General features: G+C 46.4%; 3 protein-coding genes across 12 annotated transcripts; 2 read left to right on the plus strand and 1 right to left on the minus strand.

Moving 5' to 3' along the window:
- Positions 1-846: 846 nt before the first annotated feature.
- Positions 847-222,944, plus strand: LOC138513330 (ADP-ribosylation factor-like protein 8B-A). The gene is made up of 7 exons (XM_069628077.1): positions 847-1,080; positions 40,077-40,157; positions 73,374-73,447; positions 94,909-95,002; positions 124,677-124,744; positions 184,905-184,975; positions 222,307-222,944. Exons 1-7 carry the CDS (start codon positions 958-960, stop codon positions 222,354-222,356), a joined length of 561 nt encoding a protein of 186 aa, XP_069484178.1. The 5' UTR covers positions 847-957; the 3' UTR covers positions 222,357-222,944.
- A 59,300-nt stretch (positions 222,945-282,244) lies between these two features.
- On the minus strand, positions 282,245-568,075 carry INTS13 (integrator complex subunit 13). 4 transcript variants are annotated; one of them, XM_069628079.1, is made up of 18 exons: positions 568,008-568,075; positions 547,712-547,942; positions 537,664-537,738; positions 535,014-535,216; positions 526,144-526,224; positions 512,465-512,555; positions 496,466-496,594; positions 496,312-496,335; positions 491,684-491,768; positions 439,205-439,297; positions 403,610-403,699; positions 392,084-392,262; positions 354,029-354,199; positions 346,407-346,561; positions 326,835-327,065; positions 291,602-291,741; positions 287,905-288,040; positions 282,245-282,470 (listed from the first exon to the last, which is right to left on the minus strand). In XM_069628079.1, the coding sequence occupies exons 2-18, from the start codon at positions 547,934-547,936 to the stop codon at positions 282,431-282,433; spliced, it is 2,148 nt and encodes a 715-aa protein (XP_069484180.1). In that variant the 5' UTR covers positions 547,937-547,942; positions 568,008-568,075; the 3' UTR covers positions 282,245-282,430. The 4 variants fall into 4 exon arrangements, with proteins under 4 accessions (XP_069484180.1, XP_069484179.1, XP_069484182.1 ...); XM_069628078.1 differs by having other exon boundaries at positions 439,205-439,318; XM_069628081.1 differs by lacking the exon at positions 496,312-496,335.
- A 135-nt stretch (positions 568,076-568,210) lies between these two features.
- FGFR1OP2 (FGFR1 oncogene partner 2) lies at positions 568,211-813,083 on the plus strand. Of its 7 annotated transcripts, none has more exons than XM_069628082.1 (7): positions 568,211-568,267; positions 574,663-574,754; positions 639,781-639,917; positions 700,401-700,518; positions 737,732-737,874; positions 761,713-761,826; positions 810,095-813,083. In XM_069628082.1, exons 3-7 carry the CDS (start codon positions 639,783-639,785, stop codon positions 810,230-810,232), a joined length of 648 nt encoding a protein of 215 aa, XP_069484183.1. In that variant the 5' UTR covers positions 568,211-568,267; positions 574,663-574,754; positions 639,781-639,782; the 3' UTR covers positions 810,233-813,083. The 7 variants fall into 7 exon arrangements, with proteins under 7 accessions (XP_069484183.1, XP_069484184.1, XP_069484185.1 ...); XM_069628083.1 differs by having other exon boundaries at positions 568,217-568,277; XM_069628084.1 differs by having other exon boundaries at positions 568,220-568,267; positions 574,666-574,754.
- The last annotated feature ends 167,694 nt before the right edge of the window (positions 813,084-980,777 follow it).

The following is a 980,777-nucleotide window of genomic DNA, read 5'->3' on the forward strand; positions in this document are numbered from 1 at the left end:
TTGGGGACAGCGCCACATGATTTCATCCTTAATGGTGGCGCTGCCCCTTGACAGGCATCTCTTAGTTAAAGGGATGCCTGGAGAGGGGAAGCAGAAAAGGTGAGACCACCGGAAACCGAGGCCTTTTTTCCTGAAGCCTGAATCTCCCGCGAATGAGCGGGAACTTCAGGCTTTAGGGAAAAAAAAGCCTTGACTTACATCGACCTCACCTTTCCTTCTATAATGGTGGCACCGGCCCACATGCATCTTTTGATTAAAGGGATGCCTTCCAGGAGTCAGCGCCACCATTATGGATAAAAGGCTTTTTTTTCTGAAGGCTGAAGCTCTTGCACATCAGGCTTTAGGAAAAAAAAGTCTTCACATTAGTGAGCCCCAGCAGGGCCCTGCCTCAGAACCATATTTCACAGCCCGCCACGGCTCGGCCCAGGCTGGTCCTGGCCCACTTAAAGCCATCATGCACAGTGATGATTTGACGCAGTAGAAATAAAAACTATTAACATAACATAACTTTGCTAACAGTGGCAGCCATCAAAACATAAAAGGAAAGTTCCAATACAAAAAAACGAAATCATCAATGTTCCAAAAAGCATAAATAGCAATAATACCAAACGTGTTCCAAAGAGGAAATAAAAAAAATCGCTTAAACACAGTACTGAACTATGCCTGAACCTTAGTTTCAACCCTTTGTATAAAATGGAGCAGCTGACTGAAACCGGGGCCCCTCTAATCATTGTGAGATCTGACGGAGAGCTGGAGCTCTTCCGGCCGAACCCAACACAGTGTAGAGAGTCTGTCTTCTCTTTCCAGTGCTTGGGGTGGCGTCGCTGCTTCCTGGCTTGGCTTGTGACGTCAGGCGGTCATATGACAGCTGGCTGAGTGCAGTTCCCCTGTAAGCTCTGTTTCTGCTGGAGGAGCGCTGCCTGCAGCTGCACTGAGCCCCCCCACGTCGCCGCCGTCATGCTGTCCCTCATCAACAAGTTGCTGGACTGGTTCAAGTCCCTCTTCTGGAAGGAGGAGATGGAGCTCACCCTGGTGGGGCTGCAGTACAGCGGCAAGACCACCTTCGTGAACGTGATCGCGGTAATGAACGGCAGAATATATACAAGCGGCCGCCCCTGTAGCGCCCACCCCACCAAAATAATGCCCACCCTCTTCTTCACCGCCACCTGGCTAGTGTATGGCAGGTGGATGCCCGCAAGTATTCCTCTCAGCCCTGCTCTGACTGCTTGCTCCCCCCCTCACCCTACTTCCACGGCGATTTCCTTAAAGTCACCCCTGCTTCCAAACGAATGAACCCCGTTCTGTCTGCTGCCCCCTAACATATAGCTCTCTCCTACTCCCCTTTCCCCGCATCTCAGCTTCTCCCCTTATTGGAGCAAATCACAACTGGTAACACTTATTCTGGCTTGCTTCCCAGGTAGGGTAGGCAATGATTGCATGCCACCCCCCTGGATATTTATTACATGTACACTAGAACAGGTATTTTTTTTTGCTTTCGGGCCAGTGCCTCTGATTAGTGTCTCGCCCTGTTAAAGCAGTTTGCCATGATATATACAGTGCATTGGTGGAGGGGGTTCAACTGGGCATTATATACTCTGCATGTTCCTTTGTACGATTTTCCTAGCTCAAATAGTCATTTTTGGTCGCGTCCTATCAGAAGTTCCCAGATGTGCCTGTAGGCCTGCCTTATTCCGCCGTAATAATTCGAACCTTATTTTCCTTTCTTGCTTTTCATTGTAAGACTTTTTCTTGCACGAATGTCCAGGTTGCTGTACTTTCCAGGGAAGTACAGTGGTAAAGCTATAACGATTCGGATGTCTGATTTGTTCGAGGTTATCATTAGCCCACAATTAATTTCCAGCGACCTGAAGATTCGTGCAGGAAAGAAAATGAAAGTGAGAATTTACAAGAAAGGGTAAACGCCTCAGAGGCTGGCAGACCCGCATGGAAGGGGTTCGTGTAAGTAAAGGTGATTTCGGCGTCTTGGAAGGCTGTTTTTGCAGCTCAGCACGGCTGCTTCTAAAGTGGGACAAGTCATCCCCCTGTCACGAGGCCAGGGCTGGTTGAAATCTGGAAACGCAACTGTTTTTCTTCGGCAGGCCTGTAGGTATTGCACAAGCTTCCTTGGACCAAGGTTTTAAGTGCCTGAGCTGCGCTTTTAGAGTCCTGGTTTTTCTGATCCTTGACGAACCAACTCTCTCATCTACCAATGCTTCCGAATGTTTTTTAGTTAATCGTTTCCCCTGCTGGGCCTCTAGAGCAAGCATGCGATATGTGCGTGGAAGTTTAGAGGGCAGCCAGTGCTACCCTTCTTTATCTGCAGTGTAAATGGACCACAGAGTAAACCTTAAGACAAAATCTATATATTCCACTGCGCCATGAACCGATGTATAGTGTTTTTTTTAAATTGATCGCTTTCATGTTAACTAGAGTAACAGCTTGTGGTGGCCTGGACAAATGACAAGACACTATTGAGGCTCAGTAGGGTGTTCATTGAGACCCCTTCTGTAACATGGGGACTGGGGGTATAACCAGTCAAGGGCAGGGCTGGCGCAGGTACTCAATGTAGCAGCTGTCCAGTTCATGTAGTTGGCTTCACTGCAACTGAGTGTGTTGCTATTCACACACATGACAGCCAGAGCACCCAGGAGGCTGCCCTCCGCCTTGGTATTACGCTGTGGCTGACTGGGGCCTCTGTAGGCAGGCCCTGCAGCAACTGTGCCCCTCAGGCAGAAGGAGCGCCGGGGCTTACTGTCTCCTTCAGCCTCCCGGTGAGTTCTGCTGCCTTCCTGTCATTTGCGTGCTTCGCGCTCCTCTCGCAAGACCATGTGTGCGTGATGTCGCGAGGCGGAGTCCCCACACAGTTCCTTTGGTAGGACAGCATGATTGGTAGTTCAAGAGGAAGTCGGTGAACCTGGTGGGCTTTCTTCTCTCCCTTTGAGGTCTGTCCTGGTTGGTGACGACGCCTGGAGCTTGGGTGGTGATGCGAGGCATGCCGGTGGGGTGAGGTCCTTTGGTGTCGCTTCTCAGTGTGGTTCTTGGGACTGGGGCGGGGGCTCATGCAGGCATGCATGTACCCTTTGATCCTTTTTTCCTAAAGCATCTGTTTCGAATGCTAGGGATCGCTGACCGAACACCATTGGTCATGGTCACTTCCTGTTTCCGTGGAGGAGTGGTTGGTGGATGCCCTCTTGCTGTACACGGCCACTCTTTCCAGGTTCCATCGCTGGTGTGGACATGGTTGGTTCCCCTGCTGGTGACTTCTATTGCCCTGCTGTATTTGGAGCCAGTAGTGGTATCTTTGTGAGGTAGGCCTATCTTTACTAGGTCGCCTTCACTGACTTCTGGGCGATGGGCCTCCCTGCGTTTGTCGCCTTGGGATTTCATGACTTCCTTGTTCCTTTGCATGCTGAACACAATGTCTCTCTTGTCAATGTCTTCTCTGATTTGGTGTATCCACAGGGGTACTAGCGTGGATGCAGCCCTTCTCCCTCTCAACAGCTGAAATGGGCAAACTCTGGTGATGGCATTGGGCGTAATGCGGTGGGCCGCGATCGCCTCTTTCACTATCTTGTGTGGTTCTAGGCTTGACGCACAGGCCAGTTGCAAAGCGCCTTTGATAAAGCGGCTTGCCCTTTCCACTAGTCAATCGGCTGTGGGTGGTACAAGCTGGCTCTCAGTTCGAGGATGTTGTATTTTCTCGGGAATTTTTCCATTTTCCTGGAGACAAACTGCACTCCATTGTCGGTTACAATCTCCTCGGGGAGCCCTTCCCTCTGAAAAACGGCGCTGAACACTCAATTACTGTACTCGTGGTGATGTCAGACACAAATTCGATCTCTGCCCACTTGGAAAAGTAGTCCACCATTACTACTCCGTACTTGTGGTCTGCCGGCATGCCATCCAGCAGGCCGATGAAGTCCAGTCCTATTTTGTGCAAGACGCTGTGTGATTTCCGTGGGTATCATGGGTGCCTGTCTCACTGTCAGCCTTTTGTCACTGTTCATGCACTCGTGGCATCTTTCAATCATCGCCCTTATTTCTTGATCCATTTAGGGCCACCAATAGGCGTTGCATACTCTGTGTCTCGTCATGTTGCTGCCTAAGTGCCCTGAATGTGCTGTGCAGAGAATCACCTTGTGGATGCCTGACTGGGGAGTGACGCGGTCACCTCTAAGTAGCAGGCTGTTCATCACTGTGATCTCGTCTCCAACTTTCCAAAAAGGACGAAGGCTTTCTGGGACTGCTCTCTCATTTGGCCATCCTTCCCAGACCCACTCTGCTATATGACGCAGGGCACCGTCTTGTTCCATCTCTTCTTGCCAATGCCGCTTGCTCATCTTCATGAAGTCCCTTTTCCCCGGGTCACTTATGGAAGCCACCAATCATTTGTCTTTGAGGAACATGGTTTCGGGGGTGTTTTGGTCGAGTAACCTGGACATGCAGTCTGCTTGAGCGTTCTTCCAGCCGGCAATGTGGATGATTTCGTAGGTATACTCCTGGAGCTTTGCAGTGATTCTGGCCAGTCTCGGAGTCGCTGTTTTGGTGCCGCCAGGGCCCAGCATGTTTATAAGGGCTTGTGGTCAGTAACTAATTGGAATTTTGTACCCCAAACATACGATCTGAAATAGTCCACAGCCCAGGTGCATGCCAGCATTTCCTTTTCCACGGTGGAGCAGTTTTTCTCCGATGCAGATAGTGCTTTGGACACAAACGCCACGATATTGTCTGTGTCTCTCTTTTTCTGGATAAGGGTGGCACCTAACCAATAGGCACTGGCGTCTGTCGTGATGCATGACTCCCATTCAGGAATGAACGTTTGGAGACAGGGTGCATGCAGGATCCTCTTTTTGAACTCTGCGAAGGCTTCATCTTGTTGACGTTCCCATGTGTAGGCTGTGCCCTTTTTCAGGAGCTCCCCCAGGGGCGTTGTAGTTTCAGAGCATCTGGGGACGAACTTTGCATAGTATTCTGCAAGACACAGGAAAGACCAAAGTTAGCCCTTACACATCGGGGCTAGGGCATCGGTTATGACTTTGTAGGTTTTTCTTGGGGATCACCCTTCTCTCGAGATGCGGTAGCCCAGGTACTCAACTACTACAGCACCGAATATGCATTTTCCTTGGCGCAGATGGACACCCACGTCCTGTAGCTTGCTCAGTACTTAGTTCAGCGCTTTTTCATGAGTTTGTGTGTCCTTGGCTGTCACGCCTCTTCGGAGACCGGGGTCACTGTGGCATGGTTGGTCCCATAGGCGGATTTCGGCCATTTTTACTGCCAAGATGGCCGCCGCTACGGAAGGTGTGGGTCTAGATGTTGAACAGCCCAGCGCCGAGGAAGGACTGCCCTCCTGCTTGAGATTCAGTTCATCTGTTCCTGTCAACGCGCGGACGCGTTGCTACTCTTCATTGCCAACGCTACGTGAGTTCGTTTCTAGGAAGTTTGTTACTAAACCTTTCTGTGTTCTATATTCCTTCCTTCTAATCCTGTCCTACTTACTTCCCTTATTCAGACTCGACCCTCTCTCCCGGCTCCTTCCTGAAGCAGAGAACCCGAACCTCTGCTCTTACTTTCACCAGCTACGATCTGGAAATCGCAGAGCAGTCCGCCAAAGAGTTTCACCCCCTAGTTTTCGGTACGTAGGATAGAATATCAGGGATTCCAAGGTCCCGATGGGGAATTCAAATTGACTCTTTCTTTCCATGTACAATATTTAGGAGCCTGGAGTCCTGTGGTCCAACCCGCCCTCTCGGTGCTTGTTCTTGCCGTACTTCCTTATACGTCCCCATCTTTGATCCCATCAGGTAATATTCCTAAACAATTCTTCTTCTGTTCATTCTGAACTTAGTTCTGAGCTAACCATTTACTATACACATCAGGTTCTTACCGGAGGACTTCTCTTCCAGCCTGATAAATCAACCACTCACTTTTACATGTATTCCTTGCTTTCTAACGTGAATTCCCTGTCTCATACTTACCTACCACTTACTCACCATCCTCTTCTACCTTTTCCATCAGACGGCTTTCAACCTGCAGTTTCCTGAATCTTCGCCATCTAGACGACATCACTCCAGCAGCTGTCGACACAGGGTTTTCTCCCCCAGAGGGTTTCCCTGAGGCCTTTCCCCTCCTCTAATCTTGACCAAGAGGCGGAGGAAGGGACTTAGGGAGGCCTTCGCTTTCACCCCCCTGTTGGACATATTCCCTGGGCAAAGAGGAAGCAAGGAAAGGAACTATCGGAGAGTCCCTGAGGTAACCATTCACTTATTTATATCACTGTTCAGAAAACATATTTATTACATTGGCGTACACCAAGATGTCGTCCTGGAAGTACAAGACGTTTGTGATGCCATGCAACAAAGAGTTCATCATTCTCTGGAATGCTGAGGATAGGCTGAACGGCATGCGTGTGTATTGGTATGTTCCGAACGGGGTGATGAACGCATTGAGTGGGTGTGAGGTCTTGTGCAGGCTTATTTGGTGGTATGCATCTGACATTTCAAGCCTCCAAAATATGGTTGCCTCCTTCCTCATGAGCACTATGTGGACAGCTGTCAGTAACCACTTCTAAGTTCAAACTGCGTAGGTCAATGCAGACTCTCAGCTCGTTGGAGGTCTTTTTCTTGATGAGTACCACTGGGCACAGCCATTCGGAGGACTCCACTGTCTCTATGGTGCCTTCTTTAACCATCTTCTGGAGCTGAGCTTCGAGTGCTGACCTTGCTGTAGACGGAACCAGTCTGACCTTGTGCTTTACGGGAATTGCGTTCGGTTTGAGGAGAATCTTGAGCACGTAGTCTTTTATTTTCCAGGGCGTTTCGGAGAACACACCGGGAAATGCATCTCTTAGGCCCGGCGCTCTTCCTGACGAGACCAACAGAAGTTGATTGGGGGTGTCTAGCCGTATGCTCAGCTTATGCTGGTCGTCCCATCCCAACACGGCTGGGCACTGGGACGAGAAGTATACTATTGTGGTGGTGGACCTGTCTTTGAGTTCAATTTTGACCTTGATATAGCCTAGTAGATCCACGGTAGCCCCTCCAAACACTGTTGGTTTATGCTTGGTGCTCCTGATTTTCAACTTGGTCTCATTCCATCATTTCTTTGTACGTCTGGCTGGTGAGGTCCGACCCTGAATCTGCCATGACCTGCGTCTCCATGCCATCCACTCTCACGACGCAGTGGGGGTTCTCTCCTAGCTTGAGGGTGCGTTGACCATGATCACCATGGGCGTGTCGTGCCGGTCGTCGCCGTCGCTAGAGTCCCTGTCGCCATCAACGACTGCCTTTCCCCGCCACGTGCAGGCTGCAGCCACGTGGCCAAAACGTCTGCATTTGGGGCCTTCTTTATTCCTGACTGGACAGTCTGGATCGTTCGGCATGTGCTTGGTGCTGGTACATCTATATCACTTTGGGAGCCTTATCTCTGGCAGTATCGCAGGGCTGTCTGTTAGGGGACTAACTGATTGCTCAGGTATATAGACCTGAGCTTACCCTTTGTAATTAGGGTTCACCACTTCTCTAATAAAGATGTTAGTGGTCATAAGGACTTAACCGATAGGTCAAATCAAAGTATTAGCCGGTGAAAATGGCAGATTAACAATTCTTCGCTTGGTTAATGTTGTGACATTTTTTTTAGACAGGTTCTTACTGTGTCGGGTTTCAAAATATTGAAATGTTTCACCTCAAACAAGATAGCTTGCTTCTTGAGTGATCTACATCAATAGTTAGTAAATTATATAAATGGATTTCAGTGTCCCGTTCTGGGTAAGAATTGGTAAGTTAGAATTGTGACAAAATATGAAGGTTCTTACCCTTTTTTTTGGTTTATAATCTGTTTAAATTGATTATAGGTCTTGCCAGGAAATCGATTTGACTTTCATCTGGATTGATCTGCATCCATAATAAGTCAAATAAATGTCAACACCCATTCCTGGGTTCACACTGGCTTCTGCTACTATTGAGTTTGCCAAATATAGTGTGACCTGAGCTGCTTCTATATGGGATGACCTGTTAGGTTCATTCGGCGTCCCGCGTGTGGAGATTGCGGGTGCCATTTGTTCTGTTATTTATTTAGGGTTCAGAGTGGTGACGTCATGCGTTTGAAAGCGTGACGTCACAAGCGTTGTGCGCGTATACCGGTACACGCTGATGGTGTTTTATGCTGGCGTACATGTAATAATTAAAAATAGCGTGGATTCAACACAGTGTGTAATTACATGTGTTCTATCCAATTTCTCCATTAGGCACAACATTGAAGTCTGTGACAATTAAGAAACCCCCCTGCAATCCACAAGAGGTTTTATTTTTTCATTTTTTTGATGCTTAACCTAAACAGGGTTTTTTTTCCCAACAATATTCCAATAACATATGTGCATGATATCCCTTGTATGCTCAATTAGCATATTCAACTCTTGAGTTCAATTTTCACATTCTACTTTGCTAAGTAAAATCATGATTTTATTACAAAAATAGATCTTGGGAGAACTAATAGTTGTTACCGCTTTTTCACAATGTATAAACGTATCTGTACATTTTGTGAACATATTTGTGAAATTATTAACACTCTTTGTGTGATTTAAATATATATGGAGATGCACAGATGGCTTCCAATAGAATGATGTCTCTCTCACTTTAAATCTTTTCAATTAATAATGGAAAACATTGCAGAAATCTTTTGAGTCAACACATGATTTTCACATAGGGTTCCAAATTACATATTAAATTCCATGTTAAATTGGGCAAAGATGCATTTTTCTGTTCTTAATGATGCCTTGAATACATTTCAGAATATTGTCTTGACATAGCCCATCATTGTGGCCATTAATAACGCCATTCTGTTTTTCAAAATTAATGTTACAGTACACTGTAGAACAAACTTCAATCATCACTTGATTACTACATTTGGTCACATTGTGCCTAGATCTAGAAATATTAGCTTTCTCGGTCGTTTGAGGCTGTACTTAATAGTTTTATATATCCCCTCCATTTCTTGGTATATAAATTAAGTCCGCACATCTCGTGAGACAGTTTTTGAAAGATATATATTGGTGTGTGGTTGTTAAACAGGTCTTATAATGCATTATTCTCCTATTATAGTTCCTCACCTGTACACATGTACATCGCATTGGTTTGAATTACATAAACATTACAAAAATACATTCATTTCGTGCTCTTTGTTGAGACCAGTATATGTACTTCGTAGTTTACAGATCAGCCGTGATTCCATTTGGCTTAGCATCAATCTGTAGTCATCTCCCCTCTTGCCGCAGGTTGCCTGTTGTAATCCAATAAATCGAATGTCGTGTTTTTTTTAAAAAAAGTTCTTCCTGCCAGTGATGTGCTAGTGGTAGTCTCGTGTCCGGACTGTGAATTTAGTCCGACATTTAATACGTTTGTCAATGGGCACTTGTTCGCCCAAATAGTTCTCAAGCACTTATGGGCTAGTATGAGCATATTTGCACATACTGCAAAATCCACATTTGTGGAAACCCTTGGAAAATGGTTTTAACCAGTCTTTTCCAGTCCTCGGTACTTCAACATCCTTAAAAAATGAGGGGCTACGTTTGTTCCTAATCGTCAGTGCTCTTGGATAATCTATGCATATTACTGATTTTATTCCGGGCCTTTATGATTGATTGAATATGTTAACCTCTATCCCTGAATCTGTATCGTGTTACATTCTTGTTGGAATATATAGTTATAACTACAGTTCCATGTTGCCCTATGGAACGCGTCCACAGGTATGTTTTAAATGGTTGCTTTATTTTTGACATTTAGGCTTGTCGCAAAAAGAGTTCAATTAACTTCTGTAGGTTTTCTAAATGTGCGGGTTTGCAACTTCCCATTTTCAACAGTAAGCCGTTATTACATTGCCAGGTTTTTTTTTTTCACTGAGTTTTTTGCAGAACATTTTCGGCCAAAAAACGAATCGAAAAATATGGGAGTTGGGTTGGTAAGGGGATATAAGTGGTAGGGGGTGTGTGGGGAATCGGGACTATATAATGGGTAAAGGGGGAGATTAGGGCCCCCCCCCCAAGAAATTTGTTGACTCTTTTCGGCCAAATATTTTCAGCGAAAATATCCCCGGCAATCGAATAACATGGGAACTTTTCAACATAGATGCAAAGATCTAAAAAGTTAATAGCTACAGCATTGCTCTGCCCAGTCAGTCCTCCCAAACCAAAATAATTTGTATTAAGGAAGTTCAAAAAATGTAGAAAAACTGTTGCTCAGTGCCTTGCCACACCATTGGAACGTTGTCTATAAAACCATGCCAAATAATTCCATTTTTTTTGTAGTCGTCGTTGGTTAGGACAAAGGTCTCCTCGTATTGACCCATAAATAATTTGGCTAAGGACAGGCATATTTTGCTCTCATAGCCACCCCTTTCGTTTGGAGATAATATTCTTGCTGCTTAAACAAAAAGCTGTTGGGTTATTGCAAATTTCAATCAGTTCTTCACCATTTCAACGTGCTCGAAATGAGAGGCAGAGGTTTTCTTGTATGTATAGTCAATCGCTTTAATTGCCCAGTTCATGCTTGATTGAAGGGCCTTGATGTCTAGGGTAGCAACTAAAATAGTCAGGCTACCATTTGATATCCTGCAAGATCTGTAGTACATGAGTTCTGCCCCTAATCTACGATAGTCGAATGGTAACTTGCTTTTTGATTACATTGTTTATGTATTCAGATAGTTTCTCAGTCACCCAACCCACGGCACTCCTAAACGGTTTCCCTTCCAGTACATTTTCATATTGATTATGGATCTTGGGAAGGAAGTACATGGTGGGCATGGTTGGGTCTGTCACATTGTTTTTCTTCGTCAGTGAGGAGTGCTTACCATTTGTCAATTAGTATTTTGAGTTCAGCTACAGTGTCTTTCATTGGATTAGATCCGTGTTTGAGGTAACACCCTGGTGTTTGTGTTTGTTCCCCATGTCTATACAGTCCTGTCCGTTGAGTAGTACTGTTTCCGCCTTTAACATTACTAGGTAGGCAAACTCGATATAAACCCTTGTGTCTCCTCTCGTTTCTGCTCTTTTTCAGCTCTTTGCCCCCTTACACTGGAACTCCCTACCTTTTACTATCCGCTCCTCCCTCATCTATTCTTCCTTCTGCTCCTCTTTGAAATCGCCCCTTCTTCATTCCCCTCCCTGACTTCCTTCCCCCTCTCAACCTTCTCTCCCTCCCTCTAGTACCCTTCTCTTTGTTCTCTTTATCTTTCTACTACTCACTACTTTCTCTCCCTCTTCCCTCCTTCCTCTCCTTTCCCCTTTTCTCATGCAAATTGTTCTACATGCTGATTTTCTGGTTTGATTCATTTTTACTGTTATTGCTTCTACCGTTACATGTTCATGTTGTTAACTGTAAGGCACCTTGGATTAAGCGCTATATAAAACAATAAATAAAAATATTGATTGAACTAACAATGTTCTTTAATTTTAACACTATTAATAAGGACACAACACACATTGGGAATGCTTGTTTGGACCACCCTCTTATACACACTGTTGCTGCATGACGAATTCTAAGATAGCATTAAATGGATTTGTCTATATTTCATTTTCTCTTTTCTTTACATTTTTGTTTACCTTATTTTCTTCCCATTTGACTCATGTCATAATATTGAAACTTTGAAATGTATGGTTTTGTCCTAAGATTGCCCATTTTGTTGTCTTTCAATGATGAATATGGTATTTATTTCCTTACCTTCTTTTAATTGGATATATTTTATATATCAAGTGGTTGAATGTATTTCAGACTCGAATTGAGTGATGAACACCCTGTACCACTTATCTGCCAATCTAGCCTTGAAAAAGACGAAGACTGGCCGAAACACGTGCCTGCTAGTTCACTTTGTTACAAGAAACTGATTGTAGAAATGCTACTTTAATTTGACATCAACTTAGCTCTTATATTATAACCTTATAAAAACATAGAATCGGACCAGCGCAGAATAGTGGTGTTTTTATTTTTTTAAATGTGTTTATTCAATAATTGTAATATCAAGAGGTTTGAGCATTTCCTCCTGTCACCAACACCTGCAGCGATCCAGTTTAGTTATGAATATATAAGTGCATTACTGGGGCACACTAGATACTTGGACTGCCCACACCAGTTTGCCTATGTTATGTTAATCTGCATTTGTACAGGGCCTTTCACCATTGGTATGGTCTCAACGAGCTGTAGGTTGAACGCTCTCGGGGACCATAGCCCAGGTGTGTGTGTGTGTGTGTGTGTGTGTGTGTGTGTGTGTGCGCAGCTAGGCCGGGTTTATCGCGGGGGATAGCTGCAGTCTAATGCTGGAGGTGGTGCGCAGAGTATGTGAGACAGGTAGTATGTGTACAGCTAGGCCGAATGTCGTGGGGGATAGCTGCATTCTAATGGTCGTTGGGCTACTGTGTAAGGTGGTAAGAGATTATGTGTGCAGGTAGACCAAATTAATTGTGGGCGATAGCTGCATACTAGCATTCGAGGGGCTGTGCAGGGTAGTTAAGTTTGAGAATCCAAGGATTGAAAGGCCCTTAGCATGCCCCCGACTATCATCCTGTGCTTACCGCTTTAGCTATGCTCAAGGATTGTAGGCGACTAGTGTGGCGGGAGCGTCTAGGTCTAATATGAATCTCAGCTCGATCTACAATACTTGGCCCAACTTGCAGAGTCTAGCAATTCAAGTTCTGTGAGATGTCCACCTCACAGATGCGTTTACGGGTTAAATGCTTTCAGGTGCAGCGGAATGGTGAACATTTTAGGCGAGGCCTAGACGCTAAGTGTAGTATATGGCTGTCGTCTTTAGTGCAGTAACCGGCTCGGGTGTCACAGTCCACATGTCTACCTGATTGGGTTAGCTCAAGGATTATATGCTTTTGGAATAGCATATAGGTCCTGGCCTAGAGAATCAGACACAGTACCTGACCATCTTCTTTATAGTTTGTACGTACCTGAATATTTTGGGTGCCGCGGATGGCTGGGTGTTCTGGTGAAATGGCTTGTCAAATTTGCAGGGTGCAGTGCATCACCATCCCTCCCAGAAATACGCCCAAGCAGAGCAAATAACTTCAAGGCATAGTACATAGCAGTATGATTGAGGGACTATGAATTGGCTAAAGGCAGACCTGGTTAAGATATTTGTATTGCACCAGTAGTGCATTGAATGCACCAATTCAACCATTACCTCTCAGAAGACTGCTTTGAAAAATCACTGGCAGGCACTTCGAGTACAAAGTTTGATTTTTAGTACTTGATAAAGTTAGCACAAAGAGATTGCAGGAGGGTGTGTTTGTAAGCGGGAGGGGCAGGAATCGCCATAGGGATTGGCATCGTCATGGGCAGGAAGTGGGTGGGTAAATAACCAAGCACCTAGAAGCATTGTGTCCCTCCTCATATGCCACCTCTCGCTAGCTGTATTCCAAAGCATTCGTTTTGGCTTGTATGGGAAGCTAATGCGCCACCCTACGGTAAAAACAAATTGGCATTGAAGGACTGAAGGCCAGGCAAGAATGTCGGGCAAGAATGTATCTGTACTGTACTTGTAACTATTGAACAGTAGGAAAAGTGCATCAAGCAGAACCGCTGTATAGGCTACCAGAAAGCGTAGCAATCCCCAAGGAGGGCACTTTGCTAGTGGTAGATAATGATTCAGGTAGCTGAGGGGAAGAAAAATAACAGTGATGACAAGGGGTGGGAACATCCTAGACTGGTAAAATATATAGTGTCATATCCAACTATATGCTAACTTTAAGAATGATAATGGGTGAGATTAAGGGGCTAGCAGATCAGCTTTGTTTGGGCAGTGGATCCTTCCAGGAGGACGAGCTAGAGTAAGAGCGGATCTGAAAGCAAGGATAGTGGTGGTCCATTTGCTATTCAAGCAGGGAAAGCAAATGATGTTGTTGAGGCGATAAGGATCTGGAACATGGGAAGGGCGAGATGCAGCAACGTTGAGTCAGACTGTAGTTCATAGGAGATGGGGCGGCAAGGCTATGGGTACATTTGAATACGTGTATGAGGAATTTTAAACAGTGACCTATATTACATGGAGAACCAGCCGGCATGAGGTGAGTTGGTATATGTGGTAGGGGATGATGTACCGTGTAAGTTAAGAATTGTACTAGGGGGCAAAGGAGTAGAGCAGACCCATGACCAAACTGGTGCAGTAGTAAAGTCGACTAAGTCTGAGTGTGTAGAATAGGCACTGACATGTCGTGGCAGGTGGGGACGTGGGAAGGATTTGTATAGGGCACATAAGATTAGGCTAGCTATGGCCTCAGTTAATATTTTGAATTGATAGGGTCTTGGGCCACTGCAAAGAGATGCCCCCCCCTCACGGCCAGCCCTCCCCAAGTTTCCTGGCCTTGGGTGCAGAGTTGGTGTAAATAGGACGGCGGAATGTAAGGAAGGGTGGAGCCGGGGCTTCAGGTAAGTGGTGTACCTGCCTATTTTACTTATCAAAATGTCTGACCCTTTATGCCACCAGCACTGCTCAGATCTGATCACACAGAGCTCCAGATGAGATCTTCAAGTGCAAGTATTTTTTTAAGTTGAAAGGCAAAAAGAGCAAATTAACTAATTCCCTTTTTTTGTTTGTTAAAAACTTTTCTGAAACCGGTATCCTTTTAGTAATGCGTTCTGTTTTGCACATATTTCATACAAATCAATAGAAGCATTTTTTTGTTTCTTTAAAGTTCTTCACATTGGGCAGCTGCTTCCTGTGGGCAGCTCTGCTGTTACCAGTGTCCTAAACATAGCCATGTAGCTGTGTGGTTGGCAGTAATGGGCAGGCGCTGATGTGTTTCCTTTACTCCCTCTTCTGAGTGAGTAAAAGCGGTTGGTACTCAGCTTATCTGGAAAGCTGTGTGACACAAGCAGTACCTTCCTCTAAAGAAGGACCTCTGCTACAGTGCTGCGGATTCCAAGACTGCCATTAGGATAAAAGTGATTGTTTTCTTCGAGAATTGCTAGATATAAAGTGTTTTATTCACAGTAAAATTGCCTATTTTAAAACGAATGTAAATATTTTTACTTGCCTTTTTTAAAATGCTCCAGTTGGCAATGAGACTTTTATTTTTTGGTTCCCTAGAAGGAAAAACATCCTTTTACTTACAAATTATTCAAAATGGGGAGTATAATGGCTTGGCTCCTGTTCTTATCTGGAACCCTGAGTGGGTCATTCTGGAAGTAGATGGCTTCGGTTTTTGAGGAGTTGAGCAGAAGACCTGAAAAAGCCATTCTAGATGGCAGATAGCTAGAAGACCGAGGGAGAAGAGGTTGGGAGTAATGTTGGACTTTAGCCATCTATTATACACCAGTAGCACCCTAGTGATGTTGTTCAGTGTTCCCTTGTTTATTAAAGCTAGGTTCACACTCAGTAAAGGGAAAAATGTCTTGTTAGCAAATGGTGATAGATGTAATTTAGAGCAGGGGTCAGCAACCTGCTGCTCACCAGGTGCTTTGGACTAGGAATCTCATGACCCCTCACCACTGACAATGTTGGCTAGCGGTGATGGTAGTTGTAGTCCAAAACATCTGGAGAGTCAAAGGTTGCTGATCTTTGATTTAGAGGGTCATATGAAGGTGTAACTCCCACTTGGGTGAGTGGTAATGGTGGTATGAGTGTTCCTGGAGATGGAAAATGAGCGTTTGGAAAGATGCAAAGCAATTCAGGGAAGTGCAGTATCTTTGAAACAGTTGCTAATTAGGGTAGGAAGGAGAGAGGTGGTCAATGGTATCAAAGGCTGTTGAGAGGTCCCGGAGGAATGGTGGCATGTGGTACGAGCGTTGGTGTCCTGGGGGATTACGGGAGTGTTGTCTACTGAACCCAAATTGAAGGGTTTCAGTGATTGGTGGCTTCAAGTTAGGGTGGTAAACTAGATAAAGAAGACTTGTTCAGGGACCTTGCAGTAGTGGCAGATCGGGGACATTGTGGTATAGTGGACTTGAGTGTCGAGGTTAGTAGAGGGGTTCCTGAGGATGGGTAGGACATTGACCATTTTGAATAAGATTGGGAAGATTCCAATATCCAGGGAGTAGAAGTCGGAGGATGTGAGGGGGCAACAGGGTCCTGTTTGTTTTCAGAGCAAAAGGGTGAGCGGGAGCACACAGTGGATTAGCTTTCAGAAGAATGGGTGCGGTTTGAACATGAGAGGTGAGGGAAGGAACTAAGGGAGGAGAGTAATCCTATTCTATGTCAGAGCTTAGATTGTTTTCCTTTCTTTTAGTAGTTGTAGGGGATATGTAACGTTGGCATAGATTTGACAGAGGACCAAATTAATTTTTGGACATCATGACAAGCGCCTGTGTTTATTTTTTTTATTTTTTTTAAACAGGGACAGGGCTTGGAGGTTTTCTTTAATTTAAAAAATAGTATCCTGTTTAAACATTTCCCTGTGCCCGTCTCCTGTATCTGACTTCCCACAATGGACGTACTTCTGTGGACTTGCAGCCACACCAGTCACACAGCGCAAGTTGCCCTTCGCTGTTGTGGGTCTCGGCAGCAATACAAAGACAAATTGCCTGCCGTAAGGGGTGGACCTGGACCCAGGACCCGAGCACTCGCCAAATTCTGTTCATAATGGCATCGTACCTGCAGTAAAATCACGACTAGACCAAAGCTCCAGAGCATGGTAGACACCAACACACCAGCCCAGGAGTGTCCTAGGACCAACTACTCCCGTAGTTGGGGTCTGAGGGGCGGGGGGGGCAGTGATTCTCTGCGGGGGCTTTGCTGCCGTGATCACGTGGGGTTGGGGGGCATGAGTGGTTTCTGAAGCATCAATGTTCGACACAGCCAAGAGCAGTCGGTTTCAGACCCCCTACAAAACAGCAGCTCTCACTCTGCAGTAGTGACCGTGTGAAAGCTTCTGGTCTAGAGCACCAGCAGGTAATGTACACACATGGAAGGTGATTCCTGTTCCGGTTGGGTAATACTGATTGTAATTTTTACATTCTAAGGGTTAAGTTTTACCAAGGCTATGTCAAATCCTCTGCTTGGGTGACTTGACACCCACGTGTGAATGGGTGAGGGAAGGCGAGATTAGGGCGTAAGGCTTGGGGAGAAGCAAGCAGCACAGCAAGGAGAAACCCTCACTCCTGGAGCTCAGGTTTAAATGCACCTTGATTATTATTTTTTATATAATCTTATTCCCAATAGAGAAGCATGTTTTGTTCCTGCAGACAGGCTGTATCTGGTTTGATGATTGCATGGTCTAGCACGCCTTGGAAGACGGAACAGTGGTTTTATCTCTTTGGCTAGTGCAGATCAGGCTTGTAGTCAAAGGATTTTCCTGCTGGTGTGTGCTGTGCATTTTGCAAGCGGCCAGCTTAATTGCCGCTCTCTCGCATGTGTATCTGAGGGAAGGTGAGTGGACAGCGTTGGCAGGGTGTTGGAAAACAATTGACCTATCCAGCTTCCATGGCAATTTGACTGCCTAATAGAAACCCCCATATGGCCCGTATGTGTGTGACCATGTGTGTGTTAACTGTACTGATCAGGTACTCTGTTCACGGCAGTGCCATGAGCAGCACTTTTCACTAAGAGAATCTCTGCTGCCTGTATACTAAAACTATAATTTGTATGTATGTTCTGGCTTGCCACAAAAGGTGTTTGGATTGCGAGAAAAGTACCTCCATTTAAAATAAATAATTACAAGCTATTTCGTGTTTACTAAAAATATGCTACTTGGGAATAAACTATTTTGGGTCTGACAGAAAAATCCTGTCTTACTTGCCAAAATAGGGCGTGAAACACTCTTCAAATTCTTCTCTGCAGCTCCTTATCACCTTCCATTCTGGATGTATTTATTTCATGGAGGAAAAAAGGTTACACAGTAAATAATAATTCAATAAATTGCAAACTAAGGTCAGTATACAAAGAAAAGCAGTGGGGGTGAGCAATATAGAAAAGCAAAACCACAGTGTGACCATTTCCCCATTTACATGGAGCAAATGCCCTACCCGTTGACACACTTCTTTGCTTGGCGCTTCTGAACCAGGACTGTGTTCTCGTTGTGTAGCATCTGTACGGTCTACTTCTGAGGCCATAGCCCTGCTCTTGTTCTGCTGATCCATTCCCTTGATACTATGAACCTGGCCAGTTAGATCACAAGAAATGCTGATGGTGTTTAGCTGCGGTCAAGGTGACTGACCTAGCCACAAAGTTCAGGTAATAACCGACTGGGTTATCTGAATACATTTGTCAAAGAATTTTAGTATGTGTACCCGAGGTGGAGTTTATGTAGGGCAGTTCACTAATGCATGTTTTAAATTTGCATAATCCTGTTGTCAATCTACACAAGCAGATGCATAGTCCAGTCCTTTCTTTGGCATGCTGTCTGGCTTGTTGCAGGTGCATGAACGTGTTTTATATATCTGTAATTCTAGATGAGATTGTGTGCCGCCCATTTTATCGACCAAATTATATCCTAAGCATTTATTGCTTTATGAAATTTATCGGAATGGGAGCAGGAACTGTGGAATGATTGTGTGGGGGTGGTGGTAGAAGCAAAGATGAGTGGGAAAAGGTGGTAGGGAGAGGGAGTTTAATTGTCTAAGAAAACTGAATGGAGAAGAAAGGGTTAGGGAGTGGAAGATGGTTTGGGGAAGACATTGGGGTTAGTTGAAGGCAGCCCAACAGATAAGGGTGTATCGGCCACTTTTACTCCCTAAAAAATAAGCAAATACTCCCCAAAAATAAAAAGACAGAGTAAAAATACTCTCAACAAAAATAGGAAACCATCACACAGGAGCTTCATCCCGCTTTCACCCACAGAGCTCCATGGATATGTTTGGGCCAGTAGTATACAAAGTTCTGCAGGAAGAAACTACTATAATTGCTGCCTGACCCAGGGAGGTAAAAATAATCTTTTGAATGTGCATGAATACCTATGTGTAAAGAAATAGTTATTCAAAGAAAAAACATCTGTTTTACACTTTGACTCACTTATAAAATAGAATGCAACTTACCGTATATTCCGGCGTATAAGACGACTGAGTGTATAAGACGACCCCCAACTTTTCCAGTTAAAATATAGAGTTTGGGATATACTCGCTGTATAAGACTACCCCCTCTGCCGATGCACACCAAATAAAAATTTAAAAAACATCAGATTTGATTTCAATATGGTAATTTTAATTGAAATGCTTGTGACATGCAGGTACTTAGCATGAAAACTGTCACTTATAAACATAAGGCTGTTTGTCATCAAACATGTAAACATAAAACAGTGCAAGTGGATTAAACCGTTCCTAATTCACTCTAAAGCTGAAAGGAAGGATAAGACAATAAACCCATGGGAGCTGCCATGCTGTTTGTTTTCTAAGCTGTCAACCAAACTGGAACTGATGTTGATAAGAGGAAGATAACAAACAATAGAGAGAGAGAGCAAGTGCCGGGCGATTTAGCAACGCCCATCATAACTGCAAGCTATGGTATTTTTACAGGTTTTGCTGGTGACAGTTTCCCTTTAAAAGCCTTCAAAATCCTCCTGTTCGTCATCTGATATCATAAGTAGATCAATGAGATATTTTAATACATTTGTAAGGCAGTCATCGTATGGATCAAATTCCGTCTCGGATGGTGTGGTCTCGGCTTCGGCTTCCTCTTCATCTTGCCACAAGTAGTCGCCCTCCATACCATCTAATGAATTTTGATATGCCACACTTCTTGAAAGACTTGATTACTGTTTCTGCATCAATATCATTCCAGGCTTTTATGACAAACGTGCAAAACCCTTGCACCATCCTCTCCAAAGACTCTGAACGTCTTGTGACCTTTGCGGAGACCTTCTATGAACTGGACAGTTGTCCTTGCGTCTTCATCAAAGTGATGTCTGTGCTTTTTTTGGTTTTTGGGTATTAGTTTATCACTGCCTGGGTAACAACCTACTGGACCTCCTTCCCTTAAAGTGCGCTCGCTGAATAAGGGAGACCCTTGCTCTGCCAGCGGTGTTCTCTGATGGTAGAATGTTTTCACTGATACAGGCCAACATGCGACTTTCACTAGGCTCTTCTGGTCAAGGTGGTGAAGGAGGCCTCATTTTCTATATTTCCTTGCCACTGAAAGGGGCCCAGTCCTGATCAACACTAGTCCGATCTTGACGTTTACAGAATACCTTGACTCCTGATGGTCTTCGATATACCAGTGGTCCCAAAGGAGCGCCTCTGGAAATGCTGCCATACGGTTTCACTTGTTCGGCACCAATGGGAGGTGTATGATCTTGGTGGCAGTCTCTTGTTATAGTCCCATTCCGCTTCACAGATCCAAAGAGATCTTTATAACATCTGGATCTTCTAAATATCAGTATGAGCCACCTTTGGCTCTAACTTGCCCTGAACCTGCTAAGGAAGGGTCCTGCGGTGGAAGTAACAAGAGTCTACATGTGGCCTGCAGGTGGTCCATGCTGAAAGAGAAGCGTTGATGGTGGCAGCAAGCTTTGACTACTATGCTTTCCCAGCAATAACGCCTTACCTGTCACCAAAACCTCTCTACCCCATCTACGACTCGACTAGCAAGATCTGACTGGCAAACTGGTAAGCCAACGCCTCTGTGCACCGATGTCCACTGATTTGGTAGGGATGACCAGCCACGCATGGGACCTGGCAAGGGACAGGCAGGATAACCCATCTCCTGGCAGTCCCCACATTTCCTTGCAGCTCGCTGGAGAAGTGTTTATGCAACTGTAGGCTCTGCTGTAGTGAAAGAAGAATTCCTGCTGCCAAGCTTACTCCTAGAGTGCTGCACCCTGGTAATGACATGAAGGAACCTTCTTCGGACTCGTTCTTTCCAACATAGCTCCGTTTGCTAACGGCCTGCTGAGCTCTGGGTTGCGTTGCTGCCACTTGATCAGACTCCCTAAAACCTGCGTTCTTCCAAACTAATTACCCCCCACCCCCCCTTCCCCATTTCCTGAGCCTGGAATTGTTCCCTGCTGCTGTTTTTTGATGTTTTGTCCAATGAAGATAATCTTGCTGCCTTTAGACCGCAGTTTTTTTTCCTTCCTTTGTGTAGTTGTCTGAGATGTTTCAAAAACTGGGAGGTTAATTCTTTCATTTTGGACCATTGCTGGCCAGCTCGGTTCTTTTGCTCCATCCCTTCTTTTATTCTTTTCGTCCTATTTCAATGACTGTTACTTTGTACTGTTCAATCATGTTGTATGTTTTTATAGTTCCAAGATGCAATTGTTTGGCTAATGCTGCACTTTTTGCAAGATAAAACCTAGGCAGATGATTAATATTTGGTCCGGTGAGGATTTTGACAGATTGGGATTGGCAACATTTTCAGCATTAAGGGCCTTTGTGCCGCTGATGAGGTGCATACAATAATTATATGCTGGGAACACACTTGTACATTGTTTTGAATCAATTAGCAGGACCGCACCTGTTATCTGGTCCTGTACAGTTCAGAAGAAGAAATGCAGGCAAACTTTCTGCCACTGGCCTATCATAAATCTTAAAAAGTGGACAGACTGAGTCGTCTTACCTCCCAACCGCCGCTCCACCCATGAATACGTGTTGCAGCTTTCCAATAGCTGCAAGCTAGGAGTAGAGCTTTTTAAAAAAAATATTGTAGTCTGAGGTTTGCCTTCTGGAGGGATAACCTGTTCTCAGGTGACCATTCATTTCTCTTACTCCAACGCACTCTGAGCCTTGGACATGTTGCAGCTGGTAAGGTCTCCCCTATTTCTTTAACCCCTGCCGATTAACACTTTCTCGCAGCAGAAAGGCCTTGTGTTACACCCTTGCCTCAATCACTGAGCTTCTATTGGTAGGAGCAAAGCCATAGCGTCTTCGAGCAATGCCAGAACAATACTTTTCATCAGGAAAAAGGGAAAAGATCTTTCGGAAGTAGGCGTCTGAGTAATTGATCTAGGGTTTGTCAATGTGCCCTTGGACATAGTTTCTCTTGCTCACTAGACACTGAGGTTGCCTTGATCACTTACTTGTCCGAGGCATGTAGGTGGAGTGTAAATCGTATTCAGGATTGTTGTGCATTTAGAAATGGGGGAACACTAAGGTTTCCCTCCCTCTTTCAGCACAGTGGTTGATTTATTAAAAAAAAAGTTTTGTTTTAAATGATGTTGCCCATTTGTGTCCTATTCAGGGACACCTATAGTTTACGAATGAAATTGGTGTATACGTTTTCATCCTATAGCATCCATTGAAATGGGGTGGGCAATGTGTACTTTCTTTAGCCAAGGAAACCAGCAAGGCAGCATTACTTCCCCCACTGAACCATGTGGAGTTTGCGGTAGAAAGTGGTTCTCAAAATGTATTAATCTTTTGTAACAAGCATAATACCTTAATACCGGAGACCAGCCTTTAAGCGCAGGACCGGGATTCTAAACATGTGTTGCTCTGCAGTGTTTTGCTTCCAAGACAAATGTGTTGCCCCTGAGCTATCCTCCTGGCTGAAGTTTACGTTTTTCGATTTCCTATACATTTGAAAAATCTTGTCTCTGCCTCCCCCTCCCCCCACCTTATTCCCTGAATCGGTCTTCTGGTGTTGAAAAGGGTCCTTTAGATTCTGGTCCTAAGAGGTTGTTGGGTTCTGTCTTGGTTGTACTTAGGTCTCTAATCCTTCAACATGCTGTGAATATGCAGGTCCAACTCTCGCAAGAGGGGGGTGCATGTGCAAGCTAAAGATAACGCCAAAAGTAACATGTAGGGTGACGTCACGAAGCACGTATAACGCACCTATATTACACCTAGTGTGCCACACATCAGGAAGCAGTGTGCTCTGGAGGGAAGTACACGCTCGAAAACACAGAACTTGTATGCGTCCATAACTAGTAGGTAACTAGGGATAGGTAAGCATGGCTACTGCGATGAAAAGTGCAAGTGCAGGTCCAGTAATGTTTTTATCTTTCTGTGTTTGTTTTGATCTTTTACGGAAACACATGCTTTTGGTGTATAAGCAAACCGGTAATTCTACCTGTTTTTATTGTATTGGTATAAGTGGGGCAGAGTTGTTGTTTGTAGGTTTTATTACACAGTTGGATTATTGAGGCAGGTGGAAGCAGGATTAGGAGTAATTTAGAAGTGAAATAAGTTTAAGGGTTAGGTATATTAATGACCAACAGTTAGGCCATAGTTTAGTAGGCCCAGGACAGACCAGATAGAAGCCATTATTAGTTGTTTGAAAGGCCACAGCTCGCAGTAGAATAGAGGTTTTGCTGATACACCGAGAAACATTAGATCAGCTCACCAAGGGTGAGACACCAAGAAGCCCACAGTATCTAATTAAGTGTTGAAAAAAGAAGTTTCTCACGGGCAGAGAACTGCAGCTGGACGGCAGGTGCAGTCCCACACAGTAATTGGAAGGACACTGTGCTGGGTATCGAGGGTCCCGACAGCGAGCACAGTAGCAACAGAGAATTAAATAGTAGAAATTCAGTTTCACCAACAGTGTTCTCCAATTTTCTTCTACCTAGAGCTGGCACGATGCAAGAGAGCAGACTGGGAGCAACCAGGTGCAAGGGGTTGGGCGAGGAAAGAGGCGCCAATCGGGGTATTGGGGATATGGTGTTCGTGGGCTGCAACAATGCCCCTGACCTTGTTTCTTTTGCCTCATAATGTGTGGCTCGCGCTATCTTGAACAAAGAGGTCCAATCCGCAGGGAGAGATTTATCAACTTGTATGTTGTATGTCAACTTGTATGTTAGCGGATGCCAACCAATGGCACATCAGAGTTTTTGCAGGTTGCAGATAATGTTGTAATTGAGGGGAGGGATGCTTGAGGGTCCTGACTTCATGAAGCTGTGTTGAGGGTGGTGTTTCAGGAAATGTTTTGATCCAATCTGAACATGTAATGTATAAGATTGTATAGTTGTGCCGTGACAACGCACCAATTATGTATTAGCATATCCGCAAAATTGTAACGATTAACTAATTATGCTAATGTGTGATTTCCTTGGATTAATATTGTAGCCCTTTTGGGCAGAGTTGAGAATGTATTACAGTTCAGGTCCACAGCGCTGTTTGTTCTCCCAGTCGACTGTTCAATAAAGCTGGGTTTTTCTTGCACAGTATATACTTCTTTTGGATTACCTTTTTATGTTTCTTGTATCACCCCTGCGGTCCCATGGTCCACAATGTTCTTACATCCATATGATTGCTTTATCCTAAGCAAACCAGCCGATGTTACCATCAGGCTCTGGGTCGCTTTGTGTCCTAAGTGCTATTCTACCCGGAACTTTATCCCTCTGGTGTTCAGGTTCATACGATCGGAGCTAAGGCATTTAGTATTTTTTTTTTGTATTTTTTTGAAAAGCAGGGGTGTCCATTTTTGACCGAAATTGCTTGCAGTAAAACATTAACAGATGGCGGCGGCATTCCCACAAAGGGTGCCTGTACAATAGGGTAAAGATGAGAAAGTGTCCTCCAGTTTGGAGGCGTTTATGAAAAAAAAGAAAGTGTTTAAAAGGAAGCCAGCCACTTAACAAAGGCAACAATATCCTAAAGGGGCAAATGCTTCCGACTAAAGTGGAGAACTTATTAAATGCACAAAATTACATAATTATGCATCACTTGAGGCAGTGGTGGGTCTACGTAGGGAGGATGGAAGAGAGGACAGTGGAGCTCCTTCTTTAGCAAGTAATTGAAGTTGAAGCCAAGCTTTGAGAACATCCACAGTTGGGCTGGATTTCATTGTTATTAATGGTGGGTTCCAGTCGAGCAAATCGAGGTAGGGAGAAGGTGGAAGCGAGTTGAGGCACATGGAGGTGTGCGATGGTGAGGTTGAGTGCAGATGAGGATTGGAGTGAAAGAGCTGATGGGTAAACTGAGATAAAATTAGTCGGGTACTTGGGAGCAAGACCATTGATAGACTAGGAGAAGGAACTTGAAAAAGAAAGCGGTTGTGCATGGAGAGCCATCCAGAAAGTTTCGGCAGGTGGAAGTGGGGGGAGGACCTCGGTAGGTTGTAGAGCGTGTGAAGGAAAGTTGAGGAATTTGTCTAGCGGGAGGAAGGAGTAGAGGAGGGGTCAAGTAGTAGGTTTTTGAGCAGTAGTTTGCGAACACGAGAGTGTTGATTAGAGTTTATGTAGAGTGATTAGTAAGAAAAGGGACAGACATTCCAAATGTTGAAGTTAATATGAGTAGTGGCGGCAGTGATGAATTGTTCTAGTTATAAAAGAGGTCTGTGAGCCTTTGCGTGAGTGAACAAGGTCTGGTGGGAAGGAGCTGAGGGAGGGGTACGCGTGACATTGGAAGATGGGAGAAAGATGAATTCTGTTTTTTGACGAGTTTAGCATGAGGCAGAGGCGAGCTATCCAGTGACTTATTGCAGTGAGTCCGTTTTTTTGTTTTTTTTGTTAAACTTTTGAGTGCTTGTTATTACAACAGATATAGAAGTCAACAGCAGTGGGTACATTACATCTCGGTTGTTGGTATTAACTGTGCAGTGATTACGACGTGAAATGCAGTGAACAAAAGTACATTGGTGGGTGGAATAGTGAGTCTGGCACTGGGGGGGAAGGAAACTTTAGTTGATAGGTAGGGTTTGGGCGTCTTGTACATGCCTCTGTGCTAACAGGTAATTGCGGAAGGGGGGGCATATGTCTCTAGTTTTACAGTTCATGGTTTGCAGTAAGTACAGGCATTCTTCCATTTTTGAAGCCCATGTGACGGTCCGCAGCCATAGTGCAAAAGTGGGGCAAGTGGGGTGGAGCCATAATACACATCAAACTGCTAGCAACCTACTAAGGCTTGCCAACACAGTGATTGCACCATAGTTGTTCTTATTGATGGAACAGACAATTTGACGAGTTAGGTTCTATAGTACAGTTAAGTGTCTGATGTGGTATCACAGACCCCCTTCCACTATTTTCCCAGTTTTGGGCAGCTCCAAAGCATGTGGAGGTATCCCGCTCCCTATGCATGACATCTGGGACACAGATCGGAATGGGTGTGTGAAAACGGGTGTAATGTGGCAGGGGTGTAGTGTAATCTGTGTAGTGCATTGAATTGTATTAGTCGAAATCTGGAGTTGAAGGTTACTGCACAGGTCTGTAAGCACATAGATTCCCAAATGTCATCTGTAATGTTTATTTCAAGGTCCCTGGCCCAGGTCTCCCGGAGCTTGGTCAATGGTTTGCTGTTGTGGTTTCGCAGTAGTGTTTATATAGTGTGGCTACACCTCCCACGTGTGGTGGTCCCTCTCATTATGGCATCTAGCTGTGGCTCATCGGATGGTAGCATTGGGAACTCGGCCCAGGCTTTTTTTTTGGTGCTCAGCGGAGATCTGCATATTGTAGCCAATGTTGTCTGTCTACGTGGGGGCCCTGGTAGGTCTTGGGGACCCTGGTAGCTCTTGAAAGGTAATAAAGGGATTCCATGCTATATACTTCGCCCATAGTCCTATATCTGTCTGTCACCCACTGTCAAGATGCTATCTTACTTATGCTAGGAAAGGATGGGTGGAGTGGGGGGGGGGGGGGGAAGTTCCACAGCGGAAGGTTTCTATGATATGATTGGGCGTTGTCCACCATTCTCCATATCTTACCCCAGGCCACTGCAGTCGTGTGGGCGGGGTCCAAGGCTACAGAGTCCCCATGTGTTGGTGGGAGTATCAGCGAAAGGACATTGCAAGAACCTGCAGAGAGTCATTCAATGTTTAAGTGCAGATATTTTGAGTCTGTCGAACCAGTAAAGCTGCATAATGTGCCTGTGTGGCAAGCCAATATTTTACTAAGTCTGGAGAGGCAATGCCACCATGTGTGTAGAATTGTGTTAAAGATGTCCCATTTAAGCCGGATTGTGCCAGCGTGCCACATGAAGTTAATTGCTGCTTTTAGCGTACCAAAAATTGTACCCTGCTACATTGGTATATTTAAGAAATAGTATAGTATTTTGGGAAGGATAACCATTTTGAGAAGTGACAACCGGCCCACTTTTGCAAGTGGGAGCTTCGCCCAGTTGTGTAATTTGGCTGTTAGTTGGGGTAGATAATACACCATAGTTACAGGCATAGAGGGGGCTGCTGTGACGCGTTATGGTCACCCCTAAGTATTTAATTTCCAGTTAGGACCAGGCGAAGCCCATGAGGTCTGGTGGGCGGGTGGTAGCATCAATGAGTGGGAATAACTGATATGGCGCAATTCACTTGTAGCCCAGACAGGGCACCGAAGGAGAGCACTTCTTGCATAATTGCTGTCGGGTGTCTAACTGGATCATGAATGAATAGCAGGGCATTGTCTGCATATAGTGAGATGATCTCTGGCTCGCCTGTCAGTCGGACCCCCTTCTGTGCGTGCCTACTGCGGATTGCTTCTGCCAATGGCTCCATTACTACAGTGAATAATAGCAGGGACAGTGGGCAGCCCTGTTGAGTCCCACTATTTATGTCTATGGGGGATGGGGGATGAGAGAACTCTGTCAACTTTAACACTTGCAGTGGGCATTGTATATAGTAAAGAAACCCATGATATGAACCCAGGCCTGAAGTTGCACTTTTCTAGCACTGCCCACATAAATTGCCAGGAGACTGAGTCAAAGGCCTTTTGCACGTCTAGGGCTGCGGCTACTGCCTGAGTCTCCGGGTCGATCTGTGCCAAGATGTTAAAAATGCATCTTGGGTTTAGTACTGTGGAGCGGCCAGGAACAAACCTGGATTGATCCGGGTGAACAACATGTTCCATGTATGGGGCTAAACGTAATGCCAATACCTTAACAAAAATGTTAACGTCAGAATTTATAAGCGAGAGGGGACGGTATGAGCTGCATTGCTCCGGAGGCTTATCTGGTTTAAGCAAAAAGGTGATCACAGAGCAGGGGGGGGGGTGGGTGTGTGGGTGGGGGGTTGGTGGCAGTATCCGCATGGTACATGCTTCCTTCCAAAGCGCGACCAGCTTAGGAACAAGGCTGGATTTGAAGTGTGGAAAGAACTCCATGAGGCTGTCTGGGCTGGGGGCCTGTAAGTGAGGAAGGGTTTTTATATTATTTTTTTATTCCCCCCCCCCCTGTACATTCGGCACAAAAAAGACTTAATACTCATGCAATAGTGAGGAGACGTCCTACTTGCCCTTCCCTGGATACAGTGGAAGCAGGGCTACTGCAAAGACACATTAGGACTCCATTTTGTGCATAACTAGACTCCCATTTTTGGACTAGGCCGCATCCCGAGCCGCGCGAAGCCTCCTCCCCTTTTCAGCGCTGCGCACCGCGCACACAAATAGCCCACACCACCTCCTCCCGTGTCTGTGCCATCCAGGCTTCTTTCTCACGGATGCTCTGGCGCGAATTGTTGCTAACAGAAACTATTCTTTTATCCTTCCTCTGAGCTCATTGCCCTGTGTGACGGGGGCGGGGGAGGGAGTACATTTCAATAGTGGCCCAACCGTTCTCTCAAATCTGCTCCTCTCACCCCAATCTTTGGAAGTTATTGCTGGTTCAACCTTTTGCCCCTCCATGGCTTCTTTGATGTAGCAGAAGTGTGACCCTTCCCCACTGACCACCCTAAAGTGCCCCCAATATAACTGGGCTTATGTCATCACATATCCTGCCTAAAACCAACACCTATCAATCCACGCACTCGAGCACTGGGCGAGCCATGACAAATCTTAGATCAAGCCAACCTATAAAGCACCTGGAGGGCAGGACCCTCCTACCCCTCACTACAAAGGCCTAAGGCGGGCGTGTGTAAATAAGTGTCTACAATTTATGGGTGTCCCCACGTTTTAGTGCATAGTTTATATTCTGTATTATTCATTGCATTTCATTAGATGGTATGTAGCTTAGATTAGACAGTGACCTCTTCTTGTGGAACCAACCTGACCTTCACACCACCCAGATGAGCCCAGCTGATCCCATGCCGCTCACATTAAAAGCTCTGCACCAGCCTATCGTGTGGAGTCAACCCATATACTGCCAAACTGTATCAACATCTTCCACCAATCCTAATGCAACTTTATATACCTATAGGGAATTGTCACTAGTGACGATTTTAATGTATATAATGTACTGTATTCTGTATTGTTGGTCAGAGTGCTCTTGAGGCAGCAGAGTCCTCTGCATGCATTTATCTTTATAAAAAACATTTTACTTTCCTCTCAACCTTTCTCCTGGTCTCCCTCCCAACTGGGGTGTGTCCTTTATTATTTGTATACAATTTTATTTTGGGGAATGACCACCTTCACTTGTTGACCCTGGCTATGTAATTGCGGGTGCCCCGACGAGACCCCCGTACTGTGCGCCGAGATGCAGGATGCCCCCATCAAGACCACTGCCACCTACGGGTGACCAGTAGAGTGTGCGCACCAGAGCGGTTGCAAGGGTCCCTGCTTTTGCAAATACCAGACTGCTCGCCATAGCTGGCCACGGCTTGATTGGGGGGCGACGCGCATTGATTGTGGATAGATCGTGAATGGAGGCTCTCGGATCACCTCAGACACGTGAGTATTGGTTGCAAGAAAAATTCAAGGAAGGGAAATGAAAGGGGGTAAAAAGCAAGAGGATACGGGTGAGGGAACGGTCTGGGAGTCAGATGAAGGGTGCATGGGATTGTAGGAGTGTTGATTAGTGTGCTTTTCTCCTTTCCTTCACATGGCCTTTCTTTTTATAGAGCTGACAGAATAAAAAGGAGAATACGGGAACCTAGCTCCAAAAGTGGGTGGAAGGCGTCGCCGCCGCCGCGTAGTAATGTCTTGACCAGTACAGGAATATAAGTGGAAAAGGAAATAAGTAGGAGTCTTGTATATTGAGTAGACTCGGAAAATAGTAGCAATCCTTTTTTTTTTTTTTTTTTTTCTTGTGTGAACAACTTTCTTAGAGGTTGGCCCAGAAGGGGGCCCAGGGAGAGGTGAATGTGAATGTGAAGGGTGAATGTGGGGAAAGAATTGAACAGCTTCATAAAGGGGAACAGTTAAATAAAGTGTTGCAGGTATCTGTTTCATGTTTATTGTTGTTAGTGAGGTACGTCAGTTCGTTTAAGTGTGCCAGTTAAATGGTTTTATGTTTCATTTGTTTTGGTTATATTTATGTGGTGATCAGCAAAGTTTAGGTGAAATGTTTTAAAACCTTGATGTTATAAGGTCTTTTCTTTGCTCAGGTTTTAAGCAGCTTAAGGTCAGCTAGCGTATTTTTAATGTCACTACCACACACTTATGCAAGCAGTTAAGGAAGCAGAATCATGGGAGCAAACACACCTTTGATGCCTATTTGTCAGCACCTCCCTCTGGGTCCGCGTGTCCCAGGCCTGGCTAGGGCTGGTAGGAATTTGCCTCAGGTGTTGTACTGTAGTGCTCACTCACCGGCAGCTCCAGTGATGATGGGCACCGCTCCCACTATCCGAAATGCTGCCACAGTCTGGTCTGGTCCTGTGGAGGACACATGAAATATTACACACCGCCCCGTGGCCTCGGAAAGGTTATGGGCTGTAGCTGCGTCCCTGCAAAGGCGCAGGGGGCCATATTCAGCAGTTTTGTCTGACGGGTATTTCTTAAGGTGGACAACACGCCCGTGATGGCACCCTGTGGGAGAGTATATAGATAGTGCAGCGATGCTGGGTTGCAGAGCTCCTCTTAGGCAGCCATCTTTGTCAAGCGCAACAGTGCCCACTGGCCCCTCCTCAGTGCGTCAGTTCTTAATCCGTTCCGAGATAGCTGGGGTGAAGGAGGGCAAGGAGAAACATTTTTGGACGTCATCAGCAAAAAGGTGATGGTAAAAGTCAAAGGATGAGAAGTCTTCCCAGGGCAGAGATGTAGAGGTGGAAGAGCAGAGTGGTCCAAGGACTGATCCTTGGGGATGTTGACATGGGGTGGGGTCAGAGGTTTGTGAGTTGCAAGACATTTGAAAGGATCAGCCTTCCAGGTAGGAGGCGATCCGGTCAAGAGCAGAGTTGCAAAACTCAAGGTCATTGAGATGCTGCGTACGTTGCAGATGCCCTCCTGTGGAGCATTATGGTTCACCGAAAAGCATCTGCAAGGCGCCCATCTGCGTTACCTGTACGTTTTCACTTTGTGGTGTGTACTTAATGGTTACACTAGATTTGAGAATTTGGTGAAAACTTGCCAGGAAATATTAACGAATATACCTTCAGTTGTGTTCAGCTTTCTCTCTCTTTTTGGGTTGCTGCTTTGAAATTGGCCTACTGCCTTGTAAGAAAAGGGGCGGGTGTAGGAGTAAGTTATGCACTGTTGTGATGTTAATTGTACTTCCAGTCCTGAAGCCCTGTTAGACTAATATCTATGGTAATAGGATTGTCCTATCTGTACTTCTGACTTTCATATGGGTGTGTAAGGCAGGACCCACTCAAAGTAATAAAAATCAATCCAAAAGAGCCAAAATAGCATGCACGAGAACAACCAAGAAGTATTAGTACCCGGCGAGAGCTCAATCAGAAAGAAACGCGCATTCTGATTGGGCCTTGCCGGGGCATTACACGGCCGGGATTCCATGGCCATTGTTGCTGGCGGGGGGCGTGGCAGCCATGGGCGTGGGCCATCCCCGCTCCAAGCCTACACCCGGCTGGAGGCTGCCTTCTTAGCCCGCCGGGGATTCAGGTACGTCTATTTTTATTTTTTTTTACTGTCCCTTCCTTTTCCCCCGTCCTCTCTTGACTCGGCCTATAACTATTGTCCCCAGGGCATTACCTGACTCGGTAATTCCCCGCCGCTCGGGGCATATTGCTTAATTATAACCCAACTTAGGCTGGGAATTATCAAAAGACATTCAACAATGTAACATAAAATGGCTGGTTGTATAGCCAATTACAGAACAGAAATGTTGCAGGTTATTCACATCTTCCCGGCCTCTGATTGGGGATTCTCATGTGCACCATAGGTGCATCCATACATTTCCTAACTACTCTATTGGTTTATTCTATCCTTGTGACCGGATCAAGATGTCAGTTTATTAATTAATTAGCATTAAGATCATCTCCTTGTACATGGTGCTGATTGGATGGTACCCTTTTAAACTTGTATCAGCTGAACTTGACATTTGATTGGCTGTTCCTGGAGGAGTATGCGTGGAGGGAGTGACTACGTTTTGACCAATTCCTGTGTGAGATGTGACAGTGTGACAATGAAATTATAATGTTTTACATCCCTTTCCCATTGACCTATGCAGTTGGCACCGTCTTGTGAACTGTTCATCGCCAGTTCAACTATGCAACTTGGCGTTGGAAACATTACTTGCTTTTGATTCCTTCTAATGATTCTATTTGCCCTCCTTCTGACCTTATGAGCTGGAGGCTTAGCTGTTTGCCAAACTTCATTCTCTTACAATGACATGAATATAATATATGTGTTTATTTAACTTGTGATTTTATAAATGGGCTCTTTACTTATATTATGTGTGCTGTGAGGGTTGTTCATGAGCGTCCATGCAAATCACTGATACCTGCTTATTTCTACTGTGTAATGGTGTGTTGCGTGGCTCCTTCCTTAGAAATTGGAGCTCATTCAGTGACAATTTTCCTGCAGAGGTCAGTGTTGCTCCTTGATCATTTTGTCTAAACGTGCATACTTTTCACTGCTCATTGTTGGGTTCTTACCAACTTTTACGTTCATTATGTTACATTTTGATGGACTGCCTAGCAACATAAATTTTTATCTCTTTTGAACACAGACTTGGGAACTCTGCTAAGTTGATTTGTTTTGACCAATCCGTGTGCAATGTTTTGTCCTTTAGCGCTGGAGTCTGATGTTTTCTTTGTTGCTTTTTCATGACCGCACTACCACAATTCAGGCCTGGGAAGATGCTTGTCCTCCTTTGGGCCCCCCCCCCTTGCGTTAACCAATCACTGCGCTGTATTTAGTCTTGCTGTTGGGAGTTGCAACTTGATATGTGTGCATCTCTCTCCAAGGGCCTGGCTGATGATTTCTGCTGATGGGGTGAGAGTTTTCATACATCCGAGAAGGCCTACATGTACTGTTTATTCGATTAGTATGAAGGTTCATCATCGTTTTCTATCATAATACACCCTTAATGTTTCCCTGTCTACTATAAAATGCTGTTATACTTATTAAGGTTATGAGGTTATATTTGAGGCAAGATTTGTGCATTATGGCTCACTAAGGCATAGCTACTAGTTTTTTGGTGGGCCTACGCAGGAAAGTCTCTGTGTGGGGCTGCTCGCTTCTTTTTCACCGTGACTTTCACAGCTTGTATTTTCGTGCACAGTTAGGGTGCTTATTCTCCAACATTACTGTACTCCCAACAGGTGTGAGCTACTTAACTGAAATCTGGTGTCACTGGGCAGCTGGATAGCATTTGGTTGGCCGAGGAGTTGTAGGGAGTAGCACGGGGCATAGCTGCGTGGTGCAGGGCATGCTTGGGCTTCACCCTTTTAAAATCTGCATTCTGTTCAAGGTTCTGCCAGACATGCTGGATGTATTAGTCACTCTAAAGACTGGGGGCTGTCTGGTAATTAATTAAAATCTCTGCTGTTATGCCCTTGTTTGAGGTATGGAGGCATGGTCTGAATACTGCCGGAGGCCAGTAATTCACATGTCTCTTGGTTCCTCTTATTGCAAATCTGTAGCAGGAGCTTGGTTCTTGTTCTGACTTGAGTGTCGTGTAGACCGATGAGACCTCTGTCCCCAAGTGACGCACAGGGGAACTAAATAGAAACCCGCTGTGCGACCTTTGAGGCCACAGGTGGGAGATGTCTTCCCAGATCCACGGAGCCTCTGGAACACCGATGCTGCTGTCAAGAAGGAACGAGGTTAAGTACCAGGCAATCACAATACAGTCAGATAAACAAAAGGATCTAAAGTGTCTTACCTATCTGGTGTAAGGGAGACCCAGGTAACCTAGTAGAGAGGTTCGAGACTCAGATGATGCGGCGGTCCCTGGAATGGTAGAACCGCAGGTTAGCGTGGATGAAGGGTTAGCCACCTGTAGGAGAGAGGGCTTGACTTGAATCCCAAGAAGGGAAAGGGCGTAGAAGTTCAGCAAGGTAACCAGGGATGATCCAAAGACAAGTCGAGGTGAAGTCCAAAAATCCGGCAACCGGTCAACAGTTCCAAGCAAAGGTACAAAGGGGTGTCCGAGGGAGTCCGAGGTAGAGTTCCGTGATCAAGATAACAAGGAGCAAGTTTTAACGCCAAACAGGGTCTGAAGCCAGCTGAGAAGCAATGAGCGTTCTGTCTCTCAGACCTTTATACTGAGCGTCCCTGGGTCATGTGACTTCTCTGGGTCACGTGACGTCCACCAAGATCACGTGAGGAACGCCACAGTGTATCACATGACCGACGTGAAGACGAAACGCCGCCCCTTCTGCTATATATTCTCCAAGGCAATTGCCAATGCAGAAAGGGTTGTAATCGAGCCCGTACACTAATACTGGTACGGAGTTTTCGGTTCTGTGGGTTCACCGGATCACTTGAGCCTCAAAGCTTGGGAGGGGATGCTGGGGGAATGTGAGCAGTGTTCTGATGTGTAGTGGCCTGGTGTGCAGAGGATCGCCTAACAGAGCCCCCCCCCCCCAACGGCCCACGACCCCGTGGGCAGGACGGATGATCCTTATGGAAACGGGCAACTAACCGAGGGGGTTCAGATCAGAGGCGGAAACCCATGAACGCTCCTCCGGGCCGTAACCCTTCCAATCTACCAGATATTGGAGCCTACCCCTAAACCATCTGGAGCCCAAAATGGCCGATACCTCGAAAACATCAGGAGAGGTCAAGGACACCGGCGCAACAGGGTTTCGAAGACGGACAGAGTCAGGACAAGGTTTGAGGAGGGAGACATGAAACACAGGATGGATACGCCAAGAGCTGGGAAGCACTAGACGAAAAGCCACCGGATTCACAACCTGCGAGACCACATATGGACCGACAAAGCGAGGTAGCAACTTCCGGCAACCCACTAGGCGAAGATGACGTGAAGACAACCAGACCCTAGAACCCACCACCAGAGGGGGAGCAGCACGACGTTTGCCATCCACACGGGCCTTCATAGAAGCCTTTGCTTCAGTGAGATGAACCACGGTACTAGCATGTATAGCCGAAAGATCCCTAAGACATGTCGTGGCCGCAGGATTCGCAGAACTAAAAGCATCAGGGACCGGCAAGACCTTGGGATGTTGGCCATAGAGGGCGTAAAAAGGAGAATAACCAGTGGCTGAATGAGCCGCATTATTATATGCGAACTCCGCAAGCCGTAAAACGGCCAACCAAGAGGTCTGATGTTGCAATATAAGGCAACGAAGGTACTGTTCCATAGATTGATTCGTCCTTTCGGTCTGTCCATCGGTCTCAGGATGATAGGCCGAAGAATACCTGGTATCAATGCCCAATAGCTTCGTCAGGGATCTCCAAAACCGAGAGGTGAACTGTGAACCTCGATCGGATATAATGACCGAAGGGAGGCCGAATAGCATGAACACATGTTCAAAAAACAAGTCCGCCAAGACAGGGGCCGAAGGGATGCCTTTACAAGGAACAAAACGGGCCATTTTTGTGAACGTGTCCACCACTACCCAGATGGAATCAAAGCCTTTCGACTTGGGGAGATCGGTAACGAAATCCATCGTCAATGTATGCCAGGGCCTGGGAGGTACCGGAAGCGGAAGTAGCAACCCAACCGGTCGACCCCTTTGATGTTTAGCCTGAGCACATACTGCGCATGATCTGACATAACACTCTACATCGCGCTTCATAGAAGGCCACCAACACCAACGCTTGAGAAGATCTAAAGTGCGCTCTTGTCCGGGATGGGCATTAAAGGGAGCGTCATGAGACCACTCAAGGGCCAGATTACGTGTGTCAGGTGTGGGAAGGAACAGGCGTTCATGTACGAAAGGTAATCCATCAGAATACACTGGATCCCATTCTCGCAACTGGTCAGAATGATTGCTAGTCCAGGATCGGACCAAGTCTAATAGTGACAATGAGGGTGTACAAAGACAAATCACATGACTCTTACCGAGAACAGTGTCGGGGAATGTAGGCAACTGGACCCCCCCCCCCCGGGGAACGTGACAAGGCATCAGCCTTCCCATGTGAAGTGCCAGGACGGTGCATAATATGAAAATCAAAAGAGGAAAAGAAAAGATGCCATCGGACCTGTCTGCTATTAATGCATTTCAGAGAAGCCAGATCCTGTAGATTCCGATGATCTGAGTATACTGTGATGGGATGTTTAGCCCCCAGAAGATGATGACGCCAGACACGGAAAGCATCCATGACAGCCAAGAGTTCTTTCTCCGTAACGGTATAATGAGACTCAGTACTGGAAAACTTACGGGAATGGTATGCCACTGGATGTAATTTGCCTGTATTAGGACATGTATGTGACAGTACCGCACCGAGGGCAAAGGAAGAGGCATCCGCCTCAACTATGAACGGAAGTTCAGGATTGGGGTGTTGGAGTACCGGTGCGGTAGTAAAGGCGGTTTTCAAAGCCTCAAAAGCCTCCTGCTGTTCTCTCTGCCACTGATATGGTACTTGAGGACTAGTCAGGGCCGTGAGCGGGGCTACAATTGTGGAAAAGGAAGAAATGAAACGTCTATAAAAGTTGGCGAATCCTAAAAAGGCCTGCAAGGACTTGAGTGTTTGAGGTACGGGCCAATCTAATACTGCTTTGACCTTAGATTCGTTCATGGATAACGCCCCAGGGGTGATGTGGAAACCCAAAAACTCAACAGTAGTTTTATGGAACTGACATTTCTCAGGTTTGGCAAATAAGGAATGTTCTCTTAAAGGGGTTAAGACTTCTCGGACATGCTTTACATGGTCATCAAGATCACGAGAGAAGATTAAGATGTCGTCCAAGTACACAACCATGTAAACATCCAGAATATCCCTGAATATATCATTCATGAAACGTTGGAATGTGGCCGGGGCGTTACATAGGCCAAAGGGCATGACTAGTTATTCGTACAGGCCATAACGAGTACAGAAAGCAGTTTTCCACTCGTCTCCCTCGCGAACGCGTACCAAATTGTATGCGCCGCGTAGATCAAGTTTGGTGAAAATGGAAGCATGTGTTAAATGATCTAGAAGTGGAGTGATTAACGGGATGGGATATCTATCCTTTTTAGTGATAGCGTTAAGACGCCGATAATCCACACAAGGACGTAAATCCCCCTCCTTCTTGGGTACAAAGAAGATAGGACTTGCCGCTGGTGAAGTGGAGGGGCGGATATGTCCTAAACGTAGGGCGTTCTGTACATACTCTTTCAACGCCAGTTCCTCCGAAGGGGACAAAGAATAGATCCTGCCCGAAGGAATAGTGGAATCAGGAAGCAAGTCGATTGGGCAGTCATATGTTCTATGTGGAGGAAGTACCTCTGACGAGCCCCGATCGAAAACTGATTCGAAATCTCTGTACTCTGGCGGAATCCCAGATACCAACCCCCCAACAGTATGTGAATGCACAACCTCTGGATCGTCAACAGTCAGTGTGAGTTGAGCTAAGGCTCCCAAGGCCCGAGAAGGTGTGTCAGGGGCTTGATGGACCGGGAGACAATAATTCTGACAGATTTCGGACTCAAAGAGTACAGTGCCTGACTGCCAATTGATCAGCGGATTGTGTTCACGTAACCATGGAATCCCTAGTATGATACCGAATTGAGGTGTGGTGATCAAATCAAAACTTAAGGTTTCTGTGTGTATTTCTTGTATGCTCAACAAGAGGGGTGCAGTTTGGTGTCTAACAGGACCAGAAACTAATGCAGAGCCGTCTACGGCTTGGACATGTTCCGGTCGTGTTTTTACCACTAAAGGTAGGTTGAGGGAATGGGCCAAATCAATATCTATGTAATTACCAGTGGCACCTGAATCAATAATGATATTGACTGCATGAAGAAGGCCTGTAGATGGACATAGAGTAGCCTTTACAGAGATGGGTTGAACACGAGTAAAGGCAAGAAGGGTACCCGGAGAAGAAGACGGAACACTCGACCTGTTCTCCGGTTCTAAGGTCGAGCCATCCGAAAAACCTGACTCTTCTTGGGCCGTCGAGGACACTCTTTCACGAAATGTCCAGTGGTGCCACAATAAAAGCATGCATTATCCACCCTTCTACGTTCCCTCTCAGATGTTGTAATAGGACTACGTAACCCTCCCACTTGCATAGGTTCTTCAGTACTGGAAGCAGGAGTACTAGCAAGAGTAGGAGGGGAAGAGGCCCCCAATTCAGCTCTACGCTCCGATCGTCGTGCATCTACCTGCAAGACGAGATCAACCAATTCCTGACACTGAGTAGGCATAGAAGGGATCACTGCTAAAGCATCTTTCATGGTGTTATTCAACCCCCTATAAAAGACCACCGCCCGCTTGTTTTCTGGCCATGATGTTTCTGCAACTAGTTGATTGAACCGGGTGATGTATTCTATCAAAGTCCTTCTACCCTGAATCAGTTCTAACAACTCCAAATCCCTAGACTGTGCCTTGTGTCGGGTATCGAATACTCGAGACATTTCTAGAACCAACAAATCAAAGTCATAAAGGACTGGGCTATTATTCTCTAGCAGGGGATTAGCCCACGCGGCAGCCGTTCCGGCTAAATGGGAGAGGGCGAAGGCGGCTTTAGTAGTGGAAGTAGGAAAAGCCAAAGGTCTGCATAAGAAATGTAACTTGCACTGATTAACAAAGGTTCTGAATTTCTTGGGGTCACCTTGATAGCGTTCCGGAGCAGCCAGGGGGGAAGGAGTTGGGAGGATCATTGGATTTGGGACTGTAGAAGCAGCCAAGGGAGGGGGTGTAGAGGAGCTGGCATCTCCAAACTCAGGGTCTGCAGGAAGGGAATGCTGAACACTCTGTATGGAATCCAACCTTTGGTGGATCACTGTGTTCGCGGCTGCCATATCTGCCCTTAATACTGTAATTGCCTGAACTAAAGCAGCTATGGGTTCTTCCGTGGATCCCTGCATCGTCAAACACGACTAAACGGCTTCTCAGTCTGTTCTGACTTGAGTGTCGTGTAGACCGATGAGACCTCTGTCCCCAAGTGACGCACAGGGGAACTAAATAGAAACCCGCTGTGCGACCTTTGAGGCCACAGGTGGGAGATGTCTTCCCAGATCCACGGAGCCTCTGGAACACCGATGCTGCTGTCAAGAAGGAACGAGGTTAAGTACCAGGCAATCGCAATACAGTCAGATAAACAAAAGGATCTAAAGTGTCTTACCTATCTGGTGTAAGGGAGACCCAGGTAACCTAGTAGAGAGGTTCGAGACTCAGATGATGCGGCGGTCCCTGGAATGGTAGAACCGCAGGTTAGCGTGGATGAAGGGTTAGCCACCTGTAGGAGAGAGGGCTTGACTTGAATCCCAAGAAGGGAAAGGGCGTAGAAGTTCAGCAAGGTAACCAGGGATGATCCAAAGACAAGTCGAGGTGAAGTCCAAAAATCCGGCAACAGGTCAACAGTTCCAAGCAAAGGTACAAAGGGGTGTCCGAGGGCGTCCGAGGTAGAGTTCCGTGATCAAGATAACAAGGAGCAAGTAGTAACGCCAAACAGGGTCTGAAGCCAGCTGAGAAGCAATGAGCGTTCTGTCTCTCAGACCTTTATACTGAGCGTCCCTGGGTCATGTGACTTCTCTGGGTCACGTGACGTCCACCAAGATCACGTGAGGAACGCCACAGTGTATCACATGACCGACGTGAAGACGAAACGCCGCCCCTTCTGCTATATATTCTCCAAGGCAATTGCCAATGCAGAAAGGGTTGTAATCGAGCCCGTACACTAATACTGGTACGGAGTTTTCGGTTCTGTGGGTTCACCGGATCACTTGAGCCTCGAAGCTTGGGAGGGGATGCTGGGGGAATGTGAGCAGTGTTCTGATGTGTAGTGGCCTGGTGTGCAGAGGATCGCCTAACAGTTCTGTAGAATGTACTTTCCTTTTCATACCTTTTTTATTAGCAGTACTAGACTGAAGATTCCTTGAGCTGTACGGGGCTTACCTAAGTGGATCAGCTGCTGAGATTTTCAAATGGATCAACAGTAGATCTGGTCTCTGACACTCGTAAAAAATTGTATTATGTGGTGTGAGAAAATCAATAATTTGTAGTACTATATACCATATAAAACCTTTTCAAAATCGAAGTATTTTATACATAGTTCATGGTTAACTGTTTTAATACCATGATGTACATCTCGTGTGGTAATTTTCATTTTTGTTTTTATTTGTAGTCTGGGCAGTTCACGGAGGACATGATTCCGACTGTTGGCTTTAACATGAGAAAAATAACTAAAGGGAATGTTACAATTAAGGTAAGACTACTCGGCATGTCATTACAAAGCTATATGACAACCATTTTTTTTTTATTTAACCTTTTTTTTTTTCTCAGTCTGGAATGCCTTTTCACATTAATACATTGTATTTCTACTACACTGGGATATCATGTAAAAAGACAGGCAGAGGTTTCAATGCTGGGGCTGAAATAAGTACCCGCCCTTCGCCTATATCAGTGGGAGATGAGGCACTGTCTAAAGTACCTCTAGCAAACCTTGTTCACAGTAGAACCACTCACAAGCGCGTACCCCACACCCTGCAGATTTCACCCCCCCCCTCTAATTCCTGGTACTAAGCCCGCTGTAGTTCACAGGGCAAATATTAATAAGAACAACCCTATGGTCGGCAGGGGAGGAGGGTCACTTTATCTCCACAGTGTCCCAAAACTGTCAGGAGCCTAGCAAAGCACTTTTTAAAAGTGCATTCACTGCATTTGAGTGGTGAGGGGCTGTCTATTTATCATGTAGGAGCAAATTCTGTGCTGTAATCGGACTCATTGCCATAGAAGTACATTTGGCACCATTAGAATTGACTTCAGAGACCGGGCTACAGTTGTGAGCTTGGTGAATTTCAACAAGAGATGCCAAGCACCGCCAAATAGCCAGCAGCCTGGTGAAAATACAACCCAGAGGACTGCGCTCTCGGGAGCGAATGCCGTCCCGCTGGGGAACAGGCCCTTAGTTGATATCGGCATATAATCCCAATGCTTATGGTCCACTAACAGTGTCATGTCATCACCATGCCCTTTTATTAAGCCATTTCTTTTCATGAACTTAGTCATCTATGCCCCATAATGGAGATTCATTTAGATCATTGCCTATTCAATGCTGCTTCCTGTGAGAAACCTGAAGATGTCTTACCCGCTAATCCCCAGGAATCTGTCATCCTGGTGGCCAGTACATAGCCATCGCTTTTTGATACAGTTCCAGGGGGTGGACCAGTGTGGGAAGATCGTCTGGATGTGGGGGGAGTCTTGAGGAAGTGGGACACCGGATGGTGAGACGTGGTAGCCCCTTCCCTGGAACACCTTTTCCCCAGAATACTTAGGAACTCAAACCCCAAACACCCCCCCCAACCACCCCAAACACCCCAAACACCCTTCCCAACATGAACACTTTCTCACAGACAGCTCACTGTGAGACGAAACAGACTAACAGCCGAGCCGTATACCCAGGCAGAGTCAGGCAATTACTGATCATTACACACACCTGACTTCGATTACACTTCCCCACACAGATAAAAGGCGGAGCACAAAACACACTCTGAGGAAGGCAAAGCACACGAGGAAGCAGCAGATCCAACATGGCCGTTTAATATGAGGAAGACGGCAAGACCAGAGAGGGTTACAAGGAGGGAAGTGCTCTTGACCTTTTCATAGAAAAAATGTTACTTTCACGAGCTTTCGAGAATAAGAAACATAAGACCTGGAATTAAAGCTAAAGAATCCTGCATTGTGTGTCCGAGGGACCTGGGGCCCTCCTGCGTCGATAGCCATGGTGGGGAGGTGCGTTTGCCGCCGATGTACTGTCCTTGCATCCAAACAACAAAGCCGCACCAATAAAGTCTGCACAAATGGTCCGTCGGAGGAACTGATGGCAGACGGGTCTGTGTTAGAACCAAGGTTGCAAGCGGCAACATTGTATGGAGATAACTGAAGAGAATAGTGTGCGAAGAGTATGTAACGAGTGACGCAAATATAATTGAACACCAAAGCAGTGACTGAACTTTTGTAGCCAAGCTAGATACCGTATACAGAGTGATCTGGCACCATGTGGGGGCTCATTCGGAGGTCTGTTAGGCTTTCAACTGAGAGGTGTCAAACATAAAAAGAAATTGTGAAATCAAAGTGGTCCTGCAGCGTGTCAAGCCAAACCCTGTGCACATTCAAAAGTCTTCGATAGTTAATACAAACTGAAATTGGTCCAAGGCCAGCTGAGGGAGACTAATAGTGTAAGAGAAGGATCTGAGCCTGGCTGAGGGGTGTCCGGGGTGAACCATAAGTCACCTGAGAGAGAATATTATTTGAGCTCAGAAGAGGGAGATCCAAAGTAGCGATCGTTGTGTAAAAGGGATCTGATCACCACTGTAGGGGATCCAGGATGAAGAGTGAATCACCTGAATTGAGTACTTGTAAGAGGAAAGGAACTTTTCGTTTCTTTTGGTACATCAGGCCCTCTGAATCAAGAGACTTTGATAAATAAAGAGACTTGGGTATAGAAGGCCCTGATGCTGGTACTTGATCTGTATCCTTGTGCCGAAGAAGCCAGAAAATATGCTATGCTCGAGTGGACCGCCTTGTCCCGTGCTGAAAATGTGGGAAGGGAGGCCATCGGGCCGAACATCCTGACCTATCATGTTTGTGAACACTTCTTTCTTTTTCATAAACGCTACCCCCACACTATGTGTATTTAATGTAAGGATTGGTAATTGTGGTTGTGTTTTTTTTTTTTTTACGTTTTTATTTTTTTACATTTTTTTTTTTAGTTTTATTATAGGCCGTTTGTATTTTGACAAGACTCCACTAGGACTGCATTATTATTATTTAATGGTTCGTAGCTTGCTCCCATCTGTAGATTTAGGATTGGATGGGCATTTATGACACCCTTCTTGAAGTTCAATAAATACCCTTGAACTGTGGTCACTTGTGTCTGTCTTACTGTTGATACCATGCCTTCCTTACATTCCGTATTGAGCGTTGTATATGTAACGGTTCATATTTGTGCAGTTTGTTTTTATTTTTGGTGTGAAAGCTTTTATGGCTCCAGGACGAAATAGTTATTCTACTACTATTTTGTTTGCAAACTGGTTTTATTATTTCCTGTGAACCTTTTTCAAGCCGACGGCTAACGGAAGGTTGGGATAATACTCATATTTTTGACTGTGTTCTTAATTTTTCTGTGTATTGCACTCCGCTCTAATTGGAGGGATAAAGTACCCCCTACTGTAACATTTTAAGGCTATTGCAGGTCACTGAGGAGTTCTGTGACCAAATGGAGGAATGAGGCAGAAAGTAGGCAGAGTTCCTTTGATGTCACAGAACTCTAAGGTGAACTGCAATATCCTTCTAATGTACAGCATGGGGCTTTATTCCTTATAATGCAGTTCACTATTCTCCTTTTAAAACTTTGCCTCTTAATCATTGTAATTCAAGACATATTCAAATGTTTATAATTATAATTGGTTATTTATAACATGCTTAATACCCAGAGGTTTCTAAGCATGGACCTGGGGATCGAACCTGTGTTGCTCCGCGCCATCTTGTTTCCAAGGCGAGCGGGTTGCCCCTGACATATCCTCCTAAGACATGTTGAATACGTGTAGGAACTCGTGAGCTGGAAGAAAACATAGTAACATAAGACTTGTCATTTGTTAGAAACAAACACTTTAAGGAATTGAATGCAACATCTATTGTGAGGCCGGCTCTGTAGCTTAGAATATGTTGCATCATACAAATTGGATTCTTGCTCTCCTATGCTAAAGCCCACCATTTTACTATTTAAATGCATGTTTATCAAAAAATGGCAGTGACTTCAGAAAATTAATTTAAGAGAAAGGAATCTGAAACACTTGACCTGGCTTTAGTTGGGTGTTAGTAGCATTTGGAGTTCTGCCTAGAGCTGCCTTTCACAAAGTATGCTGGTTCTGGCAGCAGCCCTTTGGTTGTGTCAACTCTACAGTAATAAGGGTAGTGATGTCATTCTTGTTACATTCTAGACCTTTCATAAGAATATTCCGTGCGGACTTTTATATCGATATTTCCAGATTCAATGAATTATAATTAAAAAAATAGTCCATATAGTACAGTAAGCAAAAAAGACATACTGAGGAATGCTTCCGTTTACAAAGAAAAGGACCATTAGTAGTGAACAGCAAGCAAACCAACCCTTTCAACTTACAGGGATGAACCTGAACCTAAATTGGAACTATGGATTAAAATGTCAGCATTGCATAACCATGTTCTCTACAGCCCATTTTAGGTAGAAAAACCGACAAAAAAAGGTTTGGGATGGAAGTAGAGCTTAATGGGAGAATAAAAGGTAGACTAACAACCTACAATATAGATTGATAATGGATAACCTGTAATCCAGTGGATGTCGGATTGTTATTCTTTCATGTGAAGCTGAGGGCCCAAATACAGGGCCACATTACAGCCTTCACCATCAAAACAAAATAGACCGTGAAAGAATTTGCTGGAAGATGGGATCTCCTCATGATGGTAGAACATGCACAAATCCATTCTAGAAATCACAAGAGTTGTGATGTATAAATGGTTCATTTCGAAAACTGTCTACTTACTAGAAGTATTGAAAACAAGAAGTAATGCGTGCTTTTATTTTTCAATAACGGTAAAGTCAAAACCAGGGGAGTAACTGTCTCAGCTTACCACCACCCACGTGTACATTTTGTTAAGGAGCCCTAGTCGTCCTCGCTTTTAGTAACCTGCTCCATCTCAAGAAATTAATTGCAGCTGGTTTGTAGCCTGCTTCACTCCTTGGTCTACCTCACGGGTTACCCTTCTTACTTCATGTTATAATAGTTGTACTTCTTACACAACCCTGATGTATCAAATAATTTCAGCGTAATGCTCTATCCGTCCAGTTCTCCCAAACTGAGGGGTTCAGATTATGAAGATAATGGCAGAGTAAGACCTGTGATAATGATTAGGTTTGTAATGTTGGGGTGCAGGGGCTAGTAGAGGGGAGTATAAAGAATTGTGTAGATTGCAAAACTGTGATTCAACTGGCTTCTGAAGGAGTTTTATTTTTGTGGTCTGCTAGCATTTTCTAGTACTCCTTTGTCCTGTCCCTTTCCTCAATGCCTATGGCATAATCTTTCCCTCTGAGACTGGGTTAGAACATAATGCAACGCAGCATTAACTGTACAAAAACTGGTGCCAAGCCCCAGCCGCACCTCACTCACATGTAATCTTGGTCCAACTAACCATCCTTTTCCGTGTGTGGAGAAGACCTGCATATTTTGCGGCAGCTGCACAACTACATTCTTACTTTTTTGGTGCCTTGCTTTTATATGACCCATACTCTGGAATGTAGGAAGTGTCCGCTTTGAAGCCTTTTGCTCACATACTCTGCTTAGAGTTCCTCAGACCAGACTACTTTTGAAACAACTTCGTTGTCTCCATTACCCAGAGGGCTCTGAGAGGAGCTGTTCCAGAAGTTTAAGATTTTTGCCAGAAACAAGTCTGTTTATTAAATGCTTTTTCACAAGCATTTTGGCATGTGGGGTCACATTTTGATGTATTGGAACCAGGAAGTTGGCCAGCTCATCTGTCCTTTACTGGACCACACCTGAAGTGCCCATTAAGCCAAATGCATGCAGATTGACTTGCCACACCTAATCCTGCATATTTAGAGGTGCAGCGTTCTAAAATTGGTCCTCAGACAGAGTTGTGATGCTGTTCTGGATGCCAGGAAGGCTTCAACTACTACATTGGATCATACCACAGAAATCATGTGCCTAACTAATCAGTTGTACTACAGAGGAAAGAGGAATTGGTCTTGCACCGCTCCAAAGCCACTCTGGTCTTGCCACAAACCTTTCCTTCACATCTGAGGTGAAAAATGGCTGAACCAAACCACCATGAGCATTAGGATAGGGGTGTGATGGTGGCAAGGAATGGTCGGACAAGTAGAAGAAAAATCAGCCTTGAGTAGTTCTAGGGAAAGCTCCTTCCTGCCAAGAGTCAGAAGACTACCCAAAGCTAATTTTTCTGCGAACCTTGGTCCACGTCACAAATGGAAGTTCACTTGGCAGGTGCTTTTAGAGCTGGTCTTGGCTCAAGAGTACAATATTAAGAGTACAGAGATGGACCCATAGTACTCCTCAATTCAGCATGAAACTCTCAAGGCTTGGTATAAGAACAGACTGAAGCCTAAAGCCTCATGCTACACGCATATCGTGCTTATTGAGTCTATCCCCAGTATTGTGATGAAGAGCTTTTTACAGGAACCAACATGCAGGTGATGCCGCAACCATCACTTGTGAAACCAGAAACTCTCTCTCCAATTACTTAATCTGACACCCTCTCCTCAGGGTTTGGTACAGGCCACACCCGGTAAAGGCCACACCATGACCCCATCGGCACTGCTCTTTTGAAGGTACATAATCATCCTTTCCTGGTGTCAACATTTAGACCTGCCCACTCTCCATGGGCCCAACACTTCTGCCACTTCCAAAATTAGTAGGAATTTCAGGGTCTGGCCAACCATCAGTATCAGATTTAGATTTGCTTTCACAAGTACCAGTTGTTGAGGGGGCGGGAGGGTATGGGGTTCGAGGAGGAGAGCTCTCCTTTCGAAAGTTAAAGCACTCCACAAGGTTCTTGGGGATTGAGTTGTTGGGCCTAAAGGTTCATGAGGCAACATCAGAACAAACTGGTGTGCTTGCAGCGGTACTCTAATCGAAACCCACTAGTATGCTCATATAGAAGGATGTATTGAAGCGGGCAAAAAAGATGTTGACTCTGCACCACACTGTAACCCAGACAAATAAGCACTTGGACGGCATGCTTTGCCTCGGTCCAAACCCACCTGCTCAATTAACACTGGTTTCTGCTGCGCTACTACGGTTGAGAGGCTAGTCATTTGCTCCTTTTGACCTTATTTGCTGCTTTTTCGTCCTCCTTTTTTTTTTCTTCGGCGCTTGGAATGGAGTACCTGAATCGTGCATTGCATCTCAGGCACACAGATGTGTATGTGATCCCATGGCATGCACCCTTAACTTCTAGAAAGAAATGACTGAATTTGCAGAATTTCTTCCAGCAAACAACAAAGAGCAGTGCATGGGTGGGATTGGCAAAGATACCTCCTTGTCGCTGGACATGTTGGAGAGGGAGTGCTGGGGGGAGCAGCCGATCAGGTGTGCAGTCTCCATTAGGACTGCTTGTTGGTTGCGGAGCACCAAACAACTCTATATTGGAAAGGGTGAGATGCCTCCTATTCAATGGGCCACAACTTTTCTGCTTCTTCAAACCATGACGTTCAGAAAGGCAAGTCTCTTGACTGTGAAGTCTCTCTGCCAACATCTCCCATTATGGGCAAACCTTTGGACGCCATGACTACATGAACCAGGACAGTAGGGAATGCAAAGACTCTTCAGTTTCTCAATTGAGCAACCAATGCAGCATGAAAGGGTGCTTTCTTCCATCCTCTGCCTCAACAGATATACCCAGTTTATAACCCTATGTTGCACACCGCTGCAGGGGATGGCCACATGACTTGGTTTGCAATCCTTTGTGGCCATTAGTCAAGGAGTCTGCCTCCCCATCCCCTTCCCCAACAACCTTTGATTAAATGTGCAAGGAGAAATACAGACCATGCTACTCTTATGCCTTCGCATAGTTCAAGTTTCTGCCTTGCGAGAAATTCATAATTGTTATTGAAAATTCTGGGGTAGGTGACTGGCTTTGTAGTATAGCCCTTCAGAACACTTGCACATCCCCACCAGGGGTTCCAACTTGCATATAGTTCATATTTGTCAGAAACTGGAGTTATGCTTATTTCAAATTTCTCCTGTTCACTCTCGGCAGTGCACTGAGGGTCAAATGTCAGGAAAGTGGTGACCTCTTTCCTTTGTCAGGGAGGGATCTTAATTTTCCCTTACTAGGATGACTGATTTAAGCTTCTTCTCTGTAGCAGCCCTCCACTCAGTGGACACAAGCCTTCAACTGCTAGATGTTGTCGGGCTATCTATCAATGTGGGACAGTTTATCCAGGCAGGAAGGGTTTCTACAGTGGAAGAGAGGCTTCAAGATATGCTTAATTCAGGCAGCCGCTTCCTGCCAAGGAGTGTAATCTATTCTTTATAGCATCCGAGTTTGCTAGGTCTCATGTCTTGGATTTTAAAGTTGACTCCATTCACCAGGCCGAGAGCAACACCGATTCTTCTTGCACTCTTGGGATCGGGCGAACCACTCTCAATTTACTTTGATACTGGTACTGAATCACTTGAAGATGGAAGTGCACTGTTTGTTCCAATCTCAGGATCGAAGGCTGGGGATCCCCTTCAGAGACAAAACCAAACTTCTCCATCACCACAGATCGCTCTCATTGGGTTGGGATCCACAATTGGGTGCCTATTGTGAAAAATTTGAAGGCATTGTCACACCTATTAGCCTTGGATCCTCTTCTCGGGTGGCCAGAGAAAGGCCATCGCTCTTGGATCCTGACCCTGGGGGTGGAAATGCGAGGGAGGATCACCTGGGTGGAAGGTCCTTGTTGAGTGGGGAGAGGATGTCTTTAGGCGAGGCATGGTATCCGCCTTTCCACAGTGACCGTAAATCTTACCCCCCCCACATTCATAGGTTGTTGCCATTAATTTCCTCTAATTTCCCCTCAGTCCTACCACTTGAGTAGTGAGATGAGGCTGAAGCCCAAAAACTATTGTGAGGGTCAGGCATGTCCAAAGAACACCAGTAATTGTGGTCAGGCAGTTGGACTCAAGTGCTCGTACTGGCAACCTAATATGTCACTGGTTCATGGAGCCGATGGCAAGGAGGGGGAAACCGGGCCTGGAGAGATGAGCGTGAAAAGGGAGACATCCTGCATAGGAGGGTGGCAGGGAGGGTTCTGTCTGGAGACCAGGACGCTGGCTTTTGCCAAAGAGAAACTGTCAGCGGGGCCTGAGCGGCTGTGAAAGGGTCAAGACTGACGGTCCCCTCTGTCTGGTGCCCACAGCCAGAGCTGTGGGGCACAGGGAGCTCCCAAGTGCTGCTGGTAGCGTCCGCGAGTGAGGAGCAGAGTTACCGGCAGCCTACAGCAGGATTCGTAACAGGCGAGCGCTGCTCGCAGATGTCCAGAGAAGTGTACGCAGAGCCGAGATGAGAGCGAGCGAGAACGTCCCGAGGAGCGGCCGAGGACCAGCGAGTGAATCGGAGGGAATACTTGTACCGGGCGCTTCTGGGGCTACCGCAGGGCATGTGGTGATGCCGGCTGCACGGAACTATGTGTGCAAGTGACAGTGAACCCAAAGTAAGAGTTTGTATAATACGACAAGCATTATTGAATACTGAACTAAAGGAAAGCTTAGCAAGCATTATTGAATCCCAACTAATGGAAGGCTTTAAGAAGCCTATAAATGAAATGAAACCAAGTGTGAAACACACGTATTGAACATTTTAAGGCAAAGAATGAAACTTTGTGAATGAAGTGGAAAGAAAGGGATGAGCACTTATGAAGATTGTGAAAGCAAGGTGGTGAAAGAAAAAGGACACCACGGATTGAGTTCTGTGAAAGAACACATTATGAAAAAGCCAAGAGACTGTCAAAGAGAAGCCAAAGTGAATCTGAACCTAAGCCCAGGTGCAGTGATGGACACCTTTGTTGCCAAGTGATATCCGTTGCATGACCTTGGTTGTGGGATGTTTCAACCCACTAGTCCAGGCCCTGCAACATTCCTGTGCGCTGCTTGCATCAGGAACATCAGAATGGCTGCTGGAGAGCATTTTGCTCGCTAAAAATCATCCAGAAGTGCGCAGGAAAAATCTGAAAAATAGGCCGGCATCCACGTTTGCATATGTCAGTGGTAACACAGGAGACCACTGCCAAAACCAATCACTTGGCTGCTCAAAGAGCAAGGCTGATTGCAAAAGAAACACAGAGATGTGTATAAATCCGTTTTTTCTAGGTTGTCAAATTTGCAAAAATCATGGCTCAGAAACCACCCAAAAGATCCAACCTCCTGTTGGGTGTTGAACATCATTCTACTTGAAGAAACCACATAAATATAATGTCAGCAGGAGTAAATGTTATCATAACAAAACCCACTTTTGAAGATGGTTGCTGGGAAGAAATCTGTCAAAAATGGGTGTAATAACGTTACTCTCCTCTGTCAGACGCTGACGATCTCTAATCTGACAGGAGAAACTGTATCTCAAAAGCTAAATATGCCAAAGAAGCGATTTCCATCAAATGCAATATAGGGTGCCACACATTGATTTCCATGTTGAAAAAGACTGGAATTGAAGATATGTTTGCTTATTTTAAATTTGTAACTGTAATTTTGCACAAGGGACAATGTTAAAATGCACTATAAGGTAACCTGATTCAGTTAAACTTCCAAGAGGTTTCCCACACTGAGCTTCAAACACATTCCATACCTCCTCCCTAAACAAAGGAATCTTTTTCTCCTGTGCTCTGCTGAGTATCTGACGGGCAAGTGTGAAAGGAAATGGGAGGGGCACTCTGGCATGTGGCTCTGGGAAAGAGCCAATGGAATCCTTGACCTGAATGGAAATGCTAATTCAAGTGTGACTGACATCAACTGCCCTGGCAGGAAGACAAGCCATGTGACTCTCTGACTCAGCCAAGCTTCGGAGGTGGGCCAGACTGAAAATGTGGATTTGAAATTGGACTAAATATATGTTTAAGGAAAAGACTTATAAAATATTGTACCGAACTGACAAAATATGAAACTTAGAGATTATTAAAATGAAAACTTTACACAGTTTAAAACTAATCTGGAATCTGTGCGACATTCAGAGACTGAACCACGACATTTTTAATATTGTAGCTATTGTGATTATGCCACGAACATGAAAAATTACAGGAATATGCCCAGATGGTATGTGCATGTATGTATTAAAATTGCACTGATATGAAAATGTGTAACCAACCAAAAGCGCGAAAAATTGTCATTTATGAACCAAAACTAGTAGGAAGATAAGATTTGGACAAAACATACCTTGGGCAATCTGTGATGTGTATATGTATTATTAACAATGTTTTTTGGGGAAAAATTGATTTTCTGGGTAAAAGCAAAGAGGAGGATCTTCCCTAGATTGTAAATGGCAGCATCACTCTGCCGCATGACACCTCATGACACACTGCTCCTTTCTCAAATCAGGGGACAGGGAAGTCTCTGACCTATCAGATCCTTAGAGGGTTGGGCATAGACAATCAGCCTCCCCCACCCACTTTGGAAAATGGATAAATAGGGACTGCTGAGGACAGGCACGAGACACACTTTCACTCATCAACTGATCCTCTGGCGAAGCACCCTGCAGGAAGATCCAGACTCTAGAACCAGACTCTAGAACCGTGAAGCAGAGGCCTAATCCAAAAAGCTGAACCCTTTTCAGCAGGCCTTTAAAAATCTTGCAAACCTGATTTAACCCCTAACTTCCAAAGGGCCTAACCGAACTGATCCAACAGTCTGGCTGAGCTGTTTGCTGCTTCTGGCCAACAACCTTTGATAGAACCCAAGATCCAGATTAGTCCGTCAGATCCAGTCCAAGAGGCCGCGCAGAGACCAGAGTGCTGAGAGCAGAACCAAGCGCCTGAGACCTGTCCGGTGGCGAGCAGAGTCCAAGCCAAACCTTTGACCAGATCTTTGATGGGTCCATTCCATTTTAAACCAGAATTGTAAGTATTTAGCGTAGAACTGCTGCTAGTCCTCTCTTAGTTTAAGGTAATCCATCCAACATATCCAGACTGCATTGTAGAATCTCTTTTGTCCATTCTGAATCCTTTCTCATCCATCTAATCCTGTGATAATTGTTAGTGTAAGCCAACCTGTTTGTAATTCAAAGCGCAATTTCATTTGAAATCTTGACTCCTTTTGAGAAAAATCTACCTTCACTAAAACCTCTACCTCAAACGAACCCAAAACGACATTCCAATTCCTTAGTTTTTCCGTAATCACGTTTCCCGCTCGTGGAAAGGTTGCTGCAAATTTGCATTTGGCTCAATTTCGCCACCTGTAAAAACAACCATTTCTTGTTTCCAACTTCTGAATTTCATTTTCCATCTGCTAATCATTCTACAATCATTGTTAGTGTCTACCTGAACCAATCCAAAGCAACTCTCACTATTTCGGAATCTCATTTAGCGAATTAAAATCATTTTAGCATTTTTCCCATTCAATTCAAACCACATTTAAAAGCAATTGACCTGTTTAAAATCATTACTTTTCTCTCTAAGCTTGCTGGGGGGAATCGAGATTGAAACTGCAATTGTTGATTGTTATTCCTGAAACCTGTGTGCCCTCATTCCATCTATTCATATTGCATATTGGGGGGAAGTGAGTAACGGGGAAAGAGTGATCCCATTGTCTTTGAAGTCATCAAGTTTTATTTCTGTGTTGCATTCCTTCCTATCATTGAAGTTTCTTGAACCCATATAAAGTAGTCTCTGCTACATTATTCTTCCTATTCCTACTCCTAATTGATTAAAGAGATTGCTGATATTGTAATATATTACCCATTGCTGATCATTGTTCATACTCAAAGTGTGATATTCCGATATTGTTCATATTCATAAGTGTGTGTGTGTATAAGTATGTGTCAATTCTTCAAATAAATCTTTTAATTAACAAACCTATTTCTTGGTTCAGTGAGCCCGGGGGAATTCAGAGAGGGGCGTTATATAAGGGTACATCATCCAGAATGAAAAGAACTTTTGACATTAAAAATATATAAATAAGGGTTTCCATTGGGCATCCCATACTAGGCATTGACTTAGTTGGAGTGCTGGATTGAAATCACTTACATGGTCAAGGGGAGCTGGAAAATCAGCCTAGTGCTGGAAGAAGCTCCAAACTTTATTTTGGCACTATTTAGTTTGTTGCTAACATCTCTACACATTGTTTAGCTTCAGGCCAAGGATAGGTTTTGGACACAGCCAGACTTAAGTTGAACATACTGACTCGGACTATCCTTAGTTTCTTTAGGTAGGGAAATCACACCTTGTCATAGGGCAAGTTAGGCCTTACACCATCCTGACATTTAAGTTAATAAGCATATTTTGTTTGACCTTTTGGATCTGTTGTCTGTGTCTTGCTTCATGATCACTTTACACTTTACACTAAAAGTTCATGACCTTTAGTTGGAACACAACAAGACGCTGCACATAAATTAACTAGAGCTAAAGGCCATTCTCTTTTTGTCCAAAGCATTCCTTCTATAGCGGGTGGTCTGAGTATTGATCCAGATGGACAATACAACAATCCTGCTTTATGTGAACAAGCCAGGTGAAGTAGAGTATTCAAGTATGAAAGCTAGCATTAGAGCACTGGGAATTAGGCTATTAAAGTTGATTTTCGCCTTGCAGTGCGGATACCACGAGTAGACCTGTCCAGAATGCTCAAAAAAGCATTTTAGGACCAGTACTTGGAAATTGTCAGTCATTGGGCACCTCCCCAGTGGTCCTCCTTGCAACCAATCAGACCATGAAATGCACTCTGTATGCCTCTTGGTTGTGTCCAAGGACCAACTCTGGGGGATGTTTTCTCCTCCCTGGCAAAGGTAGTTTTTTTTTCTTCTTTTTCTTCTTTCACCTCTGATGTTGAAGTTCTTCTAGAAATGCAAACTATCCAGCAATTGCTTTATGGTACTGTTGGTCCTACTGTGGCCCCAAATTACATATTGTTGCGACCTCTTAACGGTCGGGATTATTCCATTGAGGAAGGGCCTTCTCTCATGGACGGAGAGAATGAATTAAGGATCATCAACTGCTATGTCCTTAGCAGCTTGGTACCTGAAGAGCTGATCTTGCACACACTGTCTCTTTCAGGACAATAGCAAGATCCCCAAGGCGTCAAGTAAAGAGTCTATCAGAAGTCAGTACCCTAGTAAGTGGGCTCTGTTTTGCCACTGGTGTGTAGACCTGGATGAATCCTCTTGATTGATCAATATAAAGTGTTCTGTTTCACCTCTGACTTGGCCCACTCCGGCATAAAACTGGCTCCTACAGAATGTGCTCATCCGCTATCAGTGTTTAGTAGCTGGATGGACTTTTTAGTGGTCTACCGAGTCATCAAAATGCACTGAAAGCTGTTCACTCATATCTGGGTTGGGCGGTCTCGGTATAATCCTTTTGGTCTTGGTGCAAAAAACCTTTTGATACATTGGCCTCTATTGACCTATTTGTCACTTACAAGATGACGGACCTTTCTGGTGGCTAATACTTGGTCATGGAGGGTCTGTCGACTCCAGACACCGAGTATACAAGCACCTTTCTTGACTTTTCACAGGGATAGGGTGCTGTTCTGCAAATCTCCGAACTTCCCTTCTGAAGTAGTGCCAGAATTTTACCTGGGCCAGGAGATTAAGCTCCCCCTCTTCTTTCCTAGCCCCTCCTATGGGGGCAGTGTTCCATGTGTATGCTGGACACGCTAGGACTCTGAAATGTTACTTGGAATGCTTTAAAGAATTCAAGTAATCTGATGACCTATTCCTGATTTACAAAGACTCTGCCTCTGGCATGAGATCAGCAAAGTTATCTATTGCATGATGGAAAGTGTTGTGTTTTCGAGAGAGCTATTGGTTGAGGATGGTCTGCTCTCTCAAGGGTTTACATGAGCATTATGGTCAGAAGTAGCTCTGGTTCGTTATGTTCCTTTGGATGACATTTGCCAGGTGGCCACAGGGGTCACCCCACACACACAATCTGTAAACACTGTTCAATTGGAATAACTTCAAGGGCTATTGCCCAATTTTAGTCAAGGAGTCCTCAAACAATTTTGGTTAATCGAAAAAGTTTCAGAAACTTTCCTGAATGGAGGAACTACTGTACTTCTAGTCTTGTCCCCTTTCCTCAATACAACCCTCCTTTCCATCCCCCTTTAGTTCATTTTCCACTGGACTACGCAAATAAGAGCTTGGGGATTGGGAGAATGTGTAAATTAAATGCTGCTGGCCTATTGTCACACACAGGCCCTGTGGCACATTTTATGTTTGTATAATTAAGGGCTGCTTCACACAATGTTCAGGTACATGCACTGAGGGACGGCATGTCCCATGACTATAGAGAAAGGGAGACTATAGTATGAACTATGGGTACAATAGCTGTATTTTTCTTAGTTTTCCTTTTACCCCAACACCCCTGTTCTTCTGCTAGTTTTCAAAATCTCCTTCTCATCCATCCCCTGCTTTGGCCAGAACTGTGCCTCACGCCAGTGACCTGCCAAGGATACGAAGATTAACGAGGGTTTATTTTTTTTCCTTTCCTTTTTTGACAACCTTTCTTCAAGAGTAACTTTGACCACAAACCCAGCGTTTATTTATTTCTTTTTTGGGAAACATTTGGGCAATATAGGACTGTACCTCTGCATATGTTATATCCAAATTATTCTAAGGGTAAGGGCAGGTGTTTTACTCAGATGCATTGGCAAAGAGCAGAGCATTAATTTGGCAGCTGCTTTACAAAAGGTGAAGTGCAACTTGGTGGAGGAGGCAAGGTATGTTTAGGGCCACCACAGGCAAACATATGTGCAGATAGTAAATATCACATTGAGCCCCTGTATTCTTGCTTCTGTTTCTGGTGGTTGACCCAGAGTAGGCATTGTTTATCAAGCGATTGGTTTAGTCATGGAGTGACGAATGGAGAAAGGGCGACAATTCAACAGCCGTGGAGCTGTTATAAGGGGGTGTTCACAGTGACAAAGCTGAGGGCATGCTCTGTCAGAAGGAGCAATCCAAATGTTGAAAATCATGTTTTCAGTGCACCCTCTTCATGAGAAGGGTTTTACTTTAAATTCTGCACTACGTGCAATACTAGCTTTCTGTGGATAACCAACAACACGGACTGTAACCGCTGCCTTAAACACAACTACAAGACTAGTGTATGCCCGGTTTAAGACCAAGGCACTGAAATGGAGGAAGGAAAAATGCTGGACAGCCTATGCCCTAGAAGCCAATGGTGCTGAAGTCTCAGCACAATCAGTACCTTCAATTGAGGATGAGGAGCTGGAGCCTAAACCTCTCTAACCCGGATGCTGACTCCAGGGGTAACCAATTGAAACATGGCATGCAAGTTTCTCTTCAGTGAGGCTTACTGGTCCCACACAAGAGATTCTCCCCCCACACCTCCCCACAGTGTACTGCGACGAAAACGAGACTCCCTAGGGGACCGGGCAAGTAAGATCTCACTGAGGGACAAGGACACCCCAAGCCAAGCGGCTACCACAACCTACTTGCATCCATAGCCCCTCACCTTCATGAGTTATGTAGGAACTGAACATTGTCAAAACATACAGGGCCCTTTAAAGGATTGTGGCTTAGTTGCTGACCGAATGTTATTGGCTGCTTTACCTGAAGGATGGAACTAATGGTCTGCTCTCTTGTTCCAGGGAGGAGTGTAAGAAATGACTCTAATCCAAGTAGAGCGAGAACCTCCGTGAGCAGCCGACGGAAGGGATGCCAACCTTCAGTGAGGGGGGCAGGTCCACACTCTGAACATGGTGGCAAAGAATCCCAAGCCTGTGGAACGCTGCCAATCCCAGGTGAGTGGGGAGCCCGAGAGGTGCAGAGCTGCGACACAAAGGGGGAAGGGAGCGATTTCTACCGCAGCCACACACCACTGTCCAGCCATTCAGACCCTGAAGTACTGCTCACCAGTGGCGGGAAGAATTGACGCACAAGACTACCATGAGAACAACTGAACTTTGATCCGGAAACGTAAAAGGAAGCCACCTACCAAGTCGAGCCACAGGCATCCGGGCTCGGGCGGGAGGGTGGCAAAGGGTCTTAGAAACCCTGGAGAGCCTACCCCTGACAAAGAATCGGAAATCTTGGAGGGCCAAATATCCCCAGGGGGTGAATCTAGAGAACACCAAATGAAGGGGTAATGCAACCAAAGAAGCATAAAGTCTAAAGGGCTGAAAACCCCAAAATAGTTTGAACCAGAAATTACCTTAGCGAGAGGTAAACAACACCATCTAGTAGTCCTGGAGGGCCGAATAACCCTAAAGGGGTGAAACTAGAGAATACAGACCGAGAGGTGACTAACGTGAACATTCTAAAACCTACAAGGCTTGGTAAGTCCCAAAGAGTTGAACCAGAAATGATACAGAGCGGTGAACAGCATGAAAGGGTCATAAGGTCTGGTGGGCTGAGAAACACACAGGGGGCTGGAATAGAGAATTTCGTACAAAGGGATGAATCCAAATCCAGAACTATGCGGCCTGGAGGGCCAGATAGATTATACCAGCCTGAAACTATACATTTTCATAAAATGAGACAAACTTTGTGAAAGATACAAACTGTTTTTTGTTTTGGACACTGGATTTCACAAGAACCTTTTTTCTGATTTTTGAACTGTCTAGCAGGACGAGCCTGAAGATAAGGAGACGGGACTCCTAAGAAATTATTCGATGGGGTCAGGGTCCGGCCACTTAACACCTAAAGTTAGTGAACTCTTAACTAACTTGGATGGACATTCTGTTATTTAGGCCATTAGTGATGGGGAGTATCCAGTTTGGGACAAAGGTCTGAACCTTTGTAAGACATACAGATGACACTAGTTTATTATTTTCTTTACTCTTTAGCATAGGGAACAACCTCATCACCTTAGTTGCTAGGGGTAGAAGAGAACTTTTTCCTTAATAAAATTCCCTTTTGGTCTGTCTCCTATCTCTGGCTATCTACAGTACCTACAAGTTGACACCAGTTTTCCGGCATGGTGTGGCTAAAAGGGGCATGGGGAAGATGATTAGCATGCAAAAGACAGTCCTGACTAAAGGAATTTCCTGGATGACACCAGTAACTGAAAAAGACTTTCATCCAAAACTGAAAGATAGTTGCACTGTAGCTCTAAAAAACCTTAGTCCATCAAGCTCATAAACATGGTGTCTGTATAATCGACCACAGATTAACACTAAGAAAAAAAGGAAAGTGCATGTTGCCAAAAGTACTCCAAAAGGGGGGGGGGTCACAATCTACATAAAACAAAGAAATGCTTACAAGATAGCTCTGTGAGGCACACCATAAAAAAATGTGCGGCTTTGAATGCCTTCCACAATATACAAAACACTCTTCACTTTCAGCAACAACCCTGTGCTAATAGTGGAGCAAGAGTCTAAGCAAGAGCTAAACGTGTCACGGGGGAAAAATGGACTCTGGTGCTGTGACATTTCTGTGCAAAAAAGGAGCATACTTCTCGCGAACCTGCTCTCGCCTTCTCTTGCACACACTGACGCAGAGGAAGGGACACCTAAGGGGGAAGAGAGGAACTTACGAAAACCAATCCACTGCTCTCTACAAGATTCCAGTGGGTCATAGGAGTGCTATTAAAAGGAACAATATTCAAACTCCTGAAGCGGACATGGATTTTCTCCAAGAAGCCCTTGATTGGCTAAAACCAATTTGGTATTCCGTTCCAATTATGAAACACGCTTGAGCACAAGGTACGATTTCTAGCGATGATAGGACATGTGAACTAAAGGATTGAGAAATTGTATAAACGAGCACCACAAAGCCCCTTTCCCACCCACCATCTGAGACACCTAATAAAGCAGGCACATTCATGCCATGGGTAGGAAATTGGCTACTACAGCTACAAACAAGGAACATTGTGAATGCCAGTGCACTGTTAGAATGGTATAACTATTCTAAAGGGTAGGAGATGCAGTCCTCGAGTAAAAACACTAGAAGTGACGGCACAGAGCATTGTAAAGGAGGAACATCTCAACCAACATTAGAATGAGTTGTCTAGATCCAGCAGAAATGATGGAGTTGGGCAGACTGAGGATTCAGAGTGGCTGCTTTTGACCCTTGGACACAAGTGAACATAATCAATATGTTCTTTGATTGGGGGGGGGGGACCTTTTTACAAAACCAGGTGGTTGAAGCTTTGGAAAAATACCCCAAAGAAACAGCAAGGTACTTGGGAGCCATTGTCAAAAGTTGTGCCCCAGCTTTTAGGAGAGGGTATAGAGGAAGCCATCACCTGGATAGCACCAGTCCTTTCGGACTGCAGCACAAGCATTGCAGCAGTCCCACCACCTCCTGTTCACCAGCAGTATGGCCCGGGACAAAACGGTCAAACGGAATGAGAGGTAAGAGAACGGGGCAGCGCTTAAAGGTATCCTCCCCAAACTCTCACCATTGGCTCCAGGATTACTTGCCATGCCACACTTGGGGTAAGCTTTTCGGTTTTCCTGCAAAGGGGATGTCGTGGAACAAAACGGGACTGTTACATAGTTTCACAGGAGACGGTGCAACCTTACCAAGCCAGACAGAGCAAGCCGAGAGACTCTCACCATGTTGCTAATCAAGGTAAAAGCCCACTTGGACAAGGGAGCCATAGAGGAGGTGCCAACGAAGGAAAGAGGTTATGGTGTATATTCACAGTACTTCCATAGTTCAAAAGAAGACCAGACATTAAGATGTGTTTTATACTGAAGCCCATCAAACAAGTTTGTGGTCTGCAAAATTCAGAATGGCGACTCTTGAAGTCATCCGCTTACTTCAGAAGGCAGAATCTATGACCACAATTGCCATAAAAGATGCTTCCTTTTATATTGCAATGTAGCACAAGCACGGAGTACCTATATTCAAGGTGGGTGCTTATTATAATTTTAAAGTAGTTGTGTTTTAACATCAGCACCACAAGTGTTTGCAAATGTGTTCAGTGGTGAGAGCACATCTAGGCAGGCAAAGCTGTTCATGTGTACCCACTCCTGGATGACCGGCTCATAACTTGCAACAATGCCGCTCGGTTTCAAGTACATAGCTGCAATACAACACCATTGGTTGGGGTTAACAATCCATGTGGGGACCTGGAATATAACACCAACACAATTCAAATCCTGGGAGCACAGCCGAACTTGGCCCGACATTTTCCTTATTCTTCACAGGAAAGCATACCAGCCTTTCTGGCATTAGTTCTTCTGTGACATATGTCCGTTTCGTAGTGAATACTGTAACAAAAATGTCGGAGAGCGATGCTAAGCCTATAAAGCAAAGGTACACCAGTGGGTCGCAAGGCATTATGACCACTGGAAGAGGCTTCCGTTGTATATTCATGATGTTGACTACACATTTCAAGAACCGCCTGGTCTTCAGTCTCTTTCTAAATAGCAAATAGTCAGTGCTTTGTTGTGGATCTCCAGAGAGGGAGTTTTACAAAGGCTGGTGCTGAAACAGAGTAAGTGTGCCTGCAACTTACGTGAAGTTTGGAATCGTTGTGCCTCAGATATGGCATTCAGAGGATCCGAGAGACTGTGTGCCTCCAACTTTTTTTCATGAGAAGGAATAGCACGTTATTGTGCAATTCTTTATGAATCTGAGCACCGTGAATTCGATACGGCTAGCAATCGAAAGCAAATGAGGATTTTTTTATTTTATCTTCAGAACATAGGACACCGATTCTCTTTAACCTACCACAAGGCATTTCTTGGAGTTCTGAATAATTTGGAGATGCTTAAAGGAGTACATCCAGACATGAAGTAATTGCAGCATCGGTTAGAGTTTTCATGGCATTGATGGATAGAAATGGCAGCATTTTCTTGCGGATACGCGTTATGTTAAGTTGAGTTATACAATGCATCACTGCCATTTCAATGGTCTCCAGGCGTAGATAAAAGAAGTGCAATGAGGCAACTGACCCTATCGAAGGTTTAAGTGCCAGGTCGGAATGAAATAGAAATTCAGGGTTTCTCAAATGTGTTTGAGGAGGAGGGAATGATCCCAGCTCAGGAAATCAAGGCGGTAAAGACTGTACATCTGTTTTACCACTCACAACAAGAACAAACATTTTATAAGCATTGCTCTTCTCAACCAATGATCTCATTTACCAAGAAATTCCTGGGGTAATGTAAGGAAGGCATTGCATCAACAGGAAGACGGACACAAGTGACCACAGTTCAGGGTGTTTATTGAACCTCAAAAAGGGTGTGATTATCTAAACCTCCATCTACAGATGGGAGCATGCTACGACCATCAAATAATAACGCAGTCCTAGTGGTGTCTTGTTAAAATAAAAGGGTCTATACTAAAACGCCTATTGCCAATCCATACCTCCTAAATGCAAATGGTGTAGGCAATAATGTTATGAAAAAAGAAAGTGTTCAAAATGATATGTCAGGTTTTCAGGCCGTTTGCCTCCCTTCCCCATGTTTTCAGCACAGGGTAAGGTGTTTAACTGGAGCGTAGCACAGTCTCTGGCTTCTTTAGCATGAGGTTACAGTTTAATCATCAGCATCAGGGCCTTTGGAGCGTAAGTCTCCTTGCTTCTCAGTCTCTTCACTCAAAAGGCCTGATGCAACCAAATAAACTACAAGTTATTGTGCACTTCAGAAAGTATTCACATCGGGTGAGTCACTCTCCTAGCGGGGCTCAGAGCCTTTTAGCATTAAGTTCTGCACAGGCTTCACTCCGCCGGGCTCGAGCCTGCCTTTTACCTTTCACTTTATCACACAACTTTCGTAGGTTATTTTTTTTCGGGTGACTCGAGATTCACCCCGGATCCCCCTCAGCCTGGCTCAGTTCCCTTAAACACAATTGGTCTCCCTCATCCGGGTTCGGACCAATCTCAATTATATTTTGAGTATTGAAGACTTTCGAATGTGCACAGGGTTTGGCTTGACCCATTGCAGGACCACTTTGATTTCACGATTCTTTCTTTTAACCTTCGCACCCTTTCGGTTGGATACCTAACGGAAACTTTCGAATGAGCACCCACCTGATGCTGGTCCACTCTGTCTACGGTATTGTATTTTAGCTTGAAAGTTAATTCAGTCATCTGCTATTTTTTAATATTCTTCTTTATACAATGTTGCCACTTGCCACCTTGTTTTCCACACAGACCAGTCTGGTATCTGTCTCCCCAACTCGCCAGCTGTGCTGACTTCACTGGTGTTGCTTTGTTGTAGGAGCCAAGGACAGTAGCACAGCGGCAGACGCTTCTCCCCACCTTGACTATTGATGCAGGAGAGCCCTGGGTACTCCTGACACACAATGCCAGATTCTTAAGCTTTAATTCAAGGTCTTACGTTTCCTATTCTCGAAGGCTCTTAAAAGATGCAGTCTTTCAGTGAACAGGTCAAGTTTGCTTCCCTCCATGCAATCCTCTTCACTCTTGCCGCCTTTCTCCTTGTATTAAACTGCCATCTTGTAACTGCTGCTATCTTGTGTGCTTTGCTTCGCTCAGAGTGTGCTTTCGTGCACCGCCTTTTATCTGTGTGGAGAAGTGTGATGGAAGTCAGGTGTGTGTGTCATGATCAGCAATTGCTTGACCCTGCCCGATTATTGTATTGGGACATGTCTTGTATACGGCTCGGGTGTTAGTCCGTTTCCGCTCGCAATGAGTTGTCCGTGGGAAAGTATTTGTGTTGGAAAAAGGGTGTGGGGGCGGTTGAGTCCCTACATTTCCTACCTGGTAGGAGGGGGAAAACATGTTAACAGGGAAGGGGATACCGCGTCTCACCATCCGGTGTCCCACTTCCACTCCCTGAAGAACCCCACCACCCCCAAAATCCAGATGATCCTCCCGCACTGGTCCACCCCCAGGAACTGGATCCAAAAGCAATGGTTGTGTACTGACCACCTAGATGACAGATCCCTGAGGACTAGCGGGTGAGACCCCTTCAGTTTTCTCACAGTAAGATGGCATCATTCATTTAGATCTAAATGTGCAACTAGAAATGAGACCCATACAAGAATGACTTGATGCAAAATGTTGACAAACTAAACGGCACTTGGAAGATCTAGTGGTTTTATTGCCGAAGGTCTTTCAGTCACCAAGCTCTTCACCTCCTCCTTCCCTTCCTCCCTCCTCTGCTAAACCCCACAGTTGCTGAAATTTGTGACCAGGGCGCTTATGTGTCCTCCTGGGTCCTGGCCACCCACACCCGATCGCCTTCAGCCTCCGCCCGCTACTTGCACTTGCTTTGGCACCCACTGGCCTTTGCCACCACAGACCTGGACTTATTTATTGGCAGCTGACCACTCTCACCAAGTCACTGAACAGTTGCTTACCCATAACGCTTACCCCCACTTCTTCATCCCTTCTATCTCTCTGCACTTGCACTTGCTAAATGCTCAAAAGGTCTAGCAAGTCTGCCTCTAACTTTCATTGTTAAATTTGTTTTTCTTTCCTATGTTCACTCCCTGTTGCCCTGTGGGCGCTTTGAAACACAATTTACTTGATGTATAAGTACCTTAAATGCCCAAATGCACAATAAATAAAAAATAAATGTATGGGCATATTGAGGAAGCGCACAAATATTTTACTTTACTCCTTAAATTGTACAGGTGTTTTTTGGTGCACAAGGCTACTGTTGGATAGCCAAATATCTACTAGTGGGCCAGCATACAATTCATTAAAGGTTCCTCTCCACTATGACTGCTTACATTACATCAGAACATAGAATCACGTGGTGGAAGATCCCAGTGGTAAAAGCTTTCACTGAAAGAATGGTTAAGAGGTTACATCAAACTATAGGTTAGCCAGCTCGGATTTGGATTCAAATATAGCTATACATAGGCTAATGCTTCAACTTTCAGACCCATGTGCACATTTTCGCAAAAGAAAACAATACGCTTAACGTCACTTATTTGGTGGAAATTACTTGAATAAGATGTTTGAGATACAGGCTTCCTTTATCAGTGGTAAAACCTTCCTTTGCAATACTCCAAAAAGTGGTGTTCAGACACCACAAAGATTCTCAAGTAAATTTGTATCTAAATTGTATGCCGTTGTGACATTTCAATTGCCATTGGCCTTCAGGAAACCACAATCGAAAGGAGAGAGGAGCCTACACACGCTAGACTTGAGAGGAGGAGGAGGAGGAGGAGGAGGAGGTGTGTGTGTGTGTGTGTGTGTGTAGGTGTGTGTGTCGGTGTGTGTGTAGGTGTGTGTGTGTAGGTGTGTGTGTAGGTGTGTAGCCAGCCAGCCATATGCAAACCTGCAACATGGATTTTCTTTCTGCTATTGCGAAGCCAAGCGTGTATATATATTGCACACAAGGATGGCTCTTGGATACTAAATGAATAATCTACAGAAATAGTCCACAACTCCTTTCCTGGCTTCCCCTTTACATTCCTGCCTTGTATCAAATTCTATGAGGGCTTTCAGGGATTTGGTTGATGAGTCCCCACTGGTGGGACTGTGACTTGGGCTTTAAGGGGGTTTGTTCTTGGAGTTTGAGAATTCATTTGGAACACAAACAAAAAGTCCCTTGACCTATCTGGAAAGTTTCCAGGTCTCTTCGATCTATGCATGCTTACTTGCAATGCTTAATCAACACAAGTCCATTTGGAACACCACAGAACGTCTTCTATACAAGCAAAGTTACTTTTAATAAAAGAAATGAGCTTCTCTTGTGCCAACAAAATGTCTTACCAAGTCGGAGGTCCTATCCTGGAAGTATCTGAATCTCTCAGTCTGGGGATTCTAGGGGTCCTGGACCTCTTCCCTGTTCTCCTGACTTCTTTGAATTTCTTTGTTTCTTATCCTGATTTCTCCTCTCCTTCTCGTACTGTTTTCTCTTATGCTCCTCATGAGACCCTTCTGATTTGATCCTGGGGATGCAATGCATCCTCCGGTTAGGTATGGGCAGGAGAGAGGGAAGGAGGGATTGATGGATGAATGTCTGCTGCAAAGCAAGGCCTTTGAGTTTCCCCCAAGTGGCGGGCCAGTGAAGGTGGTCTACAGGCTGGGTGATGTATTCCCCTGCTCTGTCTCGGGGACCTGCTTTTATTCCCCAGCACCCCCCCCTGCCTTTCTCTGCTCCCTCGTCAAACTGTGACAAGCTTGTACCTAAGGGAGTCTTCACTACAGCTTCTGTTTTTCTTTCTTCTGCCACTTTCTCCTACACAACTCTTTTGCCTTTTCATGTGCTCCTGCATCCTCTGCTCTCTTACTCTTATGAGGCCTATGGCTTGCCTTATGTTCCTGTCTTGATTTCCTAAGCCTTTATTGGTTCTCTTCTTTCCTCCTTCCTTTTCACTGATGCTTCTCCTTCCTTCTCCCTTCTCTTGGTCAACCATCACTTTATCCTGCTCTTCTTTCTAGTTTGTACTCTTTTCTTGTCCTCATCCACCTCTATATCGTTCTTCTGACTTAACTCCTTGGTTTGCTCTTCTGAATTGCCACCTCTTCCCATCTCCACCCTATTTCCCTCTAGCTTTCTTTCTCCAAACATCTCTTCACACTTACTTCACGCCCCAGTCTTCTTTCCAACTCTATCCTACTCCCGCCCTCCTTTTCTCTCCTCCTCCTCCTTCACCACCTCCACACACCTCCTTCTGTCCTTCAACTCCTTCTGCATCCAATATGCTCCTACACCACCCACCAGATCCCCGCACAACTCCGACACCATTCTAAACATTCTGACTGCTTCTTTAAGGACCTTTCCACATTTGATTATCTACAGTGTTGTAACTTGGCTTTCATACTGGATGGGGTAGTGAATGTTCTCTTGGGGCTGGTTTTCCCTCTGCTCTGGAAGCCCACAGCTTTATGAAGGCTGGTTGCCATTTTGGAAATCCGTAATGCTTGTGTGTATGCAATGACTGCTGCAGTCGAGCTGAACACCCTGCAATGCTCCATCGCTCCTGGGTAAAATCCGGCAATACTAAGTATTCGTGCATGCAGACACTTGTCCAGAATTGTTCTTGTTGTTCTCAGGTTTATGCTGTGGAGCTCACAGGAAAATCACCTGCTCTTCCCAAGACTTCTCTATACTGCACTCTTGTTATCTTTGGACAGATTTATGAGATCGGGCCTGTCCAAGGGATGCTGGCATATTTTGCAAATACCCCTTGGAAAGGAGGACCATTTAAAGGGACTGTTATTGGTTTGCTCGAAGTGACCAGCCTTTGTCAATGTGAGCGGGGTGTGAGAGAGCAGGCCAGCCAGCTGAGGATCCTCACACCACTGCCGCCGGTCCAAGCATCATTCAGCTTGTGGCAGCAACTGCCCCCCCTTGGCCACCATGTCTTTCATCCGAAGAGCAAGTTCATACTGTTACGCAACATGTCTAAAAAAAAATAAACAAACGTGCTTGATCAAAAGTGGGATAAGCAATACAGCAAATTTGTTTTCAATTCTGTCCCTCCCACTCTCACACACTCCATGAGGAAATATTGCTTGCTAACCTGTGCATACCATGTGTTTTTAATGGATTGTGTCCTTCCACTTATTCCTCATCTTGGATATATTTGTATCCTGCTATGCAGTCTTAAACATTTTCAATAGCGGGCAACACAGTGCGGCAGCTTGTATGTCCCTCAATGGTTACCATTCCCACGTCTGGGCGTGAACATTGATGATGGTATAAATAGCACTCGCCACACCCGTTGCCTCTGTTCAGTTTTTCTGCATGCACAGCACGCTCTCGGAACAGTTCGACCCGTCTCTTTGACTGTTTTAATTCCCCTCTTTGACTAATGTTGTAATTTCCCTTTTGGGATTTTTCACGTCTACACCGCAAACAGGCTTTAAGAGATGTGCAGACTTTGACTTGAAGATGCCGATCACTAATCCGCACAGGATTTGTGTCTGGTCCCTTGATGAAGAACACAAAGACATTGAATGCGTCTCCTGCCAATCGATGACCACTAAGGCCTGGAAGAGAGAGAATGCTGAAGCTCACCATGGGTTGGGCTGTTTCCAAGTCTTCCTCTTCCACACCTTCGAAAAGAAAATATTCAGAAGGTAGAGGTTCCACCGGAAAAATGTTTTTTCCAAAAAGGCCCAAAAAAACACTTTAAGCATTCCAAGCAATCGAGATCCAGGAGCGATTCCCGTCCTTTCTTTGCTATTGTTCGTCATGTTCAGACTCCTTGCCTGACGAGCATCATAGATGTTTTTCCAAAAGACTGCCCAAGCAGCTGAATGGGAAAAGTTCAGGAAAATAAATGATGGAAGTTTTCTCAAAAGCAGCTCCTCCTGGTCCCTCAAAAGAGCAGATAAAGATATTTCATCATAATAAAGATATTGATCCCACTGCATCTTCCAAAACCGGCAGAGAATCGAGTAAGGCTTTGACTTGCGTGCCCAAAAACCCTAGTCTGAACATCTCCGGGATGTCACCTCGAGTAGTATCGACCAGTGAGAGAACATTGAAGCCAAAAGCGTCAGACTTCTTCCTCAAAGGAATTGGCCCTTTGTCGACCTCCGAGCCAACTTTGCGCTTCAACCTCCAGTCGAAGACTGATTGCTTCAAATCCTTTGGGTCCATTTTTGAGGAAGACTAGGAGGAAGACGTCCTACCCCTACCTGCGAGGTTAAGAATCTTGGGATCCTCTTTGACTCCACACTTTCATTCTCGGCACACATATGACGTCTCTAAAAAGTCAACGTCCAACTGCACCTCCTTATAGGTACTCTGACTTTCCACTCTTTCCCATAGAAGCTCACTGTCCCCCAAGCTCTGGTTCTCTCTAGGTTGGACTATTGTAACAGCCTTTTTCTAAATCTACCTGCCTCCACTCTCTGCCCTTTACAACTAATCCAGAACAGGACTACGAGACTTGTCCTTGGCCTCAAGCCCTGGGATCGTATCTCTCCAGCTCTGAAATCCCTTCATTGGCTCTCAGTGGATGCAAGCATTAAATTTAAAACCCTGTGTATTGTCCACAAGGCTTTCTGGGGCCTGGGTCCAAAATACCTTCAACTATCCCTACGTAAATACCTCTCCCCTAGAGCCCTTCGCTCCTTTTCTTCTAACTCCCTCAGGGTCAGTCGTTTTTCAAAGAAACAAGCTGGGGGCTGATCTGTCTTCGGCAGGGGCCGCCTTTGTGCATGCCGCTTTGGGTATTCCAACAATACGTATGGTTTGTCTCGAGCGTGACTCAAAGTCATCGCACTTGCCACGTATTTTGGTGAATTCAGATCTTAATTCAGTGATGTCTCGGTCAAGTCGTCCCACCATATCTTCCACACCTCCGATTCTATTTTCAGCCTCATTAATTTGGGTGGTCTCCTTCTCAAGCTTGGATTTCAAGGACCCAATCTTTGCCATAATGTCATCAAGTTTTACGTTAATGGACATGATCTATCAGTTGCTTCGTGGATTAGTATAGGTCACCTCGCAGAACCTCTGAGTGTGGCACAGTGCCGTCTGCTGCTGCCCCGAGCTGATGGATTTTGCGTTGTTGTGCTGGGTTTGTAATGCACTGGTCCTGGCTGTATCCCTTTTCGTCAATTCAATATGTCTAAACACGCAGATCAGTTATTCCAGGATAGCCTGCGGTTGGGAGCCGTATGGACTGGGCTCACGTCTACCCCCAATGGACTGTAGGGGCTGATGAAGCGGTTAACCAGCTCAATGTTGGTTATTTCAAGGTCAATGTCATGCATCTTCCATCAGATGGGCGAAAGGGGGGAGGGTTATGTGATGCTTGGGTAAAGGATGTTGGCGCTGAAGTACGTAATAGGATGCCTACGGTTTAAGCCAGGGTTGATCAACTTTGAGTTGCCCAGCTGGTAATAATCGGGCAGGTCTGTTATTGTGCCCAAGGGTGGGTTAATTACAGGATTGCTATGATCCAGGTAGTGTGACAGACACAGTACTTCACCTACAGATACTGGATGACTTGTCTGACCCAGTATTTATCTTGTTGATGGCTGTCTCTGGATATGAAGATCATGGCGCCCCATCCAGTGAGAGGTTGTGATACGCCACTCCGTCCGCAGCAAACTGGCGGCGATGTGGCACCCCCCGCATGGTACCTCCCGCACAGCAGCCCGGTGTACACAGTCGTAGGTTACCCCAGATAGGTATTCAGCCAGCAATAGGATATAATGGGGGGGGGGTTACTATGATGTCTGCAGGTTTGGATGACTCACTTCCCGGAAAGAAAAAAAAAAGGCTGCTGCTGTAGTGAGAGCTCCACCCCGGGCTCCACTCTCACATGGCAATGCTCATCTAACGTTTCTTGGGGTGACCTGGTTCCACCATGTTGTGCCAATATTCACGGGGTAGCTGTGTTGGGGCAGGTCATCTCCCCCCCCCCCCCACCTGAACGGTCCATGGGGTTACAGTCTCTTCTCCTGTTGGCCGGCATCACCAGATCAACAAGCATCAGAGGCAATATAGGATCAAATCTCCCCCCTGGAGTGGATCGGAGTCATAAGCCGCTCCAGGCGAAGCGATACAGCCTTGGTAAGGAACACCGTGTGGAGTCACTGCATGGCCAGGGGCGTGCCGCCTTATTGTGTTCCGGCAGGCTATCCAGCCGTCAGGTGGGGGGGGGGGGGCACAGCAGTGATTGGGTGGCCAGCTGAGGAGCAGCCACGAGCGCACCCACAGCGTTGTCCGGAGCACCTGGGCTTCCCCCAGCTCAACTCATTTCAGGTGCGTCTGGTTCTCTAGCCGTCCGGTGGTATCCACTGGTCCACCAAATTAGGAATGGTCCTGGCCCTCCTCCGAAATCCGTTTGGGGCTCCTGCTGTCTCGTCTCAGACAAGAGCGGGTTGCAGGTTTGTGGCTTTTATATTTTCTATCCGGCGTTGCCACGGCTTTGGGTTCTTTCCTCTCCAGTACCCTAGATGTCTGCCGGTGTCGCTCGGGCCATGGTGCCGCAGAATATGCATGCGGTCCACTCTCGCTCCACAGTTCACCAATTGGAACTAGACTGGAACCAGGATCACATTGGGGCATGAGCTCACTCTGGAGGTGGAATTGTGTGGTTGCAAATCTGACAACAAAAGGAACTTTGTTCAAGGATTTTGCCGGGGCCGGAGCTCTCTGACCTCCACTCCCTTGGCTGCTCGACAGCGCTGCCGGCCTCGAACATTTCAATTGAAAAATGATGCAATGAATGTATTTTTTTTTTATCAATTCTTTTTTAGACTTTATATGATATTTCTTTTTTTTCTCATAATTTCAAAATTGTTTTATTACGAATTGTTAGGCAGAAAGCTGTGCCGTTCCCTTGGGGACCACTGCAAAAGATTTAGGACTACAGGTGGTTGGCAGTAAACCCAATTGGTAGCAGTCTGTACCACCCAGATTTACCTGATAGCTGTGGCTGAGCAGTCAGACTTCTCTCAAGATGAGTTAGGCAGTATATAGAGTATACACAATAGGTACAGAGATACAGTAGCACACGCAAACACTGACCAGAGCTTTGGTGTAAAAGTATATAATTATTTATTTAAAGACACCCTTGTAAATTACACTAGCACAAAAAGAGGTAAGTAAATTCAGCACACAGTCACTATTATAGATATACGACCCTGATTACTTATTAGACAAGTCTTAGTGAGAAACACCACTTATTTTCAGAAAGAGGTGAGCGCTTAACCTAAGATGGCACTCTAATAAGTTATAAAAAAAAGGGAGGGAAAAGGCAGAGTTATGAAAGCACACAATTTCAATACTTTTAGAAGAACCACAGTGAGGCAGGTTAGGCAAAGTCTACTGGAGAGCAAGGAAGTTCAAATGCCAGGCCCACTTTTGGAGAGAGCAAGCGAAATGTGTCCAGGATCACACAGTGGGGTTATGCCCAAAGAGTCTTTGTAGATAGTTCACCAAAGATTGAGATCAAGTCAGGAAAAGTTAGTTAACAGGCCCCAGGTTAACCCAGGTTAGAAGGTCGAGGGTTTACTGTCGCCCCGAACGATCTGTCACAAGGGAAGCCAGGGGGACACAGTACCTGAAATGGGAAGAACGCTCCAGCGGGGGCAGTTGTTCCTGGCAGCGGGTGCAAGTCGGTGTTTCGTCCAGAGAAAGAAGAGGTCTCGACGTGGAGGAAAGATGAAGGTCGTTGCACTGCCAGGGAAGAAACCAGCCGCAGAGTTTTCCGGTTACAAGGTACTACCCTTTTCTTCGCGGTAGTGGTAAACCGTGTTATTCCGGTTGCCGGGGTGCTTGGTACAGGCAAGGCTGCCACGAGATGGTCCAGGAAGGCGAAAAGCCGGGCAAACTGGTTATCCCCACCAGTCAAAGGAAGAAGACTTTCCGGACTGGAGATCTCCTCTGTCGTCGGGAAAAGTGGTGAGACAGTTCAGCAGGGCTCCACCGGTGGTGTCGTTGCAGGTCGGCTCAGCTTCTCCCTCCTCGGATTCTTTAGGTCCTGTGGCGACGTGTGAGGTTCCAGTCCCCAAAGCCCTGCTTTTATGCAGAAAACCCCCATTCATCAGTCCTAGGTGTCACAACACAATCACAACAGAGTGCGACTTGAGTTGCCAAGGCAACTCAGTCCAGGGTGCCTAAACCCCCTCCCGCCCCCCCCCCCGTGGTACCCAGACAGTGGCACCACTTTTGGAGGCTTCTGTGGAGAAGCCCGCCAAAACGTGGAACAAAGGGCTCGACTTGGGTTGGAGTCACAGAAGCAAACACAAACACCATTTTGGAACCGAGTTTTGGCAAAAAATACCAACCGGTGAATTTATATTAATTTAATAAACCGGCGTTATGTTCGAGGCTATATTAAAAAGTGGTAGCCTCGAACAATGGGAAAATCCCATAGGAATATATTCGTGGCCGAATATAAAAAGTAGTATCCACTGCCACCAGCCAAAACTAGGTCGGGGGGGACTGGACAGTGCCCCCTCGAACAACAGACCCCGGGGCAATCGAATTGCCCCGACCAGTACGTCCACAATATGATGGTTTGTACTGGTTCTGTTCACAATTTAAGACTAGTAAAGCCAATGGTGACTTTACAGGTCCTGGGAGACAGTAGTCAGTCCCAGGGTATGGAGTCTATTTGGGAGTCGCTACGACACCCCTGGGTTACTGCACGGAGGGTGCTGTGTAACCCACATACCAAAAACACATGAAGCCCTTTGGGCTAAAGGACCCCATAGCCAATGAAACACATGCAAAGTCAAATGAACACCTCAAATCCTGAGTCTCCCTCTTAGCAGGAGAAAAAAATAAACCCCAAAAATCCAGCAAAGCTGCTGGGGGACTCAGTACGTTTGGGAAATTAGCTTTTACAGAGAATTCTCCCTAACATGAATTGTTAAGGTTAAATATTTTTAGCCAATAAACAAATAAACAAATATATTTTTTAAAAAATGAGTGGCTATTTTTTTCTTCAAATTGACCTCAAGCAAAAGCTGTGTCAGATTGGAATATAGGAGGTTTCATTGTTTAGTTTTTGAGGATTTCTAACGCGCACCAAACAGACTAAACTGGATTCTGGATTCTGGATTCTGGATTCTGGATTCTGGCGCAGATAACTATCGACAAACATAACATGTGTAAATACTGTGTACAATCTCTGACTTAATTACCTATTTGAACAGGAACGTTTTTAACAGCCTTCTGAACAGTGCCAAGGTCTGGCATGCTCGGATTTCCAGTGGGAGCTGATTCCATAATTTGGGACCAAAAACGCCAAATCTCCTGTCCCTCCTAGATGCCGGTTTGGACTGAGGTACACACATTAACAATTTATCTCGAGAGCGGAGATCTCTTGTTGGATAGTATCGACTCACCCTGGGGGTGAGGTAGTCTGAGGCAAGTCCATTAGGGCATCTGTACATCAGACAGGCCACTTTAAATTTAATTCGGTCTTCCACTGTTAACCAATGTAAGGATCTGCGTAAGGTTGAGACATGGTCCCTTTTCCTCCAATGTCCAATCAGCCTAATTGCTGCATTCTGGGCTCTCTGTAGTCTGATAACATGATTTGTTGGAATTCCCGCCATCCGACTATTACAATAGTAAAGATGCGGTTTGGTCATAGCCCCCACCACTATTGCATGATCTTCCATCGGAATAAATGGCAGAACATTGTACACGGCCTTTACCTTGGCCCCCACCTGGGCTTCACTGCCCATGTTTTCTTGCCACATACACCCAAGGTTTTTAACTTTCTTGGAATACTGGAGTTCCTCACCTAACAACAAGGGGGGCGTGGGGGACGGGGGAGGGGGTTCATTTGTCTTTCCACTGTCATTTTTCCTTCTGGCCCAAACAGTACAACCTCTGTATTCGCTGCATTCAGCTCTAAATCTCACCCATGCATTGATTAATCTTCTCTAATCCGCCTTCAATGTCCTTTGTCTCGATATCGATTTGGGTGTTGTTGGCATAGGAGTGAAACCTCAATCCATGCGCCCTCAAGATGTTAAGTACCGCGTGAATATACAGATTAAAGATCAGTGGAGAGATTGAAGAACCCTGTGGAACTCCACACCTTAATAGTAATGTCTCTGAGATAAAAGCTCCCAGAGCCACCGGTTGGTTCTGTCCTTCATAAAGGAGCTGTTTGTATTAATTGGGCCGTGCACAAAAAGGATGACCTCAGTAACTTGGCAACACTTTTTTTCCCTTTCAAGCTGTGATCAACTTTCTACATATACAGCAAAGTAATATTTTCTGTGAAGCTAACAACGTTAAAGAGCAGCCTGTGATGCAATGTTTCATTTATAAAACTGGTAAAAATGATATTCGACAGAAAATAAGTCTCCCACCAGTTAAGCCATTTGCTCCATTGGTGATTCAGATGTGATTTATAATCAACCAATTGTTCAAAATGTCTTTTTCGTATTTAGGTGTGGGACATTGGAGGGCAGCCACGGTTTAGAAGCATGTGGGAGCGCTACTGCCGAGGTGTCAATGCAGTTGTGTAAGTCTTAAATTATTAATGTGGGTTTTAATGCTTGCTGTATATTATTAATTTTGAGTTACTTTAATGAGCTTGTGTGACATTTTCTCCAATGTCTGCAATTTTATTTGTCAAAATTCAAATCGCCCTTACCGATCATTCTGATGTCACCTAAAATGTGGCTTGTTGTGTCGAGCATAACTACGTCCAGTCCTTCTTGTTCATGTCAACCACAAAGTACAATTGCAATTCCAGTGAAGTTGAGATCTAAGAGCAAGTAAGTGTGTTACAGAGACACAGAAGAGGGTCTAGTTGGCTAAATGAAAACAATTGTTAGCAGAGACATTGACAGAAATACCTTTTTGTTACAGCAATTTCAGTGCCTCTGCTTTTTTAACTGCACCTTGTTCTGCCATTTTGTAAAAGTCAACTGTAGAGGTGTCCCAACAAGGTCTTGACTGAAATAATGTATGGCATTGTGCACAGAGCAGAATATTTATACAATCCATGGTGTATGCAGTTCAGCTGCTTTTAGGAAGAACTGCTTAGGTGAGAAAGTGAACAGAACATGCAGTAGAAACCAAAATAATCTTTACCTACAGGCTGCTGGTGTCTTGGCGTTTGCCCTCTGGTTGACACCTTATGTTTCTCGCTCCTCTCCACTCTCCACTCTTCCCTCTTTCTGCTCCTCTGCCTTCTTCCCGCTCCTTGAATACAGGTCCTCTAGCATTCTGCAATGATGGGCGCCTAGAAAGTCAATTTCAGAATTCTTATTCTCTGTTAAAGAAGCGTCTGGATTTCTGGTCTATATTGTGACTATTCTGTTCGATGCAGTATCTCTCCAGTGAACTGTGATCTGGCCTCTGCCGCCAGGAATCCTGGTCTCTGCGGTCGCGAGAGGCAAGAGAGAAAACGCTAGCCAGCATGATGTGTGGCAGCTATAGGGCAAGCAAAAGCGGTACTTTGTAATTCCAGCAAGGTACATATACAAAGAACAGTGGCTGGGCCTCCCAAATACTCACCCCACCTGTGGGGCAGGATTGGCTCTGAAAAAACACCCTGGTAGGCCTCCTGCTCCAGGTTGAGAGGGGACCCAACCCCCTTGACAGGGTCAGGTCCCTGAATCTGTCACACTTCTCAGTTAGTCCCAAACATTTAAAAAAATAGCTTCCTTTTTTGTACAGTGACTTTTCTCTCGCATATTATAGAAATAAAATGATACCGCTATATTACACATAACGACTCGAGTGAATAGAAAAACCAAAAGCGACAATCGAAATTGATATCCAGGTTGAAGATCTGATAAGGCTATACCATTGGCCAAACGACAGTTAAGAGTTGATCACAAAAAACATGATACAACTACAGGAAGGAAACCAATCACCAAATTAGTCAAAACTATAAAGTCTACCTAGCAAAACCGGCTTGGATCTCATTTCAGACAAAAAACAGAGAACTATGGCTGTCATTGGCCAACTGTGCTATCAAGGGGGGGGGAAATCAGTGAACATTTTGTAGTATCTTAATTAGCTCCAGGCATACACTGTCCTTAGTAAATGGTGCTTCCAAAGAGGACTGGACCAATCATATTGTTAATACGATAGCTGTGTGTTAATCAGAAGGCCCCCCCCTTGTACTCTCCTAAGAACAGATGGCCTTGTACACTTCTATCTACTAAAAAAGGTAATTAAAAGTATGAACTCTCAGAGCACCAGGCCCAAATGGGTCCTGTAATGCACTATTAAAAATTAATTCTCATCTTTGGGCTGAGGCATTGCATCTCCTATTTCATACTATCAGTTATAGTAATTCATTGCATCTTTCTGTGCTCACAATATCCTCGTCCATGTGCACAAAAAAGGTACTGAATCCGATCCAGGAACTTACACAATTTTTGCAATGCTTGATGCACCGGCTAAATTCTTACAAAAGTACTCTTTAACTAACTTGCATCTTGGATTGATAGCGCCATTATTTCGTTAAACCAAACTGGTTCTTAGAAAAAATGCAAGTACTGTTCACGACATCCTTGCCTTAGTTACTAGAGTTGAAGCCGCCTGGAACATACAAAAGCAAACAGTTCCACCTGGGCAACTAACCATGATCATTCACTTGCACACCAAGACCAATGTTAAAGTTCCTTTGGAACACACTGGACGGGTCACTGATTGGATTCCAACCCATAAAGGAGTATACAGGGTTGTATCTTGGCTCCTACCTTATTTAACCTGTACCTGGCTGACCTACATACTGCATTGACGTCTGACCGTACCTTTCCTCCCAAGCTCGGGATTAATAGTATAGCCTAGGTATGGTACGCAGATGACTTAGTCCTAATGGACTATACCCCAAAAGGACTCAAAGATTAACACTCACAAATCTAAAATGATGGCTTTTTCTCCTGGCCGTAATACATTCAAACCGTACACTTGGTAGCTGAACAACCTAACGTTTCCAATTACAAATATTTAGGCATCACAGTAGATGACACACTTGCCTGGCCACCACAGTTAGATTTGTTCACTCAAAAGCCAGCCACCAACTTTAAAGAGTTCTCACATAAACATGGTGGAAGCACTGAAGCTCCTCAAGAGCTACCAAGCAAAAGTACTTCCTAGCATCACACACAGAGCAGAAATGTGGGCAAGCAACCAGAGCCATGACCTTGCATTACTGGAAAGAAAAGGTCTGAAATCACTAATCTGCCCGGCTCGACCTCTGCTGACTATTATGGAATTTGGGGTCTGTAGTTTGGAGTCTGTATTGAACAAAAAGCTCATACTGTTACACTGGAAATATCAGCACTCTACATCCCTGGAACCTTGAGGTCTGTATTGCCACTGACCCATGACCACCTAGCTTCTCTATTGGGCAATTGCTTCCTTGACAAGGTCTATAAAAATGCGGCTCGCTGGTCACCTCGACTCCCAAATGGGGCATTTAGTTATTCCTTTCCTCACTTTAAAAGCAATGTTAAAAGAACTATGGAAGCTGGAAGCCTGCGAGTGTGCAATTGTCAACTTGCCGTGTAACACAAATTGTGGTCTCTACATAGCACGCATTCAGCATTGCACTAATGTAATAGTGTGTATATATATACTCTTTTCCCACTCACTACATGGCTCTGAAATAGCTCAAAATAATATTTCATTTAGCAGAATCCTTACATAGTTGGTCCCTGGCCCAAAATTCCTCGGTAGGAAAGACTGTGCAGACTTGGTGGTGAGGCCACAATTGAGTCTGCAAAACACCTAATGGTCGAATGTGCAAGTCTAGACTCCATGCCCACCTCAACACTATGTAGATAATGATATGATTGCCCTTTTTTAACCTCAACATCACTTGGAGACAGATGTATGAATAGAAACCTAAATCTATTACCCAACACATTTTTATGACGCCGATAGAGATCTTGGATGAATTGTTTTATTAATGTTGACTTCTTGTATAATGATGCTCTACTTTTATTACTACTTTTTATATGAAATTAATTGAAGCACTTGTGTTTGGATTGGGCTATGTAAATGTGTTTTGCCTAATTTTATACAATAAATAAAATTCCTTACTTCAGAATATCTGATTAAACATTAAATAATGTCAGTGGGCAATATTCTAAACATTGTACATGTAATCATGGGATGGGCAATATTTGTAATGGAACCATGAATTGATGTGATTGGATAATGATATATACATATAAGAATAAAGTCCATAGTGCCTTGAATTTATGTAGCAAAACGTGAGTCAGTAAGAGAAGCCATTTTAGTGAGGAGTAGTTTGTATGAATAAATAATTGTTCATGTTGATTCAACAGTCAGGCCAGCAGACATCTGCATAATCATTTCTCAGTTATGTGCGAATGGCTAAAAGAAATATATGCTAAAAACAAAATATGTAAACCGTGATTTAATGAGGAGAGAAATGTCAGAATAAAAATAAAATGCACACCCCTGCTGATCTCATTCTTCTCCATATCCTTAAGAGATTCCCTCGGGCCATCATACCAGTGTTTACAGCTGCTCTCCAGCACTCCTAATCTGGTGTGATTCCATGTTCACTGAAACATGCATTGATTGCTCCTCTCTTAAAGAAGCCGAATCTAGATCCATCTCTTGCTTTTACCAGTGATAATGAAACTTATGGAGACTTGGCATTACACCTCCGGTCTCGAGTTTCCTGGAAGTGAACAAACTCTTGCACCCCTTCCAGGATGGGCACGGACTCAGTGATGGTCTTCCTGCTTGATGACGTTGCGCTGCTTCTGGACCACGGAGAGGTTGTGGTGTTGATTCTTCTAGACCTCTCTGCGGCCTTTGATACAGTTGATCACTTTATTATTTTGCAATGACTAGAGCTGGCCAGCATTTCCGGAACTCCTCTTGCATGGTTTTCTTCCTTTTTATCTAACTGCATGCAATCCGTGTCCCTACGCCCCTGTCACTCTGCCCCAACCACCCTCTCCTGTGAGGTCCCACTGGGGTCTTCTCTCTCCCCCCCTCTTTTCCTCATTGTATACCTTCACCCCCGGCTGATTGTATTGCTCATCACAGGGTGCATTTGTATACCTACACGGATGACGCGCAGTTGGTGTTTCGTCTTGGCTCACCAATGCTGGATCTGCCAGGTAAACTGAAAACATGCCTTTTAGAAATAAGGAAGTGGATGGCGGACAACGGCCAGAATTCCAACTGGAGGCAGTAATTCTGGCCAGGCTCTTTAGGGCCATGCCCCACTCGGACCTGCTCAGTCAAGAGCTTAGGGCTAGTGCTGCTGAGTTTGCTACATTAAGATTCTCCCTTTCCTTCCCTCGGACTGCAGAAGGCAAGTAGTCACTGCCTCCATTCTGGGGTCGCTGGACTACTGTAACAGGATATACTTAGGACAACCTGCATTCAAAATCCAGTGTCTGCAAGTCCTGCAGAACGCGGCAGCACAATTCGCGCTTGATGCTCCGTGCCTCTCTTCAAACCAGACCATGCTATCTCAGCTTCACTGGCTTCCAGTCAACTTTCTGATCCAATTTAAGGCTTTGGGCAGGACTCATCGGGCAATGCATAAGGCTGGGGCAGAATATTTGCAGTACCAGCTGTCCTGAAATCAGCCCACAAGGACCCTTCGCTCTTCCTCTTATCAGAGAGCCCGCCAGGGGGTGGGGGGTGCTCTTTCTCTTTGTTTGGCTCCTTCCCTGTCGAATGCTCTCTCCGGGTCGCTATGTGAGACTTTGACTACATTCAGTTACACAGGGACCTAAAAACATATTTATTTTAATGGCTCTGCTCTAGCTGCCTGCTGGTTTCTCTGCCCTTAGCAACTTGATGCCCCCAGGCCTTTGTTTTGTGCTTTACAAACACCTTATACATACATCCATACACATGCCAACAAATTACCTTACCAAACATAGTAAAAACAACGTTGCACTTGCTCATAGATCCCAGTCACTCACCTTATTCTAAACTGTCACATGTTCCACTGGGCATAACAATGAGTCATACCCCCTGAAGCCAATGCCGATGTCAATTCCGACTCTGTTCTCCTAAAACACACACAAAAGCTGCAAGAAAATCAGCATAGTAAAACCAAGTGGTACAACACAAAACATATAACCGATTACAAAATAAAAATCTGTGACAAAATATTATCATTCTCACTGCAAAAGGGCAGAAACCGATGCCAGCTACACAATACAAATCAGCGAAAGCAATGACACAATGACCCTAAAGCATAGATCTACCAATACATCTACACCTGAACACATTTACAGATTCAGTAGATTAAATACAACCCTGAATAAATGCACCTAACCATTACTCAATCAAATCAACAAGACTTGTAGATAAGTCAGCATTTCTAAATTAACATCCAACCCATACAACACTACTCACCTGCTTAAAGCCCAAACTCCAGTACACACCGTTTTAAGTAAATTCCAAAGCCTTCATATAAAACCTCACACATGAAAAATACAATTGAACACATTACAAATGGGAAAACAATACTACTTTCACAAATGCAAGCTACAAAAAAGTAAAGGGAATAAGCATGCAGTTTAAAAAAAGTCAGTAGTTCGAACACATTAACCCAACCATGTGCTGTCAAATCTACACACTAAAGACCATGTCAGGTGTTCAGAAGGAATAACCTACCATAAGCACACTTGATGATAACGATAATTTAACAGAAACCATCATTTTCCATATCGTATTACTCTGGTATACTTTCAGAGCAATCGGCACACTCATCCAAACAAAAATCCTCAAAATTTGAAATGAGTACCTTTATCGGTTAGAATGTAAACTAATACTATATCAACCTCATCCATCTCTATAGATCAATTAACTGAGGAAAACAATATGTTTGCAATTACAAACTTGGGACTACAAGCAAACTTTACAACCTAATTACCACAATGTTACTACATTAATTTATAAACTAGGAACTCATTTTGGTTGGGGTGGTGGTTTCTTAAAAAGTTAGTTAACATCTATAAAAAAAGTTAGTCTATGAACTATGGGATTGCCAATGTTAAGGGTTCACATACAATTGGATACAAGGTATAAAATACAATCAACATTAAAACTGGGCATAGCCTAAACGAAAACCATTACTGGAGCTTTAACTCGCTCTTACAAATGACAAGTAACATCAGCCCATAGGTATATCTTTACAAAAGTACACCAACAACAGAATTACATTGAACATACAATCATTCATAAAACAACCCAAAATTACTAATTGTAATAGATAAAAATATACACCTCATAACATTAACTCAAACTGTACACCCACAACTGTAAATCACTTGATTACAGCAACACTCAATCCTACCAGACAAAACCATACAAACAAGGACATAAAAGCTATACAACAATACAACACATCCACACCAATAAAGAAACTGAGTTCCGGTTTCAGTAATGTTTGTTTTTATATTTGGTTTATTTTGTGATGGTTCGTGAAAACGTAGCTTTACCAGCATTTATAGACCACACCTTTTCCAGATAACCTTAACTACTTTAAAAAAAAATTCCTCCTGCTCCCCCTCTTCTCCCTATTCTATGTAAATATTGTGAGGCGTCGGGAATGGAACTAGGACACAAATTAGCCATGTTTTTGGTTAAAGACTTTCATTGTAAAAATAAAAGGGTTGGAAAAAGGCCTCTGCCCTTTTCTAAAAGGAATTTCCCTACCTAAACCAAAACAAAGTAACGGTATGTGTCCGGATGTCAAAATCAAACTGTCTTTGTATCCAAAAGTTCTATTCCAACCCTCACACTAAAACTAAATTATAAAGGTGAAAAGGGGAACATGTCTTTAACCTTTTGAAGCTCTTGCAAAAGCGTTCATCAAAAGAAGAAGCAGTTAAACACCAAAAGTTCCTTATCTTGGAAGAATTCTTGGTCCACATCGGGGTTCCCTTCCCATGGATTTCTCTTCTTCAAATATGATTGTTCCTTGTGTCTTACTTGGCCCTTCCCAGCTTTGTGATCCTTTTCATTAAGGCTTGTTGTTTTCTTGATACATTTAATAGTTCTAATATTTGAAGTGGTTTCCTATACATCTGCAATTGCCTGGTATACTCTCATGCCATGGGGCCTCTTGCTAAACATTTATAATTGCCTGGTATACTCATGCCATGGCTTTTTGGCAGTTACACACTTGCGATGGCCTGATGTACTCTTCTGCCAGGCCTTCTCGGATTCCCACACTCTTGCTTTTGCCTGGTATACTTTCCTGTCAGGACTACTTGTTCTTGCATACTTGCAATTTCCTGGTATATTTTCTGCCAGGGCTTCTTTTCTTTACACACTTGTAAGTTGCATGGTGTACTTTCCGACCAGGACCTCTTGTTCTTGCACACTTTCAACTTGCGTGGTATGTTTTCCTGCCAGGGCATCTTGATTTTGCACATGTGCAATTGCCAGTTACACTTTGCCAGGACTTCTTGGACAACTTGTATTTGTGTTTTCTCCAGCTAGGGCTCATTGCACTCACACAGGGTTTCCAACCATTTCCACAACTGTAGATTCACTTATTTGGATAACGCATCCTCTTGATGTTTTGTTTTGGTGTTCCAGTGTATTTACAGTCCATGCATTCACCTTCTGATAAGGGTTTTACTTCTCTTCCCCCTTTTTAAAATTAGCTCTCACTTTTGGTATCAAGCAAGGTTGCTGAAATGCCCCTGGGTCTCCACTATCTTTGGGCTGACTCACCGACTCTTCAGGGTGTTTTCTGGCCCTTTTGCGGTTGATTGGTGGAGGTACGCCACTTGCGCTCCCTTCGTGGCTGTTTCCTGTTTGCTTTATCATGGCGCCTCTTCTGTGTGCCTGCTTTGCCTCTCGCTCCGGTAAGCAACGGGTTGATTGCAGCGGTTGGTGAACGCTCAGGAGTCTCTCTCATAGCATCCCGGCATATGACCCGCTTGGTCAGCGTCTCCCCTCTTCTCTGCTAGTGAGCCGCCATGCTCCACCATGCCAGCTTCAGCTTCCCTGTTCCTCGAGCCTCATGGTGAGATGACATCTCACCAACAGCTGTAGTAGCCTCTTGCATCTTGTTTCCGTCCTTTACATTTCCCGGATGCAGGCATTCGAGGGGAATGACTAGAGCACTTGGTAGGCCTGTGTTTTCTCCTGCTTTGTATTACTCTTTATTCTGCATCGCAGTACTTGAAGTATTCTGGGACAAGCAGTCACTTTTGACTTTCTAAAGTTTGAAAAATCACTTTCAATAACCTTAAATGGAAAAGTGTTGTTGGATGATTAAAGAATGGACCTGGAGAAAGTGGTCTTGTAACTTCTACCAGACAGATCAAAGTTGGCAGTATGGCTCATTTGCTGTTGTGTGAGGTTTTCCCTGCTTTACACTGGGAGAGGTGTAGATGAATAACAATAGGCCATAAGGGTCTTGGGTATGGGGAGATTATCCTCATGGGCAAATGGGGGGAGGGAGGGTACTATGTCACATCCAATGAAGCCACACTATCTCTCAGGATTAGGTAGCGGCTACTGTCCCCTCACCACATGGGAGGTGGTTACCCCCGGGGAATGGTTGACTCCATTGGATTCATCACAATATTTAATAAACAAATGGCCACTGCAAAACCCAAACTCGTTTACACAGACACACAATTCTAGGGCAGAATTGGAACTTTATCTGGATGAAGTATCAATTTTGCCCTAGCTTTATATGTATATAGATGTAGTTATAACTGTTGTGACAAATCCAGGGAGTTCGTCCCCTCTCCCTAAAGGGGAGTTTCCCCCTTTGTGATTTGGGAGGTGAGCCTGCTAAGCCTAACACCCACTAAGGGACAAGAAAAGTGGGATCCCATGGGGGTCGGGGGGGAGGTGGGGGTGTCGTAAACCTCCCCACCGCCCCTAGAGGACAGGCTACCCCTTAATAGGGATATTTGTTATCCTCCCTTGGCCCAGCCAGATAATGTCTTTGGGGGTTATGCAGGAATTGGACAAGACCACTCTGTGAATATTTATACTGAAATAGCTGATGTGGTTTCTGACCCTATACGGGCTCAAATTCTGAATGAAGCCCTCAAACAATGAAATGCAGCGACCAACAAAAAGCCAGGAAGGATTTCCACACTGATGGTGTGATGCGGTTTGAAGTGCAAGCGAGGCCACAGAATGCTGCTACTTGCAAGGAGCCTAATAGCTGGAAAAGCTTGGATCTGCCGCCAAACGGGCGTGACCGTTCGCAGGATCGTTTACTGGCACCTACAGAAACCGTAGCAGAAGTTAGTTGCCAAACCAGCTGGGCACACCAAACCTTGCACAACGACGCATAGAACTGAGAAGCCAGCTCTTTTCTGATGCCTCTGCCGAGGAGACTACTTTCCCTGAATGACACTGCTGCAGCGAACCAGGTAAGCGGTACATCGCGTTGGAGGACTTATAGGTCTGGAGGTGTCCAGGAGGATGGTTGGGGATACCAAAGTAATCGCATAGCCCAAGAGGGTCTGGAGAAAGCGAATAGCTGAAGAGGGTCTGAGAGCGAAGAGCCCAAGAAGGGCTGAAATAGCAAGTACCCCAAAATGGGGTGTGAAACCTGTAGCCCCAGGATGTGGGGGTGAGGATCCGCTGGGCCCAGAATCTGCTGCCAACCAACTCGCCCCAGGAGGGGGTGTGAAACCAGAGACCCCAGGGAGAGGTAGGAACCAACCGGGCTCCGAACTGAGCCAGAGGAGGCTCGGCATATAGCGACATTGACAGGAACTGTTTCGCATAACGGATTTGAAGTCTATATGGGGCCATTTCCTATTTTTCATGTTGGACAGGACTTTCTCACCGAACTACAGAAGGAGGTGGGGCAGTGGCCCTAAGACATTTCCTGTGGATGAAAGGGTGACTCGTATGGAGGGCGAGCAGCCTTGTCCAATTCTTCATGCCTAGAAACACTTGTGTACAGGCACGTTCTAAATACCACATCATATATCATATCGAAGACAGTACAGTGGAGGTCAAAAAACAACCAAGAGCTTTTTGGGTGGAAGGCCATTGGGGAAATTAGTTGCATTCATGTTGGAGTTTTTCCTTTTTAGTGGTAGCGACCAGGATCGGATTTGTTTGGGTTTCTACACAGCGGGCAGACCTTGTTGTACAACATCCTGACATGCACCTTTTTGAATTATTTTGATTTATTTTTTCCGCACAGAGACTAGAAGTGTAAGATTAGTTTAGGGTTTTTGATACAATTTAACACAATGTTTGCAAACCACACAGAGTTGTCAGTCTCCTGATTCTGATTTACCACACTATGCTGCTGCAATAACAGCAGTGATCATATATTATATGTACATAGGTTAGACACAAATTGCACACACGTTTCTAACCTTTACTCACAGATGCTGCTACAGCCACCTTGAATTTGACAACAATCTAAATGGCCTTCATACCACCCAATATATTTGCGTATGAAGAGTGCATGATGCCGTAGCTAAACTCATACTCTGAGTTGACCAGCAAGAACCCAGTTCACCAGTTTCATCAACCCTTCACCTGGTCTCCACATTACTCCAGTTCTAAGCTGTATGTGTAATTTACAAAAGGCCTTGGCTAGACGTCCTACTCTCTGAATTCACCCCAAACGCCGCCTGGAGGACACTTCAATCAACTAACACTGGACTTTTACATTTCACAAAATTAAAGAAGACGAAGGATGGCAGTCTTTTTGTATCTTGTTGCATAATCTCTGCAACGCTTCTCCTTTGCTTCACATTCAATACAATCCCCTCACATTTGAGAAGGACCTCGAAACCCTCCACTTCTCAAATCCGCTGCTCTCTACTATTCATCTATTTGTTCGCCCATATTCTGGAGGACATTAGTGGCATGCAAGGTGTGGGAGAAACAAACCATGTCAAGTGAGCCATTGCATACTCCATTTAGTTACATATAGTCCTGAAATAGAGTTCTGAGTGCAGTCCAGACAGTAATGATTACCTGTGCCAAAGAAGGAGACAGTCCCATCTTGCCACCAAGGCACGAGGCACTATATATTTATTTACCAAACCTGTTTAACCCACATTTCTCCCTGGGGAGTAAAATCTCAGACCTCAATGACCGGAATGCAGACTAAGCCCCTGAGGGATCCTACATCCCTCTGTCGGGGCATAGCAACTACCTGGTTCCACGGTCTGTCTCCTCACACTGCAGGCTATCTCCACTAGCTGGTGGCAGTCCTTCATAGAATAAAACCTGTGTAATGCAGGCATATCTGCTGTAGTAACACAAAATCCACAACCAAATCCAGATTGTTCCTAGGAGTGTGTTTGGTATTTGGCTGTGACTTCACATGGTCATGGCCGCTGCCCGCCTTGGACTGAAATTGCCAAACCAGCTATGGTCTGTTTAAGTGTTTAGAATCTATTCTAAATCCACGCCAAAGCTCGGGAGGAGGGCCTTACGTTGAAGCTGGCAGGGTGACTGCCAACATGTTTGAATTGATCCACCCCTGTGATTGGGACTTGGGTTACTTACACAGGCCCAGTGAAACCCGAAAGGTCTAAAGTGTAATCTCTTGTAGAAGCCTGGGGACAAGACTTGACATGCGGAGAAAGACAATAGCCCTGCTTGAACTTAAAAATGCATTGCTGATGGCAGATCACTGCCTCTAGCATCACGTCTACAGTTACCAGGCATAGGCCAAGAAGTTGTTCTCTCTGCTGCCCGAGTGAGTCCAGTGGTGTCGACTCCTCAAAGGGTCCCCTGCTCCCATGAAAGCCATTCTGGTTTGGTCCTGTGCAGTGGAAGCGTCTGGCACCAAGCACACTGTCAACCGATAGCTTGTGACTTAAAGTTACAACCCAGAAGATGCCCAGAAATACATGGGTACTCATCTAACTGAATTGTCCATGCTGTACCTCCGACCACCTAGCAAAGCTGAAGCATCTCCCTTGGGAGAACAATTACCTGTTAACCTCCTTATTGGTGGGCTCATTGTGTACTTCTTTTGATCATCCAGTGGGAATCCTACTTATGCAGGAGTAATTCACTGAACTATTTGAAGCCGTTAAAAAAGGCAATACAAATGTTAGTTTAGTCTTAATGAGCCATCTATGCAATGTTTTCTTCTACATAGAAATGTGTCACATTAATGTGGACCATACTTGCTCCCACCTAAGTAATCTACCAATGGGATGGAGGGAACAAGAGGTATTGACAGACCAATAAAAAAAAAACCCACAATGTCTCATTCTTTGGCTAAAATACATCGATGACTTGTTGGTAATCTGGAATGGAGAGGTTTGGTGGTAGCTATTTGAACAGAACCTAAACCATCTATTGAAACACACAGCATCACTTCACTTTTATTCTTGGATAAAACCAGTATATTGAGATTTGTCCCAAAAAAACAAGCAAATTACATCACAAATCTGTTTGATGATGGCATGCATATTGGAAAGTGAACAGTCGCCTCCAGATCCCAAAATGGAGATCACGTTTTTGACTCAAGCCGGACTTGTATGGAAGAGATTCAAACTGAGGATACCCTAAAATGGGGGTCGGTAACCTTTGACTCTCCAGATGGTTCCCATGATATCTAGCTGTTGACTATGCTGGTTAGGGATTGTGGGAGTTGTCCAAAACCTCCGGAGAGCCAGAAGTGGCAGACACCATCCCCTAAAAGGATTAGTGAACGGGCATTCTCCAATCCCAATGGGCTAGAAATGTTTTAATTCATCATCAATCCATTTTATGTCATTGTTCATTCTTTTTGTAGGCCTTATTATTATTATTGGAGGAGTAGATCATCCATCAGGGAAGCAGAGGTGAATAAAGACCATACAAGACTCCTCACTGCTTTCAGTCAGTGACGAAAATCATAAAACTGCTGCTCACTGATCAAGATCTGGCACATACCCTAGACAAATTTCACCTACAGGAAATCGGCATCTCTGAGAAGTATTCTTGCACTGCACTTGCATGAAATGGCACATTGGGCGCATCTTTTGGGATTAAAAAAACCAGAACTTTACAACCCATTTAAAACTGTTACCCAACATATCCCATGGTCATACATTTTGTTTTACACCATGACCGGGATCTGAAAAACCTTTTGGGGGGATTGATCAAATTCTAGAATATGCTACATGATATAACCACTGACAGCGGGAGTATTATGACAGCAAAGATCAAACAAGAGTTGTTAGCTTTGGTAAAACTGTGTTTTGTCATCTAATGTATATCCTCTTCGTTTGTTTAGGGCTAACTTGTATATGGGGTTTGGTGCCGTGTCGACAAGGTATGTGAGCAAATGCTGTGAGTAGGTATCTGGATCCCCTGCCATATGCCAGTAAAGTTTTGTCATACAATTTGTTTGTGAGGTGTGGGGGTTGCTTGTGGTGATGTTTTTTGCTCCTGACAGTTTGTTGGTGAATTTCATTAGCCAATAAAGTACACATTTTTGCCATCTTTCTTGGTATAGGTTTATTTTTGAAAAAGCACTTTGAAAGTAACACAATAAATATTCTTTGGAGAAATCGTGTAAGGTGTATTCCTGTGAGATAATGGTAGAGTTTTTGCGCTGACGGGGACAATATTTTGGTCACAATGACATAAGTGCAATACATCTTCTTGCACATTAGGGTTACAGGGATATCCATTTCCCCAAGGACTTGGTCTTTCCAATTGCATGTCACAGGATGTAGGGGCTACCAGGCCCTAGATCTGTATAGAATGGAGGAACTAACCAAACAAATACATGACGTGGCCCCAACAAGGGCAATGGAATGGGCACCATTTTTTGAAGGGTACGACCCAGAGAATCGGCAGAGGGAAATGGGGAGGGAGGACACAAGTGAAAGAGTAGAAGTGGAACAGGAGAGCTCACAACCTTGCACAAGTGCAAACCAAATGCATTTTTCTTGTCAAATTGTCTCTCATGGGCTCAGCACTCTGGTCAAAGAAGGGCAGGATGACGACGAATAGAGGAGAAGGAAACAAACAGCATGCATATGCCCTTTGCTAGGCACTGAGGACTAATGGCTTCAAAGGTATTCCTGGAGTTGCAATCCCGAGACTGGATGATGAAAAGGGAGAGAGTGTGGGGGGTGGCTCTGGAGGGAGGAGGGAGGAGGGAAGGGAGGAGTTTAATGCTCTTATTTGAAAGGGAGAAAACATAAAATGTTGATGAAGCTCTAATTGAAATGCAAGCTATCGATGATGCATCTTGTAATGATGTAAGTACATCAGTAAAGCCAATTTTGGGGGGCACTCGAGAGCCAGAAGAGAGAATGCCACAGGTCTCTGAAGCTCCATGGGAGTCCGCCATCGCGCAATGTAAATCACCCTCTACGACGCCTGGAAAACTGCTGAAAATGCACCCACGAGTTAGACACCTTCTGACGCAAACCCTGAACGTTTTGGCTGCCTACACCGAAGCTGAGATGTCTTCCGACACCATCGACCTATGGCTGCACGGAAGCACTACCTGCCGTGCACGCAACCTGGATAGGTGTGAGGCACGGTGTGACCGAAGCAAATTGACCCTGTGGGACCTGCCTTTGGTCCCACCCCTGGTGAGAGCTTGGGGGTTCGACCCCAAGCCACTGTACACGCCGTACGCCAGGTATGGGAAGAGCCGACCTTCACAACGACTCACCCAGCGGTGTCCCCGCCGGGCCTCTGCCTCACACTCGGCCCGTCCTGGCAAAATATGAGTCGCACCAGTCCCCACTGGGGAAGAAGATAACCTGAGGGTGCCTGGTGGCCACCCGAAGTGAAAGGTGGTCCCGGCAGACGAGCACTGCGCCCGGAACACCCTCAGGCACCAGTGGCTCCACCAGACGCAGTCGAACCGCACAAGGCTCTGGGGGCTGCCCGGGCACACCATTGCCCACACACACACACACAAACCAGCCAGAGGAGCGGCCTCAGGCTGTTCACGCGAAACAGGTGCTTGACACGGCCTCCGACTGGGGATCGAGAGGAGGGCCCCACAAGACACCTTGACAGCAGCCAGCCCTACACAGGGAGGCCCGAGCTAGAGGGGCTTCTCGCTCGGCGAGCAAACAGACGTGCCTCCACCCCCAACTCTGCAGTGACAGCGCAACATGGATTCGGCACCCAGACACAGCCCGGCGGGCGCCAGAGATGAGGGGCTCATAGGGGGGGGGGGTCACCACACGGGAGGGGAGCGCGGATCGGCTCCGGTCCTCAGATGGGCTTTCCCTGGACCTGGAGGGTCCCCTGGTGGTGGCCGGACCGGGAGACATGGCGGGTTGGGGGGGTCATGCCCCTAAGCCCCCTCCACAGGGCAAAGGAGACACCGGGACACAGTGAAGGCCTCCCTGCTCTGCATCGGTAAATTACAGACAGATTTGTGTTTGATTCAGACAGTACAATTAGTTTCTGCTCCAGATTCTTGAGAAGCTGGAGGCTTGGGTCATAGATTAGAAAATTCTATCGAAATTTCAAATAGGATTTACAAAAGGCATGGCAACCAGCCTAAATGACTTTATACTAACCGCTCTGAGGGATAATACATGGTCAACTGGAGGCTGATCTTTGTATGTAGCAATGGCGGATTTCTCTAATGCTTTTGACACAGTGAATAAACAAATATTATGGCAAAAACGTATGCAGTGGGAAATTCCATCCTCGCTTCTTGCAATTCTGGAATACATTCATGAGGAGACTTGGGTTCAGGTAAAATTATGAGTATGTTAATTAAACTGATTCTATTGGCACAACGAGAGGCCTCAGACAGGGTTGCATACTGGCACCCTGTCTTTTTAATTTTGAACCTAGCTGATTTAAATGAAACTTTAACTAAGGTGGCCTTTGTTTACCCAAAAATAGGTCAGAGAATTAGCTGGATGGCGTATGCAGATGACGTTGCCCTCTTAGATGCAACACCAATTGGTCTACATAGGCTTTACGGTTTTGGGAACAGTCAGGCTAAAATGACCTTTTGATAGTCCAACATTATACATTTCACTAAACATTATAAAAAAGGTGGTCTATAGATAAGATACAAACTGAATCGGAAAGAGAAATTACGTACTTGGGCTTCATGATTTATAGCGCAACCAAAGGAGGAAACCATTGTTAAGAGGCTAGAGATTAAAATGGACCAACTGGTCTATCAGATAAAGAAAATACTACAAATATTCAATTAAGCCGTTGCTTACATTTTATATTGGGAAAGTTGTTCAGCCAATGTCATATGTGCTTGCCATGGGAGAGACTTGAGGGAAGAATTTGCAAATAAGTGTTGAACATCCCACTCTCGATTCCCATGGCATCCCTGCGCTATGCACGCTGCCTTTTGTCTCTACAGGCCTGGTTCTGCACGCGTATGGTCTCCTTGTACAGTAAAATTGTGCCTGCCTATACCTCCCTGTAGAAAAATCTACAAACGACTATGTGTAATATTATCTAGTGAAGAATTATATACAGAATCTATTTTACCCCACTGTGGATGATTTAAAAGTGATCTTAAAGATAGCCCAGTGTGGGTGAAAACATTAATTAAAGCGATGGAATGGATTGATACTGTGAATAAGACTAGAAACTACAGACTGCATTATTCTACCTGTTCAATAGCAGACAAGTCATTGGGCACTCTATCAAAATATCTGGAGCAATACCAATGTTATACTATGTTTTTGTAAAGATTCAGAATCTGTATATCTTTTAGTAGAATGTCTGGCCTTATCAAGTGAAAGGACTAAATATCTAGTTTTTTTTTTTGTTATTGCATATGAAGTATACACCGAAGATATGTGGGCACGTCTGAATGCTGCAATGAAATTTGTTTAACTACAGAAATGATTATAATGTTGCAAGAACTAGGCCTACCAAATAATAGAGGTTAACAATGTATTAATGTATGTTAAGGTTTTTTAAATATTTGAATACTCTTTTAAATGGTTTTGCTTTATTTTGTGAAAGATCATGGTTTGAGCATAACGCAAACAAATAAAAGAGCAAGAACCCTCAACACTCACTTATCTTCTTATATTGAAATGGTCTGTTTTCATGTCCTACATTTGCTCTTCCTGCTAAGCACGCCCCCTCAGAGTTCTTGTTATGTTATCACGCTAGTCCACACATGACTGGTCGGCTGTCATGTTGTGGAAGGACTTCATCCTTCACCAACAGATACTTGGACCATCCAATTCCCTCAAAATGTTAAAGCAGCTACATCTCTTCCAGAAACGCCAGCATCACATCCCCAAACCAATACCAGATGGGTACATGGGGAGGGCCTTCTGGTACTTCAAAGACCTTGCATGACTCTTCAGCTCTGCTTCGCTCTGGCACACAGTGATTACAGAGGCCTTCTGCATGCCTGTGAATCTGCAGCTCACAGATGCAAGTCTATCAATGAGAAATCGTACTTGTATGGGTAAGAGAGGCCTATGGGTACTGTAAGGAAGGCATGGTATCAACAGTAAGACAGACACAAGTGACCACAGTTCAAGGGTGCTTATTCAACTTTAGCAAGGGTGAGATAAACGCCTAACTAAACCTAAATCTACAGATTGGAGCAAGCTACGACCATCAAATAATAATGCAGTCCTAGTGGAGTCTTGTTAAAATAAAAAGGCCTATACTAAAAAATATTGCCAATACTTACCGCTAATTTACAAATAGTGTGGGGTCGTGTAGATGAAAAAGTAAGTAGTGTTCACAAAATTATATGCCAGGATGTTCGGGCCATTGGCCTTCCTTCCCCACGTTTTGAGCACGGGGCAAGACGGTTCACCCGAGCAAAGCACACTCTGGCTTCTGCGGCACGAGGATACAGTTATATTACCAGCATCAGGACCTTCTGTCTCTTTACTTCTTGAAAAGTCTCTTGTGTCAGAGGGCCTGATGTACAAAAAGCAAGATGCAAAGGTTCTTTTCCTTTTACAAGTATTCAATGTGGGTGTTCACCCTGGATCCCCCTCAGCCGAGCTTGGATCCCTTTTAACAGAACAAAGGTTCAACGTTGGATCCCCTTATTACATTTGCAGCTCACCCTGGATCCCCTTAAGCTGGGCACAGATCTTTTTTAATTTCCCAATTAGTCTCCCTCAGCCGGACTCAGACCAATTGTAGTATACATTAAACCAGCAAAGACTTTTGAATGTGCACAGGGTTTAGCTTGACCCTTTGCAGGACCACTTTGATCCCAAGATTCCCTTTTCTCACACTTGGCATCAGTTGGCTACCTAACACTTTTTCGAATGAGAACCCACGTGGCGCGGACCAATCTGTTTACGGTATCTTTTCTTGGCCTCCCAAAGTTCAATCACTCCTTTGGTTTCCAATTATTTGCGTCACGCGTCGCATAAATCTCACACACTGTTCTTCATGCACTGTTACTGCTTGCAACCTTGGTTCAAAACACAGGCTGGTTTGGTATCAGTCTGTCCCTAGTAACCGGGTTACTAGATGGAGACAACTGCTCCTTAAGGATTATACCCTAGCTTCCGGTCAATGAAAAACTAAATGCACTTGCCTTCTCCATCTAAACTCCTTTAGGGACTTCCTTGACTAGCGCTACACTGTTGCGGTGGTAAGTACAAGAGATTAGAAAAGGTGAATTTCAGACACACTACCCGACTGTCCCCTCCCTCTCACACCCTGATATTCCTCTGCCCGTTAATGAATTTTATTCCCGCCTCCCTACTCTCCTGCGTCCAACTGCATCCACCTTCTGTTCCCTCCCTCCCCCCCACCCCGTCCAAGTCTTCCTCCTATGCCTCTCCCATGCCCTTCACTACTACGGGCTTCTACCCTTCATTGTTATAACTCTCTCCTCCACACTACTACTCCAGACCTCTCCACTTCTAACACGCTCACTCACCTACCTTACACACTAACCACACAGTACCACTGGCTCTCACCAACGAATACCTCACATTTTCTTTAATTCAACTCCACCATCCTTCCTCGTGCAGGTCTCTTGGTCTGCCACCTCTTCCTCCTCTGACCTCACCCCAACAACCCACAACTTCATGTTTCCGTTTTCCCTTTTATCGTCCCCCCTTCTTCTCTCATTGGTTCACTGGCCCTGGCCAAGTCTTTTCCTTTCTTTGTAACACCTCCCCAATGGGAGTTACACATAGCAGGTAAATCCATGCCTCTTTTCTCCACACAGGGCTGTAGTGCGGTAGCAACGTGTCCAGGTTCACACTAGGATGACTTTGCATGGCTCCCCCTCCAAGGTAAGGGATGTCCCTAACTGTAGTTCTATGCAGAGTCCTCCTTGAAGAGAGTTTGGCGTGGTACTTCAGCGACTGTATGCGCTGTCACTGGGAAGCGATGCACAGCATATCCAGCTGACACGTAGGGGTTCTGGGTTTTCGTTCACTGGAACTTTCTCAATGGCTCAGATGACTGTAGACCATTGGTGTGGGGTGCGGATGCAAGTTGGACTACACATATATAAGCAGGTTCTTGGGGAGGGGATAGGATTTTGGGCACTTAACTGCAACCGTCCTCCCTCTGGCCTAGGCCTGGCTCTGGCTTCCAGCCTGGTAGGCTGTCAACCCCAGGCTGAGAGGGGTTCCTATACTTTTGTGACAAGGTCTGGTTATTGACCTTGTTACAACCATAGGTTAGGTGGGGTTTATAAAGTGCATTTCTGCCTTATACAGGACCTTGTGGTGTAAAGGATGGTGGGGTGCTTGCTGACCAAATTAACTAAAAGGCTATCATGGTACAGATCTGTGGTATGGGTTAAGTGAGTACTTCTGGCAAGGAAAGATGAGAGGCGATACTGTGAGAAACCTGAAGGTGGCTCACCCGCTAGTTCCTTGGATCTGTGATCCAGGTGGCTAGGACACAGCCATCACTTTTGGATCCAGTTTGTGAGGGTGGATCAGTGTGGGAGGATCACCTGATGAGGGGTCTTCTGGGAGTGGAGGTGGGACACCAGATGGTGAGACATGGTATCCCCTTCCCTGTAACGCCTTTTCCCCATCCTACAAGGTAGGATACCTAGGAACTCCACTCTCCCCCCCTCCCCCCTTTCCCGACACAAACACCTTCTCACGGACAGCTCACCATGAGCGACAACAGACTAACACCAGAGCTGTATACCTGACATGTTCCAATACAATGGTCAGGAAATTACTGATCATTACACACACACCTGACTTTCATCACACTTCCCCACACAGATAAAAGGCGGTGCATGAAAGCACACTCTGAGCGAGGCAAAACACACGAGGAAACAGCAGTTCCAAGATGGCAGTTTAATAAGAGGAGAAAGACGGCAAGACCAGAGAGAAGTGCCCTTGACCTTTAAGGACCGTTACTTTCATAAACCTTGGAAAGTAAGAAACCTTACACCAGGAACTAACGCCGATTAAACCTGTACAGAGTGTTGGAGGTACCCGGGACTCTCCCGCGTCAATGGTGGGGAGGAGCAATTGCTGCTGTGGTACTGTCCTTGGCTCCTACAACAAAGCAGCATCAGCACAGCCGGTGAGTCAGAAGCCTGGGTTAGGGTGCGAAACGCTGTAACTCGATTAGAGCTTGATGAATGTCCCTGCTAAAGAATCTCTTGAACCTTCACTGGGAGTTGAAGTGCTTTGAGGCATCTGTGACGGTGTTATAAACTGATGCCCTTAGTGTTTTTTTATGAAAGTTTTCTCGGGGGGGTGAGGGGGGATGGGTGGGGGGGAGGTGGTAGTGAGGGATGTTGTGGAGATTGCGACATTTCATCAATTGAGGCCTCCTTTGGTTTTTTTAAACAGATTCTCTGGGTTATTTAATTGCGTCCCTGTGTGCTATTTTAAAATAGCTGCACATAGTTATTGACCAAATTCAGCTTTACTCGACTTAACTCTACACCCTTTTGCCAAAAACGCAAACGTATTAATTAATGTACAATTTGCAGACCATATTGCCATGCTTAATTTGTTACTTTTTATGTTTGCCTGAAACAGTACAAGATTTGGACATGCATAGAGTTAACTGTCTTCCAGAATGCAGAATGTTAAAAGCAGTTTAATTTTTATTCAGGTACATGGTCGATGCAGCTGACGTGGAGAAAGTTGAAGCTTCCAAAAATGAGCTCCATAACCTACTTGACAAGCCACAGCTGCATGGAATTCCAGTGAGTTTATTTTATATGTGTACGTGTGTGCTGGGTTTAATATATAGTGCAAACCTAGCTGTGAAGCAACCTAGTGCTTACTGAATTTGGACCTTTGGGATGGAGTCTGGCTTCCACTGTGAGGCTAAAGTGTGTTTTATAGTCCTTGCTCTTCGCGGAAAGACTGACCACCCTGATTTCCTGAGAGCTTTGTTGCTCATGAGGACTTAAGCAGAGCAGTTTATATGAATATTTAAATCCCAATAACAAGGGGCAAAAATTACCCGGAACGTTTTGTTTGTTCCATTCCACAGGACAATCCCAACACTAATCTTTCAGTTTGCTCATGTTGGATAGATATACACCTCAAATAAGATTGGAGTCATGTGGAATCATAACATTTTATTTACAGTGTACAGGCCTGTATACACAGGCCAAAGTGCAGGTTTGCACTAACACAGTAGGACCGCAATAGATCCAGAGCCTAAAGCTCCCTCTAGCGGTGGCAATAGGCGAAGCGATGCGAATTGGACCACTGCATATTCTAAGGCAACAGCTCCCTCTAGCAGAGCATTCTGTGCGTGTGGGCAGCCTCTACTGCGCACAACAAAATTCGACAACATACATCTGGCCTTGGATTCCCATCCGTTCTTGCTGTCACAAGATTACTGCTTTAAAAAGCAGCATGCAGTTTATTTATATTTTAAAAGCATAATGCTTTTTCAGATCTTATGGCAAATCTCCATTTCCTGGGAGTGGTGAGAAAATGAGCAGAAAAAGATAGGCTGGAAAAGGGTATCACAGAGCAAAAGGCAGGTGGGTGACAAAGAGAGGAAGGCAAAGTCATTGGAGTGGAAGGGGAGAGGAAAGACCGAAGGAGAGACAGAATGGAATGAAAAGGATGTGGATTGGATATGAAGAAATGGAGGTTAGGTTGGTGAACCTAGTGGCATGGAACATGTATGGTGGCATTGAAGGAAATGACAGAGGGAAATATAGTTTAGAGGTTTGAAGGGAAGGAAGGACACTGGAGGTTAAAGACAATGGAAGTGAGTAAACTGGGGAGTGGTGAAGGCAGGAAGATGATGGGCGGGGAGTAAATTAGAACGAGAATGTCTGGGTTACAATCCTGGCACCACACTTGAGGAAGATATTGGGCTGATGACATTATTTCTGTAGACCCCAGTTCTGCTGCAGTCCGGAGTGCTTATAAATGGTTCAACATTATGAAGATGTGTTTTCTAACTAGTATATTTTTGCAAAGGGGATGGACAATGCTGGCCAACAATGTGGTCTTTTGATAAGGAAATGTGTCCTTGGCATTTGTTTCTGCACCACTTACTGTGCTGCCTAAAACATCTTCATATTTGCTGTTGAGACACCCTGTCATATGTCTCCTTGAAATCAGAGCAGTGTGCTTGTGCTCACTTGCATGGAAACAGTACTGTGCTTGTCAAGCAACTTCCTAATAGTTCACCCTGTCATGAGGGGATTTAATTTGTGGCTTGTGCCAGCGCAGCTATATTAAGCTCAGATCACAAAGTATGGTTGACCATTGGAACTCATTAGTACTTCAAAGTAATCATTGGTGCTCTTTAAGCATCATGTACATATATGCCAAAAAAACAACACATAGGGCAAAGTAGTAGATGGGAAGATTCAGAAACATGGTGAAATGCATCCTAATGTGTGTTTTTTTATTTATTTTTTTATTTTTTATTTTTTTAATGCATCAGATTTACCATCTAAACGCAAGAGCTCTAGAATTCTGATTATACTTGATCCACAAGGCAGCATAGATGTTAATTAAAATTACTTGTGTCGAAGTACAGTTTTTATTAGAACTACCCCACCTCCTTAGCCTCAAAACATTGCTGATTAATTTCTTATGGCACTTGGGCAGTGAGGAGGTGCGTTTGCCTTTCTATTGTAGCACAGAGTTTTGATGAGTGTTCTCATGGTACGTAACCTAGTGGACAGTATTTTCCAACAGAGCTATGCGTTGTGGACCAATATGTGTAGTTTGTACTAAAGCATCTGTGTCAACCTCTTCAGCGCTTCTAGGACAAGGTACTGGATCTGGAGCAGACTCCTCAACTATGTCCCTGTCGGAACCCTTGGAGCCCAGTTACCATGTTTTCATTGCAGCAGTTTTTGCCGCAGCTGTTTTCAGTGGTGTTTACACCCCGGCCAATTTGACGATTTTAAAAAAAATGTTTGTGTAGGGGTTTTCGGTGTGGTGGGGGTGGGTAATAGTCAGGAGGCGGTAGTCGGGGCAGAGGGGGTGTGGAGCAGGGAGACTACCATTCATTTTTATTTTTTTTTTAAAAATAAAAACAAAATGCCAGAAATGGCTAGGGTGATATTAGCCACAGAGAAAATTGCTGCGATTAAAACAGGTGAATCCCTCAGAGCCACCTAACCTCAAGTCTAGTGTAGCTCTGGGATGTCTTTCATCAGCAGCTCTGAACAAACTTCGTGAGATTCAGGAAAGATTTAGAGATGCATTTTAAGAAAACACTAGCTTAACTACCGGTCTTCGCCCTTGGATCTCAGATTTTTAAATCTCTGATCGGTAAATCTCACTTAAGTTTCTTCAGCAGTTTCATTCCTTCGTTGGTTAGCAGCACCAATTCTCTTACTAGTAATTCTTGCTTCAGGTTCTTGAGGAGCACTTTCATTGTTCTGTCTAAAAGCATGTTGAATTCTATCAGCTTCATGGTCTTGAGATCTACCTTCTTCCTGTTTCAGCTTTCAATGTTTTCTTTTGATGCGTTTTGATTCGGGTGGGATTAAATACTGATTTTTTCATGGCATTTCTGTAAAAATATATTTGTGGGATTTAAAGCATTAATGAAAGGTGAGAATACAGAAGAAAAGTATTTTTGTTAAACATGCAACCTGTTTCAAATCAACTGATTCAACTTTGTCATCTTCAAATTGGAGCAAAATTCCATTTCGTGTCATGAGGTTGAAGTACCTGTCCTTTACAAAATTTTGCCATAGAAATTAATCAGGTGTTGATCATGGTTCAGCTTTGATGCGCGATGATGAGCACTTTCTAAAAAAAGACCTGTAGATGGCAGTGTAACACCACAAAACATAATGCTTAAAAACAAAGCCGTCGAAACAAAACGATTAATTGTCTCGAACGGGATGACCTAGAGTGAGTGAGAAATAGTTGCTTTCATTCGGCAATGAATGCAAATTTCATGACACTAGACCTCACCGTTCATGAGGATTTACATCCCGAAGAACGCCACATACAAACCCGAATTTGTTTGGGTGTGTATGTGTAAATGTATGTATAATATATGTTTATTAGATGATTGTTATCAAACCTTCAGACAAGGGCACCAACATAGTCATTATGAACCGGCAAGACTATATTAATGAAGCAAACGACAACTTAAAGGCACAGCGTGTTATAAGCTGCTGGTTACAGATCCTACGGCGGAGATGAATGACAAACTTTTTGAATTGCTAATCAAATGGAAAGAGAAAGGCCTGCTTGATGAGGATATGTGTAAATACCTACATCCCAAATTTCCAGTGATGCCCACCATTGATCTTCTTCCCAAGGTACATGAAAACAAAACTAGACCACCAGGGAGGCCAGTAGTCCTGTTGTGTGGTGCACTTCTTGAAAATGTATCAAAATTTGTAGACGACACTCTAATCAAATTCGTTACCACTTTAACGTCATTTTTAAGAGATACTAAGGACTTCTAAACAAAACTGATGGAATACCTTGGGAAGATACTTATTTATTAGCAACACTGGATGTGGTCTCTCTGTACACATCAATCAAGCACAAGGATGGCCTGAAATCATGTGAATACTTTTTACAAACCAGATAACTTAACTACTTAGAACATGGGAAGATGATTCTAGAAATGATAAATCTTTGTTTGACAAATAACAGTTTTCTGTTTAACGAGAATTTTCTCACTCAGTTGCAAGGTACAGCGATGGCCACAACCTTTGCTCCTTCATACGCCAATCTAACAATGGGCTGGTGGGAAAAGTTCAAAGTTTGGACATCTACCAATAGCCACAACACAGAAAAGGTTGTACTTTGGTTACGCTATATTGATGACCTCTTTGTAATCTGGGATGGTTCGATTACCGAATGGTTGGAATTTGTTAAGTCACTTAATGTAAACAAATTTGGTTTACAATTCACCGAGTGCCACAGCAAGACTGCTATCGTTTACTTAGATATTCTTGTTACTGTGGCACAAGGAGAATTAGTGACTGAACTTTATCGAAAACCTACAAGCTCCAACATACCCCTACATGCAAAAAGCAACTACCTTAGAGCCCTAAAATGGAGCATACTTTATGGCGAATTTATCCGCATAAGACGGAATTGTTCCCAAATTGAAACCTTTGACAATGAATGCAGAAGGATGGCTGCAAAGTTCCTACTAAAAGGCTATCCCAAGAGAGTGTTAGAGAGAGCGTACAGCAAAACACGAGAAAAAGATTGCTCTGAATTGCTGATGTCCAAAGTCTCCACAGTGAAAAGCCCAGATATAGCAGATACTAGACTAATTCTCACATACAGTAAAGCTTCCGAAAATTTACGCCACATAATGCAAAAACATTGGCACATATTAAAACACGATGAACATTTGGGAAGGATTCTGGGCAATAATATTAACATCACTTTTAGATGCTCTACCTCACACCGGGATAACCTCGTATCCAGTTACATGAGCCCTAAAATTATTCCAGTAGGACAAAGTTGGATGAATGTCACATCAGAAGGTTTTCAGAAGTGCACGAAATGTAAGGTGTGCAAATTTGCCAAAAATACCAAAAACTACCTCCATCCTATACTACACAAAAATATGACTATAAAATCTTGTATCACATGTGAAACTGAGTATGTTGTGTATGTATTGACTTGTCTCTGTGACAAATGGTATGTGGGGAGTACTATTGGTAAATTGAAGATTAGGATTCTCCAACACATAAGAGCCATCAAGAACACTGATCCTACATACCCGATGGCTCTTCATTTCCAGGAAAAGCATGGAGGAAAACTAGAAGGTTTCACCTATTTAAAAAAATATTAATAATAATGTTAATAATTGTTAATAAATGTTAATAATAACATTATTAATAATGTTAAAAAGGCCACTGGGGAAGGGATAACTGTAAGTCAGTTTTCCCTTTCCATGGCGGCCATTGAAAAAAAAGTAAACAAAAAAATGGCTGCCATGGAAAGGAGAGAAGGAACTACGTGCAGTCCCTTTATTCTTTCCATAACAGCCTGTAGCGGAGCAGACACGCTGGGAACGGGACGGAAGTGTTCCCAGCATGTCCGCTCCCGAAGTGGATCAAAAGAAGGTAAGTGTGCTTGGGAGGGTGGGGAGGGGATTGTTTGGATTAGAGGGTACAGGGGGGAGGCAAAACTCTTACCTCCATCCCCAGCGTGAGCAGTTTTTTTCACCCATTCAGTCTATGGGAAAAATAGACATTTTGGGCCCCCCCTATAACTTTTCTCCCCCTGAACCAAACCTCACCAAACTTTGAAATAAAATTCAGAGTAGGCCATATACTTTTTTTGCAACGTTTGGTGAGGGTTCGTCCAGGGAGAGCGAAGTCATAACTCACCCAAAAAGTGCTCTTCCTATGGGATTAGCAACTAAACCATAACTACGCAGCCACTACCGTGGCTGTGTAATTTGTATGTAACAATCAATCTGATTGGCCATCGCTGGGCCTTTACCTGACCAGCAATCCGTATCCCCACTACTTTCCTTCATGTCCCCAGTGGGTCGAGGGGGCACTTAGCCAATGAGGAGGCTCGGAACGGAGTAATCCCTGCTTCGGGCCACCACACGGCTGGAGACTGCCATCGTCCCATTTGTGATTGCACACACACTTCCTACACTCTGAGGGGACATACAGAACTATGACACTGTGGGAATTGATATATCAGTGGTACATTTAGAGCAATACTGAGTTTGGTGTCAAAAGGAAAAGGTTAAGGGAGAAAACGATGGTTAACAAGGTTCTCAAACAGGTAAGCCCCACAATGCAATGTAGATTAACCCTTTCCCAGCTACACAAGTTAAGAATGTGAGACTTTTTAGAGGGACAGATCAAAACACAAATTCAGAGGTTGGAAGGGTCAGTGTCAATTGAGCAAAGTCTAGGGGAGCTGGAGTTCTTCTTGAAGGTAAGTAAAAAGTCTTGGACAATGTTGTCGAGTTTTTGCTGAAAAAGAAATCGCTGTTGGGCCACAAGCTGGTACGCTTGTGGTGGGCAAAGCTAAAAGCAACTCTGCAAAAGGTAACAAAGACAAGCCTCAACTGAGAGCTAGCAATGGTACACAACAAGAGGTAAGTACCCCTTAGTTTACAGTACCTTAGGTATGAAGAAATTGGTTCCAGCTGGCTTCTGTTCCTGTTGTAGTATGGCAGATCCTGTTGTTCCTGTGCCTCGGTCGTGGGGCCAAGAGAGAGGATGTCTGGGTACTCCTGCACTACGATTTGAAGGTCGGCAGCAGCAATGGGAAAACTTCAGACAGCGGCACTTCGCGGTTTCAGCTTCACGCGAATAGCACCACCACGGTTCTCGGATACCTTGTGGGCTTTCCTTGCTTCTGGGGTCCAGCACTTTTTTGATGTGGCTCAGGCTTGGTTAGTCTTGCTTTGAGGGAGTCCGGAGGCTCTACCTGGAGCTCGGGTCCAACTTAAAAAACAATACTCTATTCTGGCAATTGGTTCCTGCAGCAGCAATGGAAGTACAGTCCGCTCCGAGAGAATTTCCAGATGAGTCGTCTTGGAGTCGATTTGGTCCCACCAACCCAAAGGGGAGAAGTCGTCCTTTGCAGGGCTTCTCTAGTCAAGGCGAATTCGGAGCTTCAGCACTGCAGCAGAGCTTCACCGGGCAAACCAACAGTCCAGGAGTTGCAGCACGTGCCACTTCCATGTTCTTCTGATTCCCTCTTCCAGTGGTCGACTCTGCCTTCTGTCTAAAACCTTGCCTTTTATGCAGGTTTCTCCCATTAATTTGCCGCCTAGCTGTCACTCGCACATCAGGGTGGCTGTCCTCCAAGTACAGCCAGCCAACCATGTTTGGGTGCATTCCTGTTACCAAGGAGACTAAGCACAGGGAGTTTTGTGCACCTTCCTCGCTTCCTGCCCTGCCTGACATGCTGGAGCCAGAGGCGGGCTTCAGCAGTGAACCCAGCCAAAGACAAAACTAACAAAGGGACCAAACATGGAGTAAATCTCAAAAAGGACCTTTCCAACAAGAAATGTCGAAAAAAGATCAGGGCCATTTTCACAAAATGGGCACCCATGGGTGCTTTACTGCAGCTGCATTTGCAGCCCGCTGTAGAAACACACAATGGTAGGAAAAAGTAAACCACTGCCACCAGCCATTAATTGTTGAAAGAGTTAACATAAAAATGTTACATAAGAAACTAGACAAAGGGGATACTAAGTACCCCCTCCAGCACCCTATTGTTAGTGTGAGCTGGGTCTAGAAAGTTACAAAAGTAAGTAGATTCAATTTCACTTCACTGCTCTTGGAAACAGTAGTTTAACCAAGAGAAGGTATTTAAACCTTTGGGAAATCTGAAAGACTTCCCTGTGCCACTGCAATGAAGGTGCTGTGTGTCAAAATGTAAATAGATGATGCCTGTGGAGTTTGTCAGACTCCAAAACCAAAAGAAACAGTGTTCAAAAATACATGAGAGAGTGGCAAAAAGGTCTCGCTCTTTCCAGGATAAAAATTAAGTCCTAAAGTCCAGCAAAAGAGATGGGGTCTCTAAGGTAGAAGGGAATTAGCACCTTTCTGAGAATTCTCCCTAACAGGGAGGCTGCTTGATAATGCGCGCTTGTCCCCTTTAGCTGCTCCCACTTTGAGCAGCACAGTGAAGCAATGCGATCTTACCTCTAGGGTAACTTCATTTGGGGATCCCGGGATTTAATCTCGGCTTTCCTGGTTGCAGTTTTCACTTCGACAGAAGATTGCACCTTTTCGGCTAATGTACAATATTTTCATCGCAACTGCCTTTCAATGGCTAATCTAGTCCTCTGTGTTCAATAACTGTGATCTAAAAAAAACACAAGGTAAAGCTCTGATAATAATTAGTATTCATTTGTATGGTGGATTCCTCCCGCTTGTAAGCACTGTAATAATCAGTCCCTATTACCTGCTTATGAAACTCCATTCATTAAATGGGGCATAAGGCAGGATGGTGAAGTACTGATTCAACCCAACCCGGGACATCGAAAACATGGCATCGCCTAGTTGGCAATGCCAGCGCGTTGTGCTGGGCTATCCTCACTGCTACCGGACAGAAACAGATGTATGACCACTTTGAAAAGAGGAAATGCTACAAAGAAAAGGAATTCGAGCCAATGCACATGACAAATAATTAAAAGGCAGTTGTTCAGTGCATATTAAAGTGTCTATTCCGAAAGTACACTGAGGTGCTTGCGAGTTGGGCAGAGGAGTTCAACATAAATATTTATTCTGATAAGTAAATCTCTTGAAGTTTATTCCTCATTAAGTCATTAATTTCTGGCAAAAGTACTTCCCATGTGCAATATTTAGGAGAGGTTCAACTATTTAAATGCATGTATACACGGCACAAAAGAAAAGGGGATCTGCTGGCGACATTTTAATTCCATTAGGGTAATTAACACATTACATAAGTCAAGCATTTTTCAGTGGAAGACGAATAGATGACGAGGCTGTAATATGGACTGGAATGGGGCCGGTCCTACAATAACCTCATAAATAATCTTGGGAAAACATTATCTGAGCTCGGCCATTCATGGGAAGAAATGGATGGCAGTGACCCCAGGCAGGTGTTGGAATTCAATACAGTGCAGCCTTGTGCAAACTTTAATTTATGAGCTGTTTGTTCCAACCATGGCGAGGGAAGCCTACAGGACTGTCGTATGCACAGGGGGTCGAGGGGATGGAGTTGGAGGTATTTATAGTTCAGTCTTGTGATGTTTGGTAAACGGCAGCTCGTGTGTTCTTGCAGTGAGGAGGAAAGAAGTCTGCATTGGGAGGGGGGCATACCGCGATTCAATGCAGTGCATCCTTGTTATCTTTAGCAAGCAGTGTATTCTTAGCTCTGTTCTTCTAACGTTGTGATGGAAGTCATCACTGTTCCCCCAGCAGTCGCTGCCTGATCCTGGCCCTGGAGGTGATAGCATGAGGGTGGATAACATGGGAGGAAATGGCTGTCGGAGGGGGCAGAGGGGGTGACCAAGAGGTGGTGACCCCCGTCAGACTGGACGCAGTATTCTTCCCTTCCCAGAGAGGATGACCGGATAATTGCAGAATTCAGGATGACTGATTGGATTCTACCAAAGGAGGGATTTGTAAAATGACAAAGACCCCTTTCTGCAAAACACTGTAATCAGAATACCAGTTATGCCTCACATTTAGCATCTCCTGTCTGATGTTTGTTCTAAACAAGAATCCTAAACCAGATCAGTTTGAAAGACCTAAAGATACTATAGACTCCAACTCCCATAATGCCTCAAGTACTGAGAGGAGGAAGGAGTTAGTATGGATTGAAAGAAACCCTTAGCTAAGCACAGGAGACTTGTTGTTGCAATGGAGCTTAGCTACGTGGGACATTTAAAAATGACTTGAACCTTCTATTGCAGGAGAGGGTTGGAGAAGAAGAAAAGACCAGTCGAGTGGGAAGCGGAACCACAGGTTAAGGCGAAGACAGACTCGCAGGAATGGACCGTGCAGAAGGCAGGTGCGTTCAGGCTGCTGCTTGAGTGGCAGAAGACTCGGTGAAGCAAGGCAGGCATCTAGGGAGAGGTGCAACGGTGCCGGCAGCAGGATAAAGGCTGTTAAGGATGCTGTCTTGCCAAACACCAGCAGCTTCACTGGCAAGCAAATGCAGAGCCGGGGGGAGAGCTGCAAGAGAGTCTGCGAGGCGGGAGACACTATCCCCGAGGGAACACTTCGCTGCAACAATAGGCCATGGGTCAGAAATGCCAGGAAACAGGAGTGAGTCTGCCCATTGATGGTGGAGACAGTGGGGTGTACTGACAGGGATAGGAACCATTAAAAGTTTTTTGAATACCAACCAAGTAAAATAGAAAGACTATTTTGCACAAATCCTCATGTCTGAGATGTCATTATGGGGAAAATTGGAGCAAATGATATGACAAGCAGATGAATGTTCATGAAGGTGAAAGACAAAATGTGCACATGTCTCCTTGTATGAGATGCCAATCTAGAAAAAGTTGGAGCAAGCATTGCCACAAGCCAATAAAGTATAGACAGTGCAGAAATACCAATGATCTGTACTAAAGGACAGAGAGAACATTGAGCGGAGTTCTGATAAAGGAAATCGGGCAGTGAGCCTTTTGAGGGAAGGATACCTGGCAGGAGAGTACACCAGGGGATCTACAAAACCCAGAAGGGTATTACACCAGGGAATCCACTTGAAGTATATGAAAGAAAATTACATTGTGAAAAGATACCTGGCAGGAGAGTATACCAGGGGATCTAAAGAGTCTACTGAAGGATTCCTGTCAGGGGAGTATACCAGGAAGTGGTCCTTAAGCAGTTGTTGTGGGGAAGACACTCTTGCCCGCCTTGAGAAATGGTTGTATGGAAGAGACATTCTTGCCCTTGTTAAGGAAACCTTGTTTGGAAAAGACACTTTCACCATCCTTCCTGAAATAACCCAGGAGAAGGGAAACGATGTCTGGATTCAAGGACCCTTCTTTAAAGGGCACTATTTTGTTGGATTTTTTTATTTGTTTTACATGAGAACACTTTTTGCTAAATCTAAATTAGAGACACTTTTCAGTTGTTCATCATTTCTAGTGGGAGGGTCAGATATGCTTTGGCCACAGGGACAGTTTACATAATGTTGACGAGACAGACTGATGGTTTTAGTTTCCTAGGCAGGGAAATTCTCCTAAGGATTGGGACATAAAGGCCTTTATCCAACCCCTTTACTTTAATAAAGATGTCTCTTTTATTTTTTTAAAATGTTTATTTTAAACCAAGGCAGGTTGACAACAGTGCAGCATAAATCGAGGCATCTAGATCAACTAATAATCCCCTCCCCAACCGCTTCCCTCCATGCCCCTTGGTCTGGGGGTCGCTTTCCGTTAGTTTGTGTTTTCAGTGTCCGCTTCGGCTATGCTTCCCTCTCGGAGTGACCCGGTCCCCCAGGGCCCACCGGGTATTGGGAGTCTTGTAGGTCAAAGCTGGGAATTTCTGGTCATATTCCAGCAGTGGGGCCCAAATGTTCTGAAAGCGATGGAGACAGCCCCTTGCCATTGTGACCTTATCCGCGATCAAAGTGTCCCATATTTTCCCCCACCATTGGGACAAGGGGCCGTATGGGTCTTTCCAGGAGCGGCTATCACTAATTTCCTGGCTAGAAGGCATTGGGTCAGCAGGTTGGCTTTATTTCAAGAGTGTGGATAGATCCTGGGGCCGGGGCCCCTAGAAGGATGGGTTCAGGCTCCAGGGGGAGTGCCGTCTGGTGATCTGCTCGATGGTGTCTAAACATAGTTTCCAAAACTGTTGGGTCTTTGGGCATGCCCACCACATGTGGAAGAAGGACCCTGGTCGGCCGCAACCCTTCCAACAGGCGTGGTCTAGAGCTTGGATCATATGATGAAGCCTGAGGGGGAGTAGTACCAACGTAGCAGGTTTTTGTACACGCATTCTCTGTTGGTTACACATGAGAACGATGTGTGCGTTTGAGTCCAGATATCCACCCAGGCCTGGTCCTCACCCAGATGCCCCAGATCAGCTTCCCACTGGGCCATGCATCGGGTTTTTGAAACCAGAAAGTCCCCTAGGAATCATCTGTATAGGATGGAGATCCTGCCTCGGGCTGAGAGATCTTTGAGAGTTAGTTTGATGGGGGTGAGGGGATGCGTGGCTTCTTCAAGAGTATGGGGGTGGGAGCACCAATGGCGTAACTGAATGTACATGAAACTCTTTCTTGGAGTTGAAAAAGCTCCTTACATTGTTCAAAGGAGCAAGGTAGGTCTCCCATGTAAAGCTGATCCAGGGTTTCAAGGCCTCCCGCTATCCAGTTCTTGAAGTTCCGGGGGTTCGCCCCGTGTGAGAAAGTCTGATTGAGAAAAATTTGGGATAGGGTACTCGGACACCTCGGAATTCCCTTCTTTTTCAGCGCCCAGTCCTAAGAGTTCAGAGTATGCTTGGTTGCTAGTAGGAGTCCTTCCCCCTCTTTCTCTGAGGGAGGGTGGAATGTGTGGCAGGAACCGCAAGGGGAGAGGAAGCCGTGATTGTTCTAGTTCCACCCATCTAGGGCGGTTGGTTATTTGCCACGTACGGATATGCGCTAGTTGTGCTGCTACCCTATAGGCTTGCAGGTCGGGGACCCCGAGTCCGCCCAGTCTTGTTACCTAACATCGTTTTTTGGGGGATGCTGGCTTTCTTTCCCCTCCAGATGAATTGGAGCATCTTTCTCTGCAGGTCGCGGAGGAGCTGAGGGAAGGTAGCGTGATGTCTTTCGGGATCGCAGGAATATGGACCCCCAAGTAAGGAATCACCCTTGCTTTCCATGAAATGGGACACATCGGAACAAGTGCCTCCCGTTCATCTGGGGAGAGGCCCATCCCTAAGCCTATGGATTTACTGAAGTTGATGGAGAAGCCTGTGACCTCCACGTAGCTAGTGATCTCCGTTAGGGCATGCCTTCGTGAGGAGCAGGGCTCTGAGATCGTAAGCAGTACGTCATCGGCGTATAGGGCGATTTTGTGCTGAGATGGGCCGACCTGGGGGCCCTTGATGTGGTTGTTCAGTCTGATCTTCTGGGCGAACGGTTCCATAGTGGGTGCGAATAGCAGTGAGGATAGCGGGCAGCCCTGTCTGGTTCCACAGGTCAGGGGGATTGGAGCTGAGGGAGGGCCATTAATCCTAAGGAAGGTTTTTGGTGATTTGTAGTTGGCCAGGACCATCGCCTGGAACGCCAGGCCAAACCCAAAGGCCTCAAGAGTAAGACTCCTGAAGGAACGGTTTACCCTAGCAAACGCTTTGGTAGCGTCTAGTGCCATCAGCACCAACCCTTGGGAGTTTCGGGAGGTGAGGTCCACCAGGTCCAGGGCTCTGCGGATATTATCTCCTGCCAACCTGTTCATGATAAAGCCTGCCTGATCAGGGTGAATTATGTCGGGCAGAATACGGGATAGGCGGTTGGTGAGAGTTTTGGATTATATGTTAACGTTAATATTCAGCAGGGCTATTGGCCTGTATGAAGCGGGTCTCTCACATCCTTCCCTGGTTTGGACAGGAACATGGTGGTTGACTCTTGCATTGAGGGGGTTATCGTATCCGTCTCCCTAAAGGAGTTGAAGAGCTCCACTAGGGGTGGACCAGCTGGTGTTTAAAGATTTCGTAGAAACTAGAGGAGTATCGATCGGGGCTTGGTGCCCGGGATATAAGAGACTTGATGGCCTCCTCGATCTACTCCCCTGTGATTGGAGCGTCTAGGCTCTCTCTGGTCGAGTCGGCAGCTGGGGGAGGGCCGCTTCCTGTAGGTATTCTTTCTGTTTATTCAGATCCCTCAGTGGTGCTGTCATTACCTGGGCCAGGTGGTCGGCCGCTAGCCGTTGCTTCATTGGCTCTGCATATTGGATCCCTCCATGCAGTTCTCGCAGTCCGATGATGGTGTTGCTTCGCTTTGGCCAGTTTAGCTACGAGCAGTCTGTTTGCCTTGTTGTTCTTCGCATAATAAAATTGTTTGGCTTTGGCCAGAAGCTGTGCTGTGTGTTGGGCGTAGTGGGCCTCTAGCTTCTTTCTTTCTGGCTGTGCGTATGGCCCGCTCCATCCTGGGGGACCAGCCTTTTTTCTTGTGAGTTTTCTCCGCTGCTTTGAGTTCCTCCTTGAGGATCAAGCGAGCCTGACGCATACTACGGTGAAATGCCACACCCTGTGCGATCAATTTTCCCCTGATCACGGCTTTCAAGGCGTCCCAATTATTTGCCGGGGAGATATCCTTGGCCGGGTTTTCTCTGTGGAAGTTTTTAATTGCTGTTGCGAATGTGTTCCTTGGTGGCATATCGTTCAGAATTCGATTGTAAAGAGTCCATCTGCGCGACGAATTGGGCTTGGGCTTGGGTTCGGGTTCATGTGCTCGGATCTCCAGTATTACTGGTGCGTGATCGGACAGGATCCATGGCCCGATAGATACCTCATTGGTGTAGGCAAGCGTCTGGGGGGGGGGGGAAATGTCAAGAGGAGGTCAATCCTCTAGGGTTCGGTGAACATAGGCATAGGAGTAGTCTCTTTCGGAGGGATGGAGCACCCGCCATGAGTCTACCACTTCAAGAGCTCTGAATAGGCGCAAGAGGCTGAGTGCCTGAGTGAAGTCTCCAGGGGTGGGGGTGAGATTTATCTTTTGTCGGGTCTGGAACTCCATTGAAGTCTCTTCCAATTATGACTTGACCTTCTGTGGAGAGGGAGGAGCCCAGTGAGTCATACAATGCGGCTTGCCCGGAGTTGGGGGCATATACTGAGACGAAAGTGTAAAGGTCTCCCAGTAAGAGGCATTTGGCTGCCAGAAATCGGCCTTCTGGGCATATTTTTGTTTCTAGAACCAGGGGGTTCAGACCCTTCCTGAAGAGGATTGCAGTGCCCCCCCTTCTTGGAGCCACCTGAGGCAAAGGGTTGGAGCGGATATCATCTGGAACGGAGATGCCCAAAGTCCACCGGTAGAAGATGAGTCTCCTGGAGCAGAGCTACCACTGCATCCTCGTCTTGAAGCCTTTGTAGAATCGACTTACGCTTGGCGGGGGAGTTCAGTCCATTAACATTGAGGGAGAGAAATTTTAGGGTTTGATGTTCCTCTGCAAGGTCCATCTCTGTTGCCACATCTGGGGGGGAGAGGTTGGAAGGGTGTGTTAGCCATCATCTCAAAGAAATGCTAGGAATGCGTCAACCTGTTCTTGGGGTTTTAACACAAGCCCCCAACCGGAGGACGTAACTTTAACTGGCGGGGGGGGGCCTTGATTGTGGGTATGGCCACACCCCTGGCCAACCGGGCCAGTCGAGTGAATAAGAGTACTGTGACATTCCAAGGACTCATGGGTGAAATGTACCTTGGAAATGGCCATGGGCTGTGAGCGGGACCCGCTGCATTGGTTATAGCTGTTCTTGCACTAGGTCAGGGTCAGTGTAGTTCCTTTGGGACAGAGATGGGGAAATAGGTAATAAAGTGAGGCATAGTTCCGAAGGCCAAGGTTCCGCACCAGACTACCTTCTCCTGTTGCTGCGTGGCACCTTTGACCAAGAGGATCGCCTAGGCTTCGGAAGGGGGGGGGTCGCTGCCATGTCAGGGGTGTCCTCCGGTCACTGTGATGTGGTCTCTTCGGGCGAGAATGGATGCATAATTTTGTTGGTGTCCTCAATGTGACTGATCCTGTGCAGGGTGCTGTTGTGTGAGAACTGTAGGGCTGTCGGGAATAGCCATCTGTATCAAATCTGGTGCTCCTGAAGAAGGAGAGCTAGAGGCCGGAGGGACTTCCTTTTTTGGCGAGTGAGTAGCGAGATGTCTTGTTAATCTGGAGAGGTGACCCTTGGAAAGAAAGTTCATCTTGAGACCGGCTGATTGCTGACATAGCTTCCTTTGTAGTAAAGAAGTGCACTCTGGTTATAACGTCAGCGGGGAGGTCTGAATCCACACCTCGACGTTGGCGCAGCCTGTGAGTGCGGTCCAGAAGGAGTTGAGGTTTGTCCAGTTGTGGGAGCAAGGATTGGAAGAAGTCTCCCACATATTCTGCCAGGTTTTTGTCGATGGCAGAGGTAGGTATCCCTTGAATTCAGAGGTTGTTACGCCGGGCCCTATTTTCAAGGTGGTCTTGTTTGAATTTGAGGATTTCACATTTGTCCTGCAGGGTTCTGATCGAGCGTTGGATTTCCCCCAGTGTGGTTGCTTGTTCCTGGGAGCGGTCGTCTATCTCCCCCCAGTCTTTGTTCCACCTAATTCACCCTTTGATTGGTATGCTCTAGCTTTGTGGTGAGCTCCGTCATGCAGGATCTAAATTCAGACTTAATGTCCGCCATAAAGGGTTGTATGTCCTCTTTGGTAGCAAGGGCTTCTCTATCCTCTGGGGATTTCTGTGGGTTAAGCTTGGTGGGGTTTTTCTTCTTTCCCTTGTCCGACGTGAACATGGTGGCGATGTCTGAGTTCTTAACCGCATTTAGTTGCTTAGCCATTGCGCCAATCTGGGAGAAGAGTAGGCGGCATGGGAGTCTCTCAAGGCTGATGAATGGGGGAGGCTATTGTCTGAGATCTGAGCGTTGTGAGTTGGTTCTTGTTATGGTAACTGTATCTGTCGAATGTGGCCTCCCTGAGAAAGGTAGGGAGGAAAAGGGATCCCTAGTTCCTCCAGTGGGGAGTAGGTCTCAAAGGTTGAATTAGGGGGTGGGGGGGGCTGCTGAGTGAGGAGGAGGAGGAGGAGGAGGAGGACGACGGCTGGGGGTAGTCTTGCAGGGCCGCCAAGTGATTGGAGGCAAAGAAAATCCTTTGTAGAGGGCCCTTTGGAGCAGGAGTTATGGCCACATACCTTTCTCCGCTTCGTCTCCTCCCCAGCATTGCAGTGCCTCGGGAGCAGGTCAGCTGGACCCCAAGTGCTAAGTCTCTCCGTCCGAGTGAGGTGCTCCCCTAGGGAGGCCCGGGGTGGTGCTAGCAAGCCTAGGAGGCTTCCGCTTTCCAGAGTGTGGGCTCTGGGGCGCTGCAGTGTTGTGGGGCCTGCGGCTCCCCTCCAGCCCAGATGAGCGGGAAGCTGAGGAGGAGGGACTCTCCCCAGGCCCGGGACGCTGTGATGCTGTGGAGCCGGTGGCTCCCCTCCAGCACAGATGAGCGGTAAGCTGAGGAGGAGGGACTCTCCCCAGGCCCGGGGCGCTGTAATGTTGTGAGGCTGACGGCTCCTCTCCAGCTCGGATGGGCGGGAAGCTGTAGGGGAGGAACTCAGGCCGGCAAGCAGTGCCTCCCCTTCCCTTTCAGTGCTGGTCTGTGGGGCACTGTATTTGGGCCGCCGCTCGAGTCCCAGCTGGTGGATGGAGGGTTGGGGGGCAGCTCCTCCAACCTCTCTGCCCCAGACCCCCGAAGGCCTCAGTCTGTAAGCGGGGCAGGGTGATGGAGCGCCGCACAAGCCCCGGGGTGTGTGGCGCCGGAGCCAGTGAGCGCAGCTCGGAGGCGGCAGTGTTCCCACACGGCACGCTCCAAGTGGGGAGCTCTTGTTATCCAGATCGCAGGTGATACGGAGGGGGAGTGAAGTCAAGGTCCCCGGCGTCGGGGGAGCCGTTTCCTAGTGCCTGAACTCCCGTCCGCCATCTTGGATTTGCGAGACGGTGGGGTGGCTGATCTTTGGCAGGCTCGTTTCGGGTCTTCCCGAGGCTGTAGCTTGCTGATGCCTCGTTGCCTGCAGCGCTGGACCTTCTTACGAATCTGTAGTGCTTATGGAGTCCGAAGGAGCGCCGCAACCTTTGCTAAGATCATGAGGCAGCGGGCCCGCCACGGAGGCCATTAAAGGTGCAGCCGCATCATCGGTGCTACAGGCCAGGCCCAAAGATGTCTATTTTTGAAAACATTACAACTTTGTGTCCGCCTCTCTTTTCTAACCTCTCACAGCAGTCCGCATGGGTGGTGGTATAAATTAAATCTTGGCTTTCCTCTGTGCTTTGAGCTGAGAGCTCTGGGTGTTTACGAGTTGCTGAGCGGAGAGTGGCGTGTCAGGGTTGAAGCTGAGCCTGTCTCTGAAGTATTGCAGCACCCGCGGCTACTGGGGTCGAGGTCTGGTTCCCCTGGCCTGGAAGCGAAGTAAGGTGTGAGCCTTTGTTCTGAGTGCCTGGGACGAACCGGAGCTTACGGTCTGTATGCTGAGAAGGCTGTAGAAACAGTCACCTGTTACTCATAGCATGTGTAGTGCGCTGTACCCAGTATATGCTCAGTGCATGTGCAAGTGCAGCTATCAGTGCATGCCACAGTCCTCGAACTGCTGTGTTTTCATTATTTTTCTATTTTAATTTTTTAAAACTTTTGGCCTATGTTTGGATGAGTGTGAGTGAGTGAGGTAAGCAGGTGGTGGCCTGGCTGAGTTGGCTATCAAGGACCTGCAGTGGACTACGTCTCGCTTCCCACCTTGCTTGGGTTGGACCTACAGGGACTCCACCCCCCTCCATCCCTCTCCCCTCCTCCCCCCCCTGTGTTGAAGTTTAGCTCTTTTTCACCCAATGGACTATTGTTTTCAACCTACTTTTTTATTTTTTTTATTTATTTTTTTACTTTTATTTTAACTTTCATAGATATTACACATTATATACTGCATACAGTCGCATTGCTTAATGATACAATTTTAAAAAGGTGTGTATTTCTCATGTACCATACATACTTTATAATGCTTCATCATGGTCCTTCTCATGTGCACCCTTCACGAATAAGTATTGCCTAAAACTGCCCCAGATGTCTTTTGTTCTGCTTGTCATTGGTAACAGGCTGGAGTACACCACGTCATTGTCGTTAGCCCAGGTCATAGCTTCCAGCCATTCATCTTTCACAGGTGGGTCTTTACTGTTCCAATGTAACAGTAACGCCCGCTTAGCTAGGAGTAAGCCAATGTTTAGCAGTTTACGCTTAATTTTATTCACAAAGCCTAATATACATATCCCAGGGCTCCAGTCTATTGGTTGACTTACCATTTCTTCCAGAGCTGTGCACACATCGGACCAATATTCGCCCAACTTTCGGCATGACCATAACATATGCAATATTCCAGCCTCTTCACTATCACATATAGGGCATTTTGCTGTTGCTGTATTATATATGCTTTTGAGACCGGCTGGGCTGAGATGCACTGTTTATTATTTTGTCGTGTATCAGGCGATATCTTGAATTACAGGATATTTGTTTCGATAGCGTGCATACTTGTGCCCAGTGCATGTCTGTGAGGGACTCCCCAGGTACTCTTCCCACTCCTTTTTTACATCAGGTGTTTTAACTTCCCTGGTATGGGTAATGTGATTTTATATAGTGTTGAGGCTGACTTCCGTATTCCGCTATGTGTGAGTATATATCCCAGGGATGGATGAGCAGGGGGTTCCTCCGGGAAACCTTCCCACACCCCTGCCATTGCCGAACACAGTCTCAAGTATTGCAGCTTCTGTAATGGGGTATCACCTACGGTTACTTTGATATCTTCCCAGATCACAAAATTATGGTCTTGGAATAAACCACTGAACTGGTATACGCCCTTGTTCCGCCAGTGTGCTGCCAGAGCTGTGTCTTGCGTTGGAGGTGAGTAGGGAGCATCCCATACAGGCATACCTGTGTCATGCATCAGTGTTGCTGGGTTGGCCTATTAGCCTTGTCCACTCTATCCGCGTGACATGGGGGGGTCTATTTGGTTACAACTACCGGCATTCCCTTTTGCTAGTCTGTGTAGTAGGCATGCCGGGTTCTTCCCTAGTGTGAAGTGCCGCATGTGCAGAATCGGGGGCTCTGTCCGCCCAGTACATAGTGTAGTAGGCCTGGACGGATAAGAAGTACAACTCAGTCAGGGGCCAACAGTCCCCCTTTCTCAAATGGCATGTTAGGCGTTTCCAACTGGCTCGCACTTGGCCCTTCCATACGAACGCAGAGCACGCGCCTTGTATCGTTGAGATTGGCTCTTCCTGGCCACACTGGTACAGTGCTAGACAGATAAAACAACCTAAGTATCATTTTGATCAGCGCCAATCGTCCCAATTTTAAACCTACTTTGACATGAAAGACTTGGTGAAAAGCAAAAAAGGTTACTGTCAACGCAGCATACTAATTAAAGCTGGCAAACATCTTCGAAGTTCGTCAAGCAGCCTTGGGACCATTAAGGGTGCACCCCGCTCAAAGAAAGGGGCTAAACACATTCTTATGACAAAATTGGGACTTTTGTGCACAGCACAAAATCGCCAGCCTATAGCCATTGTTTTCAGCTGGCTCCGTTATTATCACTCCATCCAAACTGGATTAGGCCCAGCTGGCGTCTGCGTCTTTAACCAACACTTGAAGCATGAGCCAGTCAATTAGTATTGACAATAATGGGCCGCTGCTCAAACTTTGCCAAAACTTGCATAAAAATTCTCTTGTTCATATGCCGTCCCAAGACGTAAACCTCATGGCTACTAATCTATCGGCCACTCCCAATTTGGAGGTGCGGACTATGGAAATTGAGCCATGCCACAGATGTGTAACTCTCCTAATGTCTGAATCCGTTTCTGCCCTACAAGTGGATCGTTCTTCCTCGATTCTTAGCACCCTAGCCTCCAAACTTGATGTCCTATCCGGTTTATGTACATCATTTGCTGCGGATCAGCTGGAGTTGAAGCTCGTATTGGCTAAGGTAGCTGATGCTATTTTGGTGTACAGCCATGCAGATAATGTCCATTGTTCTGACACCTTGCCCTGGGGTACCTGTCCGGAATATTGACTGTTCGTCCTTTACCTCCTCTAGTTTATCGGCCAACCTTGGTCTGGGCTTTGAGGGCGATTTCAACGAAACTCCTGATTTACCGGGACTAAAAACTTACCAGAACAACTCTGTATGCATTACGCTGCCTCAGAGTTTGAAGCTATAGAAGCACTTTGCAACAAGATCTCACTTCTCAGATCCTCTCCAAAGAAATGTGTAAAGCAGTCCGTTAAACGGGTAGAATTTAATGAACTCCCTGGTGATCAACCTAAGCAGAAGATTGCAGCTAGTGGAAACAAGACTGAGTAAGGGACCCATTACTACATTTGTTAAACAGGGGCACAGGACCAGCAGACAAGATCCATTGGATAAATGGGTGTGTCCCAGTGGGCACCTGCGAATTCAGTGCCTAATAAAAAGAATGCAGTATTGCTTGATGAGAATGAGGGTTTAACTTGCTTTGCAGTCATATCCTTCTGCGCTGGATCACCAAACGGCAGCTCCCACAAACTGTGGCCCTATTGCTTCAACGCAAATGAAGACTATCCCGAGCATCCCCCTGGTTTTCCATCCATGGTCAGGATTGGGGCCTATAGTTAAACTGGAAGAAATTGAACCCACTTATAATAATCCTTTCCTAAATAGATCTAGATCACTGCAATTATGGAGGCAAATCCCTTGGCTTATGTCCAAGAGTGCAGACATTAGGGTTGAGCTACCCAAATGGGACGGTGTGCAGGAGGGACCCCAGCCGGCGCATAGGACTGGGGTTTTCCCAAACCGCACTTTAAGATGGAATAGCAGCACCCGTGAGATGGATGGGGATGCAGATTAAAACTCGAGCATTAAATCAATAATGACAACTAAATGCTTTGGCAAAGGGAGTCTGTTTAATAACAAGTACAAAAAACACGATCTTCTTCTCGCTTCAACACTCCGATGAACTTCACAACAATCGCATCCTTTATACTAAAATCTCGTAATTGCTGATGTGAAACGCTAAAAATGTTGCATGCTATTCTATTGGTTATAGGAAGGTAACTTTTCTATAGGTACTATATCTATATATGACACTAGCACGTGAGGATTGGATAACTAGTGTCAGGTGGGGCATCTAAGCCCTTCCTTCAGAATGACTACTGTGGACGTCACTAAAAGACAACGTCTCATTGGTTCTACAAACTATAGGATCCTAGATAGCTTGGCCCACTGTGATTGGGTTGGTACCACATCACCTTGTACTTTTCCACTTCGCTTAGCAGCATGCAGAATGGTCGGCCAGGTGCAGGGTGCCCGTCAGCTCCCTTAGCCTCCCACCAACCAGTACCACCATCCATCACTGCCCCACTAGCCATGTGTTAATTAGTTTCTAGTTTGTAGGCCTCGATGTTGCCTCTCTGTCTGGGAGAACTCTGATATCTATGCATAGCTCAAGGCTGTGCGTAGGTGTGAAGGCCCCAACTAGTCTTGCTTGCCAGGTCATATGTTTCAGGCACCGTGAAATCGTCTCCATGTCATTTGTGTATTTGATTTTAGCTTTCTGTCCACCAAATGCCTTCTGCTGCTTATCTCGACTCCTTTGAACCGGATACTCTGTTCTTGGTGTCGTAAATTGTATTAGCCCGAGGCAGCTAAGATGATCTTGGTTTCTTTCCACAGGTCTCGTGCATCTGAGTTTTGTTTCTGTCTTTGGCTTTCAATTCCCGTGTTTGAGGGGCTTCTTCTGGGGCCTCTTTGTAACTTGCGGTTGATTCTGCCCTTTTGCAAAGTGGACATATACGTTATATAAAATGCTCCTTTTGAGGTAGATATGTATATGTGGCGCTCGCCGCAATCTAATTTTCTACTAAGCATAGCAAGCTGCACGATTTCCTCAGCTTTCTTGTGTTTCCAAGCATACGTACACGTGTAAACTGATTGCATATCTTCTTTGCTCTTATGGCATAAGCTTTTTATACTTGACATCGTCCTTTTAACTTCAACTCAGGCTGTCGCTTATCCATGGTGTTTCGTCTCTTCTCGTCATTCATAGGTCGTTGTTTTCTTTATCTGTGAGTCAGTCGGAATTCTTGTGAAGTCATCATTCGTCTTCTTTTAGCACTTGTGGCTTCTTCAGGCCTTACTTTTTGACAATCGTCATTCTGTCTCACTTGTCGATACGGTTTTCTCAATGGGTACATTACTGTCGCAGGTTTCTTAGGTGTAGGTACTTCGATAGGTGCTGTCCGTCTGATAGCTACCGGACAGAGCCCCACTGCGGCTCTCAGCTGGTTTATTTGTTCAGCATACGTCACATATCTCAGCGTGAACGTTCCTGGAACTTCAAAATGGTCGGATGGAGGGCAGGCCATATTTGAGGCCTCCTCTACACTAGTATGACCAGTTGGGCACACACTTAATTTCATTTCTCCTGCTATTGTCTCACTGCTCTGTATGGGTGCGCAGACTCTTGAGTCAGTAGGTTTTAAACTTACAATCTGCTGTGTCCCTTTGTCCACGAACACCCCTTGTCTTGGGGGTAGGGGCCAGGTTCGGCAGGGTGGCAATGTGGATCATATGCCTATTTCGGAGCAGAAAGGCCAATTGTCTCCACTGGGAAAAACTCATCAGGAGTGGTATATGCAGAAGAATCTGAAAGAGTTGAGCAGTCGTTATTGGGATCAGGGTATACTGGGCCAGTACTAAAAATTGTGCTTTGTAAAAACACTGAAGACGCTCTGCTGGAACACCCGGGGTCACAACTGATTCCTGAAATACCATATTGGAACGTCAATCATTAGTAATAGTGACATTGTCATACTGCAAGAAACCAGGGCCACTAAAGATCTTTATATTGAAAGATTCAATATGATATTCAGACATGCTACATGTGGGCCTCTTGGCTGCCCGTCTGTTGGCCTTCTCATCGGTGCCAAGTCTTTTATATGAGTTTCTCCCTTTTTGGAGGTGATAACATCTCCTTGTATTGGCCGTTATGTTGGGGTCTGAAAAATATTGATAAGATGGAGCCCTACATAAAATCGAATAGTACTTTAATAATTAACTGGTTGTGTGTCCACAAGTGGAATATTCAGAAGCTCATGGCCTGGTTGAATAAGGCGCTGCGCATATATTGTAGTGCGCATAAACCGCTTGTTAAACATACGAACTGCTACGATCCCATTATTCATAACACAAAGAAAAACCTTCGGAGAAATATCAAGATCAGAAGTGCTTCCAGTCACCTTGACGGCCTAACTAGATGTAAATTAAAGACTCGGGCCATCACTAAATATAACTATTGGCTAAAAAGTCATAGATCCTTCTCAGCTTCCGCGAATTGGATCGCATTTTGGGAGCTTCTTCAAGTTCTGGGTTATGTCAAGGCACTTTACCACTAATGGCATAGGTACTGAATTGAACCCCATAAGCAAGAGCCTATGGCACGAAACCATTAGGAATCTTTTACTGTCCTAATCAAGAGCAGGCTGAGGATACTAATTGCAGGAATATGCAGGAATTTGCTAAGGGATTCCATCAGGATGCCATCTTTTATATAATCGATTCCTTTAACAATTCCCACACAGCTGGACCTGACGGTTATCTAAGGCAATCCTCAAGAAGAACCCTGAATATTCTGGGCATTTGTTTTGGAAAACATCTTCAACAAAATACTTGTAGACAGGCTAATTCCATTTAGCTGGAGGCGGTCCATTTTGATCCCTGTCTACGAGAGGGGTGATCATTCTGACCTGGCGAATGCTAGATGCTTGCCGAAAGATATTCGCGAACATCCTCCTGAAAGATTGGTAAAGTGGACATTGGAAGAGGGGTTGTTATGCTGACAACACTGTTCGGCTGGATTGCACGCCCATAGGGCTGCAGCAATCGATCAATGCTCTATCCCTATTTTCCCATTATAATAACCGAACCATAAATGTCCACAAAACATAAATATTGGTAGTTGGTGCGCGGTCCAGTAGAACAGCATTTGCTCAGTCTATTAATGGGACTCGTTTGGAGGTGGTCAACCAATACATATATTTGGGTTTTCCCCTATGTAGTTTTCCCACGTTGGAATTTTATAATCACCATACCTGCTCTAAAATTTTAAATAAATGTTTTTTTTTTTTTTTTAAATGTATTCGCCTTAAGGGAGGTAATAATGTTGTGGTGCTGACCGCTCTATTGGAAAAGTACCGTCCCTGGAATTTATATGGGCTAGCTGCAGTCCCGGGCCATCTTATAAATTGGGTGTTGAGATTGGAAGGGAAGATGCTCCGATCTATTCTGGGTATTTCCCATTCAGATCCTGTGGAGGCTCTCCGGTGTGAATTGGGTGTACATTCTTTAAGATCATGCTGGCTTACGCAGTGTACTCTCATGTATATTACTATACAACATGCTATTGAACAGCCCAATAGTCTTCCTTTATTATCTATTAGTAGCAAATGCACCTGTTAGTAAGAATGAGTTCCTCCTGCAATTCTGTAAGGATATGACTAATCCACTCACAGACTTGAATCTCTCCCTTGATGAATTAACAATCCTTCCTAATTGGGGCTATATTGTAAAGAAGAAGGCTCAAGCCTTTGATTATTGTAACAATGTGGATGGATTGTCCTCCTTGCCACTATATGTTGAATATACCACCCAAAGTTTTGGTAGAAATGTCCCATGTACCTATCTAGGGAGATTTTATTCTACCTCCATAAGATGTATTACCTTTGTATGAACATCCTACCCACTTAGGAACATACAGGTAGATGGCTGAAATTGCCCAGGGAGGAAAGAATGTGCCGACCATGCAACCGGGCCATTGAGTCGGCGCACCATATCTTAACACCATGCCCTGTTATGTCTCTTTTTTATGCAAAAGAGTATGCTAATTTTATTACCTGGGAGACGAGTAGAGAAGGAGATCAGTTTTGGAGCACCTTGGTTGGGGGCAGAATCAGTTGTGATTATGGCAGCAGCATATTTTATTTGGAAAAATGCTAGTCAGTTTTGATGTACTTTATGATGATATGGTATTTTTATTTTAATTGTATAACAGTATTTTAATGCATTCTATGAATTGTGTATAATGTTTGTTTTCAACCAATAAACGCATTAAAAATTTTTTTTGTCTTGGCTCAAGCAGTATATTTTAGATATGTGTGGGCCTATATGAAACCTGACGTACAATAACAAACTAGAGCCCACAAGACTAGCCTTGCGTCTTATGCATTGAGCTCCACCCTCCCCCTCCGCTATCGGCACCAAGAATCTATCCTAGCTTTGCCTTCCATCTTTGGGGCTACTTTCGAAGGGTAGGACACTGTCAAGATCAGGAATTGGAATTTATATTATATGAGGCAAACGCTTCAGAGAATATCCTCGCCACAGGGATCACCTGGAAGCACACTGGACCATTGAGGCGGGGAGGAACGTTCTTGAAAAGCACACAGAGGAGAGCTCAACATAACCCTGGATAAACAGGAGCTAAAAGCGGCTCTTGGGTATCCATCATCAAACAGTGACCAGGAGCTACCACTGTGGAACGAGGAGCTAGTACACAGCGTTCTGTGAATATAACTTCCACATAAGATAGGAACCTATTTTGTCCATTATTTATGACCCCTTATGTTTTAAATGTCATATAGATGTGTACTCTGTAAGTGTTCGAACATACTATGGGCCTGATTCATGGAACGTTTTCCTATGGGATTGCGCCATTATAAAACACTTCCATGAATCAGGCCCTATGACTGGTCACTTCTAGGGACTGAACAAGCACACTTCCAAAATGGACATGCTCAAGCTTGAAGCAATTAAATGAGGCAACACGTTGCAAGTTTCAATTTAGTTCAAATAATCAGCTGTATGTGCTATTGAATAGGGACATTGCTGTGGTGACTGTGTTTTTAGAGAATGCACAGAGAAAAACCATACATATGATATGGATTTGTGGCAAAGCTCACCTATGTTGAAAAGGTGGCCATTCTGGGATGGGTTATCTAAGCCGTTTTGTACTTGTGTGAATTTTAGGACTGGATTAATTTTTTATTTAGAGTTTTTGAAAGTAAATCAATAGTGCTGAAGTTGCTGTTTCAAGGTGCTGTGTGAACGAAATAAATTAGATTAAGAGTAGGTCAGAGTGACGTATCTGGATGTGATTAGCTCATGAAAACATGAATTTGATATATGTAGGTCTTTACTTTCCCTGCATTCACTTCACCATACATTAACATTGTCACTTTGTTACAGTAGATTTCCCTTTTGTGTGAAATTCGCTCCACCTGTGAGTCCCCCAGCACTTTTTGCTGGACTCCTGGATTTGTGACTAGTTCTCCTGAGTGAACCCTTTTTACCTCTTTTTGGTAGTTGCTTTTGGAGTCATGAGTTAACAAAGCAGGGGGGTACCTTATATCCTACCTGTATTTTTTTTTGCGAGATCAGCACACTCCACCTTTATGTGGAGTGCAGAGGGGATCCACTGTCTCGTTTCTAAACCCTCCAGTAACCTTTTGGTTACTGTGACAAGCCCATCTGTTCAGACTGGTGGCAGTGTACCTACTACACAACTTTTTGTGGACTTAGGTCGCAGCCTGTCATTGCAGCTGCGGTCAAGGTCCCAAGGCACTGTTTAGCCAAAATGGTGGTCTTACTTTCCTAAACCCTGAACTCAATGACTTGTTCTTATTGTTGCCTTCATCTACCATGCTAGATCGGGGAGGGTCCTCTTCTCCCTTTGTCATCGCCGGGCTTCCCTTGGAAAGCCTGCAACGCTTTTTTGGGTGACTGGGAGGTGAACCGAAACTCTCCCATCCTTTGTTTTGCAGTGTACCTGAGAGAATCCAGTTCAGACTGGGAGGCTGGCTGTCCCCATTGGACTGCCATCTTCAAGTTTGAATGGTGCATGGAAAACAATTGGTGGACTCGGCTGGTGATCCTGGATACATTTCGAGGTCCTGGAGCTGACACCCAGAGTCGACCACTGGAACAGAAGTATCCCAAGATGACAAAGGAGGACATTGCCAGCAACTTCCTACGACTTCCAGAGGCCGTTGAGTGAGTACTGCCGTCTCGACCTTGACTTTAAAGCGACTGGGAAGATCTGAAGAAGACTTCCTCCTGTGGACTGGTGGGCCTAACCAGTCCCAAGACGAACTACAATTTGCGCCATCCCTGGAAGAGCTGAAACCTCCACAGCAAGTCACCAATACCTGGAGACCTGTCCTGCATCGCTGTGCGCCATCTACCGAAGCACAGTTTTGCCTGCAACTTTTTGGGCATTCTTCCAAGCCCGCAGTAATTTGAGCCAGCTCCCTAAAGTCCCCTCACCAGAGATGACAACTGAGAAACTGAGAAGAGTCTACTGTTGCAACAATTGTACTTCAAGCCTGAAAAAGGTGCCAACAAGCCAGAACTGCGAAGATCCTTTGCTGGGCATCAGTCTACATGAGAGCGGTCATCACATCTACTGAAGGCCCCCTTTTTTTTTTCTGTCGCCAAGACCGAGAAACATGTGACTGGGTCTGCTGTTGCCTCCCTGCCGGAACCGTCGTGCAGCTACTGCTTCTTCATTTGAAGGTACTGTCCTGCTCCTGGTAAGACATACCTGGAGTCTGCTTTCTTGATCCTGTGATCCTGGGGACTGCAGATAGCTTGTATCTTGCACCCCACCCCTACCGATCCCCATAGTTACATTGGGGTGGACAACTCGTTGTACTCTATCCTGCCTTAGGACATTGGTCCATGGAGAAATCCATCAAGGAAACATCCTCATTTCCTGGACCTGTGAAACCTAACTTACACCTCCCTGCAAACCAAGAAGAGATGATGTTGGACTCTGCCACTCGGAACCCTGTACTCTGTTTTCCCACCTTTCCTGCGCAACCCCTGGTCACTGGTGGCCCAGTGTCCTCTCTGAATATTGTGAGACATTTCCAAGATGGCGTTGGACAACGTTATAACAGTTTGGAAAAGTTTTCATGTATGTTTCAGATGGTTTTAATATGTGATTTGTTACTGAAAAAGCTATTCTAATGTGACTACCACTGTGGTTTATTATCCTAAGATTATTCCAAGTGGTGTATTATTTTGCTGTGTGTGTTACTTGACTTGTTACAACAGTGTGCCTTAGTGTTGATATTAAATAACTATTTTGATATAACTTGTAAGTGTATCAGTTTTTGCTTGGATTAAGTGTATGCTCTTGAGTTCTTTGTACCTCACTACAGCCCTCCTCCCTCCTTAGACTAAGCCTGGCTGCTCGCCATTCTACCAAACCCTGTGTGGTTCAGGCCAAACCCTAAAAGTGTAACCCTGTTCGACCATGGTGGGCTTTCCTAAGTTCTGTCACAGACAGTAACTTTTGTAAAACCCTCTAACACATTTACTTTGCCATACCTTTTTCTGTGCCTGTCTTTCACTTCTAACATTCCCTTTTCATTAAAGGGGGAGACGCCATGTACCCCACCTCTTTTCTACCCTTTATTCCCCCTGCTACTCCTTGAACCCAACTAACCATTAACCACATCCAATGTCCCCTTCACAATGTGAAGGTGTAGACCAAGTAAAGGTATGAAGAAGTGAATGTGTGATAAAGTACATTTCTGCGGAAGTGAATGTAGACTAAGTGTAGACCATTTTTGTGGCGAGGTAAAAGGGATGCCTAATTTGATTAATTCTAAATTGCATCAGTAAGGAGGTTTAAATGGAAGGAGGCACATATGTGTTATTTCTGTCTGTGCTGCATTAATGACCAATTGTTTAAAAAAAACATGTTTTGCTTTTGAATTGCTTTAAAAGGAACATGGAGGATTCTAGTTCTTGCTAATTAAAGAGCTTAAAGCTACACTAAAATTCCAGACGCATCCCTCAAACAAATGTATTAATCCATTAACACACACTACCGTGGTTTTCCACGTTGTATGTCAACCTGTAAGTAGCACACAAGCCATAGGTGGTGAAACACTATTGGTTTCAATCTTTATGGTGGCTCATGGTCACCAGTGGCTTAATCACTTTCATTGTATGAAGATTTTACTAAAATGATCATATAGGTACTTAAGACCTAATACATCGTTGGATTATGTCAGATGTACAAGAGAAAAGCAGTTGTATTATGCATTATGCATTTTGTGCTTTCAGAATTAGGAGGAGCAAAACTGTCCATTTTTGATGAATTCGTAAGTTTGCATTTCTGGGTTAAGGTTTTTTAAAAAAAATGTGTGATTGGTTAAGAGAATATGAATATTTCTGAATCCTCAACTTTGTTTTTACAGGTCTTAGTCCTTGGAAACAAGAGAGACCTTCCAAACGCTTTGGACGAGAAGCAGTTAATTGAAACCTTGTAAGCAATGAGGCTATGTATGAATTTGCTGAAACTTAAGCAATCTAAATGCATTTTTTTTTTTTTTTTTTTTTTTTAAAGTATTTTTAAAGCATGCGCAACTCCTAGCTGAGTCCTAAATACACGTCCGAAGTATTGATTGTAAAATACAAAATGCCTTAATTTGTGTGCACCCTCCAGTTCGGAGTTGTGAAGTCTTTTAGAAACCCTTAGCCGTTGTCACATATCTGTGTTGTACTAATCCTTTAGATGTATAGTTTTGAAAGCTGTATGCTTGTAATATGAAGCACCATAACGAATACATAATTGGGGCAATAAAAGTGAAACTGTGTTTATTGGAAGAACTGAGAAGGTAATTGCCAGCTAACATGAGTTGCTGAGTGCTGCAGACACCTGTCCTTGCTCCCCTCTGCTTCAACCTGTCCCCTCCCACACCAACCTCTGTGAGCACGAAATCCAAGTATACAATTAGGCTGGTGCCCTATTCTATGCCTAATATATCTTGCCAGTCCTGGTTTTCCTCATTCCCTGCTATGATTTGTAGACCCAAGCTTATGATGGTGTGGAAACAAATCTAGAAGTCCCATAATGCAGTGGGGGGAAAGAAATCTGAGCTGGCAAGAGTTGGGGTAGCTTGGCAGCTATGTAGAGAATGCCCTTGTGCTCCTCATTTTGTTGGTGGGCCAGAGTGCCAGAACACCCTGCAGAAACAGATATACTTCCTTATGGGTTCCCTGGGTCAATGTCCAGTACCGATGACCTATGCCAGACATGTGGCTATGTATTACATTTTAAAGGGAGGTGGGGAGGAGGTGGGTCATCCCTGTTTTTGGAAGTTTGGAGTTAAAATGGTTTTCTTAACATAAATTAAATCCTATTCCTTATGGGTGTATTTATTTTCGTTTTTTTTAACAGGGGGTTGGAGAGGAATGTATTAACTCTTAACATTCCTTTCTGTAATTCGTACATCAGTGCAACCACAAATTCATATATATTAAAAGATGTATTTTTACCTTTTAAAATTTGTCAGGCCAGTTATATTGGAGCTTCTTCCTGTGGCTTTGCCTATAAAGTGTATCCCTATAACTGAGTGGCTGGAAGCAGTGGGCAAGCTGCTGTGTGCCTTTGTTTCCCATTTTTCTCTGGGAGTGGTGTTTTTACTCCTTATTTTGTATATTTTTTTCCAATGATTGCCTGTTTTGAGAGAAGTATAAAGGCTACTATCAGTTATCGATAGGTGCTGGCTCTGCATCTGTAAACAATTGCTTCCTTTTGTAACCACCAACATAAAATAACTGTTCAATTACCTAATCTCGGCTCAACTAGATTGTTGGCTGGCAAAGAAATCCATGTGCAGACTGCAAACCCTGTACTATTTGGCTGCTCAGATTTCCTTACAGCTTCAAAGATCAAGCCAGCTCTTTTCAAGCTTTACTGGTTCCTGCTAGTAGAGCATTTTAAGGTTCTTACTGTTTTCACAACCTTCCATGTCTACGGTCTGTGACCGTCGCATGTCTATAGGTGTCTGTGGTCTGACAATGTGTAATGTGAAACACATTGTGTATAGGTGCATTATAAAAACCCAATAAATAGATGTGTGAGCCTAGTGGATAGGAGTGAAGTAAGCCTTGGTCCACCACTCTGTGATTCAGGCCCCATAAGAATGATAGTGCGCTCATTCCTTCAGATTGTCCATCGCAAGCCTTGTGTGTATACAGACTTGCCTTTGTACTGCCTGAAATACATAAATGTAATTTTGCAAGTGCAAATGTCATGGAAGAAGGCTACTTGCAAACCCACTCGCGCAAGTCCGTTTTCCCCTGGCAAGTCCCTGCTGTCAGTGTGAGGAGTTTACAAGCACCACTCGCGGAGCATGCCCTGGACCCTGCTCATACACGTTGGGGGTGGGGTCACACGTTTGTCAGGAAGAAGTCGGGAGACCTATGCCGCAATTCCAAAAAGGCGACAGTGACCTTCCGGGAGCAATGTAATGCAAGGTCAGCTATCAAACTGTTTCCAAGAAAGAAGACATGGACTTTGTAACATGAGGAAATGGAGCTATGGGGTGCTGTCCAACACAACCACATAGGAAAATTGGTGGTTTGCACTGGTCCGAACCAGCTTGCAGACATGCCTGCACCGCTCACATTAGCCCATTCACACAAATGGTCTGTATCCAGCCCAGTAGAGCTATGTAAGCAGGCGCTAACAGATGGGTGGCATGGGTATTAGGAGTTTGACTGGTTGGTGTGGTGGAAAATGCAGACTGAGGCGTGGCAGAGCAGCAAGTTGGTCTGGAGGAGTGGGGGGGAGAAAGAGCGCTGGGAAAAAAGTTGAAGAAAGGTGGAGCAGCGTGAAGGCAGGGGAGGAGGAAGATGAATGTAAGGGGATGAAGAGCATATAGAGGAGAGGAGGTGAAGAGATGGAAGAGAACGGGTAGAGGAAGAGCAGCAAGGGAGGTGAGGGAACAGGGAGGAGGAGGAGGAAATGGATGGGAAAGAAGAAAGAGGTGGACGGGCAGCATGGGGCAATCCCCTAAACCTTGCTTCTAAGAAGGTTCATACAGTGGTGAAGAGGCCTCCGATTAGACCACAGATCTCTGAAGCCCACAAGGTAAGGTTACTCGCTGCACCAGAGGCTGAGTTGGAGGTAACTCCTGGAGCGCCCAGGTGTACCAACAAGTGACCCCTGACACCATAAACAATGACCAGTGAAGACTGAGAAGGCTAAGAAAAAAGTGCCAGACTCTATAAATCCCAGACACTGTCAGTCACTGTTTGCTGCCAACAAGGTAGGGCTGAACTGGGGGAGTGAGTGAATGGCAGTTGGCTATGTTCTTAAGGAAATTAGACTGATTTATGATTATCTAAACGTATCTTGTGGGCTCAATCAAAAGCAAATACATTTATTGTTGATACAAAACGGGAAAAAAAAGGTTGGTTTCTTATTCTTCGTTGGTCTCTCTACTAGTGGAAAAGAAGACGAGTCAAAATGAAAGAGAAATTGGTGAGAGGGCGCAATGGAGATGCATGGTGAGAGAGGCAAATAGCAGAATTATAGACTGCGTGTGGGGGGCGAGGGTAAGGTAAGAGATGGGAATGCCAAACAGCAGAGCAATCAACAAGAAAAGATGAACTGAGGAGTTTAGTAGCAGAGAAGGATAGAAAGGTGCGCCATGTAGAATATTATAGAGATGAAAGCGACTGATTAGATATGTGGGAGGAAAAGAATGGCGTAGGGTCAAAGATGACGCCCACATGTTTTGAAGAAGTTGAAAAGGTAGGGAAGAAGGGGTGGGGGAATGAGAGCAAATGGGGAGGAAGTGGAGGAGGGTGGATATTTGCAGGAAAGAGTAGCTCTGTTTCAGATGTGTGAGGCCATGCAAGATTGGATGGCGGAGAGACAGTTGAAAACAGTCGTATGAAGTGAGTCAGAAAAGGAAGAGAGTGAGAAGAATATTTGTGTGCCATCTGCATCGTAGTGACATGACTAGTTATAGGAGGAGATACGTTCAGATGGGGAAATGGTATAAAGAGAGAACAGTAGAGGGTTAAGAACGGAATCTTGGGGAACCCCATGAAGTAGAGGACTGAAGGACGAAATACTACCAGACCAGGAGACCGAATAGGATCACACCAATAGATGGAATTTAAACCTAACTGGAACAGAGCCAGAAGAAGACAGCAAAGATAGTAAGAGTGCATGATTAACAAGGTTGAAGACCGCAGGCAAATCCAGAAGGATAAGAATAGAGGATTGCCGGTGGTTTCAGGCCAAGAAAAGACTTGGTGACATGAAGAGAAGCCTCCATAGAATGGAAAGGACCGAAATCAGATGGGAAAGGACGAAGTGAATGCAAATTCAAATAGGAGACTGCATGCTGAAGAAGTTTAGAACTTAATGGCAGAGAAATTGGGGCAGAAGTTGATGGGTGGTGAGGTCAAGGGATGGCTTTTTAAGAATGGCTAAGACTAGAACATGTATAAATAGAGCAGGAAAGGTTTCAGTAGTATGTGAGGTATTCAGAAGACTGGTGAGATGAGGAATAAGAGGAGGATAAACAGAAGGAATAAGAGAAAATGGAAGGGGGTTATGAGGAGAGGCAGTACAATGGGGCACATGTAAGGGGACCAGCAGTGGCTGGTACGGAGAATAGGAAAGACGAGACGCAGGGAAGAAGGGGAAGCAGGAGTAGAAATGGTGACGGAGAAGACCCAGGCACCTTTTTCACCAACTGCAAGCTAGTAGTCGAGACAGTAAAGTATCCCCTCTTTACTTTGCCACACACACGTTGTCATACATTCACTTTGCCAGACATTTACTTCATCATACATTTACTGTGTCATGCCTTTACTTTGTATCTTCACATTGTGAAGATGGTCATGGATGTGATTAGGGATGGTGTAAGGTTAGGTGGGGGGTCCAGGGGTAGCAGAAGGGAAGAATATGGGGTAGAGGAGAAGGGAGTTCAGGGGGTTTCCCCCTGCAATGACAAAGTAACTGGTGAAGTAAATGTGATAAAGTAATGGTGAAGTGAATGCTGGCAAAGTAAAGACATCTGTCACTGTTTCTTTGATGTCTGCTGCCTAACACAAACATCTGAATTGATAGTTCACACTGGCCTGAACCATTCCGAAGATACCTCCCACATGCCTAGACTTGTTCACACAATTAAACAGGCCTGGTACCAGCCCTCACAGAGATATTCAAGCAGAAGACAGCAGAGAGGCAGTGCGGGTGATGAGTCTGACCACCAAGCGTAGTGTGGCGGAGCAGAGAGCAGGTGGGCAGCAGAGGAGTATGGAAGAGCAACATGGAAGGGGAGGGAGAAAGGGGGAAGACACTGGGAGAGTGGTGTAGCAGCAGAGAGGGGGTTGAGACTGGTGGAGAAAAAAACAGCAGGAAGGACAGCCGTTGCAGGGGAAAGCATGGCAGAGAGGGGGATATGAGGTCAAGGGGAGGAAGAGATGGCAGGAGAGGTGGAAGAGAGCTTAGATGAGACGGAGAGGGGCAAGAGGGGGGAGAGAAAGAAGAGGGATGGAAGCAGAGCAAGAGACAGTCTGACAGGGACCCACAGCTGCAAGGCGCCGGAGTGGCACAAAACAACCAAAGCACTATGGTTTTGGGACCTGCTAGTCAGTGCTTACACGGTGCTCCAAACCCAGCAGGGAGGGAGGTTTAAGGTAACTTTGATTGGATAGGATGGGGGAATTAGGGAAACCAGAAGGAGGTTTAGGGAGAGGTTGTGGATGGGGAAAGGGGAAGTTAGGGTAAATACTTGACCACTGTGCTCGCCTCCAGCATACTGATGCATTCATACAAACATACGTCCCTGACTCGAACGCTACTCACTCACAGCGTGAGTTACTGCATATTAAACATGGGCACAGTAGCATAAACTGCAATGATATGGTATAGCACTTAGCTTGGGTTAGTTTGTATTTATTGGTTTATATAGTGCTTTACGCCAAAGCGCTGTACAATTGAACAACTTGATACAAAGAACATAACATAACAATATAACGGTAGAAGCAAATTACAGTATGAATCAATCAACAAACCAGTAAGAAGAGCAATAAGATTGGAGGGAATAGGGAGAGGAAAGCAGTGGGAATTTGGGGGAGAGGAGGGGGAGGAGGAGGAGGAGGAGGAGGAGGGGGGGTGGGAGAGGGGTGGTAGGGAGTGGAGGGAGGGAATCAAGGGAAGGGAGAAAGAAAGGAGGGGGAGCAGGAAGGGGAGGGAGTTTCAAGGCGGGGGGTGGAGAAGGAGAGATTTAAGGGAGGTGCGAAATGAGGAGAAAGTAGGAATAGAACGAATTGAGAGAGGTAGGGAGTTCCAGTGCAGGGGAGCTAGGAGCTGGAAGGAGCGGAAACGGGAGGGGGCACAAGGAGACGGAGACACAGTCAGAAGGAACTGATCAGCTGAACGAAGAGGGCGGGAGGGAGTGTAGAAGGAGAGGCGGGAGGAGAGGTAGGGTGAGCAAGTCCATGGAGAGATTTGAATCCAAGGCAGAGGAAGTGAAATTTAAGTTGAGTGAAATGGAAGCCATCCAAGTGAGGAGAGGGAAGCTGAGATAGTCGCGGGAGGTAAGGAGACAGAGGGTACGGACAGCAGAGTGGTAGATAGACTTGAGAGGATCGAGATGAGAAGTAGGTAGGCCAAAGAGTAATGAAGAGCAGTAGAAGAGGAGATTAGAAGTTTAGTAGCATGAAAGGTGAGAGCAGGGTGGATTTTGCAAATATTGAAGAAGTGGTAGCAACAGGCACGAGAAGTGAGAGAGAGATGGTGGGAGAAAGAGAGTGAGGAGTCAATGTGGACGCCTAAGTTAGGGGCGTGGAGAGAGATAGGGAGATTAGTGAGAGGGAAATTAATGAAAGGGGGAGGTGATGGAGGGGGAAGAGAGTTGGAGGGGAAAAAGACAACTTCAGTCTTGTCAGTGTTGAGAGAGAGAAAGCGGGAAGACATCCAGTTCTTCGTGGCAGTAAGGCAGGAAGAGAGTTTCAGGTGGAGTTTGGATGAGAAGGAAGCGAAAGAAAGGAAGAGTTGAGTGTCGTCGGCATAGAAATGGTGGGAAATGCCAAACGAGGAGATAACGGGGGCAAGGAGGGAGGTATAGAGTAAGAAAAGGAAAGGAGCAAGCACTGAGCCCTGAGGTACACTGTACTCAAGAGATTGGGATGGAGAGGACCGGCCACCCCAGGAAACAGTGAAAGAGCGGGAGGAGAGGTACGAGGATAGCCAGTTAAGGACAGAGCCTGTGAATCCAAAGGAGAAGAGAGTGTTAAGTAGGGGGTGATTGACAGTGTCGAACGCAGCAGAGAGATCAAGAAGAATGAGGACTGAGGATTGCTTAGTGTGTCGAGAAGGGAGTTAAGGATATAGGTAAGAGCAGTTTCAGGAGAGTGTTTAGTACGGAAGCCAGATTGGGAGGGGGGTAGGAGGGAGAGATTGGTGACAAAGGTTGAGAGCTGGGAGTAGGCAATGCGCTCTAACAGCTTAGAGAGGAATGGAAGAAGAGAAATGGGGCGGAAGTTGGAGGTAAGAAGGGGATCGGCCGAAGGTTTCTTCAAAATAGGGATGATGGTGGCATGTTTGAAAGCAGAGGGGAAGGTGGCCGATGAAAAGCAGGTGTTGAAGAAGGAAGTAAGGTAGGGAATGAGAAGAGGGTAGATCTTGGGGATAAGAAGGGATGGGAGAGGGTCCGTAGGGGCGGATGTAGGGTGGGCTTGTTGCTAGTTATTTGCCTGGAGTGTCTTGTTCTCTCCTGGGAGCCTCTTGGGTCGTGCTGTGTCGCAGTTCAAATGCTGCAAGAAAGTGCAACAATTAGTGCACACATCTCACTGCGGCACGTGACTGTTCATGTTGTTCTCATGCAGGCATACTGATGGGGCTGCACATGGCTGTCTGGCATGTACTGCAGGGACTTATGTGGCTTTGCCATGCGTTAGTTCATGCAGGATTTCTTGCAATTAGTAAACCACTCTGGGAATGCGTTCTGAAACATTTCAGATCTTGCAGGTATGTGCACGGCTTAGCAAGCCGCCTTTTTGGGGTAACTATGGTGCAGCGCAGGTTTGAGAGGCGATGATTAGCAATGCGCTTTGTTACGTGCAAGCCTAGTCTTTGCCGGCTGACTTAGCTTTGCAGGAACCAGGTGCCAGTTGTCTGGTGGGGCTGGGCCCTCGGTGCCTTCCACTGACTCCCTGTAGGTCACCAAAGCACTCCGGCACTTATCTGTGTCAAGCGAGGGGCGATATGCTGGTCCGGGGAGGGGGGAATTACCCTTGCGTTAGCATAGGAAGCTGGAGCTGCTCGGAAACACGTCTTCTCCCTGGGAGGACTCGAGCACAAGTTCTGTCCTTTTGATTCGGCACGTTTGCGCCGGCGTGCCACTCCCAACGTGGCCTTCCTGAGGAGCTGGGCCCAGGTGCTGCTGGGAACTGTAGTCTTGTAGCTGGTTGCCCTGCAAAAAGGGCAGAGAAGCCTTCAATTAGGCTGTTTTGCCCTTTTTAAAGGTGAAATGTGGCTTTTGTTTTGTCTTGTGTATTCGCACACAGTCCGTTGCATGGCTGCCATATTCTTTGTGCTGCACTCTTGAATCTGCCCTTCTTGCTTGCTGCTCTGCCCCTCTTGCCCCCAACCCTGACAGTCCCTAGGACCTTGGTCTAAAAGGAGTGGCCCAAGTTTACAGCCAGAAATACAAAAGTCTGGGCTCAGTAGGTAAATGTCAGGAAGAAGGGGGGCATCTATTAGTCTGCTGAGTTAGAGGTGGGTTTTAATGGCTTTCTTAAAGTCTGCCAGAATGGAGATGTCCTTATAGAGAGGGGGTGATCATTCCATTCCCATGGTTCATGTGTTTCGAAGCTTGCTCTGCCAAATTTAGAGTGCAAAGTAGCGCGATTTACTTGTTAGTCAAACGGTTGATCAAGTACTGAGGGGCAGCAGTATTCCGGCATTTGTAAGTTGGGCAGAGTCTTATGCCTGATCCTCTGTTTGATGGGCAACCAGTGTAAGATCCTTCTGTACGAGGTAACATGATCCTGTTGAGACAGTCCACAGATTGCTCGGATTGCTCCATACTGTGTTGTCTGCAGGCGGTGTAGGTTAGTTTGTGATGTGCCAGTGAACAAGCTGTTACAGTAATTCAATTGGGAGTTTAGCATGGCAGTCGCAAGTAGGGATCTGTTTTTGATCAACAGGGTCTAATCTGGTGTAATAGCTTATTCACGTTTCCGCATGATGAATGTATATGAGACCTGTTTCATTGATGGTTTGGAGTCCATGAATATAGCCAATGTTTTCACACATTTGGAGACTGGTATCAGACTAGCCAGGATCGTGAAGTCTGTGTACAGTGTCTAATTTATTTAGATGGGGACCGGTAGCAATGATAAGGAGCTCTGTTTTGTCATTGTTAAGGGCCAATGAGTTCAATGCCATCCAAGATTGAATTGCCATGTACGCCCTGTTCACTTGGTGTGTTCGGAGTGGATCCCTGACAATTCCAGGAGTACCTGGGTATTGTCAGCATAGATTGCGTACTGAACACCCAGGCTGTCAAGAAGGTCAAGTAAAGGCCTGATGTAGATGTTGAACAGGGTCGGGGACAGGCATGAACCCTGGGGCACTCCACATGTGGTGGTAATAGGGGAGGCATGAGCATTCTCAACAGCTACTCTTGATATCCTTGGACCCAAGAATGATACAATCCATTGGGTATCCCTCTCTGAATAGTAGGCAAGGTCTTCCAGTCTCTCTTGCAGGAGTTGATGATCAATGAGATTGAAGGGTGCTGACAGGTCTAATAGCATCAGCAGTGCTGGATGACCTTTTTCCAAGATGCCCACAATATTAGATTTGAGGTCCAATAATGCAGTCTCTGTCCCCTGTTGGGTTCTGAATCCAGATTGATGGGTACCTAAGGTTTTATTGTCCTCTATGAATTTCTGTAACTGCAGGTATGCCACTCTACAGGAATTCGGTAATGGGTCGGTAATTCTTAGTTAACGCGGTGTCCAACGTATTCTGCTTGAGTAATGGAGTTATCCATGCTTCCTTCAGCGAGGGCGGAACTATGCCATCCCTGAAGGATATGTTGGAATTTTTTGTAATCCATGTGACATGAATGTACGAGTCCTTTAGTATGTTAGTGGGACAGATATCCTGTATACAGGTAGTGGGTTTGAGTTTCGAGGGGATTGGGTCCTCCGACGTATTCCATATCTATGACAATAATCACCACAACTGTGCTTCTTCTGAAAATCTTTCGGCTCCTGCGTCAATGACGTTGATGCACTGCCCTCGAAGGCCTCCATCGAGCCGACGTCACCGGATGTTATAAGTAGGACACACGACGCCCGTAGCCTCAGTTCTGTTTTTTCAGCGAACGTGTTCGCTTTGGAGATCTCGGTGCGCCTCGACTCTTCTGAGTTCTGTTCTTTCAGTTCCTCAAACCTGTTTGTTTGTGAATATCTATGATGTCCTCGTCGTCCTCTACCCCGCGGCCGGGTTTTAAGACGTGTCGGGAATGCGGGTCCAAGATGTCGTTGACGGATTCGCATGTTGCTTGCCTCTGGTGCCTCGGTGGGGACCACAACACGGATGACTGTGTGGACTGCCAGTCGCTTACTTCGAAGGCCTTGCAGGTGCGTAAGAAGAAGCTTTCTGTAGGTAAGGTGGCTAAGCCCCGGAAGTAGTGGTCCACCGGCTTTTCGACTGACTATTCGAGGGGCGACTCTCCGCATCGTCGTCGGTCTGGGGGTCTCGGTCCCGGAGTAGGTCCCGCCATTCCTCTGCCTCTTTGAGGCACTCACAGAAGCGCTGTCACCAGTCGCCTTCCCTGTCTACGTCCGAGGACTCCGCCCGTTGGCGGGTTGCTTGTCCCAACAAGCATTCCACTCCTGCCGAATGGGATTCCTTTCAGCAGGAGATGATGGCGATTTTTTTCAGTCGAAGGGCTCTGGTCCGTCCGCACCATCGAAAGACGCCGGCCGTGACCGTGGTAGAGACACCACTTGCACGCCTTCGGGCTTGAGTGGTCGTCACGATCATCGGGCGCCTTAGAGGTCCCGGTCGGACAAGGTTGGTCGCTCTAGACATGCCCATTCCAGGTCCCGGTCCTCGACGCACTCGAGACCTTTGGAGTCTGAAGTCTTCAAAGAAGACATCGACGCCTGCGGCGCCAAGGTCGGCGGGACTCTCGAGGCTCCGCCTCCGAGGAAGCCGTTGGCGCCCAGGCTGTCGAAGGACACGCTCGGGGCTCCGCCCTCGAGGACTGTGTCGAAGCTGTCGGCGCCACGCTTGACGTCGATGCCGATTCCATCGATGCCTTTCAAGGCTGTTTTGTCAGAGGTACCCCGTGGCACGGTGGAACCCCCTAGAAAGGCTCTGGCCAAGGCTAAAAATGTCTGTCCCTTTTTCTGTGCCCTCATTCCAGCCTCTGGATTATATTTCTGAGGTGGATGAAGGGTCTGCGGAAGGTATGGTTCCTGAGGGGGTACCTGATGATATTTTGTCTCGGCATAGCCAGATTGAAGACCTGCGGCAGTCATTACACAACGCCAGTGATCTGGACACCTCTCCGGAGGTGGAGTTCTGTAGGCCTGAGCCTGGCACCCATGCCGAGTCCTTGCACCGGCGCCTTATGTCGAGGGTAACGGAATACTTGGGGTGGTCTGCGCCACCAGTGGATTTTCTGCAGGATGACCTGACAGATCTCCTCGACCAAGGGCCACCAACGGACCCGGTACTGCCATTCCATATGGCCTTGCAAAGAAGGGTGGTGGCGGCTTGGACTGCCCCGGAGAGTCTCCCGGCAGTGAGCAAGTCTTTCTCGTGAAAATACCGTCCAGCCAGTAGCGACCCCTGCTACTTGACCACGCACCGCACTCCGGAGAGCTTGGTGGTGCAGGCGGCTACGGCCCCAGAAAAGCAGGCGTCGTACCGTACCATCCCTTCTGATAGGGACGACAAGCGTTTTGATGGCTGGGCGAAGAAAGTGTTTTCTTCAGGGGGTATGGCTTTGCAGGCAGCCAACTCTGTGTGTGCCTTGTCACGTTTCACGCACACTCTGTGGAACTGTATTTCGTTAGTGGCTGATCATATTCCCAAAGGGGAGGAACGGGATGGTTTTCTTGCTATGGTGCAGGATGGCAAGGATGCCGTGGGTGAGTCCGTCCAATCGGGTCTGGAAATGGCAGATTGTGTCAGCCGGTCCATGGCGGCGAGCACCGTAATACGCAGGTTTGCATGGTTGCGGAAGTCGGGGTTTGCTCCTGATGTGCAAGCCCGGCTCCTCAACATGCCCTTTGATGGTGAACATCTTTTTGGCAGCAAGGCTGACGAGGGCCTTGAGAGGTTGCAGACCTCCAAAGCTGCAGCAAAGTCGTTCAGCACTGCAGTTTGCCAACCTCTGCCTTTTTGTCCTAGGGCGCAGCAATGGAGGGGAGGTTCCTTTCGATATTACTCATCCTTTAGTAGATCGAGAGGAGCTGCAAGTCAAAGGGGCCACCGTAGGGGTCCCAGAGGTGGAAAACGGTGTACTCGAGGTGCCAAGGCCGCTTGGGCAGTTGCCTATTTACCCTCAGACAATGCCGCAGCCGCTTCAGCTCAGTCATGAGGCCATGTCCCATGGTTGGCCGGTTGGGGGAAGGCTGGTGCAGCATCTTGTAGAATGGCGTGCCATTACTTCAGATGTGTGGGTTCTGGAGATCATAGCCCATGGCTACTGTCTTCCTTTCACGACAATCCATCTGGGAATCTCTCTTTGAAGAGTCCAGATCCGCTCCTTGCGGAGGAAATTCAGTCCCTGCTGGAGAAAGGCGCAATAGAACTGGTGCCTGTAGCGGAGAGGAACAAGGGATGGTATTCCCCTTATTTTTTGATTTCGAAGAAAGACTGGGGATTGAGACCCAGCATGGACTTGCGCGGTCTGAACAAGTTCCTCAGGAAGGACAAGTTCAAGATGGTTACTCTCTCTCAAGTCCTCCAGGCTTTTCAACTTCAGGACTGGTTGGTGTCTCTCGACCTCAAGGACGCTTACTTTCATGTGCCGATCCATCCCAAGCATAAGAAGTACCCGAGGTTCGTGGTTGGCGACTTGCACTTTCTGTTTCGGGTCCTGCCATTCGGATTGACCTCCGCCCCGAGGGTTTTCACCAAGCTCATGGTGGTGGCGGCATATCTCAGGAAAGGGGGGATTCATGTCTACCCCTACCTGGACGATTGGTTGATCAGGGGGCGCTCTCCCGAGCAAGTCCTGGATCATCTGTCCGTCACCTGCCACACCCTTCATAAGCTGGGCTTCTGCCTCAACTTGAAGTCCCACTTGACGCCAACTCAGCAGCTCCAGTACATTGGAGCAGTGCTCGACACATCCCTGGGGCAGTGTTTTCCTCCCCAGGTGAGGGCTCTTCACATTCAGCAGATGGTACACAAGTTTCAACGTGCCCAGAGTCTCCCAGCGTTCGAGTTCTTGAGGTTGCTCGGCCTCATGGCATCCTGCATTCTTCTTGTGCCAGAGGCCCGGTTGCGGATGAGATTGCTGCAATGGGCTCTCAAGATGCAGTGGTCACAGTCCTCCGGCAGGATGTCTGACCCCGTTCAGGTGCCGCCCTCAATCTCTCAGGACCTTCTGTGGTGGGTCGACGAAGGCACTCTGATGAGGGGGGCTCCATTTTGGCTACCCTGGCCGGAGGTGACGATCGTGACGGACGCATCCCTCACAGGTTGGGGAGCTCATGCCAACGAGTTGACAGTCCGCGGTCGTTGGTCTCTGTCGGAGTCCAGACTCCATATTAATCTGTTGGAGCTGAGGGCCGTCGGGCTTGCCCTGAAGGCTTTTCTGCCGACTGTGCGAGGAAAGAATGTCCTGATTCTGACGGACAACACAGTGGCCATGCACTACCTCAACAAAAGGGGGGGGCAGGGTCACTTCCTCTGTGCAGGGAGGCGATGCAGCTCTGGTTCTGGGTCATCCAGCAGGGAGTTTCGATCTAAGCAGTTCATCTGGCCGGAGACGAAAACGAGACGGCGGACAATCTGAGCAGGCAGAGCGAGATCTCTCACGAGTGGGAGTTGGCTCAGGAGATTCTCCAGGAGATCCTAGCCCTTTGGGGGACCCCTCAAGTGCATCTCTTCGCCTCCAGTGTCAACCGGAAGTGCGAAAGGTTCTGCTCGCAGAAATTTCCTCCAAGAGGAGCCTTAGGAGACGCGTTCATGGTGGTGTGGTCCTTCACACTGCTGTACGTGTTTCCTCCAGTCCCCGTCATCCCGCAAGTGCTGCAGAGGTTAGAGGTTCGGTTCCAAAATGACCCTCATTGCTCCGGCATGGGCCCGGAGGACGTAGTACCTGGACCTTCTCGACTTGTCCATCTGCCCTCCACGTCGTCTTCCCTACCGAGACGATCTGCTCTCGTGGGAGCGGGGGAGGGTCAGGTTCTCCATCCAGAAGTCAGATCCCTCAACCTTCACACTTGGCTTCTGAAAGGTTGAGGTATAAGGATTGGGACCTCCCTGAGGACGTGATGGAGGTGTTGCTTTCGGCCAGACGACCAGCAACAAAGTCCCTGTACCGTTGGAGAAAGTTCTGTGACTGGTGCAGGGTTAAGAATGTGGATCCTTTTTCATGTGACATTCCTGTGGTTCTGTCTTTTTTGCTTTCTTTAGCCCACAAGGGCCTGCAAGTGGGTACCATTAAAGGTTACCTGGCTGCGCTGTCCATATTCAAGCGCTCGCCTGAGGAGTGTTCTTATTTAAAAATTCCTTTTAATTTCTCAGTTTTTGAAAGGGCTCACTAATGTGTTCCCACCGTCACCTTTCCAGGTGCCCGGTTGGGATTTGAACCTAGTTCTAAAGTTCCTAATGGGTGCTCCATTTGAGCCTTTACATTCTGGTCCTTTGAAACTGTTAACTCTTAAACTGTATTTTTAGTTTTGGTCACTTCCGCTCGCAGAGTGAGTGAGTTACAGGCCTTTTCATTTAAGCCACCCTTCACTGTGTTTCATAAGGACAGGATTGTCCTTAGAGTTCTTCCTTCCTTTCTTCCGAAAGTGGTGTCGGAATTTCATTTAAGCCTGAAGGTCATTCTTCCGGCATTTTATCCTCCTCCGCATCCTGGTAAGGAAGAGGAGAGGCTCCATAGATTGGATCCTAGGAGAGCTTTAAGTTTCGACATTTCACGCATTTCCCGGGTCAGAGTGGATGATCAGCTCTTTGTAGGTTACGTTGGAAGGCGTTTGGGACAAGCTGTTACTAAGCAGACTTTGTCTAGATGGATTATCTTGGCAATTTCTGAATGTTACCGCTTGGCGGGTAAGGACCCTGCGGTAGGCTTACGGGCCCATTCTACTAGGGGTATGGCTGCCTCTACTGCCCTGCAGAGGGGTGTTCCTATTCGTAACATCTGTGATCTAAATTGGTGATGGATTGACTTAATTAACGAATGTTGCATTTGGAAAAATCGTTCTTTTAAAAAAAAAAAAAAAACTATCCTTGTTAGGACGGATTGTGAGATGTGTAATGATGATGTGTTCTTTGTTTTTTTAAAGGTTTGTAATAAACCAAATAAAAAATAAAATAAAAAAAAACATCTGTGAAGCAGCCACTTGGGCTTTGGTCCATACTTTTGTGCGACACTACTCCCTAGATTCTATCCATGGGCAGGATCTGGCCTTTGGCAAGACGGTCCTTTACTCTGCAATTTGATTGGGCATTCTAAATTTCTATATTCTAAATTCTTTTTCCCTCCTCCATACGTTGGTACTGCTTTGGGAGTCTGTCATAGATATGGAATACGTTGGAGGACCCAATCCCCTCGAAGAACAAGTTACTCTTACCTGATAACGTTCTTTCGATGGGATGGTCCGACGACGTATTCCATATCACTCCCACCCTGCCTACCCTGCTACAGAATTTCTTATGCGATTGCAGCTTATGTTTCCGCAAGGCTTTCTGTGGTCAGACTGGCAGAAGATTGGTGCCACACGTTCTGGGAAAAAACTACAACTGAGGCTACAGGTGTCGTGCGTCCTACTTATAACATCCGGTGACGTGTGCTCGACGGAGGCCTTCGAGGACAGCGTATCGACGCAGGACGTAGACACCGAAAGATTTTCCGAAGCAGCACAGCTGTGGTGATTGTCATAGATATGGAATACATTGTGGGACCATCCCATCGAAAGAATGTTACCAGGTAAGAGAGTAACTTGTTATTCTGTACTATTGCCCGAATTTCAAGTTCTGTACAAGTTTGGAATTCAAAATTAGGTGACGTAAGGTTGTGGTTGGCAGTAGTCTGGATGTGCTGTACCTTTTTTTTTTTTTTTTTTTTTTAATATCCAAAGTTTTCAACCGAGGATTGTCCATTAACAAATTAATTTTGTATTTCCTGGCACCAGGCTGCATCTCTGGTAATGGAAGGTAATGGGGGGAAGTTTTATTTTCAATCCTTAAGAATTTTAAAGAGCTCACTTGAACTGGATTTGCATTGTTAATTCTTAAGTTGTAGTTTTTAAACAACCTATGATGGTTCTTGCGCCACTCCCGTTCGTGGGCTCTTCACTTTCCTGGCCTGTATAATGCTGTTGTTTCAAGGAATAGAATGAAATGTCAGAATAGTCAGAATAAAAATTACCGATCCCACCAAAAGACCTAAAACACCACGAAAAGTGAACTTTTCGTGCTATGTGTTTAGTTGTTTTAGTTGTTTTAGTGGGGTCGGTATGAAAATAAATATATATAAAGGCTGGGGGGGGTGGGGTGTCCCCCGCAACACCCCACTCAGTACAGTGAGCAGGGGACAACTCCCAGGCCCCTGCCAGAACAAAAAAAAGAAATAAAACCGGGGGCTGCGGTGGTATCCCCCACAACACCCCACTCACTATACTATACTATACAGTTTAGTGGGCAGGGGTTGCGGGTGGAAAGCCCTGCAGCGCACCCAAGCAAAAGTAAAAAACAAAGCAAAGGACAATGCAGCGCCGGTTCCCGATCATGGAAGTGAAAGGGAACCGGCACCGCAGGGGGACAGCGCGTCTGAAGCAAAGGTATGTAGGGTGGTGGGGGTGTGAGTGAGGGTGTGTTTGAATCTGTGATTTGTAATGGAAATGTTCGCATGGGAAATGTACGAACATTTTATATTGCGTACATTTCCCATGCAAACATTTCCATCGCAGTTAATTTACCCGCGGGCAAATCACGTAGATCTGTCGTTCAACCATGAGTTTTATTTATGTTCACATCTGATTTTCTTCATTTTTTCTGGTGGCAGTGTTTTAATGGTGGAGGCAATAGTCAGACAAATCAAACCAAGGGAATCACAATACAGTTTGATCACTCTTTTGTGTTCAGGTAATTCACTGAAAGAGAACTATGAAGAGGTAGAATGCTGCGTAAAGTTATGAAAATAATTGTTTACCCATGCGTCTCCCCTACACTGTACAACGTGTTCACAAAGCCCCTGTTTGATGATCTAGATGGCCTGGGTATCACCTACACTAATTAAGCCGATGATACACAGAGCCTCATCCCGTTGACGGGTGATTACAACCATGATTTGACCTAGGTGAACAAGGTGTACCTCATCATCCAGGCAGGGATGGCTTCTCAGTCTATGCCTGAATGATGACAAGACTGAACTAATCATCCTTGGTTCCACCTCAAGCCTAACCAAATTGGACCACAACTACACCAACTTCATTATAGACGGGAACCCGATCAAGGTAGCCAAAGAAGTGAAAACTTTAGGAATATACATCGACTCCTCCCTTTCCTTCCATAAACAGGTTAGCTCTATGGCATCCTCCACGGCCTACACATGTAAGCTTATAAGAGCAGCCAAACCCTTCTTATCCACTCAGAGCTGCATTATGTTAGCCAGAGCCCTTGTATTATCAAAACTGGACTACTATAATGCCCTCTACGTAGGAGCTAGCAAGCAGGTCACTAACAAAATACAGACGCTACAAAACAACACTCTCAGAGCAGCGCTCAGCATCCCCAAGAGAACACATCTCTAACATTAGGAGAACCCATAATTGGCTCAACACTACAGATAAAATCCTGCTCAAAGTAGCCTCACTAACACACAAATGCCTCAACAACGCTGCCCCCCGCTACCTAGTCGATAGAATAAGCAAATACACCTCTAATAGACCTACCAGAACTTCCAACGCAAACCTGCTCACAGTTCCCAGGTTCAAACGCACCAAAATGGGTGGCAACCGCTTCCAGGTGAAAGAAGTCCAACACTGGAACTCCCTACCACCCTCCCTAAGGACACCCCAAACTTGCACACACTTCAGACGCAACTATATCCATTGGATAAAGAACAATGACCACTAATACTATCCAGCCCACAACACCGCTGTATACCATGTCAATTATGTTTATTTGTAAATTTGTAAACTTTTTGCCTTATTTGAAAACTTGTAAACTTTTTGCCTTCCATTGTCCCATTGTAATGACTGTAATGCATTGTAACCTGTAACCAAGCTGTGAATAACCTTGTTGCTCCTGCGCCCTCATACCCTCGGGTCTGGTGCGCAAATCAAATGAATAAACTAAACTAAACCCAATTAGATGCAAATGTGTGTAGACACACGTTTTTATTGTTACAAACAGAAGACGGCCTAAAAAATAAGCAAGGTAAGGTAGATGAGTCCCAAGCCAGTGACTCCCTCTCTGCTTAATCCAAAATGTCAATAGGGACCCTCGCGGAACTTGCAAACATAATAATCGGAAGTTGGACTTGATGCATGTGTATCAGGAGGGACCCTCATGGAGAAAGACAACTGTGCTTTAGGAGCAGAGTGGGAGGAATGTACAGCATAGTAGATGGGTCCGTGGCATTACACATGCGAGCCAGGAGCCCCCAAACGCTTACAAGAAGCAGAGTATTTAACGGAAAGACAAGCTGCACGGATTGAGAAAGTTGTTGCTGCGTAGCCTCAAACTACTGGAGTAGATCAGAGGAAGGATGGTAGGATTTCTGCTGAAATCAAAAATGGCCACAGAGGCTTTTGAAGCTTTACAGTGCCCCACACCCACATTAGCCAGGGCATGTAAGACCAGGGAGACCAAGCATAACCGTAGGCTCAAATCAATGAAGAATGGAATGTTGCAAATGAAGGGCCCCAAGGGAAGGGGCCAGGAAAGAAAAGGCCTGCGTAAAACCAGAGCATACTGGTGTAGGTCCGAAGTAGGGAAGCAAGTATGTCTAAGCATTACAAGGAGGCTACTGGATTGCTAAGGTGCTTAAGGAAGCTGAGGCCTGAAGGAGCTTTGGCTGGGTTCTCTTAAGCAAAACAACTTGGGACAATAGAGCCACTTGTAAGCTTGACAATATATTTGACCCTGAGGGAGCTATGAAGCCTAAAAAGATAGAAACTGGACACCCCCCACCCCAGAAATATATGGGGCTGCTGGATATTTTGCTCTCTGGGATAATGTCTTCTGTTAATTCAGCACTGAGACCGATGGGTGTGTAGCGCTATATAAGAAATACATTATTATGATGTACGGGAGCTGGACCATGTAAGTGGGCTGGGCACAAGATCATTGCATTCCTTGGAGCAAGAAATCAGCCGTCGCTATCCTCCTGTATAGATTACAAATAACAAGCTGGCACTATACCTACTATATTGTATTGGCTCCATCTTAGCCCAGTGGTAACACATTTTAAATAAATATTGTATGCTTACCACTGCTGAACCACTAAAAGTTTACCGAAAGTAATCAAAACTTTGATTACCAATTCAACACAATTAATAAATCTAGTAACATTTACTCAAGTGTAAAATTGGAAGAGCGACTACTGAAAATATTTAGAAATGTAATTTAAATCATATTGAGTGTTTTTATTGTGAGAAGTTGGGGGAAGAGACTACCATGGTTTCTGGTGATAGCTGCTGCAAAGTGCGGCAAATCGCCAGAAGATTCAAGTGCACTTGTTGATGATTGCCTGCTTCACGTATGCTCCATGTAATTGTCAGCTGACGGTTCTCAGACTGTTAAAAAGCCACTTTGCATCCTGTGATTTAATGTAGAGTCCCATTTTTATGAATGCTTAGAGCCATCCAATAGAGCTGGAAGCTTTCCTAGCTTCTGCTTTAACAGGGATCATTGGCAGGTACTTCCAGTCCCAGCGCAAGTATTATACCACCTGACTAGCACTTGTTGAAATCATCCTACCTAAAATTGTATGCTGTGCAGTACTGCTCACCTGCCATTTTCCTCCCTAGTAACTTGCATCCTGTGCAATTGTTTTAAGCAAGAATTGCAAGCAATCAGCACTAAATTAGATTTGTATAAACCAAAATTACAAATAGAGTGCAGAGTTTCCTCCATGATACATACTGGATTACAAATATAACCATCTGTAGTTGGCAGGAATTTAACAAACCAAACAATTTCAGAGAAATAGACTGACCTTTACAGGGCACAATAGCAATACCTTCTTGGATATCAAATACAGGTTTGATGAGCAAGTGGCTTAAGCAGTTATTCGAAAGAAAAAAGGCGACCAGAGTTTTATCTAGTTTTGGTTTCAAGATAGTCTGGTTCATTTGGGATCTGACAATGGACCAATCTCTTTGCTAGACGACGATATATGACAAGAAGCCAAAAGAGAAACTCCAACTAAAAAGGTTCACAGAAAAGTGTGGCCATTACTCTTTCTGATTATTAAATTGACAAAATTACAGAATTGAGCTTTATTGTATTGTAGTTGTCATTTATATAGCATGTTTCCCATTTTTATGGTCTCAACGCACTTTGTGGTAGGAACGTCCTCAGGTACTGAAGTCCACGTATGGGAACATTCTCACAAAAGGCTTAAAGTGTGTGGTGCATTTGGCCAAGATTAGGAATCAGTTGGGATTGCTAGGCTCCAGTAAGCAACCTAAGAGGTTCTGGACATGGAGTTGGTGTGGTGGGAGAGAGAGAGATTTGAATCCAGCCAGCACCAAAGTTTTTTTGCATAAGTGGAAGTTGCAGGGGGAAGTCCTAGGAAGTGTGGCCAGGGGATCGGTTGGGGAAGCAGAGAAGATTTGCTGCATTATAGGATTTCCGTTTTGCCAGGGTTGAGGAGGAGGAGGAGGAGGAGGAGGAGCAGGAGCAGGAGCAGGAGGAGGAGGAGGTGGTTGATTGCCATCCAGTGGTCGATATCGGAAAGGTGGGAGGAGAGCTCAGGGCTGGCGATTTAGGGATCTTGAGGATGATCTGGGACTTGTTGTAGCAGATGAGGTTATGAGATCAGATGATTGCAGGGAGTGGGCTATGGCAGATATTGAAGAGGGGAGACGGGGAGGCTCCCTGTGGGACCCCTTTCAGCACAGGGCGAGAGAGTGAGGTGAAGAGGTGGGGGGCATAATTTGCAAGCAGTTCGAGACGAAGGAGGAGATCCTGTTAAAGCAGAGTCTTTGATTTCTAAGGATTGTAGCCTGTCTGAGTATTGTGTGGTCAGGGGTGTTGAAGGCGGCAGATAGGTCAAGAAGGATGTGCACTGCACTTCTTTCCACGTCTGCTTTTTATTTTAAGTCATCCCAAACAACACAAGAGAGGACACTGTTCCTCAGAGGGGTCTGAAGCCTGTTTGTACTGGGTCGAGGCAGTTGTTGGATTCTGTGAAGACAGAGTGGTTTCTATGCAGTGAGGTCCAGGAGTTTGGCAATGAAGCAGGTGTTGGAAATAGGTTGGTAGTTAGGAGGGAGGAGTGGGTCGAGCAATGGTTTTTTTGACGAGAGGTTTGACTTAAGAAGTTTTGAATGCTTTCGGGAAGATTCATAAGGAGACGGACTGGTTAAGGATGGACCGTGCAATGCTGCCTGCACATGTTGGTAAAATGTTCTTGAGAAGAGCGAGGGGACAGGGTCCTACAGGGAAGCCTGACAGGTGGGTTTGTGCTAGGAGTTTGAGGAACCCAGGGTGTAAGATGGGGGGGGTAGAAAGAGAAGACTGGCATAGAGAGGGTGGTAAGTCTGGGGTTGTGTTGAGAACGGGAAGGGGTGGGGTTGTCGGTGCTAACTTTGAAAGGATGGGACAGTGTATCCATGCCGATATTGTGAAAGTGTTCAGACAGGGTGTCCCAGAGAGCTTGTGAGTCAAGGGCGGGAGTGGTTGAGCAGCCTGGCGTCTTCAATTCTGTGATTCTGTGCAGTTCCTGGCTTGGGTTACATGAGTTGAAGATTCGTTTCCTATAGAAGGTTTTCTTTGGGTTTCCTATTTTCTGACCGGTCGGCCCTTGTCAGTCTAGCAAGAGAGGATTTGTTTTGAGGAGTGGGGTTGGTTCTCCAAGTCCACTCCAGTTGGTGCTTGAGAGTTTTTAAGATTTGAGGTGGGTTGTGTACCACTTGGGATGGGGGCCCAGTCTCTGTCATGATCTCTGCTTCCAAAAGATCAGGACTTGCCCGACTCCCTTGGAAGCAGACCCATAACCCCGGTTCCGAGTGCCAGCCAGTCCCAATTGGGACCTTTTGGACCCTGTCCTGGCGCCAGTGGCACCAGGCTCATAAAGATGCCCAGTCCAAGCGCTGGAAGCGCCGGGCTCATAATGCTTGGGTGGACTTACCTGCAGCAGACCATGTTGCTTACTTACCTGCCAGTTGAACCCCTGATCCTCTTCTGTTTGGGACTACTTTTCCTGTTGGGTGGGGCAGGAGCCACTCCCTAGGTTCAGAACACTGGAACTCTTCTGGAAAGCAGGAACTCTTTTCTTACCTAGGCGTGGCTGTGGAAGGAGACACCTAAGCACTACAGGAGGCTATTTAAACCACACCCGATGGATGAATCTTGCTTTGTGTTATTCTGCATTCTCTGCAGCAGAACGCTCATCGTGTCTTCTGCTTCTGATCCTGGGCCTAAGGGAACAAAGGCTTACCATCCTGGAATCCAGTCTTCAGCAGCACCTGTAAAGACAAAGAAAGAACAGGTTAGCACTACGGTCTTCAGTGGCAGCGCATCTCTTACCTGGTCCATCGGCTGTCACCAACGCCTCGCGCTGCATTCCGGCATCTGAAAGACAAAGGCTTACCTACTCTTCGCATGCTCTGGAGGTCTTCGCACTGCATTCCGGCATCTGAAAGACAAAAGCTTACCAGCTCTTCGCACGCTCCGGAGGCCTTCGGCGCTGCATCCCGCATCTGAAAGCAAAAGAAGGTGCGTTTAAAGACATTGGGCAACTTTATTTCTCACGTGCCATTACTCCTTCCCACGCCGAGTCCAGTGGGTATTCCAGCACCCTTCAGCTTCTCTAAAGCTCCGAACTTGTACCTGCAAGATAAAAGGGACAGTTAGTGCGCATCGTGAAGCAGGCTACAAGCGCTTACTTACGTGCTTCCAGGCGCTTCTATTCCTCACGCGGGTTCGATCCTCAACTCTCATCAGCCCGCCATCCGCCATCGCCGGAACCCTGCAAAACAAGAGATATCATTACAAAAGACTTTTAAGACATTTGAAGTGCCCAGAACTTACCGTTCGTGCAGTTAACGACGGACAGCAGTCCTCTGAGGTCAAGAGGCCTGCACCCTTATCCAGTGAAGAAACTGGTTACGGCACCCTGCCCCGAGGCAGATGGAGAACTCGGCGTTCACTTACCTAAGGTGAGGGCGTTAACCTTTGGGGTTCTACAGGAGAAGAGAAAGGGAAGAGGAGAGAGGCACCCAATAACTCCAGTTCATTAATCCCATATTTTCTATCTGCAGACATCTTACTCTTCGAGTCAGACATACAGTGCACAGAGGTCCAGCCCTAAGAGCCAACCGTGTGTTACACATCACCTTTGAAGATACGGCATTCACCCAGTCAAGACCGGCGCCTCTGCGGGAATCAGGTGAGCGTTACAGTCTCTGAGAGGTATGTTTCTTTGGAGTGAGAAGGATGAGGGTGCTGGAGAGCCAGTGATCGAAGAGTTCAATGGAGGATGAACTTCCTGAATTGAGAGTGCTGGGAGTGAGAGTGGATATTAGGTGGTGCTGAATACTGTGTTGAGGGTGTGGCCTGCGGAGTGGGTGGGGAAGAGATGAGTTGTCAAGTTGAGGGCTTCTGGGTTATCGGTGAGAGCGGGCCATGGGGTTTGAGGGAATGTCAAACCAGATGTTGAAATCTCCTAATATGGTGATAGGATGCTGGATTAAGGTGGCTGATAGTGCGTCACTGAGGGAGTCGGCAAAGTTCCTGTTGTAGCTAGGTGGTCTGTATAAGAGTAGAAATCTGTGGGTGATAGGGTAGAGTTGGAATTTTACAAGCAGTGATTCATAATCGGTGCTGCAGGCTAAGTTGTCTGTGTGTTTGTATAGGGTGGCCAGCCCTCTTCCTCTGCTGGATCTGTTCTGTACAATCAGGTTGTTCCTTGGGAGGAAGGCCTCATGCGCAGTAGGTTCGTAATCAACAGCAAACCAGGTCTCTGTGATGAAGAGGATTGCCTCGGTTTTCGTTGGAGGTAAAGTCAAAGATGTAAAATTTCTTTTTGTGAGTATGCAAGAGAGCAGGAGAGCATGTTATGTGTATTGTAAAGCAGGGGTCGGTGTGGTGAGTGGCAAGGTCTGACTGTACTAGGGTCGCAGTGTATGTTGTGTGACAGGGTGCATGGAGTGGGGAGGTGTCGGAGGAAAGGATGGGGTTTTAGCGGAGGGCATGGGATGGGTAGGTGGTCAATTGGATTTTGGGGGTTTCGGCGAGAGAGGAAGAGCTAAGACAGGGTTGGATGTGGGTGGGTAGATTTGGGTGGAGTAAGGAGGGGGGCAAGGACTGGGATCTCGGATGGAGCAGAGGAGTCTGGATGGGGAGGGTCCTGATGTGGATGCGGCTGTAGCCCTTTCGGGGGCAGGGAGGGTCGGGTGACCAGGCGGGTGCGGGTGAGACCGGGGAGGGAAACGGGGCGGGCTACGGGTGCAAGAGCGAGCAGTGCACCAGGAAAAGAAAATGCATTAGAATGGAGAGAGCAAGGAGGACTGGGCACGGTCAGAGGGCACTCAACTCAAAGGGTGCAACCAGGCTGGAGAGCCTGTTGCACGACCCACTCCTACGGGTTAGAACTCCTCAAGCATAATCCAAAAGAGACTTTGAAGGAGAACTAGACCTGCTGGGCATAGGAGTCTGAACTCCTCTAGTCAGTTTGGGAAGAAGTCTTTAAAGTATTAAACGCCTGAAGCATTGTGAGAGGAGCACTGAATGTCTGCAATGCATTGTACGGGTGCAGAAGGAGAAGACTTGACACACAGGTGGCATGCTGATTATAGTTAGACAAAATAATAGAGAAAACCTAACTTCCTCTAAGAGGGGCTTCCCTGCCTCAACTAAAACACTAAGGCCCTTATTCACAGAGCGTTTTCCAAAGGGGGTTTGCCATTATAAAACTCTTCTGTGAATTAGGCCCCAAGTCTTCTGTCAGAATGTCTGTGTACGTTTTATGGTCCACTGTCCTGTGTCAAAACCCTACTTCTGTCCCTTACTCTTGAAACTAAACTATAGCTAAAGTAAACCATTTTTGGCCCAGAAGAATGGCTCCATTCTTCTGGACTGGGGATAGAAGTTCGTTTCCAGGTGTTGGCTGCTTCTTAGGGGAATGGCTCTCTTCCCCAGATCAAAATTGTCTTCTAACAAAAAAAGGCAAAAGTTAAGCACTTCTCCTTGGCAGACCTGTCTTCGAACAATCTGGAAGTCTTTACAACTTTGGTAACTAGGAGAATTACTCCCTTCTTCCTTCTCTCTTCTTTTTAGAGAAAGGCTTGCTCTTTACACCAACATACAAAAGTAACATCCTCAAGGCATACATTGTGATATACAGATTAGTAAGTACGATGAAAGTAAACATTTTCTGCTCAACTTTGCAAGCGTCCATAACTGTATTCTGGAAGGGTTGCACAAAACGTCTTGAAATTATTTCAAATATTTGAGAATGTCTAATTTGACCCATAATGGATACAAAGAGCAAGTTACATTACACTGAGAGTTTGATTTAACAAAGCAGTGGACGAGTGGGGCAAAAGCAAATCTGTCAAAACCGGAGGCAAGCATTCTGCTTCAACTTTCTTGAATCTACTCATCACAGCAGATTTCAATGTTCTTATTTTTTTTAAAACATCAAAATCACAAAACCAAAACTATCCATCCTAGTAACACCTGGGTCCTTAGTTCAGTAGTCCTCTAAACCATTTCCTTTCCCTGGGCTACACAAGTCACTTCCTGTCCAGGTCCCTTTCTCTTTGTTTTCTGCTCTTCCCAAGCCAAGTACCTCTTTCTTTTTAGCTCCAGAACCTGGAGCCCATTTATTCACCTTTGTGCCAACCATTATAGATTTTAGCTCAAAGATGGTTCATGTTTTACAATTGTATGGTATGGATTGCTGTGCGTGCTTTTGTTTGGTCTGAGGCGGGTTGCTGCAGCGTTTCGGTTTTGTTTGCAACTTGAGGTTGCTAGACCGCATTACAGTAGCGGAGCACATCCGGACCCATGAGACTCAAGCTCACTTTTAGGGCACCCGGCTGTGCTCCGTAATATCCAGTTTCCCAGGCCGAGCAAATCTGTTTGTAGCGGAGCCTCAGGCACGCGTATACAGCAGGGGAGTGCTGCGTCTTTGCAAGCCTTCGGCCATGCTCTCACAGGCGCAGTGATAGTTTGCCTGATGCAGCCTGTTTCTTTGCGAGTGCAGCAGGATCAAGAGCTGCTGTTGGTCTCATGGGCCCCACACAGAGCGACTTCAGGCACGTGCACTCAAAAAGTCGGAGGTTCATTCATAGGATTTCCAGCGCAAGTGGCACTCGCTCGTACCTCCTCAGCTGCAGGCTGGATGCATAAGCTCAGCTTTCCCACCAACTAAATAATGCTGCTGGCACTGCGCCCTACTAGAGGCCTTTGCGATTATCCCTTTACAGGGGCATTCATCCCCAAAATAGAACAGGAACAAAACATTGGCCCATATTATATCCCCTCTGGCTCTTCCCCTCCCCAAGACATAGTATGTGCCACTCAGCCTGCACTGGCCAGGCGTACAGGCACTTTTGGAAGTGTAGTATCGCACACAATGGAATCAGATCAAACGAGTGTGGGGAGCCAGGACCAGGTGATGACAGACTAAGATACGGATTTGACCCTCAGTTTCAAGAGGGTGTTGGGAGATTCCCTGGGTGACATGTTGGCACTAGGGGTGCGCCCGCTTCAGAAGACACAGGAAGCACTGGATTGCTTGATTGGGATGGCCTTAAAAACAGTCCTGATATGGATGACATCATGTCCTCTAACCAACCATGTAAGGAGGTAGTTCAGAAGAGGAGAGAATAGACCCGCAAGAGGAAATCCTCTACGACTTCCCCGGGTCAAGTGAAGGAGGGAAAGGGAAAGCTTCCTGAGGCTGCCGACCAGTTCGAGAAGCTTAAAGAGGCTTTCATGAAGCGTTCGACCTTGTAGAGCCTCATACGCAAGGGGTGCAAAATGCAATTGACAATCAGGACTCTTCACCAGAGTCCAACGTGTCGGACTCAAGATCATATGAGGTCGAAAGGTGGGAAGCAAAAGGCTAAAGTGAGTGACCTAGAAGTGCCCAAAGATGAGCTGATGGATATGTTCGATCCTGAGCCCATAGTTCATCCCACATCTAATGACTGGCTGCCGTCACCAAGAGTGGCCGCTAACCTGATGGAGGCTTCACAAGCCAGGTTAGATTGTGTATGCAATCTGAATGCCCCAGGCCAGACTTGCGGGCGAAGGTGCCAGAAGACCCAGAACTAGATCCCACGGTGGTTACGTTTGTGTCCAAGGCCCCTAGAGATCGTAGAAAAGCCATAGACTGTGCATGATTGGAATGTCAGGGAAAAGTCTTGGATTTGGCAGGGCCAATTGCAAAGATCGTGGATCTAGCAGAAAGGGCCAGGGACACTGGCGAACCGGTGGACCCTGAAACACTCGTGAATTGGGCGCGGAAAGCAGTATGTCTTCTGGGGAACGTGAACTGCTTCCTGTATTCTGAGAGGCCTACTATTAAAAATGGACTCGCAACTGGGGGATCTAGCCACCTATGATGAAGGCGAGGCCGCACAGGGTCTCTTGTTCAGCAAAGCTTTTGGAAATGAGATGGGGAGGTTTGTGGGCACCTATACTGGCCTGGAAAAAGCAAAAACCTCCAAGATTTAACCCGCCAGAGTTTTTGCAGGAACCAGACGCAGTAGGTTGCTTTCATTCCCAGAAGAGACCCCAGAACCCCAGATTACACTACTGGGAGTCGCAGCAGCTGGATGTCTTCTTTCCGGCGTGTGGATGCAGCGGTCGAGGACACAGAGGGGCTACTACTACCACCACCACCAAGGAGCCCGAGCAGGTGAGGAGTGGGCTCTGTTATCCCCCACTGAGAGGTAGGACAGCTTTGTGTTTAGGAGGTTGGCAGAAGCTTTCCTGCGACACCTGGCTACTGCGAGCCATAGTGGGGCTCAGGCTGGAGTTTACTGCAGAACCGCTACAAACAACCAGGCCCAGGCGATTAGTTCAGGGGTGTGAGGAGTGTGCACTCCTAGAGGGGGAGCTACATCACTGGGCCAGCAAAGGCGCTATAGAGCGCAGCGACAGAGCAGCAATGGCTTTTATCAGCAGCATGTTTTTGGTGCACGGAAAGGAGAAAGTGATCCCTGTCAAACTCATCGACCTCAACAAACTCAATGGGTGGCTGATTTTACAGGCACTTCAAAATGGAAGGAGTCCATATTCTCGGGGACATTCTCTGGACAGGAGATTTACTAGTGAGGTTGGATCTGAAGGACGCCTACCTGACGGTGCCGATAGCCAAGGAACGCCGCAGTTACCAGAGTTTACTATGGGGCGGCTAAGTGTGGCAGTTCAGGTATCTCCCTTTCGGTCTCGCTTCAGAGACCTGGACATTCAGGAAGATTGAGACTTCAGGGGATAATTGCGTCCTGTGGGGAGGATAGACTGGTATAGGTACGGCTTGTAATATGGTGGGTGAGTTGGTAATATGTATTGTATCGAATTTAATGCGGCATGGTTGTGGAGGCTATAGTGTTTTGGAGGACTTATTACCGGATTGTTTATTTTGTGGGTCCCTCTTTTGGTATTAGGGGACTTATTGGGGTGTTCATGTTATTTGGGAGAGGAGTCCAGGGTGTTGGATTTCTTGGAATGTGTTTTAGAATTTTTTATTTTACGCTGTTATTGTTCTGCATCTGTTTCAGAAGGGGGGGTCTGGGTATTCGAGTGGGGTCACAAATGCATATCAGGGTCCATTGCATAGGTCTATTTTGAATTGGGTGGGGGTGGATTTTCTATGGGTCAAAATGAGTGATCAATTACGAGTTATCTCGTGGAATGTGAATGGTCTGAACAATGTACAGAAAAAACAGAAAGTATTGCCTTATTTGAATGATTTGAAAGGGGATGTCTATTTTCTCCAGGAGACGCATCTTTTGAAAACAGATCTAGATGGTTTAAAAAAAGGCTGGGTTGAGAGCATATGGCTCATCCTTTGAATCAAGGTCCAGAGGGGTGGTTATTCTGGTCAGAAAGCATGCACCGATCAAGGTTGTCAAAGAAATAGGTGATAAGGAGGGTAGAATGGTTGCTATCTTAACAAATATTCAGGGCAAAGATGTGACATTTTGTAATATTTATGCACCAACATCAGATGATGGTACTTTTTTCAGAAAGGTGGCTCAAACACTTCAAGACCTGAAGTCCAGTAACATAATCTTGGGAGGGGATTTCAATGCAGTTATTAATTTTGATTTGGATAGGAGTAATACTGGACACTGCAGGAGGATCGGCATGCAGTCTCGGGCGTTAAAGGGACTGATGGAGGAACACAATCTGAAAGACTGTTGGAGGATTGAAAATCCTTCATTGAGGGAATATAGTTTTTATTCTGGTGCACATGCTACATATTCCAGAATTGATATGGTATTGCTGTCAGGGGACATGTTACAGAACCACAAAACAAGTAGTATTGGCAGTATTGTACTGACTGACCATGCTCATGTTTCAGTGGATTTGAAGTGGAGTTACACTGTGTGTAGACAAGTCTTGGAGGCTAAATACCACCTTGTTGGACAATATAGCAGAGATGGACAAAATTGCAAATGAAATAGACTTTTTTGTAAAGGAGAATTGTAATGGAGAAGTTGGATCTGACATGGTTTGGGAAGCATTTAAGTGCACTGTTCGAGTTATGTTTATAAGTCTGACGAGTGGGTTGAAAAAAAAATGAGACAATTCACAAACAGAACTTGAAATGAAGATTAAAAATTGGGGAGAAGTGTGATAGCTGGTTAGCATATAGATTGAGGCTGAGAGAGTCTGAGCGCTCGATCACATCTATTGCAGACTCTTCTGGTCAAATCACATACACTCCAGCCGGTATAAATGAAGTTTTCAGAAAGTTTTTTTGAGGAACTGTATAAAAATGAACCCCATATTGATGCGGCAAATGGAGACTTTCTGGATTCAGGTCCCAGTAATTTCAGAGGAAGAGGCTACCTTACTGGAGGAAACTCTCACAATGTATGAGGTCAAATTGGCAATATCAAAATTGAACGTTGGTAAGTCTCAAGGGCCAGATGGATTGCCAGTAGAATTCTATAAGTGGTTGCCTTACTCAGCATTGACATTATTGACGGATATGTACAAGACCTCCAAGGCTAAAGGAATACTTCCGGTTACGACTAGACACGCTACTATTTCAGTCTTCCTAAAGAAAGACCGGGATGAATCACTGGCGTCCAACTATAGACCGATTAGTTTGATTAATGTGGACGATAAGATTCTGGCCAAGATTCTTGCCCTGAGAATGGAAAATCTTCTGCCAAAGCTTATAGATCAGAATCAATCTGGTTTTGTTAAAGGTAGGATGACGTCCATTAACATGCGGAAATTGCTATGCACGATTACCAAGGCATCAGAATTGTCAGAAGACTCGGTTGTCCTGTCACTGGATGCCGAAAAGGCTTTTGATAGTTAATTGGCATTTTATGTTTAAGGTGCTGGAAAGGATGGGCTTCAGGATACAGTTTTGCTCCTGGATTAAACTGCTATATACCAGGCCAACGGCTGATGTTAAAACGAATGGTCAGCAGTCTAGAGCATTTGAATTAGAATGTGGTACAAGACAAGGTTGCCCGCTGTCTCCTTTGCTTTTTGTACTTGGTATTGAACCTTTGGCTATAACATTGAGAAATGAGGAAGGTTTACAAGGCATTAGATGCTGGGGGATGCTACAAAAAATGTGGTCGTACACTGATGACTTGTTATTATTTCAAGAACCTTGGTGAGTCTGTGCCCGTTCTCATGGACATTCTAGAAGCCTTTCACCAGTGCTCTGGATACAAGATAAATTGGGCAAAATCAGAGGTTTTACCGTTGGTCCTGTTGTGTGATAGACAATTTATTACGCAGTTGGGCTTTAAATGGTGCGCTGAAAAACTGTTGTACTTGGGGGTATGGATTTTGCCAAATGTTACTGATTTTGTGAGAGAAAATATGAATATGGTGTGCACTGCTTTTAAATCGGACTTGGAAAGGTGGTGCTTGTTGCACCTTTCCCTTTGGGGGAAGGTGAATGCTTTTAAGATGGTGTCAACTCCTAGAGTGAACTACGTACTGAGTATGATCCCATTAGATATTGAGAAACATTTTTGGCGAGAGTTGGATAGACTTATACAGGACTTCTTGTGGGACCATAAGCCACCTCGTTTGAAAATTAGCAAATTGCAATTGCCTTTGTCTAAGGGTGGGCTGGGAGTCCCTAATTTCAGAGCATACCATCTGGCTTTTATGTCACGAACTGTGTTTAACTTTCTCGAATCAGAACATGATGATTGGATTTGTGCAGAGTCTAGCCATGTGGGCCCATTATCGCCCAGGGCTCTGTTGACCAGTAAGCCACATCGATCAAAGGTGGAAGACTGACTGACTAGGAGTTTGCGGAGTTCATGCGTTGCCTTGAGTGAGTGTTTGGGTTTCACTGCGTTGAAAGATCCGAGTGCTTCAATCTGGCTGAATCCAAGTATTTTGCATGATGGAAAGATTTTGTTTTGGCATGAATGGTACCTGACTGGGGTACGTTGGATTGGATGATCTATTCAATGGTTTGAATTGGATGTTGGCTAGAGAGATTCGGCTGAGGTTTGAAATTCCTACTTTTTGTTTGGCAGATTATAGGAAGATCAGGAGAGCGGTGGGAGATGTGGATTTGGAAAGGAGGATCAATATAGACATGCTTGGTTGGCAGTCTGAGGTGAGTGGATGTGGCCTAGTGAGCCATGTTTATAGACTGATTGTGTCGAGTGTTGGGCAAAAACCTGTGCAGTTCCCTCTGGGACCACTGCAAAATATTTAAGACTACAGGTGTTTGGCAGTAAACCCACTTGGTAGCAGTCTGTACCACACAGATTCACTTGGTAGCAGTGGCTGAGCAGTCAGACTTCCCCCCAAGAAGAGTTAGGCAGTATATAGGATATTCACAATAGGTCAAGAGAACACAGTAGAACAAGTAAACACTGACCAGGGCTTGGTGTAAAAGAGATATAATTATTTATTTAAAACCACATCTAGAGAAACACACAGGCACTAATAATAAGCAATTCAAAAACACGGTCACTAAAAGATATACACTCCCTTAAAAGAATATTGGACCAGTCTTAAGTAAAGCCCCACTTATTTTCAGACAGCGGTGAGCACTTAACGTAGATGGCACTCTAATAGTTTGTTTTTGCAACTCACCTCGAGCGCCACTTTCCACCTGGACGCCTCGAGGTGAGTGCAGCGCAGTCAAGACCCTTCTGGGCCCTGATTTTAGCTCCATCCGGCCCCTGCATAGGCCCCCTGCACCTGCGTGCACCGTCGCTTGTCCCGGCCCTCGCGCTCTCTCTTCCCCTTCCCGACCCTCCTCCCGCCTCCCAGCCCGCCCCCTCCCCTGATAGGCCACTTGCATTCCTGTGTAGGAAGTAGGCCCCTGCAACTCACCTCGAGCGCCACTTTCCACCTGGACGCCTCGAGGTGAGTGCAGCGCAGTCAAGACCCTTCTGGGCCCTGATTTTTAGCTCCATCCGGCCCCTGCATAGGCCCCCTGCACCTGCGTGCACCGTCGCTTGTCCCGGCCCTCGCGCTCTCTCTTCCCCTTCCCGACCCTCCTCCCGCCTCCCAGCCCGCCCCCTCCCCTGATAGGCCACTTGCATTCCTGTGTAGGAAGTAGGCCCCTGCAACTCACCTCGAGCGCCACTTTCCACCTGGACGCCTCGAGGTGAGTGCAGCGCAGTCAAGACCCTTCTGGGCCCTGATTTTTAGCTCCATCCGGCCCCTGCATAGGCCCCCTGCACCTGCGTGCACCGTCGCTTGTCCCGGCCCTCGCGCTCTCTCTTCCCCTTCCCGACCCTCCTCCCGCCTCCCAGCCCGCCCCCTCCCCTGATAGGCCACTTGCATTCCTGTGTAGGAAGTAGGCCCCTGCAACTCACCTCGAGCGCCACTTTCCACCTGGACGCCTCGAGGTGAGTGCAGCGCAGTCAAGACCCTTTTGGGCCCTGATTTTAGCTCCATCCGGCCCCTGCATAGGCCCCCTGCACCTGCGTGCACCGTCGCTTGTCCCGGCCCTCGCGCTCTCTCTTCCCCTTCCCGACCCGCCCTCCCTCCCTCCCATTGGTGCATCCACACTTCATCACCGGTCCTCCCAGGGCAGCCCTCTGCCCGGCAGCCCCCAGCGGCTAAGGGCCCCGAGGCCAAGGGCGACTCCAACAGAGGCGACTCCAGGAAGTGTCCGCAGGTGTCAGCAGGAGAAGCCAAGGAAGCCAGCAACCAACAGACACCAACAAAAACCGTGAGTGTGGCATGGGTGGGGAATAGAGCAATCACTCTACTCCAGAAAACCCCTGCCACTCTATCTTACCTATCAATAACATAAAGTGCAATAATACTTGCATGTCCACTCTTTTAGAACTGTGAATGTTAGCATGTCCACTCTTAGATAGAAGCGCCAAATCTAGACAGAAATGTGATTGTTAGCATGTGCCACACTTGCATGGAATTCTCAAGCTTAGCCCGCGTCGCATCTAGATGGAAATATTACGGTTTGCATGTGCCACACCTAAATGAAATTTCTCAAGTTTAGTCTGCGCCAAATCTAGACAGAAATATGACTGTTAGCATGTGCCACGCTTAGATGGAATTGCAGAAATGTGACTGCTAGCATATACCACACTTAGAGGTAACTACAGAAACGTGATTGTTAGCATGTGCCACACTTAATGGAATTTCTCAAGTTTAGTCTGCGCCTAATCTAGACAGAAATATGACTGTTAGCATGTGCCACGCTTAGATGGAATTGCAGAAATGTGACTGCTAGCATATACCACACTTAGAGGTAACTACAGAAACGTGATTGTTAGCATGTGCCACACTTAATGGAATTTCTCAAGTTTAGTCTGCGCCTAATCTAGACAGAAATATGACTGTTAGCATGTGCCACGCTTAGATGGAATTGCAGAAATGTGACTGCTAGCATATACCACACTTAGAGGTAACTACAGAAACGTGATTGTTAGCATGTGCCACACTTAATGGAATTTCTCAAGTTTAGTCTGCGCCTAATCTAGACAGAAATATGACTGTTAGCATGTGCCACGCTTAGATGGAATTGCAGAAATGTGACTGCTAGCATATACCACACTTAGAGGTAACTACAGAAACGTGATTGTTAGCATGTGCCACACTTAATGGAATTTCTCAAGTTTAGTCTGCGCCAAATCTAGACAGAAATATGACTGTTAGCATGTGCCACGCTTAGATGGAATTGCAGAAATGTGACTGCTAGCATATACCACACTTAGAGGTAACTACAGAAACGTGATTGTTAGCATGTGCCACACTTAATGGAATTTCTCAAGTTTAGTCTGCGCCAAATCTAGACAGAAATATGAATGTTAGCAGATATCACACTTAGATGGAATTTCAGAAATATGATGGTCAGCATGTGCCACACTCAGATGGAATTCCCAAGCTTAGTCCGCGTCGCATCCAGATAGAAATATGATGGTCAGCATGTGCCACACTCAGATGGAATTCCCAAGCTTAGTCCGCGTCGCATCTAGATAGAAATATGATGGTTAACATATGCCACACTCAGATGGAATTCCCAAGCTTAGCCCGCGTCGCATCTAGATAGAAATATGATGGTTAGCATATGCCACACTCGGATGGAATTTCAGGAATGGGACCATTAGCATATGTGACTCTTAGCATGCACCACACTTAGAATTATGAACCCTAGCTTGCGTCGCATCTAGATAGAAATGTGACTGTTAGCATGTACCGGACCTAGATGGAATCCCACAATTGCAAGGACCGCAATGCCAACTAACCAACCAACTAACAACTCCATCCCTCTGCAGACACCTCTCAAACTATAACCAAACACAACCACAAGCCTTAAACGCAGCAATCCGCACAAACTTCACAACAATGCAACAACAAAACAAACCACACATAGCCTTGCACAACAGCACACGACGACTACGGACCATAAAACACCCCAAGCCCGGCCGATGGAACCACCGGGCTGAGGCTGCCAACAGCACATCACTGCTCTCTTGCACTTTTCCAGCTTATTCCTACTAACCCACCCCCTCTCCTCCCCTTTTCAGAGCCGCCAGAGCGCCAGGGGACCACTTCGGTGGTGATAGTGCGCGGTACAAATGACCTTTAACATTAACATTAACATTAAAAAGGGAGAGAAGAGCAGAGAACAAGTTGAAACCGATCCCAACACTTTTATCAGAACATAACAAGAGGGAAAGGCAAAGTAAAACCGTGCAGTTAGAGTTCAAGCGGCCGGATCCACTTTCGAAAACGAAATGTGTCCAAGGTCACACGGTTGCAGTGCACAAAAGTCTTGTAAAGGTTCAAAAAGGAGTTGGACCAAAGAAAGGGACCAGTTAGAGGGTCAAGGCGGCCAGCCCAGTCCAGAAGGTTAAGGAGTTATTATTACCTTGTAGCAATCTTTAGAAAGGGAGGCCTGGCAGACACGGTACCTTAAAGTGGTGAGAACGCTCCGGCGGGGGCAGTTGTTCCTGGCAGCGGGTGCAAGTCGGTAGAGGGGAAGAGGGGATCTCGTTGTGGAGGAAGACAGGAGTCCGTTGCACTGCCAGGGAAGAAACCAGCTGCAGAGTTTCTCAGGTACAAGGAGAGGTCCGGTGATTCGCGGTTCAGTGGTGAGTGGCTATCCGGCTGCCTGGGTGCTTGGCACGGGCAGTTCGACCACAAACCGGGCAGGGGTGCGAAGAAAGAAAGGAAAACTGGTTGTGCCCACCAGTCAGGGGAAGAAGCCTCTCCAGCCGGGAGATCTTCTCTGTCGTCGGGAAGTGGTGAGTCGGTTCTGCAGGGCTCCACCGGTGGTGTCGTCGTGGTAGGTCGGCTCAGCTTCTCCCTCTTCGGATTCTCCGGTCCTGTGGCGACTTCTGAAGTTCCAGTCCCCAAAGCCCTGCTTTTATGCAGAAAACCCCCATTCACTCAGCCTAGCTGTCACTCAAACATGCTAAGTGGTGAGCCGGCCGACTCACCACTTGGGCAAATCACACAAGAGTGCGACTTGAGTTACTAAGGTAACTCAGTCCAGGGTGCCTAAACCCCCTCCCACACCCCATGTGGTACCCAGACAGAGTGGCACCACTTTTGGAGGCTTCTGTGGAGAAGCCCGCCAAAAAGTGGAACAAAGGGCTCGACCTGGGTTGGAGTCACAGAAGAGAACACAAACGTCATTTTAGAATCGAGTCTTGGCATAAAATACCAACCGGAGAATTAATATTAATTAAATAAACCGGCGGTATGTTCGAGGCTATGTGAATTGAATAATTAAAGTTGGTAGCCTCGAACAATGGGAAAATCCCATAGGAAAATATTTGCGGTCGAATAAAAAAAAGTAATTTCCACTGCCACCAGCCAAAACCCGATCAGGGGGGACGGAGACGTGCCCCCTCGACTAACAGACCCCAGGGCAATCAAATTGCCCTGACCAGTACGTCCACAATATGATGGTTTGTACTGGTTTCTGTTAATAATTTGGGACTAGTAAAGCCAATGGTGACTTTACATGCCCTGGGAGACAGTAGTCAGTCCCAGGGTATGTAGTCTATGGTGGGGTGTCACTATGACACTCCTGTGTTACTGCACGGAGGGTGCTGTGTAACACACAGGAAAAACACATGAGACCCTATGGAGTAAAGGACCCCATAGCCCATAAAACACATTACCAGTCAAAGGAACACCATAAATCATGTCCAAGAGTGGGAGGAAAAAGAGTCTCACTCTTGGCAGGAGGAAAAAACAAACTCCAGAAATCCAGCAAAGCTGCTGGGGGACTCACTAGGTTAGGAAATTCAGCCTAAAGAGAGAATTCTCCCTAACATCGAACTATAAGGCTAATGATGCTTTGAGATTGGATTGGAATCAGAGAATTGGTGAAGATTTTGAGGAGGATGATTGGATGCGTATTTGTGAGAATGTGAAATTGTGCTCTCTGAGTCTGGCAGACAGGTCGTGTCAAATTAAGATATTGAATAGAACATACTGGACACCTGAGAGAATGATGAAAAGGGGAATGACTGATAGCTCTGAATGTTGGGCATGTTTATTTTGAACATATGTTATGGGAGTGCTCAAGGGTGCGTTTGTGGTTTGAATTTGACCAGATCTGTGAAAAGATTCTTGGAGAAAAGGTTCATATAGATTTTAAGACCATTGTACTGGGTTGTGGGGATCTGTTGGATGACCTAACTACTTCTCAGAAGAAGTGGATTTTTCGTGGGGCAATGGTGGGGAAGAAACTAATTTTGAGACCTTGGAAAGCATCTACCCCAGTTACCATTGAAGAATGGATTGCAGAGATGCATTCTCTAGCGGATATGGAGAGGGTGCTGTATCAGAGAGCAAAGAAAAATACATTCTTTAAAAAGATTTGGGGCAAATTTCTTTTATTGTATTAGACCTGTCTATTGATTGTATTGTGACTCCTGGGGGGAGGAGGGTGTTTCTGATGTATATAGTTTTGTTGGTTTTGCTGTGATTGTGGCAAGATGTTATATTACTGTACATATGTTTCTATAATGTGAAATTTTTGAAAAATAAGTAGACTCCACAAAAGCGACCCTAGAGCTTCCAGCTCTCAAAATGAGAGCGATGATGAAGGAATTGAGAGCAGCGCTAGCAAAAAGCATGATATCATTACAGACTCTACAGAGGATTGTCTGTCTGTTAGCAGCCTCCATACAAGCGATCTTCCCAGGGCTGTTACATTGCAGGGCATTGCAGAGGTTGTAAATCTGGCATCTGCAAGCACGCCTGGGATGTTATGAGCTAGTGCCGCTGTATTAGGAGGGGAGATCAGAGTTAGAATGGTGGCTCCAGCTTGGAACCGTTGAGCGATCTTCGGGACTCCCCAGATTTGATAATGAAGACCGACGCGAGCAGGACCTGGTGGGGGTGCAAGGGGTGGCCAGCTGGAGATAGGAGGCAAGTGGTCCCAAGAGGAGCTGGCTCGCCACATAAATTGTCTAGAATTGCTTGCAGGCTCCTTCGCAGTAAAGGTGTTTGCAAAAGACCAAACAGAATGTTGCATCCTTCTCCGGATGGACTGGGAGGCACCAGGTCGAGGATGCTTGTGGAGCTGACGAAGACCGGAATATCTCGGTGACGACAGAATACCTGTTGGGACTCCAGAACATAGTGTATTGTAACTCCCTCCACTGGCACGATTCCAGCGACAGAATGCTTCACATGCAGGTCTTTGCACAGATGGCAGCCCGGCGGGGCCCCCGAGACACCGAAATTTTTGCATCCAAATTGAAAAGTCTGTCAAGTTCTTCAGCTGGAGGCTGGAGGATGGAGCCGGACGCCCAAGGGGCAGACTTGTTTCTGCAGTCATGGTTGGGCACAGTGCACTACACTTCACCCCCCCCCCCCCCCCCCCACACCCCCTCTCTTCATGATGCTAGCTAGAGCATTGGCAAAGATTCGCCGGGAGAAGGCAAGGTCTTTGTGGTAGCCCCGAGCTGGAAGTTGCAAGCGTGGTTTCCAGTTCTGATGGAACATTCCACAGATTTCCCACGAGTGATCCCTCACAGGCAGGATATCTTCACAGATCCTTCAGGGAGCCTTCATTCTCTGACTATGGCGGGGCAACTGCCTCTACTAGCATGTAGGGTATCGGGGGCAGATAGTCTGCCAGCTGTTTTGAATCCAGCTGCCGGCTTTCAGTCTTGGACCCCATCTAGCCCCAAGAGGTACGATTCAGCCTGGAGGGGATGGCGCCTATTTTTATTTATTTTATTGGTTAATTGTAAGGTGCTTATACAACAAATGGTGTTTTTCAAAGTGCCACAAGACCAAAAGGGGGCAGGGGGGACAAGGGAGAAAGATACAATGACGGTCCTACTAGATCTTGTGACATTGGTATCGTGCAAGTGCAGAACAAGAATAGGGAGGGAGGGTAAGGTGGTTTGTGGGGGCGGGGAGTACTGGACTGCACAAAAAGCAACGTCTTAAGGTGGGAAGGGAAAAGGGGGGGCAGATACAAGTGCTAAGGGGAGGCCAGAGGGCAAGTGCCAGGGATTGCAGAGGTGAGGGTCAACATAAGTGCGGGGAAGGGGAGGGGGCTGGAGCCCTGTAGTACTGTAGTACTCAGAGGGAGCCAGGCAGCCAGTCAGTGAGTCAGAAAGGTGTTAGCAGGGGAGGGAGGGAGGGAGTGAAGGAGGAGGAGGAAATGAGTCTTGGGGAACTTAGGAGATCCGGCTGAAGCCTGAGAGGGGCAGGTAGACAATTCCAGAGGGAGGCTATGGTGCAGCCAGTGCAGTATTCATCCCGGTTCAGGCCGCTGTAGTCCAGGTGCTGAACTTCTGGCCCTCCCTGGCAAAAGGGGGCAGAGCATTATGGACCGTGTGAGTTTACAGGTCCGCCATTTCAGCAGGTCATTAGCCAGTGGATGGGGCTCTGGTAGGGGAGAAGCCAGCGGTAGTGCGACTGCTGCACGGCGTGAAGTTTTGTACTTCTCCCTTACAGAAAAATGCGCAGCTCTGGGATGTCACATTGGTCTTGCGGCTCTTTATGGAGTGGCCGTGAGACCGGGACCTATGAGACCGTCAGTTGAGAAAACTGGCTATGCTACTGTGTCTAGTTTCCTGCAGGAGAGTGGCAGATGTGAAAGCTCTCGGTGGATATTAAAACCTTTTCTCCGGACGGGGTGTGTTTCTCTATCACGAAGAGAACAAAGACCTATTCAACGGTAATCTTGTATCCCTATTTTCAGGGGCAGCCAAAGTTATGCTTTGCTAACTGCATTAAAGAATATGAAGCGCAAACGAGCCAAGTGAGGCCGCAGGACATAACACAATTGGTCATTATGCAGAGGAGACTGTATAAAGTGGTAGCCGCAGCAACGATGGGTTTGGAAGGTCATGACCCTAGCGGGGAGTAGATGTTACTGTTTCTGGAGCGCACTTTGTGAGGAGCGCATTGACTTCCAAAGCATTCGCGACCGGAGTTAGCCTGCAGGATATTTTGAGGCCAGTGGATTGATCTAGCAGTGCTAATTTTAGGGCATTTTATTTTAAGCCAATAACTAGCATTGCAGCACCTGCTGTTCATAGCTTTGAACAAGCATAATGCTAGCCTCCGGTCTGGACATAGAATAAGGATTAGCCCTGCTATAGCACAGGGAGTCTTGATTCTTTTAAAGACATGGAGGCGAGAATTGTCCCACCCTTTCATGCACATACAGAGTTTTTATTATCCAATAATAACTAGCACTATCTTTGTTGTACTTTGTGGCTTGATTCCCTCCCTATTGCGTGTTTTGGTTTGGCTAGGGATGACCAGAAGGCAGGCTGAGCACCCAAGAGACTGAGGTGTCGTGGTTTGGCTTGACTGCACGTACCGTGGCCCTGTTTGGGTTTGGTTCCGGACTCGTCGGGTGGTCAGCAGGATTGTTTTCGTGGGGTTGGTCGGATGTCAGTCGGAAGGCATCTAAAAAAAGAGGTAGGGATCTGGACAGGAAGTGACTGGTGTGGTCCAGGGAAAGGAAATGGACTATCGGGAGTACTAAGGACTCTGGTGTTGCTGGGATGTGTAGTTTTTGTTATGATTTTGATGTTTAAAAAGAAAATTAAATCTGGTATGGTGAGTAGATTAAAGAAACTTGAAGCATAATGCTGGTCTATATGTCTTTAATAGAATCGAGACTTAGCAGGGGTAATCTTTTATTCTGATTTTTAATTACCCAGGGCTATACCGAAGAATCTGAAAGGCAATGTATAGGATAAGAAAACATTTTAGAGTAGATTTTTTTTTTTTTGATTTTACAAAAATGGAACAGACATTACAGGTTTCTGATGTTACATTGATGACATTTTGTGGATTTTGACAGTTGAACCACAAGAATGCCTAAATTCATACATGACCATGTTATATTTGCAATTGAGTCAAGTGTTACTCAGATTCACTTTCTAGATATTCAGTAATTAATTGCAAAATTGAGACTACAAACTTTGCTAAACCCAGAGACTGAAAGACCTCTTAGTGGCATGTTTGTTCATCTACCACAAAAGACTGAAGGAATTCCCTAAAACCAACTGTTGCATTCTGAGAAGAGATTTTCTAATGATCAGAATTGCAAAAGTAGTTCATTAGGAATTACTACAAAATGAAGAAAAAATCATCAGATCAAACGTTAAAATAATCTTTGGCAAAGATCATGACTACTGGGCATATTTAACTAAATCCGTTTCAGCTAAAGCACCCGAGCTAGTGCAATAGGTTTTAAAGTTAAAATTGTAAAATAAGGCCACCAGGGGGCGCACAGGCAATGGCAGCCTGAACACGCCGCTCCCGCCGTAACTGGGACACGAAGAGGGATTGAGCCCCCCCCCGTGACCCCCCCACGAGAGATCTACGGCTCACGGGGCCCGTGAACCTCGAGTGCCCCCCGAGGCGAAGGAGCGGCATCCGGGGACCCCCGGGGGCCCGAGAACGAGCTCCGCGGCCCGAGGGGAGGAGCCCCGGGGAGCTCCAGGCAGCATCACACCCATCGAGAGGGGAAGCGGCGGCCTGCATTCGGAGGCGCGCGCGATCCCCTCACTCCCCCGAACACGGAGCGCGCCGGCGCCCCGGCAGAAGACCCGCCGGCGACACCCCCGCGGCACCCTGCCGAGGAGCCGTCGCGGAGGGGGAGTCCCCCGCTGAGGAGTTGGGAGAAACGCGGGCCGCGACCCGCGTAGGGAGAGGCGGCCTGCCCGCGCTCCCGAACTCGGCGCCGAGGTAGGTGGGGGAAGCCCATCCCAGCCCCCACGCAACCCTCAAGGACCCCGGGGGACCAGCTGCGGGACGCATCGGTGGGCTCGGAGGGGCGAGTCGGCCCCGCCCCCCCCTCGCGAGCCCCCCCGGAAAAAAAAAAAAAAAAGTCAGGAAGACGCGGGGGGACACAAATCTATTGGAGGAGAGCACCCTCGAGCCCATCACTCTCTTAGGTGGAGGCCCCTGGGCTCAACCCCAGGGCGAGTGCCCGCCTGGGGGCTCTCGCTGAAGGAGTCGCGCCTGAGAGCCCCCCAACAAACCGCGATTGGACGACCATAGCCGCTCCCCCCCACCCTAAGAACTACCTCCAAGGGGGGGAGGGGGTGTGAGGCCCCCACCGGAGGTCGGTGGGGCGAGTGCCCGCCCACGAGAGGCCCCCCACAGAGGGCCACACCAGAAGGCGAGAGAGCGCGTTCCCCGACCGGGCTCTGTCCCTTACCCCTAGGGACGCATCAGCGGAGGGGAGAAGCAGGAGGACCGAATGAGTTGGCGCCATACCCTCCAGGAGTACCGCTACCAAGGCACCAGCAGGGAGAACAGCGACCCAGACCAACGGGCCGGCATGTCTCATTCCGAGACCCCACCCCTGCCCACCCTCACCATGGAAAAGGGCTTTGCCTCGGTCTTGCAGGAGATCAGGGACATGCGGGCAGACATCGCCCAAAAAATGGAAAACATGGACCGCAGAGTGGACAAAGTCGAGGATAGACTGTCACAACTAGAGTCCAACCAGTCCTCAGCAGCGACCCAGGAGCTGGACACGGCCCTGAGACTAACGGCCCTGGAAAAGAGAGATGAGGAGAGGGCAAGACAAATGGACGACTTTGAAAATAGAGAGCGGAGGAACAACCTCAGGATTTTCGGGGTGCCGGAGTCGGAGGGGGAGACGGAAAGAGACTTAACCAGGGTGGTGAAGGACATCATTACCCTCCTCTTCTCGGATGAGATGACAACCGAACCGACGTTTGATCGGATCCATAGAGCGGGGGGAAGAGCTGGGGGCCCCCGGTCAATTCTGGTCCGCTTCCACTACTACACTGAAAAAGCGAAGGTCCTGGAGGAGGCCAGGAAATCTAGGGAGATAACCTATAACAACGCTCAGGTGGCCATCTTCCAGGACCTCTCATCATACACGCTGGCCAAACGGAGGATGTGCCGCCCACTGACCCAGATGCTGAAAACAAAGGGGGTACGCTACAGATGGGGGTTCCCCTTCTCCCTCATGTTCGAATACGAAGGCCAACGAGTGAACCTGATCACAGAGGAAGATATAAGGGGAGCAATACAGGAATATACAACGGACCCGACCCCGCGAAGGGAACCCTCCGGGTTCGCCGCGGATGAAGCCAGAGCGCGCCGGTCACGAGGAGAGAGGAGAAAAAAGACTGGCCCACGGAAATTCAAAAAATTGAACCCTCCATCCCCATCGACGGACAGGAATGACACGGATCCCGGCCAGGGTGGAGCGGGACTGTCGGACCCGGGCGAGGAAGGGAGCTGAGGCATCTCACGGCAGGCGTCATCAGCCTCGGGGGAACTGTGTAAAGAATTCACCACGGGGACTCACCATCTGTTCCGGCCTGCAGACAGGCCGGGCTCCAGGACCATGGGGTCCGAACGTTTGTGGACCCTCCCGGAACAGCAAGTATGAGAGTTACATTGAGGGGAGGGAGAGGGGGTAGGGGGGGCTCATGGAGGCTCTAATTTGGATATTCACCCAGCAGGAGGCGGTAGGCTGGTGGTCCGGCCAGTTACCAACAATGGTAGAACTATTTGGCTGGACGCCGGGGTGGGGGGAGGGGGGTAGGGGGTTTGTTGATATTGTTACGTTCACAGGGGGGACCAGGGGTCAGTTGGGGAAAGGTTACAGGACCACCTGGGGGGGAGGGGGGGGAAGGGAAATGGGAGATCAGAGGATAACACGAAATGAGCCGGACAAGGAAAGTGCCACGAGTCAGCTATCCGGTAGCTGGTTATTCTTAGAAAATGGCTGAGGATCTGCCTACCCTGGGCGTGGGCTCCCTCAATGTGAGGGGACTGAACACCCCCACCAAAAGATCCCTGGTCTGCAGGGAATTCAGGAGGGCTAAACTAGACGTGCTTTTCCTTCAGGAGACGCACTAGGCAAAGGGGAAAGAACCAAAGCTACGAGGGGGGGGGATTGGAGAAGTCCTCAGCGCCTCCCACAAGACCAAGAAAAGGGGGGTGGCCATAGTGCTAGCGAGGGACATTGGCTTTGAAGTAGAAGCCTCACTGAAAGACCCAGAGGGACGATTCCTGCTGACGAGGGGCTCCCTGCGGGGCTCCCCTTTAACACTTGCAGTTGTGTACAGCCCCAATGAAGGCCAGGCGCAATTTTGGGAGGGAGTGAAGGACAGACTGAAACTATTCGTACGCAGGCCAATGGTGGTGGGGGGGGACTTTAACATGGTCCTGGACCCGAAAATTGATAGGAAACGCTTGGAATCCCAACCCACCAGGGCTGCAGACGAAATGATGGCCCGCTCCTTCCAAAGGGCGAACACAGAGCTGGGCCTAGTGGACACCATCCCGACCCCTAGGGCAGAACACCCCTCCTTCACATACTATTCTGCAATCCACACATCATACTCCCGTATAGACTACATCCTGGTAGACGAGTCCCTGCGCCCATATGTCTCTGGCTATGAGGTAGACCCGGTCCCCTGGTCCGACCATGACCTGGTCCGTACCACCATTATAGGGGAATGGCGAGGTGGCAGAAAAGGGCGATGGAAATGCAACGACTCCCTGCTGAAGGACGACGTCCTGGTGCAGGAAGTGCAGGACGCCATTGTGGAATACTTTAAGCTGAACGACAATGGCGAGGTGGGTGCGCACGTGCTGTGGGACGCCTTCAAGGCGACCTTACGCGGGGTTCTCATAAGAATGGGGGCTCAGAAAAAAAGGGAAAGGGAGGCCCAAGAAAAATCCCTTAGGGAAAAGATCGCACAGATCCAGCCGGGAGGCCCCCCGGAGGCACCCTTGGCTATGGAACAGATCACGGCCCTAGAAAATTACAAACTCCAATTGAAAGATCTCTTGTTGCATAAAACTGAGCGCAACCTCCAGCTAGTGAAACAAAAATACTATGAGAAGGGGGATAGAGCCGATAAAATCCTGGCCTGGAAACTCAGAGAGGTCCAGCGAAGCAGAATGGTGAGGGCGATCAGAAACGAACAGGGCTCACTAGACCATAGCACCCCAGTCATAGGAGCGGCCTTCCGACGCTACTATGAACAACTATATTCTTCAGAATATGCCGGGGAGGACACTCAGATTGAGGAGTTCCTGGACTCCATTCAGATCCCGTCCTTGACAGGCGAAATGGCAGGAGGTCTAGAGGGAGGGGTCACAGAGGAGGAGGTGGAGAATGCAATCGGTGGGATGAAGGCGGGAACGTCCCCGGGGGAAGATGGGTTCTCAGTACTCTTCTATAAGAGGTTCCGGTCGATTTTGGCCACACACCTGGCGAGGGTGTTCAATGCAGTACTGGAGGGGGGCACCCTGCCGGAAACGATGATGAGAGCCATCATAGTGGTACTGCCCAAGGAAGGAAAGGACCCCACTGACTGCTCCTCCTACCGCCCGATCTCCCTCTTAAACATAGATGTAAAGATCCTAGCCAAGGTGATGGGTACACGGTTAGAGGGGATAATGCCCAAATTAATACACGGGGATCAAGTGGGGTTCGTGAAGGGCAGGCAGGGCTCAGATAATATCAGGAAGACTATTGACCTAATCCACTATGCCCAGGAATCAGACCTAGAGGCTAGTTTGCTTTCCTTGGACTCCGAGAAGGCATTCGACAGGGTCGAGTGGAGGTACATGCAACTCCTCCTCCGTCGAATGGGCTTCGGGCCTCACGTCAGGACCTGGGTCTCTGCCCTCTATGAAGCCCCAACAGCGAGAGTGCAGGTGAACGGGGAACTCTCTGACCCATTCCCCCTCACGAGGGGAACACGACAGGGGTGCCCACTCTCTCCGTTAATATACGTCTTGACGATGGAACCTCTGGCCATAGCGGTCCGGGCCCACCCCGACATCAAAGGGATCAAAAGGGGAGAAGTAGAGTTCAAGCTCTCCCTGTTCGCTGACGACATCCTAGCATACTTGGTGGAGCCCAGCTCCTCGCTCCCCCCCCTACTGCGGCTGATGACAGCCTTCGGGCAGTTCTCGGGACTAAAAATAAATGCAGCAAAATCAAAGCTCCTACCCATGAGGGTCCAGGACCCGAGGTTGGACCCCCGGGACAGGTGTGCGGGGATTGCGGTGGGGAAGGATTCCATCAGGTACCTGGGGGTAACCCTGACCAGAGATCTCTCGAGACTGGCCCCGGTGAACTATGGGCCTACCTTGGCGGGGGTTACGTCAGATCTGAGGAGATGGGGTGGGATGATTCTGTCCTGGTATGGGCGCATGACAGCGATAAAGATGAACGTTCTGCCGAGAATACTATACTTATTCACCGCACTCCCAACGGAGGTCCCCACCCAGCTGCTCCGCGATCTACAAAAAGCAATCCGCGAGTTTATATGGCAAGGGCGGGCCCCGAGGATAGGAAAGGCCACTCTAACACTACCCAGAGAGGAGGGCGGGTTCGGGCTACCGGATTTCCTCCTTTACTACCGGGCAGCCCAGCTGCGGGTCTTGCTGGAGCACATGAAGGAGGGGATGGGCACCTACTGGTCATACCTTGAGGATATGGATGCCCACCCTCTGAAAGTGCGCGACCTCCTGTGGCTGCCGCGCAGACTCATCCCTAGCAAACTGAAAGCCCACCCAACCCTGGGAATACTTTGGACACTCTGGAAAGAGGGACCCACAACCTCATACCTCACGACATGGCCCTCTCCAATGTCATCGCTTTGGGGCCACCCTCTCAAACTAGGCAGCAGAGGTTTCAGGAGTGCCCAGTCCTGGTCGGACGGGGGTCTGGAATGGGCGGGACAACTGTTCAAAGAGGGCGAGTTCCTCGAATACGAGGCCCTGCGAGACGCACTGGGGCGGGAGTCCCTTTCAATCTTTGAATATCTACGCCTGAAAGGCATCCTTTGCGACCAATCATGGGGCCAGAACCTACGGAGACAGCTGACCCCCTTCGAAAAATTTCTGGACACGGCCACATCAAGGAAGGGGGCGGTCTCCAAAATGTACCGAATACTGAACACCGTTAACTTGGAGGGGAGAAGAGGGTTCCGAGGGTTTTGGGATGACCTGGCGGGAGAACCACTTACAGAGGAGGCGTGGTCCAAAGTCTTTAAGATAGCATTCCATGGGAACCTATTTACATCGGACATGGAACACAACTTCAAAATCTTACAGGGTTGGCACAGGGACCCGTTGAAACTGTCCAGGATGTTTTCGGGAGTGTCCCCCAGGTGTCCAAGGGGCTGTGGCCAAGTGGGGTCGAGGGGGCACATGTGGTGGTCCTGCCCCAAGGCGCAGGAGTTCTGGGAGAAAGTACGGGGGTGGATGGCCGAGGTCACCGAGGAACAAATCCCCCTCAACCCCCTAACGATGTTGCTGGGCCTCCCCCCGGAGGACACTGAACTGTATAGGTACCCAAGAATGTGGGAGACGATGTTACGGGCGGGTAGAGTGGCCCTTGCACAAAGGTGGAAGAGCCCAGAGACCCCATCCAAAGAAGACTGGCTTAAGAAACTCAAAAACATGTTCTTAATGGATAAACTGACGGCCATGGTAAATAATGAACTGGGCTCCTTTCAGGTTAACTGGTATGGGGTCTATGGGGCATGGGGTTGGGACCCCCACTGACAACATGAGAACACTCTGGCGAGTTGGCGGGGGGTAGGTTTGGAATGCTTCAACCAAGGATGTAGGAGTAGCCCAGGACCCGGGAGACAGCGGATCCCATCCAGCCAATTTGGACGTGAGAGCATAGCATACCTCTGTGGCAACGTACAATGAACTACGATGACAGCCCCAGCTGTCCGACTTGCGAAGTGACTCTGATCTGGGGGGAGGGGAGGAGTTGGGGTGGGGGGGGAGGGGGGGGGAGGGAACCTGGGGGTTTTATGACAATGTTAAAAGTGATGATAACAACGCTCCCAGCGTTGCCGTTTGTTTTTTCCTTCTAAAAACTACTAATAAAACCAAAGTTAAAAAAAAAAAAATTGTAAAATAAATGTCAGCGTAGAAAAATTGGAAGGTCTTTTGACTAAATCACTGCTTGCACTTTTGCATTGAGAAAATGTGGTTCACCAGGAAATAGTTTATTTAGCATAGAAAAAAAATCAAGGAATTGGCCCGGTGCGTCCATTTCAAATAAAGAATCTTTCCCTTGCTGGTCTTGTCAACATTGGAACCGCATTGTAGATGTACTATATAGCCCATACATGGGGAAAGTAATCCATTAACATAATTTCATGACCTACCATACCAATAGTGTGATGTATGCAGTTGAACACCCTTGCAGCATATATTAGAGCATATTTTTGTCTTTCTTTGAATTATGTAATCTGTATACATTAGAGTGTTACTTTGAGAGATCGAAATAAGGATTTATTGACCAACGGCTAAAAGTAGCTCCTGGGTATCCCAAATCTAGTAAGCAGAAGCCACCTGTGGGGAACCAGCAATTGGTGCATAGCAAGTTGTAACTTACTTCCACAAGAGTTTCAAAATATGACTTTCTATCCATTTTATATGATCCCATAGGATTTCACGGTCTTATAGAATAGCGGAGTGCTCTTTTTAGACAAATTCCCAATCATCCAGAGTTGATGTCAAATGATATGTTTCTATGGCACCAGTTGTTCACGGGAGTCGAATGTTCCTGGTATCTGTGTCAGGCGAACCAGACACTTCTAGGATGCAAGCGGGTGCTAAAAAGCTCCCTGCTCTGGAAAGTGTCGCACCCTTTTCTTTCACAAACTGGAAGAAATTATTGTTTTTGGGTTGATTTATTGTGGAAAGTATGAATTGAATTGTAAGACATTTACGGATGCTTTGTCGCAAATAAAGCCTGCACTCCAATCATCCTATTTGAAGTACCAGGAACATTCACAACGAGATATGTGACGTATGATGAGCAAATAAATCAGCACAGAGCCGCAGCAGGGCTCTGCCCAGTACCTATCAGAAGAGCAACATCTATTGAAGTCCCATTACCCAGAAAACCATGGACAGTAAGGTATCCATTAAGAAAACCCTACCAGCAAATTAGACAAAACGAAGATTGCCTCACTACTGTCCCGGAAGAGACCAAAAAGGCCTTAATGGAAGACGAATGTTGACGTCACGAGGACCCGAACTGACATACAAATAGAAGAAATGACAACCCGAGAATGACAGACAAAATGCCATGAATAAGGATATTGTGAACCTAAAAGGGGAGAATGATGTTGAAATACAAAGAAGCTTAAGCTGTAAGCAGGATGAAGATATTCAACCAGCTAACACCTGTAAATATGCTTAGAACCGCAAGAAAGCTAAGAAAACGCAAGCGCCATTGCCATTATACATAATCTACCTCAAAACGAAGCACAGTATTATAAGTGCGATTCCACTTTGCACGAAAAGCAGAATCAACTCAGGTTACTAGAGGCCAAACAAGAAAAGATTCATATTCTAGCAAAACGAGAAGAGACGGTTGAATCGAAACTCGGCAGATGCAACTCATGCCAGGAGAGCCAGGGTCATATCAATAGAAGGAACGAACAGTAGCTACACATAATTGCAACTTAAGAACAGAATATCCTGTCTCTGAAAGGTCAAGATAAGGAAGCGTAGGCAGGTGGCAAGCTGAATAAGAATCAGACACACAAATTGAGAGAAACCAGACAAATTCACGGTGTGGGAAGCACGTGACCAGCCGAGTGAGAAGAAGCACGGGTTCACACCTATGCTTGGCATCCGCCCAGGCAGAGATATCAGAACTTTTCAGACCGAAGATGCAGTTTCGAGGCCAACCACAGTAAAATAATTGACACACAGTTGCTGAAGCGATGATTGATTGTAACCTTAATTGGAGGAAGGCCAGGTAACTGAGGGGCACCTGGCAGACCGTTCTGCGTGCTGCTAAGCAAAGTGGAAATGTATGCATGGGGTTGGTGCCAACCCAATCACAATAGACCAAATAATCTAGGGTCCTATAGTTAGTAGAACCAATGGGTGTCGTACTTTTAGTGACGTCTACAGTAGTCCCTTTTGAAGGAAGGGCTTAGACGCCCACCTGACAGTGTTTACCCAATCCCCTCACTCCGTTACCATATACAGATATAGTACCTATATTAAAGTTTCCTTTTCCTAACCAATAGAATTGGATATTAACTTTTGAGTGTTGTATGTCAATTATGACGAGTTTTCAGTATAAATGCTATGATTTTTATGAAGTTTGTTGGAGTTGAAGCGAGAAGGACAATCGCATCACTGCTGATTTCCATGACTCCCTGTTTTTTGTACTTGTCATTAAACGGACTCCCTTTGCCAAACCATTGAGTTTTCCTTATTGATTGATGTTAGAGTAATAAATCTGCACCCCCAACCATCTCAAGGGTGCAGCTATCTCGTCCTAAAAGTACTTCAGAAGAAACCTCGGCTCTATGGGCCAGCCGGGGATCTCCGGGGTACACTTCTTTTAAGCAAGTTAGTGCCACTCTAATTTGAAGACGCAAAGAGATTGTGAAATCATTAGAACTGATTAAAAGATGTGATGTGGTGAGTGTTACCGTTTGACCAATGTTTAATACTTTTTATCCTCCTAATTGTCAATAAAGTTGAGATCAATACTTGTGATTCATAAATATAATTGAATTTAAACTACAGTGAGTTTTTCTTAGAATTCCACATTGTTCTATGAAGCAATTCTACGGTTAGTTTTGCACAATGGACTAGTTAAGGTACTGGTAATCTGCTGAATCTGCCACTCCCCCCTCCTCCCCCCCACAGATGTTAATGCTGTTTTGGCTTCAGAATATAATAAATACTGGTCTTGCATGGTCTTTTGAGAAGAACCTCTCTCCCTACCAATACCCCCTGCCCGCTCCCCCCCCTGACCCCACCCCCGACCTGAGTCCCTGAATATCCATTTCCCCGCCCTGAGCACTGCAGTGCTCTGGGCCTTGGACTAGTGGGAATTCTTGTGAAGTATTATGCTCTTGTTGGGACCCTGCAATGGTCTCGGTGGTCCTGAAATTCAGACTGCAGCTTAGCTGATGGCTAGGGAACACAAGATGGCTGCCGGGGAACTCCACCAGCCCATCCAACAGTGCAGTTCAGCCTTTAAACAACAGCATTTACAAAAGATCTGTCTATTTAATAATGCCAGTGCCTCTGCACAGTCCCAGTAACCAGGACAATGCCTTCCCCGGCCTAGGCCCCTCCTCAGCGGGCCCACACAGGCTCATCCTTGTCTCAAAGCATCTGGGCCACCTTGCTAAGGTCCCCCACCACCTCCCTGCGGTCAAAGAAAATGAAGAAAGAACGGGAGGAGACCAGCCAATTCCCGGCATAACCCTCCTGCGAGGACCTCCTTGCTTGTGACGTCCCGGCCAATGTGCCGAAGGCTGAACAGAGGCGGATCAGCATCCAACCAGCCCATCTCCCATTGCAGGTGAGTTGTGCTGTTAGCAGGGATGCTGGCACTCTTCCATCAGTATCTGTTATGGAGAACTTTCAGTTTCTGTGTTAATTCCCTTTGACCTGAGACCCCCAGCACTTTTTGCTGGACTCTGGGATTTTTTGATTCATTCTCCTGAGTGAGTGGCACTTACTTGACCACTCACATGTTCTGTTGCTCTGACTAGGAATCTTATTTTACTGCTTTTGTTTTCTTTTTTACTTTCATGGAGTTATGCTTTCCTCCGTGTATTTCAATACAGGCATCGGTCATTGACTTTTGTGACACCCGGCACCCTATATGCAGGGTCACTGAGGGGTCCCTTGGTCTCCCCTTTTTATTTTATTTTCTCTTGTGTGAACTACAGTTCCCAAGAGTAGTAAATTAACTTACCTTTATTACCTTTTTTTTTTCTTTTGCGGGACCAGACACACCACCCTATGTGGGGTGCTGGGGGGTTATATTGTCACCCCTTTCCCACTGCTCCTGTATCTTTGTTACAGTAACTAACCAACCTAAATGGCTGTTGGTAGTGGATCATTTTTCTACCTTTTTGGTGCGGGTTACTAGCAGGCTGATTTCTCAGCTGCAGTACAGCGGTCTTGCATCAAAGAAAATGAATACAGAAAAACCAAGGCCGAATCTTTGCATTATTTTGTGGTGCCATTAACAAAATAGATAGGGGTTGGGGTAAGGGTATGACAAAAGTGTGAGGGGGGATGTGGAGGGTGGGTCATGGTGGTTTTGGGGGGGGTCTCGTCTTTTGTCTTCGTTGTTATAATGTAGAACCCAATACAGCACCCATGGGTGACCATTTTCCCCAAATGGCCCCTAACTTCTTTTTTCGCTATTTTTCATTTGTATGTTCCCGCTTTGCCATTCTCCTACAATTCCAGGTCGGGTTGGATCCTTTCTGAGTGTTTGGTGGGATTCCCTTGTGAAGCGACCCAAAGGCTCCAGAGTGTCTGTGAAGGCAGGAAGTGACTGAGGGTCCCGAAACCTCTGTCCTTTGTCTGGTGTGCCTGGCTGAAACCAGTTTGAACTGGGTGGCTGGCCGTCCTGCAGGACAGTCACCCCCAGGGTGATTGACAGCTCCATAGGAGTGAATGAATGGGTTCCAGCATAAAAGGCGAGGATTTTTAGACCACAGGCAGTCAACCACAAACTGGAAATCCAAAGCACAAGGAGAGCAGAGACAGCAGCACCTTCAACACCCGCAGAAGTACCAGTGAAGCCATGCAGCTGTCCTGACCCTGTTCTTTGTTGGCACTGAGAAAAAGGCACCAAAACCACAAACTGCTGACATTAGCTGAATCCTTTGCTGCCGACCCCTTCTCTTTCGTCACTACGACCAAGGAGCAGGAAGCCAGGTCTTCAATGCTGCATCAGGAATGCGTCCAGCTACATTTTCCACTTTACTCTTCAGGTGCTGTTGAGCTTGGGTTACACTTACCGTAGGCCATTTTCAGTGCTCCTTTGCTTTGGGAGTGCCGTTTCCCACATTTGGGAGTTGTCATCAACTCCACTGTGCAGGCCTGGTAGCCTGTATTCCTACAGAAAGGCTCCTCTTGAGCTCCTGGGCTTCCTACATGAATAACTGACTGGTTACTTAACTTTTTTTCCAACGATTTTCATCAGAACTGGTTCTGTCCATTTGACTGGCTTTGCTGGTTTCCCAAAGGTCCATCTTCTTGATCCTAGTGGTGTTGGCAATGCGTGTTCCTCCACAACTTGAACCGTGAACACTTTTCTAGTTGGCAAACAGACTGCCTAAATTTCTTTGGGAGAGTATTACATTGTTACTTAAAAGTTGTTAGCTGTGTTCTGTCTAACCTTTACTTCCCTGTAAACTGAATTTTGTAAAGGTGATACATAGAAGTGCTGTTACTGACCTTAACTGAAGTCACTCTGTATGCTGGATATGAAAGGTATATGAAAAGTTACTCACCTCCGTTATTGTCCCTTTGCCAATCTTATTCCATTTCTTATTGAATGGTATTACTAATTTCTATGTTTTAGAATCGCTTGTGTGCCTCGTGTTTATATAATAATTATTTTTTATTTCCTTGGATCTGTGTATGTGCTGATTTTCATTGTGCTGCTCTACAGCTCACATTCCTTACCTCCTAAGATAAGCCTGGCTGTATATTACAGGCCTATGTTGAGAGTTGGGGCCCTAATATCAAGAGAAAAGTCTTAAGAATTCGGAAGTTTAGAAAAACGTACCTAACAGTACCCACAGTGCGGCAACCGACCTCTGCACTGCATGGTCTAGTGCTTTGCGTAGTTCACCCTGCCTCCTTCCCCATTAAATTATTGTTGAAAACAAAAACATATCTATTTGCTTCACGTCTCACATGAGATCTGTAAAGGTAACACAAAAAGCATTGTACGAAGCCTTGCCTCGCCGCTGACAAGCCCAGGATATGGCGAGCCCCACTGCTGCATTCTGATAACTGCTGCCCTCACAAACCCAGGCAAAGATCTGTTTGATGTGCAGTTACAGAACCCTGGAAGTGGAATATCACGTGGATAGGTCCTGCTTGAGCAATGAAAAGGGGGAATTTAGATCTGGGTACACAGTATCCACTACGCGCATTAAAAGTGCACAGATTCCTGATGTATTTTCTGCCGAAATTGCTGAACTCATGAAGGAGCATGTGAGCTATGGTGTGGTGCACGATTATGAGTTGCTTTGGAAAGGAAGGGGTACTTGACTGCAGCATAGAGGCCATCATGGCATCAATGTTACCCAAGCCGTTTGCGGTAGTCAAGTGTGCCGCCCACCAACTTTCCAAAGACTGTTTCATGAGGGGGCTCACCAGTAGGGTGCAAATGGGCTGCCTTTTCTCTTTTTCCCTTGGCTATTCCCAAAATTCTGATGCGGTCACTTGCACTTTCTTATTCTATGTTATGGTGATTTATACCACGCAATGCTGCCATTTCTATGGTCCTCAGATGCTCTTGTGGTTCTGAAAGGGAAAGTGGGGTGAGTTGGTTAGGGGAGAAAGTGGGAGAAGACAGTAGTTGTCCTCAGCTGTTTGTGTGCACAACCAGGTGTAACTGGTATCTGTCTGGGTAGGGCTGAGCGATAGATGAAGTTCTGGAGATATATCAATATATTGTCAATATCTATATAGGATGAGACAATATATATCACATGTACTACAATTTATTTACATTTTGATATTTACACGGCTGTTTATTCTGTGTGAGAGATCCTGTATTTGCACTTTGATCAATGTCGTAAGATGTTTGACATCTTGCATATAGTTGGTGGCTTAGAACTGAGCATTTCCCCCACATAAGCAATCTCTCAATATATATCGAGATATAGCCCAACAGTATTGAGATGACGTTTGGTCCATATTGCCCAGCCCTATGTCTGTGTGTTTTTGTTGTGTACACCAGAGGTGTATTGTTGCCAGATGGGAGACATGTAGTGTTCGACTTGTCAGGTATTTGAGCTTGTATGGGGGCGTTGGGGGAGGGGGGAGGGTAAGGGGGGGTGGGGGGATTTAGAGATGTGAGGTTTTGGAGCAGTTTAACAAGCCGGTTTTCTCTACTTATTTGTTACATTTATAGATTGCGCTCTTAACCCCCTGGTAACTGTGCACCTGTTTCAGTGCAGATGGATGGTCAGTGGAAAAGTGAACCGGTAGTTGGCAGAGAACGTGAATTTAGTTAGGGAAATAGCCAGGTTTTAAAATGTTTTTGGAAGGTCCAGTAACAAGGTTCAGCGCGAAGGGTTAGCAGGAGGGAGTTTCACATCTTGGAAGCAATGACTGGGAAACTGGATCCTCCTGCTTTTGTGCGTTTTTATCTGGGCAAAGTGATAGTGTTTGGTGGCTTAGTGTGTAGCTCTTAATGATTTGTTTTTTTAAAGTTTTTATGAGGTAGTGCCCCAAAATGGAAAAAATGCTGAGTGTGTGTTTACTGCGCATTCGGAGTAGTAGAAAATGACAAAGCCCATAATGCCGAACTAAGTGAGCGGCAGTTGCGGGGGTGTAACCCCCCCCCCTTAGTCTCTCCTAAATCGGCATTATGGGCTTAAGAGGTTTCAGGGGTGCAAAGGGGGGGACAAATGACCGGAATCCCGAAAGCTTGAGTTTCAAAATGCGACAGTCGGCTTCGCAATTTTGAAACTAGTGCTATTCGGAATTCGGTTTTTTAGCATGGATCCATTTGTGATTGGTATGCTGGTGCTGGGTTGGAGAGGCATTGGTGGGCCATGGATAGGGTTTTCAACTTAATGTGTTTGTGGATCAGGAGCCAGTGGGCACTTTTCTTAGCTACTGAGATGTTGGTGTTTCTAGAGGCCGAGGGCTGCGCTGAGGGCATTATTTTGGATGACTTGTATTTTGCTGATGCAATCAATAGTGCCTGCAAGTAGAGCGTTGAAGTAGTCTAGTTTGGATCCTAAGATGGCTTGAGCAATGGTGAGGCGCTTGTCAGTGGAGAAAAAAGGTCTGTTAGCATTTCGGAGTGTGGTATGGGCAGCGGAAGAGGCGATGTGTTTGTCACTTCATGTTGCAGGTGGTGTCGAGGTATATGCACAATGTTTTGACTGCTGGCGAGACCAGAATTGTGTTAACGTCTGTCGCAAAGTATTGGTAGGCTGGGTCCAGTTTGTTGAGTAGGGCCTTGGGTTGGATTTCGTTTTTCTGGTCATTTAGGCATAGCAGATGGGAGGCTATCCAGGCTTGGATTATCTCGGATATGGTGTTGAGTGGTGGAGTCCTGTGAGTAATCTCCGGAGGAGAATGAGGATTTGTGCATCTGCTTAGTTGGTCTATGTGGTGCCAATGGTGTCTAGATGATCAAAGATTATTGTAGTGTAGATATTGTAGTGTGGGGTTGAGATGCATGAGCCTTGTGGGACACCACAGGTGACTGGGCGGGAGTGGCAGCATGTTTCCCGGCAAAGACTTGGTGGTTCTATCAGCGAGGAAGGAGCTAATCCCTTTGGTGACTTCGGAGGAAAGGTTGTCTGCAGTCGATTGGTGGTGGTCTACCAAGTCGAAGGCCACATAGAGGTCTAGTAGGAGCAGGAGGGCTAGCTTTCCAGAGTCTCTGATGTTGTCTAGTTCATCTTTATGGTCCAGTATTGCTGATTCAGTACCATGCCCTGGGCGGAATCCCGATTGATGGAGGCCGAGGATATGGTGTTGTTCCAAGTAGTTCTGCATCTGTATGTAGGCTGCTCAATCCACCATTTTTAAGATGAAGTGAACGGTAGTTGGTGGGTATGGTGGGGTTGAGTGATTGTTTAAATATCCAGGCTTCTTTGAGGCTGCCAGGGACGGAGCATGAGGCGAAGGAGGTGTTGATACTGATGGGATGAGTGCTTCTGCACAGCCTTTGATTAAATGAGCTGGGCATTTGTCGGGTTTGCAACATGAAGGCTTCAGGCCTTTGCGTTCCACTTCTGTATCCTATTGCATGTTTTTCTAGTGCAAAAGTGAGGATGGGCAGGTAAGCTCTTGTCATGCAAGCTGAAGGTATTCATGGGTTGATAGTATTGATGTTGTAAATGCCTAGGTCCTAAAAGATTACCGAACAAGCACTTGGTTTCAGAGGTACTTAGGGAATCTGGAGGCAGATGATCATATGCTATCGGGATTATATAATAATTGTTATTTATATAGCGCCTTAATCCAAAGCGCTTTCCAGAGCACATATTTACATACTATATCACACAACCTAAATTGGTTCTCATTTATCGACCTCGGAAGGATGAAAGGCTGAGTTGGCCTTGCCAGGATTCGAACCTGCGACCTGCAGATCACGCTCTGATCGCAGCAGCGAGCGCTCCACCCGCTGAGCTATCTTGGCTTAGAAGTTGGAGCTGCCGCAATTGAGCGCAGAGGACCATGAAAAACTGTATGGGGAGATCATGTTAGCTGGTGTTAAGTCCGCACTAGGCCACCTCAAACTGCAAGATGCCAGGGTTTGGCGGTTTCCCCATAGAATTCTACCAGACCTCTGTCTGCCTCCCGAGATGGAAACTTTGTGACTCTGTGGGAGGCTTGAGTTACACTGGTCCCCTAAGCCAGGCAGAGATCACTCTAGGTGTGAACTACCAGCCAATATCTTTTTTTTTCTTCTTTTTAAACCCATTTTATTATTTTGAAACTCCAAAACAACGCAAACAAATCATACAACATAACAAGATTGGGTGTTTTGCAGGGTGTATATAAAGCCAATATTATTGAATGCAGAGACATTTTAGGGTATTAACAAACGGACTAGACAACTGTAACCACAAACCTGTACACTGCTTGTAAACTAGCTTTGTTCTGACCGACAACGTTTGTGAAGATTATAGATGTAATTGAATTCTGGAACATGGGACCGCCCTTGAGCTGCCTTGGATGGCGAAAAGGCCTTTAACCGAGGAGTACATTGAAAATACTTATGTGATGGGATGTTTAGTTTCGAACCGAGCTTTGTGCTTCAGAGTACGTATAAGAAAGCTCCTGCTAGAATGGGCTGCAATGGTATTAGGGTGTAGTCTGACAGCCTTCTTTCTGGGGAAGAGAGCTACACAGCAGGGATGTCCTCTTGTTCACTGTTGCCTTGGAACTATTACTGCACATTAGACCAGACAGCCGCCTACGGGGCAGAAGGTGCATGTACAGATGGGCCTTTACCTACGCGGATGATGGATGAGGGCACCTCTAGAGAGTAGCAACGACTGACGTGAATTTATAATACATTTTGGGAAAGTGGCTGGCCATAAATTCATTTGCACTTCGGCCACTGCCACAGAGAAGCCTTACTGGGCTGGGATGTTAGATGGTCAAATGTGGGGTCAGGTATTTGAGCACTAAGTTTGTTAAAGAGCAAAAGAAAGTAGTTGCTCCAAATATTGATTTTGTGGAATTGCAGCCAAAGTTAATTCCATAAAGGTGTGCCTCCAGCCAAAGATTCTGTGCATGCGGCAGGCACTGCTTGTGGTGGTTACGAAAGGCCACTTCAAGAAGATGAATATCTTCTATGCTGGGGAGAGGAAGGCTTCTAGAGTAGAGAGGCACGCATAGATAACAAATGTGGAGAAGATGGGTTTGGATTCCAGGGAAGGTGCACCGAGCCATTCGCCCTGGAGAGCATGCACTGTATGAACAAATAACCTAAACCAGGGAAGGCGCTACCTAGAATTGCCATCTCGGAAAACACCATGGCCTCATGGTTGGACGAGAACCGATATGGCTAAAAAGACTCTCGTCCAAGTTTGCAATAGAATGTTATATTGGAGAAGCTGGTTGCTTGCAGGAATGTTAAAGGTAAATATGTGGCCTGCAGATTATACCACTGTCATCTGTCTCTTGGGCTGAGTTTTACTCTGACAAAGAGACGATGTTAATTTTGGAACATAAGGGGCCTGGGAGATCAGGATCAAAATGATGTTTGTCCCTTTGCAAAATGAGTTATACAGATTTATCAGGACTCAAACTCTGTGGCGTTCTTCTATTGGGTTACCAGGGATAGAGACAATCGCATTAAAAGTGGGAAGAATGTGGGGCTATAATGGATGGAGGAACGAGCCTCCGGTAATCCCCTGCACAACTGGAAGAAAATGTGTTCAGATGTGCCTGCAGCAAGCGGGATATTTCTCTGAGGCCGACACAGCAGAGACTGTTTTGTCTCTGGACCCAAAGGAAAAGAGGGCTTGTGTTTTCTGGACACATGCTGTGGCTGCCAGAGGGCAGGTGGGGACATAAGCGATATGGAGTGCAGGTGTGTTGAAGACAGACTTTTGGTAGGATGGGTTGGATGGAATAGATTTGGTTGTCAAGTGTCGCAGCAGTCGGTAGAATGCCTCGACTGGTACCCCTTAAAATAATGGATAGAGAAGGCGCCAACCTGGAGATATGGTTGGCATTTAAGAAACTCTGCATGATGGGCAGCGAGAGCATAAAGCTGGTACGAGTTCCTCCCAGTTCCATGGTTAAATTGTGGGAACGTCCAGTGGACTTTTAAATGGAAGGTATGGTTTTGAACTTCTAATATATAGGACACAAAGATTGGGGTACCGTTACTTTTTTTTCTGTCCTCCCCTTTCTTTTCCATTGCATGTGATTTCCCTGGCAGCCGTCTGAACTAATTAGACAATTTACATTCTCCCAGGAGATTGTACCATAAGAGATCTTTTTTGTTTTATTTGGAAAATTATAATCCTGTAAAATGTAAACTTTTCAAACATGTTTTTTGAAACTGCAAAGGGAATGCAATGCTTCTGTTCAGCATTATACAGTAACATGCATTTCAATGGCTGAAGCGGGACAGATTTTCGGATTTCTCAGACTGCAGACTGTTTATCAGCCAAGAAATCTACTGCTTTTATAGTTAAAACTGGCCTGGGGGGTTGGCCTGGGGTGTTTTAAGTACCGGCTGATGTCACTGCATCGTTACTCTAATGTGGGTACAAAAGTAACGCAATAACGCAGTGTTGCTTGGATGAAAATAGGAAATATCAAACATGGTCTTTTAATATCTTGCTGTACTGTTCATTGAATTAGTAAACCTACTTGTGGGGGCATTCTTGCAGTGTGTGTTTAGGGAGCTTCAATGTAGAGAAGCCTGCACCCATAAAGGTGCATCATTCAGTTAGAATTGGAGCTGCATCTTGAATGGACATAAAAGCCAATAGTGTTAAAAAATGTAATTCAGTGATATGTGTTTACCCATTTTTGCATTAAGAATGATGGTTATAATCCATTGAACTTCTTTTCACAGAAACCTTTCAGCAATTCAAGATCGAGAAATCTGCTGCTATTCTATTTCATGCAAAGAGAAAGATAACATAGGTATGTTGACTTTTGATGTACTTTACAATGTACCCGACACCAATCCTCAAACACTGTACTGTTGACTTTGATCCCATTCAGACATTCCTGCTGGTTCCTTACCATTGGTCAATGAGGAACGCCATCTGCAGTTAGGCTTGTGGTGAATGGTGTTCTGGGTTGGTGAGAGAACGTCTGGCATATTGAATGGAATCTTTCCTTCATGCATCTATAGTGATTTCATTCCATCTCCTCCTGCAGCAGATACAAGCAGTTTATTTGGAAGTTTTGTATCGCAATTTCCTTAAATGCAAACTATTTTTGCGACAGTGTAGATGCAATGCTGTCCACTGCTCATGTTGGCTCTAAGAGATCAGAATAAAGTACTTGTGGTAGGTTTTGGGTTTCTTTTATACATTTTTCTTAGTTTTAGTATGATTTTCAGTATTAAAATAAAGGACTACATTTATCAATTAAATATTTTTCGTGTTTTCCCCAAGCCACCTATTGAAGGGCCATGTCTGTCTCAAAACTGTTTCGGAACAACACTCAAATTTGCAGAATTGCTGTCGCCTGTTAGGCAGAAACCTGTGCAGTTCCCTCTGGGACCACTGCAAAAGATTTAGGACTACAGGTGTTGGCAGTAAACCCACTTGGTAGCAGTCTGTACCACCCAGATTTACCTGGTAGCTGTGGCTGAGCAGTCAGACTTCCCTCAAAAAGAGTTAGGCAGTATGTAAAGTATACACAATAGGCACTCAGACACAATAGCACAAGCAAACATTGACCAGAGCTTTGGTATCAAGGTATATCATTATTTATTTAAAAACACACTTATTGAAACACTCAAGCACTATTATTGTAAATCACTCTAAACACAGTTACGATTATTATATATACATCCCTTATTTCTTATCAGACAAGTCTTAGTTAACACCACTTATTTCCAGACAGAGGTGAGCGCTTAACTATAGATGGCACTCCAATATGTTAACGAAAAAGGGAGGGAAAAGGGCAGAATGCAGGAAAATACACCACGCTAATACTTAGGAACTCTTAAGCAAGGCAGGAAAGTCAAAAGTTACTTGTGAGCCAAAGTCCATAGGCCGGGCCCACTCTTGGAGAGAGCAGGGCACAAATGCACCCAAGATCACACAATGACAACAGGCTTAAAAAGTCTTGCAGGGAGTTCAGAAAGGTTTTAGTTAGGCTCAGAAAAGTTCAGCCATGGTGTCCCGGGCTAACCCAGGTTCGAAAGCTGGGGGCTAAATCTACCCCGTACAGTCGGTTGCAAGGGAAGCCAGGCGGAACACGGTACCTTATGTGGAAAGGATCCTCCAGCGGTGGCAGTTGTTCCTGGCAGCGGTGCAAGTTGCGGCGTCGTCCAGAGGAAGAGAAGATCTCGACGTGGAGGAAAGATGAAGGTCGTTGCACTGCCAGGGAAGAAACGTGCCGCAGAGTTTTCCGATTAAAGGTACTACCCTTTGATTCACGGTAGTGGTAAAAAGTGATATCCCGGTTGCCGGGTTGCTTGGCACAGGCAAGGCGGCCACGAGATGTTCCAGGAAGCGAAAAAGGAAGCAGACTGGTTATCCCCACCAGTCGAAGGAAGAAGACTCTCCGGGCTGGAGATCTCCTCTGTCGTTGGGAAAAGTGGTGAGACGGTTCAGCAGGGCTCCACCGGTGGTGTCGTCGTAGCAGGTCGGCTCAGCTTCTCCCATGTCGGATTCTTAGGTCCTGTGGCGACTTCTAAAGTTCCAGTCCCCAAAGCCCTGCTTTTATGCAGAAAACCCCCACTCACTCAGCCTAGCTGTCACTCAAACATGCTAGGTGGTGAGCCGGCCGGCTCACCACTTGGGCTAATAAGGACGGAGTGCAACTTGAGTTGCCTAGGCAACTCAGTCCAGGGTGCCTAAACCCCCTCCCACACCCCCTGCGGTACCCAGACAGAGTGGCACCACTTTTGTAGGCTTGCGTGGAGAAGCCCGCCAAAAAGTGGAACAAAGGGCTCGACTTGGGTTGGAGTCACAGAAGAGAACACAAACGCCATTTTAGAACCGAGTCTTGGCAAAAAATACCAACCGGAGAATTAATATTAATTAAATAAACCGGCGGTATGTTCGAGGCTATGAGAATTAAATAAAGTTGGTATCCTCGAACAATGGGAAATCCCATAGAGATATATTCGCGGTTGAATATAAATAGTAGTATCCACTGCCACCAGCCAAAACTCGATCAGGGGGGACGGAGACGTGCCCCCTTGACTAACAGACCCCGGGGCAATCGAATTGCCCCGGCCAGTACGTCCACAATATGATGGTTTGTACTGGTTCTGTTCAGAATCCGAGACTAGTAAAGTCAATGGTGACTTTACATGCCCTGGGAGACAGTAGTCTGTCCCAGGGTATGGAGTCTATACTGGGGGGTCACTATGACACCCCTGTGTTACTGCACTGAGGGTGCTGTGTAACACACATCACAAGCCCTATGGAGTAAAAGACCCCATAGCCCATTAAACACATCTAGAGTCAAAGAGACGCACTCAAATCATGCCCAAGAGTGAGGGTAGAAGAGTCTCACTCTTGGCAGGAGAAAAAAATAAACCCCAAAAATCCAGCAAAGCTGCTGGGGGACTCACTAGGTTAGGAAATTCAGTCTAAACAGAGAATTCTCCCTAACACCGCCTTACTAGGTACTGATTGCCAACTCTTGTAAGGCTCTGCAACCAAACTAAAGGATGAACCATGATGTAGGATTCTGAGGCTGGCGGTTCCCCAACAGATTTGTTGCCCCCTTTGCCAATCTCCCACAAGTGGGAGGCCTGTCAAGAAGTTCTGGATGAGATCTTTCCCTCTTGGTAAACCCTCAGGTGAACAGACCCGGTTTACCTAGCTAGGTCCGTTTGTTCCTGTGTAGATCTTGTGCTTACATTTTTAATCACTGCTCCTTTTGGGCCCTTTGAGGTTTTCCTGTTTGCCATCACTTCCGTGCAGCTGATGGTTTTCTGAATAAACCTCTTTACCTGGTTGTCACAGAACAGGTAACTGAGGGTGTGATTGTCTGTCCTTCCTGCCCAAATTCGTGTTAGACTTGGTTCCCAGACGATCCACCTTTTTAGTCTCCTTCCCTCCGCTTTATCCATCTAAGACGAAGGAAAGATTTAGTTTTATGGACCACAAGAGGGCTCTGTTACTATGGCTCTGACTAGGCACATCAAAAGGGACACACCAGTTATGTATCAACTTTGCAACTATATAAGCTGCAGGGAAATTCGTAGTCTGGAGGATTGGCCACCCCATTTCTGAATCCTTTGATCTGGCAACATGGTGCATGTGAGTCTTGTGGCTCATTATACCAAGACCCTGGTGGCCCACTCAGCATAGCAGAGGGGTGTTCCTCTTGTGGAGAACTGTCAAGGTGCTGCGTGGGCAACTTTATGCATGTTAGTCAAACCTTGCTGCCTGAATTCCAGATCCATTCAGTTCACCTGTTTTGATCAAGCAGTCATTTTATTTTATTGTTTAAAGCACAGACCTAGTTCAAGAGCAGCAGAGCGCTGTACACCGTGTGGATCACCAGCATTTGGGCTGACCTCTTTTAACAGTAGCGCAGTACTGGGCGTTGGTGTCTGCAATAGTATGTGCGTTCATTGTAATCAATCCTTGGTCAGGGGTTGTTCAAAAAGCCATTTCTTTTACAGATTCATGAAATTGGAGAATTGGGGGGGCATTTGGAGCTGGCACTGGGATCTAGTTCGAGGGTGGGTGCGTGACAAGGGAAGGATTGTTTACTTCAGTTTCATTGTGTAGGTGAGGGTTTCTCGCGCTGCTCCTTGCAGATGAGTACTTTGGTTGTCGTTTTAAAAGGAGGAAGTAATCCATTAGGAGAACTAATGATTTGACTTTGGTAATAGTTCTTTTGATAGATTTGTCCTTACTCCCATAGGTTCCCTCTCATGGTCTCATATCTCTGTGAATTTATCCCACATTTACAAATGGTTAGTAACCAAATTAACTCATATGCTTTATTTTATTTGAAATCCGGGCGCAGCATTTGCACTCTCCACAAGCCTTTGGCTAGTTATAATCCCCACTTGGTGAGTAAGAAATGCTGCGCATACATGTACTACTGAGGTGGTGCGTGACTCTTTATGGCTGGCTAGTAGCTTGCAACTTGTCATTTTTACCCCAGCGCAAATATTAAAGGGAACATTAAGCATTGCAAAACACATGGTCTTACGACTATTAAATATATTGATGCAAAAAACACTAGCCAAAAAAATAGTCTGTTAGGATATTCACAATGTTTTTATCAGCACATTATAATGCCGACAGTACTGCAAAGTAAAAAGAGTGCATAACTGTGTTACATGTCTACAGCAAGATATTAGCTGCATTTCAAACTAAATAGAGTGGACATAAAGTAGCTTGGGCAGCAGTGGGATTGTTAAGCTGTAGAATAGCAGTGCTGCAGTGTCTTTACCCTCTATTAAATCTGTAAAACAAAAATGTGTTGAATGATATGATGGGCAAAGCAGGCCAAAATGCAGTACTGTTACTTCTGTATCTTTACAGAATGGGTGAAAGGAAAGAACAATCTCTGCTTTTGACACCTTGTTAAGGTAGTGCTGTGAAAAACCCAAAGGTGTCTCACCTGCTAGTCCCCGGAGATCTGTCGTCCAGGTGGCCAGGACACAGCCATTGCTATTGGATCCAGTTCCTGGGGGTGGACCATTGGGGGATGGTCACCTGGGCGAGGGGTCTCTGGGCAGTGGAGTTGGACACCGAGAGTTGATGCAGTATCCCTGTCCTTTTTTACCCACCCTACCTTGTAGAATATTTGGAAGCTTTACCCCCTGTCACCTTCCTTTTCCACACAAACACTTGCTTACACTATAACAGACAACGGACTAACACCAGGGCTGTTTACCTGACCTGTCCCAACACACGGGTCAGGCAATTGAAAAAAATCATGCACACCTGACCGCCCTTTACCTTCTCGACAGGGATAAAAGGCGTAGCACGAAAGCACACTTCGAGCAAGGCCGTATGCACGAGGAGACGGCACACCAAACCGGCAGGTCATAAGGAGAAGAAAGACAGTGAGACCTGGAAGGATGACGAAGTGGGAGTTGCCTTGCCCTTTTCAACTTAGACCCACAAAGCCTCCGAAAGGGAAAGCATAAGACTGGGAGCTGCAGTTGGCGTGCGCAGCAACAGACGACCATGGTACACGGGGGGCCTCCTGCATTGATAACTCAGGCGGAGAGGGAAGCTGGCTACCGTGGTACTATGCTTGACTCCAGAGATTAAAGAAGCCAATGGGTTCATCACAGTCGATGAGTCGGAGGAGCATGATCGCAAACCGAACTGGGTTGAGCCCAAGGTTGCAAGTAGCAACCTTTTTTAATGCAAGGAATTAGCAGAAGACAGGCTTTGAATGTGGGTTTGAACTTTGAGGTCCAGGTGCTGAGGGGTCCGGCGCCACATGGGCGTTCAGTTGAAAGACTCTGACCGGGACATGTTTTTGAAACTATAAGAAACACTGGGCCCTGGAGGAAAGGGTGGCGTGAGGCATCAGAGTGGGCCTACAAGGGTCCCGTCAAATCCCTTGTATAATCGAAAGTCTCTGACTCCTTGCCAGGGGAAAGCTAGGGGATGGGACACGGCTTTCCGATAAATTTGCAAACTGAGGAATAAAGCAAGTGTGAACCCGACAGAGGGATGCCGAAAGAAAGCTAGGAGAAGGGAACCAACGCTTTCTGATGAAATTGAGTAAAACATGAACTGTGTTAAAGAAGGCCATAGTGACCCCGACGGAGGGAGGTTTGAGTGGCAAGGAGGATCCGAACCCGGCAGAGGGAGGTACAAGAGTACTGAAGGTACTTTGGTTTGTTTGTCACTTTGAACCAGCAGACCTTCTAGGGGAAGAGATTTCCAGGAAAGAAACCTAACCCTTGAAGGTGCTGGCATTGTTGATGTTGAACTGTGAACCTCGTGCTGAGGAGACCAAGGAGTGTGCTGTGCTCGAGAGTCCCGCCTTGTCTCGTGCTTCAAATGTGGGGAAGGGAGACCCAGCCCTAACATCCTGATGTATAATTTTGTGAACACTTGTTTCTTTTTTTGGTGATCATTATACCACACTTTAAATAAAAAAATAAAAAAAAGTTTGTAATTTTAGTAGTAAGGATTGGCAATAGTGTTTTTTTTTAATTTTATTTATTTATTTATTTTTTTAGTATAGGCCCTTTTTATTTGACAAGACGCCACTAGGACTGCCTTATTATTATTTGATGGTCGTAGCTTGCTCCCATCTTAGATTTAGGGTTAGATTAGGCGTTTATCTCACCCATTATAAAGTTCAATAAACAACCTTGAACTATGATCACTTGTCTGTCTGTTGCCACCATGAGTTCCTTACAGTGCCAATGGGCAGAATGTCCAGTTTAAACCTGGTAATAACATCTGTTCTAGGGGTTTGGACAGTAGAAGTGATTGTCTCGTCTGTAAAGTGCATATGAAATCAGTTTTACCTGATGCTTATTTCCTTTCTCAGCTACTTTTTGGGCTCTCAAACCACCAAGCATAATTCATCAGAGCCAACGAGGAGCAAATAAGATAAAGCCACAAGATTTTCTTAGCCCAATCCCTGGATAGGATATCGAGGAGCATGGTGTGCCCAAAAGAAGCAAAATTATTCTGCCAAATAGACATCCATATCAAAGACGCTCATGTTTGCACATCACTATATACTTGATTTAGCTCATTATGTACAGCGTAATTAGGTGTGGAATACGGTAATGATAAGATTATTTTGAGGAAAGCATCCACAGCCAATTGGAGGCACGTTGGATTTTGCTAGCCCGATTATTCTAACCCTTAAATGGCCCTCGCTCTCGATTTGGCATTGCAAACCAAATCATTGTCCACCTTTTTCATTGTCTAATTGTGGTATGATTGCACCTGCTTCAATCATGGCAGTCCCTTGCTCATTAATGTAGTTGAGATCACTAAAATGTTCAGATACATTTACACCAAGATATGTCGGTGACTTAACCTTTTCCACAACCATGCTTTTAAAAAATATAATGTTAGTGCCTTAAGTCTTCTTTTTCCAGTTATAATTATTTTAGATTTACCAATATTAATTTAAATATCTTTACCAGCCATGTAAGTGTTTTCTTAATCTAGCGTTGGAGTGGATAATGGGAATTTCTATAACAACTGTATCATCTGCATAAATTAGACATGAAATTTGTATCCCCCTGGTGACGGGCACACCCAACCCCGTGGTGCTAAGATTGTTTACCAAGAGTTGCTCTGCAATTTTTTTTTAATGGGGTGCTAAAACGCATCATTGTCAAACCCCTCGACTAACGGGAAACTATTTAATGCACTCAGCTTGGAAAGCAAAATGGATACATGCAATAGGATGAGTGCTCAAGAAACTGGATTACCTGCAATAGGCGAGCTGGCAGATTTTATAGGCTTTAAGCACTAAACTTTTTGGATGAGGAATAATGCTAAATAAACCACAAAAGCTACATAAAAATATTTAGCGGTAAGAATATAAGAATATATGAATTTTAAAACATGTTCCCTTGTGCTAATCCCAGCAACAAAAAAAACATTTTTTTAAATTCTTACAGTAGTTTGCAAATTTGGATGAAGCACCCAAAAGGTAGCTCCTTCGACATGAAGATCGCATTTTTGGTCACATTTCTTAAAAAGATGTATGGTTAAAGGAGAGCGCAAGGAAGAAGGAATTATTCCAAATGCCCAAATTGTATTAAACACATTCACCAGAAGAGGTGCCCCATAACGGGGTCTTGCCTTAAACATGTCCATAGGAATTGAATCTGGACCTGGAATCTTATTGGCCACTTGAGCAGCAAGAATTTCTAGTAATTCTTGCAGTACAAACTCTTTAAATAATTTTGGCTCAAATAATTTGGATTCTTTGTTTACCAGTACATGGGTATATAATACACTTATGTCATGGGTAATCGAAGCATTCTGGCTTAGAATCCTAGTGGAGTACTAGTATCTAGCTATAAAACTCCAGCCCTCTTGATTATTTTTCTTCTGTTTATATGCCTCTAATTTTTACTGCATTTTAGACCACTTGATAAAATTTTGCTTTGATATGATGACTTCAATTCCCTTAAGTTGGTGATCAATTTTGAGTCTTTTGGAGTTTAATGGAGTGCACCATTCGTCTCTTTAAAACTATCAAACCAGTGCAGCCCTTTCTTGGATGACAACTTTTTAACCCCAGCAAACTACCTTTACAGACAATGGTCTACTCTTACTTAAAATATTAAAGCATATCTTTAGAAATTCACTTGGTTTGCTAGTTGAACTGGGCAAGCTTTATAGGCTACTACTAGCAATCTCCATGAAGCCAGTTGAAGTTTTCTGAAGTTAAGTTGGGCCATTTGAGATTTATACTTTTGCTTGGACCTATCAGGGGGTGCCATAAGTAGTAATACTTTGGTACAAATCTAGCCCTCGGTTAAACGGCATGTGATCACTTTCTCTTCCATTATACAAAAGAGACCAATGCTGTCCTCTGAAAATGGTCAATTGAAGCAACCAAGCGGGAATTTGCTGGTGGTATCTAACCAAATCCTTCCACTAGTTGAATGTAGACACCATTCTAACAAAGGCATGTCATTTGGTACCATTGTTATCAAAACAGGGCTTTATCATGGTAATATCTGGAATACCTCAAATAATACCTTAGTTTGTATCAGAGAGTATCTGGCGGGCATTTCCCATCCTATGGTTCTGTGACGAATCGCAGGTATTAGTCTCTTCTCCCCAAGGGGAAGCCACCCGCCTTTGAGGCTAGGAAGGTGAACGTGCTCCTCAAGACCCTGGCTTGGGGTCGAGGCAAGTGGAACCTTACTGGGAGAGAGTCCTCCTTTGGGGACAAGGACCCCTGTTCCTTTGATGAATTTCCTAGACCACCTAACACAGCCGCTTATAAGAAACGTGACTGCTATAAGGAACAGTGTGGCATCTTTACATTTGGCTGAAGACAATGCTACAAGAAACCAATATGATAAAGATGTCTCTATTTAAGGAGAGATGTGCATTTAACTGGGATGAGTTGGAGGAGGAGAGTATTGTATACAAGGGAAGCCCCACTGACATCAACATATCTGGTGGAGGCGGAGCCGAGACAGATCATGGAGCCCGCGACTTTCAAGGGAACACAGAGTGCCAGTGCGGGACGTCCGTTGTATGCAATAGCGAAGACATTGTTGTGGAGAGGACCATGTACCCGGTGGTGGCGTGACCACATCTGCAGCATGGTGGGCAGGAGGTCCGAACAACGACAGCGAGACCACTGTTGCTCATAGTGTGAACAGCTTCCTATCACCCATGCCCGTATACAGAAGTAACCCAACGAGAAGCCGAGAACGGGACGCTGGTGTTAGTGGAGAGCAAGAAGTCAGATATGTAAGGGGTCTGAGGGCGTCCTTGCCTCTTCCCCTAAGCTCTCCTCCCATGTGGCCAGGGGAAGGCCATTGCTTTTGGATCCTGACTCTGGGGGAACTCATAAAACTTGTGGTTCAGAATAACCTGATTAGAGCGATCATGGGGCTACGAATGTTTGCGCATGTTTCGGAGGAGAGACGAAAACTGCATTGGCTACTGATTGTAGAGAGGATAGGGTTTAGGATGCTTACTATTACTTACAAATCCCATCCCTCAATGGATCCTTTCCTGTGTATATTGCCAATGGACTAAAAAATAAACAGGTGTTAGGCACCCTTCGGTCAAATTGCAAAAAAAATCTGCAAATTCCAAAAATGTCTCTGGAATTGGTTAGAAGGGGTGCTTTCTGGACGGGTGTTCCCTGGCAAAATGGAATGCATTATCCTCAGTTCTTAGAAACTGTTTGACACTTTGAGGTATTCAAGAATAAGCTCAAAACGCACCCATTTAAATGAGGAGGACTGTTTAGACCTCCATAACTCAATTTCTCGCTACTGATAGTTTTCGGCACCCGTATGCCTCCTGGCCACTTTGGTTGCGCCTAACAATTTAAACTAACGTAAAGGGGGTGGATATGCAAGGGAGGATCACCTGGGCTGAGGAATATTTGGGGGTGGGGAGGACCCCACAGATGAGACATGGTATCCCCCTTTTCGTAGTGGCCCTGAGATCTCCCCTTCCTAAGCCTTTATGGGCTGTTATGAAGTGCTGCCCTATAATCTGAACATGTCCCGTATAAAACGCCACTCTAGTTCTGGGACGACGAAGAGGGCTGTCGAGACACATCCATGGAACAGCCAAGCATGTCCAGCTAATTACTCTGATCAAACTCTGGCAATTACATTCAAAGGTCCGTACCTAGGGGTCACTTAATCAGTAGCACAAGTATTGGAAGGCGGGCCATACAACACAGCAAAGTTGAGAAACAAGCACAGAGCAAGACGCCAGCTGGAACTGGGAGCAGAGAATATGGAGTGTGGGAAGCAGAAGCTGGTGGGCAAGTGGGACGCTCATGCCAAGTGTGGCTGCAAGATGGTCCGGGAACCCTGCAAGTCTTCCCTGGCGGGGACCCATTGCCGGAGCAGTACCGTTCAGGAGTTTTCCCTCCCGGTAGCGTGAAGAGTGAGTACCGCTCTTGAGTGGCTTTGTTACTAAGGAGCGAAGCCACAGGAAGCCGAGTACCCAAAGAGATCTGCTGCATAAAGCCAATGAGTGACAACAGGGAAACACTTAAAGCAAAACGCTCCAACCTGAAAGGTACACATGCAAGTTGGTTATGGATGCCGATGCAAGCTTTTCAAATTAGCAAAGCTTTTTGAATATTGAATCAAGCAATTTGTAGCTGAAGTGAAAGCTATAAGAGAAAAATATGTGTAAAAGGAAAAAAGTGAACCTTGTATTGTGCACCAACAGTGTGGGAAAGGGAAAATAACGTATAACATAAGGAACTGGCAACAGGAGTAAAATACAGCCCGAAGTTGCATGTTGAAAGCTACATATCTGAAGGAAGAAACCTATAGCCAGTTGTTCTAGCAGGCAAGTGTACTGGGAACCTATATTGGTTTGCAAGCATATGAACTTTGAATAAGGACCTTAAAGACAGTTTCCTAGCAGGTGTGTGTACTGGCAATCTGTATTGACTTACAAGTAAATGTAATAAAAGTTTGAATAAGAAGCCTGAATCCAGTTTCCTAACAGGAGAGTGCAGTGGGAAATTGCTGTTGGTTAGCAAAAAGGATATAAAGGAAGCAATACTGCCTTTCGCTTTCGCGACCTGTAATGGGTGAACCGTATGGTCTGACAGCTGCACTGAGGAGACATTACCAATGGAGAGTGAGAAGAGCTGCATTAAAGGAACTTGGTTGTGTGATACTTAAAAGGCTCAGGAACTGTGGGGTGTGAACTTTGAAAACTCAAGGAACTTTTGTGTTGTGAACATCTGATTCAACACGAGGGGCTGGGACGCACCCCCTACCCTTTGGAAAGTTGAGCGTGAAGCCAAATCTTGTGAACAGTAATTTTGGGAACATTGAACATTTCCGAGGCAGAAGAACCTCCTCCTTTGGGTTAATCGAACAGCTTGAATATTGGACTTGAAGCTGGAACCCCCGGATGTGGCTTCCTGGAAGAACCCCTTTTGAGATTATTGGTTTTGTACACTTATTCATTTTGGATGGCATCTTTGCACATTGTTGATATTTACTTTGCACTTCCTAACACAGACTATCCTTAGTTTTGGTTAGGTAGGGAAATCCCACCTTAGCATAGGGCAAGGGAAGCCTTTTTCCAACCCCTCATAATCTCTAATAAAAGTTTATAGCCAGGGGATTCCAAGATGGCCGCAATCCTCTAAACATTGCGACCACCGAGCTCCCGACCCCGGAGTCTCTGCAGCCGTCACATGTGTTAATAAGCCCTCGCCAGGTGACGAAAAAGACCCCACCAGCACCCAGAGCACAGCAGGGATGTTGGGGGGACCCCCTCGCTGCTTTCTGATGAGCCGGACGCAATCTCTCTCAGGAGCACTCGCGGAGCTGCGGGCGGCGCCGAGTAGTGTGCAGCATACCCAAGCCAGGATTGGTGGGGCCCGCCCTGGCTCCTCGAAGAATCGACAAGCCCCCACTCCAAGGGGGCTTTGTCGGCAGCACCGAGCATCTCAGCCGCCGAGGGAGAAAAGCGGAGCCTGCCACTCTTCCCGCCGACCCCCACAGCATATTGAAGGACCCGCAAGGGAGCGTTGGGGCGGGGTGCGCTGTGCCGGACCTCTGAGCCGATCCGGGGAGGAACCAGAGGGAATTGATCAGGGCGACCCACATTCATGCTGAATTGAGGTCTCTGGTCGTATGGTGACCTCAGCACCGCAACAGGAGTAGAGGGGATCCGGAGCGGCCCGTTCTAGCGGGAGGACAGTGATACGGGGCGGACCTGCGCACCATCAGCGCTCCCTGCTCACACAACGCAGATAACTTGGGCAGCCAGAGCCGTGCCGGGGAACGCCCGGTCAGAGGGAATACCAGTCCCGGACCGCTCCCCCCAGCTGCCATACATCAGATGACCATTATGGGGAGAGACCGTTGCAAGATCTCATACAATCATGGTACGTGCGGCGCTTCCCCCTTTGCCGCAGGACCCCTCTCCCCCTCTGAAGAGACGCCCAGCAAGTGGTAAAGGGAATCTTTGCCTATCTCCTGGATGTTTAAGCTGCGGTGGACATAGTGTTGGACAGAATCCACAGGGTGGGCCCCAGAAGGTCAGACCCTGGTGCCAGACCTAGAGACGTCTTGGCGGCATTGCGTAGTTACACCCTAAAAGAATAAATATTGACGAAAGCACAGATGGCCGGGCAGATCATGTACAATGGAGTGGAGGAAACGCTATACCAGGACTTAGCTCAAGCCAGCCTAGCTAAAAGGAGAAGGATGGGACACGTCCTGGCGCAGTTAAGCTCCCAGGACATATGGTACAGATGGACATATCCGTTCGGCTTGACGTTCGACTGGAAGGGGAAGCCTCAGAAAATCACGTCCTGTGAGCAGGGAATTGCCCTCCTCGGTCTTGAACGCCGACCACCCCATCCTTCTCCCAACGGGTGGAGTGCAAGTCATGGGAGTGGTCCGCCATCCGGCCCAAAGAACCGAGGAGGGGCGATGCCCAACCATACCTGCGAGGCCCGCCATCAAGGAAAGAACAGGAGATCCAGGGGTGACTAGAGCTGCCGCGATCAATAGCTCACGGGGCAAAGCCCACTAGATCCGCACAAGAATGCCTAAGGAGGGCAGAAGCGAAGAGAAACATGCATGAGATCATACACTGCAACAGATCGGGGGATTCAGTGCGGAGGGTTGCTCATTCTTGGAATGGGATGGGGATATCCCGTGTTGGACACACTGGTGGGCAGTCTGCGGAACGACTCTCGAGGTTTAGATTTCAGGGGGTGCCACTGGCCAGTTGTTCCGGCTCACCAGGGAAGGAGGAGGAGTGTGGGGGGGGGGGAGTTTCAATGGTGCCCGACTCTCAGAAGATAGCAACCAGGTTGAGGGGCCTGGGGGAGAGGAGGAGCACCAGGGCGGAATACCCAAATCCACAATCCAAGAGATTTGTTAAAAATCGAGATTTTCTAACCCAACATCAAAACTAGGGGTACTTTGAAGATTCTTTCCCTTAACGTCAATGGCCTCAACTCCCCAGTTAAGCGGAAAAAACTAGAACGCTATATCAGAGGGGAGCACCCGGATGCTGCAAGAGACCCACATTCACACCATAGACAGAGCAAGGGTTAAAATATGGGGTTACTCCAGACTACCACAACCCAACAAAAAGGCAGGAGTCCTAATAACTCTGTAGGACGGATTAGATTTGCATATCACAGGGAAGAACTCTGATGATCCGGGAAGGTTTCTGGCGGTATCTCTGTAGGGCAGTGGGGAGGCGCTTACTGTCGTGACCGTTTATGCTCCAAATGCAGAGCAAGACCCCTTTATTCAAACCACCCTAGACAAACTCGAGGGGTTCGCCAAATTCCCTATTGTACTTACTGGCGATTTCAATATCGCTTGGGACCCGACCAAAGACAGTATCTCTGGGGCGGCAACCCCAGTGTTCCAACACACGAGCTGAGGGACAAAATTAGCAATCTGGCCCTAGTTGATGCGTGGAGGGGGATATAAGGGGACAATGCGGGTTACACCTTTTACTCGCATGCCCACCGCTCCCACTCAAGAATAGATTACATCTGGCTATTGTCAACCCTACTGGGATTGGCGCTTGATAGCACCTTCAGCACTACAATACTATCTGACCACGCCCCCATAATTCTAAACCTGAAGGAAAATGGGAGACCCCCGGGACTGTGGAAATGGCGCTACCCGACACCCCTCTTCAGAGACCAACTTCTTGTCCGGGAGTTAGAGGAAGAAATGGAACGCTTTTTCGCGAATAACAAAGTGGGGCACACAACCCTCCAAGTGAGGTGGACGCCTTTAAGGCTACCTTGAGAGGCACAATTATTGCAATCAAGGCGAGAAGGGACCGAGAAATAAGATTAGAGGCGGATCGACTGGAGGAGGAATTTAAAGGGATAATGGCCAAAATGGGGATTAATCAGACCCCGGCCACCAAAAGACTGTACAGGGCAGTCAGAGGACAACTCAACATAATTCAGACCCAAGCGGCGGAACGCAATCTTACATCTCAGGCAAAAATACTACATCAAAGCCAATAAGGCGGACCACTAGCTAGCGAGAATGCTTAGAAAGGAACAGAAAGAGAAAACAATATTGCAAATTAAAGTAGGGGAGGGTTAGCGCCAACAATGACTACATCAAACCGGAGTTCACCATATTATACTCTTCTTTGGATAACCCCTCACATACAACCCAGCTACATACAACCCAGCTACATACAACCCAGCTAGAATAATTAGAGTCCAGGTACCCTGCATAACAGATGAGAAGGAAACCCTAGAACGGGGCATTATGGAGGACGAAGTTAGGGGTACAATTAAATCCCTACCTAGCCTTAAATCTCCAGGCCCGGATGGGTTTGTAGCAGAATTTTATAAAACCCACAAGGAATTGTTATTATCGATCATAACCGCCCTTTTTAACCAAATGGGCAGGGACAGTCTCATCACGAGATCAATGGAGGAGGTGAAAGTCGTCCGTATCCACAAAAAGGGGAAAGACCAAACCGAATGCAGCTGCTACCGACCCATAGTCTTGATGAACGTGGACTCCAAGATTCACGCGAAGATACTAGCAACAACGCTGGATCATATAATCCCCAAACTGGTTCACCCGGACCAATCAGGCTTTGTGAGGGGCCGGCAGACTGGCGACAATGTCAGAAGATTGGTGCATCTGATAGAGCAGGTCGAATCCCTGCTCTCCTCCTGGTGGTCGACGCCGATAAGGCTTTTGATCTGGTGGAGTGGGGATTCCTCTTCGCAACTATGCAGAGAATGGGCTTTGGCCCCAAATTTTTGGACTGAGTCAAGGCTAATTACCAACACCCGGTTAGCGGTAAACGGACAACTGACGGAACCAGTGACCGTTGGGAGGGGGACTAAACAGGGATGCCCGCTAATACTATATGCGCTCCTCCTCAAGCCTTTTCTGGAAGCCGTGAGATCCAATCAGAATATAAAGGGGGTCCCTTTCGCCGGGGATACTCATAAAATAGCAGCGTTCATGGACGATATGATATTTTCCCTGACCCAGCCAGATACAGCCCTACCAGCGGTAGAAGGGGAGCTTCTGCAATTTGGAACTGCGGCAGGCCTTAAAATTAATGCCTCCAAGACAGAGATCCGCAACCTTACCATCCCAAGGGAAGCCGCCGAGGCCTTAAAGGGAACTTCCCCCTACAGATGGGTCGGGCACTCAATCCCTTACCTGTGTATAAAACTGGCCAAATCAACTGAACAAATGTACCAGGCTAACTATCCACCTCTACTGGAGAAACTTAAGACTAAATTGATTGACTGGGCCCTCTAGCTAGCTCATGGTTGGGACGCATTAATACTGTTTTGCTGCAGTTCCGGTATATATCCCGCCAGCCTTTTTCAGGGCTCTGACTAGAATGACCAACAGATTTGTGTGGGCCAACAAACTCCCGAGAATGGCGGCCAGGCTGATGAGAGCCTCTACGGACAAGGGAGGCATGGGAAGCCCTGACTTTAGGGCATACTACAGGGACTCACAATTAAAAGTGATTCGTGACTGGCAAAAAGATGACTGGGGGAAGATATGGAGGCCTATGGATAGGGCGGTGCTGGGGGAAGATCTAGAGCATGTTTCTTGGAGGCCCAAGCAGGACAGGCCCAATCGCATGTCCAGTAGCGCACTCCTAGACCTAGTGGGCCGAACTTGGGACGAGGCAGTGCAGGAGGCTCATCTTACGACTTACCCCTCGCCCTAAACGCCCCTGTTTGGAAATCCACAATTTACCCCGGGGTACACCACAACTGCTTTCAACACTTGGCAAAAAGGGGGGGTGCAGGCTGCTACAGGATATGTTCAGTGATAGCCAGATGAAACAATTTGAACAATGTAAAGTAGATATCGCATTGGGCGAAAGGGAAAGGTTCAGATACTTCCAATTGAGGCACTGGCTTCACCATGCCACCATGCTACAAGCAGCAAGTCGCCAATTGACCCCATTTGAAAGGTATATCAGCAGGGATTCGGGGGACAGGCACCTGATCATAGTAATATACAAATACTTGAAGGCAGGAGAGGAACCCCCAACAAGACCATACATGAGGAGGTGGGAGGTAGCCACAGGGTGCATAGTGGAGGAGAAGGATTGGGTCTGGCTTTGGACACGGGTCCCCAAGTTAACAGGGTCTCTCCAGATAAGGGAGATCTGGTTGAAATTGGTAACCCAGTGGCACTTGACCCTCTTGAAGCTCCATAGAATGTACCCAGGGGTATCGCACTTCGGTTGGAGGGACTGCAGAGCAGAGAGCACTTGGGAGCACACATGGTGGGAATGCCCAGAAATTGAGAAATACTGGGATGGAGTCCTAGAAGCGGCTAATCAAGTCCTAGGGATCGACTTGAGGGGGTGCAAGGGCCTCGCGCTCACAGGTCTGGGGGGGATCACTCGACTCAATCAAAGCCAAGGCGGGACGAAAGCTTTGTGATGATGAAGGTGGCGGCCCTGGTCTTGGCCCGCAAATGGAAGGCAAGGGACCCCCCCCCCCTCTCAGGACTATGTATAGGTTGCAAAAATGTGGAACTTGTTGGCGATGGAGTGGCTCACGTACTTCATCCAGCGGGACCATGTCAGATTCTCCACGGAATGGGCTTCCCTCCTGGGGTACCTGATGGACGGGGCAAGGGTGGTATGGTGCCCTCTGGCCATGCGGCTCCTGGGGATAGTAGAATGCCCCGGAGAAGGCCTTCTGTGAGGGGTCTAAAGCCTCTCGGCCCTCACTTACCTAGCCATTTATCACCGAGCTCACTGCAGAATACGAACTGCCACGTTTTGGGTCTACTCCCGAACCAAGAGGTGGGGAGGAGGACGGGGTTCTTTCTTGTTTGGAAGTGTTAATGTTTATAAAAATGCCAATTAAAAAGTAAAAAACAAAAAAAAGTTTATAGCCAAAATTTCATTGTCTGTGTCTGCTTACTGGTTCTGTCAGATACCGAAGAGTGTTGTTCAAGCGAGAGCCGAGCCCTGCAATCTTCCACCGGATACAGTGAGGTACCGGGGGAACCAGCAGATGTGGGAGGCCACCGCGGGATCGTTATATGTATGAAGGCACTCGTCCCAGTCCCAAATATGATACACTTAAGACTGTATAATTGGGGTGGTGAAAACCCAAAAAAGCAAGTAACCAATAACCTGGTTGAAGAAGACTGTATTATATGAAGAGAGAAACTCGTCCCAGTCCTAAGGCAGAGTTGGCGCAACGACCTGTGAACAAGAGACCAGTAAAAGAGGGATCTAAATATCCTGGATGGAGAACAAATGGAGACTGGAAACCAGTCCCCTTGGAAGGAAAGATACCCTATTCCTTCATAGTTGAACTGGAGAAAGCCCAACATAGAGACACATAATGAGAGACAGGAAATAAGATTGTCAAGAGAACAAGATCATGGGAGACATCCTAAGAAAGAGAATCCATGGCAAGGAAGGAGTTAAAAAGGGATCAAGATAAACCACGAGAGATATTCGAAGTATAATACCACAGACAGCACAAAACCTTAGAGAATTTTGGAAGACCTACAAGAGATGATCAAAGAGACTATACAAGATTATGTTATGAAATAAATGTACCAAGGAGAAATGTGTATATGAAGAGACTATCGGAAGAGAAGACCAGGGGAAGTAAGACAATTCTCTTGGCCTATTTATTTCAGTTATATACAGTGGTAGGTAGGGACAGGTAGAGTTAGTTTGGGTGGAGGACATTTTTACTTTGGATTTCCTGACAACTGACGAGAACCTTTAGTTCCTTAGGATAGACAGGGTATTCTCTCTAGCAATAGGGAACGATAGGCTTTATTTCTATAATTTTATTTATGATAATTCAGAATGCCCTCAATGTGTCTGACTCCTTATTCCGAACCCCCACACCCCACAGTTGACATTACCTGTAAATGGCAAGATCTCATACTTGATGCTATGGTCTTTCACTTAACAGTCGTTACAACAAGTGGGAGTCTTGGATTGGACAGGACAAAACTGATTAGACGGGAGAAACTGAATCTTTGATTAACCTAACGGCCTGTACATGTGAAGTATGGCAATCAACAAAGTGTCAGAAAAATTCAATTTGTAATTAACCCTCATGCAAAGGTCACCAGAATTTCTACCATTCTTGTTCCTTGTTGCTTTTGCGTACATATTGAATCAGCCAAGTCTTCTCTAACATAATATCAAACTTATTTACTACATGTATTGTATGTTAAAGGTTGAATTTTTATTTAACCAATAAAACATAAAAACAAATATCAAACTATTGAAAAAATGTTAGGTTCACTTTGTGCCAATTTATGACCAATATGCCTGATGTTCAATGACAGAACCTTTAGAAAAATCATACCTGTTTAATGATAACCTGGCGATGGGACCATGGGTAGATCTGTAGGAGACTATGATGAACTTACTGAGTCCTCATCGGCATTGACAAATTCTCTCTTGAGTATCAATCGATATGCTCATTTGATTTTAGAACTGAATATCTGTTTACCGGTATTGCTTCTAAAACATTAGATCACACCATAAACGTCAGTAGAATCAACAGGTGTCTCATTTGCCGCATACTTGTACTTCTTCCTGATCTTTGAGTCTTTGTTGCCTTGCGGTTATCTTCACTTCTCTGTGCATGATTCCTAACAATGGGGTTTTCATTGGGTGGAAAATGAAACCGAAAGAGGGGCCAAATTTCAGCATATCAAATGCTTAATTAAGGGGAGTTATTTTCCATGCCAAAACTTTGGATCATTAACCATTGGGTGGGAAAACCTAAAATAACATCCCCCTCATATATTTTGAAATGTGAACCTGCCAAAGCCCCCCTCCCTCCCCCAGGTCATGGTGATATCCCTGTACCCAATATTTCAAAATTTGATATGCAACGTCAACCAGTGTGCTACTTTACCAATCCGTGTTAGTGTCTTCTGAACCCAATGAAAATCAAAGAACGTTAATCATCTTCTCCAGCATGGGGTCTGGCATGGATTCACATGCTCATGAATATTCCCCGTCGTCAGGCTGGGAATCCTCGGTAAAGAAAAAACCAGTATCAGTTTCGTTTCTGATCTGTCTTTCGTAGTAATATCCAATCACTGGTCTCTGCGTCATACTGACCACAGCCAATGACTGCCCTCTACCTAAGCACCGCCTCTGGCAGCCATCTTCAGATTTTTACCGCACGTTCATGTGTTGGGATCCTCGTGCTATTGCTCTCGAGCGTTAGTGCTATTTTTTCACGTTTTTTCTCAAAAACTTTGTTTTTTCGGTCAAAAGAGCCTCAAGCTCCACCGACTCTCCATCCGATCAACGGGGACCCGTGTCGGATTCGTCTGCGCCCCTCAAGGGTGAAGATTTCGTCGAGCTACGCTTTTGGAGGACTCCAGAAGTTTCTCAGGCCCGAACATGGCCCAGGAGAAGGGATGCTCGACGCCCGGAAAGCTGTTCAGGGTCTGCCCTGGATGCCAGCTGCAGAACGTCTTTAAGGAGGACGAACACTCCTTTTGTCTCTACTGCTTACATGAGGACAAGACGCACGTGGAGAAGGACTGTGCGTTTTGCGGCAACATGTCGGAGCGGACCATGAAGGACCGCCATCAACGTCTCGCCAACTGGCTGGAAGGAAGAGCCCGTCAGGCGAGAAGAAGAAGAAGAAATCCGAGCGGTCTTCTAAGACCTTTGAGGACGCCCCGGCGACGGGGGTCCAACACAAGGCAAAGCACCGCGAGTCCGCTGGCACCGGGAGCGCCGAACGGTCGGGCTCTACGGGCGCCAGGCAGGGCGCACCCTCCCCGGCACCATCAACCACGAGCCAACGCTCTGGGTCGGGTAAGAGGAAGGCCGAGCACCCGGCGAAGCTCCTGGAGAGGCCCCGGTCGAGCTCTAAGGCCCCATCGGAGGGGGAGCGAGGCAGTGTCCCCCCCCCCCCCTCAAGGATAAGGCGGTGAGCGCACCTAAGGTGGTGAAGGCCTTAATCCATCCGGCCAAGCCCTCTATCGAAACTGTCGCGGCGGCCCTGGCTCAGCCTGTGGGGGCTACACCAGTGGTGGCGACCTCGGGGCTCAGAGTCTCCCTGCCACCTCGGAGGGAGTCCTCTTTTGTGCCCATCGATAGGGCCCCCGTGAAATCCCCCGTGGGGAAGAAAAAGGGGGGGGCAGGGCGTCGTCGTAGATTCGGCCTCAACCTCGGAGGAGGAGCTGGTCGAAGTCTTAAGCCACGTCTCGGCGTGGAAGAAGACCGGCCCGTCGGGATGGATCCCGACGCAGGTGACGACGACATCATCGAGGGTACCGTCGGGGCCCCTGATCCCCCGTCGGATTCCCCTCTGCCAGCGCCGCGAGACAACTCGGCGGCCATTTTGTTGGCTATACAGTCCTTATGCTCAGAGATAAAGACGAGACTACCGTTGCCGACGGAACCTCTCCCGTCGGGGGACCCAGAACCGGGACCTTCTGGTGTTCCCCCTACCAAGAAAAGAAGGATCCACCCTCCGCCTCCTTTTCAGCCGTCTCGCCCCTTCAAGCCCTCCTCCCCGTCCACCCGAGGGATGATACGGGGACTGACACGGCAGCGACGGGTACGGACGACGAGGTATACGACGAGGATGTACCGTCGTCGCCTCCCACCAGGGCTTCTCCGCCCGACGAGATTGGATCGTTCCACTCCATGATCACCAGGGCATCCGAGCTTTTCCAACTCTGCCCTGAGGAGAAGAAGAAGGAAGGTTTCCTTTATCAGCGGCGCGAGGCCAAGAGGAAGACGGTCCTCTCAGTGCCTCTATTGGACGACATTTGGGATGAGGGCCTCACCCTCCTCAAGAACCCTTCCACGACGCCAGCTAGAAGAGACCGGTAAGAGAAGAAGTACCGGGTCCCGGACACGGCCCCCCTGTGCCTCCGGGCGCAGCCTACCCCGGACGGCGAGGGAAAGAAATTGGACGCTATGGGACGCAGAGTCATCTCGTCTGCGGCGACGACGATTAAAGCGGCCAACGCCTTGGCTATCGTGGCCCGCTACGACAGGGAGCTCTGGTACAAACTGGCTCCCCTACTGGACTTCTTGCCGGACGACAAGAGGGCAGAGGCCCTGGAGATCCTGCAGGAAGGTGAGATGGCTTCGGACCACGCCATTACCGTTGCGACGGACATCGCCGACACTGGGTTCCGCCAGTTGGGCAACGGCGTTTGCCTTAGGCGGCGTGGATGGCTCAAGGCTACGGACTTCCGTCAAGACGTTCAGACCAGAGTCCTGGACATGCCCTTCGATGGGAACAACCTGTTTGGGAAAACAGTGGACGATTCCCTTCAGGCCATTAAAGCGGACACCGAGACGGCCCGGGCCCTTGGAGTTCTGCAACAACGACGGACGCCCTTTCGGAGCAGCGGAGGCAAGGGCGCCTCCAAAAGTTCAGGCGGCGGTTTCTCCAGCTACCGTCAAGCGGCCCGCTCGTCGGCTCAGGAGGCCTACAGAGGACGAGGCAAGTCTGGCGGACCCCGCCGTCGTCGTCAAAGCGGCAAAGCCTCGTCGAAGCAGGATTGAACCGACCGTGGGGTCGGGCCCCCACCGAAGCACCCCGGTGGGAGGCCGGCTGGCGAGATTCGTCAGCGTGTGGGAGTCCATCTCCACCGACCGTTGGGTGCTGGACGCCTTGGCCCGGGGCCACGCGCTCGAATTTCAAAGAAGGTGTCCGCGCGTCCCCCCCGTGGCCAGGAAAGAACTTCACGTCCCTCAACTTCTCCTGGAGGTAAAGGCGATGCTGAGGAAGGGCGCCATCGAACTCGTCCCAAAGAGACTTCGGGGCTCCGGAGTTTACTCGAGATACTTCCTCGTGAAGAAGAAGACGGGGGGATGGCGCCCCATCCTGGACCTGCGACGTCTGAACAAGTTCATCAAGGCGCAAAAGTTCCGGATGGTCACCCTCCAGCACGTCCTGGGTCAGCTGGAGGAAGGAGACTTCCTGTCGTCGTTGGATTTGGAGGATGCCTACTTCCATATTCCCATCCTAAAGGGGCAACGAAAATTCCTCAGGTTTGTGGTCCAAGGGCGTCACTACCAGTTCAAAGCCCTCCCCTTCGGACTACGGATGGCCCCCAGGGTATTCACCAAGTGCCTTGCACCGGTGGCGGCGCAGCTGCGCCGCGAGGGGATCCACGTCTACCCCTACCTGGACGACTGGCTCATCCGAGCCAAGACGAGGGAGCTCGCCCTGGATCACACGGCAAGGACCGTCCGACTTCTCACGGACCTGGGATTCTCCGTGAACTACGCCAAGTCTCACCTGGTACCCGCGCAAAACGCACTGTTTCTGGGAGCGAAGCTCGACACAGTGTCTCTTCTGGCCTCCCCGTCGGAGGAAAGGACCAGGTCCATCCTGGGCAAGGTACAGCGGATGTTGGTTTCCGACGCGGCCAAGGTGAGGTCCATCAAGTCCCTCCTCGGAATGATGTCTTCCTGCATCTACCTCATTCCCATGTGCAGGCTCCGGATGCGCCCGTTGCAGGAGTTCCTGGACGCGCGCTGGATCCAAACGACGGGCAGCTTCGAGGAGAGGATCACACTCGACGAGAGTTTCCGCCGAGCGGTCCGGTGGTGGGGCAACCGCACGCATCTGACGGCGGGCATGGACTTCCAGACCCCAGACCACCAGGAGACGGTGACCACCGATGCCTCCCTGGAAGGGTGGGTAGCGCACACCGAAAATCTGCACGCGAGAGGCCTTTGGCTCCCGACGGAGAAGTCCCTCCATATCAACGTCCTGGAGCTCCGTGCAGTGTTCTGGGCCCTCAGGTCCTTCCTTCCGTCCCTCAAGGGCAAGGTGGTGAGGATCTTCACCAACAACACCACCACCATGTTTTACATCAGGAAACAGGGCGGAACCAGGTCCCCAGCGCTGTCCAAGGAGGCGCAGGACCTGTGGCATTGGGCCGTCGCCCAAAGGATGTTTCTGGTGCCGTTTCATCTGGCAGGGATAAAAAACACCATCGCCGACTCACTCAGCAGGGAGCTGCGCTCGTGCCACGAGTGGGAACTACGGCAGGATCTAGTGGATCGCCTCTTCCGACGGTGGGGCACACCCCAGATCGACCTGTTCGCGACGGCGACGAACTCCAAGTGCCGAAGGTTCGCCAGCAGGTTTCCCCAGGCGAGGAGCATGGGCGATGCCTTCTCGTTCCCCTGAGAGGGCCTGTTCCTCTACGCGTTCCCTCCTTTGCCACTGCTAATCCGGCTCGTCAACCAGCTCAAGAGGTCACGGTGCAGGATGATCCTCGTCGCACCTGCGTGGCCGAGGCAGATATGGTTCCCGGACCTTCTGGACTTGTCAGCGTCCCCGCCAATCAAGCTGCCGGTGGACGCGGATCTTCTCTCCAGGGAAGGAGGCGCCATCCTCCACCACGACCCGAAATCGCTGAACTTGCAGGCCTGGCTCCTGCAGCGCTAGAGTTTGGAGGATACGACATACCGGCCGACTGCAGAGAGGTTCTTGCAAAGGCCAGGGCGTCCTCGACTCTTAAATGCTACGGACACAAATGGAAGAGGTTCTCTGTCTGGTGCCACGCACAGAAGATTAACCCTCTACGGATTACGGCTCCCCAGGTACTGCCGTACCTGCTGACGCTGGCCAAAGCTGGACTGGCACACGCGTCCATCAAGATTCATCTTGCTGCGATCTCCCGATACACCAGAACCACGGGCCGGGTCGGGTCCTTGTGGTCTCATCGTCTGGTGAAAGAGTTCATGAAGGGACTGTTCAGATCGTTCCCGGCGGTGAAGGCTCCGGCCCCGGCGTGGGAGCTCAACGTGGTGCTGACCAAGCTCATGGGATCTCCGTTCGAGCCTCTGCACTCGGCCCCGTTGAAGTTTCTGTCGTGGAAAGCAGCGTTTCTTGTGGCCATCACCTCCGCACGACGGGTGGGAGAGATCCAGGCCCTTTCATGCAAGGCCCCGTACTTCACTTTTCACGACACGAGGGTAGTGCTCAGGACGCACCCCTCCTTCATGCCCAAGGTACCGTCGGACTTCCATCTCAACGAACCCTTGGTGTTGCCTGTGTTCTTCCCGTCGCCTTCGTCGCCGGCTGAGAGGACTTTGCACTCGCTGGATGTGGCTAGAGCGCTGAAGTTCTACGTGGACCGCACGAAGTGTTTTCGGAAGACGTCACAACTCTTTGTGAACTTTGCACCTGTCAATCAGGGGAAGGCTCTCTCGAAGGCTTCCATTTCCAGATGGCTCTCCGGCTGTATCATGTACTGTCATCGGTTGGCAAACCGACCGCTGCCTGGCCGTCCGAGAGCCCATTCCACCAGAGCGATCGCAGCTACCACGGCGTTCCTTTCTGGTGTGCCCCTGCTGGACATATGCAGGGCTGCTACGTGGAGGTCGACGCACACCTTCACGAAATTCTACTGCGTCGATCGGGATTCCAGGGAGGAGTCCAGGGTCGGCCAAGCAGTGCTGCGCAACCTGTTCGCCTGAGGTGAGCCTGGTGAGGAGGTAAGATGCTTAATGTTGAGTTGGATGTACTGCTTAATGTTGAGCCTTTGCCACCTCCCGTGGTTGTGCATGTGTGTACTGCTATGTATTCTTTATTCATGAGCATGTGAATCCATGCCAGACCCCATGCTGGAGAAGGAACAAGTTACTTACCTGTAACTGTTGTTCTCCAGCATGGGTCTGGCATGGATTCACATGCGAACCCTCCCGCCTACCCCTCTGCGGCTCTTCACTTGGTCATACTGCCACTTCACGTGCTTCCAAATCTGAAGATGGCTGCCAGAGGCGGTGCTTAGGTAGAGGGCAGTCATTGGCTGTGGTCAGTATGACGCAGAGACCAGTGATTGGATATTACTACGAAAGACAGATCAGAAACGAAACTGATACTGGTTTTTTCTTTACCGAGGATTCCCAGCCTGACGACGGGGAATATTCATGAGCATGTGAATCCATGCCAGACCCATGCTGGAGAACAACAGTTACAGGTAAGTAACTTGTTCCTTATTAACTGAAGGATTTGCTGCAAGTGGCAAGCTCGATCTAACTTGCCGATCTGCTAAGCAGGATGCATTTGGAATGACAATTGCGTGATCAGGGTTGATTCGGCTGAGTGAAAGGTTGGTGAGTAGGGTTGTCGGCTCTGCCGCAAACCATTTGTATGACATTCATTGCCATTCCTACTCCATTGAGTCCTTCAGGGGTTTAGATTTTTTAAATTATTAACAATTACAGGCCTGGGAGATAGAATTTGCTTTCAACTTCAGTTACTAATTTCAATAAATATGCACCAGTAGAGTTTGTTTGCAGTGTGTTTCTTATCGCTGTTCTTTAACTTGACATAAGCACTTAAACTGTTATTATTTACAAAATTCTAATGAACATTGATGTAAATGTGTAAAATATACTAATATCACTGCAATGTACATCAAATGCGCAAAAACAAGCAAACACATGTTAAAACATAAAATAAAAAGTGTCCATAAATGATCAATTGAGTTGTTAAAACTGCAATTGGGCTATGTTCAGTAAAGTTCTAATTCGATAGGCATATATGCTATGTGTAAGTCAACATTGCATCCAGACCCAATTTTTGCAGTATCCAACTATACTACCAATGCTTTGTTCTGGAGAATAAAACATTTGGTCAGTTTGACTTGCTTGGTACAACTGGTGCCTCTGTTGATGTAAATATGTATGTTGTCTTAGATTTTATTCGTAATTTATAATTAAACGAATGCTTGCATGTGTTAATATGGTTTTGCTTTTGATTATTCATCCGAAATAAAAATGATTTGACTTGACATAATGACTTTTGAAAGAAAAAAACAGCAAATTGCAATTACAAAAGAGAAAGCCTTAAAATCGCACCATAAAATAGCCATCAATAAAAACTGGAACTCAACTGACGATCGAGCTGGTTAAATCTGTGACATTGTTCCAGCTAACTGCCCGTGTTTACCGAGTTCAGAACTAGCTGCTGTCCAACTTGTGAACAATGATGCAAGTGATCTAGGTATCCATGTGTTAGACGCAAGGCTCCACTGGCCACAGCAAATGCTGAAACGACTGTCACCAGTGGCTGCAGATCCAAACTGTAGCTAAACAGATTGCTAATCACCTTAATCTACAGTTATGACTAGCACACTTGCTCTTTGGTGCTCACAATCACAAAGGGGCGCCCAACCAACCTGGAGACACCAGCAGAGCGACAATTGAGAACACCTAGGGCCCTGCAAGGATCCTTAAGGAATTGGGGAATAACCTCAATCACTGGTAGCCTCAAACCCAAGCTGTTCTAACTAGACAGTCAGTCATGCTAATCCCCCTCTAACACATTCTTCAACCCACAAGTGGAGCTTGCCCTAAAGATGTATTTCTTCTATGTCATCTGTATTCGAGTTACAAAAACCTTTCTCCTGGGAGAAAGATGCGAGGACTCCTCAGCATGACGTGCGGTTAGAATCTGAATATGGCCTCCAGGGGTGGTGCATAACACTCAACTTCCCATTGGCTGGGACTGAAAGCACCCAAAACGAGGATTACAAAACACGCCTGCATTTTCTTTTAGTAAATGGAGGCAGTGTGTAACCCGGATTCCAGTCTGACAGGGAATATTCAAAGCATGTGAATCGATGAAAGATCCATTGCTGGAGAAAGAAGCTTGGCCAGAACATTTTACAATGTTACATGGTTCAAGGTAGCACAGTTATTTAAATGCAGACACAACCCTCACATGGACTGCCATGATGACTTCCCTCGTCTGCCATTCTCCGCCGCTTTGCGGATGATGTTGGTTATGTAGTGAATCCTCCTTTCAACAGCAAGTGCTCTGCAGCGTCTATGGAGTAGGCTTCCTCCCCCACCACTGCCAGGCAGATTGCTTAGGTCACCCAATTGTGGGATGATGGTGGTTATGTAGTGACTCCTGCATTCAACAGCAAGGGATGCAAAGAGTCTGGGGGAGGGCAACTTTCTCCACTGCCATGTTCACTGCCCTTGTTCAGAACCCCCTGCAGCTCAGTAGTTCAGATTTTCAATGCATGGATAAATTAGCGGGGTGCAGCAGTCTCACTATACCACCCATGGTCACATGTGGCATTATGGGTGCCAACTGAGAGCCGTAGTGACTCCCCCTGGTTTCTCAGAGTGTATCTGAAGCTAGTCTTGTACCTGGAGGGTGTTTCTAGGATGAGGAATCTGTGAAAGGAAGGATTAATCCATCAGGAAGAACCTTAAACCTTACTGTGTAGGTTTTCTTGTAGGCATTCGTGTGCAATGGATGTTCCAGTGATATAATGAAAGTGGAAAACTACATGGGAGATGGATGGGGGCAACAATTAAGCTGCTTTCCATCTCCCATGGAAATACAATATCAAAACCTCTCCCCCTTCTTCGTGTGTCCAGCTTTTGTTCAATAATTCTATTTCAATACTCTCGGAACATTGTAAATGCACTCTTTTGGTCCGGAAAACACATTTGATGGCTAAATCTGCCAATCTGAAGGTGTTAAACTATATCCTGAGTGGATTTAGCACAAGCTGGACACACACTCACACTCTCGTTTCAGGGGTGTGGTTGCTTTTTAAGCACCCTATGTTTGTCACAGAGTACTTCTGTCACCCTGTGGGTGTGATGTGGAGTAGGGTGTTGGCTTCCCCGACAGTTCTAGCCATGTTTTTCGACCCAGTTGTGAGCTTACTTATTTGCTGGTAGGCCCCAGGATCGATTTTCTTTTTTTTATATGGTTTTTTAAATTATTTTTTTCCCCCGCCCCCTTTTCCTGCCAGGGTGCTAATATATAGTATCAAGTGTGTTCAGTCTTTTCTTCAATAGAAGTCAGTTGAACACAATAATTTACATGTGATTTGGAATAATGATTTGAACCGCTCATTGATGTGGTGCTACAGTAAATAATCATTTCTTTTGGGATTAGCAATAGTCATTATTTGGCGTTCTGCCGGTGTTAATTTCCACATAGCAGGGCAATGATTACCATTTATTTCAGAATGACCCTCAATTGTCATTTGCTCTAATTCTACTACCTCTTGTCATGGATTCAGACAAGTTCACAATGCCTGTTTCTAGGTGACGTCGCCTGAAGTACTGCCTCAGCCTTGATTTTCCTTTTTATCTTTTTTTTTTTTAATAGCAGCAAGGGGGAGTGGTGTGTGCCAGCTCAAAGGGTAATACACTCGGCAGTCACCAGCCCAAATGAGATGCAGCCTCAGCCTCACAATTAGTAAACATGTACCAGGAAAAGCACCCCTATCTTTATGGTTCCTTATAGTCATGAAGCTCATGGATTGAGAGTATGAAGGTTCCTGTTTTCTTAATTAGTATCCAGTGATAGTTGCCTGGGAAAAGATCACCAGGGGGCAATTGGTGTCCCCAAATGTGCACTCCCAAGAAAATCAAGCACTTCCCCCAAATATTCTAGGACTGCAGTTAGAATAGTAAATACTACCATACAATATACTGGGGCTATAGGGGAAAAAGAATCTTCTACCTGGCACCTTTTTTCCCAGGAGACATTTTCACATAGAACCGTGTAATCCAGCAGACATGGAGGTCAGCTGTTCCAGCCGAGGAGTTCCTGCACCTGGCAGTCGCACAGTAATATACAGGATGTGTGGATGCCATTTATTAGTTGTAGGGTGTAAAGGAAAGCTTCAATGCTACACTGTGCTGATGGTTCTCGGTTTGATCTGGGTGATCAAACCCCAGACAATATGAGACATATTGGCTGCCATCAAGGACCACAGTAACTATAATGTGGGTACAGATATGGGCTTATGTGGCGTGGAACTCTGAGGTAGCAATCAAGGGATCTATGTTAAAAGACGGCACTAAAGAAGCATATTGTATTTTTGCTACCAACAAGCAAGTTTAAACAGCATTCTGGAAACCATTATGGCAAGGCTGCAGTAGCGGAGCAAATATCACAAGGATTAGCAAGTGATAGGGTGCATTAACGAGGACATCTCAAAAGCAGCATTTATGGGTGGTGGCGCAAGGGTGCATTCCAAGAGCAGGTATTGCAAGAGTGCATTCAAGAAGCAAGTACGCCAGGGTGCAGTAAGGTTTAAGTTACTTACCTGTAACTATTGATTTCCAGCATGGGTCTGGCATGGATTCACATGCTCCTGAATATTCCCCGTCAGGCTAGGAATCCTCAGTAAAAGAAAAAACAGTTACACTTTAAATTTCTTCTGTAAACCAGTCACTGTCCTCTGGGTAATACTGCCCCCAACCAATGACAGTCCTCTCCCTAAGCTCCACCCCTGGTGGCCATCTTCAGATTTGGTAAACATGTAAAGTGGCAGTATGTACCAAGAAGAGCCACAGAGGGGAAGGAGGGAGGGTCTGCTTGTGAATCCATGCCAGACCCATGCTGGAGAACAATAGTTACAGATAATTAACTTAAACCTTCTCCTGTATGGGGTCTGTCATGGATTCACAAGCTCATGAATAATGATTACACAACAGTACATCGAAACACCTACCGGAGGTGGCAAGGCTCAACAGAAGCAATAAGTCACCCCTGGACAGACTCGCCTCAAATGAACAGGTTGCGTAGTACCGCCTGGCAGACTTGGCACTCCTCCCTGGAATCCCGGTTGATGCAGTAGAACCTCGTGAAGGTGTGCATGGACCTCCACGTAGAAGCCCTGCAGGAGCACACCAGAGAGCAATGCCGTTGTTGGTGGAATGGGCTTTCAGCCAGCCTGGAACAGGTCTGTCAGCCAGCCGATGACGGTGCATGATGCAGCCGGAGAGCCACCTGGAGATGGAAGCCTTTGACCAGGCCTTTCCGTGATTCACAGGTCCAAAATTGACGAACAGATGAGAAGCCTTGCGAAAGCTCTTTGTGCGTGCCACTTAGAACTTCAAGGCACGAACAATGTCCAGCGAATGCAAGGGCCTCTCCGCCGGAGACGACAGATTTTGGAAGACTGGTAACACCAAAGGCTTGTTTCGCGCCTAGAAACACTTGTGTACAAGCGCGTTATAAATGGCTTATCATGTATCATAACTCCGATGGCACCTTCTACATAAAGGTAGGGTGTGTATGCAGTACCACCCTTGAAGCGTGGAAGGACAGGTACGGCCATTTGCATGAGTGCCTGGATCTCCCTGACCAGCCTGTCCGAGGTAATCTCTACAAGGAACACCGTCTTCCACCATAGGAACTTGAGGGGCCTGATGCATCGGCCTGAAAGGCACCCCTATAAGCTTAGTCAAAACCACATTCAGTTTCCATGCCGGGGCGGGAACCTTCAGCGGCTGAACTGTCCTGAAGTTTCCCTTGCTGAAGAGTCTTGAGACCACAGAGAAGGCTTGCCCGGCGCCCTAGTGTAGCAGGATATGGTTTCCAGGTGCACCTTGCTCGGGCAAAAGCCAGTCCATCCTTGGCCAAGGAAAGCAGGTATGGTAATAGCTGCAGGGCTCTGACGTGCAGGGGGTTGATCTTCTGAGCCCGGCACCACACTGAGAAACGCTTCCACTTATGGGGTAGAAAGTCAACTTTGAAGAGGCCTTGGCGAGGATGTCCTTACATTCTTCAGGTAAAACATATTGTCCAAACTCTAGGGCCGCAAGTGCCAAGCCATGTTCCCTCTCTGGACAGATGGTCTGGCAGTAGTGTCATCTTGATGGACGGAGCCGCCAACACTTAACTGATCTCGATACCAGATTTGCCGCGGCAATGACTGGGCTACGAGTATCATCTTGCAGTGACACTGTCTTAGTGTGCTGGTCACTCATAGCAGAAGTGGCAATGGAGGAAAAGCGTATAGGGACAGTTCCCAAGGGAACGAGAATGCATACCCCATGCTCCTTGGCTGTGGGAACCTGCTGGTGAATTTCTGACACTTGGAATTCGCTGCTGGCCGAAGATTTCGATCTAGAGTTGACCCCATTCACAGAATAGAAGATCTACCTGCTTCTGGCAAAGCTCCCACTCGTGGCAAGAACATAGCTCCCTGATGAGCGAGTCTGCAATGGGGTTTTTGATGCCCGCTGGGTGAAGGGGGACAAGAAACATGTACTGTCATATGGCCCAGTGCCACAGATCCTGGGCCTCTCTGGAGAGGGCCGGAGAGCGCGTCCTGCCCTGCTTCCAGATGTAGAACATGGTGGTGGTGTTGTCTGTGAAGATCCTCATTGATGGCAGGAATGACTTGAGGGCCCAGAAGAGGGCCCGAAGCTCCAGGAAGTTGATGTGAAGGGTCTTTTATTTTGGCAGACAGCGGCCTCTGGTATGCAACTGTCCGGTATGAGCTCCCCAATCTTTCAGGGAAGCATCCGTGGTGACTGTCTCCTGATAAGGAGGGACTTGGAATGGGGCTCCTCGCGTGAGATGATGGCGTACACCCCACCACTGTATTGCTCCTTTGAACTCCTCGTTGAGGGAGGTCTTGTCTATCCAGGATCCCAAGACATGCAGCCATCTCGCATCCAGAAACTCCTGGAGAGGCCTCATCTGCAAAGGTGGACAAGGTTGATGCAGGAAGGCATCATGCCCAACAGCGACTTGACGGCTCCCACCGTAGCTGACCATGCCGATGACGGGCCCTGCACCTTCCTTGGGATAGCTACCACCCTCTCTTCTGAGGGAGCCGCAAGACGAGCCACTGTGAGTCGTGCCCTCAGAAACAGCGCGTTCTGCAACGGCTCCTACTTTGGATAATTTATGGAGAATCCCAGATCTGTCGGCAGACGGGCGGTCCTTGCCGTGTGCTGGCTCGCCAGAGCATGGGAGCAGGATCGGCTCAGCCAATCGTCCAGGTAAGGGTAGCCGTGGATGACCTTGAGATGTCCTGCCACCGGAGCCAGGCACTCTGTGAAGACCCTCAGGCTGTTTTCAGGTCAAAGGGAAGCACCATGAACTGATAATGCCATCCCTGGACCAAGAACCGCAGGAACTTGCAGTGCTTCCGATGGATGAGGATGTGGAAGTATGCGTCCTCCAAGTCCAGAGACCCTAGGAAGTCGCCTTGCTCCAGCTGGCCGAGTACATGCTGTAACGTAACCATCCTGAACTTCTGGGCCTTCGGGTACTTATTGAGGCATCGTAGGTCCAGTATCGGCCTCCACCCGCCTGTCTTCTTTCAAACCAGAAAGTATCTGGAGTACACCCGGAGGTGCTGGTGGATGAGTTCTATCGCCCCCTTTAACATGGCTTGGACCTCCTGTAGTAGCTGTGCTGCATGTTGTTCTTGGCGCATTACAAGGGGGGGGGGTACAGGGACACCTGTGCAGGAACGCCAATGTGTGCCACTGTCCAAGAGCATCCAGCACCCATCTGGCAGTGGTGATGGCCTCTCACTGGGGTGAACGAGTGGGGGCCCAAATCCACGGCTGGTTCAGACCTGCTTAGGTGCCGGGGTCCTGCCCTGCGGGAGGTGCCGGCACTGTCCTCCATTGCTGTATGCCTGTGAGCGGCCTCTGTATACCTCCTGCGTCGTAGAACGCGAAGGCTGCCGATAAGGGGTGGTGCAGCCCTTGGAGGACCTGCCAGGTTTTCCCCTTGAGGAACGAAAGAATGACCGACGTTGCAGCAGGGTACCCAGCAAACGTGCCCTCTCTGTGTCTGTCTTGATGAGCTGAAGAGACTTGTCGACCGCCTTGCCGAACAGGTTCTCCCCATCGAATGGCATGTCCAACACCTTCGACTGAATATCCAGCATGAAGTTGGTGGCTTTCAGCCATCCAAGCCGATGAAGAGACGCTCAATTTCCCATCTGACGGAATCCATTGTCGGCGATGTCCATGGCCACTGTGATGGCGTGGTCAGAGGCCACCTCCCACTACTCCACTCCTGGAACAGCTCAAGAGCTTCTGCCTTCTTGTCAGGTAGGAAGTCAAGAATCGGGCCCAGCTTGTACCAAAGCTCCCGGTCATAGCGTGACAAAAAGGCCAGTGCGTTCGCAGCTTTAATGGTGCTGGCTGCCTTATAGATAATTCTCTTGCCCATAGCATCCAGTTTCTTTCCCTCGTGGTCCGGGGTACCGCGGACGAGGATGATGGATTTGCAGAATGTTTCCTGGCAGCAGCTGAGAGCACAGAATCCGGTTAAGGCTGGGACCTCAGGCACTTGGGGACCGAGTCTGGTACTCTATACTTTCTCGAGCATGTCCCGCTTGGGCGGTGCTTGGGTTCTTCAGCACCGCTAGGCCTTCCCCTCCAGATATCGTCCATCAACGGGAGTTACGTGATGGTCCTTCTCCTGAACTTGCACGGTTTGTGGCCTAGCCACCGTATCTGTGCCTGTGTCCATGGCAGAATCCCCCATTGGGGTGAAATCCCAAGGTGGAGGTGGTGTTGATTGGCGCCCTGGATCAGAAGGGTCCTTGGACTTGTGTTTACGTGGTCTTGGAGGACTTGCAGACAGAGCAGGGCTCGGTGTGGGAGGCAGTCTCTGCTGAATTTGTTACCAACATGGTCAGAATGTCCCACGAAACATCCCAGGGGTTGGGTGCAGTCGGAATGGGCGGTGGAGGCTCTGGGCCGATGGGGCTCATTCCGAAGCAAAGCACCTTCATAGTCTGAATAGTAGCCCTCTGGAAGGTAGTCACCTCATCAGAGCTAGTATAAATTTGTCCTGGCACACTTGGTTCAGCTCCCACTTCTGCAGCCCTTTTAGGGGGCATCAGGGTGCTGCTCCTTTCCTGAGTCTTCTGAGTGGGAGAGGCTTCTGCCCCTTTTCTGGGTGGCAGCGTCGTAGCTGCGGCAGTAATCTGCCTTGCCGGTAATGACACCTGCGGAGCAGCTGCCGCTGTGGGCACCACTTTCACAGACTGCCCTCCCTTCGACATAGTAGTGGTCATTGATGAGGCAGTCGATGGCACCCTCGACATGACAACAACCGTGGTCGTGGCCGTTGATGACTCGGTTGTTGTTTTAACTTGAATGAGGCGGCAGTGGCGATAGAGGGGCCCTCCATGGACTTTTCCTTTGTCTTCTCTGTCAACGATGCATGTAGTTTCGAAGGGGTCAAGGACTTGCTCTTCCAGTGCGTAACTCTTGCTGGGACGTTCACTGTGGATGTTGTGTTGATGGTGATCTCATCCTTCCCTGCTGCGACGCGCAACAGTGGCAAACCTAGTGGGATCCATGGCCTACGGCCTTGCCTTCTTTTGGACATACGCAGGTGGGGCGTCCTCAAAGGACCTCAATCTCTTATCCGAGGGAGTTCGATCATGGGGCCGGCTGGCCCTGGAGGGAGCCTGTTCATGCCCAGAGGCCAAGTCTCAGGGGCCTTACCCGACTTTAACCATGCCGCCAACCTGCAACCTCGCATGCCCTCATCATGGTCCGGATGCAGGCAGTAAAGACATTTGTGAGGTCGATCCTCCACAAAATCATTTCTTAGTCCACGTTTCACGCAGAGTTTGAAGAGGGGCATCTCTTCTCCTTGGTCATGGTGAAAAAGGCATGAAGTAGGCCCAAGTCTGGGCCTTCTGATGAAGATCCTCGATGAAGCTTGATCTTCACCGACAACGGGTCGGCGCTACTGGTAGTCGACCTCCGGTCGAATGATTCATTCAAAATCGGTCAACAAACTTTTTATCAATGTGAAATATAAGAAAAAAGCTTGGAGAGCACTAAAAGGGCTCCCAACACTGAAGATGGCCATCAGGGGCGGAGCTTAGGGAGAGGACTGTCATTGGTTGGGGGCAGTATGACCCAGAGGATAGCGATTGGTTTAGAGAAGAAATAGTTTTAAAGTGAAATTGAAACACTTTAAAAAAAAAATGTTTGATTTGCAGCCGAATGACGGAATATTCATGAGCATGTGAATCCATGCCAGACCTTATGCTGGAGAAAGGGTGAAATCATCGCTAGGGTCGAAATGGAACAGAACTCTTATTGTAACATTGAGGATTAACACTCATTGGGGGGTGACCACGACTAAATAACTGCTTCAAACCGAGTGGCATCATTTAGGGAGAGATTTCAGAAAAGTGCAGTCAAAGAAATCTCATGAGCCACGTTAAGGGCTCAATAAAATAGCAATTATTTAGAGGGAGCAAATGCCAAAATGGTGTTAAGAAGTAACTATCATAAGGGTGTATCAAGGAGCAAAGCTAATAGGCAGGGTTCACAGAGAACATCACATTGGGTCCAGTCAAGGAGCAAATCTACGGATAAACCTAAAGAGTAGAAACTTCATAGGGCTGCTCCAGGAAAAGGGTAAAATTAAAGAGCAAATGTCAAAGTTGCAATCAAGGTGAAAATCTCATTAGCCAGGCATTGGACAAAAGAGGCAGAGCCACAATGGTTTGAAACCCGGTCCCGGGCTTTGAGGCTGGAATCCAGCTTGAAGCGGAATATGAATAAGTGTTCACGGCACACATTTTGTACATGTGTAATCTGGTCACATATAAAAAGGCTGCAATCAAGGAGCAAGCGTGTATTTGAGAGCAAGTCTCGTGATGATGCCAGCAGAAGCAAATGTCACAGAGTTGCAGGCTAGGAGCTGCACTAAAAAGCAGCATACAGGACAAGCATTGAGGAGGAAAACCCATATGCAGATGTTCAGGGTGCAGAGATCATAAGGGCAATGGCAGAGTATCTAGCATGCTGAATGGTGCTGTTTGCCAGAGGGCTGGCAGCAGGTCTCAGTTGTGGATGAGCTTTCAAACCCCTGAGGGGTCTTGTTTTGTAGTGGGCTTTGGGGGGGGGAGGGGTGATCAGATGGGATCCTAGCTCAACCAATGGCAGGGCAAAAATACAGAGGATGCTAGGAGAGGGTTGGCAGTGGTTGCAAAGTAGGGGAATCCCAGGCCAAAGTAGATTTGACCCCAGCAATGTTGTCTCTGCGGGTCTCATCTCAAGGGCTTGTAATACAGGGTTAGGATTTAATGAGGGAAAGAGGTGTAAGAGGTCGAGGTGCAAGGCTTGGTAGTGTGGGCACAAGACAATTGCATCACTAATGCAGAGCAGAGAAGGTGGGCGAGGGATGCAAAATGAGGAAATCTCTGGACGAAGATTAAGGCTCCTCCGTCATCTAGAGGTGTGCTCACTTTTGCTCATACTGTACAAGGAGAGGTATTGCTCTAATAACCAGTTCCGGATTAGTAAAGACTGTCATGCGATGGGCGTTTGAACTCTGTAGGTTTCACGTGGAAACGTTTGTTGAATGAATGAATGAATGAATGAAGTTCATGTCCATGGGTGCGTGCCTTTGGAACTCCTCTTGATCGTAAATTGCAGCGGCAAGAAGTACTGAAGCCTCCGTGATCTGTTGCCTGCGAGCCCTTCCCATATCAAGACTCTTTGCTAACACGGGTTATAGTTGTTACTTGGCCCCCTTTTCTAGCATTCATACAGTTTATTCACCAGTGCATCTCGAGGCTTTAGAGGCTGCGTATTGATGAACATGCAGTTAACTACATACATTAACCTATGGCTGTTTATAGTTTTGCTTTAAAGTAGTATGTTAGCACCGTTCAATTTTTAGGGTGTATTATTGCACATGCTTCAAAGCTCTTTTACATCTCAAATTTTGTAATCCCCCAAAGATGTACTGAACAGGAAAACATTGGATCATTAATGTATCATGTAGGTTGTGCATGTTACAAATTGTGACTGTTGCTTTTTAAAAATGTTGCATGTTTATCATTTAATTTGATCCAAATTGTATTTCAGACATAACATTACAGTGGCTTATTCAACACTCTAAATCGAGGCATTACTGAAGCGACTTTTTCGTCCGGATACTCGCCCAGGCGGAGTACAATACTGTCAAAAAGGGAATGGAGTTTGGACACTACCAGGACTCATTCTGCAGCAGAAATCTGTTACAAGAACTTCAGCTTTATGTTTCCTCTTTAAAAGCCTGTGTTTGTCTAGGATCCTTTCTCGCCTTAAAATTCCAGACATATTATACGCTGGACCTTTCCAGTACGTGTATGCATGTGTGCTGATAATGTGTAGGTGTTCGTCATCAGAAACACATATGAGGAATGCCATATAGTTTACCAAATATGTTCTAGCAAAGATAATGTAAATAGCCATATGCAAAGAGATCTGTTATTTTGCTGTTTTAAATTAAATGCCAACTTGGAGATGCTTATATTTCAGGATAGCGAGGAGACATTAGTATTTAAAGTATTATGGATACATGCTATTTAATAGTTGCCTTACATTAATAACCACTTTCTATAAACATGTTAATTGGGTCAGTGTGGTATGTAGGTTAATTCTCTTCATATTTTCACCACTGGTAAGCACATTTAAAACAAAGTATTTCAAATTCTTCTATTGCAATAAAGGTTTACATTTTTTTGGCCGCCTCCAAAGCTCCTGTGAAACAAGTTGCAATGGATATGTTCTACTTTTTAAAAAACTTTTCCATGCCTGGTATGATCAGCAACACTTATTTACCCTTTCCAGAAGGCCTCCTGTAGCGATGAACCTGTCCACAGTGGTAGCTCTCCTCCTTTCATCCATTCATTTTTTTGGTTTACTGCTTGTTCTCTTTCCTTATTCTTCCCTGTTGCCCCAATACCAGAAAAGGTTGAACACCCTCTGAGATTTGAACATACCTCATACTTGGTGTCGCAAATGAAGCGACCAACTCTTAGGAAGCTTTACAACTTTTTTTATTTTATAACAATGAAGATCTGCAATTATATAAAACCATTGATAAAATCAATGACAAAGTGTTATATGAATATAATGTCTCCAGTCAGTTAATGTTTATTCGGATAAGTACATCAATCAATGAAAGAGAAAAAGCAGTTACACAAAAAATATAAAAAATATCCAGCTCATCAGTTATAAAACCACAATATCCATCTTTCAAATTCACCCCGGAATCAATAATTATAAAAAGCAGTTTTGTTAAACAAAGAAAAGCCCAGTAGCATAAAACGAATCATCATTTCAGACAAAATTCACTTTCTCTGGTACATAGCTCTTTTAAAAAAGGACAAAAACTCCCAAGCTGTCAGTACAGAGTCCGCGGCCAGAACAAATACTAAGGCCGACCTGTGAGAGCAAATGTTAATTTCCCTTAGGAGCGGTAAAATGGTAGACTTTCTAATAGCATTATACGCTGGACAAAACAGTATTGGGTGCTTCAAATCCTTTCTGTCCGCCCCACAAGCTGGACAGCTTAGTATATCGGGGTCCCCGGGCCACTTTGCCATATTTCCCCATAGCTGTAGACAATCTAATCTGGCTTGCGTGATTTCCATAAAGTCCCTTTTATCCTTCACTACCAGGTTCAAAATACACTTATAAGAGCACAGTTGCCCAGAAGTCAGCAAGTTAACTGGTGGTGAAAGGACCTGAATATTACGTCTGGACAGGAACTCACCAATAAATGGTAGCCAGGGAATTTGATGCCATTTTTTTCCCTATCCATGAGGGTCCTGATAATAAAATGGCATTAAAAAAAAAATGATCTGAGCCAACGGCCATTGGTCCTCTCAGAAATCCATTCCCAGTTCCCTGTAGACTGAGACACGAGCAGTGGCTCCCGGGCAGTCCCAACAGCCTTGTAAAAAACCTATTGTCCTTAACCTGTACCTCCCTGATACTTTCGTGTAGCCCCACAATGGTACACCATATAGTGTTGCAGCCTTGGTCATGCGCAACATAGATTTTCTTTAAACCAGGTCCAGGGGTTGCCCCTGACAACGGGACAAAAAGCATGAAATTCCATATTGGCGCATCGTCAAAGATTGTTTATTAACATGTGCTCAACCCGTGACCGGCTCAGAGAATCTGATGCCCAAAAAATAGTATTCTTTCACTCTGGGTGTGATGTCCCCATTACAAACCATAGGGCGCATTTTCACCAATCTTTCCTTCCTCCGCACCCCATTACCGCTGATTTTGACGCATTGATTTTTAGCCCCAGGTTATTCAAAAGTCGCATTGGCATATATCAAAATCTGAACGGCTTTTGGGGTTGTATCGTCATGGTAAGGCAGAACCGGAAAGGCCCTGCCCCCCAGGCTCGGATAGTCCACCCCGGTAACTACCAGGGCTTCCATAAACCCATTGATACAAAGGGTTACCAAACTGTGTGCCAAAATACACCCCTGACAGACTCCGCACCCCACATCAAAGCATGCAGTGCAATGGCCCCCAGATCCACCACGCACGCACGCACGCACGCACGCACGGTTCTCCCTGTGGAGTTCTCGCAGCAAAATCCTAATTCCCTCTGGGCATGCCATGGACCTGAGCATGGCAGACAATTTTGATCCCTCCACTTTGTCGAAGATCGTGCTCAGATCCATAAATGCAAGATACACTGCCCCCTCTCACCCCCACAGAAGACAGAATTAGATATTAGCAGAAACAAATTCAAACTCTGTTCCATGGTTCCTACACCAGGACGAAAACCAAACTGTCTGAGAGCATTGCACCCTCTGTTAGCCAGGATTCTATATACCCCAAGAGCACCCTACCAAATATTTAAAATGAGGTACCAAGTAGAGAAATAGGTGTATACGACGTTGGGATGCCCCTTTTTAAAGATAGGGAAGATAATAGCAGACTTCAAGAAGGTGGAAAATGGCCAGAGTCTAAGTAGGTATTGAACGCTATAGTCGGCACAGGAGCCCATAAATCAAGTTTGTCACAGAACCGATTAAAAGGGATTGCATCAGGGCCAGTGGCCCGATTACGTGTCTGTGATTTAATGGCTAAAGAGACATCCTCTAACCTAAAGCGCAATGTGGTGAGATTACTTCTGGATGTCTCCAATGATGCTCTATCTCCAAACAGGGATGCAAAATACTCCACCCACACTGCTGCTTCCACATCGGTACCCCTTGATATTTCTGTGTTTTTATAGGACCGTCCCCCATTCACAAATGCCCAAAATGCTTTTGAGTTACTAGACCTTGAAGCCTCCAGAAATTCTTCCCATGCTTCCACTTCAAGCTTTAGTTTCCTCTTCGCCAGCATTGAACAGTAATTCGCTCTAGCCTGTATGATCTCCACCCTAGAGCTAGCCAGTGATTTCCATACCATCAAGAGTAACTTCTTTGCAAAAAAACAGGAGTCATTATCAAAATGTGCTTTGAATAAAATGTCTCCACGAAACCGCCAAAATGCATTTCTTTTCTATGCGATGTAGTTTGCCACGAGCGCCTTTTCAATATCAATAACCTTGCACGCATTTTTGATCTTTGTGAGAATTGAAATGATAAAGCAATTTAATTTAAGCACTGCAGGATAAGCTACTTTTTTCTTTCAAGGTTATACCATGGACAAAATAAGAGGAAGTGAGCCCTAATTTCGGGATAACAATTTCCACAACTTCATAATTCCCTGCTCACCTACTGGGGCTCATGTCCATTTGGCCCTAGTGCTATGTAGTGGCAATGGATTTAAGCAAAATCTGGTTTGAAGTTCTCCATCATCAGTCCTTGTAATATTATCTAAATATGCAGAACGATGTTACTTATCGTATCCAGGTAACTGAGCTATTCAGAACCTTTGCTGCCCATCGCTTGCTTTGTCGAAGTGCATTCAAGTCCCATTTTCTCTTCTCTTGTCTGGTCCAGGCCACTGCTCCTAAGGAACATGTAATCCCTTTAAGAGAAACGTAAGCATGAGTTCACGGGGATGGGCCCACAGCATGCAAGATGCTCGTGGCGGAGTGCACTATGTAACGGAACTCTTCATGGGCTATCACCATCAGCACCGTATGGAACCTTTTGAGCTGAATTTGGGGGGAAAGAGGGGGATTATTTATTTTCCTTGGAAACATTTTTTTGAAAGTTTCAATTTCTTTTTTGGACCTTTCAAAAATCAATAAAATTGCTCTGGATTTAATGTTACATTAAAGGATGCTGGTCGTCCTGCCCCTCTGTTTTCTATGTTTCTGGGAGCTATTCAGATAATAAACACAAACTACCATTCTCAACAAGGTTCTGGTTACTTGTAAGGTTAGCCAAAATTTGAGATGCCACCATGAGCACCTGCAATGATAGCAGCTGCTTGCCCTGGTAGCAGATGAAGGTGAAATACATGGACAAAGTGCACTGCGTGCATGCTACAGCCTTATTTTTCTGTGTTCTCTTCCAAATTTGGCGTATCAAGTGGCAGAAACTCATTTTTACTCGATGCAAACAAAACATACAATTGTGTGTATTATACATAGCTTTTCTATCCAAACCTGACCTGATTCTCGACACTTTCGCCTTTTGGGGTGCTCACAAGTACAGACTCTTGAATGTTCAAATTGTGTTCCAGTTGTTGTATCCTGACACATGTTTGTATAAGGCATCCAGTGTTTTTTTGTTTTTGTTTTGAATTTCTTTTTTATTTTTGTAGTGGGTTGTTCTGACCCTAGCCCATTGTTGCACATTGGATTATGGGGAAATGCGGCCCCCAACAGCTTTGTGTGTGGCACAGCAAAACGTCCTTGTTCTGCACAGCGATTGCATATCTTGAACAGTTTTGTGTCATTCATTTACAAATTGAACGTGTAGACACTTTTTGGGGAGATATGCAAATATTATTTGATCACCATCAAGGATAATGACATGCAGGATCAATCGTTTTTGCTAAAGATCTTCCAGTCAGATTAAGAGTTTGTAGAAAAACCTTATTGGACAAATGTGCCCCGTTGAACGAAAAACAAGAATTTTGTCAGTTTGTTTTCAATGTTTGTTTTTGAAGTACCGCTTCTGATGGTCTAGTGACATCTAGCCAAATATTATTTTTTAAATTGGCTTTGCCAAACTTTTCAGACCATTAAATTGTTACTCCTAATAATAGTTTGCACATGTACTATGTCACAGGTTGAGCAAAAAGTGAATGTATTTTTTTAACCACATGTTTGTTTAGATGTCTGTACAGTGCAGCGTACATAATCATGTGGTGGTAAGTGGGTTATGAATTAAATTCACTGAACATAGTTGGGTTTCTTAACCAAGTGCAGTGCTAGGGTATCTGTTTTCATGGTCTCCACCACTTAACCATTCTCCAAATATTTTATCCTTGCACTTCTTTAAAGTAGAGATGAAATGATGGCCTTGGAGTGAACTAGTTTACAAATGTTGTCTTCTGTTGTGTAACATACCACATTCAGTAATATGATTTACAAATGTTAGCTGTTTGCTTGTATCTGCACCTCATTGTGAAGCATTGCAATAAAATGTGATGGGTTTATTAAAAGACGTGTTCAGCATTTGTTTAATCATTTGGCTACGGGCTACTTCAGAAGCCGGCCTTTTTAATGGCTGGTTTGGTCTCCTACAAGTGCTACTTTAGCTATTTGTTTTTCCTGCTGGAATCTCTGAGATGCTATAGTGGTCTCTGGATCCCTGGGTTGGAGCTTCAGCAAATGGGGATTAACTGAGAAAATAGCTTTTGGAACAGATCGAAGCTGCAGATCTCGCTCGGTCAGGTGTGCGCAAAGAGGTTCTTTGTGTTGCAACTATCAAGCACTCCTTTGCTGTAGCCCAGGTAGAGCCGAAACAAGTCTTTCCATGCTGATGTGCCCCTACCAGAACCAGCCAAGAAAGTGAGAACGGAAAGTTGAAAGTACTGAAGAACAGGGCATAGGATCAAGGGAAAAAAGTGTAGCTCGACTGCATAGCTTCTAAATGCAAACTTGCTCAGTTAAACATTACACATCCAATGTGCATTTCTTTTTGCCGTGAACTTTATTAAAACATTGAATTGTGTACCTGTGTGCGCCACAGTTCCCTAAAATATTATCCCACGAAACGTTAAAGAATATAGAAAAATCCCTTTATTGTAAAAAGTGGGCACTTATTCTTATAATATCCTACCACTCTGAACTAGTGTGAGCTCGGTATGTGCATTAATTGTTAGTTTGCTGGAGCCTGATGTTTCACGGAGCTCAGTGTTAATGGGATCCCTAACCTGATGGCGTACCGTGTTCTGTTTAGAAGGTACCCGTTCTGTTTAGAAGGTACTGCACACAAGTACATCAGTCAATATTTGCACCTGGGGCAGCGAAAGTCCACAATACCAAAACAATTCAACGGTCAGTGCAGAGTGAGCAGAACCACCCCCAAACTTATTTTGTATTAAACACGCTTTGGGAATCCTCCCCTGTGTTACACCCATCATTTTTAGTTTTTAAATCCTAAAATGTGAGTACTAATGTCACTGGCATGATGCGATTTAAACTTGTTTTGTTTGTGACAACTTATTTCGAGTTTGTTTACTTTATTTCAGGAAACCAGACCTATTAAAATGCATTCAAAATGCATAAATCATTATCATAATTAATACATTAAAATCATCACACAAATGTCTCTCCATTCTTAACGTGATTAATCATTAATTGATCATAAAATATAATTAAAAAATAAAAATACTATATTTTGTATAACGTATTAGAGTAAAGATTCAGTGATGAGAATTGACTTTCATGGGGGTGCATGGCTAGGCAGCTCGCCATGCAGCAGTGCTTCCCTTCAGCTCCGCTGTAAGGTGCCCAATCCACGTAATTTTAGCACCTTAAAACGGAATGTTCCTGTCTGATTTCCTGCATCAGGGGCGTATGATGAGACACTGACGCAGCGGATACATTTGTGGATAAAATCGCACCACATGAAGCCCGTTGCGAGCTCCGGCGGCAACGGGGAAGAAAATGGCGGCTAGCGCCATCCCAGGAGAGCTTTGAGTAAGGGGGTCACTGACTCTGCCAAACGCGGGCCGGGGCGCTCCCACCCTGAGAAATCGGGGACACAACACAGCGGGGGCTTCCCACCACCTCCGCCAGGACCTTCATGAGAGCGCGGCAGCCCGGTGGGGCCGGGACACTTCTCTGACGGTGAGCCCGGTGGAGGGGGAGGGGCCGATGCCGTGGACGGAGTCTGTTTGGCGGCCTGCCTGAGAGCGGGGCGGCCCTCCCATTGAGGCGGCCAGGGCTGCGGAGCCTCTGGCCGACCGGAGCAAGCTGGGGACTCTGCTCTGCTGGGTCCACAGCACAGCGCCGTCCCTGGGAGTCCGATCGGGGCGGCGCACAAGATAAATGCTGAGCCCGGTGGATCGGCCCTACTTCTGAATCGGCCAGGTCTCGAGCGATTGAACAGCGGAGTCTTGGGCGGGCCAGTCTGGGACGGGGCTCGGTCCCACTGGAGTCCGCTGCGCAGAGTGACACACGCCGAATCCTGGGGAATGCCTGCTCTGAGATGGAGACACGGGGGCCCGTGATGGTGAGGTGCGGGGGCGCCGCAAAAGGAGGACCCCGACCGACGATGCACGCCTGACACCCACGAGCTGGGGCACTACTGGGGGCAGCATTATTGAACCCTGGTGAACGCAATTTCACCCGGGGGGGAGAAGATGGGACCCCTCCTATATTGAAAGAAACATCGACACTGCAGCAACCCTAAGGGACCTCCCAAGGGCCCGGAATAAATCTACCCTATCTGCGCATTCTATACCAAAACAGCAGAAGCTTGTCCTACATATTTGGTGCCCCACGCTCCTCCACCTGCATTGGGGTCAGACGTAAAAGATCGCAACAACCATCCCAAGGAATGCCCAAAACAGGGATAAAAAAAGAAGGGACCCGGTATACAGACCACAACCTGTGGACCCGCCCCCCACATGCACGATCACGGCTGAGATCCACCAAGTGCCGTCTCTCAATCTGGCCCAAACCATGGCGATGTCCAAGGAGGAGTTGGAGCGAATGCTCAGATCATTCAAACGAGACATTACCCAAGAGATTAAAGAAGAGATCAAGACCTCCAAAGACTCTTTGGCCCAGTCCCTTGCAGACCTTACTTCCCACCTTGGCGGGATAGAATCCAGGATTAACGACCTGGAAAACACAATATGTGAACAAGCCCATAACAGTGAGGCCCTAACAGAAAGGGTGAAGATCATTGAGGAACACTTAGAAGACATATGGGCAAAGGAAGCCGACTTGGAAAATAGGTCGAGACGGAATAATGTACGCCTCCGCAGTGTCCCCGTCAGATCCCCGATCAAGGCTTAACCGAATATGTGGAGCCATTGTTCAGATCCCTGCTTGACCTTTCGCCAAATGAAGACCTACAGCTAGGCAGAACCCTCCGGGTATACTCCCTCTGCCCAGCTCAAAAGGAACCTGTCATCAGACGTGCTCACGCAAGTACACTTTTCTTGCCAGAAAGAAACTATCATGGCGGCAGCCAGGGCCTCGGATAAAATACATTTCCAAGGCGCGAAGGTCCAACTCTTCCAAGACCTGGCCCCCTACACGTTAGCATGCAGACGGCGTCTACAAAAGGTAAGCTCCTGGCTGAGAACCCAGAAAGTCCGCTATCGCTGGGAATTTCCTTGTTAGCTGGTCTTCCAAAGAATCTCCTCCAAAGAAGAAGCAAGAGCCTTGATGCTGGAAGCATCGGATAACGGAGTTAAATCAGCATGCTCGGAACACAGATGGGTCCAATCCACACTCCTTGCCAAAAATCAGAATCGGCAGAGGGAACATTTGGTGGCGTCGCCAATCCGCGACGAATCTGTGTCAGGAACCTTGCCCAGAGAAGGTAATCTCTATCCCTGAGGGGACAGCAGCCCTTAAACCGGGAGAACAGGAAGATTGGGGGGCCACCTGACCTGTTTATACTGCATTTAAAGATCTGTTTTGGGAGGACAAGGTCACCCCGACAGACTCTACTGCGCCACTGACTCTTCTTGGTCAAATTGGACCCCATGTGGCCAACTTGGGGTTCTCGATCCTCTGAAGTTGTAGTTTCCTCTTCCTCGTTGGTTGCTCCCAGCGGTACACTATCCTCAATCTCGGACCGAAAGATTGGGGGGGGGGGAAATTGACTGTCCTAACATAAATTTGTAAGTTTCACAGCTCCCTGCCACCACTGTATGCTTTGTTTGGCTGTACTTGGGGGCGTTGGAAATTTCCACATGATAATCGGCTTGGGCGCCTGAGTGGATGGCGCCTCATACTTCACACCTGGTTAAAGGTAACTCTGGGTGCAGGAATAGTACATTCTGGGATGGAAACAACTTGCTTATTTTGTTTTGTCTGCTGTCACTTTGATTATTATTTCTTTTTTTAATTTACCAGAAGCTGTTTAGTTTGTATTGCTACCCCCTTCACCAAGGACCTCCTACAGGTCACAATACAATGAACTCTCCGGCTGGATGCTTCGCCATTGGCAATTCTGGGGGAGGTTACTTGAAGAGAAGGCTCATGCGACTAGAATATGGCAACCCCGAGTTATAGATGTATCTCCCTTAATGTGCAAGGCCTGAACTCCCCCCTGAAACGGAAAGCACTCTTCCATAGATGAGGGTCCTTGGATGCATCATTTTTATTTCTTTAGGAGACTCACTTGCGACCGGAAGACGAATTCCGCCTTAATGGGTTGCCATCCTAGTACGCAGGGGGATTTCCCTAAAAACCATAGGGGTGGTACGAGATGAGGGGAGGTTTCTGTTGGTCAACGCCCTGCTGGATGGTTGCAAAGTCACACTGGTCGCTATATATGCCCCCAACACTAAGCAAGACCTGTTTTTTATGAAATTGTCGAAAGCCTTCTTTGAACATGCAGAAGGGGAAGTGATTATGGGCGGGGATTTTAACGCGGTGGTTAACCCCCTGGTTGATAAGACCCTTCTATCAACACTCAATGACAGGAATAACTTCAGGGCCCTTACCTCCCTACTTAAAGAACATTCCCTGATTGAAGTTTGGAGGTACTGTCATCAAGATGAGAGGGACTATACATACTTTTCAGCTGACCATGGGGGTTCCTCCAGACTGGATATGTTCTTTATATCCGACTCGCTTATCCGGGAGGTGGAGGAAGTGGATATCCTCCCGGAGGCGCTTGCAGACCACTCTCCAGTACTATTAATTATAGCCCCCCCCCCGCCCCCCCCCGAGCTACTCCCCAGACGAGACCTACTTGGAGGCTAAACGACTTCCTCTTAGAAGACCCGGTGATCTGTTCTCACATTAGGGAATCCATGAACCTTTACTTCAGTGAGAACGCCACCGATGATGTGAGCTGGAGCACGGTCTGGGACGCTGGTAAAGCGATGATCAGAGGGCACTTTATAGAGCAAGCTGCACAACTGGGAAAGGCTAGGAGACTACTTCAAGAACAGTTGGAGGGGGACGCCCGTAGACTAGAGGAGGCACACAAAAAGAAACCTTCACAGCGCTCTTTAAGGGACCTGCGTATGGCTAAAAAAGCACTTGAGGCACACCACATGGGGAAAGCGGCCTACTGTATGATGTGCACTAAACAATTTTTCTACACCAAAGGAAACAAAGCTAACAAATTGCTAGCAGCTAAGCTAGGGAAACAGACATGACAGAATAGGATAGACCTCCTGCGGGATAAACGAGGAAAGGGCACTAACTCTGAAGAGGGGAAATGTCTTATTGTTGAGGAATTTTTCAGGGAACAGGCAGCCCCACATAGAGGAGACTCGCAGTCCACTAAAGACTTTATAAATACGGCAACTTTGCCACAATTGCCTCAAGCCCTTCGAGAACCCTTAGAAGACCCAATATCCTCAGAGGAAGTGTTATTAGCTATTAAATCACTCCCTATTAGCAAGGCTCCGAGCCCGGATGGCTTCACAAACAAATTTTACAAAACCTTCTGTAAAGACCTCACACCGCATCTCACAAAGTTATTCAACGTATGCTGGGAAACAGGTACTGTTACACAGTCCATGGCAGAATCGAACACAACCCTAATCCTAAAGTCAGGGAAGGACCCAGCAGAATGCTCATTTTACCGGCCCATAGCCTTGCTCAATACGGAAGCTAAGCTATATAGCAAGATTATAGCGCAGCGGCTGGGGGAGATTTTACCAACACTAATAGATAGGGATCAAACGGGTTTTATCCAGGGGCGATCTGCTCATGACAACATTCGCGGAGTGATTGACTTGATAGCCCTGGTCCCATCACTTCTGGGCCCTCTATCCCTGCTATCTTTAGATGCGCATAGAGCATTTGATAGCATGTCCTGGGAATACAATTGGTCCTGAAGGGCTTTGGCCCACAATTTTCTAAACTGGTACTATCAAACTTCCGAATCCCCTCCACCCGAATACGAGTCAACTCTCGGTGGACACCCCAGATACCCCTCAATAAGGGAACCAGACAAGGGTGTCCCCTATCACCGCTGGCCTTTGCGCTAGCAATGGAACCCCTGGCCCAACATCTCCGACTTCACTCTGACATTCTGGGGTTTGAGTTGGAAGACCAATGTCACAAAGTCGCACTTTATGCAGATAATGTGCACTGTTTCTTGAGAGACGCCCAGGCCTCCGTCCCTCAGCTTATGGGCCTGCTTGACCATTTTGCAGGGATATCGGGATTCACGATAAACATGACAAAATCGATAGGCCTGAACTTATCGGAACCACCACATGTGTTAAAAGCCTTACATAACACCTACTCCCTCAGATGGGAAAGCTCTAACATTATGTATCTTGGGGTGCATCTGATCCCGACCTATTCGGGCCTATGGAAAGCCAAAATCCCCCCCCCCCTATTAAAAGACACCAAAGAATCTTTACAGAAGTGGGCCCTTCAGGAGATATCGTGGTTAAAGCGCATAAGCGCAGTCAAAATGACCTTGCTCCCTAGGCTTCTTTACACGCTGCAGGCGCTCCCTGTGTTCATCTCGGAGCGAGACCTATTAAACCTGCAGAAAGAGATAAGCCGTTTTATATGGCAGCGGAAAACGCCTAGAATTCAGCGCAAGATCCTCACTCGGGGCAAACAGTTGGGCGGACTCCCATCTATAGTGAGATATTACTGGGCAACCCAAATTGCCCCCATCCTGAGTTGGACCAACCCAGCCGACCCCCTCGACCCCCAAGTATCAGAACATTGAGCAATTGTTCGCTGGAGCGCCCCTCTCTCACCAACCCTTCTTCCTGCGTGAAGTGCAGGCCTCCCAGAAGCTCCTCCTCCCAACTACGAGGACAACTCTCCGCTGTTGGGATAGGCAGTATAAACTAAGGGGGCTCTCCCCAGGACTAGGACCCCTATCACCAATCACACAGAACCTGGCGTTTACTCCTGGGCTCCAGGTTAACTCCTATCGAAACTGGACAAGTGAAGGACCCGAGACTGCACAAGCTCTATGATAACAATACCCCACTGACCTTTGTCCAATGCAAAGAAAATTCTGGCCTCCCTGAGACCGAGCGGTTCAAATACATACAATTACGGCACAGGTTACCAACCCGACCATCAAAAAGGGTGCCACCAGACCCCCCTCAGGCCTAGAGCTAACGGTTGCGGAAGGCCAACGTTTACATAGAGTAGCAATTTATCGCCTCCTAGAAAACGTCCCAGAAGACAAACTCCCGTATATGATGGCATGGGAGAGAGAACTAGGAATGGAGATACCCCTAGAAACATGGCAAAGAATCTGGGACAGAGCACACGGGTCCTCTAGATGCACGTCTGTGAAGGAATGTGCACTTAAGATCTGCTATCGTTGGTACTTCTCACCGCAGAGGCTACATGCGATAAACCCAGAATATCCGGCTACGTGTTGGCGGGGCGAAGGGAGACTTGTCTCACCTGTGGTGGCACTGTCCGGTCATCCAAACTTACTGGCTGGAGATTAGGTCAAAGATTAAAGACCTATGCGGAATCCTACTCCCCCATGGACCCGCCAGTAATGCTGTTAGGCGATTCACCAGATGATGGGTGTTACCCCCGTTCTGGCCCTATTGCCCGACTGTTCACTCAATTTCTCATGGCGGCCTGCCTTACACAAGCTCGATTTTGGAAGGAAATAGAAGGCCCCCTCATAACATACTGATGGGTAAAGGTTTGGGAACTTCTGGGAGTAGACAAATTAACAGCTGCAATAGAAGGCCAGACACCCAAATTCTCAAACATATGGGGCACATTTCTAGACCACGTTGCTGAAAGGGAACATATGTTTTTCCAGCCGAGATTAAGTACCTTTGCCAGCCCTGACACGCAGTTGGCACGGCGAAAGTAACTATGAAATGGTCATCTGGTAACGAGAGACACGGCCCCTCACAGGGCTTTGCGATGAACTGTTGGTAACTTTGGGGAGGCTGTTTCCTTTTTTTTTTCTTTTCTTCTTCCTCTGCCCTACTTTCCCTAGTTTTGAGTCCTGCTAGTTGTTAAGCGTCCTTACCCTATTCCCAGAGGATGTTTATGAAATTTGATATACTTGATGAATTATAAAAATGTTAAAATGAAATTTTGATGTTTGATTAAGAAACTAATTGTTGTTATAATTGCAGCGACAAACTATGAACTTTATCTCCTCGCAAATGCTGCCGAAATCGATGTAACTGATGAATTGCAGAAGACATCGGTCTTGACCATTTATTCATAGTTGTGAGATTAACTATGTTACCACTTGCAATGACACTTGATGAATTTAAGGTCTAATCAATATTTCAATAAAAAAGATTGACTAATAGTTTCTTCTCTTATTTTAAAAGCCTTACAAAAGAATGTCTTTAGCGCCCATGCAGTTTCTTCAGTTAGCACTCAAAAGATGAGTAAGAGACGGTTGCCAGTTGTGAAAACCTTATTTTAACAAGAGAGGCATGATTTAAAGTTTCCTTGGAACTGAATATGTGGGACATCCAAACAAAAAATGGCAAAGTGTTTCGTAAAAATGTTTTGACAAAAAGAGCATGTCTTTCAACAGCTATTGTTTTTTTTGTTGCCACAATCACCTGCCCTTTATATTCAGGTTTAGACAATTCAAACACAATCTAGTTATTAAAAAACATTGTTTTCCTTTGGGGGGGACATTAAACAGCAGTGCCGATTGTTGCCAACATTTTGATTCAAATATTTTCTTTCAAACACTAACTTCCACACGTACAACCAGATTTTCAGCAACACTACTCGATACTTTCCTGAGGTCTTTATCAACCTCTTAGTCACTGGATTTTAAAGCTAGTAGTGACCGATCACTACTACAAATGTAACACAGAATTTTCTTGGTGAGGAGCAAAGCTTTAGAATTGTTATAAGTCCATAACCATAATAAAGTTGGTGCGGATTCCAATGCATCGCCAATAAAAGGCAAATTTAGCTCTTTCAGAGCAGCAGAATGTGGGAGGACTAAGTCTTTTAGTAAAAGCATTTTGCATAACTTGGTGTTCCTTGCTCCACCCAAACGCAAAAATACCATTATCTGACATAGCAACTGCATGAGCCTTCACTTGGTAAATTTCTAACATTAAATCAATTGGCTCTGAATTGTAATTATGGGCAAATTTAAAAATTTATCTTGCGACTAGCTTCAATTTTGTGGCCTATTTAGGAATATGGGTGGGGTTGGATTGAGATTAGCAGAACATTAGAACCTAAATATTCATAAGAAACCCTGGGAATCGGGGTATTACTTGAATGAAATCAAATTCCTGTTTGATCTTCCACTACTAGAAAAGCATAACGTAGCGGATTTTACCATGTTAACCAATAAATCGAGAGACTTCATACATTCGGTTTATGCGTCAATTAGAAGCTGCGAAGATCTTGGATTTCTGGCCAACAGTACACTATTTTCAGCATTCCAAAGCATGGGGACTCTATTCCATAACTTGCGGGACGTCAACCTCCAAGCTATGGAGTTTAGCTGCCAGCCCATTAATGTACAAATTGGAAAGAACCAGTGCTGATTTGCAGCCCAGTCTTACACCACATGTAAAAGGAAAAGGGAGTGTGGTATTGCCAATATCATCTACTCTCAGCTATATTTTGGTTCATGAATACTGACAAGTGTTTTGGGGGTGCAATACCCATCTGTTTTAGGATAGGCTATAACTTGAAACAATTGACGGAATCAAAGGCCATTCTTAAATCCAGGAAGGCTGCATAAAATGTTTCCTCTTAGATAAAAAAATCGATTCTGCCGTCATGCAGATACAGAAACTCAGATTGTGATTCAGTTTTTGCTGAAGCCATATTATGCTTCCGAGAATACTTTTTAATTAATCCAATCTTGTTTGGAACAATTTCCCACATATTTAAAAGGTGCGTCTAGCAGGGAAATGGGTCTTGGACACATGGGGTCCCTCATATCCCCTTCCCAGAAAATTTGATAGATTATTGCGCAATCCCATGTATTTGGAATAGCTTTCTCATTAATATTGCATTGAATGTATTACATAATAAAGGGCTCCATATGTTTGGTTGTGTTTGTTTTTATATGGATCAGCAACTATATCATCGGGCCTGTGTGAATTGCATGATTTCATAGAAAAAATGCTTTTCTTTACCTCCAATGGGGTATTTTACATTAATCCACAATCATTGCAACTTTTTTTAATGTGCGAGTTTGGCCGCTATGAGGTTCATGCAGGGGGGGAGATCTCTGTTTAAAAAATAAAAAATGTTTGTCATTATTCTTCATCCTAAGCCAGCTCTGGTTGTTGTACCATGTTTGCCTTTTCCCAAGTTTGGCTATTGGGGACCCTCCTGAGGTGCTCCCCTGCTCTTTAGCATAACAAACACTGCAGTTAACACTTCTAACTACTTATGGCCCAGTATATTAGATCATATCATAGATCATACTCACTAGTATACCACGCTTTAGTGTATGCTTTTTTTTGGCACGCTGCATTTTGGTTGATAGTGCCCCCATTTATAGAATTTTTTGCAAAAATGTAGGAGCCCTTTAGATTGAACACTAACAACTTAAAACTGAGCTGAGAAGGATCTATCGATGTTGTCAAATCCCCTCCAATGACAAGATCACATGTGTGATCTGAAAGGAACTATCAAATTGGTTGGGACCATGGGTGGAATTTATAGCCAAAAGCTGGGTTCCCACCTTTCCAGATAATCCCTACGGTAACCTTGCCTGCTCTAGATAGACCTGATGTTGGCTCAATGCTGCAGTGCCGCACTGTTTTATGGACACGGGCACAACTATTGAAAATGTGGCCCAGCAGTCGCCTTCCAATGTAATATTTTCTTCCACAGAAAGAGGCATCTCTTGTAGAAGTACTACATCAGCCTGTAGCTTGTGTACATGGTGCAGAATTTTCTATATGCTGAATTGTCATGTTTACCCCATTCACGTTCTAGCAGAGGACTTTAAGCATACTAATTGACTAGTTAGGGGGTAATAGCTTGCGAAGTAGCTGTGTGTGAGCTACAGTGTCAGAAGTGCAGTTCTTGTCTTTCACATACAGCAGAACCAAGAGCTCTCTACTGCAAACGCAGTAAAAATGGTTGACATATTGAGGATCCGTTGTCATGTAAAAAAAAGTGAATAGGAAATGGCGAAAAGGAAGCATTTCATCTGCTCGGACAGAGCCGCAGCAGTAGATTCTGAAGTGTTGGGAGACTGTCTTGTTTATCCACTCCTCTCCTAGTTCTGGTGTGCTCAGCGGTCTATATGCTTCTAGGGCCATACTACTCTGAGGTCATAGCAGTTTCCCTCAGAGCGGTCACTTGAAATATTTTATCATTAATCCCAAATAAATTTAAACTAACTAGTGGAGGGGTTGAAGGAGCCCAAGGTATACCAAATGTCTTGGTATTTTAGGTTGCGTTGCGCATTATGAAATGTCTTTCATTCTTCCAAGGTCCTAGTGCCAAGTCCTGTTAAAATCCATTCCATGGCATCCTATCGAATTGTCTTTTTGGCTCTAATAAGTTAGTCAACCGTTTCGCTGATTGTGTGATTTGGGAAATGGACCAGACTTTGTTCTGGAGGTTTTGCAGGTTTGGTCTTGGTCTAGGGGAAGGGGGAGTTTAATACATGTATGTAGTATTTAGTATTAGGAACTTTAATGTATCATTAGGGAATTTGGTGGCCTTCTTTTCCTCATTGTCCACTTCAGAACCTTGTTGCATATATTAATCCTGTTTGTTAATGGTTGCAAGGACTGGGCAAGTTTTGGGGGGCAGTCTGTTTTGAAATTACATATGTACTAGGTCTCAGATGGACTCTTTTCACAGCATCCTTGCAGATTAACCTCCTGCACAGTGAGTTTCTGGTATCCTTCATATGCTGCTTGATGGATTTGATATCTTGACGCGAGCAGCACTAAAAACGTGGGTTGCTAAGGACCCACAACATGAAAGCCGAGCAGGGCTCCCTTGCCACCATAACCGATTGTACCTACCAGATGAGTATCAGCAAACACTGATTTTACAGAATGATCACAATACATTGATGGAAGGCCATCCAGGAATTACTAAAACACTAGCTAAGGTGAAACACTACTACTGGTGGCCTTCATGGTGAAAGGACACAGTGCTCTATGTTCAAACATGCAACATATGTGCTCAGCACAAAACACTGAAGAATAAACCGCAAGGTTTACTCCATCCGCGACCTGTAACTCCCACTCCTTGGCATACGGTGTCCCTTGATTTTATCACAGACCTCCCACCCTGTAATGGGTTTAATACCATCCTGGTAGCGGTAGACCTTCTGTCAAAAATGACCCACTTCGTTGCACTCAAAGGACTCCCCACAGGCAGCACCCTTGCCCATACATTCCTGAAACAAGTGATTAGGTTACATGGATTTCCGTCCGCTGTGATCTCAGACCAGGGAAGCCAGTTTGTTTTACGGGCTTGGAAGCAGTGCTGTGCAACTGCTTTAATCGAGATACCTTTGTCAACCAGCCATCATGCAGAAACAGACGGGCAAACTGAGAGGACCAATCAAACTCTTGAACAGTACCTTCGCTGCATGCTTTCGCACACTGACAAAGTAGCGGAATACGCCTACAAGAACACCCTGCATAGTTCAACTGGGTTTACCCCATTTTATTTATTACATGGCAGGCATCCGAGCACTTCAGTATCCGTCCCTCCGGAAGCCATGGAAATCACAACACTACACGATCAATCAAACCCTGAAACAAGCCACTACACATGTACAGGGAGCTAAGGACTCCTATAAAAGGTTTGCTGACAGAAGGCAAGGGGAAGTCCCTGCATTTCAAGTTGGGGAGAAGGTATTGTTGGCCACCAAGCACATTCACATAAAGGGTCCCCAAATGTTCCACCCCAGGTACATTGGGCCCTACTCCATCACTGCACTAATCAACCCAGTGGCGATGAAACTGGCTCTACCAGCCTCATTATGCATCCATCCGGTGTTCCAGGTCTCCGTACTAAAACCATTGCAGCCTGGAACCCGTAGCACCATACAACCACCACCTCCTATACAGTCCGATGAGAACGAGCCTGAGTATGAAGTGCACAACATTCTAGATGCCAAGCGGGTTCGACACACATTATAATATCACATTGATTGGAAGGGATACAGCGCCTTAGACAGGTTCTGGGAACTAGCTACCAATTTACATGCATCAAGATTAGTGGCCAGGTTTCATCAAGATCACCCTACAAACCGGGGCCCCCAACACAGCGCCTTGAGAGGGACCTTGGGGGGGGGGGGGTTAGGGGGGGAGATACTGTCATGCTGGTCTGGGTCACAACAACCCCCACATCCCTGAGCCCACTTTTAACCACAGTTGCACCCGGGGCCACATCAGTACCCATACACCTGTACCAGGGCAATCTCTCAAGATCCACCAAGTAAGAGGGAGTTGGACCGTTCTTATGCGCCTTTGGCACTGACATGCCCATTGTTGCCCTTAACTGTTCATTTCAAAACGTGTTTGTAGTAGGCCAGATTTCCAACATGGCTGTCCGGAGACGCATGATTATTCAATGGGAGTCTTGCGCTAAGCATGCATTACTCCTCCTATTTATACCACGCCCAAGGCTCCTCTCACTGCTTTGTGTTGTACTATTTGATGCAGCGGACGCTTACCACGAGCCCCGCTTCCATGTGGATTCCAGTATTTTGGAGCTTCTAACTTCTGCAGCCCTTGCCGCTCAGCAGCGCTTCAGCAACTTGCACGATCCCACCATACTGGAGCCTTCAGTCAGCAGCGCTTCAACCTTACCTGATCACAGCATTCTGGAGCCTTATTTAGTGAGTGAGGGACAGAGTCAAAGTAAGCAAGCAGTAAGGACAACACTTGGTAATAACAATAAGGGCATACATAGGAGCACCTCACAAGTAACAAGAAAGACCATAGAGAGGAAGCCAGGAACAGCACAAAACACTGATAGACAGACAAGCAAGACAATAAGGAGTGAAAGACAATACAGCATCTGGCAAGTCACAGCCAGCCTGGACAAGCATACGCCAGTGATGTAACTGGCCACAGATGCCCAGAATTCTTCACGTGCCTCCTTAGTCTATCCACACGTATGTCCAGTCTCCTGAGGAGAGGGAATCAGGATCGGGGAGTTTAGAGATGAGGAAAGCCCTAACGCCAGTGCTGATAGCTGTATTTTGGTTGTAGGCACCCATCTCCGGCAAAACTCCATCCAACTACGCATCCCCAGGGAACCATCCAGCCATCATCCTCATCTCCATCCCTTCCTCCTCAAGTCTGTGGGAGGGTCACAGTACATCTACACTAGCTTGGGGTGGCAAGTGGTGCGAGTCACATGGCAGGAGTCCGGGCGCTTCCACAGAGTCCCCAGATAAGCATTACAGTTTCTAGCTGTGTGTTTTCAGCTGCACAATCATGTAAGTCTGCGAGCCCTTGAGCAACTGGGCTCTTTTTATTCTGCCCATACCTCACTTCCACTGGGTATCGCTGCAACGCCAATGTCATGCTGTGATTCTTGACTGGGCCAAATTCCCTGATCTAGTCCTTTTACTTTGTAAAAATTGTAGAGGCTTGTGACTCATTGAAACAATCACCCGTTCCCCTTGAATAATGGGGTGGATATGTTGTAATGCCCAGACAGTGGTCAAAAGTGCCTTTTCTCATTTGCTAAATTTGGTTTCTACCTTTGACAATGGCTTACTGGCTTACGCAATGGTCTTGTTATTTGCATTGTGTTTTTCGTACAGGGCTGCTGACATACATTGATCTGTGAAACCTATCTCTATGAAGAAGTCTTGATTCTTTATTGGATACGCTAAACGTGCAGCTTTCATAAAACATCCCTTTAAATTGGTTACTGCCTCACTTTGTTCCTTTCCCCATATCCATGGTACCCCTTGCTTCAGTAATTTAGTCGAAGGTTGTGTGATTTGCATAATCTTCAATTAATTTCCTGTTGTAACTTGTCATTCCTAACAAACATTTTAGGCCTTTCAAATTGGAAGGATCTTTTAGTTTCTGAATAACTTCCACCCTTTTCTTTGGTGGATTCAACCCATGCTCTGTTACGTCATGCTCTAGAAAGTTCACCCACTTTCTGCACCACTGTGCTTTCTGTAAAGACACTTTTGCTCCAGCTCTTTGCAACTGACCAAGCACATGTCTAACTTCATTGAAGTCACTTTGTAAGTCTTCATTTTTGATTAGCACATCATCCACATACATCACACACAGTTCCTCTCTCAGCTGCATCTCGGAATGCTTTACTTAGGAATATCCTAAACTCACTTTCACTATTGATATAGACAAAGGCGGTCTGGGCCCATGCATACTGTAATCGATTAAATGAGAAGGCAAACAGATTTTATGTCTTCAGCAAGTGGCACAGACCAGTACCCTGCTGCAAGATCCAGAGTGGCAAAAATCTTTGACCCCCTGAACTTGTGCAAGATCCAGATCAATAAATGGAAGTGGCCACCTTGAAACAGGTACCCTCTTGTTTAATTCTCAAGTCTGCACTCACACACCAATGGCCATTGTGCTTTGGCACTCCTAAAATGGGAGTATTTTAAGTACTGTGGATAGGCCTAATGATGCCTCTGGATTCCACATTTTTTATTATTTCTGCTAGGGACTCCAGACAGGCCAAGGGTAAGCTATATTGTCACACACATACTGGTTCCCTACTATATTGTCACACACATACTGGTTCCCTACCATACCCTTCTGGTAGTGTGGCAACCTGCAAATCAGTCAGTCCCCAATCATAGGCGTTGTTGGCAAATACCTCCTTGAACGCTGTAAAACGTTTAATACATTCTTCATTGTTCTTTTTCCTCTTCATTTGTGCAACATTCTGCAGCTTGAATTTGCTCTGCTACCATTTTATAGAATTCTGGGAAGGCCTCCAAAGGAGGGACCTCTGTACTTTCCTCTAATTGTGTTACAGTGTCTCTTTGGAGAGCTGCCACCCTATCTTGGAACATTAACCTTCATCTCAATGTGCTGTATTTCACCTTCCGGCTCTTCTTTCAGATTCTCCCACTTGAAATAGGATGCAGTTATCCTGAGGACGACATATCACATCTTTTGGTTCGTAGGGGCAAAAAGACGGTATCCTGAAAATCCCCTTTGGCTTACAATCAAATGACTCAGGCAATTCACACTGTGAAGTTACATAGCTTTCAGGGATATTCCTGATCATTTGGGTATTTAACATCAGCAGTGTAGTGGGATTCCTGTACTGCAATTCCTAATGCTCTATTTTCTTCCAAATGAATGTTCTGGCATCCCCCGTTATTCACCAGTATATGACGGCGGCCATCCCCGATCTCTACCAATGGTGTATATTCACATTCTAGCCCTTGCTGTCTTATGGATTCATTGAGGCACACACATGCATTAGGCCCTTTCATCTGTTGTCCCTTTCTGTACTTTAATGCTATTGCAAATGGTCTGGTGACATCCTTTTTTTTTTACCTGAAGCACAACTGCATATGGCATCATTTGGCCACAATGATATGCTTGTCTTTTGTTTTCAAATTCGGGTGCCATGCCACCCATCCTAGACCAAGCCTTTTGGTTCAAGAAATCTAAATCATACACATTCTGTGCACAATGTCATTTCCCAAATAGAATTTATTTTTGGTTACACTTAGAATCAAAACATTGTGATGAATGCTTTTGGAGCCAATTGTGAATTTCAACAAGCACCTATCCACAATTCTTTGCCCAAATTCAGGGTTGCCCAGCCCAAAGATTTGTTGATTTTTTTATTTTAGAACTTGGTATTTCCGCGCTGTCAAACATTTGTTTAAACATATTTCATCAATGAAACTCTTCTCCTGCTCTAGGGCCAGCACAGCTTCAATCATTTGTGGTGCCCATTCATATGCACTGGGACCCAGGCCTGCCTGTCTTCCGGGTGTATCTCTGGTGGAAATATATTGTTCCTGATCTGACTCTGCAGTAATGTTTGGTTTGCAACTCTCCTCATTTAGAAAAAAAACGCAATATGTTTTCACCAATCTGTGTCTGCTAATTTTTCTTGGGGTCCAAAAAACTCTTGACAGATTGTTTTTTTCTTTTCCCCTTGCACTTCACTCTGGCACATGAGAATGACAGTGACACTTGGCACACAGCCATTTTGAAAATACACCTCCACTGCACTTTCTGATCTAGCAATGGTGTGATATTCATTTTCACTGTTATGTTACTCTGGCTCATTACCTTTTTAGGTTTCAGTTTTTTTTATTACTAAAGACCACAATACCCCATCAATAAGAGGCGACAGTCTCCTCAGGTAATGTGTTCCTATAAGGAATGGTATCATCAATGGGTGTGACCACCATATCGGGTAATAATGTCACTTTAAAAAAAGTCATCAGGTTGGAGACTTTAAAAAAGTAAATGCATTAATGATGCACCCTTCAGACTATCAAACACTTTCCCCAAATATTCCAGGACTTGATGCGATATTATAATTATACCCCTCCTAGAATATTTGGGGAACACATTTTGATAGCCAAGTCACCAAAACCTGGCAACATTACACAGAAACGTGACCACTACTTCCTGTCTCATCCTACGTCTCCCTATCTTGATGTCAACTTCAGTGACACCCTCCACCGGTATTTCTTCTCCATTGAAGTTATGCACAGGGCCTTCATACCGTCTCAATATCAGCATGTCCTGTGGGTATTTTCCTTCATGTATACTCTGCATTAGTTTCTTTGACATCATTGTTGCCTGGGCACCTGTCTCACTCATTGTCAATGCATTGCACCTCTCTTCAATAGTAATAAGGGCAGAATATCTATCCTTGCATTCTTCAAGCACACATAGGAAATGTGAAATGTTACTGATTTCCGGGCTTACGTTCCTTAGGCCTGCCTGGCTTCTTGCTAGGCAAAGGAGCATATGAAATGACACATTATACCCCCTTTATGCCAATCTCTCTTTGTTGGACTCAGAACCTGTTTGGAGCGCAGCCACTGACTGCCCCCCCGTATTGAGACCATCATTTGTCTTCCCCCCATTCCTCTACTGTTTTTTCTCATTGCCTGCGTCCGTTCCACTGACCTACTGACCTCCATTATGGAACCTAGTGAACCTATATTTTCACAAGTGTCGTGGCAGCATGTCAGTTTCTGGTGTGTGACACTTACCTACATTTTGTATGGTACCTGCCATTTCTGATTCCTGGAACATCTGTGGCTCAAAATATTCAAGTGACTGACCTGCACCTGTCTCTTGGGACATTTTAATTTCTGTGGAAGTATGAACAGTATTTTGATTATCAAAGGTAAATGGTCACTTGTTTCTTTCTTTAATTTACCATTGCTGAGATATTCAGTGTACCATTAATCCTGCAATGATCCATTCTGTCAAGCACCATCATTTGTCTGATGTCATATCTCATTTTCAGAGTGCACATTCTTTTTTTAATTGCCTTCTGACTTGATAGTCTTTTGGTTTTTCTTGTCCATTTTTCCTTTCCTAATCCTCATAAATCCAAGTTAAACCACACTCTCTTTTTGTGTGTATTTGTTCCCTACCTCACTCATCGTTTGTTTTCTTGGTTCTAAATCACCAAGCAACTCAATGTTTTAATTCAAAGGTAATTCATGGTCATCTGTGTTCTCATCATGGCAAGTATGACTAACTAGTCACTTATTGTCACTGCGTACAAGATCACTCCTGTGACAGTCTGCACTTTCATTTGGCTGTTTGGCCATCACTCTGCACCCCTCCTTACCCAAGACTTCTCCAATTTTAAAACATACACTAACACCCAACACACTTACCCCCTTCTCCCTAGACACCACTTCCTGGTCCTGGCGTGCCTGTCAGCCCTTGCGCGCACTCGTGTACATCACAGGAGCAGACAGTTCGATTTAGAAAGACTGCTCTGTGCTGTCATGGAGCGGTCTTTCTAAATTGTTTGTAGGAGGTTGTTTTTCCTTTTTAAAACAACCTCTTCACTTAGAACCCTTTTGACTGAATTCCTTTCTTACCACCCCGCACTGAGCCTGGAGGTCCTAGGTTTGACTGTAAAGGGCAGAATTCTCGCTTCTCAAATTAACAAATTCTTCCTGTATTTCTGTGGCTTGCGTTTTGTAATGATCAGCTGTTTGAACCCCCCCCCTATCATTTTCATACATAAGTCTAAAAATGTAATCTTCTAACATTTGCAATTCCTTGGCCTTTTCACTCCCAGCCTTCCTGAGTGTCTGAATTTCCGCAATTGCTATGTCCCTATCATTCCAGACACTATCTAAAATGGTTTTTAAGTGCACAGTTACTCCTCACTCTCTGAAAACGGTTTCTCTCTCTGACTCAATTGTGTACTGACATCAAATTTGGCTTGTAGTTGCAAATCGAACTCTAGGTTTCAACTCAGCTTGCACTTGTAACATTTGTTCGCGCTCTGCGGCCAAGTCACACTGTAATCCAGCAATCACATCAACATCTTTTTCCCGCAACTTAATGAGTTTATGTAAAGTGAACCACAGTTTGGCACATAAACAGAAAGGACAATCAACATCTTGTTTCCAGTCTGCAGCCTGTAAGAGACACGTTTGCAAAATGCCCCCTTTTACAAATATCTCACTGGGATTTTCCTTTTCCACTTCACTGTTGATTCTATCTCGCCAAATGAATACATTCTCAGATGACCAGTTTGCTAAAGCAAATAATTTTGTCTCCAGATAACTAGACAGATCAGTAAACTCAGCTTCTATTTCTGACATGCTGGGACCCAATGGCAGTAAAACAATGCAGAGAAACTTAGTATGCACCCAGCACAATCACCACCGCTTCACACACAATGCACTTCAGGTAGGAGAAGAACCAAGTAAGCAAAGTTAAAAGTTCACCTAGCACAACACAACATGGGTATGCTATGCACCCCACCTTCGCGGGCCAATTCACCATACATTTGTAGGGTATTTATGGTTGTAGGGTATGTTGTGAGTTTTCCTAGTGTAGTCAGGGGTCCACTAGTTAATGCATAATAAAAACCACATACTCAAAAAAATGGAGCACAAACCGGGGAAGAAGCAACACTGTTTATTACAGCTGAGTGAGCAAAAATAAAACGGAACAGTGGATTAGCTCTGATCAAGAGGCAGACATCTAAATGCACTGTGTACAGCAGTTTTATAACAATAAATACAATAATCGGAAGTCAGGAGAAACACTTGGAAGTTGGAGGATTTGTTTCTTTCTGTGCTTCCCAGGGATTTCATTGGTTTGCAATCTCCACCTCCTCAATAGTTACATTAATTAGTGAAAGCGTCATTAGAGCAAACAGTTCAATAGTTTTCCATCACCTCAACTCCCGATGTGGTACCACATTTTATTCACAACCTACCCCGGAACAGCTTGTTATTAATGAAGCAACATGTGTGCTGACCGACGGAACTTTAATACACTGCCATTGGTCAGCACCATTGAGAACAGGCCACAAGACAACCTGCATCTGGTGGGAAAGAGGACATTCACACAATACCTGTTAGATAATGACCTTCGTGGACTCTGTGGAAGATCCTTCGAGGGCTTGCTCCTTCGTCAGAGCTTAGGAATTTACCGTCTGATTGGTCCTTGCAGTAACGGCACGCCATTCAATGTTCCTTTCCCACTGTTGCCTGCCGATCGGCAGTCATGTGACTGCCACACTGGTACAGAACCACCCTCCCTGCTACCGTGTAGGGTGCCCAGTTCCGGCTATCTTAATTCCCCTTTGATGAGTAAACTGAGCCTCTTCCTTCCCACTTTGCACATTCCTGTCGTTATGGTCGCATGTTTTTAATTGAAAAGTTCCCAGATCCAGCCCGGGTATTTGTGATTGTGCTATTTTGGTCACTCCCACCCCCTTTTGTTAATAATCATAGAACAATGTTTTGGACCAAGTTTAAATCCAGTGTATCGTTAGCCCCTACCATTCCCCAGTGAGCTCTTTATACAGTGTGTCTGTGGCTGAGAGTATCAGTGTTATTCTCTGTGTAGCCACCCCCACACTGTGCATCTTTTTTACTCCTGCAGTTGGTAGATGCTTCCCCCTATCTGGTGCAAAATTAGCACCTTGAACACACTAGCTTGCCAATAAAAACGGAATAGACTCACTTTGGGATCACTTGCTGGGGCAACAACAGGACTTGGGACACCATTTTTCCACCTTATTCGTATTGCATTGGTATGATCAGTATGATTACTCAGAATGAAAAATGTTTTTGAACATGAGATTTACCAAACACGGCTCTTTACACCTCACAGAAATAATGTGTTGCACAGTAAAAAGCCATGCACAGCCTTTATTTCATGAGATGCTTTATAGATTGTCTGCACGATCAGAACAAACCACAAACAGGAAAACATGACATGGCATCATTGAACATTGTAGGCGAGCTGATAGCAAAGAAATGTACACTTGTTTACTGACACATGATGGTTTCATAAACTGTCAAAAAGGAAGCAATTTCTAGAACATTTTCTGTGCTCTTACCCACGTGAAAATGTACCTCTGCCAGCCCAGTGAAAATACAGCAGCCCTCTCCTCCTAACTTTGGCAGAGCACACACGCTCTTTTTTTTTTATTTAAATGTCCTTGAGATAGCTGCTGCTCTTGGCAACTTATTTCTTTTAGCAGACAGCTACTTTGCACAGGAAAATGCAGAACATAAAATAGGAACCCTTATGCCTATTTTATCCTTTTTGAATGATCAGTGTAATTTTTTGGCAGTCACAAAAACATGCCCCTTACTTAGTACTGGAATGCTCAGCTAAAAAAAAAAAAAAAAAGTTTGCTGAACTGTTTAAGGACAGGCTCTGTGTGCCCCGGGTCACAGTTTGGCTGTCTCACCCTCCGAGCACCCACCTTTTTCTCTGCAGGAAAGGCCTCAGTCACAAGCAGCTTGATCTGTGTCCCCTCTCTCTTCCACCATCCTTCCTCTATCGTAGCAGACAAAGAAAAAAAAACCTTTCTCGGATTGCACCTTTTAAACTCTGCCAACACTCCTCCTTTCAGTGTATAGCTCCCTACAGAAGGCATACAATGTCCCTGCCTCTCACAGTGATGTCACATGCCAATCAGACACCTCCCCTGGAAGCCAAACCTTTTGGAAAGTTCTAGGATGCCACCACGTGTTTGCCTCCTTTCACCTTTGCACAGAATTCAGCTCAGCGAGCGGATGGTCTAATTGAAACATGTCCTTCCTTCTCTAGAAGCTTTAAACAATGAACTATTTCCAACAGCAAATTCCCCACTCACATCTCCATTGCAAAAGCAGCTTTTGTACGTTTATTTTCCAAGCAACATTGCGCAAGCTGATGCTTGCAATCTACTAAAGTGGGCCAGTTTGCACCAATGAGCTATGGACTGAGCTCCCTTTAATATTAGTAATGTGTTAGACATTAGTAGATTAGGGTGTTAATGGTAAGTTATGGTTAGTACTACATTTCATTGCAACTCAGTCCATGCTATACTATGGCGTGGTGCACTTTGCTATAGTATTTGCTACTATGCAGTGCTGAATTCAAACCCCTTTTTGTTTTGTATGAATTGACAGTACTGTCTCACACCAGAGACTCACACGCTATCATACCTCTTTTGCAAGATGAAATTCTGCCCTAGTTGGAATTCGGAATCTGTAACCTCTACATAACTCTTACGGGCCTCTGCTGCCCCCTCCCCCAGGTGCAAATAAATTAACATTAAGCATTCCAGGCAAAGCCACCCTTGACTCAGAGAATGTGGCGTCAGCCTATGGGCACACCCCTACCATGTCCCAGCTCATTCCAAGCCTAGCACCACCACATCCTCAGCTCATGACCCTCACTGGTTGCACCAACTTTATCATTGTGCCCAAACCTATGTTCCCAGCAGTGGGCAGGACCCCTGCCACCCCATATTGTAGTGAGTGCTACGGTCCCAGCAACCACACAAGCCAGAAACAGCAGGCTCTGCATCTGAGCAGCCAGGTCGATCCCACACTGCCTACCAGCCACTACCTCAAGTAGAAACTTTAAGCTAGGCGTATGGACGTGCTTTACATCAGAAGTTAGGATGACGAGGATCAAGCCTGCAGTGGGCTACAGGCCAACAAGAAGCAGACAGCCCACCAGTGACCCCATTAGTAACTAATAAAAAATACAGCCTACTACAGATGTTCATAACAATACCCAGGTCACCAGATCCACCAACATTAGCCAGCTCTCCAGGAGCATAATAGTAGACAAACAACCAATGCCACTACTATCAGTAAAATCACTAGTTCCAACACTAGGGTACACCGGGATCCCTCTGCCCTTGCTCCTAATACTACCTATCTGGTAGCGAGGTGTTAGGCAGAAACCTGTGCAGTTCCCTTAGGGAACACTGCAAAAGATTTAGGGCTACAGGTGTTAGCAGTAAACCCACTTGGTAGCAGTCTGTACCACCCAGATTTACCTGGTAGCTGTGGCTGAGCAGTGAGACTTCCCTCAAGAAGAGTTAGGCAGTATGCAAAGTATACACAAAAGGCACTCAGACACAATAATACAAGCAAACACTAACCAGAGCTTTGGTATCAAAGTATATAATTATTTATTTAAAAACACACTGTTTGAAACACTCCAGCACTCTTGTTGTAAAATATTCTAAACACAGTTACTATTGTAATATATACACCCCTTTTTCCTTATCAGATAAGTCTCAGTAAAACACCACTTATTTTCATACAGAGGGGAGCGCTTAACTAGATGGCACTCCAATAAGTTTGTGAGAAAGGGAGGGAAAAAGACAGAATATGGAAAGGTACACCACTCTAAGATTCAGGAACACTGTTAGCAAGGCAGAAGAGCAAAAGTCACTGGTGAGCCAAAGTCCAAAGGCTGGGCCCACTCTTAGAGAGAGCAGAGCACAAATGCGCCCAAGATCACACAGTTACACTAGGCTTAGAAAGTCTTGCAGAGAGTTCAAAAAGAGTTTAGAGAGGCTTAGGAAAGTTTAGCCAGGGTGCCCCAGGCTAACCCAGGTTCGAAAGCTGGGGGCTAAATCTACCCCGTACAGTCGGTAGCAAGGGAAGCCAGGCGGGACACGGTACCTTAAGTGGGAAGGATCCTCCAGCGGTGGCAGTTGTTCCTGGCAGTGGGTGCAAGTCGCGTCGTCGTCCAGGGGAAGGGAAGATCTCGACTTGGAGGAAAGATTAAGGTCGTTGCACTGCCAGGGAAGAAACCAGCCGCAGAGTTTTCCGGTTAAAGGTGGTACCTTTGTTTCGCGGTCGTGGTAAAACGTGGTATCCCGGTTGCCGGGGTGCTTGGCACAGGCAAGGCGGCCACGTGGTACATTGGGAAGGTGAAAAGACGGTGAAACTGGTTATCCCCACCAGTCAAAGGAAGAAGACTCTCCGGCGGGAGATCTCCTCTGTCGTTGGGAAAAGTGGTGAGACGGTCCAGCAGGGCTCCACCGGTGGTGGCATCGTGGTAGGTTGGCTCAGCTTCTCCCTCGTCGGATTCTTAGGTCCTGTGGCGACTTCTGAAGTTCCAGTCCCCAAAGCCCTGCTTTTATGCAGAAAACCCCCATTCACTCAGCCTAGCTGTCACTCAAACATGCTAAGTGGTGAGCCGGCCAGCTCACCACTTGAGCCAGTCAGGACGGAGTGCGACTTGAGTTGCCTGGGCAACTCAGTCCAGGGTGCCTAAATCCCCCTCACCCCTCCTAAGTACCCCAGACAGAGTGGCACCACTTTGGAGGGCTTCTGTGGAGAAGCCTGCCAAAAAGTGGAACAAAGGGCTCGACTTGGGTTGGAGTCACAGAAGAGAACACAAACGCCATTTTAGGATAAAATTTTGGCAAAAAATACCAACCGGAGAATTAATATTAATTAAATAAACCGGCGGTATGTTCGAGGCTACCGTAAATAATTAAATAAAGATAGTAGCCTAAAACAATGGGAAATCCCATAGGAAAATATTCGCGGTTGAATATAAAAAGTAGTATCCACTGCCACCAGCCAAAACTCGATCAGGGGGGGACGGAGACGTGCCCCCTCGACTAACAGACCCCGGGGCAATTGAATTGCCCCAGCCAGTACGTCCACAATATGATGGTTTGTACTGGTTCTGTTCAGAATTTAAGACTAGTAAAGTCAATGGTGACTTTACATGCCCTGGGAGACAGTAGTCAGTCCCAGGGTATGGAGTCTATACTGTGGGGGTCACTATGACACCCCTGTGTTACTGCACTGAGGGTGCTGTGTAACACACATCACAAAAACACATGAAGCCCTATAGAGTAAAAGACCCCATTAAACACATCTAGATTCAAAGAAACACACTCAAATCATGTCCAAGAGTGAGGGTAAAAGAGTCTCACTCTTGGCAGGAGAAAAAAATAAACCCCAAAAATCCAGCAAAGCTGCTGGGGGACTCACTAGGTTAGGAAATTCAGCCTAAACAGAGAATTCTCCCTAACACGAGGCCCCTACCCCTCTTAAGAGGAGCCCTCATAAATGCTACATGTATCTCAGCTCACGCCCGAGACATAAATGACTTGATCCCTTCCCAAGACTTGGACCTGCTTGCCATTACCAAAACCTGGCTCCATCAAGCCTCTGGCCGAGGCCTGTCTTTAACAATACCCGATAGCTTTGCTATCCTCAGAAGCCACAGGCCTGACGCTACAGGTGGAGGCATTGCATTCATTTTTAAAGACTCCCTTCAATAAGACCTTCCAGCACCTCTATGGAGGGGAATTGTGATCTTCGCTCAGTCACGCTCTTGTCCTCCCCCCACAGACTCCCTTACTATCCATATTATCTACAGCCCACCTGGTCCATCTGCCTCCTTCGAAGAGGACCTCCTCCATACTGTGGGAGATAACATTAAGCCTACCTGTAGAACCATACTACTAAGGGATCTGAGCCTAGGTCTTAATGACCTTTCGGACCCGAACGCCACAGCAAATGCACTCTCAGCCTTTGGCTGCAAACACTGCATAACAGCCCTGACTCACAACAAAGGTAGGACCGGGATTGGGTAGCCAACCTCAATAACCAGATCGCCATCTCCTCCAACTCCCCTAGCCCTTGGTCAGATCATTACATCTTGACCTTCACCCCACTGCCCCTCAGACCGCCCCAAAACTGCCTTCTCATGCTCCGTTGGCATTGCCTCACAGCTGGTCTCAACGCGCCCAGAAGATGACCAAAGACTACCTCTCATCTCACACCACTCCTACCTGAAAACCTAGACTCGGCAGACCCAAGTGTCCTTGCAAACATTTACCTGAATACCCTGACTAGGGCAGTGAAAACGATAGCCCCATGTAAGGCTAGCTACCCGTAAGGCTAACCTGGCAGGACACAACTCCCTGTTCACCCCCAACCTCCAGGCTCTATTTACCAAAAAAACACCTGGAAGTAGCCACCTAGAAAAAGGCCCCATCCAACACTCCCAATGATGATTTCAATAAAACTGCTAGAGAATATAAGCAGGCCACCATTGCAGCTAAATCTGCTGCCTACAACACTAGAATCACAAATTCAAATACTTAGGGAGTTGGAAACACCATCAGCCCCCTACAACAATCACAAAAGGTGAGATGTGGTGTTCAAGCATTCAGAATGCTAGGAGGACAAAAATAAACTACTTACAGCAGAAAATATTCATGAAAACCAGCGTCAATCAAAACAATCTCTATTCCCCACCTCTCACCACTAATCCTCTCACTTTAGAGAAGTCTTGGAAGGAGAAACCTCCAATATACTTTGAAATGTAAAGCCTTGAAGACGTAATGTGGAAATCTGCCCTGCTACGATCATCAAAGAAGCCCTAGTCCCGTTCATTACACGATTCATCAATGCTTCAAATCAAGCCTGGTCCCCGCCAGCCTAAAAGAATCTTGGGTCCTCCCATTACTAAAAAAAACCCCAAAAGAACACCCTAGACCCATCTGCACCTAACCACTACGATCCGATTACAACCGTCCCCTTCCTACTAAAGACCCTGGATAGGGCAGCCTACAACCAAATACAACACTTCTTGGAAACCAACCAGATGCTGGTAAAGCGCCAATCAGGCTTCCAGCCACGACACAGCACAGAATCAGCACTGTTAGATTTGAAAAACCGGCTTAACAATTTCAGAGATGAAGGAAAGCTGGCCCTTTTCCTTCTCCTCGATCTATCGTCTGCCCTTGACTTTGTGGACCATAAAACTTTGTCACTACCTTACGGCTGCCGCCAACTTCTCCCAGGAAGATACGACCTGGGTTACCTCATTTCTTGAAGGATGATCCATGAGTCTTCTCAAACTCCAAATGCCCCACCTGTTCCACAGTCTAACATATTAACCAAACTCTTCTTCGACCTCCTGGATGCTATCGGCATAGCCTACACCAACTTTTCCGATGACACCCAAATCTTCCTCCCCTCGTCAGGCACCTATGATGGTGACTTCCGTACTAGCAACACAATCTACTCGACAATCCAGGCCTGGATAGCCACAAACCATATATGCCTTAATGACAAGACGGAGATCTTGCTGGTGGGATCACCAGCAATGCTATAGAAGCTTAACCCCCAATTCACATCTGTTACTCACCACTCCGAAATAGGCCGAAGATGCAGAGAAGTGACCTTGGAGATGGTGGTGGTACAAGAATCGATATTCAGCCTTCCATCCCAGCTCCCCCGAGTACAAGACTCGGGCTTCCTCAAAGAGGGGCTCTTTTCCACAATGTACCTCTCTGCTGTTTCAGTTGGGACAGACAGAGGTGTCAATTGAATAAAAGAGCAGGGAGAACACACACCGCCAATAACAATGCTGCAAAGGAATACAAAGATATTAGACAGTGTTGAGGTTAATGCAAGTGATTAGAACAGTTGAATTAAATGGACAACTACCCAGATAGACATTGGAGTGGAGCTTCCCCGGGGTGGATCTATAAGGAATAACACAAAAATGAGTGGAAATGGTCTAATTCAATATCGGGCCCAACTATATATATATATATATATATATATATATAAAATCGATAACAACTAACCTGAATAAGAATATAATGAGGAAAGGGATCCTGGAACAGAAGACGACAGGAGAAAATAACAAACAGGGATGTTAGTATAGGGAAGTAGCCCCGGACGGCACGAGGGTCTCACTAGTGCCGGGTTGGTGCAGTTTTCAGGAGAGCGTTTATATGCACTTGAGGGCAATCTCACATGAAAGTCACTCAATGTCCCAGAATCCAACAGAAGACTAATATCCAGACAAGTTGTGGAGATAAACAGTTGCGGAAATGGGCATAGCCAATTAAGTCTGTACCTGAGCACACATGTATCCCGAGTAGCTGTAGATTAGATCCAGATAGTAGACAGTAATTTGGTTCCGAGTGCAGAGGCGGCAACCAGGAATGAAGTGCCGCAGACGGGAGCAGGATCCAGTAACGTTCCGAGTCAAAACAACCAGACGAGCACGACAGGAATAAGGGAGGAGACGAGGCAATCCAGTAGTCAGGCAAAAGGTCAACACCAGGAGTTCAGAAGAGGAATCGTGTGTAGGAAGACACAAAGAGGAAACGGACGAAACCGCAAGTAGCTGATAACGCTAATTAGCAGCAACATGCCCCTTGGAAGACGTTGCTTTTATAGTCGTAAGAGGGGCGTGTCTTGCGTACGTCTTCCACGTACAAGATGTGTCAGCTGACCCGGAGTCCGTCGAAGTCCGTACAGACGCCATGGTAGCCTGTATCTGGTCCATAGAGGAGCTTGTAAGGAAGTCGTACTCTGCAAGGAGGTCCGCGGGGAAGCCTGAAGTGTAACAACATCCTTCATGATTGATGTGATACAGATCCCTGTTTCGGCATCAGTGAAAACACTTACCGTTCACCTGGATGCCACCTTCTCCCTCACCAAACAAGTGAATGCTGTCGCCTCTTCAGCTGCCTACACTTCCAAAGTTATCTATGCGGCCAGACAATTCGTCACACCCACAAGTTACCTCACCATCGCTCGAGCGGTCATCGGTGCAAGGCTCGATTACTGCAATGTCCTCTTTGCAGGCACCTCCAAACAAAACATTAGTAAAATGGATGTAATCCAAAACAATGCCTTACGCTCAGCACTCAACATCTCGAAAAGAGATCACATCAGTGCAGCAAGAAGGGAAGCTCACTGGCTATCCGAGAAAGGATTATTTTCAAAACGCTCACTATCACTCGCACATGCCTTTTGAACTCGGTTCCGGAGTACCCGGATCACAAAATGTGAGCACCAACGCCATCAGACCGGTAAGGTAATTCCACGCTCACCGCCTTGCTCTACTGAAATTTAAAAGAGCTAGAGGAGGAGGCACTAGCTTCCCTAGGTTGGCAGCAAATCAATGGAACTCCCTTCAACCCTCACTAAGAGCATAGGAATCATACTGAGCCTTCAGAAAAGCCCTAAAAATGTGGCTTTTCGCCTAAAAACACTGATCAAACCAAGGCATAAACTAGGTTTGTTGGGTAAGAGAAAGTATGTACTTTTAACTATCTCTGAAAAGTACTTCCTTGAAGTTTCTTCTTTGTGGTTAACTGGTTCCACAACAGCTCCTTGATGCCCGTGGGCTTAGGTGCTTTCCAAATGCAAAAAATAAATTAAATATACTATTCTGATAACCTTACTACAGAAGAAAGATAAGCATTCACAAGTATCAAGGGAAATAAGAACATAGTTATCAAACCCGCAGACAAGGGGTTAGGGGGGAAATATAGTAGCTATGACGACCACAGACTACACTGCTGCCGAAAAAAACACCTTCAAACTGTTATTCCAAGCTGGAATCTGATCCTACTCAACTACTTCAGAAAGAAATGTTCAGATTGATTGAGAAAAGGTTCAACAAAGGAATTCTGAGTAGGGGGCATGGCCAGCTGAGATGTAAGCAGGAAGTGTTCTGGGAGAGCTCCCCACCTGAACCTGCTATAACTGATATTTTTCGTGTTATAAATACTTGACAAATACTTGCAAGCAGTGCTACCTTGTCGGCGGGCAGCTGTGGTGCACACTGCAGTATTTCTGGAAGAGATCGGCCGCCCAGCAGCAGAGAAATTGACCGCGCTCGAGCAGTAAGAGACGCTCCCAAAATGGCAGGCATGATTCTACTAGAAGGAGAAGCACTGCGAGAGGTATCCGAGAGAGGTCAGCACTTCAGAGACGTCCTTGTGGGGATTAAGGATACGGAGCCAGAGCCCATGGACAACACTGCCTACACAGAGGTAGGAGGTACACAGACACCCGCGGGCGCAGCAACGGGCGAGAAGTGAGCTCCAGCAGGGGCAGAGATCACACACACACCCGGCCTGCGCACCACTGCTGCCCTGCCAGCAGGGGAGTGGCTGTAATTGGGGGCACAACATCAAAGTGGAGGTCTCCCATTGCCCAGTATGCTGGATTCCAGTAGCCCGGACACTGTTGGTCTACTATCACCTCCCTCCAATGCTTTCCCAAATGTCCCAGGAGCAAGAGCAGGACTTTGAAGTGGTCTGGCAGCTCAGAATCTATACACCCGTTTCAACCTCCCCAAGACATCCTTCTAGCCCTGGGGAGCTATGAGCAATAACGGAGCCCTTATGATAGGAGGCAGGGCCTGAATCACTGTGATACATACAGAACCTGATGGGGAAAATAGTAGTGTGCTGCCACAAAGGAGATCCTATCAGTTATTCCCACACTGCTGCAGAGAAGCCCTGATAAAACACACTGCAAAAACAATAAGGAGCCTAGCCAGTGATATAGTGCGCCAACCGGCCGCACTCGGATCAGACACTAATTGAAAGTGGGAAAATAAATACAAAGCTCATAAATAGGCAGAAATTTACCAATATACCTAGGGGGGAAATCCTCTCGCCCAGAACACAAGAGTACTGCTCAATCATAAGCAATCCAGATGCCGGAGAGAGGGAGTAAAAAAGATGGCTGCTTAGCAGAAACAGACCACGTTGGAGACCTTTGCTAAAATTAAGTGACCAGAGAACAGACCCTGGGACTGCAGATGGATGGCTGCAAGGCACTGACCAAGATCCCCAGCGGTATAACTCAGACAAAATCCTGGAGGCAAATGCAGCCCTGAGTACATCCATGGATACCCACATAGGAGAAGTGAAATTTGATGTTGGCCTATTGAGGCAAGACGTATGCAATTTAGCCGGCAGGGTTGGTGAAACAGAAAGGAAGCTGGCAGAACTTTGGTCTCCACAAAAGCGTTACAGGAAACAGTTCAGGATCTGAGAGAGAGTCTGGATGCTACAAGACAGAGCAGAGGATGCAGAAGGAAGGGCGAGGAGAAGCAACATTTGAATCTTGGGGTTGCCTGAGGGGACAGAAGGTAGAGACCCTACGACCTATGTCGAAAACATGCTCCTTCAGGAAATGGGGCCCAGAGACCTATCGCAGGGGTTCACAGTGGAGAGGGCTCACAGAGCGCTCACGAGGAACCACCCCACCCACCAGGCGCCCCTCTCAGCCTATCATTGCAAAAATCTTAAACTACTGGGATAAAGAGAAGATCTTAGCTTACTCCAGGTCAGGAGGAGAGATCTGTCGAGAGTCCACACTGCTAGCAATATACCTTGATTACACAATTTAAGTGCAGAGGAAAAGAAGCCAATTCGTACTGACAAAGGAAAGACTCAGACGTCAAGGCATTAAATATATGCTCCTATACCCTGCCAAGTTAAAGATAATCCGTAGAGTAAAATCCCTCCTCTTTGAAACCCCAGATGAAGTGAATTGCTGGATGGATGAGCATACTATGAAACAGCTCCCAGAAAGTAAAGAAGACTCTGTAAATGCCAACGGGCATAGGAAAACCAAAATATGAATGTTGGACATTAGACACTGCCTCCACGACCCAGATATGGAAGCAATGGAGGGGAACCCAGGAACTTGGTTGACAAGACTCAGCTCAGACCGACAGGCCCTAGGCCAACACCTACCGCAAGGGACACGACGACAGGTAACCGCATCACTGCAACTTGTCCTCTTACCTAGCGGGCCCAGGAGCTCCTGCTCATACCCTCAACTATGAAGCAGTTGGAGTACACTATGGTACTCGACCACCGAATCCCGAGATGTGGTGGGAACAACTGGTGGGTGGGCCACTATGGGAAAATCCCGGTGTGCGATATGTTAAAGTCTGTGTTATAGTTTATGTTGTGGTTAGTTCACGCAAGTTACAACACGGCTTCAATACTCATGAGGTGAGAAACAAGACAAGAACCCACAAGCTAGTGGTACGAAAGAGACACCAGAGGAAGTTCCCCCTGGAAGTTGAGGAAGAGGAGGAAGGTGTAGGTAAATTCAATGGCTGAAACACTCACGATTGCCACATGGAATGTGCGAGGACTAAATAACTGTCAAAAGGGTGAGAGTGGTGACATAGCTACATCGCAAGGTGATCCATATAGCCCTATTACAGGAGACACATTTTACACCAGCAAAGCAATCTCAGAAATTGAGAAAATGGATGAGGAAAGGGCTTGGTTTAAAATATCCTAATTATGCAAGAGAAGTACTCATTTGGATGGCCCCCCAGGGTGCCTTTTCTGCAGATAGAGGAACAAACTGACCCGGCAGTACCAATTGTATTGGTACATGGATTCCTTGATAAGAGGGAAGTCTGCCTGATCAACACGTATGCGCCCAATCACAATGCAGCAGCCTTCTTCCGCTCCCTATACACCAGACTGACCCCTTATAGGGGTATGACATGGATTTGGGGAGAGGAATTCGACTGTACACTAGACCTGGGCCTAGATAGGTCAGACAATGGTGCCCGATTCCTGTCCCCCCCCTGACCAAGGCCCTGAATACGCTAATAAAGGAACTAGAACTACAAGAGATCTGGAGATGGACGCATAGAAAGAAGAGAGAATTCTCGTTCTACTCGAGCGCACATAAACTATACACAAGAATAGATTATGTCCTCACAGGGGAAGAGCAGCTGTGTAACATCGTTGGAGCCTCATATGAGGGAAGGACGCTCTCAGAGCACCCACCACTAGTAGAGTGGATACTCTCTAATCATCCTGCTCCGATACCCACATGGAAACAGAGTAGAAACCCTCTGACAGTGTATTTAGAGAAGATCTAGAATAGCAGGTGGAATAGTACTTCAGTCATAATCTGGGTAGCGTCAAGGAAATGCAGACCATATGCGATGGCTTTAAGGTACTGATAAGGGGCACGGCAATAGCTAAAGTGGGCGGAGTACAAAAAGCGTTGGAACAACCAATTGCAGATGCGGAAGCTAAGATAAAAAAAAGCTAGCGGGACCCGGATCATAGGGACAGGAGTAGAAGAAAGACTCATAGAACTTAGACGAGAATGCTTGAAGCACTGGGAAAGATTAGGTAATTATAGCTATGCAAAATACTCCGAAAAACTACACGGGCAGGGAGATAAGCCAGGTAGACTACTAGCTTGGTTCAGCAGAGGCACAGGTACTAGAAAGGAGATAACCGATGAATGCTGAGGAAGTTGGAGATCGTAGAAGGAGATAAATCAGTTCTTCAGGTCCTTCTATCGCAACCTTTACGAAGACACCAGCGACATTAGAGAGAGGTAATAGAAACCCTAGCAATAGAAACCCTAGCAGATATACGCCTGCCTACTGTGACAGTTGAGCAGAGGGAAATGTTAGAGGCACCAATCACGCCAGAGAAGATAAGAGAAGTAATAGTTATGCTACCAACTGGCAAAACCCTGGGAGGTGATGGCCTCCCGGCAGAAATGTATAGAGGGTTTACAGATCTAATTGCCCCACAACTACTCTCAACTCTTGAAGAGGCATATGGGAAACGGAAACTGCCTGATAGCATGGAATAATCTGTCATACTTCCGATCCTGAAGCCAGGCAAAGATAAGAGACCATGCAAATCCTACAGGCCGATAGCATTGATTAATCAGGACACCAAAATCCTTACAGCTGTGCTAGCAGAGAGAGTTAAAGTGACCACAACATTAAAACATCCAGATAAAACAGGTTATGTCCCAGGCAGAGCCACAACGAAACTCTGAGCAGGATCCAGGCAGTTATATATAGAACACGAAACTGGCCTGATGGCTGTGTGGTGGTGGCCCTAGATGCCGTCAAAGCGTTCGACTCAGTTAGATGGGAGTGGCTGTTTGCATCCCTGAAAAGCTTTGGCATAGGCAACAACTTTATGAGGTGGATTTGCATGCTCTACTGAAGTCCGACTGCGAGAGTGCGCACTGGCAAACACATCTCAGAACAGTTCCCAATTCATAGAGGCACTAAACAGGGCTGTCCCTTGTCACCCATATACATCTTAGCACTAGAACCCCTAGCAATATATATGAGGAACATCTTCAAGGACACAGGACTCCAGGTTGACTGGGTACTACACGTGATATCCCTCTATGCGGACGATATGCTGCTATACATAAAACACCCAGAAGACAATTTAGAGGCATCTTGAAGTGCCACAGAACTTCGCAATACTGTCAGAAATTTTGATTAGCAAGACGAAATCCTGTCTCTTCCCACTTGCGGGGTGGGTGGGGACTGAAAAGGGAGAACTACCACGCCTAGAACTGCAATGGAAGGGTCATACCTTTCGATACTTAGAAGTTAATATCCACCATATGAGAGACACATACAAACACAACACACTAAAGGTGAAATCTAGTCTGGAGGCCTTAATTAAGTTCTGGGAGAAGCTGCCTCTCGTTGTAATGGGTAGAATAGCCCTTTTGAAAATGGTAGCCCTCCCCCGCCTATAGTACCACTTTGTAAATATACAGTATCTCATAGCCAGGACCTTCTTCAGGGACCTAACCTCGATGCTGGGCAGTTTCATCCGGGGAGGCGGCAGAAGGAAAGTCGCTCTCGACCTCCTGTGTAGGGATTATATGGAAGGGGCCGCTACGTCTCCCACACTTTGAACACTAATACCTGGCAGGTCAACTTCAGCATGTAGCAGGATGGTTGGCAGACTCAGAGATCACACCCTGATGAGTTACAGTATAGCGCCGTACCCCCTAAAAGAAGCATTATGGCTTAGGAAAACAATAGTAGACCCGCCGAAACTGCTGCAGTTAGGCAGACAGATATGGACCAGAACCAAAAAGGTAGTGAAACTAGATGAACCCTACTCCCCCCTGATCCCATTGGCACCCCTACATGGAGTCAATAGAGAACATTTAGCCCAGAGCAGGATGTACAAGGAAGAAAGAGGCTTAACAACCATAGAGATCTCTACTCCAAAAAGTTACTAACATTTCAGGACCTGGAGGGAGCATATGGGGTCCACAAGGGCCAATTCATAACATACTCTGCAATAATACACACATTGAAGAAAACATGGGTAGACTTCCCGAATCTAGAGGAAGACAATTTGGTGCTGGGACTGTTATATGATATATCAAAGGGAGAGCATGCAGTCTCTAGACTATATCAGGGATTGCTAGATTCACTACCTAAAGACCCAAACAAAGGGAAAAGCGAATGGGAAACAGCGATCAGTAGAGAGATTACAGAAAAAGAATGGTTAAAAGCGATGCTATACTCCAAGAAGGTTTCAAGAAACACTAGACTAAAATTGACCCAATACTACACACTTCACAGGGCATACATGACGCCCCAGCAGATATCCCGATTCCCAAGAGTGGAGGCAAAGAGTTGTCTAAGATCCAGGGAAGAAAAAGCAAATATGGGACACATGTTCTGGTCCTGCCAAGTAGCCCGGGAGTACTCGCAGGAAATAGAAGCAAGATTGAAGAAATGAGGGATAACGGGGCAGGAATGGACATCAGAAGCATACCTCCATCGGGTATAGAGACATCCCAAGAAATATAAGATAATGAGAAAAATTATAGATCTAGCCTGGGTATTGGCAAAAAGGAGAATATCGATGGCATGGAAGGCTCGAGAAGGTCCAAACATAGATAGATGGTGGGAAGACCTGAAAAGATGGTCCATGGCAGAGACTGCAGTGTGGCATGAAGGACTAACAGTGCAGAAGGGAAAGCGCAGACGATATAATAGCATGGAATGCACTTGTACATGACCTGTTCACCTCACGCGACAAAGAACCCCCATGAGAACCTGGGCCCTGAGATCAGGAACATGGAAGAGATGAAGAGAAGCAATTAATATGAAGAAAAATAGCCATGATTTCTTCATAAGTGCTAATATACCACTGACTGGAACAGCCTAGACCATTCGAGTGACATGAGCCGTGTTCACAGTTACAGTTTGAACTGGGGTTAGGGAGTGGGGAGGGTGAAGGAGAAGTGTTATATGTATGTAAGAGATGCTGGAAACGATAATGCATAAGAAATTCCTGACACAAAAGATAAAATCAATAAAGAAATAAAACATTTAAAATATGGAATTCTGAATGAAGACAAGAAAGAGTGTCTGTTAAACACTCTGGGCAGAACATCCACCATTTATTTCCTGTCCAAAGTGCACAAACCATTTTGACGAATTCCAGAGATGAGGCCCATTGTGTCCGGCATCAGTTGGGTTACAGAACCGCTATCAAAATTCATTGATACACACTTACGGCAGCAAGTATTTAAATTAGAAGCCTTCACTAGGGACTCAATGAATATTCTGAAAACTCTTACGTGGCATGAATATTACTATTTGGTAACTTTTGATGTTAAGGCCTTCTAACCCTGTATTCAGCATGACCTTGCCTTGGCAACAGTCCAATTTTGGCTAAAAGGGAAATCAGCGTCACACTACCAGTTTGGTGAAATGATTGTGGAAATGTTAGATTTTGCACTAAACCACAAGAATTTTCTATTCAACTGGCAAAACTTCACTCAAAAGAAGTGAGTAGCAATGCAAGCCAAATTTGCTCCAACTTTGGCAAACTTATTTATGGGGGAATTCGAATCACATGCACCAGCTCCCAGCCCAGATGGTTCTGAAAATATGCATAGACAACATTTTTGTCATGTGGACTGGTAGCAAAAACTCAATGAAAATCGATTTGCAATTGAATTTACATGCACCTCCAGTAAAAACAGTATCACTTTCTTGGATCTGGAAATCAGTATCAACAATAAGGTTTAAGTTACTTACTTGTAACTATTTTTCTCCAGCATGGGTCTGGAATGCTCATGAATATTCCTGATCGTCAGACTGGGAATCCTCAGTAAAAGAAAAAACTGTTTCCCTTTCACTTTAAAACTGTATTTCTGGTCTAAACCAATCACTGTCCTCTAGATCATACTTCCCCCATCCAATGACAATCCTCTCCCTGAGCCCCTCCCCTGTCAGTCATTTTCAGATTTGGTAAGCATGTGAAGTGGCAGCATGACCAAGAAGAGCCGCAGGGAGGTCAGAGGGATGGTTCGCATGTGAATCCATGCCAGACCCATGCTGGAGAACAATAGTTACAGGTAACTAACGTAAACCTTCACGAATAATGAATACATAGCAGTACAACATTACACAACCCCAGGAGGTGACAAGTATCAACAGAAGCAATTAACTCTTATCTCTGGAACAGGCTCACCTCAAGTGAAGAGGTTGTGTAGCACTGCTTGACCGACTCTGGACTCCTCCTTGGAATCCCAGTCGATGCAGTAGAACTTTGTGAAGATGTGCGTGGACCTCCACGTAGCAGCCCTGCACATGTCCGGCAGGGGCACACCAGACAGGAACGCCATTGTTGCATCGATCGCTCTGGTGGAGTGGGATGTCGGACGGCCGGGCAGCAGTCGGTTTGCCAACCGTTGACAGTGCGTGATGCAGCCAGAGATCCACCTTGAAATGGAAGCCTTGGACAAGGCCTTCCCATGGTTCACAGGACCAAAGTTCACAAACAGTTGTGAAGTCTTCTGAAAACTCTTTGTGCGTGTCACATACAACTTCAGGGCATGAGCAACGTCCAGCGAGTGCAAGGCTCTTTCCGCCGGCGACAAATGTTTTGGGAAGAAAACCGCTAACACCAAAGGCTTGCTGAAGTGGAATTCCGACAGAACCTTCAGCATAAAAGACCGGTGTGTATGAAGTACCACCCTTGATTCGTGGAATGTCAGGTACGGTTGCTTGCAGGATAGGGTCTGGATCTCCCCAACACGTCTGTCAGAGGTGTTGGCCACAAGGAAAGCCGTCTTCCAAGAAAGAACCGTGAGTGGGGCCTGATGCATAGGCTCGAAGGGATCTCCCATGAGCTTTGTCAGAACCACGTTGAGTTACAACGCCGGGGAAGGAGCCTTCACCGGCAGGAAAGATCGGAAAAGTCCTTTGAGAAACTCCTTGGCAAGTCTGTGGGACCACAGCAAGGATCTTCTTGGGGATCTGGTGTAGCAGGAGATAGCCGCCAGATGCACCTTGGAGGTGTGTGCCAGACCAGCCTTTGCCAAGGATAGCAAGTATGGAGGGATCTGTGTACCCGTGACCCTCAGAGGGGTAATCCTCTACGACCGACTCCACATAGCAGAACGCTTCCACTTATGGCTGTAGCACTTTAAGGTCAACAACACCCTGGCCTTGGCAAGGACCTCTTTGCAATCCGCTGGTAACTCATAACCTCCAAACTCTAAGGCTGCAGGACCCAAGCCTTCAGGTTAAGCAATCCCGCGTCATGATGAAGGATTGCGCCTCGCTCTCTGGTGAGAAGATCCGGAACCACCGGCAACTTAACTGGAGGCGCTGCTGATGGGCTTTGAAGGGCCGGGTACCAAACTGCCTCAGCCACACCGGGGGCAATGAGTAGCATCTTGCATTGGCACTGTCTGAGTGTGTTGATGACTCGTACCAGGAGAGTGAATGGGGGAACGCATAAAGAAACAGTCCTTCCCACAGGAAGGAGAACGTGTCCCCAAGCTCCTCGTCTGGTGGAACCTGCTGCAGATTTTCTGGCATTTAGAGTTTGTCGCCGTTGCAAACAGATCTATCTGGGGTCTGCCACATTCGGTGATCAGGGAGTCCACCTGATCCTGACGAATCACCCACTCGCGGCAGGAGAGGAGTGCCCTGCTGAGGGAGTCTGCAATGGTGTCCTTGACTCCCGTGAGGTGAAGAGGGACGAGGAATATCCCCTGTCCGACAGCCCAGTGCTACAAGTGCTGGGCCTCCTTGGAGAGTGCCGGGGATCGAGTGCCCCCGGCTTCCTGATATAGAACATGGTGGTGGCTTTGCCCATGAATATCCTCACCACCTTGCCTTTCAGAGACGCTAGGAATGATTTGAGGGCCCAGAACACTGCCCGTAGCGGCAGGATGTTGATATGGAGATCCTTCTCCGGCAGTCATAGGCCTCTGGCTTGAAGACATCTGGTGTGCGCTCCCCAAACTTCCAGGGAGGCATCCATGGTGACCGTCTTCTGGTATGGGTGGATTTGAAATCCTGTGCCTTGGGCGATGGAGAGCGGACCCTCACTACTCTATTGGTTGTCGGAACTCCTCGTTGACGGGGATCTTGTCAGTGAAACTTCTGGACACCTGTATCCAACGGGCATCCAGGAATTCTTGTAGGGGTTGCATCTGCAATCTGCATAGGCGGACGAGGTAGATGCAGGACGACATCATGCCCAGTAACGACTTGATGACCCGCACCGTGGCCGTCTTTGCCGAGGATAGTCGTTGTGGTACTAGCCAATTTGATTGAATATTATTGATCGAATGGTACATTTGAATGAATTTGGCCAGTACCATTCAATCAATTTGATCAAATTGTGTAATAAATACTGAACATGGGGAGCTCCCCATATTGACTATTTTTGGCCTTGGGGGGTGGGGGGTTGTGGGGATGTCCCCCGCTTCCTGAGGATTGGAGGCGGGGGACAAAAAAAGAAAAAAAAAACAAGAAAAGGGGACCCTGCAGCGGCAGACCCGACCCGCGTTAAAGGGACAGAACTGACGCTGCAGGGTCAGGAGAGACAGCGGACGTGGAAAAGATAAGTGGTGGGGGGTGTATTGGGGGGATGAGGGGACACAGATTTGCTGAGTTTGGCCGCAGTAAAATTATATTTCTGGCGAAATGGACTACGGTCGATTCCGCCAGGAACAATTCTGCCAGGGCCAAACACAAATCCAGCAGTTGCGCTTTTCCTTGAATGGCTGCTAGCCTCTCTTCGGAGGGAGACGCAAGGCAAGACACTGTGTTGAGTCTGGCACCTAGGAACAGCATGTTCTGCGATGGGCGTTAAGCAGGACTTTGGAGAGATGAGAGAGAATCCCAGATCTGTCAATAGTTAGATGGTCGCCTTTGTGTGCTCGTCAGCCAGCTCCCGCGAGCGGGCACGAATCTGCCAGTCGTCTAGGTATGGGTATACATGTGTGCTCCTTAGATGTAGCTGGGCCACCACTGGTGCTAGGCACTTCGTGAATATTCTTGGGGCCGACTTCAAGCCAATGGTAGGGTCTTCAACTGGTAGTTCTGGCCCTGCACCATGAAACGTTGACATTTCCGATGTTTCTTGTGAATGGGGATGTGGAACTATGCGTCATCCAGGTCCAACGTCGTCAAGAAGTCTCCTTTTTCCAGTTGGCCGAGCAAGTGCTGCAAGGTGACCATCCTGATTTTCTGGGACTTTAATCATTTGTTCAGATGTCGCAGGTCCAAGATGGGCCTCCAGCCCCCTGTCTTTTTTCTGACTAGAAAGAATCTGAAATAAACTCTGGAGCCCCAGAGCCATTAGGGAACTAGCTCTATCGCCCCTTTTCGTAGCATGGCTCATACCTCTTCCAGAAGCTGAGTGATGTGCTGCTCCTGCCAGAAAACCGGCGGAATATGAGGACACCTGCGTTGGAACTCCAAGGTGTGCCCTTGGGCGAGAGCATCCAACACCCAATCTGTTGGTGGTGATCTTTCTCCACTGGCTGACAAACCTAGTCAGCCGGCCACCCACAGGGGTGCATTAGTGGGGGCTTGACGTCTTGGCCGGTTCAGGCTTGCTTGGGCACCGGCATCCTGACAGGGACACTGTCCTCCACTCCCGTAGGCCTCCTTGCGTTGAGGATCGGGAAAGCTGTCTGCACGATGTAGAGAACCCTTTCGATGACCTGCTCTATTTTTCCCTGGAGGAGCCCAAAGCCGACGAGCGGTGCTGTTGGAGGGTGCTGAGGGAGCAGGCTGTCTGCTTATCCACTTTGATGGCCTGGAGGGACTCGTCGACGGCCTTTCCAAATACATTTTCCCCATCGAAGGGCATGTCCAGCACCTTCGCTGGGACCTCCTGACATTAGGGGCCTTCATCTATCCCTGTCGATGAAGGCAGACACCGTTTCCCATCTGCCGCAACCCTGTGTCTGCGACATCCACTGCCACCGTGATGGCGTGGTCCGATCGTCGGGGAGGAACTCCAGGAGCAGTCCTAGTTTGTACCACAACTCCCTGTCGTACCGGGCTAGGATCGCCAGTGCATTTGTCACCTTGATTGTAGATGCTGAGGTGTAAATCACTTTCTTCCCCAATGCTTCCATCCTTTTCCCCTCACTGTCCGGAGGGACGGAAGACGACGAGGACGGGTTAGTCTACAGTTTCCTCGCGGCTGCTGACACCACAGTCTGGCGATGGTTGCGACCTCAGTCATTTGGGTGCAGAGTTCAGCACCCTATACTTCTTTACCAGCCTATCCGGCTTGGCTGGAGCTGTGCAAGGGTTCTTCATGAGGGCTACACCCTCTTCCCAAATATCGTCCAGAAAAGGCACTGCCATTATAGTCTTCCTCTTGGCATCTTGCCTTTTATACAAGAAGCCCTCCTTTTTGGTTTCCTCAGGCACCAGCTGGAATAGCTCGGAGGCCCTGGCTATCATGGATTGGAACAAACCCACCTCATCTGGTGGGGAAACCATATGCAAGGCATCCAAATGTGGCGACTCACAGTCCGCTGCGACAATGTCTTTGTTGTCATCCGTCGTTGTGGCCATATCCATTCCCGTACCAGTGTCTGGGTCTGCTGGGGGAGTTGTGTCCTGACACTGTCGAGGATATTTGATTTGGGGGTGTCAGATGACACTTCCTCTTCTTTTGGGTAGGCTGACCGGGGACCACAAGTAACGCTGCCCGAGGCATTCTCATCTGGATCTCTGACACCAAGGTGTGGAGAGTCGCCAGAATATCCAAGAAAATGTGCTTCAGCTCAGAAGGCAAAACAGGGAAACTAGGCTCTGCGCCGTCGTCATCCTCCTGGTCATCATGCTCGTGGACCATATACATGGACTCCTGATCTTCGTCGTCCGTGGAAGAGACCTCCATGGAATGGGAGACGACCTGGGAGGGCTGTTTCTGGGCCTCCTTGCCCCCCCTTTTCCTTCTTGAGGGTTCTGAACCGGGACCTGTGCCCGTCTCTTCACCCCTTCTGGCGTACCTGCAGACCTTGCCAAAGACTCTGCAGTGGTGTCGCGCCATGGGGGCAGGGACACTTATGTGCCGTGGGAGACACTCTTGTAGGATAAGCACCCTTGGCTGCTTTGGTAGTAGTAGCAGTCGATGGAGTCGCCAACAAGGTCTTTGTCTGTGCCGGTTGAGCCTGCGTGAGCTGTGCGGCCTTCTCCTCTGTCTGCACCTTCTCAGATTTCTCCCATAGCTTGGCCAGGGTAGATTACTTCCTCTGTGAAGAGGGACTTGATGGTAGGCTGGCAATGGAGGCGGAAGGTGATGCTGATCACGCCCTATCCACTTTGGGAGCTGATTCCACGGCGAACCCGGTGGACTTGGACTTGCGTATCTTGGCCTTATCTTGGGCCCCCACGGATGAGGCGCCCTCAAAGGACTTAGAAGACCGCTCGTCGGACTGGGCTGTCCTGGTCGGAGCACAGGTCAGACGCCTTGGTGTTAAGCCATGCCGCCAGCCTACTATGCCTGTCCTTCGTAGTTTTCTTAGAGAACCCGAGGCATATCTCACACTCCATCTCCTCATGGCCGGATGCAGGCAGTAGAGGCATTGTAGGTGCTTGTCCTCCACAAACACATTCCGTAGCCCACATTTGGTGCAGGGCCTGAAGTGGGACCTTCCCTCCTTCTCTGTCATGGTCGGAGGGCACAAAGTAGGCCGAAGTTGGTCTTCGAGAATCTTTGATGAATCCTGGCACGGAACTTCACCGACAACGGGTCCCCGCTGTCAACAGATGAAGGAAAGAGCGCACAGGCTCTTTCCAACAAAAAATGAACTTTTCTCGTTGAAAAACAAATACAAATAGCTCAGAGAGCAACTCAGGAACTCCCAACACTGAAGCGTGCAGTGAAAATCGGAAGATGGCTGCCAGGGGAAGGGCTTAGGGAGAGGACTGTCAGTGGATGTGGCAGTATGACCCAGAGTAGTATGTTCAAATAGGTATAAACAGTCCCTATAATAACATCCTACTCTACTGACAGGGATATCAATATGTATAATACAATAAAGAGTAAGATAACACGTCTTGTTTTACTTACATCCAACCCCCTTTACACAGGAACTCTAAGGTTTTCCGGCATCACTAGTCCTGACAAAATGGACCGTCTGCTATGATTGATTAAAAAATGTGTATAACAAATTTTTATTCAAATAATTCGAACTGAATTTAAACATAAAACACTACCCTCACCTAACACAGTGTACTAAACACTAAAAAACAGTTACTAAAACATGAAATACAAAGTTCACTTATTTGCATGACACAAAAGATATCACATAACATAACACAAAAAAATCTCAATGTGTCTCTAAAACAACAACCATCCCAACATGTTTCTGTTCTTCACTGCCCAGTTCGGGCGAACATTCTTCAGGGGAATTTTTTTTAAAAAAAGCATCCACTAATCTCTTCAACACCGTGCTGAAAGGGTAGATTCAAACTTCTATACAGGCAAAGGAAGGAAAGAACCTCCGAGCCTTTAAATGGTGAAACTTCAAAGCGCGTCACAGGATGACAAATTCGCTGGTTTCTCGCCAAATGAGAGACCACTACTTCACAAAAGCGTCATAGTCCGCTAAAGTATCGCCACACCTTCACAGATGTAGGGATCAAGACTGTAACAAGCAAAGCAGCAATCAACGTGTTTGCAAAGGAGAAATCCACACAGTCAAGCCGTAAAGTATCAATCTGTACACTCAGAGGGATTAAATCACTCTAATGGCAGCTTCCAAACGCACACAGCCAACACTGAATTCAGTGAAAAAAAAAAATAGTATGACCCAGAGGACAGTGATTGGTGTAGAGGAGAAATAACAGTTTTAAAGTGAAACAGTTTTTCCTTTTACCGAGGAAACCCAGCCTGACGATGGGGAATATTCATAAGCACGTGAATCTATCCCAGGCCCCATGCTGGATAACCTTATTGTTATCAAAACATTTAGGAAACAGAGTGATGTTAACTCTGTTCTCCATGCACAAAATGGACGCAAGAGCAGTGCAATTCAAAACATACCCAAAGGGGAAATGCTACGCGCTACACGTATTTGCAGCAACACACACGACTTAGATAATGAGTTCAACACTATCAAAGACAGATTCAAGGCCAGGGGTTACCATTCCAAAAACATAGAGGCAGCAATGCTTTGAGCAAAAGCAACAGACAAAAAAAATGTTAACACCAAAAACCAAGAACAACTAGAAACCAGCTTGTTCACTTTGTGACCTCTTTTCTGGACAAAATCAGGAGAAATACAACATACTTTTTAAAATACTGTAATGTTCTCAATCTAGACAGAGACCTTCAATTACATCACTGATAAAACGACCATGGGTCTCACCAAATCCCAAAACGGGGGCAATTTTATTAGTCCCAGTTTACTTTTAACTATGCCAGCGATAGAATTCCAGTCCCATGGCTACCAAAACCTTATGGGTTTTTCAAATGTGGAATGTGTACTTTCTGTAGTTTTGCTTTGAACAAGACCACCAAACATGTGGTATACAACAATAAAATCATTCATGTACAAGGGTTTCTGAATTGTAAATCTAGCTATGTTGTATACTGCATAATTTGTGTGTGCAAAATGTGCACATAGGCAGCACTAAACATGAGCTGCGTTTCAGGATACGTGAATACCTCTGCCATGAAAACTCAGAATCCATTAACCAATCATTGGTTTATGGAACATCAGAGTCAGGATATATATGAGATAAGATTCTTTGGTGTTAAGAAATTCAACCGAGGAATTAGATAACAGGCTCAGTGCCGTGAGACAAAAAGAGGCAAGACTCCTCTTTGAAAAGCAAGCCATCAACAAAAAAAAACAAAAAAAAATGTTAAATACAATCAAATTAAAAAAGGGTCTAAACACAGACCATGAATTACATGTATTCATCAATCCTTAATGTTAGAGATCAGGCAACATGTATTGCTTTCTCGCAATTCGTGGCAGTGTATTTTACTTGTTCATAGGTACACTTTGTGAATCTGAATTGGAACAATGCTTAAGAATATGAGCATATGAACTTACTGTGTACTAGCACTAAGCTATATGCAGCCTTCAACCCTTTGGGTTCTCTGTTAAATATGTTAATTGGGATTGTTTGAACTGTCTAAACATTTTAAGATTGTCTTCTTCTATGATTACATACATCAAAGCAATAGAATGTTGCTCAAAATGTAAGACCGATAACTCAGACTTTAGTATAGGAGTGTTGCCAAATTCTGCTCATTGTTGGCTTCAACTGTTGGTGTATCTAACTTTGCACTGGGAGCTGCGAGTATAGCAGAGCACGACCACGTGTTATAAACCAGGCAAATGCACAAAACTTTATTAGGACACATTATCTTTCACCCCTCTGTAGGGACATATTTCCTGTTCATATTCTTGACAATCTCCCACACAACCAATACAGTGGCAAAGGAATTCACGTATACATGGCCACAGCCCACCAATTTAACATGGTGGACAATGGTTCTCATTACATAATGAAGGCAAGTCCGTTTACGCTCACGCCAGAAATAATACAACCTTCTAGGGAAAAAGGCCAAGAGATTGCTTGCAAGGATAACAAAGTTTAACTGTACAAAAGGTAAAGGTATCAGCAGAGGACTCTGCTGCTTGAGAACGTTCTGCCTGAATCATCATAAACAGTACATTACAAGAGTCCACAGCGTCATTAAGGACGTCATTCATAGGGTCTAAAACGTGCACAGCCGATTGGTGAGACCACATACAAGGTCCTGCTCCATAGGGGATGCCAGGCTACGATTGGTTCCAGTCTCTGCCGTCGGCCTGTTCTCACCTGCGTCAGCTGGGCTCATCTCTCCAGGGACTGAAGGTCAGACTCTTCACATGTTGCTGTTCCAAGACTACTTATTGTACACTAATTCTGATACGACATCATTATGGCATGCACCTGGGAGGCTCGGGAACTGGCATCAGGGGAGGGGAGGCACACAATCACGCTAACCCACACATTCTGTGTTCAGTCTATCGCACCCAAGGCTTGCACCCTCGTTTTGATCTATAATGTATCCCTCTCTGTACCTCGTACTACAAAGGGTGTATTTATGGGAAGAGGTGAAATGGTTGTGCATGTTCAGATCTGTTATGACCATCGTTTTTTATCGCTGGTGGCCTGGGGTCATTTAGAATTGTGGAATACAGCGGTTCTTGGACTGCATCAGTGGTGGGTGCCATTACTCCTGGTGGGTTGGGTGGGGTTAGAGGTCTGCTGTTGGCCTGGCTGTGATGAACGTGCTGTGAGGAGCCTAGCACTGTCTCATGGCCTTGCAGGGCACATTCCTTTCTGCGATAATGAGTAATTGCAATAGTTAAGGGACAAAGGGGCGTTTCTGTGAGAATTAGCAGCGTAGGCTCATCTGTCCTCAGCGTTTGGGCCTGGTCAGGTTTCTCCGCCAGGCCTACCTTTACTGCGCAGCCATGTAAGTCTACATGTATCTTCCATAACAAAAATAAATGGTATCTCTTTAGATGTGCGCACTAAGTCTATGCAGCTATAATTACCGCGATATTGTATCCGCGCCGGGTTTCTTACACGGACCTTTACCCCTAGTACATCGCACGGCTACTTATGGGATTCGCCTCACTCTAAAGCGCCTAGTGGGGGTGGGACAGACTCCTTTCCATTCCAACAATAGTGCTACTATAAAAGTAGGGAAGGCACATATTCTTCTGTTACACACACACACACACACCACTAACCGTTTACTCCCAGAGTAAATATCTCAGTATACACTATCAATGTCCATCAAGAATTACTGAAATCATGATTTATTAGTATTTATAATAACCATGGCATTGTATAGTTACTACAAGAGTCAGCTCATTTAAAACTATTTATGAAAGTGCATTCCAGATATGAGGAAACGCCATTCCAATATGGTGCTCATTAATCCAGGACCACACTAAACCAAGCGAGTGATCCCTTTTTGCTGTCCGTTGGTCGTAAACACTCAGCTCAGCAGAATATGACCCAAAATCCAAACTTGTTTTCAAATAATTTATGGACCTTCAGTTCACTCATTTGTACAAATGAACTTGGATCCCCTTATACAGCATTGGAATATATTACCATATCGATATTACTAGATCAGGCGAACTTAGTATCACGCATGAATATAAGTATAATATGAAAAATTCATGATAACTTTGGCTTCAGTTATCAGAAGACTCAGTTCTCAGTAAAGAATCCCTTTGATCGGGTGGTCACAGACACATATTGATGCCATTTCAATATGGCACCCATCACTACAGGACGCCTCCCAATCAAACGAGTGGTCCATCTTTGCTGTTAGTTGATTCGGAACTTATCTATGCTGCTTAAGACGTGAAATGCCGGGAGCTGCAGGCTTTGGATTTGAATAGGAGACGGTGCCGCAACCTGCATATGCTTTTATCTCTAGGGGTTCAGAAAATGGGTCAGGATTTGAGCTTTCCCATGAGCTCCCACTAAAATGTATACAAAACTAGAGAATTGACCAGAGGTGATTCTGTTCCAGAGCAAACAAAGCCCCCCCCACCCCCCACTCCTCCCACACCTCTTTATCTCAATCACCTTAACTCCAGATTCCACTTTGGCCTAACAATGCGCAAGTATCAAATTGCTCCAAACATTAAACTGCAAAATCTTTTCTATTTAGGGCTAGGTTTCTCAAAATACCAGGAATAAGGATCCAGGTATGACCCAACTATATATGTGGGGGGTTCTCATTATTCAACTAGCTCACCACCCAGATAGACTAGCGCACGTAAGTCATAGTTTGCCACTATCCATGACCTCGGGGGAATTCTTAGGACCATTACTCTTCTGCTTTATTAACACTTGCCCCTGTACACTGCATCCAACATTTCACAATCAATATATGGTACGAGATGATAGCATGGAATTGGTCCCAGGAGTATACTCAAACCGCTCATTTGTATTTCACAAAACTCAGAGCAATTATTTATTGAAGGTTTTCAGGCTATCACTTTCAGTCACTCTAAATGCAATCAAAAATGTTATGTGCGTCCTGTATTTATGTAGGACTCTTGAGCAAGAGCTCCATCATTCATGAACATTTTTTTTCTCTTTTTCGTTTGTCTGCCATACAATTGTATTATGATTGTTTGTGATTATGTACAGAATTCATGTTCTATGCTATTGATCAATTGAAGCCCAGCCCTGAGGAAGAGCCAAGCTGGAAACACACGTTGGCTATTGGTTTGTAGAGACCATTAGGAGGGATTAGTGTGTTCTTTGCAATTGTTTTCGGCCTTGCTAGGTTTTCTGTGCGGTTTATTTTGTATTGCTTCCCACTCCATTTACTGAGCTGGTCTGCATCTAGTGTATGCAGCCTTTGTGGTGTAGTCCTCGTTTGTTTCTGGCTTTTTTACTCTCCCCACCCTAGCCCTTGCAACTGGCTGAAACAGTCCGGTGTCTCTTTGCCTCAGTTTACTGGCAGCCATTTCCCTATTCCTTCCTGACTGTAATCCAGATGCACCTTGTAGGGAGACCACTTGAAAAGCAGTCTTATGGGCTGGCTGATGCTCAGTGAATAGTTTTCAAAGAGTCCAAAACGCGGCCGCCAGACTCCTTCTTGCACTGGGAAGAATGGATCGCATCTCACATGTTCTCCGCACCCTTCACTGGCTCCCTATCGGACGAATGAGCCACTTTCAAAATCCTATGCATCATCCACGAGCAGTGCACAAGGCCGGGCCGGCATACCTACAAGAGAAGATTATGCCCTACCTCCCAAAACGTGCCCTAAGGTCAAGCACAGCCCTCATGCTCGGTGATACCAGCCTCCAATTCAGCAAGGATTGGAGGGTCCGCCTACTCTACCTTGGCACCAACACTGTAGAACTCACAGCCTCCCCACATTCGACACAACCAGGACTACGTGGACTTCCATAAAGCATTGAAAACCTGACCTTTTCCGTAAACCATGAAAGGGACCGCCTAGGGCCCCCAAACCCTCTAGCAATGGTCAGAATTCGGCTAGAATGGCATCATCTCAAAAAGTAAGAACAGCCGGACCACAAAAGCCGGTTCAAAATACCAGCAGGCTCTGGGCTATGTAGCTGTTGGCTCTCTGCATCCTGGCTCGACTACAATGGCCCAGACGCCCCCTTGTGCCAACAAGTTGGCCGTGCCCCCCTCAGCGCTCCCAATCCCATTGCCCACGACTCCAAACCTAACTGTCACCTGACCAGACATGCCCCACGCTCTAAGAACAGGAGAGGTCTGTCTATATATTATATCAACCTGGAAACTAGAGCTCAACAGCACCCATAACTGAGCTTAATCATCATCTTCCAATAAGGAAGGACGGCCCCATCACTCCAGGAGATGCCAACCACTGTCATACAAACCTATCCGCAGACTCCTTGTCAAACTTTACCCATGTGGGAATTAACAAGCAAAGCCACCATTGAAGGCTCCCCTGTCAGCCAACTACGTTTGGCCCAGTTTCCTGTTAACCCGGTGTCAAGCTCTGCCTACCTGGGAATCAACACACAGAGCCAGTACTGCAGAGCCTCATAGCACTGTTTCAAACATTACGATTGGGCCCGATCATGTCACCTATCAGGTACATAAGGCGGTATATGCTCAAGTCCGGCAACCCTGGCCTACCAAGGAAGGAGGAGAAGGCTAAGAATGGCCTCACCCAAGGCGCTATAGCAACTATGCTTGGTTGGACTGTCCTGAGATTTATGCACTACGGCCTCCATCCAATCACTTCTCTAGCACCCCAGTTCTCGATAGGACAACGTTGTTGCGATAGAGTGCCACACCTGTAACCACAAACTTGTCAGGAGTTACCAGCCACCCGCCATACACTATGACCAGGGACACGGAAAATGAGCCCTTCGACACCTACAACAAAGCCTCAGAAACAAGGGCCCTCTGACCGGGCAAACACAAAATACTCCGCACCAGCCAGAGAATCTCTCTCGGAGATCCACTACCGCGAACCACCTGGACAGACAGGGCCAGCTCATCAGGTTTCGGAGAGTAACAAGGAAGAGGGGCCTCCCACTCCTACCGATATGCTCACTCTCCATTTTACACCAACAAACAAAAGAACACAGCTATGCTCCATGAAATAAAATCAGCCTAGTTGCACACACAATCTCTTCCATAGCCCCTACAGCCGCCAGAATGCAGACTCGGAGGCCAACTACCTTGCTGCACACATTCCACTGATCTCTCACAACCACTGCACTGTACCCAGCATTAGAATGCGGCTACCTGCGCGCAAACCGCACTGGCTGCACACATACCGAGTGCACCCAAGCACTATATGCTACCCTACCTCTCAACTGACGTAGACTTTGGTCCCCAAGGGCGTTCAACCCACAGCGCTTTGAGATCAAGCCAATGGTCTCTAAGGCACTATACAAATGCACAATAACATAACATTTGAATGTTAGCCCAGAAACTGTTATTGGTCATTCAGTCCCCAGTGTTGGACATCTGTTTTGTTTCAAAGCACCCAGTACACTTTTGAATGTTTATCATAACAAGCTCATGAGTATTTGCCATTATTTGTTGGAGTGAGGTGTATGTTGAGATTTGGAGTGGATTTGTTGCTGCTTTTAGTTTAGAAAGACATGCTGGAGGTCATTCCACTCCAATGCAATAAAGTGACTCCCTCTTCCTTTCTTTGGCAAGTTCATTGTGTGTACTTTAACTTTCACAACTCCGAAAATGCATTCATGGGCGTCACTGAAACCTGCATTCTCCCCATGATACTGGAACAATGGACGCCCACCTCTCAGACTCCTCCTTTTCGCTCTCTCTTGTGAATGAACCCCTACCTGCCCTCACTCCAACTTCTTATGGTCTCCCTTAAACCCACAGACACCCAAATCCCTCTCAGTTTCCTACTAGTTTGCAAGGCCCCCCTCCCCCCGAGACTGCCTGAACTAGTTTGTCCATGACCATGGCCGACTTTTGTACTCTCTTCAAACAAATGTCCCCATCACCTCACAGGTGACATCAATCACCTGAAAATCACCACCCTTCTGCAACTTTAACTTTACTCTTATTTCTGACCTCACTCCATAAATCACCTATTTGTGTTCAAGGCAACTCGGCCTCACCATTTTATCCTCCCACTCCATCGCACCAAACTGATGACGCACTTCCTACACTTTAACACGTCTGTTCCTCTTCCTCAGAGAGTCCTACCCACCCTTTCACTTCCAAGCATGAGCTCAAACCTGACCTGGCTCCATTCCTGACCCTGTCTCCTCAAGTGCATCAATTTCACCAGTGTGTAGTGGCAATGTAGTGGCACTCAATTCCCAATTTGAACTCCACTATACTGCCCACACATGGTATCACCCCTGAGATAAGACAGGGTAAAACCCATCTTGTCTCTACACTTTTGCTGCTGGTGCAACCACCCACACCATACATTCCTAGCCCCCAAAGGTCTTTCCAGCACTGGATGCAGCCAAGTCCTCTTCACCAACCTAATCTCTTCTCTCCATTTGAACCCTTGAAAACTCTCCCATCCAAGCCATGGCGACCAACATGCTCTATTTCTTCTCTCTTTCCTAAAATGTGAACACCCTCACTTTTGGAATATCCTATTACCCATTTGCCTATGACACTAGGATCTACTTCTTTGCTGTCTTGAACCTGGACCTCTCCTTTGGGCTCCATGACCTTGTCTCTGCCATATGCCACTTTGCTTTCTTACGGTTAAATACTTGGAAGATGGAAATACTGTATTATCCCTGCCTAGAATGCCCCCTACTATGTCCCCCCACATCACCTTCTAAATACTCTTTCTCCCTGACCACATCGCACCTTCCTGCAAGGTTTAGTCTTGGGATTGTCTTTAGCAGAAATCTGAAGTGTAAACACTGTATCCTCCTGACTGCCACTACTGCCAGGCTAAACCTACTACAGGGAGATGCACCCCTTTCTCACCTAGCATTTCATTAAAACCTCATCTCTACTGCAGTACTTGGGGACTAGATGCTCAAGCCTCCTTGTGGGCCTTAAGCCCTACTTCCTTTGCCCTGTTCAACAAAATCTTTAACTTTGCAACGCACATCATTATCACCTTCCATGCTACCCTCTTACTCTTCCTCCCTCCCACCCCCAAACCCACACTGTTTGTTGGCTCTCTATGCACAACCAGTCTCCCTCAATATTCCTGCTGCTGGTCCTCAAATCTACTCCCCCAACCCTCTTTCTGCTGCTCTACCCTTTGATCTAGCACCCACCACAATTTCTTTGTCCCTCGCGCCCCCCATGCATATTGTTCAGAGCCTGGTCCCTCCAGGCTTCAACACTGGAACGCTTAACCCCCCACTGCCCGAGATCACAAGCATCACTAGCATTCATACACTTAAGTTGGCTCTACCTGCCCTGTCCAATGAACCCCTTGCCACTACCTTCAGTGTACATACAGATAGTAGAACATTCACATACCCCTGCATTGTCCCATCGCTAGGTTTTGTCCCCCTAGCTTATCCCCCCGGCCCGAAAGTGCCACCTGCTTCACCATCCACAGTACACATTGCTGCTGACTTGTGGCATTTCCCTGGTTACAGTGCGTTACTTTGTAAATGTCTCTTGGAAAAACAGTCCTCATTAAAAACCAATTATTAATGGAATGCTATTGATTCATAATTTGGACACAACACCCCCAACCCCCCATTCAAGATGTTAGATGTGTCTGTTAGTAAAAAGCAAGTAAACTATTTTTTTTTTAAAACCAGACACAGCCCATCACAAAAAGCTTAGTCTTTACTCCATGGGGGATCAGTGCAAAACTTGGTAGTGTACAGAGGGATAGTAGTGAGATGGTCTCTAGGTACACTCTACCTTCCAAAGTAGGGTGTACAATGTTTGGACAAACTAGTCGGGCAGAATGTAAGGATCTGTCCTTTCACCATTAAGACAACAGGTCAGCAAAATCAGGCCTACAACACATGCATGTGCCTCTGACTCTGATCATTAGGGGATGAAGGGAGGGGGTGGGGGTAAAGTATCAATGTATTAATCGTCCAAAGCATTTATGGGTTAAGAGAATTCAGATTTGGTCGATCCTCCGTTTAGTTCTAGGACTGAGTCTCACTGAAATATTTCCCAACGTTTAGGTGCCAATTTATTTGGCGTTTTTGGCACACTGGGTTCAGCATTTATACTGTGGTGAAAAGGGAATTAGCAACTGTTGTAGAAGTGCCAGCCTACCAGGTGGCAAGTCACGTTGAATATACAAAGCCCATGCTGCATGCCAGCCCTTTGCCTGCAGGTTGCCATTCCCTTGTGCCTTCCCTCCCCGGTTTGTACCCTCACATCAGCACCCCTCTGCACTACGACCCCCTCCCCCTTGCCACCCACTTGAGATGGTGGTACATCCAGACTATGAAAAAACTAATTTTACCTTAAAAATAAATATTTTAAAAACCTGGATTTCGGCACGTCGCTCTCATGGCCTGAATTGTCATGTAGGGGAGTTTTTCTGGCCCGTCATTTCCCATAGCCCGCGCTTGGGTTAAGACACAGTACTGGGCCATTACTGGCCGGCAAACCATCTAGCACCCCCATTAATGCCATTTTGATTGGGTTGGAGATTTCTCACATTCTTATGCAAATAGTGGCAATGGGCCTCATTACGATAGTGGCGGTAAGGCAACCACGGCACCGGTAGTGCTACCGGCACCGTTGTTGCCATGCCACCACATTACGAGTTCTGCTCGCGGGTGCCGCTCTGCACGGCAGGTCTTTCTGAGTCTTTCTTAGAATAACACACTGGGGTGTCCATGAGAGTCGACAAAGGGTTGCATCCATTTTCGTCAATGCTTTCTGGGTACAATATGTAATTTATAAAGGTTATGATTAAATATGATTTTTTAACAGATTCCTGGTTAGAAGCAGTGGATTATTTAACCATCGTTTTATTGAACATAATATGTGGAAAAGGAAGGGGTAGCCTGTATCCCTTTTTGGTTTTTGAGTGTATTGCCACTTCCCCGTTTAACACACTTGTGGAAGAAATGTGTGTATACTAATTTAAAATATGATTTAGCAATTTACCTATATGGCCATTACAATCTTACATTGGCTAAGGAGAACATATCTTGTATTCCTTAATGAGGCAGGTCAGTGTTGTGAAAACATAATTTATTGCAATTCATTTAAACAATGCTTTTAGAATTATTACATTTATTAAAAGAGTTAACGGTTGCTAAGAATTCAAAAACTGTAAAAACCATCTCAAACAATGTACCTATACAAATATAGTGAAGCACAACCAAGATGTTCTCTGTACAATATTTTTGCAACACATTTTTCATTGTCTACTGGCCTTTCCATTTTCTGTGGTTTCCACCCTAAAAGAAAATTTAAAAAGCGATTACTTTATACATTTGTTTGACCTTTTTGCAAATATACAAAAATAATTCAGTAAGTGTAAAGTAAAAAATATCATTGCGCACCAAAAAGGGAGAACTGTTTGTTATTCCTACATTCATTTTTAATGTGTGTGAAATGTGCTCTGCACAGATGATACAGGAAGCAACCTCCAGGTTAAAGATTTACATTTTGCAAGGTTAAATACGGTCCGGCAAAATCTCTTAGAAAGGTTTTTGAAGTGTATCCGGAACGCCAAAGATTACTCTGCCGGCATGGCATACTATTTTCACTCTGTAATTTCCCAATATAGGTATACAAGAAGTAACCAATTGTAGCAGTGTGCTCATCCCTCATTTTTCTGACCTGCAAATTCACAAATGTAGGCTCTACGGCCGGAAGGATAGCTCAGGGCAACTTGTTTTGCCTTGGAAGCAAGACAATGCAGAGCAACTCAGGTTTGAATCCCGGTCCTGCACTTAAAGACTGGTCTCTGGTATTAAGAGCGTTATAAAATATGAATTCATTAATTAGGCTCCCGTTTTTTTTGGTGTGCAATCCATTAACTATGTAAAAAGGAAACCGCTTTTTGGTAACATATGACTGAAAATGCAAATGAACATTGTCATTAAAACACTGGCATAGCGAAGTAATAATCAGCGTGGCTATTTTTCCCAGTACATTTCTGGAGGCTACTTAGCAACTGCTATCGATCAGTGAAGCTTTTCAGCTGGATATCAGAATCTCGAGCCAAGTGATAAAAGCCATACCCAGCATTTCCCTCGGTACTAACCAGATAACTACACCTACTTTACTACACCAATTTTTACTGATCGCTTGCCATGCCTACCGTGAGGAAAATAGATTAGTGCATTTGAATGCCACTTTAGACATTCATTTCTAAAGCATGTTTCTTTCTGTTCTCCTAAAATTAACAAAAGCTTAACATGCTTCTCTCGAAACCACCCGTAGCAACTCATACTTTCACACATCTACAGTTGCTTCTCATATTTGTCTGCTAGTGGGTTGGGTACTACCTGTTAGAGGTAGGGAGTATTTTAACTCACACAGCTAATCCGAATGTACCTGGGATTTTGTTTTCCTGTGATTATACATGGGCAGAATTGTATACTTCAGGCAGCCCAGTTTCCAAGAGTGTACTTACTCACTGTGTGCAAAAATCTAAAAAAGCCAACCAATGATTGCTTCTTGTAAGCCCAAAAGACAGCACAATGTATATCTTTATTGCTGGTCGGTGGGTAGAGCACTTGAGTGTGTGCAGTGTATAATGTGTCTAATTCAAAGGCTGGGCGTTTCAGACTTAATGAGGAAGGGGCAAAAGTAAATTGAAACCGACATCCTTTAGTATTGTGTACCTATGTGCTTTTTCCGGCTTTTTGCAGTCTGCACAAAATCGACCGAAATAAATCTCTCTTTTTTTTGTGCGGCCTTCAAAAAGCATGCAAAAGACATAAAACCAAGAATCTTTACTGGACAAGATTAGTGTTGGGAGGCTTTACCTGTGTTCCATTTAAGACGACCCTTGATGTGCTCCTTTATGTGACAGGAGAATATCCCACAAATCCTTTGTCACAAGTGTTTATAAATACTGAGTGCCAATACTCCTCTGCAAAAAATAATTTCGTTTTTGATGTCCAGTATTCTGGTCCGCCGACTGAACACATTGCAATCTCTTCCTACGGACGCACCATAATTTAGGACCTTTATAATGAGACGGCAATTGAGCGATAAAGGCGGATCATCAAACTGCCACAATTACAGTAGCTGAGTGGGTCCAATTGTATAACGAATGGCTTATCGGAATAAAATATATCCCAATGGAGACAGTCTTTCTGCAGATTGATCTCCTCCTGAAATATCTCCAATAATGGTTCCAGACCGCTTGTGTTGCTAGCAGGAAGCAGCAGATGTCAAAGGGATTAGGTTTTTTTGCACACGCACCAGCCCCACACCTTGTCAGTTTGCGGTACCACAGAGGACATGGATACGCAGCATAGTATAAGAACAAGGAAATAAGGTAAGTTATTAGAAACCTCGGAAGGACTGAAGAGGTAGGAAAAAAAGGAAGCTACTTTTTTTTGTTCTTCTAATGGATACCTAGGCACAGATATTCTCTTAATATACCCTTATAGCAATTTGACCTCCCAGCAGTTGCCCTTTCCCCTCTCTTTATAATGGTGGTGATAAATTAGCTACAGTGTTACTGAATGAAGTACCCTAGCTTCCCGATGGTGTACTGTGCAAGAAGACACTGAGTGCATTCTTTCTTAGCTATGTTAGTACAATGGACAACCCTTCTGCACATAACTTATTTCAATAGAGCAGTTAAACAAATGCTCGGACATTCAAGTACTGATAAAGACATTCAGCGTTTCAACAGTTACAATCTGACTAAGTTGCGCAGGCCCTGTACGCCTTACCATCAGCAGCAATCTACCTCTACAATCAATGCACAACTCTTGTCACCAGGCATGCTAGTCAAGAACTCAGTCTAGCTCATGCCAAGCAACCCCTGCAAGATCAGTCAAGTTCAGTCAAGTTCAAGTACCACAGCGGTCTCCATCACGCACTTAGCAACTTTGCTGCATAGACAGGTGTGCACTAGATACAGTAACAAGAATCTAGAATCCTGATTGGAACGCACCTCAGGTCCTCACATCCGAAACACATTTCAACAATGCACCCTTGCCCCACACAGCCAGTCTGTGCCCTACAACCCTCTAGACAAGTGAACAGTAATCCAAAGCCAAACAAGTGTTCAGTGTGCACTATACAAATACCAATAATCATTACTTAACATGTAGTTCACCTGGCCTAGTTCAAGTGATGGCAACCACAGAGATCTCACTGAACACTAACCTTGAGAAAACACAGATGCAGCAGTCCACAAGTAAATCCCATCATGAGGTTAAACATTAAGCAGAGATTCACCTGCAGAGTGGCACATTGTTTAAGAAAGAATACATACCAGGGGGCGCGGTTTAGCAGCTGCAAGATGGCTGCTTATCTCTGAAACTCCTGTGCAAGACGCCTCGTATCGATATCAGAGAGCATGCTAATGTGATACTGAGCAGAAAACTAACGGCAGCCGCTAGTGACGATATATACAGCCGTTCTTCAGCGGTTTGCTTTTTTCTATCCGCAGCGGCTCTACGGGCGAGGTGCCTGCAGCGTAATTACGCGATATCATGAGGGACAGAACGGGGCTTTGAATGGTACAATGATATGTGAAGAGGCAGACCAAGCGAGGAAAGAAAGTAACAGCAACTGAGTTATAAATCCTGCCCGGCCAACCCCCTGAAGTGCGGAGACTCCGTGACAGCTGCCTAATAGTGCTGTGAGACAGGAGGGGCGTGGAATCCAGAGACTTCACTGGATGCATATAACGGAATAGAAGGTACTTTTGCTGCAAAATAGCGACGCTGTGTGGCCCAACCATGATGGCGCTTCTCTCCCCCTCCTTCTATGCTTATGAGCCTTTCAGAGTGAATAGAGTGCCGGTGGCTGCTTGCAGTGCAACACAGCGGTGCGCTACTTAAAACCTCATACCGGGTAGAGAAGTATAGGAATTGGGATCATCTCCCCTCATTGGAAGCCACAACACTACTTTGGACTCAATGCAGGACACTTAACACGTGAAAATAGGGAGTGCTTAGCAAGATCTGCAACGCGAATAGAGCGGCGATGACTGCACGCAGCTCACTATAACGGTGCGCAGCTTGAGGACTTCAATAGAAAAGTGAAATAAAATAATTGGGGCTATCTCTCTTTTATAGGAAGCCACAATATAATCACAGACTTTGTGCGGAAAACCTAATATACACTGCAGAAAACAATAGAGTGTATCCCATTCTTTTTGCTCCGTTTTTGATCCCTTCCTGACTTTTTGAAGGGAAGTAAAGCCTTCAGCTTCACTTCCCTTGCCATTTGCTAATTTGTCATGGGGAAACTGATCAATATTTCAGACTATCAGTACTGGGAAACTTTGTTTCTCTTTTGCATTCTTGTATTTTTACATTGCACACAGCACCTTACAGTGCAGCGCGGATACTTTTGGGTCCCCATAGCTTTTTACACATGGGACGTTTGGTTACTTTTATATGTGCCTAAAGATAAACTAGTGGCAGCAGTTACATTTCGACTGTTATGCATTTTTTCTGGTGCAGACATTAACTTTTACCGTGTATGGCTCCAGCAAACTGCCTCCCCCGATCCTTTCAGAAAGAATTCACCCCATCTCCTCCACAAGACCGACTAGAGCACCCTATGCAAACATGCTCACAGTACCTAAAATCAAGAGAACCAGAGCAGGAGGCACACGTTTCCCTTACCTCGCAGCTCTGCAGTGGAACGCCTTACCACCACCCCTTCTTGGAGAAAACTCACATCTGGCATTCTGCAAAGCGGTGAAAACACTGCTTTTCTGATAAGCACAGACCACACCCCAGCGAAGGTCAATATACTCCCACAAGTCTAGGACGCTCCAATATATGTTCTACAACTGTATGTAATGTATTTCTAACCCACGTGCAAATGTTTTTCTATCTGGAACTAAGCTGCTCACAAGTAACAGTGCCGCGATGCCCAAGAGCTGTATGTGCGCTATACAAATATAAAAATAAATAAATAAATAAATAACCGTGGCTAGTGCCCTAAAATGTTTGTGCCACAAGGTTTTCGCTTGTTCTTTGGCTATGTTCTAGTTTGGCCTTCTTAGGTAAGGAAAGTCCTTATAAAGGTCATGCATTTGACTGGGGAAGCTGCTGCTTTGCGTGGTACTGAGCCTTTAGTGTGGCCCAGGAAGGAGGGTAGGACTGTAATAATGGTGCCAGAATGTCTGCTACTTGGGCGGCTGGGAAAACAGTAGTTGTCCCTGGTTGGACAACTACTGGCTGTTTCACTGGTGTATATCCTTACCATTGGTGGGCTTGGCGTTGCTTCCTGCTCGGATTTTTGATCTATTCTCATTTACGGTCAATTACTGTGAAATATCAAAATGAAATGCACCGTGGCGACTGGATTTTAAAAAAAATAAAAATAACTTTAGCATGTAAAGGTAAGTTTTGCAAACACGAAATAAAAGAAAAAGTTAATTTTGACTGAGGACAAAAAGTGACAGATCATAAAGATTAAGCAGGCATAACACGAAAAACCAGCTTTGAGGAACATTTGATGCATTAACAGGTGATTTATCCCACGGTGGAGGTCTTCTTTGGCTTATACCACTTTTGCAAGGAAAACCGTCGCAAAGAACTAGATAGGTTTGGCTCCCTGGGCAACGGAAAAGTGGTGCAGGCTTTTTTGTTTTTGGAATGAGTATTTTAACTGATGCCCATTTCACTCAAATGTAACCATGATGGCTTAACTAAAGATACATGTTGAAAAAATACATACCCATTTTCTTCTTTCAGATTCTGATATAACTCAGCTCTGTTGTTGACAGAATTCAGGCGGCCAGCAAACTCTTGGTGTTTCTTGGAGTGGACAGTATTAATCCTGCTGCTCCATAGGGACAGCAAAGACATGGGCCCTAGCAGTAAAAACAAATCTTGATTAAAACCACAACAACATAGAAAGTGGACTTAATATGCCTTCTAAAATGTCTACAATAACGATGTTCCTTTAAAGGGCTCATATACAATGACCTTCAAGGTAAGTTAGGTGCTTAGTCTGCAGCTACCCTACATCAGAACATGTTAGGAAGCATGAGCCTGCTGCAGGGCTAGAGAAATAAGTCGCTCTAAAGATACTGCACAATGCAGGGACAGAACTTCGAATTGCCCCAGTATGCATGCATCTTAAAGTGCCCCTCCCCCCATATAACTGGCAGCAGGTGCCAAGAAATACACAAGAGGATGGATGAATTGGAGTACTGAAGAAGGGAGAGCAGCAAACTAAGAGCGCCTGCATCACCATCAAGGTTAGATTTGACTCCTCGTACGTCCACATCTTCCTCATTCCAAAACAAATTTCTGATTGATTACACAAAGAAATCCCTAGGAAAAAGGTGAGTATGTGCCAGCTTGCTTCAAGAAAATAAGTTAGATCACAACCCCTGGCCAGAAGAAACATCCAGGGATTATAACTTACAAAACACATTGGCGTAAACACACATGGCCACCCTTCACGTGTCAGTAATGGGCACATGTATTTGGAACATGACAGCTGTGGACTTAGAACTTGTGTACTGAGCACATAATCGCTCACAAACAGGATGGCTATGCTAATTGTACACTTTCGGAATGCACGATACAGTCCATCTGTCAATGGCTACCTTTGCCACTCTGAGTCCACGCGAAAGACTACCCAGAGTTACAAAGAGATTATGTGGCCTGTGGCAAGGGCTTGTCCGGTTCATAAAAAGCTTTAGTCTTCCAACTACACCCAAATTAAGCTCAGCCTGTTCGGCGGTACATGTATGTATGACTTTCAAAGGGATTGGGAGAAGAGGGACCTTGGGGTTCAAAGAAAGCGGAGGAGGATATCAACAAAACTGTCATAGATTCCCTCTTATAAGAGGGTATTCTTGTTGAGGCTAAGACCACATGAAATACCCCCCATCAAGAAACCTGGCAAATATAACTACCATTTTGTACAAAATGTACATGTGGATAATGTTGCCGTTTTACCAACTTTCCTCCGTCCCCTTTGCATTTCATTGTTGCCCATTTGCGCTCTGCTTTCTTTAGCATTCCCATGCGTGCATATTTCCACTTTATATTTGCCGTTTCCTATTGTGGTCACAGCTGAAGTACAGCACACCTCCCATCGGATATGTAAGGAGAGCCCAACCGTTTTCTCCCAAATGCTTGATTAGAACCTAAACATTACATTAAAGGATGGTTCCATGCTTATCCAATATGTGGTTGAACCGCCACAAGCACCCTATTCCCTAACACACTCCCTTTGCTCACTGACTGTGCCTGCTTTATGTGGTCACAAAGCTAACAAACAGACACATTGTAACTGCAGTATGTTTGTCCATTATCTGGGACATGCAAGGTAAACACCACTTCTCTTCCCGCAATTTCTCTATCCTGTAAATCCCTAAACACTAAGAAACAAACGCGTGCCTTTCTTGGTATGGCTGGATTCTGCCATCAATGGATATTGCGCTATTCTGCCATTACCTGTCCCCTCCAAGATCTTGCACTGATCCCCCCCTGAGCCCCCTCCAAGATCTTGCACTGGGGGACCACTTCACCCAGTACCGAATAGAATTATTTAGCCTTGGGTTTACTCACACAATCGCATGAGGACTGGTAGCGTGTTTAAGTGCCTAATTTGAGCAACTTTCATCAGGCTCCGCTCCCGGTTTGTGTGCAGTGCCCCCAGCAGCTATCTTAGTTTAAAGTTTAAACACTAATCTTAGGCCACCAGTTCACTGTCTCTGTACCACACACTGTCTCTGATCTCTTGATAAAGTGCAAAATGCAACATGTCTAATGCTCAATTCACTAAATATTAAACGTTTTCATGGTTTATACTGCATAGTTCTATTTTTCGCTGTCATCCTTAATTCTGCCTCCCTCCTCCCAATTCAAAAGTCCTGTCACACGACCCAAACCAATCCAGTGTTTTGCCTGTTGGAAAACCCTAGCGACAAATCAAGCCAGTTGACCCGTATCCATGGCCTCGGTGATGGGACCCAAGCTTTCAGAAGAGGACCCTGACCCAAAATACGTGGGCGATGTATTTCCAGAAGACAAAGTAGAAGCAGAACAGGATGCCTGGACAGTATGTACCACTGGAGAGGCAGACGCTCAATTGCATATCTGGGTAAGAGCGCAGGGAGTCTTTGCAACAGCCCTCCAAGACACTGGCATGAAAAGAACAGCGATTAGGTCTGATCTGATTCTGATAGAGGACCGACAGTCGGAGTACTTGCCATGAAGCCTATATGTTCATAGAGATGCAGATCTCTACCGCCAAGTGAAAGTGAACATTAATGTGCTATGGAAAACGCTGGTCATACCAGTCCGTCATGCCCGGCCTTCCTAAACGATTGCTAAATGGAACCGACTTTCCCCTGTTTAATCTAGGTGTCCAGGAAAGCCAAAGAAGATGAGATTCACCTAAGGGTGTTACTGATATTTTGTTAACCTCTACCACCTCATGGTATTTTGTCTATTTTGCATTCTTTCAATAAAGTTTAATCGTTCAAGCATCTGTTGCTGTTGAAATGCATTTTCGCTCCTAATCATGCAGGGCTTGCAGATACAGCTATGCGCTTTCACTGAAAGGTTTCTGGAAGCTAAGGATGAAGGTAGGACTACAGGAGTATTAACAAATATACAATAAAACTGATTTCTCATAGTTTTAACCTGAGCATTTTACGACAACAAATAGAGCAGGATGTCCCATTTTCACACTGGTAGTGACATGAGACTAGCAACGCCCTTACCCTTCTGGGTTCCCAAATCTCCACGGTAGACAATCTTTTCTCAATGTATAGAATGGCAGGCAGCATTGATGGACTGAGAGCATTGTGAAGGTTTATAAACTAGGCTCCGAATCCAATATGCACACAACAACAACAATCACAAAATAATTATCAAACAAAAGTTAATGCAGCACAAAACTGAAACACAATATACTAAGCCGCTGGGAAATAAAACAGGTTTCTAAAAGCATCACTCACAAATACCTTCCCCAGCTTAGACAGCTCCTCATGCGCCTAAATAATGGCTGCTGCTCTAACAGAGCATTCACCACAATGCACTCGATTTGCATCAGGGGAGATACCTTCATACCAGAGCCCCGAATATACAGCTAAAGCTCTCTCTAGCCAGACCAACACATGAGTATTTCTGCAATCAGTATGGTTCGCCAAGTTCGTTTTCCAACATTTGTCCAACTAATTATTGAGTTTACTTTTATACATAAAGTGTAAATAGTAATGCAAATATTGAACAAGTGCTACATTTCGCAGTTATTACATGTTTCTGGTATGACTGAAGTGCTCAAATAATGTTAACATTACAAAAATGTAAAGTTTGGTTTCCCATTTGGTCATTTTACAAAAATAATGATGCCTGAGGCCATTCCTTCCCTATTTTTCAGAAAGTATTTTCCTGTATGGTTTGCATACCTTTTGCTTTTTCCACTGGAGGTAATTCTTCCACTGTCACCAGAGGCTTTTTATTGGGCGGCTCGGGGGAATCTGGAGAATCTTTTATGATTTCCGCTTCTACCAACTCTTCCTTTTCACGCTCCAATGATACTTTTAACCTTTAAAAAAGCATATACACGGTTAGTTAAGAAAATTGTACACTCCATGCTTACTTTGAAATCTGCATTTATGATAGAAGGTGTGTGCTCCATTTATTGTAGAAACCCACAAGAAGGGGTGCTCCAGTTTATAGTCCGGATTCAAAGCGTGAAGGATTTTGGGTGCACTACACGTCACATATGGGATAGTGTTACATTCACGCCCATGTTAACGTTCCTTTTCGATCGTCGAAAGAAAGATGCAATACGGTGCGATTACCACTAGATGTCGGACTATATGCACAGCATGTGATTTTAAGCAGAGTCACAAGCATCAGAGATAGATTTCTTTATATACAGAGAGGAACAATGCTCTTTTGATCACAAAAGAACGTACAATAGATAAGATATCATATTTGATGGGAAGCAGTAAGCTTCTTACAATGGGGTGAGTTTGAGGGACATTTTGGCCAGGTTGTGGAGGGCAGTAAATGGAACAGTCACTGGGGACAATACATAAGTGGCCATACATAGATTAGGGACAACCAACATTAGACATTTTTAGGTGAAGGTAGGCCGTACGGCCAGCTGTTTTAGGGATATGACCATGATGGATGAAGTGCTAGAGTGGAGGCAGAGAAAGCGAGGGAAAGAGGCAGATTATAGGCGTAGGAAAAATGTTAGTGAAAAGGCAGATGAAGTGGTAGGTTAAGAGGGTAGCTCTGAGTTTAGGGGTAGGATTTTAGTTTGGTTTTGAACAAATTGTTGTGGACATATGGACTACATAAACAGGCAAATTATGTGTATACCGACAAACAGATGCCCCAACATAGGAAGAAAATGGCCCCTACAGAGCAGGATTATCCTATAAAATATCAGCGACTAATATGCAGCGATACAAAAAGTACTTGAAAAAAGTTACACAGAATTGACCAGGAGAGCCTATAGCAAGTGCGACACGTCCAGATTAGCAATGCAGTTTTATCGCTTCTCAATGATCACTCACTGTGGGTGTCATGCCAAAGAAGAGACTTCAGTAAGGTTTCACCCCCTCCAAGGCTTGCAGTTGAAATTCTACCAGGAGAACTCAGTGGTCATTCTTGTGTGGTATAACCAATCTTGCTGTATGTTTGATAGGCCTTTTAAGATCATAGCCTACTTGCACCAGAACGACCTTGCACATGCTCCTCTTGCAGAAAATTACAAGGAACTCCAGCGCAGCAGGATGTGAACCCTACACATGGCCCACCTGCCTTCGAGACAATCTGAAGTAAAACGACAACGCAGAGGCAATGCACTGTACAGAATAAATGGTGACACCTTGCTTGGACCCTCCTAATAGGCCTATGAAAATGGGCGGACCCATAGAAGTACAAGAGCACAATTTGTGATGAATGTCACCATGTAACCACTTAAATTAAGGTTTCTCCAATAGGATGCCTTTGTAGAGCCTACTTACTTCATATGCCCTGGAAGTTCCTTAAGGAGCTATATTGTCACTGTGCTCTAGAATTCTATTTGGATTCATTTTGCAACTAGTCATACCCCCAGATATTCTACAACAGCCCTACAGATAATAATAGACGCCGTGGCCACTTTCACTCCCTAAAAGCAGGCAAATATTCCCCAAAAAAAGAAATGGGAAGTAAAAATACTGCAACAAAAACAGGCAAGAGAGGACATTGTGCCTGCTGCCATGTTTCCACCCACAGAGCTCCACGGCCATGTTCGTATCAGTGGTAGCAGCAAAGCATTACCATAGTAAAGGGCTCTAATAATATTACTGCCTGAGCAGAAGAGGTACTTCACATTAAAAATGCAACTTTTCATTTGCAGGAATTATTAGCTGCAAAGATAACCGAATTTAGCTGTTTTAGAGTTAAAATAAACTTGTACTCGCTGTAAGGGATCAAGACTAAGACTCGGACACAGAGGCATGTTAAGTGTTGGTTACAGACTTATTTATTACAAAATAATAAGAGGGGTTGGGAGAAGAACAAGTTACTTTCTTACCTGGTAACGTTCTTTCGATGGGATGGTCCGACGACGTATTCCATATCTATGACATGTAATCACCACTGCTGTGCTGCTTCGGAAACTTTTTTCGGCGTCTGCGTCCTGCGTCGATGACGTCGATGCGCCGTCGTCGAGGGCCTCCTCCGACGTCATCCGATATGATAAGTAGGACGCACGACGCCCGTAGCCTCAGTTGTAGTTTTTTCCCCCAGAACGTGTGACACTAGTCAACTGCCAGTCAGACACAAAGCCTTGCGGAACGTAAGCTGCAATCGCAAAAGAAATTCTGCAGCGGGGAAGGCAGGGCGGGAGCGATATGGAATACGTCGTCGGACCATCCCATCGAAAGAACGTTACCAGGTAAGAAAGTAACTTGTTCTTCGAGGGGATTGGGTCCTCCGACGTATTCCATATCTATGACAGACTCCCAAAGCAGTACCAGAGCAAGGAGGAGGGAAAGAATTTAGAATCAAGATTTAGAATAGCCAATCAAATAGCAGAGCAAAGGACCGCCTTGCCAAAGGCCAGATCCTGTGCTCGGATGGAATCGAGGGAATAGTGACGTACAAATGTATGTACTGAAGCCCAGGTGGCTGCATCACAGATGTTGCGAATAGGAACACCCCTCTGCAGGGCAGTAGACGCAGCCATACCCCTGGTAGAATGGGCCCGCAAGCCAGCCGGTGGGTCCTTACCCGCCAAGCGGTAGCACTCCGAGATGGCCAAAATAATCCAGCGAGACAAAGTCTGTTTCGTCACAGCTTGCCCCAAATGCTTTCCAGCGTAACCAATAAAGAGTTGATCGTCCACTCTGACCCGGGACATGCGTGAAACATAAAAGCTTAAAGCTCTCCTAGGATCAAGCCTATGGAGCCTCTCTTTTTCCTTACCAGGATGCGGAGGAGGATAGAATGCCGGAAGAACAACCTTCTGGGCCAAATGAAATTCCGTCACTACCTTCGGAAGAAAAGAAGGACGAACTCTAAGGACAACCCTGTCCTTGTGAAATACAGTGAAGGGAGGCTTAACTGAAAGTGCCTGTAACTCACTCACTCTGCGAGCGGAAGTAACCGCAACTAAAAACACAGTTTTCAGAGTTGACAGCCTCAAAGGGCAAGAATGTAAAGGCTCAAACGGAGCACCCATAAGAAACTTAAGAACAAGGTTTAAATCCCAACCGGGCACCAGGAAAGGTGACGGAGGGAACACATTAGTGAGCCCTTTCAGAAACTGTGAAATCAAAGGGATTTTAAAGTAAGAACACTCTTCAGACGAGCGCTTAAAGATGGACAGCGCCGCCAGGTAACCTTTAACGGTACCCACTTGCAAGCCCCTGTGGGCCAAAGAAAGTAAAAAGGACAGAACCATGGGGATGTCACATGCAAAAGGATCCACATTCTGAACTCTGCACCAGTCGCAGAACTTACGCCAACGGCAACGGTACAGAGACTTTGTTGCTGGCCTTCGGGCCGAAAGCAACACCTCCATCACGTCCTCAGGGAGGTCCCAATCCTTATACCTCAACCTTTCATAAGCCAAGCTTGAAGGTTGAGGGATCTGACCTCTGGATGGAGAACCTGACCCCCCTCCCGTGAGAGCAGATCGTCTCGGTAGGGAAGACGGCGTGGAGGGCAGATGGATAAGTCGAGAAGGTCCGGGTACCACGTCCTCCGAGCCCACGCCGGGGCAATGAGGATCATCCGGGAACCGAACTTCCGTAACCTCTGCAGCACTTGCGGGATGACGGGGACTGGAGGAAACGCGTACAGCAGCGGGAATGACCACTCCACCACGAACGCGTCTCCTAAGGCTCCTTTTGGAGGAAATTCCCGCGAGCAAAACCTTTCGCACTTCCGGTTGACACTGGAGGCGAACAGATCCACTTGAGGGGTCCCCCAAAGGGCGAAGATCTCCAGGAGAATCTCCTGAGCCACCTCCCACTCGTGAGAGATTGCGCTCTGCCTGCTCAGAGCGTCCGCCGTCACGTTCTCGTCTCCGGCCAGATGAACTGCCGAGATCGAAACTTCCTGCTGGATGGCCCAGAACTCGAGCTGCATCGCCTCCCTGCACAGAGGAAGTGACCCTGCCCCCCCCTTTTTGTTGAGGTAGTGCATGGCCACTGTATTGTCTGTCAGGATCAGGACACTCTTTCCTCGCACAGTCGGCAGAAAAGCCTTCAGGGCTAGCCTGATGGCCCTCAGCTCCAAAAGATTGATATGGAGTCTGGATTCCGACGGAGACCAACGACCGCTGACTGTCAGCCCGTTGGCATGAGCTCCCCATCCCGTGAGGGATGCATCCGTCACGATCGTCACCTCCGGCCAGGGAAGCCAAAATGGAGCCCCCTTCATCAAGTTGCCTTCGACGGCCCACCACAGAAGATCCCGGGCGACCGAGGGCGGCACCTGAACCGGGTCCGACATCCTGCCGGAGGACTGCGACCATTGCGTCTTGAGTGCCCACTGCAAAGATCTCATCCGCAGGCGAGCCTCTGGCACCAGAAGAATGCAGGATGCCATGAGGCCGAGCAACCTCAAGAACTCGAACGCAGGGAGCGTCTGGGCATGCTGAAACTTGTGCACCATCTGCTGAATGTGAAGAGCCCTCACCTGGGGAGGAAAACACTGCCCCAGGGAAGTGTCGAGCACCGCTCCGATGTACTGGAGCCGCTGTGTTGGCGTCAAATGGGACTTCTTTAAATTGAGGGAGAAGCCCAGCCTGTGAAGGGAGCGGCAGGTGACGGACAGATGATCCAGGACTTGCTCGGGAGAGCTCCCCCTGATCAACCAATCGTCCAGGTAGGGGTAGACGTGAATCCCCCCTTGCCTGAGATGCGCTGCCACCACCACCATGAGCTTGGTGAAAACCCTCGGGGCGGAGGTCAATCCGAACGGCAGGACCCGAAACTGAAAGTGCGAGTCGCCAACCGCGAACCTCAGGTACTTCTTGTGCTTGGGATGGATCGGCACATGGAAGTAAGCATCCTTGAGGTCGAGTGACACCAACCAGTCCTGAAGCTGAAGGGCCTGGAGGACTTGAGAGAGAGTAACCATCTTGAACTTGTCCTTCCTGAGGAGTTTGTTCAAACCGCGCAAGTCCATGATGGGTCTCAATCCCCCGTCTTTCTTCGAAATCAAAAAATAAGGGGAATACCATCCCTTGTTCCTCTCCGCTACAGGCACCAGTTCTATGGCGCCTTTCTCCAGCAGGGCTTGAATTTCCTGCGCAAGGAGCGGATCCGGACTCTGCAAAGAGAGGTTCCCCGGTGGATTGTCGCGAGGCCTGTGCCGAAAGGGAAGACAGTAGCCGTGGGTTATGATCTCCAGAACCCACACATCTGAAGTAATGGCTTGCCACTCTACAAGATGCTGCGCCAGCCTTCCCCCAACCGGCGAACCATGGGACATGGCCTCACGACTGAGTGGGAGCGGCTGCGGCGTTACCTGAGGGCAAAGAGGCAACTGCCCGAGCGGCCTTGGCACCACGGGTACCCTGTCGTCCACCTCTGGTACCCCTGCGATGGCCTCTTTGACTGCCAGCTCCTCTCGCTTTACTGAAGGATGAGTAATAGTGAAAGGAACCACCCCTCCACTGCTGTCCCCTAGGACGAAAAGGCGGAGGTTGGCGAACTGCAGCGCCCAACGACTTTGCTGCAGCTTTTGAGGTCTGCAACCTCTCAAGGCTCTCGTCAGCCTTGCTGCCAAAAAGGTGTTCACCGTCAAAGGGCATGTTGAGGAGCCGGGACTGCACATCAGGAGCAAACCCCGACTTCCGCAACCACGCAAACCTGCGTATCACGGTGCTCGCCGCCATGGACCTACTGACGCATTCAGCTAAATCCAAACCCGACTGAACGGACTCACACATGGCATCCTTACCATCCTGGACCATAGCAAGGAAACCATCCCGTTCGTCCCCTTCGGGAATATGTTCAGCCGCCAACGCAACACAGTTCCACAGAGTGTGTGTGAAACGAGACAAGGCACAAATGGAGTTGGCCGCCTGAAGCGCCATACCACCAGAAGAAAACACTTTCTTCGCCCAGCCATCAAAACGTTTGTCGTCCCTATCAGGAGGGATGGTAGGGTACGACGCCTGCTTTGCCGGGGCCGTGGCCGCCTGCACCACCAAACTCTCCGGAGTGGGGTGCCTGGTCAAGTAGCAGGGGTCGCTACTGGCTGGACGGTATTTTCGCGACAAGGATCTGCCCACCGCCGGAAGACTCTCTGGAGCAGTCCAAGCCGCCGCCACCCTTCTCTGTAAAGCCATATGGAACGGCAGTACCGGGTCAGTTGGGGGACCAACATCAAGGATGTCCGTCAGATCATCCTGCACAAACTCCCCTGGGGGAGCAGACCATCCCAAGTACTCAGAAACCCTAGCCATAAGGCGCCGGTACGAGGAATCGGCATGAGAGCCAGGCTCAGGCCTACAAAACTCCACCTCCGGAGAGGTGTCCAGTCCACTGGCATCATGCAGTGACTGTCTCAAATCGTCAAACTGACTATGGCCCGAGACAATTTCATCTGGAACCTGACTAGGAACCAGGCCATCAGAATCCTCATCCGCCTCTGAAATATAGTCCAGGTGGCGAAAAGAAGGCACCCGAGAGTGCTTGCTCTTAACCAGAGCCTTCCTAGGGGGTTCTCCCGTGCCACGGGGTACCTCCGACACGAAAGGCGTCGATGGCGTCGAGCAAATCGGCGCCGGCGTCGAGAGAACCGGCATCGGCGCCGAGAGGATCGGCGCCGAGGAAATCGGCGTCGACGTCAGACGCAGCGCCTCCAGCATCGGCGGCGTCGACACAGCCCTCGAGGCCGGAGCCCCGAGCGTGTCCCTCGACGACCCGAGTGTCGACGGCCTCGACGACTTCCTCGAAGCCGGAGCCTCGAGAAAGCCTGTCGACGCCCTCGACGCCTCAGACGTCGATGTCTTCCTCGAAGACTTCACAGGTGCACACGGTCTCGAACGCGTCGAGGACCGGGACCTGGAACGGGTACGGCGAGAACGAGTCTCCTTGTCCGAACGGGACCTCTCCCGTGACTCGTGCCGACCACTCATGCGAGCGGTGTCTCTCGACCTCACACGACCGACCCCACTCGGGGGCGCGGATGGCTTAGTACCCTGCGACTCAAGAATCGCCAGCATTTTCTTCCCGAAGGAAGCCCATTCCTCCGGCGTCGCACAGCTGGTGGGGTAAGCGACTTGCCGGGCAGAGACCTCCGAGGAGGACCTGGAAGACGACCGGTGTCGGCGCTTCGAGAACGCCTCGAAGAGGCTGAGGAGTGGCGAGACCGACTCCTAGAAGGAGACCCACGAGACTTCCGACGATGACGCGGAGAGTCACCCCTCGAATCATCCGTCGAAAGCCCCGCAGACTTCGACTTCCTGGGCTTGGACACCCGACCTACCGACAACTTCTTCTTACGTTCGCGTAAGGCTTTGGACGTGAGCGACTGGCAGTCGATAGTCATCCGTGTCGTGGGCCTTCCCGAGGCACCAGAGGCAGGCGTCGTGCGAGTCCGTCACCGACATCTTGGACCCACACTCCCCGCACTTCTTGAAACCCGGACGCGGGGTCGAAGACGAAGTAGAAGACATCTTCACACGAAGGATTTGCACAAAACGAACAGGTTCGAAGAACCGAGAAGAACAGAACTCCAAAGAGTCGAGGCGTGAACCGAGAATCACGAAGCAACACGTTCGCGGAAAAAACGGAACTGAGGCTACGGGCGTCGTGCGTCCTACTTATCACATCGGATGACGTCGGACGTCGGAGGAGGCCCTCGACGACGGCGCATCGACGTCATCGACGCAGGACGCCGAAAAAAGTTTCCGAAGCAGCACAGCTGTGGTGATTACATGTCATAGATATGGAATACGTCGGAGGACCCAATCCCCTCGAAATCCTATCCATGCCTAATCCTAAGAGGGGTTCCCTGCCTCAACAACACGAAGGAACGCCTGTGTCAGGATGTTAAACCAAAGAGTGTCCTCTGTTCTGTGCCAAAAAAAAAACTGAACTGACCCTTTCACACTAAACTCAATATAACGTGCAACTTGGGGATTTCTGTAAGCGATATGTTTGAAGCTTTCTTTCAAAGTTCCAAACACAGTTTTAAAGGTGCAGAAAAAAAGGAATAAAGATCCACCACCGGAAAGGGGTCTTGCCTTCCCCTAGATTTCTTCTGGTGAGTGAGTCACTTTATCACAGTTCCAGTTTGTTCAAGGGGAAAAGGCTCTTCCCTTGAGTGTCCTTTCAACACACCGTTCTTTAAAATATATTCAATTTCTCATTCTCTGGATCTCCATTAGCTTTAAAGGGGTATGGTTCTCCCCTTCTCCATTTGATTGTCACTGTTTCACAATTTCAAGGATGGGTTTTGACCCCTGAGCTTTCTCAATCCTTTTCCCTACCCTGGTGTACCCTCCTGCCAGGGTATTGCTACTTTGTTAACTATCCTCAAAAGGGGTATGTTCTTCCCTTTTGTACTGGTTATCACCGTTTCACAATTTCAGGATGGAGTTTCTACACCCAGAGTTCTCTTGCTTCTCTTACCCCCGATTTACTCTCCTGCCAAGGTGTTGCACTTGGGTGTGGGTCCCAGACTCGCACACTGCCTAGTTTGCTTTCCTGCCAGGGCTTTTTCTGTTCTCTCATGGGTGCAGGTCCCAGACACCCTCACTGTTTGCCTGGTTCACTATCCTGCAAGGGCTTTTAAGTTCTCCATTCACTCTCTCCTTTATCCAGGAAATAATGTCTTTCAAGTATTGGGTCACCGACCCTTTAACAATGCTTGCATTTGTATCAATTATTTCAGTTCCTTCGCTTAGGCTCTCTCGCAGTGTCATCGGTACGCAGTATTTGCCTTGAAGCGCCCGGTGTCCCATTCACTCTCCCTGGTTTTACCAGTCTTCACTGGCTGTTTCAGCGTTCCTCAGGTCTTTGTCTTCTCTGCACTCGGCCCACTGACTGGAGTGCGTCCCGTTGGCTGCTTGGTACCCGCTTTGCCTTCCTCTGCTTCTGGAGGCTCCAGCTGCTTGTGACAATAGAGCGGCAAACTTGTATTGTATTTCTTATATTGCGCAACTTGCCCATGTGCATCAGTGCGCACAGGCAGACACAAAAGTAAACTACAACAATAGAACAGAAAACCTATCAGCGATCCAAAATCAGTTTCAGGCCTGAGGGCACGTTAATTAAGTTATTACAATTTGCCAGAAAAAGAGGGAGATTACTATTGCTGCACCCGATGATTACACAGTCTCTATTGGTTTACGTACACCTTTTGTCCAGCTTAATCCGGACTAGGAATTTCAAATCAGAACTTCTGACAATCCCAGGTCCAGTTCTACCACAAAACCAAGCCATCACCTTGTTTCTAAGGGCCTCTATCGGATCCGATCTGGAAGGTAGCATGACGTTGGTGATAACAAGATTTCTAGGATCCAGTGCTAGTTCTTTCTCAGACTCATCACCAATATGTGGCATTCCAGATTTACTGAGGCAAGCAGTCCCCAAGGGGCCAGTTTTGTTTTTAATCCCAGTACTAATGGCCGCAGAAAAAAGGGGCAGGCCCAGGTCTGTACCTACTGCAGACAAACTTCCATGACATATCCAACAGTGAGTGTTCCAGTAAGCGGTGGTATAGGTATAGGAAAGCACTGCATCATATTTTCAGAAACCGACGGCTTTAGGATATTCATAGCATGAGGATCAATGTGGGCAGTTTTATCCTCAATCAATGCACAGTCAAAACCTGCATGGAGGTTTTGCGGCTAGCATTAACCATGTCAGCCGGCCCAGCTGTATCCATCTGACAGGAGTTGTCTACCACAGTAGGCCCTACTAAGGTAGCAACTTGGTCCAACATGCCCAGTCATAGGCAAAAATCATGATGGTTTCGGCATTGAAAAAAATCAGCAGCAATACATTCCTTCTATAGCTGCCATTGAGTAGAAAGTAAATCCAACTCAGCAGAATGGCCCATATTTGAAACTGGATTTCAGACGGGGGAGAACTTCTGATCTCACCACTCTCGGGACAAAGCTAGGGTGACATAACAGGCACCTGAGATAGCAGTTCAGTACTAGAGGCCAGGACAGTTGGTAACTCGGCCACCCGTTGGCAAGAGTCCATCAAATCCTCATCCTGCCCGATAGCCTCTTCTGATGCGACTCCTCTAGTTTCACCCTTGGGAGGGCTTAATTCAGTTTTAGGGAGGCGCCTTCGCCTATGAGCACTACCAGTTCTTAACTCGGCTAACAGAGTTCTATGGGGAGTTACCATTTCAGATAAGGTACCCTGTCTGGTCAAGACAATGTCAAAACGGAAATTTAAGAATGGTACAGATTACAAGCCCCACTAGAAGTAATACAAGGCTCTACAAGAAGCAAAAATCTCCAATGACAGTACTTACAAGCAGCAGCGGTATGGCGCCTCTCACCAGGAAGGAAAAAGTAGGCAGGACTCAACAGGTACCCTGCAGGAGAGCTGCCGGCAACTCACCAGACCTTCTGGCCGCCACTCCATACGGCCCCACAACAGCAGAGCAACCCAGCCCGGCATGGCAACCCAGCCCAGTAGCAGCTCGCACATAGAGAGGGGCCCCCCCAAGCCAAGAAGCTCAGCGTCCAGTGCTCTGCACACAGGCCCCACACACACAGAGCTCCAACGCCACAACTACGGTCCAGCACAGCGCATCAGACCTGTTATCTGCGTCAAGCCGCACTGCCTGGAACGGCCGATTCCGACATCAGAATACTTCTCTCAGCACGCCATGCTAGCCAGCCTCTGTGTCGCGTCCTGCAGTCTGCTCTGCTTCGGTGTCCCAACCAGCATCAGAACAGTCGGATTCAGCTGCAGTCTCTTCCTCTCCCCTCTTGTGCTGTGTCAGTTTTAAACTACTCGACACTGGTTAGCATTTTCCTAAGATTACAACGTAGCACTGGTTTATCACTTCTGGTCATCCTCATTACTCCATTCCTCTTCCTCGTCTCAGTACTATAAAGGGAGGGGGAAGGTACATAAGGTTGTTCGTTATGAGAACCTGGGAATCCTCCATCTACATTGCAATAAGCCATACAGAAATGTTGTAACGGTTCATGGGTGTATTTAAGAATTACAGCTGAAGGATTATTTGGATCCAGCATTGTTCTGCCTCACTGGAGTTGTCCTCCACTACGTGGTCCTCCTGCAGATAGCCACCCCCAGGGTCAGAGTCAGGTAGCTTTCGCCTTTCCCTAGCCACGTAAGAGAAGCTTCCCTCCAGGGAATCAGAGACGATGTTGCTAGATTCGTCAGATCACCTAAAAACCTGCTCCTATTGGGAATGGGAATTACTTTTTTTACTCACTGAAAATTCATAGGGCCTCATTACAAGAAGCGTGGTAAAAACGGGGTCATTACCGGCATGGAGGAACTAGCGGGTCCGTGCTCGTATGATGCCACTAATAGCGGGTGATTAAGAGCATGCGCAAACCCCCATGCCGGTAATGGCCATACCGCCATGGCGCTAAAGGTCCTCCAACCCCCCCCGATAGCCCCATCACGGGACCCGCAGATACCGCCTCGGAGGCACCCCTTAATATCAACCCGGCAATAACATCATGCTAATACCGGGCTCGTAATACCGGACCGGGAAGTAACGTCATTGCGTCGGCACGGGAAATGCGCCGGCGGCCATCTTTCAAAACACAATCCATTGCAATCCTCACAAACCACCACTGTTACAGAGGAGAGACCAGGCCCCATCTATTGAAAATGTCCAAGGCTACCAGAAAATCGAACCCCCGCCTGAGCAAAAAGCGTTTTTCAGACGAAGAACTGACCATGCTGGCGAACACCCTAGCTGCCCATGCTGAGGAGATCAACCAGCACAACCTGAAAACGGAGGTGCAACAACATAAAAAGGAGATCTGGGAGGAGGTAGCCCGCAAGGTCTCGGCAGTCGGCACTACCCCACGGACAGTCAAGGACTGTAAAAAAAAAGGTGGGATGACCTCCGCCTCAGGGTACGGAACATCCTGGCCAGCAATAGGAAGGAAGCCATGGCCACAGGCGGGGGTCCCCACTCACCCACAAAACTTACACGCTGGGAGGAGACGCGCAGTACCTTCATACAGATGGAGTCAATCGAGGGATTAGGGGAGATGGAGACGGGTGCCGCAACATCTGCAGATGGAAGTGAGTGACTCTGCAGATCCCGTGGGGAAAATCATGACGTAGCACAAGTGATGCGGAAGAGAACCTAGGCAAGGCAATGCATGGCCCAACACACACATCAACATATCCTTGTCCAGATGGAGGCCCAAACCTTGCCACACTGAAATGCATGCTGAGTGCCAATCCCATTACCAACACACACGGACCGTGCCCATGTGATACATCACACAAAGCCCAATACAACGGCATGCCACCTGCCATGCAGCATTCCTGCACTGAGATATCATGGCACATGCCAAAATGGCCCCTTCATACTACCCTGTGTGACACACCTGTAAGATATGAATTCATGATAAATGAAATTCTCCACAGCACCATATAATGCATCTTGCATGTAAAACCATCACTGATGCCCTGCATCTCTTCTACCCCCCCAGGCACCGTTGGAGAGGATGCCAGTGAGGAAACAGCCACAAGGGCATCCACGTCCCAGCACAAGACTACTCCCACAGGCAAGACCACCTCTGTAGCAGCCTCGCAGGCCACACCGAAGCCCAGGCCGAGTGCCCAGGCCACGGCCGCAGATGAGGGCCCCACATCAACGCCTGACACCAGGACCACAGAGCTGGCAATACCAGTGGAAGGCGAGGCCAGTGGCACAATGTCAGCAGCAACAAGTTCGGTGGGCGAGGCAGCAGCCACTTGAGTGACATTGAAACTTTAGTGGAGGAGTATGTGGACGAGGATGGACTAACCCTTGTGGCATGTCCACACTCCCCAAGCCCCGTGTCCACCCCCCCCCCCAACACCACACTAAGCCCTCACCCACCAGCAGCAGTGCATATCATTTACTACACGACTCGGACCTCAGCACCCTCCCCGAGGACAGCACTGCAAATGCAGGCCCGGTGGCAGCACCCTCAACCACTGCTGCTCCCACCACCAACCTTGAGGCACGGCTAGCAAGGGTGGAGGCTAGACAGGACTCAATGTTGGACCTCGTCCGACAATATGTTGCGGAGGGGGAGGACACTAGGCGTGAGATAGCACAGGCGATAGCGGCGAATACAGCTGCCGTCAATGCCTCAGCGCTGATGATGCGAAACAGTCTGGGGGCCGTCACGCAGGTCCTCACCTGTATCCTGCATATGCAGCAGGCACAACCCGCACCAGCTGTGCAAATGACCACGGCTTCCACCGCATCCACCACACCCCCATCCTCCACACCCGCTTCCTCTGCACCCTCCAGCCCTGTGCGTCCAACAAGACGGAGTGCGAGGCACTCAGAAATGCTGCCCCCGGACAACAAGAAATCAAGAAAATAGTGTGGGAGAACAATGGGAGTGGGTCAGACGGTGTTGGTGGTGAATGGGTGTATTAGGGGGATTTCATTGGGGGGTTTTGGGACTTCATTGGGGGTTATGGGTAGTTTTGGTGTTGTGGGAGGGGGTAGCACATTTCTGTAGTTGATATAAATAAACCTGTTGTGAGAAAAATCATTCAATGCCTGGACATTGTTAATTTTGTGTGTATCCTTTTAATTCATGGCAGTGCACAGTGCCCACCTCCCCACATTCCCTATGTGCATGTCCACATGGACCCAGTGTACAATTTGTCACCGACACATATCCATCGACATCCCTGTGGGTTAGAAGTATTCGCCAATCAGTGATTGGCGTACTGCACGGCCATCTTGTGCATCACGTACTGGCAGGGGTGCTGCTTCTCCTCCATCTTCATCCTCATAATCCTCACCCGGTGCATGCATGTCAATGTCAGGTGGCAGTGGTACATTTTTCCGGACGCACGTTGTGCATTATGACACAGGCCATCGTGATCTTTGCCACCTTCTCAGGCCTATAAATGAGTGCTCCACCAGACCTTCTTAGGCAGCGGAACCGCGCCTTCAGCAGGCCAAAGGTCTGCTCAATCACAACACGGGTACGGGTATGAACACGATTGTACTCCTCTTCATGCCTGTTCTGCGGGTTCCGCACAGGGGTAAGTAGCCACGGCTTCAAGGGATATCCTCCATCACCTGCAAGCGAATACAAATAGGTCTATGTGAGTCACTCTGAGCTGCCACCTTCAGGATTCACAGCCATGGCCGCAGCTATTTGCTGTCGACATGCACATGTCCCTGTACGTATGCACAAATATTATTTAGATGCATTCTATACTGCAATATGGTGTGGTAGTCTGGATGGCGTTGTACAGATGATGCAGGGTCAATTCTTGCATGCTGATGTGGATGTACTGTGGTTGCAGGACAATGTTTGCCTCACATTTTTGCTGTGTATACTACACTGTGCATGGTCAGACTAGCGACATTGGCACAGTTTCAATCATGTTCAGTCATGCATTGCTTGACATACCCATGGTGGCCAGGTTGTGCGTCTTACATGTTGTCATTGATATACGGCACTGGTCCAATGTGTGCCAGTGATGTGTAATGTTCGGGTTGGGAGGTTCAGGTCAGGAGTGTTTAGCTCTGCGTGCATTCTCCACTCACCAGCCATTCCCACCCAGGTGGAGTATGCATCCCCCCATTCCCACTCAGGTGGAGTATGCATCACAACACATCACAACCCCGATTCACTGCCATGGGCCAGTCAGGCAACTCACCAAGCAGTCAGGCAAGTGGTCCAGTATGTCGCTCCATGTGAAGGGGTAGCGTGGAGTTACGCAGCACCATGGCATCATGTGTCGATCCGGGATATCGGGCGCAGCAATGTGTGATGATCTTGCTGGAGTCATATAACATCTGCATATTGATGGAGTAGTATTGCTTGCGATTGCGGTACACCGCCTCTACGGCATGGGGGACTACCAATTCTACATGGGTGCATTCGAGGGCACCAACACAATTGGGCATTCCTGCCAGTGCATGGAAGCCTACTTTGGTGTCGGCCATCTCCTGGGCAGTCCGTGGTAGGGATATGTGGGTGCTAGCGTGCATCAGGAGGGCATCCAGCACTTGGGTCAGCATGCGTGAAAATAGTGGTTGTGAAATGCCATGCAGCTGGCCCACTTTGTGCTGGTAGGTGCCTGTGGCCATGAAGTGGAGCACAGACACCACTTTTATTAGCGGGGGGATGGCAGTGCGTATTTCTATGAGGCTGACTATGTCGCTGTGCATCATGTCCACTATGGTGGTGATGGTGTCCCGGTCCAACCGGTACAGGGTGTGGATCTGCTCAGGGGTTAGAATGAATGGACTGGGTCTGATGCGAGAGATTGGTGGCTGCCTATGAGGTACTACTGGTTGCACTGATGGCAATTGGTGGCCCTGTCTCAACCACCTCCTCCTCCTGCGTCTCCTCTGTGCTGCCTGTTGCTGTGGCTTTAGTTGTTGTAGTTGCTGTTGTTGGTGTAGTTGTAGCAGTATAGGCATGTCCTCCAGCCCCATGATTGCAACAGCTAGTGGTATCATTTTGGTGTAGGAAGGGGTGTGGTGTGTGGGTGTACTCCTTTTACACTGGGACAGGCTCCATTGACTCCACCTGTGGCGATTGTGTGCACCTGTGGAAGTAGCCTTGATTGCAGATTGCTGTTAACGGGTGGTCCGCAATTCCTGTATGGCCGCCATTGTGCAGGCCCCAATTACTTCCTTTGGGATGCCGGTAATTGCATGCCTGTGTGAGTTGCAATGTCCTCCTATTACCGGCATCCCGGTATTTCCTCTGCGAAGGGGTGCGTGTACGCGGGCAAGCCGGTATGAAGGGGCACGGTACGGGCGGAGGCGGTATTGGCGGGTTGTCGGGTCGTAATGCCCCAGACCCGTTAACGTTGCCGGTATTTGCATTCCGCCTTCCTTTTTTCATTTCCTCCATTCTCGTAATGAGGCCCATAGACTCCAAACCTACAAAATAGGGAGTAAAATACACCCACTGGAACACCTTATATCAAACCCTGCCCACCCCCGCTGTCATCAAAATACTAAATGATTGGATATACCACCATCCAGGCTCTTACACGTTTGTCCCCAAACCACCCTACCTGCAGCCCAGCCCAGTATTATGTCATGAAGCTGTGCAATGAGAATCCAGACAGATGTGTTGATTTATTTCAGAAGGAACTTCAATGGAAGCACTTCTAGATGCCCATGGTCACGCATGAATACAAACGGTCCGAACAGACAAACTACTTACTAAATTAGACAAACCTTTTTTGAGCAGGGGTGATAAGTCCCTTCTTCTCACATTCTCCATACTATAGGTGAATCTCTGGGGGCAGATCGGCGGGATCTACACTTCTACTGAACCAATGAATAAACAGTTTGATGCCTTTTACTCAGATTTATATCCAAACCTTCAGACCCAGCATGGTTTGATTTTAGAGCCTTCCTGGACAGCACAACTCCATGATCACCTCATCACCCTAATAAAACACAGCAAGCTGAAGCACATTCCGGCTAGCTTAGGCGTTCCTCAGGCCTAACGCAGCCAGAACCCAGTCTGGGTGTCCATCAACCAGACTGAACACATCCAACTGATTTCCTCAGCACCAGACCTATCGCTAAGAAGCAGCTATCATCCAACAACTACACCAGCTGCACACACCTCTCTCTCTCTCCCTCTGTCCCTCCCTCCCTCCCTCCCACCCACCCACGCACCGACACACCCACACAAATTTGTATTTCGAAGTAAGGATTGGCAATAGGTTTTGTATAGGCCCTTGTATTTTGACAGACTCGACTGCCTTATTATTTGATGGTTGTACCTTGCTCCCATCCTTAGATTTAGGATTAGATAAGCGTTCAACCAACCCTTTAAAATTCAATGAACACCCTTGAACTGTGTCTCATTTGTGTCGATCTTCATTGATGATACCAAGCCTTCCCTTAAAATAAGTAAAGGTAGCATGCTTCAAAAAGATGCTGCTGCAGGGCAGGTTTCCAAGAAGGTTGGGAAGAAGGGAGTGTGTCTGGACACAAGACTGATGTACAGTGTAGAATTAAGCAATGTACATTAGATGCGGTTGAGAGACAGTTTGGTGGCCAAGGAGGGCCAGGGAGGATGAGGGATACCCATGCATAACTCTGGCACCCCATCAAAACAGAGGTTCTCTTTTAGTGCAGACTTGAAACTTGTGTGTGTGGGATGCACCCAAGGTCTGGGTAGGGAGTGCCAGTGGTTTTGAGGCTGGAGAATGAAAGAGGCGAAGGGGATGGGATCCGAGTGAGTTGGTACGGGTGGGGGTGGAATGAGGAGGTCCAGTTGAGGAATCAACAGATGACTTGAAATTCGAAGCTAACTAAGTTCACTACTGGTTTTATTCTGATCATAAAAGTGATTAGGTTTGGCTGAAGACACAGTCATGACACTGGAAATAGTATAGCAATCAATCTGGCACCGAAATGAATGCTTACATTCCTTTAGGACGGCCATGCTCATTCCTTCCTTTTCCATTAGCACAGGACCACGTCCCATGTGATTCAAATAGTCACAGTCTGGGGTCTTATAGTGCTCATAACACTTTTTTTGCCTTTTTGTTTTGCGTGGCGCAGTGGTCCTCCGGCACTTCAGTTCACTCTCCTGCACTCCATTACCAGGCACCACCGCCAGGCACCCTTTCGTCACCCAACAGGGATTGGCCACATTGCATATTCAGTTGAACCCGAGGGTACTTTAGCCTAGATCACGAACTAAAGAGAGAGCATTTTGTCGGAAGCGGCCTCAGAGACGTGGAAGTGGCAGAGGAAGAGGTGCGGCTTGACACTTGTGTGGGTCCCTTCCTCTAAGCAAACGAGGCGAGACGAGGCGAGCGTGTGAGCAAGCGAGCCATGTGAATCTGTGCTCTGAGGGGCGGACGGATACGTGGTCCGTGGGTACACCGTAAGACACCGTGGGACAAGTAAGTACTGTGGGCTGCCTTGGTCCCTGGGCAGCGCGGACTCACGAGTTAGTGTACCATAAGGAGGGCTGGGACGGCTGTAGCCCGCGCAGTGCCAGTGAGCACTGGGAACACGGCACCGGGTACTCAGACGAAGCGGGTGAGCGTTTTAGCGCTCGGCAGGGCGACCCGCGTAAACTGTGGCCCGTGAGCACAGTGATTTTCCCCTGGCGCGGGGACAACCTCCTAGCTAAGGAATTGGTGAAATCCGGGGGAAGAAAGAGGGCTACGAGTAAAGAAAAGCTCAAAGAAGCCTTTGCAGTACTCAGTGCACAACACTGGAACTTACACCTCCGGCGAAAGGTTTAGGCAGTGTTGAGGCATTGAGTTTAGCAGTGAGCTTAGCAAGGTATAAGTAAATGAAGTGACCATTGGGGTGGAAGGGCCTGCATATTAGGCATGCAGCGGGGGAAAAGACCCTTGCACTCAATCTATAACTTAAGGAACAAGGCACAAGCAAAAGCCCAGAAAGAGCCCATGGAGCCGAAAAAAAGGGTCCACATGCAGGAAGAACACTAAATATGTGCTCCCAGTAGTGTATGGTGCCATCACAGAGTTTTTCCCGGTGAATCCACCCCCTAAGATAAACTCTACCATAATAGATGAAGAACCTGCGCTGAATGAGGAGCAGGCTCAAGTGTCCAGAGTAAGCCAGTCTATCAACTCCTCAAATTATGACGACATTGACAACAACTCTCTCTTGGACCTGTGCCTCACAATACAGAGGGGAATGCAACCACTTACCCCACAGACCATCTCTAGTGGCACCCCGACCCAGAATGACAACAGCAGCAACAGTACAATGGAGGAGCAGAACGCGGCAGGTTACCGTGAACGCCTTTCCGCCTCCCCAAATTTGGTAATGGTCTCGATGGAGGACGAGCCGGACGAGGAGACTATGGGGGATAAGGGATCGGTAGCCGGTCCTATTCAACTTGCTGAGCTACAAACGTCGGTGGGGGCCCTCCAATTTGCCCTAAAAATACTACTGCAGATGACAGGCCGCATCTTGGCAAACTCCGATGCCATTGCTTTGGCATTAGAAATGAAGAACTCACCGAAAGAGGACGTGGAAGAAAATTTAGTAGAGGCTCTACAAATTGCCAAGGAGATGGAAGAAAAGACAGATGAGAGAGAGGCGAGTGTGGGTATGGAGGAACCGGAGCCTAATATCTCGAATGAAGAAGTCCCCGTTGAGGAAATAGATGGGGAGCAGAATGATAGTTTACAGGCCCCGCTTACACGGAAACAGCAAAGACTGGCAAAAAAGGCTCGCAAAAATAAGCCTCCCAAAGTAGGCCTGGTGCCTCATACGGGGAGTAATGGCCCCGTGATCGAAACCCGATCCAAAAAAGCCCGGAAAAGGATGATGACAGCAGCTGCGAGGATGGCAGGGAAAAAAGGCCCTTTGGAAGATTGGTTGAAACCCAAAGAGAAACAAAATGAGGAGGAGCCTGACCTTACTACTGGAGAGATCACTGAAATAGAATGCGAACTAAGTATGATAACGCTGCCTGAGACCCCAGTAAGAGAACCATCAGAACCTTTACTCGTAGAGAAAACGAAGGAGGCCTTGGGCAGCCACATGAATCGTATCTGCCTTATAAAGAACTTATATCCTAGGGACAGCCACTCCTGGCTGGCACGATCGGAGTTATTGACTAGGCTATACCATATACCTCAGCTTCGTGTATTAAAATCAGAGGATTTCTTATTCATCGAGCCTTTAACGGGCCCGAATCCCAACGTCTCCGCCCTCCACTGTGTGTTCTTGAACACTGCATCACTCTTAAGAGAACATAAGGAAGAGCTGAAAGCAGTAGACATTGCTATAGATGTGGATCTACAAGAGAAAGACCTGTCAGCAATCCCAGTAACCCCTATTGAAATAGTGAACGCTGAGAATGCCCCCAGTCAGATGACAGAGGAGAATCCACTATTAGCAGAAGTACAACAGGCAATCAAGGCCTTACTGGAGTCACTACCGCAGTTGGTGCATAAGCACTGAAGCCTATCATTGCTATCCTGGAATTGAAGAGGCTTCTCCCACCTATTGAGGGCAGAGGGTTCGTCTGATCTTTTGCTCCAACATACCTTCATCTGCTTACAAGAGACTTGGGCTCGGGAACCCCTTCTCTTGGATGGATATGTTGTTCATCAATCACTGGCACAGAGGGGAAGTATAGGACGCCCTTTTGGGGGTCTCCTTACGGGAATCTCTAATACCTTGAGGTCACAGAAAATCCGTTGCGGAGCGGAGGACCATTTACTGGCAGTAGAAGTGATGTACCCTCAAGAAGAGGGAAGGGGTAAGCTACTGCTTATTAACCTCTACAACCCTCCTGGTGCAGGTATAAGAGAGTCCTTGCAAGAAGCTATACAAGATCTAATGTCGTCCTGGTTACTAGGATTAAACAACACCGCAGTGATGGTAGTGGGGGACTTTAACTGTCATATGGAAGATAAAACTAGCATATCTACCAATCCTGCCCTGAGTACTAGATGCAAGATGACCCATGGGAAAAGAGAAAAGGAAGGCCTGGGCTGGTTGCAATTATTTGAGGCCTGGGACTTGGCTATGATTAACGGCCGCACCATGAGTGATAGCCCGGGGACACACACTTGGACCAACGGTTCTTCTTGGAGTACTCTGGACTATGTATTCATGTGCCCCCTTATGCAGACAAGAGTGGCTGATATGCGGGTAAAGCCCAACAGCTGGAGCGATCATGCGGCAGTACTGTGCTCATTCAGGACTCAGGTGCCTGACACTCCCAAGATAAACATTGGAAGTATTGCAGCTAACTGCACAGGAACCAGAATAGTCTGGTCTGAAAAGAAGATCAGAGCGGCTTCAGAATCATTAAAGGGCGCCCTGGAGGATAATGGACGAGACTTTCACACTATGACCGCCAACGAAATTGAAGAGTGGATATCCAAATTCTCAGGCCTTCATGCAGCAACCGAAAAGATTTATGTTACACAAGAGGGAAAAGTGCCCCTTCCCTTTAATGGGAAAATCAGAGATGCTAAAAGAGAAATGAGAAGAAAGATACGCAGCCTAAAAGATCAGAACATCACGGTAATTCGACATCAACAGAAAATAAGAACAATCAGAAACTGTTATAGGTCAGAGGTGAGAGGTATCAAAGCGATAGAGAAGAATATTGGCTACCAACGTTTGGTCAAAACTATCTGCTCCAGAAATTCGAGAAGCATATGGGCGTTACTAAATGAGAATAGAACCAAGGTCAAAGGCACAACAACTAACCCAATAAACAAGGAAGACTGGGAAAAATGTCTTCTAGACCGTAATATGGAAGAAGAGGGGTCGGCAAATTGGACCATGGAAAAACCTCCAATGTCCCAATTATTCGATATTTCTCTGGAGGCAATATCCAACAAAATTGTGACTCTCAAGTCCTCCAGAGCTCCCGGCCCTAATGGGCTAGCAAACGTGGTGGTAAAAAACAACCCGGCTTTCTGGGCAGAACTATTCTCTGTACTCTTCAACAAGGTTTTTGCAGGGGGAGAAATCCCTCGAACCTGGCAAACGGCGATCCTGATCCCAGTGCACAAAAAAGGTAACCGCACTGACCCTAACAACTATAGACTACTATCGATGCTGGATGTGTCGGGCAAACTTTTTGCTTCCCTGCTACTCAGCGAACTGCATAAATGGGTGGAAGACAAGCAAATACTCTGCAGATTTCAATGTGGCTTCAGACGGGAGTTCTCGACTGCACATAATCTTCTAGTAATGGATATTCTACGCACGAGAGCACTCAGCAAGGATCAGCCTCCATTATATGCTCTATTTATTGATTTCAAGGCAGCTTTTGATTCAATCCCTAGAGCCAGGCTTTGGAATAAACTAGAAGCATTGGGTTGCCCCATAGGTCTGTTATACTTTCTCAAACTACTTCATCGAGATACCATGGTGAGCCTACGACTTAATTCGGAGGGGCACTCTACCCAGAAGATTACCCAAAATAGAGGGGTGAAGCAAGGCTGCGTAACAGCCCCCCTCATATTTAATCTGTATGTACATGATATTCCTGCGACACTTGCGGAGGCAAATAATTGTCCTCCTAACTTGGTGGAGAAAAATGCGTGGTCTTGGCATATGCAGACGATCTGGTAGTACTAGACAATACTATTGGCGGTCTCAGACGTTCTGCACATATCCTCTGGGAATATGCCAAGCTCAATGGCTTGACCATTAACTTGCAGAAGACCAATGTATTAAGATTCACCAAGAAAAGAACAACGCGTGTGAATCTGATAGTACATGAACAGATAATTGGGTATGCCCCTTCTTATCGCTACCTCGGAGTGGAGATTGAGCCCTTAGGTGATTACACACTCTGCAAACAGGATAGGAACAGCAGGGCTCTCCAAGTGATCTCGCTTATAGCATCCTTCACCAACAAGCAAGGGGGCTTCACTCTGTGGGGAACTCGCCATCTCTACATGCAAGTATTCGCACCAATGGTCATTTATGGCCTTGAGTCACTGCTGACGATGAATTTGGCATGGTTACAAGTACTGGAAGGAAAGTTCTGGCGACGTATGCTGGGACTACCACCGGGGGTGCCTATGGCCTTGATAAGACTGGAGCTGGGTCTTCCCTCACTCAGGGCTATGGTACTTAAAAAAAGAGCTGGTTTCTACCTCAAAATGACAAGTGGTTCCCCTAACGCCCTATTAGGGACACTCCATCAGGAATTAGACAAAAAATCTACCACTGCATCTCTATACAAAGATATGGGTAAATTTCTCAACGAAATTGGCTGGATATACAGAGAGGCAACTGTCACCAAAGATATGCTAAATGCCTTGAGGAAAAAGATAGACCTATGGGATTGGTTAGAGAACTTTGCCCACTTGGAATCCCTCAAATCCTACCACTTTGTGCCCTACAGAATATACAAGTTCATGAAACCTCAGGACTATCTTCTCCTATGTCCTACTAGAAGACTCCACCGTTTCATCATCTTATTCAGACTGGAACAACTGCCCAACCTATCCAGAATAGGTGTAAGGGAAAACATACCTGCAGCAGAACGAACTTGCCGAGTGTGCAAATCTCCTGTATGTCTGGAGACGACAAGACATGTATTAACGCAATGCAGAGCAATCAAGAAGACTATTGTCCGCTATCTGGGAGAATTTGTGCATGATCCATTATCAATACCCAAAATTATGTGCTGGCGTTATTGTACTAATACATCGAACATGCATCTTTTCATAGCCCTGTATAACGTCTGGCAACAGATAGAATATGTAATGGAAAAATGAGCAAACTCCACCATTGACTTTTGGGTAACGAGTCGTAGAGACACTTATACTTGACATAGCTGTCCAAATACTAACCTTGAACAATATGAAGCCTATTTCAGCAATTATGATTATTCTGACCCTTTACCCCAATTCCCTCCCCTCTTGTTTGGATTTTAGACTATAGATTTGCTGTGCATTTGGTGTTACACATTAGTAGGACGAGTCTAGATGTATGATTTTATATGTATAATTTTCATTTTTTATGTCTATTGATATATGTGTAAAGTATGAATTTATTTTCCATACTATATCACATTAAAGAATTATTATTATTAGCCTTTTCCCCTTATGTTTGGTCTCAAGAAATCCCACTCTTAACTTAGAGCTGTACCAAGACTCACACCCCTGCCATCCCCCTTAAGGTCTTATCTACCCTCTTCCAATTGCTTGTACACCTCACCTTCTTCCCCACCTCATTCCTTTTCTACTCCTCCATACTATACTGTGGGCTCCCCACCTCTTCATCATCTGCCTCGCAAAAGCCTTCTGTCTCCTTTCCATCTACAACAATTTTCTCTTTCATTACTTCCTTTATGTTAGTTTTTGTTTTTACAAAAGTCACTAAAGCCCACCATGAGTGAACAGGGCTACACATTTTAGGATCAGCCTGAATTACCCAAGGGTATGGTAGAGTGGCGAGCAGCCAGGCTTAGTCTAAGGAGGGAGGAGGGCTGTAGTTAGGTACAAAGACCTCAGAGCATACCCTGGTTCACGAAAACACTTACACACTAAGGAGTTATATAACAGATAGACACCTCTATACTCTAAGGTTTACTGTTGCAATTCTAAGTTCAGGTAAGTACTTGTAATCAACATATATACAGTATACGCTCACTTGCAATACCCTTTGTAGCTTGGACGGTAACAAATCGCATAATAAACCAATCTGAAACATATATCCAAACTCTTAATAACTTTTTATTCTCATCTCTCTCTCACATTGGCATTGGTGAAATTCCTGATTCTAACTTTTGAGGGATTGGAGGAGGTGATAAAGGCAGTACATGCTGAGGTTGAGATATTTGGGGCAACTTACTTCAGGGGGTGCCGGGGATAATTTACAAAACCCCCTGCTTATCTGTAGTACTAAGGGCATAGGAAAAGGCTCATTGTACCCATGGCAATCCTTGAATGCAGTGCTGGACTGACAATGTTTTACCCATTAATTGGTACTAAGAAGGGCTGTAATCGTTTTAGATGATTTAATTGCTTAGTTCCTGAATTTGTAGTGTGTGTATTTTCTTTTTTCTTCTTCTTCTTTCTTTGTTGTGGTATTGAAAATGGAATTTTATTTGTGACATAATGTAAAAGTACCATGTGTACTAAAAACATTTTAATTTAAAAAAATGTACTTTTCATAACTTCAACCCAATTCTGTCTTAATAGTCACCCCCATCTAGTAGGAGTCCCTCAACGTTCAGATGGGCCACTGATCCACCAGGGGTTGAAGGCTGGCTAGACAATGGCGGGAAGAAGCAAAACACAGTATTCAGAGTACCAGGGTCCAGGTGGGATCCCCTTGAGTTGCAGGTAAGTAAATTGGTGGTTACAAATGTGTGCAGGGAGGTTTGGATGACCTCCTGAGTAGTTGCCCCAAGCACCAGTGTCCAAGGGCAGGAGGTTTTACAAAGGGTTGTCTCCCCAACCTGGGGGGGGGGGTAGCAAGATATCTGAAGCCCCCAGAACTACAGGATCAAAGAAGCAGGCCTCAGGTAGGTTGTACCAGGGATGAACAGTACCTTGCAATGAAAAAGTTGCTGTAGGACGGTTCAAGCAGAGGCGACATCAGATCCGGTCTTCTGCTCTTCGGGCTTGATGACTTGGAGAAGGTGACTTTGGTGGATCTTGCGACAGCACTCGTGCAGGCCAACGTCCAGCTGCGGTTCTTCCAGGTGACTACTTGTTGGTGCCTTTTGCAGGCTCGGCGGACAGACTGTTATGGCGGTCAACTATACTCATTTTCTCACACCTCGCCTCTGGTGAGGGGGCTCTTTGGAGATGGCTCGAGTTGGTGCAAGCTTGGAAGGATGCCCACAAAGTTTCAGGCGAAACCGTGCTTCCAGAGACGTTGCGTAGCGATGCAGCACAGGGCCCCAGGTATTTGAGGTTTGCAGGCCCTGGTGGTCGCAGCTCTTCTGGTAAGGGCACAAATGGTAGCTTGTTTCAAGACTGATTAGGCCCAACAGTCTATGGGAGGAGGTAGTCTTCTTCAGATCTTCCCAGTCGATTGCACTGATTAGGTCCGGACAGCAGCTGTGACTCAACAGGCTCTGGCAGTCATTGGAAGTTCTGGCGACATCATTTGTCCGCCTCATGGGAATGTTCTTGTTCCAGTGATGGACTCTCGGTTTCTTCTCCAGGGCCTCAGAATTTATCCAGGAACACTGGCCGAGTCCACCAATCATGTCCCATGAAGCATTCAAAAATTGGGGGTGGCTGTTCAATGGGGACAGCGAGCATCCCAGTCTGAACTGGTTTCAACCAGGCACACTGCAGGGCGAGAGGCAGGGGGACCTCCCTCACTGCCTGTCTGCCAGGCCCTCAGGGAACCTTTGCAGGATTCCATGTGAAGCCCGGCAAAGACAAAGGGTCTCTCTCCCACCTAGCATGGTAGAAGAAGGGATCAGAAAGGACAAGCCATCTTGGTCAGGGATTCAAAAACAAGGCCTAAGTTTTTAGGTATGTGGTGTGGTATATGGTGTACCTTATCTGTGCTGCGATAAAAAGTACAAGAAAGTATTGTGTAGAAGGTACACTGCCACCAGCCTGAACAGATGGGCCTGTCACAGTAACGAAATGTTAATGGGGAGGCGAGAAAAGGGACTCTCTGTATCCCCTCGCATAACGTGGTGTGTGCTGCTCTCCCAAAAGAAAACGTAGGAAGGATAAAAAGTATTCCCATGCCCTGGTAACTGCAAGGGTTAGTCAGGGAAACAAGGAAATAATTAAGGAGTAGCTTTAGGAGCTACTGACAACACTGCACAGAAGGTTCTGTGTGGTGTTCCATTAAAATGTAATTGCTTAAAAAGTGGAGGAATGCCAAACTCCAAAAAGAAATCCCAAAAAGGAGCCCATGTCTCCCCCTCACGCTCCCTGTTGTCTCCCCCTCACCCTCCCTGGTGTCTCCCCCTCACCCTCCCTGGTGTCTCCCCCTCACCCTCCCTGGTTTTTCCCCCTTCACTTGCTCTGTGTCTCCCCCCCTCACTCGTCCTGTGTCTTCCCCCGACTCGGTCTCTCTCATTCTCTGTGCTTCACTTCCTACATTAATTCAATGTCTCTCCCTTCCTTCAATCCAACCTCTTCCCTCTTCCACCGCTCACATCCTCTCGTCACGCCAATCACCTCTCGCCATGCTCTCCAACCATCTCCCAAGTCCTACATTTTCTCTGTGGCTAGTTCTCCTTTCATAATATAGCAAGATCATCATTGGCAATGTAATTTTGAGATGCATGGCAGCTGTGATCGGGTTAGAAGCAGCATTTTGCTTGGTGACTAACTCTCTAGACTTTAATTTTTCCCATCTGGGCTTGCGCAGCGTACGGACCATTGGCAACACGGTTACCTAATTGCCAGCCACCATCTTGGCGTCAGGTGGAGTTTCTCATTGGCCACTCAACTCTATGCATGATGGTACCATTGGGGTATGCTGCTGACTAATTCATGCTGTGTATGGTCTCTCGTTTCTCCCGAATGGCCGCGAGTGCCCACGGTTTAGCGCAGGGTATATTTTGACACCACTCAAAATAAACTGTGCTCACAGACCTAGAAGTCGCTGCAGAAGAACAAGTTACTCTCTTACTTGGTAACGTTCTTTCGATGGGATGGTCCGACGACGTACTCCATATCTATGACAGTAATCACCACAGCTGTGCTGCTTCGGAAAATCTTTCGGCGTCTGCGTCCTGCGTCGATACGCCGTCCTCGAGGGCCTCCGTCGAGCCAACGTCAGCAGATGTTATAAGTAGGACGCACGACGGCCGTAGCCTCAGTTGTAGTTTTTTCCCCAGAACGTGTGGCACCAAACCACTGCCAGTATGACCACAGAAAGCCTTGCGGAAACGTAAGCTGCAATCGCATAAGAAATTCTGTAGCGGGGCAGGTAGGGAGGGAGCGATATGGAATACGTTGTCAGACCATCCCATCGAAAAACCGTTACCAGGTACGAGAGTAACTTGTTCTTCGAGGGGATTGGGTCCTCTGGCGTATTCCATATCTATGACAGACTCCCAAAGCAGTACCAACGTATGGAGGAGGGAAAAAGAATTTAGAATGCCCAATCAAATTGCAGAGTAAAGGACCGCCTTGCCAAAGGCCAGATCCTGCCCATGGATAGAATCTAGGGAGTAGTGTCTTACAAAAGTATGGACCGAAGCCCTTGGGGCTGCTTCGCAGATGTTACAAATAGGAACACCCCTCTGCTGGGCAGTAGAGGCAGCCATACCCCTAGTAGAATGGGCCCGTAAGCCTACCGGAGGGTCCTTACCCGCCAGGCGGTAACGTTCAGAAATTGCCAAGATAATCCATCTAGACAAAGTCTGCTTAGTCACAGCTTGTGCCAAACGCCTTCCAGCGTGACAAATAAAGAGCTGATCGTCCACTCTGAACCGGGACATGCGTGAAATGTAGAAACATAAAGCTCTTCTAGGATCCAATCTATGGAGCCTCTCCTCTTCCTTACCAGGATGTGGAGGAGGATAAAATGCCGGAAGAACAAGCTTCTGGCTTAAATGAAATTCCGACACGACCTTCGGAAGAAAGGAAGGACGAACTCCAAGGACAACCCTGTCCTTATGAAACACAGTGAAAGGTGGCTTAACTGAAAGTGCCTGCAACTCACTCACTCTGCGAGAGGAAGTGACCGCAACTAAAAACACAGTTTTAAGGGTTAACAGCCTCAAAGGACAAGAATGTAAAGGCTCAAACGGAGCACCCTTAAGGAATTTCAGAACAAGGTTCAATTCCCAACCAGGCACCTGAAAAGGTGAAGGCGGAAACACATTAGTGAGTCCTTTGAGAAACTAAGAAATTAAAGGAATTTTGAAATAGGAACACTCCTCCGACGAGTGCTTAAATATAGACAGCGCCGCCAGGTAACCTTTAACAGTACCCACTTGCAGGCCCCTGTGGGCCAACGAAAGCAAAAAAGACAGAAGCACAGGAATGTCACATGAAAAAGGATCCACATTCTGAACCCTGCACCAGTCGCAGAACTTTCTCCAACGGCAACGGTACAGGGACTTAGTCGCCGGCCGTCTGCCCGAAAGCAACACCTCCATCACGTCTTCAGGGAGGTCCCAATCCTTGTACCTCAACCTTTCAGAAGCCAAGCATGAAGGTTGAGGGACCTGACCTCTTGATGGAGAACCTGACCCCCCCCCCCCCTCCCGTGAGAGCAGATTGTCTCGGTAGGGAAGACGACGTGGAGGGCAGATGGACAATTCGAGAAGGTCCGGGTACCACGTCCTCCGGGCCCAAGCCGGAGCAATGAGGATCATCCGGGAACCGAACCTCCGTAACCTCCGCAGCCCTTGCGGAATGACAGGGACTGGAGGAAACGCGTACAGCTGTGGGAAGGACCACTCAACCATGAACGCGTCTCCTAAGGCTCCTTTTGGAGGAAATTCCCGCGAGCAGAACCTTTCGCACTTCCGGTTGACACTGGAGGCGAAAAGATCCACTTGAGGGGTCCCCCAAAGGGCGAAGATCTCCAGGAGAACCTCCTGAGCCAGCTCCCTCTCGTGAGAGATCGCGCTCTGCCTGCTCAGAGCGCCCGCCGTCTCATTTTCGTCTCCGGCCAGATGAACTGCCGAGATCGAAACTTCCTGCTGGATGGCCCAGAACCCAAGCTGCATCACCTCGCTGCACAGAGGAAGTGACCCTGCCCCCCCCCTTTTGTTGAGGTAGTGCATGTCCACTGTGTTGTCCGTCAGAATCAGGACATTCTTCCCTCGCACAGTCGGCAGAAAGGCCTTCAGGGCAAGCATGACGGCCCGCAGCTCCAACAGATTGATATGGAGTCGTTGGCATGAGCTCCCCATCCCGTGAGGGATGCGTCCGTCACGATCGTCATCTCCAGCTAGGGCAGCCAAAATGGAGCCCCCCTCATCAGATTGCCTTCGACGGCCCACCACCGAAGGTCCTGGGCGACCGAGGGCAGCACCTGAACGGGGTCCGACATCCTGCCGGAGGACTGCGACCACTGGAGCTTGAGGGCCCATTGCAGAGATCTCCTCCGCAACCTGGCCTCTGGCACCAGAAGAATGAAGGATGCCATGAGGCCGAGCCACCTCAAGAACTCGAACGCCGGGAGCGTCTGGGCAAGTTGAAACTTGTGCACCATCTGCTGAATGTGAAGAGCCCTCACCTGGGGAGGGAAACACAGCCCCAGGGATGTGTCGAGCACTGCTCCGATGTACTGGAGCCACTGGGTTGGCGTCAAATGGGACTTCTTTAAGTTGAGGGAGAAGCCCAGCTTGTGAAGGAAGTGGCAGGTGACGGACAGATGATCCAGGACTTGCTTGGGTGAGCGCGCCCTGATCAACCAATCGTCCAGGTAGGGGTAGACGTGAATCCCCACTTTCCTGAGATACGCTGCCACCACCACCATGAGCTTGGTGAAGACCCTCGGGGCGGAGGTCAATCCGAACGGCAGGACCGGAAAGTGAAATCGGCACATGAAAATAAGCGTTGAGAGACACCAACCAGTCCTGAAGTTGAAGGGCCTAGAGGACTTGAGAAAGAGTAACCATCTTGAACTTGTCCTTCCTGAGGAGCTTGTTCAAACCGCGCAAGTCCATGATGGGTCTCAATCCCCAGTCTTTGTTCGAAATCAAAAAATAAGGGGAATACCATTCCTTGTTCCTCTCCGGTACAGGCACCAGTTCTATGGTGCCTTTCTCCAGCAGGGATTGAATTTCCTGCAAGGAGCGGATCCGGACTCTTCAAAAGAGAGATTCCCTGGTGGATTGCCGTGAGGCCTCTGCCAGAAAGGAAGACAGTAGCCATGGGCTATGATCTCCAGAACCCATACATCTGAAGTAATGGCACACCACACTACAAGATGCTGCGCCAGCCTTCCCCCAACCGGCGAACCATGGGACATGGCCTCATGACTGAGCTGAAGCGGCTGAGGCAGTGCCTGAGGGCAAAGAGGCAACTGCCTGAGCGGCGTTGGCACCTCGAGTACCCTGTTTTCCACTTCTGGCACTCCTACGGTGGACCCTTTGACTTGCGGCTCCTCTCGATTTACTAAAGGATGAGTAATATCGAAAGGAAACTCCCCTCCATTGCTGTCCCCTAGGATGAAAAGGCTGCAGCTTTGGAGGTCTGCAACCTCTCAAGGCTGTCGTCAGCGTTGCTGCCAAAAAGATGTTTACCATCAAAGGGATGTTGAGGAGTTGAGGCCTGCACATCAGGAGCAAACCCCGACTTCCGCAACCACGCAAACCTGCGTATTACGGTGCTCGCCGCCATGGACCGGCTGACACAATCTGCCATGTCCAAACCCGACTGAACGGCCTCACACATGGCATCCTTGCCATCCTATACAATAGCAAGAAAACCATCCCGTTCCTCCCCTAGGGAATATGTTCAGCCGCCAAGGAAATACAGTTCCACAGAGTGTGCGTGAAACGTGACAAGGCACACACGGAGTTGGCTGCTTGTAAAGCCATACCCCCTGAAGAAAACACTTTCTTCGCCCTGCCATCAAAACGCTTGTCGTCCCCATCAGGAGGGATGGTAGGGTACGACGCCTGCTTTGCTGGGGCCGTGGCCGCCTGCACCACCAAACTCTGCGGAGTGGTGTGCGTGGTCAAGTAGCAGGGGTCACTACTGGCTGGGCGTCATTTTCGGGGCAAAGACTTGCTCACTGCCGGGAGACTCTCTGGAGCAGTCCAAGCTGCAGCCCCCCCTTCTTTGCAAAGCCATATGGAATGGCAGTACCCGGTAAGTTGGAGGACCTTGGTTGAGGATGTCCGTCAGGTCATCCTGCAGAAAATCCACAGGTGGCGCAGACGACCCCAAGTATTCTGTGACCCTCGACATAAGGCACCGGTACGAGGACTCGGCATGGGTGCCAGGCTCAGGCCGACAGAACTCCACCTCCGGAGGTGTCCAGACCACTGGCGTCGTGCAGTGACTGACGCAGGTTTTCAATCTGGCTGTGACCAGACAAAATCTCGTCAGACACCTCCTCAGGCACCAAACCTTCCTCAGATCCCTCATCCCCCTCAGAAATATAATCCACAGGTTGGAAAGAGGGCACAGAAAAAGGGACAAAGACATTCTTAGCCTTGGCCAGAGCCTTTCGGGGGGGGTTCCACCGTGCCACGGGGTACCTCCGACAAAGTAGCCTCGAAAGGCATCGAGGGAATCGGCGTCGAGCAAGGCGCAGACAACTTCGAAGGCGTCGACACAGGCCTCGAGGGCAGAGCCCCGAGAGTGTCCTTCGACAGCCTGGGCGCCGATGGCATTGACGACTTCCTCGGAGGCGGAGCCTTGAGAGAATCCCTCGACGACTTTGGCGCGGAAGGCGTTGATGCCTTCCTCGAAGACTTCACAGGCTCACACGGTCTCGAGGGCGTCGAGGACCGGGACCTGGAACGGGCATGTCTAGAGTGACCATCCTTGTCCGACCGGGACCTCGAAGGCGCCCGGTGGTCGCAATGACTGCTCAAGCCTCAAAGGCGTACGAGAGGTGTCTCTAGTATGGTCACGGCCGGCATCCTTCGACGGCGCGGACCACCGGAGCCCTACGATTGAAAAATCGCCATCATCTCCTTTCGGAAGGAATCCCATTCCTCCAGAGTGGCATGCTTGTTGGGACAAGCAATCCGCCGAGGGGCGCAGTCCTCGGATGAGGAAGGCGACCTGTGACGGCGCTTCCGTGAGTGCCTCGAAGAGGCAGAGGAATGGCGAGACCGACTCCTGGACCGAGACCCCCCCAGACTCACGACAATGATGCGGAGAGTCGCCCCTTGAATCATCCATCGAAAGTCCAGTGGTTCGCGACTTCCGAGGCTTGGCCACCTTACCCACTGACAGCTTCTTCTTACGCTCCCACAAGGCCTTAGACTTAAGCGACTGGCAGTCGACACAGTCATCCGTATCGTGGTTCTCCCCGAGGCACCAGAGGCAAGCGTCGTGCGTGTCAGTCAACGACATCTTGGACCCGCACACCCGAAACTTCTTAAAACCTGACCGCGGGGTGGAAGAAGCCAAAGACATCATTTCAATACACAAACGAAAATGTTTGAAGAACCGAAAGAACAGGATTCGGTAGAACCGAGGCGCGCCGAGATCTCTGAAGCAAACACGTTCGTCGAAAAAACAGAACTGAGGCTACGGGCATCGTGCGTCCTACTTATAACATCCGGTGACGTCGGCTCAACAGCGTATCGACGTGACAGCGCATTGACCTCATCAACGCAGGACGCAGACGCCGAAAGATTTTCCAAAGCAGCACAGCTGTGGTGATTACTGTCATAGATATGGAATACATCAGAGGACCCAATCCGCTCAAATGACACTTGTTAATGACAATGTGATTTGCAGAGCCCCAGATTTGCAGGCACACTCTAATCATATTTCCCTTTGCCACAATGGGGTCTCAGGCCTCTAGGAGGTACCAGACATGCAGCCCATGGGGTTCTTGGGGCATTACGAGAAACCCAACATAGGAAGTTAGAGATGGGATGGAAGCCCAGAGGGACACCCCTTACATGTAGGCGATGGCCCACCCATTCCACACACAGTAGCCTAACTTGTGATCTTACCACAAGTGAGAATAGCAGAAGATATTCTTTCAGGTTGAGAGGTGCGTTTTGACCAGCTCATGAATACATTTAAATACCAGAACAAGTCATTGAAAGAGGGAACAACCCTGCATGGAGGCAGTGAGCAGGGGTCGAAGGGAAACTCGAGAGTTTATAGATGGGTGGCAGTGTAGTACTTTGCTAAGCATGGGGAAGGATCGAGTAGAGGGGAGCGCTTTGTGAAAAGGCCGGAGTCGTAGTCTAGACTTCTAAGCACCAGGCTGCAATTCGGGTCTTACATGTGTGATAGGTGAGGAGGGGCACATTCTGTGGATTCGGGAGGTTAAGCCTGGCTGCAAGGAACTGATCAAGTTTGAGGTCACTGCCAAAGGGGACCCCTTAAGTCGGGATGTAAGCTTTGGGGAATGACATGAGATGATCAGAGGAAGGGAAGTATGGAGGGCATAGGGGGAATGGGGTTAGAGTTAGGAGGGCAATACTTCGGTCTTGGAGAAGCTGATCATTAGGCAGTCTAGCACAATTCAATGAGTGGCAGAGAGACAGATGGTGATGCAAGAGTGGTAAAGGAGGGACATAGCAAAAGAAATGCATATCATCAGCAACAATATGCCAAGACTAACCAAAGGAGAAGATGGGTTTGCTAAGACAGCGTGTGGCAAAGGCCAACCCTTTAAAGGGCTCTCAATGGAAGGAAATGGATGCCATTATTCCAGGAGCTGGCAAAGGGCAAATGGCTGGGTAGGAGGCAACCCATTAAAGGCTTGAAGCCCAGGCTTGAGGGGGTTCAGAGGGGAGAGGGGTGAATAACTATCATAGGCTGTAGGGAGGTTGAGAAGGATGAGGATGGACAAGAGGTCAGAGTGGTGTGCCGACATGGGGAAGGTGCAAATGCCATTTCTGTGGAGTGTCTACTATGAAATAAAAGGAGGAGGGGGTCAAAGAGTGTGTTTGATTACAATTAAGAGGCAATACAGTTGAAGACTGCATGCTCAAGAACCTTGTAGAATGGGGAAGGGATACAAGTTGATAGGGTTACTATGATCAGCTGTTGGTTTCTTCAGGACAGCTAAGATGGTGGGCACATGGATGCATGCATAAAAAATCCCAGAGCTCAGAGATGGGTTGAAGGGTGAATAAAGCTGTAGGCAGGTTAAGGGCACCAGTTATTGGGATGCGAGAGGGTAGAGGACCCCAGGATGGGTTTGCAGAGCTGAGAATTAGTGCTAGTTTGTCAGTTGCAGAAGGAGAAAAGGCAAGTATGGAAGACAGAGCCAGGTAGGTGATGAGAAAAGAAGTATGGAGAGAGATGAGACCATACAAATCAATTTACTTGCAAAACACAATCATGATATTTCAGTACTGTCTTTGGTCCACAACCATTTACTATCAAGTATCCCTGTATCCAAAGTAACATTCTGTATCCCTACAGTCCCCCCACCAGCACTTGATAGCTGATGTCTGCACTTACCTTTGCACTTGCCACCTGCTGGCCGTTACTTTTACTTAATGTTATTATTCTATTCCGATGTAATGCACTGTCCTTTCCCCCTGCCACATCCCCCCCCTGCACTTTCCCCCTTCCCCCATCCTATGTACTTGCTCGATCTGAATGATACCTGGCCTAGTAGGATCATTGTCTGTCCTCCCTTTGTTCCCCCTGCCTTGCCGCGTCGTGCCTTGAAACACTTGTGTATAGGTGTTATAAATGCCATATCATATCAAGTATATCCTTAAAGTTACACCAGGTTTTTCCAGTTTATACAATGACAAAATAATCAAATGCATCACAAAATACACTTCCCACCAGAATCCCCTACTGCTCCTTTGATTTGAGAATAACAATTGAATAACACATTTTAACTTTAAGTGAGGACAGTGATATCACGTTAAGATGCTTCATCTTTTTGAAAGAAATGTACCTTTCGGATTCCTGCCACAGCTTTTCGGGCTCCAAGTCTTTTACTACTTTTTCAGTCTTGTCTTCTTTGTCTTCCCTCTTCCTACCACGCTTCTTGCGCTCCTCCTCTTCGGGTGGTTTGCTTCTACACGCCAGTACACATTCTAAGACGCGCTGGTGTCTTTCAGAATTGTTGATGTGGGCTCTCACAAGTGTCTCTAGTTCGTTCCACATTATTCGGTATTGTTCGTCCCTTCATAAAAAAAACAGAGGAGCTGCAGACCTCAAATTACATAAATACTTAAGATAAAATGGTCTTCAACAAAGCACAAGTATATAATTTCAAGATTATTCATGGACACCGTAGTAATTACCAAACTGCTCCTATGCCACCCAACCAAGAGTAGAAGTCTGCATTGCCAGTGAACATACAAAATGCTATACAGTGCTGAATAATTTAAAGTCGTTTTAAACCCTTTGAAGGCCCTTGGGATGTATATATACACACAACATAAAAGGTGATCCCATTTTGCCACAAACATATATAAATGGACCAAATGTGGGTGGGGAGGGCAGTACATTTTGGGCCGCCCCACAACCACCAACACCTTGGGAACCCCACTTACATTTTCTATGGTGCCAGCACTTGGGACAACATGGGGATGGCATTGGAAAGGTCAAAGCAGGCATGAATCTATTGACCATACTAGAAATGATAGCTACCTTCCTTGAAATAATAGTTTGTGCCCCATAGAATTCCAAACGGACATCCTGTGTAAATATCAGAGCGCTAGGTGCCTTATCTGGACTATTGTGTTGATGCAGGGAGGACCTATTGTGGGTGCCTGAACATGCAGGAGCTGGGAAGAAGGCAGTTTGGGATTGACTGAGAAGATTACAGTGGCGCACAGCATACCGCAAATGAGTCTTGAGGTATATTGCTTCTGCTGTTGACGCGATTAACGCCACCTCTCTGCATACCGATCATTTTATTCAGCCAAGTGTAACGCCATGGCCTTAGTGGAAGTGTTTGCTTAAGTATTCCATTTTATACTATTCTTTGTTCTCCCAATGTTTCAACAAAGTAAATTACTCCATGGTAATTTACTTCGTTGCAAACGTTTTTAATTACTTTGAATTTGGTACGTGTATTTGAAGGGTAAAATGGGATGGGGGTTGGGGTGGTAATGAAGGTTAAGAGGGAGCAGGGGGGAAACCTCCAAACAAAAATAAAAAATACGGAAAATAAATGTTAAGTGATTGCAATGAAGTAAATTACCACCAAGTAATTTACTTAGTTGTAATGACATAGAAGAACAAGTTACTCTCTTACCTGGTAACGTTCTTTCGATGGGATGGTCCGACGACGTATTCCATATCTTTGACAGTAATCACCACAGCTGTGCTGTTTCGGACAATTTTCGGCATCTGCGTCCTGCGTCAATGATGTCGATGCGCCGTCCCTGAGGACCTCCTCCGACGGCCGACGTCACCCGATGTGATAAGTAGGACGCACGACGCCCGTAGCCTCAGTTGTAGTTTTTTCCCCCAGAACGTGTGACACCAGTCTTCTGCCAGTCAGATACACAAGGCTTTGCGGAAACGTAAGCTGCAATCACATAAGAAATTCTGCAGCGGGGAAGGTAGGGAGCGAGCGATATGGAGTACGTCGTCGGACCATCCCATCAAAAGAACGTTACCAGGTAAGAGTAACTTGTTCTTCAGGGGATTGGGTCCTCCGACGTATTCCATATCTTTGACAGACTCCCAAAGCAGTACCAAAGCAAGGAGGTGGGAAAAGAATTTAGAAGACAAATTTAGCATGCCCAATCAAACTGCGGAATAAAGGACTGCCTTGCCAAAGGCCAAATCCTGTCCTCAGATGGAATCGAGGGAGTAGTGACGTACAAATGTATGTACTGAAGCCCAGGTGGCTGCATCACAGATGTTACGAATAGGAACACCCCTCTGTAGGGCAGTAGATGCAGCCATACCCCTGGTAGAATGGGCCCGCAAGCCAGCCGGTGGGTCCTTACCCGTCAAGCGGTAACACTCGGAGATAACCAAAACAATCCAACGAGACAAAGTCTGTTTCGTCACAGCTTGTCCCAAACGCTTTCAAGCGTAACCAATGAAGAGTTGATCGTCCACTCTGACCTGGGACATGCGTGAAATATAAAAGCTCAACGCTCTCCTAAGATCAAGCCTATGGGGCCTCTCCTCTTCCTTACCAGGATGCGGAGGAGGATAGAATGCCGGAAGAACAACCTTCTGGCCCAAATGAAATTCCGAAACCACCTTCGGAAGAAAGGACAGACGAACTCGAAGGACAACCCTGTCCTTATGAAACACAGTGCAGGGTGGCATAACTGAAAGTGCCTGTAACTCACTCACTCTGCGAGCGGAAGTAACCACAACCAAAAACACAGTTTTAAGAGCTAACAGTCTCAAAGGGCAAGAATGCAAAGGTTCAAACGGGGCACCCATAAGAAACTTAAGAACAAGGTTCAAATCCCAACCGGGCACCATAAAAGGTGACGGAGGGAACAAATTAGTGAGCCCTTTCAAAAATTGAGACATTAAAGGAATCTTAAAATAGGAACATTCTTCAGACGAGCGCTTAAATATGGACAGCGCCGCCAGGTAACCTTTAATGGTACCCACTTGCAAGCCCCTGTGGGCCAAGGAAAGCAAAAAAGACAGAACCATGGAAATGTCACACTCAAAAAGGATCCACATTCTTAACTCTGCACCAGTCGCAGAATTTACGCCAACGGCAACGGTACAGAGACTTTGTTGCCTGCCGTCTGGCCGAGAGCAACACCTCCGACACGTCTTCAGGGAGGTCCCAATCCTTATACCTCAACCTTTCAGAAGCCAAGCGTGAAGGTTGAGGGATCAGACCTCTGGATGGAGAACCGGACCCCCCTCCCGTGAGAGTAGATCGTCTTGGTAGGGAAGACGACGTGGAGAGCAGATGGACAAGTCGAGAAGGTCCGGGTACCACGTCCTCCGGGCCCACGCCGGAGCAATGAGGATCATCCGGGAACCGAACCTCCGTAACCTCTGCAGTACTTGCGGGATGACGGGGACTGGAGGAAACGCATACAGCAGTGTGAATGACCACTCCACCACGAACGCGTCTCCTAAGGCTCCTTTTGGAGGAAATGTCCGCGAGCAGAACCTTTCGTACTTCCGGTTGACACTGGAGGCGAACAGATCCACTTGAGGGGTCCCCAAAGGGCGAAGATCTCCAGGAGAATCTCCTGATCCAGCTCCCACTCATGAGAGATCGTGCTCTGCCTGCTCAGAGCGTCCGCCGTCTCGGGCCAGATGAACAGCCGAGATCGAAACTTCCTGCTGGATGGTCCAGAACTCGAGCTGCATCGCCTCCCTGCACAGAGGAAGTAACCCTGCCCCCCTTTTTGTTGAGGTAGTGCATGGCCACCGTGTTGTCCGTTAGAATCAGGACACTCTTTCCTCGCACAGTCTGCAGAAAAGCCTTCAGGGTTAGCCTGACGGCCCTCAGCTCCAACAGATTTATATGGAGTCTGGACTCCGACGGAGACCAACGACCGCTGACTGTCAACTTGTTGGCATGAGCTCCCCATCCCGTGAGGGATGCGTCCGTCACGATAGTCACCTCCGGCCAGGGAAGCCAAAACGGAGCCCCCTTCATCAGATTGCCTTCGACGGCCCACCACAGAAGGTCCTGGGCGACCGAGGGCGGCACCTGAACAGGGTCCGACATCCTGCCGGAAGACTGCGACCACTGCATCTTGAGTGCCCACTGCAAAGATCTCATCCGCAGACGAGCCTCTGGCACCAGAAGAATGCAGGATGCCATGAGGCCGAGCAACCTCAAGAACTCGAACGGCGGGAGCATCTGGGCAAGTTGAAACTTGTGCACCATCTGCTGAATGTGAAGAGCCCTCACCTGGGGAGGAAAACACAGCCCCAGGATGTGTCAAGCACTGCTCCGATGTACTGGAGCGGCTGTGTTGGCATCAAATGGGACTTCTTTAAATTGAGGGAGAAGCCCAGCTTGTAAAGGGAGTGGCAGGTGACGGACAGATGATCCAGGACTTGCTCGGGAGAGCTCCCCCTGATCAACCAATCGTCCAGGTAGGGGTAGACGTGAATCCCCACTTTCCTGAGATGCACTGCCACCACCACCATGAGCTTGGTGAAAACCCTTGGGGCGGAGGTCAATCCGAACGGCAGGACCCGAAACTGAAAGTGCGAGTCGCCAACCGCGAACCTCAGGTACTTCTTGTGCTTGGGATGGATCGGCACATGGAAGTAAGCGTCCTTGAAGTCGAGTGACACCAACCAGTCCTGAAGCTGAAGGGCCTGGAGGACTTGAGAGAGAGTAACCATCTTGAACTTGTCCTTCCGGAGGAGTTTGTTCAAACCGTGCAAGTCCATTATGGGTCTCAATCCCCCGTCTTTCTTCGAAATCAAAAAATAAGGGGAATACCATCCCTTGTTCCTCTCTGCTACAGGCACCAGTTCCATGGCGCCTTTCTCCAGCAGGGCTTGAATTTTCTGCGCAAGGAGCGGATCCGGACTCTTCAAAGAGAGGTTCCCAGGTGGATTGTCGTGAGGCCTCTGCCGAAAGGGAAGACGGTAGCCGTGGGTTATGATCTCCAGAACCCACACATCTGAAGTAATGGCACGACACTCTACAAGATGCTGCGCCAGCGAACCATGGGACCTGGCCTCATGACTGAGTAGTAGCGGCTGCGACGTTGCCTGAGGGCAAAGAGGCAACTGCCCGAGCGGCCTTGGCACCTCGAGTACCCTGTTTTCCACCTCTGGCACTCTTATGGTGGCCTCTTTGACTGACAGCTCCTCTCGCTTTACTGAAGGACGAGTAATAGCGAAAGGAACCTCCCCTCCATTGTTGTCCCCTAGGACAAAAAGGCGGAGGTTGTCGAACTGCAGCGCCCAACGACTTGGCTCCAGCTTTGGCGGTCTGCAACCTCTCAAGTCTCTCGTCAGCCTTGCTGCCAAAAAGATGTTCACTGTCAAAGGGCATGTTGAGGAGCCGGGAATGCACATCAGGAGTGAACCCCGACTTCCGCAACCACGCAAACCTGCGTATTACGGTGCTCGCCGCCATGGACCGGCTGACACAATCTGCCATGTCCAAACCCGACTGAACGGCCTCACACATGGCATCCTTGTCATCCTGAACCATAGCAAGGAAACCATCCCGTTTGTCCTCTTCGGGAATATGTTCAGCCGCTAATGCAACACAGTTCCACAGAGTGTGTGTGAAATGAGACAAGGCACATACGGAGTTGGCCGCCTGAAGCGCCATACCCCCTGAAGAAAACCCTTTCTTCGCCCAGCCATCAAATCGTTTGTCATCCCTATCCGGAGGGATGGTAGGATACGACGCCTGCTTTGCTGGGGCCGTAGCCGCCTGCACCACCAAACTCTCTGGAGTGGGGTGCCTGGACAAGTAGCAGGGGTCGCTACTGGCTGGACGGTATTTTCGCGACAAAGACTTGCCCACTGCCGGGAGACTCTCCGGAGCAGTCCAAGCCGCCGCCACCCTTCTCTGCAGAGCCATATGAAACGGCAGTACCGTGTCAGTGGGGGGACCAAGATCGAGGATGTCTGTGAGATCATCCTGAACAAACTCCCCTGGGGGAGCCGACCATCCCAAGTGCTCGGTGACCCGAGACATAAGGCGCTGGTATGAAGAATCGGCATGAGTGCCAGGCTCAGGCCTACAAAACTCCACCTCCAGAGAGGTGTCCAGTCCACTGGCATCATGCAGTGACTGCCTTAGGTCATCAAATTGGCTATGGCCCGAGAGAAGCTTATCTGGCACCGGAACCAAGCCCTCATCACCCTCTGAAATGTACTCCAGGCGGTGAAAGGAAGACACCTGGGGACCAAAGCTATGCCTGACCTTAGCCAGAGCCTTTCTAGGGGCTACCCCCGTGCCACGTGGCCCCTCCGACACCACCGCCTTGAAAGGCGTCAAGGGCGCCGAACGAGTCGGCGGCGAGAGAATCGGCGTCGAGCGAATCAGCGTCGACGTCAGCCGCAGCGCCACCAGCATCGGCGGCATCGACACAGGCCTCGAAGCCAGAGCTCCGAGCGGGTCCTTGTTCGAGCGGGACCTCTCCCGTGAACCATGCCGACCACCCGAGCCCGAAGGCGTGCGAGCGGTGTCTCTCGACCGATCATGACCGACCCCACTCGGAGGCGCGGACGGACTGGTGCCCTGCGATTCGAGAATCGCTAACATCTTCTTCTCGAAGGAAGCCCATTCCTCCGGTGTCACTTGCATGGTGGGATAAGCGGCCCCCCGATGGGCATAGTCCTCGGAAGAGGACCGGGAAGGCGACCGATGCCGGCGCTTCCGGGAATGCCTCGAAGAGGCAGAGGAGTGGCGAGACCGACTCCTAGAAGGAGACCCGCTGGACCTCCGACGATGACGCGGAGAGTCGCCTCTCGAATCATCCGTCGAAAGCCCCACAGACCTCGACTTCCAGGGCTTAGACACCCTACCTACCGACAACTTCTTCTTGCGCTCCCGCAAGGCCTTGGCCGTGAGCGACTGACAGTCGACACTGTCGTCCGTGTCGTGGGCCTCCCCGAGGCACCAGAGGCAGGCGTTGTGCAAGTCCGTTACCGACATCTTGGACCCACAGTCCCTGCATTTCTTGAAGCCCGGAGGCGGGGTTGAAGACGAGGTAGACATCGTCACGAACAGGCTTTTTCACAAAAATTGAACAGGTTCAAAGAACCGAGAAGAATACAACAGAAACTCCAAAGAGTCGAGGCGTACCGAGATTCACGAAGCGAACACGTTCGTGGAAAAAACGGAACTGAGGCTACGCCGTCGTGCGTCCTACTTACCACATCGGGTGACGTCGGCCATCGGATGAGGTCCTCGGGGACGGCGCATCGACGCAGGAAATTTTCCGAAGCAGCACAGCTGTGGGGATTACTGTCAAAGATATGGAATACGTCGGAGGACCCAATCCCCTCGAACCCTATTCTTTGTATCATCAATGTGATAATGTTCTGTAGTTTATCTCTGGCAACCGAAAATGTACAGTCACATGCGCCTAGCAAGCTGCATAGTTCTGTATCGAGATCTGTGTGAGATGCCTGTACCAGCCGTTTCAGCGTATTGTTATGCCACAGTATTTTCTTTTAGGGGAGGCCAGCCTCTCATATCCCCAACTCCCTCTTGTAAGCCTCAGCCCTCCCGTTTTTAATTTCTACCATCCCCCTTTCACTGCACTGAAGCGCCCTGCTGTAAAATTGCGACAGGGAAGAACAAGTTACTTACACATGGTAACATTCTCTCAACTGGATGTTCCTCCCACGTATTCCTCATTTTATGATATTTACATATCCAGCTTAAGCTGCATCTGACATTTTTTCCAGCAGAGGGCGGTGCGCGTCGATGTCTGTCGACTCGGTGTCGCTCGGAGTCCTCCATCTCAATGTTGACGTTATTGATGGTATAAATTGCGTGCATCGACCGTTGGCTTCAGTTCCATTTTTAAAACATGTATAGAATATCCTGCACCCGACAATTACTCCTCCTGAAAGAGTGAAGACTGCAATTGCATAGAAAATTCTACTGCACGGCAGGCTGGGAGGGGCGATGAGGAACATCCAGTCGAAAGAACATTTACATGGATAAGTAACTTGTTCTTCGAATGGATTGTGTCGTCCAACATATTCCTCATTTTATGATATTCCCAAAGCAGTGAATGTATTCCTGGACGAGGGAGTCATCATTTTTAGACTCATAATAATTTTAAGATTTCCTTCATAGGTATGTGTGCACAGACTGTAGTACTGCCCTTCCAAATGAACCTTCCCAGCTTGAGGAAGAGACCAGATTATAAGGTTTGTTAAAAGTGTGTACAAACGACCATTTGGCTGCCGCACAAATATCTTTAATTGGGACACCGCTCTGTAATGCAGTGGAGGTAGCCATGCCCCTAGTAGAATGAGCTCCAAGACCCTCCGGGGAATCCTTTCCTGCTAATCTGTAGCATTCAGATATTCCTAAAATGATCCATCTTGACAAAGTTTGTTTTGAAATTGCCATTTGTTTTGAAATTACTTGTGGCCTGTGTAACCTACAAAACGTTTGTCGTCATGTCTTATGTTAGACATCCTGGAGATGTAAAATATCAGTGCACGCCTTGGATCAAGACTGTGTAACCTCTCGTCTTCCTTTTAAATGGAACTCAGACACAATTTTAGGTAAGAAGGTCGGCTTAACCTGGTATAGAAGATGGTATAAGGAGGCTTTCAGGACCAGGCCTGAAGTTCACTCACTCTTCGGGCTGATGCAATGGCCACTAAAAAGATGGTCTTTAAAGTTAATAACCTTAACGGGCAGGTATGGAGAGGCCGAAAAGGAGCACACATTAGAAGTCTGAACACCAAGTTGGGACTTGAAATGGGACTGGGAAAAATGTATTTGTCAGTCCTCACATGTGGGATCTTGAAGATAGACCGCTTAGAAATAGGGAGCGCTGCCAGAGCAATAAGGATCATGGATATCCTCAACCTCCTGACGACTTGAGGAATGACTGGATTGGAGAAAACATGTACAGGAGTGGAAACTCCGAGTCCACTATGAACATATCTCCTAGAGCTCCTCTTAGAGGAAATTCCCTTGAGCAGTACCACTCGCACTTCCAGTTGACACTGTTCGTGAACAGGTCCACTTGGGGGGTTCCCCAAAGGGTGAAGATCTCCAAGGACTTCCTGAGCTAGTTCCCACTCATGGAAGACTGTTCTGCCTGCTCAGAGCATCCACCGCCGTATTCTCCACTGATGCCAGGTGAACTGCCAATGGGGAGATTCCTTCTTGAATTGCCCAGTACCAGAGCTGGATTGCTTCTCTGCACAGTGGTAGTGACCCTACACCACCCCCCTTGTTGAGGTAGTACATGGCCATTGTATTGTCTGTCATTATCAAGACATTCTTTCCCTGTTCAGAAGGCAGGAAGGCCTTCATCACTAGTCTGATTGCCCTGAGCTCGAAACAGTTAATATGTAGTTTGGACTCCTATGGATACCAACAACCGCTGTTTGTCAGATCATTGGTATGTGCTCCCCACCCTGTGAGTGAGGAGTCCATTACTACTACTTTATCTCCGGCCATAGCTGCCAAAAAGGTTCTCCCTTTAAAATGTTATCCTTGCAGGCCCACCACAGGAGATCATGAGCAACTCTGTTTGGAAACTGAAGGGGATCTGACATCCTGCCTGAGAATTGAGCCCATTGAGTCCTGAGAGCCCACTGGAGAGATCTCATGCTCAGGCGCGCCTCTGGCACCTGAAAAATGCAGGAAGCCATGAGGCCGAGCAACCTCAAATTCGAAGGCCGGGAGACGCTGGGCACTCTGGAATTTGGTGACCATCTGCAGAATGTCTTGAGCACTTACCTAGGGCTTTTGAAATGGTATCATGTGGGATTTAATGAAGGGAGTGACAGGTGGAGCAGAGATGTTCCAGGGCCTGTTCGGGGGAACAGGCCCTGATCAGCGAATCATCCAGGCAAGGGTAGACGTGAATCCTCCCCTCTCCTGAGACTCACTGCCACCACCACTATACACTTGGTGATAACCCTCAGGCGTAGGTCAGCCCAAATGGCAGAACTCGAAACTGATAATGAGAACCGCCAACTGTGAACCTCAGGTACTGTCTGTGTTTGTGATGGATTGTCACATGAAAGTAAGCATCCTGAAGGTCGAATGATACCATCCAGTCCTGAAGTTGGAGAGCCTGAAGTATCTGAGAAAGGGTAACCATTTTGAACTTTTTGTTCCTGAGGAATTTGTTTAAGTCTCTTACGTTCAAAATGGGTCTCAATCCTCCGTTCTTCTTGGGAATTAGGAAGTACGAGGAGTACCAACCCTTGTTCTTCTCGGCTACAGGTACTGGTTCTATAGCACCTTTCTCTAGCAGGGTCAAGATTTCCTGCATAAGGAGCAGATTTGGAACTTTGAAAGAGCTGTTCCCCGGTGGAAGACTGATGCTTTTTTTAGAAGGGAAGGCAATAACTCAGGTCAACTGTTTCCAATGCCCATGCATCTGAAGTAATGCCTCACCATTCTTTCAGATGCACTGAGAGTCTGCCTCCCACTGGGGTCTTCTGAACTATGACCTGTGAGAGGTTTTGTGGCGGCGAGAGCAGTGGCTGATGGTAAAGTAGCTGTTGCCTGGGAGGTTCTATTATCTCTTCCCCATCGACCACAGGGAAATCTTTTCTGACATCTTTGATTGGACAGTCCCCTCTCCGTTCCAACTGAGGACTAAAAGTGAAAGGATCAACCCCCCCGCAAGGTGCACCAGTGGGGAGGTTTTGTGTTTGTCTAATAGCAGCGGTACATACCTTGGGCTAAATTTACTACAGACCATAAGTCTTTCATACTATCCAACCGTTACAGTCAAACGTTTTACCACAAAAGAACGGTATCAGAGGACAATTGGACAGCAAAGTTTCTCTTGCACAATCATACAGAATATCCCTACTGGAAGAACACACTGTACCTATCCTTATATGGGATCTCTCCCTAGGCAGCCGATGGTGTACCGCCTATCTAACAGGGATAGGAACATCGACATCGACGCACAGAGCCCTCTGCTGGAAAGAATTTCCGAAGCAGCTGAAGCTGGATATGGAAATATAAGATGAGGACTATGTGGGAGGACACAATCCGTTCGAAATGAAGGATACCCTTTATTGAGCCAGTAAAACAAAGCTGTGTAACCGTCTACCCATGAGGGGGAGGGCGAGATGAAGGGACTATTGCTCTAGGAATTAGCAGAGAATTAGGCCATTTCAGCAGCATGCTGAAGCTCATGGACTAGGTCTTTATAAGGGTAGAGAGTGGGATCTTACTAGTCTCTAGGGCCCTTTAAGGCAGGCCAGGGAGAAAAGACTACTTGAAATACCTTTAATGGTTATGCTTGGGGCTCAACAGTGTCCAGCCAGGGTTCTAGGCACGTGGAGAGGTTTTGAGTCTATTGTAGCCAAAAGATCATGGGTGTTGAACAGTCGAGTCAGCTCAAGATGGTCCAGTGAGGAAGTATGGTCCTGTAGCAGTGCGACTAGAATCAGATGAAGACTGTGCAGATGATGAAACAAGTTGGTATCACAAATTGGGTGCGTCACCGCAAAGAGGTCCAATGATGCGGTTCTTCAATGGCATCAGCCTTGAAAACAGCTGGACGGCAGGCAGGCGATAGGTCAAGTAGACAGCTTGACAGCGGTTCTAAAAGCTGTCAGTGTTAAAGGCAGCACAAGATGCTTGCAAACTGGCAGAGCCCACCAATCAACAGACAGGCGTTCATTCAAACTTAGGGGGTGGCCCCAATGTCCCCATCTTATGGGAAGTTCTGAGGGGAAAAATGGCCTCCCTTTTCTCAGTGTTCCAGTAACCTTTAGTTACTGTTACAGGTTTGTCTGGCAGGCTGGTGGAAGTGTACCTTTTTGCATTACTTTTTGTGGACTATTGTCTCAGGCTGCTATTGCAGTTGAGACAAGGGACACTAGGGTCACCATTGCCTAAAATTGTGGCTGTACTTTTTAAAATCTTGTTCATGATGACTTCTTAACTTGAGCTTTCTTGTACCTGCCTGGGTGGGTGGGGAAGGTCTTGATGGGTCTTTAGTCTTTGGCGGGCTTCCCTTGGAAAGCCTGCCAAGGCAATCAGAGTGCCTGAAAGGGCAGGAAGGGGGGAGACGAAAAACTACTCTGGTCTTTGTCCTGCAGTGTGCCTGTCTGCGACCAGTTTGTGCTGGGAGGCTGGATGTCCGCATTGGATAGCAACCCCCCCCCCACCCCAAGTTCAATGAATGCATGTCTGGTGATTGGTGGGCTCAGCCAGTTTTCCTGCATTAAAGACGAGGGTCCTTGAGCAGAACGTAACAGTCGACCACTGGAACTGAAGATCCGAAGAAGGACATCAGCAGCCACTTCCAGCGACTGCCAAAGCCATCTGAGCAACCGCTGCAGTCCCAAAATCAACTTCTGAGAGACAATGAAGCCCTGAATCGGACAACTTCCTCCCCTGGACTGGTGGGCCTAACAAGTTCCAAGACTAACTTCATTTTGCCACCTTCGTGGAAGAGCTGCAACATCCACGGCCGCAATCTACCAAAACCCTTGATCCTGTGCCATTTTGCAGTGCAACCTCAACCGAAGTGTGGTTTCATCCAAACCTTTACAGGCATCCTCCTGGAATTATAGGGGCTGGATCACGCTCCTGAAAGTCCCCCGAGCCGAGACAAGGACAGAGAATGGGAGCAAAGTCTACCGCACAACAATCATCCTTCAACCGAGCCTTGAAAAAGGCGCCAGCAAGCCAGTGCTGCAAAGATCTTCTGCTGGTGTTAGGGATAATTCTCAGAAATGTGCTAATGCCTCTCTACCTTAGAGACCCCCAACAACTTTGCTGGATTTTGAGGACTTGATTTTTTTACCTGTAGAGAACGAGACCCTTTTCCCCCCACTCTCTCATGTATTTTAATGTGATTTTTGAACTCTGTTTCTTTTGGTTGTGGAGTCTGACAAACTCCATAGGCATCATCTTTTACATTGTGTCACACAGCACCTTCAGTGCAGTGACCCAGGGAAGTCTTTCAGATTTCCCCAAGGTTAAAATACCTTCTCTTGGATAAACTACTGTTTCCAAGAGCAGTGAAGTGAAATTGACTTTACTTACAATTGTAACTTTCTAGACCAAAGAACCCACTATCATACAATAGGGTGCTGGAGGGGTTACTTAGTATCCCCTTTGTCTAGTTTCTCATGTAACATTTTTATGTTACCTTTTCCTCACTGAATGGCTGGTGGCAGTGGTTTACTTGTAATTACTGTGGTGTGGTTTTACCGCAGGCTGCCGTTGCAGCTGCAGTAAAGCACCCAAGGATGCCATTTTTGTCAGACTGGCCCCAGTCTTCTTTTTTCGCCATTTCTTTGTGGAAAGGTTTTTCTTGAGATTTTTGTTGGCTTTGCCTTTGACGGGATTCACGAGTGAAGCCCGCCTCTGGCTCCAGGGTGTCTGGTGGGGGCAGGAAGTGAGGGAGGTGCCTGAAACTCCCTATGCTTAGTCTCTGGGAGACCTAAATGCACTGTGTGGTGATTGGCCGGCTGACTGTCCGGCACGGACAGCCACCCTGCTGTGTGACTGACAGCTAGGCTGGAATTAATGGGTGAGACCTGCATAAAAGGCAAGGCTTTTTGGCTTGGAAGGCAGAGTCGACAACTGGACGAAGGAATCGAAGAAGAACTTGAAGAGGACACCTGCTGCAACTCCTGGAACGTTGGTTTGCCTGGTGAAGCCCTGCTGCTGTGCTGAAACTTCAAATCCGTATCGACAGAGAAGCCCCTGCAAAGACGACTTCTCCCCTTGAGTTGGTGGGACCAATCAACTCCAAAGAAAGTCACCTGGACATCCTCTCAGAGCTGGTTGAATTTCCACGGAGTTGGTGCTGGAAACTAAAACGCCAGGGAAAGGAACACCAGATTGTGTGCATTGCTTTTAAGCTGGCCAAGAGCTCCAGGAAGACCCTCCGGACTCCCAGGAAGCAGGACTGACCGAGCCTGAGCCACCTCAACAGAGTGCTGGACCCCAGATGCAAGGAAAGTCCATCTCGACATCCAGAAACCGCAGTGTTGCTATTTGTGGTAGACGCGAGGAGCTGAAATACCGAAGTGCCACTTGTTTGAAGATTGCTGGTTGCGGTCAGTAACATCCCATTGCAGTTCAGGTGTTCCCAGAAGTCCCCTCTCTTGTCCCCACGACTGAGGCCCAGGAACACCAGGATCTGCAGAGCTGCACAGGAACAGAAGTCATCTGCTGCATTTTTCGTCAACCTAAAGGTACTGTACAGTCTAAGAGAACTTCCTTCTTATCGTGTAACTGCACTTGTTCTCTGTTGGTGAGACTTGTTGGGGTTGCTCTGTAGAGTTGCTTGCAGCTTCTTTACTTCACAAGCCTAAACAGCTTGTGGCCCTACTTTGAATTCCTCTATGTACAAAGACTTTTAAAATGTTGTGCAATACTTTTACCTACCTCTGGGAAGTGCTTCAGTTTCACCTAGACTTTTGGCCAATTGACTTTGGCTTAGCCTGGCTCCCTGAATGGCTCTTCTTCCCTCTGTGAATGTGTTTGGTCTTCCTTCCAGGAAAGGGTTAACTAACTTTGCATTGGGGGATTTACAAAAGTTCTTACCTGCTTTGAGAAATATTTGTGAGATCTCTTGTTGTGTCATAATAACCTCTCCCTTTGACACACACTTACATCTGATTCTAAATGCAACAGTGATATATTAATGTCCCCAGCACCCTAACTATTGAAGTCACCTGATGGTGTAGGTAGTGTCTGTGGGCCCTCCCAAAAGGGTACTTACTGATTTAGAAATATTAAGAGTGTGTATTTTTTAAGTTTATTTGTGGTGTGTTACTGTTATATTGTTCCCTTCTGAAGAAGGCTTATTCTGACCGATAAATAATAATTGTTTATTCAAGAAACCGTTTGTGTGTTTATTTGAATACTTGTCACTGTGAATCTCTGTGTAACTCCCCTACAGCTCACATTGACCCCTCTTGAGATTAGCCTGGCTGCTCAACACGCTACCAACCTGTGTAGTACAAGCTTATACCAAAGGTTGGGTTCCTATTGCCAGGAGGTCTGGGTTGTTGTAGTGCACCAAGGGGTACTGCATACAATCTTGCCTAACAGCTGGGCATCCAACTACTTGAGAGCAACCTTCAGATCCATTGCAAGTTCTTTTCTACAGTCACCAAGAAGCCCGAACCGGGGTCTTCCCTTGGGAACCATCCTGCTACTTAAGCTTCTTCACCGCTAAGGTACTGTTCAGACCCTAGTACTTAACTGGGCCTGCATTTTTGTTCCTGTGCTTCGGAGGGTTGCAGTTAGGCTGTTACTTGAATCCCATCCGAGGTCTACATTGAGCTGTATTGGGATGGACAGCCCATTGTGCTCTTTACCAAAGAAACTGTTTGCTACTTACCTCAAAACTTGAAGAACCCTTCATAGACTCTGCCTCGTTTGCCTCTCACTTGCTTTTCTTCTTTTGTCCTCTGACACTGGATACCCGGTGCCCCCACTGACTCTGAGACTCACTTAGAATAGGGCAGGACTTCCTAAGATTTGGTTAGGCAGGAGTTAACTAAAGTATACCAGTTGGTCTACAGTTTACATAGCTATTTGAGATATTTCTACCACTTTTTTGTTACCTTAAAAGTGTTCAAGTATCTTTTATCCTTTTGATATTGCAGATGTATTGTGTGTTTAATGCTACTGTGTGATAGTACCTACCTTACTTAAAAGTTACAAGCTTTAGTGTATAGGCCTGAACAGCTTACCAAACCCCATAGGAAGACTAAAATTAGTTACTCAACTAGACCTCCTGGCCAGAAGCCGGTGACCCAACCTGGTCCTACAAAAGGATTGGACAGGATTCATGTGAGGCCTAGGGTCTCAAGTTCTGGAGACCACTCTGAATTAATACAACCCTATACTGAGGGCCCTGTGAAAAATCCTACTATAGATACTAAGAAAATAAAGATCCCTGAGGGTCCCTTAAATCAGATCCCTGCCATTAAAAAGAGGAACCTTCCAAAAGATTGGCGTGGGTCCTATAGCCTGTTAAGGCTTCACCATGAAGAAATAGACCAAGGTCCCAGACCAAAACTGCAGATGAACGCTGCCATAGATTTAACTGAGTGGAACAACAGAGTCCCTTAGTCTGGGGGTGAGGAGGAAAGTTGTTGGTAGATGTTCCTTCTTAAGTGAAATTCTCCCCACTTTGTGAGTCCCTCAGCATTTTGTGCTTCACTATTGGATTGTTAGACTCATTCTCCTGAGTGAGTGGGAATCTTTTTCCACTATCACTCATTCTTTTACTCGGACATTGGGAACCCTTTTTTATCTCTTTATCCAGTACAAGTATTGTGTGCCTCACTACAGCCCTCATCCCTCCTAGACTAAGCTTGGCTGCTCAGCCATAGCTACTAATCCTTTGGGTAGTTCAGGCTAAAGGGGTGTCCCCTGTGTTCATCCAAGGCAGGCTTTCTAGAATCTTATCACAGATAGGACTCTCCCAGAGTTATCAACCAACTAATGATGTACGTCATCCAACACCCTGCATGGTGTTTCAGCGCTTCAGTATTCATTTCACACTCACCATGTCTCATCAGAATATACTCCACAAACTCTAATACGGTCAAGTAGCAGCCTACTTCCTGCAGCATACCAGTGTGTGCTCGGGCATTTACTCACAAACTAATCTCTAGCCTTCAGCAGTTCACAGGTACGCTGTGTGATGTGGACCACTGACGCGTCTCTGTAGCCTGTGTTGGCTGGTAACCTCTAAGCAGCGGCTTCACGCTTTGTTTGGTAGCATCTCTCGACACTGGTTCTGGGACCAGCAGCTTGCCCACATGTGTCTAGCATGAACAGCATAGCTTACTGCTCCTCAGATGGTCCCAGCTTGATCTTGCCACATCACTACTGTGGCTTTCTATCCCACTGCTCTGTCACTGACTTTATAGCCGGTTCCATGTCATTTAATTGTGGGATAAAATTTTGCAGGGTTTTTCTCAGCTGAAATTTGAATGAAAAAACTCAATTGAATTTTTATTTATTTTATTTTTCGGGGGATCCCCGCCGAAGCCCCCATCCCCTTTAATTTTGTATCTATTCCCGAACACCCATACCCCATACATATATTTTTCTAACCCCCCTAAAAAATTCAATGAGTTTTTTGTTAAAATATCCGTAGAGAAAAACCCAGCGGAATTACATCCTGCGATGAAAGGACGTCGTACCATATAATCAACTCTTTCACAAAGGGACTCTCCCGCTCTTCAATTAGTCAATATGTTAGGCCTTGTTAGGGAGAATTCTCTGTAAAGGCTAATTTCCCAAACCTAGTTAGTCCCCCAGCAGCTTTGCTGGATTTTTGGGGTTTATTTTTTTCTCCTGCTAAGAGTGAGACTCTTTTACTCCCACTCTTAGACATGATTTGAGGTGTTCCTTTATCTTTCCATGTGTTTTATGGGCTATGGAGTCTTTTATTCCATAGGGTCTCATGTGTTTTTGATGTGGGTTACACAGCACCCTCCGTGCCGTAACCCAGGGGTGTTGTAGCGACCCCCCAACATAGACTCCATACCCTGGGACTGACTACTGTCTCCCAGGGCATGTAAAGTCACCATTGGCTTTACTAGTCCCAAATTATGAACAGAAACCAGTACAGACCATCATATTGTGGACATACTGGTCGGGGCAATTCGATTGCCCCAGGGTCTGTTGTTCGAGGGGGCACGTCTCCGTCCCCCCTGATCGAGTTTTGGCTGGTGGCAGTGGATACTACTTTTTATATTCGACCGCGAAAATATCTCTATGGGATTTTCCCATTGTTCGAGGCTACCAACTTTAATTATTTAATTCTTATAGCCTCGAACATACCGCCGGTTTATTTATTTCATATTAATTCACCGGTTGGTATTTTTTGCCAGAACTCGATTCTAAAATGGCGTTTGTGTTCTTGTCTGTGACTCCAACCCAAGTCGAGCCCTTTGTTCCACTTTTTGGCAGGTTTCTCCACAGAAGCCTCCAAAAGTGGTGCCACTCTGTCTAGGTACCACAGGGGGTATGGGAGGGGGTTTAGGCACCCTGGACTGAGTTACCTTGGTAACTCAAGTCGCACTCTTGTGTGATTAGCCCAAGTGGTGAGCCGGCCGGCTCACCACTTAGCATGTTTGATTGACAGCTAGGCTGAATGAATGGGGGTTTGCTGCATAAAAACAGGGCTTTTGGGACTGGAACATCAGAAGTCGCCACAGGACCTAAGAATCCGAGGAGGGAGAAGCTGAGCCGACCTGCAACGACGACACCACCGGTGGAGCCCTGCCAAACCGTCTCACCACTTTTCCCGACGACAGAAGAGATCTCCAGTCCGGAGAGTCTTCTTCCTTTGACTAGTGGGGATAACCAGTTTTGCCTTCTTTTCACCTTCCTGGAGCATCTCGTGGCCGCCTTGCCCGTGCCAAGCACCCCAGCTACTGGAATACCACGGTTTACCACTACCGCGAAGAGAAGGGTAGTACCTTTTAACCGAAGAACTCTGCGGCTGGTTTCTTCCCTGGCAGTGCAACGACCTTCATCTTTCCTCCACGGCGAGACCTCCTCTTTCTCTGGACAAAACACTGACTTGCACCCGCTGCCAAGAACAACTGCCCCCGCTGGAGCTTCCTTCACACTTAAGGTACTGTGTTCCGCCTGGCTTCCCTTGCGACAGATCGTTCGGGGTGACAGTAAAGCCTCGACTTTCTAACCTGGGCTGGCCTGGGACAACCTAGCTAACTTTTCCTGACTTTAATTTCATCCTTTTTGTGCGAACTATCTACAAGACTCTTTGGGCATATCCCCACTGTGTGAACCTGGACCCCATCTGCTTGCTCTCTCCAAGAGTGGGCCTTGCAATTGACTTCCTTGCTCTCCAGTAGAACTCTGCCTACCCTGCCTTACTGTGGTTCTTGTAAAAGTATTGAAACTTGTGTGCTTCCATAACTCTGCCTTTTTCCCTCCCTTTTTTTTTTATAACTTATTAGAGTGCCATCTTATGTTAAGCGCTCACCTCTGTCTGAAAATAAGTGGTGTTTCTCATTAAGACTTGTCTAATAAGTAATTAGGGTTGTATATATATATAATAGTGACTGTGTGCTGAATTTACTTACCTCTTTGTGCTAGTGCAATCTACAAGTGTGTCTTTAAATAAATAATTATATACTTTTACACCAAAGCTCTGGTCAGTGTTTGCTTGTGCTACTGTATCTCTGTACCTATTGTGTATACTCTACATACTGCCTAACTCTTCTTGAGGGAAGTCTGACTCTCAGCCACAGCTACCAAGTGAATCTGTGTGGTACAGACTGCTTCCAAGTGGGTTTAGTGCCAAACACCTGTAGTCTTAAATCTTTTGCAGTGGTCCCAGAGGGAACTGCACAGGTTTCTGCCTAACAGGCCTGTCTCAGGGCCTAATACATTTGAGAGGGACATAGAACCCGGATGATAGCAGTCCGTCTTTTACGCTTAATATGCCTTTTGAAGGTATGTAGATGACTAGTCAAGCAGTAGAACAGCAGCGTCCATCAACTATGCCCTGCATCAATCCTGATGATCTCAGTCCCTTAACGATGAACGCAACCATATTGCAATCCAAGAGCACCAAGAGGAACCATCAGAGTCTTAAAAAAGGTGCTCGTACATTGTATACAGTTGGGTTTCATGCTATCAGCACTGGCAGAGCCAGGGAGTGAAGGGGGGAGACTCCCCCCCCCCCCTCCGCGCCCAGTGCACCCCCACAGCCTCCCACTGACACCCTATTATTTCCCCCCCGCATCAAAAGCTGCCTCCACTACTTCTAGCCAATATGTAGAGTATGTACATTTAAGTGATGGGCGTTTCTCATGTTGTTTTCAAGGGAAGGAGCGATGCATAAGAAGTGGCCATTCACTGTGATTGAAGAAGCATACACAAATGGTAATTTCTCACCTTTTCGGCCCTTTTCCTCTGGTACCTAATGTGGAAATTGGCAGCGGGTCATTCTTTCTCTCCATATCGACAAGATTGTATATTGTTTTTTGACAGTTTAGAACATCCTCATCTGTCAAACCTTCTTTCACAATGAGGCTGGCGAGTGGAACAACCTGTACAGAAAAGTCCAGATGAAGGAAAGGGATAGGAATTCAGTGGGAATTGCTACATGAAATAGACTGTTATAATAAACATGTTACGTAAGGTTACTGGGATTTATATCGCACAGCACTGCGATTTGCATGGTATGCTGACAGTTGAGAATTGTTCAGATAGAGGTGGATCAGGAATGCTAGATGTATTCATACTGGTCACTGGAAAGACATTCCCATATAAGCTTTCAGTAATAGCAGGCAGATGCCCATATTACAAATCAGAAACACAGTATAGAAACTGTTGAGTAGATTTTCATTTTTATGCACAATCTCGTCTTACAAGCGAGTGGCCCAGCACTTTTTGCTGGACTACTGAATATTTGGTCTGTTCGCATGAGTGCGTGGGAACCCTTTTCCACACTCGCTCATTAGTTTACGCTATCTTTTGGGATTTATACACTTTTCTCTGAGTTTTACTTTCCTTCAAGTTTTATGGCATCTGTCTTTTGACTTTAGCATCTCACAGTACACTCTGTGCCGTGTTGCTCGGAGCCCTTTGGGCTTCCTTTTTTATTATATGTCATGGGGGATATTTTTATCCTCCCAATCTCTTTATATTGTATTTTGTATTTGTGTTATTTTTTATCTAGCGCTTTTTACCAAAGCGCTATATAAAATAACTATCAGCAGTACAATGAAATCAGCATAGACAATTGTGTTCAAGATCAGGCAGTAACAATCAGACAGGTGACTGACGTTAGTGACTTTTTAAGAAGGAGCAAAACAGAAAATAGGAGGTTATAGAACAGAGAGACAGGAAGGAGATTCCAGTGGAGAGGGGCAAGCAGTTAGAAAGATCAAAAGCGAGATTGTGCACAAGGGGCACGAGGAACAGTAAGTAGGGAGAGTCAATCAGAGCGGAGAGGCTGAGGAGGAGAATAGAATGAGAGAAGAGAAGCAAGGTAATCGGGAGCAAGACCATAAAGAGATTTGAATACTAAACAGAGGAAATTGAATTTGAGCTGAGAATGAAAGGAAAGCCATCCAAGAGAGTCAAGAGAAGAGGAGATTGAGTCACGATGGGAAAGTAAGCAAAGTGAGCGAATGGAGGAATGATAGATTGATCTAAGAGGGGCTAGGCGAGAGCAAGGAAGACCAAAAAGTAGAACAGAGTAGTGGAAAAGTCAAGAAAAGACTAGTGAAGAAACCAAGCGCTTTGTGGCATGCAAATCTGCAGTAACCAAACATTGCAGATTATTCCAATAGTAGCCTAAACCAAAAACACATTTTGGACATGGTAAAACCATGCTCATGTTTTAGTGTAATTATTTCTCACGACATGTTGCTGTACAGTGACTGCAACTTAGCATTATACTCACTAACAGTGAAGAGTGTGTTATTTATCAGGCAATGTGAGAACCCAGCATCCACTATCAAATTCTTTTTTAAATTGTTCTGTACAGTTGTGGCCTATATGAGGGAAATGTACTCCTTAACACACAGGATGCAGAGGCCCTTAGGATTTCTTTACTGGACACTGTTGAGTTTCCTAAACCAGTACGTTGGTGGCAGCTTTAACATTTTGAATTAATATGTTTATCAGTTTCTTTAGCATCTGTGAGTTTTGTATAATGTACACACCTTTATGTTTATGGCACTGAGCATTAAAACTGGGACAAAATAAATTGTCCCATCTACATTGGCCAAGAAGTTTTATCGCCCCTACACTTGTCAAACTCCATGACACCATGAACAGGATTCATCCATGACTGGAGATTTTTAGGAATTTCTATAATGCAATCTCGCTCATCTATCGTCTTCCCAGAACTAAGCATCTGTATGGCGATTGTTTATGTTGAGTGTGCCTAAATCTGTACACGGAGCACAAGCAACTTGCTGAAGACTGCGAAGATTTACAGGCATGGCTGACAGAGCGCCTTAGGAATGAGGCAGACCTTTCTCGGGTGGGACCCGGCAGCACAGCCGGGATAACTGCATAGCTTTTCTGGCCTTCAAAAGAGAAATCCTCAACCTTCCACTAGTACACTACTTGGGGACGAGAGTGGGCATTTCATAGTCATCCTGATATCTCTTGCAGCTCATATGGCCCAGTGGTATTCAGGTTAGTGCTACAGAGGCTATGAGAAAGGCTCTAGACCACGTTTGCACTACAGCGTGAGGGAATTTCCCAAGTCTCCCAGCATCTGTGTAAACCATCTCCATCAACCTGAGCTACAGGTTTGCCTAGACAGAATGGAATTGCAACCTTTGCCTAATTTGGATCAACAAATCTGTGGTCGATTACTGGCTCATTGTTTGCGTGTGAGAGCAGAAGAAAGAGCAATTGGAGAGATTGAAAGACAGGGAGGTTGTGTGTCATAATCCCGATGTCTTTAGAGAATACTATGAAAATCTATACAAAGAGTCACAAATCCCTAATTCTATACAGATAGACACATATCTGCTGAATCAGTCGCTAGAACGCTCATCTTTGGAATTGGGAAGAGAGATAACGATGGATGAGATAAGAGTTTGGATTGAATGTAGGGTAATGTCCGGGACGGGATGGTTTGCCTGCTGAATTTTACAGAGAAATGCACTGAGAGGTTTTGAGTTTGCTTAAAGACACCTTTCGGCGTTGTAGAAATAAAGGCAGGCTATCTCCCACACTAAGACATGCTACAATTTCATTAATTTTGAAGCCTGGAAGACCCCCTCTAAATGCGGGCAGCTATAGACTGATCAGTGTGATTAATTCGGATTGTAAAATCCTTTCAAAGATCCCGGCATTCCGGACAGAGAATGTATTAACGTTAATTCACCCAAATCAAACTGGGTTTATAAAAGGTAGAATCTCAGCAATAAACATGAGGAAACTCAATATCGGAATAAAAAAAACAAGGAATGGAATCAGTGGCCCTGTCTTTGGGTGCAGAAAAGGCATTTGATCGAGTAAGATGGGATTTTCTATTTAAGACAATGGAAAGAGTGAATTTTGGTCCTGAATTCATGAGTTCTGTGAAATTGCTCTACTCGAGCCCATCGGCAGAGGTGACAACTAATGGAAAGATCTCATCCAAATTCAAATTACATCGTGGAACAAGACAAGGTTGACCATTGTCACCCCTTACTTTTTGTGATCTCCTTGGAACCGCCGGCAGTGGCTATTAGATCAGAGGAGATGATTTCAGGAGTTAATTTTAATGGATTTACACACAAACTTTGGCTTTATGTAGATGACCTTCTACTTGTAGTACATGATTTATCAACATCCAGACCTGGATGATACGATGAAAGTTAACCTGTGGTTGTCACTGGATAAACTGGCCACAGATCTCCAACGGTGGGACTCCCTAAACTTGTCAGTGGGAGGAAGGGTAAATGCAATGAAGATAATAGCGGCTCCTAAAATAATGCATGTCATGAGCATGATTCCACTTCCAGTTCAGAAGTCTTTGCTAAAAGAGCTTGCCTATGATCCAATCATTCCTTTGGGAATACAAAAAGCCAAGATTGAAGCTCTGCGAATTGCAACTCCACAATGAAAAATGAGGTTTGATTATCCCTAATTTTTAAAGGTACTATCAGGCTTTCACAGCAAGACACTTCCTGCCATTCATTGGCGAAGAACTAGATGAATGGGCTGTCGCCGAGACTGGTTTGGCTAGCCAGCTACACCCATCGGCTCTCCTATCCACAAAAAGTAAAGGTTGGGGCACAAGGTCTACATTTACTGATTTCTTGAGATTAACATGGCATGGAATAGCCACTTCCCTCAATATGTTGCCAGGACTGATGGGCTCTTCATCGATTTGGTTTAATCCTGTGATCGAAATAAAACTATATTCTGGGCTGACTGGTCTATGACTTGGATTGAGACAATAGATAACCTATTTGAAAAAGGTATCATTTTAAAGATTAAAGCTCATTTCAAAGCTTAAAGGCAAAATTTGACATTAGAGGTTGTCGATATGGAGACTACAGGAAACTCAGCTCTGCTGTGAATCTGGAAAATCTTGGCTCATCCGATCTGTTGAACTTGATGAAATCCATAGGAGGTCAAGATCATACGGCTTCAAAAGGTATATCATTTACATGTATCTTCAAAAAAGAAATGACCGGTTGTTGCAATCGTGGTCGTTATGTCTGGAGGAAGAGATGACACCTCAACGATGGGAAGCACTATGTAAAAATATCCCAAGGATGTCTATGAACATTGGTGAACAAACAAGACAAGTTAACATTTTAAACAATCTTCTGGACTCCAGATCGCTTATATAGCCAAGGGCTGAATCCAACTGATGCATGCTGGGGATGTAGTCACTCGAGAGGTACTCTTAAACATATGCTCTGGGAGTGTCACACAGTAAGATCTTTTTGGTCTGGGATCACAGAAGTGAACGACGAAAGAGAATTTAGTTTTGAAACAATGATTCTGGGAGAAGATACAGATCTGGAAGATCCGTCATATCATCAAGCATCTTGGATTTTGAAGGAATTGCTGACAGCAAAAAAGTTAATCCTACGCAGCTGGAAATCGATTGAGGCACCAACAAAAGACTTGTGGATGTCAGAAATGTACTCAATCTGAAAAAGTTTAGTTGAACTTGTAAAAAAAAAGGAATGTTGTTTGATAAACTCTGGAGCGGTTTCCTAAACATGGGTTAAAAAAACTATCTTAGAAGATGAATTAGATGAGACCACTCCGATAAGTCTACATTTTTATATTTATATGGATATTTTAATTATATATTTCATACACTGCAGTCCTTGGCATTTGGTGGATTGTTTATTTATTTTTTTTTAACTTGTTTATTTTTCGGTTGGCATAAGGAGAATGCATTAAAATGTCAGTTCAACACTTTATCTCGGCATTATTATACGCTTATTTATATCCCAACACCCAACCCCACCTCTTAGTCTCGGGCGTCTACCGTGGACTGTCTTTTTTCCCCTATAAGGTCCGATTCCTGACTCATTCGCTCCTGTCTCTTCCTACCTCGGTTTGCCTTCCTCCTTCCTCTCCCGGCTTACGCCCTCAAATCCTGGGTTTGGCTATCCTCCAGGGCCTGCTCCTCCATCAGCTGGGACCGTTCCCTGTCCGCCGCCTGCTGGGCCTGTTGCATCAGGCGCGGTTTGTATGTCAGAGCCGGGAAGCGTGAGTCATAGTCTATCACAGGCGACCAAATGTTTGTGAAACGATGGAGGCGGCCTCTGTTTGCTGCCATCACTTTCTCAGCGATGAAGATGTCCCAGATTTTCAGCCACCATAGCACCGTTAGGGGGCCCTCCGGAGTCTTCCATGTCCGGGCTATTGTGATTTTAGCGGCTAGGAGTAATTGCGTAATGAGGGCCGCGGATGCGCCCGTTTTCGGGTAGGTGTCTGGGATCGGGGTCCCCAGCAGTAGCGGCTCCGGTTCCAGTGGCAGCGAAATTTGGGTTATGTCTGTGATGGTCGCTATACATTGGGACCAGAAGACCTTCACCACCGGGCATGACCACCACATGTGTAGGTAGGAGCCTGGCGAGCCGCACCGACGCCAGCACTGTGGGTCCAGCGACTGGTTGAAGTGGTGTAGTTGTAGCGGTGGGAAATACCATCTCATGAGCAGTTTATATGCACATTCCCGGTTGGTGATGCAGGAGGACGATGAGTGCGTGCGGGCCCAGATATCGGTCCAGTCTTGATCCTGGATTGAGTGCCCTAGGTCCTTTTCCCACTGCGCCATATATGTCGCTCTATTGGACAGGAGGTTCTCCTGGAATAGTCGATGCAGCGTCGAGATCCGCCCTCGGGAGGGGGGTCCGCTACTGTTAATTCCAAGGCATCCAGGGTCCGGGTGGCCGCTTCTCGCGTCTGGGGGTGTGTGCACCAGTGTCTGATTTGGCAGTATGTGAACCTGTCTGACTCTGCTAGGTTAAACGTACTTTTGCATTGGGCGAATGCCAGCGGCTGAGTTCCCTCAAATAGTTGGCTTAGGGAGGAGAGGCCTCCGGCGATCCAGTTCTTGAAGTTAGTGGGGTGAGCTCCCGGAGAGAACGCCGGATTGTGGAAGACTGGGGCTGAGGGGCCCAGAGCTCTCGGAATACCTCTGGATTTGCGGGCCCAATCCCACGCCTTCAACGTTTGCTTGGTTGAGGATAGTATAGCTGGCCATGTCCGGCGCAGCGCGGTTGGCAAGTGTAGAAGAAAGCGCAATGGGAGGGGTAATCTGGACTGCTCTATGTCCATCCATTTGGGGCGCCCTGACGTTATAGTCCAAGCCCTGGTATGCGTTATCTGCACCGCCATTTGGTATTTCTGGAGGTCAGGGACCCCTAGGCCTCCCTGGTCCGGAGCACATTATGTAGTTTCTTTCCACTTCATAAAAATTAGATATTGAGATGTTATAATGGTATTTTGTGTATTGTTTTTTGAAATGCAAATAAATCAGTTTAAATTAAAAAAACAAAGCCTTGGTGGCAGTGGTGGTTTGCTGTACCCAGACAACTCGCAGTCAAATCAGCACTTTGAGGATATCCATGCCGCTCAATTTCACCCTGAAGAAACGATGCATGCAAAGCAGTGTCACATTTACTATCCCCACTTTGCCAAATCTTTGTTTGTGCCATTGTAAGGCAGGGGGCTTGGAAAACCTTTGTCTCATGCAATGCTTTAGTTCATAAATAAAGAAAGGATTTACATTTTCTGATTTAAAAATAGCAGTTAAAATCTCAGGGGGTGGCTCTTAGGTCAATACCAGTGAAGTGTTAATTTATAGTATACACAGAAAGCTTTGGTATACAATCCAAAACTATCAGTTAATGTGTTTGTATGGAATCAGTTGTGGCCTCTGCGTTGCTCGTCTTTGCACAATTCACTTTTGCAGCATAAGGCATTACAGCGGAGGGAGCATGTATGATATAAGGAAAGCTTTTCGTATTTTGCCTCTTTCACTTTTTACCATAATGTAGCCCTTTTATGAACGTATCTATCTATATTTTTCTTATATACTGCCATTTTGCCCACAGGCCTCAAGGCACTGTAATGTATCTTATATAATTCTCTCTCTATGATGCTAAGTATTTATTATGAACGAACATTCTCGGAATGTTTGTTTAATATTGAAATGGTAGATGGGTTTAGTTGAAATGAATCACTTAGTGGACTGGGCCATGCATGAGAACAGAGTCTTGCAGCGATGGTGATTTGACCCGCTTATTGCTATGCCAACTGCCAGAATTACTTTATACAGTTTCAGTGCTGGAGTGTTCTATAAAATGTGCAAGCTGTGAATCTTGCAACACACTGCAGTGTTGTAGCAATTATGGAAGCAGCAGCAGCAGAGTAGGCAAAAAGTCATCCAAAGGAGTAGTTTTTCAAAAAAGACCTTACGAGTATGTTCTTTCTACTTTTTTCCTTCACTTCATGCAGCTTAACAGCTTACACTAAAACTAAAAACAAAAATGAAACAAAGATGGTTGACTGAGTACAAATCCCTTTACCGCTTGCATGTTGAAGATGGTGGTCTGTGAAATAATCATAGGCCAGTAGCGCGTATATTTCTCCAACTGATCTTTAGCTCGATCCAATGGAATTTCCATATTTCCATTCACCTTACAGCGTGGCTCCAAGAACGGTGCCAACCTGTTTTCCCTCATGAACTCTCCAAAATCCTATGGATAAGAAAACAATAAAAAGATAGTGACATTGCAGCTAGTGGTGGAAAACAGTAGTTATAGAAAGCCTGTCAAAAGAATTCTGCGCATCACGCCTGAAATGCACTCTCCATGTGGAGATACAGTTTACTAAAGTCAAAAACTTAGAGGTTAGCTGCTTTATAACAGTAACATATCACAAAAAAGAAAATGTGTCTTAATTAGTGTCCTCTGGGTAATTACAATATACACGTTCCATCCCAGTCTTGGACCAATCCAGACCCCAGGAAACTTTCCCTTTAAAAATAGTGCTGCGTGTCAAATACCATATTCATCATATCAATCAATCAATTCCCCTAATAATCAAGTTTAGCAAACATAAAAATAAACGTTCCTTTTCATGTATGTCGCCTGGCAGGAAGATGATGCACTCTTTCCAAACAATGATCATTTCAGCCCACACATCCTGCACTGCCCACCTCATCGAAGAGTGTGTGATCTGCTCCCCCAAGCCCTGCACAGTTTCCACCCGTTTGCTTGTAGATCCCTTCCTTCCAAATTGCCTGCCACCCCCCTCCTCAGCTGTTCGCTCCACACTCCCTTGCATCTCTGCTTCTCACACCATAACTTTCCCCCTATGCTTTGTAAAATGCTCAGCTGCTTCCTGAAGGTAAGTCAGTGCTCAATAAATATCCTAATAATAATTTCAGGGATAATTCATGTAAGGTTCTTCACTTTTCGTTTTATCCAGGCGTCAAGAACAAATCAGCCTCAACACTTAGAGCAGCATCAGAGAGTACTATTTTCTCTTTGCTCCATTTTCAAAGTAAACATTTTAATGTGAACAAGCTAAGAGGCAGGTAGAAGGTGTATGGAACAGACAGGGAAGGAATAATGGTGTATGATTCTAGGAGCTTCTTAACATCCTACTGAGGGTTCGAGTGGGATTTTAATGTTCTATGCAACATCCCTAGAGTCTGGTCCTTGGGTGTCCTCACTGTGAGAGTGAAAGCCAAACCGGGAGTGGTTACATCACATGGATACATTTCCACAACATGGCAGAGGTTCAGAAGGTCCCGGGTCCAAGTTCCTTTAGCTCTACAGTGGTTTGTGGTTCAGGCTGTACCACCCTGAATGGCTCAAACAAATTTACCCAGAATTCCTGAAGGCACCAAGACTCCAGGGCCGTTCTGCCATGGACAGCGGCAAACAACTACTTCTGCACTTCTATATATTCAGTGGATTTCTTCCATAGCTGTCCTGTGTGTGGATTGTCATCCTGTATCATTATCACACCCTCCCGCCGTAGGAGATCTGCATGTCTTGAAGTCCCATCAGGCTATGGTCCATGGGATGGAGGTGGTGACCACCATCGGCTTTAATCTTTCACTTTATTACTCTCTCAGATGTCCTTAGGCCCTGGAGAACAGTTCAGGGCGCACTACATGAAAGCCTCCAATAGTGGGATCCCACGTGGTGCTGTTACAAAGCAGACATGTTCACATTTCTTAGGCTTGTATGTCGTATGGTTACCAATGCCAGAAACAGAAGTCTCACCTTCAATAGTACGGCAAAACCAAAAAGTATATCCCAACGCAGACCGCGTGTACTCCAAACGTTACAACCCATCTATGGTGTGAGGCTTATTTATCTACCTTCTGGTTTTCATGTGAAAAGAGAAGACAGACCTACTATTCTCGTTCATGTGTAATACCTGCAGTATACGGCGGCCATCTTATACAAGCCATGTAACTATAGTTCTTACAAGTACACATTTTATGTTGGTTGACAGTATTGTGATATTCGTATTATCCAACATACTAACTTACAAACCCAAATATGTTTTTACAAATTGAGCGAACATACATTTTAAAACATTCTTGGTATACAACAACAGTTTCATTGTGGCAGTTAAATAATGCCACAATGTATGGCACACACATGATTATAATGCAGTGTACACATATTCCTTCCTATTTAACATATTAAATGTTATATGACGTTTCCTCTTTTAACACTATTGCAAACATATTTTTCTATGAGGCTACCAGTTTGTTTGTTTACTGTAAAGTATCAGCAGACCAACACTAATTGTGCACAGCCACTGTATCCTCTGCCATGAGAGTAAAGTCCCTAGGTCCAACTAAGTAGACCTGACATTATGCCATTCAACCTCTTCGTTTAATCCGAGCACATGACTTTGGGTATTTAAAATAATGTTTTGCTCAAGATTGAGAAGTTTTCAATTGGGTTCTTCCTTATTGGAAACATGTATCTTCTTAAGAATGACCCACATAAAATCCTCATGGCTAGGACCTCCAAGGGGTGCACACATTAGAGATTTTAGTACCAGCTTAAGGTCTGAAATTGGAACCTGGAAAGGAGATGGAAGGAGTGGGGGGGGGCGCATTGGTGAGCCCCTTTAGAAATTGCATCATCAGTGGAATCTTGAAATATGAACATTCTTCAGACGAGCGATTCAAAATAGACAGCGCCGCTAAACAGCCCTTAATAGTTCCAACCTGGAGCCCCAGATTGCCTAAGGATAGTAGAAAGGATAACACCTCAGGTATTTTACACAGAAAAGGGTCTACATTCTTGTCTCTGCACCAGTTGCAGAATGTGTCCCAATGGCAACAGTACAAAGACTTTGTAGCTGGCCTTCTGGCCGAAAGCAAAATATCCATTACGTCCTCCGGGAGGTTCCAAACCTTGTATCTCAACCTCTCAGAAACCATGCGTGAAGGCAGAGTGTTTTGATCTCTGGATGTAGAACCAAACCCTTCTCTCGCTAGAGAAGGTCCTCTCTTAGTGGAAGGCATATTGGAGGACAGATGGACATGGTCAGAAGGTCTGGGTACCACGTCCTCCTGGCCCAATCCAGGACAATTAGGATCATGTGTTTCCCAAACTTTCTCAACCTCCTGATCACATGAGGAATGACGGGGACTGGAGGAAACGCGTACAGGAGTGGTAACTCCTAGTCCACTATGAATGCGTCCGGTAGAGCTCCTCTTGGGGGAAATTCCCTGGAGACCTCTCCCTCATCCACCACGAGGGAACTTTCTTTGGCCTTTTTGACCAGCCATTTCTCTCGCTTTTCTAACTGAGGAGTAGTAGCGTAAAGATCTACCCCTCCAAGTCTGTCCACTAGGGTGTTAAGGCTGAGGCTGCCTAATAGCGGCACCTAAAGATTTAGCTGCCGCCTTAGAGGTCTGCAACTTCTCAAGGCTTTCGTCAGCCTTGTTGCCAAAAAGGTGACAAGTCAAAGGGCATGTTGAGGAGTATGGATTGCACATCGGGTGCAAAACCCAACTTTCTCAACCACTCAAATCTGCGTATAATGGTGCTAGTAGCCATGGCTCTGCTGATGCAGGCAGCAGAATCCAAACCTGACTGAAGAGACTCACACACGGATTCTTTGCTGTCTCCAATTATGGTTAAGAACCGTCTCTTTCATCCCCCTCAGGAATGGGCTCTGCCACTATGGAAATGCAGTCCCATAGAGTGAATGTAGTGAAAGTAAATTTTGCAAGGGCACATGTGGAGTTGGCAGATTTGAGCGCCATACTCCCTGCAGAAAATACCTTCCTTGCCCAGCCACACTCTTTTGTTGTCCCTACCTGGAGGGATGGTACGGTAAGCTGCTTGCTTAGAAGTTGCAGTAGCTGCCTGTACAACCAGACGCTCTAGAGTGGGGTGTTTAGACAGGTAGTCAGGGTCACTACTGGAAGGGCGGTACTACTTGGTCAAATTTTTATTCACAGACGGATTGGTTTCTGGCATCTCCCAATTAGCCACCACCCTTTTTTGGAGAACAATGTGGAAAGGTTATATATGATCTTACTGAGGACCCTTATCCAGGATGTCCGTCAGATCATCCTGTTCAAATGCTAACAGAGCCCTACTCCACCCTATATAGTCCACGACTTTGGACATAAGCTGTCTATATGATGCATCAGCTTGCTTCCCTGCCTCTGGTCTTACAAACTCTAGCTCAGGTGAGGTGTCCACCCCACTGGCCGTCTGCAACCTTGATTCCTCATAAATTAAACTTTGACACATTTGGCGTGCCAAATTGGAGGCCAAATGGAGCATCGTTGTCTGAGGGTTTATTCTCCTCATATATTGAGTCCTTCCTTGGTAAAGGCACATATGTTTTTTCAGGCCTCAAGAGTTTGATGAATAGTGGATTCGATGTTAGAGGAGACTCAAAACCTTTTTTTTTTTAAAGGCACCATAGGTTTTGATGGGGTGCTCAACGTCGATGGCGCAGCTAGCAGTGATGGCATAGCTGGCGTTGATCCCTTTGGCGTCAAAGGTGACGTCGATGGTCTGGCTGGTGTTGATGGTGTTGACTACCTCGACTTATGCTTTTGGCTCAATGAATCCTTCGATGATACGTCATCGCATTGAGGGCTCGACGGCTCTCGATGAGGATCAGGCCTTCGTCCCGGGCTCGAGGGCACGCAGGATTTAGGTCAAGCCCTTTCCTTACCAGCTTCTTTGGAAGGTTCTAAAAGCTTCTCATTCGGCCGGCGTGGATTTCTTTGTGGGCATGATACTCTCTTAGGGGAACTCTTAGGGGAAGGGTCCTAAAATGAAGAGGAAAAACGACCTATGGTTCCTCTTCTTGGACTTCTTCGATAACGACGAGGAGTGGTGGAAGCCATTCCTTGATCTCTTAACTTTCTTCCCCTGAGGAGAGTCGCCTCTCGACGCGTCGGTCGAAGATTTATTGGTGGGGGTAGAAAATTTGGGGTTTTGACCTACTGCCAATTTCCACTTTCGCTCCTTCATGGCCTTTCCGGTAATCGACTGGCTCTTGGAGCAGTTCGAGGTCTTATGCTCCACTCCGAGACACCATAAACATATATGGTGTGGATCAGTCAATGACAATTTCCAATCATAATCTTGACACTTCTTGAACCCGGTCTTCGGGGTAGTCTGCGTCGACGACGAAGACAAACTCACGTATGAAGTAATGAAGCGTCCTGTATTTCTCGAAACTATAGCATTCGTGGAAAAACAGAACTGAAGCCAACGGGCGGTGTGTGTGCTATATATGCCTTTGATGACATTATCCTCGTGACTGAGGCCCTTGAGGGACATCGAGTCGACCGCATCGATGCACAGCACCCTCTGCTGAAAAAAAACAAAGCAGCTGAAGCTGGATATCTAATATCAAAGATGAGGAACATGTGGGAGGACACAATCCATTTGAAATATATGGTTGCAATAGTGTTAAAAGAGAAAACATCATATAACATTTAATATGTTAAATAGGCACAAATATGTGTACGCTGTATTAAGTGTGTGCCATACATTGTGACATTATTTAACTGCCGCAATGAAACTGTTATTGTATACCAAGAATGTTTTCCAATTTGTTCGCTCAATTTGTAAAAACATGTTTGGGTTTCCCCAATGGGTGTAAGTTAGTATGTTGATAATACGAATATCACATTACTGTCAACCGACATACAATTTGTACTTGTAAGAACTATTGTTACATGGCTTGTATAAGATGGCCGTCATGTACTTCAGGTATTACAAATGAATGAGAATAGGAGAAGTGCTCTGTCTTCTCTTTTCACACAGAAGTCAGAATGTAGATAAATGACCCCCCCCTGCCATAGACGGGTGGTAAGGTTTGGTGTACACTCCGTCCACGTTGGAATATGCTTTTTGGGTTTTTTCACCGAACTATTGAAGGGGAGACTTCTGTTTCTGGCATTGGTAACCATACAAGCATAAGAAATTTAAATGTGTCTGCTTTGTAACAGCACCACGTGGGAACCCACTACTGGGTGCTTTTATGAAGTGCGCCCTGATGTGAGCTTAATAAGGAGGTGTCTGTTGTAATTGCGCTTTAAGTCAGAAAGACCACATAGAGGAGTGTGTGTGTAGAGTGCCTTTATGAGGGTTCAGCACTATAGTGTTGGTGACAATTGCGGTATACATTACAGGACCGCTTAGATTGGGTTGGTTTTGAGATATGGTGACAGGTAAATATGGTCTGAAGCATGTTCTAAGAGAGAATTCTTTCTCTTTTCCAACTCTATTCATCTAGAGCATGACGCTTACCTGGTTTTTTTACCTGTGTGATATTTAAAATTGGATTCTCCATCATGATGACGGTGATCTTTTCACCTTCAGGAAAAGGTATGAGATGGATGATAATATAACTATAACTGTGGTTATAGACCTTTGGGTTGGATGTGTGTACTAATTGAGTACTGTATGTTGTTTTTTTTTAACAAGTATAGGTTTGATCAGTTTCCCTGTGTGTGCTATGTATTTTGCAGTGTATCTCAGAGGCCAGTTGGAGGCTTTGATGTAGTGTGGCTCCTATTAGGTAGGACAGTCAAATTAATGATTCAACTACATGGGCGTTTACCATGCATAAAGACTAGTACCCTTTCATATTATGTTTGTGTTCTCACAAACTTGCACAATGATGAAACAAATGGTTTTGATCATCATTGTTTATATATGAATTGATATTGTAAATGAATTGACAGTTGACGTTTCGTGAACATCACAATTTTAGAAAGTATCTTTATGAGAACCTCACCCAAGATACAAGAATCAAAGCGTACTAAGGCTATACAGAGGACAGCCCCTGACGCATGTCCAACCGATTTGGTGCTAGGGACAGAAACATGTTGGGTTCTTTAAATATGGATACATGAATTGGATTAATATGCAATTGTTTGTCCTATGGTGTATTTGTACAATGTCTTTTTAAGAGTGTGTTGTAAGTTATGTGTAGATGTATTTTGTGTTTGGCTTTTTGTATTTGAAAGCCATTCTGTGGGTGGTCTTAGTTAGTCTTTTACAGTTATGTTTTAGATATGTACTATGTTGAATTAGGATAATTAATGAAATAAAATTGAATATGAGATTTTAGTTTCTCACTACTGGGTCAATTTCTTTAGCACTGAACAATAGCATGGAAAAAGAGTTAGTCACTACAACATTTCAAAATTGTTAATCCCCATCCCTTCTTATTGCTTACATATATTCGGTCTATCCCACACAGTAGAGATAAGTTTGTACTAGTATGGTGAATTCTTGGGGTTCTGTCTGTATTATATTGACAGCGTAGACAGAGCAGACAGGCTTATCTTAGGAGGGAGAGAGGGTTGTAGAATCAGTACAAAGAAATTGTAGTACACATATGGTCCAACGAAACACTGATATACTATATATTGTCAAAATAAAGGGTTTATTTCAATACAAGAAAGCAGGGTAAATAAGTACCATCACACTATATATAACAAAAATGATAAAAATACAACACTACGCCTTAACCCTTAACTGCCAAGGGCCCCCCCCCCCAACCCCTTTGCCAAGGCCTTTTTTGGTGATTTTGGTATGTCGCCATTCAATCCCTTGTAAATTTTTTGTTACATGAGATTTCTCTGCCAAATGTGGCCCAATGTTTCCCACATGTAGGTGGTCATAACACCACCAAGGAATCCTAGTTTGCTGTAGGGGGGTCAGAGAAAATAACCAAAAAGGGAGAAAATGTTGGGTTTTTTCAGAAAATGACAATAAAATGATGTACAAAGAAGCCTGTGTTGTTTTCCTTGTAAGAGCTAGGAACAAATGGTTTGCTGTGCTGAATTCGCCATTTTCCAGGCTTTCGAGAACAGGTTGTGTGGAAACCCAAAAAACATTTTGATATATATGGTTACCAGCCGTTTTGTAAGAGGTAGGCGATTTTGCCCTTTTTTCCAATAGGACATGCGTGGACGGATTGGAAGAGGAGGGTAGGAAAGCTCAATGGGAAGACAAAGGCATACATTTCTGAAAAGTAGACAAAATTCCAGGTTTAGGAAGGGGTGATTTGCGCAGGTCAGGCAACAACTATGCAGGAAGAAATTCCATAGTTTGAAAATAAATAAATAAAAAATCGGGAAAATGACAGAAAAAAATGATGTGGTGGACATGGTTGGACAAGTACGGCATGGCTTCTGTGAATTTTGAGAAAAGCAATGCCCTGCTACATTCCCACGACTCTTCCAGTTAGGAAATCACACATTTTCCGTAATGTTTCACAAAACAAGCAGTACCACAAGCCAAAAACTAAGCCATGGGTAGACAGGTTTTTTATGCTTACGGCCTAAACAGACGTACTTAGCATGTGTAAGTAAAGAAAACAAATGTGGTGAGGAAGGGCAAGCATACATGTTTTGAAAGAGCACAGGCAGACTTTTTGCAGGGTACGTCACTTGTGCAGGTTACAAAAGTGTATAGTGCCTAAAGCAGCGACTAAATGTAGGTCACATTTGGGAAATGAAGGGGTTCTGTGACAAAGTGCAGCAGCAAATGTTCGAGAATGTTATGAAAACCAGGCAACACAACAAATGTCCTACCTTCAAGCATTCCAACAGGTGTCCCAACAAAAACGGTACCTCACATGTGTGGGTGCACCAACCTGGGTGCAAAGGGAAAAGGCCAAACCACTGCTAACCCCAAGTGTTTTGGCAGAGCAGATTTTGCGGGAATTTGCTCTTGTGGACAACCTACAGATTTGGGCCTAGGGTGTTGAAGCCAGCAAGGAAAACATGGAACCCCATGCATTTCTGAAAGGATGACACCTGTGGGAATCCGCAGAGATCTGACTTGCGTGATTCGACCTAGAATGTATTACCCACAATCCCCAGCAAACTCTGAAATTTGGCAAAAAACTCCACAATTTTCAGACATTTCACTCTGCCCACCCACCGAAACACACCGGCAACACCAAGTCCTACCTTCCCGCGTTCCCACAGGTGTCGCGACGAAAACGGTACCTCACATGTGTGGATGCACATACCTGGCGCAAGGGGAAAAGGCTAAAGGACTGCTATCCCCCAAAGAGTTTGGGGAGCCAACCTACAGATTTAGGCCTGGGGTGTCGCAGCCACCAAGGAAAACATGGAACGCCATGCATTTCAGAAAAGAAGACACCCGTGGGAATCCACAGAGGTCTGACTTACGTTCTGGTACAATTCGCGCATTACCCACAAGCCCAAGCAAAGTCCCAAATTTAGGACAAAAACTTCAGACAATTCACACCTGGAAAATACTGAAAGGTCGGGGACACTGCCGGGGCTCCCTGCAACCACTGCTCGGCTTGGGGATTGTCGACCCACATGGGAGACGGGTGCCCAAGGCCAGGGACAGGGACATCACCCCCGACCATCCTGGAAGTCCGGCTGGGATACGTTACAGAATTTACCTCCGGGAAAGGTCGGGGAGACTGCTGCTACACTTGGGGATGGTCTTCCCACATGGGAGACAGCCAACCAAGGCCAGGGACATTACCCCCGACTTTCCTGGAGCTCTGGCTGGCCTGCGTTACAGCTTCTCCCTCTGGGAAAGGACGTGGAATGTCACAGGCCTCCCTGGAACCAACGCTGGGCTTGGGGACGTTATACCCACATGGGAGTCAGCCGCCCAAGGCCAGGGATACAGCCCCCTGCCACCCTGGAGCACGGGCTGGGTTGCGTTACAGCTTTTCCCTCCGCGAAAGGTCAGGAACCCTGCCGGGCCTCCCTGCACCCGCTGCTGGGCTTGGGGATAGTCAAATCACATCGGAGACAGCTGCCCAAGGGGACATCACCCCCGACCATCCTGAAGCGCTGGCTGGGCTGTGTTACAGAATTTCCCTCGGGGGAGGGAAGGGGACCCTGCCGGGGTTCCCTGGAGCTGCCGCTGTGCTTGGGGATGGTACACCCACATGGTAAAGTGATGTTCAAGGCCAGGGACATCACCTCCAAACGCCCTGGAGTTCGGGATGACCTGTGTTACAGCTGTGGTTGGGCTGCATATAGATTACATAAGTGTAAAACTTTTTCATTGGGTTACACATATCTGATGGCTCCACCTGGAAACGCCCCAATATTGATAAACATTAAACTACATCATCTTCACGGAAAGGGGTTCGTTGGCATACTACTTGATGGGCCCGGATGCCCTCGGGCCTGGCCCTTGTGCCTGGTGTGCTTTATAAATAAATAAAATACAAATACAAATGGGTGGCATGTCTCTAGGGATTTCGATAGGTTGGCACATTGCTTGCCAACCTTGGAAACTTGACAGGTCATCAGGATATGAGCCAGACAAGGTAGGGGGAAGAGAGGCCCATGGAACGTTCTTCCTTCAATTAAAAGTTACTATCCCTCATTCTCAGGCCGGAGGCAATCCCTTTGTATTTGGCTTTGTGTGTCGCCTCATGGCTATGTGTGCGTTTAAGGAGTATGGCAGGTGTCCTATCTTTGTTTGCTTCTAATGAATGACTAGTGTTCTCTAATTATGGATTATGTTGCTCAATTGCCAATTAACCCTGCCAATGTTGTTCCCTTGCAGTATGGTTCTGCGCATGTTGCACAATAGCCCATTAATCCTGCAAATGTTGTTCCCTCGTAGTATGGTTCTGCACATGTTTTTCCATTTAGCAATATGGTTCCCCCTGCAAAATGTTAATGTAGACCTGCTATCATATACCACTGCCCAACTGACATACAATATGACGACCACTCTGGGTCCCACCCACATTGCCTCCACGCCTCAACGTATCCAAACCACACACAACTCCCCAGGACGAGTCCCACCTCCTGTACCCCCTTCCGTAAGCAAAGCCACCTCCACCAGCCCCCCACAACATCCCAGCCTGTTGGATATCACCTCACACCCTCCACCCGTCCCTTGGCTATGGGCCCTATCCTGGATTGGCTCCCCCTTCCAACACAGAAAAGACACACACATCCCTCAAGCTTCAGCCATCCCCACACACCAATCGACTATTCAAGTAGGACCACAGATCCCCACCAACAGACCACATAAAACACTTCCCACAGCACCTTCCAAACCTCCTTACCCCTTCAACACCAGCCTACCACCATTCCCAGCCCCATACCAACCACACCTATGCCACTCCCTACCAACCCCCTCACAAGACCCTGCCTGGGAGTAGCACGTCTACTTAAACTTTGCTCAAGACTGGTCCCACACAAGACCAAACACCATCGGCCTGAGAACTCTCTAGAGCAACCCCACTCACCTGCCCATAGCTCAACTACCACCAACCCTCAACCTACACACACTACCATCGCCACTCATCAAAATCACAGCTAGTCCGCCCACCATCTCCCCTACCCTCCTACCACTTACACCCATTCCCCTTACATGTGCGCTTGTAAATAAACGATCCATCGGTGCCCACACCTCGGACATCCACAACATCATACTAGCCAACAATCTGGAGATACTGGCTAGAACAGAATCCTGGCTCCATGATGCAGCAGGACCCCTCCTATCGCTTGCACTACCCACCGGCTATATCCTGCGAGCTGACCACCAAAGCAGAATAGGAGGCCGGAGTTGTCATCCTCTCCAAATCCAGATCCAGCACCCCATTCGAGCCTCCCCCATCCAAACCCTCCCAGGTTATGAACTCCATCTTGCCAATATTGAATCCTCGCCCCAAACCACTATAAACATCCTACTACTCTACCGCCAACCCTCACACATTAGCTCGCCCGAAACTGATATCCTCTTCCTCATCGCACCCCTTCTGAAACCTTAAACCAAATTTATACTCCTAGGTGACTTCTACCTAGGTTTTAGAGACCCCACAAACCTTAAAGCCACTGCTCTCAACACAACCCTTGAGGAAATTAAGTTTAAAATGGTTCTCTCCCCTACCCACGAAAAAGGAAGGAACCTGGACTGGTTACTCTCCTCCAACAATGCCCTCCAAGTCACCTCCATCAACTTTCTTCCTTGGTCAGACACTCTCTAATCTGCTTCACCCTAACCACCACCCACAACCAAACACGTAGCTGAGGACAACCTACCCCCGATTAAAGCCAGACACACACGCAAACTGACTGGCGAACAACTTACTCGCCTCTCCTCTCTTGAGGCAGTACCGGCCAGCACCAACCCCGAAGACATACTCATAACCTACAACTCAGCACTACTCAACGCCTTAGATGAACATGCCCCCTGAAAAACCTCCACCCGCAAGAAAAGAAACCCTCTCAACTGGTTTACAGACGAATTAGCCACCTTCCTCAAGCAAAAATGCGCCCTGGAACACCTTTGGCGCAAGAATCCCACCCCTGCTAACAAAACAGACTATCACTTCTCTGTTAACACCTACAAAACAGCCATCTATGCTACTAAAGCCAACATTTACAATGTTAGAATCACTGAAGCAAGCTCTAACACCAGAGAGCTCTTTAATATCCTCAAGGAGCGCGAAAACCCAACCCCACCTATAGACACCTTTGCTAAAGACAAATCCTGGTGCACTCTTATCCAGTCTGCCCTTGACTCCAGAATCCACAAACTCAGAGAAAAAAACAATACTCAAAAAGTCCATCCTTCCCCTTATGCCCCCCCTCCACACGAACCCCCTCCACCTTCACCTTCACGACCACACCATTCCAATTCTCTGCAGCTGAGGTCCTCACCACCATCCAACACCTGAAAGCCTCTAGCTGCTCTCGAGACACATGCCCCGCACACATCGTCAAAATGTGTGCTGAACCGCTTGCCCCCACCATTGCTAACTTCATCAATGCCTCCTTCAAAACTAACCCAATCCCAAGCTCCATCAAATAAGCCTGGGTCACACCACTCCTACTGCCTACTCCCAACTCCAAACTCATCTTGAAACCCATAATCTTCTGGGTATCAGTCAATCTGGCTTCAGACCAAGACACAGCGCTGAATCCGCCATCCTTGATCTCAAGATCCAACTAGACCACATCAGAGATACTGGAGAGATTGACATCCTCCTCCTATTTGATCCCTCTGCAGCTTTTGATATCATGGATCACTCGATCCTGTGCCATAATCTAACCACCACCTTCAACCTCTCTCCTGAAGCGACCAGCTGGATTGAGTCCTTCCTTTTAGGATGCTCCTGCAGAGGGTTTGTGGGTCTGGAAGCAGGGGATCCCATCCCCATCCTCCATGGTGTTCCTCAAAGATCATGCCTATTCCCCACACTGTACAATATGTACACCAAACCCTTATTTGACCACCTAGACACCCTTAATATACCCTACACTAACTTTGCTGACAATACTCAAGTCCTTGTCAAAATCACCGGCAATCACAATCTAGACTATAGACAAATACCCACATTTACAGCATCATCCAGGCCTGGATGGCAAAACCCCATCTTTGCCTGAATGATGTTAAGACTAAGCTTCTCATTGTTGGCTTGCCTCACCACCTTAAACACCTAGATCCTGCCTACAGGTCCTTCTGTATCGATGGGAACATCACCCCAGTACCCACCCCCTCTCCCCATCTCAAAACACTCAGAGTCTACCATGACGCAGAACTAAATATGCAAAAACATGATAAAGCCATCGCCTTATCAGCTGCTTACTCCACTAAACTCAAACCTCTCCAGGCAATTCCTCACTACCAGCAACTGCCTCACCCTAGCCAGGGCTATCATTGGCAGCAAACTGGACTATTGCAATGCCATCCTAGCAGGAACGTCGGCCAATAACAAACTCCAACTGGTCCAAAATAACACACTCAGAGCAGTCTGGGGCCTAAAACGCTGCAACCACATTTCACAAATCAGATTCGAGGCGCACTGGCACCCTGTCAAAGCGCGTATCAAATTCAAACTCCTCGCAGTCACCCACCGCTGCCTACACAACACTGCCCCCCCACCTTACCAATCGCATCACCAAAAAAATCCACCACCCGCAAAATACGCATCTCCTCCACATCCCCAGATTCTCATAAAAGAGAGCAGGAGGCTCCAGTTTCACCACCATTTCCCCCACCCTGTGGAATGCTGTGCCACTTTGCACCAAAGAAGAACATTCCTTCTCACTCTTCTGGAAACATGTAAAAACTTCTCTTCAACAAATATCTTTAACCAACTTGCTGTAAAAGCTTCATTGTGCCTCAACTGCATCATCTACCTGTATGATCTGTATCCTTCTCCTAGCGCTGTGAAACCTCCGGGTCTGGGCGCTACTTGCCAATCCAATTAACAAATAAATAAATAAAGCTGTCCAGAGGGAGGAAGGGCTTAACTTTTCACAGGAGGGAGCGCTGATAACAAGCTGAGTTTTCTTAGCTATGTTTGTCTTGAAGTAGAGGTGTTTGTCGACATGGAACCTGAGGGACTTGGTGCAGGAGCGGAGCACGGGTGTGAAGCCCTCATCGTTCATGGTTTATAGCCATGTATGTTAATTTTCTTCACGTCTAAATGCATACATTACCTATTGTACGTGTTTTTCATGTCGAGTGCATGCATGCTTTGTGTCTAATGCATGCTTTTCTACTGCAACAATATTAGTTTAAATGCTTTAGCCATTTTTAGCTCACATTGTCCCCAGCCCCTTCTGTAACGGTAGGAGTATAAAGGTGGAACGGCTGTCTCAGTGAGTAGCGTCGCTCACCTTTGCGGTACGGATGCAGGGGAGGGGCAGAAGCTATGGATGACCTATTCATCTGCCACCCAGCACCTTTTGGGTTATTTGTTACAGCTCCATAGCTCAATGAGGGCAGCCTGCCAGCTCTACCTTGTCTTACCCACGCTTGCCTGTTTGTCTCTAGGCTTTTCTGCACCTTCTCCATCAGCATCTTCCTCCAGTGATTACACTACCAAGAACAACTGGTGAGTTTGCGAGCGTATCTGTGGTGCTGTTCGTGGGCAATGCGCTCTTGTGCCTTTTCCACACAGCCATTTATGCCAAGCTTGCAGTCATGGCTCCTAAATCGCTTGGGTCTCTGGTTTTCAAACATCTCTGGGTGTGTCTATGTGGGTTGAGCGAAAATGCTTGGTGCGGGAGCAGGGCTCTGTGGGACCCTCCTCTATATTGCCTCTGGGGTGTGCAGGAGGTGTTTCCGGCTCTCACTCTGGTGCACCCCTTCCTTCATCTACTCACATGCGACTGTCACAGGTGTCTGGACCACTATTCTATTCCCACCACGTAGTTCTTGTCTGTTTCACTGGACTTTGTTAGTGCCACAGCATCAGGTCTTTAGAGTGTTTTCAGCACAACTCCCATAAGGCATTTCTTCTCCTTGGCCTCTCTTACTGTAGTCCTTGTACTCTCTTGCAGGGTCTCGCCCGTCATCGCCCCCTCAGGTCCTTTCTGTGTGTCTTGGTCTTTACAGATCGTCTGTACTGGAGGTGGACTGTGAGCAGTTTTTCTATCTTACTCCCAGCTCTCAGTCAAATGTAACATTAATCTGTTTGCGAGCTAGTGCCCAAATCGCCACTGCTCTGGATTCAGGTAATTCCTACAGAACTCTTTGAGTACGGATTCCCACCAGTGATTCTGTAGCCTGGTAATCTCTCAGTACTTGAGTGGTCTAGGTGAACACTCGGCATGCAAGCACTGCTATTCTATTCCCGGAATGGAGACCTTAGCATATTCTCTTTCTTTCCCTCTCCCTCTCCCTCTTCCTCCTAGTAGTAGTCATCTAGGTTTTAGAACCAGGCTCTCCTCGCAGGATCAGTCATTCATGAACAAAGAAGAAAGATAGCTCTTCTTCTGCAATTAATGCAGTAAATTAGAGGACTTAATCGCCTGGTCCTTTCTGATACAAACCCAATAACTCGTACTGAGGTGTCGAGAGAAACCATCGAATGCTTTGCATTCAGTACAAGCTGATTCACCATGAAAACAGAAATTTATCTACAAAAGTACTGCACACTTTCAATCGCCCACAAAAGCACATTGATGGTTTGAAGGCCAGACTCCAACATAGTAAATAAGGACACTCTGGGTGGTGTCCCCCATACTCCCCAGTCACTTATCCAGAGGATATATGATATGATTGGTTATTTATAATCCGCTTAATACCCAGAGGTTTCTAAGCGTGGATCCGGGGGGAATCGAACCTGTATTGCTCCGTGTCGTCTTGCTTCCAAGGCGAGCATGTTGCCCCTGAGCTATCTTCCTGAGGATTATTATATACCAGCCTAGCACTTCACCTCCGTTCAGAAGCGGGCATAGCTCACAAAAGTCTTGCTACACTAGGTTCAAACAACCACAAAACAGCATCCTTTACTAAAATAGCTTTAATCCTGCAGCTCTTTGCAAAAGTGATGGGTTCAAATATGGCTCCTTCCAAAAATACTGACCCTATAAGGCCACCTTAAAAACACATGCCCTGGTCATGCCCCATAATAGTAGCCCTTTGGCCTAGGAAATTGAAAGTTTGACCAGAAAAGTAATATACTGACTCCAGAGCTTGGTTTACTAGGCATTGCACTAAAAGACCCCAAAACAAAAGACAAGCTGGCACTCATATTTGGTTCTTTGTAGGCCAACAGCCTAATAGCTATAACACACATCTCTGCTAGCTATGTCACAGCATTTAGATAAGAGCATGATTTCTGAAGCTGTGATTGAGCGTCCGATTGGTAATGTAAACACTGAAGTTGATGTAGAGTCTTTAAATACAGAGAAACACTCACTAATTTTGGCGGAATTGAAAATACACACAAATTTACTAAAGGAAATGGTGATGGCATTTATAGCTTTACCTGAACTCATCAACGATTTGATGAATAAAACACGTGAAGTGACCACAGTAAACAAGCAAACTTATATGCATGCTTCCAAGGGCTCGTCAATTAATCCCAACAGAGCAGTCAGTGAAGATAAGTACAATGACACATTGACAAGCGAGTCCCTAAAAATAAATGAATCAACAACAAACGTGTATGTAACAAAAGACCCAACACACACCATTCCTGAAGCGAATATAACACGAGCACTAGATGTATCTGAGTTGACAACGTGGAAAATGGTGGTGTGACTGTGATAAGCGACGATGAAAACTCAACATTTGTTGAGAAAATATTGAAAAGAAAAGAGAAAAACCAAAGGAAAAAACAGGCTAAAATTACAAAGGCTAGTAATGTGACCTCGCGTAAATTCCTGAGAAATATGGATATACGCGAAGTATGGCCAGAATGCCAAACAACAAATAAAAATAAGAACGTACAAGTCCTAAGTAAGAACAGCGTTACTGTCACTAATGAGACATCTACTAAAAATGTGAATGGTATCATTGATGAGAATGGTTTATCCCCCCCGTCCTGGGCACAGCGAGGGGACATCTATGCTTTCTGAGGTAATGAAGAATAAAGCTACCTCAGAAAGGATAGATAGTAATCTACGTGCGCTTGAAAGAGGTGTGCAAGATATCTTTGACATCTTCAAAAATCCAGAGGCTTCATCCAGACCAAACACTCCAATTAATAAAATTAATTCGGAAGCCATGGTAACCAACATTCAGCTGGTCTCTAACACTGAAAATAGAAATGACATTCCACATGGATATAAAAGTGTAAACGTATCAATTGGCCCTTCTGCAATGATAATTGAAAATAAATCTATGGAATCAGAGGTTAAATCTAAATGCAGTAACTCCATAGTAAATGAAGATACTAGCAAAGTAACAATAAATGGTGTAATGATACCAAAGGAGGCTCTGAATAACATTGTCAGGAAAGATTCTAAACTCAATGGTGAAGCTATAAGCTCAATTATTGAAGATCTATTGAAACAAAAATTTAACGAAGTAAAAAGCAAGAATTCTAATACGATGGATACACAAAAAAGCTATGTGCATAGTACGAACAGCACTAGTGAACGCTGTTTAGAAGGCAGACTAGATGACTCCCAAGTATTTAATACTGTGCAAGTACAGGAAAAGACAATAGACAATAATACACACAAAAAAAACAATTGTTGATCGTGAGATGTCTAGTCCTAATGCGGCAAAATTGCCACAATTAAATAGTGCCGACATAAGCACACTTATAGAAGATATTTTGAATCAGAAACTCAGTGAAGCAAAACGCATGGTGACTAATCTAAATCCTTCTGCTGACGTACTTAGAACAAACAATTATTTGTTATATAAGGAGCCTGTAATCAACTGTTAGGCAGAAACCTGTGCAGTTCCCTTAGGGACCACTGCAAAAGATTTAAGACTACAGGTGTTGGCAGTAAACCCACTTGGTAGCAGTCTGTACCACACAGATTCACTTGGTAGCTGTCGCTGAGCAGTCAGACTTCCCTCAAGAAGAGTTAGGCAGTATACAGAGCATACAAAATAGGTACAGAAATACAGTAGCACAAGCAAACACTGACCAGAGCGTGGGTGTAAAAGTACATCATTATTTATTTAACACACACTTATAAAACACACTAGCACTAAATTGGTAAGATAAGTTCAAAACAATATCACTATTATCATATGTACATCCCTGATTACTTGTCGGAAAAGTCTTAGTTAACACCACTTATTTCCAGACAGAGGTGAGCGCTTAACGTTCGATGGCACTCCAACAAGTTAAATAAAAAGGGAGGGAAAAGCAGAATTATGAAAGCATACACACTAAACACTTTTTAAAGAACCACAGCAAGTTAGGAAGGCACAGTCTACTGATGAGCAAGGAAGTTTAGGTGCCAGGCCCACTTTCAAGGGAGCCAGGCGGAAGATGCCCAAGATCAGACAGTTACACAGAGTCTTTGAAGTTTGTGGAGGTAGTTCGAAAAAGATTTAGTTCAGTGCAGAAAAGTTAGCTAAGGTGTCCCAGGCTAACCCAGGTTCGAGAGACAATACACCCCGTTCGATCGGTTGCAAGGGAAGCCAGGCGGAACACGGTACCTTAAATGGAGAGGATCCTCCAGCGGGGGCAGTTGTTCCTGGCAGCGGCTGCAAGTCGCAGCATCGTCCAGAGGAAGAGAAGATCTCGTGGAGGAAAGATGACGGTCGTTGCACTGCCAGGGAAGAAACCAGCCGCGGAGTTCTCCGGTACAAAGGTACTACCCTTTCGGTTTGCGGTAGTGGTGAAAACGTGGTATCCCGGTTGCTGGGGTGCTTGGCACAGGCAAGGCGGCCACGAGATGCTCCAGGAATGCGAAAAGAAGGTAGACTGGTTATCCCCACCAGTCGAAGGAAGAAGACTCTCCGGGTTGGAGATCTCCTCTGTCGTTGGGAAAAGTGGTGAGACGGTTCAGCAGGGCTCCACCGGTGGTGCCATCGTTGCAGGCTGGCTCAGCTTCTCCCTCCTCGGATTCTTAGGTCCTGTGGCGACTTCTGAAGTTCCAGTCCCCAAAGCCCTGCTTTTATGCAGCACAACCCCATTCACTCAGCCTAGCTGTCAATCAAACATGCTAAGTGGCGAGCCGGCCGGCTCACCACTTGGGCCAATCACACAAGAGTGCGGCTTGAGTTACCAAGGTAACTCAGTCCAGGGTGCCTAAACCCCCTCCCGCACCCCCAGTGGTACCCAGACAGAGTGGCACCACTTTTGGAGGCTTCTGTGGAGAAGCCCGCCAAAAAGTGGAACAAAGTGCTCGACTTGGGTTGGAGTCACAGAAGAGAACACAAACGCCATTTTAGAATCGAGTTCTGGCAAAAAATACCAACCGGTGAATTAATATTAAATAAATAAACCAGCGGTATGTTCGAGGCTATAAGAATTAAATAATTAAAGTTGGCAGCCTCAAACAATGGGAAAATCCCATAGAGATATATTCGCGGTCGAATATAAAAAGTAGTATCCACTGCCACCAGCCAAAACTCGATCAGGGGGGACGGAGACGTGCCCCCTCGAACAACAGACCCCGGGGCAATCGAATTACCCCGACCAGTACGTTCACAATATGATGGTTTGTACTGGTTTCTGTTAATTAATTTGGGACTAGTAAAGCCAATGGTGACTTTACATGCCCTGGGAGACAGTAGTCAGTCCCAGGGAATGGAATCTATGGTGGGGGCTCGCTACGACACCCCTGGGTTACGGCACGGAGGGTGCTGTGTAACCCCCATCAAAAAACACATGAGACCCTATGGAGTAAAAGACTCCATAGCCCATAAAACACATGGAAAGTTAAAGGAACATCTCAAATCATGTCTAAGAGTCGGAGCAAAAGAATCTCACTCTTAGCAGGAGAGAAAAAAATAAAACCCAAAAATCCAGCAAAGCTGCTGGGGGACTCACTAGGTTTGGGAAATTAGCCTTACAGAGAATTATCCCTAATAGCTCCAACCCACATATTGGTCAGACATTGTATTGGATCTCTACTACCAATGTGTACTGCCACGATATCCAGACGTCCCTCTGCCCTTGGTCAGACCATGCTTTTGTGCATTTTTCTTTTACAGTACCATTTCCAATGAAACAGCTGACTGTAGAGAAAATTGAACCCCTTCTGGAGCATATACCCGCCTTAGCAGAACTAGGCTCGCCAGATTCCCTGTCCTCTGGTCTCACAGCCACTCTCGAGCATGTGGCGAACTCATTGGCTCCACTAAGTCAAAAAAGAAAAAAATCGAGGGGAAAAAAAGCAAACCCTGGTTTTCCCCCAAACTTCAAAACTTAAAATCTTCCTCGGTCAAATCCAAATCCCATAGCCCTGGTGGCCTATAAAAGGGCCTCTAAAAACTATACATCTGCCATAGTAGTAGCCAAAAAGAACTTCCATAATTTAAGGATCTCCCACACAATCTCAGATTCGATAGAGTTGGTTAAAATCTTGAAATAGCAAGAGATTACCAGCAGCCCCTGGCCTCTACAATCACAAAAGACTCAAACTGGTGTCAGCAAATCCAAAATGCCATGTTACCAAAACTTACGGACATTCAAGATGGCATTACCTCTAAAAAGCCCTCCTGGCCGCAAATCTCAGCACTGTTGAGCCTAAATCCTTTGTCAGAGACCCTTCCATCCCCGTCTTTATTTTTTGCCCTATCTCAGTGGAGGAACTTAAGGTGATCACACAACTTAAGGCCACCAAATGCAAGAGTGATCCATGCTCTTCTCTCATCATTAAGACTTGTCCACCTACACTTTTGGAGGCGATATTTAAATTCATTAACTCATCCCTCGACTCAGGTATAGTACCAGATGATTTGAAGCAGGCATGAATTACCCCCATATTGAAATAACCAGACAGGCTCAAGATAACCCATTAAACTACAAACTCATAACAAATACCCCCTTCCTCCTCAAAATGTTAGACCATGTTGCCTATTTGCAGATAGCTCGGTATCTTAATCAATTTCCTATATTCTCTCTCTCTCTCTCTCTCTCTCTCTCTCTCTCTCCCTCTCCTCTCCTCTCCTCTCCTCTCCTCTCCTCTCCTCTCCTCTCCTCTCCCAGCTGCTAAATATGAAATCCCACGAGGGGAATACAGTATCAGCAGCTATTTATTACGTCAAACTACTGGCTCACCTCCGTTCGTACATCTCACAAGCTAATGCAGTATCAATTGCACGAGCAATAATAGGAGCAAAAATGTACTACTGCAGTAGCCTTCCTGTAGGAGTCAGCAAAGCAGCTATTAACAGACTCCAAGTAGTATAAAATGGTGCAGTAATAGTTGTTATTGGGCTTACCCATCATGCCCATGTCTCGGAGGCTAGATGCTCACTGCATTGGCTCCCAGTGGACGCACGTATTACTTTTAGACTTGCAGTTATAACCTTTAAATGTAGATTGGGGATTATGCCCCCCTACCTGCAAGACTATATTAGGGAAAAACCTAACTGTAGAATTCTGAGGTCGAATAATCAGAACCATCTTTTCTTGCCGAGATGAAGAACCAGGAAGGCACAGACGGGAGATTGTTTTCAGTGCTGCTCCGTTGACATGGAACTCACTGCCGCCTTCATTCCGAGCCCACTACTCCCACCCCTTCTTCAAGAAAGATCTTAAGAACTTGTTATTTCACTGACCAGGGCATGGAGCCCTAACCTGGGCCCCCTAGCTCTCAGTCTTTCTTCTCAGCGGTTTCCCTTTTACTCTATGTTTTTTTATCTCTGTCTGTCTGCGCCCTCTTGCCTCAGGGTTCATGGATGCGCATTACAAATAAACTAAAGTAAAAGTAAAAGCTACAGTGTATAGTGCTTTAGCAAGACACAGTACGTATAAAAACAGTAAACGGTTTTAGACAGACCTGTCCACTCCTAAGCTAAATGTATGTCCAATACCTGATGGTACATACAGTCCATATAAGGCTAAAGGGTGGGCCATATAAAGGGAACCACAGAGAAAAGTAAAACATTGTTTCACCAAGTCATGCCAACGCATGAATTATCAAAGTAATCCCAACAACCTCTAGCACATAGCAAAGTTTGCTACAAAAGTAACCAACAATTATCCAAAGTAATTTAGCACATTTAAATAGGCTAGAACTATTCCGGAGACATGGAAGACTGCAAACATCGTCCCAATTTACAAAAAGGGCCCAAGAGACGATCCGAGAAACTACAGGCCAATTGCACTTCTAGATGTACTCGGCAAACTTTACGGATCATTGTTGTTGGACGAACTTCAGATATGGCAAAAAGAGGCAAAAACAACTGACCCCTTTCAATCAGGATTCGAGAAGAACCTGGGAACGTCGGTAAATATTATGCTGACCAGCATACTAAAATCAAAGGTCTTCGAGGGGCAACCACCAATATTCATTGCTTCAATTGATCTGGTGCAAGCTTTTGATCGTGTAAACAGAAAAAAACTATGGAAAAAACTGGAGAAACAAAAATGTCCATCAGCCATTCTCGCTCAAGTAAAAGCGCTATATAGTGGAACATCGATCAAAATTCGACTCAATGAAGCAGGCTTGTTGTCGGAAAATATAAAAACAAACAGAGGGGTGAAACAAGGCTGCCCCCTGGCACCGGCACTATATAAGGCCTACATGGCGGACATTGCAGATCCCGAAAATGACACCAGATCATTTCCTCCTCAAATAGGCGACTCAAAAGTGACAAGATTGCTGTATGCAGACGACATCTTATTGCTAGATCAAACAGCAATTGGTCTACAGAGACAAATAGACAGCCTCACAGCCTACCTGACTAAAAACGACTTGGAACTTAATACATCTAAAACAAAAATCCTGATCTTAGAAAAACCTGCGAGAACAAAAAAAAAAAAGAAATGGTTCGCAAACTCGGAGCCACTGGAAATAGTGAAAAGCTGTACCTACTTAGGGGTAAAACTATCGTCGAGCAAAATTGAAATATCTATGCAAGAGCATCTGATCTCCAAAACAAAAATGTTAGCAGCTCAGGCAATATCCTTGGACAGAAAATTTGGGAAATTTTCAATCCTCCCATTAATTTAATTTAATTTATTAATAATGTGTTACAGTTTATATTTAAACTTTACACATACTGATAAATATACAAATTCATCATATTGCATATTACATATTAAAAGAGAATATAAAAAGAAAAGAAAAAGAAAATATTATTAAACTCAAACATAATTTGGACTTTTTACACTTACAATTTTTCAAATCATTCAAACTTAGTAGCAATTGCATATGATTCGAGTAATAAGACACGTATAGCAGTGACCGTAGGCCACTTCCATAGTCATAATCATCAGCCTGCTGTTTAACTAATTCATATAGATATCTTCAAGGTTCTTTCAATTTCTGACCATACTCTAAAGGTGGCAATCTGCAGCTGAATACTCTGAGTGTTCATGAGGCGTTGCCAGAAGGCAGGATCCCTGATGTACTCCGCATCATGTACAAAATTGCTAAAATTTACTAAATAAGAGTCCATCATATTTACACATCTAGAGAGAACATGCTGAGCAGTTTCTTGACATCCTTTATTCTTACAAAGTCTGCAGTATCTTTCTGCAGAGATTAAACCATTATATTTGCTTTTGTTGGTTCGCAGCGGTAGATTATCAACCCTCAAAAGGAGTAGGAATCGTCTAAGCCTACTAGAGGGGCAAAGAGATAAGTATGGCTGCATTTGTTTAAATGTATAAAGCATATAATGAATAAATTTATATTTTTGAAGCTTCTCAAGATGTGCATAATTAATAAACTTCTATAGAGCAAAGGTAGGTCCAACTTTGACCTATGGAGCCGAGGCCATGCTATACCTGCCAAAATCATTGTGGGCTAAATTAGAAGGTATTTTTTGGCGGAGAGTACTACATCTTCCAAATTCCACTTCTGCGACAATCATTCGATGCGAATTGAGTCTCCAATCATTGGAATCTTTGGTAACAAGAAACAGTCTCCTATTCCTGGGTAAAATCATAAGGCAGCCGCGTCCTAAAATACTGGAGATAATATATCAAGAGATGAAGAGTGAAACAAACCCAATGCTATCAAGTTGGTACAGCAGACTATTGGAACAAGCGGAAAAAATTGGATGTTCTGAATGGGAAATAGAACGGATCCCGGAAAAAGTAAAGAAAAAACTGAAAATACAAGACTGGATTGAGACTTTAGATAAGACAGAAGAACTCACAATTACAACACATGACACTATGAACACCCAAAAAGTAGATGAAGTCAGAAATTACCTAAAAAAGTTCCCAGACAAACGACTGAGAACAACTTTCTTGAGAGCAAGGCTAAACATATTGAAAACCAATGAGATTCTCTTTCGAAGAAAACAGTCGACAACCAAAAACTGTAGATATTGTGAGCAGAGGGAAACCGAAACACTACGCCATCTTCTTCTTCACTGCGCAGGAACGGCAACCATGCGAACTATCCATCTCAAACCACTCAAAGATCTGTATCAAACGGCAAACGAAGAAACCTGGTGGAATATGCTAATGTGCGGCAATTCCGCATCTTTGACGGTGGCCACAGCGACCTTCTTGGAAAAATTGAAGCTGGACGAAAAAGAAATAACAGAGAGCTTTCAAACATCCCATTGAACAGAAAATTCCAGGACAGTCCCAAAGGAAAACAGGAAACAAGGATATAAAAATTTGGACAGAATTTGTAAAAATTGTAATACAATTATATACAAATAAAAAAAAAAAAAAAAAAAATAGGCAGGAGTGTAATCTAGTGATACACAAACACATATTAGAAACAGTGGCAGACACTCCAATTCTAGGTCTTGGATGAAAACTCCGGGGGCATAAGGGGATCCATGAAAAGAATCAGTGTTCAGTAAAGTTCCTCCCAAAGTGATTTTAGTGGAGTTTAAAAAGGTTGTTAAAAGTTCCCGGTAGGAATCAATGGGACCAATCCAATAGACAGTGCTGCAGTTACAGGGTAAAGTCAACCATGTCTGAGACCTATCCCACAGGTGTAGAAACCGCAGCCCCCATAGGACATCAGATATGAACCCCCCCAGAAAGAGCTCCAGTAAGAGAGGAGAGCAAAGCAGTATTCGGGCCAATGAAAGTTAATGATGAAAAGTGGTAGAGGAGGACCTGCAGAAACCAATTACTACTGGACCCAGGGGGATGCCCGATTAAAAAAGCCAAATAATAACCAAGCAGCCCAGGATGCAAGGGTAAATACTCATGGAGCCAGATTCAGCGACTTGGATCAGGGACGACGAAACAACTCAAGTACAAAGCTTCCTCCACAGGTCGAGTTACAGGATCTTGTACCCAGGGACTTGCACCCTGCCTGAGCCAACGACTATCCAGACGACCCACAACAAGTATTATTGGCCTTACCAGGTATGTGGCCCACCAGCCAGCAGCAGAAGAAATTATGAGAAAAGCACCAGGAAGACCGCAAAACCCGACCAAGTGGATCCGGAAGGCTCGAAGAGCAAAACACATCAGAGAGCTAGCAGAAATTGGTCCCATGACTAGGTCAAAAGTGGAGGCGACCCAAGACTGCTAGATGAAGAGCAGAGGCAGGGCAGTGGTGTCCCATTACCTCTCTGGTCAGCAGAGGTTTCCTACCTCATGGCTATAAGACAAGGAGGTTAAAACAAGAAGATAGTGGTAATACAGCCTATGAACAGTCCCAGCACTGGCATTCAGTGAGGAGGATGAGGAACAGCCCAGGAAGGACACCCATCTGTCAAAAGAAGAATTCAGAGCCAAGGACAAAGGATACAAACAGAGGAATGCACAGGGCCTCCCTTTAGGTATATACATTCACTCCTAGCCTAAGCCAGACACCCAATCACATACCAGGCAGATTCACAAAGGTTTTGGAGTCAGCCAATCACGCTGACCCTAAACAAACACTTGGGTTCACCAATACCTCTTGCGTATTGGGCTGTCTGGGTAAGGGACAATATGAACCAGTCCCTACCACTAAAGAGGATGCTGGGCTGGACTTAGAGCGAGCCCAAATAAGCACAAGTTATTTTAGGCCTGCCTCAGTTTCAACACACAAAACGATGGCACAAAATAAAATAGGACTTATAAACATGCATTTGTTTCCCAATGGCTGCTACACAGTTTCATTAGTCTACTAATGCAGTAAAATCCACTGCACCCCTGGTAGGCCAAAACTAAATTACAGCTGATACCAGCCTACTCCACAACACTAGTGTAGGATGATCTAATAACTCTAGGGATATTGATATTTTATATCGTGCTCGTACACAAGTGTTTGAGAGCGCGACAAGGCAAGGGAGGGGAAAAGGGGAGAACAAATCAACGATCTTACTATGCCCAGTGACATTGAGAACACGCAAGTGCTTCGGAGGGGAAAAGTGCATGGAAGGGGGCAGAAGTGGAAAGTGCGGAGAAGTGGAGAAACAGATGCATAATAATAAATAAATAAAATACAAATTAAAGGCAATAAACGGTGGTAGTGCAGCAAGCAAGTGGCAAGTGCTGGGTTTAAGGCAGCAGACCGGGTATGTCTGGTAAGTGCAAAAAGAAAAGAAGGGGGTTGGGGGACTATATGGGTACAGATACAGACCCCAATGCAAGGGGTGGCCCCAAGGCGGTGCGGGAGGGTGGCAGAGTGAGCAGGTACCTGGGCCCAGAGGACAGTGGGTGGCCAGGTGCACGGTGCAGAGAGAGAAACAGATCAGCAGGGGAGAGCGGGGGGGGAAGGCAGACGGAAAAAGGAAGGTCTTGAGGTGTTTCAGGAACCGGAGATGGTTATCCTTATGTTTCAGAGAGGCTGTTCCAAAGGGAGGCCCCAGCCGAAGACAGAGCTCTACCCCCAGCTCGTTTTTTTTAAAAAACAATTGACCCTGAGGGAGTTAGAGGTAGAGGAGCGAAGAGCACGAGAGGGGAGGTATTTGCGGAGGGATAGCTGAAGGTATTTTGGACCCAGGCCCCAGAAAGCCTTGTGGCAATGCAGAGGGTTTTGAATTTAATCCTTACATCCACTGGGAGCCAATGAAGGGATTTCAGAGCTGGAGAGATACGATCCCAGGGCTTGAGGCCAAGGACACGTCTTGTAGTCCTCTTCTGGATTAGTTGTAAAGGGCAGAGATTAGAGGCAGTAAAGATTTAGAAAGAGGCTGTTACAATAGTCCAACCTAGAGAGAACCAGAGCTTGTGAGACACTGAGCTTCTGGGGGAAGGAGAGGAAAGGCAGAGTACCTCTGAGGAGGTGCAGTAGGAAGTTTGACTTTTTAGAGACATCAGAGATGTGGGTGTATAAGGAAAGTGTGGAGTCAAAGAGGACACAGAGGTTCTTAGCCTCGCGGGTAGGGGTAGGAGGAGGACCCAGGGAGGTCAGCCACAGAGTGAGGGGAAAGGATGGTGAAGATGTACCGATGAGGAGGATCTCAGTCTTGTTGCCATTTAGACAAAGTTCATTGGTGCCACACCAGTCTTGAATGGCAGTTAGGCAATCAGAGATGAGAGAAGGAGAGGAAGTGGCTGAGGGCAGCTTGAAAATGAGTTGAGTGTCATCAGCGTAGCACTGGAAATTTGAGCAGAAAATGGCAATGCATTGGGCGAGAGTTGCCAAGTATTGGTTGAAAAGCCAGGTTGAGAGGTTAGACCCCTGGGGAACACCACAGGTAGAGAGGGAGATAGATGATAGGAAGGACTCAAGTTGGACCTAGGCGGGTCGGTCAGAGAGGAAAGAGGTCAGCCAGGCCAGAGCCTGATCGGTGATACCCAGGTTATCACGGAGACGGTTGAGCAGGGTAGTATGTTTGACATTGTCAAAGGCAGAAGAGATATTGAGTAGGATGAGGACAGAGGGAATGTTGGAGTCAAGGATGGAGAGGAGGTCTTCATGGATGTTCAGGAGAGCGGTTTCCGTGCTTCTGGCAGCTCAGAAAGCCAGACTGGTGGTCATGGAGAGAGCCAAAAAAAAGGAATGAAGGTTAAGCTGAGAGATGGCCAGCTTTTCCAGGAGTTTACCAAGAAAGAGAGTAATGGAAATTGGGCCATAGTTAGCCGTACAAGAATTATCAGCTGTGGGTTTCTTGAGAAGAACAAGTTACTCTCTTAACTGGTAACGTTCTTTCGATGGGATGGTCCGACGAGGTATTCCATAACTATGACAGTAATCACCACAGCTGTGCTGCTTCGGAAAATCTTTCTGCGTCGATGAAGTCGATACGCCGCCCTCGAGGACCTCCTCCGACGGCCGACGTCACTGGATGTTATAAGTAGGATGCACGGCGCCCGTAGCCTCAGTTGTAGTTTTTTCCCCCAGAACGTGTGGCATCAGTCTTCTGCCAGCCTGACCCCACAAAGCCTTGCGGAAACGGAAGCTGCAACCGCATAAGAAATTCTGTAGCAGGGAAGGCAGGGAGGGAGCGATATGGAATACGTCGTCGGACCATCCCATCGAAAGAACGTTACTAGGTAAGAGAGTAACTTGTTCTTTGAGGGGATTGGGTCCTCCGACATATTCCATATCTATGACAGACTCCCAAAGCAGTACCAATGCAAGGAGGTGGGAAAAGAATTTAGAACAAGAAATTTAGAATGCCCAATCAAATTGCGGAGCAAAGGACCACCTTGCCAAAGGCCAGATCCTGCCCACGGATGGAATCGAGGGAGTAGTGACGTACAAAAGTATGGACCGAAGCCCAGGTGGCTGCGTCACAGATGTTACGAATAGGAACACCCCTTGTAGGGCAGTAGAGGCAGCCATACCCCTGGTAGAATGGGCCCGCAAGCCTACCGGCGGGTCCTTACCCGCCAAGCGGTAACACTCAGAAATAGCCAGAATAATCCAGCGAGACAAAGTCTGCTTAGTCACAGCTTGTCCCAAACACTTTCCAGCGTAACCAATGAAGAGTTGATAGTCCACTATGACCCGGGACATGCATGAAATATAAAAGCTTAAAGCTCTCCTAGGATAGAGCCTATGGAGCCTCTCCTCTTCCTTGCCAGGATGTGCAGGAGGATGAAATGCCGGAAGAATAACCTTCTGGCCTAAATGAAATTCCGACACCACCTTCGGAAGAAAGGAAGGACGAACTCTAAGGACAACCCTGTCCTTCTGAAATACAGTGAAGGGTGGCTTAACTGAAAGTGCCTGTAACTCACTCACTCTGCGAGCTGAAGTGACCGCAACCAAAAATACAGTTTTAAGAGTTAACAGTCTCAAAGGGCAAGAATGCAAAGTCTCAAACGGAGCACCCATCAGAAATTTTAGGACAAGGTTCAAATCCCAACCGGGCACCTGGAAAGTTGACGGAGGGAACACATTAGTGAGCCCTTTAGAAATTAAAGGAATTTTAAAATAAGAACACTCTTCAGACGAGCGCTTAAATATGGACAGCGCCGCCATGTAACCTTTAACAGTACCCACTTGCAAGGCCCTGTGGGCTAAAGAAAGCAAAAAAGACAGAACCACAGGAATGTCACATGCAAAAGGATCCACATTCTTAACCCTGCACCAGTCGCATAACTTTCTCCAACGGCCACTGTACAGGGACTTTGTTGCGGACCTTCTGGCCGAAAGCAACACCTCCATCACGTCTTCAGGGAGGTCCCAATCTTTATACCTCAACCTTTCAGTAACCAAGCGTGAAGGTTGAGGGATCTGACCTCCGGATGGAGAACCCCTCCCGTGAGAGCAGATCGTCTCGGTAGGGAAGACGACGTGGAGGTCAGATGGACTAGTCGAGAAGGTCCAGGTACCACGTCCTCTGGGCCCACGCCGCAGCAATGAGAATCATCCGGGAACCGAACCTTCGTAACCTGCGCAGCACTTGCAGGATGACTGGGACTGGAGGAAACGCGTACAGCAGTGGGAATGACCACTCCACCACGAACGCATCTCCGAAGGCTCCTTTTGGAGGAAATTCCCGCGAGCAGAACCTTTCGCACTTCCGGTTGACACTGGAGGCGAAGCGATCCACTTGAGGGGTTCCCCAAAGGGAGAAGATCTCCAGGAGAATCTCCTGAGCCAACTCCCACTCGTGAGAGATCGCGCTCTGCCTGCTCAAGGCATTCGCCGTCCCGTTTTCGTCTCCGGCCAGATGAACTGCTGAGATCAAAACTTCCTGCTGGATTGCCCAGATCCCCCCCCCCCCTTTTTGTTGAGGTAGTGCATGGCCACCGTGTTGTCCATCAGGATCAGGACATTCTTCCCTCGCACAGTCGGCAGAAAAGCCTTCAGGTCTAGCCTGACGGCCCTCAACTCCAACAGATTGATATGGAGTCTGGACTCCGAAGGAGACCAACGACCGCCGACTGTCAACTCGTTGGCATGAGCTCCCCATCCTGTGAGGGATGTGTCCGTCACGATCGTCACCTCTGGCCAGGGTAGCCAAAATGGAGCCCCCTTCATCAGATTGGCTTTGACGGCCCACCACAGAAGGTCATGGGCGACCGAGGACGGCACCTGAACAGGGTCCGACATCCTGCCGGAGGACTGAGACCACTGGAGCTTGAGTGCCCATTGCAAAGATATCATCCGCAACCTGGCCTCTGGCACCAGAAGAATGCAGGATGCCATGAGGCCGAGCAATCTCAAGAACTCCAACGCGGGGAGACTCTGGGCAAGCTGAAACTTGTGCACCATCTGCTGAATGTGATGAGCCCTCACCTGGGGAGGGAAAACACTGCCCCAGGGACGTGTCGAGCACTGCTCTGATGTACTGGAGCCTCTGAGTTGGTGTCAAATGGGACTTCTTTAAGTTGAGGGAGAAGCCCAGCTTGTGGAGGGAGTGGCAGGTGACTGATAATCCAGGGCTTGCTCGGGAGAGCGCTCTGATCAACCAATCGTCCAGGTAGGGGTAGACGTGAATCCCCCCTTTCCTGAGATGCGCTGCCACCACTACCATGAGCTTGGTGAAAACCCTCGGGGCGGAGGTGAATCCGAACAGCAGGACCCGAAACTGAAAGTGCGGGTCGCCAACCGCAAACCTCAGGTACTTCTTGTGCTTTGGATGGATCGGCACATGAAAATAAGCATCCTTGAGGTCGAGAAACACCAACCAGTCCTGAAGTTGAAGGGCCTGGAGGACTTGAGAGAGAGTAACCATCTTGAACTTGTCCTTCCGGAGGAGTTTGTTCAAACCGCGCAAGTCCATGATGGGTCTCAAACCCCTGTCTTTCTTGGAAATCAAAAAATAAGGGGAATACCATCCCTTGTTCCTCTCCGCTACAAGCACCAGTTCTATGGCACCTTTCTCCAGCAGGGATTGAATTTCCTGCGCAAGGAGCGGATCCAGACGCTTCAAAGAGAGATTCCCCGGTGGATTGTCGCGAGGCCTCTGCTGGAAAGGAAGACAGTAGCCCTGGGCTATGATCTCTAGAACATCTGAAGTAATGGCACACCACTCTACAAGATGCTGTGCCTGCCTTCCCCCAACCGGCGAACCATGGGCCATGTTTTCCACCTCTGGCACTCCTACGGTGGCCCCTTTGACTGGCAGCTCCTCTCGCTTTACCAAAGGATGAGTAATAACGAAAGGAACCTTCCCTCCATTGCTGTCCCCTAGGACGAAAAGGCAGAGGTTGTCGAACTGCAGCGCCCAACGACTTCGCTGCAGCTTTGGATGTCTGCAACCTCTCAAGGCTCTAGTCAGCCTTGCTGCCAAAAAAGATGTTCCCTGTCAAAGGACATGTTGAGGAGCCTGGCCTGCACATCATGAGCAAACCCGACTTCCGCAACCACGCAAACCTGCGTATTACAGTGCTCGCCGCCATGGACCGGCTGACGCAATCTGCCATGTCCAAACCCGACTGAACGGCCTCACACATGGCATCCTTGCCATCTTGGACCATAGCAAGGAAACCATCCCGTTCGTCCCCTTCGGGAATATATTCAGCCGCTAAGGAAAACCAGTTCCACAGAGTGTGCGTGAAACGAGACAAGGCACATACGGAGTTGGCCGCCTGAAGCGTCATACCCCTTGAAGAAAACACTTTCTTCGCCCAACCGTCAAAACGCTTGTCGTCGCTATCAGGAGGGATGGTAGGATACGACGCCTGCTTTGTCGGGGCCGTAGCCGCCTGCACCACCAAACTCTCCGGAGTGGGGTGCTTGGTCAAGTAGCAAGGGTCGCTACTGGCTGGGCGCGATTTTCGCGGCAAAGACTTGCGCACTGCCGGGAGACTCTCCGCAGCAGTCCAAGCCGCCGCCGCCTCCCTCCTCTGTAGAGCCATATGGAACGGCAGTACCGGGTCAGTTGGCGGACCGTGGTCAAGGATATCCGTAAGGTCATCCTGAAGAAAATCCCCTGGGGGAGCAGACCACCCCAAGTACCCGGTGACCCTAGACATAAGGCGCCGGTACGAGGAGTCGGCATGAGTGCCAGGCTCAGGCCTACAAAACTCCACCTCCGGAGAGGTGTCCAGACCACTGGCGTCGTGCAGGGACTGACGCAGGTCCTCAATTTGACTATGGCCCGAGAGAATCTCATCTGGCACCGTATCAGGAACCATGCCACCATCAGAGCCCTCATCCACCTCCGAAATAAATTCAAGATGGCGGTAAGAAGGCACAGAATGTGGAACAAAGCCATACTTGACCTTGGCCAGAGCCTTTCTAGGGGGTTTCACCATGCCCCGGGGCACCCCCGTCGAAACAGCCTCGAAAGGCATCGAGTGAATCGGCGTTGACGCCGAACGCGGCGGCGACAGCGTCGACACAGGCCTCGAGGGCGGAGCCCCGAACGTGTCCTTCGACGGCCTGGGCGCCCATGGCGTAGACGACTTCTTCGGAGGCAGAGCCTCGAAAGAGTCCGTCGATGACCTCGGCGCCACAGGCGTTGACGTCGTCCTCGAAGACACCACAGGTGCACACGGTCTCAAGCGCGTCGAGGACCGGGACCTGGAACGGGCATGACGAGAACGATTCCCCTTGTGCGTGCAGGACCTTTCCAGCGAATCGTGCCGACCACCCGAGCCCGAAGGCATGCGAGCGGTGTCTCTCGACCGATCACGACCGACCCCACTCGAAGGCACGGATGGACCAGTGCCATGTGATTCGAGAATCGCTAACATTTTCTTCCCGAAGGAAGCCCATTCCTGCGGCGTCGCATGCTTGGTGGGATAAGTGACCCGCCGACGGGCAGAGTACTCGGATGAGGACGGGGAAGGCGATTGATGACGGCGCTTCCAAGAGTGCCTCTAAGAGGCAGAGGAGTGGTGGGACCTACTCCGGGACCAAGACCCACTGGACTTCTGTCAACGATGCGGAGAGTCGCCCCTCGAATCATCTGTCGAAAGCCCCGCAGACCTCGACTTCCGTGGCTTGGACACCTTACCTACCAACAGTTTCTTCTTGCGCTCCCGCAAGGCTTTGGACATATGCGACTGGCAGTCGACACAATCATCCGTGTCATGGGCCTCCCCGAGTGTATTGCTCTCCCAGAGTGCACGGAAAATCATAAATCACCAATGCAATTACAGAGCCAATACTTTGAACGCAGAAAGACTCAATAACTTGCAACCACACACTCTTAGAGAATAATGAGCACTTATACGGCTATTTATTCAAAGCTTAGAAGCAACCAGTGATAACATAGAAATAACTCACAGAAGAAACAGACATAAATCACAGAAGAAGCAAAGGATTCAAAAGGAAATACATCACCATGAGCGTAACTGGATTCCTCATCTCGCCGGAAGCGGCTGGAAGACCCCAATAACAGCCAGGCCAAGAGAACAACAGCTCACAGAAATGCCGGACGAAAGCGTCCTCCTCCGGCTGGAGTTTCACCTGACCACCCCCGGGGTTCCGCATATATGCACACTCCGAAAAGGGGTGTCGATTTCTCGAACCTTCTGGCAACGCACTTGCGCATTGATGAGCAGCCGTTGGTTGCCAGCTGGGTCAACCGACAGTACCCTCAAGGAGCAGAGTACCTCCCTCCTCTAAAAACAAGCACCAAGAAAAACAGTCCCATAGCTCATAACTAGACATAACAAAGTTAGCTTTCCCAGCAGAAATATCCTTGACTGCATACCAGGTTTGGAAAGCATGTTTTCTTCAGCACCGTGAATCTAACACTCAGCAAAATGCATGCAGCTTATCACTGCGGCATGACGTAAATATCCATCATGGCTCCGAGCGCTCCCAGAATGCACTGTGCACCAGTGCCATTTTAGTTCAAGCATAACACTGAGGCACCAGAGGCAGGTGTTGTGCGAGTCCGTCACCAACATCTTGGAGCCGCAGTCCCCGTACTTCTTAAAGCCCGGACTCGGGGTAGACATATTACGAAGGACAACTTCACAAACTAACATAAAGAACCGATAAAGAACAGAACTCCAAACAGTCGAGGCACGCCGAGATCTCCGAATCGAACACGGTCGCTGAAAAAACCGAACTGAGGCTACGGGCTTCGTGCGTCCTACTTATAACATCCAGTGACGTTGGCCGTCGGAGGAGGTCCTCGAGGGCGGCGTATCGACGTCATCGACGCAGGACGCAGAAAGATTTTCCGAAGCAGCACAGCTGTGGTGATTACTGTCATAGATATGGAATACGTCGGTGGACCCAATCCCCTCGAAGTGGATGCACAAGAGAGTGCTTCAGAGGGGAGGAGAAGGACCCTGAGGCAAAGGAGAGGTTGCAAAAATTGGCAAGGGCCACAGCGAGGCTATCAATGTGGTCCTTGATTGTTTTAGAGTAACAGGGATGAACCCATTTTGGCGAGGTTTTCATAGATCGAACTTGTCTAGCGACCTCATCAGGGGAGAACAGAGGAAAGGATGAGAAAGAGGGTGGGGGGTGGCTGAAGGAGGGTCAGCAAGCACAGATGGGGAGGGGAGAGAAGGGGGATGGGAGGAGAGGGTGGACAGGATGTCCTGGGTTTTTGAGATAAAGTGAGAGGCAAGGGCATTGCAAAGAGCCTGTGAGGTGACAGGAGGGGTAGAGACTGCAGCAGGGTTGGCCAGCTCCTTGCAGATTTTACAGAGTTCGGCCAAATTGCTAGATGCCGTAGAGACACAGGCTTAAATGTGGACTCTCTTCTTGGTGAGGACAGAGAGTCGGTATTATCTTTGGAGCAGACAACAGACCAGTTTGTCAGAGGATGAACAAGAAGCCCTCCATTTCCTCTCAGCTGCCCTACACTTCCGTTTAAGTGCAGTTAGGTCGGAGTCATACCAGGAATTGCACTTGGCTTTGGACTTCAAACAGATCCTCATGACAGGAGCATCAAGAGTATCAGAAACAGAAGAGTAGAGCAGGAACAGGGCTGTGTCTGGGTGTGAGTCAGCCAGAGGTGAAGGGGGATGGGGGGGAAGAGAAGGTGGCAGCGACAGCCTCAACTGACACACACTTCATGGGCTGGATGTCAGAGAAGGTAGGTGGCAGTGTTGGGCTAGGCTTGGCTTGGGGGGGGGAGAGAGGGAGAGATTAGAGGAGAGGAGAAAGTGGTCACTCCAGGAGAGAGGAGTGGTCTTAGAGATGGAGAGGGGGAGGCCAGAGGAGATCAAGACATCAAGTGTGTGTCCTGCAGAGTAAGTCAGGCCAGAGGGGAGGATAGAAAGGGAGAGGGAATCTGTCAGGCTTCACCCCTGGAAGCTGTGGCAGAGGTGGAAACATTGACCTCAGAGCGCGATTTATATAGTGTGTCCGTCTAGTCCTCATCCAATATGGTCGCCCTGTGGATGTCTATGCTCAGTTTATTCCTGAACAGTGCGTTGGATCGTCATTTCCGATGTTCCACGCTACATTGTGCTTTCACTACTGATTTCTCCACCTTACGGTTACTCTTGGCCATCTGCTGTGTCTCCCTTTTTTCTTATTGTGTTCGTGAGTATATTTGTGTGTTCTTGTTCATTTCTGTGCTGTCTTCTGTGTTACTCCGAACGCAGCCTTATCTGTACTTCTTCCGACAGCAATCTCTCTTACTGTACGGCTACACCTCTCCGTCTGTATCTTTTCCTTCTCTTTGCCTTTCTGTGCTTACCTATCTTTCCTCTCCGTCTGACTTGCCTTCCTTCGTTTGCATTGAGATCTCTTCTCGACGGCAGTGCAGCGACTTTTCCTTTGCTTCCGATCTCCGTTCGTTCGCTCTTCTGGGTCTGGGCTATCGGCCGCCCTATCCGGCCTGATCTTCCCCTGTCTCCTGTTCCGCACGGTTACCTTTCTGAGTTCATTGCTGGTCAGCCCTGTTCAAGACGGATCTGGATCGGCTCGAGCAGGGGCCGATTCCAGTCATCCTCACTCAGCTTGTTGGAGCTATCGAGTCTTTCTTCCTTCGAATACATTGAACTGCTCCAGACCATCAAGGATTACTCGTCACTTCGCATTTGGGACCAGTATTCCAACCAACACTATGTCCTCCAGAGTTTTATGTTGCCATTCCGGATTTTTCCCGGGTCTGGGGTTTGTCTCCTTAGAGCCCCCCAGCACTCGGTAGATTACCAGTCACGGTGGCCTCCAAGGGAGCCAGACCTTATTAACACGACAAAAAGGACAAGAAGCCTAAAGAAAGAAGGGACCCAGACACAAGAAGGTCTCGAAAGAAGAACCCAAGAGAACTTAAGGACAGCACTTTAGAAGGACAAGGCGAGGAGGAGGTTCAGGAGGGTACTTCCTTGCAAGACAAGCCTGACAGAATTGCAGAGGTCTCGAAAGAGCACAGAAGAGGAACAGGGAGAATGGAGATGTATGTTGAAGTCACCAAGGAGGAAGAGTTGAGTGGTTGAGGCCAGGAGGGAGGAGAGGTCTGCCCACAGGTGATTTGACCTCTTTTCAAAATGGGTGCTGATAAATGCATCGTTTTTTCTAAGAAGCCGTATGGCCTACCATATGACAATATAGAACAAAGAGTTGCAGTAGAAGTGGACTTCAGCAGACTACAAAAATAAGATTAAAGATATTAGAAAAACAAAAAAGGAAAAAGCAAAAGGTTTATGGGTCCCCTAAAAATCAAACAGAACCCCCAAAATAGAAGTCTGCCCTAACACACATATAGTAATAAAAATGTATGTGTGCCCACATGAATCAAAGAAATTGCGCAAGATGTATAAAAGAAGGATTCTATTCCATAAGCAAGAATAAGGCAGCTGAATTGCAGACTATTCTCTCTGGGAAGCAGATGGGTGGCAATTTCATTTCTGCTTGGAATAAAATGCGTTGCCAAGCACTAATTGTCATTTCTCTAGGGTAAAACATTCTTAGATGAACGGGTTATTTTTCGAAACTCCTTCATAGAATTCAATGTGAGCCAGAAAATATTTTCAATTCGGCTCCACAAAAACACTTATTAAACTATGGGGGAAGGTGGTGTCATTAAGCAAGACTTTAAAATGAAGGATGCAAAACCCTAGTGACAAATTAAGGGGACTTGGCAGATAAATGTCAAAAACAAATGTCAACAATTTAAGTGAATTTAAGGGAAAAAACAGGGGATCAAGTCCATTAACACCTACTTTATATTTGCACAATGGAAACCGTACCAGGAACATTTGTTGGGTTCTTAAGGTGGATTTAGTTCCTGTTGTTCATATTGTTGTTTTTTGGTGGCTATGAATTCATTGTATGGATACAGCTTTAAATTTCGGATGGTCCATAATCCATCCTGGATCATAATAGATATTCAAATGATATCCACCACTTGCAAGACAAAAGTAAATTGCATTACAATACAGAGTGGCTACGCTGCATCCTCGCATCGGCGCCAAGCAGCAGAGTTTGCAACAACAAACACCTTTGTCTCTATCAATGCTTCAGATTACGAATCACTTATTATAGGTAAATCACAAAACCAAAGGTTTACATTTTAAAAGGTCAATCTTACTGTGATCCTATAGTCTGTGACTCTTCCTCCACAACCTTCACTGATAGATGGCGGTTCTTCTAGAATCGAACGCGAAGTGCTCAGGACATGCAGGAAAATTTCTCCTCCGTGGCTACTGAGCATGTGGCTTATAACTTTGGATCCTGATTTGCGTGGCTGCTCCAACAAAACAGAACGACCTGTTGCGATTGAAACACTTTGTGAGTAATTTATGAAAAAGCAAAACATGCACATTCGTTAGAATACATTTGAATGGACACACCTTTGGCAGTGTACATACATATAATTGACCTCTTCAAAGTAGATGCTTGGTTTTAATTTGCAATGCACAACTACGTTTTGCCATGCTTATTTTACAGAGGCTCAGGGTTTCCTAGGAGAAAATCAAGGTGCATAAATGTGCAAAATTTAGCCTGGACAAAATATGAATGACCAAACATCTGTACAGTATAAATAAACTCTAATCAAATATTGTCCCCGGATGCACAAGGCACATGCAATTAGGGTTGAGTTTTCTAATTGCAGAGTATATCTTCAGTAGGCTCAACCCTTTTAGTCGATTCAACATATCAGGGTAGTCTCAAGTAGTTTTTGGTCTAAAGAATTTCACTCTCTTCCTCCTCTGACTCTAGCATTGACTAGAGTATGAAGATTATATATCAAGGGAAAGGGATTTCATGAGGAGCAGAACATTTTAAGATTGTGTAATCGCAATGAGAAAATAATCAAACAGCTTTATTTCTGCAATTTAGCCATTAAAGCATAAAATTCATGAATACACGTAGGACTAACACAAACACAAAGATTAATCACAATGTAAAGTGCAAATGCATATCAGCAAATATACTCTTTCCTCACAACTTTAAAACAATATCATTAATCTCAAACGTGCCTGTGCATAGGTACAAAATGAATATATGAAATTATAATCAATGCACAAGCGTTAAAATCATACAAACACGACGTGACATTTATCTGATAAGTTGAATCTGGGTGTGTTGTATTCTCCCCCATTCTAGGATAGTTGATCCTGGGTGTTCGCACTCGGTAACTGTGGCACTGTCACTGGGTCTCTCTAGCCTTCCCACCTAGAGCCCCCTCCGCAAGGTGTTCCATGCATTGCTGCAAGTTATTTGTTTCTCTCCTGTGTCTTCCTTGATGTGACACTGGCCCCCTCCAACTCCCCCGCTGCACACTGATTTGTGTGGCACAGGGCTGTGCGTCTCTTCCCTCCACCTACCTCCTTTGCACCCCTTATGAAGCTCTCAGTTTCTCCTGTTTTCTCTAACCACTACTCTATCTCCTACCCTATCCCACTCACTAAGTCTGGAAGGAAGAAGCTCAAGAGGGACAGGCTAGTCTCCAACCCAGGCCTTCCTATTGTCGATATCTAAAACAGTGCTTCCTCAAGACAGACTCTCAGACATCCTCTTTGTCGTTCCCTCTCCTGACCTATGGACCCTTCATATGCTCTCTGTTCCCTCTCCACTTTCCTCCTCGACCATTAATGGTGGCAGTAGGTGTGATGTCCTCTTGGCATCACCCTACTCCTCCAAATCCATCATTAATGTCTATCTGAATGGCACAGTCTCGGTTCAGGGCCTTCAGCCCAACCTCCTTCTTGATTGTCGTATCAACTTCCTCCCTTCTCCTACTAGTCCTTCCGCTACACCTCTGGCACCCTTCTCTTCCTCCTCTGCCCACCCCTCTGCCCACCCTCTGGCCCCTTTACCACCTCCGTAGGGTGCAACACAAGCCTGTAATACTCCACAAAGTCTTTCAAATGTGGCAACCTGCTCCACGTCGCTACTCTCAACTCTCGGTTCTCCTGTGCCACACAATTCTCTGATATCCGTCACCTCCTTGAAGAACTTGACCTAGATGTCCTTGCTGTCCTTGCTCTCACGGACGCATGGTTCATAGCCAGCTCTGTCAAGGGTTTTGGCACTCTCCTCCCTGAGGGCTACAAGATCCTCTCCGAACCCAGAACCAACCATCCCAGAGGTGGACTAGCCTTGAACTTTCCTGATTGGCTCCCTGCCTGTAATCCCTACGCAGACCTACTTCACCTTTGAATGCCTGGACTGCAGGTGATCTATCTCTTCTGGCCTCTCTCTGACTGTGGCCACCATCTCAACGTCTCCTCCTCGGAGACCTCAACAGCCACCTGAATTCCTATACATCTCTTGCCGCCTACCTTATCAGTCATCCCGCTCATCCTCAGTGGAGGCCTTTGCTGCTACTTTCTATCCTCCTCCTCCTGTGGTTGACATACACTCTAAGACAGCCCTCTCTAGCCTGCATCTTTCTATCTCTAACACTATCAATGTCCTTGCCCGGTCATGAGAATCTGCCCGAAGCCCAATTAGGCACTCCCTTGTGCACTCCCGCCTGAAGAAACCATCTGCCGATCCTTCCTGTCCTGCAAACTACCGCCTGATCTCTATCACTCCTTTCTTTTGGCAAACTCTTGGAAACGTTTGCCATCTCCCAGCTCACCCTCCACACTGAATCTGTTGGTTGTCTCCATAACCATCAGTCTGGCTTCATTGCAGCTAGGGCATGGAAAATGCTCTCCTGAACATCGTTGAGGACCTGCTCATTAATCTGGATTCTAGCCTTCCCTCCATCCTCATTCTCCTTGATCTTTCCTCTGCTTTCAACACGATCAACCATGCCATCCTGATCAATCGGCTCCATGAGAACCTGGGCATCAGATGGGGCCCTTGCCTGGTTGACTTCCTTTCTCCTGGACTGTCCCTCTCAGGTCCAACTGGGGTCCTTTTTCTCCACCACCTCTCTCTCCACATGTGGTGCTCCCCAGTGCTCCAACCTCTCTGCCTGACTTTTCAACCTCTACGTGGCCACTACAATTTCCTCTAACTTTCAGTGTTATGCGGATGACACTCAGCTCTCTTTCAGGCTCCCATCTGCCTCCTCTCCTATCTCGCTCATTCCTTACTGTATCCACAATTCAGGAATGGTGTGCCTGCAACAATCTCTGCCTCAATGCCAGCAAGACTGAGATCCTCCTAATTGGGACCCCTAATCCCGCTTTCCCTCTCGCTCTGGCCCCCCACCTTGGGCCCTCTGCCCGCGCCTTCATGCGAGGCAAAAAATCTTGGGGGTCATCTTCGGCTCCACTCTCTCCTTCTGCAATCATATCACGGATCTCTCAAAGAAGTCCCACTATCAACTGCACCTCCTCAGAGGTACTGTTCCCTTTCTCACTTTCCTCCAGCCTGCCTCTCAACCTGCTTCCTCTACTCTCTGCCCTCTGCAACTAATCCAGAACAGGACTGCAAGACTTGTCCTTGCCTCAAGCCCAGGGATCATATCTCTCCAGCCCTGAAATCTCTCCACTGGCTCCTGGTGGCTGCAGGGATCCAATCAAGACAGTCCCCATTGTCCACAAGACTGTCTGGGGCCAGGGCCCGCTTTACATCCAACTCTCTCTTCCTAAACATCTTCCTTCTTGAGCCCTTCGCTCAGCCATCTCCAACTCGGAGGATCAGATGCTTCTCCAGAGAGTTGGAGGTAGAGATCACTCCTCTTTAGGGGCCTCCCTCTGGAAAGGCCTCCATGCCCCTCACAAATTCGAGCAGGACCATCATCAGGTTCCGGAAGCAGCTCACGACCTTCCTTTTTGCTTCTGCTTTCTCTCTTGTTCCCCCTTGCTAACCACCCGTCTGTCGCGCTAGTTGTTTGCCTGGCTACCCTCTGAACTTAATGGGCACCAAGCTTCCTACACAATCTGTAGCACCTGCACTGCCTCCAGGCCTACACTCACTTAGGGGCTGTATCTAACCATATAGTCCCTGCCACCCCCATCTTTTATGCACTTCCCTAAGCTGGCTGCATTTACTGTGAGCTACTGCTGCCCTGAAGGCACTCTCCTCGCTCCCCCTAACCCCCCCTGCACTTGTACGATCTGAATGACAAGGCCTAGTAAGATCTTTTGTTTCTTCCTCCCTACCTTGTCTTGTTGTGCCTAGAAACAGGCGTGCTATAAATGATTCATCATATATCAATTACTAATATGCTAAAATACTTTCCCTCACAATTAGTTCCCATTACTTTCAAACAATCATACATGTGTACCATCCAAGTTAATTGAGACTTACACAGAATAAATCAGCCATTAAACGGACAACACAAATGTTTTTCTGGCAAGGGCTTGTCTTAAAAACATCAGCGACCAGATCACCCATGGGTTCTCTGCCCATAGTAAATGTAAGAATGCAGGTCGGCATTGCACAAACTGTCTATCAAAATTGGGACTAGCGTTCTAGCTCTAATATCTTTAATCACTGAGCAGAAAAGTACAAAATGCAGAGTATCCTCCTCAGCATCGTACAGAAGGGGTGTACCCTTTCCCTCCCTGCCACCTCACCAACGAGATAGCGTTTAACTCGTAGGAAGTTAATTGAATATGGCTTGAGTCGGGAGATGTCTTTCTGCAGGATTATTTGCCAACTATAAATAAATTGTGCATGACATCAGACGTTTCTCTGTAGTCTCTGGACATTGAAAACAACGGATGCTTGAGATGTGCAACTACAGCTCAAGTAATGAGCGTAAGGTTATTCAAATAGTGCTCAGCATTCGGTTATGCCAGCAGCTTCCTTACTTGATACAAGGGGCAACCAACACCCCCCTTATCTAACAAATGCTTGATATGGGAATGTGTTACCCCGGCCTTAGGGTTGGTCTAAAGTCTGAGCCAGTGCAAGAATGGTTCCAGCACCATTTCATCACCCAAAATGACATACCTAGATCAGTGTGATCCCCATAGTTTGGGGCAGATTGTGGAAGGCCGAGAATTCATTTTAAGAAAGAATTCTCAGCAACTTGAATATTCTACACATCACCACAGCCCCCTAACGAAGCTCAATTTTTGGCTACTGCCTTTGCGTTACCGACATAAATCATCTATCGAATCTGGTGGCCTAGTGCTAGAAATTGACATACATTTCCGTAGCCCCTTGCCCCTCCCAACCCCCACTTCTCCAAGTGCTTGTTTAAACCGGACACCAATGTGTGTCCCTGGTTTAAAATTAGAGATAAAACGTATCCCCAGGTAATCAAAAATCTGAACTCTTGGGTTTATTACACCATTTGTCAACATTGGTGCCATCTATGGACTTATTCTTGAAATATGACAAGTCATTACAGTCGACTTAGCGGCATTAACTTTGAGATCTAATGATGTCATAAAAATCTGTATATGCCATGACAAGGTCCTGCAGGGCCCGTGGCGTATGAGCAATCGGGATCACGTCATCGGCATAGGCCAAAACCACATACAAATTCCCATTAATTCTCGGTACATCCGAGCTGGCCTGCATTAGTGCATCGAAAACACAATCATAAAGGCTATCAAACTATGTAAGGTTAGGGTACTTTAAAATGAAAGTTTGACTGTGAAACCTTCCGTTACGTGAGAAAGGGGAACTTGTGTTTGTCCTGTGTTAAGCTGTAAAAAAACATTCCATGTCAGTCAACACAGGACGTTTTGCATACAAAATCTTTTTTCTCCGGCATCCGCATTGCCATGATAAAATGCTATTGTAGTCTTATCAAGTAAACTTTAGATGTACCTGTACCAGCATTTACAATGATCCAGAGTGACAAATTATTGACCTTTGCACTCTCAAAGATCAATCCATTAGACAGGCTTGTACTTACTGAAGGAGCAGAAGAAAATGCAAGGCCAAATAGGGTCTCATCCACCAGAAGTAAAGACACTCCTGGAGTTATAGAGGACAAGAAACTCCCCCTGTACGCTAGACTATCCAGTACACAGAACCCCACTGCCTACACAAAACTGAAAAAAGCAGAAATCCAGATGAGGTGGCAGAGCCAAAATTTGACATGCATTACTCACTGTAATAGCATTTCTGATGATTGTATCTGCTTAGATTCACATGCTGTGTATATAGTCCGACATCTAGTGGAAATTGCAGAGTATTGCATCCTTCTTTCAAAAATCGAAATGATACATCGATATGGGCGTGACTGTAACACTATCCCTAACGTGAAGTGTGGTGTACCCAAAATCCCTCACGTGTCGAGGTCCCTCTGGTTGTGTTTTTTCTGCCGTGAGAGAGCCTTATAGTCAGGGTGAGCGAGTACAGGAGAGAAGGTGTTCGAGATCTATGTTCCTTCTACTCCACTACGGAAAGAAGGGTGGGCACATGTGAATCTAAGCAAATACAATCATCACAAATGCTATTACAGTGAGTAATACCTGTCATCTGATGCTTGTGGATCTGCTTGGAATCGCATGCTGTGCATAGACCAGCGAGCAGTACCCAGAGATGGTAGTGGGATGTGTGAAGGAACAGTAGCAAAGAGATGTTTTAGCACTGCTTGTCCCACCTGAGAGTCAGACCTAGAGTGAGTATCGAGGCAGTAGTGTTGTGTAAAGGTGTGTATAGAACTCCAGGTTGCTGCTTTGCAAATAGAATCTAGAGGAACATTCGCAATGAATCCTATGGTAGCCCCTGTGCCCAGAGTAGAGCGTGCTCTGGCATGAAGGGTAGATCTCTTTTGGCAAGAGTATAACACATTATGATGCATTTTACGATCCACTTGGAAATTGCTGATTTAGAGACAGGGTCCCCTTCTCTACCAGCTGCCACTGATCCGAAGAACTGGTTTGTTTTCCTTAGTGGCTTTGTCTTTTCCAGATAGTAAATTACTGCTCCTCACATGTAGTGTGTGGAGGCTTCTTTCCGTCACATTAGTGGTGTTTTGGGAAAAGGTGGGTAGTTAACATGGAACTTTGAGATAAATTTAGGCGCAAAGCGGGGGTGTATGCGCAAAACCACCCTGTCTTTGTGAATCATAACGAAGGGGTCCTGAATTGGAAGGGCCGACAGTTCACTAACTCTCCTTATAGAGGTGATCGCCACTAGGAAGGAGGTCTTGTAAGTGAGTGCTTTAAGGCTAGCTTTGTATATTGGTTTAAAGGGAGGGCCCATCAGTTTGGGAAGAACAACATTCAGGTCCCATCCGGGAGCTGGGTTGGAGATAGGGGGATGAAGTCTCTTTACCTCTTCCATAAAGGATTTAATTACAGGAATTTTCCACCATGAAACCTTGGTCTGGGACGTTGTGTACGCCGAAAGCGTGGCTAAGTGGAGTTTAAGATAATTGAAAACCAGTCCTGAATCTAACAGGTGAGTTCGGTAAGAGACGATATCTTTAGGTAAGCATTCAATATGATTGATGCCCATTGCCATTACACCAGATGACAAATCGCTTCCATTTGCTGAAGTAGCAATGCCTGGTGGCAGGTTTCCGAGCTTCTCAGAGTATGTCCATGCATCTTTGAGGGAGCTGGACGTGCCCAAATTATTAGCTCAGGAGCCAGGCAGCTAAATTTAGAGTTTGAGGGCATGGATGTAGCGATTCCCCCTGGTAATGAGACAGCATGTTGCACGGGCACGGCAGTCTCCTGGGAGGGGAGATGGACATTGCCATGAGATGGGAGAACCAAGGTTGGTTGGCCCACATAGGGGCCACCAGGATCATTGTGACTGGTTCTTGGTGCATCTTGTACACTATTCTGTTGTGCAGGGGACTCTGGGGTGAAGGGGTGGGCGGGGTCGGAGGACATGCAGACAGATTTCCCAGACAATTTTATCTAAAGACTGTTCCCCTTGGAGCGGTTCCGAGAGTACGTGGAGGCGTAATCTGGGCATTGGGCGTTCTCCAGAGTGGCGAATAAATCGGTCTCTGGGAAGTCCCATTCTGCAAAGACGTAGAGTAAAATGTCCTCCTGTAGCCGTCACTTGTGCACTACGGGTAGGGGGAAGTCTCTGCTGAGTAAGTCTGCCAGAAGATTGAGTTCCCCTGGAACAGGCTGTGGAAGTAGAAACATGTGTTTGAGAGCCCACTTCGATATGTTCTGGGACAGTTTGGACAGCCCTATAGAGTGAGTGCCCCGTGTTTGTTTAAGTAGTACTTGTCTGTGAGGACTAGAACTGTTTTACCCTGGAGGTTTGTCTGGAAGGCCTTCAGGGCCAACAGGTTGATGTGATTGGATGCTACTGCTGGAGACCACACGCTGTGCACAGTCTGTTGAAGGAGGTGAGCCCCCCCCCCACCCAGAGATGTGTCTGTGGTGAGAGTGGCTTCTACTGCAGGGTTGGTGAAGGTTTTCCCTGCAGAAAGTTTTTTCCCTTGACCACCACTGCGGAGACTGAACGAGGGCTGCCGACACAACCACTAGATCATCCCGTTGGCCTCATTGGTTCGATGGCCACAATTGCATGGGGCACATGCGCAGATGAGCGTGAGGCACTAGGTAGATGTAGGAAGCCATCATCCCAAACAGTTGCATGGTTTTGCGTACGGTCACCTGGTGACTGGCTACATAGTGAGGGATCCGGGAACAGCACGATTTGAATCCTCTTGTTGGAGGAAAAGACGAGGCTGTCTTTGGCCGGATTAAAGCCCCCAGAAACTGTTTGATTTGATTGGGGTCTAGACTGGATTTTTTCTCGTTGATACAGAATCCTAGGTTGAAGAGGAGACATGTTTGGCATGTTCCGTACAAATCCCCCCATTATGAGCCAGTCATTGAGGTAAAGATAGACTGGAATGGACTGCCTGCGCAGGTGAGCAGCTACAACCGCCAGTACCTTTGTGAATACCTGTGGTGCTAAGGCAATGCCAAAGGGGAGAACCTTGAACTGATAGTGGGTGTCCTCTATCCTGAACCGGAGGTACTTTCTGCGCGCTGGCAACATTGCAATGTGAAAGTATGCATCTTTCATGTCCAATGTGGCCATGTAATCCCCCTGCTGCAGCAGTGGGATTACCTCCTGCAGTGTTGTTATCCTGAACTTTTGAGGTTTGACATACTTGTTCGCGGGGCACATGGTGAGTTGCTTTTTGGGTACAAGAAAGTACACTGAATAAAGACCCTTGTTTACTTGGAGAAGGGGGGACGACTTCTATGGTGCCCTTTTTTTCCATCAGGATCTGAACTTCTTACGGCAGGATACTCCGATGTTCTGGCGACACGCATCTGCTTCTCTGTGAGTCGTTTCAAGGTGTTCGGAGAAACTCGATACTGTACCCGTCGGCAACGGTCTTTAGTACCCACTGGTTTGAAGTGATCCCCTCCCAGGCGTGTATGAATGACAAGCGACCCCCCGACTGGGGAAGCTGGGGAGGACCTGAACCGGCGAGTCACTTTGAGGTGGATGCTGGGGAGCCTCTAGGAGTAAAGGTCCGGCCTCTACCCTTGGTCCTACGAGGGCCTCTTTGTTGATATTGGATGCTACGAGAGGAGCTTTGGCCGGAGGACCAGGAGGTATTCCCTGAGCCGCATTGTCCTTGGGGAGAGCGGGAAAAGGATTGGCCACGAAAGAGCCGGCGTGAGTTAAAGCCTTCATGCTGGTTGAAGGGTTTAGCCATGATCTGGCAAAGTGACTTTAGTGTTTCGTGTTCTTTCTTTGCCATCTCTAGGCCGTCATCAAAAACTTTCCCAAAAGGTTGGAGTCCTCCACTGGCTTGTTGATTAGAGAGGCTTGAGTTTCTGGTTTAAAGCCAGAGTTTTTCAACCAGGCATGTCTTTGAAGTAAGGTCCCCTGAGCTAGGGTGCGTCCAGCGGTCTCAGCCGAGTCCAGCGTGTTCTTCGGTAGGTTATGTGTTACTTCTCTGCCTTTCTCCACAACCACCAGCAAGCTGATCGGGTGGGCTCTGGAACATTTTGAAGACCATCCTGAACGAGGGTCCATTGGACATCACTGTAACTTGCCAGGAGAGTGATGTTATTTGCGATCCTTGTGAAGTAGGCCGCAGAGGCGGTATCCCGCTTACCCAGGACATAAAGCTTTTTACAGTCTTTGTCCGGAGGGGCTTCAGCCGAGGACACTAGAGCCACTGCCCTCTTCTGAGCGGTAGTATTCACCAAGGAGTCCGGTGTAGCATGACCCCTGATGTAGAGGGGGGGTCCGAAGGTAATGGGCAGAATAAATTCTCAACCCGGTGGTTGACCGCCTGTGTAAGAGATGGGGACAACAAGGTAGGGGCTTTTAGAGTTTAGTAAGGGGATGGCTTGACTAGTCGGCGCCTTTTCCTTTAGGATATCCTCTACGAAGTCTGAGTCTAGAGAAGCTTCATGAGTTGCAATTTGAAAATGATCGGCTGCTTTTAAAATGGCATTTAACAACATCTGGTCGTCAACAGGTGACGAATCCCTAGTTTCTGCAATTTGTAGGAAATGGAGAAGGAATCCTCCTCCCTGGGTCTTGTGGGTGTAATATAACAGTCTGAAAAGTCAATGAACTGAGCCATTTTGTCCATGTATTGCTCAAACCTCTGCCTAGTCCATAGAGAAGAGGCAGAAGGGTCTGGAGGAGGAAAAGGCTGTCCAGAAGGGGGAGAATTTCCCAATAAGGCCTTCTGGAGAGGCTAGCGTGCCCTGTGTACGGATTGATTTATAGATATCTGGAGGGCAGGGGTCCATTGTAGAGCCTGTTTTGTTATGTTTCACTAGCTTGACGAATCTCTCTGATACTTGGGTGAAGCTTTGCAGCTTGTTCTGTGGTTTCAGGGTAGGTGGGGCATGGTGCACTGTCTGGTTGATTGGTCTGCTTTGTATGATCCGATGTATGACAGTGATTTTATTTTTAAAGTGGTCTGCAAGGTCATCACATTTATGAAGGTGCCAGTGTGTTGTTGCATCCCGATGGGTTTCTCATTTCATTTACGATGTTAAATAGGGATTTCTGGGTGTTGGTGGCTTTTGCAATTTGGACGTTGTAGTATTTATTTTTTGGCTTTGAGAATTTCCTTTTTGAATGCTTGGATTTGTTTTTAATAGTTTCTTCTTTTCGCCTGTCGTAGTTTTTCCTCCATTCAAGTTGCTGGGTTGCTTTTTTCATTGTATTGAGGTGGGTTGTAAACCATCTTGCCACTGCTTTGTTTTGTGATGGGATAATGGGGTTTTCCGGGGAGATGCTGCCGCCTATTGTCTCAGTGATATATTTCTGGATCAGGTCTGCTGTTTCGTCTATACTTTGCGGTTGATGGTTTCGAGGATTCCAGTTGTTCTTTTAGGTTACTATTTATGATGGTATTCCAGTTTCTTTTCCAGAGCGCGGGCACTTTTGGTGCTGTTTGGAGCTTTGGCTGGTAGTTGGAACACGAATGGTATGATGAGGTGGTCGCTCCACAGTATTTGTATTGGTGGCGCAGTTGAGATCAGTTTTATGTTGCAAAGAAAGAGGATAATATGAGCCTGCAGTCTTAACGCAGAATCTAACTGAAAGTCTTGACCTCCAAGGAGTGAAGTGATAGTTATTTCACAAAAAGTGAAGTGCTATAATCTCTTGATAACATCCAAGGCAAATATGTTCCATGACAAAATCTTGAAATCATAACACATGCATGCACACTTTCACAGCTTAACACGCTCATATTTTTCTTCAACAAAAAACGAAATGTTGGATGCAATGTAGCAGAATTGTTGAGAAAAGACCCAATAAATAATATTGTAAAAATTACCATTTAAAAGAAAGTTTGTAAGACAGGAAGATGGTCTACTATTTACATCAACTGGTGAGATTCGGAATGCTCCTGTGCAGTAGTGCAATTCTGTAGGGGGGAAAAAAACACCAAAACGAATTCAATCAGTTAGCACCATAAACACAAACTACAAAGCTTAGAATAATAGCGGCAAACGAGTTTCATAATCATGCATCACTGGTGCCGTTAACATCCATCTATGCCCGACAACGGTTTTGGATCCTTGCATAAACTCAAGCTGATAAAGGATCATCGATAAGATCCCCCATCTTTGGGCAGACACAAATATTTATATTTTGAAGATGGTTCTAGTCATTTGACTGCATTACTGAACATCCATTGTATCCCCTTTGCTTTACATGTTAGACATCATAGGTTTCCTTTTCATATTTCCACCAACACATCCCACATATCATTCAAGGTTCAGAGTGGAGATGGCTGCAGTACTGAAACCTAGCTTCAAATACATTGATTGGTTCCATGTGATACTGTCCCTGTATACAATGTCGCCATGCGAGAATGGTGCAGTTTTTTTGCGGAGACATTATCATCATAAGGAACATGCGGGGACACCCCTGCAACTCCTGTTCCCATTTACCCCACATATTGTCCCCATATATATTGTTGCCTATGCAGTTTCCCGGCGACTACATGTATGGCAACATTATATACGGGGACAATATTACTGGATACCCATCGATCACTCAACTCAGCCCTGGTAAAACATCTGATCTGTATCCACTGTTTCAGGGACCTCGAACCATTTCAAACTTGAAAGTAAGGAACTTTGGTGGCATCTATAAAGCATACCTTTTTCGAAACTAAGATTTACGCTTTTCTTTCTGAGCCATCACCGATATGGGATTATTTTTAATTTAGCAGTTTCAGTGATAATGCCTTGCAGATTATAAGAGCTGTGTGAAATCCCCGGATGCATAATCACTTGATTCCAAAGTGTGTTTACATTGCCGCAAAATCACTTTAGAGTCTTCTTTATTGTGCTCAAACCCTCTCTCCCTCGAACACACCTTTCCATCTAATAGGAAAGTAAGGACATGTAAACTTTGTACATAGATTTTTTTTACTAGTCACACGATTATCTGTGTAACATTTCGTTCAAGGGCAAGTAAACCTCTCGTCTCATTGAACCTTCTTAACATTCGCTGGAAAGCGAGGACACACAAACTAAATCCTCTCTGACCTCTACACTCAGGCTGTGGCGCTGTATTCCAAATAACATACATGTAAATAAGGTTTTAATTTATATTTTTATTCAACACCATTTCCATGCAGATAGTGGCTCAATGCAACACCAAGGTATAAATTGGGTACAGAAGCATAGGCAAAACAAGTTCCAAACATTTACAACGTATACGGTGCTGGAATGGGCCTTAGGTAGAAGAGTTGTGGGGGAGGAGTAGAGGCAACTTGCAGAGCTCCTAGTTGGTTCCTGCACTGAACGGCCAAGGCTGGTGGCCCAATTGTTTTTTTTTGTTTTTAATGGTATTGTAAAGTATTATTCCTAATTATATCGGTTGTTTGAAATAGATTGTTGTATTTAACTTAGGAACATGCTGTACACTGTAATGCTTTGCATGACTTGAAGCAGAAATAAGGCTTTTTGATGACATTATTAGTTTAGGTTTGGCATTTACAAACCAGCAAAAAGAGAGGAAATTCCAGGGTAAGGGAGGACTTCACTAAAGAGCAACTTATAGAGTGTGTTAGTCTCTTTGCAAATGGCAGGTAGAAGAATTATTCATCGGAGGAATATGTGTTTGCTGGCCAAGCATCTGTGTGGATATTGCAAATGCTCTGCATCTGAAAGCGAGTGGGAAACTAGTGGAGTTTGTCTGGAGTATGAGAAATAGCAATCCAGCATCAGAGACTAGCAACTAGTCTGGCTACATCTTGGACTAGCTGTCGGGCAGGAAGTTTCGATTCTTGAGGAATTATGGTAAGGTGCCTAGCATGTATCAGCTGAAAATGATGGTAGGATGGGTTAGAGATTGTGGCCTACAATAATGATATATAGCACGAGCAGCATTATTCCATAGAGTACTGTTAGGGAGAGAATTAGACTCCCAGTTCTTTTTGCTGGACTTTAAGACTTAAATTTCTAACCTGGAGAGAGAGAGACCTTTTTTCCCACTCTCTCATGCATTTTTCTGTGATTTGGACTCTGTTTTTTTTGACTTTGGAGTCTGACATAGGAATCATATTTACATTGTGATGCACAGCACCTTCAGTGCAGTGACACAGGGAAGTCTCTTAGATTTCCCAAAGGTTTAAATACCTTCTCTTGGTGAAACTACTGTTGCCAAGAGCAGTGAAGGGAAATTGACTTTACTTACTTTTTGTGCCTTTCTAGACCCAGCTCACACTATCTTACAATAGGGTGCTGGAGGGGTTACTTAGTATCCCCTTTGTCTAGTTTCTCATTTAACATTTTTATGTTACCCTTTCTACAATTAATGGCTGGTGGCAGTGGTTACTACCATTGGGTGTTTCTACTGAAAGCTGCATAAGACACTCATGGGTGCCCATTTTGTCAAAATGGCTCCGGTCTTCTTTTTTCGCCATTTCTTGTTGGAAAGGTCCATCTTGAGATTTACTCTGCGCGCCAAACCAGGTTTGGTCCCTTTGTTCGTTTTGTCTTTGGTGGGATTCACCAGTGAAGCCCGCCTCTGGCTCCAGCGTGTCTGGCAGGGGCAGAAAGTTAGGGAGGTGCCCGAAACTCCCTGTGCTTAATCCCCTTGGTTACAGGAATGCACCCAAAAGGTGATTGGCTATCTGGCTGTCCTTGGAGGAAAACCACCCTGCTATGCGATTAACAGCTAGGCTGCAAATGAATGGGAGAAACCTGCATAAAAGGCAATGTTTTTTGCTTGGAAGGCAGAGTCGACCACTGGACTAAGGACTTCGAAGAAGAACTTGGAAGAAATGCCTGCTGCACCTCCGAGACCGTTGCTTTGCCCAGTGAAGCCCTGCTGCAGTGCTCAAGCTCAGAATTTGCCTCGGTCTAGAGAAGCCCTGCAGAGGACAACTTCTCCCCTTGGGTTGGTGGGACCCATCGGCCCCAAAACAAGCTCCTCTGGAAATCCTCTCAGAGCTGGCTGTACTTCCATTGCTGCTGCAGGAACCGATTTCCAGGGAAAGGAACACCAGTATTGAGTGAGCCTTTAAGTCGGACCCGAGCTACAGGAAGATCCTCTGGACTCCGATGAAACAGAGCTGACCAAGCCTGAGCCACCTCAACAGAGTGCTGGACCCCAGATGCGAGGAAAGTCCATTAAGGTATCAGAGAACCGCAGTGGTGCTATTTGCGAGGGTCGCGAGAAGCTGAGACCGTGAAGTGCGCTGATCTGAATTTTGCCCATTGCTGCCGCCGACCTTCAATTCGTAGTGCAGGAGTCCCCGGACGTACTCCCTCTTGTTGCCACGACTGAGGCCCAGGAACAACAGGATCTGCAGACCTACACAGGAACAGAAGCCAGCTGGAACCAATTTCTTCAAACCAAAGGTACTGTAAAACTAAGGGGTTGCTGATCTCTCATCGTGTAGCCTTGCTAGCTCTCAGTTGAGACTTGTCTTGGTTGCTTTTGCAGAGTTGCTTGCACCTTTGCCCCCCACATGCCTCCAAGCTTGTGGCCCTACAATGATTTCAATTTCTACAAATACTTCTAAAAAGATTGTGCAAAACTTTTTACTTACCTGCAAGGAGTGCTTCAGCTCACATAGACTTTTGCTTCATTAACATTGGCTGTCCTGGCTCCCTGAAAGACTCTTCTTACCTCTGACTTTTTGCTTGACCTTTCCCCCACGAAAGGGTTAATTGACTTTGCATTGGAGGGTTCAAAAGTACTTACCTGCTTAAGAATATTTGTTAACCTTTCTTTTATTCCCTAAAACCTTTTCTTTGACACCAAACTCAGTATTGCTGTAAATGTACCAGTGATATATTAATGTCCACAGTGTCCTAGTTAATTAAGTCACTGCAGGGTGTAGGAAGTGTCTGTGTGCCATCCCAATTGGCTATCTATTGATTTACAGAAACAGAGTGTGTATTTTGAAGTATATTTTTGTGTTACATATATTTGCTCCCTTCTAAAGGAGGCTTATTCAACTGACTTAAATTAATAAATAATTGTTTAATCAAGAATCCTTGAGTGTAAGTGTTGGTTTGGGTACTTGTCACTGTGAATCTCTGTGTAATAACCCTACAGCTCACATTGACCCCTCTTGAGATAAGCCTGGCTGCTCAGTAACTCTACCAACTTGTGTAGTACATGCTTATACCAACGGTTGGGTTAACTATTGCCAAGAGGATAAGCCTGGTGCAGTCTCCCACGGGGCACTCCATACAATCTTGCCTACCAAGCCATGACCACCATTTCGGCGGAATACCAGGGGTTCAGCAGGCTTAAAGGGATAGTCCAGCAAAAAATGTTATTTAAAAAATAGATAGGCAACATTAAAAAAAAAAAAATACTAGCACTTTTTTTTTTAAACTTCCTATGTAAAATTTGGAGCAATTCAAGCTCAAAATTCGCAAAAGCAAGCACATGGGCGCATCCATTTTGTGAAATGGATGCCCGCCTGTTTTGGCTTTTGCGGCACTAATGAAGGAAAAGCCAGCCAGCTGTAGTAAACAAAAGCTACCGCTGGGTGGCTTTTCCTTCATTGGTGCTGTACGCGGAGGACGGGGACCGGAGACCAGAGCAGGAAAGCTGCAGCTGAATCTCGGTAAGTGCTATTCATTTATTTTTAAAAATAACACCTAGCTGCGTTTTTTTTTCTAAGTTTTCCGGGCTGGAGGAGCCCGGAAAACTTAGAAATAAAACCGCAGCTTTAAAAACGTATTTATGTTTGCGGTCGCACCGGAGACCCAAAGTGATAGCCACAGCAGACGGAAACACACGGTTGTGTTTACATGCCGCAGTGTTTCTGCCTACAGCTGATTTCCCATTTGGGGTTCTCGTGCTCCCCACGGCCCCCCCCGCGAGCCCCAAATGGGAAATGCTAAATGCTGCAGTGTTTCTGCCTAAATCTGCTTTCCCATTGGGGCTCTCGGGAGCCCCAAATGGGATTTAGGCAGAAACACAACCGAGCCCCAAATGGGAAAGCAGATTTAGGCAGAAACACAACCGCGTTGTGTTTCTGCCTGCCTTGGCTCAGCACCGGAGACCAAAGTGATAGCCACAGCAGGCAGAAACACAACTCGGTTGTGTTTGAAAACGCTGCGGTTTTTCTTTCTGAGTTTCTCAGGCTCCTCCGAGCCGGAGGAGCCTGAGAAACTTGGAAAGAAAAACCGCAGCGTTTTCAAACACAACGTTGTATTTATGTTTGCGGTTGCTTCAAAAGCGACCGCAAACATAAATACAACGTTTTTAAAGCAGCGGTTTTATTTCTAAGTTTTCTGGGCTCCTCCAGCACGAAAAACAGAAAAAAAAACGCAGGTAGTGCTTATTTGAAAAAAATAAATAAATAGCACTTACCGAGATTCAGCTGCAGCTTTCCTGCTCTGGTCTCCGGTCCCCGTCCTCCGCGTACAGCACCAATGAAGGAAAAGCCACCCAGCGGTAGCTTTTGTTTACTACAGCTGGCTGGCTTTTCCTTCATTAGTGCCGCAAAAGAAAAAGCCAGCACAGGCGGGCATCCATTTCACAAAATGGATGCGCCCATGTGCTTGCTTTTGCGAATTTTGAGCTCAAAATTTTACATAGGAAGTTTAAAAAAAAGAAGTGCTAGTATTTTTTTTTTTTAATGTTGCCCATCTATTTTTTAAATAACATTTTTTGCTGGACTATCCCTTTAAGGTGAACTGGCAAAAGTCTGTGCTCTTCCCACTACAGGGAGGGGACGGAGCTATCCCCCAAAATTGTCCTCATCTGGTTTCAGTTTCCTGTATTACGTATCTTGGCATCCATGCGAGTCTGAGCCCCTCAGATTTTCTGTAACCAAACCTGTATCCAGTAATGGACAGATTCTCCTCTGATGTGCCTCACTGGCAATCCCTCCTGCTGACCTTATTGGGTGAAGTGTCTCTTTAAAATGTTCACGCCCCCCCCAGGTTTCTATATGTGCTGCAAAACGCTCCACTCCCTATTCCCAGGTTTGGCCCCATTGTTCGCTTTGTGTTTGGTGGGATTCATGAGTGAAGCCCGCCTCTGGCTCCAGAGTGTCCAGCAAGGACAGCCACCCTGCTGGGAGAGTGACAGCCAGGCTGGAATGAAAGGGAGAGAACTGAATAAAAGGCTAGTATTTTGGCTTGGAAGGCAGAGTCGACCACTGGACGAAGGAACCAAAGAAGAACTTGAAGAGGACACCTGCTGCAACTCCTGGACCGTTGGTTTGCCCAGTGAATCCCTACTGCAACGCAAAGTTTGCATCGACAGAGAAGCCCCTCAAGGACGACTTCTCCCCTTGAGTTGGTGGGACCATTCAACTCCAAAGTAAGCCATCTGGACATCCTTCTTGGAAATGGTTGAATTTCCAGAGTTGCTGCTGGAAACCATACAACCAGGGAGAGGAACACCAGATTGTGTGCGTTGCTTTTAAGCTGGCCAAGATCTCCAGAAAGAACCTCCGGAGGCCAGGAAGCAGGACTAACCGAGCCGGAGCCCCCTCAACAGAATGCGGGACCGCAGAAGCAAGGAAAGTCCATCTCGACAGACAGGAACCGCGGTGTTGCTATTTGCGGTAGACGCAAGGAGCTGAAACACTGAACAGCCACTGAAAGTGAAGTTTGCTGGTTGCGAGTTTTGACTGCCCGAGTGCATTGCAGGAGTCTCCTGACGTCCTCACTCTTTTTCCCACAACTGAGGCCCAGGAACAGTGAGACCTGCAGAGCTGCACATGAACAGGAGTCATCTGCTGCATCTTTTCTTCATTTTAAAGGTGCCGTACAAAGTCTGAGAGAACTTACCTCTTGCTGTAGAGTTGCTTGCATCTTCTACCACTCACATGTCTAACCAGCTTGTGGCCCTACGTTTGATTGTTCTTTCTTCAAAGACTTCTAAAATATTGTGCAAAGACTTTTCAATTTACTTACCAGAGGTGCTTCATCCTATATAGGACTTTTGCCCATTGACTTTGGCTTAGCCTATTATACTGAATGACTCTTTCTGGGGGGATCCAAAAGTATTTGCCTGCTTAAGAATATTTGTGGTCTCTTGTATGTTCTAAATAATCTTTTCCTTTTGACTTATTACCATATGATCCTAAATGCAACAGTGATACATTAATGTCCCAGCACCCTAGCAATTGAAGTAACCTGAGGGTGTAGGTAGTGTCTGTGGGCCATCTCAAAAGGGTATCTACTCATTTAGAGATATAAAGAGTGTGTATTTCATGAAGGGTATTTGAGTGTTACTATAATATTGCTCCCTTCTGAAGAAGGCTTATTCTAACTGACCGATAAATAAATGAATAATTGTTTATTCAAGAAACCTTGAGTGTAAGAGTTTATTTGAATACTTGTAACTGTAAATCTCTGTGTAACTCCACTACAGCTCACATTGACCCCTCTAGAGATAAGCCTGGCTGCTCAACATGCTACCAAAACGACTGATCACCCAAGACTCAGTCGTTGGTCCACTGAGGTTGACAGGTGTGTGTTGTTAGGGAGAATTCTCATAATGTGCCAATTCCTCCCACCTTTTGCTAAACTTTGGGGCTTTAAACTTTTTTATTCTGTTTGTTTTCTGCGTTTATTTCTTTTGGTTATGGAGTTTTAGGCAACTCCATAAGCATCCTCTTGTTATTTGTGCCACACCGCACCCTCAGTGCAGTGTCACAGGAAGCCTTTCAGGCTGTCCCAAGGTTTAAATACCTTCTCTGGGATAAACTGTTTCCCAGAGAAAGTAAAGTGAAATTGACGTTACTAGTCTTTTCAAATTCCTAGACCCAGCACACCCTCTTACAATAGGGTGCTGGAGGGGTTACTTAGTATGCCCTATGTCTAGAAGCTCATGTAGCAGTCAAATGTTACACTTTCCTCTCGAAATGGCTGGTGGCAGTGGTTTTACAACAAACTATCATGATTTTTCCTGACCTCGAACACTGTTAGCGTTAAATCGCAGGACCTGGTCTTTTTTCACCATTTCTTTTTGGAAAGGTCCTTCTAGAGCTTGTCTCTGCGCGCCAAACCAGGTTTGGTCCCTTTGTTCCTACGCCTTTGGTGGGCTTCAGGACTGAAAACCGCCTCTGGCGCCTGAGTGTCTGGGGTGGGCAGAAAGTGAGGGAGGTGTCTGAAACTCCCTGTGCTTAGTCTCCTAGGAGACCCAAATGCACTCCGGCGTGATTGGCTGGCTGGCTGACTGTCCGGCAAGGACAGCCACCCTGCTGGGTGAGTGTCAGCTAGGCTGGAATGAATGGGAGGAAACTGGATAAAAGGCTAGTCTCTTGGCTTGGAAGGCAGAGTCGACCACTGGTACGAAAGAACCGAAGACGAGCTGGAAGAGGATGGCTGCTGCAACTCCTAGACCGTTGGTTTGCCCGGTGAAGCCCTGCTGTAGGTCCGAATCGCCAAGTTCATCTCGACAGAGAAGCCCTTCAAGGATGACTTCTCCCTTTGAGTTGGTGGGATGAATCAACTCGACCCGTAAGCCACCTGTATATCATTCTCGGAGCTGGTTTCATTTTCCTCAGAGTGCTGCAGGAAACCGAATAACCAGGGAGAGGGACACCAGTTTGTGTGCTTGTCTACAGCTACCAGAATTGAAGATTTGTCTTTGCCAGCTTTGCGACCAGTCCCCGTGCAGTGCAGGAGTCCCCTGACGTCCTCCCTCTTGTCCCCACGACTGAGGCTCAGGAACAGTGAGATCTGCAGGAACTGCCAGAAACAGACGTCTTCAGCTGCATCTTTTTCTTCTTTGTAAGGTACTGTGAAAACCCGACCGAGAGAACTTACCTCTCACTGCGAAAGTGCTTGAAACTTTGGCAACTTGCAGGCCTAGTCAGCTTGTGACCCAGCATATGAATCTTTCTTTTACAAACCTCTTCTGAGAACCGTGGCAAAGACTTTTCCGTTTAACTACCAGAACTGTTTTATCCTATATAAGACATTAGCCCATTGACTTTGGCCTAAACTATTGCATTGAATTGACTCCACTGGTGAACTGCAACTATTTGCACTGTCTAAGAGTAACTAATATTATTTTTATTAACCTGTGCCTTTTTGCTCCTACTTTTAATGCTCTGAATGCTATTTTGCTTCTCCTTCAAAGTAGTGTAAATGCCTCAGAACCTGGTAGTGTAAAGTATTGAAGTATATTTTTGTGCGATATAGATTGCCTCCTTCTACTGAATGTTTTATAACTGACTGTGAAATAAATTAATAAGTGTTTTATCAAGAAACCTTGAGTGTAAGAGTTTATTTGAACACTTGTGATTGTAGACCTCTGTGTAACATCCTTACAGCTCACATTCCCTCTTGAGATAAGCCTGGCTGCTCAGCAACGCTACCACAAAACTGTGTAGTACAGACTTATACCAAAGGTTGGTTTTGCTTACACCTGTAGTCCTTGTTGTGTGTAGTGGTCCCAAAGGGTACTGCATACAAACGTTGCCTAACATGGGTCACTTGAGAAGACATTATATAATGCAAAGGGCTCTCCCCAGAAATTCCATTAGGTGTGGGGTTGGATGGTGGGGGAGGGCTGAGGTATGGTCCCATTGATTTCCGTTTTTACTGGTTCCCTGGCACAGGCTGATTTGTCACTATAACGATCTTCCCGCTGCCGCTGTGATCGATTTAATTGACACTTCTGAGGATATTTAACCAAGCAATGGCACATGTTTGTTTGTTAAGCAATGGTTTTTATTTCAAAACAATAAAAAGTTGCATTAAAAAAACTAGGGCAAATGGAACAAGACTGGCAAACAACAATAGGCACCTCTGCCGCAGTTGTGAAGACACCCTCCACGGCAGACTGTTCATTATTGCATCGCTCTACTGGAGGTGCCAGTTTTTTCCCCTGTCCACATCCATTCTTACAAGCCCTTCGCAGGGCCCCAGACTCTCCAAGAGCAGCCCCCCCCCTAGATAGGATGGGTGAAATAAGAGGGTCTTGTGCCCTAATGGGACGCCCTTAAAGGATTATATATCGAATCACAAAGAGTGTTGACACGAACCTCTAAAGCGCCTATAAGGTCCGGCATTGGTGGCAATCTATCTACAGGGCGCGGCTGCAGTAATGGAGTTGAATAATGTCCACCACTCGGGCTAGAAGGGTTTTTAGCTCCAACTGTTCCTGGCCATATTTGAGCATAGGCCGAAAATTGCATCAACAGTTACTGCCAGCGCATTTAAACTCGGGGCAGACATTTCCTCGCCAACAAAGTAAACACTGGAACTAAATATGCTGTCAGAGTCACTGACGGATACAATCCAATGAAAATCTGGTGAGACAGAGATTTGTGGTAATAAAATGGTCATAAGGTTGTGAGGGGATAGGGTTGATAGTGGGAGGTACTGTGGCTTCCAACGACTCTCTGGAGATCAAGACAAATGTTCAACAGAGAATTGTTATCAAAGGTTGGGCAACGGGTGATGACTTTGCGAGGAGGGGCGAGCAAATTGACCTGAGGGGCCGAAGAAAGTGCCCCTGAAGGTGTTACTGGAACAGTAGCTGCAGCAAAGAAACCAGTGATCTTAGACTGTGCGCCGGTGACTGCCTCAGCTTTGTCCTTTTTCCCCTTCTTTGAGGAAGCGCCCGGGCCATTAGAAAAGAGGAGTAGACCACACAGGGCTCCAAACTCTTGCTAGGGTGCTCCGGCTTGCTGCGCAAGGCATAAGTGTGTGGCTTTATTGATTTCATATTAAACGTACAAAATTCCCTGAGAAGCGTGAAGAGCAAATCACCAATTCACCAGTAGCCAGAATGCCAAACTGCACTTATCCGCTATCGCCACACTGTCAAGGATTTCGCTAGTCACAGATGATTAGCAGGATACGGGATGCAGGCCCTCTCCTCTCCCTGCCAAGCTATGCTGGTCTATGTTTCATCGCGGAGTGATCGAAAGACCGAGTTACACCGACCATCTGCACCGCGCCGTCTTCCTATCTCTCGGCAATAGAGGAGAACTGCAGCCGTTTAAGCCAAGAACATCCGAACCTCAGCCTCACCCCTCCCTCTCACACCCTTTGTACACTTCACCTCAATCCATGCCGTCCCACTGTGGCTCTTTTATCTGGCCACACCCATCCTCACCCAGGCTAGCAATACGGATAAAGGCTCATGGCACTGAAGGAGCCATTCCCCAGGCAGGGAGCTAGCCCTAAAACACTGATGCCACTGGAAACCCGTGGGAGCCGAGGGGCAGGATGGCGAGACCACAGCTACAGAGAACCATGGCAAGCCGTGCCGTGCAAGTGTGCCCAAGGTTAGGTTAGAGAAAAAGGACCCTGCAACAAACTAAAACATGTGTCAAGCTGCAATGTGAAACAGCCGCTCCCAACACTCTCTGGATCTGGTAAGGGATATTGGTAGGGTCAGGTTAGATTAGTTTTGGACATTGGACAGATCTTCCTTTTGGAATTACTGACACCCGACAAGCACCCTAGTTAGTTTTGGTTAGGTAGGGAAAACCCACAGTTTAGGGAACGTTAGGAGTTTTCTTCTCTTTACTTTAATAAAGAATACCATACAAATGGAAGAACCTAGTCTGTGTCCTTCTGACCCGCCACAATACCCAGTTTCCTCTCCCATGCGAGCAACTTCACATAGCCGATTATGAACAGTCTCCTGTTGGTGGCTGCATTTTATCAATTTCACAGAGCACCATGTGCAGCTGCACTCTGGGGATGAGCCTACAAGACGTCCCTATGCAAAATCCCCTCTGATGTCAAGCAGCCAAACCTTATTCCTATGGACATATGTTTGCAAAACAGATGTGCCATATATGGTTAAGGTTCTGCCAGCCTAGTCGTTTCAAGGGCTATACAATCCCAGAAAAGACCAGTATGTGTGGCATATCTCAATGCAAGGATGAACCCAACATTAAGAGTGTCTGGGTAGGAGCCTGTATACCTGTTATGTAAGATTTCTCTTTTAGCAACTTTCCATCCATATTTCTCTGCACTGTAAGGAACTCATCGTGGAAACAGTAAAGACAGACACAAGTGATCACAGTTCAAGGGTGTTTATTAAACTGTATGCAGGTTGGAAAAACGCCTAATCTAAACCGAATCTTCTAAAATTTGACGACAGAGAAGATCTGCAAGGAATATTCTTCCCTTGAGCTGGTGGGACGAACCAGTTTGCCAAACACCAAGCAAGGCCTCCCTCCCCAGGTTGAATTTGCTGTGCATCGCTGCAGTGAACCGGATAGCCAGGAAGACCGGACCCAGTTTGGGTTTTAAGGAGTGCACCTTTCATTTGTCACTTTGCTCTGCTGCTGGTTTCTTCACTGGGCAGTGCAGGACCCTCCAGTCTTCCTCCTTTGCGTCAGTCTGACAGTCGCTTCAGGAACCGTGAGCCTGCAGGATCTGCCAGGAACTTCTGCCTCAGCTACAGCATTCTTCTTCTAAGGTACTGTTGAAACCCAGTTGTTCATTCCGTCTGACCACGGTGAAAGTGTTTTAAATCTTTCGCCAATCCAAGGGCTTGTTCTTCTCTACTATTAAGTAACTTTTCTTCCGACCAACTTTGTTTCGAACTCTTGGTAAAGACTTAACCGCAAACTACTCTGAACTGTGTGATCCTCTGCAAAGACTCTGAACCATTAACATTGGCCCAGGCCTATTGATTTGAATCCTCATTGTAGTAAGCCTTTTCTAGAATGCCCTTCCTACTTACTTGTAGGTGCTGCTTGATTTTGAATAACCTTGTCTTTCCCTCCCTTTTTAAATTACTGGAGTGCCATTTTGCTCATACTTCATTTTGAGCTTAACTTGTCCAGAATTCATTGGGTTTTGTGTAGTGTATTAAGATTGTGATTTTTTGCTGCTTTACCTAGTGAACCGTTTTACAATTGATGGTGTAAATAAATGTATATTCTTTTACTCAGAAACCTTGAGTCAGTGTTTGTTTGAACCATAGAAATTACTTTCCTTTGTCTAACTTCTGATACTACTCACTCTACTCTTGAGATAAGTCTGGCTGCTCAGCCATTGCTACCACTTTACTGTGTAGTACAGGCTTGTACCAAAGGTGAATATGTACTGTCACTTGTGGTCTTAATTGTGTGTGGTGTTCCCAAAGGGTACTGCATATGATTCTGCCTAACGGGGTGTAGAAAATGCAGTTTTTTCCTTATCTGGCCCATATACAGTGATGTATCAGTACCCCTTTGTTAAATCTAGGGTGGATAGAAAGGTAGCTATTGCGAGTTTATCTATTAGGTCATTGATGCATGGCATGGGATAGGCATCGAAGTCTGGTATGGCATTAACTTGATGGAAGTCTATGCAGAATCTCCAGGAACGGTCAGGTTTAGTGACCAAAACGATAGGAGAGGACCATAGATTTGAGGAGGCCTGAATGATATACGCCTTCAACATCTGTTTACGTGCCTCTGGTAGATGATAGGGTTGTATATGAACTACTTTGCCTTTATGGCTTAGAATATAATGTTAGGTACCTTTTACTCTTCCTGGTTTTTCTGAGAATACATCAGAGAATGAGAGTACTACATCTTTTAGATATTCTCCTTGTTGGATAGAGAACTCAGAAGGAATTAAGTCATCTATATCTTCAGGAACCAGGCAGGCAGGCTAGTACTTTGGCATGGGTGGCTGACTGGTTCTCCTTCCACTCTTTTAAGAGCTTGATGTGATATAAGTGGACTTGTTTTCGGTCTGGTTGGGCTATTTGATGCATGCACATTCCCATTCATTATATTACCTCATAAGGTCTGTGCCACTTGGAAACAAGTTTGTTCTTTGAAGTGGTTAAAAGGACTAGTACGACTGGCCACCAGGAGGCGCACGGGTGATGTCGTGCTCCGTCTGAGCTCGCTCATCAGAGGTCCTGCGAGAGGTCTGAGCCCCCACTTCTAGGACCCCCCCACAGCTGAGACTCGAGGCGAGGCTTTGGGAAGGTGCCCCCCGCCAGTGGCAAAAAACCCGGAGCAAATCGGTGGAGTTTTCGCCCCGCACCGATCAACTGAAGTGCTCCCCCGTTTCCACATTGAAACAAAACGAAAGCGTGGAGCCCAGCGTAGGCCCCGCCTAGCAGGAGCTCTGCGGAGGCCTTGCTTCCAAATACAGGCAGCTTCGAGTGGCTGGAAGCGGCAGCAGCACAGTGCACATACTGCGCCTTCCCCCCCTGCACAGTTTCGAACGGCGGATCGGCAGAGAAAGCCGTGGACATTGGAGCACCGACGGTGCACGGAGGTGCGCTCCCGGTCTGCGGGGAGGCCCCGTCTGCGCACGGCTCGTGTGGGCTGCAGCGGTACGGGGACCTACAAATCTGCAGCGGGGCGGCTCTCACCTCCGGCGGATGAGCCGCGGATGGTCCCCGGATTTGGGAGATCGAAAGACCGCCCTACGCCCTCTCAACAGTGCGGTGCGGACGGCCGCGGTTGGGGCGGGGTAGCCCCGCAGAGCCGCAGATCCCCATGAGATCAGAGACGAAAAAGGGCGACCACCCCTTCCAACAGTAACGGGTCACTCCGGTGAGTGCACAGCAAAACATTTGCTAGGAGGGCGGCCAGCTCGGCAATTTGCGTCGCAGACTGCAGGACCAGGGACAATGCCTCTAATAGACATCCGTGGGGGAAAATTGAAAAAGCAACCCAGAACTACGGGACTGACTCATCTACATAGGGCCACATAGCATGGTAGGTTCGCCCAGTTACTGTGACAACTGGCAAGCTGAGGGTTGGGCCCCCAAACCTTGGGGCGTGTGCCCTCCTCGATTACGCTGGACATCTTGCTTCACCCAATACTGACAGCCAAACCACGTCAGTAGGTGGACCCCTCACACGCTTAATGTGGACATCAAAGCAATGAGTCTCTCCTACTCCTGTTAATCAGGCAACCCACTCATTGCGCACACAGTGACCGAGGTAAGGAGCTACAAACCCTGCACCCAGAAATCCACACGGCGACTTAGAGTTCCCTCTGCCGCCCCTCTAGCTCGCTACAGACTCGTTCCAGCACTATTGGGGCCCTGCTTAATGGATTACTGGCCCACTTTAGATCTATGGACTTTAAACAGCAATTGGCCAAATTGCAGTATAATCAGTTCTCTGAAGCACCGCCCCTGCGCGAATCTCTACCATGGCCTCCAAAAATCCAGAGGCTGCACTGACCAGGGGTGACATCGACGACCTCCTTTCGGAAATGAAAGGGATGAGAGCAGACATAGGCAATAAGATTGACAAGATCACAAGCAGAATTGACAAGATGGAGGAAAGAATCGAGGAGGTTGAGCACAATCAGACCTCCTCAGGCATCCATGAAATGCAGGTCGACCACCGCCTTATGGAAATTGAGGGCAGGGAGGAGGAACTCCCGCTAAAAGTCGATGATTTAGAAAATAGAGAGCGTCGGAACAATATACGTGTCTTTGGTGTTCCTGAGGTGGACGGAGAATCAGAGACACACCTCAAAAAAACCCTACTTGACATTCTGAAACTTCTGTTTGAAGACGATGGAATAGATGAACCCAAAATTGACAGGATCCACAGAGCCGGAGGTAAACCGGGTAGCCTGAGGTCCATCCTGGCCCGGTTCCACAATTATGCAGATAGAGCCCGGATTCTAGATAAAGCCAGGCTTGCATCGCAGATTTCCCTGGAAGGGTCACGCATCACAATTTTCCAGGACCTGTCCTCCCTTACACTAGCGCTGCGAAGGAAATGCCAACCAATTACCAAATTTCTCAAGGATAAAGGTGCCAGATATCGGTGGGGCTACCCATTCTAACTAACATTCGAATGGGACGGCACGAAGATCAAACTCACCTCCGAAAGAGACATTTCCAACGCCGTTACTGAATTACTAGGCCCCCAAGCAGATGGAACTCCCATCCCAACAAAGAAGAATGCTGAAGAAACTTGGCAAACTAAAGGCCCTCGAAGACGGAGAATGCAGGGTTCCAGGAAATTTAGGAGGATGAACGCCTCATCAGACATGGAACATTGACTTCTCCACTATTTTGATCATCCACTACGAAGAGGCAACTCGAACGACAGAAGCGAATCGGGTGACACTTCTACTACGCTGACTCCCAAGCTGGACCCAAGTAAGAGGTTGGAGGGCGGAGTCATGCGAATTGAGGTACAGGGTGGGATCAAGGGGGGGAAATGTTTAAGATCTCGACTACACCTGGGCGGAAAGGGCCATTTTCGAGATTCTGTTGGCCGGTAATGGAGGAGGCCTCTTGCCCTCAGGCATCGAATGACTTGATTGGGGGGCTCGAAAGTTTAAGTTATGATGTGTTTTTATTGAGAACGGACCGATTGTTGTGCGGTTCACACTGGTGGTTCGATAACGGTTGGGTGAGGTCAACCCAACTGCATTGGACGCTGCGGGAGGGAATGTTTAGGGGTGACCCTACAATGGGCCACTCTGTTCTTGGTGGGTGGGAGGGGGTTTGGGGTAGAAAAGTTGGACTTTTACAGGTTCCTTTTACAGAACGCAGGATACATTTGCAAACAGGTGTCGACCTAAGAGCACTTACTCAGTTTGGCAAGGAGCACACTTCGACCACATGGCTACAAGGGTCCACAGAGTCAACACGACAGGCACAGAGAGTAGCGAAATCTTCATTAGTAAGCCCTGATGGCAACCACACATAACATTGATCAACTACGCATAGGCACACTGAACGTTAAAGGCCTAAACTCCCCTACGAAGCGTTCCTTGGTTGCAAGAGAATTTAAGCGCTCCAAGATTGACAACTTATTCATCCAAGAGACACACTACCCGAGAGGACAAGAGAGGGCAATCCCAGGTAGACCTATTGGCTATACCCTATGGAGCTCCGGTATAACAAAAAAGGCAGGAGTGGGGATATTAATTCGTAAGAACCTACGCATGTCGGTCCAAAGCTCATGGGTGGACACAGAGGGAAGAATGGCAATCATTACAGGGCTCATACAGAACGTGTCTGTCACTCTGGCCACGGTATATGCTCCCAACCAGGGCCAAAAGAGTTTTCTCCACAAAGCAATTGAAAAAGTGTTTAATATGGCAAAAGGGCAAACGATCCTTGGAGGAGACTTCAATATGTGGATGGACCCCGCCCTAGACAGACAAAGTGAAACAGACACACTCAAACCACCACGGCCAGCTGAGGACACCGAAATGAAAGCAGCGCTCTCAACATTTGGGCTAACTGACAGTTGGCGTCATCTCCACCCCACAGACAGCGGCTTCACCTTCTGCTCCATTCCTCATGGAACCCTCACACGAATTGATTACTTGTTCCTGTCTGAAAACCTACTACGAGAAACCTTTGCTGCAGAAATATGTCCGATCTCGTGGTCAGATCACAATATGGTTATGACAGAGATACGATGGGTGACGCACATCCCCCAAAACACAAAATGGAGGTGCAACGACTCTCTGTGGAAAGACACAGCGTTTAGAGATGAATTTGAAAACGAAATTAAACGATTCTTCGTCTCCAATGACACTGGGGAGATTTCAAAAACTTCGGTATGGGAGGCAGCAAAAGCAACATGGAGGGGTATTCTTATTAGAGAGGGGGCCCGCAAAAAGAGAGAGCGAACCTTGATCGAAGAAAATATCAGACAGAAATTGAGCGCAGTAGAGAAGCAGGCACAATCAAACCAACATGAAAGAGCGAAATACATCAATGAAGCCAGGGAACTCAGAGAAGAACTAAAAATACTGGAAGTCGGCAAAATTACCCAAACCCTACAGTATTTAAAGCAAACATTTTATGAAAAAGGTGACAAGGCTGATGCTCTTCTAGCAGCAAGACTACGCGCACAGAGAGCTGAGAGGTGGGTGAACGTAATAGAGAGAATGGACGGCACACTCCTAGACACCACCGAAACCTCACCCCAAGGGATTCAGGAGGCGTTCGCTTTTTTCTACGAAGACTTGTACACTTGTGACCCGCCATCTCCGCCAGGTGCCATAGAAGATTACCTCAAAGACGTCAAACTACCATCGTTGTCACGCGCTGAATCGGAGGTGCTCGATGTCCCTGTAAGTGAAGAAGAAGTCGCCGACGCTATCAAGAGACTCAAAGCAGGGAAGTCTCCAGGAGATGATGGATTCACTCCTGGCTTCTATAAGTCATTCACCGCGTACGTTGTCCTCTTCTTAACAACGCTCTTTAACGAAATCTTTGAAACAGGCAAAGTGCCCCCCTCCTTCGCACAAGCACTGCTAACGGTTATTCCAAAAGAAGGCAGAGACCCGAAATTATGTGAATCATATCGTCCCATATCGCTTTTGAATATAGACGCCAAAATATACGCAAGGGTCATAGCAGCCCAAATAGAAGCCCATTTGCCGCGACTGGTGAATCCGGATCAGGTTGGCTTTGTGATCCAAAGACAAGGGGCAGACACCATGAGGAAAACACTCCATCTGATACACGAAGCACGGGGCATGCCGGGGGACCCCACCCTCTTGTCACTGGACGCCGAGAAGGCCTTTGACAGGGTGGATTGGGACTTTCTAGAAAAGGTACTCATCGAGGTGGGACTTGGCCCGAGGCTCCGCCTTGCTATAAAAGCTTTATATTCATCCCCGCAAACATCAGTCTCTGTCAATGGTGGCTATTCCAGATGGTTCCCCCTGGAAAGAGGAACGAGGCAGGGATGCCCACTGCCCGCCATCCTGTTTGTCCTCTCTCTCAAACCTTTGGCACAACGGCTAACACGGGACACCGGGGTCCGGGGGATCAGAGTCGGAGACCAGGAATATGAGTTGGGTCTCTATGCCGACGATATATTGCTTCATCTCACCTACCCGCTCGAATCTATCCCGGCAGCTATAAATATTATTGAAGAATATGGACAGATGGCAGGCCTGAAAATCAACACTGGGAAATCAATCCTGCTCCCGCTTGACAAGAGCAGAGACGATGAAGTGGAAAGATTCGCCCCACTAGGAATGAAAGTGAGCCTGACCACCCTGCAATACTTGGGCATCAACGTCACCCGAGATCTCGATACTTTGTACCAAGCTAACTTCCCTCCCATGTCACTAACATTGCAAAACGATATGAAAAATTGGGCCAAACTCACAATCTCATGCTTGGGGCGCCTAAACGCCATTAAAATGGTAATTCTCCCTAAGATCCTATACCTGTTTCAGATGCTCCCTATAAAGATGCCTAAAGAATTCTTCACTGAAATGACGAAGTCCCTGTTGGCTTTCCTGTGGCAAGGTAAAAAACCGAGAGTCCCCAAATCCCTTCTGTATCTCAGGAAAGATGACGCGGGAGTGGGCCTCCCGAACTTGGAATCATACTACAGAGCGGCTCAGCTGCGAATATTAATCCCTCACCTGAGACAGCAGACGGACTCACATTGGATAGCTCTGGACAATTTTCATCTTCGTCCGTATACTGTTGGCGAATGGATATGGGTTCCTGGACCCCAACTGCGAAACAGTATCAGAAATCACCCGATACTCGGGGACCATTTGGTCAATCTGGAAACCAAATAAGGATATGAAAGGGATTACAACCTGGCCCTCTCCCCTAGGACATCTTTGGGTCCTGGGAATATGTAATGACATATCCGAACCACTAAGCTACCAATCTTGGTATGAAGCCGGCCTAGAGCGGGCAGGCCAATTGTGGAGAAATAAGGCTTTCATAACCATACAAGAACTCGAGGAGGCACTCAATATAGGTCCTCTATCAGTTTTCCAATATTTAAAAATAAAAGGGGTGATGTCACGAGAGAAGTGGAAGGACCAGCTGCAGAGGGACCTCACGCCTTTTGAAAAAATTCTGGACACCTGGACGGGCTCCAGAGGTTTGATAAGCGCCATGTATAACGCCCTGATAACAACCAATATAGCCCCCTCAACCAAACTGAGGAACAAATGGGAAACAGACCTACGCAGACCCCTGCACGACGAGTTGTGGCTGCGCATGTGCAGGCAGACAGCCAAATCATCAATATCATGTCAATATAAACTTCATGCGCTCAAACTCCTCCACAGGTGGCAGTATGACCCGCTCAGACTTGCTAAAATGTATCAAGGGGTCAACCCGCAATGCCGGAGGGGCTGTGGCCAAGACGCGAATTATTGGCACATGTGGTGGGGCTGTAACAAGGTACAGGCTTATTGGGACGAAGTCCTCAGTTGGATAAAAGATCTAGATGATGAGGATAGAGAGAAACATCCCCTACTGGTCCTCTTCGGCTTAATTGAGGAAGACGAAATGATCCTAAAAGCCCCTGAGTTGATCTTGGGTCTACTGCTGGCTGCAAGAGCTTGCCTCACAATGGCATGGAAAAGACCATCCCTCCCCACTAAGACGGAATGGGTGAATGTCGCACAAAACATCTTCAGAATGGAGAGTTTGACCGCTGCTCTACACGGACATGGTACCTCCGTCGAAACCGAATGGGCTGACTTCCGTGCACAATATATTACATGAAAATTGGTGTGTGTAATGCCTTAGTTTGATCTCATAGACTTATCTGATGCCTGTATAAATATCATGTTGTTTTCATTTTTATCGAACACTCGTGCCTACTGTTGCCATTCGAACTCTGTAAAGAACTTTATATGTAACAGGAGAAATGTCCCTATTCACATCCGGGACGCAACTGAAAGGGAGGGGGTGATTGATGTTTGTGATGTTCTCATTTTGCTGTTACCAGTATATCACATGCCATACTCTTATTTGGTTTCTTTTTTTCCAGGTTATATGTTCTTTTTCCGCGCGCATGCTTGCATAAAAGCAGTGTCTCTGTTTTACCTGTAAAAAACAATAAAACTGAAATTTCAAAAAAAAAAAAAAAGGACTAGTACTTTTTGTCCAATAGAAAAAGATCTCAAATGTACTTGTTTATCATAATTGGCCTTTTGTTGGCTCTGGGCCTTTCCCATACGAGTACAAACTAAGTCCTGAACCAACTTCATGTGTTCTCACATTCTAGTGGCGGTTTGTGATATTGGAATGGGAGACTCCTCTTATTCTTCCCAGGTTTCCTGGAGCATGTCCAGGACATGCCTCAGGTCTCTTCCATAGAGTAGCTCAAAGGGAGAGAAACCTGTGGGAACTCAGGGGGGGGAGGTGAGGGGGTTTCCTCACTGCAAAAAGTGCCCATGGGATCATTCCAGCACAGTCTTTCCCATCCTTGTCTACCAATTTCTGTAGAATTAGTTTCTGGTTCTTCTTGAATCTTTCTACTAGACCATCAGTTTGAGGATGGTACACAGAAGTTCGTAAGGTCGTAATGTGGAGTAGCTCCATTACTTCGGCCATAAGCTTACTCATAAAATTCGAACCTTGGTCGATTAGTATTTCTTTGAGAATCCCGACCCTAGAGAAATACGGTAAAAGATGTTTTACAATCTGCTGAGTGGTATTATTTCGCATTGGGAATGCCTCAGGATATCGGGTTGCATAATCCACGATTACTAGGACATACTTGTTGCCCAATTTAGATGTTTCTAAAGATCCTATTATGTCCATACCAATTCTAGAGATGGGGACTTCTATGATCGGCAGCGGGCTCAGAGGGGCAGGTTCTGGGATGTGGGGGCTGGTCTTTCGACATATTTTGCAGGTTTGTATAAAAGTTTTTGTATCGGCTTGGATACCTGGCCAGTAAAACTTTCCAGTTACAAGTGCCTCGGTTTTAATGTGTCCCAAATGCCCTCCTGCGAGATGGGAATGTGCAATCTCTAGCACGACCTTTCGGTGGCTTATATGTTACTAGTTGGGTTTTTATATAAACTTCTACTGAGGTTTCTCTTCTGTAAAGTAACCCAAGTTTTATGAAAAAGGGTCTTCTCTTCTTTATGCCTTCCTCTTCTGGAATTGTTTGTAAAAAAGCTTCATAGAGGGCTGGATCATTTCGCTGGGCAAAAGCTAAATCGGGATAGATGGCGGGTTCTTCTCCTTTTCTTTCTTTGATGTTAAGCGATGCATCAACTTCCCCAAAGCCTAAGTTACTTGTTTCTGTTTCATCTGGTTCAAAATTCTTTAATTGAGGGAACAGAGCCCTTTCCACAATCTCCTGCGCAATTTGATCTCCTTGGCGTACCTCAAAAGGGACTTTGCCATGATTCTGTAAGAGAACCTTCACGTCTCCCCGGAAGTCGGGGTCAATAACGCCCGCTAAGACATGTACCCCGAACTTCCATGCTAAGCCAGATTTTGGTGCTAACCGTATGTAGCACCCAAGAGGGGGTATCAAAACCAAGTCTGTAGGAATCATTCCTCTTTTCCCATGGGGGATAATAGTTTCTCTACTGCAACAGATCTCAAACCCTATTGATTCCTTGGTGACGATGGAAGGGTTAGAGGCTCTCTGACTAAGTGTTTGAAATTGTAGGGTTCCCCAATTTGTTTCAATTGAGTCACATTCCACTTCTAACACCACATGTAAGGAACTTGTGGTGGCAACAGTAAAGACACACACAAGTGATCACAGTTCAAGGGTGATTATTAAACTGTACGTAGGTTGGAAAAACACCCAATTTAAACCTAAATCTAAAATGGGAGCAAATGTCGACCATCAAATGAAAATAAGACAGTCATAGTGGCGTTGTGTCAAACAAAAAGGGCCTATACTAAGAAACCTATTGCCAAAACTTACAACTAATACAAAAAAGGGTGTGGGGTGGTTTTCAAGAAAAGAAAGAAGTGTTCACAAATAATATGTCAGGATGCAGTAGTTTGGGTCTCCCTTCCCCACATTTTGAGCACAGGGTAAAGTGGGATCTCCCCTCGACTCTCTGGTTGTGAGGAACCGCTTGGCTTTCCTCGTACTGGCTTTCTTCGTAACTGGAGTCAAGGCCAGTACCACGGTAGCAGGAGTCTCCCTCTCTCCGGCTTATCGTCAACACACTCCGTGTGCTGTTGACATCTGTTGCAGCACACTTGGGATATTGTCCTCGGTCTTCGCGGGTCTGCAGGGAAAAGGGCAAGGTTGTCTCTCCTCGTCAGCCTCTCGATATTTGCCGCCTTTCTTCTCCTCTTGAACGTCCGGGTCGGGATAGCTGTCTCGTCGTGCAGTCTGCCTTGCTTGTACTGTGCTCTCTTGCTCCACCTTTTATCCCTGTGGGGAAGGAAAAAGGCCGTCAGGTGTGTGATTCGGTTCAATTGCCCGACTTTGCCAGACCCTTGTATTGGGACATGTCAGGTAAACGGCTCTGGTGTTAGTCCGTTCTCTGGTGTGTCGTGCGAAAGTGTTCATGTAGGAAAGGGGTGGGGCATTGGTTTTGAATGTCCTACATAGTAGGATTGGAAAAAGGTGTTGAAAGAAGGGGGATACCGCATCCCACCCGACGGTGTCCCACTCCCCGAGGACCCCCCAACCAGGTGATCCTCCCTCACTGGTCCACTCGCAGGAACTAGATCCAATAGCCATGGCCGTGTCCTGGCCACCTGGATAACAGATCCCTGGGGACTAGCTAGGGAGACACCTTCAGGTTTCTCACAGCACCCCCAAACATTTTTCTTTTGTTTTTGAACCGGACCTGACTTTTTAGAGGGAAGTGAAGCCTTCAGCTTCACACCGGTGTCCTTGTGCTCACTTTATTGTTATTTAATTAATCAGTGCTTCTGGTTTTTCTAAGAAAACCTTTGCACTATTTACAAAAGTAGATAAAATACAAAGAGACATAACTTTCACATTACCCACAAAAGCATCATCATACTGTTACACACAAAAACGGCATCTTCTTAATTCATTTTCCCCACCACGAAATTCACCGTAATCTACATTTCATGAAAACATTATACAAATCAAATTATGTCCTTGTCCAAGGCCGATATTTCAGTACAACCCGATTTCTACTAAGAACCAATATAAGGATACCACCTACGCCACACAATTGTCTGTTATGCATTCAATTTTGAGAGCACAAACTGCCATGATACCCAGGGCTTCTGCTGAGTAAACTGCACTCCAGAATTGGTCAGTACACTATTCTGGATCAGATACCAATTTCCCATATCCCGTCCAATATTGTTCCTGCAGGACCTGGCATTCTACTAAAATATGTTTCTCGGACTCAATCTCATTGCCATGCAAGCGGCACAATCGCGCGTCACACTCATTGCTCTGCAAAGCACCTATATACTCACAGGTATGTAGGATAAAGCGTCTTAAATGCACCGGACAAGAATTGGCCAAATAGGTACATGGATGGTCCAGCACAAAACTTTCGGTAGAGAATTCCATGTATTTCTTTTTTGGCTGCGTTTTGAAATATTATTTGTGCGGTCCCACACCTTCATTTTTACCTTTAATTAATGTATACATGAAATAAAGCTTTCATGTCAAGGAATCATGTCTAAGCAAATTGCATTAAGGTGGGTTTTCACTGAGGATTCCAGATCGCAGTAAAGGGTGCTCTTACAACCATTCTCGGTCCCCCTTGCCAATATACCCAATAAAGACTTTGTACCCTTCTGAGCCCAGACAATCTTGGCATAAAAACATAAATCAACCTAAGAGCTACCAGGAATGTCACCCCTAGCTCGCATCTCAAGGATTCCACAGGCATTGCCCTGGGTACACCCAGGATGGATCTTGACAGTCTTCCCTCAATCCGATCTAGCCAGGAGACTAGTCGCATGGATAATAGTTCTAACCCTAAAAAATGCTTGGGATACTACTGGACTTCTACATTGCCAAGTAACCACCTATATTATGTCCCCTTTACTGGTAATGAAACTCCCTATGAGCACCCATTTCTGGGTAACCGAGTGAAACAAAGTTCTCCTCGAATGTTGGATTTGGGCAACCTTAATTGGAATACCAAGATATGACAAGGCATTACTTTCCGTAAAAGCATTTCTGATGGTTGTATCTGCTTAGATTCACATGCTGTGCATAGGTCCGACATCCAATGGTCACTGCGGAGTATTGCATTTTGTTTTTCGTAGTCGAAAAAGGGGACGTCGACAAGGTGCGTCTGTAACACTATCCCTATAGTGACGTGCGTTGTACCCTTAATCACTCACGCGTCGAGGTCCCTCTGTTTGTATTTTTCTGCCCTGAGGGAGCCTTCTAGACGTGAGTGAGTACAGAAAAGAGAGAAATATAGAAAAGGATGTCTATGTTCCTTCCATCCGAGCGGGGAGGAAGGGTGGGCGCATGTGAATCTAAGCAGATACAACCATCAGAAATGCTTTTACGGTAAGTAATGCATTGTCTTCTGATGTTTGTTAATCTGCTTAGAATCACATGCTGTGCATAGACTAGCGAGCAGTACCCGGAGTTGGCGGTGGGTTATGAGAAGGAACAGTAGAGAAAAGATGTCTTAATACTGCCTGTCCCACCTGGGAGTCAGATCTAGAGTGTGCATCTAGACAGTAGTGTTTTGTAAAGGTGTGCACAGAACTCCAGGTAGCCGCTTTGCAGATGGACTCAAGGGGAACATTTGCAATGAACGCTATGGAAGCCCCAGTGCCTCGAGTGGAATGTGCTCTTGGCTTGAAGGGTAGTTCTCTCTTAGCAAGAGTGTAACAGAGAGTGATGCATTGAACAATCCATCTAGATATAGTGGACTTTGAAACTGCATCTCCTTCTCTTCCTGCTGCCACAGAGACAAAGAACTGATTAGTCTTTCTCAGTGGTCTGGTTCTTTCCATGTAGAACATGACAGCTCTGCGTGCATCTAGTGTATGCAGACTTTTTTCTCCCAGGCTGGAAGGGTTTTGAAAGAATGTTGGTAGTTCTATTGACTGGTTTACATGAAATTTCGAGATGAATTTTGGTGCAAACCTTGGGTGTGTGCATAGAACCACCTTATCCTTGTGAACTGTTACGAAGGGGTCTAGTACAGAAAGAGCCTGTAGTTCACTTACTCTCCTAATGGAGGTGATAGCTATTAGGAAAGCAGTCTTAAGAGTGAGGTCTTTAAGTGTTGCCTTGTGCATGGGTTCGAAAGGAGGGCCCATGAGTCTAGAAAGTACCACATTTAAGTCCCATCCGGGAGCTGGGTTAGCTATCGGAGGGTGTATTCTCTTTACCCCCTCCCATGGAGGCCTTGATAACTGGTATCTTCCACCACAACACTTTAAGTTGGGAAGTGGTGTATGCAGAAAGTGCCGCTAGGTGGACTTTAATGGAATTGAAGACTAGACCTGAATCCAGTAAATGGGTCAAGTACAGAACAATGTTAGTGGGAGAGCAGACAACCGGGTTGATGCTCTTACCTCTACACCAGATGACAAATCTTTTCCACTTGCTAGAATAGCAGTGGCGAGTATTAGGTTTTCTGGCTTCCCTGAGGATGTCCATACATCTCTGCGGGAGTTGTAAATGTCCAAATTCTATGATCTCAGGAGCCAGGCTGCTAAGTTCATGGTCTGAGGGCATGGATGCAGTGTCCTGCCCTTGTCCTGTGACAGCATGTTGTACGGGCAGGGAAGTTTCACTGGGGGAGATAGGGACATCTCCATCAAGTGAGCGAACCATGGCTGCCGGGCCCACATTGGGGCCACTAGTATCATGGTAACCTGCTCCTGGTGCATCTTGTGCACCACTTTGTTGAGAAGGGGAGTCGGGGGAAAGGCGTAAACAAATTTCCCTGACCATTGAATCGACAACCGTTCCCCTTGGACTGGTTCTGGGGGTACCTGGAGGCGTAACTTTGGCATTGTGAGTTCTCCAGAGTTGCGAACAGGTCTATTTCCGGGAACCCCCATTGCGTGAAGACGTCTAAGACGATGTCTTCGTGCAATTGCCATTCGTACTCTTCGGGCAGGGGGAAGTCTCTGCTGAGTTTGTCTGCTAGCAGATTGAGTTCCCCTGGTACATGTTGTGATAGTAGGAGAGCAGTTTGAGAGCCCACTTCCATATATTCTGGGACAGCTTGGACAGTCCTGGAGAGTGAGTGCCCCCTTGCTTGTTGAGGTAGTACATGGCTGTGGTGCTGTCTGTGAGGACCATCACTGTCTTTCCTTGTAGGTGTTCCTGAAAGGCTTTCAGTGCTTTGAACACCGCTAGTAGTTCCAGCAGATTTATATGCTTGGATGCTAAGCTCGGAGTCCACCCTCCGTGAGCAGTCTGATGGGATAGGTGAGCCCCCCATCCTGTAAGGGATGCGTCTGTGGTTAGAGTGGCTTCCACTGCGGGTGTGGCAAAAGTTTTCCCTAATAACAGGTTTTCTTTTGTCCACCACCGTAGCGAGAGAACCAAGGCCTGCGAGACCACCACTAGATCGTCCCATTGTCCGCTGGCCTGACACCACTGGCTGTAGAGCCACTCTTGCATTGCGCGCATGCGCAGGCGCGCGTGAGGTACCAAATAAATACATGACGCCATCATCCCTAGCAAGCGCATTGCTTTGCGTACCGTCACCTCTCGACCTGCCACATAAAGGGGGATCTGAAATACCATGTTTTGGACCCTCTCGTTGGAGGGGAAGACGAGGCCGTCCTTAGAGCCCCTAAGAATCGTTTGATTTGGCTGGGGTCTAAGCTGGACTTCTTTTCGTTGATGGAGAAGCCCAGTTGGGACAAAAGGTCTACGTTTTTTTGGGTATTGGAGAAGCATGTTTCGTAAGAATCCCCTGTTATGAGCCAGTCGTCGAGGTAAGGGTATACCGGGATGGATAACCTGCGCAGGTGGGCCGCTGCCACTGCCAGTACTTTCGTGAATACCCTTGGTGCAGATGCTATCCCGAAGGGTAGTACTCTGAACTGGTAGTGTTTGTTCTCTATCTTGAACCTGAGGTATTTTCTGTGCGCTGGCAACATCAAAATATGAAAGTATGCATCTTTCATGTCTAGTGTTGTCATGTAATCCCCTTGTGATAACAGTGGGATTACTTCCTGCAAGGTCACCATACGAAACATTTGGGGTTTGACAAACTTGTTCGCTGGGTGCAGATCTAATACAGGGCGCATGGTTAAGTCCTTTTTGGGTACAAGGAAGTACACTGAATAAATACCTTCTGTTACCTGAGATAGGGGGGCAGCCTCTATAGCCTCTTTTTTCAGTAGCTCTTCTACTTCTTGAAGAAGAATGGTGAGGTGTTCCGGTGTCATGCGTCGGTTCCGTGGGGGTCTGTACTTCGGGGAACCGTTGAATTCGATGCAGTATCCGTGGACTATGGTGGATAATACCCAGCGGTCTGACGATATTCCCTCCCATGCTGAAAGGAACGATGTTAGCCGGCCCCCGACCGGTGATGCATGGGAGGGGACCCGAATCTTCGGGTCATTTGTTGGTATTGGGCGTGGAACCTTTGGGGCTGGAGCCGCAACCTCTTCCTTTGCCACGGCGTTAGCCTCTGACTGAACTGGGTGTTGTTACCCTGGTTAGAGGGCCAGTTGGTAGCAGAGTAAAATTGCTGTTGCTTTTGCTGCTGGCGTTGGCCACGAAAGGAGCGTCTATTGCCATAGCTGCGTCTGTTAGGGGGCCTAGAAATTGTCATGATCTCTGCTTCCAAAAGGTCAGGGTTTTCCCAACTCCCTTGGAAGCAGATCCATAACCCAGGTTCCGAGTGCCAACCAGTCCCAATTGGGACCTTTTGGACCCAGTCCTGGCGCCAGTGGCACCAGGCTCATAAATATGCCCAGTCCCAGCGCTGGAAGCGCCGGGCTCATAATGCTTGGGTGGACTTACCTGCAGCAGACCATGCTGCGTACTTGCCTGCCAGTTGAGCCTCTGATCCTCTTCTGTTTGGAACTACTTTTCCTGTTGGGTGGGGCAGGAGCCACTCCCTAGATTCAGAACACTGGAACTCTTCTGGAAAGCAGGAACTCTTTTCTTACCTAGGCGTGGCTGTGGAAGGAGACACCTAAGCACTACAGGAGGCTATTTAAACCACACCCGATGGATGAATCTTGCTTTGCGTTATTCTGCATCCTCTGCAGCAGAACGCTCATCGTGTCTTCTGCATCTGATCCTGGGCCTAAGGAAAAAGGCTTACCATCCTGAATCCAGTCTTCAGCGACACCTATAAAGACAAGAAAGAACAGGTTAGCATTAGGGTCTTCAGTGACAGCTCTACAATTACCTGGTCCATCGGCTGTCACCAACGCCTCGCACTGCATTCCGGCATCTGAAAGACAAAGGCTTACCTACTCTTCGTGCGCTCCGGAGGTCTTCACACTGCATTCCGGCATCTGAAAGACAAAAGCTTACCAACTCTTCGCACGCTCCGGAGGCCTTCGGCGCTGCATCCCGCATCTGAAAGACAAAACAAGGTGCGTTTAAAGACATTGGGGAACTTTAATACTCACGTGCCATTACTCCTTTCCACATCTAACCCAGTGGGTATTCCGGCACCCTGCAGCCGCTCCGAACTTGTACCTGCAAAATAAAAAGACAGTTAGAGCGCATCGTGAAGCAGGCAACAAGCGCTTACTTACGTGCTTCCAGGCGCTTCTATTCATCACACGGGCTCCATCTTCAACTCACTTCAGCCCGTCATCCGCCATCGCCGGAACCCTGCAAAACAAGAAACATCATTACTAAAGACTTTAAAGACATTAGAATTACTCGAAACTTACCGTTCGTGCAGTAAACGACGGACAGCAGTCCTCTGAAGTCAAGAGGCCTGCTCCCCTTATCCAGTGAAGAAACTGGTTACAGCACCCTGCCCCGAGGCAGATGGAGAGCACGGCGTTCACTTACCTAAGGTGAGAGCGTTAACCTTTGGGGTTCTACAGGAGAAGAGAAAGGGAAGAAGAGAGAGACATTCAATAACCCAGTTCCTTAATCCCATATTTTCTATCTGCAGACATCTTACCCTTCGAGTCAGCCATACAGTGCACAGAGGTCCAGCCCAAAGAGCCAGCCGTGTGTTACACATCACCTTTGAAGATACGGTATACGCCCAGTCAAGACCGGCGCCTCTACGGGAATCAGGTGAGCGTTACAGAAATTTGGTCAAGAGTCTTGATGGTATCAAACTCTTTCTTCGCATGTTCTAGGGCCTCATCAACTGCTTTCCCAAACAAATGTGTTTGTTCTATGGGCTCATTTATCAGGGAAGCCTGGGTTTCCGGCTTAAATCCAGGCTTAAGGGCTGAAGCCCACCTCTGGCTCCAGTGTGTCTGGAAGGACATGATGTGAGGGAGGTTCCCGAAACTCTGCTGTGCTTCGTCTCTATGGATGCCTGAACACAACCAGTCCTAAATGCGCAGCCAGACATGGCGTTTGAGAAGCATTCCCTGAACCAGGGAACGGCCAGCCGTCTCTGCAGCATCCAAGGAGTTCTTTACGATGCCCTGGTTTACAATAGTTCCCTCTGAGATTATAGCTAACAGGCGTGAACGCAGGGGTTCTGGTGCGTCCTCTGCTTCGCTGCGCAGCTTGCTCCACTGTGCATCTGCGTAGCTAGCTAGTAGGGAATTGTTATTTGCAATCCTAGTTGAGAAGGCTGCAGAGGTTGTGATTCTCTTCCCAAGTGCATAGAGCTTCTTGAGCTTAGTAGTGGTGCCTCACTAGTGGATAGTGGTACCCCTGCTCTTTTTCTTGTATTAGTAACTACGAGGGAGTCCGGAATAGAATGTCCTCTGATGTACAAAGGGTCAGAGGACGAAGGGCTGAAGAGCTTTTCTATCCGAGGGTTGACCCCTCTGACTAAGGCAGGATTGGAAAGGGAAGGAGTTATTCTTCTCTTTATAGAAGCCAGGAGCGGAATAGACTGACTAACAGGGGCTTTTTCTTTAATAACTTTCTCTACAAAGTCTATGTCAGGAAGAGTCTCCCCTGTGTCTATTTCAAAATGCGCTGCTGCCTTGCGCAATAGTGCATTAAGTGAAGGTTGGTCATCTATGGGAGAGGTGTTTCCAATAGGTGAATCCTTGGGAGCAGAAGGGTGAAAGACATCAGGGTCTGAGTGCACTGATGGGGATTGCCAAGGCTGCACTGATGGGGATTGCCAGGGCTGCGAGGTAGCTGTATCTTCTTCAAAAGCTCCTGCACTAGTGTAAGGATCTTCTTCAAACCCCTCTTCCTCATGTTCTTCCTCTCCACCCAAACACTCCTCATCTTCCTGGAGGTATTGCTCCTCTTCAGTGAGGTCATATACGTCTGTAGAAGGGGGAACCAGCCTAGGAATCTTGACCCTAGGGTCATCCTGGGGCCATTCTCTTGGTCTTTTGGGTGTTGGTGGGTTTTGGCTTCCCAAAAACCTTTCCATTTTCTCCATACAAGAATGGAGTCTTTCAAGGGTCTCATGGGGGACCCCTGAATAGTCTAGAGGGGGGAAATCAGTGTGTTCACCTTCAAAACGCTTAGAACGCTTCCACAACGTCGAAGAAAGGTTTCCGTCGCCCTCTGAAAAGCCCTCCGGTAGTTCAGAATTGCCCTTAGATGAAGGGGGCAGTTCCTGGCTACTATTGCGCTTTTTCGGCGTTTCCATAGCTTTTTGTGCGGTATTCGACGTTTGTTTCGTCGTCCGCTTACGTTTGTCTTCGGAAACAATTCTCGCCAGGCTCTCGACAACGAGTTTGCCAGTAGAGGGCTCTGGTGTCGACGTTGCCTGCGTTACGCGTTGTTCCTCGACGGCCGCTCTATGGAGCGTTACGTCGGATGATTTTGAGGTAGCGCCCGTGTTTGATGAAAGCCCAATCGCTGGTCGCGGCTGCGTTTGTGGGTGGGGCTTGAGACCCTTACGGTCTGAGGTAGATGCCGGAGTGCCCTGCGTCCCCTTCGGCGCTGATGGATCCTTCGTCTTCGACGAAGAAGAGCCGTGGGTTGTGTGCTTAGGCCTATGGGGTCTATGTGCGTCCTTGTCGCCGGGGTGTTCATCCCCATAAGCAGGGTGTGAGCCGAGCCCGTCGGGGCCGGGGACGGACGTCGAGGAGCGCAAGCGCTCCTTCTGGGGGTTAATGACTTCCGTAACGGACGTCGAGTTATCACCCTCCTCGTCACTTTCTGTAACAGCGGCGGCGGGTGAGGAAACTGACTTCGACATAGCGTAGTCCGCCCACCTCTTAACTTTTCGTTCTTTAAGAGTTCTTGGTTTCAAGAGCTTACAGGCCGCGCAGCTGTCCTCCTTATGATCGAGGGGCAAGCAACGATTACAGAGCTTGTGTTTGTCCTTCCAAGTGTATTTGCCCCTACAGCGTGGGCAAAACTTAAAAGGTGTCCTCTCCATAGCTGAGGCAATAATAACTGGTGATAACAACCCCAAGGGAAAGATAGGTGAGAAAGAAAGACATTCTCAAAGAGAAGATAAAAGTTCGAACCCCCACTCTCCCTACTGTATGTTGGCCGGCGAGGCCAGGCCACGTGTTCGGCAGCGCCGAAGGATCTCCTCCGTCTCTTCCCCTCCGTCGAAAACTTGCTCGGCGGAGAAACAGCTTCACAGCTAACGTCGAGGGGAGGGATCTTTAACAATATAATAAGTATAATTAAGGACCGAGGTCCGTAGTAAGTATTTGCAATGTCTCTCTAGGAGCTCCGCGTAAGGCGACCAGAAGCTGGGCGGAAAAAAACAATCTGAGGGACCTCGACGCGTGAGGGATTGTGGGTACAACGCACGTCACTGAAGGGATTCCTTCCCTAACCTCCAAATAAAGCTCTTGTGTTTTCTTGGTGGTTTGCCAATGATCATTACCTTTGTTTTTTTAGATTGATTCTCATACAGTTCCCGGCGGCATAGCTTGCCAAGTTGTTCAAAGATAGTTGGAGGCCGATGACTGCGATCTAACAAGAGGGCACCATCAGCGTATGCCATCCAGGGTATACTCTCATCCCCAGTTCGGAGAGAAATGTTACCGCAGGATCGTATCACGGTGTCCATATCTGCGACATACAGGTTAAAAAGGGAATACAAAAATGTTGCTCCGAACACTGCGATGTGCTAATTACTACGCCTTTGCACGGTAATAACATGGCGGCTCCCACTACACCCACTAATGGGAGCGGCAGTGTCCACTGCTCCCCTCTGTCGGTCTAGTGGGGGTTAGACGGTAGTGGGGGATAAGAAAAAACAAGTTAAAAAAGAAAAAAAAAGAACCCTGTGACACCAGTTCAGACCCATGTTAGTGGCTGAGAACTGACGCTGCAGGGTCGGAGGAGAGACGGCAGCACATTCACGGTGTGCTGCCGAAAAGGTAAGTTGATAGGGGGGAGGCGGTTATGGGGATGCAGGGCACAGTGTTCTATGTGATCACTTTGTTAGGGAGAATTTTCATTTTAGTGCTTAATTCCTCCCACTTAGAGACCTGCAGTCCTTTTGCTGGACTTGGGGCTTTTTTAATTTTAACCCTGGAGTGAGACCCTTTTCTCACTCATGTGTTTTTACCCAATTTGGATTTTGTGTTCTCACTGTTTTTGGAGTCTAACAAACTCCAGAGGCATCTACTTTTTGTATGGTGACACCCAGCACCTTCAGTGCAGTATCACTGAGAAATTCTTTAGATTTCTCATAAGGTTTAAATACGTTTTCTTGCGTGAACTACAGTTCCCAAGAATAGTAAGTGAAATTAACTTTACTTACCTTTTCTCTTGTAGGTCCAGCACACACCATCTTATGTGGAGTGCTGGGTGGTTACCTAGTAGCCCTGTATCCTACCCTCGTGTAACAGTTTTTATGTTACCCTCACTACTTTAAATGGCTGGTGTCAGTGGTTTAGTTTTTCCTACCATTGTGCTTTTTCTACCGCAGGCTGAACCCTCAGTTGCAGTACAGCACCCATGGGTGACCATTTTATCAAAATGGCCCTAATCTTTTTTCACCATTTTCTGGATGTGAGGTATTTCTTGGGCTTTACTCTGTGCGTTGAGACAGGGTTGAGCCCTTTGTTTGTCTTGCCTTTGATAGGCTTAAGGGCTGAAGCCCACCTCTGGCTCCAGTGTGTCTGGAAGGACATGATGTGAGGGAGGTTCCCGAAACTCTGCTGTGCTTCGTCTCTATGGATGCCTGAACACAACCAGTCCTAATTAGCTGGCTGGCTGTCCTTTCAGGCCAGCCACCCTGCTGTGTGATCGACAGCCTAGGCTGTGCATGAATGGAAGAAACCTGCTTAAAAGGTAAGAGTTTTGGGACTAGAGGCAGAGTCGACCACTGGGAGAAAAACATGAAGAATCTATGAATGAAGCCTGCTGCAACCTCCTGGACCTTTGAATTGCCCGGTGAAGCCCTGCTGCTGTGCCTAATTCCTTTTTCACCTAGACAGAGAAGCTCCGGATGGAAAGACTTTGCCCCTTGGGTAAGTGGAACCAACTAACCCTGAGACGAACTCCACTCGACCATCACTCCCAACTTGCTCTGCCTCTCCATTGCTTCGGAAGCCCAATGCCAGGAGTGGAGTATCCGGAGTCGAGTGAAACGTCTGAAGCGGTAACAAATCCTGCTAGAAGCTCCAGGAGTCTCCTAAGGACACTCCAGAAGCAGGACCTCCAGACCCCGAGTCCCCTCACTAGAGTGCAGGACCCAAGGATTGAAGGAATCCCAAACGGTATCAGAGATCCGTAACGGTGCTGTTTGCTAAGTGCTGCTGAACTGAAAAGAGCCCACAGCTGCCGACAGCCTCCAAAGTACTGCTGCAGGAGCCCGCCAGACGTCCTCCCTCTTGTCCCCACGACGGAGGCCCATGAACAAGGGTATGCACCATGTAGCAAAACAGAATCCAGCTGGACAATTCTTCTTCAAACCATAGGTACTGTTTAGGCTTGGGGTACTTGCCATATTGCCTTTTAGCCACGCTCTTCTCATTTGGGAATTGCAGTGGCTTACCTTTTAGAGTTGATTCCAACTCCCCTCCTCACAGGCTTAACAGCTTGTGACCCTACAAGTGATTTTTCTAAAAGACTCTCTAACTTTGTGCAAGTCTTTGATCTAAGAAGTGCATCAGATCCACAGACTGTGTCCCAATTGACTTAGGTTGTCCTGGCTCCCTGAAAACTGTTGTAGTCCATTTACTTTCATACTGTTTGTACCTCATAGGTGGTAGCTTGTTGTAGATGGTTACTGCTGGGAAAGGCTTATCTAGATTTCATTGGAAGATTTAGTTGTACTGAGAAACTGTAACCTTTTTCCTTCCCTAACCTTTCCTTTCTGCAACCTCAGAATCTGCAAAGTATACTAGTGTGATATATAAATGCCATTACTGTCCTTGTGATTGAAGTCCCCTCAGGGTGTAGGAATTGTGTATGATGGAAGGCCAAATGTTATCCACTAACTTGTTTTGATTCTGAAAAGTAATTTTTAAATATATTTGCATTGTTACATGAATCGCCTTTTTAAAGAATGCTTATTTAAAAATTGATGTTAAATAAATAAATAACTATTTGTAACAGAAACCTTGAGTTTAAGTGTTACTTGGATACTTGTATTTACAGATTTCATTTGTACAGCTCTACAGCTCACATTTACCCCTCTTGAGATAGGCCTGCTTGTTCAGTCCGCCTATCAACTTGTGTAGTACAGACATATACCAAAAAGGTGGGTTAGCTAATATGAAGAAGATAAGTGTTGCGTAGTCTCACACAGTGTGACTGCATCAATTCTTACCTAACACTCACCTACACTGTTCGTTCTGGGTGTGCACCATTTTAATGTTACAGTTTCCTTCAAGCCTCCTTCTCTGCCATTGCTGCTTCCGACATGATCTCCAGCTGCAACGACAATCAGAATGTCTTTAAAAGAAAGGAAAAATTATATTTAGTTTTCAAATGCATATTTGTGGAATGCCATTGCGTTCCGAGGATAGATATCTTACAACATACAAAGTCACTTTCATTGTTTGGGGTTATTTAAAGCCGAATTGTTCAGTAACAATATGCATTATTTCTGGCGCAAGTTACTCACTTTTGTACAATTACCAGGTGCCTCAACGGAGCTCAGCAATCTTTTCACCCCAACTTCAGTGAGGGTGGCGATAGCGCAATCCTAAAGTGCTAGCCAACCCCAGCAGCAGCATTGTGTTAAAGCCCCCATGCAATACATTGATTAGCTGTTCAGCTATGCCACCATTCGCTTACATTAAATGTGACCTCCAATGCATGCACAGAGTATAGCTTTTAAGAGATGAAGAGTACAGTGCGCCTGACCGTGGAACCGAACACCCACCAGGAACACCTTTTCCAAAACATAAGTCACCATCTACTAAACACTATTCCCCCCAGTAGATGGAACCTATTTTAGAAGATTCCTTTAAAAGACTGTGCATAGCTGCATATGGAAAATCATGGCTATCAGAAACAAACACAATCAAAAAAAGAGGCAGTTCAGTAAACCGAAGTCCAGAGGGGTGTGTGCTTTTAACCCGGCATGCCCATTGCGGACTCCTACAGCAATGCTTCCTCCAGACAAACCATCACTGAAATCCTCTTTGTTCTTGCTTCAGCTAACCTATGGACCCCTCATATGGTCTCTTTCCTCTCCCCCTTCTCCTCCTCAACCATTACTGGTGGTACTAGATGGGGAGTGCTCTTTGCTCGCTTCTCATCTTCCAGACGCACCATTAATGTCCATCACAATGGCACTATCATCGCCCAGGGCTCTAAGCCCAACCATCTCCTCCTTCTGGACAGGCATCTTCCTTCCCTTTCCAATTTCCATCCTGTGTCTTCCACCTCTCCTTCCCACATCCCCCCTATTCGCGCCGCCGTGGGGTAGCACCGCACCCTTGTCCCCCCCACCTCGCAAATCATTTACAGGGGGACACCACCTTCACTTAGCTACCCTCAATTCTTGCTCTGCCATTAAACACTCCTCCAACATTGGTCACCTCTTTGAAGACCTTGATGCCCTCACCCTTACTGAGACATGGTTCAAGACCAGTTCAGTCACTGTTTTTGACACTCTTATTCAACCCCAGACCCTCCCGATCTGGCAGTGGAGTGGCCCGATCTTCCATGAGTGGATTCCTGCCGCCATCATCCCCACTCAATCCTACTCTTCCTTTGAAAGCCTATCTGCAGGTTGAATGTCTCCCCATCTTTCCCTGTGACTATCGCTACCATCTACAGACCCCCCTGCCCCCGGTCCTTACTCTCTTTTCCTCTCAGAATGGGCCAACCTCTCCTTCTCTCTTCTGGCCTCCTCCCCCAAATTGAACTTCCTTTCGGACTTCAACATCCATCTCGAAATCTCATGAGGTGGCCTCTGCTCTCTTCCGCAACCTCTGAAACACTCCCTCCCTCACTATCCTCCCCTCTGACCCAACCCACTCTGCAGGCCACACTCTGGATGGTCTCATTTTGTCAGACATTCCCCTTTCCACCCCCCTCAATACCTCTTTTTCCTGGTCCAACCACTCCGTCCTCTTGACCTTCCCTGCCCAAAGTCTCCTGCACCCACACTGCCTGTCCCCTTCTCAATCATTCGACCGATGAAGCGTGTGTTAGTAACTGCCTTTGCTTCTTCCTTCATCCCGCCCCAGTCCCCTGCAATGGACTCTCCCCTGACTCTGTCCCAACTAACTTCCATTCCTCTATCACTAATACCCAGGGCATCCTTGCCCCAGTCATGATGATCTGCATGACGTCTGCCTCCAAATGCAACTCTTGCTACGACTCTAACTTAGACGCTTTAAAAACGCAAGTGCATAGGGGCAGAATAGAAGTGGCAGTCATCTAGCTCATCTCCTGACAAACTGGCCTGCTGCCTTTTCCAAAGGCAATACCATCTTTCCATCTGCTCAGAGAAAGATCTCATGTCCAAGCTTGCATCTCTGGAGCCACTAACCCAGCTGAACTCTTTAATATTGTCAAGGAACTCGCCAATCCTACCGCAGCCTCCTCTTCTCCTCCCTCCCAGGCCTTCTGCTCTGCACTGGCCTCGCTTTTCCTCAAAAGCTCTTGACATCCTGTCCTCTCTGTCATCTGCTCCCTACCACTCCCTCCCTCCACCCCCTTGTTTCACCTCATTGGACCCCCCCACCCACCATACTCACCTCCCTCTCTCCCATTGCACCAGAGGAGAGCTCTAGAGTTGTCTGCTCTATGAAAGTCTCCTCTAAACAGGTGCTCCCATACTCCTCCAGAACCATCAAAGACAACATCGACACTCTCGACCCTGCCTTGGCTGACCTCTGCAACCACTCTTTTGCCACAGGTTATTTGCCTCAAGCACTCCCTAGTGCACCCTCTCCTAAAAAAATCCAACTGCTGCCCCCCTCGCGCCCGGCAATCTATCAACCTATCGCCATCACCTCTTTCTTGGGCAAACTCATGGAGAAGCTGGTCATCCCCCAACTGTTCCTTCACACCGAAATGGCACTGAAACTGCTCTCCTGAATACCAGAGAAGACATACTCTAATCTGGATTCCAACTCTGCTTCTGTCCTGATCCTCCTCGATCTCTCCTCTGCTTTTGACACCGTCAACCACTCCATCCTCAAACTGTCTCCATGATACCCTAGGCATCACGGAGAGGGCACTGGCGTGGCTTACCTCTTTCCTCTCTAACAGACCCTCCAAAGTTCAAATGGGTCATTTTCTCTCCCTCCCACCTTACTCTCTACCTGTGGCGTCCCTCAGGGTTGTATCCTATCGCCATGGTTCTTCAACATCTACTTGGGCCCTCTGAACTCCACATACTCTCCTCACTTCCAGTGTTATGCAGATGACACACAGCTCCTCCTAATCCTCCTCCTCCTCCTCTTCTTACTTTGTGCCCGACTGCTATTCAGGCATGGATCTCTGCCTCAACGCCAGCAAGACAGAGATCCTTCTTATTGGGATGCCTGCTCCTTGCTTCCCCCTCACTCTCTAGCCAGATTCCTTGGGACTCGTCCCCTCCCCTCACCCACTTGAGAGGCAAAAAACCTTGGGATTACCTTTGACTCCTCTCTCTCCTCTCCACACATCACAGACCTTGCCAAGAAGTCCAATTTACAACAATCTCCTCGGAGGCATTCTACCTTTCCTCATCTTCCTCCAGAAGCTCAATGTCTCCAGAGCCCTAGTTCTCTCAATGCTTTACTACTGCAACAGCCTTTTCCTAAACCTTCCTCTTTCCTCTCTTCACCCCCTCCAACTAATCCTCAATAGGACTGCAAGAATTATTATTGGCCTCAAGCCCAGGGACCGCATCTCTCCAGCCTTAAAATCTCTCCACTGGCTCCAGTGACTGCAAGGATCAAATTCAAAACCATATGCATCATCCACAAGGCTGTCTTGGGCCGAAGACCTTTCTACATTCAGCTTCCCTCCGGAAATACCACCCAGCTAGAATCCTTCGATCCTCTGGCTCCAACTCTCTGCAGGTCAAATGTTTCTCTATGCAGAGAGTGGGAGGTAGATCCCTCTCTTCAGCTGGCACCTCCCTCTGGAACAGCCTCCCTCGCCCCCTCAGACTAGAGTCGGATCTTCTTAAGTTCTGGAAACTTCTCAAGACCATCCTTTTCTCCTCTTCCTTCCCTCTCCCCCTCCCGTGCTAAACTCTCCACCTGCCGCTGCGACTGGGGCTTGGTCCTTTCAGAGTCATGAAGGGACCAGACCATCCCCCTACCAGTCCCTGCCAGTTTCCTATGCCAGCACTTGCTATAGGGCATCCTTCCCCGAACTATCCCAACCCAGTCCTCCTGTCCACTAACTTCCCCGCCCCTCCCCTTTCCCTTGGCACTTGCTGCCCTGGACTGAATAGCACATAACCCGCCCTCACCCGTGGGGCTCCCACTGTTGCACTTCTCCCTCTTCCCCTCACACTTCTCACCATGTCATGCATTTGCATGGTAGGATTGTCACAAGGCCAATATAACAGTTTTAGATTTTGCCATGTCCCCGTACCCCCTTCTTGCCTTGTGGAACCTGGAAACACTTCTGTATAGGCGCCATACAAATGCCAATAAATAAAAAAATTTAAATAAAGTGACAATGTAACTAGAAAGCATACCCCTTGCAGTAGATTATTATCAATCACATATCCACTGTTGGAACGTGCAGTAGTTTGTAAGTACCTTTGTGTCCTACTGGTTTAGTGTGGTCTCCAATCAATGTTCCACAATATCATAAAAACTGGACTCTCGATCCAGAATTCTCTGGTTGTCTTGAGTTAATAGCTAAGCAGCCTGCTAGGTTTCAGTTAGTAATTTATTTTTTTGCTTAAACGCCTGCTTAGTATCCAATTGCTAAGCCTGATGCAGCATCATGGCATCATGTTGCATCCAACAAATGCCCCGCATCCCTAGACTAAAGAAGGAATGCTTTAGTTAAATGGAAGCATGTGAAACTCACACCAAAAGGCCAGGCAAAGCAAATAGGTTTTAATGAGAAGTGGCTCAGGTGGAACATGTACAAGACCACAGAGCTCTCCAACTATACAGGCCATGAAAAGAATATTACGAACGGCAAGCAAAAGGTCAAATGATCTATTCAATGAATAAGCCAGACCAAAGACAAAGGTGTAAGGGAGAATTCTCAGAAATATGCTAATTCCCTTCACCTTAGAGACCCCCAGCAACTTTGCAGGATTTCGAGGACTTGTTTTATTTAACTTGGAGAGAGCAAGACCCTTTTTCCCCAACTCTATCATGTATTTTAATGTGAATTTTACCTTGGTTTCTTTTGGTTTTGGAGTCTGACAAACTCCATAGGTACCATCTTTTACATTGTATCACCAGGCACCTTCAGTACAGTGACCCAGGGAAGTCTTCCAGATTCCCCAAAGGTTTAAATACCTTTTCTGGGATAAGCTACTGTTTCCCAGAGCAGTAAAGTGAAATTGACTTTACTTACCTTTGTAAATTTCAAGACCCACCACACACTATCTTACGATAGAATGCTGGAGGGGTTACTTAGTATCCCCTTTGTCTAGCTTCCCATGTAACATTTTTATGTTACCCTTTCCTCACTGAATGGCTGGTGGCAGTGGCTACGTTTGAACTACCATGGTATATGTTTACTGCGGGCTGCGTTCGCGACTCCGGTAAAACACCCGCGGGAGACATCTTTTTCAAAAAGCCGCTGGGCCATTTTTGATAAAATGATCCCCGATCCTCTTTTTTCGCCAGTTCTTTGTGGAAAGGTCCTTCTAGAGATTTTCTCTGCGCGCCAAACCAGGTTTGGTCTCTTTGTTCATTTCGCCTTTAGCGGGCTTCAGGAGTGAAACCCGCCTCTGGCTCCAGAGTGTCTGGGTGGAGCAGGAAGTGAGGGAGTGTTACTCACCACTCCGAAATAGGCCCAAGATGTGGAGGAGTGACCTTGGAGATGATGGTGGTACAAGAATCGATATTCAGCCTTCCATCCCAGCTCCCCTGAGTACAAGACTCAGGCTTCCTCAAAGAGTGGCTCTTTTCTACAACGTACCTCTTGCTGTTTCAGTTGGGACAGACAGAGGTGTCAATTGAATAAAAGAGCAGGGAGAACACACACCACCAATACCAATGCTGCAAAGGAATACAAAGATATTAGACAGTGTTGAAATTAAACCAAGTAATCAGAACAGTTGTATTTTACGGGAAACTACCTAGGTAAGTATTGGAGTGGAGCTTCCCCGGGGTGGATCTACAAAAAATATAAATAAACACAATGAGTGGGATAATTTTAAAGAGCCTTCCTAAAGTATCAATCCCACCTAAATATCGAACCAATAACAACTAACCTGAATAAGGATATTTTGAGGAAAGTAGTCCATAAAACAGAAGACAACGAAAGGAGAAAATAAACAGGAATGTTAGTATAGGGAAGTAGCCCCGAACGGCACGAGGGTCGCAATAGTACCGGGTTGGTGCAGTTTCAGCAGAGCGTTTATATGCATTTAAAGACAAGTTCACAATATAGTCACTCAATGTCCCAGAATCCAACAAAAGACAAATATCCAAACAAGGCCGTGGAGAGAAATAATAGCAGAGACGGGATTTGTCAATTATAAGTATGTACCTGAGCACACACGCGTCCAGAGTAGGTGTAGAAAGTTCCAAATTGTTGACAGCAAGTCCTCTGCGAGGAAGACTTTGTGGTTCCGTGTCCAGAAGCGGCTAGCTGGAATGTAGTATCGCAAGAGACAGCAGGAAGCCGAATCCAATAACGTTCCGGGTCAAAAACCAGACGAGCACGACAGGAATAAAGGAGGCGGCAAGCCAATCCAGAAGTCAGGCAAGGGTCAAAACCAGGAAAGCAGATAAGGAATTTGTGTGGTGGAGACACAAAGTAGTAACGGACGTAACCGCTGTAGCTTGTAACGCTAATTAGCTGCAACGAGCCCCTTGAAAGACGGTGGTTTTAAAGCCATATGGGGGCGTGTCTTGCCGTACGTCTTCCACGTACAGGACGTATCAGCTGACACGGGAATCCGTCGTAGTTTGTACAGGCGCCATGGCAACCTGTATCTGGTCCACAGAGGAGCTTGTAAAGAAGTCGTATTCTGCAAGGAAGCCCGCAGGGAAGCCCAAAGTGTAACAGGGAGGTGCCCGAAACAGCCTGTGCTTAGTCTCCTAGGAGACCCAAATGCACTTTGTGGTAATTGGCTGGCTGACTGTCCGGCAAGGACAGCCACCCTGCTGGGTGAGTGACAGCTAGGCTGGAATGAATGGGAGAGAACTGAATAAAAGGCGAGTCTTTTGACTTGGAAGGCAGAGTCGACCACTGGACGAAGGAACCGAAGAAGAGCTTGAATAGGACGCCTGATGCAACTCCTGGACCGTTGGCTTGCCCGGTGAAGCTCTGCTGCAGTGCCAAATCACCAAATTCGCATCGACAGAGAAGAACCTGCAAGGACGACTTCTCCCCTTCAGTTGCTGGGACAATCAACTCCAAAGTAAGCCACCTGGACATCTATCTCAGAGCTGGTTGAATTTTCACAGAGTTGTTGCTGGAAACCGTAAAACCAGGGAGAGGAACACAAGATTGTGTGCGTTGCTTTTAAGCTGGCCTAGAGCTTTTGGGAGATCCTTTGGACTCCCAGGAAGCAGGACTGACCATGCCTGAGTCTCCCTGTTAGGGAGAATTCTCTGTGCAGGCTAATTTCCCAAACCTAGTGAGTCCCCCAGCAGCTTTGCTGGATTTTTGGGGTTTATATTTTTCTCCTGCTAAGAGTGAGACTCTTTTTTTCCCACGCTGTTACACTTCCGGCTTCCCTGCGGGCTTCCTTGCAGAATACGACTTCTTTACAAGCTCCTCTGTGGACCAGATAGAGGTTGCCATGGCGCCTGTACAAACTACGACGGACTCCGTGTCAGCTGACACATCCTGTACGTGGAAGACGTACGGCAAGACACGCCCCCATACGACTTTAAAACCACCGTCTTTCAAGGGGCTCGTTGCTGCTAATTAGCATTACAAGCTACAGCTGTTACGTCCGTTACTACTTCGTGTCTCCACCACACTAATTCCTTATCTGCTTTCCTGGTTTTGACCCTTGCCTGACTTCTAGATTGGCTTGCCTCCTTCTTTATTCCTGTCGTGCTCGTCTGGTTTTTGACCCGGAACGTTATTGGATTCGGCTTACTGCTGTCTCTTGCGGTTCTACATTCCAGCTAGCCGCTTCTGGACACGGAACCACAAAGCCTTCCTCGCAGAGGACTTGCTGTCAACAATTTGGAACTTTCTACGCCTACTCTGGATGCGTGTGCGCTCAGGTACATACTTATAATTGACAAATCCCGTCTCTGCTATTATTTCTCTCCACGGCCTTGTTTGGATATTTGTCTTTTGTTGGATTCTGGGACATTGAGTGACTATATTGTGAACTTGTCTTCAAGTGCATATAAACGCTCTGCTGAAACTGCACCAACCCGGCACTAGTGCGACCCTCGTGCCGTTCGGGGCTACTACCCTATACTAACATTCCTGTTTGTTATTTTCTCCTTTCGTTGTCTTCTGTTTCATGGACTAATTTCCTCAAAATATCCTTATTCAGGTTAGTTGTTATTGGTTCGATATTTCGGTGGGATTGATACTTTAGGAAGGCTCTTTAGAATTATCCCACTCGTGTTTATTCATATTTTTTGTAGATCCACCCCGGGGAAGCTCCACTCCAATACTTACCTAAGTAGTTTCCCGTAAAATACAACTGTTCTGAATACTTGGTTTAATTTCAACACTGTCGAATATCTTTGTATTCCTTTGCAGCATTGGTATTGGCGGTGTGTGTTCTCCCCGCTCTTTTATTCAATTGACACCTCTGTCTGTCCCAACTGAAACAGCAGAGAGGTATGTTGTAGAAAAGAGCCCCTCTTTGAGGAAGCCTGAGTCTTGTACTCAGGGGAACTGGGATGGAAGGCTGAATATCGATTCTTGTACCACCATCATCTCCAAGGTCACTCCTCCACATCTTGGGCCTATTTCGGCATGGTGAGTAGCACACTCTTAGGCATGATTTGAGAATGTCCTTTGACGTTGTAATGTGTTTTATGGGCTATGGGGTCTTTTACTCCATTGGGCTTCATGTGTTTTTGGTATGTGTGTTACACAGCACCCTCAGTGCAGTAACACAGGGGTGTCATAGTGACCCCCCAAACATAGACTCCATACCCTGGGAGTGACTACCGTCTCCCAGGGCATGTAAAGTCACCATTGACTTTACTAGTCTTAAATTGTCAACAGAACCAGTACAAACCATCATATTGTGGAAGTATTGGTAGCGGTAATTAGATTGCCCCTGGGTCTGTTGTTCGAGGGGGGAACTGTGCAGTCCCCCCTCGCCGAGTTTCTGGCTGGTGGCAGTGGTTACCACACGAAATATTCCACCGGAATATTTCCTATGGGATTTTCCCGTTCATTTTAAACACACCACTTTTTTGGTGCAATGTTAATGATACCGCCGGGTTATTTATTTAATATTTATTCCCCGGTTGGGTCTTTTTGCCAGGACTCGGTTTTAAAATGGCGTTTGTGTTCGGCATTGTAACTCCAACCCAAGTCGAGCCCTTTGTTCCACTTTTGGCGGGCTTCTGCACAGAAGCCTCCAAAAGTGCTGCCACTCTGTCTGGGTCTACAGGATGTGTGGGAGGGGGGGAATAGGCACCCTGGACTGAGTTGCCTCGGCAACTCAAGTCGCACTCTTGTGTGATTGGCCCAGTGGTGAGCCGCCCGGCTCACCACTTAGCATGTTTGAGTGACAGCTAGGACTGATGAATGGAGGTTTTCTGCATAAAAGCAGGGCTTTGGGGACTGGAACTTCAGAAGTCACCACAGGACCTAAAGAATCCGAAGAGGGAGAAGCTGAGCTGACCTGCAACGACGACACCACCGGTGGAGCCTTGCTGAACCGACTCACCACTTCCCAACGACAGAGAAGATCTTCTTCCTGGAAAGTTTTCTTCCTTTGAACTGGTGGGGTTAACCAGTTCGCCCTCTTTTCGCCTTCCTGGATCGTCTCGTGGTCGAATCAACCGTGCCAAGCACCCCGGCGGCCGGATAGCCACGCTTCACACCACTACCGCGAATAAAAGCGTAGTACCTTTTAACCAGGAAACTCCATGGCTGGTTTCTTCCCTGGCAGTGCAACGACCTCCAGCTTTCCTCCACGTCGAGATCTTTTCTTCCCCTGGACGAAGCACCGACTTGCACCCGCTGCCAGGAACAACTGCCCTCGCTGGAGCTTTCTCACCATTTCAGGTACTGTGTCCCGCCTGGTCTCCCTTGCAACAGACTGTTCAAGGTTTCCCGTAAATCCTTGACTCTCTATCCTGGGGTGACCTGGGACCTGTTAACTAACTTTTCTGAACTGATCCAACTCTTTTTTGAACTATCTGCAAAGACTTTTAAAGTGTACTTCAACTGTGTGATATTGGGCACATTCCGCCTTGCTCTCTCCAAGAGTGGGCCTGGCCTATGAACTTTCTTTCTCTACAGTAGACTCTGCCTTTCTTGACTTGCTGTGGTTCTTTTAAAAGTGTTGGTATTGTGTGCTTTCCTAATTCTGCCTTTTCCCTCCCTTTTTAAATAATTATTGGAGTGCCATCTTGGTTAAGCGCTCACCTCTGTATTGATAATAAGTGGTGTTCTTTTCCTAAGACTTGTCAAATAATTAATCAGGGAGGTGTATATATTTCTAGTGACTGTTTGAACTTGCTTGACATATTAGTGCCAGTGTATTTTTACAAGTGTGTTTTTAAATAAATACATACTTTTACACCCGAGCTCTGGTCAGTGTTTGCTTGTGCTACTGTATTTTTGTACCTAATGTGTATACTCTATATACTGCCCAACTCTTCTTGAGAGAGGTCTGACTGCTCAGCCACAGCTACCAGGTAAATCTGGGTGGTGCAGACTGCTACCAATTGGGTTTACTGCCAACACCTGTAGTCTTAAACTTTCTGCAGTGGTCCCTAAGGGAACTGCACAGGTTTCTGCCTAACACTCCCCAACAGAGTGCGGGGCCACAGAAGCAAGGAAGGTTTACCTCAACAGCCAGGAACCCCAGTGTTGCTATTTGCAGTAGACGCAAGGAGCTGAAACACTGAACAGCCACTGAAAGTGAAGTTTGCCGGTTGCCAGTTTTAACACTCCCAGTGCATTGCAGGAGTCTCCCCCACTACCCCCCTCCACCCCTGACGTCCTCCCTCTTGTCCCTATGACTGAGGCCCAGGAAAAGTGAGATCTGCAGAGCTGCACAGGAACAGAAGTCATCAGTTGCATCTTTTCTTAATTTCCAGGTACTTTAAAACAAGCTAAAGAGAACGTACCTCTTACTGTAGAGTTGCTTTGAAACTTCTACAAATCACAAGCCTATTCAGCTTGTGGCCCTCATTTCATTCTTCTTTTCATCAAAGACTTCGAAGAACTTCTGCAAAGACTTTTCCATTTATTTACCAGAAGTGCTTCTTCCTATACAAGACTTTTGCCCATTGACTTTGGCTTAGCCTATTGAATTGTATGACTCTTTGTCATGATGCCTGCCCCCGGAAGACCAGACCAGGCCCAGCAGCCCCGGAAGCAGGCATCATGCCACTTGGAGCATGCTCAAAAGCCCCAGTTAGGGGCTGTTTGGGTACAGTCCTGGCACCTATGGCGCCAGGCTCATAAAGATAAAGTCAGTCCTGGCGCCATGGGCGCCAGGCTCATTATTGATAACTTACCTGAAGCAGACCATGCTGCATACTCACCTGAGGCAGACCATGCTGCTTGAAGACTCAAGCCAAAATGAGGCTTAGGAGGGACTATTTTACTGAAGGGACTATTTTGTTACTTGGGTGGGGCTGTGAAAGAATACTTACCTGGATCTTCTTCCAAGGCTATTTAAACCACGCCCGGACAGCCACACGTGCTTCGCGTTATTCTGCTTGCTGCAGTGTAACGCTCACCGTGTTTTCAGCAGCTCCAGTCTTCAGCCACGCCCGCTTCAGTCCTGGGACTCCTGAAACAAGAAGACAAAAAGGATAAAGGTTAGAACAGGAGTTTTAACTTTAATCCTTACCTGGATCCTGATCCATTTCGCCACGGAACTGAAAGACAGAAGTCTTTGAAGCATCGCTTTGCATTCCTACGGCGCCGCGCTGAACTCACCTGCTTGGCGGTACTTCAGCATTCCATCACGCTCTCTCCATCTCGTGGCCGCCCTCCGACACCTAAGGAGACAAAGACAGCAAGGTGAGCAAGGGAACTCTCTAAGGCCATACAAGCTACCCCCAAGGACTTACCTGATTTACCACGGGAGGTACTCACCTCATTTCGGGTCGGCGCAGTCGACTCTGCTTCATCGCCGTACCCCGGCCCCTAAGGGGAAAAACACAATAGACTTACCTGAATCTTACCGAGTGCCATTTGTAAATCTTCGAGTGGATTAATCGGCAACTTGCAAAGAATCGGACAGAGTGAAGAGCAGACATTTGAACTCTTATGAACAATTGGACTTTAGAGTCAATACTGGAACTCACCAATTCCTCTACGCCAGTGAAGTAACTGGTCATCAACGCGCCCCTGCGGTCGACGCAGGATGGAGAGCTCATCCTTCCAAACCATCAGGTGAGACTAAGGAGGGGACATTAAGAGTGATCAGTGGGAAGACAACGGGAGTGGGGAAGGTGGGTTGACACTCAATTCTACGGGTGGTTAATTCCTCTTCTCCTTTGCAGAAGAATATTCTTGCGAGCCAGACAAACTAGGCTGAGCGGGCCAGTCCAGTCAGTCATCTCGGCGCTACACGTCACGCTGGTGGAAGTAACAGCGGCCCAGTTCCGGTCGACGCCCCCGTGGGAACCAGGTGAGCATAACACTCTTCTTGGGGGATCTAAAAGTATTTGCCTACTTAAGAATATTTGTAATCTCTTGTGTTCTAATAACCTTTGCCTTTTACCAATTTCTAAAAGTATTCTGAATGCCAACAGTAAGGTATTAATGTCCCCAGCACCCTAGTTATTGAAGTCACCTGTGGGTGTAGGTTGTGTCTCTGGGTCATCCCAAAAGAATCTGGTTCAGACACTTAAAAAGTACAGTATTGAAGTGTATTTGTGTGTTACTCAGGGGTCTAACCTCTCGCCCTGGCTTTTCAAACAATACCTGGCAACTCTCGCCTACTGCATTTCCTTTTTCTGCTCTGATTTCCAGTGCTATGCTGATTGACACACAACTCATTTTCAGGCTTCCTTCAGCTACCTCCTCTCCTTCCCTCATCTCTGATTGCCTAATCGCCATTCAAAATTGGTGTGCCGCCAACAATCTTTGTCTAAATGCCACCAAGACAAATCCTCCTCATTGGTACACCTGCACCATCCTTTCCCCTCATTCTCTGGCTGGCCGGCCTCCCTTGGCCCTCCTCCTACCCCTACTTGCGAGGCCAAAAACCTTGGTGTCATCTTTGACTCCAGAATCTCTTTCTCTGCACACATCTCTGACATCTCTAAAAAATCAAACTTCTTACTACACCTCCTCAGAGGTACTCTGCATTTCTTCTCCTTTCCCAGAAGCTTATTGTCTCTCAAGCTCTGGTTCTCTCTAGGTTGGACTACTAACAGCCTCTTTCTAAATCTACCTGCCTCCACTCTCTGCACTCTTCAACTAATCCAGAACAGGACTGCGAGACTTGTCCTTGGGCTCAAGCCCTGGATCGTATCTCTCCAGCTCCAAATTCCCTTCATTGGCTCTCAGTGGATGCATGGAGTAAATTTAAAACACTCTGCATTGTCCACAAGGCTTTTTGGGACCTGGGTCCCAAATACCTTCAACTATCCCTCCGTAAATACCTCCCCTCTCGAGCCCTTAGCTCCTCTACCTCTCTCAGGGTCAGTCGTTTTTCAAAGAAACGTGCTGGGGGTAGATCTCTGTCTTCGGCTGGGGTCTCCATTTAGAACAGCCTCCCTGCCACCTTGAAACTTGAGGAGAACCACCTCTGGTTCCAGAAGCATCTCAAGACCTCCCTCTTCGCTTCTGCCTTTTCCCCTTTTCTCCCCTGCTGATCTGTTTTCTCTCTCTGCACCGTTCACCTGGCCACCCTCTGTGCTTCGGGCACAGGTACCTGCTCACCCTGCCACCCTCCTGCACTGCCTCCTGGCCACGCCCTGCACCGGGGTCTGTATCTATACCCATACAGTCGCACACCGACTTCTCTTCTACACTTAAAAGATATACCCTATCTGCTTAACCTAGCACTTGCCACTTGCTGGCTGCACTACCACCTTTATTTTTATTTATTCTGTTCTCTCCACTGTTCCGCACTTTCCACTTTCCCTTCCATGCACTTTTTCTGCTTTTCCCCTTCCCATGCACTTGCATGTTCTCAAGGTCACTTGGCCTAGTAAGATTGCTGTTTTTGTTCTCCCCCATTCCCCTCCCTTTGCCTGGTCGCGCTCTGAAACACTTGTGTACGAGCGCGATATGAATAAAATATAATTTCATTTCATTTCCTAGTATATTGCTGCCTTCTAAAGAAGGCTTTATAACTGACTGATACATTAATAATTGTTTATGCAAGAAACCTTGAGTGTAAGAGTTTATTTGAATACCTGCAACTGTGAATCTTTGTGTAACTCCACTACAGCTCACATTTACCCCTATTGAGATAAGCCTGGCTCCTCAACACACTACCAAAACTGTGTAGTACAAGCTTATATCAAAGGTTGGGTTGCCTATACCTGTAGTCATAGTTGTTTGTAGTGTTCCCAGAGGGTACTGCATATAAACTTGACCTAACAAAAGGTTCAATAGATCAGGACTTGGCAACGCTAAGTATTCTCAAATCCTTCAAAAAATGAGAATGAAGCCCCATTTGGCCAACAAACAAGTTTAGCTTTTGCTATAGTAGGTAAGCTACCTGCACATGCTGCGATCTGGCACAGCCCGAGACGTAAGTAGTGAGCGATAGATTCAGACTCAGAAGTAGCTTGTGGATGGCTCCCTTCAAACTCGAAGCAAGATGATGAGCAAGGCTGCAGTGGTGGAAGGAGAGATTGGGAGACTGATGCTGCCATGGAATTAAAAGGAGAAAGTGCTGCAGGTGAAAGTCCCACAATTCCGGTTCATGGGTGTCACTTACACCAGCTGCCGGACACAGTAGTCACTTCTGAAACTGGCTAACTATGAACTACAGTGCACAAATGAAAAGGACATATGCAAACTATAGCTATGACCAACACCGGTCTTGCAAGGTGGTCATTTATAGGAGGCTCATCTTGCTTGTGAGGAAATGACGACTGCCGAAAAGAAGTACAGGGATAAGTAGTGGCTAACGTGTGTAGTCAGACCCACACTACTACTAAACCAGCAGTAATCCCAATCATAAAAATGAAACGGGCACAGCCGGATCGGTATACCTCATTTGCAGCTTTTGCTACCATGGGCAGAGGACGGGCTATACTTTTCAAGAGAGATGTTACATGACACTGAAGCAAGCCAATCAGTAGAACGGTAATGCAAAATGAAAGAATGTTAAACCTAGGTTCTACCACAATAGTGTCTTTAATTAAACTAATAAAAAATGCCAACTACTGCAAAACACTAGGGACCCATCTGTGCAAAAACAAAAAAAAAAATCAGACTGCAGAATTTGAAACAAAGGGGCATTCTGCGTTTGTAAACAGCAGGGAAATGTCAAAGTTATTGAATATGTCTTTAAGAAGGCGCCTTAAAAATCACCAGGGTCCTTTAAAGGTGAGCAGGGGGGGGGGGAACGTCAGATACCTTTGGTGCTGGTCTTTCGTGGCTCCACAGTGTCACGCCAGGCTTTTCGGTGTCAAATCAGTAGTCTGTGTGCTTTCAGTGCCAAGCCGGAGTAGAGTCCAGGACCTGCCCCGACAGGGTCCAACAATGCGGCAAAGATCAGCTGCAACCTCTGCTTGCGGGTCGAATATGCTGGGAAATGGAAGGCGATGCCGGATTAGAAGAGCTTCAAGACTCTGCTGCAGAGAAGCAGAGAAGCCTTTGGCAGCAAGCAGGCTTGGCCTGCTCAACATAGCATCTTGCTATTGCAGCAGCGATATCTTGGAGCTCGAGTACACTGGTAACCAGGCAGGCAGTGTCGAGTTGGGGACGCTAAAAGACTCATGTGGTCTCAGGTGCCAAAACATTGTTGTCGAGCATAACAGAGTTGCAAAGGCAGTCGAGCATTTAGGTTGGCGCGGAATCCAGCAGTTTCCTTGCAGCAGTTTGGATGGCATAGAGGGCGCCCAAACCGTGTTAAGGTGGTTTGGAGAAGCAGGGAGAACCATGGGTCGCTTCCTTGGTTCTGTGGTTGCTGGGAGATCTTGTCTAGGGTTTCAGGGTCAAAAGGAGTCCTTTCTTCTGCTCTTCCCGACCAGGAAGGTTTGTAAAGAGCACTTGCAGGCTAGCGTGTCAGGCTGGAACAACATAGAGCACAGACTGCAACTTGCTTTTGTGTGCGATTGAAGCAATCTCAATAAGAAAGGCAGGTTCTGATGTAACCAGTTTATTATTTGATGCCATAGGATTGGGTACAGGGGGAGGCTCGCGAACCGAGCCAGAAAGGCTGCTCTCCTCTACTCTTAACCAAACACTGAGGTAGCATAAATTGGCTTGTGAAAGGATGGTTGTGCAAGGGTTGAAAAGATCAGAGGGTGGGGCTGAAGGCAGAGATGATAAGCCGATTTGTGGAACACACAGCCCTGTGGGTTTGCCAGCGCGGTGCTTTGGATATGAAGACGAGAGATCTGCAGATGAATGGTGAGCTGGCCCGATTTGAGGCACGATGGAAAGCAGTGGTGGAGGGCAGCAGTCCCACAGAAGTGAGCCCAAGAGCTGCATATCTGCTTGTGTCCGAGCAGTGCCATCGGTGGTCTATGCATGCTGCTTTGGGTTGATCATGTGCATACGTCAAGGGCTGTAGGTGGTCTGACACAAAGGAGTATTCGGACTGTTCTCTTGTCTGGGTATCCAGGCTAAATAATGCTGCATTGCCCTGGTGAACACGTCTAGTGACAACGCAGCCATTTTACCACAATGTAGTGTTGCAGCTCCTCCTGCTGACCTGCCTCTTACCTCCACCCACTGCATAAATATTCAGGTGCATACGCATCTCGCGCGCGCATCGGAAGTGTCGTCGAAAGTGTCCTGGCTGTTGGTAGGAGAGTGATGGTGGCGGGTTAGTAGAAGCCCTCAGCAGTGGTTATATTTTGAATTGCATATTTAGTGGTTTTGTTCGATCGTAAGCGCTCTGATTCTCAAATTAACACGCCGAGTGCATTTTGTCTTTACAATAAGTAGTGAAATCCTAGACTGGATATAGCACCTGGCGTATTGTATTATTAGCAGAGCGAGATACTACGTAGGAACTTACGCATGCACAGTTTCAGGATGGTGGGCAGCTTAAGCAGTGGGAAACATCTTTCAAAAACAAAGGCTCATGTTGACCTTAACAATACTGCCCCCATTCAACTACACGACTCCTCGGAGGAGATTGCGGCTCCGCCCGAGTATGTTACCAGTCAAGGCGAACGCGCAATGGATACACACACGGTTCCATATAGCCAACAATCTTTGGCAGTTGAACCTAATGACTGTATGTGTCCCAATCTTATGATTACACCCGTATGGAAGCCCCCATTACGGTTGCTTACTGAATTAAAAAATAAGCAGCAGTACTGTCATGCAAATCTTTCAGTGGGTGCTGCATCCATTGGGGATATGCTTGGTATCGATGAAGCCTTTACTAACCAAATCTCTCAATATTGGCACCAACGATTCTTAATGAATGCGGTAAACTCTGCTGCATATCCATTTACCCAACATCACCCGCAGTATTCCTCTCGTCAGAAGTCAAGAGTATATGTTTACATAACATGCGCAATGAAGATACGTGTGATCATTGAAAGGTTCATTCTGTCCAGTTTACTCCAATAGGGGGTCGGCCCCCAACCAGCTCTCCCAATGATCTGCAGTCAGGCCATTCTGTGATCCCAATTAGGAATAATCAGACATTTGGTTCATCAGATGGAGATGTGATTGATCAATATGCAAACCTAAAGGGCGTTGATGGTTCTGTCCATCATAATGACAAATCAAATCAACCTGTGACCCCTGTTGTTGAACCTACTGACTTAAGGTATTCTCAACCTACTAGACAAAGGGCATGATCTGACCCATGTACATCTTAATAATGTAAAATCAATGATTGCAGAGTTTTCTATGAAAATCCAGTAAGCTAGAGGGACTTAAGACTACTCATGTTATATGTCAATCAGCGAAAATGAGACTATTCGACTCTGCTATTTTGAAAATTCTGACTCCAACCTTGTCGGATGGTTGCAATAAATTTACACCAACATCTGAGGTTGTGTTAGAGGAGGATCCTGCTTTACGTTCCTATGCAAAGGCTGTTGTTGGGGCCAGCAAAACTTCTCCTGTAGACATGGAGTCTGGCTCTTCACTATTGAAAGCTATCCAACTAAATTCTCTTAAATTGGATGATGTTTTTCGCTATTTAGTTACACAACATCCTAGGGCGGTAGATCCACGCAGCATGTGTTTATTCAAGGCGACTGTCCAAATAATCCTTCCCCGTTAATAGCTATTATAGAGCAAAATGATTTGGGTCAAGACAATACCCCTACTGGTATAATTGTAGACATTGCCACTACAGAGGTGCAGGTTGGTGAATCAAAGGACGCTCTTTCTGATCAAGCTTCCTCTGATTCAACCCAGTTCGTGTTTTCACGTAAAATGAGACGAGCTCAGGCAAGAGCTTTAAAACGGACCATTACAAAAAAAATCTTGTACCCCATGATACTCACAAGACAAAAACCAAAAAACAATCACATAAAAAATATGGAACAGAAAACAAGTATTCCCCTTGCATCAAATGTGTCCGCATGTGATGCTCAAATCAATCTGAATCAACTCAATGAAGAATCGAAGATGGTGCATAATCTCGACTCGGTAGGAATACAGGGTAAAGTTTTACCTTAAAAAAAGCTCTATCCCTGCTTCTAAAACATCTGCGTGCAATGTAACGACCAATCCCGATGTGGTGCATGCGCTCAGTTCTCAAGGACATCCGTTTAAATATTATCCTTTGGTGGCCAATAAATCTACAGGTGGTCACTCTGGGCGCGGAGAAAAGATTGAGGTACCCATTGTTGGTGTCACAAAGGACTCCATTCCAGTAATGGTGAAGCAAAATCATGTCACCCCCACACCAAAAGCTCAGTTGATGCCTATGCCATCTGTCCAAACTGAACCCCCAAAGCATTTTACAGAATCTCCACAGGTAATAACTGAAACTGTGATCTGGAAAGGGATAGTTTCTATTGGACAGGGAGGGGAATTGCCACAGGGATTCAATGTTTATTCTGGGGTGTAAGAGTGACCCGAAGTTTAATGGTCCTCAACGCTTAAATAGATCTTACATTTTCAATATGTTTAAAGGGAATCCACAATTACGGAATCTGATCTCAGATGATATTGAGTGGATCAGAATTGCAAACCACAATAACTTCCGAATGATTTGTGCACCCCAATCAGTGATTATTCTAAAATTGTTATGGGATCATAGGGGGGATTTTGCAATGCATGGACTATTGCAGTGCCCATTTCAAACTATTGAAGAGGCCAAGATCTTTTTGGAGGAACCTTTGGAAGTCATGGAGACAACCTTGCAAAATGGCACCATTAATGGCAACTTTTCCTCCCAGATTGGCCACTTGATTACGCAGATCTCCTCTCTAGTTGGTGCAGCATCTAACATTACATGGTTAGCACCCCTACCATCATCCATAACTGAAATGTCCAGATCAGCTAAACAGTCCTAGTCAATTGGTGCTTAAGATTGCATCTTGGAACTGTTGTGGGCTAAAAAATCTCAGGGCATGGCTCGCCACGAATAATGACGAGGCGTACGCTACGATTTTCTTTTTACAAGAATCTATGTGCACTCAGCATCTCATTACTGATGAGTTTACGACTTTTTGTACACCTGCTGTACACAGTAACCTAGGTCGCCCAATTGGTGGCTTAGCTATTCTGCTCAATAACTTCATCAATTACACCTCTTGTTTGATCTCTTCTTCCAACGAGATCTTAGTAATTGAATATGATATTTCTAATTTTCAGGATCCTCTGCTACTTATATGTATTTACTTCAACCATGTAGCTAAGTCAATGGACAAGTTCCTTGACATCCTGGATTCTGTATTGACAGCAGCTTATTTGGAGAATCCGGACTACCACATTATTATGGGAGGTGACTGCAATTTGGTCCGCACTTCTGCTTTTCCACTCAGAGGAACAGGCCAAATTTTAAACATCAACCTTTGCTGGTGAGAAGGGGAGTTGATTGGGTGAGATACCTCCTACAATGGAATCTGCATGTGGTTAAATTTAATCTCGATATCTATCCTGGTTCTTGGTCAAGGGACGATTCCTCCTCTTATTGATTATTTTTTTTGTCTCGAGTGCCCTATTGCCAGTGGTGTAATCAGCTGGTATTTTACACTCCCAATATAGTGATCATGTTCCTATTCTATTACATCTTTTTGAGAAGACGGCTCCACTGACGGTAGATCCATCTCTGGAATTTGTTCAGGTTGATCGTCCTTGCACATCTGTGAGATAGACTCCCAGGTTATGCAGGGAACTGACTTATTTGCTTAATAGGGTCTTTGGAGAGTTTATAATGGTAATGCACTGGTACTCAACGCGTCCCGTAAAAGAGGAATGGAATAATTACGTTATACAAAAGCATCTTAAGGCACTCTCGATACGTGTGAGATCTGAGCAAACAATGCATTCAGCTACTTTAAAAAATGTTAAATATTGTGCCATCAGGTCCCTTAAATGTATGATTATGGATGCTGCAAGCTTTACCGTAGCGAAACACAAGATTCTTTGGAAATATCACAATCACATTAAAATGATTAAACACCACTTGCATTTAGCCATAAATCAACGTATGCCGTCGTTGATTGTTAAAAACGACACTCGTAACATCTGGATGTTTCTGAACGGCAAACAGCATGATAAGCAATATGAACTGGCTGCATCCATTTCATCCCATACTTGTCCCATATTGCAGACAAGTATGAATTAGGCCTGGCATTTTCTAATCTTGATTCTGATTTTTCAGGTGCAATGTAGAGTCTATTTTTTTCAACATGGAGGACGTCTCTAGTGCCATTCAAAATTTAAAATCTTCTAAAGCTGCAGGTCCGGATGGGATTCCCTCAAGTATTATGAAATCCGATCCTTCCATTTGGGCTGCCATTTTGTTTACTAAATTCAATAACATCTTATGCTGTACCATTCCTCCTTCTTGGCGCAATGCAGTGATCATTCATATATATATATATATATATATATATATATATATATATATATATATATATATATATAAAAAAGGTGACCCACAGGATCCAGCTAATTATCGCCTGATAGCGCTTATGGACACAGCCGCAAAAGTATTCGCCATTTTATTACTAAAAAAAAGCTCAAATCTTTAATTGTCGAAAACAATATCTATTCCAATTACCAAACTGGTTTTCCAAAGGACATGGGCACGTCTCTCAACGCTACCATCATAGCCCATCTTCTGGTGAAATCCAAAGTAAACAACACTGGGCCCATTTATATTGCGGCATTAGATCTTTCAAGTGCCTTTGATAAGGTCATTTAACAGCTGCTATGGTTGAAGTTACTTGCTATGGGGTTCCACCCAGGTTAGTCCAATTAATTGCACTCCTTTATGCAAACACCACCTTTCAGGTTAGAGTCACTTGCAGCAGCGCTCTCACTCCCCCGATTGTCACTATGACTGGTGTAAAACAGGGTTGTTAGGGTTGTTACTTGGCCGCCACCTTATTCAATCTTTACCTCTGTGACATGGATATCTTATGGTTGGACACCTCTATGTACCCAGCCAGACTCGGTGAGATGAGACTCCACTAGATTTGTTTTGCAGATGATATAATCCTGTTGGACAGGACTCCTTATGGACTCCAACACAAATTGAATCGCTTTCGGGTATATGAAACGCAATACAACTTAAAAGCTAACTCTGACATATCAAAAATTGTCATATTTAGCAATAAAAAGCAGATTAAATCTTACCATTGGCACATTGCCGACTCGAGCGCACCTCTGCCCTACAATATTTGGGATATTGTTTATCAGATGCTAATTCCATCAAATCATGGGCCAACCTACTAAAAACCAAAGTCTGCCCTTTGGCATCTGTGATGAAAATAATCTTTCGCAAGTATTGCAAGTTTTCATTGGTTCCGCTTATTAATTTCCATCTTCTGAAAGCAGAACCAATTTTTGGGTTGGACAGCTGTTTATTAGACATAGACAATCTCCTAAATAGTGTGCAGGAACAATTGTGGAAAGGCACCTTAGGATTGGCGCCATCTGTGCCGAATTCCATTATTCAACACGAAATAGGTTGATGTGCTCCTAGATGGGAGTGGCGCAAACCGACTATGTATGTGAATATTTTGTCACCTTCTCGCAATTCTCTCTTCCAAGATCTACACACACTCATGTTAGATGGGAATCTCCCTTCTATGGTGAAATTTGTTGCCTGAAGAAATCACATTCCATCTCATATAAACGTGCCTATAGATGATCTCGTGTTGGGCCTTCCGAAGGTTAAACGTAAACTTTATGAGATGGACTGGATCACAGCCATTGACGCTAATTATGCTTATAAAATCATAGATTTGCGAGCCGCTTATCTAATCACATGTCCATGTGATAAGATTCGCTCAATTTATCTGAGATTTAAGCTCAATAAACTGCACACGCTTTAACGCATATCATCGTGGCATAAGGTTTCTTGTGATGTCAGTGAAATAAATTGTTCTTTTTGTTTAAATGGTGATCAGTGTGAAACTCTCAAGCATCTAGTGGTCTTTTGTCCATTTTTTGAATTACATAGACACATTCTCCTGGGCACCTATTATCCCATTGCAACCTATTGTGCACGCATTTCATTTTGGGAAAAATGTCTATGGGGTGACAGCATCCGTCTCATAGTGGCGCTGGCGAGACTTCTGTTCAAAATTGAAGAGCTGTTGAACAAGGCCAATATGTGTTTTGTATAGTTCAGTTTTATGTTAAAAAACAAAAACCTTTTCTTTTGTTGGTTGAGGATTTTTTGGGACGGATGCAATTCCTTGAAGTGTGTAAAATGACGGAATGTAATAGGCCTCAACACAATCTATGTATGTTTATCATCATGAACTGGTAGCATTATATGTATTTACTATAATGCTTGGTTGTACTTTCAGAACTTGTATGATTTATGGGGGTGCACACAGAAGACGTGCTCGCTCCTATTTTTGTATGATATAGCAACATTTGAGAAATATATATTATATGTCAGTATAAGGCAAGTGACAATTTAATGATTATTTTTTTGTGGTACCTTGTTGAACCAAATTATAGTTCAATTGGTATTTTTAGTGTCTTATGTTTGTTATGGTTTTTATGTGTATGTAAAAAAATAAGTATACTGTTTGTATAGAGAGAAAATTGTAAATGTTTGCTGTTTATGTCCAAACTATACAAAAAAAAAAAAAGTGTTGCCCCACTACGAAAGGGTCTCTTTTTTGTTGGGAACAGCTCAAAGGGTTCTCCGTTTATATCTTACACAAACTGGGCCAGAGAGCTGGGGGGGTGGAGGGGTGCTGCCGACTCATCTGGGCCTGTTGAAAAGTGAAGTAATTTACCACAGTATTCCAGAGGCAGCTTGCAGGGTCAACATACTGCTATCCTTCATCTCATTGCTAAGCAGACCGGATTGTGAAATTCAAACCACTCATTATGGCACAGCAGGATAATCAAGCTCCGAGGTCCCACCTAAGACCAAAATCCCCAAGCCAAAGATGTTGTACACATGTCAGTTGAGGCATTGCTGAAAGGAACAATGACCAGTACAACCCCTTCCCTAGCGAAGACTTCACCAGGCCCAATGCTGGAGAGAATATCCAGGGAAGGTGGAAAGATTAATAATCAGGTTCTTGTCCATTAAGGAAACCGGGAGAGCATAGAAAACAGAACCTGAACAAAAGATTGATGTGCAAGATGTTCTCCTGAAAATACAGCAACGGAAGAAAAATAAAGTTGCTTATCCTGAAGGATAAATGTATACGTGGATAACAAAAACTGCAGAAATAACCCATGTCTTTACCGGGTGCACATCAATGTTGTGTTCTATAAATGGCTTTGGTTTTTAATCTTGATGACAATATGGTTATTGGAAGTTTGCTTTTATTAGGATCCACAACTCCCTAGTTCTGGTAACATTGAGCAAACTCTAGACCCCACTATTCAAACTAACTACAGGCCTATCACCACGGTACCATTCCTTCTCAAGATAATAGACAGAGTAGCATACCTACAAAACCAGCACTATCTTGAAATTAACCAACTCCTAGGTACCCGCCAATCAGGATTCAGACTGCAGCACTGCACAGAAACAGCCTTAATTGATCTTAAAGTACAGATTGACGAACTCATTGACAGGGGAAACACCGCCATGCTACTCCTCCTTGATCTGTCGACAGCCTTTCACCTGGTGGATCACGCAGTCCTGTGCTAACACCTGGCATCGGCTGCCCACTTTTCATACGAGGCCATAGCCTGGATCCAATCATTTTTGGACAACCGCCCAATGAGAGTTTTCTCCACATTGGCATCAGCAGACCCTATCAAAATAACTTGCGGTGTACCCCAAGGTTCTTGCGTCTCGCCAACTCTATACAATATCTTTACCAAGTCCCTATTTGACAAATCGGACAGACTGGGTGTCACCTACACAAATTATGCACACGACACTCAGGTCCTCATTCCTCTTTCGGGCAATTTCGACTCCGATACGGCCTTGGTAAAAAAAATATATATCATCATTCAGGCATGGATGGCCACACATGGACTATGCCTGAATGATAAAACCGAAATCCTGCTCCTCGGATCCGCTGCCAACTTAAAAAAACTCAGCCCCAACTATTCAGCCTTTAACATTGATGGCAATATAATCACAGTTGCCAAAACAGTGAAAACACTAGGCTTTCACCTTGACTCGGCCCTAACACTAAAGAAACAAGTTAACTCCTTAGCATCTTCCACGTCCTTCACGTGCAAGCTCATTAGGGCAAGTAGAGCTTTCCTCACCGAAGCCAGCTGCATCATCATTGCCAATGCCCTAATACTCTCCAAACCTGTCTATTGCAATGCTCTGTACCTGGGAGCCAACAAATACATCATTGACAAAATTCAAACATTGCAAAACAATGCCCTTAGAACTGCCCTCAACTTACCCTCCAAAGAACACATCTCTAACATTAGAAGAAAACATAAATGGCTCAAAATTTGCGACAAAATCTCACTTAAGACAGCATCACTTACCTTTAAATGTCTTAACAATGCAACTCTCCCCCCCCCCACCCTGGCAGCAAGAATAGTGAGAAAAACATCCACTCGCCCCACCAGAACTGCCATCTCCTACTGCCTACAGATACCCAAATTTAGACTAAAAAAAAAAAACAGGCAGCAGCAGCTTCCCAGTTAAGGCAGCCCAATGCTGGAATGCTCTCCCACTTGACATCAGAACAGACCAGTCCTACTACAACTTTCGACAGAATATTCTCACATGGCTACACTCCAATGACCCCCAAGATTAACCATGTATCAATCAATACCTATCAAGCTGACTGTACATATGTATATTCTTTATCTGATTTATCGTGATGTAATGTTTCATATTTATATTGTGCCTTGTAACTAAGCTTTAAAGCAATCTTCTTTTCTGTTCTCTGTAGCGCCCAGTTACCTTTGGGTTTGGCGCGCCATACAAAATGAATAAACAAACATTGGGACAATGTTCCATGTTGCCATCTCTTTTTGAAGACCGATGATGAGGACTTCTAAAGACAAACCTGAAGGGCACGTGCAGGGTTTCCACAAAGTAATTCTCACAATGGTTTCTGGGATTGAGCAGCCTGGCATCACTCCCAAGAGGGGAGAAAGAGTGCTGTCCACTGGTCACACAACAACACACAATAAAAGGTAAGTCTACAAAGTACATTTACTGGAAAATATACTCCATTATAGGGTCAAGCAACAAGAAAAATCTACAGGTCAGGAAAGTACTTACAAATACGTAGTATAATAACAAAAAAAATAAGGTGTCTAAGCCAAATATATCACAAGTTAAATTGGCAGCATACAGTGTTATGGGAGAGTGACAGACGCACTAATTTAGGAGCTTTATAGTGCAAGAAATATTGAAAAAGTAAACAAGTCTTTCAGGGGTGAAGGTAAGAAGTTAAACATGAGAAGTGTCCCAAAATATGCCAAACCCCTATCTAAAGATGAGTTGGATACAGTTTCACCTGTAAGCGACATTTCAAAAGTGTATTTATAGAGTTTTTTGGGAAAATGTCTTTAGGCAGCTTACAATTATCATGAGAAGGCAAGTATTTCCATTGTGTCACAGGAGCTGCAGATGAAGCAAACTTCAATCTGGCAAGGCTAGCGGATCCCAGCAGAAGAATTTCAGACCCAGTTGGGATGACCAGAAGCTCAGAGAAGGAGTTACAGGAATGGAGCCAAGCCGGAGGCACCTTAGAGAAGGACTGAAGTAAAACCTCCAGATCCAGAACTTGAGAGCCAGCAATTAATTGGAGGTAAGAAGCAGGCATTAGGGATATGGCCCAAAATGCTCAGTGTCGAAGCTCAGGAGTCAGAGCATCAGAGGTTGGTTGTGTCAGTGGGATTTAGTTTCAGTTGCAGGGTCTGAAAGCAAGGTCCTAGGTGATGAGTGGGTAAATAAAGCTATTGAAGAAATGCTGGATGAGCCTTTTCAGGCGACCCATAAATGAGGGCATGACATCAGCAGCAAAGAAGCAAAATGCCGACACTCAGTTTGGGTGTTATGCAGCTCTGGTGCAGGCAAAGGACTTCAGGACAGGGTGCAGGACCATCTCATGAGGAGGAGTCAGCAACAACGCCACTTGAGTTCCAGTAGGCAGCAGAGGATCTCACTTCAGGTACAGCGAGTGCCACAGGAAGCTTAAGCAGAGCACACAGACTGAGGTTTCAGCTAGTCACTCTGAATAGAGGAATAGAGGAAAAGCCTTTAGTAGGTCCTCTGGGGCATGGAGAGGCAGAGTTTCACCGCCAAGAGGATCAACAATTGGCAGCACAGGCAGCCTCATGGCTTCTGTAATCTCTCATTCCTCCAGCATTGTGCAGTACTCTGTAAAATGTTTCGGTCTCTCAGTTCTATAAAATCACCATAAAGCCACAGACAAAGGGGTGAGAGATAGTTAGCCAAGACAGCACAATATGAAACAGAAGGAATAAAGCAAAACAATAACTTGGCTTACAGTAGTGATACTTCTGGAAAATTAAAATGAGCAATACCCACCTTGACAGAGTTTACGATTGATAATGGCTGAAATAGTCAAATTGAGTGTACCCCGTGATTTAATGATTCCATGCAGTTTTCCGGGAAGAGAATTAACTGAAGGGATTGGGTCATTATTTGTGGTATTTTAACCCTTGTCTATATACTCGTGGGCGTCTTCTGTGGCGAGTCTCGTGATGTCAACACTCCCTCTCTGGGGAACCTCTCTTCCCATGTGGCCAAGGAAAGGATGCCGCTACCTGATCCTGACCCTGGGGGTGGTTGCCTGAGGGAGGATCACATGGGGGTTGGTGGGGGGGGGGGGAGATAATCTTCATGGGAGGGAAGGAGACTCACGGGCATGAACCAGGTATCCCCCTTTCCACTCAGGATATGACAGTCACTCTTTAAATCCCCCAACCTGTATTGCATATTGCGACATCGACCCTGTTCTCCTACTCAGTACTGACTATGAGGCTTTCTTACATTCTCCTTATGGAAAGATTGAGACGAGAAAGATCGCAGGAGTAATGCAGAGCACTGAACTAGAGGCTCCCTGTACTCGTTGAAAGTATCCGAGAGGTGCTGGGACATTCAAAAGGCTGGCACCGCAAAGAAGATTAGATTGCAGTGAAGCTGATCCACTGTACCTGAAGCGGGTCGGGAACAAAGCAGATGACATCCGAGAAGGGAGCAGGCCAGAGGCTGTCAGCACCGTAGCAAGAGGCTGGAAAGAAGGTACAGTGTCTGAGCACCTGCAGCAGAAGAGGCTGCGAGATGGAGGTGTGAGGACTCAAGAGTAAGAGTTGGACACAAAAGCATTATTTTAGTTGCTATAGACTTTTATAAACGAAAAAGCAGAAAGGGGGATGAGGACAGCCTTAACAAAACTAAGGTTAATGTCAGAATGTCTAAAATAATACAAGTCCTCCGTTCTGGGTCCAGAATGCTAACCTGATCCTCACACGCTGAACCTAATATAATGTGAAAAGAGCGAAGTCTCTTTAGCTGCCACCTGCAGCAATTCTCCAGCAGTTCAAAGGAAAGTTAAAAAAAGGAGTAAATATACTAATCAAAATTCCATGAATTTCAGGAGAGGCTTACTACTCTTGGCTCCTATCACATTCTCAGTTCTATTCAATGTATACAGTTCACCATTAGTTTCACTATTCACCTGGTATACTCTCCTGCGAGGACATTGTACCAATTCCATTAAAAGAAAAAACTTCAAGACCTTCGGGGGTTTAACCCTTCCCCAGGATTACAATTACAGTATTCATTACTTGTAAAGGGGTATGGTCTTCCTTTATTTATTTTCATACACAGTTTATCATTTCCTTCCACTTAGTGTCCTGGCAGGAGATTATTCCAGGAACTAACACTTTAAATCAGAGTTCATTATTTTCAGGGACTTCCCCTTACCCTGAATTGTAGTTTCAATATATCTTCTTATTGCTTGTAAAGCGTGCCAAGTCCTTGGGCATCTGTGTGCTTGCTTACATAAGAAACTTACAATTTTTACATAGGGTTACAGTCATGCATTCAAATCCACATATATCAAGGATATCAAGGTGATTAGTGTTGGTTGTGCAGTTGGTGTGTGAAGAGATGTGTTTTAAGATGTTTGCGAAGGATCCAGAAGGAATCCTCGGCTCTGAGATGAATGGGAAGTTAATTCCACAGTTTACACGTCATCGCGGGGAAGCTGCTGCCGCCCGCTTTTTGGAGCTTGAATTCCGGTGTGACCAGGAAGTGCTTGTAGGCTGCTCTGGTGGTTCGGGCTGATTGGGTTTTAGCTATTTTGTCGGCTTGGTAGGCAGGGGCTAACCAGTGGAGTTTGAGTTCTGAGATGTGTGCTGATCTCGGAATGTTAAACGCTGCTCTAATGGCATTGTTTTGGAGGACTTGTAATTTGTTGATGTTGTACATTGAGGTGCCAGTGTATAATGCATTGCAATAGTCAAGTCTGGTTAGCACGAATGCTCTTGCCAGCAAGATGCAACTGTTGGGCGAGAGGAAAGGCCTGCAGGCGTTGATCAATTTGCAGGTGTAGGAAGTGGCAGAGGTAGTGGCATTAACTTATTTTGCTAGAGTGAGGGACTAATCTAGGCAAAAGCATAAGGTTTTGACATGGCTGGAGACTGAAATGGTGTTGCCATCAATGTTGAAGGATTGAAATGCCAGGCTAAGTTTGGCAAGTCTGAGTTGAGAGCCAATGAGGAGCAACTCAGTCTTCTCGTCATTGAGGCACAGGTCGTGATGTGCCATCCAAGCCTATACAGTTTGTTAAATGGCGTTGAGGGTGGGGGTACCATTGGTGTGGTCTCCTGTGATATGTATGCAGAACTGAGTGTCGTCAGTGTAGTTATATACGAGACGCCCAGTTCATCAAGGCGGTCAAACAGCGGCTTTGCAAATATGTTGTACAAAGTAGGAGCCACACATGAACCTTGTGGTACTCCGCAGGTAACTGGCGTTACATAAAGATTTGGGGTAGTACCCTTTGGGTGCACTACAAAGACCTCAGCCTCCTGGCAATAGGGACCCAACCTTTGGTATAAGTCTGTACTACACACGTTGGTAGTGTGGCCTAGCAGCCAGGCTATCTCAAGAGGGGCCAATGTGAGCAGTAGTGAAGTTACACAGAGAGTCACAGTGACAAGTATTCAAACAAACACTGATACTCAAGGTTTCTTGATCAAAACAATTATTAATTTATTTACCAGTCATTTAAACAAGCCTTCAGAAGGAGCAATATAAAAGCAACACTCAAATACACTCCAGAAATACACACTCTTAGGTTTCTGAGAATCAGTAAAGACCCAATGGTGATGGCACACAGACAGTTCCTACACCCTTAGGTGACTTAAATATCTAGGCACTGTGGACATTAACATGTACATTCAGAGTAGGCTTTGAGAGTGCCAAAAGAAAAGGGTTATTAGAACAAACGAGAGATCACAAATGCTCCTTAAAGCAGGCAAATACTTTTGGACCCCACCCCCCAATGCAGAGTAAGTTAACCCCCTTCCTGGAAGGCTAGGTGCAACACAATAACTGAGGAGAGAAGCGTCATTCAGGGAACCAGGCTAAGCCAATGTCAATGGGCAAATTGACATTGGCTATGTGGACTAAAGCACTTCTTGCAGGTGAGTAAAAGTCTTTGCACAATGTTTTTAGAAGTCTTTGGTGAAAAAGAAGAATCAAATGTGGGGCCACAAGCCGGGTGACGTGTGAAGTAGAAGGGCAAGGAAATCTACAATGAGAGGTAAGGTCTCTCAGACTTCACAGTACCTTTAGGTTGAAGAAAAATGCAGTAGATGACCTTGGTTCCTGTGCAGCTCTGCAGATCCTGTTGTTCCTGGCCCTCAGTCGTGGGACAGGAGGGAGGACTTCTGGGGACTCCTGCACCACAAAGGGATGGTCACCAATGGCAATAGGCAAAACTTCAAACAAGTGGCACTTCGGTGTTTCAGCTTCTCGTGACTACCGCAAACAGCAGAACTGTGGTTCCTGGCTGTCGAGATGGGCTTTCCTGGCTTCTGGGGTCCAGCACTCTGTTGAGGTGGCTCCGGCTCGGCCAATCCTGCTTCCTGGGAGTCCGGAGGATCTTCCTGGAGCTCTTGGTCAACTTAAATTCTGTTCCAGCAGTGACTGCAATGGAAATTCAACCAGCTCCGAGAGGATGTCCAGGTGGCTTACTTTGGAGTTGATTGGTCTCAGCAACTCAAGGGGAGAAGTTGTCTTTGCAGGGTTTCTCTGTTGAAATGAATTTGGAGCTTCAGCATAGCAGCAGGGCTTCACCGGGCAAACCAACGGTCCAGGAGTAGCAGCAGGTGTCCTCTTCAAGTTCTTCTTCGGATTCCTTCTTCCAGTGGTCGACTCTGACTTCCAAGCCAAAAGCCTCACCTTTTATGCAGCTCGCTCCCATTCATTCCAGCCTAGCTGTCAGTCACCAAGCAGGGTGGCTGTCCTTCCCGGACAGCCAGCCGACCAATCACCTAGGAGTACATTCCTGTCTCCTAGGAGACTAAGCACAGGGATCGGGTACCTCCCTCACTTCCTGCCTCCACCACACACTTTGGAGCCAGGAGGCGGGTTTCACTTGTGAAGCCTGCCAAAGACAAAATAAACAAAGGGACCAAACATGGTTTGGTGCGCAGAGTAAATCTCAAGGACCAAAACAACAAGAAATGGCGAAAAAAGAAGACTGGGTGCTTCACTGTGGCTGCAAATGCAGCCCGCGGTAAAAACACAACACGGTAGTAAAAAGTAACCACTGCCACCAGCCATTAATTGTGTAAAGGGTAACATAAAAAATGTTACATGAGAAGCTAGACAAAGGAGCTACTAAGTAACCCCTCCAGCACCCTATTGTAAGATAGTGTGTGCTGGGTCTAGAAAGTTACAATGGGAAGTAAAGTCAATTTTACTTTAGTGCCCTTGGAAAAAGTAGTTTATCCAAGAGTAAGGTATTTAAACCTTGGGAAATCTAGAAGAATTCCCATATCACTGCACTTAAGGTGCTGTGTGACAATGCAAAAAGATGCCTATGGAGTTTGACAGACTCCAAAGATACAGAGTTCAAATCACATAAAAATACATGAGAGAGTGGGGAAAAAGGTCTCACTCTCTCCAGGTTCAAATTTAAAAGTCCTAGAGTCCAGCAAAAGTGCTGGGGGTCTCTAAGGTAGAGAGGAATTAGCACATGTCTGAGAATTCTCCCTAACACATACATGTTCTCCTTTTCACACTTTTTGTACAAGAGATAAGGCAGGCATTATGTAGTGTTAGGCAGAATTGCATGCAGTACCCTCTGGGAGAACCACATACAATTAGGACTACAGTTGTAAGCAAAACCAACCTTAATTACCGCCAGGTACCACAGTGGTGTTGTATTATCAAGATATTGGCAATCACCCCAATACCTGTGAGGTTGTCATTGGCAGGTACACTGGCCACGGGAGTATGAAGGGAGGATAAGACAGCATGTTTGAGGTGGGGGCCAGAGGAGTAAGGAACCTGTATGCCAGTCGGACCCAGATCAGGACAGAACCGCATCAGGGGAGACTACGCAAGCCGAGCGTATCAATTCAGGATCGAGACGCAAACTAACCAACCCTACTAACAATTTCCCTTTCTGCATACACCTCTCAAACTCCAAACCAAACACAACCAAAACCTACAGCACAACAAACCGCACAAACTTCACTACATCGCAATTACAAAACAAAAACACACATAGCCTTGCACAACAGTACATAACGACTACCGGCCGGAAACATCCCAGGCCCAGCGAACGGACCCATCCGGGCTGAGGCCGTCAGCTACACATCGCTGCTCTCTTGCACTTTTCCTGCTTCCTCCCACTAACGCAACCGCCCCTCCTCTTTCAGAGCCGCCAGAACGCCAGGGGACCCCTCCGGTGGTATTAGTGCGCAGTACAAATGTCCTTTAACATTAACATTTGGTATAAGTCTGTACTACACAGTTTTTGGTAGCGGGCTGAGCAGCCAGGCTTGTCTCAAGAGGGAATGTGAGCAGTACAAGGATGTTACACAGAGGTCTTACAATCACAGTGGTTCAAGTAAACACTTACTCTCAAGGTTTCTTGGTAAAACACTTATTAATTTATTACACAGTCATTTAGAAAACATTCACCACTAGAAGGAGGCAACTTAATATTACAAACAAACATACTTCATTACCAAACCAATAAGTTTGTGAGTAAATTAGGCTCACCTGAAATAGGAGCAAAATGGCATTTCAGTTACTTTGAATGAGGGTAAAAGGCATAAGTTAATAGAGTGGATCACAAATACTTTCTTCGGCAGTGCAAATAGTTTCAGTTCACTAGAGGACTTGATTCAGTTCAATAGGCCTAGGCCAAAGTCAATGGGCTAGTGTCTTTGATAGGAAAGAACAGTTCTTGTAACGTTGTTGCCAATGTTCTCATAGGTAGTTTGTATGAAAAAGAATCATGTTGGGTCACAGGCTGATTAAGCCTGCAAGTTGGGAAAGTTCCACGAATTTCCCTGTGAGAGGTAAGTTCTCTGAATTGGGTCGGCACAGTACCTTAATGTGAAGATAAAGATGCAGCTGAGGACATAGGTTCCTGCAGATCTCGCTGTTCCTGAGCCTCGGTCGTGGGGACAAGACAGAGGACGTCGGGGGACTCCTACACTGCGCGGGGACTGGTCAAACAAGCTGGCAAATGGAAGATCTTCGGTTCGAGTAGCTGTCTTCAAGCACACAAGCTGATGTCCTTCCCCCTGGTTAAACCTAACCAGCTCCGATAATGGTATCCAGGTGGCTTACGAGTTGATTGGTCCCACCAACTCAAAGGAAGAAGTCTTCCTTGAAGGGGCTTCTCTGTCGAGATGAACTTGGCAATTCGGACCTGCAGCAGGGCTTCACAGGGCAAACCAACGGTCCAGGAGTTGCAGCAGCCGTCCTCTTCCAGCTCGTCTTCGGTTCTTTCGTTCCAGTGGTCGACTCTGCTTTCCAGTCCAAGAAACTCGCCTTTTAAAACAGTTTTCTCCCTTTCATTCCAGCCTAGCTGTCACTCACCCAGCCTGGGTAGCAAATTTGACAAAATGGGCACCCGTGGGTTTCTTACTGCAGCTGCAATTGCAGCCTGCGGTAAAAACACACAAAAGGTAGTAAAAAGTAAACCACTGCCACCAGCCATTCATTGTAGAAAGGGTAACAGAAAAATGTTACATGAGAAACTAGACGAAGGGGATACTAAGTAACCCCTCCAGCACCCTATTGTAAGATAGTGTGAGCTGGGTCTAGAAAGATACAAAATGTAAGTAAAGTCAATTTCACTTCACTGCTCTTGGCAACAGTAGTTTTACCAAGAGAAGGTATTTAAACCTTTGGGAAATCTAAGAGACTTCCCTGTGCCACAGCACTGAAGGTGCTGTGTGTCACAATGTAAAGATTATGCCTATGGAGTTTGTCAGGCTCCAAAGTCAAAAGAAACACAGAGTCCAAATCACAGAAAAATACACGAGAGTGGGAAAAAGGTCTCACTCTCTCCAGGTTAGAAATTAAAAGTCCTAAAGTCCAGCAAAAAGAGCTGGGGGTCTCTAAGGTAGAAGGGAATTGGCACATTTCTGAGAATTCTCCCCAACAGAGCATTAGGGACCCGGCCCTCCAGCAATGACTTGTTCACCAATATCATTGTAAATGGTGTAACATTAGCCGCCAATCGCTTGGCAGTACATGTCGGCAATGCAAAAGTCATTAATTGGCTTCAATTGACGAATCAGGGAGTATCACTTCCTCATTCACTTTCATAAAGCGGAAACCCTCTTTCACCGCCTCTTTCTCCCATGTGTCATCTTTTATGGAATCGCCCCAATTCTCTGTGCCCCTCCCACTGGCAATGCTCTTCTGGATAGTCACAATTTTTTCCTTAGAAAAATGATTAAACTAATTTGTTTAGTCCATTGAGGGGGCAAGCCATGCTGCGGTGCAGACTGGGCTAACAAATCTGGAAACCACAGTGAACGCCTCCCTCGCTTGATTCCCCGCCTGCTTAATCTCCTTATGTAGGATGTCTCTGTTTGAAACAAGGCCACCTTATAAGATTTTAGAACCCCCTTAGCTCTGACTGCATCGCTACTCAGTCTGGTGACGCTCCAAAGGTTATCCACTGGCACCCGTTTATGCAGCACGGCCACGGCAGGACCAGACCAAGGTTTGGATTTCTTGGTTTCTTTCACTTTTAAAAAGGGGCATAATTGTGACATATAGCCTCCAAGATACCCATTCCAGTATTAAAGATTTCATCACACGGGAGCATGGCTTTAATGCCTGCTAACCCTGCCTGTACTTCTGCTGGGATTTTAGCCAGGTCCTCTATTTTAAGCATCCACACTTGATTACTCTCCCTTCCTCCTCCTTATTGCACCTTTTTTTTCTGACAGCCCAAATAGTTATACGCAATGGTCCGACCATAGTATAGGGAGCATCTCTGAGAATCATACAGACTTTCCTCTTGCTGCTACAAGATCCAGGCAATGGCCTTTATTATGCGACGTTGCCCTGGCAATAATCTCCAGAACATGATTATCCAGAATCTCAGCTAATTCAGCCGAGTCTGGATGTCAAGTGCTCTCCAACCAGTTGTACCAATCGCCTAAACACAAGAGCTCTTTGCATTTACTCCCGGCCGACGTTAAATACAGATCCAATTTCTCCAAAAATATACCTGCTGGACCCGGTGGTCTATAATCAAACATCACTTTTACTGACCTTAAATGGGACAGTGTTATGGTAAAATCCCCCATCTGCACTTCGTCCACCCAATCTAGCTCATCCATATGCGCAATGTGTACACACTATTGCAAACCCCCCCTCTCTCTTATGTACTCTATTGATTGTCTGGATATCATAGTTCTCAGGAACTCATTTATGTTAAATGGATTGTGCTCCCTCTGTGAACCAGGTTTCTTTCAATAAAAGGAGCTCAAGATTATATCCCTTAATCAGTTCCCCCACTTCCACCACGTGTGCCACCGCAGATTGAGCATTCACTAATGCAGCTTTGATCACTATGGGCTCCTCTTCCTTGGTCTTTACCCCTCAATCTCCTGCATCCCTTTGATAATTCCCAGCGTTCTAATTTTATTAAGCTCCTTACATCTTTAAGAATTTTAAGTTACTGGAAATGAGTTGTTGCTTGGACCTTCTCCATTAGTCCGATAGTTGGCTTTTGTATGGGTGCATGGTTTGTCTAAGCATTGGATGTACTCATCCAAGCGTGGGTCAGTATTAAACCGGCTCATTGTGTGTATGTTGTGATTATAGTAGGCCTTCTGCTAACTAGCGGATGGTCAAGGGTTGTTCAGGCTTATGTGAGTGATGTGCAGGTAAGGGAGTTGGGGTTTTGTCATTACCATTCAGCGGTTTTTGCACATGTGTATTATGTTTGTCAGGATCCTGTGTGTTGAGCGGATGTTTAGTGTTTGGTTGGGACACCACCCACACTTGTATTATTGTTGTGTGGATTTTACAACTTCTGCATTTTTCTTCGGAAAAAGGTTTTGGAGTTCTGGGTTTATTTTTTTGCAGGTACTGTCTGCAGGTACACCTCTGGTTGGTTAGAATATTTTTGGTGTCCTGCAGTGAGTTCAGGGCTGAGTTTAGTTTATTTTAAAAAATTAAGTAACGCTTGTCCAGTCAGCTAGACTGCCATGTCCAATTTATAGTCGGTTTGCTGACAGTTGACTGCAGCTGTAATTTGATTTGAACCCTGCTTGGAATTCTTTTTTTTTTCTCTCCCTTTTTGCTTTTGCTCTTCCTCAACCATTTCTGATCTTGGCGACTGTGTGTGAAAGGCCCGATATTGCAGATAGCCCTGAAAGTAAAAATGTTTGCCTCTGTGCCTGGTTGAAGTAGGTTTCTCTCCCGTGGTAGGAACATTGTTGGTACTAACTGGTAGTCTGGTTTGTGGGAGACCATTCTCATAGAGTGTGCCTGCACAGTGAAGAGAATATTGTTGGTTGCTTTTGTCACTCAGTGTGAACTGATTGGATCCTTGGCTGTCTGGCCAGTGGTTCAGGATGAGAAGTTGCGGTTTGGCGTTCTAGTGAGTGGTTCTTTGTGTGGCATTTCTTAATCTCACCTGTATGCTTTGGTGTGTGTTCGTTTTCTTCCCCATGCTGCACTTTTTTTTTTTTTATTAACAAGGGGAAGGTGTGGGTGGTGGTGAATGTTGGGGGCATGGGTGGAGTGGTGTTTTCCACTTGTGTGTGTTTTACCCCTTTGGAAGTAAGTTATAGAGGAGTTGTGGATTTCGTGCTGTCGGACTGTGCCTTTATTCATCTTTGTACCTGGCAGATCCCTCAGCCATTTGTTTCTGGCTCTTGTATCGTAGGTCATATTGTCAGGGTGTGTCCCTCTTGAAAGTGGTTGTGTGCTCGGGAGTGGCAGTCCCATGACTTGGGGGGTGGCAGACCCAGGTAGGAATAGTTTGGTTTCTGTTCAGTTGATTGAGATTTGTGGTGTCATTAGCGCATTGGATGTGGCGGGTTTGTGCTTGGACATGGCAGGATCAAGGTCCAGGATGACAGTCCAGGACGGGCGGCGGCGTCTTGTTTTCTTGGGTTGTTTCAGGACCTTTGTAACGTATTTCTGGAATGCCATCAATGGTTGGTTTTGAGTGCTATTGATATTGATATTTTCGTTGTATCGCGCTCATACACAAGTGTTTCAGAGCACGACGAGGCAAGGGAGGGGAACAAGGGAGAACAAAACAACAATCTGACTAGGCCCAGTGACTGGAGAACATGCAAGTGCAAGGGAGGGGGGAAGGGGAAAGTGCAGGGGGAGGGGAGAAATGGAACGTGCTAAATAAATGAATAAAAACAACAAGTGGAAGTGCAGCCAACAAGTGGCAAGTGCTAGGTTTAAGGCTCAGACATGGGGTGTCTGAGAAGTGCAGAGAAAGAGGGGGGACTGTAGGATTACAGATACAGACCCAAGTGCAAGGGTTGCCAGGAGGCAGTGCGGGTGAGTGGCAGGGTGGGAAAGTACCTGGGCCCGAAAACAGAGGGTAACCAGGTGCATGATGCCAAAGCAGAACAGATCGGCAGGGGAGAGGAGAGAAGGCAGAAGCAAAGAGGAAGGTTTCAGGTGCTTCTGGAACCGGAGATGGCTCTCCTCAAGTTTTTAGAGTCACAGGGAGGCTGTGCCAGAGGGGGGCTGTAGCCGAAGACAGATCAACCCCCAGCTCGTTTCTTTGAGAAGCGACGGACCCCGAGGGAGATGGAGGTGGAGGTGCGAAGAGCTCGAGAAGTAAGGTATTTACGGAGGGAGAGTTGAAGGTATTTTGGACCCAGGCCCCAGAAAGCCTTGTGGATAATGCAAAGGGTCTTGAATTTAATGCTTGCAGTCACTCAGAGCCAATGAAGAGATTTCAGCGCTGGAGAGAAACGATCCCAGGGCTTTAGGCCAAGGACAAGTCTCGCAGTCCTTGGCCTCTGGATGAGTAGCAAATGGCAGAGAGTAGAAGCAGGTAGATTTAGAAATGTTATTGTAGTAATCCAACCTGGAGAGAACCAGGGCTCGAGAGACTGAGCTTCTGGGAGAAGCAGAGGAAAGGCAGTGTACCTCTGAGGAGGTGCAGTAGGAAGTTTAACTTTTTAGAAACATCGGAGATGTGGGCAGAAAAAGAAAGTGTGATGTCGAAGATGACCCCGAGGTTCTTAACCTCAGAGGCGGGGGTAGGAGGAGGGCCAAGGGAGGATGGCCAGAGAGTGACAGGAAAGGAGGGTGAAGGTGTGCCGATGATGAGTATCTCTGCCTTAATGCCAGCAAGACAGAGATCATTGGCGGCACACCACTCCTGAATGGCAGACAGGCAATCTGAGATGAGAGAAGGAGAAGAGGTGGCTGAGGGAAGCCTGAAGATGAGTCGAGTGTCATCCACAAAGCACTGAAAATTGGAGCAGAGAGAGGCAATGCAATGGGCGAGAGTTGCCAGGTAATGGTTGAAAAGCAAGGGTGCAAGCTTAGACGCCTAGGGAACACCACAGGTGGAGAGGGAGATAGAGGAAAGGAAGAACCCAAGTTGGACCTGTGAGGGTCGATCAAAGAGGAAAGAAGTCAGCCAGGCCAGAGCCTGATTGGTGATACTCAGGTTGTCACAGAAATGGTTGAGCAGGATGGTATGGCTGACCGTGTCAAAGGCAGACGAGAGATCGAGTAAGATGAGGACAGAAGGGATGTTAGAATGAAGGTTGAGAGTAGGTTTTCACGGATGTTCAGGAGAGCAGTTTCCCTACTTCTTGCAGCTCTAAAGCCAGACTGATGGTTGTGGAGGCAACCGACAGCATCAGAGCGACAGCATTAGAGTGAAGGTTAAGCTGCGAGATGGCCAGCTTTTCCAAGAGTTTTCCCAGGAAAGGAGTGGCGGAGATCGGCCGATAGTTTGCAGGGCAAGAAGGGTTTCATAGATTGGACTTCTCTTGAAATCGCGTCAGAGGAGGAAAGAAAGAGAAAGAGGTGAGGCGACTGCAGGAGGGCCAGAGTTCACAGAAGGAGGAGGGTGAAGAGGGGGAGGGGAAGAGAGGGTGGACAGGATGTCCTGTGTTTTAGAGATGAAGTGGGAGGCAAGGGCTGTTCAAAGGGCATGGGAGGTGACAGGAGAGGTAGAGACTGCAGCAGGGTTGGCCAGCTTCTTGCAGATTTTAAAGAGTTTGGCCGAGTTGTTCAATGCCGCAGAGACGCAGGCTTGGATGTCGTCTCTCTTAGTGCGGATAGAGCCGGTAATGCCTTTGAAGCAGGCGGCAGGCCAGTTTGTCAGAGGATGAGCAAGAAGCCTTCCCTTTCCTCTCAGCCACCCTGCACTTACGTTTAAGGGTGGGTAGGTCAGAGCTGTACCAAGAGTTGCACTTGGCTTTGGGCTTCAAACAGATCCTCATGACAGGGACAAGAACAGCAAGAGTATCAGGGATAGAACAGTAGAGCATGGAAAGTGCTGTATCAGGATGCAAGTCAACCAGAGGCGGAGAGGGGGAAGAAGGTTGTGGCGAAGGCCTTAACTGATACACGCTTGATGTCTGAGAAGGTAGGTGGCAGTGTTTGGGTTGGCTTGGCCTGCGGGGTAGAAAGGGAGGAGAGGAGAGAGTGATCCCTCCAGGAGAGAGGAGTGGTCAGAGGGATGGAGAGGGAGTGCTGGGAGGCTGCGTGTACATGATTAAGATACATACTTTTGTTGTTAAAAGAAGGGAGGTGGCGTTATATCCCGTTTCCTTGCATCTGTGAGTGAATGATGTCACAGTGAGAATTGAGATGAATCCTGTGAAAGTCATCACTGAGCCCCGGCCTAATATCTCCTCCTATGTGGTGTAAGGAAGGCATGGTATCAACAGTAAGATGGACACAAGGTACCACAGTTCAAGGGTGTTTATTGAACTTCAATCGGGTTTGAAAAACGCCCATCTAATTCTAAATCTCAAGATGGGAGCAAAATACGACCATCAAATAATAACACAGTCCTAGTGAAGTCTGTCAAAATAAAAGGGCCTATACTAAGAAACCTATTGCCAATCCTTACTTCTAAATACAAATCATGTGGGAAACAAATGTTATGTAAAAGAAAAGTGTTCAAGAAATGATATGTCCTCAGGATTTCACATGCACAAATTCTCACAATATACAGTTTGGTCTCCCTCGTTTGGGTTCGGACCATGAATCCCCCCCCCTCCTTCAGGCTCCGACTTCTTTTTTCACAAAGTTCACAATTTGGTCTCCCTCGTTCGGACTAGGACCTGGATCCCCCCTCCTTCAGGTTCAGACCCCTCTTCCCACAATGTTCACAATTTGGTCTCCCTTGTTCGGGCTCAAACTGTGGATCCACCTGCGCTGAGTTTAGATCTGTTTTCAATTGATCTCCCTCAGCCGGGCTCGGACCAACTTTATCTACTTTGCTATTGTATTGTATTGTATTATTTATCTATATAGCGCCTACACACATTAAAAAGTGTTTCAAAGCGCTCAAGGAGGGTGGGAACATGGGGAAAAAACAGTCGCTCAGAGCCCTTGACATTCTGAGATGATAATAGTCTGCACAGGCAGAGTAAGCACATACAAAATAAATGTAACAGTTGAGATACAGCAAATAGGCCTGCGGCCATTAACTTTCTTTACTATATCAACATCGAAGATTTTCGATAGTGCACAGGATTTTGCTTGATCTGTCGCAGGACCACTGCGATTCACAATTCTTTGCTTTCAATATCACTTTTGCCACCTCTCAGCTGGATACCTTACAGAGAGCTTCTAATTAGCACCCATGCGCTGCCGGCCTACTCTGTCAAAGGTATTGTATCTCGGTTTCAAAGTTCAATCACTCATCTGTAACTCAACTTTACTCTCGTTTCAAACAATGTTCATTCCAGCACTCACCATACCATGTTGCCACTCGCAACCTTGGCTTCAACACAGACCAGTCTTGTATCGGTCTCCTCAACTCACTGGCTGTGTTGATTTTGCAGAGTCATTGCTTTGTTTGTAGAGCCAAGGACAGTACCAAGGCAGCTGAAGAGTAGGGACCCTGTTACCTCCGACACACAATGCTTCTATACGAGATTTCAGGAAAGGGACGGTTACTTGTTGAAAAGGTGAAGGGCACTTCCCACCTTGCGATCCCCATCTGTTTTGCCGTCTTTCTCCTTGTGTTAGACTGCCATCTTGGAACTGCTGTTTCCTCGTGTGCTTTGCCTCGCTCAGAGTGTGCTTTCGTGCTCCGCCTTTTATCCGTGTTGAGTAGTGTAATGGAAGTGAGGTGTACGTGTGATGGTCCGTAATTGCCTGACCCCGCCTGACCATTATAATGGGACACGTCAGGTATACAGCTCGGGTGTTAGTCTGTTTTCCCTTATCGCGGGCTGTCCGTAAGAAAGTGTTCGTTTCGGGAAAGGGGGGTGGGTTAAAGTTCCTAAATATCCTACCTGGTAAGATGGGGTAAAGGTGTTAAAAGGAAGTGGATACAGCGTCTCTCCATTCAGTGTCCCACTACCACTCACTCCCCCAAGACCCCTCACCCAGGTGATCCTCCAGCACTGGTCCACCTACAGGAACTGCATCCAAAAGTAATGGCCATGTCTTGGCCACCTGGATGACAGATCCCCTGGGACTAGTGGGTGAGACATCTTCAGGTTTCTCATAGTGGCCAGGCGAAGGCAGCTGCTACCTGAGCCTGACCCTGTGGGTGGTATTCTGAGGGTGGATCATATGGGAGGAGATGGCCATCAGGGGGAGTTGGTGACTGTGATGGGGGAGACATGGTATTCTTTTCTTGATAATGAATAAACTATAATTCCAAAGTTTCTTATGGCCTGCTGCCATAATGCAGAACCATTTACTACTGAAGTCTTAATAACTACTGTTAAACACTTTAAGCAGAACTTGATTCCTCCTTACACATGAATGACCTCTTTCAAACTTCTTTGACATCTGATGTTAACAACGGTTGCAATGTAGGTAACAATGTAAACAACAGGACTTAGAATGCTATTGTCATCTTTGGGACTCCAACTCCCAGAATTCTCTAAGTACTGGGACAAAGAAGGGCAGTAAAGAGTTCATGAGGATTACCAGCATGAACAATAGTATCGTAAGTTCTAGTTGGTGTCAGCGCAAGACTTTTAAAAAGGAGAAACACGTGAGAGAAAAGGAGCAAGGCCAAGAGAGAGAGAGAGCGCAAATGAAGTTCTGCAAGAAAGGACCTGGAACGAGAAAGAGGAGAAGCCAGGTTAGACTGCAGAGCGAGCACAGCCGAAAGCAGAGCCGCTGAGAAGAGCAGACATGTGGGAGTGCACCAGAGTGAAGAGACAAGGTGCTCCCGGACTGCCTCTCTTCATTCTGGAACCGGGGTGGCAGGAAACTAGAGGAAGGGTAACAGATTCCAGACGGGGACTGCGGAGGTGCTGGCGACCGCAGGCAGGTAGTTTCCAGCGCTGCTGTGAAGCAACGCAGTATCCGTGTTGATGAGGGACTGTGAGGGCATCGAGAGAACCCGAAAGGGGAAGTCATACCCAAAGCAGAACTCCGATATGCCGCAATCCACGGGTCAGAGACACCAAGGAAAACCAGTGAGTTGGCCATTTAGTGTTGGTGACCCCGGGGCGTTCGATGGGTGCGTGGACATGAAAGTGAACTTTTCAAAATATTGAGTAAAAGGATATTGTCAAGAGAAAGAAAGAGGGAAAATATGGTACAACTTCCCTAACAGTTCAGTTGGGGAAATCTTGGAACCAGCATTGCCTTAAACCACAAGATTAAGAGAGAAAGAAAGAGGCAAGAACTGTGCTGGTTAGGGGAAAATTGAAACTAGCATTGCCAAGACTTGAAAGACACTGCTACCTTTTTGAAAAGATACCTGGCGGGAGAGTACACCTGGGGATCTGTTGAGTCAAAAAGGGGGCTATTTCTGGCAGGAGAGTAAACCAGAATATCCAAAGCACATGGTCAAACTTTCTTTGGGGTAGAGAACACCAGGGGATCTATAGAAAACAAACGGAGAACAAGAAGTGTTATTCTAGTGAACTTAGTTGAAATTGGCACTTTTGCTTAGCCATCTTGAAGGCTGCTCTTGTTGGAAGTGAACAATTTTGATTTAAACCATCCTGCAAAGTATAGGAGACTATATTTCAACCCTAATGGTAACATTTTGTCATCTTAAGGAAAATATCCAGGGAATAGACACTTTCATTATCTCAAAAAGGGAACTTTGATTAAACAGAGTGTTTAGGGATTTCCTTTCCAGAAACAGTTCAGGGAAGGGAAACAGAACCTAGACAATGGTTGTTTTGTTGAAACTGTATATATGTGAGGTTTTGCACAAACTAATTCAAGTGATGATAAATAGACCGGTGTGCTTGCTTTGTAAGTTAGTGCGAGGGGATAGATGAAATTGGACACAAGGTCAACTTATTTTGGTTTTGTAGGAAGGGATTATGTTCTTTGGTTGGGGAAAGATAGGCCTTTTTACAAACCCTTTTTATTTTTCTAAACATGGCAAGTATTGAAAATACTTTAACTTTGTGTGCGCCTCTCATTGCTGACCATTCACAAAATGTTCACGAATGCCTGGAATGTAGCTGTAACAAGCGTTCCAGCTCGGGCAGCTAGCCTCGGTGGTGGGTGTTGGGGAAGTTTTCCTAAAGTCCTTACTGGTAGTAAGACTTTAGTAAGCTATCCCAGTGGTTTGTAGATCACCAACTCTTTGTATCAGTCTGTACTAACTCAGGACCTTGGTAGAGTGGCAGAGCAGTCAGGCTTATCTTAAGAGGAAGATGTGAGCTGTAGGTAAGTACACTGAACCTTTGATAGACATGCACACCAAAGAAATTCTTACACTTATAATTCATATAAAATTATACTATATATATTGTCCCGGGAGGATAGCTCAGCGGCAGCGTGCGCGTCTTGGAAGCAGGACGACACGAAGCAACAACAGGTTCGATCCCCGGGTCCGCGCTTAAAAACCTCTGGGTGTTTAAGCGCGTTATAAATACGCAACTAAGAAAAAAACAAAACAATCCCTGTAACAGCGCCTCGATGCCTGCGGGCTGTGTGAGCGCTTTATAAATGTTAAATAAATAAAAATAAAATAAAATATATACACACACACACACACACACACACACACACACACTTTAAATACTTTAGACGTTTACACTAGAACACTTCTGAATACTTGATAATTTGATAATACACTTCAAAGGACACTTTCACTTTTGCGTTTGTTTGCGGTTACATTTGTAGCAACGTTAGAAAGGGAAAAGACAATGTTCTTGTTCATGCACTTGCACAATCTGAATGACACCTGGCCTAGTAAGATCGTTGTCGGTCTTCCCTCTGATCCCCCCTCCCTTGCCTCATCGCGTCTTGAACACTTGTGTATAGGCGTGTTATAAATGCCATATCATATCATATGATTGGCTATTACGCGCACCTGCGGTTTTTAACAGTTCATATGGGAATAAATTCACTCTGAAAACACATATAGAAGTGTCACTTTAAGGGAGGGAAATGATTAGTTAGTGTAACATTAGCTTGGTTCAAGGTTCTAAGGAGGGTTTCTTCACACAGCAAGGCTCAAGTCCAAAAACACAACCCTAGCAACAGCCAGTTCAGAGAGGGTTCAAAGTCCTGACAAGAAGCAGAATACAAAGAAGTCCTGAGGATTTCTTCCAGGCTCCAGTGTCATAGAAACAAGTTAAAAACTAACAAGGGAGATGTGTAAAAGGACTCAAAGGGACACAAACAGCGGCCTGAATCAGAGGTAAGAGGGGGTGACCCTGGACACCTCTATGTGCACTCCAATGCTCTTGCGTGACTTATTGGTATCAGGTAAGCAATACTTTCTTCCCCACAGTACCTTAGGTTTGAAGTAAATGTTTGTGCTGGATGCTCCGTAATGTTGCAGCTCTGGCCCCGATCACTGCATTCTTTGGTCTGATTACTGAAGGCAGGACAATGGACGGGATCTCTCAGCAGCAGTCTCGAGGGAGGACCTGTGGCACGACTTTCAACAATTTCTTGCTTCACTCTGGTTTTGGCGCCTTTTCTGCAGCATCAACAAAGGACAAAGATTTCCCGGTCAATTGTCTTCACTTCCTGCAGTGCCACACTGGTGAGGGGGTAAGGGCGAGTTGGATTGGAACGCTAGAGTGTCTCAGTAAAGATATTGATGATTCTGCCTTTTCACGATGATGCACTTGAAATGGGCAGCAGGTCATCTGGTATTGGGGTTCTGCAGCTCTGGAAACTGCTAGGACCTCGGGAGATGGCTCAAGCCAAGGTTAGTCTTGGGACTGGTTGTTCCCACCAGCCAAAGGGAAGCAGTCTTCCTCTTCGGCGCTCCTCTGTTTCACAGAATATAGGGTCAGGAAAGCAGTGGTCGCCTCATGGTGTTGCAAAGGGTCTGCAGGCATCTTCTTCGGTTACTTTAGCTTCCAGTGGTTGACTTGCTTTTCACTCCAGAAGCCTCACCTTTTATACAGCTCCAGCGCACACTCCTCTGCAATCTCTCTCAGCATTTTACAGAAAGGGGCGTTTGGCTGTCCAATCAGGACAGCTAGACTCCCTGTGGGAGCTGGTCCTATTCAGGCACTCTAGCAGACAAAGGACAGGGGGGTGGAAGACTCCTCCACCACTTCCTGCCTGCCCAGACACTCTGGAGCCTAGTCGGGGGTACCCAAGGGTTCCCACCAAAGGCAAAACACACACATTGACCTCCCCCCTCCCAGAATGGTAGAAGGGCTAACAAATAACAACCACACTAGTAATGGCAAAAAAAGAAGGGAGGTCCCAAGTTGGTACTTGGATGCCTCCATTGTGCATTACCAGGGCCACAGACAGTCTGTGGTACAGAAATTACACAATAGTTGGTAGAACACGTCCACTGCCACCAGCCATAACTAGGAGATCGTCCATGTGACTATAAAGTGTAGAGAGAAGGGGGATACTAGGTATCCCTTTGGCACTCCAATGAAGCTGGTGTGAGTCAATCTCTCAAACTATAGAGTTTTGGGAGAGATAGTAAGCATCTCTCTATCCTTAAGAACTGCAGTTACTTGAGAATACAGAAAAATAATCTTTAAGGAGGACCCCAAGGGTCCCCCGCAACACTGCCTATAAGGAGCTGTGTGCTGCAGTAGTAAAAACACAGAGGTCTTTAAGAGCTATGGAGCAGACTAACTGCATAGTACAGGTAGAATATAAAGAACAGAGTTCCAAAGGACAGAGCCCACAAGAATGAATGAGTGGAAAAAGACTCCACTCATTCAGGATTGAAAGAAGTCCAGCAAAAAGTGTTGGGGGTCTCACTAGGAGAAGGGGATAACGCATACAAATGATAAATCTCCCCAACAGTGGGTGCCAGTGCGTCCCATCTCAGGCTCTGCCCCTTAACCAAGTCACCTACCTGTTTCATCTTAAATAAAAAGGAACCCGTTTGAAAGTACCTTCTGCCTCCTGAGGTTTGTCATTACCGCAGATTCCCATTACTTTACTGCATCAACAGTGCTTACCTGCTTTGCTTGATAAGTTATTAGCTGATGCCTATTAAGTGAATCAAATGATAATTGGATACAATTGTATTATGTGATAGTAGTACCTGCTAAGTTTCATTTTTCAGTATGTTCTAAAGGCCCACAATAAAGAACTATTTTTATAACTGACTTTCTAAATTTATTTATTGTGTGCTATTCTGCGTGGACTCATTGAGGGCCTCTGACCTGCCTCTCACAAGAGTAAGCCTTGACTGCTCTCCATTGCTACTTTGATTTGGTTTTGAACTCCGAGCCCCCTGTTCCCCATAAATAAGGGGGCCGCCTAAAATCTGTCCACCAGGCCAGATTCTAGAAATCCATCTTCATACCACCTTACCTTATATCCAGTGCTTGATGCAAAAGCATGTCCACAGAGAAACAAGTAAAAATATTAGGAAGCAGTGACAAAAAAGCTGCTCCTTCACTGAACTTGTGCAATGATTCGGGCATTCTACTGAAGCTTGGTCGTTAAACCATGCAATCAATTGTAATCTTTTTAGGAGATATTTCACAAATTGTAGCCAATGTGTCAGTTTAATCTACTCGCTCTGCAACAGTTCAAGTAATATACCTTTTGTGATTAGCACAGTTTAGATCAAGTTGATTGGGAATATTAGGCCTTCCTTGCATTGTTATCCTAAATATAGGAAAGGTTACATTCATCATGTATGGTGTATGATGTAGTGGACCTGTGAACCCACAGCAGGCATTTAAAAAAAACACGATTTACTGTTTGTGGTTTATTGGGGCCATCGCCTTTAAACTACAGTTCCAAGAATGGCCAAAACTAGATTTACCAGAATAGATATGAGATGGGTGCAGTAGGTAACCTTCCAAGTTGGGTGGAACATCTCAAGATGGCACCATTACCCTGCTCCACATCTTGAGGCTGTTTCATCAGATTTGGGACCTAATCAGCCTTACTAAAAAAAGAATACCCAAACAATTGTACTGGGGACACTTGTCTACCTTTGCACCACCAGTCCAATCTGCCGAAATGCTACAAGCGCGTACTCAAATACATAATTGAGGAATAGGAAGGATGAACTCATTGGTCCATCTCTCCCATGTGCTCTGGATACATTGTGATCACTGCCTGCAAGGACAGACCTTGCCATCAACACTATGTCACTGTTGCAAAAAAAGGTAGCAGGCGCTCCTCTCCAGAAAGAACATGGCATGATAACCTGTTCTAAGATGAGAGTTTCCCGCACACGCTTTTTGCTCACTGAACCTTTCACAGATGGGAAATATCCATTTGCATATCAGTCTTTGTCCCGCCCACATGGGCAGTCCAGCACCGAAATGCTATGGCAATTTCTCTCTGAACAAGAGTACCAACAGCATCCACATACAGGTGTTTCAGCCTTGTTGGGACTCATCAGCGAGGTGAAGCTGTGCCTCTCTGACAGGAGCACAGGCAGCCCTAGCTGACCGAAGGCATTTCTGCACAGTGAAAAGAGTAACAGCGCCAACATGCCTCTTCAGCGCACTCCTCTATTGGAATTAAATGAGGGGGTTAATTCAGCTCCACAGCCATGCCTTGTGGCAACCCAGTTATTAAAATGCATTCCACTTGGTAGGCCTAGGCCTAAGCCTAAAAGGTTCATCGAAAGCTTGTCTCTCCACAGAAACAAATGCACTTAACAGATCTAGTACCATGATAATTAAGACATGTGCCCCTTCCTTAATTTCTTCTATTTGTCAATTTGTAAATACTTCCATATCCACCGGTTCTGTCCCTCAGGAACTTAAGCAATCATGGGTCATGCCAATCCTGAAGAAACCAGGGCTTTCAGTTGATATGCCAAATAATTATCGACCCATCACAAATACAGCGTTCCTACTCAAGATTCTTGACCGTGTGGCCTACATTCAAATTGCAGAACACCTAAAGGCACATCCCATCTTAAAGGACCATCAGTCTGGATTTCGGGTTGGGTACGGCACTGAGACTGCATTACTTGAACTCAAATCTAAATTGATGGTCCGTATGGACAAGGAAGCACCCCTGCTTATGCTGCTCGACCTTTCTGCGGCTTTCGACCTGGTGGACCATGACATCATGGCCACCAGGTTGTGCGCAGTGGCTAATTTTTCATCTTTGGCCTGCAAATGGGTATTGTCTTTCCTTAATAATCTAGAAAGTAGAGTCTTCTGCGGCAATGCAGAATCGGAACCTATTGTAACAACTTGTGGTGTCCCACAGGGTGTTTGTACATCTCCCTGCTTCTACAATATTTCTACAGCCCCCTTGTTTGCAATGCTCGATTCTGAGAACATAATTTTTACTAATTATGCTACCTAGGGCTTACTGGCTGTCACAGGGAAGATGAATTAGCTATTAACAGAGTCTTCACTCTCATTGAGGCCTGGATGGTCCTCAAATTGGCACTGAATAAATCAAAAACAGAACTACTTGTTATAGGCTCACCACATACCATTAACAGAATGGGGCCAAAGTATGAGAACTTCCAATTGGGAGGAGAATCTATTAAACCCCTAAAAAAGGTGAAAACCATTGGAGTAACTTTCGATCAACATATGACTATGAAACAACATGTCAGCAGTCTTGTATCCTCATGTGCATATTACATCAAATAGTTAGCACATCTAAGGCCATTGATCTCACAGGAGAACGCTGAGACTATTGCGAGAGCAATAGTAGGTTCTAAAATAGACTACTGCTCTAGCCTACTCATCGGCATCAGTAAATCTGATTGTTATAGGCTGCAGGTATGCCAAAATGGGGCTGTCAGAGCTGTTATGAATCTTAAATTTAGAGACCATGTCACACCAGCAAGACGTGAGATACATTGTTTGCCAGTGACCTCTAGATTCCTATTCCGAACTCTGACTATTATACATAAGTGCAGATCAGGAAACATGCCTGGATACTTACAACTGCTGCTATCCACAAAAAACAATGTGCGAATACTAAGGTCAAATAATCAGCACTCTTTGGCCGAACCAATGTGCCACACTGTCAGAGCAGCTAATTCAGCCTTTTTCTTCAATGGACCTAGGGCTTGGAATGCTCTTCCTCTACATATGAGATCCATTGACTCCCTTGAATTGTTTAAGAAGAGCCTAAAGACATACTTGTTCAACTAATTGATTCTGAGACAACTATAAACTCTCTTCTCCGCAATGGCTCTGCAACCCAGACTCTTCTATTTGTTATTCGTTGTCTGTGTCTTGTAGTGCCCTCACACCCTCGGGTTCATGGCTGCGCTATATAAATGTCTTAAAGTAAAGTAAAAGATCAATGAAAGCCAGGTGGATTGAGCCTAAAGCACAAATGCTTAAAATGGAATGAGTGATCTGACTGGGCCAAGGTGGTAGTACCGGAGCGGAGGCACTCGTTTTGATGGACGAAGGCTCTTACTGATTGAAGCCCCATCCACACCATCTCATCATCCATAACAGCAAAGAAGATCTTTTTTTCAATAGAGCAGCATCTTCAATGTCTTTCTCCCCCCCATTCCTTCTTGGTAGCAGGATCCATGCCAGGTTGAATTGGCATCAAAGGAGACTGCAAGTGCAAGAGATGTTGGAGGGGCCAGGCAAGGAGATCTGTAAGCGACTCAGCAGAAGTCGGCTCAGTAACAAAAGGAAGACCTTTTGTTAAAGAGATCAATCGCAAAGGCCATGATCATCTGAAAATATGCCGTCCTAACAGTAGCTATTCTTAACAGTCCATTGCATTACATCTATGTCATGCGCCTTTTACCTGAATTGAAAGAATTGATAAAGGGGGGTGAATAATAGCTTGGCCTACACTTAAGGTGATGACAGCATAAGACAAGTGTTATTCCTCTTGAGCTATACAGTGAATCGATGATACAAGGCAGGCATTTCAAAATTGTTTGATTTAAGCAACATTAGTGGCTTGAGAATGAACACTTATCTATCCACAAAACTATCTACAATGTAACCAGATTCTGTGCAGTTGTTCACTAGGGGCCTTACATGTTGCAGCAGAGAGAATTGTGCAGAATGATAAGCACCCATGCGTGACCACATCATGTTCTCTTGAGACATCAATGAATTTTATACCAAATTACTGATATGGTTTATAACCATATTCAGGCACTGTCATCAATATGGACGAACGAGAGAGAAGCCCACTCCCTCGTTACGTGAAAGGAGGAGATCCCATAGGTATTAGTGGAAGGGTAGAGGGAAGCCTGCGTAGTTCCATAGGAGAAACCTCCTACTGGGAGATGTGGCTGAAGGAAGCGAGCGAGCGTGCACCCGGCGCGGTTCCATGGTGAAGCCCGCAGAGCGCTCGGCAAACCAGACGATGCAAAGACCAGAGAGGCGCAGTGCACAAGCCTGAGTGGAAGACGCTGTATCGGCCAAGTCACAGCAAGGTGTGGAACTGCTGCTAAAGACCCGCATGGAGACAGCAACAAGCAAGAATCAACTCTAGCAGATGCGGAGGAGAAGACCACATCAGCCAGCCAAAAAAAGGAGTATCGCCTGAAAGCAGAAGGTACGCAGTTGCTCCCGGAAGTCGGGAAGAAGGCAGAAAGGCCAGGACAGACCTCATGGTGGGGCTAAAACCAAACTACCCCAAAGCAAGAGTAACCAGGCTCCAAGGTGGGCTGAAGAGAACCAAAACCGAAGGAGGGCCCCCCTCAACAGGAGGGAACAGAATACAGAAAATACTGCTAGGCTCAATGGAGGACAGGTCCAGGGGACTACCTTAAGTGGACTTACAAGCCAAAGTATTTTCAAGGGTGACGGACGCCCCGGGATTGATACAAAGTGTCTAGTGAATATGAGAGTGTGAGAGAAAGAGAGCGAGAGTGTGAGCGTGTGTGAGAGAGAAAAAGAGAGAGAGAAAGAGAGAGAGAGAAAGAGAGAGGGAGAGTGAGGAGGAGAGAGAGAGAGAGGGGGAAAAGAAGAGTGAACAAGAGAGAGACACTGACCAAAAGAGGCATTCACAATCGAAAAAGGGAAAGGAGGAAGAGACATTTTGGTGCCCGTTTACTGGAATAGTTCAAGGGGCCTGGGCTCTGTTTCGATACAGAAACTGAACGGTGGGGTCAGAAACCAGACACCATTCTATCATTGGGCAAAAGGCCCTCATAGTATCTTTGTTTAAGTTAGGATATTTTCTGTTTATAGTGGTAGGAACCGGAATAGGGCTAGATTAGGTTTCTGGATGGTGGATTGAGGTTATTTTATAGGACATCCTGATGAGCACTCTTTTAAACTACTTTCTTTTCTTAAGAAAAGGGCCAAGACCCATAGAAAGAGATTGTTATGGTATTGAAATAAAGAAACAAATCAACCAAAATGCCACCTGGTCCCAAAATGCCACCTGGTCCCTCTCCCGAGTCCGACTTCCCACAGGCTGTATACTTAGAATATTTAACCGAGCAGTAGCATCAGATTCCCATTTCACACTTTTGAGAGAAATATACATGAGATTCCAATAGTTTGGTGGACCTCCATAATTCTTGTGTGTTGGGGATCCCTAGAATGTGTTCCCTGATATACCATGACTTTACCATCCAGAGAAGTTGCTGCAATCAAAGTTTAGTCCTCGTATTTTTTACTAAACTCCAGCTTGGTTGTACTGGACAAGCATTAGAGCTGGGACCAACTTCATGGTCTGGATACTGTTACAAGTTCTCCCTGTATACTTTCCAATTGGTGAGGCCAGATATTGAGCCAAAAACCCCCTTCAAACACAAGATACTGTGCACGTAAATTCAGCCATCTCCAACTTACCACTTTTTGTGAAGTCCACATGTGCCTCTTTGTGATGAAGAAGCTCCACGTCATAGTTTGCTGATGTGTTAGCATGTTGTTCTTCCTTTAGATAAAATGAACAAAGATTTAACACAACCAAGTAACCTGCAGCTAAAAATGTTCCCATGAGCAACTGTTTGTTTTCAACTGACATCTTTCTAATAACAAAATATCAGAATGGCACACATAAGTAACCTTCTGGAGCAGGGGTCTCAAAGGTCGATTGTCAAGAGTTATGTCCACTCCATGTCTTACGTAGGGTTATTGTGAAATCTTGTTCTAGTTGGGGCTCCAGAGGGCTGGACATTTGAGACAACACAGAAATTCACAACACATTTTTCTTCAGTTACGATAAAAAGTGCCATTCGAACAACAGAAGGGTCCCAACCCCCAGTGGGAACTCATCCTTTATTACTACATAATCTGCATGCATGGGTTGGAGTGGTGCAAGTCGTGACAAGGAAAGAAAAACATAAAAAAAAATAAAGAGAAGGGGTAGAGGCAGAGGGTAAACTATGAAGAAGAGACGGAGAGAAGGGAGCATTGTGACTGATAGATAATGAGAAAGCAACGGATGCGAGAGAGATTTTGGGAAAGGCTAAACATATATAATACTGGACTCCAAATAAGCAAACTGAGATAGACCCTTTTTGCCCAATTGTGTTAGACATGGTCCCCACCATGTTCAGTTTTCATCTTTTCAAGATTACAGCTCTTCAAAATGGGAAATGTGCCCAACGGAACACAAAAACATTTGGAGGACTAAGAGGTGAATGTGCTCTTGGGAACTACAAGTAGCTTCAAATTGCTTATTAGAGTCTTTTGTAATGCCAAAAAAATGTAACTCATCTGATGTGCCAGAATCTAAAGAAAATGGCTACACAATGAATGCATGAAATCATTTCAGTGCTCTGATTCATCTAGGTCAAATTATGCAGCAGAGCATTTTCAAATAGAGCGGGTGTTAAACATTAGGCATATCATACAACTAACGGAAATATTGCAAATGTTATAGCTCAAAGAGACTTTGTGCAACATACAAAAACGGTGTGGGTTCCTAGGTCGGCTCCCCAATCTTGACATGTTTCTAGGTGAAGTCAGAATCTCAAAAGACTTAGATCTACATTCAGGAATTAAGCCATGGGGATTACAGGGCAGGGGCTTTTTGTGATAACAAGTGGGGGTACGTGGAGAACGGTGGTTGGGAGACCAGGGGAAATCACATTCCACCTTACAAAGGGAGTTGGCTTTGTGCCGTTTAAAAAAAAAAGAGAAAAAAGAAAAAAAGGCATTTGAATTACTTGTATTCTTTTTCAATTAAAAAAAGTATTAGATCCAGTTATTGCGACAATGTTAATTTGAGACCCCATTCATAGCAGTACGTGTCAATTGCCGAAAGATTGTGTGTTGAGATATGCATCTCAAGACTGAAAAAGTATCTTTATGGATATAGATTTGGAAAAACTGGATGAAGCCCTAGATATCATTATCAGTTTGGGATGGATGAATTGAACTTTAAAAAAAAAGAAAAACGTACAACAAACATTGAATTTCATCCCAAAAGGTCAAGACAACATCTGTACGAGTACTAATGCTATAATTAGTCTTTGGACATTTCTGTATGCCACTAAAAGGAGGTCAACTTATGCATGGCCAGGCTGGTTTGGGCAGGTTTGTTTGGAAGCAGTGGTAGTTAATTCCCAAAATGAGTTTTTGACCTTATTGGTGACTAAATTAAAAAGGGAAGAATAAGAAGCGATAAATGTGACAAAACAAGAGTAAAGTCGATAGATATTGAAGATGGATATGTCCTTTTGCAGGAAGAAATTTCAAAATGTGTTGCGAATGGTTGTGCCGTTAGAACCAAAGTCAACTTTTTCAAATGTACACATTTGTTTCATCTTCAGCCAGACTAACTGCATCCACTTTTGTACAGTGTTCACAGTCTTACCAATGTAGCCTTCATGACTAGCAATTATTTCTTAAAATAAAAACTCCTCACTTGACAGCAACAAACCGCAGCCAATATTTGTCCATAAGTCCTCTATTTCACATTTTCGTTCCAATTTGTTTTTCTTAAGCAGGTCAACAAGAAACAATATGCTCAATAACATTCAGAAGTGTATCGCTTTGGACATATCAGATTTTGGAAAATAATAACCATCAGTAGTAAGTAAACATTAAAAAGTCAGTGGGGAGCCTTGAGGAACCCTGCAAAGGCAGCCTAGAGCGTGGGACTGGTACAGTGGCACTGACCAATCCCATAATTCTCACCTAAGAAGGAGTCAAATTAAAACTCCGCCACAGATGCTTATTGCCTTTAGACGAGAGTAGTGTGTTGTGTTTGAGGTTCCTGAAAGGTCAAGCAACATTAGCTCACAAACACCATTGCTTTAAATCTTCTTTCTCAGAACATCCGTTATTGAGAAAACGACATACTCTGTGCCTCGATGGGACCCACAACCAGTCTGGCCCTTATCGTGAAGAATATATCAATCAATATTCACAACTCTTCCAAATAATATGGAGAGAAAAGGCTGGTTTAAAAAGCAATGCCAATTTTCCATGTGCTAAATATTATTGTGAGTTTTCTTTTTTTCTTTTTAAGCAGACAGGGTGACAACACAAAACTTTAAATGTAGTTGGTATAGTTCCAGTTAGTAATATATGTTTGGACAAGCTATTTGTTCTTATGCAAAAAAGAGAAATAAAGGCAACCGTTTGAAGAATGTGTGAAAAGGGAAAACAGTTGGTTCTGAGTCTAAGTCAGATGAACATTAAAGTCAGCCACTGATGAGGTGAGGATGCAAAGTCCATGAACCCCGCCAAACTAGAGGATTGCTGCATGCATCTTCGCAACACTTTCATTAAAAGAGTCTGCCAATATTCTTATAGAGGGACAGGGTGACAATAAGGTCCATTCTTACAGCAGTAAGATTGTGGAAATTGTAAACGTTCTGAAAGTATTCTTTTGGTGGTGTCGGTCGTTGGTATGCTATCATGCAAGTAATATGTTCTATTCTCACAAATATTCTCACAAATAAGGATTTTACATGGTCTCAAAAAAAAAAAAAAAAAAAAAAGGATCAGATTCGACAGCCACATTTCTCTTCCCCATTTCAATTGACTGAGAATCACCCGGTGTCCCTGATGCAGGTAAACAAAATGAATTGCTCACAATTTCTTGAAATATAGAACCACCAACACTCACTGTCGACAATATGCATGGCTAAACTGCTCTTTCTAAAGGCTGATAAAGCAGACCATGTCTTCATGAATATCTTTATGCCATCATTTTCTCTCAGAGTCCCTTCATTACCAGGATTATCACATGGATGGGATTTTATTTTGTTATCTTTTTGTTAGTGGTTTGACAGTTTGTAAGGGACGGTGGACCATCTACATATTTCGGAGTTCAACTGGGCAGCTTGTTAAGAAGCCCATCATAGTTTAGTTTGACCATATAAAACCAACACAAAGGATATTGAGCCAAGGATTCGGCCAGTGTGGCGTCTCAACAATTTCCACAGGCGAGTTTTCAGTGATTAGTTTAGTGGCCCTTTTGTTTGGTGCATGCTAGAGGAGTGATTATTTTCCCATCTCATTGGCCAGTGATCATCGCACATCAGCAGTAGGGCGGATGGATTAGCAAATGGATACTGGCATGGAATGCAGCATCAAGGAAAGTTATCTTTTTAATAAGGAGGGACAGATGCTTTGAGATCTTCAGAATTTAGTTAAGATAGTAAGTAGGGCATGTCTGGTTGCTATAGCCAATAACCAAAGCCACAGAGAATGGCGTGGTGCGTGAAGTCAGTAGGAAAGAGTGATATCTGGTCCACTAGACTCCCCGGTAATACAATTTGCACAATTAGATCTGCAGAATGAAACATTCATTTTTGATGAGGGGAGAATTTGCATTGATGCGTCATTTATCCAGTGTTTTCGCAATATGGATCACTTAAGATTGCAAGAGATATCATGAAATCAGCAAGTACTGAAATGTTTTTAAAGTGCAATTATACTAGCATCTCCAAAGAAGAGAATGGTCAGGCAAAAACAATAAATAGTGCTCACAGCTATCTTGATGTGGAATTTAGAAGAGAAGCTACTAATGAGGCAATATTAAAGTAGGCAAAATGTGTAACCAAGCTCATGTCGACTTAAAGTTGTCTGTGTCAAACCCACAAGACGTTTGTCTTCGGATTGTTTTGAGACAACGAAGCAAGTCCTTGCAGTAAAAAATGCGTGTGTGCCCCATACCAGTGGCTGCCCTTCTTCCCCTTGCACACATTTCAATAGCAATGATAAATCTAGTTTACTATACTTTTGTAAGTACATCATTTAAGCAACAGTTTGGATTGGCAAGAATATGATACAGAAGAAGCAAAGTTCTACAATAACATGACAACGCACAGGGTGAGGGTAAGCTAGTTAACTACAGGAAAGGAATTGCAGACAAAAAATGGAAGCAAAATGAATGAACAAGTCTGTAATAAAGCATGAACTGCTAGATCTACACTAGGAATGGTACAATTCAGCATTTACGTTGCTCGTCCTTTTCATCATAAGCAGTTTCCCTTTTTTCTTAAAATGTATGTACTGACCTGGTCACTGACATTGAATGTGGGCTAGCAAAACAGAAAATATGATTATGATGAGGAAAACCATGTAAAATAAAACAAATACCAAAATCTAAAAATGTTTGCGAAGATGACGCAACATTTGGGCATCAAAGCACAAGAGGAAGCCACACTGTACCTTCATAGGGATGTTTGTGATTGTGGTTGAAGCCAAGTCAAAGTGCTGCTGTACCAAGATATTGAGTTTGGTGGCAAGATGGCGACCTGCTCGGACGCTGTGTACTTCACTGGTTAAAACTGGAGAGAGCTGAAAATTGTAAAAGGATAGACTCAACGCACAGGAATCTAGCAGAAAGGGAAACTTATTTAAGTGGAGAAAATTTAAAACTGACATTTCTTTGCTTAGCTACGCCACTTTCCACATTTATCAACTGATACAACAAGCAAAATGTAATGCAAATTTCACCGGCAGGAGTGGACATTTCTTGACACACTGTAAACCTTGGACTTTGTAATGGTTAGGGCATAGGAGGGGATTAGGCGACAGCCACATATCCCCCCCCCCATTATGAAAACATGGCAGTTCAAAAGAATTACATCACAGAAGGACGACACATTTTGGAATAAGCAAGATTTAGGTGGAACTTCTAGATCACTTGCACCATTTCTTCTTTACACTACAGACAGTAGCTGAAATTACGAAAACATTAAACAGTGCACTTTTGCTTTACAGCATTCCAACATCTCCATCCAAGATGGACTTTACAACGGCTTTTACCACACTATGCAATCAAAACCAGTAGATAGCATGGTATTGTACATATATAAGGAGCTGTTGGTAGGGTACCCAGTACATCACCTAAATTGAGTTTACAAAATCAGCACTGGTGGGAGGATTTTGGGAGGCCACCCTATTATGGGGAACAGGGCAGACACAGAGGTTAGCCAAACCCATATCAAGGTGAGATAGAGCGGTCCAGGCTTAGTCTCAGGAAGTTTGAGAGAGTGGTCTAGGGCTACAATAAGTCCACACAGAGCAATACCAGTAATTCCAGTTAGGAAGGTCAGTATATGGAAATCCAATTAAGTATTAAGCCAAAGCAGATAAAAATACCAGGTAAATATTGTCACACAAAACCCTTATAAAACTTATATACAAATATCCACCCGTAACAAAAATAGAATTGCACACACATCAATTACCAGTGCAACACAGGTGAGTAGTCAGATGCATAGAATAGACAGAACTCTGTAGAATAAACACAAAACAACTTCCCAGATTATAAAGTCCAACCCTAAGATTGGTTTGGGGCATTCTGCCGAAATGTCTCCAGTTCCTAAGCATGTACTTCTTCAGGCAAGTTTTTGTAGGAATAACAGTGCCAGTAGTTTTGATTAATAAAAGCGTTGCAAAGTAAGATGAAGGTTCTAAATCTCAGGTAAGTACTCACCGTACCCTTCATGGATAACCCTACAGCACTTTTTGGCCACTTATCCATCCTTAATTCAGCACTTTCTACACCATCCCGTTCCTATGTCATTCAGTCCTGTCCTCGTCCCTTTCCACCTTCCCCTGCAACATCTAGTCTTCAAGTCACATTCACTTGCGTCATTGTAAAGGACCCATGTCCTTTGCCCTTTTAATAAATGGTAAATTCTGTAAGCATTTGTGTACCAAAAAAGCATTGCTTTTCTTGCGATTTATATAAAATGCTCAACTCAATCCAACACACTAGGATAGGCTCAGGGAAGGATCCTTAACCATGGTTGCACCAACAAAGGTCAGGTCAAAGCGATTTTGGGGCCAGGACTTATGCCCAATGTATTCCTACAGAGGACGGGGGGAATGAAACAGGTATTTTTACTTTCTCCCTGTCTCTGACTCCTTGATCGAGATAGTTTGGATTTTTTTCGAGGTGGAGATTCTCCCGACTCGTTGGATTTTCTCATCTTTGAAATACTCTGAGACTTTGAGGGGGGTCCTAACCACCACTAGTTTACACCTTTATGCTCCCTTAGAGCTTCGTTGGTCATCGCACGGCAGGAATTACACTCCGAAGTGTGATGTTCCGTGCCGAGACACCACAGACATATGCGGTGGGGGTCGGTGATCGGCATCTGTGCCCCACAATCTTGACACTTCTTGAAACCCGTCTTAGGCGTCAATGGAGCCGATGAAGACATTCATAATTAAATTCCATCAACGGTCAGTGAAGAACCGAAGCGCGTTGTAATTCTTCTAAACGAATGCTCGGAAAAACAGAAGTGAAGCCAACAGGCTCTCCACATGCTACTTATACTGATGATGTCGACCGGAGGTCTTCAAGGGACATCGAGTCCACATGATCGGTGCACAGCACAGCCTGTCGAAAACATTTTTTGCCAAAGCAGTTGAAGGTGAAAAGACTTATCAAAAGATGAGGAATACGTGGGAGGATACAATCCATTTGAACATCCATTCTCTAAATCAGCTCGGAGGCCTGCGAAGAAGAGACTTTGGAAGTGCCCCTGGACCACCCAGTGGCTGACCAGCTCAGAGCTTCGACTACCATGCTGCAGACATCGCTGCTCCAAGGGAGGCTTGGAATCCGGGGGAGCGGCATCCTATGCTACAAGACTCACTTCTGCCAAATTTCATGGTTACAGCATCAAAGGGAACCGAGATAGGAGGCGGAGTCTGACTGCCAAAAGTTAATCCTCCTGCATCGTCGTGCATCGGTGCTTATCGTCCGAAACTGCTTTCCTGCATCCATTCCAGTGCAGAGAGGGGGCCTGCATCAAGTTCTGTTGCATTTTCCAACCGGAAGACTTTGCACCGGCATCTGTACCAACCAGAGAACTACTTAAACCTGCAGTGCCTGGGCATCAAGGGCTGAAGCCGACGGCGGGAAAAGTGACCTCAGACCCGATTTAGGAGACGTGGCAAGTCCCAAGAAGAATGGGAGTATGGGGGGTGGGTTGTAACAATACTTACCTGAACTCCCATCTCTCCCTTTTAAATGTTTGATAACTTTTTAACAGTTTGGCTTTGCAAGCACTCTGAAAGTTGGGGACACTTTGGTCAGTTAGAACAACTTGTCCTCTACCACTTGGAACTCTTCTTTGGACCCCAGAACCACTACACTCATTGTTTCCATCCTCACCAAACTGTATGGAACTTTGATGAACTTTTGGGCACAAGGCCCCATACAGCTTAGGGATGGACTTCTAAAGTTAATATTGTGCTGCTGTGGACCTGTGGTGCTGCATACCAACACCAAACTTCCTTTATACAAGTTTTATAAATATTTTGCCCTACTCCAGTGATTGTACATGTGTCTTTTATTTAGTGTTGTGTGATAATATTATCTGTTAGTAGTCATGTTTCATAGTGTTTTATGGCCATAAATAAATATTTTTATAAAGGATTGTCTAAGTGTGTTCCCGGACTTTTCACTGTGTGTGCTCATTCCGAACCCCTTACAAGCTCACCAGCTCTTCAGACTTAGTTTAGACCACTTGTCCATATACCTTGAACTAGTCTGGCTACAGCTCCCAAAGTTGTTTTAAAAAAAGGAAATATTGACCTAACAAGTACAGATCAGCTTGATCAGGGATTTGAAGGAATTACAAAATGTCTCCAAAGATGCAGGAACTACAGGCCTAGTCTGCTTGAGCCTGTAAGGGGCCAACATTGAGTCTTAACTGCTTGGTGAAGCCCACTGTTAAGATAAAAGAGAGGGGCATATGGAACAACAAAGTACCTGTGTCCCCCAATGATCCTGAAGCCACTGAATCTTTACAAGAGTAAAAGAGCAGAAATTGATGAGTAGATCCGGCTCAAGGCGTAGAGAAAAAGGGGAGGCTGTTCCAGATGAGGGAGCCAGCCGAGAAAAGAGAGCAGCCGCCCGCTTAGAGAAGCACTTGACAAGCAGAGAGTTGGAGCCAGAGGATCGGAGGGATATGAAAGGAGAGTGTTTGGTGAGAGCGAGTTGCAGATAGTGTGGTCCCTCGCCCCAGAAAGCCTTATGGATGATACAGAGGGATTTAAATGTGATCCTTGCAGCAACAGGGAGCCAGTGGAGAGGTTTTAGGGCTGAAGAGATACAGTCCCTGGGCTTCAGGCCAAGGATAAGTCTCACAGCCCTGTTTGGATTAGTTGGAGGGGGCGGAGAGAAGAGGAAGGTAGATTAAGGAAGAGGCTGTTGCAATATTCCAGGCCTGGAGTGTACCAGAGCTCTGGAGACTTTGAGGTTCCGGGGAAAGGCGAGGAAAGGGAGAATGCGTATGAGGAGGTGAAGTTGTAAATGGGCCTTCTTGGCAAGGTTCAAGATGTGAGTAATGAAAGAGAGGAGTCAAAGATGATTTCAAGGTTTCTTGCTTCAGAGGAAAGGGACGGAGGGGGGGGGGGACCCATAGAGGGTGGCAAGAGTGAATGGAGGAAGGAGGGAACAGGAGTCCTGATAGGAAGGATCTCAGTCTTACTGGCATTGAAACAGAGATAATTAGGGGTAAGACTGGATAGCGGAAAGGCACTCAGGAATGATAGAGGATGTAGGAAGAGAAGCAGTAAAAAGTTTGAAGAGGAGTTGGGTTTCATCTGCATAACACTGGAAATGAAGGGAGAAGGTGGAGAACAAGTGAGCGAGAGGGGAGATATAGATGTTAAAGAGCCAATGCGAGAGGATAGAGACCTGGGTAATGCTACAAATCGAGATAGAGGTGGGTGAGAAGGAACCCAGGATCTCCTGTGAGGGACAGCCCGAGAGGAAGGAGGTCAACCAGTCCAGTGCCCAGCCCAAGATACCAATGGTATCATGGAGCTGCTTTATAAGGATGGAGGGGTTGACTGTGTCAAAGATAGAGGAGAGTTCGCGTAGAATGAAAACAGCGGGCAAGTTAGAATTAAGAGATGCAAGCAGTTCTTCACGGGTGTTCAGGAGAGCAGTTTCTGTGCCTCTGGATGCTCGAAACCCAGATTGATTTTTGTGCAAACAACCAATAAGCTCAGTATGCTGGGTCAGTTTGGGGGGGGGGGGAGACCAACTTCTCCAGGAGTTTCTCAAGGACGGGCGTGATAGAGATGGGGCAGTAGCTAGCCAGACACAAGGGGTCTGCAGAAGTCTTTTTCAGGAGGGGGTACACAAAGGGGTAATTGAGAGAGGAAGGGAAAGCCCCAGAAGCAAGAGTGGTTGCAGAAATCAGCTAGTGCTGGGGTAATGGAACAGATATGGTCCTTAATAGTTCTGGAAAAACAGGGGGGAGACCTGTTTGGATGAGAACTTCATAGAGCGGACCACTCTAGCGATCTTCTACGATATGATGGGAAAGATGGAGGAGAGAGCGGTTGGGGAGGAGGAGAGGTCAAGGGTTGCAGGGGGACGGGAGGAGGGATGGGGAAGGGGAAGAAGAGAGAGAAGTCAGGATGTCTTGAGTTTTAGCAGTGAAGTGGGTGGCTAATGCATTGCAGAGGCACTGGGAAGGAAGAGGTGAGGTAGAGCCTACAGATGGATTGGCTAGTTCCTTGCAGATTTTGAAGAGTTCAGCTGTGTTTTTAGAAGCTCCAGAACATGGGTCTGTATGTGAGGCCTCTTCTTGGAGTGAATGGAGAGATGATATTGCCTTTGGAGTAAACAACAGGTCAGTTTATCAGAGGATGAGCTTGAGGTCTGCGAATTCTGTTCCGCAACTCTGCACTTGTGTTTCAGGGCTGCTAGATCAGAATTGTACCAATTGTTACGCTTGGTGACAGGTTTCAGGTGGATCTTCATGACGGGGGCAAGAATGTCGAGAGTGTTAGTGATAGCGAGATGGAGATTGTTGAGAGCAGAGACAGTGGGTAAGTCAGCGGGGAGGCGAGTGAAGGAGGAAGCAAATGCAGCAACTGACACTAGTTTCATAAGACTGATGCACACAAACAAGGCTGGCAGAGCTGGGGGAGGTTCGGTCAGAGGGCCGAGAGGTCCCAGGTGGGAGGAGAGGAGGGAGTGGTCAGACCAGGAAAGCAGGGTGGAGAGAGGGTTGGAGAGCAGAAGATCAGCATGGATGAAGGCATCAAGAGTGTGTCCAGCCGAGTGGGTAGGACCAGAGGGGAGAATAGTGAAGGAGAGGTGCAGAGGTCCCAAAAAAGGGTGGAGACCGTGACTGAAGAGTCGAGGTGGATGTTGAAATCACCCACGAGGAGGAGATGTAGAAGTCAGGAGCGAGAAGGACAAATTGGCCCACTCTGATAGGAAAGGCAAGGTAGGGCCAGGGGGCCTGTAGCTCTCTCTATGGCAATGGTCAGTGAAGAAGCAGGAGAGATGCCAAGCTTGCAGACAAGGCTTTCCAAGGAGGAGTAGTGCTGAGTGGGTATGAGGGAAGAAGGGACCCACTCAGGGAAGATCAAGGCTACTCCACCACCAGGACGGCTGGGACGAGGCTTAGAGATGATCTTGTAGCCATGAGGGAGGAGGCAGTCAAAAGCAATTTTTTGAGCTGGCATTGAATCACGTCTTGTGAGGGCGAGGAAGTCTTAAAAGAGGAGGCAGATGTCAGAAGAATGTTTGACATCGCAGCGAGCATTAAGCGTGGACAAGTGAAGCTGGTCACCTCGTTTGAAGGTTTTCCAAGGTGGGTACTGGGTGAGGTATGCCCATCTGGAGGAGAAGGTGGTGTGGGGGAGAGAGAGGACAGAGGCATAGCAGGAGTGAGAAGGTAGTTGATGAGAGCTGGCAGGCGCCAGTCAAAGAGGAGGAGATTGGGTTGAGGGCCCTGAGCCATGATAGTACCATTGTGATAGACATTAATGATGCACCTGGACGATGAGAAGCCGGCCAAGAGTACTTTCCATCTAGTGCCACCATTAATGGGTGAGGAAGAGAAAGGGGGAGACAGTGGCGATCAGGTGAGGAGTTCATAGGTCTGGAGAGGGGACAGAAAAGAGGATATCAGTGACATTCTGTGTGGCGGATGCCCTGACATAGGTACCTGCAATAGGAAAACCAGGATTAGAAGTCAGGAGATATTTTTTAAACTTTTTTCTTCCAGACTTTGTGAGAGAGGGAGGGAGGATATGTGATAGAATAGCAGTTAAGAGTAGATGTGAGGGATGGAAAATGCCAGGAGGATGGAAGAGAGGGGAGTAAAGGGATAGAAGAGAGAACTGCATAGGCACGGCACGACTCACCAGGGGGCCCAGCAGCCGAACGAGGAAGGTAGATGACCAAGAAGTCTTATGCTGAAGTGGGAGAGTGCCCAACAAGAAGTCTTATATTGAAGCAAGCAGTTCAGGAGGGACGGAGGACCACCAGGCGAGTAGGCAGTGGCAAGCAGTTCCAGAGTGTGGCTTAGACAAGAGTCAGGACAGAAGGTCAGCAGAAGAGAATGAGTGGAGATGAGAGTCAGGGTCAGCAGATGACAAAGACAAGCCCCACAGGGAAAGCACACATTCCGTGCTCCAGTGCACAGTCCCAAGGAGCTGGGGAGGTTCTCCCCAGAGTAAAGACGGGCCATCTCGGGGTGCCACCCAGCAGTCCTCAAGGCCTCAATGTACAGTGCACATGGCTCACATCATGGGCAGCAGAATCGCGTCGGATATATCTGGCGAGCCAGAGATGTGGTCATATGAGATAATGCACCCCCACCACCCCGTCATCCAGGCGCAGGGTCTCTACCGGTATGCATCCGAACCGGGCAGCCACCAAGAGGCCCCTGGGAGCCTTCATGGCCCTCCAAAAGAGGCAGCATCTGCTGCGCGATGCAAGTCGTGGTAGGCACAGTGGTGATAGGGACAGCACAAGGTGAGTAGCACTGTGGAAGCGTGCAGGCAGTATAGAGGTAGTGTGTAGGCAGAATTTCTAGGTGCTCAACGCAGAGAGTCATCACCTGACGAGCCGCATTGTCTGAGTTGTAGGCATCACGTGACAAGCTCTTCCAGGCATGTAACTATGCGATCATCAGCTGGATTAGAGCATTATGCTAAACATTATACACAACGTTATACATATATTACACGGCTTGCAGGAAGTGACCATGTAGTTATGGTTAAGTGGCTCAACCCATAGAAAGAGAAGTTTTCGGGCAGTTTATAGCTTTAGCGCAGTTCGAGGAATCCTCACCAAATTTTGCAAAAAAAGTTTATGGCCACCTCTGAACGATTTTGCGAGGTTTGGAAGGGTTTTCGTCAGGGGGAGGGGGGGTAAAGTTACAGGGGGGCAAAACCTTTGAAATCCTCAGACATGGAAAAGAATGTTTGCTCACGCCTACAGCACAAACCGCTGGATGGATTTGCACCAAACTTGTGCAAGGAGCGATGGCTTGGTCCTGAAAGTGATAATGTGGTGTATATCCGTCCAGTAGTTTTAAAAAAAACAAATGGCCAAAAACTAGTGCTTTATGCATCCAGGCCGCTGACTCATTTCCGGTTTCGTTATGCGCGGATGCCTCTGGATCAATCACAAAGCAGCGTGACATTCTCGAACACTGTAGGCGCATGATGATTGGTCAATTAAAAAATGTGAGTTGCGTCAAAACCACTGAAACGGACGCCATGTTGGATTTGGTATTGTGCTGTAGTTAGCGAACATCGCAGTAAAAACATATTGAATACATTAATATTATCATCTAACTTTCAGTGTTATGCTGACAACACTCAGCTCCCCTCAGCCTCCTCTCCTCTCTCGCTCATTACAGACTATTGATTCAGGATTGGTGTGCCTCCAACGATTTCTGCCTTCATGCCAGTGAAGCAGAGATCCTTCTCATTGGGACCCCTGCTCCCGCTCTCCCTGGCTGCCCTTGTTGGGACCTCTTCCTTTGCCTTCCTGCAAGGCAAAAAACCTTGGCATCATCTTACACTCCACTCTCTCCAAGCAGAGAGTGTGGGGTAGGTTTCTCTCCTCTGCACGTGCCTCCTTCTGGAATGGCCTCCCTGTCTGCTACGCTGACTGGTGACCTGGCGACCGTCAGAGTCTCACTGGGTACCAGGCTCCACCATGACCAGTCGCCCCTGCATTGCCTCTGGGCCTACTGCGCACTTAGGGGCTGTAACTGTAACCTTACAGTCCCCTGCCTCCTTGCACCAGAGCCGCGCTCCCCTGGCTGCAGTTACTCAGAGCAATTCAGCCCTGATTGCGCTTTCCCTCTCCCTCTCCCTGGCAACCCCCCCTTCTCCCTCTCCCCCCTCTCCCCTGCACTTTACATTATCGCACTTGCACGATCTGAATGACACAAGGCCTAGTAAGATAGTTTGTTATGTTCCTCCCTCTGTCCTCCCTCCCTTGTCGCGCCTAGAAACATTTGTTTACAGGCATGTTATAAATGACTTATCAGAACAGTAGATTACACTTGTCAATCTAATGAAACAATCTCTAGGGAAGTGAGAGGTGATGAGGATGGGATGGTATATGGCCGTAAAAAGCCAAAAATCAGGCAGCTTTTCAAAGTCTGCAAACATCTCAGAAGTTCGGAGGCATTGCTGGTATGTTCACGAACTTGACAAAATTTAGAGGACATCTATGCATATTTCTGCATTATAAGATCAGGGATAACCAGTGTATGGATGGCTTATAACTTTGGCGCAATTCAATGAAACAATATGAAATATTGCAATATCGTTTTAGACCGAACTTCGAATACTTCTGCAAAATTTGTTGCGGTTTTGCCAAGAGGGGATAAAATTAGAGGGGGGTCCAAAATGTTTGAACTGCTTATAAATTTGGTGCTGTTTGACGAATGTGCGTATACATTTGTAAAAATATTCTAGACCCAACTTTGAATGTTTTTACAAAGTTTGGTGGGATTTTGTCAATTCGGGGGCTAAGTTAAATCACTATTTTCTGTACATACATTTTGACACTTTTCAAAAAATAAAACCTGCATGGATTTGCAGCAAACCTGTGCAAGGCGCATTTGCAAGGACCCAAAAGCATGGTTTCGCAAATGTGTCCATGTTTTATTTTTTGAAAGTGTTATAATGTAGGTACACAAAATAGTGATCTACCTTTGGGGACTGAGGTATAGCTTGTGGCCAGATTGTCTGGGTCATGGCTGAGGAAACATATCTCTTGTCCTGATTCAAAGGACAAAGTGTCTCCCTAATATCACAGATGGCCCAATAATCACTCCCAATGTCTCAGAGGTGGTTGAAGGGTTTTAATTGAAAGTTTAGTGGGGCCTTTGAACGTTCCTCTCTCTCTCATCTAGAATGAAACCTCCAACTGAAACGCAGGCATCCGTTACCCCATGTTAGTAGATGCAGAAGATTGACACCTACTGTCTAGTTCTATCTTCTGCTAGTGGTGAGGAAGTCTGAAAAACATCTCCCTGCACTCCCGCAGGGGCTTCCTAACTCTCTCTACACTATCCACTTGGTAAGTCCTAATTGAATTAGGAATGGCTCCTTGCAGATGCCCTGTTGGATTTAGACCCCATCTTGACATGCTCACTCTTACCTTTCCCCTTGCCTACTGTCTATTAGTCGCCAATCTGCCTCCTCCCAACAACCTTCTGCCCCTTGTGATGAACCCTACGGATCCTGGCCTTCTCTGTGACCGAACCGACAATCAGTGATATCCTAGAAACCTGTTCCTGGGGCTGTGCATTCTTGGGAAGATTGACTTGAGCGTTCGGGACACCAGGCTCCCCCTCGGCCTTCTCCCTCACACCTTCCGGAGGTATGCTGTCTCGTGGTGCGGGGAGGAGGGCACACACCCGTGATCGATCCCAGGGGACCCAATGTGTGACCTGTCTTATCCCCTTCACTTTCCCCACTTGATCGCCGTCGCCTTCTTGGGGGGGCTCCCCGAGTTTGGGTCTTTGTAAACTAGCCACTCAGCGCCTCTCCACTTCACCTCAGGGGCCACCCATACCTCTGTCTCCTCCACACTACAAGTAGTGGACCGTGGAGGGCCCCTGGCATACGTGACACAGCAGGCACACGCCCCTCCACCTTCCAGAGGGGGTCATCCCCTCGTCGCCTTTGGGGGGCTGTCAGGTGGTCTTTGCCCCTCCAGTGGTCTTTCATGAGGGGCAAGAGGGGATTCTCAGTAGTCTCCCTAGGAGCACCAGATCAGTTGCTTTCAGCGGCTGGTGGGGGACACAGTGACCGGCGAGGTGGGCACACGCACCTGGGCGAACCCGGGGGACAGACAACTCCCCCACTCATTCCTCGCGCTCTCGGTGCTGTGCCTCCCCCTGGATTCACTACTTGTCTGGTCTGCACCTCTTCCTATGACCTTGTGGGTGGTCTCTCCACCTGTGTCGTTCTCCCCAGGTTGTTTCCTTTTGGTTTGCTGGGCGCACTGTAGGCCTCTGCCTGGTCTTCCCCACTGAGGGGCCTCTCCAGCTCCTCTTCATGTGACGTGGCCGCCTGCCACCTCTTTACTTGGGTGCTGTAGTGCGCCAATATTTTCCCCCTGCAGGGTGGGCAGGCTGCACTCCCCCAACCAGGAAGGCCACCGCAGGTCCTCCTACATTCGGTCACCCGAACTCGCCACTCGCCAGGGACCCAGCAGGACCTCTTTGTCCCCAATCCGCTTTTCGTCCTGATTCCTGGGGGGGGGGGGGCATGGGGGCTCCAGATTTTGCTGAAAGGCTCCAGTGCACTGCTCTCCCTGGCTCAGTGCTCGTCTGAAGGCTCTGTTCCTGCTTGGTGTGCCGGCTTGGCTAACGTAGCCGTCTGGCATCCAATTGCCTCCAGATCTGGACAGGGGGTGCTCCTGACCTTCGGCTCCTCGGGGAGCGGGGGTGCACCAGTACCCGGGGGAAAAGGGGAGCTCAAACTCCCTTTTCGGCCCCAGGCTTGGGAGCCGACACGGCTAGCAGCTGCCTGTCATATGCCCCCTGGTGGCCTCCCACTGTCATCATATTTAATCTTTTTTCAAAACATATTTCTAGAGCTATTAGAAACTTGCATACATTTCAGACATTGGGTTAACATTCCATAGCATGTGTCATTTGGCATTGCTCCTTCTCAGAAGAGCTCTCACACTTTTGGCAAATGCTAGATTTGTTAGTTTGTGTGTTTAGGTGTCCTATATACAGACTAAATTAGCATTTTTCAGCTGCGTTAGGCTCCTTTTAGGTACAGTGGTATTTTTTTAGCGTGAACCTAGTTTCCAGATGCATTACGGAGCGCTTTTCAGAGGGAATAACAGAACAGATATACATCAGAGGATAGGATACAAAGGAGGGTTACAGCTATACCGGGAGGAGGAGAGGGGCGGGCAGTGTCTAGCGAGTCGGGATGTGCGATGGAAGACGTGATGGCCTAGGTGTAGAGGAGGACAGACTTCTTAAAGAGGTGGGTCTTGAATTCTTTTCTGAATTGTAGGAGCGTGGACAGCAATAGCACTTTTACTTCTAGCAGCAGTACTCAACTCCTTCTTGGAGACTTTAACATCCACCTGGATGCTTCCAGTCCCTCCTCTGGACTCTTTCGTGACCTCTGCGAATCTCTCTCTCTCCCTCTATTCTCCCCTCTGGCCCGCCTCTCCCTGCAGGGCACACTCTGGATGTTCTGATCTCCTCAGACCTCCCCCTCACCATTCCTCTCTCCTGGAGTGATCACTTTCTCCTTTCTTCCCATCTCTCCCTCTCTACCACTCAGGCTAAGCCAACTCCAGCACTGCCACCTACCTTCGCGGTCATCCGACCCATGAAGCGTGTGTCAGTTGAAGCTTTCACCGCCACTTTCTCTCCCCCTCCTACTCTTCCTCTGGCTGACACACATACTGACGCAGCCTTTTCCATTGCCCACTCGTCTATCTCCGATACTCTTGATGTTCTTGCCCCAGTTATGAGGATCTGCTTGAAGCCCAAAGCCAAGTGCAAAACCTGGTATTACTCTTGCCTCGTCACCCTTGAAAAGCAAGTGCAGGGTGGCTGAGAGGAAATGACTAGCTTCTTCTGCATCCTCTGCCAAACTGGCCTAACGCCTGCTCCAAAGGCAATACTGTCTCTCTGCCTGTACTAAGAAGAGAGCCCACATCCAAGCACGAGTCTCTGGGGCTTCTAACAACTCGGCTGAACTCTAAAATCTGCAAGGAGCTGGCCAATCCTGCTGCAGTCTCTACATCCACTGTCCCCACCGAGGCCCTCTGCACGGCCCTGGCTTCTCATTTAATCTCCAAAACCCAGGACATCCTGTCCAGTCTCTTGTCCTCTCCTCCTCACTCTACTCTCTCCTCTACGTCCAGCACCCCTGTGGCCACCTCTCCTCCCCCTTTCTCTTCCTTTCCTTTGTTCTCCCCTGACGAGGTTTCTAGACAAGTCTGATCTATTAAACTCTTGTCTAAACAGGTTCTTCCCTGTTCTTCCAAAACCATCAAGGACCACATTGACAACCTCACTGCTGCCCTCGCTGACTTCTGCAACCACTCTTTCACCACTGGGGCCTTCCCTTCCCCCCCGAAGCACTCTCTTGTGCAACCTTCTCTCAAGAAACCCTCAGCCGACCCCTCCTGCCCGGCTAACTATCGCCCGATCTCCATCACTCCTTTCCTGAGCAAACCCCTGGAAAAACTGGCCATCTCCCAGCTTAATCTTCACACTGAATCTGTTGGCTATCTCCATGACCATCAGTCTGGCTTCAAAGCAGCTAGAAGCACGGACAATGCTCTCCTGAACATCTGTGAAGTCCTGCTCTCTAACCTTGATTCTAATCTCCCCTCTGTCCTCTTCTTACTCGAACTCTCTTCTGCCTTTGACACGGTCAACCATGGCATCCTGCTCAATTGTCTCTGTGATAACCTGGGTGTCACCGATCAGGCCCTGGCCTGGCTGGCCTCGTTCCTCTCTGATCGACCCTCCCAGGTCCAACTTGGATCCTTCCTTTCCTCCATCTCACTCTCTACCTGTGGTGTTCCCCAGAGACCTAACCTCTCTCCCTGGCTGTTCAGGTATCATTGCCACTCTCTGCTCCAACTTTCAGTGCTATGCGGATGACACCCAGCTCATTTTCAGGCTCTCCTCTGTCACCTCTTCTCTTGGAGTGGTGTGCTGCCAACTATCTCTGCCTTAATGGCAGTAAAACAGAGATTCTCCTCATTGGGACACCTGCACCCTCCTCTCCTGTCACTCTCTGGCCTCCTCCCTTGGCACTCTTCCTGCTCCCACCTGTGAGTCTAAGAACCTCCGGGTCATCTTCGACTCCACACTCATTTTCACCCCACATCTCTGACATCAAACTACCAACTGCACCTCCTCAGAGGTATTCTTCCTTTCCTCTCCTTCCCCCAGAAGCTCATGTCTCTAGAGCTCTGGTTATCTCTAGACTGGACTACTGCAACAGCCTCTTTCTATATCTGCCTGCTTCTACTCTCCACCCTCTGCAAATCATCCAGAACAGGACTGCAACACTTGTCCGTGGCCTCAAGCCCAGGGATCGTATCTCTCCAGCACGGAAATCTAAGCATTGGCTCCCAGTGGCTGCAAGGATTAAGTTTAAGACCCTCTGCATTGTCCACAAGGCTTTCTGGCACCTAGGTCCTCAATACCTCCAACTCTCTCTTCACAAATACCTTCCTACTAGAGCTCTTTGCTCCTCCAACTCCCTCAGGGTCAGTCGCTTCTCCAAGCAACAAGTTGGTGGTAGATCTCTTTCTTCTGCTGGGGCCTCCCTCTGGAACAGCCTCCCTGCCTCTGAAACTTGAGGAGAACCATCTCTGGTTCTGGAAGCACCTCAAGACCTTCGTCTTTGCTTCTGCCTGCTCTCTTCCTCTCCCCTACTGATTTCCTGTCCGATACTGCACTGGTCACCTGGCTATCCTCCGATTTCGGGCCCAGGTCCCTGCCTGCCCAGTTCCACACCTGCACTGCTTCCCGGCAACCCTTGCACTTGGGTCTGTATCTGTAACCCTACTGTCCCCTACTTGCACTTTTGGACACATGCTGTCTGCACTTACCTTTGTACCTGCTGGCCACACTTCTTGTTATTGTTTTGATCTCATGTACAGCACTGCCCCCTTCCCCTTTCCCCTGGCACTTTTCCCCTCCCCCGCACTTGAACGATCTCAATGTCACTTGGACTAGTAAGAACGCAGTCTGTCCTCCCTCTGCTCCTCCTTCCTTGCCTCGTCGCGCCTTGAAACACTTGTGTATAGGCGCATTACAAATGCCATATCATATCCATATCATATCAATACTACCGATAGAAAAGGTACTACAGTTAAAGGAACAATATCACTAGTAAAAGTAATATAAGAGCAGCAGTATTGCTTCTAGTGGTGCTTAATATTTTGTTGATTGAAATACTAAATCAAGCCTTGGAGTGCTTTGGAGGCCAGGAGTGTGAATCATGTTCACCAGAGTTTATTTTAAGAGTGATCTGAAAAACGTTGGCCTTGAAAGAGCTTCAGTATTTGAAAGTTCAATACAAGCATTCTCATTACAATGGTCTTTCTACCCTGCATCAAGTCATTGTACTTCAAATACTTGCTGTGGAATAAACCTGGGTTTGGACCCAGTGCTAGCAGCACATCTGTGCGATGGCTGGGCACCATACCACCCAATACTACCCTCTTTAGGACCTAAACTGCTGCAATCAACTCTCGCTCAGAAAGAGAAACCCAGACACTAAACTTGTTGCCATCAAAGGTGACCACAACTCACTTTATGGCAAGACTTGCATCTTAAAAAGTGCCTTACACCTACCAGAAACTGAGGAAAACTATGAATTGAAGCGTTTGTTAAATGACAGCCAGGAATACAGCGTACGAATCTTAACTGAGCCCATAAAAATGGAGGAGTCGCAGAAGCTGCAGACAGCAACTTTTTAGGGCCTTAAAATCATTTTTTTAGTTTGTAAAGTTTTATTATATTGAAGCACAAATTATAGATGAACAGTCTTAATGACAATTAGCAGGCAAATACATACTGTGGCTAGAACATATAAATGCAAATGTGATAATCAATAGCCATTAAAAACCGGTAATAATGAAACAAAAAGGAGGAGAGGGGAAATAACAGATAACGCCATTTTGATCATGTTTAACAGAGAACGAGGGAGAGTTGGCATTACATTTCTCAATTCTATTTACATCACATATATTGTTCCATCACCCTTTAATAGAAATCTTTGCAAAGTCTTTGTCTTTTGCGTCATAAAGTGGCACAGCGTACTTACTGCGTCATCTAGTTCCCAAATATGTTGAAAATGTGTGGGGCAAGAAGAAGTCCTTAACAGTTAAGAAAAAAAAACGCTTGGAGAGCTACCCACCTCCTTTTTGGGACGATCTGAAACAAGGCTATCCTCGCCAACAGGGTAAGTGTGGATCAGGATAAGTTCACACTTCTGAATCTGCATGAGGCTGAGAGACACAATGCTGCAGTTAGTACAGGTTATCAGCCCTCCAACCGTTCAGTGTGACACAACTATAAACCTTTCATGCAGCAAAGGCGTTGAATAGCAGTGACCCTTTTCGCCTAGGCTAACGCATGAACAGGCACAGTAAGTTGACTAATGGACCAACCTTTGTAAATATGCTCTGGTACCTTCGCCCAACTGATCATTCTCTAGAACATTCCCAAAGTAGTTATTAAAGGATGTGTACAAGCTACATCATAAAGGCAACTTTCTATTGGACACACTATTTCATTACTTATTCAATAAATCCCAGGTGAGGTTTCAAGAGTTTTGGTCCCATCCCACCCATCTGGTCCCATCTCTCTGGAAAGTGAACCCTTCTTCCTTTGAGCAAAATCGCAAAAATAAAACATAGGCTAAATGTCATCCGATTGGATTTTAGTCTGACTCGAAGATTAATTTGCACCCCAAACTTCCTCCTTGGGTTTTTGAAAGGTCTTCCCAATATCCAAGTTAAGAAACCACAAGTGGTAATAATGTGCTCTACAAATCTCTGAACATAACACAGGCATCAAAATTGCTGGGAGCTTTTAAACTCCTGGCTTTGTTGGCTTGACAACAATAGCTACCAGGAGCTACTTTTGGCTCCTCAAGGTAACCGGTGCCACACAAATATACCTGTGTGTCTAGGAATTTACATAGATGGTGCACTTGGAAACCTACAGAAGACATTTAAAGCATAATGTGTCATATGTCTGGAGACACAGTTCTAGTTTGCAACCCATGTGGAATTTAGTTTTATGGCACTCTTTGTATTAGCTCCTCATTCTGCAGCAGAAAGAGTGAGGTGGCAGCAGAGAAAGAGGTGGCAGTAGAGATAAAAATGTTGTGCGAATAAAGAGAGGTGCAGTTAACAAATAGATTTAGTGGCAGAGTTATTGATGTAATCGCAAAGATGGGTAATGATTAATAGAGAGGTAGCTGCAAGACAGAAGTAAAACTGAGAAGAAATGTAAAATGGAAGTGTACAATGAAATGTAAAGCAACATGGCAAGAGACTAAGTGGAATCAACATCCTGGTACAGAGTAAAAGAGAGCGATCTAGCAATACAAAGCGGCGCTCATTAGGTCTGTACTTTTTGATTCATGCCACAGTTTGGGGAGGCCGGCACCTTCTACCATCTTCCAGACATTTGAGTGGCTGTTTTAACGTGTGCATCTCTCGCTAACCCAAAGTATATTTTTCCACCTCTACATTTGTTTTTCTTCTTGGACAATCATTTATTTATAGCCCCTCTCCCCCATTAAGTATACCAGTTCTCAACTAATTCATGCAATTTCAATAGCTTCTGGTTAAGAGGAAACTCCTTACACCCAAGAGGTGCTTCCAACTCCTGCTCCATGAATCTCAATGTCGACCCTTGTAACGGAACAGAACAGAGCTTTGGACTTCTCGCAGGGTATGAGACAGATACACTTAAAGGAGAAGATAAGCGATAAATAATACATATTCTCCCTTTGAAACATATTAGAAGTCTTCTCCCCACAAAGCGCATCATAAGCGAGGCCCAGGTTGGTACCACTTTTGATATGTATATTTAGCTTAATGCATATGCCTGGTTTTAAGTGCTACCTTTGCTTACACTCAGTTCAATCTTGATCATTTATTTATATAACCTTTACCCCATGTCATTGCCATACATTTCTCTTTTCAAATGAAACATCTTTCCCAAAAAAACAAAAAGTATTACATACATGGGTGAACAGGTGCAGAGCTGCTAAATAGGCAACAATTACTATTTAGAAGAGGACATAAGCGAGAAAGTGGTTGGCGATTGCACTGTAAAGCATTACGGTTGGAAAACAGTTATATGTTGTGTGTGGCACTTGTGGACTTCTAATGGAGAATTCAAGGTGCAAAAGAAATAAAATAATATAGCTGTGTAGAAAGCAAAAACAAGACGAATCTTATTCAATAAATAAAGTAAAAAAACACAATCAGGATTAGAGAACTAATCACTGAAACAGCCACAAAAAAAACTAATCACAGACCCAAAGTAAAACCCAAATATCAAAGGAATTATTTTGCTTATAAAACATCCTTTTTATGGTAGCAACGATAACAGCACTTTAAAAATGACAGTTGAAGGACAGAAGAATACTCTGAGAGGCACATAGTGGCATTTCTGAAACAACTAAATATTTTAGAGCTTATTTCTTCATTCCTGATAATGGCACCAGAATTAAAGAGATGAGAAGAACAAGTTACTTAGCCCTGGTAACATTCTTTTGACTGGATGTTCCTCCCACGTATTCCTCATCTTTGATATTAAATATCCAGCTTTGGCTTTTTTTGTCTTTTTTTTTTGGCAGAGGGTGCTGTGCGTTGATGCAGTTGACTCCCTGTCCCATATATATATATATATATATATATATATATATATATATATATATATATATATATATATATATATATATATATATATATATATATATATATATATATATATATAGCATGCGCAGCACCAGTTGGCTTCAGTTCTGTTTTTTCCTTTCGGTAGAACTACCCAGATCAATGCAGGTTTGACCGTACTCGGCTTTGAAGGAGCAAAAGCTGTAATAGCATGGGAAATTCTACTGCGGAGTAGGCTGGCAGGGCGATGAGGAATACGTGGGAGGAACATCCAGCCGAAAGAATGTTACCAGGGTTAAGTAACTTGTTCTTCGAATGGATTGTGTCCTCCCACGTATGCCTCATCTTTGATACACTCCCAAAGCAGTGTTTGTTTTGGTGGAGGGAGTAAGCATTTATCAATGGTTTCCATGAACAGAATGGAGGGCAGCTCTTCCAAAGCTTCCATCCTGACTCAGGGAATCAAAGCAGTAATTCTTTGTGAATGTGTGTATTGTAGGCCGCCATACAAATGTTTTTAAGCGGAACACCTCTTTGCAGAGCTGAAGAGATAGCCATGCCCCTAGTGGATAGGCCCCTCAAGTCGTCTGGAGGATCTTTGCCCACCAGCCTGTAGCATTCTGAAATTGCTAGAATAATCCATCTGGATAATGTTTGATTTGTTACAGCCTGACCCATAATCTATAAAAAGTTGATCATGGACCAAGTTTGGACAATCTAGAAATGTAGAAGCTTAAAGGTCTACGTGGATCTAATCTGTGCAATCTCTCTTCTTCCTTGCCAGGATGAGATGGAGGGTAGAAAGTGGGTAACACAATCATTTGTCCTACAAGAAAATCTGAAATTATCTCAGGCAAAAATGAAGGCTTAACCCTCAGGACGACTTTGTCCTTGTGGAAAACTGTAAAGGGTGGTTTAGATGATAGTGCCTCACTCTATGGGCTGAAGTTGGTGCTACCAATAGAATGGTCTTGTACGTTAGTAACCTTAATGGACATGAATGTAGAGCTTCAAATGGTGCACACATAAGACATTTTAATACCAGATTAAGGTCTCAAAATGGAACCTGAAAAGGAGATGGAGGTACACATTGGTGAATCCCTTCAGAAATGATATCACCAGTGGGATCTTAAAATATTAAGTTTCTTCAGACGAGCGCTTAAAGATGGATAGCGCCACCAAATAGCCTTCAATTGTTCCAACCTGGAGCCCCAGATTGGCTAGGTACAGTAGAAAAGATAACAACTCTGGTGTTTTGCATAGTAAAGGGTCTACATTCTTGTCCCTGAACCATCTGCAGAATTTGCTCCAACAGCAGCAGTACAAGGACTTGCTTGCCTTCTGGCCGAAAGCCAAATCTGTTCCAATCCTTGTATCTCAGCCTCTCAGAAACCATGCGTGAAGGCTGAGAGTCTTGACCTCTGGATGGAGAATCCCGACCCTCCTCTCGCGAGAGAAGGTCCTCTCTTTGTGCAAAATGTATTGAGGGCAGATGGACATGATCCACTTGAGAGATTCACCAAAGGGTGAAGATCTCTTGAAGGACATCCTGAGCTTGTTCCCAATCGTGGGAGACTGCTCTGCCTGCTAAGAGCATCCGCCACCGTGTTCTTAAGTGAACTGCCGATAGGGAGATTCCTTCTTGAATTGCCCAGTACCAGAGCTGCATTGCCTCTCTGCACAGTGGTAGTGACCCTACACCTCCTCTTTTGTTGAGGTAGTACATGGCCACTGTGTTGTCCGTCATTATTAGGACATTCTTTCCATGCACAGAGGGCAGAAAGGCCTTCAGCGCAAGCCTGATTGCTCTCAGCTCCAAACGATTGATGAATGAATGATAGTTTATTTGTATAGCGCCTATACACAGATGTGTTTCAAAGTGCTTTAAGTCAAGGGAGGGAACAAGAGAAAATACAATGACATTCTAACAAGTCCTTGACACATTAAGAATGTGAAATTAACTACTGTACTAGGCCTGGCGACATTTCAAATAGTGCAAGAGCTTTGACAATGAAAAGGAGGGGATCGAAGGGGGGTAGGAAATGAAAACAGAGTAGCGACTATCATACTACACCTGGCAACATTTCAGGTAGTGCTGGAGGGGGAGGAAAACAAGAGAGTGAGGGGGAGGAAACAAACATCTACTATCGTACTGAGTCAGACAACATTTCTGGTGGAGTAAGTGCATAGTAAGGGGAGGGGGAGAGGAGGGGACAGCACGATGAAGGATTCAAACATACAGGCATCACATACATACAGCAGGGGGGACAGCGAAATACAACAGGCAGGCATACATGCATGCAACAGGGGGGCAAAATACAACAGGCAGGCATTCAGACATCACATGCATGCAACAGAGGGGGGGGGGATACAACAGGCAGGCATACAAGACCCCAGGGGGGGGAGAAAAGGTGAAAAAGGAGAGGGGAGGATAGGCAATCAGGATGAGAATGGTGAGTGGAGGTAGGATTTGTACTTTGGACTCCGATGGAGACCAACAACTGCTGATTGTCAGATAGTTGGGGTGGGCTCCTCACCTTGTGAGTGAGGCGTTCATCACTACTGTCATCTCCGGCCATGGTTGCCAAAAAGCTTCTCCCTTCAGAATATTGTCCTCTCTGGCCCACCAGAGAAGATCCTGTGCAACCCTGCTTAGAACCTGTAGTAGGTCTAACATGTTGCCCGAGAACCTAGACCATTGTGTCCTGAGAGCCAATTGAAGGGATCTCATTCTCAGGCGGGCGTCAGGCACCAGAAAAATGCAGGATGCCATTAGGCTGAGCAACTTCAAAAAGTCAAAGGCCTGGAGACGCTGGGCACTCTGAAACTTGAAGCCCATTAGTAGAATGTCTTGAGCCCTCACCTCGGGTGGCGAGTGCTTTCCTAAGGATGTATCCAGTACGCCCCTCTGAACTGGAGTTTTTTGAGATGGTGTCATATGGGACTTATTGTAATGGAGGAAGCATCCCAGTCTGTAAAGAGTGGCAGACAACGTTGAGATGATCCCAGACTTGTTCTGGAGAACACGCCCTGATCAGCCAATCGTCCAGGTAGGGGTTGACATGAATCCCCCCTCTCCTGAGACTCGCTGGCACCACCGCCATCAGTTTGGTGAAAACCCTCGGGCGGAGGTTAGCCCGAATGGCAGAACTCAAAACTAATAATGAGAACCACCAATGGTGAACCTCAGGTACTTCCTATGCTTGAGATGGATTGTCACATGAAAATAAGCATCCTGAAGGTCCAATGACACCATCCAATCCTGGAGTTGGAGGACCTGAAGGATCTGAGAAAGTGTGACCATCTTGAACTTGTCCTTCCTGAAGAACTTGTTCAAGTATCTGAAGTCCAAGATGGGCCTCAGTCCTCCGTCCTTCTTGGGGATTAGGAAATATGGAGAGTACCACCCTTTGTTCCACTCAGCTACAGGTACCGGTTCTATACCACCTTTCTCTAGCAGGGTCAAAATTTCCTGTACAAGGAGCGGATCTGGAACCCTCAAAGAATGGCTCCTCGCTTGATGGTTCTGAGGTCTCTGAATTAAGGGAAGGCAGTAACCTTGGGCTATGGTTTCTAATACCCAAGCATCCAAAGTAATGTCTTGCCATTCTTTCAGATGCTGTGACAGTCTGCCTCTCACTGGGGTTTCGTGACTCAAGACCTCAGAGGTTTTCAGGCGGCTGAAGCAGTGGCTGTTGGTAAAGATGGCCCTGCTTGAGCGAGCTTTGCACCTCTCCCTCGTCCACCATGAGGGAATCTTCTTTGGCCTCTTTGACCAGCCATTCCTCTCGCTCTTCAACTGAGGAGTAGCAGCAAAAGGATCTACCCCTCCAAGGAGGTCCACTGGGGAGAAAAGGCTGAGGCTGTCCAATAGTGGCACCCAAAGATTTGGCTGCCGCTTTCGAGGTCTGCAGCTTCAAGACTTTCGTCAGCCTTGCTGCCAAAAAGGTGAGACCCATCAAAAGGCATGTTAAGGGGTCTAGACTGCACATCTGGGGCAAATTCAGATTTCCTTAACCACCCAAATCTGCAAATTACGGTGCTTGCCGCCATGGCTCTGCTGATAAAAAAACAGACTAAAGAGACTTTTACATGGCTTCCTTGCCGTCCCTAACAATGGTCAAGAAACAGTCTTTCCTGCCCTTCAGGAATATGCTGAGCCGCCATAGAAATGCAGACCCATAGAATAAATAAAAACTTCAGAAAATACTTTTCTTGCCCATGCATCAACACTTTTGTCATCCCTATCCGGTGGGATGGTTTATTTATTTATTTATTTATTTATTTATTACATTTGTTATACGCCCAGACCCGGGGGTATCACGGCGTAGTTACAGACAACGGGGGAATGCAATCTTAGAGAGTACACAGAGGAAAACACAGGAATAACAGTCAGTAATATACAATAATATGCGAGGCAGTCAAGAATATACAGCAAAATGCAAAGCAGTCAGATATGTACAGTTAATTGGAGCGGATTAGTGCCCTAATTCAGTTAGAACTTATTGAAGAGCCAAGTCTTCAGGAAGCTTTTGAATTTAGGGTAGGAGGTTTCGTTCATAATGTGGGTAGGTAGCGCGTTCCAGTGTCTAGGTGCCAGTGTTTTGAAGCTACTACCCCCTGCTTTCTCTCTTTTGTATCTGGGGGTTTCGAGGTATGAGTTTTTGTTGGACCTGAGAAGTCTAGTCTGGGGCTTCATTGTGACTGTATTGTTGAGGTATTTGGGTGCTTTGTTTGTCTTGCATTTGTAGGTGATGCTCAGGGTTTTAAATAGAATTCTGGCTTGGATGGGGAGCCAGTGGTGGTCTCTTCTGGTGTTGGAAATGTGTTCAGATTTTTTGATGCCTAAGGCTGCTCTAAGGGCTTTGTTCTGCATGAGTTGGAGTTTAGCTAAGTTGGTTTTGGACGTGCCCAGGAAGAGGATGTTACAATAGTCTAGCTTAGACAGTATGAGTGCTCTGGCTAGTGTAACACAGTTTTTGGCTGAGAGGAATTTACGGCTAAGGGAGATGAGTTTGGAGGTGTAGGAGGTGGACGAGGCTAATGTGTTTACTTGTTTAGTCATGGATAGTGTTGCGTCTAAGTAGACGCCCAGGGTCTTGACTTGTTGAAGAACAGGGATTGTGGTTCCATCGATGGTGAATGATTTGAAGGCAGGCTCAAGGGTGTTGATTTTGCTGGAAGAGCCTAGTATGAGGAGCTCTGTTTTATCGTCATTGAGACAAAGGCTGTTATTGGCCATCCAGTTTTGGATAAGTGAGTAGATTTGGTTAACCAAAAGGGAGTCTTGTTTGTGATTGCCTGAGAGAGGAATGAGGATTTGGGTGTCATCGGCGAAGTTAGTATAGATGACACCCATGGCATCCAGGGCTGCAAATAATAGCTTGGTGTAGGCATTATACAGTGTGGGGGATAGGCAGGAGCCTTGCGGCACACCTGCTGGGACAGGCATTGGGTCTGCTGATTCTTTGCCGATGGACACTCTGGAGGTCCTATCAGCCAAGAATGATTTGATCCAGTTGGTAGCGCTCTGAGCTAGGTTGAAGTTGTTTGCTAGAGTGTTGCAGAGTTTGTCGTGGTCGACCAAGTCGAAGGCCGCTGAGAGGTCCAGGAGCATCAGCAGACAGAGTTTGCCTGCTTCTTTAGTGGCATCCATTTGGATCTTCAGATCAAGGAGGGCTGTCTCTGTGCTATGGTTGGGGCGGAATCCTGACTGGCGGTCTCCTAATAGTTGATGTTGTTCCAAATGGTTCTGAATTTGGCAATAGGCTATTTTGTCAATTATTTTTAGGAGAAATGGGACCGTTGTAATAGGTCGGTAATTAGTGGGTATTGAGGGGTCCAGGGTTGGTTTTTTTAGGAGAGGTGTCACCCAGGCTTTTTTAATACTGGTGGGGACTGTGTTTGTGAGGAAAGAGGCATTGATGAATTCGGTAATTATGGGTGTGAGGGTGGGGGCACAGAGTTTTACTAGATGGGAGGGGAATTGGTCTTCTTTGCAGTTGGAAGCTTTGAGTTTCATTATGGTGTCAAGTACTTCTTTGTTGGACACTGGTGTAAATTGGAATGGGGGGCCAGTAGTGGCATTTGGTGTAGTCGTTGATATAGTGGGTGGAGTTTTGTCAGCTAGGAGCGTTTTTTTATTATCAATTTTGTTTTGTAGTAGGAGAATTTTAGATGAGAGTGCGCTTTGTATAGTGGTGCACCAGTCTTTGCTAGCGTTAGAAGGTGCTGAAGTTTGACAGGGGTTTTCAAGCTCTCTAAGGATGGTAAACAGTTCTTTGCTGTCGGAGGACGCATTAGTAATGCGGAGGTTGAAGGCATTGGCTTTTTGAGAGATTATAGCTGATTTATATATTTTGTTAGCTTCAGCGAAGGCTAGTGCCGATTCTGGGGTATTGTTTTCTTATGGAGATGTTCAAGAGATCTTTTAGTGCGTCTTAAGGCTACAAGTTCCTCATTAAACCAAAAACAGGAACGTTTGTCAGGTCTACGGGTTTTGGTGGTGATGGGAGCAAGTAGGTCAATAGTTTGGGTAAGGCATTGTTGGTATTGTTCAGCTAGATAGGAAGGGTTGTTAGTGCCTGAAACCGTAAGGGCAAGGGCAGCACTCAGGACAGGAGTGAGTTTGTCGGAGGAGAGTTTTTTGATATTTCTAGTTTCGAATGCTTCTGGTTTTTTAGGGGTGATGTGCTCTGTACTGTCATTATCTATGGTGAAGTTAATTACATAGTGGTCTGACCAATTGACTGGGATGATGGAGTCAATGGTGATTGGAGAGTTGAGCGTGAGAAGCCAGTCTAGGGTTCTTCCTTTTGAGTGGGTAGGTTTATCTATCAGTTGTGCGAAGTGCATTTCTGACATGGCTGTATAGAATGTAGACGCTTCTGAGTCCAGGGGGTCGTCGTAACCTAGATTAAAGTCACCGAGGACTATGCATTTAGTTTTAGGCTTGATGAGGGGCGTTAGGAGTAGCGGTATGTCCAAGTCAGGGTGTGTATTTTTGTTGGGTGATCTGTATACCACTAGCAAATTGGTGGTAGTTTTGGGGTTGGAGGTGTACTTCACTAGAAGGAGTTCATAGCCTTGTATCTGTTCTATTGGGCTAGCTCTGATTTCCAGAGTGGTTTTGGCTATTATTGCAACTCCACCTCCTTGGGTGTTTGACCTGTCTGTTCTAAAGATGCTGAATCCAGGGGGAATAGCAAGGGCTAGAGATGGTCCTGCTGCTGGATGGAGCCAGGTTTCAGTGACCACCAGCATGTCAAGGTGTTGGTCCTCAATAAGGTCATGGATGTCTATGGCATGGGCACCTAATGAGCGGGCATTGATGAGTGCGCTTTTGAGGGTGGAGGAGGGGGCAGGGGGTGGTGTGTTGTCTAAGATGGTGGAAGAATCAGTGGTTTTGTTATTGGATGGGTGTTTGAGTGGTGCGTTGTGGAGGCTTTTGTGTTGGAGATTAATGGGCGTGGTGTTTAGTTTGGTAGGTGTATTGGGTATGGTAGTAAGTGGGGTGGGTAGTAGGGGCATTTTAGTTCTAGACATGAGTCTATTGAGTCTTTCATTACCCAAGATGGGTGTGGTCGTATCATGAGTGCTGATAGGTGTGGTGTGATTGTATATGGCCGGGTTCGGGTTAGGACTAAGACACGGGTGGTCTAGGTTTACTCCATTTTTAGTGGAGGTGGGTGTAATGTGGGTCTGAGGGGATGGTATGGGGAAAGGGGGGTGTGTGGGGAGGAAGGGGGTGGGGCAGGGGATGGGGAAGTGGCGTGGACAGCCTAGTCTAACTAGTCCTTCGCCAACCTTGATGAGATGATCTCTTGTGCATGGTGTGGCATTGGGGACTAAACAATAGGGGAACATGATAATGGTAAGGAGCGCCAGCATTATATTCGTAGGGTCTGAGTAGTCAGTGATATGGTTTGATGGACTATTTAGGCACGTGGGCTGGGTACAATAGTCCAGCGCAGGCAGACAAAGCCTGTGTTGCTAGCGGGGTGCATAGGCAGTGGGGCACCTAAATTCGATTTTAGCAGTTAGGCACAAAACCAAAGGTCACAAGCAGGGTGCATAGGCAGTGGGGCACCTAAATTCGATTTTAGCAGTTAGGCACAAAACCAAAGGTCACAAGCAGGGTGCATAGGCAGTGGGGCACCTAAATTCGATTTTAGCAGTTAGGCACAAAACCAAAGGTCACAAGCAGGGTGCATAGGCAGTGGGGCACCTAAATTCGATTTTAGCAGTTAGGCACAAAACCAAAGGTCACAAGCAGGGTGCATAGGCAGTGGGGCACCTAAATTCGATTTTAGCAGTTAGGCACAAAACCAAAGGTCACAAGCAGGGTGCATAGGCAGTGGGGCACCTAAATTCGATTTTAGCAGTTAGGCACAAAACCAAAGGTCACAAGCAGGGTGCATAGGCAGTGGGGCACCTAAATTCGATTTTAGCAGTTAGGCACAAAACCAAAGGTCACAAGCAGGGTGCATAGGCAGTGGGGCACCTAAATTCGATTTTAGCAGTTAGGCACAAAACCAAAGGTCACAAGCAGGGTGCATAGGCAGTGGGGCACCTAAATTCGATTTTAGCAGTTAGGCACAAAACCAAAGGTCACAAGCAGGGTGCATAGGCAGTGGGGCACCTAAATTCGATTTTAGCAGTTAGGCACAAAACCAAAGGTCACAAGCAGGGTGCATAGGCAGTGGGGCACCTAAATTCGATTTTAGCAGTTAGGCACAAAACCAAAGGTCACAAGCAGGGTGCATAGGCAGTGGGGCACCTAAATTCGATTTTAGCAAATAAGTCTACAGGTGACCGGTAAGCAGTAGAGAGGCACATGCTACTTAGGTGGTTTAAGAACCAGTAGCTGGGAGGTAGCCTAGTGTTTATTTTTACTTGTGGTAACAGCATTGAATAGTCTGTTTAAAAGATCATTTGTGAGAACGTATGTGTGGCAAAGTCATGGCTATAGGTACTTAGGTTACCTTGTATGTTGCAGGTGGGCGGTCTGGCTGACGGCAGACACAGGCACAAACAGGAACCAAACAGGTGCTGGCCTTGTAACAGTGGGCCTTGGTGCATGTGGGCCGGCTTCGCCTGCCGGTGATCAGGGATTGGCTACGGCGCTAGGCCAGCCAATCCGGTTGCAGGCAGGTCCTTGGTAGGGAGTCAGGCAGTCAAGACGAGGCAAGGGCAGCCATCTTTGAAGAATCGGCTCCTCGTGGGCTGTAATGGTGGCGAGGGAGCGCTGGCAGGCATGGATGGTGCACTGATGCTGCATTCAGTGCATCATGCAATTTAGGCAGCTTCTTCGAAATTGTGAAGAGCGCTCGCGTTGCAGGCGCGATATTTCGGAAAAGCGGGGGGGGTGCACAGGGAACCCAGCAAGGATGCCTGGGCTTACCTGGTGCACTCCGAGACTTGCTGGGATGAGGCACTGCTCCAGCAGTGCCTCTCCGGATCTGTCGGCTGGCTTCTAAGGCTGTGCTCGAGAGGGGTTGGATAAGCTGCTTGTTTTGAGGTTGCAGTAGCTGCCGGCACCAATTGGCCCTCACCCTTTTTTGAAGAGCAATGTGGAATGGTAAAATGGCATCCTTTTGCAAACCTTTATCAAGGATGTCTGTTAGATCATCCTGCTCGAAGGGGAGAGCGGGTCTGCTCCATCCCAGGTAACCTACAACCTTAGACATCAACTGCCTTTATGATCATCTGCATGTTCATCAGACACAGGCTTACCAAATTCTAATTCTGGTGAAGTCCCCACTCCAAGTTTGTAAATGTTCATAAAGTTCCTTTAGCCTGGATTCCTCCGATATAAAGCCATCAGGGAGATTTGGTGTACCATACTGTAACCCAAATGGCACATCACTATCTGATGGCTCATTGTCATCATAAATAGAGGTTAGTGATTTAAGATAACCCTTTCTAGGTTTCTCTGGTAAGGGTGTCAAAGGTTTCACTAACTTTGAACTCAACGCTCGAGAAGTCGTCAATGTCTTCGACAAAGAGGTTTTCAATTTCGAAGGCACCAAAGGTTTTGATGGCGCCATCGGTGTTGATGGGTCTGCTGGCGTCGATGGCGCAGGGTGTCGAGGACCTCGACTTTTTTTTTTTTACTTGCGACTCGAAGGATCCTTCGATGATTCCCAATTGTCTCGAGGCCTCAATGGCCCTAGATGTGGATCTGGCCTTCGTCCCAGGCTCAAGAGCGTGCAGGATTTGGCTCACGCCGTTTCCTTGCCGGCTTTAGAAGGCACAGTAGGAGCATGGCTTGTCGAGGGTTTTTGCTTTTCAAAAATGTTCAGCATTTCTAACCTGAATGCTACCCATTCGGCAGGAGTGCAGGCCTTAGTGGGACAGGATATAGCTCTCTCAAAAGAGGAGTTAGACGAGGACGTCGAAGTGGGCAATTTATGGTGCCTCCTGTTTGACTTAGATGACGAGAAGTGGTGGTAGCCACTCTTCGACCTGGACCTTTTTGTCTTCTTTCTTCCAGGAGAGTCAACTCTCACATCGTCAGAAGACGGTTTCTCCGACAGATATTTGTTGGGGTTTGTACCTACCGCCAATTTCCATTTATGCTCCTTCAGAGCTTTTTTGGTCATCGATTGACATTTCGAGGAGGCAGAAGTCTTGTGCTCCACACCAAGACACCACAAGCATACTTAATGCAGATCGGTTATCGACATCTTGGAACCACAGTCCCGACGCCACTCTTCGGAGTAGATGGTGTGAAAGATGAGGACATATTTGTATCTTTTTCACAAATTAAATTATTGAAGCGCGCCGTAGTTTTTGAAGTGTAAGCTTACTTGGAAAAATGGAATTGAATACAACAGGCATTGCGTGTGCTATGTATACTTTTGAATACATCATCCTCAAAACGAAGGACCTCGAGCGACATTGTGTCGACTTAATCGACACACAGCACCCTCTGCCAAAAAAAGTTTTAGAAGCAGCTGAAGTTAGATATTGAATATCAAAGATGAGGAATACGTGGGAGAACACAATCCATTCGAATCTATATTTTGGGTCAATACAAAGTCACAGGCACAGGACAGATTGACACTGAAGGGAATTTACATGGACGGCCAGTGGAACTTGAATTAAACTACATTCAAAAGAGCTTCGGGTATGCCAAACAACACTTTTAAACAGTTTAAGTGATCTGAACACTTACTGATCAGAACCAGCCGCAAGCTTATTATGCTCAAGGATCGTCTCGTTAACACAGTCCTCTAACATCCGCACATGGCTGTCACTAAAAAAGAAATAAAACAATGATTTTAGCCAGCATTAAGCAGGACACCTTTTCCAATTACCAACTTAAAGGGCTACACTAACATGCCCCCCAATTATACAGTGCATTGTTGAAAAGTACACTGGAACAGTGCATTGGTGGCATTTCAGTGTGCACCGTGGTAATGTGACTTAGGACTTTTCCATACAGCCAGTACTCTGGCAAGTTAGTGGATTGGCTACGATAAGGCAAACTAGCAGGCTAAGGATCAAAATCATTTGATATTAAGTGCAAGCTTTTCCAGCGCAGACTGCTAGCAAGAGGGCAAGATTTAAGGCCCAAAATGATTGGGACTTGTTGCCACAATTGAGTCCCAATTACCCACTTGTGTCATTTCACCCTCAGCCATAATTGGGTCCCAATTACCCGCTTGTGTCATTTCACCCAAACCACTGGAATTGTGAAAACGTGCCCAGTCGAAAAAAGCAACTTGGGTGTGAACTTCCCCAAGAAAGTTGAATTAAAAAAATAGAGCCAAATGGGGTATATTATGCCACATTCAAATAGATCGGCCAAAATGTCATAGCTATTACAGCCGGTTATGAAAAGGGAGCAGTGAAATCATCCAAGACTTCAGGGTCTGATAAGCTACCCAGGAACACACTTCCTCTGCAGTGAAAAACACAACCGGATTTGAAGTATGTGCCTTGTAGAACCAATGAAAACATAGCAAACAATGGCCAATAGATATTAAAAAATGTAAATAAAAAATCTGTAGTTGATCTTGTGTGAAGAGAAATGCCATCAATTTTCAATCAACCCTCAAGGAATAGAACTGTCCAGGTAGACTTGCAGATAATACATCTGAACGACAGTCCAGCTTTCCTCTTCTTTCCCCGGACTAGCCCTCTCACACCGCAGCAGTAACATAATTTAACCTTTCTGTCCTTCTCGCTTCTGCTCTCTGGAAGGACAACCGCCTCCTCCCGCTTTCTCCTTTCTTCAGTTTCTCTTCCAAGTAGTTATTTTATGTGAATTTGTGTTTCCTCTAAATGCCCACAGACTATGTTTTATAGATTATAGACGAAGGGAGCTAGTGTTTGTATCTGGCTGGTATTTCAGTGGTACAGTCAATAATTGAGCATTTAGGCTTATACCAGTAATTCTAGAATACTGGCATCCATGGGGTTTCTGTTTCATTGAAGTAATAGTATGGGAATGGTTTGCCGGTCTGCTTTCCTTAGTTGCAATGGCTGGCAGTGACTTTGTTCTGGCACCAATGGAGCACTCTCCCCAGTGGTAGAAGTGTACCGAAAAAAGTAGTGCAACTGAGGTCTTGGCAGGGGAGAAGGCAAGGAAGCCTAGTGCAACATGTCACAAGGTCTCGCAGCGGGGGCATTGCATTAGTCTAAGGGACTAGTATCTAAGGCTCCTATTACAACTTTACACTTGCTCAGGGACATGAATGGAGAAATCCTCTTTAAAGAACGGTGAATATGGCTGAAAAAAGTAGAGGAATGGTAAACAGAAAAAAATTGGAATACCGTTCCCAGACCTTAATGATTTGCCTCTCTGGGCAAGGAAGGGGGGCGAGCTACAGTTAAAACAATGATTGTTCACACAGAGCTCTGGATAAGGATTATACAGAGCTATTAACCTTTTAACTGCCATGGGTCCCCATCCCCAATGGAACACAATCAATTCTTGCTCATAAAACGTAGTTTTAATCTAAATGTTACGTCATGTTCAGTTGTCTGCCTGCAACCGTGTGAAGATCACCCACACAGTCCAAGGCTTCAGGATAATTGACACATCCAAGCGTCCAGGTTTCCATTGACTGGGCATACTGGTCTCCCGCAGGTTCTTCAAAACACAGCACAGTCTGACTTCCGATTACAGTCGCAGGTATAAAGGACCTTGCTGCTGTCTTGCCACACATTCTTTATGTAAGGGTATAGCACCCTGCTCACTATTTGTAATCCCCACCAAGTGGATGGTGTCTGGCCCACTTCATGCTGGTCAGGGGATTTAGTTAATGATAATGATGTCTTATTTATATAGCGCCTTAATCCAAAGCGCTTAACCATTTACCTAGTTACCCAGGTGACCATAAGGAATATCTGCAAAGGAACCCCCCTCCCCCACCCACTGTAGTCCAAGGGATAGAATACCCTTTCCACTAATGGCAATGGAATTACAACCACTGGTAGCCTTTATCAGGACCCTCAATAGAGTTCCACTCTGGGAAGCTTGCTTGTGGTGTGTCCACACAGCCTTGTCCCTTGCCTCCAGCCACCTTCATACGTCTCTTCTCTTGGGTTACTCTGCAGGCGCTTCAGCCCACTGGCAGCCTCAGTGTGCAGGGACATCTGTGTTGCACTTCCGCTCTTGCTCCGCTTCTCTTGGCAATCCCTTCCTCTTTATTCTCTGCTATCAGCTGCTACTTTGCAGCAATCTCTTTTCAAACCTCTTGCTTCACGACCTCGTCCCTTCTGATCCTTAGGCCTCATATAGGGTTCTTCACAGACCCTCCATTTCTACTTGATGATTGGCCTTTTCTAGATCCACCTTGCTTCAGACTGATTGACTGGAGGGGCTCAGTCATTTGCTTGCCCCCATGCTTCATGTCCACAGTTTAAATGCCGGCCCGCCATTTTCAGGAAGGCGGGCAGGTACCCTTGAGTGTGTGCTAAATTTGGCTACTTAGGTTCCATCACAGGTGCGCCATGCATTTCTTCACTTACTCAGACTGAGAATATTCAGGCCTGCTTGGTTAGGTCTGCATGTAGGTGTTCTGTACTCTTGTTCTTTCTGTCGATATCTGCTTTAAGTGAGCATTCTCCCCTTTTTCATCCGAGAGATACATTCCTGCAGATGTAGTCTTGTGGGTCCTTTTCTAATGCTATGACGCACTCCACAAAATGCAGTACCCTGTGGGTGGCAGGGGTTAAAAGATTCCAATTGTACAGGCGAATCCTGTGCAGCTCCCCATGCCAACGTTGCCCATAGCACTGACTGGGGTAAAGAGTTCCCTGAAACTGCCAACAAGTAACACAGAGGGGTTTCCGGCCACATAACTCTGGCCAGATGCGTTCGTCAGAGTTAGAAACAGTGTCAGTCAAGGCAAGGCACAGCCCTAGCGATTGAGGGGGACCTGTGCAGCTCCCCACTATGGAGCACCTGCAGGTAGCTCATGGTTATGGCTAGGTACCACTGGTAGACTGACATTGTTTGAGGGATGCATGGACACCTCTGGACCTTTTAACTTAGGACCGATTAGTCACGCTTATATTACTTTCAATAAAAAGGAGTTTAAATCAGGCTGGCAGGCTAGCTCAGGAGCAAGGTCCACGTCTTGTAAACAAGACAATATGGAGCATCACAGGTTCCATACCCGGTCCATCGCTTGGAGGCTGGAATCCGACATGAAGCGGGATATAACAAAAATATTTGATTTTTGAAATTAGTGAGGAAAGCTCCCAAGATAAACCCTTTCATAATATAGTCCTCACACAACTTGGTTATTGTTACAGCACCTACAAAGATACCCCAATATCATCATGCATTTACCAGACATTCACAACTGCACAACTCATAAGATGCTGGGGTTAAAGAAACAAACACATCTTCCCTGTGCTGAAGACACTCCACAGCCTGCCAATGAGATGCGGAACAGCCTCCTGAAGAATTGGAGACTTGAGGAAGGCCACCTCAAGTTCAGGAAGGCACTAAATACCTTCCTATTCTCTAAAGCTTTTGTGGTAAAACTTTGGCCTATAAAACATCAAATCTATATTGTTTGAAATAAGACTGATCATTAATACTCATGATATGCCCAGGTGCCCCCGGCTGACTGCATGCTTAGGTGTGAATCTCCTCTCCACTCTCCCTGCCCCCATTCCCCTCCACCCCCAAAACCCAGGTTCACTGAACCCAGAAGCAGCAATTTCGCAGATTTCAAAACCCCACTACATAAATAGGATCTGCGTGATTTTTCCATCGCGGAAAGGTCAGCGACGGAAAGGTTTGCATGAGAAATGTGCGAACCACAAAAGGTTCGCACATTTCCCATGCAAACACGCATTCAAAACCCCTACATACCCACACCACCACCCACAACACACCCCCAACACACCCCCACCCCCAACATAACCAAACCCTACTTACCTTTCCTTCGTGCTGTGTCCCTGCGGCGCCAGTTCCCTTTCACTTCCGTGATCGGGAACCGGCGCTGCATGGTTCTTTTCTTTTTTCTTTTTCAGGAACAGCAGGGGTTTCCCCCCGCAACCCCTGCTCACTACACTATAAAGTATAGCAAGCGGGGTGTTGCAGGGGCCACCACCGCAGCCCCCGTTTATTTTTTTGGGTGTGCTGCGGGCGTGTCACCCGCAACACCCTGCTCACTATACTATATAGTATTTTCCTGCATTTGGCTGGGGGGTTGTCCCCCGCAAACCCCGCTCACTCTAGTGACCGAGGAGTTGCGGGGGACAACCCCCCAGCCCCAAGTCTGACCCCACCAAAAGACCTAAAACACACACCACAGAAAGTTTGGACTTTTGGTAGTCCGTACATTCCGTGTTGTTTGTTTTAGGTCTTTTGGTGGGGGTCGGACTTTTATAGTCGGACAAAACGTACAATACCCGTAAATACACAAACAGGGCGACGTACAAGAAGCACATCATAGAGATTTGCAATAATAAACCCCTCTCAAAGTCAGTAGATTCTCTATTTGTACATGTTGCAAACTGCTTCTCACAAAAAGACAGTGTTAGAGAAGATTTCCCTTTTTGTGTGAAATTCTTTCCATCTGTGAGTCCCCCAGCACATTTTGCTGGACTCCTGGATTTTTGACTAGTTCTCCTTAGTGAGTGGGAACCTTTTACCACACCCACTTTTACTCTGCTTTTGGGAACACCTTTTACTGCTTTTTGGAGTTTTATTGTCCTCCAACGTGTCTGGCATCCACATTTTACTAAAGCAGCATGCATCACTTTCTGTGCAGTGTTGCTGGGAGCTCCCAGAGCTTCCCCTTACGCGTTTCTTCATTTTCCCGACTAATTCTTGTAGTTACCAGGGCAGGGGGATCCTCTTAATCCTACCTGTGTTATTTTGAGAGATCAGCACACCACGCCTTATGTGGAGGGCTGAGGGGAGACATTGTATCCCTTTTCTCGCCTCTCCAAGAACATTTTGGTTACTGTGACAAGCACTCTGATCAAGCTGGTGGCAGTTTACCTTTTTGCACGACTTTTTGGGGACTTGTGTCGCAGGCTGTCTTTGCAGCTGCGGTAGGGGGCACAAGAGACACCATTTACCCAAAATGGTGGCTGTACTTTAAGCCCTGAACAAGAAGACTTGTCCTTTCTAATGTATTCTCCTACCTTTCTGCGTGGGGGAGGATTCTCTGGTCCCTTTGTCTTCATCATGCTTCCCAAGATAAGACCGCAAAGCTTCTCCAAGTGACTGGCAAGACAGGAAATGTGTGAGGTGACCGAAACATCCCTGTCCTTTGTCCTGCAGTGTGACAGACTGAAACCAGCTCAGACTTGGAGGCTGCCTGTCCCTATTGGTCAACCCCCTCCACCTTCCCCCCCTTCCCCCCCTCACCACCTTCCTGCCCCCCCCCACCTTCTCCCCCTTCCCCCCCTCACCACCTTCCTCCCCCCCCCCCACCAAGTATGAATGGTGCATGGGTCAACGACTGGTGGACTCAGTCGATGTTCCTGGATGAATTCCACGGTCTTGGAGCTGAAACTCAGAGTAGACCACTGGAACAGAAGGTTCTGAAGAACCACCAAGAAGGACGCCGCCAGCGACTGCCAGTGACTGCTGAGTAACCACTGCTGTCCCGACTTCCACTTCCAACAGGGAAGGTCCGAACACAACAAATTTCTCCCTTGGACTGGTGGGCCTAACCAGTCCCAAAACAAACTACAATTTGCGCCATCTATGGAAGGACTGCAACCTCCACGGCCTGCACTTCATCAATACCCAGTGGCCCGTGCTGCATCGCTGTGCATCATCGCCTAAAGCATGGTTTCGCCTGGAACTTTGTGGGCATCCTCGTAAGCCTGCAGTGACTTAAGCCAGCAACCCAAACTCCCCTCACCAGAGACGAGGACCAAGAAACTAAGGAGAGTCTACCGCTACAACAACTATCCTTCAATTCAAGCCTGAAAAAGGCACCAACAAGCCAGAACCGCAAAGATACTTTGCTAGGCATCCATCTGCACAAGAGCTGTCGCCAGATCCAGCGAAGTCCCTTTCTTCTGTCGACAAGACAGAGATACCTGTGACTGGACTGGCTGTCGCCTAACCAGTAGAACGGTCCTGCAGCAACAGTTTCTTCACTTGAAGGTACTGCCCTTCTCCTGGTACACTTACCTTGAGTCCGCTTGCTTAATCCTGTGATCCTGGGGCTGCAGATGGCTTGTATCTCGCACCTCTCCAGGTCTCCAAAGAGTTACATTGGGGTGGACAACCCATTGTATTCTAACCCTGCCTTAGGGCATTGGGCCTTGGAGAAATCTTTCAAGGAAACATCCTAATTTCCTTGGCATGTAAAACCCTAGCGTGTACTTCCGTGCAAACCCAGAAGTGATCCTGTTGGACTCGCCACTCTGAACCTTGTACTCGGTTTTCCCGCCTTTCTTGCTCAACCCCTAGTCACTGGTGGTCCAGTGTCCTTCCTGAACATTGCGAGACTCTCACAAGATAGGGTTGGACTCTTTAGGACAGGCTGCAACAAAGTTACTAAAAGTTATCTTAGTTAGGAAAAGTTTGCGTGTAGGTTTCAGATGCTATTACTATGTGATTTGTTATTGAAAAAGCGATTCTAATGTGGCAACTGTGCTTTGCGATCTAAATAATATTACAAGTGTTCTTCTATTGTTATAGTCTTTACTTGACTTGAAAATTGTAACAAAGTGCCTTGGCGTATATAATCAATAAAAACATTTTTTTTTTAGATAACTTCTAAGTGGATCAGCGTTTTCTTGGACTATGCTTCAATTCTTTGTACCTCACTACAGCCCTCCTCCATCCTTAGATTAGGCGTGGCTGCTCACAATTCTAACAAACCCTTGTGCGGTACAGACTGGACCCCAAGTAGTGTAACACTGTTCACCCAAGGTGGGCATTTCTAAGTGCTGTTTCAGACAGTACTTTTGAAGAAATAAAACTTAACAATCACGGGTGAATAAGCGTGCACATTTGTCTTGTAAAGGCGCATATGGTTAACCAGGTTTACTAAAGGGTTGTCAGACTGAACAGGACCAATCCTTTAGAAAGTGTTTTGTTGTGGCTAAAATGGTGTCTTTACAATTGTAGATTTCACATCGACCTTTGCGAAAAACCTGCCACTAACTGTTGGGTACCATAAATACCACCCCCATCCCTGTTACTAAGCAAATAGCTTATTCTGCAAAAAGACCCATTGTTGTGTTCCACCATCATCCCAATATAAGACTGATCCACTTATAGGAACCCCCAACCTCCTCCTTGGAAAGCACCAGAGATTGAAAGGCGATTCTTTAACATTCCAGAGGAATTTGAGTCTGTAAAGCTGCTTTCTGGGACTCCAACAGGGAGCATATGAAATCAAAATAATACACCAGGGTGGATATTTCTTGTAATGTGGTAAGCCTCTTCATCCTCTACAGCAACAACTTTGCCCACTTCTCACCATCTTTCTGAAATCTCACCCACAGTGGTGGGAAAGTTGACCCCTACAGGTTCCTGGGATATTTTGTCACCTGTCACATTTTCCACAATGGCTTCGGCAAAAGGTGCCATTCCAAGGGGGGACGACAAGGGCATAGGGGGGGGGAAACCCCTGTCTTGTTGCCCTTCTAAATTGACAAATATCAGAATGTAACCACTGACCGGAACGCTCCCCCAATGGGTCGGAGTACTGTGTTCATATCCATCTCTATCCAAAGCTTACATCCCTTAGAACCTCCACCAGAATCGCCAGCTGACCCTGCCAAATGCATTATCAGAATTCAGGGAGAAGTGGAATGGGTCTGGCAAATGGTCATTCAAATCACTTCCACAGTATTCCCCGAAATAACAGATTACTAAAATATTGAAATATCTGGCCATAGCAAGTAGCAGACTAGGCAGAGAGGAATAATAGCACTTTTCTAACATGCGAGTCATCTAATCTGACAGAAACATGATTCTGAAGGTAAAGATGGAACACAATATAAGGCAAAGAACATTGTTCATTCAGTCCAGGTGTGTCTTACTTCACCCATCAATCAGGAGGGTTACTAGCTCTGTGGCTCCCACCCAATCTTGTGTTCAAATGAATCCTTGGCTTTAAACCATGGGACCGGTTTGCAAGTCAAACCAGTTTATCGTCTTTTGGGCTGGCTATACCGGAGCTGCCCCTTCTCATCTCTGTAGGGCCACACAAGCATTTGAATTGTCTCACCCAGGCCAGTGATTGACATTGGTAGGCCATCAGGGACTCACTCCGCCATCTTGCTTGCAGTTATCAGGTAGCATGGGTCTCCATTGCGAACGGCATGCCACATGTCCTTCTAAGACCTCATTGATGAAGACTTATATTCATAATCAACATAGGGTAAATAACACTGCATATTTTCAAAAGTTCAAGCAATTAGGACATTAGCAAAAAGGACATTTTTATATGTAAAAGGACTAAAATAATAAATCCGAAAAATAGAGGATTTAAATTTTCGATGTTGGACACAAATTGTTAAACTGTGGGTATAAACAATCAGCCTACTATAACAAACCATGAATGGAAAAGAATTTTAAATGAAATTAAAAAAAAGCACCTTTTAGCATTCGTGAGACAAATGATACGTCCTCGGTTTCCAACACGTTCAGCATTTTCCATCAACATTGTACGGGCTTCGTGCTGGTAGTCTGTAATTTTGCAGAGGGACTCCACTGCTGCTACAAGGCCATGCAATATACTGCAGCATTCTGGATCAGCGCGTGGATTTGGAGGTCCTACGGCAGCCAAGGCGGCCATTAACTGCGGGGAAGAGCAGAAAGTATGACAATTGGTCATCATGACTTCAAACTATAGAGTTCAGCATGTTTTCCAATCACAGCACCATTCCAGGTCGAGTTTATTTACAAGGCCTAATATTCAAAATCCAAGCATGTCAACAGCCCTACAGATAACTGTGTACCAGTCCCCTTCACCAACTAAAACAAGCCAAATACTCCCCAAGAACAAAAATAGGGACTAGAAATACTGCAGCGTTCGAATTTCCTGGGAGCTATTTAGCTCCTGCTTCTAGCCTAGGAGAGCTTGGCTAGCTTGAAAGCAGGAGGTACCAAGAGAGACCAACTGGTGCCTTACAAACAAGTGTGACATCAATTCTAAGTGCTTTAGAACTTAAGAAAGAATTAGAACAAATCAGGGACACATTTAGAATGGCCACAAAGTTAAAGTTTGTCACTCCATTTGTCATGGAGGTCAGCCTCGTCTCACCGCCAAATGGGCCTTAAGTGTAAACCAGAGGCCAGAGCTCTGAGGACTCGGTTCTTCTTGGACCCTGAAAAGCAGTTTTTAACTGATACAATATTTGCATAACAAAACTCATTGTAATATAAAAAGAGTAAGATGTATAAAATGCTGCATCATTCATTACCAGCACTAAGTAGTTAGATATAATGATACCATTTTGTAATACCTTTCAATACAATAGGGTCTATATTAAGGATCACAAAATCTGTAGGTCAATTTTGCCTTTTCAAATCTGGAGCAGGTCTAAAAACCACTCTCTAGTGTGGCTGTTACCATTGTTCTACCTCCCTTAGTATCTTTAAATGAAAATGCATGTAACCGAGTGACCAGTTGGACAGTTCTCCTTCAATCACTCTCACAGGATCCAAGAGGTTACCACAACTTCAGTCAGTCTCCTTTTTGGATCGTTTAATGTCCTCCATCAGGTTTTATGCTTTTGTCTGTTGTAATCCTTCTGGGATATGATTGGTTATTTATAACATGCTTAATATCTAGAGGTTTCTAAGCGGAGACCCGGGGATCGAACCTGTGTTGCTCCGTGTCGTCTTGCTTCCAAAGGCTAGCACGTTGCCCCAGAGTTATCCTCTCATGTCTGCACTGCCACGTTTAGCTCCAAGCTTCCAGTATTCGCAGAGTGTCTCTTGGGAATTTTCCAGTCTTGATTATTACTAAATCTAGTGTTCCGTTTCGAGCGCGTATTGTAAGGGTTTGTTTTTTAGTTCAAAATTTGAAGTCCTTGCAATAGACTGTTCAAACTTAATTTCTTGTGCATTTGGATTTTCCTTCTGAAATGATTATTAGTATCGATTTGTACTGATTCCCAAAGTGCAGTATACTTTGATATTTAAATGGTAGACTGGGAATACACTTTCTTGTTACTAATGAACTAAACCTCAGCTATACTTCAATTTTGAAAAGACGTACTTACGTACAAGACCTGGATCTTTGACAAATACGAGTAACAACTGTTGTCATTCCTTGCCTTTGTTTGATCTCATGTGATGTATTTGCTTCAGTACTAAACACAGTGATACCCTTGAGTCTGGGCATTACAAAAATGACAAAAATAAAAAAACAGATCAGGGTTGGTTATCTCAAAAAAGTTCAGACATGGCCTTAATGTAGTACATTTTGCAGAGTGCATTAAAAGATAAATGTTCTCTATCTATAGCCAATACACACAAATTCTCTTTTGGCTCTTAATGCCTTTATTTGTCGTGAAGTGGGATCTGAGACTTAATTTCTCAGCACGCAATTAATGTTCCAGTCATCGTTTCGAGACCTGTTCGCAAAATGCATCCTTGATCGACTTTGCTTGAGACACAATTTTTTTGTTCCTCTCCCCACCCTTCCACGTTCTTCTCCCCTCCCCCTGCCTCTTTCCCCCTTCCTCTCCCTTGACTATGCAAGAATGATTTGGGACTTTGAGAATTATCGCAATGGGCCATCAGCCCACCCTTAACTCCTCATTCTGTGTGATTTTTGAAAGTGTGCACAGGCTCTGTCATGCAGCGACCCATAGCAATGACAGGCTGTCTTTTCCCTGAGTGAGTAGATTCGTCACAGAATACATGGCTAACCTGTTTCTTATACATTAGCTACGTCATGATGGTTTCCAATCTGATGCTCCAAATTCTTGATAATAAATTGACGTTGCAATTAGTTAAGGATAAGAGCCACTTGCGCAGGCTAAGGGGCCCTACCCTTCTTGGTGAAAACAATAATGTGCACATGTTTATAAAGATCTATGAAGAGGTACTGTTCAATAGAAGTCACTCGCCATTTTACAGAAGGCTGGAAATGTTCAGAACTCTTTGTAGAATTCACTTGGGAAGCCATTAGCTCCAAGTGGTTCCCAATTTTGATTGCGTTTATCAGTAGGCAAACTTACAAAAGCATTACAGCAAAACTGCAACTTACTGTAAAAAATGAAATACAGATCATACCTCTTGCAAGCTTTGCTCTTCTTGTACCCAGGAATTTAAAATGTGCGAGCCAGAATCACTGACAATGAAGTTCACCTAGAAATCAAAATGATAAGTGCTTGTTATTTTAGCCAAGCAACAAAACAGCAAACATTTGACATCTAGCAAAGCTTTGAAGGACATTCTTTTCGGCAATTATCTAGGCAGAATGCATACTCATTTAAAAACTATGAGATCAATAGTAGACCGTTTCACAATATTCTGCATAAAGGATTACTTTTTTAAAGTACATGTTCAGGAGAGGAATGCCCTGTATAAAAGTATAGATGGATTTTATCATCTGTCTAATGGCCTCATCTTTCAGATGCCCGTTAGGTGATTTAGTTTCTCACTCATTCGAAATGGAAATTAGGATTAGAGAACTTCTGTAGCGAACGAGGAGGACATTCCGCTATGACTCTATAGGAGTTTCCGTTACTCATTAAAGCGGCCATGGAAATGTCATCAAAAGGGTAAATATCTATATGCATGGCCAAAATGTTTACCCAAGAAATTGAAAGATACGAGAGCAACCCCATTATATTGCCCAAACTCCTGATTAATTGTGCATAATGAAATCTACTTAAAATGTCCTTTACAAATAGCTTCCGTGGGCGGCTCATGCAGTGGTGCAAGATGACCAGTCTAGGGTCGTACTTGGCAGAGATGCAGCCAAACATGTACGTTTGTCTCTGCAGATCATGGTCATAGCTGTCCAGTGGGGTGTTCCTGCGCATTTATTGATGTAATGCAATGTGAAGTGGTATCATATAGCCAGCTCCCAGTGCCATTTTGCCTGTTTCTTTGCCTCAGGCTGTGGAAGAGAAAGGGAGCAGAAGGAGGCCTAGTGGGAGTAGAGAGACTCGTACAAATCAAGTATTGATGATGTGTGCAGTCCAGAAGCACCAGAGTCATACGTATTGATACGTTTGTAGATGTTTTATGGTGGTGACGCTGTTTTATCTGTCTAACACAAGGGTCTGCAACCTGTGGCTATCCAGAGGTTCTGGATGACGATACCCATGATGCCTCACCATGGACTATGCTGCCTGGGACTACTCTAACCAAATGGGAGAAGCCATATAGCGTTAGAGCTATAGACCTGGAAGATTGCAGTGTGGGGTGGGGTAGAGGTGATATGGAGTTTTACAGAGGGTTCTCTCCTTGGCTCTGCAATGGTCAGCATGTTGGTGGAGATATCAGCAGCCACCAGGCTGCAGTGTGCATGGGGTTTTGCACATGTCCCACACTCTGAGCATAAAAGAATCCAGACTGACACAGTGGGAATGGGTGCTGCTGAGCTGCCTCATCAATACTACAGGATCATGCTCCTGCCTTCCATACTATCCCACTAACCCGCTTTCTTTTATAGAGCCTTGTGTAGCGAGGCCACCATCATTAGCAGCGGGGCACTACATAAGAGTACTTACGTTACTTTATTGTAAGTTGAAAATGTGATTAGAGAGAGACAGGTGAAAGCATTTGATCTGGTTAGTGACTAGGTGCATTTGTGCATAGAGGTGGCCTCTAAACACTAATCAATTCAAGCTATTCATGGAGAATGCCAAGCTGCCCAGATTTCAATTCAAAACAGCACACTGCAAAGATGTTCACGGCCCACCTGCCATTCAAATTTTTGAGTCTTTGGCTCAGTTAGTTAATTAGGCAATAGAAAGATATTATCCTTACTGATAATCCCCAGACTTGGGAATGTAAGGAAGGCATGGTATCAAAGTAAGACAGACACAAGTGACCACAGTTCAAGGGCGTTCATTGAACTTTCAAAAGGGGGTGAAAAACACCTATCTAAGCCTAAATCTACAGATGGGAGCAAGCTACGACCATCAAATATTATCAATGCAGTCCTAGTGTAGTCTTCGCAAAATAAAAGGGCCTATGCTTAAAAACGTATTGCCAATCCTTACCGCTAACTTACTAATAGTGTGGGGGAATGTGATGCAAAAGAAAGCAGTGTTTACAAAATGATAATTCAGGATGTTTGGGCCACTGGCCTCCCTTCCCCACGTTTTCAGCACGGGGCAAGGCAGTTCACTTGAGCCAAGCACAAACTCTGGCTTCCTCGACACAAAGATACAGTTCCATTTCCAGCATCAAACCCTTGTGTGCTCAAGTCTCTTTGCTCATCAAAGTCTCTTGACTCAGAGGGCCTGATGCGCAAAACAAAAACAGAGAGTTTTAATTATGCGATTCGTGTGTCTCTCTCTGGATCCCCCTCAGCCGGGCTCCGATCCCTTTTCTATTACGATGGATCCCCCTCTTCCGCACTCAGAACCATTTATTTTAAGGCTCCAAAATGATTCCTTCTCAGGTGACTCACGGTTTACCGTGGATACCCGCAGGGCTCAGATCCCTTTTCCACTTTCAAGTAGTCTCCCTCTGCCGGGCTTGGGGCAATTGCAGTTCACTTCATACTTATCGAAGACTTTCAAATGTGCACAGGGTTCAGCTTGATCCGTCGCAGGACCACTTCGATACAAAAGTTCCTTTTTACAAAGCAGTGGCCATTCAGTAGGTCAAGGGGGGTTCTGGGAGTCCCTTTACCGGCACGAACATGGCACATTTACCTGTTCTTGGGTGGATGACCCCTGCGAGAGTCTCAACCAAGTCTTTAGCTCACTGTCCCTTTCACAGAGGAGAAATATCCCTGCATATCAGTCTCTGTCCTGCCCAAGGGCAGTCCAGCACCGAAATGCTAGGCAATTCTCCTCTGAACAAGAGTACCAACAGCAACCCCAGACACGCGTTTCGGCCTCAGTAGTGAGGTGGAGATGTGCCTCTCTAAGAACAGTGAGCAAGGGATCCACGTCTTGATTCCCCTGGTAACTTAGGGTGATACCCAAAGATACTTAATATGCAAAACAAGGGGGGGTTCTGGGAGTCCCTCTACCAGCACGAACACAGACCACTGACTTGTTCTTGGGTGGATGGCCACCCTGGGCTTCGGTGGATGGCTTGAAGGCAAATTACACAGTCTGCCTAGTGGAGGCATGTGGTTTAATTAATTGGTAGAGAATATAGAGTGTTGTTGCTATGGAACTTAAGTATTATTAGCTTTGAGTTGCATTGAGCACGTATTTATTTGAAATTATTTATACAGTACCTTTATCCAAGCACTTCATAAAATCGTAGTAAAAGCCACAGTAATAAATTGAGGAACCAATATCAATACCAATATGGTATGGCTAAAGATGAACAAGGAAATGGTCAGAGAGTGACATTCAAAATCACAAGTATTCAGCAGGCGGACAAGAAGTCATGGCAAAACAGTACAGTTGTATTGAACTTAAGAACAAGGCCTATTATAACCACAGTGAGTGATAATGCAGATCTTGGCCCCATCTAAAAAAAGAAAGAAGAAGAACTGGTGCTCGTCCATAAGTCCTACAAACAGAATAACGTCCTCTGTCCCAAACGCCTAATCTAAGTACTGACCCTACCACTAATACAAGAAGTCTAACATAAGGTTGTCCAGAACCGGACTTCTATAGTGTGGTTCCTTCAATGGCTGAAGTGGTGGCTGGCTTCTGACGAACCCCGAACCGTCCAACTATAGTCTTCCAGGCTTGCGCTTGGCGGGATAGTTCAAGGTTCGTACAATAATGTTTTCCATGACGCTCTGGTTTTTCGTGGATAGCATTCTTTGTCTTTAATGCTGGGATGGCAAGTCCTTGACTCTGTAGTATGGCTTCTTTCACCCAGGGTTGGGTTTGCGGATTACTAATTCAGTCTTGTGGCCAATATGCTTTCACTCTGCAAAGTGTTCTTGGGTTTCTCACCTTGACATGGGGCTTTGTATGTTTCACCCCTTCCTGTGGTTGGCTGGCTTTTATCCCGCCGGCGGGTATTGCGTCCCTCACCCCTTCTTGGGGTCATCTGGTGGTTGCCCTTCCAAGGGCTTTCAGGATTCTCACCACACGTGGGGTATTTCCCGGACCTCTCACCCTCCTCCCTGCTCCACAGAACAGCTAGTACCTTCCGTCTTGTGATGGCGTTCCTTGGAATCCCCTTATAGCCAGCGGACACATTGGATGTTTCAAGGAAGGAAGGACAAGCACAACCCCTTTCTGAGGACTCCTTATTCACTGAGGGGGGGGGAGTCAGACCCAGTGTGATTCCTCTTGCCCTCTCCCCTAAGGGGTGTTAAGCATAGCGGCTCCCCTCACTAGTCTCAAAGGATGTGTCTGTCCCTTGGGGAAAAGGGAGGAATTCCCTGGATTTGTCACAATAGGCAACATGTTTACCAGATGAAGAAATTCAAGATTTTAGGGTGTTTTTCCTGACAGAGATAAAGAAGATGAGGAAGAGGAAGTGCATTCCACATTCGGAAGCTAGCAGCCGATAAGAACAAAATAGAAGAAGCACAAGAAGTATAGAGAAGAAAATGAGAGACAGAGTGAAGAAAGCAAGAGAGATTATTAAGGGAAATCAGATTGCTGGTCCAGCCAGGGGCTAATGCTTAAACGCACTTGAATACTATGCATAAGAAACTGAAGTGAAAGCAAGAGCGAATAGAGTGCAATGTGAGTTGAGATAAATTAGGAGAAATAGAGGTTGAATAATCAAGACAAAAGGGAGCTGCAACAGCAGAATGTAGAAAAGAGCAAAGAGGCAGGGTAACCTAACAGGGTACACCTACATACAAAGAACAGCAATAGTTAAGACGCGATGAGAACAAGAGCATGAAGTCATTTAGTACCAGAAAAAGTAAGTAAATACTCACATTTTCCAAATATAATAAAGCTGATATGTGCAACAGCCACAATTTAGTCCCGACAGGAGAACATGCTAAAAATAAAAACCAAAGTTACGGCCGTGAGAAGAAATAGGAAGAGGGAGCCGGAAAAGTGATGGCCATAGGAGGTGGATCTAGGAGCAGAAGCAGGAAAGACAAGAATCTCAGTTTTCATTGGATTAAGAATAAAAAAAAATGATTAGATATTCTTGTCTAACTGCAAGAAGACCAGCTTATAAATGCTGATGAAGCACAGAAGTAAAAGAAAATAAATTGTGGGTATTGTCAGCGTAATGGCATGTAGAGAACCGAAACACAGTAACTAAAGAAGCAATGGGTGTGGTATACTGAGAAAACAAGGAAAGGACCTAAAATGGAACTCCGAGGTACACCGAATGAAAGAGTCCTAGAAGAGGAACATTGACCCTTCCAAGAAACTACAAATGGGCCATTCGATAAATTAGAAGAGGGTAATGAAAGAAAAGAACCAGAAATATAGTGAGACTATAAAAAATGAATGCAATTCAAGTCTAGTAGGACTAAAATGAAAGTTTATAATAATGTGCAAGCAAAATTGATTGTCCCAGATGAAACCCAATTGAAATGTGGAAACAACTGGCGCAAGACAAGATAACTGAATGGTTGTTGATAAACCAACTGCTCAAAAACATTTGAGAGATGAGGAAGACAAGAGAGAAAGGCCAATGGAAAGATCCGAAACATTCAAGGTTGGGCTTTTTCGAAAGAGGACTTCATGTAGCCTTTTTATAAAAGGCGGCAGGAATTACAGCAGATTGAAAAGAGGCATTGAAAATAACAGCTAAACAGGACAACAGAGAAGGAAAAGCAGATTTAATCAAGGAAGCAGATCAGAAAGAGCGGCCGAAGGATTAGACTAGGCAATGAGTGGCACAAAATCAGATTTAATAACCAAAGACAAAGAAGACAGAGCAGTAAATAGGCAAGTGAGAGGCATTGGCGTTGGAAGTAGAAGGAGTATTCACATCAAAGAAAGTTCTAATATCAGTGGATGCAAAATCCTCAGAGTTAATGGAAGAATAAAGAGCAGGCTCAGCAGGAGGAACAGCTAATAATGTATACAAAGAAGAAATTAGCTGACGGGGAGAAACGATTGAGGGGTAATCAAAGATTGGAAATATTGAGATTTAGCATCATAAAAGAGTGAAAGAATAGCATGCAAAGGGGAGTAGGAAGAAATGTTTGTGACTGATGTATCAGTGTATACTTAAACACTTCAATTCTAGGCAAACCTCCCTTGTGGCTTGGAATGGCTTTGGAGACCAGGGATTCCCACTAGCCATGTGAAGCACTATCTAGAGGACGCATATAGTAGATTTCCCAGAGGACCAACTCTGAACCAAGTTCATCATTGTCCTGGCCTTTGCACAGTCCCCCAAAGCCGAGAACCCCTTCGTAGGGGTTCTCACAGTCCCACAGTCCACAATCCCACAGTCTGAGTTCACAGGTAAACCCTCCACAACGTGTCCTTTAATTTTCTGGGTTACCAGCCACTCTACCCGGGCCCTAGGAAAAATAACCCAAATTCTAGACCCTTAGGTTTCTTGTCATCTGAACAAATACTTAAGAAAAGTGTTCAAATGGGTAGTCCCTCGGGGAAAGGAACCTACCTGCATGTCAAGCCACCGTACACTAGTGAGTGATTTACCATGCCCACATAGGTTCTCATCAAGGGCCCAATCTGAGAGACGCTGTAGTTGCGGAAGGAGAGGTTTGCAGCGCCTCCAGGGGAGATGCTGCTCCTTCCTGTGCAAACGCACACTGGGGGCAGTGTTTCTTGCAGATTCTCCAAGCAGCCGCAGACAGCTAGTTAGACACCAGGAATACATCGATCCTCGTGGCTGATCCACAACTTCCAGCTGACATCAAAATGGCAGGTAGGTATGTTGAACCTTCAGCCACCACAATGCTAATTGTGATGAACTTCTAACAGGGAAATACTCATCAGGGAACCAATAGAATGATGAAAACATCTGGGTTGCAAACACGGGAAAACCCCAATCAGAATAATTGCAGACTAGACCAAATAATCAGAAGCACTATAAAATAACAAAGCCCTGGAGGTCAGTCACAGACTAGGCTGCAAAGAGAGGAGAGAGGAGACGGTGGGTGGGGGGGGGGCAAAGAGAGAGTCAGACACTCAGGGAGAACAGAGAGAAATGGCAAACAACTTCCTTAGGGCCAGATCTCAGACACTGGGAGAGACCAGAGCACAAGAGAGCCAACACACTTACAGAATCAAGCACTGACCAGGAAACTTTGGTCTAGGAAGGCGAATCAGGCCTAGTGGATTACAAAATCACAGGTTTACAAAACCCTTAAGCAAGAGGGAAGAGATACTGCCTGCTAAAATCATGTTGAAGGTACTGATGCAAACCCAGGAGAGCACCCCATAGCTAGAGGCTGAGAATATCTGTGCCTGACACACCCCCTAAGGCAAGGGAGGGTGTGGGGGGAAGGGGGTAGGAGATTACCAGTAAGAGGAGTCAAGAAGCAAGCTGAGAGTTACATCCCTAAGGCTGTGCAAGTCAAGAAGTGGGCTCAGCACTATATCTCTCCATCCCAGAGACTGTATAATGGATTAGGAAACTAGGGAAGCTCTATAGACCTTGAAGACATCTTGCATTTTCCCCATCTGTGCACCTTTCGCAAAGAGTCCTTTATTGTTTATGGCACAATTCCCTACTCATTGAAGTTAACCCATTCCTTCCCGACATCTGATTTATTGCACAGAGCGCCTTCAGCCGTTTGGCAAGGCACATGCTCAGTTAAAACAATACATACAACTCAACACGCAGTTAAGAGTGACAAGCTCCACTTATGACTCCTTTGTTTTCTGTTGATGCCCCATATCATATACAGTGCCTTGAAAGATAATTTGAACATGGAACAGAGTTACACTGAAGAGGAGGAATTGCATATATATATGTGCACATTATACTTTGGTAGCTGGCTTTCCCATTGTCCTAGTCTACCATAGCATTCCACCACACTTTAGGTCAATGTATACTCACTCTAACATGCATGGATGTGAGCGACTTAATATATGAAAAAAGTTATGGTGAAGTCAGAGTTAAGGGTAAATCTGAGATGTCCATAAAATGATCGAAAGGAAAAAAAAAAAAAAGAAAAAGATCATAGGAAAAATGACCGATTTTTTTTGTTTTTTTTTAATAATGTGGGGGGATTCCCCACACCCGCAATCCACCCTCAACCACCTACCTTAACTAATACCCTTCCCCACCCGACACCTATATTTGTACAAAAACAAACCAAACTTTTGAAAAATGTAGGTAAAACAATTTGGTAATTTCTCCTTACGAATTTTTCCATTCGATCATGTGTACAGATACCGGATGGACTATAAGGGAATTACATAATTTGTACTGAGTGTTTGTCCCTCAACATTGAAATTGCCAACAGTTGTAAACAGTACATTGTGGTAGCTTTGGAAAGAGTGTTTTTTATTGTAGTGTTTCACTGTTCATTTTGAATGCAATTTGGTGCCTTCTGATGGTCTTGTTGTGACAGCATGTTGGCTGTGGCCTTTATCTGGGTTTAGAGGTCTCCATTGTTTTCCGACATTACACGCATACAAATTCTGTGCACATGCTATGTGTATTGTTCTGGCGTATAGCTTATGGCCATTGTACTGTTCAATATTAAAAACTGAGTCCACAACACTGCTGATGGCCTACCTTCTGCTGTCCATCATATTATGCACCAAAAGGGGTGCCTCAATTTGCGCCATGTGGGTTATTGTTGGTGAGGGTGTGCCTTTATGTTGGCATGCCTCATTTGCGAACACAACGCTTGGTCACTCTAGACCTGTGTAATTAGTATGGGTGTATGGCATGTGCATTTTGTTTGTGTCGGTCGTCTGTAGCTCTTGTGCTGTCTGTGGCTCCTTGTGAAGTGTGTGTACCAATATACTGATGGAGGAGTGGAGTCAGTGCTTGCCAACTATGGCTATTGTGATGAATTACATTACACATGTTTTTTGTATGTATTGTTGTTCATAGTGTGATCCTATCTTGTATGCAGTTGCCTGGAGTATACGCTATTTTGCTAAATTTAATAACACACTGGTAATGGGCAGTTATTTGCACGCATTATATGTAAAAGCAGGGTTCAAAATTGTCATGAGCTATTTAGCTCCTACTCCCAGCCTAGATAGACACCAACAGCTGCAAAGAGCTAGTTTTGAATTGCCAGACGATTTGGTGCCATAGAAACATACCTCCGTCACATTCATTCTTAGTGTTTGGGAATGTGCCTAAAAGAAAATTATGAGAATCCTAGAAGAAGTGTAAACCACACAGGGTCATATATAACGGACGACAGGTCATAGTTTAACATGTATTGTGTAAGCTAGAGTTGCAATCCGCGATGCACTCCCTCCTGCTTCCCCAGAGTAGCTTCCGTTTACTGGGTTATGCAGAAAACCCAGGATTTGCTTTTGGCTCCTGCTCAACAAATCTTTATTTATTTTGATCCCTGAAAAAGCGTGTAGGATTTCCACAATGCTCTTGCTGCATGTGGACAGCTATATATACTATGCCTTTTTTTAAACTAAGTTATTTGTCGAGTTTGGATGACCAGATTTGTGATCCGTTATCAATGTACACCAGTTCAGCGTGAGGACTAGGTCAATGCCAAACACTGAAGTGGACCATTTTGTGCTGTGTATGTTTTTGTGGGTGTATGGAAAACCCCAAGGCAGAAAAAACATTTTTCAGCCTTGATTTTGGACATCAAAAGGATTATACAACTTGCCAAATTTTGTATGAGTTTTTACATCTGACCAGGTCAGTCGCTTGTCAGATTTGATGAATTTTCGATATCAAATGTAGAGGAAAACAGATGTATTGTCTTTTTATTTTAGAAACCGTAATTAAAATGTATTTAAAAAAAAAAAGAAAACAAAAGTAAAAAAGGAAAACGTGAAAGGATTTTTTTTCCCCTATGTTACGAGTCGCTGCATAAATTTGCGTGTATGTCTAGACACAGGCCTAGAAATCTAAAGCTCTATCTCACAACATCCTATTTTAAAAATCACATGGCAGGCAACGTAAATGAAACAAGTGTGACACAAACCAATACAAACAAAGGTGTAGTGCTTAAAGGCTCTAGTTACACTGAAAACACTACAAATCTACATTACATTCTAGATTGTACAACCACAGTCTCACCAGAAACAATGTCAAAATGTCATGCTCGGGGAACGCGAGTCCATACCTGCTTCTTAAAAGGAAATATATCATACATAATTCTGCAGTACTCCATGGACGATTCCACAGCACAAGTCCAGAGCGATTTAGAGATGGGGGCCAGAGGTATAATTCCCTGTGTCCGGTTCTTGGTGAGCATGTCGAACTCCACATGTTGCCTGCAAGATTCTGCCATATAGGGGCAGTGATCCACCACAAAAACTGTTTTATGAGCCTCCGAGAAGACCTTCATTTTCCGCTAAGTTAAAAAAGAAATACATACATTTAAAAAGAAAAAAAAAAAAAAAGAAGAAAACATGGGATTGACAAGGGGCTAAATTTGTGGGTGAAAACATTTAAACCCATCATGGTACAATATAAATAGCAATCAAAGAGACAATGCCACTAGGACGCCAACTGTTTTGATGAACTAATACTTTTGTTTCATATTGGCATTAACCAGTCTGATTTAATACAGATTTATACATGAAAAAATCTATTTTATTACAAATAGGTTACTGATAGTAACCCAAACTCACCCTTTAGCCGTCTGTTTTTAAAGTAAGTCAGTTATGTGCAACCTCTATAGACTGAATTAGTACTTCTTAATGATTCAGACCAACTACTGGAAAGTAATTTGTAATTTCAGCTTCTTAATCCATGCATGCAACATATAGCTGGCAAAAACACAGAGTGTGCATTCTGTAGTCCAAAGCGTACACTAACCCAGGGATCAACTCCTAAAAATGAAAGTGGGGGGACTCCTCAACAAACGCAATTGGATGCGACGTCACCAAAAATGTGCATATCAAGGTGAAATATACACATTTCATTAAATTGGCTTTGCATAACCCCCCAAATTGCACGGGACAAATGGCATTTGCCTTTCATAAAATCAACCCACACACAAAACCAAGAGAGGATATTTTCCTCTAATAGGGTTTTTGAAAACATTAAAAGGTGTGCATGTTTTAAACTCCAAGAACCAATACAAATGTTTTCCTTGGGACTTGCAGTACTGAAATGCAACATTTCACCTTTAGTTGGTTGTTACTTTTCATCAGGTTATATAGTGAAGTGGCGAAGTCTCCAGCCTACAAACCTGACGAGTGCGGTTTGTTCCCGAGGTCACCTTTAATTCATAAATTCAAAGAGGTCATTCAATGTTTCTCATTTTAGGTGGGGGGACTGAGTCCACCCTCTGAATAAAGTGGGTAGACTCCATCCCCCCGCGTGTACCCTCGACTTGAGCCCTGCACTAACCCCTCCCTAGTTCAAAATTCATGCACAGATTAGCCTCAATTTAAGCGAACTGTGCACCAGATCCCAACAGCCGGGCGCCGGTGTTAACGACTGATCCTCTGCAGGAGCTAAAACGCCTACTCAGCCTTACACTATTTCTACACCAACAGTGAACACAGCCCTACAGATAAGGGGTGTGTCGGCCATTTTTACTCACTAAAAATTGGCAAATACTCCCAAAAAAATAAAAATAAGGAGTAAAAATACTCTCACCAGAAAATGGGAAAAAAGACATGTAGAATCTTGCGCCCCAGCTTTCACCCTCACAGCTCCATGGATATGTTTGGAGCAGTCGTGCAAGTAGTACCACAGGAAGAAACTACTATTATAATTGGCCGATTAGCCTCTAAACATGCATCTTTTAATGAACATGAATAACTAGGTGCAAAGAAATAAATGTTACAAGAACATTTCAATTTTTCAGTTAAAACTTTTTTACTCGCTTATAAAACGCTCACATTGGGAATTGGACTTACATTTTTACTCCCTAAAAGTCATTCTTCTCCCAACTTTAAAAAAGAGGGAGTAAAATACTCCCACTTCCAAATCTTATCTAGAGCAGTGAGTGATCCCAATAAAAAGGTTAACAATAAACAACCTTCACAGTATACCTCTTTCCCCGCTTTTGGTAGTGTGGGCCGAGGATAGGCTATACTCTTTAGAAGCGAATGTGAGCTTGTAAAAGTAGCAACCCAAATAGCCTTAGTACAATTAATCCAAACTAAAGGATTGTCCAATCGAAGTTGTCCAAAAATAGGGCCTTTATTCAAACTACAAATGAACAGCTAAAAACACGAAACATCCACCTTGTTGGAAAGGCTGAAGAGAATGCAGACTTGAAAAGTGCACTCTGGATCTTGTAGAAAGGGGTAAGAGAAACGACATTTGAGCAGCAATATCATTCAAAAAATGTCTTTGGAAAAAGGTACAGGGCAGTCTTAAAATTCACTAAGGCCCTCAAAGGCAGGCCAAGCAGACAGGAGCACTACTAATACCTTTTTTAAATAAAATATTTGAATTCAATTTGGCATACATGAAACATTAACCATATAAATAATAATGCACCCCCCAAACCCCCTCCCCACCAGAGGTTTTGTCTGTTGCTTTGTTTGATTGGGTGCATAGGATATCCAGTATTCTTATTTTGTGTGGGGAACCATTGTGGCATGTAGTCACTTTTTTAGATAAGACAAAACTGGGCCCCATTCCTTCTTGAATCTCCTTTGGTCTCCTTGAATTTTGTATTTTACCTATTCCAGCGCCACAAAGTTGCATATTTTATTCAACCAGTGCTGTATTTTTTCCGTGATCGGGTACCGACGCTGCAGGGTCCTTTTCTTTCGCCCCTCCCCCCGGGACAGCTGCGGGGGCAATCCCTGCTCACAATATAGTGAGCAAGGGTGTGGGGGACACCCCCACAGCCCTTTTTTTGGATGGCTGCGGGGGACACCCACGCCCACAATATAGTGAGCAAGGGAGTGGGGACAGCCCCACAGCCCTTTTTTTTGGATGGCTGTGGGATACAACCCTGCAACCCCTACTCACAATATAGGGAGCAACGGTGCGGGGGGACACCCCCGCAAACCTCAGCACCGAATGCGTGATCGTGATCTGGTCGAACTTTTCTGCGGTTCGTAATTTTAGAACGGCTGAAATTCAGCCAAATCACGCATTCAATGATTTTGTCTGGTCATTTTGGGCGATTCCTCGTCATTGCTACCCTTCTTTCATATGTAGGCGTTTACTGCTTTATTCAGGGAGTTAAAGAAAGATTTTCGGACTTTGATTGGTAGCGCTTGGAAGTAGTACAGTACTCTTGGCAGCGTCACCATTTTTATTTTCGTCAGGCATCCCTCCCATTTTACAATTAACAGGTTCCTTTTTGTCATATCTGTTCTGATGTTTTAGTAGGTAGGGATAGTTTGCTCTGAATAACCAATCTACTTTTTTTGTGAGGGTTATGCCTAGGTATTTAACGCCCTCTTTAGCCTGTTTTAGTTGTGTCGTCCGCTCTAATCTATTTATTATTTCCAGGTTTTCAAATAGGTTCAGCATTTCTGATTTTTGTTTGTTTATTTTTAGTCTTGAGATATCCCCGAAGTCTTCTAATTCTTTCAGTAGGGTCGGTAATGATTGTTGCGGGTGCGATAGGGCAACTATCATATAATCTGCGAATGCTATGATTTTATGGGATTCCCCTGCCATTTCTACTCCCTACAGATTGGTTTATGGTTTATTCTCTTATCCTTGATAATAGCGAATCTAAGTATATGGCGTAGAGTAGAGTGGAGCCTTGTTTAGTTCCCCTTCCCATGTTAACTTTGTCCGTCACGATGACATTGAACGCTATGTGCAATGATGGCGTTGCATAGTTTGCTCTTCTCATGTTAATATATTTCCTCCCAAACCCCATTTGTTTTATCGTTCTAAATAGCATAGTCCACTCAACCCTGTCGAATGCTTTTTCTGCATCGAGTGAAACAAGGATCGCTGGGTTGTGCGTTATTCCCGTTTTTTCTATGAGGCGACAGATTCTGCGAATATTTTCAAAGGTTTGCCTGGCTGGACTGAAGTCGTATTTATTGGTCTTGGTCTATTATTTTTCGGTAAGAGGTGCATTAGTCTATTAGCACGTTTTTAGTGTATATTTTGGCATTTAGATTTATCAGCGCTATTGGTCTGTATGATCCTGGTATTGCCAGGTCTTTGCCTTGTTTATGGAACACCATTAGCTCTGCTTGTTTCATTGATGGCGTGATGTTTTTGTTTGTTTGGAATGTATTATACAGTTTTGTGAGAAGTTGGGACAGAATACTACTATATTTCTTGCAGAAGATCGCCGTGTATCCATCAGGATCTGGCGCTTCATTTTTTGGCAATTCCCTTATGGCTTGTTGAACTTCCTCTACCCTATTTCTCCCTCGAGATCTACTCGTTATTCTTCAGTTATTTGTGAGATAGGGAGCCTTTTTAGATTTTCTATTTGCTTCTCCTTTGATGGGTTATCTCAAGGCATAAATTAGGTTTCTAAAATTGATTAGCAGAGTTTGCTGATTAAATCTTTTTTGATTAGCAAACAGACCCATTTGATTAGCAATTTTGTCCACATTTTTTACTAATATTTTTAATGTCACCAGAAGTTATTTGTGCCCAATGAAATGAGCAAAAATACAGCAGTTTTGCATACCGCTGGAATTATTGATAGGAGCCAGGCCTTGCAAAGTCTTCAGCAAGACCTGCAGGTCGGGTAACTTAGTTTACTTATTCAACCTAAGAGAAATGCACTCTAGCCAAAGCAGCGCAGGATAACAAATTTAAAATGTAATTTCTGTAAAACGGTGCATGTCACTACAAACCCACTTTATGTTCAGAACACTGCTGCCACCCAGATAGCGCTATGCCCAGTAAAACCTTTGACATTTTATTTGATATTTACTGCAAAGTAAATGTTAAATAAAAGTTTCAAACCTCTCTCGCCCTTCATAAAATCCACTTGACTATGCGAGTGGGCGAAAAGACTTTGCGAGCCTTGGATGAGTGTCTGTAAAACGTAGAAGGTTAGCTGCATCAATGGACACAAAAACATAAGATAAAAAGGCTCTGAAAACAGTTTGGCCAGCTGTCTCCTGCAAGTTGCCATATATGATATAATCATAAAGCAAAGCGAGCTCAGGAGGCCAACTACAGTGTTTGGTATTGAAGTAGATCTGTAGAGGTACAGACTGGATGGAACTATTGATCACTACTTTGCATACGCATCTAGTTTGCATAGTGTATTCGTTATGTAAGCAACAGGGCGATTAGATAGAATGTCAAGGAGTATGGGTTAGCTCATGGGAGCATCAGTTGCAAGATGTATTCAGCCTGCCGTTTACGGAACTAGGTTTGCCATCAAAAGCATTTAATCATGTGATCATGTACATTTTCAAAAGTGTTCACTTGTCAATATGATGGCTACCAGACATTTCGTCGAAAACAAATGGTCGACAGGACATTTGGTCGAAACCATTTGGTCGAAAAACCAAATTCCGTCGACCAAATGGCTTTCGACGAAATGTCTTTCAACGAAATGTCCGGACACCAATATGATGCATCTTCCCCAACAAAATGATTTGTAGTTGACACTATGAAATTTAGAACACTAACCTAAACTTTACTCGAGAGATGATGCAGTGTTTTACAGTACCAATACTGTAATTATGCATTATGTAACAACTTACATTTTAGGAATGGAATGGTCTTTTTTTAAATATAAAGTTTAAACATAGAAGGGGTCTTTGCCAGACAGGATATTGAATGCTTAAGTAAAAGCTTAACCCCGATTATTTCTGGTTTGCAATTATTTGAAAAAGAAAGACATTCTTGCATAGCACTCCCACACATGCCTTTGGCACTAGTGAAGCAGATGATTACTGCTGCACTTTTTCTCCATTAGCACTTGTGAACACAGAAAAAGAGATTGAAGAGAGCACCGAGGACGAGAGAGGAATGCAGGGCGAGCTGCAATCTTGACCGGGAGGCTAGTGAAGGAGCAGGAGCTCCCCTACACTACTGGAGCAGTGCTTCTGCATCCTGCAGCTTCTTCAACCATACTGTGGTAAGCCAGCGGGCTTCACCTCATTCCATATGAGTTCAATTGCTGGAGATTATTCTTAGTGCGATTTGCACGGTAATCCCTAGCGTATTAGAACGCCTCAAGCCATTTGGCAGCACCTCCCATACCATTGCATTTGCACCTTGCAATCGGCCTGTGTGCAGCCCGAAACCATCGCACACCACGTGTCCCGGACCAGACCAAGATGGCCGACCGACACTTTCTGGCTGCATCCGCAGCCTAGCTTCGTTTCTCGGCGTCGCTACAACGCGATTGGCTGCTTCATCCTTCATCTCTGCCAATCCGCTGCCGGTAGGCACGAGCCGGCCCACTCCTTGGAAGGCCCATGAGTGTAAGGCTAGGACCTGTCCTGAGATCTGCCTGAAGCCAAGGCCGGAACCCCTGCCCATTTCTACCCCCACCCCATCTAAAGAGCCCTTCTAGATCACGCTCATAGCCCGTAGCTTCGCCTCATCATTGTGACCTCGATTAGCGGGTAAGCTCCGCACGCACTTGTGCGCATTGTGTACTATCGTGCCTACCATCTGTAATTGAATGCACCGGTTCCCACAATACTGTACTTTGCAACCCACGCTGACTCGATTGCATTGTAATGTCCTGCATTTTACTGTCCTCTGAACCCAGCGTGTCTATTCATATCCCCATGACAATGTAACCATAACCCACTTGTGTCCCAAGCATAGTCTGGTGTATCCAGTTTGCTGTACTACAGTACTAGCCCACTCTGCCAGGGCCTTTCCCTCACAGCTCCCAAGCTGACTGTGGCTTCCGCATTAACGTATGCAAGCTATATGCACTGCCTGAAACTGGACTTCTGTATCCTCTCACACTATAAATGCCTTCTTTATCTTTCCATACAGCGCTTTGTGCCTAACCTGATGTTTATTGTCTCGCAAGTCCATAGCATGGATTGTGTATCCCTCTAAATCCTCTATAGCCAGTGTATGCTTTTCAAACTAGTAAACTCACTCTTGAGTTTGGGTCGTTAGACGGCCACCTACGGCATTGCTTCATTACGTGCCTGCGGATCGCACACTAAGTGATTGCCCCGCCGCCTAGATCGGCTGTGACCTTTTCGCATTACCAGTGAATTCCTTACAGCACTGTATGGTTATCTGCCTGCAGTACGCCCACTGTGCGATTGCCCAGAACCGCTATGTTGACCATTTGCATTGCATTTTTGAATTTGACACTGCATTGCACTCTCTGGTGCACCCATCATGAGCGACTTACAACCTGTTGCCTACTCTCCCGCTACTATGCATTTCCAGAGTGCAGCACTCACCTACCGTCAACTTGCCTTCAGCCTCCTAATCAATCTTTTAGCACATCTAGACTCAGCACTATCTTGCATTAAAACTCCCATAGTAGCCTCAGTAGCACCATCACAGAACTACACGCACACCGTACTGTCATCCTTCTGCGCCTCACAACATATATTTAACACGCACTCTACCGTGCACGTACAACGCCTCATTGGTACCCCTGACAATGTACACCATCAACTACCTTCCTACTCAACCATGGACGCCCCTCTGGCTAACCCTTACCTCAACCATCCGGCTCTCTGGCTACAACACTTCGCCAGGAAGCCTACACCTAACCAACCTTGTACTGTTGCACTGAGAAACTCTAGACTAGGGTCCAGACCGCCTCACTTCTCCTACCACCGCTCTACCAATGCCCAGTAAGCCAAATCAACCGACATCAAGCTCACAGCAGCCACCCAATACTATGCTCCCACACCCTCTACAAACACACCTTTGTTGGACCCCACCCCTGACTCGTGTACCCTACCTCCCACCTCGCAACCTTCAACAAGTATCAAAGCAGCATTGATTAATTCCAGGTCTCTCTCTGCCCATGCCCTTGACATGGCCAATCTTATCACTACTCATGACCTGGACATTATAGCCATCACTGAAACCTGGCTCCATGCGGCCTCAGGACCCCGGCTATCCCTTGCAATCCCCGAAGGCTACACTATCATCAGAAGTGACCGCAACACCGTCCAAACCAAAGGAAGAGGTATAGCTATTATTTATAAAACCGCAATAAATCTCCGACTTTCCACTCCTTGCCAATTCAAATCAGCAGAATCCCTTACAGCTAAGCTTGCCATCTCCCCAACCACACCATCACTGTCCACATTATATACAGACCCCCTGGCCCCATATCCATCTTTACTAAGGATCTCGCCCACACCCTGTCTGAAAACACCAAGACTACTTCTCAAATCATCGTTTTAGGCCTCCTCGACCCTAACGATGCGTTTTCCCATGATGTCAATAGCCTACTACTCAGCCTAGGCTTCACACAACGTGTTAACTCACATACTCACTCTAAGGGCAGAATCCTAGATTTGATAGCTGACATCACCTCATCACCTTTAGCATACCCACTAAAACCATCCATGCCATCCCTAACATAGCACCTGCCACATCCACCAGGAACAAGCGCAACATAACTTGTGCCAAACTGATCCCACTCATCCTCCCTGCCCTCAAATCATATTTCCTCTACATGCTCGGACCCCACTGTCTTGGTTGACGCTTACAATCAGACTATGCTAAAAGCACTTGATCACATCGCTCCCTCCAAATTACGTAAACCTAAACCCAGGGCTCACCTTAACTCCTGGTTCACGCCTCAGCTGAGAACCTTACGTAAGGAAAAAAGGACCTTTGAAACTCGCTGGAGAAGCCACCCTACGGAATCAAATAAAGCAAGAATGGCGCTAGCTACCCTAAATTACAAAGAAGCCATACTGTCTGCTAAAAAAAGAGACATATAATAAACGCATTGAACTTGCCCAATCCAACACCAAGGAGCTATTTCAAATCTTAAAGGAACTGGAATCCCCTGCCACTCTGCCGGACACTTGCTCCAAAGACAGCACTTGGTGTACAAACATCCAAGAGGCTCTCTTGGGAAAAATCTCCATGCTCCAAACTAAAATTAATTAGAAAAAAACAGCCTGCACTCACTTATATCACAGCTTGCCTCCCAGGCTATGTACAACCCAATATTGTATCCCTGCAACCTTTCTGCTTCTCACCCCTCTCTACCTCTGAAGTTGAACACATCATTTACAGCCTTAAACCCACTAATTGTCAGGGAGACTCCTGCCCTGCCACTATCATCAAGGAGGCCTCACACAACCTGGCGCCCTTCATTACCACACTCATAAACGCCTCCTTCAGGTCGGGGATCATCCCCGATAACCCAGGCATCCTTGAGGTTATTCCTCTTCTTAAAAAACCAACCCTGGACGCCAACACTCCCACCAATTACAGACCTATCACCACGGTGCCATTTCTTTTAAAAATTCTTGATCGAGCGGCATACCTGCAGATCCAAGATTATCTCGAAACCAACAACCTCCTGGCTCTAAGGCAATCGGGCTTCCGCCCTCGCCATGGCACAGAAACAGCACCATTAGACCTAAAAACGCAAATTGAAGATCTAAAGGACAAGGGAAAATTGGCTGTCTTACTCTTATTAAACCTATCTGCAGCATTTGACTTAGTCAATCATCAAATCCTATGCCACCACCTCAAAACTGCTGCTAACTTCTCGGAGAAAGCTACAGCCTGTATTACTTCCTTCATGGACAATAGATCCATGAGGGTCCTTACCCTATCACTTTTGGAGACCCCCAAGGTTCATGTGTGTCCCCAACACTCTACAATGTCTTCACAAAACCCCTATTTGACATCCTGGACCGCATGGGTGTCACGTACACAAATTACGCTGACAACACCCAAATACTTATTCCTATTACAGGTGATCACAAAACTGACTCCTTAGCTATCAACGCCATTTATCAAGTCATCCAGGCCTGGATGGTGCAGTATGAACTATGCCTAAACAAGAAGAAGACGGAGCTCCTGATCTTAGGCCTACCCCGAAAACTCAGTAAACTTGACTCTTTATTCAAGTCCTTCACCATCGATGGTAATTCGATCAAAGTGGCCAAGGACACCAAGACACTAGGTATTTACCTTGATTCCACCCTCTCCTTATCCAGACAAACCAATGCAGTCTCCTCAGCCACATCCTACACATGCAAGCCAATCACAGCCTGCCGCCCCTTTCTGTCTCCAGCCAACTGTACAACTCTATCCAGGACTCTGGTCCTCTCCAAAATGGATTACTGCAATGCCCTTTATCCGGGTACCAACCAATGCAATATCAGAAAACTCCAAATTACCCAAAACAATGCTATTAGAGCAGCCCTTAACATCCACAGGACTTCACACATCTCCGAATACAGACGGAACCTTCATTGGTTCTCAGTTACCCAAAGAGTCTCTCTCAAAGCTCTGGTACTCACAAAAGCATCAATAACCAAGCTCCCAGCTACATATCTAACAGGTCCACATCCCACTCAGCTGCGAGACCTCTCAGAAGTGCTTACTCTAACTGCCTTGTCATCCCACGCTTCAACCTCCAAAAATCAGGAGGTCGCAGCTTCCCGGTCCTCGCAGCCAAGTTGTGGGACACACTACCCAACCCACTCAGAGCTGAACCAGCTTTCCCTGCCTTCAAGCGTAATGCCAAAGCTTGGCTGTCCACCCACGACTATGTATGAACTTGACTGTATCATTAATCTTAGCATCATATGCCTATTGTATTATTTCTTCCCTCTGTATTATGCTCAGCCTGTGTAACCTGCATACCTTCGATTATGTAACATGTATATTTTAATGTATATACTTTGACTATAACCTGCCTCTAACTAAATAATGCACCCGGTTGCCCTCGGGCCTTGTGCACAATACAAATATATAAAATAGAAATACAAATAGAAGAGGGCAACTTAAATAGCTAACTTTGCTACACAAGTGCCCATTTGATTACAAACCTACAGAATTGCATAGCAAATTGCTATGCGACACTGCTTATTTTATGCCTTGTATCTGATGTGTATAGTTCCTGGTAGAAGTCCCTAAAGATTTCCCCCAAATCTTTATTTATCGTCTGCTCCTGCCTATTCTGAAGTTTCATGATCGTTTGTGACCCCCTTTTTCCCCCTCAGTTGTCTAGCTAGGTGTCTGTCTGGTTTGTTGGCCTTCACGTAGTGCCACTGCTTTAGATGCAATAGTACGGTCTCGGCTTTCCTTATCCTTAATGTTTCTAGCTGGCCCTGGATGTGTCTCAGTGCTTTCTTTAGCTTAATACTAGGGTATTTCACCATTTCTTTTTGTGCGTCACTTAATTTTGTTTCCAATTCTTTTTCCCACTGTCTTCTACTTCCCCGCCTTTAGAGATATTAAGTACCCCTTCATCACTGCCTTAAAAGGCATCCCAGATTGTGTCCTGTGAGACCCCCTCCGAGTCATTTTCTATAAAATATTGTTGTATCCTTTCCCTTATTACTTCGCCTTATATTGGGTCATATAGGTTGTCGGGAAATGTCCACTGCCATAATCCTCCCTTAGTTTTCCCCACCCTCAAGGTAATCCATAAGGGGGCGTGGTCCGATAGGGAGACAGACCCAGATTGTGTTTCTTTCACCTTCCCTACTAGTCCTGTAGAAGCCCAAATGTAGTCTATCCATGACATTGTTGTGTGGACATGGGAATAGTGAGTAACCTCTCGTACCTGTCCCCTTTCGACCCTCCAGATGTCATGTAGTGCCAGCGTGGTCATCTTTCATTTAAGTGCTTTGGGTGAGGGAGGGTCGGGGGGGGGGGGGGGAGTGTGATCCCACAGTACTAGTCCCACTCCTGTCCTGCCCTGGGTCCCAGGCTAAGTTAAAGTCCCCAGCCAAAATTATCTCCCCCTTGGAAAACGTTTCTAGGTGAGATTTGCTTTCCCACATGTATCCGTCCTGGCCCGTATTCGGGGCATATATTGATGCAAGCGTCAGCATCTGGCCCCCTATTTCTGCATTTAGTAATACATATCTACCCTCATTGTCTGATTCGAAGGCCTTGATCTGTGCCCCCAGTCTATTGTGTAGTGCATTCAGTAGCCCTGCCTCTCCAGTGTTAGCTTGGTAATTTGAGTAAAGCTTTTTAATTTGAGCTTCCCTTTGTCCTGTTTTTTAATATGCGTTTCCTGGAACATAAGTATGTAAAATCTTTCCCCTGATGTGGTGTTCCACTTTCTTTCGACAGGGGTGTTCAGCCCCCCCGACATTAAATGTTACTACTTTAAAATCCTTCATCCTGTATCTGTCTCTTTCCTCCCCTTGTTTTGCTCCTCCTATTGTGGCAGTTTCCCCCTCTGGTGCCCTCCCTTCTCTCCCGTCCCCCCATGCCCTTTTTTTTTAAACTCATCAACCAGAACTCCCCTCATCAACTCCTCCCCTCCCCCCTTCCCGACTCCCTGTGGAGGGTCAAGTTTCCTATGTGTGCTCTAACAGAGGGTCTGTTGCACCTGCCCCTTTTTCTTCCCAGAGATAACTGCATGGGGAGTCCTAAAACCCACTTGAATTTCCAAGATAAGACCCATTCCTCCCCTCCCCTAAAGTAGGGGAGGAATACGAACGTGTCATTGCCTTGCCCTCTTCCAGGGTTCTCGTGTTCATCTTTCCTCCCATCTCATGTCCTTCCCATCCAGAGTGTTTATTCTCTTGTTCCCTTTTATCTTTTTCACGTTTTGCCTCCACCTTCCCCTTTTCTTGGGATGGTTTTCCATTGCCATGGTTTTCTGAGGCTTGCTATTCCACCTCGCCTTTGACCTGTGGATACTTCTTCCTCACTATGCAGGTTTAGGATCTGCTTGCCTTCCGCACATGTTATTCTGTGGTTCTGTCCCTCCCATATGAACAGGAGGCCAAACGGGAATGTCCATTTGTACTTGATCTTTGTTGCCAAGAATTGCACCAATGGCCCCATGCATCTCCTTTTTTGAAGTGTTGTTTGTGCTAAGTCTTGGTATAAAAATACCTCATCTCCGTTGATCCTCACTTGTCCTGCCTGGTGTGCTTTCCACAGAATTAGTTCTGACTGTAGGATGACATTGCCACTAGCACGTCTCTTGGGCAGGAGCCCGGCCTCCTTGACCTCTTTGGTCCTACACAGTGGATTCGGTCCATTTGAATTGGTTCCTCCTTGTCCACCACCAGTAGGTCTGCGAATAATTGTTGCGTTATCCCTTTCAGATCGTTGTCCTCTACATCTTTTTTATTTGTACGTTAGGCCACCTTGAGCAATTTCCTAGGTCCTCGCATTGGATCTCAAGATTTTGGGCAAGGCGTGCTCTGTGGTCCACTGTTATAGGTTTTCTGTGTGTCCCTGTTCCCTCTTCTAGCTTGGCCAAATATGTTCGTATTTCCTGCAGAGAGTGCTTCATTTCGACAGTGTGTTGAACTGAGATTGGAAGGATGACATGAATTGGTTTGAAATCCTTTAAACCAGCCCTGCATTTCCTCCTTGCTTGCCATTGTTCCTGCTTTACTTGCCGTTGGGGGCTGGTTTTGGTTTCTGTCCCCCTTCGTGGGAGCTGTCGTATACCTGGATCTTGTCTTGCCTGGGAGCTTGTTCACTGTGTGAACTGATGGGCCCGATAATCCCTTCTCCACTTTCACCCCTTTTTTGCTCCCTCCCGTCTCCACTTTTACCCCTTTTTTGCTCCCTCCCGGTCTGCCAGAATATAGGGTTGTTGCCTCCACTCCCTTATTTCACCCACTCCTCTGGCCTGTGTCTTTCACTCTTATTTATTCAGTCTCCTGCGGTGCTCTCCCGCACTTCCCCTCACCTCCTCTTCTGTACCGGCAAACCTTGCCATTCTCCCACGTCTTCTGCTCAGGGGTTGTCCTGTCTGGGGTAAGGGGGGTGGGGTCTGCCTCCTCTGTCTCTCGTTGTAGGCAGCGCTTCGTTTGCTTCATGGCTCCGGCCCGCCCTGGGAGTCTCCTCGCCGGCTTCCCGCTCTCTCCGGTTTCATGGTCTTGTCTTCCCTTGGAGGAAGGGGGCTGAGGAGGCACGCACCTTCCGCTCTTCTGTCCCTCCTCCTTCTCCGCTGCTCCTGGTTTGCCCTGCTTCCAGCTTTGGTTAGGGCCTGCCAGGCTTTATCCTTTTCACTGCCTCTGCGGGACCTGGATTGCTCACCCGGCTTCACTCCTTCCCTTCTTCGCGTGAGACTCCTCCTTCGTCGAGCTGCCCAGGTCTCGCTGTCTCTATATCGCCCTGTGGGCTGCCTCCCACAGTTTCCTCCCTTCCGCTGGGTACTCTCCGTCGCTGCTGTCTCCGGTGGGTGGTTCCTCTGTCCCACTTCAATTATCTTGAAGGTGTGATGAAGTCTCCACGTTGCTTCTTTACGTTGCTGTTTAATGCTGTCAGGTGGGGAGAGACGCTCATGCACGTCCTCCTCCGCCGGCCGCCATCTTGGAATCAGTACTACGATTACCTTTTTGTCTTGTTCTTGTAGCTCAACTGTGTCAAGTGAGGATTCAGAGCGCTAACAGAGGAGTCCGTTGGTGAGCTGGCAACTGAGTCCAACACAGTAAAGTTCACAAGCAGCAACGCATCATGGTACAAAGAAGCTTGGAACATGCAGGCAAGGTTCGGGTTAGTGTATCCGACAGGCAGTTCCATACCAGAATCTGGGCCCAGAGATTTTCCTTGACATCTGGTTTGCTGGGGGGCCCTCTCCAGTGGCTACACAGGCCAGGCAAGTCCTTTCTTTCTGCACCTGCCTGCCAGGATGGTGTACAGCACATGCTGTGTCCTGCCACCTCTAGTGAGCAGGGACCGACGCACCAATTGCATAAGCCACGTTTGAGCCAGTTGGTGACCCCAAATGTGCATTTGGGATGGGCAGGAAGTAGAGCTTGCCACTCTTGGAGCCTTCACATCTATGGCAGAGAACTTTGTAATATACTGTATTCTCATCAGAGTTCCAGTGAATGATTCTGAGAGTTGTGACGAATCTGGGCTATTCTTCCCTTCTTCCCAGAAGGGGAGACACCCCTATCGAGGCTAGGGAGGAGAGACCGCTCAGCAAGACTCTCCCTAGGGGTTTGGGTGGAGAGACCGCTCAGCAAGACTCTCCCTAGGGGTATGGGCAAGTGGAACCTGTAAGGAAGGCAAGGTATCAATAGTAGATACAAACACAGACGCCCTTTGAACGGTTCATAACAATAGACACGGGAACAGGCATTTGGTAGGAGCGTTATATGGGATTATAGCAGAAGGGGCAAGGAGCCAGGCATGGCACTATATGGAGCAGTGGGAAACTGCAATGGGGCAGCCGCTGGAGGGGAAGTTTGGACTCAGTTATGGGCAGATATTCCCCAAGCTCACGCAGGCCATCCAGATTCACGCGATGTGGGTTAAGATACCAGTCCAATGGCATCTCATCCCAGAAAAAATACATACATTCAGCACCCTGCTGGAGGGGATGTGGCGAACTGGGAATGTGGAAGCATATCTGGTGGGAATGCCCAGTCATACAGGCTTATTGGGACATGACCTGTGCAGCAATTAATAGTATTTTTGGGATTCTGATGCCACACAACACAGGGCTGGCCATCCTGGGAATGGGTGGAGCTCTGGAAAATCTACCCTCGAAAATACAAAGAAAGACATACATCATCCTGATAGTGGCGGTAAGGCTTGTGGTGGCCCACAAATGGAAACAAAAGGCTGCCCTCACAGAACACGAATGGGTTAGTAAAATGTAGAACTTTGTGCCACTGGAGTGGGTGACCTATTCGATTCAAGGGGATCACCAAAGGTTTCTCTCAGACTGGGACATTGCCCTGCATCACCTGCAGCAGGACCCGCAGGCCTCATGGTGCCCGAGGAAAATGAGATTGCTGGGGCTGGTGCGAGTAGTCGCTCCACTTGGCGAGGGCAGGTTCACAGGAAGATGGGAGGAGATATGTCTGAATTTTCGAGGGGAGTCGAGGACTAGGGGGGGGGGTTCTCAGACAGTGCAAGGGCCCATACAACGGCTGGCGAGAGAGCTGGCCACTTACAGAAACTTGGGACCGGGAGCCATCTACATAGTTTATGGACTTCGTGGTAGGGGGACAGGACTGGGTGCGTTGTTCGTTACATGTGTTGGGATCAAGGGGGCAAGAGGGGAGAAGGTGGGGGCAAGAAGGGATGGGGATGGGGGTTACTGTTGAAAATGCCAAAAAAATGTTTTTTTTTTAATTTTTATTTTTTTTAAGTGCATTGTTACTGTACTGCCCTCACCAGCCAAAATCAGCTCCTTGGCGCAGCACAAACACACCCACATTATTTATTTATTTGCATTTTTTAAACCGCTCACACAGCCCGGGGGCATCGAGAAGCCGTTAGAGGAATATGTCTTAGTTGCTTATTTATAACACGCTTACTACCCAGAGGTTTCTAAGCGCGGACCCGGGGATCGAACCTGTGTTCCTTCGTGTCGTCTTGTTTCCAAGCGAGCACGTTGCTGCTGAGCTATCCTCCCGGGAATGACTCAACATCCACTCGGTTACACACACACACAGCATACACTCACTCATTGCATGAGAGGATCATAAGTGACCTACCCCTACATTTTATATCCGCCTGCACCTGTTCAAAATAGGCACAGGGAAATGTTTTTTTCCCCCTGTGCTTTGAAAAGTGCACCTCTTTTGAAAATCGGGATTTACTTGAAAAAGCCCCAAACCCCTTTTACAGCCTCTGCCTTGCGCAGTTGTGCATTTGGTGGGAAAAGAGCACCTCAATGTGCACAACTACGATATCCAGGCTTAAATGTCCTTTGTGCACGGTTCACCACCTTTTGGGCGCAAGTGAAGGAGCATCCCATCAGTTGCACCAAACACGTTTTGAAAATCGTGGTACGATGGTTTATCCCTACTGATCACTTCTTTATGCATTAATTTCAGAGAAATTGATTCGAGGTTTCAGAGGTGAATTAGGAATGAGAAAGGACACACGAGAAGGAAAGGGTGCATGGGGTGTTTGCTGTTTCTGCAGTCATTATCCCCAGATTTGCTAATGAACCAGTATTTGTTAAATAACATTAGCTCCAGAGCAGATACGGTGACTGGAATCGTTAGCCCCAAAGTACGTACTGTGCAGAGCAGGTATTGCGTCTGTAGTTATAAGCCCCAGGGCAGGTATTCAGTCATATGTAACAGATTGACAGGTACTATGTCTGGAATCGGTGTCCCAGGTCTGGTCCTGCGTCTGTAATTATTTGCCCCAGGGCAGGTATTGTCAGATGTAGCTGATGAGCAGGTACGACGTACTGTATCGGAAGCCATTAGCTCCAGAGCAGGTATTGTGTCTGCACTCACTCGCTCCAGCCAAAGGATGTGATGATGGGCCTTTAACATCATCGGGTGTTGGTTCTGTGTCTGCAGCCATTAGACCTATAACAGACACTGTGCGTGCAGTAATTATCCACAGAAAGGTCACTAGACCCAAAGCTATACAGCCATTAGCACTGGGGAATCATTACTTTCAGAGTAAGCCCTGGAACTAGAGTCAGTACCCGTCTGTAATCGTTAGCCTGCACAGGTATTATTATATATGTAGTCACTTACACCAGAGCTGGGTCTGTGTAGTAGCTGCACAGCAGTCACTGTGTCTGCGAGCATTAGCCTGCGCAGGTATTATATATGTAGCCACTTATACCAGGGCAGGGTCTGTGTAGTGGCTGCACAGCAGTCACCGCGCCTGCAAGCAATAGCCCGTGCAGGTATTATTATATATGTAGTCACTTACACCAGAGCAGGGTCTGTGTAGCACCTGTAGTGACATAGCTGCACAGCAGTCACTGCGTCTGCAAGCATTAGCCTGCGCAGGTATTATTATATATCAGGTATTATTATATATGTAGTAGCTGCACAGCAGTCACTGCATCTGCGAGCATTAGCCTGCGCAGGTATTATTATATATGTAGTAGCTGCACAGCAGTCACTGCGTCTGCGAGCATTAGCCTGCGCATGTATTATTGTATATGTAGTCACTTACACCAGAGCAGGGTCTGTGTAGCGGCTGCAGTGACATAGCTGCACAGCAGTCACTGCGTCTGCGAGCATTAGCCTGCGCATGTATTATATATGTAGTAGCTGCACAGCAGTCACTGCGTCTGGGAGCATTAGCCTGCGCAGGTATTATTATATAAGTAGTCGCTGCACAGCAGTCACTGCGTCTGCGAGCATTAGCCTGCGCAGGTATTATTATATATGTAGTGGCTGCACAGCAGTCACTGCGTCTGTGAGCATTAGCCTGCGCAGGTATTATTATATATGTAGTCGCTGCACAGCAGTCACTGCGTCTGCGAGCATTAGCCTGCGCTGCACAGCAGTCACTGCATCTGCGAGCATTAGCCTGCGCAGGTATTATTATATATGTAGTAGCTGCACAGCAGTCACTGCGTCTGCGAGCATTAGCCTGCGCTGCACAGCAGTCACTGCGTCTGCGAGCATTAGCCTGCGCAGGTATTATTATATATGTAGTAGCTGCACAGCAGTCACTGCGTCTGCGAGCATTAGCCTGTGCAGGTATTATTATATATGTAGTAGCTGCACAGCAGTCACTGTGTCTGCGAGCATTAGGCTGCGCAGGTGTTATTATATATGTAGTCACTTACACCAGAGCAGGGTCTGTGTAGAGCCTGTAGTGACATAGCTGCACAGCAGTCACTGCATCTGCGAGCATTAGCCTGCGCAGGTATTATTATATATGTAGTAGCTGCACAGCAGTCACTGCGTCTGCGAGCATTAGGCTGCGCAGGTATTATTATATATGTAGTCGCTGCACAGCAGTCACTGCGTCTGCGAGCATTAGCCTGCGCAGGTATTATTATATATGTAATCACTTACACCAGAGCAGGGTCTGTGTAGCGCCTGCAGTGATATAGCTGCACTGCAGTCACTGCGTCTGCGAGCATTAGCCTGCGCAGGTATTATTATATATGTAGTCACACCAGAGCAGGGTCTGTGTAGAGCCTGTAGTGACATAGCTGCACAGCAGTTACTGCGTCTGCGAGCATTAGCCTGCGGAGGTATTATTATATATGTAGTAGCTGCACAGCAGTCACTGCGTCTGCGAGCATTAGCCTGCGCAGGTATTATTATATATGTAATCACTTACACCAGAGCAGGGTCTGTGTAGCGCCTGCAGTGACATAGCTGCACGGCAGTCACTGCGTCTGCGAGCATTAGGCTGCGCAGGTATTATTATATATGTAGTGGCTGCACAGCAGTCACTGCGTCTGCGAGCATTAGGCTGCGCAGGTATTATTATATATGTAGTAGCTGCACAGCAGTCACTGCGTCCGCGAGCATTAGCCTGCGCAGGTATTATTATATATGTAGTAGCTGCACAGCAGTCACTGCGTCTGCGAGCATTAGGCTGTGCAGGTATTATTATATATGTAGTAGCTGCACAGCAGTCACTGCGTCTGCGAGCATTAGGCTGCGCAGGTATTATTATATATGTAGTCACTTACACCAGAGCAGGGTCTGTGTAGCGCCTGCAGTGATATAGCTGCACTGCAGTCACTGCGTCTGCGAGCATTAGCCTGCGCAGGTATTATTATATATGTAGTCACACCAGAGCAGGGTCTGTGTAGAGCCTGTAGTGACATAGCTGCACAGCAGTTACTGCGTCTGCGAGCATTAGCCTGCGGAGATATTATTATATATGTAGTAGCTGCACAGCAGTCACTGCGTCTGCAAGCATTAGCCTGCGCAGGTATTATTATATATGTAATCACTTACACCAGAGCAGGGTCTGTGTAGCGCCTGCAGTGACATAGCTGCACGGCAGTCACTGCGTCTGCGAGCATTAGGCTGCGCAGGTATTATTATATATGTAGTGGCTGCACAGCAGTCACTGCGTCTGCGAGCATTAGGCTGCGCAGGTATTATTATATATGTAGTAGCTGCACAGCAGTCACTGCGTCCGCGAGCATTAGCCTGCGCAGGTATTATTATATATGTAATCACTTACACCAGAGCAGGGTCTGTGTAGCGCCTGCAGTGACATAGCTGCACTGCAGTCACTCCGTCTGCGAGCATTAGGCTGTGCAGGTATTATTATATATGTAGTGACTGCACAGCAGTCACTGCGTCTGCGAGCATTAGGCTGCGCAGGTATTATTATATATGTAGTCACTTACACCAGAGCAGGGTCTGTGTAGCGCCTGCCAGCTTCCAGAGCCTGAACTGTACCGTAAATGAACTTCGGAGCAGATACTCTATATCTACTACACCAACAACAACAGGCTGCCCTGTGTAATCTCAAAACCAGAGGTCTAGAAAGTCCCGTACTTACCATGTTTAATTCCAAGATGTGATAAGTACAATACAACGAATTGCAGCTTCAACGTGCATTTCTAGGGGTTGCAAAAGTGCTCCCCTCTCCAATATAACAACAAAGGGGTGAGAACCTGTAAGTTAACGGATGCTAAAAGAAATGCATAGAACATTCACTACAAGAAACGGGTCGCACGCACTCACCTGATGTTGCCTGGAACCAGGACATGAGCGTCTCTTAAAGGAAGGCCTTATATTGCTTTCACTATCAATCAAACATTTAAAGTCCGTATGAGAACCGATAGCATTGTGTGTATGTTTAAAAGTTTGCCGACAGTTTCTAAAATGCCTTTACCCTATCTGGACGTATTGCACGTATTTCTGTTAAGTCGTCGTGACGTTTTCACGTGGGACGTCTACGTACTTCGGAAGAGAATCACGGAGGAAAGACCGTTCTATGCAGTGTAAGGGCAGGTATTTTTTTTTTCTTGTGTATTTATAAGGCTCGGAAGTGCCGGTGGGTTTATTTTTTCCTATTTTGATTTTGGTTGCAGCCACAGCGGATCTTTGTGCGTCTCCTTGGTTTGAACATTGCAAGGAGATGTGCCTAACTTTACCTGTCAGTGCTGCCAGGCAGTGCAATGAGCTCTACCTGCCAGAGTATTTTTGTACCACAAGATGTCTTTCTTGATTTCACCCCTTCCTCCCCCAGGGCATTTCTTCTGCTGTCTGTCTGGATAGGACAGAGTTCCTGCATTTTCTCACTGACTAGGTGCCTGCATGTTCATTTATACTATGTTAGCATACAGTGAAAATGCAGACTCCTATGTAGTCTTGCCAGCAAGAAGATAACAATGCATACTTGCCAACCCTACAGATTTAGGCAGTAGGCTACTGCTTTTTAAGCAGTCCTACCACCTACAGATTTGGGTGACAGATCCTACCGCTTTTTACAGTGGCAGTTGATTTATGTGACTCTAAGGCAGGATGCAGGACAAAGCATGCAACACATTAATTTGTCTGTGCGGCTAGTAGTTTGTTATATTAAAGGTATTTATATAGCGCACTGTCACCAACGGAATTGGTCCCCAGGCGCTCTGGCGGATCAGGAGGAGGGCTGGAGGATTATTTTGATTGGGATCAGACCGATCCACTACCCTTAGGTGAACCACAGGTGAAGGCAACTGGCAGAGCGTAACACCATCACACAGCATCTGCCTATCAGTCTGAGGGGGGTATCAATCTCTATGTAATTCAGTCTTCAACTTGCACTGCAGGAATACATATGTATTGCCCAGGCTGCTGCTACAGAGCAGTGGAAAACGTTTCCTACCAGGTCTCTGTGATTACCTTCTGTGTAATTAAATTTGGTGTTTACTTGCGATTCAGAATTATAAATCTTTAACATTTGAACATCTTTTCATGTTGTGCTGTTTGATGGGTTGTGTATTTTAGAATGCTTCAATGGTGCCAACATATGTTTTGTATTTTCCTGTGATGTCATTGTTATGCGAATTATTATTTTTGAAACTTGAAAATCCTACATCTTTTTGGTCACAGAATGTTGCCAAGTATGACAATGGAGTATTTCGGCTTAAAAATAGCCATACTGTAGGTCTTCAATCAGTGCGGCGTGTGATTTTGTGATTTTTTTTTTTGACACCCCCCCCCCCCCCCCCATGCACATGCTCAGTCGGTGCACTTGGATTGCGCGCCCTGATGCATTGTCGCTGCCTGCTGGTGCCGCCAGTGTCTTCTTGCTTGGTAAGGGATGCTGCTTTTCCCCTCTCCCCTTGCAAATCCACAAAGGCAAACGCATGGGTAGAGGAGGCGAGCAGGGGAGCCGGATCATTGCAATGCTGGCACCCCTCTCCTTCTGTGCCCCCATCTTGGAGGCCACGGCAGATTGCTGGGCTCCATACAACACCGCCCCCCCCCCCCTGCTTTGGCTGCCCCTCTGCCTCATCCCCCTCCTCTGGTCGATGGGACGCCTCTGGCCGGAGCCGAGATCCGGCATCAGATGTCTGACCGGATCTCGGGACCCAGCCTGCCTCAGCCATGACCAGGCTTTACCAAGCCCCCTGCTTCGCTGAGGGAAGCAAGGGTCTCGGTGACCAGGGCTGTCCTTGGGGCGGGCCGGGCGACCACCTGGTGTGCCACAACTCCCCAGGGCACCAGCTCAGGGGAGCCTTTCAACAGCTACCTGGAGCTGGTGTGGTGGGAGAAGTGTCCTTTTTTAAAATTAAATGTCCTTGCGGGTGCATTTAACAATAGGGCGCTGGCATCCTTTTGAGATAATTACCTCCCCGGTTCGATGCGGGCGGTTTTCATTAGAATAGGGCGCTGATGCATCAGCGCCCTATTCCAGTGATGAACTCCTTGCTCCGGTACGGGTGTGGGGAGATGATCATCTTAATAGGGTGCCGGAGCACCGTATTATTGTTATGGGAGAACCTTGCGGTAGAATGTTCCTTTGGAATGTACTATTGATATCCTTTAACGGAATGTCGAAGGTGAAACTGGTCAGTAGGAGGAGGGACCTGCAAGAGGAGGTTCGCGGTCCATTAATTTATATTGTATATTTATCTTGGAACAAATCCTTAACGTGTCACTACTTGGAGCCGCAGTGGTGTCTTTTCTAAAAAGCTCGCGCATTTAATTTCAAAAGGTTGCCTTCTTCCATTGAACCACTAACAATAAACATTTGGCTCCTCCACCCCCCTCACCCATCTCCAATTGACCAAGGGCGCGGCGGGGGGTGCCAAATTGTTATTTTTCTGCCAGTGGTGCTGTCGCACGGTCGGTGACCTAATCTTCAGTGCTCCTTTCCCCAGTAGTCACTTGCGCATTATTTTCTTTTGTCCTGAAAGGGACACCACAGGAATCAATAGGCCACGAGCATCACTGTGGCGGCGGTGGGGGATCACTGTTGAAAGCATGCATTCTACATGCTGGACACGTTGTTCAAAGGTGCATTTTATACGTTCATAGGAAAAAATTCATTTCCAAACTCAAAAATGCGGCTGAAACTGGCGTTAACTAGTTTTGTTTGCAACGTTTTGAGCACCACACCAATACTTTATAATTTGTGTGCCCCTTGCTTTGTAATTTTTATCACATTTTATATTTATAAAGATGTTATGTTTATCAAACTGGTTAATCACAAATAAATGCTTACGTTGTGCTGACAGCAGTTATTAGGAAATTAAACTGGGTTTATGGGTGCCAACTTTTGGTTTTCACTACAGAGGCAGAAATACCCCAACCCATCCCTTGGCCAAATACATTTTATAGCACTTCCTTTTTTTATGTAGGTGCAAAAAGTCATTTGATTAACAAGTTTTGCATATTTTTTTTGTTTTTATTGTTTTGGTTAAATTCAACCTTAAACACATTAAAAGAAACAGCAACAATATCAATGCACATAATTATATTTTGCATACATAACGTCTCAGCAACGGTCTGTCAAACTGAACCCTGGTAGCCATCTACTATAGAGTGAGTTTATGCATCCCTTTATGTACTAAAATCACTACATTACCAACAGTACTTAGGTTGCACCACTGTTGTAGAAGTGATTTAAAGGCAGAAGTTAATGTATATTTTCCTGCTGTGGTTGCCAGGCCTTCGCCTGCATGGGGTACCATATGTTGCAGAGAAGCCAGGGGCCCTCCTGTCGGGCATGGCAGCTGCGCAGAGTCTGCTGCTACTTCAGCGCTTTCACCGAACCGCAGTGAGTTAAATGGCTGTTTCTCGATGTTTCCGAAAGTTAGCCGGGTGGGATGAGCGCTACCGTATTGGATTCTATGTAGATAACTGATTGGAATGCCAGCAGGCTGGACTTCTCAACTATCCGAGGCAGTGAATAGAAAGGGTAAACTGTAACAAGCTGATGCTCTATCATGTTTTGTCTGTGTGACTGAGTATAAGTGACGTTTTCAGGTATGTGCTCTGACTGCTCTCTGTCAGCTGGGGTTGACTGGCCTATAGGGAACTTTGTAGATTTCCCGTTAGGACTCTGCACCCTAGGTCCCTTTTTGGGTGCAGGGGAGGATGTGCGGTGACTGGCAAAGTGTAGTGCGCAAATATTGCTACTGTCCATATGTTACTTATATATGAATGTGTGTGTATATGTATGTATATATTTTTTATTTTTATTGTACTTTTTCAATTGCAGGAATACATATTGGCTCTATCCTTCCATCTAGGACAGGAAAGTCCTCAGCAGTATTGACGTCATAAAAAAATCATGACATCTGTAGTAGGACTTGCCAACTGTTGGGGAGGATGCTCAGTTCTGTGCTTATTCCGTTCAACCTTAGAGACTCCCAGCTCTTTTTCTGGACTTGGAACGTTTTAATGTTCACCCTGGAGTGAGTGAGACCTTTTTTCTCACTCTCGTGTATTTTTTTATTTTTTACCTGATTTGGATTGTTTTTTCACTGTTTTTGGAGTCTGACAAACTCCATAGGCGGCATCTTTTTATATGGGGAGGGTGAGAAATCCTATAGATTTCTCAGGAGGTTTAAATATCTTTTTCTTGTGTTAACTACAGTTCCCAAGAACCGTAAAGTGAAATTGACTTTCTCTTTGTAGGTCCAGCACACCCCATCTTATGTGGAGTGCTGGGGGGTTACCTAGTAGCCCCTTATCCTACATTTTCATGTAACATTTTTGTGTTGCCCTCACTACTTTAAATGGCTGGTGGCAGTGGTTCACTGGTTCCTACCATTGTGCTTTTCTACCACAGGCTGAACCCTCTGCTGCAGTACAGTGCCCATGGGTGACCATTTTGTCAAAATGGCCCGGGCTTCTTTTTTTCGCCATTTTCTGTTTGTGAGGTCTTTCTTGGGTTTTACTCTGTGCGTTGAGACAGGTTTGAGCGCTTTGTGCCTCCCCCTGGCTCCAGTGTTTCTGCGAGGACATGATGTGAGGGAGTGTCCCGAAACTCCCCTGTCCTTTGTCTCTAGGAACGCCTGAATGCAACTAGGACAGCCACCCTGCTGTGTGACAGCCTAGGCTGTGCATGAATGGAAAAAACCTGCTTAAAAGTCGATTGTGTTGGGACTACGGGCATTCGACCACTGGGAGAAACGCCCGACGAAGAAACCGTGAACGAAACTTGCTGCAAGCTCCTGGGCCTCTGAATAGCCCGGTGAAGCCCTACGGCTGTGCTGAACTCTTTATTTTTCTTTTTTTTCTTCTTTTCTTTTCCACCTTGACAGAGAAGCTCCTCTGGAACAACTTCTCCCCTTGGGTTATTGGGACCAACTAACCATGAGACGTACTCCACTGAACCACCATCCCCGACTTTCTGTGCCTCTCAGTTGCATTGGAAGCCCAATGCCAGTGGTCTAGTGTCTGTAGTCGAGTGCAACGTCTGCCGCGGAACGAATCCGGTTAGGAGCCTAAGGGCTCTCCAGAAGCAGGACCTCCAGATCCAGAGTGTAGGACAGACGGAGCGAAGAGAGTCCAACCTGTGTCCAAGATCTGCAACAGTGCTGTTTGCTAAGCGCTGAAACAGCAAGTGCTGCTGAACCGAAAAGAGCCCGCAGCTGCCGACGACCTCCCAAGTACCGACCCGCCGCAGGAGCCCTCCAGGTGTCCTCCCTCTTGTCCCCACGACTAAGGCTCAGGAACAAGGGTCTGCACTGCTGTACAAAGACAGAATCCAGCTGGACCAGTCTTCTTCAAACCATATACTGTTTAGGCTTGGGGTACTTACCATATTGCCTTTTAGCCACTCTCTTCTCAGTTAGGAATTGCATTGACTTGCATTTTAGAGTTGGTTCCAATTCTCTTTTCTCAGGCTTAACAGCTTGTGACCCTACAAGTGATGTTTCTAACAAATGCTCTAACTTTGCAAGACTTTGATCTAAGAAGTGCATCAGATCCATAGACTATGTCCCAAATGGCTTTGGCTGCCCTGTCTCCCAGAAGACTCTTCTAGTCCATTGACTTTGATACTGTTGTTCCCTCATAGTTGGTAGCTTGTTGTATACTGTTACTACTGTGAAAGGCTTATCTATATTGCATTGGAAGATTTAGTTTTCCTCACATATACTGAGAAACTGTCTAACCTTTTTCCTTCCTTTCCTTTCTGCAACTTCAGAATCTGCAAATTATACTAGTGTGATATATAAATGACATTACTGTCCTTTTGATTGAAGTCACATCACGGTGTAAGAAGCATAGCCAAAGATTATCCACTAACTTGTTTTAATTCTGAAAAGTAATTTTAATGTATATTTACATTTTTACACAAACTGCCTTTTAAAGAATGCTTATTTAAAAATTGACGTTAATTAAATAATTATTTATAACTGAAACCTTGAGTGTAAAGTGTTACTTGGCTACTTGTATTTACGGGTTTCATTTGCACAGCTGAAATGTACCCCTCTTGATATAGGCCTGGCTGCTGAGTCACACTACCAACTTGTCTAGTACAGACCTATATCATAAGGTCGGTTACCTAATACCAAGCAGATAAGTGTTGTGTAGTTTCACGCAGTGTGACTGCACCAATTCTTACCCAACACCGACCTTTTTTTTTTTATAACAGTATTTTGCTGTGGGTGATGGTGGGGCAATTTTAAATGTATAGTTAGGAGTCACAATCTGGGGATTTCAAACCTATTTCTGAGACTGTTCCTTTCTCATGTCCAGTTTGGGGCAGTACTGAAAGTTCACGTCTCATGTGGTAGTTGCATTTACAGTGCACTGTGTACTCTCCTGGTTTCCCCGCGTTGGGCATCAGCTACCTAACAGCGAGAGCTGGTTTTAACCCCTGCTCATCTAGTCTTCATTTTGACGTCTCAGGTAGATCCTTGTATCTTTGACTGTTTTGTTTTCATTGCAGCAGCATCGCTCCAAGCGTCCTTGTGTCAACATAACCACCTGTGTCTCAGCAAGAAAAATCAAATGAAGTACTTGACCCAGTCACGCAGGCAGGTATGTACCATTGGTTAAGTAGTAGCGCTGAAGGTTTATATTAGCGTTGTGCAATGTGCATCCAGGTGTGGTTTACCACATCTGTGGCCTAGTGCAGGACCACACTTAAAAAAAGAAAAAAAAACTCAAGCTAGAACTTAGGGAGTCTTCTGAGACTTGTATCAATATGGTGTTCCAACTATTATTTCTGACCCATTTTTGGGGAGTTTTATTTCCTCCAAGCTGTTCACGTCTTTGCAGGTGGTGTTTGCCTTTGTTTCAATCTTTTGGGGCCTTTCTTAAAAATTATTTTTCCCCAGCCTTTAACATGGTTTGTTGGAAATCTTTCCATGTGGTGTTTGCCATTTTAAATTTTTGGAGGCATGTACAATTTCTGAAAGCTTGAAATGTAAAAACTAAGGTGTTGTAGGCTCAAGTGGGGGTTTGCAGTGTGTTCACAGATTCCCGGCACCTTGTTTAGATGGATCTTGGTACTAAGTGAACTTGTATTGGCTCTAAGATTTTGTTTGGGCATCCCCAGTTCTGTAGTTTATCCCACAATTATCTCTGGTATACAGTGTCAAAAGCCTAAGAGAAATCTATGAAGGCCATGTAGAGTTTTTGGGATTTGCTTCTTTCTACTTGAGCCTTCAAGGTGTTGATGATAAAGACATTGAGGTCCATACTCACCTCCTTGATGAAACCTGCTTGCCATTCATCCTGCTTGCCTGAAACCGAACACAAATTGGCTAAGTTAGTCTGGAAAACAAACCCCCTAACCATCGTCTTGCCCACCTGGGCAAGCATGCTCCAGTCTCAGACAATCTTTGACAATCCCCTTGGTGGGGGGGTGGCCTATACCCCCCATACCTTCATATCTCAGGCCCTATGTGCACTGTGTTACTCCTAACTTACGCCTAACAACATTCCAACATACTCCTATCTTACTACTGTGGACACAAATCACAAGACACAAAACGCATGAATCGATTCAATTTATAACAATGGAATACATTTATTTATGCTAATACCAAAGCATAATTCAAACAATGCTAAAACTCTAGCCAATACTGAATTTGTACCTTTTATGCCTCTGGTGCAAATCTACCATGCAATAACTATAAGCCTTTCAGGTTCCTAATGCAAGTATGTAATGCTAGCCTGTGTGGCGAACTGTGATTCTAATGCAGTCTAATATAAGCCTGTGTTTCTAATGCAGTCTAATGCAAGCCTCAAACATCCAGCAATCCTCTCCTTCATACAGAATCGAACCTCTCCAATCCACACCATGCTTCACACTCACCCTCTTAAGACAATCCCTGTCTGATCTCCACTTTCAGCCAAACCCAAAGCTCTTTGTGTGAGTTTCTGATCAACAACTAGATGGTGTCACATTCTAATCGTAGGCATAATTCTGCGGGGGTGGACAGGGATGCATCCGTGGCCATCCCCATGCATTTTGGCTCAGGCACCTCCCCTTCAGATGCCATGTCCTTCCCAAACCCATCAGCAAAGCCACCCCACTAAATGTAATCAATCAGTTTGTCTAGCCATGAACCATACTTCTCATTTGCTTGTGCATATCTCTCCTCTCCAGCTCTGTATTTGTCAAGCCAGATCTCTCCTCTTCCCGCTACTCTCTGCAGTCAGTCAGTGGTGGCAGGCCCCTTAAAATCTGGTCACACGACTGCTTCTGACAATCTCTCTGCCCCAAAGTCATCGGATTCTGCTGCACCAAGACATCTCTCCCTCATTCTCAGGACTGTATCCATCCAAACTCCATTAGCAATTAACTCGAACGAGCTCCATCTGTATCTAACTGCATCCTCCAACAGACTCTCAGCTTGTCTTGGTGCCCGTTTTCAAAGCAACTCCTTGTGTGAAAAGGCTTCACTCCTCTCTCCCCATGTCGCTCATGCCCCCACCTTCGTTGTCTCTGCGGCACACCAGCAATGCTGATTAGCCAGGCCATCTCCACTCGGACAAAGGCGACCTCTTATCAACCAAAACTGTTTACAAATTCCTGGTACACTGATAACTCAAAACAATCTTCGCACTGAGCCCAGTGCAAACAACTTCTGTGTGTCTCCATCAGAAATGGATTCAAATGCCAGCCAAATAGCTTTCTAACGTTTATGAATATAGTGCCTAACACATTCAAACAATACCAAGCACTATCCCCAAAGCATAATGCAAATTCTAAGTGCACACTCAACATACATGGTGTCTCTCCGTGCATAACTACAAAGCATACATTCTAAATGGCTCTTCATGTCGTTTCAAATACGACAGTGTGTCATTCCCAGGCCTACTTCGTTCTCTCTCATAGCAAACAATACTTCTCTCTCAGCCTAAGCGCTACATTCTAATGCATAATGCAATAACATTTTAAGCAAACCCTTCATACAACAGGGACTATTTCTCTCTTCAAATGCATAACATGTCAATCTATAAGCAAAATGCAAATGCATACAAAGGTGGCAGTCTAATATGTGGATAATATAATAATGCTACTTCAGCAATGTACTACTCGGAACTGGATGCAATAATGGATAACTAACCATGATGCAATCATGCCTAAAGGAATAATACTGGTTAACAATAAGTAATGATTCTCTATCAATGGGTAATAATGGGTAGTGGTTCTGTAACAAAGAGTACTGATTCTTTCCAATGGGTCTTATGATTCTCTAATGATTCTAATGATGAGTCTAACAATAACAATTCCAGGCTCCTCATTTTATCAGATTCCACAAGTTCTTTAACAGGAGCGCTGCAAACACCTTCCCCGTTGCCTCCAAAAGCATGATGGGTGGTAGTTGATTGGATCAGAGCGTAGCCCCTTTTTTGTAAATTGGGATAGTTACAGATTTTTTCCATGTCAGCAGGACTTGTCGAGTAGCCAGGATATGTTTAAATAAAGTCATCAGGAATTTTGACCATTGAACCGGGTTCTCTTTCAGGTGGGCATTAGTCATCCCATCTGGACCCGACGCTCTGGAATTTTTCAAGTTTGTGATAATCCTTTGAACGTCGTCTAGAGTGATGTTTTAAAGTATTCCCAGGTGGTTAATGTTCTTTGGGGTCTTGATTTTAACTCTTCTTTTGGATCAAAGTATTTTGAGCAATAAGAGATCCATGTAACTGCTGTAATGGGATTCATCAGCAGGCCATCCTGCGGTGCATCTAAATTGTTTATTGTGGACCAAATTTCCACTATATTCTTTGATCTTATGTGCATAAGCATCTTTTCTGCATCCTGGCGCAATGCAGTTTCCAACTTCATCCAAATGTGCAGTCGATGTACAGTGGCTTTCAGCACCTCGTACACCTCGTACCTTTGCGAGATTGGATTCTCAGGACTTGCAGCCTAAAGACTAAATATCGGTCAAAGCTGGAAGAAAAGCTGTGATTGGCTATGGCAAAAATTGAACCCAATAGTGACAGGCTGGGCTGAAAGACAGGCCCACCCTTCACACTAGTTCTCCAGTATGCCACTGTCCAACTTGCAAGTTTGTTTGTTTTTTTTGTTTATTTTTTTTTTTTATAGTGCGCACCAGACCGTGGGGCATCGGGGCGCAAGACAAGAATACGTTCAGCTTAGTTACATAGGTAGATGAAGTACATCAGAGACAGTGTAATTTACATGAGAGACTAAATGCAGAGTAGGTGTCCAATGTGGACTAAAACATAGTAAAACGAATTAATGTACAGAAGAATGTACACTTAGGAAGAGTATTAACAGTCAAGTAAATGGTTAGTAAATACTAGAGCTGGCATCTACGAAGTAGAGGCAGTTGTGGTATGGCTATGTATGGCATGGCAATTTACTTGTTGTTTTCTTTCAGCCAGACAAACATTATCTGTCTAAATTTGGCAAAGTATTGATATTCTCTTAGGCAAGGAGTTCCACAGTTGGGCTGCCTTGACTGGGAAGCTGTGTCCCCCAATGGTGGATAGTTTGAAGTGTGGTACTAGGAGGCAGTGGGAATTGGCTGTTCTGGTCGGTCTGTGGGATGTTTTTCTGATACTCCTGTCCGTTTAGATATGGTGGTGCTTTATTATTTAGACATTTATAGGTCAGGGTGGCAATTTTGAGTTAAATTTTGTCGAAGGTAGATGGCGAGTTGTATTTTCTCCTGGTGGAGGAAATGTGTTCCTTTCTATTAATCTTCAGTGCTGCTCTCAAGGCGTTATTCGTACCTGTATTTTTTGGATATGTTTATTCGCACGCATATAAAGGGCATTACAATAGTCCAATTTAGAGAGTATGAGGGCTCTAGAGAGAATTAGGCAAATGTTAGTGGAGAGAAATTGTTTGCCTGCTCTGATTAATGTACACATATAGGAGTTGACTTGTTTAGTAAAGTTAAGGGTGGCATCTAGGTAGAAACCTAGGATCTTCACCTCCTTAGCTACTTTGATGTCATTACCATCAATGGTGAAGTGGGCATAACCCGGACTTAATTTAGCTAGGTGAGCCATAGTGCCTAGGATGATAAACTGTATCATCGTTCAGGCATAGTCCATGGGTGGCCATCCATGCCTGAACAATGCCATAAATTCTATTCACCAAAGCCATGTCCAAGGAATACTCTCCAGTAAGAGGTAGGAGAATTTGGTTATCGTCTGCATAATTTGTGTAGGCGATAACCTGTGAAGGCACAGTGAAGTGAAGAGTAAACGTCCAGATGCAAGTGTGCACAGTAGGCTAAGCTATTTTCAGTCACTATATGGCACGTGTATAAGGCTAGCAGGGTTAAAATATTAACACAGTAGACTTCAAAAAGGCTCCTAATTGGGCTAAACTGCATAGTAGACTAAAGTGACATAGAACGGGAGTAAACACAGTGGGTATCAAGAGCAATAATGCACAGTGGCCTAAAGTTAGGGCATATCAGATAGCGTAGGGCCAGACTGGTGTAGTCGGGCACAACAACTAACACAGGGCTAGGCTACTGCAGTAGGGCACAACAACTAACATAGGGCTAGGCTGGTATAGTAGGCACAACAGCTGACACAGGGCTAGGCTGGTTCAGTAGGGCACAACAACTAACATAGGGCTAGGCTGGCATAGTAGGCACAACAGCTGACACAGCGCTAGGCTAGTGCAGTAGGGCACAACAACTAACATAGGGCTAGGCTGGTATAGTAGGCACAACAGCTGACACAAGGCTAGGTAGGGCAGCAGTAGTCAAAGGAAAGAGATAGGAATGACATAGTAGCAATAACAGGGTTTGCAAGTAATGCACAATTTATGGCAGGTTAGAATGTTTACAGATATACAGGTATGTATCAAATACCGGAAGGTAGGATCAACGTGCACTGATAAAAGCACTTAAGAGTTCAATGTCTCAGGCGTGGTCTGCAGTGGTGCTTACCAGTTCAGCATATTCAAAATGATGGCGTCGGCAGCATGACGATGTTAATCGGCATGACTGGAGATCCTGTGGGTTGGAGGGGCTAGCAGGGGGGCAGGGGCTTAGTGGAAAAAGTGTAGGGCTCTTGGCTCGAAAGGCACCAGACATGTGCACGACAGGCTTTGTGCCTTAGCAGGTGGGCCGGCGTTCGCCTGCTGGCTCGGGATAGGCTCCCAAGGAGGGCAAATTACACAATTGCGTCGCTTTTCTTAGCAGGGATAGGAAGTTAGGTAGAGGATTGAATTGTGTTGCAGGGATCAGCCATTTTAGAGTACCATGTCCTCATGCCAGGAAATGGCGGCAGTATGCAGAAATGCACTTTAAATTAAGAAATCTTGATTTAGGAACCAAGTTGATGCTCATTGGGGCTACGGGCGCACATGGGTATAATTCCGCAGTGGAATTTCAATTTTGGCGGGGTCCATGGAAAAAAGCTGCAATTGTGAAATAAGCAGCTGGGTAAGCCTCAAGGCCTATCTTTGGGCTAGAAGCCGCCCCCAGGACTCCTATGGGACTTCGGGCACTGCTCCTGCAGTATGGGAGGGCTCCAGCACCTCCACAGGGCATACGAACTGTAGGCAGGACAGGCGCGCGCAAAGTGAAACGTTACTGTAGGAAATAAATATCCAACACTAATTTTAGTCCAGTCCTATGTATCAAAAAAAATCTGAATGCTGTGTTTACAAATATTTGCCCTCTTATCTATTTGAGTTATTGCAAGCAATGATTTTGAAAGAATTTGGTGTTTGGCACGCACACCTCCATTTGGAGCACCATTCTATACTAGCTGGTGATAACCGCAACTGATTAACATTTTGGAGTCCATGTGTATAGGGGGACCCAAGCCAGGTACATTTTTCTTAGGGGGGCTCGGGGTCAAACATGTTTGAAGACCACTGCTCTAGAGTGACTATCTTGTTATCAAGAAAAACATATTTTTTTTTTAAAAAAGGCAAAAAAAACTAATTGCTATCTTGCTGGCACCACTTAATGTTAATTTTGATTACTAGTTTGGAAGAGCACTTGGACCCTCCCCGGTCCCTAGGGGACCGTGCCCATGTGGGCTTGAACGGAGGGAGTTTCATGTACTAAACAAACCTTTGCAAAATCCCTGGTTGCTTTTTTACTTTTTAAAGTGGTCCATTATCCACGTGCTTGTGGCACCCTTTGTGCGACATTGCTATGTGTATGTTGCGGTGCATATACAACTCATACACATGACCACACCTTTTAGTGGGTACGAGTGAAATCGTTCCAGTGCTTTACTGTGAAGGAAAGAGTCACACAGGCCAACCAATACACAAGATTTGACTTGGTTGTCTGCTTAAGAACATTCCAGTGTCGGATAGCCCCTGTGAGTATGTGTCTATTGTATATGAAGGGCACAGTGCTTGTAATTTTCAATAAATTGCCCAGACGCCCGCTGGCATTGATTTCCCTTGTGTGGGGATTGTTGTGGAAAGCGTGTGACTTTCGCAGCATCTTCAATATTGCTTGATTCTGAAGCGGTGTTTGGTTGGCATGAAGGCTGGCTAAGTTTTGAAGTGTGTGGCAGACTGTTTGAGCCGCTGTGTGGTACGGGGTGTGCTGCACACACCGCCAGCTGTAATCTCAGGCTGGGGATAGCTGTAATCTCAGGCTGGGGATGGTTTAAATGCCCTCTTTGATTCCTGCCTTCCTGCTTCTGTTGGTACAGGGCGCTTTGGGCTTTACTTTACAAAAGCTCCAAATTAGATTTGCTGTTGTGATTCTGCACGCAAAGAATGGTTGCAGATATTGCCCATCCAAGCTCTCATTAAGAAGAGAGAAAAAGGCTCTTCTAACAACAGTGGACAGATGCCCCCCCCATCTATTTATTTCTCCTAACGATGCTTGCAAGCAGATTGTTGCTTTCCCTTAAGCCATTGAACACCAGCCAACTAGGTGCATCCCTTAATTGTCCAGCAAATGAATTGCATTAAAGGAGTCTCTCGGGCCCCCACCCTTCCCTGTTCCACCTCGTTCAAACTGGGGAAGATTGTTTACAGTATGCATCAGTTTGAGATTTGTGTATTGTGAAAAGTGTACCGGCCAGATAACCAGTTCTCAAGTTCAGTTCAAGGTCAAAGCACCCCTAAAGAGGTTCTGTAAAGCTGACCTCCTCCCCATAAAAAGCAAACTGTCTGGCATTCAAAGACTGTCATTTTGTATTGTAATTCTTTTGAAGTTACGGAAGCTATACCAGTGAGGCAGAGCTGTTGTACTGCTTTTACACCATTCATTTTAAAGAACCTATAGAGGGCTTGTTTACCCCTGTTTTCCATTGCCTTTTCAATTCACAGTATGACTAGTTGTGCCAGCCTTTGTGCGCGGGGGCAGTGTTCTAATTCCCTCCATGACTCACGCTGTCCTCCGTCTACGTTTAGTTTAAGTTCAACACTTTGGGGAAATCGCTACTTGATTTCATATATACAAATATAAGTTTCAGGGACTCTGGATTACTGCATGTTCTAGTTCTACTTATGTCACATTCTCTATATAGGTTGATGAGGTTCCCGGAGGGTTTTTATTGCCCCTTCAATGCAGTTTGTTTTTTCCAACCATTTCACCTCCGCAGTTAATTGAAGAAAGTTTGCCTGTAAATGTTATTGAATGCTTGCTAGGGCTAGTGATCACTGTCATTAATTTTGAAAATATCCTTTTTTTTTTTTTTAATCATTGTTTATGATGATCTGGAGTGAATACTTTTTATGGTGATGGTTGTTTTTAGTTTTTTTCCTCCAATGATGGGACCAGTTGATTCTCGTTAGATGTTGTGGAGCTTTGAGCTATTTTCTTGCTTTTCTGGATTTTTCAGCAGCTTTGTGTCTCCAAGGACTGGCGCAGTATCGGGAGCTTTCTGACCTGGGCGTGAAAGGCAGTAACATTTTAGGGTTACTTCACCTGGACAATTGAAAGATACAGCCGTAAATCGGCAGATGTCTCTGTGTTATGTTGCAGTCCCCAAAGATGTAGCTGCGCAACAACTGCAAAATATTGGACTATAAAGTAACAGTCAATTGTATGCTACAAATGTTTTGTCAGACAGGTTTAATTTGACCAGCACAACTCTATCACCACGTCTTCTCAACAGTGTGTCCTTGTTACAGTATGACGGTCATGCCTGTTTAGACATTGAAGTGACACCTACATGTTCCCACACAGCTGCTCAATCATTCAGATTACGGTCTTTAAAAACAATGGAATTGGAACAGCCCCACAACTGAGTTTGGTTGCTACCTCAGCCCCTGCTACTAATCGACAACATAATTGTAGCTCACACGCTGCTCTTTGAAACTGGAGATGCAAGTGCTCTTGTGTGTAGAACTATACAGTTGATCTGGTGAATTTGTAGGTTGATACCAACTTGTAAATGGTACATGTTTTTGTGCTATTCATTTCTGTTGGGGGTCAGCTAGTGTTTTCTTGGGTGTGGTGAATGGTCAAACTAATTGCTAGCTGCTCATAGTGATACTGGGGTGAAGTGATTAGCAGTCTGTCATGCAGGTAGACCTTTAACGGATTCTGTTTGGCTCCTTGAAAGTGTGTATTTTAGTGCAGTGATTTGTAATTGTAGGAATTTATTGGGTGTGATGCCATGTTAGCTAGAGGTAAGAAATGAGGAAGTTCAGTTTGGTTCGTGACATTGTGGGGTGGATTTGTAGTTTTGTATACTAAATCAGCGAACTTAGTTAATGACATTTGAGTGCTCTAGCAAAGATGGAAAGTGAAGGCAAATTCCCTTGAGGTTTGCCAGTAAACTATCCATAAGTCTAATTAGACTTGCCCTATAGTAATACCACCCATGTTACACACAAGGAATCAAAACCCTTTTCCTAAATCGTTTGGATGCAACATGAAATAACTCCTCCTGAAGTTGTCTGCCCATAATCGTTCAGAATTCCAAACCCATCCTAAAGTTGCCACGGGGTCATCCTGGAGTAATCGCACCCCCCCCACCCCCCCCCAACCCATCCTGGAGTTATGGGGTCATCCTGGAGTAATCCACCTCCCCACCCCCACCCATCCTGAAGTTGTCATGGGGTCCCCCTGGAGTCATCCTCACCCATCCTGAAGTTTTCATGGGGTCATCCTGGAGTAATACAAGATCACTGGAAGTAATCAGAACTCATCCTGGAGTAGTTTCTGTGATGGTTCTGAGTCCTCTCATTTAAATATTTCAGCCTATGCACATACCTCAGGATGGTTTCTGATGATCTTCCTGAACTAGCCGTGGATGACTCTAGGATGAAGTCACCAAATGACTCCAGGAAGATCTTGCTTTTTGACTTGGACATCCATCCTCCTGTTTGAGTACATAGACATCGGGCAGCCTGCACTGCATGGGTACACCTGCTGCTTGCAGGTGTCGGTACTTGGGTTTAGAAAAAAGAAAATGTGTTGACTCTTTTTATTTTTTTATTTTGTCCTAATCTGAAGTGCAAGCAGCTTATGTAACTGTGCAGCAGCTACACTGGCTGCCTCAAGCCGCAACAAGGCTGGGCATAGTCAGGGGTGGGCCCCGGCTCGGGAGCCCTCTGTGGAAACTGCCGGGGTTCAGCCCCAGCTAGCCCCGGCCCACTTAAAGCCCTGGCCACTGTACTGTCGCATGTGCTGGCAGGAGTCTCCTTTTATTGGGAGCCCACCATGACGTGGTCCTGGCTCACAGCCTTAAAGGAGACATTGCCACACCATCTAAAATACCTCAAGTTACTGCAAAGGACAAACCTAACTCTTCCCATTACACGATGGCCTGTCCTCTTGATGCAAGAAGTGTTGAAGGCAGCAGCCAGTTAAGTGATTAATAACAGAAGGGGTGTCTCCTCGAGTCGAAGAGGCGGTTTATTCCTCAGCGGTATTGCTACATAGAGAGGTGATAGATACTGGACTATTCCGTCTTCAATGTTTTTCACTTCATTGCATGATGTTGTCACAGCCGGTGGGTGTACGGGCTGTTTGTGAACTGACAGGAGCTTGGGATGCGAGGTGGGGTGCTGATTGCGGATGGCCCTGTGACCTCTCGGAACTGAAAAGCAGAATCCGAGCGGCCTCCGGCCCCAGTGGAGCTGGGAGTAGAGTGCGGAGCATATGCACTCTGTTGCAGCTGGGTAACGCAGGTGCTAAGGAAGACGGTTCTACTGGCATCGTGCGTGCGGCTTCCAGGCAGCTGCGTGAATGGCATTTTGATGCTTCAGAACTGGGGTCTGCTGTACAGTGGTTCAGTGTGGTTTGGCTGAGAGGTGAACTAAGAGCTGGAGTTTGTAAATGATATTTGAAGCTATACTAGGGTATTATATACGGCTGCAAGAGTTCTGTTTTTACGCTGGTGGCTGCATGGGTGAAATGTCTCTGTTGGGACCTAACTCCTTAGGTGACAAGGTACTCTTCTGTATGGGGTGGAATGCTGGTTGTGGATGAGGCACACTAAGGTTCGGGATGTTGTTGTAGGAAGTAATACTGCGATACTACTGGACTGGAGTTTTGCTGTACATACTTAATAGATGTGGGATGGGGTGGGATGGGGTCCTGCTTGGATATAATTATGAGTAGGGTGCTACCGGATCAGTGTTTGGATCACTTGGTGGCGCCTTTGTCTTGAATTGTCAGCGGAGGCACCACACATTTCTTTTTTTGGGGTGGGTAGAGGGGTATTGGGTGGCTGGGGCTTGGAGGGCAATTTTAGGTTGTTTAGAGTGATGACCCAAGTGTCCCAAGTGTGCACCCAGTATTCATTAACGAATGTCTTCCAGAGACACCTATATATGGCCAGGTACAGCATTACACTCCTATTCACATCTGTCCTATCGTAGGAACACCTTCATAGGCTAAAGTTCAGACTTGCACGCATTGGAGGATAATACCTGTTTAGACCCTGGTTCAACCGCACAGAAAACAAACCCTTTTCGGTTAATGGGGTATGCGGTCCACACACAGTCCTATTCACACACAGTGGCACTATTTAGTGGGCTGCACCCCTCGCACAATTTGGAAACAAAACTTACAACTGTGTAGATTTCTATATATTGAATACAAAAAAAGCAGTGCCCACTCACCCACTTGACATTGACTTTAACACTTCCGTGTGATTCCTGTGGGTGGAGGCATGCTACCATGTCATCTGACGAAAAAGAACATCTCACAGGACTTAGAGCTACAGCACTCGGTTTTTCAACCAATAGCAAACGCGATACTGAGGCTGATTAAGGAAACACACCAGTGCGCACAACACACAGATCCTCAGAAAAGGATCAAACAACTCAAATACATCATACTGAAATCAATCAGCAGGAAATTACATGCGATAACCGTAGGCCGGTACTAAAGAGCACAAAGAATACCTCAAGGTCTTAGTATCTCTCTCAGACCAACATTATGTAAAGAGAACAAGGGAGTTTTGTAAAAAAAATAAATGGAAATGGATCCTAAACAAGTGTGCACTTGATCTGATATTGTTAACAATTGAAGAACTTTCTGTAAATTTGGAGACCCTTGAGAAGGAAATCAACAAACTATCCTTAGAAATCACTGGACTGACGGATGCAGAGACATTAACATTCACTGACATCTTGGCTGATGTTTAATAATCACCTAGAAGGATATAAAACAGATTTAGAAGCAAGAAAAATCTGGAAGTTTTGCCGTGATAAATATGATTACCTAAACCACGAAGTGTATACATGGGCCGATATCAATTCCACCCTCCAAGGACAAATAACCCGACCTTGGACAACAGCAACTCTGATACTGATTCAACTAGAGGTGAAACTACCCTTCCAACACCAGCGCAGAACGCAGAATCGACAAATACAGGAACAGGACAAACCAGCACAAGTGAAGCAGGCAGCTAGAGACCTTTTTTAGGAAGTGGCCAAAGGGGGTAAAGAACGAGGAGGGGGAAAAGGAAGAAGCCAGGGAATGATGACAAGGTTCCAAATGCAACAAACCTAGTTGTGAATCTTTCAAATGGGACGCTAATCAAACAAAGCAACACACTACAAAAAGGTTTGAAATGTGTTCCCACTTACAGTACAAGCATGTTCAACACTAAATTGGAGTTATAAAACTGGTTAGGAAACTGAAGCTCAATGTGTTTTTCGGAGAAGTACCTCCTCAAGAGAATAATATGGACCCAACCAACAGAATTTGTAGAATTTAAACCTAAAAGCAACTTTGGCACGCATCAACGTACCAGCCATTGAAGTATTCTAAAAAATGGTGCTTGCCGATCTGAGAAGGGTACATTTTTGGAAACCTAGGAGCAATAACTTGAGCAGAGGAGATATGTCCCTCATTCGAACACTCTGCATAGATGAAAGTATCACCATAAAACCAGCCGTAGAAGGAGGAGCACTTGTTCTTCTTAATACCGAAGATTATAAAAAAAATGCAGACAACTGAGCAACGACATAGTATATGCCAAGATTGACCACAATCCAACTAATGTCATTATAAGGGATTTGGAAGAAGTATTACTGAAAGCAGACCAAATAGGATTCATCTCATATAAGACCAAAGCATTCTTACAGACCAAACTACCTCAAATTCCAAATTTTACCTGATTCCCAAAATCCACAAAAGCCTAACACACACCAGATCGACCAATAGTTGCAGCAACAGGTCGAGTTCTACAGCCATTAGGAACATGCATCGATTACTTTTTACAGCCACTTATCCAGAAAACAAGCACCTATGCACTTTCTCAACATTTTGGATAAGATCAGCCTGACGAGCAATGACATCCTGTTTACCATAGATGTAAGCAGTCTTTACACCAGCATTCCACGTGACTTGGGACAAGAAGCCATGGAATGGCTTCTACTTCAGGAAGGAGAAATCAGAGCAGCGAAAGTTTATTTTGACATTACTGGTATTTATCTCTGTCAGCTCTTACTTCAAATATGAATTCTACCTACCAACATCAGCAACAGCTATGGGAGCCACCATGGAATATGCCTACTGCTTCATGCACCAATTCGAGAAAACCCATATCTTACATAACCTACAATAGAAGGGCAGCATTAAGACATGGGTGACATCTTTGGCATGACATGGGAGTAAGGAAATGCTGATGCCATTTTTGACATACATCAATACCATAGATCGGAGAATTTAATTCACAGCAGAAGTAGGCGAATCAGGAATCCACTACCTTGATGTCAAAGTTACCAATTTACAGATTACGACATCCTTATTCACTAAACCAACAGACCTAAATAATTTGCTGCACAGCATGAGCTTTCACCCACAAAATACTTTGGGAAACTTGCCATAATGACAAATGCATAGATTGAAAAGAATAATTTGCGACGCAGGTGAGTGTAAAATTGAACTGGATAAACTGAATAAAAAAACGCCAAGGCCGAGGATATCCAGATGAAGATTTGCAAAGCGCGACTGCCAAGTGACATAAGAGCATGGCAGAGACTCCTACAAACTAAAACTAAGCCGGAAGCACCCACTAGTTGGTCAACACAAGGGAAGAAAGAAGGAACGTCAAAAGGAACAGTAGACTAAGAACCTTTCCTTGCCTCAACTGCAGCAATTACAACAATATAATTCAAGGTGGCATAGTTTCGCACCCACGTACAGGAGAAAAAAAAATCAGTCTCTGACACTTTTACACTGTGTACTGCATAAGATGCCCGGCATATACTATGTTGGGGAACCGGGAATGGAAAATTTGGATATGTGTGAATGAGCACAAGTCATGCATTAGAAACAAATACTTGACCTCATCCGTAGCAAGAGACTTTACGGAAAAGAACCACAGCGTGGCACAACTAAAATTTCAAGTGTTAGAAGTAATTGGGAAACAGGATCATAATCAAGATATGAAGAAGAGGGAGCAAAAGGCATACTGAATCGACCGTTTGGACACACGTGTGCCATTTTATAACATTAGATCAAGTTCCAACACAGCAAAACGCGTTCATAAAATTTTGTAAAGGTGAAATCCAGGTAAGGGAATGAGAACTTCAGAAATAAGATCTTAATAGCATAATTTGTTTCAAACTCAGTATTCACAAGCAAAAGAACACTTATTATACAAATTCATTTGTAGGAACTGGTGAATGGAAAAAAATGGCTTCTATTAAATAGAAACGGACAAATTGGGTTAAGGAAAACTCTTTATATGTAATCATTGATATTTTGGAGGACGAATCAACTCCTTTTTTGACAACCTTTTGAAGTGGTAACACATTTTCAACGCAACAGCATAAGCAAACATTTTTACCATTTTACAGTGACAAAGTTTGACTAAAAACAAAAAAAATGCTATTTGATTCAAACCTAAAGAAATAACCACAAAAATAACTTTATTTGGAGCGCATCCACCCCAGTGTCTGTATATATTTCTTCACTTTTGTATCCAGCTTGGTGCAGCCTGAGAGCTTACAAACACAATTGGATGCTGCGCCTATATTCAAAATTACAAACAAAACAAATTGTAAAAATAATCAAACTAGCCATTGGTTGATACCAAAAGGCTACTTGACCTAGATGAGATGACCAGATGGCTTGTATGTAAGAATATGTTAATTGCCAATTATCCTTCACGAGGACGCACTGTCATTATGATTAACATAAAGCATAGTCCCATACAGTAGCGGCCAGTAGACCACCACTAATGATCCATAATGACAGCTACATCACCACATAGATGGGGTTTTAGACACAACTGAAGCCAATTTATCCGTTACTGCCGGTTTATTAGCCAATAATATGTATGCAAGATGGACCCGGTAACAGAGTGTCGCACAAGACATGATCCTCATACTATTATGAGCACAGGTGAGGATCAGACCAAACATGAATTTTGGATTTTATAGCAAACTTGAGTTATCTGCTATGATCCGCATGTCCTCTACTAATATAGAACCGGCACTAAGGCCACATTGCTCTGGACATTTTCATCCCCATGAGGTTATGCAATTCAAATCACTGTCCAATTTAAATAATTGTGCTGTACCTCAGACATGACACTTCTCATAACACAGATTGCGCTATTCTGTGAATCTACAATTTTGATAGGTAAACAGACCACTGACTTAAGATGGCCATCCATGTCCCATTTGGACGCCCATCTTGTCCGGCAGTCCGCATCACGATCACCAGGGTAACCTGGGCCGACAAATCAAGTAGGCACAACTGTATTGCCATTTTTGTTGTATGGGCGAAACCCTAAATCGCTGGAATTTATTTGATGTCGTGCTTTTTCTCCAGAAGTAGTGCTCGATTATTTTATTTTTTTATTTTTTGGTGCCTTGCATAGTATATTTGGGCTGTCGCATCCAGTAAGCGGAATCGGAAGAGTGGCGCCCATAAATGTATCCGCCACCTTGGGGAGGGGGTGGGGGGCGTGTGTAGCTCCTCACTGTGAGCATACAGGTGTAATGGCCATTCCACATCCTCTGAATGAGAATCAGTCTCCCGATATTCATCCTACCACTGAACCAATAGCCTTAGACTTGTGCATGCAGCATCAGGAACCTAGAATATTGCGATGTTGCAGTAGAACGTGCGTCCAAAAAATGATCTCCAAACCCCCAACTGTAGCGAAAGCTAAGACAATTGCCACCTATTTTCCCAAAATGAGCGGTTTAAGCACTTTAAGTATGCTTAGCATACAAGAAGAATGCACTGTGGAAGAGATCGTAGACGATCTAAATAGGTCTCTGAGTTATCTGGGCACGAAGCTAATTAGCTGTGCCATTAGTCCTTCGCAGGCTCTAAACCCAAAATAAATGAATATATCTGACCAGTCTTGTTTGATGGTTCACCAGGAACATACCCAATTGCTGAAGTTGCTATAACTGATGAAACACACGTGGAGGGAAAAGAGAATAATGTGAATGATATGCATGTGAATTCAGAGCTGAAATGGGTGGCTTAAGCACAGATCCATGTAGAATCTGATGGGGCAGAGGAGCGCTCAATGTGTATTGTTGAGTACTCTGTTGAGAACACTGCTGAGACAATTGTACCTCAAGGGCTCGCAAATGTAAATAATCAGTGACCCTATAATGTGCGAGAATAAAACTGTCAACTCCAGTTATGGTGATGAGAATTTTACGGAAATAGGTCAAATAGAGCAGTGAATACGATATCAACTGAAACAACATTGGTGTAATACGGTGACAGTGTAGGATATTTCAACATCTACACCACATTATTATGGCCTTGATAGTGAGAATGTGTCTGAGGTAATGCTGGGTGAACTGGCGAGACCTGTATGTCAAGTGGTGGTACCCTCCATGCTTAACAAAATAAGTAATGCACCCTGTGACCAAAAAATGTAACATACTCTAAAATACAATATACTGAAGAACCCTACGGGGGTGACATGAGTAATGTAAGCCACCTGAGCAAACGCTCCAATGATATGTTTAATGCATTTGAAAATCTACTAACCTCTTTACTAGAAAAAATGTGATCACCTGTAGAACAAAATAAACCTACGATCCCTTTTATTGCATAAATGTATCAATCGAGAGAGGAAACCGGTAAGGGAACAGCGCACCAACAAACACAAGGACATGGGTTAGACTGCGACACATTAGATACAGGCAGTGACCTATCGAATGAAAACTCCCCACGTGAGAGTAAGGATACATAGAAACAATATTTAGAAAAAAGGCAGTATCTTAAACTGCCATGTATACCAGGAGAACAATTTCACACACTGACAAATGAATTGTCAGTGAAGATAACCTGCAACTAAACATTGGGACGTCTGAATGTACGGTTGTGGAGGGTGTGGTGAGCAGTGCCAAATCTCTCCCATTGGTAACCGGCCCTAGTGCTGCCAATGAGATGAGAAGGGTTGATGTTAACAAACCTCTAATAGCTGCATGTGCTACAAGAAAGCCCTTGCAAGAGTAAGACATGCAGAATGTTATGGTTGAGAAGAAAGGGAGTAAGACTGCTGACGACGACAAGGCTAAACCACACATGAAAAGCATAACGCAGAGTGTAATGTGCCAAACGAAAAAACTAAGGAACCCAAGAAAGCGCATACTGAGAATATTGATAGTGCCTTGGAGGGATATACAGTGCCTGTTTTCAAGTGAAGCAGACCTATTCCAAATAAGTAGAACCACTAAGCGGGGGGTGTGGCTTGGTGGCCATGCTGAGCAGCTACTTTTTGGAGCTCCTCCGTGATCCTGAAGACGAGAGGGCAAAAACTGGCCTGATATTTATTGAAACGCGAACAAAAATGATGGCAAGGTGTTGGAACGTGCACTGGGTGGATGCCCGCCGCTTGGGAGAGCGCGAAATGGTCACATGACGACGGAGAAGACCCGGGGAGCGGCCGCCAAGATGACGGACAGCTGCTGGCGAGTGTGGTGAACAGCAGCCAGTAAGCAAGTGCCAGAGCCGATGAGGACAAAATACAGGCTGCAACCAGTGAAGCCGTGGGGGAGCACCCTGGAAGGTGGCACACAACAATCCAACTCTGCCGGCCTGATGGGGATGCGGATAGCCGGTGGTGCACTGATGGAGCCGCATGGTCCACGGGAAGAGCGCAAGAGGCACCCAAGAGACAACGAAGTGGATGCAGAGAGGGGCCGGTGAGCTGAGGCAGTGCAAGGTGGAACCCATCCCCTCCCTCCTTCTGATCGAGAAGCCGGCAGCACATGGAGCGACCTGGTGCGAGCCAGCGAGAGTCCCAAAACTGGTTGGCTGCCTGTGGGCCGAGGACTGGCCGTGACATGGGCTGTGCGGCTCGGTGAGGCTGGAGCACATGTGGGGGGCGATAACCCCATATCGCAGCACAGCCGAAAGACAAGAGTGGCCGAATCGGAAGAACCCAGAGAGAACTCCCGGACGGACAGAGAGCAGCGCGCCCAGCGTACGGTATAGCCAGCCCAGTACGTTTGCACAGCGGCATAACACTGACCCTGAAGAGGCCCCACACAATGGTCCCTAAAGGCCACAAGAACGCAGCAATGAGACAGTGAGGCCAAACACGCAGTGGCCCACCGGCACAACTGGCGGATTGGGCTACTGGAGGAAGATGATCAGCACCGGAGCCTGGGAACCTCGCAAAAAAGAGCGGGCTTGCACCCGTAGCCGCCTGAAAGAGAGGCCAGCACATCCGACCTGGGACGGGGTGAAGACATCCACGACGCAACAGACCTCTGAAGTCGGTGGGCATCTGCTGCCCCGCATACGGACCACAGGTACGTGGCATACAGCAAAGGGGGACAAGAGATAAAACCGGCAGGTGCCAGAGGGGGGGGTCTAACCTCTGCCACAACCCGCACTGCAGCAGGACCACAGCTGTGCCATGCCCGGCCACCTGCAACCCGCCCCCCCCAGACTGCTAAAGCTACCAGAAGGGAATAGAGATCAGAGGGGGTGTGTAGGCATAGCGAACGGGGATACAGCAGACCCCCACGGCCTGGGACCTAGATCCCTATGAACACAAGCCCCAAAAATTACAGCAATGACTGGTTGGCGTGGGAGAGCACAAGCCACCCGCTGAGCAATATAGCAGATATCCGAACAAGAAGATGAAACTCGGGACAGCAGACCTGAAACGAGCTGGATATACAGCGAACTTAACATGCAGGGAGGCCCAACCTATTAGGTCTGCCAGAACTGACATAAAGGCAGGTTGAGCTGCCTAATCCAACGGACTATAGTACAAAGCACTTTACGGACTTCTGCCTCTCGCGCAGAGCCACAAACCAAGGCCTAAAATAGGCGCAACTCTAGGGCAGGGAACTATACAGCGGTACGTGGACTGGCCCTCTGGGCCCAAGAAGAAGTGAGAAGGAGTAGTGCCTCCCAGCCAGAACAGACCGTATTAAAAACATGCTACAAATATAACCGCAAAGGGTCATCAGGGCAGCGGAGGGACATAACATCAGCCAGACGCCCCCCACACCAACGTAAATACATGGGAGGACAGAACCCACCCACCGCCTTGGCGTAACGGCGCAGGAGGGAGTGGGGTACAGAGGTCGGCCCGCGGTTCTCCGGAACACTGAGTGAACAAGAAGGGATTTAAGCGAGGAACAACATATCTCAACGAAAGGAGGGCATCGAACACACGAGCCTCAAAATAAATCTGCGCGCACCAGGAAGAAAAGCCCAGGGAGCAACCTTGAAGGGTATCGGACTGGGCAGGACGACGCATAACGCCTCAAACAGAAGAATGCCAAATAAATCAAAAGGAGGACAAGGCAAACAAACTAGCATCAAATCTTTTGCCAAACCCACCCCATCAGACACAAATATGGCTTTGGCTAGCTCTGCACAGCAAGTGGGAGGAGGAAGTGAGGGCCCAATACTGAAAGCTATAGCAGCCCTAAAGGCGTCCCTGGAAAAATAAGCTGGATAGGGTTATGGTGGATATGAGCCTCCTCCGGCAAGATGTAAGGACACTGGCAGACCGAGTGAGTACGGCGGAACAGCAGGTACAGCAAAACGCCACTGATGTCGCTACCACCCAGACCCAAATGTCAGATTTATTCCAACGGGAGAAGATCCTTGGACATAGGGTGGAAGATGCAGAAGGGAGGGCCCGAAGGAATAATATCCGGCTTCTTGGAGTGCCAGAAGGACAAGAGGGCAGAGACCCCACAAATTAAGTCAAATATCTGCTGTTGTAGGAGATCGGGGCAGGGGTACTGACCCAGGGCTTCGCGGTGGAGAGAGCCCTCAAGGCCCTGACCAGGAAACCGGAACCCCCTCCCTGAGATCAATGATCATGAAATATTGACGTTTTCAAGAGAAAGGGGGATGATAACCAGGAACTCCTCTAGAATAACAATCTACCTGGACTACACTGTCCTGGTCCAGAGACAACGGGCGCGCTTTGGCCCAACCAAGGAATGCCTCAGAGCAGTGGGCATACGTTGCATGCTGCTGTACTCTGCCAAACTGAAGGTGATATGAGAAGGCAGATTGTACTTCTTTGAGACGATGGCAAATGCCCACGAGTGGATAGACCAACAGGGTATCCCTCAACGGAGACCCAGAAATGCCAATAATGACGGGAACCTACCCCAGTGACAACACGTGTGAACCCAACATGGGGAAAGAATGTACCAACACCACAGATGGCATGCAAGCCAGAAGGAATATAAATAATGGAACAACAAGCATTGTTTCTGCTGCAGAGGATGACAGGACACAAAAGCCCAAAGAGTTCTACTAGTTCAGATGTCGGTTCTAAGGCATAACGCTGCGGCGGGCCTGCCCCACCTAGGTGGGCAGTGCAAGAGAAGCAGCGGTGCCCGAGCAGGGGGAGGGTGGCTGGGTGTTTTGTTTACTAGTTATAGTTAGTCAGTTACTTGGTTGGTTGGTGAAAGGCATGAGAAGTGGAGGAAGCAGCATACAAAGAAGATGTCAAGGCGCCAGTGGCGACGGAATTGACAATAATCAAATGAAGCAAGGCCAGAAAAATATCCCCAGTCTGAGGTTGCAGGCGACACCAGTACAGAAGGACATTAAAGAAGGAAAAAAGGAGATCTTCGATTGGGAGTTGGGGGGGACAGCACAGGCCTGGGCCGGAGAAACCGGAATCGGGATGCAGGCTCGCTTAAGACTATGGGAGAGGCCTGGCCACAGGACACACCAAAAATGGGTATTGAAACCTGGAACGTCATGTTAATGGATTCTGCTATGGTGGTTGGTGGACTGTATTGCTCTTCCCCAAAAAGTGCACGGAACAACCATAAATCGCCAATGCAATTATAGTGCAAATACTTCAAACCATAAACAGACAGACACAATAACTCACAGCCACGCACTCTTTAGAAGCTAATCAGCTCCTTACGGCTATTTATTCAAAGATTACAAGTACATAGAAATAACTCACAAAAATAATAAGGACATAGGTCACAGAAGAAGTCAAGAAGTCAAAAAGAAATACATCACCGTGAGCGTAACGGAGTTCCTCATCTCGTCCAGAAACGGCTGGAAGACCCCGGGAACAGCCATGCCGAGAGTACCACAGCTCACAGGAAGGCCAGACGTAAACGTCCTTCTCTGGCTGAAGTCTCACCTGACCCCCTCCGGGCTTCCACATATATATACACTCCACAAAGGGGAGTTAATTCTCGAACATTCTGGAAATTGCACTTGCAGTTGAGGAATAGCTGTCGGTTACCAGCTGGGTCAATCGAGAGCTCCCCCCAGGAAGCGCAGTGCCTCCCTTCTCTAAAAACACGCTTCACAGAGAACAGTAGCAAGCCATAACAACGTTAGCTTTCCCAGCAGAAATGGCCTTGACCGCATACCAGGTTTGCAAAAGCATATTTGTCTCAGCACTGTGAATCTAACACTCAGCAAAATGTGTGCAGCGTTTCACTGCGGTATGAAGTAAATATCCAATATGGCTCCGAGCGCTCCCAGAATGCATTGCGCACCCGCGCCTTTTTAAATCGAGCATAACATGGACTCTGCTCTATCTAAAGAAGATGAAGACTACAAAGATGTTTTTGACGAAGGTGGGGGCTAAGGTTATCCCACCCCATCACCCGTATGATTGCCCTATCGATCTGGTGGAGGGCGCCAAGATTCCATCAGGGCGTATTTATTCCCTCACACAGAAAGGAAACATTGTGCTCAAGGAGTATTTGGACAAAGCACTAGAGAAAGGGTTCATACGTCCTTCTCGTTCCCCAGCAGCATCCCCCCCACTATTTATTGTGCCAAAGAAGGAGTGGGATCTGCGGCCATGTATTGATTACCGTGAACCAAACGTGGTCACGATACGTAACCAATATCCAATACCACTTTTATCAGTGTTGTTGGATTAATTGGGTACTTCTGGACTGGACTTGGGGTGTGCTTATAATCTGGTAAGAATCTCTGAACTTGGGATACGCCCCATTTGGAAACAAGAACTGGGTTCTTTTGGCTAAGCAATTCTCGTAATTCACAAGGTATTTACTCTGGCCTTCAGTTACGTTTATTTGCTATTGCTTGTGTGGTCCTAACCGTGTGTTTTCCTTTACAACCAGCTGAATCCTGTGGTGTCCATCCATCTTTTAGTCAATTGATCTGTTTTGATACTCCTGAGAGTTACATTGACAAAAATAACTTGTCGGCTACACAAGTTCCACTCCCAAGCAGAACACCTCTGGTGATTCTAACATATTCAGAAGCTGCATGATGGACGCCACAAGTGACCCACTGGCCTCTTTGGTTCAGTTGGTCGCAGATTTACGTGCTGACATGGTGCTGGCATGTGGTGCAGGGGCTTCGGCCCAAAACCCTGCTTTGGTTTCTGTTTCCGGTGGTCCCTCCACCAGTCGGGGCAATGTGCCAGTTTATATGGCTGCACAGTTTCCCCAAGCTCCGCCGGACCGTTTCCTTGGTGACCCCAAGACGTTCCGGACATTCATCAATCAATGTCGTTTACATTTCTTGTGCCGTCCAACTTCATTACCAGACTCAACCACCAAGACGGCCTTTGTTCTGTCCTATATGGATGTGTTTGAAACTCATTAACTGAAATGATGTTTTTTAAATGCTTTTTTGAAATGCAAACACTACTATATAAGTAGGAAATAAATAACCCGGCTCTGAAGAAGGAATTGTTCCGAAATGCATTAGCCAAGGGGTTTCTGTTTGCCCCAGCCTCAGAACTAGCCTAATTGGTGAAGTTGAACCAACAACTTTAGTTTTTGAAATTACAAAACACCTTTTGGAAGAATAAAATAATGTTGAAAAGGTCACAGTTGGACTGAACTTTATACACAAGCATTAAATAATTGTTTAACCCGAAGTGGGTATTAAGAGTGTGCGGCCCACACCAAAAGCTAATTAGCCTAGGTCCTTTTTTGTTTGTGTTTTATGAATGACCGGTCACATGATCAACACGCATCTGACGTGCGAGTACGCGTGACGTTTTGGAAATGGGAAACCAACGTCGCCATGGCAACCCCCAATGCCTACGGAAGGTAAGCTTAGGCATTGGGGTTTTACTGTTCCGTCTATGCATAGAATGCTCTTTCTTCTTCAAGGCATGACCGTAAGGCGTAGACGAGATGCATGAACCATGGTTTCGGCACAGTTGAGGCACTGGTGCTGCTTTGCAACGTCATGGTTTCTTAACACCCATAATTGTCTGTGGTAGGCACCTGATTTTGGTCATTGTTTGACACAGGCTTGCAGTTTATAATGTGAATGAAATGTACAGTGCCGCTAAATGTGAGCAAAGTATTAGTATTATAATTATTTTTTTTTTGTCTGTGCATTCAGCAATCACATATCTGGGTGCAGTAAGCTTTCTGAAGAATAAAAACGTTTCACCTTGTGGTGCAGTGTAATTTGCAGAATGCACAATTGACCACGCTTTGAAATGCATGTGTGCTATTGCATTGCTAATTTCGCTTTTCGCATGCCAAGCCATTACAAGAAGGCCGAAACATGTTTGGGGATGTTTGTGGACTGGTGTGACAAAGGAGTTTGGGCTGTACTGCCCCTTTTGGGGTTGGACAAAGCCTGATTATACTGTCTTTTTCCTTTTGTAATGGCTTGGCAGACGAAGAACGATGCTCTGGAGGGCTGCCTAGAGCAATGCCAGTGGTTAATTCATTTTAAACATTCCAGCTATCACCCCTTTTTGTTTATTGTATACATGTGTCATCACTGTGAGGCAAGGCCAGCTGTGGATGGATTGTATGTTTTCTGGCCAGGCAGCCTGGTTTTGCCTTTAGCGGGGCAATGGACAGAATGGCTGTGCCTCTCCCTTGATCCTTTGTAAGGCCGGGGTAACATCTTGTTGCAGGGAAACAGCGGACCCCTAGACCCCTCCTCTTCCCCCCCCCCCCACCCCGCAGTTATTTTCCCTGGAAACCAACATCAAAGGGCACATACTATACAAAAGGACTAGCCTCACACCAGAGTGTTTATTTGTATACCTAATTTACAGTCACAATAGGCTTTTTTCCTCCCTCAGGCGAGTCACTCTAATGGTGTGCTTTTGTGTTATGATTCGACTGTTATCAGCACGTCTTGCACTCTTAGAAACCATAACAATATTTGATACTTATGCTTGATTAGGGGTTGTGCGTTTAGACTGTGCGCTAACTATTGTAATGCTTGATTTGTCTTGATTAATCACATACACATTTGTTTGATAATGTTCTTATTTATTCTGTATTTTCCAAATTATTTCTTAATCCGTATTGTATTAAATTGTCATATAATTTGTAGTTTCATTTGTCCATATTGTATTTTTGTCATATAATTTTGTTTTCAAGCTTGTATTATTTTCATACAGTATTTCTTTTTTTTTTACAGACTCCTGATATGTATCTCACAATTGTTTTGTAGTATCTTGATACATCCTTATTAAACAAGACACAATATACATCTCTCAACACGTGGTTGTCATGGTTCATCAGAGGAGAGTCTGTTGTAGAAGGTAGTGGACATCACCAAACAAGATAGTAAAGCAAAAGCTAAAAAGGGAAGAAAAGGTGTATTATGATGTATAAAATCTCTTCTTCAGAAATGCTTTAATACACTAATCACCAATTGCTTTAGATACTCACCGTAAGTATTTTGGTCTCTTTAGAGATCGAAAGGAGGTGGGGCGGGTGTTTCTTTTTCTTTTTAGATTGAATTTGGTCTTCTGTGGTCAGTTGCCTATAAAGTACATATAAGTTCTTGTAAGTATTCTAATTAATACAATTGCTGATTTCCCCATATACTTTGAGGAAACTTGTAGTGTGAATCATAGTCACTGTGCTAATTTCAGTGTTTGCTCATAGATCAAGAAAACTTGCAGGCTAAGTGATTCCAATTACTGTGGATCGCCCAAAGTTACATTAGGTTCAGGTCTGAGGATGGATCCCTTCTGAGCTAAAGTGCTGAATTTGAGAAGCGGGGACTGCTTGTCATTAGAGAAACTCCCTTGTTAGACAGGGACCTGTTCCTTACCTTGCATTTGAATCTGCATTGGGAAGGTGCGATTGTCTTCCGCTCACAGCGCCCGATCCTCGTTGTGATCTCCTAGCTATTTCTCTTCCGCTTTTATGTGGCAGCGGAGTGGCGTCATCACGTACGTCAACGTGATGATGTTTTTGTTATGTTTTTAAACTTAATGCAGCCATTTGGAATGCTGCGGTTACTTTTTTTTTTAATTATTCCTGATAGGTGTTCTAGTTTATCCTGAAGAAATATTGTGGCTGTATTTTTTTTGTTTAGTTTCAAACAGATATTCTGTATTTCTTATTATCAGACCGATATTGGGATCAATTGAAGATATTTTTTAGTCTCATTCAATGTCAACAAAGAGACATGTTGCATCAATTACAACTCTCATTATTATTGTTACATTTTAGCACTTGCGGTGGTGTTGTGTGGGCCAATTTGAGAAAAGAATGGAAAATTAACGTAAATAAAGAGTGGGTTTCTTTATCTTGACCCCAAATTTGACTTTGATATGTGTGGAACATCGACTTTGCGGAACACATTTCAAATGATCTATGATGCATACATTATGTTTTTGCTGTATACAATGTTTCAAAGTATAATTGTCTATCTAATGACATCAATTTAGGCAAAGAGACGTAGAATAGAAAATATCAAGCTGTGCCATGGAGTAAGGAGGTGAAGCCTGTGACAGACATTGTTCCTCCTTTCTTAAGTTCAAACGTCGTACACGGTCATATTAGTTCATGGCCAGTATGCCATCTCATGTTCTGAATTCAGACCTGTCTGGCAAGTGTCTATAAAACGGATCCACTTTACTTCTCTTTTACGTAGGAGAAGCTCTCTGTTGCCTCCCCTTTCAGGGAGTTTAACTTTCTCTAGTGCCAAAACCTTAATTTCTTCCATCTGAGTCATTTGGTGTTCTGAACAAAAGTGTGTAGCCAACTGTTATCTGAGGTCTCCATTTTTGATTGCTCGCATGTGTTCCATCATTCTAGTTTTTAGAGCTTATTGTACTGCCAATATACATTCTGTTGCATACACACATAATACCATATATAACAAATGTGCTGTTGCAGTTGATGAACTGGTTGATTAATATATTCTTTCCATTTGGTAGGATTTGTTTATTTGTTCCATTAAGCATATGTGGGAATATTTTACAGTTTCCACATTTGAACGTTCCTGTTGGTGGTGGTATATTCAGAAAGCTACTTTGTGTACTTGTGGGTTCAGGTTTTAGAAAACTTGGGCTGACTTGTTGGTTCAACGTCAGGGCTTTCTGAAAGATGATAGTTGGATTATCTTCCAAATGTCTATTGATAGTATTGACTGTCTTAAGGATATTCCAATGTTTTTTCAATATGCTTTTTGTGATGTATGAGTTGCTGCTATATGTAGTGATGAAGTTAACTTAAGTCATTTTATTTGGTCTTTTCTCTATGTTGGTGAGTAGGCTGCTCCTTGGGATTCTAACGGCTCTAAATTTTGCTCTGTCCAGATTTTCTTGTTCATAGCCTCTTTGTCTGAATTTGTCTTGTAGCATCTTGGCATGTTTTTGAAATATCTCTTCAGTTTTGCAATTTCTTTTGACCCTCAAAAGTTCTCCGTAGCGTATATTCTTGATGAGATGTTGCACATCGTTACTTTGTGCGTGAAGGATACTGTTGACCGCCAGTATGAATCAGTGTGGATTTTGTCTCCAGCAATGTACAGTTGTAAATCAGAGAATTCTATTGTATTTGTGCTATGCTTCTCTAAGTTTTATATAGTAGTTGTTCTCATTTGGGCAATAAACATAGTCCAATAGGTCTATTTGCTCTCTGTTCCAGATCGTGAGCACATCGTCTATATATCTACCCCAATAAACCATGTTTTTTCCTTCATTGCACGCTTTATGTTGCCATGTATGATTCAATTCATAGTGGCCCATGAACAAGTTTGCGTAATTTGGCGCCCATGGCCATTCCCTGTTTTTGACAATAAATCACTTTGTGAAATGTGAAGATGTTGTCTGGAACAAATTGTAACATTTCCAGAATCATTTTGTTTTGATTTAGAAAAGAGACTGATCTGGTCTTGAGAAAGAATTCTGTACTTTCCAATCCTTTGGTGTGTTCAATACTTGTGTACAATGAAACTACATCCAAAGTCACAAATGGACATGCCTTTTCCCAGGGGATCTGTTACAGCTGTTGTATTACGTGTTTCGTATCCCTTAGGAAAGGTGCCAGACCTGTTGTTAATGGTTGTAAATGTAAGTCTATGAATTGGGAGATTCTACCTATAACGGAACCTATCCCATTGTTGATGGGGCGACAAGGTGGAAATTGTTGTACTTCTTATGTAGTTTGGGTAGGAAATAAAAGATGGCCATCACTGATTGTGTGATGTCCATATGAGCAAATTCCTCATCTGTTAGAAATCCTATGTCATGCCAGTCTTCGCTCATATTGTGCCATTTTGGTTGTAGCTCAGGTAGTGGGTTGTTCTTGATAACAATTGCAATCATGAAGATTTTTCTTGCCTTCTTTCAAATACTATATTTTGATTGTTTGAAGATTTAGCAATTGCCCGTTTTTCTTTGAGGGATAGATTGAAGTGGAGTATTACTTTTTTGTTTTTTAGGTAATTTTCTCTGAGATCCTTAGACACAGCCTTTTGAAAGACCTCTATGACATTATTCTCTGGTAATGTTGGTGTGAATTTTGATTTCGGTTTGAGCTTGGTCTCCTCAGTTTGAAATTGATTTATTGCGTGTTCTTCAAAAAACAATTCTGTTGTGTAGGATTCTTCTTCCTCATTAAGATTCAGTAAATTGTGTTTTCAACAATTTCTACTGTTAGTGTTGAGATGACTTAGTCTTCTTTGTTTTGAATGTTGTCTTTGAAGTATTTTTTTTAGCTTAAGTCTCCTACAACATTTATATAGATCCACTTGTGTGTGGAAGTAGTCTGCTGTTTTGGTGGGGCTAAACGTTAGTCCTTTGTTTAGTATTGTTGATAGTGTAGGATCGATTGGGTAGTCAAGTAAATTGAGGATGAAGTTCATCGGTTCCCTCGTCTTTGCGACCTGGTTAGCATGCCTGGTTGATTTCCTCCTTTTTTTTCTTTGTTCCTCCTCGCTTTCCCCTCTTGCATAAGCAAATATTGTTGAAGTATTTGTTTTTGTATGTTGTCCCATTCCTATGTTGGTTGAAGATTGCTGTTGGGGTTTAGTTGTGTACTTCTTATGTGCCGTAGAAACTCTTCTAAAAAAGAAAAGCATTCTTGAGTATCTGTAGAAATACTAGGTTCTTCAGTTTGTCATCTTTTTTCCGATTCACTATTTGTCTCCTTGTCTGATGATTGTCTTGGTTTTCCAGAATTTTTGGCTAAGTTGGTTTTTGCTTTTGCTTTGTGACTACTTCTTGTATCATATTTTCTTTGAAAGGTGTAAACTCTTCCTATTGTGTAGTCTATTTCGTCTCTAATGAAGGTTCGTTGTTTCTTAATTTTAAGTTCTACAGTTAAGGATTCATCTAAAATCTGGTAATTCTTGAAAGTTTATTCTGGAAGATTAAGCTGGTCTATCTTTAATTTTAACTCTGATTTTCTCAATTGTTTTTTTTGTGGACTAATGCCGCCTGGTTGATTATTCTGATAATCTTATGCTTTGATGTTTTTGTAAGCAGAGCTTCCCAATCTTGTAATGCTGTAGAGTCCTCTTCTTCAAATGAAGGAAAATGCAAATCCTTAAACCACAAGGTATCCTCCCTACCTCTAGATACATTTTCATTGTTTTGATTTCCCACCATTTTGCTAACTTTTTTTTATTTTTTTGAGGCTGCTTCCAGTTGTTCAAAGAGGTAGATGTTTGTGGAGACATGTTGTCCCTATAGTTTGTCGATGTCTAAGGAACAATTCCTTTGCTTCTGCATCTGTTTTGTCAAAGATTTCTGAAATTTTGAAGATATGTTGTGGTGCTTGTCGATTCAGCCAGGAAAATCCTTGAGAGTTAATTGGTATGCCTAATTTACAGTCCTGATTGGCTTTTTTCCTCCCTCGGTCGGGTCTACTGTAATGGTGTGTTATTTGGTGTTATGAGGGTGTTGCATACCGAAGGGACTTTGATGCTATGGGTCGGACAAGGGGGTGGGGTTAGTGTAGACAGAAGAGAATCGGCAAAGATGGAGGAGGGTTCCACCATCTTATTTATCTCTTTACCTTTCCTTCCTTCCTGTCCCCTCCACTTCCTTTAGCACAAAGAATTTTGGGTATGGTGTCAGAAGGCACAAACCACATGTCTCGGGGATGGGGATTAGACGCCTTTTTAAAGTAGGTTTGCTTTAACCAATCACCTGTGGGCATTTGACTATAAAAGAAGGATTCATCTCTGGACTTCAATCCTTTAAGAAGAATGTGTTGGACCTGCTGGGAAAGCAGCCCCTTCCAAAGTCCTCCGCTTGTGAGGTGAAGGCAAGTGATCCACGGCAGAGGCAAGCTCTGCTTCCTAAGCATTCCCATGGCACATTGGAGGGGTGACCTGCTGCTGGAGCAAGGCCTGCCTCTCTGCCAGCTACACCAGTTCCCGGGACCTCACTGAAGGTGTTTGATTCTCCCAGGTGTTGTTCCTGAGACCCTGGCATTGGGCTCAAAGCATCTGAAGAAGCCAAGCAGCTGGTCTCATGCATTTAGACTGCATTCAAACCAAAGGAACTTATGGTGCTGCCTTTGGCACTAATTCAACCTTTTGGGACAACTGTTGATGCGTCCTTGAACCAGTTCACTATGGCACCAGCTGATCGTGTCATAGGGCCTCATTCTGAGGTTGGCGGTAAGGGATGCTGGGCACCGGTAAGGAGACCGGTGCCGGTAATCCCTTACCACCCAATTCCAAGGTCCCTTAGCGGGAACCGCAAAGGATGTGTGGTCTGACCACACGTTCTTTATGGGACCCGTTAAGGGACCTTGGAGCTAATAACAGGCCCGCAATTAGTGGGCCTGTTATTACCGCCTTCCCATTGAGCCCTATGGGGGCTCAAATGGGAATGGGGAATGGCATTTGGAATGGGGACTTACTGGGTCTGCCTAGGGTGGAATGTCCCGGTAAGTCCCCTCTCCACCAGACCGGACCCGGACACTATTTTGAAGGCAGCCATGGCGCTAATAGCGCCATGGCTACCTCTAAAGTCGTAATGAGGCCCATTGTCTTGGCTTGAGCCAGCAGCCTGCACCTGTGAAGTTTGTACCGCCAAACCCGACAACGCCTGATCACTGTGACTCGCTGCATCTGAACCTGATTTGTACTGCTCGCACAGCACTAAGAATCGCGGCTCGACACTGTTGAAAAGCAAGAACTAATTATTGACTGCTAACTGTACACCCCCCCCCCCCGTTCCATCCCCCCCACCACACCCCTCACCCCAGCCCATCCTCTTGGACACTAGAGACTGCTTTGGTCGCCCTCAATGCCTTTTCTCGAACAAGAAAATATCCTTTACAAACATTGATTGCTTTTGCCTTCACCCTTATTTCAATACGCATAGTGTATCTTTCAATCTCTTGCATAGTCTGTGTTTTTTTCCACAGGGGTGGGCTTTTTGTAACGTTAATGTTACTTTTGCATATGGTGTGTTTTAATAAATTTGTGTGTGTATATACAGGGTGCACAATTTGCATTCTACAAGTCATTAGCTTGCGATATTTTACTCTTGGCAAGTAAGCAATGGTGTGCTGTGTATGGAATGGAGTTGGCAACAGTCCTTTTGTTTTATTTAATGACGGGCTAGTAGCTTGCAACTTTTGCCCCCTGATAAATTTCTAGAACCTTGATCGGACATTCCTTTGTTTCGGACTGTTCTTTGCTGTTTGGGTTGCTAGAGCTTCATGTTCTCACCCCTCTTAACAGTATAACCTTCCTATGCCCCCAGTTACAGCAAAAGTTGAAGGAGGTATATCTCTTACCTGTGCCTGCTTCACCTTTTTCATGAGGTCTGCTGCCAGAGTAGTTGGCTGTTCAGCTGCAATAGCAGTTGGGCACTTGTCTCCTGAGCAATGAGTTTCTGATATCGAATTTCCACCCACAGTGTACCCACCAACCTTGTTAAAACCTCTATTTTAAAAATAAGTCTCCTTCTGTCGTAGGCGCCGACTGCTCCAGCTTTTCATACCAACAGCGAGCCACTGCAGCCTGAAAAAAGCTAAGCGGCAACAAGATGTAGGACTGAATAACAAAAGGAGTTGGCCACTTTTACACTGTTACTTTCTTTGCCCAAACCCTTTCAATCTTGTACCTATCCCAGTTTGCTACTCGATTGGCCAACCTTCTGCTTTTCAATTGAGTTGTAATCTCAAAACTTTTTGATTGTTAGTACCTAAAGCTAACATGCCCCTCTCTCTTCTCGTGCAGATATGTATTCCATCATTGTGCTCTTAGAGGAAATCCCTAAGCACTGACATTCCGACCAGGGTTTACTAACGATTGCTCACGCAAATGTTGCTGCTGTTTTTTGTAACAAATTAAATTCTTCCTTTGCTGTTGATAAACCGCTGCTTTGCCACTGCAACTTTTTAGAAATGTGCAGGGACTTTTCAATCCAATTTCAGAACAAAGTATGATTACGCCATATTAACCAATTTTAATCATCAGAGCTACTTTGTTAGTGTTTGAAAACCCTGCTGACGAATTGCAATTACTGAAAGATAGAATCTCTGCGGTGCCATCTTGAATGCCTCGCCGCACCCCTCCCCACACTTATAGTGCCACGGTCCTATGCCAAACATGTGGAAACCCTAAATGTCTGCCCTATTTTATGACCTTTCATGCCACCTCCATAGGACGTAGAATTTCCAGGCATGCTAGTAAAGAGGGACTGTGGCTGAAATCCACAAGGCAATCACTGGTGCATTATGATGGAAGCAATGGAGTGCCAGGCAATTAACTTTAAATGAGGGACACTAAACAAAACCGCTGTCGATGGAGGGCAACGTTTACTGTGGACCATAGATAACAAACAGCCCCCATGAGAAAGTGTGTAGAGACTGCTGCTGCTCAGCTAGAAACTCGTGCATGTCCCTTGTGAAGTCTCTGAAACACTTGCCTTAGGAGTAAGGTGGGGGGGCGGCATAGGGATGGAGGGCCCAGGGTTAGGAGGTCCAGTGCGGGGGACGGGGGTGGACTGGACTCCGGAGGGGTGCCAGCCCTCCAGTATAGTCAATGGGTGGGGCGGGCAGTGCTAGGTTGGGTGGGTGCTGAAGTAGACTGGATGAAGGGGCCGGTGCCCTGTAAGCCTCATAAGGGACCAGGCCGCCAGTCAGAGTGGACAGCGGGCAGCATTAGCAAGGGAGGGAGAATGGGAAGGAAGTAGAGAAAAGCAGGGTCTTGAGGCACTTCCGGAACTTAAGGAGATCCGGCTCAAGTCTGAGAGAGGCAGGGAGGCCATTCCAGAGGAAAGCTGCTGCCGAAGATAAAGCTATACCCCCCCCCACCTTCCTTTCCCCCCCCCCCTCTGCTTGGAGAAACATCTCATCTGCAGAGTGTTTGAGCTAGAGTACCAAAGAGCTCTAGCCGGGAGGTATTTAGGGAGAGAGAGTTGGATGTAGCTGGGTCCGAGGCCCCAGGAAGCCTTGTGGATGATGCAGAGGGTCGTGCATTTGATCCTTGCAGCTACCAGGAGCGAGTGGAGAGATGCGGTCCCTGGGCTTGAGGCCAAGGATTAGTCTTGCAGTCCTATTCTGGATTAGTTGGAGGGGGCGAGGAGAGAAAAGTGGCAGATTGAGGAAGAGGCTGTCCAGCCTAGAGATCCATTGCCCTGGAGACTTTCAGCTTTTGGGGGAAGGCGAGGAAAGGGAGAATGCCTCTGGGGAAGTGGAGCTGAAAGTTTGTCTTCTTGGCAAGGTTCGTGATGTGAGTGGAGAATGAGATGGAGTTGAAGATGACCATAAGGGTTTAAGCCTCACAACGAGGGGAGGGGCCCCAAGGAGGGCAGCCAGAAAGTGGGAGGGAAACTGACAGCAGGTGTCCCAATGAGAAGGGTCTCGTTCTTAATGGCATTAAGGCAGAGATCTTTAGCCGTGCACCATGCCTGAATAGCAGTCAAGCAATCTGGTATGAGCGAGGAAAAGGAGGGAAGCTTTAAGGAGAGCTGTCTCATCTGCATAACAATGGAAGTGAGGAGAGGAGGTGGAGATCAAGTGGGCAGAGGTGCAAGGTAGATATTGAAGCGCCACGGCGATTGGATAGAGCCCAGAGGGACGCCGCAGGTAGAGTGCGGTGGAGGAGAGGAAAGGGTCCAGTTCCATCTGGGAAGGTCGGTTAAATACGAAGGAGGTGAGCCAAGCCAGTGCCCGGTCTGTGATGCTAAGGGTATCGCAGAGACTATTTATGAGGGTGGCATGATTGACTGTGTCAAAGGCAGAGGAAAGATCGAGGTGGATGAGAACAGAGGGAGGGTTGGAATCCAGTTCAGGAGAGCAGGTTGCGTGCCTCTGGATGCTCTGAAGCCAGACTGCTGATCGTGGAGATAGCCCGCAGATTCAGTGTGGTGGATCAGTTTGGGGATGACCAACTTCTCTAGGAGTTTGTCAAGGAAAGGGGTGAAGGAGTTGGGCAGGAAGGGGTCAGGGGCGCACAAGGGAGTGCTTGAGGGGTAGTGGGAAAGAGCCAATGGCAAAGGAGTGGTTACAGAAATTCGCCCAGGCAGGGGCTAGAGAGGAGATGTTGTCCTTGATAGTTCTGGAAGAGCATGGGCAACCTGTTTGGAAGAGACTTTCATAGAGCTGGCTACTTTAGAGACCTTCTCCCGTGCAATGAGATGGAAGGAGGAGAGCGGGAAGGGGGGCAAAAAAGGCAAGAGAAATGGGGGAGTAGAGGAGAGCTAGGACAAGCTGTGGTACTCGGCATTTTATGAGTGACTGAAGTCAAAACTGGACAAGACCACAGAGAGAAGAAACTGCTTCAGAAACTTTCTTTTGTTAGTTAACCTTTAACCTGAGCATTCTTAGGAAAGAAACTATTTTTTTGTTTAACATTTGTTTCTTTGTGATACGCCGCTCCACCCAGAAAGAAAAAAACATCTGCATAGCTTAAATAGCAGAAAATTGGAAATGATTTGTAGTTAAAAGTAATTAATTAATGTGGTGGATGAACAACTTGACCAACTAGACTCCCCTCTGCACAGAAAACTAGTTTGGGCAGGGGATGGAGAGGGGGCGGGCTGAATGCCCGATGGAAGAATGGTGGCGCTTGCTGGCTTAAATAGCCACTTGGAGGAAGTTTTAAATCCCCTTCTAGAGGAGGGAAGACTATGTGGGAATCCTGGAGTTCTCTGTGGTTAGTGCTGGAATATTCTGGGTCCTTGACGCAGATGTTTCAAGGCCTCGTCCACCCATTTATTTGTAGTGATGTACACTATCTATTGGGCCAGACTGCTTTTTTGGCTTGTGACGGAGAAGCCTAAATGAGGTTCTGGAGGGATACAAACGTCTATAAGAAACCTCGTGTGTGGATGTCGGTTCTAAATGCCACTCGGCTTTCTGTCTCGATCGGTGAGATCGATTCTAGGTCCGTTTCCTGCCACTTGAAAGTAACGTGCAGGTAGGACCATAAGCTGCAGGAAGTGGCTTGGCTTAGCGCGTCTGCATTGCCCACAACACTTCTGCGTGCACCAGATCACGCCTCGATGCAAACTGCGCTCTGAACGCTATTCAGCAAAGAGTTCAGAACTCTCCTCCTGAGCACCGAGGCCCTGTTGGAGGCGCGATAAGCCTCGCCAGTTCCTTCCTTTCTGGCTGGCCACGCACCGTCATCGCACCCACGTGTCCCCTTAAGCGCTAAGAACCGTTTTTCTACTCGTTGGTTGCGACAGATGGTTGTTTGTGCTGTATCTTTACACCGAGGTAGATGACTCATTTCAGTCATGCAGAAATACGGGATTCCTCCTTGAGCAAAATCCGCTCGCAACGGCGGCATTGGCAAGTAATTCGATCCTCCCTTTTAACAAGGGAGGAGCAATATTAAGTTTCCTGCTTCTGTAGTATTGCTCCTTGGTTTTCAGTCAGCGCATTCCTTAGATCGCCAGTTAATTTTGTTTGCACTATTTTTACAAGCATATTTTGAAATAGTTTTTCTGTGTGCTTTAGTTATTCGAAAGCAACATTTTTTTGAAGGGGGGGGGGGGGCATGGCCGGGCACGTTTTTCATGAGTACGGGCATGTTTTTAGATATGTCGGCTTTAGTTGGTGGGAGTGGCGTGGGCGTCTGCTAACTTTTTAGTACATGAGGCAAACTTGCATATTGTCTGTAGTACTGTTTCGTTGTTGAGCCAGCAAGCACAAGATTAAGTTGCTTTTTTAATATTGAACTTCACGCTGCTTTCACTTAGTTGTAATAATGGTTTAAATGCGTGAATCTTTCAAATAATTCCACCTGATATATATAAATATGAACGTTATTGTGTAGCCCAAAAGTAATACGGAGTCACCGGCAGGTTTTTGTTTAAATAATTCCACAAAACTCCTAGTGATCACTTTCTCCCCTACCGCAAGCATTAGCATGTTAGTTAGATGTTAAAGATATCGGCCAGCAGCTGGAGGTAAACCGTGCAACAAAAGCCGGACCCCACGTTCCTGTCAAATAGGTAGGCGTTAGCAGTAGACTTTCTTGCGGGGAACAAATCGAATGTGCCCGTTGAACCTAGAAAGAGAAAAGGAAGCCGGTTACTAGTCTCTTGTCTACAGGTCGTTTTTCGGATGAGTCGATGTTGTCCATGCTGGTCGAGTGCTGCTGAATTATATGGTAGTTCTGCACAACAAAACGGTGTTAGCAGGGTACACGACCAAAAAGCTGGAAACCAAGGAAGACTGTTTCAGTTACGACAGTAAGCATGTATTTTGGGCGAGGAGGGCCAAAATCTGAAATAACCTGTTGCTGTGTTTGTATTTGTACAGTGCGCATCTCCCACTAGTGCGGTTGGTTTGTCCGCAGGGTTGCAGTCTGTATGTAGCTTCTGTGTATGCTTCCATTGTGTCCAATGTGGGCTATGCAAGGAGCAAATAGGCCTACAGTTTTCATTGTGAATCGGGCCCTTCATCTTAATATCGGAGCATTTTTCAATGGGATTGTGCCATTATAAAAGGCGTCTGTGAATCGGGCCCTACGTTGGGTAACATGTTTGAATTTTTATTTTCCTGAGTTCTTTCGTATTTCATGTGGTTGATTGTAGTGAATGTGTTCAATGGCTCTGAAGAGATCACTTGAAACCAGGTTTTCTTCCCGTTGAAACCCTGGTCACCATATCCTAGGCCTTCGTTGCATACTATCTGGCACCAGCTTCTGAAGAGTTTTTCCGACACGGGGCATTAGTATTTGCCCTTTTTTAAAATTTCATTTTTTTGCTATGACATGTAAAGTTGTGTGTATATACATTGTGTTATACTTGGCTTATTGAACGTGAATTAGTGTCGTTATGTTTTACAAATCACTGTAGAAACAGAAAATATATAACATTTGAATTCATTTGTCATGAATAATCATGTATTGAATGCAATGTTTGTATGTATATATTGTATGCAGGTTATACAGTCTCTTTGTCAAGGGATACTTTTGCATAATAGTTTACATGTCCTTGGAATACGTGAAGGCAAAGTCTAGGTTGAATTACTCACATTGATTTTTAGACTTTATTAAAATGGCTAATTGATCCCCTGTGTTTGTTTTCTTTGGTCTCGTACGACCTACTGAGTCATGTCTCGGGGATAGAACGCCTTAAAGCAGGCTTGCTCATAACCAATCGCCTGTGGACTTTTGATCCTAGAAGAGATGGATTAATCTCTGGACTTCAATCCTTTATGAAGAATGTGTTGGACCTGCTGGGAAAGCAGTCACTTCCAAAATCCTCCGCTTGTGAGGTGAAGGCAGGTGATCCAAGGCGGAGGCAAGCGCTGCTTCCCATCCTAAGGGCACATTGGGGGTGACATGCTGCTGGAGCAAGCCCTGCCGCTCTGCCATCTACACCAGTACCCAGGACCTCACTGGAGGTGTAGGACCCCTGCAGGTGTTTGGGAGAGAAGTCAAGCAGCTGGTCTCATGCTTTTCGACCACGTTGAAGTGCCTTCAAACCAAAGGAACTTGTGGTGTTGCCTTTAGCACTTGAACCTCTTCAGACTACTGTTGATGCGTCCTTGAACCAGTTCGCTACGGGACCAGCTGAGCGTGTCATTGCCTCTGCTTGAACCAGCAGCCCGCCCGCATGAAACTTTGAAACCCGACTCAACGCCTACTCACAGTCTGGATCACTGCGACTCTCCACATCTGACCCTGATTTGTACTGCTGGCACACCACTAAGAAGCCTGGTTCGATGCTGTTGAGCAGTGAGAAAACATTGACAGCTAACTACCATTGACATCTAATTGCCACCCCCAGCCCATCTTTGTGCTTTAGAGACTGGTTGGGTTACCCTTAATTCTTTTACAAACATTGTGGTTATTTATCGCCTTTCACCCCTATTTCATCAGAGAGCATATCGTTGGATCTATTGCATAGTCTGTGCTTTTTCCACAGGGGTGGGTTTTGTGTAATGTTATGTTACTTTTGCATATGGTTTGTTTTCATAAAAATGTGTGTTTCTGTGTATATTTGCTAAAAGTCAAATATCGTAAGCTAATGCTTAGTAGCAAGTGCACATTGTGCATTGTGTGTGTGTGTATTAAATATATATAATACACACACACACACTCTGCACAATTTGCACTCGCTACTAGCCATTAGCTTGCAATACTTGCCTCTTGGCAAGTAAGAAATGGTGTTCTGTGTGTATGTATAGAATTGAGTTGACAACAGACTTTTTTTGTTTTTTGGCTGGCTAGTAGCTAGCAACTTTTGCACCCTGATATGTTTTTAGAATCTGATTAGACATTCCGTTATTTTGGACTGTTGTACTTTGCTGTTTGGGTTGCTAGTGTTTCACATTCAAACACCTAGTGTGTAACCTTCCTCGCCCAACGTTACAAAAGTCAAAGGAGGGATATCTCTTACCTGTTCCTGCTTAACTTTTTTGAAGGGGTCTGCTGCCAGAGACATGCATTAGATGTATTAAGATGTTAAGATGGATTTCTGAACTCTGACCTGGTGGGCAGAGGTTCAGAAGGCCAGTCTAGTTTCTTGGAACAGGGTAACTTTAACCTCTGGACAAGCCAGACCAATCAAGGTAGCTATGGCGGCGGTCAAGACTAAGTCTCAGGAGGGGTGAGGGTGACTGAAGGACCTCAATGAGCACACAAAGCAAGGACACCTACAAATTACTCCCAGACAGGTGCTATATCAAAAATATAGATACATTTATTACAAGGCCTTTGTAACTCAGACCATAGCAAAAGAATCACAGCAATACTAAGTAAACCAACACAATCAATACAATATATATACAAGTCCCTCAGGGTCTAAAGGGTTAAATGCATGAAATATGTCGACAACCTAGATGGGAAGGAAACTGGCAGTGCAGGTAGGGCCCTTCGACGTCAGCAACACACCTAAGAGGCAGTCCAAGCCCTAAGAAGAGAGGAGCCTTGTGCTCAATAGTACATGCAATGCAAGCGCATGCGGTTGTTCCAATGGGCAAGACAGGGTCTCTAGCAGCTCAGGAAGGTGGATGAGGCTATGAGGAATAAAGTCCCACTATTCAGGGAGTACCTCCACTTGAAGGCAGAGGCAGTTCCAGAGTGTGGGATGGAGTCGCTAGTTTGCACTAGCAGTGGAAAGGAGAGGGACCCTCAGGGGCCACTCGTGCGTAAAAAGGGGACCTGGCGCTAGGGGTCACTAGTTAGTGTTGGAAGCACTCGCCAGTCCCAGGTGCTCTCGGACCCAAACTTCCCCAGTTCAGTCCACTTCGCTTGCAGGTTTGAACGCGACAAAAAGGACGTCTCTGCGGCTTTCAGTTCCTGAGATACAGTGAGGATTCCCAAACGGGACAGTGGCGATTTCTCCGCTCTGGGTGGATGGATCGACTTGGTTTCACTGCAGCAAGCTTCAGGGGCAAGAGGGTCACAATGCAGCGTACGTGCAAAGGTTGTTGCCGCGGCAGGGCAACACGGTAACCGCATATGCTCCGGTCCCGGCACACTTGGCGCTCCCAGGTCTGAAGGGAGACAGGTGTACGAAATTTGGTGTGAGGGTGCCGTGGACACAGAGCTAGCAGTATACCCAGTTTGGAGGGCCTCCTCGAAACAGCGGCAGTGACAGAGTAAAGCAACTGGGTAAGCTGGTCAGTCCACTGGTTGGCCAAGGGACACTTCCGAGATAGCTCACTTGCAGATTTTGATGAAGGTGCCGAGAATAGTTGGTCCCACTATTCCAATGGGTCGAAGCGTCTTCGCAGACCTTCTAGGACGACAAGATGCAGAGGGGTCCCACGGGACGACAGCGGGCTCAGGGTGCCAAACCTTCCAGCGAGTCACCAGTTGTTCCTCAACTCAGCTTCATAGTTTCAGGATACTTGGATCCTATCCTTCGTTCAGTGAGAACTCCAGAGATCAACATGGTATGGGTGTTTTCAGCCTCCTCTTATCCAAAGTTCCCTTTGCGCCAAAACGGAGAGGACCCAATGGGAGATCTGCTCACAAACACACACTCCATACGTGGACCAATCATGGACCACAGTGGTCCCAGTCATTCACAGCACTCCACACTCTCTGGCACCCAGGATGTGTATTGGAGACAAACGCCCCAGCTCACATCCTGGCGGCGCACACACAAGGCATGCAGGAGCCCGCAAAAGCTTGGCGTTTTGCGGGAAACTGCATGTCCAAATAAGGACTGCCCCGGGTCGACTCGACCTGGGGAAGGTGAAGGGGCAAAATGGCCAAAGGACAGGACAAAGAACCTCGTGGCATGGCCATTTTGGAGCCAGGCCACCTTTTCGTGCCAAACACGGTTAACATGGCAGAAAAGGGTTACAAATAATGTGAAAAAATAGCTTCCACCAGCCCTGTCCATGACACATCTGTACATCTCACAAAAAGTCAATCGGGAGTATCTAGGGCCTTTGGAAAATGACTACAGACCCAAGTACACTGTACTGGAAGGTACATTGTCTACTTCTTACATGTTGCAGAAAAGTTGCAACATGCAAAAAGGACTAAGGGAAACAGTCTCCCAGTACTGACTGTCTTAAGGGCATGTCATTTTCCCCATAGAAAGCCCAGAGGAGTGCAGGTGAAGGCTGTGCTTCTCTGGGAAAGTGTCTATGGTGTCTAAACAGCAGCAAAAAGTTTGGTGGTGTGTGTATACATGGAGGGAAAATTACATACAATTGTGAAATCTTTCCTAACACAGGTGGGCACTGGTCTCCTGGGCAATTCGTTTCAGATAGTGAATTTCCACCCTTAGTGAACATTGAAACCACCAACCTCTATTAAAAAACCAAATGCCCTTCTTCCCCATGCATTTCTGAAAAGAGGACACCCATGACAATCGACAGAGGTCTGCCTTGCGCAATTTGCTCCAGTTTTTACTAGCCACAATCACTGACAAAGTGTGATATTTGGTGGGGGAAAAACACAATGTTCACTTTGTCTGGGGTTCTGGGTAATAAATTCTGGGCCGCTGTGCGCAAGTCAGACCTCTGTGCATTCCCACGGGTGTCCTCTTTTCGGAAATGCATGGGGTTCCCTGTTTTCCTTGCTGGCTTCGACACCCTAGGCCCAAATCTGTAGGTTGCCCACATGAACAAAATGTGGTGTGGCGAAAGGCTTGGGGTTACCAGTGGGTTACCCTTTTTCTTTTGCACCCCGGTAGGTGCACCCACACATGTGAGGTACTGTTTTCGTCGGGACACCTGTGGGAACGCGGGAAGGTATGACATCTGTTGTTGGCAACGTGTTTCGGTGAGTGGACAGAGGGAAATGTCTCTGAAATTGGCTGGAAATAAAGACAATTCTCAGATATTTCGCTCTGGCCACCCACCGAAATAAGTTTAGCAATGGAGTGGGTGCCATGTCATGCAGCCCTCCCTGGGACCAGATATCTGCTCCTAGGAAGGGACGTCTGAGTTCAGGGAGGAGTGGCATTTTGGGCAGCCCCCCCAGTGGGTGGGGCAGTAAGGTTTGGGCCCCCCCGGGCAAGACTGGCACACCAATGTGCCCCTCTGCGCCAAGTCAAGTTTAGTAAACAAAGATAATAATTCAAAATGGCAGGCTGCCCTTTAGCGGGGGCTGAGGGGCACCCTCCACCACTGGGGAATTTTCTAATGTGAAGGGAGGTGCACCTCACCACCCCACCCCAATTGGAGGGGCAGCACATCTCATGTAGCCCTCCCTGGGGGCAGATAAGTGGGGGCTGTCCTGCACTCCTCCCTGGACTCAGGCGTCCCTTTCTAGGAGCAGATATCTGGTCCCAGGGAGGGCTGCATGACATGGCACCCACGCCATTGCGGGGGGGGGTCAACACCCCATCCCATTAGAAAATTCCCAGTCCCTTTGGGGTGCCCCAATGCCCCCCCCTAAAATGCGTTCCACCATTTTCCTTTGGTAACCCAACTCCCCTTGGTGCAGAGGGGCACATTGGTGTGCCAATCTGACCCCCGGGGTGCCCACACCTTACTGCCCCGCCCACTGGAGGGACTGTTCCACAATTTTTGGGGGCCCTCTTCCCCCTTCACCCCAAATGGGTGGCGGGGGCACCTCATGCAGGCCTCCCTGGGCCTCCTACAAACGGCTGTGTGAGGTACACCCCCCTTCCATTTGGGGTGGGGGGAGAGGGCCACCAGAAATTGTGCGACAGGCCCGCCAGTGGGTGGGCAGTAAGATTTGGGCACCCCGGGGCCAGATTGGCACACCAATGTGCCCCTCTGCGCCAAGGCAAGTTTCGTTAACAAAATAATTCAAAATGGTACACTACACTTTAGCGGGGGCTGAGAGGCACCCCACACCGCTGGGGAATTTTCTAATGTAATGGGGGGGGGTGACCCTCTCCTCCCCACACCAAATGCAGGGGGGGCATCTCATTCAGCCCTCCCCGGGGGCAGATGCCCCTTCCTAGGAGCAGATATCTGCCCCCAGGGAGGGCTACAAGGGGTGCCCCCATTTCCCCTTGGGGTGAGGGGGCGTTGGCCACCCCCCATTTCTGTAAAATAAATCCCTGGTGGCTAGTGATCCCCCCCCCCCCAACTCCCACCCAAAATTCCCTTTTTTTTCTTTCTTCATTTTGCCCCCTTCCCTGGCGGCAGATGATCAGCCATCTGCCCCCAGGGGGGCCCTAACCTGCAGGCCCCATCCTTTGGGGGGGCCTGCACACTTGTTCCTGCTTTACAGGGATCGCTCAAAACAGAGTGCCAAAAAGGACGAGCTATCTTGTCCTTGGCACTGCAGAAGTAATTCCAAGGACGAGATAGCGCGTCCCTGGCACTGAAGGGGTTAAATCTTTCACGACAAACTTATAAATTCTTATTAAATATATCTCTTTTCTGAAGGGTACCACTTTTTAAAGCCTGAATGATACTTAATTTGATTTGTCATGAAACCAGGTTCATCTCTTTGCATTGGTCACCATCGGTGCTCCAGATAAGATTTGGTGGTGGGAGTATTTTACGCCCTATTTCTATACTTTGAGAGTGAATGCAAATTTCGAGGAAGAAAAATTGGCGTTCCTCCTTCACAAAAGAGTAAAAGGTATGTGCCATCCAGCCGACGCATGCAGAAAGTTAAAAGGGTGTGGAAATCCTTATCATGCGGCAGTCATCAAGATGTGGCAGAAGTGAACATTTCCCTCACAACTAACAGATAAAGCACAGGGTGCGGCAGCACCATCTCAAAAGTGGAATAGATCACTGATAACACGTGAGCTTCCGTTGTATGCAGAGAATTGCTTCAACGGCAGTATAAGATTTTTGAATGTGTCAATCCAATCACACAGAAGAAGTCCACTTTAGTAGGAGGAGTGCAGGCTCACTTCAGTCAAAAGGAACAGGCGAATCAGCGTAACCGCAATGCAAGCGTTCATCGTGTAGAGCCGGTGGATCAGTGATGGGTAAAGCGAGGGTAGAACATTCCCACACATTGAACAGGCGAGGCCTGGGTCTCTGCAACGCAAGCCCCCCCTGATGTAGACCAGGTATAACATAGGCTGCAGGCCTATATACAAAAGTTATGACGTAGACCTTAGTAGATCATGCTTTCCTTTAATAGAGCAAGATTGTTAGGGGTCTCAAAAGGGCAAGATGACCACAAACAGATTAGATAATTTGGGAGTCAAAGCCTTGCAAACTGCACTCACATAGAGTAGAAACTGCATGCACTTGAGCAGCGTAGCAGCCCCAGATTGAACAGGTAAAATAAGCGCCTCCAGCATTGCAAGCTGTACTCGGAGCTGGAACAGCATAGGTTTCAGAAGTCTTAACTCCTTCGCAAAGAATTTGCCCAGTATGGCCCTCAGCGATAAAGTTTCCCTTGTACAGCATATCTACAGCAGTGGGGGCCACACCCATATAGAACTGTAATGGATCGGGCATACGCAGTGCAAGCTCCTCACAGATGGAACTCCTAGGACTGGTTGTTCCTAGTTCAAAGATGAAGGATTACTCTGCTTCAGTATCCAAAAAAGCTCTACCTAGTATGAGTTTAGTAAATCATAATTGCAACCCATATTATCGGAGTAAGGCATGTCCTTCAACGTTTCCAAAAACAAGTCCACAATTTCTAGTCAACATCAGCAAAAGGGCATAATCGTACAGAACGAAGTTAGTTAGCAACACGGACACACCTTGGATTTAGTAATAAGAATGCTGCAAAATGGGAGGTTAAGTCCCTCCGTACAACTTTTATTATTCCTCTGCAAACTACTGCACATTTGATCTCTTCCATGTATATTCTGTCAGTTTGTAAGACCATTACCAAACCTGGCAAATTGCAAAGTAAAGGAAACGCTGCTTCTTTTATGTGATTTTGCGGTTTGATAACAAATCATGTTTGTAGAATTATTGAAAACCCACCATTTCCCATAGCTAGTACTATTTAATTACATGCCACTATTCTGGTAGTGCAGAGGAAAGTGTTCGATGCTACATTCTATATCTAATCTTATTGTCAACTGGTTGCTGGACAGAGTTGGCCTTTCATCCTTCAGAAGTCGGTAAACTGACTATTGATTGAGTTACTAATAATCATAGTGCTTAGAATTTGTAGAAACTTTGCATGCCCGTCTTGATGATTACTACAAGGAGATGTTTTGTTAGTTTCTATTTCAGTTGCACATGTCACTGTAACGTTTTATGAATGGTTGTGTTGGAACAGCAGCACTTGCATTGGCTGGATAGTAGAGTGTTATATTTTCCATAGTTTCCAATATTTGAATTTTATTGCGGCTCCTGTTGGGTCAGCTTGAACAACGGCCCTGCTGCTGTTTACCAATTATAGTACCGTTTACTGGATTGACTCCAAGTAAAGGTTCAATTGGTGTTTGTACTAGGCATTGCACCTGGAGTAGATTAAATTGTTAAAAGAAAAATGATTTGCCTTCTACGGAAGACTATAAGAAGTATGCGACCGACTACCAAAATATGCCTATACTTGAAAATTAATTAAAATATTAGAAACAGCAGTTGTTTAGCAAATATATCTGCTTCAAACAATGTATTTCATTTGTAGAAAAGATTCCCCTATGTATTTGTATACACACACCACATATCTGCATCTTAATGATACATGAACACAAACGCATAACAATACCTTTGGGAACTGAAAGCATTCATTTAAAGAACAAAGTTTTTTTTTGTTGCAATTGACACATTTCACTTCTAATAAGTTTTCCATCTTATTCATAGTATGGTCTTAAAGGAGCAGGAGCATAACTATGCATGCATAATGGTTCTGTTCTCTCCATGAGCAGAAGCTGAACAGAAAGAAGATTCCTTATTGCACTGTGTGCTGCTTCTTTTCATTGCACACAATTCAGAGAACCAATACAAATTTTCAGACACCTCCTACATTGCCTGCGTTGTCACCCAGGCAGATAAAAATGAAAAGATGTTTCTGCAGCATGGGGTCTGGCATGGATTCACATGCTCATGAATATTCCACATCATCAGGCTGGGAATCCTCGGTAAAGAAAAAATCAGTATCAGTATCAGTTTCGTTTCTGATCTGTCTTTCTTAGTAGTAACCAATCACTGGTCCCTGGGTCATACTGCCCCCAGCCAATGACTGCCCTCTCCCTAAGCCCCGCCTCTGGCAGCCATACTCAGATTTTTACCGCACGCTCAAGTGTTGGGAGTCCTCGTGTTTAGCTCTCAAGTTTTTTACTGCGTTTTCACGCTTTTTCAGGAGAATTTCTAATATTTTTTCGGTTTAATCGAGCCTCAAGCTCCACCGTTTCTACTTCCGATAACGGGGACCCGTTTCGGAATTCTTCTACGCCACTTAAGGGTGAAGTTTTCATCGAGTTTACACTTCTTGGAGGATTCCGGAAGATCTGCGGCCTACCTCAACGGACATGGCCCAGTACAAGGGGAGCTCGACGCCCGGATCCAAGCTGTTCAGGAACTGCCCTGGATGCTGATTACATAACGTTTTTAAGGAGGATGAGCATTCGCGATCCCTCTACTGCCTCCATGGGGACAAGACGCACGTGGAGAAGGACTGTGCGTTCTGCAAAAACCTTTCGGAACGGACCAAACAAGATCTCGCCACCTGGCTGGAGAAGGGCACAGCAAGTGAGAAGGCGAAGAAGAAGTCTGAACGGGCTTCTAAGTCTTTTGAGGGCGTCCCGGCGACGGGGGCCCAACAGAAGGCCAAGCACCGCGAGTCCGCGGGCTCCGGGAGCGCCGCAAGGTCGGGCTCTTCGGTTGCCAAGCAGGGTGCTACTTCCAGCGCTCTGGTTCGGGGAAGAGGAAGTCAGAGAACCCGGGTAGGCCGCTGGAGCGGACCCGGTCGATCTCGAAGGGGGAGCGAGGCGTTGACCCTCCCCCTCCCAAGGCAAAGGCCCAGGACGCACCTAAGGTGGTGAGGGCTCTGATCCACCCGGCTAAGGCCTCTACCGAAGTGGTCGCTGCGACCCTGGCAGAGCCGGCTGAGACTACGCCAATGGAAATGGCCTCTGGACCCAGAGTATCCCTGCCGCAGCGGAGGCATCGCTGCCCATCGCTAAGACCCCCGTGAAGCCCCCGGCTGAAAGAGGGGGAGGGGGCCGGTGGCCATTATAGACTCGGAATCGGCCTCTGAGGAGGAACTGGTGGAGACCGAGAAGGGCCTCAACAAAAGGTCCATAGGCCTCAACGAGAGGTTCAGAAACCTCAACGAGAGGTTCGAAAAGGTTTGTTCTCGGGGCACGGTCCCTGCTGATGTGATCGAAGATGGCGACGACGAACAGGGCCCAAGGAGCGGCCATCCCGTCCGTCGCAGCCATTGCCCAAGCCCCAGGATAGCTCGGCGGCCATTTTGTTGGCAATCCAATCCTTATGTACCTAGATAAGGACGAGATTACCACGCACCCCGACGGAGGAGCCAGAACCAGGCCCGTCGGGAAGCCCTCCGAACAAGCGGAGGAGAGTCCACCCCGCTCTGCCCTTCGTGCTTGCGAGACCGGTGGACCCCTCATCCCCCTCGCCGGGAGAGGATACGGCGACGGGGACGGACGATGACAGCGGCGATGACACAGCAGACATCCCGTCGTCACCCCCGCCCTGCGGGCGTCCCCAGCCGACGAGGTTGGCTCTTTCTAAGCCATGATAACCAGGGCATCCGAGCTCTTCCAGCTCTGCTGTGAAGAACAGAAAAAGGAGGGGTTTCTGTACCAACGACGAGAGGCTAAGAGGAAGACTGTCCTCACGGTGGCTTTACTCGATGACATCTGGGACGAGGGGCTTGCTTTCCTCAAGAACCCTGCCACGACACCCGCCAAGAGGGACAGGTACGAGAAGAAGTACCGAGTCCCCGATGCCTCCCCCTTGTGCCTCGGAGCCCAGCCCACGCTGGACTCGGTCGTCTCGGCAGCGGCTAAGAAGAAGGCAGCGGGCACGGCGGCTTCAACTTCCACTTCCTTGCCGGACAGCGAGGGCAAGAAGTTGGACTCTATTGGACGACGAGTCATCTTGACGATTAAGGCGGCCAATGCCTTAGCGATCGTGGCCCGCTACGACAGGGAGCTCTGGTTCAAGATAGCTCCCCTGCTAGATTTCCTGCTTGATGACAAAAGGGCGGAGGCCCTAGAAATTCTGCAGGAGGGCGAGGTGGTGTCGGATCACACCATAATGGTGGCGACGGACATCGCTGATACCGGATTTCGCCAACTGGGCAACGGAGTTTGCCTCCGACGACGGGGATGGCTCAAGGCGACAGACTTTCGCCAGGACGTCCAGACAAGAGTGTTGGACATGTCGTTCAACAGCAACAACCTCTTTGGTAAGGCGGTGGATGAGTCTCTACAGGCCATCAAGACCGACTCGGAGACGGCCCGGGCCCTTGGGGTGCTTCAGCAGCGATGGCCCTTTCAGAGCCCCGGAGGCAGACAGGGTGCCTCAAAAGGATCCAGCGGTGGCTCCTCTGCTTACTGCCAGGCGGCCCCCTCCTCTTCCCAGGAGGCCTACAGAGGTTGCGGCAAGCAAGGGGCATCCCGCCGTCGTCAAGGCGGCAAGGCCTCCTCCAAACAAGACTGACCCGGCCGTGCCGTTGGGTCCCCACCGAAGCACCGCGTTGGGAGGCCGGCTGACGAAGTTCGTCAGCGTGTGGGAGTCCATCTCCACCGACCGTTGGGTGCTGGACACCCTGGCCAACGGGCACTCGCTGGAATTCCAAAAGAAGTGCCCTTGCATTCCTCCTGTGGCCAGGAAGGAGAATCCCGTCCCTCAACTGCTGTTGGAAGTAAAGGTGATGCTGAAGAAAGGTACCATCGAGCTCGTCCCCAGGACTCTCCGGGGCTCCGGAGTGTACTCAAGGTACTTCCTCGTCAGAAAGAAGACAGGCGGTTGGCGCCCCATCCTAGACCTGCGTCGGTTAAACAAATACATCAAGGCGCAGAAAGTCAGGATGGTCACCCTCCAGCACGTGCTGGGACAGCTGGAGGAAGGCGACTTCCTATCGTCGCTGGACCTGGAGGATGCTTACTTCCACATCCCCATTCTAAAAAGGCACAGGAAGTACCTCAGGTTCGTGGTTCAAGGACGCCACTACCAATTCAGAGCCCTACTGTTCGGATTAAAGTCGGCACCCCAGGGTTTTCACCAAGTGCTTGGCACCAGTGGCGGCGCGGCTGCGCCTGCAGGGGTTCCACGTCTACCCCTACCTGGACGACTGGCTAATCCGGACAAGGTCAAGGGAACTCACTGTCGATCATATAGCAAGGACCGTCCGGTTGCTCACGGAACTGGGGTTCTCCAACTACCCCAAATCCCACCTCGTTCCATCGCAAGTAGCAATGTTTTTGGGGGCGAAGCTCGATACAGTGGAGCAATTGGCCTCCCCTTCAGAGGAGAGGACCAAGACCATCCTGGGCAAAGTACGGCGCCTGTTAGCCACGGAGGTGGCCAGGGTGAGGTCCATCAAGTCCCTTCTCGGGATGATGTCCTCATGCATCTACCTTGTACCCCTTTGCAGACTTCGGATGCGTCCGCTACAGGAGTTCCTCGACGTCCGCTGGTTTCAGGCGAGGGGCTGCTTCGAGGACAGGATCCCCCTCGACAAGGAGTTCCGTTGGGCGATCCTATGGTGGGGCAGCCAGGCTCACCTCACGACGGGCACGGACTTTCAAACCCCGGCGTTTCAGGAGACGGTGACTACGGACGCCTCTCTGGAGGGTTGGGGGGCCCACACCAGAGATCTCCACGCAAGAGGCCTTTGGCTCCCGGAGGAGAGGTCTCTTCACATCAACCTCTTGGAGCTCCGTGCAGTGTTCTGGGCGCTCAAGTCGTTCCTCCCGTCCCTCAAGGACAAAGTGGTGAGGGTCTTCACCGACAACACCACCACAATGTTCTACATACGGAAGCAGGGGGGCACCAGATCCCCAGCCCTATCCAAGGAGGCCCAGGATCTGTGGCACTGGGCCGTCGCCCAGGGGATGTTTCTGGTTCCCTTCCACCTAGCAGGAATAAAAAACACCATCGCCGACTCACTCAGTAGGGAGCTGCGCTCGTGCCACGAGTGGGAACTGCGCCAGGATAAAGTGGATCGACTCTTCCGACGGTGGGGCAAACCCCAGATCGACCTGTTCGCGACGAATTCCAAGTGCCAGAGGTTTGCCAGCAGGTTCCCACAGCCGAGGAGCATGGGCGATGCTTTCTCGTTCCCTTGGGACGGCCTGTTTCTATACGCGTTCCCTCCATTGCCGTTGCTGCTCCACCTCATCAGCCAGCTCAAGAAGTCCAGGTGCAGGATGATCTGCGTCGCACCGGCGTGGCCGAGGCAGGTCTGGTTCTCGGACCTTCTGGTCTTGTCAATGTTCCCGCCAGTCAGGCTGCCGGCGGACACGGATCTTCTCTCCAGAGAAGGAGGCGCTATTCTACACCACGACCCACAGTCGCTGAACTTGCAGGCCTGGCTCCTGCAGCACTAGAGTTTGGAGGGTACGATATCCCGGCTGATTGCAGAGAGGTTCTTGTAAAGGCCAGGGCGTCCTCAACTCTCAAGTGTTGCAGTCATAAATGGAAGAGGTTCTCTGTCTGGTGCAGTGCACAGAAGATTAACCCTCTGCGGATTACGGCCCCTCAGGTGCTGCCGTACCTGCTGTCGCTGGCCAAAGCTGGACTGGCTCACGCCTCCATAAAAATACATCTGGCTGCCATCTCCCGATATACCAGGACTACGGGACGGGCGTCCTTGTGGTCTCATCGCCTGGTAAAGGAATTTATGAAGGGACTATTCCGATCATTCCCGCCGGTGAAGGCCCCTGCCCCTGCGTGGGCGCTTAATGTGGTGCTGACCAAGCTCATGGGAGCCCCATTCGAGCCTATGCATTCGGCGCCTTTGAAGTTCCTGTCATGGAAGACAGCGTTCCTCGTGGCCATCACCTCTGCACGACGAGTGGGAGAGATTCAGGCCCTATCTTGCAAGCCTCCATACTTGACTTTTCATGACACGAGGGTGGTGCTGAGGACGCACCCCTCCTTCATGCCCAAGGTGCCGTCAGACTTCCACCTCAACGAGCCCTTGGTGTTACCAGTTTTCTTCCCGTCTCCTTCGACGCCGGCCGAGAGGACTTTGCACTCGCTGGATGTAGCTAGAGCACTGAAGTTCTACGTGGACCGCACAATGAGTTTTCGGAAGACGTCACAACTATTTGTGAACTTTGGGTCTGTGAATCAAGGGAACGCTATCTCGAAGACTTCATTTCCAGATGGCTCTCCGGCTGCATCATGCATTGTCACCGGTTGGCAAACCGACCGCTGTCCGAGAGCCCATTCGACCAGAGCGATCGCTGCTACCACAGCGTTCCTGTCTGGTGTGCCCCTGCTGGACATCTGCAGGGCTGCTACGTGGAGGTTGATGCACACCTTCACAAGATTCTACTGCGTCGATCGGAACTCCAGGGAGGAGTCCAGGGTCGGACAAGCAGTGCTGCGGAACCTGTTCGCTTAAGGTGAGCCTGGTGAGGAGGTAAGAGATGCTTAATGTTGAGTTGTTGGATTGCTTAATGTTGAGCCTGTTGCCACCTCCCGTGGTTGTGAATGTGTGTACTGCTATGTATTCTTTTATTCATGAGCATGTGAATCCATGCCAGACCCCATGCTGGAGAAGGAACATGTTACTTACCTGTAACTGTTGTTCTCCAGCATGGGTCTGGCATGGATTCACATGCAAACCCTCCCACCTAACCCTCTGCGGCTCTTCACTTGGTCATACTGCCACTTGGCGTGCTACCAAATCTGAGGATGGCTGCCAGAGGCGGGGCTTAGGGAGAGGGCAGTCATTGGCTGGAGGCAGTATGACCCAGAGATCAGTGATTGGTTACTACTAAGAAAGACAGATCAGAAACTAAACTGATACTGATTTTTTTCTATACCGAGGATTCCCAGCTGGACGACGGGGAATATTCATGAGCATGTGAATCCATGCCAGACCCATGCTGGAGAACAACAGTTACAGGTAAGTAACTTGTTCCGTCCTGGTTTCTGTCGAGTAACGTGCCCTTTGCGCTGGTCTACACTACTCTGCAAATAAGCATGGACACTTGTAAAAGTGTCGCATTTACAAGACATTAATGTCTAAATGGGCCTTTGACACTTATCTGGAAGGCCGACCGCCATTAACCTGTCAACCGGTAAAGTTACAAAAGATGTAATGCTTTATCAAGAGAATATTAAATCAGTAATGGGGTTAAGAGTGAAAAGAACAGACCGATGTTAAAATGGGGAAAAAGCTTGGCATATGATCAGATCTCGGAATATCAAATTAACTTTAAAGCTATGACCATCTAATGTTCTTGTTTGTAGATGCCTAGAGCAACGATTAATGCAGGGGTCCACATTTTAAGTTGCAAGCTACTAGCCAGCCAGCCATACAAAGTAACTAACCACCTCAATTCTACACATACACACATCACTCAATTTCTTTCCTGCTAAGAGTCAAATATCAAATTTTGCTCCCTGATTAATGCGTACTTTCTTTCATTGCATTTTCCCACCCCAACCATCACAATATCAAAACAGGGTCATTGTCACTTTCTATAAATGGGATAGCTAAATTTTAGCCTCCAGCAAACTAAATTAACTAAAATGAAATGGATATAAATACTCCATCCCTGTGCACAAAAAGTAGGCAACACTGGATGATCGTCCTCCCTGTGGCCATAACATGAACAAAAGCTGTCGTAAAAAAAATAAATCTAAAGAAATTGCCTGCGAGGATGAGCCATTTTATTGGCTTATTTGATCGGGTACGGTAGAACAAAGTCTATTCCATATTGTGTTATTCTTTTTAGAGCTCTTGCGCCTTTGCAATGGAGTCAAAAAGAGGATGTTAAAATCCCCTGCAGTCATTAATACCGGGAGTTGGAAGAATGCATTAAAAAAAAACTAAGCAACTTTTCCAAGAGGTTTCTCCATCTGTAGGGTAGGGTAGGGTGCAAATAGATGTTCAATAATGTCACATGTTTCCATACTAAAATTTCAATATAAGACACTGATGATTGATTAAAAAAAGGATCATTCTGCTAATGTGGCATTCAAATCTGCTATCAGTCGATAACCACTCACTGCCCCCTCCCCCCAACTTAGTTGCACTTTAGTGCCTGTTTGAAGTAAGAAACCAAGCCTTGTAGATGGATATTGCCCTTGCACCACATTTCTTTTAGCCGTATGATCTTATCTTGCCTAATGAAGACCAACCAGTCAGTACCCATCAGACAAGCAATATTCTAGGAAACTACTCTTAATGATTCTTCTCCCTTGGAGCTCCAACCTTAATTCCCATAGCCAGAGGGACTATGAAAGGAGTATAACACATGGGTCCAACTAAGAGTATTACATCTTCATTATACCCTTCAATTCCGCTCCTTTTGGGCCAGAAACTGTTTATTCTGGACATAAAAACAACAGAGAATGTAACTGTATAGATGACCAGTGGGAGGTAAGGAAATGTATTTATTTATATGGATAAGACAGTCTGCTAAAAATATATTCTTAAACAAAATCCCTGCCATATCAAATTGGGGATTGACTGGGTCTTTTATACACATGCATTCCAGAATGTCACACCAACAACTGATATGTCTAATGCAGTGGATCCTCTGTTTCAAATGAGCCCTCTGCTAACGTACGAACCCCCCCACCTTATACACTAATCTTGCGCTTCCCTTTGATTCATGCATTTGTATCCTACCTCACTCCTTATGAATTCTTTACCATTAGAATTAAACTGTATCTTAAAATGATTGTCATTTTTGGTTACTGAGCTTTTTATGGAGTTGTATTGGTACATGGTGTGGTTTTCTTCGATGGCTAAATCTACAGGAGCATGTGAGTGTATGTCCTTTCCCTACAAGGCTCAACATTTCTGAAAAGTGGCAGCTTGAGTTCTTTTTTTTGTCTCCATTATATCTTGTTTTTATTCTCGATCGTGCCTGATGGTATCATCCTAGAATTCTGTGTTCAGCTAATTTTTTTCTTTTTTTTAAAAAAAATTCAGCATGTCCTTGTCCTGTTGTAAGATGTGTATGCTAATAATCTGCTACATGTACACTTGTCCATCGAGGTAGAACAGGTAGATATATTTGCGTGCCTTTCAATCATCATAATATCTACCTCTTTGTGACAACTATTTAACAAGCTATACAAAAACTGGGATGATATAACTGGTTGTTGATCCATTGCTTGGGCAGAAAATCCATTGGTCACTGATCAAATCCTTCTTCACAAAAACCTCCTAATTTCTTTCCTGCAAGATCACTATTTCCTTAGTTGGATTATGAATCTCTGTAGATATGGTAACATTTCAAACTCCCATTTTCTCCATCTTACTACCTATTTAGCTAACATAGTTCTTTTAAGTGAGGCTTGTTATTAGAGGTTTTGGAATTGGCCATAGAGATTGTTAGAGCAGTCAGACCTGACTGTGGCACATCATTCATATTCACATTAAAATTTGTTCACAAATCTAGATCCAAAGCTCAGACTATTTTTCACAAATACCTGTAGGGCTTCTCAGACTCTCAGACTCCCAGGCAATCCCCATTCCCTTTTTCCGTATTTAGATTTTTAATCTGGACCCTAGTTTCTTAAAAGCTTGTATTACAAGGATACTTTCCACAGTATTTTAGTAAATGCTCAATTTCCTCAGTAATGGGCGCTGTAATGGATGCAGTTTTCTCATAAGTTTGTGTTGAAGTGCACACCTTCATTATTAGAGAATCATCAGTTTAAATAGGCTTAAAAATAAAATTATGCAAAGGAGAGTGCTAGGGCACAAACCATACACAAGTTTGAGTAAGCAAATGAATGACAGTCGAAGGAACTCCATTTTTGAAAGCAGATTAAAGTGAAGTAACTATCATGGGAGCAATAGTTTGGATCTGAGAGGCCAAGCTGAGAATTCATTGTGTCCTGATGTAGCGTCAGTAAGTAGGACAATAAACATGACTATTTTTTGTAGCTTTAATTTTCCTTTCAAGTTAAAGTACTATTGGGATTTATCAAATGACAAATGTGTTAAAAATATTTTCATTTTAAGGTCTTGAAAAAACAGTTGTTAATATCCTGATTTTTGCGTGTGTATCCTTTTGGTATAGTTTATGCAGGAAGCCTTGTGTGCTTTTTTGGTTCTTATGGACCGGTAAAACCCAAGGATTGGCTGTATTTCTGGTCAAGATGTACTCTTGAGTCTACAGGTTTACTACTGTTGCCATCTCCAAAATGATCACCCTCTTACATAATTCCTGCCGCTATGTCTCCTCTCCAATACAAACAAGATAAAAGAATTGGCGTTTTTAATACTGCAGTTTTTTTGATTCTGGTGATATTCATGTCACTGTTGAATGGCACATTTTATATTGCTATGTATATGATAGCTTCAAGACAGTATCTGAACTAAACACATACAGTTTGGGAACAAATTGGACATAGATCTTTTCTGCAATGTACTTGATGGTTGGCTAAGTTAATCACTACATCAAAGCCACCACAGAAATTAGGCTGTATAGAAATTGCAGATGACTGACTAAAGGAATGCTAACCAGCTTGGTAGTGTTTTACTTTCTCTTTTTAGTCTTACTCAAACTATCAAGCTGTGTCAACTGGGACAAAGCAAGGCTCAACCAGGTGCATTTTCTGAGCTGATCTGCTGTGACACTCTCCAAAGGAGATGTGAGACTACAGGGTAAACGGGAGGGTATGAGACAGAATTCAGCATTGTGCTGTAAGCCCCTAAGAAATGCAACACTTATATAGAAGTGGTATTTTCACATTTATAGGTTTATCTGGGAAAGTAACAAGTAATTTGGATTGTGACAATTTATACTTTAACTTCTTCAAATTCACCTCAGTTCACAGAATGCAGACCTGGTCTAGTTAAGGGGTGCATTTTTCTTTTCCCTTTTCGTTTCCAAAAGGATTGTTCTTATCACCTTTATGGCATTGTGATAGTCATTGCTATGGGCCTCATGGTGTTTATGGTTAATTCAAAACCACCTGCACTTCTTTTGGTTTTTAGTTTCTTTTCCTAGGTGAGAGATGGTATGCCCAGAGGATTTACTGTGATTACACCGAAGCTGAAATGTTCGAAGGAGAAAAGTCTGAAGTTATTTTACCAAAAATAACTTTCGGTTTTCTGTCCCCCAAACATTTCAGACTATACCCTTGAACCCCACCCCCTAATTCTGTGGGCGACAGTGCCGTTATCTCAAGCATCCCTCTGCGACGCCGGTTCCCTTCACTTGTGTGTATGGGAACCGGCACTGCAGTGTCCGTTTTGCCTTTTTAAAAAAAAAAAAATAATAACCTTGAGACGGGAGCGGGGGACACCCCTGCAATGCCCGCTGCCCCTATTCACTGTAATACAAACGCATGGGAAACTTGGTCGTAATTTTCATACGGCCAAAATTCGGTCAACTCTCCCAGTTCAGTTTTTTCCCCCAGTCTTTTTGGGTCTTTCCTGCCCAGACATGTGTCCATTGCATGCTGTGGCACAGGGAGCCAAGCGGCCCCTCACGGGGGAGGACCAATAAAGCTGAAATATATCTGGTTGCTTGTTTTCTTGTGCAGTGGGGTAGCCTAGTATTTTGAGATGGACTACCTCTGTAGGCAGCATTGCCAGAGCTAATTTGCATATTGCACTTTCCATTTTGCAACAAGGCAAACTGGATTAAAAAAACAGTGGTATAAAAGTTTGTCCAGAACGATGCCTGTGAATAATAGGTTAATCGCCTCTGCAAAATGCACCTATTTTTCTTCATCTAAGCTGCTCCTTGTACAAGTGAAACCTTTCTGGATCCTTCATGAAGTCTTCTCCCCCCTGCAGCTGTCTCACCTTTTAACAAAGTTGCTGACATCTGGGCTAGCCTCACCTCTTCGTCCTGTCTTCTTTTCTGTCCTCCTATCCCCTCTACTCTCCCACTCCTAACTTTACTGCCATCCCTCCCATTGAAGTCAATTGCTAGTACCTGACTTCGCGTTTACACATGAAGATCGGTGCCGGAAGATTATGGCTAAACCAACAAGGTAGTTTGACCCTTGCTTTTATATATTCGCAATGATCACTGGCTAGCCCCGGTTTGTCTGCCTGTGATAATGGTAAGAGCAGCGTAGAAGTGGCTTGGGGGCATCTTCTGTGGATGGAGGGTCAGGAAGCCCACCAGGCAGAGGATGGGAACAGGATAATAATTGGTAGGTATATTTGTTAGGCAGAAACCTGTGCAGTTCCCTCTGGGACGACTGCAAAAGATTTAAGACTACAGGTGTTTGGCAGTAAACCCACTTGGTAGCAGTCTGTATCACACAGATTCACTTGGTAGCTGTGGCTGAGCAGTCAGACTTCCCTCAAGAAGAGTTAGGCAGTATACAGAGTATTCACAATAGGTCACAAGAACACAGTAGAACAAGCAAACGCTGACCAGAGCTTGGTGTAAAAGAGAGATAATTATTTATTTAAAACCACATCTAATAAAACACACAGGCACTAAGATTAAGCAGTTCAAAAACACGGTCACTAAAAGATATACACTTCCTTAAAAGAATATTAGACAAGTCTTAAGTAAAGCCCCACTTATTTTCAGACAGCGGTGAGCGCTTAACGCAGATGGCACTCTAATAATTCGGTCTAAAAGGGAGAGAAAGGCAGAGCATAAATTGAAACAGATCCCAACACTTTCAAAAGAACACATCAAGAGAGGAAGGCAGAGTCAAACCGTGAATGAAGTTGGAGTTCAGAAAGCCGGATCCACTTTAAGAGGATCAGAACGAAATGTGTCCAAAGTCACACGGTTGAAAAGTGCACAGAAGTCTCAAAGGTTCAGAAAAAGCTGGACCAAAAGAAAGGTACCAGTTAGATGGTCAAGGCGTCCAGTCCAGAAGGTTAAGGGATTATTATTACCTTGTAGCAATCTTTAGAAAGGGAGGCCTGGCGGACACGGTACCTTAAAGTGGTGCGAATACTCCAGCGGGGGCAGTTGTTCCTGGCAGCAGATGCAAGTCGGTGCTTTGTCCGGGGGAAGAGAGGATCTCGTTGGGGAGGAAGACAGGAGTCCGTTGCACTGCCAGGGAAGAAACCAGCCGCGGAGTTCTCAGTTAAAAAGGAGCAGTCCTTTTATTCGCGGTCCAGTGGTAAGTGGCTATCCGGTTGCCGGGGTGCTTGGCACGGGCAATTCGACCTCAAGAAGTCCTGGGATGCGAGGAAAAGAAGGTAAACTGGTTGTGCCCACCAGTCAGGGGAAGAAGACTCTCCAGCCGGGAGATCTTCTCTGTCGTCAGGAAGTGTTGTGTCGGTTCCGCAGGGCTCCACCGGTGGTGTCGTCGTAGCAGGTCGGCTCAGCTTCTCCCTCGTCGGATTCTCAGGTCCTGTGGCGACTTCTGAAGTTCCAGACCCAAAAGCCCTGCTTTTATGCAGCACACCCCCATTCACTCAGCCTAGCTGTCAATCAAACATGCTAAGTGGTGAGCCGGCCGGCTCACCACTTGGGCCAATCACACAAGAGTGTGACTTGAGTTACCAAGGTAACTCAGTCCAGGGTGCCTAAACCCCCCTCCCACACCTCCTGTGGTACCCAGACAGAGTGGCACCACTTCTGGAGGCTTCTGTGGAGAAGCTCGCCAAAAAGTGGAACAAAGGGCTTGACTTGGGTTGGAGTCACAGAAGAGAACACAAACGCCATTTTAGAATCGAGTTCTGGCAAAAAATACCAAATGGCGAATTAATATTAAATAAATAAACCGGCGGTATGTTCGAGGCTATGAGAATTAAATAATTAAAGTTGGTAGCCTCGAACAATGGGAAAATCCCATAGAGATATATTCGCGGTCGAATATAAAAAGTAGTATCCACTGCCACCAGCCAAAACTCGATCAGGAGGGGCAGAGACGTACCCCCTCGACTAACAGACCCCAGGGCAATCGAATTGCCCCAACCAGTACGTCCACAATATGATGGTTTGTACTGGTTTCTGTTCATAATTTGGGACTAGTAAAGCAAATGGTGACTTTACATGCCCTGGGAGACAGTAGTCAGTCCCAGGGTATGGAGTCTATGGTGGGGTGTCACTATGACACCCCTGTGTCACTGCACGGAGGGTGCTGTGTAACGCACATCGTAAAAACACATGAGACCCTATGGAGTAAAGGACCCCATAGCCCATAAAACACATTAACAGTGAAAGGAACACCACAAATCATGTCTAAGAGTGGGAGAAAAAGAGTCTCACTCTTGGCAGGAGAAAAAAACAAACTCCAGAAATCCAGCAAAGCTGCTGGGGGACTCACTAGGTTAGGAAATTCAGCCTAAACAAAGATTTCTCCCTAACAATATTTAATATGTATGGGGACACATCATGAAGGGACAATAAAAACAAGTATTGGTCTTAGCAATGTTGAAGGCAGACCAGGCCTTGATAGAATCTTTGTGTGGCCTTGTGAATCAATATGAGGCGTAATCTCACCCCTTAGAAGGAGTAGTGCTAACGCTGCATTATTCTGTAATGCAAGGAGTTGTAACTGCACTCCTTAAAGTCCCCTCTTCTACCTGTTCAGAATATCACTGTAAACAGAAATAAAGTAAATGTCTATATATGAAGACCCTATGTCTTCTTTACTGGCCCTGAAATAATAACTTCTCTCTGATGTTGGATCGCATGAAGTGGTGGAGTCTCTGTGATCTAGCCATAGCAAAGACATTGAGTCAAGCATCTTCTAGCTTGTTATTACAGGTTAACTGGTAGAAGTCTTCTGGACTTCTGGTTCGGGGTTTAGGTGGTTTGTCTGGCGAGCCTCTGTTTTGGATACAAGAGTCTGGCAAGTCTCCAGTCAAGGCTCCTCCTGTGTTCTCGGAGAGTGATGTGACTCTGGTGAGTGGATTTTCAGCCTGTTAAGCAAGTGTGGGATGTTGAATGGTCTATGGGGTTTGCTGCCGGATGTTTTGTCCCATGGCTCCCAGGTACGGTCTGTCTTTGGCCATGTCTGGGAGCCGCGGAACGGAGCATGTTCTCAATACCAGTATTCTCCTACATTACGTTTTTAGGCTCGAGTTACCCATGCCCCATAAAAATCCTTATGCTTTTCCCTAGCATGATCTGCCAAGTAGTTCCCTGTCAATGCCACCCTTTCACTTGGTTTGGTTCTCTCAAAAATCAGCCATCGTGTCCTTGTTGGGGATCAGAAAGGATGGACACATTGTTGTAGGGTTCTTAACATTTACCATGTTTATTAAAACGAAAAGGGTGGGAATAAACTTTCCCTATCTTAATGAGAATGTTCCTACCTACAAAACTACAATCAAAGCAAGTTGACCGTGTGTCTAAATTATATCTAACCCTAATAATTGTGTAGGGTAAATGTCCAACAAAGCAATCCTTCTATTCAGGAGTTGGCTCCCTTGCCTTGAACCAATTCAGGATGCTTATTGGAAATATGTTGTTCCAACAATGTTCTGTTCAAATGAAAACTGTCTTTTACAAAGTCTTGCTTGGATTAGCAAAGCAAAAATGTCTCATCCATAGAATACTGTTATCAGAATAGCAAAAAGCATATCTTTTCCACAGAGCACTTTTCTCAGGATGGCAAACCCAAATGTCTTTCACAAAACACAGTTTATAACAATAAAGTTTCTCTTTTACACAGTGTCCTCTCCTGGTATACTCCTGACAGGAATTTCTAATTTTAATCCTTTCATATCCTGGTTTACTCTCCTGTGGAAATATCTCCTTTTTGACTCGCACATATTTCCCGGTATAGCCTACTTCCAGGTCTCTCTTTCCAAAAAGGATCCTTACCTGAACAAGTTTTTCTGTAAGCTTCATTCCACTTTAGTTATTACACAATCCTGTTCCTTCAATAACACAACTTGTTGGACTTCAGTGGCTACTTGCACAAATTTCCGCCATTGAGTTCCTGAGGGGTTGTTCAAACTCCATCTGTCAACCTTTCTTTCAGTCTCTCTTGGCTTTTGCCAATGCTTGTTCCAGATTTCCCCCAACTGACATCTTCTTGTACGGAGAACTGCACAACCTTTGTCTCTTTATCTCTCACAATGCCTTTTGGCTTATGGCAATGCAGGTTCTAAGTTTCCTCCAACTGACATCTCATTCCAGGAGAATTGTACCATGTTTGCCTCATCTTTTTTAATTTGCTTCGGTCGGTATTCAAATATATCCTTCAAATATGACGTTGCTTTTCCACGTCCCGGGGTGCCTCACACTCAGGCTGACTCACCGGTATACTGTGCTGTTGCTGCAAGAGTCAAGGCCGGCTTCTCCATCAAAGCAGAGGTACCTTTTTGTTCCCGCGTCAGCATTTGCTTCCTTCGCCGCCGTAACCTGCGTGACTCTACAGGGCCTTGTCTCCCCTGACCGAGCCGTGCTTCGTTCACCTTTTCAGTACCTCAGTCTCTTCTCCGGTTTGGAAGGCTGCCAACCTGCTACAGGCAAACTTTCAATGCTCTTCTACTTTGGCCTCTACTAGGGGGTCTCGCTTCTTGCAGCGCATACTCTGCAGCCTCTCTCCTTGCTTCCTTCTCGATCCTCCAGCTGTAGGTATCCTTCGGATTTAAATGTCCCGTGCAGCAGATTTAGTTTTGGACAACTAAACTGCACTTCACGCTTAAAGTCCCATTTCCTCCTAATTGACTCCTTGTTCTTCTTTGTCTCAGTACCCCAGTTGTTGCGAATTGGAGTCCCTAATTGTTCTAGGCTTCGCAAGACAATATTCTGTGACATTTCTGTTGGAATAGAGATTGACAGAATCAGGAGAGGTTATGTGAACATTATGTGTATTGATGTTTTGCTCAGAAATCCTATCTAGATGAGAATCTTTATAATCCAGCGATGTTGAATGTAAACCATGCATATCTGAGGGGTAAATGTTATACCGCTGGGGAGGTTTTTCATATTGGTTTTATCATGGGAAGGATTTGCAAAATGACATGATGTCATCGGGTATTTAGGCATTATGGGTTTTTCCTCTTCATATAAAGAAGAATACCACATCTCTCCTACAGAAGTCATCACAACTCCCTTACAGCCATCTCCTCCCATGTTATCCTCCCTCATATTACCACCCACAGAGTCAGGATCAGGAAGTAATCGCCTTCCCTGGGCCACATGGGAAAAGACTTTAGACGGGGTAGCAGTGATCATTCTGGAGGATTCATCACAGTCCAACCATGCCAATGGAATATTTTATGCTTTGGGCAACACAATCTGAAAGTTTAGTCTTCTGTTAACGTTTGTATTTTTATTAAAGAAGTGTGTAGCTTTCATTTTCATAGGAATGAGTTGTACGATTGAAAAAGCCCTTTCATTGCACCCGGCAAGAAACAGACTCTGGTGCGATGATCAGTGTCATGCTGTTGGCTCTCTGCCGCCTTCAACCCAGTTGACTATGGTACCCTTCTCTGAGGCATTGCTGTTTGTTGATTTCTTTCCTACCGCTCCCAGATGGTCTCTATGCCAACCTTTGCTTCCTCCCGCCTTCCCCTCAACTGCATTGTTCCTTAAGGTTATTCTTCCACTCTTTTCTTCATCTTATATGTTGAACTGCTTGCCAAACACCTTTCCCTCTTTTGGAGTTACCATCTACAACTATACTGATGGTCAATTCCTCATCCCTGTTGACAAAGAGGCTTGGTCCACTTCTTCCTGCTTCGCGGTTATACCTTTCCTGGAGCACTCCCCTATCTGGACGCTTAGAATCCACATTACTGTTCATCCCTACAGGGCTGTGCCTCCTTCTTGCTGCCTCTGCCGAGAACCTAGCAATCCATTTGGTTTCTCAAATACTCCATGTTCACCTCTTTTTTATTCTTGACATTTATCTTCATCTTCTCCACCATATTGTTCCTTTTCTTAACCTCTCTTCTTGCATTTCCGCTGCCTCTGCCTTTATTGTGGTCCGTTTAGACGTTTCTCTCTTCCTTGGCTTCTTGGCCTTTCTCCTTCACAAACATAAAGTTGTTCAGAAATTCTGCAGCGTCTTTGATCTTTAGCCTCTACCCCATACCTAACTCACTCCCTATTTGTTTAAGCTCCACTGACTTCCAGTCACAGAATTCAAGGCTGTCTGCATCCTTTTTCAGAAGTCCCGACTTATTGACTTCCCCTGTTCTGAAGCATCAATTGTTTTTCTCTATTCTCGCTCTGCTTGCTGACCGTACCTCTATTCCACAGCCCTCCTACCTGTGGATGCTCCTTCTCAGCTCTTGTCCCTTCCCTTGGTACTCCCTTCCGATCTTAACCTCATGGTCTCCCGTCATACTTTCAGGTGCTCTGAAACCTGGATGTTCTCCTCTGCTTCCAAACATTAACTCCTTGGTGTGCTCCCTTCTTCTGCCCTTTTTGAATTAGTGCCAAGGAACCACAATGTGATGTACGCATGCTTTATAGGTTCAACCAGCCCTACAATTGAGGGGTGTATCGGCCACCTTTACTCCCTAACAATTGCCAAATACTCCCAAAGTCTAAAAGTAGGGAGTAAAAATACTCCCAAAAGAAAATGGGAAAAGACATATAGAATCTTGCGACCCTGCTTTCATCGTCACAGCTCAATGGATATTTTTGGACCAGTAGTACCACAGGAAGAAACAACTATTTTAACTGCCTTGATCGAAGTAAAAATGCATTTTTTAATATGCATGACTTACAAGGTGCAAAGAAATAATTATTACAAAAACATTTCCGTATTTCAGTTACCTTTTTTTTTTGTTTATTTCCTTTATAAAATGCTCTCAACTAGAATGAGCTTCATGATTAACTCAAAACATTCGAATCATCACAATTGGATTCTGGTCTATCCTGAAAGCCAATCTTTGTCAACAGTGTGTGTTGGTTAATCGGAGGTACAGGCCTATGTCAAGCAGAGTTTGGGGTTCTTGCTTGGCCTGTCCATCTCTCACAGCAGTATTTTCCATTGGATGGATCCACTTGCCCATCCCCATAAAGGATTTGAACTGTGCCATCAAAGGTTCAATCAGATTCCCTACATATATCTTTAGAAGGCACCGTTGAAGGAGTGTGACTTCTGGAACTTATTTCCATTTAATGTCTCTATGGATTGGCGGATCTTATCCATTGATCGGTGTCTAGCTCAGGGGGTTGAGGAGAAAGGGGTCTGCAAACTTTGTTTCTCTAGATGTTTTCAATAGCCAGCAGGCAGAATGGAGAAATCCTGGGAGTTGTAGTCCAACACATCTGTAGAGCCACATGTTGTCCATGCTTGCCTATCTTATCCTTCTCGTCTGTAAGGGTCTGCATTAGATAATATTAGATATACCCTCTGTCCATCTTTACTCACAAGCATGCCATGTTTGGTTATGTTTTGGAGGACAATAAAGATGCTTAGTCTGTCATTTCCTTTAACATGGATGTCCCTGAGCATGAGGATAGAATCCAACTTGTAACTTCTACTCCAGTCTTAGATGTGACAATTGCTAGTGTTATTTGCTGTGTCTTGGGACTTTCAGCAATTTTGTTTTTATTCTGGATTTTTAAGGTTTGTTAGGAGTATAATCTCTAAATTTTCTTTTAGCTGTCAGCGATTGCACATACCTTTACTGGTAGCTGAGATTTGATGACTCGTAGCACCCAAACGAAAGTCCTTTTGGGGAAGAAAAACCTATGATAACTATCGGCAGGTAGTGAAGACTTAACGAAAGCTGGAGCTGAAGAGATGGATACTAGTGAAATGCAGGAACTAGAGGGTAAGTATCCGCAGCAGGCGGAAGCCTCGGCTGCAGCTATCAGTAGCAGCGCAAATGGGAAATCACAGAAGCGGAGCAGCAAGAGGAACACCAGGAGAAGGGGGCAATAAAGAGGGTAACGGGTAGAAGATGGAATCAAGGAACGGTAAGGACAACCACTAGAGAGAGTCTACAAGAAGAGTTGGGATTCAATAAGTGGCAGCTTCTTACCGGAGTTATAGCCGGTGATCAACTGTCGGGTGCCTCAATCCCAGATGCCTTCTTGCCTCTGCTGCGTCCTGACTTTTTATGTCAGAGCGTTTGCGGCGTGCTGGGGTGCCGTTTGTGGTCAATCCCAAAATATAGCATCGTGGTGCATGTACCATGTGCCATTGTGGTCCAAACAGACCGGTGCCACCTCCGAGGTCGCATGGAAGTAGCCTTTGCTGATTTAGCATTATGGCTGTGCATTTTCCCCCTTCGCACTGCCACAAAGGTCCTGCATTCTATCGTAGGAGGTTTTGCCTCCAACCATGTGTTCGCAATCTTCACAATTCCCTGCCTGTAGTGCTTTTGTAGCTGTTATCAAAAACAGTATGCATAGTCTTTTTTTTCATCCAAATAATTTTAAAAAAAAATATCTGCTCGATTCAGAAAAGATTGGAAGCCTTTGTTGCATTAAATCTGCAACTTGGTGAACATTTGTTCTTTACATTTTAGTTTATCATCAGTGTTGTATTGGTTGCAGATTGATGGGATTCATGTTAGTAGACGTACATACATGTACATCTTATTTACATTTAGTGTTTCAGGTAATGTAAACAGCTTTAAGCCAAACATGCCAATGGAATATTTTATGGTTTGGGCAACGCAATCTAAGTTTAGTCTTCTGTCTACGTTTGTATTTTTATTAAAGAAGTTTTTTGCTTTAATTTTCATAGGAATGAGTTGTACGATTGAAAAAGCCCTGGCTGATGCTAAAGCCCTAGTGGAGCGTTTAAGAGACCATGACAGTGCTGCAGAGTTTCTTATTGAACAAACCACAGCCCTCAACAAAAGAGTGGAAGCAATGAAGCAGGTTTGTTTGGAAGATGAGTTTTATTCGTTTTAAATGTTTCAAAATGTCTTAACATTTGAAATGTTTCAAAATGTCTTAACATTTGGTTTAACCCAATATTGTGCTCTTGTAAATATCTTTCAGGTGATTGAGTTTTTTTATTTAAAAAAAAAAAATGTATTACTACCACTGCAAACAAGATTTTTTTTATTTTAATCTATCCCCATTAATGGGACCTCGGCAATGATTGATCATCCCTGCCTACAGTACATTGTTGCAGTGACTCTGCAGAGTAAGCGCTTACCTTACCAGTTCTTCTCCTATATTAAAACATAAACATGCTTCCAATAGCACTCATTTTATCAGCTAGTTTGACATTTACACCCAAATCCGACAGTTTCCTGCAGTTCCTCTAACTCTTAACCATTGCTTGTGTAAAAACCTCAGTCTATGGAATATATGTACATTTCTAATGTTGGTTCTTTTAAGGAGAAGTGCCCCTTACTTAACATCCCTAGTATGACCATCCTGACGCAGAATCTGGAACAAGAAACGATCTGTGTTTAATCTGAATTCTATTTCGTATAAAATAATAAATCAAGAAGTTAAAGGTGGTCCCTTAACTTTCAGTGCTGGCGAAGTTGCCTTCAATTTTCCATGTAAATACAGGAAGTTTGTCTTACGAACAATGAACGTAACCTATTTCGCTAATGTTTACATACACACTGGGTACAAACATCAATATGTAGAAAACATCTGAATAAACGTTCTAGACAAGAGTACTGTCCTTTTCAATACAAAGATATACATTATCTTCCATTTTCGGATTCAAAGAAAAGGCACAACCATTCTTGCCACAAACTTTACATCAATACAATTCACTTTGTTTTCTTTGAAACGGTTGTCAAGTGTTGGCATCAGTGAAAAAAATTGATTGAACACAGCATTTGGACGCTATTGATTTCTAGCTTGGACATGGATACAACATTTTTTGGTAGGATTAACTTGGATGCTTATTCTTAAGGTTTGGTTTAAGGTTGGAGGCTTTTATTTTGGAACACAACATATCTTGATGTATTAAAGGGTAGTACAAATAGTGGACAATAACATTGAAATAGTTTATAAACTGTTTTTGGCATTAGGCGTCCACTTGGAGCAGAACCACTTTTTCTGTGTTTATTTTCGACCAATGATGTTGATTTATTTAAATTGATATTATTTTCTTAGGGATTAAGAGGACACAACTTCTTTCCGATTACACTTGGGGAGGTAGAAAACCATTCAGGATGTTTCTTCAATCAGTGGTTATACACAATGTTGTTGGGGGGTTACAAAGGGCACCCTGGTAGGTGTGGGGGGCTGTACTGATGTATGGGGACAGGCAAGCTCATACAGTAGGAGGCTAAACAAGAAGGAATAATAGAGAAGGTAATTCAGAACGGAACAGGAAGAAAGGGCAGGCCTCAATGGTGAACAAGAAGGGATGGGAACCATGCACTGGAGAAACAATGAGGAATCCCACTAGTGATGTATACACAGGTTGGACTAGAGACTACCCACAGATATAAGGGAAGCTCAATGCCTCTGGGTAAGTTACTTTTACAGACACCACACCCTGCAAGCCCATTGAAGGGGGCAGCAAGAGTGACGTCTGTGTCTGGACCCGAGGGCACAAACGAGTATACTTACGAGACAAGCCAGTATGGGTACAGCTGGAAGCTACAGCGGATGCCCTCTGAGGGAACAGAACGCAACAAATTCACTATAGACAAGTAAAATGAGATGAAGGAAGGGGCAGAACCTCGGTGTTGGGGATATTTATCATTTTTATGCTTCATCCCATCTCCTAGTGAGACCCCCAGCACTTTTTGCTGGACTTATGGACCCTTTTGTTTCAATCCTGAATGAGTGGAGCCTCTGTCCACTCGTTCATTCTTGTGGACTCAGTCTTTTGGAACTCTATTCTTTGGATTCTACCTGTCCTGTCTGCTACATAGATCTTCGACATCAGTGTTTTTACTACTGCAGCGCACAGCTCCTTATGGGCAGTGTTGCTGGGGACCCTTAGGATTCTCCTTTTGAAGATTATTTTTCTATACCCTTAAGAACTACTGTTCTTAAGGATAGTGATACTTGGTATCTCTCCCAAAAACTCTATAGTCTGAGAGATTGGCACGCACCACCTTCGGCGGCGTGCCAAAGGGATGGCTGGTGGAAGTGGACATGTTCTACCTACTATGTCCACAGCCTCGGTAGTGCACAATAGGGGTACCCAAGTTCCATCTTGGGGCCTCACTTCTTTTTTCACGATTACTAGGTTGTTTGTTCTTTGTTAGCCCTTCTACCATTCTGGTAGGGGGAGGTCAGTGTGTGTTTTGCCACAGTGTCTGGAGAGGCAGTAAGTGGGGGAAGACTCTTCCACTCCCCTCTCCTGTCCTTTGTCTGGTGAGTGCCTGTATAGGACCAGCTCCCACAGGGCATCTGGCTGGTCTGATCAGACAGCTAAACGCCACTTTCTGTAAATACCTGAGGGAGATTTGCAGAGGAGTGTGTGCTGGAACTGTATAAAAGATGAGGCTTCTGGAGTGAAAAGCAAGTCGACCACTGCAAGCTGAGGTAACCGAAGATGACCAGAGACGCCTGCAGACCCTTTGCAACACCGCAAAGCAACCACTGCTGTCCTAACCCTGTTTTCTGGTACAGAGGAGCTCCGAAGAGGACGACTCCTTCCCTTTCGGCTTTTGGGAACAACCACTCCCAGGACTAACTTTGAATTCAGCCATCTCCCGAGGTCCTAGGAGTTTCCGGAGCTGCAGAACCCCAACACAGGAGACCTACTGCCCATTTAGAGTGCTTTTAGAGTGCATTGTTGTGGAAAGGCTCACTGCGTCCAAATCTTTGCTCAACCCGTACGGACACTCCAGAGAGCCAATCTAACTTGCCCAGACCCCCTCCACAGAGCGCGGGACTGCAGGAAGCTAAGAAGATTGACCATACGATCTGTGTCCTTTTGTTGGTGCTGTAGAAAAGGTGCCAAAACCGGAAGTTGCTGAAAGTCGTGCCACAGGTCCTCAGTCGAGACTGCTACTGAGAGATCCCATCCATTGTCCTGCCTTCAGTCATCAGACCAAGGAAACCCGGAGGTTGGGCCCATGGATGGAATGTCGCGGACCACCCAGCGCAAACATTTTCTTTTACCCTAAGGTACTGTGGAGAAAAAGGTATTGCTTACCTGAATCCAAGAAGTCGCTCCAGAGTGTGGAGTGCACCTAGAGGTGTCCAGAGTCACCCAGTCTTACTTCCGACTCATGCTGCTGCTTGTCTCCCTTTGAGTCCTTTTACAGGTCTCCCTTGTTAGTTGTTAACTTGCTGGTTCTATAACACTAGAGACTGGAAGAAATCCTCTGAAACTCTTCGTATTCTGCTGCTTGTCAAGACTTTGAGCCCTCTCTGAACTGCCTGTAGCTAGGGTTGCGTTTTTGGTCTTAAAGGACTTGCTGTGTGAAGAAACCGTCTGTAGAACCAGGCTAATGTTACACTAACTAACCATTTTCCTCCGTTAACGTGACTTTACTATGTGTTTGCAAAGTAAATGTATTACCATATGAACTGTTAGAAACCGCATGTGCGCGTAATAAGTGTATTCCGAAGTGTTTCAGTCTAAACGTTTAAAGTGATTCTAGTGTTTCTTTGGTGTGCATGTCTAACCAAGGTTCAGTGTACTTACCTACTGCTCATATTCTCTCAAGATGAGCCTGACTGCTCTGCCACTCTACCAAGGTCCTGTGTTAGTACAGACTGATCTCTACAAACCACTGTGATAGTTTACTAAAGTCTTACTACCAGTAACTTTAGGAAAAGTCCCCTATACGCCGAGCAGCCAAACTCTGAACAAAGCAATAACAGGAGTACGAGTGAGGACAAGAAAGGTAACAGAAATATCTAGGCAAAAATAGGCAATCAACGTAAGCCAGGTTCAGGACAGAGACCAGGAATGAAAGTGGAAAAGAAAGTGGAAAAGCATCTAAGTGCAATGGTTCAGGAGACGAACTGCAGACTAGAAAATAAGGACCGGAATCGAGCAACAGCAGACTGAACTATACACCAGGAACAAGAACTCCGGACTGAAACTGTGGACTAGGAAAACCAGGCATGAACAGCAGACTGGTAACATGGAATTCAAGGAGCTGAAAGTCTGGACTGGAATAACAAGGGTAGGACTGCAGACTGATGACAAGGAAATGCAGGACTGGAATCCTTGGAAGCTAAAGCCAAGTGACGCGGACTATGAGCATAGAACAAGGATCTACAGGCAGGGAACAAGATAACAGGTGGTAGAGAGCAAGGGGCTGCAGACAGGGGACAGAAGACTGCAAGCAGGGGATCAAGGGTGCAGGGAGCGCAGAGGAGCAGGGGAGAGTAGCACGGCTGCAAGGCAGGGAGCACAGTAACAGGATCGGGTTCTGGCAGCAACAGGAAGCGGCAGAACTCTGAGTCACAATGGGCTGGGAGCGAACTTCCTGCAAGAGCGCTGTGCTCCTGCAGGCAGCTGCTTAACCGCTTAACTGCCAATGGTCCCCCCGCCCCCTTACTCCACCCCCTTGCCAAGCCCTTTTGTTTGCTGATTTTGTAATGTCGCCATTCAATCCCTTGTAACTTTTTTGTTATATGTGATCTCTCGTCCAAATTTGATCCCTTTTCTTGCCACATGTAGGCAGTCGTAATGCGACCAAGTAATCCTAGTTTGCTGTATGGGGATGAGAGAAAATAAAAGGGAGCAAATTTGTTTTTTCAGAAAATGTCAATAAAATGATGTACAAAGAAGCATGTGGTCTTTTCCTTGTAAGAGCTGGGAACAAATAGTCTGCTGTGCTGAAGTCACCGTTTTCCAGGCTTTCAAGAACAGATTGAGTGGAAACCAAAAAAACATATTTTTATAAGGTTACCATCAGTTTTGTGAGTGGTAGGCAATTTGACCCTTTTTTTCCAATAGGACGTGTGGACCAAATGGAAGAGGAGGATAGGAAAGCTGAATGGGAATACACAGGTATACATTTCTGAAAAGTAGACAAAATTCCAAGTTTAGGAAGGGGTGATTTGCGCAGGTCAGGCAACAACTATGTAGTTAAAATTCCCATAGTTTGGGGGAAAATTGGAAAAATGACAGATTTAAAAAGTTGTGCTGGACATGGCTGGACCTGTAAGGTAATGGCTTCTGTGAATATTGAGAAAAGCAATGCCCCACTACATTCCCCCGACTCTTTCAGTTAGGAAATCGCACATTTTTTGTAATGTTTCACAAAACGAGCAATACCACAAACCAAAAACGGATTGGTACACAGGATTTTTATGTTGATGGCCTAAACAGACTTACTTAGCATGTGTAAATAAGGAAAACCAATGTGGTGAGGAATGGCAAGCATACATTTTTTGAAAGGGCACAGGCAGAAATTTTGAAGGGTGGGTGACTTGTACAGATAAGAACAAAAGCGTACAGTGCGTAAAGCAGCGACTACATGTAGGTCACATTTGGGAAATGAAAGGGATGTGTAACAAAGTGCAGTTGCAAATGTATGGAAACCAAAAGAAAACCACACATGTCCAACTTCCCACATTCCTGCAGGTTTCCCGATGAAAACGGTACCTCACATTTGGGGGTGCACCTACCTGGGTGCAAAGGAAGAAGGCCACACCACTGGTATATCAAATGCCCTAGGGAAGACTGGATTTGGCTTTGTGGACAACCCACAGATTTAGGCTTAAGGCCACACCACTGGTATATCAAATGCCCTAGGGAAGACTGGATTTGGCTTTGTGGACAACCCACAGATTTAGGCTTGAGGTGTCGCAGCCACCAAGGAAAACGGAGAACCCCATGCATTTCTGAAAAGAAGATACCCGTGGGAATCTGCAGAGGTCTGACTTGCGCGAATCGCCCTTGAATTTATTACCCACAAGCCCCGGCAAAGTCCACAATTTTCAGACCTATCCCACCTCCAAAAAACCACTGAAACATGCACATGTCCTACTTTGCCGCGTTCCCACAGGTGGCCTGACAAACATTACCTCACATGTGTGGGTGCGTCTACCTGGGCGCAAAAGGAAAAGGTAAACCACTGCTATCCCCCTAAGGGTTTGGGGAGACAACCTACAGATTTGGGCCTGGGGTGTCTCAGCCACCAAGGAAAACTGGTAACCCCATGCATTTCTGAAAAGAAGACCCCGTGGGAATCCACACCGTTCAACTACAATACCTTCGGGAACGGCTTCAAGGACTACCTTCATCGACTGCAGAACTTGCATCGATAAACTTTCGAGACGGCCTCGGAAGGCCGCTCCGGCCCTCGGCCCTCACAGTAGGGAGAGGGGGGGCTAGTTCATAACTTGGCTACCCTAAGAAAATGCATTTTTCCCCCTTCTTCCCACTTTATTCGCCAAGCTGCCTTCCTCACAAAAGATGGGGAACGCACCATTTAAAGTTTCCTTGAAAGGACTCGCACCGGGTGTGCAACCTTTTTGCTTTCCAAGGGACCATAACGAGGGCCACTGCAAATCTTGCAAGCTCTTCAAGCGCAAGACTTTAAAGGACCATAAAACTACGCTCTGGGCCCACCACACCATGCAAGCCGAGGCCGTATGGATGTGGAGGGTGCCTCCAGTGACGGCAGCATCGGCGTCTTCAGTGACGACAATGGCGAATGGGATCCATCGGATACCCACGTGCAAGCCCCCGACCCCATGTCATGGCCACTTGCCCAGGATCACAGGAGCGGCACCATCAAGTGGAGGGAGCAGGGGGCATCATGGTTCACACACGTCCCTTTGGGCCGTTTATACATGGGGGGGGGGGCCTGGTTGGATGCAGTCCTGGTGCCAGGCTTATGGAAGAACTTAAACAAGACATTTTCAGTATGGGCAGAAGTGCTTGGAATGGAACTCTTTTATTATCGGCAGGAATACTCTCAAGAACATCTTACTTGTGTGTAATTAGTCCGGTTGTGGCCTCCATCTGTATCTGCATGTGCAACTTCTAGGAGTGGCAGGCTGTGGCACGAAGGACTGAGCCAAGTGGTGTGACCTTAAGAGCTCGGCTATAAAAAAAAAAAACAGCCCAATCCCAAGGCACACGTTTTGCTTTATTCTGCACCTCCGTGCAGCGTAACGCTCACCGTCGCCTGGGATTCAACTTACCTGGAGAGATCCTGCCAACTACATTCATACTTGCGATCCGGAGGATCCTGCTCTCACCTGTTCGCTTCTTCCTGGCACTGCGGTTCACCTGCAAATTTCTCGGAACGCAGACAGCATCATCGGGGCACTGCGGCACGACGCACTCCATCTGAACTTTCGGCACCTGCAAAAGACAAGGTTAGACATTTAACAGACATTTCGTTAAGGGCACGCTGCCATTAAACCATGCGCCTTCCCTAAAACCTTCACTCACCTGCTGCCGGACATTGCGGTTGCATCATCTTCCACTCACCTGCGTTCCGTGCCTCCACAGCCGTAGTTGGGCTGCATTTCCATCTATTTGAGGGAAAACAGAGAGGAACATTATTCAGTGAAAAACAACAACATTGAGAGCAATAACATCAAGACATTGAGAGAAAGCAGAAAGAGGAGCTTAGTCGCAGCTGGACTGGACTATTACACAGGAATCGGTGAAGGAACTCGATTCCATTAACAAGCGCCCCTGTCGGAAGTAGCAGGGCAGAGAGCTCATCATGCTCACTTACCAGGTGAGCCTTATGGGCCGGTACGTGCCCACTGAAATCGCACCTTTTGGTCGAAGGTTTTGGGATCCTCCACAGTTCCCTATCAGCGCATACACTTTTTCCCATATCCACGCAGGACAGTGCCACCGATTGTCACCGCCCACAGCTGATCCGCAGGGAACGAAACCAGAAGGGGATGATCTAACTCCAGGGAGGGCTGCAACTGTGCTCCAACGCCTCCGCAGAGACCAGTTGAGCGTAACGCCCCATCAGGCAGGCCAGCGGCTCTGTTACGGGGACAACACCCAGCGGCACTAGCACAGACATACCCACACTAAACACACAACCAAAGGCCACATGTCGACTTCAACGCCGACCGAAAGGCACATACGGCGTCAAGGGATAGGTTCACCAGTTCCCTGTGCTCTGGGCATGAGTGCTCGCGTTCGACTCACGACAGGCCCCCGAAATTGAGAGAAAAGTCCGGTATGGATGCAGTGTACAAAACTAATGCTGAAAACCGACCGTCGAAAGACATGGTGATGGCCGTTCGCATGCAGAGGAGCGACAGTCGAGAGATCCGTCGAAGGCCCCTGCGAAATCCCCTCTGACCTCGAAATTATCTGAACTCATTAAAAAAACATGTCCCGGACACACTCCTGAAGGGTCAACCTTCGAAACGACGTAAGTCGAAGGTCCACAAATCCTCTAGGGAAAAGGATACTATGACCCAGGGGGAAGGAACTATATTGGGGCTATGAGGCACAAGAGTCAACCTGCCCACGACACAGCTCCCCCCATCTCCCATTCCATCACCTGCTGTTTGAAGTTCTTCCCGGTAATCTGCAGAAGAAATAGATAGGGTCATGAGACGCATGTCCTCTTTGGCCAATTTCTTCGACAGCCACCCATAGGTTTTAGAGAATCTCCAAGCCACGCCACCAGCTAGTGGGCCCGCACGTACTCAACCCCTCGCCAGAGCATGAACAGACACCTTACAAGCCACCCCTCAACAGGACCCAGGGTAGCTTTCATACTATGACCCCAATCAAAGCTTGCAGGACACTGGAGCATACACAGACTCTGAAGACCAGGGGGACATAGAGACCCATTTTATGACGACGATGAGGAAGAAGTCTACGTAATACAGTCGCCAGATCATACACACCCACCAGTAGCAGACTCGCCGGTCGTCGACCAGCTCAAGTATAATATGTGCCTAAAGGCAGTTCATCATTTCCAAATAGAGACAAAGGAAACCCAAATAGGCAAAGATTTTGTCAAACATCTTGGGAGACAAGAAATCGGCAACCCAATTCATTCCAATACTGCAGACTGTACAAAGTCGAATCCAACCCTCTTTGCTAACCCCAAACTTCACACAAGTGGTAAACCTGTGCATTGAAAAGGTCTTTGGACCAGCCCCCGCTGACTCCCCTTTGCATCAGGGGTCAATTAAAACCAGACTCATTGGTGGTTACCACCACGAGGAAAAGAGCGGGAACACCTTTTGCATCGTCAGAGGCACCCCCCTCTAAAGAAAGCAAAAAGATCTACACTTTCGGTAGGAAAGTCGCCACTTCGGCAGCCTATCGGGCGAGGATTGCCAACACCACCTTGCTGGCCCGCTATAACTGCCACAAGTTGGACGAAGTAGCCAAACTAATAGCCTCAGCCCCAGAGCCCCTTAAATCTCAACTCGCTCTCGCTGTGTCTGAAGTGAAAGCTGTTGCTAACTGCATCCTCAAATATAATCTAGATGCAGTTGACAATGCGGGGAGGATTGTTGCAGAGGGCACGCTTATTAAACTCCACGCATGGCTATGCCAGTCAAGCTTTAAACTCGAGACACAGGCTACTCTCAACATGCCGATCGAACCAAATGTCTTGTTGGGCAAGACAGTAGCAGATGCACTCAAAAGGGCCAAAGTAGAGTACGATACTTTAAAGTCACTAGGCCAACTTATCAATAAACCCTCAGGGTCAAAGAGGAGGCTATATTTTTCATCGCTTTAGGGGACAACATTCAGAAAGAGGGTCTGGGTACAACCAGGGTCTGAGTTTGTCCTGGGGCTCACCACAGGGCCAGTCCTCACAAGGCTTCCGGAGAGGCCAGAGAAGATCTTGCGGTAGGGGCAGATCCTCCTCTTCTAGAGGTGGCTCCTTTCCCCACAAACAATGACCACCCGCTTCAGGTCCCCTCCCATGCCACTCCAGTAGGAGGACGCATAACGCACTTCACCCACGTATGAGAGGAAATCTCCTCCAGGTCGGTGCTTTCAACCATGGCAGGCGGTTATTGTATAAGCTGCTACAGCGACCCGCCTACAATCCACTAGACGGTGAACCACCTCAAAAGAACAGCGCATCCTGCTGGAAGAGGTGGCAGCGCTGCTATTAAAGGACGCCGTCAAAATCGTCCCGGCGAACTAGGTAAACAAGCATATCTATTGAATGTACTTCCTTGTGCCCAAAAAAAGAATTCAATGCGCCCTGTATTAAATCTGCGTCCTGCAAACACCTAAAAATTCTGCATGACCACGCTCCAGGAATTAATCCCACTGCTAAAGCGAGGGACCCATATGGCAACCTTGGATATGAAAGATGCTTATTTTCATCTTTCAATGTTCCCAGGGCACCGAATATTCTTGCGTTTCAAGATTGCAAACTAGCACTACCAATTCAAGGTGCTACCCTTCGGCATAGCATCCGCTCCAAGGGTATTACCAAGGTACCAGCGGTGGTAGTGGCGCTCCTACGCAGGGAGTCAGTCTAAGTGTACCCGTACCTGGACGACTGGCTGATCACAGGGGAAACCCCACAAATCTGCAAGCAAAATACCCAAAGACCAATCAACCTTCTTTTCCAATTGGGTTTCTCCATCAACGCGAAAGTCAAGCCTTGTACCAAACAAGACCAAACAGTTCTTGGGAGCCGTCATAAAAACAGAGGAAGGTCTAGTCTTTCCATCAATGGAAAGAGTACAAAACATAGTGCTGCAAATACCTCTGTATGTAGCTGGTCTCCAGATAACTGTACGTAAAGCAATGCGCTTGCTCGGGATGATGGCATCTTGTATTCACCATGTCCCACACGCATGATTACGCATGTGTCCGATACAATGGTCTCAGGCAAGCGGTCAGTGGGACGATCTAGTGGTTCTTTCGCCAACACTAGTACAAGCTCTACGCTGGTGTACAAAGGAGAATCTGTTGAAGGGAAACCACTTCCATAAGACCCAGCGGTGCAAGCGATTGTGACATCACCTTCATCTCACAGCACATGGTTTGTGGACTCAAATCACAGCACAGAATTGCATCAACCTGCTGGAACAGCTAGCAGTACACAAACGTGTTCCAAGCCTTCGAAGCACATCTGACAAATCAGTCAGTACACATTCTCACAGACAGCACCACTGCAATATTCTATATAAACCACAGGGGGGCACACACACTCCAAATGTGTCCAGGCTAGCACAGAAAATATGGAAATGGGCACTCAGACGGGGCATGCTCCTAACTTCCCAACATGTTCCAGGGGAACTCAACACACTAGCGAATTCTCTAAGCAGAGATCCACTACCAGAAGAGCACCAGTGGCAACTCAACAAAAATGTTGTAGAACATATTTTCACACAGTGGGGCTACCCCTTACTAGACTTGTTCGCAACAAGAGAAAACTGACAATGCCCAGACTTCGCGTCCAGGTTTCCCCAATCAGACTCCAAAGAGAACGCCCTGTGGATGAGTTGGTCAGGGAAATTTGCCTACGCTTTTCCCCCAACTCCACTAATGAGCAAAGTGGTGATAAAGATTCACAAGGAACAGATAACATGAATCCAAGTTGCTCCTATGTGGGAGAGACAACCTTGGTATCCACATCTGCGCAAACTGGAGATGTGCGACCCAATCAAGCTCCCGTCCCCTTTCAACTTGCTTTCCCAGAATGGGGGGGACAACATTACACCCTCAACCTCACTCTTTGAACTTGCCAGCATGGCTCCTGAAGTCATAGAGTTTGGACATCTAAATGTACCTCAAAGGTGTATGGAAATCCTCAAGGAGGTAAGTAAACCAGACACTGTTATTTTGACAAGTGGAGAAGATTTGTAATTTGGTGCCAGTCAAATCAAATAAATCCAATAGAATGTACTCCATCACACATTCTTCATTACATGCTTTACTTATTGGACTCTGGGTTAGTGTTTAACAAAAATAAAGGTCCTCCTAGCGGCTCTATCTGCATACACCACCACTCAGAGTAAGATGTCATAGTGTAAGATCCCTGTTATTAAGGCATTCACGGAGGGAGTAAACGGAGTCCACCCTCCTATATCAAACCCACCACCAGGCTGGGACCTCATTGTAGTACTTGCAAAGCTCATGGGTGCTCCCTTTGAGCCTATGCTGTTTTGTCTTTGATTGGCCACGTGAGGAGAACCCTTATACTTAAGTTTTCCCCACTATCGAGACACTCCGGCGGGGAAGAATGAGAAACGACCATCGGTGGATCCGTTCCGGCTTTGGAAGGCTGCTCCGTGCTTCGCCCCACACAGTAGAGAGATGGGGGGGGGGGCATTTTAGAATGTATATACCCTTTTTCATACACTACATTCGCCTAGCTACTGTGTCATTCCGTTATGGATAGGACCCCCTTTAAATTGTGCCCCAAGTGCAACAAGAAGTTCCTTTGGGTCGACAAACACCTTGTGTGTAACCTTTTGTCTCCCATGGGACCACGTCGAGGGTACCTGCCGAGCGTGTAGACTCTTCAAACCCAAGACATTGAAGGACCGCTTAACTAAACGCTGGGGCCAACACACCAGGCAGCACAAGGCCATGGAAGTTGAAGGGACCTTCCGCGACGGCAGCAACGCTGCGATATCCGGCAACGGGGTTACTCCGGTTTCTCAAGTGCAGGCCCCCGACCCCAGCAGACAGGCCGGCGGCCTCGTTGGGGACAAACACCCGGCGGCAGAAGCGCTACAACTACCCCCTCCACCAAACACACAACCCACCATGGAGACTCGACACACGTGTCGAGCAAACGGCAGCGCATGACGTCTAGGGAGAGGTCTATTGAATCGTTGTCCTCTGGGCACTCCAGATGGAGATCGCCACATGACGCGCCCGACTGTCGAAAGACCGAACAGACGTCGTGGATAAAGACATTCCCGAAGATCGTGAGTCAGCTGACGAGACTTTCAGATCTGACCGTGGCCGAAATTCGACGTTCTGCGTCTATAGCGGTAAAAAAGCCCATACAGGCGGACAAGCCCATTTAGTAAAAAAACACATCCCAGAAGGCCTTGCTAAATCAAAGGAGTCTAAGAAGAGTTCTTCTAAGACCCCTCATAGGGATAAATCACAGAAGGCTAGGTCCCCTCACAAAAGTAAGGAACCTCAGGCACAGGATTCCCTTCAGCCTTTAAGAAAAAGGCTACACCGTCTACTTTAATCCCACCCACTGCAGAAGATTTAGGTCTCCTACCTCAACCTATAGTCGTTCCTAGTTCTGTCCAATGGTCAGCTGAAGATATAGATAGGGTTATGAGAAGAATGCTAATTTTTATGAAAAAGACCCTAGCTATTTCACAAGTTTTCACTCCACCCCTCCCACAACAGCGGCCTCTGGGTCTCAAAACCCTGTTAAATCCCCTGCTAAAAGGTCTGGCCCCGGTGAGCCAGTGCAAGATCCCACTATCATTGAACTATATGACCCAGACATTGATCATGAAGACCTCTATAGTCAAGAGGCCGCAGTCCCTTATTATGGGGATAATGAGAACGATCCAGATACGGACATGTACAACATCGACTCCCCAGTTGATAAGGACCCCCCCTGTTGTAGACTCGCCCATAGATAATCAGCCTCTTCTAAATGAAGTACTCATTAAAGCGGCAGAGCACTTCCAAATATCTACTCAAGAAGATCCGCAGGACAAGATTTTCGTTGACGAGATCTTGGGAGATGAAAAGGCTGTGTCTCAATTTATTCCCCTACTAAAGTCTGTCCAGCGAAAGGTACAACCCTCGCTAGAAACACCAAATCAGACGCGAGCGGTGAACCCCAGCATAGAAAAACATTTCAGGCCTGCCCCATCTCACCCGCTGTACATCCGGGGTCAGCTAAAGCCTGACTCGCTCGTCGTTACTATGACAAAGAAGAGAGCAGATACTCCCCTGGCCTCCTCTGAGGCTCCTCCTGACAAGGAAAGTAGAAGGCTTACGCCTACGTCCCGTCCCCTTTCCTTCATACTTATGGGACATCTCTCCGTCCTGTGGGACGGGACCGGAGCACTTTGTAAAAAGCATCCACATTTTTTCCCAAAATGGGTCCTTCCTCTCTTTCTTGCGCGGGCCCGGCACGCGGCCGTAACCCCGCCCATCTTGGCCCCGCCCCGTGCATCGCCCATCGTTCCTTTTCTCCGCTCGATCGGGGCCGGACGCACTTGCATCTTTGGAAAATGTTCTTCCCTTTTTTCCTCTCTGGCTCTCGCTAACGTTCGTTTATTAGCCTGTCTATGTCTTTCAAGTTAGACTTTCCAGATTGTTCATCGTGTCACCGTCGCTTTGCGAGGGCGGATCTCCATCCTCTTTGTTTAGAGTGTTTGGGTCCGGAACACCGTTCGGACTCCTGTTTTTACTGTGACTCCCTTTCGGTCCGGGCACTTCAACGTCGGTTGGAGCGGTGGGAGGAGGTGTTCCGACCAACTCCTCCTTCACATTTTCAGGCGTTCATCGAGGAGAAGAAAAAACGCCCGGTAAGTTTTTACTTTTCAGAGCACCCTGGCCGGGGGATACCTTTCTGGGTTCCTCTCGGTCCGGGAGGGGCGTTGATCGCTTTTGTCACTGGGGTTCGCTCTGAGATGCCCGTTGGGCCTAATAATTCTACCAGAGTTTTCTCCGAGGGTCTCCGTAAGGGGCCTGTGAACACCGGAGTACGCTCCGAGGCCCCTCCTCTGGGGGCTGTTTGTAGACCCAGTTCTACTGAATCGTGGGGTACCGGAGCTCGCTCTGAGGCCTCTCTGTCGGCATCCCTCAAAAACACTGGGGTGCGCCCTAAGGCCTTGGCTGAGCTTGTTACCGAACGGATGTTCGAGGCCCATGCAGATAAGGGTGTTACCGGGCTTGGGTCCGGGGTCCCTCGTTCAGAGGCTAAAGCTACCAACAGTTCTGAGAGGCCAGACAAGGCCTTGCCGGTGAAAGCGGTTGCTCACCGTTCCCGCTCTTGTGGTGACACCAGACCTGTTGAGGGGGCAAAGAAGCAAAGTTCTTCTTTTACCGGCAGTGCCGAGGTCCTTCCTTCGAAGGCTAATTTGGCGGTTGGTATGTCTCAAAAACATTCCAGGCCTCATAGTACCGGCTCTGCAGAGGTTCCTTATGTTAAGGCTAAGATTAAGACCCCTGATCCATCGACTGGGACCCCTGCCTCACTTCCTCACGTGCCGCAATTCCCCTCAGATGAGGACAAAATGACGCCCGTTCCCGCCACGACCACGGCGCCCATTTTAGGTGCTACCCCTACAACTACGCCATTGGCCTCTGATGTAGGGCTCTGTCCCTTTGGTGAACCTAAGGTCCCTTGTGCACATCCTTACCGGCCGGTTTATGATTGGAACGCCCGGATGCCTCTTCCGCACAATGTTTTGTTGCCCGCGGGGGAGGCACCCTTGATTTATGTGGATACGTCGGTGGAGGGGCCGGTGTGTCAGCCTTCCCCCGTTACGTCCCTGGATTTGTCCACCTCCATGAGAGGCCTCCTCAGGTTCCAAAACAATCTCCTGAGGACGCCTTTTTCGGTAAATTTCAGGCGCTTATGCGCACCGACCCCATGAGGGAATATTTCAAAGGGCTTTTCAAGGAGATTTGTCCACCCGTTCCTCCAGTGGTTCCGCCGGCGCCTCCCTTGCCCGTGGTGCCTCCCCCGGCTCTTCCGCCTGTGCCTCCGTTGTCCTCAGTGGACAAGGCAGTGCCTGACACGGCTCAGCAGGATCCTGACCTGTCGGATGACCCTCAAGGCGATCTGGACAACGAGGACCTTCCCTGCTCGATCAGAGCCTTTCATCACCGGGTACTGGACATGATGAGTTTCTTAGATGTTCCGGTGCCTGAGGCACCCCCCTCCTCAGCAGGTTGTGCTTTCTGGGGCGTTCACTCTGTCTCCCTTGGAGCGTACCGGCCTATTCCTGCAGAAGGACGTTCTGGCCGAGGTCCGAAGAGTCTGGGAACAGCCACACTCGGGACTCTCTGTCAATAAGAAAATTGACGCGAGGTACAGGCTACATTCCTCGGATCCTCGGAAGAGGTGGCCCTGTCGTCTTGTCCGCCTCCCTCCTCCACAGTGGTGGCTGAGGCCACTTTGTAATCCAGACCTGCAGCATCCTCTTCCACGACGGCTACTCAGGTCCTGGGTAAGGAGGACAAGCTCCGTCACTCCCTAGGGAGGAAAGTCTTTGCCAACTCAGCCTTGCAGCTCAGGCAGGCCAATGCTGATTTGATATTAGCAGGAGCTAACATGCGGATGTGGAAAGGTCTGTCGGAGTTTGAGGGGCACATCCCAGTCGAGAAGTTGGAAGACTTAAAGGGTGGCCTATCCGACACCAGGGTCTTGGCCCAGGATCTCCTGGAGGCTGCGGCTCATCATGTAGACACCTCGGCTCGGGGCCTTATGCTGGCAGTTGATACCTCACGGCAGGCGTGGCTGCATGCCACCAAGTTTTCAAAAGAAGTGCAGCACACGGTGTTGGACCTTCCGTTTGATGGGAAGGAGCTCTTTCATTCTACAACAGATGTAGAGCTCACCAAGACGAAGAATAGCACGCAGACAGCCAAGTCATTGTCTGTCTTGGTTAAGGCTCCTTTCAAAACCCAGAGACCGTTGTCAAAAAGTCGACCCTCCTCTGGCTTTAGGGGCTTCCTCGACTGCAAATCTCGTAGAGTGGATACCACTGCGGGGAATAACCGTCGTAGGCAACAACGGACGCAGGTTTTCTCCCGCTCCTCAGCCTCCTCCTCAGGTTAAGGTGGCACCGCCACCGATAAACCTATTAAATGTGAGTTCTGCGCTCGCACAAGACCCTGGTGGGAGGACGCATTGCGTCTCATTGGGAGGCGTGGCAGACCATCACAGAAGACAGATGGGTCTTGTCAGTCGCTCGAGTGGGCTTCCGCTTACCTCTACACCTCTACCCCCTACCCCACCCCGCAACCCTCCTTTTCAGCTGTCGAGCTCTCCCTCCCTCAAAGCCGAGGTTCAGAAACTTCTGGACCTCAGAGCTGTGGAACCCGTTCCCCTCGGGGAGCGAGGGGAGGGCTTCTACTCCCGGCTGTTTACGGTGCCCAAACCCAGCCAGGCTGGCCTGCGCACCATCCTAGACCTTTCCCAGTTCAATCTTTTCCTACCCCAAGAGAAATTCAAGATGATTACGCCCAGCCAGATACGCTCCTCCTTGCAGGCGGGCGACTGGCTCAGTGTTGTGGACCTTCAGGACGCGTACATGCATATCCTGGTTTGGAACCCACACAGGAGATATCTCTGCTTCTCTTTGGGAGAGGAGCACTTAAAGTTTCAAGTGCTTCCTTTTGGCCTCAGCTCGGCGCCGCGCGTCTTTACGAAGATGTCGGTGATTGCCGCCTATCTTCGTCTCCAGGGTATCCATGTGTATCCGTATTTGGACGACTGGCTTTTACGAAGCCCTTGTCCGCTAGCAGCAGCGGGCAATCTCCAGTCTCTCCTTCAGCTCCTGTTCCATCTTGGGCTGTCTGTGAACTGGCGGAAATCTTCCATGACGGTCTTGCAGGACCTGATTTTCCTGGGTTTTTGCTGGAACACGATCGACTGCACCGGGGACAGAATGGCAGATCTGTCAGCAACGTGTCAGATGTTTGTGCAGTCGCAGAGCATGTCGGCCTGGTGGTTCCAGAGGCTTCTGGGCCTCATGGCCTCGTGCGTGCTGGCTCTTCCTCTTGCTCGTCTCAAGATGAGACGGACCCAAATGGCTCTTCGGAGTTCTGGCGTCAGGCTGTAGACCCGGATTCCAAGCGGATAATGATTCCAGATTCCATGAGAGTGGACCTGGACTGGTGGTCATCTCTCAGCAACCTGTCGGTGGGCGCGGGGTTTCAGGACCCGGCCCCCATGGTGATGATCTCGACGGACTCCTCCCTTCTGGGGTGGGGTGCGACGTTAGATCTTCTTCAGGTCTCGGACCTCTGGTCGCTTCAGGACAAGCTCCTGCACATAAATCATTTGGAGCTTTTGGCAATTTTTCTGGCGCTCAAGGTGTACAGACCGCTCATTGCCAACAAGGTGGTCCGCATACGCACGGACAATGTGGTGTCAATGTATTATATCAACAAACAAGGGGGAACGAAGTCTCAACCCCCCCTCCCGCCCCCCACCCCTCACCCTCTCCGTGGACCTGTCTATCCAGATATGGGAGTGGGCCGTGCTTCATGGTGTCTGGCTGCTTGCAGTACACATCCCGGGCCAGCTGAATGTCACAGCGGATGCCCTCAGCTTGCGGACAGTGGTCCGCTACGAGTGGGAGTTGAAGGCGGAGGTCCTCTCATGGATTTTCTCACGTTGGGGCACACCGGAGGTGGACCTCTTCGCGACCGCGGTAAACGAGAAGCTTCCTCAGTATGCCTCCTCTCTGGGGGGCTGGGAGCCTCCTCTCTGGGGGATGCTCTCGAGATTCCATGGCACAACATGAGAGCTTACGCCTTCCCGCCTCTGCCTCTGGTTCACCGGGCAATTTGGAGGTTGAAGAATTCGGTGAACTGTTCCCTTCTGCTCATAGCCCCGTGGTGGCCGGCCAGTTTTTGGTTCTCGGAGCTTCAACACCTATTGGTGTATCCGCCGATCAGGTTACCAGTAACTCCCGATCTTCTTCACCAAGGGGAACAGCAGCTGTGGCACCCCTCCCCTCAATCGCTCAGCTTGGCGGCATGGTGCCAGAGTTCAAGTCTTTAGAGCATCTGAATTTGTCTGCGGATAATGTTAAGACGGATTTCTGAACTCTGGCCTGGAGGCGCAGAGGTTCAGAAGGCCAGCCTAATTAACTGGAACAGGGTAACCTCTGGACAACCCAGACCAATCAGGGTAGCGATCGCGGCGGTCAAGACTAGGCCTCAAGAGGGGTGAGGGTGACTGAAAGCCCGCAATGAGCACACAAAGCAAGGACACTTACAAATTACTCCAAACAGGTGTTCTATTAAAAATATATACACATTTATTCCAAGGCCTTTGCAACAATGACCGTAGCGAGAAATCACAATAAAACTCTAGTAAACCAACACATACCAAACCAATACAATATATACAAATACAAACGATTCTAAAGAGTTAGACGCACGAAATGTTTAGTCCACCTAGAAGGGGAGGAAAACGGGCAGTGCGAAATAATAATTATACCCAGTCCGCCTTCAGAGGCACCTAACTAAAAGGAAGTCCAAGCCCTACGAAGAGTGGAGCCTTGTGCTCAAAAGTACCTGCACACGCTGGTGCCAACGGGCAAAAAGGGGAGTCTCTTTGAGGGAATCAGGCAGTTTAGTTCGATGAACAATTGAAGATGAACAGAGCTCCGCGACTCAAGCGCAGCCTCCACTGTGGGCAGAAGCAGAGCGCGAGTACGGAAAGGCGTGCTGTTTGACACATCAGGAAAAAGCTATGGGCTCCTGCAGGAGGGCGACCAGTTCCTAGCTATGCTACTCACCGGTCCCCGATGCAAGCAGACCCAGGCTTCTCCGCGTCAGTTTCAGTGCTGGCAGGTTCAGGGGAGCAGGGGACGTCTCGTCGTCATGTAGATTCTGCAGCAGCAGAGTTGAGTTGAGGGCGTCCCAAACGCAGTGAACCCGCACAGTTTGTTACCACAGCAGGGCAACGGAGCAGCCGTGTGTATCTCAGCCAAATGTACACTACTCACTTCAGACCTGGGAATGCCAAGTGTACGAATCGTGTGAGAGTGACAAGGACTCGAAACACAACACAACCTGGCGGCGGTTACAGAGCATGACTCCTGGGTAGGCTGGTCAGTCTGCTGGATGGCCCAGAGACACTTCCGAAGGCTTACGTGCAGGAGATGGTGAAGATGCCGAGAATAGCTGTCCCCGCTATTCCAAGGGTCGAAGTACCAGTACAGGCCTTCTGGTTCGATCAGAGGTAGAAAGGGTTTCACAAAGCGACAGCAGTGCAGAGGAGCAGTCCTTCTGCGGGTCACCAGCGATTCCTCGGTTCAGCCTCGTGGTTGCAGGATACTTGGCTCCTGTATTCCTTTGTTCGTGAGAACTCAGGAGATCGACATGGTAGTGGCGTTTCCAGCCCCCTCTTATCCACGGTTCCCTTCGCGCCAAAACGGAGGGGACCCAATGGGAGATCCGCTCATCAAACACTCACACCATACGTGGACCTATCGCGGACCACGGTGGTCCCAGGCATTCATACCTCACTAGACTCTCTGGCACCCAGGATGTGTATTGGGACCAGACATCCCAGCCCACATCCTGGAGGCACACACAAGGCCTGTAGAAGCCCGTGAAAGCATCTGTGTTTCGTGGGAAAGTACATGCCCAAATAAGGATGGCCCCGGGTCGGCTCGACCTGGGGAAGGTGAAGGGGGCAAGACGGTCAGTGGACAGGACAAATGAGCCTCGTGGTCTGGCCATTTTGGGAGCCAGGCCACCATTTTGGGCTAAGCATGAGAAACGCGCTTAAAACGCCAAAAGGAGCTCAAAAACACAAACGATTGCTGCCACCATTCCCGTCCGTGATTCACTTGCACCAATCATTTACAATCCAAAGAGAGTATCTAGGGCCTGTAGAAGACTAGAGACCCAAGAGAGCAGTAACTTAGCTTCCAGTGCTCTCTTGTGTCATGTTGCACGAAAGCTGCAACATGATAAAGAAACTACGGAAAACAGCGTTTCCCGGCACTGACTGTCTTAAGGGCATGTCAGTTTCCCCGTAAGAATGGAGCGAAAGCCCAGAGGAGTGCGGCAGAAGGCTGCACTTCTCTGGCAAAGTCTAGATCATGGTGAAAACAACAGCAAAAAGTTTAGGGGTTGCCACATGGAAGGAAAATTATCCACAATTAAGAAATCTTTCCTAACAGATAACATGAGTATTATCCAGGCAGCCAGGAAACCCTCGACCAGATCCTAATACAGGAATAAATGGCTCAGATTCTGTCATTGGTGTTTGGAGAAGAAGTTGGATCCGAGGGTGGCCACGATTGACACGGTGCTGTCCTTCGTGTCCTCCCTAGCAGAGTCAGGGGTTCATGTTCTGTCATGCAAGACTTATCTCTCAGCGGTTTCCGCTCATCTTTCTACAGACCAGTGTTCTTATTCCCTGACTAACCCAGTGGTGAAGAGGCATTTTGCTGGCTTGACACGCCTCTACCCTCCGGTTCGTAATCCGCACCCGCCGTGGGACCTTAATGTGGTCCTGACGGCGCTGTGCTATAAACCCTTTGAAGCAATGGCTACTGTGGACCTCAAGTACTTGTCCTGGAAAGTGTCCTTTTTGGTCGCAGTTACGTCAGCAAGGAGAGTAAGTGAGCTCCAGGCATTGTCGGTGTAGCACCCGTTCTTGGTCTTTCACAAGGACAAGGTAGTCCTTCGGACAAACCCGGCTTTTCTGCCGAAGGTTGTGACTGAATTCCATCTGAATCAGTCTATTTCCCTACCAGTCTTTTTTCTGAACCCTGCCTCTGAGGCTGAGAGGGTTCTACACTGTCTTGATGTCCGAAGAGCTCTCAAATTCTACCTGGACAGGACTTCCGAACTTAGGAGTTCTTCTCAACTTTTTGTGACCTTCGGTAACCCTCAGGGCAAGCAGGCGTCTAAGGCAACTATTTCTAGGTGGATCGCCACCTGCATCACGTAGTCTTTCACTGTCCAAGGGCTGAAACCTCCTAAGGGTATTCTTGCACACCTGGTGCGGGGCAAGGCAGCCGCGGTTGCTTTTCAGAAATATGCCCCCTCGGAGTCCATCGCTAGGGCAGCTACTTGGGCCTCCCCATCGGCTTTCTGTAAGCATTATTGTCTCGACATGAGCTCAAGGGCTGACGCTCAGTTTGGTCATGCTCTGCTGAAGAACCTGTTTCAGTGAGGGGTATTTCCATCCACCCGTAATTCCTGTAAGGAGTGCTTGGGAATCTCCCATAAGTATGGAGGAAAGGGGACGGGACGTAGGAGTATTACCAGGTTACTCACCGTAGTGACCACCTTACTCCTAGTCCATAGTCCCCTTTCCTCCATACGCCCGCTTGCCGTCCCCTCTAATAAGGTTCCTTTGTTATTGCTAATCGGTCTTTGACCTGGCGATAGAAAAGGACTGATGGGCGATGCGCGGGGCGGAGCCAAGATGGGCGGGGTTACGGCCGCGTGCCCGGCCCCGCTCAAGAAAGAGGAAGGACACATTTTTTGAAAAAATGTGGATGCTTTTTACAAAGTGCTCTGGTCCCGTCCCACAGGACGTAGAGATGTCCCATAAGTATGGAGGAAAGGGGACTATGGACTAGGAGTAAGGTGGTCACTACGGTGAGTAACCTGGTAAATACACAATGGGCAAGAAGGTTGCCTCTTCCGCTGCATTCCAGACCAGAATAGCTAATAAATCTACTTTACTTTATTAGCCAGTTTCAATTGGCATAAATGGGATGAGGTCTCAGCTTTACTCTCCTCAGCCCCGGAACCTCAAGTCTCAAATTAGCAGTGGTGGTTTCAGAAGGAAGGGCGGTTTGAAGCTGCTTTCTAAAAAGCAGTCTTGACGCCGCAGACAACACCGGCAGAATCATAGCTGAGGGAACCATTATTAAGCGTCACGGTTGGTTACGCCAATCCGGGTTTAAGCCAGAGACGCAAGCCACTCTCATTAACCTGCCCGTCGAGACCAATGTACTCTTTGGCAAGGCCGTCGAGGACGCCTTGAAGACAGCCAAGGAAGAATATGACATACTGAAATCATTGGACCAATTGACCAATAAACCTCCTGGCCAAAGGGGAAACAGCAATTTTCATCGCTCATGCGTACAATTTTCCCAGAGTGGTTCCAGCCATAACCAAAATCGGGGAACAGCATGGGGGAACAATCGAGGCCTAGCCTCTCAGAATTACCAGAGAGGACCGCGCAGAACACGCGGTCGATGAAGGCGTCCCTCCTGCAGAGGTGATGCCCCACCCCAAACGGTGATATCCCGTGCTTCACATGCTCTCTCATGCCTCCCCAGTAGGAGGGCGCATTTCCAACTTCACACAAGCATGGGAAGGAATCACCTCAGACAATTGGGTGCTGTCCAGCATAGCGGGCGGATATTGTATAGAGCTCCTCGAGCAACCACGGAAACACCCCCCATGCGAGAAAACCCACTCCAAAGAAGACCAGCGCATCCTCCTCGAAGAAATAGTCACGCTTCTCCAAAAATGCGCCATAGAAATAGTCCCGGCCAACCAGGTAAACAAGGGTATTTATTCAACGTACTTTCTTGTGCCAAAGAAAGATCTAACAATGCGCCCAGTATTGATTTACGCTCTGCAAACAAATATGTCAAGCCACAAAATTTCTGCATGACTACGCTACAAGAGGTAATCCCTCTGCTAAAAAAAAAAGTATTACATGGCAACACTGGATATGAAAGATGCCTATTTTTCAATGTTCCCAGCGCAAAAAAAATTCTTGAGATAGCGAACCAGCACTACCAATTCAAGGTGCTGCCCTTCGGAATAGCAGCTGCTCCAAGGGTATTCACCAAGGTACTGGCGATTGTGGCAGCACAACTGCGCAGGGAGGCAACCACAGTGTACCCTTACCTGGACGACTGGCTGATTACAGGGGAGTCTCCCTTAATTTGCAGGCAAAATATTCAAAGAACTATCAACCTTCTCTTTCAGTTGGGCTTCTCCATCAACGAGAAAAAAATCAAGCCTAGTGCCAATACTACCAAACAGTTCCTAGGAGGTGTTATAAACACACAAGAGGGGTTGGTCTTTCCGTCAGAGGAAAGGGTCCAAAACATAATACTTCAAATACTGCATTATCAGGCCAGCTGGCACACAAGGGTGCGCAAAGCTATTCGTCTGCTAGGCATGATGGCATCTTACATTTACCTGGTCCCACACGCGCGCCTGTGACCCATGCAGGAGTGGTTGGCGAAACAGTGGTCTCAGGCAAGTGGTCAGCGGGACAATCTAGTGGTTGCTTCACCAACACTAGTACAAAATCTTCGCTCGTGGACAAGAGAAAATCTGTTGAAGGGGAAACTCTTTTACGATCTGGAAGTACAAGCGATTGTCACGACAGACGCCTCACTTGCCGGGTGGGGGGCTCATATCTTCACCACACAGCTCAGGGTCTATGGTCTCATGCGACCGCACAGAACCACATCAATCTGCTGGAACTACTGGCAGTATTCAAAGCCCTTCAGGCACCAATTTGTGCAAGTCCTGACAGACAACACTACAGCAACGTTTTACATCAACAAACAGGTGGGCATACGTCCTTCAATCTGTCCAGGCTTGAGCAACAAAATTGGAAATGGGCACTCGAACAGAAGATATTCCCATCGTCACAGCACGTTCCAGGGGAACTCCACTCTCTGGCAGATTCACTGAGCAGAGATCCCCTACAAAAGGAACATGAATGGCAACTACACACAGGGGGCGTAGAACACCTCTTCTCTCAATAGGGTTTCCCCACAATAGACTTGTTCGCTACAAGCGAAAACAGTCAAAGCCCAGACTTCGCGTCCAGGTTCCCCCAGCCAGGCTCCAAGGGGAACGCTCTATGGATGAACTGGTCAGGAAAATTTGCTTACGCCCCCCTTTCCCCCCACCTCTCATGAGGGAGGTGGCGAACAAGATCCACAGGGAACAAGGGACACTCATCCTAGTTGCTCCTAAGTGGGCGAGACAACCTTGGTATCCACATCTGCACAAACTAGCGATGTGCTATCCCATCAAGCTCCTGTACCTGTACAATCTGCTCACTTAGCACGGGGGACTAACAGTGCTCCCTCAAGCTCACTCAATGAACTTTGCATCATGGCTCCTGAAGTCATAGAGTTTGGACATCTTAACCTTCCGCAGAGGTGTATGGAGATCTTGAAGGAATCAAGAAAGCCTAACACTAGGCACTGTTATTTTGACAAGTGGAGGAGATTTGTGATTTGGTGCCGGTCTAAACAAATGAACCCCATAGAATGTACTCCTACCACATTCTAACTTATATGATCTACTTGCTAGATTCGGGGTTAGTATTCAACTCTTTAAGGGGTCCACCTGGCGGCCTTGTCAATTGGGTCTCATGGTGAAAGGTACCTGTCATCAAAGATTCATGGAGGGAGTAAAGGGACTCAACCCTCCAATTTCAAACCCGTCGCCAGGATGGGATCTCAATGTTGTACTCGCTAAGCTCATGCGACCCCCCCCCCCCCCTTCGAGCCGATGCATACGTCTAGTCTCAAACCCCTGACTTACAAAACTGCCTTATTAGTGGTTATTACTTCCATAAGAAGAGTTGGTGAAATACAAGCATTGTCAGTGCAGGATCCTTTCTTGATCATACACCAGGGCAAGCTGGTTTTACGTACTCAAAACCTAGGTTCTCCCTTAAGTTCATCTCTAAATTTCATGTAAACCAGTCTATTGAGCTCCTGGCTTTCTTTCAGAACCCCACCAGCTCAGCTGAGGTAAAACTCGACACGCTAGATGTGAGGAGGGCTGTCCTTTACTATGTTAACAAGACCAGACGCTAAGAAAAACAGACCAACCGTTTGTCTCCATAGCACCAGGCAGAGAAGGAGATCGCATTTCAAAGAATGCCATCTCCCGGTGGATAGTCAGATGTATACAATTGTGCTATTCCCTATCAAACAAGACACTGCCTTTCGTGCCCAGAGCTCACTCCACAAGGAGCACAGGAGCCACTCTGGCTTTCATTGCAAATGTCCCTCTAGACACAAATTTGCAAAGCAGCTACATGGAGCTCAGTACACACTTTCGCTCAGCGTTACTGCATTGACACTCGTTCCAAGACAGATACACAGGTGGGACAAGTGGTTCTAAGACACCTCTTCACACATGAACCTTCTCACATCCCACCACGTTCTCCTAACACTGCTCGCTAATCTATGCAGCGCATGTGATCTAAGCAGATTCCACAAGCCTCAGAAGGGATGCATTACTCACCGTAATCCTATTTCTAATGCTTGTATCTGCTTAGATTCACATGCGCTCCTCCCCTCGGAGAGAAGGCGCACAGATGCTTATGAGCTTGTCTAATATGTATCTCCTTGGATACGACTGTACTCGCGCTACCACGCGCTACACCTCATGTCAGAAAAATAACAATCTGAGGGACCTCGATGCATGAAGGACCATGGGCACAGAGGACGTCGCACTAGGAATAGTATTACTGGCATGCCCGGTCGACATCCCATTTTGAGTTTAGAAAACAACAACTGTAATACTCCGCAGCTTCCACTAGATGTCGGCCTATGCAAAGCATGTGAATCTAAGCAGATGCAAGCATCAGAAATAGGATTACGTTGAGTAATGTATTATATATCTCCATCAAACCATTTTTGTTTTGGAACTACAAAATACAGTGGACTACCACATGTTGTTCACACGAGAGAAACGCAACCTTTTGGATGCTGTTTCCCCTGTTGGCGCCGAGGAGTTTGCATAAGGAGGCAATTGTTTAGGAGGTCACCCTAAGATATGAAAAGTGTGGCGTTTTGAAGGGTAAATGAATGCACCATTGGGCGCCTAATTAACAACGTTGGAGCACAAGTCCCGTAACACAGACTCAAGTTCCTAATATAGGTTGGGTGCTGTGAATGACCAAGGGTTGACCTGTGAACACCCGGCGCAAAGAAATAAGAATATAAGAAAATATGACCTGTCACGGCTATGATTGAGCCGGTTTTGGAGCTAATGTCCATTCAGGATATTGTGCTAACCTGTTTGGGTATATGAAAGAGGTTTTCCATCTGCTCTAAAAGAAATTCTGTCCTGAAGAAGGCCGAAAAATCATTGGGTGTAGAGACACTAGAGATGGTGCCTTAATCTCCAGAAGGGCCGAAACATGTCACATTTGACAACCGACTCACTAAAAATTGAAGTCGCGTATCGTTATACTGCTTAAGTGAATGAAGTCAGTTCATTTATTTAACTAACCCCGTACATGAAATGGACTAAGCTGATCATGCAGTGATGAATTGTAATTTACATTTGTATGCTCTGCTTTTCTCCTTGTTTTAATTTTTTCTAAATTTGTCTTAACAATGAATTTATAATGGACTCATTTATCAATGATGATTTTCAGTGTGTGCTCGAGTATCTATAAGCGATGTGGTTTCTCTCGTGTGAATAACCTGTGGTAGTCCACTGTATTTGGTAGTTCCAAAACAAAAATGGTTTGTATATATGTGTGATTGTTTTATCGAATGGGAAGGTATTAATTAATACGACATTCTATATCACTAGCCCAACCTGTTTTGACAATGAGTGTGGTAGTCGGGAGTCTCATTTTTGTATAGTGTATTGAATTGTGTTCTCCCGTTCCGAAACTCTGACCCCCCCACCCACCGTTAACAAAAATTGAGGGAGATTACCTATTCCGAGTTTACTTGTATATCTCCATACAAAAACAAACATATACTCAGATATATAGAAATATGGCATCACCGTTAGCAAGGAAGCAGAAGACACCTTCATCTTATCCACTACAACACTGCTTGGTCCCAGAGCAGGTAGGCGAACAGAGATCACTCGTACTAACTGGGTCTGAGACGGAGTGCCCTCCCTCTCAGCGAGATTGCATCACCCAGGGGGGGGGGGGGTCCAAGTTCTAACTGCCTTCCACAGAATACCCTCTTCTCTTGTTGGGGGCATGTCCCAGCCCTTCTCAGTTTTGACGACCCTGGGCCGAAGAGCAGATCACAAGTGGAAGGGGCAGAGAGTGGAAAAAAAGTCAGGAGTGGAAAAACCCAGTGCCCCTCTTTTTGCATTCATTCCCAGAACCCCTTATCATGCACCTGCAGAACGCTCCACCTCCTTCCACGTATTCGTCCTTCAGTGGACAATACAATAACTACTCTCCACAGTTAGACCACTCAGCAACAATATTTATGTAGTTATATGACCTTGCTCTACTTTCGCTACTGAAATACTTGTTCATTTTACCCAGCCCGCAGAGACGCAGGATTTTACTGCGGTGAAGGGAGATGAGTATCCAAAATGGCTGCGCACCAACGCCATGTTGTTTCAGCTCGTATTTCCCATAAGCATTAGACTCCACCCCTTGGACAATCAACTACCATAACCCAACGGGCATGAAGGGGACACCCAAAATCGTCTGATCATTCTCCAGAAATTAGGAATACACAAAGCACATCAACAAAAACAAATCACTACCACAACAATACCAAAAATCCAATCAATGTAGTACGCAGTGCCTCAGGAAATCATGCAAACAAGTTTTCCCACCAATCCACGTCTTGACCTTGTGTAACTCTGGCAACTAAATCCTTTATACCTTTTAATATGTTTTTCAATAGATCGTGAATGGTCTCCCAGGTTGAAACAACACATTCCTTCCATAGTTTCACAACCAAAATTATGCTTTTAAAATAGATGATCTATAGCTTCTCTGTTTTGTAAAATAGCTTTCCTAAAATGTCTATTGTCTAGCAACAGTTCAGTCAAAGCTTGTGAGGTTTCATTAAGCTCTTTAATCACCATACAGGCTAGTTTAATCATGGTTTTATATCCCCCAGCTGCTAAGCCCCAAATTCCGATAATGGAAATGGCTAACGCTAACACTTCTGTTTCAGAGAGTAAATATACTTCAGAATTGCAGTCTGGCGAAGGGGAAGTATATGAATCAGCACCTACAGAACAACCAATTACAGGTCTCCAAGGGTACATCATTAAACCAAGACGTGCCAAAGCACATGGGCCACCAGAAATATTAGCAGGAATGTATGAGTAAGTGAAGTTCCCACAGGAAAATAACTAACCACTGGGTGGTTTTATATGGTTCAGGTGGCGAGCAGTGGAAATGGTAAAGTTGCATACCATATCGTTTGAAACGTCAATACAAACATTTATAGATGTTGTAAACAACTGTTGCTCAAAATCAGTCCTTTTCCCATTCTCGTCAAGCTTTAGTTGACACTTTCCAATGTAGGACGGATCACAAGTCATTTGGTAACAGATCTCTTCAGGAGCGATGTCAAGATGCGGGTCATGTTTCTCCATTTGTGGATAGTGTCAGCACAGAACTTACAATATTCATATACAGAAAAAGAATTCTGGATATCTGAATGCTCAACCACAGAATAATTATGCAAGACTCAGAATAACTTTTTTTAAATCGGGGTAGGCGTTGGAATAGCCACAAGGCATGTTGAAATCAGATCTGCGGAGCTATGCACGTCAGTCAAGCAGAAATGCCAAATGTTCAAAACTCGCTGGACTAAATGGACCATATGGTTTCTGGTTGTCTGTGCAGGGCTGAATAAACATGATGTGAAAAGAATGTTGAAATTCCTTGGCTTTTACACCAGAACAGAAAGGTAACTGGGCCCTGAAGGGTTGTTCGAAAGTAAGTGATTGATTTATTATTGGAAGGGACAATAAAATCCTATGAGCAGTGCAAAAGAAGGCTTTCACTTTGGGGAAACGGACAGTTTTCTTTGTCAGGTATGTGGAATCTGAGGGCGTCCTCACTACTCTCGCCAATATATCCTCCTCCAAGGTGGACAAGGCAAGGCGGTTTCTTTTGGATCCTGACCCCAGGGGTGAATATGTGAGGGATGATCACCTGGGTGGAGGGAACTTGGGGAGTGGGGATGAGGCACCCTTGAGTGGGGACACAGTATTCACAGTTTCACTTTTATAAGGAGTCAAATATCCCCCAAGCCTTTGTAGGGTATTATCAATCCCTTTTCTATTTTGCCAGAAAGCCCTTTCACAATACACACTAGTCCTGCACTGAGACGAGAAAGAGACAACTCAGAGCCATACATCCTCTCTTTTTTAAACTCAGACATGCACAAACGCCACTCTCGTACTGGGACGAGGAAGAGGGATGCCGAGTACTAAAACCGGTATGCAGGAAAGGAACCGTGCCTGCACCCGAGGTCCACGGGGTGGTATAAATGGCCCACTCAGGTGAGGCTAATGAGATTGCCTGTGGTACGCTTGCAGGAGAAGCCAGAGGTGAGGCCAGGGAGACGTGTGCTTGAAGTGCGTACGAGCTGCATAGTCATTACAGTGGGAGCGGATTGTGGCGGGCACGTTCTTAAGGTCTCCGGTAACAGAGTTGGTCTGCCTACCTCCTGGAGTCAGGGAGACTCTCTTTCTGTACAACCGAGGCGGCGGAGAGTCTGTTTGAGAGGCGAGCCATGAGCAGCGACTGCCGTAGAGAGCCTGCCGGCACGGAGGACAGCACCTGCAGAGTCAAAGATGCCTGAATGACTCAAGGACGCTGTGAGGCGGACTGCGTGGTTACTGCAGGTAGGATCTCTATCTCGCGAGGGACGATTTCAGCAATATGAATGCTGGTCCTGCTTGCAATAAACACTGTTGACAAGTACTCTAATCTGAAGCTGCTAAGAAATATTTATGAAATAATTGTTTGAATAGTGAATTGCAAACGAGATGAAAATGAACCGGCCATGAAGGTGCCTGGAAAACAGAGTCTTTAAACTTATGAATATTCCCAGCAGGAGAGTAAACTGGGATTTGATGTTTGTTCAGTGTGACTGATTGAAATGAAATCTTTTGAAAACCGAACAAAAGCAAGTGTTTATATACCAATTGGAGTGAAAGCAGTTGAACTGTGTAAACTGAAGAGAATAAGCTTTGGCAAGTGGGGATTGTGTATCTTGAAAGAATGAGCAGTTGCAAAAGCTCTGAGAATATTTGAAAGAATAACAAGTGAATGGTGGCCAAACATATTTTGAGAAAGCGCCAAGAGGCTAAATCAAATACCACTGTGAAGCTGAAACAGTGGAAGTGTAACTGTAAAGAAGAAGCAATCAAGTTTGTCGGTATGTGACCCATAATGGGTGGACCATGGTGTCAGACAACTGCGCCTAAGCAGAGTACACCCATCTAAAGGAAAAGTCACATGACTCACTTACAAGCTTGTGATTGAAGATCAAGGAAAACTGTGATCTGAAATTTATGAAATAAACTTTGTGAAATGTTTTTAAATTGATGAAAGGCAACTCGGCCGGAACAGCTGTGAAATATCCTGAAGAATTGTGTTTTGGAACATTGAGAGACTTGAAAGCGTGGGGAAGGGAAACCCTTCTTTAAAAACTGAACTATCCTGACTCTTGGGGAAGGGAAACCCCCTTTTCCAACCTAGAGCTGGAAGAGGCTTTGAACATTTATTTGAATACTTCTCATTTTGATGCTGACATCCCTACACTTTATATACTAGTAGATGTGAGGGCAAGTATAGGTTTTGACACAGACGGACATTTGCTTTGGGCCTCTTGACAATCTATCATTAGTTCTCCAGCATTGGATCTTTCATAGATTCAGATGCTTGAATATTCCCCGTCGTCAGACTGGGAATCCTCTGTGATAAATTTAATAATAATTTTTTTTTTTTTTTTTTTTAAATATATACACATTGCTACCTAGCAGTGCATGTACATAGCCCATTATGGCCTATGAGCCATTTCATTGTGTAGTCCCTCCACCTCACTTTGGTCCTTTATGGCCCCAGCCAATGAGGTGGCAGGGCTTAAGCTCTGCCCCCGGCAGCCATCTTTAGATTTTTCACCGCAGTCTAACAGACACAGGGAATCCTCATGCTCTCTGAGTTTTTTCAAATTCTTTCTACTTTTGTGTGGAATATATTTAGTAAATATATTCCATTTTGTTCCCCTTCTCAGGGGCTTTGTTTCCAATTAACCTGGGAGACAAAACTTGTTGTTTTCCTCTCAAAATCGTCGACTGAACTTCTCTTCAGAAATGGAGGCACCTCAGGCTGTCAGGAAGCCTTCCCTGTTCAGGGACTGCACGAGGTACAAAAAGAAATTGGTTTACAACAAAGACCCCCACGAGCATTGCATTTATTGTCTGTACCCACATGACATTAAAAAATGCGAGATTTGTAGAACTTTTTCCACCAAGACCCTTCATGACAGGCATAGAAGACTCCTTTCTTACCTGGAATCCAGGGATCAATCTTCGGACGAAGAGTCTGTCAGAACAGCTCCTGTCCAATCCAGCACTCCATCTGAGAGACAAACTTCTAAGAGAAGGGCCTCTTCAGTGGAAAGGAGTTCCTCTCCCAAGTACAAAAAGAGGAAGCTGGAATTGATACCCTTTCTGCCTCCAGTTGACTTACCAAGCCAGAAGAAGTCTGCAAAATCTGCCTCCAGAGGTAAGGAGGAGTTTGCAAAAAACGGGGGGGGCAGTCGTCGGCGGGGAAACCGCCCACGAATGAAGGGAAAGGTAAAGGCCCGTCATCGGCCATACTGTCGACGAAACCAGCAACGACGACGACCACGCTTAAGACATCGTCGACAATAAGATCATCGTCATCGGACACGTCGACCGCGAAGCAATCGTCGACGAGCAAACACCACTCGTCCACGAAGCATTCATCCATGACGCAGTCGTCCACGAAACGCATTCCACATTCGTCAACGAAGCTCTCGTCGACGGCAAAAGCTCAGTCGTCGACGGCGAAGCCCTCGTCGACGGGAAAATCTCAGTCGTCGACGAAATCTCATACGGGATGTTTGTTGACGAAGATAGCACCGCAAATTACGGAGGAATTGCGGCCTTCCACATTTGAAACTCCTGTCATTGAAAGCAATGTCATTGAGAAGAATACTGAAACTGAACCACTGGTACAGCAATTTTCACCTTTGGGTCACATGACAGAACTTCCGGATGTAATTCTTCAGGAAGAATTCTCTGATGCGGAAGTGATGGAAGAGTCCACCGGTCCCTTAACTAAACAATACAGCCCTCCTTGGCAACCGTCCACGGGAGAATCCAAATACCCTCATGACCCGATACTCATGTTATCCGTGCAGAGGATTGTAGAAGAATTTTACAGGCGGCAAAAGGAGAAGCAAATTCCGATTGATCCCATAGAATCAGGAATTATTCCTAGAGAGTCTTCTCCGATTCCAGGCACATCTGGTTGTTCTCCTCACAGGAGTAGACCGCAAAAACGGATGGGATCACCGGAACCTGCTCGAAGACCAAGGAGCAGCAGCCACAGTGCTTCACCTACAAGAGTCCCGTCGCCACAGTCGTCGCGCAGACCGCGATCTCCGGATGTGGACCCCACTATGGTACCGTCCACCATTTCGGTATCAGACTGGCAGGAGGATCCTTTTAGAGAATTCTCGGAACCAGAAGAAGGAGAAATAACACAGGAGCCAGACGCATCCAGTGAGTGGGATGACTACGTAGTCGAGAAGCCAAGGAGGAGAGACTCGCCGGGCAAGGCCTCACCGCTGGATGATCTCGTCTCTTTCCACACCATTATAGGTAAAGCCGCTGAATTGTTTAAAATTCAGGTTTCTTCTGAGGAAAGGAAATCAGTGCTCTATGAGCACAGGGACAAACGAAGGAGGACAGTTACCACAATTCCTCTCCTCGATACCATCTGGGATTCCGGATCCAAGATCCTATCCACACCCTTATCGACTCCGGCGCTGGTGTCCAGGCCAGAAAAGAAATATAAAGCTCCGGATTCGGCACCTCTTTGTTTGAGAGGTCATACGAAACCAGACTCGGTTATCACAGTGGCGGCCAGAAAGAAACTCGCCAACCCCTCCTCACCGTTGTCGGCACCACCGGATAAGGACGGACGTAAACTGGAAGCCATGGGCAGGAAAGTATCCTCTTCTGCATCGCTTACAATCAGAGCGGGCAATGCGCTGGCCATGACCGCAAGGTTCGATCGTGAGCTTTGGCTCCGCATGTCTAAATTGGCGACACAATTACCACCAGAGCTCCAGGAGGAGGCAAAATCGATAATCGCGGATGGTGAAGCAACATCGGATCACATGATCGACGCAGCGGTTGATGTGGCCGAATCAGGCTTCAGGCAGATGGCGCACGGCACAGTGCTCAGAAGGCAAGCCTGGATGAAGGCTACTAACTTTAGACCTGAAGTACAGGCGCAGATATTAGACATGCCGTTTGACGGACAAGATCTCTTTGGAAAGAAGATAGACGATCATCTGAAGGGAATCAAGACAGACACGGACACAGCCAGAGCCATCAGTTCTTTAAAGGACAAAAGTAAGGACCATCGGTCTTTTCGTCCCTTTAGAGGCTCATCTTCCAAGTTCAGAGGATACGGTCGTTCCGCGTATGGTCAAAAAGCACAAGGCGGCACGTACCAAGACAATAAATATCATTCATCCAACAGATATGCCCATAGAGGCAGACGTGGCTCCGCCCAAGGGAAGTCACAAGGCAAACAAAACTGACGACCAATGTTTTTCCCCTCTTCACCACATCCCGGTGGGGGGAAGGGTGAGCCAGTTATTCCAGCGCTGGCAATCAATTACATCGGACAAATGGGTGTTACAGGTGATCCAAAAGGGTCACACCTTAGAATTTCTCGACCAACCTCCTTCCCTGCCTCCAACATCTCGCAGGGTGCATATGCTAACACAGGTCATGTCCGAAGTGCAAAAACTGCTCCAGAAGGCAGCAGTAGAACCAGTCCCTTATTCTCAGAGGGGAAAAGGTTTCTACTCCCGATTCTTCCTCGTCAGAAAGAAAAACGGTCAATGGAGACCCATCTTGGACCTGAGGGCACTCAACAAATTTATCAAGTGCATAACATTCAAAATGGTAGCTTTACAAGGGGTGCTACCTTGGTTAAACAAGCACGACTTCTTAGCCACTTTAGACTTGGAGGACGCATACTTCCATATACCGATCCATCCAGCGCACAGGCAGTTCCTCAGGTTCACGGTGGGAGAGCTTCACTTTCAGTTTCGAGTGCTCCCGTTCGGGCTAAAATCGGCTCCAAGAGTTTTCACAAAATGCTTGGCGCCGGTAGCAGCAAGTCTCAGGAGGGCAGGAACGGACGTTTTTCCATACCTGGACGATTGGCTGATAAAGCCAAGTTCTGCTGCGAGGCTTGCTCGGCAGTGTCGAGGACTGTCAACCTCCTAAAAGAGTTAGGTTTCTCCATAAACCAGACAAAATCCTGCCCTATTCCCAGCAAGGTAGCTCTCTTCCTGGGAGCCAAACTCGATACCAGCATTCCCAGAGTGAGGCCATCCGCAGAAAGAATAGCAGCGATTCTACGCTCAACTTCAAACTTCCTACAGAAAGAGACAACATCCGTACGCTCTTACAAATCCCTATTGGGCATGATGTCATCATGCATATTCCTCATACCGAACTGCAGGCTTCGCATGAGACCTGTGCAGGAAGCTCTGGACCACCAATGGAAACAAGCTTTCGGAGGCTGGGAAGACATTGTCCAGATTCCATCAACGTTGCACAAGGCCCTTCGATGGTGGAATGTTCCGAGGAATCTTCTGCAGGGGATGCCGTTTCAAGCACCGACATCGACCCTTCTGCTGAGGACGGACGCTTCCTTATCAGGTTGGGGCGCTCATCTTGCGGGCCTCCAAACCAAGGGCTCTTGGTCGACACAAGAGTCCCAGCTCCACATCAACGTGTTAGAGCTCAGGGCCGTAAGGTTGGCGCTGAAAGCCTTCCTACCGGTTATAGCTGGCCAAGTTCTTACAGTCCAGACAGACAACACGACCTCCATGCACTATACAAACAAGCAGGGAGGCACGAGGTCACAGATCCTGTCGCAAGAAGCCCAACAGCTTTGGGCATGGGCCTTGCACTACGGGGTGCAGATCAGGGCAGAGCATCTTCCAGGAGTGGACAATGTCCTAGCGGACAGGCTAAGCAGAGAATACTCAGCGTCCCACGAGTGGGAGCTGGACGAAAAAGAAACCCAACAGATATTTGCCTTATGGGGCCATCCGCAGATCGACCTTTTTGCCACCAGGAACAACAAAAAATGCAAGAGATTTGCTTCAAGATACCCGGAGCACCAATCACTGGGAGACGCGTTCTCAGTGAATTGGTTGGGGAAGTTCCTCTATGCCTTCCCACCCATTCCCCTCATGTCGAGGGTACTTCGCAGGGTAAAAGAACAGGATTGTTCTTTGATTCTAATTGCCCCGGATTGGGCACGGCAAGTCTGGTACCCGACGCTGAGGCACCTATCCTGTCAAACCCCGATTCGTCTCAAGACGCATCAATATCTACTGACGCAACAGAACCGCAAGGTCCTCCACCACGACCCGAGGAGCCTGTCTCTCAAAGCATGGTTCCTGAGCAGCGCAAACTGATGCACCTAAAGTTACCATCGGAATGCTGGGATATCATCAGGGCCGCTAGAGCCCCGTCCACGCAAGTCACCTACACCAGGAAATGGACCAGGTTTTCCAAATGGTGCAAGACCTCTGCAATCGATCCCCTCACGGCCTCGGTTAATCAGATTCTGCCCTACTTGTTGCACCTGGCTAAGTCAGGGCTCTCACTGTCCTCTATCAAGGTCCATCTGTCAGCCATAGCGGCTTACACAGTAACTGCGGAGACGCAAACCTTACTTTCCTTACCAGCGGTTAAAATCTTCCTGAAAGGACTGATGCGTACTTATCCGCCTACACCTACACCAGTTCCAGAATGGAGCCTCAACACCGTCTTAACAGCCCTCATGCAACCTCCCTTCGAACCCATTCACAGATGCGAAATGAAATTCTTGTCCTGGAAGACATCTTTCCTGATAGCCATCACATCAGCCAGAAGGATCAGTGAGTTACAAGCTTTGTCTTCTGAACCCCCGTTTACTTTGTTCCAGAAGGACCGCGTCATCTTAAGGCCTCACCCGAAGTTCCTCCCCAAGGTACTTTCGGAGATGTCGTTCACTGAGCGCATTGTTTTACCAACCTTCTTCCAGAATCACGCTTCTGAAGCGGAAAGAACATTACATTCTCTAGACGTTGCTAGAGTGTTGAAGTTTTACTTGCAAAGAACCAAGGAGTTCCGCTCCTCAAACCGGCTATTCATTTCTTTCTCTGGCCGTACCAAGGGTCAGCATATATCTAAACAAAGTCTGGCACGCTGGGTATCGTCCTGCATCACCCACTTCCATCAGTTGAAAGGCGACCCTTTAACTAGACCGCCGTCTGCGCACTCCACCAGAGGAAGGGCGGCGTCAACAGCATTCCACGCAGGGGTGGCATTGAAGGACATATGCAGAGCCGCCACGTGGAGCACTCTGCATACTTTCGCCAAACACTACTGCCTGGCTGAAGATACCAGCAAAGAAGCTGCAGTTGGACAGGCAGTGCTCCGCCATCTCTTTGTATAAGGTAGGACCAGCCCCTGAGAGGCTGCTTCTAGGCTCGGCATCCATCATACTGTAATCTCTACGGTTCAAAATCTAAAGATGGCTGCCGGGGGCGGAGCTTAAGCCCTGCCACCTCATTGGCTGGGGCCATAAAGGACCAAAGTGAGATGGAGGGACTACACAATGAAATGGCTCATAGGCCATAATGGGCTATGTACATGCACTGCTAGGTAGCAATGTGTATATATTTAAAAATAAATAAATAATAATTTATTATTAAATTTATCACCGAGGATTCCCAGTCTGACGACGGGGAATATTCAAGCATGTGAATCTATGAAAGATACCAATGCTGGAGAAATACAGTTACAGGTAAGTAACTAAGACTTTGTTAGGTAGGGAAATCCCACATTAGCATAGTTTGGGCCTTTTTCTAACCTTCTTTTTTGTGTTAATAAAAGTTTGACACCCAAGCTTTACTCGGTTGTCTGTCTACTTCGTGATGCTTTCACACAAGTTTGGAATTCGGTATTGCACCGATCTAAGAAAGAGTCCTACTAGGAAATGCACCTTGTGGGAAGACTTTTATTTCAGAAAGAGGCCCCTGTGAAACGCTTAATATCTAAATGATCTATTCTGTTAAGCGAGATTACCATACCTGGCCACGCATCTCTCCAGAGTAACCACTAGCTTAATAACTACTGACGAAGGCCTATAGTGGGGACTAGGGGAAATCTATGCTAGAGTGGTGACCTCCATATACACAAATAGCAGGCTCAATAGAAAATATTATGCATGGATGATACTTACCCCAAATAAAACGCATGAAAGTTCCCATTACAAATAGGATTGATGCTGGCGCTAATGTGGTCTTACAGCATCCCTCGTCTACATTTTTTGGAAATCACCAAAATTGTGTCTTTAGACTCCTATGTGAGATCCATAAACAAGGACATAACTGGTTTAGATATACCCGAACATGCAATATGATTCTGGGAGCAGAGCTCCCTCAATGTCTTCTAAGATCTCGTCAAGGGTTATTGATTTATCAGTTACTGGTGACGGCCAAATTGGTTATCCTTTGAAACTAGAATCTTTCAAGAAGCCCATAACACTGCTGTCTGGTCACAAAAAATGTGCTCCATTTGAGATATGGAGAGTAACCGCATCTGACTAGGACCCGAGAAGATCAATTTGTTGAACTTGGGGTATCTTTTCTGGACCCTATGAAAACTGAATGTAATTGAATATCTTCCTGTACTCTTTTGAGAACCCTCTCTATTTGTTCTTGAATAATCCACCAACATTCCTGATAGCTAATTTGTTGCATTTCCGTGGTGTATATTTTCTTTTATAGTTTCGGTCAACTGCTTCATTGATACCTATGGGGGAGAAGGGGTTACGCTGGTAGACAGGGGAGGTTTAATGGGGGGCTGTAGTCAAACATTTGGAGTTGATGAAAGTTTTAATTTACGGTATGTTTGATTTTTAATGGCACCTTTAAAAAAACTGTTAAAATAAGAAATTGAAATGGCTTTACTGCTCAGTTGGATAAAGCATTGAGGGTTTTTGTTCATAGTACTGAAGTTAAAGGATATTTGTACCGTGCACTATCACCACCGGAGTGGTCCCCTGGCGGCTCTGAAAAAGGGAAGGGGGGGTGAGTTAGTGGGAGTAAGCTGGAAAAGTGCAAGAGAGCAGTGATATGCTGTCAGCGGCCTCAGCCCGGTAGGTACGTTGGCTGGGCTTGGGGTGTTTTGCGGTCGGTAGTTGTTGCTCGATCTGAGGAGTCTGGTTGGCTTGTAAATTATTTTCTTTTGTAGGAATTCGGCTCCTTGTCTGCTGATTGCCCTGTGTGTTATGCACATTGTTTTGAAGGTGATGCAATGTTTGACTGGGAGCCAATGCAGTGTTTTTAGGGCTGGATTGATGTGGACTCTTCTGGATAGTTTGAGGAGCAGTCTGGCTGCTGTATTTTGGATCCATTGTTGTTGCTTCAGGAGATATTCCGGTATCCTGAGATAGAGGTTGTTTGCATAGCCAATTCTTGACATGATGAGGGCGACGATTGTGAATGTTTTGTGGGTGAAGGAGAGGAAAGATTCTTCTTGCTGTGTGTAGGAGGAAGAAGCATTTCTTGGTTATTGCATTTGTGGTTTTAAGGTTTGGGTGTTGTCCATCAGGACACCCAGATGTTTTACTACCTTAGGTGGTGTTGGTGTGGTTCCCATTTCCATTGGCCATGGAATGTAGGTGGTGGTCTCTTGGTTTTTGGATATAATCATGATTTCTGTCTTTCCTGGGTTGACTTTCAAGTTGTTGCCGTTCATCCAGTTAAAGACTTCTTTTAGACAGTGGATTAGGGTTGAGTGTCTTTTGATTTTGTAGATGATTTGAGTGTCATCTGATCTGTCATCTGATCTCCAGTTTGTAAAAGTATTTGGCTTTGCATGAATCTAAACACAAAAATGTAATTTCATTGTTTGAAAATAAAATGAATAAAGAACCTCCTAGACGGTAAATTATAAACTGAAAATAATGCACACCTCTTTGACCTTTTCATGCATTTTCTTTAAAGCTAACTTTGAATATTTTGGTAAATAACGAAGTCGTATGAAATATAGTATTTGCAGTCCATGGTAACATTTGATTTCCAATAAAGGAGACTCTGGAGAAACGTAATCTTCTATTGAGGTGTACTGGAACTGATGAGAGCAGCCCTACAGATAAAGGGTGTATCGGCCACTTTCACTCTCTAAAATTTGCTAAATACTCCCAAAAAATAAAAATGGGGAGTAAAAATACTCACAACAAAAAATAGGAAAAAGACATGTAGAATCTTGCACCCACGCTTTCATCCTCGCAGCTACATGGATAGGTTTGAACCAGTAGTATATGTAGTACCAAATTTTAGCTCCCAACTTTCGAAAATAGGGAGTAAAATAGATGAGTATTAAAAACCTATGTGTGCAAAGTATAAAACAGCTTAAAAAAAGACTAGGTTTGATCTATTTTTCAATATGTAAATGTCCAGATATTGGGAAAGGGCTCCATATTGTGTTTGGTCAGTTCCTAAGCGCTCCAAATTCTGACAGATAAGGTCACTGAGGCTCATTTAGATGAAGTAATTTGCCTCGGATCATACTTGTTTTACAGTGCACAAGGTGGTACAGCCAGTGTATTTTAGTCCACCTTAATACTGTAATTCAAGGTTCCATGTAATTTTTTTTCCAAAAAGTAATTACTTCGAAGTAATTCAGTTCCAAGTAATTACTTCGACAAATTACTGACTTTTTATTTTTTATTTGTGGGGGGGTGGTCCTTCTGCCAATTCTCGCTTCCCCTACACTGTGAAACCCTCACCATCCTTTAACCCACAACTCCTTATATAATTTTATTTTTTCAAAATAATTACTGTCGGGAGGAGGGGGGAGAGAGTGTATGCGCGTGTGTATACCACTCCACTTCAATTTGCAGCATTGCACAAGGCAAATGCTCCTGGGTACAGAACTGGGTAGGTAAACTAGTAGCACTAGTAGCACACTCCACGCCCCCACTGCAGCCTCGTACAACCCACTGTGTACTCTCTGCTCAGTCTGCCTGGTTTAATCTTCTGCTATATGTCAGTACGGACTGGGCACACTATAAACCCATCCAGTATACAGTTTTATGCATGGGTACATTCTGAGCTAACATTGTATGCCTGGTATAAGGAACCCATTGTGGCAACAGTAAAGACAGACACAAGTCATCACAGTTCAAGGGTGTTTATTAAACTGTATAGGTAGGTTGGAAAAATGCCTAACCTATAACTAAGATGGGAGCAAGCTACGACCATCAAATAATAAGGCAGTCCTTATGCGTCTTGTCAAATAAAAGGGCCTATACTAAGGAAAAACGATTGCCAATCCTTAAAACTAAATACAAAAAGAGTGTGGGATAGGGTTCACAAGAAAGAAAGAAGTGTTCACAAATAAGTCAGGATGTGGTAGCTGGAGCGGTCTCCCGTACCCATGTTTTGAGCACAGGACAAGGAGGGACTCCTGGGCACACGCTCAAGCTTTCTGTCATGATGCCTACCTCTAAGGAGCCAGGCCGGGCCCAGCAACCCAAGAGGCAGACATCATTTTCCCCAGGGAAGTCTCAGCGGGCCCAAGTCGGGGCCCTTTGGACTCCGTCCTGGCGCCTTAGGCGCCAGGCTCATAGCGGACCCCAGTCCTGGCGCCTTAGGCGCCAGGCTCATAGAAGAGGATATGTGTTTAAGTGCTTGGGTGCACACTTACCTGATGCAGACCTTGCTGCTTCATCCAGGCCCTCTTGAGGCCTGAATGGGACTACTTAACCTGTAGGACTACTTCACCACCCGGGTGTGGTCGGGGAAGGATACATACCTGATTGGTGGAAGGATACATACCAGGAACTTCTTCCAAGGCTATTTAAACCCCACCCGAACAGCCACACATGCTTCGCGTTGTTCTGCACCTAGCAGCTGGACGCTCACCGTGTCAGCTCCTGCATCCTGACTTCAGCCACGCCTGCCAGCACCCTGGAACACCTGCAAGGGGAGAAAGGAAGAGAATGGGAGAAGAAAAGCCCTTACCTGCTAAATCTGCATCCCGGAGTCATTTCTCCAACGGCCCTGAAAAGGAAGACATCATTTTAAAGGCATTTCGTTTCGATCGCTGCAGCGCTGCATTTTACTCACCTTTGCAAGGCGCTTCCATCTTCAGCAGCGATCTTCCGGATTCAGCTACACCCCGGCGCCTAGAGGAAAAAAGACAAGAACAAAGGTGAGAGGGAGAAAAGGAATAAGGAAAGCTCAGTTTCCTTTTAAGTCTTACCTGTTGGATTATTCCCACTGCATTTCGGGTCCTGCCGCTTCCTGGCATCTCCGGACCCCGGCCCCTATGGGGAAAAAAGACAAAGACATTGAATGAGCGAATGCAAAGACATTACCTGAGCGCTCATCCAGAACTGTTTCACTTCGGGTCGGCGCCATATCTCCGGCACTCCGAACCCCGGCCCCTAAGGGGAAAAAGACATAAGCATTAGCGCTTGCTGCAATTAGACAACGAACATTATTATTAAGCTTGAACTTTTGAACAGAACTTTTACAGCGCCTTACCTGAACAGTCAAGCTTACCTGAACTCCCATCAATCCTCAATCCAGTGAAGTAACTGGGTTTCAACGCGCCCCTGCATCAGAAGCAGGATGGAGAGCTCATCCTTCCAAACCCTAAGGTGAGGCTTCACGGGGAATCGTGGAGGAGGTATCGTGGAGGGTTGGAAGGGAGTGGGAGGCTTGAGCATTGTTCCACAGTTGGTAATACTCCCTTTTCACGCACAGGAGGGTATCCAACGAGCCAGGGAAGCCAGAATAGAGGGGCCCTTCCTGTCCATCTTCAGAGTTCTGCGCCTTCGACGCCGCGCCTCCGTGGGAACCAGGTGAGCGTTACACTTTCCCAGCATGGGACTACAGTTCCGTTCACCCGGTATCGGGACCTTCGTTGGGTACATCTCTTTTCTACAAAAAGTATCTTGCCTTTGAGGACCTGATCAGTTTAAAATAACAAACAAAAAGGTCCTATGCATATGACATTGAGTGATGACTTTTCACCCGTGGATCCCTCTCTTCCGGGCTCAGATCCACAAAATGTTCCTAGCGATATCCGGACCTTTGGTGGTTAAATCTCTTGTTTCTGAGGGCCTGATATGTTCAAAATAACAAACCATGATTCTTCACCCCTGGGTCTCCCCTTCCGTGTTCAAACCCCTCTAGAATATTAGCCTCACTCCGTCTGGTTCACTTTGGCTTGTATTCACAAGATTACATCTGCTATATTCATGCATCGTTGGGTGATCGTTTTTCACTCCTGGATCCCACTCTTCCAGGCTCAGACACTTCTCGAATGTTTGCCTCTGTCGGGTTCACTACGGTTTTTATTCCCAAAAATGTCACCTGTTACACTCACTAGTTTTAATGTCCTTTTAGGCAGTCCACTGTGGACATCCCCCCTGTCGGGTTCACTCTTGTCATCACAATGGTAATTGCGGCCTCATGCTTTGCCCTGCTTTGCAGGCATCCTTCCGTCGGGTTCACGTTGGCCAGCCTCGCAGTTCCTTCTACTTCATTCTACTTTCCCACTATGCAGGATTCGCTTCCATTAGGTTTCCAATCGTTTGTTGGTCAAAGACTTTCGCCTATACAGGGGTTTTTGCTACACCCCTGTATGACCATTTTGACCGTTTCCTGGCGGCTCTCCTAAGGCCTTCTGATATCCATAGTTTCAGCGAAAAGGGGAATCAACTGGAGTCTCTTGAGTGAGCAATCACGTGGTGCCGGAACCCTCTGCAGCTGGTTTTCGGCTAAAATACTTAGTTCTCTGAACTTCGCTTAATTTGCCGTTTTCGTTCAACACAGTTCGGTTTCTTATTGGTTCTCCACTCGACTCACCAGCAGTGATGAACCGCTTGGCTTTTCTTGTCTCTGGAGTAAAGGACGGTACCGCGGTAGCAATGCTCATCATTGTAGGAGGGCTTTTGTGTACCGTTGATCTCTTCTGCAAGGGTCTGTATTGGAAAGGGCAAGGTCGCTTCTCTCCTTGCTGCCCCTTCGGTTGTCGCTGCCTTTCTCCTCCGCCCTGGGATAGCTGTCTCGTCGTGCCATTTGTCTTGCTCGTAGTGTGCTCTTGTGCTCTGACTTTTATCCCTGTGGGGAAAGGAAAGGGCTGTCGGGTGTGTTTTTTTTTTTTTTTTTTTTTTTTTTTTTTTTTTTTTTACTCTGCCTGGCCCTTGGTTTGGGACATGTGAGGTAAACCGTTTTGGTATTAGTCAGTTATTTGTCACAGTGTAAAAAAGTGTTCATGTTGGGAGGTGGTAGAGTTTCTAGATATCCTACGCGGTAGAATGGGGAGATGTTAAGGAAGGGGCTGGTTAGTCAACTCAGAAAGGTGAGATTTAAAGGGGGGATTATGGGAATGGTAGTGTTTTATCAAGGTATACTGGGAGTTTGGGAAAGAATAGTCGGAGGGACGTGAAGAAGAATGTTAGGGAGTATTCAGGTAGGAAACAGGGATTCTGGGTGATATGGTTTCAGGTTTCTAATGGATTTACCAGATGTTGAGGGGATGTTGGATTCTGGTAAAGGAGGTTCATTGGGTGGAGGGGAGGTTGAGTTGGTACAGCCTATAAATGCCTCAAGGACCTCATGTTCCTCATCTTTCTCTGGTATAATACCGCGCCTCACCTGTGGCATTCCCCGGACCATAACCCGGGTTCCTCTACCCAGGTAATCCTACCTTGCTCGTCCACCCCGAGGTTTGGGATCTAAGAACGCCAGCCCTTCCCTGGCCACCTGAATAAGAGATTCTCAGTCTGCTTGGGAGAATACCCTCCGGTTTCTCACACTGGGTCACCCTCTGCAACACATAAGGTACAACACTGCATACCCTGGTGGCACAATATGTATGCCTGCACACTCCCATGCCACACGAGTGGAGTGCACTCAATGTATCCTATTTTGGGCTTGATTTTGAACTCCATGTAAAATAAGAAAAGTGGCATTCCCTGATGGAACAACACTTCTCATTTGTTCCACATTCTGTATCTATATAAATATAGGTTGATAATAAGGAGCAAATAACAAGTGGTGTTCCATCAGGGAATGACACCTTATTTTACATGGAGCTCAAAATCTGGCCCTCACTTTCTGCTGCACTTCAGTGTTGTATGTTCGGATAAGGACTTTGCTGCACACTAGTGTACAACAGTTTAAAGGTGAGTATACCCAGTATGTCAGGATATACCCTCAGAAGTGTTCCCTTGTACAGTGCTGCAGACACTGTGCACAACGTACCTCTGAAAAAACCTGCAGTTGTTGTGTGCAAGTGTAGAGCATTGTGCATAATGTCGCCCGCACAGTATAATAGATCTTTTAAGAAGTTTATACTGTGCCACTGAAAGCATAACTGCGCTGTTGAGAATTGTTGTAGCACAAGACAAAGATGCACTGAAAACGGTTAGCACAGTCATTAAGTATGGCAGTCCATTTCAAGTTCTGGTTCTGTCCCATTACAATTACAGCGGTCTCTCCGCAAAGAAGCAGTAATGAACTACTAAAATAAAGTAACTACTCTAAAGTGGAGGTGCTGTACCACTAAGCTAAATTCATTGGAATATCAGTTTAGTGTGAGGCAGGGCGGTACAGAAGGGAACATTCCAAGTGGGATGGGAGTACTCATCACTATAGTGTCACTAAGATTAATGCTAAATGTGCCACGCGTGCCACTGACATGGGAGGCATTAGCGGAGCACTTTCCAAATGAGTGGCAGAGAGTTGGCTTTCGAGCCACTGTGGGTGTGTAAAAGGGGATCTGCAGCCACACTGCATCACTCAAACCGCGCCCGAAAGGCTCACCAAAGGAGGGAGCATTGTGAGGTACAATTTCACAGAAAGCACTTGTACATTTTCTTGTAACCACTAATTATGGGGCAAGTGCATTTGTTGGGGTGGGTATTAAAAACTAAGGCACTAGACCTGCTGGACCAGTGTCATTTTTAAGAATTTATGAGGCCTGCTGAAGACGTTATTGTCCACTGTCACCAACGCAGTCGAGGTTTCGCATGAACAAGCAAGTGGAGGACCAATACCCTTCCTCTGGTGGCCCACGGACCTATCTCCTTAGCACAATAAAAGGATTATTAAGGTTGGTGGTGGTTCTGACTATTGTGTACTAAGGAATTGGACCTAGTTTTTATACCTTGCACCTGATAGGAAATATAGATTTTGTTTTTCGCCTTTTACAACACGATCCAAACACTGTTAGGGTAGAACTGTGATTGATTTTCGCCATGACTAGCGAGTCCTAATGAAGGCCTACATGGAAATAAAAGAGCACCGTAGGATCTTTGCCAATGGGCGACACACTGAGTGTCGACTTAAGTTTTATTAAAAAACATCCTTGTAAATGTACTGATACATGGGAAGAATTTCCCTTTGGGCAAACTTGTTAACTGATTCTGCAGACAATAGATTTCATTGTCGGTTACACTTTTTTTTTTTTTTTTTACAGAACTAGTAAAGCGCACTGTCCCCCAAGGGTATCATGGCGCTAGGATAAGTGGAGGTAAGACAGGGAAACTAATTTAAAACAGAAGGGTTTTCAAGAGGTGTCTAAATTGCAAATGGTTGACGGGTAGAAGCAGGCAGCGCATTCCACAATTTCGCTGCTGCTACTGAGAAATCACGATCTTAAACCATAACGTGACTGGAGGAAGGAACTGTGAGCAGACAAGCTGAACCAGAACGAAGAGCACGAGTGGGCCAGTAATGGAGAAATGTGTCCTGGAGATGACTAGCACCGAGACCATGAAAAGGCTGTGAAGAGAGTGGAGCACAGGCGTTAATGATTCCCATAGGGGATGTTCGTAGCCACTCTAGCCGCCAAGTTCTGCAATAGCTGAAGTCGATGGATCAGGCTCTTAGGCTGGCCAAGTTAGAGCTCATTACAATAGTCAATGCTACTTAATACCAGAGCAGTGACCACCGGTGGCCGAACCTTCAGTGGGGAACAGAGGAAGGACCTTCCTGAGAATCCTCAGAAGGCCGGCATCACAAGGACCTCCGTCTTGTCGCCATTGAGCTTTAGCCAATTCTAATTCATCCAATTCCCAACGGCTGCCAGGCAGAGACTAAGGCGTGACAACACCTCAGCCCAGTCATGATCTAGACGGACCAGGGTCTGGGGGTCGTCAGCATAGGCATATCATTGGAAGCCAAAAGAGCAGATGAGGAAGAGGCTGCATATAAATGTTAAACAGCATTGGCGACACCACAGACAATATGAGATAAATCTGAGAAGAAAGGGGTAAGGGAGAGGGTCCGCCACAAAAAAGAGTTGAACCAGGCAGGAACTGAACCCGTCAGACCAATCTTAACCATGCGAGATATTAGAGTAGAAGATCCAGCAGAATCAACTCTCCCTGCCCCCTCCTCCCTGTCAACCAGCATGGTCAGATCGTCCTGAACCGTGACCAGCACACTCAGTGCCCTGCCCACGGCAAAAGCCAGACTGAAAGGGACCGAGAACACTCTCAGTCTCCAAAAAGGAAGGCGAGGAGAGAATAAAACAATTTCATTAAAAAGGGAGGAGTGAGATGGGGCGCAAGCTAGCTGGAAGAGCAGGGTCGAGGGAGGGTCTCTTCAACAAGGGGGTGACATCTGCTTGTTTCATATAACTGGTCTGACATGAGACATTAACAGCTTGTGTGATCCAGGTGATGAGCCCCGGGGAGATAGCCTTAATAATGTATAGGGGAATATTGTCAGAAGGGGCCACAGATTTTAGCTGACCGATGGCCTTGCCAACCATATCAGTAGTGAACACTGGGAAGAAAGACCACATTTGTACCAGTTCTGTGGTAACAGGCACCTGTAATGGACACAAGGAGACGGCAGAGCTGATCTTTAGACTGATGCTATACATTTTTGTGATAAAGAAGAGCAAGAGTGAATCACAAAGCTCTTGATTTGGCACTAGCGATGCAGTACCCTCCGCAGCCAAGGATAATGTGGTCATCCACACAACAGAGAAAAGCTCCCTAGAATGATTGAGGGCCCAAACGACTTTTTGAGTTAAATAAAATAAGGGCAGCCCTAAGGTCGTTGGAAAACCTAGGTTCTGACGGTCGATTACACTGGGTGATGGGTAGGGAAGGAGCAACAAGGTTGGCTGCTGTCAAGAAAGATTTAGTATGGTACTCAAGATGTACTTGGGAAGCCTGTAGGCAGTCTTCAGCCACAATTGCCTTCAAAGAGGCAAGGTTCATTCGGCGGCAATTCCGGCGAGGAATTTATGGGAGACTGAAACTAGAACAAGGAGAGGGACGCTTAAGGAAAAACTAAGAAGTGATCAGACCACAGCACAGGCTCAACCAAAACGTTGTTATTTTTTTTTTTTCTGTTGCAAATACAAGATCAAGTGTACTGCCTAAGATATCCGTAGGTACGTTAACCAGCAGCTGGAAGCCGAGATCTGTGAGACTGTCAACGAATAGAGTAGATGCCGGCACTGGGGGTGGCAGAATCTAAGGTTAAAGTCACCAAGAATAATCAGAGAGGAGAAGCGAGAGTATAGGTCGGCGACCAAATGGGGGCAAGGTGTGAGAAAAGATGTAGGTGGACCCAGTGCTCTATAGACAAGCGGGAAGTGCACAGAGCAGGAAGCAAATATCTCAATTCTCACCAATAGCGCCTCCATGGGCACTGTACTGGTGAGTGCCAGAATCGTGGCCTCAAGCAATGATCTATAGATGGCAGCTAGGCACCCTCCATGATGTGGAGCGATCCTATCCAGCTTTGGATACATACCGGCGCTGATGAATCATTCATCCAGGTTTCAGTTGGAGAAAGCAGGTATGGGGAACGTCTAATGGTACACGGATCGAGGCTGCGTCGGCCGGAAGGGACCTAATGTTTAATAAAGAAATGAATAGTAGAGGTCCATACATCTCGTTAAGCTTTGGAGTACCTGCCCGGACAATATTCCAGCCAGCAGGGAAATTGGTCGGCAAAGGTGCTAGGCTGAGTAGGACAGAGCAAGATGGGGCTAACCTATTTCCACCCTCCGGCCCGTCCTTGGCCCGGACAGGCACAGACTGGCTTAACTTAAGCGCAACCTGGGCGCGACAAACCCTATCTCGCTGTGCTCGACCGCTGCGCAGTCGAGGAATGCCTCGTCTATATATACACATGTTATGAATGTAGCCCGCCCTCTCAATCTGCATGTAAGCAGAGAGGAAGGACTAGGTTCCTGTAGTGAGAGAGCAAAAGAGGACTTGTCCCACTGAATTCGAGCCTCAGAGCCCCTAGGAGGCCAAGCACCCTCTGCTGCCGAAAAACCGCATACAAGGAAACAAAGTAAGTAGTACACAATTAAAACATATGCGCGGAAGGCAGTGATGAGTGAAAAGTATGAAGCGCCCAGTCAAACTCCAGAACGGCAACCCGTTCTAAAAGGAAATAAAATATGCACTCATATAAAATATCAGAGGAGGGACTCCTTACCCGACACATGCCTTATTCATGTATTTTAGGCGACGTACATTGACTAGTGTGGAAATAGATCGGTCTACATAGGATGAACTAGTATGTTGCTTGCAGAATTGTGGATGTCGTCCCGCATTACGGACACTTATAGAATTAGATGTTGCTTCAGAATGATGAATGCACTTGCAGCACTTTACACAAACCCCATATGCGCTTTGAAGTAGAAATTTCTCTTTGCATCTGCTGGTTTGCACTAATGGTTAATAGTGAAATGCATTTCTTCTCAGATTTACTTATAATAGGGTGTTTTTTATAATATTTTTGAAATATTTGTGTTTTAAGAAATTGTTGGGAAGAATTCTCAGAAATGTGCTAATGCCTCTCTACCTTAGAGACCCCCATCACTTTTCTGGACTCTAGGACTTTTTAAATGCTTAACCTGGAGAGAATGAGACCTTATGCCCACTCTCATGTATTCTACTGTGATTTGAACACTGTTTCTTTTGGTTATGGAGTCTGACAACTCCATAGGCATCATCTTTTTTACAATGTGACACATACTGTGGCACAGGGAAGTGTTACAGATTTCCCCAAGGTTTAAATACCTTCTCTTGGATAAACTACTGTTTCCAAAAGCAGTAAAGTGAAATGAACTTTACTTACATTTGTAATTGTCTAGACCCAGCACACACCATCTTACAATAGGTTGCTGGAGGGGATACTTAGTATCCCCTTTTGTGTAGTTTCTCCTGTAACCTTTTTGGTACCCTTTCTACAATTAATGGCTGGTGGCAGTGGTTTACTTTAAACTACCATTGGGAGTTTTTACAGTGGGCTGCGTTCGTAGCTGCAGTAAAGCACCCACGGGTGCCCATTTTGTCAAAGTGGCCCTGGTCTTCTTTTTTCGCCATTTCTTGTTGGAAAGGTTCTTCTTGCGATTTACTCTATGCGCCAAACCAGGTTTGGTCCCTTTGTTTGTTTTATCTTTGGCAGGATACACAAGTGAAGCCCGCCTCTGGCTGCACTATGTCTGGCAAGGGCAGGAAATGAGGGAGGTGCCCGAAACTCCCTGTGCTTAATCCCCTTGGTTACAGGAATGCACCCAAAGGTGATTGGCTGGCTGGCTGGCTGGCTGGCTGGCTGGCTGGCTGGCTGGCTGGCCGTCCGGCAAGGACAGCTACCCTGCTGTGTGATTGACAACTAGGCTGGAATGAATGGGAGAAACCTGCATAAAAGGCAAGGCTTTTTGGCTTGGCGGGCAGAGTCAACCACTGGACAAAGGAATCCGAAGAAGAACTTGGAAGAGACGCCTGCTGCAACTCCTGGACCGTTGGTTTGTCTGAAGTCCTGCTCCTGTGCTGGAGCTCAGAATTCACCTCGACTAGAGAAGCCCTGCAAGGACAACTTCTCCCTTTTGAGTTGGTGAGACCAACTAACTTCAAAGTGAACTTGTTTGGACATCCTCTCAAAGCTGGCTGTACTTCCACTGCTGCCGCTACTGGAACCGAAGTGCCAGGGAGAGGAACACCAAATCAAGTGGATCGCTTTTAAGTCTGATCCAAGCGCCAGGAAGATCCTCCGGACTTCCCTGAAGCAGGACTGACCAAGCCTGAGCAACCTCAACAGAGTGCTGGACCCCAGATGCGAGGAAAGTCTGAAGTGATATCCGAGAACCACAGTGTTGCTATTTGCTGTCAGACAAGAGGAGCTGAAACAAAGTGCCACTGAATTGAAGTTTCTCCATTGCTGCCACTGACCTTCCCATTGCAGTGCAGGAGTCCCTAGACGTCCTTCCACTTTCCCCCATAACTGAGGCCCAGGAACACCAGGATCTGCAGAGCTGTACAGGAACAAAAGCCAGCTGGAACCATTTCTTCTAACCAAAGGTACTGTAAAGTCTAAGAACTTACCTCTTGTAGTGTAGCTGCTACATCTTTTTCCTATTGCCATCGCTCCTTCGACAAGATGGGAGCTTGTAGTGCTCAACGAGCTCTGCCATAAGCAGTTTAAGCCCATAGCGATGGTTGTAAAGCAAATTGCTCATCATAAATGTGGCCTTCCTGATTGCATCACTTCAGCAAAAATATTTGGTGAGCTGCAGGCCCTCTGCAATGAAGAAGCCTTTGTGATTCTTAGGGATAAAGTGGTGCTGCGCATACACCCGTCTTTTCTCCCTAAAATTATTTCGGAGCTTCATATTGTCAGGGAGAATTCTCAGAAATATGCTAGTTTCTCTCTGCGTTAGAGACCCGTAGCAACCTTGCTGGATTTTGAGGACTTATATTTTTTACCTGGAGAGAGTGAGACCCCCTTTCCCACTCTCTCGTGTATTAAAATGTGATTTTGAACTCTGTTTCTTTTGGTTGTGGAGTCTGTCCAACTCCATAGGCATCATGTTTTTACATTGTGTCACACAGCACCTTCAGTGCAGTGGCACAGGGAAGTCTTATAGATGTCCCAAGGTTTAAATACCTTCTCTTGGATAAACGACTGTTTCAAAGAACAGTGGAGTGAAATTTGCTTACATTATAACTTTCTAGACCCAGCACACACTACCTTACAATAGGGTGCTGGAGGGGTTACTTGGTATCCCCTTTGGCTTCTCATTTAACATTTTCATGTTACCCTTTCCTCAATTAATGGCTGGTGGCAGTGGTTTACTTTTAACTACCGTGGTGTGCATTTACCACAGGCTGTGTTCACAGCTGTAGTATATATGATATGGCATTTATAACGTGCCTATACACAAGTGTTTCAAGGCGCGACGAGGCAAGGGAGGGGGAACAAAGGGAGGACAGACAACAATCCTACTGGGCCAGGTGTCATTCAGATCCCGCAAGTACATGGGATGGGGGAAGGAGGTAAAGTGCGGGGGGTGGGCCAGGGAGGGGGATGGGGCCAGTGCAGTACATGGGAATAGAATAATAACAATAAGTTAAGTAACGGCCAGCAGGTGGCAAGTGCAAAGGTGAGTGCAGACATCGGGTGGCAAGTGCTGGAAGTGGGACTGAAGGGGATACAGAAACAGTCCCCATGTGCGGGGGATGCCAGGCAGGCATTGCAGGTGTGTGTGTGACTGGCAGGGGAGGGTCCTGGGCCCAGGATCAGAGGGCGGCCAGGTAACCAGGGCAGTTTCCGAGTCAGCCAGGAGGTCAGCAGGGGAGAGGAGGAGAAAAGGCAAAAGCAAAGAGAAACGTTTTGAGGTGCTTCTGGAACCGGAGATGGTTCTCAAGTTTCAGGGAGGCTGTTCAGAGGGAAGCCCCGGCTGAAGAAAGAGATCTACCACCAACTCGTTGCTTGGAGAAGCAACTGACCCTGAGGGAGATGGAGGCGAATGAGCGAAGAGTACGAGAAATAAGATATTTAGGAAGAGAGAGTTGAAGGTATTGAGGCCCCAGGCCCCAGAAGGCCTATGGACAATGCAGAGGTTTTTGAACTTGATCGTCGCAGCCACTGGGAGCCAGTGCAAAGATGTCAGTGCTGGAGAGATACGATCCCTGGGTTTAAGGCTAAGGACAAGTCTCGCGGTCCTGTGCTGGATGAGTTGTAGAGGAAGGCAGATTTAGAAAGAGGCTGTTGCAGTAGTCCAGCCTAGAGAGAACCAGAGCTCTGGAGACAGTGAGCTTCTGGGGGAAGGAGAGGAAAGGTAAAATACCTCTGAGGAGGTGCAGCTGGTAGTGTGACTTCTTAGAGACGTCAGAGATGTGAGGAGTGAAAGAGGACCCTGAGGTTTTTAGCCTCACAGGTTGGAGCAGGAGGGGGGGGGGCAAGAGAGGCCGGCCAGAGAGTGACAGGAAAGGAGTGAGCGGGTGTGGCGATGAGGAGAATCTCAGACTTACTGCCATTAAGGCAGAGGTCATTGGCGGCACACCACTCCTGGATAGCAGACAGTCAGAGATGAGAGATGGAGAGGAGGTGGCCGAGGGTAGCCTGAAAATGAGCTGAGCGTCATCCGCATAGCACTGAAAGTTAGGGCAGAGAGCAGCAATGCGGTGGGCAAGAAGTGCCAGGTATAGGTTGAACAGCCGGGGAGAGAGGTTAGACCTAAGGGGGACACCACAAGTAGAGAAAAAGATAGTGGAGAGGAAGGGCCTGAGTTGAGGAAGGGCCTGAGTTGGACCTGGGAGGGTCGGTCAGAGAGGAAAGCAGTCAGCCACGCCAGGGCCTGACCGGTGATACCAAGGTTATCACAGACATTTGAGTAGGATGGCATGGTTGACTGTGTCAAAGGCAGAAGAGAGACCAAGCAAGATGAGAACATAGGGTGTTCGAATCAAGGTTGGAGAGAAGGTCTTCACAGATGTTCTGGAGAGCAGTTTCCGTGCTTCTGGCAGCTCTGAAGCCAGACTGATGGTCTTGTAGACAGCCAACAGATTCAGTGTGGAGACTAAGCTGGGAGATGGCCAGTTTTTGAAGGAGTTTGCCCAGGAAGGAAGTGATAAAGATTGGGCGATATTTGGCCAGGCAGGAGGGATTGGCAGAGGGTTTCTTAAGAAGGGGTTGCACAAGGGAGTGCTGCAGGAGGGATGGGAAGACTCCAGTGGCGAAGGAGTGGTTGCAGAAGTCTGCCAGGGCAGGAGCCAGGGAGTCTCTGTGGTCCTTGATGGTTTTGGAGGAACAGGGGTGAACCTGTTTTGCCGTGACTTTCATAGATCGGACTTGTCTCAAAACTTTGTCAGCTGAGAAAAGGGGAAAGGCAGAGTAAAGCAGCTTTGTGGAAAGGTCCTTCTTGAGATTTACTCAGCGTGCCAAACCAGGTTTGGTCACTGTGTTCGTTTTGTCTTTGGCGGGATTCATGAGTGAAGCCCGCCTCTGGCTCCAGGGTGTCTGGCGGGGCAGGAAGCGAGGGAGGTGCCCAATCTCCCTGTGCTTAGTATCCTATGAGACAGGAATGCACTCTGAGGTGATTGGCTGGCTGGCTGTCCGGCAAGGACAGCCACCCTGCTGGGTGACTGACAGCTAGGCTGGAATGAATGAATGAATGAATGAAAGAAACTTGCATAAAAGACACGGCTTTTTGGCTTGGAAGACAATCGACCACTGTACGAAGGAATCCGAAGAAGAACTTGAAGAGGATGCTGACGGATTTCTGAACTCTGTCCTGGAGGGGCAGAGCTTCAGAAGGCCAGCCTAGTTTCTTGGAACAGGGTAACCTCCGGACAAGCCAGACCAATCAGGGTAGCGATCGCGGCGGTCAAGACTAGGTCTCAAGAGGGGTGAGGGTGACTGAAAGCCCACAATGAGCACACAAAGCAACGACACTTACAAATTACTCCAAGCAGGTGTTATATTAAAAATGTATACACATTTATTACAAGGCCTTTGTTAAATTGACCGTAGCGAGAAATCACAATAAAACTCTAGTAACCCAACACATACCAAACCAATACAATATATATACAAATACTAACGAGTTAGACACACGAAATGTGTAGACCACCTAGATGGGGAGGAAAACGGGCAGTGCGAATAATAATTGGACTCGGTCCGCCTTCAGAGGCACCTAACTAAAAGGAAGTCCAAGCCCTACGAAGAGTGGAGCCTTGTGCTCAAAAGTACCTGCACACGCTGGTGCCAATGGGCAAAAAGGGGAGTCTCTTCGAGGGAATCAGGCAGTTTAGTTCGATGAAAAATTGAAGATGAACAGAGCTCCGCGACTCAAGCACAGTCTCCACTGGGGGCAGAAGCAGAGAGTGAGTACGGAAAGGCGTGCTGTTAGACACAGCGGGGAAAAGCTATGGGCTCCTGCAGGAGGGCGACCAGTTCCTAGCGATGCTACTCGCCAGTCCCCGATGCAGGCAGACCCAGGCTTCTCCGTGTCAGTTTCAGTGCTGGCAGGTTCAGATACGAGCAGGGGACGTCGCAACGTCGTGTAGATTCCGCAGCAGCAGAAGTTGAGTTGAGGATGTCCCAAACGAAGTGAACCCGCACAGTTTACCACAGCAGGGCAACGGAGCGGCCGGGTGTATTTCACCCAAATGTACACTACTCACTTCAGGCCTGGGAATGCCAAGTGTACAAATCGTGTGAGAGTGACAAGGACTCGTAATACAACACAACCTGACGGCGGTTACAGAGCAAGACTCCTGGGTAGGCTGGTCAGTCTGCTGGAGCCCAGAGACACTTCCGAAGGCTTACGTGCAGGAGATGGTGAAGATGCCGAGAATAGTTGTTCCCACTATTCCAAGGGTCGAAGTACCAGTACAGGCCTTCTCGTTCGAGCCGAGGTAGAAAGGGTTTCACAAAGCGACAGCAGTGCAGAGGAGCAGTCCTTCAGCGGGTCACCAGCGATTCCTCGGTTCAGCCTCGTGGTTGCAGGATACTTGGCTCCTGTATTCCTTTGTTCGTGAGAACTCAGGAGATCGACATGGTAGTGGCGTTTCCAGCCCCCTCTTATCCACGGTTCCCTTCGCGCCAAAACGGAGGGGACCCAATGGGAGATCTGCTCATAAAACACTTGCACCATATGTGGACCTATCACGGACCACGGGGGTCCCAGGCATTCACACCACCCTAGATTCTCTGATGCCCAGGATGTGTATTGGGACCAGACATCCCAGCCCCCATCCTGGAGGCACACACAAGGCCTGTAGAAGCCCGCGAAAGCATCTGTGTTTTGCGGGAAAGTACATGCCCAAATAAGGAAGGCCCCGGGTCGGCTCGACCTGGAGGAGGTGAAGGGGGCAAGACGGTCAGCGGACAGGACAAAGAGCCTCGTGGTCTGGCCATTTTGGGAGCGAGGCCACCATTTTGGGCTAAGCGCGAGAAACGCGCTTAAAACGCCAAAAGGAGCTAAAAAACACAAACGATCGCTGCCACCAATCCCGTCCGTGATTCACTTGCACCGTTCATTTACAATCCAAAGAGAGTATCTAGGGCCTGTAGAAGACTAGAGACCCAAGAGAGCAGTAACTTAGCTTACAGTGCCCTCTTGTGCCATGTTGCACGAAAGCTGCAACATGATAAAGAAACTACGGAAAACAACGTTTCCTGGTACTGACTGTCTTAAGGGCATGTCAGTTTCCACGTAAGAATGGAGCGAAAGCCCAGAGGAGTGCGGCAGAAGGCTGCACTTCTCTCGCAAAGTCTAGATCATGGTGAAAACAACAGCAAAAAGTTTAGGGGTTGCCACATGGAAGGAAAATTACCCACAATTAAGAAATCTTTCCTAACAGACGCCTGCTGCAAAACCTGGACCATTGGTTTTTCCCGGTGAAGCCCTGCTGCTGTGCTGAAACTCCACTTTCGTTACGACTAGAGAAGCCCTGAAAGGACGACTTCTCTCCTTGAGTTCGTGGGACCAATCAACTCCAAAGTAAGCTAGTAAGACATCCTCTCGGAGCTGGTTGAAATTCCACTGCAGTTGCTACTGGAACCGAATAGCCAGGGAGAGGAACATCTGATTATGTGCGTTGCTTTTAAGCTGGCCAAGAGCTCCAGGAAGATCCTCCGGACTCCCAGGAAGCAGGATGGACTGAGCTTAAGCCACCTCAACAGAGTGCTGGACCTGAGATGCGAGGAAAGCCCATCTTGACAGCCAGGAACTGCAGTGTTGCGATTTGTGGTAGACGCGAGGAGCTGAAACACTGAAGTGCCACTTGTTTGAAGATTGCCGGTTGCGGTCGGTGACCATCCATTGCAGTACATTAGTCAGCACAAGTCCTCCATCTTGTCCACACGACTGAGGCCCAGGAACACCAGGATCTGCAGAGCTGCACAGGAACAGAAGCCATCTGCTGCCCTTTTCTTCATCCTAAAGGTCCTGAACAGTCTAAGAGAACATACCTCTTGTTGTGTAACCTCTCTTATCCTCCTTGGAGACTTGTCTTGGTTGCATCTGTAGAGTTGCTAACCGCTTCTTTACTTCACAAGCCTAATCCACTTGTGGCACTACTTTGATTTCTTCTATTCCACCAAGACTTCTAAAACATTGTGCAAGACTTTTTTACTTACCTGCAAGAAGTGCTTCAGTTCTCCTTGACTTTTGCTAACTTAACATTGGCTGGCCTGGCTCCCTGAATGACTCTTCTCTCCTCTGCGTATGTGTTGTCTCCTTCCAGGAAGGGGTTAACTGACTTTACATTGGGGGTTTATTTTGAAAGTACTTACCTGCTTAAGAATAATTGTGTGAATACTTGTCTATCCTGAAACCTCTCTTCTTTTGACACTCCTCTCAATAATATTCTAAATGCAACAGTGATATTAATGTCCCCATCACCCTAACTATTGAAGTCTCCTGAGGGTGTAGGTAGTGTCTGTGGGCCATCCCATAAGGGTCTTAACTGATTTAGAACTAAGTGTGTAGTTTTGGAGTGTATTTGTGTGTTGCTTTTAAATTGCTCCCTTCTGAAGAAGGCTTACTCTAACAGACTGATAAACGAATAATTGTTTATTCAAGAAACCTTGTGTGTAAGTTTATTTGAATACTTGTCACTGTGAATCTCTGTGTAACTCCCCTACAGCTCACGTTTACCCCTCTTGAGATAAGTCTGGCTGCTCAACATGCTACCAACCTGTGTAGTGCAGACTTATACCAATGGTTGGGTTCCTATTAACAGGAGGTCAGGGTTGCTGTAGTGCACCCAAAGGGTACTGCATACAATCTTGCCTAATACATATGAACTAATCTGATCACCTTGTGTTTTTTGGTGACCCCTCATCGGATGCCGAACAGGTCCTACATACAGATGTAGGGAGAGCTCTCAAGTTCTATCTTGATGGGACAAAAGACTTTATAACCTCTTACCTTTTTGTGACATTGGAAATGCCAAAAAAGGAACCCAGGCCTCAAGGCCACAATTTCCCACTGGGTTGTTTACTGCATCACGGAAGCCCACATAGTACAAGGCCTGCAGGTCTTCAAAGGCATTTACGCACATCTAGTGCAGGGTGAAGCAGCCTATGTGGCTTTCCGGAAGTACGTTCCCTGGGAAACCATCGCCAAGGTGGCCACTTGAGCTTCCCTGTCAGCGTTGTACAAACCTTGTCTCGACCTCTGCTCTAAAGCTGATGCTCAGTTTGGTCAAGCGGTCCTCAGAAACCTCTTTTAATTAGATGAGTTTAATCCATTTTCTTACCCTTTATAAGACAGTCTTAACAACAAGCGGCATGTACGGCAGTACAGTGTGTTCTTGTTTTCACACCATGACAAGATATCGATATGCAAAACTAGCCAATTTGGTACAGTCACAAAGAATTACAGTACACATTCCATTGACCAGCTCATTATGAGGCGTTGCCCATCCACCCGCCCCATCAGAGCTGGCATCTGCCAAGTATAGTCTGAGCATATTCCAAATGTCTTTGGGCCTACATGTAGCTGTGGTAGTGAGCACCTATCCCTCCTCCCTTTCATTAGTGAATGCCCAATCACGCAACCATTCCTCACTGCTAGGGGCATATTTTGATTTCCAGTGCTTATGTGTACATTTCTTTGCTCTAGCACGTGCAGTGTTAAAGTAGAGACATGTAGCAACTGAGACTTACCAACATCCCCTTGCAAGTATTTAAGCGGCTTAGTGATGGTGGGATATGCAACATTGCATCCGCTATACCTGCATTTTGCCCCAGAATGTTTGGATCGGGTGGCACTTCCAATACATGTGGAATGAGTCAGCCTGTATTTTGCCGCATTTCCCACAGTCTCCGCTCGCACCTGGGGAAAATGTAGCCAATCGCCCCAGAGTAATAGAGTAAATGGTTAAGTATCTTAAACTGTTGCAGCCGGAGACCTGCATTGAATGAGCCTGTTTTTGTCAACAGACATCTACTCCATTTATCCTCCTCCAATGTTAACCTCAAATCCTTCCCATTTAGCTCTCCTGTTTCTCGACTTAAGGTGAATCTGAAGTAGGCTGTATAATCTGGACACACTGCACCTAGTTCCATCTGCGTTCACAATTGCACTCAGGTGTCTCTGGCATACTAGGAAAAGAGGGCCATTGTCTACGGAACGCCGCCTTCATTCGATAGTACTGCAGCACCCGAAGGGGGACACTCTCTCCCCACCTCAACTTATGGGAAAAGTCCTCAAGAGACACAAAAAGCCCCTATGGGACCATGTCCCCCAATATTCGGCTGTTCTGGCACATTCCCTGCAAAACGTGTCACCCGCCTTACCTTCAGGAGCATCTTTCAGACCCCATCCGCTTGGGTGCCCCAGCACCCACCTGGCTGCCAACACTGCTCAGGATCTCCGGCATCTGCACATGCCGCGGACCTCAGCTGCCCAATCTACGTTTTTAGGTGTTGGTTCTGAAAGTCCGCTGATTTAATTTTGCTGCTATAAGTAATGGAGCACTTGTCTCGCTTCGTTCTGTCGTGCTGAATGAGGGGATGATATTTAATCGGGATGTTGGACGCAGAGCTGTGGATTCAAGCTTAATGCTTGGCCCTGTTTTAAAAATAAAAAAATATTTTGGTGGGGATTCTACCAAAAAAGTGCCCCAGTCACATCGCGAAGGACGGAATATCCCACAAAAGTGGAGAAAAGGGGACTATGGGAGTACATTGGTCACTACGTTGTAACTTTTTCTTTTGTAGATATGATGCTATCACAAATGGGTTACTTAACATATTAATACAAAAAAGCACAAGCCTTGGAAAAGCACCAAGTGCAATTGCACGATATGTGTTGGGGATGAGTCTTTACACTCTCTTTATTTTCAGATAATTGGATGATCTATGTGAGGTAAATGCAAGGAAGTGCCCACGTCTAGAATCAATGGTAACAATCTGAGTGCTTTGGTATATTTCACAAGAAATTGTGCACAATTTATCCTAAATATATCTATAATGGCTTTATCCTAAACATGTATGTAGAACGGCTTATAACCTTCAAATGCAATGAAAAGTATTAGAGCTTGAGACTTTAAACCTAAATATCACTAATAAAAAGAATGAACTTGTAAGTAATGTACAGCAATTGGTTTCTCCTTTTGGATGCACATTTTTACTGTTTATAAATTGTGTAGAGGAAGTTTGCTGGAGAACTAAGATTACAGCAAAGTAATGTTTCTTTCCCTTCCATTTGCAATTTTCTGAGCCAAATGTTACAATAAAAACATGTTTTATTACGTTTGGTTGATAGTTTAGTTTTCCTCATAGTTTTCCTTCTAATTTAAGACTAATTGTGCACTCTGAGCCATTTTGCTAAATGTGCCATATGTTTTCCTGATTTAATAAGTGAAATAGATAGAATTACCTTTGTGTGACACAATATATTCAAACCAATTTCATGGAGGTTGCAACCTACCACTAATCATGTGGGACTTTGTTTAAACATCCTTGTACTTACTATACAGCCTTTTAGATGTTTACACTTATTTTTTCTCTCTTGGTTACCAGTACCAAGAAGAAATTCAAGAGCTTAATGAGGTGGCAAGACATCGTCCAAGGTCTACTCTAGTGTTAGGAATCCAACAAGAAAACCGGCAGATCCGGGTTTTACAGCAAGAGAATAAAGGTGAGTCTTGTAAACCATTCCCATAAATGTTGGTATATCGCAAGCAGCTTTCTTTGAAGCTTTTCTACATATCTTCATACTACCTGGAGCATCGTGATAATGCATTTGGATGTAGAATTACCAGAAATGCTGGTCTAAGTTACGCAGCAAAATACAATTTGTTGACATACTTGCACCCACTGCTCTAGTAGCAAGCTGAAACTGCTTTTACAAATACTGCTTTACCAATGCCAGAAACACTTTAATTTGACCCTTTCAGTCCCCAAACCTTCCAGGAGTGCCCAGGGTAAAATAGGTTTAGGTAAGTCCCCAATTATTTAAAGCCTGTCACCTTTAATGTGCTGATTAATACAATAGGAGCTGCAGCTAGTGTGAACCCATATGCTTTTTTTCCTAATGTCCACCACAGTACAGCATATATCCCTAACTCTTCAATAGGACCTTCCTGAAATAGCATGGGTCTGTGAATGTATATACTCATTCACTCTCCTGTCTGGAGCAGTCATTGCTTTCACTTAATCTGCCTGCACTTGTCTATCAAACAGTGACTACTTGGTGTGTTCTTTTGGAGTACATGTATCTCTTTTACAATTAGGCTATATTAGGCAGAAAAAAAGTCTAATATTCCATGAACCATCCAGAACTGCTTTAAGTGTTGTAGACTGTGAAAGATTATGATGTCCTGTCATTTCTCCGCTTACTTACTATTATTAAATTATTCCACCTTCAGAAGCTCTGCAACTGCCCAGATAGGGCTACTTGTGTGGCCAGAGAATGCCATATCTTTTGAAATAATTCTAAACATTAGAATAAAAAAACATTGGTCTTGGTATGATTTGTTAATAAAACTGAAGTCAACTATGTAAGCTATATATAACAGATTTATTTTGTGTTTTTAAAGGTTATTTACACGGTCTCTTGATGCTATGGAACATTCACCTTGTGCCCTACCCTAAAGCCAAGATTCACCCACTGGTGCATGTGCTAATTTCTCACCACTTATGGGCTTTGTCTAGGGCAAATACCTGCTCCTCTTACAGGTATCGCAACATAAGCTCAAAACATTATACATAGTCCATTTGAATTGTAGTTTTGATTCAAATGATTGATGCACACAAAATCCACCTAAGCGCATGTGCTCTAAAGATAGAAGGGTAACAGAAAAAGGGGGCGAGGAGAGAGAAAAGCAAGAAATAACCTGTGCAAAGTCCAAATGCCCAACAATTTATTTTAAATATCTAAATACATACCGTGCTGTTAAATTGCCCAGAAAACACCAGTAACACCCAGTGCCCAGCAACCACTGTGTCACTGTGTGTAATTATTGTATTTAGAAAGCTGTGCAACCATATTTGACCAGTGCTGCTCCTGAATAGTGAGTTTGTGTGATCTGATTAATATTATTGTGGATGCCCATGTTCTTACCTATCTATCAGAACTTGTTCATTTGGATATGTATCTCCCTCAACGTCTTTTGGCAAGTCAAAAGTAAGCTACAATGAAATGAGCAAAACTGCTATAGCAATGCCCGATTTCGCTTTGCCTTTACTGCCTAATGTATGCATCAATATGCAAAAACCGTGTCATTACTCAGTTGTACTCTGACCAAAGTGCTGTTACATGTGTCTAGTTAATGGCATAGTGTTCACCTTACAGTTCCCTTCTGAGCAAAAAGTGTAATCAATCATGAAGTGTCATAGGGGGCTTGGCTAAGCAGCCATGAGATAGGACGTGGGGTGGACTGTCTCCTGCTGATCCTGTCAAGATCCTGTGGCATACATATGCCTAAACTGATGCATGAGCCATAAGAAGACATTGCAAGCTGGGTGAAATCATGTGGAACAGCTGGAAGGCTTTTGTCAAGGACCGGGCCATGGCAAAAAGTTACGATACAAAATGTAGCAAGCGCGGACTGCGGCGACTTCTGAAGAAAATGGCGGCCGTCTTAGCATGTAGAACAAAGGACTGTGGTGATCCATGCAGGGATCGGATGGTAGCGTGAGCAGTATAGTGGGCGCCTGCTGCTAAAATGAACATGGTGCACACCGCTGAGCCGGTGGGGGTCACATACCATTGCAGGCCCGGAACAGACTTGAGCTGCAGTATGCGGAGCCCCGGCGGTGGAACGTGTACGCCATCAGAACGAAACATGCTCTTTACAGCAAGTCGCCAGTGAAGAGGCTCGAGGGTAATAATTGAAAGGACCTCTGCGCAACTATCATTCCCGCAGCGGATCACAGATGACTGCGGAGAAGAACTGGGCAGACCCTGACTGGTAGGGTACTAGGCATAAAGTGAAGCCCGCTCATGTGGAAAGCCAGGAAGCCACACAGAGCTGCAGAACGAGGACGAAGAAAAGTGAGCGAACTTAAAGCACGCCGCGCACACAGAAAAGGCCAGCCAGATCTCTAAGGCTAAGTGAGGGGCAGCGAACTGCCACAGCTGTTTTACAGTTCGAGATCAGACTTATGATGACAGTCGTGGGGGGGGATGCCTGCGGTAATCAGTGTGGAATGTAAGTGCATTGGAGCGTGTTCTTCATGGACACGGGAATTGGAGGCTCGGAGCTCCGCAGACACACCCAGTAAGGCAGCAGGACCACAGAATTGGGTGGGCGGCCCAACCGCATTCATGCGAGGTGCAAACAGTCATTAGTACAGTGGAATCCTTTTGGACCTAAAAGAGGTCGATGTTGCAGTGAATGACTGTTGTGTCGTAATAACAGGCATTACAGAAAAGAGTATTCCTTCCATCACAAACGAAATTGACAGTTGCAGGTATTGAAGAATAGGCTTGCATGTGATAAAAGAGGAGCTAATGCACAACATAGCCTGGTTTCCGGCATGAAACAGCAACTGGAAAGTAATTGCACGCTGGTTCAAGATTTGCACAGAAGCCTGGCCAAGATGACACGGCGGGCACTGGACCTACAGGTCAGCATGCAGACATACACCTGATCACTAGGCTGTAGAAACCTCTGGTCTGACCAACGGAGCATGGCAAAGAGGCAGACTGAGTAACGCCCTGTATCAAGACTGTGAGGAGCTCCCCTGGGGGGCGAGGGGGAGCCTGCAATGCCCATATGAGCGCACAGGGCCCAGCTAAAATAGGCACAGCCCAGTGCCAATTAAGCACGAGAAGTGCACAGAATGACTTCATAGAGCACACAACCACCAATAGCTAAAATAACTTGAGAGGAATAACCCAGATAAAGGAGGCGCAGAGCCCAATACCAAGCCCAAGAGGCACGGCAAGAGACTGCAGATCCTGGGCCCATACAGCTAACCAGAGCATCCGACGGCACACTGACATCTGAAGACGTATCCTGCATCTAGCATGCCCTGGTGGCAACTTCCAATAGATCTGTGCACTAGACGGTCCGCAACAACGGTGAGCTCCACACAAGGTGATACTAGGATGGCGTCCAAGGTACACAGAACAAAAGGGAAACCACCAACAATGGAGGAATTCACAAAAACACCTCAGCCCTCCGATGGAGGCAGAAAAAGAGAAAAGAACCCGCAAACAGACACACGGTACCAGCACGAAATGATCAACAGATCCGGGACGCGATTGCGGACCTGAAAATTGGAGGATGTTAACCTACTGAGACAAGACGTAAAGAAAATAGCAGAGCGCTTAGGCGAGCTGGAGAAGGAAGCATACTTAAGCACAGCTGCCTGCACATCACTTGCCTCGGAGATCCACATACTACGGCAACAAGTGAACAACCTGGAATACAGAGCAGAGGAAGCGGAAGGACAAGCCTGAAAAAACAACATGCGCATCGTGGGGCTCCCGGAGGGAGAAGAGGGACCAATCCCCACTGATTACATTGAGACCATGCTATTGCAAGAAATAGAGGGAAGGGGGCACTCACCTAGGGGTTTGCAGTGGAAAGAGCGCATAGATCCCTGACAAGGAAGCCTCCGCCGGGAGCCCCACTGAGACCGATAATTGCCAACCTTTTAAACTACTCACACAGGGAGAAGATCCTGGAATTCTTCCGAAAAGGGGGCACAATACTAAGGGCATCTGTGCCTATTTCAGCATACCCGGACTACACTCTCCTAGTGCAGAGAAGGTGGCTGAACTATGGGACAGTGAAGAAGAGGTTGCGAGAGGCGGGCTTTAAGTACATGCTGATGTACCTGGCAAAACTGAGTTTCACAAGAACAGGGCCCTTTTTTTCGACACCCCGGAGGATGCGACGGAGTGGCTGGATGGACAGAATTGCCCTTCTGGGATAGACACGCAGAAGGAGGACGGAACAGAGAAGTGAAGCAGTGGTTCCAGTAGCTGAGGTGCTGTATAACCATGACATTGGGACTAGAATATAAGAATGAGCATATACACTGGGAGAAGAGTCAGGTCGTAAGTTAAAGAATGCGGGCGTACTTAATATAATGAGGCACGAGTGCAGGAGATACAACGGACCCACTATCACACCCCAATAGTTAGTTTAGATAGGGTGGTAACCTCCTGCTGAGTTCCTAGTACCGGAAAGCCGAGATGGGACCAAATGCAGGGTCGCCTGAGATCCAAAGATGGAGAATGGGCAACAGTTGGGGACAGGGAGGGCGGGCGGCAGGAGGAGTGTTGGGGGATTTGCAGTGGAATTACTTGGGGTACGAGCTTACACCCATGCGCTATTGCGCGTGACGCGAATGATGAGAAGGGATAGAGGGGGGACAGGATACGGCTGAAAATGGGAGACCTTAAGATAGTAACCTGGAATGTTAGAGGGCTCAACAGTTATTTTAAAAGCAACAATATTATGATGTACTTGAGGAGGCAGAAGGTAGATCTAGCTCTATTACAAGAAACCCACCTCATGAAGGACAAACGGGAGTTGATGAGGGGAAAATGGAAGGGGACCCCAATTGGGGCAACATATTCAACATACGCTAGGGGGGGTAATTACCTGGATTGCTCCGCATGTACCTTTTCAGCTAATACAGTCCACAGAGGATTCAGACGGGAGGATGGTGGTGATAAGGGGATTCATTGAAAATAAAGAGGTGTGCATTATCAACACATATGCCCCCAACCAAGATACTGTTGCTTATTTCAAGACCCTGTATGGCAAAGTCAGCCTGTACCTGGGAGTAGTAGTTATATGGGGGGAGGGGTGACTTTAACTGTACGCTGGACCCAGGGATGGATAGATCGGATGGGAAATAAACCCACCCCGCTGCCAAAACACTGAGGAACCTGGTGGGCGACCCTCAACTAGAAGACATATGGAGATTGCATCACCCACAAAATAGACATTACTCGCACTACGCGGCTCCACAAAACTTGTACACAAGGCTGGATTATATGTTACTTTCTACTGAGATGACTGGGAAGATAGTGTTGGCGGAATACAAAGCGAGGGTCCTCTTAGACCACTCCCCACTGATCTTAATATGGCAACATTTGCCCCCCAGAGCTAAGATCCCCACATGGCGGCTCAGAGCTGAGGCACTGAAAGATAGTGTTCAGAGAGGACCTTAGGGAGGATATCGTAGAATACTTTGAAAAGAACACTGGAATTGTAGACTCGGCGGGCCCTCTGTGGGAGGCGTTTAAGGTGGTGGTGAGGGGGTCAGCCATATCAAAATCCAAAGGGCTCCAAGGCAGAATAATCTGAGAACTACATAAAGCCGAAGTGGGATTAGAAGCAATCATGAATAAGGGGGACAGCTCCCCGGAGGTTGCCGAAGCCATTAGTAAATTACAGCAGGCATGTGGGGGACACTGGGAGAGGCTATGTAACTTAAACTATAAGAAGTACACGGAAAGGCAACATGCGGGAGGGGACAAGCCAGGGAGGCCGGCATGGCTATATAAAAAAGAGATGCCCAGACAAGCCATCGGAGCAATAAAAAGGACAAATGGCCAAATACTAGACACCCAAGAGGGAGTGAATAATGGGTTCCTCGAGTTCTACCAACAATTGTATGGAGATATAAAAGGGGGGAGGGGGGAATGGAGCGAGATAGTCGAAACATTAAAGGATATAGGCTTACCGAAGCTGAGTGAGGAAGAGTGAGAGCCAACCTAGATGCCCCAATCACACTGGAGGAATTGGAAGCAGTAGTCAAGCAGCTACCTACCTGCTAGACCCCGGGAGCTGATGGACTCCCTAATGAGTTTTACAAAATGTACGGGACGTAGGTGCTCCCCCCATCCCCCCTCCCCCCCTTACTGGATATGCTAAATGAGGCATGGGAGGCAGGGAGATTGCCGGAATCCCTTAGAGAGGCAATCATTATCCCGCTCCTCAAGCCCAACAAACCTAGCACGGATTGCGGGTCATTCAGACCGCTATCCATGCCAAATCAGGATAGCAAGATTCTTACGGCGGTGCTGGCAAACAGACTGAGGCAGGTCATAGATAAACTCATACATCCGGATCAGACTGGATATGTGCCACATAGAAGCATATCTGACAATCTTAGAAGGCTTCACCATGTCATAGAACAATCAGAAGGAGACACGCAAGAAGTAGCAATTGCCTCACTAGATCTGGTGAAGGCCTTTGACTCAGTCAGATGGCCTTGGCTGATGGCAGCCCTGAAAGAGTACGGAATAGGGCCCGGGTACCTAAAATGGGTTAAATTGATGTACAGCTCCCCACTAGCTAGGGTCAAGACGGGGGCTACTATTTCGGATAAATGGCAGCTTAGTAGGGGCACCTGACTGGGCTGCCCCTGGTCCCCGATGCTGTACATCCTCGCATTTAGAACCCCTGGCGATCTATTTGAGACAACAAAATGAAACGGTGGAAATTTATACGAAGGGGGGACCACATCTCAGATCACTGTATGACGATGATATACTGCTATACCTGAGATATCTAGAGAAGAATCTGCAATACATCTTGGAAGTAATGGAGCGATTTGCGTCGCTCTCTGGGATCGCAGTTAATCCCACGAAATCGAACCTGTTCCCTCTGGGTAATACAGGGATCCCGCAGGAGAACCTACCAGTATTACAAATACCCTAGGAGACGAGAACCTTTTAGATACTTTATTTATGTATTATTTATTTGTTACATTTGGTTACACGCCCAAACCCTTGGGTGTCATGGCGGAAGTTGCATATATCTTCGTTATCGTATGAGGGTTACATACAGAATGTTTCCAGTTTAACATACATGTAGTAGCCACAATCTACTTTCAAAATTGCAAGCATTTGGTAGGCAGAGTGGTATGTACAGCTTGGGTATCCTTGTTCTTTGCAGTGAGTAGTCTAGGTTGCTGACAGGGTGACACAGTCCACTGAGGAAATGGTGACAAGTATTGGTAGACATTTATCACAAAGTGGAAGATGAACATACATATAACACGGAGAGGGCAGTAACACATTTGGAGAATAGCATGAGATTCTGGGTGAAGCTCCCCCTGGCCATGGTAGGGAGGGTGGCGCTGTTGAAGATGGTCGCACTGCCCAGGCTACTACACTTTTTTGTGAATGTCCCCTTTATGATACCCAAGCGTTTCTTTGGTAAATTACAAAGCCTATGCAGAGGCTTTATCTGGCACAACACCAGGAACAGGATAGCCTTATGGAAATTGAAAAACGCGTATGATAGAGGGGGTATAAAACTGCCCAACTTTTCTACCACCTGGCCAGCCAACTACAGTATCTGGCGAAGTGGCTGACGGAAGACCCCACAGCGGAGTCCAGATTATTAAGATCTGAATGCGCCCTGTTTTTCTTGAAAGAGATGATATGGGTGCCTAAACCAGAATTGAGGGGGCGTTTGAAGGCTGTTGGTACTAGGGTGGGGGGGGGGTCTGGCGTAGAGCTTGCTGGGGTATGGAGAACACGACCACATGTTCCGCGCAGATGCCACTGGTGGCATTGGTGGTTGTGGACGAGCAACAAAGGAAGATGATTTGCAAGCATTGGGAACCGGTTGGTATAGCTACATTGGGAGACCTATGGAAAGAAGGGAAAGCAATGGAATTTGTAGAACTAGTAGATGAAATTGGACTACACCCGGGGCAATATATTACTTATACCAGAGAGGTACAGAGGGTGAGAGAGTCATGGCCTGAATCAGTGCTTGCGGATCAGCCCGACGAAGCTGTAGAAACAATGTATGATATTTTGGAAGGAGGACATGAAGTCTCCCGAATTTATGAACTCTTGATGTCTAGGGTGGGAAAGGAGTTGACCCAGTTGAGACGGGATTGGGAGGATGAAGTGGGGGCGCCTGTGCATGATGGGCTATGGGAAAGGGCCCAAATATATCACAAAAAGGTGTCCAGAAATGTGAGGTTGCAGCAGATCCAACTGTACGTAACTCATAGAGCGTTCATGACCCCCCCCCCCCTTCCAGAGAGTCGCCAGATTTAAGAACACAAACACAATCGTGCCCTAAATGTGGGGGATGAACGCGGGGATGGTACATATGTTCTGGGCATGCCAGGAGATTCGGAAATTCTGGGGCGAAGTCACCCACCGGTTAACTGAGGAAGGGATTCGGTTGGATGTGGAATCTGTATGGGCTTGTATGGTGGGCGGCTTTGTAAGGCCTCGCAACCTGAGACACGTGAGCAAACTGAAGGACCTGGCCTATATACTGGCCAAGCATAGAATTGTTATGGGCTGGAAGGCGATCCATAGACCCAAAATAGAGGTGTGGTGGCATGATCTCCAGAAATGGGCGGACGCGAAACAGTGGTGTGGTATGAGGCGGCCAACAGAGGAGGGGAGGAGGAAAACCCTAATGGCCTGGAGACACCTAGTAGCCACACTGAACGGGTCCACCCAAGGACGCCTAGATGATCAGGACTCCTCTGGTAATACAGACGAGGAAGAATCTCTAGAAGGAACTAAAATGGAAAGCGATGGAAAGTAAGCTTGAGTTAAGGGGGGGAGGGTACAGGGAGAACAGTGGCCATTTTATGGAAATGTATGTGATGCTTAATATCTGTGACATGCACTGCTGGACTTGTTTGTTGTTGGTTAAAATAATTAAAAAAAAATTAAATTATTATTTTTTTTTAATCATGAAGTGTCATCAATATCGCATTCACTCCTTTGTATCCAAACAACTCCTTGATTCATATTGGTATGTTTACCTACAAACAAAAGCCTTTTTGTATTATTCTTCTAATGACTTTATATAATTGTTCTGTCTAAGGATATGATGACTGCTAGACATGCATAGCTTGTAAATCCAGTATCTTACAGTTTTCAAAGAAATCCCAATGACAGTTTTGGTCAGGCACACATTGCATGTGCTTTGCAATATTCGAGCTGGGTGAGTAATATCTGACCTCATTTTCTGCGGGTACAGATATAACTTTGTCAATACCCAAACACTGCTAGGGTGGAGTAGTACAGGTTTATTGCGAAACGCAATATCCACGCCCCAAGTTCTTACCTGTATGTATGAAATACATTGGTTATTTCAAAAATGGGGCTGCGTTTCATGTGGTGGATCGCTGCCATTTTTGAAAGTGATAATTATATCACGTCATGATCTGCATGGCGTGATATCATATTCGTGTGACATTATGTTTACTTGAAATGAAGCAATCCTATAAGTGTGCGTACAGCATTGCCTTTGCTCAATTGATAACGCATGTCGCCTTCTCATAAAACCATGTATGTGTGTCGTAAGGAGTGTAAATATGTATTTGTTACAAATGTTTTCTAACAAGTGTCCTATTTGTTCTACATCGATTGTACCTCTGCACGCGAGTAACTGGAAACACTTGTTTGGTCAATTTCAAATTTTCAAATGCAAAATCGCTTTTACCAATTCATGTGTGTTAAAAAAAAAAAAACACATAGGCAGTCTACATTAGTCCCATATAGATACAGGCTGGGAGTACTGGAACATTGACGGCTGCAGTACACTGAGCAACATTTTAACCCCTCATTTATCTTGACGAAATTTTAGGCAATGAACCAACCTTTCTGTCCCATTTATACTTTCCGTGTATAGGTGTATTTGAAACACTCTTTACTCCTTAACCTGTATTCAGTAGACCGTTTAATACAATAAATGCGTAACCTGGAGGTGAGCCAAAACAGTATTCATTTCACAATCCTGATGCCCATATTCTGGCACATGTATACACGTATTTTGTTGTGCTCATATCATAATTGCTATGTTATACATTACTGAATCATTCCAAGGTAGGAATGAGTGATTGACCCTGTTATATAAGTTCCAACTTCATGTGCACCGTGCATTGTTCCGTGTCTATATGGCATTATAAGGCCATTATTATCCTGCAGTGTTGTGGCAGTACATATTGAAATAGATCTGTCCATGCCCTTATTGTGATTGTATGGATGCACCTTATCTCGGTCCAATCTTCACATTAGTGTCACTTAATTGCAGAAAAACCTGCAGTTCATTGTCCTTGTTGAGGCCTTGGGTCGTACTTCTGAGACTGCACATCAGTCTAGCCTCTTCCTGTCTCTGGATCAATTTTCAATCACCCCATCGGTCATTATTTGGTATCGCCAATAAACTTTTATCTGTGATTTGCTGTCCATTTGATGTTCATGTGCCCAATACTCTTGTAATGGTAGTCTCTGGTCTGAAATATTTGTCATGGTCGGGTGTTCCCTTATCCTGAATCTTCAGGAATAGTTAACCCCACATACAATTTGTTGCATGCACGTACAACAGTATAAAAAATGAATTTCATGTGACAATCAGGTTTTGGATTAACACACTCAGATTACCCTTGGTAATATGTTGCTTAGAGCATGCTTGCACATTGAACAGTTAAGTCCAGTTAGCACACCTGTTTGAACATGTTTTTTTGTTACTCATGAAACTGGGACTAATTTTGGTCTTCAAAGCTGGTTCTTTTGTGGAAACAAATTCTGTTCTCTGAGATGTTATTCCTCAGATCTTCATCTTCTACAAGAAAAATGGGCTAATGTTTCTTGAAAATTGTATAGATCCCATTGTTTTTTGCAAATCTGGTAATTCTCCTGGTCTTGTTAACGTTCTTATCTAACTTCACATTTGGGGTGAGAAATTATGTTCTATCCAGACTATCTGCTCGTCTTTTGGCTTCTGGTATTTTTAGTAGAGAAGCCTCTTTCCAAAAATCTTTTTTTGATAATACTGGTTTCATTCTGATAGTATTGTTTCCCTACTGCAATTCCGTTTTCCTCGTAATAATTCTCCATTTGGAATGTTTTCAATCATGCTTTTTTAGTGGCAACTACCTGAATGTAGGGCAGCATTCAACTCCGTTTCTTTTCTGAAAGTCCTGGTGCATATCTCATTGTTATATAAGATTAGCTCATCCTCAATTCCGTTCCAAATTAGCAGAATATCTATCTTTATATCTAAAAGTGAAAATGTGTGGATTTGTGGCTTTGCGTATCTTCCCTATACAATTGCACACTGTTTCACCAATCTGCATGAAATTGTGCAGTCACCTGTTGGGACCGCCCGGGCATTACTGGATACATGACACCTGGATACCGCACCCCTTTCCTCGGATTTCAGCAAAAGTGAAAATGTGGGTTTGGGTTTGTGGCTTCACATATGTTCCCTACACAATTCCACAACGGTTCACCAATCTGCACCAAATTGTGCAGAGTTAACTACGTATGAGGGAATAAAAGCGCGGGCAACACTGGGGTATATCAGCTAATCATCAATATAATGTACCCACAAATGCACTTGTCAGGGGACACTGTAAATGCACTTTTTAAAGCACAAAATAAAACTGTTAGATACAGCTTATACAGGTGACTATGTTTTATTAACAGAGCGCGCCAAGAACAATGGTTTTTGATTGATAGGTTTATATGTGATTGCTGTGTTACAGCCTCTTTAGAACAGGTGCTGCTGGTTTGATTAATTGATAAAATAGAGACCAACTATTTGGTTAAATAGTTGTAGGGGAGCACTGTTTCTAACAACTCGCTGTATACCTTATGTCTAAACATTAGTTGGCAGTCAATTGTTTATTTTTAAGTGGTATGCAGTGATGCAAGCCTCGCCCCTGTGGAATTGCGTTAAATGTGTACTAGTTCTTCATTTTGAGACTCACTAAATGGGACCAGTGTTAACTCCTTCATCAGTTGTTTCACTTAGTCAATTGTTTGGCCACTTAGGAGCTGATTCACGTAGGCTTGTGGTGGTACCCTAACTTGGCATGATCTTTTGGACGTCACATGGTTTCAGGTATTCGAGCCATGACATTCCTAGATAGACATCAATATCGTCCTGGTGGTTTATGACATACTGTGTCTCGATTATTCTTATTGCCCAAATAAAGACGCCTTGAGCACAGAATTTTAGAGTCACACGGTTGCAGCCTGTGGACCCTTAGTCCAACATCTTGTATACTGCTGAAAATTTCCCTCAATCTTCTGTGGTGGTTTTGAAACAGTTTTCAGGAAAGAGTCCTCTTCGAAAAGACTACCCCTTTTGTGACCATTACCACGGCTCACTGCTGCCTGGAGTGGGGTGCCATCTGGGATATCTCCAGGTCATGACCTTTGGGATGCCCCGATACAGCAAAAAACTTTAAAATTTGCCGGTCGTCACTGCTCGACAAAGTGTCTAGCAGTGCTTTGGTGTGCATCCGGGCCTCCAGTTTTAACATGGACAGGAAAGAAGTCTTTCAAGCTTTGGAGAGGGACTTTGTAGATTGTTACTCGGTTTCAAATCTTGACCTTCCTGAAGGGCTTTTTGTCCGTGCATGAGTGGCTTTCAAGCGTCCTATTCTATTGTTGCAAAACAAGCCATTTGGGCCTTTGTAAGCATTCTGCAAGCATCACGGCTTGGATGGACGTTCAGAGCAGATGCAAAGTTTGACCGGGCAATGCTACACAGAATTTGTTTGTCGAAGTCCTTTCCAGGGTCATCCTTCTGACTGTATTCAGTGCTGTGGAATCACCCAATAATATGGAAAAAAAGGCGACAGGATTTAGGAGTAATGAAAAGTTACTAATTGGGATGTCTAACGTGTTTCTCCATAGTCCCTATTCCTCCATACATCGCCATCCTCCCACTCTGAAACGTAGTAAGTAAGTACAGCCTAGGCAGGCAAAAATGTATTTGAGCGGCGAAGCCTAGAGCAACGTTTGGAGAGGTGGGCTGAGGTTGTGCATGCACCTGTCTTTGCTCAAAAAAGGACCTTTTATTGCATGCAGGATGAATTGTCCCTAAAGTTTGGTGAAAAGAAGACTATAGACTAAGAGTCGATAGTTCTGGTGAAGTCACACCTCTGTACTGGTGCACCTCCCGGCCCTCCTAGAGGTAAGTGCAGGCACATTTCTATTGTCGGAGAAATAGAGCACCCACAATCGTTCTTGTGAAGTAGCAAAAACAGACTGCTTTGTTTTGCAGAACGATCAACAGGGCTACATGCTTAATCTACCGTAACAATCGTGCAACAACCTGACCCACCCACCAGACCTACGCATTTGTTGATCAAGCCCTGGTGACGCAACCGAAAGCATAGTGTACCTTGTGAAAAATTAAGCGTAATGACTAGTCCGAGGGAGGAGGTCTCCCTCCCCTGTCCAGTTCATGCTGGTGTACCAGCAAGTCTGTTGTTGACACAGAGGTCTTTACCTTGTTGATCACATGTCCTGGTTCCTTCTGGAAGGCTCCCATCCGGACGTCTACCAGGATTGCCTATTCCTGCTTTACCCCTGGCTGCATTTTTCCATCAGTTTGTAGCATTTCACATCCTGTGACATTGATGGTGTCTCTCCCATACCAGGGCTAACTTGGCAGCTTTCATTTTCTTTCTGATTAATCAATGCAAGTAGTCCAGAGAAGAGTGAAAACAGGGAAAACTACTGTACACCAATAAATTGGACATTGTAGTAATCCAAGGGTAAGAATCTCAAGTTGCAAGCTACTAGCGAGCCATCAATCACTCGCTACCTCCATTCTACACACAGCACACAGTTTCCTACTCAACATGGGTCAGTTATCACTAGCCAATGGCGAGTGCACGTTTTGGTCCCTGCAATAGTTCATACACATCGGCTGAAAAGGAAAGGTCTTCAGGGCTGTCATGAAGTGACGTTATATACACACTAATGACATGGTGTTAAAAGATTACAATAGAAACTGAAAAGGGGAGAAAATAAATCTGCACCCACGGCATGCACCAGCAGGCAGAATTTGTTACAAGAGTACGCATTCAAGTAGCTTGTGTGCCTTATTGCAGGTGGACCCTTTAACCTCATCCATGAGGGAGCCCCATGTAAAAAGGAGTTGAGCTGGGTGTATTATCTTATGTGTGAAGTATAGGATGGTTATGTGTTCCACCTCATCATCAGCAAGGCTGTAGAACTTAGAACGTAGATTGCAAGAGAAGAGAGCGTGAACTGTGATTTCAAAGTGTCCATGACAGTAAGACACTAACAGTAAGCCGCAAGTGACAATGCAAAGCGTAGCATAAGAGTCAAGCGCGCATGCTTCCACTGGCTATGAGACATTTTAATTTCAATGTATGCCGCACATAGTTGGGAACATCGGCGGTCACTCTGAGGCCGTGCCGCAGCGTTTATTTATACAAAGTCAAGATATTATTAAAGTTGTGGGTAACTCCGTCAGACCGCATTATTCGAAACCGCGTCTTTCAAAACAGAAATTCTCACCGACACACAGTGTTCCACAGCGCGAGCCACTTATGTATACAATTGAACCTGCAGTGAGATAAGACGCGCAACGTAAAGCGTCGGAGTAAAGGACCTAAAGAAATATAGAGCAACGTGCATTTTGTTTGAAGGCCTAATGTGTATCGGTTACCTAGCAACGCAGCTACGAAACTGAATGAAGTGTACCTGTCTCACGCAATCAAGAGGCAACGCGGCTATGGGACCAAATGAAATGTAACTGTCTCATGATAATACTAAGCAAGCAAAATTTACATTACTCTTTCAATAAGGATATCAGTTGAAACAAACCGTGGTCTTCAGCAACCGCATTTATAAACTACTTACCTAAGTGCTGTGACAACAGCATCTACACAGAGAAATTGAACGCTTTTATGCATACAAATTTATAGCAATACCATCACGTGACTGATCACATTTTGGGACAAATTACAGACCAAGTGACCAATCAACCAGGTATTGCAATAACAAACCCTACATAAACACAGCCCAATTAAACCAACAGCCCAGCAGCAACAAGAAGAAAGAACCCTGCAACAATAACATAAACAAGAGAAATAAACAAGAGCACAACTGTCATGATGCCCGCTCCCGGGGAGCCGGTTCAAGCCCTGCATCCCCAAAAGCGGACATCCAGTCCCCAAGGAAGGACCCAGCAACCCCATATAGGGGCCCTTTGGGCAGTGTCCTGGCGCCATAGGCGCCAGGCTCATTATGGGAGTGCTTGGGTGCACTTACCTGATGCAGACCATGCTGCAGGATCCCGGCCTCCTTGAGGCCTGAAAGGAACTACTTTACCTGTGCGACTAATTTACCATCCGGCGTGGTCGGGGAAGGATACATACCTGATTGGAGGAAGGATACATACCTGGAACTTCTTCTAAGGCTATTTAAACCCCACCCGAACAGCCACACGTGCTTCGCGTTGTTCTGCATCTAGCAGCTGGACGCTCACCGTGTCTGCTCCTGCATCCTGACTTCTGCCACGCCTGCCAGCATCCTGGATCACCTGCAAAGGAAGAGAAGAAGAGAACAGAAGAAGGAAAAGTCCTTACCTGCTAAAACCGCATCCTGGAGACATCACGCCGACAATCCTGAAAAGGAAGACTTTTATTTAAAAGCTCATTGCGTCGATCGCTGCAGCGCCGCATTCCACTCACCTTTACAGGGCGCCTCCATGTTCAGCAGCGATCATCCGGATTCGCAGTCACGCCCCAGCGCCTAGGGAGAAAAAGACCAGAACAAAAGGTGAGAGAGAGAAGGGAATAAGGAAAGCTAAATCTCCATGTTAAGACTTACTTGTTGATTCATTCCCTCTCCATTTCGGGTCCGCGCCGCATCCTGGCATTTCCGGCCCCTAAGGGGAAAAAGAGACATCAGCGTTAATGAGCGAATGAAAAGACATTACCAAAAAACGCTCATTAAAGACTTACCTGATTTCTACAAGGATTTCACCTCTCATCTCGGGTCGGTGCCTGTTCCCCGGCATTACGTACCCCGGCCCCTATGGGGAAAAAGACACTAGCATTAGTACATTAATGCATGGACATAAGGGGAACCTCTTATCAAAAAAACTTACCTGGAAGCCAAGCAAGTTTGGTTCTCACCAATTCGAAAATCCAGTGAAGTAACTGGATACCAACGCGCCCCTGCATCAGAAGCAGGATGGAGAGCTCGTCCTTCCAGACCCTAAGGTGAGACGCTACGAGGAATCGCAGAAGGGTTTCGAGGAGGGTGAGAGGGGAAAGTGGGAGGCCGATTGCATTACCCCGCAGACAGTTAATCCCCTATTTTCGCCTACAGAAGGATACTTCTGCGAGCCAGACAAGCCAGATTTGGGGGCCCGGTCCAGTCCGTCTTCCGAACCCTGCGCATCACTTTAGAAGAGGTCACAGCAGCGCGAACCAGGCCAGCGCCTCCGTGGGAGTCAGGTGAGCGTTACAACAACTACCCAGAATGAATAAGTGTAGTCCTCCTCTTCTGCAATAAGCAATTGGATTGATTTCGCAAGCATGCAGGGAATACCACGTCCACACTATTTCTTAGACGCTAAAGGAGATGTAATACCCTGGAAAAAATGGAAGAAACGTTTTGAACAATATGTACTTGCTGCTCACGGCATGAACTATGCAAATGAGAGGAAGAAATGTATTTTAATACATTGTCTGGGTAACTACGGACAGGAACAGTTTGAGAATCTTCCTACTCTCTCAGAAGAACAGTCAGTAGGACTCCGAGTATGAAAATTGTGTTAAAATGCTTGATCTGCATTATGAGAAATCAGTCAGTATTCTTCTTGAGAGATATCATTTTGGTAAACGGAAACAAGAGCCTGGAGAAACAGTGGAACAATTGATCAATTACCTGCAGGGTTAGCAACCTCATGTGAATTTGGAATAAATTTGGATGAAAGATTACGAGACCAATTCATGCTGGAATGTTTTGACGGCAAGGTAAGGGAAAGCATTATGGTCAAAAGGTACTCCATCGCTAGAGGAAGTTATTAGAGTTACGAAAGAAGTTGAACATACAAACAAATGTGTGAGAGAACTAGAGAAAAGAACAGACTGACAACAAGAGACATTGCAGGACCCAGATGTTCTGTCTATTCAAAACAGGAATACAGTCAAGAAAAAACAATTTGGAAAGAATCTGATGTATGTACAGAAGAAAATGACAAGGTTTAAAGAAAAAGAGTTTCAACCCCGAAGGAAATGTTACCGATGTAATGGTACCAACCATCTGGCGAGTAGTGAAAATTGTCCTGCAATCAAGGAAGTATGCAAGAGATGTAATGGGAAGGGACATCTCACGGTTTGTTGCAGGACAAAACAAGAAAACACAGAATTTATTGATGAACTATGTGATGAGCCAAATGAATTGAGTTAGAAGGGTGGTTTTGGTCAGTAATGACATTCAAGGATCTAGTGGCAAAAGGAAAAGTCTACGTTTCAAAAAGACTACCACTGCTCAGTTAGTCACACCAGAGGAGACTCAAAATAAAGCTTGATCCCACTGCTGAGGAGGCTGTATACGCCGTGGAACAAGAAATTCTACCTACTTTACTGGAACAGCATTCCGTGAGGAACTGGGTACTTTGAAGAACTTCAATCATAAAATTTGAATAAAAATAATAGTTCCAGTAGTCCAACAAGTTAGACCTGTTCCTCTTGACCATCAGGTCTTTAGTAAATGGGGGAATTAAAGAAAATGGAAGCACAGGGAGTTATAGAAAGAATTGATTGAAGCATCAGAATGGGTTTCTCCTTTGGTCCTTGTACACAAGCCAAATGGAAAACTGAGACTGTATAGACCTCAGATGTGTAAATAAGTGCATTATTCCAGACAGACATCCATTGCCCAACATAACCGAGATGTTGGGCACAATCAAAGATGCCAAGATAATGAGCACTTTAGATCTAAGGTCTGCCCATCACCAGATAAAACTGCATCCCAGTTCCAGAAATCTTGCAGCTTTCATCATGACAGAAGGTTTATTTCAGTGTAAAAGGATGCCTTTTGGTCTAGTTTCTGCTGCAGCTGTTTTTCAAAGAATAATGTATCAGCTATTCCATCATATGGAGGGTGTCTTATGTTTCCAGGATGATGTACTGGTGTATGGGAGGAACCAAGAAAAACATGACCGTAGGATTCTCAGAGTTTTAGACACTTTTAGAGAGGCTGGTCTTACCAGTAGTAGGGACAAATGCAAGTTCAATAGAGTAGTATACAATATTTAGGTCATGAAATTTCAGACAAAGGCATCAGACCAAAGATTGAATTAGTAAACAATATTGTTTACTTTCCCAGTCCCACTAGTAAAGAAAAATTGGTTTCATTTTTGGGAATGGCAGAGTTTTATGCCAAATTAATTCCTGTTCTAGTGAGTAAGACCTTTTAATTTAATATGAGAAAATTGGTGAAAAAAATGTGAAATGAGTGTAATGAACAGTGTGAATGTGAGTTTGGGAAGATCAAAATGGAGTTGAACAATGATCCTACCTTGAAAGCAGTTAATCCTAACCAGAAAAGCATCATTACTACTGATGCCAGTAATCGTGGGTTGGGGGCCGTATTGTCACAGACTGAAAGGGGTGTGGAATGTCCCATCGCATTTATATCAAGAGTGTTGAGGGCAGCGGAATGCAACTATTCTACAATTGAGAAGGAGTTGTTGGCTGTAAAGTGGTCTATTGAGAAGTTTCAGACATTTATTTGGGGTACTAAGTTTGTGGTGAGTTCAGATCACAAACCACTTAAGGGAATTCTTATGATAAAGGGATTAGACAAAGTTTCTTCTGGGATTAGAAAATGGGTCGCTGGTTTCAAGAATATAACTGGGAGGTAGAGTATGTTCCCGGTGTCAAGAACAAGTCTGCTGATTGTTTATCTAGATTAACCAATGTAATTGACAGTATTGATGATGAGGGCGATGATGAACAAATAGTTAATGTCAATCAGGAAGAGATTTCAGAAGAGGAATGGTTGCAAGCCATGTCATCCGATGAGGTGTTAAGGAAAGCAAAAGAGTTACTGTTGAGTGGTGTAAAAGGCAAGGAGATCAGGAAAGGAGAGATCCCTGGAGGTGTTAGACACATATTTGATGAGTTGCATACAAAAAGAAAATTGTTATGAGAGGTGACAAAGTTTTTCCACCCATGGGAGTGAGAAAAGAAATATTGGAGCTGTCACATGACAAAGACCAAACAACTTGTCAAACAAGCTTTTTAGTGGCCTGGCATAGATTTGGAGGTGTAGAGGCTTGTAAGGGAATGTTGCGTGTGTTACGATTCTGCCAAGGGGTACATTTCTAGACAAGAACCAATGTCTGTTGTGTCGTTACCCAGCATGCCTTGGGAACGTGTTTGGTTTCGACAGTGTGGGTCCAGTGAGAAGTGAAGGAACCGTGAAGTTCGTATGGTGGTCATTGACATTCTATCCAGATGGGTGGAAGTCCAATGGGTAAAAAATATTTGCTCACAAGATATTTCATTTTTAGATGTCATTTTTAAAAGGCAAGGTTATCCCACCAGGATTATTACAGATAATGGTGTACAGTTGGTATCTGAGGAGATGAAGTCATTTCTCAGAGAAAATGGGATTGAGCATAAAACCAGTTCTATATATCGTCCCAAACTAATGGAATTGTCGGGAGGTTTAACAAAGTTATAAAGAACAGTATCAGAGGGGCTCTAGCAAGAAATGGTGATTGGAAAAAGGCAGTGGAAGAAGCCATTGTGGCACATACATTTACCCTGCATACCACCATGGGTATATCGCCATTTGAGGTGCTGAGGGGTAGGAAACCAAATACAAGGGTTTGTCCCTCCTTGTTAGGCAGAGCTGAAATAAGAGACATTGACTTTAGAGATGTTGGGGATAAAAAAGTCCACACGCAAGTAAGGAACAAATCCCATTTTGATGTCAGGAAGCCTGTAAAAGTGTGTAAAGTAAAAGCAGGGGGATTGGGTTCGCATTAAGCTTCCCCAAGTGTCTGCAGGTGGACATCCAAAGTGGTCAGAGCCTATACGAGTGATGGAGAGAGTTCATGGTTCTGTGAAGGTAGCAGATGGTAGGGTGTGAAATGTCAACGTAGTCTGTTAGAGTAGTAATCATTCGTACAAGAGTGTTGAGGAAAGTAATAGAAATATAAACCATGGAAGGAACAACACAAGAGAAAAGGGAAATGTAATGCACGAGGAAGTGGTTAAACGTGCAAAACGCATTTGTGGGAAACCTTCCTATTTGAGGGGTTATGTGAGTTAACTACCCACTTTTATTTCTTCTACTTTTGTGCCATCCGGTGTTACACCAGTCAATGCTCAAGTTATACATTTTATTGTATGTAATTTTATAGGATCTGGTATAATGTAGTATTTCATGTTCAGCAACTTCTGTTAGTATAGCAAGTTTCCGGTGTTAGTAGCATCTTTCACAGGGTGTCATGTTATCATTTTAATTTTGTGTTAATTTAGGAATAACAGGCACAGTTTCAATGTCACTGTTTTGATGTGTAAGGAAGGGAGGTGTGTAATATCTTATGTGTGAAGTATAGGATAGTTCTGTGTTCCACATCCTCATCAGCAAGGCTGTAGAACACAGAACGTAGACTGCAGGAGAAGAGATTCTTTGGAATGTTGGAGTAGGCATTTGCTGTTGGGGACTGACCGATCCGGTGGCCAAAACCTGTTAATGAATAAACCACCTGCCTACATCTATACAGTGTGATGACACTTTATTTCACTAGGCCTAAACGAACTTCACCACACAGCCAAGGCTCTTCCAACACTGTTCTGCCATCAATCCAATGATGCTAAAAGTCAAGATGTTCCGTTTCATTTAGAGACTACTAGAACATAAGATTAATGAGCACATAGTGCCTCTATCTCGCTTACTTTTCTTTGACTTGTTTATTGCCACTAAGAATGCTACTTTCTGTTGGAAGTGCTGAAGGTTAAGGGAATAGCAACCTTCTTTGTGGTTAGATTTACTTTAAACCGTTCTGGAGTTCTTGTGAAGAAAAGCTCATATTGAAAGCCTTTTGCTGTAATCTAAAATCGTACCTTGAATGAACCTGTATTGTGGACACCGTTTTGCCAAATAGTTGGTACGGTGGGGATGTTACTTTGTAGGGTCACACAATTTTCATGCAAAATAAGTGGAACATATTCTGCACGAATAGCTAGTAATCTCCACCAAAAGATGACTCCTTGATTAAAAAAATGTTGTGCATTTTTTAGGGCAATTTGAATGTCCATCCTGCAGATAATCTGGAGCTATGAATCTAGGTAAGTGGTAGATTGTGATGATACTAAATGCTGTGGCCACTCCTGGAAAGGGGATTGGCTGCACAGTTATTTCTTGGTTGTATGACTAATGCAGGGAGATCATCGTCAAAAACTTGTACTCGTTTGTAAAAACTTCAAGTAACAGATATACATTCATCATTCATCATAGAATTATTAGTAAAATTACAAATTTAGTTTTGAGGCACCTGGGATAAAAAGACTTAATAAAAAACGCAGAGAAGAGTTTTGCTCGCCGCCTCAGGACATGATCTTAAAGTTGGGCATCATACCTTAAAACATTTCTTGTAGGATAAATTACAATACGTAGATATATAAAGGTATACACATAAAATTAAGTTTAGAACCGCAGGGGAAATAAAAAGGCAGAGGAAAGCTTTGCTCGCAAGACTCAAACCACATTCTTACAATTAATTTATAAATGTGTAACAAAATATGGGAACAGAGAATAAAGCACTCAAATTCCAAGTCCATTTCAGATCCCTGCCAGGCCTTGTGTAGAACGCGTTGTCGCAAAGACAACAGAGAGAGACATTGTTTGCTGAGGAGCCATACTGTTTCCACTACAGAGCGAACTCCTGCCGCCCTCAGGACTGTCTCAAGTTTAGTTTCCGTAGAGATGTTGTACTAGGGCAAAATAATAGAAAGTGGATTGTGGTTTCAGATGTTGTCCCACACATGGGACATTCCCCAGCTCCCCCCCACCCGCCCTCCCCAATCCCTTGCATTATTCCATGATTTTTTAAATGAGGCTAGCTGAAGTATTCCCAGCCTAATCTGTAAATACAAGGGTCTCTTAAATGCTGGGTTGATTACATTTAAATAGCTCTGGAATAAGCCATTTCAATGTATTCTCTCCCAGTCTAAAGAGTCTGGGCTTTTGCTACTAGTTGGGCCCTTGATCTGTCTTTAACTCATTTTTTTCAAATCCCTAACCTATTGATTGGAATAAGCTATGCGATTTCACCTCGCACGCAAAAGCTTGCCCACATAAAGTGCATACAATGTATACTTAACATGGAGCACCCAACCCTGCTTTTTTCTTACCTGCAGTGTCATTAAATACATCAGCGCTTCACGGTAGCTCTCCAGCCCCGCATTCTGCCATAGTTTCAACCAATACAGGACCGGTTCGAGAGTCAACAGGGTCGATACTGCTATAACCTCAAGTTCTAAATATAGCAATGCCGATGGGGCACTTTCGGGAAGTATGGCAATTTAAAAAAAAAAAAAAACCTGCATTCACAAATATCTAGTTTCTCTAGAGCAACATGCCCCCATAATTCTGATTCCTAAAGGGCTGCAGAGAGTGCCTGGTTTTCATAAAGTTTGGAGAGCTGGAGACACTGATCCACTTGCATATCATATGTAAAAGTGTCTTATTGCCCCACTGTATTTCTCCAATCTTATTCTCGACTTTTCCATCTCGGGAATCCATCCATCGATCTTGTGGAACCAGACTCCCAGGTAGTCGAAGAACCCAACCTGCTAAAGGGAAACACCATTCGCCTCGATAGTCAGGTGGCGGTGGCTACTTTTAACACATTTCGGTTTAAAAGCCAGTACTTAGTTTCCTCTGTCTTAAGCTAAAACAACAGTTCTTTGCTCTTGTCATAAAAATGCTCAATGTTTGTTTCAACCCTTGGGGCGTAGTAGAGAGTATGACTGCATAGTCAGCATAAAAGAGTGCAGGACATTTTAGGGCAGTCCTGGCATTCTCATTCTAGTGTATATAATTTCTTATATTAACCAGGTCTGACTCCTTTTTTGATCTCCTCGAGCTCACGGCCATATCCAGAGTTTTTCTTGAGCGTCCTCACTATCGAGGCCAAAGGAAGGGGAGCGTTTCTTCTTAAAAAATGTTCAGTAGAAGTTCTCTAGAAACTAAATCAAAAGCTGTGCGTAGATTTAAAAGCATGGCGTATAATTTCCATTTCGAGGGGATTGGATCCTCCGACGTATTCCATATCTATGACATGTGATCACCACAGCTGTGCTGCTTCGGAAACTTTTTTCGGCGTCTGCGTCCTGCGTCGATGACGTCGATGCGCCGTCGTCGAGGACCTCCTCCGATGTCCGACGTCATCCGATGTGATAAGTAGGACGCACGACGCCCGTAGCCTCAGTTCCGTTTTTTCCGTGAGCGTGTTGCTTCGTGAATCTCGGTTAACGCCTAGACTCTTTTTGGAGTTCTGTTCTTCTCGGTTCTTCGAACCTGTTCGTTTTGTGAAAATCCTTCGTGTGAAGATGTCTTCGACCCCGCGTCCGGGCTTCTAGAAGTGCGGGGAGTGTGGGTCCAAGATGTCGGTGACGGACTCGCACGACGCCTGCCTCTGGTGCCTCGGGGAGGCCCACGACACAGATGACTATCGACTGCCAGTCGCTCACGTCCAAAGCCTTACGCGAACGTAAGAAGAAGTTGTCGGTAGGTCGGGTGTCTAAGCCCCGGAAGTCGAGGTCTGCGGGGCTTTCGACTGATGATTCGAGGGGTGACTCTCCACGTCATCGTCGGAAGTCTCGTGGGTCTCCTAGGAGTCGGTCTCGCCACTCCTCAGCCTCTTCGAGGCATTCTCGGAAGCGCCGACGCCGGTCGTCTTCCAGGTCCTCTTCGGAGGACTCTGCCCGGCACGTCGCTTACCCCACCAGCCGTGCGACGCCAGAGGAATGGGCTTCCTTCGGGAAGAAAATGCTGGCGATTCTTGAGTCGCAGGGTACTAAGCCGTCCGCTCCCCCGAGTGGGGTCGGTCGTGAGAGGTCGAGAGACACCGCTCGCAAGAGTGGTTGGCACGAGTCACGGGAGAGGTCCCGTTCGGACAAGGAGACTCGTTCTCGACGTACCCGGTCCCGGTCCTCGACGCGTTCGAGACCGTGTGCACCTGTGAGGTCTTCGAGGAAGACATCGACGTCTGAGGCGTCGAGGGCGTCGACAGGCTTTCTCGAGGCTCCGAGGAAGTCGTCGAAGCCGTCGATGCTCAGGTCGTCGAAGGACACGCTCGGGGCTCTGGCTTCGAGGGCTGTGTCGACGCCGCCGATGCTGGCGGCGCTGCATCTGACGTCGACGCCGATCCTCTCGGCGCCGATGCCTGTTCTCTCGACGCCGGCGCCGATTCGCTCGACGCCTTTCGTGTCGGAGGTACCCCGTGGCACGGGGGAACCCCCTAGGAAGGCTCTGGTTAAGAGCAAGCACTCTCGGATGCCTTCTTTTCGCCACCTAGAATATATTTCAGTGGCGGATGAGGATTCTGATGGCCTGGTGCCTAGTCAGGTTCCAGATGAAATTGTCTCAGGCCATAGTCAGTTTGACGATTTGAGGCAGTCACTGCATGATGCCAGTGGACTGGACACCTCTCCGGAGGTGGAGTTTTGTAGGCCTGACCCTGGCTCTCATACCGATTCCTCGTACCGGCGCCTTATGGCTAGGGTTTCTGAGTACTTGGGATGGTCTGCTCCCCCAGGGGAGTTTGTGCAGGATGATCTAACGGACATCCTTGATGTTGGTCCCCCAACTGACCCGGTACTGCCGTTCCATATGGCTTTACAGAGAAGGGCGGCGGCGGCTTGGACTGCTCCGGAGAGTCTCCCGGCAGTGGGCAGATCCTTGTCGCGAAAATACCGTCCAGCCAGTAGCGACCCCTGCTACTTGACCAGGCACCCCACTCCGGAGAGTTTGGTGGTGCAGGCGGCCACGGCCCCGGCAAAGCAGGCGTCATACCCTACCATCTCTCCTGATAGGGACGACAAACGTTTTGATGGCTGGGCGAAGAAAGTGTTTTCTTCTGGTGGTATGGCGCTTCAGGCAGCCAACTCCATTTGCGCCTTGTCTCGTTTCACACACACTCTGTGGAACTGTGTTGCGTTAGCGGCTGAACATATTCCCGAAGGGGACGAACGGGATGGTTTCCTTGCTATGGTCCAGGATGGTAAGGATGCCATGTGTGAGTCCGTTCAGTCGGGTTTGGACTTAGCTGAATGCGTCAGTAGGTCCATGGCGGCGAGCACCGTGATACGCAGGTTTGCGTGGTTGGGGAAGTCGGGGTTTGCTCCTGATGTGCAGTCCCGGCTCCTCAACATGCCCTTTGACGGTGAACACCTTTTTGGCAGCAAGGCTGACGAGAGCCTTGAGAGGTTGCAGCCCTCAAAAGCTGCAGCGAAGTCGTTGGGCGCTGCAGTTCGCCAACCTCTGCCTTTTCGTCCTAGGGGACAGCAGTGGAGGGGTGGTTCCTTTCGCTATTACTCGTCCTTCAGTAAAGCGAGAGGAGCTGGCAGTCAAAGAGGCCAACGCAGGGGTACCAGAGGTGGACGACAGGGTACCCGTGGTGCCAAGGCCGCTCGGGCAGTTGCCTCTTTGCCCTCAGGTAACGCCGCAGCCGCTCCCACTCAGTCATGAGGCCATGTCCCATGGTTCGCCGGTTGGGGGAAGGCTGGTGCAGCATCTTGTACAGTGGCAAGCCATTACTTCAGATGTGTGGGTTCTGGAGATCATAACCCACGGCTACTGTCTTCCCTTTCGACACAGGCCTCGCGACAATCCACCGGGGAACCTCTTTGCAGAGTCCGGATCCGCTCCTTGCGCAGGAAATTCAAGCCCTGCTGGAGAAAGGCGCCATAGAACTGGTGCCTGTAGCAGAGAGGAACAAGGGATGGTATTCCCCTTATTTTTTGATTTCAAAGGAAGACGGGGGATTGAGACCCATCATGGACTTGCGCGGTTTGAACAAACTCCTCAGGAAGGACAAGTTCAAGATGGTTACTCTCTCTCAAGTCCTCCAGGTCCTTCAGCTTCAGGACTGGTTGGTGTCACTCGACCTCAAGGATGCTTACTTCCATGTGCCGATCCATCCCAAGCACAAGAAGTACCTGAGGTTCGCGGCTGGTGACTCGCACTTTCAGTTTCGGGTCCTGCCGTTCGGATTGACCTCCGCCCGAGGGTTTTCACCAAGCTGATGGTGGTGGTGGCAGCGCATCCCAGGCAAGGGGGGATTCATGTCTACCCCTACCTGGACGATTGGTTGATCAGGGGGAGCTCTCCCGAGCAAGTCCTGGATCATCTGTCAGTCACCTGCCACTCCCTTCACAGGCTGGGCTTCTCCCTCAATTTAAAGAAGTCCCATTTGACGCCAACACAGCGGCTCCAGTACATCGGAGCAGTGCTCGACACTTCCCTGGGGCAGTGCTTTCCTCCCCAGGTGAGGGCTCTTCACATTCAGCAGATGGTGCACAAGTGTTTCAGCATGCCCAGACGCTCCCAGCGTTCGAGTTCTTGAGGTTGCTCGGCCTCATGGCATCCTGCATTCTTCTGGTGCCCTTAGGCTCGCCTGCGGATGAGATCTTTGCAGTGGGCACTCAAGACGCAATGGTCGCAGTCCTCCGGCAGGATGTCAGACCCGGTTCAGGTGCCGCCCTCGGTCGCCCGGGACCTTCTGTGGTGGGCCGTCTAAGGAAACTTGATGAAGGGGGCTCCATTTTGGCTTCCCTGGCCGGAGGTGACGGTCGTGACGGATGCATCCCTCACGGGATGGGGAGCTCATGCCAACGGGCTGACAGTCAGCGGTCGTTGGTCTCCGTCGGTTTCCAGACTCCATATCAATCTGTTGGAGCTGAGGGCCGTTAGGCTAGCCCTGAAGGCTTTTCTGCCGACTGTGCGTGGAAAGAGTGTCCTGATCCTGACGGACAACACAGTGGCCATGCACTACCTCAACAAAAAGGGGGGGGCAGGGTCACTTCCTCTGTGCAGGGAGGCGATGCAGCTCGAGTTCTGGGCCATCCAGCAGGAAGTTTCGATCTCGGCAGTTCATCTGGCCGGAGACGAAAACGTGATGGCGGACGCTCTGAGCAGGCAGAGCGCGATCTCTCACGAGTGGGAGTTGGCTCAGGAGATTCTCCTGGAGATCTTCGCCCTTTGGGGGACCCCTCAAGTGGATCTCTTCGCCTCCAGTGTCAACCGGAAGTGCGAAAGGTTTTGCTTGCGGGAATTTCCTCCAAAAGGAGCCTTAGGAGACGTGTTCGTGGTGGAGTGGTCATTCCCGCTGCTGTACGTGTTTCCTCCAGTCCCCGTCATCCCACAAGTGCTGCGGAGGTTACGGAAGTTCGGTTCCCGGATGATCCTCATTGCCCCGGCGTGGGCTCGGAGGACGTGGTACCCGGACCTTCTCGACTTGTCCATCTGCCCTCCACGTCGTCTTCCCTACCGAGACGATCTGCTCTCACGGGAGGGGGGTCAGGTTCTCCATCCAGAGGTCAGATCCCTCAACCTTCACGCTTGGCTTCTGAAAGGTTGAAGTATAAGGATTGGGACCTCCCTGAAGACGTGATGGAGGTGTTGCTTTCGGCCCGAAGGCCAGCAACAAAGTCTCTGTAGCGTTGCCGTTGGCGTAAGTTCTGCGACTGGTGCAGAGTTCAGAATGTGGATCCTTTTGCATGCGACATCCCCATGGTTCTGTCCTTTTTACTTTCTTTGGCCACCAGGGGCTTGCAAGTGGGTACCATTTAAAGGTTACCTGGCGGCGCTGTCCATCTTTAAGCTCTCATCTGAAGAGTGTTCTTACTTTAAAATCCCTTTTAATTTCACAGTTTCTGAAAGGGCTCACTAATATGTTCCCTCCGTCACCTTTCCTGGTGCCCGGTTGGGATTTAAACCTTGTTCTTAAGTTCTTATGGGTGCTCCGTTTGAGCCTTTACATTCTTGCCCTTTGAGGCTGTTAACTCTGAAAACTAGGTTTTTAGTCGCGGTTACTTCCGCTCGCAGAGTGAGTGAGTTACAGGCACTTTCAGTTAAGCCACCCTTCACTGTATTTCACAAGGACAGGGTTGTCCTTGGAGTTTGTCCTTCTTTTCTTCCGAAGGTAGTGACAGAATTTCATTTGGCCCAGAAGGTTGTTCTTCTGGCATTCTATCCTCCTCCGCATCCTGGTAAGGAAGAGGAGAGGCTCCATAGGCTTGATCCTAGGAGAGCTTTAAGCTTTTATGTTTCACGCATGTCCCGGGTCAGAGGAGACGATCAACTCTTTATTGGTTACGCTGGAAAGCGTTTGGGGCAAGCTGTGACGAAACAGACTTTGTCTCGCTGGATTATTTTGGCCATCTCGGAGTGTTACCGCTTGGCGGGTAAGGACCCACCGGCTGGCTTGCGGGCCCATTCTACCAGGGGTATGGCTGCATCTACTGCCCTGCAGAGGGGTGTTCCTATTCGCAACATCTGTGATGCAGCCACCTGGGCTTCAGTACATACATTTGTACGTCACTATTCCCTCGATTCCATCCGAGGACAGGATATGGCCTTTGGCAAGGCGGTCCTTTGCTCTGCTATTTGATTGGCTATTCTAAATTTTGATTCTAAATTCTTTCCCTCCTCCTTGCTCTGGTACTGCTTTGGGAGTCTGTCATAGATATGGAATACGTCGGAGGACCCAATCCCCTCGAAGAACAAGTTACTTTCTTACCTGGTAACGTTCTTTCGATGGGATGGTCCGACGACGTATTCCATATCGCTCCCGCCCTGCCTTCCCCGCTGCAGAAATTCTTTTGCGATTGCAGCTTACGTTCCGCAAGGCTTTGTGTCTGACTGGCAGTTGACTAATGTCACACGTTCTGGGGGGAAAAAACTACAACTGAGGCTACGGGCGTCGTGCGTCCTACTTATCACATCGGATGACGTCGGAGGAGGTCCTCGACGACGGCGCATCGACGTGATCGACGCAGGACGCAGACGCCGGAAAAAGTTTCCGAAGCAGCACAGCTGTGGTGATTACATGTCATAGATATGGAATACGTCGTCGGACCATCCCATCGAAAGAACGTTACCAGGTAAGAAAGTAACTTGTTCTTCCGGAGTACCACATGCTGCTGGATCAGCAGGTGCAACATAAAACACTGATCAATGGTCCCCTATTTTTTTCTAAAACCCTCCTGGGGATCAGTAATCGCGTTGTTCGAATGTACCCAATTCTGTAAGTATTTTTGCAAATATTTTCCCGGCTCCATCCAGTAACAATATAGGACAGTATTTGGCAGGGTTTTCTCTATGGCCTTTTCATATACTGGAAATAATAACTGATCTTTGCCAGGAGGGAAGCACCTTGTACCATGCAGGGTTCGAAATTGAGTGGAGTTGGGAGCTATTTAGCTCCTGCTTGTAGCCTAAGAGTACATGTTTAGCTTAAAACCAACAGCTACTGGGTGCTTTTGGCTCCCCTGGCCAATTTGGTGCCTTACAAACATGTACACTGAAGCCTGTGGGCATGTTGCGCTTAATAAGTAATCCTAATTATAATAATGCATACATGAACTTTGAGTATTTGAGAATGCTTATAACGAAGAATTAGGGCACATCTAGTACACATGTAAACATAATGAATCCTACAAACTGGGCATAAAGTTAGTGTGCATCTCATTTGGACATTAGATTTGCAGTGTGCTGGTACTCGCTCGTGGTTCCCCAGCAGCAGCTCCAGCCTACTAGGTGATGCGTGACACCCAGGAGCTGGTTTTAGCTTCCGCTCATTGAATTTTAATTCCGAACCCTGCAATGCCATGATTGAATCAACTTTGCACAGAATCGGGGCCCATACTCCTACCTTATTTCTAAAACTGATCTGAGGGGATATACTCGTGGCCAAGTGCCTTTCCAATGTTTTGTGCTCGCAGCACTATCTCCTCTTTTTACAGATAAAATCAAGGGCTACATCATCAGTGGTGGGACCTTGTTGCTCTTCAAGGCCAATAGGGCCCTCCTCAACGATTTTTGTACAGGTTGCAAAAGTGTGTTTGCCATTCATCTACAGTAATGCTGCAGTGAAATCTACAGTCCTCCTTCAACTCCGTATTAAACCTGCCTCCAAAATTGTACATTATTCCCACTCTCAAGGGCATTATAAAGGACACTCCATTGGTCCTGAGTAAATTCTCTTTTCTTTGTTCTAATTATACTTTTATATTCAGATCTCGAATAACAAAGTTTTGCTCTGTTTATCCCAGGGCCTATATTAAGACAAAACATGATTTGTTTTTCTTTGCCTCCCTGCATGGTCATACCAGTCTTGCTTTACTACCACCGCTGGCAATGTTATGTACTATCAAATTATCCTTGAGTTTCTCAAACTCGCTCAGTATCCCAACATGTATAGATCCTTCTCTGCTGATTCCAGATTGTCCAGCATGGCTCTGTAAATAACAGGCTTAGTATCCTGGACCATCAAATTAGCCCATTTTCGTTTACGAGCATGCCCCACAAAATGCATCTGAGACGATTCCTTTGCATTTCCTGTGCCCAACCAGTGTTGGGGAGAATTCTCAGAAATGTGCTAATTCCCGTCTACCTTTGAGACCCCAACTCTTTTGCTGGACTTGAGGACTTTTAATTTCTAACCTGGAGAGAGTGACACCTTTTCCACACTCTTTTATTTTTCTGTGATTTGGACTCAGTTTCTTTTGAGCTTAGAGTCTGACAAACTCCATAGGCATCATCTTTACATTGTGATGCACAGCACCTTCAGTGGAGTGGCACAGGGAAGTCTCTTACATTTCACAAAGGTTTAAATACCTTCTCTTGGTGAAACTACTGTGAACTTTCTAGACCCAGCACACACTATCTTGCAATAGGGTGCTGGAGAGGTTACTTAGTATCCCCTTTGTCTAGTTACTCATGTAAAATGTTTGTTGCCCTTTCTACAGTGAATGGCTGGTGGCAGTGGTTTACTTTTTACTACCATTGTGTGTTTTTACCGTGGGCTGCAATTGCAGCTGCAGTAAGACGCCCATGGGTGCCCATTTGGTAAAAATGGCCCTGGTCATGTCTTTTCACCATTTCTTGTTGGAAAGGTCCTACTTGAGATTTACTCTGTGCGCCAAACCAGGTTTGGTCCCTTTGTTTGTTTTGTCTTTGGCGGGATTGACGAGTAAGTCTGGCAGGGGCAGGAAGTGAGGGAGGTGCCTGAAACTCCCTTTGCTTAATCCCCTTGGTTACAGGAATGCACTCAAAGGTGATTGGCCGGATGGCTGTCCTTGGAGGACAGCCACCCTGCTGTGTGGTTGACAGCTAGGCTGCGAATGAATGGGAGAAACCTGCATAAAAGGCGAGGCTTTTTTTTGGGAAGGCAGTCGACCACTGGACGAAGGAATCCAAAAAAGAACTTGGAAGAGACGCCTGCTGTAACTCCTTTACCGTTGGTTTGCCCGGTGAAGCCCTGCTGCTGTGCTGAAGCTCTGAATTCACCTCGACTAGAGAAGACCTGCAAACGACGACTAATCCCCTTGGGTTGTTGGGACCAGTTGACCCCAAGACGAGCTCATCTAAAAATCCTCTCGGGCTGGCTGTACTTCCATTGCCGCTGCAGGAACCGAAGTGTCAGGGAGAGGAACACCAGAATTGAGTGAGTGTCTTTAAGTCGGACTCCAGCTCCGGGAAGATCCTCCGGACTCCCAGGAAGCAGGACTGACCAAGCCTGAGCCACCACAACAGAGTGCTGGACCCCAGATGCAAGGAAAGTCTGAAGTGGTATCCAAGAACCGCAGTGTTGCTATTTGCTATAGACACGAGGAGCTGAAACCGCGAAGTGCAGCTGAATTGAAGTTTGCCCATTGCTGCCGCCCCATTGCAGTACAGGAGTCCCCAGACGCGCTCCGTCTTGTCCCCACGACTGAGGCCCAGGAACAACTGGATCTGCAGATCTGTACAAGAACAGAAGCCAGCTGCAACCAATTCTTATAACCAAAGGTACTGTAACACTAAGGGGACTTACCTCTTGTTGTGTAGCCTTGCTTGTTCTCATTTGAGACTTGTCTTGGTTGCTTTTGCAGGGATGCTTGCAGCTTTGCCCTTCACAAGCCTACCAGCTTGTGGCCCTTCTGTGATTCTTTATTTCTACAAAGACTTCTAAAACATTGTGCAAGACTCTTACCTACAAGAAGTACTTAGTTCACCTAGACTTTTGCTCAATTGACATTGGCTGACCTGGCTCCCTGAAAGACTCTTCTTACCTCTGACTTTGTGTTTTACCTCTCCTCCAGGAAAGGGTTCATTTACTTTGCATTGGGGGTTAAAAAGTACTTCCCTGCTTCAGAATAGTTGTGTAACCTTTTGTTTTATTCCCAAACCCTTTTCTTTGACACCAACTCGGTATTGCTCTAAATGTACCAGTGATGTATTAATGTCCACAGTGTCCTACTTAGTTAAGCCACCTCAGGGTGAAGGAATCATCTGTGTGCCATCCCAAATGGGTGCTTGCTGATTTAGAGAAACTAAGTGTATTTTGTAGTGTATTTGAGTGTGGCTTTCATATTGCTGCCTTCTGAGGAAGGCTTATTGACCTGACTGTTAAATTAATAATTGTTTAATTAAGAAACCTTGATTGTAAGAGTTTTTTGGAATACTTGCCACTGTGAATCCCTTTGTAAAAAGCCCTACTGCTCACATTGTCCCCTCTTGAGATGAGCCTGGCTGCTCAGTCACACTACCAACCTGTGTATTACAGACTTATACAAAAGGTTGGGTTCCTATTGCCAGGAGGTCAAGGTTGCTGTAGTCTCGCAAAGGGTACTGCACACAATCTTGCCTAGCAACCAGCCTCAATTAATTCTGATTGTTCAAGTGTAGTGGTCACTTTCAGTTTGAATCCAATCCCTGAAGTCACTAACCCAGGCACAATCATTGCCCAAAATTAGAATATAATCTATTAGCAAATCTCCATGGTTCCCCTAAATGTTTTCGGTGCCGGTTGATCATTCTGGAATCACCGATTCCATGCCCTTAAGTACATATTATACCAGACACGGGCCATATGAATCGCAAGAGGGTGGGGCTACCACTGATGCTAGAATGTCCCACACAGTATCCTAGCCTGCCCATAATCCCTCAAGTAGCCCTTCCGGCTCAATTTTTAAATTAAAATCCCCTGCCAGAATAATTGTTTTCTGGCCTCCCGAAAATCCTAGAATCAACTATCCCCTGTAGCGTCTCCACAGTTTCCCTTTTATTCTGACCAGAGGGCCTATTATAAATATTGAGGCATTTCAAAACTTTTCCCTCCCCAGTGTTCACCAGAAGGAACTGTAAATCCAAACTATTAGTTGTCTAACTGATGATCTGCCATCCTAGGTTAACATCCACCCCACTTGGCCTTCCTTTGGTTCCTTTTACTGCAGGGACACTAAGTTTTGTAACCTTGTAGTTGGACTGGTGCACATGCCCACGTCTCCTGTAACAGAATCACCTGGTACCCACGTACAAAGGAACACCATTCTGTGTCATCCAAAAGTATGTGGCCAATCCGGCAACATTCCAGGATAAAAGGGCAAGATCGGATATTGTGACACCAGTCAGGGACACCAGTCAGTCAACCAACAGCACTCCAATCCCCTGAGAGACGGGTCTCTTTAGAGTTATACTCTCTCTCCCTGGACCTGGTATCTGTCTCCTTACCCCCTCCTCATCTGTACTTCTTCCCTGTCGGGCCTGAGACCGACCCTCTACAGAATTATAGGATTCTGCTGAGTTTAAAACTATCTCACTCTATCAGGGGATGGGGGGGTAAGTTCTTGGATCAATTCCCAGGATCCCTTACACTAAGTCCCAGGAGCGTAAATAGACCTGTCAAAAGGGGACCTATTTAACGTTCTATTAGGTTATAAATGACCTCATGCATTTCCTCATTAAACTGATTTGCTCTTTTCACTGAGAGACCTCCTGTTTGATAAGTGATGGATGTCTGGGTTCCTATTTCACTGCATTTATTTATGTTTGAGCTAGATGTTTCCTGGGGTTTATTTCCCATAACCGTTATTTGTGCCACGCCTGTTCCAGATATCTATATACCTTTCCTGATTCAAGGAAGACCTTCCTTTCCCTTTATTAAAGGAACCTTTTCCAGTTTTTAACCCCTCTTTTACAACCCCTCAAAATGTATTTGAAAGGCAAAATATGGGGTTCATCTCAATCGTGACTCTAGTCTTTTATAGGGCCATTTTCTATTTCTCCTTCCCCGGCCTCAACTATTCGGTTCGTAATACTAGCTCCCAGTTGTAATGATTCTTCAGGGGCTAATATGCTTTTAATCAGCAGAGATCTCGACTGGTCAGAATAGATCTCCTCTTTACCACCTTAATATTCCCTCCTGATTGCCTTCTATTATAGATGGCGCATCCTTTTATTTATTTTTTATTTTTTGCCATCAATTTCATAAAGGAAACCTTGTATTTTCAGAATTCAAGAGTTCACCTCATGTGTGTGTTTGAACAACCTAGTAATTTAGTTCTGCTAGAGCCTGGTGATAAAGCTACTTTTGCCTTCTATTTAGCCATAATGGGGGTTGTTTCAATAATGTATTAGGAGGAATAATTCCTACGTTTATATATAAATACAGAAATCACTGGGTCGAGAAATGTAAAGTGCAAAAATGTCACCATGGCCAAAAAATGCCTGAACAGGTCTGGCACTCCACTAAAAACGGTTAATATATACCATGGCTAAAATGTTTAGATCAAATTCAATATAATAAAATACTTTTTTAAGATAAAAATATTCTATAAATAGTAAAAAATGTACAAATACCCAAGATAAAAAATGCCCAATATAAAACTATGACTGAGGAACTCAATCGGCACATTTATAAGTAATATTTTCTGCTGCTGACAATTATCACAACCGCAATCGTGGCGTTACCCCAATGCAGGGGTCAACACTGGTACCCGGAAAGATAAAGACTAGGGGGGCACACCTGACTGTTTCAAGGGGCAACCAAAGTTTGACTCCCTCCCTGCCCCCCCCCCCCTCCTATCTGTTTTCTGTAAATAAGAGCTGTTTGTACCTTGGACGTTTTCCTGATCCTAGTGCCGACTCCTCCTTCACAGTCGGCTCTCGAAGTTCATTACAATCCAGGTACACAAGAGGGTCCCACAAGCGTCAAGTGACATCAGGCAGCTAATGTCTTGCGCATAACAAGGAGCTCTATGGCAAGCTCCCGGGAACTCCGCCCCCCCCCCAGATCCCCAACCCCCACACAAGAAGCAGCAAGTTGCAAGCAAACAAGAACAGGCTTTGCCGAGGTTCCTAATTAGCCAAACCAACCTGTTCCGTCACTGGCAAGAAAACTGGCGAAAACCTAAGTGCTTTGAGGAGACAACTCCACAGCTTCACGTCTCCCAGGCAACAACAAGCCTGACAACAGCAGGGCTACACTGTCTTCTGAGGCTTCTCCTGCTCGCCGCTCACACAGGAAGTCAAAATTATCACACTGCTGAGCAGATTATTATGCAAAAAACTATTTGGCAGGATAAAATAAAGGGGCATCTCAGATCCTTTTAACTTCTCAACTTTTCCGGGTCAATTGTTACCCCCACAGACAGCAGGAAACAGCCCGCCTCGCTGCCCGCTTCCAGGGAGATCTTCATCTCTCGCCAAGGGGGAACCACACCCTTTGGGACTAGAACTGGGCCTGCCCGTTTCCTGTCCACAGACACATTGGCGCCATGATAGGCTTCACAAAGGGATCCGGCCGAGACAATAGTCAAACTAGGACCTACCGCGCCCTGCACGGCAGATGAAGGGCCAAGAAGGGACAATGGGCGAAAAAAGAACAGTGTCACCATTTTGGGTCAATGGTGACCCATCTGTGCACTACTGCGGCTGTCAGTATAACCTGGGAGTAAACATTGCACAAAAGTAGGTAGGATAAAACCAATGCCACCAGCCATTCAAATTAGCTTGTCACTCTAACCATAAAGCTACACAAGCAGTGAGAAAGGGGATACAGTGTAACTGCTCAGCACTCCACATAAGATGAGGGTGTGCAGATCTCCCAATATAAAAGGTAGGAAGGATACTAAATATCCCCCTGCCCTCTGGAACATGGTTTCCCACAAGAGAAATAACAGAAAATAAAAAGGGAAGCCCAAGGGGTACCCAGCAACACTGCACAGAAAGTGCTGTGTGCTGCAAATGTCCAAGACCGATGCCATCAAACTTGGAGAAAAGCATTTCTCTAAGAAACGGGTATAAAAAGGAGCTCAAAAGTATTGGGTAAAAGAATGAATGAGTGTGGAAAAAATGTCCCACTCACTCAGGGGAAACAGACCACAAATTCAGTAGTCCAGCAAAAAGTGCTGAGTGACTTGCATGTGAAGGGGATTATCTACGTAACACTGGGGAAAGGGCAGAGGGGTTGGATGATTGTAAAAGATCATGGCCACGCATGAGCTCATAGCTTCATCTAGCTTTGCTGCAGCAAAGATACATGCTTCAGTAACCCTGCCTGGTATGATGCTCCCTACATTACTTATTCACACTGGATTTTTAAAATGTCACTGTCCACACAAAGGGTTATTCCAGCCACATTGGTCCAAAACAAAACAAAAAAGACGAGACTGGCTAAAGATTAGACTACTTGGAGTGAAGCCAATAAAAAGGGAATAAGAGACTAGAAGTGGAAAGGTGGGGAAAGATAAAAGTAAGGTCGATAAGAGAAAAATTGAGTGCAAGAAAGGTGAGGTTTTGAGGCCAGTGTAAAAAGCGAGGGGTGAGACAACATTTTTTGGATGGAAAGATGGGCACTGGAGGCACAAATGGATGGCTAGGGAGGTAAGTGGAGAGGAGAGTGGTGGAGATAAAAAGGTCAAGAGTAAGAGGGACGTGAAGGCTGAATAGCCTAGAAGTCAAAATGTTTACTTGGTCAATCCACACTTGTCTGCATTTTATCATAGTATTTGCGTATTCTCTAAACGGTTCTACTCCCAAAGAATTTAAACTGACTTATTTAAGCCTTTGTAAAAATGTCCTTTTTGTTCTTTAACAGAATTACGAACCTCTCTTGAAGAGCATCAGTCTGCTCTAGAACTCATCATGAGCAAGTACAGAGAACAGATGTTCAGGTTGCTAATGGCCAGCAAAAAGGATGATGCAGGTATAATTCTGAAGTTAAAAGATCAACATTCCACGGTAATTATTACTGCTATACCATGTTATTTTGAACTGTTGCATGCTTAAGCCACTTGACTGAAACCTGATCCTATTTTAAGCAGTTACTTAGCTACTGCAGAACATCTCCAACAAATATTGCATTGCACTTCCCATTAGTCAACATACATGTGCCTTACTGCTGCTTGATTTGCTTGCCACTTTGATAGTTGCAAGTACAAACATACCATGCTTTTGGCTTTAAATCCATATTTATACCTTCTACTGACTACTTTAATTACCAAATGTAAGCCGAACAGTTAAAGCTGACATTTGTAAAACATTGATTCTCGTTCAAAATGTTATTTAAGAAATGCACATTTAGAAATTCAAACCACAATTATGTTTGTTCATAATGCTTTGGGCCGTAATGCTTCAGCTAAACTACACTGAAAGGAATAAGAAAAACAGAATTGACACTGGAGCACACGTTGAATGGTGATTTTATTAAAAAAGTGTTTTGTATTTGGCCAAATGCTTCTTGATACTAGCCTACTGATTGGGCTTCTTTTTGTAACATTTATGCAATTAGGTTTTGGCAAGAATAAGCTCTATGCCATTTGGCAGTGTAGTTTTCCTATCTTGTCTTTAGCTTCCCATAGCCCCTCTCCATCGTTTCGTCCATGTAATTTGCCACTAAAAGACTGATTTAGACCCTGCAATCCCCATGTCTGTGTGACTATCCCGGTGCTGACATGGAGATTGAATCTGCTTTTCATTCCGGTGCTGGCTGGTGTGCTTCCTATAGGGTTGTTTGGGAGGAATGTATTCATCTCTCTTCCCTCCATCCCCTCCCCCAGAGGTGCAGTAGTATCCCCCCGAAAGCCACGTTGAAAGATTGTAAACCTTAGGACTAGAGCAACCTAGACTCTTTGCAAAAGGCCATTGCTGCCAGCATACTGGAATTTTTACGAACTAACAGGAATGAGTACCAGTTACCAGGACATCTTGCAAAGGACATCCACATCACATGCAAATTAATTCCACAAACCTTGTGTTCGCGAACCAGTGAGGGAAAAGAACTCATAACGTGAGCGGGACGAAAGCATCCATTGCGCTGAGATGCCCACAGCTCCTCACTCGCCAGCAGCACATAGGGCACATTGAACATTACAGAACTGTACTGCGGGAAACCGTATCTTCCAAGTTTGTGCCATGCATCACAAACGCTTTATATTCCTCTCCGAGGCTCCAGAAGGACTAACCAACCAAATGTATTTCAAATGTGACTAGGAACTAACCAATGGGAGGTTAATCTAGGAATAACTGTAAAAAGGGTGGGGAAAATGCAGGAGGGAGAATCCTAGAGGAGATATATTGGTATGCTTGTGCTCCCCTTGCCTCAAAGGAAGTCTCCTGTAAATCAAATCCAGGAGAGGAGTGAAAGCTCCATGAGAATACTGGAAGCTTGGAGGAATATCCAAGATGGCTTGCTGATTGTTGTCGAACAGGAGACCCTGAAGAAAACAACTAGCCAGGCTTCTTGAGAGGCACTTGGCACTATGTCAAATTCCATTGTAGGTATTGTCAAATATGATGAGGTCATCAGCATAGCTGATCCAGCCTACTTTGCTGCTACCAACCTTATAGAAAGCATTTAGTTTTTCAATGAAGATATCCCCAAAGTCAGCCATTAAAAAAATGAAGAACATTGGGGCCAGTGCACAGCCCTGCCGTACCCCCATTCTTAGAGCAATCTGATCGGACATGAGACCAGAATTATTGAGCCTGACCCGTGTATTATTTTCTTCATACATTATCTTGCAAATATATAAAAGATGAGCTGGCATACCCATACATTCAAGTTTTGCCCAAAGCTTACTTCTGTTCACTGTATCAAATGCGGATGAAGTCCACAAACAGAATGTACAGTGGTAAGTCAGAGGAACATTTGGCCTATTCAATGAGTGTGTTTACCAGAAGGATATTCTCATTGGTTGCACATCCCTTGCGGAACCCCATTTGGGCTCGATACAGAATGTTATTTTGGGATATCCAAAAGTTGATTTCCTGTAGAATGAATGTGTAGAATATTTTGCTAGGCACATCTGTAAGGGCCAACAGACGATAATTCTCTGGCAGGTTACGCTGACCATTTATTTATTTATTTATTTATTTATTAAATTTATATAGCGCGCAGGCAGCCCAGGGGCATTGTGGCACTGTTACTTGCAAGGAAGACTTAGTTACAATGTGAGCAGGTTGTGCCTTGGGTTACAGTAAGGCAGTGACCTGTGATCAGATATATCACATAATACATCATACAATACAATTATGAGGGCTAGGCCATGTAATTGTTAGATGAACAGGGTCGTTTTCAGGGTTTTCCGAAAGGCGGTCAGGGAGGGTTCAGAGCGCAGGGAGCTAGGGAGGGTGTTCCAGTGTACGGCAGCGAGGTACGGGAAACTGGAGCCCCCTGCTCTGGTCCTTTTTACCCTGGGTACTGAGAGCATGCTGGCATAGGGTGATCTAGTGGGTCTTGTGGAGGAGACCAGGTGGATCCTCTGCGAAAGGTACATTGGGGCGGCAAGATGGACACATTTGTGGGTGATGCTTAGAGCCTTGAATAGGATCCTCTCCTTTATGGGGAGCCAGTGGGAAGCTTTTCTGGCAGCGGTGATGTGCTCTCTCTTGGCAATGCCTTGTGCAGCGCGTAGGGCACTGTTTTGTATTACTTGGAGCTTCTCAAGATTTTTGTTGGAGGTCCCAAGGAAAAGAATATTGCAGTAATCAAGTCGCGAGCCGGTTATGGCCCTGGCTATGTTAGTGCAGGTGTCTTTTGACAGATAAGGTCTGATTGCGTTAAGGAGTTTTGCATGGTAAGCGGCCGAGGAGGCAATGGCGTTTACTTGTCTGATCATGGATAGATTGGAGTCTAAGTAGACGCCTAGTGTTTTTACCGTGTCAAGTACTGGGACCGTGATTGAGTCAATGGTGAAATGGCTGAACTGAGCGTCAAGTTTCTTGATGGTGTCAGGGGAGCCTACGAGTAGGAGCTCAGTTTTGTCGGAGTTAAGGCAGAGGCCGTTGATAGCCATCCACATTTGAATTGTGTTGTAGATGTTGTTGAGGGTAGCAGAGTCCGTGTCATAGTCGCCTGTCAGAGTGAGAAGGATCTGTGTGTCGTCGGCGTAGTTGGTGTAAGAGATGCCCATGGCGTCAAGGATGAGGAAGAGGGGGCGGGTGAAGATGTTGTAGAGGGTGGGGGAGAGGCAGGAGCCTTGGGGCACCCCACATAGCATGATAGAGGGTGATGCAGTGGCTAGGTCAGAGAAGACCTGCATGGTCCTGCCTTGGAGGAAGGAGGTGATCCATGTAATGGCTTCTTGAGAGAAGTTGGCTGTGGAGGAGAGGTGGTGGCAGAGGATGTCGTGGTCTACAAGATCAAAAGCTGCCGACAGATCCAGGAGAAGGAGCAAGACAGGTTTGCCTTGGTCCCTTGCGTCGTCCATTTGGTTTTTTAGGTCGAGTAGGGCGGTCTCTGTCCCATGCCTAGGGCGAAAGCCGGATTGTCTCAGTCCAAGGAGGTTCTGTTCTTCGAGGAAGTGCTGGACCTGCAGGTAGGCTGCTTTGTCTAGAATCCTGAGGAGGAAAGGGACAGTGGTGATGGGGCGGTAGTTATTAGGGGAGGTGGGGTCAAGTGTGGGTTTCTTTATGAGGGGTCGGACCCATGCTTCCTTTAGGCAGGCGGGGACTCTCCCAGTGGTGAAGGAGGCGTTGACGAAGGCTGTTAGAAAAGGGGCTAAGGTGTCTGCGCAGTCTTTGATGATGGAGGCAGGACAGGGGTCGCCTTTGCAATTGGAGGGTTTTATGTTTTTCATAATGTTGATCATGTCGTTTTCTTGGATGGTTTTAAACAAGAAGGTGGGTGGGGCCTCAGTGGGTGATGGGGGCAGTGGTGGTGGGGAGGGTGTAGTGTGGGTGGAGAGTGTTAGTTTGGTGTTCAAGATTTTGGCTTGGAGAGAGCTGATCTTATTGCGCATGGCTGTTTGGATGTTGTCACACCATTCTTTGTCCTTAGTGAAGTTTTGGGGGGTGGGTGTGGGGTTCTCAAGTTCCCTGAAAATGGCGAACATTTCCTTGGTGTTCGACTTGGCCTCAGCAATTCTCTCTTCGAAGGATTTAGCTTTGGCTTTAATGATGGCTTTCTTGTAATTAATTGCAAGGGATTTGAAGTTGAGTTTGTCTTTCTCATCCCGTGATGTTTGCCAAAGAGCTAATGCTGCCCGTTTGTCGGAGCGTAGTTTTAGAAGGTCTTGGGTGAACCACGCATTAGCGTGTCTAGTGGGTTTGGTTTTCCGAAGTTTAAGTGGGGCGATGGTATTGATTGCTGCTGTGATGGCCGTATCATAATTTTTTGCCAGAGTTTCCGGGTCGTTGGAGAATGGGGCTGTGAAGGCAGGTCCCTGTAAGAAGGGTAGGAGTCTTTCTTTGGTCAGTTGACGGGCACTCCTTGTAAGGGCAGGAGGCAAGGGAGGAGGGGGGTGGGATGTGGTTGTAGTGGTGGGGATGTTAAAGGTGATGGTGTGGTGGTCGGACCATGGGGTGGGGGTGTTGCCCGTGACTGTGATGGGGCAATTGTGGTGGGCGATCCAGTCTAGTGATCTGCCTAGGGCGTGTGTGGGGTTGTTGATGGTGTTGACGAATCCTAGGGTGGCTAGAGCTGTGTCAAGTGCTTTGGCTGTAGGGTCTTTGGCGTCATTCAGGCCAAGGTTGATGTCTCCAAGGAGAATGGCTTTGGAAGACTTTTTGAGGTTGTCCGCCAGGAGGTGGGTGATGGAGGCCTGGAAGTCTCCAAGGGGGGCCTGGTGGTCGATAGATGAGGTGTAGGGTGATGGTGCATTGGTGCGAGATGGTGAGTTTTAATTGAAGGTAGTCGCTGTTATTGTTGATAGTTTTGTCAGCCCTTCTGATGGTGATTGAGTCTTTGGCTATGAGTGCGACACCGCCTCCAGTGGTCATGCGATCTTGTCTCGTGATGGCATAGCCAGGTGGGAGAGCGAGGGATAGGGCGGGGCCTGAGGCTTCATGTAGCCAAGTTTCGGTGACCATTAGAAGATCTAGATCTAGGGTGGTAATAAGGTCGTGGATGTCTAGTGCATGCGCATTGATGGAGCGGGCGTTGATGAGGGCACATTTGAGGTGCGGTTCAGGGGTGACATTGATGGTCGGGGGTGGCCTATCCGAACCGGTGGGAGGCATGTTTCCTGGGGTCATAGACACAGATAAAGTGGCATTTGCATCATTAGGTAGCAAGGCAGTGGTAGAAGAATTGCAAATAGCGGTAATTTCATTCCAACCAGTGGGGGGGCATGTTTTCTGGGGTCATAGACACAGATAAAGTGGCATTTGCATCATTAGGTAGCAAGGCAGTGGTAGAAGAATTGCAAATAGCGGTAATTTCATTCAAACCAGTGGGGGGCATGTTTTCTGGGGTCATAGACACAGATAAAGTGGCATTTGCATCATTAGGTAGCAAGGCAGTGGTAGAAGAATTGCAAATAGCGGTAATTTCATTCAAACCAGTGGGGGGCATGTTTTCTGGGGTCATAGACACAGATAAAGTGGCATTTGCATCATTAGGTAGCAAGGCAGTGGTAGAAGAATTGCAAATAGCGGTAATTTCATTCAAACCAGTGGGGGGCATGTTTTCTGGGGTCATAGACACAGATAAAGTGGCATTTGCATCATTAGGTAGCAAGGCAGTGGTAGAAGAATTGCAAATAGCGGTAATTTCATTCAAACCAGTGGGGGGCATGTTTTCTGGGGTCATAGACACAGATAAAGTGGCATTTGCATCATTAGGTAGCAAGGCAGTGGTAGAAGAATTGCAAATAGCGGTAATTTCATTCATACGTGTGAGTGACACATTAACAAGAGTCTTAGACATTGTATCCAATGCAAATGGCTCACGGTGGTGCTTGATAAGTGGGGTCAGCTTCGTTGTGTGGGATGGTGATTGCTGTTTTCCATGACTTGGGTATAATCCTAGTGTCTTATTATTTTTCTAAAAATGATTACAAGAATATTTGTATTACACAGACCATCCGGGCCTGCGGCTTTTGATATTTTTAATTTCTTAGTGATGGCCCCAATATCATCATGGTTTATTATGAGGTTATTGATGTGTTTTTTTTTTTTTGTATTACACAGACCATCCAGGCCTGGGGCTCTTGATATTTTTAATTTCTTAATGATGGCCCCAATATCATCGCGGTTTATTATGAGGTTATAGTTTTTCTTTTATTTTCTTTTTTTTATTTTTTATTTTTACAACGCTTACCACTTTACCTTTGAATTTCTCAGCGAGGAATTTGACCCAGATTTCACTGTCAATGCAGCAGACAAGCTCATGGTTACCTTTATTGGTCACAGTCCTATAATTAGCCCAGAATGTTTTGGTATCGCCTGCCAGGAGAATTTTCACCATATTTTGCTAATTTGCATTATTGTTGGAGGCTCTGTAGATGTGTAGCCAATTCCTATAAGTATTCTTAATCTTGCGCTTCTCCAGATTAAGGTGTTATGGGGAGATGGTGGTATGTGCTAAGATTTTTAAAGCGTTATGCATTTTTTTCTTTTCCAGACAGATCATCTTATGAAAAAGGGAAACCTGGTATAGGGCGGAATGAAGGGGAGGGAGCTTCCTCCCTATTGGCATCATACCATGCAGATAGTAATCCAGCCAATGATCTCTTCAACAGGACACTTGGCAAATTCATCAAGATGAAAATTCCTACTCCAAATATTGGCTTTGGCCAAGTTCTGATCTGTCCAACCCAGCCGATTACCCTTCGCGACCGTAACCTCTTCCCCAATGTTATCATAAATTTACTTCCTCAGTTTTTAGGGCTAAAGTACAGGTCAACATAGAGTGATCTCTAAAGGAGTTGGGTAGGATATCGAATTGGGTCAAAAGGCCAAAAAGTCTGTCACTGAGTGTTAGGGAGAATTCTCAGAAATGTGTTAATTCCCTTCTAGCTTAGAGACCCCCAGCTCTTTTGCTGGACTTTAGGACTTTTTACCTCTCATGTAATTTGAATGTGGTTTATTGTGTTTTTAACTGTGGAGTCTGACGAACTCCATAGGCATCATCTTTGCATTGTCACACAGCACCTTCAGTGTATTGACACAGGGAAGTCTCTTAGATTTCCCAAAGGTTTAAATACCTTCTCTGGGTGAAACTACTGTTTCCAAGAGCAGTGAAGTGAAATTGACTTTACTTACATTTTGTAAATTTCTAGACCCATCACACACTATCTTACAATAGGGTGTTGTAGGGGTTACTTAGTATCCCCTTTGTCTAGTTTCTTATGTAACAATTTTATGTTACCCTTTCTACAATTAACAGCTGGTGGCAGCGGTTTACTTTTTACTACCATTGTTTGTTTTTACCATGGGTTGCAATTGCAGCTGCAGTAAGGCACCCATGGGTGCCCATTTTGTCAAAATGGGCCCCGTTCTTCTTTTTTCGACATTTCTTGTTGGAAAGTTCCTTCTGAGATTTACTCAGCTCGCCAAACCAGGTTTGGTCCCTTTGTTTGTTTTGTGTTTGGCAGTATTCACGAGTGAAGCCCGCCTCTGGCTCCAGCATATCTGGCGGGGGCAGGAAGTGAGGGAGGTGCCTGAAACTCCCTTTGCTTAATCCCCTTGGTTACAGAAATGCACACAAAGGTGATTGGCCGGCTGGCTGTTCGGCAAGGATAGCCACCCTGCTGTGTGATTGACAGCTAGGCTGGAATGAATGAGAGAAATCTGCATAAAAGGCAAGGCTTTTTGGCTTGGAAGGCAGATTCGACCACTGGATGAAGGTATCTGAAGAAGAACTTGGAGGAGATGCCTGCTGCAACTCCTGAGCCGTTGGTTTGCCCCTGTGAAGCCCTGCTGCTGTGCTGAAGCTCCGAATTCGCCTCGACTAGAGAAGCCCTGCAAGGACGACTTCTCCCTTTGAGTTGGTGGGACCAATCAACTCCAAAGTAAGCCCGCCTTGACATCCTCTCGTAGCTGGTTGTATTTCCACTGCGACTGCTGCTGGAAACCGAATGGCCAGGGAGAGGAACACCAAATTGTGTGCGTTGCTTTTAAGTTGGACCCGAGCGCGAGGAAGATCCTCTGGACTTCCCTGATGCAGGACTGACCAAGCCTGAGCCACCTCAACCGAGTGCTGGACCCCAGAAGCAAGGACAGTCTGAAGTGATATCCGAGAACCACAGTATTGCTATTTGCTGTCAGACGTGAGGAGCTGAAACACTAAAGGACTGCTGAATTGAAGTTTGCCCATTGCTGCCGCTGACCTTCCCATTGCAGAGCAGGAGTCCCCAGTTGCCCTTCCTCTTGTCCCCACGACTGAGTCTCAGGAACAACAGGATCTGCAGAGCTGTACAGGAACGGAAGCCAGCTGGAATCATTTATTCTAACCAGAGGTACTGTAAAGTCTAAGAGAACTTAGCTCTTGTTGTGCAGCCTTGCTTGCTCTCAGTTGAGATCTGTCTTGGTTACCTTGCAAAGTTGCTAAAGCTTTGCCCCTCACAAGGCTCACAGTTTGTGGCCCGTCAAGTGTTCTTTTTTTCTACAAACATTTATACAAACATAGTGCAAGATTTTTTACCTACCTGCAAAGAAGATCTTCAGCTCCTCTTGACATTGTGCAATTAACCTTGGCTGCCCTGGCTCCCTGAGTGACTCTTCTTACCTCTGACTCTGTGTTTTATCTTTTCCCCATGAAGGGCTTAATTTACTGAACGTTGGAAGGTTTCAAAAGTACTTACCGGTTTACACATTATTTGTTAACCTTCCTCTAGTCTATCTTTTAAACCAAACTCAGTATTGCTATAAATGTACCAGTGATAAATCGATATCCACAGTGTCCTAGCTATTTAAGTCATTTGAGGGTGTAGGATAGGAAGTGTCTGTGTGCCACCCCAATGGGTATCCTCTGATTTAGAGAAACTAAGTGTGTTTTGAAGTGTATTTTAATTGTTACATATATATTGATCTCTTCTGAAGAAGGCTTATACAACTGACTGTGAAATAAATTACTAATTGTTTTCATCAAGAAACCTCAAGTGTAAGTGTGTATTTGAATAACTGTACTGTGAAACTCTGTGTCACAACATTACTGCTCACATTGACCCCTCTTGAGATAAGGCTGGCTGCTCAGCCACACTACCAACCTGTGTAGTTCAGACTTTTACCAAAGGTTGTGTCCCTATTGCCAGGAGGTCAAGGTTATTGTAGTGCACCCAAAGGATACTGCTTACAATCTTGCCTTACACTGGGGTACACATAGTCAATGGTAGAAGAATAAATCCCATTCGACCACCATGTTTTCGGGTTTCCAAAACCATTTGCTGCATGTAATTCAGCATCACGAAAAATCTTCCCCCTTTCCATTTTTACATTACCCTCACAAAAGGAGTCATCCCTATGCATACCGTGCTAAGAAGCCAAATTATTCACATTAAGGTCACCCCAATATAACATTCATATCCCCATCAGCATATCTATTGGTAATACATTGGAATAGGTTCCATTGAATGTCCACACTGCATCAATCACCAGGGGGATCATATGTGTTGGGCAGAAGAATGTTAAGCTCACCCTCTAGCAATATTTCAACCATCAGCAGATTCAGGTTACTATTCATTTGAATACTTTCAGAGGAGCAGATGTTATTTCTGACCAAGATGGCTAGTCCGCCAAATGGCCTACCCCTTTCTCCCTTCTTAGGATGATTGAAATATGCAGTAGAACCATCAAATAGGGCGGTGTGGAGAAACCAAGTCTCCTGTAAGAAATAATGTTCTGCCTCTACTAGTGAACCATAGAATCCTGCAGGACCAAAAAGATGACTATGGCCACGAGTGTTCCGGGAGATTATAGTTGACTCTCCTCAGTTTTGATTGTTTATTGGTGGCAGAAATGAACATAGCCATTCCCACTTCAACTTTTAGGTTTTGAACACTGCAGAGAATTATTATTTGTATTCCCCACCCATTTGTCCCTTTTTATTTTTTAGACCGGTGTCCAACATCCACTTCATAGCCATTCCTTTTTAGGTCAGATTTGAAATTTCTAATAAGGGAGACCACCGCCTCAGAAAAACAGTGTACTTTAGTAATTGCATGGGAGCATTGCTCCATGAACCTAAAATCACTGCTTTTCCCAATCCTCAATGAAGTTGAGAATGGAGTATCTCAAGAAGCCTACTTATGTTTATTGGCTTTTTTTGTTTGTTCTGAGCAGAGGAGATTGTAAATGATTTCTTAGGGAGAGACCAGTTGTGATCACTAGTTTTTAGGCCACAATCCCTAGTCGCCTTTAAGTTAGAGGCTGAACTGGAAGGCAATCGACTCATGGGCTTAGGGGCTTTGAGCAGGAGTTTTAACAGAAATTATAGTACTTTCAATCGTGGAATCCCACTGCTCTGTAGAGCTAGTACTTGACTCCTCAGCCTATACCAATGTGGCCTTAATGGGCACAGTAGTCTTACCCTTTTTAAGCAATGACCCAAGAAGCCAGGTTGTAAGATTACCAGTTTTTAGAGCATGTCTTTTTGCTCGCCTGGCGACTCTTTCTCACCCACTTTAAAGGCAGTTGCTTTGAGGGAATTTCAGGAGGATCAATTGCAGAGCCAGCCACAGCCTCTAGAGGCAGATTTACCTTCAAATCAGAACTAAGTTTCTGTTTCCTTCGCTTTTCTCTTTTGGACATATGATGCTGGTAATTTCCATCACCTTCGTTCCCGCCCAAAATCTCCACCAATGTGGATTCAAGGATTGTAGGGGATACCCCTCCCAGACCAGTAGAGGTAGACCCTTTGGTGGTAGGGCCAAAGGTGTCACAGCATTTCCCTTAGATATGGTTTTTAATATCACCAAATTCTTTTCCACTAGACAAACAATATTATGGGATAATTTCAACAAAATGTTCAGTGCAAAGCTAGTAGCAATATTATGAGCTTCCATATCTTTAAACTTAGAGCTACATATACAATTTATTGGATTGTCCAAAGGAGACAAATGCTCTTTATTTTCTAAATAGGAGCCATTCGAACAATCCGCCAAGCCAATTAGTCGAGGAGAGCACGATAGTCTATCAGGGACAGGTACAATAATGTTGTCCGGAGTATCAATATGAATACTAGGGTCCCTGTTAGGCACAGCATCACCACCTGTTGTACCATCAGCTGCGCGCATATACTCCAAGTTAGAAATCTGCCCTTGAAGGCAATAGCACAAATTAAGCAAAGAGTTATTGTTGTCGAATTCCGACGATATAGATGCGGCTTCACTAGAAGCCCCTACAAGCCTTGCTGGTTCCTCATGGATTTCAACCACCACCGATTCTCCAGGAAAAAAGTCAGTGATCTTATTTTCTTTGATCGTCGCAGTCTAAGTGCTTGTTTCTCTGGTAATATCATTATCTGTTCCATTCTTTCTACTTGCTTTCAGTTTACTAAAGAGTTTCATAGTTGCTAACTCTATTTTAGGGTAGCAGCTTTAAAGTGGTCCGCATTACTGCCTTACAGCTCTCTCTCTAGTGGCTCGAAGAGAAAACCCCACAGTCGCCACTAGAGATGCAGTTTACTCAGAAGGCCCAAAGATACCTGATCTGCAGTCACCAATTGAGTAATTGCAGCCAGGGACTGATGGTAAATCCCAGTAAGGCACCTCCGGTATCCCCCTACCGGCTCAAAGAACAAGTTCCACAGTCACCAGAAGGAGTTGCTAGCAAGGGTATTGTCGCTAATATCTATCGAGACAAGATCACTTCAGCAGCAATGCGTTGAGTAGAAAGAGACAATAATCATTTATTGAGTGCTCAGGAGCCAGTATTTAGTTTCCTTGGTGCATATTAACAATGCAGGCTCTGACTTGAAAGTAGTGCAAGAGCAGAAGTAGGGCTGTAACAAATAATCAAACCATCCGCTCCGAGCGAAGACGGCTCGTGGATAGATGATAAGACAGCGAATTCTGGCGTGGCAGCAAGGCGGAGAGAGGCAGGGTTGGACTCTTACCTAGGGAGCCGCTGTGTCACGTCCCTGTTCGCTGCTAGCCAAACGCACTGCGAGCACACCGTGCATGCGCAGTGTATTTGTTTCTGATGTCTGTAGATTCCAGGAAATGGAGAGAGGACAGAAGGGTTCCATGTGTTAATATCCCCGCAAAGATACACCATACAAAAATATCGCCATATTCTTGCAGCGGTATTAAGGCATGTAACCTGCGGGGGACTCCCCCACATTATTTTTAAAGGAGCGGGGGGCACCCCCGCAACCGCCGCTCCGAAAAACCCCAAAAATTATCCCCCCAAAAAATATCGCCTATGGCCATTCCAGACGACCATATATACACGGCGATATTATTGGTGGGGATAATATGTAGTGATACCGACAGGAGAGCAGTCCTTCAGCAGTAGAGAAATACAGAGCTCACTCGTGCAGAACCTCGCCTCACAGCGTCGCCAAACACACTGCGAGCACACCGCACAGAGCTACATATTGCCTTCCTACAATTAAGGTTCATATTGTTTTCTTCTTTAGTTTTGTCCATAATATAGGCTCACAGAGGTATGTCTACTGTTCTGTTTGGACATGGAGAACAATCAATGGCTTTCCATGATCCTGCTTAAGCCCGCTTCTCGTGTCACTCAGAAGTCCTCCAACTCATACTTTCATGCTTTCCCAAAACTTCAGCCGAATGAGTTCCAGCAGTTCCTTTTGGTTCTAGCTTAGGTGAACACATATTGCAGGGCAGGAACTGTGCTTGGAACTCAACTATTAAAAGAAGAGGGGGAGATGCAGTGAGGTCATCACCTGAACAAAAGGATAATGACGCGCACAGTAGAAGCAGGAAATGTTGTAGTACTTGCAGGTTGTTTCAGTTGACCAACTAGCCACGACGAGCACTCCTGGTCCCTTCAAAACTACATGAACTCTTGAAACATGTAGTAACTTGCCCTAATAGTCACAGATTTAGTGCTGCTTTTTGCTCGTTGCAACAGCTTCTAGCACAGTCTCCAAAGTTAGATCCCAATACCTTTTTGCTAACGTATTAACCAAACTTATACAGTCTACATTACCTTGCATTGCTTGGGGAAGCCATATTTAAATACCTAGCCTTTCTTTAGCTTTTGATATCGCTCCCTTCACAATGGATTTAAGGGATATCGCATGGCATGGGGTAACGTTTGTATGGGGAGAAAGTACTATTGGAGCAGTGGGGTCCTCATTTTTTAGGGGGCTAGTGGATGGGCCATTTATGGCATTAAATGCCTGTGTGGACTATTATATATAGGTAAAGCGAAAAGGGCCATCCACCAACGCATCTGTGAACATCGGTCATGTGTGAAGAAGTGGGGTAGCAGACAAACCCCTGGTGGCTCATTTTAAAGAGGCCAAACATAGCCACACGGACATCTTCTAGTTCATAATACAAACAATAAAACATCACCCCCGGGGAGGAGATAAAGACCTTGCACTGAGAAAGTTGGAGCAAAAATTGATTTTCAACTTGGACACTGTAAAAAAAGAAATATGGCCTTTATGTTTCGATTGAATGGAACCTTTTTATCCATTAGTGCACCCTTTTGGAATCTAAATGATTGTTAATGAACCAGTATAAATATGTAAATATGTATGCCCATAGTCTAAAATCATCTAAAGAGTTATTCAAATAAAATCTGCATAAACATATACCCAATGAAGTGATATTCCACGTAGGATGGCATTCACTGAAATTCAATTGGTATATATCTTTGGGTTTCTGTATTGCAATTACCAGTCCTCGTCATTTTTTGCGGCCCTAGGTGTAATCTGGTGTTTCTAAATCTAGGATTGACGTAAAGGAAATAACTTCCACAAAGACTCCTTAAAATTGTTTATAAATGGCATTTGACCAATATGGTGCTTTTGCCTGTAAAACTGATGAACAGGAAATGTGCTTAAAAATTACGCCGTTGGTCTAGTGTTTGTCGATACCAGTGGGATCACATGATAAAATCACGCTTAAAAGGCGTCGCAGATAGCCTTTCTCCAATGGCTGAAATTTCATTCTTGATCCGAAGATTTGGCTTACGGCTTTGCAGGGATGACAGGTAATTGTAAGTAAATGCAACTATTTACCATTTGAGGATACTGCGTATTGCTATAAAGAAAGTACTGCTGCTGCAGATAAAGATGGCTAGAGAAGAGATACGTACATTGTTGTCTCTCTCCCTTTTCAGTTGTGTTTAGATCGAGACACAACCGTTCCAAAACGGGTAGCCGTGCTGCACAGTTTCGCCACAGTAAAAAGCCACAATTTGGATTTATAAAATAATCGTTTTTTCAGGTAAATGTGGTTGAATAGCAACTAGAAGTTAGCCCTTGGGGTTAAAATAAGTTACATATGGAGATGAACAACGTGTGCAGAAACACAAAAGGTGAATTTCATTCTCTTGTATTATAGATTTGACACTACATTAATAACTTGAAGGTCGCTTTAAATGATGCTCCTGAAAGATTTGAGCTTTACACACTACTAAAGAAACAAAAAGGTTGGTAAAAACAGTGCTCAGCTCAGTACAAAGTAATAGTCTCAAGAAAGGTCAGGTTTTTAATATTTTATTTCTGATTTTTCCTTTTTAGTATTCTGTATATACAATATGTGCTGGAAGTGTTCTGAAGCATCTTTACACCTTAGTGGTACTTTGTGTCCTGATGACGGATTGAAAAGGGCACAGAAAAGGGGAGGTTTATCCATCACTGCGCGCATTCCTTCAATCCAGAAACAATGGCAGTTTTTTTTTTCTTTGTACTGACCTGTCGCACCTACTGCCACATTGTGTAAAAGCCGGGTACCTGTGGATATTGTCTATTTTACTTTCTCATTTGTATGGAACATTATTTCTAGGTCCCCCCGAGTGTGTCCCTCCGGTACAGTAAGGTTTCTAAAGATCATTTGTGTGCTATTAGAATTTCATGACTTTTGACCTCAGGAAAGGCCAGCTTTGCAGCCTGTTCCAATCTAAAGGCTTTCAAAATAGTTCCTCTGCTGCAAGGTAAAATCCTTCATTAAAGGAGCATGCTTGCATACTGAAGTTTCCATCTTTCACTGGGAGACTGTAGAAACCATGTTTTGGTCCACGTGAAAGTGTACTGTTCCCTCTTGATTCTTGCTGAAAAGGCCTCCATTAGTGGCACTTCAGAGTTCACAAGCTGTCTTCCCACATAATTAGGAATTATGCTTCCTAGAACACAGGGACATCATTTGGGGGTTGCCAGGGGTAGCATTTTCTACCCCTGGCTTACCCTCTACTACTCCTAGACCTGTCCCTGTGGCCCCCTGGACCACAGGACCAAGAGGCAGTGCCAAGAGCAGATGTGTTACACCTGAAAAGGGCGGTTTCAAATGCAGCTAAATGTGCCACAGCTTTTTTCACCTGGTATCTAGATCTTGTTAGCTGGAGAATTAACAGGAATGCAGGGAAAACCATGAAGTCTCCATCACTAACAGGTTGGCAGGCCATTAGTGAAGCATGCCTGAATGGTTGGGTTCAGAGGCGGGGCTGTCTGTGCAGCTCATACCCAGCACTGTAGCAACAGGAGGGGTATGGAGGCTAGGTCTAGATAGCTGGGAATGGGTAAGAGCAGCCTGCAGTACTCACTGACAGCACATCATGAACGCAAACCTCATCAGTGTTTCTCATCTGCTTTGCGCATCCAGTGAGCCACTGGGCCTGTGGTGAGAGGGGTGTTCCCCAGTGGCTTCTGCCACCAATCCTGCCTGGGCACTGTGTGACCTGATCCAGATCTGCCAGACCTGCATCACAGGCACACTGTATGTAAATGCAGGTGAGATAATTAATTTACACCAGGTTGCCCTCTCCCGTTTGAAGGAAACCATCTGTTGTTTCCGCAAGCAAAATAAATATAGATTTGGAAGGATAGCTCAGAGACAACGCACTTGCTTTGGGAACAAGCGGATGCAGTGCAACATGGGATCAGTTCTGGTACCAGTGCTTAGAAGCTGGAGCAGGCTGGCATTAAGCAATATATAAAGGACCAAAGAAAATATTAAAATAGTCCTTTTCTAGGGATGATGTCATGGAGCTGCTGCTGTTTACATTTTTAAATTATTTAAAAAACTGCAATTACTGTGACCTACATACAACATATCCTTCCCGTCTATACATCCTTCCCCTCTATCTCACATCTAACAAATAAAACAGTGGGTTACTTAACAAATAAACAAAACAGAAATGTGGAGGCTGGGAGGGTTCAAATCATTTATAACCGCCGGCACAGCTCTGGGTATGAGCTGTATGCTTGAGTCTCAATGTTATTGAGGCCGGTACTGGAGACTTAAGATGTTGCACTAGTGACTTGCAGATGTTGGGAGAGAGTGTTTGAGACGTAATGTATTGTAAGAGAGTTGAAATGCATTGAATGCATATATAAGATGTTTGAGGAGGGTAATTGAGACTCACATTGTTGGGGAGCTGAAAGAGGGTTATGGAAGTTGCTAGTTTGCTTGAGGTTAAAGGTGTTGGAGAATGCTGGAGACTTAAGTTGCTGGAGGGTGGCAATGTGTAAACAAGAAGGTGTTGGAGCAAGGCTTTGGCGGTGTAAGGTGTTGGGGGCGGGAGCGGGTGCCCGACATTTAAAGCTGTTGATGGAGTGCCCTAAGCTACTCGCAGTGAATGGTGGGGTGCCCGTGGTGAAAACGGTTGGGGGATATTCAGGCTCTGGGTGACCGGCAGGAGTGGGTTGCTGTGAAATAGATTAAAGTGCACTATTTACAAGAAAATGTAAAAGCATGAAGTGGTACAGCCTCCAATACTCTTCTGGTTGGACTGGTGCTAGTTGTTGCAGTTTCCAGTCTGTGGACAGACACTTGGCTGGCACTGGATATCTGCATTTAGGGGTTTAGGGTTTGTCTAGATGCTCCGTTTACAGTTTAGCCCAAGTGATGTACAATAGTCCAGGTTGTTGTGTTGGACGTCTGCTTACATTCACAGTAATTTGGTAATATGGGCTATACACACTGATATTAAAGCTACATATGGTGATCCATTCTTGTATGAAATGGATATCATAATACTGTAATAGTAGAACCATATTTTTCGTAGTGTACTGAGGAACAATACTATGGGATGTCACTTCCTGTTTTGTCAAGGGGTGGAAGGCTGTGCGCTATCACTTCCCATGATGTCATTTGGGGGTGGGGTCAAATGACATTGCTCTGGTGATGTCAGAGGTCAAGGGTCATGTGATGTCACTTCTGCTACCCATGAGTTTCTGGTGAAATGACATCCCTGCTAGAACATTGCACATTTTTCTGCTAGGAATTACCCTTCTGAAATGCTTGCAGGTCTAATTGCCTCATGTTTGACCTAGTTTATCCGTGAAATGGGAATTTGTTTCCTTTGCACAAGCAACTCCTCCCGTTCCCCCTGCTTTTCCATAGACATCTTTGAATGATGCACTGAATACATTTTTCAAATGTGTGAAGTCTCCTGTGATGCAAATGATTGAAAGAGCTGCCAGTTCTTCAATCCGCCAATAGGGCTGGGCTGATGACCTTTCCAATACATTCTGTAGTAGGCGCCTCCCAACTGTTCCCACATTTCAGCTCACATCTATGCAGGGTATAAACTGATTTGCGTTCAAATTTACCACCATATTTTGTGAGCATCCAATAAGATTGCTCGGATCAGACTTAACCAGCTGGTGTATGCCCACAATACAAATAGACTCAACCTCCACTCGATTCCGACACCTTCCATCTGCTTCACCACCTTGACAAAGTCTAATCTCCTACCTCCAGTGTAGCTATCCTAGCATTGACACCATGGACCTGGAATGGAAAAAAGGCTCCACACAAAGCACCTCTGCCATTTTTGTGGCCACATTTTTGAAATAGCATTCTTTGTTATAAAACATAGACTGTGTGTGTGCTGATTGGCACGTGAAGGTCCTATCACTTTTATGAAAGAAGCCCTTAGCACCTTCTTTTCATGGTGCTAATATCTATAATGAGATTGGCAGACGGTTCTGCGTGAAACGATACGACAACCTTGTTAAAGATCCTTGCTGCACTTGGACTTGTTGACTCCAGTATTTGGCTTTTACCACCCCATACCACTCGCCACTCGTGTCAGCATTGCTTGAGAATGATAATGCAAAAAAGGTGTGGAAAATGACATAACCGATTCTTCCACATGCTTATAGAAGATGCAATAGTCTGTTTAGTCTTAAAATCCGATGAGCCTTTTACCTTAAAGTGGTTCTAGTTGTTATCTGTGAGTTCACCAGAGATAGTGGATTCCTCTGCTGAAGGACGTGTTCCCAACTGTCATTCTTGGTTTCTATTGTAGCTAGTCCAGAAGTACACAATTAAAAAGTACAAACCCATCACCACAATATGATATCCACTGCACTCAATAGGTGATAATATCCCACATCTCCCAACAAGCCTAGATTAGACTGCTTGGGGAAGAGCTTTTACCACAGTTAGTATATTCATTTGGCATACTTGGCTGAATAATAAGTCATGAAGTAATTATTGGCAATGGTGTTAAATGTAACCGATATCTGCAGCAGTAAATAGTAGAGGAGAGATTGTACCGGCTAGAGCACATGACAAATGCCGGATTAGAAAGCGGAATGCAGCTTTGGATCAATGGGCTTGGGAGAAACTAGAGTAAGTGACCCAAGATGGAGATTTTCAACATTTTTGGCAGGCAGTAAATAGTGGCCCAAACCATAAAAAACAGCTGTCTGGATTGGAGTCAAGTATCCTGGATAATAAATGGGTATAGCACTTCAGTTATGTCTATAAAGATTAGACAGAGGAGGTAGTTGTGTTGAGTGTGTTTGCTATAAATGTGGTCCAAGAAGGAACCAGGCACAGATGGGGCGGGGGGGGCACCGTCGACTATTCTCAAGATGGTATTGATGTCTGGAGTCCAATATTGACCATTATGTATGCTATATTGGAATCCAAAATAATACCAGTGACTGGGCAAGAGTTATTGACCCCATTTTTTTTAAAATAATGCAGGAAAAGCCCTCAATCGTACCGCCCACTGTATATTTTAATGCTAGTTTTAACAAGCCATTCTGTCGCCAATCCAATTAAGATTTAGACCCAAGTTGAGCTCTATGAGCAAGGTTTTAATCTTTACCTGATTATTGCTCATTCCTTATTACCCATCTACCTCGCCTTTATGGACCTGAGCAGGGCCTTTTGATAAAGTTAATCGGAACAAATGATGGTACGTGCTTGGGTCCTACAATTGCCCACCTATATTGGATATTTAAAAGATTGTACACAATAGTAATGAGGCATGCACCTGAACAGGAATTGGAGGGCATTGTACTTCATGGTTTGGGATTAGTTCAGGGGTTAGACAGGAGTGTGTATTGGTGCATTTGTTGTTCTACCTGTATATTGACAACCTATTAGAAAAATTGATTGAGTGTAACGTAGATGTTCAAAAGATAGGGCTGTTGTTTCCAGCAAAAATGTAGGCCGATGACGCGCCCCTCATTGCCAGAACACAGAGAACCCTCCAGGGTCTGGTTAATAAATGTACTTCTTGTACGAGAGACCTGGATTTCTAAGTGAACTCTAAGTCTGTGGTCATGGTGTGCTGTGGTAAAAAGAGGAACCGCAAATCCCCTATGATATGGTGTGAAACGAAGGTGATCTCTAGAGTGACCCAGTTTGAATATCTTGGTATTCGTTTTAATGAGAGATTTACAGGAGAGGCTCATTATATAAAGTGTTCTCACTTATGAAACAATCGATTGGGGGACTTGTTAGGTTTATCAAGCAACGTAAGCAGCAACCTTTAAATAATATTAAAAAAAATATATAGTGTTTGAACTTTAGGTGCTGCTAAATGTGGGACCGCCATATGAGGCTTTGCCGATCTAAAAATGATGCTAAGAGGAAAACCAATTTTATTTTAATTTTTTTTAATCTTAGCTCTCCCGAGTTCGGCACAACATTTTGCAGTACATAGGGAGGTGGCTTGAGTTTAATTGAGAACATGTTGGAACTGAAACCTACCTTCCTGTGGCTTCGAGTATGGTCTAACTCAAAGGCCGTACTAACTGTCTATATGTTAAACAAACAAAAAAATCTGTTGGGTAAAAAGGATATGAACAAGATTGGGTGGCTGACCTACATAAGGAAGATTTTGGGTAATGTTGATGCTGTCAATCTTTTTGATAGTCCTAATAAATAGAAGTGCATGCCATATTGTTAAAAAAGGACTGAAAGAATGGGTTATAGAAGAGAGAATCTTTGGAGCTGCTTAAACCAGCAAATGGCCTCGTCAAGTAACAATATTAATGAGCATCTTACTTGGTCAAACAACAAATCACAAAGGACTTCCTATTACAAGAGCTTGGTTTGAGTGCCTATTGTTGGGCAATTTTTTAAATAGAAGATCAGGGTGATGTTTTGAGGCTTAGGACCTCATCACACGGTAGGCGGTGGACCAAGGTGCTAGTAGCACCTTGGTCCATGCCGGTAAATTACCGGCACCGCCTTGGCGGAAAGGGGAATTACCGCCCTACTCCAAGGTTGGTGGGGCAGTAATTCCCCCTTCCACCATTGCCCTTCCCCATTCCCATTTTTGCCCCATAGGGCATAATGGGAATGGGGATGGTGCTAATTACGGTACCGCAAATTTGCGGTGCCGTAATTAGCACCAAGGTCCCTTTGCGGGTTGGGTTTTAACGCCTGCAAAAAGCAGGCGTTAAATTCCCCAACCCGCAAAGGGACCTCGTAGTACGGCGGTAAGGGTTAACGGTCACTGTTACCATTAATGGTGACCGTTAACCCTTACCGCCGTCCGTGTAATGAGGCCCACAATGTCCAACGTGCCAGGCTGACCTTGAAGCTATAGCACACTTCTTTTCTTTTGTCCAGAGTATGATCATGTTAGGAATAGGTATTTGGTACCCTCACTGAAAGGCAGGGGTTTTACGCAGCATAGTCAAGCTTTACATTTCTTGTTAAATGCTGCTTCCTCTCCCATTTATTACAACTGCTTGGAGACAAAAGAATAAGATGACTGAAATTAATATTAAATCGGGCATTGGTTGTTTAGGCACAAACACTTAGCTATTATTATTGGGCTGTGTTAACAAGCACCTTTTAAAAAAATCTGTTTAGTTACTAAGATTAGTGTAGTATATAGTGTAGTATATTGTGTTGTTTGGGTATGTGTTTAAACACATCTTTTTTAAAAATTGGAGTGTATTAACATTTGTTTTTTCTGTAAACCATGGTTAGCATTTTTGCACTTAAGAAATATTGTAATTTGAGATTAGGATTTTAATGTGTATCAAAGTACTGTTTATAAATTATGTATATTTATGGTACGTTGTAGCACTGTTAAATGTCCAATTGTTCTCCAGAGGCGACCATAGTGAATACATTTTATGTTTTTGAACTTAGTATGTGTATCTAATTGCTGAATCTTTTATGAATTGTATTTATCCGAAATAAAGATGTATTCGTTCATTAATGGAGCTTCACAGAACTCCATATACTAAATAGAAATGAACCAACAATGTGCGAGTTACTTTTAACACTGAGCAAAAAGGCAAAATTACTTGTATTAAGTGGTGTTAGACCCCAGTGAATGTAAACCATTTTAATTTTACAGATTGTATCTGTTAGTGAAGTTGTAGGGTTTGGGGCAGAGGGATATTCAAAACATCAATCCAAGTTGAGCAGAAACTTGACCCGAAATTAAGTGTTTCTGTATATTTGTCAATCCACCCAGTTGCCATATTCCAGAGAGACCTACACTCATTGAAATTGAGCAGAAGCGGTTTAATTACAAAATTGTTGAATGCGGTTTAACACATGTTGCCCTTATTGTAGAACAACTCTATAAACCCGTTTAACTCACTATGGCACATTTAATTGTCTTGCTGGAGTTCATTGCCAGTCATCTCCCACAAATATTGTGGAATCCCCAGTGCAGTATTTCTCTGTGTTCAGGAGTAAACCGTCCCTCCTGTAGTAAGAACATAATGTTCTTTGAAAGATGCAACTCAAATTGGATCTTGAGTTACCCCTTTTGATGATTGACTTGGCACAATGGCACATTACCACTAAGAAGAGTGATTCTTTTCCATACTTCTCAACGTACCTCTAGTAGGATTGGGCAAAGGTAGACAAAAGTTTGTTTTCGCCCAAAAAAATGTTTTTAAAAAGTTGTCATGCTAAGAAATAACATATATAAGGCAGTGCATTCTCTAGCACTACATAGCTACATATTGAAGATTTCCCACATTGTCCTCCTTTGACAATCCATAGATTGGCTTGCTTTTAATTCAGGTTGCTTGCCACCAGCTCGTATCTCGAGTATGTATGTCCGATTCTTCCTCCCCATCTTGCTCATGCCTCAAGCGCAAATCTTAGTTCTCAGTCACTGGCATCCCTAAGTCGACTTCCTGTGTGCTACCTTTCGCCATTCTTAACCATGGCCCTCCCAGGAATCTGAGAAAGAACAACAAAGTGAAGTATTGCCTGGGAATTGCACTTTGAAATGTTTCGGGGGGAAACCAGCAATCGTTAATAGCCTAATGACCAAATATTCCCCTGCTCCTTTTGAGCTGTCCAATGAAACCCATGCCAAGAAATAGCTAATCTCTGGCAACAGATATTTGTGTGAAATAGCATTTTAATAGCGGACAGTTTCTACGTATGCCGCATGGTGGTGCAAGTCTCACTGGTGATAATGAGGCACTAGGAGCACACATCACTGTAAAGGTAATTTTAACTGTTCAAGAACGTTTAAAATTATGCAGACAAGACGAACAAGCTCTTCGTCATTCCTGCTTTTGAGCCTCTCGTTATCTCATAGTAAGACAACACCCTTTGATTCACAGGGTATAGCGTTCTTTAATCGGCACCCATTTTTGTGACTGGTGTTTTGCAGCTGCATTTTTGGCAAAAAGTTTCAATTTTTTTCTTGATGGCGGGGGTGGGCAAGGGCATATAAAGGGTTGGGGGGGGGGTCTGGAATGAAAAAAAGGGTAAATGACAGGGGCTTGGGGGAATCCCCTCCCCAAAAATGTGAGACATTTTGAAACTTTTTTTTGGCAAAAATTCTGCAGCAAAACACCAGTCGTAAAAATGGGCGTCAATGAAATGACGTAGAACTGATTCACAGTCCAACAAAGGTGGATCTCTCCATCGTGGCTTTAAACTTTAATAGTGCTGTAAACATACCCCTGCATATTTTGAAATCATTTTGAGACTTGACGTTCAATTTGTCAGTGGAGAATTGCTTAGTATTCTTCCTACTTAGCTTTCTTTATGTGAACTAATTTTTGTAGACAGATCCTATGACTTAGGACTGAACCTATTTAACTAGTTTGAAGAATAAATGGCAGCTTCGGTGATCCCATAACCACAGTTGCTGTGCTGCCCGCTTTCATCTGGGGTGGGGAGTAGGAGTTCAAAACATTTGTAGAGCCACAGGTTGCAGATCCCTGAACTGGAGGAATGCATGTATTGTCAATTAGAATAGAGGTATGCAATTTTTTCATTTGCACCAAACGCTTAAATAATTGCAGTCCTATCTGATGAAAAAGATGGTCCGTTTGGGGGCCTGCAGTTCGTTTTTAAAGCCTTTTACAGACTTGTGTAAGAAAGAAGCTTTTGAATAACTTATTGAAATGTGTTTTCATTCACACAATCTTTTAAGTGTTGCTTGAATGCGGCTTCTGGTGAATTTCCTGTTTAGTAAAATGTACAACTAATATTGAATTGATAGTAATTCATACACTTTTTCTTTGCCCAGGAATTGCAACTCCATGTCGATAAGATTAATGAAATGACAGCAGTAATGAGGAAAGCCATTGAAATTGATGAACAACAAGCGTGTAAAGAACAGGAACGAATTTTCCAACTTGAGGTAAGCGAGTGTTCTAAATGAAATGATCATTGACATTTAATCATAAACATATGCCATTGTTAAGCACAGTACATCAAGATTTGATGATCCTGTCTCAAAATGTATTTGGGGGATATTCATTTTAGAATAAAGGTTTCAAACTTCATTTTTCCACCAAAACCACATACTGCTGCTTCTAAAGTTACCTGTAATGGTCAAAGATTTGAGCAGATAAATCACACTGTCTACAAGGGAGTATCCACTTTCCTTTGTTTAGTGTACTGACTTTGTTTGGAGGGGTTAGATTATGGTGTCTTCAGCCACCCTCAGTACGCAGAGTATAATGTGCTACCGTTTCACCTCCCCTTCATGTTAACCACACCCACTCTACTTGATTGGCTAATCCCCACACTTCCATGACAATTGAGTAAGGTGGTGTAAAGGGCAGATTTTGCCATGTGACCTCCCAAAGTAGCGTGTGAGCTGCACCCCTGTAAAACTGGTATAACCCTCCTTCCCTTTGCACTATCTTCTCTGCAGCTGTACCTCATTAGGTTACTGGTAAACGGGCACACATGCATCCACCGATTGCATTAAGGGCTCCAACATTGAACACTGTCACTGCTGTGTAACACTTGAAATGTACAGTTACACAATCACAGTACAAATATCGTGCCATTCCAAAGCACGTCCACTGCAAAGTTCAATAAAAGTATGCACGATTTCTCCATCCACAAACATCCACATGGCCACCCAGGATGTGGCATGTGCTATCTTGAATGTACTGCGTAATCCACTACCTTTTCGTGATAGTGAAGGTGCGGGGCGGGTGGTAAACAATATGAAACTAGGCAGGGGATTCAGTCTTCCAGCGTATATGTGTGAAGGTTTATTTATTTTATTTTTTTACATGCATGCAAGCACATTTTTGTGTCTTTTCTCTTTGTATGCGTTTCTGTTTGCCTGTCCTCACATTTTTACAACATTCTGGTCAATGCTGCTTGCACAGTGCGAGAAAACATTGCCAATGGCGCTCAAATAAATGCCATTTCTACGGAACCACTGCTTATTTTGTGACCTCATGATCTTATATTGGGTGGAGAACATGCCAGAAATCTGCATAAACCGACGCATACATCTGTTTATAACACACCTTCCGACCGCTGGCTGGGGACAAATTACACCGCCATGGACCCACACTGCTCTTGGTGTGATGCATGAGGAAACCACCTTGGCAGTAGGGAAAATATGCATCAGTGTTCAGCAACCTCACCAGTAGACGGATTAATCGTCCACACAACATGTAACCCAAATGTGCACTTCCATAGTGCACCATGACACAGTCCACGTTCGTGACGGACGCCACATATCTGCAAAGGCGAACCATCCCGCCGAAACTGCAGTCACCCTGACAGTCCCCGAAAGCGTCCACTCCTTCCAACCCGAAATTACCAGCAATGCTTCTTTGCATGCAACACCTGTGCAGATGGCGCACAAAGATATCACCGACGATGAGCATGGTGCGTCTCTCTGTCGACCACCCTCGCGACACAGTATTGTGAGAAAATGGTAATGCCCCTTCGTATGAACCAGGCCCTAAACTCCTAATTGGCCATGCATCCAATAGTGTAGGCCTTGAACACACTCATGCCAACATAATGCCACGAGGCACGTCTCATGTCAGCTTCTGTGACAATCCACATAGACACCACTGCCACCAACACTCCTACCCAACCTGTACAATGCCATGGCGCTAGGCAGCAGCAAATGGCAAAGGTTAACATGATGGCCACGTGGGCAGTTACCATTTTGCACAAACGCACCACACGTAGGTAGCAGCACTTCACCTCAACTCCCCCACATAATAAAACACGCGATCACGAACATAGGTCGCACTTACCAGAATGCACAAACATACCACATCCTCCACCACCTCTACCCACAGCCATTCACAAAGTACTGTGTCACTGCCAACCTACACACAATCAGTTTGCGGCACTAACGCTACTGCAACCAATCGGCACACACCGCACTTTGCAAGCACCACCCTGTACCGGATGCAGACTGAAACATGCCTTCCTGGGGTGTGTATGATGCAGCCCTACCCTCCTCAGTGCATGCCCTACGGGCTACGGCCTTCGCACATGCACCCAGTAGTATAATCCTTCTGCAGACCCACTGCACCTTCATTCACCCATGCATGCCTCCATGTGTCCAACTACGGCTTTCGATCTGCAGCACACCGCCATCCGCGCTCCCACCCAACTTATCTCATTTGCAATTCACTCCTCATCTGCAAATGAGTTGCCACCACTCACCACGAAAACAGTTCCCTGCAAACAGGTTGCCGGCAGAAACGAAGGGACCGTTACTACAGCTGCCTCCAATCACCACAGAAAATAGCCTACGTATGTCACATGAAGTACTTCTCACTCCCCCAGCCATTCCTTCCTTTATGGCCATCGACACAATTCGTACGGTACATTTTGCAGTCCCTGCCGCCGCCGCACTGTCCTCTGATACACCATGGCGGCTTTCCCAAAAAGTTTTGACGCACAGCACGCTTCCCTCCAGCCAACCACCAGCCGCATCCAAACTTCTCTGACACCACGCCGTTCTGCGATCCAATGACCCTTCTGTCCGCGGATACTTCTGTCAAAATTTGGGAAGCCCCCTATAACTCCACCCCACCCTCCGCACAAAATGTCACCCCACTTGGCAAAAAAAAAATGTCAGAGCCGCCCATATACTTTTGAGGATTTGTCCAGGGGGAGAGAAGTTATAAACTGCCGAAAAAGTGCTCTTTTTATGAGTTTAGCAACTTAATCATAACTACACGGGCGCTACCGCTGGCTGTGAAATCTATCTACATCTCATCGTAATCTTATTTCTGATGCTTGGGTCTGCTTAGATTCACATGCTATGCATAGGCCGATCTAGTGGAAGTCGCGGAGTATTACAAGATTTGTTTTCGAAACGCATCAACAGGGTGTTAATAATACTATCCCTAGTGTGACTTGTACTGTATCCATGGTCCTTCACTCATCAAAGTCCCACAGATTGTATTTTTCCGCCATCGAATTTGATCACAAATGCAGAATTCTCTTCCAGGCTGATGTCTTTTAATTAGTTGGAAAGTTTACTTGTAGACTTTCCTATTGTTCACTTTGCCGCACAGCCAACAGACTGCTCGACGGCTTTCTACAAACAACATCACTATCGACGACCTGACCAGACGCAGACTACACAAGACAGTATGGAGAAAGGTGGGAGGTTCTTCATAATGACCTCTTTAGAGAATGTATATTCAGTCATCCCTTTTTCACGCCAATCTGCCCTTTTAAAAAAACAATGGACAAAACGCTCTTTAAATTTTGCTCTACCTGGCCACCGAAAATTCCTGTGGAAGGACACGCACTGAGTGCGCAGTTACGGTCTCCCGAGGGATCAAACCGAAAAAGCTTGCAAACCTTTTTCGTCCAAAAACCTTAAAGGATTAGCGCACTAAACACTGGGCCACTCATGCTGTGCAGGCCAAGGCTTCCATCGACGTGGCGGAAGACTCCAGCAAGGGCAGTATCGGGGTCATGCGTGATGTCGAAGGTGAGCGGGGTTAGTTGGAACCCCATGTGCGGGCCACCGACAACAAGAAGCAGACCGGCGGCTCTGTAATGGAGAAGACCCCCAGCGACCAGAGCACACACAAGCGCAAAGACACTAAAACCTACCCCATGACTCGCTTTCGACAGTAGCGTCTAAGCCCACACGTTGTCCACGGAGAGAGCCTCAGGTTCTTCACTGTCCGCTGGGCCATCGTGTATGCTTTCGCCCCATGACTGGTATCCAAAACAAAACAGAAGGTCGGTTCGGGCACCGCACACAAAAAGGCCCTCCTTTCGGGCGCAGAGCAACAGGCGGCAAATGGTGTTTCGGCGTCCCCTAAGAAAACTTCAAAAACGCAGGCGTTAATTAAGAAACGCTCAGTGCTTCCCTGCTTAAAGCAAGGTTGGCAAAAAGAAAATCACACATTTTGACGCCTTTGGCACACATGCTGCAATTCCACCCAACTCCCGTAAACACACAATCGGGGGCTATGCACCACAAAGACCAAACTCCCTCCCAAGCCACCCCTATCATGTCAGGCTTACCACCTTAATATGACTATAGAGCTTGTTAGGCAAGACTATATGCAGTACCCTTTGGGTGCACTTCAAAAACCTTGGCCTCCTGCCAATAGGGACCCAACCTTTGGTATAAGTCTGAACTACACAGGCTGGTAGTATGGTCGAGCAGCCAGGCTTATCTCAAGAGGGGTCAGTGTGAGCAGTAATGTTGTGACACAGAGTTCCACAGTGTCCGTTCTCTAAATAAACACTTAAACTCAAGGTTTCTTGATAAAACAATACATTTTTCACAGTCAGCTGTAAAGCCTTCTTCAGAAGGGAGCAATATATGCAACAATTCAAATACACTTCAAACCACACTCTTAGTTTCTCTAAGATTAGTTAATACCCATTGGGGATGGCACATACACTTCCTACACCCTCAGGTGACTTAAATAGCTAGGGCACTGTGGACATTGATTTATCACTAGTACATTTAGAGCAATACTTAGTTTGGGGTAAAAGCTAGAACAGAGGACTAAAACAAAGGTGAACAAATAATTCACAAACTGGTAAATACGTCTTCCAATGTCAAATAAGTTTAACCCTTTCCTGTGGAAAAGATAAAACACAGAGTCAAAGGTGAGAAGAGTCTCTCGGGGAGCCAGGACAGCCAATGTCAATTGCACAATATCTAAGGGAGCTGAAGATCTTCTTTGCAGGTAGGTAAAACTTCTTGCACAATATTTTAGAAATGTTTGTAGAAAACCGAACACTTGAAGGGCCACACGCTGGGAGGCTTGTGAGGGGCAAAGTGTTGGCAACTCTGCAAGGTAACCAAGACAGGTCTCAACTGAGAGCAAGTAAGGCTACACAGCAAGAGTTAAGTTCTCTTAGACAGTACCTCTGGTTAGAAGAAATGGTTCCAGCTGGCTTCTGTTCCTGTACAGCTCTGCAGATACAGTTGTTCCTGAGCCTCAGTCGTGGGGACAAGACTGAGGACGTCTGGGGACTCCTGCTCAGCAATGGGTAGGTCAGCACCAGCATGGGCAAACTTCAATTCAGTGGTTGTTTGGTGATTCAGCTCCTCGCGTCTGACCGCAAATGGCAACACTGCGGTTCTCGGATACCACTTCAGACTTTACTTGCTTCTGGGGTCCAGCACTCTGTTGAGGTGGCTCAGGCCTGGTCAGTCCTGCATCAGGGAAGTCTGGAGGATCTTCCTAGTGCTTCGGTCCAACTTAAAAGCAATACACACAATCTGGTGTTTCTCTCCCTGGCTCTTCGATACCACCAACAGCAGCAGCAGTGGAAATGCAACCAGCTTAGAGAAGATGTCCAGGAGTTGATTGGTCCCACCAAATCAAAGGGAGAAGTCGTCCTTACAGGGCTTCTCTAGTCGAGGCGAATTCGGAGCTTCAGCAGGGCTTCACCGGGCAAACAAACGGTCCAGGATTTGCAGCAGGTGTCTTTTCCAAGTTCCTCTTCGGATTCCTTCGTCCAGTGGTCGACTCTGCTTTCCAAGCCACAAAGCCTCGCCTTTTATGCAGGTTTCTCCCATTCATTCCAGCCGAGCTGTCAATCACACAGCAGGGTGGCTGTCCTTGCCAGACAGCCAGCCGGCCAATCGCCTTTGGGTGCATTCCTGTAACCAAAGGGATTAAGCAGAGTGTTTCGGGCACCTCCCTCACTTCCTTCCCCTGCCAGACCTACTGGAGCCAGGGGCGGGCTTTACTCGTGAATCCTGCCAAAGACGAAATGAACAAAGGGATGAAACCTGGTTTGGCGCAAAGAGTAAATCTCAAGAAGGACCTTCCAGACAAGAAATGGCGAAAAAAGACTGGGGCCATTTTGGGCACCCATGAGTGCTGTTGGGCAAAGTTTATATGCAGTACCATTTGGGAACACTACAACAACTCTGACTACAGGTATAGGAAACCAAACCTTTGGTATAAGCTTGTACTACACAGTTGTTGAGCAGCCAGGCTCATCTCAAGAGGGGTCAATGTGAGCTGTAGGGGAATTGCACAGATTCACAGTGAGAAGTATTCAAATAAACTCTTACACACAAGGGTTCTTGAATAAACCATTATTAATGTATCTGTCAGTTAGAATAAGCCTTCTTCCGAAGGGAGCAACACAAAAGTAACACACAAATACACTTCATTACGGTACACTCTTAGTTTCTAAATCAGTAAAGACCCTTTTGGGATGGCCCACCGACACAACCTACACCCACAGGTAACTTCAATAGGTTGGTTGCTGGGGACATTAATATCTTAATGATGGTATTTGGAATACTCTTCGAAGTTGGTAAAAGGAAAAGGTTATTAGAACAACAAGAGACCACAAATATTCTTAAGCAGGCAAATACTTTTCGATCCCCCGAGGAGAGTCATTCAGTACAACAGGCTAAGCCAAAGTCAATGGGCAAAAGTCTTCTATAGGGTGAAGCACTTCTGGTAGGTAAGTAGAAAAGTCTTTGCACAATGTTTTAGAAGTCTTTGAAGAAAAGAATAATCAAATGTAGGGCCACAAGCCGTAAGACTTGTGAGTAGTAGAAGAGGCATGCAACTCTACAGCAAGAGGTAAGTTCTCTCAGACTTTTTACAGTACCTTTGTAATGAAGAAAAAGTGCAGCAGTTGAATTCTGTTCCTGAGCAGCTCTGCAGAACTCACTGTTCCTGGGCGTCAGTCAATGGGTCAAGAGGGAGGACTTCTGGAGACTCCTGCACTGCAATGGGACGGTCACTGCTCGCAACCGGCAATCTTAAAATCAGTGGCTGTTTAGTGTTTCAGCTCCTCACCTCTACCGAAAATAGCAACACTGCGGTTCCTAGCAGCTGTCGAGATGGGCTTTCCTTGCTTCTGGGGTCCTGCACTCTGTTGTGGGGGCTCAGGCTTGGTCAGCCATGGTTCCTGGGAGTCTGGACAATCTTCCTGGAGCCCTAGACCAGCTTAAAAGCAACGTCCACAATCTGGTGTTCCTCTCCCTGGCTATACGGTTTCCAGCAGCAACTCTGTGGAAATTCAACGAGCTCCGAGGCGGGTGTCCAGGTGGCTTACTTTGGAGTGAATTGGTCCCACCAACTCAAGGGGAGAAGTCGTCCTTGCAGGGGCTTCTCCGTCGATACAAATCTGGAGTATGAGCACAGCAGCAGGGCTTCACCTGGCAAGCCAGCGGTCCAGGAGTTGCAGCAGGTGTCCTCTTCAAGTTCTTCTTCGGTTCCTTCGTCCAGTGGTCGACTATGCCTTCCAAGCCAAAAGCCTTGCCTTTTATTCAGTTTTCTCCCATTCTTTCCAGCCATGCTGTCAGTCACCCAGCAGGGTGGCTTTCCTTGCCGGACAGTAAGCTGGCCAATCACCACAGAGTGCATTTGGGTCTCCTAGGAGATTAAGCACAGGGAGTTTCGGGCACCTCCTTCTCTTCCTGCCCACCCCAGACACCCTGGAGCCAGAGGCGGGCTTCACTTGTGAATCCCGCCAAAGGCAAAGCGAACAATGGGACCAAACCTGGTTTGGCGCACAGAGTAAATCTCAAGAAGGACCTTTCCACAAAGAAATGGCGAAAAAAGACCGGGGCCCTTTTGACTAAAATGGCACCCTTTGGTGCTTTACGACAGCTGCAAATGCAGCCCGTGGTAAATGCACATCACGGTAGTTAAAACGAAACCACTGCCACCAGCCATTCGGTGAGAAAAGGGTAACATAAAAATGTTACATGAGAAGCTAGACAAAGGGCATACTAGATAACCCTCCAGCACTCTAGGGTGGCAGCCCTAGGGAGCTGCAACGCTATTGTAAGATGGTGTGTGCTGTGCTGAGCCTTGCCAGCTCCCCATACGCCACCAGCCACGAGTGTCCTGTGGTGCTTCCTGGTAGGGGAGATCTGGTCTCCTGCTTTTGGGCGCTGGGGCGGGCCACCCCTGGTCGCCCACCACCCCTGCTGTGGGCTTGCGGTGGGGCGGCCCGGCGGCACCGCTCCGACGGCCGCCACAACCAGACGGCCAAGCTGGTGAATTCTCGCATCCACGGGTTGGTCTGGAGCCCCCCCGCGCCCATCCATAAACGCGGCCCGGGCCTGGTGAAGCGTGGGCCTGGTTGTGCTGCGCAGCGCCGCACTACTCAGTGTGCGTGTCCCAGAAGACTCGCTGACACCGCGCGGGCGGGGCTGCTCTCCCATCCCAGCACCTCATATACTCGGGCAGCAGCGACCTGCAGCGACTGCGGGGTGTGGGAGGTGCACCCCCCCCCCCCCCCGTGGCTCCCCGTGCACACAGACCTGTGGCCGGTGGGGCCCCCCTGTGGCGCTCTCCGGCCGGGGAAACACGCGGCCATCATCGCATCCCTCTTCTGTAGGACCGTGGCACGACCCTGCGACCAGCTACCGCCCCCACATCCCTTGATCTGGGCCCACCCCATTGAAGGGGGTGCTGCCCCTCTGGGGGTGCCCTCTCACGCCGGAGGACACATGGGCCCAGCTGCCCTAAAGGCTATTAGGTGGGTGTTGAGGGCCTGACTATACCCTGCTGCTGCATCCCGTTGGGCCCCCCCTACCCACCCTGTTTCTTGCACGGCGTCAAGCGAGCCCGGACATAACAAAAGAGAGACTGCCTACACGGGGGCCCGCCTTGCTCCCCCAAGCCCTCTCCACCCACTGTGACCGAGTCCCCCGCACACCACCCGCTGGAGCCTACCATTGTACTACTCCCTTGGCCACTCTCGAAATAGCGGGCCGTGCGGCCACCCTTCATGATCCCAAATTGACTTAGCCCGCGGCCTCCCTCGCTTCAGTGGGCTCCTCATATCCATGTGCTAGGACTCTCCCACGGCAGAACTGTGACTCTCAGGGGGCCATTAAAGGAGGAAACACCCCACTTGATCTACGTACATCGCTGAGTGCAGCATCACCTCTTCAGCCTGGTAGAGCCCCCCATCCAACCCACTAACAGCACGCCGCCCAGCTGGCCCAAACACACCTGGAAGCGACACTAGCCACACAGGAGCCCACCTGACTCCGCCCAGACCCCTCCACCCACTGTGCCTGCGGCTGCCACGAAGCTCCGGAGGAGCCCACCTCTATACAGCCTGTCTGCCTATTCTGTCCCTGCGGCTTCTTCGCTATCCCTGCCCAGCCAGGACTGGCCTCCTCCAACCTTTCGGGGCAAAAACCAGTTCCACCAAACTACAGCTGTCTACAAGCTGTAACCACTGGCCTGTCGCTACCCCCATAAGGGACTCCCGGCCTGCGGCCACCACCAAGCCCGTCAACTTGGGCGCTGCTCCCCACCACAGCAATATCCAACAGATCGTGAGGTGCTAGCAAGATGGGCGCCATGGATAGGTTCACCAAGGCAGCACCCAGGGTGGACCAAGCGTCATCCTCTGCAACACATGAAGATGGCGATGTCCTGCCGGACCCCCCGCCTCCAGACTTGACCGCAATGATGAGTCCATGGCCAAAAACTTTGCAGCTTTCCATGAAAAGCTAGATGATATCAACGCGAATGTAGCCTCCTTAAGAGCTAAACTAGACCAACATGGGGCCAGGATCACCGAGGCGGAGCAAAGAAAAGGAACCAATGAGGACAATGTTCATACCCTACAAAACGCAGTTCCTGAGCTCGTCCGTGACATGAAGCAGGTCAAAGCTAAGTGCGATGACCTCGAATCGAGGTCGCGAATAAATAACATTCGCATTGTGGGGGTTCCCGAATCTGCGCTGAAAGGACGTATGGAACTCGCGTTCGAACAACTTCTTAAAGACCTCCTTGAAAACCCTGAGCTCTCTCACCATTCTTCACAGTTGAAAGGGCGCATTGCTCGCTGGCACCCTGGCCCAAACCAGGAGACTTCCCCCAGACCAATAATTGCAAAACTGCTAAGTTACAAGGACCGAGATCACATACTCCGCCTGGCCAGAGAGAAAGGGGAACTAAGGCTGGACTCACAAATCATCAGGATCTTCCCTGACTTCTCAGTGGGGGTGCAGATGGAGCGCCGTCAATTTGGTGGTGTGAAAAAAATAAGAGACAGGAAAATTGAGTACCCAATGCTCTTCCCGGCTCACCTGACATTTACCCACCGCAACAAACTTTACTTTTTTACGGTCCCGACGAGGCGGTCCAATTCATTGAGGCACAAATCCCACTAAGGGATCCCCCGGAGGAACCTATGGACGACGACTAATAACAGGGCTCCCAGCCCCCTTTTGTAGACCCCATCGGCCGTGGCCAATTTTGGGGCTGCCCCCCTACCCCGTTGGGGTGTCGGCCCCCCCCTTCTCCATCCTACTTTGAACCTAACATAGCCCAAACATCAACATATGAAGAGCACAACTTTAGCAAGGGGATACATCCCTACTTGACCTTACTATAACACCATACACGGAGCCCGGATTCCGAAAGCTAAGCCCTACTGTTGTACGCCGGCCTATGGCAGTATCTGTTTATATCTCGTTATCTAAGAGCATGTTTGTCCTTTTCTCGTAACATAAGTTTCATCAGCCGATCAAGAATTACTGATGTTTATTATAATATGCATTAACAAATGTGGGTCAGACGGCAGCGGCAGCCCCCACTGCAGCTGCAAAGCCTTCTAAGGTGGAGTGTTTGTTTAAGCCCCGGTTGGGCTATTGGTCAAGCGTCGCCGAGTTGGGGATGGCACTCAGTTGGTTGCTCCGGGAGTGGGTACTATCACACTGCTAGTTTGTACCGGGCGGTGAGGGAGGGGGGTGGGGAAGTTGGGGAATGTTACACAAAAAATGGCGGGATGGTGATGACTGGTCTTGAAGAGAGGCGTTCCCACGCCATCACAGTGCACACGGCGGTAGACCGAGACAGATTCTATACTTGGGATGTCCCATAAACTGTCAGCATGACCATTAAAATGATGACATGGAACGTTTGGGGATTGACGAATTTCACAAAGTCCTGTAGGATCACGGCCTTTTGCACAAGGTACTCCTATTGCAGGAAACACACGCTCTGAAACTCCTATCATCAAACCTAGCACAGATCTGGGGCCAGAACAGATTCTACACCCAATACTCCACACCAGCCAGGGGAGTCCTTACCCTTATTCATAAGTCGGTAAAATTCACACTCCACACATCCATCGACACAGAAGGCAGATATGTGATTCTCCACTGCACGCTAGCTAATGAAGAATGCTTGCTTGTTAACTCGTACGCGCCCAACACTGATTCTCCTGAATTTATTGATGCAGTGACCGCCATCCTCATGAGATATGTGGAAGTCCCCATCATATGGGGGGGGGGGGGAGACATGAATCTCATACTTGACAACGTCCTGGATAGAACAAACACTACCCGCAGGGTCACAACTCGAGCTGCCAAGCGACTCCATTCATACATGAGTTCCCTAAATCTACACGATGTGTGGAGAACGCTACATCCCCAAGAAAGAGACTATACTTTCTATTCAACGGTACACGATAATTCCTCAAGAATAGATATGTTTCTCCTGTCGGAGAGCCGGGTGGGTAGGGTTTCGGATGTCCGGATCCTCGCATGCACGTTCTCTGATCACTCCCCTGTCCTGCTACAGATCCAACTGGGTAACACTGGCGGCTCGTCCTGCCTGGCGCTTTAAATCTCACGCTCTATCTGACCTCTTTAAAGCTGAGATCCTAACGGACATAAACACGTTCTTTGAGAATAACAATACGCTTGACGCGCCCGAAGGGACCCGCTGGTAGGCATTCAAAGTATACATAAGAGGGATGTGTATCTCGAGGAAGGCGGGTGGCCTCAAAGCCATAAGGCAGGCCTTAAACAACTCCGAAACCAAGCTCAAAACCCTAGAACAAGAGTACATTGCTACACCACCTCCGGCAACCCTAGCAAAGATTAGAACCGAACTAGAACTGTTTGAGTCTTGTGCCCTGAGCGAGGTGCGATACTATGCTCGCCCCTTGGCTGCCTGAAGGTATGGGGAGGGACACAGGCCTGGAAGAACCCTGGCTAAATTGGTGCACGTGGAGGGGGGGGTAGGACCCGAATAGATGGCATCATAGATGAACAGGGCTTAAGACACTGGTCAGATCAAGCCATCATTGACACCTTTGCTAGCTTTTATGCCAATCTATGCGGCCCCCAGCCTGAACACACAGCCCATGACTTGGACGACCTGCTAGAACACATTCCTATGACCCTCCTCTCCCAGAACACCAAGGAACAGCTCGATGCCCCATTCACCTAAGATGAGATAGTCCATGTAATTTCAGACCTCCCAAAGAACAAGGTCCCGGGCCCCGATGGGCTAACATCTGGGTTCTACCAGGAACATGTTGCCATTTTAGCTCCCATATTGTACGGGGTTTGGACCGAATCACTCCAGTTAACCATCCTCCCTCCCTCCCTTAAGGGAAGCCCTAATAACTGTCCTCCCCAAACCAGGGAAAGCCCCAGACGAATGTGGGTCCTACGGGCCCTTATCGCTCATCAACACAGATATGAAAATCTTTGCTAAGATAATTGCTAACAGGTTCCTCCCATTCATGCCCCATCTAGTCCACGCGGACCAAAGTGGTTTCGTTCCTGGCCGCTCCACTGCACTTAATATCCGCCGTCTATTCAATGTGATGTCCAGAATTGATCCGAAGGCAGACGCAGTGGCTGTCACACTAGACACCCAGAAAGCATTCGACATGGTCTCATGGCAATACCTATGGGCCGTGTTGGGGAGAATGAGAGTAGGACCTAATATGATCTCCTATATTAAACTACTATATACAGGACCATTAGGCAGGGTGCTAATCAACTCTGTCTCCTCTCCCTTTGCGTTACATAGGGGTACCCGTCAGGGATGTCCATTCTCCCCCATCCTCTTTGCGCTCGCCATCAAACCCATGGCAGACCACGTCCGGGACCGTCACACCTGCAAAGGTATCCGCCTACAGGACACACCGGAAATCATCTCATTGTACGCTGATGATGGACTCCTATGCATCAGAAACCCCTCCACATACCTAGACCCGATCATCCGAGACATAACTAAAATAGGCACATACTCTGGTTTCACCATCAACTACTCTAAATCGGAAATATTCCCTCTCACTAAAGCTACTCCGCAACCGTCATGCGAGTTCCCCCTACGATGGTCCCCGGGTGGCATCGGGTACCTTGGAGTGCAAGTGTCACTAACCAAAGCTTCCCTGCTGGCGGACAACTACGCGACAACGGCACAGCTCCTCGAATCTTAGATGCTCAAATGGCGCAACCTCCCACTGCCCCTTGAGGGCAGACTGTCCCTAATAAAAATGATCGCGGTCCCCAAGCTCCTCTACATATTTGCCAATGTACCAGTGTGGCCCGGGAAGCAATATTTCAAGAGGCTCCACTCTGCGTGCGCCCAATTTCTCTGGCACTCCGGAGCTATCCGCAAAAAGTGGCAACATATGACCCTACCCTATGATAAAGGGGGTTTCACAGGCCCAGACCTAACACTATACTGGAACGCGGCACAGGCCCAACACGCCACACACACCTGAACCCGCCCCATCACGTCAAGTTGGAGAAACTGGCAGGTGACGGGACCAACATTGTGACCTTATTACTACACCGCACATTCCAGACAAACGCCCCGTCAGACCCTGTGGCCACTACGATCAGAGCATGGAATAGTATTTTACACTCTAAACAAGAGCATTGCCCATACTATAAATGGCTTCCCATATGGCAATTTCCTGGACTTTCTCCCACATACGACCAACATTTCTTGCGACATTGGGAGGACCTGGAATACCGAGCCCTGACTGACCTATACCCTGATGGTAAATTTATCACCCCTCAAACATGGAGACCCGAACACTCCAACTCAGCTCTTGAGCTACTACAATATTTCAGCCTAAGCGCGGCGGTCAGGGTACTGTGGCCCTCCTACCCAGACGAGCCCGCAGACTCACCAGAACTTCAAGAAATAGCAACTCCACAGGGAGCAGGGGCATAATATCATCTCTGTATAAAATACAATAGGGAAAACTAGAGGATATATCCCTCAAACCACGGGAAGCATGGGCCAGGGAGCTTGAAACGGATATCACTGAAGGGACTTGGAGCTAAATGTGTGCACACACGCGTAAAGTCTCCCTTAGTGCCAGACTCCGGTGCATACAATATAAACTCCTCAACAGGCTTTATTATACACCGCACAGAGTAGTGAAATTCACGCACACCCCGACTCGTACATGCCCGAAATGTAAATCTGAAGAGGCAGATCATATACATATGTTTTGGTCCTGTACTGCGCTAAATTAGTTTTGGATGGAAGTGACAAAAGCGCTCTGAGATAATTGGGTCCCCAGTAGACCTGGACCCATTAGCCTTGTTGTTCGGAATATGGGCTAGGGAAAATGCCAAAAAAAGTCAACATTTTTAAATGTAAGTGCTATTGTCACCAAAAGGTGCATACTACAATGTTGGAAGTGGCTGGGGGTCGAGGTAATTAGCACATTTCTGAGATTTCTCCCTAAAGGGTGCCTTACCGTGGCTGCGAACGGATGTATGGAACTCGCGGTCGAACAACCCACAATGGTAGTAAAAATTAAACCACTGCCACCAGCTGTTAATTAGGAAAGGTAACACAAATGTTACATGAGAAACTAGACCAAGGGGGTACTAAGTAGCCCTTCCAGCACCCTATTGTAAAATAGTGTGTGCTGGGTCAAGAAAGTTACAAAAATGTAAATTAAGTCAATTTCACTTCACTGCTCTTGGAAACCGTAGTTTATCCAAGATAAGGTATCTAAACCTTTGGGAAATCTAGGAGACTTCCCTGTGCCACTGCAATGAAGGTGCTGTGTGACACAATGTAAAGATGATGCCTATGGAGTTTGTCAGACTCCAAAGTTAAAAAGAACACAAATTAAATCACATTAAAATTACATGCGATGAAAAATCCTAAAGTCCAGCAAAAGAGCTGGGGGTCTCTAAGGTTGAAGGGAATTAGCACATTTCTGAGAATTCTCCCTAACACACCTGAACATTTCAATAAAATCTTGAGGGTGCCAAGTTTTGTGGCCTTTATGGCCAAACACCCAGACAACTGTCATCCCTTAAAGATGCCTCACAGACAGGGGCCTCAGCACAGCAGCCCCCTGCCAAAAAGTCTTGTCTTGAGTCACAGCCTAGCTCCTCTGCTTTAGGCACCCTGTCCTCGACCTACCAAGACCCCTCTCAGGACTTGCACTATGACGACCCCTCAGGGTCGCAAGACACAGGGTTTCAAGGGGACTGTCATAGTGGAGACCAAGACCAATTTCTACACTCAGGAAGCACAGGACGACAGACTTCGTGGAAGACATTCGGGGGACAAAAAGTCTGCCACCCAGTTTATTCCACTCCTGCAGTCTGTTCAAAGACTTATCCAGCCATCCCTACTCGTGCCTAGTCTCACAGGGGGGAGGGGGTGGGGGTTCAACCCCAGAATCGGAAAACTATTCAGAGCGGTGCCCACTGATCCCCTGTGTATTAGGGGTCAGCTTAAACCAGATGTATTAGTGGTCACCACCGACAGAAAGAGGGCAGGCACTCCCCTGGCATCAGCTGAGGCCCCACCAGACAAGGAAAGCAAAACGTATATGCTTTCGGGAGAAAGGTCCCCTCCTCTACGGCATACCAGACCAGAATCGCCAACACTATGCTTTTAGCTAGTTACGGCTGCCACAAATGGGATGACTTGGAACGCCAAATCGAAGCCGTCCTGGAACCTCTAAAGGCTCAATTGTTAATGACTATTACAGAAGGCAAGCAGAGATCAAACTGCATCCTGAAAAATAGCCTTGATGCTACAGATGATGCAGGACGCATCATAGCAGGGGGTACGCTCATCAAGCGCCAAGCCTGGCTCAGACAATCTGGGTTTAAGTTCGACTAAGGCAACCCTTCTACACATGCCAGTGGAGCCTAATGTATTATTCGGGAAGGCACTTGAAGACACCTTTTAAGAGTGCTTAGAAAGTATACAACACTCTGGAATCCCTTGGCCAGTTCACAAAGAAGCCTTTTGTTCAACAGGGCTCCTCAAACTCTAGAAGGTTTCGGGGTCCGGGTGTTCAACGTTCCTCAGGTTGCACTCAGGGCGAACAGTCCTCGTCTTGGGGCCAATCCCAAGTTCAAGGTTCCTCTTCCAATTTTCAAAGAGGCAGAGGAGGGGTCAGAGCCTCAGCTGGGAGAGGTTCCACCCCTCCCAAACAGTGACGCACCGCTTCATGTCGCCTCCCATGCCACTCGAGTAGGAGGCGGAATTTCCCACTTCACCCACGCATCGGAGGGGATTACGTCGTGGCAGGCGGGTACTGTATCGAGTTGTTACAAAAACCACCCTACCTCCCACCAAGAAACAGGAAAATGTCAACAGAAGAAAAAAACTGCATACTGTTGGAAGAAGTAAAGGCACTACTAGAGAAAGATGCCATAGAGATCGTCCAAGCAAACCAGGTAAACAAGGGTATTTATTAAACCTACTTCCTTGTGCCAAAGAAGGACCTTTCCATGCGCCCAGTATTAGATCTGCCCCCTGCAAACAAATATATCAATCCCCAAAGGTTTTGCATGACCACGCACCAAGAGGTAATCCCACTCCTAAAATGGGGGGACTACAAGCCTTTCAGCAGCACCTTGCAGGGCAAACAGTGCAGTCCTGCCATGTTCTACCTAAACAAGCAAGGAGGCACACACTCGGTTGGTCCAAGTTATCCAAACAATATGCAAGTGGGCACCCAAGCGAAACATGTTTCTAACATCTCAACATGTTCCAGGGGAACTGAATTCTCTGGCAGACACTCTAAACAAACCATCTCTACCAGAAGAACAATGGTGACAACTCAACAGATATCCTAGACACAATATTCTGACAATGGGGTCACCTCCCGTTAGACTTGTTTGCCACAAGCCTAAACGCACAATGCCCAGACTTCACGTCCAGGTTTCCCCAACCAGGGTCCAAGGAGAACGCCCTGTGGATGAAGTCGTAAGGGAAAGTTGCTTACGCTCATGTACCCCCCCCCCCCCCCCTCCGCACTCTGTACCCCCCTTCCCCCCCCGACACCACTCCTGAGCAAAATAGTACACAAGATGCACCAGGAACATGTAACTCTAATCCTGGTTGCCCCTATGTGGGCGAGACAACCTTCGTTTCCACATCTGCTCAAACTGGCGATGTGCGACCCAATCAAGCTCCCGTGCCCGTACAACATGCTAACACAACACAAGGGAGCATCCCTCCACCCGTGCCCTCAGTCTATGAGCTTGGTAGCTTGGCTCCTGAAGTCATAGAATATGGGCACTTGAAGCTTCCACAAAGTTGTATGGATATCCTAAACGAGGCACGGAAACCCAACACCAGACATTGCTATTCAATAAATGGAAGAGATTGTGATATGGTGCACGTCACAATCACTAAACCCAATAGAATGTTCTCCAGGTAACATTCTACACTACATGCTTTACCTACTAGATTCCGGCCTAGTATTTAATTCTATTAAAGTGCATCTGGAAGCCCTGTCTGTTTACACCACTTCACAGAACAAGGTGTCCTGGTGGAAAGTTCCTGTCATTAAGGCATTCATGGAAGGGGTAAAGGGGCTATACCCTCAATGTCCAACCCTCCCCCGGGTTAGGATCTCATTGTTGTGCTCTCCAAGCTCATGGGTCCACCCTTTGAGCCTATGCACAAGGCCAGTCTAAAACATACCTCTATAAGACGAGTGGGTGAGCTACAGGCTTTGTCCATACAAGACCCTTTCTTCATAATACACAAGGATCAGGTTGTCCTCGGAACACATCCTAGGTTCTCACCTAAATTCATTTCAAAGTTCCATGTTAATCCACAGAACTCCCTAACTACTTTCAAAATCCATCTAACTCAGCAGAAAGAAGCCTCCATACACTTGATGTACAGAAGGCGGTCTTGTACTATGTGTACAAAACTAAACCTGTAAGGAAAACAGACCAACTCTTTGTTTCCATAGCACCTGGAAGAGAAGACAATCCCATATCCAAGAACGCCATCTCCAGATGGATGAAAGTGCATACAGCTGCTACTCCCTTTCCCAGAAAGTCTTACCTTTAACCCCCATGGCTTCCTCTACCAGAGGTTCAGGAGCTACCTTAGCTTTCATTGCAAACGTTCCTCTAGACGCCATTTGCAAGGCTGCTACATGGAGTTCCATCCATACGTTGACACAGCACTATTGCATTGCCACACACTCTAAAGCAGGTGTGACAAGCGGTCCTAAAACATCTTTGCTGCTGTACCTTCTAATTTCCCACCTCCTTCTCCAGATACTGCTTGCTAATCGATGCAGAGCATGTGATCTGAGCAGATCTTCAAGCTCCAGAGGGGATAAATTACTCACCGTAATTGTATTTCCGGTTCTTGTATCTGCTTAGATTCACATGTGCCTACCCTTCCTCCCCTTCTGGATGTTATCTGGGCTATCACTGATTCTGCTTTATTACATCTGTACTCACTCTACACTTCATGCAACCTCATGTCAGACACAATCAATCTAAGGGACCTCGACGCGTGAAAGACCATGGGTGCAGTACATGTCCCACTAGGGATAGTATTACTAACATGCCCTGTCGATATACGTTTTAGAGTTTCGATAACTAATCTTGTAATACTAAGCGACTTACGCTAGATGTCGGACTATGCATAGCATGTGAATCGAAGCACCGAAAATGTAGAAACCCAACCCAGCAGACAGATCCCTGCAGACACTTTTGACTGCGTTTGACGTAGTCGACATTTGGAGAACACCACCCAAACGCTAGACACTACTCTCATACCTCTACTCCACACGCTGTACGAATCCGGCTTGTTAAACTTTTTTGTGGGTAATGAACTGTTAGACGAATTAACAATAAAAATGATTTTCTGTGCAGAGGAGACCTGACCTAGCAGTTCAGGCTGGGCTGCTCCCTTCGGTGGCAGCAGCTGCTGACTGATTTGCACATGGCTGGTCCCCTTTTGCAATGGCGCAGAGGGGCTAAAAAATGGTGGTGTGGAAGGTTGCCCAGAGCAATTGCCAGTGGTTTAGATTCATTCAAAACCTTCCACCCATCACTTTTGTGGTCAGACGAACTAACAATGGCAGAATACAAAAGTACCGTTCTACCGGACTATGCCCCTTTGTTACTGAAATGGCAAAATGCACCCCTGAGGCCCCCCGATTCCAACGTGGAAAACGAGCAAAGCCCTACAAGACACCCCTTTCCGAGAGCATATTAAAGATAGCGTTACAGAATATTTCCTACAAAATGATGGCAGTGTTTACATTGCGGGCACTCTTTGGGAAGCCCTAAAAGTGGTTATTGGAGGCACCGCAATTGCTAGTAGATCAGGTAGCATCCAAGCCACAATTTGTAGAGAACTTGCATCTCTACAAGGCACCGGAAAAACGTACACAATCCCACTTGAACCAAGAAGACAAAGGGAATGGCTGTGCGTCAGAAGTGCCTTGACTGCTGGGATAGACTGGGCAAGTATAGCTACAACAAACACATAGAGTGACAACACGCAGAGGGGGACAAACCAGGCAGGCTGCTAGTCTGGCTATATAAGAGGGAAGAACAACCTTCACCCATCTTCTCAATCCTTACACAGCAGGGCACCACATGTAATACCCAACAGGGAATCAGTGCAGTATTCCGAAGCTTCTATCGCACCCTATATCAAGAAGGAACCATAACCAATCATTCAGAAATGGGAGAAGTGTTAAACGAGATACAACTCCCTAGACTAGACGATGAGGCTATAAGCGACCTAGACTCCCCTATCACGGCAGAAGAACTAACACAATAATACAAAGAAGGTAGCAGGCTCCCCCCTCTCGAAAGAACACGGCATGATAGCATGTTCAGTGGTTTTTAACCACTGAGAGTTTGCAGCCATCTGCTTTTTGCTCACTGTACCTTTCACAGATGGGAAATATTCATTTGCATATCAGTCTGTGTCCCGCCCACATGGGCAGTCCAGCACCGAAATGCTATGGCAATTCCCTTCTGAACAATAGTACCAACAGAAACCCCATACACGTGTTTCAGCCTTGTTCTCTGCTCATTAAAACCATTTCATTGGGTAAACAAGTCGCCAGCTGCATCCTAAAAAAGACTCTAGATGCAGCAGATGCTGGACACATTATAGTGGAAGGCACCCTGATCAAATGACAAGCCTGACTACGACGGTCAGGTTTCAAACTGGAAACCCATGGCCATGCTTTTAAATATGCCTATGGAGCCTAATGTATTATTTGACCAGGCGGTTAATGCACTAAAGAGTGCAATGGAAGAGCATGAGACTCTGAAATCTTTAGGCCAAATAACAAATCAGCCTTTCATCCAGCGAGGGTTGTTCAACACCCAACGCTCCTTTCGTGGGCAAGGTTACCCACGATCTATGTGATAGTACTGTATCTAAGCATGCCTAGAAACACTTGTGTACAGGAGCGTTATAAATGACTTATCGTATCAAAAGACCGAACACAATTATTTTTTATTTTCGCCGTTTGTGTGTTGGCTTTTAAATGCAGCAATATGACATCCTTTCCCCACCCCGAACCCCCCTGCACCTGTTGCCAGCCCAACACACACCAAATCCACCCACATAGGTACACAAAAACACTCACACAGGCACACACACTCACCTGACAGCCCCGCACGCAGTGCGGCAGGGGCGACAGCTCGATTTAGAATGACCGCTTTGTGCGGTCACAGAGCGGTCATTCTAAATTGATCTTTTCTTTTCGGTCCAGTGAAAATGTTTTGATTGAGGACCATATAGACCAGGCCAATCCTCACCCTGGGGCAACACATGGGGACAGTCGACTAGTTTCCAGTCCAACTTTCAAAGAGGGTATAAAAGTAAAGGTAGAGCCTCCACCACCAGATGCTCCCTTGCCTCCACGCAATGATGTCCACATACTAGCTCCCTCCCATGCAACTCCAGTCGTAGGCTGCATTTGCCAATTTACCCACGCATGGGAGGGGATCACATCCGATCAGTGGGTATTATCCACTGTGGGAGGGGATTACTGCGACTTTCTAGAAAAACCCTGAAACTATCTTTCAAAACGTCACCACTGGACAAGCTCATTCTTCTAGAGGAAATACATTCCCTGCTTAATCGAACTAGTCCCAGCAAACCAGGTAAACAAATTCAACGTACTTCATTGTTCCAAAGAAAGACTTAACTATGCGCCCTGCACTAGATTTGCGTCCAGCCAACACCTATGTCAAACCTCACACATGCACATGACAACGCTACAGGAGGTAATCCCTCTGTTAAAACAGGGGGATTTCATGGCAACATTGGCTATGAAAGATGAATGCTTTCCTATTTCAATGCTGCCAGCGCACAGAAAATACCTGTGTTTCAAAATCGCAAGGGATCTTTACCAATTCAAAGTCTTCCGCTTTGGCATTTAATCAGCGCCAAGGGTAGTCACGAAGGTATTAGTAATAGTAGCAGCACACCTACACTGAGAATCTATCCCAGTGTACCCTTATCTGGACGACTGGCTCATAACACGGGAGGCGTCACAAATTTGCAAATGCAACACCCAATGGACAGTCAATCTGTTGTTCGAAATGGGGTTCTCCATCAATGAGAAAAAAAATGGTTTAGTTCCAAGTCAAACCATTCCTGGGAACAATTGTAATGACCAAAGAGGAATTAGCCTTCCCCTCAAACGAGAGAGTGCAAAACCTGCTATTTCAAGTACCTCACTACATAGCCGGTTATCAGATAACCGTGCGCAAGGAAATGCGCCTGCTTGTGGTGATGGCTTCATGTATTTATCTAGTTCCACACGCATGGCTTTGCAGGCGCCTGATGCAGGAGTGGCTAGCAAAACAATGGTCTCTCGCAAGCGGTCATTGGGAGGATTTAGTGGTTGTTTCGCAAACCTTATTAAAAGCTCTTCGATGGTGGACAAAAGACAACTTATTAAAAGGGAAACCTTTTTGCAAACCCACCAGTTCAAGCCACTCTCACAACATACTCCTCACTCTCAGATTGGGGCGCTCACTACCTTCATCATGCTGCACATGGCCTGTTGACACAGACAACACCAAAAAAAGCACATAAACATACTAGAACTGCAAGCCTTCCTCCAAGGCCTGTAAGCTTTTCAACAGTATCTAGTAGGGCAAACAGTGCTAGTACTCACACACTCTTAGTTTATCTAAGTTATCCCAAAAGATTTGGAAGAGGTCACTTAAACAAAGCATATTCCTAGTGTCATAACACTTTCCAGGGGAACACTATTCATTGGCAGACACACTGAGCAGAAGTAACAACTACCTGCAGAACACAAGTGGCAAATACACAAAGATATTCTAAGCGATATCTTTGCCCAATGGGGCATCCACTTCTATGCTTGTTCACAACAAAGCAAACCGCACAATGCCCAGACTTGGCACCCAGGCTTCCCCAACTAGGATCCAAGGAGAACACCCTGTGGATGAGTTGGTCAAGGAAATTTGCTTCCACTTTCCACCAACACGACGTACAGTACAGTAGACGTCACACTAGGGATAGTATTACAAACCTGCCCAGTCGACTTCCCTTTTGAGCTTCAAAAACAAGTCCTGCAATACTCCACGACTATCACTAGTTGTCGGCCTGTGTATAGCATGTGAATCTAAGCAGGTACAGGCATCAGAAATACGATTAAGGTGGGTAATGTATACCATATATCTATCTCAAGGAAAAAACTTAGTTGCAGGGAGAGAACGTAATGCAAAAATCCCCTGACATTCAGCTAAAGCCACCTTAACTTTACACCCCTGATGAGATCCCTAATTACGTCATATATGACATCACGGATGGAATCTCTGATTTAGATTACACACTAACCGGATATGGCCAGTGCCCACGGCCTTTGGCCATGCCTACTCTATAGTTTAGCACATGAAGGGGCCACTAGCCATGTTCAAAGCTTTCGACTGTGCCCACTGTATATTTAGCCACATTAAGGCTCCACTAACCATGGCCTACATCACCTCAGTGTTCACCTTTGTGTTAGGGGTGTGGGTTGGGGGGCGTCCATAGACGCAGCACAGTTTCATGAGAGGGAGGATGAAGAATGCCAGGTGAATGGATCACAGCTAAAACCAGCGGATTAAAAGTTGGGGCAATGGTATTTAAAGTCGTGGCTTATGTGAGGGCCCTGAATACCCCTCATAAGAGAGGCAGGTTGTTCCAGGAGCTCTTTCCCCTAATAATAGATGTAGCATGTGTGCAGGAAACACACCTGCAAAGATACCGCAGACTCCACCCGAAAAACTATCCATACCAATTTTTTGCTTGCACCAAGAACAAGGCTAAGGGGGCCTGCATGCTAGTGCACAAATGAGTCCAATTTCATTTAGTGAAAACAAAATCGGACAAGCATGGGAGGTACCTCTTCATGGAAGGGTGGTTTGATGGAGCGCTTCTTACCATAGCCTCAATATACACTGCAAACTAGGCCAAAATTAATTCTGTTGTGTTGTATTACAAGGTTTGGTAGGCTTTGCATCGGTGGAGATGGTACTGGTCGGGGACCTTAACCTGACCATTGACCCTAACTGGGATATTTCGAGAGGCACATGTATGGAAGCGACACAACCATCTAAAGCATTCCTTAGAGGGTTTGAAGAGGCAGGGCTAGTGGATTGCCGGGGACGCCTGAATCCCAGGGGGCGTGATATTTCATTTGATCCGCTAATGCACAAGGTTCATTACAGGCTGGACTGTTTCGTGGTGGAGCGGCATATCGTAGGTGAAGTTTGCAGAGATTGGTACAATTACCCACTCCGATCATGCCCCCGTCATAATAACTTGGGATCTGTGACCGAGAGAACACAAGACCTCCTACTGGAGACTTAGTACATCCATTCTTTTTCCAGGAGAACACTCAGGGGAGACAAAGGTGACGCGGTGTGAGACTTTAAAGCATATATTAGAGGCGTGACTATCTCAAGGGGGGGCCTCCGGAAGACACAGGCGTTAGAACTACAGACCCTGCTGGTGCAATTGACCGAATATGAAGGGAAATACAGGGACACTGGTTCGCAAAAGATCTACAAGAAACTTCAGGCAATCAGGAGTCTGGTCAATCTGATTGGGGGGGGAAACAAAACCGAATTCACCCTCTTAAAAACAAAGCAGCTCCATTATGAGCACAGTAGCAATGCAAGCGAATTGCTAACCTGGAAGTGCGTTCAGATAAGAGTGGGGTGCGAAAGCTGCAATCTGTTTGGGGGTAGGGGAGAGGGTTCTGGCCGATCCAGAACAAGAGAAGAAGATATTTGACTTTTATTTAAAAAAAAAAAAAGCTTCACACCAAAACTGAAAATATAGTAGCCTTCCCGAATAACTGCAATCTTCCTGAAACTGACAACAGCGCAGAGAGGGGCTAAATGGGGAGAAAACGAAGGAGGAGATTCTGAAGGCCATCAGTTCCCTTAAACTACAAAAGGCGCCAGGGCCTGGTGGGTTTAAACCAGATTTCTAGAAGAACTATGCTGGGGAATTGCTGGGACCGCTTCACATGTTATTTAATGTGATATGAAAGGGGGGGCTCTGTCCCAAAAACTATGGAGGAAGCGAGGATCACAGTGATCCCCAAGGAGGGCAAAGAACCGACCCAATGCGCATCCTATCACCTCTAGCGCTACTTAACACTGACTGAAAACCATGCTAAAATACTAATGGCCAGGTTCAATCGGGTGCTCCCCTCCCTGGTGTCAACAGGCCAATCTGGATTCGCGGCTCAGAGATTAGCGTCGGACGACTCTCCGGTTGTGAATTTGATATTGCACATAAAAATAAAAAAAACACCATGCTGGTAGCGCTGGATGACAAAAAGGCTTTAGTCCGGGTCGAATGGGGCTACCTCCAGGAGACAGGAGTCCATGGACAGCTATCACAGGGCTTTCAAGTGAGCAGAGGGACACAGCAGGGATGTCCGCTGTTCATTTATGTGCAATTTTCCCTCCACTTATGGACCTTCCAAACTTTTTGAATTTGTTTGGCTTTCCTATCCTGACTTTTTCCAGTGGAGCCCAGCCTTCAGCTGAACTCCCCTGGGCATTTGCTCACTTGTTATGTGGAAACTGATACGTCCTTCAGACTGTAGTACTATGTTGCCATTTCTTGGTAACTTTTTAACAGTGCACACTGTACCTTCCAGTACCATGCGCGGTTCCTTTTCGTTTTATGGGCGAAGGATTTGTTTGGGTGATTGTACGAATGTGCCTGGGACGAACTGGTGGCAGCAGTCACTTCTTATGTTTTACTGATGCATACCTCATTTACCGCGTTTGGTTCAAGAATGTGGCCATGTCCGAAAATGGCTGAGCCACAACGTCTTTTGTTCTGCCCCATGGCCATTTTGTCCCTTGCCTTCACCCAGGTCGAGTAACCCGGGTTTTCCTTATTTGGGCATGCAGCCTCCCGCAAAAACTGATCTCTTACACAGGCTGCCTGTCACGTGCGTGTCCAGGAAGCGGGTTGGGACTGTCTGATCCCAATCCCCACACTACTGGTGCCAGGATGTCTAGTGTAACTGAATGACTGAGACCACCGTGGACCGTGATCGTTCCACAACTGCGATGCCTGCAAGAAAGCAGATCTTCAATTGGAAGTCCTCGATTTTGGCGTGAAGCTAATCTTGGATAAGAGAAGGGGGTCTGCATCCATTCCAGGTGTATCACTTGAGTTCTCACTGAACTACAAAAGAAGCCAGGCCTCCTGCATGAAGAAATTGACTTGTGAACCCACCAGAGATACTTTGGCTGGTTTTGACACCCTCCCCCTTCGATCAAGACGGCCTGCTAAGGCGCTTCAACCCTTTTGGGTAGTGGGAAAAACTACTCTTGGTGCCCTCTGCTTATCCATCGAACTAGCCCCTTCATAAGTGTTCCTGGGCCATCCAATGAACTGTCCAGCTCTACCTCAGGGTATACCGCAGAACCGCAGCTGTCTCCAGTGCCAACCCAAGACTTGGGACATTGCTTGCGTGTGGTCCCGTGTATTCTCCCACCAACTTTCGCAGGCCTAGCTCCTCTGTCCCGAATCGAGAGAGTGCGTAACGCTGCCCGCATATGTGATATCACTTATCGGTGGCCAAGAATGGGAATGCATATTACTGCAAGTGTCTAGAAATTCCCGCTTTAGATTAATTCAGATGAACATACTGTATTGTACCTATATGACCCCACTCAGGGTGGCTAAATTCAATAGCATCACGCAGCCGAAGTGCCCCTGGTGTGGCACGGATGAAGCAGATCTAATGCACATTTTCTGGGGATGTATACATGTGCAAGGATTGTGCGGGTGGATAAAAAACGCCTGCAGTACAGCAGGGATTTATGGTATGCATGGAACCCAAAGCAATGTTTGCTGGGGGCATATCCCAGGGATGGCAAATTTAAGCATATTACAAAGTTTATGGACCTGGCATGCTTACTGGTCAAAAGATGTATCGTTGTGGCGTGGAAACCAACCAGAGGCCCGCAATTTACATGCTGGCACAACGAGTTTGAATACTGGGGGAGGTGGAAACGAGGGTGTGGGACAGCATGGTGAAAAGATGTGAGACCAACTCTAGTGCCACCTACAAATCCTGGAAAACACTGATCTGGGACATTCAGACGACAAACCCCCATGAGCGTTCACAAGCCCACCAAGAGATGGCGCCTGGTTGGGAAGCCAGGCCAAAAGGAACTGATGGTCTGGGCTGTGTCCTGAACATTTGTACCCTAAGGACTGAGCCTGTATTTAATATTGCCCTTGAAGTGAAGACTGCTGAAGTTGATTATTTTGTTTCTTGTTTAATATAAAAGGCATTCAAATTGTAAACTGGAAAAGACGGACGCCGCGTGTTCGATGTATGCACCATTGCTAATACCAAAATGGCAATAAAAACATTTCTAAATAAATCACTTATCAGTGGCCCCCTGGCACAACCAGTACCTTTTACGCATGAGTATTCCTTTAAAAGATATTTAAACTTGGCTGGGTTAGCCTGCGCTCCCTAGCTATTTTCGCCAGTTGAACACTGATTTGCCATCAAGGGCAGGGCCTACTCCAATAGTGGGAACCAATTCTTCATCACCTCAAGCCCCTTCTTGACTTACTACAGCCCTCCCAAGAAGACCCGCTTTTTGCTTCATCTGCGCAATCGTGCGTTTTTACGCACAACTGTACTGTTGAGCACAAACTGAACTCGAAAGTTAGGGAACGAACTCGGAAGAATTGCCTATTGCTATAACTGTGTAATTCAACCCTCACCGTTACAGGTTGTGGCTAGATTTGACCACTGTAGTGCATTAGGAAACTTAATGTGTGTGTATATGTATATATATTGTATAGTATAAGGATATTGTCTGATAACTGTTTTCGCATTGCTAAAGTTACTTGTGTCTATTGGTCCGGCCGACAAATATGTTTTTCATATACACTTGTCTAAGAGTAATTTGTGGTTCTTTGCTGTGTGTGCTCATTGTGGGCTTCCAATCAATCTCACCCCTCCTGACACTTAGTCTTGACTTCCTGCCAAGCTACCTAAATTGGTCTGGCTTGTCCAGAAGATTCCCCTTTTTCACTAAACAGAGGATGGCCTCCTAAGCTTCTGTCCAACAGGTCAGAGTTTAGAAATCTAGCTTCACATCTGCTGTCTCCTCTACTCTTCGTATTGTCAGTTGAACCATTAGCGGAGTTAGTCAGGAGCGAGAAGGGAATTCATGGGATTAGATACGTTGGTGTGGAGTACAAAATAGTGCTGTATGCAAATAGCATTCTTTTCGCATTCTCAAAACCAACTGACTCACTCGCTCAAGTACTCGAGCTCCTTGAGAGGTACAGGGCCGTCTCTGGGTTCAAAGTAAATCTCGACCAATGTGATGCGTTAAACATTTCCTTGGGTGTTGTGGAGCTCCAGGGCATAACTGAGATTTCCCCGTTTAAGAGGGCAGATAGGACCATCAGTATCTAGGGTGTGTACTTTACAGCGCGGGTGAGTGGCTTATATGAAACATACTACCTGCGGGCCTCAAGAGAGATCAGGAACTACTTATCCAAATGGGGTTCGCAGGAGCCCTCTATGGTGGTGGGCAGAATAGCGGCTATTAAAATGACTGTCCTGCCGAAACCTTTGTACCGGTTTCAGACACCACCCATAGGATCCCCAGAAAGACATTAGAAAACCTCCAAAAGGACATTAGCTCTTTCGTTTGGAAAAACAGACCTCCCACAATTGTTGCCTCTATGCCCTGCAGGCCAAGACAAGGTGGGGCAGCTAGCACTCCCTAACCTCCTAGAGATGTTTTCGAGCAAACCTGCTGTGGGTCCTCCGTAAGTGGGTAGATCCGCAGTCTGCTAAGCCATGGAAACAGGTTGAACAGTATGTAGCATACGTCCTCTACGTTATATGCTGTAAGTCCCACGCCAGGATCGTCCCATTTGTCTATATGAATTACCATTTACATCCACTGTATTCAACATATGGGATGCAAATGCAGAAAGGTTAGATCGAACTTCATTCTCAGCCACCCCAATCTGCCACAACAATAGCTACACTCCGGCATATGGGAACAACGCTTTTCGGTCCTGGCAGGAGGGATGATGTGATGTGATGTAATGTGATCACATTGCTCGCGTGTTTGAGGGGATAACATTAGGTTGTTCCCTGAATGTAAAGACGCCTTTAGGTTTTTCGGAAGGTGCAGGTTTTACATATTTGCAACTGCTGCGCTGGGTGATGCAGGGGGACAATAAAAGGGTTGCAGTAAGAGCCCTCACCACCTTTTGAAAAACTGATCTTCACCCAAGGAGGATCATCAGGACTGATATCAGATATATTGTTGCCTTAACGCACAGATACTAGCCAGGCGTCCCTCCTACAGTGAAGGATGGCACAAAGATCTGGGTCTGATGTAGATTGAGATCAATGGGTTGTATTATGGCTGGGGGCAAGGAAGAGGACTATTAGTGCTCAGTGTGCTGAGCAGAACTATAAAATGTTCGCAAGGTAGTACATCTGCCCGGTGATGGAGGCACACATGAGATCCAACGAGTGTTGGCTTAGTTGTGGCGCTGCGGGGTAACTATATACGCATTTGGTTGCAATGTCCAAATCTGCGGTCCTACTGGGAAGTGGTGTCTGGCACTGATAATGGGCATCCCACTGCAATCCACCGCTGAGCTTTGTCTGTTGGGCTGGTGGTCCCCGCGCCAAGTTAAAATAACAAGCAACCAAGGGAAGTTGTTACAGCAGATTAGGTTGATGCTACCAACTGCCAGGAATCCAATTGCAGCTCGATGGAAGCCCACACAAACCCCCACTCTGGTCGATTGGATAAGCGCCATGTGGAGATTACTTATTTGTGAACAATGACTAACGCGCTGCACAGTGTATCTGTGTCATTCTTCAGCAAGTGGGGAGCATTTCTACAATATATCAAGGACTGTGCCTGCCCTCCAAGGCAGGTGATCCGTAATCCGGGAACTAAGAGCGAAACCTGCTATGGACAAAGGGGAGGGAGGGGACAGGGTACAAGCTTAAAGTAAACCAGTTAGGCCGAAGTACAAGTTTGTAGTCTGCAATTTTGCCCATTGTTCTCTGTGATGTTGAGTGCTATGACTCTACTGCTGTTTTATGTAATTTCTTTTCCTGAGAATATCAATAAAAAGAGTTAAACACAAAAATGATTTGCTAAGGATCACACATTTTGCTTAAGCAGCATGCTACAAGCCCATTGATTTATGGCCAGTCTCTTGGTGACTGTTGTGGCGCATTGCATGACGCAACTAACCTCATTTAAGCAGCACGGAAAAGGAAGAAAAAAATGACCGGCTGCAAGAATAACATATGCCCCCACGGCGAAAATCAAAAGCTGGCACCCATGAATATATGCACAGTAAGTGAACATATATCTTAAAGTGAAATATACAAATGTAGTTCAATTGAATTTCCCCTTAGAAGAAAGTGCGCAAGACAAAATAGGATTGGACTTTAAAAAAAGTAATAACACCAGAAAAATAACCTGAGAGGAAATGTTCCAATAAATATGCTGGGTTGCTTCCATCCTCTGAAAAGATGTTGCGCTGTCCATGCACATGTGTCCTGTACTTGTGCCCTGAAAAGCAGCCACAATCGGAGGAAAATAACTGCACCAGTGTCCAGGATTGCAACCTCTTGCCACATCCTGAGCAAATACTCATATTATTCTGAGCGGGCTGGCACTTTCCTCGCTTGGAAGCGAAGTCTGGTCGGTCCCGGTTACTGCATGGATGGGAGTCACGGATTCTTATTTCCAGTGTATGGACTACAGATGGCCACTGTTTTATAGCCGTGAATGCTGAGAGGGAAAACACTGGGTAAAAAAAGGTTGGCTCCCCCACTTTCCAGATGTCCTCCACATCTCCCCTTCCCTCTCCCATTCCCCCCGCACCCCACAACAGTGTTTCTGTGACGCTGTTTGCTTTGAGATGTCGGCTATTTGCAGCTATAGACGAGGCTACAGAAAGGCTTTGTGTTGCAAACTCAGGCCCTAGATCCCATCCAAATCCTACTTGGTGTCCTCTTGCCTCCCCTCCCCTCTAACCCGATGGCATTTGCATGTTTTTTGACCTGTAGTTAATCCTTTGTGCCCAGGTTGTTTTGCACCTGGTATAATGCTTATCTTGGTTCATTTTTATATGTTCTAATAATACTGCTTTTCTTTACTTTCCCAAAAATGTAAAAAGAATGTAGGTCTAATGTTAGGTCGCAAATGCTCCTTTTTTAAATTAAATTTTCGAATGTAGTTTTAACAATCTTCCTTTGTTTTATGTACATTTGATGTGTGAAAAGTAAATGGCTATAACACACTAATAAAAATAACCTTGCTCGTCTTCTGGTTACCTATAGCTCCAGTCTAGCCCAATTCAGAACTTAAACCAGCTGCTCAACTAACCATCCACCGCTTCTTTCTGATCACCCAGGTCCCCTCTCTTGGGATGCACCCTTTCTTCATCGTCACTTGTCTATTTCTTCTACTCTTAATCATGTATCTCGACTTTGGTCCGTTCCTCCTTCTATTCCATCTTCCCCTTCTCTCCTATCCTTGCACCTCCCTGGCCTTCCCATTTCGATTCTCCCTGCACTCGTACCCCTCAAATAGGACACTTCAGTGCTCCCAATATCTGTCATCTATCCCCCCTCACCTACTGCTCACTGCCTTATTCTCTCACCCACCTCCTATCACTCTTTCACTTGGCTCTGAAATGCACAAGTCTCCCTACATCACTAATCATTTCAACTCTCAGCACCCTCAGCTTTCACTTCTTGCTATCGCAGAACCTGGATCTCCCCTCACAACGCTATTACACTTGCAGCTCTAAACACTCAACTACCTTTTCCCACTCCCGACCTGTTGGGCAGGGTGGTGGTGGTGGTGTAGAGTTCCTTCTAGACCCATGGTAAGGAGAATTCTCTGAAATGTGCTTCTTCTCTACCTTAGAGACCCCCAGCACCGTTGCTGGAATTTGAGGGCTTACATTTTTTACCTGGAGAGAGTGAGACCCTTTTTGCCACTCATGTATTCTTGCTATGACTTGAGCACTGTTTCTTTTGGTTGTTGAGTCTGTCAAACTCCATAGGCATCATCTTTTACATTGTACCACACAGCACCTTCAGTGCAGTGGCACAAGGAAGTCTTTCAGATTTCCCAAAGGTTTAAATACCTTTTATTGGATAAACTGCTGTTTCCAAGAGCAGTAAAGTGAAATTTATTTTACTTCCATTGTAACTTTCTAGGCCCATCACACACTATCTTACAATAGGGTGCTGGAGGGGTTACTTAGTATCCCCTTTGTCTAGTTTCTCATGTAACATTTTTTTTGTTACCCTTTCCTCGATTACTGGCTGGTGGCAGTGGTTTACTATTAGCTACCGTGGTGTGCTTTTACTGCGGGCTGCGTTTGCAGCTGCAGTAGAGCACCCAAGAGTGCAATTTTTGTCAAAATGGCCCCAGTCTTTTTTTTTTTTTCTTCACCATTTCTTTGTGGAAAGGTCCTTGAGATTTACTCTGCACGCCAACCCAGGTTTGGTCCCTTTGGTCGTTTTGTCTTTGGCGGGATTTACGAGTGAAGCCCGCCTCTGGCTCCAGTATGTCTAGCGGGAGCAAGAAGTGAGGGAGGTGCCCGGAACTCCCTGTGCTTACTACCCTTGGTTACAGGAATGAACCCAAAGGTGATTGGCCGGTTGGCTGTGCGCCAAGGACAGCCACCCTGCTGTTTGACTGGCAGCTAGGCTGGAATGAATGGGAGAAACCTGCATAAAAGGCAAGGCTTTTTGGCTTGGAAGGCAGAGTCGACCACTGGACGAAGGAATCTGAAGAAGAACTTGGAAGAGACGCCTGCTGCAACTCCTGGACCGTTGGTTTGCCCGGTGAAGCCCTACTGCTGTGCTGAAGCTCCAAATTAGTCTCGACTAGAGAAGCCCAGCAGGGACGACTTATCCCCTTGAGTTGGTGGGACCAATCAACTCCAAAGTAAGCCCGTCTGGAGATCCTCTCAAAGGTGATTGCATTTCCACTGCAGTTGCTGCTGGAACCGAAGAGCCAGGGAGAGGAACACCAGATTGTGTGCGTCGCTTTTAAGTTTGCCAAGAGCTCCAGGAAGATTCTCCCGACTCCCAGGAAGCAGGCTGACCAAGCCTGAGCTGGACCCCAGATGCAAGGAAAGCCCATCTCAACAGCCAAGAGTCTGCAGTGGTGCCATTTGCTGAGACGCGAGGAGCTGAAACCGCAAAGTGCCACTGAATAGAAGTTGGTCATTTTCTGTCGCTGTCCGTCCCGTTGCAGTGCCGGAGCCCTCCAGACGTCCTCCCTCTTGTCCCCACGACGGAGGCCCAGTAACACAGGATCTGCAGAGCTGCACAGGAACTGAAGCCAGCTGGAACCATTTCTTCTAACCAAAAGTACTGTAAAGTCTAAGAACGTGCCTCTTGTCATGTAACCTCATTTGTTCTTGGTGGAGACTTGTCTTGGTTACTTCTGTAGAGTTGCTATCAGCTTGTGGCCCTGCTTTGATTTCTTCTTTTCTACAAAGACTTCTAAAACATTGTGCAAGAGATTTACCTACATGCAAGAATTGCTTCACCTCACCTAGACTGTTGTCCTATTGACTTTTGCCTGGTCTGGCTCCCTGAATGACTTTTCTTCCCTCTGGCTTTGTTTTGTCTTCCTTCCAGGAAGGGGTTAACTTACTTTGCATTGGGGGTTAACAAAAGTATTTACCTGCTTCAGAGTATGGGTGTGATCTCTTGTTGTGTTCTAATAACCCTCTTCTTTGACATATTCCAAGTATTGTTCTAAATGCAGCAGTAGTATAGTAATGCCCACGGTGTCCTAGCTATTTAAGTCCCCTGAGGGCGTAGGAAGTGTCTGTGTGCCATCCCTAATGGGTACTTTCTGATTAAGAGAAACAAAGAGGGTGTAGTTTGGAGTGTATTTGTGTGTTACTATTGTATTGCCCCTTCTGAAGAAGGCTTACTTAAACTGACTGTTAAATAAAGTAATTGTGTAATCAAGAAACCTTGTGTGTAAGAGTTTATTTGAATTCTTGTCACTGTGAATCTGTGTAACTTCCCTACTGCTCACATTGACCTCTCAAGATAAACCTGGCTGCTCATCACGCTACCAACCTCTGAAGTACAGACTTATACCAAAGGTTGGGTTCCTATTGCCAGGAGGTTAGGGTTGTTGTAGTGCAGCCAAAGGCTACTGCATACAATCTTGCCTAACAACCCACAACACTGCACCTCTACCCACGTCTGACATCAAATGTGCATCTTTTAAATAAGCCACGATTCAACTGATCCCCTCTACCCCACTCACTGTTCTGGCTCTCCACCAACCCCCTGGTGCTCAACTCCTTCCTCTTTGGTCTGACCCTTCACAGGGAGTCACTTTCTTTTGCAACCCGTGATACCATTCCGCCTCCGTGATTGCCGGAATCACTGGGGCATTACAACCCCGGTGACCCAGTAATTCCGGAGGCGGAATTCTGTAAATCCCCATTCCCATGATGGGGACCATGGAAATACTGGTTCTGTATATGACAGAGCCGGTGTTTCCATCTCCTCCTGCAGGCGGGTGGTGTATAGTGACACCTCACGCCTGCAGGACTCTTAATCAGCCGGTCCGAAAACAACGGTGGCAGTGGTTTTACCGCCACCGTTTTTTCCAGACCGGCAGGGTTGTTATGAGGCCCCTTGTCTTTCTCTCTAACTCACTTTCCTCCTCTGACCTCTCCAACTCCTACTTATCTCACCTCATTGCTGGGTAAGCGAAAAGTCAGATGAGACTTTGTTGTCCTTTTCCGTGATGATGAAAGGACATCTCTCTGACGTTCACAGTGCACTTATAACTCCATTCGACCAACACTATGCTGCTCGTACATTCACACCTACCCGTCTTAAGCCTGGGATAACCTCTGAAATACAGATCCTCAAAACAAACATGGGCTGTGACCTACTACGCTGGTGCAAATTATGAAACCCTATACTCCAAAAATTCCCATGCTGTCCTTCTGCACTGGACTTTGCCAAATCCTCCTCCTTCGCAAACCTTATTCTCCCTTCATAATCACCCCGGCAAACCATCATCTACCCTCCAGTCTTTGTTCATGCCTCCAAAGCCAATAGCTATAGCCTCCTCCGTTTCTGCTAATGACTCTCAGCCTTCCTATTCCTAACTCCCCATCCCTCCTGTCCACCACCTCTCCCCCTACCTCTGCTACTCTCAACTGCTCTTCCCCTACCTCTCCTGTTGAATTAGCACCCAACTATCAGCGCCAACCCATCTTAAGCTCCTATAGACCCCTTTGCTCCCCAAATGGTCAAAGATTTAGTCTGAATCACTTTCCTGTATTACTCCCCTCTCCTCACTCATAAAGACCTTGGGTTTCATAGATCTGCTCTTGCCTGGATTATCTCTTACCTTGAAGGTCGTTCCAAGAGATTTTAACTATACATCTGCCTCAGGAAGACTTAGCTCCGCTTTTGGCTTTCACCGTCACCTTTTTTGCTGATGACATGCAACTATTTCTCCTTTTCCCTCCTTCACACCAGCCATCGCAGAACGGATTACAAACTGTCTCACTGCAATTCAGCACTGGATGGCCCTCCGCTACCTCATGCTAAACTCTTCAAAAATGGAAGTCCTCTTTCTTTCGCCTTCCAATGCCATCCCTCCACTCTCTCGCTCTCACCTTCCTGCCCCTCAGCCAAGGCTCACAATCGCGAGGTCCGCTTTGATAGCAACAAACAAATGCAGCAATTCATCACTAGCACTGCCTCTGCTGCTTGTATTAACCTTCAACATTTGGAAAAGGTGTCCGTTTATTCCGAAGCACTCTAGGAAAACTCTAATATCCACTTTCATGCTTCGCAAACTTCACTACTGCTCAAGCCTGCTCCTTGGCCTTCCGATCTACCATTTCCTACCTCTAGACTAAGTCCTCACCTTTGCTACCCACACTCTATAACCTACCCAGATCCTTACCTATTGGCAACGTGCTGGTTGGCTCTCAATGCAAAACTATTTTCTAGTTCCTTCTACTTTACAAAGCTATCAATGGTCTTGCTCCTCAGTACCTGTCTGTGTCTGTATCTGTTTTCTCACCATCTGACTCCCTCTGATGCTCCTCAGCACTCAACCTCACTGTCCCATTCCCTCCCTGTGGCGATTTACAGCATAGGGGGCTTGTAAAGCCCCACCACTCCAGGACCCAGAGAACACCGGATTGGAAATTCGAACTAATGACACTGAGGCCCTGTACTCCTGGTGCTAAAGGACTTGGATATGGAATAATGAGAAATCTGGTAAGCAGAAGACTTCTTCCACAGGGCAAGATTCAGGATCCAGTACACAGGACCTTGCTGATCAGTGACGACCCAAAAGATTGATAATGTGCCTTGCCAGGAAAATGACAACTGCCAGGAGCAGAAGTAACTAGGAAGGTACCTGGAAAACTGAGAAAACGGACTAAGTGCAACCATACTGCTCAAAGGGCAAAACTGTGCAACCATCAGCATTAAATGGTCCCACGACTGGGGCAGTTGTGGCAGTGACCTGAGGAGCAGAGTAATAGTGTCCCACTACCCTTCTGGATGACTGTCAGCCCACCTCGAAGCCTAAGAAAGCAATGCAGAAAGGACCCATATAGTCCCAGCATGGAACATCCAATACAGCCAGCATGGAGAACAATGAACAGCACAGGAAATGACACTTTGCAGCCAAAATGCAAAACTGGAGCAAGAGACAAAGAAACCAGTGCTTAAGCCAGTATTTGCAAGCCTGGTCCTAAAATATATATATATAGCACTCTAGTTCACCCACACAGTTCGCTGTTTGGGTCAGGGGATCCGTCTAAATAAGTTCAGATTCCAACAAGAGTGCAGGGTGGGGTCTCAGAGTGAGCCTATGTGTGCACAACAGACATTTTACAATGGATGGCACAGCAATGAGTAGGACAAAAAAATGAACTGGTACACCAATGGTAAACCATACTGGTACATTGGGCAATTAATTTGGTAAAACAGGCTGCGCTCTTGGTAGTCCCGACAAATAGATGTGCACTTCGACCAATGTATTCCACAACACCATTGTAGGGTGATCATTAACTTACAGCCTAAATAGGGTGCTTAAAAAGCCTCCATGTGCTAAGACGCATATTGACTACTAAAGGAAAGCCCATCAAAAAGGGTTGCATTGGCAGGGGGACTTCAGTAGATTCCATGTCACCTCAAATGTACGGTCAAAGATCCAAGAAAGACCAATTAAAGAAGTTTAGGGATGTCATAAAATGTCACAGCAGGACCCCCAAAAATGGAATTCTGCCCTCACAACCCTCTTCCAATCCTGGCCAGGAGGAAAAAGGCCAACAAAGAAGGAAAAACAAAGGGAGGGTTTAAAACAAGAAGTTCAGTCATTTTGGGCTACCATGGTGGTAAAATGGCAACCTCACGATAAAAATGTGGGGTCATGTTAGTGCACCCAAAGATTATTCAGATGTTCCTGCTAGTGTTGCACTAAGTTGTAAAAAGAAAACTAAAGAAATTAATGGGAAAACTGATTACCTGCCGTACACTCCATAAGGAAGGTTAAAACATATTTAAAATGCAAGTCCGATATCTCCCTGCACCACTAACCATACCAATTGATCAATACGCTCCAAATAACCGAATTAAGGCAGGGTTTAAAATTGAAAAAGCTATACTCTAAAAACATTTTTTTTAAAACCCACTTTATGCCTAAATTCTGGGGACTATTTACAGATTGTGTTTTCCTGAAGTGTTTTTTAGAAAGATTTATTTTAAATTTGTTTTTTCAGAGCTTTCTTAGCAACTATACATAGGCGAAGCATTGCCTTCTCTTCCGAGGAAAGAATACATGTCTTTTTGCCATCATTTGCCGTCACTCCGCTTTTGTGAGTGTTATGGAGAATTCTCTTTTGTGAGTGTTATGGAGAATTCTCATTTCTGTGCGAAGTCCCTTCAACTTGAGAGCCCCAGATCTTTTGCTGGACTCGGGACTTTTTAATTTTAACCATGGAGTGAGTGAGACATTTTTCTCACACTCGTGTTTTTACCTGTTTTTGTATTTTTAGATTTTTCACTGTTTTTGGAGTCTTGGCAAACTCCATGGGCATCTGCTTTTTGAATGGTGATGCACAGCACCTTCAGTGCAGTGTCACTGAGAAATCCTTTAGATTGCTTACAAGGTTTAAATACATTTTCTTTTGTGAAATACAGTTCCCAAGAATAGTAATGTGAAATTGACTTTACTTAACTTTTCTCTTTGTAGATCCAGTACACACCATTTTATGTTGAGTGCTGGGGGTTACCTAGTAGCCCCTTATCCTACATTCTCATGTAAGATTTGTGTTACCCTCACTACTTTAAATGGCTGGTGTCAGTGATTTACTTTTTCCTACCATTGTGCTTTTCTACTGCAGGCTGAACCTTCAAAATGTGTCCAAATGGCCCCTGTCTTATTTTCTCGCCATTTTCTGTTTGTGAGGTCTTTCTTGGGTTTCACTCTGTGCATTGGGACAGGTTTAAGCCCTTTGTTTGTCTTACCTTTGGCCACTTCAGCCCTGAAGCCAGCCTCTGGCTCCAGTCTGTCTGATAGGACAGTATGTGAGGGAGGGTCCCGAAACTCCCCTGTCCTTTGTCTCTGTGAATGCCTGAATGCAACTAGTCCTGATTGGCTGGCTGGCTGGCTGGCTGGCTGGCTCGCTGGCCTTTTAGGACAGCCACCCTGCTGAGTGATGGACAGCATAGGCTGTGCATGAATGGAAGAAACCTGCTTAAAAGACAAGGGTTTTGGGACTACTGGCAGAGTGGACCACCAGGAGAAACACCCAACAAAGAAACCATGAACGAAGCTCGCTGCAACCTCCTAAACCTTTGAATTGCCCAGTGAAGCCTTGCTGCTGTGCTGAACTCTTTTTCACCTTGACAGAGAAGCTCCTTCGCTGCGACTTCTCTCCTTGGGTTAGTGGGACCAACTAACTCAGAGACAAACTCCACTGGACCACCATCTCTGACTTGCTGTGCCTCTCCGTTGCATCGGAAGCCGAATGCCAGGGGTCGAGTTTCCGTAGTAAAGTGCAACGTCTGCTGTGGAACAAATCAGTCTAGAAGCTCCAGGAGTCCCCTAAGGAACCTCCAGAAGCAGGAACTCAAGATCCAGAGTCCCCTCACCAGATTGCAGGACTGAGGGAGTGAAGAGAGTCCAACCGGTGGCCAAGATCTGCAAAGGTGCTGTTTGCTAAGTGCTGAAACCGCAAAGTGCTCTTAACCAAAAAGAGCCTGTAGCTGCCGGCGACCTCCCGAGTACCGACCCGTAGAGTTGATTCCAACTTTCCTTTCACTGGCAGCTTGTGACCCTACAAGTGATTTTTTTTTTTCTCTAACAAACTCTCATTTTGTGCATGACTTTGATCTAAGTAGTGCATCAGATCCATAGACTGTGTTCCAAATGACTTTGGCTGTCCTGGCTCCCTGAAGACTCTTCTAGTCCATTGACTTTGATCCAGTTTGTCCCTCATAGGCGGTAACTTGTTGTAATTGTTACTGCTGGGAAAGTGTTAGGCAGAAACCTTTGCAGTTCCCTCTGGGACCACTGCAAAAGATTTAAGACTACAGGTGTTTGGCAGTAAACCCACTTGGTAGCAGTCTGTACCACACAGATTCACTTGGTAGCTGTGGCTGAGCAGTCAGACTTCCCTCAAGAAGAGTTAGGCAGTATACAGAGTATTCACAATAGGTCAAAAGAGCACAGTAGAACAAGTAAACACTGACCAGAGCTTGGTGTAAAAGAGATATAATTATTTATTTAAAACCACATCTAGTAAAACACACAGGCACTAATGTTAAGCAGTTCAAAAACATGGTCACTAAAAGATATACACTCCCTTAAAAGAAAATTAGACAATTCTTAAGTAAAGCCCCACTTATTTTCAGACAGTGGTGAGCGCTTAACGCAGATGGCACTCTAATAATTCGTTTTAAAAAGGGAGGGAAAGGCAGAGTATAATTTGAAACAGATCCCAACACTTTCACAAACACACAACAAGAGAGGAAGGCAAAGTAAAACCGTGAAGTTAGAGTTCAGAAGGCCGGATCCACTTTGAGGATCAGAACGAAATGTGTCCCAGGTCACACAGTTGCAGTGCACAAAAGTCTTGAAAGGGTTCAAAAAAGAGTTGGACCAAAGAAAGGGACCCATTAGATGGTCAAGGCAGCCAGCCCAGTCCAGAAGGTTAAGGGATTATTATTACCTTGTAGCAATCTTTAGAAAGGGAAGCCTGGCGGACACGGTACCTTAAAGTGTTGAGAATACTGCAGCGGGGGCAGTTGTTCCTGGCAGCGGATGCAAGTCGGTGCTTCGTCCGGGGGAAGAGAGGATCTCGTCGGGGAGGAAGACAGGAGTCCGTTGCACTGCCAGGAAAGAAACCAGCCGCGGAGTTCTCAGGTAAAAGGAGCGGTCCTTTTATTCGCGGTCCAGTGGTAAGTGGCTATCCGGTTGCCGGGATGCTTGGCACGGGCAATTCGACCACAAGACGTCCTGGGATGCTAGGAAAAGAAGGTAAACTGGTTGTGCACACCAGTCAGGGGAAGAAGCCTCTCCAGCCGGGAGATCTTCTCTGTCGTCGGGAAGTGGCGAGTCGGTTCCGCAGGGCTCCACCGGTGGTGTCGTCGTGGTAGGTCGGCTCAGCATCTCCCTCGTCGGATTCTCAGGTCCTGTGGCGACTTTTGAAGTTCCAGTCCCCAAAGCCCTGCTTTTATGCAGCACACCCCCATTCACTCAGCCTAGCTGTCAATCAAACATGCTAAGTGGTGAGCCGGCCGGCTCACCACTTGGGCCAATCACACAAGAGTGTGACTTGAGTTACCAAGGTAACTCGGTCCAGGGTGCCTAGACCCCTTCCCACAGCTCTTGTGGTACCCAGACAGAGTGGCACCACTTTTGGAGGCTTCTGTGGAGAAGCCCACCAGAAAGTGGAACAAAGGGCTCGACTTGGGTTGGAGTCACAGAAGAGAACACAAACGCCATTTTAGAATCGAGTCCTGGCAAAAAATACCAACTGGCAAATTAATATTAATTAAATAAACCGGCGGTATGTCCGAGGCTATGAGAATTAAATAATTAAAGTTGGTAGCCTCGAACAATGGGAAAATCCCATAGGAATATATTTGCGGTCGAATATAAAAAGTAGTATCCACTGCCACCAGCCAAAACTCGATCAGGGGGGACGGAGACGTGCCCCCTCGACTAACAGACCCCGGGGCAATCGAATTGCCCCGACCAGTATGTCCAAAATATGATGGTTTGTACCGGTTTCTGTTAATAATTTGGGACTAGTAAAGCCAATGGTGACTTTACATGCCGTGGGAGACAGTAGTCAGTCCCAGGGTATGGAGTCTATGGTGGGGTGTCACTGCACGGAGGGTGCTGTGTAACACACATAGTAAAAACACATGAGACCCTATGGAGTAAAGGACCCCATAGCTCATAAAACACATTAACAGTCAAAGGAACACCATAAATCATGTCCAAGAGTGGGAGAAAAAGTCTCACTCTTGGCAGGAGAAAAAAACAAACTCCAGAAATCCAGCAAAGCTGCTGGGGGACTCACTAGGTTAGGAAATTCAGCCTAAAGAGAGAATTCTCCCTAAGAAAGGCTTATCTAGATTTCTTTGGAAGATTTAGTTGACCTCACATATACTGAGAAACTGTCTAACCTTTTTTCCTTCCCTTCCCTTTCTGCAACCTCAGAATCTGCAAAGTATACTAGTATGACACATAAATGCTATTACTGTCCTTGTGATGGAAGTCACCCCAGGGCGTAGGAATTGTGTAAGAAGCATATCCAAAGATTATCCACTAACTTGTTTTAATTCTGAAGTGATTTTAAAGTATATTTACATTGTTACACAAATTGCCTTTTTAATGAATGCTCATTTAAAAATGTATGTTAAATAAACTGTTTATAACTGAAACCTTGAGAGTAAGTGTTACTTGGCTACTTGTATTTACGGATTTCATTTGTACCGCTCACATTTACCCCTCTTAAGATAGGCCTGGCTGGTCAGTCACACTACCAACTTGTGTAGTACAGACCTATACCAAAAGGTGGGTTACCTAATACCAAACAGATAAGTGCTGTGTAGTCTCCCACAGTGTGACTGCACCAATTCTTAACAGTGGTAGAGAAACCCTTTTCATCCTGCTAATAGGGAGAACTCACAACCCAGCTCCTCAGCGCTCCATAGGAATAGATTCAATTTGGAACACCTCAAAAACTACCTGGAAACCTTCAAATGAAATCCCCTAGATTTCCACCCGCTGATTTGTGGATCCGGATACACATCACTGAACTCCCAGAAATCTTCAGATAAACATGAATAAGCAACAATACCCAACCCTCTGCTCCTTTAACCCCATCTCCACCAACAAATTTCCTGTAACCCTACACTTCACACACTCCAGTCGGATGACTCGCCAGGTATAGGGCAATCAGACTTGAATGCTACTCTTCCTTTATCAACAGTTGCTCACTCAGTTGAGGCCTAGCAATCTGAGCCGTGCAATAATGTCTCATCAGCACCCATCCATACCCATCACGATGAACATAGTTCTCATAATGGCATACAGGTAACTGGTTCATCCGACCTGCACGCCTAAACACTGCAGGTATTTCTGCATTTGCCTTTCCAGCTATCCTACAAACACCCCCTGCCCAAATATCTTAGAGCCATCCACAGTGAGACCAACATCTTTAGCCGATGGGCGCTGTATAAGACCACTTTCCTTTGTCAGCCATCACACAACCTCACAATAAGTGTAATGAGACTGCTAGGAATTATGGCATCCTGCATATGGTTTGTGCTACACAAGAGATTGCATGTAAAAGAGTTTCAACAATGGTGTAGCATGTAATTGTCACAGGAAACTGAAGATTGGGAAGATGTATTGGTAGCCCTGGTACAAAGGTGGTGCAACAAACAAAATATCAGCCAAAGACGCCCATTTTCATGTCAGTTGATTCAAGTAATAATTACCACTAAGATGCACTCCCAGACACTTTCCATTGGTGCATACAAAGAACGATTTTCCTACAAGCCTACAAGCCCAACATGTTACTGGGATAGACCATTGTCTAGCAGGTGGCTGCACCATCATTTTCTGCAGGCACACAAGTGGTAACACAACACCAGTTATCAAATATTCAAGATGTGGAGAAGTATAGACTTGTTGCAAATAATACACCATACATTGGACAAATACTAAACTCCCATATACTGTTAATGGGTTGGAGTTAGAACGAAGACATTGAAAGGATGCCGTAAAGTGGTGAGTTTTAATATCCCAGAATTGTATTTAATGTTATTCAAATCTTGTCCTCCCACCTGGTCTGAAGTAGAGGGGGTGGGAAAATGTGTGTAAATGTACAAATGACTGAATACTGTGTGCATATAGTTTACCATTTCTTTGCTGGGGCGGTGTAAAGTACAGTACTTGCATTGTTCTTTATGAAATTAGGGTGCACACAGCCTTCCTCATTATTTCAAACCAGATGGAAAACAATAAATATAAGTGCGACTAAGAGTAAAGTGGGTATCTGTACACATAATATAGGGGTAGAATACCAGGAACACACCTGTCGACACCTAGCTTATTCTTTGTAGTGAACACATTTTAATATTCCAGTCCAACCACTAGATTGCAGATGTTAGGCAAGATTGTATGCAGTACCCTGTGGGAGACTGGACCAGCCTTGTCCTCTTGGCAATAGTTAACCCAACCTTTTGTATAAGCAAGTACTACACACGTTGTTAGTGATTGAGCAGCCAGTCTTATCTCAAGAGGGGTCAATGTTAGCTGTAGGGTTGCAACATAGTTTCACAGTGACAAGTATCCAAATAAACTCTTACACTCAAGGTTTCTTGATTAAACAATTATTTATTAATTTAACAGTCAGTTGAATAAACAGGGGAGCAAATAGATAGCACAAAAATATACTTCAGAAATACACACTCAGTTTCAATAAATCAGTAGATAACCATTTGGGATGGCACACAGATGCTTCCTACACCCTGCGGTGACAAATAACTAGGACACTGTGTACATTAATATATCACTGATACATTTAGAGCAATACTGATTTCGGTGTGAAAAGGAAAAGGTTAGGGAATAAAACAATGGTTAACAAATAATCTTTAGCAGGTAAGTACTTTTGAACCCCCTCCCCCCCCCAATGCAAAGTAAATTAACCCTTTCCCAGCTACACAAGTTATACAATGTGTGACTTTTTGGATGGATACTTAAAGCACAAAGTCAGAGGTTAGTCTTTCAAGGAGCCAGGACAGCCAATGTCAAATGAGAAAAAGTCTAGGTGAGCTGAGGCATTTCTTGAAGGTAAGTAAAAAGGCTTGCACAATGTTTTAGAAATCTGTGTATAAAATTAAATCACTGTTGAGCCACAAGCTGGGAGGCTCGTGAAGGGCAAAGCTGCAAGCAACTCTGCAAAAGCAACCAAGACAAGTCTCAACTGAGAGCTACCCAAGGCTACACACCAAGAGGTAGGTACCCCTTAGTTTACAGTACCTTAGGTCTGAAGAAATTGGTTCCAGCTGGCTTCTGTTCCAGTTGTAGTATGGCAGATCCTGATGTTCCTGGTCCTCAGTCGTGTGGACAAGACGGAAGATGTCTGGGGTACTCCTGCACTACTAATTGAAGGTCCGCCGCAGCAATGGGCAAACTTCAGATCAGCTGCACTTCACGGTTTCAGCTTCTCGCGAATAGCACCACTGCGGTTCTTGGATTCTTTAAGGACTTTATCCCCATCTGGGGTCCAGCACTCTGTTGTGGCTCAGGATTGATCAGTCCTGCTTCCACGGAATCCGGAGGATCTTCCTGGAGCTCGGTTCGACATAAACACTTGATTCTGGTGTTCCTCTCCCTGGCAATAGGTTCCTGCAGCAGCAAAGGAAGTACAGTTAGTCTTGAGAGGATTTCCAGCTGAGTTTGTCTTGGGGTCGATTGGTCCCACCAACCCAAGGGGAGGAGTCCTCCTTTGCAGGGCTTCTCTAGTCGAGACAAAGTTTGGAGCTTCAGCAATGCAGCAGGTCTTCACCAGGCAAACCAATGCCCCAGGAGTTGCAGCAAGCATCTCTTCCAAGTTCTTCTTCGGATTCCTTCGTCCAGTGGTCGATTCTGCCTTCCAAGCAAAAGACCTTGCCTTTTATGCAGCTTTCTCCCATGCATTGACAGCTAGCTGTAACTCGCACAGCAGGGGGGGCGGTCCTCCAAGGACAGCCAGCTAGCCAATCACCTTTGGGTGCATTCTTATAACCAAGGGGACTAAGCACAGGGAGTTTCTGGCAACTCCCTCACTTCCTGCCCTGCCAGACACGCTGGAGCGAGAGGTGGGCTTCACCAGTGAATCCTGCTAAAGACAAAACAAACAAAGGGACCAAAGCTTGTGTGGTGCGCAGAGTAAACCCAAAGAAGGACCTCTCCAACAAGAAATGGCGAAAAAAGAAGACCAGGGCCATTTTGACAAAATGTGCACCCATGGGTGCTTTGCTGCAGCTGCAATTGCAGCCTGCGGTAGAAACACACAATGGTAGGAAAAAGTAAACCACTGCCACCAGCCATTAATTGTAGAAAGGGTGACCTAAAAATGATACATGAGAAACCAGACAAAGGGGATACTAAGTAACCCCTCTAGCACCCTATTGTAAGATAGTGTGCGATGGGCCTAGAAAGTTACAAATGTAAGTAAAGTCAATTTCACTTCACTGCTCTTGGAAAGACAGTTTAACCAAGAGAAGGTATTTAATCCTTTGGGAAATCTGAGAGACTTCCCTGTGCCACTGCACTGAAGGTGCAGTGTGTCACAATTAAAAAGATGTCTATGGAGTTTGTTAGACTGCAAAGTCAAAAGAAACAGTATTCAAATCAATGAAAAATACATGTGAGCAAAGGAAAACGGTCTATTTCTCCAGGATAAAAATTAAAAGTCCTAAAGTCCAGCAAAAAGAGCTGGAAGTCTCGAAAGTAGAAGGGAATTAGCACATTTCTGAGAATTCTCCCCAATAGCAGACTATGCATAGCATTTGTCACGAAATGGATAAGACTTTACAGTTGCAAATCATGTGCTATTTCTCCATCCCTCTGCCTCCTTCATTGCAGAAAAGATAACTCCTTCTGACCTCTTACCCTCTTAATTACTGCTCATCCCATACCCACTGAAATCCCAGTTCCCCCACCTTTTTTTGTTCATTCCAAACAACTTTTCTGCACCAGCAACCACTGAACTCCCCACCAGCTAACCTAATCACTCGCCTTACAATACACCTACCAAGCCCCTGACCAGCATCAATTCAAACAAGACCTTCTATCATAGCCTTACTAACCAGGAATCCTAAGTAATGGCAGATTGGTATCCATAAATCACCACCATATCTGACCAAATAATCCAAGAGAAGCCCAGCATACTCTTCCTGGTGGGTCTGTTCTTGCTCAGTAGATTAGTAGCTTGATTCTTTAAAGGATGTTCTTTTAAGAATCATCTTCGGCGTCCCGTGTGTCTTGATTACAGAATCCAGCTACTAATCTAGTTTGGAGCAAGAACAGATCCATCATGCAAATAGAATATTAGAATGCAATTGGAAATTCTGGGTTCTTGAAGAAGAAAAGAAGAAAGTATGTCAAATAGTCCATCCATTAACACACCCTGTAAAGAATTAGCCTTACTTTAATATTGGAACACTTCAAGTAGCAGCCTTGGCTCAATACTGTATGACTGATGCTACGATAATTAAATTCAACTGTTTGTGATTTACAAATTGTTTAAATTTTATCAGATTAATCGACATTTTGAGCGCAGAGGACTGGTTTATCTTATATTCTTGTACATCACATACACTGGTTCCATCACAGCCATGAACCATTGGCTTTTGAGTGGCTTTGTAGCACTAGGTCCCCTTAGATCATTCACCAACAACAGAAAAAGACAAGCGGCCAGATAGTGTAAACCCAAATTTAAAACTTCAAACCATGTCCTTGAGCACATGTGGCAATCAAACTGAACAAGAAACTGGATGCCCTATGAGAACCGGCTCCAGCATTGTAAGTCTAAAGTATGCAATGCCAACAAAACCATCAGGCATAGATTTAAAGGTATTACTGATTTCAACATCTCTACCTCCTCTTTTAATACACCTCAACACAATCCCCCTGTAGCACTGATCATTTTTATAATAAATCCATGGAGACCTATAACTCTAGCTCTGCCAAACTCTCTATCCTGCTTCCTAACCAGGACAGTTTACCACCACATGCCTTCCAACCCAAGAGACCATGCAAACATCCAGCTCGCAGCGCTCTATTGCGTTTTCCAGAACTAGTTTGTCCTTCAGCCGGAAAGCTGGCTCCCCCGGCAGACTCATGCCCAACGGCAATCTTCAAAGAAATATGTCGGATTTTGCTTGCGTGTCTATCAAAGCAAGTGAAAATGATAGCACATGCTTAACCACATTACATGTTGTCTGGATTTTAATCATGCACGTTTGACTACAGGAACCAATACCCCCAGTTTCTGCACTGTTATCAAAACAAACATGGAGAATCCTCACCTCAGAGTTAAAGTGGTGAATCCTAGAATATTATGGGCAATGCCGAGAGACTACTGCATCATTTGCAGCCTCTGTTTCTTAATGGTGCTGGGTGTAAACATTTTCTTTTTTTATTCCCAGGGTGCTATTGCTGACTATAATTTGACAGCTTCTGGAGAGGCGTTCAATAGACCCAAAAGCTGTGAGCCAACATATTAAACGTGGCCTGGCATAATCCATTGCTACCTTCTGACTTGCAGCAAGACCACATTTATAGTTGCGCATTTTACTTTTTGCCTCTGTCCATTTTAAAATTGCTTGACCGGTGCTAATGCGTATCCCCGTTTTAGCAGTGTTTGTAATACTATTTCCATTGATGTTGTATTCGGTATGCTGAATTACACCTCCCACCTTGCTCCTCGGTGAGGCAGTACAGTTTGGCTATGCATAAACTACGTACCATCCTGCAACAATCTGAAGTGGACTCCAGGACAGTGCTTGAAGCCAATTCCTTGAGGTTGGTGGGGCAAAAAAACAGAATGTTATGTGGATGGGCTAATCTTTTAAAAGGTGCTGTTATTTATTTCCCAATGGACCCCCAGCCTGCTAATGGTGAATATTCAAAGTATAAGAATCTATGAAATGGCATTTCTAAAATACTTTAGAAACCAATGATTTCTTTGTAAGCTTGGCGCACAAATAATTTTCAGTTTGTTTTTTATTATTGCTGATCGTTACCTGAGCCTGAGCGCCAAGGTATTCAAACTACTTGTACATTCATTAGCTGGTTGCTTGTATTTTTAGGATTTGGAAGGGAAACCTTTTGCTTGTGGCTTTTCAATGTTTCAGTAATGTGCCTTTGGTGGAGATATTGAACATTGTGACTTGGTTTAGTTAATGTCTTGACACTAGGTGTAACCTTTCTTTTTGCAGCTCATGGTTCACATTCTAAACTGCTGTAATATCAGTATATATCTATTCTTCTCTTTCAGCAAGAGAACAAAACATTAAGGGAAGTCCTTCAGATCACAAGAGAATCATTCCTGAATCTTAAGAAAGATGATACATCTGAAAGTACATCTCTTTCTACACTAGTGACAAGCAATGATCTGAGCCTAAGGAAAAGCTGAGGACTGTCACAGAAGTGGAAAGCCGAGCTTGTGTTAATCCCAACAGCAAAGCAGATCGTGGTTCCGCAGCAAAGCCGTTGCTAAATGCTGCACCAGTTTACGAAGGTTCAGAGAAATAAAATTGTGATCCGTGTTCGTTGCTGGTGTTCGCCATAGGCGTGTTTGTGACCGACTTGAAACCTCAATAGTACTCCCAAACTTCCATTTGGTATAGCTGCAGGTGTACCAGTATAGTTGGAGATATTAAAGCAGAACAAATTCATGCATATCCTGGATAGAAATCCGTTATCCAGCCATTGTTCCTTTGGCATGTAGAGCAACTGCCCTACTTGCCCACTCAGGCATGTAGACTTTCAAGTGGCTGGAGATTTGATACACTGGCAACGTTTCGGAACAGATTGTGGTATAATTTGTTAGTTGAACAATATTAGACTACTGACCTTTCTGATTGTAAATATATATTCCCTGACCTCTGAGAGGAAAAACTGATAAATACAACCTGTTTATTTTTGTATGCAAGTGAATAGTGTCAGGCAATTGGTTGCTTGCTGTAGACATCAGACTGGCAGGAATCCTAAGTTGTGGAAGCCTACAGAAGTTCTAAAACTATAAATAATTGGGGCCAAGAATCTGCATCCTTGATATAAGAATGCAGGGTGTGATTTAGGCTATTTTCAGTGTACATTGTGATAGGACCCTCATAGAGTAGGTAGTTGAGCACTTCTTTCAAAAGGTTTGCTTTCAAATAAGTTAACATTGCAAACCTAAGGTTACATAAAGGACCAGCTTTCAATAGTTCATGGCATGGAACTACATAGAAAGTACTGCCAAATTGTTTAGAAATTACTGAAGTGCCTTGCTTTCTATTGGAGTTATTGCCAAGAAACCATTGTCTCGGAATAACACAGAAGATCCACCATTGTCCATTTCTATTGGGTATTTCTTGCATACCGTAGTGGGCTGGAAGATCTGAGAAAATCTGGCTGTCCTGAGATGATCAAGAATAGTGAGTACCAACATTTTCCCCCAATGTAATGTTGGTCGATTCTGTTCTAAAGCATCATCTCATAGTCTCTCTATATCCATATATTTTTCTGTTTAAGGGCACTCCATGCATATTTTATTTTTTAATGATTCTACCATAGAAAATAGTAATAGGGGTGAACATATCTTAATGAGCCCCAGACATGAGCCTTGCCATTTTATTCTGTGAGAAAACGAATTTAGGAAAATCCTTTTTATGAGAGAATAAAGGGTTGATACAAATTATCATTGATAGACTAGCCTTCACTGCACTTGTGTTCAAGCATGCACTGCATGTCTAGTCTATTTTGGATCCTTTATATATAGCTCTGAGTGGCATTAACCATTTTACAGAACAAGAAAAGGATTGTGAACAAATGACTAAAATACTTTCCAATGGAAGTAAAATCCATGGCTCTGTTCTGGGGCTAAGTAAGACCTTTTTACAAACCTACTGCTGTTCACAAAAGAGTAACTTGTGTTTACTTAAATGTTCCAAAAAAATGAATTCTGCATAGAAGTGCCTCCTGTGCAGACCTATTAGTCCTTTAAAAAAACGCTTAATTTTTCAAATAATTATTTTAAGTACAGTTTAATGATCACAAAGTTCAATCCAGCTATCTTAATTCCATTAACCCTTAACTACTACAGTGATTGAAATATTTAACCTTAACCCTTTCACTGTAGCAAAAATTGAGCTGCACTGCTAAATGTTTTCATTAAGTACATGAAACATGTATGTTGCATCCTTCCGACTGGGAACATAGTGCTAAGGGTGTGATTTACTTCCCACAGCACTTTGGGGTAGAAGGTGTACTGTACTATTGAGCAATCCCTGTGATCTTGGAAAGTAATGTTGGAGTCGTCTTAGTCCAATCACTAGAAAAAGGACTCTTTGTGGTTACCAGTTCAAATGGCCTGGAGAACACATGGTTCATTTAGGTGAACACCATCTGGCCTTGATTGATGTTTGCTCCCTTAAAGGGATTGGTCCAACCATGAGTGTAAGCCAGAAGGGGTTTACCCATACAAGCCAATGTGTAGGCAGCTCCCCCCCCCCTCCAAATATCACCAACATAATCCTATTTCTAATATCACACGGCACAATAGAAATAATGTAATGATGTGCAAAGATTCCATTTGTACATTGTATCTACCATAGTTTGTGCTTGTTTAAATTTAGAAGTCCGTCCCAGATCTGTTTTTAGGCGATTTGTTGATAGCAAGATAGGAAGACCAGAATAGTGACTTTAATGTAACAATGTTGCGATCTATTCTGTACCTTCCATGTTACCCTCTCACAGTACTGCTTCTTAAACAAAGCCACTATATTCTAAGTTTTAGACAACTTGCTATGATTAACGTGTCAATTTTCCAAACGTTTCAAATATTTTGACTGATTTCAGTTTTTGAAAATCGTGAGAAAACTACCATTGTCAACTGTTTAGTGACTAAAACTCTCAAAAGGAATCATTTCAGTTGTCTGTACAACAGAACAGTCTTTGGGGCATTCATTTTATTTTATTTTGTAAGCCAATGCTTTGATGGTACTTAGCCTGTAAATATAAAGTATTTTATTTATATCTTCTTGGGTTTGAGGAGTACATTTCTTTGTGTATTGTTTGTGTATTGTTCTCTCAAAGAACTGTGTAAATGTATAAAGGTTTTTGAGAACTTTTTCACTTTTTGTGTACATTTCAAAAGAAATTCCATCATATGCCCATTATTTTTTTAATCCAGATGCTTGAAATAAATCTATGGCTGGGAATGTATAATGTACAGCAAATGTATTTTATCAATAAAGTTAAATGGAGACATTGTCATATTACCCTGTACTTGACTTGATTTTGTTTGTCAGAAAGATTAGCTTCCTTTCAACCATCTGATAGCTATTTTATGTATTTTGTGAATGACTTACTACGATCAATCTCATGGAGATTGTCATAAATGTATAAAAACTATTTATTATGCTGCACAATATTATAAAAAGTATGTTCATTCATTCCCCCAAGCATCACATTGTCCCCTTGTCCCACTGTTAGGCACCCGTCATTGCATTAAAGTAGTGGTGGTCTTCTGAGTAAATGCTTAAAAAGTCTTTCGAAGTGCAGTTCGAGTTTAGTGGTTTCAGGTACTCGCAAGTGAATCAGTTATCGTTCATAAGACCACAAAATCAGGTGTATCCTAAACTAAGGACAGCCCTCTTAGTGGGGTATAGAAAGAGGCGGACCTCAGGATAAAACTGACCATACAGGTGTTCTTCTCTGGGTCTCTTTTGCAGGTTTGGTATGTCCAGACCTTCCCCTTGTATGGTAGCTCTCTTCTGCCCTTGTTGAACTGCTCATTCCAAGACTAAAACACAAAAAGACCAATGTTTATAACTAACATCGGCTGAAAGGAGCAACTACATCTGGTGCATCGGTGTATACTAAATTAACAAACCTCCTCAGTCCAGTTCCCTAAACCGAGAGCTCATAATTGTCAGACATTGAAAACATCCAGATCGCGGTCTCGGGGGTTTTTTAAGCACCCCAGCCCTCTTGTTACAGGGGCTTGCCTTGGGGACACTGTGATGATTCTTCCTATACAAGGATGGCCCCCATGCCGTTGGGACCTTTCAGTTAATCCGGGTAGGATTTCCTTCCGACTGTGCCTTTCAGGCTGCAGAAACTATAGCGTCTTCCTCCTTCTTTCTGACGCCACCCCAGCCATGTGCGGTTTGCTTCCTAATGGTTGCAGTTGCCAGTTGCTCCTCAATTGAACTCCACTATCAGGCTTTTTTAGCCGTTGGTAGCACGGCACAGGATTCACAAGCATAGTGAGGGGTTTGCAGTGTGACCTTAAAGTAAGCCGCCAGCTCACCTCCCACGCAGTGCCCCTCCTAATTTTCCTCAGATGTTACTGTGTTTGTTCTTTAAACTATTCCTCCTTGGGCTTCCATTGTAGGGGATCCCTCCCTGCCACCTACATAACACATTGTATTGTGCTATAGCAAGTGATTCTGCCTGATTGGGTGGCTGTGGGTTTTATTTCGTTTGCTCCAGTGTGTTCCCACATACACCACCTGGAGGTGTTGCCTTTCGGTGCTGGACTGCCCCACTGGGTTGTCGCAGACTGATATGCAAGTTGATATTTCTTCTCTGAGAAGGGTGCAGTGCAGTGAGCTAAAGGGTGGTTATACTGTCCTGAATGTGGGGTACACCCAAGAGAACCAGTTATTTGAACCATGTAAAAAAGCAAATAAAAAATCATGTGAAACTTTAAAGGAAGATCCCTTGATGTCCAATAAACCTCACAAGCGAAAATGAGGGATAACCATTTTTCATAGATCGCTTTTTTTGCTGTTAGTAAAGTGAGAAGCAAATTCCTCAGCAAGTCTTATTAGGCTTATTTTCTTCTAACTTGGGGGTGAGGGAGGGAGTATCAATTCTGCAGATACTTCTAAATATTGACATGAACCTTTGAAGCAACATTCCTTAGTGAGTTTTATATTTAAACCACGCAACTAAAAGGTTAATACTAAGCTTCTCCAAAATATTTTAATGCCAAACTTCCTCAAGGGACTGTGAGGATACACCCCCGGAGTCACCTAATTTGAACAGTGGCGGGACATCTAGCCCACTCACCAACATAAAGTTAACAGAACACCCTGTACCTGCAGTCATGGACGGTGAAAACATGCCGCACATAATGAAAAAACCCACTCTGCCAGGAGATTCCAAAATAAAATCTACAGAGACTACATGTCAGAAAACTACTTCTCCCACAATGCACTATGCTGAATCACGAAGAAAAGCTGCCAAATCACTTAGTTCCAAAATGCATAGTGACCTTCACCTACCTTATTACCTCAGCAGAAGAAAGGCATTCAGAATGGACAGAATATCAGGAGGGCGGGTGGAATCCAATAATAACCAGGGAGGTCAGGTGGGAGAGCCCAGAGAGAAAAGCGAGGAAAGGGTGGGGTTGATTCATGAGAGCACGGAAAGATTGAACACACCTGGACTTGGGAGGGGAGGGGAGGACAGCATTTTTAACGCATGCGTGGATTCAGAGAGGCTGTCTGTTCTTTCTTTATCCAGGGAGAAGGCGAGTGCAAGGAGAAATGGAAGGAGGAGGCAGCAGGTTTTAACTGGGCATACGGATTGCCAGAGCCACAGGCATGCAAGAAGTCCGTATGCGCGAACTCTCGCCGCAGAAAAACGCAGAGTCCCTCTGACAGGGGCTTACTTGAAAAGCACCATTTGGCCGGGATAAATGCTGGCTGTTAGACGACACGGGCATTGATTTATGGACTGTTTACTTTAACCCACGGAACCAAGGAAAGAAAAGGTTACCGGAATGGACATCTTTTTTTTTTTTTGAACTTCAGATAGGAAGTCTGAAGCAACGCTTAGTGAGTGCCTTAGGAGGAAAAAGAAGCCCACAATAAAAGGCAAGGACATTTAAAAGACGTCTGTTTTTTTTTCTTTCTTTACATTAATTTGGCCTTAACCCCTGTCACAGCACCAACCCTGATTTAAGGCCTTGTTCAGGAAAGTGAAGGAAGTGCTTCCTTGAAAAAACGAAAATCGTGCTTGTGTTGAAAACTGCATTTAAAGTTTTTTTTTTTTTTTTTTTGTTCTGAATAAAAGGATTTGGTGCATCCTCAAATACGCCTCCCGCCTGCTGATTAACAGGGACATACATATTTCCTCCTTTCATTTCCAGTATCGCAGTATTCTTATCTTTAGAAGCACTATCTGAGGTAAAGTTCAATGCAATTTTCCAAAGATTCCTTGTCTTTATGAAATGGTTCCTGAAGCAGGCTCCATTTTGGAAGAAGCGGCCACTAGAGAGCACCATAGTGGCTCTAGCCTGGATCCAACAGGGACAATAGTTCATTGCCACTGAAAGTGATGTTTATAAAAATAAGCATGTTGTGCAGATATCCGAGAACACTCACATTAACCCTATGGGCATGCATCAAACTTCAAAGAAAGAGAAAGTAATAGTTCTTCCGGGATCCAAATGAGAAAATGTTGTTTATTGTAAACCGCAAAGTTATCCTTTTATAATTGACCAATCCAAATCATATGTTGGATTTCCTTTAGAATTTTACATATTGTCTATCAAATTTAATGGCGAGGTCTGTATTTAGGCGGGGGGGCGGTGGGGACAGGGGTGCTTCTTTCCGGTCCTATGCTCCAATCTTGTTTTTCCTGGTTACTTCTCTTTTTTCCTGTGTTTGGTTGATCGGGTGGTGTGTGGACATTGTTCAGTCGGCTTCGTTGTGTTCAGAGTTGAAGAGCCATGTTTTCAACCGTTTCCTGAATTTTGTATGGTCCTCCACGGTTCGAATTTCCCTCGGAATTGAGTTCCATAGATTTGCGGCTAAGCAGGAGAATGCTTAGCCACCCAGTATTTTCTTCCGTTACCATTTGGGTTCAAGACGGATGTCATTGCAGGATCTCAGGGTTCTAGCTAGTTTGTAGATGGAGGATTCCCTTTGGATAAAATCTGCTCCCTGGCCGTGTATTGCTCTATGTGTTCTGCATAGGGCTTTGAAGGAGATGCTCTTATTGACCGGGAGCCAATGTAGCATCCTGAGCACTGGTGTGATGTGATATCTTTTGTGTTTGGGGAGTCGGGCTGCCTCGTTTTGTGTTTGTTGTAGTTTCCTCATTAGATATCCTGGCATTCTGAGGTATATGCTGTTAGTATAATCAATCCTGAACATGAGGGATATGATGGCCAGTGGTGTGAAGGAGTGGAATGGTAGAATATTTTTTTTTTATAATTTGTAGGAGGAAGAAGCATTTGCGGATTATTGCCTTCTCTTGGGGTTCAAGTGTTAACTCGTTATCCATGAGAATTCCAAGGTTTTTTCAGCTTTGGATGGCGTCGGTTGATTTCCCAGCCCTATTGGCCATGGTATGTGCTGGTCGTTCCCCCTGTCTGCCTGTGTAATCATGATTTCAGTTTAGTCAGGATTGATTTTGAGTTTGTTAATATTCATCCATTGGCAGAGCTCCTTGAGACGCTCTCCTAGGGTGCATTCTCTTCTTGTATGTCCCTGAATTTGAAGATGATTTGTGTATCGTTTGCGTAGTTATAGCAGGTTAATCCATGCCTTTTGATGAGGTTGATTAGTGATGTCATGTAGATGTTGAAAAGAAGCGGGGCTAGTGAGGAGCGTTGTGGTACTCAACAGGAGGAACCTTGTGGCGTGGATTTGAAGGGCTTTAACCAGATTTTGTCCTTTCGGCTATGAATGATTTGATCCAGAGCAATGCTGGTCAGTGAGCCCCATGTCTTCATTTCTTTTTATTTGCATGTTGTGGTTGACTGTGTCGAATGCAGCTGAGAGATCGACAGTACCCTTAATTTCTGAAGCCACCCCCTGCAAAGTTAATAACAGTTCCAGAAGCTCATTCTTGCATGCATTACAATAATTCAGTGTACCTTGCACTAGTGACATTCATGCCAATCCAACAATGTGGCTAAGCAATAGTTAAAAAAGAAAAACAGACCAATAGTATGTGAAAAAAGCATACATCAGCTCAGAGGACTCGTGTCCGACTCATTCCCAAATCTTATCCCTGAATGCATGCATGAACTGTAATGGTTTATTGTTAACAGACCACATCTATACCCGAATGGTAGTCAGACAATTAAACGTAACACAAGAGACTTGGGTTCTCATTCATGCAACGTGGCTATCAAGTTGGTAAGGGCTCAATACAATATGCTTCAAGCTGAAAAAGCACATCTTTCTCTGGCAAGCATTTTTGGCATCCCCAGGTTGTTATATTCGCCACTATTAATGATTGTTGTGTTAATATGTGGGAGATATAAAAGCGATCAGAGTAGTGAGCTGGCACAGCGTTTCTCAATTTTCGGCTTGTAGACTATTCTACTGGGAACTAACGATCATACATTTTAAATTTTGAGGGGTGCAGACCCACGATACGGTGCCTCCGTACTGGGCACACTAAATGTGAAGATAAATATGGAGACCTAGGCTATGTAGCCTTCAGTGTGGGATGCACACCCTAAAATCCACTATGTGGTTTAGTTGATAGTATAGATCGTCTTGTGAAAGGTTAAATAGATTCCATAATTGTTCTAAGAAATCTGATGCACAGTAGGTGAGTTTTTATAAGATTTAATTTCTTAAACAATAGCGCAGATGTTGATCTTGCCAATGCATTTCAGACATCACATGTTCATCAGGGTCTACAAATCTAATTTGATACATGTCAATCAGTCATGCTAAATTCATAAACAAAATTGCAACCATTAGCAAGTTCATAATGTGAGCGCCACAATATCAAACCATCATGTCACTGCACCCCGGTATCAATCCCAGAGATTTGCAAAATCCCACTCGGACAGACCCACAATACCTGCCTATTCATTGTTCTTAAAACCCTGAGGTCCCCCGCGGGAGGTTCTAGCTTCTCCAGCATTGGATCTTTCACAGATTCAGATACTTGAATATTCCCTGTCAGACTGGGAATCCTCATTGATAAAAATGAATTATTTAAAAAAAAAAATAATAATTTTAATATACATCCCTTCTCCCCTAGAGAATGCATGTAGATACTCCATTGTGGTTTATGAGCCACTCCATTGTGTAGTCCCTCCACCTCATTTTGGTCCTTTATGGCCCAAACCAATGAGGTGGCAGGGCTTAAGCTCCGGTCCAGGCAGCCATCTTCAGATTTTTCACCACAGTCTATCAAACAGAAGGAATCCTCCAGCTCTCTGCGCTTTCAAAATTCCTTTCACCTAGGCTGGTCCCCCAGGACACAGCGAGCCATCCGCATTGCCAGGAAAAAAACCAGAGGCTCACTATGCCGAGCATACAGCCCACCTTATGGCCAAAGCCAAACAATTCTACTACCCCAAGAACAACAAGGCTTACAAGCTGCTGGTAGCCAAACTAGCTAAAGCAAAACGTACCAGCACCATCGTTGGCCTCCGAGACACACAGGGGACAATTCAATCTGCGGAATCAGAAAAACTGCACTTGGCAGCAGAACACCTGTCCCAGGTAATGGCAGCACCCCCCCCTCCCCCGGAACCGGAGCAAACAAAGGGAGTACTTACGGAAGGCGGCCCTACCCCACCTGCACGACTCGCCTAGAGAAAGCCTACAGGCCCCGAGTACAGATGAGGAGGTTGATGAAGCTATTAAGTCCCTCAAATCCTGGGCCCCAGGCCCGACTACTTCTCCACAAGATTTTACAAAATCTTCAAACCCCAACAGACCCCCCCCCCCTTGGTAGCACTCTTCAATTCCTTCAGGGAAACAGGGACGTTCACCCCTTCAATGCAAGAATCCACTACGATCCTTCTGCCTAAGCCAGGGAAAGACCCGTGAGACCCGGCCTCCTATAGGCCGATAGCCCTCCTAAATATCGACGCCAACCTATATTCCAAAATCTTGGCTAACCGCCTTGCCCGCGTGCTACCTGAGCTGATTCACACAGACCAAACATGTTTTATCCTGAATTGATCTGCAGGTGATAAGGTTCGCAGAACCTTGAACCTGACCTAGCCAGGCGCAACTCCCAAGGGCTGGCGCTGATGGCTCTCGACGCCACCAAAGCCTTTGACAAGGTGGACTGGTCCTTCATGCAGCTTACGTTGGAGGCCCTTGGATTTGGCCCGACATTTCAGACAATGGTCCTGGCTAACTGCAAAGCACCAAAACCCCTCCTTAGGATCAATGGTTCCCTCTCCTCCCCGATCGCCCTGACCTGCGAGACCAGACAAGGCTGCCCCTTATCCCCATTATTGTTTGCGCTCACTATGGAGCCATTTGCCCAAAAGATCAGACAGAACACCCATATCAAGGGCCTTCACTCCAGTCGGTCGCAGCACAAAATCGCCCTATATGCAGATGATGTGCTGCTCACAATCTCGGAACCTTGAACATCATTACAACATGCCCTAGCTGAAATAGCCAACTAAGGCAAGGTCACTGGCTTCGCCATTAACTTCTCCAAATCAGTGGCCCTAAGCATAGGTCTCTCCCCGGAGGAGCGGGAAGCTCTGACTCCAATGTGCCCGATTACGTGGAAGAGAAAGTCCATCCCCTACCTAGGGGTCCAGATTCCGGCAAACCCGAAGGATACATTTCAAGCCAATTTCCCCAAGCTTTTCAAGGATTTCGAAGACGACTTGAAACGCTGGGCATCCCAGGAAATCTCCCTAATGGGCTGTATAACGGCCTGCAAGAACCTCTTACCAAGATTCCTCTACGCCTGTTCATCCCTCCCGGTGGCAATCCCAACATCTGACCTAAATAAGCTGCAGAAGATGATGCTCTGGTTCATCTGGAAAGGCAAAAAAGCCAGAATCCCCCAAAAGACACTAACGGGGGATGCCAGACTTGGGGGGGCCTGGGTGTCCCCGACCTGCAGACCTATAGGGCAGCAGCACAACTAGCTCACGTCCGCGCCTGGAAAATAGCCTCAGATCGCCCAAGATGGGTGGAACTTGAGCAGGCACGACTCCCACTCCCCCTCAGATTTCTCCCGCACATCCCACCAGCCCTTAGAGAACACGGGGAGGGCCTTCTACTGGCAACCAAACATACCCTGGCCTCCTGGGACTGGGCGCTAAAACGTAAGGGGGTCCCAAGAGGACTGGGCCCCCTATCCCCAGGTTTCCACAGCCCAACCTTCTCACCCGGGACGCACCCGCTAAACTTTCAGAACTGGATCGAGGGAGGCCTTGAAACCCTAGACCAACTATATGAGGGCGCCCTCCCATGCACACTTGAGAAATGTAAGGAGCGGTTCCAACTTCATAAGAGGGACAGGTTCACATACTTTCAGCTACGCCACTGGTACTCACACCTGCAGACCCTTAGAGCGGCTACACGCCCCCTCACAGCCCTTGAACTAACTCTCAAGGACCTCCCATCTCGAGGCAGAATATCTACTCTATACAGACGCTTTTCGGAAGACTTCCTGACCACAAGGACCCGGGCTATGGCTCAGTGGGAAGCAGACCTAGGAGGCCCATTGGATGGCCAAGCCTGGGTGGACATCTGGTCACAAACTCATGCAGCATCTACCTGCGTCACCAATAGAGAATGCACGTACAAAATCTTACTGCGCTGGTACTACTCTCCGCACAGGCTCCACGAGATGAACAACTCCCTTGACCCCCTTTGTTTGAGGGAATGCGGCCGACCAGGCTCCTTCTTCCACATGTGGTGGGCATGCCCGAAGGCCCAACAGTTTTGGAAACAATGCCTGACGGTCATCGAACAAATCACCCAGACCCCACTCCCACTCGACCCTGGGCCCGTTCTCCTGGGGACCCCGAGCCCGGGGACATACCCGCGCTCGGGAAACAAAGCTAAACTACTAACCCAATGCCTCCTGGCAGGGAAAATAGTGATTGCCTGCTTCTGGAATGCCCCGGAGGGCCCCTCGATGTTCCAATGGTGGGGAAAACTATGGGACATCCTGATTGCCAAAAAGGTGACAGCGTCAAAATCCAGAATCCTCAGTCGCTTTCAGAATATTTGGGCCCCAGTGCTGGAATATGACCAGAGATTCCCCCCCTGACCTTTAAGCCCACTGGCGCCCAGCGAGTTCTGGGGGACTACGACCCCACCTGAATGGAGATACATAAAACGAGGCGGACAATCTGAAGCACAAGTGTTCAGGAAGAAATAAATGTTATGCTGTGTGTTGCACTTGCTGTAAACTTGTTACCTTGCCTTGTTTTTAAAATAAACAGATTAAAAAATATATATATATCCTTTCACCTTTGGTGTGTAGTATATATTTTCTAATATATTCTACCGTTTTCCCCTCCTTAGGGGCTTGCTATTCTGAGTCTTTGGACTCTGAGAAACGTTTTTGCTGGTACTTTTTTTCGTCGAGTGAAAGTTCTCCTCAGAATGGCTGAGCTTCAGCCTGCCAAGAAGCCTTCCCTGTTCAGGGACTGCACAAGGTGCAAAAAGAAACTGGTCTACATGAAGGATCCACATGATATCAACAAATGTGGCATTTGCAAGACTTTCTCCACCAAACCCATGCAGGACAGACACATGAAACTTCTTTTACATCTAGAAGTCAAAGGTCTGTCCTCTGACGAGGAGTTTGCCAAAACAGCTCCTGTATCGTCTACCAAGCCATCTGAAAGACAAACTTCTTAAAGAAGCGCCTCTTCAGTGGAAAGGAGTTCCTCTCCCTCTCATAAGGCTAAAGGAAAGTTGGAAGCCACTTCTTCTATGCCTTCCTTGGACACGGACAACACAAATCACGTCATCCTGAAGAAAAAACCACCTCCAAAGGTAAGGAGGTGTTTTCAAAAAATCGGGAGGTGTGGGGGCAGTCGTCCAGAGCCGTCCACGAGCGGCAGCAAAATCCGTGACGCACCGTCGACCAAGCCACCGTCGAAGGAAGCACATCATTTGTTGTCGAAGCTCTCATGGACGGGTCAACCGTCTGCAAAGTCTTCGTCTACGGAACCACCGTCGATGACCCCAAAAAATTTGGTGTCTTCTGAAGAAATAGAACCCACAACACCATTTGCGGACATTGCAGATAAATCATCCAGTGTCAGCAGTCTTCACAAGTCTTTGGGACCAGCGTTTCCAATTCCAGTTGCACCTGAGCCAGTTGGAGCACAACTGTCCCCTTTAAAAGAGATGACAGAAATTCCTGACATCATTCTTCAGGACGAGTTCTCGGACACGGAAATGCATGGTGAGCAACCTTCCCTCATTCCTAAAGAAACAGCCCTCCTTGACTGATCATTATGACACGGTGCTCATGGCATCAATGCAAACAATCATCAGAGTTTAACAGGCGCAAAATAGGTCTTCTGTACCTAAGGAAACACCCCTGAGAGACGCTTCACCTTGGCATAGCACACCCAGACACTCCCCTTCCAGGAGTAGACCGCAGAAAAGGGCACAATCACCTGAGCCTCCACGTAGATCCAGGAGCAGAACACTCAGTGCTTCACCGACAAGAGTCCCCTCTCCAGCATCACCTCATAGATCTCGATCACCAGTTCGAGACCCAACTACAGTACCTTCATCTGTCTTGGTATCTGATTGGCAAGAGGACCCATTGAGGGATTTTTCGGATCCGGAGTAAGGAGAGATTATGCAGGAACCGGATGCCCCCAGTGAATGGGATGAATATATTGTGGAGAAACCCAGAAAGCTGCGGACTTGTTCAAAATACAAGTTTCTTCGGAGGAAAAGAAGTTGGTGCTCTACGAGCACAGAGACAAGCGCAGAAGAACGGTTACCACCATTCCTCTTCTCGACACCATATGGGAGTCTGGGTCAAAGATACTGGCCACACCCTTATCCATACCTGCTTTAGTTTCAAGACCTGAAAAGAAGTACAAGGCACCTGACTCTGCTCCGCTTTGTTTAAGGGGTCATACGAAGCCAGACTCAGTCATCACAGTAGTGGCTAGAAAGAAATTAGCCAACCCATCAGCACCACCAGACAAGGAAGCTCGTGAGCCGGAAGCCATGGGTAGAAAGGTGTCTTCCTCTGCATCTCACTATCCGAGCGTGCAACCCATTAGCCATGACAGCCAGGTTTGACCACAAGCTTTGGCTTTGCATGTCCCAGCTGACCAAACATCTGCAGCAGATTTACAGGAAGAAGCCAGGTCCATCATTGCGGACGGAGAAGCCACTTCAGACCAAATGATCGACGCGGCTGTTGATGTTTCTGAATCAGGTTTCAGACAAATGGCCCATGGCACGGTGTTAAGGAGACGGGCATGGATGAAGGCCACAAATTTCAGGCCTGAGTTACAGGCACACATTTTGGACATGCCCTTCGATGGACAAGACTTATTTGGCAAAAAGATAGATGGCCATCTTAAAGGAATTAAAACGCACACAGATACAGCTCGAGCCATCAGTTCCTTGAAGGATAAAGATAAAGACTGCAGGTCCTTTCGGCCCTTTCCAGGTGCAGTGTCAAAAGACAGAGGATATGCACGTCCCTCCTATGGTCAGAAGTCACAGGGTAACGCATTCCAAGGCAACAGATGTCAATCTGCCAACAGGTATTCCCAGAGAGGAAGGTGTGGCTCTTACCAAGGAAAGTCCCATAATAAACAGAACTGACCATTCGATTCTTCCCCCTCTATGCCAAACACCTGTGGGGGGAAGGGTAAGCCAGTTTTTTCAACGCTGGAATTGGATAACCTCAGACAAGAGGGTATTACAGGTGGTCCGCAGGGGATACACCATAGAATTCCTAGACCATCCTCATCCCTTGCCGCCACTCCTCACAAAGTTCACATGCTGCAGAACGTCATGGCAGAAGTTCAAAATGTACTGCACAAAGCAGCTATAGAGCCAGTCCCATATTCGCAGAAAGAAAAAAGTTCCTACTCCTGCTTCTTTGTAATCAGAAAGGAAAACGGTCATTGGAAGCCCCTATTGGACCTAAGGGCACTCAACAAATACATACATCAAACGCATCAAATTCAAAATGATATCCCTGAAATGCGTCTTACCATGGCTGAACAGAAACGACTTCCTAGCCACTCTGGACTTAGAAGACGCATACTTCCACATTCCTATTCATCCTGCCCACAGACAGTTCCTCAGGTTTGCTATAGGAGACCGACATTTCCAAAACCGGGTACTCCCGTTCGGGCTAAAATCAGCACCAAGGGTATTCACCAAGTGTTTGCCGCCCGTAGCTGCGAACCTCAGAAGGTTGGGAATGGAGGTCTTTCCATATTTGGACAACTAGTTGATAAGGGCACGCTCCCTCAGTCAAGCTCAATTGGCAGTGTCAAACGATAAAACTCCTAAAAGGGTTAGGTTTTTCAATAAAAACCATAAAATCCTGCCCAGTACCCAGCAGGAAGGTTCTTTCTCTGGGAGCCGAGTTCAACACCACCATTCCCAGGGTAAGACCATCGGCGGACAGAGTAACAGCCATCCTCCGCTCGACGACATTGTTCCTAGAAAAAAAAGACAACCACGGTACGTTCTTTCAAATCCCTCCTGGGCATGATGTCTTCATGTATATTTCTCATACCAAACTGCAGACTTCGCATGAGACCGATCCAGGAGGCCCTGGACCACCAATGGAAACAAGCCAAGGGTTCATGGGAAGATTTGGTCCAGATACCGATGGCAGTGCACAAGGCACTTCGATGGTGGAACACTCCACGAACCTGCTCCAAGGGATGCCATTCCAGGAACCAACATCCACTCTTCTCTTAAGAACAGACGCGTCCCTTTTGGGATGGGGGGGCACACTTGGCGGACCTTCAGACAGAAGGGGCTTGGTCAGACCAAGAATCACAGCTCTGGTTCCAAGATGGCCACCAGCTTGTAAACACCACGACGCCCGAGCTCCCTGAACCGCTCAGGCCCTGATGGTGCCCCCTGAAGACTAATTAGCTAGCTAACTAACTACCCCCAGCTGGTTTTGGTTCTCCTACTTCCCGGGCGGCGAAACGGAGGGCAGGTGTGCCCGGAATTGCTGGCTGGCGGGGGCGAAAAAACTGCCTGGGTTATTTCACTGAGGGGAGCCGTGACCGCTTGCAGTGGTGGTGCGGCGTGGCGGTGCGGCAAATTATCCCCTACTGGTTCCTGTCGATGAGCGAGGGTCCTCTGCGGCCATGATTCCCTGGGCACAGCGGATCACCAGCGGGACCACCATGCTGCCGCCCGCTGAGGTATCGCGGGCGGCGGCGGGGTGTCCCCAGCAGAAGGAAGGAGAAGATCAGCGGGCCTTTTGGATACGGCCGATCTGTGCAGTTGGAGCGGTGCGGCCCTGGCGGCTCTTGGTGAGCAACGGCCTGAGGCGAAGTGCGGCCCCCAGCAGAGGAGGGCGGCCTGTGTGCTCAGGGACCAGAGGAGCCACTCAGAGGGGGTCACCTCTGCATCACCGGACAGGCCGGCTTCAAGTAAGGCGCAATGGAGGAGGGGGGGTTCTGGAGAGCGGCCTGTGGCGGAGGGCGGCAGCAGGCGGTGGTAGGATGACACAGGCCTCTCCAGGCCCCCCCAAAGTGACGAACGGGGAAAAGACTGCTCCGGGGCTCGCAGGTTGGGATGTCCTTCAGACTAAGGGGGCCACGATTTTTTTTTATTTTTATTTTTTTTATTTGGCTCAGCTGTGGGCGCCACCACCCACCGCACGTGAGGAGAGCTAGCCTGACTCACAGGGCCCAGCCTGGAGGCTTGATCGGGCTTGGGCTCAGAGGAAGAGTTGTACCATTGCGCCTTCAGCGGGCTCTCCAGAAGAGGGAGCAGGCTTTTGTACCCGGAGGTAGAGATCCCCCCCCCCCACAACTTGCTGGACTGCATTGGAGTAACCTCTATAATGTCCAGGAATAAAGTTAAAGACCCCTCCTCAGGGGTGAAGAGCCTGAAAAAGTCCCAGGAGGGGGCACTTGCTGGACTTTGGTCCCGGAAGCCTGAAAAGGAGGGGGACCTTCCAGGGGAGAGAGGGTCAGGGGGGGCGATGCAAGTTATTGTTATTTTGCATTTATATAGCGCCTTATATACCATTTGGTATGGTCTGAAGGCGCTGGTAGGTTGAACGCCCTTGGGAACCGAAGTTCATATCAGTAGAGGGAGTAGAGATGGTCAAAAAAGGGTGCGTGTGAGCACCGGTTATGTGTGCAGCTCGTGCAGGATCCGTGTGATAGCTGCTTTCTAGCGATAGGTGTGCAGGTGGAGAGGTCAGGAATATGTGTTTGTTCTGGCAGGATTTGTCCAGATTGGATGTGGCTGCGTTAGGCCTGAGGAGAACGCCTGACTGGGGGGTGTGTAACCAGCAGTGATTACTTAGAATGATGTGGAGTTAGCGGCGAGTGTTGGTATGAGAACAGTTATACCGAATGGTGTCATAGTATCTCTGTGTTCTAGTTGAGTGGTGATGGAAGGAGAGAGTAAGCGTGGTGGTGAGATAAGATGAGTTATATGCCCTTTCAGACATTCTCTGCAATCTAAGTCATACTATATTCATCGCATGCTCCTCTACGCACTCGCCCCCTCTATGCACTCGCCCCCTCTACGCACTCGCCCCCTCTACGCACTCGCCCCCTCTACGCACTCGCCCCCTCTACGCACTCGCCCCCACTACGCACTCGTTCCCCACTACGCACTCGTTCCCCACTACGCACTCGTTCCCCACTACGCACTCGTCCCCTCTACGCACTCATCCCCCCCTACGCACTCGTCCCCAGTACGCACTCGTCCCCAGTACGCACTCATCCCCAGTACGCACTCATCCTCTCTACACACTTATCTGACTCCTGCGCTCCTTTTGCTCCCCGTACTCGTCTGTTTTAAGCACTCGTGCCTTTCACGCATTCAATAGCACTATCCTGTCCTATATATTCACCTCTACACTCATCTGTTCTAAACCTTCATCTGTTCTATACACTCATTCACTCTGTATTCTTATCCACTCATAAGATCTAACACTCATCCGCCTTATCCACACATCCACTCATCTGCCCTATCCACTCATCAACCCTATCCACTCATTCTCTCATCCGTTCTACCTTCTCATTCACTCTATCCACTCAATCCACTCATCCGACCTATCCACCGATCCTCTCAACTGTTCCATCCTCTCATCCACTCATCCACTCCATATCCACTCATCCGCCCTTTCTACTCATCCTCTCATCCGCTCTATCCACTCATCCGCCCTATCTACTCATCCTGTCATCCGTCCTATCTACTCATCCTCTCATTCACCCTATCCACTCATCCTCTCAACCGTTCTATACTCTCATTGACCTATCCGCCATATCCACCCATCCTCTCCACCGTTCCATCCTCTCATCCACACTATCCACTCATCAACTCTATCCAGTCATCCACTCTATCCACTCATTCTCCCTATCTACTTATCCTCTCATCCGCCCTATTTACTCATCCTCTCATCTGCCCTATTTACTCATCCTCATCTGCCCTATTTGCTCATCCTCTCATCTGCCCTATTTACTCATCCTCTCATCTGCCCTATCTACTCATCCTCATCAGCCCTGTCCACTCATCCTCTCAACCGTTCTATCCTCTCATCATTTCCGTCCACTCATCCATACTATCCATTCGTCAGGTCTATCCACTCATCCGGTCTATCCGTTCTATCCGCTCTTCCGCTCTGTGCACTCGTCCGCTCTACGCTCATCCGCTTTGTACATTCGCTAGGTCTACACACTCTCCGCACTTCCATATTCATGCGTTATTCATATTGATGTGCACTACATATTCATCAGGTTCACATACTCGTCTTTTCTACACACTTATCCCGTTTACGCTCATCCATTCTGGACATTCATCTGTTTTACACACTACTGCGGTCTACTCGCTTCCCTGTATTACGCGCTCATCCGCTCTACACGCTTGTCCGTTCTACACACCCAGCCTGCTCTACACACTTATCCACTCAACATGTTATTTATTTATTTGCATTTGTAAAGCGCACTGTAGCCCTCGGGCATTAAGGCGCTATGAGATGGCTTAGAGAGGCTTGATTCAGGTTTACAAGAATGCGGCCCCAGCAGAGACTTGAAAACAGAGAATAGTTACGGTTCACAACGGACATTTTCATGAGTTACATTGTCAAAATCATGTTACAGAATGCATAGCAAAGGTTGTTTTAGACAGTCTAGTTTTGATGGCCTTGCTGAAGGTTGCATGGGAGTCAATTCCCCTGATGGACGGGGGAAGGGAGTTCCACAGCGTGGCTGCCATGTTGGGGAAGCTTGAACCGCCCGCTTTCACCGCTCCGCATGTATTCTATCCATTTCGGGAGTTTAAATCTCTTTCCTGTTCCCGTATGATTTATTCTTAACCATTTCACTGCTTGATCTACTTTATTAATTTAATTAAGTTTGCCCTTCTAGTTTACATTGGGGGTTGCTGTCAGATTCTCGCATCCGGTGCTTTGATGGATTGGTGTCATTGAGTTGCTGTCGGTCTGTTAGGGTTAGTTTGGTATGTGTTGGTTTTAGGGGAAGAGCCAGGTTTTCAGCAGTTTGCGGAAAGACATTAAGTCCTCAGTCTGGCGGATGTGGGGTTGGAGTGAGTTCCATAGCGTGGGAGCCAAGGCTGAGAAAGATGATCCGCCTAACCTGATTGAGTTTGTCTTTGGAATGACTAGAAGGCCGGCTGAGCTTGATCTTGAGGTGCGTGGGGGTTGTAGGGTTTTACCTTGTCTTGGAGATCTTGAGGTCTGGTTTTCTGCAGTGCTCGATGCGAGATGCACAAGGTTTTGAAAGTCACCCTTTTGGCTACTGGAAGCCAGTGCAGCGTTTAAAGGGCTGGGGAGATGTGGTCTCTTGGGCCAAGCGCAAGAAGCAATTTGGCTGCCGCGTTTTGTGCCCTTTGGAGTTTATTCAGTTGGTATGCGTGGACTCCGAGGCAGAGGGGGTTTGCATAGTCCAGTCTTGATATAACGATTGATTGGACCGCAGAGAGTCTGTTGGGAAAGGAGAGATATGGAAAGATGTGCCTAAGGGTTTTAAGGTGGAAGTGGCAGGACTTTGAGACGTTGTTGACTTGGCGTGAGAGTGTTAGGTCAGAGTCAAGGGTGCATCCAAGATTTTAAACTGAGTTGGAGGGGGTCGGAGGTTCGCCTATGGCGGATGGCCAGGGTAGTGGATGTGGAAGAAGTTCCATGTTGCCACATACCATGATTTCCGTTTTGGAGGGGTTTAACAGGAGGTGGCTTTGGGTCATCCAGAGTTCTATGTCGAGGAGGCAGGAGGCCAGGTCAGATCGGCAGTTGGGATTTGAGTTCAGGAGTTTCAGAATTAGTTGGGTGTCGTCGGTGTAGTTGTAGCACAGGATGTTGTGCGAGCAAATTATTGGTGGGAGGGTGATCAGGTATAGATTGAACAGGAGGGCGGATAGGCACGCTCCTTGTGGGACTCCCGTGTCAACTGGTCGGGCTTGGGAGAGTATCGTTATTTGGTACCGATCCTTGAGGAATGAGGCTATCCATTTAAGAGCGGTTCCACAAATTCCTAGGGAGTGGAGACGGTCTAGGAGGATTGAGTGATTGATTGTGTCGAAGGCGGCGGATAGGTCAAGAAGGATTTGCGCCGCGCATCCCGCGGAGTCTGCAGTCATTTTAAGGTCATCCCAAATTGAGGTTAGTGTGGTTTCAGTTCCGTGACGGGCTCTGAAACCTGATTGAGCAGGGTCTAGGAGATTGTTGGCTTCGAGAAAGGCATTTAGTTGGGAGTAGTCCGTTCGGTCTATGAGTTTGGCAAGCAATCTGGTGTTTGAGATGGGGCGTTTTTTTTTTGGCTCGAGAGGGTCGAGGGAAGGTTTTTTAATTAGAGGTTTGACATAGGCCGTTTTGAATGCGTCGGGAAAGATACCAGAGGAGAGGGAGGCATTTATAATGGATCTTGCATGTTCACCTGCGCAGATGGAAGTGAACATTTCTTTGAGGGTTGTGGCTGGGCAAGGGTCCAGTGGCGAGCCTGATGGTTTGCGGGCAGATAGAAGTTTTAGAAATTGCTCTGGTGATATTGGACGAAAGGATTCAAATGTTTGCCTAATGGTCGCATCTGGTGAGGTGGCCGGTATGGGGGGAGAATTGCTTGGAGAATGTAAGAGAGCAAGGTTGGTGGCTAGAGTCTTTGTTCTTTCAAGAGCTGTGGTGAAAAAGTGGAGGGAGAGTGAGTCGCACAGAGATTGTGAGGGAGTCGGGAGGGTCGTGTTGCAAGCCGGATGGGTGAATTCGGAGATGATTTTGTGGAGTTCTTTGCTTGGGGTTTTTGCAGTTTTGGATTCGGGAGTTGTGGGCTTTTTTTGCTTTCCGGATTTCGGCCTTGTACTGGTAAAGGTGACAGGCCAAGGTGGCCCTATTCACCTGGGTTTTGTCTTTCTGCCATTTGCGTTCTAGGTATTTATATAGTTGTTTAGTGATCTTCAACTCAGGAGTGAACCATCTGGGGAAGAGGCCACAGCGGGTTGATGGTTTGCCAGGGGGTGTGAGCCGCGTCAGAGATGCATTGAGCCATGAGTCAAAGGCATCAGGGGTTAGTTGTTTGTTGAGTAGGCAGGTAGGTGGTGGAGACTGGAGGAGTGCGTCGGCTAGGTCCGGGACGATTATTAGTTTTTTACAGCATTTGCGTAGGTTCAGAGGTTCAGATTCGAGTACGGGAAGGCGGTCGGGTGAGTGAATGGTTGTACGAGAGTATGAAGTGATCGGACCAGAGGATAGGGGTGGTGGGCTTTAAATGAATCGGGGTGTTGGAGCTAAATATGGCATCAAGAGTGTGTCCTTTATAGTGAGTCGGGCCGTTTGTGTGGGGTTGGAGGTTAATTGCGTCCAAACCGTCAACCAGAGAGTGTGTCATAGGGTTGGTGGGAATGTCGAGCCATATGTTGAAGTCTCCAAGAAGGGTGAGGTTGGGGTGGTTTAGTTGAAGGGTGGCAATAGAGTCGCAGAGGTTGTTTGCGAAATGTCTATCGTAGCCAGGGGGTCTCTGTAGATTATTAGGAAGCTGTGTGAGAGCGACGGGGAGAGGGATAGGCTAACGAGGAAAGATTTGCAGGATGGAATGGAAGGTTGGTTGTCGATGATTGAGGCGTGGAAGAGAGACTTGAAGACGAATGCTATTCCTCCTCCTCTAGAAGGACGGTTCAGTTGGATGAGTGAGTATTTGGGGGGGGAAAGGCTTCACTGACGATTGGGACGAAATCGTCCGAGAACCAAGATTCGGTCATGAAAACCAGATCTGGTTTGTCCAAGGCGAGGAGGTCAAAGATGCAGTATCTGTTTTTTGCTACGGAACGGGCATTAAATAGGATGCAGTTCACATCGGGAGGCGAGGTTGGTCTCGGAGCGGATGGTGGTGGTGGTGGTGGCAGAGAGAGAGGAAGTTGGGGAGGGGCACGGTGGGAAATGATCGATGGGAATAGTGGGCAAGCAGCGGAGTTTGCGGGTTTCGGGCGGGGATGTGTGGCTGTGTGAGTTGGGGTGCTCGGGTTTGGTTCGGGGTGGTTAGGATTTTCAGTTGTAGTTGATGAGAAGTCGAGGGAGAGGGGTTTCAGGCAGGGTGAAGCTACGTGGGAAGGAGGAGATTGGGGTACAGAAGTTGCGGGTCGACACGGGAGGGGAGGAGTGCTGAGATTGAGGGGGACCAGGTACGGTTCCTCTTTAGTTTCTTTATTGCGATTGGAGTGTGGGAGAGGGAAGGGGGGGTCAGGGGGGAGAGGGATGCAGCATCGGTTCTTTCAAAGGTTAGGCGTGCAGTTTTTAGGGAGGGGAAATGGTGTGTACGGGGAGCGGAGGCTGTGGGGGTTTGTGGACAGGGTGTGGTCGCTGTGATAGTGAGGGGAGCGGGCATGGTTAACGTGGACTGATCGGTGGTGATGTTCGTGGGAGGAGTGTTCTTAGGGTGGTTGGCTCGCCATCGTGCCCCTCTGGCTTGGTGTTTGGAGAGGCGAGTGGTAGAGAGTGCAAAGGAGGGGGGGTGGGAGGGAAGGTAGATCGGGGAGTGGGGCAGATTATGGCAGTCATTTCTGACGGACTCTGGAGGAGTGGGTGCACTCATGATTAGTACGAGCTGTTAGGTGTAGTCTCAAGAGCAATTTACAGTCTATCGGACTTTATAAGTTCCGCTGTTTCACTGGCTGTGAGTGGTCTTGTACTCAAGGTTCCAAGAGGTCGGGTGATATTATTCAATTATTCTAGGTTTTAGTGTGCTATTTGTACTAGCTTGCAGATATTCGGCCGTTTGAGATATAGCTAGCAAGTCTCCATCCAGACCTCCCAAGATGCATTGGTTACACATGCAATGCTTAAACAATTTTTGGGTGAAATGGTCGACAAAATTACTGCGGCAGGCCAAAGGCAGATGGATACCCTGAGGGAGGATTAAGTGGAAGGACTCAGGGAAATCAAACAAGACATTAATAAAGTGGAGGAGAGAGTGGATATCAATAAAAAGGCCATTCAAGAGATGACGGAAGATGCTCGGAAGACGGAAAATTTGCTGGAGACCCTAGCTGTGGCAACTCAGAATTTAGAGCTGCAAGCTGAGGAGTTGGAGAATCGCTCCAGGCGGATCAATATCCGGGTTAAAGCCCTTCCGGAAACTATCCAGGCCCATGACCTCACGCAAACCCTTAAAAATATTTTCACGGACCTGCTGGAGGAAGAGTCGGGCCTGGACCTTCAGTTTGACAGAATCCACAGGGTGGGGGCTCCCCGGGCCAAACCCGGCGCTAGACCAAGGGACGTCTTGGTAGCCTTCCATAGCTGTTACTAAGGAGACGATTATGTGGAAGGCCAGAAAAGCGGGCAGCATCACTCACAATGGTTCAGAGATCTTTCTTTATCAAGATCTGGCACAGGTGACTTTAGCTAAATGAAGGCGAATGAGCCCAGTCTTGAAACATCTGAGGGCACAGCAAGTTAGATATAGATGGTCTCATCCGTTTGGTCTGGCATTCACTTGGCAGGGCAAGCAGCACAAGATAACCTGTGAACAAGGCCTGGAGCTATGTTGTATAGAAGACCAACAATCACTGGGGCCGGTCGAGACAGAGGCCCGCCGTAAAACATTCAAATCACGGGATTGGATCAAATTACGGTCTAGGCGCCTGGCGAAGCAGGCCTACCTGTTGTATAAATGACAGGATTCTGCACTGTACTATTTACAAAGGTAAAAGACTATTGCTGAGTGAGGTAAGCTCATTCCAGAATGGGCTGTGATGTAAACCATTCTGGAATGCTTAGATGCTTACTTTGTTATTCCTTAAGCTTTGACAGTTTGGCCCTGGCTGATGGTTATGCTGGGGGTCTTTGTTAGCTGTCTTCACATGACACAATAAAGTGCTTAGTAAACATACCGGCTGGTTTACTTTTACTACAATGGCGACGAGGATGGGATGGAGGCTCCTAGGCAGTGCACCCTGCTCCCATGGATGCTTGTACCATGACAAGACCCCCAGCAACAGCAGGTCGTGAGAAGACAACATTTCTGTCCAGCGCCGCATCGAAGTGGATAACCAATGTCAGGATAGCGGTCGCGCTGATTTGCCTTTGTGTCCTGCAGCTCCAGGCTTCATGTGAGGGATTACACTGTAGGTGTTGAAGATACCGTTCTGAACGGTCCCAACGTGGCGTCTATTCAAGTCGCTACCAACTACCAAGCAGTGTTGCCAGCCTACTGCCCTGAAGGTACAGAAGGATCATGCGTGGGAGTGCTTCGTAAGATTGAAGCATCTCCTCTTTTCCTTTAAGCTGCACCTCCCGAGCGGCGCGTGACGCGCTGCGCGCCCGTCACGAGGCCAAGTCATGTGCACCAGCCAGGCAACCCAGCGGAGACGGTTGTGACTCCGCGCTGTGTGAGTAAACACAGCACACGACATTGTCCCTGCCCGTCACGTGCGCCCCGAATCGGGCAAGCACTGCGGAGATAGCAGTGAATCCGCAGTCTTCGGGTGAACACAGTTGCTCACCGATCATTTTCTTTTGATGGTGTTTGAAAGCAGGTGAGGATTGCCATCCGCCCAGGGCCCATTAGGGAAGGCGGTCATCGGTAGTATTTGTTTGCAGCAAGTGAGTTTGTATTTGGGTGAAGTCATGTAACCCCTGCAAAGTCATATGGATATGCCAGGATTTTCATACAGGACATACAGGAAGTGGTAAATCTTTTTGTTTGTTTTATTTTGTTATTTTTTTTCTCCTCTGAAAAATATTGCAGTAGTGACTGCACCCAGTGGTAGAAGAGTTTGTTTCTTATTGACGTGTGTTGCACTCATATTGGATTTAATTTATCATATTGGTGGAGTGAAGTTCGTGATTATGGCACTTTCCAGCGTTCCTGGTCCACAAGTATTCATGCCCAACCCGGGACCACCCAGGATAAAATGGGCCCCCTGGAAAAAGGGCTTCTTGCACCATGTCAAAGCCACCTGGGGGAATGGGATGTCTGTGTAACGTAAGGTGGCTATGTTGATGCACTTCCTTGGATATGAGGGTCAGAGGATATATGACACTCTTCCCGACATTGCTGAACTAGACTTGGAAGTGGGATCGAACGAGTTTGATGAAGCTTTGGCTAAATTAGACAAACACTTTGAATCTAAGACCAGTACTGTGCTAGAACGATACCATTTTGGCATGAGGTTTCAACACGAGGGAGAATCTGTTGAAGACTACATTACGGCTTTAAGGCATTTGCCCCTGCATTGTAAATTTGGTGGTAGTTTAGATGAACACATAAGGGATCAGTTTATGCTTCATTGTTCCAATGATAAGATTCGTGAAGAGATTTGGTTGAAAGATGATCCCAATTTAGAAGAGGTTATAAGTATTGCAAAAAGAATCGAGCATACATTGGAATATGTGGTGAAACTTTCAGTTAAAGAGTGTAAGCTATCTCATACCACTGAGGTCTTAAAAGTGGGAGACAAACGGAGTGTTGTTCCAAAAGAAAAAAAGAAGCATAAGGTCAGACCGAGTAAACGTTATGAAAATGTTCAAAGTAAAGGTGGGGGTAGTGATCAAGGAAATAGACGTACCCAGAAAGATGGCATGCAGGTCAATGTAAAAAGGGGTTATAGGTTGTGCTTTCGATGTGGTAGTGCACGCCACTTGTCTACATCTCCCATTTGTCCAGGAAGGCGTGCCAATTGTAGCATTTGTAAGAAATGGGGCTATTTTGAAAACTGTTGTAGGAACTATCGAATTGGTGGTAGGAAGGGAACTCTCTTGATTGAAGAGTACGATGATGCATCGTCTGAGGAGGGAGATTTGAGTGAGAATGAAATTGTTACTGTGCACATGGTACGGTGCACTGGTTCTGATGAATGTGAACATCCTTCTGCCTGGATAGAAGTGAATGGACATCTAGTAAAAATGTTAGCAGAGTCATGCTCAAAAATCACGATGTCCAGAATGGTATTTGAGAATGTGGTAGGTGGGTCTATGAAAGATTTGTTTCCTTCGGATAAGATTCCTGGGGGGTACAATGGTGACAAAATTGATATCTTAGGATGTTGCAATGCTGAGTTTAAGTTTAAAGGTAGAGTGACTCATGGAAGAATTTATGTTACCAGAAAAGGCAAGCCTTTGCTTGGATGGAGGGAGCAGAGAGGGTTGTGCATTAAATTGGATCCCAATAGTGAGGAACAAGTACTTTATATACCTAATATACCAGGGTCGCATGGAAACATAGCTAAAGGTCATGAAATTATTGTAAAATACCCCGAGGTTTTTAGTAAAAATGTGGGGTGTCTTAGAGGGATGGTTCAGGTTCACAAGATCGTCCTGAAAGAGGGAAGTAAACCAGTTGCAGCTAAACTCAGACCATTGCCTCTGTCAATGCGGAAGGCTGTGCGTGAGGAACTGTGTAAGCTAGAAAAAGAGGGCATCATTGAGCCCGTCAAAGCGGTGGAATGGATTTCTCCACTGGTTGTGGTGAAGAAAAGCAATGTGGATTTGAGAATTTGTGTTGACTTAAGGGAGCTCAATCGATGTGTTGTGGCAGACCGACACCCGCTTCCTAACATGGGAGAATTGAGTAGGATGGGGAATGCTAAAGTATTTACGAAACTAGATTTCGCAAGTGCTTACCATCAGATCGGTTTGGATATTGGATCCCGCAAACTGACTGCGTTTATCACATATGATGGGATATATCAATTTAAGCGGATGCCTTTTGGATTGATTTCAGCATCTTCTTTGTTCCAAAAGGTTTTGGACAAGTTGTTAAAGGATGTCAGTGGAGTATGGTGTTTTCGACGATGTCCTCATTTGTGGAAAGGATGAAGATGAGGTGAAAGAAAGGCTTGATGTGGTCCTGAGAATTTTCAGAACAAGAGGTATAACATTGCGGGGAGAAAAGTGTGTTTTTATGTCTCGAGTTGTTAAACCAAAAAGGAATTTGGTAGATTCCATCATGAGAACCCAACCGCCAAAGAACAAAGCAGAATTAAGGTCATTCTTGGGTACCATTGAGTTTTATCATCGATTTGTTGAGATCTATGCTGACAGCGTCACTAATCTAAGAGCGCTATTGAGGAAGGGCGTAGACTTTGACTGGAATAGGGAGTGTGCAAAAGAATTTGAAGGAATATAAAGAGAAATAGATATGGCAAAACCTTTAGCGATGTTTGACACAAGGAAGAAGACTATTATTTCTGTTGACGCCAGCGACACGGGTATAGGTGTTATGTTACAGCCTGATGTTGAAGGCTCAGAGCAGGTGGTAGTGCACGCCTCTTGCATGTTGAAAGGTTCGGAACTCCATTATTCTGTTTTGGAAAAAGAGGCCCTGGCGTGCCATTGGGGAATAGAGAAATTAAAGAATTTTGTGTGGGGTCAGGATTTCATATTAAGGACAGACCATAAGCCACTGAAATCGATATTTGAAAGTAAAGGACTCGACAAAGTCTCGAGGAGAGTACCGTATTGGGTGACGAGATTACAGTGCCACAAATTTACCATAGAGGTCATTGCGGGTAGGGAGAATGTGCAAGCAGACCATGCTTCTAGGATAAAATTGGAAGATTCTGAATGTCAAGAAGGTTTAGGTTAGTTTATTACTTGTATTGTGCACCAAACCCGAAGGTAGTCGGGTGCATCGCAAAAGTTTACTCACAGCTTGGTTGTACGTACATAAGAAGACATTACAGTTGTAGTGTTATTATATAAAGTCAAAAAACATTATTACAGTAAACACATTTTTACAGGTGATTGCACAAAGAATATATATACAATGAGCTTTATACAAGATTTTACAATGGGCATACCGAGAGAAGTCCGAAGTAATGGAAGGTAAATGCTGGTAGAATGGACTAAGGCCAGATTCTCACTTAGCCTTCAGAATCTTTGAGCATTTTTATAAGGTTGTGGCGAAATTTTGTGTATGATGGTTCTAGTCTGAGTGGAGTGGGGAGTGAATTCCATAGTTGGGTAGCCTTAACCTGGAAGCTGTTTCCTCCCACTCTGGCAAGTTTGAATCTAGGGGTCAAGAGGCAGTTAGTATTGGAATGTCTGGTTAATCTTGTCTCAGGTTTAGTAATGATTCTATCCACAAGATAGCAAGGGGCTACTTTGTTTACACATTTATGAGTAAGGGAAGCGACTTTAAGTTTTATTTTGTCCATTGTGGACAGCCAGTTATTAGCTCTTCTGGTGTCAGAAATATAATCTCTCTTGGCAATTGCAAGCACAGCTCTAAGGGTGTTATTTGGCAGGAGTTAGATTCTTTTGGTGGTTTGCTTGCTCGCCCCAATGTACATAGCATTACAGTAATCAAGTCTTGATAATATGAGAGCCCTAGCAAGGGTGATACAGCTGTTGTTGGAGAGGAAGGCTCTGCCGGCTCTGATTAATTTGCATGTGTAGGCTGTGGCCGAGGCCAGCGTATTTACCTGTTTGTTAAAGGTTAAGGCAGAATCCAAGTAAAACCCTAATGTTTTTACATCCTTAGCAGTTGTGATAATGTTATTGTCGACGCTGAAGGCAGAATATTTTGGACTTAGTTTTTTGAGAGAAGATTGTGTACCCAGGATGATGATCTCTGTCTTGTCATTATTCAGGCATAGTCCATGGGAGGCCATCCATGCCTGGATGATGAGGTAACCCTTATTCACCAAGGCCAAATCCTTTTCATAATCACCAGTAATTGGTAGGAGGATCTGCGTATCATCTGCATAGTTAGTGTAGGTGATACCAGATGATCCAAATCATCGAAAAGGGGCTTAGTGAAGCTGTTATATAAGGTGGGCGAGACACGAGAACCCTGGGGAACATGGCACGTGATAGGGATAGGGTCAGCTGATGCAATGGGGGAGAATACTCTCATGGTACGGTCACTGAGAAAGGATTGTATCCAAGCAATGGCTTCTGGGGAGAAGTGTGCTGCCGAGTCCAGATGGCTGCACAGGACCTGGTGATCGAGCAGGTCGAAGGCGGCCAATAAGTCCAAGAGCAGAGCTAGGTCACCCTTGTCCCTGAGGTCATCCATCTGGGCCTTCAAGTCAATTAGCGCAGTTTCAGTCCCGTGTTGAGGCTGGAAGCCTGATTGTCTAGATCCTAGCAAATGATTAGATTCCAAATGTTTTTGAATTTGTAGATAAGCCATTTTATCTATGATTTTCAGAAAGAATGGTACCGTGGTAATGGGTAGGTAATTGGTGGCAATTAGAGGGTCTAAAGTTTGTTTCTTTAGTAGGGGGAGCACCCAGGATTCCTTAAGGTTAGTGGGGATGGAGTTAGTCCTGAATGATGCGTTAATCAATTTGGTGATAAAAGGTGACCGTTCTCTGGCTGTGTCCTTTATGAGTTGGGCAGGGCATTAATCACCATGACAATTAGAGGGTTTGAGTGAGAGTATTGTCTTTTCTGTTTCGAGAATAGTAACTTTTGAGAATTTGAATCGAGGTAATGTGTCAGAGATAGTGGGACTGGTTGAGGTAGTATTATTGGGCAAGTTGGGTGATGGTGAGGCTTTTTTATTATTAATTTTTATTTGAAGGGTCGCGACTTTGCCTGTCAATGCTTGTTGGATATTCGAGCACCAAGGTTTATCCTTAATGCAGTTGTCAGGTATAGGTATAGGTGCTTCAAGTTCTTTGAGGATAAAAAAGAGTTCCTTAGTGCTAGAGTTAGCTTGGGCTATTCTTGTGTTGTACGATTCGCGTTTGGCTAGGAGAATTTCTTTTTTGTAGAGGGCAGAAATGGCGCTCAGATTCGTTTTATTTTCTTCGGATGGATGAGATTTCCATAGAGACTGGCAAGATCTTTTTTTAGTGCGAAGGGTTTTTAAATAGGGAGTGTACCAAGAGTTGAGGTGAGCCTTGGGTTTACTTTTTCTGAGTTTAAGTGGCGCTATTGTATCTAGGGAAGTGGTCATAATATTGTTAAATTCTTTGATCAGGGCATCTGGTCCCAGGTTTTCTGAGAGGGCATTCAGGGTGGGTAAGATGAAGGGAGTAGTTTGTCACAAGTGAGTTTTTTTTATTGCGAGTAGGGACTGGGGGAGCTGGTACAGCAGGCAGGGCAATAGTTTTACCAGTGTTGAGGGTGAAAATTATAAGATGGTGGTCTGACCATATCACAGGTGAGTTGGAAGAGATAGTCGCATTACAGTTATAGTCCGCTATCCAATCCAGGGTTCTTCCTTTTGAATGTGAAGGGTCGAGTACTTTTTGGGTGAAACCTTGTTCTGTGAGGATATTTGCCACAGTAGATGCATGTGTATCTTTTGGGTCGTTGTATCCTAAGTTAAAGTCTCCTAGTAGAATGGCTTGAGAGGAATTTTTTAAATTATTTGATATGATATTAGATGAATCATCTTCGAAAGTTCCAATAGAGTTTGGTGGCCTGTATATTGGATGAATTGTAAGAGTTTGAGTACTATTTAGGTTAAGTTTGGCTGATAAGTTCTCACAGGAGTTAGTATCCAGGTGAGGTATAAGTCTGATTGGTAGGTTGTCTTTTGCAATCAGTGCAATGCCTCCTCCTCGTGCCTCAGTTCTGTCTGATCTTAGGATGGTGTAGTCTTTAGGGATAGCTGATGACAGTGCTGGGCCTGCAGCGGCGTGCAGCCAGGATTCAGTGACTGCTAATAGGTCTAGTTGTTCTAGCTGTATAATCTCCGATATCTCAATGGCATGGGCGACCAGGGATCTAGCATTTATTAAGGCTCCTTTGAGAGTATGGCAGGGTGAGCCAGCTGGAGATGAGCTCTGTGTTGTTTGAGGTAGGTTGCCTTTGGCTTTATGGGTATCGGTGACAGGTAAAGGATGGGATCTATTGTTCCTAGGTGCTAATGTTCTGACAGGCGGTTCATACAATTTAGACAGTCTTGCGCAGAGTCTACTATTTCTGTCAGAAGTCGTGCAAGGTTGTGATAACTGTAGTTCTTGCATGATTAAAATAGAAGGTCTTTCTGCTTTTATACTAGGTGGGTATGATGCTAGTATAATAGTGGGGGGAAATAGGTGCCAAAACAAGTGGTGAAAATGATATGCTATTTGCCACAGTGGAGGGCATTATACAAAGACGAGAATGGATTTGGGTATTGGAATCGGACGAGATGTGGAAACGCATCATGGCTTTTGTGAAAGAGGAATGGCCAGAGAAGAGATTACTGTGTGGTGAGGAAAGATAGTTATGGGAGATGAGAGGTGAATTGTCTGTGAAGGAGGGATTATTATATCGGTGGGACAGATTGGTGGTTCCAGGATGTTTGAGGGAAAGGTTGATGAGATCTGCCCATCAGGGACATATAGGAGTGTGTAAGACCAAAGAGGTGGTAAAAGCAGACTACTGGTGGCCAGGGATCGACCGCGAGATTGAAAAAGTTGTTGTTGCATGCGTTGATTGTGTCAAATCGGGAAAGAATTTATTGGCGGTATCTCAGCCGATGGCTAAGTCTAAGGTGCCTGATGGTGTGTGACAGGATTTAGCAATGGATGTTTTGGGGCCAGTTGACATGGGTGCAGGTCAAGGTAGGTTTATTCTTGTCCTGGTTGACACTTTTTCGAGTTGGTCTGAGTTCAAGATCATGAGAGAAGTAACATGTCAGCAGGTTATAGAATTTCTGGAGTGTGTGTTTGAGAGGGAAGGTCTGCCCAGAAGTATTCTCACAGATAACGGTCCGCAGTTTGTGGGGAAGATATTTCTAGAATATCTTGAAAAATGTGGTATTCACCACAAAAGAACTCAGTTATATTACCCTCAAGGAAATGGTATGGTCGAAAGAGTCAATCGTCGTATCATGGAAGCTATCCGAGGAGCAAATGCATGTGGTCTGGACAGGCGAGTGGCTGTGAGAACGATTGTATGCATTGCGGATGGCTCCAGGTTTTGCAACAGGAGTGAGCCTCTTTGAACTTATGAGAGGTCGAAGGGCAAATACTTTAGTGTCGCCAGCTTGGTTGGGCAGAGCAAGAGAAACAGATGTGGCTGTGGATGTTGTGGGGAAAAGGATGGATGCTCGTAAAGACAAGTGGGTAAAAAGTGTCAATGAAAAACATCCAAGAAAAAGAACTGTATTTGAAGTTGTAGATTGGGTTCGGATAAGAAAAGCTGTGGTCTCAAGGAAAGGGGAACCCCTATATACTGACCCTGTTAGAGTTGTACGGGTCTACAGAAATGCTGTGGGGTTGGAAAGTGGACAAATCTGGAATATGTCGAGAGTTGCAAAGTTAAAGAAATAGACACATGCCATCTGTGTGTATAGGTATATATCGTTGTTTGTTTTTGCTTCTGTTTATTTTATAATGGTAGTTATTTCATTTTTTTTTTGTATAGGGGACGGGGGTGTTGTATAAATGACAGGATTATGCACTGTATTATTTACAAAGGGAAAAGACTATTGCTGAGTGAGGTAGGCTCATTCCAGAATGGGCTGTGATGCAAACTATTCTGGAATGCTTAGATGCTTACTTTGTTATTCCTTAAGCTTTGACAGTTTGGCCCTGGCTGATGGTTATGCTGGGGGTCTTTGTTAGCTGTCTTCACATGACACAATAAAGTGCTTAGTAAACATAGCAGCTGGTTTACTTTTACTACACAACCCACAGGCCGGACGCAATGCAGAGAAAGTCACTACATCTGGGGGAGGGAGTGCACAGCTGGGGGCCTCTGGCGATCCTGCCCTTCCAGCTGAGATCAATGCTAACAGGGCAAGTCAGGGGTGGGCACTTGCGAGAGAAGAAGCCGGCACCGTCTTGGCGGTCACTGCATTGAGGGGTGGAGGCGGAGAGGGAAGGGGTGAACTTCTTGGAATGGGATGGGGTAGTCCTGCGTTGTTTAAGACTGGGAGAATGTCTGAGCTCTGCTCTCGTAGGTTCGATGCGGGGGTGGCAGATTGCCAGTTGAGCTCGTCCAGGGGGAGTTTATGGGGATCAGGGAAGGGGGAACCGGGGGGTGGTGTTACTGATCCAGCAGGTCGTAACTGCCGAGCAATGTTCCAACTCAGATAATGGGGTCCCAACTCCAGCAATCATCTGAGGCCCAGTTTGAGAGGAAATGAGGATGCTTGTCCAATTTAGTATTACCATCTGAAATCGGGCAGCTGAAGCTACCGTCTCTGAATGTTAATGGGTTAAACTCCCCTCATAAAAGACAGAAAGTGGAGAGGTTTTTGCGGATGGAGAAGCCCCCAGGTAGTCGCGTTGCAGGAAAATCATATTTGGACCCAAGACTCCCATAGAATTAGAATATGGGGGATACTCTCAGCTTCTACAGGCCACCCAAGCCACTAAAAAGGGGGGGTGGTCATTGCTGTGCGGGACGGGGTAGACTTCACGGTCAAGGCCACTCAGTGGGACTCTCAGGGTAGGTATTTGGCGGTAATACTGGAGGGCATGGGAGAGATCTACACTGTTGCAACAATATATGCACCCAACACGGGCCAGGACCCATTCAATACGAAAACCCTCACTAAATTGAGCAAGTTCGCAAAGGGCAGTAGCATATTAACAGGGGATTTCATTATGGCCTGGGAGCCCCACAGGGATAGGAGTAGGGTGCTTTGGGGTTCGCAGGGTGGGCCCTCTGGGGATCTAAAAGCATAAATGAGAGATTTGGCGCTAGTCGACACGTGGAGGGAATCTCGGCCAGATGTCCCAGGATATACGTTTTACTCGCATGCACACAGAACACATTCACATATAGATTACGCCTGGGTGTCTATTTCCCTCTTAGGGAATATAAAAGACATCACATTCGGTCCTATCGTGGTGTCTGACCACGCTCCTATCCTACTAACGATCACTAGACCAAATGGGCCCCCGGGTCTGTGGAGATGGAGGTATCCTGCGACTCTCTTTAAGGACCCTATTCTGGTTAAGGAGGTGGAACAAGAGCTTGAAGAGTTCGTCACTTATAATAGCTGGGAGGACACCATGCCGGAGATATGTTGGGACGCCCTCAAAGCTACGATAAGGGGGAAGATAATGGTGATTTAAAGCAAGGAGGAAATGCGACTGGAGGAAGAGCGGCTGGTAAATAGGCTTAAGGAGGCAATGGCTAGGATGGCTGAAAAACAAACGAGGCCCATTGAAAGAGAGGTCCGTACACTTAGGGCCCAGCTGAATCTCATCCACTCTAGGGAAGCGGAAAGGAGTCTCCTCTGCTTGCGACAGAAATATGTTAAGGCGAATAAAACAGATCGCCTGTTAGCCAGGATTCTCTGGGGAAGACTGGGAGAGAACGATTTTGAAAATTAAAGGAGAGGGGGATCAGACATACAGCTCCAACAGTGACATCGAGAGGGAGTTCTGCAAGTTCTACACAGACCTATACTCCTCCAGCGACCCGGATGCTAGCGCGCATGAGGGATACTTGGAGAGGGTCAAGCTCAGCTCTATAACGAATGAACAGATGGAACAGTTGGAAGGGGAAATAACCACGGACGAAGTTAGAAAGGCGTTCTCTTCCCTGGCTGCCAATAAAGCCCCGGGCCTGGATGGTTTCCTAGCCGAATTCTATAAGTTACACAAGGAAACTTTAATCCCCCATCTTACTAGACTATTCAATCACATATGGGTAACGGGGGTTTTGCCACGGTCTATGGAGGAAGCAAAGGTGATTCTTATACACAAGCAGGGTAAGGAAACGGAGCTAGACGAAAAGGAAGTTCAACAGATTTTCTCTGTATGGGGCCAGCCACAGATCAACCTTTTTGCCACCAGGATCAACAGGAAATGTCAAGCATTCACCTTAAGGTACACAGAACATCAATCAGCAGGAGATACATTCTTGGTGGACTGGACAGGGAAGTTCCTTTATGCCTTTCCACCCATTCCACTCATAGCCAGAGTTCTGCGCAGAATGAAGGAGCAGGATTGCTCCATGATCCTAATAGCGCCGGACTGGGCGCGACAGATCTGGTACCCGACTCTGCAACATCTATCCCAGTGGCCTCCAATTCGCCTCCAGGCTCATCAATACCTCTTGACTCAGCAGAACCACAAAGTCCTCCACCACGACCCAGTGAGCCTCTCCCTCAAGGCCGGTTCCAAAGCAGCGCAAACTCATGAACTTGAACCTGCTAGTGGACTGCTGGGACATAATCGGGGCCTCTACAGCCCCCTCAACAAGGATCACCAACGTGTGGAAATTGATCCACTTTTCTATTTGATGTGAAACATTGACCATCAACCCACTTACAGCTTCGGTAAAACAGATACTACCTTATTTATTACATTTGGCTAAGGCAGGTCTCTCCCTATCCATCAAAGTTCACCTGTCGGCCATATCGGCGTACACGACGACTCCAGAAACGCAGTCATTGCTCTCTTCCGGCCATCAAGATCTTTCTGAAAGGGTTGATGTGTACTTGTCTTCCTTCGCCCTCATCACTTCCTTCCTGGAGCCTGAATACTGTGCTAACAGCTCTCATGGAACCCCCTTTCAAGCCCATTCACAGATGTGAAATAAAATTCTTTTCTTGGAAAACAGCTTTTCTGCTAGCCATGACTTCGGCCAGGAGGATCAGTGAATTACAAGCCTCGTCTTCAGAACCTCCTTTTACTTTGTTTCAGCAAGACCGTGTCATTTTGAGGACACACCCAAAATTTCTGCCCAAGGTCTGATCAGAAATGACACTCACAGAGCGCGTTGTTCTGCCATCTTTCTTCCCGAACCATACCTCCGAGGCGGAAAGAGCTTTACATTCCCTAGATTGGTCTAGGGTTTTGAAATTCTACTTGCAGAGAACTAAAGATTTCCGCTATCTAACAGACTATTCATTGCCTCCGCGGGCCTCACGAAAGGACAACATATCTCCAAACAAAGTCTGGCAAGTTTGGTCTCATTGTGCGTTACCAATTGTCATCAATTGAAGGGCGACCCCCATCTCCAAACCGCCTTCAGCACACTCCACTAGAGGAATAGCGGCATTAGAAGCGTTTCACGCAGGGGTTCCCTTGAAGGACATCTGCAGAGCCGCTACCTGGAGCACTCTGCACACGTTTGTTAAGCACTACTGCCTAGCAGAAGATGCCAACAAAGAATCTGCAGTTGGACAGGCAGTGCTCTGCCACCTCTTTGCATAAGGTAGGACCAGCCTATTTTCCCGCCTTTCCCAGAGTATGTAACCTTTGTGTTGCTGCATGGTAAAGGTTTGTCAGAAATATTGTTTCCTGCATCTATCTGCTTGGTATTCTATTCAAGCATCTGAATCTATGAAAGATCCAATGCTGGAGAAGTCTTAGTTACTTACCTGTAACTGTAATTTCTCCAGCATTGGTATCTTTCATAGATTCACATGCGCCCACTCACCTCCCCTGAGAGACTGCTCCTATGCTCAGCACCCATCATACTGTGGTTCCTACAGTTCAAAATCTGAAGATGGCTGCCTGGGGCGGAGCTTAAGCCCTGCCACCTCATTGGCTGGGGCCATAAAGGACCAAAATGAGATGGAGGGACTACACAATGGAGTGGCTCATAAGCCACAATGGAGTATCTACATTCAAAGGTTTTTATATAATTTATCACAGAGGATTCCCAGTCTGACGACGGGGAATATTCAAGCATGTGAATCTATGAAAGACACCAATGCTGGAAAAATAAATGTATAGGTAAGTAACTAAGACTTCCCTTTAATCTCCGCATCACAATGGAACTCCCTACCAACTCACCTAAGATGCATTGACTCACAAACAGCCTTCAGTAAAGCCATTAAAACATGGTTGTTTGTATAAACCGGCCTCCTGGGTGTCTGCACCCTGCCTTTCTTCTGTAACCCATCTCCCATGTAATGTAACCTGTTGCTGTTTTTAAGTTATGAATCATGTTACCTACCTTCTGTTACATTATGCATAGGTCATGCTCCTTTTAACCCACAAGCACGCCTGCATACTCCTGTAACTAAGACATCTTCCTGCAACAGCGCCTTGATGCCTTTGGGCTGCAGTGTGCTTTACAAATTCAAATAAATAAATAAAAATGTCATAATCAATACCCATATGAGTTGGCAAAGTCAAGGATTCAAAACCCACAGTAGGCCACGTGGCATACACAACAGAGACGTCATGTAAGAGAACAGAGCAAACCTATTAATGTAGTGTATCATCATTGCAGTGTTGACCTTATTTAGCAATTTTGCCATTATGCCATATATTAAACCCTGCCCTTGTGTACCCATGTTTTGTTCTCCTCATTATAGCTGAACCTCATTGAATTAGGGTGCTCATATGTACCTTTAAAATGGCATGCCTCTCGTCGTTCATGTGCTAAGTAGCTATTCAATGGCTAGTGCTTAACTCGTGCCCACCTGTGGAAAAAATGCAACCGGCATGCAAAATCTTAAGACACCCGTACAAAACCTAGTAGCATATGTTCCATTCCTCATCCATCTGTGCTGGTTTTACTGACCTGCATAGAATTCTAAACACTGTGTGCCGCAAAAGTCTGATTAGCTGTAGAACAAAGGTAAATGCTGTAATGTACGGACAAATCCTGTATTACAATACGTGTAACGAAACTGTTATAATGTTGTCCTTACCCCTGTGACGGGCAATGCCGGTTTAATCCAATGTGCTGCATGTACCGAGCGGCTCAGGATACACAGCGAAGGAGTGCTGTTGGAAATGTAAACTCACCGGTAGTCATGGTGATGTATGGTTGTATGGTGAAAAAGATGGTGGATGGAAAAGCTGGCAGCCATCTTTAAATGAAGAGATAGCCAGTGATCACAAAGTGAAACTGCTGCATAGTTAATTATAATGATACGAACGATTAATTTAAGTGGGTGGAAAATGTACAGTTTGGTTTGTTAACATTCTCACTTAAAAGCATATATCAAACCTCTAGCTCTTCGAAATCTGAAATAGTAAGAACAAATGTACTAATCATGTCATGTGGCGTGAAATACCTGCAGTCGAATGGGCACTCTAATCTCAAGGTAGAATTCAGATTCATTCTCGAACGACGTAGTTATCATTGGTTATAATTGTTTCCTGGCTCTATACGTATAAGATTATTCCTATATTCTATTGTGGGCCATGTGCTGGATCTTTTTGCTAGGAGTTCACGCGACGTGGTTGTCTATTTGGAGATATCGAGCTCTAGACGCATTTAGGATCTGTGTGATGAACGCATGATTTTGGAGGATGGTTACTCTCTAATGAGTGTGGGATAAAATAAAATTGAGTAAATCATGTATATTGGTAAAGAAATTATGTCCAGAGTTGTTATCCACAAATTTTCTTGATGATCAACACAATAAAACATTTCCAATATCTATAAACCTGAACGTTAGAATCACAGGGATTTTGTACAATACCACAAGTAAGTCTATGATTCTCCAAAGGTATTTTATCTAGCTCTGTGTAATGTACACTTCATTTTAAATACTGCTGACAGGAAACAGTTGAGGCCCCAATCCTCGTTCATCCCATTGGAGGGGGAGGGAGGAGAGAGAGGGAGGGAGAGAGGCGTGTCTACCCAATATGCCTCACAATGTGCTCTTTTCTTCTTTGTGCTTTGTTGTGTTTTCCGCGACTGGATGACTTCCAGTACCTGGAATTTCAATTGTGTTATGCTGTGTCCTTTTTCTCCAAAATGTCTTGCTACTGCTGACAGGACGTTTTTGTTCCTAATGCAGGATTTGTGGACATTCATTCTTACCTGTAACTTTCTCCCTGTTTCTCCTATGTAGTAGATGCCACAAGGGGATCTTATACAGTACACCACATTTTCTATGAGACAAGTAGCGTGGCATCCAAATTGAATCTTCTCTCCTGTACGTGGATGAAATACACATTCGCCTTTGATAATGTTATTACAGTTGCCACAATTAAGACATGGGAAGGTTCCTGGTGTTCTACTACTTTTTCCGCGTTCCTCAAACACATTGAGATACTCAAGAACCTACATGCATAGAGCTTAAACCAAAAGGTACCTTCACAGCACCCATCAGTGTACCCTCCATAGGGATTTTAGATTTTTTTTTATTATTTGACCTTTAAAAAACTCAGTTCTGGCAAACCTAAGTACAACAACCTCAGCAGAGGAGAACTATCTTTAATCAAAACACTATATGCAGATGAAACAATCATAATTAGACCATTATTAGACCAGCAGATTAAGGAGGCGCAAAATGTTTCTTTCCACACTCAACACCAAAATTCCCCATTTTTATCTACTACCCAAAATACACAAAAACATGATTCATCCTCCAGGGTGCCCTATAGTTGCAGCCACAGGCGGTATTCTTCAACCACTAGGCTCTTATGTCGACCATTTTTTGCAACCTATAATACAATAAACTATTACCTACGTCAAGGATAGCACCCACTGCTTGCAAATAATTGATTGCATTGAGCTGTTAGAAGATATTCTCGTCACAATTAATGTTAGTAGCCTATACACAAGCATCCCACATAATCTTGGGCAGGGGGCAGGTGAGTGGCTCCTCTTACAAGAAGAAGCGAGAGGAGATCCTTAAGAATGTATTATAACTCTCCTAAAATTGATTGCACAGAATTCATACTTCCAACGTGAGACAGAATTCTATCTACAGACATCAGGAATGGCCATGGGGGCCACCATTGCCCCAGTATACGTAAATTACTTTATGTATTGATTTGAGATGACCAACATGCTGGGTATCATGAATTGTCTAAATACATTAAAACATGACACGATACATTGACAGTATTGTTGGGGTTTGGCATGGTAATCGAGCATTACTGAACCAATTCTTACTGTACATCAACTCAATAGACCCAAGGATTCAATTTACTTGCGAAATTGGCAATCCAGACATTCATTTTCTCGATGTCCAAATCAATGTACAAGATTTTTTTTTTTAAAGTTTTTATTATTTTAAAAACAAATAAACAATACAAACCAAACTAGCAGCATTATTTGCGACAGACACATGAACATCAATGAATGCACGCTACTGCTCCCCCAATCCCTCCCCCCCTCAAGAGCTTGTATGCGTTTCTCATTCTGTATCTGCTGCGTGTGGCCGGGTATCGCTTCCTTCCAAAGCTGCAGAATCCATTATTGTGCCAAACAGTCCTGTTATTAACTCGCTCCATGCCATCAGGTTACCCACTTCTTCTTCCCCGCACTTGGTACATGCCTCCTGCCATACTACCGTTTCAGCCTCCGCCCATTTTTGCAAATCCCGCCACCATACCTCAACCCGTGGCTTGTGGCACTGCTTCCAGCCCATGGCAATCCTTCTTTTTGCAAGCACATATGCCAGGTCCCTCAGTTTCCCAACATGTTTAGTATTCCGTGGTCTGGGAAACCCTCCCAACAGGCAGGCCCAGGCCGTATCTATGTTGAGCGTGACCCCTTTATCCGCTAGTTTTTGGGCCACTTCCCCCCAAAAACCTTCAATCACTGGGCAATACCAGAACATGTGTGTGATATCAGCGTCGTCTTTATCGCATTTTGGGCATGCTTGTCTTCCTGTATTTACAAACTTAGATATTCTCTTCGGGGTCATATAGGCTCTAAGCGTTATGTATAACTGTATTTGTTGCAATCTGGCGTTTCTGGACACCTTCTTGTGGTATCCCATAGCACGCTCCCACATCCCATCGGTCATCTGTGCCCCCACCTCCGCTTCCCAGTCCAGCCTCAAATGCATCAAATCCTTCCCCATCCGGGTCATCACCATCTCATACAATCTAGAGATCTCGTGCCCTCCTTCTGATATTTCATATATTGTACCCATAATGGCGTCTGGCTCCTCCGCCAGTACAGTCTCTGGCCAGGTTTTACGAATAATCTGCACTAGCCTAAGATACGTGACATATTGGCCTTTGTGAAAGCCTGCCTCTTCCCCCAGTTCTTCGAAATCCTTAATGATCCCCTCTTGCCATACATCTCCCAATGTGACCAACCCGACCGATTCCCAATAGGTCCTGATTATCATTATTAGTTGGTTGTCTTCCCCTGCTAAGGCCACTAGCGGCACTTGTGGGGAACACGGGTACGGGTTCTCCATCAGTCTGCATACTCTATGCCACATCTTCCACCCAAGCAACATCATACCCGGGCGTTCTTTCATTTCAAGTCTAGGCAACCAGATAATCTCCTTTAGGTAAAACGGAGTGCAGTCCTGTCCAAACAGCCTAAGTTCAGGAGTTTCCTCATCAGAAAGCCATTTGGTAACATATTGCAACTGACCAGCCACATAATAGGCCTCAAAACTTGGCAGCTTAATGCCCCCTCTATCATAGAAGTTCTGCAGCTTCCATAGCGCCACTCTATTTCGAGTGCCATGCCATAGGAAGTCTCTGCACATGCTATTCAGTTTGACAAAAAACTTTTTGGGTATCAAGTACGGTATATTACTGAAGAAATGTAACAGCCTGGGCAGGACCACCATTTTGAGCATCGCCCTCCGTCCCATCATCGCCAGCGGCAACTTCTCCCAAAACTTCATACTTGTTCGGATTTTTCCCACAGCCACCCCGGTATTATGCAAGTGTTCCTCCTCTACCGTGTGATACACCTCTATTCCGAGGTAGCGGAAGGAATCAACCGCCCATGGTACAGACAACACTGGCAACCGCTCCAGAGGGGTTCCTCTGTAGCTCCCCATTGGGAACATGCTCGATTTTTGGGGGTTCACCGCTATGCCGGACAGTTCTGCATACCTTTCCATAACCTCTAGAATATATTGAAGATTTTCCTCCGGATATTTCAGGTATAGTAGCAAATCGTCAGCATACAAGGATATTAGATGTTTCTCTCCCCCTACCTCAATACCGATCATGTCATATTGTTGTCTGAGGTACACTGCCAGGGGCTCCAGGGCTAGAATGTATAACATAGGGGACCAGGGGCACCCTTGTCTGGTGCCCCTGCTAAATTGCCATCTCTCGGATATAACCGATCCTGCACGCACCCTGGCCAGTGGCTCACTGTATAGTAATTTTGCCCACCTAACATAGCCCGGCCCCATCCCGTATTCCCTCAGGGCCTCCAGCAACCATGGCCACCTCACTGAGTCAAAAGCTTTGACTGCATCTAGGGACACAACCACCATTTCCCCCTCGTTCCTGTTCCCCTCTTCAATCACCCGGTGGAGTCGCCTATCGTTATGGGTTATATTTCTGATGGGGACATCACCTGTCTGGTCCGGGTGTATCAGTTTGCTAATAACTCTACATAGCCTATTGGCCAGGACCGCCGTCAATATCTTGGTATCCTGGTTCAACATTGACAAAGGCCTATAGGAGCCGCAGCTATGCCCTGGCTTGTTGGGCTTAGGAAGCGGCACAATTAACGCTTCTCTAAGCGATTCCGGCAGCCAGCCCATCTCAAAAGACTCATTGAGCATCTCTAGCATAGGGGGGAGTACTTCCTCTCTATATGTTTTATAAAACAGGCCAGGGAATCCGTCCGCGCCCGGGGTCTTACAGGTGGGCAGCTGCTTCACCACCTCCTCCAATTCCTCTAAGGTAATCGGTGCGTCCAACTCCTCCCTTTCTTCAGCACTAATCTTAGGTAAATTCATGTCTTTTAGAGTTTCTCTTATCTCCTCTCGATTGTCCCCTCTTCTGTCTTCATATAATGTCCTATAATAGTCTTAAGAATGCCTCGTTGACTCCCTCTTGGGTGTCAACTACCTCCCCGTCTTCTCTAGTTATCGTCCTAATCGGGGGCCTAGGGGTTTCGCTCTTATATAACCAGGCCAACAAGCGGCCAGTTTTATCCCCACCTGCATGTTGCCTCTCTACATACTTCTTATAGTTAAGGTTGCAGAGCCTTTCCCAAAGCTCTGCACAACGCTGCTATAGTTCGAGTACAAGTTCCGCATCCCCTCCTGCCCTGTTGCTTTCCCGTTCCAACTTCACTTCCGCTTTCTCTAACTCCGTTAGGACCCCACCCTGTAGGCCCTTTGATTTAGCAATAGCAGCTCCCCGCAATACCACCTTAAAGGCTTCCCAGAGCCTGCCTGTGTTTTCCTCAAAGTGCTGTGTGATCGCATCTCTGATATCTTCCCTGAAGACCGGGTCCCGGAGCGCCTCCGCCCAGAGGTGCCACGTCGGTATCCGCGCCCTGGGGCGCAGTACTGCCAGCCCAGAACCAGAGGCGAGTGGACCGACAGGACCCTCGCTCTGTAGTCTATTTGGGTGGTCTCTATCACCACATCTGGCGTGGCAAAAAAATAATCAAGTCTCGTATGCAGTTGTTGCGGGGCTGAGTAATGCGAGTACTGTTTCATTGGGGTGTTTCAGCCTCCAAACATCTGCCTGCCCGAAGTCGTCGAGTAATGTCTGCAATACCCTGGCTGCTGGGGTGGGCCTATCAATCCTATCATCGGATCTGTCTGCCTTGGGGTTGAGCACGCAGTTGAAATCCCCTCCCCAAATAACCGCTCCTCCCATACACGTGCCCAGATGAGTACACAGGGTTCTAAAATATGCCGCAGTATTTTGGTTGGGGGCATACGTATTTATAATGCACACCTCTCTATTCTCCACCAAAGCCTTTAATATGACCAACCTCCCCTCCGTGTCTACCACCTCTTGTGTAAGTTGGAGCGGAACGTGCGGTGCCACCCAGACCAGCACTCCCCTTGCGTAGCAGAATACGGAGAGCCTACTACAGTACCTCTCCACTTCTTCCCCACCAGTTCCAGTTTCTGCCGGGTCTGATGTGTTTCCTGCAACAACGCAATATCAATCTTCTTTCTTTTCAAGTACATCATGACTTTGTTTCTCTTTAAGTAACTGTAGAGTCCCCTGACATTCCATGTTATGATCTTAAGGTCCCCCATAGCTCATGAGTGTCCTCTTCCCTTCCGTGTAGCGAATCCCTTTTGCCCACGTGATACAGATACAGCTCTCCACCTTTACTTGTAGTTTCTTGTACAAGCTCAAACTACCCATAACTATGTACACAACAACTTCCCCACTTTCGTCCCCACCCTCCACCCGTCCCTTCCCCCACACCACACACCCCAACTGTTGCCCAGCTTCGTTCTCGGAACTCAGGCACCCCCACATCTCGCCCTGCAAGCACCAAACAATGCCCAGAGCTCAGTAGGGTGAAGTCACCCTAATGGCCACTTAACTAAGATTACTGTGGGGTAAAAAGATCCGCTCTGCAAGGCTCCCATTAATTCAATAATAATTACGGTGCTCATAATATCTAGTGTAACAGCCTGACCTTCTCTACTGAAGGCTGCGCAATTGACTATATTCAAGTCCCATGGGTCCGTGCCGCGCCATCTTGTGGCACCCTCCTCGTGCATTACTCATCTCTTCCATGCTCTTTCTCTGTCCGAACTTCAGACTCCTGGGGACATCCCTGCGCATCGAGCCATCCCACAGCATCCCCCGGGGTTTCAAAAAACAAAGTTTTGTGTTTATGTATAACTTTCAATTTTGCCGGATACAGCAACATGTACTTGTGGCCCGCCTCTCTGTCTCCGCTTTACCGTCCCATAGTTCATGCGGCTACGCTGCACAGACAGGGTATAGTCCGGGTAGGCTGTGATGTTTGCAGCTCCTCGTATAATCGTTCCTCCCTTGCGGAAGTGTTCCAATATCCTCTCTCGATCCCGGTAATTAAGAATTTTGGCTATCACCGGCCTAGGCGGGTTTCCTGGCGGCGGCCTCCTTGTTAGAGCTCTATGTGCCCGTTCCACCGCAAATCCTTGAGATAGGGCTCCTACGGGTATCTCTTGCAGTAGCATGGACTCGATTAACTCCGTGGGATCGTGGCCCTCCAATCCCTCCGGCAGGCCCATGATGCGGATGTTGTTTCGTCGGGCGCGTCCGTCCGCCTCCGCTCTGCTCTCCAAGTTGCCCACTCTCTATCAGGGCATGCAATTCGGCCTTATGGGAGGCACAATCCGCAGTATTCGGGCTCACTTCCTTCTCAAGGGTCTCCGTGCACTGCGCCAAGGCCCTGACGTCCTGCCGGAGTAGATTAACTTCCTCCTGCACCTCTCCGACCTTAAGGTCCAGTGCCGTTTTCAGCTCAGTGACGGCCAGTTCGAGTTTGGCTTCCTAGGCCACCTTTAAGTCTGCAATCGCAGCTAGGACTTCTTGGTTAGTGCCCGTTGCCGTCATGCTGCTTGTAGGCAACTTATCCTTGCTCTTGGTATTTTCTTGACCAGGGGAAGTCTTAACAAAGTCGTCCAGGGTGGGCTGCTTCGCCTTCGGCCTCACCGTTCTATTAGACATGACCCAGAGGACCTGTATTCTGCAAAAGTGACAAATGCACACCCAGTACGCCTCTTTCGCTCGATCACCGTGCGGCCTGGTCCTTCTTTTGTTCCGGACATTGGTCGGCCATTTTGTATCGTCTTTTGTCTCCGGCGCTTATCTTATCCACACAGAACTCAGCCGCCGTTCTTCCTACACCTTCCAAAAGTTCGCCAAGCGTGGTCCAATCATTCACACGCTGACATGTGTTTTTTCAGCAGTCGTTGGCCCGTCGCTGCGCACTCTTATGCCCGGATCATTTCAGGATCTCGGAGCTCCTCCAGATCACGTCCTCCTACATGGCCCTCGTAGCCACGCCCCCCAATCAATGTACAAGATAACATTATCTCCACTACCTTCTTCACCAAACCAACAGACAGAAACAACCTATTACACCGGTTAAGTTTTCATCCTCAAAACGCACAGAAAAATCTACCATATGGACATATGTTGCGGATCAAACTGATTGTGAGCAACCCAGAAAAGTGTGATACAGAACTCTCTAAATTATGCAAGAAACTGAGCAACGGGTGACCTGGAGAAAGACCTGATGACTGCTAGAACCAGACTAGTGGTACGGACAAGGGAGTCTCTGCTACAAGCTAAAGGGCCCAAAGAATCGCCACCAATTGTAGTCGTATCAAAATTTTTAGTGCAGAGCCAACAACTAAATTGGTGCATTACCAAGCATTGGAACATATATATATATATATATATATATATATATTTTTTTTTTTAAAGATCTTTTTATTATTTTTAACATATGGAACATTCTTCAACTTCAAACAATCCCTCCCCCCCTCCCTCCCTCCTTGTTCCCTTGGAACTCTGGACGGCATTGGCAGGCCGCGTGGTCACGGGCATTCGGTACAGTTTTGAGATTCAAAGAAATATTCAGGATACAAATTCTGTAAGGGCACCACTGTAGCATGTAATCGCTCTGCAAATATTGCAGTATGGGGGCCCCAATGCATTTGGAAGTCTTCAGGGATACCCTGTAATGTGTAGGTCATCCACGCCATAGTGACGAAATGCCAAATTTCCTGAGCCATTGAAGGTGTGTTGGAGGCACCTGTTGTTTCCAGCACTGAGCTATAGTTAGCCATGCAGCTATCACAAGGACCGTAATAACTTTCCGCTGGCGTCTGGTGTATGTCTTTTGTTTTGGGTTCCAAAGCCCGCCAGCCATACCATTTCCTCTAAAGTCTCAACCCCTCTGACCATTTTTCCCGCTTGGGCCTTGACTTCCTTCAAGAAACTTGCAATGGCTGGACATGTCCTCCATATGTGCTTCCAGTCTCCTTGCTGGTGACGGCCCCACCAACATTGTCCATCTGTGTTGGGGTATATTGCTTGTATTCTCTCTGGTGTAAAGTGCCATTGCAGCAAGACCTTTTGCCACATTTCCCTAAGATGAATTGATCTCGTCAGTTTGGAAATATTTCGTCATGCCGCCCCACCAGTAGGACCGCGGTATTGAATCCCCCAATGTCCTTTCCCACTTCTTCATGTACTTCCATTGGACTTCCTCCCCTTGCACGTTCAGGTGTGTGTATAGGTTTGATATTAGTCTATGGGTACCTGAGTCTGTTGTCATGTAGGTTTCAAATTTCGTGAGATCCCTTGTTCCCGCCTCCCTATTGGTCTGGGATGAAAGCCAGTGGGTTAGTTGTGCATGCTGATAACTCTCTGCCCTTGCTACTCCTAGTTCATGGACACACTCACTGAAGGATCTGAGTGACCGGTCTTTATACATGTCACAGATCTTTGTGCAGCCTGCTTGTTTCCAGGTAATAATAATAAGTGTATACATTGGGGTCAGCGCGTGTAGGAATTGGTCCGGGTCTGTTAGGGCTAACAACCTGTCATCGGCGAAAGCCATAGTTTTATGTTCCAGTCTGCCCATCTGAATTTCCTTGATCTGGTGCAGTAGACGTATCCTCGCTAGAAATAGGGCATATAGGAGGGGAGATAGTGGGCATCCCTGTCTTGTTCCTCTCGTCTGGGCGACACCTTGTGACAGGAAGCCATTAATTGAGATTCTCATTGTAGGGTTATTATAGTTGGACATTATCATCCGCATGTGGGACTCCCCAAAGCCCATGCACTCCATCGTATGAAAGAGTTGTCCATTTGATTCGTTCGAATGCTTTTTCGGCATCCAATGTAACTAATATTGCTCTGGTGTTTGTGCGTTATGCCTTTTCTATTAGGTGGCAAACTCTCCTTGTGTTGTCCGCTGTTTGTCTTGTAGGGACGAAACCTGCCTGGTCCGCGTCCACCAGGGAGGCTAGGTGCTCAGTCAGTCTGTTAGCAAGGATTTTGGTAAAGAGTTTTGCATCCATTTTTATCAGGACAATTGGTCTATACGATCCTGGGAGGGGGTAGGGTCTTTACCTGGCTTTGGGAATAGTACCAATTTTGCCTCATTCATGGAGGGCGTGATGTTTCCCTGAGACTTAAAGGTATTGAAGAGTGCTGTAAGTCTGGGGACTAGCGAGGTTTGACATTTTTTGTAAAAAGCCTCAGTGTAGCCGTCTGGTCCCGGCGCTTTGTTTTTTGGAAGTTGTTTGATGACCTTTAACATTTCCTCCGGTTGGATATCTTGATCTAAGGTCTCCCGGGCTTCCCCCAACAATTGGGGCAGTGTTATATTCTGGAGATATTTCTTCTACTCTGCCTCGTTTGGATTTCCAGTAGGATATAAGTCTTGGAAGAAACTTCTCATAATCTCTCCCATTTCGCCATCCGTAGTTTTGCAGTCACCGTTGGAGTCCGTTAGCATAAGAATTGTCCTCTTGTGTACTGTCTCTCGAAGTTGTCGGTCGAGCAGCTTGTCCGCCTTGTTGGCTAATATGTAGTACCTCTGTTTTGTCCTCATCAGTGACTTTTCTGCTTTCCTCGTCTGCAGGAGTTCCAATTGACCCTGAATGTGTTGCATGGCCCGCTTCTTAGCTCTACTAGGGTTATCTGCCGCCTCTTTCTGCACCTCTCGCAGTTTAAGCTCCAGGTCTAGTTCCCACTGCACCATTTGTTTGTCCCTCCTAGCTTTCAAAGCTATCAATTCGCGTCTCAGGACCGCCTTGAAAGCATCCCACACGATCCCCTGCGGGGTCCGCCCTGTGTCGTTTTCGGTGAAGTAGGTATCAATTTTTTTCTTGAATTTCTTCAACTATTTTTTTATCTTTCAGAAGCTCGGTCGGGAATCTCCAGGACCACACACGACCTCCCCTGTTGTTGAGGGCTATAGACACTACAATTGGGGCATGGTCCGAGAAGGAGATCGGGCCTACCTCTACCTCCTTGATTTTCCCGATTAGATCCGTAGATGCCCATATATAGTCTATTCTCGAGAGCGTGTTATATGTGGGAGTAGTGCAGCCCTGCCTCTCCCTGTTCTTCGCCCGCCATATGTCGTGGAGGGAGAGAGTTTTGAACGCTTTCCTCAGTGCCCCAGAGGGGGCTTTGGGGTCACTATTGGTTTTGGTGCTCCTATCTTGAGTGGGGTTTCATGCTATGTTAAAGTCTCCCCCTAATCTGTCTCCTGTCGTAAACTCTTCAAACGCTCCCAGCATGTCAAGTATGAAGGATTCTTGTCCTGCATTCGGGGCGTACATGGATGCCAGGGTTGCGCATCTCCCTTCCAGTGTGTCATTCAAAAATACATATCTCCCTTCCTTGTCGGATCTCTGGTCCTGGATCTGTACCTTCAGTGTGTCCTTCACAGCAATATGGACCCCCGCCCTCTTTCCCTCCACATTTGACTGAAAGACGTGTTTAGCCCCTTTTACTTGGATCCGGGATGTCTCACTTCTTTTTATGTGCGTGTCTTGATACAATAGAATGTCCGATTCTGTTTCCAGGCTTGTCTTTTCAGTTTGGCCCTCTTCGTAGGGGTATTCATGCCCCTGACATTCTGCGAGAGTACTGTCACTAGAGCCATAGTCGTCCTATCCACAGTTAATCCGTAATCCGAGCGCTGAGTGTCGCCCTCGTTTCTCTGTTATGTTCGTGGCCATGCGTGTATGGCGTCTTAGTTCCATCCCTGTATACCCTCCCAGTTTCTTCCCACTTGATCCCATGAGGTTGGAGACGGGTTACTACTTTCCCTGGTTCGAGTTGTCCAGAGCTCCCGGTCCTTACTTCCCCACATTAACTCTTCGTGGAGAGTCCTAAACCCCACTGTAGATTCCAGTCGTGTCACTTTAACTTTTCTCCCCGGCCTGCTGATTGCCGTTCGGGTGAGTCTGCTTCTTTGTCTCCCACAGTCTGTTCGTTGAGGGGTGACTGTTTTACTTATTCCAATCTCGGGGTGTCTCGGGTTGCCGCAGGTTCTACTTCATCCTCCTCTCTCTGCCTTTCTTTTGCACTGTCGTCCAGCTGGCCTGCCGATTCGGGCCCAGAATCCTGCTCTGGGGCTTGGGTGGTGTAGTCTCAGCTCCACTCGGTAATCCCAAAATCCTTTCACCTTCTTCACAGGTCATGATCCTGTGCTGGGCCCCTCCCCAGGTAAACAGGAGGCCGAAGGGAAACGTACACTTGTCCTTCACCTGGATTGACGTCAGGTAGCAGACCACTGGGCCCATCCTCCATCTCTTAAGAAGAGTGGACTGAGCTAGGTCTTGATATAGGTGCACCTCCTAGTCATTTACACTCGTGGGGGGGGGGAGGGCATGTCTGGCCTTCTAGAGTATCTGTTCCTATTGCACATAGGAGGTTACCGCTGCCAGAACATCCCAGGGGTCTCATTCCTGGTTCTGCAGCCATTTTGGGGCCCACACTGTGGAGTCGATCAATCGCCACCCTTGGTTCCGTGTTGTCAGCCAGTACCTCGGCGAATAACTGCGTCACCGTCATCAGGTCTGAGTCTTCTATGGATTCCGGCAGGTTTTTAATCCTAATATTAGATCTTCTTGACCTATTTTCCAGGTCCTCGCACTGCTGCTCCAAGTACATGGTTGATTGGGCTATCCTGTCCAGAGTTTCATCCGATTTCTGGGAGTCCTCCTCCACCTGCTGGAGCTTTCTCTCCACAATGTCCGTCCTCTCCTCCAATTTGGCTACATCCTGCTTAACCTCTTGAATAGACTGTTTCCTTTCATCCCTGAGGATTTTGAATTGTTTCATGTACTGAGCTGATTATTGGAACTGCAGCTCCTGGAAGCAGTTTTGTATGTCCTCTTTATTCATCGCGCCCTCATTCATGTTGTTCTGAGTTGGATTGAGGCATATTGGGGGGAACTCCTCCGTCTTGGAGCTGGAGTCTTCCTGTGCGCCCCAAAGCTGCCTTAGATTTCTGCCTTATTTTCTTTGAGGGGGGACTGCGTGGGAGTCTTCGCCCTCGATTTAGACATTAGTGCGCAGTACAGAGCCTGCCAGCTGGGTTGAGGGGTACGCGGGGGGCCGGAGTGAGTCTTTTGTGGAGGATACCCTAAGAGCCCGCCTTCTTAATAGTTTTGGCAGTTTGTGTATGGGAGAGCTTTCACCCTGGGCGGCTCTATTTCGTACAGATAGCTCACTGTCTAGATTGCAGCCTTCCCTGGGGGGGTTAGTGAATTTGTTTCTGGGAGTGTCGCCTGTTGAGAGTAGGCACCTGGTGTGGCTGCGATGCAAGGTGAAGGAGGGGCCCCCTGACCCTTTGATGTGATCCAACCCCTGCTTTGTGGCAGCTGGCTATTTGGTAGTTATAAAGTTCTCTCCCACTGAGTATCCTTGTAGTTAACATATGCTGATGAATGTTCTCACCTCAGAGTTATACGGTGAGTCTGTCGGGCATCGATTTCCAGCCGCCTCTGCTGTCGGTCTGCTGCAGGAGCGCCCCAGAAGATGTGCACTAATTCCCAGAGGCGGATGGTGGCGCGTGCGGCCGCCTTGATGTGTCGTCTGGGTGCTATCACCGCCTGCGATTGTTTGCTCCACAGTGAGTGCCCGAGAGCCGCCGCTGCCTGCACCCTTCCTCGCTGGGCCGATGTGGTCGTCTGTGAGCCCAGGCCTCACCTCGTTGCTTGTTTCATGATTCGGTACGGGCAGGTTGTGAGGGGGAAGGCAGTCCGCCACCCCGCCTGGAGCTGCTCCAATGCCGGGGTGGTTGCGGGCGCCCACCGCGTCTCCCGCTGGTCACCCCTGGTGGTGTGGATGCTGCGGTCGGGGGCGTCCGCCTGAAGGGCAGAGCGGTCTCTGACTCGTCACCCCGTCAGCATCTTCCCTTGCCCCCACTTCGGGTGCCCCTCCATACAGGCGTTCCTTGCTGGGAGGCGGGTCACCTGTGCTCCAATCCTCCGGCATGATGGGCCCGTGCCACGGGGTCTGACGATGCGTGGCTGTCCTGCTGTGCCGCTCAGTCCTCCGCCAGGGCTTGGCATCGGGGTCAGCGCTCCCGCTGCAAAGATTGTCTTGCTCCCATGTAACGTTGGTACGCCAGCTGGTTTCTCGACTTGTGGTTTTAGGCTCGCCCGAAACCCCTTGATGATGAGCTTATGTTACGCGGCCAAGTGGGGAGAGACACTCAGACACATCCTCCTGCGCCGGCCGCATTCTTGGAATTGCATCGAACATTTTAACTAGTGATACCATAACCAAAAATCTATTCCCTAAGCCTCCAGTATTTGCATACCAACGCAGTAACAAACTGAGGAACTTGTTGGTCAACACAAGTGGCACCAAACATGGAAAAAGTAGAACACCAGGAACTGTCTCATTTCTTATTTGTGACACTGTAATAATATTATCAGAGGTGAATGTGTATTTCATCCACGTACAGGAGAGAAGATTCAACTTCGATGTTGCACTACTTGTCTCACAGAAAATGTGGTGTACTGTATAAGAATGAACAGCACAAATCCTACATTAGGAACAAAAACGTCCTGTCGGCAGTAGCAAGACATTTTGGAGAAAAAGAACACAGCATAAAAATTGAAATTCCAGATACTGGAAGTCATCCAGTCGCGGAACACACAACAAAGCACAAAGAAGAAAAGAGCACAACATGTGGCTTATTGGAGAGACTGGCTCGACTCTCCCTCCCCAATGGCATGAACGAGGATTGGGACCGCAACTGTTTCCTGTGAGCAGTATTTAAGAGGAAGGATACATTACACAGAGCTAGATAAAATACCTTTGGAGAATATAGAATTACTCTTTAAACATGTGCTATCTTACAAAATACCTGGTTGTGATTCTAATGTTCAGGTTTATAGATATTGGAAACGTTTTATTGTGTTTATCATCAGGAAAATTGGTTGCTATAACCCCTGGACATAATTTCTGTACAAATATACATGATTTCCTCCATTTTATTTTACTTTCATTTTATCCCACACTCATTACAGCGTTATCATCCTCCAAAATCATGGGTTCATCATACAGACCCTAAATGCATCTAGAGCTCCATATCTCCACATAGACAACCACTTTGAGTGAACTCATCGCAAAAAAGATACAGAACATGGCCCACAATAGAATGTAAACTGTATTTCTCCAGCATTGGTATCTTTCATAGATTCAGATGCTTGATTATTCCCCGTCGTCAGACTGGGAATTCTCTGTGATAAAAATAATTAAGCATTTTTTTAATATACACACATTGCTACATAGCAACGCATGTACATAGCCCATTATGGCCTATGAGCTATTCTATTATGTAGTCCCTCCACCTCACTTTGGTCCTTTATGGCCCCAACCAATGAGGTGGCAGGGCTTAAGCTCCGCACCCGGCAGTCATCTTCAGATTTTGAACTGTAGAGACTACAGTATGATGGATGCTGATCGTAGGAGCAGCCTCTCAGGGGAGGCGGGTGGGCACATGTGAATCTATGAAAGATACCAATGCTGGAAAAATACAGTTACAGGTAAGTGACTAAGACTTCTCCAGCATTGGATCTTTCATAGATTTGGATGCTTGAATAGAATACCAAGCAATTAAAACATGCCACCATCATATACATATATGCATAAATGCAGAAAAAACATATTTCTGATCAAATGGCGGAGCACTGCCTGTCCAACTGCAGTTTCTTTGTTGATGTCTTCAACCGGGCAGTAGTGTTTAGCGAACATGTGCAGAGTGCTCCATGTGGTGGCTCTGCATATGTCTTTCAGGGCCACCCCTGCGTGGAATGTGGTTGATGCTGCTCTCCCTCTGGTGGAGTGCACTGACGGTGGTTTGGAAAGGGGGTCGCCTTTCATCTGATGGCAGTGGGTGATGCAAGAGGAGACGCAGTGCGCCAGACGTTTGGAAATATGCTGGCCCTTTCTATGGCCAGAGAAGGCGATGAAGAGCCTATTTGAAGAACGGAACTCTCTAGTCCTTTGCAAATAAAACTTTAAAACTCTTGCTATGTCCAGAGAATGCAATGTTCATTCTGCTTCCGAAGAATGATTCTGGAAGGAAGTTGGTAAGACAATGTGTTCTGTGAGCGTCATTTCCGATACTACCTTCGGAAGGAACTTAGGGTGTGGTCTTAAAACGACATGGCTTGTAACTCACTGATCCTCCTGGCCGAAGTAATGTCTATTAAGAAAGCCATTTTCCATGACAAGAACTTTGTCGCACTTGTGGATGGGCTCGTAAGGAGACTCCATGAGGACTTTTGGCACCGTGTTCAAGCTCCAGGTTGGGACTGGCATGGGCGTAGGCGGGTATGTTCGCAGAAGTCCTTTAAGGAAGACCTTAACGGCCAGAAGGGAACGTAAGGACTGCGTCTCAGGGGCCGTCGTGTATGCCGTAATGGCTGACAGGTGGACCTTGATTGAAGACAGCCAAAGACCTGCTTTGGCTAGGTGTAATAAGTAGGGAAGTACTTGCTCAACCGAAGCTGTGAGGGGATCATTAGCATATGTGTCGCACCACTTGGAAAAACGAGTCGATTTCCTAGTGTAAGTGATGCGTGTAGAAGGCGCCCTTGGGGCCCTGATTATATTTATTTTATTTTATTTTTTACATTTGTATAGCGCGCAGGCAGCCCGGGGGCATTTTGGCGCTGTTACTTGCAGACAGCTTAGTTACATTATGCATAGGTTACATCATTTGGCATTGACATTTAGGTGTAACAGATATTATGCATGGAGGCGTACAAAAGGTCAGGTATACATGTGGCGAGTGTAGGTGATAGACGGTAGGGAATCAAGCAAACAGGGTGGTTTTCAAGGTTTTGCGGAAGGTGGTCAGGGAAGGTTCCGCTCGCAGGGCAGTGGGGAGGGCATTCCAGTGTAGAGCCGCAAGGTAGGGGAAGCTAGAACCCCCTGCTCTTGATTTTTTTTATCATGGGTACCGTGAGTAGGTTGGTATAAGGGGTCCTGGTTGGTCTTGCGGATATGGCCGGGTGGATCCTTTGTGCAAGGTAGGCTGGGGCTGCAGAGTGGATACATTTGTGGGTGAGGGTCAAGGTTTTGAAGATGATCCTCTCTTTTATAGGTAGCCAGTGGGAGGCTCTTCTTGCAGTAGATATATGTTCTCTTTTGGAGATGCCTTGTGCTGCGCGTAAGGCGTTGTTTTGAGTAACTTGCAGTTTCTCAAGGTTTTTAGTGGAGGTCCCTAGGAAGAGGACGTTACAGTAGTCCAGCCGAGATCCAGTGATAGCCCTAGCTATGTTTGTGCAGGTGTCGCTGGAGAGGTAGGGTCTAACTGCATTGAGGAGTTTGGCCTGGTAGGCAGCTGAGGAGGCAATGGCATTCACCTGTCTAGTCATGGACAAATTGGAGTCCAGGTAGACGCCTAGGGTTTTCACTGACTCAGATACTGGAATGGTGATAGAGTCAATGGTGAAGTGGGAGAATTGAGCGTCAAGTTTTTTAAGAGTGTCAGGGGAGCCTACAAGTAGGATTTCAGTTTTGTCAGAGTTGAGACAGAGGCTGTTGGCGGCCATCCAAGTTTGGATTGCGTTATAGATGGTGTTAAGAGCCTTGGAATCAGTCTCATAGTCACCTGTCAGGGTTACGAGGATCTGCGTGTCGTCCGCGTAATTTGTGTACGAGATCCCCATGGCGTCGAGGATGAGGAAGAGAGGGCGAGTGAATATGTTGTAGAGGGTAGGAGAGAGGCAGGAGCCTTGAGGGACACAACACAGCATAATGGTTGGGGATGCCGTAGCTAGATCAGAGAAGACCTGCATGGTCCTTCCATGTAGGAAGGAGGTGATCCAGGCACTAGCGTGGGCTGAGAAGTTAGCAGTGGAGGTTAGGTGGTGGCATAAGACGTCGTGGTCCACGAGGTCAAACGCAGCAGAGAGATCGAGGAGGAGGAGCAGGACAGGTTTGCCCATGTCTCTGGCATCGTCCATCTGGTTTTTTAAATCCAGTAAGGCGTTCTCGGTTCCGTGTTTTGGGCGGAAACCAGATTGTCTCAGGCCTAGGAGTTGTTTCTCTTCGATGAAGTGTTGGACTTGCAGGTAGGCTGCTTTGTCCAGAATTTTAAGAAGGAAGGGGACGGTGGTGATGGGTCTGTAGTTGTTGGGAGAGGTGGGGTCAAGTGTGGTTTTTTTTATGAGTGGCCTGACCCAGGCTTCCTTGAGGGAGGAGGGTACAATGCCTGTGGTGAAGGATGCGTTTACAAAAGCTGTGATAAATGGGGCGAGGGACTCTGCACAGTCCTTGATGATGGTGGCGGGGCAGGGGTCTCCTTTGCAGTTGGAGGGTTTGATTCCTTTCATTAGGGTGATGATGTCTTTCTCTTGGATGGTTTTGAAGGAGAAGGTGGGGGTGGCCTCTGGAGAGGGGGAGGGGGCGGGAGTGGGGGGGGTGGGAAGAGAGTCTGGAGTTCAAGATTTTGGCTTGAAGGAGGTCTAGTTTGTTGCGCATGGCAGTTTGGATGCCGTCACACCAGGCTTTGTCTTTAGTGAAGTTCTGGGGTGTAGGGATAGGGGTTTCAAGTTCCCTGAATATGGAGAACATTTCTTTGGTGTTGGAGTTGGCTTCGGAGATTCTAGTTTCAAATGATTTGGCTTTTGCTAGGATGATGGCTTTTTTGTATTCCTTTGAGCGGGTTTTGAAGTCAAGTTTATCTTTGTCATCTTGGGAGGATTGCCAGCGCTTAAGGGCAGCGCGTTTGTTCATCCGGAGTTTAAGTAGGTCTGGGGTGAACCAGGTGTTGGAGTGGCTTGTTGGTTTTGACTTTCGGGGTTTGAGAGGAGCAATGGAGTTGATTGCTGCTGATATAGCCTTATTGTAATTTTGCGCCAGGGTTTCTGGGTTATTGGAGAAGGGAGGTCTGAAGGCAGGACCCTGGAGGAATGGTAGAAGTCTTTCTTTCGTAAGGAGGCGAGCGCTTCTGGTGAGGGCGGGTGGTAGAGGATGGGGGGGTTGGGGTGGGGGGGGCGTAGGTGGGGATGTTGAAGGTAATGATGTGGTGGTCAGACCATGGGGAGGGGGAGTTGCCAGTGATTGTTAGAGGGCAGTTGTGCTGAGCAATCCAGTCAAGTGTCCTGCCCAATGAGTGGGTAGGGTCTGTGACAGTGTTGGAGAAGCCTAGAGTTTCAAGGGCTGAGTTGAGTGCTTTGGAGGCAGGGTCCTTGGGGTCATTAAGACCAAGGTTGACATCACCGAGGAGGATCGCTTTGGTGGATTTCTTTAGGTTGTCTGCCAGGAGGTGGGTGATAGTGGATTGGAATTCTCCTATGGGGCCGGGTGGCCTGTAGACCAGATGGAGTGTAATGGTGCAGTGGTGGGAGGTGGAGAGTTTAAGTTGGAGGTAGTCACTGGTATATCTAAGCATTCCGCAGGCAGATTGAGATTCATCAGTTTGCGCTGCTCAGGAACCAGGCCTTGAGAGACAGGCTCGCTGGATCTTGATGGAGGACTTTGCGGTTCTGCTGCGTCAATAGATACTGATGCGCCTTGAGGCGAATCGGGGGCCATCGGGACAGGTGCTGTAGGGTCGAGTACCAGACCTGCCGTGCCCAGTCCGGTGCAATTAGGATCATAGAACATTTCTGCTCTCTGTCTGCGTAGTATCCTGGAGATGAGGGTAAAGGGAGGAACGGCATATAGGAATTTCCCCGTCCAATCCACTGAGAACGCGTCTCCTACTGACTGACTCTCTGGGTACCTGGATGCGAACCTTTTGCATTTCTTGTTGGCTTTTTTGGCAAAAAGATCGAGATGTGGATGGCCCCATAAGGCGAAAATCTGTTGTGCTTCCTTCTCGTCCAGCTCCCATTAGTGAGAAGACGAGTAGTCCCTGCTCAGCTTGTCCGCTGGGACATTGTGCACTCCCCGAAGATGTTCCGCCTTGATTTGGACTCTGTGGTGCAGGGCCCATGCCCATAGTAGTTGAGCTTCTTGAGACAAGATCTCTGACCTCGTGCCTCCTTGCTTGTTTGTGTAGTGCATGGAGGTTGTGTTGTCTGTCTGTACAGTGAGTACCTGCCCCGCTACTACCGGAAGGAAAGCTTTCAGTGCCCACCGAATGGCCCTGAGTTCCAACACGTTGATGTGGAGTTGTGACTCTTGGGGTGACCAGGAGCCCTTGGTTTGTAGGTCTGCAAGGTGAGTGCCCCAACCCGAAAGAGACACGTCCGTCCTCAAGAGAACGGTCGACGTTGGTGCCTGAAACAGCATTCCCTGTAAAAGGTTCTGCGGAGTGTTCCACCATCCAAGAGCCCTGTGCAGAGACGTAGGAATCTGGACGATGTCCTCCCACGAACCGAGGGCTTGTTTCCATTGGTGGTCCAGTGCCTCTTGAACGGGCCTCAATCAAAGCCTGCAATTTGGTATGAGGAATATACATGAGGACATCATGCCCAGGAGGGACAGCTAAGAGCGCACCAATGTCTTTTCTCTCTTTAAGAAAAAAGAAGTCAAGTGGGGAATTGCTGATGCTCTTTCTGCCGACGGTCTCACTGTGGGAATGTTGGTATCGAGATCGGCTCCCAGGAAAGAAACTGTCTTGCTGGGAATTGGACAGGACTTCGCTTCATTTATGGTGAAACCTAACCCTCTTAGGAGATTTGTTGTCCTTGAAACCGCCAAGCGCGCGCTTGCGTCGGAACTCGCTCTTATCAACCAGTCGTGCAGATATGGAAAGACTTCTGTTCGTGTCCTCCTGAGTTTTGCAGCCACTGGTGCTAGGCATTTTGTATCTATGAAAGATCCAATGCTGGAGAACAATTATAAACGATAACTATGTTGTTAGAAAATGAATCTGAATTCTACCTTGAGATTAGAGTGCCCATATCACGTCAGGTATTTCACTCGCCACATGACATAACAAGTACATTATTTCTTGCTCTTTCAGATTGCGAAGCGCTGGGGGTTTGATATTATATGCTTTTAAGTGAGAATGTTAACAAACCAAACTGTATGTTTTCCACCCACTTTAATGAATCGTTCTTATTGTTAAGATGAACGATGCAGCAGTTTCACTTAGTGATCACCGGCTATCTCTTAATTTAAAGATGGCTGCCAGCTTTTCCAAAACCAATCTTTTTCAACATACGACCTTACATCAGCATGACTACAGGTGAGTTAAGATTTGTAACCGCGCTCCTTCGCTACGTTTCCGAGCCGCTCGGTACATGCAGCACATTGGATTAAACCGGCATTGCCCGAAACAGGGTTAAGGACGACATTATGACAGTTTTGTTACACGTACTGTAATACGGAATTTGTCTGTACATTACAGCATTTACTTTTGTTCGACAGCTAATCCAACTTTCGCCGCAAACAGTGTTTAGAATTCTATGCAGGTCAGTAAAACCAGCACCGATGGATGAGGAATGGAACATACGCTGATAGGTTTTGCACGGGTGTCTTTTAAGATTTTGCATGCCGGTTGCATTTTTCACACGTGGGCACAAGTTAAGCACTAGCCATTGAATAGCTACTTGCCACATGAACAACGAGAGGCGTGCCATTTTAATCTACATAGGAGCACTCTAATTCAGTGAGGTTCCACTATAACGGTGATAACCTACAACATGAGTACATAAGGGCACGGTTTAATATATTACAATGTCATCATTGCAAAATAAGGTAAATTAGAACAGATACTCACAAAGAGCTTTGGTTTTGGGAAAGGGGAAACCAGACAGGGATTGTCTTAGAGAGTGAGTGTGAAGTATGGTGTGGATTGGAGAGGAATGCTGATGCTTGCATTAGACTGCATTAAAATCACAGGCTTGCATTAGAAACCTGTAAGGCTTATAGTTATTGCATGGTTGATTTGCAGCAGAAGCATAAAAGATGCAAAGTTGAGATGTACATAGATTTGGTAATGCTTGCATCATGCCTTGTTATGCATAAATAAATGTATTCTATTGTTATAATTGAATCGATTCATGTGTTTTCTTTGTCTTATGTTATTGTGTCCATAGGAGTAAGATAGGTGTGTGGTGTTAGGTGTAAAATAGGAGTAACCCAGTGCACATAGGCCATGAGATACGAAAGCAGAAGGGGTATAGTGATCCACACCTCCCTAGGAGATTGTCTAAGATTGTCTAAGTCCGGTGCATGGTTGCCCAGGGGGGCTAGACCATGATATCACAGGGGGAAGTACAGTAAGCGATGGGCAAGCACTCCCCCAGTGTGTGGGCTTCCAGGGAGCCATTCAGGGACTGTGCATTCCAGGCCTTCTAGCACACAGGTAACACATAGGCTTTCGAGGGCAAAACCCCTTTTTAGTCCAGACAATGTTATGACTATAGCAAAGACAGGCACTGTAAGCTTCACTCTGCAGAGGTCTTGCCAGCCCTGAAGTAGATCATGCTCCTGCCAATCCCATTGGTTCCTCCTTTGGAAGTTGGACATGGCTCCCTTCATAAAGCCGATAACAGAGGCTCTGGTGTCAAAAGTCCATAAGGATAAAGTGAGAGCTTCATCCAAGACAAGTACGGGAAAAGCCACAAGAGTAAAAGTGACTCCAAGCATACCAGATTTAACCATCTGGTACCAGAGTCTTTGTCTGCAATGAATAGTCATCTAAAGGACAAGTATAGTCCAATAAGCACCATCCCTCTGTTGGTTCTGTTTGTTCCCAGGGGATGAGATTTTAGCCCACATGGTCATGTATTCTTTTCTGGAGACTCCCCAGGCAGGCCTCTGCTTTATTTTTACTGGTCCTGGAGCAGTCTCCCTTTATACTAACAGGACCAAATTAGTTTTAACCAGCATTCAGTGTTCATGGCCTGTGTTGTTTTGTAACCTTGTAGCAGCTACTAAAGTGTTGAAGCCTAGATTTTCCAGAGGTCGCGCCCAACCCTTGTATGTACACTTTTGCCCCCTTGCCCCACTTTCATGTCCCTTCCATTGCTCATCAGAGGAGGAGGTATGGTACCTTGACATCTTCCTAGTCTTAATCTGATAACCTGAACATTTTGTCATCCAACTTCTTGGCGGACAAGTTGAGGGGAGGATCTGCTCAGCCATTCCACAGTCCGCACCATGAGCCAGTCCCCAGGAATACTCTGTCCTTTCTCCTGCAGCTCTGGCATTAAATGTGGCTGAGGACTAACCCAAGGGAGCAGATACACTTGACACCAACTCCTCTGTAGAAGACTGCCTAATGTGCAATTCATAGGCATGACAAAGTCTTGGATGCTTTGGGCCTTGCCCCCAGGAACAACTGAGGTTGGGGCTTTATACAAAAATTTGATGTAAGGATGATTTCTTCTCTGGAAGCCTAAATGCTTGAGTCGGACTCAGCCTTCTGAAGAGGGTCCAGTGGTATGGTGGTACAATCAGTCTGCTGAATTCTCTGCTTCCAGGTTTCTCACGCCTTAGATGGCCGAGCAGGGCCTGCTGATGCTAAAAAGGTCTTCGGATCCTGGACCTGTATTGAAGGCATGCGAGTAGTGCCTGTGTTATGTTTAGTTCGGCACAAATCCTGAAAGAGATGACACCCTTTTAAATCTACTGCCTCGGAAGGCGTAACATTTTCCTTTTGAAGCTAGTGAACACAACTTCCCATGATCAGCTTTACATAGGTAGGGCCATGGACACAGACCCAGGGCATGTGCCAGGGGGTTGTAATGATATGCCATACATATCTGAAGTGTGATGCACAGGAGAATGCTTTGTACCTGCCTTTTTGCAACTCTCTGGAAGCGGGTCCGCTGGTTGTTGTCATGACAGGTGTTCCTGTGAGAAAACTAGGGGGAGATCCCAAAGGTCCACTCGCATGGACTCCTACCTTAAGTATGGAAAGAACTGAAAATTTACAATATAAGGAAGGTAGGAAAAAGGAATGTCAACAGTTACTACTTCTCTTAGTAGTTAATTTGCATTTTGAAAAAATATATAAACTTTAATATGAAGTAATTTTTGAAATAGACATGGTACATATATTAATACATATAAAATTCATTTTCAGACACTCTAAATGTTCCACCACTTCGGTCAAGCATGCATGAGCACACATTTTCCTCGATCCATAAATCATCCTACTGGCTTTACACTAGAAGATTAGGAGGGCCCTTGAACCCACAGGACTTGTTGATGGAAAGAAGGGCAAAATGGGTAAGAACAAAAAGTGAACATGTGTTCCTAACATTAAGGAACTCTACTTGCCAAGAAGATCTTATATTCTCAGTATGAAATTATTTATAGGGAGAATATAATACTACGCCCTCTTGAATATTTTTTCATTTAAGATCAGTATTGCAGTTTTGGCGGAATTAGGAGCAGTGGCAAGGTCAACTGGTGGAACTAATCAAATGTCCTAAATGAAATTGGAAGTGGCCTCCTTACTGATCTCATAGTCCTGTGCAAGAACAGTGGGGTGGAAACTGAGGCGTTCTGTTGGAAAACAGATACATTTTGAGTACTCTCGAAGATTTCGATTGACTAAAGCACGCTTTGGTTTCTCTCATCCAACAAGACTTCCAAGGGAAGTGCCAGATGAATGATGAATTGATACTAGGAAAAACAGCCACTGGGTTACACATTGATATGATGCAACATAAGAGGCATGGTTGGAATCAAGGAGCCATATGAAAGCAGCTGATGGCTGGATAAAAAGAATTGTGACTCATGAGGTGTGCAACTTGTGCTTCCGATATCTCAAGAATGAAAACTTTGGTGAATGACGTATTCATATTATGTAAAATGTGTGGCATTGTAAGCAAAAGAGGGGTGGGGGTTAGAGAATGACCAGTCGGTGTGGAATAGGAAGGCAGATATTATTGCACTACAAGAAACCTGGCATGTTAATGAGTTTGTTGTGGATGTCTTCATTTTTTTAAAGTTTGGGCTTGAAAACTAGAATGGTTGCACATCAGAGCATGGGTTATTACAGGTTTCGGCACATGGGCAGGGTTTTCACTTTTGCCACTTTTCATGGTTGCATTTTAAACCTGCAGTTCTTTCGAAAATGGGAGGTGCATAGGAGAGTTTGATAAAACCTGCAGGGAGGCAAAGGTGATGCCACTGAAGGTTTTGAAAGACTGTACAAACTGTATCAATCATAAGCTGGCCAAAAGGATATCTAGAAGGGTGCTGAAAGAGTGCAAAACTCTGCCATCAAAGAAAATGTGGGGAGCATTCCTTGAGGCGCGATTGCACAAAATCTGAAAAACGTCTGGACAAATGTTGCAGGAAGGGTTGGAACAAGTGAATGTGTAGATAGTGGAGTGTGTGCTGCTTAATGGTACAATCATTTTTTTTTTGAACTTTTGTTTATTGGCAGGAAGTCAAGACAGATACAGCATGGATAGCATGTAGGAAAGCGAACAACACGACAGCACATAAATGCATAGCAAAACAGATAGTATCAACAGTACATAAAAGCGGGGGGGATAATGTGGAGTAGCTCGGACGGGGCGTGCCTCATTTTTAGTCCGGTTGGGCAGGTGAGGGGGTGGAGGTCCATTCAGCCCTGTTCTTATTATTTAAGTAACTGCGAAATTCTGACCAAACATTCCTGGGGCGGGAGGGGGTGGGCAGGGATCCGATGTACTCCTCTTCACATGTTTGTACCCACGTGAGGGCCCTCAGCCACATGTTGAAGGATGGGGGGTTATGGCGCTTCCAGCATTGCAGTATACATTTTTTTGCAACAATAGCACCCACATTTAAGAATTTCGACATTTTCCTCTCGTCCTCCCCCGTCCAAATACCAAACAGCAAGGCTAGTGGGGTCAACGCAATTGGGGAACCAATTATCTCCGATAGCGCTTCTGTAATCTCAACCCAAAACGTGTTGAGCGCAGCGCAGGACCAGAACATATGACCATGGTCTGCCTCAGGTGCTCTGCATCTTGGGCATGTGTGTTTCGAGTTGGGTGCGAATTTTGCCACTCTATGTGGCGTGTAGTAGAGCCTATTGAGAAGTTTGTATTGCATGCAGAGGAACCTGGCATTGAGTGAGACTTTGCGCGTATGTGCACACATTTTGCTCCAGATTGCGTCGGTGATCTCTGTGTCTAGTTCCTCCGCCCATGCTCGACGTGAGTCTGGGGCCATGTTCCCCAGTTTGTCCAGCTGCATTTTATACAGGGAGGAAATTATACCCCTACAGCCTGAGGAGTTAGCTATATATTGGAGTTCAGGGGAGTCTGGGGGCTCATCAGGGAAGGAGGGCCACATCGCCCGTACCGCTGCTCTCAACCTGTAGTACTGCAACAGGTCCAGTGCTGAGCTGGGGTGTCCTGAGCGCCATGTTTGGGGAGTGATAAATGTGCCATCGTGGTAAAGATCTGTTAGGGCCCGATATCCCAGGTCCTCCCACCGCCGAGAGAGAAGTCGATCATGTGTCGGAGGAAGGCCAGGAAACCGCCATAGGGGGCGCCACTTGTAATACGGACGCTGCTCCCGAGTGGAGGGGAGGATATGGTTCCACGCCCTAATCGTGGTGGCCACTGGGTCCGATGGGGCACCAGTACGGTATGTATAGTGTAACAGTAAAGTCATGGCGTGGGTGCCATCACCAGCCATTTTCTCTAATTTGACATGTGGGGGCGGATTTGGGTGTGTGTACCAGTGGGTGGCGTGTTGGGCCTGTGCAGCATTCCAGTAGAGAGTCAAATCGGGGGCAGTGAAGCCCCCTCTTTCGTAAGGCAGGGCCATGTGTAGCCACTTCTTGCGGACTGCTCCTGAATGCCATAGGAATTGAGCAAACGCTGTGTGGAGGTTCTTGAAGTACTGCTTGCCTGGCCATACCGGCACGTTGGCGAATATGTATAGGAGCTTGGGTACCGCGATCATTTTAATTAGGGAGAGCCTGCCCGCCAGGGATAGCGGCAGGTTGCGCCACTTAAGCAGCTTGGATTCGATGAGCTGAGCCGTGGCTGTGTAATTGCCTGCCAACAGGGATGTTTTAGCTAATGACACTTGCACTCCGAGATATTTAATTCCGCCCGGGGACCAGCGCAGGGGGAACTCACAGGACGGTTGCTGAGTTGTTTTAGTCAGGGGGAAGATTTCGGATTTGGAGTAGTTTATAGTAAAGCCCGAGTACGTTCCTATTTTGGTTATGTCACGAATGATAGGGTCAAGGTGTGTGGAGGGCTGTCTGACGTAAAGGAGTACATCGTCCGCATATAGTGAGATGATTTCCGGTGAATCCTGCAAGCGTACGCCCTTCCAGGTGTGGCGGTTCCTAACGTGATCAGCCATGGGTTCAATGGACAGCGCAAAGAGGATGGGGGAGAACGGGTAGCCCTGGCGTGTACCTCTGTGTAGTTCGAAGGGGGAGGAGGGGACGGAGTTGATGAGGACCCTCGCCGATGGCCTTGTGTATAGCAACTTTATGTAGGAGATCATGTTCGGGCCTATCCCCATTTTCTCCAACACTGCCCATAGATATTGCCATGAGACCATGTCAAATGCCTTTTGGGCATCTAATGTGACTGCCACTGCGTCGGCATTTGGATCGATTCTGGACAGGACATTAAAGAGGCGCCGGATGTTGAGTGCCGTGGAGCGACCAGGGACAAATCTGCTTTGGTCGGCATGGACCAGGTAGGGCATGGACAGGAGAAACCTATTGGCAATTATTTTGGCAAAAATCTTCGTGTCGGTATTGATAAGCGACAGGGGCCTATAGGAACTACATTCGTCTGGGGGTTTCCCGGGCTTGGGGAGGACGGTGATCAATGCCTCTCTTAGGGAGGGAGGGAGGGTGAGTGCACGTAGTGATTCCGTCCAGACCCCGTGGAGTATGGGCGCTAGCATGGCAACATGCTCTTGGTAGAACTCAGCTGTGAGCCCATCGGGACCCGGGGCCTTGCCCTTTGGAAGATCTGAGATTACTTGAACTATCTCCTCTAGGGAGAACGGGGCGTCAAGGAGTTCTTTGGTGTTTTGGGAGATCAGGGTCATAGGAATAGACTCCAATAGGTCATCTAAGTCATGGGATGAGTGCGCTGGTTGGGGTCCGTATAAGTTGGCGTAAAAGCCAGTAAAAGTGTCGAGGATGGCTTGGTCCGACCAGTGCCTCACGCCCCTCTCGTCGATAACACTATCAATCCGGGTTTTACCTCCCTCAGATCGCACCAGTTTAGCAAGGGTCCTGCCCGGCCTGTCCCCCTCACCATACTTTCGGGCCGCAGTGGGGTGGGCATAGTATCTCACCTCACTCAGGGCGTGCACTTCAAACCGTTCCAGCTCCGTTCTAATCTTCGCTAGGGTCGCAGGCGCTGGACTAGAGGCGTAATCTCTTTCTAGGTTTTTAAGCTTAGTTTCGGAGTCGTTCAGCGCCTGCCTTATGGCCTTGAGGACCCCTGCCTCCCTGGAGATGCACATTCCTCTGATATAAACTTTGAATGCCTCCCACCTGGTCCCCTCGGACGTGTCGCAGGCGTTGTTGTTTTCGAAAAACAAGGCTATGTCTGCAAGGATCTCAGCCTTAAAGACTATATCTGACAGGGCGTCGGATTTGAAGCGCCATGCAGGGCGGGCTTCAGGGGCTCTACCAAGTTGGATCTGTAGGAGCACTGGGGAGTGATCAGAGAGCGTGCGCGGAAGGATCCTGACATCCGAAACCCTGCCCATGTGGTCACCCGACAGGAGGAAGAGATCTATCCTCGAGGAACTATCGTGTACCGTAGAGTAAAAGGTGTAGTCCCTCTCTCGGGGGTGAAGTGCCCTCCAGGCATCGATCAAGTTGAGGGAGCCCATATGAGTTTGAAGCCGTTTAGCCGCACGGGACATGGGTCTACGGGCAGTGGCCGTCCTGTCCAAGGCTGCATCAAGTATGAGGTTCATGTCCCCGCCCCATATGATAGGGACATCGATGTATTTCGTGAGAATGGCAGATATCGTGTCTATAAACTCCGGGGAGTCAATGTTGGGGGCATACAAGTTCACAAGCAGGCATTCGTCACCAGCCAAGGTGCAGTGCAGGATCACATATCTACCTTCTGGGTCAATGTGGGATGTGTGAAGTGTGAACGCAACAGCCTTGTGTATAAGGGTAAGTACTCCCCTGGACTGGGTGGAATACTGAGTGTAGTATCTGTTTGGACCCCAGGTCTGTGCGAGGTTCGATGACAGGAGTTTCTGAGCGTGAGTTTCCTGCAATAGGAGCACTTTGATCCCATGTCTCTGTGCGTACGCCGTTATCCTACGGGACTTAGTAAAGTTGGTCAGACCCCGTACATTCCAGGTCAGCACTCTAATGGCCATACCAGGGAGTTACGGGACATCCCAAATGCGGGATCTGACTACCACACCCACCAGGAGCGCTAGAATGAAGTAGATCCACCACCCAGCCGCGTCCGTCGAGACCATCCTGCCTTTTTGAATAAAGCAAACCCCAACTGTCCCACCCCCCACCCTCACCGCCCAGTAGCAACTAGCAGTGCTTCGACACCCGCCCGCAAACCAACCTGCGTGCCATCCCCAACTCGGCAGCGCCAAAAACATAGCCCAACAGGGGCTTGGTGACATAACCCTCGCCTTAAGCGGCATTGCAGCTGCAGTGGGGGCTGCTGCTGCCGTCTAGACCACCTTTGTGCTATCATTGCATGATAAAGCATCGTTACAGTTTACAATATTTCCCGACCAGTACGGCGGGGGTTACAAGCAGGAGGATAAACCATGTTGTTCGAGATTGCAAGGACAAAATTAGGGCCAGCAAGGACAGTGTATGGCAGTATGGTCCAGCTCCCGGCCCACAGGCACGGATTGTGGGGCTGGGGACCGAAGATGCAAGCAGGTACCTCCCGGAGGAGATGCAATGTTAGACCCAGGACCATGGGCCGAGGCAGGCCGCCCAGAAGGAAGTCGGGAGAGGGCCAGCACCAGTTCACAGATGGGCAGACCTCGGTAGCCCGGGGCACAAGAGGTTCACCCATGAGCACAGGGGTGGTAGTCTCAGTCCTCGCCAATTGGTTCCTCCGGGGGGTTTGGCATTGGAATCTGTGCTTCTATAAACTTAACCGCTTCATCAGGGACCGTGAATAAATAGCTCTTGTTGCGGTGGATGAATTTCATACGGGCAGGGAAAAGCATAGAGTATTCAATTTTCCTTTCTCTGAGCATCTTCTTCACCCCGCCAAATCGGCGCCTCCCCATTTGTACTCCTACCGAAAAGTCCAGAAAGATCCTGACAATTTGTGATTCCAATCTTAGCTCCCCCTTCTCTCTGGCCAGACGGAGTATATGGTCCCTGTCTTTGTAGCTCAGTAGCTTTGCGATGATCGGTCTGGGGAAGTCGCCTGGCTTAGGGCGGGGCGCCAGGGAGCGGTGCGCTCTCTTGACTGTAAAGAATGGTGAAAACTCAGGATTGCCGAGGAGATCTCTAATGAGCTGCTCAACCGCCAACTCCATGCGACCCTTTATTGCAGACTCGGGAACCCCCACTATGCGAATGTTGTTCCGCCGAGATCTAGATTCTAAGTCGTCATTCTTGGCTTTGACCTGTTTCATATCGTGGACGAGCTCAGTGACTGTGTTTTGGAGAGTATGAATATGGTCCTCGCTGGCCCCTATCCTCTGTTCCGTTTCAGTTATCCTGGTCCCATGTTGGTCCACCTTAGCCCGTAGGGAGGCCACACTAGCATTGATGTCATCCAGCTTTTCGTGGAAGGATGCAAAGTTTTTCGCCATGGACTCCATCAAGGTGGTCAGATCCGGGTGCGGGGGGTCCAGGGGGGGCTCGCTATCTTCCTGTGTCGCAGAGGAGGACGCCAGGTCCGTCCTAAGCGCCGCTTTGGCGAACTTGTCCATAGCGCCCACTTTATTAGCACCCCGTGCTCTGCTGGACATGGCCAAGGTAGGGGATCTCTTCCACCCGGCCGAGTCAAGGATGGGGCGACACGTGGGGGGTGGCAGCTGGTCAGCGGTAGCAGATTGTAGGCGTTGTAGGGTCGCAGAGGTTGGTAGTGCGGCGACTGGGAAGAGAAGGCGGGATATGGTGGTAGGAAGGTGGCGTAGTCTTGAGCGGGCGGCAACAAATGAGTGGGGTACTGTGCACTCAGGTGGCGCCGTGAGGTTAGCCAGCCCGCTGCCGAATCCCGGGAGCGGTAGCTCGCAGTGAGGTGTGTGGCTGGGGCGTAGGAGTGGGCCCAGTTCTAGCGGCAAGTCGAGGTATAGGGGGGCCGTAGAGGTCCCAGCCCGTGTGTGGACAGCCCCACAACGGGCGAATCAGGCCGATGGTGTGGGGTCCGCACCCACGGGAGCAGAGGGGGGGGGCCCCCGGCGTAGCGCCAAGCACCCACCTTCCAGCCCGTAGGCGGGCGAGACCGCCGCCTCCCAGGAGACGTCTGGGGACCAGGTCCGTTGTCAGGCGGTCATCCGCTGGCGTGATCTCGATGGTTCCGGGGGAGGCGGGCAGCGTCCCCCAAGGCGCCCCCCAGACGGTGTCGCCGGCGGTTCCCACAGCGGAGCACTCGAGGCCGCAGCCGGCAGCGGCGAAGCCCGCAGGGTCCAGGGGATCAGGCCGGGAGGCGGTGCCCGTGTGGGGGGGGCAGGGGGCCCCCGGCCGCCGCGCACAGGCAGATCAGTCGCCCCAGCTCCAGCCAGGGATCGGTCCACGGCCACCTCAGCGAACAGTCCCCGCGGCAGGGGAGGCCTCAGATGGGCCCGATGGGCGGCGCACAAGTGACAGGCGCCGGGCCGCAACAGCCGCGGCAAGGCCGTGGGGGAGGTCGCTCTCCTGCGGCGGCCGCGCGGTCCCCAGGCACCGATTCAGCCCGGGATTTCGGGTGCGTGTCGAGGACGGTTCCTGCATCAAAATCGCAGCAATTGCTGCAGCTGCCAGTCCGGATCAGCGCCGATGCGAAGAGGATAACGGTGGACTGCGACGGAGCTCTCGAGCTAAGCAGCCATTTTCCTTGGCTGCTCAACAGCGCCCCCCCGGTACAATCATTTTTCAAGCCTGTACGAAGAGTCAAGGACACCATATGCAAAAGGCAAACCTGACCCCATATTACTATGTAGGAAAGGGCCTCTGATAGTTGAATTAACTGTAGTTAAGAGGGCCATACATTAAGTGAAAATGGGAAGGCTCCTAGTCCTGATCATACTGCAACAGATCTAGCAAAAAACAGAAAGATTGATATAGCAGTGAGTCTTCTGAAAGTCTTTAAAGCATTAAGTGCTACATGGGAGATTCCGGCCGTATTCTCCACATTGCCACTCTTAACTCTCGCTCTGCCATCAAACATTCCACTGATATCTGTCGCCTTCTTGAGGAACTGGACCTTGATGTCCTCGGTCTCACTGAGACATGGTTCACAGCCAGCTCTGTTACCAGCTTTGACACACTCCTACCTGACGGTTGCAAGATCCTCTCCGTGCCCAGGCCCAACCATGCAGGGGGAGGTGTAGCCCTTATCTTCCCTGAGTGGATTCCTGACACTGTCACTCCTACGCAGACCTACTCCTCTTTTGAATGTCTTGTCTGCCGACTCTCTCTCTCTCCTAGCCATTCCCTTAGTGTGGCTACTATCTATCGGCCACCTGGTCAAATGTCCTCCTTCCTCTCTGAGTGGGCTGACCTCTCCTCCTCAACCACTCAACTCCTCTTTGTTGGTGACTTCAACATCCACCTGGATGCCTCCTGTCCCCCCTCTGGACTCTTTCGTGACCTCTGTGACTCTCTCTCACTCTCTATTCTCCTGTCTGGGCCTACTCATTCTGCAGGGCACACTCTTGATGCTCTGATCTCTTCTGACCTTCCCCTCTCCATCCCTCTCTCCACTCCTCTCTCCTGGAGTGATCACTTTCTCCTATCCTCCCACCTCACCCTCCCTACCCCACAGGCAAAGCCACCCTCATCACTGCCACCCACCTTCTTGGTCATCCGACCCATGAAGCGCGTGTCAGTTGAGGCTTTCGCTGCCACCTTCTCGACCCCCCTTCCCCTTTGGCTGACTCCCACCCTGACACAGCCCTCTCCATGCTCCACTCTGCTATATCTGATACTCTTGATATCCTTGCCCCCGTCATGAGAATCCACCTAAAGCCCAAAGCCAAATGTAACTCCTGGTATGACTCGGATCTCGTCACCCTGAAACGCAAGTACAGGGTGGCACAGAGGAAATGGCGTGCTTCATGTTCATCCTCTGACAAACTGGCCTGCCGCCTGCTCCAAAGGCAATACTGTCTCTCAGTTCTCACCAAGAAGAAAGCCCTTATCCAAGCCCGCATCTCTGCGGCATCTAACAACTTGGCCGAACTCTTTAAAATCTGCAAGGAGCTTGCCAACCCTGCTGCAGTCTCTACCTCTCCTGTCCCCTCCCAGGCCCTCTGCACTGCACTGGCCTCTCACTTCATCTCTAAAACTCAGGACATCCTGTCCTCACTCTCCTCCTATCACCTCTCTCCCTCTCTTCCTGGCTCTTCTTCTGGCCCTTTTGCAGCTACCCCTCCTCTGCCTTTCCCCTTTTTTCTGCTGACGAGGTTTCCAGACAAGTCCGATCTATGAAAGTCTCATCTAAACAGGTTCACCCCTGTTCCTCCAAAACTATCAATGACCACATCGACTCCCTGGCTCCTGCCCTGGCTGACTTTTGCAACCACTCCTTCACCTCTGGAGTCTTCCCATCCCCTCTTAAGCACTCCCTTGTGCACCCTCTTCTTAAGAAACCCTCTTCCGACCCCTCCTGCCCGGCTAACTATCGCCCAATCTCCATCACTCCCTTCCTGGGCAAGCTCCTAGAGAAACTGGCCATCTCCCAGCTTAACCTCCATGCTGAATCTGTTGGTAGTCTTTATGACCATCAATCTGGCTTCAGAGCTGCCAGAAGCACGGAAACCGCTCTCCTGAACATCCGTGAGGACCTGCTCTTGAACCTCGACTCCAACACTCCATGTGTTCTCATTCTGCCCGATCTCTCTTCTGCCTTTGACACTGTCAACCATGCCTTCCTGCTCAACCGTCTCCGTGATAACCTGGGTATCACTGGTCAGGCTCTGGCGTGGCTGACCTCTTTCCTTTCCAATCGACCCTCCCAGGTCCAACTGGGGCCCTTCCTCTCTGACATCTGTTTCTCCACCTGTGGTGTCCCCCAGGGATCTAATCTCTCTCCCTGGCTGTTCAACCAGTATCTGGCACTCCTTGCCCACCGCATCACTCTGCCCCAACTTTCAGTGCTATGCGGACGATACCCAGCTCATTTTCAGACTACCCTCGGCCTCCTCCTCTCCTTCCCTCATCTCTGACTGTCTGTCTGCTATCCAGGAATGGTGTGCCGCCAATGACCTCTGCCTTAATGCCAGTAAGACTGAGATTCTACTCATCGGCTCACCCACTCCCTCCTTCCCTGCAGCTCTCTGGCCACCTCTCTTGGCCCTCTTCCTGCTCCTACCTGCAAGGCAAAAAACCTTGGGGTCATCTTTGACTCCACACTCTCCTTCTCTCCTCATATATTGGACGTCTCTAAGAAGTCACACTACCAGCTGCACCTCCTCAGAGGTATTCTTCCCTTCTTCTCCTTCCCCCAGAAGCTCACTGTCTCCCGAGCCCTGGTTCTCTCGAAGCTGGACTACTGTAACAGCCTCTATCTTAATCTGCCTGCCTCCACTCTCCGCCCTCTGCAACTCATCCAGAACAGAACTGCGAGACTTGTCCTTGGCCTCAAGCCCAGGGACCGTATCTCTCCAGGACTGAAATCTCTACACTGGCTCCCAGTGGCTGCGAGGATTAAGTTCAAAACCCTCTGCATTGTCCACAAGGCCGCCTGGGGCCTAAATACCTTCAACTCTCTCTTCCTAAATATCTTCCTAACCGAGCCCTTCGCTCATCCGTCTCCAACTCCCTCAGGGTCAGCCGCTTCTCGAAGCAACGAGCTGGGGGTAGATCTCTCTCCGCGGCAGGGGCCTCCCTCTGGGACAGCCTTCCTGCCTCCCTGAAACTTGAGGGGAACCATCTCCGGTTCCGGAAGCACCTCAAAACCTTCCTCTTTGCTTCTGCTTTCTCTCTCCTTCTCCCCTGCTAAATTCTGCAACTGGGCCACTCTCACCGACCTCGGTTCTGGGCCCAGCCACTCTCCACTTGCACTTCCTCCCTGGCAACCCCTGCACTGCGGGACTGTCTCTGTATCCCTACAGCCCCCCCTTCCCAGCACTTGCCTTGTACTTGCCACCAGCTGGCCCTATTTATTTATTTTATTCTACTTACCTTGTACTTCCCCCCTCCCCTTCCTCTTGCACTTTTCCCTTCCCCCTACCCCTGCACTTGCGCGATCTAAATGACACCTGGCCTAGTAAGATCGTTGTCTGTCTTCCCCTTGTTCCCCCCCCTCCCTGCCTCGTCGCGTCTTGAAACACTTGTGTATAGGCGCGTTACAAATGCCATATCATACCATATCTAGACGTTCAGAAATGGGGAAATTAGTGACCCAGCATGTTACACAGATACCTTAACTAAACCTGCATGCTAAAATCTTTGGATGAGTACTCCATAGACAATTCGATGAATTTGCTTCTTTGGATAATCTCATCTCCCGCTGTTGGGCAGTGTTTCAGAAAGGAAAGTACACTATATCTTAGTATGTAACCTTAAGCCTGCTAGTACAGAACGCATGCGGGCAGCGGGGGGTGGGGGGTGGGGTGATTGTCATTGGCTTCCTGGACCTTAGTAAAGTGTTCAACATGGTATATAGGCAAAAACTCTGGGAAATGCTTACGAAGTTAGTTGTTCGACAGACTTCTTTCATGCATGAGGGTAGTAGTGTTCATGTGGGATTTGGCAGAAATAGTAATGCCACTAAGGTTCGAGTTGTTCATTGGGTCCAGCAAGGATGTGTCTTGGGCCTGCTTAATTTATGTACAGAAATGGGCTGGAGAGGTCTTTAATAATGGAAAATGTCGATGTACCTCAATTTGCCGAAAGATGGATTGCAGATGATGGGGGTACTGCTGGTAAATTCTGAGCATGCACTAGTCTTGTTAAGGGCTTTCATTTTTGTTTTGTATATGGATTTAAGATTGTCAAAGATAAGCAGGCATTAACCTGGTCTTCTTTTCTTACATTTCAATACAACAAGGAGGGGGAAGGAAGGTCAAATGATGTGTATCATTTTTAATAATTTAAATGTAGCCACATTATGCTGGCTTTGACACATACAAGTTAAAAAACACAAATTTAATGCATATACCAATATATCAAACGAAAGATCGAAGTAGAAAAGCATTAGAGTGTGAAAGAATAGGGAGTAAAAATCAAAGTGAAGGCTAGAACAGCAGCTTCCCTTCATGTTCAATCAGGTTCAAGAGCAGATGCCCCTCTTGAATCGCAGTTTAATTTAATGAATAGAATTCCACATCAGAAGGAGACCATAATTACATGACTGTCAACCATAGTGTAACATTAGGAGGACATGATGGCAAGGAGAAGGCGAACTAACAGAGGAAAGAATAACTTTGAGTCTACTAGGCAAGACAATCTAAATCACGATGATTGTCTTCAATCAAACATGCTTGAGCTCGAAGTAAAGGGGTACAGCACTTCCCTTTCTTCCTAGTTTCAAATATAACCCTATTGCGGGCTAGTTTCATCAGGTCTGGATTGCTGTTTCTAAAACAAAATTTAAAAAAAATTATAAGTAAAATAACCGTTGTGTCAACATAAGTTACAAATGAACCAGAAGGTGCACTTACTTCAAATTGGTGAAGAGTGTGCATGGTATGATGTTGGTGTAGTTGCCTGATCAACAGTAGAAACCTATAAAAACAATACCCAGAAAACAAACACCCCTGCGGGTTAATCTGGCATGTTGTTGATACTTAGCTTAGCTGTGTGACTAAAAAAAGGTTAAACCATTACTCACGGCCTGGGAGGGCACAGAGGTCCCGTTTACAAACGACCCATGCTCATTGCGCCTGTGTGTCACATAGAAGAAAAGGAACACAGAAATGAAAGCAAACGCAACAGAGAGGGTCGTTGCGCTAAATGAATCACTAGTATTCTTAGTACAATCCTTTGTGTTTCAAAATGATTTTATCGTGAATACAGCACCTTAAGTTAGAAACACGTGAAAATAATGAATGAAAAGGATGTGCTGGTACCTTGATCACATACCCGAAAATATGGCACCTTGTCACAATGTAGCGTGGGATGCATCACCATTTGGTGCTCTTATGAAGAGCGCTTTGTGGTGTACCACTGCAGCTGAGCTATTAATGGAAAGCAGGAAACTGCCGCTGAGGTCATGGAGCAACGTGACCACTGGTGCAGCACCATGAGAATAACATAGTTGATAAATGTGGTGGACGCTGCCGGACCGTCGCTATGGCGGTGGCCTGACGGCATCTCGGAGCTCTGCAATGGCAGGACCCGGAGGGAAACTTCCGCATATACATTGCCATCCTGGCATGCAAGGACTTGCATAAATGAATGAACACAGCACACATGGGAGCTGTGCCCTTGGTGTCCCAATTGAGTAAGGGACGCTGAAGTGCCCATCTCTTTGCCACAAATGACCTGCCCAAATGGGAGCATAAGAGCCCACAACTCCCAAAATTGAAGGAGGGACCAAGATACGGGGGTTCAAAAGTCAATGATGCCTCCCCCGGTGGTATACAGAGGGAGGGAGGCCACATCAAAATGTATTTAAATGATTAATGAGTTTATGAAAAAGAGCACCAGAGGGAAACCAATGGACAGGCTCTGGGAATGGACTCCTAGTCCCAAGAAACTTTGCTATATGATGGCAAGGCCTACCAGGACATGAGCACTTAGTGCAAATTTATATGTCCGGAGGCTGCCATTCTTTTTGCTGGTTTAGTCCAGAGCAAAATGTGTCAAGTTTGTACAGCCAGAACTGTTCTTTTCTGGATAAGTTGTATTCTATTTCACTGATATTGGTTCCCTGGATTTTGTCACCAACCCACCATTTGATGTCATCATTACTATGGCCCATCGACACAAAATGTTCCACAAGCGGAGCAACCATAGTTTTAGTCCTGATTTTGGACCGATGTTCAATGATCCTCACTTTCACTTGTCTTGTGGTTTTCCCTACATATGCTTTTTTGCAGGGACACAGAATAAAATGCCCCACATTACAGCTTAAGGTGCCAATCTGTGATTCACTTCAAAATTCAGTGTTTTCAAAGTAAATGTGCAAATTACACAACTCCCACAAGGGTAGGGTTCCTGGACAGGTTGCAATCCCATTAGTGCTCTCAAATTGGTTGAACGTTTGGCAAGACAGCTATCCGCCGACACTAAATGCTGTTTGAGATATTTTCCTTTTCCTTTTTTGAAGGCAAATAAGGGGGGTTCCAACTCTTGATAATTAAGTTGGGGGATATGCCAATTCTTGAGAATCCATTTTTTCAATGTATTGCTCTGTGGACTGAAAGCTGTTACACATACAGTCCTAGCTCTTTTTCTGCATTTTTTGAGTGCATGCCTGGGATAGCCCCTGTCCAGGAACCTATTAAATACAATATCTGCTTCTTTTCTGTAGTCCTGTACTAGGGTACAATTTCTTCTCACACAGAGAAACTGTCCGAAAGGTATATTATCCGTTAGGGCCTTTGGGTGGTAACTTTGGTGATGTAAGATGGTATTTCGATCTGTTGGCTTTCTATAGAGACTGGTGCCCAATGTTCCGTCTATCACTTTGATGTCAGGTCTAGAAAGGAAATACATTCTTTGTCTTTACACATGGTGAATCTAAGATTGATACTGTTGACCTAAATAAAGTATCGTCGTTCGCCTCTATAACGTCCCACATGATCAGAATGTCATCTATATAGCTTTTATATAGACGGAACTCTGCAAAATAAGGATTGTTGGAAGTTAAGATAAACAGCTTTCAAATTAGGCCATGCACAAGTAGGCCAAGTTAGGGGCAAAAGAGGCTGCCATCGCTGTGCCTTTTGTTTGGATGAAAAATGTACTTTTAAAACATTAGAAGTTTTGGTATAAAGCTACTTCTAACAGTTCCAAAATAAAATCAATCAAAACCAAATGCAGCTCTGTTTTATTGCCACCCCCTGAGGTGTATATGAATACAAAGATTCCACATCCAGAGTGACCAGGAGATTGTAGTTTGATTCGAAGGGAAAACCTTCAATAATGTTAATCATATCAATGGTGTTGGCAAGAAATGAATGGGTAGGAGATGCCAGTGGTTTGAGGAAATAGTCAATGAACTTCCCCACTGGTTCAAGAACTGTGCCACTAAGACACAATAGGTCTGCCGGGTAGTTTGGCCAGGTCTTTGTGTACCTTGGGCAAGATGTAAAAAAGAGGTGTCCTGGGATTGCAGCTGTTTAAAAAATTAAGATTCCTTATTGGTAAGGAACCCCGCCTCTTTGCCTGACATGGAAATCTCTGCGATCTGGGCTTGAATGGTCAGTCGGATCTGCTGAATGAAGAATTCTATAAGCCTCATTGTCATAGACATTGCTATCCATGATGACCACTCCCCCTTTTTTGTCTGCACTTTTAAATCCAATGCTGTTGTCATTTTGTAAATGATGCAACATCTTTTTGCGTCTCTGTCCAAAGTTGAAGTCCAAAGGAGATGCCCTGTCCCTGAGAATGGCATCAAAACTCGTTAAGATTACTTTTTCAAATGTGATAACATCTTTTGAGATCATGTTGCTGCTAGGAGTAAATGTGGACTTAAGCTGGAAGGAGCAGTTTCAGGATCAGAATTTGTATGGTCTTCAAAGAAGTCCTGCAAACGAATCTTCAGAAAAAATTGTCTTAGTTCAATTTCACAGTTCTTCTTCGAGCCACTACACATGGGTACAAAAGAAAGCCCCAATTGCAAAACTGCTGCTTCTTCTTTGATCTAAATCTTATTCGAAATATTGAAGACTGAAGAATCTCCTCTTATCTCCGATGAGCCCTGCTCCTGGTTTCCATACCGTGCGGTTGGTGGGGCGGAGGTATCTATGTTGGGAGTGGTGGGGGCAATGTCTCCCTGTGGAGGCATCAGGAAGACATTTTGGAACTCTCCTTCTCTTCTTGGCCTCCAATTAATGTAAACAAATAGAAAGTGTTGATTACGGAAGCTCAAGTCATTGGTTTAAAATGTATAAGTGGAAGTAATTTAGAGTGCTCATGATATTAGATTTATTTAGGGGGTTTGCTACCAATTCATCATGGGCTCCTGATATGGCTTAGTCAAAAAGATTTAACCAGGCATTCTAATTGTTGTGTTAGAAGCTAGGAGTGCCCTTGGTTCACGCAGCTTTAGGTGTATATATAGCTAAATCCCTCGCCCAGAGGAATTGTGGGGCAGCAGTATGGGGGCTCCGGGGCAGGAGTATCAAAAGTAGGGCAAATGCATTTTGTTTAAATAATTCTGTTGGATGTACCCGAGGAAATTAAACTGGCCATTGGGAACCCATCCTCAGTTCTGTTGGAAGATATAGTATTACATTATTAGTACTGAGTTTCTGGGTCAACTTGTGGCTTAAGCAAGAAAGCACACTATTTGGTGCATTGGTGAGAAAACTGCATGCACCAACTGTTAATACGATTGGCTGGCTAAGAAACATGCAAAATGCTTTGATAGAACAAGGCTTTGCCTTATTTTACTCAGTGAGTCCACCATGATTCTGGCAAATGCCAGCTTCGTGTTAGGCTGGCACTGGAAACTTGATCAAATCAACATTGGTCAGAATCCACTCAAAAAGCATAAGGGTGGGGGGGCGCTGTTGCGCTCGATGAAGATGGCCGCCTTCTGAACAGCTCCGTTCCGCGAGGCGCTCCTTTTCTCATAATCATCCTGTTTGCTTTGGCGTTTCACCACCTAAGCCACGGAGGGGAAGGCTGGTGTGTCGGGGACCCTGCTGTTTTCATCCTGTCCTCCGGATTTCACTTACCGCCGAGCTTTTGGCCCCTGCGGGTTGAGCGGGAGCGGGTGCTTCCTCCGATCCTCTGCGGGGCTCCAGGGAGTCTCGTCCGAGTCCCGCGGCTCGCGGCCTCCCGTTGGGGGAGGGGCGTTCTTCCCGCCCTGCGCACCCGCCTACTACGGCCCTTCGGGAGAGCGGCTGACGGGCGCTGGACCTTCATCGGAGCCGAGAGCGGTTGCTCCGCCGCCCCGTCCTGGGCGGTGTGCCGATTCAGACCGGCTCCGGGCGGCGAGTGGGTCCCTGGTCTCCGCGGATTGCACCAGACTGGCAGGCGGCCTCCGTCGGAGTGGAACCGCTCCTGAGGTACGCATTATCCCCGCTGGACTCCCTCTCATGCGCGTGTGCGCAGCACCTAGCCTGGGGCAGAATCCACATTTTGACTGCATCCTGTTGCCCTCCCCGGCTGCCCCGTTCCCCGGGCCCATTAACCTGCACCATAAACTGGCCGGGGGACGGCGGGAGGTGCCTGCTCCTACCTACAGTTGGTTTCTTCACGGGTCGACTAGAGGGCTGGCCGCCTGGCGGTCTTCCCGCAGCTCGGCGGCTGCCGGGGGCTACTCCTGGTTCTCTTGCTGGTCCCCCTGGCCCTAGCCTCCTCAGGGTCCCGGAGGTACACTTGTGGATCACTGGCCATTACGCACAGCGGCTGGCCTGGACGACACTCCTGCCCTTGACCTGCGACAACACCGCATCTCCTGTCACATTTCTGGTGCTCCTTCCCGGCGTCCCTCACCCTTCCCTACCGCTCCGGACCTGGTTTCAACTCTTGCCGACATCATGTCAACGAGGACGGGAAAGAAGCAATCCTCTATCAACATGTTTGCTAAGCCTTCGGGGGGAAATGGTGCTGAGACGCTCTCACAGGAACCATCCACAGCACATGAACCGGAACCATCAGAATCTCAGAAAATGATGGAATTCATCCGTGAAGGGTTCACCACAATACACAGTAAACTAGACGACATGAATGGTACGATATCCTCCATCAAGGCACACATGGAGAGGACGGATGGTCGTGTGACTGAGATCGAATCACGTATGAGTACCGCTGAAGATGGCCTGGGCTCACTCCGGGCGGAGGTCTCCACGTTATCCACACGCTTGAAAGAGGTGGAGAAGAAGAATGAGGACCTCGAGTCTCGCTCAAGGCGCAACAACCTCCGTATAATCGGGGTTCCGGAGGATGGCATACAAGAACCCATGGAAGACTACGTGGAGAACATGCTCCTCCGACTCCTCGATTCCCCAAAACTCTCCACACAATTTGCAATCGAGAGAGCCCACCGTGCACTTACAGCGAAGCCCAGACCTGGCGCTCCTCCTCGCCCTATAATAGCCAGGGTCTTAAATTTTCGTGACCGGGATACCCTTCTCAGGGCGGCGAGAATCAAGGGAGACCTCTTGTTGGGCTCAGCCAGAATCCACTTATACCCGGACTTTTCGATGGCGGTCCAGCGCGAGCGCAAATCCTTCCTGGCGGTGAAGAGACGATTACGCGACCTCCAGGTCAAGTATGCTATGTTATACCCCGCCAAACTCCGGATTGAACATGCAAACCGAGTATATTTCTTCACGCTACCGGAGGAAGCCTCTAAGTTCATGGATGAACACTTTCCCGGTTAAACCATACTTGCATTAATCCCTGCTTTTGCTTGGGTCTTGGTTCGTTGGCCCACATACTGCACTTTTGGTAAAGCGCGTAATGCTCTTGTTGTGGAATCGGCACCACATAGCCCTAACCCAGGACTCGGTTGGTCCCACAACGTGCCGTCAATCCTGGTTGCATTACTGCAGGGGCCCTGGGCCGGGGAGATACCACCTACCTCGTCCTGTGGACACCGTTCTGAAAATATGCTTGACTTTGTTTTTTCTCTATGAGATGCAGCTGTTGGTGTGGGTTGTGAATCTCCAAAGTAACCCCTTGTTTCCAATATCGGGTCTAAACACACACACCATCCCATACAAGCTGTTCGGATGACTCCTACATACAATCTTGTTAAATTGGTTCATTATTTACGATCATGCCTGCCTCCCCTCCCCCGCGGGGACATCCCCACATGTCTCACGCCTTTATTCCCAGGCATTATGTTAATCCTCAAATTGCCTCAAGGTGCGGAGCTCCGCCGTCAGGCCGACTCACAGGCCCCCCAGGCGTTGATGCCATTGTGTTGTATTTGGTTTGTTACCTATGGGGTTTTCATCTCTCCGATTGGGGGAGGGATGTGGGAGGGGGTGGGTGGTAGGGGAGTTAACGTTAAAAAAGGCTTGGTAATTACGGTGAAGGTAGAGTTCAGAGCACCAGGGGATCTATGTCACTACGGCCCTGACAGCAATGGGGTCCACTTATGGGGGGCACTGTTCCATCCACCTGTTTTTTTCCATGTCTACTTCGAGGATGTCGGGTGAGGAAACCCTTACATTCCTGAGTTGGAACGTGCGGGGGCTGGGGAACTTCAAGAAAATGAGGCTACTACAGCTTCAGGCCGAACGACATGGGTCTAAGATCCTGTTTCTTCAGGAGACACATGCTGTAACTGAGCACTGTGAGAAGTTCGCCAAAGGATGGGGACCACAGAGGTACTATACCTCCTATTCCACACAAAGCTGGGGGGTGATGACCCTAATTCATAAGAGTATCAGATATAACCCCATAGCCACGACAATAGACCCCCTGGGCCGATTCGTTCTGCTTCATGGCATATTACAGAATAGGGAAGTGATCCTACTAAATATCTACGGCCCCAATATCGATGATCCCGAATTTTTCACACATCTCGCGTCCCTTCTTGATGGTTTCCCGTTGGTGCCCATTCTCTGGGGGGGCGACTTTAACACAATATTGGATGTGGATCTCGATAGATCTGGTTCTCGCCCTCGTCACCTTACCAAGGCCGCATATGCTACACTGTCTTCGCTTCCCCGCCTGGCCCTGTTTGATGCATGGAGGCTTCTTCACCCCGATTCCCGCACCTTCTCCTTCTATTCCTCGGTGCATGATTCCTTTTCCCGCATTGATAGATGGCTAGTCTCTGATACATTCATAAAAAGCATCTCAAACATGTCGATTCTCCCCAGGACTCTCTCCGACCACTCACCAGTAACTATTACCCTATCCTGGGGCTCGGATCAGGTCCGTACCAGGAACTGGAGGATGAAGCCACTCTCACTCCTCGACCCGGTCTTCAGTTCGGAATTGGAATCGGCAATTGAGGAGTTCTTTGAGATCAACTCCGGTTCCGTCTCATCACAAGCCACCCTCTGGGAAGCTTTTAAGGCCTACATCAGAGGCATCGCCCTCTCTAAAGAAAATGGCATCCTTAGAACTATCCGTAGGGAGATCGCCGAGAGCGAGGCCACACTGTCCGAGCTGGAGGCCCAATATTCACTGAAACAAACTTCTGAGACCCTTGCCTCGATCGGCACGGAGCTAGACACGTTCCGCGCTCTTGCGGATCGCGAACAGAGATTTCTCGATAACCCTGGGCTGGCAAGGAGATATGGTGAGGGTGAACGCCCGTCTCGTCTCCTGGCTAGGCTTCTCCGCCGCGAGTTTGGTTCCCCACCCATTCCTGGCATTGAGAGACCTGATGGATCCCTAGCCACTTCCCCCGGCGATATTAATTCCGAATTCCTCTCCTTTTATCAATCCCTGTATGCTAACTCAGATACAGCCACCATAGCTGAAATAGACGCCTTTCTGGACGGGCTTCCCCTCTTGGTTCTCTCCCCCGATACCATCGAGGCCCTTGAGAGCCCATTTACTTCCTTGGAACTCTCGGAGGCCATAGACTCCCTCTCATCAGGCAAATCCCCGGGATCTGACGGAATACCGGTTGAATTCTATAAACGGTTTAAGACCTTGCTACTCCCTCAATTGGTCGCGCTCTGGGAGGAATCGTTGATGGCGGGTCAGCTCCCACCCACGCTCCGCGAAGCCACTATCACAGTCCTGTTAAAACCGGGCAAACCCCCCACTCAATGCGGTTCTTACCGTCCACTATCGTTAATCAATTGCGACGTCAAGATTTATGCTAAATTAATGGCTTTACGCCTGGCCCCCTTCATGCCACATATCATTCATCCTGACCAGGCGGGGTTTATTCCGGGACGCTCTACCTCCTTAAGTCTGAGGTGCCTTTTCAATATTATAAGTAGGGTGAGCCCGGACGTCCACGCCGTGGCCGCCACACTCGATATGCAAAAAGCCTTTGATTCCGTTTCATGGAGTTATCTCTGGCGTGTACTTGATAAATGCAAATTCGGTTCCACGTTCCTGTCCTGTGTCAAGCTTCTATACTCAAATCCAGTGGCCAGAGTCCGCACCGAGGACCGCTGCTCTTCTCCCTTCCAAATAGCTAGGGGTACTAGACAGGGTTGTCCCTTTTCTCCATTAATTTTTGCAGTGGCGATGGAACCGTTCGCGGACATGCTCCGCCATTTCCACTCCCATAGAGGTCTACGCACCGCCGGGGTCTCAGATATAGTTTCCCTATATGCTGACGACGCTTTACTTTTTATTCGGTCTCCTGAGTTCAACCTTGCCCCAATTTTGGAGGATGTTGTCCTCTTCGGTAGTATTTCTGGCCTGACGGTTAACTGCGCTAAATCAACTCTTTTCCCGCTCACCCCCAGCACACTCCCCCCTCCCGATACGTTTGGATTCACGTGGGCCCAATCTGAGGTTACATACTTGGGTGTAGTGGTGTCGCGACACATTGATCGGGTTCTCGAGAAGAACTATCTAGTATACCTCACAAATCTCACGCAAAAAGTTCGGGGTTGGAACAACCTCCCTATTTCACTGGCAGGGAGGGTGGGAATACTGAAGATGGTGGTACTCCCTCAGCTATTGTATAGATTCGCCAATATCCCACAATGGCCGGGAGTCGAGTTCTTTCAGTCATTAACACGGATCCTCAACACCCTCCTCTGGCACTCCGTGGCGGTCCGCCTTAAGTACAAGACGCTGGCCTCTCCGATGGAGTTGGGTGGGTTCGGTGCACCCGACTTTCTCAAGTACTGGCTAGCAGCCCAGCTTCAACACATTGCACATTGGTTCAACGTATCCGACCCCCCCCCCATGTCAGGCTAGAAAGACTGTCGGTTGGTGACCGCGATATTAGATCCCTGGTGATCGCACCTATCCCAATGGAATCGGGCTCATTGGACCCGGTGCGGTGCACATCTCTGGCTTTATCCAAAACTTGGCAATTATTGGGCACCACCCATCCCTTTCATGGTAACTTCCCGATCTGGAACTTTCTCCCGGGAATCCCACAGGTTCCCCCCTCGGTTGTTCGCACATGGGCTGGGGCAGGATTTGAATTGCTCCGAGACATATTTGTAGATGGCAATTTCATAGAATGGCCTGACCTCCCTTCGCCCCTCAGACAGCGTCCTTCGGTATGGCTTCAATATTCATCCCTCCGTAGAGTCCTCAAACATAAGTACCAGTGCTTCCCAGCACTACCGCCTGATGAGCTGGCGATCACTGAATTGACCTCTCCTTACCCAATGAGGGGAAAAACTTCCAGACTATACACCTTGGTACAATCCAGATCGCCCCCTTCATTCTCTAAACTAAAGCATGCTTGGGAGTCTGACCTTGGGGTGGAAGTCACCGAAGACCGATGGTCCCATATGTGCTCACGTATCCAGAGGGTCTCATTTAACTCCCGATTTAAACTAATTCAATTTAAGCTACTCCACAGGTACCATTATACCCCAGCCAGACTACACCGTATGTCGAATAATTCCTCCCCTAGATGTCCTAGATGTGGCTTTGATGGAGCTGGCTACTTTCACATGATATGGTCATGCCCCCGCCTCACCCAATTTTGGGACGCTGTTTGCTCCACTGTCTCGTCGATACTCGACCACCCTGTCCCCCCTAACCCAATGAAATGCTTGTTCCATGACTTTCCCGACCTCCACCAAGATTCTAGGAGACTGGCTGGCCTCTGTATGCTTCTGGCTGTTCGGGCGATACTACTCTGCTGGCTTCGACCTACCATTCCGACACATGCAAAGTGGCTTAGAGCGGTCACTTGGGCTTCCGATACGGAGGAATCTTGGGCGGTACAACAGCCCGCCTGCTCTAGACCCAGAGACATCTGGTTGAAGTTCCGATTATTTATGTCTCCCCCCGACACTGATTCAGGTCCTACATCCCCAGTGCCTTCCTCTTGTTGACCCCCAGCCCTCCCCTGAATGGCCCCTTACCGGGTCTTGCACTGTCCTGCTACTCCCCATTGCTGGCGAGTCGAGCCCCTCGACCTGTTCTATGAGACTGTGTTGTATTAAGTTGTTTGATTTTACATGCTCTTGTTGCTCACCTGTATCTGTTCTACCAAGCTGAATAAAAATAAAAGTTTTAAAAAAAAAAAAAAGCATAAGGGTGTATGTGGCACATGTAGTGCTCGAGAGTCCTAGTGGGCATTTCCATGTATTCACTAGCCAAACAGATGCATATACATAAAAACAAGATTGGTTATGCTCCCTTTAAAACTCAATTTGGAGAAAAGGAAACGAAATGAATATTCATCTTAGTGCTGGCCATTAGGATATGGGGATGGCACCTTACAGATTCTTCTGTTCTGCAAGCTTTATAAAGATTTGAGGAAAAGGGGGCGTTTCCCCAATATTCAGGGACATGGGCCAATGAAACCTCAGGACGGTATTTACTTCCATGAACCTAAGCAAAAGCATAATTTGCATAGTGATAACTTTTGAGTCTAGCTCTGTGTGATCGAAAGCACCAAACTAGATTTAACTGATTTTATTAGAAAAAGTGCCTTTCTAAAGGTCGCTTAGATTGCTTGTATTTCTTATTTGGCAAATTTTTACTAAATCGTATTGTTCTGATGGTCTTAGCTTTGTTTAGCTTTGTGATTGAAATTGTAAATGTTGCATAATGTTCTGAATTAATGGTGGATGATTACTGAAAGAAAGTATGGATTGTGAAAATAATGTTTGCCCCAACACAGAGGAGTTCTTCAAATAGTGCAGGATTGACTTTAAATATTTAGGTTCTTGTTTCCTTATCTACCTTAGCTAAGGAGTATGCTCCATCGTTTCACTTTTCGCAAGCCTTCAAGACTTACATGTCTAGTGTGAGGGGTCAGAAATGCGAGTCGGACACAAAGGTATAGTTTTCTCACAACTTGCCATTTTATGAAATCAAAAGGGCTGAGAAACTCTTATCTGTCCCTAACTTAACAAGGATGTCCCCGCCTAACAAACTAAGGCTAAAGAAAAATGACATGGTGTCCAAAAACTGTCTGACCCTCACATTAATATGCACACAAAATTATACAAGGTTTGGCTGTCTTACATTCCACAATATAACATGTCAAATAAGACTCAAAAGTCATAAACAGTAATCCCTGTGACCACGGTTGGATTGCCTTCCCCTGGATCAATTCAGGAATATCTGGAACCAAGTTCAGTTTCAAAAGTTCTGGGTAATAACAAAGTTCTATTCAAAGTAGCCTACAAAATATTTTCCATTCAATATATCCTTTCACTTGGCAAAATGAATATCCCTTCCAGCGGCTTGTTTACAAATCAAAGCAATTGTTCATTTTTACACGTCCTACTTGATCGTCTCCAAACACCACCTGCTTGGTAAAAGCAATGTCTTTTCCTTCAAACATACATTGATAAATTAAATGCAAGTGTTATTTTCTCAAAAGGCAAAACACTTGTTAGCACATCATACTTCTTTAAACTTTAGTCAGGATGGTTCAACAATTACTTTCTGAAATGCCACAGTTAAATTTCAACAAGACAAGTTCATGGAATGAACACTTGTTTTCCACCACAACCTTTTACCACAACCACAGTACTTTTAAATCGTCTTCTTCCTGCTATACTCGCCTGCCAGGGCTAACTACAATTGGTCCCTTTCCTGGTTTACTCACCTGCCAGGATAAAACATCTACTACTGCAACGTGTACTCTGTGGTAAGCCTTGTTTCAAACTCTCCACACTAGAATCATAAATGAGAAGATTTGAACCAACAACTACTTCTCTTGATGGCCATGTGGGTTACAATTATCACTCTTCTACTGACTTGACAATGCAGGTTACAATAGTCTCCTAATTAGCTTCCCTGGTTAGGAGAATTGGGCCCAATTTGCCTGTATTTCAATCTTCTCTGGCTTTGGCAATGCGGGTCACAATAGCCCCCTATTTAGAATCCCTCATTAGGAGAGTTGCACCCATGTTGCCTTAGTCTCACTTTTCTCTGGAAATGCAGGTTACAATGGTCCCCTATTTGGAATCCCTCATTAGGAAAGCTGTGCCCAGTTTGCATCAATTCAATTGTTCGGTATTCAAAATAAGCATTCTCACATAGCGTTCTCCTTCGGAGCGCCCTGGGGTCACCTGCTTCAGGCCAACCCACTGGTATGCCTTGGTGTCTCCTCCTGATTCACTGGTGTGGCTCCGGGTCTCTTCAGGGATTCTGCCAACTCTGTTTGGTCTGTCACCATGCCTGCAGACCTTCAGTGAAGCTCTCACAGCTCTGTTCACTATTCAGTGTAAATTCAATACTGGAACAATTCACAACCTGTTGAAAGCTACTCTTCCTACAAGGCGTGACTTCCTTCAGGACCACTTCCTGCTGCTCACTCTGCATGACTATGTCTCCCGATATCTACCGCAGCTCCTACACAGCGTCCTGCAGCCATCAATAGGACCCCATCAGCTTGTGATTCCCCCTGCTCATGCTGCTCTCGCACCTGAAAGTCCTTTAAGATTTTAAAGGTCCCACTCTGGCATTTGCTATTTAAACAACTAGAGTGCTACTAACATTCCAGTAACTCTGAGCACCTCTTCCTTGTTTCGATACTATGGGCATTACGGGACTTGAAGTCCACAATGTTCTTGTTTGTTTTATTGTTAGTTAGCCCAATCTAATTGGGTAACAGAGTGCTCAGACTTGAGTGAGATTGTTAAAGGTGTTGGTATTTTACCCTTGGGTTTAGGACCTTGATATAAGGCATAATCATAACAGCTAGAAGTTGTAATATTAGCTTCCTGATCCCTCATGATACCATTTCCATGTTTGGAAAAAGGGTCTTCATGTTCTATACTTTGGGTAGTCCTGGAAGAGGGAACCGTACAGTGACAGCAGGTAATTAGAAATTTAGGCATTTAGATAATCTCATCCTCAGAAGAGGATGAATACTGTGTCTCTCCTAACGGAGTCACCCCTTGCCCCTGACAGTCGTCTCCTCCCATGTGATCCTCCCTCATGATACCACCCCCAGGGTCAGAAAGCTGCTGCCTTCTCCTGGCCACATGGGAGGAGACTTTAGGCTGGGGTTTAGTGATGACTCCACATGATTGATCACACTAGGCAGCTGGCCAAGACCAAGTTTGGTGTATCTACAAAACGGTCTTTCACTCCAAAAGCAAGCCTGTAGCACTAACTTGGTTGACCTTGCTAAATCTTATGCCAGATACCTTCTCAAACCATCGTTTCTGAGCACTTAATCATTCTAAGCATCTTTTCCTCATCATTAAGAGTGCGGAAAGGTAGAGAGTGGGGCAGAGAGGTTCAGCGATGTCATTGTTGCCATCAATGGGGAGGTACTGCACTGCCCTGGTGTGCATCAGCCTTGTCACCTGCCACTTGCACCAAGATGTGGCTTCAAAGGCCTCTCCAACGCTCCATCGTGAAGAGCCCCTCCTCACAGGTCTTCTCCGCGTTCCTCTGGGTAGGAGAACCACAGGGGTTCCAAAATTGAAGATTTGTATCTTCTTCAGCACGTGGGCAGCGCACGAGCACCCTTGCGGGCCGCTACTGCCTCACGCGTGAAATTGCAAATGGCCGCCATCACTCGTGTCGGGTCCATGGTGTGTTAGGGGAAGAAATCTGCCGTTGACACGCCTGCGTGTGTCGGAATGTCTCCCTTGCCACACCCGTCCTCGTCGCCAATGTGATGGGCGAACCCGTGCCTCGCGTCGCCCCGTACTCGCATACACATGCACACACTCACTGAAGCAATGAGGAACACGTCTGTGCCTTATAGGTCCCGGCGGCAACTGCCGCACGGACCATCTTTATTCACACCGCGCATGCATGGGCCACAGCAAGGCTCTCGCATGCACGCCTTCAGTTCAAGACGTCACAGCCAGCATTGACAGAAGAGGCTACTCTGATGCTCCAGTCAACCTTCATGTCCCCATGAGGTTGACCCCCAAACTCCTAAAGATTCTGAAACTTCTCACTTGATTCTGTTGAGGAGGTCCTGGAACACCAAAGTGTTTAGGAATCACCCCACAAATCAGGGGGCATAATTCCCAGATTTGTCATTCCTAAATCTGTATCTCTGGTTGGAAAACTACCATGTGGCTAAGATTCCAGGTTCTTTTCAAGAGTGTGTGCACCTCCGATCTCTGTACCCAAAACAAGCCCACTTTGTAAGAAGCAAGTGCATGTTTGTCTGCAAAGCAAGTTCATTGTACAAACGGCCGGGAGGGGCTAGGTGACACCGTAGAGTATTTTGTCTTTTATTTTGCGCCTTAAGCCAAAGCGCTGAACATAAACATTAGAAACAGTATAATAAAAATGAATAAGTGGTTAAATCCAGGAATGTTGAAGTAGATGAGATTTTAGAGAACCACGGAAGAGAGTAGACCAAGAAAGAACAAAGAGAAAGTGGAAGAGCATTCCAGTGAAGGGGGACAAGAAGTTCAAAAGATCGAAAATGAGACTGAGCGCAGGGAGGAGGAGTAGCCAAAAGTCGGAACTGAGAAGAAGACCGTAGAGAGCAAGAGGGAATGTAAAAAGATATTAGTGCAGCTAGGCAGGTAGGGGCAAGACCATGGAGAAACTTGAAAACAAGACAGCAAATTTAATTGGAGAATGAAAAGGCAGCCAGCTGCATGCTGCAAGAGAGGAAGAAATAGAAATCCGATATGTGAGAAGACACAGACTAATAGAAGAATGAAATCCTGATCTAGGAGGAGCAAGATGAGAATTAGAAAGCCCAAACAGAATAGTAAAAAAAGTCACGAAAAGATTAAAGAGGAGATTAAAAGTTTAGATGCTTCAAATGTGAGAAACAAATGAGACTTACGGATGTTGTGAAGATGAAAACGACAGGAGCGAGAGGTTAGAGAAATGTGATGAGAAAAGGAGAGATTTGAGTCAAAGTAAAGACCAAGATTACGAGCTGTAGATGAGATTGGGAGCTTACGAGGAAAAGATATGAAAGAAGGTAGAAGATGAACGGAAGTGTGTTAACAGGAAAGAACAGTACTTCAGTGTTCCCAGCATTAAGAGTAAGAAAGTGGGAAGACATCCAAGATTTAATAGCAACTAAGCAAGCCGAAAGAGTGTGATGAATTTCAGGAGAAAAAGAAGAAAATGATAGAAACAGTTGAGTGTCATCAGTGTAAAAGTGATAAGATAGGCCAAAAGAGGAAATAATTGCTGCAAGATAAGATGTGTACAAAGGGAAGAGAAAGGGGCCTAAGACCGACCCTTGAGTTACCCCGTGGGAAAGTGAGAAAGACAGAGGACTTGCCCGCCCAGGAGACAGAAAATGTTGATTAGATAAATAGGAGTGAAACTAAGACAAAATGGAACCTGTAAAACCAAAGGAAGAAAGTGACGGCAGAAGTCAGACTAACCCGATTCTCCTTGAACCATGAAAATATTATACATTATTGCAACACATATTTTGTTACAAAGTAATTCCCTCCCCAAACGTGATTGGTTAACCCTATACAAAGAAATCTAATCCCCCTCAGTTCCCACGCGCTCATTGGATACATTTATTTAACCACCATATTCCATCGACCTACATTTACATCATTTTATATTTACAGCACACCCCCCTCTGGGATCTTTCCGTAGTAAGTCATGAAATGACATGGTTACATATTCATGCACAACAATCGTTTATTACATGTCCCATCTGGTCAGGGACCGCTATCCCCGGTCGTGATGCACATGGCTTTACAAAGGATACTTCACCAATACGAGGAGGGAGAGAAACAAACAAGTTACCTTTGAACTGACGAAAAGCACCTTATCCACCCAGACTTGCTGGCGTTCTCATTTCACTCTAATCCCTTAGTACCATTTCAGCACGCATGGCCTCTGGCCACATCCTGGTCATTCCTGAGACCCTGATCGAAACCCATAACTGACTTGTCCACTCTACCCTTAAGCACCTCTTGCACTGGGTTTATTGCTTGGCCCCAAGTCGACTCTACCAGGTGGCGGGACTTCGCTGGACACAATAACATACTCCCATGTACTTACAAAGATTACATTTCCTCTCCACAATAGCACCAAGTCATAAAACCCGACCCTGGCTGCTGTTGACCATTTGATGTTCGTGTAGCTGCCTGAATACAGTTGGCTGCCTTCCCCCAGCCTTTAACCTTGATCAACCAGCTTCCCCGATTGCACAAGGTTTATCTCGCCACCCAAGGTTTCTGCGGCCTACACAACCCCCAGCTATGAGGGGACCCATGCTACATAGATGTGTGTATTCACCATGTACCCCCTGTTCCCCAACTGTCCCAAACACATCTCCCTGAAGACCCTGTGTATGTATGTCTGTGCATGCATGTTCAAGCCGACCACATCCCCTCACGTTGGCTTCCCTATCTGCAAATATCCTTTCTCGCATGCACATATGAAACGCCTCACTTCCCATCTTTAGTTGCTACACCACACAACTCCATTGTGTTCATATTGTATAGCAGACTTGTCAAGCAACAAGTTGGTGGTAGATCTCTTTCTTCGGCTGGGGCCTCCTTCTGGAACAGCCTCCCTGACACTTGAGGAGAATCATCTCCGGTTCCGGAAACACCTCAAAAGCTTTCTCCATGATTCTGCCTTTTCTCCTCCTCTCCCCTGCTGACCTCCTGGCTGAAACTGCACTGGTTACCTGGCCACCCTCTGATGTTGGGCCCAGGCCCTCCCCCCACCCACCGCCAGTCACACACATCTGCACTGCCTTCCTGGCAACCCCTGCACTTGGGACTGTTTTCTGTATCCCTACAGTCCCACTACCAGCACTTGATACCTGATGTCTGCGCTTACTCTTGCCACCTGGTGGCCGTACTTTACTTGTAAATTAGTCTATTTTCCGATGTACTGCACTTTCCCCTTCCCATGCACTTGTGCGATCTGAATGACACCTGGCCTAGTAGGATCGTTGTCTGTCTCCCCTCTGTTCCCCCTCCCTTGCCGCGCCTTGAAACACTTGTATATAAGCGCGTTCTAAATGCCATATCATATAATTATGTTGTTATGCATGTGCAAATCTAAAATGTATCAACTTTGTATGCACAAAGTAACACTAATAGTAAGACTCATCCCCTTCTTATTAAGTACACTAGATACACCACACCAACACTGCCATCACCCCAGTCACCAATATGGCACGTGCAACACAAACCCTTCTTTCCCCTTAGACCATTATCGACCACCCCAAACAAGGGGTGCTGTTTGACATCTCTTGGTCTTAAGGATGCCCATTTGAAATCCCCATCAGAAATGGCCATCAGACGTTCCTAAGGTTGACAATACAATGCCATAAGGGTATTACCCAAATTGATCTTTTACAATTGACCTTTTGTCCTAATTGACCTAATTATAGTGGTCCTAATTGACCTTCTGCACAATTGACCTTTATATTATTTTAGTTATTTTATATATGTATTGGGTTGGTTTTGGATTATGAATAATATAAGGGGGTTGCGGGGGGTTTTGGATTGGGTAGGGGGTTGCGGGAGTTTTCCCCCGTATATATGTCCTAATTGACCTTTTAAATTAGGTCACTTCTCCCGAGGTCAATTGTGAAAAGGTCAATTAGTATACATCTGCCATAAGTGCCGTTGCCTGGTCTTCTCTCGCGTTCAAGGATTCTAATTTTGGAGTATGTTCAGATGTCTGACGCTAGTTTAGGTTTTTCAGCGAATCCGAAAAGGTAGCACTTTTCTACAGTGCACAGAATGCAGTTTCTAGATACAATTCCTGACACTTGGCTGGGGATAGCGTTACCTCCCTCTAGAGGAGGTTATCGCCATCAGGGAATTAATCAAGGTTTATCAGTTGAGCAATGGTCAAGACCATCTCGTTTTTCAAAATATTCTGGACCTCCTTGCCTCTTGTATTTATGTAGTGCTCTTTGTAAAGCTCAGGATGTGGGTGAACAAGTGCTGGCGGCAAAGTCACTGGGATCAGCATCTGGGCTCGGCACAAGCTGCTAGAGGTTTGTTTTTCCACAACTGGTACAGGCTCTTCCTTTGTGGGCTCGAGGGGCACTGTCTCGTGGTCTCCTTTCTGACTCTTTACTCTTAGATTTATCTGGCTCACTGCGGTACTCTCCTGGTGCATAAGGTCTTTGGTTTGTATGGGGCAAGCAAAGCACATACATGTGCTTGAACTGAAGGTCATGCTGTCAGCAATGAAGTATTTTCTTCCTGTTCAACAGGTTGGGTAGGAGAAAGCCTAATGAATGACTCAATTTAGAATTCCATAAAAACAACATAAAACATAGAAGTTAAAAAGAACATTCCAAAAGGGTAACCAAGCAAATAATTACTTTTTGTGTTTATTCATGTGCTCTTAGTATGTGGCTCTCCCTCCGTCAACTGCTGCCTAGCCTTTCTCTCCGGCATGCCCCTTAGACTGATCAATATGCTGCAAGAATCAACAGGAAGTCAGTCCTACTGGTCACACATGGGGAACATTTGAAATTGCGTAGGTGGTACCTTGCTAATGAATTGACTGGGCAGGCTTCTCTAGGCCTCTGTTGATCCACAGAATCTAGAGGCAGTTCAGGCACTGTGTGAAAACAATATGACTGCCCTGAACTGGCCATGCTAGTTCTGGTTGTCTAATCTACTGGCATCCAACAGTGTCTTCCAGAATCGTCTGTGTATCCCAGGAGAACGGGTGGCACTTCTCCCCCCTTGGAGGAGATGGCACGGGTGAGGTGATTTCTGATACCAGCATTCAGATCCTCTGCCACAACATGAGTCAACCAGGAAACCTTACAAACTCAAGTGGAGGCACTTCTCTCATTGAGCTCTAGAATGTTTTGTCTAATGTCTCATTTAAGCAGTAATGGCTTTGAAATTAACTGTAATAAACATTATCCTTTGGCTATTATGTCCTACAAGGCTGAACATCTTTCCATTCAGACGAGGGCATTAGATGTCACTGGGTGCCTCCCTCCCTTTTTACTCCCCAACCCTCTCCCCTTTTCAGAATCCCTTTATTTCAGTGGTTCTTGAATTTTGTTTTGGATTTCTTGATAATCATTTGAGCTTATGGCTTTATGTGACCTTGATCCCCTCCTTTGGGAGACCACCTTCTTGGTAACCTCTGCTAGGAGAGAGTTGCAGGCTTTACAGACTTCCTTCATGCTGTCAAGGAAGTTGTGACAACAGTTCTCTTCTTCACCAGAGTGCTGTATTGCTTGGGTTTGATCCAGAAAATATGGTATCAGGTAATATTATCGCCACCAATAAAATCGCCATATATATGGTCGCCAGGAACAGCCAGAGGTGATATTATTGGTGGGGATCATTTTTGGGGTAAATGGGAGTCGGGGTGTCCCCTGGTCCCTTTAAAATAATACAGGGTTGCAGGGGTCCCTCTGCAGGTTTAATGTGTCAATATCACCGCAAAAATATGGCACCATTCTTGTATGGCGATATTTTTGAGGGATATTAACACATTCACCTGTTTTCAGCCATCTGCAGTTTTCCCGCTGTTCGAAGCCCTCTGCAATATGAATGGCGCCAGAATGTTGATGATTTTGGAAAGAACTAGACTGTGTGTCTCACCCTTTTGTCACTTTCACCCGGCCTTAAGGAGGCCAAGGCCACATTTGCCAGAAACCTGCTATACAGCTTGCATGGTCTTCCCCATCCAGGGAAAAACAAGCACAGTCCACATAAACAACAGTAGCTTTCCAAAGGCATGCACCTACCTCTGAGATCTGTCAAGCAACTAATCCTTGTGTCTTCTGCAAGCACTATTCTCTAGATGTTTCTTCCAGACCAGATATTTACTTTGGCCAGGAAGTGTTGCGAAACCTATTTGCTTGAAACCTCTAGCTATATTCTGTACCTTCAGCCCATTAATGCTTTGCTGTGTAATCTATTCCCGCCAAGTCGTAAAATGGGGAGGGAGGGTCTTAATAATGGGAATGGATTGTGACAAATCATGGGATTCAGGGCCTCATTACACGGTAGGCGGTGGACCAAGGTGCTATTAGCACCTTGGTCCATGCCGGTAAAATACCGGCACCGCCTTGGTGGAAAGGGGAATTACCGCCCTATTCCAAGGTTGGCGGGGCGGTAATTCCCCCTTCCACCATTGCCCTTCCCCATTTTTGCCCCATAGGGCATAATGGGAATGGGGAAGGTGCTAATTACGGTACCGCAAATTTGCGGTGCCGTAATTAGCACCAAGGTCCCTTAGCAGGTTGGTTTTTAAAGCCTGCTAAAAGCAGGCGTTACAGTACCAACCCGCTAAGGGACCTCGTAGTAAGGCGGTAAGGGTTAACGGTCACCGGTACCATTACCGGTGACCGTTAACCCTTACCGCCTACCGTGTAATGAGGCCACATGTCTCTTCTCCCCAGGGCAGAGCCTTTCCCTGTGAGGCTAGGCAGGTGCGCCCGCTATCAATGCCCTCCTTAGCAGTAGAGGCAAGTAGGACCTCACCGGGGTAGGAGACTCCTCTGGGGATATGGCCTCCCGTTCTTATGAGGAACTCTCTAAACAACATATCACTAACCCATCGTCAAAAACATCTACTGACAGAAGATATGAAGAACAAACTAGAATGTTATTGTCAGCCAAACACTCTCATTGAACCCGCGAAGGAACACTTATATGGTACTGAAACCACTGGAAGAGTATAAAGCAAACCGAGAAGGCCTTTGACACTGTGCCAGGAAAGTCCCACAGCAGTGTCATAGAACTTGGAGGCACAGACCTTGAGGAAGAGAGAACCGTGAGTTTTGAATCAGTAAATCAGCTGGCAGAGGCACACTGAAGGAAACCTGGATGTTCGGGGTCCGATGAGAGAAAAGCCTGAGTGTGGCGTGGGAGGGGATAGGAGACGCGAGAGACAGAGGTGGATTCAGGGCATCCAGTTCCTGAGCGAGAGATAAGTGGCGGCGTGACCACAAGCAAGTAGCTGTGGACCTGGAGATCCGTGAACAACACACCACTTCCATTAAGGTATTGTGGAGCAAACCAACCGAAGAAGGCGCAAAGACACCAGAACCAAACCTGACAAGTGAAGGAGAGGGTCCCAGCCTACTAGAAATCTCTGTGACGTTATCCCTGAACAATCCAGGTAACAAGGAGACCGAAGATAATTACTGGAATGCTCATCCCGTTTGAGATGAATTGTCAAGAGTACACAAGGAGAGTGAGAATCAATACTGGAACACTCATACTCGTCCCAGTAGATATAAAGTGTTAAGAGTGAACAAAGGAATCATTACTGCAACAGTTAAACTCATAGCAGACAAGAAAAAGAGTGGACATTGAGTAAAGGGAAAATCTTAAATCTGAAAGAAGAGAAAGGAACACTTGTCCTGTGGAAGGAAAGGAATAATTTCAACTAGAATAGGACAAGAAGGAAAGAACGAGTAATTGAGTGAGAGATGGTGGAGAGCTTGAAGAACCCATTATCAGAACTGTGTGATTTGATAAAAGCAGTTACCATGAACTACCTATGGATACTTTACTGAACTTGGTGAAGGAGCACCTCACAGGAGGAGGGAGTCATTCTCCTGTGTTTTGGTTCGCATAGCGGTAGTGTTAGGATATATTAGTTTGGACAGAGGACTGAACTTGATTTGGACCAGCACCTTAGTTAGCTTTGCGAGGTAAGGAACACCCTTAGCATAGGGAAAGATGGGAGTTTCACTGTTTAATAAACATCAGCAGTGAGATGGAAAATCAGAGTGCGTGTTCTTCTTCTAACACGCCACAGTATCAAAACATGAACCTAATGGAGCTTCATAACTCATGCCAAGCCATCCCTGGGTGCATATGCCAGTGTTTCTTTTCTCATGCTTGGCGTAACAAACCGGGGGACAGTTTGCATACCAGGTTTCTGCATCCTTAATTTTGGTGGTTCTTTCTGCAACATCCGTAGAGCGGTTCTTCGGCCAGGCATGCTGTAAAGGAGAAAAAAGCCCCAATTGCATTGTTCCCTTGGATACCAGGAAGATGCTAGTTTGGAGACTTGTTTTCAGCTGGTAAGAAGCAGTATCCTTTCCATCCCCTTACTTTCCGGTTGGAGTGTTGTTCTATTCGGGCAGGCTGGATTTCGAATAATTGAAGGACTTTGAGAGCGCGTCACTCCATGACTCACCCACATACCACCTCTCAGTAGCATGTCACTTGTTTTGGGGGCGCGTTCAGCCCACTGAGTCCCTCTTATTCTGATAGGTGTTGCAGGCAATGTGAGTACACTGCTACATTTGAGGATTATTACTTGGAAATGAGTGACCCTTCATTCAGGCTGGTGTATGTCATTTTTGCCAATAATTGATTTCTTTACTATTTGATGTCTCTTATTTCTTAAAAAGCGGGCCAAGCTGTGAGCGCTCTATAAATACCACATTGTTGCAAGATACTCTGCTTGATCACACGGCACGTGAAGACACTCTTCTGGAACTGTTACAATCTCCTTGCAGGTGGTCTCAGCGGCTATATGGGGAGGCCTCCTGGCCACCCCTATTTAGTCCCCATCATTGGACATGGGACAGTCCCAGGTTGGAAACAGAGAACACTGGTACTCTGGCTTTGAAATTACCAGTGGCTCTAGGCGGTAATGTCTATGAACCTCCCTGAATGAGGCTTCGAAAGATACAGGGTCATGCTTCCTTACAAATGGGGAGAACAGCAAATCACGTGTGACACTGAGCAATTGTCTTGCTGCTCTGTTGCGTCAGCAGATGGCGACACATGCAGGGTTCAATAGGGCATTTAAAGTGGCATACTGGCTCTTTAAAGCCGCAGTTTCTCTAGTCCACCACATCTGTAAATAAATAAAATGCACGTGTTCTAATTGATGAAATGAAGCAGGATAAATCATCGTGCACAGCACGTGCAAAAACGGGGTTAACAAAGTGAAGAGGAGTCCACAGAATTAAAACAGCACCCCTAAATACATAATTGTGTGGGTGTTTGGAGAATGCGCTTATGGCAGGAGTTTGGAGCAAGTCAGTGGTTTTTGAACGAAGTTGTGGAAGGCTTTTGGAGAAGGCAGCAGGTTGGAGCTGATGGGAGAAAACAGGTATCCAGATGAAATGGAAAGACAGCGGGAGGGAGGGCAAAGGTTAGGTCAGCTGCTGGTGAAAGCCAGCAGCTGGACATTGGAGCAGAACATCGGGAGATGGTTGGCGTGAGAAGAGCAGGAGTTTAGTGAGGTGGAAGCTAGTAAGATGCAGATCAACACGGAGGGAATTTTGGCCCAGGCGGGGTCACTGGTCCAAAGGGTTTGACCCCTCAGTTTGAGTAGGAACGAGCAGGTGGCATTGTATTGAGGAGCAGGAAAGGAGGAGAGATTTTGGAGAAGTGGGAACGATAAAATGAGGACTCTGAGATGCAAGAATAATGCCCCCCTCAGCCCTCCTGTGGAAACGTGGGATGACACACCAATGTGGGGCTCTCCTATGGTTGAGCTCGGTTTATAGTCATAATGTCGACAAAAAAATGTCGACAGACAAAAATGTCGAAAAAATAATGTCGAAAATAATAATGTCGACATTCTATACTTTTAATGTAAAAAGTCATAATGTCGAAAAAAAAATGTCGACATTTTTTTTTCGACAATATGACTATAAACCCTTAACACTATCAACACCTCACCCAACACCCTCCTGCAACCACCCCACACCACCACCCTCCCACCCCTCATATGCAACACATTCTAATTATTTATATATTTATTTATTTATTTTTTCAATAAATAAATAACCAACAAAAAGTATCATTTACTATGGGGGGGTCCCCCCCCCAACCCCCCCTCACCCAACACCCCCCTGCCACCCCACCACACCCCCTAACCACCCTCTCACCCCTCATACTCAACACAATCTAATTATTTATTTATTTTTTCAATAAATAAATAACCAAAAAGAGTCTAATTTACTATGGGGGGGGTCCCCCCCCAACACCCCCTCACCCAACACCCCCCTGACACCCCCCCACACCCCCCCCAACCACCCTCTCACCCTCATTCCCAACACATAGTAATTATATATTTATTTATTTATTTATTATTCAATAAATAAATAAACAAATAAATAAAAAGAATATCATTTACTATGGGGATGTCCCCCCCAACCCCTCTCACCCAATACCCCCTGCCACCCCCCACCCCTCATACTCAACACATACAACATAACAATAAATATATATTTATTTATTTATACAACATTTCGAAAAAATGTCGACATTAATGTAAAATGTCGACATTTTTGTATGTCGACATTATTGATTGAATGATTTTTACTCGGAGGCGGCCTCAATCGCTGTTTGTCTTGGCACGATTGTAAGAGGTGCGGCTTGAGTTGAGGACGCGAGGACGCGAGGACGCGAGGACGCGGCACGGAAGACCGTTCTTTGGGTCCTTTCCTCGATAGGAAGTGAGCCCGCCTGCGCTGGTCTCTGTTGCCCTGCGTCCCTCGTTCGAACGTCGCGTTAGCCTGCCTCGGAGGGGTGTGCAGCGGCTGCGGCGGCACAGCATCGCCCACAGGAGGAGGAACGGCTGAACGCACGGGAGGCGCTGGACCCACGGAGCGTCTTGTGTGTGCAGGCTTTGGTGATCTGGACGCATTCCAAACGCGCCGCTGGTCGGGGCCGTAGGCCGCAGGAAGGAAGAGCGACTCCTTATGTAGTGGAGCTGCGGTGGGTAATTTGAGTAGGAGTGAGGTCGCGGAGGTCGCTGAGGGAGTCACATCGTTTATAGTAATTATATTACTAAGCTTACTAAGTGACATTTATTTATTTTAAGCAAACCCTTCCTCTTTTTACCCCCCCTCCCCCCCCCCTGTTTTTCGACTCCTCTTACTTTTACACCTAGTTTCCCTCTCTCGGCTCAACCCCACGGTGTTCCCACCACTTGGTGAGGAGTGAGGAGTTTTATAGGGGAGGCTATATCCTGCGTGCTTAACTACTGCCTGAGGGCTTTTCTGAGGGGGGCCACGTATTTGATGCGCCTTGCCAGATTGCTAAAACCAGTTCAGGGCACCTGCTGTAATCTGGCTTTGATTGGGGTGCAGTCGCAACCCGGATTTGATTCGGGGGTAGCCAAATTTAGAATATTGTTCAGTTTATAGGCACCTCGACTTTTGTAATAATCTGAATGGCGCCAGAGAAGAAAACAACACAAAGTAAATACAATCTCCGTAAGGCAAAGAAACATGTGGAGAAGTCACCCCTGACGAATGATGTGATGATAAAAGCCAAAACAAAGAGCAAGGGGAAATCCTCTTCATCTATCCCTATGGGACAGGGAGCCATAACTGGTTTCTTCGTCCCTCTTCCTCCATTAGAAAGCAACTCCACGACCATCGAAGATCCTGCCACAACAGATGATAAGGGAGGCGATCTTATGAGTTCCACTAACTTTGACGATATAGACAATAACTCATTGCTAGACCTGTGTTTAAGTATCCAGCGTGGGATGACTCCCCACATTCTTAGGCCATTGGAAAACACAGGTATGCGACCGGAGAATATCTCTATGACGTCTGTTGATAACTTCATAGGACATGAGGTACCTCTGGGCCGACTGTCAGCCTCCCCTAATTTAGTGATGGTGTCTATGGAAGACGGCCCAGAGGTCGATGAAGGAAATCTCTCTACCTTGTTCCCTGGAGCTAAGGAACTGGCCGAGATCCAATCCTCAGTGGCCTCCCTGCAATTTGCACTTAAAATTCTGCTCCAAATGACGGGTCGAATACTTACAAACACTAATCCATTGCCCAAACCACAAACTGAAGAAAAGAATTATGAAGAAGAAGCGGAGATTAACCTATCGGAGGCCATAGGTATCGCTGTGGAAATAAATACGATACCTGATAAAGACTTGGGAAATGAGGACTTGAATGAGTCAGTCTTCTATTCCCGTAAACAACGTAAGATGGCTAAGAAAGCACAAAAAAACAAGGTAAATATGCCCCAAGGAACTAAAGAAGACAAGATGTCGCATACTGGGGGGCGCTCAAAAAAGGCAAAAAAAAGGGCAGCCAGAGCTAATAAAAAGCTGAGCTCTGGTGAAGGTCGCCTCTGCAGTTGGCTTATCCCTCAACAAGACCCGTACCCAGTCTCACCGTCCAAACATGATCAATCGGTGACGGTGGATTTAACAGATGAAGCAGAAAGAATCCCGACTGTAGAGGAAGTTGAGGACCAGGTAGATGTATGGGAACGATTCGAGGCTGACCTCCATGAGGTAGAGGAAACTCGGCCCAGGCATCCCGACTTGGTACTTCAACCTGTACCAGCCCCGTCTAGCCCGAGCACCTCTACTGGTAGACCTACTAAGGAAGGACTAGAACTCGCAGGGAACAGAATCTGTCTGATCAAAAATCTGTATAAATCCTGGGAACATGGATGGCTGCCACGTTCAGAATTTTTAATTCGGCTGCATTCGGTCCCCGAACTACGCGTTTTGAAGTCAGAGGATTTTCTGTTTGTGGAACCTTTAAAAGGCCCTAACTCCTGTGTGTCTGCAATCCACTGCAAATTTCTATCCACCGCACTGATGCTCAGGAAACATCGTGAAGATCTGAGGGCTGTCGACATCGAGGTGGATGCAGTCTTGGACGAAGCCGACCCAAGTATCGAACTTGCAGTTATAAACGGGCCGGATACATCAGTAGAGTGTCCTTGGATACCTAAAGGAAGGAAAGTGGAGGTTGCTGACGTCCAGCTGGTCTTAAAATGGCTCGCTGAATCTATACCTGAGGTCATACCTAAACATTGAATGCTAACTTTGTTATCTTGGAACACGAGAGGTTTTGCGCATTTATTGTCTCTTGAGGGGTCGGTCAATTTTATAGTAAAACACAGTTTGATATGCCTACAGGAGACTTGGGCAATGGATATCTTATTACTTGATGGTTATGTGAATTATCAATCTTATGCTAAGAAGGGAGACAAAGGTAGACCGTTTGGAGGGCTCTTGATAGGTGTGATCAGCTCTCTGCCCTCGAGGCAGATACACTGTAATGAGTGTGATAACATGCTGGCAGTGGAGGTCGAATATGGAGCACAAGTAGACAAGGGGAGGGTTTTGTTAATAAATATATACAATCCCCCGCGCATGGGAGCTAGTGAATCTATCCAAGACGCACTGCATGAATTACTGGCTTCTTGGTCTGTCTTGCCAGGTAATCAAGCAGTGATAGTCGTGGGCGACTTTAATTGTCGTATCCCTGCTGTGACAGGAAAAAACCCCCAAAATCCCAAGTTAAGAGAGAAACATCTATTAATCCATAATAAAACAGACAGTGAAGGACCTCGTTGGTGTAGGCTGTTCAACGAATGGGATTTGGAAATGTTGAATGGATACACGAATAGTGATTTCCCAGGGAAATACACTTGGTCCAATGGGCTATATAGTAGCACCCTGGATTACATTTTCATGTGCCCTAATATGCTCCTTTTGGTAGAAGACATGTTCGTATCCCCAAATAAATGGAGTGATCATTCAGCTCTCCACTGTACACTAAACTTACAACTGAGAGCTCCCGACAAGTGCAATATGGGCATAGTTCATGTGAACAAATCAGGCTCGTGTATTAGATGGTCGATTAAAAATATTAATCAGGCTGCAATGGCACTCGAATGGGACAAATGGTCAAATCTACCTAGCTTCCAATCCATGTCTATTGAATCCATCGAAAATTGGATAAAAGCCTTCTCTCATACACATGCTTCGGTCCTGCCCAGTAGCATGTATAGACCGGAGGGCGGCCCCTGCTCCTATAATAATAAGATCAGAGATGCTAAAAGGGATTTGAGACGGGAACTACGTATGACCAAAAAAAAGCTAGGACCGTCGGATATATTACGAGTTGCAGCTAGGAAAATTAAAAATAAATATCGATCTATTATCAAAAACATTAAATCGACTGCTAATACCCGGGCTTACCAGAGATTAGTCCATACGATCTGTTCAAAAGACTCCCGTAGTATATGGGCACTGCTGGGGGAAACTAGGGAGTCCCAGAAGAAGCAAATGGTCAATCCAATTAAAGCTGAGTCATGGGTGGAGTTTTTACTTGCCCGTAACTCAAAATTATTCCATGACAAACCGGGCCCTCAGATAACTTTGGCCCCCCTTCCGGCTTTTGATATTTCTTATACGGCCATAATCTCCAAGATAAAGATGCTTAAATCATCCAGAGCCCCAGGACCGAATGGCTTAGCCAATATAGTTATGAAAAAACAACCCGAGTTTTGGGCAAGCCTATTAGCAATACTATTTAAAAAGATAATGGCACAGGGGCAAATTCCAAGTTCATGGCAAACTGCAGTACTGATACCTGTGTTTAAAAAAGGTAATCGCCTAGATCCCACTAATTATCGGCTCCTTTCCATGCTGGACACAACGGGCAAACTGTTTGCCTCTTTACTACTTGATGAATTACAAGCATGGGTTGAGAGGGCAAACATTTTGTCCATTTTCCAGTGTGGATTTAGGAAAGGCTACTCAACGAGTCACAACTTAATGGTCATGAACCTGTTGAGAACCAAAGCGCGCAGCAAAGGTGCACCACCTCTTTATGCCTTATATATTGATTTCAAAGCAGCGTTTGACACCATTCCTAGGGATCTTCTGTGGATTAAACTTAATGGTCTAGGGTGCCCTGTAGGCATCCTGTATTATCTTAAATTGCTCCATCACAACACGTCAGTCAGACTGAAACTAGATCAGGAAGGACACCTGACCGACAAAGTGCTCCAGAACAGGGGGGTGAAACAGGGTTGTGTCACGGCCCCCCTGGTATATAACTTGTATGTCTATGACATACCAGCGGCCATAAAGGCCGCCTCAAATTGCCCACCTAAAATAGGAGAATTGTCATGTACTGTTCTGGCCTACGCAGATGATTTGGTCATTTTTGACCATACAATCAGTGGCCTACGTAGATCGGCTACTGCTCTGTGGGATTATGTGAAACAAAATGGTCTAGTCATCAATTTAGACAAGACTAGGGTATTGCGTTTCACCAACAAAAGAGTATCACGTGTTAGCCTCATGGTGGGTAAGAACATAATTCCCTATGCCCCTCATTATCGTTATATGGGCATCGACTTCGAAGTGAGTGGGGACTATTCCATGTGTAAACATATTCGGACGACGCGAGCAGCTCAGGTTACATCGCTGGTCGCGAACTTTACGAACAAGCAAGGAGGTTTCACTCTATGGGGCACTCGTCAACTATATGTGCAGGTTTTTACTCCCATGATAACTTACGGTCTAGAGGCTCTATTTGACCTTGATCTCAGTTGGCTACAAGTTCTAGAAGGTAAATTCTGGCGGAGGGTCTTGGGGTTGTCCCCTGGAATTCCAATGGCCATCTTGCGACTAGAACTGGGCATACCATCACTAAAAGCCACTGTGATGAAAAAGAGACTAGGGTTCTTTATCAAAATGTGTTGTGGTACAACAAATTCCATACTAACTGCTGTGGACAAGGAATTGTATATAAAACAAAATACTCTATCCCCTGCTTATATAATGTTAAAATATCTTACTGACATAGGATGGAATCATTGTGCAGGGGATTACACCCGGCAAGTCCAGAGAGCCTTGGACAAGCGTATCGATATGTGGGATTGGTTGGAAAATTTTGCCCACCTTAGCACACTGAAAAGCTATGAATTCGTTAAATTCAGGCTGTATACCTATATGAGACCACAAGAATACCTTAATCTGTGCCCGGGCAGAAGATTGCGACGTTTTGTACTACTTCTAAGATTGGGCCAACTCCCGACCCTTTGGGTCACGGGCAGGAGAGACCGATTGCCATTGACATCAAGGACCTGCAGATTGTGCAAAATTAATAAGGTACCTGAGACTGCAAGACATGTCCTGACCCAATGTAGAAGTATGACAAATACAATACATTATCATATGGGAAAATATATACACGATTTTGCTACAATCCCTAAGGCATTATTTTGGCATCACTGCATAAATGCTGAAAATATTCACATTTTTACTGCTTTATATAATACCTGGCTGGTCATAGAGGGAAAGCTGGGTATTAGGATTTGAATTAGCGGTATTTCCGTCTTAGTACGGAGATTGGATCCATATCTCCGGTTCATTGTTAATATTGCCAATTATGGTGAAGCTATGATGCGATTCCCAATAGGGTTGTTGCAGGATGACCTTGGTCGTTTTATAGATCCTTTAGGATATTGGGTTTTTGGGTATGTGTGTCTGGATTAACTATGAGGTATTAGAATGATTGACTGTGCTTAGTCTAGATAGATAGATAGACTTAATAATTCATCATCTATGTATTTATTTATTCACTTATAGATATTTATATTTATAGATATTTTATTTTATTAAGAATGTTAAATTTTAGCTGTGTAACGTTAATCTTATTAATGAATTCTATTGCTATTCATGTGTAAAGTTTATTAGTTAAACTGTAACGCATTAAATAAATAAATTATTGATTTTCGACATTAATTTGTCGACATTTTGACTGTCGACATTATTGATGTCGACATTATGACTGCACACCGTTGAGCTCCAACCACTTTACAACTAATGGAACAGACAAAGGGACTTCTATATGAGCTACATGGAGTGCTAGAGGTGGTCCTGTCAAAAAGAGGCCAGCCATTTGAGACCCTGAGCCAGTACCTTGGAGACTATGAAAGTCAGGGGGAACCTTTGAACCTGGGAGAGGACCCTTATGTGTTGGATTTAAAAACTGTTAATCCAAATGTAGTTTGGCCTATTTGTGGACTCAATTTGGCTATATGACTTATCTATAGAATTTGTCATCTTTTTAAATAAGGCAGGGATAAAAAAAAAGGTTCCTTTTACTATTAATCGGAATTCTTAGCTCCAGAGGATAGTGATACATTAAACCACATTGAGCTGCATTTGAGTTAATCCTCCTCTTGGATTACAATTCCCTTTAATTATATTGGAGATATTATGCAAAATCACAAAACAAATCCAATTAATAACTTGGTTCTTGAAGTTACAAAGGGTAATTGTGTGGCTTACACTACATTTGAATCCTTGCTAAAGTACATATGGCTCTTTCTTTGAAGTTGGATGCAAGTCCATTAGCTTCTTGTGATTGCAGGCTCCGCCAATGTATGCACATGTTTAATTCTATATATTGTTTGGTCACAACATGCGTGGAGAGGGCCATGCAAGCAGCACATTGAGACGTAGGAGTAATTTAACGTTATATTTCAAAGGACTGAGTGCACCCGTTCTCCCTGTGTGTATTGCCTGCTGGAAGGGGAGGGGGGGGGGAGAGAGAATATATATATATATATAAAAGGATTGTGGTAGCAACACTAGAGAGTTGAGAATACTTCTTTGATTTGGTACACACACCACGAATTTTGACATTTGGATCAGCCAAACAAAGTTACTTCTGAAAATAAAATTAAAATATATAATGCAGGCCAGCACTCTAGGTCCAGAATTCAGTCAATATGCACATTTGCAGACCATGCATGCCCCTTCAAACCCATATGAAGCCCACCATCAGCACTATGTGGCAGTATGCGCATGCAATGCACTCCAGATCTGCACCGAAGAACTGTTTATTTACACACTCCTCATGCACATCAGGCAAACGGCCACACAACCCCCGATGCCAGAATCTCTCACACATTGGTGTGTCACATTCTGACATCTACAAGTACATACAAGACACCTTGTATAAGCATACACACAGACACACTACTCAGAACAGATGTATGAGCATACAAGCCTCGCTGAATACAAGTGTGCAGAACACATACATATAATGTAAGTGAGCACACAAAAGGTGCTCAGATTGTGCATACCGCTGGGCAGGATGCACATACCTAGGCTCTAAATGTGTGCGCAAGCACAATACATATGGAAGAGGTCGGGACACAACCAAAAAACACACCTGTTTTTGTTCCAAACGAAACAATACACACATAATATAATATGATAGGTTATTAATAACGTGCTTAATACCCAGAGGTTCCTAAGTGCAGACCCAGGGATCAAACCTGTGTTGCTCCGTGTTTTGTCTCCAAGGCAAGCACATTGCCCCCGAGACATGCACAAAATGCTTTGACTAGGGGCAAGTCCAATTCCCCACATGCAGCATGCATGGATTGCAACCAGACAAAGCTCTCCCAAGATCTAAAAAACGCATACAATATACTTGGAATGTAAATACACGGGTAATGATTAACACACCTCCATAGAATATGCCATGTGTAGTGTGAAGAATCTGGCCAATTCATCCCTTCGCCACAAAGGGGAACAACCCCCTTTGAGGCTGCAGATGTGAGCCTGCTCAACAAGACCCTCCATAGGAGTCTGCAAGAGGGACCTCACTGGGAATGACTCCCCTTTCGGGGACAAGGACTACCATTACAATAAGGAACTCCTGATCCAGAGTACACTGCCTGCCTACATGAGAATTTGAAAGACTTATTTCTGTTTTGAATCTACAGAATACTGACATTGCCTCAATCGCTTTGTCTTCAGGTAATGCTGGATCTCACCTGACCTCCACAGTCAAAGAACAGCGATATACCCTCTTTGTATCGGATGACGTACATAAAACCACAATGAACTTTGAATCTAGAAGAGAGAATCCTACGCAGAGTCGAGTCACTGGTGGGAAGACGGCCTGGAGGGATGGAGCCACGCAACACCACAAAGCTGGTAGTACCATGGAGAGCGAGCAAGCCACTCGCAAGATACTGGAAGGCTGGCGTCCTGACCGGCAAAAAGGTGTGGGTCAAGAAGGGGACAAGGACAGAAAAGCAACTGTCTCACCTCGTGGCGTGGCCACATGGAATCTGTGGTGGGCCTGGGGCCCAGAAACTGATGCAGCGACCAGAGTTCAGTGGAGAGACCAAATCCCCAAGCGCTGCACGAGAGGTGCATTAGCTGCCAAGCAGCGGAAGGTAAGTGAATGCTCTCTAAGAGGTACCGCTAAGGAGAGGGGCGAGGGTTGAAATGCCACACATGTTACGGGAGCCTGATAAACCGGAATAAAGATAAAGTAAGCCTACCGGAGGGCCAGAGGGCTTTGGGGAGCCCTGCAAACCTTTGATATCCAAGGGTGGGAAATCCACAAGTGTTACAGGAGCCAGATGAACCCAAATAGAGACAGTGCAAGCCTATCGAAGGGCCAGAGGAATTCGCAACATGTGCTTAGAGAAGCCACAAGGGTTACGGGAGCCCACAAAACCCACACAAGCAGACTCTGTATCAAGGCCCTGCTAAAGCAAGCCTGATTGAGGATCCAAGGACTTTGGAGAGTCCTGAAAAAAGGCGGCTTGTGAACAGCACTGGGAAGAGACAGAACCTGTAAGGTTAAAATGTTTGAAAACCAGACGATACGTTCAGGCACCAAGTGGGAAATGGTGGAGTGGTGTTAAAAAAAAAAAAAAAACTTCTTTCCTCAGAAAAGGAAATTTGGCATACAGAATCTACATAGGCTGAGGACTGTATTGCAAGGAATTGATGAAGTTTGATGAACTTTTCTTTAAAACCTTCTTCAGGCAAGAACCAGAACTTGACAAGATTTTCTTTGGATCTCTCCCCAAACAGAAGGCTTCTAAACCCTTGGGCCATGCAACCGCCAGGGACACAGGATATTGCTCCAGCCTCCTCCTTTTTGTTAAGTGTTCTTAAGTGGTAGGGCCAGTTAGCTGAATAGGATTTGAATGAAGGACTCTCTCTTTTGGAACATTTTATAAGCACCATTACTTTTAGTTTGTTAGACTGGACACTTCCCTCCTAGTGGTAGGGCTAGAAAGACGTTTTTCTTAAACAGCCGTCAACGTGCCAGTGCTTACTTAGTCCAACTCCTCCTCCTGGTTTGCCACAGTAGCCACAATATGTGGGCTTTCTTATTTATGCACTCTGTGCCCGACTGTAGAAGCGAAATCCAGGTGTTTGCAGCGCGTCGGCACCTGTGGGGTGCTTGCTTGGCCCTTCCCTAATCCCTACCACACCCGTGAATATTTTCCCAGGAGTAGCGCCAAGCTTGCTCTGGGATCAGCCTGGGGGACATCTTGCATCATGCGGACAGGCCCAATATGAGACGCATTAAAATATTTTCTGTAGTGCATCCCAGAAAGGGACCAGCCACATTGAGCCAAGTATATTTCCTTGAGCTGGTTATGTGTTTGTTAAATACAAGTGTTTTACAGTTTATACTACCCTTTTTTTCTTATTTGTGTTATTCTCTAATTCCAGTTCTTATTCATACCTGGTGTCGAACCTCTTCAGTATTGGGCTCACAGTAAAAATGATAAGTTACTCACCGTAGTGACTAACGTACTCCTAGTCCATAGTCCTTTCCTCCATACTGTATGGGTGTCCCTCACTAGTACCTAGAAAAAATCTTCTTCCCCCTTAAATTAAGAGGCATGGCCCTGGGAGCATGTGCTTCCTCCAACTCCACCCACCGGCACCACTCCACAGTCCCCATTGACGCGTCTACAATATTACCATTTCCCAATGACACCAGTTTTATTAGTGGGTACGGGGGAGGATGTTGGGACATATGGAGGAAAGGGGACTATGGACTAGGAGTACGTTAGTCACTATGGTGAGTAACTTATAATTACTCCTACATCCCGTCCCCTTTCCTCCATACTGTATGGGCGATTACTACTGAATGTAGCCCCAGGGTGGAGCGGTGACCCTGCTTAAGAAAAAAAGTTCTTAAGTACTGCCTGTCCAAATACTGCGTCTTACCTCAAGCCGCCATCCAAACAGTAGTGTTTGCAGAAGGCCGAAGGGGTGGCCCATGTGGCAACCCGCCTGATGACCTGCCACGGTACATGCCTCTGGAACACAACTGCCAGGAGATGATGAAGAGAGCCTCCGAATTGCGGAAGCTCTTGGTCCTGTCCAGATAGAATTTCAGGGCACGCCCGTCATCCACACAGTGCAAAACCCTACGAGCATCATCCTTAGGGTCCTCGAAGAAGGTAGGTAACGCTATATCCTCATTTAGATGGAACAAAGAGACCACTTTAGGCAAGAACGTGAGGTACATTCTAAGGACCACCTTGTCTCTGTGAAAAGTAGTGTAAGGTTCTGAAGCAACTAATGCCGGAATTTCACTGACCCTGAGTGCAGACGCAAGACCCACCAGGAAGGCTGTCTTTTTTTTGGATCAAACATTTTATTGAATTTTCATACAAGGTTAAATAAACATTAAAACAACTGGGAGAGCCGTATAAGAAGCTCTCCAAACACAACATTCACAACTAACTGCAAAAAGAGGGAAAGGAAAAAGAAGGGGTCATTGTAAAACAAGAGCAAACATCTATGGCGTGTATCGGCACAATAGTCTCTGCACAGTTGACACGTATTCACAGACTCCGGTCATCTGGTAGGAGAGGGACACGTTATCGATAGTCCTCCCATTTCTGCTAGATCCTCTTTGCTTTTCCAGGGTAGCCTCTCGCAGCCTAAACTCTGTACTCCATTGCAATACAAATGTCTATAACCGTGGCCCATTGTTCGAGGGTGGGTGCCACCTCCGAGCCCCATAATTGTGCTATGTTCCTCTTCGTTACTGCTGTGGCAGTTGACATGAATAGTTTTTCGTATCTTGTCAGTTCAATTTCGTCCTCTATCCCCAGCAGCAAAAGCTTTGGTTGCCTGGTGAATGTTTTACCTAGAATTTTTGACAGTTCATTGCAACATGCTTGCCCAGTAGCGTTGAATATGCTCGCACACCCATAAAATATGGAAGAAGGTACCTTCTTCACGTTTACAGCGCAAACAGTTTGAGTCCAATATCCTGCCCCAGCGGAAGAGTGTCACTCTTGGGTAGTAGACTCGGTGGAGGATTTTAAGCTGTATGAGTCTAAATCTAGATGAAATCGCTATCTCCCGGGGGTACATTAGAGCGGTTATCCACTCCTCCGCCTGGATTACCCCCACCTCCTGCTCCCATTTGGCCTTTAGACTTGCCAGTTCAGTTGTGGCGAAAGAGGTGATGGCGTTATACATGACAGAGGTGACATTATGTTTAATTTGTTCGGAAACTACATTACGTTCCATCGGTGTGTATTCAGGCAAATCGCACATGGCAGGAAGGTGGGTTAACAGTGTGTGGTTTAACTGTGTATAGTGGTATTGTTCTGGGGGGGGGGAAGCGGGACACCAAGGTGTCGAATGGAATCACTTCACCCTCCCGTATCACATCTCCAATTTTTGCTATCCCATGCAGTGTCCAATTGGGCCATCTGGGGAGTTTGCTTACTTCTGGGAGGTTCCTGTTATTCCACAGCGGTTGTATGGGTGTTAGTTTGTTCCCCCAATGCACATATTTGTGTGTTTCTGCCCAAACTCTTGGTATGTGCGTTAGCATGGTTGGAGGGGGTCACTCGGCCCACCTCTCGATATAAGTGTTCCAGGGGGGGTTTGGTGGAGTCGCTTGTGATTATCACTCTGATATGTGGTAGTGTTGTGTCCCCGTGCAGCATGTCATTCACAATCGCCATTTGGCTGGCCCAGTAGTATGTTTGTAGTCTGGGGAGACCTATAGCCCCCCTCCCATATCGATCTTTGGAGCGTGGCAAGTGCTATGCGTGGCTGTCCTCCACTCCATAGCAGTTTTCGTAGGATACAGTCAATTTTGTGGAATTCGCGCCATGGGACATGTAGTGGGGCATTTTGCAATATATACATGAAGCGTGGGAGGGCCATCATTTTGAAAAGGGCTGCTCTGCAATGTAGGGTTAATGGTAGGGAGACCCAGTGGTGGACATCTTCAGCAAACCGTGTTATGATCGGGTACATGTTTGTGGGTGTATATTCCCTAAGGTCTTTTGTAATTTGTATACCCAGGAATCTGAATTGTGTCAGTTCAATATGGTAAGGGCCGTTTGTTGGTATTGTTTCGTCACCTTACCCAGTGGGAATAGTATGGACTTAGTCCAGTTAACACGCAGTCCGCTAAAGGAGCCGTATCTTTGTAACAAGCGTGTCACTACGGCACAGGAGTTAATCGGGTCTTTTAAATATATCAGCAGGTCGTCTGCATACAATGAGACTCTATCTTCCCAGTCATCTGCCCAGTGAAAGCCGCTCCACGTCTGTGGTACGCAGCAGTACTGCAAGGGGTTCAATCGCTAGGGCACAGATCATTGCCGACAAGGGGCAGCCCTGTCTGGTTCCTCTACCTAGTACAAAGGGGTCTGAATTCCAGCCGTTCACCCTCACCGTGGCCCTTGGAAGTCTGTAAAGGAGTTTGACCCAGTTCGTGAAGTGAGGCCCAAAACCCATGCGGTGCATTATTTCCCAAATCGCCTCCCAATAGACTGAGTCGAATGCTTTTTCAAAGTCAATGGCAAATACGGCGAGGGGGCTCTGGAGGGTGCCTCTTCTCTCCAGGGCCGAGTGTAGTCTGTGGATATTCATGCGGGTTGATCTTTGTGCCATGAAGCTGCATTGATCTGGATGAATTAGAGACGGGTTGACCTGTTGTAATCGGTCAGCTAGCACCTTCGCAAGGATCTTGGTTTCGCTGTTTATGAGAGAGATGGGTCTATAGGAGGTACATTTGTCGGGGGGTTTGCCTGCTTTGGGAATCACTATTATGGTGGCTTCTCTAAGGTCGGGAGCTAGAGAGCCCTGGTCACGGGCACTTTGGTACATGCGTAACATATGTGGGGCTAGCTCCCCTGGGCCTATTTTCTTCCACAGTTCCACTGGGAAGCCGTTTGGGCCTGGTGTCTTCCCTGATTGAAGCCCCGACATGGCTGCCACGATTTCTTCTTCCGAGATCTCTTTTTCGAGGAGTTCCCGTTCTTCGTTGTTCAGGGTGGGGAGAGTGACTTCCGCTAGAATCGTATTCTCTGGAGGGGAGGCAGGTGTTTTGTAGAGGTCAGCGTAAAAGGTGGCAAAGCCACCCACTATTTCCTGATCTGTTAGCAGAGGGTCAGATTCTTCCGGCTGAGCCGTCTAACTTGACTGTGCCCCTCGTCCCTCCGCTCCAACCAGGCGAGCATCTTGCTGGCCTTGTCTCCGGTTTCATAAACCCTAGCGCGCATTGCTCTGTGCGCTTGTCTGGCATTATCTAGGGCTATATTTTGGAGACGCTTCTGAGCGAGCAAGAGTGCCCGTTGTGTTTCGGGCCGATCCTGCGACAGATGGTTCTCTTCCGCATGTTTTACCTGTCTCTCGGCCTCGTGTAGAGGAGTAGCAAGGTGTGCCTATTTATGGGCAGTGGTCCAGGAGATGATTTCTCCTCTCAACACTGACTTGTATGCTTCCCATAGCACTCCTGGGTCTTCTACCGTTCCTTTGTTTGTTTCAAAGTAGGATTTTGTGGCTGTTTCGATTTGTTCCACTAGATCCGGGAAGCCCAGGTAGTAGTTATTGAGACACCACCACAGGGGGGTGGTGGGGAGTCGGTCTGGAGGTGAGGAGATCGAACGACAGGGGGGAGTGATCCGAGATTCACCTAGGGTGTAGGCATGCCCTGTTAGCCTTGTGTATGTCCACCAGAGGGAGAAAAAAGTAGTCTAATCTCGAAAGCGAGGCATGTGCTCCAGAGTGGAAGGAGTATTCCCTGCTATCGGGCTACAGCTCTCTCCAAACATCCCTTAGGCCCAAGGCATTGACAAAGGTGGCCAGTTTGGTGCGTATGCTGGGGTTTCTGCCTCGGACATGTGTGCGGTCCATTTCTATGTCCATGACCTCGCTAAAGTCACCTCCCATAATCATAATTTCAGATGTGTCCCCGGTGATCAGGGGTTAGATATCAGTGAGCAATGGGGTTAGCATGGTCGGTGGTACGTAGATTGCCAGCATTGCAATGGATTGTTCCCATAGTGTCCCTGTGATGTATACATATCTGCCACATGTGTCCTGAGTTATGCTGGATAAATGGAGCCGGGAGTGTTTTGTGTATTAGTATTTTCAAACAAAAACCAAAAGAGCTACCCACGCTAAAGACAGTCCTAATTTCTGTTAATTATTTTGGTTGAATCTCCATAATAGAACAAGGTATGTGCTTTCAAAGAAAGTCACGAACGAGGACACCAAAGAAAAAGTTCTTAAGAGTACAAGCAATAAATGTATTATTCAGAACATATTTTGTTATTCAAATAGCTTGTTACACAAGTTAAATAAGAATATTAAACAAAAGAAAAAGACATAAAACATAACATTCATCATATATACATAAATTCATCTAGGAACAGTTTTGTAGTTTTCAATGATTTACTTAATGAGAATAACCTAGCAGGAAGTAAATTCTTCCTACAGACTAGGTACTCCCAGGGTGTATAAACAATTACCCTAGTAGATAAAAGAGAGATTATTCAATCAACAGGATTTATATGGTTATCTGCCGACGTGTAGGAAATATCATAGACTTGTTCCCAAAGCTTCTTCTAAACAAGAAGGGAACAAAACACATGGATAACAAGTTTCAGCGTGCCAAACGGGCATCGGTAGTTGAGGCCTTCCTGAGGGCAGGAATTATGTAGTATAATAGTTTCTCCCTAAAGGGGGCAGAGAAGAGTGGGACATGGTTTGTACAAACAGTACTCTCTTGGACAGATTCTGAGGAATATCGCATTCTTTTAACTGCTGTCATAAGTACACGGATCACTCACCCTGTGTATACATTGAGAACAGGGAGAATCCGTGGTGCTACTTTCCAGGTATATTAGGATTCTTGCATTACTTCATAGTTGCAGTCAGTTGGACAAGACCTGGGCCAATGCTCCAGAATGCTGAACAGGGAGTACAGCAACTGTGGGGGAAAGAATAGAGAGAAAAAGAGGGACCTCAGGTCTGTGGGAAAGGATCACGGGGTAGGCAAATCCAAAAGAAACCTACAAGCGAAGTATTAATGTGTGGCTAAAAACAAGCAAAACATCAAAGTGCCTGATAAGGATGAGCACCGATTAATGTGGTTGATGTCAGAAAGAATGGTAAAAAAAGATGTGTAGGAAAGAGCGAAGAGCTGACAGACAATTGCTCGAGGGGTCCAGCACCACAAATCACGAATGAAAAGGGGGGAGCAGATGCTAGTGCGGGTAAAGTGTGGCGCGTGTGAAACGCACCAATGAGCTAAAGTAAAATATTATTTGTTAAAATGATAGGGTGCACATAAACCAAAAGGTTAAAATGTATACCTGGTGAACAGGTACCAGATGGGGCTGGACTGGAAAGACTGGACCGGAGATAGGGCAGTCAGGGGCGGGCTGAGAAGCACATATCAAATCTGTCGGCACAGGTAGTGCTGTGGAAAGACAAAATAGACCAGAAAGGGGGGGATAAAATTTACAGACAGAATGATTTGTTCAAGTGTGTAATGGTAGAAGACCATCTAATGAAAGTGGCATCTGGCCCTGCCATGAAGGCGGGGGCCCTAAGTGGCATGTAAAAAAAAAAGGGGGGGGGGGAGTGGACCAGGGGCGCTTACCTGTGCATTCACAGAACAGCAGTCGCTTGTCTGGAAAAGCTACCGTATCTGGAGCGGGCAACTGGGAGAAAGTTGCTGCGTCATGCTGCGGAGAAAACTGCAGTAAAGCCTTCGCGAGACGGGCAGCTGAAGCTGGTTAAAGCCAGCTTGCAAGTCACAGGAAGGTAGTCATGGCAACCTGGCTCCAAACAGAGGGAGCGGGGGTGTGTCAGGTGCCAGATCTCGAAAAGTAGTGGAGCGTATCGTGGGGCGAGAGAGCCAATGGCGCAGGAGGCGGGACTCCTGCCTCAAAAGTAAAAACGGCCCTGGTGAGCAAACGGGCCGTGCTGTTGCTATGATAGACAGCGAGTCAGTATACTAGGGTGGTACTGAAAAGAGTCAGAAGGGCAACAGTCCCTTAGGTATAGGTAATGACCAATACCTTAAGAATGGGGGCAGCAGGAAGAAGAAAAAATGCTGCGTCATGCTGTGGAGAATGTCGCAGTAGAGCCTGCGCGAGATGAACAGCTGAGGTGAGTGAAAACCAACTGAGGAAATCACGGAGAATGGTAACCAAGCTCCAAGCAAAGGGGGCGAGGATGTTTCAGACACCGGGGCGCTAAGGGAGATAGAGCAGGTCAAAGGGCAAATCAGCCAAAGGGGCGCCTGCCTCAAATGTGATTGCAGCCCTCATGGGAAAAGAGCCATATAGCTGCTGTGATAGACAGCAAGTCAGTGTGCTAGGGAGAGACTGAAAAAAGGCAAAAAGAGCAACATCCTCTCCAGGGCAGGTCAAGGAGGATGGTAATAGACCAAAGGAGAGCGAAGGCTTGGTCAGTGGGCAAGATTAGAACTGTACGCATGTACAGAAAGCCAGGGGAGTCATACAGGAGGTATGAATTCTTCATTAAGGCCATTGCAAAACGAGTCAAGCCGGTGAATCCATCGGGCTTCTTTTGCTAAGAGACTCGCGAGGGCATTTGAGGAGTGAACAACTATGTCTACAATCCACCAGGTGATGTCAACTGAATGGTGAAATTCTACATAGTGGCTTACAAGGGGTGCTTATCACCGAATTCTGGAACGATGTTCGCAGATTCTGATGTGGGCTGCACGCATCGTCTGGCCCACATATCTGAGGCCACAAGAGCACTCTATCACATACACCACTTGTTTGCTTTTGCAATTCGTAAGATTGCGAAGGGTCCATGGTCTTCCATTTACCACAAACTCTTTTGTCTTTCTTGTAAATGTACAGGCTGTGCAGTTACCGCACGCGAAATGGCCCACAGCACTCGTCAGATTCCATAGGCCCACTCTAGGTGCCGGTTTAACAAATCTGGAGTGAACAAAGTGATCCCTTAAGTTGTTGCCATATTTGTAGGCAAATCTGGGCACTGGCTCATCCTGGAGGCAAAGTCGAGTCAGAGGCCAGTATTTGGAAATTAGTTTTCGTATTTTTTGGGAATGGGTCCTGTGTGTGATAACACAGATGGTCCTAGTTTTGGAGTCCGGGGTTTTTATTACAGGTGTCAGTAGGGCCTCCCTATTATAGAATCTGGCACGTTTTTTAGATCTGGAGATTATGTGACGTGGATATCCTCTCTGGGTCAATCCGTTATCTAGATCCTGTGCATGTTGATAAAAATCTTCAATGTCAGTACAATTTCTTCTGATTCTTAAAAACTGACCCAACAGAAGGTTCTCTCTAAGATGTCTTTGGTGGTCCCTGGAAAAATGGAGAAGAGTGTTTCTATCGCTTGGTTTGCGAAAAAGGTTACATTTTATCCTTCCTTCTTTGTGTCTTATTTCCAAATTCAGGAAGTTAACCATAATCTCACTGGATTCCATAGTGAATTGAATATCGGTGTTCACATTATTGAACCACACTATAAAGTTGTCAAGAGTATCTTTTGTGCCCTCCCATATGAAGAGAAAGTTGTCAATGTATCTCTTCCATTGGTGTATCCGACTTTTGAATGGGTTGTTTTCAGCAAGAATGTTAATCTCCTCAAACTCTGACATAAAGAGGACAGCTAGACTCGGCGCAAAGATCACGCCCATTGACGTTCCTTTTGTCTGGAGATAGAACTGACCGTCAAAATCGAAATAGTTTTTGCTAAGGGCCAGTGATAGTAACTCGATAATGAAAGGAACTGTGACTCTGTTCTGGAGGTCATATTTAATCAATTGTCTCCTCATACACTCAGTTGCCTCACCTTGCGGTATGCTTGCATACAAGGATTTGATGTCCATAGTTACTAGCAAGTGTAATGTCGGATCAAAAGGTAGGTCTTCGAAGGTTTGGATGGTGTGGGTGGTGTCTGATAAATGTGTGGGTCAGGACACTCATGGGTTTCAGAAAGAAATCTATGAATTTACAAACTGGTTCAAGGATCGAACCACACCCAGATAGGGTCGGCCGGTCGGCCGGGTGGGTTAACGCTATTCTTGTGAATCTTGGGGAGGGCATAGATGGTAGGTACCCTCCCTTGGTTGTTGGTCAGGAATTCAAATTCTTTTTTGGTAATCCAATTTCTTTCCTTGGCATAGTTGGCATAATACTATGTATTAGTATGAGCACGCCCCTTGAGCCCCTAGTGAAGCCAGCGTGTATTGCAGTTCGATAATTTGTGCGCTTAAACAGATTGCATTCTGTGCCTGATAAGTGCGTTTCGGTTAGGAATACTGCATCTGGCTTGTGTCCGTTTAGGAATTGCATGACCAAACGTCTCTTTATAAGGGTACCTAGCCCATTGACATTCCATGTCATGAACCGGAGCGTTCTAGTAGTGTTGCTATGTGAGGCCATGACAACTTGGGGTGGGAGTGTCACACATCATAACATGCACCATGAGTGACTCGTGCCATCTGGCTACTGCTGTCGACTGTGCAAACATGAGGGAGCACAGGGGGTCGCTTACGGGATACGTTATCCCCAGTGGGGCCATGCTTGTGTTGTCATTGTGTGTTTTCCCCCCTTTGAGGAGTTGTGCCTTGCTCGGTAGACCCATAAATAACAGAACTAAAAAAGAAAACCTAACATACCCCCCCACCCTACAGTCCACCCAACTTGAAGTTTCTGTCGCCCGAACAACATTTAGCAGCTGTCAAATTGACAACCTGCTCACTCTAAAACATAAGCTCACAATAGACTGGAATGTCTGAGTGTCTGGAGGGGGGGGTGTCCTGGGGGAACTTTCCCTATCCCCTGGACTGCTCAAACTTAAGTCTATACATGGGGCTCAGAACTGCGTGATGTGTCTTTTGTTGAGCTAACAGAATGCTATAAATGGGTTCCCGGCAGATTAGGATGGTACCTTTTTCTGTTTTGTGCCTTCAGCGATCTTCTACCGGCGGCAGCGGTGGGTCCAGATCTCGTTCTATTGGTGGCAGGGCAGGCAATCCCCACTCGGGCGGTGGTCTGGGCCTGCGGTTGTTTCTCGATCTCGCTACCCCCCAGTCGCCTTCAATGTGTTGTTCTACCCATCTCCATGTGTCCTTTGGATCTGTAAAATGCACCGTAGTGCCTTGGTGGTATATTTTAAGCTGCGCTGGGAAGAGAAGGCCATATTTCACGTTCTTGGTTTGGAGGCGTTTCTTGAGTTGGTCAAAGGATTGACGTGCCCTCTGGACCTCCCTAGTGTTGTCTGGAAAGAAGGCGATGCGAGAACCGTTGTGTGCGATCGTTCCCTTCGTGCGGGCCATTTGCAGTAATGCATCACAATCCCTGTAATTCAACAGTTTTGCAATCACCGTATGCGGTGGTAAGCCTGGTGTAGGTGTAGGTGTAGGTGTAGGTGGGCCCGTTCAATGGAGAAAAATGTTGAGAATGATTTGGGTTCGAACAGGTCAGAGAGCCATTGTTCTAAGAATATTTCCATGCACGGCCCTACCGCTTTTTCTGACAGGCCCAGTATGCAGACATTGTTGCGCCTAGATTGACCCTCTCCCTCATCGACTCGCTCACCAATGTTTTGATGCGTGACATGGCCTGGGTCATACGCTGTTCCATGTTTCGTAGCCCGTCTTCTGCTCCAGAAATGCGCTGTTCAGCTTCCCCTGTGCGTGATGTCAATTTTTGCAGGTGATGCCGGAGAAGGAAGACTTCCATGCTAATTGCATCCATTTTTGCTCCATGGATGCCCGCGATTCTGCTATTGCAGCCATGATATCCTTAAGGGCTATGGAGCTTTCAGCCTCCGTCATTTTGTGCAGCTGCTCTTGGTCAGAGGAGGCCGCAGCTGGTGTTGTAGTGTATTGATCGATTCTGCTTTGGGTAACTGTCTTTCTGGCTTTATCTTTGCCCATCATGTGCTCGGCTGATAACAGTCAACGCGGAGGGTCGTTTACGCTGTGTGCAGCGGGTTGTTGCCACGATGGATGTTGCTCCACAGCAAGTGTAGGCCGTGCCCAGCCGCGGCCCACCGATCTTTACCGCGTGTTCTCCAGATGGGGCTTGCCCCGCCGCACCTTCCCGGACCGCAGCGCCACCGGATCTCACGTCCGGAGGCAGTCGCAGGTCTGCGCCTGTCCCATGCTGTACCACAGGCCGTGCGGGCACTACGATGTTGGCGGCGCAGCTCCTTTCCAGTGTGCCTTCGATCAGGTCCCATGCACCCACCTCCAAGGCCCAGTTCGCCGTCGCCAAACACCCGCTAGTGGTGCAGATGTGTACAGGGTATCACACGGGCGGGGACAGGCAGCGGTCAACACGATCACCCGTGGAGGTTCTTTCTTGTAGCCTTCTCCGGTACGGTGGAGGCCGCATCACAGGCGCTTCATGTGGCACGTCTCCCCCTTACACAGCCTCAAAGGCTCCGGACGTGGACCACGGCCAGCTTGCTTTTCGCTCGCCGACACCGCTACGAAACTTTCTTGGCAATTTAACTCAGTTACGTGGAAGGCTCCGGGCTTCGTTTTCAGTTCGTCTGGTCACTAGGTGTGTGGCTCTCAGCAGGGTTATTTTGCAGCAGTAACACCATGGATAGCAGGCTGTTTGAACAGGATTTGTGTGGCGGTCCCGGGAGCTTTAGGGACTCACCCAGGAAGGCTGTCTTGATGGTGACCAGCCTGACCACCATTGGTTCGAAAGGTTTGTGCGCCAAGGTGCCAAACACTACATTAAGGTCCCACACAGGGTGTGGCTTCGTGATAGGCGGGTAGAGCCTGGTGAGGCCCGCCAAAATGTCTTTTCACCACCGGGTTGGAGGATGAAAATACCTCCTCCGAGTTCCGAAAGGCTCCGATGGCCGCCAAATAGGTGCAGCATGTGTCGATTTGCACTCCTGAGTACATCGCCCAATGAGCATGTGAGAGGATCGAACTCCTTGACTCCGCCCAGTGGCAAAACCTAGTCCCCTTGCTTTTGTACTGGCTCCTGGTAGCATAGCTCCTGGCACCCTGTATGATGTCCAGGTTAGCCTGGTAAAGGCACTTTAATGTGACCTGTTCGGGAACCACGCTGCAAGCACTAACTTCTGTGGGCGGAGTGGTTGACCCTTCCACCCTGCTGGAACAGTAGATGAGCTGGGCCAGTGGGCGGTGAAACTGAAGTTGGCCCGACAAGCTGAGCAGCTCCGAGAACCATGGCCTCGCCGGCCACCAAGGAACTAGCAGAATGACTAAGGTGCCGGGACTCCATTATCTTGCAGATCACCTTGTGTACCATGGGAGTGGGTGGGAACGCATATGCGTTCATTCTGTTCCACTGTATCAAACACATCTTCCAGGGAACCGGGACCCTGACCCTGCCAGGATGCGGACTGAGGGCACTTCCGGTTGTACAATGTGGCGAAGAGGTCCACCTGTGGATAACCCCATCTGCTGAAGATCCCCTGGAGGACCGGATTGTTCAATTGGCATTCGTAATCGTACTCGCCCAACCTGCTGAGCCTGTCCGCCTCGAGGTTTGATTCCCCCGGGAGGTGGATTGCTGTCAAGTGTGTCATTCCCCATGGCCCATTCCCACATGCTGACCACCAGAGCGCATAGAGGGGAGGACCTGGTGCCACCCTGCTTATTGATATAATACATGCTGGTGGAGTTGGCCCTCTGAATGAGGATCATTTATGTGCCTTCTGTTCCTAAAAGGACCAAACTCTATGGCCGCTGTGGTTGTCCAGGGTAGCTCCCCAGCCCTCCAGAGAAGAGTCTGTGGTGATGGTAACCTGTGGGGTTGTTTGACTGAATGGTCTGCCTATCCTCAGATTGCAGTCCGTGCTCCACCAAGCCAGGTCCCGGTGGAGAACTGGAGGCATACTGACATCTGCCTAGGAACCCCGCTGCTGATTCCATAAGGCCACGAAGTGCAACTGCAATGTTCTCATTTTGAGCATTGTGTAAGGATCTGCCAGAAGAAATGCCGCCATTAGGCCCAGCAGGTGCTGGTACCACCAAGCTGAGGTCACTTCTCTGGTGAGAAAATGGCTTGTGGCCTTCTTGATGGCTGCAATCCTGTCTTCCAAGGGAAAAACTCTGAGCTTGTATCCCAGATGAGTCCCCGAAAACCCAGGCTCTGCGTTGGCTCCAGCTGGGACTTCTTGAGATTGATGGAAAATACCAATTTGTGTCGTCATGAGGAAAGAGGAGGTGTGCTGGACCGCCTCCGGAGATCTCGCCCTGACGAGTCAGTCATCTAGGGATGGATATACATGGTGCCCCTGGGCCCTGAGAAGGGCTGCCACTGCATTCATAAGCCTTGTAAAGATCCTGGGGGCTGAATTGAGGCCAAAGGGGAGAACCTTGCATTGAAAAAGAAAGCCCATGATCCAGAACCTCAGGAAGGATCGATGGGGCTGTCAAATCAGGACGTGCAGGTATGCGTCCTTCAGATCCAGGGAGCACATCCAGTCTCCCTTGCACAGTGTCTCTGCAATAAGTGCTGGGGTAACCATCTTGAACTTTTGAAGCAGAAAAGAAAGGTTCAGGGTGGAAAGGTCCAATACAACTCTCAGGCCAGCCTGGTGGTTCTTCTCTATGGTGAAAATTCTGGAGTAGAAGCCCATGCCCCGTTCGGAGGCTGGGACTTTTCACTGCTTGACTACTCAGGGCTACTCCACTTAGACACTCTGAAAGCTCGATCTGTTGTCAAACATTCTTCTGACATCTGCCTCCTTTTTGAAAACATGGATCACCATTTTCTTGCTCTCACAGAGCCATCGTTCCATGCTAGCTCAGTCACTGCCTTTGACTCCCTCCTCCCTGATGGCTACAAAATCATCTCCAAGCCTAGAGCCAACCGATCTGGTGGTGGAGTAGCCCTGATCTTGCCTGAGTGGGTCCCTACCTCTCTCATACCCACCCAGCCTTACTCCTCCTTTGAAAGCCTCGTCTGCAAACTTGGCATCTCTCCAACACCCTCTCTCTACGTTGCCACTATCCATCAGCCCCCTGGTCCTGTCTCTCTTACTATCTGAATGGGCCAACTTTTCCTCCCCTCTCCCAACTTCTACCTCTAAACTCCTCCTTGAAGACTTCAACATCCACCTCAACTCCAACGTCTCGGCCTCCACACTCTTATGTGATATCTGTACCTCCCTCCCTCACTATTCTCCCTTCCAGACCTACTCACTCTGCCGGACACACTCTTGATGCGACCATTGACAATGATCTTCCGTCCTCCAACCCCCCCCTCCTGGTCTGACCACACTCTCTCTTGCCACTTGGGACCACTCAGCCCCCTGATCGAGCCTCCCCCAGCACTGCCAGCCTCCTTCACGGTCATCCGACCAATGACGCGAGTGTCAGTTGCTGCATTTGCCTCTACCCTCATCCCCCCTATTGCCTCTCCCACTGACTCTGTCCTTGGCAATCTTCATCTCACTATTACTAACACTCTTGCCCCTGTCGTGAGGATCCAGCTGAAACCTGCCTCCAAGCATAACAGTTGGTACGACTCTGCTCTGAAGTGCAAATGTAGAGCTGCTGAGCGGAAGTGGCACACCTCGGGCTCATCCTCTGACAAACTGGCCTGTCACCTGCTGCAAAGGCAATACCGTCTCCCAACCTGCTCCAAAAAGAGGGTCCACATCCATGCCTGCATCTCTGGAGCCACTAACATGGCTGAACTCAGCAAGAAATAGCCAATCCATCTGCAGTCTCTACCTCACCTATTCCTTCCCAGGCCCTCTGTACTGCACTGGCCACCCACCTTTCCTCCAAAGCACAGGATATTCTGACCTCTTGCTCTCTTCCTTCCCCTCCTCCCTGACCACCCGCCTCCCTTGGCCTCTCCCCCACTCACTCTCTCCTCTCAGCAGATGAGGTCACTAGAGTAGTCTATGAAGGTCTCATCCAAACAGTTGTCTCCCTCTTCTTCCAGAACCATCAAGGACACCAGCTCTCATGGACTCCTGCAACCACTCTAGCTCTTTCCTTTCCGCTCCAGCACTCCCTTGTGCACACGCTTCAACATTTTTTAAAAAGCCCTCTGCCGACCCCTCGTGCCCAGCCAACTACCGCCCTATCCCCAACTACACCTTCCTTGGGAAACTTCTGGAGAAGTTGGTCTTCCCCCAAATGACCCAACACACTGAGCTTGTTGGTTGTGTACATAACCATCAATCTGGATTCAGAGCATCCAGAGGCATGGAAACTGTTCTGCTGAACACCCGTGAAGAACTGCTCTCAAATCTTAACTAACTCGCCCATTGTTTGCATTCCCTTTGCCCTCTCTTCCGCCTTAGACACGGTCAACCATTCTATCCTCATAAATGGCTCCAAGATAGCCTTGGCATCTCACACCAGGCACTGGATTGGTTGACTTCCTTCCTCACTGACCACCCCTCCCAGGTGATCTTGGGCTCCTTCTCCTCCTCCACCTCTCCCTCAACTTGTGGTGTTCCACAAGGCTCTATCCTCTCACCTTGGTTCTTCAACATCTACCCTGATCCTCTTGCTCACCTAATCTCTGCCTTCTCTCTTCACCTTGTGTTACGTAGATGATGCACAGCTCTTCTTAAAGCTCCCCTCCACCTCTTCTTCCTCCTCCACCCCCATCATCCCTGACTGCCTGTCTGCTATCCGGTCATGGCGCACTTCCAATGATCTCTGTCTTAATGTCAGCATCGGAAGTGGCTGTTAGGCTGGAGCAGACTCTTGTCTTTTGCTCAGTGGAAACATCGCTGTCTGCAAGAAGCAGCTATTTGGTTACTCCCTGCCGTAACATGGCATTGGACTTCATTGCCCAAGTAAATGAACATTTTATGGACTTTGTGTTAGTACCTAGTGGCTCAGCGCGGCTCGCGGTACTTGATTTATAGTTCTCGTGTTGCTTACCTGAGTCTATTTTTCTCCGATTACAGCTTTCCTTTTGGCTCTGCTCACCCACCCGCCAACGTTCGCTCCTGGCTGTCCATAATTAGTGAGGGGCGCACGCATCGGAAGTGCCATCGTAAGTGTTTTTGGAAGGGACTAAGGTGGTTTTGAAAGCACAAACTGGGGTTCTTTTCTGAATATTGTTAATGTTTTGTGGACTTTATTAGGAGGCTGCTATAGTAATTCTACTGCTTTAAGAACTGTAGTGATATTGTTGCTTTAAAAAGTGAAAATAACAGATGATGACGTTATTTTTGTTGAACCTTCTCTCGATTTATTGGGTGTGTGATGGTCAATATGGTCAAATGGCTTAGGAGTGGAAGGAAACTTACGGGGGTACTGAGTCATGTGGAAATGCTGAGGTTCCCAAGTGAACAGCTGGTAAACCAGTCAACATCACAAGATGAGGTTGTAAACTTTGAATGTAGTGAATTCAGTTCGGTTTCGATACCTCAGTCTGAGTATGAATGGAGAGGGTGAGGGAACCTTGGTTGTTAACAAAGTTGAGCACATAAAGGAAGGACACCCATAAATCTAGTATCATCCCCTATCAAATACAATGTTAAGGAAGTAAAGGACCTCGCCATTCCTGACATTACAATTCAGACAGATGTTGAAAATGAGGAGTGGTTGAGTAAAAAGGTGGACTTGAAGGGAATAATGAAATCAATATGGGTGGATTGAATGATTGCTCAAAACTGGAAGCTGAAGTAGGAAAGAGGATGAGATTCTCTTTGGGGCCATCTACCCCTGTGTCCAAACGAGCGCTTGGAAGAGAAGATGTTCATATGTTTAGTCTTCCAGTACAGAAGAAGAGGTTTTTACTCATTCTCAGGTGGTAGTACTGATGCTGACTTGTATAATAACAAAAGACCAAGTGAATTTAATCACGAGAACAAGCACCTTGTTTATACCACCGATCCCCCAGCCCAAAAAAACCCATTTATTAATCTCAATGAACAGATTAACCAATTTGAACAAACAGGAATCCTCGCTAGAGAGGATGGTCTCGAATATGCTAGTCAAGAGAAAGAAATTGATCTTTGTGCTCGTGAAGTCCCTGGTTTTGGGACTGATTTTCTGGTCTTATCAAGAATTCTCAATCTGCTAGACAAGGGTCACGAGCAGACGCATTGTGAATTGGGGAACTTAAGTGCAACAATGACAGACCTATGCAAAATGAACAAAGTGGAGGGACTGTGATTTAACTGTGAAGCTGTGTCTGCACTAGTAGTGGGCCAAACGAATGGTGTATCCATGGTGGATAATATGACACAAACCCCTGGAGATATGAGAATGGTAAACGTGGAAGCAAAATCTTTTGCTGAAATGGCAGCTGTACCAGTGGCCAAAAATGTTCGATCGGATACCAAATTGAATAACTTAGTTTTGGAATCTGAAGGTGCTGTTGGTATTGTTATTCAGCAAATACAGCTTGATAGAGGTAATTAAGGAATGTATCATTTGTGGAAGTAGTGATGGGATGGTGAACTTTATATCTCCAAAGCAGAAATCTGCCCCCGTGAGGGAGGGGATAGACCAACAGTGTTATTGGATCTGATTTATCTTTCTGACGGGGAAAATAAGAACCAGATCATAGTATTTACACGCAGGCCTTGGACAATGAACTCCTTTCGTTACGACAGGGTAATCAAGACCTCTTGACTTATATTGCCTCATTCAACAGACTTATAGTGGAAACTCAATGGCCGGAGGATAAAAGAATAACGCTTTTCTACAGAGGCCTGCGTGGAGAGCTCAAGGATGTGTTAGCTCAAATTGTGAATCCTCCACAAGAATGCTCAGACTATATTGACTTAGTTGTCCAATTGGACCACAGATTACAGAACAGGAAGGCTGATCGTTCCAAATTTGATACCCGAATATTTTCTAAACCACAGAACTCTACTAGGGGAGCCGACACCGTGGAACCCATGCAATTAGGGGGCATGAAAGGACCTTTAACGCAAAAGGAGCGGGAAAGAAGAAGACAGCTGCAATTATGCCTCTATTGCGGAAACTCGGGGCACTTTCTTCGAGACTGCCCAGTAAAACCAGCTAAGAAGGCTGTAGGAGTCGCAGATACCTGTACCCAAAATTCTGAGCAGGGAAACGACCTAGCCCGACACGTGTAGAGGTCCTCTTGCCGAGCGTTAAAATCTGTCCCGTGACCTCGCATTTCGTGGTGCCTATGGTCCTCATTAGCCCAGAACATCCGGATCGTTTGCATGCAATTGAAGCTTACATCGACAGCGGAGCAATCGGTAATTATGTGGACCGTGAAATGGTATCAAGGATGAATCTACCTCTTGTCCCTAAGGCAGTAAAAGACGTCATTACTACAGTGGATGGCACGGAGATAGCCTCCGGACCAGTAACGCATGCCACCCAAGAAGTGACGTTAGTGAGCCAAGATGGACACCGGGAGAAAATCGTGTTCGATGTGATCAAGGCCCCTCGGTTCCAGATCATTCTGGGAATTCCTTGGTTAGAGAAGCACAATCCTCAGATCGATTGGCGAGCAAAGACGGTTCAGTTTCCAGAATGTTTTACCACTTGTTATCCTCGGCCTGATGTTTCACTGGCAGCGATCTCTTCCGAGGTTCCCAAATTACCTCCCGAATACCAGGAATTCCAAGACGTCTTTCGGAAGGACCAAGCTAACACCCTGCCTCCTCATAGGTCCTACGACTGTCAAATAGACCTGATACCCGGAACAACTCCTCCTTGCAGTAGGATTTATGCCCTCACCGAGCCAGAGAATCTTCACCTCAGACAATATCTGGACCAATACCTAGCTAACGGGTTTATCCGTCCTTCAAAATCTCCAGCTTCCTCGGCTTTGTTCTTCGTTCCGAAAAAGGAAGGAGACCTTAGGACTTGCATAGATTACCGCGCCCTGAATCAAATCACCGTTAAAAACAGATACCCGTTACCTTTGATCCCTGAACTCCTGGACCAAGTCAAAGACGCATGTATTTATACAAAGTTGGATCTCAGAGGAGCCTACCACTTGGTACGAATAAAAGAGGGCGATGAATGGAAGACGGCATTCCGCACCAAGTATGGGCTGTTCGAATATCAAGTAATGCCCTTTGGACTTTGTAACGCTCCTGCCGCTTTCCAGTATTTTATGCACGATGTCCTTAGAGAACTCATAGATGTGTGTGTTGTTGTCTACATTGATGACATCCTCGTATATTCATCATCTGAAGAGGAACACCAGAGACACGTCAAAGAGGTTCTCGAGAGATTGCGTCAACATAACCTTTTTGCTAAGCTTGAAAAATGCGTTTTCAACATAACTGAAGTGGAGTTCCTGGGATTCATATGGTCACCTAACGGAGTCCATATGGATTCAAAGAAAGTCTATGCAATCATTAAGTGGCCATCACCAACCTCTGTAAAAGGAGTTCAAAGCATGTTAGGCTTCGCTAACTTTTACCGCAGATTCATTCCTGAATTCTCTCGGATAGTCCAGCCCATCACTGCTCTGTTAAAGAAGAACAAACGTTTTGAGTGGTCTACTGAAGCAGAACAATCTTTTCAGGACTTAAAAGCTAAATTCATTTCTGCACCTGTTCTAAAACATCCTCGCCCAGAACTCCCCTACATCGTGGAAACGGATGCTTCTAGTCTTGCTATGGGGGCAGTTTTATCACAAAGAGATCCGGTCACACACCAATTACATCCTGTAGCCTTTTGGTCCCGCAAATTCTCGGCTCCCGAGATCAACTATTCAATTACAGACAAGGAACTTTTAGCTATCAGATCGGCCTTTAAAGCCTGGCGGCATTATCTTTTGGGAGCCAGACACACAGTCACCGTAATGACTGACCACCGCAATTTACAATATCTAAAGACGGCCAAAGCTCAGTCTTCCAGACAGCTTCGCTGGGCTCTGTTTCTGGCTGAGTTTGACTTTATAATTACTTATCGACCAGGCAGTAAAAACGGAAAGGCAGATGCTCTCTCCCGGATGGGAGTAGATGAACATTTGACCAATCCAGAACCAATACCCATAATCCCAGAACAAAGGATTTTGGGTTTGGTCAGCGCTCAATCCTTTGAAGACATCAAGACTACAGTCAAATCACTCCTAACCCCGGCCGATTTGCAGGACTGGCAATTAAAGAGAAAAGAATTCTCAGTGGATCAAGACCTACCATATTTCCGAGGACGATTGTACTTGCCCTGTGAGAAAATACAAAAACAAGTAATCTCCTGTTATCACGACTCTCTAATGGAGGGTCACCCTGGCATTACCAAAACCATGGAAAAGATCAAAAGACATTTCTGGTGGCCATCATGGAAGAGGGATATTAGAGACTTTGTAATCTCCTGTGGTGTGTGTGCCCAGAATAAAAGTCAGAAGGAGAAACCAGCCGGCCTATTACACCCATTAGACATCCCTCCCTGTCCATGGCATACCCTGTCCATGGATTTCATCACGGACTTACCTCCATGCTCAGGGTATAATACCATTTTAGTAGTCGTGGATCTATTCTCGAAGATGGCTCACTTCATTCCCCTGAAGGGCCTACCTTCAGCTTCAATATTGGCCCGAGAATTCTTAGAAAACATCGTTCGGTTACACGGTTTTCCCTCGGTTTTGGTCTCCGATAGGGGAAGTCAATTCATCTCCCACTTTTGGCGAAGTTGCTGTCGTCTAGCCCAAATTGATGTAAGACTTTCAACCAGTCACCATCCCCAAACTGACGGACAAACCGAGAGGACAAATCAGACTCTAGAGCAATATCTACGTTGCATGCTCCAACAAACTGAAAACCCTTGGAAGGATATTCTTTGGATCGCTGAATACGCTTACAACAATTTGACTCATTCTGGAACCGGGAAGACTCCCTTCTTCCTATTATACGGACACCATCCTAGAACCTCTAACCTGGATCCTCCCCAAGAATTCGAAACACCTGCTGTGGATCACTTGCACTCGGAGATCACTCGTGCTTTTAAGGAAGCCACTGCCCATCTGCAAAGAGCTAAAGCTCAATTCAAAAAAGGAGCAGATCGACACCGTAAGGAGGCCCCTCACTACGCAGTAGGAGACCAGGTCTGGTTATCCACTAAGCACCTGCCTCTAAAAGGACCCCGCACCTTCATCCCGAGATACCTTGGACCCTATCTCATCTCTGCCATAGTTAATCCGGTGGCTGTCAAATTGGAATTACCTGCGCATATGAAAATACATCCAGTATTTCATGTCTCCTTATTAAAACCAGTACAACCAGAAACCCGATTGACTGAACTCCCAGAACCTGTTTTGGTAGAAGGAGAACTTGAATTCGAAGTAAAGAACATCCTAGACTCCAAAATCTCCAAATCTAAATTATATTACCTGGTTGATTGGAAAGGATACGGCCCCCAGGAAAGGTCTTGGGAACCCTCAGAATATGTCCACGCACCTCGTCTGGTCAAGAAATTCCATCTGAATCACCCCGACTAGCCAAAACCCCCGGAGAAGACACGCTTAGGAGGGGCCTTGAGGGGGGGGGGGGGGTGCTGTCATGATCACTGCTTCCAAGGAGCCAGGACCAGCCCAACGTCCTTGGAAGCAGGCCCCTAAGCCTAGGCACCAGCCGGTCCCCACTGGGACCTTTTGGACCGTGTCCTGGCGCCGGTGGCACCAGGCTCATCAAAGCCATCGGTCCCGGCACTGGAAGCGCCGGGCTCATAATATGTGTGAAGATGCTTGGGTGGACTTACCTGCAGCAGACCATGCTGCTTACTTACCAGCTACATAGGAATCCTCTGTAAGCCGGAACTATTTTCTTACCTGGGTGGGGCAAGCTCCACACCCTGGATACAACACTGGAACTCTTCTGGAACAGGAACTCTTTTCTTACCTAGGCGGGGCCATGGAGGAAGACGCCTCATCACTCCTAGGCTATTTAAACCACACCCGATTGATGAAGCGTGCTTCGCGTTATTCTGCATCTGCAGCAGAACGCTCACCGAGTCTGTTCCAGCTTTCTTCTTCCGATCCTGTACCTGCAAGAACAATACTTACCATTCCAGTATCCAGTCTTCAGCAGCACCTGTAAAAGACAAGAAACAACAGGTTAGCACGGCGACTTCACATGCAACGCATTCCTTACCTGGTCCATCGGCAGCGACCATTTCTTCACGCTACACCTCCGCCTGTGGAGACAAAAGCATAGTTATTACTCACCGGCAATCCGCGAATCCCAGATGTTTTCAAAGCTGCAACCCAGCATCTGAAAGACAAAAGAAGAGACATTAGACAGGTATTTACTTACGCCCATCGCGCTCGCCACAATAAAGCGCCTGCAACTACTCCGGCGTTTTCCAGCATCTCTTCAGCACGAACTCACAGCTGTGAAGGAAAGAGAGTTAAAGCGCTTGCATTTACTTACGCATTTCCAAGCGCTTCTTTCCAAGGCTTTGGCGCTCTTCATTCCATCTTCTAACACAAGAGCCCTGCAAAACAAATAGAAGAAAGTATTATTCCGAGCCCTGTTCAATACTTACGTGTCCACGCACCTAAAGACTATTTGGACGAAAAGGTGTCCGGAAACTCACCGCTCGTGCTGTTAACGGCGGTTGCGATCCTCTGATGTTAAGAGGCCTACGTTTCACCCAGTGAAATAACTGGCAACGGCACCCTGCACCAGACGCAGATGGAGAGTCCAGCATTCACCTATCTAAGGTGAGCACGTTGACCTGGGGGCTCTACGGAGAAGCTTGGGGGGGGGGGGGGGAGAGAGAGAGAGAGAGAGAGAGAGAGAGAGAGAGAGAGAGAGAGAGAGAGAGAGAGAGAGAGAGAGAGAGAGAGAGAGAGAGAGAGAGAGAGAGAGAGAGAGAGAGAGAGAGAGAGAGAGAGAGAGAGAGAGAGAGAGAGAGAGAGAGAGAGAGACTCAATTGCCCAGATCTTTAACCCCATATATTCTTTCACCTGCAGAAATCTCACCCTTCGAGTTCGACACACAGTGCGAAGAGGCTCAGCCCCCAGAAGCCAATCGAGTCCTGCACATCACCTTTCGAGTCACAGACACCTTCCTGCCTAGACCAGCGCCTCCGTGGGAATCAGGTGAGCGTTACAGAACGCGAAGCCCACCACAAAACTCCTACCCAGGCGCAATGGAAACCTCGGACACAGACCAACTGGCCCGGTTGCTGGGGGAACTAAGAGCAGAGGTACATGCAGCGCGTCAAGAAACGAACTCTTTGAGAAGAGAGCTGATAATATCCAAGGAGCGAACGGAGGACCTCGCTAGGCAATTACTACAAACGCAGGCAGGACAGACTCCTTTGCCCGCTCCAGGAGTAAGTTATCCTTCAGCATCCTCAAATCCAGTGCAAATCAATCTACCCGGTAATGTGCCTTTGGCTCCACCCGAACGCTTTTCTGGTGACCCAAAGAAATTTGCAGTGTTTATCAACCAGTGCCGCCTACACTTCTTATGTCGCCCAGCTGCCTTTCCAACAGACCAGACCAAGGTGGCTTTCGTGCTTTCTTATCTCAGTGGCAGTGCCGCAGATTGGTCGATCCCTTTGGTCACTCAGGATGATCCGGTCCTTCATGATTTTCAGGCCTTCCAGTCCAGCATGGAGAAACTGTTCGCAAGACATGCCCAAGGGCAGGCCTTGGACAATGAACTCCTTTCGTTACGACAGGGTAATCAAGACCTCTTGACTTATATTGCCTCATTCAACAGACTTATAGTGGAAACTCAATGGCCGGAGGATAAAAGAATAACGCTTTTCTACAGAGGCCTGCGTGGAGAGCTCAAGGATGTGTTAGCTCAAATTGTGAATCCTCCACAAGAATGCTCAGACTATATTGACTTAGTTGTCCAATTGGACCACAGATTACAGAACAGGAAGGCTGATCGTTCCAAATTTGATACCCGAATATTTTCTAAACCACAGAACTCTACTAGGGGAGCCGACACCGTGGAACCCATGCAATTAGGGGGCATGAAAGGACCTTTAACGCAAAAGGAGCGGGATAGAAGAAGACAGCTGCAATTATGCCTCTATTGCGGAAACTCGGGGCACTTTCTTCGAGACTGCCCAGTAAAACCAGCTAAGAAGGCTGTAGGAGTCGCAGATACCTGTACCCAAAATTCTGAGCAGGGAAACGACCTAGCCCGACACGTGTAGAGGTCCTCTTGCCGAGCGTTAAAATCTGTCCCGTGACCTCGCATTTCGTGGTGCCTATGGTCCTCATTAGCCCAGAACATCCGGATCGTTTGCATGCAATTGAAGCTTACATCGACAGCGGAGCAATCGGTAATTATGTGGACCGTGAAATGGTATCAAGGATGAATCTACCTCTTGTCCCTAAGGCAGTAAAAGACGTCATTACTACAGTGGATGGCACGGAGATAGCCTCCGGACCAGTAACGCATGCCACCCAAGAAGTGACGTTAGTGAGCCAAGATGGACACCGGGAGAAAATCGTGTTCGATGTGATCAAGGCCCCTCGGTTCCAGATCATTCTGGGAATTCCTTGGTTAGAGAAGCACAATCCTCAGATCGATTGGCGAGCAAAGACGGTTCAGTTTCCAGAATGTTTTACCACTTGTTATCCTCGGCCTGATGTTTCACTGGCAGCGATCTCTTCCGAGGTTCCCAAATTACCTCCCGAATACCAGGAATTCCAAGACGTCTTTCGGAAGGACCAAGCTAACACCCTGCCTCCTCATAGGTCCTACGACTGTCAAATAGACCTGATACCCGGAACAACTCCTCCTTGCAGTAGGATTTATGCCCTCACCGAGCCAGAGAATCTTCACCTCAGACAATATCTGGACCAATACCTAGCTAACGGGTTTATCCGTCCTTCAAAATCTCCAGCTTCCTCGGCTTTGTTCTTCGTTCCGAAAAAGGAAGGAGACCTTAGGACTTGCATAGATTACCGCGCCCTGAATCAAATCACCGTTAAAAACAGATACCCGTTACCTTTGATCCCTGAACTCCTGGACCAAGTCAAAGACGCATGTATTTATACAAAGTTGGATCTCAGAGGAGCCTACCACTTGGTACGAATAAAAGAGGGCGATGAATGGAAGACGGCATTCCGCACCAAGTATGGGCTGTTCGAATATCAAGTAATGCCCTTTGGACTTTGTAACGCTCCTGCCGCTTTCCAGTATTTTATGCACGATGTCCTTAGAGAACTCATAGATGTGTGTGTTGTTGTCTACATTGATGACATCCTCGTATATTCATCATCTGAAGAGGAACACCAGAGACACGTCAAAGAGGTTCTCGAGAGATTGCGTCAACATAACCTTTTTGCTAAGCTTGAAAAATGCGTTTTCAACATAACTGAAGTGGAGTTCCTGGGATTCATATGGTCACCTAACGGAGTCCATATGGATTCAAAGAAAGTCTATGCAATCATTAAGTGGCCATCACCAACCTCTGTAAAAGGAGTTCAAAGCATGTTAGGCTTCGCTAACTTTTACCGCAGATTCATTCCTGAATTCTCTCGGATAGTCCAGCCCATCACTGCTCTGTTAAAGAAGAACAAACGTTTTGAGTGGTCTACTGAAGCAGAACAATCTTTTCAGGACTTAAAAGCTAAATTCATTTCTGCACCTGTTCTAAAACATCCTCGCCCAGAACTCCCCTACATCGTGGAAACGGATGCTTCTAGTCTTGCTATGGGGGCAGTTTTATCACAAAGAGATCCGGTCACACACCAATTACATCCTGTAGCCTTTTGGTCCCGCAAATTCTCGGCTCCCGAGATCAACTATTCAATTACAGACAAGGAACTTTTAGCTATCAGATCGGCCTTTAAAGCCTGGCGGCATTATCTTTTGGGAGCCAGACACACAGTCACCGTAATGACTGACCACCGCAATTTACAATATCTAAAGACGGCCAAAGCTCAGTCTTCCAGACAGCTTCGCTGGGCTCTGTTTCTGGCTGAGTTTGACTTTATAATTACTTATCGACCAGGCAGTAAAAACGGAAAGGCAGATGCTCTCTCCCGGATGGGAGTAGATGAACATTTGACCAATCCAGAACCAATACCCATAATCCCAGAACAAAGGATTTTGGGTTTGGTCAGCGCTCAATCCTTTGAAGACATCAAGACTACAGTCAAATCACTCCTAACCCCGGCCGATTTGCAGGACTGGCAATTAAAGAGAAAAGAATTCTCAGTGGATCAAGACCTACCATATTTCCGAGGACGATTGTACTTGCCCTGTGAGAAAATACAAAAACAAGTAATCTCCTGTTATCACGACTCTCTAATGGAGGGTCACCCTGGCATTACCAAAACCATGGAAAAGATCAAAAGACATTTCTGGTGGCCATCATGGAAGAGGGATATTAGAGACTTTGTAATCTCCTGCGGTGTGTGTGCCCAGAATAAAAGTCAGAAGGAGAAACCAGCCGGCCTATTACACCCATTAGACATCCCTCCCTGTCCATGGCATACCCTGTCCATGGATTTCATCACGGACTTACCTCCATGCTCAGGGTATAATACCATTTTAGTAGTCGTGGATCTATTCTCGAAGATGGCTCACTTCATTCCCCTGAAGGGCCTACCTTCAGCTTCAATATTGGCCCGAGAATTCTTAGAAAACATCGTTCGGTTACACGGTTTTCCCTCGGTTTTGGTCTCCGATAGGGGAAGTCAATTCATCTCCCACTTTTGGCGAAGTTGCTGTCGTCTAGCCCAAATTGATGTAAGACTTTCAACCAGTCACCATCCCCAAACTGACGGACAAACCGAGAGGACAAATCAGACTCTAGAGCAATATCTACGTTGCATGCTCCAACAAACTGAAAACCCTTGGAAGGATATTCTTTGGATCGCTGAATACGCTTACAACAATTTGACTCATTCTGGAACCGGGAAGACTCCCTTCTTCCTATTATACGGACACCATCCTAGAACCTATAACCTGGATCCTCCCCAAGAATTCGAAACACCTGCTGTGGATCACTTGCACTCGGAGATCACTCGTGCTTTTAAGGAAGCCACTGCCCATCTGCAAAGAGCTAAAGCTCAATTCAAAAAAGGAGCAGATCGACACCGTAAGGAGGCCCCTCACTACGCAGTAGGAGACCAGGTCTGGTTATCCACTAAGCACCTGCCTCTAAAAGGACCCCGCACCTTCATCCCGAGATACCTTGGACCCTATCTCATCTCTGCCATAGTTAATCCGGTGGCTGTCAAATTGGAATTACCTGCGCATATGAAAATACATCCAGTATTTCATGTCTCCTTATTAAAACCAGTACAACCAGAAACCCGATTGACTGAACTCCCAGAACCTGTTTTGGTAGAAGGAGAACTTGAATTCGAAGTAAAGAACATCCTAGACTCCAAAATCTCCAAATCTAAATTATATTACCTGGTTGATTGGAAAGGATACGGCCCCCAGGAAAGGTCTTGGGAACCCTCAGAATATGTCCACGCACCTCGTCTGGTCAAGAAATTCCATCTGAATCACCCCGACAAGCCAAAACCCCCGGAGAAGACACGCTTAGGAGGGGCCTTGAGGGGGGGGGGGGGGGGGGGTGCTGTCATGATCACTGCTTCCAAGGAGCCAGGACCAGCCCAACGTCCTTGGAAGCAGGCCCCTAAGCCTAGGCACCAGCCGGTCCCCACTGGGACCTTTTGGACCGTGTCCTGGCGCCGGTGGCACCAGGCTCATCAAAGCCATCGGTCCCGGCACTGGAAGCGCCGGGCTCATAATATGTGTGAAGATGCTTGGGTGGACTTACCTGCAGCAGACCATGCTGCTTACTTACCAGCTACATAGGAATCCTCTGTAAGCCGGAACTATTTTCTTACCTGGGTGGGGCAAGCTCCACACCCTGGATACAACACTGGAACTCTTCTGGAACAGGAACTCTTTTCTTACCTAGGCGGGGCCATGGAGGAAGACGCCTCATCACTCCTAGGCTATTTAAACCACACCCGATTGATGAAGCGTGCTTCGCGTTATTCTGCATCTGCAGCAGAACGCTCACCGAGTCTGTTCCAGCTTTCTTCTTCCGATCCTGTACCTGCAAGAACAATACTTACCATTCCAGTATCCAGTCTTCAGCAGCACCTGTAAAAGACAAGAAACAACAGGTTAGCACGGCGACTTCACATGCAACGCATTCCTTACCTGGTCCATCGGCAGCGACCATTTCTTCACGCTACACCTCCGCCTGTGGAGACAAAAGCATAGTTATTACTCACCGGCAATCCGCGAATCCCAGATGTTTTCAAAGCTGCAACCCAGCATCTGAAAGACAAAAGAAGAGACATTAGACAGGTATTTACTTACGCCCATCGCGCTCGCCACAATAAAGCGCCTGCAACTACTCCGGCGTTTTCCAGCATCTCTTCAGCACGAACTCACAGCTGTGAAGGAAAGAGAGTTAAAGCGCTTGCATTTACTTACGCATTTCCAAGCGCTTCTTTCCAAGGCTTTGGCGCTCTTCATTCCATCTTCTAACACAAGAGCCCTGCAAAACAAATAGAAGAAAGTATTATTCCGAGCCCTGTTCAATACTTACGTGTCCACGCACCTAAAGACTATTTGGACGAAAAGGTGTCCGGAAACTCACCGCTCGTGCTGTTAACGGCGGTTGCGATCCTCTGATGTTAAGAGGCCTACGTTTCACCCAGTGAAATAACTGGCAACGGCACCCTGCACCAGACGCAGATGCAGAGTCCAGCATTCACCTATCTAAGGTGAGCACGTTGACCTGGGGGCTCTACGGAGAAGCTTAGAAGACAGAGGGAGAGAGAGAAGGACACTCAATTGCCCAGATCTTTAACCCCATATATTCTTTCACCTGCAGAAATCTCACCCTTTGAGTTCGACACACAGTGCGAAGAGGCTCAGCGCCAGAAGCCAATCGAGTCCTGCACATCACCTTTCGAGTCACAGACACCTTCCTGCCTAGACCAGCACCTCCGTGGGAATCAGGTGAGCGTTACATGCTTGGGTCCATTTTATTACCAAGAAATTCGAGTGTCCACAGTCATTCTCCATGGAACACACTTGTGACTATTCAGAATGAATTCTAGAGTTTTGTTCCTGGTCTATGGAGGATATTGTCAAAGCAATTGCTAAACTAAAGGACTCCAAAGCATCTGGCCCTGATGGGATCCCTCCCTGTTTAATAAAAATGGATCTGTATTTATGGGCATGGATCCTAAAAATTAAATTTGACACTATCTTTGCTACCAAATGTATTCCCCGATCCTGGTGTTCAGCAATTATTGTCCCCATTTATAAAAAGGGCAGTGTCAGCGATGCTTCGAACTTCAGATTAATTGCAATGACTGATGCAGCTTCTAAGGTCTTTTTGCAACTAATCCTAAAAGAACTAGAAGACTTTCTTTATAACAATAATATCCTGTCTAAATATCAAATAGGGTTCCGGAAATATATGGGCTGTTCACTGAATGCTACTATTTTATCTCTACTGCAGTGTCAAACAAAACGAAAGGATGCAGGGTCAGTATATATGGCTGCACCCGACTTGAGTGCAGCGTTTGACACTGTGATAAGAGAAATATTATCGAACAAAATGATTCGAAGTGGAATCCCAGTGCATTTAGTAGCATTAATTGCATTATTTCACTCAAATACCTATTATAGGGTCCGTTTGAATACAATTGGTACATTAACAGAGTCTATCCAAACTGAAATTGAGTTACAACAAGGTTGAGTTACAACAAGGTTGCTCATTAGCAGTGGTCCTGTTAAATCTATACCTTATGGATTTAGATCGGAATTGGAAGGATATAACAACTTATCCTGCATGTTTAACCCACCTTAAACTAAATTGCATCAGTTTTGCAGATGATCTGCTGTTTGACAGAACCCCGTCGAGACTGCAGAACAAATTGAATTATTTTTATGAATTTGCTGAATCCCTTAATTTCAAGGTAAACCAGGCAAAATCGCAGATTTTAATTTTTTCTGATGGAAAGAAAAAAATACAAAAATGTAATTGGTCTATTTGCATGGTGGATCTTCAGGTAGTTAGGGGGACAAGATATCAGAGTTACACCTTAACCGATCAGAATTCAAAGAAGTGGTGGAAAGAGTTGTTAGGTGAAATATTGAAGCCATTGACTGCCCAGATGTGTATCATTTATCGCAAATATTGCACATTCTCAATACTCCCAATTATTCAATTTTACTTGTTAAAAATCGAACCATGCATTTTGTATAATTTTGATATCTGTATCTTAGATATCAATGTTCTGTTAGACACTGCTCAGGGACAATTATGGAAAAAGGTGTTGGGACTGGCAAATTCAATCCCCAATGATATAATTCAGCACAAACTGGGTCTCTTACTGCTTTCAGCCAAACGAAATTGGAGGTTGCTGAATAATTACAGTAAGATGCTATCCCCTCCTAAAAATGTGCTATATGAAGACTTGAAAATTATGATGGCTTCAGAGTCGATACCTGCATTATCCAAATTCGTTAAAAAAATGGATGAGATACTAGAATTTGATTGATTGCGGTATTTAAAAAAGATCTTATAGCTTGCCTACCTTCCAATAAGCATAAATTTCAACTGCTGAACTGGTGTCTTCAGTCAGATCGTATTGGCAGATATGAAGCTTAGAAAGAATACACACGTTTTAGAAGGAAATTGGGTGATCTACCCAGATATATTCTCCAATTTCCTGGTTTGGCTGAAAGGGGTTTATATTTACGTTTCAGATTAAATCAATTTTCTACCCATGATCGTGTACATAATTGGACTAGTTATAAGGAAAAGTTCAGAGTTCAAAGTAGTGACTGTCGATTTTGTGGTGTCCCAGGTATGATAAAGACCTTGAAACATCTGGTGATATTTTGTTCTAACTTTGAGCTGTTAAGAATCAAGGAATTTGGGAGTCATTGGTACTCAGGATCAGAATTATCCAGGATCAATTTGTGGAATAAATGTCTGTGGGGAAATAGTATTAATCTGGTTATCAGACTAACGAAAATTCTTGAAGTGGTAAAAGAACAGATATTGCTTGCCATCGTCTAAAATGTGCTTGATGGTCATTCAAAATGCTTAATATTCTCTAAGCAAAGTAGTTGTTCCTTGCAACAACAAAAAACGTTTTATATGTATAATATGTTTTATTATTGAATAAAAATTTGTAAATGTGAATGAAATTCTTTTTAATTCTTTTGTATAATTGAAATTGTGCTGTAAATTGTAAAGGTTTTTTTTCTAAGACAAACTAAACACAATAAAAAAAAAATGCCAGTAAGACAGATTCTTCCTTTCAGAACACCTGTTCCCCCACTCACCCCCCTGCACTCTGGCCATCTTCTATGGGCTGCAAGACTTATCCTTGGCCTCAAGACCAAGGACCGTATCTCTCCAGCCCTAGAATCTCTCCACTGGCTCCCACCTGCTGCAAGGATCACATTCAGGACCATCTGCATCATCCATAAGGCTTTGTGGGGCCTGAGACAGCACTATCTGCAGCTCTCGCTTACTAAATACTCCCCTTCAAGATCTCTTCGATCCTCTTGCTCCAACGCTATGCTGGTTAAAAACCTTTCCAAGCAGAGAGCTGGGGGCAGATATCTCTCCTCAGCTGGCTCCCTCCTCTGGAACAGTCTCTCTCTTGAATTGGATCGCCAAGTTCCGCAAACAACTCCAGACGTTTCTATTCTCCTCCACCTTCCCTCTTTTCCTCCCGTTCTAACCAACAGTCACTGTGATTGGCAGCCTGGTACCTCTAGAGTCCAATAGGGCCCTGGTCATCTGACCAATCTCCACCAGCACCCCCCCCCCCCCTTGCACTGGCCTTTGGGCCCACACAAGCCTGTTGGGTGTTTGTCTTATGCCTGCACTTACCTGTGGGTAGTTGACCTCCCTCTTTACTTGGGATGTCTCTGCCCTTGCACTTACCTGTTGCCTCCGCAACAGGCACCTTTGGCACCCCAACACACTCCAAATGTCACAAGGCCTAGTAGGACTGCTGTTTTTATGATTTATTCATTGTCATTTGTACCGATTATTTGTTCCCTTGCTCAGTTCTCTTTTGCCTTGTGGCACTTTGAAACACTTTCTTGTTGTACAAGTGCCTTATAAAGGCCCAATAAAATAAATAAAATACCTACGTATCTAAGATTCCCTCCCCTCCCTTTCCAGTGGCACAGGTTAACTCATTGTTCGGTTTTAAAAACCATACATATCCAAGCTGGTTGGGATCATGGAATTAGGGTTTTTCTTTCCCCTGGTTGCATATGGCAACTGTGGCAAAGAAATGACCATTCATGATTGAACAATTTATTAGTAATAACAAAACAGAACCAATGGCAGCACAAGACTGGCACAAGTGACCCCCCCCCCCCCACCACACCCTCCTGCACCACACTCCAATACCCAAAAGACAACATGCATTTCAATGGAAGGGGTGGTCGTAACAGGGCAATGTCTTGCCTTGAAACATTAGCGCAAACAGAACAATCCCTCTTTATACAAGCCTTTGATGCCAGCTTGCCATGCTAGTTAGTGTTACGAGGGAGGACAGCATAGCGCAACATACTTAGTTAAGGTGAATATGCTCCTTAAAGATTCACACACTCCGAGGTGGGTGTGAGTGCTTGCAATACAAGTTCCTCCTACCAATGCTGCTTTCCCTAAGAAAGCGAGAGCCTAAAACCTGTTGGTATATGCCAAAAGGGAAACCTGTCCGAAGCGAGAACTGTGCCTAGTGTGTGGGAATACTTGCCTTCAAAGAGCTTTTATGGCAAAGACATACGCAGTACAATCTACCGCCTCGCAAGCAAGAAGTAGTGGTTGAAGCATGGCAGTTTACAGTGCGTGCTCAACGGTATACTGGGGTACTATGTAAGGGAAGTACATATTTCCTCCGCGCTATTCATAAAGTTTCTCTTCACTCCTAGCAAGACGCTGTCATCATGCCACACCTAAAACTAGAATTGTCAGTTTGATAATCCTGGGACAGCAAACACCACTTAGGCATGCTACTTTAACTGCAAAGATTGTAGCCTGGATCATAACTTACGCTGTGTAATGTGCTGGTGTGTTTCAGTACATTTTCATCTTTTAAAGAAGGACTGCACTTTAGACAAAATTTGACACTTAGCAGGACCAATCCAATTCACCCAACTTTTTGGATTCAGCATTGTGAACCTGCAAGCATGTCCCTTAAATGTTCAATCAAAAAAGCTGAACACTGAATTCCTGTATCCACTGCAATTATGACTTGCTTGTGTATGATTTAATAAGTGTGTAACTTGAAGCTATGTCCTTTGTATTTACTGGGTCTTAACATACAGGCAAAAGAGTTCTAAATCCTATTAAGAACACTATTCCATGTGCTCCTAAACAGCACTCTGATCACATTGAACGACAATTATTCACAGGGTTTGGGAGATAGTCAAGCAAATCACATCTGAACTCAATAGCAAAGAGTTGGATTTTGTAATCGTAACTTATTTTTAAAAGCAAACATGAATAAAGGCTGCCAATAAAATGACCAAAAAAATAGAAGGGAAGCCCATCAATTGTAAGGAGCACATCTGGGGCAAACCAGAATTTCATGTGGTCTTTCCCTGGAGCACACAATTGCTTTTCTCTTATACCCAGAAACCTTATGCTTCATCTTTAATTAATAGATCAATGGGCTTCTTGCTAAACATAGTTTTTTGTTTACACACATGCAAATCTTTCTACACTCCCATGCTCCGACTCCAGCCTTTCACCAACAAGTACTGTTGTAAACAAACAACTTTAATGTATTTCAGTTTAGAAATGGTACACAATACGTCTGAAAAATAAATGTACTTTCCTATCTAGAAAAGCATAAAAAGATACCCACAGGAGTAAAGCATTTTCACTCTACTGATGCATCTCAATGTTTCTGCTCTCTGACCATGCTAAAGAGGAGATAAATACTCCCTTCACGGCGGATGAAATCCTACTGGTTATTAGAAACCTGCCGAGAAATAAATCCCCAGGCCCGGCCGGGTTCACGGCTGAATTTTGTATTGAATATGGGGATCTTGGCCCTCCACTGTGGGAGGAAAGGGTGCGGACGGGACACCTGCCGGAAACGCTCCGGGAAGCCGCAATTATAGTATTGTTGAAGCCTGGCAAGCCCAGGGAGGAATGTGGTTCTTATAGGCCGCTGTCTCTTATAAACATGGACACAAAAATATATACGCTTAAGTGATTGAAAATCGTCCCTTAGCCTTGATGCCTTCATAAATACACCATGATCAGGCCGTTTTTATACCGGGAGATCCACAAATCTGCATCTCGGGCGATTAATGTTATGTCCCACATCTCGCAAACAATACAGGGATATTAATGTTTCCTAAAATTACACCTCGAAATGGGGTACATTACCTTTCCTGTTATCTACAATTATGGTATCACACAAAACAAAGAACAGTTGCGGCTTTCATTATGCCAATCATTCTTATTCGCACTATTTTTGTGTTCCCTAACACTCACCCTAGCTGGAAGGAAACCCTCTCCCCGAGTGATGTTAAATTGTCCTAAGTAGCGCTGTTGCAACACCTATCTAAGAGGGATAGGTAAGAGGGAAGCTGACCCTAATACTACAATTAGTTGGTCACTAGAAATTCTTAAAAACAGTTCAGGATAATTTATCCCATACCATGTTCATCAGGTGATCAGGCAGTTCACGTGGGACTGTGTTTCTAGAGAACAATTTATTTGCCCTCCATGAAGTATGCTTGATCAAGTCGATGATATCTTATAAAAACACAGTGAAGAGAGAACGGCTAGTGCAGGTTGTCTCTCTACTTCAATGTTATACAGATCTATTGTTCTAACAGATTATTCTTCTCACTCGTACACTTTCTCAAAATCATTTAAAAGAGATACAGAACAAGCCTAAATATCCTAGATAATAGGCAGTAGTTGGTATTTTCATACATTTTTCTGTGTCCCCCCCTTGGTTCAAGGACATCTACAAAGTCTGGTTGACCGGTTTCAATGACATCTTTTTTTCATACATCATCTTCGTCAGGACCGATTTCTTAAATTTATGGCACTGAATCAATTCGCCCATCTGATATGGCATAGCGTACTCTATGGGACAAAAATGAAAACGTCAACGGTGACTTCTCATGAGCCAGAATGGGTCAGGGCATATATTACTTTGTGTGCTTATACACACGATAAATTACTGTTTGTACAAGAACATTCATCATGGACCCCCCCTTCCCCCAAATCTAGGCGTGTACCGCTCCCATTTCCATTTGTATTCCCCTCTATCCGCTGTAGGCGGGGTTTCATGGTGCATATGACCGTAAAAGCATTTCTGATGATTGTATCTGCTTAGATTTGCATGCTGTGCATATAGTCCAACATCCAGTAGTCACTGCAGAGTATTGCATCTTGTCTTTCGAGAATCGAAAGAGGAGGTCGACATGGGCGTGTCTGTAACACTATCCGTGACGTGTAGTGTACCCAAAATCCCTCACGAGTTGAGGTCCCTCCGATTGTATTTTTTCTGCCATGAGGGAGTCTTTGGGGGTCATTACGACCATGGCGTTAAGGGTTTAACGGCGCCGTAAAAGGTGTTGGCGCCGTTAAACCCTTAATGCCTGATTACGAGGTCCCTTTGCGGGACCCGACCTTAACGGCTGGTTTTATCAGCCGTTAAAGTAGGGTGCCGCAAAGGGACCTCGGTGCTAATTACGGTACCGCAATTTGCGGTACCGTACTTAGCGCCTTCCCCAGTCCCATTGAGCCCTACGGGGCGAAAATGGGAATGGGGAAGGGCCATGGTGAAATGGGGAAATACCACCCCGCCAACTTTGGAATGCGGCGGTATTTCCCCATTCCACCATGGCGGACTCGTTACAAAACCGGCACCAACCATGGTGCTAATAGCGCCATGGTTTAGCGCAGGGGTTGTAATGAGGGCCTATGACTATCGTGAGTACAGAAAAGAGAGAAAGTAGTAAGACGTCTATGTTTCTTCCTTCCGAGCGGGGAGGAAGGGTAGGCGCATGTGAATCTAAGCAGATACAATAATCAGAAATGCTTTTAACTGTAAGTAATGCATATCTTCTATTAGCGCCATGGTTCATGCCGGTAAAATACCGGCACCGCCTTGGCGGAAAGGGGAATTACCGCCCCATTTCAAGGTTGGCGGGGCGGTAATTCCCCCTTCCACCATTGCCCTTCCCCATTCCCATTTTTGGCCCATAGGGCTCAATGGGAATGGGGAAGACGCTAATTACGGTACCGCAAATTGCGGTACCGTAATTAGCTCCCTGGGTCCCTTTGCGGGTTGGTTTTTAACGCCTGCAAAAATCAGGCGTTAAATCCCCCAACCAGCAAAGGGACCTCATAGTAAGGATTTACGGGTACTGGTATTTTACCGGTACCGGTAAATCCTTACCGCCATCCGTATAATGAGGCCCAATGTATTTTGTTGGCCGGAAACCAACCGCCTCATGTGCCGGTATTAGAAATATGCATCAATCAGCTTGACTAAAGTGCGGCCATTTTGAAGTGATTGAAATCGCCATTTTGTTTTTACCTTTTGCCTCTTGCTTTTCTGTTTAAGCTGCTTTGCTGAAAGCTTATTCTGCTCCACTAGTATATTATTGTTTGTGCATAGAGCAAGTCCGCGAGATACTTGTTGAAACATAACACCGGCGACTCAGACAGAAATGCCCGGTCCCCTCCCTCACAAATCCTTGGAACTTAGCAAGAAGGCATTTAATCATTACACAGGTGCCAGCCAGTCTCACTCATGTGGTAAGAATGGTAGAAACAAACAATTAATGGTTTGAATTATGCTCTTCTTTGCGACCTCCCCTTTCCTGAGCCCGGTAGAGCTTGGAGAGCGAGTTGACCCCCAGTACACAAATAGAAACTAAGAGATAGCAAGGCCTGGAATGTATCTCTCCCCTGCAGCAGCTTGTTCGCAGAGAACAGAAGCAGTGTATTCTTAAAACAAAGAATTGCGTCTGCAGGCTCATGAAATTGCAAACTGTTGCTAAATAAATGTCTGAAGGTGTCATACTCATCACAATTGTCAATCATCGAACCTAATTCAAAGGAAATACATTATGGCCGGTATTGAATATGTCATTGCTGATTGTGAGATCCCCATTTTGTATATATCTAACTGTACAATGCTCTCTCTCTTGCGTCCCTCAGGGTCTGGAGACACGTCGCAGGGCGTGAGACCCAGTTGGCCAACTGAGACTATTTGCTTTGCAATAAACCCTAGCTTTTGGGAATACAACCTTGTGTCTGTCGTATCAGTTTGTGTGTGGTGATTGTGCCTTGTTTCCATACGCAATGGTCCCCTAGGGGCCCCTTCAAGATGGAGCCCAAATAGGGACCCTCCCCCACTTGTTCCATCGTGTACATTGTAAAATGAGGAAGGCGGCAAGAACCGTCGTGCCGGGATCAAGAGGTGTTCAGGGCGCCCCTGTGAAAGTGATGAGACTCCTTTGCAGATCTGTACACAGCTGATCCCTGATCGACGTGCCCGGCCAGAGAACAAGGAGGAGAGGGTCCCGTAATGAGGCAGAGTGAGCAAAGATACGCAGACACGACGATTATTGGTTGTGTCAGTATACGGACGAATCGCGTTATGAAAGACAAATTGATTGATCAGGTGAGTCGTGCCCCGATTCAAAGTAATCCTGATATTGGTTGAGAGTTGATTTTGTAAAATCAAACACCCAGTGTAAGGTGGATTAGCCGATGGTAAGGTTAAAACATGCCTGGGGTATTGTCCACCTTAGCAGGATTTTTCCACTGTGGTAGACAATCTTTGCAAACTGGCCAGGTCACGCCACTCGTGGGGTCGCCGGCGTATGAGATTTATGTGAAATATGGTGTAGGGGCGATAATGTTTTGTGAGATTTGGCATAGGCAAACCAGAAAAGAAGAAAATTTACAATGGCCGAATCGCGGGAGTTTTGAGATATTGAGAATAGATTATTTGGAAAAAATACTGTTGAAAAACAAAAAACACGCCCAGCAGCATTTGATATCCTTAGAGACTGGAGAAAGTAAGCTATGCTTCGTTGGAAAAGTAGAGAGAAAAATGCACACAGGCATAAGTCGAAAGCAGAAAGAGCGAAAGAAAAGGAGGAGGAGGAGTGGGATGATAGCTTGAGAAAATCAAACAGACATGATCAACTGAGTATAGATAAGATATATTCACAACAAGAATTGCATTCATCAGATGAGTTGATAAGCAAGATATTAACTGAAACAAGGCGAGAGCGCTCAACAAGAGAGCAAGAAGACCGCACTAGTGACTATTTCTCAGCCCCCTCCAGCTGCTCAGCCCCTCCCTATTGTTCAGATCCCAGCACAGCCACATATCTCACAAGTAGCACCTCCCATTAGCCAGCCAACGCTGCAGCAGTTACTTCCCGATCCCGTTTTCCCATCTGTACCTCCCTCCCAAGAGATTGTCGCTGTCCCATCCGCACCCCCAATACTTGAACTCATTGAAAGGAGAGAGGGGACGGGACAAAGTGAATGCACTAGGGTGACTTGTAGCGCGATTAGTAAGGCGAGAAAGCGGGAGCTGCAAGAACAGGCCGAGATGTTTATAGACGGGAATGATGAAACGTCGACGTTGGCTTCGATGTATGACTTCAGGAGGAACAATGAAAGACAGGTAGTGTTGGAATGCATGGGGGAATATTTGAAGGGGAAATGGAAGCAGTTGATTGGGAGGGTACCACCACAGCAGTTGTTGGATTTGAATGCGTTGGCACGATGTAGAGAGAGAGATGAAGAAATAAGGAACATAGACAGGCTTTTTGAATTTAAGAATGAACTTGATGATGCATATGCTGAAATGTTTAGTATGCCAGGGTATAGGGAAAGGATAGAAGAAGAGACAGGGGGGAGGTGGCGATATCCTATGTACAGTGTCGATTTTTTCCGTCATCAAGACAAGCGGGTGATAAACTAAAAAAGTGTGTATATGAGAGGATTACAGATACTAGCATTCCCACAATGGAAATACATGAGATATTTGATGAGCACCCCTTACCAATGAAAAGAAAAGCACTACCGACGATGATTGGGGTGCTACTTCAGCAACTGATAGGACACAATAGAGGAAGAGGGAGCGCAAGGCAGAAGTAATTTGAATATGCATGGAGGGCCCCTGGGAGTAAATCAGTGTGCGTACTGCAGGGAGGAAGGCCACTGGCGAGCGCAATGTCCAATTTACAAAATAGAAATGGGTATGGACAGAGAAGACAGCATAGGGGGCCCCCAGGAATGAATGGGCAGAATAGAAACAATATGCAGCAGCACCAAAATAATCAAGGAAATGTTACCCAGAATCAGAACCAAGCTCAAAATCAGAATGCTTTCCGCCAAAACCAGAGCCAACAGAACACGCAAAATGGAAACAGAGGGAGGGACGGAAACATTTTTGATACTCAACCAAATACGTATTATAGTAGTGATCACACATCGGATGATGTGTTGTTCCCTCAATAGGACGGCCCAGGACATGGGTCGGAACCAGTGCCTATTTCCCATGAATCATAAAGGACCCTACGTAGAAATGAAAGTCGGGAATAGAGAGCATAGCTTTCTCGTAGATACAGGGGCGCAAAAGTGCTTGATAGACCATCACGTGGATCCAGAGATACCACTGTCAAGGCAAAAGCATATTTCAGTAGGGTTCGCAGGTACCCCGGTAATCAATCCAGTGTCCCAACCAGAAACATTAGGTCCATTCACTGAATATTGTCCATTTCTCTTAACAGAAAATTGTGGGGAAAATCTTTTGGGTTTAAATGTATTGAAAAAACTGAGTGCAGTTATCCATTGCACTCCTGATGGAGTGTTCTTGACAATTTCGCCACAGAATGTACCAGTATCTGAATTTTTGTCCAAACCTTTGCCAGGAGAATTGAGTAAAGTGCCAACTTGCATATGGGCGATGAATGACAATGATGTGGGATGTTTGAAAATAGAGCCAGTGAAGATTGTTTTAAGAGAAGGAGTAACGCTACCACGTATTCCACAGTATAAAATTTCAGCAGAAGGAGAGAAAGGATTGAAGAGTATTGTTTCAGATCTTGTAAAACTGGGGGTAATCGGAGAGATTACAGGCAGTACATGTAACAGCCCCATTCTCCCGGCATACAAGAAAGGAGGTAATGAGGTACCATATCGTTTCATAATTGATCTGCACGCATTAAACAAAGTAGTTGACCTTCAATTCCCATTGGTCCCAGACATCACCACGATTTTGACAATGATTCCCGCCACGGCAGAGTACTTTAGTGTTATAGACTTGAAGAATGCCTTCTTCAGCATTCCAGTACACAAGGAAAGTAGATATGTGTTTGCCTTCACGTTAGGAGGACGATCATTCACATTCACACTCATTCCACAGGGCTATACAGAAAGCCCGAGTATTTACAGCAGGGCATTGAAAGAAAAACTAGGTATGCTAGAATTACCGACCGGATGTGTATTGTTGCAATATATAGATGATCTATTAATTGCTGCTGATACAGAAGAGATTTATAAAAAAAAGTACTGTTTTGCTTTTGTCACACTTAACAGCGCATGGCCATAAAGCGAGCTTAAAGAAATTTCAATATTGTCGAAAGGAGGTGGCTTATTTGGGCTACCTACTTTCAAGAGAGGGGAGAAGACTAACGCCAGAAAGGATAGACAGTATTTCTGGTATGCCTATTCCAAAAACACAGAAAGGAGTCAGAGCTATAATAGGCATGGCTTCCTATTGCAGGCAGTGGATTGTGAATTTTGCATTGATTGTGAAGCCAATGGTAGCATTGACAAAAAAGAATGCTGTGACGCCTTTGCAGTGGAATGAAAAATGTCAGAGAGCATTTGATCTGCTTAAAACTGCATTGTGTTCTGCTCCAGTTTTGGGCACACCAAATTATGAAAAAAATTTCAGATTGTTTGAACACGAGAGTGAAGGCTGTGCGTTGGCTGTTTGACACAGGAACAAGGTGGAAGAAATAGGCCATGCGGCTATTTTTCTTCCGCGCTGGACCCTGTAGCGCACGCACTACCACGTTGTTTGCGAGCTGTTGCAGCGGCTGCTGCGTCAGTGAAACAAACGAAAGGAATGGTACTGGGGCACACCTTAATTTTGATGGTGCCACATGCCATAGACGTTCTATTAAATAGAACGTAGACGCAACACCTCGCATCTGCTAGACTAACTAGTTACGAAATTGTCCTGTTTCCACCACACATCCAAATTATGAGGTGTAGCGCTTTGAATCCTGCAGAATTAATGCCATTGCCCATTGGAGAATTAGGTGAGAAGGAATCACCTCCCCATGATTGTTTAATGGTTACTGAGGAAGAAACGAAAGGAAGAATTGATTTAACAGATACCCCACAGAAAGAGCCAGATGGAGAACTGTTTTGTGACGGCTCCTGTTTTAAATTACCTGATGGCACATCAACTGCTGCCTATGCTATCACTACACTGAAAAGAATTGTGGAAACCAAAAGAATCCCTTACAACTCCGCACAAGCTGCGGAGATAATAGCTTTGACTAGAGCCTGTGAGATTTCTGAGAATCTGAGTGTAAACATATATACTGACAGCCAATACTCCTTTGGCGTGGTTCATAACTTTGGCCGACTTTGAGCTGAGAGGAGTTTGACATCACATGGAGCCAGAATTCAACATGGCCCTTTGTACGGTTACTGTCTGCACTTACGTGTCCAAAGCACCTAGCAATAGTGAGGCGCATAAAAAGGTAACATGTAAAGTGGGAGAGGGAAACGCATTTGCAGACAGAATTGCGAAGCAAACTGCCACTGATTTGAATACTAAAATGTTGACAGTACAGTTTGAGGAAGTGCCCTGCATGATAGAAAATGGAATTGCCACTGTCAAAGAGATGCAGGCAGAAGCTACTGCTGACGAGATAAAAGGGTGGGCTGAGGGCTCTGCAGAATTAGATCTAGAAGGTTGCTGGGTGGACAAGAAGAGTAAAAAATAGATGCTGCCCAACTCCTATGTAACTGCAATGGTCACGATGGCCCACAGCCCTACACACATTTGTGCTAAGAAGATAGTCCAGCATCTAGCCACAGTATGGGAGAATACACACAAAGAAAAATGCAGAAAGGCTGGTCCAAAATTGTATCACGCGCCTACAACACAATGTTGGGAGGGAACAGTGACTCCAACAGGCAGTTTCGCCCCTTCCTCTATGCCATTTGAGGTAATCCATTTTGATTTCATAGCGATGGAGAGGTGCCAAAACTCGAAATATGTTTTAGTGTTTGTATGTGCGTTCAGTAAGTGGGTGGAAGCATATCCATTAAAAGACTGCACCACCATGAGCACTGCGAAAGTAATGTTAAAGGAGTAATTTTCCCGGTTTGGTCTGCCCCGTGTTATATGGTCAGACAATGGCCCGCATTTTGTGGGCGCAGTGATATTACAAATTTGCGCAGGTCTCCAGATTGACAAGAGATTCCATTGTTCCAGACACCCATGAGTGCAGGTCTTATTGAACGTCACAACGGCATTTTGAAGGCCAAAATAAGTAACATTTGTGCAGGAAACAAGTTGAAATGGGTGGACGCATTTCGCTAGCATTACTGTGCATGCGCACATCTGTGCAGGCAAGAACTGGGCTCTCCAAATACGAGATAGTGATGGGGAGGTCGGCAAATGTTTGGTGTGCACCGCAGCCGAAGAGGCTAAACGAGATAGATATCCTGTGCTCAGCATTTACTGTGAACTTTTAATTCAGAAATTGCGTTTGATTCATCAGCAGGTGCAGGAGGCTCTACCTGTCATGTACACTGGTCCGGGACATTCACTAGAACCCGGAGAGTGGGTTCTAGTGAAGAATTTCGAGAGGAAATCATCACTTGCACCTAGATGGCGTGGACCCTACAAGATACTTTTGACAACCCAGACTGCAATCCGCATGGACGGGAGAAAGGCGTGGATACATGCAACGCATGCTAAAAAGGTTCCACCGCTGTTTGGAAAACTGCCTGATCAAGACGACCAGAAAGAGACAGCAGCCCCAGAGACAAAAGAAATTGTTGCCAGTTCGTCACAAGATCTGTCTGAGCCTGGAACTAAGCCAGGGAAAATTGCTATAAAGGTGAAAAGGCAAAGAGTGCCCCAACTTTGTCCAGCAGAATCTGCATCACTGCTGGCTGACACAAAACGTGTACCACTTTGGCGCCCACCATCTGCCTTTGCGCCACAGGCTGACTCCGAGCTTGAGTCTGGAAGTGCGTCCGCACTATTCATCGATCACACAATACCAGGAGCAAGGCAGTATAATTTATGGCCTCGGAAAAAGGAGTGATAAAATCTCCATTTCTTTTGATCTTTGTTGCCTTCGTTTCCTATCACGGATGAAGTAGGAACCGGAGGCTTAGAGGAGAGCGGCGTGAGGGTTGTGCTAATCGGACAACTCAAGAGCGTGGCTCCTCGGTGCTAAAAGAAAAAATCCATGTGGAGATCACCCCTTACGGACAAGAGGGGCTCACATGGTACGAAGGCAATTGATAACTGCTCTGGAGTTTGAGCAATGTGCAGATGCACTGAAATCTTGCCCAACGTATAGCAATCCAGGCTGCTGAGAACTGGCAGAATAAACTGTAGACATTTTCCAAACTTACTGACATTCGAACGAGTGCAACAAGAAGAGACATTCATGACGAACATAGTTGGAGAAGAACAGCGAGAGAAAAATGCCAGAACCAGCTTTTGCCGCCTCCTGCACCACTGCTGATAAAGAGTTAAATATAGGGACTGGACGGTTACAAAAAAGAAATTGTCGGAAAAATTGTATGCTGATCTTAATAGTCATGTGTGTGATGAGTGTATTAGCCCCAATAATGACTAATGGTATTATGGTATTTAGAAGAAATACACCCCTTGGAAGTGTTCTTGCCCACTAGAAACATCTCCACTACTGAAAGCCCGGCCCATGCGATTACTTACACTTTGTCCCTGATGGAAGAAAGACACACAGAAGGTTATGGGAATATAACATTACTGCTAATAATGAATATGACTCATTCAATATTGAGAAAATAATTGCTGGGTATGTGCCCACTTGCCGCAGCATGGTGGAAAGGGAATTGGTTGGTATGTGCAGCCGTCGTCATTGAGTTCTGCATGTTACGCATCCTCGAGTGCATTATAGTATGGGAAATGGAACGAAAGTGAAACCGGTCAATTAGATAGAACAAATATGAATGAATTTGAAGAGATTATTATGAAACCTGTAGGTTGTTCTATATTTCACAAAGCACGCCTGATCATACCAGTAGTGATGCCACAAGACAGATTTGTGCCCTATAACTCATCTGTAATCACGTTTCATATGAACCCAGAAGGAAACAAAGATACAGTGCCCCCCTCCTATACAGTAAATTACAGTCCACCCTTTGTTCCCTCTCGCCGGAGAAAAAAGGGTTCCTATTCGGTTTGGACATTTACTAGATGCATGAATATAGCATTCCTGTCACAATGCCTGCCCCCGGAAAGCCAGACCAGGCCCAGCAACCCCGGAAGCAGGCATCATGCCACTTGAAGCATGCCCAAAAACCCCAGTTAGGGGCTCTTTGGCTACAGTCCTGGCGCCTATGGCGCCAGGCTCATAAGAATAAAGTCAGTCCTGGCGCCATGGGCGCCAGGCTCATTACAGAAATCTTACCTGTTGCAGACCATGCTGCATACCTACCTGATGCAGACCATGCTGCACGAAGCCACAAGCCAAATGAGGCTTAAAGGGACTACTTTACCTGAGTGACTCCTTTCCTCTCGGGTGGGGCTGTGGAAGAATACTTACCTGGGACTTCTTCCAAGGCTATTTAAGCCACACCCGGACAGCCACACGTGCTTCGCGTTATTCTGCTTGCTGCAGCGTAACACTCACCATGTCTTCAGCAGCTCCAGTCTTCAGCCACGCCTGCTTCAGCCCTGGAACACCTGGAACAAGAAAAGGAGGAGAAGAGGACAGAACAAAACCCTTACCTGAATCCTTGATCCAGCACATCGTCGATCTGGAAGAGAGAAGCCTTCTCAGGTGTATTGCCACGCACCTCGCAGAGCTGCGCTGAACTCACCAACCGGGGCTGCATTCCTTTACTCCATCGCGAATCCAGCATCTCCAGGCCATTCTTCAACACCTGGGGGAGACAAGAACAGATAGGTGAGCAAGGGCAATACAAACCACCCCCAAAGACTTACCTGATTTACCACAGGGGGGTACTCGCCTCATCTCGGGTCGGCGTAGTCAATTCTGCATCACTGCCGCACCCCGGCCCCTAAGGGGAAAACAAGGACAATACCAATTACCCCCAAAGACTTACCCGATTACCACAGGGGGGTACTCACCTCATTTCGGGTCGGCGCAGTTAATTCTGCATCATCGCTGTACCCCGGCCCCAAAGGGGAGAACCACAATAGACTTACCAGGATCTTACCTATTGCCACTTGGAACTCTTCTGGTGGTTTAAATCCGCAACCTGCAAGGAATCTGGCAGAGTGAAGATCAGACTTTTGAACTCTTACGAACAATTGGACTTAGAGTCAATACTGGAACTCACCAATTCCTCCACGCCAGTGAAGTAACTGGTCGTCTACGCGCCTCTGCGCTCGACGCAGGATGGAGAGCTCATCTTTCCAAATCTTCAGGTGAGATTCAGAGGGAACTTCAGGAGTGTTCTGTGGGCAGACAAGGGGAGTGGGAAGGCGGGTTAACGCTCAGATTACGGGAGGTCAATTCCCTTTCTCCATTGCAGAAAGATATTCGTACGAGTCCAACAGAGGAAGCTAAGTGGGTGTGTCCAGTCTGTCATCTCGGCTCTACGTGTTACTCTGGTGGAAGCAACAGTGGGCCAGTCCAGATCGACGCCCCCGTGGGAGTCAGGTGAGCTTAACCATTCCTTGATAGAGAGGTAGAGCCAGTGTATGTAGGTGGCCCCTCATATTTCATATGTGGAGAAAAAGCGCATCCCTGGTTACCTAGAAACTGTGGCGGTACTTGTTATTTGGGACTTTTGTTCCCAGGGGTATTCCTTTCAAGAACAGCAGATATACCCAAATTGGCCAGGTCAAGACCACGGCGAAATGAGGAAGGTTTGATCGGGGAAGACATAGCAAAATCATTCATACCATTTTGGGGCCAAGCAATAAACTCCTATAATATAAGAAACGGTCTAGAATAACAGAAAAAATGATAAATGGGACAACAGATATATTATACAATATGACAGAGGAGAGAGGAGTTAGATTGATGGCACTCGAAAATAGGATGGCTCTTGATGTAATCTTAGTTGATCGTGGGGGAGTTTGCAAAATCGTGGGATCAGCATTTTGCATATTTGTAAGCGACTCCTCCCCTACGATTTTGTACTCGGGAAAATGATGAATTGAAGACAGTAAAAGAATTCATGACAATCAATATTGATGACAACGAGGAGGAGACTAGTAGTAGGCGATTCAGAATCAGATACTTGGTAGGAAGAGGATGCAATGTATGAATGAGGCGTTTGGCATACGACCAAAAGGAGGGTTTGTCAGTCTAGAAAAAGTAGGCACCCCCCCATGAGGGAGGCAATATATTTTGTTGGCCGGAAACCAACCGCCTCATGTACCGATATTAGAAATACGCATCTATCAGGTTGACTAAAGTGTCCCCATTTTTAAGTGATTGAAATCGCCATATTGTTTTTAACTTTCGCCTCTTGCTTTTCTGTTTAAGCTGCTTTGCTGAAAGCTTATTCTGCTCCACTAGTATATTGTTTTTCGTGCCAAGAGCAAGGCCGCGAGATACTTGTTGAAACATAACGCCAGGGACCCAGACAGAAATGCCCGTTCCCCCTCCCTCACAAATCCTTGGAACTGAGCAAGAAGGCATTTAATCATTACACAGGTGCCAGCCAGTCTCACTCATGTGGTAAGAATGGTAGAAACAAACAATTAATGGTTTGAATTATGCTCTTCTTTGCAGCCCCCCCTTCCTTGAGCCCGGTAGAGCTTGGAGAGCAAGTTGACCCCCAGTACACAAATAGAAACTAAGAGATAGCAAGGCCTGCAATGTATCTCTCCCCTGCATACAGCTTGTTCGCAGACAACAGAAGCAGTGTGTTCTTAAAACAAAGATTGTGTCTGCGGGCTCACGACATTGCAAACTGTTGCTAAATAAATGTCTGAAGGTGTCATACTCGTCACAATTGTCAATCATCGAACCCAATTCAAAGGAAATACATTATGGGCGGTATTGAATATGTCATTGCTGATTGTGAGATCCCCATTTTGTATATATGCAACTGTTGTACAATGCTCGCTCTCTTGCGTCCCTTGGGGTCTGGAGACACACGTTGCGGGCGTGATACCCAGTTGGCCAACTGAGACTATTTGCTTTGCAATAAACCCTAGCTTTTGGGAATACAACTTCGTGTCTGTCGTATCAGTTTGTGTGTGGTGATTGTGCCTTGTTTCCATATGCGATGGTCCCCTAGGGGCCCCTTCAATCAGGTAAGTCACGCTGTATAGTGAAGCCAGCACGTTATCAGTCACCTCCAGGTATGCCCAAGACCAAGCCAACTTCTGGGTTGTCTGCCCCAAGCAGGGGAACCCACAGCCCTATCCCAAGACGGCTGTCGCTCCCCAGTACCTCCACAGGCCGTTGCTTCTCCCAGCACTCTGTGGGTCCCCCCCGAACTGCAGCAGGAAGCCTACGCCGGCCCCAGCTTCCAAACAGCGGAGCCTCCTCCAGCCAGCCAGCACTGCGTGCACGGCCACTCACTGCGCACCGCGGGTTCCCTCAGATCAGGCCAGTGGGGGCAGCACGAGTAGCCCCAGCAAGACCTCTCCTCCTCCTCCTCCACCAACGGTGCACCTCCGGTCCCTTCGGATCCCGCTCCAATGTCTCAGCTCCCATACACTCCAGAGCCATTTCATCGGGGGGGGGAGGCACTTGACTGTCCTCCCCCCCGCAACCGTCGAGCTCCACCGCCCACGCACTGTCCCAGACAGGCCCCGTCAGGACTTTGTGTATCCTCTTCTGATGGGCGGGTGCACACAGCTGGCCGGCCAGCCGACGCTCAATGCCCGCGCAGATGGCCCAGCGCCAGTCGCGCCATCGGCAACCGCTGCGGCTCTTTCATTGCTCGGCAGGAGTCTGGTGCACACCTCCTTCACACCAGCCCACCTCACTATATGGGCTTCTCGGGCCCCGCAGCTGCAGGACCCCGGCTGCTCGATGTCCAGTATCCACCCAGATGGGCCTCCACAGGCCGCACCACCAGTGTCCAACACAGACCTTCCTCCACTCGGCAGGAATACACAGCACTCTCATGCCGCTCCGCAAGCCCCCCAGTAGGGGCTTCTCAGGCATCAGGTGTGTACAGAATTCCAGGTTGCCGCTTTGTAAATGGACTCAAGGGGACCATTTGCAATGAATGCTATGGAAGCCCCAGTGCCTCAAGTAGAATGTGCTCTAGGCTTAAAGGGCAGTTCTCTCTTAGCAAGATTTGTTTTTCTTAGTGGTCGAGTTCTGTCCATGTAAAACATGACTGCTCTGAGTACATCCAGTGTGTGCAGGCTTCTTTCTCCCATGTTTGAGGGTTTCTGAAAGAACGTTGGTAGTTCTATGGATTGCTTCACATGGAACTTTGAAATGAATTTAGGCACAAACCTAGGGTGAGTGCACAGAACCACCTCATCTCTGTGAACTGTTACAAAGGGGTCTAGAACTTAGAGCGCTTGTAGTTCACCAACTCTTCTAATGGAAGTAATGGCTATTAAAGAGGCAGTTTTGTAGGTGAGATCTTTGATACTGGCTTTATGCATGGGCTTGAAAGGAGACCCCATAAGTCTAGTCAACACCACGTTTAGGTCCCATGCGGGAGCTGGGTTAGAAATGAGAGGGTGAAGTATTTTTACTCCCTCCATGAAAGCCTTAATAACTGGTATCTTCCACCACAACACCATTTGTTCTGATGTAGTGTAGGCTGAAAGAGCAGCTAAGTGATCTTTTATCGAGTTAAAGACTAGGCCTGAGTCAAGTAAATGAGTCTGGTACAAAACGATGTGTAGGAGAGCAGTCAATGGGGTTGATGCTCTTAGAGTTGCACAAAATGTTTCCACTTACTGGAATAGCAATATTGTGTGTTAGGTTTTCTTGCTTCCCCGAGTATGTCCATACAGCTCTGAGGGGGTTGCAAGTGCCCAAACTCTATGACCTCAGCGGCCAGGCCGCTAAATTCAATGTTTGCTATCATGGCTGAAGTGTCTCCCCCTTGTCTTGCGATAACATGTTGTACGGGCAAGGCAGTTTCATTGGAGGAGATAGGGACATCTCCATCAGATGAGCGAACCAGGGTTGGCAGGCCCACATGGGAGCCACCAATATCATTGCGACTGGTTCCTGGTGCATCTTGTGCACCATCTTGTTGAGTAGGGGAGTTGGGGGAAAGTGTACACAAATTTCCCTGACCATGTGATCCAGAGTCCGTTCCCCTTGGAACGGTTTTGGGGTACGTGGAGGTGTAATCTTGGCATTGAGCGTTCTCCAGAGTTGGGAACAAGTTGATATCTGGGAAGCCCCATTCTGCGAAAATGTTGGAGATGATGTCTTTGTGTAATTGCCATTCGTACTCCATGGATAGTGGGAAATCTCTGCTGAGTATGTCTGCCAGAAGATTGAGTTCCCCTGGAACATGTGTTTGACAGCCCAATTCCAAATGTTCTGGAACAGTTTGGATAGCCCTAGAGAGAGTGCCTCCCTGTTTGTACAGATAATACATGGCCATGGTGCTGTCCGTGAGGATCAGGACCGGCTTTCGCTGCAATTGTGTCTGAAAGGTCTTTAGCGCTTTGAAAACTGCTAATGGCTCTAAAAGGTTTATGTGGTTGGATGCTACGTCTGACGACCAAAAGCTGTGCGCGGTCTGTTGAAGCAGGTGAGTTCTCCACCCTGTGAGAGAAGAGTCTGTAGTCAGAGTGGCTTCCACTGCGGGGATGGTGAATGATTTCCCTTTTAGGAGGTTTTCCCTCCACCACCACCGCAGCGAGAGAACAAGGGCCGGCAAGACAACCACTAAATCCCATTGTCTGCTGGCCTGACGCCACTGGCTATTGAGCCACTCTTGCATTGGACGCATGCGCAAGCGCATGTGAGGAACCAAATAAATGCATGACGCCATCATTCCTAAAAGTCTCATAGCTTTGCGCCCCATCACCTCTCCACTGGCTACATATTGAGGGATTTGAAACCGCATGTTTTGGACCCTCTCGAAGGGGAAGATGAGGCCGTCATTTGTTCGCATTAGAGCCCCTAGGAATTGTTTGACCTAACTGGGGTCTAAGCTGGATTTCTTCTTGTTGATGGAGAATCCCAGGCTGAACAGAAGGTTTATAGTGTTGGTTCCATGTCATTTCATCACAGGATGTTTTTTCGCTGGTTTTTTTACCGTGAATTTAACACAAAAAAACCCATTGATTTATTTGTATTATTTGTGGGTGGGGGGGGGGTCCCCCGCAAACCCCCCATTCCCTTACATTTTTTATCTATTCCCAAACACCCACATCCCATATATATAACTTTATAACCCCGCCAAAAATTCAATGGGTTCTTTTTTTGTTAAAAAATTCACGGTAAAAAACCCTGTGAAAAAACATCCCGCGATGAAAGGACGTTGTACCATAGTGTCTTGGGTATTTAACAGACATGTTTTGTAGGAGTCCCCTGTTATGAGCCAGTCGTCAAGGTAAGGATAAACGGGGATGGATTGCCTGCGCAGGTGTGCTGCCGCCACTGTCTAGTACCTTTGTAAATACCCTTGGTGTGGAGGCAATGCCGAAGGGTTGTACCTTGAATTGATCATGTTTATTTTGTATCATGAATCTGAGGTATTTTCTGTGTGCCGGCAACATTCAAATATGAAAGTATGCATCTTTCATGTCCAATGTTGCCATGAAATCCCCCTGCAAGGGCAGGGGAATTACTTCCTGTAGAGTAACCATGCAGAACCTCTGTGGCTTTAAAAATTTGTTTGCTGGGTGCAGATCTAATACAGGGCGCATTGTGATCCTTTTTGGGTACAAGGAAGTACACTGAAAATACCTTAGTTTACCTGTGAAAGGCACGACCTCTATGGCTCCTTTTTCCTTTGTCTCGACTTCCGGAAGACGGACGCGCAGACAGTCTGGCGTCAGTATTGCGCGTGGAGGTCTGAACTTTGTGGACCGGCATAACTTTATACAGTCTCCGTGAGCCACGGTCTTCTGTACCCACTAGTCTGTAGTTATCCCCTCCCATGCCTGAAGAAACGATGTTAGCCGCCCCCCCCCCCCACCGGGGAGGCATGGGACCTGGATCTGCGGCTCATTTTTAACCTGAGACCGGGGAGCCTCTGGGGGTAGAGTTCCAGCCCCTTCCTTTCCCACAGCGCTGACCTCTTTGGGGATACTGGGCGGTCTAGGTGCTGGTTCCTTGTGGAGAGGAACAATTATTTCCTGAGGTGTACTGGTTTTGATGTAAACGTTGGCCACGGAAAAGGCATCTGGACCCAGTTCCTCGCCTTGTTGGAGGGCTTTTGTGTGATTTGATCCAGCGTCTGAAGGGTGTTGTGCTCCTTTTTTGCAGTCTCGAGAGCTTTTCCAAATAGGTTAGACTCTTCCAATGGCTTATTTATGAGTGAAGCTTGAGATTCTGGTTTGAACCCAGAGTTTCTTAGCCACGCATGTCTTTTTAGGAGGGTGCCCTGAGCCAAAGATCGACCCGCTGTCTCAGCAGCAGCCAGTGTTTTTGAGGATACTTTAGTGCACTGGTTTGTTCTCGGTTACCGTGGACAGAAAACGAGTCTGTAGTGGTTCAGGAACCCTCCTGCAGGCTTTCCTGTAACATGGCTCATTGAGCGTCTGCGTAGCTGGCCAATAAAGTGTATTGTTAGCAATGCGCGTAGAAAAAGCCGCCGCCACAACCCTCTTTCCTAGGGAGTAGAGTTACTCCTTATCAGGGGTGCCTCCCCTGTTGACAGGGGAACCCCAGCCCTTTTCCTGGTAGTGGTCACCACCAGTGAGTCTGGAGTGGAGTGACCTTTGATGTAAAGGGAATCAGAGGAGGAAGGCAGAAATAATCCTATCCTTGGATTAACTGCTTTTGTGAGGGCAGGTGTTAATGAGGGAGCCAGACGCTTTTTAATTGAGTTTAGAAGAGGAATAGCCTGGCTGGCCGGCAGTTTCTCTTTAAGAATGTCCTCCCTCCTCAGGAACAGCTTCATTGGTGGGGATCTTGAAATGTTCTGCTGCATGGCACAACATGGCGTTGAACGTCATTTGATCGTCAATTGGATAGGGATGTCTAGTGGGGGTGTTCTGGGGGGAACCTAAACACAGGGCATCAGGATCTGGTGAAGGATTAGGAGACTGCCATGGCTGGGGGTCAACCCATATCAGGGTTTTCTTCTCACCCCTGTATGGGGTCATGCATATCCTCAGGGTCAATGAAAGGATCATCCTGAGTGTTTGGGTCTGCAGGGACCTCCTCCTCAGTGAGGTCTTAAGTGTACGCATCCTCCTCCTGAGAGGGATCAAAGAAACTTTGAAATTTAGCCACAGAGGGCAAAAGGCTCTCTTCCCTTGGTCTTTTGGGGGTTGATTGCTCTGAGAGGGTTACAAACCTTTCAAGCCTCTCCATACAACCCTCAAATGTTTCCCTAGTCCAAACAGAAGACCCAGAGGGGTCTAGAGGTGGAAAAGGCTTGTGTACGATCCTCTGATGCCAAATGTCGAGATTTTTGTATCAACGTTGAAGAAATACTTTCTTCGCCTTCCGTAAACTCTTTCCGGGGAACCAGCCGAGGTTGCGTGTCCCTGTGCTTCTCCTTAGGCTTTGTTAGGATTGCAGTATATCTTTTAGCCGATCTTTTGATCTCGACAAATCCTTGGGGTTTCCCGTGGGTGTCGGCGAATCCTTTGACTGACGCTCCTGAGCATCTGGCAAAACAATTCTCGCAATGCTTTCGATAACATCCTCCGCAGAAGGGAGACACATAGCCTGCGCCTGCAGTTGTGTAGTCTTCGGCAGAACCAGGGCCTTGTTGGTGGACCCCTTCTTATGATGCGTCTCGACAGTTCTTGGAATATTGGGGGTAGCGCCCTTCAATTCAGAGTGCCCAGTCGCTAGGCACATCTGCAGTTGCGGGGAGGGCTGCCGATCCGAACGGTCGGCGGGCACGGCCGAAACTTCCGGTGTGCCCGTTGGTGTTGTGGCCCACTTCAACTTTGTTGAAGACTGGCCGGGGGTTGTGTGTTTAGTGAGTTGAGAGTGTTTGTCTTTGTCGCCGGGGTGTACAGTCCCCATAGCAGTGCCTAAGCTGTGCCTGGCGGGGCCAGGGACAGACGATGTGGAGCGAGAGTGCTCTGCTGAAAGGTCAACAACCTCAGAGTCAGAGGCTTGCTAGTCACTGATGCCCTCGTCGCAATCGGCAGTTGCGGCAGCGGGAGAACTTGACCCGGCCTTTGACATCCCATAGGCCGCCCACCGCTTGACACGGTGCTCCTCCAATGTCTTCGGACGTAGGAGCTTGCAAGCCGCACAACCTTTTTCGTCGTGATCAAGGGGCAAGCAATGGTTACAACGTAGATGCTCATCTCTCCAAGGAAATTTGCCTCTGCGAACGGGGCAAAACCTAAAGGGAGTCCTCTCCATAAAAAGTGACGATGACCGGAGAGTAAATAGGGAGGAAAGGGAAAGGCATTCTCAGACTTTACAGAAATGTCCAACCGACTCCCCTCACCCTACTGTGCAGGCCGGCAAGAAGGCCGACCCATGTGGTCGGCAATTCGATTGGATCACTGTCCGTCGAAGGTCCGTAGAGGCTTCAGCGATCAGGAACAGCCGTCAATAGGAAGGACGGTTAGGGTGATCTTGAATAACAATATAATATATTCGACCAAAGGTCGATGGAACAATTAGCAATGTCACTGGACGAGCTCTGCATAAGGCGACCAGTATGCTGGGTGGGAAAAAACAATCCGAGGGACCTCGACGCGTGAGGGATTTTGGGTACACTACAAGTCACGTTAGGGATAGTGTTAGACATGCCCATGTCGACATCCCCTTTCAATTCTCGAAAGACAAGATACAATACTCTGCGGTGACCACTGGATGTCCGACTATATGCACAGCATGTGAATCTAAGCAGATTAACAAGCATCAGAATTAAACTGCAGTTGCACTCTCTATTTTACCTGATATCCACACTGTTCAGACGTAGATGAAGCATGCATCGGGCAGTACTTCTAGTTTATAGATGCCATTATTTGCTCTGAGCAAGATAGTTCGATTCTTTTTCACAAGATGATACTGATTTCCGCTCAGTTATGGTGTAATTGAAATGTGCATCGGACAGAGTACTTCTGATGTGTTGGTGCCGGTGTCCGCTCAAGTTACGAGCTCGATCGTTTCACTGTATTTTCATGGGATGATGCTAGTTCTCCTGCAGCGAGGAGCCTAATGCAGAATCTCGCGCTGCTCGCATCAGCAGTGAAACAATCGAGCTCATAACTGGAGCGGACACCGGCACCAACACATCAGAAGTACTCTGTCCACTGCACATTTTAATTACGCCATAACAGAGCGGAAATCAGTATCATCTTGTGAAAAAGAATGGAACCATCTTGCTCAGAACTAGAGCGAATAATGTCATCTATAAACTAGAAGTACTCTGTCCAACGCATACTTCATCTATGTCTGAACAGAGTGGATATCAGGTAAAATAGAGTGCAACCACAGTTTAACATATGCACCGTGAGACCCTGCCTACAGCGTATATATAGAGTGGAATACAAATGGAAATGGTACACACCTAGACTTGGGAGTGTGGGGGGGTCCATGATAAATGTCCTTGTACAAACTACAGTAATTAATATTATGTGTATAAGCACACGTAAAGTAATACATGCCCGACCCATTCTGGCTCATGTGAAGTCACTATTGACCTTTTCATTTTTGTCCCATAGAGTACGCTGTGGCATATCTGATGGGCAAATTGATTAAGTGTCATAAATTTAAGAAAAACCGGTCCAGACGAAGATGTATGAAAAACAGATGTCATTGAAACCAGTCAACCCCTCGAACCAAAGGGGGCACAGAGAAAAATCAATGAAAATACAGACTACTGCCCATTATCTAGGATATCTAGTCTTGTTCTGTATTTACTGTATCTCTTTTAAATGATTTTGAGAACGTGTACGAGTGAGAAGAACCATTAGAATAGATCTGTATAATATTGAAGTAGAGAGACAACCTGCACTAGCCTTTCACTCTTCACTGTGTTTTTATAAAAGATATCGACTTGATCAAGAATACTTCACAGAGGGCGAATATATTGTTCTGTAGAAACACAGTCCCACGTGAACTGCCTGATCACCTGATGAATACGGTATGGGATAAATTATCCTAAACCGTTTAAGAATTTCTAGTTGTGACCAACTCATTGTAGTATTAGGGTCAGCTTCCCCCTTACCTATGCCTCTTAGATAGGCGTTGCAACAGCGCTACCTAGGGCAATTTAACATCACTCAGGGAGAGGGTGTTCTTCCAGCTAGGGTGAGTGTTAGGGAACACAATAATAGCATGTCCCACATCCCACCTAAAACAGTTGCAGTTGCTTTGGATGCACAAAAAACGTTTGATATGGAGTCCTGGTCATTCCTGTTCGAGGTGCTATGCAAGTACAATCATGGGGAGCACCTTATCAGCTATATCAAACTGTTGTAGTCGGCCCCAACTGTCACTGTATGGGTCAAAGCGATACACTCTAAGCCATTTGCGCTGGGTAGGGGGCATGCGCCAAGGCTGCCCGCCATCACCTATACTTTTCACCCTGGCAATCAAGCTGATGGCAGACTTGATCTGATACCGCCATGGGATACTGGGGGATGGAATAGCGGGCCAGCCGAGATCATTTTGCTGTACGCCTATGATGCGTTATTGTATGTTAGAGGCCCAAATACTATTTTAAATCCCATTATGCAGGATATCCATCGGATTGGCAAGTATTCAGGATTCACCATGAATTGTGGGAAGTCTGAGGCATTCCCCTTAACAGACAACACGCCAAACCCCCAGGGAGTGTTCTCTCTGCACTGGTCACCTGATAGGCTCAAATACTTGGGTGTCAGTCTCCAGAGACAGAGGGATATTGCTAGCTGACCACTTCTCATCCCATGCTATGTATGCTCATACGAAAATTGAACTTTGGTTCACATTGCTTATGTCCCTGGCAAGGCAGTTAGCATAGATTAACATGGTGCAGATGCCCAAACTGTTGTACATGTTCGTCAAAGTGCCATTGTGGCTGGGGAAACAGTACTTTAGACAGTGACATCTCCAGCTTTGTGTGGCGGCCAGGAAGAAATGGGAGGACATGGCGAAAGCCTGCAAGGTGGACGGTGGGGGGTTTACTAACCTGTACATGGAAATATACTGGCTGGCTGCTCAGGCACAGTTTGGCAATTGGACCAGAATGGGTATTCAAGCAAAGGGGGGGGGATTGGTTTCCAGAGGGCCAATTTTTGACACCTCACACCTGGCGGGCTGAGCATAATGGTACACCCACAGAGTTGCTTCAGTACTATTAACTGAGGGATGCCATGCAGAAAAAATTGGAAAGTTCCCGATTGAAACTCCAGAGAATGCCCTGGTCGTCCTTATATCAAACTCTTATGGTTGTTGCAGGTTGTTAGCCACTGTGTACAAATGAATTATGGACGGGCCCGCTAATAGGGGGTAAGACTCAAGGGAATTGGGCAGGAGATTGATATAACTGATGGGTAGTGGAATGTGTGTGTTCACCAAGAATGTATCAATGAATTTGAGATTCAAGCTAATTCAACATAAAATCTGCATTATACCCCACACAAGTTGGGAAAACTGTATGCTGAACATGATGGATGCTGCCCTAGGTGTGGGGGTGTAGATGCTGGGTATGTGCACATGTTGTGGTCTTGCTCTAGCTGCAACAATTCTAGGAAGAAGTCTACGATGCCTCTGCTGTAATTGAGAAACTACTGGAACTGTCAACTATATGCAACAGCCTCTTTCTAAATCTACCTGCCTCTACTCTATTCAACGAATCCAGAACAGGACTGTGAGACTTGTCCTTGGCCTCAAGCCCTGGGATTGTATCTCTCCAGCTCTGAAATCTCTCCATTGGCTCCCAATGGATGCAAGGATTAAATTCAAAACCCTCTGCATGGTCCACAAGGCTTTCTGTGGCCTAGGTCAAAAATACCTTCAGCTATCCCTCCACAAATGCCTCACCTCTCGAGCTTTTCGCTCCTCTACCTCTAACTCCCTAAGGGTCAGTCGTTTTACAAAGAAACAAGCTGGGGGTAGATCTCCGTCTTCGGCTGGGTCCTCCCTCTGGAACAGCCTCCCTGCCACTCTAAAACTTGAGAACCATCTCCGGTTCTGTAAGCACCTCAAGACCTTCCTTTTTGCTTCTGCCTTCGCTCCCCCCTCTCCCCTGCTGATATGCTACCTCTTGGCACCGTGCACCCTGCCACCCTCTGTCCCCTGGGCCTAGTTATCTGCTCACCCTGTGTACTGCCTCCTGGCCACCCCTTGCACTGGGAACTTTATCTGTACCCATACAGTCCCACCTACCCCCATTTTCTTCTTTTCTGCACTTATCAGACTTACCCAGTCTGCTGCCGTAAACACAGCACTTGCTGGCTGCACTACCACTGTTTGTTGCCTCTATTTTTATTTATTATTTATATGTTCTCCTCAGCACTTTCCACTCTCCCCCTTCCATGCACTTTTTCCCCTTTTCCCATGCACTTGGGCGTTCTCAATGTCACGGTGCCTAATAAGATCGTTGTTTTTCCCTTGCCTTGTCGCGCTCTGAAAAACTTGTGTATGAGCGCGATACAAATAAATCATCATATCATGGGGCTGCTATTCGGGGTGTGGTGCGAGCTCAGAGCGGCGCTTACAGTCCTTTTTGAATATTGGATGCATGGTACCCAAGCGTTGTATTTTACGCAAAATTGAAAGACTTTGCATTCTCCGAATGTGAGGGACTGGCTGAGGGAATTAATACCGGTCAATGAATGAAGACCCATAACTATGCAACTGATCTCGTCCCGACCAAAAGACATTTGAAGGGAGTTTTGGACTTTCCTTGTTAAAGACCAGGATAACTTGTGATAAACTCTGTACCTGGATTATATGGTTACTATTGCAATGATTGTACAGGTGGTAGTTAATGAGTGAGATGTTTCGGATTGTGCTAGCCAAACCTAAATCAAGTTATTCAAAAAATATGTTCCATTCTTTTCTCCATACTAGCGTTTTCTCGGTCAAGTTGAAGAACTATGAATCATACGTCGGCACCATAAACTGTTCTGCAAGGCTCTATCCACTCCATGTCCAGCCACTTCATGGTCTACTAGCTCGGGAAGTAGTACCTTTTCACAACTACGTTGGCAACACCGAATCCTACTGAAAATGGCTTTCAATCTTGGAGGGCCTTGGATGAGAGATCTGCCAGAGCCAAATGAAAACTGATTATCTTCTCCTTCGTGCATATTATGTAAAGACCAAAATGTTAAATCCCCAGCCATATATTTTAATCTCACAAAGATAGTTTTTATTTATTGGTTATTTGCAATGCGCACTATATAGAGCAGAATTGTGTTTCAAGGTGCATCAAGACAGTGGTGGAAAGGAAGAGGGGGGATAAAACAGTAACAATACACTCTTAAAAGGTCTCGAAACATTTGGAACGTGCAAGTGATATTGCATGAAGGCAGGGAAGAGGGGGAAGTGTGTTATGTCTGGTCCTGGTTCCTGTATGCATGCTCTGGTGAGTGCTGATGTCAGTGTGGAATCAGCGTGGATGCCTGAATGCCCGAGTGGGGTGGGGTGTTTTTTTTATTTATTTTTTTATTGAATATAGTTGAAATTACATCAACTTTTTCAATTTATACAGAATCGAAAAGTTCATAAACATAAAATCCACATAAGAAAAAACCATGTAAATTCACAGAATACTGTAAAACCATCATTCCAAGTTCAAGTCCTGTAAAAAATTAATCGTTGCAATTCTTATACTCATACATTTAGTGGCTGCCAAGGCGACCCATCTATTTCTCGGATCAAGTTGTGCAAAATATGCAAAGTGATTAACAAAGTGCAATCTTCTTAAAGTGCTAAGTGCTGGACAGTCCAATATTAGGTGTTGAAGAGTTTCTACAATCAGTACATTTTTACAAAACCTACACCAGTTGAGGTCAGAAGAGATTTGTTTTCTTCTTGTTTTAACCTCACGGGTGGGCCAGAATGGCAGTTCTTAAGGCAGCAGATGGTGCCAAGCATAGATAAGAGGCAATGTTTTTAAAACGCTTGGGACCAAAGATTGTAGAATCAAAGTCTTTATAAGTTAGACACCGAGTTCTGGTATCAATCCAGTCCTTCATATACACCTTCTTTGCTTGCTCCGGATGAACCGTAAGAAGATCAAGTGATATGTCCGCATGCACCATGATTGTTAATATTTTCGTAGACCAATATTTTGGAAAAACTTCTGTAGAGTTAAGCAAGTAACTTGAGATGGTTGATAATGTAGAATTATCATGTGTGGATAATAAGCATTTGCGAAATAAGGCACATAGGCGCCAGTTATATAATGCAGTTAAAGAAATTAGTCCCAATGCATATTGTATTAACACACCAGGAATACATTGTGGTAGATTTTAAGATTGCACGCCAAAACTTGGCTTCTAGTAAATTGAGAAACCCTGGGGGGAAATTTAGTGTTTCCAAACCATAAAGAATGGTTGCTACAACATTCTGGTCCCAATAAGTGATGGCAGCTTTGATGGAGAATTTGCCATATTTAGAAACAATTACTCGTGTCTGACAGATTGCTGTGGTTAACTTCTGCTTAATATTATTTAGATGTGAGTCTAACATTGGACAACCCTCAAAGATAAGGCCCAAATAGACGTAATTTGGTACCATCTTTAGGGGTGTCCTCTCAATCTGCCAATTTAACAAGTGTTTGCGTAAACCTTTAGCAACATACGAGATAATTTGTGTTTTACCCGTGTTTACTACCAATTCATTTTCTTTGAAGTAAGAACATACTGCTGACAAGAGATTGCGTAAACCACTGGGAGTTTTTGATACTAAAACAAGATCGTCCACATACCATAAGGCACAAATTTTTACATCATTCAATTTAGGAGCATCAGCGATTACTTTGCTAAAAATGCAACGTACATCATTAATGAAAAAATTGAACAAGGCAGATGCTAAAATGCACCCCTGTTTCAGCCCTCTAAACGTTGGAATTGGGGTTGATAGAAGACCCTCAGAGTTTAGTCTTACATAGACCTTGGTTTGTGAATGGAGGGTAAAAATGTCAATAAGAGTGGATGAGCAGTCCGCTTTGATTAACTTGTCTATAAGTTTTGGCCTTGAGACTGAATCAAAGGCGGAGTGAAGATCCACGAACGCAAAGTATCTGGCTTGTTTCTTATGAATTGCTTGTTGTTTTATGGCATTTAAAGCAATTAGATTGACGCCAGTACCTAAACCTGCCACAAATCCAGTTTGTGCTGGGTCTCGTTGATTTACTTTATTTGACCAAGCATTAAAATCTCCTAGCACCAGCCTGGAGAAAATTTTGCCTGGCACGTCTAGTAACGTTATTGGACGATAATTTTTGGGATTCATTCGATCACCTTTTTTATAGGTCGGAATGATCACAGAAGAACGCCATGATTGCGGGATATTTTTAGTTTGTAATATGTGATGAAGTGTTGTTCAAGATTAGTGCCCATTTTATTATGTTTTGTTTGAGCATTACATTGGTAAGCCCATCCAAGCCTGCCGCTCTAGACGATGAAGAAGCTTTAATAAAGGCTTGAATAGTAAATCTTGTACAATGCAAGGTCCAACTATTTACAGAGTTGCTATTGTAATTATAGTAGTTCATCATGGGATCGTCGTATAGGGTTGAAAAATGTGTAACCCACACCGATTCAGGTACGCTATTGAGCTGCACATGACCTTGGGATGAGGTGTTACATTTATTCAACAGCTCCCAGACCAAGGCAGAATTTTTACTACGGCAAGCTGACAAGAAGTATTCGCCATCTATTTGGTACATGGTAGCTCTCCTCGCTCAAACCCAATTCCGATATCTCGAGGAGCTAATTTTAACTGCTTTAATTCGATCAATCATGGGCAATTTCTGATAGTTTCTGATCTCTCTTCTGTAAACTTTCTTTCTTTCACAGAGAGCTAGATCAAACCCATGAACATGTCTTTTAACTGGTTTACTGTAAAAAGGATAAAGATTCGCGAAGGTGCTTAAGACATCTATATAGGAACCAGCCTTATGTAAACTTTGATTGTTTAGAATAGCATCATTCAGAGCTAGTAATTTATTGACAGACCATTTGAAACTGTTTCTGCCATTATTGACAGATACAGTCTGTTTATAGTAAAGTGCAATTTTCAAGTGATCGCCAATTTCAACCGCCCAGAATAAGGCTAAAAGGTGGTGATCACTAGATGTCTGTTTAATTATAACAAATGTGCTGGTAATCATGAAGATGGTATTAGATAAGAAAATATAATCAATGGTAGATTTTGAGGTGCCTCTTTCCCAGGTGTTCATAGGGGGAATGTCACCTATGATCGCACCATTTACCATCTTTAAACCATGATCTTCCATAAAGAGGTCCATCTTGCACCCTCACGATTCTTGTTCCTTTTGTTCGAATGAAAGCAAGAGAGGTTCAAATCACCCATTAACAATATTCCAGAGACATTATTTTGGGCAGAGATATGTTCGAAAATAAGGGAAAGAGCATCATAAAAGCTGTTATCAGTAATGCCCACTGGATTTCTGTAAAGATTAATAAGTGCATATGTCTTGAGATCTTAACCAGTTGCATGAATTTGTTTGGGACTTGCCAGGGGGAGATTTTCAGACCCCTACTCGCTTTCACTGCTACTAACAGACCAGCTGTGGGTCTACCTTTACCACCATGGACTGCTGGCAGTAAACTAATCTCCTGATCATCCCATATAGGGGATTTATTAACCACGTTTCTTGTAAAGCTACGATGTCATAACTATTCAACCCGTTGGCTAAACTCCAC

This window comes from Ambystoma mexicanum, chromosome 12, assembly GCF_040938575.1.
Source record: "Ambystoma mexicanum isolate Mex_15411 chromosome 12, UKY_AmexF1_1, whole genome shotgun sequence".
Classification (NCBI taxonomy): domain Eukaryota; kingdom Metazoa; phylum Chordata; class Amphibia; order Caudata; family Ambystomatidae; genus Ambystoma; species Ambystoma mexicanum.

Coding starts and splice junctions, on each gene's coding strand:
- LOC138513330 (XM_069628077.1), top strand. CDS start 958: ATGCTGTCCCTCATCAACAAGTTGCTGGACTGGTTCAAGTCCCTCTTC. Junction 1,081..40,076: donor CCTTCGTGAACGTGATCGCG/GTAATGAACGGC, acceptor TTTTATTTGTAG/TCTGGGCAGTTCACGGAGGA. Junction 95,003..124,676: donor CACAGCTGCATGGAATTCCA/GTGAGTTTATTT, acceptor TTGTTTTTACAG/GTCTTAGTCCTTGGAAACAA.
- INTS13 (XM_069628078.1), bottom strand. CDS start 547,936: ATGAAGGTCTTCTCGGAGGCTCATAAAACAGTTTTTGTGGTGGATCAC. Junction 537,739..547,711: donor TATTTCCTTTTAAGAAGCAG/GTATGGACTCGC, acceptor TTTGATTTCTAG/GTGAACTTCATTGTCAGTGA. Junction 496,595..512,464: donor CAGATCGTCCCAAAAAGGAG/GTGGGTAGCTCT, acceptor TACAATTTTCAG/CTCTCTCCAGTTTTAACCAG.
- FGFR1OP2 (XM_069628082.1), top strand. CDS start 639,783: ATGAGTTGTACGATTGAAAAAGCCCTGGCTGATGCTAAAGCCCTAGTG. Junction 639,918..700,400: donor GAGTGGAAGCAATGAAGCAG/GTTTGTTTGGAA, acceptor CTTGGTTACCAG/TACCAAGAAGAAATTCAAGA. Junction 737,875..761,712: donor TAAAAGATCAACATTCCACG/GTAATTATTACT, acceptor TTCTTTGCCCAG/GAATTGCAACTCCATGTCGA.